General features: G+C 42.9%; 2 protein-coding genes across 8 annotated transcripts; both read left to right on the top strand.

Moving 5' to 3' along the window:
- The first annotated feature begins 33,488 nt into the window (after window positions 1–33,488).
- Window positions 33,489–95,968, top strand: slc6a5 (solute carrier family 6 member 5). 2 transcript variants are annotated; one of them, XM_059652183.1, is made up of 16 exons: window positions 33,489–34,057; window positions 35,096–35,590; window positions 36,053–36,188; window positions 47,693–47,824; window positions 47,928–48,101; window positions 57,468–57,609; window positions 58,414–58,546; window positions 58,653–58,787; window positions 69,999–70,102; window positions 70,230–70,354; window positions 77,837–77,949; window positions 81,718–81,849; window positions 87,817–87,916; window positions 91,536–91,636; window positions 93,661–93,828; window positions 93,943–95,968. In XM_059652183.1, the coding sequence occupies exons 1-16, from the start codon at window positions 34,055–34,057 to the stop codon at window positions 94,096–94,098; spliced, it is 2,349 nt and encodes a 782-aa protein (XP_059508166.1). In that variant the 5' UTR covers window positions 33,489–34,054; the 3' UTR covers window positions 94,099–95,968. The 2 variants fall into 2 exon arrangements, with proteins under 2 accessions (XP_059508166.1, XP_059508165.1); XM_059652182.1 differs by lacking the exon at window positions 33,489–34,057 and adding an exon at window positions 34,498–34,522.
- Window positions 95,969–96,322: 354 nt separating this feature from the next.
- On the top strand, window positions 96,323–954,710 carry LOC125459556 (protein kinase C-binding protein NELL1-like). Of its 6 annotated transcripts, none has more exons than XM_059652176.1 (20): window positions 96,323–96,786; window positions 98,363–98,491; window positions 102,636–102,786; window positions 134,282–134,452; window positions 166,610–166,706; window positions 206,476–206,549; window positions 258,948–259,032; window positions 279,715–279,843; window positions 282,708–282,810; window positions 344,230–344,303; window positions 354,748–354,847; window positions 389,678–389,788; window positions 595,636–595,761; window positions 658,849–658,971; window positions 783,017–783,112; window positions 878,032–878,172; window positions 927,968–928,161; window positions 931,645–931,821; window positions 936,242–936,466; window positions 953,523–954,703. In XM_059652176.1, the coding sequence occupies exons 1-20, from the start codon at window positions 96,720–96,722 to the stop codon at window positions 953,571–953,573; spliced, it is 2,424 nt and encodes an 807-aa protein (XP_059508159.1). In that variant the 5' UTR covers window positions 96,323–96,719; the 3' UTR covers window positions 953,574–954,703. The 6 variants fall into 6 exon arrangements, with proteins under 6 accessions (XP_059508159.1, XP_059508158.1, XP_059508162.1 ...); XM_059652175.1 differs by having other exon boundaries at window positions 206,476–206,548; window positions 258,950–259,032; window positions 389,660–389,788; window positions 953,523–954,697; XM_059652179.1 differs by lacking the exon at window positions 98,363–98,491 and having other exon boundaries at window positions 389,660–389,788; window positions 953,523–954,710.
- The last annotated feature ends 23,693 nt before the right edge of the window (window positions 954,711–978,403 follow it).

Raw genomic sequence — 978,403 nt, 5'->3', positions numbered from 1 at the left:
ATCTCCTGTAAATCTTCTGCCCCTGACCTTAAATCTATACCCTCGGTCATTGATCCCTCCATCCAGAGGAATCGTTTTATCCTATCAACCATGTCTATGCCCCTCATAATTTTATTTGTCTCAATCATGTCTCCTGTCAATCTCGTCTGCTGTCAGGAAAACAAGTCCCAGTCTGTTCGATCTCCATAACTGAAATTTTCCAAACTAGGCATCAAACAGGTAAATATCCCCTGTACCCTCTCCAATGCTAATACATTCCTCCTATTAGGTGAATCCCAAAATTACACACAATGCTCTAGCTGTGGTCTAACCAACTTTTTATACAGTTCCCCCAGCATAAGCTACCCGCTATTAGACCCTGTGCCTCAATTAATTTAGGGACCAGTATACATGCACACCAAGGTCCCTCTGACCGTCAGTGATTCCCAAGGCCCTATCATTCATTGTGTATTTCATTGCCATGTTAGTCCTGCCTATGTGCATCACCTCAGATTTCTCTTCACATTTAACAGTAGTGAAAACAGATGTTTTCAAAATGAATTGAGTGTACTTCTTTGAGGAATTAACAAGCAGGGTAGATCAAGGACAGCCAATGGATGTTAGCGACCTGGACTTCATGAAGGGCTTTGAAAAGGCGCCACACAGGAGGCTCCTGGGTAGGATAAGGTCCCATGGTGTGAGAGGCAGGGTGCTAGCGTGGATAGAAGATTGGCTGTCTGGCAGAAAGCAGCGCTTGGGGATAAATGGGCCTTTCTCAGGATGGCAGCTGGTGATAAGTGGTGTTCCGCAAGGATCAGTGTTGGGACCACAACTATTCACTTTGTACGTTAATGATCTCGATGAAGGAACTGTGGGCATTCTGGGTAAGTTTGCAGATGATACAAAGATAGGTAGAGGGACAGGTATTTTTGAGGAGGTGGCGAGGCTGGAGAAGGATTTGAACAGGTTAGGAGAGTGGGCAAAGAGTGGCAGATGGAGTACAACGTGGGGAAGTGTGAAGTCATGCACTTTGGTAAGGAGAATAAAAGCCTGGACTATTTTCTAAACGGGGAGAAAATTCAGAAGGCTGAAGTGCAAAGAGACTTGGGAGTTCCAGTCCAGGATTCTCTCGAGGTAAACTTGCAGGTTGAGACAGTAGTCAGGAAGGCAAATGTAATGTTGGTATTTGTTTTGAGAGGACTTGAATAGAAAAGCAGGGATGCACTATGAGGCTTCATGCGGCTCTGGCCAGGCCACATTTGGAGTAATGTGTGCAGCTTTGGGCCCCATATCTCAGAAAGGATGTACTGGCCCTGGAGCGGGCTCAGAGGAGGTTCACGAGTGGTCCCAGGAATGGAAAGCTTAACAGACGAGGAACATTTGAGGACTTCGGGATACTCATTAGAGTTTAGAAGGATGAGGAGGGAGCTAATTGAAACTCACAGAATACTGAATGGCCTGGACAGAGTGGATGTTGGGAAGATGCTTCTATTGATCGGAGAGATGAGGACACCAGGGCACAGCCTTTGAATAAAGGGAAGACCTTTTAGAATGGAGGTAAGGAGAAAGTTCTTCAGCCAGAGAGTGGTGAATCTATGGAATTCACTGCCACAGAAGGCTGTGGAGGCCGGGTCATTGAGTACATTTAAGACAGAGATAGATAGTCCCTTGATTATCAAGGGGATAAAGGGTTACGAGGAGAAAGTAGGAGAATGGGGTTTAGGAACTTATCAGCCATGATTGAATGGCAGAGCAGTCTTGATGGGCCAGATGGCTTAATTTCTGCTCCTATTGTCATGGTCTTATCTGATACCTGGCCATTCTCTGTGGATTGCCATTTTGACTGGAGCAGAGGCTTAAGCATCAGAGTTGAGCATGGAGCAGTTCAATGTTCCATTGAGCAAGGTTGAATGGAGATCATGGTAGCAGCATTCACCGCAGACAGGTCAGTGCGAATACGTGATTGTCAATGAACTGTTAACAAACAACTCAATGACGAAAGATGAAGGAAGGCTGTGCAATTCACCATTTGTGAACACAGACATCTGTGGTAATAGGGTAGTCCCTGTCTTTGTGCTCGTCTGATCATGATCATGGTTGAGAATTACGGCATCTCAAGGTCCCCACTGTTAAACAATATCATGGGCAGACTTCTACCATGGACCATTGGCCAAGTCCAACGGTAACAGAGAATGACATCAGGGACAAGGCTGTGAGCGTGGGAGTTCCTTGTGAAGAAGCTGTCTGTGGGATAAGGGGGCAAATGAATTCAGGACTTCTGGGCTTAATATTGAGTTCAACTGCCTCAAATTGTGAACCATTTCTTCCCTCATATCATGTCCTCTCTCCCCTCCCCCCACACTAGTGGGACTGTCAAGTCTGGCAGGAGACACACCATTGATCTGCTATTCTCACATTCCAATCACTTCATCTGAACTATCAACATCTTTTCTCCCCCAGCAGTCTGCACCCACTACCCCCACACGCCCTCCCACCCTAAATTATGGCATAAATGGTGCCCCATCTGCACTTCACTTCAGCTCTGATGAAGCGTCATGGAGACTTGAAACATTAGCTTGCTCTCTTTCCGTGGATGCAGTCTTACCTGCTGTGATCTCCAGCAGTGAGTGCCTTTGATGAAGGTCATTGGACTCCTGTATTGAGGCGAGGTGTGTTTGGGCACAGCATTTGAGCAATCCTCTTGAGGATATCTTCAGCTTACCTGAAATGGAAAAAGGGCTGGAGAAGGTCACCTCTAAAAGTAAGTTGTCCCACTTCTGGCTGAAGGATTACCACTTTCACACTCAAAGAAAGAAAATATTAAAGAGCCGTTTGGTGATACAAACTTTGATATTGCTGGCAAAAAGAGACATGCTATCAAAGCCTTTTGTCTTGCACTCAACAGGACAGAATCACAAGAATGCAAAGTCTCAAAGGGTTAAGGTTAGGTAAACTCTTCTTGAAGCACAGCACATAGATGTCAATGACTTCGAGGAGCTTTGTACCATTTGTTCAATATGGTGACAACTTCTGTAATATGGTTTTAGTCCCAATGAGGAGTCAATGATGAGGCAGGCTGCAGCAGAGGCAACAAGAATAGGAATCCAATAGTGTAATCCACATTGCTCCAGCTTGTGGGACACCCTGCCCAGGTGTCCAAAGACCTGGGTGTCAACAATTGGCCTGTTCAGTCACATAAAGACCATGGCAAAAAAAACACCTGTGATGCTACGAAGGCATCTTTTTTAAATTCACTCTTGGAATGTGGGCATTGCTGGCTAAGCCATCATTTATTGTCCATCCTTACTTGACCTTGCGAAGGTAGTGGCAAGCTACTCTCTTGAACCACCGCAGGCCATGTGTCATCAGTTGACTTACAATGCCATTAAGGAGGGAATTCCAGGATCTGACCCAGCCACAGTGAAGGAATGGCAATACATTTCCAAGTCAGCATGGTGAGGGGCTTGGAGGGAAATTGCAAGTGGTATTGTTTCCACATATCTGCTCCTTTTGTCTTTCTAGATAGTAGTGGTTGTGAGTTTGGAAGGATCATTAGTGAATTTCTGCAGTGCATCTTGAAGATAGTGCATACTGCTGCTACTGAGCATCAGAGCTCAAGGAAGTGGCTGTTGGTCGATGCAGTGGCAATCGAGCAAGTTGCTCTGTCCCTGGATAATGTCAAGTTTCTTCAGTGTTGTTGGAGCTGCCCCTATCCGGGCAAGTGGGGAGTAGTCCATCACACTCCTGACTTGTGCTTTGTAGATGAATGATAGGCTCTGGGGAAACAGGAGTTCTGTTATTGGCTGCAATATTGCTAATCTCTGATCAGCTCTTATAGCCTCTGTGTTATGTAATGAATCTGTTTGAGTTCCTGGTCAATGATAATCCCCAGGATGTTGGTAGTAGGGAATTCAGCAATGGTTTCACCATTGATTGTCAAAGGTGGTGGTTAGATTGCCTCTTACTGGTGATGGTCATAGCCTGGCATTTGTCAGGTGCGAATGTTACTTGCCACTTGTCAGCCAAAACCTGGATATTGTCCAGGTCTTGTTGTATTTGAACACGGACTGCATCAGTATCTGAGAAGTCACAAATGATTCTGAACAATCTTCAGCAAACATCCCACCTTCTAACCTTATGATGGAATGTAGATCATTGATGAAGCACCTGAAGATAGTTGGACCTTGGACACTACCCTGAGGAACTCATTTAGAGACGTCATGGAGCTGAAATGATGACTTCCAACAACCACAATTATTTTCCTACATGTCAGTTATGAATCCAGTCAGAGGAGGTTTTGTGCCTTGATTCCCATGGATTCCAGTTTTGCTAGGGCTCCCTGATACCACACTCAGTCAAATCCAGCCTTAATATCAAGGGCTGTCACTCTCCTCACCTCTGGAATTCAGCTCTTTTATCCATGCTTGAACCAAGGCTGTAATGAGATCAGGAGCTGAATGGTCCTGGTGGAACCCCAACTGAGTGTCACTGAGCAGGTTATTGCTGAGCAGGTGCAGCTTAATAGCACTGTTACTGACACCTTCCATCACTTTGCTGATGATCGAGAGCAGACTGTTGGGCAGTATTGACCGAGTCGGATTTGTCCTGCTTTTTCTGCATATGACATACGACAGTGCTGCAACTGGATTGGAAGAGCTCGGCTCAAGAAGCAGCAACTTGTAGACCACAAATCTTCAGTACTACTGCAGGAATGTTGTCAGGGACCATAGTCTTTGCACTATCCAGTGCATCCAACCATTTCTTGATACTAAGTTCAGCGAATTGAAATGATTGAAGATTGATATCTATGATACGGGGGGGTGGGAGGGGGGGCGGGTATCATGGGTGGATGTGTTGGGCTCTTCCATCATTGAGGATGGTGATATTTGCAGAGCCTCCTCTTCTAGTGAGTTGTTTAACTGACAACCACCATTCATGCTTGGTTGTGGCAGTGTTGCAGAGTTTAGATCTGATTTTTTGTTTGTGGGTTAGCTTAGCTCTATCAATCACTCACTGTTTGGCATGCAAGTATTCCTGTTTGGTAGCTTCAACAGGTTGTCACCTCTTTTCTAAGGTATATTGGGGTGCTTCTCTTTGCATACCCTCCTGCATTCAAGGGGCAGTCGATGAGGAATCTTAGCTCCACTTACATATCAACACGTTTTATTTCTTAGAACAGAATTGATGGTGAAAGGTAAGGTGTGACCAACCCTGGAAGTTGGTGGATCTGTGTTTGTCACCTCTTGTTGCACGGGGTGTAAACTGGGTTTTAGTTGGCACGCTAGAATTCACAATCACGTCTAAAAGACTTATGTGGCACTAGAAACTAACATGAAGATGTAGATTGTCATTACTCTCCTTTATCAGAAATTAATTTCACATTATTTAAATTTTTTGATAGATTGATACTTTGCTTGTGCCTTTAATCTCTTGTGTATAACTCAATCCCTTAAGTCATCATCAATAAAATGTATTCAAAAGTGAAGAATAGTCAGTGCATTTTTCTTGTTGGCTTGCTATCTGTGAGAATACCTCTGTGTGATTGGCTGCCTACTCTGCTTGATGACCCCTCACTGTTACTTGGATGGCCCCCCAACCTGGTGCCAGATTCAAAAGAACACTGAGAGAAAGGAAATCCATGCTACAGATCTTTAGATCTTCGAGATCACTGAAGGATACAACCTCTTCACTGCTGACCATGAAACCTAGGCCTGTCCATCTTATTGAAGTTTGGTGTTTTGGCTAAACCCCATATAGTGAAAGTAAATGATATATTAATTGAAAAGTTGAACCAAACCTCAGGATTAAACATTAGATCAAGCTTGCAGTTACAGTTTTGTGTTTGGATATGTCACACTAGTTGGGTGTTAATATTTCTAGAGCGTAAGCTCAGTGAAGAGATCATGACTCAATTAATATTCATGCGTATAAAAAATGCACAATTGGATCTTTTTGTAATGGCTATTGCATTGAATGCCATTGCAATCCCATGAAACTGGAGATTTATTTGCAATGATAGCTGAAAGTTAGAAAGTTCTCTTACAAAAGATATTTAATTTTAATAACATTCCATTGCAGTGGTACAGCCTCATGGGGTGTCCCTGCAGTGACCTTAGTGGATCTGGAGGGAAGCCATGCAGAAATGTATAATAGTGTGCCAAGATACCCAGCCTGAGCCTGTGTTGTGGATCAGCATGAAATTAATATAAGGAATTGCGAAAAGACAGGAGATCTTACATTCAGAGATAGTGCAAACTGCCAATGCTGGAGAATCTGAGATAACAAGGTGTAGAGCTGGTTGAACACAGCAGGCCAAGCCACACCAGAGAAGCAGGAGAGCTGACATTTCGGGCCTGGACCCTTCTTCAGAAAAACAGGGTCCAGGCCCGAAACGTCAGCTCTCCTGCTCCTCTGATGCTGCTTGGCCTGTTGTGTTCATCCAGCTCTACACCTTGTTATCTCAGATCTCACATTCAAGAGTTTGCTCTTAGTGTAACATTTATGGAGAAGATCAGTTTAATTGAATTAGTACAAAGAGGATGGAAAAGAGCTTTTAAAGTATCATGTGGTATTAATTTTATGTTGGAATTCAGTATTATCAATTTTGCCTTAATGAGTAAATGCTTTAACTTTGACACATATTTATCAGACAGACCCTTGATCAAGATGTATGTTTTCCTATTTTTCAGGATATGAGCATTGCTGGCAAAGCTGGCATTCTTACCCCTGCCTAATTGTCCTTGAGCTGAGTGGCTTGCTCAATCATTCTAGAGGACAGTTTAGGATCGATCCACATTGGCTGTGGGGCTGGAATCTTGTGTAGGCCAGAACAGGTAAGGCTGGAAGGTTTCCTTCCTAGAGTGACATCAGTGAACCAGGTGGGTTTTAATGACAATCAGTGATAGTTTCACATTGCCATGCATGAAAACCAGCTTTCAATTCCAGATTTCATGAATTACAATTAAATTCTACCGACTGCTGATGGTGGGATTTGAAACTGTTGGGTCTTTTGAATTCACAAGTCCGCTGACACTACCACTACACTATCAACTCCCCATGAATAAATTGTAATGGTTACATTTGTGCCTTAAGAGTCCTCAGCCTACATGGTGCTGAATTCTGATAGCTGTACAGGTTAGGTGTGTTAAAGTATAACCCCACTCCTGGCAATTCCATTTTCTGAATATATTCCAGAGGCACATGCTCCTGACCCATAAATGGAAACTTTTTGAGATGGATTTGAGATCTTCCTGCATTCTATCTCAGCATAAATGTTTTAATTCATTCATGAGATGTGGGTACTGCTAGCAGGGCCAGCATTTGTAACCCATCCGTCTTCACGCATTGATGTGAGTGGCTTGTGGGGGTCATTATTCAGGGCAATTAGAAGTCAATCACCTTGCTGTGGGTCTGCAGTTATATGGGTGTAACATCAAGCTCCTCACCACATGTGCACAGCATTGTTCACCCATCCCTTCAGCTATTGGCAAATTTCTAGAATTAAGAAAAACTGAAATGATGAGAAAATCTTCCAACCATGTGAGTTTGTCACACTCAGCACATGTTTCGTTTCAATTTCGAAGCTTACCAGCCCCAGTGATACTGTACAAGTTTTCTTGGAGGTGGCAAGCAATTGAGGAAAGCTGAAAATGACAATATATTCCATGTGAAACACTGGCAAAGTGCAAAACTATAGCAACCAAGGCATTCAAGGTCTAAAAAACACCAGCTTCAAGGACCCAGGGCTATTTAAATCAGGGAATTATGGAGTAATTTACATTAATGTATTAGAATTAAGTTAAATTGAGCCGAGTAGAATTTATTCCCATAACACCGAACATCTGAGTGTGTGGATTACAATTTAGTGTGTATCCAATTTGACCATCTTTCTAGGATCCAATTTCTCTCAAATCACAGTCCTTTTGAGACAGTGAGTTCATTAGCATCTCCCAAGAGAGCAAAATTCTGATGATTCTATAAATCTGAAACTGGCCCCAAAAATGCTTCACTTTTGATGTCTTAACGAGTGTTTGGAAATGAGTGAAATTCGCTGTGACTGTTGTGTGTTCCATTTGAAAGCAATATGCAAAATAATCATGCAATTTATAATTGATCTTTCGTAAGAATATTATTCACCATCTCTTTCAGAAGATAGGAGATACACAGAGTGGCAGCATACGGATTGGAATATCCCGTTTATATAATGAAAAAGTCAGAAGTCACATAACACCAGGCTATGGCCCAACAGGTTTGCTTGAAATCACAAGCTTTCAGAGCACTGCTCCTTCGTCAGGTGAAGTGCTGGACTATAACCTGGTGTTGTACGATTTTTGACATTGCCCACCCCATTCCAGCGCCTCCACATCTTATGTAATGAAAGGATTAGTTGTGATATGCCTAAATCTTAGATAGTTAGACAAATCAGATTATAAGGAGCGGGCACTTCACAAACAAGATGTATCAGTCAAGCAGAAGTACAGTTAAAACAAGTGCTGTACTATTAATGTTTATGTAAAAATCAACCCCTGAAGCCTCAAAAGGTTCCTCCAGAAACGGACACAACTTATAATTCTGAAGGAGGATCACTGGGCTGGCTAACTCTGCTTTATCTCCAAAGATGCTGCTAGACCTGCTGGGCATTCTTTGTTTTTGTTTTTGATTTCCAGCATCTGCAGTTCACTGTTTTGTTTTAGTTGCCAACTTATACGTGATGTTAGCAATAAGCCACCGGCTTGGGTGGTCACTAAATGGTCAGCAATCAGCGTGATGAGTGAGTGTGTTTTAAACTCCTGAGCAACTTTGCAATGTGGCTAGTATCATTTGCTTGAGCTCATGTGTACAGTTGTAAGGTACCAGCAAACAAATCATACATTTGCAGGTTGAAATTTAAGGCTAACTACAAATGTGAGTATGCAGTATAGTGGCTGAAAGGAAGGTCAATTTATATGCCAGGTATATGCTAAAATCATAAATTTTGTGGCCAAATTGTATTGACTTGTCCAGTGTGCATGATTTATGGTATGTCTTGATCAGACTCAAAATGATTCACAATACATTTTTGGGGTAGAAATTCAACTGTACAGTTTTTGCATTCAGCTGTTTCCTGCTGCTACAATTGAATGTTAGCTTTTCTGAGATCCATGCATTAGGACTCCAAAATCTCTTTGTTCTGTACCTTTCTGCAAGCTTTCTCCATCTGCATGATTGTCATGAATAAAATGAATGTACTATCTCTATGTCTGCTAATGACATAAAAATAGGTGGGAAGGCAAGTGGTGAGGATAACATGAAGAGTTTGCAGGGAACTATTGACAGGTGGATTATAATGTGGGAAAACGTGAGGTTATGCACTTTGGCAGACAGTAAGGTAGAGGGGCAGTATATTATTTGATTGGGGGAATACTAGAGAAAGCTGCAGCAAACAGGGATTTGGGAGTCCTTGTGTACAAATCACAAAAAGATAGCAAAAAGGGTCAGCAGGTAATAGGGAAGGCAAATGGATTGTTAGCCTTAATTTCAAAGGAAATGGAGTATAAGCATAAGAAGGTCCTGCTAAGGTTAGACAAAGCACCTGTCTGCCCAAACTTAGAATACTGTGAATGGTTCTGGTCCTTGTATCTAAGGATACTTATACTGGCACTGGAGTTATCCTAAAGAATGTTCACTAATTTAATTCAGGAATTTTCTCATGGGGAGGGGTTGGGTCGATCAGGCCTGTACTCATTGGAGTTGAGAAGAATGAGAGGAAACCTTATTAAAACATATAAAGGTTTTTAGGGAGCTTGATAGGGTAGATGAGGGAATGTTGTTTCCCCTTGAGGGAGAATCTAGGACCAGGTGGCATCAATAAGGGATCATCATTTAAGACGGAGATAAGAAGGAATTTCTTCTCTCAGAGGAATCTGTGGAATTTTTTTGACCACAGAGGGCTGTTGAGGCTGAGTCATTCAGTACATTCAAGACTGAAATAGACACACTTTTATTCAGTGAGAGGATCGAGGGCAAATTGGACAAGTGGAATGTTGAGTTCAGGATTATCAGATCAGCCAAAATCTTGTTGAACGACAGAGTAGACTCAATGGGCAGAACGGCCCACTTTTGCTTGTATATCTTGTGGTCTAATGCCTCAAGAATTGCCTCAGTTATATGGAATCTCATCTCAGCCTTTCATTTTAATGATGTTTTAAAGTTTCAGCTATTTTCTACTGATCAGCTTCCCTTTTAAGAGTAGTAGGCTGCCTTTTGAGAAGTGGTGGGTGGCTGTACCATGTGATTTCTGAAAAGCATTGGCTGGTTCTGCTGCTGAGCGCAGAGTCCACAGACAGCATTTAGCAGAGGGAAGCACCAGAGGCTAACAGGTATGATCATGCTGATAAGGTGGGTATCTCAAATTTACATGCTGCCTACTTCGATCTTGATGGGCATGGGCAGGTTGTGAATTTCCACCTTCGCACCCAAAAGAGGGAACTATCCAATTTTTAGCCCTTAATGTTTTCTGATAAAGTAGCATTTTACAGACAGCAACAGTTGCTTTCTATGAGGGAACAATAGATAGGAAATATTCATTGCTATGAATTTAAATTTTTTATGACTTTTACCAAATTGAATGAAGTACACTCAGAGCTCATGCAGTGACTAATAGCACCGTTTCACATTATCTTTTTATGTTTTTGCTTTTGTAATAATAACATTTCAACAATGCGTTTTTGGATAATGTGCAAATAAATATGAATATTAGACAATTGGAACAGCTTTTTTAAACAACTGTGCGGAACTGCACAGTGACTTTGAGAACAAATTAAAAGTGGAGTTGACTTGAACAATAGAACTTGGTTTTACAACCAAGTGGTCAGCAGCTATGATTTTACTGAGGTTAAGAGGTAAAAATAATAGTTTAATTTAATGCTCCTGTGCACTACAGTGTAAGGAAATACCTAAACATCGAAAGCTTCAAATTATAGTGTCAGGATTTTTTTTAACACTTAGTTTGAATTGAAGTGCTTCAGCCTGTACATAACTTTTGTGGTTTTGCAATGTAGTTTATTCATTGAAAAACGTTGAAGGTGTCAGCCATACATCATTGATTAGAGTGTGAATATTTGCAGTGCATATAGAGCTCTGCCTTCTCACGGTTGTTCATACATCACTGTTGCAACTGGTATTGCAAAAGGTTTATAAAATTTATAAGAAAGGCAGGAAGAATGGCCTAAGTGTCAAATGGTCTTTATAGTTAGTGTCAGTTTTCCTGTTGGTTTCAATTCAACTCATCGACCATATCCTTCTCATCACATAAAGTCAATTTGGATCACATCTCAGTGACCTTGCACCAATTCTTGGTTGCACCTGGTTCAATGCAGATATAATGAATAGGTAGCCAGGTAAGTTTGATGTATGTGATGTTAATTTTGTTTGGAGTGATAACAGTTATCAAACAATGAATGATTTTATTGCTATGTGTATTTTATGGTGAGAAATGTAGTCAAATATAATGAAAATCTTATTCACTGTTACCACAATCCAGCACATTTTGAATAGTTTAAAGAATAAGAAAAAAAAGAAAGATATCGCATAAAGACAGTCCATAAGTCCTGAGCCAGCCCATCATCAAATATACCTGTGCTGCTATCCCTCCTCCACCACCTTGCTGCCATCTACACTGGACCCAACCAATGTGGAAGTAACCACTGTTCAGGTGCCATCTTTCACCACTGGGCAAATTCTCCTACACCATGGCCCCAATGTCACCAGCACTGGGCTGATTCTCCTACACCACGGCCCCACTGTCACCAGCACTGGGCAAACTCTCCTACACCACTGCCCCACTGTCACCAGCACTAGGTCAATTCTCCGACACCACGGCCCCACTGTCACCAACGCTGGGCAAATTCTCCTACACCATGGCCCCAATGTCACCAGCACTGGGCCGATTCTCCAACACCACGGCCCCACTGCCACCAGCACTGGGCCGATTCCTCTACACCACGGCCCCACTGTCACCAACGCTGGGCAAATTCTCCTACACCATGGCCCCAATGTCACCAGCACTGGGCCGATTCTCCAACACCACGGCCCCACTGCCACAAGCACTGGGCCGATTCCCCTACACCACGGCCCCACTGTCACCAGCACTGGGCAAATTCTCCTACACCACTGCCCCAATGTCACCAGCACTAGGCCGGTTCTCCAACACTACGGCCCCACTGTCACCAGCACTGGGCCGATTCTCCGACACCACAGCCCCACTGTCACCAACGCTGGGCAAATTCTCCTACACCGTGACCCAAATGTCACCAGCACTGGGCCGATTCTCCGACACCACAGCCCCACTGTCACCAGCACTGGGCCAATTCTCCGACACCACGGCCCCACTGCCACCAGCACAGGGCCGATTCTCCTACACCACGGCCCCACTGTCACCAGCACTGGGCCGATTCTCCTACACCACGGCCCCACTGCCACCAGCACTGGGCTGATTCTCCTACACCATGGCCCCACTGCCACCAGCACTGGGCAAATTCTCCTACACCATGGCCCCAATGTCACCAGCACTGGGCCGATTCTCCTACACCACGGCCCCACTGCCACCAGCACTGGGCAAATTCTCCTACACCATGGCCCCAATGTCACCAGCACTAGGCCGATTCTACAACACCACGGCCCCAATGTCACCAACACTGGGCCGATTCTCCGACACCACGTCTCCACTGTCACCAACACTGGGCCAATTCTGCTTCACCTCTGCCCCATTGCCTCCAGCACTGGGCCGATTCTCCAACATCGCTGCCCCACTGTCACCAGCACTGAGCAGATTCTCCTACACAACTGTCCCACTGTCACCAGCACTTGAGTCTGCATTGGGCCCACTTGAATCTGCACTGCGCCCACTTGAGTCTACACTGGGCCCACTCGAGTCCATACTGGGCCCACTTGAGTCTTCACTGGGCCCACTTGAGTCTGCACTGGGCCCACTCATGTCCATGTTGGGCCCACTTGAGTCTGCACTGGGCCCACTTTAGTCTGCACTGGGCCCACTCAGGTCCGCACTGGGCCCTCTTGAGTCCACACTGGGCCCTCTTGAGTCTCCACTGGGCCCACTCGAGTCCGCACTGGGCCCACTCGAGTCTGCACTGGGCCCACTTGAGTCTGCACTGGGCCCAGTTGAGTCTGCACTGGGCCCACTCGGCTCCACACTGGGCCCTCTCGAGTCTGCACTGGGCCTACTCGAGTCCATACTGGGTCCACTCATGTCTGCACTGGGCCCAGTTGAGTCTGCACTGGGCCCACTCGAGTCTGCACTGGGCCCACTTGAGTCCGCACTGGGCCTACTCGAGTCCATACTGGGCCCACTCATGCCCTTGACAGGCCATTCAAGTCTATGTTGGCTCCACTTGTGTGCACGCTAGGTCGAGTCAAGCCCACTCTTGGCTCACTTGCCACTGCACAAGGCCAGTGCTGGGATCACTTGAGTCTGTGTGCCACCACCGCCAATGCCAAGGGAGGTCAGAATAAGAGCTAAATAAAAGAAAGGAGGAAATGAATGAGAAAAGAGAAATAAAAGAAAGCAAAAGCAATTAAAACAGGCAAGCACCAGCTCAGGAGCCCTACTGTGCTGTCATCTTAATGATGTAGTTGAGTTAGCTTGACAACTCAGCTATCATTATGTATGAAGGCAAAAAATAGAACAAAGTCTCTGGAGATATTTTGATTGAAATTTTGATTCATGAAATAAAGAAGACTTTTTTGACATTTAGTCACAGTTGTAAGTGTGGAAAGCACACCTAGAAAAGATTACATAAATATGGTGATCATTTGGTAACCTCTCAAGTCAGGACTTCTGATTTTCTCCTGAACTTTCTGTTTTTATTTCAAATTCCAAATATCAGTAGGATTTTGCATTTGATCGCCGGATTATCAGTTTTACGGGTGCAGGTTTACAGGAAAAGGCACGTGGGAGAGCTCCTATCTATAACAGTGCCATCAACCTTGCAATCCAACTGAGAAGGCAGTTCAGCTTTCGGTTAAACCTCTCATCCATAGAGCAAGACCTCTGATAATGAAGTGGTCAATGTCAAGTGGACGTGTCAGTCTAGATAGCTAGCCTCTAGACTGGGACTTGAGCCCACAACATCTTGACTCAGAGATGAGATGCTAGTAACTGAGCCACAGCTGGTGATGTGCCATGTGCCAAACAACCGTATCACTTCTTTTGCTGAAATAGGTTGTTGACAATGAGAGTGAGCCAATTGTGGTGTGGCTTGTAACAATTGGTAAATCATAATGTTTATATTCTTTTGTGGGCTTTCAGGACGTGGCGGTACCGGTGTTGGACTGAGTTGGACAAGGTCAAAAATCACACAACACCAAGTTCTCGTCCAACAGGTCTATTTGAAACCTCAAGCTTTCGGGGCCTTGCTCCTTCATCAGGTGTAGTCTATGGGATATAAGTCTGTGGGATGTGAGCAACACCCTTAAGGTCAGCGTTTGTTGCCCATTCTCCATTGTCCTTGAACTGAGTGGCTTGCCATAGGCCATTGAAAAGGAAAATGAGAGTCAACAGTGCTGTGACTTTAGAGTCGCACACAGGCCAGATTGGGTAAAGACGTCAGATTTCCTTCCTTAACAGAAATTACTGAACCCAATGGATTTTGCAACAACCAGTGATAGTTTCACTGTCACCATAACTGAGATTAGATTTCAATTCCAGCTTTTTAAACAAACTCATTCATGAGACATTGGAATGGCTGGCTGTTCCAGCATTTATTGCCCATCCCTAGTTGCCCTTGATAAGGTAGTAGAGAGCTGCCTTCTTGAAGTACTGCACTCCTTTTTTGGAGGCAGACCAATAATATTCCAAGAGGGAACAATTCCAGGATTTTGACCAAGTAACAGTAAGTACAGTGAAGGAACAGCAATATGTTTCCAAGTCAGGATGGTGAGTAGCTTAAATTGGAACTTGTAGGCCGTGGTGTTGTTGTGAATCAGACCACACACCCCCAAAAGAAAATTGAAAGGACGTATTGTTAACTCTAACCTTAATGTTTATTTAAAGACGATGGAAAGGAGCTGTATCCCAGATATAATTTCATTGGTCCACCACAAGGCTTTAATCAAAGCATATTTCATTCTTACAAAACAGTTATGATGCAAAAAAATCGGCATAACTTTATTTCGACTGAAATGCTTAACATGATAATGTATTATTTAACCATTAATCATCAACTATCCCAATATAAGTAGAACACCCTTTGGCAAAAATGCAATTCAACAAATCAGCTATGGTTCTTACATGCTGTCTCTCTCCAGCCCAGAATAAAGAAACAATCTGCCTCTTCTGATTTATAAGAGGAAGACTCGCTGTCTAAGACTTCACCTTAGCAGCCGGGAACTCGTGTTTTTTCACTCAACAGCCAGCAGAAACACTTCTCCTGAGCCAAAAGCAAATCTAAAATCTTGCCTGGGTTAGCATTAGCTTTGACCCCACTCATTCATGATTCTTTTCTCTCATTTAAGAAAGAAAACCTTGGGGAGAAATCAAAAGCTGTTTACCAACATATGAGACATTTGACACCCCTGTGACAACACCCCTCTGCAAGAGAAACAGGACAGGACATATCTCTCTTAAAAGCACAAAGCCGTCACAGTGTCCCTATGTATCTGCTGCCCTTGTCCTTCTGGATGGAGGTCGTTATGAGTTTAGTAGATGCTGGCTTAAGGAAGCTTGATGAATTTCTGCGGTGCATCTTGTAAAAAATATACACTGCTGCCACTGAGCATTGGTGGTGTATGGTGTGGATATTTTGTGGATGCGGTGCCAATCAAGCAGTAAACTTTGACTCAGACGTTGTTGAGCTTAGAACATAGAACACAGAACATTGAACTTAGAATAGCAGAGCATAGTACAGGCCCTTCAGTCCACGATGTTGTGCCAACCCATTATCCTACCCTAAGATCAAAACTACCCTGCATACCCTACATTTTACTATCATCCATGTGCTTATCCAAGTCGCTTAAATGTCCCGAATGCATCTGACTCCACTACCACCACTGGCAGTGCATTCCACGCACCCACCACTGTCTGTGTAAAGGATCTATCTCTGGCATCTCCCCTATGCCTTCCTCCAATCACCTTAAAGTTATGCCCTGTCATGATAGCCATTTCCATCTCTCATCATCTTGTACACCTCTATCAAGCCACCTCTCATCCTTCTTTGCTCCCTCAACCTTTCTTCATAAGACCTGCTCTCCACTCCAGGCAGCATCCTGGTAAATCTCCTCTGCACCCTCTCTAAAGCTTCCACATCCTTCTTATAATGAGGTGACCACAATGGAACACAATATTCCAAGTGGGTCTAACCAGGATTTAATAGAGCTGCAGCATAACCTTGTGGCTCTTATACTCCCCTGACAATGGAAGCCAATACGCCATACGCTTTCTTAACAGCCCTATCAACTTAGGTGGCACTTTTGAGGGAACTATGGACATGGACCCCAAGATCCCTCTGTTCGTCCAAACTGCCAAGAATCCTGCCATTAACCCTATATTCTGCTTTCAAATTCAACCTCCAAAATGAATCACTTCACACTTTTCCAGGTTGAATTCCATCTGCCACTTCTCTGCTCAGCTCTGCATCCTGTTGATGTCCAGTTGCAACCTACTACAGCTCTACCAACGTTTGTGTCTTCATCAAACTTATTAACCCACCCTTCAACGTCCTCATTCAAGTCATTTATAAAGGTCACAAAGAACAGAGGTCCCAGAACAGATCCCTGCGGAACAATGGTCACCGAGCTCCAGGCTGAATGCTTCCCATCTAATACCACCCTCTGTCTTCTATTGGACAGCCAATTCTGTATCCAGACAGCCAATTTCCCTGAATCCCATGCCTCTTTACTTTCTGAATGAGCCTACCATCGGGAACCTTACCAAATGCCTTGCTAAATTCCATATATACCACATCCATGGCTCCACCTTCATCAATGTGATTTGTCACATCCTCAGAGAATCCAATAAGGCTTGTGAGGCATGACAGAGCCATGCTGACTATTTCTAATCAAACTATGCTTTTTCAAGTAATCATGAATACTAAGTTCAGAATCCTTTCCAATAATTTGCCCACCACAGAAGTAAGACTGACTGGTCTGTAATTCCCAGAATTATCCCTATTTCCTTTTTTTGAACAAGGCAATAACATTTGCCAGCCTCCAATCACCTGGTACTACTCCAGTGGACAGTGAGGATGCTAAGATCATTGCCAAAGGGGCAGCAATCTCTTCCCTTGCCTTCCATAGCAACGTTGGGTATATCCCGTCTGGCCCAGGGGACTTATCTATCCTCACATTTTTCAAAATTTCTAGTACATCCTCCTTTCTAACATAAACCTGTTCGAGCATATTAGCCTGTTTCATGCTGTCCCCACAAACTTCAAAGTCCCTCTCAATGGTGAATACTGAAGCAAAGTATTCATTAAGGACCTCTCCTACCTCCTCTGACTCCTGGCACAAGTTTCCTCCACTATCTCTGTTTGGCCCCACTATCCCTGATCAGCCCTACCCTACCTCTGGTCATCCTTTTGTTCCTCATGTAAGTATAGAATGCCTTGGGGTTTCCCTTTATCCTACTGCCAAAGTTTTCTCATACCCCCTTCTAGCTCTCCTAATTCTATTCATCAGTTCCTTCCTGGCTACCTTGTAACCTTCTATAGCCCTGCCTGATACTTGCTTCCTCAGCCTAAAGTAATCTTCCTTCTTCCTCTTGATGAAATGTCCCACCTGTCTTGTCATCCAAGGCTCCTTCACCTTACCATTCCATCCCTGCCTCAGTGGGACAAACCTATCCAGTACTCATAGCAAGTGCTCCCTAAACCACCTCCACATTTCTATTATGCATTTCCTTAACATCTATTCCCAACTATCTGCTCCTGTCCCTCTCCATGACTATAGAGAGGTCAGAGAGTTCTGATCACTATCACCGAAACGCTCTCCCATCTAGAGATCTGACACCTGGCCTGGTTCGTTGCCAAGTACCAAATCCATATAGCCTCTCCTCTCATCACCTATCTACATATTGAGTCAGAAATCACCCTGGACGTACCTGACAATATCTGCTTCATCCAAAATATTTGTACTTGGGAGGTTCCAATCAATATTAGGGAAGTTGAAGTCACCCATGACAAAAACCCTATTATTTCTGTACCTTTCCAAAATCTGCCTCCCAACCTGATCCTCTGTGTCACTGTTGCTCCCAATAAAGTGACTACTCCTTTCCTGTTTCTGACTTCCACCCTTACTGACTCAGTGCATAAATCCTCCTCAATGATCTCCCTGTCCACAGCTGTGATACCAGCCCTGATTAGTAATGCCATTCCACCACCTCTTTTACCTCCCTCCCTATCTTTTTGAAAGATTTAAAACCTGGAACATCTAAAAACCATTCCTGCTCCTGCGTTATCCAAGTCTCTGTAATGGCCACAACATCGTAGCTCCAAGTACTGATCCATGCTCTAAATCCATCACCCTTATTCCTGACACTTCTTGCGTTAAAATAGATACACTTCAACTTGTCACACTTACTGCAACTTCACCTTATCGACTACGTATCCTTCCTCACAGACATTTGCATGCTGTATCTGTCTGTACATCAGCTACCCCGTCCTCTGATCCATTGGTCCAGATTCCATCCCTCTGCCAAACTAGTTTAAACCCTCCCAAAGAATTCTAGCAAACCTCCTGCCCAGGATATTGGTGCTGTTCTGGTTCAGATGCAACCTGTCCTTCTTGTACAGCTCCCAACTTCCCCAGAAGGTATCCCAATGACCCACATATCTGAAGTTGTCCCTCCTACACCAGCTCTGTAGCCACGTGTTCAGCTGAATTTGCTCTCTATTCCTAGCCTCACTAGCCCGTGGCACTGGTGGAAATACTGAGATTGCTACTCTGCTCATCCTGCCTTTTCACTTCCAACCTAAGTGCCTATATTCATATTTCACGTCCTCATCTCATTTCCTAGCTATGTCATTGGTACCGATGTGTACCATGACTTCTGGCTACTCACCCTCCCTCTAAGGACTCCTCTTGACTCTATCCCAGATATCCCCGACCCTGGCACCCAGGAGGCAACATACCATCTGAGAGATAATGGGAACTGCAAATGCTGGAGAATCCATGATAATAAATGTGAAGCTGGATGAACACAGCAGGCCAAGCAGCATCTCAGGAGCACAAAAGCTGATGTTTCGGGCCTAGACCCTTCATCAGAGAGGGGAATGGGGTGAGGGTTCTGGAATAAATAGGGAGAGAGGGGGAGGCGGACCGAAGATGGAGAGAAAAGAAGATAGGTGGAGAGGAGAGTATAGGTGAGGTGGTAGGAAAGGGATAGGTCAGTCCAGGGAAGACGGACAGGTCAAGGAGGTGGGATGAGGTTAGTAGGTAGGAAATGGAGGTGCGGTTTGGGATGGGAGGAAGGGATGGGTGAGAGGAAGAACAGGTTAGGGAGGCAGAGACAGGCTGGGCTGGTTTTGGGATGCAGTGGGGGGAGGGGATGAGCTGGGCTGGTTTTGGGATGCGGTGGGGGGAGGGGAGATTTTGAAGCTGGTGAAGTCCACATTGATACCATTGGGCTGCAGGGTTCCCAAGTGGAATGTGAGTTGCTGTTCCTGCAACCTTTGGGTGGCATCATTGTGGCACTGCAGGAGGCCCATGATGGACACGTCATCTAAAGAATGGGAGGGGGAGTTGAAATGGTTCGCGACTGGGAGGTGCAGTTGTTTATTGCGAACCGAGCGGATGTGTTCTGCAAAGCGGCCCCCAAGCCTCCGCTTGGTTTCCCCAATGTAGAGGAAGCCGCACCGGGTACAGTGGATGCAGTATACCACATTGGTAGGTGTGCAGGTGAACCTCTGCTTAATATGGAAAGTCATCTTGGGGCCTGGGATGGGGGTAAGGGAGGAGGTGTGGGGGCAAGTGTAGCACTTCCTGCAGTTGCAGGGGAAGGTGCCGGGTGTGGTGGGGTTGGAGGGCAGGGTGGAGCGAACAAGGGAGTCACAGAGAGAGTGGTCTCTCCGGAAAGCAGACAAGGGTGGGGGTGGAAAAATGTCTTGGGTGGTGGGATCGGATTGTAGATGGCGGAAGTGTTGGAGGATGATGCGTTGTATCCGGAGGTTGGTGGGGTGGTGTGTGAGAACGAGGGGAATCCTCTTTGGGCGGTTGTGGCGGGAGCGGAATGTGAGGGATGTGTTGCGGGAATGCAGGAGATGTAGTCAAGGGCGTTCTTGACCACTGTGGGGGGAATGTTGCGGTCCTTGAAGAACTAGGACATCTGGGATTTGTGGGAGTGGAATGCCTCATCGTGGGAGCAGATGCGGCAGAGGTGGAGGAATTGGGAATAGGGGATGGAATCTTTGCAGGAGGGTGGGTGGGAGGAGGTGTATTCTGGGTACCATCTGACAGTCTAGCTCAGTACCACAGAATTTCTTGCCTGTTCCCCTCACCATTGAATCTCCTTTCACTATTGCTCTCCTTTTCTCCCCCATTCCTTTCCGAGCCACAGAGCCAGGTTCAGCGACAGAGACCTGGCTGCAATGGCTTTCCCCTTGTCGGTCATTCCCTCCACTTCTTGAGTGTAGTTGGAGTTACACCCATTCAGACAATTGGGAAGTATTCTATCAAACTTCTGATTTATACCTTGTAGATCGTGGACAGAGTTTTGGAAGTCAGAAGGGGAGTTACTCATTTCAAGATTCCTCGCCTCTGATCTGCTCTTGCAGCCGCAGTACTTATATGGCAAGTCCAATCTGGTTTCTGGCCAATGGTAACTCCCAGGATGTTGATAGTGGGGAATTCAGTGATTCAAGGCCATTTCCCATCCTCTAAACCACTTTCACATCCTTCTGAAAGTAACCAAAACTGGACACTATACTTCAGTTGTTACGTATCCCCTAGCTAAAGCCTTGAAAATATTGAACATGTCTGAAGAAATGGAAGATTGAAGAATCTATTATAGTAAACATTCCAGTCAGTTTAGCAGTTTGAATATTTTATACAGCTCAAGGTCATTGGCAAGTTGCCAAAACTCAACTATTTTCCAATGTGTGGAGTGTAAAGTAGAATGCTTTACCCAAGTTTGGTAGCGACTGAAACATCATTGTTAACTGAGCAACAAGATCCTTAAATGTCACAAGGGAAACTTTGTGGATCACGTTCAATCAATTTTAACGATTTCACAGGTACTTTCATATTGATAATGAGAGGAATAGAAATGTATTCAATTCTTTCAAAATTCTGAACTCATAATTTTGTTTTATAAAGTAGTTAAGATTATAAGTCCCAGTAATTATTAAGACAAAACTACAAGATTTTAAACAACTGAAGAAATATCATAATTTAATGATTACAAGTAAACAAAATTATGAAAATAATCTATCTTATACTCTGACATTCAGAATTGCTATGAGGGAAATAGGCAAATTAGTCAAACATGCTACACACACTGCACATTAAACGGCATACTCAACCAACGAGATTCCACAGGCCTTCTCAGTAACTCAGCTAAATGTCAGTGATTACTGGGAGGCAGAAAATTCCTTCAAACCTCTATCCTCCTTATGCAGAATTTCAACTCCTGTTCTTCAAAGATGTAGTCTAGACTATGGCCAACAACAGCTGTGCTCCACCCAGGTTCTGCAGGTGGAATCCTCACTAATAGGAACATGTTCTGATATCTTTCTCAGATATTGCAAAAGCTATTTTCCTAACAACATTCCAGCAATAGGCCTGAAGACTTGTGCTTCAAAGCAAGATACATGCCTAGCCAAGTTGTTCTAGTACAGCCATGGCACTGATACCAACTCAGCAATTCTCCAGAAAATTCTCCAGAAATGTCCTCCTTATGCAGGTTTTTATACTGATTTTCAACTAATTTTGCCACCTTGATTTTTATTTGAGTCTTCTCAGCTTTTAAAGTGATTGAAAAGTGTATATATCCTCACAACCAGGACTCGCCATGTAAGTACTGCATCTTTAAGATAGGAAAATGCTCCAAGGCAGTTAACATGAATGTGATAAGATAAACATTGATCACAAGCCAAGGGAAGAAAATGCCAGATCAGCTGATGTGAAATTTTCATCAGAGAATTAAGCTTAAAATCAGGCTCTTAAAAGGAGTGTGAGAGAAATGAAGAGATGAAGAAGCTGAAGGCGAAGAACAAAGAATTGCATATGGGCGAAATATGGAATAAGTCCTAAAATCCCATAAAACAACTTCCTGCTGATGCATGAGTTGCATATTTGCGGAACTTGTTTGCTTTGGAGTATAAGTTTTGGATGGGAAAACCCATCTGGTTCACTAATGACTTTAGGGAAGGAAACTGCCATCCTTCCCTGGTCTGGTCTACATTTGCCTCCAGACCCACAGCAATGAGGGTGCCTCTTAACTGCCTTCTGAGCATTAAATTCTGGCCTAGGCCCTGTTTCAAGTCACACCCACATCAGAGATGGGTCATAATAGCTCTGAGCAAGTTGATTAAAAAGTAGGTTAAATGTTGGCCTAGCCAGCGATGTCCACATCCTGTGAATGAATAAACAAGACACCATTTATCATTTTTCTAAACTCCAATCAATACAGGCCCCACTTTACTAACCTTACCTTATAAGAATAATATCACTCCCACCTGCTTCCATTACAAGTCTCAGTCAAGTGAACCTTCTCTGAACTGCTTTAAGTGCATTATTATCTCCCCTTAAAGGCAATACCGAAAAGTGCAATATTTCAGACTGGCCTCACCAAGGCCCTGTACAATTGTAGTAAAATACTTTCGGATGCTGTTCCTCTTGCAATAAATTACAATATTCCTTTTACCTTCTGAATCACTTGCATACTAACAGTTTGTGATTTGTGTACCAGACCACCTACATCCTTCTGTATCTCAAGACTTAACTCCATTTAAATAATTTGCTACTTTTATGTTATTTGTGCTAAAGTAAATCAGTTTGCATTTTCTTGCATTATATTCCATTTGCCAAATTTTCTCCCATTCACTTAACCTGTCTATATCCCTTTGCAAACCCTTTGCAGACTCCTTATATCCTCTTCTCATTTATTTTCCTATACATAGGCCAGTTCAGGTAAAGAAATCAGACATTATCTTCCCTTAAGGACATTAATGGACCAGTTGGTTCTTTATGGTAATTTCGTGTTACAGTTATATAAGAATTTGGTCCAGCCACTTTAGAGTACTGCATACAGTTCTGGTCGCCACATTACCAAAAGGATGTGGATGCTTTGGAGAGGGTGCAGAGGAGATTCACCAGGATATTGCCTGGTATGGAGGGCACTAGCTATGAAGAAAGGTTGAGTAGATTCGGAATATTTTCATTAGAACGACGGAGATTGAGCCGGGACTTGATTGAGGTCTGGAAAATCATGAGGGGTGTAGACAGGGTGGATAACAAGAAGCTATTTTCCCAGAGAGGGGGATTCAGTTACTAGGGGTCATGAGTTCAAAGTGAGAGGAGGAACATTTATGGGTGATATGCATGGAAAGTTCTTTACGCAGAAGGTGGTGGGTGCCTGGAACACGTTGCCAGCGGAGGTGGTAGACACAGACACAATAGTGTCTTTTAAGATGTATCTGGACAGGTACATGGATGGACAGGGAGTAAAGGGATGCAAACCCTTAGAAAATAGGTGACAGGTTTAGACAGAGGATCTCGATCGGCACAGGCTTGGAGGGCCAAAGGGCTTGTTCCTGTGCTATAATTTTCTTTGTTCTTTGTTTTTGTTGGCTTTAATCCTCAAATACAGCCACTAAAACTAAATTCTTTGGTCATTTATCTCATTGATGTTTGTATGAACCTACTGTGTGAAAAATAGTGGCTACTTTGCTGAGTTACTTAAATAACTACATTTTAAAATTGCACAGCTGACTGTACAGCCACTTTGGGACTTTAGACGATGTGAAACACACTAAACAACAGCAAGTTATATTTATCTTCTTTAATTAAGGAATACATGCAATTCAAGTTATACTACCCCGAGGGAAAATAGCTAAATCTTATTATGTAAGTTTTTTAAAAATTTTAAATCAAAGAATAAAGACCGTAGCAGAGACAGGTAATTAAATTTTAGAAAGATAGAGGTTCTGTAATGACATATCAACATGAGGAACTTTCCCCTCAGTATTAAATGTCAGTGATCTTAACTATTTAATGGTGCACTATATGCATTGAGGACATTACGTTTCATTACTATAAAAAAACTTACATAATAAGATTTAGCTATTTTCCCTTGGGTTAATATAACTTGAATTGCATGTATTGTTTAATTAAAGAAGATAAATATAACTTGCTGTTGTTTAGTGTGTTTCACCATTTAAAAAGATTTAAATATACCTACGGTTATGTCATATTCGTAGCATATTTATTATGAAAGGAATTGAACAGAAAAGTGAGGACATTACGTTTCAGTTTTACACAGGACTGATGAGTCCACATCGCGAATATTGTGTGCCGTTTTAGACTCCCTATTTAAGGAAGGTTGGAAGAACGTTGGGGATATTTCAGAGGAGGTTTACATGATTCATATCTGGAATGAACATGTTGTCTCATGAGGAAAGGGTGGAAAGATTGGATTTGTTTTTGCTGGGGCTTAGACGAGCAAGGGCTGCCTTGATTTTCGTGAATGCGATCCTGAACAGCAACGGCAATTGGATGTGTAAAGGACGTTTCCTCTTGGGTTTGAGTCCAAAACAAGGGAACACTGTTTAAAATTTAAGAATTGCTCATTTTGGTCTGAGATGAGAAGGATTATTTTCTGCCACAGGGTTGTGCAAGCTTACATCTTTGCCCCAAAAGGTGGTAAAGGCAGGGTCATTTTACAGCGGGGTAGATAGCTTCTCATTAGGCAAGAGAATCAAAGATTTTCGGGAATGTCCCGTCGTAGGGAAGAGCGTGCAATTTAAAACTCAAATCTTATGAAATGGTGAAAATGGCAGGTGGAGCTGAATGACCCACTTCTGCTCCTAATTTGTATTTTGTACATGCATTGAAGTTAAGCATGTTAGCTTATCTGATATGAGAATGTATCCGTATTACCCGTAATATTTTCAAGACTGTTTTTCTTTAAATTTGAAACAACTGAATATAAAGCAGTTTGCATTTATGTTGCACTTTTGATGCGGAAAATGTCCCAGGGCTTCACAGAGGCATTTTCGAACAACAGTGCACCAAACCACATAAGGCAGTATGAGATCAAAGGCCAAATCTTGGTCAAAGAGTTTAAGGAGTAGCTACTATTTCGCAAACAGTAAGTTCACACAAACATCAATGACATAAATGACCAAAGAATCTAATTTTAGCGGCTTTATTTGAGGAATAAAACCACCCTTTAAAAAAAAAGAAGCACGATCTTATCATAAATAACCCTTAAAGATCAGTGAAGAGAAGAAGCAGTGCAAAAATTTTGGTAGGGACTTCCAGACTGGCTGATATCGGTATTTGAAGGAATAGCTGCTAATATTGGAGTGATTCACCACAGGGTTAGGCAAGATGCTGGAACTTGAGAACATGGAGATCTCAGAGGGTTCTGAGGCTGGAGGTAGTTTCAGAATCTTGTTTGGACATGGCATTCATGCTCATATTTTTCACTCATTTGGTAGTACAGAACTAGAGAAGCTTTTCAAAGCTTTTGCTGAGTGTGAGAAGATTTTCATTGACAATCCATTTAGGATTGTTATGTTTCTCACTGGCTCTTCTTTCCACATCACTTTAATTTTATGCCCTGTCATTCTGGTCCATTTTACGAGTGGGATCAGCTTATCCCTCTCTACTCTTTACAGCCCACTCATGCTTTTGAAAATCTCTACCAAATCTGTCAAGACTGTCAGTTAGAGGAAATTAGGGAAACATTGGCCTCGTCAGCAAATCCACGTTATGAAAAAATAAATTATTGGTTTGTATCTCAGCTGCCTTAGAAGAGATCAGGTCTTAAGCAAAATAGAAGACTTTCCAGCAGAAGTGGGCTGCTAAGTTAGGGTTAAAGATTTTCTTGACACGGACTCTTTGTCAGGTTGAATGAGATCTGAGTTCTGTGGAAGGCTCACCGACCCGAAACGTGAACTCTGATTTTTCTTTACCCACGCTGCCATACCTGCTGAGCTTTTCCAGTAATTTCTGTTTTTTTTTGTAGTCAATGAGGTCGCGATTCTTTCTGATTGAAAGTAAAATGAGTGTCCCCTTGATAATAATCAGCGAATAGCAACAATCAGGCCTCTCGGCCTGAAGTCTCGGTACTAGCCCTCTCCATGAGGAATTCACCCAGTGCCTCTACCCTGCCTTTTCCTGTAGCCCCGCAATTTATTTCCTTGTACAGATAATGATCCAAATTCCCTTTTAGACCCTCGAATGGGCCATTGTGAAGCAAAGCCTAAACTGACCAAGGTCGAGTTTCCACCGGAAGCGGGCTAACTGTGTCCAGCTCCGGGGAGATGACAGCAGTCCGAGCCAGCAGAGAGCGTGGAGCTGTCTGCCAGTGGGATCTGAAATCTCAGGCACAGGTGGAGCTAGCGGGGCGCGGAGATTCCCCACTCTCAAAGGAGCAGCGACTTAACTTCAGCTCACAGATGGAGGTCTGAACGCAGGTTTTTCCCCGCAGGACAGTTCCAGCTGGGCAAAGGGAACAAATCCAGAGCTGGCTCGAAGTGGCTTGAGGCTACCGGACTCATGAACTGTGAGAGCTCATTAACCAGCCATGTAAACATATGGCGCAAACAACGCTTTTTCTCTCCCCTCTGCAAAAGGCAAACAGCGAGCCGAATTCAAAATAGTTTCTGCCTGACATCTCAGAGCCAGCCAGCCCACAGTTACAAAACCACACACAAATCACTTCCCTCACTTCTGTAACCTGAAGACAATTTGCCGCCAGCACCTCTTGCTTATTGTTGAAAAATAAACACGATTTGTTTTATTGAGATTATAATTCCGTTTAGACATATTTTCCCTCGTCTCAGAAAAGGGTGTGGGAAAGCCAGGGGCAGATGGAAACGTGGGATTCGAAACACACAGATCAAATATGACCTGGTTGAAAGGCGAGAACGGTTGGAAGGGCCGAATAGTCTGCTTCTCCTATTTCGTACCTTCCTGTGACAATATGGATTGACAATGAGAATAGTTTACGCCAGCTAGGGGAGCTAAACAATGATAGATTCCTGTCGGCTCAGTACATCAGAACTATCTACTTGTTCATTATGCACGTCTGGTCCTGAATCAGATGACAATCCCCCATTGAAAGGCAAAGTTAACCATCTCCCAGAAAAGATGTGAGATATATTCAGAGAATTGAAGGCGATTGGACAGTACAAAGGAGTCCTTAACAACACAGCTAGCGACGGGGTGGGGTAGTGGTCTGGAGTAGGTGAGTTTGATTTTGGAGACAAATTTACACTCCTTCGTGATAACAACAAATTTGACTGTCCAGCACAGAGACAACGCCTGTTCATTTCCAGAGGCAGTTAACACTCAACCAAACAGCAGACGTACACGAGGCAACGCATTTCTGAAAGGAGCAAATTACTGCAGATGCTGGGATCTGAACTGGAAACAAAAAAAAGGCTGGGAGTCACAGCGGATCAGGCAGCATCCATGGAGAGAGAGAGGGCAAGCTAATGTCTTAAGTTTAGACACGAAACGCTAGTTCGCTCTCTCTCCATGGATGCCGCCTGATCCACTGTGATTTCCAGCAATTTTTTTTCGTTTTCAGCATTTCTGAAAAGTTAATCAGAGAAAAAATGAGAAAACCAGGCGCGTGTTATCGTTTATCAATCAGCGACCAAAATGAATGGTAATTCTATGCTGTGAAAACTACTGTAAATTTTACCTGCAGTGTTCGATCATTCTATTCTAGAAAGTAAGAAAATAAATTCATATTGCAAAGTACCTAATCTGTTATTTGTTATTCCAGGCAATAATAGCTAGAAACAAAACTAGAAGTTGCTGGAAAAGCTTCGGGGGCCTGGCAGCATCTGTGAAGGAAAAACACAGAGTTGACGTTTGGGGTCCAGCGACTCTTCCTCAGAGCGTTTGCAGCAATTGGAGGTTTTGTTTCATATTTGCAGTATCCGTTGTGTTTTATTATGTTTCGAATATATTGCCTGATTTAGCTGGAGATCTGATGGGGGCCAATGCGTGAACACTTACCTCACTGGAACATAGGAACAGGAGTAGACCATTCAGCCCCTCCAGCGTGTTCCACCATTTAACGGGATCAAGACTGATCAGGGGCCTAACTTTTGCCCAGATCTCTTAACTCTTTTCCTTAACAGAAATGTATCTGTCCTAGATTTAACATTAACAACCGACCCGACACCCACTACCATTTGTGGAGAGCGTTCCAAACCTCTACCACCCTTTGTTTGTAGAAGTGCTTCCTAACATCTCTCCTGAACGACCCGGCTCCAATTCTCAGATAATGCCCCTAATTCTAGAATCCCCAACCTGTGGAAATAGTTTCTCTTTATCTGCCTTCACATGCTGAGGCAGCAACCCGTTATATCGTGAAGACCCCGTGGAACCAGTGATCCATAAACCCAAGTCTTGAACCTGATGATCTATTGGAAATAATATTGATTGTGAACATTTCATCAGCGAGGCCCAGTTTCCCTGAAATCGCTGGCAGTAATCTGGAATTTTGCAAACGCTAAATTTCTTTGTCATTTGTTCATCTACCTTGGTATTTGTGAAATAGTGCCACATGGAATTTCACTTCTAAAGAACTGAGTTCTTTCCCCGTCAGTACTGTGTAAATAAAACACGTTGATCCTGCGGAGATATTTGCTTCTGACTCCATTCCTGATTGCTTTCGGGGCGTAAATCCAATGAAATGTGAAAGATTTACCTGCTGTAATCCAATATTTGGGATCACATTGGTTTGCGATTCAGTTTAAGGAAACGTTATTATTAACTCACGGTCTACAGAGACGGGGTTTTGCATTGTTTCCTGAAAACTATTGTTTTATTTTACCGAAGTTACCCAGTGGTCATGAAGGACATCTCAAGGCTATTCATTATTCTGTAAAATCGGTTGAAGTGATCCCTGGAGATGCCAAATGAAGCGGGAGGCTACAGTCTGGAATGCACTGTGCAGAGGGATCGTTTGATAATCATTTGAATAGAATGAATGTGTGAAATCAAGAGATTGGCACTGAACCTAAATACTCAGTGAACTAGGTTTAGGCACAATCGGCCGAATAGTCCCCATCTGCACCGTAGCAATTCAGTGATTCTGAAATTCCTTCAAGCAACCTCAGTTTCTGTCCTGGTGTACCGAAGCCAATAATTCAGAGAATAAAACACAAAACCGAGATTATTTCGCAGATCCTATATTCGTTGAAATGCGAACATTAGCTGTCTTTATGAGGTTAAGGTGTTCTCTGTATGTTGGGACTGGGTTACAGACGGTGTAATTCATACACAATCCATAAAGAAGGCTCTGTCAGGTGGGACCAAAGCACTCCAGAAGCCTCCTACATTCGCAGTAACTAAAAAAAACCCCAGAAATTGCTGGAAAACCGGCAGCAGACAGCAGAGCTAATGTTTTGAGATACAGTGGCCTTTCTTCAGAACTAGCTTTAGAGTTTTTTTTCCCCCAGCGATTTCTGTTTGTTTTTGGATTCCAGCATCAGTGGTTCTTTTGTTATTTCTCTCTCTCTCTCTCCCTCCCTGCCTTAGATTAACAGATCCATTTGAAAGTCCGTGGGATAGTGACTCGAGCACAGTTCTGCGATGTTCTTGCCAGACTTACTAAAAAAAATGTGATGAGTAACGGCAAACATTATGAATCGAATAAAACTGTTTGTCGCATGCAGTTAAACATTTCAGTGAACGAATGGGCGCTGATCAGAATTTCTTGCTGTGTAACATGGGCAGTGTTTACAAGTCAGTATTTGGGATACAAACAGCCCCTTACATACCAATCCCAATTTGTTTTTGTTCAGCAACCATTAAAAAACAAATCTACTGTGATGAGAAACACTGAAGAAGCCATTGTAAAGATTGCACAACTGTGAAGCTATGAAGAAGTTTTATACAATAGACATTTCAGACCTCCGCAAGTTTGTTTGAAAGTCGATTAATTGAAGCACTTTTTTACTGTGATGACATTGATTCGGCCATACTCCTAAAAGCAGGAGTAAAAAAATGTAATTCTGAAGGAGACTGGAAACCACAGCTATAAAAATTCAGCAGCTCGGACGCAGAACACCTGAAGAAAGGCCATTGGACTGGAAATCCTATCTCTGTTTCTCTCTCCGCAGTTGTTGTCAGACCCGTTGAGTTTCTCCAGCCATTTCGGTTTGCTTCTGATTTCCAGTATCCTCGGTCCTTTGAGACTTTTATTCCAAATACCAAATTCTATTCTGAACAAGGGTCACTGTATTTCGAAACATTAACTCTGTTTTTCTCTCCCCTGACCTGCTGAGTTTCACAAACAATTTCTACTTTTGTTTGTTTCAGATCTCCGGCACCCACGGTTCTTTAAAATAGAATGGCGCTTTCCAACTATTGTGTAACAATGCTTCCTCACATTGCTGAATTTGTGGTTTAGCAGAAAACTAATAACATGCAGTTTGCCGAAGATTAAACAGCTTCGCGCGCCCTGACCCAACATGCAGCCGATAACGTACTGTGTTTTTACTGCATTGTTGGAATAAGATAGATCGTATAACTTCTTCCTCTGCCAGACTCGGAAAGAATTAAGAAATTGTTATCTAGGCTAGAAATGGAAATACAGGGAAAAAATTGGGATGTTTACCAATCTTGCAAACATGAAAACCATGCTGATGTTTGTTTCTGTTCGTGTTTATGTTCCAATACCTAATACATAGCACAAGATTTCCTGTTTAAAGTGAAAAGCTGTACTTAGGTGAAGGCTAATTAATTAATTCCACCTGAGAGGGAGCTTAATTTTAAGTGCTTTCACTTGTAATTATGATAAGATTGCTTCACACCGCGCAAAACCAAGAAATTCGAGCCCACGACTACGAAATATGAGATATTTCCGCCTGAAGAAAACTCAGTTGATGATTTCAAATGATAGGGAGTTTGATGAATCATGTATTTCCCTTCTGTTAAATTTTGCCGGCGCTGAGATTTAACTTCCTCAGAATTCTTGGGCAGATAACCTCTAGTGTTTCAGCACTTTGAAAGGTCGCCCGAGTCGGACAGGGTTGGCTAGAGAAAGCACACAGCAGGCAAAACGATTCCGACAAAATCAATTTCTATTATTCATCTCTGACAAAGTAATTATGTTCACGGAGGCAGTTAAATTCACTGTCCGGCCATGTTAGGGCTCAACATTACGGGCCGCTTGACTTTGCTGTTCCCAGGCGATTATAACTTTTGTTTAAAAAAAAGAAAGATTTTTCGAGAAGAGAGGAATGGTATCTGATCAAACGGAAGGTGTGTGTTGGCCTTCAAAGCAACCGGGATGGGAGACAATGTTCTCAGCGTTTTCCTTCCTCGCTTCAATGACAATGTGAACATGCGCAGGGCAATCATTTAAAAATGGATAAGTTTGCTGAAATAACCACACCCCCAATATAAAAAATATAAAAATCCGGATGAACGTATCACAACATTCAGATCTATCTCGATTGAACATGTGTGATTGATACAGGATGAGAAATCGGAATATTAGAGATCTACGTGTTAGCACATCATCCTCAATAGTTAAGGAGCACCAGGCAACACTGACAGGGAATCGCAGTTTGGCGTGTCAGTGTAGCGAGCGCTGGCTTTAATGATGGGACGCAATGCAGCAAAACGGCAGCTTTTAGGAGTGGGCGGGGGGTGGGTTGGGGGGGCGCAACGAAGGGGGAAGGGTCGGTTGGTGAAACTTGGTTCATTGAATCAAACTTGAGACTGCAGCATAATCTCCAGATTTTAAAGACAAAACGCGTGCTGCAATATTTTAATAAATACTGTATTGATTCTAAATCACGATTCCCCTTTTGAAGAAAACATTGTCTATGCATATACAATTTTCAACCAAAATCCTATCTCCAGCGCACACGCCTCTCCGTCTGCGGTACAAAGATATTACTTTTAACGAAGATAAACACAGTCGTCTCACTCTTGTAATTGTTTGAAAATTTATCTCTGCGGCCAGGAAAACCCTGCGGTACTGCCACACACACGCACGCACACACATACTCTCTCTCACATACACACACAAATATACACATGCACACAGACACACACACACATACACATATACACACATACACACATAAACATATCTATACGCACATCCACACATAAGGATACACATACACGCACGCGTATGCACACGCGCACCTACACATACATGCACACACATAAAAACATACACTCATATGCACACATACGGACGCATGCACGTTCACACACATACGCATACATACATACACACACACATACAGGCACGCATATACACGCACACATAAACATACACACAGACACACATACAGACATACGCATTCATAAACACACATTCACACACAATTCACGCACACATACACACAAACATGCAACACACATAGACACATACACACCCACACATACATGCAGACACACACACACAACGCAGACACATACACGTACACGCGCGAGCGCACAAGCTCACCCAAGTTTGAGTCCGAGAATGGTATTTAACCTGAATGCAGTTGGCAGAGGTTGGTATTCCATCTAGAAGTGTGAAGTGGTTATGGAATTGGAGAGCGTGCGGGGTTTGGGGAAGAAAGTGGGTGTGGTGGGAATTCATGGGTGTTGTGGTGGTGGGGGGGATCGACAATAGGGGTCGAACAAACGGATCCCAAGGTGACTGCACTGGGTCAGACGTAGGTCATGATTTTCCGCTTTCGAAAACATATTAGTTTGAAAAGTCCCGTGAAACTACTCGTGCGCTATGCTAATCTCAAACCGGATTAAATGTCCCTCAAAGACTGGGCGGGGGTTGTTTGTGGTGCGTTTGGCAATACAGATTCACGATATAACCCCACAGCAACAAGAGGGAAGCCTCGACAGAGGCAATTCGGTCGAGGTTCCGGAGTGGGCAGTGCGACAGTGTGGTTGCTGTACTTTATAATTTACCCCGGACTCACTTTAACAGCAGAGCGTGTGGTACAGAACAGTGACTCGAATGCATTGCAGCATTAGACTGTGGCTCTTCTCCAGATCCACCTTAGAACGAATGACTACAGCAAAAAAATCAAATCGCGGTTCGCAATCTGACTTTTCCGAAAAAAAAAGTATGAAAGACCACGAGAATAGGAATAAATCTTGTGGGCAGTCCATATACAGCTATTTTTATTCTTAAATTACTGCAGATTTTAAAAAAAATCAGTCTATTTTTAAACCATGGCATTTGATCAACTGACCGGTAAATCTGACGTAAATCACACGCACCCAATTGTGTTTTTTTGGTCTGGCAATCCACCATCCACGGCAACTCGTCAAACTATTTGCTTCTCTTTCAAACCCACTGTCAATGTGACTTTTACAATCATAACAAATCCTTCTCTTTACCGTTAAGGTGGCCAAATGAAATCTCGAAATGACACCTTTTAAAAACAATTTGAGTTCGGAAACCTCACTGCAAAAAGTTGGAGGATTTGAAGGACAATAGTTGCTAAACTTGCTTAACCGGGTGCCTACAACGGCATAGTAATATGTAGGAGGGAACTGCTTACTAGCCAGTAATAGATATGTACCCTGTGCACAGTAAGTTTATCAATTCACCAAAGTGAGTCATTACAAACACGCAATCTTTAGGGCATACGCATACTTGAGTGACATCTAAGCAACGTTTGCGCCTGATGTTGTATGTTTAAAATCAGAATCCAAGAGGTGATGATTTATCAAACACTTACTATCAAGAAAATGTCAGAGGAAGGACACCTTGCGATTCACTGACGCATACTCAATCTACACAGGAATGTATAGAAGGCGCTTGCTCTGAGTGGAGCTGAAAGCACTCCAAGTGGCGTTTCCCAACGTTTTTTTTCCATCTCCCCCCCCCCACATCCCTGACAGATCTGTTGCACTGCGAAACATGGTGAGTGACATTGGCCGTTTCTTTGTGTGTTTTTTTAAAGAAAAATTGCTCTTCTCTTTCTCGATCTCGTTGATATTGTCCGACACTAGAGCAAGTTAAATAAGTTTCCTGCTTATTGTCTAAACAAATGAATGATGTAAATGCGTTTGACAATGCCAAGGTGAATTTGAAATGGATGGCATTTTACCTGGCGCGGGTGGACGGTGGAGCTGTCCGCGGTGCTGAAGCTTGCTGCAAACGGAAAGCGACGCCGTTAAGTATTTATTGTTCCTGCAACAGTCAACATTTCAAGGTTACCCTTACCCACCCGCTCACCCCCTAAACACCCAACCCTCGCCTTCCAAAACCCCTCCCCGTCCAAATCCATCGGACAGAAGTTTGGGGCGATGTCTACTAATTTATTTCGAATGAATTTGATAATCTGGGACAAAAAGATAATTTCTGCTCTTGACATTCATGCAGCTGGTGAGGTTCCTTGCAAAACAGGTTACATCGTGACCACCAGCGCCCCCTTCACCTCACCCCACCCCAAACCCCATTTCCGTCCCCAGCTTCCAAAAAAGCCTTATTTCCAAGTTGCCATCTGTGCAAAGGAACGGGTTTGGAGGTGGGGATGTGGGGCATGGCGTAGCATCGGAGAGCGCCCGCTGGGAGCATTCCCAACTGAAATGACCCAGAGCGCAGGCTGACTGACAGGAAGCAAATGGGGTGTTAAAGATCCATATCGCTTCGTGGAAGCGAAAGGCGAGCGCCCTGAACAATCCGTGATCTGAAAGCCAAAGCGTTGGACTAGAGCCGCAGATGGGAGGAAGCCGAAGGGATGGTGCAGTTTAGCAACTGCTTTCAACTGAGCATCACACCAATAATAAATTGTAGGAAATACCTTCGCATTGCTCTACATCCCGAAGATTCCGATTCCTCCCTGGCGCTCGCTCTATTAGGAGCGCTGATGATTTGAATCAGACTGTTCAACATATTATTTGGGGATCGCTGTTAGATACCCACCGTGGCTTCATTGCTGTTTCCTATGTTTCACAGGATTGCACAGAGCAGGGAGGCATGACCAAGCCAGTAGTCAGCATTGCCGAGAGTTCGTTCCCGGGGCAGCCTAGTAGAATAGACGCCGTTGGGGTAAGGAGAACTAGCCTGGAAACTGAAGCAGCCGGAGGACTCCAGGCCGCGGTTCCCGGCTCCCAAACCGCCGAAGGCAAAGCCGTCTCTCTCAAAGAAGCCGAGCCCAATGGTTCTGAGGGGGACAAATTTGGGATCTGTAAGAATGAGTCCGCTCAGCCCAATTCCGTCGTCCATCAGGATTCTATCGAAATGTTACCCCGCAAGGATACTGCAGTGGAGAGCAATGAGCGCACCAACACGGTTTACTGTAAAATCGCTGAGGTGGAGGTTAGCTACGGCACTGGGATCCCCACAATCCAGCAAAACAACGCCAAGGGCAGCTGGGTCACAAAATGCCAGAGCACGGTGTTTCTGGGAGCAGATGGAAATACCGCCGTATTCCCCAGCACTGTCAGCGGGGTAAGTACGTCCAATGACAAACCCGCCTCGAAAACAGTTAAACTGGGAGGTAAAAAGGGGGTACTGGTGTAGGGGTGATGCTCCAGTTTGGAACTTTTACAGGTCCATGTTATGGTTGTGTTCTTGGACGAACTTGTGTTCAGCTTGATTTCAGGTTCGAAGGTGAAAAAACACAGAAAGGGCTGACTTTCCAATCCCACTTTATTCAGACAAGCGCGACTGTTGACGGGCCAATTTTATCAAAAGTAACACGTAGCCACGCAAGTTATTTAAAGAGATAGATGCTCAAAATAGTAAACCCTTAGTTTTTGCACTCTTAAAGCCCTATATTTTTCCTATATTCCGCTTGTTCAGGGTGGTATTTGTTTATGTATTAAAAAATGATCGAAGCCCCGTTAGACCCAAGCGCCTTTGTTAAAGGCAGTGCGACCAGATTTGTGTTACATCTTATGTTTCCCTTAGGGAGATAAAGGAGATGAGAATAAAGCCAGAGGGAACTGGTCGAGGAAACTGGACTTCATTCTGTCAATGGTCGGCTATGCGGTAGGACTGGGGAATGTATGGCGTTTTCCCTATCTCGCTTTCCAAAACGGCGGAGGTAAGAATGGAAGAGAATCGGGTCCAGGGAGGACCAGGATCAGAGCAAAAAACACCGAGGGAGGTTAGGAAATCCATAGGACAGAAAGGAATGGATGCAAACGTTTGCACGGATGTGTGGGTCACAGTGGGCGACAGAGAAGCGAAAGTAACCCCATGCTTGTGAAACGCACAAGGTAGTGAATAAACAAGAGGAGCTCTAAGATTTGAACAAAAATCTAGAGGGTCTGACGTATTATTCGCCAATAAAGCGCTCAAAAGCTTAAAAAGAACATCCATTCCTTTCTCGGATCCTCGGTGTTAGTAGTCAGCGGTCATTAAAAATTAAATTGGTCAGAAATACGGGAGAAAGTAAAACCGGTCAGCTTGGTGTCAGGTAGAAGAGACGGGGATTGCTTACAATAAAAAGGAACATGGTGGAGGAGGGAGCGAGTGGAGTTTTTCTGGTTCATTAACCCGTGAACCTTAAGGATGTTGTAATATGCATTCTGCGGCAGCGCTCCCACTGCTGAGGTGAATTAGCAGCAAAGACAGAGGGGCCAGTGCATTGTTAGTGATGTTAGTGTTGCATCTCATTGACTTACGGAACCCACTCCCAACGAAAATAAATATTCCGTACTAAATCTGTTAGTCACATTGCACGGAAGCCCACCAGCCTTGGTTAATATTATAAATACGCATTACAAGGGAGCGGGCAAACAATAGCGTCCCTTTTGTTGAACCTACTACAGTTGTGTCCTTTGACTTTTTTTTAAAAAAACGTGTTCTTACGTGAGGTTAATCTGTGACTTCCATATGCAATTTATTCGTGACCTGCTTCAGTGAATAAAATAGCGGTGTGCCGGTCTTTGCAATATGTTTATTTGTTAAATTATACGCACCCAAATCTTTGGGAAAATAGCACAGAACTGCTCGAACTCAATGCACTTTAACGAGGAGAGATTAGTTCGCAGCAGGGACACAGGAGGTTTAGTTTCATTGAAACTGACATCCTCACAAGCAAGCACTTGACTCGTATTTTAAGGTGCGATGTATTTGTAGCTGCATTTTAGCATGGACTTACTTGCATCAGGATGTAAGATTCCAATTGCAGGTAATGATTGAGTCGGTATTTCTATGTATATTTTCAAAGATTTATGCACGTTCATAGGTAAACATCTGATAAATTAGTTGGCATGGATTTAACAAGTACCAAGGCTGCAAATATTAGCTCATTTGCATATTTTTGTAGGGCTGGCGTGTTCATTTATCAATACCGTTTATCAATTTTAACCCATACGTGCAATTATTTAGAGTTTAGCATTTTAAAAGCGTCAAAATAAGAACAAACATTGCAAGTACGTAAGTCTGAAGAACATCAATGAATGTATCACATAGCTGACGAATATTATCACAACTTGAGCGTTTCCCATCTGTTGTTTAAACCGTGTGGGTTAATATCGAATTAATGCACCGTAAATGCCACTCTCCTCCTTCCTCGAGACTTACACTGTAAAGTTTCCAATAATGCTGGAAGCGAGTTTTTAGAAGATTCGTATAATGCTGGAAGATGTGACACATTTCCCTCTGCATTATCACTGTTCAGGTGAATGCTGTAATAAATTTGGAATCACTTTGTAGACATCAATGAATTGAAATATTTATTGATATCATGACCCAACAGGAAATGAGATTTGCTCCTGTATTCATTGCCGGTGCCAAGAAGCCTTTGCCAAGAGTTGATATGCAAATTCAGAATTTATAAAACGGGAGTAAGTCATAATTCCTGTGCAGGTAATCCAAAAAAAATGCATTTGTGCAAATATTGGTAGCGCCTATTCAACTTACATGGAAAGACGCGTCAGGGTGTACCTCTGCAGTGATTTATAATCCAGTTCAAAGCGTCGACAGTTACCAATTTCACTGCAAAATCACACAATGCATGAACAACCCCCTACCGGAGACATGGGAATTGCAAAATAAGCAAACTGGGTTGATCATGGATAATAAAATGTGAGGCTGGATGAACACAGCAGGACCAGCAGCATCTCAGGAGCACAAAAGCTGACGTTTCGGGCCTAGACCCTTCATCAGAGAGGCTGCTGGACCTGCTGTGTTCATCCAGCCTCACATTTTATTATCTTGGGTTCTCCAGCATCTGCAGTTCCCATTCTGGGTTGATCATGGATCCTTGTGAAGTTTTTTTTCTAACACTCTGGTCTTGAGCGGCAACTGATGGAGTGACAGTCCTACCTGACCAGGTGCCCAAATATTCCACAACAGTGTCTAACCGAGCTGGAAAGATCCACGTAGTGTTTTGACCAGTTGGCGGCACTGACTTTGGTTGGTAGCCTCCTGGGTTTGGGTTATTTTGATGGAAGTGGGTTTCAAAGAGTGACCCAAATTAGACCTTAAGAATATTGACTTCTGCGACAGGTTGAGCCTCAGGAATCAACCCACACATTCATTGGTTTGAACTGAGGGGTGAGAAGGTGAAGCTGAGTTATGTGCCATTTTGTAACAAAACGTAAATCGCTGGAGAAACCAGAAAGCATTCTGCTCACAGATGCTGCCGATCCGTTGAGATTCTCCAGCAATTTTTGATTTTGATTTAGATCTCTAGCATCCTTGTTTTACTTTATACAATGCTTTATGTTGGAGTTGCTCCTAAATGCTCAGGTTGAGTGATGCCCACGTTTATTTTCTCAATGTGGGCACTCGGGTTTATTCTCTCTGTGCCGTGTCTACATGAAGCGCAGTAAAAACTATTCGGTGGGGTTAAAATTGTTACAGAGGCAGTAGGAACTGCCGAGACTGGACAAGATAAGATCACATGATGTAGAGCTGGATGAACACAGCAGGCCAAGCGGCATCAGAGAAGCAGAAAAGCTGGCGTTTCTTCTAAAGAGGGGTCTAGACCCGAAACGTCAGCCTTCCTGCTCCTCTGATGCTGCTTGGCCGGCTGTATTCATCCAGCTCTACACCTTGTTATCTCAAAATTTATTCGGTTTTGTTTTGTGCGTGTATTAGAGGTTGTGCACACCCAATTAGCTCTCCCGGAAGTAAATCAGCAATTTCTATTTATCCTTCTAACAATTCACCTGCCGGATCTTTCCCCTCATGACATGTTTAGTGCCACCAATTCTCACTTGCTGACGTTTTTGAGCAACTTTGTTCTAACTCATTCGTGGAATGTGGGCATCACGGGCTGGATCGGTACTTATTGCCAGTCTGTAACTGCCCTGGAGAAGGTGCTGGTGAGCTGCCTTCCTCAACCACTGCAGTCCACCTGCTGTACGTTGAGGGGAATTCTAGGATTTTGACCAAGCGACAGTGAAGAAAAGGCGATGTATTTCCATATTAGGATGGTGAATGGCTTGGAGAGGAACTTAGAGGTGGTGGAGTTCCCATATATCTGCTGCCTTTGTCCTTCTAGATGGCAGAGGTCACAGATTTGGAAGATGCAATTGAGGGGGCCCTATTGAGATCTGGATGAAAAACAGGTTTTGCTTTGTGTACATTATCTGTGAATATTTTAGTGGTGCCTGCTGGCTATATTCAAGAAAGGCAATGCCCTGGACGGAATTGACTGCTATTGATACTGAACAATATCAAAATAAATGTATTTTTCAAAGCTGTCACAACTGGATTCGTGTGAGACAATTTCTGCTATTGAGCTGTATCATGATTGCGGTATCTTAAGGATTTCACAAAATAAGGAGATAGATTTTAGATGAGCCCATTGGGGCTTATTTGCAACGCGTGACATACGACCCTTAAGCGCATTAATATTGTCAGGAGAGAATAATGTACAATATGTACATATTATACTGGGACTCCCGTGGCACAGTTGTAATGTCCCTGCTTCTAAACCAGGATGATCTTGGTTCAAAATCAGTCCTGTTCCAGAGGTGTGTTCGAAGGTCTCTGAACTGCTTGATGAGAAAAAAAACGTGTATCTACGCTTGTAATAAAATAGGTTCAAGGTCGGCACGTCGCTGCTTCATTTATAATCAATAATATGGAATCTTTCCTTACATCACCCACAGTTTGAAGTCCGAGTTGCTCCAAAAGCTGTGGTTGACTTTAGTTTCCTATTTAGTAAATCCAAAGCAGATCCACATGAACGTTCACCGGCAGTTCAACATTAATCGCATCCGTTTGCATTGCTTTCGAGGAAGTGTAACTGCGAAAAAAAAAGCCCTGATCTCGAAACTACGTTAGAATGTTGCATGAATTTTTACGCCTATTTTTAAGAAAATAAATTAAAAGCCAGTATTCCGCCAATCATCGTTTTCTTTAAGGAAAAATACAATTCACGTGTGGGGGAGGACATGAAACTCGTTCGTTTAGAATTAAAGTCGAATTCATTGCTGCTATTTAGTTTCTCCAAACAGCGGAGCGTTTCCTTGTTTACTCGTTCGGTTGCTCAGGTCCTAAGCAATTTACCTACTTATGTCAAACGAGATTCTGCAGCCTCTGACCATGTCCACCGAGTGTGAACCTGTTATAGCTGGAGTGGCTTTACCTTTCAGCATCAGTGATCGTTAAAAAAGATAAACTGTTCAGTTCAGAATTCGATCTAAATTTGGTTTTGAAGCAAACGTTCAGCAACAGAACTCGGAGTGTTGTGATGGAAGCAAACAAGAACAAAAATTGCTGGAGAAACTCAGCATGTCTGACAGTACCCTTGGAGAGAGAAACCAGAGTTAATATTTCGAGTCCAGTGTCCCACCAAAAGCATTACTCTGTTTCTCGGCGCACAGATATTTCCAGACCTGCTGAGTTTCTCCAGCGCTTTCTGTTCGTGCTTGTCTCGGATTTTCAGCATCGGCGGTTCTGTTTTATTTCACTGGCCCTCATAGCGCTGGACTGAGTTACGATTTTGACTCGGTTCAGTTTTGGCGAACTTTGACCAAAACGGGCGACAGGCTGAGCTTCCAGTTAAACTACCACAGCCTGCCGAATTCGCAATGTACACCCTGATGCTCAATGTTGGCCAGAAATGGAGATAAGCAGTGTAAAGTTACCCATCACATCTCCCGCTTTAGTGACTGCCGGCATAAAACAGTTCACGGGCCTTTAAACATGTAGCAAAAAGAAAAAGCGCTGTTTTTTTTATAAATCTGAAATGTTGGAAAATATCGGAACTTATCTTGAAGCTTGATATAGAATCGAACAAGTAAACTATACGAAAACAAAACCCAGAATGTGCAGACAGTTCTGAGCAGCCGTTCAGTTGTGTTGGATCTGGGAAGTTCGCCTTTAGTAAAACGTTGAAAAATGCTTTCAGTTGATCGCTCCCTACTGAACCCCAAATGTAGCTTTAATTGTGATGATACGGTTTTGGCGTCCTGTCACAAATGGGTTCATTCTCCCTAAAACGCCAGGTCCAGCTGCATAAAGGACGCATTTTTAACTGCCTTACTCACGGTCCACACATCAGCAAAGGCAAAGATTCTCAAACTGGGGGGAGAATGTAATTCAAGATAGAACGAGGGAGACAAAATGACAGGAGCAAATTACTGCTGACGCCGGAACCTGTTCTAAAAACCAAACAAAAATGCTAGAAATCGCAGTGGATCAGGCGGCATGGTGGAGACAGAGGGTAAGCTAACGTTTCGAGCTCATGTGACTCTTCATCAGAGAAAAATGTTATTCAGGTCTGAGAAATCAATGGGTCGAAGCATTGACTAAACTGTGACGGAAACGAAATGCAAATTAAGATAAGAATGGCTACAGTCGGAGCAGCCATGGCCTTAATTGAATGGTTGGATGGGCCGAGTGGCCCACTCCTGCTGCTCATTCCGAGGATTGTGTTTCACTGCGGAGAGGGAAGAATACTTGGAAAGAACACGGGGCCTCAGGAACGGAGTATTTATTCCCCTGTGAGATAGTACAGATGCTGGAGAATCTGAGATAACAAGGTGTAGAGTTGGGTGAACACAGCAGGCCAAGCAGCATCAGAGGAGCCGGAAGGCTGGCGGTTCGGGTCGGACTCTTCTTCAGAAACCTGAAATCAGAAATAGTTATCTCTTTATTCCGCTGTGCTTTTCACAATCAGTGTTTGTGTTATTGCGATACATAATGCAGCAAAAATGACACCCCAACTTCGACCAGTTTCTTTTTCATTTATCAAAAATGGCGTTTTTGATTTATCCTTGATGTAATGTATTTAGTTTAAAACTTTCGGGGAATCCGGCGGTGTTCGTGCTTTAGCATTGGGCGATTATTTTCCTCGATTTTGCTCTTTTTTGTTGTTAAACAATGCGGGCGTTAACATTGGCGATGTGTTTGCATATTAATTTCTCTTGGTTCGACCACAGCGAATTAATCTTGCGATCCTCGCTAAAGTGGGACAGTCGGCCTTGCGAGAACGCTGACTCCACGTGCCTGCACCCTTTGGTTCACACTGTCTCCCGCCAGCTGTATTTACAGCGACACTTTGTAAATATTATTTAAGAGTTATTATAAGAAGCCGCATTTATCATTCTCCCTCAGAGCTGTGAGACCTGTTATCCGGGAGTACTCCTGTTTATCTTAGAATATGCTCGTGGGTCATTAGAATTACAAGATCCTGTGGTGATGATATTATCAGGAGTTGGAGGATTACTTTCGGGGTGGGTGGGTAGAGTGTTGGGGAAATCGTCCAAAATGGCTCCCATTTGAAGACACCGTTGTGTGAAATTACACTCAGTCTTTCTGCCAATTTCATTAGCGCATGCGAATTAGGTGAGCGATCCATTGGCGTTTCTAGGTGTTCAAGTGAGGCACTGTAAAGACAAGTAAAGACTGTAAGGGAAGGTCCCAGAAGTGTCTGAGAGCAATCGATTTAATGGCCCTGTAGAGGGGCCACATTACCCCACAGTGTTGTTCTGACAGAGTTTGTGTATCCCGGGCCTGGAACTGGATAAAAGTCGAGCAGCTCTGCTGCTCTTTTATTTCCACAGTTCAAACTTTTCTACAAAACAGACATTACGGATAATGGGCACAGGAATATGCCCACATGTAACTTACTTACGTCCTTTTTTTTAATAACTCACATCTGATTTACATGTCTTAAGTAGACACATAGAAAATATAGCAGGAATGTGCCTTTTGGCCCTTCCAATCCCCTGCACCATTTACAGGGTAATAAATTCATACAGCCACTTCAAACCCCAAACTAAACTAGTCCCACCTGCCTGCACTGGGCCCATATCCCTCCAAACATTTTCTGCTCACTTACTCATTCAAATATTCTAACTATAGCCTGACCTACCACTTCCTCTGGAAGTTCATTCCACACACAAACCACTCTCTGTGGAAAAAAGTTGCCCTCATGGCCTTTTTAAATCTTCCTGGTCTCTCTTTAAAAATTTTGCCCCTGGTCTTGAAATTCCCCACCATAGGGGAGGAAAAAATCCTACCATTCACCTTATCTATGTCTCTCATGATTTTATAAACCTCTCTAAGGTCACCCCTCAACCTCCTATGCTCCAGTAAAAGAAATCCCAGCCTATCCAGCCTCTCTGAAAACTCAAACCTTCCATTTCCACGGACGTCCTGGTAAATCTTTTCTGAACCCTCTCCAGCTTAATAATATTCTTCCCGTAACTATTCACTATTCACTTTAATCATGGCTGATCATCCAACTCAGTCTCCTGTTCCTGCTTCCATCCCCGAAACCTCAATCCCTTTAGTCCTAAGAAATATATTTAACTTCTTGAAAGCATTTTTGTTTGGCCTCAACCATTATCTGTGGCAGAGAATTCCACAGGCTCAGGGTGAAAAAAAAACTCGTCATCTCAGTTTTAAGTTTCCTATCCCATATGTGACCCCTTGTTTCTGGACTGCATTGTCATCTTTCCTGTACTACGCTCTTTAGGCATCAAAAATCCCTTCTGAAAGCACAATTGAATTGGATTCCACCAACCTCGCAGGAAATACACTTGAGATAATAAAGCACTAATGAAAAATAATTCATTTTCATTTGCCTTGACTTTCTAGCCCATTATCTTGAATTGGAACTCTGTAATAACAGACTCTCCAACCACTTTTTTCATATGTCTCCAAACAAAGCTGCTGGTGTGGCTTTCTCTACATCGGGGAAACCAAGCAGAGGCTTGGGGACCGCTTTGCAGAACACCTCCACTCGGTTCACAATAAACAACTGCACCTCCCGGTCGCAAACCATTTCCACTCCCCCTCCCATTCTTCAGATGACATGTCCATCATGGGCCTCCTGCAGTGCCACAATGATGCCACCCGAAGGTTGCAGGAACAGCAACTCATATTCTGCTTGCGAACCCTGCAGCCCAATGGTATCAATGTGGACGTCACCAGCTTCAAAATCTCCCCTCCCCCCACTGCATCCCAAAACCAGCCCAGTTCGTCCCCTCCCCCCACTGCATCACACAACCAGCCCAGCTCATCCCCTCCCCCCACTGCATCCCAAAACCAGCCCAGCCTGTCTCTGCCTCCCTAACCTGCTCTTCCTCTCACCCATCCCTTCCTCCCACCTCAAGCCGCACCTCCATTTCCTACCTACTAACCTCATCCCACCTCCTTGACCTGTCCGTCTTCCCTGGACTGACCTATCCCTTCCCTACCTCCCCACCTATACTCTCCTCTCCACCTTCTTTTCTCTCTATCTTCAGTCCGCCTCCCCCTCTCTTCCTATTTATTCCAGAACCCTCACCCCATCCCCCTCTCTGATGAAGGGTCTAGGTCCGAAACATCAGCTTTTGTGCTCCTGAGATGCTGCATGGCCTGCTATGTTCATCCAGCTCCACACTTTGTTATCTTGGATTCTCCAGCATCTGCAGTTCCCATTATCTCTCTCCACATAATCTGCTCACAATTAAATAGATAATTTTGGGATAATGGCAATTCTTTCAGGTTGCTAGTTGCCCTGTAAAGGTGGCCATTGATATTCACCCTAAACCTTGGCAGTTAATTCAACATAACCTGGGCTTCAGCCCCCTGTCACAGCATCATTGCCTTCCAGTGCTTTTTTTAAATGTAGGATTTTGGATACTGCACCCCAGTCTGTGCTAACAATAAAATTGAGCTGACAGGAAGGTGGAATTTGTTCAGGCATCACACCTCAGAACTAAATTTAGCAGTATTGAATGTGGACTTGACAGAGTAACTCAGGTGTGTCAGCTAAATGTTGTACTTTGCAGTTATTGACCTGTGACAGATATTTGCAATATTATTATTTCTTCAGCGTCTGCATGCTTTGTCTGTTGATGTATTGGCTGAAATTAATACAGTGCTGGTCTTGCTATTGAGCAAGAACTCACACTGGCTTTATTAAGGGTGGTGATGGTGTAGTGATAGACTCATAATCCAGAAGCCCTATTGTTCTGGTCGTGGGTTTGAATCTCGCTCTCACTAGTGATCAAATATAAATTCAATAAATTTCTGAAGTAAAAAATAAGCTGGCAGCATGATCATTGTCAATTGTTGTACATAAAACATTAACCTGGCTCACTAAAGCACTTTAGGGAAGGAAGTCTAAACTGTATGTAACCCCAGACCTACAGCAAAGTGGTTGACTCTTAACTACTGTACTCTCTGTGCAATTAGGGACAGGCAATAAAATGCTGGCCCAGCCAATGACACCTCATGAACAAATTAAACAAAAATAAAGGCAAAATATTGTGAATGCTTGAAATCTGAAATAAAAATCAGAAAGTGCTGGAAAAACCCAACCGGTCTGGCATCATCTGTGAGGCGAGAAGCAGGTTAATATTTCAGGGCCTATCAGACGCTTCTTTGATTTAAAAAAAAGTACCTCAAAAGACATTGTATCCTTTTAACTGCAGCAACAGCTATCAACATCATTACACCGTCACTGAATGTAAGGTTATTTGGAAGTCACACCGTCTGAATGAATACACTTTACAGTCATCAGTTTTTAGGGCATGTCCTCTGGCACAAGGGATTTTGAAGTGCCAGGGGAGAAGAATTGTAGCCACAGTGTGGAGGCAAAGTCTATAGAAAGAGGCTCAAAGCTTTCCTGAATAGCCAGGAGAAGCAGTAGAATAATTTGTGCTGGTCCCTATCCATTAAGAAACCTGCCAAATATTTAACATCTACCTTGAAATTTTCTTAGTCTGGGAAACGATATAGATTCCTCACTCACATATTAATATTAGCTGATCTTGAAAAAGTTAATGAGAACCCAATCTGCATGTTTGAACAAAGGTATCAGGGACTGGGTTTAAGGTTAAGGTTAAGGTTAGCAACCCTTGTTGGATTTGTTTAAAATTGCAGCTGTGCAGCTTGGACTAAGACTGAGATGGATAATTTACCCAGCATTTTGTGGTTGCTATGTTCTGCTGATTGGAATGGTCAGACATGAACAATTTGCCAAAACAGCAATATTATCCTTTAATAATAGTTAGATACTGAGGATGTTAGAAATCTGAAACCATAACAGAGCACGTTGTAGAAACTCAGCAGGCCTGGCAGCATTAGTGGAGAAAGAAATAGTTGGCTCTTTAGTCCTGAATGATTCTTCTTCAGAACTTATTTCCCTTTAAATTATTGGTCAATGTCAAAATTGTACCTCTTCCACTTTGCAATGAAATTTCATGAAATCATTTAATATCGTATATGTTTCCAAATTTACAAGACAGCCCAAAGAAAAGCAAAATTCTGTGAATGCTGGAAACCTGCAAGAGAAAAAAATGCGTTTCTCCAGTACTTGCTCTTTCTATTACAAAGGACTTTTCATATTTCTGAATTAGATCATGATTAAGGCTGGCAAGGAATTGGAGATTAACTTATCTGCTGGGAGAGTGGAAATATTCTTTGAACTGGAGAACGTAAGAACTAGAAGCAGCAGTGCCATTTCAACGTAAGGAAGTAAATGATCAGTTTCTGCTTTATACTTTGCCATCTTCTCATTGCTGCATAGACATGCTGTCCATTGTATAATGTTCATTGACCTGTTTATTTTAAGTGAGTTCATTGGTTGAGGGAGCTACAACTGCTATAAATTGCAGAAATCAATTCTGTTGAGTAGAGAACAAAACCCAGATTCAACCCAGATACACCCAATGTAGTGAATCAGTTTGGAGATCACCAGCAGCCAGACTATTCTGTAGACAACAGGAGGTTGGAATGGATAGTTCTATCTATCAACCAAGATGAAATGATGTGACTGCTGTTTGATTCAGATCTTTAGATTCTTGGTGACAGTAATTTCCCTCTCTTCTCAGTACAGGTATAGTCTCTCAAATGCTGAGCCTGTAGTGCCCTCCAGTGTCATACCATGTCTCTACAATGCATTTCAAGTATTTCTTCTTCTGAGTTGTTTTTCTAATGTGTGATCATTGCTTATTATTAAGCCCATCTAATTTGATTTCTTTGTAATGATCTATCAAATTGATATTAAAAGTCATAAATTAGATCTGGCATTAGATTCCTAGATTTCATGACATAGTTTCAATGTTGCTTTAAAATCATTTTAGAATCTGTAGTTGATCAACAATAATCTGAGTGGTGTGTTCATTCATTGTTTCCCTCATTTAGGTGCATTTCTGATTCCCTACCTGATGATGCTTGCTTTTGCTGGAGTCCCCATTTTCTTTCTGGAAACTGCACTTGGCCAATTTGCCAGTCAAGGCCCTATATCCGTGTGGAAAGCTATTCCTGCCTTACAAGGTAAGGCATTGAAGCTGATAGACCCCTCCTGACGTTGATTTTATTTTTAAAAAAGTACACCTGATTGCATATTAAATTGTCTCGTTTCTCATTCTGTTTGTAGGATGTGGACTCGCTATGTTAATCATCTCAGTTTTGATTGCTGTGTACTACAACATCATCATATGCTACACTCTCTTCTACCTTTTTGCATCATGCATACCTGTCCTTCCCTGGGCATCCTGCGAAAATAGATGGAACACTGCAAATTGTAGAGACAAGCACAAGCTGTTATTGGGTAACCACTGCAGAACCTATTCTTTGGACTCACCCAATCTTCTTGCCTACTGGAAGAGGTTTTTTTTTCTTAAAGACATGCACTTGCTTTACAGGGACCACCATGGATATTTGTGCAACATAAAAGTACCTTAAAACTACATGCGATCTTGTAAAGTGCTAACAGAGACCACAGCATCTTCCAAAATATTGAGCCTTAGTTGCTTTTATTTACTTTTCACTTCCATCCATCTTTGCTGACTAGTGGAAATTGGAAAGGAGGTTGCTGCTAGTCATTTTACTGCTGCTGTTATAATAATTTGGATTGCAGTGTGATTTTATATACATCGTCACCTTCACTCATGTAGGACTATGTTACCTTATTGGAGGGTCAATAAATACAAGTAACTGCAGAGATCTTGGAGAGATGTAGCTTGTGAATGGGTCTTCTGGCTTATCACTAATGATTTTGAGTTATTGAAAAAGTAAGGTGGTCAAATGCTTTAACAATATATTACAGGACAGATAGAGGCCACTTGGCCCATCACATCTGTGCTGGCTTTCTTCAAGATCTGTCCCCTCCTATCCTTTACCTTTTCACCAAAGTCTTACAATTTTTTTTTCCAAATATTTACTTTACTAAAGATTTTGTGGATCCTACTTCTGGACCATTGTTTCAATGAGAACCTGACCTTTACAAAATGTCCTTCTGATCGCTTCCACTCTTCTTCGAGATGCATTCATTTGTGTCTGATGATAATGCTAGCCAAAGACAGTAACTGTACGGATAGTTACTGGCGATAAATTTCATTGTTGCAGGTTAATGTTAGAATCTTTTACTTTGAAAGGCATTCATTTCACAGAGTTCTCTTGAGCCGATGATCCCAAGACTTTCAAATGGATGTAATTAGTGATCCCAGCCAGGAAGGCCCACATTGATTTGGTGCCAATGGATTAGATCAGTGGCACCTTTTTTTCAGTCAGTGCCAGAAACTTATCTGCTCCAATTTAGCGTGTTCTGCCTTTTGGCTATAAATGGACTTCAAGTTTAGCCCAGATACAATGAAGACTGTGGAACAAGCTCATAATTCATGTTAAAGAATTTCCTTCAATTGTGTAATGGTTTATATTTCTCTATAATACTCAGGAATTGTTATTGTTTACAATATGCTTATAATGCAAGTGGGAACTATATCGTTTTTCAGTGTTGCACAAGACTGTGAGGCCATTAGCCTGTTTCAATAATTTTTCAAATGTTAACATTTTGTCTGTGTATAATCGAATTTTATCACTTTTTTAAAATTTAAAACTCTATAAATTACCCTCCAATAAGGTTAAGCACCTTCATTTTCCTTCATTTCGTTTGTTACAGATGCCCTAATTTCACTTACTGTGGCTCCGAGGGTGGGTATTTATTTCCCAATTCAATGCTAAATTTGTGGTTAATCAGCTGCAAATACAGTTGCATGATGGTCAATAAATCACCATTTGATTGACCTCTCTATATTCTCGGAACAGTGATTCGGAACAAGATGTAACCAAATGCTCATCGCTTCAAAATGCCACGTATATCGCTTCCTTGAGCATAGATCATTCAATTGTCATAATTATTCTCAACCGCTCAGTTCCAACATGATCGGATTTATGGCAATGCTTGGTACAACAACATAAGTACACTCTCAGTGCCACTGCGAGCAGTTAGCTTGATTAAAACAGCCCACTCATTAATGATATTACTGAGATGTACCATTATGATCCCAGGACAGCTGGACCAATACACAATTGCAACTAATTGTTTCAAAGGGTCAGTGATGAAATGTAATAAACAAGAGATACTGTCAGCATACTAAACTAGTTCAATTTTTATCTTGCATAAAAAAGCAGGCAACTTGATTGTAAAAAAAAAGTTTCCTGAATATTTCAAGATAAACATGGAAGTTTCAGGCAAGTATTAACTATGTATAAAGATGTTGTTTGCCCTCCGTAAAGCCATTCAAATTTGCAATCATGATTTCACCAAGGAGTTATAACAGTTTCAAACATCAAAGACTCCAAAAACAGCAGAAAGTAAAAAAAGTATCAAGATATGTAATCTCACATTCTTGGTCATGTAGGCACTGCTTTTGTAATACTAACAATGGAGAAATTGGATCAGAAGTCACATGACACCAGCTGGTAGTGCAACAGGTTTATTTGAAACTACAGGCTTTTGGAGCGCTGAACCTGATGAAGGAGCAGCGTTAGTGTTCACGATCGTCATTCCCCTCAAACTCCACCTTCTGGAGAGTTCACGTGTGCACTCTTCAAGTTCGAAATCCAGGAGCTGGCAGTACTTTTATGCTTCTCAACGGGGAGTACTGCTGAATTCCAATCAATTGTAATTAATTAGGAATTGCCAAACTTATGAGAAATTGCTCTGTTACACTATTAGCCTAGCTGCAAAAACCTTTGAAAAATATCACACCCTGTTTAACGAGGTGTTGCTGGGGTGTTAATGGCACAACGCTGTTAGGATTACTACTGAACTACTGTCCCTAAAAAAAACTAATGAAATACAACTGGAATGTCAAATTACTCACAATGTTAAAAATCACATTTAAAAAAAATATTGAGGAAATGTTCTGTTTTAATGAGATTTCTGCTTCTACCTTAATGCCATGTATGACCCAATCACTTTTTTTGCCTGTCTGTAAGTAAAAGTGAAGAATAGTCAGAACATTCTACCTCTTGGTTTATTTTCTGTGAGATTACTTCAATGTGATTGGCTGTTTATCATATTATTATATGGGATCCTGGATGTGCCCAGGTTTAGGGGCGGCGCAGCAGCTCAGTGGCTAGAGATAATGGGAACTGCAGATGCTGGACAATCCAAGGTAATAAAGTGTGAAGCTGGATTAACACAGCAGGCCCAGCAGCATCTCAGGAGCACATGCTGCTTGGCCTGCTGTGTTCATCCAGCTTCACACTTTATTAGCTCAGTGGCTAGCACTGCTATCTCACAGTGCCAGGGACCCGGGTTCGATTCCAGCCTCGGGCGACTGTGTGTGTGTGTGTGGAGTTTGCACATTCTCCCGTGTCTGCATGGATTTCCTCCGGGTGCTCCAGTTTCCACCCATGGTCCAAAGATGTGCAGGCTAGGTGGATTGGCCATGCTAAATTGCCTGTGGTGTTCGGGATTGTGTGGAGTAGATAGGTTATAGGGTTTGGGTCTGGGTCTGGGTGGGATGCTCTGAGAGTCAGTGTGGACTTGTTTGGTCGAAGGGCCTGTTGCCACACTGGAGGGATGTTATGATATTTGATGACATCACTGTTGCTGGATGCCTGGAGAGCCCCTTGAATTGGCCCCAGGTTAAAACTACTGGTGGGAAAGGGTAAATCCACATTCAATGAGACTGCTGGATCTTTGTGGACAGATTCCATCCATGTCAGCAGTGAGAGCAGCTCCTTCATTACCAACTGAGATCTGGGCCCAAGTGATTGTACAATGGTTAGAAATGTACCTTTCTTCCTTATGGAATAATTTGAACCATTGAATTAGATTGCCTCTGTTCTATAATAATTCTGTACCTTCGGATTTTTTTTAGATTCGCAGCTTGAACTGGGGATAAAGGATATGATTACCAATGTGCCAGCAAGTTACATCAGTAATATGTAACAGAAAAGTAAATATGTCAATCGCCACAGTAGCAATGTCAAATAAGCTGTCACACCAATGTTGCCATTGAATATTGGGGTAGATTGACACACGCTCAATGGGGAAACAAGGCTTGAAGGAAGAATGGATGAGAGAATTAGCAGTGATGTGCTGCAGCATAATTACATTCTAATTGCAATGATGAACGTGCAACCTATTCCTATCTCCAAACGCCTTCATAGGCACATCAAATAAGGATGATCTTATTTCAGCTCAGAGTTTGAATCCAGGCAAGGCTGACAAGATGAAAATATTTATCTACCATATGGTAGGGTCTTAAATGGAATTAACCACGATAATCTTAATTTAACTCCTAATTCATTTGTTCTGACCCTAACATGATACAAATGAATAGTCTTCCTGTCAGGTCTGGGGGTGGGGGCAAGTGAGGAGCAATGTACTTACATTGGCCCAGAAGATGGTGTTTTTATTAATTTGAGTTACTGCTCATTGTCAGAACAACGTAGATGAGGTTTAATCCTTGCCATTCTGGATTTGGATGTTCCTGGTCTTCAAACTGGTGGTCTAAGTTAATCAGAAAGACTTAGTGAAACCAGATTTTCATTTAATGTTCCTGCAGGTGTTCTAACCCAGACTGAAATCTTAATGATGCATCTCATTAATTTATTCACAGAAACAAAATCTTAAAGAATAGGAAAATGAAGGCTGCTAACTTTGGAAAATCACAATGTAATATAAAAGTAATATGGGTTAAACCTAACAGCTGGCAGATAACAGCAGACAGTATTGCATTCCACGTTCTCACTACTCATCTGCAAAAAAAATGCTTTAAGATCAAAGGTAATGCAGAATGACTTTGGTATTGATTTTAATGCATATTTGCATACATAGAAATTTTAATGCTTGTATACATTTTTTAATGCATGCGTCATGCTATGCCTGTGCTTTATTACATATTAACACAACTGAACTGGACATGTCAGCTTTACAAAATTAGCTGTTTTAATCTGCAATTTGCCTTATCTCATTATTGCACCTTTGATATATATATTGCACCTTTGAGAAATACAGTACTGTGAGATTATGTTATTTTAATAATGCAAAGTGTATTACCTTTGACTCAGTAGTGGTACTTTCGGTTCAAAATTCATTCCAAACAACTGAGGTTGATGCTCCAGTACAGGACTGAGGGAATGCTGCACTATTGGAAGTACCATTTTCAATCAAAATTTAAACAAAGGCCTTGACTGCCTTTTCAGGTCGATGTAATGTTTCCCATAGTACATTTCAAGGCGGAACAGAGAGCTTTTCTTGTTATCCTGAGCAACATTTACCCCTCAGCTCTTATAATTAAAACAACTTGGCTAGCAATTGCCACATTGCAGTTTTTCACAATCTGCTGTGTGCAAATTAGCTGTCGTACAGCAGTAATAATACTTAAAAAGTAGTTAATTGGTTGTAAAGTACTTTGGGACTTTCTAAGATTGTAAATGGCGTTACATAAATACAAATATTCCTTTGATTGGACAACTTCTATATTTGAACATCTTGTATCACATTTCTGAACTCTAAGGAAGAGGTCCAATTATTGAGATTGTTGAAATTGTACTTAGATTATTGAAGAGAAAGATAATTGAGTTGTTGGATTAAACCAGAAACATGCTGACATTTCATTTTTACAGGGATTTTGATTTTGATTATTCCATTAGCCTGCAATTAATATCATTTTCATATGTAAATGTACTAATCTATTCAATAATATTACCAACATTATTTTAAACACACTAAACAGGCTAGCATCTAATTCGTATTTCCAGACATTAATTTAAACAGATTGCTGGATCTGTCAAAGGGATCTTCAGAGAAGCAAATTCAGTACAAATGTGTTAATCCATCATGTCTACATTGTATCAGTAATTTCCATCTTCTGGTGTTTATACGGGTAAATGTTCTGATTTCAATCCAGAAAAAATGGTGTTGAGAAAAAATATGAACAGAATACAAAGTCACTTAGTGCATGACACATTGCTTAACATAGTGCACTATATGGACTTTTCCAAACTATGTTGCATAGTAAATGCTGCATGATAGTTTTTTTGTGTTAATATAATGTACACACAGTTTTTATATGGAACAGATTGAACTGTGTTACACAATATACATCATGTTGCTACTTGGTATTGATCACACTGTGCCGTAAAATTTTCACCAAAATATTTTGTGCTGTACACACACTCCATAACACCATACACCACAATATATGATGTATTATACACTGTTTCAAAATTTTTAACACTGTGTGTTACATGGAGTTTAACACACTATGTGTACATACCATATGTATACCATGGCTGTACTGCACTGTCATATGGTATATGATATGCATAGTATTATGTGTTTATTACATTATTTGTTTCAAGATACAAAACACACTGTATCAGAGTACATGCAAAACTGTGCTACGATTATATACAGAACTATGTTACACAGAACATATTTCATTTGTCAAAAGCAAAATTATGCAGACTCTGGAAATCTGCATTAAAATCAGACGGTGCTGGAGAAAATCAGCAGAATTTGTTCTTTGGATGTGTAGTTAACTTGAAACGTTAACTTCATTTATTGCTCCACATGCACCATTGGACTGCTGAGCTCCTCTAGCATTTCCTGATTTTCTTATGCTACAGTGTTTATATAAATTCAGTACAAAACTGTGCTGTGCTGCACCACATCTACTGTGGCATGTTACACAGTTCACACAACATTATGCGTTTCCAGTTAACTGGGCATCAATATGTATGGAAACTGCTCATCATGTTTGAGAACTTTCAAATCAGCTAACTATAGAATTCCCTAATTAAGGTTAAATGTTTGCTTTATGTGGTGAACATATGGTATCACCTTTTGGGCATGCTCACCTGTTTGAGCTTGTTGTAAATTTATGCTTAAAATCACCATGGAAATGTAGGGACAGGGGAACACAGTTTAGTCAACTGTGTCTGTTTCACCATTCAATAAGATGAAGGCTGATCTATAACCTAAACTATCTGGTGTGCTTTTTCCCCATTTCTTTTTATCTTTAGTTTTCAAAATTCAAAATACCAATCGCTGATTTAATTGTTGTTTGTAGAAGAGAGCTCCAAATATGTACCACCCATTGCATGCTGAATTGTTTCCTAATTTCACTCCCGTTTTGAATTTGTAAATTATATCCCCAGTCCCTAAACTCCCTGAGCAGTGGAAAAAGTTTGTCTGCTCTCCTTAGTATCTTGAGAGTCTTCAACAAGTATTTCCTTCAACCTTCTGCGTTCTGGGGTTACAAAATTATTGAAGTATCCTGGCAAAAATAAAATTTGAGTGAACTTCATGAATCTGCAAAGAGTACAACTGGTTAAAATGATGCTCCTGAGCTATCACAGGTCGTTTGCATGTTCTCCCCTGCTTCTCCAGCTAATCTTTATTTGTTTTGTTTTGGTTTTTGAGGTCATCTGCAGTTATTTGGTCAGATTTTGGGTCGCTGTTGAGACTCTCTCATTCATAAACCAGTTTACCCGACCAAGTCATTACCCTGAAATACTGCACATCTGTGCAATGTCATTAAATATGAAATCACCAAACCTGTTGCAGACTAACAAATGGGTCCAAATTTCCAAACACCCATTATCCAACCTTTGAATGAACTTTATTCAAAAGAAATCCCACTGAACTTTCCCCTTGCCCTCAAAGAACTTAGATGATAATTCAAGGTTGAGCTGATGCTTGTTAGAAAGCATCCATCTGGAAATGTTCCGCAGTAGCATAAGCAGCAAAAAATCTCACAGTGAAGTGCACGAGTACATCGTTTCTGGTTGCCTCTGAATACATAAACATGTTACCATTCCCTATCAGTGAAAGCTGCAACAGAGCCACTGCTTACCTGTCAACAAACTCTTCAAGGTAGACAAAAAGTCTTTGGTATACATTTGCATAATTGGCCTCTGGTTGGTACTGTCCTTGTAGATTTATATCCTTATCATTTTTGTTTTGAATTCATGCAATGTACCTCCGGCCTTTGACATATTGGAAGGAGCTGACTAAGACCGTTTCCAACAATACAGCTTTTATGTTGCAACAGATTAGGCACTGCTTCATCAAAATCTAAATGCAGGCACTCAGTTTAATGACATTGTCAAAAAAGACATGTATGCATGAGCCAAGTAGTAGTTTTACTTAGGCTTAAGCTTTCTTTCTACAAACCAGTATCTTTATTCTCTGAAATCCAGTTCACACATTCATAGTGTTTACACATAAACAAGGGGTGTCTTCTTGTTGTATGTCTTGGAAATCTGATGCACAAAGGGAACTATATGGTCATGTTTCACATTTGCCTCCAGCTAGACTGACATCAAAACTTTGGTGACCAAAGGTCAGAGCAATTTGATAGCCTTGAAGGACTGCACTAAAATTAGCATTACAAAGAAATACATATTGATATAACTGGGGAAAATACCTGGTTATCTTCAAACTAATACCTACAAGAACTTTCTTGAATTGTACGGTGTGGTAATATTGAAACCAGGGTTATTTGGGGTATCTAAAAGGTCAATGATGAGGCCTCTGTTCAGGATGATGAACTCCGGGTAAATCCATCAACAACATAACACAATCAATGAAAAGAAATGCCACAATGCTTTTCAATATGATTGTCATTCCATAATATTCTTTTTTATGACATCCAACGCATCATTGATGAAAGCAACAAACCAAACAATGGGCAAACTTATATCATTCCTCTTTTGTGAGATATGTTCAGGGCATCTCTAACAATTTTTACATGAATCTTGGAGATTCAGCACAGTCCCTGAATCCAATTCCAGGTTAGACCATGAAAACTCATACCACACCACTTCCCTATGAGGCAAGTGAGAAAGTGGGTTCAGCGACTGAGCAGTGGACTGTAAGTGAGCATTCTGTTGATATTCTGTAGACTAGCATAAAATGACAGCTTGAACCTTATGAGAAAAGAAAGCAGACTGTTCTTTTATGATGATATGGTGACTTCGATTATCTGTTGAAAACTAATTATGACCCGTTTCCAACAACGCAGCCTTTATGTTGTGAATATTGGGCACTGCTTCATTAAAATCTAAATGCAGGCACGCGGTTAAATGACTTTGTCAAAAAAGACATGTTTACCATGAGTTGAGTAGTAGTTTTACCATGTGGGTACTTTAAGCTGTGGAGAGGTAGGTCTAACTACAGTGTGCTACACAATAAACATCACACTGTGTCATTCCATACATAAGCACACTAACCTATGCATGTATAATTGTGCTTTAGGGTCATATAATTCTGATATATTGTAATTCAATATTTCTCATAAAATTTGTGCAAAGGTGATTTTGCATTCTGATATTCCATGGGAGGGCATTCCTGTAAGATTATTCAATATGGAAAACATGATTGAAATAATTAAATTTTATTAATAACTTGCACAACTCTTGTATTAATGCACACAATTTAACAATATTTTGGGATAACTCAGAAGTTATGTCTCAGCGTATTAAAATTCTTTGGACAGTAACTATTCTCTGGAAGCATTTCCTGCCTTCAGTGTCAGAGCTTTGTGAGAAATATTGAAGGCTCAAGATATTAACTTTAATGTTTGCAGATGATGTGGAAAGTCGATAGAATTAGTGGACAGAATCACTCATAACATTAATGCATTAACATCATTTTTTCTTGTTCCAACAGATTCCTGCATAATTGGAAATACCAACAGTGTGCAGATTAAAAATTCAACATTTTGCCTTTCTGCTTTTTCTAATGTCACCATGGTGAACTACACCAGGCCAATAAACAAAACCTTTGTCAGCGGCAGTGAAGAATACTTCAAGTAAGGGAGGGCGCTCAATGTGAACGCTATAATTTAGTTCCAAATTGTGAATACGGTGAAATCAAACAGGTCAGTGAGGGAGAAAAGCTGGAGGACTGTCTAATCTGGGATTCCATTCTCAGTATTTGAGTGGCTTCTGAAAAAACATATAGACCAAAACCTGGGACTGCTAATGGTGGCTGAGAAATGGTGTGTGGCAAGAAGCCAATTGTAGTAAGAGGAAAATGGAAAACAGGATTTACTGACTAAAAAGTGCAGATGTGTTTAATTACAAATATCTTCCACATAATAATAGTTGTGTGGCTATTTTAATTCTGGCAATGCAACCTCTATTGCACTTGAATTGGAAACTTACGAAAGAAAGGAAAAATATTTGACATTTCAGTCATCTGGATGTCTCCTATCATCAGACTGATTTTAATTGGAGCAATGTACATGAAATGGCCAACCAGATCAAAAGAAGTGAAGTTTAAATCTGAAAGAAACTAGGCAAGGGATTAAATTGCTAAATAACATGCTCATTCTTCATTATATCTGCGATATAAAATCATAGGGACAGACAAATGCTGTGTGCTATTGCATTACGCAGGTGAAATTAATTGGCAGCTGATTGTACATCTGTGCCAATATTTGTGTCCATTCGATGCAAAATAAAGATGGGGAGAGAAATGAAAAGGGTAGCTCAGTCATTACCACCCACTTTAGACAATCACACATCAAGAATTATCCCTGGTCACCGTATGCATTCATGTGTATCTTGCTAAACTATGCAATACTTTCCTGATTGATATCATCTCTTCACAGGTACTTTGTCTTAAAGATTTCTGATGGGATTGAATATCCTGGGGAAATAAGGTGGGAGTTAGCAATGACTCTATTACTGGCCTGGATAATTGTCTATCTATCCCTGGCAAAAGGAATAAAATCATCAGGAAAGGTGGGTCATATTATCCTCTCATTTAGCACTTTACCATTTTGTAATGTTACAGCAGTGATTAGCACCATTTGTTGACTGGAAATAAGCAAATGCCCCTTATACACAGGTTGTCTACTTCACGGCCACCTTCCCCTACGTTGTCCTTGTCATCCTTCTAATCCGAGGAATTACTTTACCGGGTGCTGGAGATGGAATCTGGTACTTCATTACACCCAACTGGGATAAGCTGAAGGATGCTAAGGTGCGAAACTAATCATAATGGTGAACTGTAAAGAGTGTGAGAGGCAAGAATGCATGGTTTTGTCAATATTGAACTCAAGTAGTTGAGTCAGATAAGCAAGCTGTCATTGTTCCCTTGCTCTCAAGCTCCTTCACAATTTTTTCCCCTCTGTACTGCTGTGGGACTGGGGTAGGAGGAACTGCCAAATGCATTGAATATGCTATTCATCAGGAAAGAAATAATTGTTAAATAGCTCTTTGGTACAGCACAGGTATAATTATTCTATTGTAAACAAGTGAATATAGTGACCAAGTAGATGTGCAGAAGAAATTGCATTTAAAAGAAAACTACTTGAAGAATACTTTAGAATGGATCTGTTATTTTGCTAGTACAATTTCGTTCTGAACATCAAGATCAAGCGAGCTTTTGCCCTTCTGCTCCGCGGGAGGTTTCTGTCTTCCCTGAGCTCGCTTTATGACACCTGTATTATGGTGTGACAGATGTACTGCCCCAGTCAAACTCTCCAGCTGCCACTGCCCCCAGAGAGGGTCACGCCATACACTCGGGCGCTTCTGACCACAGAAGGATCGAGAGACCCCGCTTTCACAGTGCTTTGCTCTCAAGCTCCTTCACAAGTTTTTTCCTTTGGACTGCTGTGGGTCTTGGGTGGGAGGAACTGCTCAAGACATTGAATATGCTTTTCATTAAGGAAAAACCAAGGCAACTTTGTTCCTTCTCTTTCAAGCTCCTATATGATGGGGAGGCGGTGGCCTAGAGGTATTATTACTGGACTGTTAATCCAGAGACCCAGATAATGTTCTGGAGACCAGGGTTTAATCCCACCACAGCAGATGGTAGAATTTGAATTCAATAAATATCTGGAGTTAAGAATCTAGTGATAACTGTGAATCCGTTGCTCTGGTTCACTAATGTCCATTAAGGAAGCAAACTGCCATCCTTACCTGGTCTGGCTTAAATGTGACTCCAGACCCACAGCAATGTGATTGATTGTTAGCTGCCATCTGGGCAATTAGAGATGAGCTTCAAATGCTGCCTAGTCAGTGATGCTTTCATCCTGAGAATGAGTAAAAAAAATACAATTTACAACATTATTACAATCATCACATGACATATCTAAATATATAGTGTGTGAAACACAGTTCAAATATGCAAATTGTGGTCTATCTATGGAAAGGGAAAAGTTTCTGTGTTCATCCCATTGTTTTTAACCATTCCCCAGTCAATATTGTCAATCTTTGCTTAATCCCACTTCAACCCTCCCCCCCACCCCCCCATTCCCTCAGGCAATTTTTCAGCATTTTGCTTGGATGTCCCTCAAAGCCACTGTATGCAATTGCCTTCCCCAACCTGGCATCATGCCCATCACTTGTCAATGATGCTCACATCCCACGTCTGAATTTTAAAAAAGCACAAACTTTCACTCTGCCCAAAAACGTAACAATCAGGGAAGACAGGTGAGAGTCAATTTTAATCTGTTCACTGGTGTGATAAAATAGGTTTTACTGTCACTGTTACTCATGGACTTATTCACAATGAATCTGAAATTTTGGTGTCACATTACCTCTTCATGAAATCCCTTAATTGTATCACACCTCACTGGGGTAATATACTAGAAATCAAGCCTCCTTTCCCCAGAATAATGATAAAATCATATTGAAATACAAAACATCCCCAATTTACCTTTCTGATAAACCCAGGCTACCAGAAAACCCAGACTACTTCCCTGTACTTACCAAGAACTACCATTTACTACAAAATATAAATTCCAACTACCAGTAAACGAATCTGAACTGTCAACATATAATTCCACTAATTAAAACTCTAATCCCTTTCTAAAACCCCAGTACAGATAGACACAGGCAGGAAAGAAAGCAATGGTGTTATGGATGGAGGGTGGAAAGTTCTGGGGAAACAGTTCAATGGCACTAGTCCTCAGGATTTGATGGGTGTTGCCCTTATTAGCTAAGTTCTTCAGTTCTCTGATCGCTTCTTTCACTTCTTCGCAAGACTCACAGAATTAAGTTTATGACTAATTGGTTAAAAGCCAGAGTTTACGGTGATTGTTGGGAGAATACAGCTCATTTCCGTTAGCTTTGGGTGTGTTATTAGACGGGGGAGCTGTAAGGGAGACCACCTCCCCTTCCACAGGCCCAAGGACTTCTTCCTGTTTCGTTTACGCCCACAAACTGTTTAGTTACCCTGGAACCAATCAAAAAGTTGTCATCAAGGTGATAACCTTTGACACAACTTCTCACAATTCCCACAGCCACTTGTTGCTGGCTGAATTTTACTTTGTACGTTCTTGTCCTCCCATCACATGCAAAGCAACAGTGTAAACATGACACACAATGAGTTTTAATAACTTGCTTTTTGAAAGTACAGCAATTCCTTCCTCAGGCCTTTGTTGTAAAGCTGGTCCTTTTCTCAATCTAGCCCACAATCAAAAATAAAGTAAAATAAAAGAAATTCTTCACAACTGAGGATCAGAGGAAACGGGTACTTAATATAAAATTGCTGAGAGGCTTCTAAATTAGATCATTTTTCTCTCCATTCTATCACAATAAGAACAACTGTTTATTCTTGATATTATAAATCTAGTCCCCTTTCTACTATCTAGTATGAAATATGTTAGGATTTGACATGTTGATCGAAGCAATTGCATATGCCCCTGAGCAATGCTAGTTGTAAAATACAGTATATATTTACATATATATGCATATGGAAACATTATAACCTCGCTATGTGCCTGCCTAAATATCAGGATATATGGATGTGCATTTGCTCGCTGAGCTGGAAGGTTAGTTTTCAGACGTTTCATCACCATTCTAGGTAACATCATCAGTGAGCCTCCGACGAAGCGCTGGTGTTATGTCCCGCTTTCTATTTATCTGGTTAGGTTTCCTTGGGTTGGTGATGTCATTTCCTGCGTTGGTATGTCATTTCCTGCTCTTTTTCTCAGGGGATGGTAGGTTGGCTCCAAATCAATGTGTTTGTTGATGGAGTTCTGGTTGAAATGCCATGCTTCTAGGAATTGTCTAGGCCCGAAACATCAGCTTTTGTGCTCCTGAGATGCTGCTGGGCCTGCTGTGTTCATCCAGCCTCACATTTTATTGTCTTGGTTTGAAGAAATAAGGCCATGCTCCCTTAGATATTTATTTAAATAAAAATTGCAGCAAATGCGCATACAATTTCCTGTCGTGTACTAGGCTATGTAAGCTTGTCTGCTTGTGTACCACAAAGACATGCTTGTTCAGAGCAATTTCCTTTAATTCAATTACGATGGAGTTTTAAAAAATTCATTGGGCAGCATAGGCAAGTCATTTGGCATGACATTTTTATTACCCACATCAGATTTCCCTTGAGAAGGCAGTTGTGAGCTTTTTCGTTGTACAACCACAGCGTGCATGGTAAAGGTGGTCCCATGGTGATGTTAGGACGAGAGTTCCAGGAGTTTGACCTGAGATGTTGAAGGAACATGATATATTTCTAAGTCAGAATCATGTGTGACTTCGAGAAGAAATTGCATCTCTTTCCGACAATCGTTGCGTGGTGTCTATTTGTCTGTTGTTGTAGTGTCTGCATGGTTTCGCCAATATACCAGGCCTCAGAGCAGCCTTCTCTGCAGCGTATGAGGTAGACAACGTTGGCCGAGTTACATAGATCCCTGAAGGTGTCAGCACAGGTAGACAGCCTGGTGAAGAAAGTGTATGGATGCTTACCTTTATAAGCTGAGGTGTAAGCTATAGGAGCAAGGAGGTCTTATTACAACTTTATTCCACATTGATTAGATCACAGATGGAATGCTGTGTACAGCTCTAGTCATCACAATACCAGAAGGACACAATTGCTCTGGAGAGATTGCAGATGAGATTCGCTAGGATGTTGCCTGGGAAAAAAAAGTCTCACTTATGAGGAAAGCATGAATTGGCTGCGTTCATTTTCCTTGGAGCAGAAGAGACTGAGGGGGTTCTGAAATGGTTATGCAAAAATTGACAGTGTAGATCATTAGAATCTCTTCTGCACAGCAGATGTTCAAAGTGCAGAGGGCATAAGTTTAAAGTGAGAAGTAAATGACTCCCAGGAGATCTAAGAAACTTTTTTTTCACCCAGAGAGCAGTAGAAATAGAGAACATGCTGCCTGAGAAGGAGGCTTGTACTGTTGCAATATTTAAGAGGGACCTGGATGACTCTTAAACTGCCAGGTGTAAGTAAATGGGATCAGTATAATTTGGTGTTTGTGGTCAGCATAGACATGGTGGGCCAAAGGGTCTGTTTCCAAGCCTTATAACTTTATGACTCTATACTTCTATGTTCTATCACATACCTGATTTGTGTGTTGGTGGATGGTGGATAGGTTCTATGCAGTCAGGAGGTGATTTGTCCATTCTTAAATTCCAGATTTATGACTTGCTGCTGTAGCCTTAGTATTTGGGTGATTGATTCAGTTACATTTTGATCAATTTTAATAGCAGAGTATTGACAATAATGTAATTGTGACACTAATATCGTTAAATGTTAATTGGATGTGGCTGGACGTTATCTAACTGGAACTGGTTTGTGTTTGTTACTTCAGTGGCATGAAAAATATTTTCCACTTAACTCGTTACAAACAAGTTCTTGCTGCATATAGATGTGTTTTATCATCTGCTTTATCATATGAGGAATTATAAATGGGTCTCATTCACCACTTTCTCCCTCTTATTGGTGGGAAGGCCATAGTTGTATTGGAGATGGATGTCTGAAGTTTGGAAGTGGTGAAACGTTCAAGTAGATTTTTCAAAATAAGCTTCAGAGTGCTGAGTAAGCCACCACTTTGGGGCATCCCTAAATAGTTTGTGTTTTTACCAGGTGTCGACTCCGATAGCTTCTATACACTGATACAAATGAAATTTACCTTACTTGTTTCATTTCAAAGTAAAATAATAAGTTCTATTCTATGTGTCAAATCTTATGTTCATGAGTGATCTGAGACCTTGTCGAAAAAGTATGCTTTCAATAGAAAAAAATATTAAAAAAACTGCATTTGCAAAAGATTTTACAATCATATCGTGTCTGTTTTAACTTACAAAGAGATTTCAAACAGTTTTTTTCTCGTAGTTCATCGATGGCTGAGTAACAATGAGATTTAAAGTGGATGAAATAAAAATAAGTAGGAGCAGTCACTGTTTAAAAATCAGGGGCCACCCAATTAAAATAGATGAGGTGAAACATTGCTTTCTCTCAGAGGATCACATGTCTTTGGAACTTTCTTCCTGGACAGGCCGTAGGAACAGAATTGTTGGTTACATTTAAAGTGGAAGTGGCGAGCTTCTTGTTAAGCAAGGCAGTGAAAGGCTATTGTGTAGATGGGAATGTGGATTTGAGTTTACAATCAGATCGGGCATGACTTTATCAAGAAGGCAAGAGGGGCTGAATAGTCTCCTGCTCCCAATTCATTTACATGTTACTACTCATTACAAATACAAAGCAAAAGGTTTTTAATGTTTAATTTTCCAATTGCTATGTATTATGACACCATGAAACTTACACATTTTAACAGTCACTTTGTTAAGGAGATCAGTTGAGTAGGTGAGAGGCAGACTTGGTTCAGGAACCTGTCAACATCTTGTGCTACCTTCTTTCAAATAGTTCATTTGCCCACTTACTTTCTGTTTGGAGTGCAATTGTTTGTGGATGTCTTGCAATTCTCTTTTTTAAAAAGTAGACTACCTCTTCATTTCACCATCTCATATTGTTTTAGCTGTCGGTTGTGGTAGTGAAAGTCAAATTCTTCTTGAATTATATATCAATTCTAACAACACCAAGCCATTCCAACATTACCTCTCCAAGTGGAATTGTTGACCCAAGTTTGGAAAGTTGAAAACCTTTCTATCTCAAATACTTGTCAAACCTCAGTACAGCCATTATCATTGCCATAGAGTCATAAATTTTACAGCATGGAAACAGGCCCTTTGGCCCAACTAGTCCATGCCGTTCAGTTTTTACAATTAATATAGTACCATTTGCCTTTGTTCGGTCTACATCCCTCCATACCTGGAAGTAAGAATCTACAGATCACCATGAAATCATTGTTGATCATCGGAAAAAGCTATCTGATGGATTAATGTTCTTCAGGGAAGGAAATCCTGCACCTTCACCTTATCTGGCCAACATGTGACTCCAGACCCACAGCAATACAGTTGACTCTCAACTGCCTTCTGAAATGGCCTAGCAAACTATTCATTTGTACCAGCCACTACAAACTCTGAAAGAAATGAAACTGGATGGATCACCTAGCATCAACCTAGACACCGGGAAAGACAATGGCAGAAACAGTCTTGTAGGCCCTGCAAAGTCCTCCTCACTAACATCTGGGGACTAGTACTAAAATTGGGAGAGCTGTCTCACATATTAGTTAAGCAACAGTCATACTCACAGAATCATACCTGACAGACAATGTCCCCAGACACCACCATCACCATCCCTTGATATGCCCCATCACACCAGCAGGACAGACTCTACAGAAGTGGTGGCACAATGGTATACAGTCGGGAGGGTGTTGCTCTAGGAGTCCTCAATTTTGGCTCCTGACCTCATGAAGTCTCATGGCTTCAGGTTAAGCATGGGCAAGGAAACCTTGTGTTGATTACCGCGTATGTCCTCCCACAACTGATGAATCAATACTCCTCCAAGTTGAACAACACCTAGAGGATGCACTGAGGATGGCAAGGGCACAAAATGTATTCTGGGTGGAGGTTTCAATGTCCACCACCAAGAGTGGCTCGGCAGCAGCACTACTGATCGAGCTGATCAGGTCCTAAAGGATATAGCTGCTAGACTGGGTCTGCGGCAGGTGGTGACGGAACCAACAAAAGGGAAAAACATACCTGACCTCATCCTTACCAATCTGTTGACTGCTGATATTTCTGTCCATAACAGTATTGGTAAGAGTGACCACCGCACAGTCCTTGTGAGACAAAATCTCACCTTCATATTGAGAACAACTGCCATCGTGTTGTGTGACACTACCATTGTGTTACATAGGACAGATTTCAAACAGATCTAGCAACTCAAGACTGGGCATCCATGAGACGCTGTGGGCCATCAACAGCAGCAGAATGGTAATCCAGCACAATCTGTAACCTCATGGCCCAGCATATCCACCACTCAACCATTACCATCAAATGAGCGGATCAACCCTGGTTCAATGGAGAGTGCACGAGTGCATGTCAGGAGCGGCACCAGGTACATCTAAAAATTGAGGTGTCAACTCAGTGAAGCTACTAAACAGGGCTACTCACATGTCAGACACCATAAGCAGCATTTGACAGACAGAGCTGAGCAATCACACAACCAGTGGATCAGATCTAAGCTCTGCAGCCTTATCACATCCCATTGTGAATGGTGGTGAACTATTAAACAGCTCACTGGAGGAGGAGGCTCCACAAATACCCCCATCCTCAATGATGGAAGAGCCCAGCACATCACTGCAAAACATAAGGCTGAAGCATTTGTAGCAGTCTACAGATAGAAATGCCAAGGATTGCAAACAATTCAAATCAATTCACTCTACGTGATGTCAAGAAATGGTTGGAGACACTGAATACTGCAAAAGCTACAGGAACTGACAACATGCTGGCGACAGTACTGAAGACTTGTGTTCCAGAACTTGCCGCTCCCCTAGCCAAGCTGTTCCAGTACAGTTACAACACTGGGATCTACCCGACAATGTGGAAAATTTCACAAGTAAGATCCCTTACACAAAAAGCAGGACAAATCCAACCCGGCCAATTACCACTCCATCAGTCTCCTCTTGATCATCTGTAAAGTGATGGAAGGTGTCAGTAACAGGGCTATCAAACAGCACCTGCTCTACAATAACCTGCTCAGTGACGGCCAATCTAGGTTCCACCGGGCCCACTCAGCTCCTGATCTCATTACAGCCTTGGTTCAAACATGGACAGCGGAGATGAATTCTGGAGGAGAGGTGAGAGTGACAACCCTTGATATCAAGGCTGCATTTGACCGAGTGTGGTCTCAAGGAGCCCTAGCAAAACTGGAATCAATGGGTATCAGGGGGCAAACTCTCTGGTGATTGGAATCATACCTGACACACAGGAAGATGGTCGTGGTTGTTAGAGGTCAGTCATCTCAGCTGCAGGGCATCTTTGCAGGAGTTCCTTAGGGTAGTGTCCTTGGCCCAACCATCTCAAAGTGCTTCAACAATGACCTTCCCTCCATCATGAGGTCAGAAGTGTGGATGTTCACCGATGATTGCACAATGTTCAGCACCATTCGTGCCTCCTCTGTTACTGAAGTAGCCCATGTTCAAATGCAACAAGATCTGGACAATATCCAGGCTTGGGCTGACAAGTGCCAAGTGACATTCATGCCACACAAATACTAGGCTATGACCATCACCAATAAGAGACAATCTAACTACCACTCCCTGACATTCAATGGTGTTACCATCACTGAATCCGCACTATCAACATCCTGGGGGTTATCATTGACCAGAAACTCAAATTGACTCACCACATAAAAACAGTAGTGACAAGAGCAGGTCAGAGGCTAGGAACACTGCAACGAGTAACTCACCTCCTGACTCCTCAAAACCTGTCCACCATCCATAAGACCATAAGACATAGGAGTGGAAGTAAGGCCATTCGGCCCATCGAGTCCACTCTGCCATTTAATCATGGCTGATGGGCGTTTCAACTCCACTTCCCTGCACTCTCCCCGTAGCCCTTGATTCCTTGTGAGATCAAGAATTTATCGATCTCTGCCTTGAAGACATTTAATATCCTGGCCTCCACTGCCCTCCGTGGCAATGAATTCCACAAGCCCACCACTCTCTGGCTGAAGAAATGTCTCCTCATTTCCGTTTTAAATGTACCCCCTCTAATTTTAAGGCTGTGCCCACGGGTCCTAGTCTCCCGGCCTAACGGAAACAACTCCCCCACATCCACCCTTTCTAAACCATACATTATCTTGTAAGTTTCTATTAGATCTCCCCTCAACCTTCTAAACTCTAATGAGTACAATCCCAGGATCCTTAGCCGCTCATCGTACGTTAAACCTACCATTCCAGGGATCATCCGTGTGAATCTCCGCTGGACACGCTCCAGGGCCAGTATGTCCTTCCTGAGGTGTGGGGCCCAAAATTGGACACAGTATTCTAAATGGGGCCTAACTAGAGCTTTATACAGTCTCAGAAGCACATCGCTGCTTTTATATTCCAACCCTCTTGAAATAAACAACAACATTACATTCACTTTCTTAATCACGGACTCTACCTGCAAGTTAAATTTTGGAGAATCCTGGGCCAACACTCCCAGATCCCTTTGTACTTCTGCTTTATGAATTTTCTCACTGTTTAGAAAATAGTCCATGCCTGTATTCTTTTTTCCAAAGTGCAAAACCTCGCATTTGCTCACGTTGAATTTCATCAGCCATTTTCTGGACCACTTTCGTAAACTGTCTAAATCTTTCTGCAGCCTCCCCACCTCCTCAGTACTACCTGCATGTCCACCTATCTTCGTATCCAGAAGGTACAAGTCAGGGGTGTGATGGAATACTCCCCACTTGCCTGGATGAGTTCAGCCCCAACAACACTCAAGAAGCTTGACACCATCCAGGAGAAAGCAGCCAGCTTAATTGGCACCACATCTACAAACGTTCACTCCCTCCACCACCGACACTCAGTAGCAGAAGTGTATACTATCTGCAATGCAGAAATTCACCAAAGATCCTCAGACAGCACCTTCGAAGAGCATGAACACTTCCATCTAGAAGAACAAGGGCAGCAGACACATGGGAACACCATCAACTTCAAGTTGTCCTCCAAATCACTCACCATCCTGACTCAGAAATATATCACTGTTTCTTCACTGTCGCTGGGTCAAAATCCTGGAAATCCCACCCTTAGGGCATCTGGGTCAGCCTATAGCAGGTGGACTGCAACGGTTCAAGAAGGCAGCTCACCACTACCTTCTCAAGGACAACCAGGATGGTCAATAAATGCTAGCCAGCCAGTGACGTTCATATCCCACAATTGAATAAAAAATGCCTATCCCATTCATGTACCTGTCCAAATGTTTCCTAGATGACAAAATTGTAATCACCCCCAGCACTACCTCTGGCAGTCTGTTCCTCTGTGTGAAAGAATTGTCCCCCTAGACCTTATTATATCTCTTCCCTCTTGCATTAAACCTATGCTGTTTAGTTTTAGACCCTCCTACTATGGGGACAAGCTGTTGGTTATCTTCCTTATCTGTGCTTCTAATGATATTATAGACCTCTATAATGTCACCCCTCAGTTTTCTCTGCTCTCAGCCTATCCAGCATCTCTTTACAAATTGAGTCCAGTCCAGGTAGCAGCCAAGTAAATCTTTTCTGCACTGCTTCCAGTTTAATTATATCCTTTCTATAGTAGGGTGACCAGAATTGCATGTAGTATTCCAAATGTGGCCTTACCAACATTTTGTACAAATGCAACAAGATGTCCTAATTCCTGTTCTCAATGCTCTGACAGACAAAAGCAAGCATGCTTGAAAACAAGCAAAAAAGCCTTTTTCACCGTCTTGTATACCCGTGACTCCACTTTTGAGGATCTATTAACCTGTGCCCCTTCATCTCTTTGTTCTATAACACACCCAACACCCAGGGCCCTATCATTGACTGTGTAGGTCCTGCCCTGATTTGACCTACCAAAATGCAACACATTGCATTTATCAAAAATAAAACCCATCTGCCATTCCTCAGCCCACTTGATCAAGTTGGCCCAGTTGATCAAGATCTCACTGCGTTCCCAGATAGCCTTCTTCATTGTCCACTGTACTGTACTATATAAGTAGTGTTCTTCTCCTTCTTTTCCTCTTTAAGAGTTGCAATTATATCTCTCTTGAATTGTGGCTCATCTTCCCATCTGCAAAATTCAGACTCTGAGATGGCAGGTCCTGTCCTTATTTTCCTTGACAGATCACTTCTCCTAATGGATTCATGGTGGAATTCCTCAAATTGGAACCTGTTCATCATGATTGCCAAATTTATTCCAATATTTCTTTATGTGGCTCAGTGTTAAATTGATCTTCCTATGAAGTACGAGGAGACATTTTATTATTTTAATGGCACTATAAGTTGTTGTTACAATGGCGCTACATAAATATGAATTGTTACCATGCAATCTTAATTTGGTACAAATCACAGCTCTGTCTCTGTTTGTTCCAATAGGTGTGGAAAGATGCAGCAACTCAAATTTTCTTTTCGCTCTCTGCTGCCTGGGGAGGACTGATAACACTCTCCTCATACAACAAGTTCCACAATAACATTTACAGGTAAGCTGGAAGATGTTTCATTTGCTCGCTCCTCACTTGGTGGGTGTCAAGTTTTTAGGAGCAGTTACTATCCTGAACGTGGGCGGTGAGCTTTTTGTAACTGCTGTTCTTCTCCACCTTCCTCCAGGGACACTCTGTTAGTGACTTGTGCCAACAGTGCCACAAGTGTCTTTGCAGGATTCGTCATCTTCTCAGTCATTGGCTTCATGGCCAAGGAACTTAAAGTTCCCATTACCGAGGTTGCGGATGAAGGTAATTTCAATGTTAATGCTTTGGGTACTTTGAAACACTTAGAACATAGAACATAGAACAGTACAGCACAAAACAGGCCCTTCAGCCCACAATGTTGTGCCGACCATTGATCCTCATGTATGCACCCTCAAATTTCTGTGACCATATGCATGTCCTGCAGTCTCTTAAATGACCCCAATGACCTTGCTTCCACAACTGCTGCTGGCAACACATTCCATGCTCTCACAACTCTCTGAGTAAAGAACCCACCTCTGACATCCCCTCTATACTTTCCACCAACCAGCTTAAAACTATGACCCCTCGTGCTAGCCATTTCTGCCCTGGGAAATAGTCTCTGGCTATCAACTCTATCTATGCCTCTCATTATCTTGTATACCTCCAGTAGGTCCCCTCTCCTCCTCCTTTTCTCCAATGAAAAGAGACTGAGCTCAGTCAACCTCTCTTCATAAGATAAGCCCTCCAGTCCAGGCAGCATCCTGGTAAACCTCCTCTGAACCCTCTCCAAAGCATCCACATCTTTCCTACAATACGGCAACCAGAACTGGACGCAGTGTTCCAAGTGCGGTCTAACCAAAGTTTTATAGAGCTGCAACAAGATCTCACGACTCTTAAACTCACTCCCCCTGTTAATGAAAGCTGAAACACCATATGCTTTCTTAACAACCCTGTCCACTTGGGTGGCCATTTTAAGGGTTCTATGTATCTGCACACCAAGATCCCTCTGTTCCTCCACGCTGCCAAGAATCCTATCCTTAATCCTGTACTCAGCTTTCAAATTTGACCTTCCAAAATGCATCACCTCGCATTTATCCAGGTTGAACTCCATTGTACTGTACTCCTGCACCAACCTTACCACTTACTAGAGGCTGTTACTTATCCACATGCCAGAGTTATCCCTCCGTACTTGGAATTTGGCCCATCAAATTCACACTGACCCTCTGAAGAGCATCCCAGCCAGACCCATCTCTCTACCCTGCATTTCCCATGGCCAATCCAACCAACCTGCACATCTTTGGGGAGCAAATCAAAGCAGCCTGAAGAAACCAATGCAGACACGGGGAGAATGTGAAAACTCCACAGTCAGCAGTCTGAGGCTGGAATCGAACCTGGGTCCCTGATGCTGTGAGGCAGCAGTGCTAACCACTGAGCCACCGTGCCACCCAGTTGCTGTCACACAGGGGCCATTCATTTGCGGTAGTTGTGACAGAAAATATCAGCACTTATGATATTGTGAGGGGCAATATGATTTACTCCAATAATCTGACTTCCAGCATTATTGTCACACTTTAGGAGGGCTGCAAATGATACAATGGCAATGTAACTGGATTCGTAACCCAGAGGCCATGTAATGTTCTGGGGACGTGGGTTCAAATCCCAACCCTAGCATTTGGTGGAATTGAAATTCAGTTAATAAATCTGGAGTGTGAGGTCACTCGCAGTGACTAATCACATACACATCTGGTTCAGTAATGTCCTTCAGCGAAAGAATTTCAGCATTGTGACAGAACAGAAGGAAAGCTATTTGTCCATTGTATCTGTGCTGATCTCCTGCCTTTTCCCCACATCCCAGCACACTATTTCAATCCAAATAATCATCCGATGCTCTTTTGAATGTTTCAATTGAACCTGCCTCCACCAGATATCCTGGCAGTGCATTCCAGACCCTAGCTATGTGTTGGGTGAATGATTTTATTCTCACCTCACTCTTGAGTACCACCTTTCCCAGTCAGGCCTACATGTGACTCCAGGCCCACAGCAATATAGTTGACTTTTAACAGCCCTCTGATGTCCTGGCAAACCAGTCAATTCATGCGAAGTTAGTGATGTGAAATAAATGCTGGCACTTGCCAAATGGTACCATATTCTATGCAAGAAAAAGGTATACACAAACACACATCCTGAACAACAACAGTGATCACATTGTCAGTCTAGTAATTTTTAGACATGAATTAATGATCGTGGTAACTAAGCATTTTAAATCCAATTAACTAAGTGGATCTGGAATGGACATTTAACACCAGTAATAGTGATCATTAAACTACCACATTCTCAATATAACTGAGGAAGTTCTGAGGAAGGGTCACCGGACCTGGAGGTGTAACTCTGTGTTTTCCCTTCACAGATGCTGAGCTTTTTCAGCAATTTCTGTTTTGTTTCCTGATTTACAACATCTGCAGTTCTTTCATTTTTAAAAAAAATTATATTCTCAGTAAAACCTGTCATAGAGCCATTGTGATTGAAATGAGGTTGGCCAGGTAGTTCTTCCTGTGTATGAAATTTCTGATTGGGACATTTAACCTGGGCAAATCAGGGAGCCCTGGCTGACAGGTATAAACAGGAGTCTTAGGGAGACTTCTCACTCTAGGGACTGACTCTGAGCTAGTCGGTCAGACTCCACGTGCAAGTAAATGAAGGGTGACTCAGTGATGGGATATTAGCCTCTATGCAGTTATTTCATAATACCTATAATAGAGACAGAGGCTACTTGGCCCACAGAGTGTGCTGACCCTCTGAAGTGCAACCCAGCCAGACCCTGTAACATTGCATTTCACATGGCTAATCCACCTAGCCCACACATCCCTAAAGACGATTGAGTGTAGCCAATCCACCTAACCTGTGCATCATTAGGCTGTGGGAAGAAAACAGGGGACCTGTTCAATATCAGGGAGGAGGTGCAAACACCACGCAGAGTCACCTAACACTGGAATTGAACCTGGCTCCCTGGTGCCTTGAGGCAGGAGTGCTAACTGCTGTTTCACCAATTCTCTCTAAGGAAGGGTGTCAAGTTGATTCTTAACTGCTGCCTGAACTGGCCCATGAATCTATTTCAGAAAAGTACAATACAATGGACTACCAGACATGACAAAGGCACACTGTACTCAGTGAACTTTGCAGATTTGCCCTCTCTGTTGAGTGAAATCAATGGGGATCCCCACAGACCAGTGAAGTAACAGTTTGACAGAGTATAATCACAGTATAATATCTTACAGGCAGTGTTCCAGACAGGTCCATCACTAGTCCTGGGTACGTCTTGTCCCAGCAGCAGAACAGACCCAACGGTATGCAGCCAGAAGTCTCTTGAAATCCTCAACATTGACTCCATGCCCCTTGGAGTTTCGTAACATAAAGTCAGACACAGCCCAGTGATTTGCTGTTGAATGTCACTTAGCACCATCCCTCACCATTCCATCATGTTGAGCATCATTTTGAAGAAGAACTGAGAGTCCAAGAGAACATTCTACTGCCTGGGTGGGAGAACTTCAATCTCCATCACCAACAGTGGCTCAGTAACACCTCTACTGATGGGACTGTATGAGACATGAATGATAAAGCTAGGGGGCTGGTTGGTAGTCTGTGACACAAGATGAGAGACGAAGAAAAATGAAAACAACTTCATCCTTGCTAATCTATGGCAGATGAACCATTATGTAATAATATTAATAGGACCTAAGTGGAGACTACATTCCATCTTCACATTGAGGATACCCACCATTATGTTGTGTGGCACTAGTTCTGTGCTATGTGCGATAGATCCAGAACAGATCTAGCAATTGACAGCTGGGTATCCATGAAGAGCAATGAGCCGTAAGCAGCAGGAGGACAACCTACAACCTGGTAGCCTTCCCATCCTCCAGTTCAGCATCACTATCAAGCCAAGGGATCAACACAAGTTCAATGAGGATTGTCAGAAAGCATGCTGGGAACATAAACGCGCATGTTTAAAACTGAGATGCCAACCTTATGAAGGCTAGAAGAAAAGATGAATTCTTCAGCATATTTCAGGATCACGGATGACTTGCTTCCACTCTGCTTTATTGGATTCTGAGATTGCACAGTCTGCAGTTACTGCCACATGTATGGCAGGTGGTTTTTGGAGGCTTGTGTGCCCCTCCATTGACTTTATTTCTGCTCTATATATTTCCAGACAAGTTTGTTTGATGTCTTCAGGGTTGCTTGAGAGACAACTGATTTCCAAGCCAGGTCGATAGAGGCTTCCAAAACATTTTCAAACTTTTTAAAATCATAAGTGGGATGTGGGGTTGGATGGAGTAATCAAGGAGAAACTCTTCCAATTTGTAAAAGGAACAAGAATGAGGGTGCCTATATTTAATACATTTTGCAAAAGAAGCAAGCATGACTTGAGAAAAAAAACTCAGCAAATGCAATATGGAATGCATTGCCTTGAAGTGTGGAGCAGAGAGGTTGACTGAGGCATTCAAGAGGGAAGTGAATGATTATTTGGATAAAATGAAAGTGCAAGATTATGGAGAAAATGCACGATTTTGGCTCTAGTTAATGATGCTCATTTGCAGAGCTGATTTAGAGATAGTGGACCTCTTTTGCACTGTAATATTTCTTATTATTCTTAGCAGTTGCTTTGGGCGTCTGCTGTCAGAGGTACAGATGACATGTAGAGCTTGTTTTCAGTCAATCATGCTTCAATGTTGGGTATGTTGGCTTGGAGACGATGTAACTGTGGTATCTCCTTTCCTGCTGCCAGATTTTGCGGATCTTACAGAGTCTGGTGATGCTTCCATTGCATTTGCTGTGGATCATCTGAGTCAGCACAGGCTACAGGAGTAAATCTTGATCCAAATCTCAGTTTTAAGGTAAAAACCAAAAGAACTGCAATGCTGTAAATCAGGAACAAAAACCGCAGTCGCTGAAAAAGCTCAGCAGGTCTGGCAGCATCTGTGAAGAAAAATCAGAGTTAACAGAACTGTTAAGATCTTAGTTCTCAAATAACCTTTTCCTCAATGGACCAAAAGTTGAGATGTCACAATGGCAACAACAATAAATCTTGTTATCCATGTCTGCTTCAAGACAAGATAAATGGTTCATGTTTTCCAGCTCCCCCCCGTTGATTTTAATCAATGGGGGAAACAGTGTTTTTCTGTGGGAGCCTCTTGGAAGAAGACTTTTGTTTTTGAGGAGTTTAGTGAAAGTCTCATTATCTCAGAGTTGACAAAAATCTGGAGCTGAGTTTGTGACTGAGGGCACGCACAAGTGTTTTCTGCACTTTAAACTCTATAATTGAGGTTGGAGTGGTTTTGAATTAGATTTGAAAATTAAACAGGTTCCTGCCTGTTTTGTTGATTATCTTCATGCCAGCAGAGGACTTTCTGGAGCTGCAACAATGCAGTGAGGAAAAGCGAGAAGAGAATTGGTGCAGCGATGCACCCTTGTTTGATTCCAGCTTTCACTGAGATGGGGTTTGTGACAGTTCTGTTGCAGAGAAAAATATTTTCATTGCAATGGATAAGATGAAAATTTCATAATTTTGGCATATCTGCCCATGAATGGTGGTACAATATTTAAACCAGTAACTGCGTGCAGGAGAGCCTATGAAATCCTCATTCTCAATGTTGGCAGAGTCCAACATGTGAATGCTAAAGAGAAACCTAAAGGGTTTGCACCAAACGTGGAGAATTAAGGAGAAGCACAGCTGGTGTGGCAGCATCTGTAAAGACAGGAACATTTCTAGTTTCTTGGCTCTTCTTCTCTGTCTTCAACTAGAAGTGCTGAGTGGATGGCCCATCTTCTGCCATAGGCCTCTAAGAAATAGGAACAGGAGTAGACTGTTCAGGGCCTGCTCCATCATTCAATAGGATCATAGCTGACCTTACATTGCTCACATCCTCTTTCTTGCCCTTTCCCTGTAGCACTTAATTCCCCAACTAATCAAGGAAATATCACTCTCAGCCTAATATATACATACACAAGAAATCTGCCGCGGCTCTCTGTGGTAAGGAGTTCCAAAGACTCACAACACTCTGAGAGAAGAAATTTCACCTCATCTCCGTCTTAAATTAGTGCCCCTTCATTCTGAGACTATGTCCTCTTGCCCTAGACTTTTCCATGAGGGGAAACATCCTCTCAGCTTTTAGCCTGTCAAGCCCCTTAAGAATCCACTACATTTCAACGAGATCACCTTTCATTCTTCCAAACTTCAGTGAAACTGTGGGGATAGTAAGAACTGCAGATGCTGGAGTCAGAGATAACGCAGTGTCGAGCTGGAGGAACACAGCAGGCCAGGCAGCATCAGACGAACAGGAGAGTCAATGTTTCAGGCCTAAACTCTTCGTTAGGATTGTTTAAATTGAATTCAAATTTCACCGCCTATCAGAGCAAGATTTGAATATGGCTGCCCAGAACATTATCTGGTTTGCTGGGTTAACATTTCAGTAAAAATACCACTAGACCATTGTCGCCCCCTTTTCAAAACTCAATTGACATTTCACCATCTGCCATAGCAGGATCTGAACCTGGGCCCCCTTGTGAAGGGTCTGGGCCCAAAATGTTGACTCTCCTGCAGCTGTGATGCTGCCTTACCTGCTATGCTCCTCCAGCACCACACTGTATTGGCTCAGTGAGACTGTTAAACTCTGCTCTTTCCTCTGTAACAGGGAATATCTGAATGAACTTTCCCAGAACGGTCACCAATGAAACAATACCTTTCCTTAAATAAGGGCACCAAAATTTTTCTCAATACTGCAGATGTGGGCTCACCAGCACCTTGTACAATTGCAGTAAGACTTCCTTAATCTTATCATTTAATATCCGCGAAATAAGAAAAGACATTCAATTAAACTTCCTGATTCCCTGCTGCACTTGAGTGCTAGCTTTCTGTGTTTCATGTTCAATTATCCCTGAGTCACTTTGTTTTGCAGTTTTGAGCAGTTTTTTTTCCGTTTAAATATTATTGTGCTGTTTTGTTCTTCCTTCCAAAATGAACCACATTGCTGTGGGTTTCGATTCACAACTAGGCCAGACCTGGTAAGGACCACAATTTCCTTCCCTAAAGGACATTCATGTAACAGATGGATTTCTACAACAATTAACACACACAAGCATTCAAAGGCACACTAACAATACTGATGCACACAAGCAGACAAATGTGGACACACTTGTGAACATGCACACACACGTACACACCCATACTCAAATTCCACAAAAACGCAGACACACACGCCCACACACTCATAAACACACACACGACACACTTTCATACATGCACACACATGCACACATGCACATGCAATACACACACACTCACACACATGCACATGCACCCACACATGTTCACAGCCAAATTTGTTTCTTTGACTAAAATGCTAAATATGGACAGCCCAAGGCACTCTGCTGTCCTAACTGCTGATCCACTCATGTCTAAACATTCAATCACATTTAAGCAATACTATGATTGCTAGTTTCATTTCTGATAAGAGAGACGGGATATTGCATTTTCATTCACAAACCTATTTTTTTCTTTTCAGCGTGAACTCGATAGAATCTTTAGGTTGACACCAAAATGTACAATATCCCAGACAGGCACAACTCTCACCTCATGGCCATCAATGAGCCTGAGATCAGAAGTTTTCCTGAGGTTAGAGGGCGGCAGGGAAAAGTTCTGTCCGAGTGAGTGGGGGAAAGTGTGTCTCTGAGGCTAATTTTAACCAGTGCATGTTCTGTCTGTCCCAGGTCCAGGTATTGCATTTGTAGTGTATCCAGAAGCTCTAACCAGACTGCCATTATCACCATTCTGGGCTATCATTTTCTTTTTGATGCTTTTAACACTTGGATTGGACACAATGGTAAGTCACAACCCACTCAATGCTGACCTGTTGCTGTTGTGTTTTGCTTCGCTCTGTTAAAATGTTATTCTGTTCTCTCTGGGTCTTGGGTCATGTGTTGAAGGAAGACAACATGAAATTCACTAACACCTTTCTCCAAGAGGATCACTTAGGCAGATTCTTTTTGTTATCTTTTCTTTAACCCTTGACCTACAATACATCGCATTTGGAGGTGAATTAATTTTCCCAATTGCACATCAGGGTGAATGGTGTAGTTGCACCGGGATGCAGCTCTGCCACACTTCCATTACGCTCACTCGTGGTTTTCCGAAACACTTTTTACAATGTGGACATGCAGACAGTCAACCCTGCCCTGAATTGAACCAGCCAAGTCAAGTTCTGGGCTTTTTGCAGTTCCGTATAGTAATCACTAGAAACTCACACCCACCAAGCTCATTCAACTTGCTCACAGTTAAGAGCTTTGAAATAGTTTTGCCGATGCAGCAATCACAGCACGAAATATGTCTGATGATGATTGGTTCTCCAACTGGAGCTTGCTTCAAACATATCTCCTGCTGAGAGAGCAGCATCAGTGAGTTTGCTATTTTGATCGCAGTGCTTTGAGCTGCACAACTCAAGGGTGTTGTGGTACAGTCAGAGTGCCTCTGCCTCTAGGCTAAAATGTTCAAGCCCTACTTCAGGTTGTGATAAGTGCGTGGGTGTGTTATAGCACATGCGTTCAATTCTGGTCTCCCTGCTATGAAAAAGATATTGGAATCCTAAAAGAGTTCAGAAAATATTTTCAAAGATGTTACCAGGGTCGGAGGGTTTGAGTTATAGGGAGAGGCTGAATAGGCCGGGGCTTTTTGTCTCTGGAGTATCAAAGGCTGAGGGGTGACATTATAGAGGTTTAGAAATTCATGAGGGGCATGGGCACGGTAAACAGATAAGGTCTTTTCCCCACGGTAGGGGAGTCCAAAACTAGAGGGTTTATCTCTGTGACTCTATAACTATGACATCTGAACAGGTTCATCAAGGGATGAAAGAAATAATTTCAATCATGAATATGGGGCACAATGGTTGTATTAAGACTGAACTATGATATAAAATCTGGTTGATAGGTGATATAGAGGCTGCAAACTTGTCGCCGTTACAAACTTGTGGAATTGCTGGTGGGTCATGTACAATCATGGAGACATAGAGCTGAAAAGCACGGAAACAGGCCCTTCGGTCCAACTCGCCCATGCTGGCCGAATATCCTGAACTGATCTAGTCCCATTTACCATTATTTGGCCCATGTCCCTCCAATCACCTCCTATTCATAGATCCATCCAGATGCCTTTTAAATGTTGTAATTGCACCAGCTTCCACCACTTCCTCTGGCAGCTCATTCCACACACACATCACCTTCTGCCAGAAAACATTGCCTCTTATGTCTCCATTTATATCTTTCCCCATCGCTTTATGCCTAGTTTTGGAACCTCCACCTCCCCCACAACCATGGGGAAAAGACCTTGGTTTACTGCCTTAGTGAATCAATGCTTCCCAGTGTGGAAAGTTTAATGAAGGTATATATGATGCATTTCAGTTGAATTACTCAACTTATGAATGCTGACAGGTCAAGGCATCAAAACTTTAACTGTAACATTTTACTTATCTGCACTTTATAATGTTTGCTTAAACTCTGCCTGTGGCCATTTATTTCTGGTTATGAACTGTATTATTTTTGTTCTGCTTCAACACCAATTTGCGCATGTATAACTATATTTAACATAGTTAAAACATCCCTGTCTATGTTACAAAAGGTAATGAGACAACAGTTCACAGGCAGGCCAGCTGCAGGAGGTCTAGCATTGTAACAATATTGTTGATCTAGTAAGTGAGAACTTCAGGCTGAAGCTCTGGGACAAAAAGCAGAAAGTGCTGGGGAAACTCAGCAGCATCAGTGGAGCAGAGTTAACATAGAGTGGAAGCAAGGTTTGCAATCAGAACCCAACCCCTTCCCATTGGATGAGCCAGGTCAACATTGCCTTCATTATCATGCATAATCCTAAATACCCGAACAAAATCTAGAGGTCTTTGGAGAAGGAAGAAGAATGATAACCAGATGATTCTGTTGCTGAATATAGTGCTTGTGTAACACTGTCCACAGAGGGTCCCAGCTTTAGAAAAGATGTAAATTGCTGTGGTTCTGTGCTGGCTGATTGACTCAACTTTTACTATCGACACTTATCACAGAAAGCCACCCCAGGCAGAAAATAGCAGAGGCCAAATGACATCATAGATAGGTGGCACCTTTGGATTTCGCACCGCTTACTTTGAACACCTTATGTTCAGCTTCCACCTCTACCCGTGGTGCTATCCTTCATCCTCTGACGTGCAGCAAGGATCTTGAGTGGCGTGAACACGCTTAATGTTGTTACTTGATATTGACAATGAGTGCTGTCGGGTACTTGTAGCCCAGTAATAGTGTCCCTGTCTATAGAGTCAGTAGGCCTGATGTCAAGTTTCAACTGCTGTAACAATGGCACTTCTGAGCAAGTTGGTTAGAAAATAATGACCAAAGAGTGCAATGTTGAAACTCAGAAACTGAGAATGATTTAAAAATATTCAATTATGGTGGATGCTAGAGAGTTGAAATTAAACAAAACACTGCAAACCAGGGCCAGTGATGATCTAATGGTATCATCATCAGACTACTAACCCAGAGACCCAGAAAATGTTCTGGGAACCCAGGTTTAAATCCTGCCATGGCAGGTGGTGAGATTTGAATTCACTAGAAATCTGGAATTAAGAGTCTAATGATAACCATGAACCCATCATTGATTGTTTTGGAAAAGCCAATCTGTTTTTCACTCAAGCCCTCCAAAGAAAACAACTGCCATCCTTACCTGTTCTCCCGTATATGAGACTCCAGATCCACAGTAATGTGGCTCTTAATTGCCATCTTGGAAATTAGGGATAGGCAATAAATGCTGGCGTAGCCAGTGATGCCCTCATCTCATGAATAAGTAAAATAAAAACTCAGCAGGTTTGGCAGCCTCTGTGGAGATTGGAGACATTATTTTAATATTTTGAGCCGATTTTCAAAGAAAGTCAAACTGGACTCAAATCAGCAATGATACTCTGGCTGCCACTTAGTAGTGTGACATCTGCTTGTTTGAATATGGAGTCTACACTTGAGACAACGACTTTTCTGTCTTAGCTTCTCAAGTGCTTCTAGTCTCTTGTGTCTTTTTGTTCGAATTCATAATGTAAACCTCACCACAAAAGCAATGTGTGAACTGCATATTAAAAGAAAACAGGAAAACAACTTCATTCACATCGTGCCTTTCGCAACTTTGGCATTTCCCAGAGTCCATTGCAGCGAGTGAGGTGTTTTTGAAGTACAGTTTCTGCTGCATTGTCACTGACAAAAAAGACAGGAGTATACTTTCAACATGTTATGAGTATAGAAACCTGCCAGTGGGGAATCACGCGCATCCTACAGTAACAGCTCAGTTTTTGTATCCACTAATTGCAATGATTTCTGTAGCATTGGCCAACCTGCAATGCAGGCTTGGAGCCAGGCAACAGGTTGAAAATCTACCTTGCAATTATGCCTCATTGTACTTCAGAATTAAAATGTTCAATTGCTATGATTATGGTTTAAATGAGAATTGCTTTCCATTTGGTTTTGTGGCTACAGGAGCATTGCCCAATTCAAATAGCTCTAAACAGCAAAATAATGTAAATAAAGCATTTTATAATTGTATGTATAACTTACTACTTCTTCCAATTTTGTCTAAGTTTGCAACCCTTGAGACCATTGTGACCTCAGTAGTGGATGAATTCCCTGGATACCTGAGACCTAAGAAGCCTTTGTTCACATTAGTCTGTTGTGTGGTTTTCTTCTTCATGGGTATTCCCATGGTAACCCAGGTAAGATATTGTCCCAATATCAGTGAAAGCACAGCAAATTTCAAAAGACAGAAGTTCTACTTTTTGTTGCTTTTGGTATGATCACTGTAGTTGTTAATACTGGACCAACCAGACCCCAGGGTATAACCTGGCTTATTAGATCCTAAGAGCTAATGGGAACTGCAGATGCTGGAGAATCCAAGATAACGAAGTGTGAAGCTGGATGAATGCAGCAGGCCAAGCAGCATGTCAGGAGAACAAAAGCTGACATTTCGGGCCATCTGATGAAGGGTCTAGGCCCGAAACGTCAGCTTTTATGCTCCTGAGATGCTGCTTGGCCTGCTGTGTTCATCCAGCTTCACACTTTATTATTAGATCCTAACATTGATTTTTAAACCAGTAATTATGGAACGTGTTCACAAGAGGCTGTCGGTGTACTTTTAACACATAAAAAATGTTTATTAAACAAGAAAAAAACATGATTAATATTACATGAAACAATACAAAAGGTTGGAAAAATTTCATTAAAGCATGAGGAAAGGATTCAAGTTCACATTATTCCTTTTATTCTTGCAATGTCAATACAAGTCCTTAAGCCTCAGTGACAAATTGTCATTCTCTCATTCTAAAACTTCTTCCCCAGGCTTAGGCTGGGACAGCTGCAAATGGTTTCCCTTCCACATTTCAGCACAGTCACCAGATGTTATTTTCCTTCGGCTGTTTCTCTTCCGTAAGACACCTAAAACAAACTGCAAACTAAGCTCACTTTGATAATAACTTCATGAAAAATACAGAAATTCCTAAAATCCATGTTCAGGAGCCTTGCCTCCGCTCTTTGATACCCACATGGACAAATTAACTTGATTTCTGGATTGTTATATCTTTCTGTATGTCTGGACCATTAGTAACTCAACTGCATAGTTTCCTTTTGTTGTACATTTTCAAGACCAAACACTCACTCCAAGGTTAAAAAAACCTCATTAAAATACATGCAAACAAAACACAACTCCAGACTTAGAGCTATAGAGTTATTCAGTTGTATAGCACCGAAACAGACCCTTCAGTCCAAGTCATCCATGCTGAGCAGATATCCTAAATTAATCCCATTTGCCAGCATTTGGCCCATATCCCTCTAAATTCTTCCTGTTCATATACCCATTCAGATGCCTTTTAAATGTTGTAATTGCACCAGCCTCCCCCACTTCCACTGGCAGCTCATTCCATACATGCACCACCCTCTGTGTGAAGAAAGTGTCCCTCAGGCCCCTCTTAAATCTTAAATAAAAACCAAATGGATTTGCAGATGCTGATCAGGAACAAGTTCTGAGGAAGGGTCACTGGACCCGAAACATTAACTCTGTTTTCTCCTCCACAGATGTTGCAGACCTGCTGACCCTTTCCAGCAACTCTGTTTCTGTCCCTCTTAAAACATTCCCCTTTCACCTTAAACCTATACCCTCTAGTTTTAGACTTCCCTACACTGAGGAGAAGACCTTGATTATTCACCCCATCTGTGCCCCTCATGATTTTAAAAACCCCTACAAGGTCACCCGCCAGCCTCTGGCTCTCTGCCCCAGCCTATTCAATCTCTCCCTTTAGCTCAAACCCTCCAACCCAGGCAACATCCTTGTTAGTCTTTCTGGATCCTTTCAAGTTTAACAACATCTTTCCTGTTGTTCTTGGTACCATTCACCGAACAAATTTAAAATTAAACTAAGCCATGTCTCTCCACCAACCCCCAACCCATGACACACAAGATACAAAATATTCATTCAACTCAAAATATATATAATTTTTAACATTCGGCCAGGGATGCAATCCCTGCTGTTATGTCAGAGGTGCTAGTCTGTTCATTCATTCTCTTAAAACAAGCCTTACACTACAAAGCCTTCATATTAAGAGGTAACACCATGTGGAGCTGGAGGAACAAAGCAGGCCAGACAGAAAAGAGAGGAGGAGTGGAGAGAGGGAAAGGCCGGTGGGATGGTGAGAGGTGAGTGCAGTAGGGAGTGGTGGAGATTGGTCAGTGGGATGGGTGGGGCGGATAGGTGGGAGAGAAGATGGACAGGATGTGCCAGGTCAAGAAGCCAGGGATGAGAGGGAGGGTTGTACATGGGATGAGGCTGGGGGTGGGGAGATTTTGAAACTGGTAAAATCCATGTTGAGGCCATTGGGCTGTAGATTCCCAAGGTGGAATATGAGGTGCTGCTCCTCCAGTTTCCAGGTGGTGTCGTTGTGACGCTGGAGGAGGCCCAGGATAGACATGTCACCCAGGGAGTGAGAGGGGATGTTAAAATGGCTTCTGACAGGAAGGCGTGGTTATTTGTTGCATATAGAGTGCAAATGCTCTACCGAATGATCTCCGCGTCTCCACTTGTTCTCATCTATGTGGAAGAGACCTCATCGGGAGCAGCGGATGCAACAGAACACATTGACAAATGTGCAGGTGAACCTCTGTCTGATGTGAAAGGTTTGTTTTATGCTTTGAATGGAGGTGAGGGTGGAGGAACAGAGGCAGGTGTAGCAATTTCTGTGGTTGCAGGGAAAGAGGCCAGGGATGGTGGGGTTAGTGGGGAGTGTGGAGCAGATGAGGGAGTCACGGAGAGAGTGGTCCCTACAGGAGGCAGATAGGGGTGGGGAGGGAACTGTGTCTTTGGTGTGGGGTTGGATTGTAGTGGCGGAAATGGTGGAGAATGATACTTGGAATACGGAAGTTAGTGGGGTGATATGTGAGGGGGATTCTGTCTTCATTTTTGTTGGTGGGAGGGGGTTTGTGGGCAGAGGTGTGGGAAACACAAGAGATGCAGTCAAGAGCATTTTTGACCACCGAAGAGGGAATGTTATGGTCCTTGAAATAAGAGGACATCTGGGATGTTTGGGAGTGGAATACCCAATCTTGGGAGCAGACCACAGCAGAGGCAGAGGAATTGGGAGTAGGGGAGCACATTCTTGCAGGGAGGTGGGTGAGGAGGTGCAGTCTATGTGGCTGTGGGAATCGGTGGGCTTGAAATAGATGTCAGTTTTGAAACCCAAAATGTCAACATTCCTGCTCCTCTGATGCTACCTGGCCTGCTGCGTTCCTCTGTATTATCTACACACTGTATTATCTCTGACTCCAGCATTTGCAGTTCTTCCGATCTCAAAGTTTTCATAATGTCCTCTTATTAAGGGCACTTTACAATACCCCAATTACCTCATAAAATGCAAACCACCTCTTTTGTTGCAGGCCCTCATATCTCTCAGGTCATCTCTTGTAATGAAGTTGTACACCCCTTCACTGGCACACATAACAATTAAAGGAATAGTTTCAAGAACCCTAGGTAATTGCATTGCGTTTTGCTATTTAGGACCATTACTGTCATTAGGGAACCAGACCACCCACAGGTCCTTACACCTTTACACAGGGCTGGCTCCTGGGGAGGTCCTTTTGCTTCAGGGAGACAGACTCTGGTAGAATGTGTGGAAGAAATCAAGGTGCAGATGCTGTCACTTCTGTCAATTAACCAAGGAGGGAAACCTGCAGAATTTATCCTCTAAGGTTTTGGAGTAGATTTGTAGTTCGGGTTGTGGGTGTTGTGGTGGGTTTGTTGTTCCACAGAAGTTTCATTACCGTGCTGGGTAACATCATCAGTGCAGTCTCCGATGAAGTGTCGGTGTGTTTTCCCGCCTGGTTTTTAAACTCTGGAGTCCGTTGAGCTGGATTGCCTCACTTCCGGTTTTCCTTCATAGTGTAGTGTACATGGGGTCAAGTTCTATGTGTTTATTGATGGCTTTCTTCGTGGAGTACCAGGCTTCCAGGAATTCCCGTGCCTATCTCTGCTTAGCTTGTCCCAGGATTTTGGTGTTGTCCCGGTTGAATTGGTGGTTCTCCTTATCCATGTGGATTGAGATGAGCGAGTATTGGTCATGTCTTTTTGTAGCCAGTTGCTGTTTGTGTACCTTTGTTGTTAGTTTCCTTCCTGTTTGTCTGATACAGTGTTTCTCATAGTCTCTGCAGGTAGATGACATTGCTCCTGTCCATGGCAGGGGTGGGGGGGCGGGGTGGGTGTTTAGTTCGGGTGAGCAGTTGTCGTCGGGTTGATGTGGGTTTGTGTGCCACTGTGATGCCCAGTGGCCATAAGAGTCTTGTGGTTAGTTCTGAGGTGTTCCTGATGTAGGGTAATGTGATGGGTGTGTCGGGGCATGTAATATCTTCCTGACATTGTTCGTGTAGGCATCTTCTGACCCAGTTTTCTGGATATCTATTATCCCTGAAAACCTGGAAGAGGTATTCTTCTTCCTCTTGGCGTAGTTCCATGTTGCTGCAGTGTGTTGTTGCATGTTTAAATAATGTTCGCACGCAGCTTTGTTTGTGTGGGGGTATGGTTACTGTTGAATATCAATACCTGGTCCATGTGTGTGACTTTTCTATGTACTTTCATTTGGCTACAAAAAGACATGACCAATATTCACTCTTCTCTATCCATATGGATAAGGAGAACCACCAATTCAACTGGGACAACACCAAAATCCTGGGACAAGCTAAGCAGAGACAGGCATGGGAATTCCTGGAAGCCTGGTATTCCATGAAAAAGCCTTTAATAAACACATAAAACTCAATCATTCTACCATGAAGGAAAATTGGAAGTGAGGCATCCCAGCTCAACGGACTCTAGAGTATAAAAACCAGGTGGGAAAACACACCGACGCTTCATTGGAAGTTGCACTGATGATGTTACCCAGCAGGGCAATGAAACGTCTGCAGAACAGTAAGCCAGCTCAGTGAGCCAACCAACCTCAAGAGTTTATCCTATGGTGCCACATGGTGCAGAGGCAATTGCGAATGTGTCTGCATTTGAATCACAATGAGCTGGACACGCAGCCTGTTGACATACAACAGCAACACAGAATAGATGCCTTCAGTTCCTACTGTTGTGGCACCCTGTAGTCCCTCTGCCCTGGTTATGGTGTTAACATGAATTAACAACCAGACCATTACTTAAGCATGTATTGTTCATGATTGAAGACATGTTAAGGAGGAATATATCAATGGAGATGCATAAGCTTTCAGCCCATTTTCCTGTACTTAAAAGGCTTTAGCACTTTACAATAATGGATTCTTGCCTAAAAATTGAGCAGGTGAAGATGTTGGCAATTATCCATAAGCATCCACTCCCTCCACCGCTGACATTTAGCAGCATAGGTGTGCACTATCTGCAAGATGCACTGCAGAAATTCACTAAAATTCCATAGACAGCACCTTCCAAACCCATGACACTTCCATCTAGAAGGACAAGGGCAGCGGGTACATGGGAACACCACACCCTGCAAGATCCCCTCCAAGCTACTCATCATCCTGACTTGGAAGTACGTTGCTTTTCCTTCAGTGTCATTGGGTCAAAATCCTGGAATTCCCTCCCTAACAGTGGGTCTACCTACAGTATGTAGACTATGATTCAAAAAGGCAGCTCACCTCCACCTTCTCAAGGGCAACTAGGGACAGGTGATGCCCATGTCCCATGAGTAACTAAAACCAGAAGTGAAAAAACTATACCTTAACCTTCTGGTCTTAAACTCATTGATGTTTAGGAATGAACTATAATCATCGAGATAGATGAAAAAAAAACAAATGATTAATTGCACCCGACTCAGGGTCAGCTGTCATGATGATGAAATGCTGCTTTTATACCGTACTTTCTAGAATTAAATGATGGCAACAAGAAAGATTAAGAAAGGGAGTTTGCGTAACTTGTGTTCACATTGCCATGGGAACCTGAAGCTAAACAGTCCTATTTTAACCTGTTTTTAATTCATTAATTCCACAGAATATCTAACTAAAAATAGTGATGTGATTTAATCTTGTTCCTCCCATTCATTTACACCACAGTTATTTTGAAATGTCTTTTGAGACAGGAATGGTAGATGGATTTCAAGAATGTGTACACACTAATTGTAATATTGCAGTTCGACATTTGCACAATCCAACACTGATTTATTTTGTGATATTAGGGTGGAATCTACATGCTACAGCTGGTAGACACATACGCAGCTTCCTATTCCCTGGTCATCATAGCAATATTTGAACTAGTGGGAGTTTCATACATATACGGTAAGAGCGATCTAGTTTATTGACTCTTATGCTGCAAAGCCATTCAGCTTACACAATCAATATGTTGTGAAATTCACATCAGCATTTGTATCATCTGTTTTCTCATTCAGGCATAATTCTAGAAAATAACATAAAGTCAGTCACTTCAGTATTTCACTTAGAGGTTACTCCTTTGCCGGTATGAATGGCATAGCGCATGCTGGTGAATTATTTGCATTAACAAACCTTTTCAGTCATAATATGAGAGAAATCTACATTAAAAGGCCAGATAATGACACACTTGTGCCAGATAATGCTGTTAAACATTATGGTTTAATGTTGTAATTATTATAAACCAACCCACATATTTTCATTTAATCCTCCACCTGAAGACAAAGCAATTCAGACTTTTGACAACTGATTGCTAGAATAATGTTGTGCAAAATTTAAATTCTGTGATGAATTAATGCATTGATTTTTTTTCTGTCGGAATTGAGTAGTTAAGAAGATTTTCTGTAACTGTCAGCCTAACTAGGGAGCGGTATTCTCACCCCTGGGGTAGAGTGACATAGGTTCAAGCCTGACTTGAGATATTGGGACAATGTAGGCTGACACACAAAGAAGATATTGCATTATAGACTGGGATATTATTTGAAAAAAACATGCTTCGAGGTGGATGTCAAAGATTTCCTGGTAGCATATAAAGAAGAACAGATGTGTTCTTGTTGCCATTAAAAGGTTAACCCATTAGAACATTAGAAAAAAATAGGTTATCTGATCCCTTACCCCATTTACTGTGAATGGGAACTTGGTGTGTGCAAACTTTTGCCATCGTTACTGACATAATAATGCATCCAGACTATCTAAATGACAATGAGACACTTTAAAACAATCAAAGAACATGAAAGGTTGAGGCAATAGTCTAGCTGTGTCATTGCTGGACTGTTAATTTAGAAACCCAAGTATTGTTCTGGGAATCTGGGTTTGAATCCCACCATGGTGGAATTTAAATTCAATAAAACTTGGCAATGAAGAGTTTGATTGTTGGGGAAGACTGATTTGGTTCACTAATGCCCTTTAGAGAAGGAAACTGCCGTCCTTACCTGGCCTGTCCAACATATGACTCCAGACCCACAGCAATGTGGTTGACTCTTAACTGCCCTCTGGGCAACTAGGGGTGGACAATAAATGCTGCCTAGCTAGTAATGCCCTTCTCCCACAAATGAATTTTTAAAAGAAACCTATGTTAGTGAAATAATATTTCTGTATATTTCTCATTAGATGGGCTGAAAAATATATACAGTTAACATGTTGTGAAACTTAAATAATGAAAGTGCAACAATGTAAAAGTTGAATACTGTAACCATTGCCTTGATTTTAATTTGGGCTGGAATCTGAGGATATCTGGTCATTGGTGGGTGGTAAATGTGATAGCTCCTGGGCCACATGAATTCATTGCAACACTGAGCGATGCTTAAAGCTGCTGAGTTGGTGGGAGCCAGAACTTGGAAGTACATTGCTTTTCCTTCAGTGTAATTGGGTCAAAATCCTGGAATTCCCTCCCTAACAGCATTGTGGGTTTATCTACAGCATGTAGACAATAGTTCAAAAAGGCAGTTCACCTCCAGGATGGAGACCACAGGTGGAAAAGAGATCCCCATAAGGGGCAACTGATGAATGAAGGGGGAGGATGTCGGGAGGGCTTTGTGGAGTTATTCTTGGAAGTGGTGCATCTGATGGTGCTGTTGCAACTAATATTTGGGGAGTGGAAGTTGGAATTAGGAAATAATGTGAGGGAAGGTAGAGGCTTGGAAGAAGGAACGGCCCCAGACAGTCTTGTGAAGCCAAAAAGAGCAGTCCTGAAACTGTTGGCCCTTTAGATCTAAAGAAAAATGTAAAACTCATCTAAGAGCCTGGTGACTCCAAATTTTGTGCAGAGAATGGAGATGGCCTATTGTTAAAATGGCATGTTGATACCCATAAATTGAGCTGTGACTTTAAGTTTTAATTAGACCCAGGCCATCTAAGGCTAATTAAAAAGACTGGATGGTTTGCGGGGAAGGTGAAGGGGTCATTCATTACATCTGTGGCTTCAGAGAAGGATCAGACATGTTGGCACAAATCAATCACCTGTGTCAGATGACAGCCGAGTGGGGTATTGTAGGTGAGAAATTAAGCTATCATTAATAATTTTTAGTTAACAATGAGCTGAAAATTACTCTTAAGCAGTGGTGCTAAAGGAACAGTATTGGATTTGACGCCCTTTACATGCGGTGCCTTACGTTCAGTCCCATTAGCTCCAATGGAGAGCCATCTGTTCTGTCAGAATTTGTATTCACCACAAGGTGGTGCTCTTTCTGCAAACATCTCAACTGCAGAAGCTGGAGTGAAGCAGCGATCAGGGGAAATATGCCAACCTGGCATTTGCAACCAAGTCTTGGACGTGTAAATAGGATTTTACAATCTATAATAACTTCACCCTATAACACAAACAAAATCCATCTCAGTATTGCTGCATTTTCAGCAAGACCACTATCACTGTGAAAGCATCTGCTAAGATATTTATAATGGTCGGCCATAAAAGCATTCAAGCTCAGAAGAACTCTTCAGAAGGCAATGAAACATGTGCAGATTTGGAACTCAACCAGGAACTGGCTTTTGAAAGATGAAGAGAAAAGTAATCATATTTGTAGTCCTGAATGCGCAATTAACCATTTAATCACTATTCAAATGATGTAGTCGCAATATCATTGAATGGACAAGAAACTTGTTTTTCACATGTGTAAGCAAGCATTTAATTGATAGTTACTGGTCACCAATGAAGTCATTTCTCCTAGAGAAGGAGTTCACCATTGAAACATATATGGATTATAAGGACGTTTTGCATTTATGAATTAAACCCAATGAAATATCACTGTAGAGCATCAGTATCCAATCTTTAAGTCAGACATGTAATAAATCCAGGTGCATACCTAAAGAGGGAACAGGTCTGTGTTCATATTGGTCATAGCAGGGTTCAAAAGGGACAGCATTGAGTTACCCTGCCCCACTCATAGCATGTTTTTGTTGGAAGGATGTACACTCGGGCTGATCTGCATTGAAATAGTTTTAGTGCTTTAAAAATATAAGTGAACAAATGGACTTATCAGGTATTTAATGACATTTCAATGTAGACGGCCTGCCTTTTGGTTTCAGACCACATGACACTACACATGTTGTCTTTACACTGGCTGGAGCAATACAATAGCAACAGCAGTGATGAAATAGTGTGACACTGCTCATACCTGACACCTAATCTGAGACTCACTTCACTTTGACTGCAGTTAGAGAGGAATTTTGCACATTTTTGAATCTGTTTCTGCTTTGTATCCGTCCAAAGTGGGGGGATTGCATCAGCTCCATTTGCAGTATATCTATAATGTTTGAATTTCATTAAGGTGGGTGATTTTTATTTTGTTAAAGTAGTTCATTTGTTCTATCATTCCCCTGCCTGAGCAGAGAACAGTTTAGAGAGGTGAAATGCATGAAAAAGTATGCTTGTAATGGTCTTCATAGCCACTGTCACCGCTGTGCTCCCCCTCACACAGCCCCAGTGCCCAATCAAATGATATCAGTTAATATTGAATTTCTGTGCTAACAGGCTTGAAACGGTTTTGTGAAGATATCGAGATGATGATTGGATTCCAACCTAGCTATTTCTGGAGAATTTGTTGGGCCTTTGTCACTCCTACAATTCTTACAGTATGTATCATATCTTCTAATGCTTCCATTTTCTTCATTACTGGATGTCAATACTAGAAACTGAGAAATAACTTGGTACTTTGCGCCATTGTTACATATACTGTACAGATGTCTACCATTATGTGAAGGGATTAGTAGACCAAAGGACCAAGGTTAATCTACCTTGTCTTGTACAGAATCCCAGAATTATTACAGTGAAGACAGAGACTATTCAGCCCATTGTGCCTACACTGGCACCTTTTGATCTTGGTATTGGCATGACACAATTATCATGGAACTGTTGACTAATGATAGCACTTTGTTGTGAACTAATCTGTGACAGGTCCAACTATAATGTAAGGGTATCTCCTGTGGTGGAAATTATGGTTTGCAAAGTTACCTGTTCCTCCCAGTTATGCGACACTAGGCTTGTTGGCCCACTCTTTACTGATGGTTTAAGTAGCAATCAGATACAGGAAAACTTAGCTTTAGCTGTCACTATTTGCTACTTGACATCTTCTCTTGGGTCTTTCAGGTTGCCGTTCAATTTACAAGGACTTACAATGTTTTCAATAATAACTTGCATTAATATAATGGCTTTAATGTAGAATGGAAAATTGTGTTACGGAGAAGCACACTCAGCTAAACACTAACAATGAGTCATAGAAGGAGGCTTTTATATAGACAACAATATACCTGGGCTCAGGGCTTTAATTTAGGGAATTTCTTGTAAGCAGAGAGAAAGATAGAGACAGAGCAAAGAAGTCAGTTTATTTTTGGCTGACTATGCTTCAGTGAAGCATTTTGGCATATTTTTCTACATTAAAGCCATTACATAACTCCAAGTTATCATTGTAAAAGTGTTACATTCTTGAAGAGAAATACCACCCGAGTTTAGTGCCTATATTGACAGAACACCTTGTGTATTTTGAACCTTTATGTCACATTATCATCAAAAGGAATAAAAAAATTTCAACTATGTCATGAACTACGAAAGCAAAACTGAATTACTTTGCAACGTAACAAATCCTGAAATTGCATTACAATTCTTTTTTGACAAACCTAAGGCAACTGCTATTTTATGTAATTTGCACCATGAGAGATCAGTTTCACCTATGGAACACTCAGTATGCATAAGTAATCAGAATCTATTTTCAAGATGTCTTAATTAATAGCCTGATATCTGGGCAGCTACTCATGTCAGGCTATTTCCACCTTCAGTGTTTAAAATACTCATTAGAGCTTTAAAAGAAATTATTTACAAAAATCATTACATGACATTCAGATGTGACTCCTTCAACACAAGCTGCAGTGGACTACTGAGGTAGAGTTGCACTGTCAGATCGATCATCTTTCAGAGTTCTTGCCTGCTCTCTGTTGGTTATAATAAATTCCTATTGTACCATTCAGAGAAGATAAAGGATATAGTCCTGATATTTTCTCTCAGTAGCATCATTAAAATAGTTTATCTGATCATTTATCTCATTGTTACTGATGGAACTTTGTTGTAAGCAATTTGCTGCTATATTTGCTTTCATTACACTGGACTGAAATACTTAGCTGACTGTGAAGTCTTTTGGAGTGGACCTAAAGGTGCAATATAAATATTTTTTTTATCAGTGCAAATTGATAAGGTGATGAGCAAGTGCATTACGTTCATTGCGTGAAATATGTGTTCATGCTGTATTTTATGTGTAGAATAGGACATTGGCATATATCCATCAACATTAATTTACTGCTAAGTAGTTCACGAATGTATTTGATGTTGATCGCAAACTGTGATGCAGGGAAATAGATTAAAACATTCTATGGTAGGGAGATATTAAGACAAGAAGTTCCATATCTCTTGTGAAGGCCAGTGGATGAGCATCGTAGGGTCTAATGGTCTTTTCAAGGTTGATTTATATGTTGGCATGTTTATAGCCTGCAGTTCCTTTTACTTATGCATTTGTTGGATTAGAATAACTTAATTGTTAATAATTGAAACAAACTGTAGAGCTCACTTTCTGAATAATAATCCTATATGCATTTCTTTCATTTTCTAGTTTATCCTTTGCTTCAGCTTTTACCAGTGGGAGCCGATGACATATGAAAATTACAAATATCCAGCTTGGTCGATGGTGATGGGATGGTTAATGCTGGCCTGCTCTGTCATTTGGATCCCTATCATGTTCGTGATCAAGATGCATTTGGCGCCTGGTTCCTTTATAGAGGTATAATGTTTTGGATTTGTATCTTGCAAGTACAGCTTTAGGGCTGTTTGTGTTGTAAAGAGCATTATTTGAATGTTTTGTTTTTAGTTCTGAAATTGTGTTTTACCTTTTCAGAGGCTTAAGCTGGTGTGCAGCCCCCAACCCGACTGGGGTCCATTCCTAACTCAGCACCGTGCAGAACGCTACAAGAATATGATGGATCCCCTTGGGACCTCTTCTCTTGGACTCAAACTGCCACCCAAAGACATGGAATTAGGATCTCAGTTCTAGTATCCCTCTACATAAATATATGGGTTTAACATAGTTTATTATTTGGATATTTTACCAGTTCTTAGAATACCTGCCCACTCAAATTATGGCATCATCACTTTGAAATAATCTTATCTTTTTACTTGCATTTCCCCTCCATACTGTCATTCCTTTTCTCTTCAGTTTTCATGATCCACTTATATTTTCCTCTTGTCCTTCCACATTCTTTATTTCCCATTTATTCCCTTCATTCTTTCACTCGATCTCCCTCATTGTCCATCTCCCCTCCCTTTCACGCGTGATGTTAATTCAGAGTTCCTTGACTCTTGTTGTCTCTTTTTACTGGTCTTCATTTGCCACTCGCTTCAATGTGTTTCCCTGATCCCATCTTCCTCCCAGCTCCTTTCCAATTCCAAATTTTTCCCACCCATTTCACTCACCTCCCTGTCTTCCCACCACATACGTTTTGCCTACAGAATCTGTCCTGTGATTTGTGCCTAACAGCTATCTCAATCTATACATTCTAGTTTCCTTATTTACTTTATCAGCAGCTGAAAAAAAATTTGTTGTGCAATTCTACTTATTATGTTGCTAAATACTGGAAGAAATTGTAAAAGTAATGCGTTGTACAGTCTCTTGCTGTTTGACGTTTTTTTCCAATAGGGGCTGGGGTTAATATGTTCACTCCAACCTCTGCAGCACCAAGACAATGTTAACTATTCCTGCTCCCACTAATTGGCCAGACTGTATTTTCTTCATATTATGATGTAACTTCTAGTTGTCCATGCTTTTAAAAAAGTGAGGTGTGTTCATATAGTGCGTAGTAGTGGTGTCACGTCCCTCTAAGTATCTTATGAAAAACGTAGAGATGGTGAGCATAGTGTAGTTTTAACCAAAAAAACCTTCTTAAAACAGTTTAGTCTGAAATTTACAGTAGTTGTCTTCCGGGGATTTTCTGTCAATATTTCCGTCTGTCTGTCTTTGTGTTAAGAGGGTCTCAGGTAAAATTTACGTTCATGATTTTATTTATTTTATATGTATGATTAGTTCTCATCAAATGATGTCATTGATTTCCGTATAGAGTTTGGACCTCTTTCAGTGTTCAAACCCATGAAAACCATTTATAAATGTGTTTCTCCTGGTATATGCTGACCAGTCAGCACCTTGATACTGATCATATAATAATATATAAATATTGAAAGAACATGTATTAGTCATTTTGCACCTTAATGTTAGTTGCAATACTTATTCTCAGTCTTGTTATTCCTATAAGCCATCTTCAGGCAGTGGGTACCAAAGACAGGTTCTGTCTGAAAGCTGAGTGAAGCTGAAAGCTGCCGAAGCACATTTTTCTTATTAAGTTTACACATTGTCTTTCCATGCATCAGGTTGACCATTGGCCTTATTGATGTGTCCCAGCGTCGGAAATAAAAGTTGTATTTGATGAAACGCAAATAGTGTAACCTATACTTTGCCATATGTAGTAAGTCATTTGTATGTGACATGTGTGGTGTCCTCAGGCACTTTAAGTGGACCTATCTCTGTATAGGTTAATTCCTAATTACTTACGTAATGTCATGTATATTTATGTGCATCCTATATGGGGTACTGCTGCCTATGGATACAGATACGTGCCTCAAATCAGGCCATCAGTCATTGACTGATCTCACACATTTACAAGTATACATCTAAGTTAATGTAAGTGTCTCATTCCCTATGCTTGATGGCTATCTTGCATACGTAATGTGCACGATTTATTTAATAGATCATTATTCTTGAGGCCCTACCTCAGATTTTGTATCTATGTGTATAAATACGACCTAATGCATTATATATTTGCCTCTATGATGTCCAAATTAGAGATTATCCTATAATGTAACTTGAAGAAACACGAAATAAATGTCATTTTAAATGTCACACGTGTGCTTTCAGCGGTGCGTTTATTCTGAGAGGCTACAATTCAGTGGGATTTGGGACGACACTCAGTGCTTCTGTTCCTCCATCCACATCCTGGCTGGATTAGATTCACTGACACATTTTCTCGAAGGAGAAGCTGGGTTTGAACGTGCAGGAGTGTGGATGTTGGAGGATAAGAATGAACTGAATCTAATTTAATATGGAATTACTCGATTGGATTCGGTGGCCGCCGGCGCGGTAGCGATATAAACCTGGAAACGGGGTGGGGGGGGGGGTGTGGGGAAGGGCGAGGTGCTCGTACAAAAGAGATTGTAGAGGTTGCAGCATCAGCTCAAGCAGAGCTCCCCTGAAGGCGACGGAGGGAGGCAGGGAGGGAAGGAGAAGGCTTGTACTGGTCAATATCCGTGGGTGTGCGCAGGATTTCGACACTCTACACACCACTCATACTCCCCCTTATCCCATCGAGGGTGGACTGCTCCTCGGAGGAACATCAGGCGTTTTCAGGAGCTGCCAAGTGGCAGACAGACAGACATAGAGAGAGAGAGAGAGAGAGCGTGCACTGCACTGGCCAAGTTCAGACAAGTAGTGAGGAAGCAGCTGCCCGTGCTGTGGTTAACAGTGCTTTGATATTTACAAACATACAGCAAAGCGGGGAAAATAAAACAACAAGCATACACACACAGACAGACAGCGAGAAGGCAATTAAAACATCCAAGGACGAGGCAATGTTGCAGCAGAAGCAAATGGATTTAATTCCAATGATTTTAGCTTTCATGATCTCTGCAAAACCAGGTAAGGTTTTGATGATACCAATGCATCCTTCTGAAGAAACCGCGGCCCCTTTTTTATCTTTTGCTTTTTATTTATTGTTGGGAAGTTATGTGTTTGAGGGATAAGTGTTAGAGCGGCTGTCCCCTCTCCTGCTTCCAAGAAGCTTGTTGATTTCAAATCCTTTCTCTTCTCCGGTGAAATGGATAGATCTTGCCTGGGGGTCAGTCTAATGGAGCTTGACTTGAATCTCAGAAGCCTGTGAGAGGACAGGCGGTCCCACTGGAGATTTTGTTAAACACGGGGCTGCGCTCGGCTTCCCCAGCTCTCCCCAGACCCTTCTTGTTTTCAGCTACCTCATTTGAGCTGTGCAGATTGAGAATGCTCACAAGAACAAAAGTTGCAGGAAAAGCTCAGCATCTGTGAAGGAAAAAAAAAATCCGAGTTAACGTTCCGGGTCCGGTACCAGATGCTGCCAGACCTGCTGAGCTTTCGCAGCAACTTTGTTTTCGTTTTTGATTTACAGCATCCGCAGTTCTTTCGGTTTTTGTTTTATTGAGAATGCGCTCATTTGTTATTCTGAACACTGTTTTCCCCATCGCAATAGAGAGAGTTCCCGTCATTGCTCAGATTAATTATAGTCAGTAAAATTAAAGTTCAGAAACTGTCCTGCCTGCTCTGATCGGAGTCCATTTGGTCCTCTGCTTGGAAGTCAGTTGGGAATGTATCGCCTTGCTCACTTGAGGTTGATTTTATTTTCTTAAAAAGAGAATTAACTTCATGCCAATATGTAGCGACCCGGGTTGTGAGACTATGGGGTAGGGCTGCTGTATAAAGCGAGAAATCGATCCACCATTCATTAGAAAGCGACATAGCTCGAACCGCCTTGATATTGAGCAGTAAATAAACCGGGGTCTAGCATTAAGTACAAAGCTTCACACTCCAAGGTGACAACTGTGAAGAGGGCTGACCCAGGTCAGCCCTGTGTATGTGTGGGTGTGTGTGTGTCTTAGGGAGAGAGGCTGTTAACCATTTGTGGCCTCTCTCCTTAACAGAACCAGGCTGCGTTTACTTCTGCGCATTTCTACGGGAGATGTTAGGATTGTAAAACAAAAATCCGTGCTTTCACACCGAGTTCATAGTCAACTCAATTTTAAGGGCTTTCTAAGCTGCACCAGTGATTCGTGAATAAAAACGACAAGAAAAAAAACTGATTTGAATTGATTGGCGGAGGCTACAGACTGAAATCTGACGATTCAGTTGAAACTAAGAAGATCTGAAGTTGCTGGAGAAACTCAGCAGGTCTGGCAGCACCTGAGTAGAGAAAGCAGAGTTAGCGTTTTGGGTCCAGTGACATCTTCAAAACAGTCAGAGAATTGGTCTTTACTGACAGAAAGGAAACAAACGTTTTGCTTTATTTGAACTGTGCCCAGTGCAGCTACCCTATTGCTAAGGGCCTCGGCCCGAAATGTCAGCTTTTGTGCTCCTGAGATGCTGCTTGTCCTGCTGTGTTCATCCAGCTCCACACTTAGTTATCTCGGATTCTCCAGCATCTGCAGTTCCCATTATCTCTATTGCTAATCCTGTTTTGTTTTTCTAGTCTCAGGGTTTGGAATGGACCCTGACTTGCAAATAGATGTCACCACAGAACTGTTGCTAGATAATGCAAGGACGGGAGTTGCTCAGGTACCAGGACTATATAATAACAGCAGAGCGTATTTGTTTCAAGGTAAATAGGACAACTAAATCAATCATTTTCCTTCACTTTTTTAGCCTTCTCCCACCGTCCATTTGGCTAGGCTTTCTCTCCCACCACATCTTTGTTTCTCTCCTTCAGTATCGACAAACCTCATTTGGCTAACTTGTGCTCTTAATGAAAAGTTAAAGAGCGAACAGTGTACATGCAGAGCGGATAGGCAAAACTAATATCTTGAGCATACACACGGATTCCAAGTTCAGAAACAGGGGGATTCAAGTCATTAGTCTTCAAATCATCATGGTCATAGATGAAACCTCTCTGATGAATGCCATCAAACATATCTTATTCATGAGTTTTATGATGTATGCTGAAGCAAGCAAAAGCCAGACAGATTTTAAACAAAAGTCAATCTTCTGCGAAACAGTGAAATGTTGCAGTATGTGTATGTGTGATTTTAAGCCATAGTCATAGTGATGTACAGCACAGAAACAGATCCTTCGGTCCAACACATCCATGCCAACCAAATAACCTGAATAAATCTAGTCCCATTTTGCAAGCACTTAGCCCACATCCCTCAAAACTTAATATTCACATACCCATCCAGATGCGTTTTAAATGTTATAATTGTACCAGCCTCCACCACTTCCTCTGGCAGCTCGTTCCATACACGCACCTCTGCATGAAAAAGTTACTTTTAAGTCTTTCCTCTAGCCCCTTAAAGCTGTGCCCCCTAAATTTGGATTCTCCTACCCTGGGGGAAAAAAAGACTTTGACAATTTACCATGTCCATGCTCCTCATGATTTTATAAACATGTATAAGGTCACCCCTTTCCTCTGAAGTTCTGGGGAAAGTAGCCCCAGCCTATTCAAACTCTTCCCTACAGCTCAAACCATCCAAACCCAGGCAACACCCTTGTAAATCTTTGTTGCGCCCTTTCAAGTTTAACAACATCCTTCCTATAGGAGGGAGACAAGAATTGCACACAATGTTCCAAAAGTGGCCACACCAATTTCCTGTACTGCTGCAACATGATATCTCAAGTCCTGTACTCAATGCGCTGACTAAAATGGCAAGTGTACCAAATGCCACCTACATGACCCTCTCTACCTGTAACTCCACCTTTAAGGATCTGTAAACCCGCATCCCAAGGTCTTTTTGCTTGGCAACACTCCCCTGGGCCCTGCCGTTAAGTGTGTAAATTCAGCCCTGATTTGTCTCTCCAAAATACAACGCCTCACATTTATCCAACATGATTAACTAAAAGATAAGGGAGGTGCTGAGGTTGCTGAACTTTTCACCTTGTGCTTTCCTTCTTGTGGTTAGTCGTGAACGGATGGATTTAATGTCCTGATCCCCCAGTAACTGATGGAAATAGACCAAGCAAACAGAAATATGGTCATCTTTTCAAATTCACAAAGGATCTGGTAAAATTGAGATTTAGGCTGAGCATTTGGGTAATCTTGTACCGTGGCTTTTATCATTGCACCATCTGTAAAATAGGCCAAAAATGTGATTTGTCAATGAACACATTGCAAAGAAGCTGTGGGTAGATTTTACTTTCCCCGTCTGGCAGATTAGTGTAAACCTAGCCTGTAAACTTTCCAAAAAAAGTGCACATTTCACATTGGTACAGCAACTGATTTAACTTTCTTTGATTGCTGAACCCTTTTATTGTGAGTCAAAGGGGGTAGCAGGTAGGACATTTTGTACATAAGCACACAAACACATAGGTTCCTGAAAGGATTTGACATAAAGTTGAAATCACTATAGTCCTGCCAGACCATAGACTGCTATCTCATTAGAGAGAGAGAGATGACTGGTGGTATGGTCTACGCTGAGGGTCATCATTCCTGAGGACAGTCCTTCATGGTAACCCCAGTTGGTGTAGGAATTAAACCCCGCTGTTGGCTTCAAACTGCAATGCAAACCAGCTGTCCAGCCAACTTCTTTCCTTTATTCATTCATGGGATCAAGGTGTTGCTTTTAGGCAGCATTTATTGCCCATCCCTAAGTGCCCAGAGGGTAGTTGAGAGTCAACCACATTACAGTGGGCCTGGATTTACACAAAGGCCAGACCAGGTAAGGATGGCAGTTTCCTTCCCTATAGAACAGTATTGAACCAGATGGGTTTTTTTTGACAATCGGCAATGGTCGTCACCTAGATTCCTAATTCTGGATAGTTTTTATTGAATTCAAATTCCATGATCTGCCGTGGCGTGATTCAAACCTAGAATGTTATATTGGGCTCTGGATTAACTGTCCAGCAATCAAACCAGTAGGCCATTGCCTCCTGAGCTAACTGAGCTAACCAACCCTCTGGTCTTGACATGGTGGATGTGCGAATGATGCTTCCTCTTATGGGAAAAAATGTAGGAACTAGTGGTCACTGTTTAAGTATCGGGGCGCCCGTTTTGAAACAGGGATGAAGTTTTTTTGACCCACAGAGGGTCATGGGTCTTTGCAACTCTCTTCCTCAAAAAGAAATTTGGAAATAAAATCTTTGAATATTTGTAAGATGGAGGTAGATTCTTTGCAAGCAAGATAGTGAAAGGTTATTTGGCAGGAAAGAGGATTTGAGGTTAAGATCAGATTGGCTATGACCTCATTGAATGATGGAAGAGTGTCGATGGGCTGAATGGCCTCTTCCTATCCCTAATTCCTGCACTGGTATGATCATAAATGGAGCTTAGACAAAGACATATAATTTCATTAATGTCCAAGACTTGAAATAGACCTTTCACTCATGGAAATTTCTGCTGGTATGCGAGGTCTTGTCATCCCATTGCAATAATGGTCCATGTCTGTGCTCTTCTGCTTTCATTCTAAGGGTTAATTACTCAGGGTTAATTCAGTATAATTACTCCAGAATATGTTGGTTTTTGGGATTTACTCGCCTTCTGGTATTTGTAGAATTTTACTTGAACCTAATAGACTGTGTTTCCAAGTTCTGAAATATAACTGTGTGCAATGTTTAAATTCATGAATACACTGAACTGTTTTAAATGTCAAAACAACACTGGGTGAGGTCTCCGTCATTTGCCCTAATTTACTTTACAGAACAAAACATAAATGCCCTTTCAGCCTGATTCCCTCACTGTTTTTGAATTGGTTGAACCTCCCAGGGAATATAGACTGGACATTTGAAGCTCACCACCTTTCATGTGTTCAGCACAGAATGATTTTCAATGATGAATTTCAAACTCAATATAATGCTCATTCTAGCAAGCCTATAACTAACACAGAAAATCTGAAGACTGCATTGTAAATCCCTTCTTTAATTTATCTGAACAGGTAATCACTAATCAAGATTGGAGTTATTATTAGCAGCAGATGTTAAAAGTGATTGAGCAGATGTCATGAGAAGGCCATCTTTCATTTGAAAGGCTGGTTCGTTGTCGTCTTCTGTGTTGAATTCATTTTAAAGTGAGCCATAGCAAACATGAAACAGAGAAAATGCACTTGTGATACTCCTGTTCCCAGGTGCTGAATATCTAAATATAATTGGTAGTGTGCAGCAAAAGGCTCTTATGCTTCAAGGGATTACAGTTCAGCATTTTTCTCATTCATCAACTTCTATCAATGATACAGTAAACAGTCAATAAGTGTAAATTTTCCAGACATCACTCTGTGTTGACGCAAATGAGAAGCTGATGTGTCATCTTTAAACAAACTGGCTGCAAAGTTTGACAAAGGAATTCTTGATTTGAAAATTGGAATGACTCCCTGACTACATCCGACCAATTTTTAAAAAAAATCACTTGGAACTATTGGTGAAGAGTTTTACATGCTTTCATATGACAATAACTCATGAAGACTGAATTTCCTGAATAAAACATGCAAATATTCCTTCATTGTGTATTGTTTTCTGAATGCCACCTAAGAATTGATTCATCAACTCATCTCATTCTGTGTTCCTATGTTACAGATTTGTGCAAAGGCCTTTGAATTTTATTATTTGATGTTGAGCTTTGCACAATATATTCACAAATGCATTTGGAGATGTGGTTGCTGAACAGATAAATGCTAATTATTTCCAAATGTTGGGAAGTAAAATAGAGAGCTTTACTCAGAGCGTCCTGAGGAGATCATCAGTGGGGGATGTCAGGGGAATAGTGTTGGATGGCTGCGTCATATGGCTTGTGTTGTGACTGATTTGTACTTGTTTTCCCTCAGATGTGGAGAGACAGATACAGGCGGCTCCACACGTTGCGGAGAAAGTGATTCAGCTGCTTAGAAATAAAAGCGAGTTCACAATTGTAGCCACAGTCCAACAAAACATTTTGACCTCTGGGGTCATCCTGTCCATCCACGAGTCTGATCTCAGGTAAAGTATCATGCAGCGTACCCTGTGAATACATGGTTGATAATTTTAACAAGCAAGCCTTGGTTAACACTATATACAAGTTTCATAAGTTAAATGGCATTCTTCAAACTGTCTGTAAATCTTGGGTGGAAATGGGTCATTGGAAACATTTCATGATTTAAGAGCTAATATGATTTGTTAGCTGTGGCTTTGATGGAATCAACCTTTGGATACAACACTGGCACTCACTGAGATTGATTTCATATCATTTTATGTGCATCAAATGCAAAATAATGCATCCTTTGGAAGGATTGCAAGGTAGTAAGCCAAGAAGGTTGCAAATGTTGCCATAAACCATGCAGGCATAGCTGTATCCACTTACCAATCCCTCCTTAATCTTGTGTACTGGCTGTTGTAGTGTCTCTTCCTTCCTGTTTCATTTCATGCTTATTTCTTTACATACAGTGCCACTGGGCACTTCTACAATTTTTTTCCCTGTAGTTTGGCTGATGGTCAGTGACTTTATTGTTCTCACAGTTACACTGCCGAGACGTAGCCTCTTCTTCCAAATAGCAGAAGCTTGCAGAGTAAGAAAGACGAAAGTTTCTGTTGTGTTATTCACAGCCATAGGGCATATCAAAACATTTTACAGCCAGTTGGTTATTTCTGAAGTGCATCAACAGTGGTAAATTAGGAAAGTGGCTGCTAATTTGTACAACAAACTCCCACAAAGAACATTATGATAAACTATCAAATAATAGTCATGTTGTTTGAGAGGAAAATATTTGTCCAGATACCCTATTACTCTTTGAAATGCTGATCTGGAAGCTTTACTGTCCATGCAAGGGACAAGGCAGTGGTTTAACCAAAGGACTGTATCAGTGATACTGTAGCAATTCCTCAGTTCTGCACTGTAATTTCAGTCTACATCATTCTCCCAGGTTTCCCCAGATTGACAGGTGAGATAACCACCATTGAGTCAAGGCTGATGTAATAGAATTATGTTTTAATTCTGTGAGCCAAATAGGGCAGCTGATCTTAGCAATGCAACTGCAGGAGGTGGCATCACTGATTTTGAGACATATATTGTGAGTGAGTGGAAACGTACTGGGTAAAGTATTTCAACTTGGGCACTGTGATCAGCAATTTGTCAAAATGGTGCATTCCCACTTTTGCAAAAAAAAATTGAAATAATGTGCTACCAGTGTTTGGAGGCCAAACGAAAAGTGATAGGACATGGTCATTTTTCTGTTCTGTTAATCTCCCAATTACTAAACTGGGTAAACTGTGAAACTCTCCAGCTCACTGATGTTGGACAGTATCTTTTTTTAAAAAAAAGCCCCAGCCTTTCCTTATAAAATCAAACCGTTGTATGATTCTATGACTCTATTGTGTACACAATCTCATTGATTTTTGTTCTAACAATGTAGAAGTGCCTAAGCTTGCTGAATAGTTGTGTCCAGACTTGAAGGACAATGGATTATTTTGCAGGCATTAAATAATGCCAAGTGATGAATAGGAAATAATAAATTGTCATTATTTGTTATAGCAAAGTTAATGTAATTGTCGCTGACTATTTTGGAACAGAAAATCGTCAGCAAGGTACAGAAAAAAAACAAACAATTCTCATACTCTTGAAGAAGTCTGGTAGAATTTACTGTTCATAACTAACTTCTGTTTCGTAATTCTGGATTGTAATATGTGGAGGTGAGTCCATTCTAATTTTACTGTGATGATGCTGACAGTACCTGAGGGGTTAATAAAATGACCTTATGTATTAGTGACTCTGTTTCAGGCATATAGTGTTCACTAGTTCTGAGATCCATATCTTAGGAATGTGAACTGTTAAGACATTGGAAAGTGTTGATATCCAAGGGGACCAAGGTGTATTATTGTAATCACTGACAGGTGCAGCAAGCAATTTGAAAAAGGCAAGTTGCCTTTATTGCAATAGGATTTGAATATAGAGTAAAGAGGTTTTTCCTCTGCTATATTAGGATACTGGTGAGACTGCACCAATACAGAAGCATACATAATAGCAGGAGTAGGCCGTCTCGTCCATCATTCAACATGACCATGGCTGAAGATCTAATTCAATACCTTTTTCCTGTATTCTTCTGTACCCTTTTTGATCCCTTTAGGCTAAAGAACAATAAGTAACTCCTTCTTGTAAACAGTCAGTATTTTGGCCTCAACCACTTTCTATGGCAGAGAATTCTACAGAGAATTCAGCACCATCTGGGTGAAGAACTGTTTCCTCATCCCAATCCTAAATAGCCTACACCAAATCCTTAAACTTGGTTCTTAACTTGCTGGTCATTGGGAACATCCTTCCTGCATTTACCCTGTTAGAAATTTAAAGGCTTTAGTAGGTTTCTATAAGTTTTTACCTGGCATATAATTGAAATATAGTGTGCTGTTTTGGCGTCCTTGCCTGATGAAAGATCTGCTTGCCACAGTGCAGCAAATGTTCACTAAACCGTTTCCTGGGATTGTGAAACTGTCTTATGAGGAGATACGGAGGACACTGGGCCTGTATGCTCAGAATAAAGGACCAGTAATTCAGGACTGAGATGAGGAGGAATTCTTTTGCGAAGTGAGTGAAAAATCTTTGTTATTTTCTATCCCAGAGGGCTACACAAGAATGTTCAAAACAGAGATCAATACTTTTCTTATTACGAATGATAACAAAGGATCTTGGCACATTATGGGAGTTTAACATTGAGATAGCTGATCGGCCACAGTCTCGAATGGTGGAGCAGGCTTGAGGGGCTGAATGGCCTACTTTTCTTCCTATTTTTCTGGTGCATTCATACCCTACAAGTCTGAACCATAGAAATTCAGAATGCAGCCAGAGACTTGTTAAAACTCTGGTGATTCCAATATATTTTATTGTGGAATATAGACCAGGTCAGTGTTTTTCAATTTAGATTAAAACCTGTCTTGATATTTTACAGCTGTGTCCCCATGCTGTCACCCCTATTACCTGGTAGGTGTCACTTTCTAATTATTTGTAGGGCGTAACAGCGTGGATTTCAAAGGGGCAAATTTAATCCACCCAATTATTACAATAAAGTTGCAATCTAAATAGAAGCTTGATTTGGTTTATTTTTGTCACATGTACCTAGGTACAGTGAAAAGTTTTGTTTTGCTTGCAGTACAGGCAGACCATACCATACAAAGAATAAAGTTTATAAAATCTGATACCATTCATAGAACAAAGTGAGGAATACAAAGTTATGGTTGCAGAGAAGGTCCACGAGAAGCAAGATCAACATTAGATTTCAATTTTGAGAGGACCATTCAGAAATCTACAAACAGCCAGTGTGTGTTTTTAAGCTTTTGTTTCTTCTGCCTGATGGAAGAGGTTGGAAAAGATTATAACTGGAGTGGGAGGTGTCTTCATTAGCTGCCTTTCCAAAGCAGTGAGAAGTGTAGATGGAGACAATGAAAGGAAGGTTGACTTGAGTGATGTACTGGGTCAGGTTCACGACCCTCTAGTTCCTTATGGTCCTGGGCAGAGCAGTTGCTATACCAAGATAATAAAATGTGAGGCTGGATGAACACAGCAGGCCAAGCAGCATCTCAGGAGCACAAAAGCTGACGTTTCGGGCCTAGACCCTTCATCAGAGGCTCTGATGAAGGGTCTAGGCCCGAAACGTCAGCTTTTGTGCTCCTGAGATGCTGCTTGGCCTGCTGTGTTCATCCAGCCTCACATTTTATTATCTTGGAATCTCCAGCATCTGCAGTTCCCATTATCTCAGTTGCTATACCAAGCTGTGATGCGTCCAGATAGAATGCTTTCTATGGTGCACCTATAAAGGCAGTACATAAATGGTAAAAGATTAGTTAGCTAACAAGAAGCAGAGAACAGGGATAAATGGATTTTTTTTGGTTTGTCAAGTTGTCATTAGGGTCAAAGGGATCAGTGCTGCATCCTCAACTGTTTACAAACAATATCAATTATATGGATAAGGGATTGAATGTAATATAGCTAAATTCCATAGAAACAGATTTTTTACAGAGCAGAGGGAGGCCATTTGAACCATTATGTCTGAACTGGCACCCTACCTACTTGTCCCATTCTCCAAACACATGTCAGTCACCCATTAAATTAATCTCTTTCAGATATATATCCAGCTCTCTTTTGAAACCTCCAATGAAATCTGCATCTACCACTCTCCTAGGCAGTGCATTTCAAATCCTAATAACTCTGCGCAAAAAAGTTTCTCCTTATCTTACTCCTAGCCCTTTTGTTGACCATCCTGAAATTGTGACAAAAAACAGAAATTACTGGAAAAGCTCAGCAGGTCTTGCAGCATTTGTAGCGAGAAATCAGTTAACGTTTTGGATCCATGATCCTTCCTCAGAACTGGTTACTGACATACCAACTAGGAGAAAGAGAACATACTTCTTTACCCTGCCAAAATTGTCGATAAATTTGAACTCTTCAGTAAGGTCACCTCTTAACCTTCTCTCCTGCAAGGAGAATAAACACAATTTCACTCATCTTTCCTTTTTTTCTAAAACCCCTCATTCCTGGCATCATTCTAGTACATATCCTTTTCACTTTCTCCAGGGCTTTACCAAGAACTGACCACAATTCTCCAAATGTGGTCTGAGCAAAGATTTGTAAAGGTGTGGCATTACACTCTTGCTTTTATACTCTATATCCCTGTTTTATAAACCCAAGGCTCCTACAAGCTTTCTTAACGATTGCTTCTACTTGCCTGGCCACCTTCAGAGCTTATGCACATGAACCCCAAGTTCCCTCTGCACCTGTATTCCCCTCAGAGTTGTACTATTGAGCCTGTACTGTCTCTCTGCGTTTCTTCTACCAAAATGCATTGTGTCACATTTGTTTGCATTGAATTTCATCTGCCAGGTATCTGCTCATTTGAGCAATTTGTCAATTTCCCTCTGAAGTCATTTAGATTCTCCCCATTTTAGTATCATCTGCAAATTTAGAGATTTTGCCCTCAATGTTCATCTGCAAATCATTTACAGAAATCAGAAAAAGCAAGAGTCCCAACACCAACCCCTGGAGAACACTGCTTTCAGCTTGTCTCCAGTCTGACAAATGTCCATCTGTACTTACCCTCTGTTTCCTACTTTTACTCAATGTCTAATCCATGCTGCCGAGGACATCAATTCCAAACATTCCTACTTTGCTAACCAAGCTGCCACGTGGCACCTTATTAAATGCTTGATGAAAGTATAAATATACAATATCCACAGCACACCGTTATCCACTGCCTGTGTCACTTTGTCAAAGAACTCAATTAAATTTTGTCAGACATAACCTACCCTTGACAAAGCCATGTTGACTGACTTGTACTAGCTTATTTTCCTCTATATGTACATTTAACTTATCCCGTGTTACTGCCTCTATCAATTTTCCTACTATCTATGTCAAACTGACAGGGCTGTAGTTCCCTGGGTTATCCTTTGCCCTTAAACAACGGTGGGACATCTGTAATCCTACAGACCCCTGGGACTAATCCTGTGTTCAGACAGGCCTGGAATATTTCTTTCAGTGGCTTTGAGATTTGCTGCTTTTACCTCCCTCAGTAATCCAGGATACATCCCATCCAGGCCTGGCGACTTCTCCACCTGGAGTGCTGCCAGCGTTTTTAGCACCTTTTGTTTATCTTTCACTATATACTGCTCAGTTGCTCAACACCCACTTTCAACTGGGCCATTATCAATATCTTGTAATTTGGTAAAGACAGAAGCAAAGTCGTCATCATTGGTAGTCCCTCGCAGATGAGGACGACCCTCCTCCACTCTCTGGGTGAGTCTGTAAGTGGCTGTGCAGTCTGATGTGTCTCCCATGGCTCTGCCACACTTGGGGCGAAACGTGGTCATGGGAAGGGGTGGGAGGAGCGTTGGTGTGGCAGCTAACTCCTTGCACTGTTTTCACCTGGTTCCCGTGTTTTCCTGATGTCAATCTTGCATTGCCTTCCCAGAAACTGCTCCTCCAGTGTGGACAGTCTTGGGCCAGTGATTCCTAGGTGTCTGTGGGAATGCTGCACTTCAGCAGCGAAGCCTTTCAAGGCTATCACTGAAGTGCTTCCTCTGCCTACCTGGGGAAAAGTATACATTTCATACTTCTGCCATATCCTTTGCTTCAGTGAGAAGATTACCCTGCTTTTTACTTATGGGCCCCGTTCTATCCTTTACCAACTTTTTACAATTAATACGTTTGGAGAACATTTTGGCATTTGTTTTTGTGCAGCCTGTCATCCCTTCCTTTTGCTTCCTCTTAGCCTTCTTTATTCCAGCCTGAGCCCCTCTACTACATTGGAGATATTTTTCCTGATTTCTATTGCTATTACTGTACTGGTATGCAGCATAAGACTTTTTTTTTCTTTCTTTCTTATTTTCTCATCAATATCTTTGGACATCCAGGTACTATAGCTTTGGATACCACATATTTATTTCTTAGATATGTAACTAGCTTGTACATACTTCATCATTTTTCTTTTGAAATTCTACCATTTTTCATCCACTGTTTTATCCACCTAAATGCATTTCCAATTAACATCCTCTAGTTCAAATTTAAGATCCCTAAAACTTTCCCTTTCCCAGTTTGGGACCTTACTCATTGCTTGATTTTTATCCTTTTCCGACTTATTATTGAACCTTCTTATGTTATGATCACTATTTCCTGAATGCTCCCCAACTCTGACATTTTCCACTTGTCCTGTTTCATTTCCTATAGCTAGATCCAGCACCGCTTCCTCCCAGCAGGATTGAAATTGTACTGTTCCAAAATGTTCTCCTGGGCAATTGCAGGAATTTTGTGCTCCACACTCTACCTTTTTCCCAGTCTACCCAAGGGTAATTGAAATCAACAACAATCACAATACTGCTTTATAGAATCATACTGCATGAAAGCAGACCCTTCAGTCTAATTCATCAATGCCAACCAGCCATTCCAATCTGACCTGGTCCCATTTGCCATATTACTCTTAAACCCTTTCTATCCTTATACCCACCCAGATGCCTTTTCGATGTTGTAATTGTACCAGCCTCCACTCCTGCTGTTGGAGATTAAAACAAGGGAACATCATTTAAGAATAAGTTGTTTCCCTTTTAAAGCAGAGGTGAGGAGAATATCTTTTCTCAAAAGAATTATTAGAATATGGAATATCCTAACTGAAGGTTATTCAAGGTTGAAAGATAGGTTGTTGTTTAATAGACAAGGGAGTCAGTGTTACGGGAAGGGAATAGAAGGAGGCTGGAGCTGAGAACACAATCAAATCAGCCATGGCTGTATTGAATGTTAGAGCAAATCTAAAGATCCAAATGGCCTAGTTCTGGTCCAGTGACCTATATTCAGTGTGCCATACAAATTGACGATGTTTAATTTAAATCCAATCTCCATGTGTAAAATGATGCTAAAGTAATTTGCAATAGAAATTTTGGGTACAAACACACTCACTCAATGTGAAATTTAGGACATCCAATTAACTATCCATTCTATGCCTTTCCCAAAAATAAAATTGGGTAAATTTTGAATGGATGAACACACAGTGTTAATCTTGTCGCTTTCCACTAGATAGTTTCCATTGCTCCCAGCCATTTCCACTCAGCCAAGTATGCATCTTCTATCTGAGAAAATAGCTTTCGTTTCCAAGAGTTCCTTCTTTGTCTTGTTTCCCTCCAACACGAACTTCATAGAGCAACATTTTAGTCTCACATGAAATGGAATTAATTTGGCATTGATTGTTTTATAGACACAGCCAAATACAATCTTTCAAATCAATGAGATGAAAGTCCACAGAAAGCGTCTGGCAACAAATCTCAATCATCATTCATGTGGAAAATAAACAGGGGCTTCATGAATAGTACTCAGCCAGAGAAGAGCCCAATTAGAGTTTGACTGCCAAATAGCTATGGACCAAGAGGGGAAAAAAAACATTAAATTAAACTTGCTAGCTCGATTCCACAAGAACATGGAATAGCTGCAGAAAGGCAATTTGCACATCTGAAAACATAAAATGAATGAAGATGGAGATTTATGCAAGTGGGATCAGTTCTACAACTAATCCTGGAAACATTGAGAGAGAAAGAGAAAGTAAGCCAATTTAGGGGTTTGTGTATATAATACTTTGAAGCTTTTGTCATATATAGACAAGGTGGTCAAAAATGCATTTAGTGCGCTTTCCTTCATTAATAATCCTTTGAGCATAGGATTGGGAAGTCATGTTGAGGTTGTACAGGATATTGATGAGGTCTCTTCTGAAGTACTGCAGTGTGTTCTGGCCGCTCAGTTATAGTAAGGATATTATTAAGTTGGGGAGATTAACCAGAATGTTGCCAGATATGGAAGTTTTGAATTATAAAGAAAGGCTGGGACTTTTTTCACTGGAGTGTAGGAGTTTTTGAGCTGACACTACAGAAGTTTATAAAATCTTGTGGAGTATGGATATGGTTAATGGTAAATGTCTTTTCCCTAGGAAGAGGGATTTCAAGACTAGGGGTATCATTTTTTTAAAGTGAGTGGGGAGAGAGAGATTAAAAAAAGACATGAGCGGCAATTTTTTTTTTACACAGAGGGTGGTTCATGTGTGCAGTGAGCTTTCTGAGGAAGAGGTGGACATAAACACAATTTCAATGTTGAAAAGACATTTGGATAAGTCCATGAATAGGAAAGGATTGGAGGGAAATGGGCCAGGAGCAGGCAGGTCAGACTAGTTTAGTTTGGGTTTATGTTTGGCATGGACCGGTTGAACTGAAGAGTCTCTTTCCGTGCTATGTGACTCTGTGTACAAAAACAAAATACAGTGGATGCTGGAAATTTGAATTGAAGCCAGAGATTGCTGTAAACCCTCAGGAGGTCAGGCAGCATCTGTACAGAGGAACAGACTCAATGAGAAACCTGCATAAAAATAAAGTAGTTGACCTGAAACATAAGCTAACATGTTTGACCATCATTTTTCAGTTTGTTAATTGTATCAGGAGAGATGAAATGAAACAATGCGTTATTTCAGTGCTCTTTCCCACATGGAATTTTTTTTTTCATTGCACCTCTATGATAACACATTTACATGGCACCTTTGTGTAATAAAACATCTCAAGGCAATTTACAGCAGGGGTTTTATGAATCAAAATGTGATCCCAGGCCATATTAGGGATATATTAAGTCAGATAACCAAGTGTTTGGTCAAAGAGAAAGGTTTTGAAGGTTGGCTTGAAGGAAAATGAGATTAAGAGTCAGAATAGTGTAGAGAGGGAATTCCAGATCATGCCATCTGGGCAACTGGGGGCTCAGTCACAATGAAACAATGGAACACTGACTACTGGGGCCAACAGTGGAGAAGGATGATGATTTTTAGGTGCAGTTGGGCTAAAGGAGATGAAAGGGAGGGGCCAGTCCAGGGACAACTTTGAAAGCAAGGATGAATAAACATTTTCAAATTAAGGCATTGCTGTATGGTGAACCAATTTGGGTAACAGCACGTAGGTGATGAGAAATTGGAATCGAGCACAAAAGTGATGCTCCTCTCTTCAAGCTCATAGAATCCCTACAAATACAGACAGACACTATTTGGCCCATTGAGTCTGCGCTGGCCCTCCAAAGAACATCACGCTGAGACCCAGCTCCCTAGCCTTTCTCTGCATTTACCATGATCAGTCCACTTGACACTCCAAACAGACACAGGGAGAAAACGCAAACACCACACAGTCACCCAAAACTGGAATTGATCCCAGGTCTTTGGCGCCATGAGGCAGCAGTGGTAGCCACTGAGCCACCATGCCACGCTTAATATGAATGCTTCATGTGAAATGAAATGACCAAGTTTCTGATGCGATTGTGGTAAGAACACCTTTATGGGGCTGGATTTGAACGGTGACAATTAGGGCATCTGAATGCTTTAATAAGATTTAGCCACTAGTTGGGCAGCCAGTCCTGAACACTTGCCCACATAATGCAAAACAGTAGAGAAAACAAAAGTTCTGATGCGATTGCATATTATGGGGAAATGGGATTTACAATTACACCTGTTCTGTGACTCAGAACAGATAGAGATAGCTTGACTGTACAAAAGAACCAAAGAATAGGCCGTTCAGCCCCTCGAGCCTGCAACAAGATCATGACTGATCTGTCCAGGACCTCAGCTCGTCTTAATGCTGTCCTGATATTTCAAAGATCAAACACGATTCGGAAAAACATTAACTCCAAGCTGATGACAAATGAGCTGTTTATTCTCACCAGTCACATTTCACTCCATTGAATAATTTATTTTCCCGAGTCGGACAACTCTTGCAGAATGCATCAGGACACAGTGGAATTTTTTTTGCAAAATATATCAAACACCATTTTTGTTACGATTATTAGATTGAATTTTAAGATTTCTGTCCCGCAGCTCCACTTACTTGATGGAAGATGTCTTTTAGATACTTGCAGTGATCTAGCCTCCACACTTCTTTGGGGTTGAGAATTCCAGATATTCACCATCCAAGAAGAAGAAATTCCTTTCTATTTAAGTTTTAAACTGGCATCCCGTATTCTGTACTATATCTCCTAGTTCACAATTCTCTGACTAATTGAAACATTTCCTCAACATTTACCCTGTCAAGCTGTCTCAGAACCTTGTATGTTTCAATAAGATCACCCCTGATTCTTCTAAACTCTCATGAATAAAGGCCTCACCTGCTTGGCCGGCTCTTGATAAGTGAACCCCTTCATCCAGAAATAAGCCTGAATCTCTTTTGAACTGCCTCCAAAACCAGTACATATTTTCTTAAATATACAAACTAACACAGTGCACGATACTCCACGTTTGGCCTCGCCAATGTTTTGATCAGTTGGAACAACAATTCCATATTTTCAAAATCCAACCTCCTAGGAATAAAAGTCAGATTTCCACTTCCTTTCTTTATGATTGCTGAGCCTTCACATGCTAACCTTTGAGTTTCATGCACATATCTTTTTTGGAGTCTCTCCCAATTTAAAATTAAATCTGCCTTTTGATCCCTCCTACAAAGTGCGAGACATCACACTTTCTGACATTAAATTGCCATCTGACCAAGTTTAGCCCACTCACTCAACCTATCTATGTCCCCTCACATGTTCCTTATGTCCTCCTCACAATGTCACCTGTTTTTGTACCATTGTCCAGTTTGGACATCCCTCTCTCACACACTCTCACTTGTATCTGGAAAAGTCTCCCGAACCCCTCTCCCTCTCTTTTACTCTTGTATCTGGGAAGGTCTCCCTAAAGCCCTCTCTCTGTCACACTGTCTCGTTACCCATATCCCTCAGTTTTGCCATATCTGGGGAGATTCTCTCTAAACCTCGCTCACCCCCACTCCTCCAGCCGTGCCCTTTAATCCTACCTTCTCCACCATTCCCTTCCACCCATATTGCTCAATCTGACATTATGCCCCATCGCCCTCCACTCATATCCCTCAGTCCCACGTTCTCTGCAGTCCTTTTCCACTCATACCCCTCAACCCGAACACCTCATCAATTCTGTTCACTCATATCCATAAATCCCACTTTCTCCTCAATCCTCCTTTATCCATGTCTCTCAGTTCCATATTATCCCATTTGTTGCACTCAGCCCTGAATCCCACTTCATCCTCAGTCCCCCTCCACCTATTTTCCTGCGTATGACCTGTCCCCTCCTCCAAGTTATTTATGTGGATGGCAAATAATTGATGCCCTTGGACTGATCTTTCTGAAGCTGTACAAGTTATGACTTCACCACCTGAAATAGATTCGTCTCTCTGCCTTCTATATGAACACATTCTCAATCCATGGTAATGCTTTACCTTAATACTGTGAGCTCATATTTTGTACCTGTAACCTTTCTGAATGCTGATGGAAATCCAAATGTACTACATGTACTGGTTCCCTTGTATCAACTCTCTTTGTTATATACCCAAAGAACATTAACAAATTTGTCCAAATTTTTCCCTTTCACAAAACGGTTCATTGTTTGATTGTCTTTGGTATTTTAATCAGCCTATTCAAACCTGCTCCTTGTATCAGGGCCGTCATATTAGTGGATTTCCAATCCTTTGGAATCCAGTGGGTTCTGGAATATTGTGACTAATGCCTACTGCTATGGTGGGTCTTCCTTTCCAATCACAAGAATAATTCTTGAGGCCAGTGTAACTAATGGAATGTTATGGAACATGACCATGTAAACAAGATAAGGACCACAGGTTTTTGACTTTGATTGTCCAGCTCTTTTACATATGCAATTAAAGTTTGTTACAGAGACTGGCAACACTACTTCGGAATGAATGATATTCATTAGCGGTATTGTAATACCTGATCGACGTGCAAGTTAATGAGAGACATGGACAGGGTGGATAGAAAGCAGCTGTTCCCCTTCATTGTGGGGTCAGAAATAAGAGGATACACTTTTAAGGTAAAAAGTAAGAGGTTTAGAGGGGATTTGAGGAGAGACCTTTTCACCCAGAGAATGCTGGCCGTCTGGAATGCACTGTTTGGAAGGACAATGGGGACATGTAATCTTTCAACCTTTAAAAAGTACATATATGAACACTTGAAGTATCATTAAATGTACAGCTGCAAAAGCACAGCAGGTCAGACAGCATCTGAGGAGCAGGGAAGTCAATGTTTTGGGCCAAAATCCTCCTCCAGGACTGGGAAGGGGGAGGATAGCCCAGAAATAAATACAGAGGGGGTGGGGCTGAGGGTGGGAGGGTAGGTGAAATGGAGATAGGTGGATGCAAGTCGGGGTTATTCTGTTTGGTCAGTCAGAAGGGTGGAGCGGATAGCCGAGTCGGAAGATAGATTGGGGGTGGAGAGATTTTGAAGTTGGTGAAGTCAATATTCAGGTCATTGGGCTGTAAGCTCTCAAGGCAAAACATGAGATGTTGTTCTTCCAGTTTATATTTGGCCTCACTCTGACAGTGGAGGAGGCCAAGGATGGACATGTCACTAGGGGAGGGGTGGGGGGCATGGTGTTAAAATGGATCATGCCCAGAAAGTTGGGTTGATTGGCACGTGCAGAGCAGAGATGCTCCACAAACTGGTCCCCGAGCCTGCATTTGGTCTCCCTGATGTAGACAAGACCACATCTGATCAATCGGTATAATAGATGAGGTTGGATGAAATGCAGGTGAATCTCTGCGGGATTTGGAAAGATTGTCAGGGGCCTTGGATGGAAGTGAGAGGAAAGGAGCAGAAACAAGTGTTGCACTTCAACAACACTTATCAATATGCCTAATTTGAAATGTCATAACTTTCAAAGCTATAGATACAGTGTTGGGAAGTGGGACTAGTGTAGGAACTGAGTCGATGGACCAAAGGGCCTCTTGTGTACTAAATGATTCTATGATTCAGTCATTGTTTCTTGAGAACCAGCACAGGTGTGATGGGCCATATGGCCACTTCCTGTGTTGTGTAGTTCTCCGACTGTAAGAATGTAAATTTGATTTTATTGTTTTGCAGAACACAGTGGTTGGTGCCTCTTGTATAAATGGAACAACAGAGTGTGCAAAATAAGCTCTGAGGTGACCAGTTCTATACTTTGAGCTATTACTGAGTGAACTTAGTTAGACTTCTTAACCTAACATTCAGCTTTAGCCATGCCCGGGTTAAACAAATGGCCCAGATTTATCTCTGCTCTGTATAAGAGAATTAGTAAGTAGAGTAATATTTTACTGAAGAAAGAATGACATGTTCTTGAAGCATTTTGTCTTGCATTTTTTTAAGTGCAAATAGTAGAATGCCAAATTTCAAACAACTTCAACGGTCTTTACTCCAGGAGAAAATGTTGCATATTGATTGGAAAATTGATTATTTTATTCAAGGTGTTGTGATGGAAAAAGCAATGTGGGTTCCCAATCTTCAAATTAATTAAAGGCATGAGGCTTGATAATGTTACTTTTGCTTGTAGAGAATGGGCCACTTTGTATGAATATATGTTGCCTCTAACAAGCATAGCCGATCCATTTTAAAAGCTTGACTGACTGTCTTAAATTCCTTGTTAGTGTAGAAATTAACATTTCAGGATTGTTCAGCAAATGCTGTCCACCACAACTACAGTATGTATTTTGGGTTTTGCAAACACAGTCTGGCTGAGTACTTGCTGTAGTCTGCCTAATATGAACAAACAAAAGGATAAGGGAATTGTTTTGAATTATATTTATGTGGAACAAAAAGGTGATGAGAGAGCAAACCATATCTGATTGATCAAATTGTCTTAAAACTCAGACCTGGGTTTCAATCTTATTTGCCAAATAACAGGAGAGGGAGAGGTGAGAGGTCACCCTCCTGAGGGGCGATATTGCTCATCTTTTATGTTTTGGACAAACATTCTTTACCTTTTATGGTAATAAAACAATAGCAATAGCAAATGCATGGTGAGTGGTAGTTCCTTGCCTCGTGTCCTAGGACATCATCATTTGAATTTCAGACACAGTTTGAGATACTCTAAGGACGGCTAATGTTCATATTATAAATTCACAGTGGTACAATAGGAGGGCTCTTTTAAGACTTCCAAATGAGACAGAGCAAAGAATGTCAAAAACATTACTCAGGAAACTTTATACCATCCGTGACAAACTGCCGATTTGATTGGCACCACCTCTACAAACATTCAGTCATTCCGTCATTAATGCTCAGTTGCAGCACCATCTACAAAATGCACTAAAGAAATTCACCAAGACTCCTCAGATAACACCTATTAAATCCACAACCAATGTCATCTAGAAGGACAAGGGCAACAGATATGTGGGAATGCCACCCCCTGCAAGTTCCCCTCATCACTCATCATCTTAACTTCGAAATATGTCACCATTTCTTTAGTGTCAGTGGTTCAAAATCCTGGAATTATCTGCCTCGTGGCATTGTGGGTCTACAAACACCAAATGGATTGCAATACTTCCAGAGGCAGTCCACCACCACCTTCTTGTGGGAGAGACCAGAAATGCTAGCCCAGCCAATGATGCCTACATCCCATGAATGATTAACAAAAAACTAACAACATTTTTCACAGACGCAAAATGAAGGTCTTTCCACAGATGCTGACTCAAAACTGCAGTAAGCTGCACAGATATATTAGAAAGGAAGTTCCACCTTTATTTTAAAGTGCTTTATGCATCAGAAATACCTCCAAGTGCATCACAATCAGTAACTTCTGGCATCCAAACAAAAAGTTAGATTTTTCAGGAATTGCAAACAGCCTTGTGATTATGCAAAATTCACAGAAAAAAACAACATTGTCCAAGTAATCCAGGAACTGAGTTTGAAAGTAGACCAGCTGGGCGAGTAAGGAAAATGGGGCTGTGAATTCAAAAATAAAATGTGATCAAAGTATGATGGATGCAGTAGTTAGAAACTGAAATGTGTGCAAAAGCTGGTTGGAAAAGGATTGAAAAGCATTTTTTCCTGTTGCCTAAGAATGGTTGTGACGAAGAAATTATGAAGCTGGACTGAAGTGTGTGCTAGGCTGGTTCTGTGAGCTAATGCTTACTGTATAAGCAGGCTTAAGTGGCAAGAATCTGCCATAATTCAACAAAACCATTCATCACCCAGAGATGTTACCATCACTGAATCCCACACTATCAACATCCTGGGGGCTACTACTGACCAAAAACTGAACTGGACTGGCCACATAAGTGCAATGGCTACAACAGCGGGTCAGAAGCTATGAGTCTTGCAATGGGTAGCTCACTGCCTGATGTCCCAAAGTTGATACCCTGTATAACAAAGTAATTCACTGGTACTATTTTGCAAAATTTTCATTTTTATTGAATTTGAGATTTAAGCTCAGCATACTGAACTTTCCGCGCTTTGGCGGTGTGCCATTTGCAAGATATTTAATTACATCAATAAATTGTCCTCTAATCATGATTAACTGACATACAGTTTCAGATAGTGGAAAGATTATGCCTTCTTGTCAACCTTGACATTGCCTTCTGTGAATTTTGTCAGTACTTCCAGCTGAGGAAGCAGAAATAAGTGAGAAACACTAAAACCTTTATTCCTAATCAGATGTAGAAATGTCAGATAACAATTTGTCAGGAACTGGAAAGAAGTAATTGATCTAATGAAAGGAACAAGATTCACATCAAGAATCTAGGCTTCCTTGGCTAATCCTGTTTGTGACCAGGGTACAGAAGAAATACCTTAGCTCCTTATGTTCTGGAGCAATTCAACTCACTTCCTAGGTCACGGTCACCTGATAGACTAGTTTCCACTGAAATATCAATACAGTAGTTTTCAGATGGAGAAAGCCTCTGAACTGAACAAATTTAGGAACTGTTGCAACAAAGTCTTCTGTGAATTGTAAATGCCAATTGCATGGATCTGATTTAGTACATGATGGGGTAAATTGTCCATTGTTTAAAATGAAATGAAAAACAGGTGGAAGTTTTGAAGCACCATATTGCCCAGCATCTAGTGACGACAAAAATGTGTCTTTATATTCCTGTTAGATTTGCTGTGCAAAACCACTGATGGATGTATGTGTGCATTTCCATAATCTGCAACAGTTGTATTGGAAGCACATTCTCGTGCATCTATAGAGTACAACTGCAGCTCATCTAGGTCCCTGCCTCTTAAAGATAATGCATGTAGCTGCAATCTAATTTGGGATACAATAAAATGAGGCTGTAATTCATTAGATGAGAAGAAGTAGGCCATTTAGCCCATCATGTCTGCTTTGCATTCAATGAGATCTGATTTTTTTTTCGCTGTAGCTCTTGATTCCCTTTCTAATTAAAAATCTATCGCAACCTTGAATATATTAATGACCCATACACAAAAGCATTCTGCACTACGGCAGTCCACAGATTCACCATCCTGTAAGAGAAAGGAATTCCTTCTCATCTCTGCCTTAAATGTGTGATCCCTTATTCTGAGTTTATGTCCTCTGATTCTTGAATCTCCAACAAAGTGAAACAACCTCTTCACATTTACCCTGTTAAGTGCCCTATTGAACAATAAGGTGTCCTCTGTTTCTTCTGAAGTCCAATGAGTACAAGCTCACACTGCTCAATCTCCAAACCTCTTATCAGCCTAGTGAACCTTCTCTGGATTTCCTCCAATGGTAGTATATCTTTCTTCAAATAAGCAGCAAATTACTGCAGATGCTGGGATCTGTACTGAGAATGACAAATGCTGGAGATCACAGCAGGTCAGACCATCCGTGGAGAGAGAGCAAGCTAACATTTCAAGTCTAGGTGACTCTCCACATGGATGTTGTCTGACCTGCTGTGATCTCCAGCATTTGTTGCTTTCTTCAAATAAGCTTAGTTAGTTATGATGCTTTGGGGCTAGGGAAAACAATCTTATTTGCATTTTTTATTTTTCCTTTTTCGGTTTCATCTCTTTCTACCCTTGCACTATTATTCTGTTCATGTTGCATTAGCTCTGGCGGACAATGACTGCAACTTGTTTGGTTTAATTTATCAGCTCGGTGATTTTTGTGGTGGATTTTCAAAGAGAAAAAAAGCAAGGTGGAGCACATGTTGGTGACGGCGGGGAGGGGGTGTGTTGGCTATCTGTAGTGCATTATCTGCTCCCCACCACCACCCCATTTTAATTTAACTCCTCCCTCTTTCCCTACCCTTTCACTTTTCTTATTATAATGATGGAGAACGCTTGTAATTTGTTAATTGTTAAATTGATACAGTGAGTGATTTGGTGGTGGTGTTCAAAATAAAGAACGGTGGAGAGACCACAATGACCACTAAGCAGTGCCTCTCGAGAGAAGTAGGCACTGCAGTCTGTGGGGTGCACTGGTTTCCCCACCCAACAACATTTTGATTGAGCCCTTCATTCTTTTTATTATTACTGCATTACTCTTTGCAGGCCGTGCTTATAATTTTTTTTCCTGTTTAATCAGTTAATGGTTTGATGATTTGGTGGCTCACCAAAGAGTGAGAGGGGATGTATGTTGGTGTCTAGAAAGAGAAAGGGGAATAGAGGCGAAAGGTAGAAACCGGTGTTTGTGCTAAACTGTATATTTACAATAAAGCCTTTGTATATCGATGAATGTCTTTTGCTGCTTAATTTAACGTGTGGATATTGGTCTGTTAAATAGATAGTGGGAAGGTTTTAGTGTGTCAGGAGATGAGTCTTCTGTGCAAAATACCCTGGTCTATATTTACATACAGGACTTTAATGTTGGGAATTTCATGATGATAATTTTATTGTCATTTAGGACATGTGAATATCATTGCTAAGGCAAGTGTTTATTGATTATATGCGCAAAGCATATTTGTCGGGGTGGTGCATTGCCTTTTTGAATATCATTCAGTAACTTGTTAGGGCAGATCAGAGGGAATTATGCATCTTCTACATTGCTGTCAGTTTGGAGTTACATACACGCGAGAAAGAGCAAGGATGACTGATTATCTGCCTTAAATAACATAAATTGGAATTTTTAGGAGAATTCATTAGTTTTCTGTTGGCTATCTTTACTGATACTAGCTTTTTACTTCAAATTTAATTCGTTTAAAGGAAAATAGAAAAAGCTGGAGAAACTCTGTTTCTGTCTTCACAGATACTGCCAGAAATGCTATGTTCTGAAGAAGATTCACATTGGACTCAGTATTAACTCTGTTCCTCTCTACACTTGTGATGTGGGGAATGGTTGAGGACTCTGAGTCTTTACTGGATGGAGTTTAAAAGGATGAGGGGGAATTCTCATTAAAACTTATAGAATTCTGATAGAACTAGTTAAGTGGACTTAGAGAAGATGTTTCCAGTGGTTGGAGAGGCTAGGACCCGAGAGCACAGTCTCAGAGCGAAGGGATGACCCTTTGGAACTGAGATGAGGAGGAATTTCTTCAGGCAGGCAGTGGTGAATCTGTGGAACTCATTCCTATGGAAGGCTATATAGGCCAAGTCATCAAATGTCTTGGGTATGTGGTCACAATGAGTATATTTCTCCAAGAATGTCCATGTGTATTTAACCATTTGGTGTTCTTGTTGATAACATATTCAAATGAAAACTAGGGTGATTTCTGCCTATACTTTATTTCCTGGCCACTGACTGCATGTTTTTAAGGAAATATACATATGTAAAATACATGGGATTATATTAGTAGTTCTCCTGTGGTTTTGCTGTGAATGTATTTGAAGTAATCCTGAGGTGGCGAAGGCTATAAATTGAGATTTAAGGAAGTCAGAGAATTGTAACAAGTGACAGCAACCCCTGGTTTGTTTGATTTTTCTGGAAAAGGAATTAAACCAGGTTTGCCTTAGCTACTACAGGTAAATCATGTCCTGGGTAAAATGCCATTGTAACCGTTGTGCTCAGCAGGGTGATTTCTGGGGACATTTGAGGCCCTCTGTCCACGTCTGGTTAATACATCTTGATTCATTCAGTATTCTGGTATCCTTTGAGATATTTTTGAGCCCTATTAGATTTAGATTTAGTTTTAACTATCATGTGTACTCTAGTACAGAAGTACAGGAATACAAAATGAAAAGTGTATAATCTTAGAGGTAGTAGGAACTGCAGATGCTGGGGAATCCGAGATAACAAGGTGTAGAGCTGGATGAACACAGCAGGCCAAGCAGCATCATAGGAGCAGGAAAGCTGATGTTTCGAGCCTAGACCTTTCTTCAGAAAATCAGCTGACGTTTCGGGCCTAGACTCTTCTTCAGAAAAGGGTCTAGGCCTGAAACGTCAGCTTTCCTGCTCCTATGATGCTGCTTGGCCTGCTGTGTATAATCTTAGATCTCTTTGGCATTATCTTAGGTACAAAGGTATCAAAGTACAAAGACTTGGGTATGAATTGATAAAAGGAAGAAACAAAGTTTGAAAAATTACACTACGGACCTTCATAGAATAAGTAGAAAAATAAAGAAAATAAGGTAAAAGTTGACATTATCGTTGAACCTCCAGTTGCTGAGAGAGTGTCAAACCTTTAGTTGTTATCAACAACGATTGGAGGACGATGTAGAGTTTGAGCGTTTTAATGTATTTTTTATTATATTGTGGGATATAGCCGTTATCGATGAGCACAATATTTGTAACACATCTTTAATTTTTCTGAAACTCAACATGTTTGAGTGTAAGGAACAGCCAATCATGTTGCTTTAGTCTCGAGTCACATGTAGGGGAGACCGTAGATTCCCTTCCCCACAACACATAAGAAAACCAGGTGAGTTTTGCCAATCAATGATATTTGTCATGGTCACTGTCACTTAGAGTAGTTTTCACTTCCAGATTTTAATAAATTCAGATTCCACTCGCAGCTTCCACATAAAAAGGGGAGGTGATGGCCCAGTGGTATTCTCACTGGACTGATAATCCAGCGATTAATGTTCTGGGGACTCAGGTTTGAATCTCGCCATGGCAATTGGTGGAATTTGCATTCAATAAATACCTGGAATTAAGAATCCAATGATGACCGCAAATTTATTGTCGATTGTCAGAAAAACCCATCTGGCTCACTAATGTCCTTTAGGGAAGGAAACTGCTGGTCAGGCCTACATGTGATTCCAGACCCACAGCAATGTGGTTGACTATTAACTGTACTCTGGGCAATTAGGGATGGGCAACAACTGCTGCCTGGCCAGCGACCACCCACATCCTGTGAATGATTGGAAAAAAAAACAATGATTGGATTCGAGCTGAGGTCTGCAGATCAGAATGCTGGATTTATTGGAAGAGTTGGAATGTGATGACCCAGCTCTAATAACACCCAAGAAATGTGGTACCATGCAGTACACTGCAGCCCAATCCTAGATACCACATTTATTTCCTCCACCATTGATGCTCAACAGCAGCAATGTGTGCCATTGATAAGATGCACTGCAGACGTTTGCCAGAAGGGCAAGCACAGCAGATACATGGTAACACCATCACATGTAAGTTCCCCTCCAAGCCACTTACTCCATCCTAACTTGGAAATTGATTGCTGTTCCTTCACTGTCGCTAGATCAAAATTCTGGAAGTCCTCCCCTAAAGTCATTGTGAGTGTATCTTCAGCAAATGGACTGTGTAGCAGTTCAAGAAGGCAACTCACCACCACCACTACCGCAGGGTCAGCTAATGATGTATAATAAATCCTGTCCCAGCCAGTGTTGCCTATATACATGAATGAGTTAAAAAAATGTTTCAGTGGGTGATTCTGAAATCTTTTTATGCACCATTAGTTGGGTCACCTACTTTATCCAGGTTTAAACATCTTTAGGATTTTCCATTGTTTTATGAATAATGAAGATTGAAGCAATAGCTAAGAGTATGACACTAAATCTGAGTATGATATGGTGTTAGACTGTGTGACAGATAAATTTGTGCTGGTTGCAAGATTATATATTCTTTGTGCAGTTGATTTCCAGATCATTAGTAGCCAAGGATGTGGTAAGTGTTTAAAATGCTTGGTCTGTCTCTTTAGTGCCATTTCTTCAGTAGCCATTGTGGAAAAGAAGTCGAAATAGGCAAACATAACTATCGTCTCTGCTTGCACATTGTGTAAGGACTATCTTTAGCTTCACCACAAGTCTCAATGTTCATTTTGCTTTTTCTGGAATTCATCAGGGAGTGCTATGTGCAAGACCTAACTAAATTATGCAAGGTTTTGCGTCTAAATGCACGCAAATAGTACAATTTACATCACAAATATGATGCTTCTGATATGCAGTGACTATCTGATTTCAGTGTGAACCAATAATCAAATTCCTAATGTATAATTCCTTTGAGTATATGACCCAGCAAGTATATATTTGATTTTCAGGTCATAGTTCCTATTATCTTTTGCCCTATTTTCCTCTTTTTTTAATTATTGAGATTACGTTATAGTTGTCAATTTTAAATTATTTTCAGTATGTTTCATATAAAACAAAATTAATAGTATTTTTTCTCCTCATTAATGGCAATATGTTTAGGATCTTCTCTGCCTGAGCTTAATTTTTTTTTAACCATATGATATTTGTTCAGTCGCACAATCTTAACTTGTTCAGCACTTCTCACAAAATGTACCCATGTCAGTCCCCACACCCACCCCCGATCTCTTTGAAGAACACACAACAGCAAATTTGGTCAACTATTCAGTAGAAATGGGTTTGCAACACATTTGAATGAGTCAGAAAGTCAAAGAAAAGCAAATTAAAAAAAAAACAAAAGCTGAACGAAAGGTAAACTGGCAATTTTTCAGGGGTCATGCATTGGAATCCCACCGTAGCACATAATGGATTTAATTCAATAAGAATCTGGGATTAAGGAAAAATCTAGAATAATAGAGAACATTACTCATTGTCAATTGTTTTGAAAACCCATCTGGTTCACCAATTTCCTTTAAGGAAGGAAATATGGTATCCTTAATTGATCTGGGCAGTACGGTGGCACAGTGGTTAGCACTGGTACCTCACAGCACCAGAATCTGGATTCGAGCCCAGCCTGGGGTGACTGTGCAAACTCCACACACATTCTCCTTGTGCCTGCGAGGGTTTCCTCGGGTGCTCTGGTTTCCTCCCACAGTCCAAAGATGTGCAGGTTAGGTGGATTGGCCATGCTAAATTGTCTGCAGTGTTCAGGTATGTGTAGATCAGGTGGGTAATAGGGGGATGAACCTGGGCATGATGCTCAGAGGGTCGGTGTGGACTTGTTGTGCTGAAGGGCCGATTTCCACACTGTAGGGATTCTATGATAGAACATAGAACAGTACAGCATAGCACAGGCCCTTCAGCCCAAGATGTTGTGTCAAACTTTTACCCTAACCCTAAGGTCTATGTAACCTCCACCCCTACCCTATGCTATCATCCATATGCCTATCTAATAGCCGCTTAAATGCCCCTAATGAGGCCGACTCCACTACCCTCTCCAGCAATGCATTCCACGCCCCGACCACACTCTGAGTAAAGAACCTACGTCTGACATGGCGGCACTGTGGCTCAGTGGTTAGCAGTGCAGCCTCAGCGCCATGGACCTGGGTTCAATTCTAGCCTTGGGCAACTGTCTGTGCTGAGTTTCCACATTCTCCACCGTGCCTGTGTGGGTTTCCTCCGGCAGCTCTGATTTCCTCCCACAGTCCAAAGATGTGCAGGCTAGGTGGATTAGTTATACTAAATTGCCTGTAATGTTCAGGGGTGTGTGGGTTATATGGGGATGGGTCTGGGTGGGATGCTCCAAGGGGCAGTGTGGACTTGTTGGGCCGAAGAGCCTGTTTCCACACTGTAGGGAATCTAATCTGATGTCTCCCTATATCTACCTCCACTCAGTTTAAAATTATGCCACCCTCGTAATAGCTACCTCCACCCTAGGAAGAAGTCTCTCGCTGTCTACTCTATCTATACCTCTGATCATTTTGTACACCTCTATCAAGTTACCTCTCATCCTTCGTTGTTCGAAAGAGAAAAGCACTAGCTCTCTGAATCTTTCCTTGGAAGACCTTCCCTCCATTCCAGGCAACATTCTGGTAAATCCCCTCTGTACATTTTCCAACACTTCCACATCTATCCTATAATGAGGGGACCAGAACTGGACACAATACTCCAGATGTGGCCGAACCAGGCTTTTGTATAGCTGGAGCATAACTTCACGGCTCTTGAACTCAATCCATCTATTAATGAAAGCTAACACACCATATACCTTCTTAACAACTCTATCCACCTGGGTGACAGCTCTCAGGGAACTGTGGGCATGAACCCCAAGATCCCTCTGCTCCTCCACACTGCCAAGAATCTTTTCGTTAACCCTGTATTCTGCTTTCAAGTTTGTCCTTCCAAAATGAATCACCTCTCACTTTTCAGGGTTAAACTCCATCTTCCACTTCTCTGCCCAGCTCTGCATCCTATCAATGCCCCTTTGGAACCAGAACAGCCCTCTGCGCTGTTCACAACGTGATCCATCTTCATATCGTCTGTGAACTTGCTAATCCACCCTTCCACTACTACATTCAAATCATTTACAAAAATTACAAATAGAAGAGGACCCAGAACAGATTCTTATGTTACACCACTCGTAATTGAGCCCCATGTTGAATATTTTCCGTCCACTACCACCCTTTGTCCTCTAAGGGTTAGCCAATTCTGATTCCAATCTTCCACATTTTCCCCTATCCCATGCCTCCTTGCCTTCTGCATGACCCTACTGTGGGGAACCTTATCAAATGCCTTACTCAAATCCATTTATACCACATCCACTGCTCTATTTTCATCCACGTGTTTGGTCACCTCTTCAAAGAATTCAATAAGGTTTGTGAGTCATGATCTACCCCTCAGAAATTCATGCTGGCTATCACAAACCAAACTGAGCCTTTCCAAGTGATCATAAATCCTAACTCTGAGTCCTTTCCAATAATTTTCCCACCACTGATGTAAGACTAACTGGCCTGTAATTTCCAGGGTTATCCTTATTCCCTTTTTTTTGAACAAGGGAATGACATTTGCCTCTCGCCAATCTTCCGGCACTGTACCTGTGGACAGTGAGGATGAAAAGATCATCGCCAAAAGCCCTGCAATCTCTTCCCTCGCTTCCCACAGAATCCTTGGATAAATCCCGTTAGGCCCGGAGGCCTTGCCTGTCTTCAACTTCTTCAAAACTCCTAGCACATCTTCCTTACTAACATTGACCTCCTCTAGCCTACCAGCCTGTTTCATACTGTCCTCCTCGACAACAAGGTCCCTCTCAGTTGTGAATAGTGAAGAAAAGTATTCATTAAGGACCTCTCCTACCTCTTTAGGCTTTGTACACAAATTTCCTTCACAATCCTTGATCAGCCCTACCCTTTCTCTGATCATTCCGTTATTCCTCGAGTACATGTAGAAAGCCTTGGAGTTTTCCTTGATCCTATCTTCCAAGGTTTTCTCATGCCCCCTTATTGCTCTCCTAAGCCCTTTCTTCAGCTCCTTCCTGGATAACTTGTATCCCACTAGAGACTTTTCAGTTCCTTGTTTCCTCAACCTTACATAAGCCTCCTTCCTCCTCTTAACCAGTTGTTCGACCTCTCTTGAGAACCAAGGCTCCCTCACTTGACTGCATCTTCTCTGCCTGATAGGGACAAACATGTCAAGCGCATGCAGTAAGCATTCCTTAAACAACTTCCACATTTCAATAGTGCTCTTCCCTGACAGCATCTGTTGCCATTTTATGTTACCCAGATCTTGACTAACAGAATTGTAATTCCCCTTCCCCCAATTGTAAATCTTACCCAGCTGTATGCACCTACCCTATTCCATGACCATTGTAGAACTAACAGCGTTATGATTGCTATTGCCAAAATGCTCTCCTGCCAACAGGTCTAACACTTGGCCCAGTTCATTGCCAAGCGCCAAATGCAAAGTGGCTTCTCCTCATGTTGGTCTTTCCACATACTGAGTCAGGAATCCTTCCTGAACGCACTAAACAAAATCCTCTCCATCTAAACTATTACAACTAAAATGTTTCCAGTCAATATTTAGAAAGTTGAAGTCACCCATGACTACAACCTTGTGACTTCTGCACCTTTCCAGTATCTGCCTCCCAATCCGCTCCTCGACTTCTCTGCAACTATTAGGGAGTCTGTTTGGGGGAAACAAAACCAACAAAGTGACTGCTCCTTTGCTGTTCCGGACCTCCAACCCAAACTGATTCTGTAGACATATCATTCTCCATCTGCTTTTCAGTAGCTGCTATTCTCGCCCTGACTAGCAATGCTGCTCCCTCGCCTCTTTATCCACTCTCCATGTTTCTTTTAAAACATCTAAATCCTAGGACTTCCAACAACCGTTCCTGACCCTGAGTTACCCAAGTTTCTGTAATGGCCATAACATCGTAGTTCCAAGTATTGATCCATGCTCTAAGTTCATCTGCCTTATTTCTGATACTTTTAGCATTGAAGTATACACACCTCAATCCATCTGTATCCACAATTACATTCCATTGATCGCACTTCTTTATTTTCAGCCTCATTCTCTGTTGGAAGGCTGAATATCTCATCCTCTTAATTACAAATCCGGTTCCCCACCCCCTGCCAATCTTGTTTAAACCATCCCGTATACTTCAAGTAAACCTCGATGATTCTACATGTGACTCCTGACCTGTAATAATGTGGTTGACTCTTAAACTGCCCTCTTGGCAATAAATGCTGGCTCCCACATCCCATAAAAAGAAAAAAAATAGTACTTTGCAGCACAGGTTACCACAACTGAAAACAGTGTTGCTGACATTCACTATCCTGCACCTATTAGGGCAAATGCAAGATTGTCAGATTTCAAATGATCACAAATTATACCCCTGGATAAAGGGGTGCTGATTGTTTGGAAAGTCTGCTTGCAAGACAAAAAGTTTACCACAAGGCAGAAGGTATGATATGGGTAAGGAGACAGTTAACTATCTGAAGAAAAGAGCTAAGATTAGAAGCAAAAACAAGTCAAGAGAAACAGGGAAACCAAACAATAGAGTGAAACATGCAGGCTAATGTGGGCTCTGAGAACTGTATGAAATGAAGGAAAGGGATTGGAAGCTGAAAATCAGGAAATGCATTAATTTTGAGTGGATGAAGATTAGCATTTTATTCTTGTGAAGAAACAACACATACTTATTTTTGTAAGTGAGAAATGTCATGATAGATCAGCATTTTCAATTTCCTTAATGTTTCTATCCGTTTGGATAAACAGACAAGTCCAAAAAATCATTTTGACCTCTTTTGAAGGGTAAAATGAGCACAGAGATGATGCTTGTACCTGAAATTATAGGGGCCAAGCATCAAGAGTCTGATATATTCATACAGGCCTTTCTGCCCAACTTGTCCTCACCAAACAGATATCCTAAACTAGGCTAGCCCCATTTGCCTGTGCTTGGCCCATGTACCTCTACACCATGCCTATTCATGTACCTGTCCAAATAACTTTTAAATGTTGCAATTGTACCCACCTCTATCACTTCCTCTGGCTCGTTCCACGTACACACCACCCTCTGTGTGAAAAAGTTGACCCTTAGGCTCCTTTTAAATCTTTCCCTCTCACCTTAAATCTGTCCCCTCTAGTTTTCACCTTAGGGAAGAGACCTTGGTTATTCACCCTATCTATTCCCCTCATGATTTTATAAACCTCTATAAGGTCACCTTGCTGCCTCCGATGCTCCAAGGAAAAAAAGTCCTAGCCAATCCAGCGTTTCATTTGCAGGAAACCTCATTCCTGATTTAGGCATTGACCCAGATACTTGTACAAACTGACTCGATTTTGAGTTGGAGATAATAGGAACAGCAGATGCTGGAGAATCCGTGATAACAAAGTGTGAAGCTGGATGAACACAGCAGGCCAAGCAGCATCTTAGGAACAGGAAAGCTGACGTTTCGGGCCTAGACCCTTCAGAATTGGAGGAGGGGAAGAGGGCTCTGAAATAAATAGGGAGAGAAGGGGAGGCAGATCGAAGATGGATAGAGAAGATGATAGGTGCAGGGGAAACAGACAAGTTCTGTCTCCTCTACACCTATCTTCTCCTCTATCCATCTTCTATCTGCCTCCCTCTCTCTCCTTATTTATTTCAGAATCCTCTTCCCCTCCCTCATTTCTGATGAAGGGTCTCGGCCCAAAGCGTCAGCTTCCTGCTCCTAAGATGCTGCTTGGCCTGCTGTGTTCATCCAGCTCCGCACCTTATTATCTTGATTTTGAGTTGGACTTTTTCAGTTATCCTTAAAGGAAGGTATATCAACGTTAGGTTTAGAGTTCTCTAACTTTGAAATTAGAGCCTCAGCTCTTTTTATGACCGTACACAAACGAAGTTAACTTTAGTTTCGACCTAGTCGTGGTAGTATTCAAACCGTTATCATTGTTAACACTGCATGTCTAATTTTCAGTGTTGTCCTAACATGTGCTAATGATATTTTGTCCTGAGCTTGTCCAGTCTTCTAATACTTACTTTTCCATATCTGTATTTTGGGGTCTTGTGGCACAGTGCATAGCACGTATCTTTGATTCAGATGCTATGGGTTCAAGTCCTATGCCAGCACTACAATAGCCAAGGAAGGAAGCCAAGCATTCTATAAATACATTTCAAAACAAGAGGATAACTAGGAAGAAGGTAGGACCATGCAAAGCTAAAGGAGGGGACTTGCGCTTGGATGCAGAGAATGTGGCTGACATTCTAAATGAGTACTTTGCATTGGTATTCGCCCAAGAGAGGGATACGGAGGATGATGAGATTTGTCTGGAGCATGCTAATATGCTAGGGCTTTTGGAGAGCAAGAATGAAGTGCTGTTAGAACTCTTCAAGAGCATTAAGGTGGATCAGACCCCAGGGCCCGATGGTATCTACCCCAGCTATTGAGAGAGGTGAGACAGGAGATTTATGGGGCTTTGAACAAGATCTTTGCATCCTCGCCAGCCATTGGAGAGGTCCCCAAGGACTGGTAAGTAGCTAATGTTGTTCCTCTGTTCAAGAAGGGAAATTGGGATAATCTAGGAAACTACAGACTGATGAGTCTATCATTGGTGGTTGGAAAGCTATTGGAGAGAATTGTTAGGGATACAACTTTTTTGCATATTTAGTAGAACATGGCCTATTTAGGGACAGTCAGCTTGGCTTTATGTGGGGCAGGTCATGTCTTGCTAATTTGGTTGAATTTTTTGAGGAGGTGATGAAGGTGATTGAAGATACAACAGTGGATAGAGATTGAAAGCTAGAGTCAATACATGTGGAACTGGAAAAGTGCAGCAGGTCAGACAGCATCTGAGGAGCAGGGAAGTCAACATTTTGGGCTGAAACCATCTGTCAGAGCAGTGGAATTTGTCTAGGTGGATTTTAGTAGCTTTCGACAAGGTCCCTCATGGTAGTCTCATCCAGAAGATTGATGCATGGGATCCATGGTGACTTGGCTGCATGGATTCAGAATTGGCTTGCTGGTAGAAGGCAGAGGGTAATGGTCGATGGGTGTTTTTCTGGCTGGAGGTCCGTGACCAGTGGTGTTCCACAGGGATCAGTACTGGGACCTCTCTGTTTGTGATATATATAAATGACTTAGATGGAAATGTAGATAAGGTGGATTAGTAAGTTTGCAGACAATACAAAAGTTGATGGAGTAGTGGGTGGTGTAGAAGGTTCTCAAAGGTAGAGTGAATTATAGTTGCAGATATAAGTGGAGAAATGGCAGATGGAGTTTAATCTGGGTGAACGTGAGCTGCTGCACTTTGGGAGATCAAATGTTGATGGCAGGACTTTGAAAAGCATTGGTGTTCAGAGGGATCTTGTGGTCCAAGTCCATAGCTCCCTGAAAGTGGCAATGCAGGTAGATAAGTTGGTGAAGAAAGTGTATGGCACACTTGGTTGGGGAATTGAGTATATGAATCACAAAGTTATGTTGCAGCTTTAAAAGACTTTGGTTTGGCCACACTTAGAATAGTGTAGTAAATTCTGGTTGCCACATTACAGGAACGATATGGAGGTTTTGGAGAGAGTTCAGAAGAGGTTTACCAGGATTCTGCCTGGCTTAGAGTGTATGAGTGATCAGGAGAGGCTAGAAAAACTTGGGCTGTTTTCTCTGAAACGCTGCAGGCTGAGGGGAGACTTGATAGAAGTCTACAAAATGATGAAAAGTGTTGATAGTGTTGACAGTCAGAATTTTTTGCCCCCAAAGTTGAAATGTCTAATCCAAAGTTGTGCAGGTTAGGCAGATTGGCCATGCTAAATTGCCCACCGTGTCCAGAGATATGCTGACTGGGTGGATTAGCCCTGGGACATAGGGTTGCAGGGACCTGGTGAATTTCTTCCGGTATTTTCAGTGTTTATTTCAGATTTATAGCATCCACAATAATTTGCTTTCATTCTTTTGTAAAAAGTGCACATTGGTACAGTAAATTTGACTCCTTGAGTGAACTGTAAGACACTACACCACACAACTATAGTGTGGCACTCTTCTACAATCACTTGGAGCACTTTGACACTCCTTTCATTGAAGTACTTTTCACATCACTGTTTTTATTTAAGTGTGGTTTCCCCGGGGGCAAATTAATGACTATTGCTTAGCCTGAATTTAGTGATGATAATTTACATTAAGTGACTATTGTAAAAGATACAATTTTTTTTAAAATGCACTGCTTGAATTGTTTTATGATTGAGGACTATTGCGAGTATTGGAATTGTTAGTGTAGATTTCTAACATGTGTGATTGAACAATTATCCACAACTCCAGGCCTTGAATCTGTCTTTGTATAGAATTAGAATTCCAGTGCAGACAAAATAGGCCAAATAGCTGCCTCTGCACCATAACACCTCTGGGATGTGAAAGATTAGTTTCTGCTTTCTAAAGCAGGATATGACAGTATTGCTAATCCATTCTCTTTTTTGTAAATGAAACTATTCTTTAAGACATTGAAAAATGCCATGTCCTTGAAGGCTAGAAACATTAGTTTGTATTAAATATTCAAGAGAAAGTTAAGGGGAAAAAGAATATGTGATAGATTTTATTCAGCAAGCAGCACAAGATTGTTTATGTTTCAGTGGCCAGCTCAGAAAGACAACTGCAGTCCAATCTGACTGTTAGTGGTTTGTATTGGAGTTTTCTGTTCCTGTATAGCTGAGTTTTTGAATGCTGTAATGCTGAAACATGTCAAGATACTGCTGTTTTAATCATTAAGAAGCAGGAATGTTCATGGTATCACAACGTTTTTTGTAACACACCCAAGACAGAACAGATGAAACAAAATTTCCTGACTAAGTGGGACCTAGAACAGTCCTCAGTTTAGCTTAAAAGTCGACTCTCTGTTATAGTTCATGCTCTTTTAAATAGACTTTAATTTTAGTTTGAGGCTGGGATATGTTAAACTTGCTTCCAATATTATTAGGGACCTTTTCACTTGGAAGATCCAAACAGTTTCCTTTCATGAAGATAAAGGATTTCTGGGATGGATGGTAGACACAATTTCTGTTTTGTTAGAGATATATTTTGAGGAATATGTTTTACGTGCTGTTTTATAAAGAATTTCTTGTCGCTCAATTTTACACTATATGTTTGGTCTTGTCCCTAGGACCTAAAGATTTTCTCTTCAAGTTGTTCCATTTGAGCACAGCATGTTGGCTTAATGGTTAGCACTGATGCCTTACCGCTTCAGGGACTGAGGTTCAATTCTGGCCTCCGTTGACTGTCTCTGTGGAATTTGCACATTGTCTGTGTGGGTTTCATCCCACAGTCCAAAGATTTGCAGGTCAGGTGGATTTGCCATGCTAAATTGCCCATAGTATCCAGGGATGTGCAGGCTGGGTGGAATAGCTGTGGGAAATGCAGTATTACAGGAATTGGGTTGGAGGGTGGGCCTGGGAGGGAATGCACTTTGAAGGGTTGGTGTGGAATTGATGGGCCTAATGGCCTGCTTCCACACTGTAGGGATTCGATGAACATATGGAAGATCACTTGGCCCCAGCCTGAAATTTCTTAAAGCAAATAGACCTAGACCTGTCAATACATTCCCTGGGTGAAACTAAGAACTGAATATAACATTCGCAAAGTCAAATTGGTCAACAGAATAAATAGCCTAAAATATCTGTATTTTAATGTGTACAGTGATATTGTTATCTGCTTATCTTAATATAGTAAGCATTAAATTTTAATGGCCGCTGAATCTTATGGTCTGCTGTATTGAATGCAGGTATTTTGAACTGGAGAGCAGCGGTCAAAGGGATGAGATACGATATCACTACCATTTCAGTGGTAAACCACGTACTGAGGTGTTCCCATATCGACTTGCTGATGGACTGTGGCATCAGATAGCACTTTCGATCAGCGCTTCCCATCTCTTGTTACACGTGGACTGCAACAAGTAAGATTTGGAATACTACATCTATGGTGGGAAGTGTGTGGCTTGCATGATGCGTGGAATTCCCGATCTAGGAGAAAGTTGCCCAATCAAACTGCTCAGATGTTATAGCATACCCCTAGAATGGGTGGGTCTGGATCCTGGGCCTCCTATCCAGAGATAATGATGCTATCATTCACCGTAAGAGATATTGGATGAAGATTATTTTAATTTATTCATTGGATGTCGACATTGTGGGCTGGGCCAGCATTTAATGTACTGAAGAAGGTGGTGGCGAGCTGTCTTCTTGAACAGGAAGTGAACATCATTGACTCAGTTGAATAATGTTACTTGATTTTATGTTTTAATTTTTAGGCAGGTAGTACTTTGGGAATAATGTCACTGGACTAATTATCCGGATATCCGAACTGTTGTGTTCTGGCAATGTGGGTTTGAACCGCAACATGGTCGATGGTGAAATTTGAGTTTAAAAAAAAAGATTTAAAAGCGAGCCTAATCCTAACAATATAACATTGCTAGTTGTCATTAAAACCCATCTGGTTAAGTGATGTCTTCAGGGAAGAAAATCTGTCCTTTTTGCTTCATTTGGCCTACACATGACTCCAGACCCACAGGAAGGTCATTGACTATTAATTGACTCTATGGGCCATTTCAGGGCACAATCAGTTTAACAACAAATAGATAGAGGATGTCCATCTTGGAATAAATGTAGGCCCCTTGAGCATGTTCTGCTAGTTAATGAAATCCTGGTTGCTCTGTAGCCTAACTCCATATACCTGCCTTTTGCCTGTGTCCCTTTAATACCTTTGCTGGACAAAAAAAAACTATTTCAAATTTAAAATTAACCACTGAGCCAGCATCCACTCATTTGTGGAAGAGAATTCCAAACATCTACCACACTTTATGTGTAGAAATGGCTCTTGACATCTGTCCTGAACAGTCTAGCCCTAATTATGAGGCGAAGGCCTCTAATTCTAGAAACCCCAATCAGTGGATATAGTTTATCTTTATCAATCCTCTCACCTATTCATATCTTGAAGACTTTGAGTGACTCCTTCGCCTTCTAAATTCTAGAGAAAGTGGAACTAATTTGTATAACCTGTCCTCAACGTAACCCCTGAAGCTCAATTATCATTCTTGTACACCTATTTTGCACTTCCTTTAAGGCCAATATACCCTTCCTGAGGGACATTCAATACAGGGCTTTTACAAAATCATAAATTTTTGATATTGGAGATATTTTCCCAAACAACCTGTGTGCAATAATAGAACATAGAACATAGAACAGTACAGCACAGAACAGGCCCTTCAGCCCACAATGTTGTGCCGACCATTGATCCTCATGTATGCACCCTCAAATTTCTGTGACCATATACATGTCCAGCAGTCTCTTAAATGACCCCAATGACCTTGCTTCCACAACTGCTGCTGGCAACGCATTCCATGCTCCCACAACTCTCTGCGTAAAGAACCTGCCTCTGACATCCCCTCTATACTTTCCTCCAAACAGCTTAAAACTATGACCCCTCGTGCTAGCCATTTCTGCCCTGGGAAATAGTCTCTGGCTATCAACTCTATCTATGCCTCTCATTATCTTGTATACCTCCAGTAGGTCCCCTCTCCTCCTTTTCTCCAATGAAAAGAGACCGAGCTCAGTCAACCTCTCTTCATAAGATAAGCCCTCCAGTCCAGGCAGCATCCTGGTAAACCTCCTCTGAACCCTCTCCAAAGCATCCACATCTTTCCTATAATAGGGCGCCCAGAACTGGATGCAGTATTCCAAGTGCGGTCTAACCAAAGTTTTATAGAGCTGCAACAAGATGTCACGACTCTTAAACTCAATCCCCCTGTTAATGAAAGCCAAAACACCATATGCTTTCTTAACAACCCTGTCCACTTGGGTGGCCATTTTAAGGGATCTATGTATCTGCACACCAAGATCCCTCTGTTCCTCCACGCTGCCAAGAATCCTATCCTTAATCCTGTACTCAGCTTTCAAATTCGACCTTCCAAAATGCATCACCTCACATTTATCCAGGTTGAACTCCATCTTCCACCTCTCAGCCCATCTCTGCATCCTGTCAATGTCCCGCTGCAGCCTACAACAGCCCTCTACACTGTCAACGACACCTCCGACCTTTGTGTCGTCTGCAAACTTGCTGACCCATCCTTCAATCCCCTCGTCCAAGTCATTAATAAAAATTACAAACAGTAGAGGCCCAAGGACAGAGCCCTGTGGAACTCCACTCACCACTGACTTCCAGGCAGAATATTTTCCTTCTACTACCACTCGCTGTCTTCTGTTGGCCAGCCAATTCTGTATCCAAGCAGCTAAATTCCCCTGTATCCCATTCCTCCTGACCTTCTGAATGAGCCTACCATGGGGAACCTTATCAAATGCCTTACTGAAGTCCATATACACCACATCCACAGCTCGACCCTCATCAACTTTTCTAGTCACATCCTCAAAAAACTCAATAAGGTTTGTAAGGCATGACCTACCCCTCACAAAGCCGTGTTGACTGTATTTGATCAAGCCATGCTCTTCCAGATGGTCATAAATCTTATCCCTCAGAATCCTTTCTAACACCTTGCAGACGACAGACGTGAGACTTACCGGTCTATAATTGCCGGGGATTTCCCTATTTCCTTTCTTGAAGAGAGGAATTACATTTGCCTCTCTCCAGTCCTCAGGTATGACTCCAGTGGAGAGCAAGGATGCAAAGATCTTCGCAAGTGGCGAAGCAATTGCATTTCTCGCTTCCCAAAGCAGCCGAGGACAAATCTGATCCGGGCCTGGCGACTTGTCAATCTTAATGTTTGACAAAATTTTCAGCACATCAGCTTCGTCTATCTCTATCCATTCCAGCATGCACACCTGCTCTTCAAAGGTTTCATTCACTACAAAGTTTGTTTCTTTCGTAAAGACAGAAGCAAAAAACTCATTTAGGGCTTCCCCTACCTCCTCAGGCTCCACACACAAGTTCCCTATGCTATCCCTGATCGGCCCTACTCTTTCTTTGACCATTCTCTTATTCCTCACATAAGTGTAAAATGCCTTTGTGTTTTCCTGGATTCCTTCTGCCAAGCCTTTCTCGTGCCCCCTCCTGGCTCTCCTCAGACCATTTTTGAGCTCCTTCCTTGCCTGCATGTAATCCTCTCTAGCTGAACTTGACCCTAGCTTCCTCCACCTTATGTAAGCTACCTTCTTCCTTTTCACTAGAAGCTCCACCGCTCTCGTCATCCAAGGTTCCCTAATCTTACCCCTTCTTGCCTGTCTCAGAGGGACATATTTACTCATCACTCCCAACAACTGTTCCTTAAACCGTCTCCACATGTCGATAGTTCCCTTACCATGGAACAACTGCTCCCAGTCCATGCTACCTAACTCATGTCTAATCGCATCATAGCTTCCTCTTCCCCAATTAAATATCCTCCCATTTTGCCTAATCCTCTCCTTCTCCATAGCTATGTAGAATGTGAGGCAGTTATGGTCACTATCACCAAAATGCTCTCCCACCACAAGATCTGATACCTGCCCCGGCTCGTTTCCGAGCACCAAGTCTAGAATGGCCTCTCCCCTCGTCGGCCTGTCAACGTACTGCGTTAGGAAACCCTCCTGAACACACCTTACAAAAACAGCTCCATTCAAATCTTCTGCTCGAAGGAGGTTCCGATCAATATTAGGAAAGTTAAAGTCACCCATTACAACAACCCTACTGCGTCCACACTTTTCCAAAATCTGCCGACCTATGCTTTCTTCAATCTCCCTGCTGCTATTGGGGGGCCTGTAGTAAACCCCTAACGAGGTGACTACTCCCTTGCTGTTCCTAATTTCCACCCATACTGACTCAGTAGGCAGATCTTCCTCGACAAAGGAAGCTTCTGTAGCTGTGATACCCTCTCTGATTAGTAGTGCTACACCCCCTCCTCTTTTTCCCCCCTCCCTATTCTTTTTAAATGTTCTAAACCCTGGAACATCCAGCAACCATTCCTGCCCATGAGAAACCCATGTCTCTGTTATGGCCACAACATCATAGCACCAGGTACTGATCCATGCTCTAAGTTCATCACTTTTATTCCTGATAATGCCACAGAGACCAGTGTCCTGTCACTAAGGAATCCTCTATTTACACATGGAGAGCCTTTGACAGTGGTCTAACTCCCTCAGAGCCAGCTCTGAGTATCAAGATGTCTGCAACTCCTGTTTATATCTGTCAGCCAGGGCTCCCTGATTGCACCAGATCCCAATCAGGGAACTCATATCCTGAGGTCCATCTGGCTAACCTCGTTACAATCACTACACTGTTCAGAGATTTTATAATGTACCTCTTCTTATTTATAGATAGAACTTCCTATTTTGAAAAAAAAACACAAATGATGTAGAAAACTCATTTAGAGAGATCAATAATGGGATGAGAATGCCAGATATATTGGATACAGAAATATCCATGAGATTGAATGGTAGCCTGCATTTGTCATTTTGCACATGATTTAAGCAAGATAAATGTTCACTAGAAACAGCTGCTTGAGCAGAAGTTATCCCCGTGCTATTGCTTGGAGTGCTAGTCGAAGTTTCTAATTAGTGCAGTGATTTAATAGAGCAATCAGTCTGAACACTTGTTTAAAGACTGACTTTAAGCAGGAATTCGCATCCAAACCAATGTGAACAGTGTTCAAGTGCAAACACTGGTCTTAAGACCAAATTGACTTACTGATATTTTAAAGGAGTCAGCATTAAAGTTAGTTTAAGATCTAAATTAAATTGAATGAAAGAACTCAGTTTAAAACTTAGCTGGTCAATGCTGGAATGCACCAATCATGATTTAAAAACTAATCTAAAACTAATGGTTCGCTGAAGAAATCTCTATTAAGCCCATTTTGAACAATGACTTCTAAAGATTGCAAATTTGACATTTTATCTGGGCTAAACCTAACAATAACTTTAGGGTGATTTCTTAACTAATCTGTGAATCTAATATTTAGACTACTGCTCTCTCGATGTTTTTGCAGTTTCTGGGTTTACTCTATTATAACAAAGCTTTGCCAGAGCTGGTGGCATGTTGGTAATGTTACTGCACTGGTGACTTAATTATGCTGAGGCTGATCAATATGGGTTTGTGCTTAAATCCCATACTAGAACATGGTGAAGTTTTCTTCTGGTGCAGAAGTAGTGTCCCCATCTATGGGCCAGTTTTAGATTTACCTTCTTCAGAGGTGCATCTGAACATCTCTGAACAGGTCAATTGAAAAACATCTCTTGTATTTGCATGTTTGACAACCAGCGAAGTTTCTTTGTTCTATGAGCATGCAATTACAATGATATTTGTCTAATTTGTATAACACTCAGCCCAATCGATACAAGTTATCTCTATAAGTGCTAGGATGGATCTCCTGATTAATTAGATGTCATTCAAAGTTTGTTTTTCTCCCTACACATAAGACTAAATAGATTATCTCCCCCAAGGAATTTGGATCATTGATGAATATTCTTGGTAATCAAATGGAAAGCTCAGTGGGTAACTAGTGAAATCAGAAGTCTTCACTGTTCAATCAAATCCTGAGCCGGCATGTTTTTCCTTTCAAGTCTGACAGTATGGTACACCCATTCAGCTAAAATGGTTTCTTATAATGTACCTCGTGTCAATAGTAATCTCTTTGCTTGTAGCCATATAACTGATGTCTGAGTTTTAACATGAATTCAAAGAACTGCAATTTCAATGCTGCACTGATATGTCATATTAGATGATGAGCTAAGATCCTTGAGTCTATGTATGGAGATGAAAGTTTCATCAGCTCAGCAAATGGAAGCCAGTATGATTCTTAATAGCAATGTGACTGTGGTTCCAAAGTTAGCATATAGTGTTCTGACTTTTTTTGATAGGATATTAGTGAATACTTGAAGTGTCATAACAGGGGAGGCAATGGCCTAGTGGTATTAGGCCCAGACAATGTGCTGGGGCCCTGGGTTCGAATCCCACCATGGCAGATAGTGGAATTTGAATTCAATAAATATCTGGAATTAAGAGTAGAATGATGACCGTGAATCTATTGTCAATTGTCGAAAAAATGCATCTGGTTCACAAATGTCCTTTAGGGAAGGAAACTGCCATTCTTGCCTTGTCTGGCTACATGTGAGTCCAGATCCACAGCAATGTGGTTGACTCTTAACTGGTCTCTGGGTAATTAGGGATGGGCAGTAAATGCCAGCCTAGCCAGCGGTATCCTTATCCCCTGAATGAATAAAACAAAAATTTAAGGCTTATGGGCCTCAGGGAGGCAAGTAAGAATAATATAAATCATAATATAAAAACCAAAAGAACTGCGAATGCTGTAAACAAAAACAGAAATTGCTGGAAAAGCTTGGCAGGTCTGGCAGCATCCGTAGAGTCAAATCAGAATTAATGTTTCGGGGTTGAGTGATCTTCTTCAGAGCCCTGTCCTGAGCAGCAGTTTCTGTTTTTTGGGTGTGTAGATAGCAGTGCATTTTTGATAGTACAGATGTAATGCTTTGAAAGGCCCCTGATCTAATCTAAGGCTCCATCATTGTTTATACAATCTGTTGACATGAGCAGGTGTAACCTAACTCAGTAAATGACATTTTTACATTGTTCTCATCTGGGCACAGCACAACAAGGCCATATTTCAGTAGTTATCTCTGGTCCTGAGATGCTACCATGGGAGGTGATGGACCAATGTATCCAGACTAATAATTCAGGAACCCAGGTTGTGTCCTAGATTCAAATCCTACCATGGCAGATGCTAAAATTGCCCAATCAACTTGTAAAAGTGTCGATAGGACTCTTCAGTCCAACTCATCCATGCTGACCAAGTTTCCCAAACTAAATAAATCCCACTTGCCTGCAATTGGCCCATGTCTCTCAAAACTTTTGCTATTCATGGACTTATCCAAATGTCTTCTAAATGTTGTAACTATACCTGTATATCTACCAAATCTTCTGGCAGTTGATTTCCCACATATGAACCACCTCTGTGTGAAAATGTTTCCCCTCAGGTCCCTTTTAAATCTTTCTCCTCTCCCCTTACAAATGTGTCCCCTAGTTTTGAACACCAACCTGGGGGAAAAAAAAAACTCACATTATCCATGCCCCTTATGATTTCATAAACTTCTATAAGGTCACCCCTCAATCTCCTACATTCCAGAGAAAACGTCCCAGCCTATCACAGTCCTGGCAATATCCTGGAAAATCATTTTTGAACCCTCTCCAGTTTGATAATATCTTTCCTATATGAGTGCAACCAGAACTGGACACCGTACTCCAGAAGGGGCCTCACCAGTGCCCTCTACAACCTCAGCATAATGTCCCAACTCCTATACTCTGGTGTGAACAACGAAGTGAAGCGTGCTAAACACCACCTTAATCACCCTGTCTACCCATGACGCAACTTTCAAAGATCATCATACCTGACCCTCTAGGTCTCTCTGTCCAACAAAACTTTAAGTCCTGTGCTTGTTTGTTTTACTAAAGTGCAATACCTTACATTTATCCAAATTAAACTCCATCTGCCACTTTCAGCGATGTTATTCACATACCTCTGGAGCAGGTGGAACTTGAACTCAGGTCTTGCAGCCCAGAGATAAGAGCATTGAGCACTGGACCATGAGAAACATTCAAATGAGGTAATTTGGATTCACTAAAAATTACCTGGAATTACGAGTAGCATATTGACCATGAAACCACTATTGATTGTCGGAAAAACCCAGCTAGTTCTCTAAGGGAGGAAAATCTGCTGTTCTTTCCTGGTCTGGACAACATGTAACTCCAGACCTACAATAATGTGGTTGACTTTTAGTTGTCCTTGGAGAAATTAGGGATGGGCAATAAAGGTTGGCTCAGCAAGCAATGCCCACATTCCATGAATGAATTAAAAAAAACCCCTCCCTCATTGATCTGTGTGCAATCAACATTGAGTTGATCATATAATACATTAGCTTGAGTCACATCTTGGGGTCAGACCAAAGTCAAGGTTACGCTTGCCTACTCCTCAAGAACTTCAGTTAGAATTTCATGGCAAGGTTTGCTGAAGCCTGGTGCAAAAAAAAATGAGTACTTTGCAATGGTATTCATCTAGGTGAAGGACATGGATGATTGTAAGACTAAGGAGAGGCATGTAAAATTCAAGGCCATGTCAGTATAAAGAAGGAGGAGGTGGTAGGTTTCTTGAAAAATCTTAAGATTGATAATTCACCAAGGCCTGATGGGATCTATTACAGCATACTGAAGGAGGCAAGGGAAGAGATTGCTGGAGCCTTGATCAAGATCCTGGTATCATCTTTAGCCAAAGCTGAGGCCCCAGAAGACTGGAGAAAAGCCAATGTTATTCCTTTCCTTTAGAAGGGCAACAGGAGTGATCTAAGAAATTATAGACTGTGGTGAGCCTTACATCAGTGGTAGGGAAGTCATTGGAGAAAATTCTTAGAGACAGGATTTACTCACGTTTGGAAAAGAATGGACTTATTAGGTATAGTCAGCATGGCTTTGTGCAGGGGAGGTCTTATCTGAGCTTTTTGAAGAAGTGACAAACATGAAGAGCATAATGCAATAGATGTTGTCTACATGGACTGTACTAAAGCTTTTTACAAGGAGTCTCATGGTAAGCTGATCCAGAAGCTTCAGCCAAATGAGATCCACGGTGAGTTGGTAAATTGGATACAAAATTGGCTTGGCAATAGAAGACAGAGGGCAGTTGTGGAGGTGTAGTTTTCTGAATGGAGGCCTATGACTGGTGGTGTTTTGCACTGATCAGTGCTGGGACCTTTGCTGTTTGTGAAATCTAAATGATTTGAATGATTTCATGCTTACGTTTGCTGGCAACATGAAAATTGGTAGAGTTGTGCATAATGACGAAGTTTGTCAAAAGATACAGCAGGGTATAGATCAGTTGAAAGGTTGGGTAGAGAAGAGGCAGTTGGAGTTTAATTCAGTCAAGTATGAGGCAATGCATTTTGGGAGGTCAAATGCAAGAGGAAAGTATACAGTAAATGGCAGGAACTTTATGAGCATTGATATAAAGAGGGATCTTGGGCTACAAGTCCCTTAGCCCTCTGAAAATGGCAACACAAGTGGATACAACATGCTTGCCTTCATCAGTCACGGCACTGAAAATGAAAGTTGGCAAGTGAAGTTGCAGCTGTACAAGACTTTAGTAAGGCCTCATTTGGTGTATTGGAGGTTGCCAAGCTGTAGGAAGGCTGTGGAGGCTTTGGAGTGTGTGCAAAAAAAGTTTTATGGGGATGTTAGATAACAAGGTGTAGAGCTGGATGAACACAGCAGGCTAAGCAGCATCAGACGAGTAGGAAGGCTGACGTTTCGGGCCTAGACCCTTCTTCAGAAATGGGGGAGGGGAAGGGGGTTTCTGAAATAAATAGGGAGAGAGGGGGAGGCGGGTAGAAGATGGATAAAGGAGAAGATAGGTGGAGAGGAGATAGACAGGTCAACGAGGCGGGGATGGAGCCAGTAAAGGTGAGTGTAGGTGGGAGGTAGGGAGGAGATAGGGATGTTGCTTGGTTTGGAGTGTATTAGGTATAAGAAGAGGTTGGACAAATTTGGATAGTTTTTGCTGGAGACTGAGGGCAACCTGATAGAATTTTATAAAATTATGAGAGGCATGGATATGATGGAAAGTCAGATTCTTTTTCCCAGGACAGTAATAATAAATATTAGCAGCATAGGTTTAGGGTGCGAGGGGGAAAGTTTAAAGGAGAGGTGCGAGGCAAGCTTTTTACACAGATGGTGGTAGATGCCTGGAATGCACAGTCAGTGGAAGCATTATAAACAGGTACAATGACAACGTTTAATAGGCATTTAGACAGACACGAACAGGGAGGGAATAGAGGAATACAGACTGCATACAAGCTGATAGGATTAGTTTTGGAATAGTACCATATTTGGCACAAATGTGGTGGACCAACGGGCCTGTTCTTGTGCTGTACTGTGTAATTGCTGTTGAAGACGTTAACATATGAAATGTTAGCCTCAAGCTGTAGCTTCCATACCAAGCAGTAGATGGATATCTTTTAATCAACTGATCATAGAGGTTATTACGTACCCCTGGAGCAGGTGGGACATGAACCTGGACTTTCTGCCTCAGACATATGGACATTACCACTGCATCATAAGAGCCCATCACTCCCTTGGTATTGCTATTAGATTTTTTGCCCGAGGTTCAGAAGCTATTTCAAGATTAAATTTGACCTTTCCCACAAAGAATAGTTGATGCCTTTGAAATATGTGGCGGTCACTTGTAAAATAATCAATTGGTTCAAAGAGCAATGGGAAGTTTTCATTGCTATTTTGGACCAAGAAATTAGCTGTTTTGGAATCTAAGCTCCAATTATTGACCCCATTGTCACTAACTTGTTGTGGTTTGTGAAACTACTTGTGGTGATCTGAGTAGCTTAGGAGATACATTTGCATCTTTATCTAGGTATGGTCTTGCAATGTGATGCCTGTTAGGGGAAGAGCGGTGAACTGATAGTATGAGTAGATTAGTAATCCAGAACCCAAGGTCCAAGTGGGATTTGGGTTCAAATCCCCTGTGGCAGGATGTAAAAATCAGGAATTAATTAATAACCAACTCAGTAGAAAGACGTGTATCAACTCTTCTTATTGTTGTAAAAATCCAACAATTCACTTATGGCCTAGAGGGATGGAAGAAGTCTGAAGTCCTTCACTGCTTTGGCATAACCTACAAAAAAGTTCAAATCTACTACAATGTTACTGTTAACTTCTTTCTGCAATCTATGCCACTAAGTTTCTGAGTGACTGGGGAGAGACATAAATGCTAACCCAGCCCATGATGCCCATATCCCATGAATTAAGATGAAGGCAGAAGCTGAAAGTTTTGGCCTCGTAAAAACAAATTATTTGGGGACAGGCAAGTAGAGGTGGCACCACGTTTTAAGGCTGGGGTTAAGTAGAAGCATTTGGCCTATAGGGATTTTAAATTAAGAATCAATTCAAGTCATTGACAGGTGGTGAGGATACAGCATGATTTGGCATAACTTGAAATGGTGATCTTTGCAGGCTCAAAATCTGGCAGAGTGGCAGATTGTCCTGTCCAAAGGGATGGCTGTCAATGTGGTTCACAGTGGAACTTTCAATTCTTTGTAATATTTATGTGCCAAGACCATCAAATTTACCTTTGAATCTGGAATGGAGATTTCTGCAGGTTCTGAATTTTTTTTGAAAAGTAAGTTTTAGCAAATAATCCAGGAGTTTATGACAGGGCAAAATGTAACTATTGTGAAACCAAGAAATATTTTTAGTATGTGTATCTTGCAAGGATGGAAACCTGTTCTAATTTATGATGTTATAATTTAATGCTGGTAGTACCTTGTATGATAGGAAGTAGTCATTCGATATCAACACAGCTGACAGGATAACAGCATGTTTTAAAATTTGTTTTTTTTAACTAGATAATATATAATTTCAGAGAAGAGCAACTGAAGGTTGTAATCTAGTAAATGGTTTTTTAAAGCCCCTTAATCTTCCCTCTGTTTGAAAGAAATAAATCTGTTGATATTTTTACAATCTGACAACCATTGAAATGTTTGAAGTTTTTAACTCTTTGAATGCTGTTCAGTTGTTTATTCTATTCTGGCCTCCAGCTGAGTTCTGATTGCTCTGCAGAGTTATACTTCAGTTTTCTATAGGACCCTTTACACATAGAAAGTGGACGCCAAAGCTTCGGTGTTGGCTGGATCGGCCACTCACCCTGCTACTCAGTCAGAAAGTTATGGCTACAAGCCCCACTTAAAACAACTCAAGCCTATAATTTAAACTAGCACTGTACTGGAGTGATAAGGGATTTCTGCACTGGGAAGTTAGTGAGATGTTAGAGTTAGGCTTCGTCTGTCATCTTCAGTAAACATAAAGGATCTCATGACATTATTTTTGTATAAAAAGAATTGTGGTCTCTTTGCCTACATTAATCCTTTCACTGAGCTAATTATCTGGCCACTGCCACTTTACAGTTTGTTTTGTGCAAACTGTCAACTATACATCCCTGTATTACAACATTGGCTGTAATTAATGGTAATTTTATTTGCTTTGAGGCAGTGTCTGTATTCCAGAAAGGTGCTTCACAAATACGGTTCTTGCGAACAGTCTGAGCGTTACCACTGATGAATGACTGAACTGCACCAGCCATGTAAACACTGAGTGTTCAAAAGCAGGTTAGACTCTCGATATTCTGAAGTGAGTAACTCCCCTCCTGTCCTGCCAATGCTTGCCCACCTTCTTCAATTCACAATTGGCATGAAATATTCTGCACTGGTCTGAATCAGTGCAGGTCAAACCACACTCAAGGACCTTGGTGCCATTCAGACTTGATTGGAAGCATGTCTGCCAACTCTTTTTATTCTCTTGTCGGGTGTGGGCATCGTGGCTGGCCAGCATTTTCTTGCCTAACATTAAATGCTCTTGTGAAGATGGTGGTGAGCTGCCTGCTTTAGACAGACATCTTCAAATTGTTAGAATTATGAAAACTTAGACCATCAGAATTGTGAGAGAACAATGCCAACAGCCTCCAGAAAGGAATTGTAGAATTGCCTGCCCCAGGGGGGATAAAATGCTGAGATAATATTAGTTAAGTAAAGATTTTAAAGAACGGTCATTACAGAGACTTAATCCCAGAGGAATATCATTTATGGATAGTGTTGGGAAACATTGTTGAAAAATTGTTTCGATACTGGTGTTAAGACTTCAAAAAATGTTTTCTATATGCCCTTACACAGCTTCACTTTTGTCTCCTTTCAGTATAAACTTGAAACTTGTGTTCTGTTGTCAAAGGACATTTGCAACCTTATATGAGTGTGTTTCAGTAACTAACGACCATTTTAACAACTGCGAAAATTAAACATGATCCGTTAAGCCAGATCTGATTCTGAAATCTGACCTGATTATAAGACCATAAGACCAGAACACCAGAACACCATAAAACATAAGAGTGGAAGTAAGGCCATTCAGCCCATCGAGTCCACTCCGCCATTTAATCATGGCTGATGGATATTTCAACTCCACTTCCCTGCACTCTCCCCGTAGCCCTTAATTCCTTGTGAGATCAAAAATTTATCAATCTCTGCCTTGAAGACATTTAACGTCCCGGCCTCCACTGTGCTCTGTGGCAATGAATTCCACAGGCCCACCACTTTCTGGCTGAAGAAATGTCTCCTCATTCCCATTTTAAATTTACTCCCTCTAATTCTAAAGCTGTGCCCACGGGTCCTAGTCTCCCCGCCTAACGGAAACAACTTCCCAGCATCCACCCTTTCTAAGCCATACATTATCTTGTAAGTTTCTATTAGATCTCCCCTCAACCTTCTAAACTCTAATGAGTACAATCCCAGGATCCTTAGCCGTTCATCATGCATTAAACCTACCATTCCAGGGATCATCCATGTGAACCTCCGCTGGACACGCTCCAGTGACAGTATGTCCTTCCTGAGGTGTGGGGCCCAAAATTGGACACAGTATTCTAAATGGGCCCTAACTGGAGCTTTATAAAGTCTCAGAAGCACATCACTATTCCAACCCTCGAGATAAATGACAACATTACATTCGCTTTCTTAATCATGGACTCTAACTTTTAGAGAATCCTGGACCAACACGCCCAGATCCCTTTGTACTTCTGCTTTATGAATTTTCTCACCATTTAGAAAATAGCCCATGCCTGTATTCCTTTATCCAAAGTGCAAGACCTCGCATTTGCTCATGTTGAATTTCATCAGCCATTTCCTGGACCACTCTCCTAAACTGTCTAAATCTTTCTGCAGCCTCCCCACCTCCTCAGTACTACCTGCCTGTCCACCTATCTTCATATCATCAGCAAACTTTGCCAGAATGCCTCCCAGTCCCTTCATCCAGATCATTAATATATAAAGTGAACAGCTGTGGCCCCAACACTGAACCCTGCAGGACACCACTTGTCACTGGTTGCCATTCCGAAAAAGAGCCTTTTATCCCAACTCTCTGCCTTCTGTCAGACAGCAAATCCTCAATCCAAGCCAGTAACTCCCCTCGAACACCATGGGCCCTCGCCTTACTCAGCAGCTTCCCATGAGGCACGTTATCAAAGGCCTTTTGGAAGTCTAGATGGATAACATCCACTGGGTTTCCCTGGTCTAACCTACTTGTTACCTCTTCAAAGAATTCTAACCGGTTTGTCAGGCACAACCTCCCCTTGCTAAATCCATGCTGACTTGTTCTAATCTGACCCTGTACTTCTAAGAATTTAGAAATCTCATCCTTAACAATGGATTCTAGAATTTTACTAACAACTGGGGTTAGGCTAATCGGCCTATAATTTTCCATCTTTTGCCTTGATCCTTTCTTAAACAAAGGGGTTACAACAGTGATTTTCCAATCATCTGGGACTTTCCCAGACTCCAGTGACTTTTGAAAGATCACAACCAAAGCCTCCGCTATTTCCTCAGCTACCTCCCTCAGAACTCTAGGATGTAGCCCATCAGGGCCAGGAGATTTATCAATTTTTAGACCTTTTAGCTTTTCTAGCACTTTCTCTTTTGTAATGCCTACCATACTCAACTCTATCCCCTGACTCTCCTTAATTGTTGGGATACTACTCTCGTCTTCCACTGTGCAGACTGATGCAAAGTACTTATTAAATTCTTCAGCTACAAGTGATAATGGGAACTGCAGATGCTGGAGAATCCAAGATAACAAAGTGTGAAGCTGGATGAACACAGCAGGCCAAGCAACATCTCAGGAGCACAAAAGCTGATTTTTCGAGCCTAGACCCTTCATCAGAGGAAGTTCTTCAGCTATTTCCTTATCTCCCATCACTAGCATTCCAGCATCAATTTGGAGCGGCCCAATGTCGACTTTTGCCTCTCATTTGTTTCTTATGTATTGAAAGAAACTATCCTCTGTTTGTTTTTTTAGCATTCCCAATCTTCTGATTTCCCAGTACTCTTGGCTACTTTAAAGGCTGTCTCTTTTTCTTTGATATATTTCCTGACTTCCTTTGTCAGCCATGGCTGCCTAATCCGCCCCCAGATAATCTTTCTTTTCTTTGGGATGAACCTCTGTACTGTGTCCCTAGTTACACCCAGAGACTCCTGCCATTGTTGCTCTACTCTCTTCCCCACTAGGCTCTGCTTCCAGTCGATTTTCATCAGTTTCTCTCCCATGCCCCTGTAATTACCTTTATTTAACTGTAACACCATTACATCCGATTTTGCCTTCTCTCTTATTACATCCAGTTTTGCCTTCTCTCTCATTTTAGTTCAGCTAGGATCACAGTACACTTTGGGCACTAAACCATAAATGTCATATCAGAGGATAACAATAGCAATTGTTGAAATCGAGACACCCCTGTTGAGCTATCAACCTTGCCCTAGAATTTTAAAATTTGTTCCTAAGCTTTAAATATTTCTCTCAATGTAGTGTGTACTCTTCTTTGCTGTGGAGAAGGTAGTGGAAGGCTTCCTATTGGACAGTTACAGCCCTTGTACCCCTCAGTATTGTTCGGGGGTTGTAAGGTTCTGAGTCTGACAGTGAAACAACAGCAGTGTATTTCCAAGTAAGGATGGTGTGTACCTTGGAGTGTTTCCAAGCATTTTCTGCCCATGTTCTTCTAGAGTTAATGGTTGTGGGTTTGGAAAGTAGCCAGGGTGAATTGTTGAGTGCATCTTGTAGGTGGTATCACTGTTGCTACTCTGCGTTGGTGGTAGATAGGGGGAAACTAGTCAAGGTGATAGATAGGATGCTAATTAAATGGGCTTCTTGAGTGTTACTAGAACGGCATCTAGGCATTCCATTTCACGCAAATAAAAGCAAAATGGTGGAGATCTGAAACAAGCACAAAAAATGCTGGAGAGGCTCAGCAGGTCTGTCAGCATCTGTGGAGAGAGAAACAGAATGAACACTTTCAGTGTGATATGGGGCTTCTTCAGCACAGTTCTGAGCACCAGTGCTTGAAGGGGTGATTTTTTTTTTGTCGTTTTTGTGCATGCGGTGCCAATCAAGCAGGTTGTTCATCATCTATCCTGTGGAGTGAAGCAAATTGACTGCTACCTGTGAAACTAGGGACCTCAGGAGAAGGCTGACATGAATCATTCACTCAACATTCCTGGCTGAAGACTGTGGCAAATGCCTCAGCATTACCTTTTGCATCGATGTGCTGGTCTCCATTATCATTGACAGTGGGAATAATTGAGGAGCCTGTTTCTCCCATTAGTTATTCACTTGTCAACGACCATTCATTACTGGATGTGGTTGGACTGCACAGCTTTGATTTGTTTGCTTTGTTGCATCACGTGCTGCTCCTGCTGTTTAGCATGTCTGAATCCTCAGACTCCAAGACCATAAAAACAAGGAACACTCATAGGCTGTTTGGCCCCTTGAATCTACTCTGCCCTTTGTCGTGTGGTGCAGTGACACTTGATCTTTGCTTAATGATTAGGTGCACTTGGTGCTGTGATAGTATGCTTTCCTGCATTGCTCATTGAAACATGATGACCCCTGATGTGACAGGAATGGTACAAAATGCCAGAAGGTAATGTAGCAGATTATGGTTGAAACACATTCCGTTGCATCTGATGTCTCACGGCGCTTTATGGATGCCCAGGTATGAGCTGCTAGATCTATCCTGTAACCAGCATGGCTTAGCACCACGCGGCACATTGGGAGGTGTCATCAGTGTGAAGATTGGACTTCATTTCTACATGATGGTCCCTCCAACTAGAATTGCCCTGAACAGAAGTGTCTGTGGCAGGAAAACTGAGGAGCCAGTCATGTGTGTATTTCCCCTCTTGTTGGCTTTCTCACTGCCTGCACAAGCCCAGTCCAGCAAACGTACCCTCTAGTGCTCAGTCAGTAGTGAAGTCACTCTTGGTGATGGACATTGGGGTGCCTCATTCTGTGGCCTTGCTAGGAAAAAACAGCCAAATTGTTCTACATCTTAACTCCTCAACTGTCTGAGTGAACACTTGCGCAAAAACCATAAGCACTGTTCATGCTGTAAGCCATCTTAAGGCTCTGTGGTTTCATCCCACTCTCGCTCAATGCTCCGTTACTCTGTGCTGTGGTGCTGTTCCATCATTAGTTGCCGTTTAATTGCTGTGCTCCCACTGGTTGGGAGCTGCCTGTGCTGTCTGATGGTAGTGTTACCGTAGTACAGCTGGCCCAGTATCTCCACGGTCATGTATTCAAGTCCCATTGGGAGTCAGCCTGGGCTCATTGGAGGCACCCCTGGATCTAGGTAGGAATAGTGAGTGTTCAAGTTTCACTGCAGGGAGTAGAAGCTGTAGCCCTCACTGGCACCTTTTTAGTGTGGTAGTGAGAGAGTGCTCCATTGTCGGAAACAATGTCTTGCAGGTCGAGATGTCTGCACTGCCTGCCATGTTGAGTTGATGTCAAATATTATTCCAAGAGTTTACTGGAAAAGGAGAAGACATTTTTTAGCTTCAGAACTTTTGCTGGCATTTGATGCGATAATCCCTGATCTTCAAGCTAATTCCATTTATCTGCCTCGACCCCTTATCTTTTGAAGTCGTTTCATAATAAAAAAGCTTTCAATGTCTGTTTGAAAATGAACAATCGATTACCCTTAACGATTTCTCCTTCAACTCCTCCCACTTCGTACAGACTGAGGGGGTGGCCATGGGCCCAAGCCATGCCTGCCTTTTCATAGGATATGTGGAACAATCCTTCTTCTGCAGCTACACCGGCCCTATCTCCCACCTCTTCCTCTGCTGTATCCGCACTGCTTCATACTCCCACAAGGAGCTTGAACAGTTCATTAACTTTACTAATACCTTCCACCCCAACCTCAAATTCACTTGGACTGTCTCTAATACCTCTCTCTCCTTCCTGGACCTCTCTGTCTCCATCTCTGGTGACTGCCTCAAAACTGATACCTATTTCAAGTCCACTGATTCCCACAGCTACCTAGACCACACCTCCTCCTACCCACCTTCCAGCAAAAATTAGATTTCCCCCTATTCCCAATTCCTTCGCTGCTGCCACATCTGCTCCCAAGATGGAGTGTTCCACTCCTGTACATTCCAGATGTCCTTTTGTTTCAAGATCTGCAGTATTCCACCCTTCTTTGGTCGTCGAAAATGCTCTCAACCACATCTCTTGTGTTTCCTGCACCTCTGCCCTCACATCCCCTCCCCACAACAAAAACAAAGACAGAATCCCCCTTGTCTTCGCATACCACCCCCTTAAACTCCGTATCCAGCGTATCACTCTCCACCACTTCTGCCACCTGCAATCCGATCGCACAGCCAAAGAGATATTTCACTCTCCACTCTTATCTGCCTTTTCATAGGGACCATGCTCTCCAGGACACCGATCTGTTCCACACTCCCCACTAGCTCCCGCCACCCTCAGCACCTTTCCCTGCAACCATAGGAAGTGCTACACTTGCCCCTACACCCCCCCTGTCACATCCATCACAGGCCCACAGAAACCTTCCACATCAGACAGAGGTTCACCTGCACATCCATCAATGTGGTCTACCTCATCCACTGCTCCTGATGTGGCCTCCTGTACATTGGTGAGACCACGCGGAGGCTTGGACAGCATTTTGTAGAGCACCTGCGCTCTGTTCGCGAAAAACAATAACACCTTCCATTGCAAACCATTTCAACTCCCTCTCCGACTCCCAGGGACTCATGTCCATCCTGGGTCTCCACCAGTGTCACAATGACACCACCCGCAATCTGGAGGAGCAGCACTTCATATTCTTCCTTGGGAGCTTACAGCCCAATGCCTTAAATGTGGACTTTATCAGTTTCAAAATCTCCCCATCCCCGGCCTCATCCCATAACCAACCAACCCTCCCTCTCATCCCCACCTCCTTGACCTGACACAACCTGCCCATCTTCTCTGCCGCCTATCCTCTCCTCCCACCTCACTGACCAATCCCCACCACTCCCTACCTGCACTCACCTATCACCATCCCACCTACCTTCCCCAGCCCCACCCCTCCTCTCTATTTATTTTGGAGCTCCCTTCCCTTTCCCCCCATTTCTAAAGAAGGGCCCCAACCCGAAACGTCAACTTTCCTGCTCCTCTGATGCTACCTGGCCTGCTGTGCTCCTCTGATGCTACCTGGCCTGCTGTGCTCCTTCAGCTCCACACTCTTATCTCTAATTGATCAATTGCCATTTACAGAAGAGAATTCCAAACATCTGCTACCCTTTCTCTTGTACCTCATTTCACTCTGAAAATATAACTCTTAATTTTTACGCTGCTCCTTCTGATTTGAGATTCCCCAAATAGAAAGTAGTTATGAAGAAGAGTCACTGGGCTCGACATATTAAATCTGTTTTCTGCCTACAGATGCTGCCAGACCTTCTGAGATCTCCCAGCAATATCTGTTTTTGTTTCTGATTTTCAGCATCCATAGTTCTTTGGTTTGTTTAGCAGGAATTAATTATCTTCCTCATAATACCTTAAACTTTGAGCAAATTTTTCTTTAATCTGAGTTACAGGGTGTGTAACCTAGGTTTTGTGTAATCTCGTTTTGTAATTTAACTCTTGGAGTTCTGCTGTTATTTTAGTAAACCTATAGTAGGCGCCTTCCAAGACTGGTGGATCATTTCTATCATCTGGTGCCCTGAACTGCCCACTGACTGGAGGTGGTATGTTACTAGGGCTATGAAAACTGAATATGACTTATACTTCCTTCTGTTTCCTGGTCCATGAGCAACAAAAGCTAGAACTTGAGTGTTTTTGATTATTTTCTGTGCCTGTACATAACATAATAATGGTCTATATATTTGATTTTCTCTTTATGCTCCCACTGTAGCTCGCAGTTAATTATTTACAAAGCACTCTGTTCTCTGCATTTTAGGTCTAATGTGCCTAATTTGCCTGCAACGAAACTCCTTTGTCTACAATTTTTGCTCTTTCACTCAATCTATCATTTTTTTCATTTTATGCTTCCATTTACATGACTTACAATGTCTTTTATCATTGTGTCACAACAGATTTGATGCATATCTTTCAGTTTGTATATGAAGAATAGGAGAAATTTCTTCTGTTTTCTAGCCAAGAACTATCCCTCAATCAAAATAATGTTAAATAGACTCATTGGACATTAATTTTTTTGTTTTTCAAACTTGTGCAGGGCTGTAGTGTGGCTCTGCTACATTGCATCAGTGACACACACTTCCACACTGTCTGTAAAGTACTTTGAACTATCCTGAGGTCACAAATCTATTGCCATTTAAACCTATTCAATGTTGGTGGGGCCAAAGCGCAAGATGATATTTCAGTCTCCTGTGCCCTATGAGTTCCTCCCCACCGTGCCTGGTGAATTTCTGATTGTCGCTGCTGAGCTAACCAATGGCCAGTTAATTCCTGATAAAACTGTGGTGACTCCTTCACAGATCCATTCATGTGTTTAAGTGTTTTCAAGTACTTAAGGGATTTCAAACCAAGATCTGGCAGTAGTAGTGGCAACTTTGGAGCATCCCAGGAGTTGTAAGCTCTCTCTTTTCTACAATATCTGGTTGTGCCCTGTGGGAGTCTGGTATATCGGGGGGCTAGAGGGGGCAAGGGATAGGTTCTACTCTTGTAACTGAAACCATCTCTTGCCCTAAAACACACTCCAGAACATTTGCATTCCTTCAACTCTGATCTGTTGTTTTTCTTTTTCCCTTCAAACCATCTTGATTTGCTTTGATTTATTGTAATCACATGTACCTTAAAATAGTGAAAAGCTTTGTTTTGCAAGCAGTACAGGCAAGTCATTGCAAACAAGGGTATAACAACTGCACCTCCCAGTCGCAAACCATTTCCACTCCCCCTCCCATTCTCTAGATGACATGTCCATCATGGGCCTCCTGCACTGCCACAATGATGCCACCCGAAGGTTGCAGGAACAGCAACTCATATTCCGCCTGGGAACCCTGCAGCCATATGGTATCAATGTGGACTTCACCAGTTTCAAAATCTCCCCTTCCCCTACTGCATCCCTAAACCAGCCTAGTTCGTCCCCTCCCCCCACTGCACCACACAACCAGCCCAGCTCTTCCCCCCCCCACCCACTGCTTCCCAAAACCAGTCCAACCTGTCTCTGCCTCCCTAACCGGTTCTTCCTCTCACCCATCCCTTCCTCCCACCCCAAGCCGCACCCCCAGCTACCTACTAACCTCATCCCACCCCCTTGACCTGTCCGTCTTCCCCGGACTGACCTATCCCCTCCCTACCTCCCCACCTATACTCTCTCCACCTATCTTCTTTACTCTCCATCTTCGGTCCGCCTCCCCCTCTCTCCCTATTTATTCCAGCTCCCTCTCCCCATCCCCCTCTCTGATGAAGGGTCTAGGCCCGAAACATCAGCTTTTGTGCTCCTGAGATGCTGCTTGGCCTGCTGTGTTCATCCAGCCTCACATTTTATTATCTATAAAGATTATAGGGTGCTTAGACAGAGTGAGGCATACACGAGTGCCATTCTTCCAATGATCAAGTCCCTATAGGCCGAACCTTAGTTAATTACTTCAGGAGAATTCGATTTGTGTCAAATATTAATATGGTAAATTGGTGATTCCTGACATAACGCTCTCACTGCTGTTATCTGCACAGTTAGGACTAATAGTGGGTAGCCAACTGTGTAGTGGTTTAGTGTTTTATGCTTGCAAGAGTTTAGAAGAAGGTGAGGTGATCTAATTGAGGTCGATAATATACAAAAAGGAGATTGACCAAGTAGACTTGGAACAGATGTTTCTCCTTGTAGGCAATCTGAAATGAGAGGTCATTTTAGGCTAAGGGATATCAGATTTGAAATAAATGAGGAAGAATTACCTCTCTCAAAGCATTGTTAATCTCTGGAATTCTTTCCCCCAGAGTGCAGTGAGCATTGGGTCACTGAATAAATTTAAGAAGGAGATCAATGTTTTTAATGGGTAATGGAGAGCAGCAGGAAAGTGGAGTTGAGAACAAGATGAGATGGGCGATGATCATATTAAATAGTGGAGAAGGCTCAAGGGGCTGAATGGCCTACTCCTGCTCCTAGTTCTTATGTTTTATTTTACTCTTGAATGAATCCTTTGGAGGTATTTTAATGAGGCTGGTTGCTTCTGATTTTACTTGCTGATTTTATTTTATTTTATTTTGAAGCATTAAAGTAGGCCATGAGACTTCCTGGTAGCTAAAGTTAAAGAAGGATAACTTTTTGTGTTTCAGAGAAATGTCTTCAAAGCACTGCTTGTGGAACAAGAGGGACAGAAATATTCACCCCCAGCCTAGACTCCTTTCCCAGCTGCCCCCCTTTATCCCCCTCCCCTGTCACACTCTACCGGTAATAGCCCCCTCTTCTCCCCACGCAAAGACCCTCAGGACGTGTGATCTCACTACCCCATGAGCCAGTACTGGACAATCCCCTTTTAGTTCTGAAAAAGAATTGTTAGGCTCTAAACAAAAGCTCTGTCTCTTTCTGCGGAGATGCTGCCAGATCTGAGTTTTTCCAGCACTTCCTGTTTTTATTTCAGATTTTGTTTTCAGTTTTTGAGTAAAGGGGCTCCCTCTCCAATGCTAAGGTTGCAGATAAATTGATCCTGCAGCTTTTTTGCCCCTGGACATAAAGTCTATAACTCAGGCTGAATCCAGAGCAAGGAACCTCTTGGGGTCAAGGCCTATCTTCTTGAATATGCCGTCTTTGAGGAAGCTTTAGTTTTTCCTTCTCGATATCTCCTTCCTTGACCTGCTATTGACTTTTGGCTGATCTTGCTTCTGTGTAGGCTCTTGGTTAATTTTTCTGTGTTAGAATGCCACATTAAAACAACGGTTTATTATGTTATTATCAAATACTGGAATTGGAGAAATCAAAGCTGCAATGTAACTTTGAAATCCTGTGCATCCATTTGGAATTATGTTGTTGACCTTTTAGGATGTTATATTCTTTTTGTTGCAACTTTTCCACGCTAATATGATTTTGTTTTTCAAAGAAAAATGTTTGACACTATATCCCAGTTTCTGAGAGCAATGGGGAGAGTGAAAAATTGACAGTACTTTCAGGTATATGATGGGCTGAATTGCCAACTCTTGTACCGTATGATGCAATGATAATTGTACAGATGGGTTGTGTGAGGAAGATCTTTCAAATTTTTCACCAGGACAGAGAACAAAAACTCTTCCTTGCTGTAATGCTGTACAGTGCAATGAGGCAAACAATGTGGGCTCTTTGTTGCAGAGGGGTTCAAAGTGCAGGTTTATTTGAGTGGCCTGACCTTTTGTGGAGTTACACATTGAATCAAAAAGGTATCTAGTACGTTGAGTTATTTAGCATTATCAACATGAGGGCACCAAATCCGGAGCTGCTGATGGGATCTTTCTCTGGCAGCTAAAGTGAGAGAAGTTCAGCTTCAAAGCATGAGAAAAATATCTTCAAAGCACTGCTTGTGGGCCAAGAGGACCAAGAATGTTTACCGGCAGCCTAGGCCCCTGTCCCTGTTGCCCCTTTTTTTTTGCTTCTCCACTACCACGCTCTAGCTGTAATAACTCCCTTCAAGGTTTATTTCAGGGACAAAGAAGATTAAGCTCTTTATGGAAAGAAAAATCTATAACTTGCTATTGAGTTCATTTAGTTACAAGTGTAGCTGCTTTTTCTTATTCTTTGTGTCAATGAAAGCTGTACACAGTTAGTTATGCCTTGTGGATTAGAATTGCATATATTCACACCAAGAACTGTGAATGAGACTGGCTGAGGACTGCAGTTCCACACAGAATTTGCGTAATCCATCGAGCCTTTTTATTAAGGCAGCAAAGGTAATTTAACAAGTGATGGGCTTCAGTAGTATCTTACAGAACTTGTTGAGAATAACTGAAATCTCTGCAATAAGTAATGTTGTATTGTGTAGGAGCTGTGTTACTAAGCTAGTGATCTAGTGCCCTAGATTAATAAACCAGGCATTGGGAGGCCAGCCCCCACCTTGAGAATTTGTGTTTGGTTTTTTGGTATGAGTAGAGTGACCATGAATCTGTAGGATTGATGTGAAGGATTCAGCTGATTCACCTGTATGCTTTTGATCCTTTCTTTACCAGAGCAGATGTAGTGGGACTCCAGTTTCACCCTGCTGTGGATGACCCTAATTGCCTCTGAATAGGCAAACATGTGCTCTGTTGCATCAGCCTATATGAACTATAGTTTATTTGGCAGCATACCCTTGCCCATTGAGTCATGAGATTGTGGATTCATGATTTGTGCTGGGGACTTGAACACAAAGCTTGAGGCTGCCACGGTACCACAATAATAATTTATAGGAACACAGAAACAGAACATTCAGCCCATCATGTCTGTCCCGCTGAATTAGTCTAACACTATGTATTTACCTTTGGCCCATTGCCCGTGATACCTTTTTGATTATCAAGGGGATCATAGGTTATGGGGAGAAAGCAGGAGAATAGGGTTGAGGAACTTATCAGCCGTGATTGAATGATGGAGTAGACTCGATGGGCCGAATGGCCTAATATGTCTTCCTATGTCTTATGGCCTTGTGGTCTTTTCTGAACAAAAATGTATCTATCTTGGATTTAAAATCAACAACTGATTCTGCATCCACTGCTATCTGTGGACAAGAGTTACAAACTCCCACCACCCTTTGTGTGTTGGAGTGCATCCTAATATCACTCCCGAAGAGCCTTGTCCTAATTATCAAACAATGTCCCCTAATTCTACAATCTTTGACGAGCGAAAAATAGTTTATGATCATCTGCTCTGTCTTTGCCTTTTAATATCTTGAAGATTTCGAACAGATCAAGTTGAATTGAATCATTTATTGTCACATGTTCAAGATAAAATGCTGTGAAAAGTGCATGCCATTGCCATGCATAGGTACCATTCACATTAACTGAACTTTCATTATTTCTTCGTTTATTTTAAGTTAAAGTGAGCCCAACCCTTTCTTCTTGGCTACGGTCCTGCTCCGGGCAACGCTGACCCACACCATGCCGCAGCCAGAATCCCACTCCAGGCTCAACCAGGCCATGCCAGAGTCCTGTTCTGGGCTTCTCAGCCCTTAACCTTCGAAATTTTGTAGCTGTAATGAGGGGGTATGGTTTTAAAGTGAGTGGAGGTGGATATAGGGGAGACCTCAGAGAGTGGCCGGGGCATGCAATGCATTGCAGGAGAGGGTAGTGGAGTTGGCCTCATTAGAGGCATTTAAGTAGCTATTAGATAGGCATATGGATGATAGTATAAGGTAGGGGTGGAGGTTACATAGACCTTAGGGTTAGGGTAAAAGATTGGCACAACATCGTGGGCTGAAGGGCCTGTACTGTGCTGCACTGTTCTATGTTCTAAATTCTAAAGAAAACAGGGCTAATTTGTACAAAGTGTGGAGCTGGATGAACACAGCAGGCCAAGCAACATCTAAGATGCTGCTTGGCCTGCTGTGTTCATCCAGCTCCACACTTTGTTATCTCTGATTCTCTTGCATCTGCAGTTTCTATTATCCCTAATTTGTACAATCTCTGTTCATAACCTAAGCCCTGAAGTCCAGGTGTCATCCTTGTAAACCTAGGCTGTACTCACTCCTAAAGCCAACATATCCTTTCTAAGGTGTGGTGCCCAGGCCTGCTCACCGTCCTGTAAGTGACGTCTAACCAGGGTTTTGCATAACTGCTGCATCCAGTCCTCAATATATAAAGGCCAGCATTCCGTTAGCTTCCTGGATTATTTACAGCAATTGTTTGTGACATTTTAAAATTCAATACACTTGAACCCTGAAGTCTCTTTAGATATAGACTGTATTCACATCATGCCATCTCAAAAGTACCTGATCTATTTTCTTGCGGTCTAAAATGTGAAACCTGGCACTTGTTTACATTGAACACTACCTGCCATAGTTTTGTCCTTTTATTTAGGCTATCCATATCGCTTTGTAATTTTATGCTATCATTTACACTCTGTCTACAATGCTGCCTTAACTTTGTCTCATCAGCAAATTTGAACATATGATTTTCTATGCCATTATCCAAGTTATTAGTAAATAATGTGAACGATTGAGGACCCAACACAAATCCTTTGAGGGACACCATTGGTCACATTCTGTCAATTTGAGTATCTATGTTGCGTCACCTACCAGCCAATCAATTTCCCAGGCATGTCAGTAATTTGTCTTCAATCTTGCCACCTTCCACCTTAGTTTACAGTCTCTTATTGTGGGACGTTATCAAATACGTTATGGAATCCATATAAGCAACATCCACAGATATTCCCTGCCACTACTTCCGACACCTCTTTCAAAAAATTCAGTGAGGTTCGTCAGGCAAGACCTACCTGTCATGAATCCATGCTATAAGGTGTTCATTTACCCCATCCTTGACGAGAGACTCCCAGAGTTTCCCCACCGTGGACGCTAGGCTAACTTACCTGAAATTCCCTGGTTTTCCTCTTTCACCTTTCTTAAAAAGCAGAGTGACATAGACTCTTGGAGTCATAGAACACAGAAACAGACCCTTTAGTGCAACCAGACCATGTTCAACATAATCCCAACTAAACTAGACTGACCTGCCTGCTCCTGGCCCATATCCCTCCAAACCTTTCCTGTTCATGTACTTAAACATTGTAACTGCCTACATCCACCATTTCCTCATTCCACATACGAACCACCCTGTGTGTTTTTTTAAAAAAACTTGCTCCTCATGCCTTTTTTAAATGTTTCTCCTCTCACCTTAAAAATATGCCCCTCGTCTTGAAATCCCTCATCCTAGGGTAAAGACATTTACCATTAACCCTATTTATACCCCTCATTATTTTATAAACTTTTGTAAGATTATCTCTCAACCTCCTATGCTCCAGGGGAAAAAAGTCCCAGCCTATCCAGCCTTTCTGTAAACTCAAACCTTCCATACCCAACAACATCCTGGTAAATCTCTTCTGAACCCTCTCCTGCTTCCCAACATCGTTCTTGCAACATGCAGTTTTCCAAACCAGAGGGACTCCTGTGTCTAGAAAACTGTGAAAGATTTATAGTTTGGACATCCACAGCATGCTCCCCTACTTCCAGTAACAATCTTGGATGGAAATCATTTCTGCCATTTGGCCCAATGTACATGTCCTAGCCAAAGAAGTGCTAATTCTACAGTTGAATAGCCTACCCCATGTCCAAAATCACAATTCACTTTGCAGCTGTTTGGCCTGGCAGACTTTTTAGCCCAAGCTTCTTTTGAAATACAATGAGGGTTTCCTTTATTCTTTCTTGGGCTGTGGGTGTTGCTGACATTTATTGACCAAAAGGACTTTAAGAGTCAACCACATTTGCCGTGTTTTGAAGTCACATGTAGGCCAGACCAGGTAAGGATGGCAGATCTGTTTCCCGAAAGGCCATCAGTGAATAAGTTGGCTCGAATAAGAAGGTGATATTGTGGATGGTGGAAATCTGAAACAAAAACGCCTGGATATCGATGCTTCAGGTGGGATAGAGAGGGAGGTAAAAGGGGTGGAGGAGTTGCAGTAATGTTCAAAGACGATATCACAGCTGCATTGAAGGAGGGCCCCATGGAGGACTCGAGCAGTGAAGCAATATGGGTAGAACTCAGAAATAGGAAGGATGCAGTAACAATGCTGGGGCTGTACTACAGGCCTCCCAACAGCGAGTGTGAGATAGAGGTACAAATATGTAAACAGATAATGGAAAGGTGCAGGAGAAACAGGCTGGTGGTGATGGGAGATTTTAATTTTCCCAACATTGACTGGGATTCACTCAGTGTTAGGGGTCAAGACGGAGCAGAATTTGTAAGGTTTGTCCAGGAGGGTTTTCTAGAGCGGTATATATGCAGTCCAACTCGGGAAAGGGTCATACTGGACCTGGTGCTGGGGAATGAACCCGGTCAGGTGGTTGATATTACAGTAGGGGACTACTTTGGAAATAGCGACCACAATTCCGTAAGTTTTACAATACTCATGGACAAGGATAGGAGTGGTCCTAAAGGAAGAGTACTAAACTGGGGGAAGGCTGACTGTACCAAGATTCGACAGGATGTGAGGAATGTAGATTGGGAGAAACTGTTTGAAGGTAAATCCACATTTGATATGTGGGAGGCTTTTAAGGAGAGGTTGATTAGCATGCAGGAGAGAGATGTTCCTGTGAAAATGAGGAATAGAAAAGGCAAGATTAGGGAGCCATGGATGACTGGTGAAATTGTGAGACTAGCCAAGAGAAAAAAGGAAGCATACATGAGCTCTAGGCGACTGAAGACAGACGAAGCTTTGCAAGAATATCTGGAATGTAGAGTGAATCCGAAAAAAGGGATTAAGAGAGGACATGAGATATTGCTGGCAAACATGGTTAAGGAAAATCCCAAAGCCTTTTATTTATATATAAAGAGCAAGAGGGTAACTAGAGAAAGGATTGGCCCACTTAAGGACAAAGAAGGAAAGTTATGCGCTGAGTCAGAGAAAATGGGTGACATTCTTAACAAGTACTTTGCATCGGTATTCACCAAGGAGAGGGACATGACGGATGTTGAGGTTATGGATAGATGTTTGTTTACTCTCAGTCAAATTGACATAAGGAAGGAGGAAGTGTTAGGTATCCTAAAAGACATTAAGGTGGACAAGTTCCCAGGTCTGGATGGGATCTATCCCAGGTTACTGAGGGAAGCGAGAGAGGAAATAGCCGGGGCCTTAACAGATATCTTTGCAGCATCCTTAGACATGGGTGAGGTCCTGGAGGACTGGAGACTTGCTAATGTTGTCCCCTTGTTTAAAAAGGGCAGCAAGTATAACCCAGGTAATTATTGACTGGTGAGCCTGACGTCAGTGGTAGGGAACCTACTGGAGAAGATACTGAGGGATAGGATCTATTCCCACTTGGAAGAAAAAGGGCTTATCAGTGATAGGCAACATGGTTTTGTGCAGGGAAGGTCATGTCTTACCAACTTAATAGAATTCTTTGAGGACCTGCCAAAGTTGATTGATGAGGGAAAGGCTGTCGATGTCGTATACATGGACTTTAGTAAGGCGTTTGATAAGGTTCCCCATATCAGGCTGATGGAGAACGTGAAGTCACATGGGGTCCAGGGTATGCTAGCTAGATGGATAAAAAACTGGCTGGGCAACAGGAGACAGAGGGTAGTAGTAGAAGGGAGTTTCTCAAATTGGAGACCTGTGACCAGTGGTGTTCCACAGGGATCTGTGCTGGGACCACTGTTGTTTGTGATATACATAAATGATCTGGAGGAAGGTGTAGGTGGTCTGATCAGCAAGTTTGCTGATGACACTAAGATTGGTGGAGTAGCTGATAGTGAAGGGACTGTCAGATATTACAGCAGAATATAGATAGACTGGAGAATTGGGCAGGTAAATGGCAGATGGCGTTCAATCCGGGCAAATGCGAGGTGATGCATTTTGAAAGATCAAATTCAAGGGCGAACTATACATTAAATGGAAAAGCCCTGGGGAAAATTGATGGACAGAGAGATCTGGGTGTTCAGGTCCATTGTTCCCTGAAGGTGACAACGCAGGTCAATAGGGTGGTCAAGAAGGCATGTGGCATGCTTTCCTTCATTGGGCAGGGTATTGAGTACAAGAGTTGGCAGGCCATGTTGCAGTTGTATAGGACTTTAGTGTGGCCACATTTGCAGTACTATGTACAGTTCTGGTCGCCACATTACCAAAAGGATGTGGACTCTTTGGAGAGGGTGCAGAAGATGTTCACCAGGATGTTGCCTGGTATAGAGGGTGCTAGCTATGAAGAGAGGTTGAGTAGATTAGGGTTATTTTCATTAGAAAGACGGAGATTGAGGGGGGACCTGATTGAGGCCTACAAAATCATGAGGGGTATAGACAGGGTGGATAGCAAAAAGCTTTTTTCCCAGAGTGGGGGACTCAATTACTAGGGGTCATGAGTTCAAAGTGAGAGGAGGAAAGTTTAAGGGAGATATGCGTGGAAAGTTCTTTATACAGAGGGTGGTGGGCGCCCGGAACGCGTTGCCAGCGGAGGTGGTAGACGCAGACACGTTAGTGTCTTTTAAGATATATTTGGACAGGTACGTGGATGGGCAGGGAGCAAATGGACACAGACTGTTAGAAAATAGATGACAGGTTAGACAGAGGATCTTGATTGGCGCAGGCTTGGAGGGCCGAAGGGCCTGTTCCTGTGCTGTAGGTTTCTTTGGTTCTTTGATGTTTTGAGAAACTCTGCTGGTCTGGCTGCACCTGTGCAAAGACAATGGAGTTAACTTTTCAGCTGCAGTGACCGTTTATCAAAAGAGTGTGTTCTGCAGAACATTAACCTCACTGAACTCATGACGTTAACTCTGCTTTCCCTCCACAGATGCTGCGAGACCTGCTGAGTTTCTCCAGCAATCTCTGTCCTTGTTGCAGATTTCCAGCATCTGCAGTGTGTTGTTATATTTTGCTGATCCTTTATCACATTGCTGCCTGTGGGAGCGTTCCATCCACAAGCTGACTGCAATCTTTCCAGGTACACAAAGTTGCTGGAAAAGCTCAGCAGGTCTGGCAGAATTTGTGAAGAAAAAAAATCAAAGTTAATACTTTGGTTCTGGTGACCCTTCCTTAGAATTGATGGTGGCTGGGAAAACATCAGTTTATAGGCAGAAAATAGGGAGTTGGGTGGTGTAAGGAGTAAATGATCGGATAGAGCCAAAGAGAGAGGATGACAGTTGGACAGATGAAGGAGCTGCTAACAATTATGCTGGGAGGGTGAATAGTTGTCAATGGGGACTGTTAGCGATGAACAACAGGAGGTGTGTAGTGATCGGCTATGTGGTAACAAGTCTTTCCAGTATCGTAGCCAGAACTGCAGCTGAAAGGCATTTTGGGGCATCCAGAAGTTGTGGAAAGGAGCTATACAAATACATACATTTTTCTAACGTTTCACAAAGGACGCACACCACCACAAATCATGGAATCTCAGGTCAGAAACATTAGCTTTGTCAGCAATGCCTAAATACTGCAAATCAATTAAATAAAACACACTTTTGAAAGCTTTTATCAGAATGACGCAAAATGCAATTTTCCCTCCTCATTCATTTTAATTCTCTTTTCAAATCTAAAAGTGCAATTTCTAGCCATGGAAAACTGCAATGGATTATCTTTTTGAGGTTATCCTGAATATAATGTTATTGACCTGAAATTATACTTGCCTTTCTCTCATCATAGCTGCTGCCAGGCCTGATCAGCGTTCATGAGATGTGCTGGCTGGGCCAACATTTATTGCCTATCCCTAATTACCCTCAACTAGAGGGTGGTGAGCTGCCCCCTTGAACTATTGCAGTCCTTGGGGGTCTAGTGACACTCGCAGTGCTGCCAGGTAGAGAGTTCCAGGATTTTGACGCAGCAACACTGAAAGACCAGTGAAGTATTTCCAAGTCAGGATGGTGAGTGGCTCAGAGGGGAATTTGCAGGGGCTGGTGTTCCTGTGTATTTGCTGTCCTTATCCTTCTATATGGTAGTGGTCATGCGTTTGAAGGTCCTGTCAAAGGGACTTTGTGTTGCTGTAGTACATCTTGCTCGTGCCGCTGTGCATCAGCGATGGAGGGAGTGAAAGTTGGAGATAATGGATAGACTATCAATGAAGCATAGCTAGCATTTTTTTTGTTTCTATTTCAGATTTCCAGGATCTGCCATATTTTCCTTCAGTATTATCTTTTTGATTTGATTCTGGCTCTGCTCTGTTGCCTCATTACTGAAAGTTGAAGATTGATGAGGACAATATTCTTTTATCAAGAAGGGTAGATGTACTTCAGCGTGGAAGAGGCTTCAGATTGCTTTCTAGTTTCATACTTTGAAAGAAATGAGATGGCACTTGAAACCTGTGGAAGTGATTCACTCAAAAGTTTTAACCTGATGTACGTTTCAAAGCTGTGAAAGTAGCCTATCATCTGCTCACCTACATGTTGGGTGATGGATGATGGCTGTGAAAACTGTAGTGTTTTAAGGTAGATTGATTGAAAAGATGACACCTCCATTTTGAACACCGCAATTGGAAGGCACAAAGAAATGATCTGCCTTGTCATTCATTTATTCAGGTAGAATATTGATGACTCACTCATCTATTGTTATTAGGTATTTTTTATTTGAACCTGTTGGTGACTTTTGAACAGAATAAAATGTGCTGCTAAGATGCAGCTTGGTCTGCTGTGTTCATCCAGCTCCACACTTTGTTATCTCTATGTATCCTCTTTTCCACAGGATTTATGAACGCATCATTGATCCTCCGCAGACCCATCTCAAGCCAGGAATCAGTTTATGGCTTGGTCAACGAAGCCATAGACATGGACTATTCAAGGTAGGCAATAAGATCCAAACTCATTTAACTGAGCTGAACCACTACCTTACAGTGACATTCTACTGTCTACTTACACATCTCAATTATAATGCAGTAGTAAAATGTATTAAAATACTAGCATTACCCTGTGGTGTTCTTGATAACTGGTTGATTTAAAGCTATGTTTGTTCCACGTGTCATAATATTTCATGGCAATTATTGCAAATATTCATGTGGCTGTTCTCTCGGTTTAAGAGTCTGTTTACCATTTGAGCAATCAACAGAAGTATTTTCATCCAAAATAATGTAATTGGAAATTGAGAAATGAGTTCTGGAACAGAAACAATTTATCTGGTGTCATTACTTTTCCCTGTGTTTTACAACAGCGAGACAGTTGGTAAATTATTTGTTTTCAATATTGTGCAATTGCTTTCCCATGTCTCTTTTAAACTTGGTGCGTTCAAAAATAGAAAATGCTGATGAGGTGGGGGAGGCAGTGTGGGAAGTGTGTACACTCCTGCCAAGGATTTCTGTTGGCGAGAAAGCACGTTACTCTGATCTTGTATTTCAGTGCTGCGTTTCATCAGCTACTGGGTGTGAGCTGTCTGGATGGAGCACCACTGAATCAACAATAGAAGCATCTTAGAAATGTGCAACAGGACAGCTGTTTCTGTCTGGGTCATTTTGAAATTGCTGTTTTACTAAGCTGAAAAACCGACTGCAAGTAGATGCTTTGGCATATGTACCACATAGGATTCTGTGATTATTAAAATTCCCTGACAGTGTGAAAGCAGACCATTTGGCCCATCAAGTCCACAGCAATCCTCCAAAAAGCATCCCACCCTATCCCCTTAACCCTGCATTTTCCACGGCTAACCCACCTAGCCTGCACATCCCTGAAAGCTACAGGCAATTTAGCATGGCCGACTCACCTAACCTGCACATCTTTCAACTGGAGGAAGAAACCCATGCAGACACGGAGAGAATGTGCAAACTCCACTCAGACCATCACCAAGGGCTGGAATTGAACTCGGGTTCCTGGTGCTGTGAAGTAGCAGTGCTAACCACTGAGGCACCAAGCTGCCCTAATCAAAGAAGGATTTTTATAAAATGCATTTGGGTGATGTGGGCATTGCCAGCTGGGCCAGCATTTAATGTCCATCACTAATTGCCATCAAGAAGGTGGTGGTGAGCTGTCATCTTGAACTGCTGCAGTCCATTTAGTTTGGGTAAACCCACAGGACTGCTAAGGAGAGACGTCTGGGATTTTGCCCCAATGACAGTGAAGGAACAGTGATAGGTTTCTAAATCAGGATGGTGAGTGGCTTGAAGGAGAACTCGCAAATGGTGGTGCTTCCATGTATCTGCTTCCCTTATCCTTCTCAATAGTCATTGTTAAAAATCACATGACACCATTTTGTAGTCCAACAGGTTTATTTGAAAATGCAAGCTTTTGAAGCTCAGCTCCTTCTTCGGGCGTTTTCAAATAAACTTGTTGGACTACAACCTGGTGTCATGTGGTTTTTGACCCTGTCCACTCAGTCCAACACTGGCATCTCCATTAGATGGTCATGGGTAGCGAAGGTGTTGTAGGTGAATTTGGGCAGTGCATCTTGTAATTGATACATACTGCTGCTATTAGGTGTCACTGGTGGAGGGTGTCAATGTTTGTGGATGTGGGCTGCTTTGTCCTGGATCATGTCAAGTTTCTTAACTGTTGTTGGTGTTGCATGCTTTGAAATCATGTAATAAACAAAGTGGAATATGTCCATATTTTGAAGCACAAAAAGGCGTTGTAGAAAATCCACTAGACAATGAAATTTTACAACAGCCTCATTTTCTTACCTGGGAAGGATTGTGTGATAGCCTTCCAATGTTAGGGACTGCTTATAGATGAGTCTAAAGGTGTTGTGTGATTGATAGAAGCTTGTTTGGGCCAAAGCAAATGAAACAAGTTGCATTTCTATAATTTCCAATTTCTATAATTTCCATTCCCTGAGAATAATACCCAAGTATACTTGGGTATTATTCTCAGGCAATGGATCAAAGGATATGGGGAGAAAGCGGGACAGCATACTGAGTTAGATGATCAGCCATGATCATTTAGAATGGTGGAGCAGGCTTGAAGGGCTGAATGGCCTACTCTTGTACCTCTTTTCCTTGTTTCAGATGCTTCATGGGACTAGACAAAGTTTGACACTCAACCACATATAGAGAGATTAAGGCATGTGTCCAATAACTTGGCCAAAGATGTAAATTTTAAGGAGCGTTGTAGAAGAGGAGAGCGAGGTAGAGAGACACTTGTAGGGAGAAAGTTCTGTTGTTTAGGGTCTAGACAAAACCACAAATAGTAGAGTGTTTAAAATCAGGGTGATTCAAAAGTGAAAATTATGGATGTTCATGTAACCCTGGGGGTGATGCAGTTGGAGGGGATTTAAGAGATCTTGAGCAGCGCAAGCATGGATGAATTTCAAAGCAAAGATGAAAATTAAAAACTAACTCTTGCATTATCGCGAACCACTGAGTGAGCAAAGTGGGAAATGAGTGAATGTCTTTTGGATGACCCAAAGTTTACGAAGGATTGATATGGGAGGTTGGCTGAGGTGTTTTATAGCAGTCCAATCTGGAGGTAACAAAGCAATGGGTAAAGGTTTCAACTGCAGATTTTCTAATGCAGGGACAGTGTTGGTGGATGTTAGAAATGGGAATAGCTCACCTTTAATAATGATGAGGATATGTGATCAAAAACTAATTTTGGAGTCAAATATGATGCCAAATTTTTGCAACAGTCAAGTTGATGAAGAAGCATTAGAATTTGTAGGGACTGAAGATAATTACTTTGATCGTCCTATTATTTAATTGAAGAAAATTTCTGCTTAATACTGTGCATTGGATAAACCAGCAGATAAATCGTAACAAAGTGGCTGGAGAAACTCGGTATATGCCAGCATCTGTGCATGGAAAATCATATAGATAATGTTTCGAGCCCTGTGACCCTTTGTCAGAACAGTGGCTTGAAGAAGAGTCATTATCAAACTCAATGTTAAGTCTGCTTCCATCTCCACACATGCTGCCAGACCTTTTGCGTTTCTTCAGCTTTCAGTGTGTTTGTTTCAGATCTCCACCATCTATAGTTCTTTTGTTTTATAATAACTTTAGCAAGGATGGAGTTGAAAATGATGGGGAAGTGTGATTAGCTGAATTTTGATGCTGCATTTCTAGCTGATCCTTTTTAGTGTTAGAACAAAGAAAATTACAGCACAGGAACAGGCCCTTCGGCCCCCCAAGCCTGCGCCAACCCAGATCCTCTATCTAAACCTGTTGCCTATTTTCCAAGGATCTGTATCCCTCTGCTCCCTGTCCACTCGTGTATTTGTCTAGATACATCTTAAATGATGCTCTTGTGCTCGTCTCTACCTCTCCACTGGCAACACATTCCAGGCACCCAGCACCCTCTGCCTAAAGAACTTTCCACACATATCTCCCTCGCACTTTTCCCCTCTCACTTTGAAATCGTGACCCCTAATAATCGAGTCCTCCACTCTGGGGGGAAAAGCTTCTTGATATCCCCACTGTCTATACCTCTCATGATTTTGTGGACCTCAATCAGGTGCCCCCTCAACCTCCGTCTTTCTAATGTAAACAATTCTAATCTACTCAACCTCTCTTCATAGCTAGTGCCCTCCAAAGGGCAACATGTAGATGAGAAGTAGAAGTTGGGGTGGAGGTGGCCAAGAAAGATTCTCATGGAGACCAGCTCATGTCATGGTGATGGAGCAGAAGCCACTGTGACTACAATAAGGAGGAATTACTTCTCTTAAACAGTTTTGGATCTGTGGGATTCACTGTGGCACAATGCAGTGGGTACTGAATAAAAATTAAAGAGAAGATGGAATTAGGAATGGATTAAAGGGTTAAGGGGAGGCAATGGCCTAGTGGTATCATTGCTGGACTGTTAATTCAGAAACTCAGGTGATGTTCTGTGGACCTGAGTTCAGATCCCACCATGGCAGCTGGTGGAATTTGAATTCACTAAATAGCTGGAATTAAGAGTCTGATGATGACTGTAAATCCATTGCAGATTGTCGGAACGACGCCTGGTCCTTTAGGGAAGGAAACTGTCATCCTTAACTGGCCTGGCCTACGTGTGACTCCAGACCCACAGCAATGTGGTTGACTCATAATTGCCCACTGGGCAATTAGTGATGGATAATAAATGCTGCCGAGCCAGCGACACACTCCTCCATGAATGATTAAAGGAGACAGCAAAGCCGAGATGAGATCAGCCACAATCGGGTTAAATGGTGGTGCAGCCTCATTGGTTGAATTGCCTACTTCTGCTCCTAGTGTTTATGTTTATAAATGATACAGTGGCTGCTATTGGATAGTGAAGACTTGATCCAATTGAGAGCAGTTCCATCCCATGACGAGAGAGGTTTTGAAGGAGGATGGTAATGGTTACCCACCTTAAGGGTTGTGTTCAGGTTGACAAGCATGAAGAGGGAAAGTTTACCTTTTTCACAGTACGCTGGATGTCACTTATGACAAATATGTTGTAGGACAGATCATACAAAGGATGGGTGGCATTTTCTCCTTAAAAGACCTTATGTACTCACTTAGCTAGTTGCAATGAAGCACCGGCTAGTCACAACCAGACAGGTGTAATGAGTTGAATTTTCCCACTTGCCCTGGTATGGTTTAAACTTTCTACCCTGAAGTTGCTAGCTCAGTGCCATAACTACTATTGTAATGTACCTGATGCTGTCAACTTCCAATAATAGCAATTGACGACGGCTTGAACAGGTCGCTTGACCTATTTTCTGAAACACTACTTATAACATTTTAGAATTAATCATACTTCTGCCCTGTTTCCCATTTGGATTCCTGTGTTTTTTTTTCCTTGCAGTATATTGCTGTGAGGCTGTGTGTCCATGACAACTGGCCTTGCAAAGGAAGATGTGACTGTGGTTACAAATCTTGCAAGTTTCTCCTTGCATCGCTAAATGATTGCTTAACCTACAAAATAATTTTGGAGTGGGATTAATCAATTTTTCTCTTACTTCCTTCAATTAGTCAGGTGGATGTGTGTGTCGATGACTAGTCAATATTTATTGCTCATCCCAAATTGCTGTTGATAAGGAGGTTGTTACCTTGTTAATCAGAATAGTTTAATAGTGAATGCTCATTTAGGGATTGTTTAATTTTGTGTATTGGTTTATTTAAAACACATTCCCAGTTATGACGCATACAATACAGAAAACCAACTAATTTCAGCATAGCAGCTTACAGACCGGCAGACAGGGTCACAGCATGGTGTGTGTGTGGCACTTTTCACCCTTTAAAGATGAACCCTCTTAAAGGAAAGGTACATTTACAACAGTCCTCATGGTGTACATACATCCACTGTGCTGTTAGCTCTAGGATTTTTACCTAGCGACTGTGAAGTATCTGTGACAGTAGTTCCAAGTCAGGATAGTTGAGCCTTGGAGGGGAACTTGGAGGTGGTGTTCCCATCTTTTTTGCTGTTATTGTCCCTTTTCAAAGTCAGAAGTCACACAACACCAGGTTATAGTCCAACAGGTTTATTTTGAAATCATGAATTTGCGGAGCACTGCTATTTTGTCAGGTTCAAACAAACCTGTTGGACGATAACCTGGTGTTGTGTGACTTCTGACTTTGTCCACCCAAATCCAACACCAGCATGTCCACCTCTTATCCTTTTCAGGTGGGGTATCATGGGTTTGGAAGGTGCTATTGAAGGAGCTTTGGTGAGTTGTTGCTGTGTGTCTTGTAGACGGTACACATTGCTACCCTTGTCCACTGATGGTGGAGGGAGTGAATGTTGAAGATTGCTAGGCTGTTTTCACCTGGATGGTATTTTGCTCCTTGAACGTTGTTGGATAATAGGAGCAGGAAAAGGCTACTCAGCCCCTCAAACATGCTGCAACATTCATTTTGTCATTGACTGATCATCTACATCATATGCATGATATTCCCATTACAATCTTCACATCCCTCATGTCATCAGTCAATAAAAATTGAGCAATTTCCCTCTGGAAGTTAACACTTGAGATTTTACCACCCTCTGAGTACAGAATTCCAAAGTTTCGCCAGCTTCTGTGAGAAAGTTTCTCCTCGTATTCATCTGAAATAGCTTGTCTTTTCTTTTGAAACTATCCCCTGGTCCTAGATCCAAAGCTAGGGAAACATCCTTTCTGTATTGATCCAGTTGAGGTTTCGAAGATTTTTTTCTAAGTTTCTGTGAGACGGCCACATCTGAGTCTCTAAATTTCAGAGCATACCGGCCCTTACTAGGTCATCATAGATAATCCCTGCATCCCAGTCATCAGTCTGGTGACCTTCCACTTTCTCTATGGGCTGTATATCCTTCCTGAAGTAAGTGACAAAACAGTACACAGTAGTCGAGGTCCAGTCCCAGCCGAGGACTTTACAATTGAAGCAAGACTTTACTTTTATGAATTAGCTTTATTGTCACATGTCCTCACATGAGTACAGGGGAAAGTTTACAAGTTGCATCAAAGATAGTAGGAACTGCAGATGCTGGAGAATCCGAGATAACAAGGTGTAGAGCTGGATGACCCTCCAGAGGGTCTAGGCCTGAAACAACAGCTTTCCTGCTCCTCTGATGCTGCTTGGCCTGCTGCGTTCATCCAGCTCTACACCTTGTTATCTCAGTTTACAAGTTGCCACTAATAATACCATCTTAGACACAAGGGTACTTAGGGACAGATTCTTGAATACAAATTCTCAAGGAAAAACATAGAGAAATAAATAAGGAAAAAGTCCAGTATTACACACCTTCAAAAGTACAAAATCGTAGTAAATAATTAGAAAAACAGAGATAAAAAGTTCAGAATAACAACTCTTCCACAATAGTATGATTAACTAACTAACAAACACAGCTCTGGACTTACAAACCAGATTCCACCCCCCCGCCGCCGCCCCCCAGTGGAATCCTGGAGACTCGGACCCCCACGGTGCTGAAGAAAAACTGCATGTAGTCACAGACTAATGCTGATTAAATCCACCGCCAAAGCCACCAAAAAGGGCTCCAAGGCTGGCCATTGGAATCCCAGGCCTGGACCTACCTCATCTTCAAAGCCATCGCTGAAGCAGCCAGGTCGAGTGACCCACCAGGACGCAGCCATGAGGACTGGCTGGGTTCTCGCCACGATCTCCGCTGTCGCAACCTCTCGGTGCTGCCTTCCTTACGCAAAACTGCCAAACGGACATAAGGTGAACTTGAAAAAATATTAAACAAAGGATGTGATGATAGAAGCAGATGGCCCAAGAGCCTGAAAACTTTCTCTCCTGCTGTTGCTGTACTTCTGTACTCAAATACACTCGTGATAAAAGCTAACATACCATTAGCTTGTAAGTTGTTGATTGCATCTATATGCTAGTTTTTAGTGACTAATGAAGACGCACACCTGGGTTCCTTTGCACTCGGCCAGGCAAATAGGGAGTATTCCATCACTTTTCTGACTTGAGCCTTGTAAATGATGATCAGGCTTTGAGGAGTCAATGTATACAAGATGGCTTGAATGATATTTGGATAGAAACAGTGAGCAGGATTATGGGGTTAAAGCAGGAGATTGACACCAGCTAATAGACCTGGTGCCCTCATGATGGGCCAAATGGCCTCTCACTATTCCACAACACTTCCTTGGTTGTGAATTACTTGCCATCGAAATCCCAGCATCTGACCTGTCGTCATAGCCACAGTATTTGTTTGGCTTGTTCAGTTAAGGCTCCAAACAGCAGTGATGTGTTGTGATGGAGGATAGCAATGTAATGTAAGGGGAAATGGCTACGTTGTCTTTTATGATAATTCTCTGCCACTTCTAAGGCTTAAATGCTACTTGTCACTTGTCAGTCCAAGCCTGGAGGTTGTCCAGATCTTGTTGCATATGAACATGGACTGCTTCAGAATCTGAGGAGTCACAAATGGTGCTGGAGATTGTGCAATCATCCGTGAATATCCCCACTTCTGACCTTATAATGGAGAGAAGTTATTTGAAGATGGCTGGGTTTCGGACATTACCCTGTGAAACTCCTGCATAGATGACTTCATAAGTGATCTTCCTGGCAATCTGACCAAGAGCTGTTCAGAGGTTCTGTGAGCCCAACAATCACTTTATCACAGAACTGTGCAGAATTTTAAAACATAAAAGCACGCTATTCAGCCCAACAAGCCTTAGGTAATTTTTTTTTCTGTTCTACTGAACCTCCTGCCACCTTATACCTCATTCTGTCAATAATTCATTCTCATTCTTTCTCCAGTATGCACTTGGCCATTTTCCCAGTCATTTATTTTATCACAAGGTGTAGATTGCACTGGCAAGGGTAATATTTTGTTACCCATCATTGAGAGAAGTGGCTTGCTCAGCCACCTTCAGAGAGTAGTAGTGGAAGGGGGTTTCTCAAATTGGAGACCTGTGACCAGTGGTGTTCCACAGGGATCTGTGCTGGGACCGTTGTTGTTTGTGATATATGTAAATGATTTGGAGGAAAGTGTAGGTGGTCTGATCAGCAAGTTTCCATATGACACTAAGATTGGTGGAGTAGCAGATAGTGAAGGGGACTACCAGAGATTACAGCAGAATATAGATAGACTGGAGAGTTGGGCAGGTAAATGGCAGATGGATTTCAATCCGGGCAAATGCAAGGTGATGTATTTTGAAAGATCAAATTCAAGGGCGAAATATACAGTAAATGGAAAAGGCCTGGGGAAAATTGATGAAGAGAGATCTGGGTGTTCAGGTCCATTGATCCCTGAAGGTGACAACGCAGTCTATAGGGTGGTCAAGAAGGCATACGGCATGTTTTCCTTCATCGGACAGGGTATTGAGTACAAGAGTTGGCAGGTCATGTTGCAGTTGTATAGGACTTTGGTTCGGCCACATTTGGAGTACTGTGTGTAGTTCTGGTCGCCACATTACCAGAAGGATGTGGACGCTTTGGAGAGGGTGTAGAGGATGTTCACCAGGATGTTGCCTGGTATGGAGGGTACTAGCTATGAAGAAAGGTTGAGTAGCTAGGATTATTTTCATTAGAAAGACGGAGATTGAGGGGAGACCTGATTGAGGTCTACAAAACCATGAGGGTATAGAAAAGGTGGATAACAAGAAGCTTTTTCCCAGAGTGGGGGACTTATAGGGGTCATGAGTTCAAAGTGAGAGGAGGAAAGTTTAAGGGAGATATGCGTGGAAAGTTCTTTACGCAGAGGGTGGTGTGTGCCTGGAATGCGTTGCCAGCGGAGGTAGCAGATGCAGACACGTTAGCGCCTTTTTAAGATATATCTGGACAGAGACATGGATGGGCAGGGAGCAAATGGACACAGACCGTTAGAAAATAGATGACAGGTTAGACAGAGGATCTCAATCGGCGCAGGCTTGGAGGGCCAAAGGGCCTGTTCCTGTGCTGTAATTTTGTTTGTTCTTTGCTCTCTTTGTATTTCAGAGGTGTGGAGTCGCATGTATTAATGAACTTCAATTTTTACAACATTTGATGGTAATAACGTGATAGTCACTGTCTTTCAATTTCAGGTTTTCATTAACTGAATTTAGATTTCTCTAGTTGCCAGAATGGGATTTGAACCCATGTTCTCATAGTGTTAGACTGGGACATTGGATGATGAGCCCAGAGACATTACCACTACGCCACCGACTCCAAACTAATTGCCAGAACGACCCAATGAGATAGCAGCTTTTCACAGAATCACTTCAATGTTAGTCCCTACTCTTGACTTGAATCCATGTGATGTGAAATTGTACTCAGACAATATGTATATCATGGGCGCGTGTTGATAACTTTGAAACAAAAATTGAAAATGTTACCAGGTGCTGCCAGCCTTTATATGCTTTGCTTTTGTTGGTACAGACAACAATGTGTTTATTTCAAATCTAGTTATCTTCACTGGCACTCTGCCGGTTTGGTTCATATTTTGAAGGAAAATGGTCTGGCTATTGTCGAGAATTGTCTGGAAACATCAACTGTTCAATGAATAGCTGCTTTAAGAAAAGGTTTCAGAGGCCCAATGAAGAATAGGTGACAAAATGTGACATACAATCACAATACCCAATGGTGACCCATTTTGTACAGGCTTGACAATTGATGATTCTTCAATCAAACAGAAAGTTGTCTTTAGAGATGATGGGAACTGCAGATGCTGGAGATTCCAAGATAATAAAATGTGAGGCTGGATGAACACAGCAGGCCAAGCAGCATCTCAGGAGCACAAAAGCTGACGTTTCGGGCCTATTTTAATGTTGACTGCCCTTCAGTATGTTTTCCAAAGTGCTAATTAAAAACTTGAGAATGCCATGTGTGGAATTGGAACCTCTTGTAGGTCAACAGGCTTGAGAGAGCACATGAAGAGGCCATTCAGCCTCTCAAACCTGTTCTGTCTTTCAGATAGATGAAATCTAATTTAAATCTTGCATTAATTTTGCACAGCTTTATAATCTAATGCCCTTGACTTAAAGTTTCCTGAGCTTGAGGGGAAAAGGTGTTTGTAGTGGTAATGTTACCGAGATAGCCCAGAATGCTAGGACTCATGTTCTGGGGATGTGGGTCTAATAGATGGTATAATTTGAATTCAACACAAATCCAGTCTAATGACCATGAAACAACATATAATAGTTAGCAAAGTCAACCAGGGTCATGAACATCCATTCGAGGAGTGAAATCCTGGCCTGGATACTCCAGACCTGCAGTGATATTGTTGACTTTTAACTGCCCTCTGGACAACTAAGGATTAGATTAGATTCCCTACAGTGTGGAAACAGGACCTTCGGCCCAACAAGTCCACACTGGCCATTGGACCATTCCACCCAGACCCATTGCCCTATAACCCACACACCCCTGAACACTACAGGCAATTTAGCATGGCTGATCCACCTAGCCTGCGCATCTTTGGACTGTGGGAGGAAACTGGAGCACCTGGAGGAAGGCCACGCAGACACGGGGAGAATGTGCAAACTCCACACACAGTTACCCAAGGCTGGAGTGGAACCCGGGTCCCTGGTGCTGTGAGGCTGCAGTGCCAACCACTGAGCCCCCGTGCTGCCCAGGATGGGCAATAAAAGCTGGTGCAGCCAGTGACACTCACACCCTATGCATAAATGAAGCAGAAATGTATTCATTCCTCTTCTTTTCACTCCTGTGTCAATGTCTCAGCTTATTGTAGAGGAGTTCTTGGTATTCCTGGGAGATTCCCTGTAGTAATTTTAAAATTTATGCCCCTTGTGTTGGACTTTCCCACCAGAGGAAGCTGTTTCTCTGTTCACCTTGTCAAATCCTTTCATCCATCCCTTGGTCTTTCACCCTTAAGGGAATACAAGTCTTCTCAGTGCATCTGATTTTGAAATCCTCTTTGGTATTGATCTGGTGAACCTGCACAGCTCTGTCTCAGTCAGTACCTCGCTGCTGAGGTGGGGAGTCCAGAACTGAATGCAGTCATCTAAATCAAACCCAAATAGAGCTTTCCCTAAATGCATGAGAGAGGAGTGAAAGAGATGGGAATCAGGGCAGGCAACTAACTGCGTGCTGTTAATGATCAATATTGCCAAGATACTTTTTTTTTGTATTATCCATACATGTTCATGAATGATGCTGAATTTGATGGGGACAAGTGGTGGGGGACAGAACGATGGTCATTTCCAAGAGCATTGCCATGATTCAGAGGCCACCAGACAATGAAATACTTTTTGTGTGCACTCCCCTTTAGAGAATTTGTTTGGTAAAGCTGCCATAGTCCCAGAGGATCAAGGACTACTCTCTCAATACAGACATGGAGAGAGACAACTGGTGATGAGTTTATCCTGAGAGTCACCACACCTCAGGCAAAGGGCAGAAGGCAGGACCTTAAAGGTACTTCAGCTGGGATAGGAATTGAACTCACAATATTGGCATTACTTTGCATTACAAACCAGCCATCCAGCCAACTGAACCAACCCCCTGAATTGGCTGAAGTTACCATGCAGTCCTCTGGCTATGGATGTCTTCTCAAATAGAATTGTTTAACATATTTTGTTTTGTACCTTTAATGAAACAGCATTGGTCTGGTATCTGTATAAGCTGTGTGCCCAGCTCTAAAACCATGTTGTTATGGACACTTCCATGAATAGAGCTAAGCTGAGCATTTTGTTGTTAATTATATTTCAGTTGATAGAGTTTTGACTGCATTCATTTAGTCTCATTCTTGCCTTGGAGTCAGAGAGTTATTGGCTCATACCCTATTAAAGAAAGTTTGATATATGATCTAAGTCAAAACTTTATACAGAGGGAGTACTGAACTTTCAGAAGTGGATTCCTTGGAAGCAGGAACAGGAGTAGGCCATCCAGCCATTCATTATAATTGTGGCAGATCATCTGATTCAGTGCCCTGTTTCCCACTTTCTTCCCATATCCCTTGATCACTTTAGCCCTAAGAACTGTATCTAACTCCCTCTTCAAAATGTTCAATGTTTTGGCCTCAATCAATTTCTGTGACAAACAATTCCAGGGGTTCCCCACTCTCTGCGTGAAGAAATTTCTCTCACGTCAGTCCTCAATGGTCTATTCTGTATCCTAAGACTGTGAACCCTGGTTCTGGACCCCTCTGTCATCGAGAACATCCTTGCTGCATTTGCCTTGGGTTTGATACAGAAGCAATGCCCCATTTGCGATAATGTGCGAATGTAAAGATTGCAGCACATTGCTTACAGAAAAGCTGGGCAGGTGTCTTAGTCAGAATATGCCCTTCAGCTCCTAACAACAGAACTCTGCTTGTTGTGAGATACCCCCTCTGTATTTCCTGACGCTTTCAATGTGACTATGCCATTAGCCTCCAGGTTCTTTCCTCTGTCAGAATGGCATTTGACATTATTATGGAAACAGTTTGCACATAAATCTCATGCAGAGTTTTCTATAGGGTTCAAAATAAGAGTAAAAGATACTGGAGCAGGGCAAGATAATTTGCATGTACATTCTCCATCAATCAATATGATCTTGCCTGGTTTTCAACTTCAACTCCATTCTCTCCCTTGATCCCAGTCTACTTTTAGTCAAAACATCACTCATTCCCAACCTTGAAGCTGCTCAATGACTGAGTGCTCACAGTTCTCCTGGAGCTGCAGGTTCCACAGGTTCATAACCCTCTGAGTAAGGCGATTGTTCCTCGTCTCTCTCTCTGAAATGGTGATCCCTTTTGATGTTGCAGTCGTGGCCCTTTAATCTCAACAATGATTATGGAGTCATACAGCACAGAAACTAGCCTTCGATTCAAAGTGTCCATGTCGACCGCAATCCCAAACTAAACTAATCAAGCACAATGTGTATCTACCTGAAATCTGCTGCTAACAAGGGACTTGCACTGCCCATGAGAAGGAAAATCGATGATAATATTCATCACAACAACTGTTATTTACAGAGATAGTAGGAACTGCAGATGCTGGAGAATCTGAGATAAAAAGGTATAGAGCTGGATGAACAAAGCAGGCCAAGCAGCATCATAGGAGCAGGAAAGCTCATTTCTGAAAAAGGGTCTAGACCCAAAATGTCAGCTTTCCTGCTCCTATGATGCTGCTTTGCCTGCTGTGTTCATCCAGCTCCACACCATGTTAGCTGTTATTTACATGCAGCCTTGTTCTGGAAGCCCCACAGACAATAGAAATATTACAGAAACATTTGCTGCTCTTGTCTCTTGCAGAGGAGTCAGAACAGGGCAAATAAGCAATAACAATAATCTACAACTTAAAAATTGCATCAGAACAACAGATATCTTGCTGGAGTCTGTTCCAAATTGTGCCAGCTCAGCTGTCAGTTACAAAGAAAATTGATGATGATATTGTCCTATCGAAACAGCTGCTACTTTGTAGGAAGACTGCTGCTGGTACCTCTACAGATGGTTACCATCTGCTTAAGGTCAGAGATAAAAGACAGTATTACATATGCAAAACTGTTGTAATTTATGCACTGTATCAAATTAGAAGTATGATTTGATATTTTGAGAGAAAATAATGAAAGCATGTTTCTTCAGTATTAAGAGCACCTGGTTCCTTGTGGGGAATTGGATGACACTTCTCAATGTTGGTGTTTGTCAAACGTTCATTTTCATTTCACAAACCTGTTCCCGAACTCATTGTCTGTCAATCTCATGTAATGAGGGGAATTAGTTCCTAACTGAGTTCTGCATTCTGCGCTTACCTGATGTCTAGCTGGTCCTACCTCTCTGTGTGTCTCCTCGCTGTTGTTTGCGTGTTTTGTTTTTGAAGTATTCAAACAAAAGCTGCTTTCTGTTTGTGTTTTTTCTGTCTGTGCTTGCTTGGATGCCACAACTATTTGAGCTGACATAAGGCGCCTCTATTTCCAATTTAAATAAATGAATGCAGATCAGAAGGAATGGGAGATTGAACAGCGAATTTTAATTCTTTCAAAGGTCCATTGATCTTTTCTGGCACTTTGTGTCTCACTACACCCTAATGCCTGACTTTATCACGATTTCCTTATTTTAAGGTGAGAGGAGAAAGATTTGAAAAAAGACACGAGGGGCAATTTTTTTTTAACACGGAGTGATTTGTATGTGGAATGAACTCCCAGAGAAAGTGGTTGTTGTAGCCTAGTAACAACTTTTAAAAGACATTTTGATAAGTACGTGAATGGGAAAGTTTTGGAGGGATATGGGCCCAGCGCAGGCAGATGGCACTAGTTTAGTTTTGGATTATGGTTAGCATGGACTGGTTGGACTGAATGGCCTGTTTCAATGCTGTATGACTCTGTCAGCTAAACCTCAATTGTCTGTGTATATGATCAGAACAGTAAGGATTCTGAATTAATTTGACTATGAAGCATTCTCAAAAAAATTAGATTTTTGGTCAAAGGAACTGAGTCTGTAGCATTCCAGTGAAACCTGAGGTGAGGGCAGGCGAAGAATTACCTCCAGATTCTTCAGGTGCATCTGTATTTAACTGGCCCAGGTGCAATCAAAGCAGTTTTTGTTTGGTTATCATCAACAGAGACAACCAGGTACAGAGCTGGAAGAACACAGCAGGCCGAGCAGGAAAGCCGACGCCTTCGGCTGAAACCCTTCTTCTGGACTCTTCATTTCTGAAGAAGGGTCTAGGCCTGAAACGTCAGCCTGCCTGCTTCTCTGATGCTGCTTGGCCTGCGCTGTTCGTCCAGCTCTACACCTCATTATCTCAGATTCTGCAGTATCTGCAGTTCCTACTATCTCTCCACAACCATGATCCCTTCTTTTTGAAATACATTGAGGCAGGAGGTCTTAAGGTAGATACCTATGATCAGTATCTAGATAGGTTCTTTCAATTTCGCTTCACTTTAGAGCAATCTTACTGTGAACCTTCATTAATGCACCCTCCTATCACTATTCTTGGAATATTAAAATCCGGTGCAGCTGATAGTCTTTGTCGTTTCATGAGACTTATGTAGACTAATGGGTGATGCTGACATAATATTAAGTCATGGGATTAGTAACCAGGACACCCAGAGAAATGTTTTTTGGGATTGGTTCATATCCAACCATGGAATGGAAGTTTAATTTATAAATAACTGGATATAAAGGCTAATCCCAGTGATGGTGACCATGATTGTCGTCAGCAATATTTGTAGAACATAGAACATAGAACATAGAACATAGAACATAGAACAATACAGGGCAGAACAGTCCCTCCAGCCCTTGATGTTGCACCGACCCGTGAACTAATCTAAGCCCCTCCCCCTTACACTATCCCATCATCATCCATATGCTTATCCAAGGACTGTTTAAATGCCCCTAATGTGGCTGAGTTAACTACATTGGCAGGCAGGGCATTCCACGCCCTTACCACTCTGAGTAAAGAACCTGCCTCTGACATCTGTCTTAAATCTATCACCCCTCAATTTGTAGCTATGCCCCCTTCAAAAAGCTGAAGTCATCATCCTAGGAAAAAGACTCTCACTGTCCACCCTATCTAATCCTCTGATCATCTTGTATGTGTCTATTGAATTCCCTCTTCGCTGCCTTCTCTCCAATGAGAACAGACTCAAGTCCCTCGGCCTTTCGAGAAACCATCTGGTTCATTGATGTCCTTTAGGGAAGGAAATCTGCCATCCTTACCTGGTCTGGCCACAGCCATAGCCACAGCAATGTGACTGACTCTTAGCTGCCCTCTAATGGCCTAGTGAGCCACTCAGGGACACGTAACAAATGCTGGCGTTGCCAATGGCATCCACATTCCATGAACCAATAAAGAAACAGGGAATTATTTGTTTCAAATTCAAACATGATCTCTTGGAATGATGGAGCAGACTCGATGGGCTGAAAGGGGCAGTAGACCAATGTTTCGTGAACAAAGAACAAAGACAAAGAAAAGTAAAGTACAAGATCAGGCCCTTCGGCCCTCCAAGCCTGCACTAACATGCTGCCCGTCACAACTAAAATCCTCTACCCTTCCAGGGACCGTACCCCTCGACTCCCATCCGATTAGTATATTTTTCAAGGCGCCCTTTAAAAGTCACTGGAATAGAGGTATTCCACTACCTCCCCTGGCAGCAAGTTCCAGGCACCCACCACCCTCTGTGTAAGTAAAAGAATCTTGCCTCATACATCACCTTTAAACCCTGCCCCTCGCACCTTTACCCCATGGCCTCTGGTAACTGACTCTTCCACCCTGGGGAAAAAGCTTCTGACTGCCCACGCCCATCATAATCTCTATCAGGTTGCCCCTTAACCTCCATCGCTCCAGTGAGAACAACCCAAGTTTCCTAATAGCTAATGCCCACCAAATCAGGCAACCTCCTGGTAAATCTTTTCTGTACCCTCTCCAAAGTCACCACATCCTTTGGTAGTGTGGCCACTTCTGAAGAAGGGTCCCAATCTGAAATGGGATGCTGCATGGCCCGCTGTGTTCTTCCAGCTCAGTGTGTAATCTTAAACACCAGCATCTGTAGTTCTTACTCTCCTCCATATTGACAGTTATGGTTGTCCTGAAACATTTACAGAGATTTGGTGGTTGTTGGCAAGGCCAATATATTATTGCCCATCTTAAAATGCTCTTGAGAGATGAGGTGGCCCTGGGGTGCCCTTCTTGATGCCAACTGAATGGTTTGCTGGGTGGTTTTCTAGGACTGTGAAGATTTAATTGTATTGTTGTGGATTTGAAGTCACACTGGATGAGCAGAATTGTTTTATACAAATTCATTAGAAAAACATTAGAAGGGTCTAGGCCCAAAGTATCAGCTTTCCTGCTCCTCTGATGCTGCTTGGTCTGCTGTGTTCATTCAGCTCTACACCTTGTTATCATTAGAAAACCAGATGAGTTTCAGGACAGTTTGGTAGTTTAATTGATTGTTAGTTCCTGATTTATTTATTAGAATTGATTTCCAATTGGAAATTCCAGTGGCTTGGAGAGATGGTGGCACTCCAATATATCTGCTTCCCTTCTCCTTCTAGTTCATGGAGACCATGCGCTTGGAAGGCACAGTCAAAGGACATTTCGCAGGTTGCTGCTGTGCATCTTGCAAATGAAACACGCTGCTGCTACTGTGTGTCGACGGTTGAGGGAGTTGTTGGGAAGTCAGCCATGTGCTTGCTTTGTCTAGGACGCTGTTGAGCTTCTTGATGTTGTTGCAGTTGCACCCCATCAGACAGGTAGAGTGTATTCTGTCTCACTCCGGCCTTGTAGATAATGGGGCTAGGCTTTGAGGGGTCACAAGATGAGTTACCTGCCACAGAATTCCCAGCCTCTATTCTCGTTGCTACTATATTTATGTGGCTAGACCAGTTCAGTTTCTGATCAACGCATTAAGTCTGTTCCACTGTTCAAAGCGATCATGGCTGAATGCGAATCAAAAGAATTCCACATTTCTTTATTTGTTCACAGAATTTGGATATCATTAGCATTTTGTTAGCTATGTCCGTGTGGCTGGCTGGGCGATTTTCATAGGGCAATTAAGAGTCAATCACATTGTGGCTCTGAAGTCACTCAGAGGCCAGAGAAGGTAATGATGGCAGTTTCCTTCCCTAAAGGACATCAATGTAACCCCCACTTTTTCTAAGCACTTCTGTGAAGACCTTTCTTTCTTCCAAATAGTTTAAACTGTAAACTGCAATGAATAGGAACTGTTTTAAAGCCTCAGATTTCCGCATGCTTTAAAAGCAAATAACTTCACATTCATTACAAACTTTGTTTACACAGCCGTTGATTTCAGTAGTACATGAAGTGTCATTTGGCCATCAGCTTGAATTGAATGGTTGTATAGAAATGGAGATTTGGTTGGCAACAAGTAGCTGATCTGTGGACTAAATGACTAGTTACTGATAGAAAAGTCCTTTCGTTGGCCAACAGCTATAGGATTGGTTCCTAGGCAGCTGAACAGCTTAGGCCTGTCAACAAGATTTGTCAGAACTTTACAGGTCTCCTCCAGCTCAGGAACTCTCCCTCTTCTCTGCAGTAAAAGACACTTTAAGACTGAAGAAAACAAATTTATTTATTCGCCAGCAGCTGCCGTAAGTAATAATTTAGTTCATAAGTTGGAAACTTTTCATTAGTGTGAATCAGCTACCCTGTGCCTCTTGCAAACGAGTGAAAACATCTGGAAAAAGAAGACTGACAAGCTGCCTTCTGATCAGCACCAGAACCACCCCAGTGGAACCAATGAACAGAGGCCACTGAACTGCTTTTCTATTTTCTCTCCATCTGTAAAGCCCATGTCCTTTTTGTCTAAATTAGTGTGTGTAGAAAAGGAGGTATTTTTAAGGGAATTAGAGTTTAGACAACTGGCATTACATGTTAAAGTTAGTAACTGTTTTATCTACAGTCTGTTTATTTCGAACAAATAAGTGTTCTTGTTAAGTAAAGAATCCTGGTCTACACTTGCTACTAAATTGGGCCTAAAAATAGGTTTCATTGGAAACCGTGCAAACTTATAGAAAATCTTTAACTTTTATGATAACTTTGAAAATGCTGACAGTTGATTTCTAGTAGGCTATTCCGGCGAGACGTGATGCTTTTTGACAATTTGATACTTGTTGACATTATCTGGTACTTGTCAATAGTCCTTCGGAAATTGTACAGTTTCTAGGCATTTGTACATCATTTATGTACAATTTTACCCATAGTTGACTGTCCCAAAGGGCACCTGACTACCACTAGACCATCTCTTCCCCTCCCTAAACCCCATGTAAAAGGATCATTTAAATGGCTGGCACTGTGTGAACAGTCGTTGGCTCCAAATCCCACCGAGTGGAGAAATGAGAAAACCTGTGCTCAGGGACATGACCGGAGGTTCCCAGTAAATTCCAACATTTTTATTACTGTGGAAACAATCTCTGCTGTGTCACTAACTGGGGACTTGGTCTCATGTAGAAGGTAAAGCGTGGAAACCATAACTGTTGCGACCGATGCATAAACTTGATCTACAGCGGGAAGCAATGGGGCCTCGTCGTATTATTTGCTGGACTATCAATCCTAAGAACTGGATAATGTTCTGGGGACACAGGTTCAAATCTGCCATAGCAGATGTAGAATTTGAATTCAATTTTAAAAAAATCTGGAAGTAAGAGTCAAACTATGACTATGAAACCATTGCCGATTGTTGAGTAAAACCATCTGGTACACTAATGTCTTTTGGGGAAGGAAATTTCCCTCCTTACTGGTCTGGACCTACATGTGACTCCAGACCCACAACAATATAGGTAACTTTTAACTGCCCTCTGGGCAATTAGTAATGGGCAATAAATACTAGTCTAGCCCTCCTCCCAAGAATGAAAATAACATTTCAGTGAAGTAATCTTTGTGTGTATTTTGTTAACTTATGTACCTAAAGTATATCTTCTCACTTTTTAGCACCAACATATTCTTCTTTTTGTCTCAGCTTGAGAAAATAATGGCAGGTATGAATCCAAAGACAACAACGATCCTTCACAAAATCCACAAACCTGACTACCCTGGTCGACCCATTGCCTCCGCCTGCTCCTGCCCCACCAAACTTGTCTCACATATCTTGACTCCATTTTCTCTCCCTTGGTCCAGGAACTCCCTACCTACGTCCATGACACCACCCACGCCCTCCAAAACGTCCAATTTCTTGGTTCCCAACACCTCATCTTTATCATGGACATCCAGTCCCTATACACGTAAGGGCCCTCTGCTTCTTCCTGTCCTGCAGACCTGACCCATCCCCTTCCATTGACACCTTCATCTGCTCAGCCGAATTCGTCCCCACCCTCCACAATTTCTCTTTCAATTCCTCCCACTTCCTACTGACAAAGGCCGTGGCTACCCATATGGGCCCAAGCTATGCATGCCTCTTTGTAGGACATGTGGAACAATCCCTCTTCTGCAGCGGCACTCGCCCTAAACCCCACCTCTTCCTCCGTTACAATAATGACTGTTCGGCTTCGCCTCGTGCTCCCACCATGATCTCGAACACTTCATCCACTTCACCAACACCTTCCCCAACCTCAAGTTCACCTGGACCATCTCTAACACCTCCCTCAACTTCCTGGACCTCTCTGTCTCCATCTCTGGCAAACACCTGGAAACCGATATCCATTTCAAGCCCACCGACTCCCACAGCTACCTGGAATACACCATCTCCCACCCACCTTCCTGCAAAAATGTCGTTCCCTATTCCCAATTCCTTCGTCTCTGCCACATCTCCCAGGGTGAGGCATTCCACTCCCGTATATCTCAGGTGTCCTCGTTTTTTTTTCAAGGACTGCAAACCCTCCCCCCCAACCAAGTGGTTGAGAACGTCCTCGACCATGACTCCCGCATTTCCTGCAACTCATCCCTCACACTCCCTCTCTGCAATATCAACCAAAACAGAATCCCCCTAGTTCTCACTTACCACCCCACCAACCTCTGGATCCAACGCATCATCCTTTGGCACTTCCGCCATCTGCAATCCGAACCCACTACCAAAGACATTTTTCCCTCCCCATCCTTGTCTGCTTTCCAGAGGGACCACTCTCTCCATGATTCCCTTGTCCGCTCCACAAGCCCCTCCAGCCCCACCACACCCAGCTCTTTTCCCTGCAACCACAGGAAGTGCTACACCTGCCCCTATACCTCCCCCCTCACCCCCATCCCAGGCCCCAAGAAGACTTTCCACATCAAGTAGATGTTCACCTGCACATCTGCTAATGTGGTATACTGCATCCACTGTTCTTGTGGCCCCCTCTACATTGGGGAAACCAAGCGGAGGCTTGGGGACTGCTTTGCAGAACACCTATGCTTGGTTCGCAATAAACAACAGCACCTCGCAGTCGCGAACCATTTTAACTCCCCCTCCCATTCCTCAGACGACATGTCCATCATGGGCCTCCTGCAGTGCCACAACGATGCTACCTGAAGGTTGCAGGAAAAGCAACTCATATTCCACTTGGGAACGCTGCAGCCCAATGGTATCAATGTGGACTTCACAAGCTTCAAAATCTCCCCCTCCCCCAATGCATCCCAAAACCAGCCCAGCTTGCCCCCGCCTCCCTAGCCTGTTTTTCCTCGCACATATCCCCTCCTTCCACCTCAAGCCCAAACCCCATCTCCTACCTACTAGCCTCATCCCGCCCCCTTGACTTGTCCGTCCTCCTTAGACTGACCTATCCCCTCCCTAACTCCCCATCTAAACTCACCTTTACTGGCTCCGTCCCTGCCTCTTTGACCTGTCTGTCTCCTCTCCACCTATATTCTTTATCCATCTTCTATCCGCCGCCCCCTCTCTCCCTATTTATTTCAGAACCTCCTTCCCCTCCCCCATTTCTGAAGAAGGGTGGCCGAAACGTCAGCTTTTGTGGTCCTAAGATGCTGCTTGGCCTGCTGTGTTCATCCAGCTGCACGCTTTGTTATCCCTTATTTTTAAAACTGCTTTGTCCATTCAGAAGTAACTGCTATTTTATATTGTACAAGGTGGGTAATTAGTTGCTTTTGTTCAGTGGTTGCTAACTCTGTGACAATAAATCCCCATGGTTTACACCAGGGAGCTCTGCAGATTGGAACAAGAGTTGCCGAAGGCAGTAATGCAGGAAATCTAAAAGAGCAGGAGAGCCAAGAGAATGGTGTAAGATCCTGTATTAAACCAAAACCAGTGCATGGTGGAAAGAATAGAGCAGAGAAGGATACGAAACAAAGACTGTTAAGTAACCAGTAACTGGTTGGCATCAAGCAGGCATGATTGGGAGGTGCAGTGTTCAGGTGTCACATTCATACATTACCAACTGTGAGCTTTATCATCCTTCTGTCAGAATATTGATTGTTTGGCAAGAGAAATTAGCCATTGTCATTACTGAGCTTTATTTGAGCCCTTCTGTCACTGCCCTTGCATAACTGAGACCTTGGAAATAAGATGTTTGAATACTAACAAGTTTTAGTTACTTGAAAACATTATTCTAAGGTGGCGATCCCCAAAGGGGTTTGCAAGCTGAAATGTAGCAGGTGTGAGCTCTGAAGTACCAAAGCTGCCTCCTCCCTTGCACAATAGGCCTTCTACCCTATGCAGAGAGGTCCTCCCACCGTCCCACCTCATACACAGGTGTCTGACAACGTTCAGCCTTCAAAATTGGGTCACAGCAAGAAAAGGTTTGGGAAAACTCGAATGTTTCTTATTTTGAATTTTCCCACTGTGTGCAACTGTGTTGCAGACATTTGGTGTGTTTTGATGATGACCTTGTGGTGGTGGAGCTGGGTCCGATGATTTGGTCAATGGGTTTCAAGTTTCTTACCGTTGGTCTGTTTTCTTCTGAATCAGCCGTCAAAGAGAAAACACATGGTGTCCATATCAGAGTAGCCACTATTCACATGAAAAATGAGTACAGCGGCATGAATTGTCAAGAAGAGTGAGAGTTTGTAAACCTCCAGCAGCTATTTAACTATCTTCGTAAAATGAAATTGAACTTCTTCCTTGAGTTCCAGCAAGTCAGCCTCTTGTACAGCAGACTTGGTTTTAATAGCTGTACTGTGCAATGTCGCTGTTTAAAAGAATTGCAAAATCAACATTTATTACCCATCCCTCGTTGCCTTTGAGAAGGTGGTGGTGAGCTGCCTCCTTGAGCTGCTGCAGTCCATGTGCTGTAGGTCAACCTACAATGTTATTAGGAAGGGAATTCTGAGATTTTGACCCAGCGACAGCGAAGGAATGGTGATATAGTGGAAGGTGATGTCAGAGGAGCCTTGATGAATTTCTGTAGTGCATCTTGTAGATGCTATTAAGCATCAGTGGTGGAGGGACTGGATATTGAATGTGGATGGGATGTCAGTCATTTGGGCTGCTTGATCTGGACTGTGTTCAGCTTTTTCTGTCTTATAGAGCATGGAAACAGATCCTTTGGTCCAACTAGTCTACGCTGATCATGTTCCCAAAACTGAACTAGCCCTATTTTGCCCGTGTTTGGCTCATATTCCTGCAAACCTTCCGTTTCATCTACTTATCCAAATGTCTTTTCAATGGTGTAAATGTACCAGCATCTGCCACTCACTTACTCTACTAGTACGTTCCACCCATGAACCACACTCTGTGTAAAATAATTGCCTTGATGACCTTTTTAAAACTTGCTCCTTTCACCTTAAAAATGTGCCGTCTAGTTTTGAACTCCTCTACTCTAGGGAAAAGACCCTTGCGCTTCACTTTATCTGTACCCATTGATACTTCTATAAAATCACTGCTCAACTTCCTATGCGCCAGCCCATCCAGCCTATTTTGAGAACTCAAAGCTTCCATTCTGGGCAACATCCTTGTAAATCTTTCCTGAACCCCTGCAATTTAATAATTTCCTTCTGAAACAGGGTGACAAGAACTGCACACAGGAAAAAGCCTCACCAACCTGTACGACCTCAACACGATAGAACATAGAACATAGAACAGTACAGCACAGAACAGGCCCTTTAGCCCACGATGTTGTGCCGACCATTGATCCTCATGTATGCACCCTCAAATTTCTGTGACCATATGCATGTCCAGCAGTCTCTTAAATGACCCCAATGACCTTGCTTCCACAACTGCTGCTGGCAACGCATTCCATGCTCTCTCAACTCTCTGTGTAAAGAACCCACCTCGGACATCCCCTCTATACTTTCCACCAACCAGCTTAAAACTATGACCCCTCGTGTTAGCCATTTCTGCCCTGGGAAATAGTCTCTGGCTATCAACTCTATCTATGCCTCTCATTATCTTGTATACCTCAATTAGGTCTCCTCTCCTCCTCCTTTTCTCCAATGAAAAAAGTCCGAGCTCAGTCAACCTCTCTTCATAAGATAAGCCCTCCAGTCCAGGCAGCATCCTGGTAAACCTCCTCTGAACCCTCTCCAAAGCATCCACATCTTTCCTATAGTAGGGCGACCAGAACTGGACGCAGTATTCCAAGTGCGGTCTAACCAAAGTTTTATAGAGCTGCAACAAGATCTCACGACTCTTAAACTCAATCCCCCTGTTAATGAAAGCCAAAACACCATATGCTTTCTTAACAACCCTGTCCACTTGGGTGGCCATTATAAATTTCAAACAATAATGTGTTGTTTGAGTGTTGGGAGGATGCATTATTCCACCCACCCCTGGAAAGAATTAAAATGTGGACATTCTGTGAAGAACACCCCACCCTCCCTGTGATGGTTTTGAGAATTTGGGAGTGAAAATTCAGCCCCCTATTTGCTATTGTTGATGGTACAGCCAGATACGCTTGACATTTGCAAATACTGTACTTTTTCTTTTTGGAAAAGTAATGGCTTAACAGTGATGAACAAGTCATTTGGTGTGCGTGCCTTTATTTGTCAGTGTCAGTATAGGAGTTGGGAGGTCATGTTATGGCTTGGAATACTCTGTTCGATTCTGGTCTCCCCGCTATAGGAAAGATGTTATGAAACTCGAAAGGGTTCAATAAGGATTTACAAGGTTGTTGCCAGGATTTGGAGGGTATGAGCTATATGGAGAGGCGGAATAGGCTGGGGCTATTTTCCATGGAGTGTCGCAGGCTGAAGAGTGAACTTATAGAAGTTTATAAAATCATGACCAGCATGGATAGGGTGAACTGTCCAGTTCTTTTCCCCAGGTGAGCAGAGTCCAAAATGAAGGGGGATTGGTTTAAGGTGAGAGGAGAAAGATTTAAAAGGGCTCTAAGGGGTAACATTTTCACACAGAGGGTGGTACGTGTATGGAATGAGCTGCCAGAGGAAGTGGTGGAGGCTGGTACAATTACAACATTTAAAAGGCATCTGGATGGGTAGATGAATAGGAAGGGTTTAGAGGGATATGGGCCAAATGTTGGCAAATAGGACTGTACTAATTTCAGCTATCTGGTTGGCATGGGCGAGCTGGTTCGAAGGATCGGTTTCCATGCTGTACAGCTCTGACTTTATGGCTCCCACAAACATTGTTGCCACTGTGGATTCAGATGTTTGTACTTGCAAATGCACTAATCTGATACGTTTCCTGTCACTCTAACCTTTGGTATCCTCCTAAACTTTGCTCCAAAGGACGGAAATAGCTGCAAACAAGCAAGCTCATTAGCCGCTTTATCAGATCAAACTATCACAGATCAACAACGTGGTGCAGTTTTAAACAGCTGTGGCAAAGGCTTATCCAACAAATCCAATATAGTACAGAAACAGTCGTTGATGACAGAGACCTGCAGATAATTGAACTGTACGGCAAGGATTCCTTAAAACACCTTTTGTCACAGTTTGGCTGAAGGAATATTCCAATTTTAGAGGGTGGTGTGGAAGAAGTTGAGATTTAAGAAGTCTTTTTCTAAAGCGTTCATTTTACTCAGACTTGGTGCTGTACAGGCTTCCTGATCTCATTAGCTGAATCTCCCCTTAGCTGTGATGAATTGAGCCTTTAATGAGCTTGGATGTAGATTTCTGGTGGGTCTGAGCTCTGTGTTTTGGTTGCACCTTGTTTGTTGCTTTGTGCATTGGGGGCAGGCAGGCCTTAGGCTTGCATTTTGTCAAAATAAACCTTTCCTGTCTGCAGCAGTGCAGCAATGATTCAGGTCAGTCTGCTGCATTATTGACATTTATGAATTATTTTCATTAATATGTCGCAAAACAAACTAAATTGGAAATGTCTTCAATCATTTTAGGGAAGAATGTGACTGGTTACTTCAAGTTTCCTTTCAAAATGGCCTTTAGGAGCCTCTATGTAGTGTTGTACATAGGACTATGTACGCATATTAATTGGAGATGGTAAATATTTATTTTGCAGCAAGTAATTCCTCAGTGTAGTGCGTCCCTGCTTAAAGTTTTCCCAATGAATGTCATTTTGTTTTAATGTTTTGTTTTCAGGCTGTGTTTCCCCCCCAAAAAGAGTCACTGTCAGATCTCATATTTTTCCAATGAGAGTCCAAATTGCCAGGCAATGTCAGGTGACCTTTATTGCAGCTTGTGGCTTCATTTCTGCAGCGGAATAAGGCACACATAAAGCTTCAGAATGTCTTGTACAGTTTAAAAGTAGAGCACACCACCACCACCCGCTCCGAACTTTTATTACTCTCGGTCAGCAAGTTATCCCTCTGTAATTGGCTCTCTGGTACAACGTCTTACACAGTCCAAGCTTGCCTCAATGTATTTCCAGTTAAGCTAATCATATCACTGAACGACAAAGAGATGGACAGGCTTGTGGCCCATCCCCTGTGCTTCATGATGTTTCCCCAGACTTTCTTATCTTCCTTCTTGAGGCTTTTTGTAATGGATACTGCATTCAAGTATATTTTTCCACCTATATTGGGTTAACTGCCAATTAATTGGACAAAGAATCTTAACTTTGTTGGAGCTGGTCAAAAATCATGTGGTTACACCTAACATTAGAACTCTTTAGCTCAGAAGTTGTCTTAATGTGTCATTCAATCCACATTCCAATATCTGCTAATCTGCTTGTAACTGATGTCCATTTCAAGCCCACAGACTCCCACAGCTACCTAGAGTACACCTCCTCCCACCCACCCTCCTGCAAAAATTCCATCCCCTATTCCCAATTCCTCCGCCTCCGCCGCATCTGCTCCCACGATGAGGCATTCCACTCCCGCACATCCCAGATGTCCAAGTTCTTCAAGGACCGCAACTTTCCCCCCACAGTGGTCGAGAACGCCCTTGACCGCGTTTCCCGCATTTCCCGCAACACATCCCTCACACCCCGCCACCGCCACAACCGCCCAAAGAACATCCCCCTCGTCCTCACACACCACCCCACCAACCTCTGGATACAACGCGTCATCTTCCGCCATCTACAATCCGAGCCCATCACCCAAGACATTTTTCCATCCCCACCCCTGTCTGCTTTCCGGAGAGACCACTCTCTCCATGACTCCCTTGTTCGCTCCACACTGCCCTCCAACCCCACCACACCCGGCACCTTCCCCTGCAACCGCAGGAAATGCTACACTTGCCCCCACACCTCCTCCCTCACCCCTATCCCAGGCCCCAAGATGACTTTGCACATTAAGCAGAGGTTCACCTGCACATCTGCCAATGCGGTATACTGCATCCACTGTACCCAGTGTGGCTGCCTCTATATTGGGGAAACCAAGCGGAGACTTGGGGACCGCTTTGCAGAACACCTCCGCTCAGTTCGCAATAAACAATTGCACCTTCCAGTCGCAAACCATTTCCACTCCCCCTCCCATTCTTTAGATGACATGTCCATCATGGGCCTCCTGCAGTGCCACAATGATGCCACCTGAAGGTTGCAGGAACAGCAACTCATATTCCGCTTGGGAACCTTGCAGCCCAATGGTATCAATGTGGACTTCACCAGCTTCAAAATCTCCCCTTCCCCCACTGCACCACACAACCAGCCCAGCTCTTCCCCTCCACCCACTACATCCCAAAACCAGTCCAACCTGTCTCTGCCTCCCTAACCTGTCCTTCCTCTCACCCACCCCTTCCTCCCACCTCAAGCCGTACCTCCATTTCCTACCTACTAACCTCATCCCACCTCCTTGACTTGTCCGTCTTCCCTGGACTGACCTATCCCCTCCCCACCTATACTCTCCTCTCCACCTATCTTCTTTTCTCTCCATCTTCTGTCCGCCTCCCCCTCTCTCCCTATTTATTCCAGAACCCTCTCCCCATCCCCCTCTCTGATGAAGGGTCTAGGCCCGAAACGTCAGCTTTTGTGCTCCTGAGATGCTGCTTGGCCTGCTGTGTTCGTCCAGCCTCACATTTCGTTATCTGCTAATCTGTGTTCATTCCTGTGATATGGGGGTTGTTTTTACCATCTGAAACTGGTTTGAATCTTTTCCTCAATGTTTTTAGTGATTTTTTTTTGTGTGCGTATATGGGTATCCATAACTACTTCCGAATCTGTATCTGGGATTATCTGAAGAATCTTACATCCTGCTCTTAACATTGTAACAGATTGATTAAATAATTCAGAAGAAACAATTCATTAATATGAAGTGTTCCTATGTAAGTAATTGCAGCAGCACATTCTATAAGCTTGATTATACAGAGCTACAATTGTTCTATTGGTGAAGACAACATTAAGCAAATATTTTTCAAAACAGTGGATGTCCAACCAGATTGGAGGGTTCAGGTGCATAGCTCTTTAAAATACCATGAAAAATAATGCAGAAAATAGTTGAGATGGAAGGGAGAGATCTTAGAAAGCGAAGTAACATGTTCACTTTTCAGAGAAAACGCTTAGAACCTCCAATGGCTCTCTGATGAAGGGTCTAGGCCCGAAATGACAGCTTTTGTGCTCCTGAGATGCTGCTTGTCCTGCTGTGTTCATCCAGGTTCACACTTTGATATCTTAGAACGTCCAATGGTCTCATTTTTATTGGCAATATTTGAAAAAGAATTTCCAAGACAGCCCTGAGCCATTGTTAGTACATAACAAGGAAACACGTTCTCTTCGTAATGCTGCTACAGTTTTAGCATCTGCTTCCTTCCCTGATGCATCCTTTTCTGAAGACTTGGCTTTTACTCCAGTTGATCTTCCATTTAACTTACACCAATAGAGTTTAGTATGTAAATGAAACCATCCTGCCCACATTATTTCTGTTTTATGTTTTTCTGCTGCAATTGCAGTACAGCAGCACAACGGTCTTCAGCTAGAAGTGCTGAGTGGAAGATCTATCACTGTCTGCCCCACTACCACCCCCTCGAATCACAGATGCCGGTCGGCAGCCAATTCACTTCACCTGATATTGAGAATGGTCGAAGGCACTGGTCATAGCAGTTGATTGGGCCCTTACAACATATCAGCAATAGTGCTGAAGACTTATGCCCCAGAACTTGCCCTACCCCCAGCCATGCTGTTCCAAAGCAGCCACAACACTGGCTTTTAAATGATAATATGGCTAATTGCCCAGGTATGTACTCTACTCAAAAAAAACAGAGAAAATCCGACCCACTCAGCTGTTTATTGCCCATCCTTTTGCCCTTGAAGGTGGTAGTGAGCTGAATGTCTGCAGTCCATGCGATGTTAACCACAATGCTGTTTTGGAGAGAAGTCCAGGATTTGGACCCAGCGACACAGCGATATAATTCCACGTCAGGATAGTGAGTGGCTTTGACGGAAACTTCTGGGGGGTATATCTGCAGCCTTTGTCCGTCTAGATGGTGGTAATTGTGCGTTTGGTGGCTGCTAGCAATATTGCACAGGTCGGGGACTCAGTTACTGGGGTCATGAGTTCAAAGTGAGAGGAGGAAAGTTTAAGGGAGATATGCGTGGAAAGTTCTTTACACAGAGGGTGGTGGGCGCCTGGAACGCGTTGCCAGCGGAGGTGGTAGACGCAGACACGTTAGCGTCTTTTAAGATATATTTGGACAGGTACGTGGATGGGCAGGGAGCAAATGGACACAGACCCTTAGAAAATAGATGACAGGTTAGACAGAGGATCTTGATCGGCGCGGGCTTGGAGGGCCGAAGGGCCTGTTCCTGTGCTGTAGGTTTCTTTGTTTCTTTGAATTTCTTTAACGTATGTTGTAAATGGTGCATTTTGCTGTGACTGAGTGTTGGTGGGTGTGGACAATCAAGCGGGCTGCTTTGTCCTGGATGGTGTCAAGCTTCTTGAGTGTTGTTAGAGCTGCACCCATCCAGGCAAGTGGGAAGTACTTCTGCTTTTTGCCTTGTAGATAGTGGCCAGGTTTTGGGGTAAGAAGTGAGTTACTCACTGCAGGATTCCTAGCTTCTAACCTGCTCTTACAGTCACCGGTCTTTATATAGCTAGTTCAATTCAGATTCTTGTTCAGGTTAACACTCAGGATGCTGACAGCTCAGTGACAGCAATAATGAAATTCTCTCATTGGAGATGATCATTCATGGCACATGTGTCACTTGAGTGTTACTTGTTATATGTTAGCCTAAGCCTGGATATTGTGCAAGTCCTGCTGCATTTTTGACAGTTATTGCTCCCATTTCTGAGGAGTCACGAATGGTGTTGAACATAGTGCAATCATTGGAAAACATCCCCACTTCTGACCTTATGGAGGGAAGGTCATTGACGAAGCAGCAGAGATGGTTGGGTCTAGGACACTACCCTGTGGAGCTTCTGTAGAGATGTCCTGGAGCTGAGAAGACTGACCTCCAACAAACACTGCCACAACCATCTTTCTACATTACCAAGTATGACAACAGAGTGTTTTCCTCTATTCCAATTGATTCCAGTTTTACTAGAGCTCCTTTTTGTGCTATACTTGGTCAAGTGTGTGCTTGATGTCAAGGGCTGTCACTCTCACCTCGCCTCAGGAATTCAGCCCTTCTGTCCATGTTTGATCTGAGGCTATAATGAGATCAGGAGCTGAGTGGCCCTGGTAAAACCCAAACTGAAACATATGATTACCAAGCAGATGTGACTTGATATTCTATCTGATGACCGATTCTGTCATTTGATTCATGTTGGGGAGTAGACTGATGGAGTGATAATTGCCGGTTTGCTTTGTCCTGCTGATTGTGTACAGGACTGATGTGGCCAGTATTCAATGTTGTTGGGTAGATGCTGGTATTGTAACTGTACTCAAACAGGTAGGTTAGGGGTGTGGTGAGGTCTAAAGTACAAATCTTCAATAGACTTGCCAGAATATTATCATGTCTCACAATTTTCGGTATCCAATATCTCTATCCATTTCTTGACATCAGTAAATTAAACGGGCTCTTTACCTGCAGCTGTGATGTGACAGGCCTGAGACGGAGGCTGAGTTAGATTTCCCACTTCTGGCTGAAGATTGCTGTGAATGCTTCAGCTGTATCTCTTGCACCAATGTGTTGTGCTCTTCCATCAATGAGGTTGGGGATGTTTGTGGAGTCTCCTCCTCCAGCGAGTTGTTTAATGGTCTACCTGACGAATGAGTGCTGCTCCAAAAGCTTGTAGTTTTGAATAAGCCTTATGGACTATAATCTGGTGTCGCGTGACTTCTGATCTTGTCCACCCCAGTCCAACACCAGCACCTCCACGTCATAGAATAGTCTAGGAATCAGTGGATGTGTTAGTATAATTTTTAAAAAGAAAAATGAATAAAAGTTAATTAAATACATAAAGGGTGCCAGGAAAGGTCATTGGACTGTTGAGCCTGCTCTGGCCTGATGACCGAGAGCCCGTTTCCTGCTTTTCTTCCATATCCTTGCTCACTATTTCGATCCATTAATCATCAGCTACCTTCTTGAATGCTTCAGTAGAGCCTGCATCTATCACACTTCCAGCTCGTGCACTCCAAATTCAAAGTACTTTCTGCACAAAAACATCTTTTTTTTCTACCACCATGTTTTCTTCATTTGCACATAATTTATAGTACTGAGGTCCCAGTGTCAAATCCCTGATGGGAGCTTGCTTTCCTTTTGTTTTATACAGTAAATGGCAGAATCAACATATGGAGGAATCTAGGTGCACAGGTGACCTGCTCCCTGAAAGGGGCATCAAAAGGTGATCAAGAAGGCATATGGCATGCTTGCCTCCATTGGTCAGGCCATAGAGTATAAAAATAGCAATAAGTTGTAGCTGTATAGAACTTTAGTTAGTCTGCATTTTGGAGTATTGTGCACAGTTCTGGTTGCTATATTACCAGAAGGATGTGGAGTCTTTGGAGAGGGTACAGAAATGTTTTTCTAGCGTGTTTCCTGTTTTGGAGGGTATTAGCTATGACGTGAGATTGGACAAACTTAGTTTGTTTTCACTTGAGCATTAGAGGATGAGGGGTTGCCTGATAGAAATTTGCAAAATTATGAAAGACACGGATAGGATGAATGTTTAGAGTCTTTTTTACCTGGGTAGAATTGTCAATTACTAGGGGACATATAGGTTTAAGGTGAAAGGGGGTAGGTGTAAAGGAGATGTGAGAAGCAGGTGTTTTACACGGGACGGTAAATGCCGAGAATGCGCTACCAGAGGAAGTGGTGAAGGCAGTTACTATAATAAAGTTCAAAAGGCAACTTGACAGGCAGGAAATGGAAAGATATGGAACACATAGAGGCAAAAGGTTTTTAGTTTAGAATAGTATCAGGTATTGGTGCAGTCTTGGTGGACTGAAGGGCCTATTCCTGCTCTGTACTGTTCTGATCTATCCTCATAACTGCAGTTTCTAATTCCTGGAATCAGTCTTGAAAATTGCTTGTGCACTCTCTCCCAGTGCATTTATGATGTACCTATATCATGGGGTAAATGTTATTAATAAATGCTTTTGGCTGAAGGTGCTGTGGCTCAGAGCCATAGTGCAGGAGTCTGAGAAGCAAACACTGCAACACATCAGGGAGGGGGACAGTTACCTGTATGTTTTTGTATTAAGAGGAAGTCTTCAGATTTGTTCAATGGGTGAGGGACAGGGGCATATGGGTATGCGTGAAGCAGGTAAGGCAACCCCCAGATGAGAGCACAACTTTCAATTGACCAACAACTTTTGAGTTTCTTTTGGTGTGTTCGGATGAATTCAGGGTGGATGAGCAAGCTAACAATGGCACTGTGGTGTGGGAAGTAATTCAAACTGGAGAGCAGAAAGCAATGTACTGCTTGTAAGGGACTGTATAGAGAGGGGCATTGACCCTGTTCTCTGCTGCAAAAGGCAATAGCTTGGAGGCTGCCCATGATTTAGAACAACTCAGGGCTGGAGAGAAACTTGCACTGTGTGAGGGGGAATGGGTCTCACCCTGAACCACCGAGCACCGATGACCTCTGCCAGACGAAGAAAGAGATTCTGCATAGTTAGTCAGAGAACTGGACATCAAATTAAGAAGATGAACCTTAAAGGGAATAATGCCTGGATTATTTTGTGAACCATATGCAAATTGACAGGGCACGTATGATTAGAATGAATGAATTTGCCATTCAAAGCCCAGTGCTTTGTTCAAATGGGCCTTAGTTTGTGGGGCATTGGCAATGACAGTGGAGAAAGTAGGGTCTGTACTATTGGAATATTCTACACCTGAACCATGCTGGGGCCAGTGCTCTTGTGATCCGGATAATTTGGGAAGTAATGGGGGCTTCAAACTGAGTAGTGGTGGTGAGAGATTCAATTTTGGAAGTGAAATAAACCGTCGAACAGAGATAAAGCAAGGGAGAAATGTATTGACATAGGTGATGATAGGCTGTGACAGGAAACAGGAGAAAGTGTAAATCAGAGAGTAAGCCAATCGATAAGGCTAGGGAATACAAATATAACAAAAATATAAAGCTAAACCTCGGTATCTGAACGCGTATCACATTTGAAACCAAACAGATAAACCAGTGTCACAAATAAAAATCAGTAAGTATGATCTGATACTGACTATAGAGGCAGCAGCAGGATGACATAGATTGAGATTGAAAGTTGGGGGTAAATGACATCTGGGAAAGATAGGAATGGCTGGAGTTGTGTAGCTTTAATAGTTAATGATGGTATCAGCACAGAAGGGAGAGATGTAAAAGAGGTTTTTGTAAAGATAAAGAATTCTAAAGGCGAAATGTCTCTTTATAAAAGTGGTGTAGGAGTCTGCCGTCATCACAGAATAGGATTGAATGTAAATGAAGAAATAACAGGAGTTTGTGAGAAAGATGCAGCCATAATTATGGAAGATTTTCATCTCGATGGGAAAATCAAATGGGGGGAGAAAGTAACATACATGAGGAATTCATAGAATGTTTTCAGGTTAGTTTCTTACAACAGTGTCTTTAGAAATCAACCAGAGAGGATGCTATTGCTAAAGCTGTACTGTGCAACGAGATAGGATTCATTTAATAATCTCAATGAAGGTGATCATAATACGATGAAATTTTACATTCAGTTTGGGGTCGAGAACAATGATCCAAGGCTAGTATTTTCAACTTGAAAAGGGTAATTATGAGAGAAAGAAAGCAGAGCTAGCAAAGTGAATTGGCAAATTTGATTAAAGGATAGTTTGCAAGTCCTTAACAAAAATCATACCAGAATCAAAATGTTAACTTTGTTTCTGTCTCATCAAATGCTGCAATACTTGCTGAGTTTCTTCAGCATTCCCTCTTTTGTCTCAGATTTCCAGCATCTGCAGTATTTTGTTTTTATTCCTACATAGTGACTCATGTCAAAAATGTGTAACTTCCTTTGACTGTTTTTCTTCCAAAACAGGTGTTCATTAGGCATTGCTATTTTTGAATAATTAATTTTGAAACTGTGTGTATGTGTGTGTGTGTGTGTGTGTGTGTGTGTGTGTGTTGAATCTGAGTTGGCTTATTCCCCGTATTTTGTCAAGAATTCATGATCTGTGTAATTTATCGCCCCTTGTAATTTTTAAAGGCCAAATCATCTGTTGCCAGCCGCAAAGTTGTTAACCTGCTACATAATATTTCCTCTTCTGTTTGTAGCCGAATGTTTAGAAAGTCAAGGTTTTCATTGACATTCAGTGTTGTAGTTTTCTGTGAACTGACTTGGAAATAATTGCAGATTAATTTGTTCCAGCTAAGTGAGTAAATTCTGTTTAGTTTTAGAACACAGGAACAGGAGTAGGCCATTCAGCCCCTCGATCCTGTTCCACTATTCAGTGAGACCATGGCCGTTCTGTGGCCAAAATCCATATAACTGTCTTTAGCACATACTCTTCAATACCTTTGCTTGATAAATAATAACCTCTCTCTGATTTAAAATGAACAACTGCTGCAGTGTCCACTGGCATTTGTGAAACATTAGGGCAAAAAGAGTAACCAGAGAGAGAATAGGTCTCCTTAAAGATCAATATGGCCACCTGTTTGTGGAACTACAGGAGATGGGTGAAATGATAAACAAATATTCCACACCAGTATTTAGTGTGGAGAAGGACACGGAAGTGAGGGAATTTGGGAAAATAAAACCTGATATCTTGAAAAGAGCTCATTTTAAAGAAGAGGAGGTGCTGGAGATCTTGAAACATATAAATGTAAATAAATCCCGAGGACCCGATCAGGTGTTGTTAGGAACTTCGTGGGAGGCTGGGGGGAAGAGATTGCTGGGCCCTTGCTGTTAACGATCTAAAAATTTCACCAATGTATGATGTGCCGGAAGACTAGTCGGTGGCTGATGTGATGCCATTATTTAAGTAAAGCTGTAAGGAAAAGCCAGGGGATTATAGAATAGTGAGCCTTCTGTCAGTGGTGGGAAGTTGTTGGAGAGGATCCTGAGGGATAGGAATGAAATGCATTTGGAAAAGCAAGGACTGATTATGGATAATCAATATGGCTTTGTGTGTGGGAAATCATGTCTCACTAACTTGATTGAGTTTTTTGAAGAGGTGACAAAGAAGATGGATGAAGGTAGCCAGCCAGTAGACATAGTCCATATGGACTTAAGCAAGTTTGACAAGTTTCCGCTTAGTAGACTAGTTAGTAAGGTGGGATCCAGGGGCAGCTGTGTCCCCCGACACAACATCATGAGCTGAAGGGCTTGTACCCTGACAGCATCTTTTCCCATCTTATGTTACCCAGTTCTTGCCTAACAGAATTGTAATTCCCCTTCCCCCCGTTATAAACCTTACCCTGCTGTATGCACCTATCCTTGCTCTCCTACCAACAGGTCTAACACTTGGCCCAGTTCATTGCCAAGCGCCAAATGCAAAGTGGCCTCTCCTCATGTTGGTCTTTCCACATACTGTGTCAGGAATCCTTCCTGAACGCACTGGACAAAATCCTCTCCATCTAAACTATTACAACAAAAATGTTTCCAATCAATATTTGGAAAGTTGAAGTCGCCCATGACTACAACCCTGTGACGTCTGTACCCATCCAATATCTGCCTCCCATTTTGCTCCTCCGCTTCTCTGCAACTATTAGGGGGGTCTGTATAAAAATAAAACCCAAAGTGACTGCTCTTTTCTTGTTCTGGACCTCAAGCTAACTCTGTAGACATATCATTCTCAATCTGCCTTTCAGTAGCTGCTATACTCGCCCTGACTAGCAATGTCGCTCCCTCGCCTCTTTATCCACTCTCCCTGTTTCTTTTGAAGCAACTAAATCCCAGTAATTCCAACAATCATTCCTGCCCCTGAGTTACCCAAGTTTCTGTAATGGCCATAACATCGTAGTTCCAAGTACTGACCTATGCTCTAAGTTCATCTGCCTTATTTCTGATACTTCTAGCATTGAAGTATACACACTTCAAACCATCCCTGTGTCCATGATTACGCTCCATCAACCATATTTCTTTATTAACAAACTCACACCCTGTTGTGTCTGTTGAAAGGCTGAATACCCGAATATATTAGTTCCTCGCGTTCTTCCCCACACATCTGCCACTGAAAACAAGAATGCCGCTGCTGCACGAGGTATGTTTTTTCTAGATCCCCTACAGTATGGAAACGGACCCTTCAGCCCAACAAGTCCACACCACCCCTTGGAGCATCCCACCCAGACCCATCCCCCTATAACCCACACACCCCTGAACACTACGGACAATTTAGCATGGCCGATCTACCTAACCTGTACATCTTTGGACTGTGGAAGGAAACCGGAGCACCCGGAGGAAACCCACGCAGACACGGGGAGAATGTGCAAATTCCACACAGACAGTTACCCGAGGCTGGAATCGACCCCCGGTCCCTGAGGCTGCAGTGCTAACCGCTGAGCCACTGAGCCGCCCTATTCTGGAGATATAAAAAAACAACCTTACCTTCCCGTTAGCTCTCTGGCTCGTGCTTCTGCCGTTGAAAACAGGGTGTCCGCTCCTGCACGAGGTAATACAGGGGATAAATACAACGACCTTACCTTTTCATCAGCACCCTGGCTCACGCTGCTGCTGCTTAAAAGAAGAGATATGACGAACTTTCGGTAATATCAGTCAACTTGGACAATGAAAGCCATCAGTTTAACTGGGACAATGTAACCATACATAGACACACATGAAAATTTCTAGAGGAATGGTTCTCAATCCATAATGCAACCAGCAAACATACAGAATTGGACCTCATGTACAAACCCATACAGAACACAACCAGAAACAACAGTACTCACCATAATGGACTGGACAGTATAAATTCCAAACAGAGTAGAACAAAATTGCTACATCGGATGGTCCACTGATGATGTTACTTCGCTTAGTGCCGAAACATCTGAATGAGAACAAGCCAGCTCCATGAGCAAGCCTACAACATCCCTCCACCTTGCCCCGAGCTACAAATCTTTGCTAAGACCTTAGAATGCTGTGTACAATTCTAGGCGTCTTTCTATAGGAAAGATGTTATTAAATCTTTCCTGCACCCTTTCAAGTTTACAAGGAAGATGCCAGGACTGGAGCGTTTGTTTTGTAGGGAGAGGCTGAATAGACCGGGGCTATTTTCTCTGGAGCATTGGGTGCTGACGGGTGGCCTTATGGAGGTTTATAAAATCATGGGGGGGAGGGGGGGCACAGGTAGGATGAATCGACAAGGTATTTTTCCCAGAATAGGGGAGTCCAAAACTAGACAGCATAGGTTGATGGTGAGAGGGAAAGGCTTAAAAGGGAAGTAAAGGCCATGTTTTTCACTGAGGGTGTAGGGAATGAGGTGTCTGAGGATGTGGTGGAGGTGGATATGATTACAACATTGAAAAGGCATCTGGATAGGGATATGAATAGGCAGGGTTTAGAGGGATTTGGGCCAAATGTTTTCAAAAAACTGCCTAGGTCAGCTTAGAGATAATGGGAACTGCAGATGCTGGAGAATCCGAGATAACAAGGTGTCGAGCTGGACGAACACAGCAGGCCAAGCAGCATCTTAGGAGCACAAATGCTGATGTTTTGGGCCTAGACCCTTCATAAGTTTTCAGAAAACTGATGAAGGGTCTTGGCCAAAAACATCAGCATTTGTGCTCCTAAGATGCTGCTTGGCCTGCTGTGTTCATCCAGCTCTACACTTCTTTATCTAGGTCAGTTTAGGATATCTGCTTGGTGTGGATAAGTTGGACTGAAGAGTCTGCTTCCGTTCTGTGTGATCCTGTGATTCTGAGAGTTCCAAACTCTCCCACCGTTTGTGTAGAAGCGCTTCCTAACATCTCTCCTCCTGGAGCTAATCGTCAGACCATGCTCCTGATTCTCTGTTCTGGTTTGGTGTTAATCTTGATTTGTAAAGTGCAGCAGAAATAGTAAAATTGAAATAAACAATACATATATTTCGCAGAGCAACTCTCCATCATCCTCAAAAAGCATCTGGTAAAATTTCTGCTGAAACTTGTCTGACAGCTGCTGATAACAGTGACATACTTTGCAAACGTCATTGTCAATAGCTTGTGGTCATTTTGTTTTGTGGAGCAGAAAGCCATAATGGACCAAAATGAGGAGGGTGGTCAATCTTTGGAATCCTGAAACCCCCAAGGGTATTGGGAATGCTCAAAACAGAGACTGACAGATTTCTAAATACCCGAGATAAAAAATAGGTGGGGATAGAGTGGGAAAAGGCATGAAACTGGATGATCAGCCATGATAGTATTGAATGGGAGAGCAACCTAGATGGGTTGAAAGGCCTCCTGCATCTCCTTTGTTAGCGCGAATGGACAGATCTGCAAATGCTTCTCAATTTCTAAATAAAGCTGGATAGGCTGGGCCTTTTTTCACTAGAATGTAGGAGATTGAGAGGTACCTTTGTAGAGGTTTATAAAATAATGAGGGGTATAGATAAGGTGAATGCAGGTGGGTTTTTTTCTCCAGAATGGGGGATTTCAAGACTAGGAGGCATTTTTTTTATTATCAAAGGAGAAAGACTTAAAGACATGGGGAGCATTTTTTTATTTACACAGAGAGTGATTCGTGCGTAGAATGAACTTCCAGAACAAGTGGTGGATGTGGGTACAGCTACAACATTTAAAAAAAAACATTTAGACAAGTACATGAATAAGAAATGTTTAGAGTGCCAAGCGCAGGCAGATGGAACTGGTTAAGATGGAATTATGGTTGGCATAGATTGGTTGGACTGAAGGGTCTATTTCCATCCTGTATGAGACTGACTATATTTAGTAACTCAATCGTTAACATTATTAACTTTTTCATTGTCCACTTGACATAATGGTTGTGTTCTGACTGTTTTATGAGGGAACACACCATCGTGAACAGAGAACACCCACCTCAAACTTGATTGAAATTTGATAGAGATTTGCCATCTGCTCTTATGGATTAATGCAATAAACTGTAACGCGGAATCTTACAACCAATAATCAGGCAGCAGTTGCTGACTTGAGAATTAAGTGAAGGTTTTCCATGAAGTTGGAACTGTGTGACTTAACCAAGCAGATTGTGGCTGACATTGCTCTCATACTGAGAATGGGAATGAATTCCTTTGAAAAAAATCTGGCTGTTGGGAATTATCTCAGCCATTTGTAAGTCAGTGCAATTCCATCAATACTAATGTTCTTGATTTGTGTCATGCTGTGACTTATGCTCATATTTTCTCCTGTTTTGTTTGTGTTTTTTCTTAGGGCATTTTGCAAGATGTCAAAATCATCTTGATGCCTAATGGATATATAACACAGTGCCCAAATCTTAATCGCAGTAAGTACTAAGTATATTTCTACTGTAATCAAATTTGTCAGAAACAACATCTTAGCAAGTGAATGAACATTGTAGAAACATGAGTGAGGGCAGGAAAACCAATTTCACGTTGGACATCGTAAGCTTTGTGTGTAATAAGAGTAAATCTTCAAATAGAAAGTATATATTTTGAAAGATGTTAATTGCATTTGCTTTCCTACTGAAGTTTTCGATAGTGCTAAGCATGTTATGCAGAAATACTAACTGGTCATATTAAAGCGCTGTATATGACCCAGAAAATTGCATAGTGAATTGCTATGAAATATTTTTGTTCTTGAGCATGCTTCAGTAGGTAACATATTGCCCTATCAATCAGGATGCTTTGGGTTCAACTGCAAACAGAGGACTCGTTCTTTCCCAAACTTTGCTGCAACACTGACTGAGTGTTGTATTGCTGAGTGCACCTTTGTTCAGAAGTGAGGTTAAACTGAGAACCCATCTGTTTGCCGGCTTGCGTGGCATTAAAGATTCGGGCGATCAGTGCCATCTATGAAAGGGCTAGACTTTCTGACCAGTTTTCATTTCTCACCTAATACCATTGTTGATGGATGAACTGGTCTGTTCATTCATGTACTGGGTGTATGGGTTTGGTTTGCCCAAATGGGCTTTTCGATGTGGGACACACTGAGGAGAAGTTTCTGTATGACATAGAAACAGTAGGAGGCCATTCAGCTCATTAAGCCTGCTCTACCATTTGAATTGATCATGTCTGATCAAACACTTTTTAGCCTTTTACTAACACAATCCGTGTGATCAGTTATACCATCTTTGATCATAAATATATCAATTTTTACTTCGAATGTATCCATCTCAATTCCCAGTGGCATCCCTATTATTTAAAATTTGTGTTCCCTGTTTCTAGACTGACCAGGAGAGTCATCTCACCTACTCCCACCTTGTCTATCCTTTTAAGTATTTCATAGGTTTCAATAAGATCACCTTTCACTCTTTGAAAGTCTCTGAAAGGCTCAGTTTGGCCAATCTCACTTCATTGGATGGTCCCGCCATCCCAGGAACAAGTCTGGTGAACCTTTGTTGTACTCCTCCTATGGCAGTGACATGCTTCCTGTGATAAGGAGACCCAAAAAGCCGCATACAATACTCCAGGTGCAGTCCAACCACACGCCTGTACAATTGAAGAAAGGCCTCACTACTCCTGTACTCAAATCTTCACATTAATGGTTAACGGTCCATTAGGCTTCCTAACAAATTGCTGTGTGTCAGTGTTCGGTCATTATCACTAGCGGTCCCTCGCAGACGAGAATGACTCTCTTCCCCTCTCAGGGTGAGTTTGTAGCTGGGCTGTACAGACCGATGTGGCAACCTCAGGCTCTGTTACACTTGGTGCAGAAGGTGGTCATGGTGAGGGTGGGTGTGGCATTGGTGCGGCAGTGCGCTCCTTTCACTGTTTTCGCCTGCCTTCTGCTTTTTACTTTTGGCGCGTCCCGAGGTGCTGGATACCTTCCTAGATGCACCTCTTCCACTTTGGATGGTCTTGGGTCAGTGATTCCCAGGCTCCTGTGGGAATGCCACACTTTGCTCGCAAGGCCTTGAAACTATCACTGAAGCATTTCTTCTCTACTCTTGACCTCACCTGCCGATTTGAAGCTGGGAGTCTCATGTGCCCAGCCCATTGTAGCTGATCAATGATGGCCAGTACCTTGGTGCTGGGGATATTGACCTGGCCGATGATCCTGATGTCGGTGCTGTATTTAGTAACCCTTTGAGAGGGGTTGCGTAGGTCCCTTTGTAATTCCACATTTTCCAATTTCTCACCATTTACAAAATATCATGTTGATCCGTTCTTTCCACCAAAGTGGACAAAGGAAAACTTAGTCATTCTCTTCTTCTACTCCAGAGAGTGTTTATTTACAACTCCAATTTACAAAACTCTTGTTATTCTACCCACCTTCTTGAAACAGCTAATTACCAACTCTTGCAGTAGTACATAACACAAATAACCCCAAGTTTCATGGCACAAAAATAAGCTATTCACCCTATAGTCAGTGATCGTGCTTCCAAGATCAGACATATGAGATGAGCTAGAAAGATGATGCAAACATTTCTCGCACTTGTATGGTGCATTTCACAACCTTAGGACGACCTGTAGCATTTCGAAATACCTGAACACATTGAAGTCTAGACACTGTGTAATGAAGTAGATTAATCACTTTATAGTTTTATACTTTTATGGAAATTAAAAAAAGACTCCAATTGAAAGGACTCAAAGTTAAAATAATTAAGTGAGTTAGATGAGGTTTGGAGAAATAAGGTATTATCTTCCTGCAGAAATAAGCCAATTTACAGAGAAAACTGGTTTCCCTTTTCAAAGGAGGCTACAGAGATTTTTTTTTAACAGAACAGGTTTATCACACAAAAGGAAAGAAAACTGAAACCAAATTACCTCAGTAAAATTAAAATATTGTCTATTTGACACCAGAAATCAAAACAAAGTCTGGAACAACTTAACAGATTTGGCAACATCTCTGGAAAGAGACAGAGTTACCATTTTGTGTCCAATATGACCCTTCTTTAAGACAAAATGATAAAGAAATATGTTTAATCATCTCTGAAAACACGATATCAGCAAATTCAACAATGATTGATTGTGAAGGGAACTTGACAGATCATACAGAAAAAAGTTATAGAATTATTGGATTACGTCTCAAAAGAAAAATAGGATTGGATGGTCTTTTCTTACCCCTGAGTCCTTTTCAGCCAAATGTACTACAGTCTGGGGAGCAGATTTTTCTAGTTCTCATTAAAGTAACTGCAGAAGTAAAACAGAGTAAGGGTTTTCACAAATGATGGACTTTTACTGCAGTAAATTTAATTTCCTTAAATCAAAGCCCTTGTCACAATTTGTGCTAAGAATTGTAGAGTAGACTGCTGGAAACTGGCATTGTCTCAAACTCCATTATTTGACATCACAGCTCTGTATCAAGAAATAATGTGGTAATGTGTAATAATGTCAGCTGACAAAGGAGCAGTGCACTGACAGCTTGTGATTTCAAATAAACTTGTTGGGCTATAAACTGGTGTCATGTGACTTCAGAGGTGATGTTATGTCTTGTTGCCATGCCAGTGCCTATCTATTTATCTAACCCTATCTGTCTCATTCTCGGAGATCCATTTATGCTGACCTATGGTGCATTTGTTTGTTGCTATGATCCCAACTGATGCTACTACTGGGCAAGTAAGATTCCAGAGTAGAACATTGAGATGCTCATTGACAAGGCTTCAGAGCTTCTTGAACAGCAGAACTGAAGTTTATTCAACAAAAGAGGAAAAAAAACAAATTTCCTAAAAATAGAACACAGTATGCAAGATCTTAAAATGCATAGCAAAACACAGTCTCATTCCCTTTCCTGACATAATTTGGTACAGAGACTCAAATCTGGAAGAAGCATCTCACATTATCAAGCTGAAAAATAGTAGGAACTGCCGATGCTGGAGTCTGATATAACAAGGTGTGGAGCTGAAGGGACACAGCAGGCCAGGCAGCAGCAGAGGAGCAGGAAAGCTGATGTTTCAGGTCTGGACCCTCCTTCTGAATTTTTTCTGAAGAAGGGTCCAGACCCAGAATGTCAGCTTTTGTGCTCTTCCGATGCTGCCTGGCCTGCTGTGTTCCTCCAGCTCTACACCTTGTTATCAAATTATCAAGGTGCTAACTTCAACTTAACTGACTCTTCCCAATACTTTGCTATGAAATCTTCCAATCTAAAAGCACTCAGAACTGAGAAAGTTAGACTTTCTCAGCTTTTAATAATTTACCAATTTCTAATCAAACATTCATTTTTTTGAAAGCTTTGCAGACTTTTATGCTGAGGTAACAATACTTCTCATGAACTGTTCTAGATACGTTTTTAGGGGAAAAATTACATTTGCTTCATACCCTGGTCAGATCTGCCTTGACCTGCCTAAAAGCTTTCAAACATTTTATTTTAATCTAAAATCAATTCTTGATTGTTTTGAACCAAAAGCAAACTAATGGTCATCAAGGAATAAGAGAATGGTCAAAGAAAGAGTAGGGCCGATCAGGGATAGCATAGGGAACTTGTGTGTGGAGCCTGAGGAGGTAGGGGAAGCCCTAAATGAGTTTTTTGCTTCTGTCTTTACGAAAGAATCGAACTGTGTAGTGAATGAAACCTTTGAAGAGCAGGTGTGCATGCTGGAATGGATAGAGATAGAGGAAGCTGATGTACTGAAAATTTTGTCAAACATTAAGATTGACAAGTCGCCAGGCCCGGATCAGATTTGTCCTCGGCTGCTTTGGGAAGCGAGAAATGCAATTGCTTCGCCACTTGCGAAGATCTTTGCATCCTCGCTCTCCACTGGAGTCGTACCTGAGGACTGGAGAGAGGCAAATGTAATTCCTCTCTTCAAGAAAGGAAATAGGGAAATCCCCGGCAATTATAGACCGGTAAGTCTCACGTCTGTCGTCTGCAAGGTGTTAGAAAGGATTCTGAGGGATAAGATTTATGACCATCTGGAAGAGCATGGCTTGATCAAATACAGTCAACACGGCTTTGTGAGGGGTAGGTCATGCCTTACAAACCTTATCGAGTTTTTTGAGGATGTGACTAGTAAGGTTGATGAGGGTCGAGCTGTGGATGTGGTGTATATGGACTTCAGTAAGGCATTTGATAAGGTTCCCCATGGAAGGCTCATTCAGAAGGTCAGGAGGAATGGGATACAGGGGAACTTAGCTGCTTGGATACAGAATTGGCTGGCCAACAGAAGACAGCGTGTGGTAGTAGAAGGAAAATATTCTGCCTGGAAGTCAGTGGTGAGTGGGGTTCCACAGGGCTCTGTCCTTGGGCCTCTACTGTTTGTAATTTTTATTAATGACTTGGACGAGGGAATTGAAGGATGGGTCAGCAAGTTTGCAGACGACACAAAGGTCGGAGGTGTCGTTGACAGTGTAGAGGGCTGTTGTAGGCTGCAGCGGGACATTGACAGGATGCAGAGATGGGCTGAGAGGTGGCAGATGGAGTTCAACCTGGATAAATGCGAGGTGATGCATTTTGGAAGGTCGAATTTGAAAGCTGAGTACAGGATTAAGGATAGGATTCTTGGCAGCGTGGAGGAACAGAGGGATCTTGGTGTGCAGATACATAGATCCCTTAAAATGGCCACCCAAGTGGACAGGGTTGTTAAGAAAGCATATGGTGTTTTGGCTTTCATTAACAGGGGGATTGAGTTTAAGAGTCGTGAGATCTTGTTGCAGCTCTATAAAACTTTGGTTAGACCGCACTTGGAATACTGCGTCCAGTTCTGGGCGCCCTATTATAGGAAAGATGTGGATGCTTTGGAGAGGGTTCAGAGGAGGTTTACCAGGATGCTGCCTGGACTGGAGGGCTTATCTTATGAAGAGAGGTTGACTGAGCTCGGTCTCTTTTCATTGGAGAAAAGGAGGAGGAGAGGGGACCTAATTGAGGTATACAAGATAATGAGAGGCATAGATAGAGTCGATAGCCAGAGACTATTTCCCAGGGCAGAAATGGCTAGCACGAGGGGTCATAGTTTTAAGCTGGTTGGTGGAAAGTATAGAGGGGATGTCAGAGGCAGGTTCTTTACGCAGAGAGTTGTGAGAGCATGGAATGCGTTGCCAGCAGCAGTTGTGGAAGCAAGGTCATTGGGGTCATTTAAGAGACTGCTGGACATGCATATGGTCACAGAAATTTGAGGGTGCATCCATGAGGATCAATGGTCGGCACAACATTGTGGGCTGAAGGGCCTGTTCTGTGCTGTACTGTTCTATGTTCTATGTTCTATGTTCTAAGGCCTACTCCCCCTGTCATAAATTACCGCAGTAATATCATTTTTTTCTTATTGGCACTGTTGGGACGCCCTGCTCTGCCTCACATGTTGGAGTCGGTTCTTATTCCAGAGGGATTGCCTGACCTAATTATCTTGTTGAACGCTTCAGAAAAATCAGCAACCTCATATGCCAAGCTCGAAAAATGATACCTAAAAATATGTAAATAAGACACATTTCTTTTTGAGGGGTGGCCCTGTGGCTCAGTGGTTCGCGCTGCTACCCCACAGCACCAGAGACTTGGGTTTGATTCCAGCCTCAGGCGACTGGCTGTGTGGAGTTTGCATGTTCTCCCTGTTTCTGTGTGGGTTTCTGTTGGGCGACCCAGTTTCATCCAAGTGTTCAAAGGTGTGCAGGTTAGGGTGGATTGGCCATGCTGTCCCATTGTGCCCAAGGATATGCAGGCTAGGTAGAATAGCCATAGCAAATACATGCTTACGGGGATAGGGTGCTCTCAGAGAGTTGGTATGGATTTCATTGGTCAAATGACCTGCTTCTGTATCGTTGGGATTGTATGATTCTGTGATATTAAGGTAATTTCACGAACTGTTCATTGTGAGCAGCGGCTGCGAAGTGGTAAGCATAGAATCCCTAAGTGTGGAAACAGGCTATTCAGCCCATCGAGTCCATACCAACCTTCCAAAGAGCATCGCACTCAGACCCGATTCCTTACCCAATGCCTGTGATCGTGCATTTCCCATGGCTGATCCGTCTAACCTACACACCTCTGGACTCTATGGGCAATTTAACATGACCAGTCCACCTAATTTGCACACCTTTGGACTGTGGGAAGAAGCCAAAGCACCCGGGCAGAAACCCACACAGACATGGGGAGAACATGCAAACACCTCACAGTCACCCGAGGGTGGAATCGAACCAAGGCTCCTGGTGCTGTGAGGCAGCATTGCTAACCACTAGGCCCCATTCACTCCCAGCAGTAGTGTAATATCACTGGACTAGTAACTCCAAACCCAAGTTAATGTTCTGAGGACTCGCATTCAAATCAAACATCACAGATGGCGAAATTTAAATTCAATAAAAGTCTGAAGTAAAAAGAAGTTTACTGACCATGTAACCATTGTCAGGTTTCTGAAAAATCTGATTCTCTTGAGTGATGGAAACTGCCACCTTTACCTGGTCTGGCCTACATGTGACTCCAGACCTACAGAAATGCGGTTGACTCTTAACTGCTATCCAAACTGGGCATTAAATGATTTCCATTATAATAAATGATGACCTAATCCTATCAGTAATTTTTTTAAAAAAAAGCTAGTTTTGGGTGAGAAGGTGCCATAGAGGTAGGGAAGGTAGTTAATAAAACCAGAGCAAGCAAGATGTGGAGCTGGACGAACACAGCAGGCCAAGCAGTATCTTAGGAGCAGGAAAGCTGACGTTTCAGGCCTAGACCCTTCATCTAGGCCCGAAACACCAGCTTTCCTGCATCTAAAATGCTGCTTGGCCTGCTTTGTTCATCCAGCTCTATACCTTGTTATCTCAGATTCTCCAGCATCTGCAGTTCCTATTATCTCTGCTATGAGTTAATAAAACAAGTTTGGAATGATAACACAACTCTCAAGATGTGCTCAGCCTCACCTCTAAGAAACTCAGTGGAACCAGCACTTGGCATATTTTGTCTGAGAGTAAGCCCTAAGTGTTTTATGACTGTCTGTGATCATTTTTATGAGAGGTATATGTGTTTCCTTACCTTCAGAATGATTGACTTAGTTTAAATAATGCTTGCAGCAGGATTGCTTTTTTTTTAAAACCAGTAGAGATTATTTATTATCCCACACTCATTCATAGTTAAAAATATACCACTTGACCAACTCATTCTCACACTATCTCTTACACAAAGAATAGATTCAGATGAGGAAAAGAAAATATGATGAGAATGTATAAATATTTAAGCCACGCTCTTCTGTGGCAAGCCTGTGGTTTCTTAGATGAGTTGATAGTTTGGCTGGAGTAAATGAATTTCAATCACACCTGATTCACAGTATGGCAAATGAGAAGCTTCTTCTAGGTGAATTGCCTGAGGGTTGGTTTGCAAGTGAAACTGAGGTTAGTGAAAACTGAAATATTGAACCGAATAATGGAAGTTAGCAAGTTTAGGGAGGGGCCTTTTCCCACTTTCAGGCTCGCTGCTTGTTATCTCAGCTGACTTCCAGCTGGCTTTACCAGCTCGTCTGAACTTTGGCCCAGTACTTGTTGTCTCAGCCAACGGCTTTCTGCTGTTTAAGTAAAAAGCCAGATGATATTTGAGCTCAGTGCATGCTAGAAGAACAACAACTCATATTCTGCTTGTAGACCCTGCAGCTTCCTGGATTCAACATTGAGTTCAGTAGTTTTAGGGCTCGTTTTAGATTCCCTATCGTGTGGAAACAGACCCTTCGGGCCAACAGGCCCACACCGTCCCTTGAAGCATTCCACCCAGACCCATCCCCCTATAACCCACACACCCCTGAACACTGTGGGAAATTTAGCATGAACAATCCACCTGGCCTGCACATCTTTGGACTGTAGGAGGAAACCGGGGCACCCGGAGGAAACCCACGCAGACACGGGGAGAATGTGCAAACTCCACACGGACAGTCACCCGAGGCTGGAATTGAACCCAGGTCCCTGGCGCTGTGAGGCTGCAGTGCTAACCACTGAGCCACCGTGCCGCCCCGGCTTGACCCCTCCCGTGTCTTAGCCTGTGTCCCACACACCAGCCCTTGTTATCACAAAAACCGTAAGAACTGTGAATGTTGTAAATCAGAAACAAAAACAGAAGTTACTCAGCAGATCGACCAGCATCTTTGGAGAGAAATCAGAGCTAACATTTTGGGTCCAATCACCCTTCCTCAGAACTGTTATCACACAGTCTGCCATCACACATCACCTATTGTTGGCCACTGTCTTCTATTAACAGGTATTCACTCTCCCAGCCAGATCGTTACCCACTCCTTTGTCTGTCCAACTGTTCTTCTCTCTCTTTGAACTTTATCTCCACCTATCATTTACTCCTTACCTCCTCCCACTAACCCTGTTATCTGAATATAAACCAACATTTTCCTTGCTACCATCAGTTTTGAGGAAGGGTCTCCAGACCCAAAATGTTAACTCTGATTTCTCTTCACAGATGTTGCCAGACCTGCTGAGCTTTTCCAACAATTTTGGTTTTTGCCAGATATTATAGCTTCCTTGACATGTGACCTTCACAGTCCAAATTCATTTTTTCACAGTAAGGTGGGGATTCACTTGATTAAGCATTGTCTGTGATGGCATTCTTGACTTCAGTGTTTGAGACAATCAAAATCTTTGTGAATGACTGACCCTTTTTTGAAGGCCTTTCATGAGAAAGTATTGTGTCAACATCATTCTGGATGGCTCTGAATGTTTCAACTTGCAAAACACGTCAGGTGATTGTAAGGCAGTAGCTTTCTTGGTAATTTATCAAAATAAGTTTGAAGTTCGAAATGTGTTTTGACTTTCAAAATAAGATCACAGATGGAACAAATTAAAAGCTTCATTCAGGAAGTAGACTTCAGCTTGCTTGTGTACTGCCTGCAAAATTGGATGTGCCTGACCACATTATTTTTTATTTCTGTCTAGTCTTAACCCCTCCCAGTAATTATATAGCGCTGAACCTACAGGACTCCAATGATGGTGACGATATGCAGTCTGTCGGCTCTGCTGTTCTTATTTCACTGCTTAAACTCAATCGGGCAATCTCTCTGTCGTCTGCCTGAGTGCGGTGAATGATGCATTTTGAATGCTCAAGCACAGTTGATTTTCCAATCATGGGGACATTGTTCCCTTATGTAATGCCTCTTACCAGCACCTGCCAACATCAGGCTGCCTGAGGAAGGAGTTGAGAGAGTTTTTTCTTTTGCTACAAGAAGAAAATGTAGTGTGTCGTTTTGAAAAATGTAATTGCAGAAACATACAGTACTCGTGATTGAGGGGCTGGGATTATTCAGCCGATCATACCCATACTGACTTGCTAAAGGCGACAGAGAAGTGATACAGCTCAGAAGGAGGCCAATTGGCCCATCTTGTCCATGCTGACCCAAAGACAGCCAGATACCCTTTCTAATCTGATCTTCCTGCACACACAGCTCTGCAGCAAATATGCAACTATAACTGTCCAAATCATCCTACTCACCATCTCTTTCCCAACAAGGTGAATGATTTCACATTTTAATGAATTTGTTCAAATCCATTTCAAAAGTTACTGCTGCTCTACCACCCCTTCCGCCAGCATGTTCCAGATCATTATAACTCCTGTTTTAAGGAAAATTCTGTCATGCATCTCGGAATCAGCTTCTGGCTGTTGGTCCTCAATTTTTATATGTCTTTATTATTCGTTCACATGATGAGAGTGTCATTAGCTAGGACAGCATTTATTGCCTATTTCCGATTGCTCTGAGGCAGTTGAGCCATACATGTTTCTGTGGGTCTGGAGTCATATGTGGCCATTAGTGAACCAGATGGGTTTTTCTGACAGAGATAGTTGGAACTGCAGATGCTGGAGAATCTGAGATAACAAGGCATAGAGCTGGATGAATACAGCAGGCCAAGCAGCATCAGACGAGCAGGAAGGCTGACGTTTTGGGCCTCGACTCTTCTTCAGAAAATGATTTTTCTGACAAGTGACAGTGGTCACCTTTAGAATGTGAATTTGAAATTTTTGTGGAATTCAAATACACCTTCTGCTGTGGTGGGCTTTGAACCTGGGTCTCCAAAACCTTTCCTGGGTCTCTGGGTTAACAGTCCAGCAATAAGACCAACAGACCATCACCTCCTGAAAGCAGTTTACACCTATAGAGTCAGGCAGCACAGAAACAGGCGCTTCGGCCCAACTCATCCATGCTGACCGAATTTCCCAAACTAAACTAGTTTGGCTCATAACCCTCAACCTATCCTAATCATGTACCCGCCCAAATGGTTTTTAAATGTTGTAATGATACCTGCAACTACCATTTTCTCTGGCAGTTCATTACACGTTTTTTTGTGGAAAAAGTTGTCCCTCAGGTCCCTATTGAATCTTTCTCTTCTCACCTATGCCCTCTAGTTTTAAACTTCCCCACCTGAGGGAAAAGGCTGCTACTATTCACCTTAACTATACCCCTTGTGATTTTATAAGCCTCCATAAGGTCACCTCCTGCACTCCAGTGAAAAAAGTTCCAGCCTTTCCTGATAGCTCAGACCATCCAGTCCCAGCAACATCTTTATGAATCTTTTCTGTACCCTAATTTTTGGCAGCCTATTTAAATTTCCCTTTACTTTTATTACTCTAGGGAATGGAATCCCAGTTTCTGTAGTCCTTCAGTATACTTGAAGTCCTCCATATCTGATTTACCTCTGGACAATCTCCTCCTTATTTTCTCTGAAGTGGGCAGGTCCAGAATGGAACATAATACTGTGCTCCAGCTGGGCTCAAACCTTCGATTTATCTTTGACAAGTTCATTTTTCTTTCTCCCATTGCCCTTAGTGGTAAGGTTGGAATGATCAGGCTTACTAGATCTTCATCGTCACTGCCAACATTTTGACATTCCTTTCCCAAAGGAAGCAACTGAGCTTAATTTCTCCTTCTGTGTGCTTTGGTCCAGATAAGCAGGCTGATGTATTACAGTGGACCAGACTGCAGTGTCTTCCTCCATATCCTTTGGTTCCTACCTCCGTAACCTCTTTCACGTGTTGTGTCTATATATGCAATGTTTGTTTCCTTGTGTGATTAATTACTCAGTATTGTCAATTGGAAATCGATGAGCTGCACATGTGGCTATGGCAAAACATTTGTAACCAAGTGCTCTGCTAGGAAACAGCTCATATGGAAATGGATAAATGCATGGAATAGATGTTTAATTTTGAAGGAGTATGTCCCCCTGGTCAGTATGAAGACAAACAAAGCACTGACATTGGACAGAAAACAATAGCACCCTTTGGTTTCATTCTTAGCATTTCACCAACCAATAAAAGCAAGATTAAGTAAGTATGAGAATGTTTTGAGATCACATGCCCAAAGGTAGTGTCTCATCATCCTATTTTATCTGCTAATCAGAAATATACATTTTCTTATTAAAGACCTAGAGATGTACAGTCTGACTCATCCATGCTGACCTGATATCCTAAATTAGTCTAGTCCCATTTGCCAGCATGTAGTTCATATCTCTCTAAACCCTTGCTATTCATGTGCCCATCCAGATGCCTGTTAAATGTTGTAGCTGTACCAGCCTCCACCACTTCCCCTGGCAGCTCATTCCATACATGCACCACCCTCCGTGTGAAAATGTTGCTCCTCTCACCTTAAACCTAGGCCATCTGGTTTTGGGCTCCCCTATCCTGAGGAAAAGATCTTGGCTATTCACCATTTCTATGCTCCTCATGATTTTACAAACCTCTATAAGACCACCCATCAACCTCTGATGCTCCAGGGGAAATAGTTCCAGCATATTCAGCCCCTCCCTATAGCTCAAACCCTCTAGCCCCAGCAACAAACCTTGTAAATCTTTTCTGGATCCTTTCAAGTTTCACAGCATCTTTCCTACGTCATTTTACAATATTCAAACTTTGGCAACACCATTACTTGTTGTCCATCCCTAACTACACCTGAACTGATTGACTTACTGGGACATTTTGCAACCTCAAGACACTTCCAGTGCAGAAAGAGGCCATTCAGCCCATCATGTCTGCACCAATTAATAAAATACCAGACTGCACTAATCCCATTTTCCAGCTTTCGGTCCATGGCTCTGGACGCCATGACGACACAAGTGAGTGTCTTCTGCTTCAATTATATAAGAGTTTTGGACACAAACGTGCTTTCAGAAAATGAGTTCCAGAGTCGTCCACCCACTGGATGTCTAATTTTCACCTCAAATCTCCTCCTAATGTTCTTCCACTTAAATGTATGCTCCCTGATTCATGACTCCTCTACAATTGGAAAATGCACCTTCCTGTCTCCTTGCCTATTCCCTTCATGATCTGACTGAAGTGTATAAGATAATGGGCAAAGTGGATACAAAGCAGCTGTTCCCCTTACTCAAAGAGTTGATAATGAGGAGGAGTAATTTTAAGGTGAAAGGCAGGAAGTTTTTAGAGGGGATTGAGGAAAAGCTTTTCAGTAAAAGGGTAGTGGGAATATGGAATGCGCTGTCTGGGAGGGTAGTTGAGACAGGAAGCCTCACTCCCTCTTGAAATGTCATAAAATTCAAGACTTTGGGCAAAGTGCTGGTAAGTGGTAAGTGGATGTAGAATGGTTTTTTCGTTAGTGCAACTTCAATGGGCCATAGGGCCCTTTCTGTACTGATGATTCTTCTGCACTTCTATTAAGTCCAAACTCAATCTCCGCTGCTCTGAGGAAAATAGCTTATACCATCCAGCCTGGTAACATCTTGGTAAATCTCCTCTGTGCCCTCTCTAGTGTAATCACATTTACCCTATAATATGGTGACCAGAATTGTACACCAGTACTTCAGTTGTGGCCTAACTGGCATTTTTTACTGTTCCAGTATAACCTCCCTGCTTTAGTATTCTATACCTCACCTTTGTAAAGCAATATCCCCAAGTTCCTCAGATCTAACTGCCCCACTACTTTCAGGCATTTGTAGATAATCACACCAAGGTCCCTCTGATCTTCAGTACTTTCCAGGGTGTAATCATGTAATCCCTTGCCTTGTTAGTCATCCCTTACCCTGGCCAATGCAACACATCAAACATTTCCAGGTTGAATTCCATTTGCCACTGGTCTGCTCAGATGAGCAGTTTGTTGATATCCTTCTGCAGTTGACATCCTATAGTTGTCCTCCTCACTATTTACCACCCCATTTAAAAAAAAACGAAAGAACTGCGGATGCTGTAAATCAGGAACAACAACAAAGTTGCTGAAAAGCTCAACGGGTCTGGCAACATCTGTGAAGGAAAATATAGAGGTAACATTTCAGGTCCGGTGACCCTTACTCACTGCTCAGTGTTTTGAGGAAAGGTCAACCGAACCGAAATGTTAATTCTGTTTTTCCTTCATGTACCACTCTCCTCCTTTTTTCTCATCTGTGAATTCTTTGATCATTTTTACCTGTTGTACAACTCATTAAATTATACCAGAAAGAGCAAAGTCCCCAACACCAAATCCTATGGATCCCCACCGGCAGTAGACTTTCAGTCACAGAAAGATCCATTTAGCATCAACCCCTGCTTCCTGCCTCTCAACCAATTTTGAATCCAAAGTGACATTGTGACTTGAATCCCATGGGCTGTAACTTTCTTGAGCAGTCTGCCATGAGCGATCTTTTCAAAAGGCCTGCTGGAGTCCATGTAGGCCATATCAAATGCATTGCCTTCATCAATACTCCTGGTTACCTCCTCAAAATACACAACAAAATTTATCAATCACAACCTTCCTTGAACAAATCCTGGTTATTTGGTATCTCACCAATATGCCGTCCCTCAGAATTCTTTATAACAGCTTCCCCGCATGACCCTAGACTGACGAGCCTGAAATTTCCTGGTCTCTCCCTCCCTCCCTTTTTTTTCAGTTATGAGACTAAATTAGCAGTCCTGCAGTCCTCTGGAACCTCATCTATGGCCAGAGAGAGTTTAAAAATTGCCACCAGGCTCCCTCATTTCTCCAGGCTTCCCTGCCTCAACAGCCCGTAGGATACATATCAACTGGGCATGTGGATTTATCCACCTTTAATGCTGCTGAACCCCTCTCTTCCTCTCTGTGAGAATTTCATAGAATCCCTACAGTGCAGAAGCAAGCTATTTGGCCCATCAAGTCCACACCAACCTTCTGAAGGGCATTCTACTCTAATCTACCCCAGACCTGGCCGATCCGCCTAGTCTACACACCCCTGAACAAAATGAGCAATTTAGCATGGCCAATCCACCTAACCTGTGCATAGAACATAGAACATAGAACATAGAACAGTACAGCACAGAACAGGCCCTTCAGCCCACAATGTTGTGCTGACCATTGATCCTCATGTATGCACCCTCAAATTTCTGTGACCATATACATGTCCAGCAGTCTCTTAAATGACCCCAATGACCTTGCTTCCACAACTGCTGCTGGCAACGCATTCCACGCTCTCACAACTCTCTGCGTAAAGAACCTGCCTCTGACATCCGATTGTGGGAGGAAACCAGAGACCTGGAGGGAAACCCATGTAGACACTGGGAGAACGTGCAAACTCCACGCAGACAGTTGCCTAAGGCTCGAGTCGATCCTGGGCCCATGGTGCTATAAGGCGGCAGTGCTAACCACTGACCCATTGTGCTGCCCCTTTCTTCTGATACTTCACATTCCTCCATTGCAGAGGAGCTAAGTTTCCACCACATTGTTGTAGGTATGGAGTTACATGTAGACCAGAGCAGCTAATGACAGCAGATTCCCTTCCCCAAAGGACAGCAGAGTGGTTCAGATGGGTTTTTATAATGATGAATGGTAGTTTAATGCTCATCATTAATGAGACTTGCTTCATATTCCATATTTATTGATTGAATTTACATTCCATCTGTCACAGTATTAGGATCTGAACCCACATCCAAGCACACAGAAATTATTTGTACACCAGTCTATTTCCCTTATGCATTTGAATTTCATATTTACCAACTGAAGCCAATTGCAGATTGAATTATCAATTATTCCTTATTGCCTATTCTTATTTATTCATCTTTAGTTCATTGGTAAATAACAAAGACACATGAGCTCTGCTGAATGTCAATGGGAACAAAGTCTACCGTGACGTAGTTAAATATTTAACCTTGCATAATGATTACAGTTGTTTCTGCCTTTCCGTGGATTTTTTAGAGCTATCGGTCTCTCTCCAAATTCTGAAGTTGGGCTGAAATGGAGTAAGATGGCTGTTAATTTCTTTCAAAACATGATTAACGTAGAGTAATTTTAAAACGGGCATCCCCCAAACCCGAAAGCTGTTAATAAAACATGGATTCAAGTAATGCTGATAGGATGCTTGTGTTGGAATTAAATACCTTGGTCTGTCCCCGGATAGCTGGCATAGATACAACATCTGTTATGTGTCAAAGCAAATCAGGCTGTTTTCTGAGAGGGTCCAAGTTGATTGTTCTGAATCTCTACACAGCCAAACTAAACTTCTTATGACTATTCTGTCCGTCAACTTTTTTAGAAGAGTAATCCAGTAACTCCCTGTCCTCCATAATGCTGCAAGCTTTTTGCCTGTGTATCTGTAGATGATTTTAAACAATAATGTGCATTTATATGGTGCCTTTTAATGTAGTAAAGTACCATGAGGCAAAATTAGAGCTCGAGCCATGTTAAGGAGATAAATAGGCTGGGTGACCAAAGGCTTGTCCCAAGGTTTTAAGGTGAATCTTGAAGCAGAGCTTTTTTGAAGTGGAAAACATTGTAGAGTTAATGGCCTTGCTTCTTAAAGGGTTAGGATTTTATTGCCATTTCTTAAAAGAAAAGACATTTTCATTTGTCCATGTAGTGTGAGCTCATTGGTTTGCCCAGTATTTCTTGCCTGCCCTAATTGTCCTGGAACTGAATAGTTTGCTTAGCTACTCCAGAGACTATCAGGAGTCAACCACATTGCTGTGGTTGACTGAAGTCACATGTAGGTCAGACTGTAAGGATGGTGGAAATATTTCCCTAAAGGGCATTAGTGAACCATAAAGATTTAGCCACAAACAGAGAGTGACGACATAGCCACCATTAAGCTAATTGTTCATTACTGAATTCTTTTAACTGAATTTGAATTTCACTATTCAGGCTCATGCCCCTGAGATCCTGATGACTGGGCCAGTGACCTAACGACAACATTGCCTCACCCAACCCTAAAGATATTCTCCCCTCCCAGCAAGAATAAAAAATGCTTGTACTCTGTGAATTATATTTATTTAAATATCATTTTGTCTTTTAATTTTTGAATTTTGGACTAGTGGCATATGAGTTTTGTGTGTGTCTGGAAGGGCTACATGATAAACGTGGAAGTTTTTATGTAACCGTGGTCGGAATTCTCAAGAGGAGGAGGCGTGTCATGAAAGCTTGCAATTTTGCGTAAACCCTGTTGGACTATAACGTGGTGTTGTGTGATTTCTGACTTCGCCCACCCCAGTCCAACACCAGCACCACCACATATAGCCACAGTAATTTACTTTTAAAACACATCGTGGGTGAACGACCTTCTGTTGAGTAATGAGTTTGTCAGGACAATTTTGAGTTAACAAAGTTAGATATACAGCTCCAGCTTTCAGGGATTGACTTTCAAAGTTTCAAACCTGAAGTGATTGTTTGAAACCCTGAAGGGGTGATGCATAGTTGACAGAATCGAAGGTCAGTTATAAGACGAACCAAGGAAGATTTGTTAAGGTTCTCCAGTTGAAGAAAGCGTTAAATTAAGCAATCTAGGGGCAATAGCGAAAGGGGTTAGGTTCTCTGATGCGAGTACTGTAAAGGGGTGGTTTTGGGATCAATAGGATTATATTTTTATCACATACTCTGTAATCTTTAAGTTTATGTTATATGTAAATAGTTTATTTTATCATAGTTTTGAAAGTAAATGGTTTTAGCTTTAGACAAAAGGATGGCAGATTTAAAACAGATTAGGAAGAATGACTTCTCTCAACGATTTGTACATCTATGGAATTCATAGTATCAGAGTGCGGTGTATGCTAAATCTTTGTATAAATGTATGGAGGAGATAGCCAGGTTTTTAATTAGCAGTGAGATAAGGAATTATGGAGGGATTATGCAGGAAAGTGGAGTTGAGGCCAAGATCTGATCAGCCATGATCGTATTCAAGTGGCAGTGTCGGCTCGAGGGGCTGAATTGCCTACTGCCACTCTGAGGTCTGCTGTCCATTTCTTTCGCATAATGCACTTCTATCTTGTTGTTGAAACTAAACCTGCAACATTGCATGCTAGTGTTTCAGTGAGAGAGCACTTTACTGAAACCAAAAAAACTGTAAAATATGATTTATCAAACTATATTTCAACCTGGGACCTGGCTTGTTCAGTAATGAAATCAGCAGGGATCATAAAATACCAACTTTTAAATATAGCTGACTTGTAAAAGTCATTACAGTTCTGTGCCATCATTGTTGTACTCTGCAGGATGTACAATTGCATTATTTCTGTGATTAGGTGTAATAGCCTGGAATTGTGCTTTCATGCATCGCTAGTCTTATTGAAATGAACCCAATTCATAGAATCCCTACAGTATGGAAACAGGCCTTTCAGCCCAACAAGTCCACACCGACCCTCTGAGCATCCCTCCCAGACCCATCACCCTAATCTGTACATCCCTGAACACAATGGGCAACTTAACTTGGCCAATCCATCTAACATGCACATCTTTGGACTGTGAGAGGAAAGTAGAGCACGTAGAGGAAACCCAAGCAGCCACGGGAAGAATGTGCAAATTTCACACAGACAGTTGTCCGAGGGGGGAACCAAACCCAGGTTTTTACAACTGATTTTGCAAATGGCCACCTCTTCTCCATGTGAATACTTTTCCCAGCACTTCTCTCACATGTGTGAATCAGACCGTAGCTACAGAGACTTTAATGGAATGGTCTTGAATGAATTAAAGAGATTCTCTTTGAGTATAATCTTAATGTGTAAACATTTTGATGAGGAACAGAAGTAGGCCATTTGGCCCGACAGGTGTGTTTTGCCGGTCAATAGGATCAAGGCTGATCTGTGGGGTGCTCAAAACTAGGGCACATATTTTTAAGTGAGATGAGAAAGATTTTTTAAAAAGAACGTGAGGGGCAACTTTTTTCCAGAGTAAGTAGTGGATACAGGTGCAGTTACAATACTAAAAAGACATTTGGACAAATTCATGAATAGAAAAGATTTGGAGGGATATGGGCCAAGCGCAAGCAGGTGGGAATAGTTTAGTTTGGGAACATAGACCGCATGGACTGGTGTAGACAAAGGGTCTGTTAGCATGTGGTATGACCCTATGACTCTTTGTATTCCAAATTCCCAATTCCCAATTCCCTTATGACAAAATGAACACTATAGCTCAAAGCTCAACAAAGATTATATTTGTAGTCCATCACTAATTTAATAAATTAAATCTTGTTCATTGATGGGATGTGGGTATCACTTTAAGACTGTAAGATATAGGAACAGAACTAGTTCTCCACTACCAGGTCTGCTCCACTACCAGATCATTGCTGATATGTTTCTCACCCCATTTTCGTACCCTCTCCCCATAACCTTTGATCCCCTTCCTAATCAAGACTTTATCTATTCTGTCCTAAATACACTCACTAATTTGGCCTCCATATTCCTCCTTGGTAATGAGCTCCATAGATTTGCTATCCCTCTAACGAAAGAAATTCTTCCTCATCTTAGTTCTTCACTCTGAGGCTGTGCCCTCTGGTCCTAGTCTCTCCTACCAGTGGAAACATCTGCTCCACATCCATCCTCTCCAGGCCTGTCAGTATTCTCTAAGCTTAAATGAGATCACCCCCTCGTGATTCTAAACTCCATTGAGTACAGACCCAGAATCCTGAACTGCTCTTCATATGACAAGCCTTTCATGCCTGGGATCATTCTTGTGAATTTCCTCTGGACCTCCTCCAAAGCCGACCCATCTCTCTTTGGATACGGAGTTCAAACTATTCACAATATTCCAAAATCGACCTCTCTGAATCCTTATATAGCACTAACAGTACTTTTATTGTATTTTATTGTATTATATTATATTATAAATTGTATTATATTATATTGTATTTTATTTTACTGTTCTTTTATTCTAGCCCTCTTGAAATGAATCCTAACACTGCATTTGCCTTCCTAACTGCCAACTGAACCTGCTTGTTGACCTTAAGAGAATCCTTAACTGGGACCCCCAAATCTCCTTGTGTTTCAGATTTCTGAAGTCTTTCCCTGGTTAGAAAATAATCTATGCCTCAATTCTTCTTACCCAAATACACCACACTTTCACACGTTGTATTCCATCTGCCACTTTGCCTACTGCCATAGCATGTCCAAATCCTTCTGCAGTCTCCCCACTTCCTCAACACTACCTGTCCCTCCATCTTCTTTGTGTCATCTGCAAACTTAGCAACAACGCCCTCAATTCCTTCATCCAGATTATTAATGTATAACGTGAAAGGTTGTGGTCCCAAACAGACCCCTGTGGAACTCCACTAGTCACCAGCTGCCATCCTGAAAAAGATCCCTTTTATGCTCACTTTCTGCTTCTGCTAGTCTGCCAATCCTCTATCCATACCAGTACCTTGCCCCTAACACCAGAGGCTCTTATCCTATTTAATAGCTTCCTCTGTGATACTTTGTCAAAGGCCTTCTGGAAATCTAAATTGATCACATCCACTGGCTCTTCTTCGTCTAACTTGTTTGTTCCCTCCTCAAAGGATTTCATTTATGTCAGCTAGCTAGGCCAGTATTTCTTGCTCATTTCTGTCTGCTTAGGAGAAGCTATGTGTGGTTTAAACCTGTCACGTTTCATTCATTTCATTTCCATTCGCCAGGAAGATGATTAGATGAGGCACAGAGGGATTGGTTAAAAGTGGATTTCCCTTTTTAGCTTTTAAATTGGCTGGTTGCTGTTAGGTTCTTTGCAAGAGCAGGTAAAAGGACAGAGCATCTTCTATCAAACCCTCTGGAGGCAGCTGCCAGACAATTCAGTAACCAGGAATCTAATTAGGAGCAGCTTCACTCTGAAGATGTGAATAGTGCATTGGTTTAATTTTGATTTATTTTAATTTAACTTGTTGTTGCCTTTGAATGAAGAATTTTTTGGGCCTCATTTCTTTCCTTATTACATAAAACAGCTTGAATGGGTAAGTTGGCTTTCAAAATGTGATATGATATATACAAGCTGTCTGCTCCACTTAAGCTCAAACTACTGCCTTAAAGGAATGGAAGTAAAGTCTGACTTTACAATCCTTGTATCATTTTGGGAAAAGTGAGAAGTGAGTGTACTTTAGATACCATGGAGACAGAATGACACTCTGCGCGTCTTTATCTGTGTAGTCATTTTCTGTTTATACCATAGCGCTTACTTTAGACAAGTTTAGGAGAATGAGCGGGGAGTTTCACAGAAAACTATAAAACTGTAAGTAAACATAGGTAGGAGGTTCCCAATGCTCTGGAGTCCAGAACCAAGGGGTCACAGTTTAAGGATTTGGAGATAGGCTATTTGGGACTGAAATGAAGAGAAATTTCTTTGCTCAGAGTGGTGAGCCTGTGGAATTCTGTGTCACAGAAAGTGGTTGAGGCCAAAACATTAAATGTTTTCAAGGAGTTAGATATCTTAGGGCCAAAGGTATCAAAGGGTATGAGAAAAGGTAGCAACAGGACACTGAGTTATTTTCATTTTTAAAAAAGTCTTTCTTTCTGTCTTTTTTTCTTTCTGTCCATGTTTCTGGAAGAGCCTCAACTACATTTCTCCCTCAACTGAACTGAGTACGCCACATGCCACAACCCCAGCCCCACTCCCAGGTTAACGGTAATTATTGAACTATCCACTGTTGGAGGTTCCTTGGCTGGCCACCTTCGAACCTTGTGTCAGTGTCTTCGCTTCAAAAGTATGCTGCTAGCTGCAAAGTCCAGTGGGAAGGCAATGCCAAACTCAGCTAATATTTGAATCGCCCTCAAGCACATGGTGGAATTTAAGTTCATTAAAAATAAATGTCTGGAATTAAGAATATACTGATGACCATGAGACCACTGTTGACTGTCAGGAAAAAAAAAGCCATCTTGTTCACTAATGTCCTTCAAGGAAGGAAATCTGTCATCCTTACCTGATCTGGCCTACATGTGACTCCAGACCCACAACAAAGTGGTTGACTCTCACCTGCCCTCTGAAATGGCCAAGTAAGCCATTCAGTTGCATCAATTTTTACAAAGTGTCAACAAAAAAATGAAACTGGCTGGGCCACTTGGTATTGGCCCAGGCACTGGAAGAGACAACAACAGAAGCAGCCCTGTTGACCCTGCAAAGTCCTCCTAATTAAGATCTGGGGGCTAGTGCCAAAATTGGGAGAGCTGACCAGTCAAGAAACAGCCTGACATAGTCATACTTACTGAATTGTACTTTCCAGACAATGTCCCAGATACAACCATAACCATATAAGATAACAAAGTATGAAGCTGGATGAACACAGCAGGCCAAGCAGCATCTCAGGAGCACAAAAGCTGATGTTTCGGGCCTAGACCCTTCATCAGAGAGGGTCTAGGCCCGAAACGTCGGCTTTTGTGCTCCTGAGATGCTGCTTGGCCTGCTGTGTTCATCCAGCTTCACACTTTATTATCTTGGATTCTCCAGCATCTGCAGTTCCCATTATCACATAACCATATAAGTCTGGTCTGAGGAAGGGTCACAGATCTGAAATGTTAGATGTGATTTCTCTTCAGAGATGTTGCTAAACCTGCTGAGCTTTTCCTGATTTTGTACCGCCATCACCACCTCAGGATATCTCCTGTCCACTTGCAAAACAGTCCATGAAAGATGGAAGCACAGTGGTATACGGGCGGGCAGGAGTTGTCCTGGTAGTTCTCAACATTGACTTCAGACCCCATGAGGTCTCATGTCTTCAGGTTAAACATGGGTTAGGAAATCTCCTGCTGAATACCACATACCATCCTCCCTCACCTGATGAATCAGTACTCCTCCAAATTGAACAGCATTTAGAGGAAGCACTGAGGATGGCAAGGGCACAAAATATATGCTGGGTGGGGGATTTCAATGTCCACCACCAAGAGTGGCTCGGCAGCAGCACTACTAATCAAGTCCTAAAGGATATAGCTGCTAGACTGGGTCTGCGGCAGGTGGTGAGGGAACCAACAAGAGGGAAAAAACATATTTGACCTCATCTGTACCAATCTGCTTACTGCTGATACTTCTGTCTATGGTAGTATTAGTAAGAGTGACTACTGTACAGTCCTTACGGAAACAAAGTTCAGGTTTCACATTGTGAATACCCTCTGTTCAGTCGTGTAGCGCTGTCAACGTGCTGAATGGGACAGATTTTGAACAGATTTAGCAACTCAAAACTGGCGTCCATGAGGTGCTGTGGGCCATCAACAGCAGCAGAATTGCACTCAAGCACAATCTGCAATCTCATGGCCCAGCATATCCCCCCACTCAACCATTGCCATCAAGCCAAGGAATCAACCCTGGTTCAATGGAGAGTGCAGGAGTGCATGCCATGAGCAGCACCAGGAATATCTGAAGATGAGGTGTCAACCTGGTGAACCCTAGAAGCAGGAATACTTCCATGCCAATGGCATAAGCAGAAAGTGATAGACAGAACTAAACGATCCTACAACCAACAGATCAGCTCTAAGCTCTGCAGTCCTGCCACATCCAGTCATGAATGGTGGTGGACAATTAAGCAAATCACTGGAGGAGGAGGTTCCACGAGTAACCTCATCCTCCATGATGGAAGAGTTTCACTGACCTTCCCTCCTAATGTCAGAAGGAGCAATGTGCAATCATGAACGCACAATGTTCACGACTCGTCAGAGACTGAATAGTGCATATTCAAATGCGACAAGATCTGGACAATATCCAGGTTTGGGCTGACAAGTGACAAGTAACATTTGCACCACACAAATGCTAAGCAATGACCATTTCCAATGAGAGACAATTGAACCACTGCCCCTTGATATTCAGTGCTTTTACCCTCGCTGAATTCCTCACTATTAACATCCTTGGGGGTTACCATTGATCAGAAACTCAGGTGGACTTGCCGCACAAACAGTGTACTTTCTCTGAGATGCACTGCAGAAATCCACTCAAGATCTTTTGACAGCATCTTACAGACTCATGATCACTTTAATTTACAAGGACAAGGGCAGCAGATGGATAGGTCCAACACCACCTGAAAATTCTCATGCGAATCACTCATCAGTCTGACCTGGAAATATATCGTTCGTTGTTACTGGGTCAAAGCCCTGGGATTCCCTCGCTAAGGGCACAGTGGATCAACCTACAGCAGGTGGACTGCAGCAGCTTGAGAAGGCAGCTCTGCATTACCTTCTCAAGGGCAACTAGAGACAATAAGTACTGGCCCAGTCAGTGATTCCCACATGTATTACAAAAAAAGTGTAAAAATTTCAGTATTATGCAAATCAGTCTTTTTCATCCCCTTGCACACCTTCCCTTTGGAAAATAGATCTCTGTTCCTTCACTGCTGCTCAGTCAAACTCCTGAAATTTCCTAAGGTCACCAACAGTGTTTGGACTGTTCTTTTTTTTCTCTTTATTCATTCACAGGATGAGGGCGTCGCTGGCTGGGCAGTATTTATGGCCCATCCCTAATTGCCCAGAGGGTAGATAAGAGTCAACCACATTGCTGTGGGTCTGGAGTCACATATAGGCCAGACCAGGTAAGGATGTCAGTTTCCTTCCCTAAAGGGCATTTGTCAACCCGATGAGTTTTTCCGGACAATCGGCAATGGAATCATGGCCATCAGTCGATTCTTAATTCCAGATATTTATTGAATTCAAATTCCACCATCTGCCGTGGTGGGATTCGAACCCAGGTCCCCGGGATATTAGCTGGGTCTCTGAATTAACAGTCCCATGATAATACCACTAGGCCATTGCCTCCCCTTCAAGAAGGCGGTTCACCGTGTCTACCATCTGCAGGGTAACTGGGGTTAGGCAAGAAATGCTCGCCTTGCCCGTGACACTCATATTTCACAAGTACATTCTTTCCTGGGATGATAGTGTTGCTGGAAAAATGTATTTGCCTTTCCGTAATCGCTCTTGAAGCTAATTGCTTGCTCCACTGTTTCAGAGGGCAGTTCAGAGTCATAGATTGGATAAGGACAGCAGATTTCATCAACTGAAGTACATTAGTGAATCAGATCTTGTTTATTTTAAGCAACGAATGAAGCTGTCATGATCACCATTCCTGAGACTAATTTATCACTCCATATTTCTTTAAAAATTCAAATTCCATCAGATGGTGGGATTTGAACTCATGACCACGGAACATTGTTATGGGCCTTTGGGTTATTAACTGGATGATGTTATGACTACAGCACCATTTTCCGAGCATGGTAAGTTACAGATCAATATTCAGGGGCACAGTGGCCTGTTGATCAGCACTGCTGCCTCACAGTGCCAGGGACCCGGGTTCGATTCCAGCCTTAGGCAACAGTCTGTGTGCAGTTTCCACATTCTCCCCGTGTCTGCGTGGGTTTCCCCCGAGTGCTCCGGTTTCCTTCCACAATCCAAAGATGTGCAAGTTAGGGTCATTGGCCATGCTAAATTGTCCTTAGTGTCCAGGGGTGTGCAGGCTAGGTAGGTTAGCTGCGGGAAATGCAGGTTTACGGGGATGGGGTGATTTTGGGTGGGATACTCTCTGGAGGGTCAGTGTGGACTCAATGAGCCAAATGGCCTGCTTCCCCACTTTAGGGATTCTATGAATATTGTGTCTCTGTCAGAAGATTCAGATTCAAGCTCTGCACTATTGTTTCAGGCTGAGAGTTCAGTGTGGTACTTATGGGAGTTTTCCCAGTGCACTGGCCAGCATTCGTCTCAATTAACACCACTAAAAGCAGATTAATGTGACAGTCATTTTATTACTGCTGTATGTCCTTGTTGTATACAATTGGTTCTGTATCTGCCAACAAAATACAAGTGATTACACTTCAACGGTATTTCATTGGCAGTTTGGATGTGGAACACACAGTATAAATGCCATTTTCTTTGTTTTTTTCTTTCTGCGTCCCTCTTTGACTTGTAGTTCTTTCTTTGGTCCCACATATTTTGCCTCTCCAATAAATACAATGTCAAATGTTTTTTTTATTCCTTCTGAGTTGACCAGTCATCTGAGCACACAAATTGGTAACATTACAAATATACTGTATAATTTTGGAACGTAAAAATCTGATTGCACTGCAATCAATCTGCTGTATTACTGTAATGACAGTGATGTGTAATAGTGTTCTTAATGATACACTGACTGCTCTGCAATCTATTCCCTGAAAGAAATTCTTATCTGGTCTTGATAAAACCAGATAATGCTGCAGCTCTGACCCACTCTCCTTCAAGTCCCTTCCTTTCTGGATGACAAATGGGATCGGGATTGTGCAGATAATGATGGTTGTTATTTAGCTTCCCTAACTGCTCATTTGTCCCATTTTGTGATAACCGCACTCAGTATGAGTTGCAATTGAGTCCATTAATATTTGAGTACCAATTGATCAGACAATATTCAACCCCGATTTTTTTTATTTTATTTTAACCAAAAATATCCCAACTCTCTACTTACCATTGTCTCTCTGCTGGAGTCAAACTAGTGCAAACCTAATCATTTGTTCAGCTCCTTGTTTGTGTAGAGTATTAATAAATACTTTCTGACACAGCTTGTGCCAGATTTTGGGGGCAGGGTTGGAGACATTAGTGTAGAGCGTACAAACATATAAATTAGGAGCCGGTGTAGGCTCTTTAACCCATTAAGCTGGCTCTACCATTCAATAAGATCATTGCTGATCCGATCTGTCATCTCAACTCCACATTGCCACCAACCCCGATTATCATTTGATTCTCTTGTTGGTCAAAACTCCATTAACATCAACCTTTAAATTGATGCAATAACCACAGCTTTACTGCTCCCTCAGGAGGATAGTTCCTCAGAGTCATGATCATTTGAGAGGAGATAAAACTCTTCCTTGTGTCAATCTTAGCGAGACACACCTACATTTTAAACTGTGTTTCTTATTTCTAATCTCCCCAACAAGGGGAAACCAGCCTGAACCATCCCTTGGGATCTCACATGGCTCAGTAAGATCACCTTTCATTCCCCTAAACTGGCTAACCTAAACTTCAGTCACTAGCGTTTCCTCATGTGATAATTCTCATTCCCCTAGTCCTCGGTTGGGTGAACCATCTCTGAACTGTGTTTACATCTCTTTTTAAGTAAGGAATCTAAAATAAAAGCTGTGCTGAAGATGTGGCTCAATGGAACTGCATTTAACATCCTTGTTATTCTCTATTTTTCCCTTTGCAACAAATATTAGCAAATTTTCTAATATGCTAATATTTTCCTGCCTAATCACTTGCTGTACTAGCATGCTAATATTCTCCTACTACTTGGTAACTCTTCAGTCAGCTGACTTATCACTGTAAACTGTCAGATCACAAGGTGATGGGAGAGTGTGGATTTCAGTCTCTTGAAAGTATTACTCATATGTAAGTCAACATCCTGATATTTGGCTAAACCTTTGATCTCTGAAATTTGAACTTTAAACAACGTTATAAAGTATATCCAAATTATGACAGAAATTTGTCGGCCTGGAAGTTTGGAATGGTGGGTTTTTGCTTGTCGCTAAACAAACATCCAAATCAACCAAGAACAAAGCTTTTCAATTCCTGAGACCCAAATTATGGAAAGGGAACAAACTGGGTGAAAGAGAAATGCGATACAAAAGCGTGTATACCAACTGCCCCATTGCAATGTCTGGGCTGTAGGTTTTTCATGTGAATGGTGTGTACAGGCTTTCATCAAAACATAAGGAAATATTCAAGTGAATGTTACATTGCCTCATCTCAGATTCTAAAAATTGTGAATTCAAGCCCAACACCTGAACTTGAGAACAAAAGTCAAAGCTGGCACGTCAGTGCAGGACTGAGGACTGGAAGTGCCATTTAGGCGAGACATGAATCCAAGGCCTCATCTACTCTCTCGAGCATGTATAAAATCCCGAAGCATCAGCCTTCCTGCTCCTCTGATGCTACTTGGCCAACTGTGTTCATCCAGCTCTACAGCTTGTTATCTCCATAAAATATGAGATTGTTTAAAGTGCAGCATGGGTAGTGTCCCTTATGTTCCAGTTAGTATTAATCTCTTCAGCATCATCACGAAAAGAGCAGATTGTTTGTTTGGTCCAGGTCAAACTAGTTACTGGAGCTTGTGCTGTGCAAGTTACCTGTCAGGTTTTCCCACTGACTACAGTAAAATTAGATTAGATTCCCTACAGTGTGGAAACAGGCCATTTGGCCCAACAAATCCACACCACCCCTTGAAGCATCCCACCCAGACCTATTCACCTATAACGCACACACCCCTGAACACTACGGGCAATTTAGCCTGGCCAATCCACCTAGCCTGCACATCTTTGGACTGTGGGAGGAAACCGGAGCACCCGGAGGAAACCCACGCAGACACGGGGAGAATGTGCAAACTCCACACAGACAGTCGCCCGAGGCTGGAATCAAACCCAGGTCCCTCAAGCTGTGAGGCTGCAGTGCTAACCACTGAGCCACCGTGCCGCCCACAAAGTGAAAAGTAAAAAGTGAGGTTGATGCAGTCCCAGTGAGAGAGAGGTGACTAGTCACCATGCCTCAGGCAAAGAGAGAGATGAAGAAAGACTTACGTTCATGGCAGCCTCAGCCAGTACAGGATTTGAACCTGTTGGTGTCACTCTGCCTTGCAAACTTGCCAACTTTTCCCTGAAATGTGACAGCATGTCAAAAGTGGTGATAGAATGTGAGGCTGGATGAACACAGCAGGCCAAGCAGCATCTCAGGAGCACAAAAGCTGACGTTTCGGGCCTAGACCCTTCATCAGAGAGCTCTCTGATGAAGGGTCTAGGCCCGAAACATCAGCTTTTGTGCTCCTGAGATGCTGCTTGGCCTGCTGTGTTCATCCAGCCTCACATTTTATTATCTTGGATTCTCCAGCATCTGCAGTTCCCATTATCTCTGTCAAAAGTGGTGTACTGGTTCTAAAACATTTTGCAACAACCAATAGTTGTAAGATTTAGTTAAATGGAACACTTCCACTTTTTTCCTTCTATGCACATGTTCTTTATTGCAATTTTCTTCTTCTCTTCAGTGGGGAGGTGATGGTCTATTGGTATCATTGCTGGACTGTTTATCTAGAGAGTCAGGTATTATTCTGGGGATCTGGGTTCGAATCCTACCAAGGCAGATGGTGGAGTTTGAATTCAATAAAAATCTGGAATGAAGAGTCCAATGATCATGAAACCATTGTTCATTGTTTTCCCCCTATCATCAAACCATCAAATTCCAATTCCAATTCATCCAGCCCCACACTTTGTTATCTTGGATTCTCTAGCATCTGCGGTTCTCATTATCACAGATCACAGTTTCCAATTCTTTGTTTTGTTTTACTTTTATGTCTTTTCTTTTCTTCCTCTTTCAATGCCCTTATCAATTACAGGAGTCCAGGAGCACAGTGAAAAGCGCACAAATTCGCCATTCTCTGCTGCCGTCTTAAAATACAAAATAAAAAACCGGAATTAAAAAAAAGAGAAGAAATAAAAGAAACAGAGCTGAAAGAAAAGAAAAGCATCTTGATCTTAAAGTCCTTATCCAAAAAGTAAGGGAAAAGTCCAGATTTTAAAGTCTCATCTTCCTGGACATAGTCCAGGCCTGGAGGTTTGGTCAGCTTCCTCCTGGGACATGCTCCTTCGATCACCTTTGCTGCTGCCTCAGAGGAGGATCCTCCTCTGTCCCCACAGCTTCCAAAAAGTACTCAGGAGGTCGTGGCCACTCTCACTCTGCCAAAGACGCAGATAAAGGCATTGAAAGAGGGAAATGAAAGAAAAAGAGCAGAAGTAAAACAAAACAAAGAATTGGAAACTGATGATTTGGTGGTGGGGGAACAAACAGTCCCCTTCCCCCACTGCATCCCAAAACCAGCCCAGCTCGTCCCCGCGTCCCTAACCTGTTCTTCCTCTCACCTATTCCCTCCTCCCACCTCAAGTCGCACCTCCATTTCCCACCTACCAACCTCATCCCGCCTCCTTGACCTTCCGTCCTCCTCGGACTGACCTATCCCATCCCCACCTATACTCTCCTCTCCACCTATCTTCTTTTCTCTCCATCATCGGTCCGCCTCCCCCTCTCTCCCTATTTATTTCAGAACCCTCTCCCCATCCCCCTCTCTGATGAAGGGTCTAGGCCCGAAACATCAGCTTTTGTGCTCCTGAGATGCTGCCTGGCCTGCTGTGTTCATCCTGCTACACACTCAGTTATGTATAATAGCGTTTCTAGGGTAGAAAAGAAACAATAGATCAGAAGTGAATTACTGTAGATTCTAGTTTTGTGAAATTCCAAAAAGAGCAGAAAATGCCACTGACTGTGCAGAGTTTGCACATTCTCCCTGTGTCTGCTTGGGTTTCCGCTGGGTGCTCTGGTTTCCTCTCACAGCCCAAAGATGTGCAGGCTAGGTGGATTGGCCATGCTAAACAGTGTTCAGGGTGTGTAGATTATAGGGAGGTTATAGGGTATGGGTCTGGGTGGGATGCTTTGAGGGTTGGTGTGGACTTGCTGGGCCGAACGGCCTGTTTCCACGCTATAGGGACTGTACGATGATTCTCCAAAAGATACTCAAAGGTCTCAGGAATTGGATGAGCAAAGGAGAAAAATCCTGAAACTTTTTGCTCTTCTTGTTTGTTAGTCAGTTATCAATCATCACCGAGATCATGGCTATCTGGCATTCTCCCACAGTTTCTCCTGTTTTAATCTGAGAGGGACAGTATGGAACATCCGAGATCAGCCTTTGAAACAGAGAGATGGATATTCTCGGGGAGGAGTGTTCCAAGCTGGGGTGGGAGTATGGCAAATCCCGACATTTCAGATTCGTGGATTTTAGGCAGGCGTTTACTTCAGGATTGCAGTGGTAATATCACTGGATTAATAATGCAACATCCCAGGTTAATGTTGTGGGGACATGGGTTGAAATCCCACCACGGTAGATGGTTAAAATTAGGATTCAACAAGATCTGAGATTGAAAACGAGTTTGGTAGCTATTATTGTAAAACAAAACATCTCATTCACTAATATCATTTAGGGAAGGAAATCAACTGTTCTGCCCTAGTTTACAAGCAACTCCAGCTCCACCTCAATGTGACTGAATTGTAAGTGTTGGATAAGCAATAAATGTTGCCCATGCCTTGTGAATTAAGAAGAAAAACTGACTTTTGAGAAGTAAAATGATAAAGTTTTGGTTTTCCCTTTGGACTGTAACATTTCAAGTTAAACCTCTTGCCTGACTTGAACCTTCCCCCACCTTTTGTTTTGAGGGGTTAAAATTGCCACCACCTCAACCCCCCCACTCCACCTTCTCCACATTTTCATTTTTAGTGGAACATTTTGGTGAATTGTTTGACTTGTGATGTTCTGTGAAAAGTGGGCAGCCACAAACAGCTGGTGCTCCTAATAATAGATCTGAACAGAATAATTCATACCCAGTGTTATTCTGAGATTATCAGACCTATCATTCTTGCATTAAAGTTTTAAAAGCAACTGTTAAGTCTTTCCCTAAACAGTGCGCTTCACAAGATTTAATCTGGGAAATATTGGAACATAGGAGCTGTCTGGTCGAGAAGGAAGCCACTCAGCTTGAGTTATAGCAGTGGGAAGCCCGTAGCCCTGTAGATTACAACAGGTAGTACATTTTCAGGTGCTTGTTTGAAAAAGGGGAGGTGATGACCTAGTTGAATTATGGCTGGACTGTTAATCCCGAGTCTCAGGGAATGTTACGGAGACCTGGTTTCGAATCCTGCTACGGCAGATAGTGGAATTTGAATTCAGTAAAAAGAAATCAGGAATTAAGAGTCTAATGATGACCATGAAGAAAGAACATCTGGTTCACTAATTTTTCTTAAAGAAACATCCTTACCTGATCTGGCCTACCTGTGACTGCAGACCCATGCCAGTGTATTTGACACTCAAATGGCGTCTGGGCAATGAAGGGCGGGCAATAAATTCTTGCCGAGCTGCTGAGACCTTCAGTCCATGAATGAATTTTTATAAAAAAATTGATGAGGATTTCTGCTATCCTCCCCTTCCTTTCAGGCAGTGATTTCAAATCCACCAATGATGTGTGGCAGAGTAGTTACCCTGTGGATCGGTGAATGCTGATCACTGCATGGTCAAAAATGCAGATCCAGCGCCGGACCTCAGAGAACCCATGACCAATGACATGGAACTGGTCACTAGCGCAGACACCAGTAATCATACTTGTTAGCGAGTTGTTGCCAAACACTGTTCCCAATCTGAGTTTGGAAAATCTCCACATTTTATGGCATTTGATGTCAATGCAGAAGGGGAAGAAGAAAGAATAGAGGGTACACAAATTGTCACTACTCTTTTGAGTCTAAAAAAAGTACACAGAACTCGTCTGATCCCTCTGCCGGTTACTTTGAACCTGCGTAGGTTAGTTAATGAGCTCTCTACTAAGGCAATTATTGGGAGCCAAGTTACATTGAGTACATCCAAATGAAATTCCCTTTCACACTACTTATCCCTAAGGCGATAGTGGCTCAGACGCTCCAGTTGCGAGGTAGCCATTTCTGCAGGGGAAATCGGACTGTTTCCAAATCCGAAAGCGCTGACTCTACAGGGTTTCACTGAGGCTTTGTTGACCTCTCCAACTCATCACTGGGCTAACTCATTGGCTCATGACAGTGTTTTATCACCATTTAATTAACTGTTGATGTCATCCAAGGTTTTGAAGGAAATCTTTCAATAGAATTCTTAACCTATGCCACAGGCTTTCTGAAATGCCAAGTAGTTAATTTGAAAATGAATTTAATCCTATGTCTGAGCTACTAAGGACATGATTTTCCATTCCCTGGAGGTGGTGAGAAGGGGAAATTATTGGAGCAGGTGGCTCTAGAGAGATCTTGCCCACCCTGGTTGTGACCTACGCAACTAAGTTCTGGGGGGGTGTGGGGGGTGGTGGCGGGGAGCTTCAGAATAAGATGACCACAACCAGGTCTAAACAGATTGACTAAACAATATCACTGAGCTTGAACTCATCACCTCTTCGGTTACCTGGAAAACAAGAAAGGTGGCTAGTTTCCTGCCTGGAAAACCATGGCAACCTGCCTTATGAATTGGGAGGGTCCTCCATTAGCCTCACTCTAGTGATAAGTGGAGACAAGTGGGTGGCCTTTTTAAAAACCATTTCCCTTCCCTTGAACCCTTTCCTACATCCCTCTTCTCCTTGAGACCCCCACTCCACAAAAATGACTCACTTTCTCTCAGCTGAATCACCCATGAATCAGGCCTTCGCAGGCCACATTTTGGGCCCTGGTATCTGCTGGCCACAGCATCCTCTGACCCAGGTCATCTGTGTTGAGGCCTGTGATTGGGTGAGACACTTGCTTGTCTGTTAGCTTTAAATGAGCCGGTTGGTGGGTGGTCCAGTGAATTTTGCCAATGACAAGACGGTACATATGTTGCTGGCTAACACACTCACATGCTGGTTAAAACAGACTGAAGTTTATTTAACTTCAAAGATTCCTCCTTGTAATCAAGTATTACTCTATCAACAGAAAGCAGTGTATAAATTTGGAATAAACAAGGTGACCCTTCTAGGCCCAAAACGTCAGCTTTCCTGCTCCTCTGATGCTGTTTGGCCTGCTGTGTTCATCTAGCTCTACACCTTGTTAATCTCAGATTCTCCAGCATCTGCAGTTCTTACTAGCTCTGTGTAAATTTGGAGGTCAGCATCATCATATTCAGCAGATGTTGGCCTAATGGTTTTATCGCTCGATGATTAATCCAGGGACTCATGTGGTGTGAGGGGGGGGGAGAGATAATGGGAACTGCAGATGCTGGAGAATCCGAGATAACAAAGTGAGGAGCTGGATGAACACAGCAGACCAAGCAGGATCTTAGGAGCACATAAGCTGACGTTTCGGGCCCAGGCCCTTCATCAGAAAAAGGTATTTTGGAGATCTGGGCTCAAATTCCACCGTGACAAGGTAGGGTAATTTGAATTCAATAAAAATCTGGAATTAAGAGCCTAATGACGAACATTGCTGGGGAAAACAAATTCATCGCATTTGCTAATGCTCGTTAAGGAAGGAATGGTCTGGCCTACAAGTGACTCCAGAACCACAGCAATGTAGTTAACTCTTAAATGTCATCTGGGCAACTAAAGATGGGCAATAAATGTCAGTGATGTCCATATCCCATGATTGAAGAGAAAAAACATTGAATGGTGGAGAATACTGGTGTGACCTATTTCAGCTCCTGCATCCCACTGAGTGCTTATGCAATAATTGCAGATTATGTTTGATTGTTGGACTGAAATTCCCCTTTCCTGTTTTGAAATAATACACTATTGATTGCTTTGTTGCTCTATTAAATCATCATGTTTGAGTTTTAGGCAAAATCCTACATGTGGGATGTTGCATAGCATGATAATACGGCAGAAAATTTCATCTGAATTCCATGCAGCCCTTTGATAAAACAACAGAGGGAATTATAATGCATTACCAGAGAGTTGGAATATCATGGAATCCCTACATTCCAAAAAGAGGCCATTTGGTCCAGCCCACCACCTTATCCCTCTAAACCTGTGTTTCCCATGGCTAATCCACCTAGCCTACACATCCCTGGATACTGCAGGACAATTTAACATGCCAATCCACCTAACCTGCACATCTTTGGACTGTGGAAGTAGACCCGAGCACCCACACAGACACAGGGAAAACGTGCCAGCTCCTTTAAGATAGCCACGTGAGGCTGGGATCGAACATGGGTCCCTGATGCTGAGAGGCAGCAGTGCTAACCATTGAGCCACTGTGCAGCCAATAGCCTTGATGTTTATTGATAATGGGAACTGCAGATGCTGGAGAATCCAAGATAACAAAGTGTGAAGCTGGATGAACACAGCAGGCCAAGCAGCATCTCAGGAGCACAAAAGCTGATGTTTTGGGCCTAGACCCTTCATCAGAGAGGGGGATGGGGAGAGGGAACTGGAATAAATAGGGAGAGAGGGGAAGGCGGACCGAAGATGGAGAGAAAAGAAGATAGGCGGAGAGGAGAGTACAGGTGAGGAGGTAGGGAGGGGATAGGTCAGTTCAGGGAAGATGGACAGGTCAAGGAGGCAGGATGAGCTGGTAGGTAGGAAATGGAGGTGCGGCTTGAGGTTGCAAGAACAGCAACTCATATTCTGCTTGGGAACCCTGCAACCCAATGGTATCAATGTGGACTTCACAAGCTTCAAAATCTTCCCTTCCCCCACTGCATCCCAAAACCAGCCCAGTTCTTCCCCTCCCCCCACTGCATCCGAAAACCAGCCCAGCCTGTCTCCGCTTCCCTAACCTGTTCTTTCTGTCACCCATCCCTTCCTCCCACCTCAAGCCGCACCTCCATTTCCTACTACCACTTCATCCCGCCTCCTTGACCTGTCTGTCTTCCCTGGACTGACCTATCCCCTCCCTACCTCACCTATACGCTCCTCTCTACCTATCTTCTTTTCTCTCCATCTTCGGTCCGCCTCCCCCTCTCTCCCTATTTATTCCAGTTCCCTCTCTCCATCTCCCTCTCTGACGGGTCTAGGCCTGAAACGTCAGCTTTAGTGCTTCTGAGATGCTGCTTGGCCTGTTGTGTTCATCCAGCTCCACACTTTGTTAGCCTTGATGTTTAATTTTCTTTTTCCAGATAGCCACATTGACCAGAACATTAATTTCTGGGTCTAAAGAGAGCTGACAACTAAAGATGGGAGCATTTGTCTGCCCAGTCTAGCACCTAATACCCAGGGCCCAGGACTCCAGGGGTCACATTGTGCTCAGATTGAGGACAGAACCGCTGTGCATAGTGTTGGGGCTCAGGGACCAGGAACCATGATTTCTATCCCTGTCCCTGCTGCAGTCAAATGGTTTTGATCAAACTTGGCCACTCTGCTATTTTCAATCGTAACAAGTTGACCAAAGAATATAAGAAGCAGTATTGTCAGACGCTGCTGGAAGTGGCCAAATCGTGACTATAACTTACAAATTTAAATTGAAACATCGCTTTGGGGAGGATAATACCTGCTTTTCCACCCCCCGTCCCCCCACAGTCCCATAGTATCCACCACTTGTGGGAACGTCTGCAGTGCCCTGGTGAGCAAAGACACCGGGCAGGGACCTAACCAGAGAAGAGAGGCATGTGCTTAGGAGGAGAAACTCACTTCAACACCCATTGCCTGGACAATGTGACCATTGTGCTCCAACATCGACATCACCTGTAATTGCTCTCCTTTGACATTTATGGGTAATCTGTTTAAAGTGCATGGCATTTTCAGTGTTTTTCTGCGTCGCTGCCAAGGTACATTGACTTAGAGGGGATCAGTTGGTGTGCAGTCTGCATGGGAACTTTTAGTAATAAAGGTATACAGTACAAAGAAGGGGGAGAAGGAAAAAGAGAAAAACAAAAATGCAGATGAGGCAGGAAAAACCCGTGGACAGGAGCCCAAATGCTGCTTATTCCATAGCCACCATCCTGTGTGAACAATTAAGGTTGAGGGGAGATCTGATAGAAACTTACAAGATAATGCATGGCTTAGAAGGGGTGGACGCTGGGAGGTTGTTTCCGTTAGGCCGGGAGACCAGGACCTGTGGGCACAGCGTTAAAATTAGACGGGGTAAATGTAAAACAGAAATGAGGAGACATTTCTTCAGCCAGAGAGCGGTGGGCCTGTGGAATTCATTGCCACGGAGTGCAGTGGAGGCCGGGACGTTGGATGCCTTCAAGGCAGAGATCGACAAATTCTTGATCTCACAAGGCATCAAGGGCTGCGGGGAGAGTGCAGGGAAGTGGAATTGAAATGCCCATCAGCCATGATTTAAATGGCGGAGTGGACTTGATGGGCCAAATGGCCTGCCTTCCACTAGTATGTCTTATGGTCTTAATTATGATTCACTGAAATGGTGGATTCACTGAGATATGGTATTTGGCCTGATATTTTCCTTCATCTTCTCGAATGACCTCATGTGACACAGTTCTTCAGAACTGTCTTCAACGGATGTTATCCAAATAACTTCTTACGAGCCTGTGAGTCCCTGAAGGATGTTCAGTTGTGTATGATGCAGGGTTAGGGTAGGGTTAGCCTCGTGGTACTGCTGCTAGACTATTAATCCCAGGATCGTGGTAACAATCTGGGGACCTGGGTTTGAATCCAGCCGTGACAGATGGTGGAATTTGAATTCAATAAAAATCTGGAAATAACTGTTGAACAGTACCCATGAAATTATTACTGATTATTAGGGGAGAAAAAAAGAACATCTGGCTCACTCAGGTAACAAAGTACAGAGCTGGAGGAACATAACAAGCCAGGCAGCATCAGAGCAGCAGGACTGAAACATTAGCTTTCCTGTTCCTCTGATGCTGCCTGGTCTGCTGTGTTCCTCCAACTCTGTACTTTGTTATCTCTGACTGCAGCATCTGCAGTTCCTGCTATCTCATTTGGTTCATGAGTATCATTTTTGGGAAGCGAATTTGCCATCCTTACCTGGCCTGGCCTACATGTGACTCCGAGATCCACAGCAATGTGGTTGATTCTCAACTGCCCTCTGGGCATTTAGGGATCAGCAGTAAATGCTGGCCCAGCTAGCAACACTCTCATTCCGTTAACGAATTTAAAAAAAAATCATACTATGCTCAAAAGTTAGCCCAATGGATCAGGGACCAATTCTTTCAATCAAGGGAATGGGACAAGCATGTCCCGTGGAAGAGCCAAGAAAGTTGGAGTAAAATTTGGACTCTTCAGCCATTCAGTTTTCAATGCAACATGTCTATAAAGAGCTGGTCAATGCCTCCTCCTAGCTACAAGTCTTCTCAACACCTTAAGGTGTGTGCTTGGGATGCCATGAAACACAAGGTGATGGGCAAAGTGCTGGAAAGCAGGTCTTGAATAGTTACATGCTTGTTTTTGACCAGACTTGATGGGCCAAAGGTCCATCCATAAAGGATACTTTTTGAGGAGTATCCTCAAAAAGAGGAGCAGGTAAGCTGATGTTTCAAGTCTGGCGCTAACTTTCCTGCTCCTCTGCTGCCTGGCCTGCTGTGTTCATCCATCTCTACACCTTGTTATTCTCAGACTCCAGCATCTGCAGTTCCTACTATCTGTCTGATCAGACATTTTGACTTTGCTGTCATGGTTGGGAATCGTGTACATTTTGAGAGCTGTATATTATTGGGAGCCGATATTCTAGTACTAGCTGAAATGGTAAAATAAAGTTTTCAAAATTAAACATGAAATGGAACATTTGCAGTGGAAATCCAGATCAGAGTGAGGGCATTGTGTTGATCACAAGAAGTTCCAGCCCAGTGAGGATATTGGTGGCAGAGTCTTTGAATTGTGCAGCATTTAACATCTACAGAACACCCCTACAGTCTGTGGGATATACTGACTAAAATGCTGTCTGGACACTCCGAATAATAAAAGTTAAGGAATTCGACAGTTTCACCAGTTTCAAGTATGAGGACGACAATTCACCAAAATCTTTCGAAAGAGTGATAATTCCTTGCACAGTAAAGCTGGTATCAATTGTATTATTCATACAGATGTAATGTCTAGTGAAATATCATTGTTATAATTAGGTCATTGATGAAAAAAAGTACAGAAGAAACAGAATACGGAAAACAACAAAGCTGTTGTATTTGGAAAAACTGTGAAATTTATATTTACAGAATCAGGACGCTCAAAATCATTTAATAGAACATAAAACTTCCCTCAAAGCTTCCGAAACACATTATGTAAGCTTTATTGACGTAGGGGGTTGGAAATGTAGAAGATGAAAAGTCAATTGCTTAAAATTTCGCAGGCAATTTTCCCAAAAGTTTAAAGAAAAGTTAAAGATGCAGGAGTGAGAGATAGGGATTGCAATAAACTCGAAGTAAATAAAATGTGTGAGATTTGCAAGAACAAGGACACTGTCCAAGCCTACAGTAAATCTGCCCCTTAACAAGAACTTGCCATGAGGGAGTGGCCATGGCTTTAAAGGTTTGGGATAAAGAGAAAAAAAGTTACATCTTGTAGATTTTTCAGTCACCATAATAGACGCCATAATAATTTGGCCGTGCTAAATTGCCCATAATGTCCAGGGTGGGAAGTGCAGGGTGGAGAGGGGCTAGGTCTGGCTGAGATGTCTTCAGAGGGTTGGTTTGGGCTCGATGGGCCAAATGGCCTGCTTCCACACTGTCGGGATTCTATACCATGAGTTTGTTGCAGATGGTCAGAGGAAATGGTCCTTATCAGTTAGTTTTTGTTTGGAATTCTAAGCTTCCATCAATGATAACTTCATAGAATCCCTACAGTATGGAAGCAGGCCATTTGGGCCATTGAGTTTACACTAACCCTCCAAACAGCATTCCACCCAGACCCACTTCCCTACCCTATCCCTGTAACCATACATTTCCCATGGGTAATCCATTTAACCTGCACACCTTTGACTGTGAGAGGAAACCAGAGCACCCGGAGGATAGCAGCACAGACACGGGGAGAATGTGCAACCTACATACAGACAGTCGCCCGAGGGTGGAATCAAACCTGGGTCCTTGGTGCTGTGAGGCAGCAGTGTTAACTGCTGAGCCACTGTGCCATCCCGAACTCATCAGCCCCCAGGTATAAAAGGGGTGATGATTAGTTCTGCTTTATCAGAGCATTTGAATACAGGGCATGCAGACAGAAAGACGTTCATTGAAGCCAAAATGTCAGAAATAAGTTTAAAGGGAAAGTCATCAGACAGCCGTTTCAATCTGGGTTATTATATGAAAGAGAGGCTTAAAGAATGCAAAGTCTCAGAGTGGGTTTTTGTTAAAGAGAGAAAGATGATAATTCTACAGCATGGGAAGCTTCAAGTGCACTCTTCAAGTTTGCTTGGCATGTACTACAGAATTTTTAGAAAATAATGAGGAGTCATGTACCTCTTAAGCAAAACTATTGCACAGCCACAAAGATCAAATGGCCACAGTTGAGTTTGTCTGATGGTGAGCACCTCAATTCTGATGATCAATATGAGCTCATTAGCCCCAGTGAACAACCGACAAAAATTAGTAATAAAGACAAATATTTACCAAACGGGACAAGTAAATGGAGAAATGAGAGCAGAGAAGGCTACTGGAATTTGTAAAACGTAATGGAATGTAAAGGTTAAGGAGCAGGAGACTATGCCCTTGGATTGGGAACAAGAGGTAAATACTTGGAAGGTGGGAAAACAAAACAGAAGCTCAACCATTGGGTCTGGGGGAAAACATCCCTCTTGGGAGGCATCACAAACCATTGAAATAAATCTTGGTAATAGAAGGGGGAGGTGTAGCTGTCCAAAAAGAGATTAAAGGCAAGACAGAGATTGTAGCTGCCTTTGTAAATATAGTACAAATCAGGAATACCATCAGAAGCAGAAGACTAAGTGACTGGGAAGCCTTCGTGGCTGTGAGCAAAATAAAAGACTATAAAAGATGCCAAACAACAAGAATTTTCAAGCGAGAGTGAATTTGTGGTGTACATAGAGGTGCCATATAGGGGACCACTGGCCCGATCACAGAGTCAGAAGGAATCACAGCACAGGAGAAGGCCTTTTAGCCAATCACATCCGTACTGGTCAAAAGTAGCTACTGAAATATTCTAAGGCAACACAGTATGCAGATGGAGGAACAGAGCAGGCCGGCCAGCATCGGAAGAGCAGGAAAGTTTACGGTTTGGGTCAGGACCCATTTCTGAAGAAGGGTCCTGACCCAAGCCATCAACTTTCCTGTTCCTCTGAGACTGCCTGGCCTGCTGTGTTCATCTATCTCCACACTGTGTTGTCTCTGACTCCAGCATTGGCAGTCCTTGCTACCTCTGAAATATGCTAAATCCCATTTTCCAGCACTTGACCCATAGGTGGGTCTGCACAGACACACAGTCTCTGGATTGGGTTGAAAATTCTAAATCAAGGCTGGTGGCACAACGCTTTGCAGAGAAACTGCGGGTGTTGGGGGCGTTAGATAAAGAGTAGGCTCACTGATTGCAGGAAAAGCCAGTTTGAACCTTCTGTTGGCTTTCTCAGTGTCAGGTTTTGTTTTTGTTTAATCATGGGATGTGGTCGTTGTTGGCTATACTTGGAGAAATCAATTGATAGTAGAGCTGCATTTCTGCAGGAAGATCAGCACGAGAAGGATGCGGTTTTGTTGACTCGAAAAAAGACATCAAATGAAGTGGGGATGTTCTGTATGTTAAATAAATGTGAATATGGCCTCAATTATGCTTCTAGTGTTTGGTACTTCTCAGAGATATCTACCGTATTAAAATTGGATTGTCCTCCGTCAAAGACAAACTCTGCCATGTTTTATTGGCCACATATGAGGCAGTTTTCAGGCATCTTTAAGATGTTATGGGTGGAAGCAGCGAAATTGAAAACAATGTTATAAATGGGTTTAGAGTGGAATTCAAAAGTGTAGTCAGGCTGCTGGGACCTTTTAAGTGAGTTGGATTGGAATCCGGCAGAATGGATCAAATGTCACTTTGTGTCAGCAATCTGATTTGGAAAATGTTAGTTTTTTTGCTGTTGTTCAAAAAAAGATGTAGCAGCTTAAAAGACCAAAATGGAGGAATTACAGAGTCTGAATTGGCTGGGTACAAGGTCAGATGCCAGTTTTGAAGTGCTAAAATTGAGAACAACTATGAAAAGTCTTAAGGAGAAAGCAATTATTCAGGCAAACAAGACTTTGAAAAGAATTTAAAATGGAGCATTGCATGTTTAAATTTTCCATCATTGGGAGATGCCAGGAATATAAAATTAGTCTGCATTGATGCTTCTTATGCTAATTGATGTGATACGTTCTTGAGTGCAGGAGGATTTGTTTACGGGGATAGTAGGAACTGCAGATGCTGGAGAATCTGAGATAATAAGGTACGGAGCTGGATGAACAAAGCAGGCCACGCAGCATCACAGGAGCGGGAATGCTGACGTTTCGGGCCGAGACCCTTCTTCGGAAATGAGGGAGGGGAAGGGGGTTCTGAAATAAATAGGGAGAGAGGGGGAGTCGGATAGAAGATGGATAGAGGAGAAGATAGGTGGAGAGGAGACAGACCAGTCAAATGTTCCTTGTGGAAAAGAAAGGTAAATGATGCCTTTCAGCTTGGGAAGCTAAAAATGCCACAAGAGGTATAAAAAATTACCTTCATGGCAGCAAGTGTCTCTCTTGGTGAGGTGTTCGATATGGCATCTTTCTTAGCTAAAATATTTGGAAGAAATTCCAAAAAGGGCTTCAGCAGCCAAATCTATTGACTGACACATTAATAATCAGTCAAAATGGGATGACGTATATTCAGTGTAATGTGTGAATAAAGAAAAGACTGAGGATCAATATTGAAGTTTTAAAACAGATGCTGGAGAATGGAGAGATCTCCAAACTGAAATGGGTGGATAGCTGCAGTCAGAAGCAATGTGATCATCAGGTAAATGAGGATGCAGGACCGAATTTGTGCGCTGATGACCTCAAGGACAACTGTAGGTCACAAAGCCAGAACCCTTGCGCTGAGAAAATTGCTTTAATAGGTATGTTTTTGGTAATTCACTTCCTTCTGTTATGAAAATTTCTTTAATTTCATGATTCATAATTTTTAGGAGTATGACCTTTTAATGGAGATTGAATTTTCCAAATGAAGCATAATAGAAGTAAAACAGCTTTGGGGAATGTAGTAAACAGAGCTGTCATTCTTGAATAAGATTAGATTTAAAGTGGAAAAACAATGAACAATAAAGTTGTCCTCTCATCGCTTCAGAATAGAGCCGGTGCATCTGGTGAGATTACAATGGTCCCCCTTTACTGCATGAATTTATTCATGTGGGAGACAGTGTCAAAAGAAACATTGTGGATTGCAAAGTTTATTAGCACAACTATCACCCTGAAGTAGCCCAGATGTGCCGTGTTGCCATGGGGTCAGATTACAGGGTGTTTTCTTTCACTTTCAGTTCATCTCATGTTTTATTTCATGGAAGACAAGAATTGAAGTTGAAGCCTGGGAGTAACTTTGGGAATCAGAGAGAGAGACAGCCATTGAAATACAGAGCACGGAAGCAAACTCTTTGGTCCAACTTGTAATGCCGACCAGAAAGTAACATTTCCTGACTGGGAATCAAACTCGGCCCGCAGCAGTGACAGTGTCAAATCCTAACCACGAGACTCGCAGGGAAGAATTTTGTGTCATTGTACACCAAAGCAATATTTAATCATTCCTTGGCCAGGGATTGAACCTAGGCCGCAACAATGAAAACATTGAATTCTAACCACTAGACCACAAGGGAAGCTGGAGGTCATAACTGGATGGAGAGAAGCTGGAGCTGCACGTAGTGAAGATGAAGCCTGGAAGAGGAACAGGAGACCTCAAACCAGGACGCACGGCGTGATTGGCCCAGGACGGGAAAGGCAAGAATGGTGATGGAGTTCCTGCTTTCCCCAAGGATTGGCCTTGCATGTTGGACTTAAAACATGTTGACTCCATTTCCCACTCCACGGCTGCTACCAGGCTTGCTGAGTTCCCTCCAGCCTTCCCTTTCCTCCTCCAGCGTTTTCTGTTTTCGTGACTAGCTCATATATTATTAGACAAGAAAGAGTGCAGAACAGGCTTACTAGAATGCTACCTGGACTGGAAGGTTTGAGTTGTCAGGAAAGGCTGGGTAGGCTGGGACTTTTTTTCCCAGGAGTGTAGGACACTGAGGGGTGACCTTGTAGAGGTTTGTAACATCATGAGAGACATAGTTGAGGTAGATGGGCAATAGCTTTCCCCATAGTAAGGGAGTCTGAAACTCGATGGCATGGGTTTAAGGTGAGAGGGGAGAGGTACAAAAGTGTCCAGAGAAGTAATTTTCTTCACAGAGTGTGGTGAGTGTCTAGAATGGGCTGCCAGAGCTAGTGGTGGAAGTGAATACAATTTTGTCATTTAAGAAACATTTGGACAGGCCCATGGATGGGATAGGTGTGGAGTGAAATGGAACAAAAGCAAGCAAATGGGAATAGATTAGTTGTGAAAACTGGGTGGCACGTACATGTTGGGCTGAAGGGCCTGCTTCCATGCTGTAAACCTCCCTGATTCTATGATTATGACTCTAATCTTGGATTGACTGGGTACCATTATGTTAATCAGCCTGTTTAGACATGCTTTGACACACCTGTGGGGCAAGAGAGATTTAAGCCTGGATCATCTGGCTCAGATATAAAGACATAGCAACTGCACCACAAGGCACTGCCCCAACCCGGAAACTGTTTTCATCACCTTTAATGGGCTTGCATCAATTGCAGTTACGCTGAGACTTCTGCAAAGCCAGTCATCAAGAAGATCTTTTGATACTGGTTGAAATTCAGTCCTGTGGGGGTCTGCTACCCTGTATTCACACAAGCTGCACAGTATAACGTGGCTTCAAGTAACTGCTTTTAATCAATGCCTAGAATGATTCAGTGACCTGATGTGTTGCAAATAGTGCAATTGAACACATTTCAAATACTGGGTGACAAAAGTCTCATGTTACCTGTTGAGGCAATGACTGGATGGTACTGTTTCTTCCCTTCATAGTCTGAGTATGATTTGCTGTTTGCTTGAATAGAAGCGCAGTCAACATTTTCAATTTAAATGTTAATGTCCATTCAATTTCTTTTAAGATTGCACTTCCTTATCCACGAGAGAGATATCATTGTGCAAGTTGCTTCATCAGTAAGAAATAAAAATTTGCTTCTAGAACTGCTGAGGACCAAATCAAGACATTTTGCCCTAAAATAGTTGGTATAAATTCCCCAGAGATGTAGAAGCAGTTTAGGCTATTTGGCATTTCTAACCTGTTGTACCATTTGAGATTGTTCCATTTCTCATCTACAGTAGCAGGTTTTGAGACCATTAGGGCACAGTTATTCTTCCCACTCCCCCTATATTACTTGCTGGTCAGTTTGAGTCCTTGTGCCAAGTGCTGACTTTGCTTTTGTTGGGTGGATCACTGATAAGATCTACTTTAGTTTTTGAATACAAAAAGCTCCAAAGATAGGGCGTTTCAGGATTTTGTCCCAGTGACCCCGTGAAAGAATTCTGACACTTGGCCAGGCTAGGAATTTGGATGTTTCTTTTGGGGAGGGGTGGGGGGGGGGTGTAGTATGGAGAGTTACATTTCTCATAACCTAATGCCCTTGCTCTTTTAAAGTCAAAAGTCACACACACCAGATTGTATTTGAAATCACAAGCTTTTCTAGCACTGCCCCCTCATTGAGCTGTAACCTGGTATCGTGTGATTTCTGGTCTTGTCCACCCCAATCCAACACCGACACTGCCACACTCTTGCTCTTTTAATTATTAGACCTTGGGAAAAGATGGAGAAATATCATCCAAGTGCTGCATTTAATTACCTGATCAAAGGCTGTTTCACTCAATCCCTAAACTTTGTGATTTTTGAGATGGGGTATCTGTGAAATCTCCTCTTCCCATTAGTTACCGACTCGTCAAAAAGAAAGGTTTAGATTTTTGCCTTGATGGTGGTATAGCAAAGGAAATTCTAGCCATTGACTTTTCAGGTGGTGATGGTATACAGTTCTGCTATTGGTGATGGCTTGATCTTTTCTTAAGCAAGCTCAGTTATCAGGGTGATATCACAAATCATATAATGGAGGGTGAACACAGGACTTCTTCCCAAACAAGAGTCAGGCTGGATTTGAAATAGTAACTCCGTTCCTTTCTCCACAGATGCTGCCAGACCTGCTGGATTTCTCTACTACATTCAATTTTTTTCTTTGATTTCCAACATTTGGAATAAATAATTGTTATTGTCCTACTATTAATATATGTATCTTCCAGGATGCATAATTGCACACTGAACCAAATAGAATCAGAATCAACCTCCCTTGTTTAAATGCCAGCAAAAGCTGGCGGTTAACTGTCAGTCATTATCTAACTGGTGCATTCTGCGTGGCAGCACTAACACCAATCAAATTGTGATACATGTCACAAATCAGCAAACTCTGCTGAAACAGTCTAAAAATTCTTGCCTTTACAGTGCTATTTTTGGAAATTGTCCTGATGACTGCTAGGCAAAGTACTCTGACTCTTTTTATTTGTAATACTCAAATTCCATACTAGCAAATGATTACATCCAGTTTGTTACCCTGCACGGTATCATTTTTGAGGTGGCCTCCCTCCTGAAACGGAGAGGAATTTTGTTCAAATATTTATATTGGACTTCTCATGATATACCAAGGACCACTGAAATTTTGATGTAGCATTAGAATTGAATGGTGAGGGGTGAGTGAGTGGCTCCTAAATGGGTCATTGCAAGCTGCTGCAATGATAATTTGTAGAGAGTGTTGGCAGTGATTGAATGGCAGAAAGAGCAGGAATCCATCTCTCAATCCCATGCTGCCAATCATTGGAGCCTCCAACCCTCTTTCACAGAAGCTCAGTTGTTGGGTCTGATCAGAACAAGGATCATTTGAGTTCGCGATATTAATAATGTCAGGACACATAATGACAAATGTGGCAAAATGGTGCTGTGGTTAAAAAAATCAACCATGATCTGATTGAATGGCAGAAGAGACGCAAGGGGCCAAATGGCCTGCTCCTATTTTGCCATGTTCCCACAGTAGAATTCAGATTAAGCTCTGAGGAGGACACTAGATTTGCCATCTATGTCCAATCTGTAGCTTAGATACCAGGGTCAACAGGAAAATAGTGACTAGCCTCTTAATTGTGTTGTGTTGCAACACTTGACCTCCAAATGAATGATTAACTTGAAACACAAAGCATGGCAAAGTGATTATTTTGTGCTGGTTAATTGTTTTCTAATTCCTTACCTTCATACTTCTCTTTTGTTTGGCATTTGGTCGATGAACGTTGGAAACCAATCGAATGAGGAACGCTGAATGTTTGGTTGGGTTGGTCAATTTGATTAGAGATTTGGCACAGTGAGAGCGAAGTGCTGTATAAATGTTGCATTTGGTTGAATAATATTCTTTAAAGGTGACTTTTTTGTCCTTACATGTTAGCAGTTTTCTCAAACAACACTGAATTTGAAATATTATTTCAAATATATTTGTCCATTTGGGGGCGCTCTGAAACATTTTGGAAATTTGTCAGTGATACATGTGTTTCATCTTTGGCCATGAGGTGTTTCTTGGTATCGCCTGTTCCTAGAAACAAGAGATTTGTGTCCAATTTGAACGATGCATAAAGGCACAAAATGAGATGACAAATTATGTGTGAAAGCGTGGCATTAATACAGGTGCAAGAGGCCAACTGGTTGTAAAAATACATTATCATCTGCAATCAGGGTCTTGTGTCAGGCTACAAATGCAAATATGAATTTTTAAGTAGGTTATCAACATTAAGACATTACAGTTCACAATTTAAGATATTTAATAATCTCAGTGCTGCATAGAGAGGAGAATTTTCGCTTCTTATTTCCCTTCCCTCACATTAGGATGTCTTTCTCTGTAGCAAGACATAACTGCACATTGCAATAGATGGTGTTTTTAGTTGAAAGTGCACCGTGTATTATTTCTCATTTTCCATCAATTACTTTGAACTAGTAGCAATTGAAGGCAAGTGCATTGATAGTACAGAGGTGTTTGCTTTATGCAAAAGTCTTGGTGATATCAATATCATACTGTCTGTCATGTATTTTCTTAATAAGATGTGAATTATTCTGTCAGCCGACATTTACAGCACTCTAAATATTCCACTCCCCTCCTGCCTCTGCTTTTTCTTAGCTTCATTTCCACTGGGTTAAATTTGCGTGGCCCCTCATTTATACGTCACGACCACACTATAGTTGGAGAGCATTGCAAAATCCCAGGAATAGATTGAGATGTCAAGGTGTAGAGCTGGATGAACTCAGCAGGCCACGCAGAATCAGAGGAGCAGAAAAGTTGACATTTCGAGTCTGCAACCTTCTTCAGAAAAATAGTCTGGGAGCCAGATATGCTTGTTTCTCAGTCTGAGTTTTTTGGTCTTATAAGGGTCTTAGAGTCCTAGCCAAACCCTTTTACAAGGTTGATGATACAATGGGTAGGTGGAGCTGGTGATTCCCAGTCTTGTTGGGCATATGTTGCAAAACATACTGGTTCTGAAAGGGTTAACATTGGAAATTGCATAAATCTTCTCCTGATTGGATGATGCTACACAATCTTGGATGGAGACTAGGGGAGTCTAGTTCAAGAGCCCAATAGAGTTAGAAGTGTCTATTACGGGTATTTAAGACTCTCAATTTACTGAAAAAAAATCAAAATCCTGCAGATGCTGGAAATCTGAAACAACTGCAGAATTTACTGGAGGAACTCAGTCGGTTGATCAGCATCTCAAAAATTTCTGAAAAAGAATCAGAAAGGTTAACTCTGCTTCTCTGTCCACAAATGCGACCAGACTTGCTGAGTTCCTGCTGCATTCTCTGTACTTGTTGTAGCCAATGTACCTATTGCTGTTATTCAATAAACTACATCTTATTGTTAAGCCAAGCTCCTCTTCTTGTTAAGACTAATTTGCAGTTCTTCTTCTAGAACTTCCAGTATAGAAGGGAAGATTAATGCAATACACCTTCCTAAACATTAGCAAGTGGTAGTTAATCCTACAGCATACAAAACTGTAAAAGCTGGAGTGTAAGAGTCCACTGAGATGGCTAGCAGTAAGGTGAAACAAACTTGAAACTCTGGCAGTGGACCAGGGAATGGTTTGGAACCTTTATATATTGTAAAATGTTTTCATATTGATGCCAGTACAAAGAGCTGATTGGAGTGTTTCCATAAAGGTATTCTTGCTCTTACTTGCAGTTCCATATATGTCCTATTGTAAACATTAATCATGGGCTAAACAGATTTGTGCTATTATTGCATTCTATTTGCCAGAACATGACAAAGAAACTTGAGAATACCAGAAATAGGAGCAGGAATGGGCCATTCGGCCCCTTGAGTCTGCTCTGCCATTCAATAGGATCATGGTTGACCTTTTTGTGGACTCAGCTCCACTTACTTGCCTGCTCAACAGAATCTTTAATTCCCTTACTTTTCAAAAATCTATCTACCTTTGCCTTAAAGTATTCAATGAGGTAGCTTCAAATGTTTCACTGGGCAGGGGATTCCAGATTCACAACCCTTTGGGTGAAGTAGTTCCTCCCTAACGGAGTCCAAAATCTGTTCCCCCTTATTTTGAGGCTATGCTCCCCAGTTCTAGTTTCACCCACCATTGGAAACAACTTCCCTGCCTCGGTCTTGTGTATTCCTTTCATAACTGTATATGTTTCTGTAAGAATCCCCTTCATTCATCGAAATTCCAATGATAATAGTCCCAGTCTAGTCATCTCTCCTCCATGGGGTGGCACTGTGGCTCAGTGGTTAGCACTGCTGCCTCACATCGCCATGTGGCCCCCCAACACCTCATTTTCACCATGGACGTCCAGTCCCTGTACACCTGCATTCCGCATGCAGATGGCCTCATGGCCCTCCGCTTCTTCCTGTCCCGCAGGCCCGACCAGTCCCCCTCCACCGACACTCTCATCCGCCTAGCTGAACTCGTCCTCACACTCAACAACTTCTCTTTTGACTCCTCCCACTTCCTACAGACTAAGGGGGTGGCCATGGGCACCCGCATGGGCCCCAGCTATGCCTGCCTCTTTGTAGGTTACGTGGAACAGTCCCTCTTCCGCACCTACACAGGCCCCAAACCCCACCTCTTCCTCCGGTACATTGATGACTGTATCGGCGCCGCCTCTTGCTCCCCAGAGGAGCTCGAACAGTTCATCCACTTCACCAACACCTTCCACCCCAACCTTCAGTTCACCTGGGCCATCTCCAGCACATCCCTCACCTTCCTGGACCTCTCAGTCTCCATCTCAGGCAACCAGCTTGTAACTGATGTCCGTTTCAAGCCCACCGACTCCCACAGCTACCTAGAATACACCTCCTCCCACCCACCCTCCTGCAAAAATTCCATCCCCTATTCCCAATTCCTCTGCCTCCGCCTCCGCCGCATCTGCTCCCACGACAAGACATTCCACTCCTGCACATCCCAGATGTCCAAATTCTTCAAGGACCGCAACTTTCCCCCCACAGTGATCAAGAACGCTCTCGACCGCGTCTCCTGTATTTCCCGCAACACGTCTCTCTCACCCCGCCCCCGCCACAACCGCCCAAAGAGGATCCCCCTCGTTCTCACACACCACCCCACCAACCTCCGGATACAACGCATCATCCTCCGACACTTCCGCCATCTACAATCCGACCCCACCACCCAAGACATTTTTCCATCCCCACTCCTGTCTGCTTTCTGGAGAGACCACTCTCTCCATGACTCCCTTGTTCGCTCCACACTGCCCTCCAACCCCACCACACCCGGCACCTTCCCCTGCAACCGCAGGAAATGCTACACTTGCCCCCACACCTCCCCCCCCCACCCCTATCCCAGGCCCCAAGATGACATTCCACATTAAGCAGTGGTTCACCTGCACATCTGCCAATGTGGTATACTGCATCCACTATACCGGGTGTGGCTTCCTCTACATTGGGGAAACCAAGCGGAGGCTTGGAGACCGCTTTGCAGAACACCTCCGCTCAGTTTGCAACAAACTACTGCACCTCCCAGTTGCGAACCATTTCCACTCCCCCTCCCATTTTCTAGATGACATGTCCATCATGGGCCTCCTGCAGTGCCACAATGATGCCACCCGAAGGTTGCAGGAACAGCAACTCATATTCCGCCTGGGAACCCTGCAGCCTAATGGTATCAATGTGGACTTCACCAGTTTCAAAATCTCCCCTTCCCCTACTGCATCCCTAAACCAGCCCAGTTCGTCCCCTCCCCCCACTGCACCACACAACCAGCCCAGCTCTTCCCCTCCACCCACTGCATCCCAAAACCAGTCCAACCTGTTTCTGCCTCCCTAACCTGTTCTTCCTCTCACCCATCCCTTCCTCCCACCCCAAGCCGCACCCCCATCTACCTACTAACCTCATCCCACCTCCTTGACCTGTCCGTCTTCCCTGGACTGACCTATCCCCTCCCTACCTCCCCACCTATACTCTCTCCACCTATCTTCTTTTCTCTCCATCTTCGGTCCGCCTCCCCCTCTCTCCCTATTTATTCCAGTTCCCTCACCCCATCCCCCTCTCTGATGAAGGGTCTCGGACCGAAACGTCAGCTTTTGTGCTCCTGAGATGCTGCTTGACCTGCTGTGTTCATCCAGCCTCACATTTTGTTGTCTTGGATTCTCCAGCATCTGCAGTTCCCATTATCTCTCACATCGCCATGGGCCCTGGTTCAGTTCTCGCCTCAGGCAACTGTCTGTTTGGAGTTTGCACACTCTTCCTGTGGCTGCGTGAGTTTGCTCCAGTTTCCTCCCACCGTCCTAAGATGTGCAGGTTAGGCAGATTGGCCATGCTAAATTTCCCATAGTGCCCAGTGATGTTCAGGTTAGGTGGGTTAGACAAGGGAAATGCAGGCGTAGGGGTGTGGGTGGGATGCCCTTCAGTTGGGTGGTGTGGACTTTTTGAGCTGAACAACCTGTTTGCACCCTGCAGTGTTTCTATGATGATAAGCCAGCTCTCTTATTTTTGGAACCAACCTAACGAACCTCCTCTGCAGCCCATCCAGTGTGAGTACATCCTTTCTCAAGTAAGGAGACCAAAACTGTTCACAGTACTTCAGATGTGGCCTCACCAGCACCCTATACAGCTGCAGCATAACCTCCTTGTTTTTAAATTCCATCCTTCTGGCAATGAAGGGCAATATTCCATTTGCCTTCTGAATTACCTGCTGCACCTGCAAATCAACCTTCTGTGATTCATGCACAAGGACACCCAGGTCCCTCTGCACAGCAGCGTGCTGCAATTTTTCGCCATTTAAATAATAGTCTGCGTTGCTGTTTTTCCTTCCAAGATGATGACCTTAAATTTCTCAACATTGTATTTCATCTTCCAGATCCTTGCCCACTCGCTTAACCATGCCAAAGTTAATTTTTTTGCCAGATTATGAAACATTTGGATGCAATTGTAGCTAATTATTTTCACAGCTATCACCAGAAGTAAAGCCTAGAGCTTTGGTCAACTTGATTTCAAGCAAGCCTTTGATTAAAATAAAAATTGTGATTTATATTTTTGCCCCTGTTGGAGGAATCTATACAAGAACATTTGTGATTTTCTAAACAAATGAAGGGCACTACTCCTTTTTCAATTTCAGTGTTATTCAATTCACCCAAAAAAATGCATTATTTTAACTAAATTATGAGCAAGTTTAATTTGTGTGGATAAGTAGCTTTTCAGAAAATTTTTATCAAAAAGTGCATCTGATTGCAATTGCAAATCTACTCACCAAGCCAGTGGAAAAATTAACTGCTTTTCAAGTTTGAAAAGTGTAAGCACAACCGTATAGTTTTCACTTAAATAGTTTGCATGGGGGTGAGAACACAGTGTAACTCACAAAAACATCGCTGACTGCACTCTTTCGATGAATCACACCAAGAGCTGTATGGAGATAATGTGGGAATACAGGTTCATGAAATGCATACTTTTGTGCAGGCTTGCCACAAGTTCCAAGGTGACAAGAAAAGGCTTTTTTAGTCATTGCCATGGAGATCAAGAGCACCTATACTTGAAAGAGTGTACTGTCATATTATGCCTGTCAATATTACTTTGCATTGTTTGTGAAGGTGATGCAAAGCAAGTTAAGTCAGCCTGCCATCACCATGGTAACTAAAAAAAACACATGCTTTTAGTTAATTTGCATGATTTATATTAGGGTCGTAAGCATTGAGCTCCATGTATTCTGCCACTTGCCAGATTCTCACCCTTGCATCTTGTTTTATTTTTGTCTTTTTGGAGCATGCCCAACTTGCAGCGACTTCCTTAACCTGGTGCAAGGCATCATGGACCTCCAGGAGCTTCTTGCAAAAATGACGACAAAAGTGAGTTTTACCATGGAATGCAGTCGAGCCCTTTAATAGGACTTTGAACTTTGAGACATTGGCTCCAAATTGTGTCTTGGCGTTCTGTTGCATAATTTAGCCAGCAGCTGGGCTCTGTTAATTGTCATGTTCAAGTAGAGGGTTTGCAATTTGTCATTGTGGATAGTAAAGGTTTAGGGTATCAGTGATCTCTTTGTTATGTGGAAATTGAACCAATGACCATGTTCTGGATTTGTAATCCAAATTTTCAGGCCCGCTCCCCGTGTGATGTAATCTGGTTTCTCTAGTCCAACTGTCAGATTTAATTTAAAAAATCATAGAATCACACAGGATGGAAACAGACCCTTTGGTCCAAATTGTCCGTGCAAACCAGATATCCTAAATTAATCTAGCCCCATTTGCCAGAATTTGGCCCATATCCCTCTGAACCTTCTCTATTCATGTATCCATTCAGATGCCTTTTAAATGTCATAATTGTACCAGCCTCCAACACAGGAAGCTCTCACCCTTCAACACCAACAACCTCCTTGTAAATCTTTTTCAAAACCTTTCAAGTTTAAAAACATCTTTCCTAGCAGCATTGAATGCAGTACTCCAAATATCGCCTAACTAATGTCTTGTCAGTTAGCAACATAACATCCCAGCTCCTACACTCATAATAGACAAATGGGAGGCTGGAAGTACACAAAGTCAGACAGCATCTGGAGGAAAGGAACAGTCAATGTTTTGGGTAGAACCGTTCTTCAGGACTCATGTCTGCGTGGATTATAGTAAATGTTGGCTCATAGACTGGCAGCAGAAGCAGAAACAGAGTGGTTAAGAAAGTGGGGGCAGGTGTCTGAGATAGACCAAGTGAATTCGAGGGCAGGGTGAAAGTTGTTAGCGAAGTTGATGAACTGCTCCAGTTTAGCCGCGGTGCAAGATGCAGCATAGATACAGTCATCGAAGTAACGAGTGAAGAGTTGGGGAACAGTACTGGTGTATGTACTGAACAGGGACATAACCTACAAACAGGCAGGCGTAGCTGGGACTCATGTGAGTGGCCATGGCAATCCCTTAGATTTGGAGAAAGTGCAAGAAATTGGAGGAACAGTTTTTGAGGGTGAGGACTAGTTCAGTGAGGTGGAGGAGGATATTGGTGCGGGGGCGGGGGGTTACTGGCTAGGTCTGTTGGAGAGGAACAAACTGAGGGCCTGTAGGCTGTCCTTGTTGGGTATGGGCATGTACAGGGATTACAACTCCAAAATAAAAATGAAGTACTGGGGGACAGGGAACTGGAAGTTTCCAAAGAGGGGGAGGGAGTGGCTTGTGTCCCAGATATAGGTGGGGAGTGCCTGGACCAAGGGGGAGAGAAGAGTCCCGATGAAAGGTAATACATGTAATGCTGACTGCTCCTTTCCTCCAGGTGCTTCCTCTGTTCTTCCAGCCTCTTGTTTGTCCATCTGATTCCAGCATTTGCGTTTCTTTTAATCCCCTGTATTCAATGCACTGACTAATAAAGGCGTGTATCAAATGCCTTCTTCAGTATCCTATCTACCTGTGACTGTACCATCAAGGAATTATGAACCTCGGCCCCAAGGTCTGTTTGTTCAGCATTCAACCCTACCATTAAGTCTGTAAGTCCTGCCCTGATTCGCCTTTCCAAAATGCAACACTTCACATTTATCTAAACTAAATTTCACCTGCCACTCCTCATCCCAATGACACATCTGATCAAGGTGCTATAGAGTAAGTCAACATTCAAGTATGCACATCAATGTGTGTTAGTGTTCTGATAAAAGGATATCAAGAGAGTTTTACCATTGGCCAATCAGCCCCTTAAACCTGTCCCACCATTCGATTAGATCATTCAGTGATTTGTATCTTAACCCTTCAATTGCATACCCACGAATATCTTTGGTTTAAAAAAAACTACAAATCTCGATTTTATAAGGTTCAATTGATCTGTTTTTGAAAGCATTTTCAGCAGCAGAAAGTTCCAAGTTTGCACTATTCTTTGTGATGAATGTCTTCATGAAGCTATGCTCAATGGTTTTACCTCTTCCATGAATGACAGTGAATTTTAGATCAGTTCTTGTTAAGCTAAGAGGTTAGGAGTATGGGCCAAAGGCAGATGTATGGAGTTCAGCCACAGATCAGCTAAGATCTTATTGAATGGCAGAACAGGCTTGAGGGGCTGAATGGCCTACTCCTGTTTCAATGTTCGTCTTATATTTATGTCTGCTTTATTAAGCTGGCATCTTTGTCAGCAGGTCTATCTATCCCATTAATTCCTTTAACAGTCTCAAACATCTCACTTTGATCACCCCTTGCACAAACATTAATCATCAGACTCGAAAAATGTTGAATAGTTAATTGGTACTTCAGCATTCTGCATCTCTTATCCACATAGTGATGGTTAACTTAAATGGAACTTGACAAGAATGATGCAGAGAGAGCTTGACAGCTTTAATTGTCTTACCTTACCTTGGAGATATGCTTTAAAAATTTTAAAAAGTTGACGAAACTAACAGGGATCAGATTCAATGTTGCAGCGTGACACATTGCAGAGAATTATGATTCATTTCTTTAGAGTTGAGAATTCCTTCAGTAGAACAAAATTTGTTTTAATGGTGACACTGATCTTTTCACAAATTGAAATCAGGACGCAGGTCAGCCTTAGTCTGATCTCTTCAAGCAAATGGAATTTTCTGGCCAAGAAAAATCAATATTAAACAAATTAACAGAACCGTGACACTTTTTGTGATTTTATTTTAAGAGGAGAAATTCCACCTATAACCCATTCACAATTCTGAAAGGTTTCCTAGTGAAATAATTTTGAATACAAAGGGAAAGTATTCAGCCCATGGCTTCCATTATTATAACCATAGCAAAGTATTGCAAATGCTGGAATAAAAACAGAAAGTGCTGGGGATCTCACTTGCTGTGGAGAGAGAGAGAGACATTGGTTTGAATGTTCTTGAAATTTAACTGTGTACCTTTTTTTGTTGAGTTTTGCAGAGAGTTTATTTCCACGAGACCTAATGAGTTTTCTTGTACTATTGTCTTGAATTTGCCTCATTAATCTATTAGTATACCATGCTCGCCAATGCGAGCCCAATCTTCCGCTCCATATCATTAGAAATGCTCACCACTGCTAGGGAATTCTGACTATCCAGTTCCCAGCAGTTTGGAGTAACCCTAAACAGTTGGAGACAGTTTCCTCTGATGTAGCAGACAGGGTGAAATTGATGCCCCCTGTTTGTGGACAAGGGCCTGTGGGTCCTGGCAATTGGGTGATACAGCAGAAGGCTAATCTCTTCCCCCAGGGCTAGCTGAACATAGCATGGCAGAAGAATTCTCAGCCTGGTCTAAGGTTGTCACCTGGCTCAGAGCAGCCTTAATCTTCAAGAGAAAAGTGCAGCAACATCACAAGAGGTTCAGCGACTTTCTCTGCCCTGCCAGGGTATGTGACACCAGCTTCACTCTGTGCTACTTTCTACTCACTCTCTCTCTTACTTGGCCAACAACTCATCAAGGCTCATGCTCTACCACTCTTGTTATTGCATGCAACATCTGCTCTCACTCTCTGTCATCCACTGCAAACTCTCAGCAGCACTGACCCCTGCTGCCCCCAGTGTTGTCTTCTCATTTGCTCATGACACCTTCCCACCTTTCTTGTACTGACAGCTGTGCCACCCACTTTCATGTTACTCAGGTTTCTCTCATTCTGGGAGAAAAACAGTCCATTTTAGGGGCTGAAAGAGCCAGGGAAGATGGTGAGGTGCCTGATATTTGGCTCCTCTTCCTCTACAAGGAGATGATCTTGAACATCGCTGGAGTGGGACCGGTCCTCAGGATATCCAGAAGCATCCATGCTCCGTCAACCAAGTAAGAATTATTGTCCATTGCTGTGCTACTGTCCCATTGCCCACACTCTATACTATAAACCTGCCCAAATGTTGACATTCTTTCCTTTGTCTCTAGCAGGTCCCTGCAGCATTATTATGGGCTCTGTAATCAGGAAGATGATGCTGCCATATATGATAGCCTCTGCCCCTGAAGATAACAGCGTGGAACTGTCTGAGGAAGCACCAGCCAGACTGCCCCTTGCACCCTTCACCAGCTCAGAAACTGGCGCCTTGTTTGGTGTATTGGCTAGATTAGAGTTGGGACCTCTGGCTGGGGACACAGCAGCATCTCTACAGTTGGTCAAGGAAGAGGTACCCCAGGTGACTGGCACTCGGAGGACGGCTAGAGACCAGCCACCTGCTTAGCCCCAGGCAGGAGTGGACCCCCTGATGTTGCCAGTTTATGATTTTGTTGGTTTGCAAAAGCAGACGCAGGAGCAGCAGGCAGGTCTGTCGGGAAGACTGACACAAAGGCTGCGGCCGGCAGCAATGAGGTTGGGGATCCTGATGCCACAGGCACTTGACTGTCTCTCTGCCTCCGTGGACAGGTTGGCAGCTGCCATGGTCCACCACCCTCACGGTCTACTGGGGAGATGTACGGATTGGCACTCCATTACTGTAGCCTTTGGGGCTCAATTCTAAGCACAAGGTGACAGTAGGGAATGAAGCGCCTTGACTTCATTCCAGGTGCCCCTTCCTCACAAGAGTGAGGATGGTACCAGTGGGCACCCAACTGGAGGGGGAACCACACAACTGTTTCCCCTGCCCCCAGCAGAGTTCTTGTTCATGACTCTTTACATGTGCCTCCTGTCTCCACCCTACCTGCTATCCTCAACTCTGTAGGAGGGTGCACCTACCCCTGAGCAGGTCACCCTCAGCGTGTCTGGGCTTACCTGACCAAAGCTCTGAGGCCAATGGACTCCATTGTAGAGCAGGCTCCTTTCACTCCAGAATCTGGGACTGCACAGAGATATAGTGGGAAGCAGAGAGTGTAGATCTTCTGAGGGGACGTAGGTGAAGTCTCACGGTAAATACATCGTCACAGTTTTTAAGTATAATTCACAATTCATCATCAGCCCAGTGCCTGTTTGTCAGTTTAGCTGCATTCACAACATTGAAGCTGGAGAGCCTAACCATCCTCAGTGCTACGTGATGTTTTATTGCCTAAAGTGAGGGGTGAGCAATTTCTGCACCGGGGATTGGGCACTCAAATGGTACTTCCTACAATTGCAATGAGGGTGAAGCTTTCTCAATTGCAAGACCCTGCTTGTATGTCACATCCATGAGTGGCGTTGATTCCTGATGCTGTATGATGTGGTCAAGAGTGTTGGGTCAAGGACTCGGACTCCGCACAGCAGGTTAATGCCTAAGATTCACAACCAGGATTCAATGCTCACCAGTGCATTTCCACTTCAGTATGTGGGGCGTCTGTGTGATGCTGTCAGGTTTGCAAGGTTTCACCTGATGTGAAATGAAAGTTCCCTCCCTCACAGAAGGGAACCCTGACACTGCTACTCCAGGTGTGGTCGCAGCCATTTTCATCTCCAGTCAGCATGTCCTACATCCAGCACAATGGAAGTCAACAGTGATTGCCCCTCAACGAGTGAATCTTAGGCTCAGCCACTTGATGAATCCCTGAATTTACACATTCTTATTCTTGGTAATCCCCCCCCCATCAATTACATTGGCTTTGAACTTCCCCACATTCCCTCTGAGGGAAACGCCCCCTTGCCTCTGCCAACCGGATGACCCCTCCTTCTGAAACTATGACACTTCATTCTTTCCCCTCCATGTTAGGATTTAAAATTATTTCTAGGCCCTGGTCTAAAACATAGATATAAATAATTCACCATCCCTGTAAGGTACAATGATTCAAGTGAGCGTGAGGAACTGAGTTCCACATCTCGACAAATCCATCTGGTCCCTAAAGGTATCCACTCTCTGACCATCACTTTGAAATTGAAATCACTCTGATGTTGAGCTGCCAGGGAGGTTTGAAAGGCCACATTTACTGCGCGGTGGTATATGCCCCGGGAAAAACTGGTTCTTTTTGGAGTGTTGCCTCCTTGTGTGTTTGCATGTTTCACACCGATGTTGGTCAGGGAAGGATTGCAACTTCTTTCTAAGACCCTTTAAATTGGGACGTAACCCAAAAAGTCACAGGATATTATTAATTAACTTTATACTTCTAGCTTAATTCACTCTGACAATACATTATAAACATTTAAAAGGCTGTGATAATGATAGGATGCAATTCTCGAAGAAAAATTTATGTGCACTATCAACTCAAGATCAGTAATGTTTTATGAGCAGGTACCCATGCAGTTGAATCTAAATGCACATTAACAGTTTAAACTCTTGTGAAACTGCCCAGCATAATATACAAGAGTTGAACAGTGTGGGTAATAAATTCTGCCCATTTTGACTTAACTGGCAATGTCTACTTTGTTTCAAATCACCTGATCATTGTCGGTCTGTTAGTAGTTGTTAGACATTGTACTGTGGCATTATGTTTTCCACACCCACATCCAAAGGACTGAGTTTTACATTTTCAGGGAAGACAATGGCCCCTTGTTAATCCAGAGACCCCAGCTAATGTTCTGCTGACCTGGGTTCAATTCCTGCTCTTGGTGGAATTTGAATCCAATTAAAAAAATTTGGCACTAGGAGTCTAATGATGACCATGAATCCATTGACAGTGGGGAAAAAAATGTCTGATCCTAAAGGAAATCTGTCGTTCTCACCTGGTCTGGCCTACCTTTTGCTCCAGGCCCACACCAAAGAATCCCTGCAGTGTGGAAACAGCCCAACAAGTCCACACTGACCCTCTGAAGAGCATCCCACTCAGATTCACTGCCCTATCCCTGTAACCCTGCATTTCCCATTGCTGATCCACCTAACCTACACATCCTTGGACACAATGGAAAATTTCGCATGGCCAAACCACCTAACCTGTACATCCTTGGACTGTGGGAGGAAGCCAGTGCACCCAGAGGAAATCCACGCAGAATTGGGGAGACTGTGCAAACTGTACACTGACAGTGATCCCAGAGTGGATTCAAACCCAGGACCCAGGTGTTGTGAGGCAGTACTGCTAACCACTGAGCTACCGTGCTGCCCTAGCAATGTGAATTGACTCTTAACTGCCCTCTGAGCAATTAGGTATGGGAAATAAATGCTGCTTAAGCCAGTGACACCCACATCCCATGAACCAATTACATAAAAAGTATGTTGTATGCCTCGAATGAAAAAAATTAAGGTACCTGCTACAATTTACCTGCACCCCCTTCATCTGCCAGTTCTTTGATTTAACATATTGCTATGTTCTTAGTTTGATTCAAAACTCATTTGGAGTACAGCGTCCAGAGAGATATACCAGCTGTAGGAGCAAAAATGTCAAGATAGTGGTTGGGGCCAGCAGAGAGTTGTGTGTAATGTGGGAATGTAATCCAACTTTTAGCAATGAATGTAATCTAATTGTGGGATTGAAATGATTAGAAGCTGTTCATGCAGAACCTTTTACATTAATGATTTCTTCAGCACTGAATAATAATTAGGCAAATAAAATTTCTGTACATGAGGTGCTACAATTCTGGTTATAAATCTGATCTTGAAATTTAAAAATGCATATTGATATATTGGAGCAAATCCACAGAAATGGAGCTGATATTTTTATCTTGGCACACTGTTCCTTTTGTTGCATTTTTGAATGCTTGAGATCTCTGGATTAATTATGTGGAAAACAGATTCCAACTTTTATTTTCGACACCAATTTACACAGTGCCCTTAAGATGAAAAATGACCCATATTTCTTGACAGAGGTGTATGAAATAAAATGCTTGTGAGTTGCAACAAAAAGGAGTAATAGTCAAAAACATGGTCAAAGAATTTTCAGAGGATGATAAAGGAGGAGAAAAGGTGTTATATTGAATGTTTTGGGTGTGGTTGAAAGAATGATGAGCAACAGAATGCAATAGAGGAGGTACAGCACAACAAGCCACAGACAGAGAGAGACAGATTGTGTAAGGAGATCAATGAAAATAGTTTGTGAAATTGTAGTTGATTCTCAAATGGATTTTAATTTTAAAAGATAAATTTCTGGCTTTGGATTTTCTGGCTCATGCTGTTCAGTCGAGGGTGAGGGTAGTTTTTGTTTTAAATTCATTTTTAAAATTGCTTTCTGGGACATAGGTGACACTCTCTGGGCCTGCATTTATTGCCCATCCCGAGTTGCCCCTGAGAGGGTGGAGTTGAGCTGCCCACTTACTGTGGGCAGACCGTCAATGCCTTAAGGCAGGAGAAGGCCAGAAGTCTCACAACACCTGGTTACAATCCAACAAATTTATTTGAAACCACAAACTTCCAGAGCGCTGCTCCTTCACCCGGTGACTTCAGGATTTAATACATGATGGGATATAACTTTTGGAAATGAGTTCAACATAGGAACAAGAGTGGGTCATTTAGCCCATTGAATGGTGGAGTGGACTCAATCAGACGATGGCTGCTCATCTACGTCAATACCGCTTCCCCACGCTATTTACATTTCCCTTTTCACATGCTCAGTGACTGAGCTTCTACAGCAATTTTTGGAATTTTCTACCCTCTGAGTGAAGAAATTCCTCTTTGTCTTAAGTTTCTGAAATCTGAAGAGTTGGACATTGGCAATTAAATCAGGTGCTTGCTGTTCTGGGCAGGGCAGCTTTCTTGTGCTGAAGCAAGGCGAGAGAAATATTTAAGTAGTGATTTTAAAGAGTGAGAAGGGATGGAAAGACTTGGGAGAAGCAAGGATCTTCACTCTTGTTTGCCAGAGATGAGAAAGAATTTCTTTTCTGAGGTTTGTGGGCCTTTGCTGCAGAGAGCTGAGTGTAGAGACATAGAATCCCTAAAGTATGGACTCAGGCCATTCGGCCTATTCAGTCCACAAGGACCCTTCAAAGAGTAAGACCCCCCCCCACCCATATCCCTATAACCCTACATTTCCCATGGCTAACCACCTCGCCTGCATATCCCTGGACACTATGGGCTGTTTAGTATGGCCAATCCACCTAAACTGCACATCTTTGAACTGTGGGAGGAAACCCACGGAGAATGTGTAAACTCCACACAGACAATTACCCGAGACTGGAATCAAACCTCGATCCCTAGCACCTTGAGGCAGCAGTGCTCACCACCGAGCCACGATGCCACTCTAGTGGACTCTTTCAGTATATTTAAGGCTGTGATAGATTGATTCTTGATCAAGCGTCATGGGGAAAATGGATATGACGAATGTCTGATTTGCTGTGATCCCATTGAATGACAGAACAGGCTTGAGGGGCCGAACAGCCTACTCCTGCCCCAATTCCTTGTAGTTTCTTTTTAATATTAAACTGGTTTTAACCTTAATAATAATTATTTTCTTGCCTAAAAGTAATATCCAACTCTTCAGTGAATTAAAAATTGCCAGTGTGGTAAACTGGAATGCAACTGTCTTGAAAGAGTTAAGCCCTGCAGTCAACTTTGCTGGTCCCTCAGACCCCACAGCCTTTTTAAGCAAGATTTTCCACGAGTTTTCATTTCCAAATGAATAAATTGGACTCAAGGTGGTTCAATTTATTTTGTGATTAACCTTAACAAATGTTTCAAACGTACATGCAGCACTCCTATTTCACATTCTATAGGCAGCTGCTGTCTGGTGATTGGATTAATGCTTTGAGCTCTAATTTGTCGCTCCATTTTCCAAATATGCAAAAACTTCAGAGGAATAGTTTTCCTGGTGCTTTTCACTTATTGCAATTGCCCAGAGCAGAATCAGAAAATTATAAAGGCTACCGTAACGTTTTCTCTTTCTTTATTAACATTCCAGGAGCCACAAATTGGAAACCACTGGTTATAATTCCATTTTTGTTCTGACTGAGAACACACCAGTTTTACAACGAATTCTGCCCGTTTGTAGACCAGACCAGCCACAATCTTATTGAATGGAAGAACTGCCTTGAGGGATATGATAGCTGCTTCTTGCTTCAGATCCATGCCTTTGTCTGTAATTTGCATACCGCATGATTCTTTTTCTCATTTCTTTGTGTAGTTTGGGGCTGCAAATTAGTGATTTGTAGTTTTGCGCTGTCAATTTCATCCAAGCATGTGCCCCCCTCCCCCCCAACTTCACCCTGACCCCTTCACTGTGACTGCTTACTCCTATCACCTTATAAAGGATGTAAAACCTGAGAAAAACCACCATACACCACGGAAACAGCCCATGCCAACCATAATCCCAAACTGAACCAGTCCTAGCTGCCTGCCTGCCTACCCTGGTCCATTTCCCTCAAATCTTTCCTCCTCATGCACTTATCCAGAAGTCTTTTAAACATAGCACAGTTCCACCACTGCCTCTGGAAATTCATTCCACACACGTGCTGTACATTTCTATGGTGAACCTCTCTCTGTGTAAAAAACAAATTGCCACTCATAGCTTTTTTTACAGCTTTTTCTTCTGATATATTTTGCATATTCAAATCTCCTGCATGGTCTAAGTAACTCCTCAAAATATTTGTTTTTATTCATTCACGGGATGAGGGTGTCACTGGCTGTGCCAGCAATTATTGCCCATCCCTAGTTGCCCTTGAGAAGGTGAGCTGCCTTCTGACCCCACTGCCCATGTGCTGTAGGTAGAACCACAATTCTGTTAAGGAATGAATTCCAGAATTTTGACCCAGCACCGCCGAAGGAACAGCGATAAATTTCCAAGCCAGCATGGTAAGTGAGTTGGATGGGAACTCGCAGGGTGTTCCCATGTATCTGCTGCCCTTGCCCTTCTCCATGGAAGTCCTTGTGTGTTTGTAGGGTGCTGTCTGAGGATCTTTGAATTTATGCTGTGCATCTTATAAGTGATACACGCTGCTGCTGCACACCGTTGGTGGTGAAGAGGTGCCGTTATTTGTGGATGGTCCACACTGCTGCTACTAATCATAAGTGGTAGAGGAAGTGAATGTTTGTGGGTGTGGTAACAGTCAACTGGGTTGCTTTGTCCTGTATGGTGCTAATCTACTTGTGTTTTTGGAGCTGCACTCATCCGGGCAAACAGGGAGTATTCCATAACACTCCGACTTGTGCCTTGGAAATGATGGACAGACTTTAGAGAGTCAGGACATGAGTTACTCATTACAGGAATTCCTAGCCTCTGACGTGCTTTTGTAGCCACGAGTCCAATGCAGTTTCGGGTCATTGGGTAATTTCCCAGCATGTTGACAGTGAGGGATTCAGCAACGGTGATGCCCTTCAGTGTCAAGGGAAATGGTTAGCATTGGTCTTGCTGGGGATGGTCATTGCTGAGCAATTGAGTGTTGTGAATGTCCCATGCCACTTCTCAATCCAAGTCCACATCTTGTTGCGTTTGTACACTGTCTGCTTCAGCATCTGCAGATAGTGCTGAACCTTGTGCAATTACTGGCAAACATCCCCACTTTTGGAAGGAATAGCATTGATGAAGCTGCTGAAGATACCAGGGCCTCATAAGTTCAGCAACTGCTGCCAGTTGGTTGGCCTGTGATTAAAAAGCTAAGACTATAATCTTTGAAGTTTGGAAGAACGAAAAGTGACTGCTTTGAAACTATACAGAAAGCACTGAAAGATTGTTTCTGCTGGGACGGGGTGTGGTGGGGATAATCTTGGGATGAAGAGCAAATCACTCAGGGCTGAGATTAGAAGTAATTATTTCACAGAAAGGGTTGTGAATCTTTGGAATTCTCTTGCCCCAAGGGATTGTGGATGCTTCATCATTAAATACAGCAAAGTTTGGGATAGAAGGTGATAGGTATAGCTCATTAACAAAAATATCTGGAATTAAGAATCTACTGATGACCATGAATCCATTGTTGATTGTTCATAAATGTTCTTTAGGAAAAGAAATCACCATCCTTACCTGATCCAACCTACATGTGACTCCAGACCCACAGCAATGTGGTTGACTCTGAGCTGACCTCTGGGCAATTAGGGATGGACAATGAATGGTGCCTGGCCAGTGACATCCACATCCTGTTAATGAATGAAGAAAAAAAAAGTGGCCAAAAAAAATGGAGGGATGTGCGGGAAAGGGATTAGGATTTTGATGACTCATGATCATAATGGCAGAGCAGGCTTGAGGGGCCAAATGTCCTAATCTGCCACTGGTGTACAATCTGGGAAGAGCAAGTAACTGGGTGTTGTAAACAAAGAAGCTACCTTTGGACATATAGTCATGACCAAAGACTGTAGGAGGGCCAACCCGAGTGGAAAAGCAGAGAGGAGGGGGCAGAAGCTGAGAATGCACTGTCAGGGGAAATCAGTAGGGTAAAGAAGCTGCCAAATGTGGCAACCAGCAGACAAGTCCTAATACTCAGAATTATCTGCCTTTGTACAGTTAGAAGGAAGAGCCATACTGTACTCAAAACATTCACTCCATTTCTCTCCTACAGATATTGCCAGACCGTGTAAGTTTCTTCAACAATTCCTGTGCTCATTTCACATTTACAGCATCCACAGTACTTTGCTGTTATTTTAGTGAGTAATGGTCTCATTTCAAAGCCTGTATCTTCACTTGTAGATAAATAATATTCTGATAGTAAAATGGGATATGAAATTTTAATGTTGTATTGCCTGATTGTTTGAAACCTATCATAGACTAAAATGATGTTGCAAATAGAACTATATTGACCTTAAAATGGCTGCCATAATCACCTGACCCTAGGTTGAACCAATTCCAGGAGACCAATGTGTAGTAAATCCAACCACCCACACTGAAAATGCTGTTTTATCTAAAGACATCAAAATGAGGCAATTGATTCAGTGTTAAATAATTCGCATTGCTGTTTTAATTCACGCTTGTGAAATGATTTCTTATATTGGGAGATGAATGTTTGTTTCCTTGGCAGTTTGGAAAGACAATGGAGCCAGACTTGTAGATATATAAGCAAACTACATTTCAGTAGCTCCTTCTAAGCAGCAGAACAGAGAGAAGAAAAAAAAAAGATTATTGTAGCAAATTATTTGAAGTCTCTCTCACTCCCTGTTTCTCTCATCATCTTGGAAGACTGTTAAACTGATTATTGCCATGTATCTCTTTGTTCTCCTTTTTAAACTTAATACCTGTGCTTTTGTACGTGCTTGATGTTGCATTTTTCTTGTTTTTTTTTCAGAGTTAGGAGGGAACAACATTTTACTTTTACTCAGCAGAACCATTATAACTGGTTCCTTGATTTTGATCTGGTCATCGATATTTTGAATTGGTGCGTGATTATGGTTGCATGTTAAAGTAATTTTGACTACTCCTGTGGGAGTTAAAAAGTGCGGGGCTGTATCACCCTTACCTACCCATAGCACTCAACATATTGATTGTGTGGATTTTGCTGTGCTCTCTCTGAATGGAAGCGTTGCAGACTGATTTGCGTTTCCAGCGATGTGCTATTGTGGGAGAGAAGTGCTGGCTAATTGGAGCTAAGATGGCATACTGACCCAGTTTTCAGAGGAAATAATACATCCTGACTCATCCTATCAAACAATATGAGAATCTTTCACGGATCAGTTCAGTTTCCTCTTAACCTTCACCACTCTTTGACCATGCTAGGCATTAAAAAAAGTGCAATGCAGTGCACTTCCCCTATTTTCAGCAAAAAAGGTAGAAATTCTATAAAAACAAAAGTGGTGATAAAACTGTATAAGTGCTGCGCTTGTTCCTGCAGCATTGGTAAGTTCTATCATTCAATGTCCTCTGAATTTGCAATTAATCTATTTTAACCCCAAAGGTTTTGTTAGAGACTTTGAAGGGCAAAATGTGATTTCTGCTCATAATGTAATATCTGTTGTTATGAAGATGCTCCATATTTAATCATTTATGTGGAGTTGAGTTTCAAGGATCGTGGAGATGCCTGGCTTTTATTTTAATGATGGGGAGGTGCTGATGTTGGACTGGGATGGGCAAGGCCGGAAGGTGCACAGCCTGAGGTTATAGTCTGACAGGTTTATTCGAAATCACAAGTATTTTCAAATAAATCTGTTGCAGTCACCTGGTGTTGTGTGATTTTTCACTTATTATTTTAATAAAACATCAATGTAAAGATACATTAGACCTTATATTTAAATCATGCGTTTCTTAGGAACTGTGTACTTCCAGATGATTAATTACTTGAATTCCCTTCAATGAAAGCACCTGTCTGCTTTATGACTGGGATATATAGCTGCTCTGTTTGAATATTGCAGGCTTGGCTTTTGAGTTTGGATTTTCAGTTGAGGGAAATCTGAGACAGAACGAGCAGCTCAGCTCGCGCCTCCTGTTTCTGAAATATCTTTCGGGTGTTTTCGGTGTGTCACACCTCACTGGAATAGCATACTGCAAATTCTTCCTCCCCACTCTTTCTGGCTCTGTCACAAAAGTTAAAAATGTTTGTCAAACTGCCCCATGTCAGATAGACTCAGATAGACTAATGACAAACGTTGACCAATTTCTGCACTTCCAGAGAAACTACTGTTGATTCTAAATAAATAGATGATAACCACAGGTAAACAAGAATGAACTGTTGATATATAACTCTACGAATTAAACTTCTAATCACTCTTCTAAAACTACCCAGCACCTACCTCCACTCCCCCACACAAACAAAAAAAAATGGTGTTATGGCTAGAGAGAGAAAAACCAGGGGAAAAAGTTCAATGATCCTAGCCCATAGGGTATGCTGGGATGATCCTTTTTTTTGCCAAGATTTTCTTTTGTCCAATCTCTCTTCTTTAGATTCCCTTCAGTTCTTCACAGGTGCTGCAGACTATTAGTTCATTAAATACAAAACCTCATAATTACTGCAGCTTTCAATAACTGATGACAGAAACCTTTCTTCAGTAGTTTCGGAATTTAACTGGTGAGACAGACACACCATCTGCCCCTCACGGCAGTCCAAAGGCTTTTGACACTAGTGTGTACGCCCACAAGCTGTTCAGCTGGCCGGGAACCAATCAGATAGTTATTGTCGGGCTGATGGCCTTTGTCATTCTCAACTGGTCACAACTCCAAAATTTAATCAGCAGTCTGTAGCGATTGCAATGAGGTCAGCCAGGTGAACCTCATAGAATACAAGTTCCCTGATTGGTCCAGATTAACAGCCCCAATCAGGGAGCCCTGGCAGACAGGTATAAACAGGAGCGTCAGACATTCAGTCACTTTGAGAGCCGGCTCTGAGGGAATCGGATCAGTGTCAAGGACTTCCCACCTGTTGAGAAAGTGTAACTTGGTGATGGGATATCAGCCTCTGTGGAATTATTTCAGTGGTGATGAGAGTAAAGCACGTTCCTGAAGAAACTTGCTCAACAGTTGTCTTTGAGTTGGGGTCAGCATTTCTGACATCATGCTGCTATTTGGGAAGCTTGACTCATTTGATCCTGCTGTCGAAGACTGAGCCCAGAATGTGGAAAGAATGCAATGTTATTTCTGGGCAAATGATGTTGCAGCAGATGAAAAGCAATGAGTAACTCAAATAACAGCCTGTGGATCCTGCAGCTTTTGTGGTAATTAGGATCCTAACTTTCCCTGAGGCACCAGATATTGAAACCTTCCAAGAGTTGATGGTTTTAGTTAAGGAACATTGTGACACCAAGCATCTTCTAATTCTGAGACGCTATTGTTTTTACTCAGAAATCTGTGCCAGGATTTTTGACTAGGTTAAGATGACTGGGAGAGGAAGGTGATGTTGGTTTAACCTTTGAAGAGATGCTGAGAAACTGGCTGGTATGCGCAATTAATGACGTAACCATGCAAAAGCACCTACCAGCTGAAGCCCAAATAGACTTCAAACAGGCACCACAACTGGCTTTATCATTGGAAAATGTGGCAAGTGGAGCACTTGAGTTGCAGGGTATTCCAATGGAAGTGACCACCCTCTTCAGTCCAACTGAGCTTCGGGGAACACCACTTGAGTGAAGGTAAGTTCACCTAGGGCATGTCCTGAACAGAGGAACTCTACATCAACCAACAGCAAAATGTCAAAACAAAGCCAAGCCTCGGCCAAACAGTTAAAATATTCTTTAGCAACTGGGTCAGCAAGCCATTGTGGTTGTTGCTGGTGTTGGATTTGAGACAGCAAAGGTATCTCACTAGACTTGAATTGAGTAAGAGAACTCATTGGTCGATATCCAGGACTCATCCTGGAAAGTTCACCTACATCTGGTTTGGAACAGTTAATTTTGCTTCGCAACATTCAAATCAAAACCAATAAAAGTAAATGTTTGGTTAAATGGTCACCTAGTTCTAATGCACAGTTGTTTCGGTGATCACAGAACAGGTATTAAACAAAATTCACTCTGGACTCCAACCCTTAAATTTGTGTTAGACCTTTGCTGGACTGAGACCCTGTACCAGGAAAACCTTACAGATTAAGTGTCCAAATTCAGTTCCTTGTCTCTTGAGGTGCAGCTGGTTCAGTCATGACTGATTATAGTAAAAGTCTCAGGCCCAAGCCTGATGGGGTGCAATTGGTTGAGAGAGATTCACTGGGGATTGGCTCAACATTTTTCAATTAGAAAATGACTGCCTGAGTGAAATCCTAATGAAATAGCGAGAAGTTTTCAGGAAGGTCTAGGGACTATCAAAGTAGACAAGGCCACTTAGCGTGTTGAGCAGGAAGCAATTCCGAGATTCTGCAAGGCCCACTCAGTGCCATTTACCATAGGGGCAGAAATCAGGAAGCTGGAAAGCGACGGAATTATCAAACCCAGTACAGTTTGCAGAATGGGCATCACCAGTCGTACAATATTTGCCTTTGTGGGGATGTTAAACAAATGGGAAACCACTTTTTGCAGTTTGATAAATGCTAATCGCTCGCAGAGAGGATTTATGTGCCAAGTTGGTGGGTGGGGGGGTGCTCTTCAAGAAGCTGGACATGAGCCATGCGTACTTGCAGTTAGATGAGGATTCTCAGACTTATGCTACAAGTTATAGCCAAAAACGTTTTACCAGTATACGACACTATCACTTGTGGTATTGTCAGCCTGTATAATTCTTCAGTGCACGATGGAGAACATTTTGCAAGGTCTACCCATGGTTGCTATTTATCTAAATGATGTGCTAATAACAGGGAAGCCCAATAAGGAACACTTAAAAGAATTTGGGCGTAGTCCTTTAGGCAAGTCTCTAGGCATGCCTTAGAAGGGAAAAAATGCTTGTGCCAGGCTCTCCAAGTGAACTACTTGGGCTACAGAGTCACCAAGACCAGGTTACACCCATTGTAAGATAAAATGATAAAAGGTATCCCAGCCCCCAATTCTGTACTACAGTTGGGTCTATCCTTGGGCTGGTGAATTATTACAGAAAGTTCATGCATAATGTGGTGCCCATCCTGACAACTTTGCATCAACTCCTAAAAATTATATAATTACATCTTTATTCATATTAGAGGCCACTGCTGAGTTTGTCTTCGAGCTACGGCAGCACTGCCTTGTCCTGTATAAGTAGACCTAGTAAGGGCTTTTGATTTGTTATTTTAATGAATATATGTCCATAAATGTATTGGTGGAACTTCCTGATTCCAAATATGATCAACAAAGTGAGGACAATCAAAAGAGGCCTCACTTTATCTTTCAATGCATGTAGCCCAGTCTTATCAACTGTGTAGCCCAAATAGATCAGATGTGATGCCTGCAACGCGTTTTCCCCTGTCAGGCTGGTGGCCTTATCCTCAACTGGTCACATCTCCAAAAATCAATCAGCAGCTTGTAATAAATGTAACAAGGTCAGCCAGGGGAACCTGACAGAATATGGATTTGCTGATTGGGGCTGTTAACCTGGTCCAATTGGGGAGCTGTGGCTGACAGATTAAAAAGTGCAGTGCTAGGCATTCTGAAACTCTGAGAGCTGGCTCTGGTGGAGTTGGACCAGTGAGAAGGACTTTCCAAGTGTAATAAAGGGTGACTTAGTGAAAGGATAGCAGCCTCTGTGGAGCTATTTCATTGTGAACGGTGCTAAACATTTGTGCAATCATCAGCAAACATCCCCACTGACCTTAGGATGGAGGGCAAATCTCACTTTAGATGTATCTCCTATGGCAGCCTATCTGCAAAGATACTCCCCCACTATTTGAACAAAGCAGCAGTGTAAACGCAACTTATAATGAGTTTCGATGACAAACGTTTTAGAAGTGCAGCAATTCCTTACATAATCAAAACTAATATTTTAAAAAGACAGGCATTACAAATGTAAGACTTGATTGAACCTCTGGAAGAGTGATTGAAACTTGATGTTGTGTTTGCTGAGCAAGCTGCGTCCACAAAGATACCAGGGATAACAATGCGTGATCAGTGATTTGACTACATGTGTAGTCACACTACATTAACAGCCTTCAAAGCATTTGATGCCTCCATATCTTATCTTGTCTTCAAGAATATCTACTCTTGGCCAAGAAATATCTATTCAAAGAATCTCTACAGAGTGAAACCTGTTGTTTTTAAATTAACTTCAGAGGAAAACATTTATATTTCCACACAAAAAATTGTGTGCACTACGTAATTCTACATCTTAATTGATAGTTATTATTTATTACGAACTTTTTGTTTGTTGAAGAAACCTGTTTGACCTTTTAAATCTAATTTAGAGAAGACATATAATTGCCTATGTTGGGACTTGGGTAAACTTTTAATTTAATGTTGCAACACATGGAGCAATTGAATAGATAATTGCGTATCCCTCCCATCTTAGTTATAATGCTGTGGTGAAAAACACAGCTATTGAGGATTTCCTGGATGTGCTTCTTATTTTCATCACCACCCACCTCCCTCCACCAAATGCCATTTTCCCCCTAACCGCACCTTCAATTTGGATGCCTATTGGCAGTTGTTTCTGTTTGATTCCTCCCAACCTATTTCAATACCTTTCCACGTAACAATAATGGAAGAGGACATACACGTGAAGCCTCCATCTGTCGGTCTTTGCAAGCTAAATGAGTCTAAATGAGTCATCCTGTTTAATTACCGAGCTCTAATTCAGTTGGGCTGTGACTTGTATCTGGAAGAAGTGCAGTGTGGGAGGTACTAGAATCATACCTGGACTTCCAAGGATTACATTGCAGGTGAAATTCAACACACTGACAGAGTATGCTGTGAAATTTAGAATACTTAAGACACAATCTGATTGAAGTGTTTAGGCTATGAAAGGGGCAGCATTGTGGCTCAGTGATTAATGCTGCTGCCTCACAGCACCAGGGGGCCAGGTTCAATTCCAGCCTCGGGTGACTGTATGTCTGGATTACACCTTCTCCCAGTGTCTGTGTGGATTTCTTCTGGGTACTCCGGTTTCCTCCCACAGTTCAGCTTTGTGCAGGTTGGGTGGATTGGTTGTGTTAAATTGCCTGTCGTGTCCAGGGATATGTAGGCTAGGGGTATTAGCCATGGGAAATAGAGTTACAGGGATAGGGTAGGGGTGTGAGTCTGCGTGGGATGATCTTTTGGAGAGTCAGTGTGGCCTCATTGGGCTGAATGGCCTGCTTACATGCTGTAAAGAGTCCATAATTGGCTAATTAGAATTTATTTGCACTGGCTGGGGAGTCTAGTACTTGAGGACATTATCTAAAAAATTAGGTTCAGATCCTTCAGGAAGAAATTCTGCCATCTCCAGCATGCTCCTTCATAGTCAGGTACTCTGTTGTCAGTTGAGCACCCAGCATCAGGAATTCGGTGATCATTGCAAACTAGCCTCCTGCTCTTGCTTCTGATCCCCACCCGTGGGACCCCATTAGGATCTCAAGTGATCTCAGTGGTGGTGGGGTGGGGTCTCTTGGACACTGTTTCATTTGGCCTCTCCTCTGCCAAGGAACTGATGAAAAATTCCAGTCACATCTGAGATCAGTTATCAAGATCCCAAATCCCCCAACTGGCACAGGAAGATCCCAGCCCTCAAAAAACTTCTGCTGTCAGAGAGATTGCTGTTTGAAGCCTCTTCAGTGATGATAACTGCTGCTAGATGACTGGTAAATCTTTACATCTGAAGTTAATAGATTTTTGTAACCCAGTGGTATTTATATGCTTAGGTTGGGGACCTCTATTGTTGGCTACCTGTAACCTCAGTGATTGAAAATACTTTAGAGTCTCCTTCCTTTTCTGTTATCAGTGTGGGCCTCATTGGTTGTTGAGGTCATTAGTACATCACACGAGGAAGAAAGGAAAGGATGTGTTCGGGTGTGCCAGGAACAAGCAGGGCTCAATTAAATTTGAAATAATGCAGATGCTGGAAATCAAATTAAAACAGAAAAGAATCTCAGCTGGTATGGCAGCATCTGTGGAGAACTAGGAGCAGGAGTAGACCATTCAGCCCCTCAAACATACTATGTTATCTGATACAATTACGGATGGTCCGATCTGAACCTCAACTCCATTTTCCTTCCCACACCCCATAAGCCTTTAACGTAATGCTAATTAGAAATATGTCTGTTTGCACCTCGAATTTACTCAATGTCCCAGCATCCATCACACCCTGGGGGAGTGAGTTTTCCAGATTCATGACCCTTTGAGAGAAGTAACCTCTTCTCATCTCTATTTTAAATCTGCCATCCATTTATCTCATTCTAGATTGTCCCACAGGGAGTACCATCCACTCTGTGTCTATTTCATCAATCCATCTCTCAATTAGATCACCTCTCATACTTCTAAACTCACCCGAGTTAATAGTGAAAAGAGAGACAAAGACAATGTTTTTGAGTCTGTTATGACTCTTCTTCAGAACACTTCAATGGCTCAATGCCTGATTCTGAGCTGTGGACTCTATGGAGTGTATATTTGACCTCACTGCTAACCTCTCTCATTACAGTTAAACTACGCGGAAGCCAGGCTGAGTGAGCTGGAGAGCTGTTACTGTGAGAAGACGTGTCAGGTGAACAGGGAGGTGTACCGCAGCATGGAATCATGGGTTGAAAAGTGCAAAAACTGCACCTGCAAGGTGTGTCTGGAGCTCAGCATGGCTGAAAGTGCGTGCGGTCTTCATTGCTTTTCCTCTTCATTCTCCTCACAGGGGGTGAAAGGGATTTTGACATAATGCAGCTTTGAAGTAGACCATCCAGCCCATCAAGTCTGCTGTGTCATTCAGTGAGATCATTGCTGGTCTGATAACCCTCAGCTCCACATTTTTGCTCCTAATGACCCTGGATTCCCTTGATAGCAGTAGAAATGATAGATTATTTTAACTGGGGATTCACTGCCGTCCCAGAATTGGGCGGAGGGTTGGAACAGCTGCTGGCTGCTAAAATACATAGTTACCATTTGGACAGCTTTTTATTAGATTCAAAAATCACCAGGGTGGGATTTGAACTCGTCCTCAGAAAATTTGTCTGGGATTCAGGATTATGAGACCAGTGACCTTACAATTACACTACTCTCGCCCCCTGCTCTTATCTGGAATATAACCTCAGTAATGATGACCATGACAATTATTCTCGATTATTGTAAAAACCCATCTGGTTCACTCTTGCCCTTTGTGAAAGGAAATTGCCACCTTTACCTGGTCTGGCCTACATGTGACTCCAGACCCACAGCAATGTGGTTGACTATTAACTGTCCTCTGAAATGGCCTGACAAGTCACTCAGTTCAAGGGCAGTTAAGGATGGGTAACAAATGCCACATTTGCTAATGATGACCTCACTCATGAAAGAATGAGGAAAACAAAATGAGGAGCCAGAAATGAATCAGTCTGAGTTTCACTCCTGTCTGAACAATATCCAGACATGAAACATGCAATGGCAGGTTTTATAAGAGAAATAAAAGTGCTCTACTCTCCTGTAGAAACTAAGTCAATAATGTGGTTAGGAAATATTGGTCTATTGGCCATCATTTTACCTACTTTGAAGCTGCTCCTTCAGTGCTGTGTTCAGGTAATAAGTGTCAACCTGAGAAATTGGCACAGAATAGTCAGGCACATGCTGCACCAGTCTACTGGCATCACTGGTGGTGGTTACTGATGTGTAGAGAACTAGCAGATGGTAATAGATTTGGATCAGATGTAGAGATAAACAGAAGCTTCTTTATTCATTCAGACAATGTGAATATTGCTGGCTGGGTTAGCCTTTATTGCCCATCTCTAAGTGCCCTTGAGAAGGCAGTAATGAGCCGTTATCAGCGATAACTTCACTCAGCCCTCTAATGACAAAGGTTCCTGCAGTTTCCATTTTTGTTATCACCTTTGAAAAGAAATTAAATGTTGTTTATATTCCTTATGTATAGTTAATAAAACGTTGGTTCAGATTCTGCCAATGGGACATGAACCATGAGACTAATGGATTGAGCATTCATTTCCAGAGTGTAGATCCATCGGAAGGGCAGCAATGTGATTCTGTGATCCTGAAACATTAAAGCTGAATAAATGATTAGTTGTAGTTAAGTTGCTACTATCTGCTTGTGTATAGATTGAGTTCTGTGCCTTGCCCTGGTTCCAATTCTTTTCATATGCTGATGCTGTTTGCTTTCTTTTCTCTGGATCCCTTGCCTTCTGGCAGTGCTTTCATTAGGCACAGCTCTGCACTGATCTCCTCTGGTGATGAAATGATACTGTACTCAAGCCCCATACTGTATTCAAGTCCTCCACAACCCTGCACCTCCACAGGTCAATCTGACATTTAACCAACAGCCTGCTGTTTGGTGGTGGAGATACCATGATCCAGATTTGGAATGTGACCGTCACTGGGACAGTGCTGAAGTTTGCGGTGAACGCAGCACAGAAACCCACCTTTCCCCCTTCGCTAGTATTTTTCCTTTGACATCTCCCTCCGTTTCATATCAACATGATGTACGTCAAGAAAGCTGGTATCTAATCTCATACCGAGGGAAGTTCTTGATCTTTCTCCTTGCCTCCTGGCACCTGAAGCTACCGGTTTGTTTGTATGGAATCTGTGGTGTGTTGTGCCCAATCCAATCAGAGTGTCGTGAAAATGTATAAAATATGCAACTCTGTCAAAACTACAGAAACTGAATGAGAAAATAAAATGGAGAAAAATGTTGATATCAATTTGCTGTACCTAAAACACACAAATCAAAGGTTCTACATGTAAGTAATGTTTAAGTCTGTTCTTATATGTGACTCAGTGTCACTAACTGCAAGCATTGAACACTAGAGAGCAAACATCGTACCCTAAGCAACTACATACAAAATCTGTGTAAGCTATACATTTTTACAGAAAAGGTAAACATTTCAATAGCTTTTGCAAACTTATTTAACCGAACCACATGTTTTGCCCAGAATGCCTTGAAAATGATTATGGAGTTAGTGCTTGACCAGCATCAGAGCTGATATGGTTTCAAGAGGTGGGATAGCTGACCATATCCGTTTTGTTTCTCCTTTGCAAATTTTCTTTTGTATTTCCCCCCTCCTCCTTCAACTTTTTTGCAAAGGTGCGGATGTCTGACTGAAATCATTTAAATGTGTGCCTTTCTTCAGTGGCCATCATTAATGTCTGTATCTGATTGGAGAGAGTTCAGCAAACCACCTGACCATTTTGAAGGAATGGGAGTGGCCAAAGGAAAGAAGTATTAACATCGCTTTGAATCTATTTATCCACAATATCCTGCTATGGTTTGACAGCCTGCATTGTTGGATAGATCAGGAATAGGGACCCAAGCTTAACTTTCAAGAGGTTAATTGCAGACTTTACAATACTTCTCCATCATTGATCAGTCAATCCAGGGGAAAGAAAAATTGTAAAAAAATTGAGTCTGTTGGATCTGTTATAATCAGTTGATCATTGGAAAAACTTGCATGAACCCTTCAGAAGCAAAAGCTGATTCCTGATCATTGTCTTTTCTCTCTCATTCAGAATGGAGCCATTGAATGCAGACACGTTTCATGTCCCCCTTTAAACTGCCCACCAGATTTTCGGCCAGTGTACAGAGTAGGCAAATGCTGCAAAGAATGTCGACGTAAGTAAGAAAACTGACATCAGCTTGACATTATGCAGTGGTTCACACTTGACTTACAAATTAAACATGAGTCTTTCATTATAATGCCACTCTGTTACTGTTTGTAAAGGAGGAGCAAGTAATAAAGTTGCCTAAAGCTTCCAAATTGGAAACACAATGAGTTTGGGGCAGGAAGCTAAGAGGTGCATTCACTTTCTGCATTCTGTTTTTGCTTCTTTGTTGTGTTTTGTTTTCTGGTGCATTCCTCAGCTGCAGTGGATTGCAAGTTGTCTTCACACCACAGACCAGAACAGGATTGCTTTTAAGAGGTCTGATATTTTCTGAAATGAATTTTGGCCACTTCCAGCATAACTTACTACCTTATGGATATGTAACTAGTTTGGTTGCATCTCCTGTTTTACATTTGACATTACATTTACAGATGATAGTGGGCACGAATATCTGCGCGAGGGAAATCATATCTCTCAAACTTTATTGAGTCTTTTGAGGAGGGAGCCAAAAAGATAGCTGTGGGCAGTACGGTAGACATTGTTTACTTGGACTTTAGTCAAGCCTTTGACAAGGCTCTATATTAGTAAAGTTAGATCACATGGGATTCAGGGAGAGTTTGCCAATTGGATACAAAATTAGCATCTCAGTAGCAGGCAGAGAGCAGTGGTGGAGGGTTATATTTTAGACTGGAGGCCTGTGACCAGTGGTGTTTCACTGGTATTGGTACTTGGTCCATTTTCAGTTGTCATTTATATGAATGATTTGGATTAAAATTCACAACACATTCTTAGTAAGTTTGTGGATGGCACGCAAATTGGTGGCATAGTGGATAGTGAAGAAGATTATGTAGATTACAAAGCGATCTTAATCAGTTGGATCAATGGGCTGAGGAGTGGCAGATGGAGTTTAATTTGGATAAAAGTGAGGCATTGCATTTTAGTAAAACAAACGAGGGCAGGAGTTATACCATTAATTGTAGGATCCTGGATAACATTGTAGAAGAGAGGGAGCAAAGGTTTTAGATACATAGTTCTTTGAAATTTCTGTCACAGGTGGACAGGATGGTTAAGAAGGCATTTAGCATGCTTACCTTCATTGTTCAGCCCTTTAGATGTAGAAGTTGTGACGTCATGTTGAGGTTATACAGGACATTGGTGAGGCTTCTTCTGGAGCACTGTTTACAGTTCTGGCTGCCCTGCTATTGGAAGGATATTATTAAATTGGAGAAAGTTCAGGAAAGATTGACCAGGATGCTGCAGGGAATGAAAGGTTTGATCTTTAAAGATAGGCTGGATAGGCTAGGTCTTTTTTCACTGAAGTGTGGGAGGTTGAAGGGTGCCCTTATAGAGGTTTATAAAATCATGAGGGGCATAGATAAAATGAATGGCAAATCTTTTCCCAGGTTTGGGGAATTCAAAACGAGGGGTTGTATTTTAAGGTGAGAGGAGAAAGATTTTAAAAAGACATGACGGGCAACTTTTTTCACACAAAATGTTAATTTTTCGAAAATTGATGTTAACGTTACAAAAGAAATTCCAGGAGAAGTTATGGATACAAGTATAGTTACAATGTTTGTAAGACTTTTGGATAAGTACATGAATAGGAAAGGTTTGGAGGGATATACGCCAAATGCAGGCAGGTGGGACTGGTTTAGTTTGGGAACAGGGTCAGTATGGACTATTTGGATGGAAAGGTCTGTTTCCATGCTGTATGACTCTATGACCAGAAATTCGCATGAAGACATTTAGAGATATAACCTAAAATTTGATTGACAAACATGAAATTAAGCAATGGAACAGCTGGCAACTGAAAATAGTGATGCTGTGAAACTGAAGCGATAATTAACTCAGGACAATATGGGGAATGAAACTAAAAGCAAACAAGGGGAGGTACATTTTGATGATATTTATGGATTTAAGGGAGTTGAACTTACTCCCTGGGGAACTTTTCATTTGGTTTGGTTGATGTGTTCAGAAAGGGTTAAGAGAAGCATAGATTTGCAATTTAAAATAAGCAAAGTAACTCTTCCCTTTATGCTGTTATTTAAAAAAAGCTATTACAAAATGAAAGCTGACAATGTGGAGTTGAACAGCTGTCCCAACAGAAAGAGTGAAGTTGCGACAAACTCTAATTATGTGTGTGGGCACAGTTCCCAGCTCACTACATTCAGAGATCCTCTCTGTTCTCATGAGTGACCTTATTTCAGGGGTAAAAGTAGCCGAACTGATAGACGATCGTGGTCATTGTGCTATGAAATTTAGCCTAATTTGGTAGGTAAAAATGATCCTAATTGGATCAACAGGAAGCTTGAGAGAATTAGGTGAGGGGAACCAAAACAAAAATGAACTTGTCAGTAAAATGGAGAGGATAGTGATTGGTTAGTGCGTCATGCATGATGGAAACAGTTCAAAACAAAACATTGAAACAGAATTAGAAAAGGACTGTGCAGCAGATGCAAAACACAAGACCAGCAAAGAAATATCTTTCCATTTCTACACATGGAAAGATCTCCAGGAAGGAAGTTAAAGCCTATGGAAAATAACATGTTATCTAACATCTTGTTTAACTACAAGTATTTGAAGAATTGATTTCTAGCCTGGGAGAATGGTTGCAATGTACTGTCCAGCATCCAAGTATGTTATTAATTTTCTCAGGATTTTGACATTACTGAGGCAGCGATGGGCTGAGGGAGTGAAAAAAATGTATTCTCTTGGACAGTCAAGGCAGATCAGAGGAAGCTAGATAAATAAGCCACAGACGTACAGAATTATTATGGTGCAGAAAGAGGCCAGTTGGCTCACCATGTCTTCTCCTATGTGAAGGAAAAAGGACTACACACAAGGATATACTGGTGGCATGAGATGAAGTTGATTAGGAGGTGATTGGAAGGCACCTACATTACCTGAAAGCTGTTGGGGTGAATGACCTGTTTCCATGCTGTAAATTCTGTGTAAATGAGCTTTAGCTCAGGGTATTTTAAGAAGCAAGAGAGTGGATTGGTGAGACGGTATGTGTTCTTTTTTTCAGTGAGTTTTTGAAGTTCAGAAAAGGATTCAGTGGATTGGCACTGATCAAATGTGTCCTCTCAAGTTGTGAAAGGATGACAAAGACTCCAACTACCAACTGCAGACTGGCTAACCTCAGCAGTGGGAGAGCTGGAGTTAGAGCAGCAGACAGAAAAGTCATATACTGTATTGGACTTGGAGTTCAAAAGGCATTTGCCTAAATAGTACATAGGGAACAACATTGGTAAAAGAAGAGGGTCAGAACAGGAGGAGGCCATTCATTCTCATTAAGCCTGTTCTGGCACTTGATTAGATAATAGCTTATGTGCACCTCAAACCCAGTTATGAACCCATGCTCCATATCTCTTGACAGTATGCAGTTCTATATGGCGTATCTAAATAGACCTGTGTGTTGTTGAGGGAGGAGTGCTGGGTGTTTATTACCTCCCAAGAGGAAAGAGGGCAGGGAAGAACTGCATGTGGAATTAGGGGTGAACATCACTGACGTCCTTAGGGGCCCTTATATTGTCTGTGCTCCACGTGATTCCAGACCCACAACAATAGAACATAGAACATAGAAAAATACAGCACAGTACAGGCCCTTCGGCCCATGATGTTGTGCCGTGGAATAAACCTAATCCAAAAATAAAATAACCTAACCTACATTCCCCTCAATTCACTGCTGTCCATGTGCATGTCCAGCAGTCGCTTAAATGTCACTAATGACTCCACTTCCACGACTACCACTGGTAAACTATTCCATGCGCTCACAACTCTCTGGGTGGAGAACCTCCCTCTGATGTCTCCTCTATACCTTCCTCCTAACACCTTAAAACTATGACCCCTCGTGACACTTCGAAGCAGCAATAAAGACATTTTTAGGTTCTCTTATCAAACCCCCTGTATCCCATACCTCCTGACTTTATGAATGATCACCCTGTATCCCATACCTCCTGACTTTATGAATGAATGAAGGTTTGAGGTATAAAGAAAGGCTGGACAGGCTGGGACTTTTCTCACTGGAGCATAGGAGGTTGAGAGCTGACCTGAAAGAAGTTTATAAAATGAAGAGAGGCAGAGTTAGAATTGATAGTAGTTGCCTTCATCCGGGTGGGGAATTTCAAGATTTGGGGTCACATTTTTAAGATGAGAGGAGAGAGGTTTAAAAAAGACATAAGAAGCATTTTTTTTTACACAGAAGGGTGGTCCACATGTGGAATGAACTTCCTGAGGAAGTTGTGCATGTGGGTAAAATTACAATGGTTAAAAGACATTTAGATGGATACATGTATAAGAACAGTTTGAAGGCGTATGGGCCAGGAGCAGGCAGGTGGGACTAGTTTATTTTGGGATTATCTTCGGCATGGACTGGATGGACCAAGGGTTCTGTTTCCATGCTTGATGACTCTATGACTTTACGACATTTTGTATGCCTTCTTAATTACTCTGTTAACGTGTCCTTCTGCTTTTAGGGATCAATGGATAAACACCCCTAGATCCCACTGTTCCTTTAAGCTTCCTGGTGTCTTGTCATTCATGGAGTACTCCCTTGCCTTGTTCCTTCTTCTAATGTGTTCCACTTCACTATCATTGGGGTTAAATTCCATTTGCCATTAGTCTGCCCATTTGACCAATCTGCATGTATCCCCCTATAACCTAACATCTTCATTCACGCTGTGAGCTACCTAGTCAATCTTTGGACACTTGCTTGCTGCTTAATTGGTCTTTAAGGAGAGTGTTGGGGAGGCTGAATCTTCCCAGCCTCCTAATTGCCAGCAGTCGGAATCTTGTTGGCAAGGCCTTAATCTGGGTGGACATCTGAGGCCACTGTCTGGGTGCTGTTTCCTTCCCAGTGGATATTGTGTCAATGTTAGGAAGTCTTCTTGTTCCCTGGGGAGTTGGCCAACTGAGCCTTTGCCCTGGCTTTGCCCCAGAAGGTATCTCACGATTGTTTTACCCCATGATGGACCAGACCAGATCCCTTCAAAATATATTAAGGAGATAGCCGAGACCGTATTTTTTTCTTATTTCAAAGATAAATATGATGTGCTGTGTTCCAGATGCAATTCAATTGTTCAACTGCTTGATGTTAAGCAAAACACAATTTATGCAAACCCTTTAGTTAAAATACAGCAAAAGAAAGAAGAACTTAAAATAACATAACTCTATTTGAAAACTTAATAGAATAATAGATGCAGTAACTATTGCTAATGAACTGTTCCAATGCAGTTACATCCCAGAACACACCCCTTGGCAATAAGGCAAATTCAGAAATCAGATTTTCCACGCATTCAACCCAGTAGCAGAGAGAGGGGAAATAAAACAAAAAAGCAAAATCTCAGAGTAGCAGCCAGGAGACCTTTGCTGCAGCTTCAATGAGACTCTAACAGCAACTGTTGAAAGCAAAACCTAAAAAATACTAGAAATCCTGGTGTATGAGAGCTGGCCACACCTAACTAGGCTGCTTTTACTATTCCAACTTTCTAAAAATAAACCTAGGCCTCAACAATTTGTTTATCTTTGCATTGACTGCTCATAACCTATCCCCAATCTCTCTCTAAGGAAACCAAGTCAAAATACACCTCTTGAAGCAACTGCAGCATCACAACCCTTACTAACCCCCCACAACAGGTCCTGCTTGGCGTCAGTACCCACAAGGCTACAGAGTCTAAAGATCACCTGATTAGGCCAGCAGCTCTAGGAGGTGGTTTGCTATCCTCACCGGGGTGCCAGCCTCTGTACTGACTGCTGGCAGCGATAATGCCACACTGGGGTGCAACCTGTTGCTGAAGCAGGATCACCTCTCTCTTTTTGACACCAGGTGAGCTGACATGAGCTAGCCACTGATCACTAATTTCCTTTAGGGTCTCTGATGTCCTTTAGCAACAGAAACTGCCATCTTTAACCTAGTCTGATAAGTACATGAATAGGAAAGGTTTGGAGGGATATAGGCCAGATGCAGGCACGTGAGACTAGTTTGGTTTGGGAACATGGTTGGTGTGGATTAGTTGGACCGAAAGATCTGTTTCCATGCTGTATGACTCTGTGACTCAATGATCCACAGAAATGTGATTGACACCTAGCTATCCTCTGGGCAATTAGAGTTAGGCAATAAATGCTGACCTAGCAGTGACTGTCCTCATTCTGTGAATGAATTTAAAACAAAAAAATCAATACTTCTCCTCACTAGTATCCAAGGGAAGAATGCCGCAAAGATCAATGAGAAACTAAATATGTTCATCTCTCTTAGAAGGTTGTGCCTTGGAGGCTACATATAGAATTAAAGTAAGATTCTGGGGCAGAGAAGAAACAACTGAAGTAATTCACTTAACTATAGCTGGGAAGAAGGAAAAAGATGTATTGATTCAAGTTGTGAATTGTAAATTTAGGACAGATGTCAAGAAACATTGAAAATAGGAGCAAGAGCAGGATTTTAGGCCTTTCAAACCTGTTCTGCGATTCAGTCATGGCTGAACATTCAGTCCTGTAACTTGCCTTGCTTTCTCCACGTAAACTTTGGTCCCTTTAGCTCGACGAACAATATCTACCACCTCCTTGAAAACATTCAATGTTTTAGCCTGAAGAAGTACTTAGATGGTATCGAACAACTGAGTAGGCTTTTAGACTGGGTTGTTTAAGCCAAATGTATTCAAACGAATAGCTGCAAATAAGAATTCAGGAGTGATGGTATTTTGAGAGTGTGAGAGCAGATTTATTAAAATCTTTCTTTATTTTTTGCAAAATGCCAAAAAAATAGAGATGAGAGCACTGAATTTGCATGATGTATTCTCATCTAGCTCTTCTAGCATGAACAGGAGCAAAATCTTTAAATTTATGGGGAACTGACTACCTCTTGTTTACTGTCAGGAAAATGTTATTCCTGATGCTAATCTGTCTAAATCCCGAGAGAAAAGTATTGCTCAAAGTAATCCATTTACCTTGAAGGCAGTTTTGCATTAAATGCTACCAAGGGTTGTAACACTGACCTGCTTCCGCACTGAGGTAGTTATGAGTTGATACACTATCCATGATTGTTGAGCAGCGAATAAACATGAAACATTTTATTGCATGTCAAGAAATGAATTTTAAATGTAAATATAAGGAATCACAGTGCAGGGAGAAATGCACAGTTTGTTAGCGACTATTGTGTAAGCCTTATTACTGAGCTGTCTGCTTAATGTATGTTTATGTTGTTATTTCTTTGGCTTCGTATATTATATGTGTAGCTAGAGTTTCAAGTTTATAAATCAAGAGTGATTAATTTGCAGATTTACCTCTGAGAGGGAAAAGATGCTACTGTTTTGTTTTGGCTTTATCAGCTGAATTGTTATTATCCTGTTGGAAATTTTTAATATAATGCTGTAATGGTGGTGGAATCGATCTCAGTGGATGCTGTAGTGTCACATAAATAACAGCAATATCTCAGTTAATGTGTAGGTGTGACAGAACCAAGGCTTCTGCATACAAGTCTGATTGTACTTGAACTTGATTTCAAATAACCCTCTTGTTTAAATTTCTATGAAGTGTAAATTTGACTCAGTGATAATAGCCTTGCACCGATTGAGGCCAAGCCCTTGAGAATATATTCTAGGCTGGCACTTCAGTGAAGTACTAAGAGTTACGTATTTTATGTTTCAGAGCTGTGCAGGAATCTTGCACCATTTTCTGTGTGTGCTGGAATTTCATTTACAAGAGATGCTAAAGTGCCTGTTCTGTTTTGCTTGTCCCTAACTTGTTGTAACTTAGAAGGATTGTATAATTTTCTTTGAGTCCACCCCCGGGGTTTATTTATTTATTTATGGGGTGTGGGCTTCATTGGCTGGGCTAGCATTTCTTGCACCTCCGTAGTTGCCCTTGAGAAGGTGGTGGTGAGCTGCCTTCTCGAACTGCTGCAGTCCCCCTGCTGTGGATTGACCCTCAATGTAATTAGGGATAAGAATTCCAGGATTTTGACCCAGTAACAGTGAAGGGACAGTGGTATATTTCCAAGTCAGGATGATGAATAGCTTGAAGGGGAACTTGGAGGTGGTGATGAATCCATGTATCTGCTGCCCTTGCCTTTCGAGAAGGAAGTGGTCATTGGTTTAGAAGGTACTGTCTGAGGATCTTTGGTGAATTTCTGCAGTGCATCTTGTAGATAGTACACACTGCTGCTACCTGAGCATTGGTGATGGAGGGAGTGAATGCTTGTGGATGCAGTCAAACGGGCTACTTTTTCCTGGATGGTGTCAAGCTTCTTGAGTGTTGTTGGGGCTGTACTCGTCCAGGCAAGTGGGGAGTATTCCATCACATAGAGATAGAAAGAACTGTAGATGCTGGAGCCAGAGTCAATGCAGTGTGGAGCTGGAGGAACACAGCAGGCCAGGCAGCATCGGAGGAAAAGGAAAGTCAATGCTTTGGGGGTTTACACATGATGAAATGTATAAACCCAAAATGTCAACTTTCCTGTTCCTCTGCTAATGCCTGACCTGCTGCGGTCCTCCAGCTCCATGCTGTTTTGAGTATTCCATTACACTCCTGACTTGTGCCTTGTAGACGTTGGACAGGTTTCGGGGAGCCAGGAAGTGAGTTAATCCCCTCAGTATTCCTAGCCTCTGACCTGCTCTAATAGCCTCTGTGTTTAACTCATCAAGTAGGGCAAGCATCAGTTGTAAGCGAGTTCACATTCTCAAAGACAGAACAATTGAATATTCTCCTGGTTGCTGCTTTCTCGGTGAGTCAATCACTCAGGGCAGTTTCTGTCTAATGAGATTGTGAAAATTGCATGCCCTTATTTGAAGATACGCTGCCTCTGTGTTCTGTGCACATTTTAAGTTTCAACTAACATTAGCAAAAAGGAACTTTGCTACATTCAAATTATCCACCACGATTACCAGTGTAACAAGAAGAATCCATTGATTGTGAATCATTTAGGCATGTCACAAAGAGCCAAAGTCATTATTTAAATGTAACTTCTCTTTTTCCTTTCTTTCCCCAATACAACTCTTCTCTTATTCTCTCGCCCTTCATTTCTGTGTTTCTATGCAAGGCCATCATAGTAACTGTCCAATTTGTAATGTAAATCGGTAGCACTGCTTGCTGTGATTTGAGAAACACTATCAGCAGACTCCAGTTCAAGATTAGTATCAAATCTATTTCAGTATTCTGCCTGATTCACCTTTTCCACACATTCACTGAAGGCATCTGTGCCAACGTGGGACTATTACCTCAAAATGTCTCAAGGTATTCATTTCCAATTGCATTCTAGTTGACATTTTTGAAAATTCATTCAGAGATGTGGGCCTGACTGGCAAGGTCAGCATTTATGGCCCATCCTTGATTGCCCAGAAGCTGGTTAGGTGCGGACCACATTGTTCACATGTAGATAAGACTAGATAAGGACAGCCGATTTCCTTCCCAATAGGATATAGTAAACCAGATGGGCTATTAATAGAATCAGCATGGCTACCTTTAAACTAGGTTTTTAATTCTAGGTCTTTATTGAATTCAACCTTTCATCATCTGCCATGGTGGGATTCAAATGGCACAGAGCTGAAAGCTGAATGGCCTCCTGGGATGCCATCGTTCTCTGATTGCAGGGAGTTTTGGCATTAGTTTTACAACACAAACAGAAATTGCTGGAGGAACTCAGTGGGTCCGGTAGCACGTTGGAGAGAGAAATAGAGTTAATACTTCAAGTCTACTGACTTTCCATGAGAATACCTGAGCTCTAAAGAAGAGCCATACTGGACTCAAAATGTTAATCCTGTTTTCTGTCTCTCCACAGATGTTGCCAGACCGGCTGAGTTTCTCCAGCTATTTCAGATTTCAAGCATCTGCAATTTCTTGTTTTATACTATTATGGCATGAGTTTTATATTGCATCTTGGTTAATGGAATTATACCCTCATGAACCCTGAAGCTAATGGCAGCCTATTTGGCTGTAGGTGGTGGTAACATTACAATCATGTCCCACGATCCTCTCTTCTGACCTCCCCACAGATATAATTCTGTGAGAAACAGCAGAATGCAGACCAGGAGCTAGAGCTTATCTTGGATGGAATCTTAAAATACCTTCTTACTGCTTATTTTGCCTTCCTTTACGTTTTTCAAATCTTGCTTCAAACACATATTATCATGTTCCTCTCATTGGTAATGACTTTTTGAATGAAACTCATGGGCATGGCTTTTGAAACAACATGTAACATTTTGGTTTTCTGCATAGTTATCTATAATCATCTACTTTTGAAGGTAGAATCCAAACATTTGAATGAGTGATTTTTGAATGCCCCAAGATTAAACTTGTTGCTCAGTTTTGTAGTTTACTGCCTTGACCAAGGAGTCTGAGGTTAGGAATCTTGTTCTGAATAATGCAGACCAGGAAAACACCAAACCCCTGCTGAATCCAGTCTCTACAGGGCTAGCTGATTATTGAAGCCTGCAAATATGACTCCAAGATTTTTTTTAGTCACATTGGATGATTGTGAAGACCTTGATGTGATTTTAAATTTAAACTGTGAAATAACAATCTGTGACCACTCTCTGCATTGTCTGTATCAAGAATTGTGATGGGATGATTATGTGCACTCCACACAGAGTTATAGAGATGTACAGCATGAAAGCAGACCCTTTAGTACAACTTGTTGATGCCAATCAGTTATCCTAAATTAATCCAGTCCCATTTGGCCCATATCCCTCTAAACTCTCCCTATTCATCTACCAATCCAAATACCTTTTAAATGTTGTAATTGTACCCACCTCAATCACTTCCTCTAGAACATAGAACTTAGAACAGTACAGCACAGTACAGGCCCTTCAGCCCACGATGTTGTGCTGAACTTTTACCCTAAAGCTAAGATCTATCTAACCTCCAGCCCTACCTTCTCCTATCATCCATATGCCTATCTAATAGCCACTTAAATGCCCCTAATGAGGCTGACTCCACTACCGTCTCCAGCAATGCATTCCACGTCCTGACCACTCTCTGAGTAAAGAACCTACCTCTGATGACTCCTCTATATCTACCTCCACTCACTTTAACGCTATACACCCCCTTGCTCTGGCAGCTCATTCCATACATACACCACCCTCTGCATAAAAAAAAGTTGCCTCTTCGGTCCCTTTTAAATCTTTCCCCTCTCACCTAAACCCTGCCCTCTGGTTTTGGTCTCCTGCACTGTGGAGGAAAAGACCTTGACTATTCAGGGTCATAGTCAAAGGTTGGATGTGATTGCAGCAGGGGTTAAATGTCAAATGACTTTAATAGTCTCGAAGTAACAGAGAGAAATCTGAGGAATAAGTCCACATAATGCATCTTGTAGTCTTTGTCTTCCTACATCTCTCAATCATCACAAAGATTTTATGACTGAAAGGAAAGGGTGAAAGGGATCAATTGGCTCTTGTCTTTTTTGGCCCTGTCTGCTATTTTAATTTATTGGATTTAAAAATCATATAATTATTACATTCTAAGTACGATCACTCTAAGAAAAAATAAATGCAGTGTAATGGGCTGAGTGCAGATTCAATCCATTGTAATTTACCACTGGTGAGAAACCACTGCATTCTTCTGTAATGAAGCCAATATTTCCTGGTTATATACTTCAACTGGTTCAACAGAACTGTAATTTTCAGTGTGGCCTCTGTATTTAAAAGGCTGCTACATTTAGATAAAAACTGACCATTGAAGTGGGGTGTAGAACTTGAAGGAACATTCTAAGAGTAAAAACCGACAGAACTGTGGAAGCTGTAAATCAGGAACAAAAACAAAGTTGCTGGATAAGCTCGGCAGGTCTGGCAGCATCTGTGAAGGAAAAAACGGAGTTAATGTTTTGGGTCTGGTGACCCTTCCTTAGATTCTTCTGACAGTATTTGCCAAGGTGTAGCCCATTTTGTGTGGAATCTGCTGCATGGGTTGGGTCAAACAGCAAAAACGTGGGTACATCGTTGTGCAAAAGCTATTAATGGCTCGCCATCTGGGATTCTGCAAAAATAACATTAATTCTTGCCCTACTACTTGACTAAGATAGAAACAAAAATGATACTTGTCTATTGGAGTTCTGAAATTTAAGAAAAAACCAACTAGGAAGTGCTGGAGAAACGGGGCAGGTATGCTAGTTCCTCATTTCTTCAGGGTTTCATTACTCTCTTGTGGAATGTGATACAGCTGCTAAATAAATGATGCTTTCACCTGAATGTTTTCCAGTACCATACACTCTGAGTGATTGTTTGGACAGTTTTGAAAAGGAAAAGCCAGAACTCTTGCTGTTTCCTGTCAACATATCCTTTACAATTGGGGTTTTTTTCATTGTTGCCTTCAAAAAAATGTACCTTATGTCCTCTTGGCTGTGAATGAACACACCAATCTGTTAGATTTACACTTTTGGGTTTGAACCAAGTTTGCTGTCACACCAACTGTTTGTGTCTGTGTGTGTTCGTGAGATTTATAATGAGATGCATGTTTTACTGCTTTATTATTTGTCGATATTTGTTCCAGTTGTGAAAATGCAAACTTTATTCCATTTAGAGACCTTATTATTCTGGAATAAATCCAGATCAATTCTTTTTTAGATTCTTCAAAATTGTCTCAAAGTAAATGTCATTGATGTCTGGCCAAAAGACTCTTCAGGCCAATTCATGGAAAATGCCATATGCCATACCTGAGTAATTTTTTCATAGCAAACGTTTGCCACTGTATTTTCACTTGTTTTACTTTTATATATCTATACTTGTGCAATACTGTGAAGAAGATCTGGATTGAAAATTGGAAAAGTAGCTTGAAACACCATAATGCAGTGTTGCCATTCAGTGGCTTCCTAGTGGTGGGATTGCCCTGAACTATCCATTTCAATACCATTCCTACAGTGTAATAACATGTAAAGTGTCAGGCACTTCCCTTTGGGAAAGGAGGAAGAGTTTGAGCAACAGTCCTTCTCCTACAGACTAGAAGATGCAGTGTTTAGCTCTTTACCAGTATTATGTTCGTTGACCTCAGTCTGATAGCATTTGGAGCAGTATTGTTCATCGCCTAGTCAAGGATTTTAGGACAACATTGACAGCAAATAAGGAAAATAATGCATAAGCTCAGGCCTGAAATATTATGTTTTTTTGGAAAGCGTCAATAGATCAAACAAAAACGGAATGAACTGTGGATGCCCTAAATCAGGACCAAAAACAAAGTTGCTGGAAAAGCTCAGCAGGTCTGGCAGCATCTGTGAAGGGAAAATCAGAGTTAACATTTCAGGTCCGGTGACCCTTCCTCAGAACCTCACATGGGGCAGAAATGGTGGACTGTACAAAATCGACTCTACATGCTGTTTGCAATCACATCCTTCTGCTTGGTTCAAGAGCTCACATGACTCATCCATGTGAGTGCCCTTACAGACAGAGAAACACCAAAATATAGGAAATAGGAACAGGAGTAAGCTATTCAGGTGTTTGAGCCTGTTCCACCATTCATAATAATCAAGGTCTAAAATCCCACAACACCATGTTACAGCCAAACAGGTTCATTTGAAAACACACTTTGCTTCTTCTTCAGGTGTTAGTGAGGTGGTATCAGACACAGAATTTATAAGTAAAAAGATCTAAGGGTCACACGATTGATGTAGATGTTTTAAACAAACCTAGGATGCTGTTAACTCTTTAATCAGTTTGAAGGTTTTAATTGATTAATATATATACGTAAATGCCCAAATTACTTTCAAGTCACTGCCCTGAGAAATCTAAAGGTTCTTTTGCTTGTAAAGATGACATATTAGGTCAGAAAATGCAAGTGGGGCATGAGGCCTTGTTTAGAATCTGTTGTGTTTTGGTTTGGCGTCAGACTGGTTTTAGTTCAACATGGATACCTCCACAATATGATCAAGACTGATCGTCCAACGCAGTCCCCTGCTCCCATTTTCTATTTGTACCCATTGATCTCTTTAATCTAACACCTTCCTAAAAGCATTCAGTGTGTTGGCCTCAACTGCAGAGAATTCCAGAAGCTCACCACTCTGGGTGAAGAAAATTCTCCTCATGTTAATCCTCAATGGCCTACCCTGTCTCCCCTGCATATGACCCCTGATTCTGAACTCCCCAGTCATGAGGAATATTTCATCTGTGTTTAACCTGTCTGTCTCTATTAGAATTTTATGGGCTTCTCTGAGATTCCCCCCTCGTTTTTCTAAATTCAGCCCTGACTGATCCCGTCTCTCTTCATACATTCCATGAATCAGTCTGGTAAACCTTTGCTGTGCTTCCTCCCTGGCCAGAACGTCCTTCCTCAGATATAGGGTGGCAGGGAGGCTCAGTGGTTAGCACTGCTGCCTCACAGCGCCAGGGACCCGGGTTCGATTCCAGCCTCGGGTAACTGTCTGTGTGGAGTTTGCACATTCTCCCCATGTCTGCGTGGGTTTCCTCCGGGTGCTCCGGTTTCCTCCCACAGTCCAAAAGATGTGCAGGCCAGGTGGATTGGCCATGCTAAATTGCCTGAAGTGTTCAGGGGCGAATGGGTTATGGGGGGATGGGTCTGGGTGGGATGTTCCAATGGACAGTGTGGACTTGTTGGGTTGAAGGACCGATTTCCACACTGTAGGGAATCTAATCTAATAAGAGGATCAAAACTACACACTATAGTTCATCTGTGATCTCACTAAACTCCCGTACAATTTTTTTTCTCTTTATTCATTCACGGGATGAGGGCATTGCTGGCTATTGTCCATCCCTAATTGCCCAGAAGAGTCAACCACATTGCTGTGGGTCTGGAGCCACATGCAGGTCAGACCAGGTAAGGATGGCAGCTTCCTTCCCTAAAGGACATTAGTGAACCAGATGGGTTTTTCCTGACTATTGGCAATGGATTCATGGTCATCATTAGATTTTTAATTCCAGAAATGTTTTTATAGAATTCAAATTCCGCCATTTGCCAAGGTGGGATTCTAATCCGGGTCCCCAGAACATTATCTGAGTCTCTGGATTAGCATCCAGCAATAATACCACTGGTCCATTGCTTCCCAGCAACAACCCTACCCCAGGAACAGTCCCAGTCTTGGGACACTATATGTATGGTGTTTGCATGTTCTCATGTCTGTGCGGGTTTCCTCTGGGTGCTCCAGTTCCCTCCCACTGTCCAAAAGTATGCAGGTTAGGCGGCTTTGGCATGCTACAGTGTCCAGGGATGAGTGAGATAGCCATAGTGCATGTGTGGTTTGGAGATAGTGTCGGGGGATGAGTCTGGTTGGGATGCTGTTTGGAGGATCAGTGCGGACTTGAGGGGCCAACTGGCCTCTTTTTGCACTGTGGGCGTTTTATGATCTTTGGATGCATTCCAGTAATTGACCTGACTCATTTCGCATGTCTGGATTTTTGATTTCTGTCTTCTAAGTGATTTGATAAATTGATTGGCGTCTGTTGTACATTTAATGTACACTTTCAGCAACAAAAAGGACAGATCAGGGTACTTTCTAGGTGATGGAAAGTTAAATATCCAAAAATACTTGAGGGTTCAATTGCATAAATGTTTAAAATGCCTGAAACTGGTGTGGAAAACAATCAAGAAATCTAATGGAATGCCTAGCAGACTGAAGTACAAGGATACTGAAATTATGCTGCAATTATACAAGACCCTAGTTAGACCCAACATGGTGTATTGTGAGCAGATCTGGGACCCACACCTTAGGAAGGATACATAAACTTACAAGAATCATACCTTGAATGCAGAAGTTAAGTTACACGGAGAGATCGTACAAGTACAGATCTTTCCCTTTGGGCTCTATCCTATCAGTTACTCCCTCTCCCATCCCTCTCCCTATTTTCTGCACATGAGCTGACATTTTCCCAGCTACCATCAGTTCTGAGGAAGGGTCACCGGACCCAAAACGTTAACTCTGATTTTTTTCTTTACAGATGCTACCAGGCCTGCTGAGCTTTTCCAGCAACTTCTGTTTTTGTTCCTGATTTTACAGTATCTGCAGTTCTTTCTGTTTTTATTATCCAAATTAGGCCTGTTTTCTCTAAAGTTTAGAAGGTTAAGGGATGATCTGATTAAAGTCTTCAAGCTATGTAAAGGAAAAGACAGGGGAGATGAAAATAAACAATTTCCATTGGCTGGACATTCTAAAACTAGGCAGCACAGTTTCAAAAATTAAGATGAGACCTTTCAGGACAGATGTTAGGAAGCACTCTGGCACACAAAGGATGGGAGAAGTTTGAAGTTCTCTTCAAAAAATTCTACTTGATGCTGGATCGGTTGACAATAATTTTGCTTAACAAAAAATTATCCATCTCACAATTGAAATGAAGGGTTATGGCTAAAGGCACGTGTATTGAGTTCGGCCACTGATCAGTCATGATCTCATTTAAATGGTGGAGTAGGCTCGAGGAGTTGCATGGCCCACTCCTGTTCTAACATTGAAGTAACGATGTATTAAAAATTGAATTTTGTCTTGTTGCGCACGGTTATCTCATAAATGGCTTCAACATGAGGGGAGATGATGGCCTTAGTAGTATCATCATTGCATTATCAGTCCAGAGACACAGATACTGTTCTGGGGACCCAGGTTTCATTCCCAGCATGGCAGACAATGGAATTTGAGTTCAATTTTCAAAGAATCTGGAATTAAGAGCCTAATGATGGTAATGAATCCATTGTCAAGGAAAACCTCATCTGGTTCACTAATGCCTTTTTGGGAAGCAAACTGCCATCTTTACCTGGTCTGACCTACATGTAACTCTCGACCCAAAGCAATGTGGCTGACTCTTAATGCTCTGGGAAATTAGGGATGGGCAATAAATGCTGACCTAGCCAATGACGCTCACATCCTCTAAATGAACTGAAAAATAATAGTGGTGAGGCAGCTGTAAGATGGATTTTACTTTATTTAAAACAGAAAGGTTAAGTGGCTGGGAACTGTTGCTGCCTCGTGGTTTTGACTTGTATATGAATTGGATTGTACATCTTTTAATTACCGTGGTATAATCAGTCACCATGCTGCTTCGATTCCAGTTAATGTATGAAAAACTGCTCATTACCATTCCTCAGAATATTCTTCAGGAATCTTTCTGCATTCCTCCAGGCTTAATGTCAGACAAAAGTGCAACTTCCAATTATTGCTGGCTTCTGGTTACAAAAAAAACACAGCAGAGGGATAAGTTTTTCTGAAGGCAGCTTGCTGGTCTCCTTTTAAATTATTAAGACGATTAAAATTATACTTTGCTTTACTTCTTCAAAGGACATCAAAGGAAAATATATATACAAAATAACTAGGATTCTACCGTAAAGAGAGACCCTTTGAGATTCTTCGCTGAAACACAGCCTTCTGGTGAAAGGAGCATCATTATCAGTATTGTGCTGGAGATTGTGGAAGAAGTTCTCTTTCCTGGACTCTTTGATCTGAAGAAAGCCTAACACTCAAAGAAGAATGAAATGAATCCCTTGCAGACTCTTTCTAGGTCTTTTATATAAATTCATTGTACTTTGTGAGATCTTTTGCTTCTGTAATTTGTTTTGTGTGAATAAATTCAAGCTATAGCTTTAGCCTGTATCACCTGGGTGCTGAGTGTAATGTTTGTCCATGTTTTGAGGTATAGTGAAAAACCTGCATGGTTTCTGTTCTTCTACCCCTAAGTTTCAAGGTTCTTTTGGCACTTGTAGTGAAAGTTAACTAAAGATAAAGTTGCCATTGTCTTTGCAGACCATGGTGTTGCTCTGTCACTAGAGAGCCACTGGCGGTGGTGTAAGCTGGGGGTCACAATGCCTCAGACAAGGTGGCGAAGGAGAGTCCTTCATGGTAACCTCAGTCAGTGCAGGATTTGAACCCATGTTGTCGGCATCACAAACCAACAATCCGGCAAACTAATCCCACAAGTGACCTGACCACTGGTGTGTTAAAATTCCCTTGTCATTGCTGTGGGCAAAAGCAATTTGCATGCAAGTTGTAGTCTGGACCTATGTTGATCAGAGAAATGTCAAGATTCTTTCCGTTGCATTTCTCGCCAGCAACCTCCCCGGCACTTAGCAGATGGATGAGAAAGATTTTCATGTTGATCCTCAACCAGTTGACTGTGTTTATGAAAATACCTTTCCTTTTAGCCAAATATATTCATAACATAGCTGACAGTGACTTGATAACAAACTGTGGAGCTGGATGAACACACCAGGCCCAGCAGCATCTCAGGAGTACAAAAGCTGACGTTTCAGGCCTGGACCCGTCATCAGAGAGGGGAATGGAGAGAGGGTCCTGGAATAAATTGGGAGAGAGGGGGAGGCGGACCGAAGATGGAGAGAAAAGAAGATAGGTGGAGAGGAGAGTATAGGTGGGGAGGTAGGGAGGGGATAGGTCACTCCAGGGAAGACAGACAGGTCAAGGAGGTGGGATGAGGTTAGTAGGTAGGAAATGGAGGTGCGGCTTGAGGTGGGAGGAAGGGATGGGTGAGAGGAAGAACAGGTTAGGGAGGCGGGGACAGGCTGGGCTGGTTTTGAGATGCAGTGGGGGGAGGGGACGAGCTGGGCAGGTTTTGTGATGCAGTGGGGGGAGGGGAGATTTTGAAGCTGGTGAAGTCCACATTGATACCATTGGGCTGCAGGGTTCCCAAGCGGAATATGAGTTGCTGTTCCTGCAACCTTCGGGTGGCATCATTGTGGCATTGCAGGAGGCCCATGATGGACATGTCATCTGAGGAATGGGAGGGGGAGTTGAAATGGTTTGCGACTGGGAGGTGCAGTTATCTGTTGCGAACCGAGCGGAGGTGTTCTGCAAAGCGATCCCCAAGCCAACGCTTGGTTTCCCCAATGTAGAGGAAGCCACACCGGCTACAATGGATACAATATACCACATTGGCAGATGTGCAGGTGAACATCTGCTTGATATGGAAAGTCATCTTGGGACCTGGGATGGGGGTGAGGGAGGATGTGTGGGGGCAAGTGTAGCATTTCCTGCGGTTGCAGGGGAAGGTGCCGGGTGTGGTGGGGTTGGAGGGCAGTGTGGAGCGAACAAGGGAGTCACGGAGAGAGTGGTCTCTCCAGAAGCAGACAAGGGTGGGGATGGAAAAATGTGTTGGGTGGTGGGGTCGGATTGTAGATGGCGGAAATGTCGGAGGATGACGCGTTGTATATCAGGACATCTGGCACACAGACATAGACCCCATCCGCTACACCACAGAGTCAAAATGAGCAGGTTCAAATTTTCTACTTTTTGCAGAAGTTTTCATGTCAAGGTCCAGGATTCATTTGGAGCATAGCGACTGCAAATGGGTTATCCAAACATTTCCACCATTCTATGAGACTATGGGCTGAACTCAGCTCTAACTTCAAACACATTGACCCTGGTTTTTCTTCCATGGGACTTGGGCATCGCTGGCAAGGCTAGCACTTGTTGCCTAACAGACACTGCCTTTAACAGAGTGGTTTCCTCAGATATTTCAGGGAACAGATAAGCGTCACCTACATTGCTGTGGGTCTGGAGTCACATGTAGGCTTTACAGGGCAAGGGCCACCAGATTTCCTTCCCTAAAAGTGAACCAGATCAGTGTGCTTTCTTTTTACAGCAGTGATTACCTGGTTGTCATTAGGCCAGTTCACTGAATAAGATAGCTCTTCACAAAAAAGAATCAATGAATCTTTGAATCAATGAATCAAAGTGGCGGCAGCGGGTGCAGAGGCTCAGTGGTTAGCACTGCTGCATCAGGGACCCAGGTTGGATTCGACCATCCAGAAACTGTTTGTGTGAAGTTTGCACGTCCCCCCCACCCCCTCCTGTGCCTGCATGGGTTTCCCCCGGGTGCTCAGGTTTCCTCCCACAGTCCAATAATGTGCAGGTTAGATGGGTTGGCCCTTATAATTGCCTACTAGTGTGCAGGGATGTGCAGGCTAGATGGGTTAGTCAGGGGAAATGCAGGGCTAGGGAGAGGGTAGGGGGTGGATCTGAGTGGGATGCCCTTTGGAGGGTCAGTTTGGCCTTGATAGGCTGAAAGGCCTGCTTCTATGTGATTCTATGATTGTGGTTGCCATCACTAAGACAATCTTCACATCCCATACTTATTTATTGAATTAACATTTCACTAGCCACAAACCAGAGGGGCAACTTAGTTCACACGGAGGATGGTGAGTGTCTGGAATGGGCTGCCAGAGATAGCAGTGGAAGTCAGTACAATGTTGTTATTTAAGAAACATTTGGACAGGTATGTGGGTGGGATAGGTATGGAGGACTGTGGACAGGCAAATGGGACAAATTGAAATTGTGAAAACTGGGCAGCATAGGCAAGTTGGGCTGAATGGCCTATATTCATGCTGTAGACCTCTACAACTGTGGTGGGAATTGAACCTTATATCTCCATAACTTTCAAATGGACCTCTGGAATAACTAGACCAGTGATATGCTTGCTACAACAATATCACACCTTTTCCTTTGGTTTCTTGGCTAATAAAAGCCATCAAGCTCCTATTCAACACGGTTAATAGTTTAGCATCTATTGCTCTACATTAGAGACAGTTCTCAATTTCTACCAGGTTTTGTGTGAACAAATGTTTCCTGATTACTCATGAAAGTTTGGTTCTATTCTGAAGGTTATGTGTCTCCCAGACTTTTCCAGCAGCAAAGTGTCTTTTACCCTATCAATCCCTTTCAGAATCTTGGGGAAAAAATAATCAAACAAATCACTTCTTAACCCTTCGTGTTCCAAGTAGTACAAATCCATCCATTTCTGGTGAATCTTCATGCCACTGCCCACCTTTTGAGGTCAATATCTGGTGAGATATCCGGAAAGAGGCAATATTTCTGTTAGAAGATAGCGAATGTGTAGAATTTTCACCACAGAGGGTTTCTAAGTATATTCAAGGTTGAGATAAACAAGTTTTTAATCAGGAAGAGCATCAAAGGTCATGGGGAAAAGGCAAGCAAGTGGAATTAAGGATTACCAAATCAGTCATGATGTCACTGAATGTTGCAGAGACTTAATGGTCTGAATGGCCTGCTTTTACTCATATGTCTTATGATCTCATGCTAATTTAATTTGGCTCCTCATTGGACTTGTGTTAGATTGCATCCCAGCCACTCAAAGATCATGAGATCCTTACGAAAGATGTTATTTTAATTGAAGATGTGGTGGAATAATTCAGTGATGATTGGTGATGAGATAAGGGACAGATGATAAGCTGACGCAGGATGGCGTGGGGGAGTGAGATGTGCAACACCCTCCCACTGCAATGTCAGCCACTGACACATTGAAGCCCAGGCTGATGAAGCCCGTGGCTGCCTAGTGTGGGGCTTGCTTTTAGGGGTCTCTTATATCCTGTGCTTCAACTGCCACCTCCCCCCAGACACCACCACCACCCCCCCCAGCCCCACTGACAAGAACCCCCAGCACTGCTGCTATGACCCTGACACGTCCAGAGCCCACTCTGTGATTGGCTTGTTGTCATTGCTGAGTCTACAGTCCCGGTCATGGCCACTGCCATTGTGGGCGTTTTTGAGCAGCCAGCAGCTCCCTCCCTCCACCCCTCCCCTTCCCGTCCACTCCAACCACTTCCTCACACCCCTTCCTCCATGACAGGACTGACATTCCTGGATTGGGGACCTGCAGTTCTCAGTAGGATTGAAGATCTGGAGGTAGCTCTGACACTGTGACATTTCTGACGTTCACCAAAATTGGTTCAGAAACCAGGTTCCCCACCCCATCCCCTCTGGCCCTCTCACAAAGTTAGAACTTGCATCATCTCCTCAAATTTCACCTGATAAAAAAAATTATTTAAACAAAAGATGAGCAGCTACTTATGAGTTCAATACATTTAAAGTTCATTTGCTCTAGATAAATCTGAATGGACTAAAATAGTAAACACATGACTACCACTGTAAAAGCTAAGGTCTCTGAGACATTGTTTGAAAAAACAATTTTTTCCCTTATTTGAATTTCCTACTGCTGTTGCAGCCAATTTGATATGCAATCCCAATCCTCACTTGGTTTCAAACAGATTTGTTTCTTTTCAAATGACTTCTGATTGGTAAAACAATGGGTTCTTTTGCATTTCATGAAAATTGATGTGTAGGGTTTGTTTGCTCAGATTTTCCTAACTCCTCAATCGCTGCAAACTGCAACCCCCACGCAGCGCCTGCGAAAACTGAATGACTTTCACTGTGATAACAAGGTGTAGAGCTGGATGAACACAGCAGGCCAAGCAGCATCTTAGGAGCACAAGAGCTGACGTTTCAGTCGTAGACCCTTCATCAGAAAAGCAGGAGAGGGAGACTGATCTGAAATAAATAGGGAGAGGCAGGGGAGGTGGATCGAAGATGGATAGAGGGGAAGATAGATGGAGAGGAGACAGACAAGAGAGTTGCAGTGGGAGAGAGTCTGTCTCCTCTCCACCTATCTTCTCCTCTATCCATTTTCGATCCGCCCCCCCCTAATTATTTCAGAACCCTCTCCCCACCATTACTGATGAAGGATCGAGGCCTGAAACATCAGCTTTTGTGCTCCTATGATGCTGCTTGGCCTGCTATGTTCATCCAGCTCCACACTTTTTTTTATCTCAGATTCTCCAGCATCTGCAGTTCCCATTATCTCTGACTTTCACTGTGAGTTTAAATTAAGAAAATCTGCAGCAGACTTGTGGGGCTGAAAGGCCTGTTTGTTATTTCTCACATCTCTACTGAGTGGCTGAATGGTCTTAAACTGTTAGTTGATCTTAGCATAACAACTGATATTCTAAATGATGATTTAGCTTCTTGACGGAACTTTTTACAGTTCACTGTTGCAAGTCGGTCCACATCGAGACTGCTCCTTCTTTTGTTGCTGTATCTTCTCTATTGACTTCACTGGTACAGTCAAACTGTCAGCTGTTCCTGGAAGTTTCATCACTTGAGTTTTAAAAAAAAATTCTTTCAAGGGATGAGGGTGTTGCTGGCTAGCTCACTATTTATTGCCCATCCCTAACTGCCCAGAGGTAAGTTAAGAGTTAACCATATTGTTATGTGATCTGCAGTCATATATAGGCCAGACCATGTAAAAGATGACATTTTACTTCTCTATAGTGAACCAGATGGGCTCTTCCCCAACGATCAGCTCTTAATCACCAGACTCTTTTTTTTGTTTTATTCAAATTCCATTATCTGCTGTGGCAAGATTTGAACGTGGGTTTCCAGAATAATACTTGGGTCTCTGGATTAACAATACAGTGATAATCCCACTAGGCCGTAACTTCCCCAAAAGGGCTTTAGTGAATCAGATGGTTACATGGTCACCATTAAATTAGCCTTTTATTTAAAATTTCAGATTTTTAAAACCATATTCAAACTTCATCATCTGTCACAGTAGGAGTCAGACATCTTCAGAAAATGTAAACCAGGGCTACAGGATTACTCATCCTGCAATATCACCACCTCCATTTTAGCACTCACAAGTGCCCAGTCCAACAGACTCTCACTCTTATGCCTAACATTTTTACAGGTGTTTAACAAAAAGGCAAAGTAAATTTACAAATACACGTAATTGTTCTTTTACCTCTGTTAAGATGCATCCTCCCTCATAGCTTGCAACAATATCTAGGAATTAGAGGATCTTTCCAAGGGCATTTCGAGACAGGCAATAAATCCTGGCCTATCTAGCGACATGCACATTGCCCTGAAAGCATTTTCAAATACTTTAAAATTCATGGGGATTGCAGAATGGTTTTGGAGGGTCAGCAGCCATTGATGGTGTGGTCCAGCAGTCTATCTGTCTTGTAGTTTGGGCAACAGATGAGTTTGCTTTAAGTAGCTTTCGAATCTATGGTTGCATTTTAACAAACAAGCCTGAATCCAGAGTAATAAGTATTTCACAATTCTTGTCCAAAATCAGCTATTAATTTGGATGTTCAGTGTGGGAATATGACCAAGTTGTCAGGTCATGATGGTGGTGTGTTTTTCTCATCAGCAATTGTTTCTTCAATCAACTCACTCACAGGCTGTGACTCTCACTGGATAGGCCAGTATGCATTGCCCATCCTAAACTGTGCTTATGGGGCAATCACATTGCTGTTGGTTTGGAGTCACATGTGGGCCAGACCAGGGAAGAATGGCACAATTTCCAGTGAACCAGATGTTTAGCTTGCTTTAATAAAAAAAGAAAGACACTGGTTACGTGGTTGACCAATGTTCTATTTTATAGATTTAATGGAATTAAAGTTTCCTTGTCTGTCATAGTGGACATCAATCCCCACCAAGCATCCCGCACCGCCCGCCCCCCCCGCCCCCCACCACCGAACTTTGGCCTGCAGTTTGACATTATCACTGTGACACCACCTTGCCAACTTTCTGTGCAACCATCAATGTCTAAATATCAAGTGTGTGTTTAACCAGCCCACTCAACAGGAACAAATCAGTCACTCAAACAACAACCAATTTCGAGAGCTTAATGTCTCACTTCTACACTGTCCCCATCTATTGCCATCACAATTGAGCAGATCAAATGAGGCAGCAACATGAGTGAGCTCTGGATGGTTCAACCCTGTGCTACCATCAGGATCCCACTGATACCTCAACTGTTGGGGTAGACTAACGTAACACCCTGCACAGTGCAATCTAACCTGCCACAGACACTTACTCCTCTATTTTGATTTGGCAGCTGGGTTGGTGGGGTGCAAATGAGGCCTGGCAATTAAAATAACTCGGAATCCAAATAAATACACGGAATGCTGCTTGACATTTACCTTGGCCGTCTCTGTCTAAAATCTACTCGTAATTAGTAACAGCTTCTGTCTATAGGTACGAGGCTGGAAAAACACGGCAGATCAGACTGCATCAGAGGAGCAGGTAAGCCAATGTTTCAAGCTGAAACCCTTTGTCAGGACTGGGGAGACAGAGGGGACCCCAGAAATAAATGAGGATGCAGTTGGACTGGGGGAAGAGTGGGTGGGATCGTGATAGGTGGATGCAGGTCCGGGTTTATTGTGATTGGTAAGTGGGAAGGGTGGAGTGGAGGGGTGAGTAGAAAGATGGACATGTTAGATCAGGTCAGGTGGCGAGGAGGAGGGGGAAGCCTGGACATAGGATAAGGCTGGGGTGGAGGGATTTTGAACCTGGTCAAGTCAATGTTAAAGCCATTGGGCTGTAAGCTTCCAAGGCAAAATGGTGGGTGTTGCTCCCCCAGTTTACACTTGGCTTCACTCTCACGGTAGAGGAGGCCAAGGTTGGGCATGTTGCCACATGAGTGGGAGGGGGAATTAAAATGGATGACAACCGGAAGGCCAGGTTGGTTGATGATTGCCTGGGGCAGGTGCTTCCGGAACTGGTCTCTGAGTCTGCGTTTGGTCTCCCCGATCTAGAGAAGACCACATTGGGAGAAACAGATGCGATAGATCAGGTTGGATGAAATGCAGGTGAATCTCTGCCAGATCCAGAAGGATTGTGTGGGGCCTTGGACAGGGGTGAGAGGTGTAGGGACAGGTGTTGCACCTCTCGCGGTTGTTTGTCTCGCATGGAAAGTCTCAGCCCACCCTAAAGCAGAAATTTTACTATTTGTAAACTTTGCTCTTTGCTACAGCTAAACATGATGTTAGTTCAGTTGACTGAAGTGCCGTTAATTCCCTGAGCTGTAGTTTCTCCAGGTTTCATGCACGAAGTACATAATCAAGCATTCTTTCGAGCTACCTGTTCTTACCCCGTAATCGGTGCGCCGCTTCAGTCAATTCCAAAAAACACTGTGAACCAAAATGGGCAAAAACATGGGGCCAACTTTGCATCCCGAAGTATATTTGAGATCGTAGATGGTCATGTTATCACTGAGACAGAGAGAACAGAGTAGGAGTTGCCATCTGGTGGAACTGATCAGAGGGAGATATGTCACCAGGTAGAATTGAGGGCAAGTGATAATGGGAACTGCAGATGATGGAGAATCCAAGATAACAAAGTGTGAAGCTGGATGAACACAGCAGGCCAAGCAGCATCTCAGGAGCACAAAAGCTGACGTTTCGGGCCTAGACCCTTCATCAGAGAGGTGGATGGGGAGAGGGTTCTGGAATAAATAGGGAGAGAGGGGGAGGCGGACCGAAGATGGAGAGAAAAGAAGATAGGTTGAGAGAGTATAGGTGGGGAGGTAGGGAGGGGATAGGTCAGTCCAGGGAAGACGGACAGGTCAGGGAGGCGGGATGAGGTTAGTAGTTAGGAAATGAAGGTGCGGCTTGAGGTGGGAGGAAGGGATTGGTGAGAGGAAGAACAGGTTAGGGAGGCGGAGACAGGCTGGGCTGGTTTTGGGATGCAGTGGGGGGAGGGGAAGAACTGGACTGGTTTTGTGATGCAGTGGGGGAAGGAGAGATTTTGAAGCTTGTGAAGTCCACATTGATACCATTGGGCTGCAGGGTTCCCAAGCGGAATATGAGTTGCTGTTCCTGCAACCTTCGGGTGGCATCATTGTGGCACTGCAGGAGGCCCATGATGGACATATCATCTAAAGAATGGGAGGGGGAGTGGAAATGGTTTGCGACTGGGAGGTGCAGTTGTTTATTGCGAACCGAGCGGAGGTATTCTGCAAAGCGGTCCCCAAGCCTCTGCTTGGTTTCCCCAATGTAGAGGGAGCTACACCGGGTACAATGGATACAGTATACCACATTGACAGATGTGCAGGTGAACATCTGTACCACATTGGTAGATATGCAGGTGAACGTCTGTACCACATTGGCAGATGTGCAGGTGGACATCTGCACATCTGTCAATGTGGAATACTGGAACAATTGTACCCGGTGTGGCTTCCTCTACATTGGGGAAACCAAACGGAGGCTTGGGGACCGCTTTGCAGAACACCTCCGCTCGGTTTGAGGTAAACAACTTCACCTCCCAGTCACAAACCATTTTAACTCCCCCTCCCATTCCTCTCAAACATCTCTTCCTCCGACCTCAAGCCGCACCTCCATTTCCTACCTACTAACCTCCTATCCCCTCCCTACCTCCCCACCTATACTCTCCTCTCCACCTATCTTCTCTCCACCTTCTGTCCGCCTCCCCCTCTCTCCCTATTTATTCCAGAACCCCCAACTCATCCCCTTCTTTGATGAAAGGTTGAGGCCCGAATCGTCAGCTTTTGTGCTCCTGAGATGCTGCTAGGCCTGCTGTGTTCATCCAGCCTCACATTTTATTATCTAGAATCGAGGGCAAATTCTCTGCGACCAGCGGAGGTTCAAATGTACAGATGTGTGCTGTTTGGTACCAAAGTTGCAAAATAACACAGAACAAAGAAAACAGTGAAAACAGTCAAAACCAACTCTGCTTGATGCAGCCTCAAATCAGGCTCCGGGAGCATGGAAATTCCAATGGCAATGGGAAATAGTACACTCAGCTCAGTGCTGCACAAAAACAGCAATAGCACCACTCCCCCTCAGTGTCACTCCCCCTCAGTGTCACTCCCCCTCAGTATCACTCCCCCTCAGTGTCACTCCCCCTCAGCATCACTCCCCCTCAGTGTCACTCCCCCTCAGTGTCACTCCCCCTCAGTATCACTCCCCCTCAGTGTCACTCCCCCTCAGCATCACTCCCCCTCAGTGTCACTCCCCCTCAGTGTCACTCCCCCTCAGTATCACTCCCCCTCAGTGTCACTCCCCCTCAGTATCACTCCCCCTCAGTGTCACTCCCCCTCAGTATCACTCCCCCTCAGTGTCACTCCCCCTCAGTATCACTCCCCCTCAGCGTCACTCCCCCTCAGCATCACTCCCCCTCAGTGTCACTCCCCCTCAGTGTCACTCCCCCTCAGTATCACTCCCCCTCAGTGTCACTCCCCCTCAGTATCACTCCCCCTCAGTGTCACTCCCCCTCAGTGTCACTCCCCCTCAGTATCACTCCCCCTCAGTGTCACTCCCCCTCAGTATCACTCCCCCTCAGTATTACAGTATCACTCTCCCTCAGTGTTACAGCACCACTCCCCCTCAGTATTACAGTATCACTCCCCCTCAGTATTACAGCACCACTCCCCCTCAGTATTACAGTATCACTCCCCCTCAGTATTACAGTATCACTCTCCCTCAGTGTTACAGTACCACTCCCCCTCAGTATTACAGTATCACTCCCCCTCAGTATTACAGCACCACTCCCCCTCAGTATTACAGTATCACTCTCCCTCAGTGTTACAGTATCACTCCCCCTCAGTATTACAGTATCACTCCCACTCAGTATTACAGTATCACTCTCCCTCAGTGTTACAGTATCACTCCCCCTCAGTATGACAGTATCACTCCCCCTCAGTATTACAGTATCACTCCCCCTCAGTATTACAGTATCACTCTCCCTCAGTGTTACAGTATCACTCTCCCTCAGTATTACAGTATCACTCCCCCTCAGTATTACAGTTTCACTCCCCCTCAGTGTTACAGTATCACTCTCCCTCAGTGTTACAGTATCACTCTCCCTCAGTATTACAGTATCACTCCCCCTCAGTATTACAGTATCACTCTCCCTCAGTATTACAGTATTACTCCCCTTCAGTATTACAGTATCACTCTCCCTCAGTATTACAGCATCACTCTCCCTCAGTATTACAGCATCACTCTCCCTCAGTATTACAGCACCACTCTCCCTCAGTATTACAGCATCACTCTCCCTCAGTATTACAGTATCACTCTCCCTCAGTATTACAGTATCACTCTCCCTCAGTATTACAGTATCACTCCCCCTCAGTATTACAGTATCACTCTCCCTCAGTATTACAGTATCACTCCCCCTCAGTATTACAGTATCACTCTCCCTCAGTATTACAGTATCACTCCCCCTCAGTATTACAGTATCACTCTCCCTCAGTATTACAGTATCACTCCCCCTCAGTATGACAGTATCACTCCCCCTCAGTATTACAGTATCACTCTCCCTCAGTGCGACGCTCGCTCAGTATCACACCCCCTCCGTATTACACTACCTCAGTATCACTATCCCTCAGTACTACACTCACTCGGTATCACTCTCCCTCAGTGCTACACTCCCTCAGTATCACTCTCCCTCAGTGCTACACTCCCTCAGTATCACTCTCCTTCAGTGCTACACTACCTCAGTATCACTCTCCCTCAGTATCACTCTCCCTGAGTGCTACACTCCCTTAGTGCCGCACTCACTCAGTGCTACACTCGCTGAGTATGACTCTCCCTCAGTGCTACACTCCCACAGTATCACTATCCCACAGTATCACTCTCCCTCAGTATCACTCTCCCTCAGTATTACAGTATCACTCCCCCTCAGTATTACAGTATCACTCCCCCTCAGTATTACAGTATCACTCTCCCTCAGTGCTACACTCCCACAGTACCACTCTCCCTCAATGCTACACTCCCACAGTATCACTCTCCCTCAGTGCTACACTCCCACAGTATCACTCTCCCTCAATGCTACACTCCATCAGAATCACTCTCCCTCAGTGCTACACTCCCACAGTATCACTATCCCTCAGTATCACTCTCCCTCAGTATCACTCTCCCTCAGTGCTACGCTGCATCAGTATCACTCGCCCTCAGTGCTACACTCCCTTAGTATCAATCTCCCTCTGTGCTACACACGCTCAGTATCACTCCCCCACAGTGCTACACTCCCTCAGTATCACTCCCCCTCAGTATTACACTACCTCAGTATCATTGTCCCTCAGTACTACACTCCCTCAGTATCACTCTCCCTCAGTGCTACACTCCCATAGTATCACTCTCCCTCAGTGCTACACTCCCTCAGTATCACTCTCCCTCAGTGCTACACTCCCTCACTATCACTCTCTGTCAATGCTACACTCCCTCAGTATCACTCTCCCTCAGTACTACACTCCCTCAGTATCACTCTCCCTCAGTGCTACACTCCCTCAGTATCACTCTCCCTCAGCATCACTCTCCCACAGTGCCGCACTCCCACATTATCACTCTCCCTCTGTATCGCAAACTCAATGTCACACTCCCTCAGCGTCACACTTCCTCAGTGTCACTCTCCCTCAGTGTCACTCTCCCTCAGTGCCACTCTCCCTCAGTGTCACACTCCCTCAGTGTCACTCTCCCTCAGTGTCACACTCAGTCCGTGTCACAGTCCCTCAGTGTCACTTTCCCTTAATGACATCCTCCCTCAATGTCACATTCTCTCAATGTCGCCCTCACACAGTTTCACACTCCCACAGTGTCAAATTTGCGACAGAGTCTCACTGGCAGTGCCTCCCTCGCTCAGTGCTTCCCTCCCACAGTGTCCCACTCCCTCAGTGTCTCACTCCCTCAGTGTCACATTCCCTCAGTGTCATTCTCCCTCAGTGTCATCCTCCCTCAGTGTCGCACTCCCACAGTATCTCTCTCCCACAGTGTCACTCTCCCACAGTGCCACATTCCCTCAGTATCACTCTCCCTCTGTATCGCAAACTCAATGTCCCACTCCCTCAGTGTCACACTTCCTCAGTGTCACTCTCCCTCAGTGTCACTCTCCCTCAGTGTCGCACTCCCTCAGTATCACTCTCCCTCAGTGTCACACTCCCTCAGTATCACACTCCCTCAGTATCACACTCCCACAGTGTCACACTCCCTCAGTATCACTCTCCCTCAGTGTCACACTCCCTCACTGTTACACTCCCTCAGTGTTGCACTCCCTTAGTGTCATTCTCCCTCAGCGTCCCATTCCCACAGTATCACTCTCCCACGGTGTCATTTTCCCTCAGTGTCACTCTGCCTCAGTGTCACTCTGCCTGAGTGTCACTCTTGCTCAGTGTCACTCTCCCTCAGTGTCACTCACCCTCAGTGTCAGTCTCCCTTAGTGTCACTCTCCCTCAGTGTCACTCTCCCTCAGTATCACTATCCCTCACTGTCACTCTCCCTCAGTGTCATTCTCCCTCAGTGCAACTCTCCCTCAGTATCAGTCTCCCTCGGTGTTACACTCCCTCAGTGTTTCTCTCCCGCAGTGTCACTCTCCCTCAGTGTCACTCTCCCTCAGTGTACCTCTCCCTCAGTGTCCCATTCCCACAGTATCACTCTCCGACAGTGTCACACTCTCTCAGTGTCACTCTCCCTCAGTGTCACTCTCCCTCAATTTCATCCTCCCTCAGTGTCGCACACCCACAGTGTCACTCTCCCACAGTGTCACTCTCCCACAGTGCCACACTCCCTCAGTATCAGTCTCCCTCGGTGTTACACTCCCTCAGTGTTACTCTCCCGCAGTGTCACTCTTCCTCAGTGTCCCTCTCCCTCAGTGTCCCATTCCCACAGTATCACTCTCCTACAGTGTCCCACTCTCTCAGTGTCACTGTTCCTCACTGTCACTCTCCCTCAGTGTCACTCTCCCTCAGTTTCATCCTCCCTCAGTGTCGTACTCCCACAGTATCACTCTCCCTCAGTATCACTCTCCCTCTGTATCGCAAACTCAATGTCACACTCCCTCAGTGTCACACTTCCTCAGTATCACTCTCCCTCAGTGTCCCATTCCCACAGTATCACTCTCCTACAGTGTCACACTCCCTCAGTGTCACTGTTCCTCAGTGTCACTCTCCCTCAGTGTCGCACTCCCTCAGTGTCATTCTCCCTCAGTATCACTCTCCCTCAGTGTCACACTCCCTTGGTGTCGTACTCCCTTGGTGTCACACTCCCTCGGTGTTACACTCCCTCAGTGTCATTCTTCCTCGGTGTCACACTCCCTCGGTGTCACACTCCCTCGGTGTCACACTCCCTCAATGTTACACTCCCTCAGTGTCACATTGTCTCAGTGTCCCACTCCTTCAGTATCACTTTCCCTCAGTATCACACTCCCTCAGTGTCCCACTCCCTCAGGATTACATTCCCTCAGTGTCATTCTCCCTCAGTGTCATACTCCCTCAGTGTCGCACTCCCACAGTATCACTCTCCCAGAGTGTCACTCTCCCACAGTGCCACACTCCCTCAGTATCACTCTCCCTCTGTATCGCAAACTCAATGTCACACTCCCTCAGTGTCACTCTCCCTCGGTGTCACTCTCCCTCAGTGTCACACTTCCTCAGTGTCACATTCCTATCGTTCCACTCTCCCTCAGTATCACTCTCCCTCAGTGTCCCTCTCCCACATTGTCACTCTCCTTCAGTTTTCCACTTCCTCAGTGTCACTCTCCCTCAGTGTCATTCTCCCTCAGTGTCAGTCTCCCTCAGTGTCACACTCCCTCAGTATCACTCTCGCTCAGTGTCACACTCCCTCAGTGTTACAGTCCCTCAGTTTTGCACTCCCTCAGTGTCATTCTTCCTCAGTGTCCCATTCCCACAGTATCACTCTCCCACAGTGTCATTCTCCCTCAGTGTCATTCTCCCTCAGTGTCACTCTTCCTCAGCGTCACTCTGCCTCAGTGTCACTCTGCCTCAGTGTCACTCTCCCTCAGTGCCAGTCTCCCTCAGTGTCCCTCTCCCTCAGTGTCCCTCTCCCACAGTGTCATTCTCCCTCAGTGTCCCTCTCCCTCAGTGTCACACTCCCACAGTGTCCCATTCCCACAGTATCACTCTCCTACAGTGTCACACTCTCTCTGTGTCACTGTTCCTCAGTGTCACTCTCCCTCAGTGTCACTCTCCATCAGTATCATTCTCCCTCACTGTCACTCTACCTCAGTGTCACTCTCCCTCAGTGTCACACTCCCTCAGTGTCACTCTCCCTCAGTGTCACTCTCCCTCAGTATCACTCTCCCTCAGTGTCACTCGTCCTCAGTTTAATTCTCCCTCAGTGTCACACTCTCTCGGTGTCACATTCCCTCGGTGTCACATTCCCTCAGTGTCACATTCCCTCAGTGTCACATTCCCTCAGGGTCACACTCCCTCAGTGTCACTCTCTCTCAGTGTCACGTTCTGTCAGCGTCCCACTCCTTCAGTATCACTTTCCCTCAGTGTCACACTCACTCAGTGTTTCTCTCCCTCAGTATCACATTACTGTCGTTCCTCCCTCCCTCAGTATCACTCTCCCTCAGTGTAGCGCTCCCACAGTGTCACTCTCCTTCAGTTTTCCACTCCCTCAGCGTCACTCTCCTTCAGTTTTCCACTCCCTCAGTGTCACTCGCCCTCAGTGTCACACTCCCACAGTATCACTCTCCCACAGTGTCGCACTCCCACATTATCACTCTCCCTCTGTACCGCAAACTCAATGTCACACTCCCTCAGCGTCACACTTCCTCAGTGTCACTCTCCCTCAGTGTCACTCTCCCTCAGTGTCACTCTCCCTCAGTGTCACTCTTCCTCAGTGTCACTCTCCCTCAGTATCACTCTCCCTCAGTATTACAGTATCACTCTCCCTCAGTATTACAGTATCACTCCCCCTCAGTATTACAGTATCACTCTCCCTCAGTATTACAGTATCACTCCCCCTCAGTATGACAGTATCACTCCCCCTCAGTATTACAGTATCACTCTCCCTCAGTGCGACGCTCGCTCAGTATCACACCCCCTCCGTATTACACTACCTCAGTATCACTATCCCTCAGTACTACACTCACTCGGTATCACTCTCCCTCAGTGCTACACTCCCTCAGTATCACTCTCCCTCAGTGCTACACTCCCTCAGTATCACTCTCCTTCAGTGCTACACTACCTCAGTATCACTCTCCCTCAGTATCACTCTCCCTGAGTGCTACACTCCCTTAGTGCCGCACTCACTCAGTGCTACACTCGCTGAGTATGACTCTCCCTCAGTGCTACACTCCCACAGTATCACTATCCCACAGTATCACTCTCCCTCAGTATCACTCTCCCTCAGTATTACAGTATCACTCCCCCTCAGTATTACAGTATCACTCCCCCTCAGTATTACAGTATCACTCTCCCTCAGTGCTACACTCCCACAGTACCACTCTCCCTCAGTGCTACACTCCCACAGTATCACTCTCCCTCAGTGCTACACTCCCACAGTATCACTCTCCCTCAATGCTACACTCCATCAGAATCACTCTCCCTCAGTGCTACACTCCCACAGTATCACTATCCCTCAGTATCACTCTCCCTCAGTATCACTCTCCCTCAGTGCTACGCTGCATCAGTATCACTCGCCCTCAGTGCTACACTCCCTTAGTATCAATCTCCCTCTGTGCTACACACGCTCAGTATCACTCCCCCACAGTGCTACACTCCCTCAGTATCACTCCCCCTCAGTATTACACTACCTCAGTATCATTGTCCCTCAGTACTACACTCCCTCAGTATCACTCTCCCTCAGTGCTACACTCCCATAGTATCACTCTCCCTCAGTGCTACACTCCCTCAGTATCACTCTCCCTCAGTGCTACACTCCCTCAGTATCACTCTCCCTCAGTATCACTCTCCCACAGTGCCGCACTCCCACATTATCACTCTCCCTCTGTATCGCAAACTCAATGTCACACTCCCTCAGCGTCACACTTCCTCAGTGTCACTCTCCCTCAGTGTCACTCTCCCTCAGTGCCACTCTCCCTCAGTGTCACACTCCCTCAGTGTCACTCTCCCTCAGTGTCACACTCCCTCCGTGTCACAGTCCCTCAGTGTCACTTTCCCTTAATGACATCCTCCCTCAATATCACATTCTCTCAATGTCGCCCTCACACAGTTTCACACTCCCACAGTGTCAAATTTGCGACAGAGTCTCACTGGCAGTGCCTCCCTCGCTCAGTGCTTCCCTCCCACAGTGTCCCACTCCCTCAGTGTCTCACTCCCTCAGTGTCACATTCCCTCAGTGTCATTCTCCCTCAGTGTCATCCTCCCTCAGTGTCGCACTCCCACAGTATCTCTCTCCCACAGTGTCACTCTCCCACAGTGCCACATTCCCTCAGTATCACTCTCCCTCTGTATCGCAAACTCAATGTCCCACTCCCTCAGTGTCACACTTCCTCAGTGTCACTCTCCCTCAGTGTCACTCTCCCTCAGTGTCGCACTCCCTCAGTATCACTCTCCCTCAGTGTCACACTCCCTCAGTATCACACTCCCTCAGTATCACACTCCCACAGTGTCACACTCCCTCAGTATCACTCTCCCTCAGTGTCACACTCCCTCACTGTTACACTCCCTCAGTGTTGCACTCCCTTAGTGTCATTCTCCCTCAGCGTCCCATTCCCACAGTATCACTCTCCCACGGTGTCATTTTCCCTCAGTGTCACTCTGCCTCAGTGTCACTCTGCCTGAGTGTCACTCTTGCTCAGTGTCACTCTCCCTCAGTGTCACTCACCCTCAGTGTCAGTCTCCCTTAGTGTCACTCTCCCTCAGTGTCACTCTCCCTCAGTATCACTATCCCTCACTGTCACTCTCCCTCAGTGTCATTCTCCCTCAGTGCCACTCTCCCTCAGTATCAGTCTCCCTCGGTGTTACACTCCCTCAGTGTTTCTCTCCCGCAGTGTCACTCTCCCTCAGTGTCACTCTCCCTCAGTGTACCTCTCCCTCAGTGTCCCATTCCCACAGTATCACTCTCCGACAGTGTCACACTCTCTCAGTGTCACTCTCCCTCAGTGTCACTCTCCCTCAATTTCATCCTCCCTCAGTGTCGCACACCCACAGTGTCACTCTCCCACAGTGTCACTCTCCCACAGTGCCACACTCCCTCAGTATCAGTCTCCCTCGGTGTTACACTCCCTCAGTGTTACTCTCCCGCAGTGTCACTCTCCCTCAGTGTCCCTCTCCCTCAGTGTCCCATTCCCACAGTATCACTCTCCTACAGTGTCCCACTCTCTCAGTGTCACTGTTCCTCACTGTCACTCTCCCTCAGTGTCACTCTCCCTCAGTTTCATCCTCCCTCAGTGTCGTACTCCCACAGTATCACTCTCCCACAGTGTCACTCTCCCACAGCGCCGCACTCCCTCAGTATCACTCTCCCTCTGTATCGCAAACTCAATGTCACACTCCCTCAGTGTCACACTTCCTCAGTATCACTCTCCCTCAGTGTCCCATTCCCACAGTATCACTCTCCTACAGTGTCACACTCCCTCAGTGTCACTGTTCCTCAGTGTCACTCTCCCTCAGTGTCGCACTCCCTCAGTGTCATTCTCCCTCAGTATCACTCTCCCTCAGTGTCACACTCCCTTGGTGTCGTACTCCCTTGGTGTCACACTCCCTCGGTGTTACACTCCCTCAGTGTCATTCTTCCTCGGTGTCACACTCCCTCGGTGTCACACTCCCTCGGTGTCACACTCCCTCAATGTTACACTCCCTCAGTGTCACATTGTCTCAGTGTCCCACTCCTTCAGTATCACTTTCCCTCAGTATCACACTCCCTCAGTGTCCCACTCCCTCAGGATTACATTCCCTCAGTGTCATTCTCCCTCAGTGTCATACTCCCTCAGTGTCGCACTCCCACAGTATCACTCTCCCAGAGTGTCACTCTCCCACAGTGCCACACTCCCTCAGTATCACTCTCCCTCTGTATCGCAAACTCAATGTCACACTCCCTCAGTGTCACTCTCCCTCGGTGTCACTCTCCCTCAGTGTCACACTTCCTCAGTGTCACATTCCTATCGTTCCACTCTCCCTCAGTATCACTCTCCCTCAGTGTCCCTCTCCCACATTGTCACTCTCCTTCAGTTTTCCACTTCCTCAGTGTCACTCTCCCTCAGTGTCATTCTCCCTCAGTGTCAGTCTCCCTCAGTGTCACACTCCCTCAGTATCACTCTCGCTCAGTGTCACACTCCCTCAGTGTTACAGTCCCTCAGTTTTGCACTCCCTCAGTGTCATTCTTCCTCAGTGTCCCATTCCCACAGTATCACTCTCCCACAGTGTCATTCTCCCTCAGTGTCATTCTCCCTCAGTGTCACTCTTCCTCAGCGTCACTCTGCCTCAGTGTCACTCTGCCTCAGTGTCACTCTCCCTCAGTGCCAGTCTCCCTCAGTGTCCCTCTCCCTCAGTGTCCCTCTCCCACAGTGTCATTCTCCCTCAGTGTCCCTCTCCCTCAGTGTCACACTCCCACAGTGTCCCATTCCCACAGTATCACTCTCCTACAGTGTCACACTCTCTCTGTGTCACTGTTCCTCAGTGTCACTCTCCCTCAGTGTCACTCTCCATCAGTATCATTCTCCCTCACTGTCACTCTACCTCAGTGTCACTCTCCCTCAGTGTCACACTCCCTCAGTGTCACTCTCCCTCAGTGTCACTCTCCCTCAGTATCACTCTCCCTCAGTGTCACTCGTCCTCAGTTTAATTCTCCCTCAGTGTCACACTCTCTCGGTGTCACATTCCCTCGGTGTCACATTCCCTCAGTGTCACATTCCCTCAGTGTCACATTCCCTCAGGGTCACACTCCCTCAGTGTCACTCTCTCTCAGTGTCACGTTCTGTCAGCGTCCCACTCCTTCAGTATCACTTTCCCTCAGTGTCACACTCACTCAGTGTTTCTCTCCCTCAGTATCACATTACTGTCGTTCCTCCCTCCCTCAGTATCACTCTCCCTCAGTGTAGCGCTCCCACAGTGTCACTCTCCTTCAGTTTTCCACTCCCTCAGCGTCACTCTCCTTCAGTTTTCCACTCCCTCAGTGTCACTCGCCCTCAGTGTCACACTCCCACAGTATCACTCTCCCACAGTGTCGCACTCCCACATTATCACTCTCCCTCTGTACCGCAAACTCAATGTCACACTCCCTCAGCGTCACACTTCCTCAGTGTCACTCTCCCTCAGTGTCACTCTCCCTCAGTGTCACTCTCCCTCAGTGTCACTCTTCCTCAGTGTCACTCTCCCTCAGTATCACTCTCCCTCAGTATTACAGTATCACTCTCCCTCAGTATTACAGTATCACTCCCCCTCAGTATTACAGTATCACTCTCCCTCAGTATTACAGTATCACTCCCCCTCAGTATGACAGTATCACTCCCCCTCAGTATTACAGTATCACTCTCCCTCAGTGCGACGCTCGCTCAGTATCACACCCCCTCCGTATTACACTACCTCAGTATCACTATCCCTCAGTACTACACTCACTCGGTATCACTCTCCCTCAGTGCTACACTCCCTCAGTATCACTCTCCCTCAGTGCTACACTCCCTCAGTATCACTCTCCTTCAGTGCTACACTACCTCAGTATCACTCTCCCTCAGTATCACTCTCCCTGAGTGCTACACTCCCTTAGTGCCGCACTCACTCAGTGCTACACTCGCTGAGTATGACCCTCCCTCAGTGCTACACTCCCACAGTATCACTATCCCACAGTATCACTCTCCCTCAGTATCACTCTCCCTCAGTATTACAGTATCACTCCCCCTCAGTATTACAGTATCACTCCCCCTCAGTATTACAGTATCACTCTCCCTCAGTGCTACACTCCCACAGTACCACTCTCCCTCAGTGCTACACTCCCACAGTATCACTCTCCCTCAGTGCTACACTCCCACAGTATCACTCTCCCTCAATGCTACACTCCATCAGAATCACTCTCCCTCAGTGCTACACTCCCACAGTATCACTATCCCTCAGTATCACTCTCCCTCAGTATCACTCTCCCTCAGTGCTACGCTGCATCAGTATCACTCGCCCTCAGTGCTACACTCCCTTAGTATCAATCTCCCTCTGTGCTACACACGCTCAGTATCACTCCCCCACAGTGCTACACTCCCTCAGTATCACTCCCCCTCAGTATTACACTACCTCAGTATCATTGTCCCTCAGTACTACACTCCCTCAGTATCACTCTCCCTCAGTGCTACACTCCCATAGTATCACTCTCCCTCAGTGCTACACTCCCTCAGTATCACTCTCCCTCAGTGCTACACTCCCTCAGTATCACTCTCCCTCAGTATCACTCTCCCACAGTGCCGCACTCCCACATTATCACTCTCCCTCTGTATCGCAAACTCAATGTCACACTCCCTCAGCGTCACACTTCCTCAGTGTCACTCTCCCTCAGTGTCACTCTCCCTCAGTGCCACTCTCCCTCAGTGTCACACTCCCTCAGTGTCACTCTCCCTCAGTGTCACACTCCCTCCGTGTCACAGTCCCTCAGTGTCACTTTCCCTTAATGACATCCTCCCTCAATGTCACATTCTCTCAATGTCGCCCTCACACAGTTTCACACTCCCACAGTGTCAAATTTGCGACAGAGTCTCACTGGCAGTGCCTCCCTCGCTCAGTGCTTCCCTCCCACAGTGTCCCACTCCCTCAGTGTCTCACTCCCTCAGTGTCACATTCCCTCAGTGTCATTATCCCTCAGTGTCATCCTCCCTCAGTGTCGCACTCCCACAGTATCTCTCTCCCACAGTGTCACTCTCCCACAGTGCCACATTCCCTCAGTATCACTCTCCCTCTGTATCGCAAACTCAATGTCCCACTCCCTCAGTGTCACACTTCCTCAGTGTCACTCTCCCTCAGTGTCACTCTCCCTCAGTGTCGCACTCCCTCAGTATCACTCTCCCTCAGTGTCACACTCCCTCAGTATCACACTCCCTCAGTATCACACTCCCACAGTGTCACACTCCCTCAGTATCACTCTCCCTCAGTGTCACACTCCCTCACTGTTACACTCCCTCAGTGTTGCACTCCCTTAGTGTCATTCTCCCTCAGCGTCCCATTCCCACAGTATCACTCTCCCACGGTGTCATTTTCCCTCAGTGTCACTCTGCCTCAGTGTCACTCTGCCTGAGTGTCACTCTTGCTCAGTGTCACTCTCCCTCAGTGTCACTCACCCTCAGTGTCAGTCTCCCTTAGTGTCACTCTCCCTCAGTGTCACTCTCCCTCAGTATCACTATCCCTCACTGTCACTCTCCCTCAGTGTCATTCTCCCTCAGTGCCACTCTCCCTCAGTATCAGTCTCCCTCGGTGTTACACTCCCTCAGTGTTTCTCTCCCGCAGTGTCACTCTCCCTCAGTGTCACTCTCCCTCAGTGTACCTCTCCCTCAGTGTCCCATTCCCACAGTATCACTCTCCGACAGTGTCACACTCTCTCAGTGTCACTCTCCCTCAGTGTCACTCTCCCTCAATTTCATCCTCCCTCAGTGTCGCACACCCACAGTGTCACTCTCCCACAGTGTCACTCTCCCACAGTGCCACACTCCCTCAGTATCAGTCTCCCTCGGTGTTACACTCCCTCAGTGTTACTCTCCCGCAGTGTCACTCTCCCTCAGTGTCCCTCTCCCTCAGTGTCCCATTCCCACAGTATCACTCTCCTACAGTGTCCCACTCTCTCAGTGTCACTGTTCCTCACTGTCACTCTCCTTCAGTGTCACTCTCCCTCAGTTTCATCCTCCCTCAGTGTCGTACTCCCACAGTATCACTCTCCCACAGTGTCACTCTCCCACAGCGCCGCACTCCCTCAGTATCACTCTCCCTCTGTATCGCAAACTCAATGTCACACTCCCTCAGTGTCACACTTCCTCAGTATCACACTCCCTCAGTGTCCCATTCCCACAGTATCACTCTCCTACAGTGTCACACTCCCTCAGTGTCACTGTTCCTCAGTGTCACTCTCCCTCAGTGTCGCACTCCCTCAGTATCACTCTCCCTCAGTGTCCCATTCCCACAGTATCACTCTCCTACAGTGTCACACTCCCTCAGTGTCACACTTCCTCAGTATCACTCTCCCTCAGTGTCCCATTCCCACAGTATCACTCTCCTACAGTGTCACACTCCCTCAGTGTCACTGTTCCTCAGTGTCACTCTCCCTCAGTGTCGCACTCCCTCAGTGTCATTCTCCCTCAGTATCACTCTCCCTCAGTGTCACACTCCCTTGGTGTCGTACTCCCTTGGTGTCACACTCCCTCGGTGTTACACTCCCTCAGTGTCATTCTTCCTCGGTGTCACACTCCCTCGGTGTCACTCTCCCTCAGTGTCACACTTCCTCAGTGTCACATTCCTATCGTTCCACTCTCCCTCAGTATCACTCTCCCTCAGTGTAGCACTCCCACATTGTCACTCTCCTTCAGTTTTCCACTTCCTCAGTGTCACTCTCCCTCAGTGTCATTCTCCCTCAGTGTCAGTCTCCCTCAGTGTCACACTCCCTCAGTATCACTCTCGCTCAGTGTCACACTCCCTCAGTGTTACAGTCCCTCAGTTTTGCACTCCCTCAGTGTCATTCTTCCTCAGTGTCCCATTCCCACAGTATCACTCTCCCACAGTGTCATTCTCCCTCAGTGTCATTCTTCCTCAGTGTCACTCTTCCTCAGCGTCACTCTGCCTCAGTGTCACTCTGCCTCAGTGTCACTCTCCCTCAGTGCCAGTCTCCCTCAGTGTCCCTCTCCCTCAGTGTCCCTCTCCCACAGTGTCATTCTCCCTCAGTGTCATTCTCCCTCAGTGTCCCTCTCCCTCAGTGTCACACTCCCACAGTGTCCCATTCCCACAGTATCACTCTCCTACAGTGTCACACTCTCTCTGTGTCACTGTTCCTCAGTGTCACTCTCCCTCAGTGTCACTCTCCATCAGTATCATTCTCCCTCACTGTCACTCTACCTCAGTGTCACTCTCCCTCAGTGTCACACTCCCTCAGTGTCACTCTCCCTCAGTGTCACTCTCCCTCAGTATCACTCTCCCTCAGTGTCACTCGTCCTCAGTTTAATTGTCCCTCAGTGTCACACTCTCTCGGTGTCACATTCCCTCGGTGTCACATTCCCTCAGTGTCACATTCCCTCAGGGTCACACTCCCTCAGTGTCACTCTCTCTCAGTGTCACGTTCTGTCAGCGTCCCACTCCTTCAGTATCACTTTCCCTCAGTGTCACACTCACTCAGTGTTTCTCTTCCTCAGTATCACATTACTGTCGTTCCTCCCTCCCTCAGTATCACTCTCCCTCAGTGTAGCGCTCCCACAGTGTCACTCTCCTTCAGTTTTCCACTCCCTCAGCGTCACTCTCCTTCAGTTTTCCACTCCCTCAGTGTCACTCGCCCTCAGTGTCACACTCCCACAGTATCACTCTCTCACAGTGTCGCACTCCCACATTATCACTCTCCCTCTGTACCGCAAACTCAATGTCACACTCCCTCAGCGTCACACTTCCTCAGTGTCACTCTCCCTCAGTGTCACTCTCCCTCAGTGTCACTCTCCCTCAGTGTCACTCTTCCTCAGTGTCACTCTCCCTCAGTTTCCCACTCCCTCAGTGTCACACTCCCCGAGTGTCACTGTCCCTCAGTGTCACATTCCTGTCGTTCCTTCCTCCCTCAGTATCCCTCTCCCTCAGTGTCACACTCCCTCAGTGTCACTCTCCCTCAGTGTCACACTCCCTCAGTATCACTCTCCCTCGCTGTCCCATTCCCACCATATCACTCTCCCACAGTCATTCTCCCTCAGTGTCACTCTCCCTCAGTTTCACTCTGCCTCAGTGTCACTCTCCCTCAGTGTCACACTCCCTGATTGTCACACTCCCTGACTGTCACACTCCCTGAGTGTCACTCTCCCTGAGTGTCACTCTCCCTGATTGTCACTCTCCCTCAGTGTCAGGCTCCCTCAGTGTCACTCTCCCTCAGTGTCAGGCTCCCTGAGTGTCACTCTCCCTCAGTGTCAATCTCCCTCAGTGTCACACTCCCTGAGTGTCCCTCTCCCTCAGTGTCAGTCTCCCTCAGTGTTACACTCCCTCAGTGTCATTCTCCCTCAGTTTCGCATTCCCACAGTATCACTCTCCCACAGTGTCATTCTCCCTCAGTGTCACTCAACCTCCGTGTCACTCTCCCTCACTATCACTCTGCCTCAGTGTCACTCTGCCTCAGTGTCACTCTCCCTCGGTGTTACACTCCCTCAGTGTCCCACTCCCTCAGTGTCCATCTTCCTCAGTGTCACTCTCCCTCAGTGTCCCATTCCCACAGTATCACTCTCCTACAGTGTCACACTCTCTCAGTGTCACTGTTCCTCAGTGTCACTGTTCCTCAGTGTCACTGTTCCTCAGTGTCATTCTCCCTCAGTGCCACTCTCCCTCAGTATCAGTCTCCCTCATTGTCACTCTCCCTCAGTGTCACATTCCCTCAGGGTCACTCTCCCTCACGGTCACTCTTCCTCAGTGTCACTCTTCCTCAGTGTCACTCTTCCTCCGTGTCATTCTACCTCGGTGTCACACTCCCTCGGTGTCACACTCCATCAGTGTTACATTCCCTCAGTGTCACATTCCCTCAGGGTCACTCTCCCTCAGGGTCACTCTCCCTCAGTGTCAGTCTCCCTCATTGTCACTCTCCCTCAGTGTCACATTCCCTCAGGGTCACTCTCCCTCAGGGTCACTCTTCCTCAGTGTCACTCCTCCTCAGTGTCACTCTTCCTCCGTGTCATTCTACCTCGGTGTCACACTCCCTCGGTGTCACACTCCTTCAGTATCACTTTCCCTCAGTGTCACACTCCCTCAGTGTTTCTCTTCCTCAGTATCACATTCCTGTCGTTCCTCCCTCCCTCAGTATCACTCTCCCTCAGTGTAGCACTCCCACAGTGTCACTGTCCTACAGTTTCACTCTCCCTCAGTGTCATTCTCCCTCAGTGTCATTCTCCCTCAGTATCACTCTCCCACAGTGTCGCACTCCCACATTATCACTCTCCCTCTGTATCGCAAACTCAATGTCACACTCCCTCAGCGTCACACTTCCTCAGTGTCACTCTCCCTCGGTGTCACACTCCCTCGGTGTCACACTCCATCAGTGTTACATTCCCTCAGGGTCACTCTTCCTCAGTGTCACTCTTCCTCCGTGTCATTCTACCACGGAGTCACACTCCCTCAGTGTCACACTCCCTCAGTGTCACTCTCCCTCAGTGTCACACTCCCTCAGTATCACTCTCCCTCGGTGTCCCATTCCCACAGTATCACTCTCCCACAGTGTCATTCTCCCTCAGTGTCACTCTCCCTCAGTTTCACTCTGCCTCAGTGTCAATTTCCCTCAGTGTCACACTCCCTGAGTGTCACTCTCCCTCAGTGTCACTCTCCCTCAGTGTCAGTCTCCCTCAGTGTCACTCTCCCTCAGTGTCACTCTCCCTCAGTGTCACACTCCCTGAGTGTCACACTCCCTGAGTGTCACTCTCCCTCAGTGTCAGTCTCCCTCAGTGTTACACTCCCTCAGTGTTGCACTCCCTCAGTGTCATTCTCCCTCAGTGTCCCATTCCCACAGTATCACTCTCCCACAGTGTCATTCTCCCTCAGTGTCACTCAACCTCAGTGTCACTCTGCCTCAGTGTCACTCTCCCTCGGTGTTACACTCCCTCAGTATCCCTCTCCCTCAGTGTCCCTCTTCCTCAGTGTCACTCTCCCTCAGTGTCCCATTCCCACAGTATCACTCTCCTACAGTGTCACATACTCTCAGTGTCACTGTTCCTCAGTGTCACTGTTCCTCAGTGTCATTCTCCCTCAGTGTCATTCTCCCTCAGTGCCACTCTCCCTCAGTATCAGTCTCCCTCATTGTCACTCTCCCTCAGTGTCACATTCCCTCAGGGTCACTCTCCCTCAGGGTCACTCTCCCTCAGGGTCACTCTCCCTCAGTGTCACTCTTCCTCCGTGTCATTCTCCCTCGGTGTCACACTCCCTCGGTGTCACACTCCATCAGTGTTACATTCCCTCAGTGTCACATTCCCTCAGGGTCACTCTCCCTCAGTGTCACACTCCTTCAGTATCACTTTCCCTCAGTGTCACACTCCCTCAGTGTTTCTCTTCCTCAGTATCACATTCCTGTCGTTCCTCCCTCCCTCAGTATCACTCTCCCTCAGTGTAGCACTCCCACAGTGTCACTCTCCTTCAGTTTTCCACTTCCTCAGTGTCACTCTCCCTCAGTGTCACACTCCCACAGTATCACTCTCCTACAGTGTCACTCTCCCTCAGTGTCATTCTCCCTCAGTGTCATTCTCCCTCAGTGTCACTCTCCCTCAGTGTCAGTCTCCCTCAGTGTCACACTCCCTCAGTGTCACACTCCCTCATTGTCACTCTCCCTCAGTAACACTCTCCCTCAGCTGTTGCATGGCTGTTCAGGTCACTACCACATTATGTACCTGCCGGAACTGCTCAAATCACAACTGGCTGCAATACAACAGCCTGGTGAATCTCATTGTCCAATGTTGCTGTTTATTTACTGATGGAATAGATTTGGGTGCCATCAGTAACATTGTCTCATATTCCCATCTGCCGATAAGTGATTCTGTTGTACATCCCCATCCCGAAGCACTGAGAAAGGTTGGGAGTTTGGAAAGCAGCATCTTGTCACAATAACTCCAGCCCTTTTCTTCCCCCACGGAATCCAAACCTCCTCGAGTTACGCTGGAGCCAGTGCAACTTGAGCAGAAATTCCTAAGTGCCCCAGCCACATGAATGTAGAGCACAAGCAAGAACAAGCAGTGTGTTGCTTCTCTCTGTGTATTTAGTTTTACGCATCAGCTTTCTATGTGCATAAGTGAAATTGCCACTTAATGCTCTATTAGCACAAAATAGCATATTGGGAGCACCAGAAAGCATTTCACCCAGGACAGTTATGAGGCAGAGAGACACATTATTATTGTCATGCATTAATTTGATTCAGTAAAATCAAACACATCACCAAATTTGACCTAGATACAGTGTAGGTTTTATTGCTTCCACCCAGGCTTACGTTACAAATCCCAATTTTACCATCATGAATAAAACTTTGTATTTGTATGAGTATGGGATGAATAGTTGTAATTCAGGAAGGACTTGAAAAGCAATAATACAAAATATAACTCACTTAAATGCTGTGCAAGTTACTGTTATTTTGACAATTAACAATGTCAACTTGTTGCCATAGTGATATTGGCTTCGCAGTGCCCAAGAGGGAGCTAGAACATGAGCTACCAAAACATATACAACAGAGTGATTTTGAAAATGCTTTAAAAATAATTTGTGAGGATCTGGCTTGTAGGATTCGGAGAGGTAGACTGTCATTCAGAACTGGTGGTTACCGGATCACCTACCCATTATACATAGCAACTGCTGTTAATTTCCTTTACAGTCAATGGAAGCAAAAAAAAGCAGGTATTGCATTTTATTCCAACAACGCATAAGTCTCGATTTAAATCTTAGAATATCTGAAACAGCACTTTAAGGGCAGAGATATCAGTGGTGCTGTCTTTCTTAATAAATGAACAAAATTGTAGTTACACTTCACATGTCTCTGAATATATTAGCATAGCTTTTCAGTTTGCATATTGGAGCCAAAAATTAAAGCTTTAAAAAGATTTTACAGCCTGATAGTTTATGTTCCTTCGACTTCCTAAATGATTAAACTAACTGTCACACCACCATAACTCTTATAGCCTGGTGATGGCTATCTTCACTGATTGAATGTCTATGAATAAAAACCAAAAGCACTGTGGACACTGTAAATCAGAAACAAAAATAGAAATTGCTCTAAAAGCTTAGCAGTTAATGTTTTGGATTATGTTCTGAAACATTAACTCCAATTTCTCTCAGCAGATGCTGCCAGACTTGCTGAGCTTTTCCAGCAATTTCTGTTTTGCCTCCACAGCTGTGAATGTTTACCACAGGGGCACATTGGGTGCTCCAATAGTTAGATACAAACAAAATACTGCCAGTGCTGGAAATCTGAAACAAACATGGAGGATGCTGGAGAAACTCAGCAGCAACTGGGAGTGTTAACTCCTTTTCTGTCTCTACAGATGCTGCCGGACCTGCTTAGTTTCTCCAGCACTTCCTGTTTTTGTCTAAGGTAGTTATCACTTTGCTGGATGGAAGAATCAATTGATATGCAACAGTGGTTGAATAATAATAGGTGAAGTTCAGAAGATCCCTGGCTTAACTGAGTAGTGGATGGCCTACTCCTGTTCTGAAGATCCTACTTTAACCCAGGACGCCACACGTTAACCAAATCAAAACAATTCTTCAGCTTTTTTTGGGTCCTTGAGACCAGGTTAGGGTTGGTTAGATCATTAGCATTCCCAGTTCTTTGTTTTATCTGGTGTTGGTTGGAACTGGGAAGAGAGACATGCAATCGTCCAAAATTGTTTTCCAAGTCCCTCCTCTGAGAGATGTATACAGCAAATGCATAGATCAATCTCTGTTAGTGGGGGCTACAGAATTACCTTGTGCTTCTTTTTAGTGTGAGTATAGGAGCTGCATTAAATGCCCTGCTAAATTCAGCATCAAGAGTTGAAATCATAAATAAACTTTGCTTTCTCTTTTATTCAAAGCCCACTATTTTTGCACGCTGTGAGAAGCCATTCAACTCAGCAGTAACCAGTAGCAAAATGAGCCCATCCTCAGTGGAATGATTCAGTTACTGTTGATCAGCCCTTTCAGGTCCTGTGGAAGCCTGTTATCTAAGACTTGACCAATTTACAGCAAAGCATTACAACAGAGGCAGAGGAAACACAATGAAACCTCTGAGTTAGCAATGTCCTGGTCACCCTCGAGAGGCCTTCTGGAGGACATAGATCATGTGTATCACCGACCTTGTGATTTTATTCTCCCTTTGTCACAGAATAATAGTTTATTTTAATAATAGATTTATGTAAAATAGTTTGCACAGAGGGCCAGTCAGTCGCTTGTTAGGCCATGATTGTCAGTCCTCTAATCAAATGTTGTCTAACACAAACCATCTTCCATGCCACAGGTCAACATGAAGGTGATTACCTTTGTAAAAATAAGCAAACACTTGCTTCGTTCAGTGAGCAGGAATAGATTTTCATGTTATACCTAATAAAAACCAAATAGTTTCATTCCACAGTGTTCATTGATCAAATTTATTTTATATTGCTTTCTATTTTCTTTTATTCGTTCCCTCAAATACAATCTGTACATGTACTAAGCTTGGGAGTAGAAAATGTTTGAAACATTGGGAATATTTGAGAGCAAATTCATATCCACTGCATTGGCAGGAGGTTTTGAAAATAATACAAAACAGATGCTTTTCCAGGCTCTTGTAAATTTAAACAGGCCTGCCTGGAGGTATCCAATTGTAAAGCCTGCTGCTAAAACATAGCACCTGCTGTGAGTTTAGGATGACTGCTGAACCAGCTTTGCTGCAAAGGCCAGGATAACAGTATTTAGCTTGTCCAAAGCAAACTATTCAACACTAACATCGTCAATCTCACTCTTGTTTCTTTTATTTATTCCTGGATGTGGGTGTCTCTGGCTGGCCACAATTTATTGCCCGTCCCTACTTGTCCTTGAGAAGGTGCCTTCTTGAACCGCTGCAGCCCACCTGCTGTTGGTTGACCCACAATGTTTTTTTCTGGACTTTGTAAAATTGGTACAGCCGAACAGTCTGCTAGCCCATTTCAGAGGACTGTTAAGAGCCCACCACATTGCTGTGTGGTCTGGAATCACATTGAAACCAGGACAGATAAGTATGGTATATTTTGTTCCCCAAAAGGGTGAACCAGATAGTTTTTTTTTACCCAAGAACCGTTTCACAACTAGAATCAGACTCAATTCTAGATTTTCTACTGAAGTCAAATTCGACCACCTGCCATGTCAGGATTTTCATTTGAGTCCCTAGGTTATTACCTGGATCTTTGGCTTAGTAATATAGTGATAATAGCACAAAGCCGTCACTTCCTCTTAATTGCTAACAATCTGCTTCTACATCGAATTTAACCATCAAGGATGAACAATTCTGACAGTAATATCAACGTCAGGGCATTGTAGACCTGAATTTTTACTGCATTCATATTAAGGAAAGCACAACATTTATCAATTCTTTTCTCAGTGTTTATTGCTTTGCATGATTTATCACAAAGATTTCGATACTCTCTATTGCAGACAGAGACAGCACGCACACACTACCATCAAGAATCCCATCCTTGTGTGACACACTCCTTATCTTTGCTCCCTGCTGTTCTGTCATTGTGTTTCATTGGGATAACCATTGCTCAATGGGGATTATTGACTGATTTAGAAAAAATTACTTCTTCCTTAACTGTAACTCTTGTGTCTACACTTTCAGGTCAGGGTGAGCATTTAATGATAGGCTAGGGCCATTGACCTGAGAAATTGATTTCAGAAGACAATATTTGCCTTATAACTGTGCGCAGCCCCTCATCCTAGTTGTGTCATTAATGCATTTTGAGTGTCTCCTATTCTCCAGTAGCTCGTCAATATCTATCACATGTGGGGTGTTACAGATTCAGGGAATTTCACTTCCCAATACCCCGGAATGCTCAAAACATAGAATTAACGAAAGTGGTATTCATTACTGAGATAGTAGGAACTGTCGATTCTGGAAAATCTGAGATAACTCTGTATTCATTACTGTTTATTGAACCATTCTATCACTGCCATACCATTGATCATACAAACTTAGGGCTATATTGTAATTACATTTTTATGTATGCACAACATCAAGATCATATTTTGAATGTGTTTTTGTATTTTATTTTGTGAATTGAAATGGGGAAATCACTTAAAAGCCAATAGTTGATGAATTGCTGCTATTTCTAAAAGAAAGTTAACTGCTAATCATTGTAAGTGCTATTTACACAGCAGTCTATTCAAGCAGTGGGGGAACCTGAGTTACAGATAAGCTTCTGCCAGGGGGCTGTATTGGAATGGAGCTATGATCGGCAACAAATAGCTACTTGGTCTGGAAATGGTGTCCAGCTATCAGTGCTAAAGATGTCCAGGGTGCCAGTAACTACATGATTGGCTCACAGATAGTCATCAGACATTGGAATGGGAAGGGACTGTTCTCGCTCTGCATTAAGAAGCACCTCAACCCTAATGCTAGCCTGTGTATTTCACCTCAGCAAGCTGCATTCTTATTTACCTAGTACACCAGAGACTTTATAAGCATGAAACAACCACCCTGTACCTTCTGCACAGAAATGAAAGTATGCAGAGTAGGAAGATTGAGAAGCACTGTTCTGGTCAACTAAAGGAACATCTCAGCTAATACTGTGGACAGGGATCATTGAAACCGTTTACGTTGGTATGTATGTGTAGGGATCGTTGCTAATGGTGTTAGAGCTACAAGCAAGAGTTAAAAATCACAATTCATCATTGGTTCCCTGTACCCTCACCTGTAGTAAAGTTTAATTCTTCTTCAGCCCACAAACCTGGTCCATGCTTTCTGTCAATCTAAAAGACAAATAAACTTGGAGAGGCAAGGGCTTACAGGCCTCTTGCTGAGCTGTTAACACAAAGCCCCTTATAATGCTCTGGGGACGTGGGTTCAAATCCTGCCATGGCAGATGGTCGAATGTGAATTCAATAAAAATCTGGAATTAAGATTTTACTAATGATCATGAACCCATTCCAGATTGTTGGAAAAACACATCTGGTTCACTAATGTCCTTCAGGGAAGGAAACTGACATCCTTACCTGGTCTGGCCTACATGTGACTCCAGACCCACAGCAATGTGGTTGACTGGTAACTGCCCTCTGGGCAATAAATTCTGGCTCAGGTAATGATAACCTCATCCCATGAATGAATAGAAAAAGGGGAATTCCTCATAATTTTATATCAAATCTTCCCCTTTTGTGAAGACTCGAGCAATATTGTGGCTTGATTTCTAGTTTAATAATCTAATGAGGGTATGACAACAATATCAATCTTACTGTATTACAGCAAAAACAACAACAGCATGCATTTATATAGTGCCTTTAACCTTTTAAAATGATTGACAGGTGCTTCACAGAAGCATGGTCAAACAGAATTTGGCAGTGAGCGAAATTGGGTAGAAGACAAAACTGGTTTCAGGAACATCTTAAAAGAGGAGAGATAGTGAATCGGGGAAGCAATGAAGTTTTAGGGAAATGAAATTATTGTTGTAACTGGTGTTTGATGTGCTGGGAAAGTTTTGGCAATCCAAAGCTAAATTTTTTTTCCTCTGTGGTTTGAGGCAAGTCGTGGTGCCAGGAAGGAATCAAATGAATTTAATACCTATTGTGAACTCGGTTTTTTGTTTCTGTGTGGCAGTAGGTTCTTCCAATGTGCAGATGATCAGGAGCCAAGAAGTTGTTTACAAGTGAAACTGATTGGTTCTTAGCAAACTGAGCAGGTTGCAACTGGAAATAAGTTACGGTGGCACACAATGAGAATGAGCGAGAGAGAGAGTGAGAGAGAGAGAAAGACACTGATAGGTGTGCAGTTGTTCTCTTGAGCAGAAGCTACCTGTTCTCTGCAGTAAAAATACCCTCTTTAAATTTGAAGAAAACCAATTTTTTTTTCCTTTATTCATTCATGGGATGGGTTTTGCTGGCTAGGCAGCATTAATTGCCCAGAGAGCAGTTAAGAGTCAACCACTTTGCTGTGGATCTGGAGTCACATGTAGGCCGGATCAGGATGGCAATTTCCTTTACTAAAAGACATTAATGATCCAGATGTGCTTTTCCCAAAGGTTATCAATGAATTCACAGTCATCATCAGACCCTTAATTCCAGATACTTTATAGAATTTAAATTCTACCATCTGCCACAGTGGGATTCGAACCTGGGTCCCCTAAACATCATCCGAGTTTCTGGATTAACAGCCCATCAATAACACCAGAGATAATGGGAACTACAGATGCTGGAGAATCCAAGATAATAAAGTGTGAAGTTGGATGAACACAGCAGGCCAAGCACCATCTCAGGAGCACAAAAGCTGGCATTTCGGGCCTAGACGCTTCATCAGAGAGGGGAATGGGGTGAGGGTTCTGGAATAAACAGGGAGAGAGGGGGAGGCGGACCGAAGCTGGAGAGAAAAGGAGATAGGCGGAGAGGAGAGTATAGGTGGGGAGGTAGGGAGGGGATAGGTCAGTCCGGGGAAGACGGACAGGTCAAGGAGGTGGGATGTGGTTAGTAGGTAGGAAATGGAGGTGCGGCTTCGGGTAGGAGGAAGGGATGGGTGAGAGGAAGAACAGGTTAGGGAGGCAGAGATAGGCTGGACTGGTTTTGTGATGCAGTGGGGGGAGGGGACGAACTGGGTTGGTTTTGGGATGCAGTGGGGGAAGGGGAGATTTTGAAGCTGGTGAAGTCCACATTGATACCATTTGGCTGCAGGGTTCCCAAGCGGAATATGAGTTGCTGTTCATGCAACCTTCAGGTAGATGTGCAGGTGAAGCTCTGCTTAATATGGAAAGTCATCTTGGGGCCTGGGATAGGGGTGAGGGAGGAGGTGTGGGGGCAAGTGTAGCACTTCCTGTGGTTGCAGGAGAAGGTGCCGGGTGTGGTGGGGTTGGAGGGCAGTGTGGAGCGAACAAGCGAGTCATGGAGAGAGTGGTCCCTCCAGAAGCAGACAAGGGTGGGGATGGAAAAATGTGTTGGGTGGTGGGGTCGGATTGTAGATGGCGGAAGTGTCGGAGGCTCCAGAGGTTGGTGGGATGGTGTGTGAGAATGAGCGGGATCCTCTTTGAGCGGTTGTGGCGGGGGCGGGGTGTGAGGGATGTGTTGCGGGAAATGCGGGAGACGCGGTCAAGGGCGTTCTCGATCACCGTGGGGGGAATGTTGCGGTCCTTAAAGAACTTGGACATCTGGGATGTGCAGGAGTGGAATGCCTCATCGTGGGAGCAGATGCGGCGGAGGCGGAGGAATTGGGAATAGGGGATGGCATTTTTGCAGGAGGGTGGGTGGGAAGAGGTGTCCCGCCCCCGCCACAACCGCCCTAAGAGGATCCCCCTCGTTCTCACACACCACCCCACCAACCTCCGGATACAACGCATCATCCTCCGACACTTCCGCCATCTACAATCCGACCCCACCACCCAACACATTTTTCCATCCCCACCCCTGTCTGCATTCCGGAGAGACCACTCTCTCCATGACTCCCTTGTTCGCTCCACACTGCCCTCCAACCCCACCACACCCGGCACCTTCCCCTGCAACAGCAGGAAATGCTACACTTGCCCCCACACCTCCTCCCTCACCCCTATCCCAGGCCCCAGGATGACATTCCACATTAAGCAGAGGTTCACCTGCACATCTGCCAATGTGGTATACTGCATCCACTGTACCCGGTGTGGCTTCCTCTACATTGGGGAAACCAAGCGGAGGCTTGGGGACCGCTTTACAGAACACCTCTGCTTGGTTCGCAATAAACAACTGCACCTCCCAGTCGCAAACCATTTCAACTCCCCCTCCCATTCTTTAGATGACATGTCCATCATGGGGCTCCTGCAGTGCCACAATGATGCCACCCGTAGGTTGCAGGAACAGCAACTCATATTCCGCTTGGGAACCCTGCAGCCAAATGGTATCAATGTGGACTTCACCAGCTTCAAAATCTCCCCTTCCCCCACTGCATCCCAAAACCAACCTAGTTCGTCCCCTGCCCCCACTGCATCACACAACTAGCCAAGCTCTTCCCCTCGCCCCACTGCATCCCAAAACCAGCCCAGCCTATCTCTGCCTCCCTAACCTGTTCTTCCTCTCACCCATCCCTTCCTCCCACCCGAAGCCGCACCTCCATTTCCTACCTACTAACCCCATCCCACCTCCTTGGCCTGTCCATCTTCCCCGGACTGACCTATCCCCTCCCTACCTCCCCACCTATACTCTCCTCTCCTACTATCTCCTTTTCTCTCCATCTTCGGTCCGCCTCCCCCTCTCTCCCTATTTATTCCAGAACCCTCACCCCATCCCCCTCTCTGATGAAGGGTCTAGGCCCGAAACGCCAGCTTTTGTGCTCCTGAGATGGAGCTTGGCCTGCTGTGTTCATCCAGCTTCACATTTTATTATCAATAACACCAGTAGGCCATCACATCCCCTTAGAACAATTACACTGCAGATAGTTAAATAAACAAAGAAATTTTTAAAAATGCATTTAATTACCATTCCGACAGCAGGTGGTGAAGTAGTGACTTTGGAATTGATAGAGCAGAGGCATTTCTCAGTGAATCAGTCACTCTGTACTACTTACAAAGCATCAGGAACTTCCAGAGAAACCTAGGGCCTGGCTTGCTCAAGAAAGATTATCTCAGCATTGGAATTGGGAATCTCAGATCTTCCAGGGTTTTTGCCTCTGCCAATAATATATATTCCCTATTTGTTTTCAGAGTTTCTTAAAGGACTAGAGTTTTAGAGATTCAAGTATGCCAATAGTTTATATTTGTGTTTTATAGCTATATTCTAATTACTTTTCATAAATAGCTTGTATTCAGAACAGAACATTGGCTTTCTATCAATCTAGTTTGTAAAGTGACCATAACACTCTCTCATTCTACATAGCTATGGAGAAGGAGAGGATTAGGCAGAATGGGAGGATATTTAATTGGGGAAGAGGAAACTATGATGCGATTAGACACGAGTTAGGAAGCATGGACTGGGAGCAGTTGTTCCATGGTAAGGGAACTATAGACATGTGGAGATGGTTTAAGGAACAGTTGTTGGGAGTGATGAGTAAATATGTCCCTCTGAGACAGGCAAGACGGGGTAAGATAAAGGAACCTTGGATGACGAGAGCGGTGGAGCTTCTAGTGAAAAGGAAGAAGGTAGCTTACATAAGGTGGAGGAAGCTAGGGTCAAGTTCAGCTAGAGAGGATTACATGCAGGCAAGGAAGGAGCTCAAAAATGGTCTGAGGAGAGCCAGGAGGGGGCACGAGAAAGGCTTGGCAGAAGGAATCCGGGAAAACACAAAGGCATTTTACACTTACGTGAGGAATAAGAGAATGGTCAAAGAAAGAGTAGGGCCGATCAGGGATAGCATAGGGAACTTGTGTGTGGAGCCTGAGGAGGTAGGGGAAGCCCTAAATGAGTTTTTTGCTTCTGTCTTTACGAAAGAAACGACCTGTGTAGTGAATGAAACCTTTGAAGAGCAGGTGTGCATGCTGGAATGGATAGAGATAGAGGAAGCTGATGTACTGAAAATTTTGTCAAACATTAAGATTGACAAGTCGCCAGGCCCGGATCAGATTTGTCCTCGGCTGCTTTGGGAAGCGAGAAATGCAATTGCTTCGCCACTTGCGAAGATCTTTGCATCCTCGCTCTCCACTGGAGTCGTACCTGAGGACTGGAGAGAGGCAAATGTAATTCCTCTCTTCAAGAAAGGAAATAGGGAAATCCCCGGCAATTATAGACCGGTAAGTCTCACGTCTGTTGTCTGCAAGGTGTTAGAAAGGATTCTGAGGGATAAGATTTATGACCATCTGGAAGAGCATGGCTTGATCCAATACAGTCAACACGGCTTTGTGAGGGGTAGGTCATGCCTTACAAACCTTATCGAGTTTTTTGAGGATGTGACTAGTAAGGTTGATGAGGGTCGAGCTGTGGATGTGGTGTATATGGACTTCAGTAAGGCATTTGATAAGGTTCCCCATGGAAGGCTCATTCAGAAGGTCAGGAGGAATGGGATACAGGGGAACTTAGCTGCTTGGATACAGAATTGGCTGGCCAACAGAAGACAGCGAGTGGTAGTAGAAGGAAAATATTCTGCCTGGAAGTCAGTGGTGAGTGGAGTTCCACAGGGCTCTGTCCTTGGGCCTCTACTGTTTGTAATTTTTATTAATGACTTGGACGAGGGAATTGAAGGATGGGTCAGCAAGTTTGCAGACGACACAAAGGTCGGAGGTGCCATTGACAGTGTAGAGGGCTGTTGTAGGCTGCAGCGGGACATTGACAGGATGCAGAGATGGGCTGAGAGGTGGCAGATGGAGTTCAACCTGGATAAATGCGAGGTGATGCATTTTGGAAGGTCGAATTTGAAAGCTGAGTACAGGATTAAGGATAGGATTCTTGGCAGCGTGGAGGAACAGAGGGATCTTGGTGTGCAGATACATAGATCCCTTAAAATGGCCAGCCAAGTGGACAGGGTTGTTAAGAAAGCATATGGTGTTTTGGCTTTCATTAACAGGGGGATTGAGTTTAAGAGTCGTGAGATCTTGTTGCAGCTCTATAAAACTTTGGTTAGACCGCACTTGGAATACTGCGTCCAGTTCTGGGCGCCCTATTATAGGAAAGATGTGGATGCTTTGGAGAGGGTTCAGAGGAGGTTTACCAGGATGCTGCCTGGACTGGAGGGCTTATCTTATGAAGAGAGGTTGACTGAGCTCGGTCTCTTTTCATTGGAGAAAAGGAGGAGGAGAGGGGACCTAATTGAGGTATACAAGATAATGAGAGGCATAGATAGAGTCGATAGCCAGAGACTATTTCCCAGGGCAGAAATGGCTAGCACGAGGGGTCATAGTTTTAAGCTGGTTGGTGGAAAGTATAGAGGGGATGTCAGAGGCAGGTTCTTTACGCAGAGAGTTGTGAGAGCATGGAATGCGTTGCCAGCAGCAGTTGTGGAAGCAAGATCATTGGGGTCATTTAAGAGACTGCTGGACATGCATATGGTCACAGAAATTTGAGGGTGCATCCATGAGGATCAATGGTCGGCACAGCATTGTGGGCTGAAGGGCCTGTTCTGTGCTGTACTGTTCTATGTTCTATGTTCTAAAGTCAGGTAAATTGAGGGACTGTGTGTACCTTAAAAATATGTCTTTAACATTTGCCCTGACCCTGGGAATGGCGAGGCCCAATTTATGGCGTAACAATACTGTTTGTCTTCTGTATGCACCTGAATCTTTAAAGTTTGAGATGAAGAGTAACACTTTTTTTTTCTATGTGTAATATAATCTAAAGTGAAGGTCATGGGTGAAGTGCAAGGAATTAGGACAATGTAGGTAGTAGTGTATTTTTGGCAGTGCAGACTCAGTGGGCCAAAGGGTCTCTTCTGTACTAAATAATTCCATGATTCTGATTTACTCTGCTTCATTAATTTGCCTTTTCGGAACCTGTGGGTGACTTGGAGTGGTTTAATTCTGGCATGGATGTTCGCTAGACATGAGTGCATGATGAAATAGACAGGGACCATTTTACAGCTCACTTTGTGGCCCAGGCTGCTGTGTAGAGCACTCCATGGAAAGTCAAACATTTGGAAATGTGTCTCCTCTCAAGATCGATTGTCCTTTCGTGTGCATCATTAGAATTACCTGTACAGAGTTAAGTGCATTGTCTTTAACTATGATAAATTCAACTGCACCTTTACTGCCTTTTTTGAGGTTCAATCATTATTTACAGAATTACATTTGCTTGCAGTGTTTCTTTCCAATAAATGTTTGTGGCTGACTAATGAAATCTGTTAAAATCATTAAGTGGAGTTTCTTCCATTTATTACTATTTTGGGGAAATATCAATGACTTTCAAGTAGTCACCCATGAGATTAAATTCTCCAATTTGATGATTCATCCCCAGGTTACCAACTGAAATGTTTGTGCAGTACCTGGACCTCACCAGTGTAATTCAAAGGCAATCCATTCAGGCATCTCATATTTTAACCTTCTGAAAAGTAACCTGTCAACTTGAGTTGTCAAGTTAGCAGCACTTAGTGTGAGGTGAATATTGTTTGACAGTTTTTTGCTAGGAAATTGCAGACAGACAGAAATTGCTCAGAACACGACCGTTAATGTCCATACCTTCGCCTCTGGTTCCCCAGGGTCAACAATTACCCTTCCCAACCTCTGTTTAATGTTTGAGAAATCAGTTTAATTATTAACTAATTTAATCTTTCATAACGGCCATTTCAGTGTAGCTTTCAAACATTAATCTGCATAATGTATTCAGTGAGTTTTTTTTGTTGATTTTGGTTGGCAGATGTCTTGAAGTGTTGAAATATATTGGTTTTCCAGTATGGATGTTGGCAATTAAAGATCTTAAATTGGAATTCAGATTCGTCCTCTTGCATACTTTAATGCTGCCCGAGAGCAACTCACGTTCTCAGGGACAAATCGACCCCGAAAAATCAGAATTTTATTCATTGTATTCCAAAGGTAGCTCAGAGATTACCTCTCTGTCCCCTAGTTGACATTTTCCCCTCCATTTTGCAGTGAGATTTGTGACATGCAATTTTAACTCTTTTGATCTCAATTAGTAAGGTATATTCACAATACTTTTTATCATTGGATTTCATTTACTCATTTTTGAAGAATAGAAATTTGTGGAAATACAACACTATTGGAGTCATGTGTGTTACAATGTCAGTCTTGGTGAGGCCACATCAAGCGTATTATGTGCAGTTTAAGTCTCCGAGGAAGAATGTTCCTTCAACTGAGGGAGTGCACTGAAGTTTTTATCAGACTGATTCCAGGGATTCCAGGGCTGACACACAAAGACCAACTGGGTCATTAGGTCAATATTCACCGGAGTTTAGAAAAATGATGAGGGATCTCATGGAAAACTATAAGATTCTAACTGAACTAGAAGAGGTAAATGCAGAAAGGACATTCTTGATGACATGGTAGTCCAAAACTAGGGCTCGCAGTCTAAGAATATGGGTAATGTAGGACAGAGATGAGGAGAAACGTCTTCACATAGAGAGGGGTAAGCCTGTGGAACTTTCTGCTATTGAAAACAATTGAGGCCAAAACATTATAGGTTTTTAAGAAGGAGCTAGGTATACGTTCTTATGGTTAAAGGGATGAAAAGATATGCGGAGAAAGTGGAACAGGGCCCTGAATTGAATGACCAACCATGTTCATATCAAATGGTGGGGTAGGTTTGAAGGTCTGAATGGCCTACTCCTGTTCCTATTTTCTATGTCTCTATGTTTTTACGAAAGTGGAATCCTGCATCAATATTAGCGTATGTGTGAGGATGTGAGATTTTTTGCATGGTTTGTTCTCAGGACATGGGTTCAACCACTGTACCACACCCCATCCCAACCCTGACATACAATGAAACCCCCATCTCACTCACACACGCATACACACACACACACGCGCGTACACACACACACAGACACAGACACACAGACACACACACACACACACACACACACACATTCTGTGGTGAAATGTGAGTTCAATCTGTAACTAAAAGCTAATCATGCAACCACTGTCACTCGGCTCACTAACAGCATTTAGTGAAGGAAATCTGCCATGTTTACCTGGTCTGGCCTACATGTGACTCCAGACCCACAAATGTGGTTAACCTTTAACTGCTGTGTGGACAGTCAGGAGTGGGCAACTCCTGACCTAGCTCGTGATGCCCAGATCCTGTGAACAAATAAAATTAGATGATCAGCTCTTCTTCCACCTTCGACAGAATTCCTACTGTCATTTTAGGACAGAGAGCTAAGTAGTCAGTTCCTCCACAAGGCAGTCCTGGTATGATTGGCTGATGAGACTGGGAAACCCCTGCAGAGCTGCCCTCAGTCATTCACTGTAACTTCACTGCACTTCTAGCAACAGAAATACAGTTGAATCTTCATTGTTTTAACCACCCATTCAAGTCAAGGGCCTATTACAGATGGAGGTGCCGGTATCGGACTGGGGTGGACAAGGTGAGAAATCACACAACATCAGGTCAGAGTCCAACAGGTTTATTTGAAAACACAAACTTTCTGACCCTCACTCTTTCTTCATGTGTTATTGAAAGAGGTAGTATCAGACACAGAATTTATAAGTAAAAGGTTAAAGGGTTACACCATTGATCATGTTGTATTAAACAAACCTAAGATGCTGTTAAATCTTTAATCAGGTAGAAGGTTTCAAATGATTAGTGCCTATATGTAAATCCTGAATTCCTTTAAAGCCACGGTCCTGAGAGAACTAAGGGTTTTATCAGTGTAAAGGAGAGGTGACATTTTAGGTCAAACAATGCATATTAGGTGTCTGGCCTTGTTTAGAATCTGTTTGTGTTTTGGACAGATAAAGAAGATGGTCAAGACAACAGAAGGGATACTTGCCCTTATCAGTCAAGGTATTGAACATTAGCGCTGGAAGGTTATATAATGGAGCTGTATACAGTGTTAATTAGACAGCACTTGTATGCAGTTCTGGTTGCCACGTTATCAGAAGGATGTGATTTTACTGAAGAGGGTGCAGAAGAGATGTTATCTGGGCAGGGTCAATTCAGCTGTGAAGAGGGACTATAAGGGCTGGGACTGCTTCCCTTGAAGCAGAGAAGACTGTGGCAGACAACAGAACAAAGAAATACAGAAGCTAAAGATTCGAAACAAATAAAACAGAAATTGCTGGAAAAATTCAGCAGGTCTTGCAGCGGTTATGGAGAGAGAAACAGAGTTAATGTTTGGAATCTAGTGACCTATTAATCAGAACTGGACTGAGGAAGGATTTGAATGAGGTATACAAAGTTCCGAAGGACATAAACAGGGGTGGTGAGAGGTAACTTTTCCCTTTATAATAAGGGTCAGTACCTACAGGGTACAACTTTATGTTAAATACCAGGAAATTTCGAGAGGATTTGAGGTAAAAATCTTATCACCCAGAGCATTGAGGGTATCCAGAACTCCCAAAGTTGACCCACTCTTCCTTTAGAATCTCCTTTAAACCTACCTCTTTTGCCTATTCTGATGTTTCTTTATTGGGCATTTATCAAATTTTTGTGTAGGCAAGCTTCGGTGAGCCACACTATGATATTAAAGGTGCTATTTCAATGCAAGTTGTTGTTGATTACGGTATGTAATTCATTAAAATTGCTGTATTCATATCTATAAGCTTTCAATAAGGATTCTGTTTTTCAAATCCAAGGAATTTGGCTGATCAATAACTTTGTGCCTCCTCTCTATGGCTTTCCCCCCTCCTTGCTATCTGTTTGGGGAAGGCAGCTCCTTTATAGTTCAGTGGCAGAACTGTATGGAATATGTCTGACTTTAATCACAGTAGAGATCAATCAAGTGATTTGGTATTTGCTTACATTCAGTGGTGGACTTTATCAAGTGTCTGAAGCTGGTCAGGGAATCACAGAAACAAAATCATAAACAGAGTGAGTTTTTTATGTGTTATCTTAGTGTCTAGGAATTACCCTGAAATTTAACCCAAATCAGGTGTCAAAATCCTTGTGGAGGACAGACCATATTTTGAAACCACTTGGAAGAGAAGGCATATGAAATTCTGAAGAAGGGTCCCATTTCTGAAGAAGGCGTCCTGACCTGAAACGTCAGCTTTCCTGCTCCTCTGATGCTGCCTGGCCTGCTGTGCTCCCTCAGCTCCACATTGTGTTATCTCTGACTCTGGCATCAGCATTTCTTACTATCTCTGATAGGAAATCAAGGCTTCTGTTATTTTTGTCAGTTGTTCTGGACCTCCAAGTGAAGTGTTTAAAATGTTAAAATAAATCAGAGAGTTGTGAATGCTGGACGGTCTGAAACAAAAGCAGAAATTGTTGGAGAAACTCAGTGGGTCTGCCAGCATCTGTGGAAAGAGTTAACATTTCAATTCCAATGACTGTTCATCAGTTTAAACGTCTACAGATTTGTCTGTGGTCTTGACAGAAAAAAAGTAGTTCTTCAGGTAATTGCTATGTTTGGAGTGGTGAAACATGGCTTTGCTAACCAACGGCTTGTGTTTTGTAATTATATTTTTCATCCTCCTGTCAGCTTGGTGTTCCCCTTCTATCCTCCACCATACAGGGTGGATCTTTACAAGTGCTTTTTAAGAGAAGCCTGGTGTGAATGTCCAATAAGTCTGGGATTTGAACTGAGGTCATTCAGTAGTGGCACAGTTGAACAATTTGACCTCTATTCATGCACAGCATTGAAAATCTGATGGGCTGTGTTGAAACAGAATGTTGAAGTGTTCCTTTCATAAATTATTTCCTGCGGGAATTCATTCTTATAATTATTGTTCATATGAGTCACTATTTTTGGACCCTGTTGCTAATACACTGCTGTTGTTAAGTGTTTGTTCGGTACTTGTAACATCCATTCCTCATGGAGCACCTGAGTGATTATGTGCAGCTCTTTCTTCGAAACTGACAGATTACATATAACACAAAACCTATTCTGTTTGATTCTGTAGCTGTATGTCTCTATGGGGGTCAGAAGCTTGCTGAAGGCCAGCAAGTGCTGAAAACCAACTGCCGGGAGTGTAGAGTAAGTATTCTTTTATTGTACTCTGATTCTGTAGTATACTTTCATTGAAGTATTTCAAGTTAGCTCTGGGCAATTAACAGTCAAGAGGCAAAAAAAAACTGCAGATACTGGAATCCAAGGCAGATAAACAGGAGGCTGAAGAACACAGCAAGCCAGGCAGCATCTGAAGGAAAGGAGCAGTCAAAGTTTTGGGTATTACCCTTCTTGAGGACTGTGTGTGGGGATAGGGGGAGCTGCAGATAAAGGTGGAGGGACGGTAGCGGAATGGCGGTGATGCATGGACACTGGTAGTAGGTTCGACCTGGTCGATAGATATTAACAGTTAACATTTGAAAATGTTAATTCAACAATCCAGGCCAGGATCTGTTCACAAAGATCAGACTGCAACCAGCTGTTGGATCCTTTGAGAAACATACTTCAGATGATAAGAAATAGGAACAGAAGTCCTCTGTAATACTCTGCCCTTAGGGCGACCCGGTGGCTCAGTGGTTGGCACTGCTGCCTCACAGCGCCAGGGACCTGGGCTTGATTCCACCCTCAGGCGACTGTCTGTGCAGAGTTTGCACATTCTTCTTGTGTCCGTGTGCGTTTCGTCTTGGTGCTCCGGTTTCCTCCCACTGTCCAAAGATGTGCAGGCTTAGTGGATTGGCCATGCTAAATTGCTCCCAGAGTTCAGGGATGTGTCAATTAAGGGGATATGTCTGGGTGGGATGCTCTGAGGGTTGGTGTGGACTTGTTGGGCCGAAGGGCCTGTTTCCACACTCTGGGGATTCTATGAAGCAGGCCATTTGTCCTCCTTGAGCTTACTCCACCATTCATGGCTGATCCAACATTCCTTACGCTCATTTTCCTGCTCTTTCTCCTTCACCGCCCAAGGATCTTTGTATCTCAGCCTTAAAACTTCCAGTAACTTCATCCCCACAGCTCTCTGTGACAAAGATTTCCAAAGACCCACAACCTCTGAGAGAAGAAATTCCTCCTCATCTCGCGCTTAAATTGGCATCCCTATATTCTGAGACTATGCCCTCTGGTCCTAGACTCTCCCATGCGGGGAACATCCTCTCAGCATTTACCCTGTTAAGTCCTTCTAGAATCCTGTACCTTTCAATGAGGTCATCTCTCACATCTCGGCTCTTTGAGATTGCCTTCAGTTGCTAGGCATTGCTTATAAACACACTGGTGACAATATTCCGTATCATCACTAATCCACCCCAAAAAAAATGGTCATGTATGGAACAAAATAGGCTTCTAGTTTGCTGGCTTCTGGAACAAGATCAAATGTAGGTTTCGAAATGTCTAATACATAGGCAGAATAAAAGCAAAATGCAGCAGATGCTGGAATTTTGAAATAAAGCATAAAGTGCTTGGGAGACTCAGATGGTCTGACAGCAATATCAGAGAGAGAAGTAGAAGTAGCTGTCCCTGTGCAGACACTGCTGGGGCTGCTGAGGTTCTCCAGCACTTTCTGTTTTTATTTCAAGTGAGCAGAATCATCACTGTGAAACATGTGAAAACACAACAGATCATAAGACACGGGAACAGAAGTAGGCCATTCAGCCCATCGAGACTGCTCTGCCATTCAATGAACTCATAGCTGACCTCATAATGCTCAGCTCCACTTTTCTGCACGACCCTTGATTCCGTGACCAATTAAAAAACTGCATTTTGAGCCTCGAATATATTTAATGACACACGCTTGACAAGCCTCCGTGGCATAAAGACTTCCACAGATTTATAAACCTCTGAGCTGAGAATCCTCCTCATCTCTGTCTTAAGTGTACAACCCCTTACAATGAGATTATGCTGTCTGTTTAAAAATTCATGGCAGTTAATACTTATTCGCTCTTCAGACACTTGAGTTGTAATTCTCAACTGACTCTGAAAGTCGCAGTAATGGTAGCTGCATGCATTGCGATCAGAATTCAGCTCCACAGGTGAGAAACAAATAATTCATCATCTTTATCAAGGAGGTCAACAAGAAGTTCTTTTTAAAAATTCATTGTTGGTTCTTTTTGGGTTCAATTAGAAACTGTCGTCTGCAGAATTCCCCAACACCTTCCCTGCTTTTCAACAGGTCTTGTTATTTTGTTTTTTCTTGCATTGCCTTCCACACATCATTGCAAATCTGACTGCACTCGGCGAGACCTCCCTTGTGGTTTATCATGTAGGAACTTGGGCCTTGTTCAGTCTTGTTCTGCCATTCAGAAAAATGATGCCTGATTTGGTTGTGGTCTCAACTCCATCTTCTGGTTTGACCTTTATATTACCTATGAATTCCTTTTTTATTTATCGCACTTTGTCTGTGACAAATTTAATTAAATTAAAATTAAATGACCCAGTCTCCACACATCTCCGCGAAGTAGAAGTCCATAGACTAAAGACCCACTGGGAGAACAATTGGCTCTGCATCTCCACCATGGAAGGGGCTTGAGACTCTCAGCTTTGCGTCAGTTCCAAATTGACTACATTTCAGAGTGTAAGAGATAACAAAGTGTGGAGCTGGATGAACACAGCAGGCCAATGATTGATTCCCTTCCTTTATTTATTCACTGGATGATGGTATCGCTAACCAGACAGCATTTATTGCCCATCCCTAATTGTCCAGTGTCAATCACATTGCTGTGGGTCTGGAGTCACCTGTAGGTCAGGTCAATAGGAATAACAGTTTCCTTCCTTAAAGGACATTAGTGAACCAGATGGGTTTTTTCCTGACCATTGACAATGGGCTCATGGTTATCAATAGATTTTTAATTCCAGATATTTTATTGAATTCAAATTTCACCATCTCCTGTGGTGCAATTTGAACCCAGGTCACGAGAGCATTATCTGGGTCTCTGGATTAACAGTGCAGTGACAATTCCACTAGGCCCTTGCTTCTCAAGAGTAGAGCCTATTTAAGATTAAAATCTCACACCTTGGACCCTGGCATGCAGCAAAAGTAGTGATTATTAGCTGAAAAATCCCAACATTACAGGACCACAAACATCATAAAAACATGAAAAATATTGTTACACGGCTAGGCTTTCATATAAGATGCCTTATTTGACTTGACTAATCATTATGAATGAAGTTAATTCAGGAAATAATCTCCCAACAACCTGAACAGAGTGCAGCTTCAATTGAAAACCATTTAGCTCCTGGGTCATGCAAGATCAGGAAATTAATGGCCACAGAGTTGCATCTATAACATTCTTTCTTTAGCTCTTTGAGTGCAAAGGTATGTTGGCTGTTGAGTGAGCACTTAAAGTGAATGGGGTCAATGGTTATGTGGAGAAAATGGGTTTATTGAGTTGGACGATCAACCATGATTGTCAAGAATGGTGGAACAGGCTCGAAGGGCTGAATGGCCTGCTCCTAACTTCTATGTTTCTATGTTTATCTCAAAAATGTTCCCCCTAGTCTTGAAATCCTCAATCATAGGGAGAAGACAACCACTTTTAATTATATCTATACCCATCGTTATTTTATAAACTCCTATAACGTCACTCAGGGACATGAAGCAGAATTGGTCAGATTTGTGTTGTGTTTACCACAAGCAGATAGAATTTGCTATTCAAGGCCCAGAGTAAAGTCAACTTTTGCTTATAGTAAACTTAATCAATAGGGCTGTTGTGACACAGTGGCAGTGTCCCTACCTCAGAGCCAGGAGTTTATGTGCCACCTGCTCTAGAGATGTGCTACAATACCTGTGAGCAGGATGATTCAGAAAATGTCCACTTACCACAGTGTTTCTTCACTGTACTGTTCAGGTGAAGTTTCAGAAGTTGGTCATCAATACAGGTCCAATTAGGACTCTGTCCAGTGTAATACCTATGTGATCCTTTACAGTACCTTTCATATGAAATGCTCAGAAGCACAGCAGTAATAAAAGGCTCAGTCACTGCTTCGGTGATGACAAGAGTAATGGATCACAAGTTACACAGTGTTCTCAGAGCCCATCAATACAGTGTTTTGCTGCTTCTGTAGTCACCTGTCATATCTAAAAAAAGAAGTGAAATTGTCTAGTGGAATGTGGTATGTAGACAGAGGGAAAGCCAAACATTGACAATTGTCGGGTAACCCATGCTCTTTAGTTGATTTAATTTTCTCCACTGACTGTGGGATTGATTTATTGCTGTATGAGACGCATTGAGCAGGCGGCGATATCATTCAGTTATCTCGTCAGGAGTGTGAGGGAATACTCCCCACTTGCCTGGATGAATGCAGCTCCAAAAACACTCAAGATTTACAGTAGCCAGGATAAAGCAGACCCTGCATGATTGCCACCTCAGCCACAGGCATTCACTCCCTCCACCACCAACACTCAGTAGCAGCAGTGTGTACCATCTGCAAGATGAAATTCACCAAAGATCCGCAGACAGTTCTTTCCAAACTCAAAACCACTTTCATCCAGAAAGACAAGGGCAACAGATACATGGGAACACCACAAGCCGCTAATTCCTCACCAAGCCACTCACCATCATGACATGGAAAAGTATCACCATTCCTTCAGAGCCCCTTGGTCAAAGCCCTGGAATTCCCTCACTAAGGGCACTATGGGTCAACCAACACACATGCACTGCAGTGGTTCAAGAAGGCAGTGCACTGCCACCTTCCCAAGGGCAACAAGGAATAGGCAATAAATGCTGGGCACAGCCAGTCATGTCCACATCCTGTGAGTGAACAAGTAAAAGTTGTCGACAAGAGTAAGGTGGGTGACAGAACAGAAGTGCAAGAGATCATCCCTGCCTGAGAAGTGCTGACTTTCTTCACTCATGGTTCAATGATTGTTATATTTGCATTTACAAGGAAAGGCTTTTTCCACCTGTGCTCAGCCAGAAACACTCAGCCTAGCCCGTACTGAGCCAAGCCCAATTGTCTTGAGCTTATTCCCAGACCACCCAAGACTAAGCTAAAGGTGGTGAATGCAGTTAAAAGCAAACTGCTATGAATAGTGGAAATCTGACACCAGCACAGGGAATCCGAGAGAAGCTTGCAGATCTATGGTGAGAGAATCAAAGTTAACATTTCGAATCTGAACTGAAGAAGACTCAAACTAGACTCGAAATATTAACTGAGATAACAAGGTGTAGACCTGGATGAACACAGCAGGCCAGGCAGGCCTGAAATGTCAGCCTTCCTGCTCCTCTGATGCTGCTTGGCCTGCTGCGTTCATCCAGCTCTACACCTTGTTATCTCAGATTCTCCAGCATCTGCAGTTCCTACTATTTCAAAATATTAACTGTTTTTCTCATTCCGCAGAGTTTTTGCTTTCTATTCATTTGTGGGATGTCAGCGTCCCTGGCAGGCCAACATTTCATGCCCATGAGGAGGTGGTATTGAGCTGCCTTCTTGAACAACTCCATTCCTCCTGCTGTGGGTTGACCCACAATGCTTTGAAGGAGGGAATTCCAGGATTTTGACCCAGTGACAGTGAAGGAGCGGCAATATATTTCCAAGTCAGCATGGTGAGTGACTTGGAGAGGAACTTGGAGGTGATGGTGTTCCCATGTATCTGCTGCCTTTGTCTTTCTAGATGCTAGTGGTCGTGGGTTTGGATGGTACTGTCTGAGGATCTTTGGTGAGTTTCTGCAGTGCATCTTGTAGATGGTACACACTGCTGCTCCAGAGCATTGGTGATGGAGGGAGTGGATGCTTGTGGATGTAGTCAAGCGGGCTACTTTGTCCTGGATGGTGTCAAGTTTCTTGAGTGTTGTTGGGGCTGCACTCATCCAGGCAAGTGGGGAGTATTCCATCACACTCCTGACTTGTGCCTTGTAGATAGTGGACCGGCTTTGGGGAGTCAGTGGTTAGATTGTCACCTGTTGCAGATGGTCATATTCTGGCATTTGTGTGGCGTAATGTCACTTGCCACTCATCAACCCAAGCTTGGATATTGTCCAGATCTTGCTGCATGTGAACAAGGACTGCTTCAGTATCTGAGGAGTCATGAATGGTGCTGAACATTATGCGATCATTGGCGAACATCCCCATTTCTGACCTTATGATGGAGGGAAGGTCATTGATGAAGCAGCTGAAGATGGTTGGGCCTAGGACACTATCCCGAGGAACTCCTGCAGAGATGTGCTGGAGCCGAGATGATTGACATCCCACAACCACGACCATCTTCCTCTACATTGGGGAAACCAAGCGGAGGCTTGGGGACCGCTTTGCAGAACACCTCCGCTCGGTTCACAATAAACAACTGCACCTTCCAGTCGCAAACCCTTTCCACTGCCCCTCCCATTCTTTAGACGACATGTCCATCATGGGCCTCCTGCAGTGCTGCAATGATGCCACCCGAAGGTTGCAGGAACAGCAACTTATATTCCGCTTGGGAACCCTGCAGCCCAATGGTATCAATGTGGACTTCACCAGCTTCAAAATCTCCCCTTCCCCCACTGCATCCCAAAATCAGCCCAGTTCGTCCCCTCCCCCCACTGCACCACACAACCAGCCCAGCTCTTCCCCTCCACCCACTGCATCCCAAAACCAGTCCAGCCTGTCTCTGCCTCCTTAACCTGCTCATCCTCTCACCCATCCCTTCCTCCCACCCCAAGCCGCACCTCCATTTCCTACCTACCAACCTCATCCCACCTCCTTGACCTGTCCATCTTCCCTGGACTGACCTATCCCCTCCCTACCTCCCCACCTATACTCTCCTCTCCACCTATCTTCTTTTCTCTCCATCTTCGGTCTGCCTCCCCCTCTCTCCCTATTTATTCCAGAACCCTCACCCCACCCCGCTCTCCGATGAAGGGTCTAGGCCCGAAACGTCAGCTTTTGTGCTCCTGAGATGCTGTTGGGCCTGCTGTGTTCATCCAGCCTCACATTTTATTACCATCTTCCTATGTGCCAGGTATGACTCCACCAGCGGAGAGTTTGCTCTCGATATCCATTGATTCCAGTTTTGCTCGGGCTCCTTGGATGCCACACTTAGTCAAATACAGGCTTGATATCAAGGGCTGTCGCTGTCACCTCACCTCACCTCTGCAATTCAACTCTTTTGTCCATGTTTGAACCAAGGCTGTAATGAGGTCAGGAGCTGAGAGGCCCTGGTGGAACCCAAACTGGGCGTCACTGAGTAGGTTATTGCTGAGCAGGGGCTGCTTGATAGCACTGTTACTGACACCTTCCATCACTTTACTGCTGATCGAGAGGAGACTGATGGGGCGGTAATTAGTCGGGTTGGAATTGCCCGCTTTTTGTATAACAAACGTACTTGGGCAATTTTCCACATTGTCGGGTAAATCCCGGTGTTGTAACTGTACTGGAACAGCTTGGCTAGGGGAGCGGTAAGTTCTGGAGCACAAGTCTTTAGTACTATTGCCGGAATGTTGCCAGGGCCCGTAGCCTTTGCAGTATCTAGTGTCTCCAACCATTTCTTGACATCACATGGCGTGAATCGAATTGACTGAAGGCCGGTATCTGTGATGCTGGGGACCACTGGAGGAGGCTGAGATGGATCATCCACTCGACACTTCTGGCTGAAGATTGCTGCGAATTCTTCAGCCTTATATTTTGCATTGATGTGCTGGGCTCTTCCATCATTGAGGATGGGGATATTTGTGGAGCCTCCTCCTCCAGTGAGTTGTTTAATTGCCCACCACCATTCACGGCTGGATGTGGCAGGACTGCAGAGCTTAGATCTGATCCATTGGTTGTGGGATTGCTTAGCTCTGTCATCACTTGCTGTTTCTGCTGTGTGGTGTGCAAGTGGTCCTGTTTGGTGGCTTCACCAGGTTGAAACCTCATTTTCGGGTATGTCTGGTGCTGCTCCTGGCATGCCCTCCTGCACTCGTCTTTGAATCAGTGTTGATCCCCTGGCTAGATGGTAATGGTTAATTGGGGGATATGCTGGGCGACGAGGTTACAGACTGTGTTGGAGTACAATTCTGCTGCTGTTGATGGCCCACAGCACCCCATGGATGCCCATGCTAATTCTGTGCGAAGTCTGTCGCATATAGCATGGTGATGGTACCACACAACACAATGGAGGCTGATGAAGGGTTTTCTGAAGACAGGTCTAGGCCCAAAGCATCAGCTTTCCTGCTTCTCTGATGCTGCTTGGCCTGCTGTGTTCATCCAGCTCTACACCTTCTTATCTCAGGATGAAGTCAAGTATGTTTTTCCTCTTGTTGGCTCCTTAACCACCTGCCGCAGACCCAGTCTGGCAGTTATGGACCTGACCAGCTCGATCAGTAGAGCTGCTGCTGAGCCACTCTTCTTGGTGGACTTTGAAATCCCCCACCCAAAGTACATTTTGTGCCCTTACCATCCTCAGTGCTTCTGCTAGGTGGTGTTCAACATTGAGGAGTACTGATTCATCAGCTGAGGGAGGATGGTATGTAGTAATCAGCAGGAGTTTTCCTTGTCCATGTTTGACCTGTGGTCCTCAAGAAACTCCCTCCCGACAGTATCCCACTGTGCCACGCCCTCTGTTGGGTCTGTCCTGCCGGTGAGACAGTACATATCCAGGGATGGTGATGGTGCTGTCTGGGACATTGTCTGTAACATATGGTTTTGTGAGAATAACAAATGCCAGGCTGTTGCTTGGCTAGTCTGTGAGACGGCTCTCCCAATTTTGGCACTAGCCTCCAGATGTTAGTGAGGAGGACTTTGCAGGGTCAACAGGGCTGTTTCTGCTGTTGTGTTTTCCAGTGCCTAGGTGCCCAGATGATCCGTCCAGTTTCATTTCTCTGAGTCTTTGCAGCAATTCATACACCTGAGTGGCTTGCTAGGCCATTTCAGAGGGTATGTGAGAGCTAACCACATTGTTGTGGGTCTGGAGTCACACTTAGGCCAGGCCAGGTGATTGTGGCAGATTTCCTTCCCTGAAGGTCATCAGTGAACCAGTTGTGTTTTCCCAATAATCGGCAACAATTTCATGGTGATCAGTAGATTCCAGACATTCCAGACATTTTTTGTATTCAAATTCCACCATCTGCTGTGGTGGGATGCGAATCCGTGCCCCCAGAACTCTCCTCCCGACCTCCCCACCTACACTCACCTTTACAGGCTATATCCCCACCTCTTTGACCTGCCTGTCTCCTCTCCAACTATCTTTTCCTCTATCCATCTTCTATCTGCCTCCCCCTCTCTCCCTATTTATTTCAAAAGCCCCTTCCCGTCACCCATTTCTGAAGAAGGGCCGAGGCCCAAAACATCAGCCTTTCTGCTCCTAAGATGCTGCTTGGCCTGCTGTGTTCATTCAGCTCCACACCTTGTTATCTCAGATTCTCCAGCATCTGCAGTCCCTACTATCTCTGAAACAATTTTATCCCCAGAACATCAGCTGGGTAGCTGGATTAATAGTGATAATACCACCAGGCCTACCTGATGTTGCTCAACCTGCTCAGTATCTTCAGCATTTCAGCATTTGTTTCATCATTAATCCATACTTGCTATCTGACACTTATTACTTGAAGACACATGAGTACACTTAGGAAAACTGGGTAAAATGATGTATTAATAACCTTGAGTGTAGTCATTTTCATTCTTCAAAAGAGATTCAATCTTCCTGCTGCATTCGATCTGCCAGTTCTTTCATCCAAATGCATCTACACAGAGTTGGCATTCACATAATTACAAGTGTACAAATAGAAATGCAATGTATTTTATTGTTTTGACACTGAGAATGTGCCCTTTTTGTACCTTGTGTAACAATATTATAAAATTATTTAACAAGATGATGTTTTGTGTTTTGCACAGAGGAGTTGCTCCCATGTATATTTCCACCCAATCTGTGCAGGAAAACCTGTGTAAACAAGTAGTTAGAGAGGTTGTGAGTATGATTTGGGCTTATTTGAAGAATTAGTAAGATTGGACTGATGAGGGGAAGATTTAAACAGTATTATATTTAATAAGATGATGTAGGCCTCGGAAGGAACATGTTTCCAAAAATAGACACACATGAACAAGAAAAAATATTCCACTATCATCAGCAATCTATCGTGTTTTATTTTCATGTATACTTTGATCCAGCCGAACATTTTAATAACAATCTGTTCAGACAGAATTTTGCTAAACAGAAATGTGACTTAGCGTATTCGTCAATAAAGGGTAAAGTCACGATAGTCCTACTGGACCATAGTTCACCTCTCATCACGGTGGTGGTTTAACCTGAGGGTGACCTTCGGGGAAGGCAGTGGTTGAGAGGGACAGCCCTTCATGGTAACCTGAGCTTGAGCAGGAATTATACCCATGCTATTGAAGTCAGTCTGTATCAGTCAATAGCTGAAAATGTGTCCAGGCTTGGAAAGGGTTAATACAGTAACATTTTGGGAGGTCTGAATCAGTTTTGCTTTAAGATAGACCAGAGAGTACTCAAGAAAGGATTTCCACATTGACTGCAATTGTTTGAGAGAAGAATTTATTACATTCCATTGAGGTTTCAGAACTAATACTGTTTCTTTCTATGTGTGAGAATATGAGTCGAATAATAGTTCTAATTAATGCTTAACAGAACCGGACAATGGCCATTGTTCATGAGATGTGTCCAGTTTTGGATTGCCCACTCGAGGAACAAATTCAGCCTGAAAGCAGGTGCTGTAATGTATGTCGTGGTAAGTACAAATGCTGTACCTTATCATTCCAGGTGCTTGTCTGTAGCAGTTTAAAATTCAGATGTTCTTTAGGATCCACTTAATTTGATAGGCTGGCATTTGGAAGGCCTGGCATTGCAGCGGCTTGCAGATGAATGTGGCAAAACCTCCTTCAAGTATACCTCCCTACCCAATTATCAAATACTGAGTATGACCAAGTTATTGCAGATGCTGGATCTGTACTGAAAACAACAAATGCTGGTGATCAGAGCAGGTCAGACAGCATCCATGGAGAGAGAGCAAGCTAACGTTTCGAGTTTCGATGATTCTCTCCATGGATGCTGTCTGACCCGCTGTGATTTCCAGCATTTATTGCTTTCAGTATCAAGTACTGAGATTGCCTTTGCATGTTAACTATCACCATGTAACACAGCACATTGCTTCTGCCACTCAAGAGCACATTCTACTTGAGAGCACATTTACCACTATCTCACACTGCGTGGTAAGAAACGTGGGCAGATGCCAGTTCGCTTTATGCTTTTTGTCCACTGCATTCAGGCTTTAAATGAATACAAAATTGATCCTTTGGCCTTAGCTTCAGATTTCTTTTAAAGAAACAACTTGCAAATGCATTGCACCTTGCATATCATCAGGAAATCTCAAGGTATTTCAGAACATTAAAGACAAGGCCACATGATGGTCAGAGATGTTTATCTACCTATTATACACTGTGTCTTATTTACCAAAATTGGATAGGGCTGATAAAAGTCTTTGAATTACTATCACCTATCTTGGACCTGTGTTGTATCAGGATTTCACTTCCATAAACACTGGTGTAATGTAGGCAAAATTGTTTGACAATTTACATGACACAAAGATTGACTCAAAAATGGCTGCATGACCATTTATTGGTTATGTGACATGTCCTGACCAGAAAATTACTCTGGAAGAGAAATCTGTCACTCAAGCAACTAATTGTGAGATAAACCTAACATTTGGAGCATTTTCCAACATAGCCTGGAAACGTTGTGAGAGTACTGATGTGGAAGTTTTACACAGCTTTAGACAATTAACCTGTACTTATGGTCGATGTCGGGAGTGTGACAGTGGGAAGCAAGGTCAGAAATCACATGACACAACCCCTGACCTCATCCCAAGACCAGCCCAGCTCGTCCCCACCTCCTTGACCTGTCTGTCTTTTCTCCCACCTATCCGTTTCGCTCACCTCACTGACCAACCCACATCCCTACTTCCTACCTGCTAGCCAGATCCCCACCTTCTTGACCTGTCCATCTTTCCACCGACCTCCATGCCCCTCCCACCCAACTGACCAATCCCCATCCCAACTCCCCACCTACACACACCTTTACTGGCGCCATCCCCGCATCTATGACCTGTCCGTCTTCTCTCCACCAATCCACCTTCCATCATCGTCTACCCCTCTCTCTATTTATTTGAGTCCCCTTCCCAATCCCATTTCTGAAGAAGGGTCCAGATCTGAAACATCAGCTTTTCCGCTCCTATGAAGCTGCTTGGCCTGCTGTGTTCATCCAGCTCTACACTTTGTTATGTCAGCATTGGCAGTTCCTACTATCTCTCACAAGGTTATAGTCCATCAGGTTTATTTAAAAACGCAGGCTTTTTGAGCTTCACTCCTTCTTCAGGTATCAGTGAGAGAGGTAGTATCAGACACAGAATGTATAAGTTAATGATAAAAGGCCGCATCACTGATGAGGATGTGTTAAGTAAACCCAAGATGCTGTTAACTCTTGAAACATTTAGAAGGTTTTAATTGATTAATATGCAAATGTAAATCCTGATATTCCTGTCCAATCACTATCCTGAGAGAGCTAAAGATTTTGTCAGTGTAAAGGAGAGTGACATTTTAGGTCAGACTCCAAAGCTTGTTTTCAAATAAAACTGTTCGACTATAACCTGGTGTCGTGTGATTTCTGACCTTGTCCACACCAGTCCAACAGCAGCACTGCCACACTGTGGGAAGCAAGAGCAGGCATTATAAATCAAAGCTATTCCAGCATGTCAGTTTCTTAGGTTTTAATGATATAAGCATGTGCTTTATTTCTTTTTTGACAGCATCTGTAAAAAATCATTTTCTTGTCTAAATGGCTAGTTATGGTTAAAGTTCCTCCTCCTTAAGTAAATAATTAACAGGCTTGACTCTAGACGATCCATTCTCTCACACAAAAAAACAGCAGATGCTGGAACCCAAGGCAGACAAACAGGAGGCTGGAAGAACACAGCAAGCCAGGCAACATGTGAAGGAAATATTGACATCTCCTTTCCATCAAATGCTGCCTAGCTTGCTGTGATCATCCTGCCTTCTGTTGTTCTACCTTACAGAGGTCAGCTCACTGCTACAACATGTCACTAATGGAAGACTCTGTTGTAGCTGTGATTGATCAATCTTTTCAGAGGTGTAGGTCTATAATTCTGGGACAGGATGGATGTGAACCAGGGATATTTGGCCCAAAGGTAGGGCAATACCACGATAGCTAAAGGCGGTCAGAATTCTACAACAGATTTTTTTTATTAATTGACCTGTTCAGGTATGTTATGGCACAACTGGAGTGAGCAGCACTTGGAGCCAGGTCTCCGAGTTCAGAGGTTAGAGACACAACCACGGTGCCACATGATTCCTCAGGACTTTGTTCTTTGAGTATATTTAAAAAGCAGACATTCTGTTCCATTGTTAGCAGATGCATTGTATTCATATTCTGTCCTTACAACTGAGTAATCTTGCCAATGTTTAATCACTACCAATGAATTTCAAAGTGCTTGCTTGTTTTATCATTGTTAGTTCCATTCTGTTACGGACTAAATGATGAGACAGTGCAGAGTAGCTGGCAAATGGTCTTTTTATAATGGATTTGAAAGGAACTAATGACTACTGCTGGTGGCAGTTTGCTGAAACTCAGGAAAGAAAGACACCCCATAGGAATCACAGATGATTAGTTTTATTGATTGATCTGACCAGTGCTTTATTTTTGCAAAATTACTTTTAATAAGAAAAACCTGCATGATGCATTAAGAGGATTTGGAGAGTCTCTCAACAATTATTTCTCATGCTGGCAGTACCTCTCTCATTTGTTATTCTTCACGATCTCGATGCATCTTCAAGAGTAATTGTATCAGTTTGTTACTGATATCTGAAGTTATTCGTTGAAGCTTATAACTGTTTGCGTTCAGGAGAATGCTGTCTTCACTCAGCAAACAAAAAGAATAACATCTGGTAACTTTTGCCCTCCCCAGAGCTTTGTGTCACATTGACATCTGTCATATTATCACCCATTACCCATTGAGAATGCTGGTGTTTGTTAAACAGGGAGTGAAATCTCTGGATGTACAAATGGAGCAAAGTGCAGACAGTATCTGTATGTGCCAGTTACAAAGCTAATGCTCGTAACTCAGTGATCCTAGCCAAATGTCGTTTCCGTGGCAGCTTCTTTATGGTTGTTCATTTTTTTAGTGGATGACTGTGTCTTAACTTCTGAAGATCAGCATACGGTGTTTGTACCTTAACAAAATGTCTCGTTCTCAAATATTTTTCGGAACTGAATTCCTTTACTTCTGCCTGTCTGCATATCTCTATTCTTTTCACCGCATTGTTGATGGCTATGGCTTCATGCATCTTGGATCTAAATCTTCCTTTCTCCTCACCTCAGCCTATTCCTTCTGTAAAGTGTTTATCTTTGGCAGACATTTAGCCATCTTTAGCTCTGTGTCAATTTTTGTCTGATTACCTTTTCCAGTGTTTACCAATATTGAAAAACACATGATTTTCTTTGTCTCTCCAAAGCATATCCACCATCTACAAGGCAAAAGTCGGGAGTGTGATGGAATACTCCCCACTTGCCTGGATGAGTGCAGTCCCAACAACACTCAAGAAGCTCAACACCACTCAGGGCAAAGCAGCCCCTGCCTGGTTAGCACCACTTTTGACTAAGCGTTGCATTAAAGAACCTGAGCAAGTTTGCAGTCAGTGGACATTTAGGAAAAACACTCTGCTGTATGGAGTCATACTTGGCACATAGGAAGGTGGTTATGTTTGTTGGAGGTTAGTCATCTCAGCTCCAGGACATCTCTGCAGCAGTTCTTTAGGGTCATGTCCACGGCCCAACCATCTTTAGCTGCTTCATCAATGACCTTCCCTCCATCGTAAGGTCTCAAATGGGTATGTTTGCTGATGATTGAACAGTGTTCAGCACCATTCAAACTCCTCAGATACTGAAGCAGTCTGTGTTCAAATGCAACAAGTTCTGGTTAATATCCAGGCTTGGGTAGACAATTGGCAAGTAACATTTGCACCACACAAATACCAGCGAGTTTTGAGAAGATTTGTAGCTCAGGTTGAGGTTCTGGATGTGAGTTTGCTTGCAAGGTTAGTTTTCAGACGTTTCGTCACCGAGCCTCCGACGAAGCGCTGGTGTTAGAAAGCGGGACATAACACCAGCGCTTCGTCGAAGGCTGACTGATGATGTTACCTACAATGGTGATGAAACGTCTGAAAACTAACCTTCCAGCTCAGTGAGCAAACTCACATCCAGAACAAATGCCAGGTTATGACCATCTCAAACAAGAGGGATTCATTGACATTTCGATCACCAAACCCTTCGTTACCGAAATCCTGGGATTAAAAATGGCCAGAAACTAAACTAGATTAGCCATATAAATACTGCGGCTACAAGAGCAGGCCAAAGATTAGAAGTCCTAAAGCAGATAACTCACCTCCTGACTCCCCAGATCCCGTCTACCATCTTCAAGGCAGAAGTCAGGAGCGTGATGGAATACTCCCCACTTGCCTGGACGATGTAGCTCCAATAATATCCAAGAAATTAGACTCCATCCAAAACAAAGAAACCAGCTTATTTCGCACTACATTCACAAGCCTTCACGCCCATCACCACCAACACTCATCATCAGCCATGTATACTATCCAGAAGATGCACTGTAGAAATGCACCAAAGATCCTTAGACAGTGCCTTCCAATCTAGAAGAATACAAAAGCAGTTGTATGGGAACATCACCACCCAAAAGCTTCCCTCCAAACCACTCACCATCCTGACTTGGAAGTATATTGCTGTTCCTTCAGTGCAGCTCGGAGAATCCTGGAGCACTCTCCCAAATAGCTTTTAAGGTTTACTTTTCCCAAAGTCAGCTCACCACAATCTTGTCACAGGCAATTGGGGATGTGAAATAATTGCTGTCCTGGTTAGTAATGCCCTGGTCTAATGAACAAGTGAAAACAAAAATGACCTGCAGACAATAATAGTTGAGGTGAATAGAAGATACCCAAGGTAATAATTGTGGCATTATAAATCCTTGCCTTCTTTGGTTCCTCATTTTAAAAAAAATAGTTTATCAAACTTTGCAATGTTCTAATCTTCCCAGTTTTTCCCTTCCTGCTGAGCATCTTTAGCATCTTCATAGATTGCTACATTCTCTTGGGCCTCAACATCAGAGTAGAAGTGGTAATGAAATCTCAATTACAACAATGTAGTTCACTTATTTCCTGAGTATTGTAGTGTTTTCAAAATAGCCTTTCACTTCTCACCCATTGATCCAGTGAAGAAACTCTCATCTTTATTGAACATCTCCTCTGAGTGGACTGTCAGACTGGAGGGATGCAATGTGTTGATTTTTGAATAGGGTTTAATCCCACCACTGGAGCAGATATACTACAGCATTGAGGTGTTAAGCTTATTGGAAATGTTTTTCCAAGATCATCCATTTATTTAAATTCAGTGGTTGTGAGAAAGATAATGGCAAATGGTTAATGCATAAATAGTGATTCTGTTGCTTGTTATTTTATGCTACGTCTAGTTTCTTATTAATTTGTTTGTTCTGCTACACTTAGATTTTTACATTGTTGAGGCTGACTTTGCTTCTTGAATTTCATTATTTATTTCCAGAGCTTTTATTTGCCTATTATTTCCTCTTGGTAGCATGGGTGGGAGGAAATGAATGCAATAATGGCCAGCTCAGCAGAATTCTACTGTCCTTTTAAACAAACTCATTCATGGGATGTGAGCATCACTGACAAATCAACATTTGTTGCCCTTCCCTAACTGCCTTAGAATTGAGTGGCCAGAGAGCAGTTGCAGTTTAGTGAAACATATTACTTTGGGTCTAGAATGTGTGTCAACCAGATCAGATAAGAATGGTATATTTCTTTCCCCTAGAGGGCCTTGGTAAATCAGATTGGATTTCATAATAATCACTAATAGTTTTCACAGCACTCAAAAAAGTACTCAATTCTAGATTTATTAATTGAATTGCACCTACTATCATGGCATGCGAATTGAACTCACATCCCCAGAGCACCAACTTTCCTCTTTGAGTTACCAGGCTAGTGATACTACTGCTTTACCATCATTGACCCCGTGGTGAGTAAAACTGCAACTAAGAATGTAAAATTCCAAAAGAGGGATTTATGATTCCAGAGTCTATTTTGTGAATGCCAATATCTAAAAAAAATTCACACCCAGAATCCTGGACGTTACACTTCAGATCTGGTAAGTGCATTTATTCTGGAAAATTTTATGCACTCGGTGGAAAAAAAAGATGTTTACTGTTTTCTTGCAGACTTCAGTGAACCACACTTCATTTTTTGACTCATCATAATAAAATGCATGTACCTTAGAGTCAGAAACAAAACTATTTTTCTGCTCCATATATTCATAACATCACTCCCAGTGCTAGGGCAGGAGGTCAGGTCCTTATGGTATAATTACTGAGCTGGCTGCAATTGACTAAAGGACCATTTACTGCATGGTTTTCGTGTGAGTGTGATGTAGTTTGCACTTAGTGTTGATGCTGGTGTAATGAAAACATATCCTTTATGACTTTTATTCAGATACTTTATGTTCTAAATTCTCTCATCAAGTCATTCCTTTTATCTCCATTTCGATGTGCCTGCCTCTCCAAAGGCATTGCTGTTGCTTTCACTTTGCATTCAGTGTTGTCACTTTTGTTTATTTATTTATCTTCTGCTTCTGTCTTTACTTCTCTGCTCCCTCTGGGTCTATGGGTACCGAGCAGCAATAGCAGCTCAGCTTAATCTATTGGCAGAGCTGGAGGCAGCAGTATAATTGCAGTGACAACATGGACAGCAGAATTACTCAGGTACGGAAGCAAATGGGTTTGCAGCATCAGTGACCGCTGCATTCGAGAAATCATGGGGGTGACATTGCCACCTTGTGAAATGGGATTTGAGATCTGGGCTTGTCTGGAACCTCTTCCGCCATTAGAACCTTCCAAGATCTCTGCACATCTCCCTGTGTGGTCTCTTATGCACCCACACTGATCACTGAGTTCAGGAAGAAAGAAAGAGGACGCAGCCCTGTCTACATCAACGGACTTGACGTGAAGAGAGTGGGGAGCGACAGGTTCCCAGGAGCAAAAATAACTGACAACTTGTTCTGGACTTGCCACACAGATGCGACAGTCAAGAAGGCACAACAACGCCTCTTCTTCTTCAGGCAGCTAGGAAATTTGGCGTGCCCTATAAGGACACTTGCCAACTTTTACACATGCACCATAGAATGCATTCTATCTGAGTTTACCATGGCATGGTACAGCAACTGTTCTGCCTAGGACTGTAAAAAACTACAGAAGGTTGTGCACACAGCGTAGACCATCATGGAAGCCAACCTCCCATCCATGGACTCTATCTGCACTTCTTGTTGCTGTGGAAAGGCTACCAACATCATGAAAGACACTCCAGCACCAACTGGTAATATTCTCTTTCAACCTGTTCTGCCAGGTGGATGATACAGACGCTTCGACACGGACACACACACACACACACACACACACACACACACACACACACACACACACACACACACACACACACACACACACACACACACACACACACTCCAGAACAGCTTCATAGACTGAATGGACCTCTCCAATTGTAAGTCTAATGTTGATTTTGCTTTTGTGCATCTCCTGTGCAGCCATAACCTTGTGTGCCTTGCTGTGTCTAAACACCCTATGATCTGTATGTCTTTGCATGATATGGTCTGCCTGTACTGCTCACGAAACAAAACTTTTCACTGTACTTAGGTACGTGTGATAACAATAAGTCAAATCGCCCTTACTCAGTGGTGTGCCTTCCACTTTCTGGTCCTACTGTCCAATTCACCCCAAAAATTCCCACCTCATTGCCTCACAATCCTTTTGGATACTGCTTAAAATCAAACTTGAAGATTGATCAGCTGATACTATTTCCCTTCCATTAAAATTGGCCTTGATGTTTGAATTCCTGGTTTTCTAACTTATTGCTCTGGTTCACAAAATCTGACTCTGGGTATCTTGTGGAAATTTATCTATGATGAATAATATGGTTAAATTAAGTTTGAGTTAACCTTATTTATTTACATGAGTGCATATTTTCTGATTCCTTGCTTTGGTTGATTGATGTTGTTATTAAACCTAAATAGCAAATCTGTTTTCTAAATAAAAACTGATCGAACTGCAGATGCTGTAAATCAGGAACAAAAACAGAAGTTGCTGGAAAAGCTCAGCAGGCCTGGCAACATCTGTGAGGAAAAGAATCAGAGTTAATGTTTCTGGTCTGGTTTTCCAATTTGATATGGCAGTGAATCCAAACAGCAAAATATTTATTGACATTTTACATTCAATTCAGCTTTTCTAAAATTAAAACCAAAAGAACTGCGAATGCTGTAAATCAGGAACAAAAACAAAGCTGCAGGAAAAGCTCAGAGATAATGGGAACTGCAGATGCTGGAGAATCCAAGACAACAAAATGTGAGGCTGGATGAACACAGCAGGCCAAGCAGCATCTCAGGAGCACAAAAGCTGACGTTTCGGGCCTAGATCCATGAAGGGTCTGATTATCTGTGCTCTCGGGAGAAAGCTATTTTGCCTCTGCTTTGCTGCCTCGGAAGATACACAAATTCTGGATGTGAGTTTGCTCGCTGAGCTGGAAGGTTAGTTTTCAGACGTTTCGTCACCATTCTCGGTAACATCATCAGTGAGCCTCTGACAAAGCGCTGGTGTTATGTCCCGCTTTCTATTTATCTGGTTAGGTTTCCTTGGGTTGGTGATGTCATTTCTTGTTCTTTTTCTCAGGGGATGGTAGATTGGCTCCAAATCAATGTGTTTGTTGATGAAATTCTGGTTGGAATGCCATGCTTCTAGGAATTCTCGTGCGTGTCTCTGTTTGGCTTGTCCTAGGATGGATGTGTTGTCCGAATCAAAGTGGTGTCCTTCCTCATCTGTATGTAAGGATACGAGTGATAGTGGGTCATGTCGTTTTGTGGCTAGTTGATGTTCATGTATTCTGCCTGTTTGTCCAATGTAGTGTTTGTCACAGTTCTTGCAAGGTATTTTGTAGATGACGTTCGTTTTGCATATTGTCTGTATAGGGTCTTTTAAGTTCATTAGCTGCTGTTTTAGTGTGTTGGTGGGTTTGTGGGCTACCCTGATGTCAAGAGGTCCGAGTAGTCTGGCAGTCATTTCGGAAATGTCTTTGATGTAGGGGAGAGTGGTTATGGTTTCTGAGCCTGTTTTGTCTGTTTGTTTGGGTTTGTTGCTGAGGAATCGGCGGACTGTGTTCATAGGGTACCCATTCTTTTTGAATACGCTGTATAGGTGATTTTCTTCTGCACTTTGTAGTTCCTCTGTGCTGCAGTGTGTGGTGGCTCATTGGAATAATGTTCTAATGCAGCTTCGTTTTTGGGTGTTGGGATGGTTGCTCCTGTAGTTCAGTATTTGGTCCGTATGTGTTGTTTTCCTGTAGACGCTGGTTTGAAGTTCCCCATTGGCTGTTCGCTCTACTGTGACATCTAGGAATGGCAGTTTGCTGTTGTTTTCCTCCTCTTTTGTGAATGTTTTGCCAGTAAGGGTATTATTGACGGTCTTGAAGGTTTCCTCTAATTTGTTTTGTTTAGTGATGACAAAGGTGTCATCCACATAGCGGACCCAAAGTTTGGGTTGGATGATTGGCAGAGCTGTTTGTTCACGTCTCTGCATTACTGCCTCTGCTAAGAACCCTGATACCGTTGGGTACCAGCGGTACACCCATGGGATCTCTGATATCAGGGTTCTTAGCAGAGGCAGTAATGCAGAGACTCAAACAAACAGCTCTGCCAATCATCCAACCCAAACTTTGGGGCCGGTATGTGGATGACACCTTTGTCATCACTAAACAAAACAAATTAGAGGAAACATTCAAGACCATCAATAATACCCTTTACTGGCATAACATTCACAAAAGAGGAGGAAAACAACAGCAAACTGCCATTCCTAGATGTCACAGTAGAGCGAACAGCCAATGGGGAACTTCAAACCAGCGTCTACAGGAAAACAACACATACGGACCAAATACTGAACTACAGGAGCAACCATCCCAACACCCACAAACGAAGCTGCAGTAGAACATTATTCCAACGAGCCACCACACACTGCAGCACAGAGGAACTACGCAGAGCAGAGGAAAATCACCTATACAGCGTATTCAAAAAGAATGGGTACCCTATGAACACAGTCCACCGATTTCTCAGCAACAAACCCAAACAAACAGACAAAACGGGCTCAGAAACCATAACCACTCTCCCCTACATCAAAGACATTTCCGAAATGACTGCCAGGCTACTCAGATCTCTTGGCATCAGGGTAGCCCACAAACCCACCAACACACTAAAACAGCAGCTAATGAACTTAAAAGACCCTATACAGACAACAAATAAAACAAACGTCATCTACAAAATACCTTGCAAGAACTGTGACAAACACTACATTGGACAAACAGGCAGAAAGCCAGCCACCAGGATACATGAACATCAACTAGCCACAAAACGACATGACCCACTATCACTCGTATCCTTACATACAGATGAGGAAGGACACCACTTTGATTGGGACAACACATCCATCCTAGGACAAGCCAAACAGAGACACGCACGAGAATTCCTAGAAGCATGGCATTCCAACCGGAACTCCATTAACAAACACATTGATTTGGAGCCAATCTACCATCCCCTGAGAAAAAGAACAGGAAATGACATCACCAACCCAAGGAAACCCAACCAGATAAATAGAAAGCGGGACATAATACCAGCGCTTCGTCGGAGGCTCACTGATGATGTTATCTAGAATGGTGACGAAACGTCTGAAAACTAACCTTCCAGCTCAGCAAGCAAACTCACATCCAGAACCTCAACCTCAGCTACAAATCTTCTCAAAACTCGCTGAATACACAAATGTTTAAAAACTACTGCAATATCAGCCACTGTGTTTTGACCAGATGTCCTCCCGAGTACGTGGCTTTGACAACTCTGAGGGCCCTGCGGCTTTGAGCCCCGCAATTTAAACACTCCAGTGCTGCAGGTGAAACAACAAAATACTGTTTAACTCTGAATGCTGTCATTTAGTCATTGTCAGAAGAAATCAGAACAGCTGAATTACCATCAACCTGCAAAACTAAGAATCTTGAATTTCCCAAGACTAAAGTCAACAGTACCAACCAATAATTGTCTTAACATCTTCCTGTCTGCTTTGCATGAACCATTTCAGAAACTGACAAGTATTTCTTTTATATGTTATATGTTTAACCTCACTTCTGCTTTCCACTGTGTTGTTATTTCTTCTCTTGTTTAGTAATTTACTAAACCCACTCAATTTGTTAATTCAAGAAACTCTGGTTAAATTGGTTCTTTTTAAAATATAACTTCATTTGATACAACTGAAAGGTATCTGCAGAAAGGGAAGGGGTCTGTTTAAAAATAACTTCATTGGTAAAAAACTAAGGGTAGCCAGTTCAGTACCCATCACCTGGAGAGTAACCATTTGGGGTTTTCTATGTGAAACTGTAATAAATTGGGGAACCTTGTGCAGGACCCAGTCATGACAAATGAAAATAGACTGAATTTTGTGACAGCATCTCCAAACTTCCTTTGGTCTCTGGTACATATTGATCTTGTGAGTAATTCTGAGTGCTTGCAACAAACTCCTTTTAGAGTAAGACATATCACTCACAAGAGAGAGATAAGAGGAACTGCAAATGCTGGAGAATCCGAGATAACAAGGTGTGGAACAGGATGAACACAGCAGGCCAAGCAGCATCTTAGGAGCAGGAAAGCTGATGTTTCGGGCCCAGGACCTTCATCAGAAATGGGGGAGAGGAAGAGGGTTCTGAAATAAATAAGGAGAGAGAGGGAGGCGGATTGAAGATGGATAGAGGAGAAGATAGGTGGAGAGGAGATAGACAAGTTAAAAAGGCTGGGATGGAGCCAGTAAAGGTGAGTGTAGGTGGGGAGGTAGAGAGGAGAGTTCTGGGGACACGGGTTCAAATCCCACCACAGCAGATGGTGGAATGTGAATTCAAAAAAAATTGTCTGGAATGTCTGGAATCTACTGATCACCATGAAATTGTTGCCGATTATCGGAAAAATACATCTGATTCACGAATGTCCTTCAGGGAAGGATATCCATTTCAAGCCCACCCGACTCCTATAGCTGCATAGAATACACCTCCTCCCACCCACCTTCCTGCAAAAATGCCATCCCCTATTCCCAATTACTTCGCCTCTGCCGCATCTGCTCTCAGGATGAGGCATTCCACTCCTGTTCATCTCAGATGTTCTCGTTTTTCAAGGACCACAAATTTTCCCCCACAGTGGTCGAGAACGCCCTCGACCATATCTCCCGCATTTCCCACAACTCATCTCTCACACCCTGTCCCCACAATAACCACCAAAAGAGAATCCTCCTCATCCTCATGTACCAACCTACCAACCTTCGGATGCAATGCATCATCCTCTGACACTTACGCCATCTGCAATCCAACCCCACCACCAAAGACATTTTTCCATCCCCACCTTTGTCTGCTTTCTGGAGAGACCACTCTCTCCATGACTCCCTTGTCTGCTCCACACTCCCCTCCAACCCCACCACACCCGGCTCTTTTCCCTGCAACTGCAGGAAGTACGACACTTTTCCCCCAAACCTCCTCCCTCACCCCCATCCCAAGCCCCAAAAAGACTTCCCACTTCAAGTAGAGGTTCACTTGCACATCCGCTAATGTCGTATACTGCATCTGCTGTACCCGTTGTGGCATCCTCTACATTGGGGAAACCAAGCAGAGGCTTGGGGACCGCTTTGCAGAACACCTACTTTCGGTTCACAGTAAACAGCTGCACCTCCCAGTCGTGAACCATTTCAACTCCCCCTCCCACTCCTCAGACAACATGTCCATCCTGGGCCTCCTGCAGTGCCTCAACGATGCCACCCAAACTTTGCAGGAACAGCAACTCATATTCCGCGTGGGAACCCTGCAGCCCAATGGTATCAATGTGGATTTCACAAGTTTCAAAATCTCCCCTCCTCCCACCGCATCCCAAAACCAGCCCAGCTTGCCCCCGCCTCCCTAACCTGTTCTTCCTCTCACGTATCCCCTCCTCCCACCTCAAATGTAAACCCATTTCCTACCTACTAACCTCATCCCGCCCTCTTGACCTGTCTGTCCTCCGTGGACTGACCTATCTCCTCCCTACCTCTCCACCTACACTCACCTCTACTGGCTCCATCCCTGCCTTTTTAACTTGTGTGTCTCTTCTCCACCTATCTTCTCCTCTATCCATCTTCGATCCACCTCCCCCTCTCTCCCTATTTATTTCACAACCCTCTTCCCCTCCCCCATTCCTGATGAAGGATCCAGACCCAAAACGTCAGCTTTCCTGCTCCTAAGATGTTGCTTGGCCTGCTGTGTTCATCCAGCTCCACATCCTGTTATCTCTCATTCACAAGACAATTATTTTGTGCATTTGCAGTTAAAACGAGCCTACAACACAGAAACAGAGCGTTCAACCCAGTGCAATAATGTTGGCACTTCAACATTATTGGAAACATTTTGCACTCTACCCTAGGCCATTCTATTCCCTTTGCTCTCTCGCTTCTTAAATGCGTCAATACTATTTATTTGAAACATTCTGAGTGACCTTGAGTTTCTTATTCTGACCACTGTCCAATTCTTCCCAAGTTCTTCATTTGGGGCGGCACGGTGGCTCAGTGGTTAGCACTGCAGCGTCACAGCGCCAGGGACGCGGGTTCGATTCCCGCCTCGGGCGACTGTCTGTGTGGAGTTTGCACATTCTCCCCGTGTCTGTGTGGGTTTCCTCCGGGTGCTGAGGTTTCCACCCACAGTCCAAAGATGTGCAGGTTAGGTGGATCGGCCATGCTAAATTGCCCATAGTGTTCAGGGGTGAGTGGGCTATAGGGGGATGGATCTGGGTGGGATGCTTCAAGGGGCGGTGTGGACTTGTTGGGCCAAAGGGCCTGTTTCCACACTGTAGGGAATCTAATCTAATCTAATCTTGTCGTGTTAGCAGCTTGTTCATATTTACGCTGGTTGCAGGGAGTTGTTTGGTTAGCTCAGCTGGCTAGATGACTGGAATGTGGTGCAGAACAATGCCATTGGAACAGATTCAGTCCCCTGACTAGCTGTGTTAGTTCATGGACAGTCTTCCTCTGCACATTAGCACACGCCTATGCAGTGGTTACCTTCAAGCTTTCTGTCACCAATTGTCTCTCGAAGGGAGAAGGATACCTGTGGTTCTTTTTGGACAGTACCTCACCTACCATATTTGTGATCTTTAATCCTGAATTCACCCTTAAGTGTTTCCAAATATTGTTACAACACAGCCTAAATCAAGCCTTGCTATTCTTGAAGTTGAGCCATTTGTTAATTTGCCTTTCTAAGTCACGCACAGTGCCCCAGTTTTCCTGACCTTCAGGCCCAGGTTAATATAATGCATGGGCTAAGTTCCTGCACTTAGCCAGAGCTCTTTTGAGCTTATTCTGGACATCCATTACTGCATTACAACAGCTGCAGTCTTACCTGAGCTCAGTGACTACTGTAGAATCCCAGTCTTTGATCCAGCTAACTGATTGTTCTCTCTATCCTCCAAATTTCTTAACTTCTCTTTCTATCTCTAAAATAACCCATTGCTGGCTTTCGGGCAAGGGTCTCAGGTTACCTAGACCAACATACCTTATGATCCAACAATAATAAATTAATCTCTTTAGCATTTAATACAAGCTCTTAAAAAAAAACTCTTTTCACACATTCTTTGTAGGAAGCAAATACAGGTTACCCAGGCTTTGTAAAGTAATTACAAATGTTCCACACTGTTACAACATCTGGGTCAAAGGCTGTCACAGTCCTTTAGAGGAGATGATGGCCCAATGGTATTATCATTGGACTGTTAATTCAGAGACCCAGATAATGTTCTGGGGACCCAGGTTCATCTACTATGGTAGATGGTGGAATTTGAATTCAACAGGTACCTCATGACAATGAATTCATTGTCAATTGTCAGGAAAAACCCATCTAGACCTCACCTTCCTGGACCTCTCAGTCTCCATCTCAGGCAACCAGCTTGTAACTGATGTCCATTTCAAGCCCACCGACTCCCACAGCTACCTGGAATACACCTCCTCCCACCCACCCTCCTGCAAAAATTCCATCCCCTATTTCCAATTCCTCCGCCTCCGCCGCATCTGCTCCCACAATAAGACATTCCACTCCCGCACATCCCAGATGTCCAAGTTCTTCAAGGACCGCAACTTTCCCCCCACAGTGATCGAGAACGCCCTTGACCGCGTCTCCCGTATTTCCCGCAACACATCCCTCACACCCCGCCCCCGCCACAACCACCCCAAGAGGATCCCCCTCGTTCTCACACACCACCCTACCAACCTCCGGATACAACGCATTATCCTCCGACACTTCCGCCATTTACAATCCGACCCCACCACCCAAGACATTTTTCCATCCGCTCCCCTGTCAGCTTTCCGGAGAGACCACTCTCTCCGTGACTCCCTTGTTCGCTCCACACTGCCCTCCAACCCCACCACACCCGGCACCTTCCTCTGCAACCGCAGGAAATGCTACACTTGTCCCCACACCTCCTCCCTCACCCCTATCCCAGGCCCCAAGATGACATTCCACATTAAGCAGAGGTTCACCTGCACATCTGCCAATGTGGTATACTGCATCCACTGTACCCGGTGCGGCTTCCTCTACATTGGGGAAACCAAGCGGAGGCTTGGGGACCGCTTTGCAGAACACCTCCGCTCAGTTTGCAACAAACAACTGCACCTCCCAGTTGCAAACCATTTCCACTCCCCCTCCCATTCTCTAGATGACATGTCCATCATGGGCCTCCTGCACTGCCACAATGATGCCACCCGAAGGTTGCAGGAACAGCAACTCATATTCCGCCTGGGAACCCTGCAGCCATATGGTATCAATGTGGACTTCACCAGTTTCAAAATCTCCCCTTCTCCTACTGCATCCCTAAACCAGCCCAGTTCGTCCCCTCCCCCCACTGCACCACACAACCAGCCCAGCTCTTCACCCCCACCCACTGCATCCCAAAACCAGTCCAACCTGTCTCTGCCTCCCTAACCGGTTCTTCCTCTCACCCATCCCTTCCTCCCACCCCAAGCCGCACCCCCAGCTACCTACTAACCTCATCCCACCTCCTTGACCTGTCCGTCTTCCCTGGACTGACCTATCCCCTCCCTACCTCCCCACCTACACTCTCTCCACCTATCTTCTTTACTCTCCATCTTCGGTCCGCCTCCCCCTCTCTCCCTATTTATTCCAGTTCCCTCTCCCCATCCCCCTCTCTGATGAAGGGTCGAGGCCCGAAACGTCAGCTTTTGTGCTCCTGAGATGCTGCTTGGCCTGCTGTGTTCATCCAGCCTCACATTTTATTATCTTAGATCACTAATGTCTGGATGTGAGTTTGCTCGCTGAGCTCAAAGGTTAGCTTTCAGATGTTTCATCACCTTTTTTTTTATTTGAAAAAATATACTTTATTCATAGAATGTACAAAAAATAAAACATTTATACACCTACCCAGTCATGCAAGCCGCTCCGGGTTACCCGGGGGGTACATACACCAACTAAAGGAAAAAAAAACAAAACAGAGAAAAAAAAACAAAGCAAAGAAAATACCCCGGCAGTCGTCACCCCGCACAGTCCCAGTTGGCCCCCTGACCAGTTGGGGAAGGCGCCAGCTGGGCCCAGTTACCAGATAGGGTTCGTTTCCCTTCTCTGGACGAGGGGGCTCATACGGTGGTCTTTCCCCACCGCGCCTTGGCGGCGGCTGCCCCAAGCTTTAGCGCGTCCCTCAGCACGCAGTCCTGGACCTTGAAGTGCGCCAGTCTGCAACACTCGGTCGGGGTCAGTTCTTTCAGCTGGCAGACCAGCAAGTTGCGGGCAAACCAAAGAGCGTCTTTCACTGCATTGATGGTCCTCCAGGCGCAGTTGATGTTGGTGTCTGTGTGCGTCCCCGGAAACAGCCCGTAGAGCACGGAGTCCCGCGTCACGGAGCTGCTCGGGACGAACCTCGACAAATACCACTGCATCTCCCTCTAGACCTCCTGCGCATAGGCACACCCCAGAAGGAGGTGATCGACAGTCTCGTCCCCCCGGCAGCCACCTCGAGGGCAGCGTGCGGTGGTGCAGAGATTCCGGGCATGCATAAAGGATCTCACTGCAGAGCCCCTCTCACCGCTGGCCAAGCAATGTCCTTGTGCTTGTTTGAAAGTTCTGGCGATGAGGCATTCTGCCAAACGACTTTGGCAGTCTGCGTGGGGAACCACACGACGGGATCCACCCTCTCCTTTTCCCGAAGCGTCTCGAGGATACTACGTGCTGACCACTGCCTGACGGCCTTGTGGTCAAAGGTGTTTCCTTTCAAAAATTTCTCCACGAAGGACAGGTGGTACGGGACGGTCCAACTACTCGGAGCGTTCCGCGGCAACGAGGCCAGGCCCATCCTTCGCAACACCAGGGACAGGGAGAACCTCAGTAAGTAGTGACACTTGGTGTTTGCGTACTGAGGATCTACGCACAGCTTGATGCAGCCGCACACAAGGGTAGCCGTCAGGGCGAGGGTGGCGTTCGGTACGCCCTTTCCCCCATTTCCCAGGTCTTTGTACATGGTGTCTCTGCGGACCCGGTCCATCCTCGACCCCCAAATGAAGTGGAAGATGGCCCGGGTGACCGCAGCGGCGCAGATCCGGGGAATAGGCCAGGCCTGCGCCACATACAACAGTACCGAAAGCCCCTCGCACCTGACAACCAGGTTCTTACCCGCGATGGAGAGGGACCGGAGCGTCCACCTGCCCAGCTTCTGCTTAAATTTGGCAATACGCTCCTCCCAAGTCTTAGTGCATGCCCCAGCTCCACCAAACCAAACACCCAGCACCTTCAGGTAGTCTGTCCTCACGGTGAAGGGGATGAAGGAGCGGTCATCCCAGTTCCCGAAGAACATGACCTCGCTCTTACCCCTATTGGCACACGAACAAGGCAGGAGAGAGTGGGCAGCCCTACCTGACTCCAGATCTAACAGGAAAACTGTCTGATTCCCACCCGTTGATCGAGACTGCGCTAATGATGTTGGCGTAGAGCAGCCGGATCCAATTGCGGATGCCCTCCCCGAACCCCAATTTGGAGAGGACGTCCCTCATGTAAGCATGAGAGACCCTGTCGAAGGCCTTCTCTGGTCCAGGCTGACGAGGCAGGTGTCCACCCGCCTGTCCTGTACGTAGGCGATCGTATCCCTGATGAGCGCGAGGCTCTCAGCGATCTTCCTGCCCGGCACAGCACAGGTTTGGTCAGGGTGAATCACCGACTCCAGGACAGACCTGACCCGGTTGGCAATGACCTTGGCCAGGATTTTGTAGTCCACGTTCAATAGTGAAATGGGACGCCAATTCTTAATTTCTTCCCTCTCCCCCTTCCTCTTTTAAATGAGGGTGATGATGCCCTTCCTCATGGACTTGCACATTTCCCCTGCCCGAAGCACACTATCGTACACCTCCAGCAGGTCCTGGCCGACCAGGCCCCACAGAGCGGAATACAGCTCGACCGGTAAGCCGTCGCTTCCGGGAGTCCTATTCCTCTGCAAGGACTTGAGGGCTCTGGCCAGCTCGTCCAGGGATATCGGCCGGTCCAGCCACTCCCTCGTGCCGTCGTCTAAGACCTCCGTGATAGACGACAGGAACGACTCGGAGGCCGTGCTGTCCGTGGGCTTCGTGTCGTACAGTCCGGCATAGAATGATCTGCTGATCCTCAAAATGTCGGGCCGCGACGACGTCACCGAGCCGTCGTCCTCCTTCAGCCGGCTCAGCACAGAGCTCTCTTTGTGCACCTTCTGAAAGAAGAAACGCGAGCACGTCTCGTCCTGCTCCATGGAGCGGACCCTGGACCGGAAGATTATCTTGTTGGCCCCTCACCTCGCGGAGGTCCTCCGTGACATCGACCCCCATCAACTGCAGAAGGAGCAGGTTCTGCACCCTTTTCTGGAGTCGCAACAGCTTTCCCCGCCTCTCTCTCGCCTTCCGAACACCCTTGAGGACAAAGAACCTCTTGATGTTCTCCTTCACCGTCTCCCACCAGTCGCCTGGAGACTCAAAGAGGGGTTTCACGGTTCTCCAACCGGCGTACTCCCTCTTAAGCTCCTCGACGTTCTCTGGGGTCAACAGAGCCGTGTTGAGCTTCCACGTCCCCTTGCCGGCCGGCCGGTCGTCCTGTAAGTTACAGTCGGCCAGCAGGAGGCAGTGGTCAGAGAAGAACACCGGCTCGACGCCGGTGGACCTCACCGAGAACATCCGTGACACAAACAGGAAGTCTATCCTTGAGTGGATAGACCCGTCTGGCCGCGACCAGGTGTACCTCTGCTGCGCTCCGTCTGCAGGGGTGCTGAAGACGTCGAGCAGCTTGGCGTCCTTCACCGTGCCCATCAGGAATCTGGACGTCCAGTTGACTCCCCCCACCCGCTGTCCCCACGCCAGATCTTCCATCTGCATCGATGATGCAGTTGAAGTCTCCGCCTAGGATGACCGGCCTGGACGTAGCCATCAGGGGTGGAAGCCGCTGCAGGACGGCCAACCGCTCACTCCGTACCGCTGGGGCGTACACGTTGATCAGCCTCAGGGGAGCATTCCTGTAAGTGACGTCAGCCACTAGGAGGCGCCCCCCCACCACCTCCTGAACTTGAGAGATGGTGAAGTCGCGCCCCCGCAGCAGAATAGCCAGGCCCGAGGAGCGACAGTCGTTGCCCCCCGACCAGATCGAAGGCCCACAAGTCCAGGCGCCGGACCATTTCCCGTACCTGCCGAGGTGCGGTATCCCGCACTCCTGCTGAAACAGGAGGTCCGCCTTGACGGTGGTCAGGTAGGCCAACGTGGACACACATCTCGCGGTTGACTTGACGCTGCGCACATTAATGCTCGCAATCCGTACCCCCATTGTGGGCAGTGACCGCAGTACCCTCCCAAGTCCAAGGTCCAGCCCCTCCATCTGTCCCTTCATGCCCATTGCCCGGGCTAACTGCTGGACGCTCTCCGGGCTCAGGAAACCGTCCGTGCTGCCTTCCAGGTGGCATCCCCCCGTCAGGGGTGCGGAGGCAGGAGGGTCCAGCTCCGGGTCAGGCTGGGGACGCGTTGTTTCCTCCTTCCCGCCTGGAAGTTCCGGGGGGGCCCTCCGGTGCTCCAGTGGCACTTGACTGGGTGTCGGAGTGAGCCTCAGGACGCCTCCCTTCACCTGGAAGCGGGGTGCTGCTTTCCTTCCCCCTCGAGATCTTTAACTTCTGCTTCGGGTGGGCCCTCTCTGAATCCTCCTCGTCAGAGGAGCTCTTGTAGCCCCCCTGTAGCTGCCTCTTCCCGCCCGATGGTTGCGGTTCCTGGGCCCGTCGACGCACCTTCCTCCTCGCTTTCGGGACTGTTGTCCACTCCCCTGGGTCGCCTGTCGCCGCCTCCATTGGCTCCGGGTTGTCGGGGGGGGATCGGAGCCTGCAGGGGTGCTTTGCTGGCCTCGGGCCCATCCTGCAGGGCTGGGCCCTCCTGCACGGCCTGGCCCTCCTGCACATTAGTGGGGTCCTTGCTGGGCCCTGGTGCCTTCCTCTCCTCCTGGGGGGCTGGCCCCGCATTTCCCCTGCCGGTGACCTGGGCGTAGGTGGTACCCCGCCGCGGGCATGCCCTATAGAAGTGGCCCGCTTCCCCACAAAGGTTGCAGCTTTTCTCTTGTGGGCAATCCTTTGCAAGGTGTCCCTCCTCCCTGCAGTTCCTGCAGATGGTGGCTTTGCAGTCGGCCGCCATGTAACCTGACCTACCACAGGCATGGCAGACTTTAGGTTGCCCTGCATAGGTCAGGTAGCCCCTGCTCCCGCCGATCGCGAAGCTGGACGGTGGGTGTACAATGTTCCCGTCTGCGCCCATCCTCAGCGTCACCTTGACCTGCCTCTTACTCGTCCAGATGCCAAAGGGGTCCCCGATGTCAGTTAGGTCCCCTTCCACCTTCACATACCTTCCGAGGAAGGTCAGGACATCAACTGCTGGCACATGCGGGTTGCACATGTGTACAGTCACCATACGGCTCCTCTGCGCTGGCATCACAAACAGTGGGACAGCGGTCAGTACAGAGAGGGGGCCCTCACCTCCTTTCTCCTTGAAAACCTCCAGGAAGCGTTCGCAAAGCTTGGCACTCCTGAAGGTCACATCGTAAAAACCCCCTCCGGGGAAATCCTGCAGGCAGTAAATGTCCGCAGCAGCGAACCCACAACAGTCCAACAGGACCCTCTTCACGAAGAAGGTGCGGTCCACAGGTGCACCTTCATCCACCTTCTTCACGGAAACACGGATGGTGTTCCGGACCCCCTGACCTGGGGCACGAGCACTTGCCGCAGCCATTGTTGCAGGTTGGCTGCTCCCCTGAACCAGCGTTAGGCCGAAGCCAGCATTAAGATCCACTGGTCGCAAGGGTGCACAGCCAACCTGACGTCCTCCTTTCACCCCCAAGACAGCACTCTCCTCCTCTCGGTCCACAAGAGAGTGGGTCTGTATTGTGTTCGAGATGTAAGCTAGTTCACTGAGCTGTAAGGTTTGTTCCCAGATGTTTCATCACCATTCTAGGTAACATCATCAGTGAGCCTCTGACGAAGCGCTGGTGTTATGTCCCACTTTCTATTTATCTGGTTAGGTTTCCTTGGGTTGGTGATGTCATTTCCTGCATTGGGGATGTCATTTCCTGTTCTTTTTCTCAATGGATGGTAGATTGGCTCCAAATCAATGTGTTTGTTGATGGAATTCCGGTTGGAATGCCATGCTTCTAGGAATTCTCGTGCGTGTCTCTGCTTGGCTTGTCCTAGGATGGATGTGTTGTCCCAATCAAAGTGGTGTCCTTCCTCCTCTGTATGTAAGGATACGAGTGATAGTGGGTCATGTCGTTTTGTGGCTAGTTGATGTTCATGTATCCTGGTGGCTACCTTTCTGCCAGTTTGTCCAATGTAGTGTTTGTCACAGTTCTTGCAAGGTATTTTGTAAATGACGTTCGTTTTGCTTGTTGTCTGTATACGGTCTTTTAAGTTCATTAGCTGCTGTTTTAGTGTGTTGGTGGGTTTGTGGGCTACCCTGATGCCAAGGGGTCCGAGTAGCCTGGCAGTCATTTCGGAAATGTCTTTGATGTAGGGGAGAGTGGTTGTGGTTTCTGGGCCCGTTTTATCTGGTTGTTTGGGTTTGTTGCTGAGAAATCGGCGGACTGTGTTCATAGGGTACCCATTCTTTTTGAATACGCTGTATGGGTGATTTTCCTCTGCTCTGCATAGTTCCTCTGTGCTGCAGTGTGTGGTGGCTTTCCAACGAGCCACCACACACTGCAGCACAGAGGAACTACGCAGAGCAGAGGAAAATCACCTATACAGCGTATTCAAAAAGAATGGGTACCCTATGAACACAGTCCGCCGATTCCTCAGCAATAAACCCAAACAAACAGACAAAACAGGCTCAGAAACCATAACCGCGCTCCCCTACATCAAAGACATTTCCGAAATGACTGCCAGACTACTCAGACCTCTTGGCATCAGGGTAGCCCACAAACCCACCAACACACTAAAACAGCAGCTAATGAATTTAAAAGACCCTATACAGACAACAAATAAAACAAACGTCATCTACAAAATACCTTGCAAGAACTGTGACAAACACTACATTGGACAAACAGGCAGAAAGGTAGCCACCAGGATACATGAACATCAACTAGCCACAAAACGACATGACCCACTATCACTCATATCCTTACATACAGATGAGGAAGGACACCACTTTGATTGGGACAACACATCCATCCTAGGACAAGCCAAGCAGAGACACGCACGAGAATTCCTAGAAGCATGGCATTCCAACCGGAACTCCATCAACAAACACATTGATTTGGAGCCAATCTACCATCCCCTGAGAAAAAGAACAGGAATTGACATCATCAATGCAGGAAATGACATCATCAACCCAAGGAAACCTAACCAGATAAATAGAAAGCAGGACATAACACCAGCGTTTCGTCGGATGCTCACTGATGATGTTACCGAGAATGGTGACGAAATGTCTGAAAACTAACCTTCCAGCTCAGCGAGCAGACTCACATCCGGAACCTCAACCTGAGCTACAAATCTTCTCAAAACTCGCTATCACTAATGTCTGTTAGTGAAGGAAACTGCCATCCTTACCTGGACTGGCCTACATGTGACCCCTGACTCATGGCAAGGTAGTTGACTATTAACTGACCTCTGGGCAATTAGGGATGAGCAATAAATGTTACCTAACCAGCAATGCCTACATCCCATGAATGAATAAGGAGAGGAAAAAGCAGGGGAAGTAGTAGTGTCTGCATATTGCTATGGGTATGAGTTCAAATCCTGCTGTGGCAGGTGGTGAAATTTGTATCAGTAAGAAACTGGTCTAAGGGAGGCTGTGGTGTCACTGCTAAATGTTGTTTGTTACTGGCAAGAACATTTTGTCTTCTTGAGAGAAGGAAATCTGCCATTCTTACCCTGTCTGGTCGATATGTGACTATAGACCCCACAGGCACAGGGTTGACATGTAACTGCCTTCTGAGCATTAAATACGGGTTGAGCCAATGTCCTTACATCTCTTGAATGAGCATAGTCTCTTTACAAAAGGAAAGATTTTGTGTTTTAATTCGAGAATAGATGTTGAGGAAATGTTTCCAGCAGTGGGTAAAACTCAAACCACAGGATACAGTTACAGAGATATAAGAGATACTCATTTAAAACTGAGATGTGAAGAAATGCCTCTCCCACAGGGTAGTGAATATCTGTAATTCTATAGCCCAAAAAGTTGTCGAGATTAAATCATTGAACATATTTAAAGAGGAGGTAGGTAGATTTTTGATATATTGAAGAGCTGAGGGTTACAAGGAAGTATCATAAAAGAGGAGTTGAGGCCTTGGGCAGATCAATCATGATCGAGTAGATTGACAGGGAGTTTTGAGGGGCTGAATGGTCCACTCCTGTTCCTATTGTATTAATAAGTTCTTAGAGAGGGACCATGTGACCCACCACAGCTGTGCCTTTGAAAGGCTTATCCAATTATTCCTACTGCCTTTGGGAGACCCTCATTCAGAAGAAACCAACTTGGAGGAACCTTCTTCATGAAAGGATACTATTCTTTGAGAGCCACCTGTATGCAAGAGGAAGTAAGGGAGTGGAACTGGAGAGAGGAATACCAGCAATTGGGGCGGCACGGTGGCTCAGTGGTCAACACTGCAGCCTCACAGCGCCAGGGACCCGTGTTCGATTCCAGCCTTGGGTAACTGTCTGTGCGGAGTTTGCACTTTCTCCCCGCATCTGCGTGGGTTTCCTCCGGGTGCTCCGGTTTCCTCCCACAGTCCAAAGATATGCAGGCTAGGTGGATTGGCCATGCTAAATTGCCCGTAGTGTTCAGGGGTGTGTGGTTTATAGGGGTATGGGTCTGGGTGGGATTCTCCAAGGGGCGGCGTGGACTTGTTGGGCCGAAGTGCCTGTTTCCACACTGTAGGGAATCTATCCTAATCTAATCTCAAGGACAAAGACTTCCACCTCCCAGAAACACCTGCAAAATATGTGTTAGGAGATGTAGCTGTAGGATCAGTCTCCTCAGCCACATAAGGACCAACAGAACCCATGACCAGCGACATGGAAATTACGGGGTGGACAATCATATTCTTTAGTGAATGATTGCCGACAACAATGGCTTTCTCCAAAGTCTTTCAGATTCTTCTTTTGAAGTATATTCAAATGCCACCTTTGCATAAACATTCCCAATTCCCTTTTGAAGAGTGTGATTGAACATAGTCCCACTATCCTTTCAGGCAATAGATTTAATCATCACAGCTGACATTTACACAACACTTTTCATGTGATACAACATTTCTTTTATTCATTCATGGGTGCTGACTAGGCCACCGTTTATTGTCCCTGCCTTAATTGTCCAATGGACAATTAAGAGTCATCCACGTTGCTGTGGGTCTGGACTCACTTGTAGGCCAGACCAGGTAAAGATGGGAGTTTCTTTCCCAAAAGGATATTAGTGAATCAGATGGGTTTTCCCGACAATTGACAATGGATTCTTGGTGATCAGTAGACTCTTAATTCCAGATTTTTTATTGAATTCAAATTCCACCATCTGCCTTGGCAGGATACGAGCCCAGGTCCCCAGAACATTACTTGGGTCTCCAGATTAATCTTCCAACAATAATGCCACCGTACCATCACCTCCCCATTCAAGGCATGTCACAAGACTAGTAAAGCTCAGTACATTAATGAATCACTTTAGGTATTACATATCACATTTTAGGTCAGCTATCCAAAAACTTGATTAAAGAGTAGGGTTTAAGGAACCTGTGGAGGGATAAAAATATGGTAGCAAGGCAAAGAAGTGTAGGGAGTGTCTTCCCAAGTTTGGAGCCTAGGCAGCTGAAGGCATGACCACCAATATTGGAATGATTAATGCCAAGGATATTTAAGAGACCGGAATTAGGGGAATACAGATATCTCCAAGGGTTGTGGAGCTTAAGGTGATTCCACAAACAAAGATGGATAAGGCCATGGGGAGATTTAAGAAAAGGGATGAGAATGTTAAAGCCAAAATCTTGATTAATTGGGACTCAATCTAGTGAATACAGGAGTGCGACAGGAACTGGGCTACAAGTTGACTTGAAGGCTGCAAAATTTTGGATGACTTCAAGTTTGAACAGAGTGGAACATGGGAGACTGATCTGGACTCCGTTGGAATTGCAGAGTCTAGAAGCAAGAAAGGCTAAAGTGAGAGATTTAGTAACAGATAATTTGAGACAAGTTTGAAGTCCAACAATGATATGAGGTGGGAATATATTATAATGTGATCGGGAGCTCATCTTAGGATCAACTGTAAACACCAAGATTGTGAATAGACTGGCTTCATATCAGCCTGTTGCCAGGGAGCAGAATGGAGTCAGTAGTTCAGAAATGGAGTTTAGAGCACAGACCATAAATGACATTCCCAAAATTTAATTTGCTTGAATTTCTGTACATCCAATGCATTCAATATTGGATAAGCAGTTTTTGATTTCCAGCAACAGTGAGGGAGTTGAGGGAGATGATTGTGACTGGCAGCAGGGTGTTGTCAGCATGCATGCATGTAAACTCATGCTTCAGATTGTCACAACACACTGTGGAAAAATTTTAACCTCCTCATTTTCCCTCTAGATCTTTTAACATTTACTGAAAACAAGCACCCAATTCTATAGCCTGTGCATTTTTTTTTCATATTCAGTCAAAACTTTGAAAGCCTCAATTAAATATTGTTGCAAAGTTAAGTAGAGTGCCTGTGGATTGGGAGGCGGTAAGTTAGAATTTGGTGTTTGGAAAATGCTGGGGGAGAAAGCATTGCATGGTCCCTTTAAAAGATTAGGATTTTTTTTTCTATGCTGAGAAATGTAAAATTGATGTCTGAAAGGAGCAGCTTGAAGAGTTGCAAGTTCACTCAGAGCAGCCAAATTTTAACATTTCTATCAACATTCCATACAGTTAGAAGGCCAAGCAGCAGTTACTAAGACAACAAGGTTTTGAAATTTAGCCAATTTGAATCAGGCACTCAGCTACCAAAGACCAATTAAATTCACCCCACTAACCTCTGGATTCAATGTATCACTCCCTGCGATCTCGGCCACCTGCAACCCGACAATGCATAATCAAAGAAAAATCTTCCCACCCCTCCCCTACCTGCCTTCCATAGGGACCATTCTCTCCGTGACTCTCTTGCCCACTCCACACTCCCCACTAACCCCACCGCCCCCAGTACCTTCTCCTGCAACTGCAGGAAGAGTTCCACCTGCCCCTATACCTCCCTCACTCACCTTCATCCAAAGAACCAAAAAAACCTTTCATATCAGACAGAGGCTCACCTACACATCATCAATGCCATCTATTGCATTTGCTGCTCCTGATGTGGCCTCCTCTACACTGATGAGACCAAGTGGAGGCTCAGAGACCACTTTGCAGAGCACCTGCGCTCAGTTTGCAACAAACAGCAACATCTTCCGTCGCAATCCATGTCAACACCCCCTCCCACTCCCTGGGAGATATGTCCAACCTGGGCGTCCTCCATTGCCACAATGACGCTACCCGCAAACTGGAGGAGTAACACCTCATATTCTACCTCAGGAGCCTACAACCCAATGTGGACTTCACGAGTTTCAAACTCTCCCCAGCCTCCGGCCTCATCCCATGACCAACCCTCCATCTCATCCCCACCTCTTTGCCATGATGCAACCTGCCCATCTGCTCTCCCATCTATCCGGTCCTCCCACCTCACTGACCAAACCCCACCATTGCCTAATTGCACTCATCTATCAGCATCCCACTGACCTTCCCCAGCCCCACCCTTCCTCTCGATTTATTTCAGAGCTTCCATCCCCTTCACCAATTTATGAAGAAGGGTCCGGACCTGAACCATCAACTTTCCTGCTCCTCTGATGCTGCCTGGCCTGCTGTTTTCCTCTAGCTCAAAACTGTGTTATCTCTGATTCCAGCATCAGCAGATCTTTCTACCTCTTAAATTTAAATCTGATGGCTTTGACAACATAAGGCTAATCCTATTGTAAGAAATTGATATGTCATCAAGGGTAAAAAAGAAGGGAACAGTTGGGCAAAGACAGGAGAGCTAACCGCCCTCTGCCAGAGTTAACAGTCCTCAGCTCATAAGACAGAATCACTGGCTGTCACATTTTTATTCACATTCTAATTCTTAGAGAAAGCACCGTCTATAAGTAAAGGGAACAACAGCACAACTAGTGAATATCCCTGACAGAAGAATTGACAGAGAAGGCACAGAACATTTTGGAAGACATTTCACCTAATTTCTCTAATTTCGAGAGACTAAATTCTATTTTTTAAAATGTATATGTGGGATTTGAATTTGTTGGGACAGCATACCATCAGGATTTTGCTTTATTCAGAAATAGTTAGTCGTTAGAAGGTTAGAAGCCGTTGTTCGGTTTGTTAAAAGTTTACTTAATTTGTTCTCTCTTAGAGTTAGATAAATAAATTGTTACTTGTTGATTGCAATGTGAGAGTCAGGGATTTGTTTTATTTAACCACTAGAATTTGCTGAAAGAAAGATTACGCCACTTTTCACACTCTTTTACAGACTATAGGGCAAGGTGGTTCTTTGGGTGTTTCAGTTTTATTTCTCATTGTTGAGGGAGCAGGGGTGCTCGATCTCTGCTTTATAACAATATTTCCTCAACTTTTTCTCCTCTAAAGTTTCTTGGGCCTCTCCACATTATTGCCCTCATCCGTTTTTCATATTAAGTATATCTTTCTTCACCCTCTCCAAAGCTGCCTTCCTAGTATGAATTTGCCAGAATTCGAAACAATGCCCTGGCTGCCAATGATTTATAAACTTCTGACATAAGGTCCTTGTTTTAATCAACTGTCCCTCTCTTCACAAAGCCAAAGCATGTACTTCCTAAGTGAATAGCTGCAGAGCCATAGAGTTCGACAGAACAGAAAATGGCCCTTGGGCCAGTCAAAAACAACCACCTAATTTTTTTCAGCACTGGACACATCGCCTTGTATCGCAATTGCACATTGAGATACTTCTTCAACGTTATGAAGATTTCTGCCTCTGCCATACTTACAGGCAGTGAGTTCCAGATTCCTACCACTGTCTGGGAAAAAAATGTTTTCTCACACCCCCTCGAAACCTCCTGCCCGTCATCGGCCTCACCCACTTATCCTGACATTTTCAAAGATGCATATAGCCAATTTCAGGTCATTCAGTTCTTTCTCACTGAAAATCTTACAGAATTCTTGAGAATTTACCATTGCCTTAACACCCATAAATAGCACAAAGCATTTAGCCTGACAGTTAGAGACATTTGTTCCTTATGATCAGTCAGAGCCCTCTGCCCTTAATATTCACACTTCCCACAGACTGATACCATTGGGAATAATTAATTTCCTGGACAATAGCCAGAAATGAAAATATAGTGTTTAATATCTCCAGAGATTGTGTTTCTGCAGAAATGTAACAAACTAAGTCTCTAGCTGATTGTATAAAAATAATTAGCAGGAAGAAGGTTAATTCATAAGAACATTTTTAAAAAAAAATAACGTTTCACCAATTCAACTACTTCCAAAGCAAATGTGGACATTTAAATGTAATTTAGTAACATAACTGGCATTAATTTGCATACTCATGCAACATGCAAATTTCTCTATGTTCTCAGTCACTATAGCTCAATATATTTTTCTTTTCCAATGCTGTATACAAAGCGTATGCAATAACAGGAATGCCAAAGGTCTGTCCTTAATATATCTGTTTACTTTCACCGAGGAAACTGTGACTCAATTGCAAATTTTCTGTGCTGAGTTATCAAAGCCACCTCACTCATGGCATTACAAATAATTCCTTATTTTTATTTAAACTTAGGAATACAGGAAGTGGCCATTCAGTTCATCAAGTCTACTTCACCATTCAATGTGTTCATGTCTGATCTGATTGCCTCAGATGCCCACCTATCCTGATATCCTTTCACCCCTTTACTTATCAAAAAAACTATCTACAGAAAGTAAAACAAAGCATTACAGATGCTGGACGTCTGAAACTAAAACAGAAATTGCTGGAGAAATCAGTAGGCCTGGCAGCATGTTTGGAGAGAAGGCAGAATTAACATTTTGAGTCCAGTGACCATATTCCTGTCTGCATTAGCAATATTCAAGGTCACTATTTCTATCTCTTTTGAAGGAAGTGAGTTGCAAAAACTCACGAACATCTGCGAGAAAAAAGACAACTCCTCATCGCTGTTTTAAGTGCACGAGTTCTTAATTTTTAACAATGGTACTAGATTAATTAATGAGAGAAAATGTCCTCTCCACTTCCACCCTGTGAAGCACCTCAGAGGTTTTAAGCAAGTTTCCTTTTACACCTCTGGATCCCAGAAGATTCAAACCTGTCCAACCTTTCCTTTTTTCCTCAATCTTCTCATTCCCGATATTGGTCTAATAGATCTCTCTGAAATCCATTCCTTCAATAATACTGAGCATAGTACTCCAAATGATGTCTTACCAGTTCCCTATGTAACTGAGGTCTGACTTCACTACTTTTGTATTCCATTGCCTTCACCATAAGTGAGAACATTCTATTTGTTTTCCTAACTAGCTGTGATTCATTCACTAGGCACCTGGATCTCTCTGCATCTTGGAGTTCTGTAATCTCCAACATTGTGATAACATGCTGCTTTTTCTTCTTTCTGCCAAATGGACAATTTCCCACTTTCCCACTTCTCTATATCTGTTTGTAGCCTCCTTCCATCCTCATCACAATTTATCTTTGTGGCATCGGCAAAGTTGACATTAATAGTTTTGCTCCTCTTATCCAAATCATTTATTAAATTGGAAAATGTGCGGCTCCAGACTGACTTGTTGTGGAACGTCACTCATCATACCTTGTCAACCAGAAAATACCCATGTGTCTGTACCCTCTGTTTGTTGTTTGCCAAACAGCCTTGTATCCATGTCAATATGTTAGCCTCTATTGTATAAGCTTTTCGTTTCCTCAATAACCTTCAATGTCACACTTCATCAAATTCCTTCTGAAAATCTAAGTACAGTATGTTCATAGGTTCCCTTTTATCTCTCGTGTAACTGGTGGAGAGCCACAGAGATCAGGGGCAGAGCCTCACTTATTGACAATATTTATTCATGACTTGGGTTAGGGATGTGAAAGTCCTATTGCCCAGAATGTAAATGTCGCCCAGGGAGTGGGACTCCATTGCTACACTGGCACTATCCCCCACCTCTTCCTTCGCTACATTGATGGCTGTATTGGTGCTGCCTCGTGCTCCCACGAGGAGCTTGAACAGGTCATCAACTTTACTAACAGTTTTCACCCCAACCTCAAGTTAACCTGGTCCATCTCTGATACCTCCCTCCCACCTCTTCCTGGATCTCTCTGTCTCCATCTCCAGTGACCACTTCAAAATTGACATCTACAGACTCCCACAGATACCTGGGCTACACCTCCTCTCACCCACCTTCCTGCAAGAATGCAATCCCCTCTTCCCAATCCCTCTGCCTCCACGGTGTCTGCCCCTAAAATGGAGCATTCCACTCCCGGACATTCCTGAAGTCCTCCTATTTCAAGGACTGCAACTTCTCCTCTCCAGTGATTGAAAATGCCCTCAACTGCATCTGCCCTCACATCCCCTCCCCCCAACAAAAATAAAGAGAGAATCCCTCTGGTCCTCACATATCACCCCACCACACCAACCTCTGCATCCAATGTATCATTCTCCACCACTTCCACCATCTACACTGTAACCCCACAACCAAAGATATATTTCCCTCCCCACCCCTATCTGCCTTTCGTAGGGACCACTCTCTACATGACTCCCTCGTCTACTACACACTCCCTACTAACCCCACCACACCTGGCACCTTTTCCTGCAACCACAGGAAGTGCTACTCCTCCCCTCACACTTCCATTCAAGGCATAAAACAAACCTTCCACATTAGACAGGGATTCACCTGCACATTTGTCAATGTGGTCTATTGCGCCCACTGATCCTGACGGGACGTCTTCTACATTGGTGAGGCCAAGTGGAGGCTCAGAGGCTGCTTTGTAGAGCATCTGCACTCTTTTTGCGACAAACAACAACACCTTCCATTCACGAGCCCTCCCACTCCCTGGATGACATGTCCATTCTGGGCCTCCTCCAGTGTCACAAAAACACCACCTGGAAACTGGAGGAACGGCACCTCATATTCCGCCTCAGGAGTCTACAGCCCGATGGCCTTAACATGGATTTCATCAGTTTCAAAATCTCCCCACATCCGGGACTCATCCCATTACCAACCCTCCCTCTCACCACCCCCTTCTTGACCTGATAGAACCTGTCCATCTTGTCTCCCACCTATCTGCCCCACCCATCCCACTGACCAACCCCACCACTCCTTACCATTCATCTATCATCATCCCACTTACCTTCCACAGCCCCACCCCTACTCTCTATTTATTCCTGAGCTCCATTTCCCCCTCCCCACCTATTTCTGAAGAAGTGTGCCGACCTGAAAAGTCACCTTTCCTACTCCTCTAATGCTGCCTAGCCTGCTGTGATCCTCCAGGTTCATACTGTTTTTGCCTCTGACTCCAGCATCTGCAGTTCTTACTATCTTGAAATTGGGGGTCGCCCATTTAAGACAGGGATGAGGAGGCATTTCATCTCTCAGAAGAGAATAAGCCATGGAAATTTTTATCTCAAAAGCTGTCAATGTTGGCTTCTTAAGTATATCCAAGGCTAAGATCAATACACCTTTTAATCAGTAAGGGAATGAAGGGTTATGGGGAAAAGACAGGAAATGAAATTGAGGATTACATGGTGAGCCATGGTCTCAGTGAATGTTGAAGCAGACACATGGCCTACCTCTGGCCCATCATCTTTTGGTCCTATATTATTTCCACAAAGAATTCTAATAAATTGGTTCAACATGGATTCAGAACTGGTTGGCTGACAGGAGACAGAGAGTGGTTGTAGATGGTAAGTATTCTGCCTGGAGGTCAGTGCTGAGTGGTGTCCCACAGGGCTCTGTTCTTGGGCCTCTGCTGTTTGTAGCTTTTATAAATGACTTGGATGAGGAGGTTGAGGCGTGGGTTAGTATGTTTGCTGATGACACAAAGGTTGGAGGTGCCTTTGATAGTATCGAGGGCTATTGCAGGCTTCAGCGAGACATTGACAGAATGCAGAGCTGGGCTGAGAAATGGCAGATGGAGTTCAACCTGGATAAATGCGAAGTGATGCATTTTGGAAGGTTGAACCTAATTGCTGAATATAGGATTAAAGGCAGGATTCTGGGCGGTGTGGAGGAACAGCGGGATCTTGGTGTTCAAGTGCATAGCTCCCTCAAAGTTGCCACCCAGGTGGATAAGGTTGTTAAGAAAGCATATGGTGTTTTGGCTTTCATTAACAGGGGGATCGAGTTTAAGAGCCGCGAGGTTATGCTGCAGCTCTACAAAACCCTGGTGAGACCACTCTTGGAATATTGTGTCCAGTTCTGGTCGCCCTATGAGAGGAAAGATGTGGAGGCTTTGGACAGGGTGCAAAGGAGGTTTACCAGGATGCTGCCTGGACTGGAGGGCTTATCTTATGAGGAGAGGTTGACTGAGCTCGGACTTTTCTCTCTGGAGAGAAGTAGGAAGAGAGGTGACCTGATCGAGGTGTACAAGGTAATGAGAGGCATGGATAGAGTCGATAGCCAGAGACTTTTCCCCAGGGCAGGATTGACTGCCACGAGGGGTCATAGTTTTAAGGAGTTAGGAGGAAGGTATAGAGGAGACGTCAGAGGGAGGTTCTTCACCCAGAGAGTTGTGAGCGCATGGAATAGTTTGCCAGTGGTAGTCGTGGAAGCGGAGTCATTCGTCACATTTAAGCGACTGCTGGACATGCACAAGGACAGCAGTGAATTGAGGGGAATATAGGTTAGGTTATTTTATTTTTGGATTAGGATTAATCCATGGCACAACATCGTTGGCCGAAGGGCCTATACTGTGCTGTACTTTTCTATGTTCTATGTTCTCTGTGCTCCCACTCATAAAACCACATTGACTGCCTGAATATGTTGGTTATTTTCTACGCGTCCTGCTGCAGTGGCTTTAATAATTGCTTCAACATTGCAACTATGTCTGATGTTAAGCTATCTGGACTTTGGTTTCCTGCTTTATGCCTCCCTCTCTTTTTCAATGAAGAGATACTAAATTATATTGTTTTCTAATATAATGGAACTTGTCCTGAATCAAGGGGATCTGAAACATTAAAACCAACACACCAAATATCACTTCACCCACTTCTTTCAGGACTTATAACTAAGCCCATTGTGACCGTTGTCATGAATAGCACCAACAATTTGCTCAGTACAAAATTCCAGGTTATTATCATTTCCCTAAGTTGCTCCTTTCCTTCCATTTTCTGATTTACAGTGACTTCTGAGATATTATTTGTCCCTTTTACAGTAAGGACTGATGCAAAGTTACTGTTCAATTTGTTTGCCATCGCCTAATTTTTTTTCAGGGCACAGATATTTTAATATGTTAAACAGCAGAAGAAAAATTCTTCTGTGAGAATGGATGTAGCTGCAATGTAACTGGATGTCAATACCATTTGTGTACCACAGTCACAGCCTGCAGAAGTTTGCAAGTAATTTTGACTTATAATACCGACCGGCTAAAAATTTGAAGCATCGAATTATAACTACAACATTGGGAGTGGCGCAAATAGAATGAGCTGACCTCTCTATTAAATTCTGTAATTCCATTTACTGCTAAACTCTGAATTAATAAGTTGAAGAATTTAAAAGTTCAGACATCACAGAACTCACTGTTAATCTATTTAGTAACCACATGCATTTTAAGTTAGGAATAGCTACAAACTGATATAACCACACCCTTGTGTTACAGGCCATGATTTCTGTGCAGATGGACATCACTGTGGTGAAAACTCTGAATGCTGGAATCTGAACACGCGAGCAATATGCATGTGCAAGAATGGTTTTGCTCCCATCCAGGGTGACACAACTCATTGTGAAGGTAGGAAGTGGTTTTCTTGGTCCTTTTATCATGTTTGGTGAAAGATGGCATCTTGGTGATAATTTCAAACAGATTATTACTGCAGTTAGTTGTGTTGTGAAACTCAGTTGTAAGTGACAGTCTTTTTATTTGGTCACTGTTGGTGAACATACAGAATAGGTGTTAGTAGTTCTGTCCAATTCTAAACAGTGGTGTTATGATCATGTGTTAAGATGCATCAGACCACATGGCAGACAATATCAATTTATTTGTATTTCAAGGATTTTTCAAAAATTTATTCTCAGCATATATGCATCACTACCATTATAGTTCATTTCTAGCTGACATTGCGGATGGTGAACTTACTTCTTGAATCAGTACAGTTTGATGACATAATCTGAAGGATCTGTTCTTGGTATTGAAGTTGTCAATTGTTACAACTAGCAATTTACAAGATGAATATTCAATGTAGTCAGTATTTAAGGTAGGCTATTGCAAAAACATTTGGAAGTTTGGTACAGTTGATAAAATTATGTGAGCACATTTACGGTAAAACAGTCCAGGGGTTGTGTTTCGGAGGACTTTCAATGTGTTGTGAACTGGTGAGCTGACATGAATTGTCAGCGGTCTGAGTACAAATGCATTTGAAGGTGAATGTTGAAGCCTGTTAAGGGCGAATTATCCACTGATTCGAAAGATTTTGCCTTTTATTGTCTGTCATTTTCTAAGCCATATTATATGCTGCTATTTTTCTGTGAGAAAAAAAACATTTCAAAGAAAAGATACAAGCTTGAGCTGTGTCATATCCCATTGCTGATCCGAACTTATTAAGTGTGCACCATGTCAGTAGTTCAAAATTATAACATAACCAATTGTGCTGCACTTAATGAATGTTGGAATCAAAATCATGAAATTTTACCCTGGTAATAATTGTGACCTTAGACACTGTGACACTAATTGCAAAGTTCCACTTGCAAATTGTGATGTTCTCTGATGATTTGCATTATTTTGAAAGTGTTCTAACAATAGCAGAACTAATGGCAAAAGTGGAAAGATAAAAGCAGCAAGTGTCGCAAGGAAATGGAAGTTAAAAATTACATCATTGAGAGGTAGCGCTTCATTTCCATTAAGGACGAATGGCTGGGGAAATGTAACTGAAATATTCACACTGACATGGCGACAAGAAATCAGTGAAGAATTTTATTCCCAGATCTTTTTAAAGTCTATTCAACTTTGATCATTCTCTTTTAGTTTTTGTGCTGTACATAAATTTGAGTTGACAAGAAAAGTGCAACTATCTGTGTATGGTGTAGAGATGTTACTCGCACCTCATGTGGCTTTCGCCCTGGTGCTGGTGGAGGGGGAGAACTTAATGCTTGGAAGATATGATTTTCTTGTTAATTTCAAGATAACAACTTCATTATGATATTGTTGCCGCTTTGTTTCCCAAGACTGTGAAACACGAAGGGAGTGCCAGGGCGCATTCATTGTGTTTCTTAGGACTGAGCAGATGTTTTGGCTATCTGGTAAGCCAAGGAACTGGACTCCTGATGTTGAGGCAACTTGTATTTGCGAAATGCCCAAAAATGTCTTGGGATGCTTCATGGGAGAGTTGTGTGGGAAAAAAAAACACATAAGCAACAATAAAAAAGTGTTTGTGAAGCTGTCCAAAAACTCAGTCAATGGGGAAATCTTTGAGGAGTATTTTAACAAAGGAGAGAGGAGATGTTTAAGTTGGGAATTCTAAGATATTGGATAGGGGCATGACCATCAATTCAAAACTATGTGCAAAGTTAAAGGAATACAGATATCGTGAGTGCCTTTAAGAATTATTTCACATTGGGTTGCCATCTTCTCATTTTCCTTTCATCACCTACTTTTTCAGCAGGGACCTGTAAGGGCTGTTTTTTGCTAGAGCCATATGGATTCTTTCAGGATCAACCATTTCCTGTGAAGGAGCAAATTATTGCAGATGCTGGAATCTGTCCTGAAAACAAAAAAAATTCGGGAAATCACAGCGGATCAGGCAGCATCAATGGAGAAAGAGCAAGCTAACATTTCGAGACTAGATGACTCTTCATCGGAGTTGATATGAAGTGTGAAGGGGGCAGCATTTATGCTATAGAGGAGGGGAGGTGGAGTGCTAAGGGAGAAAGGGTGTGGATAGAGCAGATTAAGTGAAATGAATGAGCAAATGGCAGTGTTTCTAACTGCCAGAATGGTAAGAACATCTAGTCCCACTGGAGTGGTTGGAGGTGGGGAGACAACATGGTAACAGAGAATGTAACAAGTGAAGCAAAATGAAAGGGAAGAAATGACAGTGAGTTCACAATCTGGAGGTGTTGAACTCAATATGAAGTACAGAAAGTTGTAAAGTGCCGAGTCTGAAGAGGAGATGTTGTTCTTTCAGTTTGCGCTGTGAATTGCTGGAGTAATGCAACATGCTGAGGACAGATGCATAGGCATACGAGCAGGACGCTGTGTTAAAATAACTGGCTACAGGAAGACATGCTTGCACACAGAATAGAGGTATTCTGCAAAATGGTCAGACATGCTTTCCTGTGAAGAATGTAAAAGAACACAGTAATTATCATTGTGAATAACTGCTACTACTTCTAGTTGTACAGAAAATTACCGCTGCATACCACAGTGCTATTGAGTATAAATTCTGCTAAGAATAGTCAGAATGGAAACTATTTATTTTTAATAAGGTTCAATGCAAGATAGGAAGTTCAGTGCTTTATTCTTGTTGAGTCTGAAAACAGAGTTGGTTTTAAGGATTAGTTTCAGCACTCTTTTGACAGTAACATCTTCTTTCGACGAGCTTCCAATATTTCACCTTGTGCCCTGAAGGCATTGAATTTTGTTGGCTAAGGTTTCATCGGCTCTCGAGCCTCATTCCAGCTGCCACCCATCGAGTGTTTACTGAAGGCAGTGAAGGTTGTCAGGGCCAGTAACTGTAAGAATCATGATAAAATTGAGTTCAATCCCATCCACTGCCAACAGGAGAGACTGACGAGGCATCAAGAAGGCTCATTCGGTCTCTTTTTCTGCCAATTACAATTTGGTCCATCATGTTCACCCTATTAAATTTCACTGACTCACCAATTGAAATCTGTGCTCAGATTTTCTTTGGACTGCAAGGCTTACCCAAATTCCTTTGAAATCCAGTTTTAGAAATATTTCCGCAACTCTTCAGAGATAGTAAGAACTGCCAGTGCAGGAGTCTGGGATAACACAGTGTAGAGCTGGAGGAACACAGCAGGCCAGGCAGCATCAGAAGAGTAGGAAAGCTGACTTTTTTTCTGAAGAAGGTTCCTGGCCTGAAACAGAGATAATAGGAAATGCAGATGCTGGAGAATCCGAGATAACAAAGTGTGGGACTGGATGAACACAGCAGGCCAAGCAGCATCTTGGGAGCACAAAAGCTGACGTTTCGGGCCTAGACCCTTCAGCTTTTGTAGCCCCAAGATGCTGCTTGGCCGGCCGTGTTCATCCAGCTCCACACTTTGTTATCTCCTGACCTGAAATGTCAGCTTTCCTGCTCCTGCGAGGCTGCCTGGCCAGCTGTTTTCTCCAGCTCCACACTATGTTATCTTATTCCAGCAACTCTTCTTGGGTTCAAAGTAACAAGATTTTACTTTGGGACAGTTCAGTGGTGAGCACTGCAGCCTCACAATACCTAGGACCCGGGTTTGATTCTAGCCTTAGGTGACAGCCTGTTTGGAGTATACATGCTCTCCCCACCTAGAGGGACAACACCAACAGATACATGGAAACACCATCTCCAAGTTTGAAACTGTACGTCATCCTAAGTTGGACGTCACTGAGTCAACACCTTGGACCTTGGAACTACACCCTTTAGAATGCAATGGTTCAGAAAGGCAGCTCATCACTACCCTTTCCAGGGCACTTAGGAGTGGACAATAAATGCTGGCTAAGCCAGTGACTCTCATATCCCATAAAGGATGAAAAGAAAGATATAAGGACTAATGGCAAAAATAGACATCAGATGATTTCAATATTTTAAGCTTTGATTAATTGCCATTTACGGAGAAAAATGGTTGGCTTTCTGAAGCAGACCCTAGGTGGAATTTAATTCATAATTAATGATCGATTTCAATATTCTCGCTGAATCTCAAGGTAATTTTACAGTGAGGACCTAAGAGATGAATTAAAAACAGTTCTTGCTAATCATGGTGGCAACTGACTGGTAGTCAACTTTTAAAAAGGGCATTCAAATATGCAATTAAATCATATAACTCAGGAAAAATGCGAAAGATCTCTGGATAATTCGACCTGCTAATGAGATTCCTAGATGTCTGGCCTATGACATCCCCTCGTTTTTTTTTAAAAACTTGGAAAAGAACCAAATATGTTCTTAATGGTGAAAAATCTCTGCAGAATTTATTCAGAACAGTTTCATATTAATAACTACCTCTTACCAATATTTATAGCCATTTTGATAAATGTATTAAAATTCTGTTCTGCTGACAAGGTGTCATCGAAATACCTGACATGACTAACTCTGGATAAACTTTGTTTCATCAACAATTCTTTCATGCAGGCAGCACAGTGTAAGGCGACAGGAGGAAAACTGGAACACATCTACTTCGGCCGCCCCTCAGGATTCAGAATGATTAAAAGGGGGGTGGCTGGTGCATGAGGGAATAGAGGATTATCAGGGGATCATTTTTACATTATAAGTGGTACCAGTAGATGCATTCACATGTGCCTGATCAGTAAGTGTGCTTTCTGCTGTAGCCCCATTGTCCTGTTTGTTTGCCTCTTTCCAACTCAACATTCATAGGCTTACAAAGAATTTACAGTGTATTTACAGGTCTTTTGACCCAAGTAGTCTACGATGTTTCTTTGGTTCCAACTAAACCTCTAGCATGTCCCATTATGTTTAACTGTATTTCATGTATTATAGGGATATTCCAACAGCATTGCTTTGTCAATACTCTAGAGTTTACATATATGTTAGCACTGCTGCCTTGTAATTGCCAGGGACCCAGGTTCATAAGACCATAAGATATAGGAGTGGAAGTAAGGCCATTTGGCCCATCGAGTCCACTCCGCCATTTAAATCATGGCTGATGGGCATTTCGACTCCACTTTCCTGCACTCTCCCCATAGCCCTTGATTCCTTCTGAGATCAAGAAATTATCGATCTCTGCCTTGAAGGCATCCAATGTCCCAGCCTCCACTGCACTCCGTGGCAATGAATTCCACAAGCCCACCACTCTCTGGCTGAAGAAATATCGTCTCATTTCAGTTTTAAATTTACCCCCTCTAATTTTAAGGCTGTGCCCATGGATCCTAGTCTCCCCGCCTAACAGAAACAACTTCCTAGCGCCCACCCCTTCTAATCCATACATTATCTTGTAAGTTTCTATTAGATCTCCCCTCAACCTTCTAAACTTTAATGAGTACAATCCCAGGATCCTTAGCCGTTCATCATACGTTAAACCTACCATTCCAGGGATCATCTGTGTGAATCTCCGCTTCCTGAGGTGTGGGTTCAGTTCCAGACTTGGGCACCTGTTTGTCTGTAGTTTGCATATTTTCTCCCTGGGTTTCCCCTGGGCCTTTGGTTTCTTCCCACAATCTAAAGACGTCCACGTTAGTTGGATTGGCCATGCTAAATTGCCCATAGTGTCCAAGGATGTGTACGCTAGGTGAGTTAGCCATGGGAAATTCAGGGGGAGGGTAGGCATGGGTGGGATGCTTCCCAGACGGTTGGTGTAGACCTGATAGGTCAAATGCCTATAGAGATTCTATGATTCTGAGGTCCAATAGTATTTGTGGACAGGGAAACAGAGTCCAATATGCACCTTTTTCTAGGACTTCAGAGTCATGCCGGACTCAAAGTGGCAACACTGCTTTTTTCTCTCCACAGATGCTATGAAACTGCCAAGTTTCTCCAGCATTTTCTGTGTTTGTGCCCGATTTACAACTTCTGCAACGTCTTACTTTTATTGTGAGAAAGTTCTAATTTTGGTAAGTTCAGGGTCTGTGAGCAGCTGCTGATGAATGGGACTGTAATTTTGGATGAATGTAACTGTCAGTGTTTTGGCTAGATCAGAACAGACCAGACTTAAAGCTACTCTCGTCCTGTTATCCGAAGATGCAGATATATGAGGAAGACAAATACATTATCGCCATAGAGAAAAGAGAAGAGGAAGGAATCTGATCAGGAAATGTAATCCATCTCAGTATATTTCCCACATTGCTCATTCAGATGGAATAATTATGAATGCAATTGAAATCTGAACAGTGGCATTGTGTAACACTGTGTGTGACTTTAAGAAAGTTTAGCTTTTGGTACTTGGTTACAATACAGATAAGAACCATAAAACAAGAAATGAAAATTAATTCAGCTTTCTCTAAGAGAAGGGTGGAGTTAAAAAAGAAAATGTACTTTGAACGTTCACACTTGTATTTACCTCAGTTGTGAAGTCCTATGACTAATGACTTTGGTTCCAATGGATCCACCTTTTCTGCTTCTGGGCAACACTAAGCCCTTCACTCTCCTATCATCATTTCCCAGTGTTTTACTCTGTACCTAGTGCTCTCAGTAACTGGCCTCTGATCAACCTGCCTGGAGTGCACTCTATTTGTTTTTGGTGGCGTATTGGTTTTGTTACTGGGCAAGGATAATTCCTAGACCTGGATCTGGAATGAGAGCTCAAGCTCCATAATGATAATTCAAGAAATTGAAATCAGTGTTAAAGAAAGTTCTTAAAATGGAAAATATAAGTTTTGTTTGCTAGAAGTAGCCTAAGAGATGTGAGATTGACATAAAAGCTGTACTGGGTTGTAAATGAGGTTCGTTGATGAAAATTAATCGCTCCTATCTGGTTTGGTCCTGACATGACTGTCCCATATTAACCTGATTGAGCCTTAACTAAATTCTGAAATGACTCAAAGAGCCACTCAAGTGGTCCAAAATCTCCTTCTTGAGGTAGCTGGAGACGGGCGTAAGTATTAAGTTTACCAGACATGCACAGGAATTAAGAATGGATATGTGATACAGGAGTGATGAATAAGATGCTCTTTGAAAATATGCAAGATTGCCTGTCATCTAAGGGAACTCTGCAGCCTTTTTGAGCTTAAACCGGGGGGCATGAAAATTCTGTTGCAATAGCACGTTTTTCCAAGCTCCACCCTTGGGTCGAGGCTTGGGTAAAAATATGTTTGCCTCTGGAGATAAGAGGCCTTGCATGATACTGAACTGTGTAAAGATAACAATGATGTGAGTGCAGTTTTCTAAGGCTGATAGCAGATTCTGAAAGTGCTGCTGTGTAATAAATAATGCTGCAGTTCATTCAGTCGTGTAAATATCATATTAAGTTGCTTGTTTTTGCATTCCTATTCAATTATTCTAACGATGTTTAAAGTCTGAGAGTTGCATCAGACATTCACTAATTTAATTAGACTCGATTGAACACAGTTTCTATTGCGCGAACCTTAACTTTAATGCACTAACTGTGTTTATTACAAGTGCAAGCTCACAGCATTATGCTGTAAGAGGCCTCCATTCAATCATGTGTTGTCAGGTCAGTTCTGTGTGTCATTGGTGTCCAATTAAAAAAAAATGGTTTTCAGCAATGTGTTTTCCCACATATAACGAAATACACATTAAGATGTCAAGTGAAGCTCCTTATTACTTGAAACATGAAAGCTGGGCCATGAAATACAGTGTTTAAACTATGTGAACAATTAATCAGTTTTTCTTTTACGTCCAAATGTTTTCTCCTATTTTGTGGAATGAGAAGTCATTTTTTTTGTCTGTGCCAAATAATTTCGATGATGTTATGAGTTATATTAACAGACTTCACTTCTGCACTTTCCCCTGTGCTGTACTTCATCAGGTTTACATTTCAAATGCTTAAAACAAGAGCACCAACAACAGCTACGTCGGTTCTAACTTAAGTAGGACAGCTTTTTGGAGGTCAGGCTTCTTCCTGGTGAAGCAGGGTTTGGTTCTTCAAGATCACACAGTGATTCTTAGAGCATAACCCGTGCCTTCCTTGCCAGTATGGTTGACACTTTCACGGCATTTCCCACAGTACAGTGGGAGCTGATTACCCAAATGATATCGTTGAGAGATTTACAGGTTGTGAAAGGTGCTATCATGCAGGTTATTTAGAGTCGGGTTGGGTACTTGATGGAGCTTTGTATCGAAAGGCAGATCTTTTGGTGGTCATAATGTAGCTCCAGATGAATTAAAACCAAACTAAGTCTTCAAGTTGTTATTCTGTTGTTTTGATGACTTATTATATCAGGATTGATGATTTCCCGAATGATCACTGTTGCTGAGGGGCCAGCTGGCTGGTTTGTAATGCAGGGTGACACCAACAGCACAAGTTTAATTCCTGTTCTGCTGGAGATCACCATGAGTTCACCCAGTCTTCTCAACCTATCTCCTTGTCTGAGGTGTGTGGCCCTTAGGTTAAACCACCACCAGTTGCCCCTCTGTAATGGGACAGCAGCCCTATGGGACTATGGTAACTTTGCTGAGGAACATTAGTTCAAAAGGGTCATGAATTCATGAAGTCATACCATAAGACGCAGGAGTAGAAGTAGGCCATTCGACACATTGAGCCTGTTCTCACCAATGAAATCATTTCTGATCTGATAATCCTTAACTCCATTCCCTGCCTTTCCCCCTTAACCCTTGATTCTCCTTACTGATTAAAAATCTCATCCTTGAATGTTCTGGCAATCAGAAATTTCTGGAGAAACTCAACAGGCCTGGCAGCATCTGTGGGGAGAGAAAGAGAGCTAATGTTTCTGGTCCTGAGACCCTTCTTCAGAAAATGAGTAATCCGTTATTTTTAAATAGTCATCTTAAAGACTTTCCCAAAAGAGGAAACACCATTTCCACATCCACCCTGTTAAATCCCCTCAGGATATTTCTGTTTCAAAACATTTCTTCTAAATTTCAGTGGACGTTAGTCTAGACTCTCTAATCTTCCCGGTTAGGAAGCGCCTTCGCTTTTCGGATATTATTCTAGTAAACCTTTTCACAACTACATCTAGAGCATTTGCATTCTTACTTAAATAAGGAGGGACAATACTATACGTAATATTCCAGATGTGACGTCCCAAATGTCCTTTATATCTGAAACATAGCCTCTCTACACACTGCATGCAAAACAAAACTTTTAACTGTGCTTAGGTGCATGTGACAATGATAAATCAAATCAAATCAAACCATTCCATTGGCTTTCATAATAACTTGAATTACTAACCTTCTGCATGCAGTAGGACATCCAGATCCTTCTCCATCCCAGAACTCTGTAATCTCTGAGTAGTTTGATAAAATGTTTGTTTTTATCGTGCCTGCCAAAATGGACAATTGCACATTTTCTCACTTAGTAATCCTTCCCAGATCTAATAACTGAACCTATCACCTTAAAACCTCCTTATGTCCACTTCACAGTTTACTTTCCTACCTACGGTTGTTTCAACAGCAAATTTAACATCTTCATCCAAGGCATTGATGTAATTTGTAAAATGTTGATGTCCCAACATTGATCCTTTCAAAATCCTGCTCATTACATCTCACTGATCAGAAAATGGGCCATTATGACTCCTCTGATTTCCACTATCTAGCCAATTTCTATCCATATCTGTACTTTAGCTTCTATACTATGGACTTTCATTTTTTACAATAATCTTTGATGTGACACCTTATCAGATGCCTTCTGGAAGTTGAAATGGAATACATTGACAGATCCCCTTTATCCATAGCATGTATTACTTTCTCAAAGAACTTCAATAATTTCATGACAATAAAATGTGAGGCTGGATGAACACAGCAGGCCCAGCAGCATCTCAAGAGCACAAAAGTTGACGTTTCAGGCCTAGACCCTTCATCGGAGAGGGCGATGGGGAGAGGGATCTGGAATAAATAGGGAGAGAGGGGGAGGCGGACCGAAGCCAGTCCCTGCCTCCCTAACCTGTTCTTCCTCTCACCTATCCTTTCCTCCCACCTCAAGCCGCACCTCCATCTCCTACCTACTAACCTCATCCCACCTCCTTGACCTGTCCGTCTTCCCTGGACTGACCTATCTCCTCCCTACCTCCCCACCTATACTCTCCTCTCCACCTATCTTCTTTTCTCTCCATCTTCGGTCCGCCTCCCCCTCTCTCCCTATTTATTCCAGATCCCTCTCCCCATCACCCTCTCTGATGAAGGGTCTCGGCCTGAAACGTCAGCTTTTGTGCTCCTGAGATGCTGCTGGGCCTGCTGTGTTCATCCAGCCTCATATTTTATTGTCTTGGATTCTCCAGCATCTGCAGTTCCCATTATCACTCAATAATTTCATGAATTCCCTTTGACAAGACCATGTTGACTCTGCCTGAACATTTCATCTTTGTTAGGTGCCCTAACATGTTTGGTTAGAGCTTGAAATGCTTTCACTGTGATAGATGTCACACTAATTGTAATTTCTTGCTTTCTGTCAATCCTCCATCACGTTCCACCCCACTTTGTTTTTGAATTACGGCATTATTTGCACGATCCATCCAACAAGATGCCCCGAAATTTAACCAAATCAAAGATCTTTGCAACCAGACCTGCTGCAGCATTGCAGTGCCATGAAGAGATATTCTCAGTGCTCCGTCTTCCTTTCACATAGGCAACTAAGTGAAGATTGAATAACTTACATATGTTCTGAGGAACGGTCACTTGACCCAAAATGTTGACTTACATTTCTTTCCACAGATGTTGCCAGACGTGCTGAACTTTTCAAGCAATTTATGTTTTTGTTTCAGATTTATGACATGTATAGTTATTTTGGTTTTTATTCTCCTAACTGCCATCAGTTCTGAGGAAGGGTTACTGGACCCATAATATTAAGTTTGATTTCTCTCCACTGTTGCTGCCAGATCTGCTGAGCTTTTCTAGCAATTTCTACTTTTGTTACACTGGGCGAATTTTGGAAAATTGCTGTATTGGGAACAGAACTTCAACAGAAGGATGATTTACCCTCCTGTGATTGTAGTAAACTTGGACAGGCCTGTTTTAACCTGCTTAATCTACAGTTGTGCAACATCCCATGAATATTCCTGCATCCAAATCTATATTTTACACACTGGTATTGCCTGTACTGATATGAAACGTATCAAACATATTCCAGTGTTTGGGTTTCACATAAAAGGGATGATGATTCAGAACACAATACTTCAATTAATGAATGCCAGTGGTATTGCTGTAATACATTGAAATAGGCAATCAGAATCAAAACGTGAAATGGAAATTGAAATCATCAAACTTGCTTCACCTAACGCTTCAATCATGGTCCTTGTCCTACTCGGTTAATTCTCAGACAAAGGTAATGAAAAGAATCAAACCATGAGCACTTTTTTCCCCTGGCCTACCCACCGACGATCGGTTGGATGTTCTGGTCCCCAGACTCTGCCCTTGATGAAAACTCAAAGGAGACTGAGACTGTGCTCTCTTTCTGGCAGTCAGTGGCCATCAGGCTGCTAACTCATTCAATATGGGACTATCGCCCAGAACTCGGAAGGAAGCCCCAACAATGAGTTTTGCCAGGTCAGCAAATGGCTCACTGCTGTCTTGTCCCAGTGGGAACAGTGACTGCTGCTGAATCTACAGCCCAGTCGGCACCTGGAGTTCAAGGTAATTTGACTGGGGCGGGGGAGGAGTGGCCTGGGTGTGGGGGATTGGAGAGGGTGTGGCCTCTGAGGTGCACAGGGCAGGAAAATGGGGGAATGTGTGAGTCACAAATCCTTATGGAGGTATTCCCATCCATCTCCTGATGGTGTGAGGGTGTCAGGACCCTGAGGCAACCTTGCACTGATGTCATGGAGCTGCACATCACTGAGTATAAAAAGGAGAGTGTGAGGATAGTGAAAATAAACCACAGTGCCACACTGCACTCTAGAATGAGAGAAAGTACTAATAGCACATAGACATGAGCATATGGGATGACAGATTCATTCTTATCAAATGTAATTATAAGTTACCGACATCTATATTTACCATGTATAATAACATTTAATATTAATATCTAACAAATAATTTTACTTTAAAGTCAAATCTGAATACAGATGGTCTCTCCTTGACCAGTCTGTACAGATCACAAAAACATGTATAAATTTGAGCAACATGATAAAAGATTCCCAGGCCTTCAGTGATCACCCCATTACCTGCCTGATCCTGTCCCTGCCATAGTGAGGTCCTGAGTAATCCAGGACTAGTGTGATCCGGAACCAGAGTGATATGAGATCAAGGTGATTTGGGATCAATATCATCCAACATCAGTGTGATCTGAAAGCAACATAATCCCAGGACCAGTACAATCTGGGATCAGTGCGTTCTGGGATCAACATGAATTGGGATGAGCGTGATCCAGGATCAACTTGATCCCGGACCAGTGCAATCCGGAATCAGAACGAACTGTACTAGAGTAATTCAGGATCAGCATGATCTGGGCTCAGTGTTGTCAGTGTGATCCAGGAGTAGTGTGATCTGGGAGCTGACTGCTCGACGGTGGCAGGGATGGTCTGATAGAACTGAGATCACTCTGCTCAGTATTCCTCAATCTGCTACTGAGATTAGAAGTGAGGCACTATCTGATTTAGAATGTCAAAGCTGCAAATGTAACTGGAGGTTAGTTAAGGAAGCTAGTCAACACAAACCATAGGTCAGTAGCAATAAACTATCGAGTAACTGAAAGTGGTTCCATGTGTCATATATTGCAGCAGACAGTGCACTTTGCTTTGTGACCTGAGTATCAATGATAAATTTTCTATATAAGTGGTTTTTACTGCACAGCAGGTGAAGCACAGATGTCATTAGAGTTAAATCAGTGGCGCAAAGATTGGTTTGGGATGAATGAAAGCTGGGAACTGAAAATTCAGAAATATTTGGTTCTTCAAAAGGACAGGGAAAGAGGGAAAAGAATGGTGGCAGAACTTAGTTAGTATGAGATGGAATGGGTCTGGTAGCAAGAAATGATCTTGAGTCAGAAGATGCAGACTTCATAAAGGTGAAGATAAGAACTAAGATGGGGAAGGAGATGCCGTTGGGATTAATCTGAAATCCCCTAACAGTAGCTGTGTTGCAAGACAGAGAATAATTAAAAGGGATAAGAGTACATTAAAAAAAAGTAATACATTAATTATGGCTGATTTTAATCTTCATGTAGATTGGGAAAGTCAGAATGTTGTGCAGTCACTCTTACCGATACTGTCATTCTCGGATACAGGCAGATTGTTGAGGATAAAATCAAGTCTGTTTTTCCATCTCAATGACGGTTACCACTTGCTGCAGACCTATTTAGCAGCAAGGCCCTTTAGGTCTTGACTGGCTCAGTCAGTAATGGTGCTTCTGGACATTCTAGTGACCCACCCGGAGTACATTCTGCACCCTTTCCACCTTAAATGACCCCAGTAAAATTGGAGGTGGGGGTGTGGGGGGCAATATGTAATGAAAAGCGGAAGTTTCATTGCCTATGTGTGTCCTGAAACCATGAGATTTTGTGAGGTTCAAGTCAATTTTGAGGACTAGCTCCCTCCTGACTATGCTGCCGCATCTGTGAGATCTGTCCTTTTGGTTGGGCAGGATCAACCCAGAGATGATGGTCTTGTCCGGGACATTGTGTGTAAGGTAAGATTCAGAGAGAATGTCACATGACTGCTTGGAACCAACAACCACTATGATAAAAATGGGCTGTTTGAAAAACCCTGATCATAATGCCAGTTCTGAAATGTGATTTAAAATAAACTGCTGTTCCTAACAACCCTAAAAAAGTGTAAACCAGACAGTTCCACTGCTAAGCTATTCCATTCATAATTCATAGTGAAATAGTCTTTGAAGTCTATCAACAAAAACAGGTGACCAGGCTTTTATTTCTCCAGATGGTGGTTTAATGAATGCTCGGCTGAGCTCCAAAACTTCATAATTGATTTGCTTTGCAGGCAGACTTTTAATCAGTTGAATTGGAGTGTTCTCTTTGGTTGTAAATTTTGTGGGGTCGTAAGAAATTATTTTTTCTTTCAATGCCAGTCTGTTTATCAGATTTGATTAGGAGATTTGGAGGGACCTAAAAGATCTGTCAACAGTTCTATAATGGCTCAGTTTGATCGACTTTTGCGCTATTTCCTATTTTTAAAATCTAGCCAATTCTGTTATGGACTTTTTTCCTATGCAGTGATGTTAAGTGTATTTGCTGTTTGGTTATATCACAGATCACTGGAATTGCTGAGCGAGAAATTGCAGATCCCCAGTCCCAGATCTTTTATCATTATTCAATTCATATTACAGCAAAATTGAGGTCTGCAGATCTCTGACTTCTCAATCAGCTCTCCATTGCTCCAGAAACAGTGACTTTCTGGCTAAGGAATCATCTCTTTTATTCATTATAAAAAAAAATCACTTCTTTGTTCTGCAGATTGGATGATTGCACATAGATTGCTCAACTATGTTTGCAGGCCATACACAGCCAGCAAAGAAAAAACATATTTTCTTTCTGAGCTGAGTTCACTCAGAAGTGATTAGTTGATGAGCAAACTTACCATACTTCAATATCGTAGGAAGCTATTTGGAAAATGAACTGGGCGAATTAATGCAGTTCCTTACATTCACTGGCTTTATTTAACTCTGGTAATGCTATTATTTCTTCTTAAGGAACAGGATTTGCTACCCCATAAAATGAGGGAGGCTAGATTTAATATCATTTAATAGCGCAAAGATTGTTTCTGATTGCATTGCTTTCACAGGGAATATTATATCAGCACTTCAAGGAGACAGGGTGGAATTTATTGAAGAATAGTGACAATGTAACCTCAACAAACTGGAACATTGTGAATATCAAAGGCTATATCAAAATGAAGGCAAAGGGTCTATCAATGCAAATGAAACAAAAAATGCATCAATTTCTTCAGGAAACAGAATGTAATGAGTCTCTTGAAATGCAACGTGGGTATTGTGCCTTTTCTTATTGCCGGTGTTGCCATTGGAAAGGATTCAGTTTGCTGGCCCTTTATACATGGCTCATGCCATACTCATTGTAGTTCAGGGCCATTTAAATTCTTGAAGGCTTTGGATTCTTCATGAACGCAAGTATACAAGTGAGCGTGGGAGCTGCAAAAGCGGGTTTGTAAAAAGCATGCGAGAGCCTGAGGATGGCAGGGATTAAATAATTAATTTGTATTCAATGTTTGCTTTTAACTGCCATCATTTGTCATCATTTGTATGGAAAGTGGTCAGGTGCGGACCAGCCATGGTAACCAATACTAACAAAATAAGAGATAGCTGTATGACTCCTTCATATAAAACCTGTTTTGGTTGGCATTTTTTTTTTCAAAATGAAATTGTAGAAAACACAGTTAAAGGGATTGTAATGAGGTTAGTCGGGTGGACCTCATTGAATATGAGTTTCCTGATTGGGGCTATTAACCTGGCTCAATCAGGAAGTCTTGGCTGACAGACATAAACAGGAATGTCAGACATCCTCTTCACTCTGAGAGCTGGTTCTGACAGAGCTGGGGCAGTGTCAAGAACTTTCCATGTATAAATAAATGGTGACTTGGTGATAAGATACTGGCCTTTGTGTGATTATTTCAACAGTATTGTGAAGATTAATGTCTCTTAAGAACCAGATCATTGTTCACTTTGGCAGGACAGTAAAGTGACCCATTTTAATGTGTATGCTTGCAATGATCTATACAAGTGAGATAAACAATGAGCTCACTTTATCTCTGAAGACGGGTCCAGACCCGAAACAGCAGCTTTCCTGCTCCTTTGATGCTGCTCAGCCTGCTATGTTCATCCAGCTCTACATCCTGCTATCTCAGATTCTCCAGCATCGGCAGTTCCTACTATCTCTAGCTCATTTTATTGTCCTTTAACCATTGTATCTAACTGCATCCAGAATAATTTCAGAAGTTCCAACTCCATTATCTTACCCAGAGGGCTAATCTTGACTGTGGCTATATTCTGCAGGAAGACACACTCACTTATTTCACCTCCAGGTCTAATGTGAACAGATTAGACCAGTGGCTTTTTTTTCCACGGCCATGATTTAAGTTATGTAGTGCTCTGGGTTTGCTTTCACTTGTCGAAAGGTAAAACAGTTTGTAAGTTTCCGTAACTTTGTCTGCTGAATACACTGTGCATGTCTATGATTTATTTAATTCACACTGCTTGTTATCTCTCACTGTCCCCATTATCCACACTGACTTTCATCTCCACCTTCCTCTGCATCTATCCTTGGTTACAAAACCCTCATCCCAGCCATTCATAACACTTTTAGGCTGCCAATTGGGCAAGGGAAGGCAGTGGTAATATCATTGATTAACAAACTAGGATCCTGGGCTAATACTCGTTGGGCATGTATGATGCCACCATGGCAAGCAAAGAAATTAGAATTTAATAAAAACAAACCTTCCATTAAGAGCTGGTCTAATGTTGATTATGTAACCACAGTCAGTTGTCATAAAAAAAATCCTATCTGGCTCACTAATGCCCGTCAGGAAAGCACATCTGCCTTCCTTCTTCAGTCTGGCCTACATGTGACTCCAGACTCCCAGCAATGTGGTTGACTGTTAACTGCCCTCTGGGTAATTAGGGATGGGCAATAACTGCTGGCCTAGCTCACAACAACCACATCCCTTGGATAAATGAAAAACAAGTCAGATCCCAGTGTGAAACCTGGATTGAAGGACTGCATATTTTATTTTCCTTTACTGTGCTAACCATTCACTGAGCGTATACACAAGAGGCTGCCAGTGTACTTTAAAACAAAAAGATATAATACACAAAGAAGAGTGTTATATCACACTGGACAAGAGGTTTTGGATCGACCACAATACAAATGTCACAAAAAAAATGCATTTTTCATTCCATCAATATCATTACTGGCACTCAATATTCAGTGAAGTATCTCCCCTGTTTCACAAAGCTGAAAAAAAAACTAAAGTCCATATCTTCTGCAATTCAGACTCCAAGTTTTAAAATAGCTATAAAATAATAATATATTAAGAACCTTAAAATCTTAATTGTTTAACACAATTGAACCACAGCCTGTGATTTGTTACACTAACCCCTGAGCCTAAATGTTACCCTGAACCATGTTTTAATGAGTTACAGTTTTCTTCAGCCAACCATCAGGAAGATTGTGACACGAACAAAATACCTTTTGAACACTGTTTTTGGCTTATATCATGCTGTTCGTGAGATTAGTTCCCAAATTACTTCCAGACTCAGCTTCTGACTCCTTATCATCTTTACCACAGCGACTATTGTGATGAATGGTTTGCTTTGGACTGGAGGGAAATGTACAATGTTGCTCCACGCAGACCAAAACTCTTGTTGACCTCTTAAACGAATTAAATAAATTGCACTGGGATAATGAGTTGAGAAGCTTTATTCTGTGAAATATCTTTCTATGAAAGGAGTTTACATAATCACCCTTTCCTACTGAAAACGTATCAAGGTGATACACAACAGGGGAGATGGTAAAAGCAGATACGATAGCAATGTTTAAGAAACATTTAGCCAGACGCACGAACAAGCAGAGAACAGGGGGATATAGACCAAGTGTAGGCAGATGGAATTAGCTTAGAAAGGCCATTAAGATCAGCATAGAAATGGTGGGCTGAAGAGCCTGCCCTTGTGCTGTAGTGTTCTATGTGCTATGTTCCATAGCTGATGGGTTATTCCTTTAAGTACAGTTATTGTTACTGCGCAGGTGGATGCATATGACGAAGTCCCATAATGAGGCAGTCAGAGATGAGAGAGGCTGCATCGGTTAGGGCAATATTCACAGGAGTTTAGAAGAATGAGGAGGCATCCCATAAAAACCTATAAAACTCTAACAGGACTTGACAGGGTAAGAACATGAAGGACATTACCTGATGACTGAGAAGTCCACACCAGAGGTCACATTTTAAAGATACAGGATTGGCCATTTAGGACTGAGATGAGGAGAGATTTCTTCCCCCAGAGAGTGATGAGCCTGTGGAATTCTCTACCATAGAAAGTGGCTGAGGACGAAATATTGAATGTTTTCACGGAGGAATTAGAGAAAGGTGTTTTTATCGGGCTGAAGGGATTAAATGGGAAAAACGGGAACAAGGTATTGAGCTGGATGATCAATCCTGACCATATTGAATGCTGGAGCAGGCCCAAATGGCCAAATGGCTCATTCCTGCTCCTATTTTCAATGTTTCTATGTTTCTAACATTGGACTTAGAAGGAGGATCAGGCCATCCAGTTTTTCAAGCTTCTTCCACCTTTCAGTAAGACCAGGGCTGATCTGGTTGTCGTGTCAACTCCACTTTTCTGTCATCCTCCCACAGCCTGTCTGCTGTCTGTCAAAAATCCATGATTAAATGGAACGACACAGTCTCCACTGTTTTCTGTGGAAGACAACACTGACAGACTGACAACCCTCCGCAAGAGAAAAGTATTTTTCACTGTTGACTTAAAACCAAGACCTCTTACTGTTAATCCGTGTTCCCACGTTCTAGGCTGTCCTTCAAAGGGAACCATCTTCTCAGAATCCCTCAGATTTTATAAGTTTCAATTAGATCAGCACTCATTCTTCTGAGCTACAGAAGCTATATGTGTAACCTGCTCAGTTTTTCTTCATAAATCAACCCAGTTATTCCGAGGATAGGTCAAGCAATCTTTCTCTGAACTATTTTAATCCTTTCTCCGATCCCTTTATCACACAGAGTGACCAAAATTATACTAGTACTTCATATGTAGTCTTCCCAAATCCCTGTAAACTGCAGTAATATCTCCTTTTCATTAGATTCCATTCCCTTTGATGAATTTGATTTGATTTATTATTGTCACATGTGAAAAGTATTGTTTTGCATGCTAACCAGGCAAATTATATCATACATAAGTACATCGGGGTAATAGAACAAAGTGCATACTGTCATGTTACAGCTACAGAGAAGTTGCAGAGGAAGACCAACTCTAATATATGAGAGATCTGTCAGATTACTGACAGCTGTTCTTGAATCTGTTGGTCCATGTTTTCAAACCTTTGTATCTTCTGCCCAATGAAAGATAATAGAAGAGAATATAATAGAAGAGAGTATAACCAGGGTGGTTATACTAGGGGTATGTAACCACGGGTCTTAGGATGTGTTGGTTTCCTTCCCGAGGCAGCAGAAAAATATATGTGGAGTCAATGGATGGGAGGCTGGTTTGTGTGATGGACTGGGCAGTGTTCACGACTCTCTGTAACTTCTGATGATCTTCGGCAGAGCGGGTGCTATACCAAGCTGTGATGCACCTGGATAGAATGCTTTCTACGGTGCACCTATAAAAATTGGTAAGAGTCATTATGGACATGCTGAATTTCATCAGCCACCTGATGAAGTAGAGGCATCAGTGTGCTTTCTTGACTGTAGACTTGATGTGGATGAACCAGGACAGATTGTTGGTGATATTTATTCTTAGGAACATGAAGTTCTTGGCCACCTCCACCTCAGCATCATTGACACAGACAGGGGCCGGTCCTCCACTACCCTTCCTGAAGTCAATGACGAGCTCCTTCATTTTGTTGACGTTGAGGGAGAGATCAGTATCTTGACAACATGTCACTCAGCTCTCTATCTCTTTCCTGTAATCTGACACACCATTGTTTGAGATCTGAACCATTATGTTGGTGGCGTCAGCAAATTTTTTAATGGAGTTAGAGCTGAACTTGGCCACAGAAAGTTGGGAATATATAAGACGTATAGTAAGGGCTGAATACACAGCCCTGCGGGATCCCGGTTTGAAGATTATCATAGACAAGGCGTTGTCTATCCTTAATGATTGCGGTCTGCGGGTCAGGAAGTCAAGGATTCAGTTGCAGGGGTGGGGAGCAGTATCCTGTGTCTTGGGAGTTTGCAGATGAGTTTTGTTGGAGTTATGAAGTTGAAGGAGCAGCAGAAGTCAATGAGCAGGAATCTGATGTCCTTGTTATCCAGATGTTCCTGAGATGAGTGCAGGGCCAGGGAGATAGCCCTTATAATAAACACAAACATTCCATCTGCTTTCCCTTTCACTAGCTGAACATTTTGTGATGCCTGTACTAGGACACTCATATAGTGTGCCTGACTAAGTTCTGCAGTTTCTCTATTAAATACTATTTAAATACGATACCGATTTCTTGAATGAAAATAGCAAGTTACCCAAGATGTCAGGAGAACATCCTACATTTTTTCAATACTGATCAGGGGATCAATTACACTGAGCCAGAAAGTCAACTCCTGATGAAGGGTCTCTGCCCAAAACGTCAGCTTTTGTGCTCCTGAGATGCTGCTTGGCCTGTTGTGTTCATCCAGCTCCACACTTTGTTATCTGGGACATTAGTTGAACACCTCCAAAAGCTGTGACCCCAAGACAATGCAGCATGTCCACTGAATAACACTGAAAAGTCCACATCGATTTCAAACCCAAGTCTTGGATGAGCCTTGTCTCACAACTTCCTGACCTGGGAGATAAAATCATTGCTGATCTGCTAGGTTAGATGACATGGCAGTTCACTGCTTTTGAAAACACTTGGCCATCTGAAGTTGCCTGTCCTCCTGGAAGAAAGTGTATAGCTGTAAACTACATTCTGAATTCTGTGAGGAAAGGATACATGAGAGTACACTGTTAGTTTTTTATGAAGTAGATTTTGTGCTGTGGTGTGAAAAGCAGTTTTTTTTAAAAAAGAAAGAAACGGCAATTGAGATTGGTTTTTCACCTCAGTGCACTGAAGATGATATGCCATTATATTGTAAAACCCATTTCAACCACAGCTAACAATACCTTACTTCTTGCAAACGCTTCATTGCCTATTGGCTGCATCCCTTTGCTTCAACTGATGAATCTGATATTAGTTTTTGAAGTTGCACTGGATCCAGGCCACTGTAAAGAAAATATTGGTAGAGACAGAAGCTCTTTTGTTTGCTAAATGCACCTTAAGAAGAACTACTTAGCTTCCTTCCAGTCTCTCCCATTCTGTCCTTGTGACACTTGTCAAGCTCATGTTCCAAATACCTTGTCATTGCTAATAGTGGTTTGTTTTATAGATCATAGGGTTCATAGGATCCCTAAAATGTGGAAACAGGCCCTTTGGCCCAACAAGTCTACGCTGACCCTCAGAACCTGATCCCACATTCCCCTATAACCCACCCAAATTACGTATCCCTGAACACTATGGGCAATTTGGCATGGCGAATCCACCTACCCTGCACATCTTTGGACTGTGGGAGGAAACTGGAGCACCCGGAGGGAACCCACGCAGACACGGAGAGAATGTGCAAACTCCACACAGACAGTTGCCTGAGGGTGGATTCAAACCTGGGTCCCTGGTGCTGTGAGGCATCAGTGCGAACCACTGAGCCACCGTGCCACCACCATCCATTATACGATGGAAAATTTTCATCACTCAGGGGGTGATGGGCATCTGGAACCCACTCTCTTGCAAAAAATAATTCTATGCTCCCAATTCCGCTGCCTCCACACATCTGTTCCAGGTGTTCTATTCCAGGATTTTCCAGATATCTTAGATAACAAAGTGTGAAGCTGGATGAACACAGCAGGCCAAGCAGCATCTCAGGAGCACAAAAGCTGACGTTTCGGGCCTAGACCCTTCATCAGAGAGGATGTGCTCCTGAGATGCTGCTTGGCCTGCTGTGTTCATCCAGCTTCACACTTTGTTATCTTGGATTCTCCAGCAGCTGCAGTTCCCATTATCTCTGTCCCAGATATCTTCCTACTTTAGGAACTGTAATTGCCCCTCCTCTGTAATTAATCAACCGCATCTCCTCCATTTCCTGCACTTCTGCCCTCAAACCCCTCCCCGCAACAACAATAAGGAAAAGCCCCCTTAGGCATCACATGCCACCCCATGAACCTCTGAATCCAACACATCATCCTCTGACATTTCTGGCACCTACAACCAGACCCCACCATCGAAAAGATATTTGCCTACCCACCCCTGTCTGCTTTCAGCAGGGACTGTTCATCCTACGAGTACCTCATCAGCTCTACACTCCCCACCAATTTCTCTACCATGCCCCGTTTCTTTCCCTGCAAGAAAGAGGTGCCCTCTCACGTCCGTCCAAGGCCCCAAGCAATCCTTCCAGATCAGGCAGAGATATGCCGCACAACATCCAACCTGATCTATTGTATCTGGTGCTCCTGATGTGGTCCCCTCTATTGCGGGGAGACCAAATGCACTTTCGGGGACCTGTTCACGGAGCATCTGCGCTCTGCACGCATCAACCAACTTGCCTTCCGGTTGTCATCCATTTTAATAGCCCCGCCCACTCCCCTGGTGACGTGTCCATCCCTGACCTCTTCCACTGTCAGCATGAGGTCAAATGTAAGCTGGAGGAACAACACCTGATATTTCATCTTGGGAGCTTACAGCCCAATGGCCTCAATGTTGACTTCACCAGCTTCAAAGTCCCTCCACCCGCAGCCATATCCCATGTCCAACCCTCCCGCAGCCCTCTCCCTCACCTGCCTGATTTGACCCTTGACCTAACCTGTCCATTTTCCTCTTCCACTGTCCACTCCACCTTCCCACAGACCAATCATAATACCCCCTACCTACATCTGCCTACCACCAGCACACCTACCCTTCCCACAGCATCATCCTCCCACCATTTATTTCTGGGATCCCCTCCCCCTCCCCAGCCCTGATGAAGGGTTTCAGCCTGAAACATTGACTTTCCTGCTCCCCAGATGCTGTCTGACCTGCTGTGCTTTTACAGCTCTCTGCCTATAGACTCTGGCTTCCAGTATCTGTAGTCCTTATTGTTTCTAAGTTACTGAAAACCAACACTGCAAAGTCTCTTCTAAGGGTGCCCACCTTGAAGACATTTTTCTCCTCCCACTGAAGACAGCTCAGTGAGGCTCTCTCCCACTGCAAACCCCCAATTGTCTACTGTCTCCCGAAGCTCTTCAATCACATAGTGAAGCAATCCTGATACTATAGCCATGCCTCCTTCCTCAATGTCTGTCTGCACAGCTGGCTTATCCCCCCGGTCTCCAAATAACTTTCAAACTTTCACAATTTGAACCCAACCATGGCCATCATTATGTACAGTACCTCCAGTGCCTCCAGAAATCATTATCCCTCCGGATTCTCAGCTCCATGCTTTCTGCCAGGAGTTGACACCTCCTCCACTGCAGTCACCCTTGTCCCAGCTCAGACCTGCAGAGGACCCCTACATTTCGTTGATCTCAGATGGATCCATACCTTCAGCAAATGCTTCTCTTTGCTCTATCAGACATCAAAGACTGTAAATACACCAAACTCTCTCATGCTCACCTCCAGACACAGACCTCTTCAACCATTCAGCATCCTAACCTCATCTCCGACCCTGCCCAGGATTAGCCTGGTGCCATTGACCATACATGTGCTCCAACCACTCCTACAAATCACATGAGTGCTGCGCCCGCTGATGTCGCTGACCACGTTACCACTGCTTCTTGCTGACATCATGACCATGTGACTGCCGATGTCAGGAACAATTATGTTACTTCCACGCCTCCCCATGTGACCACTTCAGCACGCACACCCCCATTCCGGACGCAGTGTCCTCTTCGCTCCTGGCCCCAGCTCTACACCCAGCCCCAGCCCCAAGCCCTGCTGAGCATTCACCATGCCCCTAGACCTCCCCCTCATTACGGCTGAATGGTCAGTCTTCACCAAAGGGCTCACCTTCATTCCCCTGTGCCCAAACGCAAACAAATTCTGTTCATGTCATGATTTTGAGCTCCTTTTCCACCAGCTCTGCCTCCGCGCCCATTTCTTTGAACAGGAATACAGCACACCCTTGACAACCCCTTCTCCTGCCTCCAGCAAACTCCATCCTCCTGAACACCCCCTTCCGGCCTCCTCCCCTCCCTCGACCACTTCATCCCAAATTGCTGCTGTGACATCAATCGCTTGGACCTCTCCACTCCTCTCACTCACTCCAGCCTCTCCCAATCAGAATGCACAGTCCTCTGCTCCCTTCACACCAATCCCAACCTCCACATCAATCGCGCTGATAAGGGAGGTGTGGTCGTAGTATGGCGAACTGCCGTCTATATAACTGAGGCCAGACGCCAACCTTCTGACACCGCCTCCTACTGTGCCCTTGATCATAGCCACACCTCTGATCACCAAACTATCATCTCTCAGACCCTTGACAGCCTGGTCACTTTGCAGATCTCCTGCCCACAGACTCCAACCTGATAGTTCCCTAACCTCACACCGCCCGCTTCTATCCTTCCCAATATCCATAAACTAGACTGCCCCAGTCGACCCATTGCCTCTACCTGCTCCGGCCCCACCGAGTTCATCTCCTCCTACCTTGTTTCCGTTCTTTTCCCTTTGGTCCAGGAAATCCCGGCCTACATCCGTGACACACCCCACACCCTCCACCTTTTCCAAAACTTTCAATTGCCCAGTCCCCAACGCCTCATCATCACCATAGGCGTACAGCCCCTTTACACCGGTATCCCCCATGGGCTGGGCCTAAAAGCCCTCTGCTTCATCTTCTCCCATAGGCCCAATCAGAGCCCCTCCACCGATACTCTCATTTGCTTGACAGAACTGGCACTCACCCTCAACAATTTTTCCTTTGATTCCTCCCACTTCCTAAAAACCAAAGGGATGGCCAAAGGCATCCATATGAGCCCAAGCTATGCCTGTCTGTTTGTAGGATTCGTGGAACAGTCCCTTGTCCACAACTACACTGGCACTATCCCTTATCTCTTTCTCCATTATGTTGATGACTGCATAGGTGCTGCCTTGTGCTCCCATGAGGAGCTCGAACAGTTCATTAACTTCAACAACACCTTCTGCCCTGCCTTCCAATTCACGTGGACCATTTCTGACACCTCCCTCCCCTTCCTGGACCTTTCTAACTCTATCTCCAGAAACCGACTCACCACTGACGCCCATTTCAAACGCAAAGACTTCCATAACTACCTCAAGTACACATCCTCTCACACACACTCCTGTGAAAGTGCTACCCCTGCTCCCAATTCCTCTGCCTCTGCCACAACTGCTCCCAAGATGGAGCGTTCCACTCCAGAATATCCCAGATATCCTCCAACTTTAGGAATTTCCCCTCCTCTGTAATTAAGATGCCCTCAGCCACATCTCTTCCATTTCCCGTACTCATGCCCTCAAACACCCTCCCCACAACACAAACAGGATAGATCCCCCTTAGTCCTCACACACCAACCAACCAGCCTCCAAAACAAACACATCATCCTCTGACATTTCCGTCACCTATAATTCGACCACACCACCAGGAAGGTATTTCCCTCCCCACACCTGTCTGCTTTCCACATTCATTCTGCGACTCCCTTGTCAGCTCTACACTCCCCACCAACTTCTCTGCGACACCCAGTACCTTACCCTGCAAGAGGTGCAACATCTGTCCCCGTCCTCCCCTCTCACCCCCGTCCAAGGCCCCAAAATATCCTTCCAGGTCCGGCAGAGATTCACCTGCACATCATCCAACCTGATTTATTGCATCTGTTGCTCCCGATGTGGTCTCCCCTGTACTGGGGAGAACAAATGCAGTCTCAGGGAATGGTTTGTGGAGTATCTGCTCTCTGCATGCACCAACCAACCTGTCCTTCCGGTTGCCATCTGTTTCAGCTGCCCCTCCCACTCCCTTCATGACATATCAGTCCTTGGCCTTCTCCACTGTCAGTGTCGATATTCACCTTGGGAGCTTACAGCCCAATGGCCTTAACATTGACTTCACTAACTTCAAAATCTCTCCATCCCCAGCCTTATCACATATTCCACCCTCTGCCTCCCTCTCATCTCCCTGACCTGACCTAATCTATCCAGCTTCCAACTCCCCTGTCCGCTCCACCTTTCCCACAGACCAATCACAATGACCCTCTGTTTGCATCCACCTATCACCATCTCTCCTACCTTTCCCCGAGGCCCAACCCTCTCCCTCTATTTCTGGGCTCCCCTTGCCCTCCACTGTCCTGACAAAGAGGTTTCCGCCCAAAACATTGACTTTCCTGCTCCTCGGATGCTGTCTGACCTGCTGTGCTTTTCCAGCCTCAAACCTACAGACTCTGGCTTCCAGTGCCTGCAGTCCTTATTATTTCAGGTATATGGAACTCACTGCTGAAATAATTGGTCGAGGCAGGAGCCTTCAAGTCATTTTCCAAAGTGTTCAGGTGAGCATTTGAAATACCATCATATACAATGCTATGGGCTAAGTGTTAGGAAATGGATAGATGCTTGATAAATGGCATGGACACAATGAACAGAAGGGCCTTTTCCAATGCTGTGAAATGACAATGGCTCTATCATTCTTATCGTGTCAATCTGGGAAGTTATGGCTAGATTCCTGTGAACCTGATCAACTCCATGCATTAACGCCTAGCAGTAAGTGTAGCTGAATAGAGCTACCAGTGTGAATCCTGGATGATTTTGTTTCATCCCTTTCACTATTCAGCTCCAAATCACCAAACTCAGGAAGTTCTGTACCCAAAGCTCAGACCATTGCTGCAGTAATGACCAAAATTGTACAAAAGGAGATCTTGATGTGACTTTTCTTCCTTATTAACTTGTGAGATGTGTGCATTGCTAGCTGGCCAGAATTTATTGCCTGGTCCAAGTTGTCCTTGAGAAGGTGGCGGTGAGCTGCCTTCTTGAATCACTGCAGTCCACCCACAATGCCCTCTGTGAGGGAATTCCAAGATTTGGACCCAGCCACAGTGAAGGAACAGTGATATATCTCCAAGTCAGGATGGTGAGTGGTTTGGGGGGAATCTTGTAGGTAGTGTGCTCCCATTTACCCCTGCTTCCCTTTGTCCTCCTAGATTGTAATGGTTGTTGATTTGGAAGTGATGCCTGAGGAAACTTGTGAATTTCAGCATTGCATCTTGCAGATAGTATACACTTCTGATACTGAGCGTTGATGGTGCAGGGAGTGAATTTTCTGGATTTGGTACCAATCAATTAGGCTGCTTTGTCCTGATGGTGTCAAGCTTCTTAAGTGTTGTTGGAGCTGCACTCATCCAGGCAAATGGAGAGTATTCCCTCACATTCCTGGCTTGTACCATGTAGATGGTGGACAGGCTTTGTGCAGTCAGAGGATGAGTTAGTTGCTGTAGAATTCCTAGCCTCTCACCTGCTCTTGTAGCCACTGTATTTACATGACTAGATCAGTTCAGTGTCTGGTCAATGGTAAGCCCCCAGAATGTTGATGGATTGAGATTCATTGATGGTAACACCGAAGAATGTCAAGATTCAATGGTTAGATTCTCTCTTATTGGAAACGGCTATTGCCTGACATTTGTGTGGTGAAGTCTAAATATAGTCCGGATCTTGCTGCGCTTGGACCTGGATAGCTTCAGTATCTGAGGCGTAACAAATGGTACTGAATATTGTGCAATCATCAGCAAACATCCCCACTTCTGACCGTATGATAGAAGGAAACTCATTGATGAAGTAGCTGAAGATGGTTGAGTCCAGGACACTACCCTGAGGAACTCCTGCAGAGATGTCCTCAACATAACAGGGTGAAAAGAAACAGTATAATTAAATGAGCACAGCATCACAAGCTTGTTGTAGTGCCAAAGGATGCATTCAGCCCGACTTGACTGTGCTATCTTTCTGGATGAGTTATTCACTTTGTGCTTTTTCCTCACTTATTCCCTGTGACTCTGCATGTCATTCCTTTTTAAAATAACTGTCTGTTTAAATAACCCTCTGAAGTGGTGCACTCCAGACCCTCAACACATGTTGCAGGAATTTTTTCTTTCCTCATGTCACTTTTGCTTCTTACGTTAGTTATTTTAAATCTGTGCTCCTTTTCTTTAGCTCCATTTGTGAATGAGAATAGTTTGTCCCCATTTAACCTGTCCAGAGAGCTCATGATTTTGAAGATTTCTATAAATTTCAGTCCCACCTTCTCCAATTGTTCCTCATAACCGAAGTTTCTCATCACTGGAACCATTCGCATCATGCTCGTCTACACTTTCACCAATACCTTCACCTCCTTCCAAAATTGTGGCCCATGAATGGAATGCTGAGGTTAGAATGGCATCTTATACAAGCCTAATGTAAATTTCTTGCCCTTGTACTCTATATCTCTATTAATAAAGCTTCAATAATTGCTCCCTCAACCTGTCCCATCACCTTCGTTGATGCATGCACGTATACTCCCTGGTCCCTCAATCCCTCTCCCTCTTTTCAGGAGGAGAAACAGGAAGACGCACAGATTTACTATTATGAACGGTCTCTGTTTCCATACTTTGGAAAAGATATACTTGCCATAGAGAGGGTGCATTAAGAGTACATCAGACTGATTCCTATTCTGGCAGGTTTGTTGTATGAGACGAAATTGGTTTGATTGGGCTTGAGTTCACTGGAGCTTAAAAGAATGAGGGGAGACCTCATATAATATTCTGACACTATATTGTAGTCAAAAAGGCAACTGTATTCGAACAGATTTGATGTCCACACATTTTGTAATAACTTTACTTAAGTTAACCATATGTTGTAAAACTCACATCATACTGATAATAATATTCATATCCCCATATTCATCAAAACCAATTCACACCTAATTAACAATTCAATTAAGTATTCATCACGTTTTCTCATTCCACCTGATGAAGGAGCAGTGCTCGAAAGCTTGTGATTTCAAATAAATCTTTTGGACCATAACCTGGTGTCATGTGACTTCTGACTTTGTCCACCCCAGTCCAACACCAGCACCTCCACATCCTCATTCTAAGCAGGCCCTATTAGATTCTAACAGATACCCTTTTACCTTTTAAATCCATAAAAATACATCAAACAAACATAGAAAATGAGAAGATAGCATAATTACATTCTTTTGTCCAGAAAATTTCCAAAGAGAAGACAAGAATTGAGATGATTAAATGGTTAGAGTTTTTGCTCCCTGTAAGTAGCCACACAGGTTGATCATTATCATTGGCATCCCTTGCAGATAGGGTGGCCAAGAAGGCATAAGGCATGCTTGCATTTATTGGTCGAGGCATTGAGTATAAGAGTCAGGAAGTGATGTTGCAGCTTGATAAAATTTAGTTAAGCTGCACTGAGGGGATTGCATTCAGTTCTGGTTGCTACATTACAGGAAGGGTGTGGATGCATTGGAGAAGATGCAGCAGAGGTTTACCAGGATGTTGCATGGATTACAGGGTATGAACTATATGGAGATGCTAGACAAACTAGGGCTGTTTTCTCTGGAGAGGCAGAAGCTGAGGGGAGACCTGATAGAATTTAATAAAATTATGAGAGGCATGGATAGGGTTGACAGTCAGAATCCTTTCCTCAGAGTTGAAATGTCTAACACTAGAGGGCACATATTTAAGGTGAGAAGGGGAATGTTCAAAGGAGATGTAAGGGGCAAGATTTTTACAGAGTGGTAGGTGCCTGAACACACTGCCAGGGATGGTGGTGGAGACAGATACAATAGGAACATTTAAGGGGCTTTTAGATAAGCACATGAGAAAGCAAGGGATGGAGGGATATGGACCAAGGGCAGGCAGAGGGGATTAATTTAACTTGTTATCGTGTTCAGCACAACATCATAAGCTGAAGGGCCTGTTTCTGTGTTCTTCTGTTCTATATTCTATATTCTATGCAATTGTAAGGTGAAAAAAGGGTTGGATGCTGAGAAAAGAGAAAATGTTGGTCATAAAGGAATGAATGTTGAAATCTCAATTTAAAGTTAAAGAGTTTAGGCCATTCGTGCTGTTTCAGCTTTAGCCTGAGGCAAAGGAAAAGGTTAATGGAATCAAGAGCAAAGGTACATTGCAGTGTAGGACCGCTTCAGGCTTACGGATACCAACTGAAAAGAAATTTTCCATGGGTCTTAAATGTCAGACAAGGAATATCGCATGGAATAAAATACTGCTTTCGATCTGTCAGAATAGAGAATGTAGTTCAAGCCAACCTTCAAGAAATTGTTGCTCTTTTTTCTCAATCCCTGAAGCCCTTTCTCACCTTGATATCCCTTTCTGCAGCCTCCTTTCTTGTTAACTCTGTTGCTTTTTAAAGAGACAATGCTTTTTCCTAGGTTTCTTCCTCTGTCTTACTTTTGATGTTACTTGACTGTATGTCATCTCCTCTTGCTCCAGGGGTATCTACTTCCAAAGCTTGCATTGAAGGAGCCTCCATCCATCCCAACTTAGTTTGATTGGTCTGTCTACAACTACTCTTGAATGCAAATTCATGACTTCACTGAAATTGTTAACTCTCAAGCTCTTTGCTTTGGGAGTTGCTGACTTCAGAAAGATAGAATGCAGAAGTATAATGTTCCAGTTCAATCTTAAAAGGTGGGTGACTTTTGTCTTAAACTGATTGGATATTCACAGTCACAGAATCACAGAATTATTATGCCATGGAAGGAGGCTATTCGGTGAGTGTCATGACCTGTTTCAATCTCTTGCATTCCCCCCGCGTCAGTATACTCTTGCGTGCTACTTTTATCCAAACAATTCAAATAAAAATTCACCAAAGATTCTTGGACAGCACCTTGCAAACCCATGACCACTACCATCCAGAAGGACAGGGACAGCAGTTACATAGGAGGCACATGCAAGTTCCCCTCCGAGCCACTCACCATCCTGACTTAGAGATATATCGCTGCTCCTTCACTGTCACTGGGTCAAAATCCTGGAATTCCCTCCCTAAAGGTATTGTGGGTCAACCCACAGCAGGTAGACTGCAGCGGTTCACGAAGGCAGCTTACTGTCACCTTCTTAAGAGCAACTAGGGATGAGAAATAAATGCTAGCCCGGCCAGCGATACACATATCCCACAAATGAATAGTTCCACCTTTTGATGTATGCTGTACATACAAGTTGTAATTCAGAGATGTAGCATCCTACAGATGCCACAATGTTGAATCCTTGTCATCAGACCCTTAGTAGATGGGCTAGCTCTCAAACAGACAGCGGAAACCTTATTTGACCGGGGTAAAGTTCATTGCTAGTGTTAGATCTTAGAAGTTTATGACTGAATGACCAAATATAGACAGTCGGCCATTTATAAGGAGTGTTCAAACTAGTTTCTTAAGTTTGTTAAGGATCTGTAGTTTGGATGTGATGCTTCAGTCAATTAGACAAGCAAGTGTGTACAATCCATGATATCAAGCTGGAGGGCTGTTTTGTCGACTCCAGCTCCTATTTCTTATGTTCGTGTACAATAATGGAGGATAGTTCACTGATTACGGAGGAGTGTGCTGTTTTCATTAATGTTGTGAAAACAATACCCTGGTTCTCTCAATCTATTGTGAAGTCATCTGAAGAAGTCAACTCTCCAGAACTGCCAAGGACAACCTGATGAGGATTGGTCTCTGATTCTGGGCAATGGTTGATACACTATACTTCTGGGGGCTGGTAGTTTATGCTGTATCCATCTCTCATTTCAGTCCTTCCAGCCAATGGACATGGGTTTGCTACTTCGAACACCAAGATAACCATTTCCGATTGCCTACCTCCATCTGAAGGTTAGTCGCTATATTTCTAAAAAACAGCTGCTTGTTTTCACAAATACTGCTTCAATAATAGGACACCTCTGGTGCCTGTTTTTTGATACCAATTCACAGCACCTCATGCAGTGGGAGGTTATTTAGTCCACTGTGCCTGGACTGGCTGTTTAAACAAGCATCAAATCCAAGTGCCAATCTCCTACCTTTTCCCCATGCCCCTTTAAATTAATGCCATCTCACTCTTGTTCCTTTTACCAGCAGGAACAGCTTCTCCCTATCGACTCTGTTCAGCCGGCTTATGGTTTTGAAAACATCGATCAAATCTCCTCTCGGTCTTCTTCTCTCCAAGGAAAACAGTTCCAATTTCTTCAATCTATTCTCATAATTGAAGTTTCTTATTCCTGGGAGCATTCTTGTAAATCCCTTCTGCATTCTCCCAAGTGCATTGACATCTTTCCTATTATGTAATGTTCCCAATTGTACACATTATTCCAGCTGAGGTCTAACAATTATCTTGTCCAAGTTAACATCAAATTACTGTACTGTAAGTCCTAATTAATAAATGCTTTATTAATGGGTCTTTCAGTCTATCCTACCACCTATGATGATCTATGTCTCATACACCCAGGTCCCTCTGCCCCTTCAGAATTGCTGTTCATTTTCTCTCTCAACAGCTTCAATTGTGTGTGGCATTCATAAAAACTGGCAACACTCTGGGATCACATTTCTGTCCTACTGTCAGGGAGCTGCTGGCCTAGTGGTATTACTATTTGACTGTGAATTCAGAAACTCAGCTAATGTTGTGGTGACATTATTATAGGATCGCTATGGTGACATTATTATAGGATCGCTATGGCAGCTGGTGGAATTTAAATTCAATAAAAAATATCTGGCATTACAATTCTACTGAAGATCGTGAAACCATTGCTAATTTTTAGCAAAAAACCAAGTGGCACCCTAATGCCCATCGAAGGAGGAAATCTTCCATCCTCACTTGGTCTGGTGTTCATTTGACTCCACAGCCACAGCAACGTGGTTGACTCTCAACTGCCCTCTGCAATGGCCCAGCAAGCTATTCAGTTGTATCAATTGCTATGAAGTCTCAACAGAGAAATGAAACTGGGTGGATCACCTGGCATTGACCTAGGCACTGGAAAAGACAATGGCAGAGACTGCCATGTCGACTTTGCAAAGTCCTCCTCATTAACATCTGGGGGTTAGTGCCAAAATTGGGAGAGCTGTCTCACAGACTAGTCAAGCAGCAGCCTGACATAGTCACACTCACAGAATCATACCTTACAGACAATGTCTGAAACACCACCATCACCATCCCTGGATATGTCCTGTCTCACCGGGAGGACAGACCCAGCAGAGGTGGCAGAAAAGTGGGAGACAGTTGGGAGGATGTTGCTCTAGGAGTCCTCAACATCGACTCCAGACACCGTGAGGTCTCCTGCTGATTACTACATACCACCCTCCCTCAGCTGATGAATCAATACTCCTCCAAGGTGAACAACACCTAGAGGATGCACTGAGGATGGCAAGGGCACAAAATGTACTCTGGGTGGGGGGGTTTCAATGCCCACCACCAAGAGTGGCTCGGCAGCAGCTCTACTGATCAATGGTTTAGTCCTAAAGTACATAATTTTCAGAGGCAGGTTCTTTACTCAGAGAGTGGTAAGGGCGTGGAACGCCCTGCCTGCCAATGTAGTTAACTCAGCCACATTAGGGGCAGTTAAACAGTCCTTGGATAAGCATATGGATGATGATGGGATAGTGTAGGGGGAGGGGCTTAGATTAGTTCACAGGTCAGTGCAACATCGAGGGCCTGTTCTGCGCTGTATTGTTCTATGTTCTATAACTGATAGGCTGGGTCTGATGTAGGTAGTGAGGGAACCAACAAGGGGGAAAAAAATACCCTAAACCTCATCCTTACTAATCTACCAGCTCCAGATGCATCTGTCATGATATTATCAGTAAAAGTGACCACCGCACAGTCCTTGTGGAAACAAAGTGCTGCCTTCACATTAAGAAACCCTCCATTGTGTTGTATGGCGCTATCACTGTGCTAAATGGAGCAGAGTTTGAGCAGATCTAGCAACTCAAGCCTGGGCATCCATGCAGCAGAATTATACCTCAGCACAATCTGTAACTTCATGGCCCAGCATATCTGCACTCAACCATTACCATCAAGCCAGGAGATCAGCCCTGGTTCAATGGAGAATACAGGAGGGCATGCCAGGAGCAGCACCAAGCATATCTGATAAATCAGATGTCATCCCAGTGAAGCTACCAAACCGGACTGTTCGCACACCAAACAGCAACAGCAACAAGGGATAAATGGAGCTAAGTGATCCCACAACCAATGGATCAGACCTAAGCTCTGCAGTCCTGCCTCCTCCAGTCCAGAATTAACAACTCACTGGAGGAGAGGGCTCTACAAATATCCCCATCCTCAATGATGGAAGAGCCCAACACATCGCTGGAGAAGTTAAGGCTGAAGCATTTGCAGCAATCTTCAGCCAGAAATGCTGAGTGAATGATTCATCTCAGCCTCCTCCAGTGGTCCCCAGCACTACAGATACTGGTCTTCAGCCAATTCGATTCACTCCACGTGATATCAAGAAACAGTCAGTGGCACTGGATAATAAATGACTACGGGCCCTGACAACATTCCGGCAATAGTATTAAAGGCTTGTGCTCCAGAGTTTGCTGCTCCCCTAAGCAAACTATTTCCAGTACAGTTACAATACTGCCATCTACCTGACAATGGGGAAAATTGCACAAGTGTGTTCTGTGCATAAAAAGCAGGACAAATCCAACCCGGCCATTACTGCCCCATCAGTCTCCTCTCGACCATCAGTAAAGTGATGGAAGGCGTCAGTAACAGTGCTGTCAAGCAGCACCTGCTCAGCAATAACCCGCTCAGTGACATCCAGTTTGAATTCCGCCAGGGCCATTCAGCTCCTGACCTCATTACAGCCTTGGCTGAAACATGGACAAAAGAACTGAATTCCAGAGGTGAGGTGAGAGTGACAGCCCTTGATATCAAGGCTGCATTTGACCAAGCGTGGCAATCAAGGAGCTGTAGCCTGGATTCAATGTTTATCAGGCGGTAAACTCTCACTGATTAACATCAGACCTGACACATAGGAAGATGGTAGTGGCTGTTGGAGGTCAATCATCTCAGCTCCAGGACATCTCTGCAGGAGCTCCTCAGGGTTGTGTCTTAGGCACTAACATTGGTGCCAGGCTGTGACTATCAGCAATAACAGACAATCTCATCACCACCCCTTGACATTCAATGGTATTTTTATCACTGAATCCCACACTATCAACATCCTTGGAGTTACCATTGATGAGAAACTGAATTGGGCTCACCATATAAATACAATGGCTCCAACAGCAAGTCAAGGCTAGGAATCATGCAATGAGTATCTCACTTCATGACTCCCTAAAACCTGTCCTCCATCTACAAAGCACAAATCAGGGGTGTGAAGGAATAATCCACACTTCCCTGGATGTGAGCAACTCCAACAACACTCAAGAAGCTTGACACAATCCAAGGCAAAACAGTGCACTTGATTGGCAATGCATCCACAAACATCCACTCCCGCGACTGCCAATGCTCAGTCACAGCAATGAATACCATCTATGAAATGCACTGTAGAAATTCACCAAATGTCCATAGACAGCACCTTTCAGACACATGACCACTTCCATCTAGAAGGCCAAAGGAAACAGATACATGAGAACACCACCCGCTGCAAGTTCCCCTCCAAGTCACCAATTATCCTGACTTGAAAATATATCGCTGTTCCTTCAATCTTGCTGGGACAAAATCCTGGAATTCCCTTCCTGATGGCATTGTGGGTTAACCCACAGCAGGTGGATATAGTGGTTCAAGAAGGCAGCTCACCACCGATTTCTCAAGGGGCAATTAGGGATGGGAAATAAATGTTGGCCCAGCCAGCAATGCCCCTACCCCACTCATGAATAAACCAAAGATCTGAGCCTTGTTGTGCCTCTTGGCTGCACTGCTCTTTAGATTACAATAGCAGTGTTTTTGATTTTGCAAACTGTTGTGATTTCTTGCTCCCACTTAACCACACTCTCTGCGGAAAGCATCAGTGACTCGCAGAGTATATTGATTTAAATCCCAAAGCATGTTTGCACATCCACTGAATCCAGCTTCCCCCTTGGTCAGCACCTGCACTGGTTAAGGGTAGCACTTCCACCAAGGCAACGAAACTGGCACAACCAAAACACTAAAACACCAAAACACCAAAACACCTGGATTCTTCAGTGTAGAATGAGATAGGGAAAAAAAAAGCCTTGTTGCTCAACTGGCCCTATTTTCACCTAAATGATGTTGGTCAGTTTTTTAAAGAACTCTAAACACATCCACCTTGCCTCAGACTGACCTCTTGTCCATGGGACAGCTTGAGAGAGTTAAAATATGAACTTGAAAATTTTATTCAGTTCCTGTAGGCAGAAATAAAAGTGAACAAGGGATTAATTTGTTGGATTTGATAATTACTAAGTCTGAAAGCGCCTTTCTAATCTCTTTTCAGCTCGAAGAGACTGCAGGAAATTAATTCCTCCCGATGGCAGTTTCCCATTTTTGTTACATTTCAGTGTAACCATCTGAGGTCTATGCCTGAAGTGATCCCTCATGGACAATGTGAAAGATATGATTGAAACTCCTCAGTCTATATTTACCCAAATTTTCACTTGTGTTGAAACATGGTGTTCAATTCCGTAATATGCTTAACTTGTATTTTCAGGATTGTTGAATATTCATTGACACAAAACAAGGAATAAGGGTCTAGGCCCGAAACGTCAGCTTTTGTGCTCCTGAGATGCTGCTTGGCCTGCTGTGTTCATCCAGCCTCACATTTTATTATCAAGGAATAACAGTTCGCTACTTGGCCCTTCAAGCCTGCTCCACCATTCAATAAGATCATGGCTGATCTGATTTTAACCTCAACACTCAATAATCTTTCATTGGGGTACTTCTGTTTCCTGAAATGCAAACCACAATTTTGGAAGAAATGGCAGCACAATGCAAGTGTGTAGCTGGGAACTATACTTGACAGAACTCCATGGGAAACAGTGTTGTAGGTTTCTTGTCTATACTGCCACTTTCTTGAGAGGTAGCTTGCTTACAGAGCTGCTGCAGTGTTTCAGACCAGATCAAACCCCCTCAATGTATTCAGAATATATTCTAGACCTTAACCTTTTATTATTTAATAGTAAATATAAGGTGTTGCATTCCAGGTGCAATTTGATTCGTCAAACTATCGTATTTAAAGCGGCACACATTTTATTCATCCACTACAGTTAAAATACAACAAAAGAAGGAAGGAATTGGAATAACTTAATTCTACAGGAAAACTTAACAGAATAATAGACACAGTAACAATTACTAATTAACTGTTGCAATATAGTAACATCCCAGAAACGCACCCTTGGCAAAAAGCAAATTCAGAGAACAGATTATCTTACATGCCACTTCCAAAGTAGGCAGAGAACCCCCAGCTTTTATCTGTAACAGAGAGAGGAAAAAATACCTCATACTTCATCAAGGCCCCATAGTAACTACTGAAAACTAAAAATTAAAAATCCTGGCTCAGTGGGAATTTGAGACCACCTGTTCAGGCTGCTTCTATTGTTCCAACCTTTAAAAACTCCCCAAGGCTACACAAGCTGTTAATCTAGTGGCTCTGTTAGACTGTTCAGGATCTCTGCCTTGAAACCTCTCTCCAAATACAAAAAAAATCAAAATAACTTCGTAAAGCATTGTATCATCAAAGGGGGGACTTGCTACTTGATGAAAAGTTTAAAATGCCTTGCTGGTTTAAGAAGCAATGTGATGCAATGCATGCAGAGAAGGTAGCTTCAAAATTGGCTTTGAACATAAAATTATTTCTGACTGCTGAAACTGTTTTAACTAATTTTCTTTTGGAGGAGGACTAGTCACAATGAGCATTCAATGTGCATTATGCTGCTACATTTAATCACATTGTTACTCTGTTCTTTGCAGAAGAAATGTCTTGTTATGACAAGCTGAGGAAGGATGAGTTGGCTCCCTCTTTTCATTTCCCCTCAGTCAGTCACAACAAATAGCTATATTTCCTTTTAGCACACAGGAATCCCACTTAATTAAGATGTAATGCTAGTCAAAATTAAGGAGTCAACTGCAAGGTTTTCTTGAGAGAAGGGAAGAGAAATTTTATTACCTGTTAAAACGGGCAGCACAATGGCACAGTGGTTAGCACTGCTGCCTCACAGCGCTAGGGAGACCATCTGTGTGGAGTTTGCACGTTCTCTCCCTGTGTCTGTGTGGGTTTCCTCTGGGTGATAAAGTTTCCTCCCACAGTCCAAAGATGTGCAGGTTAGGTGGATTGGCCATGCTAAATTGCCCGTAGTGTTCAGGGTTGTGGAGATTAGGAGGATGAGTTGGTTTGGACATGGGCCAAATGGCCTGTTTCTACACTGTAGAGATTCTGTAACCTAATTACAAAAATGAAATACTAACTCATGCAGTAACAAGTAATAAGTTTTCAAAGAAGATATTATCAAATTTCTGATGGACAGTACAAATCAAAATAAAGAAAGGCACAACTTAAATGAAGTTGTGAGAGGGGAAAGGATGAAACAGGAAGGACCTGTTTTATTAAGCACTGAGGATCAGTAAGCTGGGGAATAGGTTTAAAATACGTGCTGAAAGAATTAGACGGGAGTTGAGGGTTGTTGCCCAGAGGTTGATGTGGATCTGTGCTGACTAGTCAGAAGGGCAGTGGAGGAAGAAAGCTGTTTACCATTAAATGAGCCCTGATACTAGCACACCAAAATACAAACCAGGAATTGGAATGTGGGATAAGCTGGATAGCAGGTTTTAGAATAGCACAGACAGGGTGGGCTAAATGGCCTCCTCTAAGCTGCTTGTGTCTATGATTTAATAACATTCTGCTGAATTAGTTCTCTGCCTGTTCTAAGGCTCTCTGCTGATCGTATTCTATCAGTGACTGAATACAATCCTCTAGGTGCTGACTACCAGAGTTCTTTACTACTGAAATCTCACACTGACCCCTTTATATTTCAAGTTGCCTGAAATAACGAAGGGTAACATCTCATTGGCCTTCTTGATTTATTTTATTGTACCTGTGCATTTGTACTTTGGTTTCTGTGCAGAGTCACCTCCAACCCTTTGCTCTACCACAGCTCCTGTTCTTTCGCCAGAAGAAAATATTCAGCCTTGTCTTTGCCTAGTGTTTCTAGGAGTAACCATGAACCTCTTCAATGGTACAAGTTTTTTTCAATTTGGGTGCTCTCGGTGTACTTGCAAAGTTTCAAGCTGCTGCTCGCAGACATCCATTTTAAATCTCTAAGCAAAGAGAAAACACATCATCTTTTAAAGGAACCACACAATGCTTTCCCCTCCACGAGCATTTAACAAACACCAAATTCTAGTTTCCTGCCTCCCAATCCACAAGTCTTTGACTCAACTTTGCAACACCTTCTTCTGCTCCTGTCCCTTCTGAGCGATGGTCTTTCCTTCCTTCAGATTGAACTTCAGCCATTAGGGTTTTACTTGTGTTCCTTCCATTAGTTGGGTCAGCAAATGGGATCCAACTATGGCCCAATTAGTTTTCTTGGTCTTTGTACTTTGCTCTGCATAAACCCCAGAGATCCATTTGCCTTTTTTGCAATCGAGCAGCTTTACCAGAAAGACGATTCTGTGACAACGTGATAGCTAAGATTGGGGACAGAACCCTTCGGGATCTACAGTACGGTTAAACAAGATTGTAGTCTTCCTCTGACAGTCTTGGCATATTATGAGAGCAGAATGGTTATGCTGGAGCTGTATAGAACTTTGGAGGCACCACAGCTGGAGTATTGTGAGCAAGTCTGGTTACCACGCTGCAGGAAGGATGGGAATGCATTGGAGAGGGTGCAGAGGAGATTTCCAGGATGTTGCCTGGGTTGGAGCATTTGAGCTGTGAATTGAGGGTGAGTAAGTTTAGGATGTTTTCTTCAGAGCAGAGAAGGTTTAAGGAGGACCAGGCTGAGGTGTAAAAGATTATTAGGGGCATAGATAGGGTGAATAGAAAGCAGCCATGCCCCTTATTTGAAGAGCCAATAACTTTAATGAGGCATAATTTTGAAGTGTAGAGTTCTTTACTACTGAAATCTCACACTGACCCCTTTATATTTCAAGTTGCCTGAAATAACGAAGGGTAACATCTCATTGGCCTTCTTGATTTATTTTATTGTACCTGTGCATTTGTACTTTGGTTTCTGTGCAGAGTCACCTCCAACCCTTTGCTCTACCACAGCTCCTGTTCTTTCGCCAGAAGAAAATATTCAGCCTTGTCTTTGCCTAGTGTTTCTAGGAGTAACCATGAACCTCTTCAATGGTAGAGCAAGCTCAAGCGGCCAAATGGCCTTTGTTATAAAGCAGAGGTTGACCACATCCCCCCCTCCGCCCGAAAACTAAAAGCAAAATACCCAAAGAGGAGCACCTTACCTCATAATCTGTGAAAGGAGTGTGAAAAGTAGTGTAATCTGCCTTTCAACAACTTCTGGTGGTTATATTAAATAAATCCTTGACATTCACTTTAAAATTAACAAGTAACAAGGAGTTATTTATCTAACTCTAACAGTGAACAAATTAATTAAACTATTAACAAACCCAATAAACCCCTTCTGACTACTGACTATTCCTGAAAAATGCAAGATTGTAATGGTATGCTGTTCCAATGAACAGAAGTCCCATTTGTATATATTAAAAAAATCAAATTTATTCTCTCTAAATTATAGCCAGGTTATGTGGCTTCTGAATATTCTGCACCTCCTCAGTCGATAGTTCTGTCTGGAGTATTAACTAGTCATAACCTAGGTACCTAGGTATGGTTATTCAGATAGTGTTTTCTCTACGACATAGAAGAGGATGTGAGAGTGACAAATTTTGTCTTGAGAGCTGAGGGCAGTTAGCTCTGGCAGATGACAGTTAGCCTGTGGTCTTATCAAACTATCCCCTTCAATTATATCCTTGATGACATTTCAACACTTCTTACAATAGCATTGATCTAATGTTGTCAAAGCCATAAGATTTAAATTTCATTGGTTTTTCATATCCAAGTGCCTGGTTCAAATTGGCGAAATTCGAAAGCCTGTTGTCTGAGAAAAAAAAGCTGCTGCTTGGCCTGCTAACTGTGGGGCGTTTTGATACAAGTTTTTTTCAATTTGGGTGCTCTCGGTGTACTTGCAAAGTTTCAAGCTGCTGCTCGCAGACATCCATTTTAAATCTCTCAGCAAAGAGAAAACACATCATCTTTTAAAGGAACCACACAATGCTTTCCCCTCCACGAGCATTTAACAAACACCAAATTCTAGTTTCCTGCCTCCCAATCCACAAGTCTTTGACTCAACTTTGCAACACCTTCTTCTGCTCCTGTCCCTTCTGAGCGATGGTCTTTCCTTCCTTCAGATTGAACTTCAGCCATTAGGGTTTTACTTGTGTTCCTTCCATTAGTTGGGTCAGCAAATGGGATCCAACTATGGCCCAATTAGTTTTCTTGGTCTTTGTACTTTGCTCTGCATAAACCCCAGAGATCCATTTGCCTTTTTTGCAATCGAGCAGCTTTACCAGAAAGACAATTCTGTGACAACGTGATAGCTAAGATTGGGGACAGAACCCTTCGGGATCTACAGTACGGTTAAACAAGATTGTAGTCTTCCTCTGACAGTCTTGGCATATTATGAGAGCAGAATGGTTATGCTGGAGCTGTATAGAACTTTGGAGGCACCACAGCTGGAGTATTGTGAGCAAGTCTGGTTACCACGCTGCAGGAAGGATGGGAATGCATTGGAGAGGGTGCAGAGGAGATTTCCAGGATGTTGCCTGGGTTGGAGCATTTGAGCTGTGAATTGAGGGTGAGTAAGTTTAGGATGTTTTCTTCAGAGCAGAGAAGGTTTAAGGAGGACCAGGCTGAGGTGTAAAAGATTATTAGGGGCATAGATAGGGTGAATAGAAAGCAGCCATGCCCCTTATTTGAAGAGCCAATAACTTTAATGAGGCATAATTTTGAAGTGTAGAGCAGGTCTGAAGATTTAGAGGGAAATTTAAGAAAAAGACATTTCACCCAGAGGGTGGGAGGGGTCTAGAATGCGCTGCATGGGAGGGTAGTTTGATCTCAAAAGGAATCAAGGGCTACAGGAAGAAGGCAGGGAAGTGGTGTTGAAATGCCCATCAGCCATGATTTAAATGGCGGAGTGCACTTGACGGGCCGAATGGCCTTACTTCCACTCTTATGGTCTTATGGTTGAGGTGGGAAACCTCACAACCTTTAAAACATACTTGGAAACACACTTAAAATATTTTAACATTCAAGACTATGGCCTAAGTGGCAGAACCTGAGACTGGAGTTGATTTAATATAAATTTGGGAGTACAGACTTGATGGGCTGAAGGGCCTCTTCTGTTCTGGTAATGATTCTATAGTCTATCTATTCTTTGTTGCTGTCATACGCTTCTACTTCATCTATTGAGAGGAACTATTTATTGATTGGAAAGCTGTTAAGCATGGCTTCTCTGTGATCCAATGCAAAGTTTTGCTCAGTACTCAGCAGATCCTGCTATACATTGTCAGAGACACACTAACATTCCATTCTGAGCAACAACAGCGCAGCAAATTGATTGGTGTGATGGAATATCCTGCACTTGCCTAGATGAGCACAGCTGCAAAATCACTCAAGAAGTTGGACACCATCCAGGACAAGGTAGTCCGCTTGATTGGCAACATTTCTACAGGTATCCACCCTCTCCTCTATCGACCCTCAGTTGCAGCAGTGTCTATTATCGACAACACGGGCCGGCACGGTGGCTCAGTGGTTAGCACTGCAGCGTCACAGCACCAGGGACCCAAGTTCAATTCCAGCCTCAGGTGACTGTCTGTGTGGAGCTTGCACATTCTCCCTGTGTCTGCGTGGGTTTCCTCCGGGTGCTCCGGTTTCCTCCCACAGTCCAAAGATGTGCAGGTTAGGTGGATTGACTGTGTTAAATTGCCCATAGTGTTCAGGGGTGTGTGGGTTATAGGGGGATGGGTCTGGGTGGGATGCTCAAGGGGTGGTGTGGACTTGTTGGGCTGAAGGGCCTGTTTCCACACTGTCGGGAATGTAATCTAATCTAAACACGTGCTGTCTGCAGTTCACCAAGTTTCTTAGACAGCACCATCCAAAGCCATGACTACTACCAGCAAGAAGAACATAGGCAGCAGATACATTGGAACAGCACAATGTGGATGTTCCCCTCCAAGCAACTCACCACCCTGACTTGGAAATAAATTGCCGTTCCCCAGTGTGACTGGGTTACAATCCTGAACTTCCCTCTGTAATGGCATTTTGAGCTTACCAACATAAAATGGACTACAGCAGTTCAGGAAAGCAGCTCACCACCATCTCCTTGAGGGCAGTTAGGCTTGGGCAAGAAATGCTGAAGCAGCCAGTGATGCTTACATCCTGTACTTGGTTTTTTTTTTAAAGTGCACGCATCGTAAACCCAATGTCAACTGCACTGGCTTGTTATATTCATCAGAAGGATGAGGGCCACTTATGCAAAGATGACCTCTGTGTGAACTGGCCTTTGAACCATGACCTCCTGGGTGTCCATGCCTTCACTACAAGGGTACATTTGTGGGATATGAAGATGGTGGACATTGACCTTAACAACTGGGAGACAGTCACTGACAGCCATGTCACTGGAGGCTGAGGTGAACAGAAAGATAAGCACAGTTGGCTGAGAAGAGAGCCCAGAGGAACCAGAGTCCAGTGAATCACCTAGCTCCGCAGCCCACTATCTGCCGTAATGAATGCAGGTCAGAGAAGGGCTCCTGAGCCACAGCAGACAACATGTGATACAACGTGGACCCATGAGGCACATCCTGCAAAATGGAATAGGAATTCCCAATTACATCGAATGTACAACAGGTGGTTTGGCCTGTGCCAGTGTTTATTCACCAGAAAATCTTCATCCCAAACTTCTTCATTTCAACGATCAACATGTCAAATGATCTTACCATTAACTGGGCTGATCTATGTCTCTCAGATGCTCTCAACCTTTCTCTACCCTGGACCACATCTGCTCATGTCAAACATGAGCAAAAAGACCATATTGATTCCTAATTGTAGTGTTTGTTTTCCCTGCTCCTCATTCATCATTTGTTTCTATGTTTTCATGGCCAATCTGGTCTTTGGTTTGCTATTTTTACCTTCTGTTTGAACTGGGTCCAATTCCCTTTCATTCAATAGTCCAATTCCATGATCTTTAACACCTTTTCTCTATTTACCAAATACATATGACAGGATTGGCTTAGGAACACCACCTGCAAGTGCCCGCTCCAAGCCACTCACCATCCTGAAATGTCACTCTATCACCATTCCTTCTGCATTGTTGGGAGCAAAAATCCTGGAACTCCCTCCCTAACACCATGTAGGTCTACCTACGCCACATGGGCTGCAGTGGTTCAAGAAGCATTTCACCTCTACCTTATCAAGGGCACTTAAGGATGGGCAATAAGTCTTGGCCCAGACACTAATGCCCGATTCCCACAAATAAAGACAAAAAAATTATGATCGCTATTTTTGAAATGCTTCCCTACATCTTGATTTCTTACTTGATCTGATAGTACACCTATTACGTGACCAATATAGCCCTTGCTTGTCACGTGTGGAAAATAGCCCATAAACATTTTTCCCCCATCTAGTCTATTTTAGTCCTTTTAACACTGCATAATACTTACAACCATACCGCTGTTGTGAACCTCACTAGATTGTTGAAGGTACTTTTAAGGCAGTGGTGGATACATTTTTGCTTACCAATAGAATCGAAGATTATCAGGAGGAGATGGGAGTGTGGATTTTTAAACACAAGCAGATCAGTTATGCCGTAATTAATAGCAGTGCAATATCGATGGGCTGAATAGCCCAGATCTGTTCCTAAAGCATTTATTCATATGGGCACCATCACAGAAGCCAACCTCTCATCCATGGACTCCTTTTACACTTGTCATGACTGCAGAAAGGCGGTCAATGCCACCTTAGACCTCTCCCACCCTGGTAATGATCTCTTACAGCCTCTTCCATCAGGCAGAAGATACAGAAGCTAGAACATATGCACCAGCAAGTTCAGGAATAGCTTTTTCCCTCCTGTTATTATACTGCAGATCGGACCTCTCTAATTTCAAAGATCGCAGGGTGTAGAGCTGGATGAACACAGCAGGCCAAGCACCATCAGAGGAGCAGGAAAGCTGACGTTTCAGGCCTAGACCCTTCTTCTCTTTCTAATTTCAAATCATGTTAATCTTGATTTGCGCACCTCCTGTGCAGTGTAACCTTGTATGCCTCACTCTTTCTCAATACCCTAATATCTATTGGTTCTCGTTTGTTATGATCTGCTTGTTACTGCTCGCAAAACAAAGTGTTTCACTGTACTTGGGTATATGTGATGGCAATAACTCCAGTCAAATGAAATGTTTCATCTTTTTCTTTCTCACTGTTGGTTAATTTACAAAGCAAAGCCATTTTTATGTGTAGGTGGATCCTGAACATTACTATCTCTGCAAGGTTTGTTTTCTCTGACTGATATTTAGCTTTCCAGTTTCCATAGAATCAAACAGAGCAGGATAAGAGTCATCAGCAGGTCATACTCTCCCTGCCTTTTGAAAGAATTAACTTGCTGCTGCCCCATTCCCCTTTGTCATACTTTCCTTTCCCAGTAAACACCCGGTTTTGTTATTGCTACTGAAAAGCTACAAATGGTGAACATTTAGTTCCTAACCTTATGCTTTCTAAAAGCAAAATTCATCCGAATCAAAAGAAGAATATTTTAACAGCCCATTTTTTTGGCTACTGATAATGCTTTCAATGTTTGTATATAAATAATGACCTTCAACCTTGATTTTCTTTACCTTGTGTTCACTGTCTCCTGTTTGTCTTAAAGTGTGTCTCTCTTGCCTCTTTTAAGTCTTCTTTTCATGATATTTATTTGACACTCCTTTCCTCTCTGCTTCGATAAATTGATTTAAGTCCATAGTTGAAGAAGGCTAGGGATGCGAGTGAAATAGGGATGATTAGCTGAATCAGCACGTTTGCATTAGCCTTTTCATATGAATAGGTGTGCAACTAAAATTGCTTTAATAGAGGTTAAAGTACTTAAAGCTAATAATATAACTGAGCTCAATTCCATTTACCATAGAATGTTAAAGGGGACTGAGTCATGTTATTGGTAAATTATTGAGGCCTCTGTTTCTTCTGGAGGATTTTGCAGGAAGCTTGTGTACTCCCAGTAATTATGGGGAATTACTGTGGCTTATTGGCGCACAAGCCTAACAATGGGTTTTGATAGAAGCTGCCAAAATGCAGTAAATGGATTGTGATTTATGATCATTTGGCGTGTTCAGCAGTTATTGGGCATTCCCAGCATGGTTTCAGGAAAAGCGCCTCATGCATCTGATCGAATTACAAGTACTGTTGATGATGGCACTCTGTTTAATGCTAAGTACCTTGATTCTGAAATAGATCTATTAAACTATTGCGCAGAAAGATGTAGGATAAAAATTACATGATGTGACTGGACTGGGCAAGGTATCTCGTGCTGATCAGTTATTGATGTTGTGCTGTTACGAATGCAAATAGATTTGAATGAATTCTGGACATACGTACAGCTGTGATGACTACAGTTCCCTTTTTAATCATTGCTAATGTGAAGGTAAATGCAACGTTTTTTAAAGTTGCAAATGGCTCAGAAATAAGCATGGTGTAAGTAATTTAGACTAAATTTAAGAGTGTGGACCAATTTTGTTGAGTGATAGCATGAGAAATACCTTGTCAGCTTCAAGCCCATGGCAGCTATTTATTGCATATTGCACAATACGAGAAACTTGGGAATGGTAGCCGTGAATATTTTTTTTTGATCATGTGCTATAGAGGGATTGTCAACGTAGGGGTATTGCTGGTGCTATACAGTATAAAAGTATGGTGTATACTGCCAAACATTTTAACATATGTGTGATTGGAGGACTGCCTCTGATTTTGATCCCCATATACTGTGGCTTCAGAGAAATTGCAGAAAGGGATGGCCAAAATGGTATTTGGTTCTGGAGCTCTGTCTTTTGAGGAAAAGTCTGACAGACTGATTGTTTCTCTAGAGTATCGCAGGTTTAGATTGGGGATCAGTCCCGTTTTGTCATTTGTTTTATATTAATAGGGATTTTAGAGTTCAAGTATGTTTTTATAAAATCTGCCAGGCTGGATAGCCTGGGACTATTTTCTTCAAAGCATCAGAGGCTGAGGGGTGACCTTGTAGAAGTTTACAGAATCATGATGGGCATGGTATAGGGTGAACAACCAAGGTCTTTTCCCCAGGGTAGGGGAGTCTAAAGCTAGGGGGCATAGGCTTAAGGTGAGAGGGAAAGATTTAAAAGGGACCTGAGGACCTGAGGCAACTTTTTCATACAGAGGGTGGTGCATGGATGGAATGAGCTGCCAGAGGAAGTGGTGGAGGCTGGTACAATTACAACATTTAAAAGGCATCTGGATGGGTACATGCAGTAGAAGGATTTAAATGCATATGGGCCAAATGCAGACAAATGGGACTAGATTAATTCAGGATATCTGGTTGGCATGGACGAGTTGGACCGAAGGGTCTGTTTCCATCTGGTACAGCTCGATAATTCTAATTGGATTCCCCTGAGTTAATACGAGGCAGAAGGAGAAACTTGGGTAGAATCAATGCATGTAAACTCCTTTCTGTGTTAATGTTGCCCATTAGCTATAGAGCAACATAAAAGGAAAGGCAAAGTTTTTATAGCTCGACCGAGTCATGTGGCTGCATGAGTGAGAGGGATGCCAAGTGGTGATTTAAGCTAAGATTCACCATGCCTCAGATGAGGCGAAGAAGCTGAGAAGGACAGCCCTTCATGATACCTCAAATGGCAACAGGAATGGAACCCAGACTGTTGGCAATACTCAACATTGCAAACCAGCTGCCCAGCCAACTTAAGCTCACTGGCCTCACTCCTAAATTGCTCAATTGCAAAAAGTGTGGAAACGCACATCAAAAGTGGCAGCAAATGAAGCCACAAAAGAATAGTAGAGACCCAGAAGATTGTGAAAAAAAAAGCCAGTCAAGAATATGCGAGTAAATGAGCAAAAAATAAATAATCAGACAGTAGGAGCCTTTATAAGTATTTCAAGGAAGAGAGTAGCTAAAGTGGGATGTTGAGTTGAAACTGGGGATATAATAATGATTAAAAATTTAATGTTGGGGACTTGGAATTGTTTTCATCTTAGAGTCATAGAGATGTAAAGCAGAAAAAAGGCCCTTCAGCATATTGCATCTGTTCCAGTCATAAACAACCATCTAACTATTTTCATCCCATTTTCTAGCATTGTAATCCTATTTTTTTTGTATCTGACACCATGGTGGAGGCGAGAAAAAATATCCCAAAATCATAGAAAATCACATGTAATAAGGGACAACAGGGCATAAGGCAATTGCACAGATAGTAAGAACTGCCGATGCTGGAGTCTGAGATAACAAGGTGTAGATAGAGCTGGAGGAACACAACGGGCCAGGCAACATCAAAGGAACAGGAAAGCTGACGTTTCGGGTCAGGACCCTTCTTCAGAAATGGGGGAGGGGAAAGGTGCTCTGAAATAAATATTTAAAATATTTAAAACACTTAAATGTTTGAATATTTATGTATAAACTATTTATTTCAGAACTCCCTTCTCCTCTCCCATTTCTGAAGAAGGGTCCAGACCCGAAACATCAGCTTTCCTGCTCCTCTGATGCTGCATGGCCTGCTACATTCCTCCAGCTCCACACTGTTTTATAAAATAAATGCAATTAGTCGAGGATAGATGCTGGGAAAATTAATGAGGCTAAGAAGGAGAAGGACTGGAGTTACTTCTTTGATCTCATAAGCAATGGTAATAGAATAATTGTTTAAAATCATTAAAAATTCTTCAGATTCTGAAAAGGTCCCAGCAGATTGGAAAACCGCGATCTCAAATATCTCATTCCAAGAAAGGAGAGAGACATAAGGCAGTCTATTGACCATGTAACATCTGGCTTTGTGAAATTGCTGAAATCCATTATTTGTGAAGGAAGTCAATCCAAAAATCCAAATACAATCTGGAATAGTTAACATTGCTTTATGAACTCTATTAGAGTTCTTAAATAGTATAAACCACAGGGTGGATAAAGGGGAACCAGTGGATGTAATCTTTTTGGATATCCCAATTGTTACTATAAATGGTTACTAAAAATACTATATAATACTATACAATGTGTACTGTAATTAAAGTAGCTGACGGTACAAAGACCAGGTAGGAAGGAAGGTTGTGAAGATGCAAAGAACCTGTAAAGGGATAAAAAGGTTAAGTCAGTGTACAAAAGCACTCACAAATGGAATGTTATATAGGGAAAATGCAAGGTTGGCCAGAGTGATAGGAAGGATGGTAAGTCCAATGTATTTAAACAGTGAGAGACTGCATAATGTTGTGTTAGAGAGGGATCTGGGTGAACTCTTGTTACCAGACTCTCTCCTTCACTTTCCTACCCCGACAGTGTTTGACAATGGCTGAAGTAAGTTGGTGATTGGTGGTTTTCAGGAAGGTAAGCCAAGATTGATTGGACAGAACTCTGTAGGTCAGCTGTTAGCAAAGGTGGGGAGCAAAATCTCAGCTCTGAGCTGTTTGCATTTCATTCCACAAGAGGGGCACTATAGGCTGGGCAAACATTTATTACCCATCCTTATATGCCGTTGAACAAAGTTGCTTACTTAGCCATTGCAAAGGGTGGTTAAGAGTTAACCACATTTTGGTTTGGAATTAAACGTAGGCCAGACCAGGTGAACATGGTAGATTCCCTGCCAATGGGTCAATAATGACCCAGATAACTAACTACCAACTATCAAAATTAGAATTAGAATTAGAATTAGGTTTATTGTCACGGGCACTCAAGTTACAAATGAACAGGAATGCATTGAAAAATGTACAATGTTGCAAACACATGTCGCCATCTCAAGTACAAATTACCTCGGTACAAAAAACAGAGAAAATAAAGAAACAAAAAATCTACTACATTGCAGATATATGTTACAGGAAAATAAAAAAAATAAAGGTAAGTTATCAATGTTAACTTCAGGATTGCTATCCATGTGCAGCCTCAACCCAGACAGGGAATCCCAGCATGGAGTTGCAAAGAGGCAGTGAGGATTTCATTCAGATGTCTCAAATTTCGGGTGAGGTCCCTGCGGGATGTGCCGGTACCTGGAACCAACATGAATCGTCATCCAAACAGGGATCAGTTCAGATGAAAACTCAAAGCAATCTTGAGGTGGCTTGATATCAATGAGTGCAACTGGGGCCATGTGTTTTTGTTTTAAGACACTGGGTGTCTTTTGCCACGAATGGCCTGTGGTGTCACCCAGCATGACATCCCAGTCTTGAAACCTCAACAGCCTAAGTCCTTTCCTCCAGCACCCACAGAAAACCACACACCAGAGGTATAGATTCCTGAGCTGTGGCTCCTTAATGACAGCTGCTTCTAACATTGAACTGTAGGGCTCTGGAACAGGCCCTTCAGCCCACTGTGTTTGTATCAGCCATGATGGCACTCTAAACTAATCCCATCCTCGTGCTCATGGTCCATATCTCTCTATTCCATTTTCTGAATTCATTTTGTGGGATGTGGTTGTCGCTGGCTGGCTAGCATTTATCGCCCATCCGTAGTTGCCCTTGAGAAGATGGTGGTGAGCTGCCATCTTGAACTGTTGCAGACCCATAGTGCCACTAGGGAAGAAATTGAAAGATTTGGACCCAGCAACAGTGAAGGAACGGCAATATATTTCCAAGTCAGGATGGTGAGTGGCTTGAAGGGGAACTTACAGGGGGTGGTGTTCCCATGTGTCTGCTACCCTTGTCCTTCTAGATGCAAGTGGCCATGCATTTGGAAGGTACTGTCTAAGGATCTTTGGTGAATTTCTGCAGTGCATCTTGTAGATAGTACACACTGCTGCTACTGAGCATCAGCAGTGGAGAGAGTGGAAGATTGTGGATGCAATCAAGCAGGCTATTTTGTCCTGGATGGTGTCGAGCTTTTTGAGTGTTGTTTGGGTTGCACTCATCCAGCCAAGTGGGGAGTGTTCCATCGTACTCCTGACTTGTGCCATGTAGATGGTGGACAGGCTTTGAGGAGTCAGGAGGTGAGTTACTCGCTGCACTGTTCCTAGCCTCTGGCCTGCTTTTGTAGCCACTGTATTTGAGTTTCTGGTCAATGGTAACCCCCAGGATGTTGATAGTGGGGGATTCAGTGATGGTAACACTATTGAATGTCAAGAGGCAGTGTTTAGATTGTCTCTTATTGGTGATGGTCATAGCCTGGCATTTGTGTGGCACAAATGTCAGTTGCCACTTGTCAGCCCAAGTCTGAATATTGTCTGGATCCTATGGATTTGAACATGGACTGCTGCAGTATCTGAGGAGTTGTGAATGGTGCTGAACTTTGTGTAATCATTGGCAAACATTCTCACTTCTGACCTTGGGATGGGAGGAAAGTCATTGATGAAGCTGCTGAAGACGGTTGGGCCGAGGACACTACCCTGAGAAACTCCTGCAGAGAGGTCCTGGAACTGAGATGGCTGGCCTCCGACAACCATGACCATCTTCCTGTGTGCCAGGTATGATCCTAACCATCGGAGACTTTGCCCCCTGATAAATGCATTGATTGCAGTTTTGCTACGGTTCTTAGATACCACACTCAGTCAAATATGCCCTTGTTGTCAAGGGCTGTCACTCTCGCCTCACCTGTCTGGAATTCAGCTCTTTTGTCCATGTTTGAACCAAGGCTGTAGTGAGCTGAGTGGCCCTGGCGGAACCCAAACTGGGCGTCACTGAGCAGGTTATTGCTGAGCAGGTGCTGCTTGATAGCACTGTTACTGACACCTTCCATTTGTTCATGAGACTGTCTAAATGCCTGTGAAACGTTGCCATTGTATCTACTTCTATTATTTCCCCATGGCTTGTTCTCCTGATGGGAGCACTGGCACTTTTCATGGATTGCAAATCAGATGATCAAAAGCACAACACATTTTTCTGCATGAAAGAAGAAGATTATTGTGAACAATAATACTGTTTTTAAACTATTGGTTCAGGGAAGATCCATTGCTCTTGTCCTTTTCCATTTCATATACACAGATGTTTGAGCTGAAAGTCACTCTGTGTCTCAGGTTGAACGAATGGCAGATGTGACTACTCACTACACACCACATGCCAGCTTTTTTTCCCATTGATTTTCCTTCAGTTAGCCAGTCCATTATTACGTGTTTTCTGGCAGTGCCATAAGTCAGAGCAAGAGACTTGACCAGTGCATTAACAAAAGTAAAAATCCTGCAGATGCTGAAATCTGAAACAAACACAGAGAATGCTGGAGAAACTCTGCAAGCCCGCCACCATCTGTGGAGAGCGAAACAGAGTTCATGTTTTGAATCAAGCGTGACTTCTTCAGAAAAGGGGTCAGTTCAGTTGAGATAACGGGAACTGCAGATGCTGGAGAATCCGAGACAACAAAGTGTGAAGCTGGATGAACACAGCAGGCCAAGCAGCATCTCAGGAGCTTGGCCTGCTGTGTTCATCCAGCTACACACTTTGTTATCTCGGTTCAGTTGAGTCTGTGCTGGAAAATGGAATTGGAATAATTAGGTGGCTGTTCTTGACTGATACGGACAGAATGGGTTGAAGTGTTCTTTAGGGCTGCTTAGTGGTTAGCACTGCTGCCTCACAGCACCAGGGACTCAGGTTTGATTCCACCCTCTGGTGTCTGTGTGGAGCTTGCACATTCTCCTTCTGTTTGCTTGGTTTCCACCAGATGCTCCGGTTTCCTCCCACAGTTCAAAAATGTGCAGGATTGGCCATGAAAAATGACCCTAGTGTCTAGGTGGGCTAGCTGTGGGAAATGCAGGGTTATAGGGATAGGGTAGGGGTGTGGATCTGGGTGGAATGGTCTCTGGAAGGTTGATGTAGACTCAATTGGCCTGCGTCCACAATATAAGGATTCCAAGATGGGTGCTATGGTTCTATGACCTGCTCGGTTCCTCCTACATTTTCTGAGACTGACCAGTGCTGTCTGACTCTATCATCACTTTGAAACCAGCTATTGTGTTAAAGAAATGCATAATGTGTCCACAAGAATCAGGTACCCGGGGGAGAGTCCCTTTTTAAATGTCACGCATGAAATGAATAAAAAGATCCTGTGAAGTACAGTTGAAAATTAAGGTAAGATTTTCCTCTGTGTCAGCTGTAGTTCCTCATTTTTAAACAAAAATCTTCAAGGATATTTTTATTAAAGCAAATAAGGATAATTTGTGTCTTAACTTTTATAAATACAGATAAGTTTTCCATTTGACAGGAATGTCACATCACTTATATGTTTATTTCAGTCATGCCCCTGAGGTAGTGGGAATAAAAATCACAAGCTCTGATACAAGGGACATTGTGTTGCTTTGCTGTATTCATTGTTTTCTTACAGCTGGGACAAATAAACTTATTTTCCCCCCAGCAGAGGAAAGTAGCATTGTCCAAATCACGCACTGAAATGATGCTGTAGCAGAAGTATTATCACTGCACTATTAATCCAAAAATCAATCTGCCTTTACTGTCGCTGGATCAAAATCCTGGAATTTAGAATTAGAAACCCCTCCCTAAGGGCATTGTGGGTCAACCTACAGCACATGGACTGCAGCGGTTCAAGAAAGCAGCTCACCACCACCTTCTCAAGGGGCAACTAGGGACAGGTAATAAGTGCTGACCCAGCCAGTAATACCCATGTCCTACGAGTGAATTTTAAAAAATACATTCAGGGTTTTGTAGCCAATACAGTCAAATTGCAAAATCATGTCTAATGTTGGACACTATGTTGTTTGTCTGACTATAACATTAGCCTGATCAGTAAACTTTTGATACAGACCCTGAGCCATATGTACAGTGTATCAAATCCATCATGGAGAATAATGGTTATCCTGATCAGATCATTTCACTCTGTACATTGTGCAAACTGATGAATTGCTGAAGGCTGTCATTTTGGTCCTGAAAAGTTCCGAAACTACCTTTGATTACCCCGCAGGATAAGGCATGTCAAAGGTATGAGCAACGGATAAAGCTAGTCGTTGCATGTTGCTCCTGTGCAATGTGAGTAATGTCCACTGCTAACAAGATGCTGCTGTCATGCCAAAAAGACACTCTGCCTATCACACTAGTGTGGTCTATGAATTGCAGATGCAATGTGATACAGGTGTGTAGGCTATGCACCACAAATACTCGCAAAACAGAAATTGCTAGAAAGGCTCAGGAGGTCTTCCAGCACATGTGGAGAGAAATCAGAGATAACGTTTCCGGTCGAGGGGCTCTTATTCTGAATAAATTGGACATGACTGTCAGACTCCCTGGAACGGTGTTTTGGTTTGTAAGATTTCTAATGTGCATAAAGTCAGATTCAGCTCTCCAAAATTAGGTCAAATGCTTCGAGAAGGCTTGCTGAAGTCAAGAAGTGACCTTCGGAAATAAAAGTTGAGTGATCAATGACTAGTTAAGCTATTTGGACTTAATTAGAAGCAGATTACAAAGGGTGTCACAACTGTTAATTAAATGCTGTACATTACTAAACAAAGAACAATGTTAGGCAATGCGATGGAGAATTTTACGTGTGATTAGAAAGCTAGAAAGAGAAGATCAAGGAAGGCTTTACATTCTGTTGATTGGCATTTAGCCACATCTTATTTTCGCTGTCATAGCCAATCTTTAAACTTCAACAATCCTTTTGATATCACTGCAGAGGCAGTTATATTGCATTATTTAATATAACTGTGCCAATATCAATCTTTTATTTCTCTTGTTAGATTTCATTCAGTGTTGTACAACAATACTTCATTAATAATAGGCATCATTTGAACTGGAATTTGAGGAACTGTTTGAAGGATACTTAATTTAAGTATCAAATATGACAAGCCCAGACTCAAATGAAAAAGAACACTCAATCCTAGATGTGGTGGATGTTGATAAAGCACCGAGAATGGCATGTGAATCTGATGTGCTTTGCTTCAGTCATTTATACACCAGTAAGCGAGGATGGGTGTTCATTTAGGTCCACGGACAGAGCAAAATGCTTGGTTTTCCAAAAATGAGGTCACTATGGAGTCACCAAACCTCCAGCACCATCCAGGAGCCTAAACGAATTTCCAGTAAAGATCGGTTTTGTGGAAACTGGTGCTACACAACCTAGGATAAACATCACACTGGAGTTTTCCTTCTTTTTATTTTGTTTAAACACTTCTACTCCTCAGACATCTTGATATGGAACATGGAATAAGCATGCTGTGATGTCATCAGAGGCCATATGATGAAATTTCTGGGAATGCTCTCAATCAGATTTGGCAAGCCAAGTACAATGGGAACTGGGTAATATGGGTTGCGCTTTTCTTACAAAGAGGAATAGTTTGAGGCAGGAAATTCCCAGCTCAATGGGTTAGCTTGCATTTAAAGGATTCTATTTGACCCAATGTTTGCTCCAGGGATGCGGGATTGAGATAGAGTCAAGCCGAGAAGCAAAGTGAGGGGCAGGTGAATGCTAAGCTGAGTGGATGGATGGTCTAGGTGCACTGGGAACTCAGCTCAATTGACTGAGTTGCTGCCACACCCTCCACCTTTCATCCCTCCACCCCCATACTAACAGCACCTGCTATCTATCAAATGGGTACCTCAAGAACCATGTGGGAAAGGGAAAAGAAGACAGCATCTAGCAATCTACACAATTCACGCTCATGTGCATTTAATAGTGAAAGACCCATTCACAAAACACATTCATATTAATCTCCAATAAATGGCTTCTGTTCAGACATTGTATCAAGTAGAAATATTCATTTGGACGTGCAGAATTTGAGTATTGCTGAAAGAAAAAAACACAGTTTAGCAAAGATTTTCATCTTGTACCTATCAGGACATTTCAGAAGAATACTAATTTAAGAGTAAAAACATGCATTCTGTATGGGACTACTCGTTGGTTGACAAGTGGTCTCCAATTGGCATGGACAATGTGTTAGTCTATGATAACTTACAGTTAACTGCCAAGCATTATTTATCTAGAGGATGTTTCACCTAAATTTAAAACTACAGGGGGCTTTGCTATAACGTGATGATGCATTCCTATTGAACAACGTGTTATAGAAAATTGCCCTGTAGAAATAACAGGGCAGTGTGAAAAGGTAGTAAAGAGGCAGGCCCACAAAAATTGTCAGACGAAATAACTCAAAAATCACTCAAAAGCATAACACAGAAAAAGCACAGTTTGAACAAATGTTTAATTCACAGGTAATAATTAAATAACAGTAAATTTAACACCTTATTTAACACCTTGAAAAGTGCCAAGGTGACTTGGTGGGGGAAGAGACTTTGAGGTTGCTTTGTTGTTAATGCAGGGCCTGAGGGTTGTCATCATCATTATCATCATCACCTTCAGGTGCGGTTGTGGTTGCAAGGCTAGGGTGAACAATAATTATTCCAGAAGTGGTTGGTTGTGGTTTATTGTCTCATGACTTGGAGGTTTCTTGGAGGTTGATTTAAAAAAAGACATGCAGTTTTTACTGTGATAATGGGAACTGCAGATGCTGGAGAATCCAAGATAATAAAGTGTGGAGCTGGATGAACACAACAGGACAAGCAGCATCTTAGGAGCACAAAAGCTGACATTTCGGTGAAGGGTCTAGGCTCTTTTTGTGATCCTGAGATGCTGCTTGGCCTGCTGTGTTTATCCAGCTCCACACTTTATGATGCAGTTTTTACTGCTTTGCCTGTTTTTCTGCTTTCATGAAGAAGCAGTTCATAGGGTGCCAAAAAAGATCTTATTCCACAAACTGCTACCCTGCTACATCCTGCACAGTAATCGTTGTCCTTTAATCATTACAACTGCTTCTCAATTTCCCTCAGGATAGAGAACAAAACAGAAGTGGAAAGCTCGTGTGGTGCTACATCCTGGGCTTCATCTTCTTCATCTTCAGCTTCCACTTTGCCCTCAGCAATAAGTTGTTGTAGATCAGATGTAGAGAGGTTTTCACAGTGGGACTCAAGCAACACTTCAACATCTTCACTCTCCATCTCTTCAAAGCCAACTTGCTTTGCAAAGTCAACACAATGTTCTCTGATTCTTGGAAGCTCCTCTGTCAGACCAAAGTTTTCTAAATCTTGAGAAAAAATCTGGGACAAGCTTGCGCCAAACTGCATGCAAGCAGCCCCTACTGACATCACCCCAGGCCTCCACGATAATGTCAATTGCATTCTTGATGTTAAAGCTCTTCCAAAATTGGAAGAGCATCCTTCCTCAGAAAAAGAGACCAAAACTGCATGGTGTTTTAGGTATGGCTTCAGCAAGGCCCTGTATAACTGCAACAATATTGCAGATCATCAGTGTAGCATGCCGCATTATGGTTATTGTTATCCCAGTGTATATCCCTAACCATTATCTATCTATACGTGATTTAAAAAATACAAAACAAATGTGGGTTCTGGAAATCAGAAACAAAAACAGAAATTGCTGGAAAAGCACCACAGGTCTCTCAGCATCCGTGGAGAGAAATCAGTTAACACTTCAGGTCAAGTGATCCTTCTGCAGAACTGCTAGTTAGCACTTCGGGCTGAATGATCCTTTCTCAGAACTGTTTTGCCAGACCTGCTGAGCTTTTCCAGCAATTTCTATTTTGCTTCTATCTATATGTGCCTATTTTGTTAGTTTATAGTAATTTTTGTACAGTAACTTTATGTGCTCTCGAATGTGTTAGTCAGCCTGTTCGCATTTCCAATTAGGTCTCCTAATTCATTGATAACTATCACATTGCATTCAAACTATAAAGGCAGCCTGAATCATCCAACAGTGATGGACCTGACACAACAGCCAATGTTCACTACGATTTCCAGGAAAGGACAGTCCCTGCATTGTAGTGGAATCATTCCGTGCTGTCACATTCAATTTACATTCCATGTCATATCAGCATAAAGTGATTTTGGCATTGTATGGCACTACAAATGTGAAGCATGAGATTTGTATATTATGTCTCCTTGTACACAGTTGGAAAATTCCTCACAATGTTCTATTGCTGAGACGACTAGTGTTTGTAAGACTTTGTTGAGAAATGATACATTTTTCACTTGGCACTGAAAAGTATTCAGAAGAAACAATGCTAAGGCAGACTCCTCTGCTGGCTTCCCAGCCATGTTACAGTTAATCTGGGTAAATATATGGCTTACCAGCAGTGTGTGTTAAAAAACTGTTGTGGCTCTGTCTTGATTTACCACTGTGATTTTTGACTGTGAGTCACAACATAGAACATTACAGCACAGTACAGGCCCTTCGGCCCGCGATGTTGTGCCGACCTGTCATACCGACCTCAAGCTCATCTAACCTACACTACTCCATGTACGTCCATATGCTTATCCAATGACAACTTAAATGTACCTAAAGTTGGCGAATCTACCACCATTGCAGGCAAAGCGTTCCATTCCCTTACTACTCTCTGAGTAAAGAAACTACCTCTGACATCTGTCCTATATCTTTCACCCCTCAATTTAAAGCTATGCCCCCTCATGCTTGCCGTCACCATCTTAGGAAAACGGCTCTCCCTATCCACCCTATCTAACCCCCTGATTATCTTGTATGTCTCAATTAAGTCACCTCTCAACTTTCTCCTCTCTAATGAAAACAGCCTCAAGTCCCTCAGCCTTTCCTCGTAAGACCTTCCCTCCATACCAGGCAACATCCCAGTAAATCTCCTCTGCACCCTTTCCAAAGCTTCCACATCCTTCTTATAATGCGATGACCAGAACTGTACGCAATACTCCAAGTGCGGCCGCACCAGAGTTTTGTACAGCTGCAGCGTAACCTCATGGTTCCGGAACTTGATCCCTCTATTAATAAAAGCTAAAACACTGTATGCCTTCTTAACAGCCCTGTCAACCTGGGTGGCAACTTTCAAGGATCTGTGTACATGGACACCATCCATCCATCTCTGCTCATCCATCAACGTTGGATTTACAGGAGTTTCGTGTTATTAAGCCAGTTATTGCTCCAAAAGTGCAGCTCTTTATTAACGAGGGAGGTTAGAACATTTCTCTTAATATCTTTTGTCAACAAAATTGTCATGTTTTAAGATTTTTAAAAAATTGTTTCACTTTGGATAACCGACTTGCCAATCAAGAGGGTCTTCAGTTAAACTTAGTTTGGATTTGATTTGGTGAAGAAGGTCTTTGAAAGTCAGAAAAATGTCGAATTTATTCCTGAAAACTCACACAAACAAGAAACAAAGAGATACAAAAGCACATTGCAGGTGATTGACAGTGAATATCACATACTAACATTGAAGATGCTCTCTATGTTTTCTTTTTAATCATTGTTTGTTTATAGTAGCATATCTTAAGTTTGAAGGTACACTCAGGATGTTTGCTTTAAATACGAAAAATGACCTTCACACCAGAAAGAAAAAGCGCTATTTTGTTTTGTTTGACAAAGCTGATTAATTCTGTAACAAAACCTCCATTGTGTTTATCAGAAACAAACCCTTTTCACGTGCATTGTGATTTCACACTGTGAGAATAGTTATGTATCATTACTTCATCATTCAGTTCCTATCTCCTCTCTTTCAAGTGATATCTATGGCCTTAATTTGAATGGGTTGATGGATTCACCGAGGCAGTGGAGAGGGGAAAGAAAGACTTGCATTCATAGGGGGCATGTCATTTTCTGCAGCCACCTCAAAGTATTTTACAGCCTATGACATGCTTTTTCAATTCTTCCACGTTTTGTTATACGGGAGACATGGCAGTCAGTTTTCTGACAGCAAGCTCTCGACGACAGCAATTTGCTAATGACAAGATAATTTATTGTTGTACTATAGTTGGAGGGGCATAAGCATCGACCCAGAGGCTGAATGTTATTCCCCTTCTCTTCTAGCGAATGAGATTCTTTTTATTTCCAGGTGAAAGGACAGATCAAGACACAATTTTACGCCTTATATGAAAGGGAGCACCTCTAACAGTTCAGCACTCCTTCAGTGCTACACAGGAGCATCAACCTAGATTATGCTACTCACATTGTAGAGTGGAGTTTGTACACTGAATTTTGTGAACGGAGACAAAGCTGCTGTCGACTGACAGTTTGAGCTTGTGCCTTCACCTCATTAAAATTGGTATAGGGTGCGTAAACTTGGAGAGATGAATACAAAGCTAAACACTGGTGTGAAAAACAGAGAACTTTCAACGTTTTGGCCTCAACCACATTCTGAGGTCGTGAATTTCACAGGCTCACCACTGTGTGAGTAAAGAAATTTCACCTCATCACAGTCCAAAATGGCCTACTTTCTATTTTCAGACTGTGACCTATTTTTCTGGACTCCCTGATCATCAGGAATATCCTTCCTGCATCTAATCTGTTTAGTCCTCATAGGATTTGATAGGTATCTATGGGAATCCCTCATATTCTTCCAAACAGAAAAGATTTGCAAGAATGTTGCCATCTGACTGAGCAATTTGTTATTTTGTATCAGATTTCTCATAACCGATGTATGAGCAGAGCAGGGTAGGGAAGGGTCTCACCTGAGCTGAATTAATTGGCCACTGACCCTTGGCTCAGGATGCCCATAATCTCTCCTGAGGCAATGCGCCAGGGAATGAACACCAGGATTTCCAGGCTAAACTGTCCAGACTCTAAATCCTAAAGCTGTGTTCTGTCTCAAAGAGGTGATGAAGCCAAAAACTGATGCTGCTTCCCCTTACACCACGTTCACATCTTCCCTCAACCCCTGGCTTCAGAACCCTGGACAGAAAATGTTCAGGGGCATGGATAAGGTGAATAGCAAAGGTCATTTCCCCAGGATGGGTAGTTCGAAACCATGGGGCATATTTTTAAGGTGAGATGCGAAAGTTTTAGAAAACACTTGAGGGGGAACATTTTTATGCAGGGAGCGATTCATGTGTGTAGTTAGCTGCCAGAGGAAGTGTCGAATGCAGGTACAGTACAACATTTAAAACACACTTGGACAAGCACACAGATAGGAAAGATTTGGGTATGGGCCAAACACAGGCAAATGGGACCTGTTTAGTCTAGAACATGTTTGATATGGACTCATTGGGCCGAAGGGTCCGTTTTCATGCTGTATGACAATGACTCTATTACTATGACTCCAACTGAATCAAGACTGAAACTTGCAATCTGTGTTTCATCTCATTTCCTGACATCTCTAACTTGCCAAAGAGGATCTGGTGTGTTATTTCTGTGCAGATGGCTTCAACTTCTGAAGAAAGTCCAATGCTGTCCTGGCTTTCAATTACCACAGTACTAGCAATAACAAGCATCCTTTTTGGCAGAAGCTTTTCTTTACTTAATTAGAATGTGCAATCAGTTGCTAGCTAGATAACATTTCATCAGGAGAGTAATCTGTAATTACTCTTTAATAAAGGGGACTTTAGTGATTTCAGTAAGGCCAACAACATGATTTAATTTTAGTCTACGCAATATTTGAACGGTTTTCTGGAGGTCAGTTTATTATGCCTGGTACCACAGTAAATTAGTCACTTGTGTTTTAAGAGCACTCGTTCTAAATAACGAGCAACTCATTAACCAGTGTTCATTGTTTAATAATTGACATTGTGGAGTCCTTTCTTATTGACCCTGCATTGGGCTTTGAGGTGGATTGAACCATTTGAAATCAGAAGAAAATCATTCTGTTTATATTTAAACAAATCCTGAGAGAAGATGGGCACTTTGCTTCATGGTTGCAGTTTTATTTAATGCCCAAAGAAGATGCCAATTGATTATTTGGTCACATCAAACAGCTCCTTGACATGTTAAAGACTCCTTGTTTCTTCCCTCCTTCCCTGGACCAGCAGGAGAGAGCTGTTCATCGGTTTACCCTGCCTCTAACATGGGTGAACATTCAACTCTTTGCTTCTGTGTTAGATCATGTTAACCAATCATGTTTGGGAACAAATTGACACAAGCCTGAATGTGAATCATTTAAATGTACTCATGGTTAAAACATCATTTCAGCAGATTACATAAAAGCCTTGTATGAAAAGGTCACAGACTCTATTATAGTCATGAAAAAACTGCCATCTCTTTGTCTTCCTGGTATTTCACAATTAAAGAAACAGAGACAGTCTCAGGAAAATTGGAGCAAAACTGTGAGATAATAAACTGTTGTTTGCTCAGTTCTCCGCCTGACAGATGAGTGTTGCTTTCATCTATTTTTGCAAATTGTACTCAGTCAAAGCTAACAAATTTGCCGACCCAAAATAAACCAATTGAAGGGGATAATGCACTTGCACTGTGAATAAAATCAATGCAACCAAGCAAGGTTCTCATTTTATTTTCACACCACTCACTGGAAGGTGTTGCTAGAAATGTGTAGGTGTTACCCCTGCTAACTGTTGGATGGGAACCACAACATTAAAAGGCCCCTCCATTTGAGAAAGGTGAAGTTGCCACAACCCCACTCTCTCATTAGAGACAGGCAGCTGTTGGTAGTTCACCGTGCCTCAGAGTAGAGGGAGGTGGAGAAAGAGACTCCTTTATTGTAACCTCAGCCAGCACAAGAACTGAACCCATGCTATTGTTCATCCAGCCTCACATTTTATTATCTTGGATTCTCCAGCATCTGCAGTTCCCATTATCACTATGGGTACCGTTCTGCATTTCAAACCAGCCATCTAACCAACTGAGTTGACCAATACCCATTTTGGCTTCTTCATAATGCTGTGATCCGTCATATTCACACTTCCTCTGTCAGTTTATTGTAGGTCACTGCACAGTTAGTCAAACATTAATTCAAATAAACCATTAAAATTACGGTACTCCAAGTGCTATGAGGGAATTGCTATATGGAGACCGGCAAGACTAAGCCCATTTGCTGTCTGCAATGACTTGTAGCAAATCTGTGAATTCTCTATCTCAAAGGGCTGTTAAGGCTGGGTCATTGACTGTATTCAAGGCTGAGACAGAAAGACCTTTAGTCAATCAGGCAATCAAGGGTTTTGAACATGTAAATAAGTAAGGCAGTAATATGCAAATAAAGAACCGCAGATGCTGAAAACCTGAAACAAAAACAGAAAGCACCAGAGAAGCTTAAGAGCCTTGGCAACATTTGTAGGGAGAGAAACAACTAAAATTTTGAGTTCAGCAATCCTTTTCAGAATAAGCAAGGCATCTGGGTCAGATTGGATAGAATCCCACAGTAGGCCCTTTCCACCATTCAATCACACCTTGTGTTCATTTCCGCAATCTATTTTCATCGTCCAAAGCATGTGTTTAATTAGTTATCATGTGTATTGAGTCATCTTTCCCTCAACAACTGATCTGACCAATTTTCTTTAATGGTCTTCATGGTTGATTGTGTCACAGCACAACCTTCTGTGTAAAAAGATTTAGCTGTACATGGAACTAAATTCCCAGTGTTTGGTGCCTCTGCCTGTGTCGGATTGAAGACTGAAGGAGCCTTAACATGGAAGGTTGGACCAGATTCCAGGATTCCCACCCCCTTTCCCTTCCCTTATCTGGTGGTTTATGTGATGCGAGACAAGTATATTCACAGTGAACCTGACATGGCAATTCCAACTTTGCCAGTACCCGCATATCGACACATGTGAAGAAAGCACAACAGCACCTCGACTTCCTCAGGAGGCATGTCCACAAGGGCTATTACCAATTTTTATTGATGCACCATGGAAAGAATACTATCTGGATGCATCGCAGGGCCCAGGGCCAAAAGAAGATACAGAGAGTTGTGCCCACAGCCCAATCAATCTTGCAAGCCATCCTCCCATTCATTGCCTCCATTTACACTACTCACTGCCTTGGAAAGACAGCTAACATAACCAACGATCCCTCCTGCCCCAGTTACAATCTCTTCCAAACTCTTCCATTGGGCAGAAGGTACAGAACCTTAAACAGGCAGACTAACACAACCAAAATGATTCTTCTCTGCTGCTATTAGACTTTATATTTGACCTTCCAAATTTTCAATTTAATGTTGATCACACTGTTTGTGCACCTTCCCTGTCGCTGTAACATTGTGTTCCTTGCTCTGTTCTATTACCAGGATGCACTTTGTATGGTATAATCTGCCTGTATTGCATGCATCACAAAACTTTTCGCTCCACCCAGGTACATGTAACAATAACAAGTCAGATTAAACCAAATCAAGGCCATTATGGAGATGAGAGGTGAGGACCTGAGCAACAGACTGAGAACTGGGGACGAGGCTAACTTCTCCGTGGACAGAGATGCACCTTAAAACCCATTCACCTCACTATTCAACTACCTTGGCCATCACCTTCAGACCTGCTTCAGGACATATTTCCTGCCCTTTCCAGCTTCTTTGCAATGAAAATGGATAGATCGCCATTGCCAGGGCACATGAGGAAATGCCTGACTTCTGATAACCCCCACCCTTTCCAAGTTGGAGTTGAAGTAGTCCATTCAGCCCATCAAGTCTGCTCCACCATTCAATGAGATTGTGGCAAATCTCATAATCCTCAACTCCACTTTTCAGCCTTTTCCGCATATCCATTTGTTCCCTTATTGGTTAAAACTCTGTCTATCACAGCTTTAAATATGCTTAATGACCCAACCTCGTCAGTCCCCTGCATTAAAGAATTCCACATATTCACTACCCTTTGAGAGAAGAAATTCCTCTTCATCTCGGCCTTCTGGCCCCAGATTCTCCCACAAGGGGAAACAATCTCTCCAAATCTACCCTGACAAGCTCCCGAAGAATGTTCAATATTAAATGGCCCAAAGACAAAAATATACGTGTAAGTTTCCTCACTTTTAGTATCTATTCGTGTGACATTTTTCAGTTGTGTATACTTCGCATTTTGATTTGGTCTCTCTTGCTCACCCTGCACACACCCTTTCTAGGGCCAGCCAAGGACAGTAGTGGGAAGTTGTGCATGGAGTCGCTAAATGAATATTCTTCATCAGTATTCACGCAGGAAAAAGACAATGCTGTCAAGGAGAATACTGAGATACAGGCTATTAGACTAGACGGAATTGAGGTTCATAAGGAGGAGATGTTAGCAATTCTGGAAAGAGTGAAATTAGATAAGCCCCCTGGGCTGGATAGGATTTATCCTAGGATTCTCTAGGAAACAAGGGAGGAGATTGCAGAGCCTTTGACTTGGATCTTTATGTCGTCATTGTCTACAGAAATAGTGCCAGAAGACTGGAGGATAGCAAATGTTGTCCCCTTGTTCAAGAAGGGGAGTAGGGACAACCCTGGTAGTTATAGACCAGTGAGCTTTACTTCGGTTGTGGGTAAAGTGTTGGAAAGGATGAGAAGAGATAGTACTTATAATCATCTGGAGAGGAATAATTTGATTAGGGATAGTCAACACGGTTTTGTGAAGGGTAGGTCATACCTCACAAACCTTATTGAGTTCTTTGATAATGTAACCAAACAGGTGGATGAGGCTAAAGCGGTTGATGTGGTGTATATGGATTTCAGTAAAGCGTTTGATAAGGTTCCCCATGGTAGGCTATTGCAGAAAATACAGAGGCATGGGATTGAGGGTGATTTAATGGTTTTGATCAGAAATTGGCTTGCTGTAAGAAGACAGAGGGTGGTGGTTGATGGGAAATGTTTATCCTAGAGTTCAGTTACTAGTGGTGTACCGCAAGGATATGTTTTGGGGCCACTGCTGTTTGTCATTTTTATCAATAACCTGGATGAGGGCGTAGAAGGATGGGTTAGTAAATTTGCAGATGACACTAAAGTCGGTGGAGTTGTGGATACTGCGGAAGGATGTTACAGGTTACAGAGGGACATAGATAAGCTGCAGAGATGGGCTGAGAGGTAGCAAATGGAGTTTAATGCAGAAAAGTGTGAGATGATTCACTTTGGAAGGAGTAACAGGAATACAGGGTATTGGGCTAATGGTTAGATTCTTGGTAGTGTGGATGAGCAGAGAGATCTCGGTGACCATGTGCATAGATCCCTGAAAGTTGCCACCCAGGTTGACAAGGTTGTTAAGAAGGTGTACAGTGTGTTAGGTTTTATTGGTAGAAGGATTAAGTTTCGGAGCCATGAGGTCATGTTGCAGCTGTACAAAACTCTGGTGCGGCCACACTCGGAGTATTGCGTACAGTTCTGGTCACCGCATTATAAGAAGGATGTGGAAGCATTGGAAAGGGTGCAGAGGAGATTTACCAGGATGTTGCCTGGTATGGAGGGAAGGTCTTATGAGGAAAGGCTGAGGGACTTGAGGCTGTTTTTGTTAGAGAGAAGAAGGTTAAGAGGTGACTTAATAGAGACATACAAGATGATCAGAGGGTTAGATAGGGTGGACAGTGAGACCCTTTTTCCTAGGATGGTGATGGCTAGCATGAGGGGACATAGCTTTAAATTGAGGGGTGATAGATATAGGACAGATGTCAGAGGTAGGTTCTTTATTCAGAGAGTAGTAAGGCCGTGGAATGCCCTCCCTGCAGCAGTAGTAGACTCGCCAACTTTAAGGGCATTTAAATGATCATTAGATAAACATATGGATGATAATGGAATAGTATGGCTTAGATGGGCTTCAGATTGGTTTCACAGGTCGGCACAATATCGAGGGCAGAGGGGCCTGTAATGCGCTGTAATGTTCTATGTTCTGTGTTCTATTTTCTGCTTCTCTCAAACTTCCCTATTTTTCTCGGTTTCCTGTACCATCATCGCAACTACATCCTTTTTCAGAGCTTTGCTGCATTATGGATATTATTGAGCTGGAGAGGGTTCAGAAGAGATCTATCAGGATTTGAGTTATAAGGAGAAGTTGGATAGGCTGAGAATTTTGGAGTGTAGAAGTTGAGGAGTAGTGTAGATGGAGGCAATGAATGAGAGGTTGGTTTGTGCGATGGATTGGGCTGTGTTCTCAACCCTCTGTAGTTCCTTATGGTCCTGGGCAGAGCATTTGCCGTACCAAACCGTGACGCATCCAACTAGAATGCCTTCTATGGTACATCAATAACAGAGGTGTTTAAAAGTATGGGGAACATAGGTAAGGTGAATGGCAGACATCTTTTCCCTCTGGTGGTGGAATTCAAGACAAAGGGGCATACTTTTAAGGCGGGAGGAGAAAAATTTAAAGAAGTCATGGGGGCAACTTTTTTATTCAGTGGCTCATGTGTGGAATGAACATCCAGAGGAAGTGGTAGATGTGGGGACATAAACAACATTTAAAAGACATTTAGATAAGTGCATGAAAAAGAAATGTTTGGAGGGATACAGGCCAAGTGCAGGCAGGTGGAAGTGGTTTAATTTGGGATTATGGGTCGGCATGAACTGGTTGGATATACATACATATATGTATATACATGAATATACATATGTTGCCTTCATAGTAAGGGCCAGCTTTTATTGCTGCCTTAATTACTCTGGAGAAGGTCGCACTGAAACATCTGTGCCCTTGAGGTATTGGTGTACCCACATGATGCTAATCAAAAGGGAATTCCAGGATTTTGACCCCACAACAAGGAAGAATATAGTCCCAAATCATGATTGTGTGTGGCTTGGAGGGACCTCGATACTGTGGTCTCCTCCTGTGCTGTAAGAGTTTAGGAAACTACAAATCTGTTTCATTCTCACTCTGTTTGTCATTAACTTCTCCACCACCCATTTTTACTCCATGTTCTGAAGAGCCACACCCTATCCCACCCCAATCCAGCTTTCTAAGAGATAAAAATAGAAAAAGCTTGGAATATTCAGTATCTCTGGTAGCAGCTGGAAACAGAACAAGGTGAGTGTTTCAGATTGATGACCTTTTGTCAGAATTCCATGCCAGTTTTCCAAGGTTTTCTTCATCTCTTCGTAGCCTCTTTTACTGTAGCACAGTGAAGCTGTGCTGGATCCATCCCATCATTTCTGGTACTTTCTCCCGAGCTGGGATAATTGCACCACCCACTTTGGGGATGAAAATCCAGGCTGTAAAACCTTGAGTGTCCACTGTTTCTATCCCAATTTCTCTTTGTATCTTTGGCTATGTTGTATCATGCCTCCGGAACATGTTCTCCCCTAGCTTAGGAAACCTCATCTAATGCTTTCCTTTCAGTTATTATAATATTTCTCATCTCATGATTATTTCAGTCAGCATTCAGTTATTTTAAATACACATACGAATAAATGCAAGAACAGTTTCTTTCCGACTGTCACCAGTTTTTTGAACAGTCTCTCAAATGTTAATTCCGATCTCTATCTCTGCACCTTCTCTGTGGCTGTAACACTGTACTCTTCACCCTATTCTGCTCTCCTGGTGCACTTTGTACTGTATGATGTACCTGTAGAGCACATCAACATTGCACTTGTCACTGTATCTCGGTACATGTACAGCAATAAATCAATCAATCAGTCAGCCCCTAACAGCCTTCCTTTCATCTGCACTGACGAAAGATAGTTGTTAAGTTTTCCTGTCATTTTCCACCTACCCTCCATTAACTCCCTGTTCTTTTCTTCCCATGGCTCACATTAAACAATTCTCTTTTATCTGTTATGTTTACAGAATACATGACTGATTTTTTAAATGGGTTTCAGATTCCTTTCTTGCTTTCCTAATTCATTTGTCTTTCTGAAGTTTCTCATGCTTTCTGTTACTTTTCACTATTTTTGCTCCAACCTTTCATATACCCTGCAAATTTAAGTTTCTTTACACTGAACTCCTTAATTATCAACTATGTCCTCCATTCTGTTTCCCTACAACCCCATGTGTAGTTTTCATTTTGGCAGAACTGACCTATATGCTACCACTAATGCCTACACTGGCTCTTGTTCACTCACTCTCTTTCCATCCATGACCATTCCCTTTGCTTGTTGTTCTGTGACACCCATGATCGGTGATCTCTCTCACCCACTGATTTCTCTTACTCGCCGATCTTGCTGATTTGCTGATCTCTCCCACTCAGGGATCTCACTCACTCAGTGATCTCTCTCACTCACTGACCTCCCCTCAGAACCACTCACTCCTCCCCACATTCTACTACAAGATAAAACCCATCATTTTTCCATATCTCTCTTCAGTTCTGAAGTAGAATCATACCAATCTTGAAACGCTAACTTCCTCATTTTGTTCTATTCACTGATGCTGTTAGCCCAGTCCAGCATCTTTGTACTTTGTTCTTGATCCTTCCTTATCTGCACCAGCCTGAGACCTGTAGCTGTTTTATTTAACTGCTGTGGGTTTATCCTGAGACTTTGTAGTCTTGTTTATAAAGTGCCTATGGGTGTTAGTGGCTGGATGAACATTTGTTGCCCAATCCTCCTAGTCCTGGAGAAAGTGGTTGGTGAGCTGCCTCCTGGCAGTCATTAGACTGTAGAGATACCTAACACAGCCTCGTTCGAAAAGGTGTTCTAACCGTCTCAGTTTAAAGTGCTGTGTGCCAATAATTCTTTCCACTTGGTTTCAGGCAGCTCACTTCTTTTCTCTCGAATTCAATGATTCCTAATTTAATATGGTCTCTTTGTTTTTGTGCTGGTGCATTTTTCTTTCCATTAGGTCAGTAAACCATGTTGTAAGAGTTTAGAGCGAGGAATTTACATATTAATATACCAGACAGGAGCAGGTGGAGGCCATTTGCCCTTTCAAGCTTGCTGCACCATTCAACATGATTATGGCTGATCAATAACTCATATCCATTTCTTCTATACCCATTGAACCCCAAGAACTGTGTCGAACTCCTTCTTGAAAACAGTTGATATTTTGGATTCAACCACTTCTTGTGGCAGAAGACAATCAGGAACCAGATGGGGTTTTACAGTTGACAGTGGCAATGAGACTAGTTTCTTAATCCTGATTTTATATTAATTTCACATTTCGCTATCAGTGGTGGTGGGATTTGAAACCATTTCCCCAGCCTGAGGTTCTACTTCATTGCCATTATCGCTGTGCTTTTGCCTCCCAGAACTTTGACATCCTCAACCCAGAGATTAAAATCTAATGCTGTACTATCTGAGCTGTCTGGGCTTGAGCATTCTTTTCTGCCATCATGGTTTAGTTGCAGGCAATCTGTGCATTTGGACCTAAGCTCCATATTCCTCCACATATTTGGTCAACAAATTCTGCTCAGACTCAAAATGAACAATAGATTGAGCTTTAGACACTACCTACAGAGCAGAGTTCCCAACCGTGGTGAGAGTGGATGTCAGATGGATAGGGGTCTTGGGGCTCATAATGAGTGGACTCTGTCCTTTTCACCTTCCCTTTGCTGTTTCGTTTCTCCGGCGCTGTGTGAGCCCTCTGCAGCAGGGAGTTTGTCTGGAAAAGCCTGGAAAGCCTCCCTGTGGACTTGAGGGAATGTGAATTGAAGTCAGAAATTACTGGAGAAACTCAGCTGGTCTAGCAGCATCTGTGCAGAGAGAGCAGCAGAGAGAAGGTTCCGAGCCCAGTGACCCTTTGTTAGAATGCTCTGAAAAAAAGAGTCACACTCCGAATGTTCCGAATAGTCATACCAAAACCATTAACCATGTTTCACCATCCACAAATACTGCCAGACATTCTGGCTTCCTGCAGCACTTTCTGGCTTTATTTCAGATTTTCAGTAATATTTTGCTTTTGTTTGAGACCACGTGTGCTCTCTTAGGTGGTTACTGTGGGCTGTGGAGGGAATGCGAGAGGTAATGGCCGCACTTGTGAGAAGCCCCACCTTCAGCGATCTGCATACCCCTCCTGCACAGTTGCAGGTCCTTCTCTTCCTTTGCTGCTTTTGCTTTTTCTTTCCCCCTGCAATTGCCAGTACATTCCCTTATGAGAATCCTTCTGGCTCTCTCAGTTGTTGCAGGGATCCTTATTCAGTGGTTATCTATTTTCCAGTTTGGAACACATTTCAACTTCAATCTTTAAAGTACACACGCAGGCAGCCTGAGGTATGGCCATTAGGACTTGTTTCTGTTTGCTACTGGTTGAATATTAGGGACATAGGAACAGGAGTAGGCTGTAGGGCAGCATGGTGGTTAACACTGCTGCCTCGCAGTGCCAGGGACATAAATTCAATTCCATGCTCAGACAACTCCCTGTGTGAAGTCTGCACATTCTCCCTGTGCCTGCGTGAGTTTCCTCTGGCATCCTCCCATAGTCCACAGGTGTGCAGATTAGATGGACTGGCCATGCTAAATTGCCCCAAGTATACAGGGATGTTCAGGCTAGGTGGATTAGCAATGGGAAGTTCAGGATTACAGGGAAGGGATAGGTCCAGGTGGAATGCTCAAAGTCAGTGTGGACTTGATGGGCCAAATGGTTTGCTTTGATACTGCAGGATTTCTAGGGTTCTAAGCCCCTGAACCTGTTCTATCATTCACTGGCCTATATCCCTTAATACCTGTTCTTTACAAGAAGTTATCTATTATATTGATGCACAGTTCTGCAAAGCACATACTGGTCTATGATAGTTTGGAAAGCCTGACTCCCTGTACATTAAAGTTACGGATATATTCACTAGGCTGAAGCGTAAAAAGTATGTTATTGCAATGTTTGAAGTTCTGCTTCATTTTCTCTTCAAACTTCAAGGCTTAGTGATATGATGTAGGGCTGAGTCCAAATGACATTGGAAGCTTTCAGCGAACAAAGGTATTTTAAATTCATTTTTCTACCCAGTGCTTTGATAGCTTGTGTGAGACGCTATTGTTGAAGTCATGTAGAAATTCAATTCTGCTGTTTCTATAGAGACAGGTTACTCCAGAGGTGCTGTCCACCACAATGAGCAATTTATTTGATACTGAGTAACATTTAGATGTTGCTATTCGAGCATCTCTCTTTAAACGTCATTTAATCTTATATACTGGAATGGCCCATCTTCACCACTTTGGACAGGTTGAGTTCATTTTAATTAAAATAAAAACTCCAAAAAAAGTCACCATCGGAATTCCTTTTTTTATTGAGGCCCTTGTGGATATGTGTGAACCAGCACTGTTTAAGAATCATATTGAGCCTCACATAATGCGGTGCTATCTTTTCCAAGCATTTATTGGCTTTTAACTGCACTGTAAAGCCTCCTGCTGCTAGGTACTACTTTCCTGAGCTCTGTTTGCTATTCTCCACAATTTGATCAAAAATATTGAAAATGTTGAATTTAGAATAATAAATGCTTTGCCAAATAATTCCTTGGGAGCACAAAACAGTCAATTGTTTTTTCTCTGATGGTGGGTCATGTGGAGGACAATGTGCTGACCGTGTAATTTTCAATAATGAGGAAAATCATTTTACAGAGATCCATCGTTACATATTTTTTTCTGCAGTTTGGTGGATAGCTGTGAAGCAAATACAAGGGGATTACATTTTAATCATCTGAAGTGCTGCATATGATATAACTGGCCATAAGGACTTATGTTTGTGGTGGCTGGTGAGCATTTTGCAATTCAATCTCCAACACAGGGTAGCTCAGCAGTTAGCACTGCTGCCTCACAGCTCCAGGGACCTGGGTTTGATTGCAGCCTCGGGCAACTGCATGGAGTTTGCACGTGCTCCCCGTGTCTGAGTGGGTTTCCTCTGGTTTCCTCCCACAGTCCAAAGATGTGCATACCAGGTGGATTGGCCATGTTAAATTGGCCATGGTGCCCTCGGACGTGCAGGGTTACAGGTAGGGGGTGGGCCTGGGTGGGACGCCGTGCAGAGGGTGAGTGTGGACACGATTGGCTGAGTGATCTGCTCCCACGCTGTATGGATTCTATGAGCACAGAGACAAGGTAAGAGTTTCAGGTACTATAGTGGTTCACCTTTGTCTGGAATCAGATAGAATGGTCTACTCTTGGTCCTAATTCCTACATTTCTAACTCGTCCCACAATTTAAAATTGAACACCCCCTCCCCCCCTTAAGATGCAGACCAGGAGGAATGTCTTCTCTCAGAAGGTCGTTAGATAGATACATTCAAGAGGGAGCTAGACATGGCCAACGCGGTTAAAAGCATATCAGCAATGGTAATATCTCAACAGTCTTATCGAATCATAGAATTTACTCTACAGGAAGCCATTCGACACTTCATGTCTGTACCACTTTATAAAAGAGATCCCCAGAAAGCCCCATTCTCTAACTCTACCTCCTTAACTCCCTGACTTCATCATTTTTAAATATATATGCAGCTCTTTTTTCAAACTTCCTATGGATTCTGCCTCCACCCCTCACGCAGGCAGCACATTCCAAATCCTAACAACTCTTTTGGGTTTAGAACTTTTTCCTCATCTCACTCCTAGCTGTCTTACAAGAGCAGCATCTTTTCATAATGTCCAGGCGGCAAAGCCAGAATTATCAATGGTGAAATTGAGAGGATCCAGGATTCGGGTTATTAAGTACCGATTAAGTAATCTGCTTATTGTTTGAGATCAGACCCGGACGTCGATATGTGTCAGTTTGTCACCAGTAATGGAATTTGCAAACTTATGAAAGACGTATAGAGAAAATAAATGGAGAACTGTGGACACTGGAGATCTGAAACAAACACAAACAGAAATTGCTGGAGAAACTCAGCAGATCCCGCAGCATCAGTGAAGAGAGAAACAGTCTTGAGATTAAATGAAAATCATATATATAATATCTTTCTCAAAAAATCAATTAATACTTCATCAGTAAGCACTGTTTTCTGAGAAAGAGCTGATTAAGGATAACACTTGAGTTTGTGGATATTACAGACCTCCAGTGGGTGTATTTTGGGAAGGAAGTGATATGGTTTAGGTTTGGTACTGGGCACACCAGCTTCTGTATTCACCCACCTCATCCCAATAATTCTAAAGGCTGTCTCCTGAAGCAATTGACACAAGCATCACCAAACCAGAGACAAAAGAAAGTAGGGACTTGCTCATTTTTGTGGACTGAAATTGGCCCACACTGTGCTCGCAAAATGCGAGTCTGTGCTGCTAATAACAAACAGCAGGCCCTAAGTTTGGTTGCTGGAAACTTCAACTATGGTTCTGAATGTTATACATGGATAAAGAGATCTCTGATATCGGTATTATACCTCTAAGAATGACTAGAACAAAGACAAAAACTGCATTGTTCAAATTGACAGAACTGCCTTCAGGCAAAGGTATGACTCCTCGCTTTGTGCTTCCCCTCAGTGAGAAAGCAGGTGCTAAGCTGACCCCTGAAAGGGATGAGATTCTGAACAAGAAGAGGTCAGAGAAAATTCAGAAGAAATATGGTGAATGTAGAAAGAATGCAAGAATCAGCCCACTGCTTGAAGATCAACTGAGGCAGGGAACGCTGCTCCGTCATACGTCCTCAAGGCTTAGGCAGTGTGTCAGAGCTGATGGCTATACCCTTGAAAGGAATTCTCCTGAGGAAGATCAGAGCCAAGAATGGCAAATAAACAAAGTGCTCTAAAGTGTCCCAAAACAAAATAAATAAATACAACAATGATTATAAAATATATTAAATAATCAATGGTCAATGGTCAATTGTTAAAACCTCAGTTTATCCCAATACGACATTGTCCATTCCACATTAGTGTTCAGATATAATGGGAAATGCAGATGCCTGAGAATCTGAGATAACAGAGTGTGGAGCTGGATGAACACAGCAGGCCAAGCGTATCTTAGGAGCACAAAAGTGGATGTTTCGGGACTAGATCCTTCATCAGAAAAGGGGGATGGGGAGAGGATTCTGACCACAATAGTGTTGGTGTGGGTCCGTGAACAGGAAAAGGACAGCCCTATCGTTTTAACAGAAGGAGGGAATATGGGTGGGGTACTAGCAGAAGGGCACCGCGTCCCAAAACGATAGCACCCTATCATCTACCCCACTCAGCTACTGTATAAGACCTCCCACCGACCCCCCTCATATATCCCTCCCTCCTGAAAGTGCTCCTCCTGGATCCATTCTTTGTGGATTTGGGGCTCTCTGCTGCTGGTGCTAATGGAGTTGCCATCTGATCAGATTGGGCAGCATCTCCAGATGGTGGCAGTTATTCCTATTATTATTCTATCTAACAATTGCCCTCACACCCACATGATTTGCTGTCCTTTTTTTGTTAATTAACCTCCTTTTTCAGACTTCCTTTGAGGTGTACAATGGATTGATTATCATTGTCAGCTGTGAATCAATAGTAGTGTTCAAAATTCCACAGCATAACATCTGAATATTTTATCCTATTTCTGATGGAGAATTCTCACATTCAGCACACCTTCCAGTGCTGTGACCTGCATCAATGCATCTCCCAGTTTATGTCTCAACTGAACCTGCCTCAGTCACATTTCCAGGCAGTAGAACATAGAACCTGAGATAATGGGGACTGCAGATGCTGGATAATCCAAGATAATAAAATGTGAGGCTGGATGAACACAGCAGGCCAAGCAGCATCTCAGGAGCACAAAAGCTGACGTTTCGGGCCTAGTTTGGCACAATAGAACCTATTGTGCCAAACATGATTCCAAATTAAACTAATCCATTCTGCCTGCCCTTCACCCATATCCCTCCATTCCTTGCATCTTCACGTGCTAACCTAAAAGACTCTTAAACACCCCTATCGTATCTGCCTCCACCACTACTCTGGCAGCACATTCCAGGCTCCTATCACTCTCTGTGTAAAAAAACTTGCCCCTCACATCTCCTTTGAACATTTCCCCCTCTAACCTTAAGTGCACGCACCTTAGTTTTAGACATTTCAACTCTGGGAAAAAGATCATGATCGTTAACCCTATCTACGCAGCTCATAATTTTATAAACTTCATTCAAGTCTCCCCTCAGCCTCTGCCATTCTAGAGAAAACAACCCAAGTTTTTGTAGCCTCTCCTTATAATTATCACCTTCCAGTCCAGGCAGAATTCTGATAAACCTCTTCTGCACCCTCTTCAGAGCCTCGACATCTTTCCTGTAATGTGGCACTGTAATGAACACAATACTCTAAGTGTGGCCTAAGCAAAGTCTTATAAAGCTGCTACATGACATCCTGACTCTTATACTCAATTCTCTGATCATTTAAGGCAAGTATGCCATACGTCTTCTTTACCATCCTATATATTTGCGTCAGGAACAAAAGCAAAGTTGCTGGAAAAGCTCAGCAAGTCTGGCAGTGAGAAAACGGAGTTAACGTTTTAGGTCCGGTGACCCTTCCTCAGTTCTGAGGGAGGATCACTGGACCCGAAATGTTAACTCCGTTTTCTCCTTCACAAATGTTGCCAGACCTGCTGAGCTTTTCCAGCGACTTTGTTTTTGTTCCTGATTTATAACATCCGCAGTTCTTTTGGTTACTGTATATTTGCATGGCCATTTTAAAGGAGCTATGGACTTGAACTCAGGATCCAGCTGTGCATTAATGCTGTTCGGAGGACTGCTATTAACTGTATAATTTTCCCTGACACGTGACCTCCCAAAGTGCAGCACCTCACACTTATCTGGATTAAGCTCCGTCTGCCATTTTTCCCCCCAAATCTACAACTGATTATATCCTGCTGCATCCTTTGACAACCTTCTACACTATCCACAACTCTGAGAATCTTGGTATTGTCTGTTAACTTACTAACACACCCATCTACATTTTCATCCAAGTCATTTATTTATATCACAAACAGCAGAGGTCCCTGTACGGATCCCTGCAGATCACTACTGGCCATGGATTCTATATCCTAGCTCCTAACTGAATGAAATGTTTTTATACCACCTTACATTTAATACTTTGCAAACCATTGTAAATCTATACCGTCTTATTCTTGTTGCTTTTCCAAGCAGGAATAGTTTCTCCCCATCTATTCTATCCGGTCTGCTCATGATTTTGAAAAGTTCTACAAAAATTGCCTTTCAGCATTCTTCTCTCCATAGAAATCAGTCGTGACCTCTTGAATCTATCCACATGACTTAAGTTTCTCATCTACTACATCTTTTACTAGAAGCATGCTCCTCTGTTGAAATGTGGTAACTTAAAGATAGCCCAGCCACTTGTGCGCCTGAAGAATGTAATGTCTGTATATAATAGTTAGTTGTAATAGGTAACTGGTGGATTCTTCATCACCTCAATATCCACTTTCATGTTTTTATGTTCTGAGGATAACATTGCCACATCAGATAAGCACCTTGTTGGTGATAAAATCACATCACCACCTAGAAAGGTAAGGACAGCAAGTTCTTGAGAAGGCTTTCAGCTCCAACATCCTTTCCAAACCACACAGCCTCCTGACTTTGAACTATATTGCTGTTCCTTCAGTGTCACTGGATCAAAATCTTGGAATTTCCTTTTTTAGTAATACCTGTTCCTGCAGCTGAAGAACTAGAGTTGTTCAAGGAGGCAGGTTACCACCAACATCTCAAGGGCAGCTCAAAATTTTCTTTTATTCATTATGGGATGTGGGAATCACTGGACAGGTCAATATTTATTTCCCAGAAGGCAGTTAAGAGGCAACCACATTGCTGTGGATCTGGAGTCAAATGGAGGTAAGTTGTAGTAGCCCAGGTATGAATGGCCCTTTCCTCCCCGAAAGGGCATTAGCAAATCTGATGGGTTTCACCCAACAATAGATTCAAGGTCATCATTAAACTCTTAATTTTAGATTTCTATTGAATTCAAATTTCATTATTTGCCATGGCAGGATTCAAACCTCGGTCCCCAGGACATAATCTTTGTCTCTAGTCTTATTATCCTCTTGATAATACCATTAGACCATCCCCTCCCCAGTAGTTATACCTAACAAGCAACCTAACGGGTCGAAATGTCAAACTTTCCTGCTCTTCTGAAGCTGCTTGGCCTGCTGTGTTCGCCCAGCTTCACACCATGTTATCTCAGTTTTTTTTTAAATTTGAAAAGTAGGGGTCTTGACCCGAAACGGCAAATTTTCCTGCACCTCTGATGCTGCTTGACCTGCTGTGTTCATTCAGCTTCACACCGTGTTATCTCAGATTCTCCAGCAACAGCAGTTCCTAATATATATAAAAAAAGTGATTTTTTTTTAATTGGAGCTTTTCATTTTTGTCCTGAAATGTGGGGTAAGTTTTAAACATGTGGAGTTTTTTAACTCAAAGAACTGTTGTGAAGAAGAGCCACACTGGACTTGAAACATGAATTCTCTTTCTCTGTCCACAGTTTTTTTTAATTTTAAAAATATGCTTTATTCATAAGAAGTATCTATATGCACACAAAGTCACAAATGCAGTTTGGTTCTGTACAGTAGCATTTCAAAGAAATAAACAAACATTGGAGTGTGACTCTATTGAAACAAACCAAAGACATCTCTTACATATATAACACAATATTTTCATGCACTGAGGTTGTCCAACCTGCTGAGTTCCAGCATTCTCTGTGTTTGTTTAAAGGAACTCAGTTGTGTTTCCTTCAATCTTGATTCATATTGGTGAGGGCAATTGCTGTCTTAGATGAGCTTTCAAACCTGGACAAAGAGAAAACATTCTTAAACCTAAAGTAAGGATTTGCAGTACTGGCTTTACAGCTCCTTGACATAAATAGCATCTATTTTCAGGCTCTGTGGCCTGCTGTTCTGTACCTTGTGCCTCACCTGGGTTTGTGACTCAGATTGGTCAATCAGAGATGTAGCTTGGTCATGTAAACCTCCACGTAGGAGCAAATTACTGCAGATTTATGGATGCTATCTGACCCGCTGTTATCTCCAGCATTTATTGTTTTCATGTAGTCCTCCAACCTACCAGATGAGCGTGTGTTTAAATGTCACTTATAACCAATATAAATAGAAGAAGCCCTTTATTTCAGTTAAATATTTTTGAAACAAGTTTGCTAAAGCTTGTCCTTGGAGCAGTGATAATGGGAACCGCAGATGCTGGAGAATCCAAGACAACAAAGTGTGGAGCTGGATGAACACAGCAGGCCAAGCAGCATCTCAGGAGCACAAAAGCTGACATCTCTGATGAAGGGTCTAGGCCCGAAACGTCAGCTTTTGTGCTCCTGAGATGCTGCTTGGCCTGCTGTGTTCATCCAGCCCCACACTTTATTATCTTGTCCTTGGAGCATCTAGTCTGAAAGATATTTCCCTGAATTAGCTGCACCAGATATTTGCCTGGGGTCTATTTTTTAATTAGCTACACTTACTTTTCAATCACATGAGTACTTGATTCACTTCTCATTCCATGTGAGACTGTAATTAAATGCTTTGATTATGATATTCCACCCTCAGGGTGTTTTACTTTGGACATTTATAATGCAGCAGGAGTGAAATCTTAGGTCATCATCCTTGCGTTCATGACACACATTCCCATGTGTCTTTCAATCATAGAATCTCTACAGTGCGGAAACAGGCCAATTTGGCCCAACAGGCCCACACTAACCCTCCAAACAGCATTCCACCCAGACCTATCCCCTATCTATCCCTATATTTCCCACAGCTAACCAACCTAGCCTGCACATCCATGAACACTGCAGGCAATTTAGCATGGCCAATCCACCTAACCTGCACATCTTTGGACTGTGGGAGGAAACTGGAGCACCTGGAGGAAACCCACACAGACACGGGGAGAATGTGCAAACTCCACACAGACACCTGAGGCTAGAATTGAACCCGGGTCCCTGATGCTGTGAGGCAGCAGTGCTAACCACTGAGCCACCGTGCCAGCCCCTTTCCTTCCATGTGTTACTCACTTTATGCTTCTACTTCACATCCAGTTAGCAACTCTTGAATTTTTTGGTTCACAGCCAATTTAAGACACAAGATATAGGAGCAGAAGTAGGCCATTCAGTTCATTGCGCCATCTCCACTGTTCAATGAGATTATAGCTGACCCGATAATTCCTAATAGAGATAACAAGGTGTCGAGCTGGATGAACACAGCAGGCCAAGCAGGAAGGCTGACATCAGCTTTCCCACTCCTAAGATGCTGCTTGGCCTACTGTGTTCATTCAGCTCCACACCTTGTTGTCTCGGATTCTCCAGCATCTGCAGTTCCTATTATCTCCGGTAATTCTTAACTCCATTTTCCAGTCTTTTCCCTATAACTATTTTCCTCACCGTCTTTTTCCGCCTTGAAAATACAGCCTCCAAAGTCTTCTGACGTAAGTCATTCCACAGATTCACTATCTTTTGGAGTTAGAGTGTCATACAATATGGAAAGAGACTATATGGTCCAACTGACCTATGGCGAACATGGTCCCAAACAAAACTGGTTCCATCTGCCTGCTCCTGGCCCCTACCCTTCCAAATCTTTCCTATTTCTGTACTTATCCCAGTGTCTTTTAAATGTTGTAATTGCGTCAACATCCATTACTTCCTCCAGAAGTTCATTCCACACATGAACCACTCTCTGTAAAAACAAATTGCCCCTCATGTCACTTTTAAGTCTCTCTTCTCTCACCTTAAAAATATGCCCCTAATCTTGGAATTTACCACCTAGGGAAAAGACACCTACTATTAACCCTATCTATATCCCACATGATTTTATAAACGTCTGTACAGTTGTCTGTCAACCTCCTATGCTCCAGTGATAAAAACTCCAGCAATTCCTCATCTCTTAGAAGGGTACCCCTTAAAAAGAAGAGAAATAACTTTCCTAATGTAACAAATAACTTTTTAAAAACATCCAGACACTTTGAATCACTTCCTAGTTGATGAATAGGTTTCAAAATGAGGCCTGTTATTATGGAGACGAACACAACATCCAGTTTCCCCACTAACCAATTCAGTTTTTTTCTTGACATTCAGGAATGTCAGTCGGAAGAAGCCGCTCCCAATCAAAGAAGTGCCACCACAAAGTGCCAGAATCAACGACCGATTCCCCACTGAAACAGTTCACCTGAAGATGACACCACAGACAGTTCAACATTTCCTCAGCATTGGTACTGTGTGTCAGCCTCCATTGTCAACTTCTGTTTCTGAAGCTAGAAAGTCATAAAACCATAAAAAGTAGAGGCAGAAGTATATTATTCAGTGTGTCAAGAGAGGGTCTAGGCCTGAAACGTCAGCTTTTGTGCTCCTGAGATGCTGCTTGGCCTGCTGTGTTCATCCAGCTTCACACTTTGTTATTCAGTGCATCGAGTCTGGTTCACCATTCAATGCGATCATGGCTGAACTGGTAATCCTCAATCCTGCTTTCCTGCCTTTTCCCCATATCTTCCCTCTTTGATCCCCTAAGTGATTAGAAGTCTGTCTATCTCAGCCTTGCATATACTTAATGACTTAGCCTTGTCAGTTGCCCGTGGTGAAGAATTCCACTACTTTCTGAGAGTAAAATTCTTCTTCATTTCTGCCTTAAATTAGAAACAAAGAAACAGAAACTCAGAGCAGGAGTGGGTGTTTAACCCCTCCAGCCTGCTCCTCCATTCAATATTGTCATGACCGACTATCGAGCTCAATGTTCTAATCCTGACCTCTCCCCATATCCCTTGAGCCCTTTAGCCACAAGAGCTGTATCTATCTTCTCTGTGGACATACACAATGTTTTTGCCTTAACCACTTTCTGTAGTAGTGAATTCCACAGGCTCACCACTCCCTGGGTGAAGATATTTCTCATCATCCCAGTCCTAAAAGATTTAGCCTTTATCCTTCAACTATGACACACAAACAAAAACAGAAGTTGCTGGAAAAGCTCAGCAGGTCTGGCAGCATCTGTGAAGGAAAAAACTGAGTTAACATTTCAGGTCGTGTGACCCTTCCTCAGAGCGCACTTAAACAATGACCCCTGGTTCTGGACTCCCCCAGCCACCAGGAACATCCTTCCTGCATCTAAACTGTCTAGTCCTGTTAGTTCTCAATGAGATTCCTCCCCCTCCAACCCATTTTTCTCAACTCCAGTCAACACAAACCTAACCAAGTCAAGCTCTTTTCATACATCAGTTCTGCCATTCCAGGAATCAATTTGACAAATCTTTGCTGAATTCTCTCTGTAGCAAGAACATCCTTCTTCAGATAAGGAGACCAAAACTGCACACAGTATTCCAGTTGTGGCCCTACCACGGCCCTGTATAACTGCAGCAAGACATCCTTGTTCCTGTGGTCAAACCCTCTGCCTATGCAGACCAACCTACAGCTTGCCTTCTTTACTGTCTGCTGCACCTGGGCACTTTCAAGTGACTGGTGCATGAAACACCCAGATCCTGTTGAACATTGCCCTCCCTCCATTTACAGCCATTCAAATAATAACCTGCCTTCCTATTGTTACCAATGCAGATAATTTATCCACATTATACTGCATTTGCCCACTCACTCAGCCTGCCCAAATTACACTGCAACATCTCTGCAACCCCCTCACAGCTCACCCTGCCACCTAGCATTGTGCCATCTGCAAATTTTGACATAGTATGTTTAGCTCTCTCATCTAAATCATTAACCTATATTGTGATTAGCTGCGGCCCTTGTACTGACCCCTGTAATACCACACTAGTCACTGCCTGCCATTCAGAAAAAGACCCATTCATTCCTACTCTTTGTTTCTGGTCCGCTCACCAATTTTCTATCTATCTCAATACACTATTCTCAATCCCATGCTCTTCAATTTTACGCATTAATATTTTATTTGGGACTTTGTTGAAAGCCTTCTGAAAGTCCAAATAAACCACATCCAAAGGATCCCTGATCAACTTCTCAAAACTCGCTGATCCCTGATCAACTCTGTTGGCTAGACCCTACCACCTGAAACCAGAGACTGAGAAGGGAATACACAGAGTGTGAGTGAGTAAGTCTCGGTGGGATGTCCTTCAAAAGGTCAAAATGGACCCAGTGGGCTGAATGGCCTGATTTCACACCGTAAGGAGTCTATGACTGCAGATTGAGAGCTTATGTGTATTTGAAGGAGGTGACATTACTGTTTACCTCCATTGTGCTAGCTCTGCAGTCCTCAATGTAATAGCTGTTAACTCAATGGTTCGTTTTTCATCTGCATTGATTACCAATGGGTTAATGCTGCCTGCCTGATTATTTTTGACTGAAGTCTCCGTCTAGTGTTTCAGAAATGACCACTTGGATATTTCCTCCACAAAGCTGTTATTTAAACAAGAGCACACCATCAGAAACATTTAATTTTCTCTGAAGCATGAGAGCCCTGGGGTCATCTATTCTTCCTTACAGCTATCACGGAACAAAAATGACAAAGGGTGGTCCTGATTAAGTTTTTTTTTAAACCCAGCATCAGTTCTACGTCCCTGACAAGCAGTTTGATTATCAGCTGACTGAAAGACCTGAATATGAACAGCACAGGAAAATAAATAATTCTAAACAAAAAAAATTGCATTTTAATGTATGAGAAATGAGATGTATTTCCATTCAATTTTTGGGCTCCAGTTGATAAAACTTTAAAGGATTGTTTTTTGATGCAATCAAAATCATTTGGGGAGTCATGTAGCTTTTGAAAGGCTTCTGTTATTTCCCCTAAAGGTGATGTGTACAAGAGTTGAGGTTGTTCTTCATATTTATTCATGAAATGACACAGAAAGGACAAAGTCATGAGAGTTGATCTTTCTGTGTCCAATTCTCAGTTTGCCCTAAACCCATCTCATACACATTCCTATATTATGGAATTAAAACTGTTTATTGTTCGAATTTGTAGTGATTTGTTCCAGTTATGTCGATTATACATGAAAACCCAGAAGCCAATTATTACTTCACTGAAATGTAGAGCCCAAATGCCATTTGGATATCATTGGGGTTTGGGAAAGTGCTAATATCACTAGACTGGTCATCCAAAACCCAGGTAATGTTCTGAGGACATGAGGTTAAAATCTATTGTGGCAGATGGTAAATTTGAATTAAATTTTAAAAAAACCTGGTGCTGAAAAGCTAGCTTAATGGCAAACGTTGTTCATTGTATTTAAAAAAAACAATCCGGCTCACTAATGCCCTGAGGGGAGGAAAGTCTACTGCCATAGAATCCCTGCAGTGTTTAAACAGGCCATCTGTCCACTGAGACCACACTGACCCTCAGAAGAGCATCATGTCCAAACCCATCTCCTGTCCCTGTAACTTTCCATTCCCATGGTTAACCCACATGCACATCCTTTGATACTATGAGCTATTTAGCACGGCCAATCCACCTAACATGCCCATATCTGGACTGTGGGGGGAAACCGAAGCACCCAGAGGAAACTGCACAACATGGGGAGAATGTGCAAACTCTACACAGGCAGTCACCTGAGGGTGGAATCAAACTGGGTCCTTGGTGCTGTGAGGCAGCAGTGTTAACCACTGAGCCATCATATACTTCTCTACATGTTAAGCCTGTGCTTAGGCTGGGCAATAAGTGTTGGCCACCCTATGGTGTCCATGAAATAACTCCATAGAGGCCGGTATCCTGTCACCAAGTCACCCTTTGTTTACCCATGGGGAGTCCTTGCCACTGATCCAGCTTCTTTAGAACCAGCTCTCAGAGTAAACAGAACCCCTGATGGCTCTGTTTGTATCTGTCAGCCAGGGCTCCCTGATTGCACCTGGTTAACAGCCCTCACTCAGGGAACTGATATTCTCTGAGGCCTACTTGGCTGACTTTGTTACAATCATTACAGTCCACATGCCATGAACAACTTTGTTAAAAAAAAAGCAAAGTGCTGGAGAACTGAAATAAAGTCAGAAGATACTGGAGAAACATGTTTGCTTTGCAGTGCCGGTAGAGCAGGAAGAAGTTAATTTTTGCACAGACAGCTGTGGGGGCAGAGTCCTTGTGTATGTTTAATGCTGAGATAGTTGGAGAATCAAGGGTGACGGGGAAAGGGCAAGAAAGTGGATGTGAGGAATGCTGCAACATGCATGATTTTATTGAATCAGTTTTCAAATGGTTTCAATAGAATCATGGAGCAGGCTTGAAGGGCTGAACAGCCTGTTCCTATTCCTTATTATCAGGGTGGAACGGTGGCTCAGTGGTTAGCACTGCAGCCTCACAGCACCAGGGAGCCAGGTACGATTCTAGCCTCGGGTGACTGTCTGTGTGGAGTTTGCACATTCTCCCCATGTCTGCGTGGGTTTCCTCCGGGTGCTCTGGTTTCCTCCCACAGTCCAAAGATGTGCAGGCTAGGTGGATCAGCCATGCTAAATTGTCCATAGTATTTAGGGGGATGGGTCTGGGTGGGATGCTCCAAGGAGCAGTGTGGACTTGTTGGGCCAAAGTGCCCGTTTCCACACTGTAGTGAATCTAATCTAATCTTATCGTCTTATTTCACATCCAATTTAGATTCTGCAGAAGAGTCGTTTCTGGACTGCAAGTGTTAATGTTGACCTTTTTGAAGACTGATTCATTCAGTGGCAGTTTGTTTCTTCTTATTTTCAATCTTATTTGTCATACGTTTGTAAAAGGAAACAACAGGGACACAGATGAGAGTCAAAAGTCACATTTAATTGATTCCTAATGGTTGTGCACTGCAGATCTAATCTTTAGCCTCCAGCGTCTCAAGAATCACAACTCTTTGTACTGGGGATAAATAACTGATGGAACTGAAATAGATAATTCTGTGCTCCATCCAGAAATGATATTGAACTTGATAATTAGCTCTGAGCAAAATAACTTTTTTTTTCAAAGTTTGAAATGGTGATTCAAATAGCTTTTGACAGAAGCCAAATTTCAACTCCAAACTGAAGAACCCTCGAGCACCTTGAACTTTAAATTTCCACTGTAATAAAGAGTTTGGGGTGAAGTATTTCTATATGACCTTTTGATCAAGGCTACTTTCTCTCTGTAAGCTTTTCTAATGTCACACAACCATTCCACACCTGGGAACATGAGAGCAGATCCTGCTGGTAGCTTTGGTGAGCATTTATTCTCCTGCCAGCTGCATAGTCATAGAGTCTTCGAGTAATACAGCGCAGAAACAAGCCCTTCAGCCCAAACTGGCCCATGCTGACCATGGTACTCACTCAACGAGTTCCAATTGCCCACATTTGGACCACATTACTTTAAGCCCTTCCCATTCATGCACCTATCTAAATATTTTTAAAATGTTGCTACTGTACCCTCCACCACTTTCTTTGGCAGCCCATTCTACATACATACCAATCTCTGTGTGAAGAAGTTGCCCCTCAGGTACTTCTTAAATCTTTCCCCTCTCACCCTAAACCCATGCCCTACAGTTTTCAACGCCCATCCCTGAGAAAAAGACTGTATGCATTCATCCTATCTATGCCCCTCATGATTTTATACACCTCAATAAGGCTACCCTTCATTCTCCTGTGTTCCAAGGAAAAAAATCCTATCCTGGCCAACCTCTCCCTTTAACTCAGGCCTACTAGTCTTAGCAATATCCTTATAAATCTTCTTTGCACAGTTTCCAGTTTAACTACGTCTTTCCTCTATCAAAGTGACCAAAACTGTGCACAATACTCCAAGTGTGGCATCACCAATAACTTATACAGGTGTATAATGTCCTGACTCCGATATTCAGTGCCTTGATTGATGAAGGCCAGCATGCTAAATGCCGTATTCACCACCCTGTCTACCTGTGACACTGCCTTCACCAGTCTAAGTACTTGTTCTCCTAGGTCTGTCAGTTCCACAACACTCCTCAGGACCTTACCACTTACGGTAAAAGTTTTACCTTGGTTTGACTTTCCAAAATGCAACACCTCACACTTATCCGTATTGAATTGCATTTGCCAATCCTCAGCCCACTTCCCCACCTGATCAAGGTCCCTCTGCAATTTTTGATAACCTTTTTTGCTTTCAACGATATATCCTAATTTAGTATCATCCGCAAAATTACTAATCTTGCCTTCTACATTCACATCCAGATCATTTATGTAACCAAAAAATATCAAAGGTCTCAGCACTGACCCCTTGCCACACCACTACTCACATTTCCGAGAAACAACCTTCAACGATAACCGAGATAAACCTCTCTGATGAAGGGTCTAGGCCCGAAACGTCAGCTTTTGTGCTCCTGAGATGCTGCTTGGCCTGCTGCGTTCATCCAGCTTCACACTTTATTATCTTCAACAATAACCCACAACTTCCTACTAATGAGACGATCTTGAGTCCAAGTAGCTAGATCTCCCTGAATCCCATGTGACCTAATTTTCATGACTAGCCGGCTGTGTGGGACCTTGCCAAAGGCCGTACTAAAGTCCATGTTGTCAACTTCAACTGCCCTACCCTCACCCATCCTCTTAGTTACCTCTTCGTAAAACGAAAAAATTTGTCAGACATGACTTCCCGTGCACAAATCCATACTGACTATCCCTAATCAGACCTTGACTATACAAATGTTGGGTGATTCTGTCCCTCAGTATCCTCTCCAGTAATTTTCCTACCACTGATGTTCTGAGGAGAGCCAAGAGGGGGCACGAGAAAGGCTTGGCAGAAGGAATCCGGGAAAACACAAAGGCATTTTACGCTTACGTGAGGAATAAGAGAATGATCAAAGAAAGAGTAGGGCCGATCAGGGATAGCATAGGGAACTTGTGTGTGGAGCCTGAGGAGGTAGGGGAAGCCCTAAATGAGTTTTTTGCTTATGTCTTTATGAAAGAAACGAAGTTTGTAGTGAATGAAACCTTTGAAGAGCAGGTGTGCATGCTGGAATGGATAGAGATAGACGAAGCTGATGTGCTGAAAATTTTGTCAAACATTAAGATTGACAAGTCGCCAGGCCCGGATCAGATTTGTCCTCGGCTGCTTTGGGAAGCGAGAAATGCAATTGCTTCGCCACTTGCGAAGATCTTTGCATCCTCGCTCTCCACTGGAGTCGTACCTGAGGACTGGAGAGAGGCAAATGTAATTCCTCTCTTCAAGAAAGGAAATAGGGAAATCCCCGGCAATTATAGACCGGTAAGTCTCACATCTGTCGTCTGCAAGGTGTTAGAAAGGATTCTGAGGGATAAGATTTATGACCATCTGGTAGAGCATGGCTTGATCAAATACAGTCAACACGGCTTTGTGAGGGGTAGGTCATGCCTTACAAACCTTATCGAGTTTTTTGAGGATGTGACTAGAAAAGTTGATGAGGGTCGAGCTGTGGATGTGGTGTATATGGACTTCAGTAAGGCATTTGATAAGGTTCCCCATGGTAGGCTCATTCAGAAGGTCAGGAGGAATGGGATACAGGGGAACTTAGCTGCTTGGATACAGAATTGGCTGGCCAACAGAAGACAGCGAGTGGTAGTAGAAGGAAAATATTCTGCCTGGAAGTCAGTGGTGAGTGGAGTTCCACAGGGCTCTGTCCTTGGGCCTCTACTGTTTGTAATTTTTATTAATGACTTGGACGAGGGAATTGAAGGATGGGTCAGCAAGTTTGCAGACGACACAAAGGTCGGAGGTGCCATTGACAGTGTAGAGGGCTGTTGTAGGCTGCAGCGGGACATTGACAGGATGCAGAGATGGGCTGAGAGGTGGCAGATGGAGTTCAACCTGGATAAATGCGAGGTGATGCATTTTGGAAGGTCGAATTTGAAAGCTGAGTACAGGATTAAGGATAGGATTCTTGGCAGCGTGGAGGAACAGAGGGATCTTGGTGTGCAGATACATAGATCCCTTAAAATGGCCACCCAAGTGGACAGGGTTGTTAAGAAAGCATATGGTGTTTTGGCTTTCATTAACAGGGGGATTGAGTTTAAGAGTCATGAGATCTTGTTGCAGCTCTATAAAACTTTGGTTAGACCGCACTTCGAATACTGCGTCCAGTTCTGGGCGCCCTATTATAGGAAAGATGTGGATGCTTTGGAGAGGGTTCAGAGGAGGTTTACCAGGATGCTGCCTGGACTGGAGGGCTTATCTTATGAAGAGAGGTTGACTGAGCTCGGTCTCTTTTCATTGGAGAAAAGGAGGAGGAGAGGGGACCTAATTGAGGTATACAAGATAATGAGAGGCATAGATAGAGTTGATAGCCAGAGACTATTTCCCAGGGCAGAAATGGCTAGCATGAGGGGTCATAGTTTTAAGCTGGTTGGTGGAAAGTATAGAGGGGATGTCAGAGGCAGGTTCTTTACGCAGAGAGTTGTGAGAGCATGGAATGCATTGCCAGCAGCAGTTGTGGAAGCAAGGTCATTGGGGTCATTTAAGAGACTGCTGGACATGTATATGATCACAGAAATTTGAGGGTGCATACATGAGGATCAATGGTCGGCACAACATTGTGGGCTGAAGGGCCTGTTATGTGCTGTACTGTTCTATGTTCTATGTTCTATGTTCTATGATGTCAGGCTCACTGACCTATAATTTCCTGGCTTGTCTTTGCCACCTTTCTTAAACAATGGAATGACGTTAGCCATCCTCCAGTCTTCTGGAACTTCACCAATGGTGTTCTCAATTTACTTTCCGTCCTTGTGAGTCAGTATTCCCCTTGGAGCATTTCTGCTAAGTTTCAAATTGACTGTGCCCTAAGTTGAGCAACTGCACTTGTGGTTGGTGAAGCTGATGACCCTCGTTGTTCTATGGAAGGCAGTCTGGCCCAGTCCCAGGACATGTCAGGCTGAACTTTGTCAGACGTTATTCAGATGTAATTGAAAGTTGAGCTCTAACAGAGATTTGGGCAATTCCTAGTATCGTGGTTAAATCTTGTATCTCAACCACCTCTGTGTGTACTCTCTCCACTCTGAAAAACTAACCAGCAGCGTAAATAGGTAGATTTCATTTGCAGTTTCCGATTGTTGGCTGAGCATTTTTCTGATGAAAAATTGATTAATTCAATTTGGAAATTTCCACTGTGGTAGGACAGGTACAAAACCAGAAACTGCTGGAAAAGCTCAGTGGGCCTGGCAGCATCTATGGAGAGAAATTGTTATTATTTCAGGTCAAGCGATCCTTCCTCACAGCTGAGAGGTTCTGAAGAAGGGTCAGTTGACGAAACATCAACCCCGAATTCTGTCCAGAGATGCTACCAGACCTGCTGAGCTTTTCCAGCAATTTCTGTTTTGTTTCTGATTTTTGAGACAGGCGCAACTTGCTCATGAATAAATCTGGTAGGAAATTTGGGAGAAACAACTTTACCCAGAGTTACCCAAGGGATGTTTAGAATGTGGAACTTGCTAACAAAAGTTCAGTGAATGGCGAGATATTTATATTTGGTGGGAGAGCAACAAAATACAGGTAGAATGGAATGGAAGCTTATGTTAATAGAATCACATGAAGAGATTTGGGAAGCCCATAGACTATGGACCAGTCATGGATCAGTCGGTCCATATCTGTGCTGTCTGGTTTGTTTACATGTGTTGCAGGGTTAAATAATAATTTCTTATGTTGACACTTCCCAAAATTGGATTTTCTCTAAGCTCTACAACCTATAGTGACTAGCCTACAATTAAATTCAGTATGAACTGACATATTTTGCCCATTCCATTGAAAATCTTTACTTGAGTATCAATTTTTGACAATGGATCCAATTATAAGTAAAGTAAATATATTTTGTTAATAAGCAGCATCTTATACTCTGGACTATTGGTATTCAAAAATGTACACTGGGACTGTATATTAACGTAACTTAGTTGTATTCTGACATCAGAATGATCAGAAGGAAAAAAGCATTGATGAAAAAAGACACATTTTGTTGATGCTTTTCCTTGTGCGCTCATTAGGATAATTCACAACAATATTGATGTAAAGCCAAAACAACAATTTAACCATACGAGAAGGAAGTGCTGAGTGGTTGGCCAATGTGTTCTGAATGTTAGAACTGTTGCCATTAAATGGCACCAGTTAGATAATGATTGACAGGTATCAGCCAAACTTTCTGCCATCAAGTCAGAATGATGTTCTGTCTACCACAAAAAAACGAACAATATGGTAAGTAATTTTCCATGCCAGTGTGATGAATACAAAATGACAAGCTTTGAAAAAATGTGTCTTTTCAGCATTACTCAAATTCTGGATCATATAAGGACCTGAAGGGACAAAATTAAAGAATGACTTAATTTTGCAAGTCTCATCTTAGCAATGGGGAAGTGAGTGTAACACCACAATGTCAAGTTCTGTAGGGTACAACTTTGTCTCCATGGAACCAAATACCTATACAGAAGTTAAATATATGCATGCAGATACACACATATACATGTGTATATCCAGACATACACATGTGTATTATATGTAACAGTGAAATGTGGATCACTGGACTATCCCAAAAAGGCCCACTTACTGACAACTCCAAATAACTTTTATTATAAAATATACAAGAGGCACTCTAACATCATGGACTTGCACTGTTATACTTGGAACATAAGAACATAAGAAATAGGAGCAGGAGTAGCCATCTGGCCCCTCAAGGCTGCACTGCCATTCAATAACATCAAGGCTGGTCTTTTCATGGACTCACCATAATCTTTAATTCCTTTACTGTTCAAGAATCTGTTTATAAGACCAAAAGACCATAAGACATAGGAGCAGAAATGAGGCCATTCAGCCCATCGTGTCTGCTCCGTCATTCAATCATGGCTGATAAGTTCCTCAACCCCATTCTCTCGCTTTTTCCCCATAACCCACGATCCCCTTGATAATCAAGAACCTATCTATCTCAGTCTTAAATGTACTCAATTACCAGGCTTCCACAGCCTTCTGTGGCAGTTAATTCCATAGATGCCTATCTTTGCCTTAAATCTTATATAATTCCAACTTAATACTGATAATCCGTTGTTCGTAAATTTCTTTCTGAAAATCCAGCATTGGGCTTTGAATCACTTCTTCCATCCATAGAGCTGATCCAAACATTATTAACAACTAACTACTGGATGATATCTATACCCAACCCCAAACGGACTCAAGCGATATGCATATATCTGATCCTTTGAGGGCACATAAGATGTACATTCACTATTGTTGTGAAGCTCACACTGCCAAGTGCACATTGAGATACCAGTCTGGAGTATCTCTGAGCTGTGGTGTCTGCACATACACTGTTCCTGAGGCTGCTTGTTCCTTATCTCTTACTAATGATGTACTGCAACCCTCCTTCATTTACAGCTCTCCAGTGCAGGGCCGAGGAGCTCTCTGTTTTTACAAACTCATTCTGGATTGGTGCCTTCACTCCTCCTGACCTCACAGTTATCCCATTAGTTACATCAGCATGATGGACATGAATCTCATTGTGCCACAGAGTGCACACATCCAGTACCAATGAGAATCTGGAACATATGCAGTTATCCAGTTTAAGAAGGTAGTGGTCCCTCCTTTGCCTCATAGGTGGGAGGTGACGGTGTACTGGTCATGAGACTAGGCCAATAATTGAGTTGATGTTCGGGGATATGGGTTCAAACTTCACCCAGGGCAGCGAGTTAAATTTGAAATTAGCAAAATTTTTAATGGAAACTCAAATGTCATGGTGGTTATGTAATCACAGTGGATTGTTGTTTTAAAAGCCCAACGAGTTCACTAATACCCTTTAGGGAAGGCTATTATTAATCCGTACCCGGCCTGGCCTACCTTCTGACTCTAGAGTTGGTGATTTCTCGCTATCCTCTTCACAGTTATGTGTATGCAGTAAATGCTGGCCTAGAAATACCCATGTCCTATAAACAAATTAAAAGAAAGTATTGTTATGAATATGTTTCTGAGTATAGACACTGTAACTGGCAAATTAAGATTGCTGCCAATTCTAGGGTTCCCCAAACTTGCATTCTTAATATCACTGCTGGTGATCATAATTTCAGCTGGTTCTTCCCAACTGTTTGAGAAATCTTTGTAGTTTGTACAAAGACCATGTTGAAATGAAGGGTACCTGTACAAAAGAACATTCACACCTGGTCCTCAGACGCCTCTTTCATTGAAATAATAGAGTCCAAGAGAGTCAGGGGGCGGAGGTGAGTGTAATGACTATCACTCAAGGGAAAGTGCTGGGGAAGCTGAAAGATCTGAAAGTGGTTAAATCATCCAGACCAGATGAACAATACCCCCTGGTTCTGAGTGGAATAGCTGAAAAGATTGTAGAGGTGAATCATTCTTCACTAGGTGGAAGTTAAATACATGCATGCAGATACACACATATACATGTGTATATCCAGACATACACATGTGTATTATATGTAACAGTGAAATGTGGATCACTGGACTATCCCAAAAAGGCCCACTTACTGACAACTCCAAATAGCTTTTATTATAAAATATACAAAAGGCACTCTAGCAGCATGGATACTTGCACTGTTATACTTAGAACATAAGAACAAGGAGCAGGAGTAGGCCATCTGGTCCCTCAATAACATCAAGGCTGATCTTTTCATTTTGTACTCATCACACTGTCATGGAAAATTATAGACCACATTGTTTTTTCTTGTGATAGACAGAATATCTTTCTGACTTGGTGGCAGGAAGCTTGGCTGTTACCAGTCAATCATCATCTAACTGGTGTACTTCAATGACAACAGTTCTAACATTCAGAAGTGAGTAATCTTTCAGGGATCACTGGAATCAGAGAGAGTCCCAGAGGAGTGGAAAATGGCTAATGTAACACCCGTGTTTAACAGGGAGGGAGGCAGAAGATGGGAAATTATAGGCTGGCCAGCCTGACCTTGGTCATTCGTAAGATTTTAGAGTCCATTATTAACGATTGTGGAGTACTTGAAAGTACATGATAAAACAGGGCTGAGTTAGTATGGCTTTGTCAAGGAGAAATCACGCCAGGCAAATCTGTTAGAATGCTTTGAGGAGGTAATGAGCAAGTTAGACAAACAATAGCCAGTGGACGTGATCAATTTGGATTTCCAGAATGTTTTTGACAAGGATATCTCAGAAAAGGCCACGAAATACAATATGAGCCCATGGTGGGCAAAGGACTGGCATGATGGGCAGAAGGCAAACAGTAGCAATAATTGGAGATAATGGGAACTGCAGATGCTGGAGAATTCCAAGATAACAAAATGTGAGGCTGGATGAACACAGCAGGCCAAGCAGCATCTCAGGAGCACAAAAACTGACGTTTCGGGCCTAGACCCTTCATCAGAGAGGGGGATGGGGAGAGGGAACTGGAATAAATAGGGAGAGAGGGGGAGGCGGACCGAAGATGGAGAGTAAAGAAGATAGGTGGAGAGAGTATAGGTGGGGAGGTAGGGAGGGGATAGGTCAGTCCAGGGAAGACGGACAGGTCAAGGAGGTGGGATGAGGTTAGTAGGTAGCTGGGGGTGTGTCTTGGGGTGGGAGGAAGGGATGGGTGAGAGGAAGAACAGGTTAGGGAGGCAGACACAGGTTGGACTGGTTTTGGGATGCAGTGGGTGGGGGGGAAGAGCTGGGCTGGTTGTGTGGTGCAGTGGGGGGAGGGGACGAACTGGGCTGGTTTAGGGATGCAGTAGGGGAAGGGGAGATTTTGAAACTGGTGAAGTCCACATTGATACCATATGGCTGCAGGGTTCCCAGGCGGAATATGAGTTGCTGTTCCTGCAACTTTCGGGTGGCATCATTGTGGCAGTGCAGGAGGCCCATGATGGATATGTCATGTAGAGAATGGGAGGAGGAGTGGAAATGGTTTGCGACTGGGAGGTGCAGTTGTTTGTTGCGAACTGAGCGGAGGTGTTCTGCAAACCAAGCGGAGGCTTGGGGACCGCTTTGCAGAACACCTCCGCGAGTCAGATTGAAACTTACAGAGTACTGAGATACCTGGATAGAATGGACATGGAGAAGGTGTTTCCACTAGTAGGAGAGATGAGGAGCCTCAGAGTGAAGGGACAAACCTTTAGAGCTGAGCTGAGGAGGAATTGCTTCAGCCAGAGTGTGGTTAATCTGTGAAATTCATTACTGCAGAGGGCTGTGGAGGTCAAGCCATTGAGCGTACTAAAGACAGAGGTAGATAGGTTCTTGTCTGGAAAGGGATCAAGGCTTACAGGCAGAAGGTGGAGAATGGGGTTGATCAAATGACTGGGCAGACTTGATGAGCCGAGTTTTGCCTCATTCTGCTCCTATGTCTTTTGGTCTTGTGTTTTATAGATAACTCACCTCCTTACTACCTAAACTCTGTCCACCATCTCCAAGGCACAAGTCACGAGTGTGATGGAATACTCCCCACTTATGTCAATGAATGCAGCCCCAACAGCACTCAAGAATCTTGACATCATCCAGGAAAATAGTGGCATCTTGTGGAAAGAGAAATGGAGTGAATAAGACTGGGTTCTGAAGGAGAGTCATACTGGGCTTGAAACATTGATGCTGTTTCTCTCTCCACAGATGCTGCCAGACCTGCTGAGTTTCTCCAGCATTCAAAGTTTTGGTGAAGATCTCTAGATCAGGTAATGGTTGAACTTGCTGACTTGCTCACCGAGCTGACTTGTTCTCAATCAGATGTTTCATCACCATGCTAGTTAACATCATCAGTGGAGCCTCTGATGAAGCGATGTTATTCTATTTCATTGGGAATTTATACTCTTTGATCTGTTACGGTGAGCAATGTCATTTCTGATTTTCATTTGTGTGGATTTGTTTTTGGGATCCAATTCTATATGTTTGTTGATTGCATTACGAGTGGAGAACCATGCCTCTAGGAATTCCTGTGCATATCTATGTTGAGGCATGGTTCTCCACCTGTAATGCAATCAACAAATATAGAATTGGACCCCATATGCACAAACCCATACAGATCAAAACTGGAAATGAACAGTTCTCACCACAATGGATGGGACAGTATAAATTTCAAGTGGAGTAGAATAATATCGCGTCATCGGAAGCTCCACTGATGATGTCACCCAGCATGGTGACAAAACTTTTGAACGAGAAAACGCCAGCTCAGCGAGCAAGTCAACAGCCTTTCTCCAGCGTTCTCTGTGTTTGTCTCAGATTTCTACTGTCCTCAGTATTTTTCTTTGATTTGAGTGGCTCGGTAGTACCTCAGTGTTTCGCAAATGAACATAAGCAGCGAGAACAAAAGTAGGTCATCTGGGCTTCAAGCCTGCTTTTCCATTCAATTGGATCATGGCTGATCTAATCATAGCCTTTATTCCCCTTTCATTCCTGTTCCTAGAACCTGGATCACAAAGATCTATTTCTAGTCAGTGACTCAGCACCCAGTGCATTCAAGTGTGGAAAATTCCAAAGATAGAAAGAATTAACCCTATCTCTTTCTTATTTTGATACCGTACTTTCTAGTTCTAAGTTCCTTATTCAAATCAGAGTCTACTCTGTCAATTCCTCAGAATATTTATGTTTCAATAAAATTGCCTCTCCTTCTAAGCACCAATGATTATATGCCCAATCTACTCTGCTTTTGCTCTGGTGAACGTTCAATGAGCTGTTTCTAACATAAGTATATTCTTCCTTAAATAAGGAGAGAAAAATATTACATAGTACTCTACGTGACCAATGCTCCGTACAGCAGTGGCCAGACTTTGCTACTTTTATACTGTACTCCTTTTGCAACAAATGCCAACATTCCCATTGCCTTCCTAATCAACATTTCCACTGAAGGTGGGAAATAGGTCATGTTTTTGCACTTGTTAGCCTGTTGTTTATAAACTGCATAGGTCAAAAACCAATAGATTGATTTGAATGGATCTTCGAACATGGACAGCGTATTGTCCAAGAAAGAACTGGGCCACTTTTGGTGATGACGCTAATCCAGATATTAGTTTAATTGAACCAAATTGGGAGATAGGGCAAATTGAAGTACTGTTTTAGAATAATGGTGTTGTTTTATTGCTGACTGTTTTAGGGTGTTGCAGATTGCCATCCTGGCTGTGATGGAATTGTTCACAGCTGACCCAATTTATGTAGAGCTTTCAGAGCAGATTGTTGCATGCGGAATGATTTGAAGCCAGATCCTGCTGCTCACTGCTTCCACTGCTGGATCATTGTTGTGAGTGAGGGCTCTGGAAATGAGTGGCACCATTGACAAGCAGGAGACCAGCTTTGATAGTCATTGATAGCAAAACATTGATTATAACAACCTTAGTCCAGCAGCACATCATCTTTGAGACCCATGCTATCACAACTTGAGGCCTCTGGTATCAGATTGGGGTGTTGTGCAGGGATGTGGGATCAGGAGAAAGACACTGCACCAGAGTGAGCCAGTGAGTGAATGGTCTGATAGGATGCAGGTTCAGAGAGGGGGAGAGGCCATAACTCACAGGGTCAGGAAGGCAAAGAAGCTGCAGGTTTGAGGATTATGAAAAGGTTTCAAGTTAGAGGACTGAACACAAAGAGAAGCTGCAAGACGCAGGATTAAAGAGTGGGCGAGGCTACTCCAGATTTTGTCACATGGGAAGCAGCAATCAAACAAACCTCATGATGATCAAATCAATTACAGAACCCATTAATTTCTCAGTGTTAAGGCAAAGTGGTACTATACAGGGACTTACTGTAATGACTTCTAAAAAGGTACTCGAGGTTTACTTGAAAGCAAAATGTGCACACAGCTCATGGAGAGGGCTAATACTCTTTCAGAAGGCATGCAGAATGAACAGAATGACACCTCCTGCACTAGAAATTTTCCAAATGTATCTTTTCATGGACTCCATTTACACCTCTCGTTGCCACAGACAGGCTGCCAACATCATCGAAGAGTCCTCCCACCCCAGTAATGCTCTCGTACAACCAATTCTGTCAGGTAGAAGATACAGAAACTTGAAATCACACACTAACAGGTTGACGAGCAACTTGTTTCCTGTTGTTATTAGACGGATGAATGGACTCTCTAACTTGAAACAATGTTGGTCTTGTTAATGTTGATCTTGCTTCTTGTACCTTGTGCGTGGTGTAACCTGTATGCCTTGCTCTGTCCAAGCACCCTATGATCTGTCTGTCCTTGTTTGCTGTGATCTGCCTGTAACTGCTCATAAAACAAAACTTTTCACTGTACTCGGTACATGTGACAATAATTAATCAAATCAAGTGTGGCTGACACAGCCAAAGCCAGCATTTGTTGCTCTTTCCTAATTGCTCTTGGACTGGGTGCCTTGTTAGGGCCATTTGAAAGGACATTTTGGAGTCAATTTCATTGTTGTGAGTCTGGAGTCATATGTAGGCCAGTCCACATAACTATGTACTTTACTGAACTTGATAGATATTTATAACTTTTGGTGATCATTGTCATTGCATAGACTAGCTTTAAATTCCAGGATTTTAAATCAAATTCAAATTCCACTTGCTGGGCTTTGATCCCTGAGGATTATCCCTGGATGACGAGTCCAGCAATGTTGTCATTATTGCCACAGTTAGCCTGAATTATATCTGCAGAGCACAATTGAATCATCCCTCACTCTCTCAACCCATTGATGAAATACTGTATTCTGCAATACTATTGTACATCACCCAACCTGCATATTCAAATGGAATATCACATGGCACTCAGCATGGAACAATACGACTGAGATTGTATAACACTGCTGATTCCCTCACTTATTATGAGGTGGGATGGCCTTGTTGCCTTGTAGGTTTACACAAAGGCCCCCAAAAATAGGTGATTTTTTTTCTCTCTATCATTGAGTAATGTCAGTTAAGAAGTAATGTTTGTGGTGAACAATGTGATTGAAAGTTGAAAAGAAGGAAAGATGAGGCAAATCAGGAATGTTTGGTCTTAAAGCCCTGAAAACTCCAGATGGAAGGACAGCAGTGGGAGGTAAATACTGTTGACATGTATTTTATACCTGCTTCTGAATAAAAGCCTTGAGATAAATCTATTTCTCCAAAGCGCTGTGTGCAGTTATATTGCAGCAGTGTGAGTGGGGGCGTTTTTAGAACTTTCTCTAGGTTGTCAGGGTAGCACTTGGGGAATTGGAGTTCCTTCTGTGCAATGTAATTTAATGGGAACTGACAGAATGTTATGTGGCCATAATTTTAACATAGTGCAAAGCTCCTGGAGCTCTTACTGTACTGCTGAAAATATTTGCCGAGGAGCTGTTCTAAAACTCAATACTTGTACCTGAATTGCAAACCTCACTAAAGATTTTTTTTTCAAAAATGTCTTTAGCTATGACCAGTCATTGGTGTCATCTTTAAATACTCTTTACTTCCATCAATACTCAGTGACCCAATAACAATATCATTATCAGAGATAATGGGAACTGCAGATGCTGGAGAATTCCAAGATAATAAAATGTGAGGCTGGATGAACACAGCAGGCCAAGCAGCATCTCAGGAGCACAAAAGCTGACAAATCGGGCCTAGACCCTTCATCATCAGAGAGCTCTCTGATGAAGGGTCTAGGCCCAAAACGTCAGCTTTTGTGCTCCTGAGATGCTGCTTGGCCTGCTGTGTTCATCCAGCTTCACATTTTATTATCATTATCAGAGTAATAGTTACAATTGTCACAGTAGAATCTGCCAATTTCAAATTGAATAAAACTTTGAAAGCAATGAGAAATGTTAATTATATAATATTTCAGTGTTTACTGTAACTTTTAAAAAACCAAAGCTTTCAGATATGTTCTGAGGTGACCTGTGAAGACATCATTCACTTGTGAAATTTCAAGCTAGATGAGGCTGTTTTCATTAGAGAGAAGAAGGTTGAGAGGTGACTTAATTGAAACATACAAAATAATCAGAGGGTTAGATAGGGTGGATAGGGAGAGCCTTTTTCCTAGGATGGTGACGGCGAGCACAAGGGGGCATAGCTTTAAGTTGAGGGGTGAAAGATACAGGACAGATGTCAGAGGTAGTTTCTTTACTCAGAGAGTAGTAAGGGAATGGAAGGCTTTGCCTGCAACGGTAGTAGATTCGCCAACTTTAGGTACATTTAAGTCGTCATTGGACAAGCATATGAACGTACATGGAATAGTGTAGGTTAGATGGGCTTGAGATTGGTATGACAGGTTGGCACAACATCGAGGGCCGAAGGGCCTGTACTGTGCTGTAATGTTCTATGTTCTATGTTCTATGTAATTGGCTTAAGTCTTATTAATCCTTTGTCAGCTTACAACATGAAATTTTACAGCTATGAATTTACGAGTACATGTCAATGTTCTATTGATGTAACACCAATTCCTTCAAATGAAATAATTTCATGCCTGTATTGGTGGAAACATGGTAGGATCTTGCTTTGAAAACTTTCGCGCTCAACTGACATTGTAGATGTAATTAGGTTCAATTTTCACTGACCTCAACTAAAAGCAAAATATTGTGGATGCTGGAAATTTGCAACAAAAAACAAAAATTGCTGGAGAAACCCAGCATGCCCGACAGCATCTGTGGAGGGGGAAAGCTTTTCATGCCCAGTAATACTTTCTTCAGCATTTTTCTTCAGTGTTCTGAAAAAGAATCTTACTGCAAGAGGCAATGTGGGGACAATGACTTCATAGTATTATCTCAAGGCTATTATTCCAAAAACTCAGCCAAATCCTGCCACGACAGATGGTGGAATTTGAATTCAATAAAGAATCTGGAAATAAGGATTCAATAAAAAAGAATTGGGTATTATGAATCTACAGATGACCATGAAGTCGTTGTGGATTTTTGGAAAAATTCATCTGGTTTGCTAATGCCCTTTAGGGGAGGAAGAGATCTGCCGTCCTTACCTGGTCTGGTCTACATGTGACTCCAGACCCACAGCCATGTGGTTGAGTCTTAACTAATCTCTGAGCAACTAGGGATGGGCAATAAATGCTGCCAAGTCAACGACGCCCTCATCTCATCAAATGAATAAAACAAAATTTGAAATGTTAACTCTGTTTGTCTCTCAACAGACACTGCCAGACTTGTTGCATCACTTCAGCAATCTCTGTTTTTTTTCAGTTTTTAACTATTATCTAATTGTTAAAGGGATCGGTGAGCTTAGTTGGTTAGGCAGCTCTCTTTAATGCAGAGTGATGTCAATGGCACCAGTTCAATTTGTGACACTGGCTGAATTTATCATGAAAGACTCTCCTTCTCAACCTTTCCCCCTGCCTGAGGTGTGATGACCCTCATGTTAAAGTCATGTCTTTCTGATGAAGGAACAGTCTCCTTTTAATTACTAAAATGGATCTGTGATATGCTTTGGCTGTCACCTGAGTTTCTCTGGACTTTGTATCATCACTGGTGTTCACTGGGTGTTGAATGGAACTCTGCATCAAACATTCAAAGCCAGGCACATTGGTATCGTATGCTCTGAACTAACTAGTCCATCATCAGTCCAATTTTGAATGAGTTTTTGAACCTGAACTGGTTTATGTACAGTTTTGACCCATGGTTGCCAGCACTTAAATCCACGAGATTGGATTTTTCTTTCTGAAAAAATTATCAGTGAGTCTCCTTTGTCTCCACAGATGCTGCCAGACCTGGTGATTTTCTCCAGCAATTTCCTATTTTTTGGATTTATTTTATTTCAGGCTGCCAGAAGGAGCCAATTCAAACGTGTGAAGTTCAACATACTGTATTGCTGATATATGTGTTAGGCTGTTCGTTCTTTAATTGAGATTGGCTAGCTCATAGCATGTGATACGAGAGACTTTAAATGCAGTGCTCAACCACAAAGCTGTGGGTCAGGAGTCATGTGTAGACCTCACCAGGTAAGGACAGCAGTTTCCTTCCTTAAAGGACACAGGTGAGCCAGTTGGGAGAATCGTCAATACTTTAATAGTCATCAGACTGTTAATTCCAGATTTTTATTGAATTCAAATTTTGCCATCTGCTGTGATGGGATCGGAAATTAGGTCTCTGTATTAAATATTGTAACAATAGTACAAAAATGCCTTTGCTAGACCTGGCCCAGGCCCGAAACATCAGCTTTCCTGCTCCTAAGATGCTGCTTGGCCTGCTGTGTTCATCCCGCACCATACCTTAATATCTCGGATTCTCCAGCATCTGCAGTTCCTATTATCTCTGGGTATTTTCAATACTTGACTCATGTTACTTGGTTACCATTGAACTAATTATTTTTCATTCCATATTTTTATCAATTTTAAATATCACCACCTCCCAATTTTGGGTGCTAACCCATATCCCCAGGGCATTAGGCTGGTGCATCAGATTCCTAGTCCAATGACATCCCACTGACTACGACCTTCCCACGCTGACACTCATCTAATGAAAAGTGAGTCATCCAACTCTGTTGGCATGTGTTCCAATACAAAGGAGAGTTTTTCATTCTCTAGCATTTTAGCACTGGTGTAAGGCAGCAGCTATTGATGTAGAATTGTCGCTACAAACATATGGAGCTGGATTTGTTTCATTTACTTTAAATTGAGGGAATCTGGGCCACACCAATAGACTCATGTGTATGAATTCATCGTTTTTGATTAGGGCTTGCTACTCATTCAAATTGAATATCTGTAATGCATAAGAAATAAGTTACAGTTGAAAAGGTTTCGCTGTGCCTTTTCATCTTCTCTTATGTTCATAATCAAGTCATTGTGCCCAGGGATATATTCCCTGTGTTTGCATTATAATGTAGATATTTGTTGAACAGCAATTTGTTAATTCAGGAAGAAGGATGTGTGTGCTGGCCCATTGTTACTGTACAGCCTGCTGTATAACAGTGTCAGGAGATTAGCAGTTTGGACCTGGATACTCAATGCCTTTTGTCAGAATGCAAATGGGGCACAGTATATCTTTGGCAATCTGGCTGTGCCAGTTATTCAATTTAGCTGCTTCGTTTTATGGAGAGATCTAGGTGTGCCATATGCCTCAGAGTGCAGCAATTTATCAAATTTTAGTTGTTGACAAATGAGTGCGCTTCAGTTCTTGCAAGTATTCCTATTGAATTTCTGTTCTGTCTGAACTTTATGATTTCACTCCCTCTGTTTTGGTGTCCTTTCACCTGCAAACGGTGCAGAGCAAATTGTTTTGTCAATCATTTCAACAAAGAGGGTGCAACATGCTTATGTGTCGCAGTTTTTATAGAGATATTTCATGTTTCTGTCACCTGGCACACGATAATGGGTGATAACTTAAAACTCCAATCCAAAGTGTACAAACAGGCTAATTATTGAGATGCACATTTCTGAAAATCATGCATTTTAATTCATTCGTTTTCAAAAATCCTACCTTTTACTTTAATTTTCAGCTGGCTAGTTTCTGCCTGCTGGCTGATGGAGATTTCAACTTTCAGTTCACTTCAACCGACAAAAGAAAAAGAGAAAGAAAAAGATTTGCATTTCTGTAGCACCTTTTACAACCAACTGCTGTTCCACAGCACTTTAAAGCCCATGTCATTACTGTTGTGTTGTAGGAATTCCATCTGTTCACAAAACGTGCTACAAATAGCAATGTGATGATCACAGAATTGTTAAGATGAAATTGACGTTTCACTCATTGTACCCGTACTGTACCGCTGACCACTTTAACTTAGCATCTATCTCCTGCCTTTTCCTAGTAACCCTGCAGGTTGTTTCAGTTTCAGTAATCATCCGTTGTCCTTTTCAATGCCTCAATTGAACCTGCCTCCAATACATATCCAGGCAGTGTGTCCCAGACCCTACTCTCTGAATAAAAATGTTTTAATCTCACCCTCCCGTTTGCTTCTTTCGCAAAACACTTTCAAACTGTGATCGCTGCTTAAGACCATAAAAGCATAAAATGTAGGAGCAGAGGTCGGCTATTCAGCCCATTGAAACTGCTCTGCAATTCAACAAGATATTGGTTGATCTGATAATCCTCAACAAAAACTGATAGAACTGCAGGTGCTGTAAATCAGAAACAAAATCAGAAATTGCTGGAAAAGCTCATCAGATCTGGCAACATATGTAAATAGAAACCAGAGTTAATGGTTCAGGTCCGGTGACCCTTCCTCAGAACACCCTTCTTCACAGATGCTGCCAGACCTGCTGAGCTTTTCCAGCAATTTCTGTTTATGTGCCTACTTTAAACTCCAGTTCTCTGCAATAAAGACGATATTCCACTTACTTCCCTGCTATCTGCTGAACTTGGATTGCTAGCTTCTTGTGATTCATGGATGAGGGCTCCCAAATCCCTCTATTTCATAACTTTTTGCAGTCTTCCTCCATTTAAATAATATTCAGCTCCTCTATTCTTTCTACCAAAGCATATAACCTTATACTTCCCCACATAATATTCCAACTATCAAGTTTTGTTTAATCTGTTTATATCCATTTACAGACTGCTGTGCCATCCTCACTACTTGTCTATTTTTATATCATCTGCAAAGCACATTCACAGTAATAATGGGAACTGCAGATGCTGGAGAATCCAAGATAACAAAGTGTGGATCTGGATGAACATAGCAAGTCAAGCAGCATCTCAGGAGCACAAACGCTGACGTTTCGGGCCTAGACCCTTCATTAGAGGTTGATGAAGGGTCGAGGCCCGAAACGTCAGCTTTTGTGCTCCTGAGATGCTGCTTGGCCTGCTGTGTTCATCTAGCTCCACACTTAGTTACATTCACAGTAAGTTCACTTTCCTCATCCAAGTCATTAATAAGTAATATGCATAATTATGGCCCCAGCACTGATTCCTGCAGCACACGGCAAGTTGCATGTTGCCATTTTGAATCCTCATCCCAACTCTCTATCTTCCCATTATTTAAGCAATCCTCTATTGATGTTATGTAGTTCCGACACCATTGGCCCCTATCCTATTGCGTAGCCTAATGTGTGGCACCCTATCAAAACAACTTCTGAAAATCCAAATGCATTACATTGACTGCTTTCCCCATTATCTTTTGTGCTTGTTACCTCTTGAAAAACATCTAATAAATTTGTCAGACATGATTTCCCTGGTGGTTCTCACTCCATTTATAAATGGGAACAGTTTTATTTCCTATCCACACTGTTCAGAACCCTCATTATTTTGAAAACATCTATCAAATCTCCACTTTGAGTCATGGCGTCACAGAGATGTACAGCATGGATATAGCCCTTCGGCCCAACTCATCCCAGCTGACCAGATATCCTAAATTAATCGAGTGCCATTTGCCAGTATTAACCCTTTTCCCTTTCTATTCATGTACCGTTCCAAATGCCTTTCAAGCCTACCCCGACTCAAGGAAAACTGTCGGAAAGTCACCAATCTTACCCCCCAGCTAATGTATCTCATCCCTGGAAATATTCTTATAAACCTCATCTATACTTTGCCCAATTCATATCTTTCCTGCAGTGTGGAAACCAAAATTTTACAAAGTACCCTGGCTGAAGTCTAAACTGTGTCTTATATAAATTTATTATAGGTCCCCCTCACTCATGCGTTCTATGCCTCTATCTATGGAGTCAAGAATACTATATGGTTTATTAACCACGCTCACTACCTCCCTTCCACCTGTAATATCTTTCACACATGTACAGCCAGCTCTCTATGCTTCTGCAAACCCTTTAGAACAGCAATCTTTATTTTATAAAGTGTGGGACTGGATGGACACAGCAGGCCAAGCAGCATCTTAGGAGCACAAAAGCTTGGAAAGGGTGCAGAGGAGATTTACTAGGATGTTGCCTGGTATGGAGGGAAGGTCTTGCGAGGAAAGGCTGAGAGACTTGAGGCTGTTTTCATGAGAGAGAAGAAGATTGAGAGGTGACTTAATTGAAACATATAAAATAATCAGAGGGTTAGATAGGGTGGATAGGGAGAGCCTTTTTCCTAGGATGGTGACGGCGAGCACGAGGGGGCATAGCTTTAAATTGAGGGGTGAAAGATATAGGACAGATGTCAGAGTAGTTTCTTTACTCAGAGAGTAGTAAGGGAATGGAACGCTTTGCCTGCAACGGTAGTAGATTTGCCAACTTTAGGTACATTTAAGTTGTCATTGGACAAGCATATGGACGTACATGGAATAGTGTAGGTTAGATGGGCTTGAGATCGGTATGACAGGTCGGCACAACATCGTGGGCCGAAGGGCCTGTACTGTGCTGTAATGTTCTATGTTCTATAATGGGAACCGCAGATGCTGGAACATCCAAGATAACAAAGTGTGGGGCTGGATGAATACAGCAGGCCAAGCAGCATCTAAGGAGCACAAAAGCTGACATTTCGGGCCTAGACCCTTCATCAGAAAAGCCTTTCCTCATAAGACCTTCCCTCCATACCAGGCAACAACTTAGTAAATCTCCTCTGCACCCTTTCCAAAGCTTCCACATCCTTCTTATAATGCGGTGACCAGAACTGTACACAATACTCCAAGTGCTGCCGCACCAGAGTTTTGTACAGCTGCAGCATAACCTCTTGGTTCCGGAACTCAATCCCTCTATTAATAAAAGCTAAAACACTGTATGCCTTCTTAACAGCCCTGTCAACCTGGGTGGCAACTTTCAAGGATCTGTGTACATGGACACCGAGATCTCTCTGCTCATCTACACTGCTAAGAATCTTACAATTAGCCCTGTACTTTGCCTTCCGGTTACTCCTACCAAAGTGCATCACCTCACACTTGTCTGCATTAAACTCCATTTGCCACCTCTCAGCCCAGCTCTGCAGCTTATCTATGTCTCTCTGCAACCTACAGCATCCTTCGTCACTGTCCACAACTCCACCGACCTTAGTGTCGTCTGCAAATTTACTAACCCATCCTTCTACGTCCTCATCCAGGTCATTTATAAAAATGACAAACAGCAGTGGACCCAACACCGACCCTTGCGGTACACTACTAGTAACTGGTCTCTAGGATGAACATTCCCCATCAACTACCACCCTCTGTCTTCTTTCAGCAAGCCAATTTCCGAGCCAAACTGCTATATCTCCCACAATTCCATTCCTCCGCATTTTGTACAATAGCCTACTGTGGGGAACCTTATCGAACGCCTTGCTGAAATCCATATACACCACATCAACCGTTTTACTCTCATCTACCTGTTTGGTCACCTTCTCAAAGAACTCAATAAGGTTTGTGAGGCACGACCTTCCCTTCACAAAACCATGCTGACTATCCCTAATCAATTTATTCTTTTCTAGATGATTATAAATCCTATCCCTTATCACCTTTTCCAACACTTTACCAACAACTGAGGTAAGGCTCACTCATCTATGATTACCAGGGTTGCCTCTACTCCCCTTCTTGAACAGGGGAACCACATTTGCTATCCTCCAGTCATCTGGCACTATTCTTGTCGACAATGACGAGATAAAGATCAATGCCAAAGGCTCGGCAATCTCCTCCCTGGCTTCCCGGAGGATCCGAGGATAAATTCCATCCGGCCCAGGGGACTTATCTATCTTCACCTTCTGAAGAATTTCTAGTACCTCTTCCTTGTGAACCTCAATCCCACCTAGTCTAGTAGCCTGTATCTCAGTATTCTCGTTGACAACATTGTCGTTTTCTAGACTGAATACTGTTGAAAAATATTCATTTAGCGCTTCCCCTATCTCATCTGACTCCACATACAACTTACCACTACTATCCTTGATTGGGCCTAACCTTATTTTCATCATTCTTTTATTCCTTAAATACCTATAGAAAGCCTTAGGGTTTACCCTGATCCTATCCGCCAACAACTTCTCATGTCTCCTCCTGGCTCTTCTGAGCTCTCTCTTTAGGTCTTTCCTGGCTACCTCATAGCCCTCAAGTGCCCTAACTGAGCCTTCACATCTTATCCTAACATAAGCCTTCTTCTTCCTCTTGACCAGAGATTCCACCTCCTTCGTAAACCATGGCTCCCGCACTCTACAGCTTCCTCCCTGCCTGACAGGTACATATTTATCTAGGACTCACAGGAGCTTTTCCTTGAATAAGCTCCACATTTCTAAGGTGCCCATCCCCTGCAGTTTCCTTCCCCATTCTATGCTCCCTAAATCTTGCCGAATCTCATCGTAATTGCCTTTCCCCCAGCTATAACTCTTGCACAGTGGTATACACCTATCCCTTTCCATCACTAAAGTAAACGTAACAGAATTGTGATTGCTATCACCAAAGTGCTCACCTACTTCCAAATCTAACACCTGGCCGGGCTCATTACCCAGTACCAAATCTAATGTGGCTTCGCCCCTTGTTGGCCTATCTACATACTGTATCAGGAAGCCCTCCTGCACACTCTGGACAAAAACTGACCCATCTATAGTACTCGAACTATAGTGTTCCCAGTCAATATCTGGAAAGTTGAAGTCCCCCATGACAACTACCCTGTCTCTCTCACTCCTATCAAGAATCATCTTTGCTATCCTTTCCTCTACATCTCTGGAGCTATTCGGAGGCCTATAGAAAACTCCCAACAGCGTGACCTGTCCTTTCCTGTTTCTAACCTCAGCCCATACTACCTCAGTTGACGAGTCCCCAAACATCCTTTCTGCAACTGTAATACTGTCCTTGACCAACAATGCCACACCTCCGCCCCTTTTACCATCTTCTCTGTTCTTACTGAAACATCTAAATCCCGGAACCTGCAACAACCATTCCTGTCCCTGCTCTATCCATGTCTCCGAAATGGCCACAACATCGAAGTCCCAGATACTAACCCATGCTACAAGTTCACCCACCTTATTCTGGACGCTCCTGGCATTGAAGTAGACACACTTCAATCCAACTTCTTGCTTGCCGGTGCCATCTTGCTTCCCTGAAACTTTATTTCGGACCACCCTACTCTCAACCTTTTCTATAGTCAAACTACAATTTTGGTGCCCATCCCCCTGCTGAATCAGTTTAAACCCACCCGAACAGCCTTAGCAAATTTTCCCCCCAGGATAGCAGTACCCCTCTGGTTGAGGTGAAGACGATCTTGCTTGTAGAGGTCCCACCTACCCCAGAAAGAGCCCCAAATTATCCAAGAATCCAAAACCCTCCCTCCTGCACCATCCCTGTAGCCACGTGTTCAACTCCTCTCTCTCCCTATTCCTCGCCTCACTAGCACGTGGCATGGGCAACAAACCAGAGACAACAACTCTGTTCGTCCTAGCTCTCAGCTTCCATCCTAGCTCCCTGAATTTCTGCCTTAAATCCCCGTCTCTCTTCCTACCGATGTCGTTGGTGCCAATGTGGACCACGACTTGGGGCTGCTCCCCCTCCCCCTTAAGGATCCCAAAAACACGATCAGAGACATCACGCACCCTGGCACCTGGGAGGCAACACACCAACCGTGAGTCTCTCTTGTCCCCACAGAACCTCCTATCTGTCCCCCTAACTATGGAGTCCCCAATGACTACTGCTCTGCTCCTCTTCCCCCTTCCCTCTGAGCAGCAGGGACAAATTCTGTGCCAGAGACCTGTGCCCCACTGCTTTCCCCTGGTAAGTCGTCCCTCCCAACAGTATCCAAAACGGTATACTTATTGTGGAGGGGAATGACCACAGGGGATCCCTGCACTGCCTGCCAGTTCCCTTTCCGTCCCCTGACCCTAACCCCTCTGCCTTTTATCCGCCATTATCTCTGATCTTTATTTTATACAGTCTCTGCATGTTCTTGTACCAAAGCGTATCGCCTCACACTTATTGGCTTTGAACTTCTTGTGCCGATGATCTGTCCATTCCATCAACATTTCAGTTTTTTTTCTTTGTGATACTGACTGAGAGATAATTGGCTGGGATACATAGGGTAATTTCCTGTCTAAATAGCACCACGAGAGTCTTTCATAAGGGAGGCACTTGGATGATGGCACTGTCACTGGACAGGTAACCCACAGCCCAAGGCCCTGTTCTGAGGACATGGGAAGACTTCGTAATGACAGATAGTGAAGTCAATAAGTCAATAAATCAATGCAGAGAAGTGTAAGGTGATGTACTTGGAAGAACAAAGGATGACAATACAAAATACGGGGTGCAATTTTAAAGTTGATGTGAGAGTAGAGGGAGCTGGATTTACATGTACACAATCATTGAAGGTGGCAGGAGACAGATGGAAAGGACAGTCAATAAAGTACACAGTGTCCTTGGCGTTTATTAATAGAGACATAGAGTGCAACTGCAACGAGGTGATATTGAACTTGTATAAGACAATTGTTAGATCTCAGAGGGACAATGGTGTACAGCTGTGAGTATTACATCATTGTAAAGATGAGAATGCATTGGAGGGAGAACAGAAACGATTTACAGTATGGTTCCAGGAATAAGAAACTTCAGTTATGACGATGGATTGAAGAAGTTGAGACTGTTCTCCTTGGAGAGGAGAAGTATGAGAGAAGATCTGATAAAGGTTTTCAACGTCGTCAGCAGGCTGCTTAGAGTAAATGGCAAGGAGCTGTTTCTGCTTGTTAAAGAAAATAGAACCAGAGAGGATAGATTTGAAGTAATGCGCAAACATAGCAAGACTGATATTTCACACAGAACTTAGTTGGGGTGTGGTATGCACTGCCTGGAAACGTGGGGATGCAAGTTCAAATGAGGCATTCAAGAGGAAATCGTATGGTTATTTGGATAAAAGTGGCATGACGAGATATGGGGAGAAGGCAGGAATTTGACACAAGGTGGGATAACTGATATAGACACGATCAGCTGAATGGCCTCATTCTGCACCATAACAATTCTGTGATTCAACAATTTCTTCCAGTCTGGCCTACATGTGACTCCAGGCCCTCAGCAATGTGGCTGAGTCTTAACTACCCTCTGGGCAATTGGGGATGGGCAATCCATGCTGCTCAGTCAGTGATAGTTACTTTCCTTTACGGAATTGATGTGAGGTACCTTATAGGATTTCATTCTAACATCTCACCTGAAAACAAGAGATAACTATAGTTTTATGATTCACTAAAATCTGAAAGATTTTATTATTTGAGTTGGAGTGGGGAAACTGAAGAACTAATGCCGAGTAAAAGCGAAACTGAGTTGTTTTGATTAATTTCTATACATGTAACTGTTCAATGAGCGTTTTTAGATGTCCTCAGGTAACTGTGATGGCTGTTTTATTATGGGTTCCTCTGTTCTTCAGGGGCTTTTTTATTCACTTCGTGGGATGTGAGCAACGCTGGTTGGCCAGCATTTATTACACATCCCTAACTGCCCTTGAACAGAGTTGCTTGCTACATGATTCTTCAAGGGGCAATTACAGAATTATAGTACAGAAGAGGCCCTTCTGCCCATCGAGTCTTTTACACCAAAAATACACTACTGCCTACACTAGTCCCACTTCTCCACAATGGGCTCATAGCTATGAATGTTATGACATTTGAAGTGCTTATCCAAGTACTTTGTAAAAGTTGTGAGGTTTCTCACCTCAGCTACCCTCATAGACAATGCATTCCGAGCCACACCATACCCACTCTGGATATAAAAAAACCTTCCTGTCTTGCTCTTTAAAGTCTTGATAGCCAGGAGCGCTATATTTGATTGCATGTTTTCCTTCGTCCCAGCAATAATACTTCCATCATTATGAACCTATTATAGACAGTGGAAGTGTTTCAGAAATTAGTAATACTGGCCCATATTTCTAAGTCTCTGATCTTTCCAATGCTTACACTCACAGAGTGAACCCATCAGCCAATCGATCATCCTGGGAGATGCCTCTGTTTGATACATTGTCATACAAATCAGGTTGTAATAGCAATGTATTAATATCAGTCACCTTATATTCTGTCTGAATTCATGGTTTATCATCAGAACTATTTTGCAGGGCTTGGTTGAAGTGCTTCCATCGCAATTTAGCTGTTAATCACAAGATGGAGAAATTGTGCCTTACAGTGTTTGCAATTACGTAGCCATGTGAGGAAAGGTTGACAAAATCTCATGGCAAAGAAAGAGGAGTTGGTGTTTTGAAAGTAATAAATAAAGGAAGTAAAGAGGAGGAAGAAAGCTGGAAGAAAGGGTTAATGTAGGAGGAAAGGCAGCTATAAACTGAACTGCGTCAGCATGTCTCTCTTTTTACTGTGCACATATAAACAACTTGTGTTCTACAAACTTTGAAATGAAACCAAATGAGAACATGTAAGCAATTTCAAGATTGATTTTGTTTTAGCTTTATGAGCTTTACTGCAGCGCCTGCTTCTGCTAAAGGCATCCTATGTAAGTCAAAAATCCATGCATACCCTACATTTAGGTCAAGGGCTGTGTGTTCTGCACTGCAGTTTGAGGTTGCTGCCAATATTAATCATCAGTACCACTAATGAAGAGTGCTGTGGAAGTTTGAGGCTCTCGGATACAGATCTTTGTTAATGGCTAAAGCTGAGAATTCTCCCAGTGGCCTTTGAAGCAAATACTATTTTCTGAAGAAAAGATGAGCAGTTTCTTCGCATTCAGCTCTGGCAGATTCCTACAAGGCTGTGGGGCTTATATTGTATAGTGTGCATCTAGGCTTTAAGAAGGGTTTTGAATGAACAGAAGTTATTGACAACAAAATAAACATCAATTTGCCATTCCAGCTGTTACAATCCAGCACCTCCAGAGCTCATTTCTGAAAGTAACAAAAACAAAGTTGCTGGAAAAGCTCAGTAGATCTGGCAGCATCTGTGAAGTCAAAACAGAATTAACATCTTGAGTCTCTGGACTGTTCGGTTTTCATTTCTGAAGTTCACTGAGTGGAATGCCCGGTGTTTCTTTTCTTTTATTCATTTGTAGAATATAGTGACACTATCTGGGCCAGCATTTATTACCTGGCCCTAGTTGCCCTTGAGATGCTAAGGTGTCTTCTTGAACAGCTGCAGACCCACAAAGCTGTTCAGGAGGGAATTCCAGGATTTTGATGGAGCAACAGTGAAGGATCAGTGATATATTTCCAAGTCAGGATGGTGAGTGGCTTGGAGGGGAACTTGCAGTTGGTGGTATTCCCATTTATCTGCTGTCCTTGTCCTTCAAGATGGTTGTGCCATGGGTTTAGAAGGTGCTGTCAAAAGAACCTTGCTGAGGTATTGCAGGGCTTGTTGTAGATGGTACACACTGCTATGACCGTGCATTGATGCTGAAGGGAGTGAATGTTGAAGCTAGAGTGCCAGTGAAGTGGGTCCTTTGGCCTGGATGGTGTTGAGCTTCTTGAGTGTTGTTGGAGCTGCGGCCATCCAGGCAAGTGGGCAGTATTCCATCACACTCCTGACGTGTGCTTCGTAGATGTGGACAAGTTCTGGGGAGCCAGGAGATGAGTTACTTGCTGCAGGATTCGTAGCCTTGACTTGCTTTTATGGCCACAGTATTTATTCAGCGCCTGGGAACAAAATCAATTCCCAGGATGTTGATAGTGCAGGATTCAGTGTTGGAAATGCCTTTGAATGTAAAGGGGATGATGGCTAAATTCTCTCTTGCTGGAGATGATCATTGCCTGATGCATGTGTGGCATGAGATACTCAAGGCAAGGAGAACTTCCCACAGTGTTGTAAAAGCCATCAATTGACAGCCTTGCTCATACACTACATTAATCTTTAAACTGCCTTCTCTTTGCCCTCCATCTCCTCACCATCTACATTGAGCAGCAGTTCCAGCTGGGTCTGAAAACAACAAAAATGCTGGAGATCGCAGTGGGTCAGGCTGTATCCTCTGAAGAGAAAGCAAGATCATGTTTTGAGTCTAGATCACTCTTCATCACAGCTGACGTGAAGTATGAAAGACTCAGCATTTATCCAACAGTGAGGGGTGGAGTGCTGGGTGAGAAAGGGTGCTGATAGAGCAGATTAAGTATCAGAATGTGAGAATGACAGAAAAATGGTGTGTCTAACTGTTAGCCTGGAAAAACAGTCCCACTGGAGTGGGAGGAGGAAAGAGGGGACTTAGTGACAGAGAATGTAACAAGTAAAGCTAAAAGGAAGAAAAGGAATGGGTGTGGCTTCATGATAACCAAGTTCACCGTCTGAAGTTGTTAAACTCACTGTGAGTCCAGGAAGTTGTAAAGTGCCTAGTCTGAAGATGAAATGTTGTTCTTCCAGTTTTAGCTGTGATTCACTGGAGTATTGCAATTTGTCAAGGACAGACAAGTGGGCAAGCGGGTAGGATGCTGTGTTAAAGTGACCAGCTACAGGAAGATCTGGGTCATGCTTGCACACGGACTGGAGGTGTTCTGCAAAGCAGTCACCGGTCTGCTTTTGGTTTCTCCAGTGTAGAATAGGCCACATTGAGTGCAGCAAATGCAATAGACCAGATTGGAGGAGGTATAGGTGAAATGCTGCTTCACCTGGGAAGACTGGATAACAAAGTGTGAAGCTGGATGAACACAGCAGGCCAAGCAGCATCTCAGGAGCACAAAAGCTGATGTTTCGGGCCTAGACCCTTCATCAGAGAGGGCGATGGGGCGAGGGTTCTGGAATAAATAGGGAGAGAGAGGGAGGTGGACCGAAGATGGAGAGAAAAGAAGATAGGTGGAGAGGAGAGTATAGCTGGGGAGGTAGGGAGGGGATAGGTCAGTCCGTGGAAGATGGACAGGTCAGGGAGGCATCTGCAGTTCCCATTATCACTGATACAATTTCAACCCACTGCAAAGCCTCTTCCAGGGATGCCTAACCTGAAGAAGTTACACTCCTCCCTCCGTACCAACCTCAGGGAATCTCTCTCCCATTGCAACTCTCTTGTAATATCTACTACCTCATCCTGCCTCCTTGACCTGTCCGTCTTCCCCGGACTGACCTATCCCCTCTCTACCTCCCCACCTATACTCTCCTCTCCACCTATCTTCTTTTCTCTCCATCTTGGGTCCGCCCCCCCCTCCCTATTTATTCCAGAACCCTCACCCCAACCCTCTCTCTGATGAAGGGTCTAGGCCCGAAATGTCAGCTTTTGTGCTCCTGAGATGCTGCTTGGCCTGCTGTGTTCATCCAGCTTCACACTTTGTTATCTCAGTTCCCATTATCACTTGGAAAGACTGTTTAGGACTTTGGATGGTGAGCAGGGAGGAGGTGAAGGGGAAGATTGTCACACCTTCTCCGGCTACATGGGAAGGTGCTGTGGGAAGATAGGGTGTTGTTGCTGAGGAACGCTCAAGCTGGGAGTCCAGGCACTCTGCTTTCTTTAGATCAAGCTGCTTTCAACACAGTTTTCAACACAGCCTTTCACAGTTCCATGTCATTACAATTCTTCACTCTAGTGCAATCCTTCCTGATGACTGCCCGTTAATGAACATCACGTTGAAAGTTTGTTCTAAAATCATCCCTTTGTGCATGCACTCTCACAGAGTATCCTGAGTTCTTGGTAGCCACACCCTCAAAGGTGGAGTCCTTGAATTTTTTTAAGGAATAAATAGTTTCTTGCTAGCAAGGGAGTTAAAAGGAATGTAGATGGTAATGTGGAGTAATCAGATCAAATATGACATTATTGATAACGCAGTGTGGAGCTGGAGGAACACATCAGGCCAGGCAGCATCAGAGGAGCAGGAAAGCGGATGTTTCGGGTTGGGAAGGGTCCCAACCAGAAACATCCGTTTTCCTGCTCTTCTGATGCTGCCTGACCTGCTGTGTTCCTCCAGCTCCACACTGCGTTATCTCTGAGTCCAGCATCAGCAGTTCTTATTATCTCAGAGATTATTGAACAGTGACAGCAAGTTCGGACAGGCTGACTTGTCCATTCCCAGATTACTTGTTTTTAAAAAGTTCATGCATGGCAATTGGGCTTCACCAGCTAGATCAGTATTTATTGTTCATCCCTAATTGCCCAGAGGGCAGTTAAGAGTTAACTACATTGCTGTATGTCTGAAGTCACATGTAGGGCTGACCAGGTATAGACGACAGTTTTGTTCCCGAACAGACATGCAATTTTCCTGACAATCAACAACTGTTTCATCATCATTATTAAACACCTAATTCCAGACATTTATTAAGTTAGATTCCACCATCTGCTAGGCAAGATTTAGATGCTGGTCCTCGGAATGTTACCTGGGGTTCTGGACTGATAATCTAACAATAATAACACAAGGTCCTCACCTTATATGTTTGATTGCATATTCATATGAACTAGAGAAAGGGCTGCAGCTGAATGAACTGCATTCGTGCTGTGTGGTATTTGTGTTACATGATGTGGCCTTGCAGTGATCCTAATTACAAAGCTGTTATTATCTGTTCCCTACTGTAAGCCGGCTGTTTCCCCTACCCAAGCAGTCCAGAAGTATTTAATACTATTTTTCTCGAAGATCTATTTCAGCAGGACTTCCCACTGTTATCCATTCTGCACCTATCACTCTTTATTATCAGAGAATCTGGCCTTATGTCTGCTCTGAGATAGGCCATTGAGAGGTTTGAGACAGGATGAGAACTTTAATATGGAGCAATTGCTTAATTGGGCATCAGTGTAGATGAGTGAGCACAGGGCTGATGTATGAATGGGATTAAAACCACTTTAAAGCTCTTTCTGTTTGAGTCTAAACTGATGAATTTAATTTTGAAACCATAATTGTTCAGGCAGCACAGAGACTGCCAAAATGCATGCAAAAATTTACTGTAAGACTTAGCAATTGTTATTTCAAGGAGATGGCGCTGTGGAGATGGTCTGATTCGGCTAGTAGCCCAGAGACTCGGGTTAATGGTGTATGACAAGGATTCCAGTCCCACGTGAACCAACAGAGGATTTTAAATTCAGTTAAGAAAGCGGGATTTGAAAGCTAATTTCAGTAATGATGACTATCAATCTTTCAGCAATTATTGTGAAAATGCATCTGATTCACTGATTTCCTTTTTAAGAAAACGGATAGATTGGAAAGTCACACTGTGAGCTTCATTAAATTCTTTGTTGAAGCACCCACTGTTTTAACAGGAAATTTTGAATATTGACAATGGAAAGAGTGAAAAGGAGATTTACTAGAATGAAACCAGGAATGTGGGGTTTTAGTTACAAGAAAATGTTGGAGAAATTGTTTTTATTTTCCTTAGAGCAGAGAAGATATAAGAGGTGACATTAAAGAAAACATGGAACATAGAACAGTACAGCACAGTACAGGCCCTTCAGCCCACGATGTTGTGCCAAATTTTTACCCTAACCCTAAGGTCTATCTAACCTCCACCCCTACCTTATACTATCATCCATATGCCAATCTAATAGCTGCTTCAATGCCCCAATGAGGCCGACTCCCCTACTCTCTCCGGAAATGCATTCCGCACCCCTACCGCTCTCTGAGTAAAGAAACTACATCTGATGTCTCCCCTATATCTACCTTCACTCACTTTAAAACTAAGTCTCCTCATAATAGCTACCTCCACCCGAGGAAAAATTCTCTGGCTGTCTACTCTATCGATACCTCTGATCATGTTGTACACCGCGATCAAGTTACCTCTCATCCTTTGTCGTTCGAAAGAGAAAAGCCTTAGCTCTCTCAACCTTTATTTGGCCTGCACAAGTCTGCTTTCTCTGCTCAATATCCACGGAATATCTGCAGAGAAAGACACTTGTAACATAGAGGTAGCGACACACCTCTGAGCCATAACTGCTGGGTTAAGTTCCATTGGTTTCAGTAGTGTGTCATACCACATCAGAACAGGATGTTTAAAAATATCTATATCTCTGCAGAGTCCATTTAGCAACAAAGGAATGTGATTTTTCAGGATTCAGTCTTGGTTCTCATTCATTCTATCACAAAGCTCTGAGAATTACTTGTTTCTTCAAATAATTCTTGTCAGCAGATAATGCTGGAATAAGAATGAGTAGGCAGTAGAGGATAATGAACTGAAAAAAACCCTCTATTTACAATGTTTGACTGAACTCCTGTAATCTGGTGCATTGCCAGAATTCATTTCCATGTAAAAACTGTTGAAATATTTGCTTATCTGCTGGGTCTATTTTTTTCTCTCTCTATGAAGGTAGAATTGAAACAACAACTTGGGAGATTTGAAATGGCCAGCTGTGCTGGAGGGATGTAGCAGAAACACAGGAAGCAATACAGCAGGGAAATACTGTAGATGCTGAAATTTTGAAATGAATAAAATGAATTGGGGAACAATAACAAACAGTGAACAAGAAATAATTAGGATACAGCAAGGGCTGCAAGCAAGGAACAATAACAAAAGTAAAATAACTTGTGATAAAAAGCAAAAGGAATTAATAGAGGTATCAGGAGTGTTGCATTGGCAGATTGGAAACAGTTTAAACTGTTTTAACCCATGCTGAATATTTTTTCAACTCTGTTTATCAGAAACCATCAACCTCTGCCTTAATTATAAAAGATATGATGTAGAGGTGCTGGTGTTGGACTGGGGTGGACAAAGCCAGCAGTCAGGTGAGACCAGGTTATAGTCCAACAGTTTTATTCAGATCACAAACTCCTCTATCAGTTGAAGCCTCGATGTGCACAATCAACTCGGAGATCCTTGCCACTTTGAGCCTGCAGTCTGTGTTGTTGATGGTGGCCATGATGTGGAGATGTTGGACTGGGGTGGACAAAGTCAGAAGTCACATGATTCCAGGTTATAGTCCAATGGGTTTATTTAAAATTGCAAGCTTTTGGAGTGCTGCTCCTTCGTCACTTGGTGAAGGAGCAGTGCTATGAAAGCTTATGATTTTAAATAAACCTGTTTGTCTATAAGTTGGTGTTGTGTGACTTCTGACTTTAAAAGTAATATCCAAAGTCTCTGCCTCCATAACCTTTTGAGGCAGTGATTTTCAATGACTCATGAACTTCAGTGAGGAAAAAAGAATTCCCTTGTCTCTGTCTTAAATGAGCATAGAACATAGAACATTACAGTACAGTACAGGCCCTTCGGCCCTCGATGTTGTGCCGAACTGGCGTACCGATCTGAAGCCCATCTAACCTACACTATTCCATGTACGTCCATATGCTTGTCCAATGAATTAATTTGAAACAGTGACCATTAGATTCCCTACAGTGTGGAAACAGGCCCTTTGGCCCAACAAATCCACCCCTTGAAGCATCCCACCCAGACCCATCCCCCTCTAACCCACACACCCCGGAACACTATGGGCAATTTAGCATGGCCAATCCACCTAACCTGCACATCTTTGGACTGTGGAAGGAAACTGGAGCACCTGGAGGAAACCCACACAGACACGGGGAGAATGTGCAAACTCCACACAGACAGTTACCCGAGGCTGGAATCGAACCCGGGTCCCTGGTGCTGTGACGCTGCAGTGCTAACCACTGAGCCACCGTGCTGCTGAGCTTTAGATTCTCCCACAAGAAATAACTTCCTTCCCAAGCCCACCCTGACATGGCCACTCAGAATCTTAGGTGTTTTAATCAAGTCATTGCTACTGGGGCGGCACGGTGGCTCAGTGGTTAGCAATGCTGCCTCACAGCACCAGGGACCGAGGTTCGATTCCACCCTCAGGTGACTGTCTGTGCGGAGTTTGCACATTCTCCCTGTGTCTGTGTGGGTTTTCTTCGGGTGCTCTGGTTTCCTCCTACAGTCCACAGATGTGCAGGCTAGGTGGATTGGCCATGCTAAATTGTCCACAGTATCCAGGGATGTTTAGGTAAGGTGGTTTAGATATGGGAGGTTAGGGGGTTGGGTCTGGGTGGGATGCTCTGAGGGTCAGTGTGGACTTGTTCAGCCAAAGGGCCTGTTTCCACACTGTAGGGATTCTATGAAATTCTACTCTTCAAAACTCCAGCAAATACCAACCTAGCCTGACCAATCTCTGCTCACCTCCTCAGCCCCACCCCTAATTCCATGCATTATTCTGGTGAGCCTCCTCTGAATTGCTTCCTACATGGCTCCATCCTTTGTTTAATCAGAAATGTACACAACGCTCCAGTTGAGGATGTAGGCTGACCAATACCCATTCTAACTGGACTGTAATGTCCCTACTTTTATCTTCAGAGGAAGAGCACAGTAATGGAAGGAGACATCTTAGAAATAAAAGGAAGAGGTGGACAATATGAAATAGTTTTGGGAGACTGAATGCCCAACCTGTGCAGTGCAGCATGCCACAAATAATACTGAGTTGCCCAGCAAAATCCATTGAACCAGGACAACTGAGAAGTTGTGGTCCAGCCAAACTGAACATGAAGTACTTAAGAATCTTGTACTTTTGATTGTGGAGTGGAACCATTGTGGAGGTGATGGGTTGTCGGAGAGTTATGGGAATGGAAAAGTGATTTGGAAAACTATTTTAAACTAATGTCTGATGTTAGAGAGCCCTGAACACAGATGGATTAGTGAATGTGATTAGACTTCTGAGCAGAGCCGCCGGGCAAAATTTAGAGATCTTTTGAGTAGTAATCTAACACTGAACCTTCCGGATTTCTCCGGACAGCTAAACTAAAGTTTCTTCATTATAACTAACTAGTGATTTCTGAAGCTTGACTGTTCGTAATATGTCTTAGTAACAAAACTTTTGAAACATTTTTGTTTGCAGTTGTAACGATACTATGACTTTAAGAGGTATATTTTGTCTTTATTTTATGAAAAAAGGTTGAGACAGAAGCATTGAGCAGTTTACTCAGACCAGAAAGAGTTAACAGCTTGTGAGGCCTTTTTTAAAAAACAAAACAAAGAAACAAAGAAACCTACAGCACAGGAACAGGCCCCTCGGCCCTCCAAGCCTGCGCCGATCAAGATCCTCTGTCTAACCTGTCATCTATTTTCTAATGGTCTGTGTCCATTTGCCCCCTGCCCATCCATGTACCTGTCCAAATATATCTTAAAAGACACTAACGTGAAGGCGTCTACCACCTCTGCTGGCAACGCGTTCCGGGCACCCACCACCCTCTGTGTAAAGAACTTTCCACGCATATCTCCCTTAAACTTTCCTCCTCTCACTTTGAACTCATGACCCCTAGTAATTGAGTCCCCCACTCTGGGAAAAAGCTTTTTGCTATCCACCCTGTCTATACCCCTCATGATTTTGTAGGCCTCAATCAGGTCCCCCCTCAATCTCCGACTTCCTAATGAAAATAATCCTAACCTACTCAACCTCTCTTCATAGCTAGCACCCTCCATACCAGGCAACATCCTGGGGAAACTCCTCTGCACCATCTCCAAAGCATCCACATCCTTTTGGTAATGTAGCGACCAGAACTACACACAGTACTCCAAATGTGGCCGAACCAAAGTCCTATACAACTGCAACATGACCTGCCAACTCTTGTACTCAATACCCCGCCCAATGAACGAAAGCATGCCATATGCCTTCTTGACCACCCTATTGACCTGCGTTGTCACCTTCAGGGAACAATGGACCTGAACGCCCAGATCTCTCTGTTCATCAATTTTCCCTAGGAATTTTCCTTTTACTGTATAGTTCGCCCTTGAATTTGATCTTCCAAAATGCATCACCTCGCATTTGCCCGGATTGAACTCTATCTTCCATTTATCTGCCCAACTCTCCAGTCTATCGAGTTTTGAGAAGATTTGTAGCTCAAGTTGAGATTCTGGGTGTGAGTTTGCTCGCTGAGCTGGAAGGTTAGTTTTCAGACGTTTCATCACCATTCTAGGTAACATCATCAGTGAGCCTCCGTCAAAGCGCTGCTGTTATGTCCCGCTTTCTATTTATCTGGTTAGGTTTCCTTGGGTTGGTGATGTCATTTCCTGCGTTGGTGATGTCATTTCCTGTTCTTTTTCTCAGGGGATGGTAGATTGGCTCCAAATCAATGTGTTTGTTGATGGAGTTCCGGTTGGAATGCCATGCTTCTAGGAATTCTCGTGTGTGTCTCTGTTTGACTTGTCCTAGGATGGATGTGTTGTCCCAATCAAAGTGGTGTCCTTCCTCATCTGTAAGTAAGGATACGAGTGATAGTGGGTCATGCCGTTTTGTGGCTAGGTGATGTTCATGTATCCTGGTGGCTAGCTTTCTGCCAGTTTGTCCAATGTAGTGTTTGTCACAGTTGACAACTATCAGCTACTTCACCAATCTTAGTGTCATCAGCAAACTTGCTGATCAGACCACCTACACCTTCCTCCAGATCATTTATGTATATCACAAACAACAGTGGTCCCAGCACAGATCCCTGTGGAACACCACTGGTCACAGGTCTCCAATTTGAGAAACTCCCTTCTATTACTACCCTCTGTCTCCTGTTGCCCAGCCAGTTTTTTATCCATCCAGCTAGCACACCCTGGACTAATCCTTGGAATATTAGAAGTAGCCTGAATGCGTGTGATCAAGCACCCACTGAACCACAATTTTTAGTTTTATCTTTTTCATTCGCAGTTACTGAGGTCTTGAGATGGATTTGGAAACTGCAGTATGTCTCTCCCTGCCATTCTTTCTCTATCTCAGAGTTTTCTCTTGATATTTTTCCTTATGGACAGGAGAATTGCACATGAGACAATCTATTTTAAAGAAGAGAAAACAAGACATAGAGCCGAATGAACACAGCAGGCCAGGCAGTACCAGAGGAGCAGGAAATTGACGTTTCAGGTCTGGACCCTTCTTCAGAAATGGGGGAGGGAAGGTGGTGATCTCAAATAAATAGAGAGGGGGGGAGGTGGATGGAAGATGGATAAAGGAACAGATAGGTGGAGAGGAAACAGACAGGTTCTTGCCAAGGGCATGCTCATGGGATGTTACTACATTGGAATTCTTACTCTTTTGTAGTTAAATAATCTATTATTCTGTTTAGTTTTCCAACAGAGTTAGGTTATTCCAATTTCTTCTTTCTTTTGTTGTGTTTTAACTATGGTGTATGAATAAAGTATGTTTTTCTCCAAGGCTGGTAGTTTGACCAATTGAATGCAATGCCTGGCGCTGAACCTTTCAAGTAAGAAAAGGCAGGGTCGAGGCAATCTCCTTGATATATTTAGAAGAGGTTTGGTCTGGCCCATAACAACGGTATATTGTTACAAGCAGGGATAACAATCCAATCCAAATCAACCTCACTATCAATGGATTCACAATACAGTGAAATGGAAACATTTAATGATCCTCACAGTAGCCTAATTGATCCTAACCAGATTTTATAAGTAGCAGATTTTGGACTCCAAGTTAAAATCTTAAACAAAAATTAACAATTTAAGATTGATACTGTACTTTTAACAGGATAAATCTAAACAATAAGGTCATCTAATTAATATATATGATCTAAACCTAATCTCCTTTGATCATAATGCCACTCACATGCAGCAGACAGACGGACACTGTTAAAAATAAAACAAGTTGAATTTGCCAGTTAGGTTAATAGCTTCAAATGATGGTGCCAAGCCTTCATGCAATCTTGAATAATGAGTTGTTCACAGACACATAGACTTCTGGTTGCAGGAAACACAGTGCTACAGGGATGGGATGAGACTGGGTGGAATGTTCTGTGTACGGCCAGTGTGGACTCAATGGGCTGAATGGCCTCTTTCCACTCTGTAGGGATTCTGTGATCTTGAGCAGTCTAAAACTATTAATGGACCTATGCGCATTATGTGTCGTGTCAGAGCTCACTTGAAACAGAGGAATACGTAAGTATATTGTAGTATTCAGGTATCACTGCAAGGGGTTAGAAAACAGAGTATTCTCAGACAGAGGAAGATAAATTGTGTATTCATTACATAACAGAAGAACAGGATTATTCGTTTCTCAAAGAAAGATTCACAGTTTTGTTCCTTTGTAGAGTAATATTGTTTGCTAGTAAAAGAGTGAAAATGTTTTCCTGGATTCTAACAATTGTACTGTTTGAACTCAGGCATGTACAATGAAAAAAGGATGATTTCTGACTCTAGCCCAGAAATTGCTGGTAATATGAGGAAATGCTATTTAGAAAATAGTGTTAATATGCTGCAATATGGGGAGGTGATTGCCTATAGTAATATTATTGCTGGGCTATTAATCCAGAGACTCAGGCACCTGGGTTGAAATCTTGGCAGATGGAGGAATCTGTATTCAATTAAAATCTGGAATTAGGAATCTAATGATGACCACGCAACTGTTATTGATTGTGGAGAAGAGTCCATTTGGTTCAAAAATGGTCTTTGGGGAAGGAATTCTGCCATCCTTACTTGATCTGGCCTGCTTGTGATTCCAGACCCACAGCAATGTAATTGATACATAACTGCCCTCTGGGAAATTAAGAATGAGTAATAAATGCTGGCCTGGCCAGCGAGGCACACACATCCTGTGAATGAGTTTAAAAAATTTGTTATGTAATACTTTCATAAGACAATTCTCTGTCTGTTATTTTAGCAGAGATATTGAAGCATAGTTTGGAGCCATTTGGACCTGTCAAGTCTCTGCTATCTCTTTTGAAGAGCTAAATGCCCATTCTTCCCCTGTATTCTGGCAATTATTTTATCCAGAAAGTATTTTTCCAATTAATTTCTCAAGACTATTGTTGAATTTATCTTCTTTATTAGTGAGTGCACCGCAGAAACTCTGGATGGGTTTATTACTTTATCAAATTACTTACCAGTTTCTTTAAATGGCTAAATCTGAATATGTGGTAGGGTTTAATTGGGAAAACTTTTGAATCACACATAAGAAATACACAGCCTATATTAATCAATTCATTTTGTACTGTTCTGAACCAAACAATTTTAATTATAAACAACCCAATTATGGATCTTAGTATTAAAAAGACTGTCAAGTAAGGTGACATTCATGTACTATAAATGAAACAGAAGTTATTGAAATAAAAAGTGTTATTTTAAAGGAAATTACTAATGGGATGTGGAAGTCAATGAATGGCTTACCACTGCTATGCCATTCTCTTTTTCATGAAGTTCTGATGAATGTCAAGCATTTATTTTAATTTTTATTCTGTCATGAGATATGGGCTTCATTAGCTAGGATGCTAACACTGACCCTCTGAAGAGCATCCCACCCAGATCCACCCCCTATCTTATCCCTGTTGCCCCACATTTCTCATGGCTAAACCACCTAGCTTGCACATCCCTGGACACTACGGGCAATATAACGTAGCAATCCACTTAAACCTGCACATCTTTGGACTGTGAGAGGAAACCCATGCAGACCTGGGGAAAAAGTGTAAACTCCACACAGACAGTTGCCAGAGGGTGGAATTGAGCCTGGGTCCCTGAAACTGTGATGCAGCTGTACTCACCACTCAGCCACCATGCTACCTTATTTATTGCCCACCTCTAGTTTCTCTTGAGACCAGAAGTCAAAAGACCATAAGAGATAGAGAGCAGAATTAGACCATTCAGCCCATCAAGGCTACTCCACTATTTGCTTATAGCTGAGAAGGTAGTGGTGAGCTTCCTTTTTGAACAGTCATGATCCATTTGGTGTAGGATGAGCCACAATGCCCTTAGGGAGGGTGTTCCAGGATTTTGACCCAATAAGAGTGAAGGGACAACAATATATTTCTAAGTCAGGATGGCGAGTGGCTTGGAGGAGAGCTTGCCAGGAGATGGTGTTCCCATATAACTGCTCCCCTTGTCCTTCAAGATGGTAGCAGTCTGGAAGTATTGTTGAGGGAGTCATTGGTAAATTTATGCAGTGCGCATTGTCCACATTGCTGGCTATAGAACATTGATACTGGAGGGAGTGGACATTTGTGGATGTATTGCCAATCAAGCAGGCTGCTCTGTCCTGGATGAAGAAGTCCGTTGTCAAGCTTCTTGAGTGTCTTTGGAGCTGCACCCATCCAGGCAAGCAGAGATTATTCCATCACACTCCTGACATGTGCTTTGAAGATGGTGGACACAGGAGTTGAGTTTCTCACTTTATTGATGCAGAAGGTTCAATTGAGATATTCAAGAGGGCATTGGGTTATCATTTGGGTAGAAATCCAATGCGAAGGTTATGAGGAAAAAGCAAGAATTTGGTGCCAGGTAACAGTGCTTATTTGAAGACCCATTGCAGGCATGATGGACTGAATGGCCTCCTCTTACACTGTACAATTCAGTGAATCTGAGAAGGGAACAGACCTAGTTATCAATCCGAAACAGATTTCCATTGGTTGATCAGGCTGCACTGTAGTCCTTGATATCACCTTTTAGCAAAAATTTCGATGAGAATACTGATGCAGGAGCTTCTCTGTATATGATAAGGATGAACCTTTTACAGGACTCCACTTTTTTCCCTGTTAGTTAATATCATGCTCTGGTAGGTCAGGTGACTGTTAGCTTATTAATTGGTACCAGCGGCTGTTACGTTAATTTAATTGGCCTTTAATTACATTTTTTAATGGTAACACGTTGGTTCAAAAAGATGGCTTGTGGAAAACATTAGCTCCTTACTAATCTTGACCAGATTGTGAGCAATGAGATTTGTTATTAAAGATCCAGCCTTTAACAGACCATAATGCCCTGTGCACTATCAAAAGTCAGAACAAATCATTTCTCTAAATGCTTTCTGTCAGCTCTGCATTTTCTACGAATATGTTCTTGCAATACCCAATCATTCCAAAGTATTTATCAATAACATGGAGTCATTAAATGTAACTTGAAGGTACATTTCTTAAAGAGGTCATTGGTTTCTGACTGGCTTCGAATACAAAATCAGCAATTCAGTTGGTATAAAATCAACTTCAAAATGTGAATTGACAGTAAGAAGACATATATTGCAATAAGATGGCTTCCTTACCTTGTTATAGCAAGTGAACAGCAAATTAAACTTTACTAAAAATGGTTGAATTGTACACAGATTCACCGTCTAGATGTCCTTGCAGCACTCCAAGTCCTAAGCACATGATGTTTGATAATATTTGCCCCTCATGTCACCTCTGCTTCTTGTGCCAGTCACGTTAAGTTATGTACTCTCTGGTTATGGATATTCCTTCCAACAGAAAGGTCTTTTTTTAAATTCACTCGCAGGATGGGGGCATCACTGGCTGGGCCAACATTTATTGCCTGTCCCTAGTTGCCTTGGAGAAGGTGGTGGTGAGCTGCCTTCTTGAACCGCTGCAATCCATGTGCTGTAGGTAGAAACACAATGCCCTTCGGGACAGAATTCCAGGATTTTGACCCAGTGGAATGAGGGAACGGCGATATACTTCCAAGTCAGGATGGCGAGTGGCTTGAAGGGGAACTTGCAGATGATGGTGTTGCCATGTACAGCTGCTTTTGTCCTGCTGGATAGAAGTGGTTGTGGGTTTAGAAGGTGCTATCTAAGGAGCTTTGGTGAGTTTCAGCTGATGCAAGATCAACAGCAGAAATTCAGAAAAGCTTCTAAACCCGCAAATATCTGGAAAGACAAAAGCATTAGATATGTGGGAACACCACCCCCTGCAAGTTCGTCTCCAAGCCACTCACCGTCCTGACTTGGAAATACATCGCCTTTCCTTCTGGATCAAAATCCTAGAATCTCCTCTTGAATTGCACCATATGATACTTACATCTAAGGACTACGACAATTCAAGAAGGCAGCTTGATAACACTTCCTCAAAGGCAACTAAGGACAGGCAATAAATGCTGTCCCTGCTAGAGACACCCAGCTTCCATGAATAAAAAGAAAATCCACAAAGATAGGTCATTGTGAATTAATGACACCAGAAAGTGCTGGAGAATCTCAGCTTATCTCCCAGCAGAGAAATGGAATTTACGTTCTGAGCCCAAAAGTCGATTCTTCAGAGGTCAAGAGAGAGGTGAAAAGTTAATGAGTTTTAAAACTGTAGAAAAAAGTATGGAGGGAGCAAATGGAACAGAATGGAAGAGAGGGAGTGAGGTTGGAGATCACAGATTTTAGAGACTAAAAGTAAGCTGCATGGTGGCTCGGTGGTTAACACTGCTATCCCACAGCACCAATGACCCACGTGCAATTCCACCCTTGAGTGACAGTCTGTGTGGAGTTTGTACATTCTCCTCATGTCTGTGTGGGTTTCCTCCCACAGTCCAAAGATGTGCAGGTTAGGTGGATTAGCCATAGGAAATACAGGGATGAGATAAGTTGGGATGTGGGTGGGATGTTCGGTGAGCACTTCATAAAGGGGCTTTATTATTCATTCACACAATGGAGCGTCACTGGCTAGGTCAGCATTCATTCCTCATTCCTAATTGCCCAGGATGCTGACCAGACCAGGTAAGGATGGCAGTTTCCTTCCCTACAGGGAGGGAAATCATTATTGAACCAGATAGTGCCATTTTCTGGCAATCTATTCATGGCCATCATCGAACTCAATCTTTACTGAATTCAAATTCCACCATCCGCCATGGTGAGACTCACACCCAGGTCCCCAGGATGTTATCTAAGTCTCTGGATTAACACAGCCCCAGGGACCCGGGTTCAATTCCAGCCTCAGGCGACTGTCTGTGTAGAGTTTGCACATTCTCCCCGTGTCAGCGTGGGTCTCCTCCAGGTGCTCTGGTTTCCTCCCACAGTCCAAAGATGTGCGGGCTAGGTGGATCGGCCATGCTAAATTGCCTGTAGTGTTCAGGGGTGTGTGGGTTATTGGGGGATGGGTCTGGGTGGGATGCTCCAAGGGGCGGTGTGGACTGGTTGGGCCAAAGGGCCTGTTTCCACACTGTAGGGGATCTAATCTAAAACAGCATGTATTCAGTATTAGGGAGCAATGTGTTAAAGTGTTCATTGACACATAATACCATTAACTCAACTCACAGAATATCTCATTAGGAACGTGATTAGACGAGATATAAGGAACCCAGAGAAGAGAAATTTAGATTAGGCAAGCAACTGAAGTGGGCAGATTGTTGTGGTTGTGAATGAACAGCCAAAGCACGGTCATGGAAGAACAGAGATAATGGGAACTGCAGATGCTGGAGAATCCGAGATAACAAAGTGTGGACCTAGACGAACACAGCAGTCCAAGCAGCATCTTAGGAGCACAAAAGCTGACATTTCGGGCCCGAAACATCAGCTTTTGTGCTCCTAAGATGCTGCTTGGACTGCTGTGTTCATCCAGCTCTACACTTTGTTATTATGGAAGAACAGACCAGGTTTTGTAATATGGTGACAGATTCTACAGGTATATCGGTCCAGAATGATCACAGACAATGGTCAGGATATAAATGTGGCAGGCTTCATTCTGCAAAAGTTAATGTGGAATGCAATGCCCTTACTGCAAGAATACTTTTGCACAAGTGTTTGGCTCAGAAGGAGGACTGAAATCAAGTACAGAAGGCCACCACAGAGATATTGGCTGAGGATTCCAACAAACCACCCTCTGCCTTACAACAGGCTGGTTCAATCAGTTTGACAGCTGATGAAGGGTCCCAACCCAAAACATCAACTTTCCTGTTCCTTTGATGCCGTCTGACCTGCTGTGTTCCTTCAGTTCCCACTGTATCGACGCTGACTTCCAGCATCGGCAGCTTTTGCTATCTCCTAGTTTGATAGCTGAGACACAGTTCATGACAACTGGAAAGAGTACTGTAGAAACAGAACATTGGGCCAACAGAAAATATCAGATAGAAACATCATACAAAATTAGGATCTTCTCAGATTTGAGTGAAGTGCCTCAACATGGCAATCCAAAATGACGATCTCAAAAGTAAGATTAAGCCAAGATTATGGCACAATACTTGAGCCAAGAGGACAGATTGGGCTAGCATGTTGGCTTATTGGTTAATACTAGTGCCTCGCAGCATCAGGGACCTGGATTCACTTTCAGCCTTGGGTGACTGTCTATATGGAATTTACATGCTTTGTCCTTGTCTGCGTGGTTTTCCTCCTACAGTCCAAAGACGCACAGGTTAGTGAATTGGCCATGCTAAATTGTCTGTAGTGTGCAGGCTAGGTGGATTAAGCTGGAGTAAATGTGGGGAATAGGGTAAGAGGGCTGGGTCTGCATCTGGGTGGGATGCTGTTTGGAGGGTGAGTGCAGATTCGATGGGCCAAATATCCTCTTTCCAATCTGTGGAGATTCTGATTCTATTTTTTGAACCCATTAAAATTCCATGAATGAAGATCTGGAATTCCAGGTAACAGATGGGCAGTGAATGTCACTCATGTCAGCTGGGGCAAGTCTAAAGGCTTGACAGGTAACCCTCAACTAGCCAACCTGTCACAGCACAATATACCATTGACCCTGGAACACATAATGAAGAAGAACAGCAGTTTTTTTTTACAGGGTTGGGACATTTCTTTCGAGAATATTGAGTTGATGAGAGTACAAGACCATCTGCCATAGAAAGCCCCAGCTGCCCTCAAGCCTAGCCTGAAAGTCAAGATAGAAGAGCTGAAAAAGAAGAGAGTACGGAAGAAAGTGGTGATTGCTACAGAATGGATTAGCAGCGTGCTCACATTGAAACATGCTAGAAAGCTGACACTGTGCGTCAACCCAAAGGACCTAAATAAAGCCCTGAAGAGCTCTCACTACTCTATGCCAACTGCCGAAGAGATTGTGCCACGACAATCTTGGGCCAAGATCTTCTAAAGAAATTGTCCCTGGCATATGGAGTTGGTTGAGAAAAGCAGTTTTCTGTCCATATTCTGATGCCCTTGGGGAGAGACAGATGGTTGTGCATGACATTTGGAGTTTCCAGTTTGGTTCCAGAAGAATATCAACACAGACAACATGCAATAGTTCGTGATCATCCCAAAGTGGAAGCTGTAGTTTCTGTGAGGTTATGGAGATGGAGGCACAATGGAAGAAGCCATTGAACTCCATGATTAAAATCTAATATGCCTGCCTGCACTGAGCTTGACATATGCAACTGGTGCCGAACAAAAAAAAATTACAATGAAAGGTCTTTTTTTAGATTAGATTCCCTACAGTGTGGAAACAGGCCCTTTGGCCCAACAAGTACACACCACCCCTTGAAGTATCCTGGTGCTTGAGTCCAATTCCATAGCCCATGTATGCACAGCAAGAAACCTGGATCCCATAACATAGCAGCAGCAGCTGCAATGCAGGGACCAACCGATGTAAAGCAGAGCCACAATTTGATATAGTTCCCAACGTGGAAACCATTATGCAATGACAGTGGGGTACCAAACAAGAAGCAGCATTCACTAAAATCAGGCAACTCCTAATAGCAAATCCCGTGCTGAAAACAATGATGTAAGTAATAGGAACAAAATAAAAGTTGCTGGAAAAGCTCAGCAGATCTGGCAGCATCTGTGAAGAAAAAAATCAGAATTCACGTTTCAGGTCCTGTGACTCTTCCTCAGAACTGTGTAAATGATCGAGTCGCCCTGCAATGTGATGTCAAAGAGACAGGGCTTAGAGAAACCCTAATGCACCAAGGACAACCCAGGCTCTGTCGATTTTCAGATTTGAACATTTTAGATCTCTTTAGCAAAGCCTAAGATTGGAACTCACTTCTACTACAGAAACACATAGTAGCTGTTTTCATTTCAGATTTCCAGCATCTGCAGTATTTTGCTTCAGCCACAGTGAATTATGTTTTGTATTTCATGTTACCTTTTCATTTGTAAGGAAGATTGTTACCATAGGTACTTGGATTGAGTACAGTGAAACCTCAGTGATTGATGTGCTCATCAAAGAGCCTACTTTAATTTGGACTTGGTGTGATCGAGGAGTGTGTTAATGGCTGGATTTGGTTCTCCAAGCCTTGTAAATATGTCACGTGTGTGGAAAAGTTAACAGTGCGCTAGAACTGCTGAAGAAAGAATGGGACATGCATCCAAACAGCGAGCTCCTTAAACAGTACTGGGAATGTGAAAAGGAAGCCGTATTGACGCACTCAAATTTATTTGACCAAATTGCCTTATGGATGCTGCAAATCGTCATGTGATTGTGTGGTTCTGGGTTGTTACTTCCAAGTTCCTTCTTGCTTCCAGACAGTAATTCGATTAAATTATTTAGTTATTAAATTGGCTCGCAATGCTGTTGGTTATCTTAATAGGCTGGACAGCTGGTTAATGCTCTTAAATTGACACCGGCAGGATAGCGGGGGCTGTGTGTGGGATCCTGAGCCCGAGGCTTGTCTGCTATTGCATTCTTTCTTTCTTCCTTTTAAATTCTACTCCTTTTTTTTCTTTGTTTCTCATTTTGCTTTTCTTTGAAGTCTTCGTGGCGGGTTTATGGGTGGAATCGGCACAGCAGTGAGTGCAATAGTCTCCCAGTGGTCTGAAGTGGTGGTGATAACAGCAAACGCAGCTCGTCCCAGTGATTGGAGGCGGCTGCAAGGACATCCTTCTGACATTAAGGGCTGGCAGTGGTAACACTTCTCCTCCTGCAATTAGAGGTGGCAGCATCAGCAGCAGCGACCATTTGGCTCCTCACCACAATCAGTGTGAGGACTTGCAGACTGACTGAGAGTCCAAGCCATGGCTAGGCCTGAGTGCCTGTGTTGATGGTTTCAAAAACATTTATGACGATAAGACTTTGGACATTGAGATCAGAGATAATGGGAAGTGCAGATGCTGGAGAATCCGAGATAACAAAGTGTGGGGCTGGTTGAACACAGTAGGCCAAGCAGCATCTTAGGAGCACAAAAGCTGACATTTTGGGCCTAGACCCTTTATCAGTGAGGGGAATGGGGAGAGAATTCTGAAATAAATAGGGAGAGAGGGGGAGGTGGACTGAAGATGGATAGAGGAGAAGATAGGTGGAGAGGAGAGTACAGGTGGGGAGGTAGGGAGGAGATAAGTCAGTCCGGGGAGGACGGACAGGTCAAGGGAGTGGGATGAGTTTAGTAGGTAAGAAATGGAGGTGCGGCTTGAGGTGGGAGGAGGGGACAGGTGAGAGGAAGAACAGGTTAGGGAGACTGGGACGAGCTGGGCTTGTTTTGGGATGCACTGGGGGGAGGGGAGATTTTGGAGCTGGTGAAATCCATATTGATACCATTGGGCTGCAGGGTTCCCAAGCAGAATATGAGTTGCTATTCCTGCAACCTTCAGGTGACATCATTGTGGCAGTGCAGGAGGCCCAGGATGGACATGTCGTCTAAGGAATGGGAGGGGGAGTTAAAATGGTTCGCGGCTGGGAAGTGCAGTTGTTTATTGCGAACCAAGCGTAGGTGTTCTGCAAAGCGGTCGCCAAGCCTCCGCTTGGTTTCCCCAATGTAGAGGAAGCCACACCGGGTACAATGGATACAATATACCACATTGGCAGATGTGCAGATGAACCTCTGCTTGATGTGGAAAGTCATCTTGGGGCCTGGGATGGGGGTGAGGGAGGAGGTGTGGGGGCAAGTGTAGCACTTCCTGCGGTTGCAAGTGAAAGTGCTGGGTGTGGTGGGGTTGGAGGGCAGTGTGGAGCGGACAAGGGAGTCACGGAGAGAGCGGTCTCTCCGGAAAGCAGACAGGGGTGGGGATGGAAAAATGTCTTTGGTGGTGGGGTCGGATTGTAGATGGCAGAAGTGTCAGAGGATGATGTGTTGTATCCGGAGGTTGGTGGGGTGGTATGTGAGGACGAGGGGGATTCTGTTTTGGTGGTTATTGCGGGGGCAGGGTGTGAGAGATGAGTTTTGCATGTTTTTCTTCAAAACACTGTCAGGAACATTTCGAACTAAAGTGTTAAGAAGCCGCACAGTATTTCTAGAGTGCTGAACAATAATAGAGCATGACATTTCCTATTGCTCATGGCAAGGTGTGGCTCAGCATTTAGTCTTGAAGAGTAAGGATGGAAACAGGGATAAGTGCACTACCACAGGAATACAAGCTTTTATCATGACTGATTAGTGGGTGTACTATGGAGCTGGTTTGTTCCTGCACCCACTGCCTGTTTTTTGTGAATAGCAAAATGTTTTTCCTTCAGTCTGTCTGGAAGTCCCAGGCAAAGAAGAAAGTTGATGCAATTAACTTAATTTCTCTGAAATCATACATGAAAAAAGAACAAAAACAGAAAGTGCTGAAAGAGCTCAGCGGGCTCCCCCCATGTTGTCACATGTTCTGCTATTACACACTACCCATTTGTGAGCCATTAATAGTCCTATTAACAATTATTCATTCTCCTATGCTGACCATTATTCACTCCTTTGTCTGTTCTCTCTCTCTCTTTGGGCTCTATGCCCACCTATTGTTCACTCCTTACTCCTTTACCCCACACACTCTTCTGCATTAAACAGACATTTTCCCAGCTACCAGCAGTTCTGAGGAACAGTCACCGGACCCTAAACATGAACTCTGATTTCTGTCCACAGATGCTGTCAGACCTGCTGAGCTTTTCCAGCAATTTCTGTTTGTGTCTCTGAATTCCAGCATCTGCAATTCTCTTGGTTTTTATTTAGAAAAGAACAATTTTGCTCATCAATTTGCCCCATCACTTGTGCATTTAGTTCTTCCAGGGAGGATGAAAAATGCAAGAGGATGTTTGGCCCTGATTTTCGCTTTCTGTGTGACAGAGTTGTTGTAGTAAAATTGTTTCTGGATGGATTTGGAGAGGATGTTTCTGGAGCAAAGTAAGTTGGAACCACGGGTCACTATTTAAAAATCAGCGTCACTCATTCAGAACAGAGATGAGGTGGTTCACTTTTCTCTGTGAGTGCTGTGTCAGTGGAGCTCTCTTCCTGAAGCAGGTTAGGGTTACGGGATGCAGAAATATTGTCTGTGAATATTTTTAAGGCAGAGGTAGATAGATTCTTGATAAGTCAAAGGATGAAAGCTCAGCACGGATAGGCAGGAATATGCATTTGAGAATCCCTACAGTGTGGAAGCAGGCCATTTGGCCCATTAGGTCCACACTGACCTTCCAAAGAACATCCCACTTAGACACACCTGCGTCTCCTATACCTGTAATCCTACATTTCCCATGTCTAATCTGCATATCCTTGGATGCTGGTGGACAATTTTTTTTGCATGGCCAATCCACCTAACCTACAGGGGGAAACCGGAGCAGCTGGAGGAAAGCTGCACAGATGCATGGACAACATATAAACTCCACACTCAAGGCTGGAATCAAAACCCAGGTCTTTGGCAATGCAAGGCAGACTGACCACTGAGCCACCATGCCACCCAATTGAAGTTACAATCAGACCAGCCTTGATCTTACTAAATGGCAGAGCAGGCTTGAGAAGCCAGATGACCTATGCTAACTCCATATTTGTGTGTGGTACTGTTTGTGTCATTGGACATTTAGGACATTGAGCTCAAAAGGTGTTTGAAATTGTCCTGGCTTTATTCAGCTTCAAGTTTATGCTAAAGTGGACTTAAATAAGCACAAACATAGAGTCCTGCATGAGCCAGCACAATTGGCCAGCGCCATAATAATTACATTTTAACATTTTCTTTCCATTATAAAATATTCCTTGAATGATAGCCACACAGTTTTATCAATGTCTTGATAAAAGACAATGACTTATCACCAAAGTGAACTGTTTTAATAAGAGCGGCCAATCTTCCAACTGTGAGCTAATTGAAACAAAATTGTTAAACCCACAAAAAACTGAATTATTTAAGCATTTTTATTGGTGCATACTGGAAAGTTGCTTCAGTCACCAAGAATGTTTGATATGAAACAGCTTCCTGAGCGTTTGAGGAAACAAGTATAACTTGAAGAGCAATTTGGCAAAATTGCTCAGAACTGTTCTAGTCAGATGGTTGGTACTGTACTGGCAACCTTTGGTGGCTCAGTGGTTAGCACTGCAGCCTCACAGTGCCAGGGACCCGGGTTCGATTCACTCCTTGGACGCCTGTCTGTGCGGAGTTTGCACGTTCTCCCAGTGTCTGCGTGGGTTTCCTCCGGGTGCTCCGGTTTCCTCCCACAGTCCAAAGATGTGCAGGTTAGGTGGATCGGCCGTGCTAAATTGCCCGTAGTGTTCAGGGGTGTGTGGGTTATAGGGGGATGGGTCTGGGTGGGATTCTTCAAGGGGTGGTGTGGACTTGTTGGGTCAAAGGGCCTGTTTCCACACTGTAGGGAATCTAATCTGATCTAAAAAGTTAATTCATGGGGTGTAAACATCATCAGCCAAGTCAGCGTTTATTGCCCATCCCTCAATGGCCAGAGGGATGTCGAGATACAGCCACATTACTGATGGCCTGGAGCCACATGTAGCCCAGACCAGTTAAGAACACCAGGTTTCCTTCTCTAGAGCATAATCAATTAACCAACTGTGCTTTCAAACAAGTTGGCTGGACAGTTAGGTGGTGAAGCAATGTGATACCAACTACATGGATTCAGTCCCCACACCAGCTGAGGTTACCATGAAGGACTCTCCCTCTCAACCTCCCCTCTCTTCTGAGGTATAGTGGCCCTTGGGTTAAACCACCACAGGTGTCTCTCTCCAATAATAGAACAGCCCTATGATCTGTTGAGACAATGGCAACTTAAATTGACATTGTCAACATTGGTCACAGTTAGGCTAATGTTTGTTTTCGTTTCAATCATTGAACTCAAACTTCATCCTCTGCTATGGAGGGGGTTTGAACTAATGCCCTCGGAATTTGAGCATAGGATTGCTGGATCTCTGGTCTAGTGACATGACCACTGAGCCATCCCTTAGACTGCTGCCAAAGTTTGCGGAAAAACTGAACCTATCATGTTCTGGCCATAATGCACCAAGGTTTCGAATTTCATGATCTTTCACATTTGTTTGGCTGGTTCTGCCTGAAATGCACCAATGGGACCATCTTCATCACAGAACTTGGGCCCCAGTGTGTTTTAGGCTTCATGGTCTTGTGCATGCCATTGACAGTGGTCGCGCAGGCCATTTATAGAAATGCCGAAAATTGGAACAGGAGTAGGCCATTCAGCCCCTCGAGCTTGCTTTGCCTTTTGTTTCGATCATGGCTGATTAATTGTTCATTTCTTGCACAAAGTGCCTATCTCATTCCCTGATTGTGCACATATCTTGACTGATGCAAACCGTGTTCTGTTTGCCAGAGTATAGCAGCTTGGGTTCTCGAGCAGTGAAGAATCATCCACTGCCCAGTTGAGCCACTATGCTGGGAGTCCTGACAGGAGGGTAGTGTACAGACTTCAGCCATAGCAGAAGCTCTTGTCCGTCATCTGGGGGCAGAGACCTGAGAATAAATGCAAAGTCCTGGATAAGGAACTACTGCAGACAGTTGAGAATCTCGCACTGTACTTTCTGCAGCTGTTGACTGCAGGCAGTGGCTGGCTTTTTCCACTTGACTCTGGAAGAGGCCTCACTTTATCTCCTAGCTATGAGGTAAAAGAGGCCAATGCTAGATTCACAACTGTTGCCGAAAAAAATGTCAACTCGTTCTCTTCTTCTGGTCTTAATTTCACCTTCCCTGAAATAATTGGACAGTTAAGTGCTGTCCAGCAAGTGCAAAATGACAATATCAGACTTGAGTTATTTGGAGATGGTGAGGATTTTCTACATGTTCCTGGGGATGGGGAAGGGCTAGAACTGCAGCCTGGTTGCGCAGATGGAGGTTCAGGGCAGTCATGTTTGTTTGGGAAACTCATGCCTTGAAGGTAACAGGAGGAATGCATTGAACTGATGCATAAAATATGTTGGATTACCAAATAATTCCATATTCCATTCCCTCTTGTAATCACATTTAATAGGTTTGCTTATAGCTTGTTTTGAACGAAATTGCTTATCCCACTGCGTTTCAACCTCACAGACAAGTGTTGTATAAGATTATTATTCCGAGTATGTTAATGTTCATTTTCCATTGGTTCCAACCATTCTACTGATATTAGATATTATTCCTGCTATCTAAGGTCCTAGATGTTACATCTGAACAAATGTAGTTGTACTAATTGCTGTCACATCATACACCTTCTCGTTATCTAAGAACAGTGCGTCTTCTGTAGATACTCAATGGCAATGTATCCTATACCACTTATCACTAGATAGGTATAAGACAAAGCAAAAATAAAGGAGGGTAGGTGCCAGCAAATTACCTCATACAACCCTTACCCAGTGCCACATTCTGGCTGGCAAACATCACACGAAACCAGAAGGCGGTCATTTCGGAAAAATGCTACAGATGGGGATTGTGAGATTTGTCTTTGTGACTACACTGAAGGATTCCAGGAGGTTTGTGATGGCAAAAGTTGCCTCAGTCAAGCTGATGTACTTGTTGGTTGTATCTTTTGAATGTTCAATGCTGACCGGTCATGATTCAGAACATACAAGCTTGTGAATGGGCCACTTGGCCCATTGAGTCTGCTCTGTCATTCAGTAAGGATCATGCTTGATCTGATAACTGACATTCTTGTCAATAACCTTTCATATCCCCGGCCGAAGAATAACCTATTCTATCGAACTCAGTCTTAAAAACATACAAAGTGTCTGTTTCCATCATAACAAGTAGAGAATTCCAAAGATTCTCCACCTTCTGTGATTTTCTTTCTCTGCCTTAAAGAGCTGATGTTCTACCAGCCAGCTACTCCTCAATCCATGCCAGTGCCGTGTTTCTAACACCACAGGCTCTTATCTTATTCAGCAGCCTCCTACGTGACGTCATGTCAAAGCCTTGACACCATTCAGGACAAAGCAGCCTGCTTGAGTGGTGTCTCATCCACAAGCATCCACTCCCTCCATCACCGACACTTAGTCGCAGCCGTACGTCCTGTCTCCAATACATATAGCAGAAATTGACCAAAGATCCTTAGACAGCACCTACAAAACCCATGAACAGCTCCATCCAGGAAGACAAGGGTAGCAGATACAAGGGAACATCACCACCTGCAAGTTTCCCTCCAAACTACTCACCATCCTGACATGGAAATATTTAGCCATTCCTTCACTGTCACTGGGTCAAAATCCTGCTATTCCCTCCCTAAAAGCATTGCAGGTCAACCAGCAACATGTGAACTGCAGCGCTTCAAGAAGGCAGCTCACCACCACCTTCTCAAGGGCAGCTCGGGATGGGCAGTAAATATGTGCTAGCCAGCGATGCCTACATCCCATGAGTTAATTTCAAAAGAAAAGACTCTCATGTCTCTGGTGCATTATTCCAGACCAGTGGATTGCCAGTTCAGTGACATTAGGGTTATAGAGGCTCCCTGATTTCTAAACATCTGACTTAAGAGTATTCCTACTTAGGAGTGCGATCCCATATGGCGTTGCAATTTTAAAGACCTAACATACAGACAGCAGCTCTCCATTGTCCTGCATTGTGCCCTGTAGAAATCACTTTGTGAACAGACTCCAGCATGGAACCTGTCCACAACCCAGGGATTGCCTTAATGCTAATCTTATACTGTTGTAGAGCCACAGAAAATGGAAACTGAACCTTCGGTCCGCCCAATCCATGGCGACCATAACCCCAAACTAAACTAGTCCCATTTGCCTGTGTTTGGCCCATATCCCTCCAAACTTTTCCTATTCACGTACTTATCCAAATGTCTTTTACACATTGTAACTATACCTGCATCCACCACTTCCTCGGGAAGTTCATTCCACATGAGCCACTCTGAGTGTAAAAAACTTTTTAAAACTTGCTCCCGTCATGTTAAAAATATGTCCCTAGTTTTGGACTCCCTCAGCCGAATGAAAAGACCTTTTCTGTTCACCTTATCTATACCCCTCATGATTTTATGAACCCTGTAAGGTTGCCCCTCAACCTCCTGCACACCAGTGAAAAAAAGTCCCAGCCTATCCAGCCTCTCCTTAAAACTCAAACCCTACATTCCCAGCAACATCGTGGTAAATCTTTTCTGAACCCTCTCCAACTTAATCATATCCTTCCTACAACAGGGAAAACAGAACTGGACACTGTATTATCATATATCTGTTTTGCACCTTTCTCAGATATCACAAGAATGAAATGTGTGGTCTTCCTCCACACCGTTGTCAGTTCACAGGCTCAGGTTAACTTGGACTGGCAGAATACTTTCTAACTGCGATTTGCTTTTATTGATGTTTAATAAAATCATGTCAAGAATCTCTAAGACAGATTGGCCTTGTTCATTCCCCACCCTTTGGTTTAAATGTCTACCCTGTCTATCACCCATGTCATGTCACTGTAGTATGCAGCAGAGGTGCATGCAGTAATTTGCCAGGGGTCCCTCACCCCAGCACCTTTGGGACTCACAGTCTGTCACGCCTTGGAAGGACAAGTAGAGCATGTACCTGGCCAAACCATTACCTCAATTACATTCCCCCCTCAGCCAACAACCAAGTCGTATACAATCCTGTCTCTGAGATAAATGACCAATCCTTCACCATCAATAGATCAAAAGCCCGGAACCCCTTCCTAGGACATTATTACTTCGGGAGTATCATCAGCAGTATGGCCCAAGAAGACGATCTGTCACAGAGATCTCAAGGAGAGTTAGAGATGGACAATAATCACTGGCCTTGCCCGAGGCACAAACATCCTGTGAATGATGGAAAGAAATGTAATTATATAAATGGGAAAAAGCAGCTTAGGTGTCCCTGAAATACAATCGAGTGGCAAAGAATTTACAGCGACTCATATGTATCTTTCATAGAATAGAATCCCTGGCACGTAGAAACAGGCCATTTGGCCCATCAAGTCCACACCAACCCTCTGAAGAGCCTCCACCCAGACACATTCCCTACCATATTCCTGTAACTCCGCATTTACTATGGCTCATCCACCCAACCTGCACATCCCTGAACACTATGGGAAATTTAACATGGCTAGTTCATCTAACCTGCACGTCTTTGGACTCAGGGAGGAAACCAGACAACCTGGGGGAAGCCCACACAGTCACAGTAAGAATGTGCAAACTCCACACAGACAGTTGCCTGAGGGTGGAATCAAACCCAGGTCCCTGGCGCTGTGAGGCAGCAGTGCGAACCACTGAGCCACTGACTTGGTTTTTTAATCCTATGATTGGTAATAAATGCTAATGACAGAATAATTGGAAGGAAATACTGAGGCCAACAAGGTACAGTAAATCCATCCCTTAACATCATCTAAGCCAGACTGCTTCATCTTTCCTTCCATTTTTAACTGTGTGTTTCAACTCAGCATCAATGACTCCCTCACATTATGATCTCCAATGATATGAGCCCATTATAAAACCTACCAAAGACTGAAATAAAAAGAACGAGATTCTAACGGGATTAGACAGGATAAATGCTGCAAGCATGTTCCTGATGACTGGGAGTTCAGAACCAGGGTTCACAGTCTAATGATATAGGATAGGTCAGTTAGTACTGAGATGAGAAGAAAGGTCTTCACCCAGAGAGTGGTGAGCTTGGAATTTTCTGCCACACAAAGTGTTTGAGACCAGAATATTGAATGTTTTCAAGAAGGAGTTAGATGTTAGGAGTTAGGTATGGAGAGAAAACAGGAACAAGGTATTGATGTTGAGGTTGAGAGATAATGGGAACTGCAGATGCTGGAGAATCTGAGATAACAAAGTGTGGAGCTGGATGAACACAGCAGGCCAAGCAGCATCTCAGGAGCACAAAAGCTGACGTTTCGGGCCTAGAGGTTGGTTGGCTCACCGAGTAGTGTGTTGTTCCGCAGGTGTTTCATTACCGTGCTGGGTAACATCCTCGGTGCAGCCTCCAATGAAGTGTCGGTGTGTTTTCCCGCCTGGTTTTTAAACTCTGGAGCCCATTGAGCTGGATTGCCTCACTTCAGGTTTTCCTTCATGGTGGAGTGTATATGTGGTCGAGCTCTACGTGTTTATTGATGGCTTTCTTCGTGGAGTACCAGGCTTCCAGGAATTCCCGTGCCTATCTCTGCTTAGCTTGTCCCAGGATTTTGGTGTTGTCCCGGTTGAATTGGTGGTTCTCCTTATCCATGTGGATTGAGATGAGCGAGTATTGGTCATGTCTTTTTGTAGCTAATTGCTGTTTGTGTACCTTTGTTGTTAGTTTCCTTCCTGTTTGTCTGATACAGTGTTTCTCATAGTCTCTGTGGGGGATCTTATAGAGGACATTAGTCCTGCCCATAGCGGGTAGTGGGTCTTTCGTTCGGCTGAGCAGTTGTCATCGGGTTGATGTGGGCTTGTGTGCCACTGTGATGCCCAGCGGTCGTACGTGTATTGTGGTTAATTCCAATGTGTTCCTGATGTAGGGCAGTGTGATGTGTATGTCAGGGTTTGAAGTATCTTCCTGATGTTGTTCGTGTAGGCATCTTCTGGCCCAGTTAGACCCAGTATTTACTCAGACCGAGCTACAAATCTACTCCAAAACCTTAGACAAGTTACTGAATCAGATGATCAGCTATATTGTAATTATTTGCAAATTTTCAAGAGAACCCCAGGAAGAGTATTGCCTTTTGAATTATTTATACAATCGATTACCGGGAACAGGCACACTGTGTTTACATTTATTGATTGGTCTGATTCTTTTTGAGATATCTGTATGTCAATGTGATTAGAAGCACTTTCACCCATTTTGGGTAAACATTGATGAAATCTGGTTGGACCAATTGAAAGCTAAATTAGCTGTGGTGATAAGGTGACAAGAAAGTGGGTAAGAGCTATAGAGTCATGGAGTTACAGAGTTGTACAGCATGCAAACAGACCTTCCATCCAGTTCATTCATGCTGACAAGATATTCTAAACTGATCTAGTGCCATTTGCCAGCATATAGCCCATATCCCTCTAAACCCTTCCTAATCGTATACCCATTCAGATGCCTTTTCAGTGTCATAATTGTACCAGCCTCCACCACTTCCTCTGGCAGCTTATTCCATGCACGCACCATCCTCTGTGTGAAAAGGCCCCTTTTAAATCTTTCCTCGCTCACTTTAAACCTAAGGCCTCTAGTTTTGGATTCCCCTACCCTGGGAAAAATGCAGTGGTTATTCGCCTTATGCATGCCCGTCATGATTTTGTAAACCTTGATAAGATTAACCCTAAAAGGTTGAAGGAGGGTGTGGAGTCAGGTCAGGTTGGGGCGGGGAGGCACTGTTTCTGTGGGAGCTATATATTTGTCAGGGCTGAGTGGGGGTCAAAGTTTTTCTATCTGTGTATAGAGTGGGTACAGGGGAAGTTGTGGGTCAGATCAGTTCCAGATTGGGAGGATAACGATGGGGATATTGTTCCACGTCCATGAGGTGTCAGTGTGAAGATTCAACGGTGAATCAGGGGAGTTGGAAGGACCAGTTTAGTGGTTACCCAGGTGTTAGAGCTGGTTTGAATTTCTCGTACATTTCCTGGGTAACTTTCAAGCTAAGTCAGTTGGTACCCTCCAATTCTCCCACGCAACTTGGAGTCATGGGCTTTTCTTTTCTTTATTCATTCATGGGATGAGGGCATCGCTGGTAAGGCAGCAATTATTGCCCTCCCCTAATGGCCCAGAAGGCAGATAAGAGTCGACCACATTGCTGTAGTTCTGAAGTCACATGTAGGCCAAACCAGGTAAGGATGGCAGCTTCCTTCCCTAAAGGACATTTCCGGAGGTCTCCGGATAACTGCCCATCAGCTGAACCAACATCCTGTGCCATCAGACAGAGGTCTCAGGATTTCTATATTGTCACAACGTACAACCCCATGCTACCCTGCTACACTGACCGTCTTCTCAGTGGAAGATCGAGGCCATTGTTGAGAGGGAAAATTTGGAGCAAGAGACACACAAAAGAAGATCAATCAGAAAAAAATTGTTGGCAGTTAAATGCAATTTTAATCCATTCTTGACAAACTGTGGGGGAATTTTCCAAACGTTAACTTTGTATTATTACTTTATTTATTGATGTATCTTGCCGGAACCAGAAGATTAACCACAGTACATGCCATTGTAATTTCTACTGGTTAATCAATACTTCTATAGAAAGTGTCTATAAGCATTGATTCTCAGAACAGACTAATGTTCCTGGATAAAATGGTGCCACAACTGGAATAAACTCAAGTGCAATAGTTCATTCAGTCATATAATTTACTATCCCTTTTATTGGCACCAAAGAATATTTGAATCAGGGAACTTGAGGGCATTTTAGATCCTGGGAATTATTTTTCAAAAGGTTTTTGTGATCATGTTATGTGTCTAAAGTCAATCTTTGTATCCAATCATTCACAAAAGAAAACCTATTTCTAGTAGACACATTTGTGGGAAATAGCAGAACGCAACAACTTGAACTTTTGTCTGAATTTTAACACTGAGGTAACAGCCCTTGTTAAAAGACACTGGGTGAAATTTTCCCTCACTGGAGGTAGAAAGAAAAGGAAATCATTGGGGAGTTGTCCCTGGAAAGATACTCATCCCCTCTCATCACCTCATCAATTAATTTCTGAGCAATGTTATGATCCTGGCTGATGGTAACACTGGAGAATACAAATACAAGAGCTGGCTTGATAGACCATAATTTTTTCTTTTGCAACTTTCTTTTTACCTGTGCTCAATCATTGAATACTTTCACAAGAGGTTTCCAATGCATTTTCAACAAAAGAACACTTTCCAGAACTATTTGAAATGTTTTTATTACAAATCTTTGAAGGAAAGGTTCAATGTTTTCATCTTCAAAAACAAAATCACAGATACTCAAGCCTCAGTGAAGGGTCACTGCCACCCCATTTTAAACTTCCTTGTGCAGTTGGCAAGACTGTAATTGTTTTCTGAAACTTTCTTGTGACTGACAACAAAACAGTTTCAGAGCAAATGCGTAGATTTCCTGGACCCTCAGCTTCCAAAGTATTGCTGTTTCTAGAATTTCACTAAACCACTCAGAACCCTTTCCCCAAGTTTTATTGGAGACTGCTAAACTAACATCCTCTTTTTTTATTTGCTCTGACTGAGCCTGCACAGTGGCACCATACGATGCTGCCACTCCTACTGCCACCAACTCGCCAATGCCAGGAGTCCCTGCTCTGGGCCTCCTCCAACCGGGGAGTCCCTGCTCTGGGCCTCCTCCAACCGGGGAGTCCCTGCTCTCGGCCTCCTCCAACCGGGAGACCTTGGCTGTGCTACCAGAACAGGTTCTACTGCAGGAACAGGTCCTGCTACCGTCTTGCCAAGAGTACTGCTCTGGTTGCCCTGCTCCAAGATGTTGCCTTGCCAGTGCTGCCGTGTTGAAAAGTCCGCAGCCGTCACCAGTCCCAGGTGGAACATCAATGCTGCCGTTGCCAGCCAACACCATCTCCAGTTGTCATGAGGAGCCACCCCTGACTGCCCGAAGCAGATGCCATTCCGTACTTGGCCGTCTCTAGCTGCCACGTCAATTTTGTTGACGATCCTGCCACAAAGGCTCCAAGGAAAATGGAAAGAAAAGAAAATGGAAGAAAAAGAGTAGAAGTAAAAATAAAGATGAAAAAGAAAGGATTTGGGAGTGGATGAGGCCCAGGCAAGAGTGCGCACACAGCCATGCTACTCTGCTGCCATCTTGAATTTGGTCATGACACCTTGATATGAAGGTGATCTTCTGAATTGGGGGTGGGGGTAGGTGCGGGGTAAAAGGGCCATGAAGGACAGCACCAGCTGCTACTGGAGAAAGGATCAGCAGGGCAAGGTGAGCTCCTTCAGTTCCATGAGTTCAGGATATCCCTCCATCTCTCGTCATCCTAAACCAGGACTCCTTGTGCTGTGTCTGGGAAATGCGGCCAGCTTCTACCTTTTCCATGAACTCTTGCTAACCTGTTGTTACCATGTCTCAGCCACTAAAACCCCTGAAGTTGGTGGAAGAGGGACAGAGGAACTACAGTATATAACACTCCATGAAATTGCTTCTGAACTGCACTCGAGTGCTAAGTTAGCAGCTTTTAAACTGCTTAAAACAAATTAAAATCGTGGTAATCATCAATTCATCCTAAAACTACAGGCTAATCTCAGACTGTCAAACAGGCACATCTTATTCGCTTGTAGCACTTAGCAACCACTCTCATCTTTTTAGTAACATAAATCCCAGCAAACCAAGTATACAATGTTACCACGCCAGCAAAAACAGTGTGAAAGAGATCAGACCTGAAATTTCTAAGTAATTTGAAGAGACACTTTCTATAAGAAAGAGCTCAGTCCTGGATCCACACACCAAGTTGCTGTTTTGGAATACAGTCCTGACTGGTATTTAAGCAAATAAAGCTCCCTGTTACCTCATAGTTCTCAACATTAGCCCTCCAATGATCATTTAAACTCACCTCAATAGCATCAGCTAACAAAGTGTGAAGCTGGATGAACACAGCAGGCCAAGCAGCATCTCAGGAGCACAAAAGCTGACGTCAGCCGAAACGTCAGCTTTTGTGCTCCTGAGATGCTGCGTGGCCTGCTGTGTTCATCCAGCTTCACACTTTGTTATCTTGGATTCTCCAGCATCTGCAGTTCCCATTATCACTCATCAATAGCATCAGCTACTGCATAACCAGACAGTTATGCCCATTATATTCTATTTGCCAAGCTCCTGCTTTGTAACATCAAGCCCACTCTCCCACAGTGGCTTAAACTCTCCTCAATAGCACCAGCTCATTCCAATTTGTCACTATTTAACAAACGCACTGTGCCTTTGTTACCAAAATGGATAACCTGACACTCATCCTCATTATATTGCATTTTGCTATGTTCTTTCCTACTCATTCATCATCCCTAAATCCCCCTGAAGTGACTTTGCACCTTCTTCATAACTTTCTCACCAAGTTTTTGAACCATTTGCAAACCTGAAAGTATTACAATTGGCCTCCGGTTAAAAATCACTGAGGTATATTGAAAGTAGCTGAGGGCCAAATTCTGATCCCTCCAGTCACAGTCTGCCCATCCTGATAATGACCCATGTATTCCTACTCTCCTTTGCAATCTGATTTCGCTAACCATTCCTCAATCCACAGAGGAGCTGGCCACACTCGATCACAGGCTCCTGGCAAATTATTTCCCAGGTCGCTATAGACAATATAACAATATGTAACGATACTGCCCATCTTCCAGCTTCCCCTTAGGCTGATTTGCTCCAATAAGAGCCCCATAACCCTGCTTCACTCTCAGCTCCTTAACCCTGCTCCACTCCTGGTCTCCTGAATTCTGATCTACCTCTGGTCTCCTTAACTCTGATCCACCCATGGTGTCCTTAACTCTGATCAACCCCTGGTCTACTTAACTATGCTCCATTCCTGGTCTCCTTAACTCTGATCTACCCCTGGCCTCCTTAACTCTCATCTACACCTGGTCTCCTCAATTCTGATTTACCCCTGGTCTCCTTAACTCTGATCCACCCCTGGTCTCCTTAACTCTGATCCACCCCTGGTCTCCTGAATGCTGATCAACTCCTGGCCTCCTTAACTCTGATCTACCCTGGTCTCCTTAACCATGCTGTATTCCTGGTCTCCTTAACTCTGATCTATTCCTATCCTTCTTTACTCTGCTGTGGCTTATTGGGAATAAAACACTGCAATACAGGGACAAATTACAATCAAGAAAACTACGGGAGTGTATCTTGAGATCCTGGTGAATATAATTATATCAAGACTCCACTTGTGCTGTGCATCTGTCTTGTTACCTCTCCAGAAGTATCTGTCAAAATCAGAAATTTGAGCCTGAGGATTAATTATTTTCCACGCAGCTGGGATCATTAGAATATGGCAGGGATTTCTTCACTGAAACTCCTCTGAACCACAATTTGATTTGATGATCTTGGTAGTTATGTAGTGAGGAAAGGCTGTTTTGAATTAACAATTTAAAGAACCTGTTAGCGTTTTTATGATTTGGCAAAAAAGAGGCAGACCTAATTGGCAACGATGTTTTACAATTGGAATCTGCTGCTTTAATCAGGAAGGTAGGGACCTGACTGGTGCAGTGCTAATGGCCGTACCTCTGAACCAGGAGGCCCAGGTTCAATTCCCACCTGCTTCAGGAAATATGTCATGATATTTCTGAACAGGTTGAGTAGAAAATATATTACTAAGGGAGTTGGAGGGCTCAAATGGTGCAGAGGTAATTTCTCTCTCTCTTTGGGCCAGAATGCTCCATTTGAAGTCCCACCTGCTCCAGAGATGTGCAACAACGACCTTGAACAAGTTGATTAGAAAATATTAAACTCAGGAGCTGTGGATCAGTCCTGCACCTTTGTTTAAAGAGCTGCAGATGATAGAAATCACAGATATTGTTGGAGAAACTCATCAGGTCTGGCAGCATCGCTGAAGAGAAAGCAGAGTTAAGGTTTTCAGATCCAGTGACCCTTCTTTCGAACTGTTCTGAGGAAGGGTCACTGGACTTGCTGAATTTTTCCAGCAACTTCTGCTTTAGCTGCAGTTTTATTTATTCAGCATTGGGAAGGGGCATTATATCAACTGTTACAGGTCCTTGCCACTACAGAAGACATTATTAGACAGGGATCTAACTTAGAACAAAGTGGACAGTGTGTAGTTTGAAGTATCTATATCATTTTGTTTAACCCATGTCAGTGTCACTGGCTCAGCCAGCATTTACCGCCTATCTTTAATTGGCCAGAGGACACTGAAACAACCACATTGCAGTGGTTCTGCTGTCATATGTAGGTCAGACCTGGTATGGATAACAGATTTCATTCCCAAAGAAATTTCTGGAAAAACTCAGCAGGTCAGCAGCATCTGTGGAGAAAAAGCAGAATTAGCATTTCGGGCCTAGTGATCCTTCTGCAGAACTAGAGACATTGGTTGGTGCTGAGCAAAACCATGGCTCTTGGCAAATAGCGGCGAGCTAAACTGATTAAGTACCTATCACGTTGAGAACTCTCTTTGTCAGATTCTTCAGTGTGTTTGGTAAGAAAGGAAGCTGATAATTAATGGGATGAGTTGTGGTGTTGAAGATGCATTTAACCAACTGCTTCTGGAGAAACTTGTATTGGTGCTCAGCAAACACAGAAAAGATAGAACAAAATGCTTCTGAACACAAGGAAGGTGAATAAAAAGCATTTAAAGAGATTGCCGACAACATTTAATAGAATGGTACCCAGCTAAGGGACTTCAGAGATTTCTGCAGCTGGTGTTACTCAACTTCAAGAAGACTAATCAGGGATTTAACAGAGGAATTGGAAATAATTAATGGTCAGAACAATTCAGGAAAAGTTGTTTCCAATAGCAACAGATAATCTGTAGTTACAGCCTGAGGTAGTTGGAAAAGGAAAAGCTCACATAAGGATGACAAAGTGTGGAGCTGGATGAACGCAGCAGGCCAAGCAGCATCTTAGGAGCACAAAAGCTGATGATTCGGGCCTAGACCCTTCATCAGAAAAGGGTCTAGGCCCGAAATGTCAGCCTTTGTGCTCCTGAGATGCTGCTTGGTCTGCTGTGTTCATCCAGCTCCACACTTTGTTATCTCGGATTCTCCAGCATCTGCTGTTCCTATTATCTCAGGTCACATAAGGAAACAGGGTAATGGGATGAGTGTGGAAATTGAATTAATTCAGTAACACTACCTGAGGTCCGGCAGAAACTCAGTTGGCAAAATACTCCCTTTGTTTATTGTACTATGTTAGGATTTCCTACAAGGTACTTACATTTATTTTTCATACAATGCCAGTACATTCCAAAATGCTTTACATGCATGAAACAACCTTTGAATTGATATTGCTGTCATAATTCATGGACAATTAAGTTCCAGGAAACAGATATTTATGGAGCACAGTTCTCAATTAGAAACAAAAACAGAAAGTGTTGGTGAAACTCAGCAGGTCGGGTGACATCTGCAGAGAGAGAAACAGAGTTAACGTTCCGATTCCAATGATGAGACTTGTTCTGATGAAGTGTCACAGGGCTCGAAACATTAAACTTCCGCAGATCTCACCTGACGTGCCGAGTTTCGCCAACATCCTCTGTGTTTTTGTTTCAGATTTCCAGCATCGACAGCTCTTTGCTTTCGTCTCACTGAGAAACTCGTGGTTCACTTGGTAGCCCCATATACACCCGCATTACAGGGTTCTGGGTTTCACACTGCTTTGGGCTTGTGTAGAAAAGTTAAGGCAGTGGCTCTAATGTAGGGCTGAAGTGCTTCTATTGGAATAGAAATGTGCAGCTGCATTCGGGTTATCAATCCAACTGATCAGGTGGATGTAAGACAAGTTATGTCACTATTTTGAGGAAGAGTATGATCCTCATGAATAGTTGAGCGGGGCCATATGGCCTACTCCTGCTCCCATTTCTTATGGTCTTGCCCCCAGTACTGACCAATGATTTTGCCTCAGTCAACATCGCTGAAATGATGTGGAGGTGCCAGTGTTGGACTGGGGTGGACAAGGTCAGAAGTCACATGACACCAGGTTATAGTCCAATAGGTTTATTTGAAATCACAGGCTTTCTGAGCACTGGACTGTGAAAGTTTGTGACTTCACATAAGCCAGTTAGCCTATAACCTGGTGTTGTGTGACTTCTGATAACATCACAGTAAAACAGATTATCTGGCCATTGTCAAACAGTTATCTCTGGAACAAAACAGAAATTGCTGGAGAAACTCAGCAGATCTGGCAGCACCTGTGGGAAGAGAAACCGAGATAATATTTTTGGGCCCAATGATTCAGAGGTAAAAGTGCAAGTTTGTTTCTCATGAGTTCTTTTTTAAACCCAGCATATCATAGTTTCAAAGGAGAACATTTCAATTGACAACCCAGGGATCTCCTTTAGTTTTAGTACAGGGCTCATGAAGAGAACTTAGAGAAATACTTCAAGGAAAGATGTAATAATCTAATCCTGTCATTTGCCCTTAATCTTTCAGATTGCAGTGCAAGTGTTGATAATATCAATAAAAGACTTTTTGAACCTGGCACAAGATGGATAGCATCAGTTTTTGCCCAGCCTAATGATTTCAAAACAAAATGTGAGGGTGTCACAGTGATGAATTTACTGCTATGTTTGGAGTCATGTAGCACACGGTTTAGCAGCACAGGATAATATAGTTGCTGGAGTACTTTGGAAAGGGAGGCCTGTGTCAAACTGTGACGGATGGGCTAATTTACAGTCAAGGATCTCTGTAAGAAAAGAGTTTGCACCTTTGATTTTTGCATTGCTTTTCTTCATTTTCTAATTATTTTTGACAAGACTTTACAGCAGGTGTAGTGATTGGAACTAAGTGGACCTTGTTGATGACAAGATCCTTGATTGGGGTTGTTAATCTGAGCCAATCAGAAAGTCCTTGCTGACCAACATGACCAGGGGATTTAGGATCTCTTCAGTTCACATGACTGACTGTGAGTCGACTAGTCATAGCCAGTGTAATGTGCACATGTAAACAAAGACTGACTTGGTGACAGGATACCAGCCTCTGCACAGTTATTTCAGCAAGCATAGGTCGAAATATTGCAGAATCCAAACCCTCTGCTTCGGCTCAAGGATCCATGCCCTTGGCCAGATTTTGGAAGCCTGATTTACGCAAAATCATAATCGCTCCTCAAATCATGTTTTATCTATTGCTTTGTGCTGACATGTGAAAAGCAAACCTTTTCCAGTCTTCATCAGCATATAAATTCCAAAGCTTTCCAAAAAAATCATTTATCTCTAACTTATTAATCAGTAAGTGCTCTCCAGAATTTAGCCTGAGTATTTTAAACTGCAGAAATGAGCATCAAATTTCTTGAAGCTCAATACTATTAATAAGCCACTGTGACAGTATAATATATCATTCTACCAGCTGACTGGGTGCGGAAAATGTCACACTCAGGGGCTAGTTGTCTTCTCAGGTAAAGTTATAAGAATAGTATACCAAATCTGTTTTCTAATATAGATTTGCAAGGAACTGAAGAGCTCAGTGACTTCACATTTTCATGGCTGCCAGTTAGTTGAGTGTTCTTTCTGTCAGGTATGCAATTGTTTTTCTCCCTACAACGGCTACGTCCACATTGCAGCCTCTCTGCATCAAAACCTGACTATTGCAGCTTCTCTCATTGCAACCTACTAATTATAACTTCTACGTTAACATCCAAGTTATGGGAGGAAACTGGAACACGTGGAGACGATGCACGCAGACACGGGGAGAATGTGCAAGCCATACCCAGCGACCCAAGGGTAGAATTAAACCTGGGCCCCTGGTGCTGTGAAGCCGCAGTGCTAATCCCTGAACCACTGTGCCACCCCACTAATTGAATGGCACTGAAAATAGAAGTGTAACAACTGCTTATTAAGCAGCTTGATAACAAATGGTAAGGGTCCCAGTACCATTCCCTTTACTACATTGCTGGCCACGGGTTTCCAATCTCAATTGCTATGATGCTCAGTCTGATGTGCCACATGTCACTTTCACATTTTTCTCTGCCATCCAATCGCGGATTGGTTCTCATCTGCATTTGCTGCTGACAGGCTCATCACTGAGATTCTACAGAGCCTATTAACTATAAGCACTGGTGAGAAATAGGCTGTGATTGGGCGAGCAGTTGGTCACAGATCCTGTCATTTCCGAGTAGGAGAGAACGGACCCTACAGACGCATGACCAGAGCATAGAATTCACCTGTTTCAAAATCTCCCCAGCCCTGTCCTCAACCCACATTTAACCCTCCCTCTCATCCCTGCCTCCCTGACCTGACACAACCTGTCCATCTTCTTCCCTATCTATCCGTCCCACCCTTCCCACTGACCAATTCCTATTACTCCAACCTGCATCTACCTGCCCTTATCCCACCTACCTAAATGAGTTAGTTGCCTTTCACTGAATTTCTTTGCTCTGTGGCAGTTGTCTGTCTTTTAGCCCCCTTCATTCATAAGCCATTTTGCCTCAATATTTCACAGTTATGTTACTCCTAGTTCTTTTGCTTACATTTGGACTCACCTACCTTGTTATCTTATTAAAAACCATTGGATAAGGGCCTGTGAAATGCCTTGAGATGTTTTGTTTTTGATAAAAGTGTCTTTAAATCTCAAGTTGTTGTAGGCAGTGTGAATGATACGATGCTGACAATTTCTAGTCCAACATTTCAAGCAAATGCAGTTGTCAAAGCAAATCGATGTGAGCGCTTTGGTTGAAAGATTAAACAAAAAATGGACAGACCTTGGGTGTTCCATCCAATCCTATGGCCAGAATATCCAATTTGAATCAGTGTGAGGCTCTTGAGAGGTGAGAGTGTTCCCACTGTGCTAGTGCTGACACCTTTGTGATAAATGCATGAGTGTTAGATAAGGAGTGGTTGAGGTTAAAGAGAGACAAAATTGAAATTGTGAAGAGTCATTATTTTGCAACGGGAGAGCCAACTGTGCAAAATGAACCAAATAATAATCCAATTTTCTGAGCAGCTAGTATGCGACAGGATAGTAATCTGGGTCCTATTTATTCCAAACATCAAGTCACAGAGTAGTATTTGTGCAAAAAGGGACAAGGCCAATCAGCCCATTGAACCTGGTTCTGGCTCTCTGCAAGAGCCACCTGGTTAACCCTACCCCACCTGATATTCCTGCATTTGTTTTCTCTTCAACAGGCTTCCTTTCGAAAGCCAGGGCTGACTCTCAGACAGTGCCCTTCAGGTTGCAACTGATTACTGCATTAAGAAAGTATTTCCTTACCTCACCCTTTTTTTTGTTTTCATACATTTCAAATCTGCATCTCTGGATCTCAGTTCTTTTGCCAAAGAGAACAGAATCTCCCACTACCCTGGCTATGTTTTTGTCTACTCACCTATATTCCCTTATAACCTCAAGCCCTGTTTATGACTTGCCTTCCTATCTAGGAGGTAGCAAGAACTGCAGATGCTGAAGTCAGAGACAACACTGTTTCCTCCAGCTCCACACTGTGTTGTCTTTACCTTCCTTCCTATCTGTATCATCAGCCACAATTAACAATCGTAACCTTGATCTGTTCATTGAAGCCATCAATTCGCTTGCAAAAAGTTGAGGTCCCTGGACTGCACAACTTGTTGCATCTAGTAACCTGACACAAAACTCTGTTCCCCATAAAGTGAACCAGTCTTCTACCCACACCAATATATTAACCTGATGCTGTAAACTTGGGTTTTTGGCAATGATCATTGATGTGAAGACTTATTAAATGCCTTCTGGAAATCAAAGTACAGTACAGCCACAGATTCCTTTTTACCAACAGTACAGTTACTTTTACAAAGAGCTTTAATAAGTTGGTTAAACATGATTTCCCCTTCACAAAATTATATTGACAATGCTTGATGGCTTGAGTTGTTTTAATAAGTGCCCTGTTGTAATTTCTTTCATAGTCTAATTGATTTTCCAACTTATTGGTACCTTCTGCAAGTTTGGAAAATTTTGTACAATTAAAATCAATGCATTAACTATCTGACAAGGCACTTTGGTAAAGATCCTAGTGCTATGATCCCAGCTGATGTTGTTGCTGAGCAAGTCACACCCCAGAATGAAATCTGCCTTGATAGATGTTTTTCTACTTTAAAGTGATTCTCACTGAAATTTATGCGCACAATTCCATTGCTTTAGTTTTAATAATAAAGCAGAAGGATATTACATAAAGAAAAATACCAAGTAACATCATGCTTTCTAACTATAACAGTTTGTGAGATTTCAAAATATCCAGCAAAACAATATCCCATTTATTCCCGAATAGCATCACTTTACAAAATCCAGAGAAATTGCCCTTCCCCTGTGAAATCTGTAGGTTTAGGTTAACTGATTGTTCCATAGTTCCTTGTGAACTGTTTCTCAACATATTGTGCCCTCTCTTTATATCCTCACACAACTGAGATCTTGGATATAACCAGTCTGTTCGAACTGAACGCTGCTGGTCTAGAAATTTGCAACCTTATAAATACTCTTAGCAAACCTTTCCCCTAGCTGCTCTGAACAATCCCCTTTCTCTGGGAGAAAATGTACTGACACCTGATTCCAGACAGATGTTGCTCAAAATTGACCGAAAACTTTCTAATGCCTGAGTTTTTCAGGGCAAAAAGTAAGCCTCAGCCATTTGAACTCCAAAGGCTAACTAATGTCTTTCAATGGTGTCTTTCTGACATTGTAAACCCACACAATATAAACAAGCTTCCATTAATGCTTCAGGAGGCACTTGTGTGTTTCAAATCAAAGTTTCAGAAAAATGGATCAGGTTAATTATCAAAATACTTCACAAAAATAGACCCAGCCCTATCTATTTTAAAATCCGGCCTCTATGAGAAATGAAATGATTTGTAAAGCACTTTTATCAACCTGGAATAAAATTAATCAGGAAGCAAGGACTGTCAACTTGAAGCTCTAATAATTTACACAGTATCATTTCCTTGGTGGTTGTAATGTTCTTCAGTTTCTTCCTCCCTTCCAGTGTTTTGCCTAAGGTAATATGCAAAATATACGTTCAATTTGCCCACTTTCTCGTTATTTTCCAATATTAAATCCTACACTCTCTTACTTTGGACCAGTGTTTACTTTGTTAACCCTCTTCTTCTTAAAGTATCTATAGAAACTCATAATTCCACTTTATATTTCTGTCTGGCTTTCTCTTGTACTTTTAATTTTTCCTTCCTTGTTAATTTTTTTGTCAATCTTTGCAGATTTTACATTCTGTCCAATCTTCTGACTAGCCAATCACCTATATAATTCTTTGGCTGTCTCTACCTATTGGCTCCTCAATTTTGGAAACAATTTTCTCACTGCCCTCATCAGTGTAGATGATGGTGGTGTAGACTGCCTTGCTATCCTGCTATGATTCAATCCCCACCTGCCAGCCTCATCCTGCCACTGATAGTTTTAATGCAGGGCACATGGGGTTCTCATCAGGTGGGGATCATGACAAACAAGCTCAAATGGAATTGCTCGCTGCCTCTTTGGATGGGCACGGCATCGTGAAGTGGGATGTCTACTGACTAACATTCTACCTTCCCCCACCCCACCCTGCCCTTCACCTTGCAAGGTCTGGCCATCAACACTGACCCCCTCCCAAATCATGACATGGGTGTATAGTTTTATTGCCATGTTATGCTATAAAATGGGAACAAGTATTACACGATCCGTCTGCTGTATTCCCACATGAATTCATATATTTACATCCTTCAGTCAGTGAGGCAGTGAGGATGCACGAGTCTTTTGTGGAAGTTAAGCTGACAGCAGCACTTTTGAATCTAGTCAATGGCTCATGTTCAACATCTCAACAGACACTGAGTCAAAAGCTGAATTTCTGAGAGCTAAGTGCAGTCTGTTATATTTAGTACGGCACCCAGGAGCAAGGAGTAGGCTAATGTCAGCAGGGAGTGAAGTTGATCTGAACCCAAGGACAGAAGGCCAAAGATCAGAGTACTGGAACATTATTGCTGGGTTTCTCATTACATCTGTTGAGCGTATATACCGTTCAGAAGAGACAGCAAATGAAAGATCACTCCATGTTGTAAACGACAGCTAGACTGACAAGCTGGTAATTGCCTGTTCAGATCTGGAGAAGAACGTGGCATTTTTGTACAGGTTGAAGATGGAGATGGTATTACTGATGCTTGTAATAATTGATGGATCACTTGTCCTGTTCATTTTTGTATGTTTGTAACTTGGCTTTGATTGACAAGATAGAAAAAATATGATAGAGACAGTAGGAACAGCAGATGTTGGAGAATCTGAGTTAACAAGGTGTAGAGCTGGATGAACACAGCAGGCCGAGCAACATCAGAGGAGCAGGAAGGCTGATGTTTTGGGCCTAGACCCTTCTACAGAAATGGGGAGGGCAAGGGGGTTCTGAAATAAATAGGGAAAGAGGGGGAGGCGGATAGAATATGGATAGAGGAGAACATGGGTGGAGAGGAGACAAAGAGGTCAAAGAGGAGGGGATGGAGCCAGTAAAGGTAAGTGTAGGTGGGGAGTTAGTGAGGAGATAGGCCAGTCCAGGGAGGATGGATGGGTCAAGGGGGTGAAATGACATCAGTAGCTAGGAGATGCGGGTGGGGCTTGACGTGTGAGGAGGAAATAAGTGGGATGAAGGACAGTTTAGGGAGGCGGGGATGAGCTGGGCTAGTTTTGGGATGTGGTAGGGGGAGGGGAGATTGTGAAGCTTGTGAAGTCCACATTGATACCTTTGGGCTGCAGGGTTCCCAAGCGGAATATGAGTTGCTATTCCTGCAACCTTCAGGTGGCATCATTGGGGCACTGCAGGAGGGTCAGGATGGACATGTTGTCTGAGGAATGGGGGGGGGAATTGAAATGGTTCGTGACTGGGAGGTGCAGTTGTTAAGTACGAACCAAGCATAGGTGTATGCTATTGTGCTGTTCTGCATCCACTGTTCCCCCTGTGGCCTCCCCTACATCGGGGAAACCAAGCAGAGGCTTGGGGACCGCTTTGCAGAACGCCTATGCTCAGCCCGCAAAAGACAACTGCACCTCCCAGTCGTGAACATTTCAACTCCCCCTCCCATTTCTCAGATGACATGCCCATCCTGGGCCTCCTGCAGTGCCACAGTGATGCCACCCGAAGGTTGCAGGAATAGCAACTCATATTCTGCTTGGAAATCCTGTAGCCCAATTTTATCAATGTGGACTTCACAAGCTTCAAAATCTCCCCTTTCCCCACTGCATCCCAAAACCAGTCCATCTTGTGGCACCTCCCTAACCTGTCCTTCCTCCCACCTATTCCCTACTCCCACCTCAAGCCCCAACTCTATCTCCTACCTACTAACCCCATTCCGCCCCCTCGACTGGTTCGTCCTCCCTGAACTCACCTACCTCCTCCCTAACTCCCCATTTACACTCACTTTTACTGGCTCCATCCCCGTCTCTTTGACCCGTCCTCTCTAACTATCTTCTCCTCTATCCATCTTATATCCACCTGCCCCTCTCTCCCTATTTATTTCAGAAACACCTTTTCCTCCCCCATTTCTGAAGAAGGGTCTAGGCCCAAAACGTCAGCCTTCCTGCTCCTCTGATGCTGCTTGGCCTGCTGTGTTTATCCAGCCCTACACTTTGTTATCTCAGAAAAATACGATAGCTCACTTCAGCCCTCATGTGCCTAGGTAGTTGGGTTTCACTTGGGACAATTCTATCCTGAACATTTGTATAGTGCTGATAAGATGCTTACTGGGTAGACAGAACAGCAGTACTCCTGCAGTTGGTAATTTGTGTCTTTATATTCTGTGCACATTTTTAGTTGACAGTTTTTATTATTCTCTGGTGGGACATGGGCATCCCTGGCTGACCAGCACTTACTGCCTGTCCCTAGTTGCCCTTGACAACATGGTGGTGAGCTGCCTTCTTGAACTGCTGCAGTCCACATGATCCATAATGCCTTTACGGAAGGAATTCCAGGATTTTGATCCAACAACACTGAAGGAATGGTGATATATTTCCAAGTCAGGATGGTGAGTGGCTTGGAGGAGAACTCGAAGGTGGTGATTTTTCCATGCATCTGCTTCTCTTGTCCTACTAGATAGAAATGGTTGTGGGTTTGGAAAATGCCATCTGAGGATATTGGGTGAATTTCTGCAGAGCATTCTGCAGATTGTGCATACTGCTACTACTGAGCATCAGTAGTGGAGGGAGTCAATGTTCATGGATGTGGTACAAATCTAGTGGGTTGCTTTATCTTGAATGATGTCAAGCTTCTTCTGTGTTGATAGAGCTACACCCAATTAGGCAATTGAGAAGCTTCCATCACACTCCTGACTTGTGCCTTGTAAATGGTCAACAGCTGTTGGATGTCAGGAGCTAAATTACTCGCTGCAGGATTTCTAACTTTTGACTTGCTCTTGTAGTCACTGTGTTTATGTGGTGAGTCCAGTTCAGTTTTTGGTCAATGGTAAGGATGTTGATAGGCAGGGATTCAGTCATGATACTGCCATTGACTGTCAAGAGGAAGGTTGTTAGATTGCCTCCTATTGGATATGGTCATTGACTGGCATTTTTGTGGCACAAATGTTACTCCTTTATCAAATTGTTACAGCGCCGTGTACTGATGTGATCTTGATTTGATTGCTAATTTAATACAAAGTAAATTTTTAAACTTAACTGGATTCCTAGGGTATATTTCAAGGTGAGATTATTTCTGGAAGTGGGACTTGAACCTCGGCTGTTTAGTTCAGAGGCAGGGATACTATCATAGTGCCATAACAGAAATCCATCAATATCTATCTGAAACATATTCAAAGATTGAGTTATTATACCCTTCAGGGGCGTAGGATTCCAAAGTTTCAGAACTCTCTGAGTTAAAAAAAAGTCATCCTCGTCTTGGGGTTAAAACATCACGTTTCATAGCATGGTATAATATATTATAATACCATTGGCTGCAGTTTGTCCATGCCAATTCTTTGAAAGGCTATCCAAATAATTTTACGCATCCACCCTTTCCCTGTAGCCTTTAAATGTTTCCTCTTCTAATAAGTAGCAACTTGACATTCAGTCAGTGTAAGTCAGTGACCCAGATAATAGTTGTCCATTGCATGGCCTAACATCTTCTATATCTGCAACAGGATATTTGGTAGGTTTTTGGAAACAGGAAAGTAAAAATCTCTGGAAGATAATCGGAGCTGCTGTACATTTGGATCCAATTTATTATTTATACAGAATAGACATGCTGAGTCAGAAAGCCTGTTTTACATTCCTACCCTAACAGGGATGGTTTTAAATGTTCTTGGCCATGTGCTAAGTACTCTGATAGATGGGATCTCCCTTTCCCGGCTGATAACATAGTTGACTAATTTTAAGCCAAGGAAATTAGCTGAAGCATTCCCAAAATGTTGATATCTTTGGATTGCTCCCTGCGCTTTGAATCCACAGGTATGGGAGAAAAAAGAGCTGACTGTCTCATGCAGGAGATAATAGGAACTGCAGATGCTGGAGACTCCGAGATAACAAGGTGTAGAGCTGGATGAACACAGCAGGCCAAGCAGCATCAGAGGAGCAGGAAAGCTTAGGCCTGAAACATCAGCTTTCCTGCTCCTCTGATGCCTTGTGTCAGAGCTATTTTTGAACAAATTTAAAGTATCCTTGATAACCCTGTCACTTTATGGTGAGTGAGAAAATGATGGAATAGTCAATTCTATTGCAGAAAGCTTACAAATGTATTTCAATGAGGATTTGATTAGTTTTTTTTATTCATTAAGAGAATGTGATTATCATTGGCAAAGCCAGTTTATAGTGTTTTAGATCGCCAGTTTTTCTTTTCTCGCTGCCTTGGATGTCGTCTTCAATATGTGAGTGAGTTTCAGAGGTCGGATTCAACCTTTTTGCTTTCAGTCTGCAATCACAGGTAGGACAGGCCAAGTAAGGATGGCAGATTTGAAACCAGAAAATGGAGAAACCCATTAAGACTGGCAACAAGTGTGTAGAGAGGAATAGAGTTACCTTTCAAATACGACTTCTTTAGAGCTGAATATTCAGACACTGCAATCTTTCTTTCTGTCTCTCTTACTTGTTCTGTCTCTCTCAGACGCACACTTGTTCTCTCTCTTTATCTCTTTCTAACTCTCCTCTTTCTTTCTCTGCCTATCTCTCTCTCTCACTCACTCTATCTCTCTGTCTGCCTCCCAATCTCTTCTTTCTCTCTCTGTCTGTCTTCTTTCTGTCTCCATCTCTCAGTCTCTCTTTCTCTGTCTCTGCCTCTTCTTTTTCCTATTTCCTCGTCTGTCTCTCCTCTTTCTATCTCAGTCTCTGTCTAATCTTATTGTCTCTTTCTCACTGTCTCTCTCACTCACTCACTGTCTCTGTCTCCTCACTGTCTTTCTCTTCCTCTGTCTCCTTTTTTCGTCTCCCTTTCTCATGCGCTCTCTTTATCCTCCCGGTCTCTGTCTCTCTCTCTTCCTGTCTCTCCCTCTACACAAATGTTGCCAGACCTGCTGAGTTTCTCCAGCATTTGCTGCCTAGATTTCAAATCTGCAGTACTTTTCTTTTATTAAAGGATGTTGAGACTTCTTTCTGAAAAGATATGAGTGAGCCATATGGATTCTTCATGACAATCCAATCGATTCTTGAATACTGTCAATGAGCTTCTGTTTGTTTTGCTTTTATTTAATTGGCCAGATTTAAATCCCCCTGCCGCTGTTAAGATATGAATTCATGTTTCTGGCTGACTCAACCAACAACATGGCCGTTTCATGGCCAAGGTTATGTTCTCTTGCTTCAGCTGATGGCATCATTGGGTAATCTTCCCGTTGGTAAGATATAATGAATGATGTGCCATCGGAATCAGCCCTTAGGTCTCAATGGTTTACAATTGATAGAAGTGATGTCGATGAAGGGACGGAAGATATGGTGACCACATTTACTGATGACATAAAAGATAGACAGAAAAGGAAGTTGTGAAGGGAAAGCAGACCACAAAGGATATGGGTGAATGGGCAATAATCTGGCAAATGGAGTACAATGTGGGAAAATGTGAAATTGTTCACTTTAGAAAGGCGAGTAATAAAAAAAAGTATTGTATCAAAATGGTGAGAGACTGTACATCTCTGAGATACAGAGGGATCTGGGTATCATTGTGCATGAATTGTAAACGGCAAGTAGGTACAGAAAGCAATTAGGAAAGTGACTGGGATACGATTATTGATTGTAAAGGGAATTGAATCCAGAAGTAAGAAGGTCATGCTTCAGAGTGTTGGTGTGATCACATTTGGAGAACTGTGTACTGTACTGGTCACTTTATTTAAAGAAAGATGTAATTATGCTGCAATCAGTTCAAAGAAGGTTTATCAGGTTTGCCTTACGACTGGGGAGGTCAGGCTTGGATACATTGGAGTTTAGAAGATTAAAAGATCACTTGATAGAAATGCATAACATAGAAATATAGAAAATAGGAGCAGAAATTGGGCATTTGGCCCTGTGAGCTTGCTGTACCATTCATTATGATTATGGCTGATCATCGAGCTCAATATTCTAATCCCCCTTCCCCTCATATCCCTTGATTTCTTTAGCCACATGAGCTATATCTACCTCCTCCTTGAAAACACGTAATGTTTAGCCTCAACCACTTTCTATGGTAGTGAATTCCACAGGCTCATCACTCTCTTGGTGAAGAAATTTCTTCTCATTTCAGTCCTAAAAGGTTTATCCTTTATCCTTAAACTATGTCTCCTGGTTCTGGACTCCCCCACCATCCTGCATCTAACCTGTCTAGTCTGGGTAGAATTTGTTGGCTTTCTATGAGGTTCTACCCTCATTCTTCTAACCTCCACTGTATACAATCCTAATGAACCCAAACTGTCCTCGTACATCAGTCCTGCCATCCTAACTTTCATTGCACTTCCTCTCTATCAAGAACATCCTTCCATAGATAAGGAGACAAAAACTGTACGTAATATTCCAGATGTGGTCGCACCAATGCCCTGGAAACTTGCAGCAAAACATCCCTGTTCCTGTAACTTGAATCCTCCCACAGTGCAGGCCAACATACGGTTTGCCTTTTTCACTGCCTGTTGCACCTGCACACTTACTCTCAGTGACTGGTATATGACAGACCCCTCCCTCAACTTATAGCCATTACAATTCTTGCTGTTGATTTAAGTTAATATCTTACTGAATAAGACAACATGGCTTCCTCTACCCATCTGCCCGTCCTTTCAGTAGGATGTATATCCTTGCTATATAGTTTCCAGCCCTGATCCCCTTGCGGCGAGGTCTCTGTGATCCACACAACATCATATCTACCAACTTCAGTGTGTGCTACAAGCTCATTAACATTTTTTCATGTCCTGCCCAGTAATTTGCAGAGTAGTATTCATCAAAAGGTATTTGTACGTACTGCCTCATCAGGGTTGGAAAAACAGAGCTGAAATTTCTCAGAAAACTGATGGGGTGGTCTGCATGAGTAGTAGAAAGCATAAGGGGTTAGTAGGTTGTAAAGAATGGAGTGGGTGAAAGCCATTTAGGGAAGGTGCTGCATGCAATATTGATAATGACAGACTGCAAGCCTTGGTGTGAGTTGGGTGCAGTGTGAGAGTTCAAAAGAATGTGAGGCAGCAAAAGAAAATGGTGACACTTACAGAATGGCAGAAAGTCATGAATCTTCATGTGGCAGAGCTGGACATTCCTCCAGACCATGGACATTACATTTACTTAGGAGACAAGTTCACACCAGTCTGGCAGTATTCGTACAGCTGGCAATTTGATGTGGCATGCACATCATGAAGCCTGGAAAGCCCACACATCAGTGATCAAATCCCTAACTAGTGGGTGTAAGACAGTCCGACACTGATGCCATAAGGCAGGTGGCAAACAATGGGAAATTACCTCAGACTGCCCTCTAAGACTCACAGAGAGAAACGGGATGAGAGTCGATAGATGCTTGAAGCCCAACATCGACTCAACAGGCCAAAGTGTCTCAAAAAACTCTATAACTCTATCTGAAGAAGGGTCCAGACCTGAAAAGTCAGCTTTCCTGCTCCTCTGATGCTGCCTGACCTGCTGTGTTCATCCAGCTCAACACTGTTATCTCAGACTCCATCATCGGCAGTTCTTACTATCCCTATAACTCTGGAGCATGCTTCACAATTTGTTAAATCACGAAATTCCATATAAAATTCCTCAAAATTGACAGTTAGCTTAATTTTGCAATCATTCAGCTCAGGGTTTGTGACCCTGATTGAAAGTTTGGTGTTAGTGAAGTAGTGATTTGAATGACGTCAGCTGGGAGGACCTCATAGAATACAAGTCCTGTGATTGGGGCTGTTAATCGGGTCCAATCAGGGATCCCTGGCTGACAGATATAAACAGGAGTGTCAGAGGTTCTGCTCAGTCTGAGAGCTAGCTCTGAGGGAGTTGGATCAGTGTCAAGGACTCTCCATGTGCAAATAAAGTGTGACTTGGTGATGGGATACCAGCATCTGTGGAATTACTTCAAGTAACACTTGCTAATAGTGGGCAAAAGTCCCATGATTGGCTAAGAATTAGCACAAGTGATGTCACATCAAGCTTGACTTGCATTCCCTCAGGGTTAAACTGTTCCACCAATGAAGTTATCCATCTTTAAATACATCAACCAGTGCAGCACCCAGCTTGGGGATTTCTTCTTGCACTCCTGCTATACTGGCTTAACTTGGGCGGTTTTGGTATGCATTCAACATACAATGTTTAAACAGAGTTTCTATTGAAGTTGCAGCCATAAAGTGGGTTAGGTTCTGGGGACATTTGTCTCTGTTTGACATGGACTTTGAACCTGTACTCTGTCGCTAAAATTCCATTCCATTTAACTTAAATCACATCTTTGTTTAATTGCATTCATCTTAGTGCGCTGCATGCAGCACCAATTAGTTTTTTTGCACTAAAAGCAGAAAATCCTGGGAACAATCAACCAATTTTGCAGCCGGTCCTAAAGTTTTACTGTAAATAAAGAGGACCTTCAGCATATCATGTTCATACTGGTCATCACACATCTATCTATCCTCACCCCATTTTCCAGCACTTGGCCTGTCATCTTATAGGCTGTAACATTTAAAGTGCTTATCTCAATATCCTTTCAATAGCATAAGTGTTCCTGCCTTTTTGGCAATGATTTCCACGTACCCTCCCCACTCTGGGTAAAAAGACGTTTCCTCAGCTCCTGTCTACAGTTTTTGCTCCTCAACTTTGTTTGAAGCAGGGCACATCTTTAGTGCCTTGTCGTCTCCAGAGTGGAACATTTTGAAATTTAACTGCAGTGCAAGAGTGTCCAAAGGCCAGGTGCAATTTAAGGATGTGCGGTAGGTCATTTAGGACTGAGATGAGGAGAAATTTCTTCACCCGCAGAGTGGTGAGGCTATGGGATTCACTACCACTGAAAGCAGTTGAAGCCAAAACATTGAATGCTTTCAAAAATAATATAGATCCAGTTTTTAAAGCTATAGAGAGTAAAGGGGACAGTGAGAAAGCAGGAACAGGGTACTGAGGTGGATAATGAACCATACGCATACCGAATGGCAGAGCAGGCTTGAAGGGCTGAATGGCTTTCTTCCGATCCAGTTTTCTATGTTTTTAAGGTTGGATCAAATGCATGGCATTGGATTCTGTCAACTGTTCTGACAACTGAACAAACTGTGCCTTCTGGTTGTGCGTCTTTGTCTAACAAAGTGCCTGATTTTATCTGAAGCATTTCCCAGATACTTAATTTGACACAGTCAAATTTTCTCCTGCATTGTTTGCATTTTAATTTTGGGAATCTGCAAGCAAATTCCAAACCAAAAGCTCAACCAATGAAAGCTGTAGATTCTGCCATAGAAAATACTTGTGCACTGGGTGAAATTCTGTCTCTCATTTGATGTGCATTTTATTAACCTAAAATTGTCCTTATATTTTGCAACGACATAGTGACACTGGAGTTACATAACTGTCTTAGCTCTGACTAGAAGATTTAGCAGCACCTTGTACCAAATTAGATTAATTCTTATGGACTCGTTAAACATCTGTAGGTGCCCAATTTAGACTTTGGTTCAAATTTCAGGGACAGGTTATTTGAGAGGCCAAAAACTTACTCTGGAGAGATTACAGAGAATATTTACTAGAGTAACGCCAGGGCTGAAGAATTATAGTTCTGAGGAGCGATGAGAGAGATGAGATTGTTTTCCTTAGAACAGAGAAGGCCGAGGGGGTGACATGATTGACAAAACGATGAGGGATGGGGATAGAGTAGACAGGAGGAACCCATTTCCCTTGGTTGAGAGTTCAAAAACCAGGAGTCGTAGATTCAAGCTAAGTGACAGAAGGATTAGAGAGGGACATGAGCAATAACTTATTTTAGGTAGAGGATGGTGGGTCTGTCATTAGCTGCCTGAGTTGATGGTGGAGATGAAGGGTCTAGGCCCGAAACGTCAGCTTTTGTGCTCCTGAGATGCTGCTTGGCCTGCTGTGTTCATCCAGCCTCACATTTTATTATCTTGGAATTCTCCAGCATCTGCAGTTCCCATTATCTCTGAGTTGATGGTGGAGGCAGGTATACTAATCTATTTCAATAAGGACCTGGATTTGCACCCTCAGTGCTGTAAGCAGTAGGTCTACGGGCCGTGTGCAGGAAGATGGAGTTAGAAGGGCCATAGGGTGACAGTGCGATAGCATGGACAAGATGCCCCCCTTCTGTGCCAAACCATATTGATAGTTCTGTGGTCTAACATATCTGTCATTGTCAGGAAGCCTGCAGGGCACCTCCACACTGACAGTGCTTGACCAGGTGCACAATGGGCTTTTAGCGATGTCACAGTTGCCAAGGAATGTTGGTAATTCCAGGATATCCTGACAGTGGTGAGTTGGAATGGCATGTGAAAAGATTGAACTGGAATTGGATGCCGTAGAGGCAGAGCCAGTAGCTAATGAAGCAAGACTGAAAAGATAGAGAGAGAAAACCCGTACAGTTGTGTCATGAAAACCCTTCAAAAATGCAACCTAACTTGGACTTGAGACGACCAAACTGTGTGAGTCAGCCTGTAGTAAGGTTAGGTCAGAGACAGTGTGTTTTCTTTCTCACAGAAGGCCATTGAAGTGGAATTCTTTTCCCTTGAAGATTGTGGAGGTTGCATTTATTCAAGAATGAGTTAGAGAGATTTTTGAGAGAAAAGGGAGTCTCAGATAGTGAGGGCCAGACAGGAGCTGAGACCAAGAACTGATTAACCGCCATCTCATGCAATGGTGGAGCAGGCTTGGAGGGGAGGGGCAAATGTCTTATGCCTTTTCCTATTTCCTATGTAAGTATGTTTCTACAAATTTACCCTTTGTTATTTCATTCCCCTGAGAAACTTCGGTTCAATCTTCGATTGTTTAATTTCCTGTACCACTTCCTCCCGATTCGCTGCAATGTTGGTAAGGCTGAGGTGCTGGGTAAAGTGGTGAATGACCTCAATCGTTCAGTATAGGTTTGTGCAATTCTATGTCAAAAGCATAATGTAAATGCAGTTATAATGGGAACTGCAGATGCTGGAGATTCCAAGATAATAAAATGTGCGGCTGGATGAACACAGCAGGTCAAGCAGCATCTCAGGAGCACAAAAGCTGACGTTTCGGGCCTAGACCCTTCATCAGAAAAGGGGGATGGGGAGAATATTCTGAAATAAATAGGGAGAGAGTCCACCTCCCCCTCTCTCCCTATTTATTTCAGAATATTCTCCCCATCCCCCTTTTCTGATGAAGGGTCTAGGCCCGAAACGTCAGCTTTTGTGCTCCTGAGATGCTGCTTGACCTGCTGTGTTCATCCAGCCTCACACTTTATTATCATGTAAATGCAGTTAGTTGTTCTTGCCCTTTTGGATGCATGTAGATTAGTCAGCTCAGGTGGCTGGTTTGCAGGGTCGGGTGATGCCAACAGTGTGGGTTCCATACCCAAATTGGCTGAGGTTACCCTGAGGGACTCTCCTATCCAACCTCCACCCTTGTCTAAGGCTTGGTGACCCTCAGCTTAAACCATCACCTAGTCATCTCTCTCTCTCTTTAATGAGAGAGCAGGGCTATGGTAACTTCTCCTTTTATGTCTTTGATTATGAATTGCTGCAGCCAAGTTCTTTCTCCAAAGGTCGAGTAGTTCAAAAGTCAAGGGTATGAGTTTAAGGTGAGAGAGGAAAGATTTAAAAGGGACTGAAGGGGCAGTGTTTTCACTCAGAGAGTGGTGTGTACATGGAATGAGCTGACAGAGGAGGTGGTAGAGGTGGGTACAATTACAACATTTAAAAGACATTAGGACAGGTCTATGAATAGGAAAGATTTAGAGGGACATGGGCCAAATGCAGGCAAATGGGACTAGTTAAATTTAGGATACCCAGTCAGCATGGATGAGTTGGAACAAATAGTATGAATCTATGACTCTATTTAGAAATTCTGATCCAAGGGATGTGATCTTCCAATTCTCAAGGATTTAGCATTTGTCCTGATGATAACAATAATAATAAGTAGATAAAATCTTAAAATGCCAGCAGTTTACAAACTCAGAGCAGCTCCTTAAGAATGCCTGGGTGGAAACTGCCCTGCAGCAGATCAATTGAATGGCCAGCCTGCAATAATTTATCATTTGCAGATAGGATCTGTGTGAAATTGAAATACAAAATTCGTCAATATCATCTTGAGAACTGTGGAAGAGCAGAGCAAACAGGGGCATTGACCTTTCCTGATAAAAATAGGTCAGTTAGTGTGAAAGGACAGGTAATGGCAAAAGGTGCGAACTGATCGGGAATTGGGTAGTTTGGAAAAATCTTGCTGGGTTAATCAGTGATTAATGGGTTGTTCAGAGACATCTATTTCTGTTAAAACGACCTACCTCACAAAAGAATATTCTTGAATAATATTTGCTAATCTGATGTTAATAACAGTCTTCTAAATTCATTCATGCACTGGGCCAGCATTTCTCACCAATTCTCAGTTGCCCTTGAGAAGGTGATGGTGAGCTGTCGTCTTGAACTGCTGTGCTCTATTTGGTGTAGTTAAGTCCATGGTGCTGTTAGAGAGGGAGTTCCTGAATTTACCCCAGTGACAGTGAAGGAAGGGCAATTCTTTCTGTCTGTGTTCCCTCTCCAATGCTGTATGTCTTATAGACCAGTGTTTTGAATCTTTCTAACTCCTATAATAGTTTCTATCTCTGTAAGCCCCTCCCCTCCCAAAAAATCCTTGATTTATTTGTAATTTACTCTAATTCTGACTGCCTTCCCTATCTGTATAACTTGCTCCGGTCTCTACAACTTGCCCTATCATGGTAATCTCCTCATCCAGACATGACAGTAATCCCAATTATCATCTTGCCCAGTACCTACAGCTCACCCAGTCTCCGTGGCATCCTATAGCCTCTACAAACCTCCCAATCTGTGCATTTCCTGCCAGCCCCTGTGACACACGATATCACTGTAATCTTCTCCATCCTACAACACTCTTCATCCCACCCTACAGCACCTTACTACCTATGTAACCACCTACCATCCCTACAATACACCCGACCTGTTAATGTCCTTCAGTTCCTACAGCCTTTCCTGCCTGCAGAACCTGCTGCAGTCCCTGCTGTACTCCCTTTGTGTAATCTTCTGAATTTACATTATCCCTCCCAATGTCGGTAACCTTGAACAGTTTCTACAAGCTTCCCTGTCTCTCAGACCTCCTCACATAGCTACAATGCTCCCTATCTCTAACCCCGTCCAGTCACTTCTAACCTTCCCAACTCTCAAACTTCCTGCAGCCAATTAAATCATCCATGTATCCGCAACATCCTTTTGATTGTTGTAACCGTCTACAGTCCCTTCAACTGTTTCTGTCTGTAACCTCCTTCAATCCCTATCCCTGTAAGATTCTCCTATGAATACAGCCCTCCATGCCTGTGTGTGCACCTTCAGTCCCTACATCCTTCCCTACCTGCTTTTTGTGTTGTATTCTCAGATGGTGCCGTAGAGAATGGTGACTCTTTGCACTTTTCACTGTATTCCTGTTCTCAGGTACACGTGACAATAAAATCTAATCTAATTTTTCAAGTATTGGAAAATACTTTTTCGTGCAATTGTAAGTTTGAGTCTGGAATGTGTTATTTAGAATTGTAAGTGATTAATGGAATAGTAATTACATGCAGGATTATGGGGAGAAATCAGCAGAACGCGCCTCCTTCAGCACTGTAACAGTTCCGTGATTCTATGTGGTTTGGATTTGCGCTGCTGAGAGTGTGGTAGAAACAGATTTCATCGAGACATTCAAGAGGGAATTAATTGGATTATTATCTGAAAAAAAAACAAGTGCATAGTGCTACTAAAACAAACAGGGGATTGGCGCTGGGTGAACAACTCCGTCAAAGAACCAGCACACACACAATGGGCCAAATAACCTCCTTCTGTCCTAATAGACTTTCTATGATTCTCTTCCATATCTGCTATCTTGTTTCCACTGGGTCAAAGCTGACCTTTTTCCTGTTCAAACTTTTGTCATTTGGGACTGTCAGAATGTGCAATAGAAGATGCAATTTTAAGTTTTAACTTTCACAGAGAAAGTACAAGCACATACTACTGTGGCTATCTTTAGACCTAAGACACCTTCCTTAATAAACCTACCTCCCCATTACCTTCTCCAAGTGTTGGATATAGACCTATTCCAAACTTACACACTTTGGTTGCATAGAGCATCTACTACATTCAGAGTAAATGGATGCACTTGTTGAGCTAGGCATCACAGAGAGGCTCACACTCTTCTGAAGAAGTTACCCTCCTCCCTCCGGACCAACCTCAGGGGACCTCTCTAGCTTTTGTGCTCCTAAAATGCTGCTTGGCCTGTTGTGTTCATCCAGCTCCACGTTTTGTTATCTCTTCAGATAATGGTTGGGCATTGATTCTACATCCTCAGTCCCTCTGAATACCTCTGTGCTAATACCTACTGGGAACAATGCTGTTACTTATCCAGGAACCTGCCTATCCAAGAATAAGATTATTCAGAGCTATTTCTAGCCTTGTTGTTAATATCTGAAGGGGGCTCCCAAGGAGATTACTATCCAGAACAATCATAGTCAGAGAGTCATACAGCATAGAAAGAGGTCCTTCAGCCCTTATGTCTATGCTGACCAACAAACACCAAACCATGTTAATCCCATTTACCTGCAGCTTGGTCTATTGCCTAATGTATCCTGGCACTTTTAGTGCTCACCTTAAATGCTGTGAAAAGTACCTGCCTCCAACACTCTCTGAGGCAGCACATTCCATTGCGCCCTCTATGTGAAAAATATCTCCTCTAAACCACGTGCTCCTCAATTTAGACTTTTGCCCTCCAGTCTTAGATATATCTGCCATGAGGAAGAGATTTGAATGATCAACTATGACTATTTCTCTCACAATATTGTACATCTCAATCAGATTCTCCCTCAACATTCTCTGTATTAAGGAAAACAAACCAAGCCTACCATCTGCGACAGTGATTCACTTCCCCTAAGTTTCTGCTCAGTGGTTATGCTCCAACATTGTAACTTTCTCTTTTGTTTCGACAAGCTCATCTGAGATTAAGCGATGGCCTTGTAGTGGTATCACTAGGCTATTACTCCACAGTCCCAGGTAATGTTCAGGGGGCCTGGGTTTGAATCCCACCATAGAAATTGCTTTGTTTTTGAAAGATCTCAAATGAATAGTCTATTGATGACCATGATTGTTGTTGATTGTCAAAAAAATACTCATCTGGTTCATTAATGTCCGGTAGGGAAGGAAATCTCCTGTCCCTATCCAGTTTGGCCGACATGTGACTCCACACCCACGGAATCCCTCTGGACATTTAGGGATGGGCAGTAAATGCTGGTCTAGCTAGTGACACTACATCCTCGGAATGAATAAAAAAATCTGTGTGTGGATCCTTAGTTGCATTTCTATGTAAGCTTTCCTGAATATGAACCAGAATTTTATCCACAAACTTATAATTGAAGGCATAGTTATCAATTTTGACAAAATATTCATTCATAGTCAGGGACACTGTGGTTTCCCTGTGTGTGAAAAACAAATATTAAATGTTAGTAAGTCAGTGCATGGGGATTTACTATGCAAATTACATCATTATAAGACATATGCATGGTATTGTATAAACTTCACATATATTTTCTTACATATCTTGTGATATGCAATGAAAGGTGAATGCATATTATTAGATGACGTGCCTTTCCTGTGCAATTTATTCTGAATATAACTTTTGAATTCAAATGCCAAAGACTTAGGGGTGCCACAGGTTGATCACAGTTGTCAGTTAACCTTAGCATTCTGTCAGGAACAGATCGAGGCCTGTGGAATTGAGTAATATAAAGCCTAATTTTTGGCACTATGAGTGACATTTTGTTTCCAAAATAGTGCTATCCTTATGAATCTTTTCAGTGTTCTCTCCATTTCCCCTGTGTCCTTCTTATAAGAAGATGACTGGAACAGTGCATGGTCTGTTGTGACCAAGGTTTGATGCAGGTTGAGCATAACTTGCAGTGTTTCAATTCTGTGTTTTGAAAAATCATTGATGTGAACACAGCAAATATCCACCTGAAGTTGGTGGACTCTGGCACCAATTTGTTTGTAATTATTGATTTCATGCCACTGCTGAGAGTTTGAAGCTGGGTGTTGTAGCTGCTTCAGGCTCACAAAGGTTAACAAGTACACAGAAGCGTGAAGGGAACCCCTCTTGTGCCTTTGAAAGGGAACATCATGTTAGTTTTTCATTCATTTCCTCCGGCAGTTGCTGCAAATGTAGAAGCCCTTGCTATTTTCCAGAATTGTTTATGGTTGTTGAAACTGACAGGGAACGGTGTGATAGAAGCTGCTGAATTTCCTTCAAGGATGGCATATGACCCTGTGATTCCCGTCAGGTTGAAGCCTGAAACATCTGCTTGGCCTACAGCATGGTAGGAGAATAGGCAGAGCTGTTGCAGAGCAGGATAAGCTGCTGGAAGAAGGAGAAGGAGAAGGATTCTTAGCAGGAGATGACATGCATTCAGGGGACATTTCCTGAACTTCAAAGAGGCCAGAATCATAAGGAAGTGCTTGACGTCTCAGCTGGAGATTTGGTGAAAGTACAGCGATATCTCTTTTTGGGAAGGTGACCACATGTCATGTGATAATTAGGCATTTAACAGGTCTTTCCACAGGATCGAACACTGAAGAGCCAATGGCTATTTACCAGCATGATACCCTCCTGAAGCCTAAGATGATCCATGGATTCCCAGGACACAGGTTAGAGGTGATGGGCTGAAAGGCAAGGAGTAGGGGGTGGCAGCCTGAGTGTTTAGTTAGGTCACAGCAGCAGAATCCTGACAACCTTCCCCATACCCCTTCCCCTTGCCAAGGTGGAGTCCACACAAACAGGATGACACCCCTCCTCTGCTACATCCCACGAGGACCCTACATGCAACCCTGCACAGCTTTGCTGGTTGCATTCCTAAAGGTGAATCCCCTGCTTCCTATTGCGAGTTGAGCCCATGTCGGCAGACAATAAGTAATATTTCACGCTCCTTCTCTCACAAATTTAGTTGGGGTAGAGATGGAAAGGAGGTGGGATTCCCAACCTGCTACTCCCCTACTGTTGCATTAACTTCCCCACCTCTCGCATGATAGTGAGAACCCTAGCACGTTTCTTGAAAATAACGGAAAGGAATTTTCCCATCAGGCAGAAGGGACATCAGTTTAATGGCTCATTAAACAAAACACGTCAGTGACAGTACAGCACTCGCTCACTACTGCACTGGGAGGGCCAATCCACAACTCTCTATCTCAGAAGTGCCAAGGTCAACGACAGAGTTGTTTATCTCACATACAATAGCTCGTGGCTCTCCTTTGATAGCTCAACTGGTAGAGCGGAGGATGGTAGTGTGTTGCAAATCTGTCATCCTTAGGTCACCGGTTCAATTCCAGCTCAAAAGAGTGCCCACCTTTGGCTCATTGGTTGGCACTGCTGCCTCACAACACCAGGGACCTGGGTTCAATTCTACCCTATCTGTATGGAGTTTGCGTATTTTCCCTGTGCCTGTGTGGGTTTTATCCAGGTTCTCCAGTTTCGTCTCGCAGTCCACAGTGCTAAATTGCCCATTCTGTTCAGGGATGTGTAGATTAGGTAGGTTATGGGGGGATTGGTCTGCATGGGATGCTGTGAGGGTCTGTGTGGACTTGTTAACTTCCCCACCTCTCGCATGATAGTGAGAACCCTAGCATGTTTCCACACTCTACTGATTCTGTGATATGATTTAGCAATATGATGCAAATGAGCCGAGCTTGCATTAATGCACACAATCTGCTCAAAGCAGTGCCTGAAGAGCAATGATCCTGACCTTCTCTACACTGTCTCTTTGTATGATGAGTTTTTAACCTTTCACCTTATTGATTTCAATTAAATAAACCAGTAGCTCTGAGCTGAATTGACTGGTCTCTGTAAGAGAAATAAAATTCTCCTTTTCCTGCAGTGACAACTCAGTGTTTTGACCACAATGAAATGGTTCTGGATGTGAGTTTGCTCGCTGAGCTGGAAGGTTAGTTTTCAGATGTGTCGTCACCATTCTAGGTAACATCATCAGTGAGCCTCCGATGAAGCGCTGGTGTTATGTCCCGCTTTCTATTTATCTGTTTAGGTTTCCTTGGGTTGGTGATGTCATTTTCTGCATTGGTGATATCATTTCCTGTTCTTTTTCTCAGAGGACGGTAGATTGGCTCCAAATCAATGTGTTTGTTGATGGAGTTCCGGTTGGAATGCCATGCTTCTCGGAATGATGAAGGGTCTAGGCTCGAAACGTCAGCTTTTGTACTCCTGAGATGCTGCTTGGCCTGCTGTGTTCATCCAGCTCCACACTTTGTTGTCTTGGATATAGAACTGGTTTGGTCATAGAAGACAGAGAGTAACAGTGGAAGGTTGTTATTGCCTGACTAGAGATCTGTGAAAAGTGGGACCCCTGTTCTTTTTAAATATATATAAACAATTGCAAAGAGAATGTAGGTGGCTCCATTAGTAAGTTTGCAGACGACCCAAAGACTGGGAGAACTGTAGATAGTGAGGATTGCTAATGGATGCAGAGGATATAGATAGCTGGAGAGTTGGGCAGAGAAATGGCAGAAATGGAGTTTAATCTGGAGAAATGTGAGGTTTGGAAGATTTAATGTGGGGAGAAGTATACAGTTAGTGATAGATCCTTCATAGCATTGACATGCAGAGGGATCTAGGGTCCACGGTTCCCTGAAAGTGGCAACACAAGTGGATAAGGTGGTCAAGAAGGCATGTAGCATGCTTGCTTTCATCATTTGGAGCATAAGAGTACAAAATTGTCAGGTCTTTAAATGAGGCCACGTTTAAAATATTGTGCGCAGTTCTGGTCACCACACTACCAGAAGGATGGTGTGGCTTCGGAGAAGTTACAGAAATAGATTACCAGGACGTTGGTGAGTGATAATGGGAACTGCAGATGCTGGAGAATCCAAGATAATAAAATGTGAGGCTGGATGAACACAGCAGGCCCAGCAGCATCTCAGGAGCACAAAAGCTGACGTTTCGGGCCTAGACCCTTCATCAGAGAGGGGGATGGGGTGAGGGTTCTGGAATAAATAGGGAGAGAGGGGGAGGCGGACCGAAGATGGAGAGAAAAGAAGATAGGTAGAGTGTTGCTTGACTTGGAGGATATGAGCCACGAGGAACGTGAATTGTTTTCACTTGACTGCTTAAGGACGAAGGGCGACCTGTTCAAAATATTTGAAATGATGACAGGCATGGATATAAATGGATAGTCAGAGCCTTTTTTCTCAGGGTAGCAACAGCAATTACTTGCAGGGGCATAGAATTAAGGTAAATGGGGGAAGTTTAAAGGAGATGGGAGAGGCAAGTCTTTCACACAGATAGTGGTAAGTGCCTGGAATGTGCTGCCAGAGGAGGTGGTGGGAGGCAGATACAGTAGCAATGTTTAAGAGGTGTCTTGACAGTAAAACAAATGGGTAGAAATGCTGACTATGCAGAGGCAAAGGGTTTTAGTTTAGAAAGATGTCATGTGTCATCAAAGTCTTGTTGGGCTGAAGGGCTTGCTCATGTGTTGTACTGTTCTTCTTCTTTTCAGGAGTTGCCAGACCACAAGCCAATGTAGGTCAGCAAGCAAATGGGAATTAGCGCACATCTGACTAGTGCCTGCTGGGTGTCCGTGGACATGTTGAATCTGGAGATAGAGTTGGCAGGGAAGAGAGTTTCGGCAGTAGATGAGCCAAGGCAGATGCAGAGCTGAACAACAGTTAAGAAGTGGAAGCAAATGATTCTATCATAAAAGTTATTCCCCTCTAATGAAGACCTACAGCAATGTAGAGTTCCCATCATCTCACTCTCCTAATAGAGGGAGACAATCAGTGAAGAATTTAACCTGTAGGCCACCGTGCCTCAAGCAAGGGGTGAAGTTGAAAAGCTGGGACCTTCACAGTGACTGAGTTCAGGGGAAATTGGATCCATTTGGTTGGCATCATTCTGCATCGCAGGCCAGCTATTCAACCAACTGAGCTAACCAACCCCCTCCCACCTCCGTATGCAGCACTGAAATCAGTCACAAACTGAAATCATGTGAGTCGGACTAACTATTGAAATAATTCAGATTGGTCAGGCCCAGCATAGCTTTGGATAGCCTTAACAGTCATTTGCTTTTTCATTTCTAAAGATATTTTATTTTCCTGGATGCCAAGTTTGACCATGGCCAGGAATGAGCTACTTCCTTCATTTAAAAAAAAGATGCCAACTATTTCATTGGATGTTTCAGTGCAAGTGACCAGCATTTATGTTGCAAAATAGTTGGCTAGGTACTTAAAAGAATCACTGGACCATAAGAAATAGGAGCAGGAGAAGGCCATTCAGCCCCTTGAGCCTGCTGCATCTTTCAGTAGGATCATGGCTAACCTGACATTCTTCACATTCATTTTCTCGTCCTTTTCCAGTAACCTTTGATTCCCAGACTGACCTAGAATCTGTCTCTGTCAGCCCTAAATATACATGAGGACTCCACTCCCACAGCTCTCTGTGGCAAGGTGTCCCAAAGACTGACAACCCTCTGAGTGAAGAAATCCCTCCTCATCTCTGTCTTAAATTAGCGCCCTTTATTCTGAGACAATGCCCTCTAGCCTTAGATTACTTCTCCCATGAGGAGATGCATTTACTCAGCACTTATCCTGTTAAGCCCCTTAAGAGTCCTGCATATCTCAATGAGATCACCTATCAATCTTCTGAACTCCAGTGAGTAGAGCCCAAAACTATTTGACCTTTCCTTTAAAACTATCTCTCCATACCCACTAACATTTTTTCCCAGCACCGTTGTGATTCTTTTTCTCTCGCCAATAACTTTTACAACCTTATTTGAGGGTCCCATGTTGAGTGATATACTTAAGAAACCATCAGCTGTAATTACATAATGAGTTGTGGAGAATTTTTTTTCTCACAGAAGATTACGAATCTTTGATATTTACTTCTTTAAAAGGCATTGGAAGCAGAGTCTTATAATATTTTTGGGAGAATAGGTTGATAGATTTTTAATAAACAAAAGTGTGAAAGGACTGCTGGGCAGGGTGGGAATGAGGGGTAATCAGATTACACCTGATCTTAGTGAATGGTAGAACACAGCTAAGGGGCAGAGTGGCCTGCTCCTAATTCATATGTTTGTGTGTGCCTTCACATTAACAGAAAGAACTGCAATAAATCTTGGAACTATTCAGAAAGTGTTGATTCTTAGCTTTTCCTTGGAAGTAACGACATAGGAGGGACCCCTAAGGTCCTAAAGGACTTTTGTATTCTAAGTATCATGCAAAACTAAATTGTTCTCTTGTGTGGATCCAAAGACCCGTTGGGTAAATCAATGAATAAATAGTTAATCAGAATTCTATCTTCTGACTGTCTTTTGGCCAATAGAATTCTAAACAACCCCAGCTATAATCTTCCCCTATAATTGCTTCTACCTATGCATATTCACAAGAGATTTGTGGTATTTATTAAACAAAAATATCCTTTTGTACTGACCCACAATGTTTCCTTGTTAAAGTAAAGAGGCTTTTGGAATGTATCCCTGATGCACAACTTGAAAGTGATTTTCAGCTTATTTTCTTGTTCAAATGAACTCTTGATTGTTGCAGTTGTACTGAAAACTCAAGCTGTTTCATTTGTCAAAGATAAATGGTGCAGTAGAGTAAGAGTGGATAAGATAAATTAACATGCTGTGCCTTTGAAGTGGCATATTATTTGTTCTTGATAGTGGAAGACTTTTGAATTAGTAATGTTTTCGTTTAACTACTGTCTGTTGTGTGATTGTGTGGCTGAGCTTGCACTTTTACACCTCTGGATTAATACCTAATGATTGTATCTGTAGCAGAAATGTGTATTGGACCTAATGTCACAACAGCAATCTCAGGCTGCAGACCTGTTCACTTTAACCATTCCAGTGGATATTTCAAAGCAATGAATACAAAGCAATGAACGGTCTGTAATCTGTTGGATCCATGTGGTCTTCTTAGACCAGGTATTTACCCAGAATGTTTACTGTGTAATATGCTTGCCAAATGTTTGAATTCACTTTACTCAATTAAGTCCGTGTAGCTGTATATCTTTGGCATACTTTCATCCAAGTCACATGCTGTACATGTGGGAAACAAAGATCCTCTGAAAGACACAATGATAAAATCCTAAATGTTTATGGTAATTTTTGACTCAAGAATTATTTCAGATATTGTCTATTCAAAAATGCTTAAAAAGAAGCTTGAGGTCATGTCAGGCTTATAGTTAACAAATCAATCACTAATGACCATCCATTTTACACACAATACATGAGGTCTCACAGCTCCAGTTGGTGCAAATTCTGTTATTAATGTCTTCAGTATGTAGTTTAACAGAATGTAAATTCCTCTTAATATTGATCAATGGCAAACACCTGAAGGTGACAATATGTGAAAATAAACAAAAAAGACTTCTCCAGTCTTAGGTTGCATTTGGGCAGAAATGAGAGATTCTGCAATAACATTTTATCCAAGCAGTTTTTTTTCGCAAAATTGCATACCCTGGCATTAATTTTCACTCTTATTCATAGCTGCAACATTTCAACTGTATCATAGCTTTCCTTGGCTCAGCTGCAACTGCATCACTTTTACAGATTGCAAAGTGTACAATAAACTACATAAGATTTTTTTGAATAAATGGTTGTCTCTTTTTTCTTAATGGAATTAAACATCTTTGAAATATCAGAAGCTGTTTATGGATGCTGTTTCGAGGTTTCAGTTGCCTGGAGCTACCTGATTATAAATGCGAATTATCTGCCTCATGTTTATAACAATAGGATCAACAAATATTTCGAAGGAAAAATGTAAATTTGTTGAGTATAACATAATGGGTGCGGATGACTGATTAAATTAGGTGTCATGTGGAGAAGATATTTGAAAGAATGTGTCTGTATGTGTTTTAACTTTTAAAATCACAGAAGAATCCCCATTGTCTTCTTATTTGTAGGGTGTTTTCACAGTTAGATATGAAACCCATTTATCGTTTTATTTGTTTTATATAAGTACATGATGTGCGCAATATTCCCAGAGAAGGAGATTTACCAACATTAGCCTAGCAATGTTACTGATCGAGCTATTTAAAACTGCACGTTTAATCACACAGAAGACTTGCCTGTGGTGCAGTGGTCATGCCCCTAGCTCTGAGCCAGGAGCCCTGTGTTCAAGTCCCACCTGCTATAGAGGTGGGCCATTTATCTCTGCAAAGATTGATCCGCAAATATCTATAAGACCCACCTTGACCTCCAGAAAATGTTTGATCTAGACATGACTGACTGAAAAACCTGTTTTACTGCTGTATGCCTCAATGTCAAGCATTGTAATTTCCAAAGTGAATTCTAATTCAAAATGCTTTTCGAGTACAGGACAGTAGTTATTATAATGAGGTTAGCCAGCTACACCTCATAGATTATGAGTTACCTGATTGGGGCTGTTAACCCAGTCCAATCAGGAAGCCCTGGCTGATAGAAAGAGGAACATCAGAGGTTCTGGCACTTTGAGGGCTGACTCTGAATGAGGCAATTATACAAACAAGAATTCCTCAAGTGTAAGTAAAAGGTGATTTGATGACGGGATACTAGCCTCTGCAGAGTTATGTAGCTACTTTGAGTTGAGCTGTTCCAAAGATGTTATTGATCCAAGTGAATTTTCAACAATATGTAAACAGCACATAAATGCTGAGGTTCAACTTCAGTCCTGAAGTTACTCCTATGTTGACTTGTAGCCAACAAAATTCAAACTTCCTGTACCCGCTCACTGCTGAACTGAGGACAAAATTGCCCTGGTGCAAACCTCCCTGATAAAATCATGGCATAGCACAATATTAAAGACCACAAGACTATAAGACATAGGAGCAGAAATTAGGCTATTCAGCCCATCGAGTCTGCTCTGCCATTAAATCATGGCTGATAAGTTTCTCAACCCCATTCTCCTGCTTTCTCCCCGTAACCCTTAATCTGCTTGATAATCAAGAACCTATATATCTCAGTCTTAAATGTGCTCAATGACCTGGCCTCCAACAACGGCAAAACACTGATCACCTTTTAAAGTCTTGGTAGACTGGGTACAGAGAGAGAATGTTCCCTTTTGTGGGAAAGTGCATCACAAGAGGACGTTACTATAAAATGGTCAACAAGACATCGAATAGGCAATTCACTCTTTATGATATAATGTGGTAAGAATGTCTGAAAACATGGGGAATAATTGAAATGATCAGTGTCCAAACACAAAAACCTTGTCTTATGAAGACAGATTGAGCAGTTTAAGCCCATACTTGTTTGAGTTTAGAAGAATGAGAGGAGATCTAATTTAGGTATATTAGTCCCTAAAAGGGTTTCACAAAGTAGAGTGGATTTTACCCCTTGTGGGGTAATCAAGGGCATGAGATCATAGCTTTGGACTAAGGAGTGGCATATTTTAAACTGATTTGGAGGAATTCCTTTCTCAATGATTTATGAATCTGTGGAATTCTCTATCCCAGAGTGCGGCAAATGCAAAGGCACTAAGTAAATTTAGGAGGAGATAGACAGATGTTTAATTAGTAATGGATTGAAGTGTTTTAGAGACCAGACAGGAAAGTGGAGGTGAGACCGTGGTGAGATCAGCCATGACTGAATTAAATGGTGGGGCAGGATTGAGGGGCGAAATTGCCTATTCATATTCTTATTTTTTTTTGTTCTTATTGATGCATTTAATTCAAAATTGTTGTGCCATTTTGCAATGTGGCACTCTCGTGTTTTATTGCAAGAGGAAGACCTTCAATGACATGGCTCACATTTCACCAGTGGCCAAGTTCAAGATTCCTCATTGTTAACTATTGGTCACTCTTAAGTTTAGGTAAGGCATTCTGGGTTTGATGATAATGAGACAATGGACTGACTAAAAGCACTTTCTTGTTTTAGAATGTTACCCACATAAACGATATTTCAATATACAGGCCATTTCCGTGTAATGCTTCCAAGATTCTCTTTGAGTCTCGTCCAAAGGTTTGGAATTAAAAGTTCAATTTCTGTACTTGCTACTTCTTTTCATTGATTACACAGCTAATAAAACTTACCGTGCTGTCAACTTACATCAAAAAAACTATACGTCTGTCCACAAAGGAAGCAAACAAACCTCTTAAATAAAACATAAATCGCCCAGGGAGCCTCTTCTGTTTTATCCCAGAAGGCCAAGATGGATTCATAAATCATTAGAATCACAATTTTCGGGGTATAATGCCACTATTTCTTTCAAACCAAACTACATAAGGTATGATGCAAGAGAAGAAAAAAATCATTTGACATGTGGATTTAAAAACAATATTTTATGGGCCAATTGACAGCCATTGTCAGAGGCATGTATAAAGCCACATAATTGGAGGAAATTGAAATGAAATCATGTTTCTGAGTCCTTCATGGCCCGATAGATTGCTTCTACTGAGATCCACTTTCTTTCATTTGTTGTAATGTTTTGCTTCTAGTCCTGTATGTTACTGACAGATTTATGTGAAGCCCAGTTAATCCAAATCCTCAATTCTGCTGCTATAAAATTGCCATCATCACCCTCTTGGTCTCGGTAATTAGCATTTTCTTTTTTGAGTGTTGCTCCCAAGTCAGCAGAAAAATTATGGAAACATTGTGAGGTCAGTGCTAGTTTGTTTTTGGTGCCCGTGTTTCACTTGGGGGTGAGGAATGTTGAATATTTGCCAATATAGAACTTCAATATTTCTGGAAAAAGGTGTTTGCCAGAGCTGGTCAGGATAAATGCCAGAATGTCAAGTTGATTGACAAATCATTGGCCAAGTCCTTGACATGAAGAAAACATCACTAAACTGTAGGTTCCAGAAGCTCGCTTGTTATTTTTTTCAAAAATGGTGCATGATTGAGCATTTAATTCTGTCATTTGGCAAGACTTGCTGAACAATCCTATGTATGCTAACAGCTACACTAACAATTTAAGGTAGTTATTGGAGTTCTTATTGTGGCTCATTCAAATTTGCTAGAAATGTCACATGTTTGTACTCAGGTACCCATTGTCTGAAAGCAAAAGGAAAATGTTTGATTATATAAACTCCTCATTGCATTCTCCATAGAAATGCTTTAGCCAGTCAGAGCCCACTTAACAACTATTCAGTTCTCTTTCCTTCTTTAGTATAAATTGTGGTGATTGCTTGGAATTTAGAATTCTTGTGTTCATCCTGATGATTGTAAGCCAAAAGTCTTCAGAAACTTATCTCTCTTTTCAATACTATTGATTTGTTGAGATCTGTAAGAGTTTAGAGTCTTGCATCTCTACGAGAGATATTGACTTGAATTCTGGATTTTACAAGTTACGGGCTCAGGACACTTTAACTTTGCAAGTATGGCATGCTAATTTGCAACAACCTAGTCTCTAATACCTGTTAACAGAGTAACTCCACAATCTTCTGCTGACACTGTAATATTTACTTCAGGAAATGTACTTGCACAAAGTGGTGCATAACATATCATTACGAGCTAAATAGTAGTTAATGGTTTAAGAAGTAGCAATACACCACAAGGACGTATATCTGCTGGCAACTTTGTGAAACTGCAAAATTACACACTTAATGACACATGAGTCTTTGGTATCTGTCCGTAAGTGGTTATGTCCCTTCTATTTCATTCTGCTTCGGATAGTATGCAGCATTGCATTTTGATAAAACGCAAAAGAGCAGCGTCTATACAATTCAGTTTTTACATTAGAACATAGAACATAGAAACATAAGATCGGGAGGAGGCCATTCGGCCTTTTGAGCCTGCTCCACCATCCATCATGATCATGGCTAATCTTCTAACTCAACAGCCTAATCCTGCTTTCTCTCCATAACCCTTGATCCCATTCACCCCAAGTACTATGTCTGGATGCCTCTTGAATGTATTGAATATTTTGGCATCAAATACTTCGTGTGGTACTGAATTCCTTTTTCTAGAACCAGTTCCTTAAGTACTCTGGGATGTAGATTTTCTGTCCCTGGGGATTTATCAGCCTTCAATCCCATCAATTTTCCCAACACCATTTCTCTGATAATATTGATCTCCCACAATTTTTCCCTCTCACTAAATCTTGCATTCTCCAACATTTCTGGTATCCGATTTGAGTCCTGTTTTATGAAGGCAGAAGCAAATGTGTATTCAGTATTACCGGTGACCTCAGTGTTTAATGAAACTGTTTTCTCTATTCCCTGTGTGAGGAGCCATGCCCAGCATTTACTTTGTTAAACATATGGGGGATCATTAGCAAAATAATTACTCCCTCACCTGAAGCAATGTAGTGCTGGGATGGTGAGAATCCGAAATTCGAATGAAGTGCAACTCTACCTAAGGTAGGCAACAGGGATGACCAGATTGAATTTACAATATTCTCTTTTCAGAAGTAAGTTGCGTTTGAATTCCTCAGCCTTTATGCATCCTGGCTGCCATTAACAGCAAGTGACCTTTTGGAGAGGCCAGAGTGCTTTGTTGTGAAGACAGCGTGTGATCATAACAACAGGGCTTTCCTTAAAAAAAACAGCGAGCAATCATATTTTTTATTAAGTGTCTGAGTAAGTGCATTACTTAACAATGAATGGAAAATCTGTAGCACATCCAGGCCACCTAACTTCACTTTATACTTAAAGGCAGTGTTATATGCAGTAAAGTGGAAGTTAATAAGTGGGGTCAGAGCAGTCATGCTTGGCTCTGGCAACAAAATCCCTTTGAAAGACTGTAGCCCAGATTTTAGCCGTTACAAAATATCAGTTGGAAGTTTTGCACTTATGCACAGACAGCAATGTTGCATTCTCCCTCGCTTGCAAACATGATTGCAGGCAAAACAATCTCCTGTTTGACAAGCCAGCTCTGAATCAGAAATCTGGGTGTAACATATGGATGTCCACCTCAATTTCAAATGACAGGCCTCCCACACACGAACATTCCTGACGTTAATCAGTGGAGGGAGTAAGAACACTCTTATTGCCTTTTGAACATCAGACATGGTTTTACAAAAGGGTAAGTGTGTTTGACAACACTTTGAATTATTTTTGAGGACGTAACTAGTAGTGTAGACAAATGGAAGCTGATAAATTTCCCAACGGCATTTCATAAAATGCCATAAATGGTTGACATTATTCAGCATGGACTAGTTGAACTGAAGGGTCCAGTTCCATCCTGCATGAATCTGTGACAATGACTCGTAATAGGGCTCATGGAGTTGAACATAACATTAATATGGATAGAGTTTTGGGTAATTAAGAAGAACTGAAGAGTCGGAACAAATGGTGCATGTTAACAAGCTGTGACAAGTGGAATGATATAAGTAACAGTACTGAAACCTCAGCTATTTACAGTATACATTAATGACTTACATGCTGGGAGAAAGAATTAGGTTCACTGGCAATCTTGAGGTAGGTGGGAAGGTAAACTGTGAGAAGGACACAAAAAGGCTGCAAAAACATAAAGACAGGTTCAATGATTGAGCAGGTGTGAGATGACTCACTTTGGTATTAAGAGCAAAAAAGCCAAATTTTCTTACAAAATGTGTGAAACGAGTAAATATTTGGAGAGACTCGGGTGGATGTGTTCAAGGAACATCAAGAGCTGGCATGCATGTTTACCCAGCAGTTAAAAAGACCAACAACATATTGGCTTTTCTTGCAAGAAGATTGAAGAATGAGAATAAAGACATCTTGCAATAATTTTATAGTTTAGTTTAATAATAAGACTGTATCTGCATTACGTAGTTCGGGCCTGCACTGCTAAACCTGTACTGCAGGTGGAACAGATAAGGTTCACAAGCTCAGTTAATGACAGGGTGACTGAATTGGGTTTTGTTCTCTGGATTAGTGAAGAATGAGTGGTGTTCTCATTGAAATGTACAAGGTTCCATGAAGGCATGAATGGAATGGCAAGACAAAGCATGAGGAGCTATTCCATGAGTTTGTATTGAGCTCCATTGGAGCAGGCCATTGACAGAAAGGTCAGATCAGAAATTGATGGAGAATTGAAATTGAATTAAGGACATTATGTGACAAGTGACTGATGAATTAAGGTATTCTGTGCAGATACGTTATGCAAGAATTCCCTACACACTTTTATATTTACTTTTATACTAGCTGTACTAATTATAATGAATCTATATATGTATGCATCTATCTACTTATTTATTTATTTATCTAAGTATTTATTTATGTATTTATTCTCTTGTGGGGTGGGCATTGATAGTTGACTAACATTTATCCTGTTAACAAAGTGTGAAGCTGGATGAACACATGCAGCCAAGCAGCACCTCAGGAGCACTTCCTGCTGTGTTCATCCAGCCTCACACTTTGTTATCTTGGATTCTCCAGCATCTGCAGTTCCCATCATCTCTGATAGCATTTACCCTGTCCCTAGTTGCCCTTGAAGAGGTGGTGTGAGCTACCTTTCTGGGCCACTGCAGTCCATTTGCTGCAGATAAACCCACAATGCTCTTAGAGAAGGAATTCCAGGATTTTGATCCAGTGATACTGAATGAATGGCAAGCTATTTCCAAGTTGGGATAGTGAGTATCTGAGAGGAGAATTTGCAGGTGATGGTGTTCCCATGTGTCTGCTGCTGTTGTCTTCTAGATGGAAGTATCATGGGTTTGGAAGATGCTGCACAAAGGCATTCATAGTGGATCAACTAGGTGGTACCCTGCTACATAGTATTGATGGTGGAAGGAGTGGATTTGTGGATGTGGAGCTAATCAAGCAGGTTGCTTTGTCAGGTATGGTCTCAAGCTTCTTGAGTGTTTTTGGAGCTGCACCAATCCAGGCAAGTGCGGAGTATTCCATCACACTCCTGACATGTGCCTTGTAGATGATGGACAGACTCTGGGGAGTCAGGAGGTGAGTATTCCTAGTCTCTGATCTAAAGCCTAATCAAGGAGGAGGAAATTAATGAAACCCTTCAAGATATCTTTATACTGGAAAGACATACATGTTAGATCTCAGCTGGAGTGTTGTGTGCAGTTGTGGGCACCACATTATAAAAAGATATGAATGCATTGGAGTGTAAAAGTGATTTACATGAACTGTTCCAGGAATGATAGACGATAGAGTGAAGAAGCTGAAGCCACTCTTGGAGAGAAGGAAGTTGAGAGGAGACTTGATGGAGATTTTCAAAATCATGAGCAGAGTAAAGAGGGTGAAGCTGTTCCCAATCTTCAAAGCATCAAAAAAGAGAGGGCACAGATTTAAAGTGATCCGCAACAGAAGCAAGAGTGATACGAGAGACAAAAATTCACACAGTGAGTAGTTAAAGCGTGCAATACAGTGCATCGAAATATGGTGATGGCAGGTTCAATTATGCACCCGAGAGGGTATTAGATGGTTATGTGGTAGTAATAGCACAGGAAGGTCTTGAGAAAGGCAGGATATTGGCACAAGGTAGTTGTTTGAAGAGCTGCTGCAGGAACGATGGGCAGAATGGCCTTCTCATCTCCTGCAACAATCCTGTGATATTCTGAGGAAGTTTAATCTGGTATGATGTACTTTGAGCCCGTTAGAGCCCTGACCGTAAACTTTACTGCCGTTCCCTGGAATTCAATGGAGCAGCAAATCCATTCAGAAACCTAACTGAGGTGGAAATCTTGTGACGCCTTCCATCTCAGAAATGCTGTCTTGGATAGTGGAGGTCTGTGAGTATCACTGTGATAGCAATTTGTACTGCTGTAAGCTGGAATCTACTATCATCCCACCATTCCCCCAAGGGTTCCTCCATCGTTTCTGACCTAAAGTTGATGGATTGGTTGGAAGTTATGGTTGTCTGAAGTAACGAGGTAGATTAATGAGGTGTGGGTGCACTTCTTCATCATTTGCCACCTAACTCAATGGCAATTCTGGCTGAACAGCAGAGAAACTTAAATTATAATCGTAGTTTATGAATAAAGGCAGTGATGCAACTTGTTCAACTGAGGATCCTTTCTGGTATCTATAATTAAAGTTTATAGTCAGAAACTTTGCTGTTAACTGAGTGCCACAGGTTCAGTCAGCCTGTAATAGGGAATATTGTAAAAATTCTGCAACAAGCGTTTGAATCCCATCATGACCACGACCTTGCTTCTGCTGTTGTTACAAACTGACTATACCACATTAACCCTGCAGCCATATGGCATCAATGTGGACTTCACCAGTTTCAAAATCTCCCCTTCCCCTACTGCATCCCTAAACCAGCCCAGTTCATCCCCTCCCCCCACTGCACCACACAACCAGCCCAGCTCTTCCCCCCCACCTACTGCATCCCAAAACCAGTCCAACCTGTCTCTGCCTCCCTAACCGGTTCTTCCTCTCACCCATCCCTTCCTCCCACCCCAAGCGCACCCCCAGCTACCTACTAACCTCATCCCACCTCCTTGACCTGTCCGTCTTCCCTGGGCTGACCTATCCCCTCCCTACCTCCCCACCTACACCCTCTCCACCTATCTTCTTTACTCTCCATCTTCGGTCCGCCTGCCCCTCTCTCCCTATTTATTCCAGTTCCCTCCCCCCATCCCCCTCTCTGATGAAGGGTCTAGGCCCGAAACGTCAGCTTTTGTGCTCCTGAGATGCTGCTTGGCCTGCTGTGTTCATCCAGCCTCACATTTTATTATCTATACCACATTTACCTCTGGTCATGCCTGCAAAGAGAAATGCTTACATTTGTATAGTGCCTTTCATGATAGCAGATATCTCGAAACACATTGCAGCCAATGGAAGACTTTCGAAGTGCAGTTACTCTTTGAATGTAGAACACATTGTGGTTGGTGTTGGCATTATGGATGACTAATTCAGAGGCCCAGGATACTCTGGGAACAAGGGTTCGTGTCCCGCCATAACAATTAATGAAGTTCAACTTCAATATAAAAATCTAGAATTTACTTCTATAAAAAAACTGGCCTTATGGGGGACTGAGGAATCGCTGCTACATGTCATTACAAACCCACCTGTTCACTAATATCCACTGGGGAAGGAAATCTGCTGTCCTTCCCTGGTTTGTCCTACATGTGACTCTAGATCCACAACTATGTGGGGTTGACTCTGTATTCCCTAACGACAATAAATACAGAACCAGCCAGTGATACTCAAATCCCATGAATGAATCACAGAAAAGGCCAATTTGCAGACAGCAAATCTGCGCAAGTCGCAGTGAGATTAAGACTAGCATCTGTTTACATTCTTAACTGAAAGATAAACATTGACCAGGATCTCACAGTGCCATGGAAAGTCATCTGTGCACCTGGGAGGGTGGTGGGACCGCAATGATTTCTCATTGAAGAGACAACATTCCTGACATTAAAACACTGCAAGATCCACCTTGATATTTTGTGATAATAAAATGTGAGGCTGGATGAACACAGCAGGCCAAGCAGCATCTCAGGAGCACAAAAGCTGACGTTTCGGGCCTAGACCCTTCATCAGAGTCTAGGCCCGAAACGTCAGCTTTTGTGCTCCTGAGATGCTGCTTGGCCTGCTGTGTTCATCCAGCCTCACATTTTATTATCTTGGAATTCTCCAGCATCTGCAGTTCCCATTATCTTTGATATTTTGTGCTCAAGATTGTCTTGATAGCAGAAACAGTAACGGTGTTACCAACTGACCTACAGCTTATCAGACTTAAAGAAATAAACACTTGCATTTATAAAATGTCTTCACAATCTTGGAGTGTTGCAAAGGGCTTTTTATAACATTGCGTGCTCACACTGAGAGTTGGTTAGCTCAGTTGGCTGGCCAGCTGTTTTGCAAATCAGAGGGATGCCAACTGGATCATTTCAATTCCTGCATTGGCTGAAATTAGCATGATGGACCTTCCTTCTCAACATCTCTATTCATCTCAGGTGTGGTGACTCTCAGATTAGACCATCACTAGTCATATCTCACTCTCTTAAATGAGAGAGCAGCCAATGGTCTGGGAACAGTACTGCAAATTTGACCTTTATGTTCATGTAGGATATGGATGTTGCTGACTGGGCCAGCAATGATTGACCATCACTAAATGTCCTTGCTTTGCAAACACTAAGGTACTGTGACCTTGTAATGTTCATTTTAGGTGATGGTAATCTTGCAGTTATTCTTAACAAACACAAAATATTTAATGTGCGGAAGAATATACAAAGCACTTTGTGATTTTGCCAAATTATCTGTGCATGTTTTTTTGGAGATGATGAAGTGTAGTGATTCAAGTAAATGGTGGAGGTTAATGTTGCTTCCATGTTTTGTGCAGAGAAAACCTCGGCGATCAAGTCAAAAAACTCGCACACAACCTGAGCTGCAAATCTTTGCTAAAACTTCAAAGTTACTTTTTTAAAACTTTTATTTTTTAGCCATGAGGATTTTTTTCTTTTCTCAATCTAACAATGCCAATATCCATTCTGTTTACTGTCGTTATACCATGGTAAGCACCTTTGCTCAGGGCATTTATTCTTTGCTGCCAACAACAATTTGCATTTATGTATATTTTAGAGTACAGTTAAACATCAAATTGAATGTCTGAACAATAGCCAGTGAACTTAAAAAGAGATTAGCAGGACAGTAAATGATTGATCAAAGACATCGATGTTAAGGCTTGTATTAAACAAGGTCACAGAATGGGAAAGTCAGAGTTTTATCAACATATAGTCTGGAGAATTGCATTTTGGTCATATAAACAAGCACAGGACTTACACAATTAATGGTAGGGGGCCTGGGTAGTGCTGTAGAAAAGGGAGACCAAGGGTTCAGGTACATAGTTATTTGAAATTTGCAGCATAGGCAAACAGTGTGGTTAAAAAGGCATTTATCACACTTGCCTTCATTGCTCAGACCTTCGAATACAGGAGTTGGGACGTCATATTGAGATTTTACAGGATGTTGGTGAGGCTTCGTCTGGAGCACTGTGTACAGTTCTGGTCAGTGTGCTTTAGGAAGGATATTATTAAGTTGGGGACAGTTCAGAAAGGATTTACCAGGATGTTGTCAGGAATGGAAGGCTTGAGTTATAAAAATAAGCTGGATAGACTGGGACATTTTCCACTGGAGTGTAGAAGGTTGAGCAGTGAACTTATAGTGGTTTACAAAATCATGAGGGGCAGGCATAAGGTGAATAGTAAGGGTCTTTTCCCTAGGGCAGGAGAATTCAAAACTAGGAGGCATTTCTTTTTAGATGAGAGGAGAAAGTTTTAAAAAGGACACGAGGGGTAACTTGTTCACACCGAGGGTGGTTCGTGTGTGGAATTAACTGAGAGATGAGTTGGTGGATGCAGGTGCAGTTACAATATCTAAAAGACATTTGGATAAGTTTATGAATAGAAAAGGTTTAGATGCATATGGTCCAAATGCAGGCAAGTGGGACGTGTTTAGTTTGGGAACATGGTTGGCATGGATTAGTTGGACAGAGGGTCTATTTCCATGCTGTATGACTGTGACTCTATGACTCTATGTCCTTGTGCATACTCTGTCCTTTGTGCCACTTTTGTTATTAACTGCATATGCAAGTCATTAGATAGGATCAATTTGACAAAGAAACCGAGGTTACAAGGCCATTTCATCTACTAATTCAAAATGAGCTGCTATTGTATTAGTATTATTGTAATCTTGCCTGATCACTATCTGCAGTTAATATAAATCAGAGTGCCTTACATAGAAAGATAGAAAGTAGGAGCAGGAATAGATCTCTTGAGCCTGCTCCACCGTTCAACATGATCATAGCTGATGATCAAACTCAATACCCTAATCCCACTCCCCACCCCCCACAAATCCCTTGATCTCTTTAACTTTAAAAGCTATATCTACCTCCTTCTTGAAAACACATAATATTTTAAATTCAACCACTTTCTGTACTTTTGAATTCTACAGAGTCACTAGTCTCTGGGTGAAGAAATTTCTCCTTATCTTCGTCCTAAAACATTTCCTCTTTATTCTTCAACTATGACCCCTGGTTCTAGATTCCCTCACCATTGGGAGCATTGTTTCTGCATTTAATGTGTCGAATCCTGATTGAATTTTATCAGTTTCTGTGAGATTCCTCCCTCATTCTTTTAAACTCTAGTGACTACTGTCCTAATTGACTCAAGCTCTCATCATTTGTCAGTCCTGCCATTCCAGGAATCAGTGTGATAAATCTTGGCTGCACTCTCTCTGTATCACAACCATCCTTCTTCAGATAAGGAGACCAAAGCTGCACACAGTATTCCATTTGTGGCCTCACTAATACCCAGTATAACTGCAGCAAGACATCCTTGTTCCTGTACTTGAATCCTCTTGCAATGCAGGCCAACATACATAGAACATAGAACAATACAGAGCAGAACAGACCCTTCAACCCTCGATGTTGCGCCGACCTGTGAACTAATCTAAGCCCATCTCCCTACACTATCCCATCATTATCCATATGCTTATCCAAGGACTGTTTAAATGCCCCTAATGTGGCTGAGTTAACAGTTTGTCTTCTTTATTGCCTACTGCACCGACACACTTACTGTCAGTGACTGGTGAGTGAGATGCCCAGGGCTCATTGAACCTTCCTCTCCATCAATTTACAGCCATTTAAATAATAATCTGTTTTCCAATTTTGCTACCAAAATGAATAATCTCATATTTATCCACATTATACTGCATTTGCCATGCATTTGCTCACTTACTTAGCCTGTCCAAATCACACTGAAATATCTCTGTATCTTCCTCCCAGCTCACCCTTCCACTTAGCTTGGTGTCAACTGCAAACTTTGACACATTACATTTCATTCCCTCATTTATGAACATGTTGTGATTAGCTGGGGTCCAAGTACTGATCCCTGCGGCACCCCACTCGTCACTGCCTGCCATTCAAAAAAGACCCATTTATTCCTATGGTTTATTTCCTGTCTGCTAACCAATCTTCTATCCATCTCAACGCACTATCCCCAATCCCATATGGTTTAATTTTTATGCATTAATCTTTTATGAGGGATTTTATTAGAAAGCCTTCTGAAAATCCAAATAAACCACATCCACTAGCTCCCTCTGATCAACTCTATTGGCTACAATTTTGAAGAATTCCAGCAGATTTGTCAAGCATGACCATCCTCTTGTAAATTCATGCAGACAGTATCAGTTCTACCATTGTTTTCTTAGTGCTCTGCTATAAGATCCTTGATCATGGACTCTCGTGTCTTACCCACTTCTGAGGTCAGAGTCACTGGTCTGTCATTATAGAATCCCTAAGTGTGGAAGCAGGCCACTCAGCCCATTGACTCCACGCTGACCCTCCAGAAAGCACCCACCCAGACCAACCATACATTTCCCATGGCTAATCCACCTCATCTGCACATCTTTGGGCTGTGGAAGGAAACCGGAGCATCCAGAAAAACACCATGCAGAAATAGGGAAAATGTCCAAACTTCACACAGGCAGCCACCCACCCGGTGCTGGAATTGAACCATTTCCCTGGCACAGTGAGGCAGCAGTGCTAACCATTTTGCCACCCTGTTATAATTCCCTGTTTTGTCTCTGCCTCTTTTCTGAAGTAGTGGGGTTCCATTAGCTACCTCCCAATTAGTAGGAACTGTTCCAGAGTCTATAGAACCTTGGAAGATGATCACCAGTGCATTCACTCTGTCTTGGGCCACTTTCTAAAGTACTCTGGGATGTAGAATATCAGGCCCTGGGGATCTACTTGCCTTTAAACCTATCAACTGCCTTATGCAGTTGAAATGCTAACAAGCACTCGGTATCCAATTTACGGCTTAGACTAAAATAAATATAGGGGAAAAAAGTTGCACCTATGTAGCGCCTCTCACACTTTGTAGTGATCCAAGGACCTCAAAATCTTCAGTCTTTGCATTTGGTAATGTTTTTAAAACTTAAATGACCTTATTCTGATAGGTTTGCAAAGAAGAACCGTTTAAAACAAATTTATCCAGATAGGTGGTGTTAGATTTCTGAGATTTTGAAATAATTAACCTTCATCTGCTAAGTACTCTGTTTTCCCCCAGATCCTTTGCCCTTGAGTAAATTCACTTCATGTGGTTGCTGCTATATTCAGACAACTGGCTAACATCTCGCCTCTGCTGTTCTTGTGGAAAGCCATATATCTATATGTGGTATGATTAGATGAAAGTGCATGTCTGGTTGATAATAAGCATGCAATCTTAAGTTCTGATTCTGCAGAGACACAATTCTATATATCATTAGACAAAAGAATTCCATTACAAACTCGACAAAAATACCTGGAGCTAAATGTTTATGATGAATAAGCGCTGAAGACATTATTGTCAAAGACTCAATCTTAATTATCCCTAATTTCTAAAGAGACTTCCTCAATTCTGTTGACTGATCTATTATGGAAACGGACAAAACACGAGCATATTAGGACAGAGATAATGGGAACTGCAGATGCTGGCGAATCCAAGATAACACAGTGTGAAGCTGGATGAACACAGCAGGCCAAGCAGCATCTCAGGAGCACAAAAGCTGATGTTTCGGGCCTGGACCCTTCATCAGAGAGGTCCAGGCCTGAAACGTCAGCTTTTGTGCTCCTGAGATGCTCCTCACTAGCATATTTAGGTCACTTTGGCATAAAGGATGAACTTTAAAAGGTGGCTAACTTAAGATGAAACAAAATGTTTGAAAGTTGTTGTCAAGACCATATTAAACATCTTCTTTCAGAAATAAGTCCACAATTGCCAAGGTGGAAGAAGGTCAAACAGAAACCAAGCACTTCCAATATTTTTTGAACAGTGCCCCACGGAGAAAATGACCAGCTGCAATTTATGAAGTTGAGAATCAAGGAATACTGCTGTGGAGAAGCAGCGATAAAATGTTTCGCGCTAACAGACGGGCAGGACTTTGTGAATTTTAACAGAATGGAGTGGGCTGTTGAGAATTTCAGGAATAGTGTTGCAAACATCTACTTCATCTCTCTGGTATCTAAGTTTTGGTTTTCAGCATTGAGGTTTGAAGAAAACCCAAGAGCATTTAAAAGGTTGAGGCCACATTGCTTTAAAAGGTTAGCAGCTTGGAAAAGAGAGAAGTTCAAATGATTTAATGGTGTTAATCACCAGCCAATTAAAACAAACAGCAGTTCAGAAGCTGACCTTGTTCCTTTGATGGAATCTATCGAATAGATTACACAATGAAAACAGAAGTGAGCTTACTTAATTGGAGACATGAGGTAGCATCTTGTTTTTAACAACATGAATTATGGCAAGATGTGTGGCAGGATTAGATAAGACGTCCATCAAGGTCCGTGGTGACAGTGGTCCAACTTGCACCTTTGTTTATGCTTTTCAAAAGCAGCGCAATGAGTTTCTCACTCGGCTGCAGTCAGCTGCCAATTAAAGGAGGTTTTCGCTTGTTAAATACCTTGTTGATGGACCAACTCACCTTATTATATTCGAGTTACCAAACAAACTAAACTTGGAGAGAATTCAACATGGAAACCAGAGCAGATATCTGGAAAAGTTAACATGTCACTTGCTCCACACAAAGTCATAGAATTATACAGCATTGAAACAGGTCCTTTGGCCTAAACTGGTCTATGCTGACAATGGTACCCACTCAACGAGTTCCAATTGCCCTCATTCGGTCCATCTCCCTCTAAACCCTTTCCATCCATGTACCTATCCAAATGTTTTTTAGATATTACTATTGTATCTGCCTCAACCACTTTGTCTGGCAACCCATTCCATATGCTCACTACTCTCTGAGTTAAGAAGTTGCCCTTCAGTCCTTATTAAATCTTTCCCCTCTCATCTTAAACCTATGCCCTCTAGTTTTCAATTCCCCATCTCTGGGAAAAAGACGATATGCTTTCATCCTATCTATGATAGACCTATAGCTATGCCCCTCATGATTTTATACACACATCATTCTCCTACGTACTAAGGAACTCAGGCCTACTAGTCCTGGCAACATGCTCGTAAATCTTCCTTGCACACTTTCCAGTTTAACCATGTCTTTCCTATAACAGAGCGACTAAAACCATACGCATTGCTCCAAGTGCGGCTTCCGCCAATGATTTATGCAACTGGAACATAATGTCCCATCTCCTATACTCAGTGCCTTGATTGATGAGGGCCAGCATGCTAAATGCCTTCTTCGCCACCCTGCCCACCCATGACTCTGCTTTCACCGAGCTATGCACTTGTGCTCCTAGGTCCTTCTGTTCCACAACACTCCTCAGGAACTTACCATTTACAGTATAAATCCTACCTTGTTTTGACGTCCATGTTGGAAAGCAGGCACCAATGTCTCAGGGTACACTTCATAGGCACCAGCCACCTGCACCCCATATCCACACACATTGACCTCTGATAAGTGCTGATCTCTCGGAACCCTCCCAGCAGCTCTACAATCCACTCGCAGGGCACTTCTACACTACAATGCTGCACCTCAGGCTGCCCTGGTAACTCTTATTGTAATACTTCAGCAAGGACACTGTGCAGTCAGGGACACACATCATGAACTAACCAGGCTGCTAGCGGTACTATCACTAGACTATTAATCTAGAAAACCAGAGAATGTCCTGGATTGCCAAATTTGAATCCTGCCATGAGGTAGATGGTCAAATTTGAATATCGTAAAAATCTGGATTAAAAGTCCAATGATGACCATGAAGATGTTGTCAATTATTGGAAAAATCCATCTGGTTCACTGATGACCTTTAGGGAAGGAAATCTGTTATCCTTACCTGCTGTGGCCTACACATGACTCCAAACCTACTGCTATCTGGCTGACTCTTAACTGCCTTCTGGTAATTGTTTTTATTTGTTCATGGGATGAACGGATCACTGGCTAGACCAGCATCTATTTGCCATTCCTAGAAGTCTGTTGAGAGTCGCTGAAGGGTGGGAAATTATTGCTGGTCTAGCCAGCGATGCCCACATCCTGTGAACTAATAAGAAGATTTTTTTTAAAATTCAGTACAGTTGGGAGTGGATAAAGCCGTAATGTCATGATACAGCTGAGAAAGACTGAAGATTAGAGAAATTCAGTGGCTGCTCGGTGAATCTAGCTTTTTGATAAAAGGTGAAATGTTGCCAGCAATTAGATAGTTGGGAGCAGCTTCAGGAGTCCTGAGGAACATGGAATCGGGGATGTGACTGAACTACCAAGATATCACCAGTAATTGAGGCAGTCACAATGGTGTGGCTTTTGAGGGAGTTTTTGTGGGATGGAGAGTTTCCCCAGTTGGAATTAGAATCCCTGTAAAAGAGACAGAGATTAATTGCGATTTGGAAATGCACAGTGTCAATAACAAGAGGGGCACAGGTGAAATATCAATGCATATCCCTTGACTGCATTTAGTATTTGATCTACTCTGTGGAATGTCTGGCCATAGTTTCACATTAGCTTTAATTTATCCTCCTGTTAATTCTTGATGCTTGTGTGCTAAAATATTCTAAATTGAGTTACTTTTCTAACTTTGTATTTTAAATTTTATTTTAATTGTTGAAACCTATTGAGTATGGTGGCTTTATTCTCTTAGATAATAACTGGGATTCCAGAGTTTGTCCACTTTAAACAAAGAAAAGAGTGACCAATTATGAATTAGATTGTAACATTAAGTTAGTGGTCTTATCTGGGTGTGTAACAATAATCCCTAATGATATTATCAGTAATAGTACAGAAACCCAGCTAATATTCGAGGATCTGGGTTTGAATCCCACGGTGGAAGTTGAATTAAATGAAATCTGGAAGTGAGGATCTAATTATAACCATGAAACTGTTGTGAGTTGTCCCATCTGGCTCACTAATCTGGTCTGAAAATATATCTGGTCTGGCCTCCATGTGACTCCAGAGCCATACCAATGCGGCTGGCCTCTGGAAAATTAAGGATGAGCAATAAATGCTGAACCCAGCCAGTGACACCCACATCCCATGAAACATTTTCTTTTTGAATAAACTGTGTACAGCATATAGCACACAGCTTGTAAAGTTGCCACTATTCCATTTCTGAATTGTAGTGATTGTAGTGAGGTCAGCCTGTCCGACCCATGGAATATGAGTTCCCTGATTGGGGCTGTTAACTTGGACCAATCAGGGAGACCTGGCTGACAGATTTCATTTTTAATTTCAAAAATATACTTAGTCACAAACAAAGTTCAGTTCTGTACTAGTCACAAACAAAGTTCAGTTCTGTACTGTAGCATATCAAGGAAACATTGGACTTTGGCTGTATGCAAACAAACCAAATTCATCTCCTAACACAGAGCATAGAACATTGAACAGTATAGCACAGCACAGGCCCTTTGACCCATGATGTTGTGCCGACCTATTATCCTACTCTAAGATCAAACGGCCCTGCGTACCCTATGTTTAACTATCATCCATGTGCCTATCCAAGAGTCGCTTAAATGTCCCTAATATGTCTGACTCCACTACCACTGCCGGCAGCACATTCCACACATGCACCACCCCTGTGTATGTTAACATACATTTGAGGCATGGAGAGGATCTGATAACTGAACAGATCCCCATTTAACTTTGGTGGAAAGACCTCAGATAGTGGTATTTCCCCACTGTGCCTTGGCAACAGCTGCCCCAAACTGTAGTGCATCCCTCAGAGTGTCAGAGTTTCTATTCAGTCTGAGTGCTGGCACTGACGGAGTTGGTTCAATTTCAAGGACTCTCCAAGTGCAAATAAGGGTGATGGGACTACTATTATTTCATTAATATGTCATGTCATTAACATTTTTTAGTTTTCTGCAGACAGCAGGAAGCATCTGCAGCAAAATGACAATACCAGGATAGCATTCAACAGTCAGAATGTCTGTAAATGTGAATGGCAGCATAGTGATCCAGAAAGGTGCCCAGTAGAATAATGAGTCTCATATTGAGTAAAGGTTAATGTTTGTGATTGTTATGTAGCATTTTACATATCCTGAGAATATTTTTGTAGTTAGACCTCTCCTTTGAGGTCATTAACGCAGAGAATCTGAGTCATTCTTTACAGATATATATATACCTTCTGAAGCATATAAAGAATGAAATATGTTGGAAAGGCCTATGAGTAGTCATCTTATTGAAGAGTTCATCACACATTTCATGATTACTATCTGAAATGTAAGATATGATTCCAGCATTGAAATTGCCCCATTTTCCCATATATTTTGCAATAATAACTTAAATATACATGCAGTCAGCTTCTTTCAATTTTGATCCATTTATTTTTCTGTTGGCTTCTGGTATAGTAACAATCAGAGCATGGAATGCATTGCTTACTGATATTCAGACTGACAAAGTAATCATTGTGATTTGTGACCACTGAAAATTTATTTAGCAGTTACCTACAATCCTGTCACACCTTCTCACCTCTGCCTCTATCTCTCACTGGATTAGAAAATTATAGCTTGAGTCAAAGACCAGGAGATTCTCTAAGGAGAGAATAGATTACTGAACTGACATCCTGTGTGATATTCGTTTCTAACCAGATCTGCAGTATCCGACTACTGTGCTGACAATGACTGAGATATTGGTCTCAAATGAGCATGAAAGGATCTCAACCATTTTATCAAACCATTAGATTAGCCAGATAAATGATCAATTTATGTGCGAAGGGCTTTATTATGGAAACAGCACAGAGGACATTCTAGTGAACGTAAACATCCCTGTCTCATGTGTATGGTAAGAAGACAACAAGGTTCTCAGGTTGATTAATCAATAGGAAACACACACATACATAAAACAGTAACCTGGTGTTAGGGCCAGTCCCAGAGTGAGAATTCACAATTTATTATGGTTCCAAATGGGTTGGCCTGAATTTTAAAGGTGAGGAGGAATGAATTGACTTTTTCAATGATGGAGCAGGCTTGAGATACCAAGTGGTCCAGTCCTGCTCCTAAATTGTCTGTTCATCGGTGGCATAACCTCAGGAGATCATTCAGGACTGATGTAAGGAGGAATTTCTTCATTCAAAGGTATTGTCTGCTCTCAGGTTGTGAAGTCTCTGTCTTGTTGAGCACATTGAAGGCTGGGATAGCCATAGATTTGATCTCTCAGGGAATTAAATTGGATGGTGAGGTGGGATGGAGGTGGAATTGAAGCTGAGTATCAGCTAATGTCATATTGAATGGCAGAGTAATCTTGATGGGCTGACTGATCTACTTCTGCTCTTATTTCTTTGTGATCGTGTTTTCTTGTGCTAGAACCCTTACTGCACTTGGGGATTAAGTGAATGAATAAACATGTCAGTGCTCACACATGTCCTTCCTAGCTTAAATGTTTTGCCTGCAGATGACACTTCAGAGATTTCAGCACACAGTCCTAGCTAGCATTGCTGTGCTGTATGGAGGCATTGTTGGAGGTGCTGTGCTCCATGACAACTTTGTGTATCTTGTTGGATGGGTACTAAAGATCCCTTGGCATTGCAGACAGTGTAACCACCTCATTGTTGTTTACGGAAGTTTGTTGTGTTCCATTAGCTTCCATTTTTCACATGTTGCATGCAAAACTACACTTGGGCCATGCCTCCCCAGACTGTGGGAGACCTGAGGCTGAGGGAGATGCTCCACAAATGCTGTCCATCTTCTTTACAGCTCCGTCATTTATATAAACTAACAAGCAGTTGGTCTTTTATGCTTTTATCATACTTTGGAGAATTATATGATTGAACCTGTGAGGAAGCATATTACAAAATTTAAAAGGTACAATGAAGATGAAAGCTGTGAGACAAGCCTATAACTAACCTTTAAAGATGTGCTTCACAATTAGAAATGGTTGCATTTGCCTCAAGCCCAGAGTTGCGAGTGTTGAGCAGTGCACAACTCTATAAATAGTCTTCAAACTTAGAGCGACATAGACAAACTTTGACTGGTACTGAATGAGCGAACCATTGACCTTCTGCAGCCACAAACAAAAATGTCCAAACATTGACTGGTGGTCTTTACTTCATGGATCCTACTCACACAGAAATTTAGGATCACAGGAACAAGAGTAGGCCATTCAGCCCCTTGAGCTGCCCTACCAGTCAATGATGTCATGGTTGATCTGTGCCTTAACTCCATAAACCTGCCTTTGGACTTTAATACCTTTGCTTATCAAAAAGTTAGCTATCTCAGATCTAAAATAAACCATTTATCTAGCATCAGCTGCCTTTTTGGAGGGCATCATTTTCTCAGTCAGCATGTACTCCCTATCCCTAATTGCCCAGAGGGCAGTTCAGAGTCAACTACATTGTTGTGGGGAGGCCAGACCAGGTGAGGGTGGCAGATTTCCTTTCCCAAAGGACATTACTGACCCAGATGTGTTTTCCCCGACAATCGGCAAGGTTTCATGGTTATCATTAAACGCTTATTTCCAGATTATTATTGAATTGAAATTCCGCATGGCAGCTTCCAAACCCCACAGCATTGCCTGGCCCTCTGGATTAATAGCCCAGCGATACTACTACTAGGCTATCGCCTCCCCTAAGGGAGAGAGTTCCAAACATCTATCGTCTTTGATGTGTAGAGATGCTTCTTAACATCTCTTCTGAATGATCTGGCCCTAATTCTCAGACAATGCCTCCTAGTTACAGAACCTCCAACCAGTTTATAAATAGTTTATCTACCCTGTCTTTTTCAGTCAATATCTTGAAGACTTTGATCAGATTACCGCTTAATTTCTAAATTTTGTCCACTAAACAGGAGATCTCTTCATTGAGATCTAACAATGTCTTGTGACAGAGAGAAAACAAGAACTACAGATGCTGGAGTCAGAGATAACACATTATGGAGCTGGAGGAACACAGCAGGTCAGGCAGGTTTCCTGCTCCTCTGATACTGCCTGACCTGCTGTGTTCTTCCAGCTCCATACTGTATTATCTTGTGACAGAGAGGCCTTGTACTGCAGGCAAATAATTCTTACCGTGCTGATCCATATAAAACAGTGTAGAAATCGGTCTCACTTGATGGTGCAGAAAACTGGCAGCTAAGACTAATTATTACTCCAGCCTCTTTTGGCACTTCATGCTAAATATAGTACTAAGACCTTCAGGAATAGATTTGTTCCCAGTATGATTTTAAAAACATCATTTCAGAACTTGTCTTGTGAAGTAATGGTGCCATTATTAATGAGTATATCACATCTGAAATATCAAATGTTGGTTGAGTTGCAGGTAGAATTTTAATCCCTACAACTTGATTATGATTTGTTCTATGTCCTTAAGAAAGAAAAAAATACTTATGTTTGATTTACCTTAACCATTGCAACTTGCTGCAATTAACCTGAAATCCCATAAGGTGCCCACCTTATGGGATTTCAGCACATCTTGAATTTGCAGTGACATGTTTACCATGTAACAGTTATTGGTGGTTGTAATAATAATTCACCAGAAAGGAAAGGTGCATTTGCCTGATATACAAGCTGTTTGCAGCTGTAAATTGTCACAGTTATAAATCGATGAAGACATCCCGTCATTGAGCAAAGTAATATCCGAGAACTAAAAACCAGCAGTGAACAGTTCTGAGATAATGGGAACGGCAGATGCTGGAGAATTCCAAGATAACAAAATGTGAGGCTGGACGAACACAGCAGGCCAAGCAGCATCTCAGGAGCACAAAAGCTGACGTTTCGGGCCTAGACCCTTCATCAGAGAGGGGGATGGGGAGAGGGAACTGGAATAAATAGGGAGAGAGGGGGAGGCGGACCGAAGATGGAGAGTAAAGAAGATAGGTGGAGAGAGTATAGGTGGGGAGGTAGGGAGGGGATAGGTCAGTCCAGGGAAGACGGACAGGTCAAGGAGGTGGGATGAGGTTAGTCGGTAGCTGGGGGTGCGGCTTGGGGTGGGAGAAGGGATGGGTGAGAGGAAGAACCGGTTAGGGAGGCAGAGACAGGTTGGACTGGTTTTGGGATGCAGTGGGTGGGGGTGAAGAGCTGGGCTGGCACACAACCAGCCCAGCTCTTCCCCCCCACCCACTGCATCCCAAAACCAGTCCAACCTGTCTCTGCCTCCCTAACCGGTTCTTCCTCTCACCCATCCCTTCCTCCCACCCCAAGCCGCACCCCCAGCTACCTACTAACCTCATCCCACCTCCTTGACCTGTCCGTCTTCCCTGGACTGACCTATCCCCTCCCTACCTCCCCACCCACACCTTCTCCACCTATCTTCTTTACTCTCCATCTTCGGTCCGCCTCCCCCTCTCTCCCTATTTATTCCAGTTCCCTCTCCCCATCCCCCTCTCTGATGAAGGGTCTAGGCCCGAAACGTCAGCTTTTGTGCTCCTGAGATGCTGCTTGGCCTGCTGTGTTCGTCCAGCCTCACATTTTGTTATCAGTGAACAGTTCTGTATATTTTTGTTTGTGGCATTATTATCATCCTTCAGGTGGAGGTTCATTGGATGAAATGTTGCTCCTGATTCAATACTTTGCTCTGGATTTGAAACATTGTTTTTGCAGTCCTACCCTTCTCAGTCCTGACCAATAGAGGCTAAGAGTCATAGAGCATGGAAAACAGACCCTGCAGCCCAACTTGTCCATGCTGACCAGGATTCCTGAACTGAACTGGACACATTTCCATGCGTTTGGCCCATATATGTTTACCAAGCCCGCACCTACGTATATAAAGTTTCAAACTTGATTTATTTAATTTATTATTGTCACACATACATAGGTTTTTTTTCCCTATATTCATTCATGGGATGGGGCCTTCACTGGCCAGGCAGCATTTATTGCCCACAGGGCAGTTGAGAGTCAATCACAATGCCATGGGTCTGGAGTCACATGTAGGCCAGATCAGGTAAGGATGACAATTTCCTTTCCTAAAGGACATAGTGAACCAGATGGGTTTTTCCAACAATTGGCAATGAATTCATGGTCATCATTAGATTATTAATTCCAGATATTTTATTGATTTCAAATTCTACCATCTGTCATGGCAGGATCCAAACCTGGATCCCCAGAACATTATTTGGGTCTCTGGATTAACAGCCCAGCAATAATACCACTGGGCCATCACCTCCCCACCGTGGTACAGTGAAAAGTTTTGTTTTGTGTGCAGTACAGGCAGATCATATGATATAAAGATCATAGGGTGATAGAACAGGATGAGGAATAAAATGTTATGGTTGGAAAGAAAGTGGACGAAAAGCAAGATCAACATTAGATTTGAAATTTGAGGGGTCCATTCAGCGGTATAATAACGACAGGGAAGAAGCTGATCTTGAACCTGTTGGTACATGTGCTTCGGCTTCCGTATCTTCTGCCTGATAGAAGAAGTCGGAAGACGTTACAACCAGGCCAGGAGGGGCCTTTGTTTATTTGTGATGCTTTTCCGAGGCAATGAGAAATATAGATGGAGTCAAAGGATGGAAGTTTGCCTTGCGTGATGGACTGGGCTATGTTTGTAACTTTCTGTAGCTCCTTATGGTCCTGGGTGGAGCAGTTGCTGTACCAAGCTGTGATGCATTCAGATAGAATGCTTTCTGTGGCTCATCTGTAAAAGTTGGTGAGGGACCTTATGGTCATGCCAAATTTAATCCAGATTTGGGTTGCTGGGATTTTAGGCATTTTTTGGGGTTCAGGACTTTGGTCCCTGAGATCGAACAGTGTTAACCCTGCTTCAGAAAAGAAAAATAAAACTGGCCCAGTAAGAGTGAGTTACAAATTATGCTCCCAGCATGCTTGCTTTTATTTTACTTGTTTGGGCCTCTGTTGGCTCAGCTCCCTGAAGCCTTTCTGCTCCTGAGCACATTCTTCACGAAATCATAGCATCGCTGCAGCGCAGAAAGAGGCCATCCAGTCCATCGAGTCTGCGCTGTCCCTCTGAAAAGCATCCCAACTAGGCCAATACCCTAACTCTGACTCCATAACCCCATAATTCCAATGGCTAACCCACCTAGCCTACAAATACCTGGACACGATGGCACAATTTAGAATAGCAGACACAAGGAGAATGTACAAACCCTACCCAGATAGTCACCTGAGGCTGGAATTGAACCTGGCTTCCTGGTGCTAGCCACTGAGCCAACATGCCACCATTGGGAACAGGCTGTCAGGAGCAGTGGCTACCTGAAAGGCATGGGTGGCTAGCCACTCACAGCTCTTAAATGAGAAACAACCTCTAATGTTTGGTCAGGACACACGTTTTGCAAGCAGTGTAGAGGTCCCCGGCTGTGCACACTCCCTGACAGGGTGAGAAGAGGCAGCCTCACAATGGCTCAGAAACAACTAATAGCTCCTAAGGCAGTGTTTTCCCAACGTTGTTCCTGCTGAACTCATTTTGAGCCTCGAAAATTATTCCAGTCCCTCGGTGGGACTGAAAGCAAGGGAAAGGTGGTCAGAAAACCAGCGAGAGTGAGACTGCCGGGGGTGGGGGGAGGTGAACTCACAGTGGCCATTGCTGCCATGGATTGTACAACTCTCAAAATTTCAGCTGATGACTCCACTTGGGGGTCCCAACACTCGCTTTAGGAAGGAATGTGAGGAATAGCCAGCAAGGCTGTAGTCTGTCCACATTGAAACTACCACCTTGAAATTTGGAACAGCAGAAGCAGGTGCCTATGATAGCCATTTCAATTTAACATTGCAAGTGCTCCATGCTTGCTGTTGGTAGCTACAAAACTTCATGCCTGCTGCATTAGTCTAGTATCAGAGTACTCATTGTTGTCCCTCTGATGTCACAGTGAGGTATTCTGGTATTCTGTGCTTTGGAACACAGGCACTGTCCCGATTTGAACAGTGAGCAGGCAGGGACCAACCTAAATGTGAAATGAGACCGTTGGGTGCTTATTCCAAATTCACTGTCCTGATGGACACAGCCGGATTCATCATGCAACCAGTCTTCCATCAATTGACTACATCTATGCTTCTCACTGCCTCAGCAAAGCAACCAACACATTCAAAGACCCTCCCACCCCAGTTATACTCTTTCCTGCCCTTTTTCTGACAGGCAGAAGATATAAAAGTTTGAATACACAGGCCAACAGATTCAAGAACAGCTTCTTCCCTGCTGTTACCTGTAGATGTTACATTGTATTCTGCACTCTGTTCTGCTACCCTGATGTACTTTGTATGATGTGATCTGCCTGTGCAGCATGCAAAAACAACACTTTTCACTGTATCTCAGTACATGTGACAGCAATAAATTAATCAATCGATCAGTATAGGTGGGAAGACAGGTTGTGAGAGGGATACAGACAGTTTACATATAAATATCGATAGGCGAAGTAAATGGGCAAAAAACTGGGTAAAGGAGCATGATGTGGGAGAATAAGAAGTTATCTATTTTGGAACAGAGATCAAAAGAACAGTTAACTATTTCATTGAAGAAAAACTGCAGAAAGCTGCAATTCAAAGGAATTTTAAGGTACTTGCGCAGAAGACACAGAAAGCTATCTAGGTGTGGCACGTAATCAGGAAGACTATTGGAACTTTGGGCCTTATTTCAAGGGGTTTGGGTGTAAGTGTTGGGAAGTTTTACTGTAACTGTACTGGGTGCTAGTGAGACCACAGCTGGAGTATTGTGAGCAGCTTGGGTCCCCTTATTTAAGAAAAGATACTGTCTCATTGGAGGCAGTTCAGAGAATATTCATTAGGATGGCCTGGTTATCCAGGGGTTATCTTGTAAACAAAGATTAAACAGGTTGAGTCAGCACTAAAGAAAGGTCCTGACCTGAAACATCAGCTTTCCTGCTCCTCTGATGCTGCCTGGCCTGCTGTGTTCATTCAGCTCCACACTGTGTTATCTGTGACTCCAGCACCGGCAATTCTTACTATCTCTGAAGTTTAAAAGAATGAAAGGTGATCTCATTAAAACATATCGACTCTTAAGGACCTTGACAGGGTAAATGGTGATAGGATGCTTCCTGTCTTTGGAGAGTCTATAACCAGAGGGCAAAGCTTCAGAATAAAGGGATGCCAATGTAAGACTGAGATGAGGAAGAATTTCTTCTCTCAGTGTCGTGAGTTTTTGGAATTCCTTGCCACAGAGAACTGTGGGGGTCAGAGTCCTTGTGTACATTTAAGGTTGAGACAGATGGATTCTTGATCAGTCAGTGAATTGGGGGTTCTGGGGAAAGGTATGAAAGTGGATTTGAGGAATGTTGGATCAACCATGACACTAGCAAAGGATGGAACTGGTTCCATGGGGTGAACAGCTTACTCCTGTTCTTATTTCTTATGGTCTTATGGACCATTTCATGGGTAATTAGGGATGGACAATAAATATTACTCCAGCCAGTGAAGTTTATATTCACTGCATTAATTCAAAAAAAGACATGTTTCCAGTTCCTGTGGGAAAATTCATCCCAGGATAGCTTTTGCTTTTAAGAAAGATGAATTGCAAGCATTGAAGTTGGTATAACACACACGGAGTGAAAATTCTTGACTCTCTTGTTATACATGTAACAAACTTTGTGGTTTGCAAACAACATCACCCCTCACCCATCCATGCATGCACATCGTTCTGAGTTTGTTCAATCAAAGTTAGAAATATCAACTGTGCAGTAATTGGCCAACAAAGGTCTCAGCAAAGCTTTAAAGCTCCTTGATTGGGAGTGTATCTAGTCCCCTGTGGAAATTGGCTGAAATCTCTTTAAATGCATAGCTGCTAAATGATAGAAAAAATCTAATGAATCTGACAGATGCATTAATACAAGGTGCAAAAGAACAATGTTCACACAATCCTCCTTTTTTTCAGTCTATTTTCAGCTGCAAATAACAAAAGCACATGAATACTAAGTCTGGAAATTACTCTTGACTGATGTTATTATAATACCATTCAATCTACTAGCATCAAGTTCCTCCCCCACTGTTGTTTTATGGTGGCATTAATTCGTTTGGAATAAATTGAAACCACCTCTGTTGAAATAATTGAGGAATGTGAGGCAAACACAACCAGTGTTGTTCAGTAACACTGTTGACAGTAATTTACAGGTTATGCAGTTAATCAGAACAAAGCCGGTAAGACACCACACTGTGAATTCTTTGGCATTATCAAACACAAAGACTGGGGTGTTTGATTTTCTTGTTGTCTTGCCACAGTTTAAAAGAAATTCTGATGTCACTGCACTCAAATCTTTTTATTAGGAGGTGAAACAAACTCGGTCTGTTTCCTGTAGAATTGAGAAGGCTCAGGGGTGATCTGATCAAAATCTTCAAGACATTAGTGGGAAAAGACAGGCTATTTCCACTGATTGGAAATTCCCAAACTAAGGAGCATATTCTGAGAATTAGGGTCAGACAGTTCAGGAGAGATGTTAGGAAGCACGTCTACACACAAAAGCGTGTAGAAATAAAAACAGAAATTGCCAGAAAAGCTAAGCGGGTCTGGCAGCATCTGTGGAGAGAAACCAGGTCAAGTGACCCTTCCTCAGAAGTGACAATGGAGAAGAAAATGTGCGTTTAAAATGTCGGCTTGGAACTGTCTTCCATAAATGGCGACTGACACTGGATCAGTTGTTCACTTTAAACCTGAGGTAGCTAATTTTTTTGTGAAGTAAAGACATTAAGGGATAAAGGCCAAAGGGAGGTATATGGAGTTGGCTCAAAAGTCATATGACACTAGGTTACAGTCCTACAGGTTTATTTGAAATGATGAACTTTTGGAGCACTGCCCCCTTTTTCAGGTGAAGTCGCAGTTAGGCCACAGATCAAACAAGATTTGAATGAATGGTAGAACAGGCTTGAGGGGCTGAATAGCCTACGCCTGTTCTTGCTTAGAACAGCACTGAATGTCGACAATGTAAGTGCTGATCGACAGATGTACTCAGACATTGTACCCATCTCACCCTTCTTCCTGTCATCTTTAACCTTTGTCTGCTCTCCGTTTTTGTTACAGATAAGGATGAGTGTGCGAATGGCACACACTACTGCCATGCAAACACTGTGTGTGTGAATTTTCCTGGATCGTATCACTGTGACTGTCTCCCAGGATACACCAGAGTTGATGACTACTCCTGTACAAGTAAGAGCAGTCTAGGGAACCTAAGGGTATATGGAGCAGCTAAGTTTCGAAACAACAAGGCATTGGCTAACATGACTTGGAAATTTGCCCAGTCGGGGAGACTATCTCTCCCGCTGCAGGCGAAAACCCAAAGCAGATGATTGCCAAGTGCTTGCTTGTAAATCAGAGCAGTGTGTGACCTAATGGAGGGCGATATGGACCTCCTGCTAACATTGAGAGCCTGTGAGTGTCCTTAAATTATGCTATTGGACTCATCTTTCTGCTCTAGAATCTGCATTTGTCGTTTGTAAGTACCTGTTGGTTGAGATCCGATAGGAAATCAGCAGTTTCAAACAACATGCCTCACTGTTGGCTGTCTGGGTGCAGTGGGAGGTATTTTATTAAACCTTTTTAGGTTTTTCCCAAGGATAGCATGTGACCCAAAAGCAGTAGGGGATAACAAGATGCAGACCTGGCTGAACACAGCAGGCCAAGCAGCATCAGACGAGCAGGAACGCTGATGTTTTGGGCCTAGACCCTTCTTCAGAAAATCGTTTTTCAGCTGCCCAAATCCAACTTTCATACTTTCAGGATCAGATGCAGCAGGGAGCCACTGAGTATCATTGGTTTCTTCACTCGATATATCTGCCACAGTGGGAGAAGCATCCTCTTTGGAGCACAGTGCAGATAGATAGACAGACAGATACACCCACACACAAACACATGTGCACGCACACACAGACAGACATGCACAAACAGACATATACGTACACACACACATACACACACACACACACACACATGCACACCTATGGACACACATGCACAAAAACACACATACACACATTCACACACAAACACGCACACCCACGCCCGCACACCTGCGCATGTGTGCATGCACACAAACACATATACACACACATAGATACGTGTGAACACGTGCACACAGAAGCACACAAGCTCCTGCATACACACCCACAAAAATTCACATACACCAGCACAAGTGCACATCCACATGCATGCACACAAAAACACACACACATATACACACACCCACAAGCGCACACGCACATGCATGCACACACATAAACACACACACACAAACGCACACACACAGAGACACATGCAAACACATACCCCATAACACACATGCTCATGCATGCAAGAACACAAAAATTCACACACACCTCCACAATCGCACATGTACATGCATGCATATACACAAAGGCGCACAAGTATGCACATAAACACAAACACACACAGGCACCCATAAGTGCATATGCACATGCATACACACATGCACACACACACACACACACACACACACACACACACACAGAGTCAGACAGACACAGACTGACCCAGAAACAACATTAGTGTTATTGGTGAAAGGGAAAACAGAGACAGTAGTTCAGTCATCCATACAGCTCACTTTTGGCTAACCAGGAGTTGCTTTTTGGTGAAATTTCACTTGCTTGCGGGAGGCACAGTGTGACTGGCTCACAATGTACAAAGTCTCTGACTTGTTGGTTTGAAAGCAAAAATTTACAGCAGGTAGCGAAGTAAAGTAAATGAGATTTGTTTAGACTTTTGATGCTTTTTTCTTACTGCAGATACGTTTTACAGCAAACTTTACTTTCTCGAGGTCCAAAAGCTCCTGCCTATACCATTCACACCCACAAGCTGTTCAATTACAATAGACCATAGACAATAGGTGCAGGAGTAGGCCATTCGACCCTTTGAGCCAGCACCACCATTCAGTATGATCATGGCTGATCATCCACAATCAGTATCCTGTTCCTGCCTTATTCCCATAACCCTTGATTTCACTATCTGTAAGAGCTGTATCCAGCTCTTTCTTGAAAGTATCCAGAGACTTGGCCTCCACTGCTTTCTGGGGCAGAGCATTCCATATATCCACCACTCTCTGGGTGAAGGAGTTTTTCCTCAACTCTGTTCTAAATTGCCTACCCCTTATTTTTAAACCGTGTCCTCTGGTTCTGGACTCACCCATCAGCGGAAACATGCTTCCTGCCTCCAGAGTGTCCAATCCCTTAATAATCTTATACGTCTCAATCAGATCCCCTCTCATCCTTCTAAATTCAAGAGTATACAAGCCCAGTCGCTCCAATCTTTCAACATATGATAGTCCTGCCATTCCAGGAATTGACCTCGTGAACCTACGCTGCACTCCCTCAATGGCAAGAATGTACTTCCTCAAATTTGGAGACCAAAACTGCACAAAATATTCCAGGTGCGGTCTCACCAGGGCCCTGTACAGCTGCAGAAGGACCTCTTTGCTCCTATACTCAATTCCTCTTGTTATGAAGGCCAGTATGCCATTAGCTTTCTTCACTGCCTGCTGTACCTGCATGCTTGCTTTCATTGACTGATGTACAAGAACACTTAGATATCGTTGTACTTCCCCTTTACCTAACTTGACTCCATTTAGATGGTAATCTGCCTTCCGGTTCTTGCCACCAAAGTGTATAACCTCACATTTATCCACATTAAACTGCATCTGCCATGCATCCGTCCACTCACCTAGCCTGTCCAAGTCACCCTGTATTCTCATAACATCCTCCTCACATTTCACACTGCCACCCAGCTTTGTGCCATCAGAAAATTTGCTAATGTTACTTTTAATGCCTTCATCTGTATCATTAATGTATGTTGTAAACAGCTGTGGTCCTAGCACCGAACCTTGTGGTACCCCACTGGTCATCGCCTGCCATTCCGAAAGGGACCCATTTATCACTACTCTTTGCGGCCTGTCAGTCAGCCAATTTTCAATCCAACTCAGTATTTTTCCCCCAATACCATGTGCCCTAATTTTGCTGACTGATCTCCTATGTGGGACTCTATCAAAGCCTTTCTGAAAGTCCAGTTACACGACATCCACTGGCTCTCCCTTGTCCATCTTCATAGTTACAACCTCAAAAAATTTCAGAAGATTAGTCAAGCACAATTTCCCCTTTGTAAATCCATGATGTCTCTGACCTATCCTGTTACTGCTATCCAAATGAGTCGTAATTTCATCTTTTATAATTGACTTCAGCATCTTTCCCACCACTGACATCAGGCTAACCAGTCTGTTATTTCCTGTTTTCTCTCTCCCTCCTTTCTTGAAAAGTGGGACAACATTTGCCACCCTCCAATCTATAGAACCTTGGAAAATGATTACCAATGCATCCACGATTTCTAGAATCATCTCCTTAAGTCCGCTGAGATGCAGACGATCAGGTCCTAGGGACTTATCAGCCTTCAGATCTAACAGTCTATCCAACACCATTTCCTGCCTATTATAAATATCCTTCAGTTCATCCATTACCCTCGGTCCTTCAGCCATTATCACATCTGGGAGATTGTTTGGGCCTTCCCTAGTGAAGAAAGATTCAAAGTAGCTATTCAACTCTTCTGCCATTTCCTTGTTCCCCATAATAAATTCACCCGTTTCTGCCATCAAGGACCCAATTTTCATCTTAACCATTTTTTTTTCTTTTCACATACTTAAAAAAAGCTTTTACTATCCTCCTTTATATTTTTGGCCAATTTTTCTTCATAGCTCATCTTTTCTCTGTGTATTGCATTTTTAGTTATCTTCTGTTGCTCTCTAAAAGCTTCCCAGCCTCCGGCTTCCCACTCATCTTTGGTATGTTATACTTCTTCTCTTTGATCTTTATACAGTCTTTAACTTCCCTCGTCAGCCACGGCTGCCCCCGCCTCCCCTTAGGATCTTTCTTCCTCTTTGGAATGAACTGATCCTGCACCTTCTGCATTATATCCAGAAATACCTGCCATTCTTGTTCCACTGCCATCCCTGCTAGGGTACTGTACCACTGAACTTTGGCCAACTCCTCCCTCATAGCTCCATAGTTCCCTTTATTCAACTGCAACACTGACACTTCCGATTCTCCCTTCTCCCTCTCAAACTGCAGATTAAAACTTATCATATTATGGTCAATACCTCCAAAGGCTCCTTTACTTCGAGGTCCCTGATCAAATCCAGTTCGTTGCACGACACCAGATCCAGAATTGCCTCCTCCCTGGTAGCGTCCAGTACCAGCTGTTCTAAGAATCCATCTCGGAGGCACTCTACAAACTCCCTTTCTTGGGGTCCAGTACCGTCCTGATTCTCCCAGTCTACCCGCATGTTGAAATCCCGCATTACAATTGGAGTAATAACTTTGCGACAGGCCAATTTCAACTCCTGATTCAACTTACAGCCTACATCCAGACTACTGGGGGCCTGTAGATAACTCCCATTAGGGTCTTTCTACCCTCAGAATTTCTCATCTCTATCCATACTGACTCTACATCTCCTGATTCTATGCTGCCCCTCACAAGGGACTGAATATCATTCCTCACCAACAGGGCCACCCCACCCCCTGTGCCCACCAGTGTGTCCTTTCGATAGCATGTATAGCCTTGAATATTCATTTCCCAGGCCCTGTCCACTTGAAGCCACATCTCAGTTATCCCCACAACATCATACCCGTCAATTTCCAACTGAGCCTCAAGCTCATCCACCTTATTTCTTGTGCTTTGTGCATTCATATATAGTTACCTGGATTACAAATTACAATTACCTGGAAGCCAGTCAGATAGTTTTTGGCAGACAGAAGACCTTTGTCACTGATAATTGATTGCTAGTTCACAGACCAATCAGCTACTTGTTGCAAGCTGAATGTCTCTGTGCATACATCCTGGCTCCAGATCATTAACAATAACCACCCCCCCCCCCAACTGCTTGGACTAGCAACAGCATTATAACAGCTTTCACAATTAGTACAGTCAGCTGGCATTTAAAATATGCAGCAATCCGTTTGTAACCTCTAGCTTGTAAATCAGTCCTTTCTCCCCTTTTCAATCCACATTCAAAAGTACAGAAAAATAAGATGATTCAGTTTTTACAAGCTATGCAGTGCCCAGTCATTCTCAGCATTTAAAAATAGATAAGTTGAACGTTAAATGAAGCCCTCCTCATTTTTCACAATGTGAGACAAGTGTTGCGAGATTAAGGGAGTTAAGGGAGTTTTACGCAGAGAGTTGTGAGAGCATGGATTGCGTTGCCAGCAGCAGTTGTGGAAGCAAGGTCATTGGGGTCATTTAAGAGACTGCTGGACATGTATATGGTCACAGAAATTTGAGGGTGCATACATGAGGATCAATGGTCGGCACAACATTGTGGGCTGAAGGGCCTGTTCTGTGCTGTACTGTTCTATGTTCTATGTTCTAAATGTGGCAGATGAGTACCAGTAACATTCGTTAATGAAAATAGACAAGCTATTCATGGCAAATTCAGTTTCAGAGGCACTTATAACTGGAAAACTAAATACAAAGCCTCCCAGTTTGCATAGATATTAAAAGATTTTCTTTTTTCAGCTTTTGCTTGTGACCTTCTCCTGGCTATCAAACTCCATCAAACCTATTACTTTAAGTGAAGAGTGTAATGAGGTATCATGAGAATTAACACATCTCAACCTTCAAAGAATGAGAACCTGTTTGACTCTTGCTGTCTCTCAGTCTCTCTCTCGCTGTCTATCACTCTCTGTTTCTTGCTTGCTCTATCTCTCTCTCTCTCGCTCTCTCTCTCTCTCTCTATCTTGATGTGGAGGTACCAGTGTTGAACTGAGGTGGACAAAGTCAGAAGTTACGCACAACGGTTATAGCCCAACAGGTTAACATTTCAGGTCCGATGACCCTTCCTCAGAACTTATTTAATGAACATGTTCACGGGAATGCCCATATCCCTATATTCTCGCATATGGTTCAGATATTATTTCCAACTCAGTTCATAAAAATGTGTGTTTGTAATAAGACACAAGTAACATTTCTTTGCGTGCCTTTGTAATTTACTCTTTATGGACTTTGTCATTCATTGCAGTGGATATCTTTGAGATTCCTTTAACATTATTGCAGTTACAACTATCATTCACTCTCATGTTTACCTTTGGTCTATCGTGGGTAAAGAGCAAACAGGGAAAGGTGAGGGGTATACCTCTCTGAGCAATGTCTGACTATTGTTCTCATTTGTCATTTGTTTGGTAACTCATAAAAGAATTCCATCTGGACTGGATGGAGGACAATATGTTGTGCAGAAAGTGGACCCCCCTGCTTCAGTTGAGGGGATTGGCTGCTGCTTGTATAACTTGACAGAATAGTTCTGGAGACAGCTGTCAGCCATTCATTCTCAGATGGTTGTGGCTCAGTAGAGGAGAATGATCTGTGCTTAGGATAGACCACAAACAAAGCAAATGATGGTGTCTGCAATTAGCTGAAATCATTTAGCATTTATAGTCCTTATGGCCAGCTTTGCTTTTTAATCAATCTGTCTGCACACACCTCAGTGGCCATCAGACCCTTAGGTAAGGCTTGAATTCAGACCCTTTGATCTAGAGGGAGAGACGCTCCCACAAAAACACTCGAATTAAACTTCCAAATGCTCAGCAGTCTTAGGAACACATGCCCCTGGGGAAACTGGAACCATTTCTCAGGAAGGGTCACTTGACCCGAAATGTTAATTTTGATTTCTGTCCACAGATGCTGCCAGACCTGGATGAGCTTTTCCAGTGGTTTCTGTTTTTGGAATCAAACTCACATGTTTTCAACCGCTTAGCCAACTAGCAAGGTTACTGCATAATATGGAAACTGCTGGTTAAACTCAGCAGGTCTAGCAGCATCTGTAGAGAAAATAAAACAACATTAAAGTTTCAAATACCGTGTGAAGAATGGTGACTGGAAATGTTAACTGTGTTTTCTCTCCGCAGATACTGCCAGACCTGCTGAGTTTCTCCAGTAACTCCTGTTTTTGTTTCAGAACTCCAGTATCCACTATTCTTCATTTTATTTTATCCATTATTGTCCTTGTTTTGATTCTGCCTTGAGTTGCTATGGAAATGTCAGCATTCTTCATGAAAGGACATGTGCCAAAGTATTGCAGATGTGGGATGGGGTGGATGCTGTGAGGGTCGGTGTGGACTTGTTAGGCTCAAGGGCCTGTTTGCACACTCTGGGAATTCTATGATGATCTTCTATGATGTTTGGCATCTGAAACATACAAAACTAGAGAAGGCTGGAGGAACTCAGCAGGTCAGGCAGCATCTGTGGAGAGAGAAGGCTGAGTTAACATTTTGAGCCCAGTGACTCTTCCTGAGAAATAAATCCTTTGCCTTCCACCCTCATTCATAATAATCCAGAACTTGGCTGCTTCCCCCAGAAGTAGGCACTTGAAGTTTGTTTTTCTGACTGTCATCCAACTCAAATCATGGCAACCGAGATGAAATTAGAGGTTTCAATTTTCACAAGGCGAGAATTCGACTTTCCAGCGTGACTCTTATTGGGCCCATTACACTTAGATCATTACTGATATGCTCAAGGTAAATTGTCTTTCAGCTGAGAAACCAAAAGGAAAGTAATGGGAGAGCCTGTTTTCCTTCCAATTATCCTCATGTTCTCCGATTGCAGCTTTCTCCTGTTGTTGCAGAAAGCTATAAGATTAAAAAAGATTGAGGCTCTTCAAGTCACTTAATTTAAAAATCTGACCATTACATGGTAGGGGATAATAGACTCAATGATTACATTTGGGCTGTAGTTTTTTGCCCTTTTCCAGTACACCGAGATATGTGAGCACCTTTAAATTGGATCTCTTTGTTTTCTCTTGGGTTTAGTTACTAATTGCCAGCAACGTTCGGTACTTGATTCACTCTCAGGTTATTCAGCCAGTTTAAGCTTCCCGAAGTCAGTGACTTTAATCTGGTAAAAACTTCCACAAGCCATGATCTCTGCTACTGGCAAGAAGGGCAGTCAGTTCATGGGAACACCATCCCTTTGCTAGTTCCCCTCTGGCAGTGAAACTTTGTGCCCTCAAGCATGGAGGGTTTTGGCTGGGGGAGTGTTCAATCAGGCAGAAGGCTAAAGGTGGAGATCTTTTCTCCTTCCTGTCTCTACCCTGGGGCTAGAAGATGAGTGAAACACACAACCAATCCACAGGAATAATTTACATGAAGCGATCCACCATGGGGCTTTGAAACTAGTGGATGTTCTTCCCAAAAAATGGCCAATTTTGGGGAGAAAGGCCATTCATGCAAAGGGATTTACTGGAGTTATTGGTTGATTTGCTAAGCTGTCTAGTTTTGACCTCCTTCGAGATGACATCTTCATGGCTGTCTAGCCTCCATTGAGCGCTGTTGTTCTGGTCCATTCTTAAATTAAATGGTCTGATCTGTTATGGTGGTTAGTTGTTTTTCCAGTTCTGCTAATTTGAAGTAGACCCCATCTACATACCACTGCAGAGCAAAATCAGAAACAGAACTACCCACCATGACAGACTACACCACATAGATTCAGAACAGCACAGAACAACAGCGCTTCAAGGAGGCCAGACAGCCCTGACAATGTCAGGGACGAAATGTTTGCACAAAAACCAGTCAGCTCAATGAACAACCTAACAACTCCAGCCACAACACGAGCTACAGATCTTCGCTAAAACATTGAAGGTGTGTGCTGCCTGATGAAGGGTGGCAACTGCAGGGGGTGTTTCTGAGGTGGGGGTGGTGGGATCTGGGGCAGATTTCAATTAACATCACCTCTCACTGCTTGTCCACGTGCCACCATCGCTCACTGGGGCCTTGACGCCTCTGTTACCCGAGCCCTGAGGAAGCTAAGGCGCTCACAGCTTCCCAATGAGCTTTGAAGACCTGCCACCCTCCAACTGATGGCAGCTCCCAGTGGGTAGAGCTTTCACGCCTGGAGAGGTCCCACTACTCATCTGTATTCCTGTGATGAGAAATGTCAATGATAGCGACAGACTGAAGAAGATGGGACTGGTCTCCGTGGAGAGGAGAAGGCTGAGGAGAGTTTCAACAGAAGTTTTCAAAATCATAAGGAGCCTGGACAGTGTAGCAGGGAGAAGCTGTTCCCATTTGTAAAAAGGATTGTGAAGGCCCAGTTTTACAGCATTTTGCAAAAGAAGCGAATGCAAGCAGAGAGAAAACAATGCCAAGTAAATTGTCTGGGTTTGGGACTGCACTGCCTTTGAAGTGTAATTGGAGGCAGCTTCAGTCAGGATCATTATGTAAATATAAACTATGTGCAGAGCCATGGGGAAAAGGCAGGAGATTGACACAAAGTCAAAATGCTCAGGGAGGTGGTGCGGACATGGTGGACTCAATAATGTCCTTATGTGTTGTCACAATTCTGTAACTTTGGAAAATTGCCTGAATGGCACCTGAAAAGCGGTGAGTGGAGCTTCTCATTTGACTTCCAGCCAGTGACCCAGTCTCCTGTTGCTTCCAGAAGATCCCACTCCTTTCACCACCTGCACTTGTTTGTATATCATTGATACTTCGTCATTGCTGGATCAAAGTTCCTCCTCACAAGTCTGCAGGTGAACTGACACAGGTAGGGAGCAGTCATTCCAGAGCAAGAGCTCCTGCAATCTGCTTGAGGGTAACTTGGGACGTGGTCTAAATTCTGAACTTACTCCCATTCGAGAGTGAATATAAACACAAGACGGTGATCACGGCCTGCTACAAATTCATAACTGGATAATCTTTAAATAAACAAAGCTGAGCACACAATAGCTTTCTTAAATCAACACTGAAGGTCAGAAAATGTAAGGAATTTTGGAAGTCATTCATTGAGGTGCAACTTGGAGCACCTTCTCACTGAAAACAGCTGCTTCCTTCCCATTGAGTTGAACTGGTCAAAAATTCTAGGCAGGTCTTCCATCCTCTGTGTACATGTCAGCAGTGGATACAACAGGAAAACACTAATCCGTGAGCATAAAGGCTTTCTCTCCTCTAATTTTGAATTGATCAATACAAGCTGTTGTTTGTGGTATGAGTGTCAGGCCCTTTTTATTAGATTGTTTCCAATAGAAAAGTTTATTTAATTAAACTTCCTAGTGTTGTGATCCCAGTGCCTTGTCAATGCTTGTCAAATTCTCCATATTCAGCACAATGCATAATGGTTTTAGAAATACCCAACAGTCTGTTTACAGTCAAATCTTTGTCAGTGTGATTTAAACTCACTGCGGCACGCCAAGTTTTAATTCTGTAAGTGCTGGTCTAATCTGATTCATTACTATTTCCATGGCAGTTTGGTCAGTGATTAAAAGTTTTACACAAAGTGTTTCAAAGAGTGCTATGTAAGACTCAGCAGAATTTGGACTGAGAATCCCGATGAGCTGTTGTGTCCTTCAGTGCTGGTAACTAGCACAGAAAATATTTATACAACTGCCGATCCAGATAAAACAAAATACTGCAAATCTGGCATTCTTATATTTGTCCATGGGATAGATGCTTTGCCAGTTGGGCAAGTGTTCATTGCATACCCCTGGTTATCCTGGAGGAGGCAGTGCTGAGCGGTCTTTATTAACAGCCGCAGTCCTTGGTGTATAGGGATAACCTCAGTGCTTTGAGGCAGAGAGTGTTCTAAGATTTTGACTCAGCAACAGTGAAGGAAAGTGCCAAGCCAGGACACGGTGTGTTGTTTGATTGTTCCCCATGTATCTGCTAGCCCTGTCTTTCTAAGACATAGAGGTCATAAGTTTGTAATTTGGTGTCTGCAATAACCAAGTCGCCCTTTATCTACATGTGAACTGTCGGTGGGTTGTGACCAGCCAGGTCAGAGCCAGTCCCTGGATTAAGGAGACTTTCTGAATCTCCTCTTTCTGGGTGTGAGTTTGCTCGCTGAGCTGGAAGGTTAGTTTTCAGACGTTGCATCACCATTCTAGGTAACATCATCAGTGAGCCTCCGACGAAGTGCTGGTGTTATGTCCTGCTTTCTATTTATCTGGTTAGGTTTCCTTGGGGTGGTGATGTCATTTCCTGCATTGGTGATGTCATTTCCTGTTCTTTTTCTCAGAGGATGGTAGATTGGCTCCAAATCAATGTGTTTGTTGATGGAGTTCCGGTTGGAATGCCATGCTTCTAGGACTTCTCGTGCGTGTCTCTGTTTGGCTTGTCCTAGGATGGATGTGTTGTCCCAATCATAGTGGTGTCCTTCCTCATGTGTATGTAAGGATACGAGTGATAATTTTGTAATAATACAAAATACCTTGCAAGAACTGTGACAAACACTACATGGGACAAACTGGCAGACAGCTAGCCACCAGGATACATGAACATCAACTAGCCACAAAACGACATGACCCACTATCACTCGTATCCTTACTTACAGATGAGGAAGGACACCACTTTGATTGGGACAACACACCCATCCTAGGACAAGTCAAACAGAGACATGCACGAGAATTCCTAGAAGCATGGCATTCCAACCGGAACTCCATCAACAAACACATTGATTTGGAGCCAATCTACCATCCTCTGAGAAAAAGAACAGGAAATGACATCACCGATGCAGGAAATGACATCATCAACCCAAGGAAACCTAAACAGATAAATAGAAAGCAGGACATGACACCAGCGCTTCGTCGGAGGCTCACTGATGATGTTACCTAGAATGTTGATGAAACGTCTGGGAATGAACCTTCCAGCTCAGCGAGCAAACTCACATCCAGAACCTCAACCTGAGCTACAAATCTCCTGTTTCTGCCTGTCAGTCAGGGCTCCCTGATTGGCCAAAGTTAACAACCTCAATCAAGGATCTCATAATTAATGAAATCCTCCTGGCCATGGTTCCAATCAAGACAGTATCAAAGACACCTTGGCAAAATACTATGTGCATCTTGTAGATTGAACATGTTGCATCAGTGGTGATAGGAGTGAATGTTCAAGATGGTGGCTAGGGTGCTAATCAGGCAAACTGATTTTTCTTGGATGGGAACAAGCTTTTCAAGTGTTGCTGGACCTGTACCCATTCTTGTGAGCAGAGACTTTTTTATTACACTTAAGAGCCTGAAACAGGAGTAGGTAATTCAGTCCTGCCTTCTGCCATTTAAGGTAAAGAAACCATAATCCTGCCAGACCATAGGGCATGCTGTACTCTCATTAGAGAGTCGATGATAGCAATTTAACCTGACCGTCAGCATAGCTCAGGCGAGGGGAGAGGCTGGGAAGGAGAGTCCTTCGTGGTAACGTCAGCTATTGCCGGGTCTGAACTCACACATTGCAAACCAGAACCAAGTCAACTGAGCTACAAGATCAGAACTGATGTAGCTCAGGCCTAATTTCTCCTCATCTCTGTTTTAAATCTGCTCCCCTTTATCCTCAAACTGTGATGTTTCTCAATTGCCTCACATGAGAAAACACATCTACTTTATCAATCCCATTTAGCATTTGATATACCTCAATGAGATGTCTCGTCATTCTTCCAAACTCCTGAGAGCAGAGGCCTAAACTGCTCAATCTCTCTTCGGAAGACAGACCCTTGCCTCTGGCATAAACCTTGTGAACCTCCTCTGAACTATCTCTAATACAACTACATCCCTCCTCTGAACAGAATAGGATAGAATAGCCTTTCTTTTCATGTGCACTTGAAGGAGTGCAGTGAAAAGTTTGTAATGTCGCCACCTGGTGCCAGCTTAGGTGCAGGGTATGCGGGACAGATACTTTAAGTGTTGTTACAGATTTCAAATAGTGAAATTAAAAAGACCTGTACAAGAATACAGAGTTTAAAAAGTCTACATAGAGAATAAAAAATATCTTTAAAGTGCTCAAGTTATATTCCTTTCTCATTGAGTCCTTGCCTACTGCGCTTCAGAACATGAAGCCTTGCTGTCTCTATGTGCCGGCCTCCATCCAGGACTCACCTCCAGGACTTGATTCCGGACTCGACCCCTCCACCCCTACCTGGATGACCCACTCTCGCTCTGCCCTCCTCCGGGTTCTGCCTGCGACTCAACTCCCAGGCTGGTCTCCATTCTCCATTCCCTCCAGGCAGGGTGCTTTAAGAAGTTAAAAGTTTGGGGGGGTAGTGATGAAACTGCAGCAAGAGGGAAAAAAGAAGGAAAAGGAGGTGGTGAACAGAGGAGCTGTAACTGGAGCGTCCTACTCTGCCACCATCTTAACCGGAAGGGGACAGTATTCTTGATCTGTGCCTGGCAGATGCTGGTCAGGCTCGGGAGAGGCAGGAGGTGGGTTATTCACCGCAATATTCCTAGAGTCTGGCCAGCTCTTGTAGCCACAGTATGTGGCCTGTCTAGTTCAGTTTCTGTTCAATGGTAAACCCAGGACGTTAATAGTAGGGAGTACAGTGTTGGTAATGCCATTGAATGTCAAGGGACGATAGTCAGATTTGTCTTTCCAGAAATGGTCATTGCCTGGCACTGGTGTGATGCACATAGTTCTTGTCACTTATCAGCACAAGCATGAATATTGTCCAGGCCTTATTGAATTTTGAACAGCTTCAGTATCTGAGGAGTTCTGAATAATGATCAACATCATGCAATCATTGATAAAGCATCTCCACTTCTGTCCTTATCTTGGAAGGTAGGTCATTGATGAAGCAGGTGGAAATTATTGGGCCAAAGAAACTACCCTGGAGAACTCCTGCAGAGATGTCCCGGAGCTGGGACAATTGACCTCCAACCATCTTCCTATGTGCCCAGTGTGACTGCAAACAGTGGAGAGATTTCCCTGATTAACATTGATTCTAGTTTTACTCAGGCTCCTTGAAGCCACACTCAGTCAAATCTGACCTTGATATTAAGGGCGATGACTCTCATCTCACCTCTGGAGTTAAACTCTATTGCCCATGTGTAATAAATTTTGTCCATTGTAATGAGGTCATTAGATGAGATGCTCTCATGGAACTCAAAACTGAGTTTCAATGATCAGATGTTTCCTTTGGAAATGCCACCTGGTAATACCTTGTTAATGACACTTTCCATCACTGACCGAGAGTTGACTGAAGGGGTGGTAATTGGCTGGGTTGGATTTCTCCTGCTTTTTGAGGACAGGACGTACCTGGGAAAGGTTGTCCAACTTCCAACAGTGTACTTCCAGCAGAATTTCCTCCATCACAGAAAGGGGGACGTCCTGAAGAATGTAGGTCAGGAATTTCCCTGATATGGACAATTAGACAATACCACAACAGATTTCAGAGCATGATCATCTTCCTTTGTGTGGGTCATCAAAATGGTTGTATCCTTGAAACTCTTCTCCCTGACAGGCCTGCAGGGTGACAGCACGGAGTCTTCATGCGAGCTGCAGCCCAGCAGCATTGAAGACCTCAGTTCAGAACATGAAGACATAGCACAATATTAAAATAGAAGAATATTAAGTTATGTTCTTTGCAACCACATCAATGTATATTTATACACATTGAAACAGAGAAAGTAGGAGCTAATGCATCCAATCCAGGCAACATCCTGATAACAAAAACAGAAATTGCTGGAAAAGCTCAGCAGGTTTGGCAGCATCTGTGGAGAGAAACCAGAGTTAATGTTTTTGGTCCAGTGACCCTTCTTCAGAACATCCTGGTAAACCTCTTTGCACCCTCTCCAGGATCCAGGAGCCTCCACATCCTTCCTGTAGTGTGGTGTCTGGAACTGCACACGATGCTCTGAAAGTGGCCTCTCTGAAGTTGTATACAACCAAACTGGAACAGCTTGGCTAGGGGAGCAGCCCATTCTGGAGCCCAAGTCAGTATTATTTTAAAGATTTTTTTTCATCCCATTGTGCCTTGTCTCCAAACTCAAAACTCCCACGATGTGTGGATAAAGCCCTTACTATCACTTAGCACATGGCTCAGTAGTTCTGCTGAGTTTCACACCTGTATAAGCCATGCCCTGCCCAAATATCCTACACGTGAAAATGAGCCAGATATGAGACTTCCAAATGGGTCCCATTCACCATTCTATCCAGAAAAATCCCATCCAGGAAGACAAAATTAACAGACGGTGAGTGAAATATTGGAACACCTGAAACTATCACTTTTGTTTCTGAGCCAAACTTTATCCTGAGCCACCAACTACATCCCTCTTCCTGGTAATAGTCTGAGATTACACCTGTCTATTTGTAGCCTTTGTATCCCATTTGATCCTAAATGAGCTTCTGGCATTGTATTTGTGTCACTACTCTGTCATAAAGAAATTTACCACGATGTTCTAATGAAGGGTCACCAGACCCGAAACATTAATTCTATTTTCCCCTCACAGATGCTGCCAGACCTGCTGAGCTTTTCCAGCAACTTGTTTTTGATCCTGATTTACAGCATCCACAGTTCTTTTGGTTTTTATATCACTTATCTATTGTTGAGTTCCTTGTTTATACGTCTGTTATCTCTAAAATTGACTATTCCAATGAATTCCTGGTTGGCCTCACATTCTTTCCTCTGTACTCTTAAAATAGCCTAAACTTCTCTTCCCATATCTTCAATACAGCCAAGTCACATTCCTTATCCATCCCTGTGCTCACTGACCTATCTTGGCTCCTGGTTTAGCCTGACTGTAACATTAGCACTGTTGCCTCACAGTGACTGTCTGTGTGGACATTCTCCCTGTCTCTGGGTTTCCTCCAGGTGATCTGGTTTCCTCCCACAGGCCAAAGCTGTGTGTGTTTGATGGATTGGCCGTACTAAATTGCCCATAGCATCCAGGGATGTGTAGGTTAGTCTTGGTAAATTTAGGGTTACAAGGATAGGGTAGGGGTGTGAGTCTCGGTAGGACGCTTTTTGGTGACATGGCGTGGACTTGCTGGGCCGAATAGCCTGTTTCCACACTGTAGGGATTCTACGATAATTCTATGATTCCCTTCAAATCCTTCCTTATCTCTATAATCTTTGTCAGCCCCACAGTACTGTGAGATGCCTGTGATTTCTGAATTGGTCTTTTGCAGGTCCTCCAGCCTTGGTGACTATACCTTCACATGTTTAGACTTCAAAGTCTAGTGCACCCTCTCTACATTGCTATCATCCCTCCAAGCTTTCCTCTTTTAAGATACTTCCTAAGTACTTTTATGCCTGATCAAACATTTCTTTGCGTGGTTCGGATGTCATTTCTGAAGGAAGGGCCCCCACATAAAACATCAACTTCCCTGCTCCTCTGATGTAGCCTGGCCCACTGTGTTCCTCCAGCTCCACACTGTGTTATCTCTACATTAAATCTGCTATTTTGATTCCTGCAATGGCAGGACTGACTTATGAGGAGGGGCTGAATTGGTTAGGATTATATTCAATGGAGTTTAGAAGAATGAGGGGAGCGATCCCAAAGAAAATTCTAATGGGCTACAGATGGCAAGTGCAAGAATAATGTTCCTAGCAGTGGGGTGTCCAGAACCAAGGGTCACAGTTTAAGGATATGGAGCAAACCATTTAGGACTGAGATGGACTGGAGCGTAGGGATGTTGAGGGGTGAATTATAACAGTTTATAAAATAATGAGGCATACAGATGGGGTTAATGCGAGGTGTATTTTCCCTAAGATGGGAGATTTCTAGACTAGGGGGTATATTTTTAAGGCGAGAGGAGTGACTTTTAAAAAGGACATGAGGGGAATTTTCTTTTAGAAAAAGGGTGGCTTGCATGTGGCATGAACTTCGAGAGAAAGTGATGGGTGTGGGCACAGTTGCAATGCTTAAAATACAATTAGATAAGTACGTGAATGAGAAGGGTTTGAAGAGATATGGATCAGGAGCAGGCAGATGGGATTAGTTTTAGGGTGGGATTATGTTCAGCATGGACTGGTTGGACCGAAAGGTGTGTTTCCAAACTGTGTGCCTTTACAGCTCTAAGACGCTGTGCATCTATGAAGAGAAATGCTTTCACCTAGAGAGCAGTGAACTTGTGGAATTCTCTGCCATAGAAAGTGATCAAGGCCATTATGCTGTCTGATTTCAAGAAGGAATTGGATATAGCACTTGGGGCTAGAGGATTAAGAGATCTGGACCAACCGGAACAGAGTTGAGTTGAGTTCGATGATTAGCCATGATCATTATATACAGCAGAGTAGGTTCAAAAGGCCAAGTGGTCAATGCCTGATCCTATTTTCCCATGTTTCAATGTGTATAAATATACGTTGATGTGGTTATGAAGAACCTATCTTGATATCCAACTATTTTGATATTGTGCTGTGTCTCCATGTACTGAGCTGCGGTCTTCAATGCTGCTGGGATGTGGCCCACATGAAGACTCTGTGCTGTCACCTTGCATGTCTGTGAGGAACACGAGCTTCAAGAATGCAACATCATTGACGATCAACATAAAGGAAGATGAATTGTTTTGAAACCTATTTGATATTTCCCAATTGCCCACATTAGGGAAAATCCTTAGATGCATTCTTCAGGATTTTGTCGATCCTGTGATGGAGGAAATCCTGCTGGAAATGCACTGCCAGTGTGTCGTTAGGCCTTCCAGAGGAATGTCCAACATTGTATTTATGGACAGGCAGATCCAGAAGAATGTCAAGATTATTACTAGGAACTGTTCATTGATTATTCATTGAATTGATCAATACTTTTGATTCAGTAAATTGCAAGTCTCTGTGTGTTGTACTCCAGAGATTGGCACATCCAAGAAACATTATCACTATCCTACAATTGCTTCAAGAAGATGTGACTGCAACAGCCTTGAGAGGGACAAAACCTGAAGTTACAGGAATAGCTCAGCGGGTCTGGCAGTATTTGTGAAGAGAAATCAGAGTTAACCCTTCGGGTCTGGTGACCTTTCCTCAGAGCTCATTCTGGGGTTTCAGTTCTGCGGAAGTGTCACTGGACCCGATACGTTAACTCTGATTTCTGTTTACAGATGCTGCCAGACCTGCTGAGCTATTCCAGTAACCTCTACTTTAGTTTCTGATTTACAGCACCTGCAGTTCTTTTGGTTTTTAGTCTTGACAAGGAGATCTGAAACAGAAAATTTCAAATTCCAGACCGATGTTAAGTAAGAATTTGTGATCATATGATTTACAATACAATGACTCCTCCAGAGTTAAGTGTAAAACAGTTAATATTATAATTTTTGTCACAATATTTAGCTTTCTATGACATAGCGCCATTGAAAATTGTAGTGCCAATTATCTGTGCTCAATTTAACAAAGTCTGTCGAACTGTTGCTGCTTTGAGCACTGCAGTCAAGCTTGACAAAGTTAGCTCTTTCTCAGTGAATCAAAAGAATTATGAGATGGTAATCCTACTCTTTCTGTTGCCTTATATCTTTGCTATTTATAAAAATAAAACCTCATTGTAGAAGTTCAGTTGTTATATCAAAAATAGGGCAGTGCTATTCCACACAACACAGATTTCAGGGAGTTGACTCCTATTCTGGGGTTTATTACTATTTTCTCACATAGTTTTATACCTCAATTGTGCATTTGTTATTATTTTCTGTTCTTCAGTAGCCTATGTAGAGAATTGGCCTAAGGGTCCTGTGACTGTTTAGCCTCCTATCCCTTTCCACAATGTCTTTTTTTTAGACTTCTTTTCTAGCATTTGACATCTGCTTAACTTGCTTTATCCTGAGACTACTTTTAAAAAAATCTTTTTTTAGCAAATTATATCAAATAATAATCCGGGCAAGTTGGTGAGTCAGTCTCTCTTCACTGTTGGAAATTTGTCTTAATACTTTAAAATTTCATTTATCCAAAAAATCACACCATCCCAATTGTTTACTGTAATTGATTACATTAAGTTATGTTTTCATTGTGTGGGTTTCCTGTACTTTTAATGGCATTTTAGGGATCCGATCTTATTTCGTGTTCTTTTTTTTTCAATTGGGACATTGATTTCTATCAGAAGTGGCCTCGTGTTTTCATGTTTGTGGTTACACACAGTAAAGCTTTCATAGGGCTGCTGTCTGAAAGCGAGATGACTTCTGGTGGTTTGACCTGAGGGTCACCATACATGAGGCGAGAGAAAAGGTTGAGAAGAAGAGTCCCTCACCCCAACCTCAACCAGTGTGGAAATTTCACTTATACTGTTAAGATCACTGTACATTGCAAAGCAGCCATCCATCAATGTTAGCAAAGGGATCTATTATGGCATGCATCATGGAATCACACTTACCATTCATTTGCATGGTGCTTGAATGTCAAAGGTTTGGCTGGTGCTAGAATTTACACTGGTGATCGACCAGTGAAACACCATGAAGACAAACAGTTCTGAAGAAGGGATTGAAGAGGCATAAAATATTGACTCTGATTTCTCTCCACAGATGTTACCAGTCCTGCTGAGTTTATCCAGCAATTTCTGTTTTTTGTTTCTGATTTCTAACGTCCGCAGTTCTTTCATTATTTTTTATGAATACAAACCTACAGAAATTGAAAGGACAAAACGAGCAAGTTTTTTTTGTTGTTATTTATTCATGGGAATGCAGCCTTCACATTTATTGTCTATCCCTAATTGACTGAATTGTCATGAAGAGTCGGCCACATTGGTGTGGAGTCACAAATAAGGAAGGATAGCAGATTTTCTTCCCAAAAGGGGATTAGATTGGATAGTCTGGGATATTTTTCCCTTGATTGTAGGAGATTGAGGGGTGACCTTTTGGAGGTATATAAAATCAAGAGAGGCATAAGTGAACTAGATAGCCAACAGCTTTTCCCCATAGTAAGAGAGTCGAAAACTAGACCGCATTGGTTTAAGGTGAGAAGAGAGAGATACCAAAGGTCCAGAGGAGCAACTTTTTCACACACAGTGTAGTGAGTATCTGGAATGGGCTGCCGTAGCTAGTGGAAGCGAATACAACTTAAACATTTCAGAAATATTTAAGACAGGCACATGGATGGGATAGGTGTGGAGGCATACAGACCAAATGCAGGCAAATGGGACTAGTTTAAATTCTGAAAATTGGGTGGTGTGGGCAAATTGGGCTGAAGGGTCTGTTTCCATCCAGTAGACCTCTGTGATGCTATGAATCTAGTGAAACGGATGGGTTTTTCCTGAAAATCAACAATGGTTTCATGACCATTTGATTCTTAGTTCCAAATTATTATTGAAATCAAATTCCACCATCTACCATGATAAGATTCAAACGTAGGTCACCAGAACATTACCTGGGTCTCTATATTTACTGCCTAACAATAATACCATTTAGCCATCCCCTCCCCTGAAGGAAATAAATAAAACCGAACCATTTCAGTTGCTGCATCACATTCTAACCCATAGATTGGACTCTGGTGATTAAGCTCATTCCTGTTTGTGTTTCAAGGAAATAAAACCAAAACAGAGTAGATGCAGCAAGGTTGTACCTCCTCCTGGGAGAGACTAGATTGGGGGCGTCACCTCAGAATAAGGGATCACATGTTTAAGACACAGATGTGGATGAATTTCTTCTCTCAGAAGGTAATGAATCTGTAGAATTCCTCACCACAGAGGGCTGTCAATTGGTTGACTGATTAATTTATTGTTTGTTACATGTACTGAGAGACAGTGAAAAGTGTCATTTTGTGTGTTGTACAGACAGAGCACACCATACAAAATGCACCAGGGTGGCATAATAGAATGCAGAATACAATGTTATAACTGTACAGAAACTGCAGAGAGTGAGAGAGATTAACATTAACATTTGAGGGGTCTGTTCAAAAGTCTAATAACAACAGCAAAGAACCTGTTAAAATCTTTTCATACTTGTGTTCAAACTTCTGTAACTGCTCCCCATTGAAGATGATTGAAGAGAGTATAAATGGGATGGGAGGGGTCTTTGATTATGTTGGTTGCTTTCTTAAGCCAGTGAGAAGTGTGGATGGTGTCAACAGATGGAAGGCTCATTTTTTTGGTGATGAGCTGAGCTGTATTCACGACTCTCTGCAGTTTCTTATGGTCCTGAGATGAGCAGTTGCCAAACCATGCTGTGATGCATTCAGATAGAAAGCATCCTATGCTGTATGTGTCAAAATTTTTAAGAGTCCTTGTAGGCATGCCAAATTTCCTTAGCCTCCAGAGGAAGTAGAGACATTGCTGTGCTTTCTTGACTATAGCGTCACCTTGGTGGACCAAGACCATTGAGGTTGAGTCATTAAATATTCAAACCAAAAGATAGATTTTTAATCAGTAAGCGAATTGAAGGTTACAGGGAAAAGGTAGGAAAGTGGAGCCTAAGATGATCCGATCAGGCTCAATGACATTGAATGGGAGACCAGCCTTGGTATGTCATGTACTCTGTGTAATGATCTTACTGCAGATGCTGGGAATCTGAAGTAAAAACAGAAAATATTTTTTCAGAGTTCTGAAAAATAATTATACCAGACTCAAAATTTTGATACCGTTTCTCCTTCCTCACCTGCCCCCAGCGTTTCTCCAATATTTCCTCTCTGTATTTATCTCAGGGATGTGTGCTAATTTGTATTCTGTATGCAACCGCAACTGATGATTTTGGTTATTGCATTTAGTCTGAAAAATGAGGGCATTTTGTGCTGTTATTAGTGAAGGAGTTTTCATTAAGTCCCCGCTAATTGCTGACTCTTGGAGTCAACAGTTCAGTCATGAGTGAAGCAATAGAATGTGAAGTTACTCATTAAGTGATAGGTCACTGGAATTATCTCAGGGATAGGGGTTTCCGGTTACATGGAGAAAACTATGAGAACTGACATTTCTCCTGGGAGATATAAGGTGAGGTTTAATAAAGGTGTTTGCAGTTACGAAGGGATCTGATAGAATAAATGTAGAGAAACTATTCCCACTGACAGAAGGGTCAGTCATCTCAGGGCACAAAATTAAGGTAATTAGCAAAAGAACCAAAGAAGAGACGAGAATTTTCTTTTATGTGGTAAGGTATTACTGCTTTAAAGGGTATTAGAAATTTAATAGTAACTTTCAAAAGGAGATTAAGTTTGTACTTTTAAAATAATTGAAGGGCTCTGGTGGAAGAGCAAAATAGTGTGGCTAATCAGATAGCTCTTTCAAAAAGTCACCATGATTCTGATGGACCAAATGTTGTCTGAAGCTCTGATTTGCTGTGGTCACCCATCACAATTATGTCTTTACCTGCAGTGCTCACTTTGCAGGAATGAAGACATTTTTAAGAAAGGAAATAAATAAGTAAGATTTGTCAGCATACACAAAACACGTCTTGAGATGCATAGGGCTAATGAGGAATTTCCATCATATAATGTAGCAGTTGTGGTTAATTCTCCTCACACAGAAACCACAGGACGATTCAGGTACGCTGTAAGAAAAGCAAGAGTTATAGGGAAAAGTTAGGAAAGTAGAGCTGAAGATTATCACAAGCTCATTGAATGGTGGAGCAGATCTGATGTGTAATGTAACAAAGTGTGGAGCTGGATGAACACAGCAGGCCAAGAAGCATCTCAGGAGCACAAAAGCTGACGTTTCAGGCCTAGACCCTTCAGAGTCGAGGCCCGAAATATCAACTTTTGTGCTCTTAAGATGCTGCTTGGCCTGCTGTGTTCATCCAGCTCCACACTTTGTTATCTTGGATTCTCCAGCATCTGCAGTTCCCAGTATCTCTGATGTGTAATGTGCAATGTTTTGTGGTATTACTTCAGTAACTTCTTATTTATTCAAGCAACTTCAGTCTTAGACTGGCTAAGCAGAATTCTGCCTAATGCTCTGTCCAGCTTTATCCCACAAAATCGAAAAAAAGGAAAGAACTGCAGAGGCTGAACTGGGAAGTTCAGTTCCGAGGAAGGATCACTGGACCCGAAATGTTTACTCTGTTTTTCCCTTCACAGATGCTGCCAGACCGGCTGAGCTTTTGCAGCAACTTTGTTTTTGTTCCAAGCTTTATTCCATGTCATTTCTGCCTTTGTCCCACGTCTGACTGATGCACACAGAAAATCATCAACACTTACATCCCTATGACCTTGTGCGTGTACATCATTTACATTTCATTAATGCATGATAAACAGAAATCTTTTATCCTATCTACAGCAATCTGGTTATACTGTCTCATCTGCTCCCAAGGCTGCCACAAACCTTAGATATACAAGGTTCCTCACCAATCATTTTTGCTGCTGCGTACCCTCAGGGCAGTGAAGGTTTATGCCTTCTGAGCTGTGCCTCACAGTACGAGTTTATAAGATGTTGTCTCATTCCTGTTGGCACCACTTTTTGTAAAGTCTCATTTAATTTTCCCTACCATGTAGCCCTTTTCGGTTTTTGTGTGTGGCTGCAGGGTTTGATCTGTTAAAAAAACAGAAATTGACTCAGAAATACAGGTGATGCCACAGCTGCTGAGGAGAGAGGAACAAGGTCAACATTTTGTGTCTGATATGATTTTTTCAGAACTTCAGAAGGTTTCTGAATCATACTAGACATAAAATATTAACTCTATTTCACACCACACACAGATGCTGTCAGACCTGCTGAGCTTCTTCAGCAATTACTGTTTCTGTATTTGTTGATTTCTAGCATTCCCCGGTATTCTGCTTTTATTTCAGTTAGATCTGTTATTTATCTGAATTGTCTACTGTAACACCATTAGATCAGCACTTTAAAATACAATATCTACCTCCAGCATTGATCTCAACTGCTGACTAACTACTCACATGTAAGAAACTATGATTTTAAATTAGCCTATTTCATCGGGAAAGATATACTTGCACTGGAAGCAGTCCAGAGAAGTCTGGGTGGCACTGTGGCTCAGTGGTTAGCACTGCAGCTTATCAGCGATAGGGACGTAGGTTCAATTCCAGCCTCAGGTGACTGTGTGGAGTTTGCACATTCTCCCTGCATCTGCCTGAGTTTCCTCTAGGTGCCCTGGTTTCCTCCCGCAGTCCAAAGGTGCATAGGTTAGGTGCATTGGCCATGCTAAATTGCCCATAGTTTGTAGAGATGTGTAGGTTAGCTGGATTAGCCATGGGAGTTGCAGGGCTAAAGAATGATCGTGTGGGTCAGGGTGGTGAGCTCTTCAGATGGCTGGTGTGGACTTGATGGGCTTAATGGCCTGCTTCCATACTGTAGGGAGGAAAAGGCAGGAAAGTAGAGCTGAGGATTATCAGATTGGCCATGATTATGCATTACAGCACAACGGTTATTACTGCTGCCTCTCAGTGCCAGTGACCTGAGTTTGATTCCAGCCACGGGCGACTGTCTGTGTAGAGTTTGCACAATCTCCCCATGTCTTTATGGGTTTCCTCCCACAGTCCAATGATGAGCAGGTTTGGTGGATTGGCCCTGGTAAATTGCCTACACGGTCCAGGGATGTGCGAGCCTGGAGAGTTACAGGAATATGATAGAGGGTGGCGCTGGATGGGATGCTCTTTGAAGGGTCTGTGTGGACTCGATCAGCTGAATTGCCTGCTTCCACACAGTAGGGATTTTATGATACTGAGTAGCAGAGGAGATTCACTGAACTGAATTGCCATCTCTGCTCTTACGTCTTATTGAAAGTGACATGATTGAAGAATCTTTGAGTTACACTCACATTGCCGACTGCAATTGTAATGTATTTGCTCCGTAGACATGAATTCTGTGAGCTTCTCTCATCTTGATAAAACTAGGAGGACAGAGAGTGACCACTCCAGAACGTATGAACATTAATGATTGGTTAGAAGCCCAAACATAGCTCATTAATGCCCAGATTTGGTTCAAAGCTTAATCAGCAGTTTTCAAACTAACAGTGATTGTTAGCAAAACCAGATAGCTGGTAGTGGGACTTACATTCAGTGAATCCACTTCATTTCTGACCACTCTGAACTACACCACCAAAAACAAGATCATTGGCTGATTAAGGTGCAAAATGCTTTCAACAGGAAGTGAATGCAATCATTTGGTTCAAAAATCAGAAATTGCTGGAGAAACTCAGCAGGTCTGACAGCATCTGAGGAGAGAGAGCACAGTTAACATTTTGAATCCAGTGACCCTTCTTCAGAACGAGAGTCGCTGGATCCCAAGCATTTACTCTGCTCTCTATCCTAAGATGCTGACAGACCTGTTGAATTTTCCCAGCAATTTCTGATTTGTTTCTGATTTCCAGCATCCGCAGTTCTTTGGGTTTTTTTGCTAGTATTTGGTTGCATTTCAAATTGGATTTAGAAGAGTGAGATCTTAATTTATTTTCCCTTTCCTTATCAACTTTTAAAATAGAATCAATTGAAAAAAAATACTTTTAAAATAATATTTCCTGGCCTCATCGTGCCTTGGGATGACTGTCTGAAAAGGAACAGCAAAATGGAATATAATACCCATTTACAAATGTCTGACTTACAAATGTGATCTCACACAAAGGTATATTCATATTAATTTTAAAGATCAGACATATGGACAGTTCCTTATATTTATGAAATTATTTATATTGTCCTGTATTATTTTCTGACTTGCATAGAAGCTGACTTGTGAACAAACCCAAGAACAGAACCCAATTCCAACCCAAGGACTGTCTCGCAAATTTACATTTCATGTAAATTGTGCTGCCTAGTCTTAGACTGCTATGGCAGCAAACAACCTATTCTTTACTATTTTATGATAGTCTATTGTGATTTATACTGGTTATTACAAGCTATTTTGAAAATTTTTCCGTAACTTTTTATTGGATGTCTTGGCAACAGGGAAAGAGTTTAACATTTCCACCTCTCCCCTATCAAGTCCCATAAGAATCTTGTATGTTTCATTAAGGTCACCTCTCAGTTTTTCTAAATTCCAACGAGTACATGCCCAACCTATACAACTGCTCCTTATAAGACAGTCCCTCCATACCTGGTATTAGCCGAATGAATGTTGCCTGCACTACCTCCAATGCAGTGTGTCTTTCCTGATTGAGTACATATAGAATCATAGAATCAAAGAACCCTACAGTATGAAGGCAGGCCATTTAGCCCATCAATTCCAACCAACCGTCTGAAGAGTGTCCCACCCAGACTCCATCCCGTAACCCCGCATTTCCTGTGGCTCATCTGTCTAGCCTGCACATCCCGGATACGATGGACAATTTAGCATGGCCAATCCACCTAACCGCACATCTTTGGACTGTGGGAGGAAACCGGAGCACCCGGAGGAAACCCATGCAGACGTGGGGAGAATGTGCAAACGGTCATCCGAGGCTGGAATTGAACAGTAGGCTGTTTACTATCTTAAATTCATAGTTCCTTGTATTTGAGTATTTAGTCAGTAGTTGAGACCAATGCTGGAGATAGGCATCACTTTGTTTCAATGTATTTCTTTCGAGAATTAAGACAAATAACAGCTTGAACTGAAATAAAAGCAAAATACTGCAGAAGCTAGACATCAGCAAATAAAGAAACAGAAATTGCTGGAGAAACTCAGCAGATCTGGTAAAATATGTGGAGAGGGAAATAGAGTTAATATTTCACGTTTGGTATGACTCTTCTACGGAACCTTGCAAATTGATTAGGCTATCAGAAGTAGGGACAGGAGGAGGCTATTCAGCCCATTGAGAGTGCTGTGCTATTCGGTAGGATCATGGCTGATCCAACATTCCTCACATCCATTTTTCTGTCCTTTCCCAGTAATCCTTGTTTCCCAACTGATCAAGAATCTGTCTGTCTCAGCCTTAAATATACATAAGGAATCTCCCCTACAGCTGTCTGTGGCAAGGAGTTCCATAGACACTCAACCTTCTGAGAGAGGTGGGGACTGAGGGGCACTGGGGGTGTTGGAGAGCACCAGTGGATCGGTGGCTCAGTGGTTAGCAATGCTTCCTCACAGTGCCAGAGACCTGGTTTCGATTCCATCCTTGGAAGGGTGTGGAGTTTGCACATTTTCCCTGTGTCTGCATGGGTTTTCTCCTGGTGTTCTGGCTTTCTCCAACTGTCCAAAGATGTGCAGATCAGATGGATTGGCCATGGGAAATGCACAATTATGCAGACTGGGTACAGTGGGTGGGATGTCTTTCAGAGGGGCGTTGTGGGCTGAATGGCCTGTTTCTACACTGTAGGGATTCTATGATTACTCCTTATCTCAGTCTTAAATTGACCCCACTTTATTCTGAGACTATGCCTTATGGTCCTAGAGTCTCCTAAATATCATCTCAGCATTTACCCTGTCAAACCCCTTTAGAGTCCTACATGTCTCAATGAGATCACCTCTCATTCTTCTAAACTCCAGTGAGTGGAGTCCCAACTCATTTAACCTTTGCTCATTATACAATTCCTCCACATTTGGGATCATTCGAGTGAACGTCCTTCAATGAAATGAGATCTTTCCTTAAGTAAGGGGAACCAACTCTGCACACTGTACTCCAAATGTGGTCTCACCAGCACCGTGGACAGAGACAGTAAGACTTCCTACTTTTATACTCTGATCCCCTTGAAATAAGGGCCAACGTTCCCTTAGCCTTCCTGATTGTCTGCTGCCCTGTGTTCTGATTTTCAATGTTTCATACACAAATTCCTTTGTGTTTCAGCTTTCTGCAGTTTTTTTCTCAATTTAAATTTGCTGTTTTGTTCACCATTCTAAATTGAACAACTTCACACATGAAGCTCAACTCTGTTGCATTTGTTTTGCTCCACAGCTTATGTGTGCATGTCACCAAAACTAACATTTTATTTAAAAAGTGCAGGTGTGTATGTGTTTTTTAATAAAACTGTCAGGACTCATTAGTGTCTTAGAATTAGTGCCATTATTCAGACAAGCACCGTTCCTTGAAATTGAGAAGCTGTGATGCTGAGATGGATGGTGAATGTGCAAATAGTTGCGAAGATCCTATGAAAGGGATTAGATGTGAATAAGAGGAGGATGCCCTGCAGCTTTTTGAAGCAGAGCTTGGAGACTATACTCAGTGTGGCAGCAAACCTGTTCCCGGGAGGTGTGATTCCAGCACTGTAGGTATGGACCTGCAACAGCAGATGAAGAAAGTGAGGAGGTGCTAAGTGCTAGAAAACAGACACAGAATCTGTTGAACGGGATTGAAGAAACCCAGGACACAGTTGGAGACTTCAGAGCATGAAGATGAAAATGTCAAAGCTTCAGACTTAAACAAAGGATATGACAGGTATTCATCATGAATTGAGGATAGGCCAGAAATTGTTAGGAGGTAGAAACAAAGAGTGGATACTTGGAGAGATAATAGGAACTGCAGATGCTGGAGACTCTGAGATAACGAAGTTTAGAGCTGAATTAACACAGCAGGCCAAATGGCATCTTAGGAGCAGGAAAGCTGACATGTTGGGCCTCGACCCTTCATTTTCTGATGAAGGGTCTGGACCCGAAACGTCAGCTTTTGTGCTCCTAAGATGCTGCTTGGCCTGCTGTGTTCATCCAGCTCCACACTTTGTTATCTTTATTATAGTGGACGCACGGAACCAGCCCATGAGCACAAAACATATCTTAGTAATGTAGGAGAGGGAGAGAAAGGAGTGCAAAGTGTCTCAGGAAGACTGTAGGATCTGGAACAGCAATAGGACAAGTGGAAAACAGTGTGAAAATACCCTGTCTGGTGGCATTTACAACTGACCACAACCTGAACTTGCCCCTTGTCTCTGATAAAATCAAAATGCTGTAAATGTTGGAAATAGGGTCACACAGCACAGAAACAAACGCTTCACTCCAATCAGTCCTTGCCAACCATGATCCCAAACTAAATTAGTCTCACTTGCCTGTCCTTGGTCCATATCCCTCCAAACATTTCTTATTCATGTATTTACAGAAGTGTGTTTTAAATGTTGTAACTGTACCAGATTCCACTACTTCCTTCGGAAGTTCACTCCCCACACAAGCCACTGTCCATATAAAAAAGTTGCCCCTTATGTCATACCTAAATCTTTCTCCTCTTACCTTAGAAATATGCCCCTAGTCTTGAAATAAAACTGAAATAAAAACAAAGCATGCTGGAGAAACTCAGTAGGCCTGGCAACATCTGTAGACAGTACGAAACAGTCACTGCTTCAGCCAATGAGGTGTCATATCAAACTCGAAACATCGACTCTCTATGTTTCTCCACAGATGCTGCCAGACCTGTTGAGTTTTTCCAGCACGTGCTGTTTTTATCCCACTCTCGATGATAATTAAGTTAACAGGAGAGAGTATATGCAGTTGGACTGAGCCAAATGTGTTCAATACCTTCTACTTCACATTTGACACAATATTCGCCTGTCAGGAAGAAGGTGATGTGTTAAGTGACAATTTTCTGCAGTGTTTTTGAGCTTGTGTGTGTGCAACTTGATGGGCTCGCATGTTGATTAGTAAGTTGTTTAGGTGTGAGGGACTGAGTTGTGCTGAAGAAAAGATAGATCAGCGTTCTGATAGTGTCATACATAACGTCCAGATGACCCAAAGAGACAGCAAGAACTGTAGATCCTGGAGTCAGAGATAACACAGCATCGAGCTGGAGGAGCACAGCAGGCCAGGCAACATCAGAGGAGCAGGAAAGTTTACGTTTTGGTTCGAGACCCTTCTTCAGAAAATAATGAAGACCCTTTCTGAAGAACTTGCCTGCTCCTCTGATGCTGCCTGGTCTGCTGTGTTCCTCCAGCTCCACACCATATTATCTCAGATGTCCCAAGGTGTTTTACAGACAGTGAAGTCATGTTTGAAGTGTTGGAATGCAGGAAACACAGCATCCAATTTGTATCATGCGAAGTTTCAATCGCAGAAACAATTGAATAATTGCTTTTGAATGTCACTTGAGGGAAAAAATATAGGTCAGAACACTAGTTGAGACTTCCTGTCTGTTATGAAAACTTGTAAATGCATCAGAGAGGAAAGTGTTTCAGTTTAATGTATCATCTGAAAGATTACACCTCTAACAAAGCAACCCAGGAGTATCAAGCACGATTCTGTACACATTGAAGCTGAAGGAATACCCACTCAAAGGTGAGATTTCTCCTTTGTGAGAGGCAGAGGTACAGTGGGTGGGAGTAAGACAAAAAGGAGCTGGAATAAAATGTGGCATAGCCATAACAGGAACAGGACATGGCAGAGTGTGAGCAGTAAGTTGCAGGTCGTGCAGGCACAAATCGATGTGAAAGATACATTACCTTCCCTGATAGCATTTTATAGAATGCCAAGGTGCCACCCTTTCACAGCAGCAAGCTCTGCCATGAGGGATCTGTACCACCCAAACCTTTGATGATAATCACATGTGAACCAAACTGTTGATGACATGCTAAGAGTGGTCTCATGAACCAACCTTGCAATGTTCACTTGGCTGGATCACTTTGATCTGAATTCATATCTTTTGAAACTTGTGCCAATTTTCAAGCCTCGCCAAGACTGAGAAAGTTTCAAGTAAGCTGACAACTCAGTGGAAAAACAAGCAGCAGAAATCGGGGTAAAATTTCAGTCTGATTAAGATCAAGTATGGACGTGTGAAGTGGTGAAATTTTACAGCAACGGCCGATGTGTTAAATGCCTTCCAATTCTCTGACCATTTTTCCAAAAACGTGTCTGTGTAGGCAATGAAAGTGAGTCAATCACCCTGAGTTACAGAAGCAGGTTTGTTTGCATGTCCACACTGACCCTCTTACGAGTATCCCATTCAGACCCACCTGGCTACCCTACCCCTGTAACCCCGCATCTTCCATGGCTTACCCACTTAGCCTACACATCCCTGGCCACTTATAGGCAACTTAGCATGGCCAATTCACATAGCCTGCACATCTTCAGAGATCTCAAGGACTGATGTCTCTGAGTGACAGTGAAAACTTAAAAGTATTGTCTTTTTTTTCACAACACTCTAACCCTGCATTGTTAAAGGATAATTTAGACTTTAAAAGTTGTTTGCACTATTTATATATATATTGTGATTTTTTTAAAAAAAATAGTGTGATAGCTAGGACAATGCGTGCAATGTTTAATAGCCATGAGTGAGATCTGTCGACACATCACAGCTTTTTGGAGTCCACCCTAATCATGCTTTTGAAACCAAAATTAGAAACTCTCTCATTTCCCAGGTGAGTCTAGCAGTGACACAATGTCATCAGTGAAAATGAAGCCTCTTATAGAGATGCTGAGAATTCACATGATGAAGCTCTCCCTCATGGTACTGTCTTGTTCGGCAGCAACGAAGTGCTCAAATAGAATGAGTGACAGCACACTATCTTGCTTTGCTTCTTGTTCAAGAGAGATAAATACAGAATGTCTTTTATCTTTCCCTAGCATGGATCACGCAGCCAGAGAATATGATTGAAAGCAGTGTAAATGGATTCCTCTGAGCCTCCTAGGCTTTGTATAAAGCCACAGCCTGTCTTATGCAGACCCCATAAGAAATAAAGATGTTCACTTCCTTTCTTATCTGTTCTTCCACTGCCTCTGATATACTGTATCTGACACTTGATAATGCAGTACCAGATTGAGGAACCACCCTACAAGTGACTGATAAAAGCAAGACTCCGGCTACCTTTCAATCTCATTAAGATACACCCTACCCCAACTATCTTCCCATACCACCTTCCCCCCAGGACCATCCCACACTGAGAAGATGGAAAACACAGAATGTGCTCTAGAATACCAAAGGCTGGCAAGTGTCTGCCTGAAAAGTTTTGAGTAGCATAAGAAGAGGCAGGCTGCTCCAAGGTGAGCTGGAACTCTGCCATTCTGCTCGGAGACTATTATCTTGTTCCTCCTCAAGTAGACCGACAGTCACATGCTTGGGACAAGCATTCATATTGCAGTTGAAAGTCTATTACATCATGGAATCGTAGGGACCTGCAAACAAACAACAGATGGGCAGCACAGTGGCTCAGTGGTTAGCACTGCTGCCTCCCAGACCCAGGGTCCTGGGTTTGATTCCAGCCTTGAGTGACTGTCTGTGTGGAGTTTACACATTCTCCCCGTGTCTGCGTGCGTTTCCTCTGGGTGCTGCAGTTTCCAATCACAGTCTAAAGATGTGCAGGTTAGTTTGGTTGACCATAGGAAAGATGGTTGGGGCCTGGGTCTGGATGGGATGCTCTTTTGTGGTTTGGTGCAGTCTCTATGGGGTGAATCGCCTCTTTTCACATTGTAGGGATTTTATGATTCCATGGTAGAGTAAAGGGTTGATGCATACAAATATTAAATAGCAAGCCTACCTGAGTAATAAATAACTTGACAGCAGACTCTGTACAGACATCATCTTTCCCAGTCTCATGTGTAATATCTAGCAACATGTTAAACAAAAAATATAAACTTATCGACATTTTAGACTCTGGGAGAAACTCTAGATCCCAGCAAGGATACAATATCTTCTAAGACCCACCACCATGGTACCATTTTGAAACTTTTTTGAAACATAGGCAATAGGAATAGTAGTAGTAGGCCATTCTATTCTTCAAACCTGCTCCACCGTTGAATATGAACATGGCTGATCACCCAACTCTGTACCCTGTACCATACACTCTGGCTGTAAGAACTAACACTTACAGCTAACCCCTTCTGAAAAATATTCATTGTTTTGGCCTCAATTGCTTTCTGTGGCAAACAGTTCCACAGGTTCCCCATTGTCTTGGTGAAGAAATTTCTCCTTGGTCCCCAATGGCTTTCCCCATATCCTCAGACTGTGACATCCAATCCTAGTCTCCCTGGTCAGTGTGAGCATTATTCTTGAATTTACTTTGTCTATACCTGTGTTTTGAGTATTTCTGTATTTTATGATTGTGTTATTAAGTTTTAAATTGCAGGAATACTTGCTTTTCACTTTTCCAAGAGTAAGATATAAACTCTTGCTCAAGGTTAATTTAGATTTCCTACAGTGTGGAAACAGGCCCTTCGGCCCAACACGTCCACACCTACCCTTGGAGCATCCCAACCAGACCCATCCCCCTATAACTCCAACAATCCTGAACACTACGGGCAATTTAGCATGGCCAATCCACCTGGCCTGCACGTCTTTGGACTGTGCGAGGAAACCGGAGCACCTGGAGGAAACCCACGCAGACACAGGGAGAACATGCAACCTCCAAACAGACAGCCGCTCGAGGCTGGAATCGAACCTGGGTCCCTGGCACTGTGAGGCTGTAATGTTAACCACTGAGCCACCATGCTGCCCAAAGTATTAATGCATAAAGTATTTTTCCTAAAGATAAGAAATCCTTACTTTCTTGATGGTAAATGCCAAGGACCAAGTGGATTCCCATCTGTTAGGCCATAGAACACAGGAGAAGTAGGCCATTCAGCCCATTGAACCTGTTCCACCATTCAATGAAATCGTGGCAGATCTGATAACCCTCAAATCCACTGTCCTGTCTTTTCCCAGTCATGCTCGATTCCCTTACTGATTAAAAATCTACTGCAACCTCAAATAAGTTCTGAACCTTTCCTTGATCTGAAACTGAACTAGAATCTCATTAATAAGCCAGAATAATTTGCACATGAGAGTCTTGGTATGTAGGTGTGCAAAAGGATATTTTGGAATTATCTTTCACAACAGGTGAATTTCTCCTGAAATACTGATTGAAGAGGACCTCTTGAGACAAAGACAGAAGAAATATTGACTGTGTGTGCGAAACATGAATGATTTATACTGAAAAACCAAATTGCAATGAATTTTACAATATACATTTACAAAATTAGGGTGGTTGACTGAAACCTTACATTAATGCTCACTCATCATTAATTAGGGGCATGAAAGTGGCAGAAGGAATACAATGTAGGAAATTGTAAGATTATGCACATTATGAATGGAGGCATTGATTACTTTCTAAATGGGGAAAGGCTTCAGAAATTTGAAGCACAAAGGGACTTAAGAATCCTAGTCAGGATTCTCTTAAGGCTATCATGCAGATTCAGTTGGCAGTCAAGAAGGGAAATACAATGTTAAGTGGAGTAGAATATAAGAACAGGGATGCATTGCTCAGATTGTATAAGGATCTGGACAAACTGCATTTGGAATATTGTGAGCAGGGAAGGATGTGCTGGCAGTGGAGGGAGTCCAGAGGAGATTTACAAGAATGAGCCCTGGGATAGAGGGCTTGACAGATGAGGAGCAGTTGAGGACTCTGGGTTTGTACCAGATGGAGTTTAGAAAGATGACGGTGAATCTGATTGAAACTTACAGGATATTGAGAGGTCTGGGAAGAGTGGGCGTGAAGAAGATATTTTTTCTACTGGTAGGGTCGTCAGATACATTAGAGACATTTAAGCTACTCTTGCACAGGCACTAGGATGATAGTAAAATGTAGGGAATGCAAGGTAGTTTGATCTTGGAGTAGGATAATAGATCAGCACAACATCATGGGACAAAGGGCCTGTACTGTTCTATGTTCTATGGTCTTAGGAGAGACTAGGACCAGAGGGTACACCCTCAGAGTGAAGGGATGACTCATCTGAATTGAGACAAGGAAGAATTTCTTCAGCCAGAAGGTGGTGAATCTGTGGAACTCATGGCTCCAGAGGATCATGGAGGCCAAGTCTCTGAATGTATTTAAGGCAGAGATAGATAGATTCTTGATTTGTAAGGCGATCAAGGGTTACTGGGAGAAGGTAGGAGAATGGGTTTTGAGAAATATATCAGCCATAATCAGAAGGCAGAGAAGACTGAAATTTCAAAATGACCTAATTCTGCCCCTATATGTTATGTTCTTATGATTTAAAAGATAAATCACACATACATCTGGCACTGATGCAGTTAATGTTAATGTCCTCTGAGGAAGTGTCACTCACCCCAAAATGTTAACTCTGATTTCTTCCCATAAATACTGCCAGACCCGCTCAGCTTTTACGTCAATTTCTGGTTTTATCCCTGATTTACATCATCTGCAGTTCTTTCGGTTTTTACTCAAAAGTTAACCGTCAGTTATCGTCTAACTGGTGCATTTTCAAAGGAAATGCATTTACCTGTGGGAGTTTATCTCAGCTGTCTTACAAGTATAAAATGTTGTTCCCCTTACATTGGTATTCTTGTGAACAGTCCTGATGGATTCAGGCAAAGCCCAGATTTTCTAAGAGTTAAACATTAACCATCTGAACATTTCCAAAAGCAATCTAAGAAAAACTCGAGGGGCATTTTAAGAACTACTCTTGAAATTACCAGAGCAACTTATGATTTACTCTTGGCTTCCAGTCTTTTCAAACATAGTGGAGCTCGGCATTGTAACTTGCAATAAGTAAATTGGAAGGAAAAGCTTTGCAGTATGGAAACACACCAGCATTTACCAGGGTTACTAGCATAAGTGACATTGCACTGAGGGGTACTAATAAATAGTTAAAGTGAATGATATTTGAGTGCATGCTTATTTACTTTGGCCTGAATTCCCTTTTTATATAGATTAATGTATTGCGTGATTCCATTTGCCCTTTCAGGTGGATCATTGGACTGAGATTGGACTTCTGGAAGGCAATCATAAGAAAGGATCTATCTTTTGAGATTTTTAGATTGAGCTGGAGGTTCAGATAGATTAGCACTGCTCTTGATTTTTTGTTCTTTTGATACCATTTCTCAGGTAAAAAATTGAAGAATAACAGTTTTTGAACCTGTTCCAGAGCAAGACGCTTCATCTATTTGTGATATTCAGTCCTGTTTCCCACAAGCTGTTCTACTGATTCCAAACAAAACATCCTTTTAATTGTTGAATTGATTGAACCATTCATTTTTCCAAGTGACTGTATGAAAAGCTCTTTTGCCTGTACCATTCCTGGCATAGAGAAACATTTACTCATTACCCTTTACTTGCTTACCTGCATCAAACAATATATTTGTTTGGACATTTTTGTTATTGTTTTCAAATCTTTTTGTGACTCTGCCCCTGTCTCTATCTGTATCTTTCCCCACTCCCACAGCCCTGAGAATCTGTATTGTTCCCATTCTGGATTTTTTGAACATCCCCATTGAAAGGGTGTGGTTGAACCCTAACTTTTCCTCAAACTAAACAAAAGGCTCAGGTCCTATGTTTAAATGTTTATTCATGCATATATGGGAGACCTACACTTTAAAAAATGACATACAGCTATCATCTGTTCTGCATGAACAAGGGATATATGCTAGTCAACTTTCCACAGATAGCAATTCCCAGTCGAAAGGTTATATACTTACTCATTCATATCTCAGTCTGATGGTGTTCGCATAGTCCAGGATAGCACACATGATTAGCTCAGTTGGCTGGTTTGCAATGCACAGTGATACCAACAGAATAGGTTCAATACCATTGAAGTTACCATGAGGGATTCTATTATCTCAACTTCTCCCCTTGACTCTCAGGGGAAACCACCAGTAGCTCAATTATCAAGAAGGATCATGGTGAATTTACCTTAGTTGAATGAAACTGATGCACCTGGTTATCATAGAATCCCTACAATGTGGGAATAGGCCATTCAGCCCATGCTACCCCCCACAAAGAGTACCTTACCCTGATCCATCCCGACCCTGTCCTGTCCCAGTAGCCCTGCATTTCCCATGGCTAACCCACCTAGCCTGTATATCCCCGGACACCACGGGCAATTTAGCATGGCCAACCCACCTAAGCTGTCCATCTTCAGACTGTGGGAGGAAACCCTTTTCAGACTGAGAGGAAACCCTTACACAGAGACAACGTGCAAACTCCACACAGATAACCACCCGAGGATGGGGTTTGAACCCAAGTCCCCGGCGCTGTGAGGCAGCAGTGCTAACCACTGAGCCACACACCGAACATTATGCTGGCAACCTCAATGTCTATGTCTACAAAGTCAGTCAATGGAGCTGTTGATACATATTTTGTGATTACTAGTAAAACTATCTGATCTGTTTTCCTTTTCACTATCATTGGTGGTTGTGCCACAGTTGCTAGATTGAAACTTTGGGAATAATCCACCTAACCTTCTCTACCCTTAAGATGCTCCTGAAAACCTACCACTTTGACCATGCTTTTGGTGAGTTTATTTTTCTTCTTTCATGGGGTCAGGCATCTCTGGTAGGGCCATAGTTTGTTTGCTATTGAACTGTGCAGCTTAGTGGAGCATTGCAGAGGTTAGTTCAACGGTTCAACCAGACTCCTGTTGGATGTAGAATCATATGTATGATAGACAGATGAGGATGGCACACTGCCTTCCTTGAAAGGCCTCAGTGAACGTGTTGGGTTTTTACATCAATCGGTGAAACTTATAGTTAGTGCTGTTAGCTGCACAGCCAGTCTGTAATCGAGTGGCACAAACAGCATAGATTCAATTCCTGCACTTGCTGAGGTTGGTGAAAAGGACTCTCCTTCTCGATGTCTCCCTTCGCCTGAGGTATGGTGAGCCTCAGGTAAAACTGCTACTGGTTGTCTATTGCTGATGAGAGTGGAACTGTGGTGAATTTACCAATTATTGGGACATTGTCCATATTTCGGACTTAACAAAGCAAATGGAAGAGTAGTAACCTAGGCCACAAATCTGGGGACATAGCCATGACACAGCTATCCCCCCTTCATGGCCTTATCTGGCTTTGTGTAAAATTCTGTCGTTGCCCCTGTAGAGTCCATTGGACTGTTGCTGAAAATACAGGCTCCACTTGTTCAATTCAGATATTTTAGTACATATCAGCTTATAAAGAAATAAGAACACAAAGTGAGAAGGAAGAACAGTGTTTTGTTGGTTCATTTATTGGTCTATTTTCAGGCTGCTTGATAGCAGTAAAGTCAGTCAGTATCTCCAAAGCAAGAGAAAGCTGATTTAATACCATCACATGCTACTCATTTGGAGTGATGCCAAATTAATAATGATAAATGCAAAAGCTGCAGTTTAATTATCCTTTGCTTGTTCCTTTGCACAATTATTATTTACCAGAGCATGAAGAAATCACTCAAGTACAGGAACCAGATGAGTGTAAAATTTGAATACAATTAAAACAACGACAAACTTCCTACTGTGAAATTTTACTGAACAACAGAGTGGAAATGTATCATAGACCTCAGCGCCTTCAAACCCTTGACCACTTCCATCCAGAAGGTCAAGGACAGCAGATACATGGGAACACCATCACCCTCAAGTTCCCCTCTAAGTTGCACAGTGTCCTGATTTGGAAATACATTGCTGTTCCTTTACTGATAACACAGTGAGGAGCTGGAGAAGCACAGCAGGCCGGGCAGCATACGAGGAGCAGGAAAATTGATGTTTCGGGTCGGGTCCCTTCTTCAGTTTCTTGAGTGTCACTGAATCAAAATTCTGGAACTCCATCCCTGAAATGCTCCCAAGAAGTGTGGCTCACCAACAGGTTTTGTGAATGATATTCACAGGCCAACAGTAAATGAAACCAAAATCCTGCAGTGTTAATTAACTGTTTCAAACCAAAGTGGTGAGCACTTATTTATGAAGCTTATAAGGGCTTACACAGATACTGTTTTCAAATAATCTGCAGGCCTTATGACTTCCCTATGTGGGTGAAGAATTTTCAAGTTTGCAAAACAACCACAAAGAGGGGAAAGTGAAACAAAAATAAATTTCCAATACAAAAGAAGATAAGCGCAATGAGTAGGGGCAGGCCATTTGGCCACTCAGAACATCCTCAGCATTGAGCAAGACATTGGTTGGTTTCTCCCAGGCCTAAACAAATCTTACCTGCAACCTTAACATAGAAAATAGGAGCAGGGATCCATTCCACCTTTCTGGCCTGCTCCACCATTCAGTATGATCATGGTCGATCATCCAACGCAGTTCCTTGTTCCTGCTTTTGCCCCGTACCATTTAATTCACTTAGCGCAAAGAACTATATCTAATTTCTTCTTGAAAACATTCTTGACGAAATTTCTCCTCAACTCAGTGCTAAGTGGCCTACTCCATATTCTTAGACTTCTGGACTCCCCAGTCATTGGAAACATCCTGCCTGTATTTACCCTGTCTACTCCTGGTAGAAATTTGTAAGTTACTATGAATTTCCCTCTCATTCTTCTAATCTGTAGCAAACATGGTCTTAAACAATCCAGTCTCTCTTCTAATGCCAGTATTGCCATCCCAGGAGTCAGTCTAGAAAACTTTTGCTGCACTCCCTCCATCGCCAGAACATCCTTCCTCAGATAAGATCAAAACTGGACACAGTACTCTAGGTGAGGTCTCACCAAGGCCCTGTGCAATTGCAGTAAGACATCCCTGCTCCTATACATGAATTGTCTCACTATGAAGGCCAACATATCATCTGCTTTCTTGACTATATGCTTCATCTGCATTGCATACTTCCAGTGACTGGTGCACAAGGACACCCAGGCCACTTTGCACCCTGTCCTATCCCAATCTATCACAATTTAGATAATAATCTGTTTTCCAGATTTTGCTAGCAAAGTGAGTAACCTGTCAGTTACCCAAATTATAATTTGCTTTAAAATTCTGGAAAGGTTTCAACATCTACCTAGCCTCTGGTGAGCTGATTGGTTGTCTATTCTCATTCCTGACCTATTTAAAACTGGACATGGGTAAGACTTGAGACAGACTTGATTAGATTTGAAATTTTAAAATTTTACTTTTCCACCCTTCTCAATCTCACCCTTTTCCGGTTCTTCAATAGATTAGATTATGGAGCCAAAGAAGAACCAATACATTTTACTGTTCAATGTATTGCAGAGAATACAATAAATCAAAATTCAAATTAGGGGACATTTGATAAAACAAATTGAATAAATGTGGAAATAATAACTGTTAACGAAAGGATGAATAGGAGCAATGATAGTTCAAATAATTCATTTTAAAATGCTTCATAATCATTTTGAATTTCATTATTTTGTTCATATCAAAATATAACATTAATAACACTGTGCCTTGTATCACAATAGTCCTATTCCAGCCTCATGTTACAAAAGGTTAAATCTTTAAGATAAGGTCAGTTGCTGAAGTATGAATTCCTTGTGGCTGCAAGAATAATAGAGAGATTAAATTGCTGAGGTAGATTCCATGCTAAAGAGAACGTAAGAATATTAGAACTAGAAGCAGAAGGAGGCCATTCACCCATTTGAACCTGCTCTGCCATTTCATATGATCCTGGATGATCTCATCTCAGCCTCGATTCTACTTTTCTACTTGCCCATAAGCCTTCAACCCATTACTCATTGTCCACCTTGAAACCACTGGCAACTCAGTTGGGGAACGACGCCGCAATAGTTCTGAAATTAAGGATTAAAGTAACATGTGAATTGACAAAATGAAGATAATCAACTCACCAACACTTGCAAGATGTGTGCAGCTGATGATGCATGAGATTTTTTGTATTCATTCTGAAATGAGAGACTTGTGAGTTAGGGCTGTGAGCATTTTCCAAGCTGTGATAGAGAGGTGACATTTCTGACACAGAGCTGTGTTGTAGGGAAGGACTCTGTATGAAAAAGGTAAAATCGATCTATATTAAATTTTCACCTTCACACAGCCCAGGCACAGATTTAGTGCAATATATCATCCACCTGTTGCAATAGGACCTGATTTTAATCTCAGCGCAATCAATGGAATGAGAAATAGAAGGTTTCTATAGAGGGTCAGCTGCTTCTATCAGATTAGTGGCCAGTCAATGACACTGAAAATTGTCCTTCCAAGCTTTGCAAATTTCCAACCGTATTTTCATTAGTGTATTGTATCAATGCACTTTATCGTTATAAATATGAATAGTAGATTGCATAATGACATAAAATATAATTTCGTTATTACTTATGCTTTATTAAGAACAGTTTTTATTTGCTGCTGCACTAAATAGGAAACATTTTCCAATTTTCCAAAGCATTCAGAATTGTATTTTAAAGTTATCATTTGTTTGATTGATTGATTGATTGATTGTCACCAACTGAAGTATAATGGAAAGCTTTGTTTATGAACAGTACAGGCAGAATCATAGTAAACAAGGATATACAGACCAAAGGTTGTAAGAAAAAAGACTTAGAGGCATAGAGGTTACCCTGCACAGAGTGCGTGGTAGGTGAGATCAATGTCAGCAAGATCAACGTTATTTGAGGCTACAGATTCTATTCATCAGTCTGATAATGTCCGGGCTGAAGCTGTTCCTGAACCTGCTGGTGTGTGTGTTCAGGCTTCTGTATCTTCTGCCTGATGGAAGAGATTAAAGGAGAACTTTACCGCGGTGCAATGGGTCTTTGATGATACAACCTTAGCATTGCAGTGAATGTGGAAAACATGTTGAGGTGTCTTACAGTGAAGTACACTAGGGCATGATTTTCCCCTGCCTGAAGGCAGGAAGAAAGGCAAATGAATGATTGAGTTGGCTCCAGATGGACATTCATCCCGTTTTTGTCATGTTAACATTAAGTTCTGGGTGAGTAGACCCACTGGGGATTTTGTTAACTCATCAGCAATGAATGCTCTTATTGGAGCATGTAATGGTCAGTTAAGAGCTTTAACTTGTCATGAGGTGAGAGGGAATGATGGCTGGTACTCTGACCAGGAAACTACAGCCACATGCCTGATGGATTAGAGAGAGAAAAGCATTAACTGCACCTGGGACATTTAGCAGAATAGATAAGAGTAGAGGCAGGTACGATTACAGCATTTGAAAGGCAACTGAATGGGTAGATGAATAGGAAGGATTTGGAGGGATATGGGCTAAATGCTGGCAAATGGGACTAGATTTATTTAGGATATCTGGTCACCATGGTCAAGTTGGACAAAAGGGTCTGTTTCCATGCTGTATAGCTTAGTGACTTCAATGACTGTAAGTCTTGGCCTCTCAAAATTAATCTCCCCTCCTCCATTACCAGCAACCTTGCTTCTGATTCCTCAGTCTCTCTTTCCTCATTACTCCAAATCTGTGACAGGAAGATGACAAAACAAAACCTAAGCTTTTCATGAATGGATCTCTTGGGGGCTAGACCTTAACTAACAGACTTTAGGATCCAGGAGCTGCCAATTTCTGGTAAGCTGGCAGTTTCTGATGACCAAAGATGCCAAAGTTGAGGCCTGCAAATCTCGGGAACTTGCCCAGAGGCATTTGTCAGCTCTCAACAAGCTGATTGGCACACAGTAGGCCACGTTTCCTTGGCAGTATGGGTGAAGTTTCAGTCATTGCCTACAACATTCAGCTTCACACTTTGAAATGAAGGGGTAGAACATCCTGATAGAGGTGGATAAGCCAATATACTCCATCTTTATCATTGCCAAGTGTAGCATGCACCTGCCCAGATACCAAGGAATGTCCCTGAATAATATACAATCAGGAAAATTGTATAATCCTGGCATTCCTCAAATGTCAAGAGTCAGTGAATCCCTACGGTGCAGATCGAGGCCATTTGATCCATCACGTCAACACTGACCCTCCAAAGAGCATCTCATTCTATCCCTCTAACTCCATAGTTAACTCACCTAGCCTACAGATCCCAGAACATTATGGGATAATTTACAATGACCAATCCATCTAACCCACACATCTTTTGAACTGGTAGGAAACACGCACAGACATGGGGAGATTGTGCAAACTCCATGCAGACAGCCACCCAAGGCTGGAGTCAAACCCAAGTTCCTATCACTGTGAGGCGGCAGTGCTAACCATTGAGCCACCATGCTGGGTGATTTCCAGCATGGGAGATTGGACTTTGTTATGGTCTGTGAGGTGGGCATGAGGCAGGAATACCAAGTGGGACATCATCTATATCATGGGTTTTCATCCACAACCTACTCCAATTTGGCACTGTACAACTTTGGCTTTGCTTTGGTGTTCCAAACCCTTTAAGGGAAAGCTGCTAATTTGGAGAGAACATGATAATATTTACAACCTTTGCTACCATGTATGTTAATTGAAGTGCCTCAGGTGCATTTGAATCTCAAGTGTTTTTTGTATGTGATAATGGTTTGAAAGGGTTCATCTGAGCTAAGATGAAGTTTTACTTTTTTTTACCTTTTCATTAATCAACCTGTCTTATGACACACTCCTGAAATAGGTGGAACCTCAGGTCCACTGGCTCAGAGGTAGGGATACTACCTCTGCACTACAGGAGATGCCTTCCACCCATTGTTATAAATAGCATGGTCACTAGATGGAGCTTTGGGTAGTTCACACAGTACAAGCAGATGTCAGTTGGACTCTGGCATGGTATCCTGATGTATAATGTATGCCTCAGAGGTAATATAACCTGTGTGTCATTATTGAGATGAAATGAAGTGCATCTTGTTGTCAAAGATAAAAGCATAAGACCATAAGACCGTAACAATAGCGACAGGAGTAGGCCATTTGGCCTCTGAAACCTGCTCTACCACTCAATAGGATCATTCCTGACCCAACTTTCCTCAAGTCCACTTTCCTGTTCTTTCCCCATAACCCTCAATTCCCAGACTGAACAAAAATGTATCTATCTCAGCCTTAAATGCACACAAGGACTCTGTCCCCACAACTCCCTGTGGCAGGGAGTTCCAAAGACTCACAACCCTCTAAAAGAAGAAATTCCTTTTCATCTCAGCCTTAAGTTAGAATCCCTTCATTCTGAGGCTATACCCTCTGGCTCTAGACTTTCCCATGCGGAGAAACATCATCTCAGCATTGACCAATATCAAGCCCCTGAAGAATTCTGTATGTTTCAATGAGATCACCTCTCATTTTTCAAACTCCATTCTGGAGCTTCCAACTCTGCTTAACCTTTACTCTTTAGACAATCCCTCCATACCAGGGATTATCCTAATGTATCTTCTCTGAACTGCCTCCAATTAAATAATATCAGTCCTTAAATAAGAGAAACGTCTGCTGAGAGTTATTTGTGGTTGGCTCTCCACTTCTGGACTTAATAAGGTTCCCCATGGCAGGCTGATGGAGAAAGTGAAGGTGCATGAGGTCCAGGGTATGCTAGCTAGATGGATAAAAAACTGGCTGGGCAACAGGAGACAGAGAGTAGTAGTAGAAGAGGGTTTCTCAAATTGGAGACCTGTGACCAGTGGTGTCCCACAGGGATCTGTACTGGAATCACTGTTGCTTGTAATATACGTAAATGATTTGGAGGAAGGTATAGGTAGTCTGATTAGCAAGTTTGCGATGACATGAAGATTGGTGAAGTAGCTGATAGTGAAGGGGACTGTCAGGAATTACAGCAGAATATAGATAGATTGGAGAGTTGGGCAGATAAATGGCAGATGGAGTTCAATCTGGGCAAATGCGAGATGATGCATTTTGGAAGATCTAATTCAAGAGCGAACTATACAGTGAATGGAAAAGTCCTAGGGAAAATTGCTGAACAGAGAGATCTGGGTGTTCAGGTCCATTGTTCCCTGAAGGTGGCAATGCACGTCAATAGAGCTGTCAAGAAGGCATACGGCATGCTTTCCTTCATCGGATAGGGTATTGAGTACAAGAGTTTGCAGGTCATGTTACAGTTGTATAAGACTTTGGTTTGGCCACATTTAGAGTACTGCGTACAGTTCTGGTCACCACATTACCAAAAGGATGTGGACTCTTTGGAGAGGGTGCAGAGGAGGTTCACCAGGATGTTGCCTGGTATGGAGGGCGCTAGCTATGAAGGGAGGTTGAGTAGATTAAGATTATTTTCATTAGAAAGACGGAGATTGAGGGGGCTTCTGACTGAGGTCTACAAAATCATGAGGGGTATAGACAGGGTGGATAGCAAAAAGGTTTTTCCCAGAGTGGGGGACTCAATTACTAGGGGTCATGAGTTCAAAGTGAGAGGAGGAAAGTTTAAGGGAGATATGCGTGGAAAGTTCTTTACACAGAGGGTGGGGGGCGCCTGGAACGCGTTGCCAGCGGAGGTGGTAGACGCAGACACGATAGTGTCTTTTGAGATGTATCTGGACAGGTACATGGATGGGCAGGGAGCCAAGGGATACAGACCCTTAGAAAATAGATGACAGGTTTAGACAGAGGATCTCGATCGGCACAGGCTTGGAGGGCCGAAGGGCCTATTCCTGTGCTGTAATTCTCTTTGTTCTTTGTTCTGACTACTGACATACCCCTGACAGTAGCATAGGATGGGGGATTAATGGCAGCACTGCTGACTGACCACAAACCATCAACAGCTGTTAGCTAGACATCACGTCGTATTATAACATTGTGACAAGAGCAGTTTTTCATCACTTATAACATGGCCTATCCCTATTGTATGGGCAGTAGCCTTGCAGTGCATATCAATAGATCAAGCCCTTGCCACTGTACCATCTGTCAGAACATAAATACAACTATTGTTTATATTTTGCACGTTAAGAAAAAAGATCTAAAGCAACTTGAGGAAGGGGAAAGCTATTACTTATGTTCACTGACAACCTTGTAACCCACTTCTGACAGAGGATCAGTTTTGTAAATAACTGCATTGTGCCGAAGGGCTGTTTAAAATAATTGTATCTCTACCCTTGTGCAAGTGTGTGTATCAGATACAAACAGCTTATCCAGTATGCTTGAGCTTTTTCCTTTCCAGACATCATGTCCCTAATCTAATTTCTTAACAAAGACATCTGTTTGCATCTGCAAATGGCAACTGGATTTATTATTCCTCAGCAATAAACTGTCAGCAGCTTCAGACTGTAATATGATTTAAGTGGTCCAATTTACAGCAAATGATACTGATGGAGGAAACAAAAAGCCATATCATTGTATTGGAGTTGCAGTTTGTGAGAGGCGGCCAGACAGTGAGCTATATCAGTCACAAAGCTGCTGTATTTGAAGTAAGACTTTGGAAGCCTTGCTGTCAACGTTCCTGATTTCCTTTTGCATTAACATTTGCCACTAATTAGTTGTGGGGAGAAACATTTCTGCTGGCCAAATGAATGTTGCTATTCCCCTGATACTGTCAAATAACCATCATGTACACACGACAAAAATGTTGAGAGGATTTTGCCTGCGTTTAAGGACTCATTTTACTAAGTACATAAATACACATGTGACTATTTGTATGAGCTTTCAGGTGATGAATATAAATTTGGAGCTTTTCTGATGAATTCTAATCTACACGTGAAATGAAGCACTTCAGAAAGTCTTTTCTCACTGCTACAAACCCATTTGTTTCCTGTATTTCTTCCCTGCACTCACAGTGAAGTGCTGACGGAGTGGGCTACTGCGGTTGTTGTTCATTTGAGATCATGCACATTGCTGCTGTATTCTTCCCAAATTTTAAAACAAACGTGAAGTGCGCACTGCATTTTGTTGGAATGTGAAACAATAAGTTGCAGTGAGATATTACCTGGCTCCCTGTGTCTCTGACGGACAGAAAGGAATTATAGACGGTAACCTGCAAATCTAAGAAAAGCTGAAACAACCTCTAGAAGTGCAGGCTGTTGTACAACACAGTTGACCTAAAAGTGTTAATACAAACCCCTGCAGGGCTCCCATAGTAGACTCACCAACTTTAAGGGCATTTAAATGGTCATTGGATAACCATATGGATGATAATAGAATAGTGTAGGTTAGGTGGGCTTCAGATTGGTTTCACAGGTTGGTTCAACATCGAGGGCCGAAGGGCCTGTACTGTGCTGTAGTGTTCTATGTTCTATGTTCTTCATGGATCCATCCAGATACCTTTTAGATGTTGATATTATATCAGCCTCCACCACTTCCTCTGGCAGCTCATTCCATACACACACTGCCCTCTGCGTGAAAAAGTTGCCCCTTGGATTCCTTTTATATCTTTCCCCTCTCCACTTAAACCTATGCCCTCTGGTTTGGACTCCCCTACCCTGGAAAAAGACCTTGGCTATTCACCCTATCCATGCCCCTCATAACTTTTTAACTCTCTTTCAGGTAACCCCACCACCACCACACCGCGCCCCCCCCCCACCGCATACCTCCTAGGCCCCATGGAAAAGGGTCCATCTTACTATAATTAATTAGTGATTTAACACTAAATTTTAAAAATCCTGTACTCAAGATGGGCCTCTTCCGCCAACCCTTTTTATGTGGTCATCGTTCACCACTCAATATTGATAACTCCCTAGATTCGTGTTAATATAAGGGATTGTTGGCAGTATGCCCACTCAAAGGAGATACACACAGAACCAGGTGCTTGTCATAGGGACCTCATATGGCAAAACTTACATCCAGGGTGTCCTCACTTGAAGTTAATGCGTTCCTGAAAATTGTAATCTTAAGTAAAGTGACTAAGATGTAGTTTCCACAGGAATCAATGTGTGCTGTGAGTCTGCAAGGTGCTCAAACACAGAAATCAGCTTGTCTGCAGTAGCCTCTGCTTCATAACTTGAAATATGTTTGACTGTTTTAAGTAAACTAACGCAGCATGTTAATCATATGCAGTTAATCATTGAACCATTCTCATTAACATGACCTGGTGAAAAGCAGGGATTCCCCAACTTATCAACGTCAGTCTTGGGGATGCTCATACTTACAAAAGCAATTCTGTATAGGGGTTTAATTTTAAAGATCCAACACGAGCATTTCCTGTGCTTCTGAACAATTTCTGCCTGTTGTCCTTCACTGTAGTCCATCTTGCACACAAATCAACAGACTCCAGAACAGATCTCGTTCACAACCCAGGGTTTGCCTGTATGAACATGCAATTGTTATAGCGATGATTTTGAAGTTTTGAAGGGGGGGGTGGGGAGTTTAATGATGGAAAGTTTATTTTCAAGGTAGAGACAAGAAAATGTTGGTTTCTGACCTGTTGTTGATGCATTTTCAGCAATATTTAAACTGCTCCTTGGCCATTTGAACCCAGCGGCAAAAAACACCTATGCTACACAAAAAGAGCTGCTCCTCCCACCCAATCAAATCCAATTTGACTCTTCTTTGAACACCAGTTTGGTCTCAAAACATTAACAGTGTTTCCCCCTCCACAAACGTCGTCAGACCTGCTGTGTTTCTCCAACCATTTCTGCTTTAATCTCCATCTTCTGCAGTATTAACTTTGTTTTACGAAATGAATATGTTCCTTTCAAATTATATCAGAAGCTTTTCAAATGTATCTAAGCTTGCAGCCTTGGCTGCTTCATCATCCATCATGGAAACTATGACTTAAATGGCACTTTTGTTGGTAATGTCTCCATAAAAGAACTAGTTATTAATAGTTATTCAATATGTACCTCCTCAAATCTTTAACAAAGATTTACAATCAATTCTTTTATATTATTTGAGCTTCTTCTTTCAACTAAATAATAGTAGAAATGATTATTGACATCACAGTTTTGCAGATGATTACATGCATTGTCTCAATGGTATTGTTCCGCTCACAGTTAGGAAAGAAGATATTGGATATGGATTGTTCTTGCAGCTGTGTTGGTAGATTAGCTCAGCTGCCTGAACTTCTGTTTACAAGGCAGAGTAATTTCAATAGTGTGGGTTCTTTTCCTACTCTGGCTGGGATTACTATGAAGAGTTCTCCTTCTCAACCTCACCCCTCACCTGAGACAGCAGCCCTATGGTTTGCTAAGAGTATGGTGACTTTGTGTTTGTATTGATTGAAAGGACAGCACATTGTTCCTGTGCAAACAGGATTTGTCTCCACACTGAGAGAATAAACGAAGCAATCCTACCACCAGACTACATAGGCAACAAAATGTGAGGCTGGATGAACACAGCAGGCCAAGCAGCATCTCAGGAGCACAAAAGCTGACGTTTCGGGCCTAGACCCTTCATCAGAGAGGGGGATGGGGAGAGGGAACTGGAATAAATAGGGAGAGAGGGGGAGGCGGACCGAAGATGGAGAGTAAAGAAGATAGGTGGAGAGGGTATAGGTGGGGAGGTAGGGAGGGGATAGGTCAGTCACTCCCTATTTATTCCAGAACCATCTCCCCATCCCCCTCTCTGATGAAGGGTCTAGGCCCGAAACCTCAGCTTTTGTGCTCCTGAGATGCTGCTTGGCCTGCTGTGTTCATCCAGCCACACATTTTGTTGTCTTGGATTCTCCAGCATCTGCAGCTCCCATTATCTCCAGACTACATAGAGCAGATCTGGTGATTAAGTAACTGAAGGAATTCAAGAGTCACTGAATCATTTGTTATTACTGTTGTTATGTATGGTCCATCGCTTCAGGACAGGGCATGAAGGTATGGGCAAGTCATGGAGGAGAGTACAGGTCATGGAGGAGAGGACAGATCATGGAGGAGAGGACAGGTCACATTGGAGAGGACAGGACATGGAGGAGAGGACAGGGCACGGGGGTGTGGACAGGGCATGGGGGTGTAGACAGGTCCAAGAGGAGAGGACAGATCATGGAGGAGAGGACAGGTTGCAGAGGAGAGTACAGGTCGCAGAGGAGAGGACAGGTCGTGGAGGAGAGGACAGGATATGGAGGAGAGGACAAGTCGTGGAGGAGAGGACAGGTTGTGGAGGAGAGGACAGGTCGCAGAGGAGAGGACAGGTCACAGTGGAGAGGACAGGACATGGAGGAGAGGACAGGGCACGGGGGTGTGAACAGGGCATAGGGGTGTGGACAGGGCATGGGGGTGTGGACAGGTCCAAGAAGAGAGGACAGATCATGGAGGAGAGGACAGGTTGCAGAGGAGAGGACAGGTCGCAGAGGAGAGGACAGGTCGCGGAGGAGAGGACAGGTCGTGGAGGAGAGGACAGGATATGGAGGAGAGGACAGGTCATGGAGGAGAGGACAGGATATGGAGGAGAGGACAAGTCGTGGAGGAGAGGACAGGTCGTGGAGGAGAGGACAGGTCGCAGAGGAGATGACAGGTCACAGTGGAGAGGATAGGACTTGGAGGAGAGGACAGGGCACGGGGGTGTGAACAGGGCATGGGGGTGTGGACAGGTCCAAGAGGAGAGGACAGATCATGGAGGAGAGGACAGGTCATGGAGGAGAGGACAGGATATGGAGGAGAGGAGAAGCCGTGGACGAGAGGACAGGTCGTGGAGGAGAGGACAGGATATGGAGGACAGGACAGGGCATGGAGGAGAGGACAGGTCATGAAGGAGAGGACAAATCATGAAGGAGAGGATGGGACATGGGGGTGTGGACAGATCATGGAGGAGAGGACAGGTCGCGGAGGAGAGGACAGGACATGGAGGAGAGGACAGGTCGTGGAGGAGAGGACAGGCCTTGGAGGATAGGACAGGACATGGGGGTGTGGACAGGGCATGGAGGACAGGACAGGGCATGGAGATTTGGACAGGGCATGAACGAGAGGACATGGCATGGAGAAGAAGACAGGGCGTGGAGGACAGGACAGGGCATGGAGGTGTGGACAGGTCATGGAGGAGCGGACGTGGCACGGAGGAGAGGATGGAGCACGGAGGTGTGGACGGGCATGAAGGAGATGACAGGGCACAGAGGAGAGGACTGTTTTGGCCTCAAGCGCTTTATGTGACTGCGAACTCTATGGGCTCACCGCTCTGTGGGGGAAGAAAATTCCCCTCATCTCAGTGCTAAATGGCCTATCCCACATATTTAGTCCATGAAATGTGGTTCTGGACTCCCTGATCCTTGAGAGCATCCTTCCTGCATTAAGCATGCCTCATCCTCTTATAAAATTTTATAGCTTTCTGTAGGATTCCATCCCTTCCTCTGCCCCATTCTCCTAAATTCCAATGAATATTGTCTGACCTGATCCAGCCTTTCTCCACATACCAGCCCTGCCCCTCCCAGGGGTGGTCTGGTTAATGTCTCCCATGGTAAATGGTAGAAGCCACAGCATCAGGAATGGCTGCCATTGGAATCTTGAAGCTTGTGATAATGGGAACTGCAGATGCTGGAGAATCCAAGATAATAAAATGTGAGGCTGGATGAACACAGCAGGCCCAGCAGCATCTCAGGAGCACAAAAGCTGACTTTTCAGGTCTAGGCCCGAAACGTCAGCTTTTGTGCTCCTGAGATGCTGCTGGGCCTGCTGTGTTCATCCAGCCTCACATTTTATTATCTTGGAATCTTGAAGCTTCTCTGTTTTCAATCTATTTTTCTCGGCACACTGCAAGGACAGCATTTAATTGCCAAACACTAACTATCCAAAGGGCATTTAGGAGTCAACCACATTGCTACGAGTTGGAGTCACATGGAGGCTGGACTAGTAAATGTCACAGATTTTCTTCCCTAAAAGCTAACAATGAACCAACTTGGTATCTCTAACAATCAGCTGTGGTTACATGAATGTCATTAGGCCAACTTTCTCCCCCATTCCACATTTTTATTAAATTCAAATTTCACCATCTCCTTTGGTGGGGTTTGAACACATAATGCTGGAACATCAGCCTGAGGTTTGGGCTTAGTAGCTCAGTGACACCTCTCCTCCTGAATTCCTTTCCCCACTAATCTTCATTGGGCAGGGAACCTGCCACAGACCTCAACCCCACACACCTCCCAACTCCCACCCACCACCGCGCCCCCCCGCCCCAAGTCAAAGGTTCATTCCCCAGAAAATCCCAAGCTTGAGTGGGTCTCACCAGAGGCGGCTTTCAGACACAAGAAGAGACTCATTTCCTGCATCCCAGCCCCGATGGGAAAACCCAGCACTGAGACGATTGGATTGGAGCGAGCCTTACATTCAGCAAAGTCGGAGACAGCTTGGAGTGTTTGCTAGTGTCTTCATTCAAACAGCCAATCCTCGTGGACCTCACTCTGACTCCCCCAGTATTATTAGTATCAATTAGATCATATGGACTCAAGATTCAGTTCCACTTCCAAACATATCTTCATTTCCCTGCCTTTGGTGTTGATGATGCTATCAGCTTAAGTGGCTCTCATTTCCTCGCTGTACCACAATAGAATTCTAGGTGCACGACATTTGCACATAAACCATCAGGATTTGAACATTCTGGCAGTCCTCTGTTTACTCTTTCATGCCGGAGCAAACAACATACTTTACCAAAAGGACCGATTCTCCCTTTAACACTATCTTTTTTTAACAGCTGTGGGCTATTCTTGCAAAGCTGCTGTAGGAATACCTTTCTTCTCTCCTGTAAGAAGCTGGACCATTCAGAGAATGCCTAACTCCTGATGTGAGTTGCCTACTACTCTATTAGAGCTTGAATTTTTGCAGATTCTTCCTATCTTACCCTCGCAGACTCACAACAAAGATCTATATCAATTCCCATGAAAAGGCAATTTGCAGTCCTGCAGTCAAATTCCTTTGTTTTCATGGCCTGAAGTCCACAAAGTATCATTTTGCATATAATAATTTTTGACTATTTGTCAGAGTACTGGATAGCACAGCATGGGTTTCTCACATCAACAAAAGAGGCCTCAGTGCTGCTGAGACAGATACAAGGAAAGCTTTGTAATGAATTGCATAAGTCTCAAGTGAAAGCTGTTTAAATCGTGTGTATCAAAATCCACAGAGAATTTCCAATAATTCACTGATTGAGACTCTATCTTGTTCAGATAACCCAGTAGGAAAAGATGATCTAAGCATTAGAATGGCAAGGTTTGCGCAGGCAGAGTATAATTTTTCTGAACTTTTACATCAGTGTTTGTAGCTGTGTTTTGTTTAAAGAGAACTTTTTATTCGTTCTGACCAATGTCATACTTAGATAGCATTGGCCCTCTCCTCAGCACTGATAACCTTCAATTCAGTAAGTGTAATTTCTACTTAAAAATATACATAATGGAGATGTTGCAATTAATGCTATTTTGTTACAGGACTACAAAACAGATTGGAATTTAACTGGTTAGAATTTAGAAGAATGAGAGGTGATCTCATTGACGCATGTAGGATTCTTAACAGGTTTTTCACGGTAAATGCTGAGAGGATGTTTACCTTCATTGGAGGGTCCAGAACTGGAGGCATAATCTCAGAATAAAGGGACTCCATTTAGTACTAAGATGAGAAAGAGTTTCTTCTCTCAGAAGGTTGTGAGTCTTTGGAATTCCTTACCACACAGAGATCTATGAGGACAGACTTTTTGTGTATATTTAAGGCTGAGTTGGTTAGATTCTTGATAAGTTGAAAAAGCAATTGTGATGGGCAAGGGCAGGAAAGTGAGGAATATTGGATCAGCTGTAATCCTACTGGATGGTGGAGCAGGCCCTAGGGGTCAAACTACCTACTTCTGTTGTAGATAACACAGTGTGGAGCTGGAGGAACACAGCAGGTCAGGCAGCGCCAGAGGAGCAGGAAAGTTGATGTTTTGGGTTGGGACCATTCTTCAGAAAACTTGTACTCCTGTTGTTATTTCTTATGATCTCAAATGGTCTCAATTTGAGCAAAACAAAATCATTGCTGTTTTTCAAATTTGGATTATCAGTCTTTTGATTATTTTTTTCCAAATTCTTGGTTCAAACCATTTCAGAGAGAAACATACACTGATCATAATATGAAGGTATATGACATTGCTTGGATAACTTTGCACTCTTCACTCCTTAAGTAAGCGATTCTGCTATGCTTTGACAGTGTTCTGCAAGTTACTGACAATGGAATTCAGACTGACTGGCCTATCATTTCCTCGGAGAGGCTGTCACATGTGACACCCTCCAGTCTCTTGCTTTCAAGAGAATTGTAGCAAATTGTAGTCAGAGCCTCCATCATTTTCTCCCCTCTGCTCTGTCACCATCTTCAGATATGAATCAACAAATGCCAGTCTGTTAGATTAATTACTGCGTTTCAAATGGCAGAGCTGTGTGGTACAGATATCTACAGAGAGGAAATAGTCTCAATAGATTCTTGTAATTTTAAGAGTTAATTTAACATAAAATTGTTTTGAAACCATTTATTGTTTTTCTGACTGCCCTTTTCATATTTAAATTGTTGGGCTAATTGCTTGAGCATTATATGATAGAACAGCATTACAGATAGCATGACAATGAATTTAAACCTTACTGAGAGTTTACTTCATTCTCAACTAATACTTACTGAAAGTAAGGGTTGCAGGCACTTGTAATGACACCTTGGGATTTAATTTTCTCAGAACAATGAAGTCTGATTTCTAAGACTGGGGTCATTGGAGAAAGGGCCGTTGAATGGACAGTAAATGAAACAGTCTGAAAAAATGCATGTTAATTTTGCCAGGTTAATTTGTAGTTGCCGAGTCGATGATTGTGTTATTGAAATAATTCCTGAAGATTGTTCAAAGATGAAGTGACAAAGACATGAAGCTTGGCTCATCCTAGTAAGTATGTTATCTTAAGAATATTCTGGGCCAGTTCATGTTTAGGCAGACGTCTGGCAGAATGCACTTCTGACCATCGCTTTCATGAAATCAAGGGATGTGGGGAGGCTAGTTCAGGGAGAAGATCAGACGTAATGATATTGAAGAGTTACATAGTCAGTTTGCACAAGAAAAAATGTTGCTGGAAGGCTCAGCGGGTCTGGCAGCATCTGTGGAGAAAAATCAAGAGTTAATGTTTTGGATTCAGTGACCCTTCCTCAGAACTGATATTAGCTAGGAAAGAAGGATCACTGAACCTGAAATTTTAGCTCTGATTTCTCTGCACAGATGCATCCTGAGCTTTTCTAGCAATTTTTGTTTTTGTTTCTGATTTCCAGCATTCACAGTTCTTATTTAGTCTGTTTGCAGTCCTGCTTCCTTATGTTTTTTTTTCATAGCCCAGGAAGGCCAACTGAAAAGGAATTTTATTTATTATTGAACAACAGAATAGAGCCACTATGCATAGTGTACCTAGGCTAGTCCAGCACATAACAGGTAGTTCTGTAGACCCATCATCCCTGGGTCTGCTTCTGCTTCATACCTGGAAGCTTTATTGCACACAACTGAGCAACTGTCCCATCCTGGGCCCACTTCATTTTAAATCAACCTGCTCAGATATACTGTGACAAATTGCTGGAGGAGTTGAGACTTGAACCCAGACCTTCATAAACTTAGAGGTGAGGACACTGCTATTGCAGCACAAAAGCCCTCAATTGGGTCTGCTTTATTTACACTTTTTAACCTATTTTCTAATCAGCCTGTTCAGTGATATAATGATACACCCCTGGAACCAATAGAACATGCACCCAGACCTCCTGACTGAAAGGTAGGGACACACCAGTGCACCACAAAAGCTTTCCTCTGAGTCTGATTTATTTATTTTTTTCCGTACTCTTAAGTGCTATTAAGCACAACTGAGTGACTTTCCCAGCACCGATACCACTGTGACATTTCTCCCCCATTGTTCTTCCAATTAATGGCCACCAATAATCACCCTGTAGCCAATCAAATCTAAACAACCAAAGCTCATTATGGGCATGGGGTCTGCTGTATTTTTCTCTCAACCTAGAAATGTTATCACACATGACTGAGTGACCTTCCCATCACCAATGTCACTGTGACGGTTTTTATTTTGTAAACTACTAACCACCGCCAGTAATCACACAAATAGGCAATTAAATATTGACATACAAAGCCCTTTGAGGACAATGCAGACAGTCAAAAATGAAGGGGAGGGGCTGGGCCTACCCCACCTGTATTTTTAATTGACCTGTTCAATGATGTTATTGACACACCTCTAGATTAGGTGGGATTTGAACCCAGGCTTCCTAGTTTGGTGGGGGGAGGGGTGTATGGTGGTGGGATGGGGACGCTGCCCCTGCACCACAAGAGCCCTCTCCCTAGGTCTGCTTTGCAAAGGACTCAGGTCATGTGCTCCAGCTGGGCAGACCATTATCTGGCTCCAAGGGAATTTGTCGGGGTTATCACAGCTCTTATGATTGGAACTGCCTTTGGACTTGAGTTCCTGACTGCCAGTTATTTCTCTAATGAGAGAGTGGGACTGTGGTGAACATACCTGTATAAATTCTTAAGTCCGATATCTTGTAAGTAAAAACGGGTGTATTATAGGCATGATACCCTTGTTAGACCTCATCTAGAGTACCTTTTATTCACTTGTGGGGCTTGGGCATTGCTTGCTGGTGAGCAGTTCTTGCCCATCCCTAGTTGCCCTGAGAAGGTGCTGGTGAGCTGCCTTCTTTAACCACCGCAGTCCACAATGCTATTAGGAAGGGAATTCCAGGATTTTGACCTAGCGACAGTGAAGGAATGGTGATAAACTTCCAAGTCAGGATGGCGAGTGGCTTGGAGGGGAACTTGCAGGGAGTGGTGTGCCCATGTATCTGCTGCCCTTATCCTTTCAGATGGAAGTGATTGTGGATTTGGAAAGTGCCATCTAAGGATTGTGGCAAATTTCTACAGGGCAGACTGCTGCTACTGAGCGTTGGGAATGGATGCTTGTGGATATGGTGCCAGTCAAGCTGACTGCTTTGTTCTGGATGGTGTCAAGTTTCTTGAGTGTTTTTGGAGCTGCACTCATCCAGGCAAGTGGACAGAATTCTATTATACTCCTGACTTTTGTCTTGTAAATGATAGACAGGCTTCAGGGAATTAAGAGGTGAGGAACTCGCCACAGTTTTCCTGGCCTCTGACCTGATCTTATAGCCATTGTGTTTATGGGGCGAGTCCAATTGAATGTCTGATCAATGGTAACCTCCAGGTTGTTGATAATTAGGAAATTCAGTGATGCTAATGCCATTGAATGTCAATGGTTGGAGAGATGGTCATTCCTTGACATTTGGTAGAGTGAATGTTTCTTGCCACTTGTCATCCCAAGGCTCGACATTGTTCATGTCTTGCTGCATCAGTATTTGAGGAGTCATGAATGATGCTGAACATTGTACAATTATCTGTGAACATCTTATGATGGAGGGAAAGTCATTAATGAATCTGCTATGTTAGGCTACTACTTATTGACTACAGTTTCACCTTCAACACCATCATTCCAACCAAACTCATTTCTAAATTCTGAGAGATAGTAGGAACTGTGGACGCTGGAGAATCTGAGATATCAAGGTATAGAACTGAATGAACACAGCAGGCCAAGCAGCATCAGAGGAGCAGGAGTGCTGACATTTCGGGCCTAGGCCCTTCTTCCAAAAAATTTCTGAAGAAGGGTCTAGGCCCGAAACGTTAGTGCTCCTGCTCCTCTGATGCTGAGCAGCAAGTTCCTAGGAGCGATGATCACCAGCAATCTTCCTGGACCGGCCATGTCAACACGACAGCTAAGAAAGCTCAACAATATTTCCACTTCCTCAGAAGGCTAAGGAAATTTGGTCTGCAAAGACCCTTACCAATTTTTTGGATGCACTACCTTATCTGGATACATCACAGCGTGGATTAGTAATGGCTCTTCTGCAAGTAATTACAAAGAATTGTGAACAGAACCCAGTTTATCGCACAAACCAGCCCTCCATCTATTGACTCCATCTCTACTTCTCACTGTGAAAAGTGTTGACTTACATACTTTATGGGCAGATCGTACCAGACAAAGTGCACCAGTGTAGCAGAACAGCGTGCATAGTACAATGTTACAGCCACAGGGAAGGTGCAGAGAGAGAGATCAGAACTAACATCTGAGGTGTCCATCCAAAAGCCTAATAACAGCAGGGAAGAAGCTGTTCTTGAATTTTTTTGTATGTACATTCAAACTTTTGTATCTTCTGCCTGACAGAAGAGGGTTGATGAGAGTGTAACCAGATTGGGAGGGGTCTTTGATGATGTTGGTTGCTTTCCCGAGGTAGGGGGAAGTGTAGATAAGGTCAATGGATGGGAGGCTGGTTTGTGTGATGGACTAGGCTGTGTTCACAACTCTCTGTAGCTTCTTGCAGTCTTGGGAAGAGCAGTTGCCAAACCACACTGTGACTGGCTCTTGGTAATGATGCTCATTTAATGCCTGATGGACTGAATGGCCTCATTCTGTGCCATAACAACACATGATTCTGGGAAGTCCATCCCCAAAATAGTTAAACTCAGATGCCACTAAATAAAGTACTTGAGTTCCCAACATCAAGATGATTGAAACAAAAAGCTGTTCACACTTCGGCGGTTTGCTTTGCTGTGTGATGAAGATGAAAAGCCACAAAGAGGTGAAGACAAAAGATCGCAGACGCAGTCGCAGCATTTATTTCGATGAGAAGTCCGTGCAATGAATACAGAGCTGTGCAACGTCTCCCTCATTGGGCTAACTTTGGAGTTTCGGCATGCAATTACACATCGCATTCCTAACTAATTTGTAACCAACACTGCTTCTTGTTAACAAAGCTGTAATTATAGAGGTCCAATGAAAATCAGGTCACCGCATGCATTTTGTGCCCTTCCCAATTCGGTTGTGTTGTTGTCTTGTATTGGAGATTGGATATCAAAATAAGGCATCCACAGCAGTCATCTAGAGAAAGAGATATCCCTGAAAGATCCCATCCCACAACTGAAGCAATATGATTGGGCCTCTGTCCCAGAGATTAATATTGGGAATGAGTCCATGTGTGGTTTTCTGCCTTGCTCCATGTTTATTTATTCTTTTCTTCGTACATGGGATGCAGGTATCACTGACTCAGCTAGCATTTATTGCCCAATTCTAACTAATCTCAGGGCATTTAAGAGTTAACCATATTGCTGTAGGCTTGGAGTCATATATCAGTAAAGAGTGGAAAAGGGTAAAAGGTTTTCTTTCCTTAAGGATATTGTTGAATCAGGCAAGTTTTTACAACATTTGGCAGTGTTTTCATGGTCACTATTGGTCTCATTTTTTAAAAATTTCACATTTGTTGTTGAATTGTCACCATGTGCATTGGTGAGATTTGAAGCCTTTTCCCCAGAATACTAACCTGAGGTTCTGGGCTGTGAAAATGCCATTACACCACTGCCTCTGCCTTGGCCTGTATTTAATGGCTGCAGGCCCATTTACTATCTTAGAATGAGGCTGTTGATGCCATTCAAGGGCAAGGACCCATCTCTGTCATAATCAGTTGCCCAGCAGCTCTCTGAGCCCAAGAATGATGGCCATTGCTGGAACTGCATCCAGTTCTCAATGACATTCGTTGCTGGAGCCAGATGTAATGGGTAAGTCGAGGTCAGAGCTTGGTGGGGGCAGTGCCAAGTATCACTGAAAACCAACTGGTAACCCAGGTGAAAAAGGGGTGGTTGGTGAGGATGAAGTGGTAGTGAGTGTGGGCAGGGCAAGGCATATCACCACATGAACAAGGAACAAGAGTGGACAACTCAGCCTGCTGTATCATTGAATAGGATCAAGTCTGTTCTGATTTTTAACATTAACTCTACACGCTTGCACACCCCTGACAATATTTTATCCTCTTGAAAATCAAGAATCCTTAGACTTCTTCCTTTAAAATATTTAAAAATTCTGTATCCACTTTTGAGGAAGAGAATTGCAAAGACTCCCAATCCTTACAGAAAACCATGGCTTCCTTAACTTTGTTTTAAAAGGGTGTGCCTTTAAATTTAACATTGATCCCTAGTTCCAGAGAAAGAGAAAGAAACTAAAATGAATACCTTAGGGGCTGTGTGGAGGAGGGGGTGTGGTTGAATCTCAGAATCTCAAAGGACCTGTTTAGAAGGCACTAGCTCCTTGTTTACTGCAGGCTCACGGAGTACAAGGGTTATGTCCCTGAAAAGGGGTGAATAGCCTTGAAGCGACCATTAATTGGCCTCTTCAGGGCCACAATTACCCCATGGACAGGCACATGTCCCAAATCATTAGCAACTGTGGTTAAAACTGCAGAGGCCGGGTAGATGCACTGTTGGTATAGTGCCCAGTTTCCTCCCCCTTCAGCCTGCTGTCCTGCTCCCAGCACATATGATTTCACTCTGTGTAACTATCTAGCTAGTTTACCTACAATGTCAGAGCTTCGACCATGAGTGAGTTGGCGGGGGTGGGGGTGCGAGAATGAAATGTACCATAACTTACTTATTCTGGACAGCCAATGATTAACCATTTCACATTCTAAGCATGGGACACGGGAGTCATCTCTTGGGAGGAAAAAACATGTTGTTAAAATCTCAAGCCTTAATCATTTCTGGCATTTGTTTCTCAAACACGTCTTGCAGAATACGTACTTTGTCCAATCAAACGAAAATATACTTGGATGCTGTTCTTTATGAAGAATCCAGAAATAGTGAAGGCATTCTCCGTTGCCAACATCTATTGCAAAATAATACCCTATTCTTCATTCTACTGGTTATAAAGGGCCTTTGTGTTTCTTTGCATAAAAGAATGGTGTAATTAACATATATTAATGGCAACTGTAACATTATCAATGAATAACTGTGCATAGAATGCATTCATCTTTTGTTTTATTCTTTTATGGGAGGTATTTATCACTAGCTAGGTCTGCATATTTTCACCCTCCCAACTTAACCAGTGGGCAGTTAAGAATCAACCACACAGCAGTGGGTCTGGAGTCACATGTAGACCAAACCAGATAAGGATGGCAGACTTCCTTCCCCAAAAGGATATCAGTGTATCTGCTTGCTATCACACAGAGCAGATTTTGCCTTTTGGTAAAACTATCACAGTTTTAAGCATATTTTTAAGCCATTTTCATTATTAAAATAAAATCCAATATTTGTGTTTTTTGTGATATTATCTTTTCTTCAGTGTTTATGGTGTATTTTGAATCTCACATTTAGTATTAATGAAAGACCTGAGAATAAACTTGTTTGCCGCTGATTGGATTAGATGGAGTGTTTTTCATTCTTGTATTGTCAGCAAAGAGCTAAGAACAAATTGAGCCAAGAATCAATTGTATGTTGAAATATCTCAGTGGACTACATCCACAGCTGCACAGGAAAGCCAGGTTTCGGTGTGATGTGCCAGCAGGCTAAGCGACCTCCACACCAGGCAATTGAAAAATAGAACCGAAGATTAGGAGTTTTCCAAACCTAATGTACAATTGTTTCAAATATCTGATAACCAAAAGGCAATGTGGAGAGTTATCCAAGGGGTAATGATTGGTAAAATGTTGGGATGACAATCATTAGGGTGGTCAGCAGTGGCATCAGGCATACTGTTTTTCCTCTCACCTATCCCCTCCTCCCACCTCAAGCCACACCTCCATTTCCCACCTACTAACCTCATCTCGCCTCCTTGACCTGTCCGTCCTCCCTGGACTGACATATCCCCTCCCTACCTCCCCACCCATACTCTCCTCTCCACCTATCTTCTCCTCTATCTATCTTCAGTCCGCTTCCCCCTCTCTTCCTATTTATTCCAGAACCCTCTCCCCATCCCCCTCTCTGATGAAGAGTCTAGGCCCGAAACGTCAGCTTTTGTGCTCCTGAGATGCTGCTTGGCCTGCTGTGTTCAACCAGCTCCACACTTGGTTATCAGGCATACTAAGGAGTTATTTTTGATGATAGAGAGCCATAGTGCCTGACTTTAAGAGGGGTACAATCAGTGAAATTGCCTGTGGGGCCATTTAAGAATCACATGTTAGGGCAAAGTGGAACGAGTTTCTCGGAACACAGTTGTAGCCAGCTGCCTCAAGGTACTGGACCATTGCAGAGGGCAGAACAAGCAGTCCTTAGGTCATTTATTTGAATTTGGAAACAGCTTAATGCCTGTTTGCAGAAGGAATAAGGATGTGTTGTTACAACTGTACAGGGCTTTGCTGAGCCTACGCCTGGTATATTGAGTGCAGTTTTGGTCTCCATACCTGGGAAAGAGGGGGTGCAGTGAATGTTTACCAAATTGATTCTTGGATGACAGGACTGATGTATGAGGAGAATCATTTAGGATTGCATTCCCTGGAGTTTAGAAGAATGAGAGGGGATCTCACAGAAAGTTATAAAATTCTAACGGTACTAGACAGGCTAGATGCAAGAAGAATCAAAAACAGAAGTTGCTCGAAAAACTCAGCAGGCCTAGCAGCATCCGTGGAGAGAAAACAGAGTCAATATGTTAGGTCTGATGACCCTTGTTCAAAACTGATTGTGTGTCCAACTGCTGTTCTGTCTTGCTGGCTCCACGCTGCCAATTGTTTACTCTTTCTGCTACCTATCTTCAGCTACTGCCAGTTTTGAAGAAGGGTCACCGGACCCGAAATGTTAACTCTGCTTTCCCTCCGCAGATGCTGCCAGACCCGTTGGGTTTTCCCAGCAATTTCTGTTTTCTTTTGTTTCAGATTTCCAGCATCCGCTGAGATTTTTAGATGCAGCAAGGATGTCCCTGATGGAAGGGGGAGTGCAGAACTGGGGGTCAGAGTTTAAGGATAAAGGTTAAACTTTTTAGGACTGGAGGAGAATTTTCTTCAGCCAGAGAGTGTTGAGCTTGTGGAATTCACTACCACACAAGGTGTTGAAGCCAAAACATTCTGTATTTTCAAGAACAAAATAGCTATAGCTGTTGTGGCCAAATGGATCAAAGGATTATAAAAGGAGGGCTAGATTAGGACTTTGAGCTTGTTGATCAACCATAATCATATTGAATGGTGGAGCAGGCTCCAGGGGTAGAATGGCCTACTCCTATCTTCTTCTGTGTTTCTGTAGGTCATGGTTGGCTGATTTTCTTTTGCGAACCCCTATATAGTGGGTGGCACATAATGAGCATGCCTGTTTGCCAGTTTGAGCCTGGAAAAGCTGGGCAATTGAATTTCCATGCCGGCAGCTTAGAAGACAGAGCTGAATAAAGAGTTTCATTGTTCCTGATTCATCTTAACCGGACTATCCCAGATCCATTTTTAGCATCTACACAGCCAGTGTATAAAAGCACCCTGATTGTGATAGCAACGCTCATAAACCTCATGCAGCAAAATTTACATTAAAACTAACCAAATTTTCATCCCCACTGATGTAAGTTACATGGTTAAATTGAGAAGCTCCAGCATCTTGAACTGTGAAGCCACCTGTGGAACATATTCTTGAATTGCCTGAGCTTCACATGAGCTATGTTGATAATGGCTAACATTGCTGAAGAAACCCAGCAGCCTGCCAGCTCATGTGTGGAGAAAACAAAGTTAACATTTCATGTCCAGTGACCCTTCCTCAGAACTACGAAACGTAAACTCTGCTTTCCCACCAAAAATGCTGCCAGATCTGCTGAGTTCCTCTACCAATTTCTGTTTTCTTTTGTTTCTGATTTTCAACCTCTGCACTTTTGTTCTGAAGGTGGCCGCTTGCATTTCCTTGCTTGCCAGCCTGTTGCAGTAATAGGGGGCCCAAAAAGATGATTGAGAGGGAGTCCTATTCTCTGGGCACAAAATTGCTTCAATCTCATTGGAAGTAAAAAGAAAATCTATGTAATGAAATTTTGGTCACCCTGCTACAGGAAGGATATTATTAAACTGAAGAGGATTCAGAAAAGATTTACCAGGCTGTTTCAGGAAATAGAGGGTCTGAGTTATAGAAATAGACTGGATAGGCTGGGACTTTTTCAGTGGAGCTTAGGCGGTTGAGGTGTGACTTTATGGACGTTTATAAAGTCATGAGAGGCATAAATAAGGTGATTAGCAAGGGTCTTTTACCTGGGGTGGGGAGCTCAAAACTTGGGGACATGTTTTTGAGGTGAGAGGAGAAAGTTTTAGAATGGACATGAAGGGCAAGCTTTTTTTACGCAGAGAGTGGTTCATGTGTGGAATGAACTTCCAGGGGAAGTGGTGAATGTAGGTATAGTTATAACTTCTCAAAATCATTTGGATAATTCATGAATAGGAAAGGTTTGGAGGGATTTGCACCAAATGTAGGCAGGTGGGACCAGTTTAGTTTGGGAACGTAGTTAGCATGAATTAGTTGGACTGAAGGGTTTGTTTCCACACTGTATGTTCTGCTGTCCTTGAGGAAGCTAGTTTCAATAAGTGGGATTTATTTCTACGCAGTATTGATTCCTTCCCCATTCCTGCAGAACACAACCTGCAGTACTGTCAATCACCCTGACTTGAATAGAATCCTTTCTATCCTCCAGAGCGCGATGAATGCAGAAACAGACAGCACAGCTGTCACGAGATGGCGATTTGCATCAACACGGTCCGGGGTCACCGCTGTATCTGTAAGCCTGGTTACATGGGCAATGGAACCATCTGCCAAGGTAGGAACTACAGATGCTTTGGAATGAATTGCTTTTTCTTTTCCTGCATTCTCATTTCACATTGTCCACTCCCATGCAAAGGTACATAGTCCCGGATGGGGACCATCGACTTTGCGCCAAAGTAACAGCCTTTATTTTGCTTTAGAAGTGTAGAAGTGTCTTTGCTCCAGCTCACCGGCTTCTCCTTTCACTCTGCTGAGAGTTTTGTTACTGCTGCGGTTTAGATATCCTGAAAGATCTTCATCATCATCTATTCCTGAAGAGTCATGTTTTATACTAATGGATATGATCAGCCTGTCGAGCAGCCACGCCCACTCTAATGCTGCCTGGAGCAGTGGAAAACTTGGAAACATAGAAAATAGGAACAGGAGTAGGCCATTCAGCCCTTCAAGCTTGCTCTGCCATTCAATACAATCATAGATGTTCATACAACTCAGTTCCTGATATTTCCACACACCCTTTGATCCCTTTAGCCCTAAGAGCAATTTCTGACTCGCTCTTGGAAACATTCAGTGTTTTGGCCTCAATTGCTTTCTGTGGCCGAGAATTTCCAAAAGCCCCCCACTGTCTGAATGGAGAATTTTCTTCTCACCTTTGGCCTAAAAGGTGCACCCTGTAAACTGAGACTGTGACCCCCTAGTTCTAGCATCCCCGGTCATCAGAAACATCCTTCTGTAATCATTCCCTACCGTCCCCCATTGTCCTCCACTTCTGGACCACCCACCCCCACCCAAATACACCTCCACCACCCCAACCATGACATCCTGAAGGAGGCAAAATAAATGAAATCAGGGGCACCTGGTGATTGAATAACTATGAGCCATTTATCTTTTATAAGATGCAACCTCCACCCCAGGGAAGAACCAGTTCCAGCTCACTCTCGAAGTCAGAGTGAGAAACTCTGGATGTACCGTACAAACTGACAACACCTGTCAACCTCACTACCCTACAGAGAAGATGAAACATTTTAAATTTGTCCTGTTCATACTTTTGTTTAACTTACTCCAGGTTTCTTCAGGAATCTCCTTCATTTTTCTTCATCTCTTTGCCGACAACAACTTGCAAAGCATTTGTCATGTAGGAAAGCATCCCAAAGCACTTTTAAAAAGAAAACATTACCATCAAATTATAAAGAAGGCACCAAAGGTGATATCAGGACAGCTGATCAAAAGCTTGGTTAAATAAGAAGCTCTTATTGGTTACAGACCCCAATTAGGTGTCGTGTTCACTTTTGTCTGCCATATTCTGGGAAGGATATTTTGGCCTTTGAAGTGGACACAGGTTCAATAAGGCTTAATGAACTAGGGAGAGACAGTGGTTTTGTATTAATATGATTGGACCAGCATTTCAGAATGCATGAATCACAAAAAGAAAGCTAGCATTCAACTTTGTTGGGCCAGAGGGAAAGCAAATGCAATGTTGGCCAGTATTACAAAGGGAAGGGTGCATGAAAATAACAGGGGAAGGGAGGCCTTGCTAAAACTGTGCGAGACAGGTCAGACTGCTTCTGGAATACTGTGGCCATGATGTGGAGATGCCGGTGTTGGTTTGGTGTGGACAAATTCGGAAGTCACATGGTACCAGGTTATCGTCTAACAGGTTGATTTGAACACAAGCTTTCGGAGTTCTGTCCCTTCTTCAGGTGAAGTGATTTCACCACTCGATGACTGGTTCAGGATCAGCGCTCCGAAAGGTTGTGATTTCAAATAAACCTGTTGGACTATAACCTGGTATCAAGTGACTTCTGACTCCGGAATAATGTGATAATTTGGCCCCCTTATCGAATGAAAGATATATTAGAGTCAGGTGAAAGAAAGTTCATTTGGTTGACAGAGGATGATGCAAAGTTATCCAGTGAATGGGGAGATTTTCTTGTGAGGAGTGGTTGAGTGGGGTGTGTTGCAATATCCCATTTGGGCTTGTACTCATTGGAGTTTGAAGAATGAGAGGTGGGCTTACTGAAACATATAACATTCTTTGGGGACTTGAAAGGGGTAATGTAGAGAGATTGTTTCCCCTAATGGGAGAGGTTAAGATTACCAACTATCATCTCAGAAGATGATAGCCCTTTTAAGGCAGGAGTGAGGAAGAATTTCTTCTCTCAGAGGATAGTGAATCTGTGGAATTCTTTACCACAGAAGTCTGTTGAGTTTGGGTCATTAAGTATATTCAAGGCTGAGATAGACAGTTTTTTTAAATCAGTAAGTGAATCAAGGGTGATGGGGAAAAGGCAGGAAAATGGAGTTGAGGATTTTCAGAATGGCCATGATCTCATCAAGTGGCAGAGCAGAATTGATGGGCTGAATGGCCTAGTTCTGTTCCTGTGTCTTATGTTCTCATGGATCATGCTGTGTGTTCCGTGGATGGAACATAGATTCAATTAACTAAAGGAATATGGAATTGAATGGTAGTCTCAATGGTAGTGACAATGCAATGATCATCGATAAGTAGAAAATAAAACATTCTGTATATCTGTCCTTTGGGGAAGAAAATCTACCACCTCAGTCTAGCCTGGTTTTCACGCGACTCCAGACCAACCACAATGTGGTTGACTACTAACTGGCCTCTGGTATGGCTAAGCAAAGCACCCTGTTAAAGGACAACTATAGAAAGGCAAGAAGTGTCATTGTGAAAGGTTAGAGAAAAGGTTATGAAGACAACTTGTGCCAATATATTGTCAAATCAAAATCCAATCACAGTTTTTAAAATGAGAAAGGCACTTTGTAGGGATGATGGGATCTAGAAAAAAATTAAACATTCAATCTATCCTGTAAATGGTCTTTCAAATCACGGGGAAAACATTGCTTCATCTCCAAACGGCTATCATTGGTGGATTAGTTGATATTTTCAGGTCTGAGATTGATAGATTTTTGATAGGAAAAGGTATTATTGGATAAGGAGACTACAGGTGGATACATAGAATTGAGCTACAAATTAGTCTTCATCGACCAGAGTAGCATGAAAGTCAGGGCAGAATGGCCTGCTCTTTGTTGTTCCCATGATGCAGTATCATGACACACTTCCTTATGTCTGAAGTCCACTATATTTTCCTCACGTATATTAGGGAAAGAAATGAATGAGATAAGCAATGTCATCTGCTCTGTATCATATTAGGAATAATATTTCTTTGGCAGCTATGAGCTGAAATAGCATTGTAAACGTAAAAGCATTTTTACCTCCTCCACACTGTGCAATGCTGTACCAAAAGCAATTTCTTAACCATCATTACAAGTCAAGCTTTTAAGAATGTTCCTTTTTTTTTCTATGTTCACTTATTTATTCAGAAAAAAAGCACAAGTTACACAATATTGCACTCTGCCTTAAATACATCAGCTTGCATCAGCACAGCTGATAAATGCAATCAGAACAATCATTCCCAAAAGAGCACGTACACAAAACAAACTCTTCCTGGTACAACTAGGCAAGAAAACCAGGGGAAAATAAATCAACAGCAGAATAAAATACAACACTCCGTTTTCAGGCTGTTCCATGCTAAGCCTGTGTGATGCTGATAATGAAAGCGACATTGAAAGTGTGATAAAGTTAAATTTACAGCTTGGAAGAAGTGTCACAAATCCCAACTGGGGATGTAGCAGATGGAGAAAGAGAGGTATAATTCAGACACTGCTTTTCTCAAGTTCTTGGTGGTAGGTAGGTGGTATGCCCATGATTCTGGCAGACAGCTGCATGCGAGATGTTTATTTAAATCTGGTGTTGCTTTTGTAAACAATATTTGCACAATAAATGGATTGGAGTAAATTGATGTTTCAAATGCTGAAGTTCTGTGTAAGCCTCAAATTTCCTAAATTGCTGTTGCTCCTTTCAAAAGACAACATCACACCTTGTTCATTTGCATTTACACTGGAGTCGTTTTTAGTGCTGAGCCCAGAAAGCTTTGTGCTGTTTACTTAAAGAAACAAAGGTCCTTGGATGCAGACATGCACAAAAAAAGCTAGAGAAGAATTCAACTCTACGGACACAATGGGTTGGAATTGTACTCCACGAGAGCAAGCTGTGCACTTACTTGGTCAGAAGCTGTGTTTGGATCTGTACTGTCACACCCGTTCATTCATATCAAAGCAAAATACTGCAGATGCTAGAAATCTGAAATAGAGCAGAAAGTGCTGGAGAAACTCAGCAGGACTAGCAGCATCTGTGGAGAGAGAAACAGAGTTAACGTTTCGGGTCTGATTCTCTTTCTTTATTTTACTTTCAACAGACATTGCCAGTTCTGCTGAGATTCTCCAGCTTTTCCTGTCACTATTCCTGTTCACTTATCACTCCTATGCATACTGACCGACTGTAATTTCCAGTCCCTCAATACATTGGTTTTAATTCTCATAGCCATGTTTTCAACAACGTTTAAAATCATAAGGTACAGACCCTTTTCTCTTGCCTTCTCCCTGTAGCCTTTGATCCCCTACCTCATGTTGCATTACAGCTCTGTAACTTTATAACCTCCTCCAACTTGAAAGCCATCAGAGATCTCTCTGCACCTCCTGTTCGAACCTCTTGAGTGTTCCTGATTTTAATGACTCCACTACTGCCTTCAGTTGCCAAAAGCTTAATCCTGGGATTCTGTCCTTTAGCGTCTCTGTCACGCTTGCTCTTTTTCTCAATCTGTCCCTCTCTCGTTCTGTCTCTTTCTTGCTCTTTAAGGCAATTAGCAGTGTCTTCATCTTGACCAAGTGATTCATTGGAGATAGCAAGAACAGCAGGTGCTGGAGTCAGAGTTAATACAGTGTGGACTTGGAGGAACACAGCTGGTCAGGCAGCATCAGAGGAGAAGGAAAGTTGGCATTTTGGGTCAGGACCCATCATCAGGACTGGGAAGGGGGAAAGAGGTCTGGAAATAAATAGTGGCTGATCATCACATGTGGCACAGTGTCATATTTTGTTTGATAACACTCCAGTGATGTCCTTGCAATGCTTGTAAGAAGTTATAGAAATGCTGACTGTTGTTGTTATGAGGCTTGTGTTAACTGAGAGCATGATATTAAAGATGTCAAGAGGTACTGAGAGAAAGTGAGAATATGGTTTTGAGACAGAGGATAATTAGCCATGATCGTATTGAATTAGGAGCAGACTCGAGGGGCTGAATGGCCTACTCCAGCTCCTGGTTTCTATGATACGTCTTTTTGTGGAGGTTGCAAACCAATATTCAGTAGATGCCTCAATGCAATGTGAATACATGAGAGTAGAACATCCTTTACTGATGTATATACTCAAGTTGTGGGTACAGGAATACATGTGACAATAAAGCATATTCTATTCTATTCTGAAAAGTTTAACAATGTCACTGCATCTTCAGTACAAAATCTTAGTCACAGAAGTTGGAAAATAAAGAAATAAGTTAAAAAGTTCAGCACTACAGTCTTCTTCACATAAAAGTAGAAAAATGAAGAAAGAAAGTTGAAAGGTCAATAGTTAAATTCCTTTCTTAAGGCATGGGCCTGCAGATGATCCAAGCTGGGCCTGTCTAAGAGCGCTCGCGCTCCCTCAGGCTTTAGCCCCGATCGCAGCATCGATACTGCCTGTAACTGATGCCGTCCCTCCCCACTCCTGCCTGCCCATGGGTGGCGAAGCTGTAGAGAAGCCAGGTACCTCATAATTCTGAAAGTCAGACCAAATAACAAGGGGTTTAAACCAAATAACACAGTGTGGGGCTGGGTGAACACAGCATCAGAGCAGCAGGAAAGTTGACGTTTCGGGTCGGGACCCTTCTTTTCTTCATTTTATGAAGAAGGGCCCTGCCCCAAAATGCCAGCTTTCCCGCTTCTCTGACTGATGCTGCCTGGCCTGCTGTGTTCCTCCAGCTCCACACTGTGTTATCTCAGGCTCCAACATTGGCAGTTCCTACTATCGCTGAGGGGTTTTAAACTAATTAGGCAGAGGGATATGTGAGGGAGTGAAACAGGAGCAAGGATAAAAGGGTCAGAATTTTAAATGCCAGGTGTCAGATTCCAGTACACTTTGTGAAGTAAATTCCTGCAAAATTGGAAAATTGGCATCTTGAAAATTCAAAACCTCTGAGCTTTACTGGGACAGTTTAGAAGGAAAGCAAAAATCCTCAAGGGTCTTTTTTTAAAGAAAATCTCAATTAATTGAGTTCATTCTCCTGAAGATTATTTTTAAAAAATCAATACATGTTCACGTGATGTTCAGGCATGTAAAGGCACATCTTCACGTCAGGGGATCTCAAATCTGGGCCTTCTCATAAAGAAGAAGGGACACTACCGTCAAGCCACTTGAGTCTTTAATTCTGACTTTAACAGGCAGTGAATGGTTTTCCCTGAGCTGCTTTGAACTCTCCATGATCATCAAAGAAGGTGACTGAGCGATCGATCATTCAGCAGTGAAACTGACAGACGTTGAAGTAATGAAACTGCACAGTTTCCTACCGATGGGAAAGGCTTCTCCTAATAGGATGCATTCTGAGAATGTATTGCCCTTACTTCAGAAGACGATTTCCAAAGTCCCGAATGCCATTTCAGTGCCTCACCCTCGGTCTGATCTTCCCTGCTGTCAGACTCTGTTGCAGCATGGGGGCAGTGTACGCATCTTCATCCAAGCAATACTTGCTGAGAGCCAGGAAAGAGACTGAATCAGCGACAGCAACAACAGCAGAGGTAAGCTGCAACAATGCTGTCACATGGGACCGGCCAGATGGACACCAAGATTCAACCCCAAAGGAGGCTGTCCAGCCGAGACATGGTCACAATGCTCAGATCCAACTGCAGGACTTTCTGAGAAGAGATTGGCCACAGCAGCATTTCCACTTCCCACTGCCATTCCTGAGGCCACTGAGGCCTCAGAATACAACGTTGAAATTTGTTCACTCTGACCAGTTACCCTTTAGAGTGGAAATCCTGACTCTGGAAGCACATTGGTCATTGCCTTTGTCGATTTCGGGTGTTCCTCAGTCACAGTTGTCTAACATTGTTGATCAGAAACTGAACAGGACTCGCTTGCAGTTTACACAAACCTCATGACAACAACATTTCTATAGCTTCAGAGATAGTAGGAACTGCAGATGCTGGAGAATCTGAGATAACAAGGTATAGGGCTGGATGAACACACCACGCCAAGCAGCATCAGAGGAGCAGGAAAGCTGACGTTTCGGGCCTAGATTTCCTGAAGAAGGGTGTAGGCCTGAAACGTCAGCTTTCCTGTTCATCTGATGCTGCTTGGCCTGCTTTGTTCATCCAACTCTACGCCTTCTTATCTCGGCATTTCTGTAGTACCTTAAAAGCATTGCAAGGGCATCACTGGAATGTTGTTGAACAAACATGACACAGAGCCACATGAGATAATACGACAGGTAACCAATCACTTGTTAAAAATGTAGGTGCTACTAATTTTCTTAAAGAGAGAGAGAGAACAGAGTGATAGAGACAGATATAGTGAAGTAGCAGAAATGCCAAAGGACAGAATTTCAGGATTAAGCTGGAGATATAAATACAGTGACTGTAAGGTTCAGAATACTGCAGCAAGTAACTCACCTCCTGACTCCCCAAAGCCTGACCATCATTTACAAGACAAAAGACAGGAGTGTGATGGAATAGTCCCAACTTGCCTGGGTGGGAGCAGCTCCAACAATACTCAAGAAGTTTGACACCATCCAAGACAAAGCCCCTGCTTGATTGGCACTACATCCACCGCTTCCATTCACCACTTCAGGATCAGAGGTCTGTCATAATTTTATGAATGACTTTTGGAGTAGTTTCAATGTGACACCGATTAATTAGGTAAAGAAAGTAGGTGACCGTGATAGTTGGGATGGTTAATGCGTACCAAAGGATAAACAAAACAAACCAAAAAAGTTCTGAAGAGGGGTCCTGACCTGAAACATCAGCTTTCCTGCTCCTCTAGTGCTGCTTGGCCTGCAGTGTTCATCCAGCTCCACACCTTATCATACCAAAAAAATTGTGCTTTTGCTGGAAATCAAAAAGAAAAAAACAGAAATTGCTGGAAAAATTCAGCAAGTCTGGCAGCATCTGTGGAGAGAGAAAGCAGAGTTAACGTTCTGGGTCCAGAGACCCTTTTACAAATTTAGTTTTGTATTATGGCTGTGTTTTTTCCAGCGATTACCAGAAGACAAACAGGCCATTAGTATGGAATGTGTAAGCCTGTTGTGAAGGCAGCATTCTGCTCTCTAGCTGAGGTAACAGGGCTGTTCCTAATACCTTACCCACACTCTGAGGTTGATTGTAAAGGGGGGTCCTAATGAAGTGTCTGTTTTTGGATCATTGGCAGAGCAAACCCAGTCTTGACCTCATACTGGCAATCCCAACTATGGCAGGGCAAATTCAGAAGGCTCTTGAAAAGAATATGTGATTCTTTGGTCTATGATTGGAGCATGAGAAAACTAAGCGAAACCATTTATGGAGTACCAGTTAGGCCTCAGCTGGAATGCTGTCTTCAGTTCTGAGCATCATACTTTTGGAAGGACAATAGGGACTTGGGGACGTGGCACATGAGATTTTCCAGAATGATACCAGGCTTGAGGGACTTCAGTTATCTAAGCCCAAAGGCTGTTTGGAAACTTGAGCAACTTATGAAGGCCCTGAAGAAACACCACAAATGGTCCCATTGAAAGCTCCTCCAAATCCAATGGTGCGATAAATGGTCCAACCACATTGTGCTGTCTCAGTCCAACATATCAAGCATTAGTCACTCAAAATTAATGCCTCTGGTTGGGACATGTCATTTTTATGCTTGACAGCAGACTCCCAAAGTAATTGCTGTACCCAGGAGGACTATGAAAACGTCTTAGCAATGTCCTCAAAACTGCCCTGAAGAGACTGAATACTCCTGCCCTGCCATTGGGAGACCCTGCACTCTGGTGGCTGCATCTGTGGACTGTGCATTTGATTCTCAAAACCCCACCGAACCAGAGTGGGAGCAAGCCAATCTCAATCCTTAAGAGGTGGAGGGAGGGGATAGATGTAGCACCAGTCAAGCAGGCTGTTTTGTACTGGCTGCTCTCAAGCTTCTTGGGTGTTATTGGGGCTCCACTGTCCAGGCATGTAGGGAGTATTCCATCACACTCCTGGTCTGTGTCTTGTAGATGATGGACAAGCTTTAAGAAATCAATCATTAACTTGAGGAATGGTTGCTGAATTCCTAGTCTGTAACCTGCTCTTGTAGCCGCTGTGTTTATGTGGCTAGTCCAGTGCAATTTCTGGTCAGTAGTAACCCCAAGGATGTTAGTAGCTGGGGATTCAGTGACGGCAACAGTGTTGAGAGACTAGGGGCCATGGGTACATTGTTTCTTATTTGCCTAGCACTTGTGTGGCAATATGACTTAGCACTTGTCAGCCTAGGTTCAATTCATGATCTGTTTAGATTGTTTATTACCTGCAGCAAGCTTCTGGTCAAAAGGGATGCTAGTCATACTCAATTGTTGTAACAAGATTTGAACTGTTGGCCTGGAACCTGAACAGAATCTCACACTTCCCTTGTTAAAATTATCTGTGCCAATTAAATGAAAGCTCTCCCAGGATTTCAATCACAAAAAGGTTCATCTTTAGGAGGTGTTTTGACAGCTGCCTCAGATGTGAATTAAACTCCATTCCAAACACCATCCCACTGCCTTCCCCCACTCTGAAGGCCTAATCTGACCATCCCAAATGAGCAGGAGGGGTTTAAGACAAAAAATTCACTTCTCCCTCAAAGATTGAGATCCTGAGAATGAGCTGAACTGAGAAGTGTCCTTCCGTCCATCACATTTCTCAGGATTTTGTTGAGCCCCTGGGAATGGACATCACATTAATCCACACATGAAATTGAATGTCACAGTGAATCTCTCATTCATACTGGCATTAATGGTTAAATGAGCTTGAAATTGCCATTAGATCTGCTTATGCTTGGATAGACTGATGTATAATCCACATTGGAAATAAGAATTACTGATTCAGTAGGGTTTAGAAAGTGGCAAAAATGATGATAGCTTAAGATAATGAGGTACGTTAATAAATCAGATAATTGGAGGTTGTTAGAATACATAACTATTTAAAAGAATGGAGGTAGTGTTTCAAAAGACAGATTCAGTTCCTCTGTTGTTTGGCAGACTGTCACCAATACTTATACAGAGTTGTTGTCTGACAGGACGATTTCTATTTCAATGCACCGCCTGTCTCATTCTGGAGGGCAATAGTTTTTATTCTTAAATGGAATTTAGGTTCCAGGAATGAGGTTAGTATTTGTTACCTATCCCTAAACTTGGACAAGGTCAGAAATTATTTGAAATTTTTTTGAAGTTTATTTGAAATTGCAAGCTTTTGGAGCCTTACTCCTTCTTCATGAGTTCGCAGCAGAGGTAGTAACAGACATGGAATTGGACACTACTTCTCTCACTAACACCCGAAGAAGGAGTAAGACTCCAAACACTTGTGTTTTCCAATAAACCTGTTGTACTATAACTTGGTGTCGTGTGATTTCTGACCTTGTCCACCCCTGTCCAACAGCGGCATCTCCACATCAAAACTAGCTTGAAGTAAGTGGTTTGCTGGCCTATTTAACAGGGCTATGAAGAGTCGATGATATTGCTGTGGGCTGGAGTTGCATTCAGTCTAAACTTGGTAAGGATGGCAGATTTCCTCCCTCCAAGGACATTACTGAAGTAGATACTGACAGAGAAAGGATGAGGAAGAGTTGCTGAAAGTCCTTTGTCCTTCTCTGCTGGTTGCAGACTGACCCGTTGAAGTCAGGAAATACTTTCTGGGTGATTTCAGAAGACAAACAGTGACACCTGTAGAGATAGTAGGAACTGCCGATGCTGGAGAATCTGAGATAACAAGGTGTAGAGCTGGATGAACACAGCAGGCCAAGCAGCATCAGAGGACCAGGAAAGCTGATGTTTCGGGTCTGGATTTCAGAAGAAGGATCCAGACCCGAAACATCAGCTTTCCTGCTCCTCTGATGCTGCTTGGCCTGCTGTGTTCATCCAGCTCTACACCTTGCTATCTCAGTGACGCCTTAGTCTGGAATCCCCTATTGAGGCACTGTTTGAACCCACACACTTAGCCTGGTGACTCTTGATAACCGTCTTTTGCATCAGTGTCTGTTTTGAAAGGGGCCAGAAGATTCCTATTGAGTACAATTCATCTTTTAAGTGTTATCAATGAAATGTCTTCACCAGGTATGTCATTTTTTGAGAAATGTTTCATGGTCTTTGCAGACTAAATTTCTGATGTTACTAGTTAACTAACTTTCCACCAGTTACTGCTGGTATGATTTTAAACCTCAATGCCAGACTGTTCGGCTCAGCATTGAGGTTGCTCATACATTGCCAGTATTCCACTATCTCCCCCTTTCCACGTTGCCAAGTGTCCATAAGTTGATTGACAGAAGAATTTGCCCCTATGCAAATAACTGTGGAGATCGTCAGAAAGGATCATGTGATAGTTGATGAGATTTAAAGTGGCAAATACACCTCATCAAGTCAGTGTCCCTCCCTAAATTAAGGTTTACTGATTTTGGAACTGAGTTTCCAATTTCCCAGAATTGCAACAGCCACATTTTCCATAATATTGGCAGTTCCAGCAATTCTCTAGAAACTCCCCTTTGCAACTGTTTTTCTGGCTGTTTGATATTTTCCGCAGACTTGCTGTGATTAATTGAATTTCAAAAGCTCTGCAAGCAAAGCAAGAAAATAATGCTTGAATCAGCTAAATAAATATACTTGTGGAGGCTAATAAATGTTCATTATCGTTTATCTGGAAGTTGCAAGACAGGAATGTGTGATCCCAACAATCTCTGTTGGCATTTAGCTTCCACGTGACCATTCTATTGACCCTTAATATTCCATTACCCCTTCAAAGGCTTCTCCTTTAATAACCTGGACAGTCTAATCTGGGATGTTGACATCACATCTAGCCCAACCATGAGACCTGGAATTGATTTGCACAACTCCTTGTGAGGTTCTACATCTCCCATTTCATCCAATGGCTCTAGTTTCTCAGTTTTGACTCCACAATTGCCAGTGATAGCTTTCATTTACCCTGCCATTTTCTTTTGTAAGTTTAAAATCTACAATGTCACCCTATAATCTTTGCAGTTTGATGGAAAAAAACACATTTTTGTCACACCATAATCTTTGTTGTTTTCTGAAAAAAATAATATTTATAAAGTATTTCTTTGGGTATTTATACTGTCTCTCACCAAGTAGAATTCACCAGTATTGCCATAAAACTCTTCTGAAAGCTTCATTATCTTTACAGCCTAGTATTGAAAACACTGTACAGTTTCATTAGTACTTCTTGACCTCTGGGATAAGAGTGGAATTCTATTAGCTTTCCTCACAGTTTCACAACCCTGAGGTGCTGCCTTTAATGTTCTGTGAACATATACTCTCAAACCTTTATGCTCATACACACCACTAAAAGTGTATATATTTAGTAAAAGCAATTCACAATTTTTAGCCAAAACTATTTGCGTAAACTTGCATAGTTCAGCTATTAATACATATGAAATATCAGGTTCAATTATATTAACTTAGGACTTTATATAAAGCAGCATGATGTTTGCTATAAATCAGCCTCTGCAGTGTTATACCCATTAAATTATATTTTACTGAAATCCTTTCTTCCTGCCAATCAATGAGTGGTTATATGTACATTGTAATGCTATAATGTTGGAAGTCCACCTCCTTCCTACCACAGGGTGTAAAGGCTCCTGGAAAAAAATCCTAACAGACATAAAATAAAAAAAGGATGAGCATACTAGCAGCAAAATAAACATCTCTAAATGAAGCTGCGCAAAAATCTTTGCATCTTCTGGTTTCCAACACTATCAGAAGCATTTGAACATATTTTAATCAATAATTATTTCCCTTTTATGTTAAATTATTGACATACCCCGGTGCTCTATGTGTTTTAACATTTCAGGTGTTGGGCACAACACCTTAAAATGTTCAGAAAGGAACTGTTCTGCAACGGTTTCCATGGTAACAGAGACTGATGCATCGCATCACATAATTAGCTGTATAACTTCACAAATCCCACGGATAAACACACAAAATTGTCACCAGGTTGGTTTATTAAATGAAGTTGTTGCATAAATTCAGTTTCTTGGGCAAATATAAACATGGCTTGCAGCCTAGTAAATAACTCAAGTTGGTAGAACAGCATGCCAAGAGCGACGCCAGGCATATCAAAGTATAATGTGCCAACCTGGTGAAGCTACGGTGCAGGACCCACATGCATGCTGAACAGAGAGGCAGACTTAAGTGGTCCCACAACGAGCAAATTTAAACTGAGCTCTGCAGTCCTGTCAAAGTTGGTACTGAATGGTGCTGGGCAGCTAAAAAGTTGTGCGAATATCTACTTCCTCAATTCTGGGGGAGCCCAGCACATCAGCGCAAAAGACAAATTTGAAACATCTTTGACAATCTTCAGCCAGAAGTGCCAAGGGGTGAATTATTCTTGGTTTCCTCTGGAAGTCTACAACATCATACATCCCAATCTTCGGCTAGCTTGATTTGCTCCGAGTAATATCTAGAAACAGCTGAAAGCACCGGGTGCTGCAAAGATTATGGGCTCTGACAGTGCTATTGAAGACTTGGGTTATGGAATGAGCCCAGCCTTTAGCCAAGCTGTTCAAGTACAGCGACAACACTGATGTCTACCAACAATATTTGATTTGATTTGATTCATTGTAGTCACATGTACCTAAGTACAGTGAAAAGCTTTGTTTTGCAAGCAGTACAGGCAGGTCATAGCAAACAAGGACATACAGATCATAGGGTGCTTCGACATTGCAAGGCATATGGAAATATGCCAAGTACATCTCGTTGAAAACAAGTGGATCAAACCCGATTTGGCCAATTACCACCCGTTGGTCCTCTTTCAATCAGCTACACAGCAATCGAGGGTGTCACTGATAGGCACTTATTCATTAAAAGTCGAATAACTCAGTTTGGCTTCCATCCAGAACACTCAGCTCCATAACTGCTCACAGTCTTAGTCCAATCCAGAAGTAAGTTAAAGGTAACTGCCTGTTGACAACCTTTGACTGAATATGGTATAAGGAACCTCAGAAAACTTGAAGTCGCTGGGTGGCAGAGAAAAGTTTGCTCTGCTGGAGCCATACCATACACAATGTTTTCTGAATGCCAACTGTTTCAACCTCACTACTGGGGTTCCTCAAGGCAGTGTCCTACGCTTGAATATTACGACATATTAAGTCACACAACACAGAAACTCATCCAAGCTAATCAAGTTTCCCAAACTAAACTAGTCTCATTTGCTTTTGTTTGCTCAAATCCCTCTAAACCTCTCCTATTCATGTACCTGTCCTGATATCTTTTAAATGTTTCTAACACTGCATCAGCAATCATGCTATATTTTCCAGCAATGTAAATAATTTTTACATCAAATGGCTGAAACAGACACTTTTTGCATAGTCTCACAGCTTGAGCATTAACCCTTTCAATGAACATATTGGCTTGTGATCCACGCAGGCTAATGTTTCTATGTTACCATGTCTGCCATACCCCTTGAAGTGTTGAAGAGTCAATAATAATGGCTAAGACATCTTTTTTGATTGTGCAGTACTTCGTCTGATGCTGGTTTTAGTTTCCTAGAAAAGTATCCCACTGGCTTCTCTATTCCTGACTCAACAGCTTGCAACAAGATTGTGCTTATCCCCGAGTCGGTGGCATCAATCACCATTTTAAAAGGCCTGGGAAAATAAGATCTTCCACTGCTTTATCATGATCTTTACTCAAGTAAAAAACTGAGAAGCTAGATGTTCACAGATTAGATAGCATCCAGTTCAGTTCACAACTCATCAAACAATGAGGCGCAGTCAATGTCCACAAGCAGCAAGCCTTGGTCTGATAATCACAAGCGAAGCTTGTAGCACACAAGATAATAAAATGTGAGGCTGGATGAACACAGCAGGCCAAGCAGCATCGCTGGAGCACAAAAGCTGACGTTTCGGGCCTAGACCCTTCATCAGAGAGGGGGATGCGGTGAGGGTTCTGGAATAAATAGGGAGAGAGGGGGAGGCGGAACGAAGATGGAGAGAAAAGAAGATAGGTGGAGAGAGTATAGGTGGGGAGGTAGGGAGGGGATAGGTCAGTCCAGGGAAGACAGACAGGTCAAGGAGGTGGGATGAGGTTAGTAGGTAGATGGGGGTGCGGCTTGAGGTGGGAGGAAGGGATGGGTGAGAGGAAGAGCAGGTTAGGGAGGCAGAGACAGGTTGGACTGGTTTTGGGATGCAGTGGGTAGGGGGGAAGAGCTGGGCTGGTTGTGTGGTGCAGTGGGGGAAGGGGACGAACTGGGCTGGTTTAGGGATGCAGTTAGGGAAGGGGAGATTTTGAAACTGGTGAAGTCCACATTGATACCATTAGGCTGCAGGGTTCCCAGGCGGAATATGAGTTGCTGTTCCTGCAACCTTCGGGTGGCATCATTGTGGCAGTGCAGGAGGCCCATGATGGACATGTCATCTAAAGAATGGGAGGGGGAGTGGAAATGGTCAGCGACTGGGAGGTGCAGTTGTTTGCTGCGAACTGAGCGGAGGTGTTCTGCAAAGCAGTCTCCAAGCCTCCGCTTGGTTTCCCCAATGTAGAGGAAGCCACACCGGGTACAGTGGATGCAGTATACCACATTGGCAGATGTGCAGGTGAACCTCTGCTTAATGTGGAATGTCATCTTGGGGCCTGGGATGGGGGTGAGGGAGGAGGTGTGGGGGCAAGTGTTGCATTTCCTGCGGTTGTAGGGGAAGGTGCTGGGTGTGGTGGGGTTGGAGGGCAGTGTGGAGCGAACAATGGAGTCACGGAGAGAGTGGTCTCTCCGGAAAGCAGACAGGGGACGGGATGGAAAAATGTTTTGGGTGGTGGGGTCGGATTGTAGATGGCGGAAGTGTCGGAGGATGATGCGTTGTATCCAGAGGTTGGTAGGGTGGTGTGTGAGAACGAGGGGGATCCTCTTTGGGCGGTTGTGGCGGGGACGGGGTGTGAGGGATGTGTTGCGGGAAATGCGAGAGACGCGGTCAAGGGCGTTCTCGATCACTGTGGGGGGAAAGTTGCGGTCCTTGAAGAACTTGGACATCTGGGATGTGCAGGAGTGGAATGTCTTATCGTGGGAGCAGATGCGGCGGAGGCGGAGGAATTGGGAATAGGGGATGGAATTTTTGTGGGAGGAGGTGTATTCTAGGTAGCTATGGGAGTCGGTGGGCTTGAAATGGACATCAGTTACAAGCTGGTTGCCTGAGATGGAGACTGAGAGGTCCAGGAAGGTGAGGGATGTGCTGGAGATGGCCCAGGTGAACTGAAGGTTGGGGTGGAAGGTGTTGGTGAAGTGGATGAACGCATGGGCCCCAGCTGTGCCTGCCTCTTTGTAGGTTACGTGGAACAGTCCCTCTTCCGCACCTACACAGGCCCCAAACCCCACCTCTTCCTCCAGTACATTGATGACTGTATTGGCGCCGCCTATTGCTCCCCAGAGGAGCTCGAACAGTTCATCCACTTCACCAACACCTTCCACCCCAACCTTCAGTTCACCTGGGCCATCTCCAGCACATCCCTCACCTTCCTGGACCTCTCAGTCTCCATCTCAGGCAACCAGCGTGTAACTGATGTCCATTTCAAGCCCAACGACTCCCACAGCTACCTAGAATACACCTCCTCCCACCCACCCTCCTGCAAAAATTCCATCCCCTATTCCCAATTCCTCCGCCTCCGCCGCATCTGCTCCCACGATAAGACATTCCACTCCCGCACATCCCAGATGTCCAAGTTCTTCAAGGACCGCAACTTTCCCCCCACAGTGATCGAGAACGCCCTTGACCGCGTCTCCCGCATTTCCCGCAACACATCCCTCACACCCCGCCCCCGCCACAACCGCCCAAAGAGGATCCCCCTCATTCTCACACACCACCCTACCAACCTCCGGATACAACGCATCATCCTCCGACACTTCCGCCATTCACAATCCGACCCCACCACCCAAAACATTTTTCCATCCCCTCCCCTGTCTGCTTTCCGGAGAGACCACTCTCTCCGTGACTCCATTGTTCGCTCCACACTGCCCTCCAACCCCACCACACCTGGCACCTTCCCCTGCAACCGCAGGAAATGCAACACTTGCCCCCACACCTCCTCCCTCACCCCCATCCCAGGCCCCAAGATGACATTCCACATTAAGCAGAGGTTCACCTGCACATCTGCCAATGTGGTATACTGCATCCACTGTACCCGGTGTGGCTTCCTCTACATTGGGGAAACCAAGCAGAGGCTTGGAGACTGCTTTGCAGAACACCTCTGCTCAGTTCGCAGCAAACAACTGCACCTCCCAGTCGCTGACCATTTCCACTCCCCCTCCCATTCTTTAGATGACATGTCCATCATGGGCCTCCTGCAGTGCCACAATGATGCCACCCAAAGGTTGCAGGAACAGCAACTCATATTCCGCCTGGGAACCCTGCAGCCTAATGGTATCAATGTGGACTTCACCAGTTTCAAAATCTCCCCTTCCCCAACTGCATCCCTAAACCAGCCCAGTTCGTCCCCTTCCCCCACTGCACCACACAACCAGCCCAGCTCTTCCCCCCTACCCACTGCATCCCAAAACCAGTCCAACCTGTCTCTGCCTCCCTAACCGGTTCTTCCTCTCACCCATCCCTTCCTCCCACCTCAGGCCGCACCCCCATCTACCTACTAACCTCATCCCACCTCCTTGACCTGTCTGTCTTCCCTGGACTGACCTATCCCCTCCCTACCTCCCCACCTATACTCTACTCTCCACCTATCTTCTTTTCTCTCCATCTTCGGTCCGCCTCCCCCTCTCTCCCTATTTATTCCAGAACCCTCACCGCATCCCCCTCTCTGATGAAGGGTCTAGGCCCGAAACGTCAGCTGTTGTGCTCCTGCGATGCTGCTTGGCCTGCTGTGTTCATCCAGCCTCACATTTTATTATCTTGGAATTCTCCAGCATCTGTAGTTCCCATTATCTCTTGTAGCACACAGTTGGCCAGCAAAAAACATCTCCAAAAAGAGTGAGCCAGTGATGTTCAGTCTCATCGTGCCGTACCAATGAGGGTCATCAATGACCGAAAGCCTAACTAGATCAGTTACTTAAAGTCCATAGCTACAAGACAAGGTCAGAGGTTGAGTGTTCTGTGTAAATCGACTTGCCTCCAGGCTTCCCTGCTTTCTGTCAACTATAACTCAGGAGTGTGACGGAATCCCTCACTTGTTTGGATGACAGTCCATCTTCAATAATGTTCGAGAAACTCAGTGCCATCCAGGACAAGGCAGATCCCTTTATTTTCAACCCCTACACTACCAACAAAAGGTAAGCAAACAAACCAAAGGACTGCAAATGCTGGAAATCCAAATCAAAAACAGGAAATTGCTGGTGAAATGCAGCAGGCCTGGCAGCATGCGTGGATGGAAAGCAAAGTTAATGTTTCAGGCTCAGTTGTCCTTCTTCAGAAATGCTGCTTTAACCCCATCCACGATTTAGCTTTAATTCAGTTTTTGTTGCTGATGTGCATTCTGAGTCTGTTTAAGACACCATGAAATGGCTTAAAATATAGAAGTGATCAGACTGTTGTCAAGCTAAAAGGCCTACAGCATCACCATTGAAGCTGTAATAATAAATCGTTGGGGTCAGTGAATTAGTTTAAACTAAACTATGAACTGCAAGCATAGATACACCTTCACTGTGTTCAAGGTTATAAATGAGATCTAGGTACTCTTCACAGAGATGAAATTTGACCTGTGACTTTTACGCATTGTAACAGCACTTGTGTGACTTAGAATCTGTCTGTGAGAAATAGTCCTCATCTTCAATATTGTAAAGTCATTTTATCAAGTGTGAGATGATTTTATTGCCTGCAGGACAAGTGAAATTGTTTGCTTCCTGATGCTAATGAAATTAGTATGCACAGGCAATTGGGCAAACAGATGGTACCCAACATGAGTATTTGTAGAATCTAACTCATATCCTGATAGAGGGAGGTTAGGTATCAGTCACGATGAAAATTCTGTCAAAACTATGATGTTTTTGAGGAGCACATGAACAAAGGATCATTTTGTCCCAGCCAAAATTCAACTGAGGATTCCATTTGAAGCCTTAAAGAATTTGGAGTTGGGAGTAAGATTAAGAACCATAATTCCAAGTCCAAAATTCTGTATGGCAGGAAAACTGTACAAAAGCATCGTGAGCAGGAGGAGGACCAATCTAAGCAGGATTTGTTTTTGGTACAGAGCTCTGTTGATAACTGGAAGGAAAACCTTGAAAAAATTCCCTCTCTGAGCTCAGCACCAAAGTAAAACCGCGACAGTATATCCACTTTCGCCTTCAAAGCTCCTGATTCATTTATCAGCCCTTTCTGTCACCAACAGAAGGAATTAATTTTGATATTTGATGCATGATGAGGTCAGCAGTGAGTGTGAAACCACCAGGATTTGCTTTTGCCTGCTTAGTTTATATAGGGAACGATTTGCCAGTTTGGAGCACATTACTAAATAGGATTAAATAGCGAGTTTTGAGAAGATTTGTAGCTCAGGTTGAGGTTCTGGGTGTGAGTTTGCTCGCTGAGTTTTTGACACATTGATTCGGAGCCAATCTACCATCCCCTGAGAAAAAGAACAGGAAATGACATCACCAACGCAGGAAATGACATCGCCAACCCAAGGAAACCTAACCAGATAAATAGAAAGCGGGACATAACACCAGCGCTTCGTCGGAGGCTCACTGATGATGTTACCTAGAATGGTGACGAAACGTCTGAAAACGAACCTTCCAGCTCAGCGAGCAAACTCACATCCAGGATTAAATATTTATTTCAAAATTTGGTCTCACCCTTGAAACACTGTGAACACAAAAGATGTGGTCCAGTGTAGTTATCACTTGTATGTTCATCCAGAAACTCAACTAATATTCTGGGGACCTGGGTCCTGTCATAGCTGATGGTGAAATTTAAATTCAATGGAAAATATCTGGAATCAAGAAACTACTGATGACTATGAAACCATCGTTAATTGTTTGCAAAACACATCTGTCTGGACGATACGTGACTCTAGATCAACAGCAACGTGGTTGACTCTCAGTTGCCCTCTGAATTGGCTGAGCAAGCCGCTGAGTTGTATCAGTCACTGTGAAGTATCAGCAAAGGAATGGAACCCAATGGATTACCTGGCATCAAACTGGGCACTGGAAAAGACAATGGCAGAAACAGCCCTTTCAATCCTGCAAAGTCACCTTATTGACAGAGTCATAGAGTCATACAACATGGAAACAAACACTTCAGTCTGACCATCCTATGCTGAACATATTCACTAAAAAGGCATTTGACATGCTTGCCTGCATTGCTCAATCCTTTGAAAATAGGGGCTAGGAAGTCAAGTTGGGGTGTTACAGAACATTGGTGAGGCCTCTTCTGGAATACAGTGTCCGGTTAGGGCTTAGAGTGCTTAAAAGAGATTTACCAAATGTTTGTGGGTATGGATATAAATAAATGCTGAATAGGTTTGGACTTTTTTAACTTGAGTGAAATAGGCTGAGAGGCAACCTTATAGAAGTTTATAAAATACTGAGGGTACAGATCGAGTTAATAGTAATTGTCTTTTTCCCTGAGACGGGGGATTTTCAAGACCCTACAGGGGATACATTTTTAAGGTGAGACGAGCAAGTCGTACAAAAGACATTGGGCCAATTACTTTACATCGAGGGTGTTCCCGTCCTGTGGGATAGCACCAAAATTGGGAGAGCTGTCTCACAGAATATTCAGACAACAGCCTGACATAGTCATACTCACTGAATTGTGCCTTACAATCAATGTCCCAGACACCACCATCACATATTCCCCATCAATCTGCTTGGAGATGTTATTTCACATCCCCAGAGCAGGCCGGACTTGAACGCTGGTCTCCTGTGTTGGATGTGGAGGTGCCGGTGTTGGACTGAATGGACTAGGTCAGAAGACACACGACGCCAGGTTACAGTCCAACAGGTTTATTTGAAATCACAAGCTTTTGGAGCTCTGCTTCTTCGTTAGGTGAAGTGAAGAAAAGAATACAGTCGCAGAATTTGGAGGCAGGGAGATCAAAAGATCATACAAATGATGTCAGTGGAGTGCTTATTGGCTGGATAATAGGTCTCTGCAAGTGATCAAGAGTGTCAGATGGTGTGAGTAAAGTGTCAACAGATGAATAACAAGTGAAGGGATGACCTATAATTTGGTTAAGTTTGGTAGTGAGATAATTACAAAGCATTAAAAATAAGGATAAAACAGATAGCTGGATGATAGGTATAAGAGTCACATGCTGAGGGTCTAAACAAATTAATAAGTAATCCAATACTGTACAAATTAATTCAGGTCGAGAGATTATAACAAGTTATCGAGGTGATGGTGCCAAACAGGGCAGTAAGGAAGATTTTACAGATACAGAACAGTGTGTTGGAGTCACATGTAACGCAACATGAGCCCAAGATCATGGTTGAGGCCATCTTCTTAGGTACGGAGCTTGGCTATCAGTTTCTGCTCAGCTATTCTGCATTATTGTATCTCAGAGTCTGCTTTGGAGGACATTTAGCACAGATTGGAGACTGAATTGCCTTGACCGCTGAAGTGTTCCCTGACTGGAAGGGAACATTGCTGTCTCGCGATTGCTGCACGGTGCCCATTCATCCATTGTTGTAGCAACCTATGGTTTCGCCAATATGCCTTGGGACATTATTGTCTGCAGCGTGTGAAATAGACTGAGATAGACAGACTGCCACAAGAACCCTTTCGTTGGGCTTAATTTTTTTTTGCTGACCATTCCAATGTTTTTGACACATATGTAATTGTCCAAAGGGCAGTAAAGAGTCAACCATATGGGTCTGGATCAGATGTAGTCCCAGACTAGGTTTTGTTGCACATAATGCTCTGAATGTAGATGAGCATCGGGTGTCAGTGTCTGGTTTCACAGGTTATATTTCTCTTGTCACCCCACTCAGCAGTTAAGGTTTGTACTTTCAGTAAAGGTCATGGTACTTGACAAAGATATTCATTGCTCCGAGCAGGATTTGTGTCACTGGTGTAAAGACTACATCTTGTTATATTTCACTTGGATTTCTTGAGATTGTGAGCAAAATGGAAAAAGAGATAGACTGCTTTAAACAAATCACTGCGAAAGGTATTGCTGCACTTTTAAAAACAAGCTGTGAGCAACATTTACAGGGCTCCAAAAGTCATTGCTTTTTCTTATTTATTCGTGGGATGAGGGCATAATTGGCTAGGCCAGTATTCATTGCCCATCCATAATGGCCCAGCAGGTGGTTAAGAATCACTCACACTGCTCTGGGCCTGGAGTCACATGTAGGCCAGACCAGGTAAGGATAGCAGTTTCCTTCCCTAAAGAGCATTAGTGAACCGGATGGGTTTTTCCTGATAATTGGCAATAGATTCATGATCATTACTTGACTCTTCATTTTCGATTTTTGTTGTATTCAAATTCGACCATCTGCCATGGCAAGATTCAAACCCAGTCCCCAGAACATTACTTGGATCAGTGGATTAACAGTTCAGCGATAATACAAGAAGACCATTACCTCGGGGACCTGAACAGATAGGCAGAATATTGGAAGAAACACTGTTTTTTCATTGCTGCTTTGCTTCATTGCCAGAACAGGAGTGCAATTATTTGCTTAAGTGACAAATACGGAGTGAGAAAAACATTTCCATTCAGCAATTTGTTCAGGATTGAGAGGGGAACTTGATTGAGATGTGTCAATGATGAGATGCACAGACAAGGTAGACAGGAAGGAACCGTTCCCTTTGATGGAAACATCAATGGCCAGAGGATATAGATTTGCACGAAGAGTTGGAAGACTTAGAGATCTTGAACAGAGCATTGGATTATTATTTAAATGAAAAAGACGTGCAAGGTTGTGGGGAAACGGCAGGGGAATAGCACAAAGTAAAAGTGCCCATTGGGAGAGCTGGTGTAGAGTCTATGGGCCATGTGACCTCATTCTGCACTGTCACAGTTCTGCAAATCATAGGCATCCCAAACTCTATTGATGGGGGTGTGAAAATCTCCCTCACAGCACGTCACCGATATCCGGCTTGGTCTGCAAGTTGTGAGTAGCCAATTGCCATAAGTTACATGCTCTTTCAATTGCAGCATTTTAAAGTGTTGTTTTATTCTTTAATTCGATGTTATGTATCACTGGCACCTTCAGCCTTTCTTGCCTATTTCCAATTAAGTGTGAACTGAGTGGTTAGCCGTGTCATTCTGGAGGGCAGTTAAGGTCAGCCACATTACTGTGGACCCACGGTCAGTGTAGACCAGATCATGAAAGGATGACACATAGAACATAGAACATAGAACATTACAGCACAGTACAGGCCCTTCGGCCCTCGATGTTGTGCCGACCTGTCATACCGATCTCAAGCCCATCTAACCTACACTACTCCCCCAGGAGCGTTTATGATTTGGATGAGTTTTAGTGAAAATTATTGTGATTGCTGTTACTGAATCCAGTTTCGAATTCAATATTCATTAACTGGATTTAAATCTACCAAGGGCCGTGATGGTGAGAATCAAACCCATTTAACACAACATTAGGCTGCATCGATTGCCAGCCCAGTTACGTTATCACTACTCCACCTGCCCCACAGCTCACCACCTCACAATGACGTTCCGCATGCAGAAGACAATTCCAGTCTACAGACAGGTTATCTCAGTGAATTGTGGCTTCTGACTCTCCCAAAATCACCGAGTAGTTGTGGTGGTCATGGCGAGTCGATCAATTTGAATAGCTAGGAGCTTGTGTATCGCCTTCAGATTCAGCTCTCCCAAGGCATTATCCCAATGTGTTCGTCACCCTCAAGCTTCTTGAACCACAACTAATTCCCAAAGGATACCAATTGCCACACTGCTAGAGACTTAAGAGGATAATAAGAGGACTGAAATGAATTCAAAGAAGTATCTCAAAAGGAGACTGGAAATACCAATGCTCAAAACTGGTCAATTCGGCACGATGCATCCAAAATTGATGGCCAGGAAGTGATCAGCTTCTCCATGTTCCTGTGCCACTTTCATGATGCGTGGGAGTATCATCACTAGATCATAGAATCCCTATAGGGCAGAAGCAGGCCATTTGGCCCATTGCATCCACACTGACCCTCCTAAACAGCATCCCACCCACACCCACCCTATCGCTGTATTTCCCTGGGCCAATCCATTTAACCTGCACATCTTTGGACAGTGGGAGGAAACGGGAGCACCCAGAGGATCCTCACACAGACACAGGGAGCACATGCAAACTCCACATAGAGAGCCACCTAAGGTTACCCTGGCGTGGTGAGGCAGCAGTGCCAATCACTGAGTCACCATGCCAGCCTTCATACCATTCCAATACCACCAGCCTCACTCACTCCAATGCAACTGTGCAACCTCCTGTGTGAGGCAAAAGGGAAAAGCATACAGTCATTTTGGGAAAAACGAAACATGAGATTTCATCACTGATCCACTTAGGTGATTAAAACCAGCCCATGGACTTAAAGAGCAAAAGGATCAAAAAGATCTTCGATGGCTCCCAAAACCTGAGAATGCTACTTGCGCATTTCCAGAAGAAATTCTGGAAAACATTGTTTGGGAAAATTTAACTCTTTTTGTTTGCTTGTTGAATGTTATTTTTGCAAGTCTAGGAGATCCTAGACTGTAACTCTACTGCAAAATACAATTCCAGCTTTCCTCCATCCTTCCCTCCAGCAACAGCTATAAATTTAAAAAGGAAGCTGATGCTAAATCATAAACAGATCTCATGTAGCTCAAATTCAAATTAAATAAGTTGGGTATCCTTAAAGTAGTTTCATAGTATCATAGAATCTCTGCAGTGCAGAAGCAGGCCATTTGGCCTTTCGAGCTCACACTGCCCCTTCAAAGAGCATCCCACCCAGAACCACTTCCTACCCTATCCCTGTAACCTGCATTTTCCATGGCCAAAGTGCCTAACCTGCACATCCTTGGATTGTGGAAGGAAACTGGAGCATCCGAAGGAAACTCACGCAGACTTGGGGAGAATATGCAACCTCCACACAGACAGTCGCCCAGGATTTTGCTCAAGACAAAGTTAAACTTGGAAGAAAAGACAGCTTCACAATTTATTGAGATGCTGATTTACAGCTGAAGTTACTTTTTGCATAAACACTAGGCACTGGGTTTTATGGTTGGATCAGTTAATGCTTATTGGCTTCATTCTTTTCTGGACACTGTGGTTTCATATTACCATACTTGCAGTGATGGGATTTATACCTCACAAACTTTGGTGTATTTCAGAGATAGGGATCACTCGTAACAAGGTCTCTCTGACACCCTGTACTCAAAACCATGGTGTTTTATGCCCTTTCACTGGGTTTTCTGAAAGAATTGATGTCTCAGTGACTCCATCAAGAAGCTGTTCTTGCTGCAGTAACTGTCTGCCTTGATTTCAAGAGAGTTTTGCTAAAACCATCAAAAATGTATAATTTCAGTGAGGGATATTATTCAGTTTTTTTTAAGAAAGGTAAAATGCAAAATGGGTCTCCATTTCTGCTGGTTTTAGTAATGAAAAATCAGCCCATTGTTTAACTTGTATAGATCCTTCTTGGAATTATTTCAAGGAGATAATGCAGTCGTGGTAATGGCACAAGGTAACTAAGTCAGAGGCCCCATCTGATACAGTGGCATGAGTTTGGATCCCCCTGTGAAAAGTGGTGGACCTTAAATGCAATGAACAAAGCTGAGATTGAAATCTAGTCTCAGTGATGACAGCTATAAAATGATCATCAACTGTTGTAAAATCCCATTTGGTTCACTGATGATCTTTGAGGAAGGAAATCTGCCATCCTTACCAAGTCTGGGACTACATGTGACTTCAGAACCACAGCAATGCAGTTGGCTCTTTACAAAGTCTGTAAACACCTGGCAAGCCACTTATATAAAGGAAGTTAGGGACAGGCAATAAATGCTGTCCTTGTCAGCAAAGCGCACATTCAAAGAAAGAATCTGAATTTCATAGAGTTTTTGAAGGAGTGACCATTATTATCATTCATATGGCAGAGAACAGCTTAAAACCTGCAGTGCAATGTGGAAGAAGCTATCTATTGATGTTGTTGCAATACCATGATATGTTACATTTGCTTCTGTTCCAAATCTAAACCTTCACATATGTTTAATTTCTTCATTATCATAACATTGAGAACTGTGGGAATTGGACCTGTTTTCTTCAGGCTATAATTCTGCCAGTCCCGACAGGTGCTAGAAATATCACAGTCTTAATCACCAGTAAAATGGATATATAATGTATCTCTACCGTCAGCGCAAATCTAAATTTATTGTCCTTTGGCTTTCTTTTTGGAAAATTTTACACTCTGTATTTAAAACCCTGCTTTTCATTCTCCCATCTACTATATATTTCGGACTGCATGACCTAATTACCCCACACCAATTTGTCAAAAGGTGATATGACAAGAACTACCTCACGATCTATCCCATTTGTATAATCTCGTCAAAGAAGGCATTTGTCACTATCCGATCCACGCAATGTGGCATTTGGCAGTGACTTATGCAGATTGTGTCGGCTTACAGTCAAAATCCTACACTCAGTCACACTGGACTGCAGGACTATTTTTGGCAAAGTACTGCTGCATATAATGTGGCATTGTATTTGGAAAGCAAGATTTGTTCCTGTCTGAAGTTTCAGATGAGAGATATTTTTTGAGTTGGACTTGCTTGAGCTCAGAGGGGGAGAACTGCATACAATTGATGTAGGATTAAAAATTGATTTATAGCAACAATATGTTTCTTGTTACATCAAGGGTTACATCAAGGGTTTTGGCTGAAGCACAAGTAGTGTAACATGCAGTGACAGTGAGTCTCTGCACATCAAAGCATCCTTTGGCTGAAAAGAATGCAATTGCTTCTATGATGCCAGGTGTGTATTTGTTCTGATTCTGTAGTGTTGCTATTTTATAAGATTGTAAGCACCATTCAACTGTGCCCTCCTTCTCTGTTTTTAATAAAGTGACCATTGTAATGTGGTCCAGAGTTGGCTCAGATATCCAATCCCAATGCTGGGTCAGGAAACACTAATTAAACCATCACTTTATCGAAGGCCATAAGACAAAGGAGCAGATGTATGTCATTCAGCCCATTGAGTCTACTCAGCTATTCAATATGGTCATATCCAATCTGATAATCTCAACCTCACTTTCCTGCCTTTATTCCAAAACCTTTGATTCCCTTAAATGATTAGAAACTTGTCTATCTCGGCCTTGAATAGCCATAATGACACAGCCTGGACAGCCTTCTGATATTTTATACTTCCCAACAAATTTTTTGTGACATTCTTTTTGAACAAGAGTTAATAAGGGGAATGGATTTATATGCTTGTTTAGGATAAAATTTCATGAAGGTGCCTTTTAGAGTAAGCATTGTTGGTCGCGTTGTCTGAATTTAATTTGAAATTTGTAGTGAGGCATATACTCGATTGGAGATAATGACTCACTACTAAAATTTCGAAACAATAACATAACAGTCTTCATTCCTCTGACTTTTTGATAGTTTAAAAAATCATAGAATCCATACTGAATGGAAGCAGGCCATTCAGCCCACCGAGTTTACAGTGACCCTCTGAAGAGCATCCCACCCAGGCCCACCTCGTACCCTATCCCTGTAATCCTGATTTTCCCAAGGCAAGTCCACCTAACCTGCACATCCCTGGACACTATGGGAAATTTAGCATGGCCAAACCAGCTAACCTGCATGTTTTTTGATTGTGAGAGGAAACCGGAGCACCCAGAGGAAACCCACGCAGATGCAGGAAGAATGTGCAAACTCCACACGGTCAGTCGCCTGTGGCTGGAATCAAACCGGGGCCCTGGTGCTGTGAGGCAGCTCATCTGCAGCAAGTGGCCTTCCCAAATTGTTGCCAGTTCATTGCTAACTTATGAGATAAAAGTGAAGGCCTAAACTTTTATTGTTGTGCAAATTCCTCTCTGCAAAAATAGCCAAAGACATTGGAAACATTAGGTCACACTCTCCAGCCTGGCATTTCCTCCAACCACAGGGAATGTACAGGTGAGAATCTGCCCGTTTGTTATGGTCCTTAATGCACAGTGGTTTGATTTAATTTGATTTGATGTATTATTGTCACATGTACCTAGGTACCGTGAAAATTTTCGTTTTGTGTGCAGTACAGGCAGATCATACCATACAAAGATTATAGGATGATAGAACAGAGTGAGGAATACAAAGTTATGGCTGCACAGTACAAAAAGCAAGATCAACATTAGACTTGAAATTTGAGAGGCCAATTAGGAAGTCTAAAGCAGCAGGGAAGAAGCTGTCCTTGAACCTGTTGGTGTGTGTGTTTAAGTTTTTGTATCTTCCGTCTGACAGAAGAGATTGGAAAAGATGCTGAGCTGAGGGGAGGGGTCTTTGATGATGTTGAGATAACACAGTGTGGAGCTGGAGGAACACAGCAGGCCAGGCAGCATCAGAGGAGCAGGAAAGCTGACATTTCGGGTCGAAACCCTTCTTCAGAAAAATAGGGTCCTGACCCGAAACGTCACCTTTCCTGCTCCTCTGATGCTGCCTGGCCTGCTGTGTTCCTCCAGCTCCACACTGTGTTATGTCAGATTCCAGCATCGGCAGTTTTTACTATGTCTTTGATGATGCTGGCTGCCTTTTCACAGCAACGAGAAGTGTAGATAGGGGCTACGGTTGGAAGGTTGTTTTGTGTGATGGTTTAGGCTGTGTTGTAACTTTCTGTTGTTCCTTATGGTCCTGGGCAGAGCAGTTGCCATACCGAACAGTGAATGCACCCAGATAGAACGTTTTCTGTGGTGCATCTGTAAGACTCAGTGAGAATCCTTACGGACATGTCAATTTTCCATATCTACTGAGGCAGGAGAGGCATTACCTTCTTGACCATTGTTTCATTGTGGGTAATGTCCCTACCTCTGAGCCGGGAGCCTGGATTCAAGTCCCACCTGTTCTACAGTGTTTCGCAACACCCCAAACAAATTGAGCAGAAAATGTCAGTCAGTTTGGCTCTTGAGCTAAGGTGGTAGCGCTGCTGCCTCTGAGCCATGGAGTCGTGTGTTCAAGACCCTCCTGCTGTCGAGGTGTGGAATAACATCCTTGAAGAGGTTGGTTGAAATGATCTACACGTTGAACCGAAACTTTTAATGACATTGTGTAAAAAAGCTCAATTTGTTTGGCCACATTATCAGCTCACCTTCCATGGCCAAATATGCTGGCTTGGGATCTAAACTCCAAGCTGCTGGGCCTGAGGTGTAGATACTACTCACTGTGTCAGAAGACTACCTCCCAAATCTTTCAATGTGCGCATTAAGGAACAGTGAAGTGTATCAGACAGAGCAGTGTCTACCAACATGTAACAATGACTTGGCTCCAGAACCAGCTCTGCACTAAGCTGTGCCAGCACAGCTATAACATGACAATTGGGGTGGAGTTGCGGCAGTCTCACTATTTACAGCAAGCCCCGTAATATCTCATCACACCATCTGTGGCAGCACCACCAAAGCCTGAAACTTTCATCACCAGAAGCAGAAGGGAAGGAAGTGCATTGAAACATTGCCATGTTCAAATTCCCCAGGGGTGACCTTATAGAGGTTTATAAAATCATGAGGGGCATGGATAGGGTGAATAATCAAGGTCTCTTTCCCAGGGTAGGGGAGTCTAAAACCAAAGGGTATAGGTTTAAGGTGAGAGGGGAAAAATGTAGAAGAGACCTAAGGAGTAATTTTTCCATGCTGAGGGCAGTGTGTGTATGGGACGAGCTGCCAGACAAAGTGTTGGAGGCTGCTACATTTACAACATTTTAAAGGCATCTGGATGGGTGAATGAATAGTTAGGGTTAAGAGCGACATGGAGCAAACACTGGCAAATGGGACTAGATTGATTTAGGATATTTAGTCAGCATGGACAAGTTGGACCAAAGGGTCTGTTTTCATGCTGTACATCTCTGTGACTCTATGACTTCACACACCATTCTTTCTTGGACCTACATTGCTGGTCTTGTTATGTAATGAGAATATATCATCAAAGACAGATGAAACCAGGCTTAATATTATGGAACTCTTGACCTAATAGCATTATGGGAGCCCCTTCACTACAGAACAGTGTTCTCTACTCAATGGAGTTGAGAAGAATAAGGGGCATTTCATAGAAACCTAGAACAGAACTGGACTGGATAAATGCAGGAAGGATGTTCCTGCTGACCAGTGATCAGAGTCTAAGGAAACAGGGTAGGCCATTTAATGCTGAAATGAGGAGAAAATTCCTCTCTCAATGAGTGTGGAGCCTGTGGAATTATCTGCCACAGAAAGTGGTTGAGTACAAAACAATGTTTTCAAGAAGGAGCTACGTATAAAACTTAGGGTTAAAGAGATCAAAAGATATGGGGAGAGTGAGAATAGGCTCATGACTCCTGACTTGAATAATCAGCCCTAATCATATTTAATGGTGGGGCAGGTTTGAAGGGCTGAATGGCCTACTCCTGCTCCTATCTTCTATGTTTCCATGCTTCCAAGAGCAGTTAGAGATGAGAGGTAAAAGTCAGCCTGTCCAGCATCATTCACATGGATTTAAATCAGAGCAGACAGAATTTAAAGCAAGAGAGGGAACATTCTAGAATCCCTACAGTGTGGAAGAAGGCCATTCAGCCCATCTCAACCGTCCAAAGAGCATCCTGCCCAGACACACCCCTTACCCTAACCCTGCATTTCCCACTCTAGACACTATGGACAATTTAGCATGGCCAATGTACCTAACCTGCACATCTTTGGACTGTGGGAAGAAACCAGAGCACCTGGAGGAAGCTCGTACAGACATGAGGAGAATGTACAAACTCCACACAGCCAGTCCCCAAAGCTTAGGAATGAAACCCAGGTCCCTGGCACTGTGAGGTAACAGTGCTAAACATTGAGCTGCCGTGCTGCTAGGTAGAAAAGATTTAAAAGTGAAGAAAGCCCAGCAATATAGGTGCAAAGATGCGAATATTTATCGGCAGCAATGGGAATCACAGTCAAGAGAAACAAATGTCAGTTAGCTATCAAAGCCGAGCTGTAGCGGAGTAAGATCTGCTATTTCTAAAACTGTGCTTGAAGCCTTTTCAACTACTGAATAGTGAGATCAGATTAAAGGACAATGACTTGAGATAATTTATTTGTTCTTTGAGTTCCTCAGCTCAAAATCAGGCAACTTTCAGTTGAAGAGGAAAGACCACATAGGAATGCAATGAACTCCTGTCCCCTAAATGTTGCATTTTGCCAGCGCTGTGATATGTAAATACTGACACAATTCCCTGCCTAGAGCACAGGTCTATTCTGCAGCTAATTTCAAATTGAACCTTTCTCAGCAAGACAAATTCTAAAAGGTTATTTCAAACCAGCAGTCACCATATAATGAAGTTTGGAGGGAAATTGTTATTTAAATATAAAACTGGAGGGGTAGTTTGGAAAGGGGAAAAAAAAGTCATTAGATACCAGAAAGTCTTTGGAATGCACTCATTGAAATTTACAAGGTATAAACCAAGATGTATTTATAGCAGATAGCAAAGTGTGGAGCTGGATGAACACAGCAGGCCAAGCAGCATCTCAGGATCATAAAAGCTGATAGCTGACACTGAGTGAGAATTTTAAGGTCAGCAAGGTCAACAACACTGGAAAAGGCCCGTTGGCCGATTGTGCCTGTGTCAGTCAAAAATAACCACCTTACCACTCTCATCCCTTTCTCCAGCACTTTGCCTTGGCATTGCAAATGAACGTCTAAATATTTCTTAAATATTTTGAAGGGCTAAAATGGTTAGTACTGCTGCCTCAGAGCGCCAGGGGACCTGGGTTCAATTCCACCCTCGGGTGACTGTCTGTGTGGAGTTTGCATGTTCTCCCCGTGTCTGTGTGGGTTTCCTGCAGGTCCTCCAGTTTCCTCCCACAATCCAAAGATGTGCAGGTTAAGTGGATTGGCCATGCTAAATTGTCCATTGGGTCTGGGTGAGGTATTCTGAGGGTCAGTGTGGACTTGTTGGGCCAAAGGGCCTGTTCCCGTACTGATGATTTCTTGATTCTTCTATGAGAGGAAACCTCAGCCCCATCAAGGCCCATCAGGACATTATATGTTTCAATTAAATTGTCTCCAATGTTGTGAGATTTTCCAGCAGTGGAGGAGCACTTTGGGGCCAGTGACCATAATTCTGTTAGTTTTAAAATAGTGATGGAAAAGGATAGACCGAAGCCAAATTGGACAAAGGCCAATTTTGATGGTACTAAGCAAGGACTTACAAAAGTTGATTGGGGGCAGATGTTTGCGGATAAAAGGATGCATGGAAAATGGGAAGTCTTCAAAAGTGAGATAACAAGAGTCCAGAAACATTATAATAAAATGTGAGGCTGGATGAACACAGCAGGCCAAGCAGCATCTCAGGAGCACAAAAGCTGACGTTTCGGGCCTAGACCCTTCATCAGAGAGGGGGATGGGGTGAGGGTTCTGGAATAAATAGGGAGAGAGGGGGAGGCGGACCGAAGATGGAGAGAAAAGAAGATAGGTGGAGAGAGTATAGGTGGGGAGGTAGGGAGGGGATAGGTCAGTCCAGGGAAGACGGACAGGTCAAGGAGGTTTCCTCTACGTTGGGGAAACCAAGCGGAGGCTTGGGGAGCGCTTTGCAGAACACCTCCGCTCAGTTCGCAACAAACAACTGCACCTCCCAGTCGCAAACCATTTCCACTCCCCCTCCCATTCTTTAGATGACATGTCCATCATGGGCTTCCTGCAGTGCCACAATGATACCACCCGAAGGTTGCAGGAACAGCAACTCATATTCCGCTTGGGAACCCTGCAGCCTAATGGTATCAATGTGGACTTCTCGAGCTTCAAAATCTCCCCTTCCCCCACCGCATCCCTAAACCAGCCCAGTTCGTCCCCTCCCCCCACTGCACCACACAACCAGCCCAGCTCTTCCCCTCCACCCACTACATCCCAAAACCAGTCCAACCTGTCTCTGCCTCCCTAACCTGTTCTTCCTCTCACCCATCCCTTCCTCCCACCCCAAACCGCACCCCCATCTCCTACCTACTAACCTCATCCCACCTCCTTGACCTGTCCGTCTTCCTTGGACTGACCTATCCCCTCCCTACCTCCCCACCTATACTCTCCTCTCCACCTATCTTCTTTTCTCTCCATCTTCGGTCCGCCTCCCCCTCTCTCCCTATTTATTCCAGAACCCTCACCCCATCCCCCTCTCTGATGAAGTGTCTCGGCCCGAAACGTCAGCTTTTGTGCTCCTGAGATGCTGCTTGGCCTGCTGTGTTCATCCAGCCTCACATTTTATTATCTTGGATTCTCCAGCATCTGCAGTTCCCATTATCTCCAGAAACATTATGTTCCTTTTTGAGTGAAAGGCAAGGCTGGTAGGTATAGGAAGACCAGAGGAATTGAGGTTTTAGTTAAGAATAAGAAGGAAGCATGTGTCAGGCATAGACAGCAGTAATCGTGTGATTCCTGAGAAGAGTATAAAGTCAGTGGAAGTGTACTTAAGTGGGAGATCAGGAGAGCAAAAGAGACAGCTTTGGCACATAGGTTCAAATCTGAGGGGATTTGTCAAATACATTATGGACAAAACGGTAACTAGGGAGAGAATAGGGCAACTTAAAGATCAGCAAGGCTACCTATGTGTGGGGAGATGGGGGAGATACTAAATGAGCATTTTGTATCAGTGTTTACTGTGGAGAAGGATATGGAAGATAGAGAACATTGGGAAATAAATAACGAGATGTTGAAAATGCTGTATATCCGAGCCTAATGTCCCTACTGGTTGATGAAAGCGGCAATTTTCTCTTGCAAAATTTCAGGGGAATGCAGTGCTTTCATTCTTAACACAGAGTGATCTGCAAGGGTATGTTAAGTGTTGTACTTGAGTTTATGATTGTAAAAGCAATGTCTGTCTAATTATTTTAATTTTAATCATGAATAAATGATTGAAAAAAATCCTTTAATTTACAAGTTCTGAAATTTTTCTTTGTGGTGCTTAGAGAATTTTCATCCACTCTCTTCCTGTTCACTCACGTGAAAGTAATTATATCCAAGCCATAGGGGTCTACAGCACAGAAAAACACCCTTCAGTCAATTGTGTTTGTGTCAGTGACAAAGGCACCTAACTACAGCATGTATTGTGGAGGTTGGCAGATTGTCCTCTGTGCTTTTAGATTTTGGGGATTCTGGTCATAAAAACCTCTGGATGACCAAGTACGACCCAGGTGTTGTGCTGGTGATGTGAAAGAGCTGACTGGGAGGGCTCATGAGAAGGATCAAATTGTCCTACTTATGTCATTACAAATTGGAGATTGTGATTAGATAAAGAACCTCTGAATCTTATAGACAGCTCTGAACATCCTGGACCCCACCATAACTTAGTTTGGCTATTTCATACTAAGTGAGCGTGTGTGGTTATGAGTCCTTCCATGTTAGCCTTTACTTAGTTTTCAGCCTTTCTCAAGGAATTATGGGAATGGGGCAAGGAGGGAGGAAATGATACATGTATTATGGAGAGCTGGAATGGCCATGTGGTGGTGGGGAGATGCAGTGGTATATGTAAAATAATAATGGGTAGTGATATGGAAGGATGGAGACATTTGAGGCAGGGTGAAAGTGACATCAAGGCAGCTTTTGACTGAGTATCTTTGCCGATCCTACAGGAACTGGGCAGCGGCTGAACTATTCCCTCTCTGCTTGTATTCTCACAACTCAATGACTCGAAAAATGAAGGAGCCTGATCAAAACTAGAGTCAATGAGAATCGGGGGAAATTCATACATGGCACAGGTTTAAGATGTTTGCAATTTTTGGAGGTCGTCTCAGCTTCAGGATGCTTCTACGGGAGTTCCTCGGGATAGTGTCCTAGGTCCAACCATTTTCAGCTCCCTCATCAGTAATCTTGCCTCCATCGTAAGGTGAGACATGGTGATGCTTGCTGATGTCGTCGCCATGTTTGGTACCACAGTTAGCTTAGTTGGCTGGACAGTTGATTTGCAGACTAATGCCCACAGCACGAGTTCAATTACTGCACAAGCTGAGGCTACCATGAAGAATTCTCCTTCTGAAGTCTGCTCTAGCCTGAGGCATTGTGTCCCTCAGGTTAAACAATCACCAGTCATTTCTGTTTAATGAGAGAGTCTGTTTAATGGGAGAGGGGACATTACCTTTAGTTACACACAGTGCTGTTAGCTGATGGAGCTTGTCCAGAAGGAGCAGTGATTTAGATTCAAGAAGATATTCCCCTATTAGTGCAAGGTGCCAGGTTTGAAACAGCAGTGCTGAAGCTGAACGGATTATAAGGAACAGTATTGTCTTTCAGCAGAGTCCTGAACATTTAATTAAGAACGGGGCATCTTAAAGTACAAGGAGGAAGAGCTATTGCTTTGTGTGGTGCCTGAGATATATTGCAATGTTATAGGAAGGATATTGTTAAGCTGGAGCAGGTTCAGAAAAAAATTACCAGGACGCTTCTGGGAATGGAGGATTTGAGTTATAAGGAGAGGCTGGGTAGACTGGGATTTCTTTTCACTGGAGCGTGGGAGGTTGAAGGGTGAATTTATGGAGGTTTATAAAATCATGAGGGGTATAGATAAGGTGAATGGCAGGTATCCTTTTCCTTGGGTGGGGTTTCAAGACTGGGGGCATATCTTTAAGGTGAGTGGTGAGAGGTATGAAAAAGACATGAGGAGCAAATATTTTTACACAGAGAGTAGTTTATGTGTGGAACGAACGCCCAGAGGAAGTGATGGATTTGGATACAGTTACAACTTTTAAAATATATTTGGATAAGCATGTGAATAAGAAATTCTTGGAGGGACTGGGGCCAAACGCTGGCAGGTGGGACTAATTTGGTTTGGGAATTTTGGCTGGCATGGACTGGTTGGACTGTATGACTGTATAACTGTGGCTATTTGGTAAAACACGCCTCTACGTTGTTAAGGGTAGGACATGGCTGCTTGTAGCAGGACCAGATTGGCCACCTAGCTGAGTGCCCTGCTAGCTATATACCCACTTGATGTGTCCCTTCCTCAATGTTCTCTGTCAGAAGCTGGTCACACACTCCCTGGCCTCCCCCAATGCCTCTCATCATCTGATTTCAATCTAGTTTCTCTGTCCAATGAAAACACAGTCATGAGGCTCAAAATGTCTTTAGTACCACGAGCCTCCCAAAGGAAACCAACAGCCGAAGGCTGGGCCAAGAAACTCCAGCCGCCCCGTTTAGAACCGAATCAATAGTGTTCTGACCTGTCGAGGAGGGTGACAGCTGCCCTTCTTTGTTAAATCGCTATTTATGAGTTGGAGCAAATTTCTTTTTTATTTCTTTTCAACATTTTACAGGAAAGATGTGAAGCATTAGAAAAGGTGCAGAGAAGATTTACCAGGATGTTGCCTGGAATGGATGGAAAGTCTTACAGGGAAAGGTTGAGAGAGCTAGGGCTTTTCTCTTTAGAATGACAAAAGATGAGAGATGACTTGATCGAGGTGTACAAAATGGTCAGAGGTATAGACATTGCCCCGTTTCTGTCCACAGGGACCCTACATTTGTCTTTACAAATTTCTTTCTCTTCACATGCCTATAGGATCTCTTATCATGAGTCTTCATGTTCCCTGCAAGCTTACTTTCAAACTCTATTTTTCCTTTCATCATCAGTCCCTTGGCCCTTCTTTGCTGAGTTCTAAACTGCTCCCAATCCTCAGATTTATTATTTTTTTTCTGGCCAATCAGTATGCTTCTTTCTTGGATCCAATACTATCTCTTATTTCCTTTGTTCATCATGGATTGGTCCCCTTACACATTTTGCTTTAGTGACAGACAGGAATAAACAGTTGTTGCAGTTCCCCCATGCATTCCTTGTTTTGCTATTGCCTACTCACTGTCATCCCTTTAAGCAACTCTCCCCAGTTTATCAACATCAATTCACACCTCATATCTTTGCAGTTTCCTTTATTAAGGTGCATCCCCCTAGTCTCCTAATCAAAAGCCTCACTCTCTATCTTGATAAAAATGTTCTAATATGTTATGATCGCTGTTCCCCAAGGGGTCTAGCACAGCTAGATTGGCAATGATTCACTTCTCATTACAAAGCACCCAGTGTAAGATGGCCTGCTCTCTAGTTGAGTAGAACACATCAGACCAGGCAGTATTGAGGAGCAGGAAAGCTGATGTTTCAGGTCTGGACCGTTTTTCAGAAAAGATGAAGAAGGGTCCCAACCTGAAACATCAGCTTTCCTGCTCCTCTGATGCTGCCTGACCTTCTGTGTTCATCCAGCTCTGCACCTTGTTGTCTCAGATTCCAGTGTCAGCAGTTCCTACTATTTCCGCTTTCTAGTTGGTTCCTTCACATATTGATCAAGAAAACCATCCATATCCGATATGTGCCCTAAGCATGTCACTTCCACCTTTGCAAATACTGTTTTTGCCAAGTTTATTACCAGCTTTGCCTTCCATAATCTCTAAAAGAGCTCCATGTGATCTTTCCACGAGTGGATAAAGATCACAAAGTCATCTACGTAGACAGCACAATTAGTCAATCCTGCCACAATTCTGTTCATAAGCCTTTGAAAAGCAATTGGTGCATTTTTCAATCCAAAGGGGATTATTGGAAATTGATGCAGTCCATTTGGGGTTACCAAAGCAGAAACTTCTTTGGGTCCCTCTGATAAAGTTACTTGCCCGTAACCACAAGGTAAATCCAACTTTGTGATGTAGGTGGTTTGTACTACGTTTTCCACACAGTCCTCCAAGCTTGGAATTGGATATGAGTCAGATTTTGTCACTGCATTGACCTTCTTATAACCTATGCAGAATCATTGAGTACCATCAGGTTTGGGAGCCAACACAATCAGTGAACTCCACTCGCTTTGACTCGGCTCTATAATGTCTTCTTGGAGCATTGCTTCTACTTCCCTCTGTACCTGCACTGTTCTGCGAGGATTAAGCTTGTAGTGGTGTTGTTTTAGCGGAACAGCATTCCCTATGTCAACCTCGTATACTATTGTGTTAGTCGACCCCATGTGATTTCTACATTTGGCCACATAGTGCTGTAACAAGTCTCCTAAATCAGTTCTCTGTTCATGGGACAGATAGCTCACTACCCTATCCCATTCTTTTGGGACTTCCTCATTATTCAATTTATTCTGAGGCACATTGAAATCCAAATCATCTGGATTCAATTCCACACTCTGAGTGGCAGTAGCTAATATCTGTTTCTCCAGTTCCCGTTCCCGATCTTTTCAGCATGTTCGCTGACATACCCAATAAGTTTTTATCCCATCTGGCATCTTTACCAGATAATTCACCTGACTTAACTTCGTCTCAATCTGATAGGAACCACCAAACCTTGTTGTGTAGGGATCTCCTACTGCTGGTAGTAATCCTCACTGGCAAACAAATTAATTTTAGATTTCTGATCTGCTTCTTGCTTCATTAGGTGCTTTGCTATTTTCAAATGTTGTCTAGCTAATTCACCTACTCTGTTTAATCTTTCTCTCTCCTCAGAATCATAGTTCAACTGTGAGGTCCCTGACTTTGGACCCTCAACATCTCCTTAATTCATTTTAAAGACCTTCTTACTTTGTACCCAAATATCAACTTAAATGGAGTAGACTGAGTCGATTTATCTCTAATCGCAAATAATATGTGGGAAGCCTTTATCTCCATCATTTGCGTAATCCTGGAAAGAAGCCCTCAGCATGGTCTTTCAGGTCTGATGCCACTTTACCACTGCTCTCTGGGATTCAGGATGGTACACACTTGATTTTGCGTGTTTGATGCCTAAACTATCTGTGACCTCTTTAAATAATTTGGCAGTAAAATAGGACCCTCGGTCTGACTGAATATCCCTGGTTCGTCCATAACAGATAAAGAAAGCAAATAACTCCTCCACATTTTTGCCTTGGCATTCCATATTGGAATTGCCTCCAGAGACCTGATAGACGCATCCATTATGGTTAGCAAATACTGGTTCCTCCTTTTGGTTTTAGGGAGGGGACCCACATGATCAATCATAACCCGCATAAAAGGCTCTTCAAATGCGGGAATTGGCAGCAAAGGCCCTGGGTCTATCACCGCCTGTGTCTTTCCTATGATCCAAAATGTATGACAGATGCGGCAAACTTCAACCATATTTTTATGTAATCCAGGCCAATAAAAATGGTTCTGTATCTCAGCCTGAGTCTTCCTCACTCCTCGATGGCCTCCTACAGGTAACTTGTGTGCTACCCACAACACTTCCTCTCTGTATGCTACCGGCAACACCATCTGGTGAACTGCTGCCCATTTCTCATTGGAACTAACCTGCCAAGATCTCCACTTCCACCTTAAGGTAATGGGATTCTAGAATAGACTCTGATTCCTTTTCTGCGTAGGTTTTGTGATATAAATCTTTTACCATCTCATCTTTTTGTTCCATTAATCTTCCTGAATGAAACACCTCTGCCTTATCTTCTACCTTTTTAGGTTTTTACTTTACCGTCTCATCAAACAGAGCATCAGCTAACTGGAACTCAACCCTTTCATCTTTCTCTTTTGTTGTCCATTCTTGTTTTAACTGGTGCCAGTGGGATCTTGTCACCAGAGTCCGGAAAAATTCCCGCATATTTTCCTTTCAATTCCTCTGTTCCCTGGTTTTCTTTTGGCTTTTTCACTACAAGGGGCACCATTCCCACTTTTGATCCAGCTCTGTCAATTCCAAGTACAAACTGTATTGCTGAAATAGCCAAATTTTCCATCTTTCCTTGTATCGCTTCCCCAGCCTTGATTGGACTTTTCAGCCTTGCCTTACAAGGGGGAACACTAATTCTCGCTCCATTTATTCCACAGATTATCATTCCCTCAGGCAACATTTCAGAAGGAGTGCAAATATTTTCATCTCTAACTATTATGGACAGCACCCATATTTCACTCTGAACATCCAGTCCCTAAACACCTGCATTCCCCATGCCGATGGCCTAAAAGCTCTCCGCTTCTTCCTGTACCGCAGACCGGACCAGTCCCCCTCCACTGACACCCTCATCCGCTTACCCGAACTCGTCCCCACCCTCAACAACCTCTCCTTTAATTCCTCCCACTTCCTACAGACTAAGGGGATGGCCATGGGTACCCGCGTGGGCCCAAGCTATGCCTGCCTCTTTGTAGGTTACGTGGAACAATCCCTCTTCCGTACCTAGACTGGCCCTTAGCCCCACCTCTTCCTCCATTAAATTGATGACTGCGTCTGCGCCGCCCCACGAGGAGCTCGAGCAGTTCATCCACTTCATGAACACCTTCCACTCCAACCTTAAGTTTACCTGGGCCATCTCTGACACCTCTCTCTCCTTCCTGGACCTCTCTGCCTCCATCTCTGGCATCCACCTGGAAACCGATATATATTTTAAACCTACCGACTCCCACAACTACTTGGAATATTCCACCTCTCACCCATTTTCCTGTAAAAATGCCATCCTCTATTCCCAATTCCTTCGCCTCCGCCACATCTGCTCCCGAGGTGAGGCATTCGACTCCCAAATATCCCAGATGTCCATTTTTTCAAAAACTGCAACTTCCCCTCCTGAGTGATCAAAAATGCCCTCGGCCATGTCTCCCACATTTCCCGCGACTCATCCCTCACACCCCCTCCCTGCAATAATAACCAAAACAAAACCCCCTCGCCTTCACGTACCACCCCACCAACCTCCAAATCCAATGTATCATCCTCTGACAGTTCCGCCATCTGCAATCTGACCCCACCACCAAAGACATTTTTCCCTCCCCACCCTTATGTGCTTTCCGGAGGGACCACTCTCTCCATGACTCCGTTGTCTGCTCCACACTCCCCTCCAGCCCCACCAGCCCCACCACCCCCGGCACTTTTCTCTGCAACCGAAGCAAGTGCTACACCTGCCCCTATACCTCCCCCCTCACCCCCATCCTAGGCCCTAGGAAGACTTTTCACATCAAACAGATGTTCACCTGCACATCTGTCAATGTTATATACTGCATCCGCTGTTCCCTTTGTGGCCTCCTCTACATCGGGGAAACCAAACGGAGGCTTGGGGACCGCTTTGCGGAACACCTACACTCAGTTCACAACAAACAACTGCACCTCCCAGTCGCAAACCATTTCAATTCCCCCCCGCCCCCCCACCCCCCACAGCTCCTCTTTTACTACATCCTTTCTCCCAGTTCCTTTCTTAAACCACCAGTACTGTGGCTTGGTGTGTCCCACCTTATTGCAGCGAGAACACCTGACGTCTTTCACCTCTTTCCCACTCTCCTGGGTTTCTGTTTTCACATGTGGTAACCTTTTCCCAGTGTGATCTATTTTTTATTTATCATTGAAGGATCTCACACTTTCCCAATTTCTACCCCTGATGGAATGAGATTGCTGTGGGAAACTAGATTTCGATTTATGGAGTAATATGTATTCATCCACCATCCCTCTACAGCTCTTCTCGCTGTTTTAACTTCCTGTTCCTCAACACGAGTTCTTATCACTTATGGATGTGAGTTTTTAAATTCTTCCAACAGAATAATATCTCGAAGATCCTTATGTGTCTTTTCTGTCTTTAATGCTCTCATCCATCTATTGAAGTTGCTCTATTTAATTCTTTCAAACTTGATATAAGTCTGACCTGGTTACTTTCTGAACCATTGTCTGTAAGCTTCTGATACCAATTCTTAGGCACTCAACAGAGCGTGTTTTATAGCAGCAAGTTCTGGAGCACAAGTCTTCAGTACTACTGCCAGAAAGTTGTCAGGGCCTGTAGCCTTTGCAGTATCCAGTGTCTCCAACAGTTTCTTGACATCACGTGGAGTGAAACAAATTGGCTGAAGACCGGTATCTGTGATGCTGGGGACCACTGGAGGAGGCTGAGATGGATCATCCACTTGGCACTTCTGGCTGAAGATTGCTGCGAATGCTTCAGCCTTATCTTTTGCACTGATGTGCTAGGCTCTTCCTTCCCAGAGGATGGAGATATTTGTGGAGCCTCCTCCTCCAATGACTTAACAAAGTGTGGGGCTGGATGAACACAGCAGGCCAAGCAGCATCATAGGAGCACAAAAGCTGCCATTTCGGGCCTAGGCCCTTCATCAGAGAGGGCCTCGATGAAGGGTCTAGGCCCGAAACGTCAACTTTTGTGCTCCTGAGATGTTTCTTGGCCTGCTGTTTTCATCCAGCTTCACACTTTGTTATCTTGGATTCTCCAGCATCTGCAGTTCCCATTATCTCCTCCAATGAGTTGTTTATTTGTCCATCACCATTTATGACTGGATGGGGCAGGACTGCAGAATTTAGATCTTTTTGTTTTATTCATTGAGGGGATGAGGGCATCGCAGCTGGGCAGCATTTATTACCCATCCCGAATTCCCCAGAGGGCAGTTAAGAGTCAAACTGTGGCTCTGGAGTCACATGCAGGCCAGACCAGGTAAGGATGGCAGATTTCCTTTCCTAAAGGGCATTTGTGAATCAGATGGGGTTCTCCAACAATCAGCAATGGATTCATGGTCATCATTAGATTCTTAATTCTGGATATTTTATTTAATTCAACTTCCATCATCTGCCATGGAGGGATATGAAACCAGGTCCCCAGAACATTATCTGGGTTTCTGGATTGACAGTCCAGCGATAATACCACGAGGCCATCATCTCCCCTTGATTCTGATCCGTTGATGTTGGATCGCTTAGTCCTGTCTACCACTTGCTGATTTCGCTGTTTGGTGTGCAAGTAGTCCTGTTTGGTGGTTTCACCAGATTGATGTCGCATCTTTGGGTCTGCCTGGTGCTGATCCTTCATTAAACCAGGGTTGATCCCCTGGCTTCATGGTAATGGTTGAGTGGGCGATATGCCATGCCATCAGGTTACAGATTGTGCTGGAGTACAGTTCTGCTGCTGTTGATGGCCCACAGTGTCTCATGGATGCTCATTCTTGAGCTGCTAGTTCTGTGCGAAGTCTGCCCCGTTTAGCACAGTGATAGTGCCACACGACACGATGGAGGTTATCCTCAATGTGAAAGCGGGACTTTGTCTCCACAGGGCAGCGCAATGGTTACTTTAACTGATAATGCATTGTACAGATGCAATCGCATCTGACAGATTGGTAAGGATGAGGTCAGGTACGTTTTTCCCTTTTGTTGGTTCCCTCACCACCTGCCGCAGACCCAGTCCAGCAGCTTTGTCCTTTCCGACCCGACCAGCTCGATCAGTAGTGCTGCTGCCGAGCCACTCTTGGTGGTGGACATTGATATCCCCCATCAAGAACATGTTTTGTGCCCTTGCCATCCTCAGTGTTTTCACTAAGTGTTGTTCAACATTGAGGAGTATTGATTCATCAGCTGAGGGAGGACGGTATGTGGTAATCAGCAGGAGGTTTCCTTGCCCATGTTTAACCTGAAGCCATGAGACCTCATGGGGCCCGGAATCAATGTTGAGGACTCCCAGAGCAACTCCCTCCCGACAGTATCCCATGGTGCCACCCCCTCTGCTGGGTCTGTCCTGCTGGTGGGACAAGGCATATCCAGGGATGGTGATGGTGGTGTCTGGGGACATTGTCTGTCAGGTATGGTTCTGTGAGTGTGACTATGTCAGGCTGTTGCTTGACTAATCTGTGAGACTGCCCTCCCAGTTTTGGTACTAGCCCCCAAATGTTGGTGAGGAGGACTTTACAGGATCGACAGGACTGTTTCTGCTGTTGCCTTTTCCAGTGCCTAGATACCAGGTGATCTGTCCAGTTTAATTTCTTTGATCTTTGTCTTGATTGGTACAACTGAGTGGCTTGCTAGGCCATTTCAGAGGGCAGTTGAGAGTCAACCATGTTACTGTGGGTTGAGTCACATGTAGGCCAGACAGGTGATGATGGCAGATTTCCTCCCCTGAAGGACATTGGTGAACCAGATGGGTTTTTTTGACAATCGACAATGATTTCATGGTGATCAGTAGATTCATGATTCCAGATATTTTGTTTGAATTCAAATTCCACCATCTGCTACAATAGGATTTGAACCCGCATCCCCAGAACGTCAGCTGGGTTACTGGATTAATAGTCTAGCGATAATACTAGTGGGCCATCGCCTTGTCTATTTAGAGGCTAGGGATGATATGAGATAATTGCGAGTCTGAAAAGCAGTTCTCTTTGCTCAGTCAGCAGGCCTTTAGAGCGGAAAGGCTCCTATGATTCCTGCTAGTGTGCAGAACACATCCTGCTCGATAATAGTGAGCACTTATCAGATTCTTAAAATCCGACAAGCTTAACTGAATCGCTGCCTTAAATAAAATGAATGCAGAAAGAAAAGCACTTGATCTTCCAGGGTCAAGGGTTCTCGTTCCAAGAGCCAGGAGCTTGAATACAACATTGTATTTTAAATCTGAAGATGATCATCAAAAATTTCTGAGCCTGATCCAGAAATATTTTTTCCTATAAAGATAAGAGAGGAGTCTCTGTTGTCACCTTTGATCCTGTTCCTGGTTTCCGAATCTGTTCATGCACTGCAAATTAAAAAATCATCTCTCTGTGCTACCACTCACGAAAGCAGCATCATATTCTATCTGTAGAGAACAGTTTAATGCAGTGATAGTAGGAACTGCTGATGCTGGAGAACCTGAGATAACAAGGTGTGGAGCTGGATGAACACAGCAGGCCAAGCAGCATCAGAGGAGCAGGAAAGCTGATGTTTCGGGTTTGGACTCTTCTTCAGAAAATCAAGTACCATTTTCTAAAGAAGGGTCCTGACCCGAAACGGCAGCTTTCCTTCTCTTCTGATGCTGCTTGGCCTGCTGTGTTCATCCAGCTCCACACCTTATTATTTAAGTTTAATGAAGTGCCCATTTTGGTGTACATATTAGCAGGCTTCTCAGTGCTGATTTTTTCAGCGTCTGTTTATCCCCTGTGCTCCTAAATTACAGTAAACCTCGTGATTTTACATTATCTTCTGTGTGATAGGTAATTTAGCTTGGAATAATTCAGTGCCATTTGAACATCCTGCAGACCCTTTATGAAGCTGAAATAGTGTTGACTTTCCCTGTGTCAGAATGCCAAGCATCTGACATGCTTGCCCATGAGAAAAATGTCTTCCTTACACAAAAAAAATCCATTATTACAAGATAAGCTGGTTGTAGCTTTTTTGTCCGGCCTTTCATAGAAACACGGTGGCTCAGTGGTCAGCACTGCTGTCTCACAGCACCAGCGATCTGGGTTTGATTCCATTCTCGGGCAACTGTCTGTATGGAGTTTGCACATTCTCCCTGTGTCTGCGTGGGTTTCCTCTCAAGCCCAAAGATGTGCAGGTGAGGTGGATTGGTCATGCTAAATTGCCCATAGTGTCTGGGGATGGGAAATGCAGGGATAGGGTAGGAGGTGAGGCTGAGTGGGATGCTGTTTGGAGTGGCAGTATAGACTCGATGGGCCAAATGGCCGGCTCCCAGACTTTAGGGATGCTATGAAATGTAGAAAATACAGACAGCTGTTGACTATCTGCCCTTTGACCTTGCTCCACCATTCAATGTGATCATGACTGATTTTCCATCTCAGTCCCCTGCTCCTTTTCTTCCTCATGCCTGTGGGATTGTGTTCAATAATGACTGAGATCAGTGAGTGGTGAAAATAGCCTCTTTATTGAGCATCTGCAGTGGCACAGTTCAAGCCAGCAATGGAATCCAAAGATCAGTTTTACACACAGTTTTTACAATTTTTGCACTATGATGTGACATAGTTGTATCTATTGGACACAAGTTTGCATGACATCTGTCCTCTGGGAGCAGGAGACAGTTTAAACGCTTGTTAAATGCTGACTGTTACCCCTGATGAAATTAGAATATCTGTCTGGTCTGAGTTTGTGTAATTAAGAGGTGTCAGTCCTGTTGTCTTTCAAGTTAGTAGTGTTATTAAAAATACTAGACCTACATGATCTAAATAGGTGAGAAATTATACGTGTACTAAATAAATGTATAGAGAATATGAAACTGATCTCCCACAGCTGGGTTGTGAGATTTGATTACTATTGCTGGTTTTTGACAGCTCCTACGTGTTCATTCATGCAGTTTCATGGAAACGCTGTTTTGATAGGAAGTTTCTGAAAGCGGCTAGCGGCCCTATTTAATATGTATTTAAAAAGTATTAATACATACATTAGTACAAGATGGTAGTTCTAAATGACAGTTAGAAATAGGTAGTACATTGTGATAGAAATAGGTAGTGTATAAGGAAATTTTATAATGATGAAGAACAGCAGATTTTGGGGACATGCTAGTGGAGGAAACTGTTTGATATCCTGCAGCCAATTCAGGCCCAGAGACATAGTTACTAAAGGCTAATTAATATTATAACCTTTCCATAGTTTTGAGTGAGTTATGGAGATGTGATGGTGGGGATAGCATGGCTCTGAACAGGTGACTGTATTTACACTTATTCAGGGGTAGCCTTTGATACAGAAACAGGTCTAAATGCTGCTTGCAGCATGGCACTAATCAGAATTGAAAAGGGTAAAGAAACACTAATGGGTTGGTAGCCTAGGAGTGGATGTTTGAGTTAGTTTATCCTGTAAGAGTGAAATGTACTACAGAAACACAGCTTTATGAATGAATGAATAGAAGCACGGTATAATAAACACAGAGTGTTTGTGAGAGAGCTAGTAAGGAGAGTCATAATACAATATCTCATTTGGCCTTTTTACCCCTTTAGGCTTAAGAGTGTTTTCTAACTCCTTCTTGAAAACTTAAAATGTGTTGGCCTCAACCACTTTCTATGGCAGAGAATTCCACAGGCTCTGCACTCTCTGGTTAAAGATACTTCTCATCTCAGTCCGAAATGGCTTCCCCAAATCCTTAGATTCCCAGTCTTCAGGAGCATCCTTCCTTTCCCTTTGCTTCCATTCAGGTATTTTTCTTCATGCTTACCCACTTAGTTTCCAGTTGCTTTATTGAACTTTTCCATATTGAACATGGCTCAATAACACCGTTAAAATCAATTTTTAAGCACATGGAGATTTGACACCCAACTCCAGCATCTTATTGTGTTTTATAACCAGCATGAACATCCTTAAGATAGTTTAGAAGAGGGGACAATTCATCATCATTGAACATTGACAAAGGTGAAGAATTGAGTTACTTTGTCACTGGTTCATTTCAATGTTTCATATCACAATTAGCTAGTTAAAACTCGAGGTTAGTTCTCTAAGGTTGAAGTGAACAAACCAAATTGGCATCTCCAAAGTTCCACTGAATCTTTTCATGATACCTCTGACCATTGAAAGACTAATAAGTTTACATGTTGGTTGGTGTTGAGTCATTGTGAACAATTATGAAGATGCTGGCTTTGGGTGAGTGCTGATTATTACTATCTGGCAGAAGTCAAAGGAATAACTTTGATTCCTAGCTCACTATGTGGGAACTGCACATCGTTCAGGATGGTGAATAAAAGTGAAATTATTATTACTCATCGCCTGGTTTTGTAATTGGTCACCACATCTACCGGAAGCCCGGTCTGTAGACTGTGTAGATATTTCTTAACCATCCCATTTAGGTACGCTATGACTCATGTCTGAAGCAATTGGGATTGAACCTTTTGGCTCAGAGTAGTGGCACTATCACTGTGCTGCAAAAAGCCTGATGCTCTTTCTTTTAAGAACACCAATGTAGTGAGCTGGGTAACCAAGAGCTGGGAGTAGCCTGTTTCTCCAGGTTCTAGCTCGTGGTTAATGAATGCTTACAGTCATAGCAGCATTAGCCTGCATGACATTGCTATGTTTGAAGGATAAGACCTCATTTGCGACTGTAAGATGTTGTTGCAGACAAAATTTGCTTGGCCATGACCCTAAAAAGTAGCAAAGCATCCAACTTCATCTGAGGCAGTGCAGGGTTCTTGAGGGCGGAAATTGTCAACCTCATTGCAGAGAGAAAGAACATTGATGATTGAATACTTCCTTCACTGATAAGCCCTCAACAGCGAACAAGTCTATAACTTGAAGCAATGGCCTAGTGGTATTCAATGTATTCTCTGAATTTCTTACAGGCTGTGCGGGATGCTGAGGCACATGTGTGGTAGTGGCTTATTGTGTCAGAAATCAATTTAGCACCTTTGGTGTGCTAAAGCCAATTGCTATGCATGGAACGCCAGAGCAGCTGCACACAGCCACCCAAATGAAAGGATCATTGGTGGCATTATTACGCGACCATTAATCCAGAGATCCAGGAAGAGTACTGGGGACCGAGGTTCAAAACCTGCCATGGCAGACGTTGGAATTTGAGTTTATAAACACACTTCTCTGCTGCCCTCTGTTGGATCCTACAGGAAAGGAAACCTGATACCCTGACCTGATCAGGCTGAGATGTGACTCCAGACCCGCAGCAGTGTGGTACATCAGGGAAACCAAAAGGAGGCCTGGGGACCACTTTGCAGAACACTTACGCTCAATTCGCACTAAACAATTGCACCTCCCAGTCGTGAACCATTTCAACACCCCCTCCCATTCCTCAGACGACATGTCCATCCTGGGCCTCCTGCAGTGCCACAATGATGCTACCCGAAGGTTGCAAGAACAGCAACTCATATTCCGCTTGGGAACCCTGCAGCCCAATGGTATCAATGTGGACTTCACAAGCTTCAAAATCTCCCCTTCCCCCTCTGCATCCCAAAACCAGCCCAGTTCGTCCCTGCCTCCTTAACCTGTCCTACCTCCCACCTATCCCCTCCTCCCACCCTAAGCCCCGCCCCCATTTCCTATCTACTAACCTCCCTTGACTGACCTATCTCCTCCTGACCTTCCCACCTACTCTCCACTTTACTGGCTCCATCCCCGCCTCTTTGACCTGTCTGTCTCGTCTCCACCTACTCCTCTATCCATCTTCGATCCACCTCCCCCTCCCTACCTCTTTATTTCAGAACCCGCTTTCCCCCCCCCCATTTTCTGAACGGTCTAGGCCCAAAATGCCAGCTTTCTGGCTCCTCTGATGCTGCTTGGCCTGCTGTGTTCATCCAGTTCTGCACTTTGTTATCCACAGCAGTGTGTTTGGATTCTTATTACCCAGTCAGGGGATAGGCAATAAAGGCTGACCCAGTTAGCAACAGACACATCCTGTCAGTGTGTTGAAAAAAACATTATCAATGCTTTTGGCTGTGAGCCCGACATTTACCATCATTGGATGTGAAGATTCTCCAATAGTTTCTTATGATAAATGCTGGCTAGCGATCAATGCTCAGAATAAAAAAGTGAAGAAAATAAATCACTTTTTTGTGAAATGAGTTATGTCATGTTCAACGCTCACGGAATAATTAAATTGCATCGCGCAGTGCCAGTCAGGTATAGGGTATGCAAATAACCATCAGCCTTCATTACAAGACATCAGGAACTGCAGATGCTGGATAATCTGAGCTAACAAGGTGTAGAACATAGACATTACAGCACAGTACAGGCCCTTCGGCCCTCGATGTTGTGCCGACCTGTCATACCTATCTCAAGCCCATCTAACCTACACTATTCCATGTACATCCATATGCTTGTCCAATGACGACTTAAAGGTACCTAAAGTTGACGAATCTACTTTGCAGGCAAAGCGTTCCATTCCCTTACTACTCTCTGAGTAAAGAAACTACCTCTGACATCTGTCCTATATCTTTCACCCCTCAATTTAAAGCTATGCCCCCTCGTGCTCGCCGTCACCATCCTAGGAAAAAGGCTCTCCCTATCCACCCTATCTAACCCTCTGATTATTTTATATGTTTTAATTAAGTCACCTCTCAACCTTCTTCTCTCTAATGAAAACAGCCTCAAGTCCCTCACCCTCTCCTCGTAAGACCTTTTATTTTCCTGGCTACTTCATAGCCCTCAAGTGCCCTAACTGAGCCTTCACATCTCATGCTAACATAAGCCTTCTTCTTCCTCTTGGCCAGAGATTCCACCTCCTTCATAAACCACAGCTCCCGCACTCTACAGCTTCCTCCCTGCCTGACAGGTACACACTTATCTAGGACACACAGGAGCTTTTCCTTGAATAAGCTCCTCATTTCTAATGTGCCCATCCCCTGCAGTTTCCTTCCCCATTCTGTGCTCCCTAAATCTTGCCTAATCTCATCGTAATTGCCTTTCCCCCAGCTATAACTCTTGCCCAGTGGTATACACCTATCCCTTTCCATCACTAAAGTAAACATAACAGAATTGTGATCGCTATCACCAAAGTGCTCACCTACTTCCAAATCTAACGCCTGGCCGGGTAGAGCTGGATGAACACAGGGGGCCAAACAGCAACAGAGGAGCAGGATAGCTGACATTTCAGGTCTAAACCCTTCTTCGGAGAACCCTTCTGAAGAAGAGTCTAGGCCCGAAACGTCAACCTTCCTGCTCCTATGATGCTGCTTGGCCCGCTGCGTTCATCCAGCTCTACCCCTTGTTATCTTAGCCTTCATTAAAATACAGTTTCTATCCATTCAGAAATGTGAGTAAATTATGATTCTTTGCTATGTGGGAAAATTGTCATAGAAACTAATTCCCATAAGAGAAATAATTAAAATAGAGTTGCTGCATTAGGAGACACTTAAGTCCCTCAATAGGATAGAATAAAACATGCAGTCACAGCAGTAGCGCAACAATCATTTAACTAATTGTAATTATTTTACATTGATTGTACAATGTAACTTGGACACCAGTTATTAAGTCATTTGACTATTTTTAAATGAGTGCCTCTCCTTTTTATATTCAGTAATTAGTGTATAAAAAAGACTCTGAAAATTAGATGCTGAAACACAGTAGTGTTAATTTGAAGGCAACGTTCATAGAGACAAATGGTGAACTGCAATCCACTCGTAGTTGCACCTCGGGCAAACTGGGCTGGAGACTATCAGCTGCTGTGGAGTAGATTGTGTCTTGGTTAGCTCTAATCTAATACAGACCTACAACCCGCAAATACACTAAATGTTGACACCATCCTGGTATTATCTCCAAGGATGAATAATTATACGCAATATTTGGTGCAGGATCTTCCAAACAGGCACAATTTAGAGGAACCAGTTGTTTTAGTTAATTGCATTTGGATGCTGCTGACTTTGCCATTATAATTTAAATTTTTTTAAATTCATGAGATGTAAGCTTTACTGGCTGGGCCAGCATTTATTGCCCGTCCCTAGTCGCCTCAGAAGTGGTGGCGAGCTGCCTTTCAGAACTATAGCAGTCTATTTGGCATAGGCACACCCACAATGCTGTTAGGCAGTGAATGCCAGGATTTTGACACAGCAACACAAATGGAAAAATGACATATTTCCAAGTTAGGATAGCGCGTGGCTTAGAGGAGAACTTGGAAGTGCTGGTGCTCCCACGTGTCTGCTGCCCTTGTCCTTTTAGGTGGTTTCATGATGGGCTTGGAAGGTGCTGTCTGAAGATCTTCAATGAATTTCCATAGTGCACCTTGTGGATAGCATACACTGCTGCTACTCAGCATTGGTGGTGCTGAAAGTGAATGTTTTTGGATGCAATCCCAATTAATTCTGCTGCTTTGTCCTGGATGGTATCAACCTTCATGACTGCTTCTGGAGTTGCACCAATCCAGGCAAGTGGGGAGAATTCCATCAGTCCTGACTTATGCCTTCCAGATGGTGGATAGGCTCTGGGGAGTCAGGAGTTGAGACACCCACCTGAATATTCCTAGCTTCTGACCTGCCCTTGTAATCACAGCATCAATGCGGTGAGCTTAGTGCAGTTTCTGGCCAGTGGTAATGGTAAGTTGACAGCGAAGGATCTATTGATAATCGGATTGTCTCTTATTGGAACTGACAATTGTCTGCTTTTAATGCAACAATGTTTCAATGAATGTCTGGGACAAATTAGGTGGTGGCAAGATCAATATTAAAAAATAAAGCAAATTCCTAAAATACAACTGTTAGAAATATGTGAGAAAGATAAGTTACATTGAATACAGAGTACTATGGAGTTTGCGTATTCTGCATGAGGTTCCTTCAGGTGCTCCAGTTTGCTCCCACATTCAAAGATGTGTAGCTTAGGGTGGATTGGCCATACTCAGTTACCCCATAGTGTCCAAGGATGTACAGGCTAGATGGTTTAGCTGTGGGAAAATGCAGGAAAAGGGTAGGGGAATGGGATGCTCCTCAGCAGCTCATAGAACATAGAACATAGAACATTACAGCACAGTACAGGCCCATCGGCCCTCGATGTTGTGCCGACCTGTCATACCGATCTCACGCCCATCTAACCTACACTATTCCATGTACGTCCATATGCTTATCCAATGACGACTTAAATGTACGTAAAGTTGGCGAATCTACTACCGTTGCAGGCAAAGCGTTCCATTCCCTTACTACTCTCTGAGTAAAGAAACTACCTCTGACATCTGTCCTATATCCTTCACCCCTCAATTTAAAGCTGTGCCCCCTCGTGCTCGCCGTCACCATCCTAGGAAAAAGGCTCTCCCTATCCACCCTATCTAATCCTCTGATTATTTTCTATGTTTCAATTAAGCCACCTCTCAACCTTCTTCTCTCTAATGAAAACAGCCTCAAGTCCCTCAACCTTTCCTCGTAAGACCTTCCCTCCATACCAGGCAACAACTTAGTAAATCTCCTCTGCGCCCTTTCCATAGCTTCCACATCCTTCTTATAATGCAGTGACCAGAACTGTACACAATACTGCAAGTGCGGCCGTGCCAGAGTTTTGTACAGCTTCACCATAACCTCTTGGTTCCGGAACTCGATCCCTCTATTAATAAAAGCTAAAACACTGTATGCCTTCTTAACAGCCCTGTCAACCTGGGTGGCAACTTTCAAGGATCTGTGTACATGGACACCGAGATCTCTCTGCTCATCTACACTACTAAGAATCTTACCATTAGCTCTGTGCTTTGCCTTCTGGTTACTCCTACCAAAGTGCATTACCTCACACTTGTCTGCATTAAACTCCATTTGCTACCTCTCAGCCCAGCTCTGCAGCTTATCTATGTCTCTCTGCAATCTACTGCATCCTTTGTCACTATCCACAACTTCACAGACCTTAATGTCCTCTGCAAATTTACTAACCCATCCTTCTACGCCCTCATCCAGGTCATTTATAAAAATGACAAACAGCAGTGAACCCAACACCGACCACTAGTAACTGGTCTCCAGGATGAACATTTCGCTACAACGACCACCCTCTGTCTTCTTTCAGCAGGGCCAATTTCCGAGCCAAACTGCTATATCTCCCACAATTCCATTCCCCCGCATTTTGTACAATAGCCTACTGTGCGGAACCTTATCGAATGCCTTGCTGAAATCCATATACACCACATCAACCGGTTTACTCTCATCTACCTGTTTGGTTACCTTCTCAAAGAACTCAATAAGGTTTGTGAGGCATGACCTTCCCTTCGCAAAACCGTGCTGACTATCCCTAATCAATTTATTCTTTTCTGGATGATTATAAATCCTATCCCTTATAACCTTTTCCAACACTTTACCAACAACTGAGGTAAGGCTGACTGGTCTATAATTACCAGGGTTGTCTCTACTCCCCCTCTTGAACAGGGGAACCACATTTGCTATCCTCCAGTTGTCTGGCACTATTCCTGTAGACAATGACGAGTTAAAGATCAATGCCAAAGGCTGGGCAATCTCCTCCCTGGCTTCCCAGAGGATCCTAGGATAAATCCCATCTGGCCCAGGGGACTTATCTATCTTCATCCTTTGTAGGAATTCTAATACCTCTTCCTTGTGAACCTCAATCCCACCCAGTCTAGTAACCGGTATCTCAGTATTCTCCTCGACAACATTGTCGTTTTCCAGAGTGAATACTGTTGAAAAATATTCATTTAGCGCTTCCCCTATCTCCTGTGACTCCACACACAACTTACCACTACTACCCTTGATTGGGCCTAATCTTACTTACGTCATTCTTTTATTTCTTAAATACCTATAGAAAGCCTTAGGGTTTACCCTGATCCTATCCACCAACAACTTCTCATGTCTCCTCCTGGCTCTTCTGAGCTTTCTCTTTAGGTCTTTCCTGGCTACCTCGTAGCCCTCAAGTGCCCTAACTGAGCCTTCACATCTTATCCTAACATAAGCCTTCTTCTTCCTCTTGACCAGAGATTCCACCTCCTTCGTAAACCATGGCTCCCGCACTCTACAGCTTCCTCCCTGCCTGACAGGTACATATTTATCTAGGACACACAGGAGCTTTTCCTTGAATAAGCTCCACATTTCCAATGTGCCCATCCCCTGCAGTTTCGTTTCCCAACCTATGCTCCCTAAATCTTGCCTAATCTCATCATAATTGCCTTTGCCCCAGCTATAACTCTTGCCCAGTGGTATACACCTATCCCTTTCCATCACTAAAGTAAACGTAACAGAATTGTGATCGCTATCGCCAAAGTGCTCACCTACTTCCAAATCTAACACCTGGCCGGGCTCATTACCCAGTACCAAATATAATGTGGCTCCGCCCCTTGTTGGCCTATCTACATACTGTGTCAGGAAGCCCTCCTGCACACTCTGGACAAAAACTGACCCATCTATAGTACTCGAACTATGGTGTTCCTAGTCAATATTTGGAAAGTTGAAGTCCCCCATGACAACTACCCTGTCTCACTCACTCCTATCAAGAATCATCTTTGCTATCCTTTCCTCTACATCTCTGGAACTATTCGGAGGCCTATAGAAAACTCCCAACAGGGTGACCTCTCCTTTCCTGTTTCTAACCTCAGCCCATACTACCTCAGTTGACGAGCCACCAAACATCCTTTCTGTAACTGTAATACTATCTTTGACCAACAATGCCACACCTCCCCCTCTTTTACCATCCTCTCTGTTCTTACTGAAACATCTAAATCCCAGAACCTGCAACAACCATTCCTGTCCCTGCTCTATCCATGTCTCCGAAATGGCCACAACATCGAAGTCCCAGGTACTAACCCATGCTGCAAGTTCACCCACCTTATTCTGGACGCTCCTGGCATTGAAGTAGACACACTTCAAACCAACTTCTTCCTTGCCGGTGCCATCTTGCTTCCCTGAAACTTTATTTCGGACCAGCTCACTGAGGGCTGAATGGCCTGCTTCCACACTGTAGAGGTTCTGTGAACTAAGGATTAGGAAACCTTTTTGGTCTTAATTGGGTCAAGAATGGATATCTTGAGAATGTCAATCTAATTCCCAGGTCCTTTTTCTTACAGTAGGTAAGATCTCCACCCAAGACCACAGTGAATGCTCAGGCACTGTCTGCCTATGTTTTTGCTCTGAAACTGTTAAGATTGTCCATTTGAAATGCCTTCGGGCTGTAACAGACAGCAATTCACTGCTTGTGTTCAGTATTGAAATTTAGGATCATGTTAAACCTTATCTGCGTATATTCGAACTGTTACTTTCAATTCTTTCGTTTAGGAAATAGTAGATAGCATATGAATGGAACACAACAGAAGATTGCTGTAGCTCAAGTTAAAATAAGGTCCTTTAGATTGCTAAAATCTTGAAATAAACCCATAACACTCTGAGATAGAGATAGTCGGAACTGCAGATGCTGGAGAATCTGAGATAACAAGGTGTAGAGCTGGATGATCTCAGCAGGCCAAGCAGCATCAGAGGAGCAGGAAAGCTGACGTTTCTGAACGAAATTGCTAAAGAGAGGTCCAGACTCAAAATGTCAGCTTTCCTGCTGCTCTGCTGCTGCCTGGTCTTCTGTGTTCATCAGCTCTGCACCTTGTCATCCATAGCACTGTTGTGGAGCTACAGAACAGGTATGTATTCTTTTCATGAATTTGTCTATGTCAAGTCATCCTGGGTTGTTATTTAGGAAGGAATTTATGACAAAGATGCTGTAAAATAAGACCAGAAGAAATAAGATCAGGAGTAGACCATTCAGCCCCTCCAGTTTGCTCTGCCATTCGATAGGATCATGGCCGATCCAATATTTATCACGTCCATTTTCTTACCTTGTCCCTTTGACCCTTGATTTTCCCAAGTGATCAACAATCTATCTTAGTGGTAACTCTCCATAAAGAGTGTGCTACCCAATGGCTATTTGTGGCAAAGAGTTCCAAAGATTGACAACTGTCTTTCAGAAAAAAAATTCCTCCCCATTGATGCTCCCTTATTCTGAGATTATGTCTTCCAGTCCTAGACTGTCCCATGAAGGCTAACACTCTTACAGCATTTACCCTATCAAGCCTGTATTGAATCAAATATGTTTCAGTGAGGTCACCTCTCATTCTCCTAAACTCCAGTGAGTAGAGTACCAACCTATCTAGCTTTTGCTCATGAGACAATCCCTCTGCACTTGGGATCTCTTTTCTCTTCTTTTTAACTCCAATCCCCTTTTCCACCCTATCCAGTGAAATTATTCCACCCTGGCATTTACAAAAGAACAAAAGAGAAGTACAGCACAGGAACAGGCCTTTCGGCCCTCCAAGCCTGTGCTGATCATCATGCCCGATCTAATTTAAAGATCAAACTTTCTGCCCTTATGCGGTCCATATCCCCCTATTCCCTCCCTATTCATATAACCATCCAGATGTCTTTCAAGTATCACCAAAATGCCCACTTCTACCACCACTTCTGGCAATACGTTCCAGGCTCCTACCACTCTCTGGGTGAAACACCACCCTCGCTAATCTCCCTTAAACCTACCCCTTTTAACCTCAAACCTGTGCCCCCTTGTAATTGAAACTTCAACTCTGGAAAAAAGCCTCTGACTCTCTAGCCTGTCTATGCATCTCATAATTTTGTAGACCACTATCAGTTCTCCTCTCGGCTGCTGTCTTTCCAGTGAAAACAATCCCAGCCTTTTGTCTAATCTTTCCTCATAACCAATGCCCTTAACACCAGGCAACATTCTGGTGAACCTTCTCTGCACACTCTCCAAAGCTTCCACATCCTTCTGGTAATGTGGCAACCAAAACTATACACAATACTCCAAATTCACACTACAAGGGTTATTTCGAGCTGCAACATGGTTTGTCAACTCTTGTACTCCACGCCCTGGGCGATGAAGGCAAGCATAGCATATGCCTTCTTAATCACCTTGGCCACTTCCGTTGCCACTTGTAGGGAACTGTGGACCTACACACCAAGATCCATCTGAATGTTCATGTTCCTAAGAGTTCTGCCATTTACAGTATAATTCACACTTAAACTTGATCCTCCAAAATGCATCACCTCGCATTTGCCTGGGTTAGACTCTATCTGTCATTTTTGTGCCCAAGTTGCCAATATATCTGTATCCGCCTGTATCCTTTCACAACTGTTGGCCCTATCAGCAACTCCACCAAATTTTATGTCATCTGCAAACTTACTAATCAGACCACCCACATTTTCCTCTAGATCATTCATATATAATGCAAAAAATATAGAGGACCTAAGACTACTCCCTATGGAACACGACTGGTTACAGATCTCCTTCCACCGTTAACTCCTATCTTCTATGACCAAGCCGGTTTTGTATCCACCTAGACAGCCCACCCTGAATCCCATGTGATTTTAGCTTTTGTACCAATATGCCACAGAGAATTTTATCAAATGCCTTACGAAAGTCCAATCAGTTTACCATCCAATGCTCTGTTGGAACTTTTTCTTATTTGTCCATTGGATGTGAGCATCATGAGCAAATCCAGCATTTGTTACCCACCCTAATGCCAAATTGCTGTAGGTCTGGAGTCACAAGTAGGCTAAAACCTAGTAAGGATGGCAGAGTTCCTTTTCTAAAGGACATTAGTGAACTAGATGAGTTTTTCTTTAAAACAATCAATAATGGTCACATTATCACAATTAAGCCTATTTGTTATTCCAAATTTTACTGAAGTCAGGTTTCACCATTGGCCAGGGTAGGATTTGAACCCTTGTCTCTAGAACATTAGCCTAGCGGACTACGTCTTTGTGCCAGTGACATTCCCACCATGTTATGGCCAGGGTAGGATTTGAACCCTTGTCCCTAGAACATTAGCCTAGGGGACTACATCTTTATGCCAGTGACATTCCCACCATGTTATCATGTGACTTAAATTCCTGTCTCTCAAACATAGCAGAAGTCGAATCAGAGAATCAGACAGCATAGAAGAGTCTTTGGCCCCCTTAAGCCTGCACCATCAAAGCTATACAACTGCTGTTTGAGTCCCCAATCTAAGAAGGAACACCATCCGCCTCCAGAGGTCACGGGAAATTGCGGTGTGATGCCATATTCAGACAGACAGTAGCACAATGCATTAGCACTTTAAGCTGTCATTCCATGTTATTCTTTATGGCATTTATAATGTACAGAAGACGTACAAAGATAGAATCTATCTCCCTGTGCAACGCTTTTGCTTGTGGCACACAACTTATTTTTGTAACGTGTGTTTTTCCAAGGTTAACATGAAGGGCCCTTGGCCTCATTATGCACTTAGAGTGTATGGGTAGCTGTTCAGGCAGGGTTAGAAATAACTTCTGTTGGTGTTTTAAGTGTCTGCATGGTCCGTTTTTCTTACCTCGTGTATTTAGATGAGTAGTGGGCTGGCTGACTACATTGGAAGGCCAGTTTTCAAGGTCAGACCTCATTTATGTTTAACAGCCAGCCTGACTTGTACTGCTAATTGACCACGTACCATTTGGAAAGGCATGAAATCTTGACAACTTCTCAAGGATGCGTGTTTGTTTTCCTTTATTCAAGCAGAGGATGTGAGCATCACTGTCTAGATCAGCATCCTTTACCCATCTCTAATTGCCCACAGGGCAGTTAAGTGTCACCACATTGAGTCTGGAGTCATATTAGGCTACATAAGGATGGCAGATTTTCTTTGAGAGTATTTGGGACTTCCCCCAGGAAACAACAATGAGTTCATTCCAGTTTTTTATTGAATGCAAATTCTAACATCAGGCACATTGGAGATTCAAACCCATATCGTGAGACCATTACTGGGTCCCTGGATTAATAACATAGCGACAATATCACTAGATCATTATTGCCTCTCAGAGTTTTGCAGCTTATTCAGCATTCAGGAAACTTCTAAAAGGTAAGTTAACCTAAGCCCCTTATATCTCCCATGCCACTCCTGTGCTACCCCTGACACCTGCATTCTGCTATGCCCCTTGTAGAAGACTCCCCACACCACTATAATTCACTGTGGCCACTCACCCAATATACACCATTAGACCAATGAGCCATATTATAACAACAGCAGGTCTATAATGCATTTAGGAGTGAATGTAAAAATTATCTCTGAAAATATGCTGTTCTAACAACCCTATAAAAGTATCAATCATACGGTCATTATTGTATCAATTACCAATGCTTTACTTCACTTGACCGCTCTTATCTTGTTCAAATGCACGTACAACCGTATAAATCAAAAGATCAATAAAAAATAACAACATGATCTCATAAAGATGTCAATCAACCAAAACAATCATTGTATTTCAATCTGTGAAAACAGACTACTGTTGATCTCATTTGTTATTGACTGTTAAACCCCAGCCAAATATTCATAACAAGGCCATCTGGAAACTGTATCAACAGAAAGCTATGGCTAGATGTTTACTTCATCAAATGGCTTCATTTTATCAGAACAAATGCATTGTTCTTTTTGTGAAGTGATCCGTGGTTTAAATACTCAGCAAAAGATTTTCACAAGTCACAAACATTAAAATTGTTTTCAAGGTGTATTTTCCTAATGAATTTATGGATTAATAAATTGAAAAACCGAAACAGTACGATCCATCATGCTCTCTTTGGCCCCAGAAAATCTGAGCCAGAATTTCCATGTGATTTCTTTGGAGCAATCTTTAAAAATAAAGACTGAACATTCTCTAATACAAATAAAACTCAAGTGACTGCTGATTCATATGGGCATCTTTCTGAAAATACCTGTATGTGGCTCAGGTATAATTGCCCCACCCTCCCATAGATTCCCAGGAGCTAAGAAGGATGGATCCGGATTCTATGGTTAGCATTTGTGATCGGGCTGGTCACAGACCTCAAAGAAAGATGCCAACAAGATCTAGTGATCTCCATGCTTTGTGGATTTTTCCTTTCCCAAGCCTAACCATGTTCAAGAGGATGTTCTGACAGCCAGAGAAACAGTGATGTGGTTATGCTGGTGAAACTGTCACTTACATAGAGGTATTCTCATAGACTACAAGCTAGGAAGTAAAATGCATTCAGAAACTACACAGAAATTCCTGGAAAAACTCAGCAAGTCTGGTAGCAACTGTGAAAAAGAGGAAGCAGTTGACGTTTCGGGTCCAGTGACCTATCTTCAGAACCAATGGTAGTTAAGAAAAGATCTGTATTTATGCAGATGATTGGGTGGGGGAGAGTAAACGATAGGTGAAGATAGAACTCAAATAGAGAGAAACACAGTTGTACAGACAAAGGAATGGTCAAAAGTCAGCTTGGGAAAGAGGTTTTCTTCAAAGAAGTTTGTCATTCTGAGGAAGGGTCACTCAACCCAAAACGTTACCTCTGGTCCCTCTTCACAGATGCTGCCAGACCTGCTGAGTTTACCCAGCAATTTCTGTTTCCCTTTCTGATTGTGAATGTGGAATGCCCTTAAGAATCAGTAACGCCTCATTTAATAGGGGCAATTCTTTAGGAATTTTTCTGATGAGACTAATGGTGTTGAAGAGCAAATTCTCACCAGTTCAGTGATTTCTAATTGCAGTCTATAGGGATGTTAACAGCGCCCCCTTTGGAGAAACCTGAAATCACCTCTCCAATGCAAGGGGATTTTTGTGGACTATCCAACTATTCCTCATAAGGCAACCTGCTCATTCTGGGTATTAGTCCAGTAAACCTTCTCTGGATTGGTTCTGATCCATTAATATCCTTCCATAAGCACAGTGACCAGTAGTGTACATTATACTCCACGTGGTCTCACTGCTTTGTCTAACTGAAGCACAATCTCCTGACACTTACATTCAGTACACCTCACAACAAACCTAACACACTAATAGTTTTCCTGATTACTTGATATACCTACACACTAACCTTTGGCAGTTCATGCACCAGGCCACTCAGATCCCTCTGCATCTCAGGGCTCAGCATCCTCTCATCATTTAGATAAAAGGCTTTTTGAAATTGTTTTTTCAGTCAAAATAGACCATTTCATATTTCCTCATCGCACTCCATTTGCCAGATCTTTGCTTGCTCACTCGAAATGTTAGCTTGCTCTTTCTCCATGAATGCCTCCTGACCCGCTGTGATTTCTAGCATTTTTTTTACGTTCTAAGTATCTTTGTATCATCACTAATTTTCACCAACGTATCTTCAGTTCCTTCAATCAAATTGTTTGTATAAGTTGCAGAGTTGAGATCCCATCACTAACCCCTCAGGATGCCACTCATGACATCCTGCCAGCCTGGAAAAGACACACTTATCCTTATACTCTGCTTCCTGCTGGCCAACCAATCTCCTCTCCAGGCCAGCATGTCACCATTAATTCCATGAGCTATTAATTTCCACAACAATCTCTGATGTGGCACCTTATCGAATGCTGTCATTCCCACAAACATACGCTCTAGGTGGATGTGATTTAGTTTTGAAAATAAACAATTTCAATCCTGACCAGTGAGCGTATTTAAGGGATGGGTTAAATGCTTAGTCCAGGGCTGTTTGAGTTTCAAAAAACATGGGAATGCAATGTCGATCTATTGTCACAGATTGATATGTAATTGTGGTGAATCATTAACATGTGCCAGTTTTTGTTTTCCATTAGTTTGGAAAATATTGCCAGCGTTCTTAATTTCAAAGCAAGTGAAAGTGACAGTGAGACTGCAGTGAAAAATCAGTGGATGATTTCCAACCAGCCTATTTATGTTGCTGGTGGGAATCAGTTTCACTGTCCATTACTTTGATGTTGGAGTTCTTGTAGCATGAACTAACTAAAAGGAACAAAGGCATTATTCGGTAAAGGGAGCTGGCTGAACACAATGTTCTCTCAAACAACCCTCTCATTCACATATCGCATTGAATTTGACTCTCTCATATGTGCCTGGGAGTGCTACAGGCAATCAATCTATTCAACAAATGTAATTGTGATTTATGAGTAAAAATTGGTTCAAAGTGTTCAGAGCTTGCAGTTCTATTGAAATGAGATTGCACCTTTCAAATGCCAGGGCTTACTTTTCTGATAAATAGCTAACATCAGATTGAGACATTACTTCATCAGAATATTGAATGGCAATGTATTAATTTACTTGAACAGAAATTGCTAGAGAAAAGCAGCAGGTTTGGCAACGTCTATCAAGAGAAAGCAGCATTAATGTTTTGAGTTCAGTACCCTCCTGAAAGCTGCTGTTTTGTTTCTCCAGCAAGTTCTCTTTGTATTTCAGATCTTCAGCATCTGCATTTCTTTGTCTGGTCTGAATTTACTTCTTCTGTTTCCTAATTATGTTCACAAAAGGTTTGTATTACTCCTTTCATTGGCTTAAGGGAAGGGTCATCTGGCGTCGTGATATCTTTGTAACTTGGGTCATTTTAGCAAAAGAACCGGCCATCTTTTATTCGCTAGATGCCAGGAATTAATATTTCATTACATGAGCAGTCGACATGCTCTTTAAGGCATAAAGCAGTTATATAAACAATGTTACATCCTTTCATTGGTACTATCAAATACTATAAATCATTCACAACATTCCCAGGATGAATCAAATTACAGGTGATGATCAAGTGGCCTTATTGCTAGTCACTATCATCTGCTGCAAGTTCCCCTTCAAGCCACTCACCATCCTTTCTTGGAAATATCTTGCTGTTCCTTAGATGTCACTGGGTCAAAATCCTGGAATTCCCTCCCCAAAGGCATTATGGTCTACCTCCAGCATATGGACTGCAGCAGTTCAAGAAGGCACCTTCTCAAGGGGACAACTAGGGACAGGCAAAAAACGCTGGGCCCAGCCAGCGATGCTTACAGCCTATGAGTGAATTTAAAAAGATCAGTGTATCTAAAGACCCAGGTAACGTTCTGAGGTGGGAGGGGGAGATAGCTGAGAGGAAGAACAGGTTAGGCAAGCAGGGACGAGCTGGGCTGGTTTTGGGATGCAGTGGGGAGGAAGGGGAGAATTTGAAGCTAGTGAAATCCACATTGATACCATTGGGCTGCAGGGTTCCCAAGCGGAATATGAGTTGCTGTTCCTGCATCACAATAGATGGTGGAATTCAACTTTGATAAAACTCTGAAATTAAGGGTCTAACGATGACCATGAAGTCATTGCTAATGGTTGTAAAAGCCTATCTGGCTCACTAATACTGCTTAGGGCAGGTATCTGCTGTCTAGTCTGGCCTACATGTGACTCCAGACACACAGCAATGTGGTTGAATCTTAACTGTCCTTTGGGTAAAAAATGCCTGTCCAGCCAGAAATGCCCAGATCCTGTAAATGAATTTTTAAAAAATGTTTTCAGCAGGTTATCAGGAAAGAATGCCTTTTTCAAAATATATATCTTATGTTTGGTTGATAAAATTTATTGAGCATTTTATTTAACAATCAAATTTTAAAAATATGCTTCTTAAAGATTAAACATTTTGCTTTTTTTTAAAGCTTTAAAACAGAACATCAATTGAATCTAATGTAATTGAAACAGATTTAATAGCATAAACCCAGCATTTTTAACACCATTAAATCATTAGGACCTGTCTCATGCAAGCAGCTTCCTTAACTGTTAATTATTTCATAGCCAGATGTCCAACTAAAGTTATTGAAAGAATATCTAAGAGAAAGTCCTTCATACCAAGGCAGAACCCCAAAAATTAGTGCTGTTATCAAATTCTTATACTTGATCCAAACAGAGTTACTTCCCAAATAATAACCTAAAGAACTGCGGATGCTGTAAATCAGGAATGAGGAACACAAACAGAAGTTGCTGGAAATGCTCAGCCGGCCTGGCAGCATCTGTGAAGGGAAAAAATCAGAGTTATCATTTTGGGTCCAGTGACCCTTCCTCAGAACTGAGTTACTTCCCAGTTGTTTGAAATGTGTCCTGAATAAAAATAGTCAATTTAGAGACAGATTCCATTGAGAAATAGCCACAGATTTTTGGACTGCATGCATCCGGCACTTGATTTTCGAGATCTACCATGGTCAAAATTGTGAGGCCATCTGAAAATGTTGGTTTTCTTACTCTATTCCCTACATTGGTATTGCAGCCTGAGCAGGACCAGCAAATTGTCTCATTTAGCGGCCTTTTTAACCAGGGGCTAAGGAGGCTGACTGGCACTTTCTAAAGCTCCTCCATTTACCCTGAATTTCAGGATGTCGCACAGACCACAGAGCGTAGCTGTGGTGTCAGTACTCCAGATAATTTTCCCAGGCCTATCTGTAGCAGTCCTTACAATCCTTCCTACCTGTCAGCCTGGGAACATTGGCAGAGGTCAATCTGCAGTGGAACCATTCCATGCTCCCCTTGCTCAGCTGCTCTCTCATATTTGTTGAATAGCAATATCTATAAAGTGCCTGGCAAAGCACTTTCCTATTGAAGCTGTCTCCCCCGCACCTTATTTTTTTTTACTGGAGCCTTCCAAAACTGGAAATCCTCAGATGGGGAGAGCCTGCCCACCAATTTTACGTGAGCAAGGAACCTGACCCCCGACCAATTAAGAGTGTCCCCAATCTCCATTCTGATGACTAGTGAACCTTGTACTCCTGGTTCCCACTCTGAACACAAAAAGACAACTCTTGAAGGAAGTAATTTCCAAAGTAGTTTCTGATTACTTTGTTCAAGCTGTTCTACTTATAAGTTATTTGATTTGATGTGCGTCGGCTGGCAAACTGGTTACGTTAAACTGCAGTATATAGATAACTATCAAAGATAATTACTCTCATTGTTCTGCCCTTAAAGTCTATTGATCTCAGGTGGTCAGATTTGCAAACTGGCTACATTTTACTGCAGGTTGGAGATAACAGTAGCTTTAAGCACAGCTTTTGTGGCTGCCCTGCTCTGCCATCTCCTTCGATTGTGTGGGATTAGAAAATTAAGCTACTTCATCAGCTACAAATTCAGGTTCTGACCTTGTTTGGTCTCTCTGACTTGACCTTTCCTCCAGCTGAGAGACTTGAATGATGAATTGTGGAGACTGTATGTTCAAACCATACCTAGAACAGCAGGCCTGTGACATTTTCAGTAAACAGGCAATATTGATGTCCATTCAAATGAGATATTATTGTCTTCTATCCCTGACAATGATTTATGATGGCTCTCCTTTCTCTCTCTTTCATCTATTTCCCCCCAAAAAGCATTGCCCTCCAACATTGGAAGAAGAATAAATGGCCCAAAATTTGCAGAAAAACCTATACGTGGCAACTGAACTAAGATATCTAATATAAATAACAATGCTGCATCTTTAAGAGAGATGTGTTCTATTTCTCTGGCAGAGGCCTGTTGTCACACTGGTGCAGAATGTTCTCCATCAGACAGGCATTTAGTAACCAGCTTTGAGTTCTTCATACGTGTTTTTTTTAAAGACAAAGGAGTCATGAGTGGATGAGGTTAGGGCTCGCATAGATCCTTCCGGTTTTTCTTCCAGTGAGTCGGTGGTTTTGGCTGGCTGATGGATCAGAAAGCTTGAGTCAGGTGCTACTAGAGTAAAGTCTTAGATAGAAGCACTTCCTCTTAAAATACCACAAGGACAGGACATTGGTGAGGCCTCATCTGGAGTGCTGTATGCAGTTCTGGTCACCCTGTTACAGAAAACATATTATTAAGCTGGACAGGGTTCAGAAAAGATTTACCAGTATTTTGCCAGGAAGGGAGGGTTTGCACTACAAGAAGATGCTCACCCACTCATGGGACTTTTTTCACTGGAGCATGAGACGTTGAGAGGTGATCTTAAAGAGGTTTTTAAAATCACTAGCGGTGTAGGTAAGGCGAATGGCACTGGTCTTTTTCCTACAGTGGGGGAGCTGCAGGTACAGTTACAATGTTTAAAGGACATTTAAATAATTACAAGATTAAGAAATATTCAGAGGGATATGGGTTAAGCAAAGGCAGGTGGGACTAGTTTAGTTTAGATTTTGCTCAGCGTGGACTGGTTGGACCAAAGAGTCTGTTTCTGTGCTGCATGACTCTAAGGTAGATTGTTTATTATGGCTTTCTTTCTTCTGTACTGGAGAGAGACAGCACGTGAGAATAATAACTGTGTTGCTGAGTTGCCTTCGAGTTGTTAGGATGCTGCCTATATTGGAACAATTGATAATTAATGAATAAATAACATATTATCTTATTAAATTTTTCAATAGAGTTACAGGTATGCAATTTGTGTTTTCAACCTTATTGTGAGTACAAAGCATGTTTTGATCAAAGCTGAGCAGTGGACCAATCGAATCATATCTGGAACACAGTGGCATACAGTTGCCTTTTAATAAAAACATTATAAAAGTCAGGGTCTAGTTTACCTCCATAACATACTTTGTTGGGCAGCGGGGGAGGTCGTAGTAGTGAGATTCTGGACTGGTTCATAACACTAAAATGAAGGAAGGGTTTTGGAGGCTGAATATCTTGGCCCCAAGACCAAGGAGTTACTGCAGGAGTTCCTCTGGGTGGTGTCCTAGGTCCAACCACCTTCAGCTGCTTCATCAGAGGCCCTCACTTCATCATCAGGTCAGAAGTGGGGACGCTCATTTGCACATGATTGCACAATGTTTAGTTGGTTTTGCAAAAGTCAAGGTGCTGACACAGGCTGTTATAGCATGCAGCAAGAGCTGGACAGCATTTAAGCAAGTAGCACTGTTACTTTATAAGTGCTACGCAATAACCATCTCCCATAACAGTGAATCTAACCATCTCCACTTGACCTAGCATCATTATCACTGAGTCACCCACCACCGGCACCTCATTGGGTTGCAGTGGAGGAACAGTCAAGCAGATAAGAATCTCAACTGGCCTGGCCATATAAATACTGTGGCTTTAAGAGCAATTTAGAGGCTAATGATCCTGCACTGAGTAACTCAGCATCTGATTTCACAAAGCCTGTCCTTTCATTTCCAAGAAGATGGAATGTTTACCTGGGTGGGCGCAGTTCCAGCAGCAATCATTTAGCTCAGCATTATCCAGGACAAAGCTGCCTGCAACCATCTACCTTAAACATTGTCACCTTCCACCACTGATGCACAGTGGCAGCTGTATGCATGCAAAGGCTCCATTCAAGGCACCAAGGCTCCTTTGACAGCCCCTTACACATTCATGTGTTTAGAAGGATGAGAGGGATATCTGTTTGAATGATATAAAATTTTAACAGGGCTGAAAAGATTGGATACATGAAGGATGTGTCCCCTGGTTAGTGATTCTGGAACCAGGAAATACACTTTCTGAATATGTAAGCCATTTCGGACTGAGATGAGGAAAAATCTATTCACTCAAAGGCTAGGAACCTGTGGAAATCTCTACCACAGAAGACCGTAGAGGCGAGGTCATGGGATATATTCAAAAAAGAGGTTGATCATTTTGTAGATTCTAAAAGAATCAAAAGATATGGGGAGAAAGTGGGAATATGGCATTGAGAAAGAGAATAAAACTGTATGTCAGTGTCATAGAGTCATAGTCTACAACATGGAAACAGATCCTTCAATCTAACCAATCTAAACCAGCTCCACTTGCCTGCTCCCAACCCATATCCCTCCAAACCTTTCTTATTCAAGTATCTATCCAAATTTCTTTTAAACATAGTAATTGTACCCGCATCCCTGCCACTTCCTCAGCAAGTTCATTCCACATGTGAACCACCCTTTTGTGTTAAAAAAATTGCCCCGCATGTCTTTTCTTAAATTTCACTTCTCTCACCTTATAAATGTGCCCCCAGTCTTGAAATCCCCCATCCTAGATGCTGGCTCAAAGGGTCAGATTTTCCAAAGTTTCTATGTTGCTTTGTATGGAGTCTCATTCCTTCAAGTTGTGAGTTAGTGTTAGGGATCTTAAAAATGTCAAGGTCAACAATAGAGATAGTGGGAACTACTGATGCTGGACCCTGAGATAACACAGTGTGGGGCTGGATGAATACTGCAGGCCGGGCAGCATCTGAGAAGCAGGAGAGCTGACACTTCAGATCCGAAACATCAGCTTTCCTGCTCCTCTGATGCTGCTTGGCCTGCTGTGCTCATCCAGCCTGACACCTTGTTATCTCAACAAAAAATTGCAATTTGTTTTCTTATTTTGTAATTTATTTTCTTAGCTACTTTTAGACTTTTTAAAATTTCAGTCAACATGTGTAGAGAATATTGCTGTTAATAATACTTTTAATAAGAGTTTATATTAAATTATTTCTGATATTGATTGATGCCTCCATTAAAACAGTGGAAAGGGGTTTGACACAATTCATAAAGAGCTTGTCTAATAAAATTGTTGACAGCCATTTGTGCCTCACATATCTATAAACAGTCTGCATGCATTTTTCCTCTGAAGGTGTGCTTATTCAGACAGCAAGCATCTGTGCTGTCGGATGAATACTTGGGATTTATTGTCAGAATTTAACACGTTTAGATGCAGAGTTAAGTTACCACATTGTAACTTCCTTTGCCAAAATCATGTACTTAGATGAGAGTTAAGCTGTTACGCATTTGCCTTGACAATGTGTCCTATTATAAACCTCAAAAGAGCATGCCCTAAACACCCGTGTGACAACTTTCCATTTCATACATCCACGATCATGTGGAACAATTGGTGTTATCTGGTTAGTGTAGCTCATTGCTGCATTAAAGTCTATTTTAGGCTTTCAACAATGTTTTGTGGTAAAGTTTCCTTTTTGAGACTAGACTGAGGCACATCGCTGGGCTGGGTACCGGATGGAAGTTCAAACCCTTTTTTCCTTGCTGACTCCAGTTACTGTATGAGGTCCCTCAGCAGAGAATTCAGCTCTTAGTGTCATGTATATGGAACCAACCTTTGTAATCTCCTGTGCTTTGCTCCCTGTTTTCTAGCCTTCAAAATCCTCCATTCCTTCATTGCTGTGGGGTCAAAGCCCTGGAACTCACACTGAGATAACTGTAACCCCAAGGACTGCAGCTGTTCATGAAGATAGTTCAGCAGCACCATCACCAGAGCAATTAGGATTTCACAATGAATGCAAGACCAGCCAGTGATGCCCACACACCATGAATGAATAATCAAAAGGAATTAAACATTCTCAGAAGACTTTGGTCATTGAATATTTTTAAAATAGTGATAGCTCGATTGTTGACTAAAAGGAGATCCAAAGGTTTTCTGGTGGTATGGGGACAGCAGTTAACTGGAGTTATAGAGTCGTAGATGTCTACAGCATGGAGTTGAGAATACAATCAGGCCAACCATGTTTTTGTTGAATAGCAGAGCAGGCTTGAGGGGCTGAAAACTTCTTCCTGCTCTTAATTTGTACATTTGCAGAAGGGAGCAGAAGTAGGCTATTCAGCCCATGGAGTCTGTTTCACCATTCAATGAGATCAGCATTGATCTGATAACCCTCAACTCTAATTTCCTGCTGCAGTGGTTGGAACCAGGTCAACCAGGTGGGTCTCATACAAACTGAAAGAACTGTGGATGCTGTAAATCAGAAACAAAACCAGAAGTTGCTGGAAAAGCTCAGCAGGTCAGGCAGCATCTGTGGAGAGAATCGGAGTTAACATTTCAAGTCAAGTGACTCTTCTTCTGAGGTGTGGTCACTTGACCTGAAATGTTAATTCTGATTTCTTTCCACATATGCTGCCAAACCTGCTGAGCTTTTCCAGCAATTTCTATTCTTCACCCTCGCAGAATATGAGTTCCCTGATAGGGGATCCCTGACTGACAGATAGAAACATGAGGTTCAGCGGTTCTCTTCACTCTAGGAACCGGCTCTGAGCTAATGGGGGCAGTGTCATGTACTGTGCATGTGTGACTAAAGGGTGAGTTGGCAACGAGATACCAGCCTCCGTGGAGTTATTTCACCAGCCATTTTCTCCGTTCCCTCACTGATTGAAAAGGAAGAAGAAAAAGAAACATGCCAAGTGGACAATAAGGTGATCACGGCTAACAAGGTAAGTAGGCAACAGAGTATGAAAGCAAAATAAAAACCAGACAATGTAGTGAAAATTGGTGGGAAGCCAGAGGATTGGAAAGCCTTTAAAATCCAGCAGAGGCTGTCTAAAGATGTGGGGAGAAGATGAAACATGAGAGCAAGCTAGCTAGTAATCTAAAACAAGATTGCAAGAGTTTTTTTTAGATATCTATAAGATAGGAGAGAGGCAAGCTTGGATATCAGACCATTAAAAACTGAGGCTGGAGAAGTAGTAATGGAGAACAAAGATATGACAGGGGAACTAAATGGTTACTTTGCATCAGTCTTCACAGTGGAAGACACCAGGAACATACCTGAACTTCAAGAGGGCCAGGGAACAGAGGTGAGTGTCATGGCCATTACTAAGGAGAAAGTACTAGGAAACTGAAAGACCTGAAGATGGATAAATCACCCCTGACCAGATGGACTACACTCTATAGTTTATAGGACATAACGGAGGAGATTGTAGAGGCTTTCTTGGTGATCTTTCAGAGATCACTGCAGTCAGGGAGGGTCCCAGAGGAGGAGAAAATGGAGAACGCAACACTCCTGTTTAAGAAAGCAGGGAGGCAGAAGACAGGAAACTATAGGCCGGGTAGCCTGATCTCAGTCATTGATAAGATTTTAAAGTCGGTTATTTCAGAATGAGATTGTGGAGTAGTTGGAAATACATGGTAAAATAGAATGGAGACAACACAGCTTCATCAAGAGAAGGTCATGCCTGACAAATCTGTTAGAATTCTTTGAGGAGGTACTGAGCAATTTAGTCAAAGGAGAGTCAGTGGACATGATAATTTTGAATTTCCAGCTGGCCTTTGACAAGGTGCCTCGCAGGGGGCTGCTAAATAAGAAAAGAGCCCATTGCGTTAGGACCAAGGTCCTGGCATGGATACAGAATTGACTGACTGCAAAAGGCAGTGATTGGGGATAACAGGGTTTTTTTCAGGATGGCAGCCAACCTTCTATTAATAGCCAATCTTCTATTAAACTATGCTAGTGCACTACCTCCAACACCATGGGCTCTTATTTTATGAAGTGAATTAACATGCAGTTTCTTTCAAATGCCTCATGAAAATCCAAATATTTTAGATTCACAGCTCACCCTTTATCTAAGATGCTTGTAATCTTCACAAAGAATTCTAATGCATTTATCAGGCATAATTTCCCCTTGCCATTGAGAGGCTGATTCTGCTTGATCCTATTTTGTATTTCTAAACATTCCATTCAATATTTCTATCTAAGTGTAATTTGTCCATATTTTTGTCAGCCGAGTTCCGAGGTTATTTATTCAGAAAATCATAAAATAGATCAGCAAAAAATGTACAGAGTACTCCCTTTCATAGCACCCAATTATTGCTTGATTTGTGTGAGAAAGTTTGCTTCCAGTACTTTACTCACAAATTAATTCCGAGTTCACCATTCCTTGTATAAAGAACAACATCCTGACAGCCCTGCTAAATTACATTTGTCTCACGGTAGTAATTTATTTGAACTATTGTTCTGGGTATAACTTTCTTTATCACTTACTCTCTCGCACACAACTACAAGGTCAAATAACAGTCACCTCTTTTCAAGATTGATAACCGCAAGCTTCCTTCATTTTTCTTCCTCATTACTCAGTCTCTTGGCTTTGTAGATAGGTCTCATGGTCATTCTCTCCATTGTCTGCAGATTGTTTCGAATCAGGTTATTCTTAGAGTAAGAGCAATGGTTGAAAGGCCACAATTATGGTCCCTGCTTGATAGAGGAATAAATACATACAGCATTTAAACAGCCCACCATGTCTATGCTGACCAATAAATACCAAACTGCACGAATCCCATTTATCTGCAGTTGGTCCACAGCTTACTATGCCCTGGCATTTTAAGTGCTCAGCCAGATGCTTCTTCAGCATTGTGAGAATATCTATCTCCACACCCCTTTCAGACAGCACATTCCATAATTCTACCTTCTGACAAAAATAATTTTTCAGATCTACTCTAAACCACTTACTCCTCACAGTAAACATATGCTCTCAGATCTTAGACACATCTGCCATGAGGAAGAGATTTTCACAATCTGCTATGTGTATATCTCTCACAATTTTATATTCCACAATCAAATTGCCCTCAGCCTCCTCTGCTCCAAGGAAAACAACCCAGCCCATCCAGTCTCTCCTCATAACTGAGACTTTTCATCCCAGGCAACATCCTGGTGAACCTCGTCTGCACTCTCTCCAGTGCAATCAAGTCCTTCCCATAGTGTGGCCAACAGAAATGCACACAGTGTTCCAACTTTGGCCTAACCAATGTTTTATAATGTCATAATGCATATGGATAATGATGGGATAGTGTAGGGGGAGGGGGCTTAGATTAGTTCACAGTTCGGCGCAACATCGAGGGCCGAAGGGCCTGTTCTGCGCTGTATTGTTCTATGTTCTATGTTCTATGTTCTATGTAACAAGACTTCCTCACTCCTATATTCTACACCCCGGCTAACAAAGGGAAGTGATGTGAGAAAGTCCTTGCTAAACTGTTGTCGTCCTTGTGAGCTGATAAAGATTAAATAAATTGCGACTGTTCTCCTTGGAGAGAAGAAGGCTAGGGGGAAAGCTTAGAGATGTTTCCAATGTCATTGGAGGGTTTGATGGAATAGAAAGGAGAAATTGTCCATTTGTGAAAGGAACAAGAATGAGAGGACTTAGATTAAAGGTGGTTTGCAAAAGAAGCAAGTGTGATGTGAGCCAGAGTATGGAACACAATGCACTGAATTGTGCTAGATGCAAGTTCAAGTGAGACATTCAAAAGGGTATTGGATGACAATCTGCATGGAAATGAAGGACAATGATAAGGGGAAAATGAAGATGATTGAGAGTAGGTAATAATGCTGTTTAAAGAGCCGATGTAGACACAATGGCCTCCTTCTGTGCTGTAACACTTTTACGACTTTCTGTGGCATGATTCTGATTAAAGAAGGCACCCTTGAAGCTGGAGTGTCTGTACTATACATGACAATTTTATACAGTTCAGTGCAGAACAGGAAGTGACCCTTTGTCCCACCAAGCCTGCACATGTTCCGAATTCTTATTTAAGGATACTGAAATCCTCCTTCTTAGAAATGTTCCCTGGGAACTACATAGAGTTTCCAACTGTCCATTTTTTTTTTCATCTGGTCAAGTTGAAGTTCTGTAACCAAATCTCAACAAGTTGAGTGCAAGTAAATTGCAATCAGGCTTGGATGTTTACGATCAATCTACAGCAGTCTGCAGTAACTCCACTTCATCAACTGGAAACTCAATAGATGTGAGATCAAATTTTATCACAAGCAAACACAGAGAATGCTGCAGAAGCTTAACAGGTCTGGCAACACCTATGGGGAGACAAAGAGTGTTAATGTTTCGAGTCCAGTATGATTCTGTTTCAGAGCACATTTCCAGTCTTATTTTTATCCTTTGTTTCCAAATATTTGGTAAGCAGTCATTGTATTCACCCTTTTGACCTATCTTTTAAAAATCTCTATAAGTTGTTTTTGCTGTGTGTGTTCATTTGTATATATGATAAAGGGGGTACAGTTTTAATTTTGGATCATCAGGTGTTAAAGCAGAATTTGCCACTTATTTTAAGAATGAGTTTGGTTTATAATTAATTGATTATTTCGAGTTCATTAAAAGATCCTGGTGGATATTTATATCATTTTGGATAGTAGTGCCAAACAGAAGCAGTTAAGCATTTTGATAATTTATCAGTACTCTTACATTAATGGTGCCACTGGTAGAGTAATGGGAATTATTATCATGACACTCCTTCTGCCACTATTGTCACATCTCATTGAAGCATTTTTTACAAGTATCAGCTTGCAATGTTGTAACTACCGATTCCATATTCTATTCACTTTTTATTGCTATTCCATTGCTGTCACAATGAGTAGCAAATCTATGATTACCTCTTGATTTATTTTGACCTTACCCTCAATTATTTCAACATCAAACAATTGTGAGAGTCCCAAACAGAACACCATAATGGGTGCTGTTCAGCAGGACTGCATGCTGTCAGACAGTGTTTTTACTGATCCAGTTGAAACAGACAGGCCAGTTCAAAAAATTGAACAAACTTGCCATTTTATCCAGTCATTCTTTTGGGATGACCTGAAACTATGAGGCTGGATTCAGCATAACACCAAGATGTGTGCAAAGCTCAATGTCAATTTAGATATTTTTTGTCTCCATTGTAGGTTGTGAATTCAGTATGTCAGCAAAATTCTCAGCAAGTTTAACCAATCATAGATCCATCATATATGTCAACAAATGTTGTTTTAGGGAACAAAATTTTTGTCATTACCTGAGTCAGCCTATGTGATTCCAGATCCACAGCTATGTGGTTGACTGTTAACTGCCCGCTGGACAATAAGGAATGGATGATAAATAGCCACTAATGCCCACATCCTGTGAATGAATAATAAAAATAACAGAAACACACAAATAGCTGTGATGTCCTGCAAGATAGAATATCCAAGTTTTGAGATTGTTATGCTAAAAGCAGATGAAACATTTTACAGGGTGATAAGATCCTCGACCTGAATTCTTCATTTCCACATTCCTACATAACCTCTTGCTCTCTCTATCTGTAACCTCCTGTAGCCCCAAAACATTCCACGAAAGCTATACTCTTCTAATTCCAACCTCTTGTACATCTCTACTTTTATTTGCTCCATTAGTTTCAAGGTCTTTCGTTCTGGTGTTTTTACACGTGTGGTGAGGTCGTTAATGATTATCTCTGGAGTTTTGGCAGACAAGGATTGCTGAGGAAACACAACGTTGTGAATTTCCTTCAGTTCCTCTATCAAAAGAATAATTAAGTCTCACCCTGATCTCACACTGATAATGTTTCAGAAACAGAAGACACGCACTGAGTAGCCAAACATCCAAATACTGATCCAAGCCTGAAAATAAGGCAACAATCTCTCCATCAACATTAGCAAAATGAAGGAGCTAGTCACTGATTTCAGGAAGCGAAGTGGAGGACATGACCCTGCCTCATCAATGCCACTGAGGTGGAGATGGTTGAGAGTGTAATGTTTCTGGGAGTGATAATCACCAGCAATCTGTGCTGGTCCACCCATGTGGATAGAATAGTCAAGAAAACACAACAACACCTGTACATCCTCAGGAGGCTAAGGAAACTTGGCATGTTCACAACAACTCTTACCATAGAAAGCATCCAGTCTGGATGTATCACAGTGTGGTTTGGCAGCTGATATTCCCAAGATTGTAAGAAACTACAGAGAGCCATAAACGGAGACCAGTCCATCACACAAACCATCTTCCATCCATTGACTCCATTTACACTTCCCCCTGCCTCAGGAAACCAAACAACATAATTGAAGACTCCTCCCACCCTGGTTAAACTCTCTTGCATCGTCTTCTAGGGCAGAAGGTATAAAAGTTTATAAACATGTACAAATAGATTCAACAGCAGCTTTGTCCCTGCTGTTATTAGGCTTCTGAATGGACCTCTTAAATTTTAAATTTAATGTTGATCTCGCTATCTGTGCACATTCTCTGCAGCCATAACATTGCATTCCTCGCACTGCTCTATAATCTGAATGTACTATGTATGGTATGATCTGCTTGTACTGCACTGAAAACAAAACTTTTCGCTGTACCTCAGTACATGTGACAATAAATTAAATCAAATCAAATACTGGTCAAATGAAAGAGCCACAGAGCCCAGTGGTAAGACAGGCAGCTGTTCTCCCGAAAGTAAGTTCAAACAACAAAGTCTCACAATTATGTGGAACCATGTGGTTTTCAAGAAATGCTTTCTTAAAAAAAATCAGTGTCTTTTCATTGATTTTTAAAATGACAGTCCAGATATCTCCACAATTCTTCAACTCCACAAAGATGATTAAGTTTGATATATTTTTGTATTAGGTCTTTGGCCCACATCTCTTCAATGCAACATGGTGTAGGTGTTTCAGATACCGTTCCTGCAAAGTGCCTTGGCGTGTTTGTTTTATGACATTATAGGTGCTATATAAAACAAGCTGTTTTTGGAGCAGACTAAGGTCATGCTGGAGCAGTTGGTTTTTGACAGGGAGGAAATAAGAAGTCAGAGATAAGAAGAAAATCTGACATTGCGTAAACAGTGTTTACATCCAAGCATTATGACAAAATATGGGCAATTGAAAGTTGATATAGTTTAGGTAAATGCTGTAATCTATTAGTATCTTAATTCAAAAGCAAAATACCATGGCTGACCTAAAAACAGAAAACTCAACACCTCTGTGTAAGCAATAGCTCATACTTCAGCTCTTTTTTAAAGAAAAGAGACATTAGTACTCAAAATACCAATTTTGCTTCTCTCCACAGACTTTAAGAGACCCGCTGAAATTCTTCAGCACTTTTTGTTTGCATCTCACTCAATTTTTTTTTGCTTTGTAAAGCAGTATCACAGACAGAATTCAGAGCTGCTAATGAATAATATAATTTTGCTTGATCATATTGTTATCTGTTTTATTCAAGGACAAAGTTACTCATCTCTCAACTTTGAGTGGAAAATAATTCTTCCAAAATCCGAATTCCACCATTATTACTTATGTTAATAACTGTGATAGAAACTAGCTAAGCATTTCGTTTTCACCACCTTACATTTTAATGGTATTAGGTTTTAAAATGTCAGGACAAATTTCCACATTAGGTTTGTAGCAATCCTGAGGGAGTGACTTTCAGGTGGCATAGTAATTCCGGCTTGCGAAATCGATCATGTCAGCATATTTATTCCTCAGCCATTAGCAATAATCCCCACTGCCTCCACATGATAATTTATGGCAGTGAATTATCACTTAATGGGCTTGGGCAGATATCACGTTCTCTGATCTCACACAAATAAATAGGACTGTCCTTAAAGAAACCATGCATTAGCACAAATAACTTAATGAGCTTTATTCTGCATTGAGAATGTAGAATTGGTTATAGCACAGGGCAGTAAATAATGTTTTTTTTTAAAATCGACTCATGATTCCGGCAGGATGTTAGTGTAATTATACCTGGCATTTTTTCCAACCTTCCTTCATTTCCTTTCCTGGCTAATACTGAGAACATATTCTGTGGAAGATTTTTTTTGCCTCGCTGGGAGATTTTGTTTCATTTAATTATATGAACTGGAAAAATGCCTGACAGGAGACAATTAGCCTGGTAACTGCTCGGAGCTGCTCTGGTTTTGCTATTGTCTTACTCTAAATGCATTGGAAACAATATTGACACACAGGGCATTATTATAAGTCAGCCATTGCGAATGTGACAAGAGGAGAGCATTAGTTGCTTGAGGTATGTCTTCAGTGGCGCCCCCAGGGCCAAAAATGTGGCAGGGCCTGAGGTGGTTGACCCTCCAATTTACCACAACTTCTCACTGTGCTGAGCTGTTGCCATGGTAATTGGTAGCGAGTTTGGATCAGGAGGGCAAGGTTAGGATATGACTATGAGAGGGCCGCACCAGCAGCTGATGGACATACAACGAAAAACCAACCATGTAGAGTCTGGTAGCCATGGCCATAGTTCGAAAACAGCATTCTACAAAGATTTTGAGGAGGCACCCACCATTTTGCAGCAGACTCTTTAGCATTTCCCACAGCAAATTCTTTAAGAATTGTAAATGGTTCAGTAGGAGATGCTGGAGTCTTCAAGGACAAAATCAGCAGTTACATGGGAACACCGCCATCTGCACGTTCCCCTCCAAACCACTCACCATCCTGACTTGGGAATATATCGCTATTCCTTCACTGTCACTGGTCAAATTCCTGGAATTTCCTCCCTGAGAGCATTGTGGATCAACCCACAGCATGTGGACTGCAGCGGTTCAAGAAGGCAGCTCGCCACCACCTTCTCAAGGGCGACTAGGGGCAGGCAGTAAATACTGGTTAGCCAGTGATGCCCATGTGGGCCATGGGCCAATAAATTAAAATGAGATTGCCCCTCATTCTTCTAAATTCAAGGTAGAGGGAATGTTTTCTCATGTGGGACACTATAGAGCAGTAGTTTATAGTTTGAGGTTAGGGGGTGGAAGACTTAAAACAGAGGTGAGGAGAAATTACTTCTCCAAAGGGCATTGAATCTGTGGAATTCACCCCGTCAGAGTGAAATAGATGCTGGGAAAGCCTGTGAACTTATGGAGTAGGTAGGTAGATGGGTTAAAGGACAATGAGTTAATGGAGACCAGACAAGAAAGTGGAGTTGAGGCCATATGCTTGTACTGATGGTGGAGCTCACTCAGCAGACTGACTTGCCAATTCCCCTCGTAAGACCATAAGACATAGGAGCAGAAGTATACCATTCAGCACATCCAGTCTGCTCTGCCACTCAATGAGATTATCTTGTAGGTTGAAAAAAGCTGAGGTCTAATCCGGCTGGTCACAAACCAACAAACTGCCAATGACCCATTTATTTTGACTCTCTTTTCTGTTCACTGATGAATCCTGAAACCCATATTGGTATTTTGTACCAATGCCTTGAGCCCTGCATGTTTCTAATAACTCCTTGTGTGGCAGCTCATTCACAATCAGTCAAGTACTTATGGGGAGGTGATGGCCTAGTGTTATCATTGCTGTATGTTAATCTAATGTTCTGGGGACTTGGGTTCAAATACCGCTTACCTGCTCTGGCCTACGTGTGACTCCAGACCCATGGCAATGTGGTCAACTCTTAACTGCCCTCTGGGAATAAATGTTGGGCTTGCCAGTGACACCCTCATTCCCTGAATGAATTAAGAAAAAAATTTGGTTGAGTTGCGGGAGAAGTGGTCAGCAAGAAAGCAAGACATGGTAGACCAATCTGTGACTATTCACTGGAGTGAAAAGGATGGAATGATGTTGTGTGATGGCCCAACCAGTTGAATGCCCAGAGGAAAGACTGTGGAGGAAAATGGCACATTCAATAGTATCAAAGGCTATAGATAGCTTGAGAACGAATAGCAGGATTGTTTGCACAGTCGCAGGGTTAGGCTCTCCCTCCTATTGTGTACTCATCATCCCTTCCCAATACCCCGCCTTCAGTGAAACTACCAACCTTTTCCTGTCCACAATCAGTTCTGAAGAAAGGTCACCGGATCCAAAACATTAACTGAAATTTTCTGACCACAGATGCTGTTAGGCCTGCTGGGTGTTTCTAGCAATCTGTTTCTGACTTCCAGCATCAACAGTTCTTCGGTTAGTCTTTTTTGTTGAGTGTTTTCCCATGTTAGTTACCTGGTAATGTTTTAATGAGTGACTGTGCTTCAATTAATGCCTGAATCTAACCCAATACTGCATTGTCCGCCCTGGTGTGTCTGTGCTAAGGGCTGGCTTTTATTCCACATAATAATATTTGAGAGTTTTGGCACCGTTCATATTTCATAAAGAACAGTTGGCAAGGATTCCAATCTGACAAAGAGCTGGAAACCTTCTTCCAGTGATTCAAGCCTGGAATCCTATATAGGGACAATGTAAATTCACCACTATTTCACCAGACCATGAGGCTGCTCTCTCACTTGATTCGTGTAAACCTTAGGGATATCACAACTCAGCTGAGGAGAGAGGTTGAGAAAGAAGTACCTTCATGGTAACCTCAGCCCGTGCAGGAACTGAACCCACACTGTTGCTTTCACTCTATAGTGCAAACTGAGTTAAACTAACCATCAGTTTTGTGTAAGGTACAAGAGAGCTTAGGATGCAGTTGAAGCAATAAAATTATCTCTGAGCCGTAAGTAATTGATAGTGCGCAGATTTCAGCATTTCATTAGAGGCAAGTTCTTAGAAGTTGATATTATAAATCTCTGAGTCGTTAGGATGAGAGAGATTTAAGTGTCATTTTTTTTTCCGAGTGCGGGTGGTCCAGGGATCTAAAAAAGTCTTTGACCCAAAGAAAGGGTTTGAAACTATAAATAGTGAAAGATTCCACTTGGTAGTTGGTGATCAGGTGGCAAAGAGGCAAATCACTTATGATGTGCTTGAAAGATGACGGAGAAAATTGGACATTTTCTTCATGAGACATTTGTAGGAATGGGATGCATAAGTAAAGCAAAAAGCAATGACATTTAAAAGGGAATTAAATAAAAGCCTGTAGAAAATTATTTCGACACTGCAAGTTTTCAGCACAGTAAGTGGCTTTTAGTTTATTAACTGTGCGATAGCTCTTTACAAGAACAGCCCTTGCATAATCCATACTCTGTTCATTGCCTTTCATCTACAACTACATCAAATATTCAAGAAGAAAGAGCATACAGCTCTCATCTGGAGCTAGCACGGTCTCAATGCATCTAATAGCCTCATTCCAAGCTGAAATCTTCATGTGTCTATCTAATTTCAAATTAATAGGCTAGTTGTTTTGGGTGTCAGGAAATTATGGCCTGCAATTTTGGTGCTTGGCAGAAACCAGGTCATATTTGCTCCTTTTAAGAGAGCAACATTTTTTTTGCTTCAATGGATAAGGCAGCTTATGATTTTTCCACCTTTCAACTCAAATATTCCAATATGCTTCACAGGATCTTAATGAAACAAAGTATGACACTGAACGACATAAGGCAATATGAGGTCAGTCGACCATAAATTTGGTCAAGAAGGTAAGTCTTAAAGGAGAAAAGTGAAGTATCACGGTGAAGAGATGTAGCAAGGGAATTCCATAGCTTGGGTACTAGAGGGGGTGAAACAAAGAGGTTGAGACCCAGAGGAAGAGTCAGAGGTGGAGAAACAGAGAAAGCACAGCAGTGATTGGTGGAGCAACTGTTCAAAAGCCTGTAGATAGATGGGTGCACAGACAAGACAATAGGTAGCTTTCTAAACAAGGATGACAATATTAAAATGAAGTCATTGCTTGACTGGAAGCTATGTGTGTCGGTAGGCACAGGGAAATGGGGTTGGGTGTGATTTTAAGACATGGACAGCAGACCTTTGGATGACCTCAAGTGTACAGAGAGTAGACTGAGCAGTCAGGAGCGAGCTGGAATATTCAATGCAGAAGTGAGTCAAGCATGAATGTGGGTTTTAGTAAGAGGTGAGCTGAGGCAGGGGTGAGATACTGGAAGGATATGTAGATAGAATAAGGTGACATGAGAATGTGGTTGGAACCTCAGTTCATGGTCAAATATAACACACAGAATGCGAGTAGACCAGTTTAATCTTTGAATTGCCAAGAGACAAGGAGATGATTACTAGGGAAAGTTTGGAGCAATAATGGAAAAGAATACCTTTAGCCTTGCCCAAGTTGGAATATACATTGAAATTTAGAAGAATGAGGGGGGAGGAGGGACCTTATAGAATTATATAAAATTATCAATGGTATAGATAAGATGGAAACAGGGAGGTTGTTTTCACTGATGGTTGAAATTAGAACTGGGGGGTCATAGTCTCAAAATAACAGGGAGCAGATTTTGGATGGAGTTGAGGAGGAGCTTCATCACCCAATAGGTTGTGAATCTGGAATTCCCTTTCCAGTGGAGCAGTTGAGGCATATAAAAACATGTTGAATGTTTCTGAGACAAAGATAGATTTTTGAACAGTAAAGGGATTGAGTGGGTGGGTAAGTGGAGCTGAGTCCATGAAAAGATCAACCATGATCTTATTGAATGGCAGTGCAGGCTCAAATAGACCAGATGGCCTACTGCCGCTCCTATTTCTTATGTTCTAATGTTACGTTGCATTGGAGGAAATTTCAGCTCAACTAACCCTCAGTGTTGGATAAGTGGTTTGATAATCTACCAGCAGTGGAGCGCTCAGAGAATTGGTGGTGAGGTAGGGGGTGGGTGTCATCAATATGGTTGTGTAAAATAACATTGCGACTGTAGTATTGTTCCTTGGGGAACATGAGAGGTAATAGTGCGGAAGTAGGAAGAAAAACCATTGAAAGTATATGCTGGCAATTAGGAGATCAAAATGGCTAGAACTAAGTGAAAACAGTCCCAACCAGCTGGATGGTTGGAAGAGAGTGGTGTGATCAATCACGTCACAGGCAGCAGGTAGGGCGAGGAGAATGAGGACGGAAATGGTACGATATGATTTACGTGTGCTTCCAACTCTGGTACTGCCAGTGACTTGTCACTCGGAGATCCTGACCTGGAACCTCTATTTGGGAAAGTTGACGTTCTTGGCTAAATTCATCCAAATTTGGCAAAAATAACATGAAAAAAAAAACATTACAGCTGCCCTCTTGGGTGAATACAAAAGATCTTGCGGCACTACTCTGAAAAGCTTTGCAGTCTTACTGGCCAACATTTGTCCTTTAACTAATGTAAACTTCAAATAAACCTGCTCCCCTCATCATTTATTTCACTGATGTTTGTGAAATGTCATTGCTTGGAAATTGGCTTCTGTTTTTTTACCACATTACAACCGTGGCCACTTTTCAAAAACTCTAAGATAACATAGTGTGGAGCTGGATGAGCACAGCAGGCCAAGCAGCATCTGAGGAGCACAAAAGCACAAAATCGCTTCTCGGCCTATCGGCTCTGAATAAGTGCAGTTTCAAAAACTCTCATTGGTTGTAAAGCACTTTGGGATTCCCTGAGGTTGCAAAAGGTGCAGTACACATATCAGTTCTTTACTTGAAGCCCAGGAAACTCAGTTCCTATTTGGGCTTGCAATAAAAGAGGTGAATGCTGATTTTTATACTTTAAGGTGTAGAGTACTAAGTGTAGTCATGTTCCAGCTACACAAAGCCCTGGTTAGAAACACAGAGCAGAAATAGGTCATTCAGCCCCTTTGCCATTCAATAGACCATGGCTGATTTGGTTGAGGACTCAGTCCCACATTCCTCTCTGCATCCCATCACCTTTGACTTGTTTGTCTGACATAGATTTACGCAGCATTGAATAAATTCAACGATCCAGCCTCCATAGTTTTCCAGGAAGAGAATTTCAAAGACAGACAACTCACTGAGAGAAATAATTCCTTTTCATCTCGGGGACACTACTTAATGTTAAACCTCAGCACTCAGTTCTATCTACTCCACAAAAGATAATGATTTCACCATCACAGGCCCGATGATCCTTCCTCTGAATTGATTCTGATGTGTCACTGGACCTGAAACGTTAACTCTGATTTTGTCTTCACAGATGCTGCCAGACCTGCTGAGCTTTTCCAGCAACTTCTGTTTTTGTTCCTGGTTTACAGCATCCGCAGTTCTTTTCATTTTTATTTGCTTTGTTGCACTTCTGTGAACCATCTGAATGATATTTTATGTTAAAGGCACTGAATAAATGCATTTACTGTTGTTGCTGACGGTCAAAGTGGCAAAAAGTCGATTTGTGCAGTGTTTCCACATCCCAAGTTCCCTAGGATTTCATTGTCTTACAGCTCAATTGCAGTATAGATGATACAAATAAAAAATAATGGGGTGACTGTTTAAGTGGAGATGAGAATGTTATTTTCTCAGACACAGTGTGGGTCTTTACCCCAGAGTTGGGTGGAACTGGGACTATTGAATCTATTCCCATTGGAAGTGGATTGAGTCCTCCATTAGCCAAGAATTTATTTTTATCAGGAGCAAATGAGAAGATGAAGCTGAGACCAGAATCAGAGCAGCTGTGGTCTTATTGAACAGTGGAGCAGGCTGGATGGGCCAAATAACATCTAACTCCTATTTTCATATCTTAATATTATCTGTCTAAATGGATTGAGTTGAGGCTTTCTCTGCGTAGTCGATAAATGCAATGGATTTCTTTAAAATATGACTCGGGGTGAAGTGGGATAGATTGGGAATAATTAAATAGCTCTTTCACAGAACTTAATTAGGCATGATGGGCTGAATGGCCTCCTGGCCAGAGGATTCTACACAGCCTATTTAAAATAAAAACTGAGAGCGTGACACCAGTTGGTCAATTGAGAATGTCCCAGTCAGCTTGCGATGCTATTAAGCTTCTTGAGCCATGTAATCACCGAGGAAAAATAGCAAAATTAACAAAAATGGCATAGGACAATTAATGGGCAGATATTTCCAGGAAATTTCTCTCTGCTCCTTCAAGCTACCATATAATGCGTTCCAGAAGCAAATGATACATCCCTCAGAATTCCGAGTGTGCAGCAAAATCAACATTTAAGAGATGTTGCCTTTACAATGACAGTGCACTCACTGAATGAGCTGGATATATCTATGTGGGAATAAAAGCCTCCTGACACCTAACCTAGTTCTATGTTGACACAGCTTACATGCAGCCTTGCTAATCTATATAATTTAAGCAATTTATCCATTTGGACAATCTAGTTACTGCAACGCATTAAATGCTTAGGTCAAATATGCTTGGTGTCTATCCTCTCCTTTATAGCATTGGAATTTCTCATTTGATCAGAAATGGCTGATCAAAACAATTTTGTACAGAAAGGTATTTTTAGACCAAGCTGCAATGAAAAATTTAAACCCACAAGGAAAGGCAGAAATGAAATCTCTCTGAAATGCTACATCTTGCTGCGAAACCTACGCTCTTAAGAGACAGTTGTTTTAGTGGAATCAAGTTTCTTGTTATCGAGAAGGGATAATGTGTAAAAAGGATATTTGACACAATCTATTTTCCCTTCATGTTAGTAAGTAATCTTAATTGTATTATGCATGCCCCTTAACTCAACAGGGGCCGTGTTTCAATGTGCTTAAATCACATGGGATACATAGCTCGTCGGAAAGGGAAGGGGACATTCTTGGTGGTGCAATGATTAGCACTGAGCTAGCAGGGACCCGGGTTCAATCCCACCCTCAGGCAACTACCTGTGTGGAGTTTGCACATTCTCCCCATGTCTGTAAATTTCCTCTGGGTGCTCTGGTTTCCTCCCACAGTCCAAAGATGTGCTGGTTAGGTCTATTGACCTTGAGAAATGCAGGGTGACTGGGATGGGGTGGGTCTGGGTGGGATCCTATGTGGAGGGGCGGTGTGGACCTGATGGGCTGAATGACCTTGAGAATGCAGGGTTACCAGGTTGGGGTGGGTCTGGGTGGGATCCTATGTGGAGGGGCGCTGTAGAGCTGATGGGCTGACTGGCCTGCTTCCATACTGTAGGGATTCTATATTCTCTATCTATATGTTCACCTACTCTGCTCCCATATCATTAAAACAGAACTAGGCAGGAGTAGGCCATTCAGCCCATCAAACCTGTTCCACCATTTAAAACGATCATGGCTGATCTCATATCAGCCTCAAATCCACTTTCCTGGCTGCTCGCCATAACCCGTCAAAACATTACTAATTAAAAATCTGTCCTTTTTCTCCTTAAATATACTCAATGTTACAGGATGGTGAATTCCACTGATTCATGACCCTTTGAGAGAAGTAATTTCTCCTCATCTCTGTTTTAAATCTGCCTGACCCTGAGCTGGGTCTAAGACAGTAACCTCTCACGTCAGATTTCCCGGTAGGGGGAAATATCCTCCCTCTGCCCACTTTGTCAACCTCCTGTCACTTCACACCAATCTACCCAAACTGACCTTAAACGTTGGGATTATTCCTGCCCTGACTACCAACATTGGAAGTGCATTCTGCAGCATTATGAATCTTGTGAATGCATTTGCCCGTGTTGTCTGTCAGGAATCTTGTATTTGTGGATCCTGGTTCAACCACAGAAAACACTAAACCTGTCTTGACTCTACCATCCTGTCATAATTTTAACCGCTTCTATCGTATCGCCCTGAACAGACATTGTTCCTCTGAAACCTTTCATGTCCTATTGCTTTAACTTCCCGCAGTTAATAATCAAGTTCTGCCAGTTGTCTGCTATCCACAGTTGCTGATATTAAATTGATTGGCACTATCTCAATGCCCAGACAGAATGCAGAAAAGGCATTCAACAGGAAAAACGTGTACGCTGCAAACCCATATTTTTAATGATCAGGTATGGTTGTCATCTATTCTCAAGCGCAGATTTGCCCGAGGAAAAGTCTTATTAAAAACCCTTGCATCTTGGGACAGAACCAAGTTTCTGACATTAAATGCTGCCAGTCAGCAACATAATCCGACTTTGCGGAGTATTTTCACTGTGTCAGGCATCGAGGTCTGCATTTTCCCATTTGTATCATAGAATCACTGAACAGTCATGGCTCAGAAGGCCGCCATTCGGCCCATCATACATGCAACAGCTCTTCAAATGAGCATCAATTCTCAGTCCCCATCTCCAGCTTTTCCAATATCCTGGAACACTATTTCAGTCTGATTTATCACCCCGTTCCCTGTTGAATACCTCAGTTGAGCCTGCTGACACTGCATTTACAGGCACTTTGCAGTTAAAGTGTGGCGTCGAGTGAGTTTTTATAGCATCCGGTCCTCCATGAGACAGGATGGATTTCACTGATGCTCCCCCGCTCCTGAATTATACAATCAAGCTGGAAATTGTGGGAATTTCTTGGAGTAACATATGACCATGAGCTGGGAGTGCTAGCCACTCCTAGGATCTTTGAATATTCCCATCACTGACCCTATATTAGTATCCCAGCTGCACAGAACCTCAGGAGCCTAAGCCCAGAATGACCTCTCAATTGAAGTTGCTCCTGGCCAATATCCCTCCAAACCTTTCCTATTCATGTACCTATCCGAATATCTATTAACCATTGTCATTGTGCCCGCATCCACCACTTCCTCAGGAAGTTCATTCATTCCACCACCTGCTGTGATAGGATTTGAACGTTGGTCCATGGAATGTTACCTGGGTCTCGTGATTAGTGGTCTAGCAATAATGCCATTAAGGCCATTGCTTTCCCCAGGATGCACCTCTTCCTCGAGGAAAGGCATATATCTTAAGATGAAGGTTTCAGTCTGTGACTAGAACCTGTGAAGAATCACTTTCAAAGCAACTATCAAAGCAAGTGTAGACTTTGAACAAAACAAAGTTGCTGGAAAAGCTCAGCAGGTCTGGTAGCATCTGTGAAGTTAAAAACAGAGTTAACGTTTCAGGCCCGGTGACCCTTCCTCAGAACTGTTGGTGGCTGGGAAAACGTCAGTTTATATGCAGAGAAAAGGGGAGGCTGAAGAGTGCCTGAAGAGACAAAAGAGCAGTGGAACAAAGAGATGATTATGATAAACCTGGGAGGGTGAATAATTGTTAATGGGGACTATTAATGACTAATAACAGGTAGTGCGTAATGGCGGGCTATGTGGTAACAAGGCTTCGTGTATGGGGTAGGGGTCTGGGACACGGGAGAATTTAGGCCCTAACATTATTGAACTCGATATTGAGTCCAGAGGGCTACAGGGTCCCCAAGCGGAAAATGAGATGTTCTTCCAGCTTGTGGTGAGCTTTGTCAGGACACTGCAGCAAGCCAGACACAGATGTTGGCCAGGGAACAACGTGGTGCATTAAAGTGTAGTCTTTGCCTGCCTTGGAATATCACACAGGGCTTTAATGAGGTATAAATGTACTGCACATAGCTTCACTCACTTTACTCAAAGCATCTTAGACTTGGATTGCCTATCATTCTCTTGACAAGCTCAAGCATTGAAGACTTTGGAAACTTCTGAAGGTCAGATGGCAGGACAGAATGCTAGTCAGTGAGATGTTCATTCAAGCTGGTATGCCAAGCATCCATGCCAGCTTGAGGCTGTCGCCACTGATCTGGGCTGGGCATGTAGCCACAATATCTACCACTCACTTAATAAAATAAATCTTGGTCGGTGTACTTGAATCTGAAGCATGTTTCTCATGGCAGTGCGACAAAGGCACCAAAAGGTTTCCATTCAGAATTTGAAACTGAATTTGATTGCTGGGACAAGCCTGCCCAGGATCACTCCTCTTGACACAACCAAATTATAACAGTATGCTGCTGCCTCCATCGACAGCAAAAGCATTTCAAAGGCAAGAGAAATTAAGAAGAGAGTCAATTGAAAGCCAGCAACTTGTCAAAAACTCAAGATCTGTGCTTTCCTGTCCTTAACAGTCACCAATGTACTCACTTGAACACTACCAAACACTAGTACTGCACTACTAAAAAAACACCAGATAATGTTTGGTCATTGGACATGGTCACTGTCACCCCAAAGGATGAAAATCACTATGCTTTAGCAATCAGCACAACAGGCCTGGCAGCATCTGTGGAGGAGAAAACAGAGTTAATGTTTCGGGTCCGGTGACCCTTCCTCAGAACTGATGGTGGCTGGGAAAATGTCAGTTTATATGCAGAAAATAGGGAGATGGATGGGGTAGGGAGTAAACGATAAGATAGAGCCTGAAGCGAGAGAAAGACAGTTGGACAGACAAAAGGTAACGAGGTGTAGAGCTGGATGAACACAGCAGGCCATCAGCAACAGAGGAGCAGGAAGGCCGACGTTTCGTGCCTAGACCCAAAGGAGTTGCTAATGATCAGGCTGAGAGGATGAATAGTTGTTAATGAGGACTGTTAGTGACTAACAGCAGGGGGCATGGTATGTGGTAACAAGCATGGTGTGTGTGGTGGGTGACTGGGACATGTGAGAGTTTAGGCCCTAAAATTTTTGAACTCAGTGTTGAGTCCAGAGGGCCATAGGGTCCCCAAGCGGAAAATGAGATGTTGTTCCCCCAGCTTGTGTTGGGCTTCACTGGAACACGGTAGCAAGCCAGAGACAGAGATGTTGGCCAGGGAGCAGGTGGTGCATTGAAGTGGCAGGCAACAGGTAGTTCAGGGTCTTTTTTGTGAGCAGAAAGTAGATGTTCTGTGAAGCGGTCACCAAGTCTACACCAAGTGTAGGAGACCACATTGTGAGTAGCGAATGCAGTAGACAAGATTCTTGGAAGTGCAGGTGAAGTGTTGCTTCACCTGGAAGGTATGTTTGGGCCCTTGAATTCTGGGGAGGGAGGAGGTAAATGGGCAGATGTTGCACCTTCGCCGGTTACAGGGGAAGGTGCCTGAGGGCTGTGAGCAGGTGTTGGAGCTGAAGGAAGTGTAGACTAGGGTGTCGCGGAGGGGATGGTCCCTGCGGAAGGTGGACAAGGGAGAGGAGGGGAATATGTATCTGGTGGTGGCACCTTGCTGGGGGTGGCAGAAATGGCATCATCTGGTCTTGAAACATTAACTTGTTGTCTCTCCATTGTTGCTGCCTGACTGGCTGAGATTTTCAGCATTTTTTTTGTTTTCAGCACAGATTCCAGGATCTGTAGTAATTTGCTCCTAACTGTTTTCATTTTTTGGCTAGAGAAGTTTATTGACATAGATGAATAAATGCCATTTCATTAAGACAACGTGTTGCGTATTTGATGCTAAACTTAACTTGCTATGACGAAAGTGATGGACAGCTAATATGCATTGTCAGAGACTGCCTGAAAATCCCAGATGTGTGAGATGCCATTTTGTGAAGTGTAGTCTATTGTTCAGTATCATGTAACTTTTCACAATTCATAGGGCATTACTTTGTAACCACAAGCTGGTGGCTTGTTCTCACATTGATTAACTGTTACTTTTTCCTGCAGATATCTGCTCTGTAAAATGCTTTCAAGAATCAGTGTCAAATTTCTAACGTAGTGTATGACTTCAAAATCACTGCTGACTCAAGTTGGCATCTCCAACTTTTGACCCGAAAATGCCTCGTGTTTAATTGTGCACCTCATCAAAACTTGGATTATAAATGGTTCACCAACTTTGAATCATATTTACAGTCAGATTTCTGTTTTGCTGAACCAGAACCTGCATGCTTTGACATGTAAACTTCAGTATAATCAGGTTATTAAACATTCTTTACGCCTTGAAATGAATTAAATTGCTCTGTGAAAGAGATTAAAGGAATCAGGATTCTACTAGAATTTGAAAACTAGGCCTGTGCTTGCTGTTTCTTATTAAACTTTCAGAAAAATACATTTTTGAGGCTGAGGATTGTGTTGACCATAAATGGACCAAAAATGATCCAGTTACAAACATTGGACAATGGGCATTATCAAACCATTTTACCAGATCAGAAAAGAAACAGCTCAGAAGGAGGCCATTTGGCCCATCATATCTTCTGCTGGTTCCTTGAAAGACATTTCCACTGAGCTCTTCTTCCTCAGCTTTCCCTCACTCCCAACTTTCAAGATAGTCTCCAGTTGGTTTTGGAAGTTACTATTAATTTGGCTGCTACCTTTTTAGCTAGCGTTTTACAAACAGATGACATTGAGAGAATCTCAATCCTTGATTTTTCTCCTAAGTATTTTAAACAAAGAGATGTAGGGGTGCAAGCACATAATTCCTTGAAAGTGGAGTCACAGTGTGGTGAAGACGACATTTGGCACACTTGCAGTTTGTTAGTGCATCAAGAATAGGAGTAGGGATGTTACATTGTGGCTCTACAGCACATTGGTGAGGCCGCTTTTAGAATTTTACATTCAGTTCTGGTCTCCCTGCAACAGGAAGGATGTTGTTAAACTTGAAAGGGTGCAGGAAACATTTTCCAAGGCCGTGGCCAGGGCTGGAGGGTTTGAGCTGTAGGGGAGAAGCTGAATAGGCTGGGGTTATTTTCCCTGGAGCATTGGAGGCTGAGGGGTGACACTATAGAGCTTTATAAAATCTTAAGGAGCATGGATAGGGTGAACAGCCAAGGTCTTTTTCTGAGTTTAGCAGAGTCCAAAAATAGAGGACACAAGTTTAAGGTAAGGGGGGAAAGATTTAAGAGAGACCTAAGTGGCAACTTTTTTTTACGCAGATTGTGGTGTGTGTTAGGAATAAAGTGATGGAGGCTGGTACAATGACAATATTTAAAAGGCATCTGGATGGGTAATTGAATAGGAAGGATTTAGAGGGATATGGGCCAAATGCTGGCAAACGGAACTAGATTAATTTGGAAAATCTGGCCATCAAGGATGAGTTGGACTGGAGTGTGTTTCTGTGCTGTACAACTCTATGACTCTATAAATCAGTTGTCTGTTCACCAATCCTCCTGCTGATAGAAACTGCTGCTTACTCGTTACCCTTTAAAATCCTTTATGATTTCAGACATTAAGATGAATAACTCAGCTTCTCCAATCCCTCCATGTAACTGAAATCCTTCATCCCTTGCACCACTCCTGTAAATCTCCTCTCTGTGGTCACTTAGGCCTTAACTTTGTTTCGAAAGTGTAGTCCCCAGGACAAAAGGGCTGAGGCTCAACCATTGATTCATAGATGTTTAGCTTAGCTTCCTTACTTTTACGTTCAGCATTCCTGTTTATAAAGCACAAGATTTTAAGTAACCCCGTCAACCTCTGCTAACTTGAAATATTTATGCCCATAACCACACAGAGCTATAGCACCTCCTTTAAAGTTATGCCGTTTTATCCATATAACATATTCTAAGATTCTTCCATCCAAATGCACCACATCTCACTTCTGTCGTCATTATTTGGAATTTTATTTCTTTTTAAACTCACTTTGTGAAGATTTCTCTTTATAACATACAGGACAGTGCTACTCCATACTCTTTGCTTATGAATATCTGATCAGAGGATTAGATAGGGTGGACAATGAGATCCTTTTTCCTTGGATGGAGATAGCTAGCACGAGGGGACATAGCTTTAAATTGAGGGGTGATAGATATAGGACAGATGTCAGAGGTAGATTCTTTACTCAGAGAGTAGTAAGGGTATGGAATGCCCTGCCTGCAACAGTAGTAGACTCGCCAAGTTTAAGGGCATTAAAATGGACATTGGATAAACATATGGATGATAATGGAATAATGTAGCTTAGCTGGGCTTCAGATTGGTTTCACAGGTCGGTGCAACATTGAGGGCCGAAGGGCCTGTACTGTGCTATAATGTTCTATGTTCTATGATTGCGTGAAAGTCTCTGTGAGGTTATGCACTTTGGAAGAAGAATAGAGTAGCTGACATTGCCTAAATGGAGGAAGCCACAGCATACAGGGATTTGTGAATCATTGTGCATTGATCACAAAATGCTAGCATCCAAGTTCAGTGGGTATCAGGAAAGGAATTTGAACAATGACTTTTATTGCAAAGGGAATGGAGCACAAAAACTGGGAGGATTACTAATACAGTGTAAGGCGTGAGTTAGACCACACCTTGCATACTATGACATCTTTGGTCCCCTTAACTCAGGAAAGATATACTGACGTTGGAGGTAATCTAGAGGAGGTTCATAGAAACATAGAAGAAAAGAGCGAGAGGAGGTCATTCAGCCCTTTGCACCGGCTCTGCCATTCGTCGCAATCATGGCTGATCATCCAACTCAATAGCCTAATCCTGCCTCTTCCCCATAACCTTTGATCCCATTCACCCCAAGTGCTATATCTAGCTGCCTCTTGAATACATTCAATGTTTAGGCATCAATTACTTCCTGTGATAGTGAATTCCACAGGTTCATCACTCTTTGCATGAAGAAATGTCTCCTCATTCCATCCTAAATGGTCTACCCCAGTTGATACCAGGTATGGAGGAACTCTTTTATGGGAAGAGGTTGAGCAGGTTGGGCCTCTACTCATTGGAGCTTCAAAGAATGTACCTCATTGAAATATACAAGATTGTAGGGGACTTGACCTGTTCGATGTGGAAAGGTTGTTTCCCCTTCTCACATTCAGATAGAAAAGCGGAGGAACTTGCTCTCTCAGAGAGTAGTGGAATTCTTTACCATAGACTGTTATAGACATCGTGTTAAGTATATTCAAGGCTGAGGCAGACAGATTTTTAATCATTAAGAGATCCAAGGGTAATGAGTAGAATATTAAAGTGGAGATGGGAATTATTAAGTCAGCCAAGATCTTATTGAATGGTAGAGCAATGGGCTGCATGGCCTACTTTTCCTATGTCCTGTGGTCTTATGGTGTTTATACACTATAAATCCCTTGGTTACTCGAAGTGTAGAAAGCTTCAGCCTATTTTGTTGTTATATTTACAATTCTATGCGGTTTTTGCATTAGGTTCATGTAATTCTTTCCGAGTCATAATCTATGGAATCAGACTAAATGCTATGATTTGTGAGCTTTGCAAGACAGTTGATTAAAGATTCCTTTAACACAAAAAATTCTAATAAGTAGCTTCATTAAAAGTGATGTCAAATTGTAACTTCCATGGAGGGATGTGATCAAATAATAGTTTCTACTTTCCACAGCAGGGCCTGTGTCATTGTGAAATCAGGTACCAACAATGTACAAAATGTGTTATTTTTCCATTATTCCTTGCAAATGCGCAACCTTCAGTCTATTAACAATTGCTGTTCTTTTCCTGTGTCCTGAACACACTTGATTGGGAATTGATGGGTGTCACTTTCTAGAAGAAATAAAATTTTAACAAAGTGGCCTGAGAAAATGTTGATCAAAATTAAGTGTTTTTTTTAATTCACTCACGAGGTGCAGGCATCACGGGTTGAGCCAGCATTAATTGAACATTCATAACTGTGCTGAAAAGATGATGGTCAGCTAGTTTTGGAGGGTTTGAGCTACAGGGAGAGGCTGAATAGGTCAGGGCTATTTTCCCTGCAGCACCAGAGGCTGAGGGGTTACCCTACAGAGGTTTATAAAATCATGAGGGGCATGGATAGGGTGAATAGCCAAGTTGTTTCTCCCAGGATAGGAGGGTACAAAGGTGGAGGGAATAGGTTTAAGGTGACAGGGGAAATATTTAAAAGGGACCGAAGGGGCAACTTTTTCAAGCAATGGTATGTGTGTGGAATGACCTGCCAGGCAAAATGGTGGAGGCTGGTATAATGACAACATTTAAAGGCCGTCTGTTTGGGAACATGAATAGGAAGCGTTTAGAGGGATACGAGCCAGATGCAGACAAATGGGACCAGATTAATTTAGGATATCTGGTCAGCATGGGTGAGTTGGACTGAAAGGCCTATTTCCATGATGTAAATCTCCATGACTCTATGGACCATTTTGAACTGCTGCAGCCTTTGGCATTTAGGAAATCTATAGTGCAGACGGGGATGGAATTCCAGGTTTTGTCCCAGGAACAGTGGAAGGATGGTGATAATTTCCAAGTCAGGATGATGAGTGGCTTGAAGGGGAATTTGGTGGTTTTTCCATGCACCTGCTACCCTTGACCTTCTGGATGGAAGTGGCCATGGGTTTGAAAAATGCTGTCTAAATTATTAGGGTGAACTGGTGCAGTGCGTCTTTGTAGATTGTACACGCTACTGCCACTGCGTCAGTGCTAAATTTATTTCTTTTCATATTTATCAAGCGATGCAAATTTAAGTTGCAAATGGCTTCTAATATTTTAATGTAAATGCTAATTAAATTTGCCTGTGGGTTCCTCTGCTCTTGTGGATTTTAATTGGATGAGCATTTCATCGCAGCTGATATGTTACCACTTGTGAAATAAGATGCCCACATTTCTCTTGTGTAGGCAGGAAGCATTGAAAAACCGATGCATTAAGTCAGCGAATGAATGGAATTAAGCCCTGAAGATCCATAAATAACCCTTACCCTCTAAACCTCTTTGCAAAAGAACAGCAGATGCAGGAAAAAAAAACTGACTCAAAATAAGAACTGATGACCCCACTAACCACTAGTGTTATGGAGACACCTATGACAAATTAGTTTGCATTAGTTAAATGAGCACTTCAGCTTTAAGATTCAGCAAGCAAGCATTAAGCTACATTTTCATTACATGGCTGCATAAGGAGTTTGATTACCTACTTTAAACTGCACTGAAATTGAAGCTTGCGGCCTGTAAACTCGAGGAAAATAATGCTATCTTAACAAACAACTGAAGTGCAATTCATTGCCAAAGAAAAGGATACAGATTAATTCCAACTGGTGCCTTTTTATGTTAATGGTTTGTCAATTTGAGGTTATTTGACGAATAAAGCACAAAAAATTACAGAGGGTAAACATCACGAAATACTCTGGAAAGGCTTTCAGTCAGTTTGAATAAGCCCAGGCCAAAAAGAAACCCTTTGCAAAAATTAATAAGACAGATTGACTTGCAATAACTGCTGCAGCATGAAATATTTGAGCAACAGAGAAATATAGATAAAACTAGCAATGCTGATACTAATTGAATGATCAGACAGCTTTGAAAGCTAATGATCACTTTGATTCCTTTATTTCAATCTTGGTTGAACTGTAGTTTCCACCAGCTAACACCATGGGAATGAAAACTATGGGCTTGGATCTTCCAGTCGCCACTGCAGAGCCTGGCTTCAATTAGCTTGGTTTGGAGGAAAATTGAGAGATGTAATTCCACTCCACGTGTGCCCACTTTCGTCCTCCTGAACTTAACTCAAGTTCTGCTTGCTGTTCATTGACCGACACTATTTTTAAAAAAAATAGGGCTGACAATGTCCAAACATTCCCCCCATCCCCAACAATGTTCACACACTTAGCCCCTGACTGTGTTCACCCCCCACTTCTCACCCTCAGCCCCAACCCTCGATATTGCAAACCCGGTGTTCACTTCCAAAATTCCCAAGATTCAGGAAAGGATCCATCAGCTTGGAAAGTTGCAAACATAACCCCTGTCTTTGAGACATCAGGGAGGAAGAAAACAGGAAACTATAGGCCAGAGATAATAGGAACTGCAGATGCTGGAGAATCCGAGATAACAAAGTGTGAAGCTGGATGAACACAGCAGGCCAAGCAGCATCTTAGGAGCACAAAAGCTGACATTTCGTGCCTAGGCACGGAGAGTCTCTGATGAAGGGTCTAGGCCCGAAACGTCAACTTTTGTGCTCCTAAAATGCTGCTTGGCCTGCTGTGTTCATCCAGCTTCACACTTTTATCTAGGAAACTATAGGCCAGTTGGCCTCATGCCTTGCACGGAGAAGGTGTTAGAATTTGTCATTAAAGAGATTTGAGCTGGGCACTTATAAAATTCGAGGCAACTGAAAAGAGTCAATAGGGTTTTGTCAAAGGGAAATTTAACCATTTTATTGGAGTTATTTGAAAGATTAACACCTGCTGTGGATAAAAAGGAAATTATAAAAGCACTACATTGAATTGAACCATTTATTGTTATGTGTATTCAGTATAAGATTCAGTAAATATGGTGTGTACCATCGCTGTGCTTAGGTGCCATTCCCATTAACCTAAAATAAAATCAAAATTTAAGTCATCATTGGACAAGCATATGGATGTACATGGAATAGTGTAGGTGAGATGGGCTTAAGATCGGTATGACAGGTAAAGGGCCTGTACTGTGCTGTAATGCTGTATGTTCAAAATAAAAATAAAGATAACTTAAAGTGAGCCAAACTATTCCTTCTCTGCTGCTACAGTCCTGCTCCAGGCTGCATCTGCCCAACCTGAAGCCATTTCACCAGCGAATGAAGAAAGTAAATATTCATGGTGTAGGGGATAATGTGTTTGCATGGATAGAAGATAGCTGCCTCCAAGCAGGGTGGAGAAGGTGATGCTGGAGTGTAGGGGTATGTTAGTGCTGGAGGGTAAAGTGCAAGGGCAGAGGAGTGGGATGGGGCTGGAGGGTGCGGTTGGAGTGCAGTGGAGTTTGGGGTAGTTAGTAGGGGGTGGGTCAGGGAGTAGGGGGTGGGGGTGGAGGATGGAGTGTAGTGGTGCAGAGGAGGTAGTGGAGTGGAAGCATATGATCAGGTGTATGGGGTGGGAGCTAAGGGTCGGGAGTAATGGTGGAGAGGTGGGCATGGAGGTGGAGGGTGGGAGTGGCAGTAGAAGCTTGGGTGGGGAGTAGGGGACGGAGGCTGAATGTAGAATATAATGGAGGAGCATAGGGAATGGGGGTGGAATGTGAGTTTGGGAGTGGGGGTGGGGTAGGGAGTCGGGGGTGGGGGCTGAGAGTGGAGTGTAGTGGTAGGGAATAGGGAGTGGGGATGGAGACTAGAGACAGAGTGTGGGTTTTGGAGTAGGGGGTGGAGTGGAGAGTGAGGATGGAGGGTCGAGTGGGGAGTAGAGGGTGGCTAAAGGTGGAGTGTAGTGATGAGGAGTAGGGAGTGGGGGTGTAATGTAGATTTGGGATTAGGGGATGGGGTGGGAGTTGGTGAAGGAGTTGAGGGTGGAGTGTAGTGGTGGGGAGTAGGAAGTGGGGCTGGAATGTGGGTTTGGGTTGGGGGTGGGGTAGGGATTCGGGGGTGGGGGCTGAGGGTGGAGTGTAGTAGTAGGGAGTGGGAACGGAGACTGGAGGCAGAGTGTGTGTTTAGGAGTAGGGGGTGGAGTGGAGAGTGAGGATGGAGGGTGGGGTGGGGAGTAGGGGGTGGCCGAGGGTGGAGTGTAGTGGTGGGGAGGAGGGAGTGGGGGTGGAATGTGGATTTGAGATTAGGGGGTGGGGTGGGAGTTGGTGGAGTGTAGTGGTGGGGAGTAGGAAGTGGGGGTGGAATGTGGGTTTGCGAGAAGGGGGAGAGTGGGGAGTAGGGAGTGGGGCTGAGGGTGGAGTTTAGTGGTGGGGAATACGGAGTGGGGATGGATAGTGGGTTTGAGGTTGGGGTTGGAATTTGGGTTTGGGAGTAGGAGAAGGAGTGGGGAGTAGGTGTGCAGCAGGTGGGGATTGAGGGTGGAGTGTATAAGATGGTGACGTTGGGCTTGGGATGGGGGTGTAGGTGAGTGCAACATGGTGCTGTTAAGTGTGATTAACTGGTCAGTGGAGGGCATCAAGAGCCGAAGGATGTGCGTGTGTGGGTCAATCTGACCCGAGCCCGCCGCATCCCCTTAACATCTAAACTGGCATAGGGTGCAGTAAACAGGCTAATGACAGATGGCCCTCAATCCCTTTACCCACCCTGACTCCCTTTACCCACCCTCGCTGGCTTTTTCCACCCTCGCTCTCTTTGCCCACCCTCGCTCCCTTTGCCCACCCTCGCTCCCTTTGCCCACCCTCGCTGGCTTTTCCCACCCTCGCTGGCTTTCAGCCTGTCAATCATCGACTGCATAATCCAGTCTTTTTAACTTCTCTTTAGGTCCAAAACCCATTTTTTTTCTCTGCTTACAGTTGATGCATCAAAGATGCAATGCAATGCTATTGTTTTTGTCTAGAGTTAAATGCATATGCAAGGAAACCCACTGGGGACCTTGACTGTGGAAATGACAGATGAATATTCAAGTGGTGATGGTCTGAGTGTGTGGAGGATGGTAAGGTTTTCGGAGTGAAACAAGCTGTCTTGATGAAGGGATTTGAAACCCAGATTTGGTCTCGTACTGACAGTGTCAGCTATTGTGAGCAGTTAGGGAGTGAATTACTTTGACACAGCGCATCAGAGGCAGAAGAACTGAACCATAGACATGGACACCGAGTGACACTTGTCAACATGAGGAACATTTTAAGCTTTTCTCCTGTTTGAAGGCTTTCTGTTTTCTGGATAAATTTCCTTACAATGTATACTTGGGTAAATATGTCTGGCCATGTCTGTGCCATGATTGCTGCAGTCTCGAGATTTCTTTTGTCAATGATTATATGAAAGAATCACAATAGTGGCTGCAGTGGCTTCAACTTTCAGCCACATTTTACTGAATTTATCAACCATATTTCAAGAGAAATTGCAGCTTTGTACAAAGTGAGAGGTGAGAATACCAGGAAGAAAAGTTATGCAATTGCATTATCTGGGGGATGAAAGTGCTAATCAGCAGGCCTGAAGTTCACACTAAAATAAAAACAAGAACTGCAAATGCTGGAAATCTGAAATAGGATCAAAATTGCTGGAGAAACTCAACAAGCCTGGCAGCATCTGTGGAGAGAAAGCAGAGTTAACTTTTCAGGTCCACTGACCCTTCTTCTGAGTTTCTCCAACAATTTTTGGGTTTTTTTTCCGTTCATGTTTGGGAGTTCCTAATCAGGAATTCAACCCTTTAAAAGAGAGCATAGATATTAATATCAGCATCATGAAGGAATGCGTAGGAACAGAAATTGCTGGACAAGCTGAGCAGGACCCAATTCTGAGGAAGGGTCACTCCAACCTGAAATGTTAACTCTGATTTCTCTCCACAGATGCTTTGAACCTGCTGAGTCTGTCCAGCAATTCCTGTTTCACTTGCAGATGCTATAAATCAGAAACAGAAACAGAAATTGCTGGAAAAGCTCAGCAGGTCCCCATTCTGTGGAAGGGTTACTTAACCCAAATTGTTAACTCTGTGGAGGGAAATCAGAGTTAACATTTTGGGTTAAGTGACCCTTCCTCAGAATGGAGGCCTGCTGAGCTTTTCCAGCAATTTTTGTTTCTGTTTCTGATTTACAGCATTTGCAGTTCTTTTGGTTTTTTATGAAGTTACGTTGCCTTGTGTTTAACAGTCCCATGGACATTTTCTGATCAAGAATCTGCAGCAAAAGAGAAAAGGTGACACGATCAATACTGGGACATTACATACAAGTTTTATGCTAGATTTCAATCATATACAAAATAAAATGGGTGTTTTATCTGTGCAGCTAGAATGGTTGACATGATGTCAAAATGCAAACCTATAGCCCAGCTGTATCAATTTATTTTGTCTGTTTTTCATCTGAGATTTTAAAAAAAAGTTTATTTAAAAAAGATGTTACTGACTTAACTGACTAAATAAACAGGGAAATAATGTCAAGATTCTGAAGCATGTGTATATCAGTCAGCCACAATGTGATTTTAAAGCATGCATCTGCTTGAAAATATCCAACATGATGGCAGCTATTCCTTCTTGGACATAATCTTGAATCATTAAAAAAAACATAGTCTGTTTGGAAAATGATAGAAGACTAAACATTGTTTCAAGGTATGTTAGATTGCTCTGTGATTGTTTCGCTCTATAGAAAATCCGGTAAGGAGTTGCTGCTGGGGTCAGGCCTGTTGGTCTGAGTTTTTAGGATATCAACAGAAAATGCTATAAAACACTCAGCTGGTCAGGAAGCAGCAGTGAAAAGTGAGATCATAGAATCCCCTACAGTCTGGAAACAGGCCGTTCAGCCCAACAAGTCCACACCAACCCTCAGAGCATCCCACCCAGACCCATCCCCCATAACCCACCTAATCTACACACCCCTCAACACTATGGGCAATTTAGCATGGCCAACCCACCTAGCCTGCACATCTTTGGACTGTGGGAAGAAACCAGAGTGCCCAGAGGAATTTCACACAGACAATGTTGAAACACCACACAGGCAGTCACCCAAGACTGAAATCAAACCTGGGTCCCTGGCCCTGTGAGGCAGCAGTGCTAGCCACCGAGCTGCTGTGATACAGGCCTAGATTTTCCGTCCAGAGTCAGGAAGCATCCAGGATTGCTTTTCAATCCTGAATATACTCTGCTTGGTGGGGAGAATGGAGGGAACCCATCACTCTTTGGGATTTTCTTAGAAGCGGACCTTCTAATTAAGGGTGGCAAGTGAGCCAATTCAAAACCTTCCAGTATTAGGGGAGAAATTGATAAGAATGAAGAGAGGCGCTTTGAACACTGAGGTGCCTCTTTCACCAAGTTTATCTATCAGCGCTGCCTTCATGAATGATGAGAGTCTTCAATGACCATGACGTTCATTCTGACATCAAGGCACTTGTATTCCTTGAACCTCTAGACCCTTGAAAAGTACCATCAACACTGTTTGAGATGGGATCTCCATGTGAGGACAGGCGTACGAACATCAGTGTCCCTGAAAGACCCAACAGCAGCAGCATCAAGGCCATGATCATGAGAAACCAACCCCACTGGTCAAATGCTTAGGATATCTGAGCTCCGACTACCAAAGTTAAACTGTCTTCACCTAGCTCAAGGAAGGGTCTTGGTCAAGAGGAGGACAACAGAAGCGCTTCAAAGACTCCTTGAAGGCTTCCCTCAAGAAATACAACATAGATGTCAACACACAGGAGGCCCTCGTTCAGAAGAAACTGAATTGAAGGAATTTGAAGGGTCACAGTTGTTTGAGAATTCTTCTTGCAAGAGGAAATATGGAAGCAGGAACTGGAGAAAGGAATGCTAGTGATCTCAAGGCCAAAGACCACTTCCACCTTCAATAAACGTGTGTAAAATGTGTGTACGGTGGGACATGTGGCTCTAGGATCAGGCTCACCAGCCACTCAAGAACCCACCAAGCCCAGGACCAGTGACATGGAATTTCCTACTCGTTAGCAAGTGATTTCTGATGATGATGACGTTGATTAAAAGTTTAATTAATATCAAATAACAGGAGTGAGAGGGTGTTCATAAATGGCCCTTCTACTGGAGATACTCATATCCAGTGCAGAGATCTGGAGGTGGATACCTATTCTGTCAATCATTTACCCCTCTTCAGATTATTAAACTGCTCCTATTATATTGAAACCAGAAAATTCCAATACGACTCCCTTAATTGAAGCTGACAAGCTCCTTAATGAGTCTAATCGACCACACGCTTCATGGTGATGTAGGTAGTTTTGGCAGCCATTATCCTACCTCACAGTGAGTGGTTTGGACTGGGAATTGGTCCCAGCATTTCAGCTCAATGGTCGTAGGAATGGATCAATGTGGTGAGGTGACTCCTGGCTGTCCATCTGCTGTTGGGTGGGGGCATTTGCTTGTGATGTAGTAGTAACATTACTGGTCCCATGATACAGGGATCAGGCTATTGTTTGGACAGATGTTAAAATTTGAATTTTAAAATTTATGGAATTAAAACTGCCTCATGGCAACCATGGAGCCATGGTCAGATGTCATAAAAAAAACTCGTCTGGTTTACCAATGTTCTTTAAGAAAGGAAATGTGCCTTCCAAAAAAAACCAAAAGAACTGTGGATGCTGTGAATTAGGAACAAAAAACAAAGTTGCTGGAAAAGCTCAGCAGGTCTGGCAGCTTCTGTGGAATTAAAAACAGAGTTAACGTTTCAGGTCTGGTGACCCTTCCTCAGAACTGGCTTCATTTCCCGGCCTCGCCTCTATGTAGTTGCCAATAGCAACATGGTTGATTCTTAATCACCCACTCGGCTATTAGAAATGGGTAATAAATGCTGGCCTGGCCAATAATGTCCACACTCCATGAATAAATAAAAAAGATTGGTCCCTGACATCTGAAACATGTTCAGTTGGTTGATAGAAAAATCACAGAATTGCTGATGTGGTTTGGCACAGAAGGAGGTCATTTGGCCCGGGGTTAGAATGAACCTTGCAAATGCACTTCGTGACTTAGTGTCAATCGCCTGTCTTTTCCCTATAAACCCGATCTCTATCCAAATAATCATCCAGTGCCCTCCTGACTATCTCAATTCAACTCGCCTCCACCTCATTTCTAGCCAGTGCATTCCATACTCTTAACTACTCAACTTTTTTACACAAAGGATGGTGCGTATGGAATGAGCTTCCAGAGGAAGTGGTGGAGACTGATACAATTACAACATCTAAAAGGCATCTGGATGGGTAAATGAACAGAATCATAGAGTCATACAGACCCTTCAGTCCAAGCAGTCCCTGCCGAACATAATCCCGAACTAAACTAGTCCCACCTACCTGTTCCTGGCCCATACCCCTCTAAACCTTTCCTATTATTGTACTTATCTGAATGTCTTTTAAACTTTGCAATTGTATGCACATCCACCACTTCCTCAGAAAGTTCATTCCACACCTGAATCACCCTCCACATGTTTATTTTAAATATTTGTCCTCTGGATACGGGCCAAATACTGGTAAATGGAACAAGATTAATTTAGGATTAATTCTGGCTGGCATGGATGAGGTGGAGCGAAGGGTCTGTTTCCTTGCTGTATGACTCTGTGACTCTACTTGCTGTGTGAGAAAGTTCTTTTTAATCACACCCGTTCCTTTTCCAAATCACTATAAATAGATCCCCTCAAGTTCTTAATCCTTTTTCAAGGTTGTCCCTTTCTGCTCTATCCATCCCGACATAATTTTACAAACCTCTGTCAGAGGCTCACTTAGCTTTCTTCAATCGAAGGAGAATCCAGTCGGCACTCGGTGCGTGAAACCCAAGTGGGGATTCGGTCAAGGTGGGTGAATTTGGAATTGTTGCCACAAGCAATCGTGCTTTTGAGTCGTCCAATGTTAAATTCAAACGTGAGCTCTGAATATAATTGAACTGTCTGCTCTCTGATTTGTGCTGCAGTCTATTTTCACAACATTATTAGTGATGTAAAAGAACAATGCAATTGAGCTGTACATCTGCCTTTTTTTCTGTCCCTGATACCAGCTGCAGATTTGAAGCGGGGTCCGTTGCTAGCTGTATACTTCGCCATTATCTAAGTAGATCACCAAACAAAAATAATTCATCAACTGGCAACATGACCATTAATTGTATTCCTGGATTTTTTTTCAACAGCATGTGTGCAAGGCTGTTTTCATTTGACCTATAATAATCTACCATCTCAGTATTGTTGAATCATATCCCAGTGGATTTGCACAGCACATATTTGCTTATTATATCTGCATCTAGCTTTATTACTGTATCTGTGAACAAGTATCTCATTCCAGTAGATCAGCAGAGGGGGTTGAATTTTGAAGACAGATTGAGCAGTTTAGACCTAACCTTTCTGGAGCTTAGAAGAATGAGAGGAGTTCTAATTGAGGTATACAAGATGTTAAAAGAGATTGACAAGGTAGAGCTAGAAAGGACTTTCCCTTATGTGGGACAATATAGAACGAAAGGTCATGGTTTCAGGAGAAAGGTTAGCAGGTTTAAAATGGAGATGAGGAGAAATTACTTCTCTCAAAGGTCATGATCTGTAGAATTCTCTCCCTGATGGATGCTGAGGCATGAAATAAATTTAAGGGGAGATAAGGTTGTACAGCAGGAAACAGACCCTTCGGTCCAACTCAGCAATGTCGACCAGATATCCGAAATACATCTAATCCCATTTGCCAGCATTTGGCCCATATCCTTCTAAACCCTTCCGATTCATATACCCTTCCAAGTGCCTTTTAAATGTGGTAGCTGTACCAGCCTCCACCACTTCCTCTGGCAGCTCATTCCACCCTCTGCGTGAAAAAGTTGTCCCTTTTAAATCTTTCCCCTCTCACCTTAAACCCTCTGGTTTTGCGCTTCCCTACCCTGGGGAAAAGACCTTGGCTATTCACCTTATCCGCGCCCCTCATGATTTCACAAATCTCTACAAGGTCACTCCTCAGCCTCTGACCCTCAAGGGAAAATAGCCCCAGCCTATTCAGCCTCTCCCTAAAGCTCAAACCCCCCCAACCCTGGCAACATGGTTCTAAATCTTGAGGAGAATGTGCAAACTCCACACAGAGAGTCACCGGACGGTGGAATCGAACCCGTATTTTTGGCACTGTGGGGCAGTAATGTTGACCACTGAGCCTCTGTGCCTCCCATGATATATAAGTACACCATATGTCAACCAATGTAACCTCCTGGTGCAAGGATGTGTGTTACTAACAGTGACACACCGTGACCCAGTAGACACATACCCAGTAGACACTCCCTTGGTATCGATTGAGTAACTAGATGTTTTCTCTCTTCACATTGCTAATTGGCCCAGCCTAATTCTCCAGGAACCACACTTTCTCCTTAAGCATATGAAACTAAGTTCTACAGTTAAAACACATCACACTGGAAGGTCACTCTACCACACACAGTTTTCTTTTGAACTGAAACCTGCCAGTTTTGTTCAGAACTCTCAGCAATTACTTCCATGGCAACCTGAAGGCTTTTGTGCTTTTAAGAGCTTCTCAATTGGATCAGAAGTTCAAGCACTATTTTCCAGCACACAAGCATGATAAAGCAAACTGAAAGCAAATGACATTGAATTCGCATGAAACAGAAATGCAGAATTCTACATTTTTAACTCTGAACTTCCCCCACATGGAGACAATTATCACGATGACCACTGGCCATTGAACCCAATGTTAATAGAATATTTACACCAGCTGAGAATGTCTTGCGGGAAACCTAGTGAACTCCAGCAGGGGACATGGGGGGCTGAATGGCTTTCTGTGCTATAACCATTCTATCCCTTGTACACTCTTAAGACAAGCAAATGATCATTGATGTCTGTTATTGTCCTGGAGATCATTTTGCCTGGAATCACACAGAAGCTTGGAACATAGATAATCGAGGCAGGAATAGACCATTCAGGTCTTCAAGCCTGTACCACTATTCAGTATAATCACGGCTGATCATGCAATTTCAGTATCCCATTCCCACTTTCTCTCCATATCCCTTGATCCGTTTAGCCATAAGGGCAATGTCCAACTCCCTCTTGAATATATCTAACAAACTAGCTCCAACTGCTTTCAGTGGGAGAGAATTCCACAACATCACAACTCTCAGAGTGAATAAATCCTTCCTCCCGAATGGCTTACCCCTTATTCTTAGACTGAAGTCCTGCTTCTGTTCTTTGACAGCTGTCCAGTAGCATTCTCCAATGACTCCACAAGTGGGTGGTTCAGACCCTTTGGGCTCAAACCCAAATGTTTAGCCATTCGATCAAACTGTCATTGCCAGTGCCCATGGGTTCGGTTTATGCAGGGGCTTTCTTGAGTCTGTGAATTTTCCTTATTATTTGATGTGCCAACCCTTTCTGGCAGCCTCATAGGAACAGTAAAGAAGACCACTCAGCCCATCAAGCCTGCTTCTCCTTTTCTGATGAAGGGTCTCGGCCCGAAACGTTAGCTTTTGTGCTCCTCTGATGCTGCTTGGCCTGCTGTGATCATCCAGCTCCACACCTTATTAGCTCAGATTCTCCAGCATCAGCAGTTCCTACTATCTCTGAAATAAAGGTGCTCCTACTTTGCCAATCATCACTCATGTGGCTTGTATCAATCCAGTCCATTTAAGGCACCTCATGGAATCCCCTGCAGTATGGAAAGAGAGCCTTCAGTCCAACGAGTCTACATTGACCCTCAGCCAATCCACTCAGACCCATCCCCTTAATCCAGGCATCCCTGAACACTGTTGGCAATTTAACATGGACTGTGAGAAGAAACCCACGCAGACATGGGGAGAATCTGCAAACTCCACACTGACAGTCACCTGAGGGTGGGATCAAACCCAGATTCTTGGCATTGTGAGGTATCAGTGCTAACCACTGATACATTTTTACTACTTGAAAATTCACAATCAACAATGACCCATCAAACATGAATTCATGTTGCAACAAATGTGCTATTGACTACTTTATCGATTAGGTTTCATGTTTGGGAGTCTAATTAATTAAATGACAAGTTGAGGTGACAGATGATCATTTAATTGCTGTTTGGTTAACAACATCAGGAAGCCTCTCAAAATAAGTCAATAATGTGATTACAGGAAATGTTGACAAAAATTGTTAGCTCCATATTTACTTGATGTTAAAAATCATTGAAACACATTTGGTTTACAGTGTAATGATTAGCATTCAGCTTTCAGATATCAACTAGCTGTCAAGAAATCTTTAAGTGAGTTGATATTCTCTGATTGATGAGCATGGCAACTTACAACAGATTTGACAAATCCTTGAATACACACACTGCACAATTGAGGATGGGTCTGAAGAATAATCAGGTTCAATTATGCATCGAGGGCAGGTTTCCCATTTCCCAGCATCAGTTTTGGGTTGGCAAAACCCAACAAGGAGGACTTTCTGTGGGAATATTGGGCACACAAAGCCAAGGATGGATATTGGAAGATGTAACTATGAGTATGATGGTGCTCCAATTGGCCCTCAAAACCTGCATTGGAGGCGCCCTCCCCTTTCCATGCCAGTATCTGCCAACTTAAAGTTGAACCTGAGCTACATGCCAGACACGGATCTATTGCATCGCCTATTAAATTAGAGCACTGGGAGAAAGAGGCCATAATTGAGCATTAATTACCCACTTAAGCACCTCAGTTATGCTAGATGTTGCTCACCTAAACCCTTCCCTACCGTTGTAAATAATCAGTTCCAGATCTGGGAGTGGGGTTGGGGGTGGAGTTAGTGGGGAGCAGGTGGATTAGACATGGGTTTTTTTGTTTGTTCCTTCATGGGACTTCACAGCTGTTTAAGGATGTGGGGTAGGCTATTTAGGAGTGACATGAGGAGAAAGAATTAGAATTAGAATTGTATCAGTGATAATGGGAACTGCAGATGCTGGAGAATCCAAGATAACAAAGTGTGGGGCTGGATGAACACAGCAGGCCAAGCAGCATCTCAGGAGCACAAAAGCTGACGTTTCGGGCCTAGACCCTTCATCAGAGGGGTCCCTGCCTCCTCCTTATCTCTCCCCTTCAGAATCTTATATAAGATTTCTATAAGATCTCCCCTCATTCTTCTGAATTCCAATGAGTATAATCCCAGTCTACTTAGTCTCTCCTCATAATGCAACCCTGCCAACTCTGGAATCAACTGAGTGAATCTCCTCCACACTCCCTCCAGTGCTAGTATCTCTCTTCTCAAGTAAGTAGACCAAAACTGCACACAGTACTCTAGGTGTGGCCTCACCAGGACCCTATAGAGCTGCAGCATAGCCTCCCTGCTTTTAAACTCCATCCGTCTAGCAATGAAAAAATCCAGCAAAACAAAACTGTATTACTTGAGGATGAAGATAAAGATCACACCGGAGAGCCATATAGAACGATGGAACAGACTTGAAGGCCTCAAAGAAATTTCTCCTCCCCTTTTAAAAATTCTAGCCAGTCTCCTTTGATAGGCCTCAATAGGCTCCTGAGAAATAACTCTGGTGCTCCCAAGTGAAGAGGTACCAAGTGCCCCAGGCCCCGTCCAGTTATTCTGATTTGGGTCAGAAATCACACAACACCAGGTTATAGTCCAATAGGTTTATGTGAAAACAAAAGCTTTCAGAGCCTCGCTATGTGTTAGTGAGAGAGGTAACATCAGACACAGAATTTATACGTAACAAAAACAAAGTTGCTGGAGAAGCTCAGCAGGTCTGGCAGCGTCTGTGGAGGAATAAAACCAAGTTAACGTTTCGGATTTGGTGACCCTTCCTGATTCCTGATTTACAGCATCTGCAGTTTTTACAGTTTGGATTTATAAATAAATTATTTTACTTATAAGTCCTGTGTTTAATACCACCTCCCTCCCTAACACCTAAAGGAGGACTGAGGCTCCAGAAGCTTGTGTTCTCAAATAAACCTGTTGGACTATAAGCTGGTGTTGTGATTTCTGACCTTGTCCACGGAAGCCCAACACTGGCATCTCCACATCCTGTTTGGGTCAGAGAGGTTCAGTTGTTTTGAAGGAGCATAAATCTCATCATGGGCAGGCCTCTTTCTTCATTTGGTACCAGACCTACCTAATGCAGCGATTTTGATTCTTTCTGTAAACTCTCAAGTCCAGCATCTCCTTGAATCACTGAGGGATGTTAACAGTGAGCTATGATATCCCAGAGAGAGAGAAAAAAACCCAGCAAAACAAACAGTAATACTTGCGAATGAATGTAAAGATCACACTGGAGATCCATTTTGAAGTATACAAGAGCAGTTGGACCATTGTGTGCCATACAACCACAGAAACAAGGAGCAAGATTTGGACACTCAGCCCATCTCGTTGCTCTGCCATTCAGTAAAATGATAGCTGATCTGATTTTAACTGCAATTCGACATTACTGCCTATCCCAGATAAACTTTTCCCCTTTCTTAATCAATGATTCTTCTTTAAACATCTTGAAAAATTCAGCATCCACTGCCTTTTGAAGAAGGAACTTCTAAAGACTCATAACCTGTTGAGAGAAAAAAAAGTTTCCTCATCTTTGTTTGAGATGGGAAACCCCTTGTTTTTAATGTATACCCCCTTGATCCAATTCTCCCACAAGAGGAAACATCCTTCCACATCCACCTGGTCAAGCCCCCTCAGGATCTTGCACGCTTCAATTCAGTCATGACTGACTTTTCAAAACTCCAGAGGATACAGGCCTCGTCTGTCTTGTCTTTTCTCGTTTGTCAGTTTTATTTGTTGGATACCAATAACAGCGTGTGTTTGAGACTCATCGCTGCTGTCCTAATAAATGATAGGGTCTTTAATTTTGGTGTCAACTAATGCTCACCTTTGAGACAGCAGCCATCTTGCAACCAGCGTGAAGTAGTTCTTCAGTGAGAGTTGAGGAAGATCAAGTGTCTTGTGCCAGTTTTAAACTATGACCTTAGCCTTTGAGGCCAGATAGGAGATGCCCCCAGGCCATCAGCAGGGGGATTTCTGCTCCTTTCCTGAGACCAGATTGAAACCCATGCCCAGGTCTTATTCGGTCACCAGACCCAAAACGCTAACTATTTTTTCCTTCACAGATGCTGCCAGTCCCTAGTGAGCATTTCCAGCAATTTCTCATTTGTTTTCCAAAATTTATTTGAGGCATATTCACAACTCGCTTTGGTAATCCATCTGCTGGTCATTCCAGCAATATTGTTCATGTGGTCTGAAAGTAAGCCACAGTCTGAAAAATACAAATGGTGCTGAAGTGACAGTCAAACAAACTCGAGGGTATTTCAAATGCTAATGATGTAATTTAAGGAAGTTGGAATTTTTAAAATTTACTCATGGGATGTGGGCATCGCTGGTAGAGCCAACATTTATTGCCTTTGAGAAGGCGGTGGTGAGCTGCCTTTTTGAACTGCTGTGGTTGACCCCCAGTCCCCTGAGGAAAGGAATTCCAAGATTTTAACCCAGTAAGGGAATGGCAATGTATTTCCAAGTCAGGATGGCGAGTGGCTTGGAGGGGAATTTGCAGGGGGTGGTGTTCCCATGCATCTGCTGCTCTTGTCCTTCTGGATAGAAGTGTGCGTGGGATTGGAAGGTGCTGTCTAATGATCTTTGGCAAATTGCAGCTGTGCATCTTGTAGATGATACACACCGCTGTTACTGAGCATCACTGGTGAGGGAGCGGAGATGGTGCCAATCAAGCGGGAGTTGCTTTTTCCTGGATGGCGTCAAGCTTCTTGACTGTTGTCAGGGCTGCACCCAGTGGGGAGTATTCCATCACACTCCTGACTTGTGGCTTGTACAGTATGGGTTTCGGGGAGTCAGGAGGTGAGTTACTCACTACAGTATTCCTAGCCTCTGACCTGCTCTTGTAACCACTATATTTATGTGGTGGCAAGTTCTGGAGCAGAAATCTTCAGTACTATTGCTAGAATGTTGTCAGGGCCGGTAGCCTTTGCGTTATCCAGTGCCTCCAACCGTTTCTTGATATCACATGGAGTGAATTGAATTGGCTGAAGATTGTTATCTGTGATACTGGGGACCACTGGAAGAGGTCAAAATGAATCATCCACTTGGCACTTCTGGCTGAAGACTGTAGTGAATGTTTCAGCCTTATTTTAGCACTTGTGTGTTGGGTTCTTTCATCATTGAGGATGGGTATGTTTGTGAAGGATGTGGCAGAACTGCAGAACTGGGATCTGATACGTTGGTTGTAGGATCACTTAGGTCTGTGTTTCACTTGCTACTTGTGCTGTTTGGCATGCAAATTGTCCTGGTTGGTAGCTTCGCCAGGTTGACATCTTGTTTTTATGTATGTCTGGTGCTGCTCCTGTCATGTCCCCCCTCATTCTCTTTTGAATAAGAGTTGATCACCTGGTTTGATGGTAATGGTCGAGTGGGCGATATGCCGGGCCATGAGGTGACAAATTGTGCTGAGGTACAATTCTGCTGCTGTTGATGGCCCACAGCACCTCATGGATGCCAGCCTCGATGCCTTTGCTACTTAGCATGGTGACAGCGCCACACAACATGAAGGAAGGTTTTCTCAACGTGAAAATGGAACTTTATCTCCACACAGATTGATGAAGGGTTCCAGCTCAAAATGTTGACTTTCCTGCTCCTCTGATGCTGCCTGACCCGCTGTGTTCCTCCAGGTCCACACTGTGTCGACCCTGATTTCCAACATCTGCAGTTCTTGCTATCTCACAATACATGATCGCCTTATTTTTCAAACCCCATGAGAATAGGATGGTAGTTCTTCCTGGTAAATGTCTTTGCCACCAGTTTCAGATGTGGTGGGTCATCAGGCATTAATGCATTGGTACCAGCTTGCCATTTCGCACATTCAAAGAAGAGTCATGTCAGGCCTTTGTGTTAGACCATCAAATCTGACGTCTTTTCCACTGCTTGAAATGAAATAGCCAATAACTATTGTTGAGACAGCCTGGAATAACATCAGTCCATTGATTCACTGGAATGAGAAAGGAGTAGGTAGTTAATGGAATTTACAAACCTGAGCAAAATATTGTTCATGCATAACATCATGCATTTCAGTGATAGCCTTGTAATCCAGAGGCCCAGGTTAATGCTTGGGGAACAGGGCTTCAAATCCCGCCACAGCAGTGATGGAATTTAAATTTAATGAATAAATTCTGGAATATAATGTTAGTCTTGTTCATGTGAATCAATCATTGATTCTTGTAAAAGTTAATCTGGTTCACCAATGTGGTTTAGGGAGGGAAATCCTATACCCACTATGGTCACCATGTGATTCCTGGCCCACAAATAAAGTGGTTGACTCCGAACTGCCAGATTGAGGCTGGACAATGAACACTGGAGACACTCACATTCCACGAAGCAAATAGGTGGGACTTGTCGGCTGTAAGGTCAGCCTAATTGGCTTTGAATTGCTTTCTAGGCACTTTCAGAAGACAATTATGAATCAAAAACATTGCTCTGGGTCTGGTGTCACTTGTAGATCAAACCTGGTAAAGAAAGCCAATTTCCTTCCATAGAGGGCATTAGCGTACCAGTTGACCCAAGATGGTGACCATTATGGCAACTTGTTAGGAAAAACTGGCAAGTTTAGCTGACTGGTCAGACCTGTCATGTTTACTTCAAAGACTTAACTCCCCTGAGACAGCGAGAACTGCTGATGCCGGAATCAGAGATAACACAGTGTGGAGCTGGAGGAACGCAGCACGCCAGGCAGCGTCAGAGGAGCAGGAACGTTGATGTTTCAGGTCAGGACCCTTCTTTAGAAATGGGGATGGAGAAGGAAGCTGGAAAATAGAGAGAGGAGGTGTGGGGCTGGGAGCAGGATGTGGGATGGTGATAGGGGTGCGGTTAGGGAGTGGTGGGGGTTTGTCAGTGGGAAAGATGGGACTGATAGATGGGAGGTGGTCAGGTTGTATCAGGTCAAGGAGGAAGGGATGAAAGGGAATTTTGGACATGGGATGAGGCCAGGGGTGGGGAGATTTTAAAACTAGTGAATTCTATGCTCAGGCCATAGGTTGTAGGCTCCTGAGGCAGAATATGAGGCGTTGCTGCACCAGTTTGCATATGACATCATTGTGATATTGGAGAAGGCCCAGCATGGATATGTCACTCAGGGAGTGGGAGGGGTAATTGAAATGGTTAGTGACCGGAAGTGTTGTTGATTATTGTGTACAGAGCGCAGATTCTCTACGAATTGGTCACTGAGTCTACACTTGGTCTCTCCGATGTAGAGGAGGCCACATCAGGAGCAACGGGTACAGTAGACCAGGTTGGAGGATGTGCAGGTGAACCCCTGTCCAATGTGGAAAGTTTGCTTTGGGTCTTGGATGGAGGTGCTGGGGAGTTGTAGGGGCAGGTGTAGCACCTACTGTGGTTGTACGGAAAGGTTCCAGGGGTGGTGGGGCTAGTGGGAAGCGTGGAGCAGGTGAGGGAGTCACGGAGAGCGCGGTTCTTATGAAAGGCAGATAGGGGTGAGGATAGAAACATCCCTTTGGTTGTGGGGTCTGATTTTTGGTGGCGGAAGTGGTGGAGAATGATATGCTGGATGCGGAATTTAGTGAGGTGATATGTGTGAGGAACAGAGGGATTGTGTCTTTATTTTTGTTGGGCCTCTTCCACATCTGCTCCCAAGATGGAGTGTTCCACTCCTGTGTGGGAAATGCAAGAGATGCAGTCGAGATCATTTTCAGTCACAGGAGGAGGTAAGTTACAGTCCTTGATATAAGAGAGCATCTGGAATGTACGGGAGTGGAATGCTTCATCTTAGGAGCAGATGCGGTGGAGGCAGAGGGAATTGGGAATAGGGGATTGCAGGAAGGTGGGTGAGAGGAGGTGTATTCTAGGTAGCTGTGGGAGGCAGTGGGTTTGAAACAGATGTCAGCGCTGAGACGGTTACAAGAGATGGAGACAGAGAAGTCCAGGAAGGAGAGAGAGGTATTAGAGATGGTCCAAGTGAATTTGAGGTTGGGGTGAAAGATGTTAGTAAAGTTGATGAATTTTTCAAGCTCCTCATGGGAGCATGAAGCAGCGACAATACAGTCACCGATGTAGCGGAGGAAGAGGCGGGGGATGGTGTCAGTGTAACAGCAGGAAAGGGACTGTTCCATGTATCCTATGAAGAGGCCAGCATAGCTCGGACCCATACAGGTGCTCATAACCACCCCTTTAGTCTTTAGGATGTAGGAGGAGTTAAAGGAGAAGTTATTAAGGCTAATGACAAGTTCCATCAAGCAAAAGAGGGTGTGGGTAGAGGAGTCTGGTTGGGCCTGCGAGACAGGAAGAAACGGAAGGCTTTTTACGCCATCTGCAAGGGGAATGCAAGTGTACAGGGATTGGGAGTCCATGGTGAAGATGAGGTTTTAGTGCCCAGGAAATGGGAAGTCTTGGAGGAGATGGACGGCATGATTAGTATCCCGAACGTAGGTGGAGAGTTCCTGGACCAGGGGGAAGAGACAGAATCAAGGTAAGTGGGGATGAGTTCAGTGGGGCAGGCGCAGGCAGAGACAAAATTATACAATCTGTCCATCTTCCTCCCCAACTATCCGCCCCACGCTTCCCACTGACCATTCCCCACTACTCCCTACCTGCACTCACCTATCACCAACCCCTCTAACTTTCCCCAGAATCAGCCATCATCCATCTATTTATTTTCCAGCTCCTTTCCCCCTCCTCAGTCCTGATGAAGGGTCCTGACCTGAAACATCGACTCTCTTGCTCCTCTGATGCTGCCTGGCCTGTTGTATTCCTGCAGCTCCACACTGTGTTGACTTTAGATCTCCCTGTGTCCATTTCCAAGATTCCCCGGTTTTACTTTCTCCAGGATTCCAGACGTATTCATTGAACTTACATTCCACCAACTGTAGCACTACAGCATTCGCAGAATTGTTCCTCTGCAGTATGAGGCCATTCAGCCCATTGTATCTGCACAGGCTTTATCACCTAATGCCTTTCCCCATATCCCGGCACAACATTTTTATCCAAATAACCATCCAGTGCCCTCTCTTGAATGCTTCAGATTAAACTGCCTTCACCAGATTTCCAGAGATTTGAACCTGTGTCCCCAAAACAGGAATCAGGGCCCTCAGTTTACTCAGCCAGATCATTATCCTTACAGTCCAGTCCCCTCCAATGCAACAATCAAAAATACACCACCATAAACCTGGTTTGCCCTGTGCTGAGGAAACATGAGAAAAATACAAGCAATTAAACTGTGAAAAGAAATATAAGAACATAAGAACCAACAGCAGGTATAGACCATTCAGCCCCTTGAATCTGTTCCACCATTTAAAACCATCACAGGGGATCTTATCTTCAACTCTACTTTCCTGCTCCTTCTTCAACCCATAAGTAACAAAAAAATCTATCTCCTTCTCAATATTACATAGAATCCCAGCTTCTACATCCGCCACACTCTGGGGTAGTGAAGCCCACAGATTCACAGCCCTTTGAGAGAAGTAAATTTTCCTCACTTCAGTTTGAACACTGCTATCCCTTATCCTAAAACTATGACTTCTCAATTTAGAACTGAAAGGCAGTAAAAAGAATTATTCAAGTTCAGTGTGTAAATCCCACAGTGCAGAACAAATCAAGTTCTTAATTGCCCAGCAATAAGCCACAAATGGATGTATCAATTTGTATTAAAAGTTCAGTCATTAGCTGGTTATGGTATTTTGTTCCTGAACTGGTCACTGTGGTGAATTAACATAATTCGACCATGAAAAGATTTATGCAGGCAATCAGGATATCCAGTCTTAGTTTAAGAGAGACTATTTATTGCCCAGTCAACCTTCTAAAAGGTACTATCACATACATCTCTCTTGTCTTGGGACAATGAATAGTCATGAAAAAAGAACCTTCTGTATTTGTAACCAAGTGTGAGGCTGGATGAACACAGCAGGCCAAGCAGCATCTCAGGAGCACAAAAGCTGACGTTTCGGGCCTAGACCCTTCATCAGAGAGGGGAATGGGGAGAGGGTTCTGGAATAAATAGGGAGGGAGGGGGACCGAAGATGGAGAGAAAAGAACAACTGCACCTCCCAGTCGCGAACCATTTTAACTCCCCCTCCCATTCCTCAGACGACATGTCCATCATGGGCCTCCTGCAGTGCCACAATGATGCCACCCGAAGGTTGCAGGAACAGCAACGCATATTCCGCTTGGGAACCCTGCAGCCCAATGGTATCAACGTGGACTTCACCAGCTTCAAAATCTCCCCTTCCCCTACTGCATCCCAAAATCAGCCCTGCTTGTCCCTGCCTCCCTAACCTGTTCTTCCTCTCACCTATCCCTTCCTCCCACCTCAAGCCGCACCTCCATTTCCTACCTACTAACCTCATCCCGCCTCCTTGACCTGTCCGTCTTCCCTAGACTGACCTATCCCCTCCCTACCACCCCACCTATACTCTCCTCTCCACCTATCTTCTTTTCTCTCCATCTTCGGTCCGCCTCCCCCTCTCTCCCTATTTATTCTAGATTGCACAATGTTCAGCACCATTCCCGACCCCTCAGATACTGAAGTAGCACATGTGCAAATGCAGCAAGCTCTGGACAATCCAGGCTTGTCCTGACATGTGGCTTATATTCCGCACAAATAGCAGACAGTGATCTTCTTCAATAAAAGTCAATTTAAGCACCTCTGCGAGACATTCAATGGTGTTACCATCATTATCAACAGTATCAACATTCTGATGGTTACCATTGTCCAGAAACTCAACTGGACTCACCACATGAAGGCAGTGGCAACAAGAACAGGTCAGAAACCAGGAACCCTGCTGTGAGTGACCCATCTCCTGACTCCCAAACCAGCCCACCACCTACAAGACATAAGTCAGGAGTGTGATGGAATGTCCCCACTTGCCTGGATGGGGCTCAGCTCCAACAACACTCAAGCAGCTCCAATAATTTATTTTCTTCTTTGTAAAGTTTAGCAAAAGGTTAATATTAATCACTGCATTTTAGTACCTGGAATGATGTCTGTGGGAATACGACAATGTGATTGACTGTTTTCCCAGCTTGATAATATTACTGTTTGATGCTTGGGTGCGCCTTGATTTTGGCACCGAAAATATCTAATAGCAAAGAAATTTCTTGTTTGTTTCGGCTGTTTCATTCAAGGTCAGCCATTCATCTGGTTATAAATGACACAGCAACATAAATTTGGACAACCCTTAAGGATTAGGATTTGGGTTAATCACAGGAGCAGTGGGATGCAAAATTTGACTCCGAGCCACATAAAAAGACATTTCTTCGGTTTACCGATGACTTGATCAATGAGTTAGGTTTTAATGACTGTTAAGGGAGGAAAGTGAAGTCAAGAGAGATGGAGAAATTTAGGAAGGAACTCCCAAACCTTGAGATCAAAGAAACTGAAGGCACCCATGTGGAGCAATGAAAATTCAGGAGCTCAAGGGGCCAGAATTGGAGGAGTAGAGAGATCTCAAAGGGTCGTGGCCAGGAGGAGATTACACCTGTAGGGAGGAGAGGGACTGTGGAGGGGTATTGGAAAACAAGGATGTGAATGTTACAACTAAGCTTTTACTTGATCAGAGGACAGAGTACATTTTGGAACACTGGAGTGACAGGGAAACAAGATTTGGTGCAAGCTAAGATACGCAGCTTGGATGACTCAAAGTATATAGGTGGTGAAATGTTGGAGACTAACCAGGAGCACATTGGAATAGACAGGTTGAGAGGTTGCAGGAATGAGGATTTCAATACAGATTTTCCAAGACTGGGGCCAGACCGAGTGATTCTATGAAGACACGAGTAGTCTGTCTTAATGATAGCACATATATGTTGCTAGAAACTCATTGTGCTGTCAAATGGAACCAGAAGACTATAAACAGAGAGTTTAGTGACAAATAAAAGCAAACTGTTGCGAAAGTTGGAGATTGGAAATGAAGAGTGAAATTGCTAGAGAAACTCTGCTTTTGTTGAGAGAGAAGCATAGTTAACGTTTCAAATCCATTACAATTCTTTCTCAGTTCCAATGAAGAGTCATATCTGACTTGTAATATGAGCTGTTTCTCCCTTCGCAGAAACTGCCAAACCTGCCAAGTTTATCATGCATTTCCTGTTTTTATTTCTCGTTTAATCCTACACTGTTACCAGGGAGAAGAATGATGGACCCATCAGCTCAGGACCAGATTTTGGAATGTGGGGAATTAAAAATAGTAGCTTTTGTCTTCCAAATGTTGAACTGGAGAAAAGCTCTGCTCATTCTTTAATAGAAATTGTCATATTTGCAGTCTGATATATTAATGAAAGCGTTTTTAGAGTGGGGAATGTCATCTGTGTGAACTAACAGAGGAACAACATATGAGAAAAATAACAAGAGCCAAGGATATATCCTTGGTGGTTATCAGAAGAATGGGAGCAGGAATAGAAACCACTGCAAATGATTTTGTGGCTGTGAATTAAGTGATGAGAATGGGGAGGCAATGGCCTAGTGGTATAGTTACTGGACTGTTATTCCAGATACCCAGGTAATGTTCCAAGAATCTGGGTTCAAATCCTGCCACAGCAGATAGTGGAATTTGAATTCAGTAAAAAAATCTAGAATTTAGAGTCGAATGATGATCAGGAATCCATTGGCAATTGTTGGGAAAACCCATCTGGTTCACTAATGTCCTTCAGGGAAGGAAATTACCATTCTTACCTGGTCTGACTTACATGTGACTCTAGACCCACAGCAATGTGGTTGACTCTGAACTGCCCTCTGGGCAATTAGGGATGGGCAATAAATGCTGCCTGGCCAGTGATGCCCTTACCTCATGAATGATGTCAAAAAAAAGGAACCAGATGTGATCAGCCCTGTCCAGGTGGCTCCCTTACAGAGGGATTGGAGGTGGATTATGTAGTCAATTATGTGAAGGCAATAGAAATCTGACCAAAGAGGACCAAGAGAGGAAGCTTTACTTTGTTATATGGGATTGTCATTTGAGCTTACAGATCTCCCAGATCAGAGCTGTTTTGGTTTTAGGAACAGAAACATGATTGGACAAGTTCAAGCAAGTCACAGGAATGATGAGTACAGATCTAAGAGGTGACAAAAATATTCAAGGGCTTTGTGGAGGGCAAGGAAGTGGAAAATGGAAAGATAGATTGCTGGGACAGTGTGGGGGCAAGTGTTTGCTTATAAAGAAAGGGAGTTGATGGTTCTTATTTTCAAATTCAGCCCGTTCAGACAAGCTGTGACATACCCCCTAGAGTCATAGAGCTGTATAGAATAGAAGTGAACTCTTCGGTCGAACTCATCCAGGCCAATGAGGTATGTCCAATTAATACAATCCCATTTACCAAATTTGGCCCAGATCTCTCTAAGCCCCCAGAGCAGGTGGGACTTGAACCTGAACCTCTTGCTCAGAGGTAGGGACACTACCACAATTCCACTCAGGTTATGCTGATATTTTTGAATGAATCTGTTCAGAGATGTTATTATATGTCTCCGAAGCAAGTGTGACTTGAAACCAGGTCTCCAAGATCAGAGGTAGAGGCACTACCACTGTGTCACAAGATCTGAAGTAGTGTTGATGATTTTCAAATGAGAATGGCAACATCTGAAAAACCATCTCACAAGTCAGATTTATAAATACATTTAACACTGTTGCTTTCTTCTGGTTTGTACTATTTATGTGGCAGTACGGAAGTTTTGAAAAATCTACAGTGAAGCAGACGTCACCTGTTCTGTACTACATGTTCAGCTCAGCTGTTTCATTTTTTTCTTAATGCTTTCAGTATGCAATATGCTAAAGGTTTTAAACAACTCTTAGTCGCTGAGCTCCAAATTACATGAGTTCTGAATGCTTGGTACTACTGAAAGACTTCGGTTGCTAATTCTCAGTGCCTCTTGAGACCAGTGCTGCATTCCCTTGATTCAGTAAATTAGAAAACAAAGATAAAATTCTGGAGTATGCTTTTTTTTAACCTCATATCACATTTTCTTCTTTTGCAAATTATCTGATGTCCATGCCCTCTCATTCTCGAACCTATTATGAGAACATATCTCCTTTTAGCCTTCTCCTCTTCAAAGAAGACAGCCTCCCCATCTTTCTCTATTTATTTAAGAGCCCTCTTCCCATCCCCCATTTCTGATGAAGGCTATAGGCCCAAAATGTCAGCTTTTGTACTTCTAAGATGCTGCTTGGCCTGCTGTGTTCATCCAGCCCCACACCTTGTTATCCCAACTTTTCCACTCTATCTTCTTAACTGAAGTCTCTTATCCCTGAAACAGTTCTTGAAAATCTCTTCGACACTTTCTCCAATAAGCTCACATCTCTAACACAGTGACCGGAACTGTACATAGTGCTTCAATTGAGGCTATCTAATGTCTTATACATGTTCAGGATGACCTCTTCAATGTCCCAATAAAGTCTAGAATGTTGTATGCTTTGTTTAGAGCTCTCTGCCCTTGTCCTGCCACTGTAAGTGGCTCATAGAGATATGCGTCCCAGGTCTCTCTGCTCTTGCAAATCCTTTAGGATAGGGTACTTTATACTGTGTCTCCATGTTCTTTCTCCCAAATTGTGTTACCTCACTCTTCTTCAAATTGACCTTATCTGTCACCTCTCAGTACTGTACACTCCACCAAATTGTCAATGTCCTTCTTATAGTTTGCAATGGCCCACCAGGCTGCAGGTTGTTAATATGCATTGTGAAAAGTAAGGATCCCAAAAGTATTCCCTGGGTAACTCCTCTAAAACCCTTCCTCCAACCTGAAAAATATCCAATGCCTAGAACACTTTGTTCTCCTATTACTCAGCCAATTTTGATTCCATGTTGGCACTGACCCATTTATTTCATGACCTACACATTTTGGAAGTCCATATACACCTAATCAACAGCATCACCTCATCAACTCTTTCTGTTACCTCTTTAGAAAACTTCCAGCCAGTTAGTTAAGTCCAATTTTTCCTACTGAAACTTATGTTGGCTCTTCTAATTAAACAACATTTTTTTAATGCTGTAGCTCTGTAGAGAACAAAACCAGAAATTGCTGGAGAAACTCCACAGGTTTGTCAGCATTAGTGGAGAAAGAAAGCAGGGTTAATGATTTGAGTCCAATGACCATGGTCTGTTATTGCTGGACCTATCCTTGCCAGGAGCAAATTACTGCAGATGTTGGAATCTGAACTGGAAACAAAAAGTGCTGGAGATCATAATGATTTGGGCAGCATCAATGGAGAGAAAGCAAGCTTGTTTCGAGTCTGGACAACTTTTCATCAGAGCAGCAGTGAAGGGTAGAGAGGGCAGCTTTTATGCGATAGTGAGGTACAGGGATGGAGTGCTAGGGTAGAAAAGATGCTAACAGAGCAGATTAAGTGGTGGGATTTTGAGAAGGAGAGCAATTGTGTGTATAGTTGCCAGACTGGAAGGAATAGACCGTCCCACTGGGATAGGGGTGGGGGGAGAGGGTGACAGAGAATGTAACAAGCAAAGATAAAAGACAGGGAAGGAGCAGGTTCACAATTTGAAGGTGTTTAGCTCAACATTAAACCCAGAAGACTGTAAAATGCTTAATTTGAGGATGAGATGTTGCTCCTCCAGCTTGCACTGTGATTTGCTGGATCATTGCAGCATACCATGGACAGACAGGAGGCATACGAGCAGGATGCTGTGTTAAAATGTCCAGTTATGGGAAGGTCGGAGTCACACTTCTGCATGGACTGGAGGTGTTCTGCAAAACAGTCACCCAGATTGTGTTTGGTTTCTCCAATGTAGAGCAGGCCTTTTATTTGCTTTTCCACCTCACTCCTCTGAGCCTTCTGTTTCCAGCTAACACCTGTTGTAAGTGGATGTTTTCTTTTTTACCTTAATCGTTCTCTCTTGTTTTTTTTTTATCTAGACTGCTCAGCGTGTGCTTGCCTTAACTTTCCCAAACACCTCCGCTGTGAAGGCTCCCCATTGTTCAGCTCCTGTTACTCCCATTAACCTCCAGTTCCTAAATAAAAAAAAACGAAAGAACGGCAGATGCTGTAAATCAGGAACAAAAACAGAAGTTGCTGGTAATTCTCAGCAGGTCTGGCAGCATCTGTGAAGAAAAAAATAGATGCTGCCAGATCCGCTGAGTTTTCCCAGGACTGTCTGTGTCTCATTCAAATTTGTTTAACTTCTTTTGCAAATTACGTGCCCATTTTGCAAGTTTATTAATCTCCTCCAAGTTTATTAATGATGGACCAGCATTTATTGCCCATACTTAATCACTACTGGGAAGGCAATGGTGAGCTGCCTCCAACTAAGTGGCTTTCTAAACCATTTTCAAGGTAGGCAGATGTAAAGCACAATGACGTGCCACTGAGTCGCATGTAGGTCAGACCAGGGAAGGATGTGTGTGTGTGTGTCGATAATATATACACCTTGTAGGCGAACTAGTTCTCAGAGTTACTGACTAACTCACTGTCTATGTAAGATTGATGCATTGATAAAAATGTCTAACCCCTAATTTTCACACCCTCTGATTTATAGCAATGCAATAAATCAACAGAAATTTGTATTCAAGCGATGTTAAAAGTGCTACCAGTGACCATGCAAGAGCGCATTGGTGGTTATTGAAACAAAAATATTGTGCAGGGTTCATAAGAGTTTGGCACCAAGCTAAAAAGCTCAGAGAAACACAGCAGACACCAATATGCTCAATGGTCTCATTTTGTACTGTCACAATAATGTGATTCCATTTTCCAGATTGCATTTTGTGATTTTGTTCTTTTTAAGAAATCCATTATCTTGTAACTGCTACGTTAAGCTTTATATTTCTTGCATGTAGTTCCACTGTATTTGCTGGCAGTTTGAAAAATTTTTCAGCTTGTGCTTTGTTGTGGATCACTGACAAATGTCTGTTCATAAAAATACAAATTCTTTGAAGCACTTGTTCACTTTGTGACATGCTTTAGTGCACCACTTGCCTGACTTCTGTTCTGAACAAACGGACTCTCATTGTTGGCGGCTGTTCAGAGATTTTTTTCCTCATTTTTGTACTTGCTCAGCAGACTGGTTCAGGGTTCCTCCTCTTCTATCTCAGGCAGCTGCTGGCACCTGCTCTTTCATCCCCTGAATATTGGTGAGAGCCACAGCCCACTTTATATTGCTTCTTCTGTTCTCAGGCTCTTCCACCTGTTGCATTTTCATACACAGCCTTCTGTAATGCCTCCCTGGTGACCAGTGGTAAACAGCATAACTAGGCAGGTGGTCTTGTTAGAATTTTCAAGGGAGAATCTCTCGCTGATGGCAGCTCATTCCATGAGTGCTATTCCAGTGAGCTTCCTTCAGTCCCCTTGTCCCAAGCCCATCCTGCCTCCTGTGACATACCTTGACATTGAGCTAAACACCACGACAGCTTCAATGTGGCACAACCCAGTTAAACTAAACATGAGACACACGTGCTATAAGCCACTTAAGATTTTGGTCATAATTGTCATTTTCTTTTAGCAAATCAGCCCCTGTGCTAAACAGGCAAAAGCAATGAAATGTCTCTTACCTGCAGTGGTTATAAATCATGCTTTAAATGCCCACTGACTCACTTTTTCCTTTTTGGTTTATATTAGCTATGCGGTTTCTCACTCTAAAAAACAGCAGAGCTGCATTGGGTAGTGTGCTTGGTTAGTTCCCAACACCCTTCCATGGTTATTTCATAGACATCACAGTAATACTTAGGATCACCAGCCAGAAATAAATGAAGGGACTTTGACTGAGACAGCTGGGTAGTTATCATTGAGCTGGATTTATTCCTTTGCCAGCAGGGAGTGCTGTACATGCAGCCATTTGACCTACAGCTCAGTACAGAATGTATTGTCTGTGTCTTGTACACCTATCATCAGTTCACGGTTGTTCAAGAGCATCTTTATATTGTCTGCATTTAGCCCAAGGACATCTTTTGAAGTAGCATGTGCCTGATTAGTGAAATAGAATCAGCAAAGCAGAAAAACTGAAAATGTTCAACCAGCTTCTGTCAGTATTGGAGAAATAATATATTTTAGGAAAGGCGGGAGGCTCTGTTCTGAACAGTCAAATCTTTCTTACAAGGATAAAACAGCGTGACCTGAAGATTTTGTTTTCTACTAATTACTGTATTCGTAAGAACACGGAGGGAGCTATTAAGGACTGGTAGATGTTGCAAAATGTGTGAGAACTGTCTTTAAAACCCATGCCCATAATTTTTAAGATGGAGATCATTTCGTCCAATTGCCATTGAGGGTTTATCTGCTTAACTCCAATTTGTCAGGCTGGGGGATGATAAAACCTGCCTGACATACAGAAAACGAAACATCTTTAGTTGGAAACTTTGAAAGGTCGCTATGGTAATGGCTGGCATTGCCTCCGTTCAGTGGGTCGCACCAATGTGTCGAAATCAAGTGGTTGTGAGTTCAAGCCCAACCATAGCTACTCCAGCACAATGATAGACTGAGAGTTTGAGCGGTGCAGACATTCAGTTGAGATGTTAGACTGGTAGCAAGATGGAAGGGTGCCTTAAGGCACAGCTTGGGCAGCAGGTGGGGCTTGCACTTGGGTCTTCTGGCCCAGACATAGAGACAGTACCCCTACACCACAATATCTCCACGCCCCCCCCGCCCCCCCAGATTGTGGGTCCAAGTTCCTGAGGTGGGACTTAAACTTAACCCTAACCTTCTGGCTTAGAGTTGCTGGTGCTCCCTACTGGATGAGGTCATTCATGAACTCTGTTAATTTCAGAGGGCATCAACTTCTCCTTGCCCCATACACCAACAACAAGAGTCTCTATGTAATCAAAAAGTTTCATGAGATGCTTAATCTTTATTGCAAGAGGAATTGAACCTAACAGTAAGGATGTTATGAGGAAAGATTGGACAGACTGGGCTTGTTTCTGCTGGAGCAGAGAAAAGTGAGGGCTGGCCTGGTTAATATGTATAACCTCCCACCATAACAAGGTGGATGTGGGAAGGATGTTGACTCTTCAAGGAGAGAGTTCGGAACTAGAGGGACATAGTTTTCAATTAGAGGTTGCCCCTTTTGGACCTAGATGAAGACAATTGTTAACCTCTCAGAGGGTTATGCAACTCTTTGTCTCATGTCGTGGTGTAGATGTGGCATTGAATACTTTTAGGGCAAAGAGAGATAGGTTCTTGTTTCTGCAAAGGAGTTCATAGGTTATCAGGGGTAGATATGAATGTGGAACAAGTTCGTCATGACCTTATTGAATGGTGTAGCAGATTTGAGAGGCTGATTGGTCTCCTGCTCCAACTTCATTTATTAGTATGCATGACACTAAAATGAAACATTTTCTTTCTTTCAAGCATACTGTGAGGAAGGCTGCAGAAATGGTGGAAGCTGTGTTGCCCCAAATGTGTGTGCTTGTCCTCCTGGATTCACTGGACATGGCTGCCAGATAGGTAAGGCCAACCCTCATTCACAAACGTGGTTTCTACCAGCAAACTAAATGTGGATTTTTAGAGGAAGTACAACTTGAATGTTGCTCAAAAGAGAAGCCTGATGCCTGATGTACAAAATATGTTCAAGCCTGTTTTCCAATACCTAGGAAACTGGAGAACCTGTAGTTACTTCCTCTATGGCAACACCTCAGACATGACTTACCCACACATCCGCACCTTTTTCTCCTGCAATGTAATTTAATATTTGGCATTTTATGTTTGTCCAGATCAATGCAAGATGCATAGCTTTAGCAACATATCTATCTTTGCAGCAATGTTTTGAAGCCAAGTGAAATCTGATCCAGGTCAGATCCTGTTCATTCCCTGCACAAAAATAAAGTAATGTATAAAATAGCCCATTATTTCCTGATACAGCTTACATTACAATGAATTTGATTAATTTAATCTATTTCTAATTACTTTTGGTCATTGAAGTTTTTTGGAATTCGTTGGTTTGTCTGAATGTAGTTGAGGCAGGACAGTGAACAGCTTCATTTGCGTCTTATTCATTTCCATTTATCAGATATTCCCGATCCAAAATCTTAAGGACCAATGTGGCCGAGTGGCAGTGTCCTTACTTCTGAGTCAGATGGCCTGGGTTCAAGTCCCACCTGCTTCAGAGGTGTATCACAGCAATTTTGGAACAGGCTGGCTAGAAGTATCTTATGGGATTGTTTTTAGAAAACATTTGAACCTTTTTGATGTCATCACTGGTTGCAATCTTCCCAAAATTTCACTCAGTTAATCCTTCCTTTCTTTGGAATGAAATCTAACTCTTACTTGTCCATTTCAATGGCTTTCTCTTTAAGCCTGTGCTTGTTACTTGTTTTGTGACATATTTCTAATTAAATTCCCTCCATCGTCATACATATTTTGTTAGCTGTTCTTGTTTTTCCACTCCACGTCCTTCTGAATACTTTTGACAGGACAACCAACAAGAAGTAACCCATTTTGCAAATTACTTCAAATTTCCAACTTTCCAGTCTCCGACTTCCAAACAAGAATAAACCTTATTTCATTCATCTTTAACGAAAACTCAGATAACTGTGGCTAGGCATTTTCCTGCACCCTTCAAAGGGACACAGGTCCTTTGCAGTAGCAGTCATTAAGTGTTCCTGAAGTGGTTCAACCTCTTGAGGTGATGTTGATGCAACCCGATGGACCAGGCTACTAGCAGCTGGACTATGGCAGTTGTGAAGTAAATGGAGAATTGAGACCTAGATCCTGTAACAGTGATTATTAAATTACCCTCAATTCTCATTAAAAGCAAAGTTCTGGTTCACTCTGGACTATGTGTTACTTCAGATCCATAACAATGTGCAGCAGGTTAACGGAGCGTTAGCCTTTTTTGTAAGAGGTTTGGACTACATGAGCATTGAAGATTTGTTTTACTTCTATGAGAACTTGGTTAGACCGTGTATGGAGAGCTGAGTTCAGGTTCGGTTTTATCTCAGGAAAGATATAATTGAGGGTGTTCAACAGATGTTCACATGACTTGTCAGGACCAAATTATTGTAGATTTTGGAATCTGTACTGAAAAGAACAAATACTGGAGATCACAGTAGGGCAGACAGCATGCATGCAGTACCAGCTTATGTTTTGAGTCCAGATGACTCTTCATCAGAGGTAAAGCTATTGGGGACACATTTAAAACTAAAGGGAAGTGCCACTTGTGTAAGATATGAGGAGAAATGGTTTTATTGGGATGGCCGGGAACCTTTTGAATTCTCTGTTACTGAGGGCTGTGGAAGATCAGTCTTTGACAGTATTTGAGACCATAATAAGACCATAAGAAATAGGAGCAGTAGTAGGTCATTCAGCCCCTCAAGCATGCTCCACCATTCAATAGGATCATGGATGATCCAATACGTCTCACATCCACTTTCCTGCCTTTTCCCTGTTAACCTTTGATTCTTTGACTGATCAAGAATCTATCTATCTCAACTGTAAATGAACTCTCTCTGTGGCAAGGAGTTCCAAAAATACTCACAACCCTCTGAAAAAAAGACATTCCTTCACACCTCAGTCTTAAATTGGCACCCCGTTATTTCTTAACCTTGAATCTCCGTGAGTGGAAACATCCTTATAGCCTTTACCCTGTCAAACCCCTAATGAATGGTAAATATTTCAAAGAGATCACCTTCTCTATTAATGTAGTGACTGACAGATTTCTGATTGCAATTGGTGTTAAGAGTCATGGTGTGAGTAAAGGCTAGGAAGTGTTCAATCAGCCATGGCCGTATTGAATGGCAAGGCATGCTTGATACCTGAATGGCCTGATCCTGTTACTATGTTCTTGTGAAACTAATATTTAGGTGTCTCTGAAATGGCTGCGCAAGACACACATTTCAAGGGCAGTTGGGGATCAGCAACCAAGGGTTGCCCTACCTGTGACAGCCAGACTATAGAATAGTAAAGCAAACAAAAGCTTGTGCCTCATTGTCTGCATTGATCTGTTACCCCTCCAGCCCAAATGTATCTGCCACTGTCACCAGAGTCAAGTGATGCCCCCAGTGGCAAATCCCTCAGCGTCATAGAGCTGTCCAACACAGAAACAGACCCTTTGGTTCAACTCATTCCCAAGCTGACCAGATATTCTAAATTAATCTAGTCCCATTTGCTAGCATTTGGCCCATATCCCTCTTGCTGTCCTTCTGGTGAAGTTACAAAACCAGTAGCAAATTATGGTAGAATTCAGGCCACTGACATTAAGTTGTGGGTGGCACGATGGCTCAGTGGTTAGCACTAACAGTGCCAGGGACCTGAGTTTGATCCCAGCCTTGGGCAATTGTCTCTGTGAAGTTTGAAAATTCTCCCCATGTCTGCATGGATTTCTTTACGACGCTCTGGTTTCCACCCACGGTGCAAAGATGCACAGGTTAGGTAGATTGGCCATGAGAAATTGCCCTGCAGTGTCCAGGGATGTGTAGGCTGGATGTGTCAGCCATGGCAGAAATGCAGAGCTATGGGGGCTGGGGGATGGTTCTGGGTGGGATACTGAAAGGAGGGCCAGTGCACAACTTGATGGGCTGAATAGCCTGCTTCCACACTCTAGGGATTCAATGATTCTAAGTTTCACGGGTAGCTGTTCGACATAACTAATGGTTGAAGCAAGACCTTCAGTGATGCAGAAATGATAATGGAATGATATGCTTTCCAAAAAAAAGGGTAACTATCATCATTTTGCATTAGAAATTTTAAAAATGCTCATTTAAAGTTTCCAACAATTGATTTCAACAATTCATTAAAAGGTCACAACGCAGCAAGGTATTTTGACATAAAATTCCATAGCTATCATCAATGTTCTTTCATTGTTCCCTTTTTAGATGCTAAATGTATTTCTTGTAAAAATTATCATCAGAGGTATTCCACTTTCTTTGTTGCCTAAGGGCCTCATGTCACAGACAGCATCGATTATGTTTTTTGAACACAGCCAAAAATTCTGATTGATTTTTGAGTGAAAGCGTCCAAAGAAATGTTACAAAATGTCTATTGGCTCCTTTGCTGTTTCTAACATTGTCAACAATTACGGAGGAAATGTTACAAACAAATAAATAGTATCAGTGGCGATGGGGTCAGTTAATAAACGGAAAGTTGTAGACTTAAGGGAAATAGCTTTACAATATGAACATGATAACTTACTGGTGAATTTCACAAATATCAGAAATGACAGCCAGACAAACTAATAAAATGACAAAGTCAAAAAATAAATATATAGAAAGAACTGCGGATACTGCAAATCATAAACAAAACAGAAATTGCTAGAAAATCTTCTGGTGAGATGGCAGTGGAGTTGGGCTTCTGTGCCCAGAACTTGTCTGCTCCCTCAGCTTTTCTTTTCTTTTCTTTTGTTTCTCTTTCTGTCGTGTTTCTCGTTTTTGTTCTTATTTCTTTTCCCATCTTTTATTTTACATAGCTCTTGTTGAAGAGCTTGGTCATGGTGACAGAAATGGCAGTGGTGACTGAGCCCAGTGTTCCCAGGTGGCAGCAGTGTGGAAGCGAGTTTGGGTTCCTGGCAGCTTCTGCATCGATGAGGTGGTGTTAGTGCCGACTCGTGGCTGCCAATGAGGAGGTGGGTTTGGGTTCCCGATGGCATCTGTGTCCACCACAGGTGGAAGTGGCAGCAGAAGTGAATTTGAGCCTAGTTAGGAGACCTGGCAGCATCAGCAGTGGCCGGACTGGCGAGTTTGGGCCCGAAGCAAACGCATGACAGTGGTAGAGTTGGGTTTGGGCTGGCGCCCAATGGCATTGGTGACGTCTGCATTGGCAAGGTCCATCGAGGACTCCTAGTGGCAAAGGCATCATTGGAGGGATGATGGCACAGAAGAGTGGCAACGTTCACACTAGAGGCAGCAGAAATGCGAAGTGGATTCATGCCTGGGCAAGGCGCCTGTGACCCATGACAGAACACTTAACAATAAGGACTGAAAAGTTCAACACCGTATTTTTACTTTTTTTGCCTGCATATTCCATGTTTTAAGATAACAAAGTGTGGAGCTGGATGAACACAGCAGGCCAAGCAGCATCTCAGGAGCGCAAAAGCTGACGTTTTGAGCTGATGATCCTCTCTGATGAAGGGTCTAGGCCCAAAACGTCAGCTTTTGTGCTCCTGAGATGCTGCTTGACCTGCTGTGTTCATCCAGCTCCACACTTTGTTATCTTGGATTCTCCAGCATCTGCAGTTCCCATTGTCACTATTCCATGTTTTAGTTTATTTTTCTGTATTATTGGCGTTGGAGAGTGGCAATACTCTACTACACTTTTCACTGCATTTTGTACCAAAGTATGCATGAAAATAAATAGATAAACCAGATATATCAAATCAAAATCTCAGTAGGTTTGGCATCATCTCTGGAAGATATCAGAGTTAACGTTTCCGGTCCAGTGACTCTTCTTCAGAAGGTCTATATCTGGTGAAGTTACAAAAGGAACAGTAAACTATGGTGGAATTTTTAGCCACTAATATTAAGTTGCACAAGTAACTGCTATACACGGCTAAAGGTTAAAACAAGACCTTCAGTGATGCACAAATGGTAATGATGGGGAATCAAAGGTTACAGAGAAAAGCCAGGAAAGTGACCATGACGAATATTGGATCATCTATGATCCTATTGAATGGCAGAGCAGGTATTCTGAAGCAGGGTCACTGGATCCGAAACATTAACCCCGATTTCTGTCCACGGGTGCTGCCAGACCTGCAGAGATTTTCCACCAATTTCTGGATATAAAAAGATAACCTCATGAATAAAAGCAAACATTCCACGGTGAGACAACCAGATGAAAGGCACTGAATGGAACATATATTGACTCTTAAGATATTGAATATATATGTTTTTCTTGTGAGAACTTGACTCTTCCTTTCATTTATCTTGATGTCTGAATCATTTGGATACATGCAAGCCTCCTTCAAGTAGAAGGTACTGCCTAGTAATGGCACAGGAGTCACCTCTGTTACCCAATAGGTGCTTTTGGTGGAGCCTAAACCTTGAGCATTGATATGTTACAGACCATATGTAAGTGTAAGGCTTTGCACTCCAGATATGATCCAATTGGTCAATTTACACAATGTTAAGCAAAACACACTTTATTTATCCACTATAGTTAAAGTTCAAACAAAAGAAGAAAGGAACTTGACTTTATTAGAAAACTTAACAGAATAATAGATTATTTAACAAGAAACGACTGTTCAAATATAGTAACACATTAACGCACACTTGACAAAGGCAAATTTAGTAAAATACATTGCCTTATAGGTAATCCCCCAGTTCTGAAAGAAAAACGTCAAAAGGAAATTCTGAGAGAGACAGAGTAACTGAGAGAGACATACTGCACCTTCCAAACCCAGCTTTAAGGCACAAGAAACTGTACTGAATCCCTGAAATTTAAAATGCTGGTTCTCGGGGCACTTGACCCCATCCAACCAGGCTGCTTATATTGTTCTAACTTTTTTTAAAAAATGCCAAAGGCCTCACAAACTGTTTACTCTTGTTGCACTGAGTAGACCAATTTACACATCTCTCGCAACCTTTCTTCATAATAAACAAAGCCCAGGACAAAATACACCTCTTAAAGCCATTGTATTGTTGCCGACAGGTAATGCAGCAATGTGCAGATGCTGGAAATCTGAAACAATAAACAGAAATTGCTGGAAAATCACCTGGCAGCATCTGTAGAGGGAAACCTGAGTTTTTGGGTCCAGTGACCCTTCTTCAGAATTTCAGGGGCAGCACAATGACTTAGTGGTCAACACTGCTGCCTCATGGCTCCAGGAGTGCAGCCTTCATTCCATCCTCAGCTGACTGTCTGTGTGGAGTTTGCATATTCTCCCTGTGTCTGTTTCGGCTTCCTCCATGTGCTGCAGTTTCCTCCCATAGTCCAAAGGTGTGCAGGCTAGGTGAATTGACCATTCTATGTTGCCCAGAGTGTCCAGGGGTCTGCAGCTATGTGGGTTAGCTAATGGAAATGCAGGATTATGGGGATAGGGTAGGAAGGCTGGGTTTGGGTAAGATGCACCTCAGAGGCTCATTGTGGACTTAATGGGCCAAATGGCCTGTAGGGATTCTGTACCGTTCTATTGTAATAGACCCAAACTTGATTCAGATGCTGAGGTGACATGGTCACGCTCGGAACTGTAAGCTCAGGCTGATTTTCATGCCCTATTCTCGTCCTGGATCAATGAGTAAGTGACTCACTGCATTTCACTACTTCTGGTTTTTAGAACATCTCGGAGCTATCCAACCATACTAAGCTTGTATTCAATTAGCTGGGCCCTGAACACTGGAAATATATTGCTTTCTCTCCAGTGTCATGGCATCAAAATTCTGGAACTCCTTCCCAAACAGCATTCTGCATTTACCTATAGAACATGGACTGCAGCAGTTCACAAAGGCAGCTCACCACCATTTTCTTTAGGGTAACTATGGGGGACAATAAATGCTGGCCCAGCTAGTGACTCCTGTATCATAGAACACAGAACACAGAACATAGAACAGTACAGGGCCTTCGGTCCACGATGTTGTGCCGAACTTTTACCCTCATCCTAAGGTCTATATAACCTCCGACCCCACCTTATACTATCATCCATATGCCTATCTGATAGCTGCTTAAATGCCCATAATGAGGCTGACTCTACTCCTCTCTCACACCCTGACTACTCTCTGAGTAAAGAACCTACTTCTGACATCTCCCCTATATCTACCTCCACTCATTTCAAAACTATGCCCCCTCATAATAGCTACCTCCACCCTAGGAAAAAGCCTCTGGCTGTCTACTCTATCTATACAGCTGGTCATTTTGTATATCTCTATCAAGTCATCTCTCACCCTAGCTCTCTCAACCTTTCCTCCTAAGACCTTCTCTCCATTCCAGGTGACATCCTGGTAAATCTCCTCTGCACCTTTTCCAATGCTTCTACATCTTTCCTGTAATGTAGTGACCAGAACTGAACACAATACTCCAGGTGTAGCCAAATCAGACCTTTGTATAGCTGGAGCATAACTTCACGTCTCTTGAACTCAATCCGTCTATTAATGAAAGCTAACACACCATACACCTTCTTAACAACTCTATCCACCAGGGTGGCAGCTCTCACGGAACTGTGAACATGAGCCCCAAGATCCCTCTGCTCCTCCACACTGCCAAGAATCTTTACGTTAACCCTGTATTCTACTTTCAAGTTTGTCCTTCCAAAATGAATCACCTCACACTTTTCAGGGTTAAACTCCATCTGCCACTTCTCAGCCCGGCTCCGCATCCTATCGATGTCCCTTTGTAATCTCGAACAGCCCTCCACACTGCTCACAATGCGACCCACGTTCATATTGTCCATGAACTTGCTAATCCACCCTTCCACTCCTTCACCCAAATCATTTACAAAAATCACAAATACAAGCGGACCCAGAACAGATCCTTGTGGTACACCACTCCTAACTGAGCCCCATGTTAAATATTTTCCATCCACTACCACCCTTTGTCTTCTAAGGGTCAGCCAATTCTGAATCCAATCTGCCACATTTCCCCTATCCCATGCCTCCTGACCTTCTGCATGAGCCTACTGTGGGGAACCTTATGAAACACCTTACTTAAATCCATGTATACCACATCCATTGCTCTACCTTCATCCACGTGTTTGGTCACCTCTTCAAGGAATTCAATAAGGTTTGTGAGGCATGATCTACTCCTCACAAATCTATGATGACTATCACGAATCAAACTGTGCCTATCCAAGTGATCATAAATCCTATCTGTCAGAGCCCTTTCCAATAACTTGCCCACCACTGATGTAAGACAAACTGGTCTGTAATTTCCTGGGTTATCCCTACTCCCTTTTTTTGAACAATGGAATGATGGTTGCCCCTCTTCAATCTCCCGGCACTATACCCGTGGACAGTGAGTATGTAAAGATCATCTCCAGAGGCCCTGCTATCTCTTCCTTCACTCCCTCATAGAATCTTTGGATAAATCCCATCAGGCCTGGGGGATTTATCTATCTTCAACTTCCTCAAAATTCCTAGTACATCTTCTTGACTAACATCCACCTCTTCTAGGCTACCAGCCTACTTCACACTGTCCTCCCGTACACTAGGTCTCTCTCAGTTGTGAATATCAAAGAAAAATATTCATTAAGGACCTCTCCTTTATGCACCGCGTACAAATTCCCTTTACAATCCTTGATCGACCCTTCCCTTTCCCTGGTCATTCTCTTATTCCTCATGTACGCGTAAAAAGCCTTGGAGTTTTCCTTGATCCTCTCTGCCGAGGTTTTCTCATGCCCCCTTACAGCTTTGCTTAGCCCTTTCTTCAGCTCGGTCCCAGATAACTTGTATCCCTCAAGAGCCTTTTACGTGACTTGTTTCCTAAACCTTACATAAACCTCCTTCTTCCTCTTAACCAGTCGTTCGACCTCTCTTGAGAACCAAGGATCCCTCACTCAACCGCATCTTCCCTGCCTGCTAGGGACAAACATATCGAGCATATGCAGTATGCATTCCTGAAGCAAGTTGCATATTTCAATAGAGGTAACAAGGTATAGAGCTGGATGAACACAGCAGGCCAAGCAGCATCAGAGGAGCAGGAAAGCTGATGTTTCAGGCCTAGACCCATCTTCAGAAGACCCTTTCTGAAGAAGGATCCAGGCCTGAAACATCAGCTTTCCTGCTCCTCTGATGCTGCTTGGCCTGCTGTGTTCATCCAGCTCTATACCTTGTTATCTCAGATTCTCCAGCATTTGCAGTTCCTACTGTCTCTCCCCACATTTCAATAGTGCTCTTCCCTGACAGCATCTTTTCCCATTTTATGTTACCCAGTTCTTGCCTAACAGAATTGTAATTCCCCTTCCCCCAATTATAAACCTTACCCTGCGGTATGCACCTATCCTTTACCATGACTAATGTAAAAGTGACAGAGTTATGATGGCTACCACAAAAAAATCGTTCCTGGGTGGACTCATATTCCATGAGTTTTTCCTATCTCGGCATATCTTTCACTCCAAGCTTTGTGAGCAAGCCACCATCATGGTATCAAAATTTGTCTGTGAAGCATCTTAGAATATTTTACCATATTAAAAGCAGTTTATAAATGCATGCTGGTGTTGATGTTCCTTAAACAATTTCCTAAAACTCCTACGAAATTTAAGCACTTTGAACCCTAAATTTTATTTATTCATTTGTGGGATGTGGGCATTGCTAGCTGGCCAGCATTATTTCCCATCCCTAGTTACCCCTGAGAAAGTGGGGGCAAGCTGCCTTCTTGGACCACTGCCGCCCACCTGCTGTTGGCTGACCCACAATGCCCTTAGGTAGAGAATTCCAGGATTTTGATGCACTGATACTGAAGTAACGGAGATATATTTCCAAGTCAGGATGGTGAACGGCTTGGAGGGAACTTGCAGGGCGTGGTGTTTCCATGTATCTGCTGCCCTTGTCCTACTAGTTTGAAGAGAGCGTAGGTTTGGAAGGTGCTGTCTTTGGATCTTTGATGAATTTCTGCAGTGCATCTTGTAGATAGTACACACTGCTGCTACTGAGCGTTGATGGTGCATCGCGGGGATGCTTGTGGATATGGTGTCAATCAAGCTGAGGCATCTTTGTCCTGGACGGTGTCAAGCTTCTTGAGTGTTGTTGGACCTGCACCCATCCAGGCAAGTGGGGAATATTTCGTCACACTCCTGACTGTAGATGGTCAACGGGCTTTGGGGAGTCAGGAGGTGAATGATACACCACAATATTCCAAACCTCTGACCTGCTGTTGTAGCCATTGTGTTTATATAGTGAGTCCAGTTGAGTATCTGCTCAGTGATAACCCCCGGGATGTGGACAGTGGGGTATGCAGTGATTGTAATATCATTGAATGTCAAGGGTTGATGTTAAAATGTCTCTTATTGGAAATATTCATGGCCTTGCATTTATGTGGCATGAATATTACTTGTCACTTGTCAGCACAAGCCTGGATATTTTTCAGAACTTGTTGGATTTGAATGTGGGCTGCTTCAATATCTGAGGAGTTTCAAATGGCCCTGAACGTTGTGCAAACATTGGCGAATTACACCACTCTGACCTTATGATGCAGGACAGGTCATAAGTCTCAAAAAAGGTGTGAAACCAGACAGACCATCTAGAATTAGCCAGAAGCAGCTCTGTTAGTCCTGCAAAATGCTCCTTGCTGACATCTGGGGGCTAGTGCCAAAATTCAGAGAACTATCTCACAGACTGGTCAAGCAACAGCCTGTTATAATCATAGAGTCATACTTTTGAACAATGCCCCCGACACCAACATCACTAGTCCTGTGTGTCCTCTCCCACTGGCAGGTCCAGCCTAGTAGAGGTGGCGACACAGTGGTATACATTTGGGAGGGAGTTGATCATGAATCCTCAACGTTGAGTCCGGACATCACGAAGTCTCATGGCAGATGTGAGGTTTTGCACTTTGGAAAAAAGAATACAGGCATGGACTATTTTCTAAACGGTGAGAAAATTCGTAAGGCAGAAGTACAAAGGGATCTGCGAGTGTTGGTCCAGGATTCTCTAAAAGTTAACTTGCAGGTAGAGTCCGTGATTAAGAAAGCGAATGTAATGTTGTCGTTTATCTCAAGAGGGTTGGAATATAAAAGCAGTGATGTGCTTCTGAGACTTTATAAAGCTCTAGTTAGGCACCATTTAGAATATTGTGTCCAATTTTGGGCCCCACACCTCAGGAAGGACATACTAGCCCTGGAGCGTGTCCAGCGGAGATTCACACGGATGATCCCTGGAATGGTAGGTTTAACGTATGCTGAACGGCTAAGGATCCTGGGATTGTATTCATTAGAGTTTAGAAGGTTGAGGGGAGATCTAACAGACACTTACAAGATAATGTATGGCTTAGAAGGAGTGGACGCTAGGAAGTTGTTTCCGTTAGGTGGGGAGACTAGGACCCATGGGCACAGCCTTAAAATTAGAGGGGTAAATTTAAAACTGAAATGAGATGACATTTCTTCAACCAGAGAGTGGTGGGCTTGTGGAATTCATTGCCACGGAGTGCAGTGGAGGCCGGGACGATGGATGCCTTCAAGGCAGAGATCGACAAATTCTTGATCTCAGAAGGAATCAAGGGCTATGGGGAGAGTGCAGGGAAGTGGTGTTGAAATGCCCATCAGCCGTGATTAAATGGCGGAGTGGATGTGATGGGCCGAATGTTGAAAAACACTTGGATGAAGCTTTGAAGTTGGCACGGATACACAATGTACTCTGGCTGAGAGACTTCATCAAAATGGCTTCGCAGCACCACTACTGAACTTTGAAAACCCATCAACACCATTATTGTCTTAATAACAGGCACTAATTTGAGGCATTCCACTGTGGAAGCAATGATAAATAGGGCACAAGCTGTTTTAAAACATTTGTTGCTTCCCAGGTGAAATAATCAATCCATTTTAAACTCAAACACATCTATAAAGTTAAAAACATGCAATCATCTTTAAACCTCCCCATCAAGCTGTGTTCTGGAATGCATAAAAGAAACCTTTGCTATATTTGAGATTGTAGGAACTGCAGATGCTGGAGAATCTGACGTAACAAAGTGCAGAGCTGGATGAACTCAGCAGGCCAAGCAGCATCAGAGAAACAGGAAAGCTTAGGCCTGAAACGTCAGCCTTCCTGCTCTTCTGATGCTGCTTGGCCTGCTGTGTCCATCTAACTCCACGCCTTGTTATCTTTGCTATATTTGATGTTGGCAATGAAAATGGGTTTGCATTTCACAAAAAGAAAAACTTTTAATAAAAGCATCTGTTCCACAGGCTGTTGAGCCTGTCTTCAAATAACTAAATGGAGTTGGAGTATAAGAGCAGGGAACTCTCACTGCAACTGTACAAGGTGTTGGTGACATCACAGTTGGAGTATGGTGAGCAGTTTTGGTCCACATATTTAAAGAAAGATATCTTTTCATTGAAGGCAGTTCGGAGAAGGTTCACAAGGATGATCCCTGGGATTGAGGGCTTGTCTTGTACTCACTGGAATTTAGAAGAATAAGAGGTGATCTCATTGAAGCACATAGGCTTCTCAAGGCCTCAACATGGTCAATGCTGAGAGAAGGTTTCCCCTCATGGGAGAACCTAGGACCAGACGGCATAGTCTCAGAATAAAGAGGCGCCAATTTAAGACTTAGATGAAGAAGAATTTCTTCTCTGAGAGTTGCAAGTCTTCTTCAGAGAGTTGCTGGAAAGAGCAGGGTTTATAATGTTTTTAAGACGCACTATTGGATTTTGTTTTGGTTTCTATTTGTTTGCAAAGGACCCTTGTGGCGACACAGTTCGGTGTTCTGATGATATGATGGGCAAACCATTTGCCGCTATCTGTCAATGTTTTTACTACCTGTGGGACCTTCCCACAAAACAGCAGCCATGAGTGCTGCAAAATCACACTCTACATCATAAGCAAACCGATTTCTGGTATTCATACTTGGGTACTCTGCACAATCAGCTATTCTAATGATATATTGTGCGATAAAGATAACAAAGATACTTGCACAGTAAAATGCTGCTTCCTAAATTGTCATGTAGCATTTCAAATGAAAAAAAAAGAAATCCCTGCTTTGCACTAATCACGGCATTTCAAAAGCAATTCATTGCATTTGAAGTATTTTGGAATGCTTCGGATTAACTGTATTTAAGTACCATATCAGTGTGAGTTCCTCCTCACTTCAAGCAGGCTAAAAATTTCCATTTGAGGTGCTTCTAATAGTGTGGACTAGGGAAAATCTAATTTGGCATTTAATGGCCCACTCATTCCGTAGCTTTCCTTCTGCATTGACACAAAAAACTAGAGTACAGATTGAGAACACAGCCATCAATCTGATCAAGTGTTGGATTCTGACAAGTGACGTGAGAGATACAGAGGAGGCTGCACTGCACACACTTCAACTTCAGGCTAATTGCTGTGTAACTAATGTGTGCAATGTCTAGAAAATGATTTTTTAAAATTCATTTATGGGATGAGGACATTGCTGGCAGGGCAGCATTTATTACCCATCCCTGAGTGCCCCAAGGGCACTTAAGAGTCAGCCACATTGCTGTGGGTCTGGAGTCACACATAGACCAGACCAGGTAAGGATTGCAGTTTTCTTCCCTAAAGGACATTAGCAACCCAGATGGATCGACAATGAATTCATGATCATTGTTAGGCTCTGAATTCCAGGTATTTATTGAATTCCAATTCCACCATCTGCGGTGGTGAGAATTGAGCCTGGATCCCCAGAATGCTATCTTGGTCTCTGGATTAACAATCCAACAATAATGGCACTAGGCCATGAAGAGGCAACTGCCCCGCGAGCTATGAAGCAGGAGATGGACAAAACCATTCAGTACCTCAAGCCTGTTCAGTCATTCAGTAAGATCATGGCTTGCCTTATAATTCCACTTTGCTGCATCTCCCTTCATATAACAGTCAAATCCCTTGTCAATAAAAAACACTGTAACTCTATTTTTAATATTTTCAATGACCCAGCCCCCACTACAATTCTATTTCTTCCAGACAGCGAAGATTCATGACCTGAAAGAAGTCATTCTTCCTCATCTCCATCTGATATGGCAGATTCCTTATTTTCTCTCTTGATTCCAGGTTTCTCCTCAAGTGGAACCATGCCCTTAGCCCTCTCATGGACACTCAGAATCCTACATGCTTCAATAAAATCGCCTTTCATTCTTCGAAAAAACTCCAAAGAGCAAATGTCCAACCTGCACATTCTTTTCTCATAAAATTACCCCATTCATCCCAGGAATTAGCCTAGTGGACTATTATTTCCAACGCAAGCATATTCTTCTTGAAGTGAAGGACTGTATACTGTATAGAGTACTCAAGTTCTGACTCGCCACCTGTGTAAACAGCCATAACAAGATTTTCTGACTTTTATGCCTTATTTCACTTAGAAAACAAACTGATCATTTTGTTTGCCTTCCTCATCACTTGCTATGTCTGCTGACTAATCTTGTGATTCATAAACGAGGAAACTGAGATGCTTATGTACGGCAGTATTCTGAAAACTCTCTCCATTTATACAACATCCTGCTTTTGTGTTCTTGCCTCCAAAGTGGATGACCTCACATTTTGTGCCATTTTATTTCTTCTGCCAGTATTTTTAACAAATGCAGAGAATGCTGGAGAGACTCAGCAGGTATGGCAGCACCTAAAGAGAGAAATGGAATTACCTTTAAGCCTGGCAATACCCTTCCTCAGAACAGTTTTGCTGTTAGGATTGCAGAAATTCTCCAACAGTTTCTGTGTTTATTTCAGTTTTCCATCTGCAGCATTTTGCTTTTGTGCCAATGTTTTTATGCTGACTTAAACTATATGTATTTCTTCAGACTTTTTCGTATCATACAGTCACAGAGTCATTCAGCATGGCAACAGACCCCTTTGGGCCAACCAATCCATGCTAACCATAATCCTAATGCCTGCCCACTCCTGGCCCATATCCCTCCAAACTTTTCACATTCATGTACTTATTTAAATATCTTTTAAACGTTGTAATTGTACCCACATCCACCACTTCCTGTGAAAGTTCTTTCCACACGCTAACCACCCTCTTTGTAAAACAATTGCCCCTCATGTCTTAAAAATGTGCCCCCAAGGCTTGAAATCCTCCATCCTAGGGAACAGACATTTACCATCAACCCTATCTATGCCCCCCATTATTTTATAAACCCCTATAAGGTCGCTTCTCAATCTCCTATGCTCCAGTGAAAAAAGTCCCAGCCTATCCTGCCTTTCTTTATAACTGAAAGCCAGTCCCAGTAACATCCCGGTAAATCTCTTCTGGACCCGCTCCAGCTCAGTAATATTCTCCTATAATTGGGCGATCAGAATCAGACACAGTATTGTAGGAGAGACCTCACCAATGTCCTGTATAACCTCAAGTGTTATCCTCACAACCAGGTTTTCATGTATCGTTAGCAAAACTGGCTAACAATCCATTAATTTGAGTCATTAAAATAGATTGTAAATATTTGTAGTGCCAGTGCAGACTTATAGTAAATCGTGTGTAACCATGAGTTCACAACTCACAAATTTGCCCATTTGCGCCCGAAAGTAAATAGTAACAAAATTTCAACATCTGCAGGGAAACTTGCATATCTGTGATTTTTAACCTGCATTTTTAACGGACTCCACGCCCACAAATTTCATCGTTCATGGCAATTCTCAGAAACAGAACCCTAGCACATGAGGAGGAATGACTGTATTATTCCCTTTTTAATAACATTAATACTGCATCTTAATATCAGTGCAGAGAAATGTTCCAAATTATAAAGCCATTGAAGGTTAATGGCTCAATATAATGCTGACTGCATTCATTTAATAGAGATCTCAAATTTCCTATCTACAAAATCATTACAGCATTTTTGATTAATGCTGAAAAGATATTTGTTTAGTCAGAGGTTTTCCCCTTGCATTAATCAAACCTTAACATTCTTGAATCCCAGTGCAAAGGAAATACAACAGTTTTACTGCTTGAAAGGAAAGTGGAAAGCCTCTCATTGCCTTGATAAATACGCTAGATAGATGATGGATGACAGTTAAGCGCCAAGTTTTGTTTAAATTTTAAAACGGGCAAGTTGACCTCAACTGGTCAAGGCATTGGCCAGAGAAATGAACCAGACAATGCCTGGCACCTTCTTTTTCAAACTGGGTTAAAACAGGTGCAGTGTGTGCACGTGTCATTTCTGTCTACGAAAAACAGGGCTCCGTGTATAAGTGTGTGGAACTTCCAGCCCACACATGTGCAGTCCTTTGTAAGCACCAGTAACAATCTTAAATCGGTCACCAAAACTGGAGGATCAAATCAAACAGCATGCCCCTTTGTCTCTTTGTAACATACTGTAACTAGTAATACCAACCAGCACAGAATTGGAAAACTCAAGAAACTAAAACTCAAACTCTACTTTTTGCACAGAGTCCAAAAGTAGATACAACTTCACAATTGAACAGCATTTAATAAACAGGGGGAGATGATGGCCTAGTGGTATTATCGCTGGTCTGTTAATCCAGAGGCCCTGATAATGTTCTGGGGACCTTTGTTCAATCCTGCCATGGCAGATGGTGGAATTTGAATTCAGTAACATATCTGGAATTAAGAATCTACTGATGACTATGGGTCTGTTGTCAATAGTCAGGAAAAGCTCATCTGGTACACTGATGTCCTTTCGGGAAGGAGACTGCCATCCTTACCTGGCCTGGCCTACATTTGACTCCAGACCCATAGCAATGTGCTTGACTCTGAACTGCCCTCTAGGCAATTAAGAATAGGCAATAAATGCTGTCTACCAATGATGCCCTCATCCAGTTAATGAACACAAAAGAAAAATCAGTAATGTGCAAACAATTTTATTGACAATCAATTTAGGATTATAGGTCAATTTTGCAGCATTGTGTATTTAGGCATACTGGAAATTACACCTATTGAATATACTGGGCCAGAGTGGCACAATGACTCAATGGCTCATGCTGTTGCCTCACAGTACCAGGGAACTGGGTTCAATTCTAGCCTCGGGTGACTGAGTGTAGACTTTGCACATTGTCTGTCTGCATGGGTTTCCTCCCATTGCTCCAGCCTCTGCCCATAACCCCAAGATGTGCAGGTTAAGTGGATTGACAAGGTTAAATTGGCCTGGAGTATCCAGGGATGTGCAGGATAGGTGGATTAGATATGACAAATGTGAGGGTGGGGAGCTGGGTCTGGGTGGGATGCTCTTCAGAGGGTCAGTGCAGATGTGGCAGGCTAAATGGCCTGTTTCTGCATTGTAGGGATTCTATGATTCCAGGGCCCTCTTCTTTGTAGACAAAAGAAAATGTACATACATACTTGCGTCAACTCAAAAACGAGTGGTGACAGTTATTTCCTGGTTCATTCCATTGAGAAATGTCTTGGCCAATCAAAATCAACATACCCAATTTAAAATATACTCAAAGCTTGTCAATTAACTGTCAGTCATCATCTAACTAGTGCATTCACTATAGCAATGCCTCTACTAATCAGAGTACGTTTGCCACCCAATGAGCACTCTCTTGTCCTCTAGAATAAATTTGTCTTATCTCTAAATTGGTGTTTCTTGCAAATTCTCCTGCTGCGTGTAAGTTGGGAAGCTTCAACAAATTGTGTTTTTTTCAGCAACCCGCTACTCTGAAACAGTGCGGGTTGTATTCTCGCACTGTCTGAGGTTACCATGAAGGCCCAACCTTCTCAACCTCGCCTCTCACTTGTGAGCTTTGGTGACCCTGAGGTTAAATCATCAGTAGTTGCCTCTTTCTATTGAGAAAGTACCCCTATGGTCCAATATGACTATGGTACTTTATTTGCTGGTTTTGTACCACCAAACGATGAGTGGCAATATTGCCTTTGAGTATACTGCATACAAGAATAGAAATTTAAAAATGAATGTTTCAATTAATAAATTTGCGCTTGTAACAAAAGTATTTCCCTGCTGTCTCACCAATTCTGCATTGAACTGTCCTTCCATATCTGTAAAACATGAGGCCTGCTTTTAAAAGATAACATTAAATAAGTAGGCTCAGAATACCACAAAGACTATGGGCCCTGACAGCATTCTAGCAGTAGTACTGATGGCTTATGCTCTAGATCTTGCCACTCCACAAGGCACAAGGCAGGATTGTGATGGAATACTCCCCACATATCTAGAAGGATGCACCTCCAATAACACTCAAGAAGCTTGACAGCATCCAGGATAAAGCAACCCACTTGATGGGCATCACATTCACAAGTACACACCCCAATCCCCACCCTCACCACCACGACAATCACCATCACTCAGCAGCAGCAGTGTGCGCTATGTGTAAGATGCACTGCAGAAATTCACCAAAGAACCTCGGTCTGCACCTGCCAAACCCACGATCACTTCCATCTGGAAGGACAAGGACAGCAGATACATGGGTACACCACCTCCATCAAGTTCGTCTCCAAGACACTCACCATTCTGACTTGGAAATATATTACTGTACCTTCACTGCCGCTGGGTCAAAATCCTGGAATTCACTCCTTAATTGCATTGTGGGTCAACCCACAGCAGGTGGACTGCAGCGGTTCAAGAAGGCAGCTCACACCCAAGGGCAAATTGGGATGGGCAATAAATGTCAACTGGCTAGCAACTCCCCCATCCCACATGTGAATATAAAAAAAGTGAAAAAAGCTGTTCAATACTTTAATGAATAGAGGAACCAATAGCTAAATTATTTATTTTTTATCTGTATGTATCTTATGATTTTTTTTTTCCTCTCTTACCTCCTAGAGGACCAGATCCCATCAATGTCCAGTTGATATAAAACAGCTTTGAGATAGAACTTTCCTATTGAAGATAACAGTGAATCTATTCCAACACTGCTAGGGAACTCCACATAAGCCATTGTATTGTTTGTTGGAATTTTCAACTTTGTTCCTCGTGGCTCACATGGGGGAGCAGGAATATTGGTAATTCGGCAAACCAAACGGTGATTTTTTTTCAGTCATGACTTTTAACTTTTAGTGCATGGTCCATTGCAGATGGTTTGCCAACTTCCCAAAATTGACTCCTAACTCGTGCTCCAATCACAAAAGCAACAAACCCTCCAGCATTTGTTCAGCAATCTCTGATCACTACATTCGCATTAGTAAATGTTTTGTCCTTGTGCTGTACCAGTGCAATTATGATGCAGAGGACTTTCTAAATACGCTTCATCTCATAGAATCCTACAGTGTGGAAACAGATCCTTCGGCCTCATGAGTCCACACTAACCCTCAGAGCATCCCACCCAGACCCAACCCCCTATAACCCTCCTAATCTACACCTTCCTGAACACTACGGGCAATTTAGCATGGCCAATCCACCAAACCTGTGCATCTTTGGACTGTGGGAGGAAACCAGAGCACCCAAAGGGGACCCATGCAGACAGGGGGAGAATGTGCAAACTCCACATAGACAGTCGCCTGAGTCTGGAATCAAACCTGGGTCCCTGGTGCTGTGAGGTAGCAGTGCTAACCACTGAGCCACCATGCCAACTCAACAACTGCCCCTGTCCTGTGCAACAATCTGTCACAATATTGGCTTTCTTTCATCAGACCAATTTGACTGTTTCAACGTCATCAGTAACATAGCTAGATTTGTTCAAATTAGAGTATATCATGACAGTGCAAGAGATGAACTGAAGTCTCCTGATTAATGAAAATGCTTGGCAGTGGATTTTTGTGATAAAAATTCTTGCTGAGTAGTTTTTTTATATCCTGTGAGGCACTGCAATTCCTAGCGCACCAGGTATAAAACATTTTTGCTTTACAACATACTGTCCAATTTGTTGATGAGGTTGGTAATGTTCTTTATTATCTCTGCCATGCTTAATAGAATGTAAGAAACCCATGAGCAAAATTAAGCCCTTCCCCACATCAATGCACCAGTCAGTTCATTTGCTTTATTTATTACTCCTTGGTATAGTGCACTGTAAACAAGCAGTCCCATTACAACTTGCAGTGGAAAGAAACTATTCATTGCTTTTCTGAAATAATTACATTATGTAGGTGTTCCACAATGGAAGAACTGTCTACTGAGTTAAACAGAGATAATGTTCTCTTATTGCAACTTTTTTTATGCTGCCGATGTTCATCTATTGTACTACTTTATTCTGCATCAGAAATTCATCATTGCAGCCTCCTAATGACATGTAAACTTACCTATTTCTTCCTGTGGATCTCAAAGGTGACCAATTTTCCTCAGTCCAGCTGTTTTATGGTTTCTAGTAACAATTTGATATAAAAATCTTTCGTCAACTTGCAAATAAATTAGAGAATGCTATCTTTAACACAGAACCTTGGTGAGGCCACACCTTGAGTGTTGTGTGCAGTTTTGGTCTCTTAGCCTGAGGAAGGACATTCTTGCTGTAGAAGGAGTCCAGTGAAGGTTCACCAAACTGATTCCTGGGATGGCAGGTTTGACATATGAAGAAAAATTGGATCAACTGAATTTGTACTCGCTGAAATTTGGAAGAGTAATGGGGACGAATCTCATAGAAATATCTAAAATCCTGATGGGACTGGACAGGCTAGATGCAGGAAGAATGTTCCCAATAGTGGTGAAGTTCAGAACTATGTGTCACAGTCTGAGGAATAAGGGGTAAACCATTCAGGACTGAGATGAAGATGAATTTCTTCACTCTGAGAGTAATGAACGTGTGGAATTCTCTCCCACAGAAAGCTGTTGGGCCAGTTCATTCGATATGTTCAGGAGGGTGCTGGATGTGGCCCTTGAAGCTAAAGGGATCAAAGGGAATGGAGAGAAAGTGGGAATGAGATACTGAGATTGCATGATCAGGTCCACTCCTGCACCTATTTTCTATGTTTTCTATGTTTCTGCCCTCTCGGTCCCTCAGCATTTTGGCCAGGTTTCCTGCAGACTATCTGTTGGAAAGCTTTGAGCTGAGTTGCTGGTTTTAGACCCACCTCAGTTTTGGTGTCTTGTGGCATCAATGAAGATCATTTCGGAAGGGATAGGAAACCAACATTCTTAGCAAGCCCATGTTTGGAAAGTTAGGCTAACATATCTTTTCTGTCCATTGACTACATTGGTTCTTATCATTTCAAAAATGATAAGTGAGTCAACAATGATCATTTTTTTGTTTCTAGAGCACTTGTTATAATCACCATTCAGGATCATTTACACTGATATGTCCCAACAGTTTGAACTCATTCCTTTATGTAAATCAGGCTTATTGTTGAAATGTCACAATGAACATTCACTCCCTTCATGCAGAAACAAGATTTCATAAACTTGGATATTTGTTTTGTGTTTGTGTTGTGCCTGTCAGATGTGATTAGCATTATATACATAGTATACGATCTTTCGTTCAATGGTTAATCAGACGCAGGGTATATTTTCAACGTTGTCTGATCACAATACATTTTAAATCGTATGCCAGAGATAATTATATTTTGAGAAATGATGTGTTTGCAGCAGGAATGTTAACTAGCATTATGCATTGGTAGAAGTCTGTGAAGATACAATAGTTTGGCTGCGATCTGTTGGCTTAATTCACAGAATAATTTCTAAGTAAAATAGCAATCTCTGAAATTGGATATACAATCACTTATTTTGCAATTTGCTTCTACACCCTTAGACTAAGAAGGATTTCCACAACTAGAAATGTGCATTTTTGCAGACAAATTAGACATAGAGAGGATATTTCCTTGTGGGACAATCTAGAACAAGAGGTCATAGTTTTAGGATAAGGGCTGGCAAATTTAAATCAGAGATGAAGAGAAATTATTTCTCTCAAAGGCTCATGAATCTGTGGAATTCACTCCCCCAGTGTGTGCCGGATGCTGGGAAACTGTATTATTTATGGACAGACAGACGGATTTAAAATGAGTAATGGGTTAAAGGGTTATGGAGAGCGGTAGGAGAGTGAAGTTGAGGCCAAGATGAGATCTGCCAGCATTTTATGAAACGGTGGAGCAGGCATGAGGAGCTGAATTGCCTACTCCTGCTCCTAGCTCTTAGAACCATAGATTCTTGGAGTACTACAGCATGGAAACAGGCCCTTCAGCCCAAACTGGTCCATGCTGACCATGGTGCCCACTAAGCTATTTCCAATTGTCTGCATTTGGTCCATCTACCTCTAAACCCTTCTCATTCATGTACTTATCCAAATGTTTTTTTAAATGTTGCTATTGTAACTGCCACAACCTCTTTCTCTGGAAGCCCATTCCATATACTCACCATTGTGCGTGAAGACGTTGCCCCTCAGGTTCTTCTTAAATCTTTCCCCTCTCACCTTAAACCTATGCCCTCTAGTTTTCAATTCCCCATGGAACATAAAACATAGAACAGCACAACACAACACAGGCCCTTCAGCCCACAATGTCGTGCCAACCAATTATCCCACCAAGATCAATCTACCCTGCATACCCTACATTTTACTATACTCCATGTGCCTATCCCAGAGTCATTTAAAAGTCTCTAAAGACTGTATGCATTCATGCTATCTATGCCCCTTATTATTTTATACACTCAATAAGGTCACCCCTCATTCTCCTATGTTCCAAGGAATAAAGTCCTATCCTGGCCAACCTCTCCCTAGAACACAGATCTACTAGCCCTGACAACATCCTCGTAAACTTTGTTTGCACTCTTTTCAGTTTAACTATGTCTTTCCCATAACAGGGTGACCAATACTGTACACAATACTCCAAGTGCAGCCTCATCAGTGACTTATACAACTGTAATGTAACGTCCCAACTCCTATACTGTATGCCTCAACCAATGAAGGCCAGCATGCTAAATGCTTTCTTCACCTCCCTGTCTACCTGTGACCCAGCTTTCAATGATAAATGTACTGGTACTCCCAGGTCCCTCTGTTACACAATCCTCCTCAGGACTTTGCCATTTACTGTATAAGTCCTACCTTGGTTTGACTTTGCAAAATGCTCAAAGGTCAGACTTGCTTGTATTGAATTGCATTTGCCAATCCTCAGCCCATTTCCCTAACTGATCAAGATCCCTCTGCAATTTTTGATAACCTTCCTCGCTGTCAACAATACCTCCTAATTTTGTATCATCCACAAACTTACTAATCATGCCTTGTACATTCACATCCAGATCATTTATGTAACTAACAAGTAACAAAGCCTCAGCACCGAGCCCTGTGGCACACCACTAGTTACAGGCCTCCAGCCCAAAAAACAACCTTCAACCATCACCATCTGATTCCTGCCAGTGAGCCAATTTTGAATCCAATTAACTAGATCTCTATGGATCCCATGCAACCTAACCTTCATGACTAGCCTGTCATGTGGGACCTTGCCAAATGCCTTACTAAAGTCCCTATAGACAACACTCACTGCCCTACCCTCATCCATCCTCTTGGTTAACTTTTTGAAAGTCCCTAAAAGATTTGTCAGACATGACTTCCCATGCACAAATCCTTCCTGAATATCCCTAATGAGATAACAAGGCATAGAGCTGGCTGAACACAGCAGGCCAAGCAGCATCAGAGGAGCTGGAAAGCTGACATTTCAGGCCTAGGCACTTCTTCAGAAACTTCTAGACCTGAAGCATCAGCTTTCCAGCTCCTCTGAAGCTGTTTGGCCTGCAGTATTCATCCAGCTCTATACTTTGTTATCTCAGATTCTCCAGCATCTGCAGTTCCTACTATCCCTAGTGAGACCTTAGCCATCCAAATGTTGGTTTATCCATCCCCCAGTATCCTCTCCAATAACTTGTCTACCAATGATGTCAGGCTCACGGGCCTGTAGTTCCCTGACTCGTCTTTGCGACCTTTCTTAAACAATGGAACAGCATTCGCCAGCCTCCAGTTTTCTGGAGCTTCACCAGTGGCTAAACAAGAAGCAAAAATCTCTGCAAGTGCGTCTGCAGTTTCTTCCCCAGCCTCCCACAATGTCTGAAGATGGAATTAACAGCTGATATCCACAGGTTGTCTATCTGCTGGAAATGCATGTATAGACTTCTTAAATTAACACCTTCATCAACATTGCACCCAATCTTTTTGAAAAGTCTTCAGGTGAGGGATGGGTTTACTCCTTAGGATGTTATCTGGGTGTACACAAAACTGAGTTCAAATGCAGCGCAGTTTATATCTAGGTTTTGGAGGTAGCTATATCTTTAAATTTTGAGGTCATTTAGAATGGTTTCAGTTTTCCTTCAAAGCCCTTCTCTTAATATTGTGTTAAACAATTGGTTAATGCTTGATTAGTTTTCTGTTTAAGTCTGATGATTCGTTTGTAATAATTGCATTCACATTTGAGCACTGTCCATTTTGGGGAAACGTAGGCTTATAATTTTCTGTACCTCAGACCTTTGGCCTCCAGGAAGCGAGCTCAGGTTAAAGAAAAAAGTCATGAACAAAAACAAAATTGCTGGAGAGGCTCAGTGGGTCTGGCAGCATCTGCTAAATAAAAGACACAGTTAACGTTTTGGTTTCAGTGACCCTTCCTCAGAACACTGAACAGAAAACTCTTCACAAATGCTGAGCCTCTTCTAGGAAGTTCCTTATTTACAGCATCTACAATTCTTTTGGTTTTTGTTTTTTTTAAAGAAAATATCAGCCTGTTTGAAAGTATCGTAACATCCCATACTGAAGTGAGCCTTGAACTCAGACCATCTGTCCCAGAGACAGAGACACTGCCATGGTATGTACTTGCCACGATCAGTTATGTATATTATTGAATCACTTTGATTTGATTTGATTTATTATTGTCACATGTACCTAGGTACAGTGACAACTTTTGTTTTGCATGCTGTATAGGCAGATCATAGCATACAAAGATCACACAGGGCGATAGAATAGAGTGAGGAATATAAAGTTACAGTTGCAAAGACAGTGCACACGAAGCATAATTAACATTACATTGGAAATTTGAGCAAGCTAATAACAGCTGGGAAGAAACTCTTCTTGACCCTGTGAGTATGTGTGTTTAAGCTTCTGTATCTGCTGTCCGATGGAAGAGGTTGAAGAGATTTTAATAACTGGAGTGGGAGGGATCTTGGATGATGTTGGCTGCCTTTCTGTGGCCACAAGAAGTGTAATGGACTCAATGGATGGAAGGTTGGTTTGTGTGATGTTCTGGGCTGTGCTGACAACTCTCTGTGGTTTCTTACCAGAGAGCAGTTACCATACCAGGCTGTGATGTATCTGGATAGAATGCTTCTATAATAGTGTTGTTTTGTTACCAGAAACAAAATGGCATGCTCTCCATTCTGTCCTCTATTTTTTCTTTTATTGTCACTCATTTTTTATTCTTAAATGAAATTGACAATCTGAACATTTAAAGGTATGTTGATGCTGATTTACACTTGCTGTACATGCACCACAATTCCCTGCAGTGTTGGCCATAGCTCAGCTGGTAACATACTTGATTCAAGAAGTTTCACTTCAGGGATTGAAGACTAAAATTGATGACATATTGCTGCTTCAGAACATTTTGATACAAACACTCAACACAGGATCTTTTGTTCAAAAATCAAGCTGCCTTGACTTTACAATGACAGGCAGACAATCTCTCTTGGTACACAAACAGATCTCTTCAACAATACAGAATTCCAAGTTTTTTTTATATATGATCACAGTGCCAGCTATAACAGGGTTGTTAACTATTGAGAAGGAGTGCAGTTTAGTATATTACAACAATAACACAGGCCAAGTACCATCATGGAACCTAATTAAGAAATGGAGGAGGTCATTGTCATAACCAAATGACCCCAGACAAAGTCCATTCATTCCTGTCACAAAACGAGAGAAAATCTTTCAGATAAAGACCAGATTGAGATCCAGGGACACTTCACTTTGAAAGAATATATTGATTTCAGTTATAGAAATCAACATCAGTGCTAAGTGTCTGCCCAGAACAGACTCCCAGGAGCAAAATGCATGCTGAGCACGAATCATCCAGCAGTATTGCCTCAGGAGTCATGTTTGTGATATCATTTACTGAAACAAACTACATGACTTGCTTGTCTGCAATAAAATTACTTTGTTGCTTTTGTACTTTGTAAGCTTAGCATATAAGAATCATTTAAACCTCATAATTGCTTTTCAGTTTGAAAGTCCCACTTTGCTGGGCTGTTGGAACAAGCGCCTTTTAGACACAATGTTAAACTGAAGTCCTGTCTGCAAGTTTGGGCAAAAGATTGCATGGAATTATTCTGAAGAAGAGCAGTGGTGTTCCCCTCAGTATTCTAGACTACATTTGTCTCTCTGAAAAAACTCAACGTCACGAAATTCAGAAATTGATAGAAAAGCTCAGCAGGTCTGATGGTTTCGGTGGAGAGAAATCAGAGTTAATGTTTCGGGTCCAGTGACCCTTCCTCAGAACTGATGGTAGCTAGGAAAAAGTTGGGTGTTAGGCAGATAGGAAGGAGCGGGGAGGGTTTAAGGAATAAACAAGTGGTGTAGATAGAGCCCAAAGAGAGAGAAGAACAGTTGGACAGACAAAGGAGTGGATAATGATACAGCTAGAAGAATGAACACCAACTGATGGGAATGATCAATGGCTAACAGGAGGTTGTGTGTAATAGCAGACTACATGATAATGAGACCTGGTGTATGGGGGTTGGGGTCATGATACAGGAGAAGGTGCCTCAAACCGTGAAATTATTGAACTCGATATTGAGTCCAGAAGGCCACCGAGTTCCCAAGTGGAAAATGAGGTGCTGTTCTTCCAGCATGTTCTGAGCTTTGCTGGAGCACTGCAGCAGAGCAGGGAACAAAGCAGTGTGTTGAAGTGGCAGGCGACGGGAAGCTCAGGGTCTTTTTGCAGACAGAACGTAGGTGTTCTGCAAAGTGGTCACCTAATCGACACTTCATTTTCCCAATGTAGAGTAGACCGCAATGTGAGCAGCGAATGTAGATTCGCTGAAGTGGCAGACTGTTTAGTGGTCATCATATTGTTATCTATGGGAGTTTGCTGTGTGCGAACTGGCCACCATTGGCATGCCTTACAACACCTCAACACCTTCATTGACTAGAAACTTCTTTGAGATGAATGAATAATATCAAAGGCCAAAAAACATAACATGAATGCAATCTCTCTTTCATGCTATAATCAGAGAAATGCATCTGTGCTGTTATTCAATCAAAGGGGAATAAAACAGACATTTCAAAACCAATTTTACTCTGAATAATTCCAATCCCTGAAGTGAAATCATTCCATTTTCCAATATCGCTTAAATCTCTGCTATAATTAAGTTACTTTAAATTACTTTTAGAGGTCATAAGAAAGAATGGCTTTATCTGTTAACCCAAGTTTTCTTTGCTCCCTTTATCAGACTGCACATCGGACAGAAATGTATGAGGGCAGTTTTTTTTGTCATGAGTATTTTTTTCTGAATCAGAAGCCTCTCAGGGGGATTGGATATTTTTGAAACAACTTGCTCACAGATGGTTTTACACATGTCTGGAAAGAGTCTCCTGGTTTAGAAGTAGGGACTCCTGTACAGTGCCAATACAAGAGCTTCATATCAGTTTTAGGTGTTGCTTTGGGAAGCTGATGGAATAAGCTGCAACTTGTCAGGGTTATTTTTGCAAGTGCTAGATATATATGATGACCGATTTTGTAAAGGATTCAAACGCAGTCCAAACACAGTTATTTTTAAAATATTTTTATCTCCTTATTAACATTGGAAGCCACGCAAGAAATACAGTTTGAGTAAGACAACATAATATTCTCAATCTAGCTCACTTTGGGTAGTCAGAGTTAGGGTCCTGTCCTCAAAGGAGATGGGGAACTGAATATCAGACTGTCAGCCTCCCATCTTCATTCTCTCACCACTCCTGTATGCTGCTTTCCCTTCTCTGAAAGATCAGATGAGGGAGATAAAAGAGGCTGGCACAGATGTTATCGCTGGTGCAGGTGGGGAATCGCACTGAGGTGTGTTAAGTAGAGAAAAAGTGATAGTGATGTGGGGTAATAGGTAGATGACAGTAGGTCAAGGAAGATGTTGCATGTGATAGTGAGAGTAGTAGAGCACGAGTCTCAGTGGGAAGTGTGAGCAGTAGCATAAATAGAGTGGGTGTGAGGTATTGGACAAAAGATGTCGGCACTTATCCCAGCAGAGTGGAGATGCTCATTGACCTACTTCCTGTAATGCTGGGCATTTCTCTAGATGGCTTAGACTGCACTGACCTATCGCAGTAACCACCAACTAAGCTGGTCATGGTCTGGTATCATGGCCTCTTTTTGCTGGCCTTAGGGGAATGGATGGTCCTCCTCTGAACCACCCAAAGTCCTCCAGGTACCTGTCTGCTGTGGCAAGATGCTCCAGTTCCAATGAGTGGGACAATTGGGCTAGCATCAGACAAGGCACTGTAGGGGCAGGGTAAATTAGTTAATGGGACAAGTGTGAGACGACGTCTGTGTCTAAGGAAAGATGTGCTGGCCTTGGATGGGGTCCAGAAGAGGTACAGAAGAGTGAACTCAGGGATGAAGTACTTGTCATATAAGGAGCAGCTGGGGACTCTGAGTATATTCGATAGCGGTTAGGAGGATAATGCAACATCAGATTGAAGGTTCCAGAATATTGAGTGTTCTGGATAGAGAGGACATGGAGAAGATGTTTCCCCTAGTAGGAGAGACTAGGACCTGAGGGTACATTCTTAGAGTGAAGGGTTGAACCTTTAGAGGAGGGATGAGGAGGAATTGATTCAGCCAGAGTGTAGTTAATCTGTGGAACTCAGAATCACAGAGAGCTGTGGAGAAAAAGATGCTGAGTGCAATTAAATCAGAGATAGATAGGTTCTTGATTAGTAAGAGAATCAACAGTTACAGGGAGAAGGTGGGAGATTGGGGCTGAGAACATAACCATGATCAAATAGTGTAATTCTGCTTCTATATCTTGTGGCCTTATGGATGGTGTGAGAAAGCTCACAAGGCTTCATGAAGAAACCCTTCATGAAGCTCACAGATTTTGCAGCATCCAAAGCCTTCAGTTATTTCTTGATATTACGTGGAGTCCATCAAATTAGCTAGTTTACTTTGTATTGCAGAGAACTTCCAGGAAGAGACCATTTTGCATTTCTGGCTGAAGATGGTACAAATACTCCAGCCCTGTGTTTTTGCATTGATATGTTTGGCTCCCCCTATTATCAAGGATGGGAATATTTGTGAATCTTTCCCCACTTAGTTGTTTAATATATTTCCTGTTTCAGGAGGTTTCGTAGAATCATCGAGTCATAGAATACATACCATTTGACCCATTGAGTCTGTAGTGACCCTCCAAAGTGCATCCCAGCCTAGCCCAGTAACCCCACATTTCCCATGGCTAACCCGCCTAGCCTGCTTATCCCTGGGATAATTGAGCATGACCAATCCACCTATCCTGCACATTTTTAGACTGTGTTTATATTGCTGAACTTTCAATCCTACAGCTTCACCTGCTTCTGTACTAAACTGAAGCAATGTAGAACCATAGAGTGCTGTCAGTGCAGAGGGAGGCCATTTGGCTCATCGAGTCCACACCAACCTTCTGAAGAGCATTCTAACCAGACCCCATCCCTGTCATTGTACCCCCACATTTCCCATGGCCAATCCACCTAACCCTCACACCTTTGGACTGTGGGAGGAGACTGGAGCTCCTGGAGGAAACCCACTCAGACATGGGGAGAATATGCAAACTCTTGTGGAAGAATTCACAACTAGGGGAATAACCGATTACATTTAATACACAGATGAAGAGAGATTTTTTTCTTTCACTGACAGTCATGAGGTGCATTCTGCTCTATGACCTTGATGTACTTGTTTAAGATATGATTTGCCTGGATAGCATGCAAAACAATACTTTTCACTGTATCTTAGAACATAGAACATAGAACATTACAGCACAGTACAGGCCCTTCGGCCCTCGATGTTGTGCCGACCTGTCATACCAATCTGAAGCCCATCTAACCTACACTATTCCATGTACGTCCATATGCTCATCCAATGACGACTTAAATGTACCTAAAGTTGGCAAATCTACTACCGTTGCAGGCAAAGCGTTCCATTCCCTTACTACTCTCTGAATAAAGAAACTACCTCTGACATCTGTCCTATATCTTTCACCCCTCAATTTAAAGCTATGCCCCCTTGTGCTCGCCGTCACCATCCTAGGAAAAAGGCTCTCCCTATCCACCCTGTCTAACCCCCTGATTATTTTATATGTTTCAATTAATTCACCTCTCAACCTTCTTCTCTCTAACGAAAACAGTCTTAAGTCCCTCAGCCTTTCCTCGTAAGACCTTCCCTCCATACCAGGCAACATCCTAGTAAATCTCCTCTGCACCCTTTCCAAAGCTTCCACATCCTTCTTATAATGCGGTGACCAGAACTGTACGCAATACTCCAAGTGCGGCCACACCAGTTTTGTACAGCTGCAGCATAACCTCTTGGTACATGTGACAATAATAAATCTAACCAAGTCATGAAGTTCTGAAGCACTCATCTTCAAAAGATGGTGAAAGCAGAGTTTTTCAACTTTGTTTAAGGCAGAGAGAGATAGGTTCTTGTCAACAAGGGAGTGAAAGGTTATCTTGGCTGGGAGGGATTGTGGAGTGATCAGAGTGATCAGAGTGATCAGGCTAGAAGGGGCTGAATGACCTAGTCATTGATATGCTTGTATAAAATGGTCACCTTGGGTGTCCTCACTTGTGTAACATAGGAGAGATATCTGAATATCTTTAAGGATGTCTTCTATCTGTGCTTGTTGTGAGAGACAAGAATGTTGAACAGATGAGTAACTATTCCATCAATACGATGAAGTCTCAGTGTCTGGCTAAAAGCCGAAAGAACTGCGGATGCTTAAGTCAGAGACAAAAAACGGAAATTGCTGGAAAATCTCAGCAGCTTTGGCAGCATGTGTGGAGAGAAATCAGAGAGAGCATTTCAAGTCTGGTGACCCTTCCTCAGAACTGTTTGTCTCAGTACTTGGCATTATGTTCCCCATGAAACACAATAGAAGCAGGCAATCAGTTTATGTAAGGTGTGGAGCTGGATGAACACAGCAGGCCAGGCAGCATCAAAGGAGCAGGAAAGCTAATGTTGCAGGTCTGGACCCTTCTTCAGAAACTTTTCTGAAGAAGGGCCCAGACTCGAAATATCAGCTGTCTTGCTTCTCTGATGCTGCCTGGCCTGCTGTGTTCATCCAGCTCCACACCTTGTTATCTCAGATTCCAGCATTGGCAGTTCCTGCTATCTCTGAATCAGTTTATACTGTTCTTTTGTGGAACAGATTTGTTTCAAAATCACAAGGTGAGGTATATAAAGCTTATTCTCCCAAGTAAAACATTAAACAGAAAGACTGAGTATGCTGTATTTTGACTAGCTGTATCATTGTTCACGCTTCGTGCTGCTATCCATGATGGCTGACTCATTTAATGCTCAGTACACCCATTTATTTCACAGAATGTGTTCCTTTGCTTCATTTTTACAACATTCATCTGTGAAGGTGCCTGGTCAAATCCATCACCAATTTTCCTCCAACACATTTTGAACATGAGCTGAAAGCAAAAGCAGCATTCAAGCACTGCGATGCATTTCAGCCCAGCTGTGAATTACAATTTCAAATGGACAGGCGAGTGGAAGTGTAATGGGATCATCTACCAAAGGGCTGTACATGAACCCCTGGGGACAGGCAATAAAAGATGCTTTTACAGCAGACACAGGAGCCAGCAGGGCAAACTGCCCCCTTAAATGGAATCTGAACAGAGAAAACACATTGCTCTGGCGCACTGCCAACAGTCTGGAATGCTTTTTAGCAACTGATGGCTTTCCTTTCCTCGGAAGGGGACAGCTAGAACTCACAAGAGCATTCAGTTGATCATTGTCCAGCTGTAAACATGAACAGACTTTCAGCTCTGTTCAGGCACCCCACACACGGGTTGGTTATTTCTTTACCTTTTTACATCTTGATTCAATCTTTTTAATGCTGGTTTGATTCATAAATAATGGAAGTTTTATCCACATAAAAATTTAAGAGCATGTAAGTATGGTGTTCTATGTTAAGTATTTTTAATGTTCACACCACATATTATAAATAAGCCTTGAGCTGAATTGTTCGTCAGAGTGCAATCTATTTTGTTATTTCAGAGTTTATTCTTTATGTTAATGATTGACCATAGCTGTGTTATGAATTATAATTGTTTCTTTTTATTTGTAATGTCATTACAATTCAGCACCTGCTGCTGAGATAGTTTTGGATGAACCAATTATCTGCCTGTCAGACAGCAGACTGACAGTGTCTTTCCATTTGGTATTTGCTTCCAGGATACATTTACTTGCTTCGATATTTTCTTCACTCCATTTGATTCAGTGGGCACAATTTTATCTGTCAATGCAGTTGGAGACCTGACAATTGCTGTCAGGTCAGGAACCTGACATGATTGTGCCAAATTCTGGGTTCAATCTGGCTGGGTTTACAGAGAATCCCTGTGCCTCTGTCACTGTGTTGGTGGAAACAGTGAACTCAGTATTTAAGTCAGACCTCTGTATTCAACAGTCAGTGTTCGGGTCTCCTGAACTGTGTGAAACTCATCAGGGTCAGTGATGTGAGACTGTAAAATTTGCTCATGGTATATGGCTGCTTTTGCCAGCACCTACATTTATTTCCTGTCCCTAGTTGCCCCTTGAGAGGGTGGCGGGGGTGAGTTGCCTTCTTGAACTGCTGCACTCCCACGTGCTGCGAATTGAGCCACAATGACCTTAGGGAGGGAATTCCAGGACTTTGACACTGACTGAATAGCGATATATTTCCAAGTCAGGATGGTGAGTGGCTCGGAGACGAACTTGCAGGGGCTGGTGTTCCCATGTATCTGTTGCTCCTGTCCTTCTAGAAAGAGGTGCTTATGGGTTTGGAAGGTGCTACCTGAGGATTGTTGGTGGATTTGAGCAATGCATTTGATTAGATTCCCTACAGTGTGGAAACAGGCCCTTCGGCCCAACAAGTCCACACCGCCCATTGCAGCATCGCACCGAGGCCCATCCCCCTATAACCCAGACACACCCCTGAACACTACAGGTAATTTAGCATAGCCAATCCACCTGGCCTGCACATCTTTGGACTGTGGGAGGAAACCGGAGTACCCAGGGGAAACCCACGCAGACACGGGGAGAATGTGCAAACTCCACACAGACAGTTACCCAAGGCTGGAATCGAACCCGGGTCCCTGGCGCTGTGAGGCTGCAGTGCTAACCACTGAGCCACCGTGCCACCTAAATTTGTAGATAGTACACACTGCTGCTACTGAGTGTCGATGGTAGAGGGAGTGAATGCTTGTGAAACTGCTGTGGAGAGTGCTATTCCAGTGAAACTGACAGGCTGGGAAGACTTTGAATACTGAAGCTTAAGAGCCATGGGGAGAATGAATATGAAGAATGTCAGATTAGCCATGATCCTATTGAATCACGGAACAGGCTGGAAGAGCCAAGCATGCTAGTCCTGTTCCTATTTGCTAGTATACCTTCAGGCCTGTGAGAGCTTATTACCTGCAGTGCATCCTCTGATGGAGTTGTTGCTGCTCGAAAATTAGGGGCAATTTTTTTTTTGTTGAGTCAGACTGTGATGCTCACCACTGAGCATCATTAAACCTGCAGCCTTACCCTCTGAACTGGTGGCTTTGGGGTCTTCCTGTTCCAAATACAGGACACAGGTAATAAGGAAGGAAGTGATGGGCTGTAGTGCTGAAGCAAACCCTCCATTTGCTATTAGCAATATAAGGATTGGTCCACAAGGTCCACCTAAAAATTGTGGAATCCCCACAATGCAGAAAGAGGCCAATTGGTTCATTGAGTCTATACTGACACTCTGAAGGGCATGCCACTAAGATCCAACCTCCAAATCCAGACATTTAGAGCAATTTAGCACAGCCAATCCGCCTAGCCTGCATATCTTTGGACTGAATGAAGAAACCCACAATGATACAGGGAGAACATGCAAATTACACGTAGACATTGACCCAAAGCTGGAATTGAACTCAGGTCCCTGGTATTTTGAGGCAGTAGTACTAACTATTGAGCCATTATGCCACCCCATAACATAGGGGATTTATAAAATTCTTCACCTTTTTCCTTTTAACGATATCTAACGATTCATAAAATATTAATTGCTTTTATGAGTTTGTATAACCTTTAATTCAATGTACATAAATGTGAAAAAGTCTTGACGCGAATTGAAAAGAGACTTTAAATGAGGTCAGTGGTAGAGTGCATTGGGTTGTGAGTGGATTGATATTTTGTTGAGTGAGTGATAATGGGAACTGCAGATGCTGGAGAATCCAAGATAATCCAAGATTTCCTACCTACTACCTCATCCCACCTCCTTGACCTGTCCATCTTCCCTGGACTGACCTATCCCCTCCCTACCTCCCCACCTATACTCTCCTCTCCACCTATCTTCTTTTCTCCCCATTTTCGGTCCGCCTCCCCCTCTCTCCCTATTTATTCCAGAACCCTCTCCCCATCCCCCTCTCTGATGAAGGGTCTAGGCCCAAAACGTCAGCTTTTGTGCTCCTGAGATATTTTGTTGATTTTTGTTTAGCAAGTGGATAAAGAAAGGATACAGGGTTTCCCAAAAGCATGCAGACTCTGAGCATGTGTTTTGTAAAAAGCTGACGGATAGGATTAAACAGAGTGCAGGACTGTTTGTAAATGGAGTGGACTGGGAGGATAATGGTGTGTTGCTGCTGAATGAGTGTGTGGGGACCATCTGGCAGAGTGTGGCCGAATGAGAGTGGTCCATGGGAGAGTCTGGAGAATATTTGTTGTAGAGTTTATACAGCGCAGGAAGGGGCTCTTCAGCTTATTGGGCCAGTCATCAAACATTCATTTATTTAAATTTCCATTTTTCAGCACTTAGCCCATCACTTTGCCTGTTTTTGTATTTCAAGTGCTCATCTAAATAGGTCCAGCTATGGCCTAAGTAATGCTACATACAGAATCATTGTGACCTTGCCCTTGTGTTTAATGCCTTATCTAACAAGTGTTCAACATGACTTCTGAAGAAAAACTGAAAGAACTGCCAATGCTGTAAATCAGAAACAATAACAGAAATTGCTGGATAAACTTGGCAGGTCTGGCAGCATCTGTGGAGAGAAATCAGAGTTAACATTTTGGGTCCAATGACCCTTCCTTGGAATTCATGATTTTTTACTCTGTCCTGTTACCTTCAGGACAAACACACATCAAAAGTCCCTCTTGTCCTCTGAGCTTCTTAGGATCCTACCATACCATGAATTCCCTTGCCTTGTTTGATCTCCCAAAATGCGTCACCTCATACTTTTTTATAATGGACTTCCATTTGCTACTGTTTAGTCCATCTGAGCAGTCCATCTGCATCACCCTGCTGTCTGGGGCTTTCCTCCTTGCTATTTATCACACCAGCAATCCTCATGTCATCTGCAAACTTACCGTATCCATGCCCAGGTCATTGTTGTATGCAACATGCAGTGAGGTAACCAGCATTGAATCGTGTAGGGCCCCACTGGAAACAGTGTTCCACTCACTGAAACACCCTTCAACAACCACCCTGTGCTTCCTGCTCTCAGCCAGGTTTAGATTCAGTTTGCAAAATTACTTTCGATCGTACAGGCTCTTAGCTTCTTAACCATTCCACCATGCGAAGACTTGTCAAAAGCCTGACTGAAATCCATGTAGACGACATCCTCTTAATGCATCTCTTGTTTTGAGCCTTTAGTACCAATTGTGAGCTTTTTTTAAATCTCCTTCATCCAATCCTGTGCAACTCTTGGATTTTTAGTTTCTGGCCATGCTGCTTCATTGTTCAGAAATTATACTCAAATACTTTATCCTGTAACCAATAAAACCAATTGTACGCTTTATTAGCTTTGGAATTTTAAAACAATATCAACCAATTTTCATTAATAATAGACAAAAAGATTGACTTATTGTGAAAATAGGTCTTATTTGTCCAAGATGGTAAACTAATTAATGCGTAGTTTGAAATATAAAGTATAAATGCGCACTCATCTAACTAATATTATCATACAAGCACCAATTAAAAGACAAAAATAAAGAATTTTCTTGGGGAAATTAATTTTGAAAGAAGTACTTTGACAAATAAATATTAGTTAGAATCATTGGATAACACCGTATGGAACTGGACGAACCCAGCAAGCCAGGCAGCACCAGAGGAGCAGGAATGTTGACATTTCAGGTTGGGACGCTTCTCTGAAGAATCTGAATTCTCTGAAGAAGTACAGAAGCGATCCTTCAGCCTATCGAATCCACACCATTTGAAATAGCTACTACCTGCACTTGTGCGACTTCCCTGCACTAGGCTCACAGTGTTGAATGTTATGACACTTCAAGTGTTCATCCAAGGTTCATTCCAGTCATTGAATTGTGGTGCCATCGAGATGTATGGCACTGAAACAGACCCTTCTGTCCAACTCTTCCATGCTGACCAGATATCCTAAATTAATCTAGTCCTATTTACCAGCAAGTGAACCCTTCCTATTCATGTACCCATCCAGATGCCTTTTAAATGCTGTCCTTGTGCCAGTCTCCACCACTTACTCTGGCAGCTCATTCCATACACGGGAGCACCCTCTATGTGAAAAAATTACCCCTTAGGTCAGTTTAAATCTTTCCCCTCTCAACTGAAACCTATGTCTTCGAAACAGTAAGGACTGCCGATGAGAGAAGCCAGAGTTAATAAATGTGAAGCTGGAAAAACACAGCAGGTCAGGCAGCATTCAAGGAACAGGTAAGTCAATGTTTTGGGCCAAAACCCTTTGCCAGGACAGGGGAGGGCGTGGGGACCCCAGGAGTAAATAGAAGTGGGGGGGCGCAGGGAGGAGGGTAGGTGGGATGGAGATAAGCGGATGCAGGTAAGGTATCATTGTGATTGGTCAGTGGGAAGGGTGGAGCTGATAGGTAAGTAGGAAGATGGACAGGCCAGGGGTGGAGGGATTTTGAAGCTGGTGGGCACACTATCCTTCAGCAACTGGCTTTCCAGATTAAAACATGGGGTTCAAATTAGAGCCATGCTGGACAGAAACAGACTTCAGTCCAACTCATCTATGCCAACCAAATTCCCAAACTAAACAGGCCCCATTTGCCTGCATTGGGCCTATATCCTTCAAAACCCTCCCAGTTCATCTACCCATCAAAATTTCTTTTACATGTTGTAACTGTACCTGCACGTACCTCTTCCTCTGGCACACACTCTATTCTACGCACGAACCACCCTTGGTATGAAAAACTTGCCCTTTTTAATCCTTTTAAATCTTTCTCCACTCACCTCAAAATTATGCCCACTCGTTTTGAACTCCCCTACCCTCGGGGAAATACCTTTGCTATTCACCTTATCTATGGCTGTCACGATTTTATAACCTTAAAAGGTCACCCCTCAATCTTCAAGGCTCCGGTGTAAAAAAGTCCCAGCCTATCTGGTCTCTCCTTATAACTTAAACCGTCCAGCCCCAGCAGGATCCCGGGAAATCCTTTCTGCACCCTCTGCAATCTAGTAATATCTTTTCTAAAGCAGGGTGACCAGAACAGTACACAGTATTCCAAAAGTGGCCTCACTAATATCCTGTACAGCCTCATGATGACATCCAACTCCTGTCCTCAGTGGTCTGAGCAATGAAGGCAAATGTGCTAAATGCTTTCTTAACCACCCTATCTACCAGTGATGCAATTCCCGATGAACTATGTACCAAAATCCCTAGGTCTCAATGACTGACAGCACTACCCAGGGGCCTACATTAACTCCATAAGCCGTGCGCTTATTTGTCTTACCAAAATGCAGCTCCTCAATTAAAATCAAACAAATTAAACTCAATCTGCCACTCCTTAGCCCATTGATCTAATTCGTCAAGATCTTTATGTAATCTTAGAAAACCTTCGTCACCATCGACAATACCACCAATTTTATTGTCATCGCAAACTTACTAATGCTGATTCCTGTATTCCCATCCAAATCATTTATATAAGTGACAAACAACAGTGGACTCAATGCTGAACTTTGCAGAACACCGCTGGTCACACGTCCCCACTCTGGAAAACCTCCCTCCACCACCACCCTTTGTCTCCTAATGTCAAGACAATTTTGTATCCAATTGGCCCTAAATCCCATGTGATCTAACTTTGCTAATCAGTCTACCATGTGGAAGCTTGTTAAAGGCTTTACTAAAATCTATGTAAACAACGTCTATCACTCTCCCCTTATCTATTTTCTTGGGAACATCCTCAATCAGGTTGGTGAGACACTATTTCCCACACGCAAAGCCATGCTGACTATCCCTAATCAGTCCTTACCTCTCCAAATGCATGTAAATCCTGTCCCTCAGAATCCCCAACAACAGCTTACCCACCACTGATGTCAGACTCACTTGGTCTATAGTTCCCAGGCCTCTCTTTGCAGCTTTTCTTAAATAAAAACACTATGTTTACCACCCTCCTGTCTTCCAGCACCTCACCCATGGCGATCCATGATACAAATGTCTCTGCAAAGGGTCTTGCAATTTCTTCCCTAGCTTCTCACAATGTTCTAGGAAACACTCGATGATGTCTTGGAGATTTATCTAAGACCCCCAGCACCTCAACTCTGTGATGTGGGCTGTTCTCAAGACATCAATATTTATTTCCATAAGTTTCCCAGCTCCCATGTCTTTCTCCACAGTAAATATGAAAATGATGTGTTCATTTAGTATATCTCCCATCTTTTCTCACTCTACACATCAATGACCTTGCTGATCTTTAAGGGGCCCTATTCTCTTCCTGGTTGTTCTTTTGTCCTTAATATAACTGTAGAATCTGTTTGGATTATCCTTAACCTTATCTGCCATCTCATAGCGCCTTGCTGCTTTAATGATTTCCATTGTCCCCACTCCCCTTTCTTCTTACAATTCTGGCCTTCTCTCTAATTCCAATTATTTTCCTGCATCGGTGTGCAGTTGGCATTCACAACGGACTTCTTCTGCCTAATTCCTGCTACTCAATTGCCCCCACCGGCTCAAGGAGCATGAGAATGGGCAAGTAAATGCCTATACCATTGTTAGTTCCACCCACATCCTGTGAAAGAAAGAAAGTATACCAATGCTAAACAGGAGGATGCAATGGTGATGTGATGGGACTTCTTAAGCAGCATCCAAAGATAAAGTGAGGGGATGATAAAGACCTCAAGAACCTCAAAATTGAAGGTTTTTTGAGGCTGATAGTATTTGATCGAATCTTATGGACCATGAGGGACTGAAAGGAGAGAGAGAGACTTCTGCACAAAATGTTTCACCATTTACAAGCCAATGGCCTAGTCATATTATTGATAGACTATTAACCTGGAGGCCCAGTTAATATTCCAGTGATCTGAGTCCGTGGCAGATAATGGAAAGAGATTTCAATGAAAATCTGGAATTAAAAGTCTAATGATGTCCATGAAAAACTCACTAATATTCTTTAAAAAAGGAAATTCCATCCTTACCTGGTCTGGCTAACATCTGACTCCAGACTCACAGCAATGTAGTTGACTCAACTGCCCTCTGAGCAATTAGGGATGGGCAATAAATACTGGTCCAGCTAGTGATGACCTCATCCTATGAATAATAAAAGAGGAACAAGTCAAGAGTGTGGTGAAATATTCCTCACCTGCCTGGGCAATTGCAGCTCCACTGAAGAAACTCAACTGTAACCAGTCCAAAGCAGCCCCACTTAATTATCAACCCATCGACCATTTTAAACACTCAGTTCCTCCAATAGCAATGCGTACCATCTACAAATCGCACTGCAGCAATTCAACCAAGCCACTCTAGCAGCACCTTAAAAACCTGCAAACTCTACCACCTCAAAGGACCAGGGAAGCAGAAACGTCAGATCACCACTATCTACTAGTTCTCCTTCAAGTTATTTATCATTCTGACTTGGAAATATGTTGGTTATTCCTTCACTGTCATTGGGTCCAATCTTGGAACTGCCTCCTTAATAATATTTTGGGTTTACCTACCCCTCAAGGATTGCAATGGTTCAAAATAATGGTTCTTTGCCACCTTCTTCAGGACAGCTAAGGACGAGGACCAAATGCTGATCTAACCAGCGATGCTCATGTCCCATGAAAGAATTATTTTGAAATGGTGAAAAAATGTAGCATGCTGCTGTGCAGAGGGACCTGAGTATTCTGGTGCATGAATCACAACAAGTTGGTTTGCAGGTGCAGCAGGTAATTAAGAAGGCAAATGGAATTTTGTCCTTCATTGCTAGAGAAATGGAGTTTAAAAGCAGGGAGGTTATGCTACTGCTGTATAGTGTGCTGGTGAGGCCACACCTGGAGTACTGTGTACAGTTTTGGTCTCCTTACTTGAGACTGGATGTACTGAAACTGGAGGGGGTACAGAGGAGGCTCACTAGGTTGATTCCAGAGTTGAGACGGTTGGTTTATGGGGAGAGATTGAGTAGGTTGGGATTATATTCATTGAATTTAGAAGAATAAGAAGGGATCTTATAGAAACATATAATATTATGAAGGAAATAGACAAGATAGAAGCAGGAAGTTGTTTCCATTGGTAGGTGAAACTCGACATAACCTGCTAATAACGAGGAGCAGATTTAGGTCTGAGTTGAGGAGGAACTTCTTCACCCAAAGGGTTGTGAATCTGTGGAATTCCGTGCCCAATGAAGCAGTTGAGGCTACCTTGTTGAATGTTTTTTAAGGAATTGATAGATTTTTGAACAGTAAAGGAATTAAGAGTTATGGTGAGCAGATTGGTAAATAGAACTGAATGCACAAAAAGATCAGGCATGATCTTAATGAATGGTGGAGCAGGCCATTCTTGGGCTAAATGGCCTACGCCTGACCTAATTTCTTATGTTCGTATGTTCCTAATTTATTTGTAATTAAAGTACTATATAAGGTAGTTCCTTCAACATTTACCACCAAGCATTATTTGTCATGGACAAAGACATGGTGAATGATGATGCCCTGGATGGGGACAGGAGGATGAGATGGGTGGGTATTGACACACTGGATCTCTCTGCATGATTTATTTCATTACTTATTGCTTCGAGGGAACGTTGCTTGAGCAAAATGCAGCCCTGTTTTCTGGCAATTGTTTTTGATGGACCATTATTACTGTCAATCGGGGAGGCAATGACCTAGTGGCATTATCACTCGACTGTTATTCCAGAGACCTAGATAATGTTCTGGGGACCAGGGTTTGAATCTTTCCATGGCAGATGGTAGAATTTAAATTCAATAAATGTTTGGGATTATATGTCATCTAATGATGACCGTGAATTGATTATTGGAAAAACCAGTGGTTTGCTAATGTCCTTTAGGGAAGGACACCTGGTCTGGCCTACATGTGTGACTTCAGCAATGTGGGTGACTCTTAACTTCCCTCTGCGCAATTAGGGATGGGCAGTAAATGCTGCCTGACCAGTGACGCCCCATCCTGTAAACGAATAAAAGAAACCAAATCCACGGATTCACTTCAAGGACTGATGCTGGGCTGAGCTCAGACCTCATTGAGTCAGCTTCTGACACAGTAGCTCATCTCCTTCCTGGCATAAATCAGAAATCATATGTTATAGTTATAGTCCAACAGGCTTATTTGAAAACACAAGCTTTCAGAGCCTCAGTTCTTCATCAGTCTATGTTTTCACTCCCTGACTGTCGTGCCTGTATAATTCAATATGCCAAAAACCATCAATGCTTTCAGTAGGCACACTGATGATTTTGCCAACAGACATAGCGCACACAATCCTGACCCTCCTTTGCTGTTTTAAACATCAGAGCCAATCTCACAATGCGCACTTTTCTCTCTTCAGCTGCTTTTGGATCTTAAACAGAAATCAGAGGTTGTAAAATCAGTAGCGAACTGGAGCCATGGTGAGAGTGGGAGTTGCCACGACAATACTTCAATGCTGGATGTGTAGAAGGGGATAAGAGCTGGGAAAGTGCCTCCAATATACTCTACTGGTCCTCTGTCTTAATGGACATTTGCTAGCGGGATAGAAACAAGTCAGGAGGAGAACCAAACAGAAAATGTAGTCTGCATTTAAGCTGATTTTTGCTGGAAAGAGAGGCACATTGTAGAAGCTTTTTGCCGATAGAATGAGTGCAGGAATTGCAAGGTGATAATGCCACTGAACAGGTAATCCTCAAACTCCATGTTCTGAGGGCATGCGTTCAAATCCAACCATGGCAGATGCTGAAATTTGAACTCAACTAAATAAAATGCTATTCTAATGGTAACTATGTAAACATTGAGGATTGCTGTTAAAAATCCGTGAGGTTCACTGATAACTTATAGGGAAGGAATCTGCTGCCCTTATCTCATTGGGATTGCATGTGATTCCAGACCCAGGGCAATGTGGTTGACAGCCCTCTGGGCAATTAGGAGTGGGCAATAAATGCTGCCTAACCAGTGATGTGCACATCCCATGAACAAATAACAAGAAGATTTCAAATTTTAAATTGTTATGGCTGTTAACAAAGAGGAGACAAGGAGATATTGGTCAGTTAACACTTTGCTTAGTCTAAGTATTTCCAAGGATAAGACAACAAGGAGCTACAGGCTCCACAGCTCCTGGGTTATTCAAAGATGGCATAAATTCCTTGTATTTGTAGAGGGTTGGATCCTGTTGCCGATAGATACAATTAGAACCAATTTGAGACCTTGTGTCAACTAACAATATGACTCATTCACTCTTGCTCAAAGTGTGCTCTGCTGGCTCACTGCAAATGATATTGTGTCTGCAGAGGTACCACATACAGTCAGGAAAATTGACCGTGGCCAGCTACAGTGAATCACATTGATACCAAAGACACTATGACACTTTCCGAAGGGATTTTTAATCAACTGACATCACTGTAAGCAGAATAGCTCACCAATAACTTTGTGGTGTGACACTGCAGTGTGCAAACTAATGGCAATGTTTGCTTGCATTTCAATATAATTTATGATGTGTGAGTGATGAGATTAGAAACTAGACAGTTTTGAGTTCTCACTTATCTTTCGTGGGTTATGAGAAATAACCACAGGGAATATTAACTGACACTGTTGAGACTGACACTGTTCACTGAGTACTGAAGATAATTTTCTTAACAGTAACTCATACTGCATTATGGTTTAACATTGATTATATGTTCCATTGAGCCTTGCTTTAACTCTTAGGTTCAGCCTGTCAATCTTTTACTAGAGTTTTTTTCACCCTTTGTTTTCAAGGTAAAAGTATATCTCCTCTCACAGAATCAGAGAACCCCTACAGCGCAGATACAGACTTTTCGGACTAGTGCGAAGTCATGTTGAGGTGTTGAGGATGTTGGTGAAGCCTCTTCTGGAGTATTGTGTGTAATTCTGGTCTCCCGGTTATAAGAAGGCTATTTTTAAGCTGGAGAGGGTTCAGAAGAAACTTACTCGGGTGCCCATAAGACATAGGAGTGGAAGTAAGGCCATTCGGCCCATCAGGTCCGCTCCGCCATTTAAATCATGGCTGATGGGCATTTCAACACCACTTCCCTGCACTCTCCCCATAGTCCTTGATTCCTTGTGAGATCCAGAATTTATCGATCTCTGCCTTGAAGGCATCTAACGTCCCAGCCTCCACTGCCCTCCGTGGCAATGAATTCCACAAGCCCACCACTCTCTGGCTGAAGAAATGTCGTCTCATTTCCGTTTTAAATTTGCCCCTTCTAATTCCAAGGCTGTGCCCACGGGTCCTAGTCTCCCCACCTAACGGAAACAACTTCCCAGCGTCCACCCTTTCTAAGCCATACATTATCTTGTTAGTTTCTATTAGATCTCCGCTCAACCTTCTAAACTCTAATGAATACAATCCCAGGACCCTTAGCCGTTCATCGTATGTTAAACCTACCATTCCAGGGATCATCCGTGTGAATCTCCGCTGGACACGCTCCAGGGCTAGTATGTCCTTCCTGAAGGGTGTTACCAGGAATGGAGGTTTTGAGTGATAAGGAGAGGCTGGATAGGCTGGGATTTATTTTCACTGGAGCGTAGGAGGTTGAGGAGTGACCTTGTAGAGGTTTATAAAATCATGAGCGGCATAGATAAGGTGAATGGGTGGTGTGTTTTCCCGAAGGATTTCATGAGTAGGGGGCATATTTTCAAGGTGAGAGAAGTAAGATTTAAAAAATACATGTGGGATAACTTTTTTAAGTAGTGACTGGCCAATGTATGGAATGAACCTCCAAAGGAAGTGACGGATGCTGGTATAGTTACAATGTTTAAAAGACATGAAATAGGAAAGGTTTGGAGGGATATGGACCAGGACCAGGCAGGTAGGACTGGTTTTCTTTGGGATTATGGATTAGTTGGACTGAAGGTTCTGTTTCCATGCTGTATGACTCTATGAGTATATCTGCAATTACAAAATGACAAGTCTCAGAAACAAACTGGCAACTTTCCTACTGGCAGGAATTAGATTAGATTAGATTACCTACAGTGTGGAAACAGGCCCTTCGGCCGAACAAGTTCACACCGCCCTCGAAGCATCCCACCCAGGCCCATCCCCCTATAATCCACACACCCCTGAACACTACAGGCAATTTAGCATGGCCAATCCACCGATCCTGCACATCTTTGGACTGTGGGAGGAAACCGGAGCACCAGGAGGAAACCCACGCAGACACGGGGAGAATGTGCAAACTCCACACAGACAGTCGCCTGAGGCTCGAATCGAACCCAGGTCCCTGGTGCTGTGAGGAATAATCTTGGTTTCTCAAGAAACCAAACTTGGAGCCAGATTTGCAAAAGCAGTGCTTTTAGCCTTGCCACAAAAATCAACTGTGATGCTGCTCTTGAATATGACATGGCTATATCTTTTAATTCATTCTAAATTCCCATCGATTAGCAGGCCCCTCTTCAATTACTTGTCTTGGTTTGACAGTATACCACAGTGAATGAAGGTATCTGCTGAGGCTAATCTTGTTGCCTGGAGCTTAATATCTTTGCATGTGGAAGCCATACATGAATTTAAATCAGACTGAATAGCGTTTGCTTTGTGGACTTGCTAATCGGGACTTGGAAGTGATTCACATCTGATAGAAACAAAGCTTACATTTTTTGCAAACATGATCCTCCTGTGACAGTGACACTGGCAAGGCTATACTGACCGACCAGCACAAGCTACAGTGATCCAGGACCGCATTTGTAGAAGAACCTTTAACCTCTCAGGCCTGTTATGTCATTCAGTCCAATTCTGACTCGCTTGTATTGAGTTATATTTCACCAACTTTGATTAATATTGCTTGATGCCAATACCTCATGAAAATCTCAGGCTTGATGATTGTCAATAACCCATAAATGTTTGGGATTTAATTTCACATTGTCACTTCTCTTTGTGTGAAAACTGCTTTGCGATTTTATTCCTGAAATAGCCTAGTTCTGGCTTTATGCTCTTTATGTTTAATTTCCCATTTGATGTAATTAATTCTCTTTTTTTATCTCATTCTTTTAATGAATATACCTACTGTCCATTAGTCTCAAGCATAAACACAGGAATTGATGATGTTATTGGCAACTTTTCATGATTGAGAGTGTGTGTGAACTTGGTTATTACAAAGTTGGTTGACATTCTTTGATATTTAAGGTTCAAAAGTGTTTTCTTTGACTCTTGACTTGCTTTGTTTTCCTGATTGATCGGTCATTTTCACCTACTATAGCTTTTATTTGCTGACAAGTGAAGGGGCTTTACAGGCATTTTCTATTCAGTCATTTTGCCAATAGCCTTTTGATTACTGCCTGGTAAATTATTCATTTTTTATTTTACTGGCAGTAATGATTATTTTGTGAGGACAATGGGCAGAATGCATAGCAGGACAACTTTAGAAGCGTCAACATGCAGAGGACTGGAGGCATGCTGTCTTGGTGGGCCAAAGGATCTGTTCCTTTGCTGTACTGTTCTTTGTTCTTAATTCTGGATATCTGGAAATTTCCTTCAATAAAATGCCTGGAAAATTAAAGACTTTGTTCATGGCTCCCAGCACAAACTCCACTCCTAATTGACTACTGTATCCTTCACCCTGGCAACTCTCTGAAGTCAAGCCAGCATCTGCATGCTTCTTGTGATGATGCACTGACTAACTTTATGTCTCATCTCTACAATCCTGATATCCACTTGAGTTCACCCCTGCTTCAGCTCACGTGCCAATGTAACTCTCATCCATGCTTCTGTTACATTTGAACACGTTTATTTCAATGCACTACAATCCTATCTGATTGGGCCCATGATCGTGAGACTGTGCTTTCGTTTCCTGACCAGCGGAAACAGCAGCCTCTGACCTGTCAAGCCACTAACATTTTTAAGATAACAAAGTGTGGAGCTGGATGAACACAGCAGGCCAAGCAGCATCTTAGGAGCACAAAAGCTGACATTTCAGGCCTAGACCCTTCACTAGAGAGGGGGATGGGGAGAGGGAACTGGAATAAGTAGGGAGAGAGGGGGAGGCGGACCGAAGATGGAGAGTAAAGAAGATAGGTGGAGAGGAGAGTATAGGTGGGGAGGTAGGGAGGGGATAGGTCAGTCCAGGGATGACAGACAGGTCAAGGAGGTGGGATGAGGTTAGTAGGTAAGAGATGGAGGTGCGGCTTGGGGTGGGAGGAAGGGATGAGTGAGAGGAAGAACAGGTTAGGGAGGCAGAGACAGGCTGGGCTGGTTTTGGGATGCAGACCTTTTGCGGTCTCAGTCTCCATCTCAGGCAACCAGCTTGTAACTGATGTCCATTTCAAGCCCACTGACTCCCACAGCTATCTAGAATACACCTCCTCCCACCCACCCTCCTGCAAAAATTCCATCCCCTATTCCCAATTCCTCCGCCTCCGCCACATCTGCTCCCACGACAAGACATTCCACTCCCGCACATCCCAGATGTCCAAATTCTTCAAGGACCGCAACTTTCCCCCCACAGTGATTGAGAACGCCCTCGACCGCGTCTCCCATATTTCCCGCAAACCGTCTCTCACACCTCGCCCCCGCCACAACCACCCAAAGAGGATCCCCCTCATTCTCACACACCACCCCACCAACCTCCGGATACAACACATCATCCTCCGTCACTTCCGCCAACTACAATCCGACCCCACCACCCAACACATTTTTCCATCCCCACCCTTGTCCGCTTTTCGGAGAGACCACTCTCTCTGTGACTCCCTTGTTTGCTCCACACTGCCCTCCAACCCCACCACACCCGGCACCTTCCCCTGCAACCACAGGAAGTGCTACACTTGCCCCCACACCTCCTCCCTCACCCCCATCCCAGGCCCCAAGATGACTTTTCATATTAAGCAGAGGTTCACCTGCACATCTGCCAATGTGGTATACTGTATCCACTGTACCCGGTGTGGCTTCCTCTACATTGGGGAAACCAAGCGGAGGCCTGGGGGCCGCTTTGAGATCACCGCCGCTCGGTTCGCAATAAACAACTGCACCTCCCAGTCTCGAACCATTTGAACTCCCCCTCCCATTCTTTAGATGACATGTCCATCATGGGCCTCCTGCAGTGCCACAATGATGCCACCCGAAGGTTGCAGGAACAGCAACTCATATTCCGCCTGGGAACCCTGCAGCCCAATGGTATCAATGTGGACTTCACCAGCTTCAAAATCTCCCCTTCCCCCACGGAATCCCAAAACCAGCCCAGTGCGTCCCCTCCACCCACTGCATCCCAAAACCAGTCCAACCTGTCCCTGCCTCCCTAACCTGTTCTTCCTCTCACCCATCCCTTCCTCCCACCCCAAGCCGCACCCCCATCTCCTACCTACTAACCTCATCCCACCTCCTTGACCTGTCCGTCTTCCCTGGACTGACCTACCCCCTCCCTACCTCCCCACCTATACTCTCCTCTCCACCTGTTTTCTCTCCATCTTCGGTCCGCCTCCCCCTCTCTCCCTATTTATTCCAGAACCCTCACCCCATCCCCCTCTCTGATGAAGGGTCTAGGCCCGAAACATCAGCTTTTGTGCTCCTGAGATGCTGCTTGGCCTGCTGTGTTCGTCCAGCTTCACACTTTATTAGTATGGAACAAATCTTTCTGCAGCAATCCTGTGATTGTGATTTTTCTAAAATAGCAGTTCCCTAGTCAATATACACTTCATCATGCAACAGCAATACAGATTGTTTGTTAGCATCAGGAAGCTTTCAGATAAAAACAGGAATGAAGAGGGAGTGGGATCAATTCGAAACACAATGTTGCAGAACGCATTTTACAAGACAATAGCTGATGTTAATGACATGTGATGCTGCTTTATCTTCATTGGGATTATTTCCATTCATGAAGTGAATGTAAAGTCATATCAAGAAAGGATGAAGTTGTGTGTAGTTACAATTGTCATTAAATGTAGTGTAAAATTCTTATCTTCTCATTCTCTGTGTTCACTTACAGACAATAAACAACATATACGGTTTTCATAGGAAATTTAAATTGTTTTTAAAGCCAAAATAATGCTGAAAGGCCAAAGGTATCTGATAACAACTGTTTTTATTTCCCCTGTCTTCTGCCGTGAACATTTGCAAAAATCCATCTCTGCTGGTGCTTCAGTTAGACTTTGGAGGCATAGCTTATGGGGTGATGGACTGATGACTAGACCAAATTGCATGCTGCCAAAAATGGCCATCTCTGGGGATTTAAATGACTCTGACCAAAAATGGTACGAGAAGCTACAGACTCAACAGCAGAAGGTAACAACTGGAGCAACAAGGTATTGTTTCATAGAATCCCTACAGTGTGGAAAGATAACAAAGTGTGGAGCTGGATGAACACAGCAGGCCAAGCAGCATCTCAGGAGCACAAAAGCTGACGTTTCGGGCCTAGAGCCTTCATCAGAGAGGGCGATGGGGAGAGGATTCTGGAATAAATAGGGAGAGAGGGGGAGGCGGACTGAAGATGGAGAGAAAAGAAGATAGGTGGACAGGAGAGTATAGGTGGGGAGGTAGGGAGGGGATAGGTCAGTCCAGGGAAGACGGACAGGTCAAGGAGGCGGGTTGAGGTGGTAGGTAGGAAATGGAGGTGCGGCTTGGGGTGGGAGGAAGGGATGAGTGAGAGGAAGAACAGGTTAGGGAGGCAGAGACAGGCTGGGCTGGTTTTGGGATGCAGTGGGGGAAGGGGATGAGCTGGGCAGGTTTCGGGATGCGGTGGGGGAAGGGGAGATTTTGAAGCTGGTGAAGTCCACATTGATACCATTGGGCTGCAGGGTTCCCAAGCGGAATATGAGTTGCTGTTCCTGCAACCTTCGGGTGGCATCATTGTGGCACTGCAGGAGGCCCATGACGGACATGTCGTCGAAAGAATGGGAGGGGGAGTTAAAATGGTTTGCGACTGGGAGGTGCAGTTGTTTGGTGCGAACCGAGCGGAGGTGTTCTGCAAAGCAGTCCCCAATCCTCTGCTTGGTTTCCCCGATGTAGAGGAAGCCACACCGGGTACAATGGATACAGGATACCACATTACCCCACCAACCTCCGGATACAACGCATCATCCTCCGACACTTCCGCCATCTACAATCCGACCCCACCACCCAATAGATTTTTCCATCCCCACCCTTGTCTGCCTTCCGGAGAGACCACTCTCTCCGTGACTCCCTTGTTCGCTCCACACTGCCCTCCAACCCCACCACACCCGGCACCTTCCCCTGCAACCGCAGGAAGTGCTACACTTGCCCCCACACCTCCTCCCTCACCCCTATCCCAGGCCCCAAGATGGCCTTCCACATTAAGCAGAGGCTCACCTGCACATCTGCCAATGTGGTATACTGAGGTTCAAATTCTGCATCAGGAATACCTAACCTGTGTCATCCTGTGCTCAGCCTCTGCATTCTGCAGAGGATGCTCAGGTTAAAAAACCGAAAGAACTGCGGATGCTGTAAATCAGGAGAAAAGAACAGAAGTTCCTGGAAAAGCTCAGCAGGTCTGCCAACATCTGTGAAAAAAGAAATCAGAGTTAACATTTCAAGTCCTGTGAGCTTTCCTCAGGGCTCAGGTTTGTTTGACTCTCAGTAAAACCCTCTCATTATATGCCCTATGGGTAAGGGTGCCTATCAATCGCTCCTAACATATAAGGCAAGCCATCTTATCTTCTGCAATGGGGATGTGTCGCCTGTATTAAATAGTTATCATCAAGTTTTCATCCATTTGAAATGATCACACTTTAAGCTTGGAGTGAAGAATGCTTTTTGTCTTTCATACAACTGACATGTTGACTGGCCAGAAGACTGTTTTTGCGTTACACAAAAGTTGACCCTCCAGCGCAACTGTGGATTTGATGCTACTGGAGCACGTACATATCCAATTGGTTGTTGGCTATTTAGCTACAGTGGAGGTGACAGTCAAGTCGTATTATCACTGGATTGTTAACCCAGAGACCTAGGTAATGTTCTGAGGACCCAGATTTGAATCTTGCCACAGCAGATGGTGGAATTTGAATTCAATTAAAAAGCAGTTCTGGCACTTAGAGTCTAATGATAACCATGATTGTTGGTTTATTGTTGGAAAAACAAATCTGGATCACGAATGTCCCTAAGGGAAGGAAAATGTTATCCTTACCCGCTCTGACCGACATGTGATTCCAGACCCACAGCTATGTGGTTGACTCTTCGCTGTCCTTTGTGCCCTTAGAGATGGGCAATAAATGTTGGCTAGCCAGTGATACCCTCATCCTGTGAATGAATTTTTAAAAAGTTCTGAATTCTCTCCAAACAAAACAAAATTACTTAACAAACAGAAGGAGTGTTGTCAATGTTAATTGTCAGACTGTTAATCAGCTTGTGATTACTTACACAAATTAATTTAATTTTCTGGCAGAAATGCCCACTAAACAGCAATATTTTGATTAGCTTTGGAGGTCTTGTGGCGGATTGCAAAATGTTCCTACCTCTGAGCTTTTGAAAGGCTAGGTTCAAATCCCACACCACAGCCTGATAGTGAAGGAAAGGTTAATTCCAATCAGCCTACAACTCCTTTCCCTAATGGGAAGAGGTAAATATTGCAGAGTCCCTCAGCTGGCCATGTTTCATGCAGAATAACATCCTTCAAAAATATAGCCTCTGACAACACACTGAAGACCTGATATAGAAACAAAGGTAAGCATGTGTTCTGTCTGACTCATTTCCCACTCTGTGTGAAAAGAGAATAGGAGATACAACACTAGTTATGCATTGCATTTACTTCAAAAATATCACAGTGACATGTTCTTGAATAACATATCGTTGCATGTTTGTTTTTGCAGTCTAGCTACATGCCTGTATTGAACTGTGTAAACATTTCCAAAGAGTCAGATTCAACCTATTGATTTGATCTTTTTGTTTAAAACAAAATCTATATAAATTTTCTTACAACCTTGCAGAGCCAGAGCAGTACACTTAACACGTTAACTGAAAAGAAACTGATAGTGACCAAGACTGAATGGGATGTTATGTATATTTATTGATCCTGTAAGCTTAGCTGAACATAAAGATTGAGTGATGAGAAACCAGTTGTTAGAAGTTCCCTATCAATTCTCCAGGGTCATGTGCATTTTTTGACCTTCGGTAGTAAAGAGAGGCTGGCAGTGAAAACAGATGAGCAAAGAGGAAATCCATTTACAAATGACCTCGAAGGGAGGTCAGAGATGAGTCAACATAGATTGAAGTTGTCCTGTCAGGATTAATGTATTGTTTGCCTTTCTGAACACTGGATGTTGATAATCCCTGTTCTCTCTCTGAAGAATTGATGACACTTATAAACAAGACGGGAGTTATGTAATGGTAGTGAAGTAATATCTACTTGGGATAGAGGACCACTGCGAAGAAAATGAAGCCTGTACAGGCTTCTGTAGAGGAGCAAATAAATCTGTAATGCCCACAATCCTTCATGTGATATTATGTTATGTTACTTAAATAAGTTTACATCTCATTAGAATTTGTCTTTATATTTATTCATGCGTATACCTACAATGATGTAGGCAATGCTGGCAAGAAAACATTTATTGGCTGTCTCTAGAAAAGGTAATGGTGAGCTGCCTTCTTGAACTGTTGCAGTCCATGTGCAGATCCATAATGCTTTTAGTAAGAGAATTCCAGGAATTAGAACAGTGACACCACCAGTAGTGGTGAGATATTTCCAAGCCAGGATGGTCAGTGACTTGAAGGAGAACTTTCAGATGGTGGCATTCCCATGTATCTGCTGCCCTAGTCCTTCTACTTGGAAGAGGTAATAAAATGTGAGGCTGGATGAACACAGCAGGCCCAGCAGCATCTCAGGAGCACAAAAGCTGACGTTTCGGGCCTAGACCACTACTCACATTTTATTATCTTGGATTCTCCAGCATCTGCAGTTCCCATTATCACTACTTGGAAGAGGTTATGGGTTTGGAAGGTGAATTTCTACAGACCATCATATTGATGGTGCACGCTGCTGCTACTGAGCATTGGTGGTGGAGGGAGTGCATGCTTCCGTAACTAGTTAAGCAGGCTGCTTCATCCTGGATGGTATCTGCACTCATCCAGGTCAGCGACAAGTGTTCCATCACAATCCTAACTTCTGCCTTGTTGATGGTAGACAGACTGTGGGGAGGCAGGAGCTGCATTACTGGAGCTGGAGATGGATGAACTTCGGATCATTTGGGAGGCAGACAGGGTTGTTGAGAGGAGTTACAGGGAGGTAGTCACTCCTCAGGTACAAGAAAAAGGCAGATGGGTTACGGTCAGGGGACGGAAAGGGAACCGGCAGGCAGTACAGGGATCCCCTGTGGCCATTCCGTTCAACAATAAGTATACCATTTTGGACACTGTTGGGGGGACGTCTTACCAGGGGAAAGCAGTGGGGCACAGGTCTCTGGCACAGAGTCTGTTCCTGCTGCTCAGAAGGGAAGGGGGAAGAGGAGCAGAGCAGTAGTCATTGGGGACTCCATAGTTAGGGGGACAGATAGGGGGTGTGGGGACCAGAGAGACTCACGGTTGGTGTGTTGCCTCCCAGGTGCCAGGGTGCGTGATGTCTCTGATCGTGTTTTTGGGATCCTTAAGGGGGAGGGGGAGCAGCCCCAAGTCGTGGTCCACATTGGCACCAACGACAACGGTAGGAAGAGAGATGGGGATTTAAGGCAGAAATTCAGGGAGCTAGGATGGAAGCTGAGAGCTAGGACGAACAGAGTTGTTGTCTCTGGTTTGTTGCCCGTGCCATGTGCTAGTGAGGCGAGGAATAGGGAGTGAGAGGAGTTGAACATGTGGCTACAGGGATGGTGCAGGAGGGAGGGTTTTGGATTCTTGGATAACTGGGGCTCTTTCTGGGGTAGGTGGGAACTCTACAAACAAGATGGTCTTCACCTGAACCGGAGGGGTACCGATGTCCTGGGGGGGGGGAAATTTGCTCGGGGTATTTGGGTGGGTTTAAACGAATTCAGCAGGGGGATGGGAACCAAAATTGTAATTCGAGTACAGAAAAGGTTGAGAGTAGGGAGGTCCAAAATAAAGATTCAGGGATGCAAGATGGCACCAGCAAGCAAGAAGTTAGTTTGAAGTGTGTCTACTTCAATGCCAGGAGCGCCCGGAATAAGGTGTGTGAACTTGCAGCATGGATTAGTACCTGGGACTTCGATGTTGTGGCCATTTGGGAGACATAGATAGAGCAGGGACAGGAATGGTTGTTGCAGGTTCTGGGATTTAGATGTTTCAGTAAGAACAGAGAAGATGGTAATGGGGGGGGGCGGGAGGTGTGGCATTGTTGGTCAAGGACAGTATTACAGTTGCAGAAAGGATGTTTGGGGACTCGTCAACTGAGGAGTATGGGCTGAGGTTAGAAACAGGAAAAGAGAGGTCACCCTATTGGGAGTTTTCTATAGGCCTCCGAATAGTTCCAGAGATGTAGAGGAAAGGATAGCAAAGATGATTCTCGATAGGAGTGAGAGAGACAGGGTAGTTGTCATGGGGGACTTCAACTTTCCAAATATTGACTGGGAACACTATAGATCGAGTACTATAGATGGGTCAGTTTTTGTCCAGTGTGTGCAGGTGGGCTTCCTGACGCAGTATGTAGATATGCCAACAAGGGGCAAAGCCACATTAGATTTGGTTCTGGGTAATAGCCCGGCCAGTGATAGATTTTGAAATAGGTGAGCACTTTGGTGATAGCGATCACAATTCTGTTATGTTTACTTTAGTGATGGAAAGGAATAGGTGTATACCACTGGGCAAGAGTTATAGCTGGAGGAAAGGCAATTACAATGAGATTAGGCAAGATTTAGGGAGCATAGGAAAGGGAAGGAAACTGCAGGGGATGGGCACCTTAGAAATGTGGAGCTTATTCAAGGAAAAGCTCCTGTGAGTCCTAGATAAATATGTACCTGTCAGGCAGGGAGGAAGCTGTAGAGTGCGGGAGCCGAGGTTTACGAAGGAGGTGGAATCTCTGGTCAAGAGGAAGAAGAAGGCTTATGTTAGGATGAGATGTGAAGGCTCAGTTAGGGCACTTGAGGGCTACGAGGTAGCCAGGAAAGACCTTAAGAGAGAGCTCAGAAGAGCCAGGAGGAGACATAAGAAGTTGTTGGTGGATAGGATCAGGGTAAATCCTAAGGCTTTCTATAGGTATTTAAGGAATAAAAGAATGATGAAAGTAAGATTAGGACCAATCAAAGATTGTAGTGGTAAGTTGTGTGCGGAGTCACAGGAGATAGGGGAAGCACTAAATGAATATTTTTCAACAGTATTCACTTCAGAAAACGACAATGTTGTCAAGGAGAATACTGAGATACAGGCTACTAGACCAGGTGGGATTGAGGTTCACAAGGAAGAGGTATTAGAAATCCTACAGAGGGTGAAGATAGATAAGTCCCCTGGGCCAGATGGGATTTATCCTAGGATCCTCTGGGAAGCCAGGGAGGAGATTATCAAGCCTTTGGCATTGATCTTTAACTCGTCATTGTCTACAGGAATAGTGCCAGACGACTGGAGGATAGCAAATGTGGTTCCCCTGTTCAAGAAGGGGAGTAGAGACAACCCTGGTAATTATAGACCAGTGAGCCTTACTTCAGTTGTTGGTAAAGTGTTGGAAAAGGTTATAAGGGATAGGATTTATAATCATCTAGAAAAGAATAAATTGATTAGGGATAGTCAGCACGGTTTTGTGAAGGGAAGGTCGTGCCTCACAAACCTTATTGAGTTCTTTGAGAAGGTGACCAAACAGGTAGATGAGAGTAAACCGGTTGATGTGGTGTATATGGATTTCAGCAAGGCGTTCGATAAGGTTCCCCACAATAGGCTATTGTACAAAATGAGGAGGAATGGGATTGTGGGAGATATAGCAGTGTGGATCAGAAATTGGCTTGCTGAAAGAAGACAGAGGGTGGTAGTTGATGGGAAATGTTCATCCTGGAGACCAGTTACTCGTGGTGTGCTGCAAGGGTCGGTGTTGGGTCCACTGCTGTTTGTCATTTTTATAAATGACCTGGATGAGGACATAGAAGGATGGGTTAGTAAATTTGCAGGCGACACTAAGGTCGGTGGAGTTTTGGATAGTGACAAAGGATGCTGTAGGTTGCAGAGAGACATAGATAAGCTGCAGAGCTGGGCTGAGAGGTGGCAAATGGAGTTTAATGCAGACAAGTGTGAGGTGATGCACTTTGGTAGGAGTAACTGGAATGCAAAGTACAGGGCTAATGGTAAGATTCTTGGTAGTGTAGAAGAGCAGAGAGATCTCGGTGTCCATGTACACAGATCCTTGAAAGTTGCCACCCAGGTTGACAGGGCTGTTAGGAAGGCATACAGTGTTTTAGCTTTTATTAATAGAGGGATCGAGTTCCGGAACCAAGAGGTTATGCTGCAGCTGTACAAAACTCTGGTGCGGCCGCACTTGGAGTATTGTGTACAGTTCTTGTCACCGCATTATAAGAAGGATGTGGAAGCTTTGGAAAGGGTGCAGAGGAGATTTACTAGGATGTTGCCTGGTATGGAGGGAAGGTCTTACAAGGAAAGGCTGAGGGACTTGAGGCTGTTTTCGTTAGAGAGAAGAAAGTTGAGAGGTGACTTAATTGAGACATATAAAATAATCAGAGGGTTAGATTGGGTGGATAGGGAGAGCCTTTTTCCTAGGATGGTGACGGCGAGCACGAGGGGGCATAGCTTTAAATTGAGGGGTGAAAGATATAGGACAGATGTCAGAGGTGGCTTCTTTACTCAGAGAGTGGTCAGGGAATGGAACACTTTGCCTGCAACGGTAGTAGATTCGCCAACTTTAGGTACATTTAAATCCTCATTGGATAAGCATATGGACATACATGAAATAGTGTAGGTTAGATGGGCTTCAGATCAGTATGACAGGTTGGCACAACATCGAGGGCCGAAGGGCCTGTACTGTGCTGTAATGTTCTATTACTCACTGCAGTACACCTAGCCTCTGACCTGAATGCTCCAGCACTGTGATAACAAGGTGTAGAGCTGGTTGAACACAACAGGTCAAGCAGCATTGGAGGAGCAGGAAAGCTGACATTTTGGGCCTAGACCCTTCTTCATTTTTCTGAAGGTTCCAGACCCGAAACATCAGCTTTCCTGCTCCTCTGATGCTGCTTGGCCTGCTGTGTTCATCCAGCTCTCCATCTTATTATCTCAGATTCTCCAGCATCTGCAGTTCCTATGATCTCTGCTCCAGCACTGTGCGATTTCACTGTTTGACATGATCCTGCATTGCCTTCCACTGAATTAAAAAAAGGACTATTTTCAGCAGATTATAGAAATCTGATATAAAAACAAAAATTATTGGAGAAACTCAACAATTGGTGGAGTGAAAAGATTTTTGTGTCAGTTTTGAAGAGTTGAAGAGTCACATTGCACTCTAAACGTTAGCACAGATCCTGCCTCTACCTGCCAAGTGTCTTCAGCACCTTCTGTTTTTAGATAAAGAAAAGAAATCTGGTTAAATGAGATTAGAAGATGTAACAAGTCTTTAGAATGCAGGTGAGTTCAAGAAACTGTTTGAGTTCCACCCCTGCAGTTTGAACATGGAAAGCGGCTAATACTTTAATAGGCAGGCCATCCAATTTGCCAGATTACCTCTCATGCCGTGCAGCCAATATTTATGCCAATTTATCTTGAGTATACATTGTTCAGAAGTCACTTCATTATTAATACTTTTTGAATGCTTGTGTTTATTGGATTACAAATAGTAGCTCATTTGAATTTCTCCAGAAAGGCCTGGACATTTATTTTTAATGTTATTGAAGGTCATTTTGGACACAGCCAGATAATCTTTCTTTCGAAGGCACTTCTTGGAAATCATATGATTTATGCTAATTTCTTAGCCATCTTTACTAGCATTAACTTGGCTACAGTTATGGATGCCAGGAATGAGGTTTTCATTGGAGATTGTTTATATTTCTGCCAGTTCAGATCCTGCTGAGGGAAATATAGCTTAGCTTCAGTCAGTCTTGTTGTAAGTTCAGTTTGCTACGATCCCAGCTGATGATACGGCTAAACATGTCAAAACTCAGACTGAAACCTGAAAATGACAGAGAGTAAGTTTAATTTTTGCAGTTATTTGCTGTTCTGGTCAGCCACTGAGCATTATCACACAGGGCTGGCATGTCCCTTGAATGAAAGAACATAAATTTATTACATAAAACGAAAAACAAATATTTCAGACAATTTCGGAAAGTATTGACACAAGCAGTAAAAGAATCAACCCTTTTCCAATAAATATCCTTTACTGGCACACACTTTCAGTGACATAACATTCCTACCTCAACTCTTTAACTTCTGACGTATTTGATGATATTGCAAACATTTCCTTTCAGAGATTTTCTTTACATTCACAGATATGTTGCTTTCCATTACAGTCTCCTAATTGAGGTACACAGGCAGTAGCTGCCTCAGTGACTTCTGAACTTTAGGAAAAAACCTTTGAGTGGGAACAGTCTTAAGTCTTATTCCCAGCTCTGAGGTCTCGACTACCACAAACTAAATTGCCCTTTTGCTGGTTTGAAGGTGTTCTTCCCAACTGAAACCTAATTGTGTCCCTGTTCTGTGTGATATGCAAGTTCAACCTCTGTAAGCATTCAGTCAATTAGCTCCCCAGATGATTTATCTAATTATTTATCTTAAATCACATGTTTTCTTTGGAATTTATGTTTGAGTTCACGGTTCAAAAATAGCTTTCTGACCTTTGTGAAAAGCAATAAGTCATCTTCACAAAATCGAAAACTAAAATTTGTGTTGCCTCTACTTTAAAATCTAAATTCTTAAATGAAAACAATGTTTTATAAACCTTTACTGCAAGTGTGTGAACTGAAATCCTGATCCAGTTGTTCTCCTGTAAAGATTTCTTTTGAACATTTCTGAATGGACTTTGACCAAAAATGTCCCAGAGCTAACTGCCTCTGGTTAGTGACAGCTGTCTGCATGTCCAGGGGTGCTAACTGGAAGCCACCATCATCATTTCATACTTTATTATTTTCCCTTTGAGAAGTGAACAATCATTGTTCAAAGTATTTTTTTTCAAACTCAAGCTGTTTTGGTTTCTTTACCCAAGAAAAAATATATTATACGTAGAGGGAATACAACAAAAAAAATCACCAGACTGATTCCTGGGATGGCAGGTTTGTCATTTAAGGAGAGATTGCGTTGACTGGGTTTGTAATCGCAAGAATTAAGAGAGATTGAAGGGGATGTTATTGAAATGTATAAAATTCTAACAGGGCTGGTCAGATTGGATACAGGGAGTGATGCTACTGCTGGGTCAGTAAGGGGTGGGAGGCGATGTTCAAAACAAGAATACATGTCAGATCATTTCAGACTGAGATCAGGAGGGATTTCCTCACCCAAAGATTGATGAACCTTTGGAATTATTTACCACAGGAGCCTGTGGAAGCTGAGTCACTGATGTATTTAAGAAAGAAACAGATACATTCCTAGAAGGGAAGTTATCAACAGGTATTGGGAGAGAACAGCAGTATGGCATTAAAAACAGTTTACCAGCTTTGTATCTTTGCTGAATAAGCCTTGTTTTATAATAAATCAATAACTTTGCCGTTCATTTGAAAAAAAAATGTATTGATGATCTTTCAATTTTGAACCTAATAAAGAGAAAACATGTAATTGACCATATGGGTGACAAAGTAAATCACTAAATTATAATGCGACCAGTGGAGCAATGCATGAGAGAGAGAGAGAGAGAGAGAGAGAGAGAGAGAGAGAGGGAGGAAAAGAAAGTGCACTCCTTTAGCTTCAGCTTCAACAACACAAACAATTATAAAAAGTCATAATGCCGTGGATGCAGTAAATCCAAAATGTAAATAAAAAATGCTGTAAATACACTGTAGAACTGAAACATTTGTGGAGAGAGTAGGAGAGATAACATTTCATGTCAATAAGCTTTTTGGCATCTGCACTATTTCATTGCCACGATTAATTCCCTGCTACTTCTCCAAAGAGAATATCTAACTTGACCAAATTCAGTTTTTGTATGTCCAATAAGATATTTTGTTCAACTGTTTTATTTTCTTCTTCTTCATTGCTTTCTCTTTCCCTCCTTGTTTTTAATCAGACACTTACTGAAACTTGCTTACACAGCAACGTCTCTAACTTGCCTGCACTCGGCTTTCTGTTGTACAGCCAGTTCTGCTATAACGTGTTCCTGTACAACATTGCATTATACAAAATTTCCTGATAGAGCACCAGGCCCCATAGGGAAAATGGAGTTATGGCAGACCACCTAAAAAAAACACACAACATCATTCAAAAATCACTCAAAAGCCAAACACAAAGGATCGCATGATTTGAATAAATATTTAAATCGTATCTAATAATGAAATAAAAGTTAACTTCACTCTTTACCTTGAAAACATGTCAAGATGACTTGATCGTGGGGGGGGTTAGGATGTACTATACCCCTCACAGAATGCACTTCATTGCAAAGCTTGTGAAACAATCATCTGATGTCAACACGTACTCGTCCACGCCCCAATGGAGATGAGTTATAGACAACACAAGTTCTTGTTTTGGAAATAGCGCTCCCCTATTTGTCATTTGCGTTACAACCAATTCACATTGCTTGAATGCATGTTATAGCAGAAACAACTGTATTCCAATGCAACTCACTGGGGCTGTCTGTACTTTCCCTTGATAGTTTATCCAGAGATGCAAGTAATGTCAAAAATAGAAATTGCTGGAAAAGCTTAGCAGGTTTGGCAGCATCGGTGGAGAGAAATCAGAGATCATAAGAGATCCCTACAGAGTAGAAACAGGCCCTTCAGCCCAACATTCCACACCAACCCTCAGATAACCCACCCAGACCCATCTCCCTCTGCCCACCTAATCTATACATCCCTGAACTCTACAGGCAATTTAGAATCACCTATCCACCTAACCTGCAGATAGGACATAGAACATAGAACAGTACAGCATGGTAGAGGCCCTTCACACAATGTTGTGACAAACTTTTACCCAGATCCTAAGGCCTATCTAACCACCACCCCCATCTTATACTTTCATCCATATGCCTATCTAATAGCCGCTTAAATGCCCCTAATGAGGCCGACTCCACTACCCTCTCCGGCAATGCATTCCATGCCCCTACCACTCTCTGAGTAAAGAACCTACCTCTGACGTGTCCGCTATATCTACCTCCACTCACTTTAAAACGATGCCCCCTCGTAACAGCTACCTCCACCCTTGGGAAAGAAATATCTCTGGCTGTCTACTCTATCTATACCTCTGATCATTTTGTACACCTCTATCAAGTCACCTCTCAACCTTCGTCATTCTAAAGAGAAAAGCCCCAGCTCTCTCAAGCTTTCCTCATAAGATCTTCCCTCCATTCCAGGCAACATCCTGGTAAATCTGCTCTGCACCTTTTTCAGTGCTTCCACATCTTTCCTGTAAGGAGGCGACCAGAACTGGACACAATACTCCAGATGTGGCCAAACCAGGCTTTTGTATAGCTGGAGCAGAACTTCACGGTTCTTGAACTCAATCCCTCTACTAATGAAAGCTAACACACCATACGCCTTCTTCATAACTCTATTGACCTGGGTGGCAGTTTTCAGGGAACTGTGGGCATGAACGCCAAGATCTCTCTGTTCTTCCACTCTGCCAAGAATCTTTCCGTTAACCCTGTATTCTGCTTTCAAGTTTGTCCTTCCAAAATGAATCACCTCACACTTTTCAGGGTCAAAACCCCATCTGCCACTTCTCAGCCCAGCTCTGCATCCTATCAATGTCCGTTTGTAACCTGGAACAGACCTCTGCTCCGTCCACAACTCAACCCACCTTCATATCATCTGTGAACTTACTAATCTACCATTCCACTCCTGCATCTAAATCACTTACAATTATATCTTTGAACTGTGGGAGGAAACCGGAGGAAACCCACACAGATATGGGGAGAACATGCCAACTCCACACCGACAGTTGCCCGAGGGTGGAGTTGAACCTAGATTCCTGGCGCTGAGGCGGCAGCATTAACTACTGAGCCCCCATGCTGCCGCCTCAGATATTTCAGGTTGAGTGAGGCCGAGTGACCCATTCTGAGGCAGACTTGCTGAGCTTTTCCAGCAATTTCTATTTTTGTCTTTGATTTATAGTCTTCGCAGTCCTTTCAGTTTTTATTTACACAATTAATGTTCTGGAGACCCCTGGGTTTAAATGGCACACGGTAGAAACTGAGCTCAATAAAATTCTGGAATTAGCTTTCTAGCTCTGAAACCTTTGCCAATTGTAACAGAGATTGTAAGAACTGCTGATGCTGGAGTCTGAGATAACACAGTGTTGAGTTGGAGAAACACAGCCGGGCAGGCAGCATTGGAGGACCAGGAAAGCTGACATTTCAGGCCTAGACCCTTCATCAGAAATTTTCTGAAGAGTCTAGGCCCAAAACATCACCCTTCCTGCTCTTGAGATGCTGCTTGGCCTGCTGTGTTCATCCAGCTTTTCACCTTGTTATCTTGTTTCTGTTCTGGACCCTTCTTTAGAAATTGGGAAGAGGGAAGGGGATTCTGAAATAAATAGAGAGAGGAGGGGTGGGGCTGGGGAAAGGCCAGTGGGATGGTGGTAAGTGAGGTCAGGTAGGGAATGGTGGGGATTGGTCAGTGAAGTGGGAGGAGCGGAGAGGCTGGAGAGAAAATGGACAGATGAAGGAGGCAGGGATGAGAGGGGCTGGGGAATGTAGATAAGATGGTGACAGGTGGTAGCATCCTTAAGGAATAGGAACTGCTGTTCTTCTGTGTCCTGGCCTACATGTGAAACCAGACCCACAGCAATGTGCTTGACTTTCAGCTACACTATGGATACTAAAGGATGGATGACAAATGCCAGCCCAGCCAGTGACACCTGCACCCTGTGAATGATCAAATAAAATTGTAAGCTCAGTGAAAAAAACCCGTTAATTGGTGAGGCTGTTTGTAGTGAACATTGAGTTGAGCAATGTTCAAATCTTTGTACGCATTTTGTATTCTTCAATGTCTTATACACCAAACGGTAAGGTCCTGGGGAGTTTTGCGGGACAAAGAGTCCTTGGAGTGCAGGTTCATTGTTCCTTAAAAGTGGAGTTGCAGGTAGATGGAGTAATGAAGAAGGCATTTGGTATGAACAAACTAAAAACCAAAAGAACCGAGGATGCTGTAAATCAGAAACAAAGCCAGAAAATGCTGGAAAGGCTCAGCAGGTCTGGTAGCATCTGTGAAAAGAAATCAGAGTTATCGTTTCGGGACTGGTGCCCCTTCCTTGCTTGATATATTTGCCTTTATTGGTCAGTGCATTGAGTATAGGAGTTGGGAGGTCATGTTACAGTTGTACAGGACATTGGCTAGGTCACTTTTGGAATACTGCATCCAATTCAATCTCCCTGCTATATGAAGGCTGTTGTGAAACTTGAAAGGATTCAGAAAGGATTTACGAGGATGTTGCCAGGGTTGGAGGGCTTGAGCTATAGGGAGAGGTTGGATAGGGTGGGGCTATTTTCCCTGGAGTGTCAGAGGCTGAGGGGTGACCCTATGAAGGCTATAAATGCACTTTCTGAGGTGCACCTCAAATGTGGAGTTTCTGGCTCAGAACTAGAAGATATAATTCGGAATGGCAGTAGGGCTATAATGGTATTGCTAAGAAGCTTTGGATAGATTCACTGACATTAATCCTTCTTAGTGAATGTATCTTGCATGCGGGGAAAGATACCTATATCAAGTGTTTGGCAGTAGATGGACTCAAACTTGGTACGTAATAAAGGCAAAATACTGCAGATGCAGGAAATCTGAAAAAGAAGTACAATGTTCAAGAAACTCAGCAAGTCTGATGACATCTGTGGAGAAAGAAAGGAGTTAATGTTTCGAGTCACATGTGACTCTTACATAAAATAAATTTATTTCGTATTCCTTAGTACTCAGCTATATTATATCTAAGATACATCACGCATGGTTTAAATGTGCACAATACGGACCTAGCACAGGAGCAATACTTAGGGAGACTCTGCAAACACCGGTTTTAGAACTGGTTAGTAACTGGTTAACTGCTTGCAAGAACAAGTTTTTACGTCCTGATGTGTACAGCTTATCTTATAATGTCAGTTAGCCGTTTCTACTAAATGGTTCAGGGAGTGGACATTTACCTCGGTCACAAAACCTTCAATCTTCAGAAAGGCACCTGTTCTAAAACACAATTTTAAGCTGCTTCCCTTCAGAGAACCATGTTCTGTCAGAGCACCTTACTGCAGATGCTGGAATCTCTACAGGTAGCAACAAATGCTGGTGATCACAGCGGGTCAGACAGCATCCATGCAGAGAGAGCAAGCTAACATTTCAAGTCTAGATGACTGTTCATCAGAGCTGATGAAGAGTCATCTCAACTCAAAATGTCAGTTAGCTCTCTCTTCATGGATGCTGTCTGACCCGCTGTGATCACCAGCATTTGTTGTTTTTGGACCATGTTCTATAGTTTGGCTTAGAAGTCAACCTTGCTTCCATTAAAATATTTAGTCTAGCTAAAAGGTTTGCCCCTTCACAGCTTAAACTGAACTTTCCGTCCTTCATATACGGAACATTTGATCCTTGACTTTGTCGTTAATGCCTAACAGGTACCTCTACATAAAATGTTCTTCTACATATTAATAATTCATAATAATGCTGTAGATTTCATACCAGTCTTTCTATGAGAATGGGATTCTTTGTTGCTTGTAAAAAACCATCAGATAAAACAAGATGTTCTGTCAAAACAGCATGATGCATATTAAAGAATCTACCCAGAAGAAATATTTTTAAACATGCTGATCATTTCCATGGTATTTGCATTCTTTGGATAAGGTTAAAGCTATCAATGAAACTCAGTTCTAAAGGTTTTCTGAGGGAAATTTTGTACACAGAATCAACATTTCACTTGTTTAATTTCTGGATTATCAAAAGTCTCCCAATGAAGTATTAGATGGACAAAGTTTTAATAAAATGAAAAGCTTATTTATGAAAGAACCAGACACAATGTGCAATGGTGAATAGTAACTTTAGCTGTGATTGGTTCATGGCACTATTTGCAGTTTCGATGATGATGAGTAGAGTTAACATTTTATGAACGAGAGTATGCCATCAATTGGAATCACCAAAATTAACCTCCCCAGGGCATCACCATGATTGTACAAACCACAGACGTTGTCACTCTGAAGTGACAATAAAAGAACTGACTGTAGGTTGAAATGTAGGATAACAAAGTGTGGGGCTGGATGAACACAGCAGGCCAAGCAGCATCTCAGGAGCACAAAAGCTGACGTTTCGGGCCTAGACCCTTCATCAGAATGGGGGGATGGGGAGAGGATTGAAATATTTTCTTTTTGCCTCTTCAAGTTAAAATCGGAGCGGCTGTAACTCTAGGCTACAGTTGCCCCCATGATATGTTTTTGTGCAATGTTCCACTGTAACCATGATCTTCAATTGGTTAACTGACACTTTCAGTTTACCAAAACCACCCAGCTGTGGTGCCTGCTGGATAATGCAAATTTTACTTTATTTCTTTGCGCTAATTAAAGATAACTCAGAATTTTAAACATTGTTTTGCTGCTTGGTAGTTCAATGCCCAGCAGTCGTTGAAGAATCATTGTACTGCTCTGCTGTAGGTAATCCGCAAAGTGATTTCCTGAATTTAATTGAATGTCTTCTTTATTCAAACAAATTAATGCACAGCCAGTGTTCGATGCCAGTTGCCTTTCTTGAACATCATGTGGCAATCCATCATGCTTCAGCATGACTCCTAATTACATTTCCAAATTGTTGATTGATTACATGAGAAATATAGCACAGTGACTGGGTAACTTCTTAATGACTTATCCTTGAACAGTAATACTGTCCTGCCTTCAAAAACCAGGCTGAGATTTTACAGATAAGTCCAATATATGAACGTGAATTTCAAAACATGCGGTTTCTTTTTCTACGCCTGTTACAAAAGGGTCATCCAAATCATTGGGAAGATTAACAAATGTATGGAGTGCAGCAAACAAATGATGCAAGAAAACATTGGAGGAAGACATATAAGGAGGCCTAAAAGAAATGTAAAACTCCAATACCAGGCCAATACATTGGTGTCACAAGTATGATGCCATAATTGGAATAATTGGTCCTGTTCATCCATTTTAAGCCCTGACGTGTCCATGCGTGTAAATCCCAATGGAAATACCCAAATTCAAAGCTGAATTTGGCTGTTTAGTTTCCATCAGATAGGTGACCTGCTTCACGATGGCACGTCTTTACAGACAGCTGAAGGTGTGCATAAAGTCAACAGAGCTTGACTCCTTCTCCTCTTTTCATTTAAATCTTTATTTAAGACAATAAATATGAGTAAATTCCCAGACACCAAAGTGTCCTGAAAGAGACTTTTCTGGCTCCTGTTCAATGATAACCTAATTGCCAAAAGGAGCTTAGAATGAGCAGTAGGCCTAAAATGTACCTGTTTTCATTGTTTTTTTTCCAATGCAAGGGATTAGGGCCAAAAATTCCTCATTGTTTTACCCTCGCGTGCACTTTAGACCCATCGGTGTCTAAGTTCCAAATTATTGTTCTTTAGCATTATTGCATCTTCAGTTATGCAGCCATGTTATGAGACAAAAATAAACCTTTTTACACATTATAAATAATATTGTCCTTTGGTAATGTGGAAAGAACATTGACCCATTGCACCTAATTCAACTCAAAAAAGCAGGTAACTTCCAGTTTCTGGTTAATTTCTCCAGGCAATGTCTTGATTAAGCAGAGTCAATCAACTTGGTTTAAATTTAAATGGAGTTTGTCAGTGAACTGATAGTCATCATCTCACTGTTGCATTTTGATTAATTGATTCATTCATTGTCATGTGTACTGAACTACAATGGGAAGCTTTGTTTACGAGCAGTATGGGCAGACCATAGTAAGCAAGAAACAGTAAGAACTGCCAATGCTGGAATCTGAGATAACACAGTAAGGAACTAGAAGAACACAGCAGGCCAGGCAGCATCAGAGGAGGAGGACAGCTGATGTTTTAGGTCGGGACCCTTCTTCAGAAAAAGAAGAAGGGTCCCGATCCAAAATGTCAGTTTTCCTGCTCCTCTGATGCTGCCTGGCCTGCTGTGCTCCTCATAGTAAGCAAGGATGCACAGACCAAAAAGACCTCTAGACTGTGCACAGCACCTTTTTTCGTTTCTTCTGGTCCTGGACAGAGCAGTTCCAAGACCTGAGAAGAGAGTGTTGCCTCTCAATCCTCCATGCCTTGAATGGAATCTTCATTCTCTATGGCAATGCCTCTACCAATCAGAGTCCACGTGACATCCAATCGGCGCTCTCTTCTCATTCACTACAAGAAAGTTGTTTCCCCTTTAAAATTGGTGTTCTTGTGAACTGTCCTGACAAGTGCCTAGTAAGAAGTTGGGACAAAATCTGTCTTCTTTCAGCAACACTCAAATAACATTTGAGGTAAGTCATGCATTTCAGACCTTGACAGTCTAATTAACATTCACATAACCGTTAACTTCAGAATAGATATGCCTGGACATTCTGTCAGTGACTTCCACAGCTCTGTCACTGTTGCATCACATGTAATGTTCTTTTACAATAGAGTGGAATCCAGAAAGATTTGCTGAATGTGTCTTCTGCAACTCCCCTGGTCACATCTAAAAATACATATGAGTAGCTCATGGATAATGGGAACTGCAGATGCTGGAGAATCCAAGATAACAAAGTGTGTAGCTGGATGAACACAGCAGGCCAAGCAGCATCTCAGGAGCACAAAAGCTGACGTTTCGGCCTAGACCCTTCATCAGAGAGGGTTTCTCTGATGAAGGGTCTAGGCCCGAAACGTCAGCTTTTGTGCTCCTGAGATGCTTCTCTCTGATGAAGGGTCTAGGCCCGAAACGTCAGCTTTTGTGCTCCTGAGGTGCTGCATGGCCTGCTGTGTTCATCCAGCTCCACACTTTGTTATCTGAGTAGCTCATGGGCCTTTTTTTGTCACTACTGGAGATGATGGCATAGTTCTGTTATCATTAGAGTGTAATCCAGAATTCTGGACTATGTTGTGGGGACATGGGTTGAAATTCTTCCATGGTAGATTGTAAGATTTGAACTTAATAATGATATAGGCTATTCTAGTAGAGACCATGCATCTATTTCTTCGAATAAAAACCCCTACTGGTTCACTAATGCCACTCAGGGAAGAAAATCTATCATCTTTATTTCGTCTCACAGAATCCTTAATAGTGTGAAAAAGGGCCTTTGGCTCAACAAGTCCACACCGACCCTCAGAGGATCCCACCCAGACCCATCCCCGTATAATCCACCTCATCTTCACCTCCCTGAACACTACGGGCAATTTAGCATGGCCAGTTCACCTATCCTGCACATCTTTGGACTGTGGGAGGAAACCAGAGTACCCAGAGGAAACCCATGCATACACAGGGAGAATGTGCAAACTCCACACAGACAGTTGTCCGAGGATGGAATTGAACCTGGCTCCCTGGCGCTGTGAGGCTGCAGTGCTAACCACTGAGCCACCTGACGCCAGGTCCGTGGAAATGTTGTTAACTTTCAAAATCAAATCACAGAATTTCACAGCACAGAACAAGAACAATCGACCCATTGTATCTGTGCCAGCTTCTGAAATATGTACCCAGCTCATCCCATTCTCTAGCTCTATCTCTGTACCCCTCTCAATTCATCACTTTCCAAACTGGCTCTTAATTGTTCTCTGAATAGTTAGAGTTGGGCAATAAATGCTGGATACTCCCACATCCCACAACAAAATTTTTAACAATACAATTAAGACAATCTGGTCAACAGCCTCTGCCATGTCCTGCCCTTACAGTAGCCCACCTAACACTTCCAATCAAGTTCCTTGCAATGTCTCACCTCTGGACTTGCTTCATCCTCCAAAACCATGTCCAGGAAACAAATCTCCTGCTTCCTTAATCCTCACCCCATGATATCGCTGACCATCAAATTTCCGTTCCAATCTTCTTGTTCACCAATGTTTTCAATGGTTTCCTGTTAAGAGGAGGTGTTCGTGCCTTCTGAACTCTGCCATTTATCACCCACTGTCCTCAAAAAGCAAAACAGTGCCTCTACTGTCCTTGCAAACTACGTGCTTGATCTCCAGGCTCCATTTTCACACCCATACTGGCTGGGCTTTCAGTTAGCTATTTTACACAACCTCCATCTCTTTAATCTGCTGTCTTCAGGACCTATCCTTTTTGACTAACTTTTGATCATCAAATCTGATATGTCCTTTTGTGGCTCAATGTCCTGTTTTGTTTCATAACATGCCCGACACAGCTGAGGACATTGAATTATGTTCAATGCACCATCTAAATATAAGTTGTAATTTTCCAATTGATCCTAAGGAACCAAGTTAATCTGTCTTGCCATTGGAAATTTAATACTTTAAGCCATTAGTTTTATTTTGGAGACAAATGGCTCTAACATTCTCTAAGCTACTGACCGATCCGTTTCCCAGATGAAACCGAACAAGTTATAAGTTAGCAAATTTCAGCTGACTCACTATGTACATGGTTTGACAAAAAAGCCATTGGAAGACTAAGAGGCAAGATGGATACAAAACCATTTCCTCTCAAGCAGTCAATGTATTTTATATTGTATTGTCCCATTCTTCACTTTTAACACGAATGTGTGGCTATTTTATTTCCCTTTGTCCTGAACTGCAGAAAGTGGCATTTTAAATGTCTGATTTAATTTCATTTGAGTTTGTATAGCCAATATAAATGTCTCTTGAAATCTCTCTCTATCTTTTAGCCAGTAAGCACGAACATTCTTTCTGTGTGTCAGAATGACTTGAAGCTTATTTTTTTTAAATTAAATGTGCCAACATTTACTGCACCTTTCTGCCATAAGAATCATTATTTCAGCTTGGTATTTTCAAAGTGCATTCCAATCTTTCAACGAGAAAATCATTTAAATTCAATCTTGTCACATTTTGATGATCAGAGATGTTGTTTTAGTTTCACAGTCCATATTCTTGTCTTTGATCTCTGATTCTGTATCATTTTCCTTTGAGCTGTGTAATAGTCTTACACAAAAGCATAAAATGCTAAGTGAAATATCTTGATAAATTCCCCATTTTTATCATTTTGGTGAAACAAACTGTTGAAACTTAAAGGTAGACAAGGATTTTTACGGCTATCCTTTGACAACCCCATGACGTCACAAAATAACTTTACAGCTGAAATGCCCATTCCTGTTCCTAGTTTTTATGATGTGGAGATGCTGGTGTTGACTGGGGTGGACCATGTGAGAAGTCACATGACACCAGGTTATAGTCCAACAGGACTTCACCTGATGAAGGAACAGCACTCCAAAAACTTATGGCTTTAAATAAACCCATTGGACTATAACGTGGTGTCATATGACTTCTAGCTCTTATGTTTGTATGGCACCTTTGACAGTGCAGTCCTCCCACCTTACTGAGACTAAACATTATCTTCACTCTTGCACTCAGCATTTGGGATTAGAGCTTGAGCCCATGAGTTTCTACATTGAAGGTGAGAATGCTGTTATTTACACAGAACTAATCAAATTAGCCTTTTAATTCATTGATGGGATGAGGGCATTACTGTCTAGGCAACATGTATTGCCCAGAAGGCAGTTCAAAGTCAACCACATATCTGTGGGACTGGAGTCACACATGTAGGACAGACCAGGTAAGGACAGCAATTTCCTTCCCTAAAAGGCATTAATGAGCCAAATGGGTTTTTCCCCAGCAATTGACTCATGGCCATCATTAGATTCTTAATTCCAAATACTTTATTGAATTCAAATTCCACCATCTGCTATTGTGGGATTTGAACCTGAGTCTACAGAATGTTACCTGGATCTCTGGAATAACGGTCCAGCAATAGTACCACTAGGCTATCACCTCCCAATGAGTCAAAAATGAACAAAAGTATAGATGTTTGTTGAGTGCGTAATCTGATCTGGTTCTTCAATGCTGTATTATTAGAGATGTCATTGTTCAGTTGAACTGTTAAGTTGAGTCCTCACCTGCATCTTAAAGATTCCAAAGTGCTATTTCTTGGATTTAATATTGCCCCGTGGTCAAAAATTCTGATTCAACAATGTAGCCTCCTCTTCATTTGTATTCATTTAGATGTGTGATCTAAAATTGTTTCTTGTTAATACTAAATGTACACTTTACCATGTCACTTGCATAAATTAGCTAAAAATTTTGGATGATGTCAATATTTAAAATAAGTAAAACCGATCAGAGCCAACATGCCTGGTTTAAATTTAAACATGACTTGGTAGTTAACTGTTAGTCATCACCTAATGAGTGCATATACTCTAGAACTTTGCCTCTATCAGTCAGATTCAACTTGTCAACCAATAAGTACTCTATACTCATACAGGATATAATATTATTCCCCTTTACTTTGATATTCTTTTGAACTTATTGAGACATGCAAGAGGAAACATTTTGACAAAATATATTCATTTCTCAGTCATTTATTATGTGATGGTTTTGGGATAATTATGACTCACTTGATAATATTCAGCTTAAATTCAGATTAATCATTTTCCCTTTTTTCATGTTTTGTTATAACATTGATATCCTACATCAAACTGGGGATTAAACTTAAAAAATCAGAAAACTAGATTGTGACAGAAAAACTGGAAACAATCTTTGCACACTTTTAAATGCATTTATTTATAGTGGTGTACATTACAAGCTTGCACCTTCTAACCACTAATTCAGTATTTTCCTTTTATACGGGCACAAATGAATTGCAATCATTTTTTTGAGGCCTTGCCAACTCTTGTGCAGACGATTTGCAGAGCCTTAATGGAGATTCATCTTTTTGGAGAACTGATCAAATATGAAGCCAAATGCACCTTCAGGATCAAATGTAATTTTATCCCAACAACAGCCTTTGCCAAGGCTGAAGAGGAAAAAGAACTAAGAAGTGACTGTAAGAAGGGTCATTGGATCGAAAATGTTAACTCTGTTTTCTACTCCATAGATGCTGCGAAATCTGCTAAGTTTCTCTAGCAATTTATGTTTTTCACGAAACAGTGACAGTCTGGTTAAGTGAAGGGAATAAGGTCCAGAGTAAAGGTCCACTCAGTTTTGTTACCTATATGAATGATTTGGATGTGAATTTAAGGCGTATGGTGAGTAGATTTGTAGATGACACCAAAATTGTTAGTGCAGTGGACAGTGAAGATGGTTATTTCAGAATACAATGGGACCTTTGATCAGATAGGGTGAAAGTTCAGAGTTCTTTGAAGGTGGAATCACAAGTAGACAGGGTAGTGAAGAAGTCATTTGGTATGCTAGCCTTTCTGGTCAGCTCATTGAGTACAGGATAACAAAGTGTGGAGCTGGATAAACACAGCAGGCCAAGCAGCATCTTAGGAGCACAAATGCTGACGTTTCGGGCCTAGGCCCTTCATTAGAGTATAGGAGTTGGGTCATCATGTGCTGTCAGTCCAACACACAACTTGCAACCAAGAACTGGAAGAATCTAAAGCCTGAATACTCTTTGGATGGGTGAGGAACGTGCATTACGCCTAGTGGTTGCATGGAAGATGACCTGGTTGCTCATTACAGGGGCTTGGGGATTAGTCATGCTGCTGGAGAGGTTTGTCTGACTCTAGGGCTAGTGAAGAAAACATGCATCTGATTTTCTGCTGCGCTGGAAACAATTTACCTACATCATTTCTCAAGCAAGGGCTGATGGGATGACAGATACACCCACTGGCCTGTTGTTGGCTGTTAATAATCAAGCATTTCATGGCATATAAACTCAGAGCATGCTGGAAATTCTCAGTATATCTGGTAGCATCTTTAGAGATAGAAAGAGTATGCGTTTCAGTTCTGGTGACTGTTAATTTTCCAGCCTTCACACGGTGTCGCTCCTGCTTAGTGTGTAGGCTGTTGACTACTTTGGACTGTCTACTTCACAAGTATTATATAAAGAGAGATAGGTTGCAACTGGAGAACTATTAGAGATAGGTCCAATACTTTAATCAGGCATTGACTTATTATATTCCATAGAATCATAGAATCTCTACAGTGTGGAAACATCAAGTCCATTCTGCCCCTCCAAAAAACATCACATGCAGAGTCATTACCTTCCCCATCCTATCCCTGTAACCCTGCATTTCCCATGCTTAATCAATTTAGCCTGCATATCCCTGGACACGATGGACAATTCAGCATGGCCAATACTCCTAACTTGCACATCTTTGGAATGTGGGAGGAAACTGGAGCACCCAGAGGTAACCTGCACAGACATAGGGAGAATGTGCGAACCCCACATGGACAGTGAAATCAAACCTGAGTCCCCAGTGCTATCAGGCAACAGTGCTAACCATTGAGCCACTGTGTCAACCCTAGACCCTCTGTCCAAAATTGGATTCTCTTGGCAATTCCTTAATAACAAAGGATATGTAGTTCCATTTGTAGCTTCAGGTATCAAGATATCAGACAGAGTAGCTGTAGTATTGCATTACTCTCCAATGAACTCCTCTACTAGTACATCTGTTCACTTATTGAGCTCATTTATTGGGGTTTTCTCATCTTGGTAAGAATGAAAGTCCAGATTAAAAAAGGGGCATAGACAATTGCAATAAAGTCTCATGTCCATGTGGTTGGCAACAGCAACCCAAGAGGAGAAAGCTAATAAGACAGAAGAATGATGCGTTCTGGTCAGACAAGTTTTGGATACTTCACAATGAAGCTCTACAATAACAAATGTGTTCACTAATGATACTTGTTTCTTTAATTTTTTTTTGTCTCTTGAAAGCTTTATAAAAAAATGTTGGCCCAAGGAAGCTTCAGAAATAGCCTGAAAACAGTCAACCATAGCTTCATGTTAACATCTTTAACCATCTTGAATACCATTCATGCCAATTAAAGATCAGCCAGATTTATTAGTAAAAGTACTCTCAGGTCATAGGTCTTGCTAGAAAATCTGGGCATTACCGGTCCATTGCGAGCTGATTCAGAGAAGATATTTGTGTTCTGATCATTTCAATTTCCCTTCTTCAAAGCTACATTTTCATGTTACGAGTACCCATTTTTAACAGAAATGCACATCTTGTGTGTACTAGAAAGGCCCCAGAAAACATGTTCTGAGGAAGGGTCACTGGATCTGAAACATTTACTCTGATTTCTTTTCTTCACAGATGCTGCCAGGCCTGCTGAGTTTTTCCAGCAGCTTCTGTTTTTTGTACCAGAAATAAAGCATTCTAGGCCCTCTGCTCTATACTCTAAGAATTCCCACTTCTCAGGAGGACCAAGTAGTGAAATATATTGCTTCATATCGGAAATGTTTAGTTGAAACTTTACATCCTGCATGCATCAGAGCAATTCGCAAGAATACCTATGCAGAGGGGAGCAATGTTTTACACTGTATGATGAGAATTTGGTGATAGATTGGCAAGTCAACTTTGAATGGTACAGGTGTTGCCATGAAGAAGGTGATGCCTGTTAGTTAACTGCCATGCTTTATTTAAATTTAAGCCAGAAAGATTGAATCCTCTTTGTTAAAGGCAATGCCTTTAAAGAATGGCTATTGCTTACTTATTCAGTTGCATTAATCTCAATGCATGTACATATTTTTCCTGTCTGCATGATTGGAAGTTCTGTTCCAGAAAAGTTGTCTGAGTAACAAGTCTTTAATGAAATGGTACCCAACTTCCTGCTTCCATATTTCTGATGTGTAGATGGTATATTTTTGCATCTGCTTATAGAAATTTCCTTACAAATCTTAATGGGCTCCCTTAAATTCCCCATCCAATGAATTCCCTTTCCTGGTGTGTAAGCAGAGGGTCCTCTGCTATAGTATACCCCAGACTTATCTCTGTTGAAGAAATTGGACAAACCAGGTCTTCAATGTGACTGGGTCATAACTAGGCAGCCCTTATTCAAGCTTCTATCAACACAGCATTGGAAAGGTCTCAGAGTCAAGCTCAAGGATAATCTGCCATTTACAACTCAAAATAGTATATTTATACATTTTCACATCGCATTGGTTGCATGCAGCACTGGTGTAAAATAAATCATATGCCTGTCATTTGCTGCAAAGACTGGATGCAGTTTCGTTTGTTCTGAAATGCTGAGTCGTCTCATTTCAACAGGCTTTCCATTTCAGTGCTATCTTCATGGTATATCTGTCCTCATCATCTGCTCCTTGCACCCAATCCTTTCCTTCTGATTAATGGTTGCACGGCTATCACAGGGTCTACAATGGTGTCTAGATCCTAAATAAGACCTGTGATCTAGGGGTCATATAGCATGACATTTTTGTCCAATGCAAATAAGAGTTGCTCCTTCAAGTTACTTGCTAATTGTTGCCTCTAATGAATATACAGCTAAACCGCTCTAACTACATTAATTATTTCCTTATAAGGATATATCTCAGTGAACTGCTTGTCTAATTTGCCTAAAAAGGTGTGGAGCTGGATAAACATAAGCAGCATTTTAGGAGCAGGAAAGCCGACGTTTCGGGCCTAGACTCATCATCAGAAATGGGGGAGGGGAAGAGGGTTCTGAAATAAATAGGGAGCGGTGGGGGCGGATCAAAGATAGATGGAGGAGAAGATAGGTGGAGAGGAGACAGACAATTTAAAGAAGTGGGGATGGAGCCAGTAAAAGTGAGTGTAGGTAGGGAGGTAGGGAGGGGATAAGTCAGTCCAGGGAGGATGGATAGGTCAAGGGGGCGGGATGAGGTTAGTAGGTGGGAAATGGAGGTGCGGCTTAAGGTGGGAGGAGGGGATAGGTGAGAGGAAGAACAGGTTACGGAGGCGGGGACGAGCTGGGCTGATTTTGGGATGCAGTAGGGGGAGGGGAGATTTTCATATTGTTAGATATCCCCTGAGGTTTGTCCGGAGGGAGGAGGGTAACTTCTTCAGGTTAGGCATCCTTAGGAGAGGCTTCACAGTTAAAATTATATCAGAGATAATAGGAACTGCAGATTCTGGAGAATCCAAAAAAAACAAGGTATGGAGCTGGATGAACACAGCAGGCCAAGCAGCATCTTAGGAACAGGAAAGCAGATCAGCTTTCCTGCTCCTAAGACGCTGATTGGCCTACTGTGTTCATCCAGTTCCACACTTTGTTATCTTGGATTTTCCAGCACCTGCAGTTCCTATTATATCTGTCTAATTTGCTTGCTGTCTCCCTTACAACATACTTCAGAACATTTTGCATGCCACAATACTCCAATCTTGTACCCATCAATCCTCCTTCATTTTCACTGAGGATAATTCTGGAAAGAATCTCTACAGTTCCACACACTATATTATTAGCCAGATCATAAATAAGGCCAGAGTCATTTGGTCAAAATGCAAGCTTGTTGCTGAATTGGATCATCTCAAAGCTGTAATGCTGCAGTGTAATTACTATCCTGAGATAATTTCTTGCTATATATTGTGCCAGCTCATTAACAGGCCAAAGTCTGCCAGGTTTGGCCTTGAGAATGCTCAGTCTACTTCAGATTTAAGGGTAAGGGATCTCAAAAATTTAAGCCACAGGTGCAACTAGTATCAATAGAATTGATATTCACCATTAGCAGGATTTTGTTATCAACCCAGAAAGATTTTCTACTCATCGTACAAATGAGTAATGTGATGTGTGATTTTTCAGTACTGCTGTGTTGCTGGACATGTAAGTCCCAAAAACTGGTGGATTGTATCAAACAGCGTTTCTGTTCAGCTGTCACAACAGGTAGAGGTTCTGTCTATACCCTCCCAGATTGCTGAGACAACTCTAAACATCATATCCAACACTGGACTCAGTTGGACAGCATTTGCTAAATAGTTCTAAATGTTCTAAGAATTATGCTGATAACCGGTTTAGGAATGGGAGTGGAGCTCAAAGTGTGGTGCACATGTTTGTACTTGAAGCTACATCTATTAATAGTCAGGACTCTGTTTTTTGCAGACAAGAAACATCTACACTAACGACGTTAGTTTTAACTCAACCAAGTGGGCCATTCTCTGGTTCATTCCTCAGCACAATCAGAATCAACCTGCCTGGTTTAACATTTAGACAAAGCTTGGCAGTTAACTATCAATCATCATCTAACCAATACATTCTTCATGGCAAATACTTCCACCAATCATATGAACATACAAAATGATAAGCAGGATATGATGCTTGAACTCCTCATGTCTGTTCTATCATTCAGTGTGATCATGTCTGATTTGATTGTAATCTTAAATTTGCAATCTTGCTTACTCCTGCTAACATTACATCCTCCAGTTAATAAGCGAATTTCCATTTCTGCCTTATAAATATCCAAGGTCTCTGCTTCCATCACTTTTTCAAGACAACAGTTCCAAAGACAAATGACCCTCTTTGAGATAAAAAAAATCCCTGTCTCTATGTTTTAAATGAGTGACCACTGATTTTAAACAGTGACCCTTAGTTCTAGCTTCTCCAACAAGGGGAAATGCACTCTCCACATTGAATCAGACTCACCAACTAATCAGCACACTCTTTCCATTCAGTATAAAAATATTCTTCCCCTTTATTGTGGTATTCTTGCAAATTGTCCTGAAGAGTGCAAGATGAAAAGTTTCAATGAAATTTGTCTTTTCTCAGCAATACTCATGTTTTGTACCACCAAATATATGTTGTGTCATATAAGCCTGGAATCAATCACACAGTACAGCTACCCAGCACAGTTTCAATCTTTTCATGCAATATTTACTTCACCTCAAGGATGTCTCACTTAAATGCAGCGGGGAGGCAATACTGTCCCATGGTATTGTTGCTAGACTAGAAACCCAGAGATAAAAAATTGCTGGAGAGACTCAGCAGGTCTTGCAGCATCTGTGGAGAAAAATCAGAGTTGACATTTCAGGTTGGGTGACTCTTCCTCAGGCCTGAAGAAGAGCCACTGGACTTGAAAGGTTAACTCCATTTCATTCCACAGATCTGTTGCATTTCAGCAGCAACTTCTGTTTTTGTTTTACACCTTCGGCATGCGTAATTCTTTGTTTTACTGCAGAAATCCAGAAACCTAGCTATTTCCAGAGGCATGGCATTCAAATCCCAACATGGCAGGAAATGGAATTCAAATTCAATAAAATCTATAATTAAGAGTCTAAAACTGGCCACAACACCATTGTCGATTGTCATTTCTAAACAAAATCTGATTCACAAATGCCCTTTCGGGATGAAAATCTGCCATCCATACTTTTTCTGGAGAAGGGTCACTTGACCTAAGATGTTAACTCTGATTTCTTTCCACAGATGTTGGCAGACCAGCTGAGCTGTTCCAGTAATTTTTGTTTTTGTTTCTTGTCTGGCCTATATGTGACTCTAAACTCACAGAAATATGGTTGACTCTTAACTGCCTCGAGACTAGGCATCCACAAGGTGCTGTGGACCATCAACAGCAGCAGAATTGTAATCCAGCACAATCTGTAACCTCATGGCCCGCAATATCCCCCACTCAACCATTACCGTTAAGCTAGGGGACCAAGCCTGGTTCAATGAAGTACTACATGCATGTCAAATAGCATAAGCAGATTGACAAAGAAAAACTGATCCCACAAATAACGGGATTTGAAGAAGAATCATACCAGACTCGAAACATTAAATCTGTTGCTCTGTCCATAGAAACTGTCAGACCTGCTTAGTTTCTCTAGCATTCTCTGTGCTTTGATCAGGTGTAAAATCTGAAGTACTGCTACATCAGCCCACAAATATCCCTCTTCTCAATGATGGGGGAATCTGACACGTCAATGCAAAAGATAAGGCTAAATGTTTACCAGAATCCTCAGCTATTAGTGCTGAGAGGATGTTCCAGCTTGGCCTCCCAGCATCATAGATGCCCAAGTGTTCACCCAATTCAATTCATGCCATGCGATGATATTGTAGACTTCAGAACTTTACTAACTGTTCATGGACTGAATGGATCAACAGAAGATAAATCGTTATTTACAGCAATAACTTTGTATGGAATAAACTGTTAAGGAACAAAGACAAGCTGTGACACAGAGACTCAAGCAATTAGCCATGTTTCGGCAAGGTTACATAAACTCCTTTGCCACCGGTTAGATAAATTTAGATGTTTTGTCCACCACAAAGGACAAGGATTGCAGAAGAAATTAAGGAGTTAATCACTGGAAAGCTGTGTCTTCAAATGCACAGTCAATGCCAAATTTAACAAGGAACAAAGAAATTACTTCTGAGAAGATGGCCAGCTGCAGACTTGCAGTAACTCAGAACAAAGACTCCCAAGAAATCAATATATCACCTCAGAGACTGGACAATGAAAATCTGTATAAGAATCAAACACAAGAACAACTCAATGGCAGAACTTCAAAGAAGAACACTGCACAAGAATCAAACCCAGGAGGCATACTCAAGAAACAGACTACCATTGGTCAAAGTCCTGACCAGATTTCACTATTAATCGGGTAATAGCTAAGTTGGGTCGCAGGCTTATACTTACCTATTTGAGAGGTCTAATATTTGGTTGCTACATACAAGAAAGTTTGAATTGCCTGTGAGATTTTTCATAAGTAGCTGAATAAAAGGTAGCTTGTGGCTATTTACGCACAAGGTGATTTCAAGAAATGGATGAAGACATTGGATTGTACAAAGGCGATGTGCACTACTTGCTACTTTCCTAACCAAACTGTTCCAGTACAATTACAATACTGACATCTCCCCAATAATGTGGCAAATAGCCCAGATAGGTCTATTTACAAAATGCAGGACAAATCCAACCCAGCCAATTACCACTCTCTATCGTAAGTAAAGTGCTGGAAGGTATGATTGCTAATGATATCCATCTGCACCTGCTCAGCTATAACCTGCTCAGTGATGCCCAGTTTGGGTTACTCCAGGGTCACTCAGCTCCTAACCTCATTACAGCTTTTATAACCATGTGAGGAGGAGCCTCTCTCTGTTCCTCATGTGTCAACTTTCTGGATCAGTCAAACTTCTTGTCCTCGACTTTTGTGGGAAGTTTTACTTAATTACATGTAGATTTTATTCAAGAGAAAATAAAACTTGCCGAGTAAAGTGAATGATTCTCATGTGTATTCCATGCAGGTGCTAATTAAAGCTGCTTTTATGCTGCTGGTGTATTGACATTGAATGTTACCAGCTCTTTCCCACAGCTGCTTTTTGAAACAAAGTCCACAATATCACACTCTGGTCGCTGGTAGCTTCTTAATTGGTGAGTTGTCAAAAAGCCTCACTGAGCTCCCTGGTTAGTTTTTTTTATTATTAAAAGTCAAAAGTCTTTTCACTTAGGGAAAGACTTCAGCTTGGCCTCTCTTTTCAATTTGAAATAAGCCCACCGTGACCATCTCTAGGCAGTCAGGATACAAATCTGAAGCAAACTAATGAGTGAGCTGGATCAGGTCCAGAGTTGGAACTATAGCCTTTGCTCCAGGTTTTTGGTTTTATTTAAATCAGGAGATGTGCCTTGGTAAACAAAGAGATTTGCCTTTTCACACGCTGCATGGTGGTTGCAAAAGAAAGCAACTTTCTCTGGTGTGTAGAAATTGACAGTGGGGTTTGTACAGAAATCCAAGATAACAAAGTGTGGAGCTGGATGTAAACAGCAGACCAAGCAGCATCTCAGGACCACAAAAGCTGATGTTTCGGACCTAGACCCTTCATCAGAGAGGGGGATGGGGAGAGGGAACTGGAATAAATAGGGAGAGAGGGGGAGGCGGTCCGAAGATGGAGAGAAAAAAAGATAGGTAAAGAGGAGAGTATAGGTGAGGAGGTAGGGAGGGGATAGGTCAGTCCAGGGAAGACGGACAGGTCAAGGAGGTGGAATGAGGTGGTAGGTAGGAAATGGTGGTGCAGCTTGAGGTGGGAGGAAGGGATGGATGAGAGGAAGAACAGATTAGGGAAGCAGAGACAGGCTGGGCTGGTTTTGGGATGCAGTGGGTGGAGGGGACGAACTGGGCTGGTTTTGGGATGCAGGGGGGGAAGGGGAGATTTTGAAGCTTGTGAAGTCCACATTGATACCATTGGGCTGCAGGGTTCCCAAGCGGAATATGAGTTGCTGTTCTTGCAACCTTCGAGTGGCATCATTGTGGCACTGCAGGAGGCCCATGATGGACATGTCATCTGAGGAATGGGAGGGGGTGTACAGGAATCAGTCTTTCTCACCATGTTTACTTTATTCATTCATGGGGCATGGGTGTCACTGGCTGGCCAGTTTTATTGCCCGTCCCTTTCTGCCCTTGAGCCAAAAGGCTTGCTAGTCCATTTCAGAGGGCAGTTGAGAGACAATCACATTGCTGTGGGTCTGGAGTCACACATAGGCCAACCCAGGTGGGAATGACAAGTTTCCTTCCCTGCAGGACATTAATGAGCCAAATGGGTTTCTGCGACAATCGGCAATAATTTCATGGTTGTCAGTAGATTCTTAATTCCAGACAGTTTCTGGATTAATAGTCTAATGGTAATACCACTGGGCCATCACCTCCCCCAGTATACATGTATATTGTGTGTGTTTATGAAAGGCAAGTATGCTGGGATATATTTTCAACAGTGAGGAAACCTAACATGTGGCTAATGTGAAAGTACTGCTTATCGTAATGGTAGGATCACGTCTGGGTTTTTCACTGGATGGACATGTAGCTTTGCATTCCACCAGCTGCAATTCTCCACCCAAACCCCATCCCCCAAACACGTACAGTGGCCTTAATGGGGAGGCAGGGAAGGGAGACAGATACCCCATCCGCACACACAAAGGGGGTCGCCGGCAGCAAAAGCCCTCGTCCATGGCCCAAGGGGTTTTGTCTGAAGTAAATGTCGAGGGGAGATCTCCTTGCAGAGAAAGTGGTTAGCACTTGGAGCTCACTGCTGCACTGCCACATGGTTAAAACTAGTGGCATTGCTGTGTTTACAGCTATTTAATACCCACCTATTAGAAAATGATCGGAGGGTAAGTGGCTGGCAGGGCAAGTTGGGAAAAGATGATTTGAATGGGATGAGGCTGGTGCGGTGAACAGTACTTCAATTTTTTGGGCAAATCATAGGTTTCAGTGGAATCTATTTTGTTTAATTTTAGTATTGATGAGAAAAAGGCACAGTTTAGTTCCCAGTTTTCGTCTTGCACTAATCTGGGCATTCACAGAAATACCAAAGGTTAAGAGGAACAACAATTGATTGCATATGGGAAAGCGAGTGATTTGTAGCATGTGGGGTCTGATTGGTAGAGGTGTTGCCATAGTAAATGCAGCACTTGTTGCTTTAAATTTAAACAAAGCTTGGCAATTAAATGTCATTCTGTTAACTGAAATGCCCTTGACAGGATAGAGCAGGTTATTGATCTGCCATGCTTGTATAGAAATATTCTCCACACCAATGGCTCCACCAATCAGAATTCCTTGCCAACTGATCATCATTCTTTTCTCATACCGTTGAAAATGTTGTTTCCCTTTTCAGTGGTACTCTTGTGAATGTTCTGATGATTGTAAAACAAAAAAGCTTTTGCAAAATGTGTCTGTTTTCAGCAGTGTTCAAGTTCTGTATGACCAGATGAATATTATTTTATCATATGTAATACAACACTGCATGTGCAAATTCACTTCGTATCTCAGCCTGATTCAGTCATTTGCTCTTGAAGTGATTGATATCACAGAAGCTTAGAAAATAGGAGCAGCAGTAGGCCATTTGGCCCTGAAGGAGCCTGCTTCACTTTTCAATGTGATTGCAGCTGATCATCAAACTCTGTCTCCTGCTTCCACCTTCTACCCATATCCTTTGATCCCTATAGTTCTGAGATCTATATCTAACCCCTTTCTTGAAACGATTCAATGTTTTGACCTCAACTGCTTTCCATGCAGAGAATTCCACAGGCTCACCACTCTCTGAGTGGAGAAGTGTCTCGTCATCCAAGTCCGAAGTAGCTTACCCCATATCCTTGGACTGTGAAAGGTGGTCCTGAACTTGGCAGTCATCGAGAACATCATTCCAACAATTACCCTGTCTTGCCTTTTTAGAATTTTAAAGGTTTCTATGTGGTTTCTATGTAATCACTGGTGAATATAGTCCTGACTGATTCAGTCTCTCTTGATATATCAATCCTACCATTTCAGGAATCAGTCTGGTAAATCTTTGATGCATTCCTTGCATAGCCAGGACATCCTTCATAAGACAAAGAGACCAAACCTGCACAGAGATAACCAGGTGTAGAGCTGGATGAATACAGCAGGCCAAGCAGCATCAGAGGAGCAGGAAGGCTGAAGTTTCGGGCCTGAACCCTTCTTCAGAAACCTGCATAGAGTTCTCCAGCTGTGGTCTCAGAACGGCCCTATTGAACTGGCAAGCAGTACATCAGTGCAGGAGTATCTCAGTGTTAGTTTCTATTGCAAATCTGTTTCTTTGACTCTACAAACTGAAATGCATGTCATGCAGAGCACCATCAAGGTTAACAGGATTAAAAGGAAAAGAAGTCAGAAGGTATTGATTAGGTGATGTTTGAATTCTGCCCATAGAGAGAGAGGCAGGGACAGTTGTGGAATGGTAAAAACATTGTGGAGTCACTGTCATCGCTCTCCATAGATCCAGGCAGTGGAATGAAGCATGAGTTGTTTGGATTTTAAGAAAGTTGATCGATGGACAGTTGAATCATTTCTTTAAAAGAAAAGGATCAAAAGCAAATGGTAAGCAGTGGACACCATTTACATGATTAAATTGAATCTTTAACTTGTGAAGCCAGACCATGTGGGGTGGAGTTTTCTCTCATCTGGTGATGTGGTGAGAGAGGTGATTGAGAGGTGTAGTCATTTGACCTGGAGGAAAACTGGCTGTGAATAAAGGAGGTATGGTTATTAAGATTGCAGGTGATACCAATTTTGAAGATGTAGCAGACAGCGAAGAAGTTTACCTCAGAGTACAATGGAACCTTGATCAAATGGGAGGTTGGGCTGAGGAGTGATGGATGGAGTTTAATTTAGATAAATGTGAGGTGTTGCATTTTGGAAAGGCAAATCAGGGCAGGACTTATATGCTTAATGATAAGGTCCTGAGAAGTGTTGCTAAACAAAGAGACCTTGGAGTGCAGGCTCATTGTTTCTTGGAAGAGGGGCCACAGGTAGAAAGGATAATGAAGCAGGTGTTTGATATGCTTTCCTTTATTGGTTAGTGCATTGAGTATGGCAGTTGGGAGAGTATGTTGCAGCTGTAAAGGACAATGGTTCGGTCACTTTTGGAATACTGGGTACAATTCTGGTCTCCCTGCTACAGAAAGGATGATGCAAAACTTGAAAGGGTTTAGAATAGATTTACCAGGGTATTTCCAGGGGTTGGAGGGTTTGAACAATAGGCAGGGGCTGAATAGACTTGGAGCTATTTATCCTGAAGCATTGGAGGCTGAGGTGCGACCTTATAGACATTTATAAAATCATGAGGGGCATGTATAGGGTGGAAAACTAGAGGCCATTGGTTTAAGGTGAGAGGGAGTTGATTTAAAAGGGACATGAGGGACAGTGTTTTCATGCAGCGGGTGGTGCGTGTATGGAATACGCTGCCAGAGGAAGTGGTGGAGGCTGATGTAATTACAACATGTAAAAGGCACCTGGATAGATCAGTGAATAGGAATGGTTTACAGGGAAATGGGCCATGTATGACCTCCCACTTCTCACCCTTTCCACAATTAAATGTCGAATGAGAAGGAGCTTTTGGAGCTATCATGACTCATATGTGATTAAAGACCTTAAATGGTCGAGCCATGGTTATAAACAGCTGAACTGATGGGCGAGAAGGTAACTGAATCAGGACAAGGCTAGACTGACCCATGCCTGGATCCTGTGGAGTTTTGAAGAGCCCGAGGTACTTCACTCAAATCAGAGAAGATCCTGACGGGACTTGATTGGATAGATGCTGAAAGGATGTTTCCTGTTGTGGGTGAATCTGGAACTGGGGCGCATAGTTTAAACTTAAAGGATTGCTCATTTAAGACGGAAATAAAGAAAAGTTTTTTTTCCCCTCAGATGTCTGTGAGTCTTTTGAATTCCCTTCCTCAAAAGGTGGTGGATACAAAACTTTTTAATATTTTAAAAGCATAAGTAGGTAGATCCTTGGTGGTTTGAGATGATATAAGATTATCAGGATATACAGGAATGTGGAGTTGAGGTTAAAAACAGATCAGCCATGACTTTAACAAATGGTGGAGCAGGCTTGATGGGTTGTGTGGCCTACTCTTGGTCCTTGTGTACTTACTTGTGTATAATTGTCCCATAGAAAGTCACACCCCTTACCCCTTCTTCTGACCTCTCTGAGCCCCTTCCCCTTACCTGTCTCCTCCCTGTGAGAATTAAATAAAAACTTCACCTTTCTTGCTGCTAGATTCTTGCTATTGTGGGCCACAATCCGCAGTCTGTAGCACCAAGATTCTGCCAGCCTCTGACTTGTGATGCCAGTGCTCAGGTGCCCAATTGGGCAAGAAACTTGCCCTCACTCTATCTGACAACTATTGATCTTTCAAAACATTCAAAACTTTATTTTTTATGTGACATTTTCCCGAACCGTTTCCACTGGACTCAGCACCGTGTTAATACAATTCACAGGTGATTAATTATCTGCTGTTTCCATCACCTCATATTTGCATATTTCGAAGCAAGACGATAAAGATGTGCATATGAGTTCAACATAAGACTGAGGATGAGTCTAAAAGATTTAGCTCCATTGATGTTAGCTGTCAGCTCTTTATGAGAACAATTCAGATCTAATCATCCTGCTTGTCTCTCTCTGCCCATAGCTCAGTATCGGCTGCTGTTTCAAATAGAAATTAGTTCTCCCATTCAAGATACATTGGCACTGACCAACCATTCCCAACTGCAATGTATTCCATGCTCCAGCAAGCTGCTGGGCAAAGAAATCTCTTCTCACTTCTTCAATAACAATTTCAACTGATGATTCCTTGACATCAAATTCCCAAACCTGAGGTAATAATCTTTTTCTATTCATTATTAAAACCCGTCATAATTATAAACCAGTTTAATCGCCTCAAACTCTTTTTTTTCCCCAAGACCATGAAAATTGTCCTGGCCGTTCTGATCCCTGCCCTAATAATAATCCTTTCCCAATCTCTGAAATCATTCTCATAAACCGACACTACATGTTTAATCTGCCTGAAATGTCCTCAGGGATTGCAAATCTTTATTCATTAACTAAACTGTTGTTGAATTAATGTTTTGTACAGATTTAATGTGACTAGTTTATTCTTTAATTTCCATATTTACAAAAGCAGAGTTCTACTGGTATACTTCTGTGCTATTATTTCCTTGCAGTCACAGTTTCAGGATATTTTGTTTTTGAGCACATTTGTTTATATGCTTTGATAGAATTCCTACAGTGTAGAAGCAGGCCATTTGGTCCATTGAGTCCACATTGATTCTCTGAAGAGCAAGCAATCCAAATCACTCCCATCCCTCTAACCTTGCATTTTCTACAGTTTATTCATCTAGTCTGCACATATGTGGACATCAAAGACCAATTTAACATGGCCAATCCACCTAACCCGCACATCCTTGGACAGTGGAAGGAACCCTAAGCACTCAGAAGAAACGCCACACTGACATGGGGAGAATTTGCAAACTCCACATAGACAGTCACCCAAGGGTAGAATTGAACCTAGGATCCCTAGAGCTGTGAGTCAGCAGTGCTAACCACTATGCCACCCCTTTCATTCAGTATATACTGCAGATTTTTGTCGTTCCTCCCCTTCAGTGCATTAAACTCTCTATTTCCATCTCACTAAATGTTTTGTTCAGATTAATTTGTGGCTCATTCAACATGCTGTTCCACTTTTCCATAACACTTTATTTATTCCTCAGGGCTTTTACAGATATTATCTATTAATAATTCTACTGTGTACTTCTGCTTATTATTTTAGATTAGTTTTGAATTCCGCATGCATTTATCAATTCTTCCTTAGCGCACCATATATTGTTGTAAGAATATATTTTGTACCCTTTCCTGTTGATATATGATAATTTCATACTATTGATCCATGGACCTATTTCTTTATCTTGGGCCACATCTATTCTCATCTTGAAGGAGTTTTTTTTTGTTTTTGCAAAATCATTCTCATTTTGTGTCCTGACATCGAACCTCGTGATGGTATGATCGCTCTTCCACAGTTTCCTTTTTCCCAAATCCCTTATTACTTATTCACTCTACTTCACTTCCAATAACAAAAATCAGAATGTACTCCTTTCCTGGGCAGGTTGGAAAACCTGAGAAATACCCTTTGGCCTACATTCCAAAGCAATCACGAGAATCTGCAAGAAAAGTGACATTCTTGTCATGATTTATATACTCCTCATAATTTCATGAAGAATATAAAGTGCCAGCCTTGTTCTAACTGGCACTGTGTGGCATCATATCCCTGCATAGTTGTCAATAATTCTAATATTTCAATGTTTAACTATTTCTGTAAATGCATGTATGTGCATAATTATGACTCCCTTCTGCCTTAGATCTAACTCTTTAATTTGTGTATGATAAATTACAAGCAGTACCTGATTTAAAAATGTCTAAGCTGTGAATCCCATATTAATATCAACTTCAATGATCTGTCATATGAACATTTTCTCATAATTACAAATGGCTATTTAATACTGTATTATGTTATGTTTTGACTTGCATGCAAATTAACTTAAGAACTTAGTCAGGAACAGAACCCATTGGTAACCTGGGTCCTGCCTGTATATAATAAATATATAAAAATTATAATAGTAGAATCTTCATCGTAATAACCCATAGCTCTGTTGGTAGCATGTTTTTCTTTGAGACTGCAAGTTGTGGGCTGAAGTTCCATTCCACTCAATCATGTTATCGTCACATTTTTAAAAGGCTCTCTCACAGCAAGATTATTAAATAACTCCTTCTCATTGCATAAAATCAAATTTAGGACAGCCTGCTCCCAAGTTGGGTCCTCAAAGTGCTGGTTTAAGAAGTTCATCTTGAAACCCTGTTCTATATTATTAGTATAAATACAGCTCATTGCAGGAAATCTAGATGTGGAATCAATCTCACGCATATCCTTTCACTAACAATGCCACCCTGCCTCCTTTTCCTTTTTGTCTATCCTTCCTGTTTATTGTAAACTCTTAGATGTTTATTTCTTGGCAAAGATCATGCTGGTGCCATACCTCAGTCATCACAATCATATTGTACTTGTTTACATCCATATGAGCTGCTAATTCGTATAAAAACCAAAAGGACTGTGGATGCTGTAAATCAGGAACAAAAACAAATTTGTTGTAAAAGCTCAGCAGGTCTGGCAGCATCTGTGAAAGAGAAAACAGAGTTAACATTTCCTCAGAACTGTTGTTGTTATTTCACTACTTTATTACAAACATTTCTTGCATTCAAACAGAGGACCTTTCGGCTTGTTGCTGACATTTTTGCACATTTTTTGCTTATGCCCTTTGGCTGCTCGTCTATTTCCTCTATTTTCCACTTTTGCTTTCTACTTTTCTACCCATTATTACCAGCTTTCTTTTCCTCACCCTTGCCCTCTTACTGTTTTCTGATGCAGCAAGGGTGATTGGGGTTTAATTAACAATTATCACAAGACATCAAGAGTATCTTCACTTCGAATGTCAAGATTAAATTCTCAGAGGCAAATATAGCTCAGCTCAGATGTGCAACTTTGTAATATTCTATCTATGTCAGTGCTGAAGCAGATAATGCTGTGCAGTTTTCATAAATCTAGTAAGTGGGAGAAAAATCTTTGGATATTGGCATTCAACCGCATGTCTATTCCTCGCCTGAGGCCCCTGTATAACTTGCTCTTAAATAACAGGGAGCCACAGTAGCTTTATGGCTATTTTGATAGCAAAATCTGGCTCATTAACTCTAAATTAACAGAATGAAAGAAGTGCCCTTCACTCAAAAGTAGCTGAACCATTTTCCACTAAATAGCGTTCCAATTTGAGAAGCCAGATACTTTATGATTTTAGTTAGCAGTTTCCTGATCATGTTTCATTAAACTTGGTTGGCAATGTGCGACGTTCTGACTTAGGTCAGCATAAAGTTAGTCAGCCTTTTGAGCACTTTTTGAAAAGTCATTCAGGGGCTTTGGCTGTTACTGGCCAGGCCAGCATGCATTGCACATCGCTAATTGCCGAGAGGGCAGACAAGAGTTAATCATGTTGCTATGGGCCTGGAGTCACATGTAGGCCAGACCAAGTAAGGATGGTAGCTTCCTTCCCTAAAGGACATTCATGAACCAGATCAGTTTTTCCAACAATGGATTCATGGTCATCATTAGACACTTAATGATAGATTTTTAAGGAATTCAAATTCCACCGTCTGCCATGGGATAGAACATGACCTGTGTCTCTAGATTAACAGTTCACTGGTAGTACCAATAGGCCATTTCCTCCCTTAAGCAGTGATCTTAGAGCCCTAATACCTGCTTGCTGCCCATTGCAATGACGACATTTGAAGCAAGCACAAAGACCTCAGACGCTGGCAGGCATGAGTGCCAAGTGATTTTAATTCTGGGGCATTTGCTGTCAATCAAGACTGTCAGGAAGTGGGAGCTAGTTCATGGTTTGTAGAAAAATTTCACAGGGCAGGGGGCCACCGGCTCTTACCAATGGAATATTCCACAGCAATCAGTGATGGTCATGGGAGGTAGGAGGGCAGGTTTGAGAGGATATAGTGATTGGCATGGTTTAGTGATGGGGTGTGATAGTTAAGACGATTGGGATGAAATTCCAGAGAGAGTATACCGAACCTCCTGTGTGAGAATGAGAGGAACCACTCCCTTCAGCTCTACAAGGATGAGTTCTGAACACATTACCTACATGAGGACAGTTTGTAGGGTCTAGAATGCACACTGAGACTGTGATGGAGGCAGTTTGAGGGACGCTTGTAATTTGAAAAGAGAGCATGTGCAAGATCACTGAAAGAAGGCAGGAGAATGGCACAAAGGAAATTGCTCATGTGGAGAATGGATACATGTATGATGACCATATAGCCTCTCTCTGTGCTGTAAAAATTCTGTGAAAGTATAAAATCTGGAATTGAAATCCAGGAGAGATGAAATGATCATTGATTTTGTTAATAAAAATCACCCAGATGGCTCACTGATACTCTTTTCAGAAATCTGCTGTCCTTAGCTGGTCTGACGTACATGTGACTCCAAACCCATAAAAATATGCTTGACTTTTGGCTTCTTTCCAAGTGGCCTTGTAAGACAGACAGCAAATATTGAACTAACCATGGCCCATGATAAGACACGTTGAATATAATAATCTGACTGCTATGCTTAAAGCCATAAGACACATAAGCAAAATTAGATCATTCAGCTCACTCAGTCTGCCCCACAATTCAATCACAGCTGATACTTTTTTCAACCCTATTCTCCTGCCATCTTCCCATAAGCTTTGATCCCTTATGAATCAACAGCCTATCCATCTCTGTCTTAAAAACACTAAAATGACTTTACCTTCTCAGCCATCTGCAGCAACGAGTTCCACAGATTCACATCCCAGTACCAAAAGGGCATTGCTTCACTTAGCAGCCATGATCCTAGTCTCTCTAATTAGTGGAAACATTTACTCCACATGCACTCTATCCAGACATCTCCATCTTCTGGAAATTTGTAATGAGAACACCTTTCAATCCTTCTAAACCCCAATACAATGTTAGCGAGTTTTGAGAAGATTTGTAGCTCAGGTTGAAGTTCTGGATGTGAGTTTGCTCGCTGAGCTGGAAGCTTAGTTTTCAGACGTTCAGAGGAAACCTAACCAGATAAATAGATAGCGGGACATAACACCAGTGCTTCGTCGGAGGCTCACTGATGATGTTACCTAGAATGGTGATGAAACGTCTGAAAACTAACCTTCCAGCTCAGTGAGCAAACTCACAGCCAGATCCAATACAATGTCACCAGGAGTGAGCACTGGACATGCATATGGAGTCAAAAATCTCTCTTTACATTAAGGATATCCTCCACTGTGCTAAAATAGATAGATTTGAAACAGATCTTACAATTCAGGGCTAGGCATCCGTGAGGTGCTGTGGGCCATCAGCAACAGGAGAATCATACTCCGGCAGTCTGTAACCTCATGGCCCGGTATATCCCCCACTCAACCATTACGGTCAAGCCAGGGGATCAACTCTGGTTCAATACAGAGAGCTGAAGGGCATACCAGAAGCAGCCTCAAGCATACCTACAAATGAGGTATCAACCTGGTGAAGCTACCAAACAGGAGTAGTTAATAAAATGTGAGGCTGGATGAACACAGCAGGCCCAGCAGCATCTCAGGAGCACAATAGCTGACATTTCAGGCCGAGACCCTTCATCAGAGAGGGGGATGGGGTGATGGCTCCGGAATAAATAGGGAGAGAGGGGGAGGCGGACCGAAGATGGAGAGAAAAGAAGATAGGTGGAGAGGAGAGCATAGGTGGGGAGGTGGGGAGGGGATAGGTCAGTCCAGGGAAGACGGACAGGTCAAGAAGGTGGGATGAGGTTACTGGGTAGGAGATGGAGGTGCGGCTTGGGGTGGGAGGAAGGGATGGGTGAGAGGGAGAACAGGTTAGGGAGGCAGAGACAGGCTGGACTGGTTTTGGGATGCAGTGGGTGGAGGGGAAGAGCTGGGCTGGTTGTGTGGTGCAGTGGGGGGAGGGGACAAACTGGGCTGGTTTTGGGATGCGGTGGGGGAAGGGGAGATTTTGAAGCTTGTGAAGTCCACATTGATACCATTGGGCTGCAGGGTTCCCAAGCAGAATATGAGTTGCTGTTCCTGCAACCTTCGGGTGACATCATTGTGGCACTGCAGGAGGCCCATGATTGACATGTCATCTAAGGAATGGGAGGGGGAGTGGAAATAGTTTGCGACTGGGAGGTGCAGTTGTTTATTGCGAACCGAGCGGAGGTGTTCTGCAAAGCGGTCCCCAAGCCTCCGCTTGGTTTCCCCAATGTAGAGAAAGCCACACTGGGTACAGTGGATGCAGTATACCACATTGGCAGGTGTGCAGGTGAACCTCTGCTTAATATGGAAAGTCATCTTGGGGCCTGGGATAGGGGTGAGGGAGGAGGTGTGGGGCAAGTGTAGCAATTCCTGCGGTTGCAGGGGAAGGTGCCAGGTGTGGTGGGGTTGGAGAGCAGTGTGGAGCGAACAAAGGAGTCATGGAGAGAGTGGTCTCTCCAGAAAGCAGACAGAGGTGGGGATGGAAAAATGTCTTGGGTGGTGGGGTCGGATTGTAAATGGCGGAAGTGTCGGAGGATGACGCGTTGTATCCAGAGTTTGGTGTGGTGGTGTGTGAGAACGAGGGGGATCCTCTTTGGGTGGTTGTGGTGTGGGCGGGGTGTGAGGGATGTGTTGTGGAAATGCGGGAGACGCGGTCAAGGGCGTTCTCGACCACTGTGGGGGGAAAGTTGTGGCCCTTGAAGTTTCTATCTCCTTCCCAAAATCCACAAACCTGACTGCCCCGGTTGACCCATTGTCTCAGCCTGTTCCTGCCCCACCGAACTCATCTCCACCTATCTGGACTCCATTTTCTCCCCTTTGGTCCTGGAACTCCCTACCTACGTCCGTGATACCACCCATGCCCTCCACCTCCTCCAGGACTGCCAATTCCCTGACCCCCAACACCTCATTTTCACCATGGACGCCCAGTCCCTATACACCTGTATTCCGCATGCAGATGGCCTCAAGGCCCTCCGCTTCTTCCTGTCCCGCAGGCCCAACCAGTCCCCCTTCACCGACACCCTCATCCACCTAGCCGAACTCGTCCTCACCCTCAACAACTTCTCTTTTGATTCCTCTCACTTCCTACAGACAAAGGGGGTGGCCATGGGCACCCACATGGGCCCCAGCTATGCCTGCCTCTTTGTAGGTTATTTCGAACAGTCCCTCTTCCGCACCTACACAGGCCCCAAACCCCACCTCTTCCTCCGTTACAGTGATGACTGTATCGGCGCCGCCTATTGCTCCCCAGAGAAGCTCGAACAGTTCATCCACTTCACCTTCCACCCCAATCTTCAGTTCACTTGGACCATCTCCAGCACATCCCTCACCTTCCTGGACCTCTCAGTCTCCATCTCAGGCAACCAGCTTGTAACTGATGTCCATTTGAAGCCCACCGACTCCCACAGCTACCTAGAATACACTTCCTCCCACCCACCCTCCTGAAAAAATTCCACCCCCTATTCCCAATTCCTCCGCCTCCGCCGCATCTGCTCCCACGATGAGGCATTCCACTCCCGCACATCCCAGATGTCCAAGTTCTCAAGGACCGCAACTTTCCCCCCACAGTGGTCGAGAACACCCTTGAATGCGTCTCCCGCATTTCCCGCAACACATCCCTCACACTCCGCCCCCGCCACAACCACCCAAAGAGGATCCCCCCGCGTTCTCACACACCACCCCACCAACCTCCGGATACAACACATCATCCTCCGACACTTCCGCCATCTACAATCCGACCCCACCACCCAAGACATTTTTCCATCCCCACCCTTGTCTGCTTTCCGGAGAGACCACTCTCTCCGTGACTCCCTTGTTCGCTCCACACTGCCCTCCAACCCCACCACACCCGGCACCTTCCCCTGCAACCCCAGAAAATGCTACATTTGCCCCCACACCTCCTCCCTCACCCCTATCCCAGGCCCCAAGAAGACTTTCCATATTAAGCAGAGATTCACCTGCACATCTGCCAATGTGGTATACTGCATCCATTGTACCCGGTGTGGCTTCCTCTACATTGGGGAAACCAAGCGGAGGCTTGGGGACCGTTTTGCAGAACACTTCCGCTCAGTTCGCAATAAACAACTGCACCTCCCAGTCGCAAACTATTTCCACTCCCCCTCCCATTCTTTGGATGACATGTCCATCATGGGCCTCCTGCAGTGCCACAAGGATGTCACCCGAAGGTTTCAGGAACAGCAACTCATATTCCGCTTGGGAACCCTGCAGCCCAATGGTATCAATGTGGACTTCACCAGCTTCAAAATCTCCCCTTCCCCCATCGCATCCCAAAACCAGCCCAGTTCATCCCCTCCCCCCACTGCACCACACAACCAGCCCAGCTCTTCCCCTCCACCCACTGCATCCCAAAACCAGTCCAGCCTGTCTCTGTCTCCCTAACCTGTTCTCCCTCTCACCCATCCCTTCCTCCCACCCCAAGCCGCACCTCCATCTCCTACGTACTAACCTCATCCCACCTCCTTGACCTGTCCGTCTTCTCTGGACTGACCTATCCCCTCCCTACCTCCCCACCTGTACTCTCCTCTCCACCTATCTTCTTTTCTCTCCATCTTCGGTCCGCCTCCCCCATCTCCCTATTTATTCCAGAACCCTCACCCTATCCCCCTCTCTGATGAAGAATCTAGGCCCAAAACGTCAGCTTTTGTGCTCCTGAGATGCTGCTGGGCCTGCTGTGTTCATCCAGCCTCACGTTTTATTACCTTGGATTCTCCATCATCTGCAGTTCCCATTGTCACTGAAACAGAACTAGTTGTTTCCCACACAGTATAAGCAGCAAGTGATAGGCCAAGGAAAATGATCTCACATTCTAGCTCTGCAGTCCTGCCACATCCAATGGTGAATGGTGATGGACAACTCACTGGAGGAAGAGACACCTTAAACATCCCTGCCCATAATGATGGTGGACCCCAGCACATCAATCAGAAAGACATGTCTGTAACCTTTGTAGTCTTCAGCATGGGGGCTGGTTAGCTAAGTTACAATGTAGGAGTGTGGCTATTACTATGAGTTCATTAAGTTCAATTCATTCTACTGTTGCCATGAATGAATCACCTCCTCACCCTTCCCCTTTCTGAGATGTGGTGACCCTCAGGTTAAACCACCATTATCATCTTTCTCTGATAAGGGAACAACACTTTTTACTGTTCAGGTAAAAATCACTTTAATTTCAATGTAGGATTTTATGTTTGAAGCTTACCTGGGTGATCACTAAGTCCATCCAGTTTCCAGTTTCAAGCATCGTCGAACAAGAAGACAATTTAAATATTGAATTTGTCAGATTAGAAATTTCCAAGACGCAGTTTCACATTAAATTCGACATATTTTTCTTTTCCTTGACATAATTTGTAAGATGATGCATTTGTAAAGCGGAAATGTGAGGGACTGTGAGTCGAATAACAGAAATCAAGAGCTTTACAGTCACAACTCAGTTGATCATGCACCGGTTTGAAATGAGAAATGATAGGTGAGAGTTCTCGGGTCACCGGGATCCTGTTTCAAGACAATTAACATGTCAAAACAATTTTTTTTGACAAATAATCTTTGCAAGGAGGTGTGTGGTTGCAACATCATTCAGAACTTAATGTGGGCCCATTTTGCCTTTTGCATCCAAATTAATGTCCTTTGACTCCCCCAAAACAAGCACAGTGAAGACATTTGTGAAGCTGATTCAATATTAAGTATTCTGGTCGCGGCATTTCATGCTGGGAAGGACATAGAAATCATAAGCTGTATCAGTTATGTGTGATGTGGAATTAAAAGCGCTGCTCCTCATACGTGCGCTATATTTATGCGAGACAGATATTGATGAATGCACCGAAGGCATCATACAGTGTCACAGACACGCCCGATGTGTAAATGTACCGGGATGGTATCACTGTGAGTGCAGGACTGGTTACCATGACAACGGCAACTATTCATTCACCGGAGAGAACTGCATCGGTAAGCAATTAAACAAAAATTGTTGACGTTTGTTGAACTGTTGAAATTCGTTCTATTTATATCAATAGAGGTACCAAACTCACAACTCACAAGAGAAAAAGTAAATTGCCTTTTTTTTCCCTCCTTTTCTCCAAATTGCTGTCGGAGCTGAGAGAATAAAGTCTTCACTGCTCAGTGGCAGAAAATAATGGAGTGCAGAGGGAGTTTAGTGGTAACTCATGTTAATCGAGCTCATGTTGCGTTCGGTTGTCGAAGGATTCTCAAGGTATCTGGTTCCACCAGCCTGTCATACCATGAACCCAGATTTTGTTTTGCTGTGAAATTATATAGCCCCAAAGGTATGGGCAAATAAACCCAATTCTCAAACACTTCTCACACAAAGGAGGCCTTTTCTTCCTTCATTGGATATTGTCACCAGCATTTGATGCCCACCACTTGTCCTCAGCGGCTTGCTCGGCTGCTTCAGGAAGTATTTATACATCTGGAGTTACTTATAGGTCAGACCAGCTAAAGAAGGCAGATTTCCCTTCCCTAAGTTACACTGCAAAAGTGAATGGATTTTTACAGCAATTGATAATGTTTCCCTGGTTGCTATTGAACTAGCTTTTTTCTATATAAAAAGTTTGGGGTTTAAAGTCATAGAGTTATACAGCACAGAAACAGACCCTTGAGTCTAACTCATCCATGCCTACCAGATATCCTAAATTATTCCAGTCCTATTTGCCAGCATTTGGCCCATATCCTTCTGAACCCTTCCTATTCATGTACCCATCCAGATGCCTTTTAAATGTTGTAATTTGTACCAGCCTCCACCACTTTCTCTGGCAGTTCATTCCATACATGCACCACCCTCAGTGTGAAGCCCCATTTCAATCTTTCCCCATTTACTAACTGACTCCAAAATGCACCTTCAGCACAATGGCATTTGAAAACAAACCATTAGCTGGATTGGTAGATCTAGCAACAATACTGTTACATAATGACTTCCCCATATTAGTAAGTGCGGTTTGTTAGAGTTCTTTAACTCAAGATCGAGGATACCTGGTCATTGGTGGAGTGCATCCCAATGAGGCAGGAGTGCCAGCATGCTACTGTCACTGAGCTAACAATTTAAATTAATGCTGCAGCAAAATGTGTTGAAATCCCACCACAGTGGAGGTTGGAGCATAAAATCAAATCAGTGAAAATCTGGAATTGAAATCTAGGTGTCTTATGAAATTACTGCCATTAAAAAAACAAACATCATGTTCATTAATGTCCATTAGAGAGAAGTTTACTGTCCTTAGCTGGTCTGTGCTACATGACTCTGAATCAATAGTGAGGGAGTTGACTCTTAACTGCTCCCTAGGAAGCCAATCATTTCAGACAACATTAGGAATGGGCAACCAATGCTGACCCGGCCAGTGATGTTCACAACATATAATAAAAAAACATAATATTGCAAAGTCTAATTAGTGTTTAGCGCATAAGAATCGACATTAAAATTGCCTGTTTATAAATACATTCCATAGCTGATAGACTTCATACTCTGACAGAGATTTTGAACTGCAGCTAGAAAACAAATTTGAAAGGTTTGTTCTGGCTTTTTTTTAAACAGACAGTTGACTCACTCAAATCCTGAAGAGTAGTTCTTCGTTATTTAGACAACAGGAGCTCATCAACCAGATTTAACTCATTACTTGAGTGATGATATGAGTGAAGCATTGTTAAAACTGACTTGGTTTTTTTACATTCTTTATGGGATGTAGGGGGTTCTTCACAAAGGGGACAACGCAGCCTTTGCCTCCTCAGTGATGATGCAGAGCAGTGATTCACTCATAATTCAGAGTAAATTGCTAATTAAGTGACAGTCTCACTTGGAGAGGTTACACTGTATGTTGTAAGTGGGAAGATCTACATGGGTGAAAAATGAGTCATGCTGAAGTTGGACTTAAAGCAAATTGTTGGGATGGAGAGATGTCTTAAACTGAGCTGTGATCTAACACACCCAGGAATGCTTGAAGTTGGTACAGTGGTTGTAGGGGGAGGGAAGTGTCATATTCTTGAGTTATGCCCCGAAACTCAGAATTATCACTGTCCTGCTGGATTGGTAAGTCATGTAAATTCAATTTATTTGAAGATCCCACATAGATTTGATTAAAAGACAAATTGGTATCTTACAGTTTTAGAGGAACCTATGTACACATCCCCAGTTCAACTGGCTGCTACCTGATTTCTCCTTGGCGGCTGGTCACCCTGTAAAATGGGACGACCACTGAATAATGCCTTCCTGTTCATAAATTCGAGGAGTGTCTTTCCCTATTTATTTACCATGATAAGCACCATATCATATGATCATTGAATGTTCAACCAGGATCCCACTGAATGGTGGAGCAGGCTCGAGGGGCTGAATGACCTATTGATGCTCCTATTTACAATACAATACAGTAGAGTACAGCACAGGACCATGCTTTTGGGCCCACCATGCCTCTGCTGATTCCTGATCCTTATTTAGACACACTACTTATTGCCCATGCACAGTGTCAATCCCCCTGGGTTGCCTCCTGTTCATGTGTTTATCACAATATGCCTTGGACACTGCTAACATCCCTGCTTCCACCACCTCCATTGGTAGTATGTTCGAAGCACTCACCACCCTCTGTGTGAAAAAGTTTGCTCCCACTTCTCCCTTAAACTTGCCCACTTTCACCTTGAACCTGTGCTCTCTTATAGTTGACCTTTCCACTCTGGGAAAAAGACTATGCTTATCCACCCTATCAATGCCTCTCATAATTTTGTAGACCTCAATCAGGTCATCCCTCAGCCTCCGTCTTTCCAGTAAAAACACTTGGAGTTTTTACAGCCTCCTGTCATTACTAAAACTCTCCAGACCAAGCAACATCCTGGTAAATGTTCTTAGCACCCTCTCTAAATCATTCACAACCTTCCGGTAGTGTGGTGACCAGAGCTGCAAGCAATATTCCAAATATTGAAGTGTAGGCCTAACTAAAGATTTATACAGCTGTAACATACCTTACCAACTTTTATATTTGATGCCCAGGCTGATGATGGTGAGCGTGCTGTATGCTTCCTCGCCACCCTACCCACTGTGTTGTTACTTTCGGTGATCTGTGGACCTGTATGCCCAGATCCCTCTGCATGTCAATGCTTTAAAGCATTCTGCCGTTTATTGTATAATCTACACCTGAATTTTGATCTTCCAAAATGTATCGCCTCACATTTGTCTGGATTAAAGTCCATCTGCTGTTTCCCTGCTCAAAGCTGCAATCTATCCTTATCCTGCTGTATCCTTTGATAATCCTTCTCACTATCTGCAACTCTGCAAATTTTGGTGTCATCCACAAACCTATTAATCAGATGACCTACATTTTTCTCCAAATCATATATATTACAAACAACAAAGGTTCCAGCACCAAGCGCTGGGTCACATCCTGGAATTGCCTCCCTAAGGGCATTGAGGGTCAACGTACAGCCCATGGACTGCAGCAGTTCAAGAAGGCAGCTCTTAACCACATTGTCAAGGGCAACTAGGGACAGGCAATAAATGCTGGCCAGGTAGTGGCACCCTTGGCCCACAAGAGAGTTAAAAAAGATACCTGACTTGGCACAGGCTGGGGTTCAAACCTTATAAATAAGGGTCAGGTACTTCCATGATTAGGCTGTGAGTCACTGAGGAAACTGCATTTTCTTTTTGCATGAATATAAACCTTTTGTTTTTAGCCCGACAGCTTTGAGCCTGAACGATTTGAGCAGCTACCAGCCAGTGAGTGACATCTGGATAGCAGTGCAACTGGCTACAGTTTCTGGAACTGAATTGCAGTGTAATAGAGCTGTCAACGCAATGCAATCTCACACCTGCATTGATGCAATCTGGCAACCGAAACAAAAAAAATAAACTTGGAACATTTTTAAAGAAAAAATAATTTTCAGGCTGCCCATGTGTCACAAAGTGTTCTTACTGAACAAGCACACACACAAAAAAAATGGCTTCAATGGAACGAATTGGATGAAATCTAAATGCTGAAGATATATTGCAGTTTGTAATTTGCATTAAGATGGTCAAATTTATTGATGTGCCGTGATTTGGAAGGCATGGGGTTTGGGGGGTGGGGAGGTGTGTGGGAGCTGCGTGGTTTAACAATTGGCAGATCCTGATGAACAAAGGACGAATTTTACTGAACACATTGAAACATTATCAAATGCCTTCGTTTAGCGCATTGTAACAATGAGGAGAGGTATTAGGCTCCCCTCTTTGCCCTTTAGTCAGTAGCTACAAATATTTTGTTACATTTTAAGCACGCTTCAATGAAATTTAGTTAACAATATCAAAATTGGAGCAGAGTCAATTTGAAGGCATTTGAGTGAAAGATAGTGGAGGGTGCTAGCTATGAAGAGAGGTTGAGTAGATTAGGATTATTTTAGAACATAGAACATAGAACATAGAACAGTACAGCACAGAACAGGCCCTTCAGCCCACAATGTTGTGCCGACCATTGATCCTCATGGATGCACCCTCAAATTTCTGTCATTAGAAAGACGGAGATTGAGGGGGGACCTGATTGAGGTCTACAAAATCATGAGGGGTATAGACAGGGTGGATAGCAAAAAGCTTTTTCCCAGAGTGGGTGACTCAATTACTAGGGGTCATGAGCTCAAAGTGAGAGGAGGAAAGTTTAAGGGAGATATGCGTGGAAAGTTCTTTACACAGAGGGTGGTGGGTGCCTGGAAGGCGTTGCCAGCGGAGGTGGTAGACGCAGACATTTTAGTGTCTTTTAAGATATATTTGGACAGGTACATGGATGGGCCAGGAGCAAATGGACACAGACCGTTAGAAAATATATGTCAGGTTAGACAGAGGATCTTGATTGGCGCAGGCTTGGAGGACCGAAGGGCCTGTTCCTGTGCTGTAATTTTCTTTGTTCTTCGTTCTTTGTTCTTTGTTTTATTACCCATTAAACTCGAGAAAAGGAAGAAAATGTGATATTAAACATGTGCATACACAAACACAGGTAATGAGCTTACTCGGGAGAGGGTTGAGGGGTCTCTAGCACAGGCAAGAAGATGAAGACAGTTTTTATAAATTCATGGGATGTGAGTGATGCTGGCTGGCCAAAACTTATTGCCTGTCCCTAGCTGCCCTCAAGAAGGTGGTGATGAGCTGCCTTCTTGATCCACTGCAGTCCATGTGCTGTAAGTATATCCACAGTGCCGTTTGGGAAGGTAAGTCCAGATATTGAGTATTTTGGAGGAGAACTTGTTCATGTTGGTGTTTCGATATGTATCCTGTCTTTGCCCTTCTAGACGATGGCTGCTGCTCATTTGAAATTGTCCTCTCAGCAGCTTTAGTGAATTTCTGCAGCACATCATGTAGATAGTTCACATTGCTGCTACTGAGTGTTGGTTGTAGAGGGAGTGGAAGTTTGTGGATATGGTGCCGGTCAAGGGGGGGTGCTTTGTCATGGATGATTTAGTGTTGTGAGAGTTGCAATAATTGAGGCAAATGAGGAATACCCCTCATAATTTTATAGACTTCTATACAGTCGTTCTGCAACCTTGGTGGCACGGTGGCTCAGTGGTTAGCACTGCTGCCTCACAGTGCCAGGGGCGTGGGTTTGATTCCACCTTCGGGCAACTGTCTGTGTGGAGTTTGCACGTTCTCCCTGTGTTTGCGTGGGTTTCCTCCAGGTGCTCCAGTTTCCTCCCACAGTCCAAAGATGTGCAGGTTAGGTGGATTGACCATGCTAAATTGCCCATTGTGTTCAGGGATGTGTAGGTTAGATAATTTGGAGAATGGGTCTGGGTGGGATGTTCTGAGGGTAGGTGTGGACTTGATGGGCCAAAGGGCCTGTTTCCACACTGTAGGGATTTGATGAATCTCATATGCTCAAGTGAAAAAAGAAACAGGTAAATAGAAAGAAGTGGGTGAAAAAAGTAAATGCCCAACAGATATCTTTTGTTTCTTTATTATTGCCCTTTGTCTAATTTAAGTGATTCAATCTATGTGAGAAAGGTTGAATGTTTCTGAGCTCCAAGCACCTGATAATAAAGTGTGGAATTAACTTGTACCTTTAAAGTATAAGACAGTGAATGTGATTCTGTCCTTATCTTTTCAATCCATCATTAAACCACATATGGTGCTACTTCCAGATAAAGTATTAACTTCTCAGAATTTGTGACTTGTTTTTTGGTAGTCACCTGAGAAGCTTGTGTGAAATCGAACCATTTTTAATGAGTTTCCCTGATTCCTGCTGGGTGCCACCTAAAACAGGCACAGCTGATTCAATCAAAGTTGAAATATGTTTTCTTTGGCCGTTGCATGTTGGGTTAGGGATCAAAGATATTGAATGCCTTTCACAACCTCAGGCGGTCCCGACGTGTTTCACAGCCCATTAAGTATGCATGAATAGTAGCTGCTGCTGAGTTATAGGGAGCATTGCAGCCAACCAATGCACAACAAGATCCCAGAAACTGCCTGACCTGATTCTGTTTTAGTGATGTGATTGAGGGATAAGTATTGGCTGGAACACACTATTCTGCTTAAAGTTACCCAAAAGCATCAGGTGGCAGATGGGTAAAGTCACTAGGCGGGTAATCTAGAGCTGCAAGCTAATGATCCCATCATGCAACTTTATAAGAGCTCAGTCAGGTCACGTTTAACAGTGTTGCATGAAATTCTGGTCACCACATTACATGAAGTGTGTAGAGGTTTTGGAGAGGGTGCAGAAAAGGTTTACCGGGATGCTGCCTGGATTAGAGGGCATGAGTTATAAGGAGAGGCTAGAAAAACTTGGATTGTTTTCTCTGGAGAGGCGGAGTCTGTGGAGAGACTTGACAGAAGTGTATGAGATTATGCCATGCATGGATAGTGTTGACGGTCAGATGTTTGTCCCAGAGTTGAAATGTCTAATGCTAGGGGGCATGCAGAAAAGATGAAGGGAGGAAGTTCAAAGGAGATGTGAGGGGCATTTTTTTATGCAGAGAGTGGTAGGAGTCTGGAATGTGCTGCCAGGGATGTGGTAGAGGTAGATATGATAAGGACATATAAGGGGCTTCTAGAAAAGCACAAGAATATGCAAAGAATGGAAGGTTATGGACCAACAGCAAGCAGAAGGGATTAGTTTAATTTGGCGTCATGTTCAACACAGTGTTGTGGGCCAAAGGGCCTGTTCCTGTGTTGTGCTGTTCTAGGTTCTATGTCCATGACAGATAGTGACGTCTGAAATCAATAAAATCTGTTCCAACAGCGATTGTCATAAAATGCAGCCATCTGGCTCACTAATGTCCTTCAGGGAAGGAAATCTTTATCTAGTCTGGCCCACATGAGACTCCAGATGCACAGCTAAACTTAACACTTATCTAGACAGTCTAAAACATAAAAAAAAACCCAACAACTGTGGCCGCTGGAACTCAGAAACAAAAATAGAAATTGCTGGAAAAGCTCTGGATAGAGAAAGCAGAGTTAACACTTCAGGTCCAGTGACCCTTCTTCAGAGAAAATCAGTTTGTTCAATACAATTAGGTATGCAACACAATTTGTGGTCTTGCCAGTGATATCAACTAGGATATGATAAATGATGAGGTATCACTGAATCACAGAATGGTTACAATGCAGAAGACATTGTACCCAGACTGGTTCTGTTACCAAGTGCCAATCTCTTTCTTTCAATTTAACATCTCGACTAAACAATCGTTGCTCTGGAGGGACTTCTTAGATTTAAGCTCTCAAGTGGGACTTGAAACTCACAACTTTTTCGTCTAGAGGTAAGATTTTATTTATTTGGTATTAAACACATATGCAGCATGTAAAAACCACCTATCTTCATTTTTCTTTATTTTGCTTTTTGGAAATGGATTGCTTTAAAACAAGGACTGTAGAAGTAGCTGCTACATTTTAAGAAAAGAAGATAACTAGAAATACTTGTGCCTGGACCCAAGTTTCAGATTCTCACGCATAAAAATAAATCAATCTAATAGAAACTTAGAAGATAATGTACGGTTTAGAAGGGGTGGACGCTGGGAAGTTGTTTCCGTTAGGCAGGGAGACTAGGACCCGTGGGCACAACCTTAAACTTAGAGGGGGTAAATTTAAAACTGAAATGAGACGACATTTCTTCAGCCAGAGAGTGGTGGGCTTGTGGAATTTATTGCCACAGAGTGCAGTGGGGGCCGGGACGTTGGATGCCTTCAAGGCAGAGATTGACAAATTCTTGATCTCAGAAGGAATCAAGGGCTACGGGGAGAGTGCAGGGAAGTGGAGTTGAAATGCCCATCAGCCATAATTTAAATGGCAGAGTGGACTTGATGGGCCAAATGGCCTTACTCCTATGTCTTATGGTCTTATGGTGTGAACAATGCAGAGGCGGCAGGACTCCAAACTGCATGAGGCAACATCTTTCTTTTTCTCTCTTTGTAGTAAAGTGTCCAGGAACTGAAATGTAGCTCATTACTGTCATCCACTATTACGCTATTGCCTCAAACCAGAGACTGAGAAACTGAGCAATTAATGTACAAAGCGGTCTGAGTACTCAGCAAAGAACTAAAAGGAATTGGACCTATCACTGGAAATTAGACGAACACGAAAGAAGCAAAAGGGACATTTTATCAAGTTCTGTGGATGGTGCTCCGAACTGCATTCCTCTCATTTCTCTTACCTATAGTGCCGATGTATTTTCTGTTTGTTTGACCCTATTCACACGTGTGAGTAGGGGTTTAGAAAGGGGTTAGAGGTACGTTGATACAGTTATTACTTGGTTAATCATATTTTGGTCTCCCTGTGATTGGAGAAGATTGCTTGTAATAAATAGTGATTCATGTTATGTACAGAAACCTGGTCAATCCTTTCTGTGAGAAAATAAAACTGCTAGAGAAGTTCAGCAGGTCTGGCTGGCTGCAACTGTGGAGAGAGAAACAGAGTTAACGTTTTGAGTTCAATAATTATTTAGATTAGTATTCAACCCTTAACTATGTTTCTATTTCCCAACAACTCTGACAGATTTGCTGACTTTATCCAGCAATTCTCATTTTTGTTTCAGATTTCCAATATCCGCAATATTTTGCTTCTGTTACTATGCTTTCTGTTAGACTGAATCCATTGGACAAATAACTTGGCAATTTTAAATAGTTTGATTAACTTTTGTGACAATCCCAGGGCATCTGGACTTGAGCATCAGTGCCCTTCCCGAAGAGATTTCAACAAACATCATGATGGTCATTTCTGCATAACGTGCACTCATTCATCTCAGCCTTTACCAATTTTTAGCCACATTCAACACAGCGTTAATGGGTTAGGACAGTGTGGGGTTGTGTGGGTGAGAGCAGGTGAGGGAAGATTTTGCAGGCAATAATGAGCACATGAGTCTTGGTGGGAGATGGGTACAGTGGCACAGATAGAATGAGCGTGAAGTGGCTGCAGGAAGACGATGACACTTAAGCTGGCAGAGCGGAGAATATCATTGACCGCCCTCCTGCATTATTGGGCATTCCACCAGATGCCCTGGTTGGCAACCTTAGACCCCTCTGGCAGGATTTGACGGCATGGTCTCATCTATCATCTGCATCATCCCATCCACAAAGACCTCTAGATCATAGCAGAGCATCAATTTCCTCATGTATGCCATGTCTAGAACCGTGCAGAGTAGCAGTAGATGTTTGTTTGGACAATGGAACTGGTGCCAGTGGCTTTCATTCAGTTCTGGGATGTCCACAGAGTGGCCATCTCAGTACAGCCAGTGGCAGAATAGGATCTGAGGGCCACCATAAGGGCAGGGTAGGTAGGTGATGAGGCAAGTTTGGGATGGTAGTGTGAGAAAACCAGCTAGGCTTCATGGAAAAAAACAAACTCTGCATGAAACTCAATGAAATTGACATTTCTCCAAAAGATACCATCTGCCTCGGCCTATTAGCATGTTGTTATTCTGTCACGATGATCTCACTTACCTTTACTAATTATTAGCTTCAGACATTAAAATCATGAATTATATTGATGTTCTTGATACTATTCTGTTACACTACACAGTCTTCGCATTCCCAACTGTCTTGAGTGATTCAATTATAGTCAGTTGAACATCACAATGACAGAGTACAGCAGAACCTGTTGAGTGAGAACAGAATGGGCTCTGGAGAAGGAGAAGGTACTCACCAATATGTTTCAGAGATAGTAGGGACTGCAGATGCTGGAGAATCTGAGATAACAAGGTGTGGAGCTGGATGAGCACAGCAGGCCAAGCAGCATCAGAGAAGCAGGAAAGCTCATGTTTCGGGCCTAGATCCTTCTTCAGACCCTGTTCTTTGATGAATACTTGGAAATTGGTCATTCATTCTTCAGACTGAACTTCCCCTGCTTTGTTTTTTCTTCTGCTGACTCATTCATTCGGTCATTGTTTTACATTAAACCTGTAGGTCGATGCAATTAAAATCACTTTTTAAAAGTTACTCCTTAACATCGAGCCAAAAGATCTGATTTCCTTTTTCTGAAGAAGGGCCTAGGCCCAAAACGGTAGCCTTCCTGCTCCTCTGATGCTGCTTGGCTTGCTGTGTTCATCCAGCTCTACACCTTGTTATCTCACCAACATGTATTGAGATATTGGGGGCACTGTATTGAACTGACAACTCCATTGAAGAATTGTTGCCTTACAATAGTTCTGGCAGTACCTCTAGGAAGTCATCAGTTCAGTTGGCTGATAGGCTGATCTGCACTGCAGTGCAGAGTAGCCAATAGTATGGGTTGAGTTCCTGCATTTGCTGAGGTACCCTGCTACAATCTCCTTTTCAACCTGCTCGCATGAGATATGGTGACTATGAGGTTAAACCACCACTAATCTTCTCTGTTTAATGAGAGAGCAGTCCTATGGTCTGTTAAGACTATGATTATTTTACTGCAAGGGAAGCATTTTATAGGTATTAAATTATGGGTTTGTTTCAGCTTTCTAACAAGCCTCTGTTGATAAGTCTGTTATCGACATACCTTTTGGAGCAATTTCAGAGGCCAATGATTGGTGCATTTCTTTTGAGGTTCAAGGCGATCTATTTTGTAATCACATCCAACACTCAGTGATTTCCCAGAACATTAATAAAAAGCATCCTTTTTCTTTGATGAATGCTTGGAAGTTGATCATTCATTCTTCAGAATGATCTTCCCCTGCTTTGTGTTTTCTTCTGCTGACTCATTCATTCAGCCATTGTTTTGCAGTAAATCTGTAGGTCGATGCAATTAAAATCTCTTTTTAAAGTCACCCTTTAACATCGAGCCAAAAGATCTGATTTCCAATCGATGTTGATTAAGTTTCTTCCTGTTAGAAGCAGGTGGTCCCAGGGTAAGTATCACCAGCAAATCTCCTTCTATTCCCGAAGATCATCCATTCAAGGTCGTGAGGTTTTGCCGTGGATCTTCAAACTTCTAATGATTCTTAATCTACTGGAATCTTTGGAGACATGGATCTCACAAATGATAGTGGAATCCTGAGTGCTGGTCTTATTTTCTTGTCTTTCCTTCTCTGCCCGGTCACAAAGAAATTATCATTCAAAGTGTAAAGGCAATTGATGGACAAGCCATCATCTTCTTGAAGGATTTGTTGCAATCTCCTCCCAAGCTACTGATGTCAATGTTTTGATTTAGAAGGCAGACCTCAGCCAAGCATTCACATTGTGAGAAGTGAATGGGTTTTTGACATGGAACTAGAGTTTAGGGTGCACTGTATTCTATGTACCAAAAGTGGGTCATCAGTCCACCCAAAGGAAACCCATCTGCCTCGCTGAAATAGCACAGAGAGTGGCTCCACCACAATTCTGGAGGAGATCCCATTCTTCAGGCTAACACTGTAGAACCATACCCTATGATCAAACACTTCCCATCGCCGGGAGTACAGGTAATTTCCCCTGCAAGATCAGTTTGAACAAGTTGGACCATGCTGTGCAGCCCTGTGGCTCTAAGTGGTGAGCAAGTTCAGGCTTGAAGTGAAGTTAGAGATTTTAGTGTCTATGATGGCATACCCTAGGGAAAGATGAAGATGCAGGGCTGGGGCCAGGCTGGAGAGGCCAGGAGATGGTAAAGCCGCTGGAGTGGGGGATAGAATCTTCCTCGGGCCTCCAAAGAGAACACCCAAAAGGAGGTAACCCTCCCAGTTCTGAAGAGGCCTCAGATCAAACTCAGCACATTGACTTTGTTTCACTCTCCAAAGATGCTGCTGAGTTTCAGTTTCTATTTGAGGTACCAGCCCCAGTTCCTGGCCTGCAGTAGCCTGCCCAGTAACCTGTCTGGAGAAATGCTACCCACCTTTTCACCACCTCCCCTCCCCCTATTTTGAAACATAGTGACACTAATTGACCCTTTAATGCAACGGTTTTTGCTGAGGTTCATCCCAAGAAGGTGCAAAGGTAACCACACAGGTGGATGAGGGTAAAGTGGTTGATGCGGTATATATGGATTTCAGTAAAGTGTTTATAAGGGTCCCCATGGTAGGCTATTGCAAAAAATATGGAGTCATGGGATCGAGGGTGATTTAGGAGCTTGGATCGGAAATTGGCTTGCTGTAAGAAGACAGAGGGTGGTGGTTGATGGGAAATGTTCATCCTGGAGTTCAGTTACTAGTGGTGTACCGCAAGGATCTGTCTTGGGACCACTGCTGTTTGTCATTTTCATAAATGACCTGGATGGGGGCGTAGAAGGATGGGTTAGTAAATTTGCAGATGACACTAAAGTTGGTGGAGTTGTGGATAGTGCAGAAAGATGTTACAGGTTACAGAGGGACATAGATAAGCAGCAGAGCTGGGTTGAGAGTTGGCAAATGGAGTTTAATGTGGAAAAGTGTGAGGTGATTCACTTTGGAAGGAGTAACAGGAATACAGAGTACTGGGCTAATGGTAAGATTCTTGGTAGTGTGGATGAGCAGAGAGATCTCAGTGTCCATGTATATAGATCCTGAAAGTTGCCACCCAGGCTGATAGGGTTGTTAAGAAGGCACACAATGTGTTAGGTTTTATTGGTAGGGGAATTGAGTTTAGGAGCCGTGAGGTCATATTGCAGCTGTACAAAACTCTGCTGCGGCCGCACTTGGAGTATTGTGTACAGTTCTGGTCGCTGCATTATAGGAAGGATGTGGTAGCATTGGAAAGAGTGCAGAGGAGGTTTCCCAGGATGTTGCCTGGTGTAGAGGGAAGATCTTAAGAGGAAAGGCTGAGGGACTTGAAGCTGTTTTTGTTAGAAGGAGGTTAAGAGGTGACTTGATAGCGACATACAAGATGATCAAAAGAATAGATAAGGTGGACAGTGAGAGCCTTTTTCCTAGGATGGTGATGGCTAGCTTGAGGGGGCATAGCTTTAAATTGAGGGGTGATAGATATAGGACTGATGTCAGAGGTAGTTTCTTTACTTAGAGGTAGTAAGGGCATGGAATGCCCTCCCTGCAGCAGTAGTAGACTCGCCAACTTTAAGGGCATTTAAATTGTTGTTGGATTAACTTATGGATAATAATGGAATAGTGTTGGTTAGATGGGCTTCAGATTGGTTTCACAGGTCGGTGCAACATCGAGGGCCAAAGGGCCTATACTGTGCTGTAATGTTCTATGTTCTATGTTCAAGCACCTCCATGAAGCAGGAGCCCACGCTCTACAGTCTATTCCCCAGGATGCACACTGAGACAAATATCAGCTGTGCCTGGAGGACCATCAACCCAGTGAAAGACACTCTTTGGTCTGCCTGAATCTGTTCTTCTTCCAGAATAAGGAATTGACCTTGACCGAGTGTTACAGACTGGCACATTCCAAGGTCCTGGTCTATGCACTGAGGGACACACTAAAGTTTGGGGCTGCTGCTGCCAAGGCACAGTTGGGAAGAACCACCATCTTTTTACAATATGTACAATAGGAGTTGGTTCATTTGTCAGACTCCCTTGTTGCCTCAAAATGTAAACATTTTGTTCCTGCATGAGTTCAATATGCTTTTGTTATTTCCAACTGCACAGTGAATCTTTGAGGTGTAAAATTCCAATATATTATTTGTGTTTCTTTATTTCATTGAAATTATGGACAATGAGAATGTTTTTGTATGCCCATATAGATTCATTTAACTAAATAAAGTATAGCTTTCAATGTTGAAAAGAAATGACCACTTATTGGTCTCATTAGGCTAAGGATGGCAGGTGCCTGACATCTTTCTCATCTAAGCTAACATTTAAAACAGGTTGGGGCAGCCAGGATAGTATTGGGAAAGTCACAGGCTTTATTAAGATTCTCCCCCCATCCCACAACAATCAGTCTTGCTTCAATTACACCAGCGGGTGGAAGGGAGTTCAATGAAAGTTAGGCAGGTTCATCAAGCATTTAGAAAGACCAATGGTATATTGGCCTTCACTGCATGAGGATTTGAGTTCAAAAGTAGAAAGTCTCACTGCAGTTATACAGAACCTTGGAAAGAACACACCTTGGTTATTGTGAACGGTCTTGGTCTCTCTACCTGAGAAAGGACATACTTGACATTGAGCGACCACAGTGGACATTCACTAAGCTGATACCATGGACTATCCTATAAGAAGAGATTGGACTTTTTCTATATTCACCACATTTGAGAAGGATGAGAGGGATCAGATTGAAACATGTGAAATTCTGTCACAAGATTGAAAAGAGTAAATGTAGGGAGGATGTTTTCCCTGGTTTGGGAGTTTAGAACCAAGGAACACAGCCTCAAGATACAGGGTGAACCATTTAGGACTGAGATGAGGAAAGATTCCTTCATTTAAAGGGTAGTGAACCTGTGGAATTATCTACCACAAATGGCTAAGGAGGCTAAATCACTGAATATATTTTTTTTCAAAAAACATCAAGGGGTATGGCATTGAGTCAGAGGATCAGCCATGAGCATACGTATTGGAGCAGCAGGCTCAAATGGCATACTCCTGCTTCTAGTTTCTATGAATCATAAATTCAGCCCATGGTGTTTGTTGATCACATCGCATCAGTCATTCAGTTGGAGATGAGTAGCACCAATAACAGCGTTCATAGGATACAATCTATTTTATGACAAGCAAGTTATATTTACTCAGTCTTCATAAAAAGTAAATTTCAGAGCCTGCTTGCATAAAAGCTAATAAAATGCCTGACCAAATCCAACAGCAACATGCCTTGATAAATGTTGTGATTTCTCCAGCAAAATGTACTGAGTGGAGATGAGCTACATACAAATGGTCGCCTGTGACATCAATCCCAGTCATTCAGAGCACTGTGACCTCCAGCCATCTTTGACTGGTCTATCACCTCCACCCTGACTGGAAATACTGGTGTTGACATACGCAGCTTATTTTTCTGTTGCTTATTGACTGGTCTCTCCAACTGCTTAAGTATAGCTCTTCTGACGCAAATGTTATCAGAGATTGTAAAACCATAAGAATAGACCATTCAGCCCAAGAGTCAGCTCAAGTATTCAATGACATCATGGCTGACGTGATAATCCTCAACTCCACTTTCTTGGCTTTCTGTTACTGATTAAAAAGCTGTCTACTTCAGCCTTGATTTTTTCTTATTCATTCACAGGATGAGGGTGCCACTAGCTAGGCCAACATTTATTACCCACCTCTAATTGGTCAGACACTAGTTAAGAATTAACAACAATGCTGTGAACCTGAAGTCACGTTTGGCCAGACCTGGTAAGGATGACAGCTTCCTTCCTTAAAGGATATTAGTTAACCAGATAGGGTATTCTGACAATTGACAATGGCCGTAGTCATTGTTAGACTCTTCAGATTTCTTTCTTTTGAAATTAAGATACTTAATGACCCAACCTCCATAGCTCTCTGTGGTAAAGAATTCCACAGAATCACTATCCTCTGAGAGAAGAAATTCCTCCTCATGTCTGTCATAGATGTGTGACCCCTTATTCCGAAGTTATGATCTCTGGTCCTAGGCTCTCCCACAAAGGCAAACAACTTGAGTATTTTATTCTGAAGTTGACCATTATTTTTTCAGAACACATGAAAACATTTCATTTAAACACGGTCACAACCTCCCAGGAATCTCTAGGCCACTTTGTTATACTTAGTTAAAAGGGTTCACTTGCATTTACCAGTACAGAACAGAAACACCTTGGCAACAAGAAAACACGTATGTGGAGCTTGTATGAGGAACAATTTTCTGTATGCTTTGAGTTTCTCAAGGCATTGAGTTGGAAATAAGTAGTGATGTGGGAACAGACTCTTGTCCCCTTGATGAAACATCAGTGTGACCTTTGAGAAAATATGTAATTTGTGCTATTTGACAATAGCAGGACATGATTGAGAATCTTGTTGAACTACATATTCTAAATGAGAACAGTGAGATTTGTCAAGGCGGACAGGCTACATCTAACAAAGGAGGGCAAGAAAATAATAAATATTCGATGTGTGAGCAGTAGCACAATACTTTTGTGTATTTAAAATATTTTGTGATGCGTCAATCAGTCCCAGGTGTGTGAAATATTAATACTCTTGTGATCAAGAGATCGTAAGAAATAAGGGCAGAGATAAACAACAACAATCAGTAAGATGAAATGTACATTGCAATGATGTGTAGCTGTGATATCGCTAAGCAGCAATGTCCAAGATAATGAACTAACATCAAAGCCAATCATCCGTGGAACTGTTTATCTATGGTGGTGTTATCTTGGCATTCTATATTGCTAATGGCCTCTCAGATTCCACTATATTTTCATTTTTGAGCATTCTAGTGTGTGTTCTGCAAAGCCGGTGACGTTCTATGCCATAAAGTATGACAAATGTTGCTTCTGCACATATTCAGACTCCTTTATTTTCAATTGTGTCTGGGACACTGAGGTGGATGACAAGTATTTTACAGAGAATCTAACTGAGAGTAATGTCTGACAAGGCTGACAAATGCACCACTTTGGGCTTTCTTCACTGAAACAAGCAATCGGTGCAGAGTTCAGCAAAAGTAAAATTGAAAACAGGGAGGTTTCTGCTGAAACTTTGCGCTGGAAATGGCTGTCACTGTTTCCCAAGCATGGCCTCGACTGGTGTCGGAAGCCTTTGAATCAGCCAGGTACTGGTGTAATTGCCCTTATTTTAATAGATCTACTGTGCTAAGTGAATCAGAGCTACCTCGTATACAGTGGTAGAGAATGCTGAGAGGTTTGCAATGACCTCTCATTGCAAAGTAACAAATTTCCCCTTGAAACATTCATTGTTTCTGTGAGTTATGGATGACAGGGCAAGGGTGCAGCGAAGGAAGAGACAGATAGAGGAAGAATGCAGCTTCATGCATCAACACAGATGGCATACAATGCACACGGGTCTCCTCTGGGTTGGTTGGGCAGATGTGTTGTCGTTATTACCTGCTCATACGAAGCATGCACTCAAATTGGCTAATTATCTGCCTGAGAGCAGCGAACCAAGTCAGGGAGGTTTGGTTACAGCTTGGAATGTACTGACTGAGAGCATAAGGCAGGCAGGTTCACTCAAGTGGTTAGGGTGTGGAATGTACTATCTGACAGTGTGGGACAGGCAGATTCACTCAAGTGGTTAGGGTCAGGTATATTAAAAATTTGGCCCATCAAACTTATTCAACAGTTGATCCTCCAACTCAGTCTTCTGTTCCTGCTACCTCCCCATACCCTTTGACCCCTTAGTTCAACGCTTAGCCCTCCACTGCTTTCTTTGGCTGGTAATTCCACAGGCTCCCCACTCTCTGGGGGAAGAAATTGCTCCACATCTGAGTCCTAAGTAGCTTGCCCTGTATTCTTAGACTGTGACATCTGGTGCTGGATGCTCTGGTTATCAGGGACATCCTTCCTGAATTTCCCCTTTCTAATCCAGTTTGAACTTTATAGGTTACTATGAGATCCCCCTCATTCTTCTGAACTCCAGTCAATATTGCCCGAGCTGATCTAATATGGCTTTGTATGGCGGTCCTGACATCATAGGAATCAGCCTGGTAAACCTTCACTGCCCTCCCTCCATCGCCAGAACATCCTTCCTCAGATCTCCAGGTTTGGTGTCAAACATTCCTCTGTTTCCTGTCACTTAATCAATTCCAAATTCCAAATGTTGTGACTGTCCCATGAACTCTACCTTTTCTCAAAACTCTGTTGTGTATCGTTGTATTGAACGCCTTCTGCAGGTCAATGTGCACTTCATCAACAGAATTACTACCCATTAATCCTCTCTGGTACTTCTTCAAAAAACTCCAGCAATTCAGTTAAATGAAATTTTCACCTTATAAAATCCATGCTGGCATTTCCTCATGAAAACACACTTGTTCGTATCACTTGTAATTTTGTCCCTGATAATTGTTAGTGGATGTTTCAAGACCATTGAAGATAACAACCTGTCTGGTCTACAGTTACTGGGATAATCTTTATGGTCTTTTTTGAATAAGGGTATAGCAATCTAACAGCATGCGATTTGCCAGCACTTGAGTGCTGAGCACTCCTGAGTCTAAGGAATATTGGAAAATTATTGCCTCAGCTGCTACGATTACCACTCTAACTTCTGTAGGTATCCTTGGGTGCGCACAATCTGGTCCTGGTGCATTCTCTGCTGCTCAAAGCCTCAACCTTACTAATTCTAAATCTTTCTAGCTCTAGAGTTACCTGCTCTTTTACAAATGCCTGGTTAGCATCATTTTTGGTGAAGAGAAATTCACAGTATTCATTTAAAGCAGCAGCTATGTCCTCTGTTGGAATCCACTTTTGGTCCTTAATTGGTTTGCCTCTTTCATTTTCTACCTGTTTTTCTATTTGCAGCATTAAGACCATTGCAATTTCTATAATCTGATTCTAATATCTCAAACAATTAATGGAGTAAAAATGAGAGGCATAAACATATTGCATCTCTTGCTTTACTCCACTATTATTTTACATTTAGTGAGACAAACTTTGGCCTGCAACCATGTTTAATAGTTAAAAGCTTTAATATGGTGGCTCAGTGGTTAGCACTGCTACCTCACAGCACCAGGGACCCAGGTTCAATTCCACCCTCAGGTGACTGCCTGTGTGGAGTTTGCCCTTTCACCCCTTGTTTGTGTGCGTTTCCTTTGGGTGCTCCAGTTTCCTCTCACAGTCCAAAGATGTGCAGGCTAGGGTGAATTGGCCATGCTAAATTGCCCATAGTGTGCAGGAATGCGTCTAGGTGGGATGGTCTGAAGTTCAGTGTGGGCTTGTTGGGCTGAAGGGCCTGTTTCTACAATGTTAGGGAATTTATGATATTTGTTTATCTTATGTTTCCCCCGGAAAGGAATACACTTTGACAATGCCAGAACCACCTTGTCTTTTGAAGGTGGCCCATTGCTCAGCTGCTATTCCTGCCAACCTCTGACCCTTGTGTGATCGCCTTAACCCATTGAGGTTGGCTTTCCTCCAGTGAATTGTTCCTTCCGAAAGCTTGTGTCCTCAAATAATTCTGTTGGACAGTAACCTGCTGTCGAGCGATTTTTGACATTTCTCCAGCATTTTTGTCCTTCTTCATAGTCTTTTGTCAGTTTGTTGCAGTCTTAGCTCATTTAATTACAGTTGGTGGCTTTGAATGATGGTCCAGATACAATGTATTCTGCTTGAATGAAAGAAACTGGCTACTTTCCCTGAAAGCCTGAACAGCTCCATCTTGTTGATTTAGCAACACTCTGTGAACAAATGCCAGTGCCATGACTGCTATTGCAAACAGTCCTGAACAGCAATATAACATAATCACTTGACTATTTCATGTGTCTAAATATTTCCATCGTGTGAATTTAACAGCCTTCGGTGAACACTCTCTAGTATCATGACCAATAGAGCTGAATAGTTATATAAATTTATCACTGGATTATCTTGCGCAGTCCTTGTGGCAGCTTTGTGGCAGCTTTGTGCTTCTCTTGTTGCTTGGTATAATTCGTGAATGTAAATTGAATGCAATATAACACAGAGGGATAGAGCATTCATAAATCTTGAATTATGTATAAAAGTCATTATCCACGTAAGGCAACCTGCTCAGTTGAGAACATCAAAAATGAGTCTCCAACAGTCAGAAGAAATGTTATCTTCAGTAATTATAAGCATCTGGTTTTCAAGCAAACTCCACCAATAGAATTACATATAAACAGAAATTGCTTTCAGTGCAGCCAGTAAATCAATTATGTGGAACATTTCAGAATTCAGGCAGTAGGAGTTTACCCTTCAAATTCAGTGTGAAATCCTATTACCTCAGAACAATCAACATGCAAAAGATTGATTTGGCTCCTGATCCTGTATTAGATCAAAAAGCAAATTGCGCTGTTGAAAGACCTCACTCATTTCCTGTACTTTTCAACATGTTGGTTTCCGGCAGTTGTGCAAAGAACAAAGAGATCAAGTAACCAAATCAGTCCATTGCAAAAGCGAGCTTTGTGTATGAGAATTGGCACCCCAAATTGATCCTGATATATTCTGTGAGGTAGGCTCTTGCTATAATTAATTGGACAGCATGAAGCTAGAATTGTTTTATGAGCTCAATGCTTCATTAGTTTGTGTCTGTAGCCCGCAAAGTGTTAGCTTGCTGTAGCTCAGTAGATCTGAGTAGTCAGAATTTGAACTGAACTAGCCATCTAAATATTGTGACCAAAAGAGTGGGTCAGAGGCTGTGAATTCTGTGATGACTAATTCATCTCCTCTCTCCAGGCACTCACCCACCACCTGCAAACCACAAGTGAGGTACATGCTGGAATACCCTCCACGTGCTCAGATGGGCATAGCTCTAATAACACTTGACACCATTCTGAGCAAAGCAGCCTCATCCCTGCGACCAACACACAGTGACAACAATGTGCACCATCTATGAGATGCGTGTAGCAACTCCCCGGGGCTGCCATGACAGTACCTTCCAAACACACAACAACTATCACCTTGAAGTACAAGAGCAACAGATACATGGGAACACCACTTACTTCCTGTTCCCTTCCAAGCCACTCACTATCCTGACTTGGTGATTTATCGCTGTTTCTTCAGTGTCATTGGAAAAGGTACATTCCATTAAGAGTGCAAGATTCGAAAGAATTGAGGGGAGGTGAAGGCCTCATTGTTAGACCATTAAAGCAGAGACACCCCCACTCCCAACTCAGTGATGCTGTGGTGACCCTGGTTCGAATCCTGCCGTGGCAGATGTTGGAACTTGAATTCAATGAATATGTGGAATTGAGGAAACTGATGATGACCATGAACCTATTGTCAGGAAAAAACCCAACTGGTTTATTAGTGTCCTTTAGGGAAGGAAACTGCTATCCTTACCTGGGCTGGATTACGTATATCGCCAGGGCCATAACCACAGCTATGTGATTGATTCTCGAGCACCCTCTGGGATAAATAACAAATACTGGCCTCGCCAGCGATGCCCTCAACCTATGAATGAATATTTAAAAGAAAAATTCTAAGGGAAGAGTAAACAATCTAAAGTTAACAAAAAAAATTAAAGATATAATTAAATTGAAAAAAAAGTCATTCAATTCCACAAAGATGTATGGAAAGTCAGAAAATCGTATGGAATATAAAGAGCAAGAAAACTAAAGGAATGACTGAAACATTAACAAGAAGGAAGAAATGAGAGAAAGCTGTTGAGATGAAGAAAAATGTATCCTTGTTCTCTAAAGAATGAGCCAAGAGGGATTATTTATGAAAAATAAGTAAATGGCAGGTGAAATGAATAGAAATATTGCACTCACCTTCACTGTAGAGGATACCTTAACCATAAGAACTAGAAACAGGAGTAGACAATTCGGCCTCCCAATTTATGCACACTTCAGTTAGGCCGCTCAATGTTAAGTATGAGAGGAGGTGGATGCTGTGGGGGACTCTGCACAGATCGATTCTGGCAACACAAAATAGGCCAGACATCATTGATAAGGAGGGATCTAAATACCAGTTACTGCGCTCGCTTTTACCAGATGCGGAAGAATGGGGAGGCATTTCCTCATTGCAAACCAACCCCCTCCATATTGGCGGGGTTAGTGGGGAATGTGGCGATGGAAGGATGATGGCTGAAGCATTTTTTGTGGGAGCAAGTGAAATAGTGACCAGGAGACTGAATTCAGAGCAAGGTCACTGGAAATCTGGGCCATGCTGTGACTCATTTAGGCAAACATTATGGTCACTTTTGTTTGAAACTTAATGAATCAATAAAAAAAAGTTAGTTCAAGTTACACTGTTTCCAACTTGTTAGAGCAGAGGGACACCCAGAAGAGAGTGGCGCAGTGGTTAACACTGTTTCTTCACAGCACTCCAAGGACCTGGATTCGATCAAATCCTCGGGTAACTGTCTGCATGGAGTTTGAATGTTCTCCTTGTGTCCATGTGGGATTCCACTGGGTGCTCTGGTTTCCATCCACGGTCCAAAGATGTGCAGGTTTAGTGGAATAGCCATGCTAAGTTGCCCCATAATGCCAAGGAATGATTAGGCTAGGTGAAACGTGGGCTACAGGGATAGATTTAGAGTTCTGGGCAGGATGCTGTTCAGAGGGTTGGTGAAGACTTAATGGGCTGAATGGTCAGGATTCTACGATTGTAACCTGGGGAGGCTGGCAAAGTGTTTTTTACTGTAAGTAGAGAGAGTAGGAACTGCTGATGCTGGAGTCTGAGATAACAAGGTGTGGAGCGGGATGAACACAGCAGACCAAGCAGCATCAGAAGAGCAGGAAAGCTGATGTTTCAGGTCTGGACCCTTCTTCAGAAATTGGTCTCGAACCTTCTTTTCTGAAGAAGTGTCCGGACCCAAAACATCAGCTTTCCTGCTCCTCTGATGCTGCCTGGCCTGCTATGTTCATCCAGCTCCACACCTCTTTACAATATGTAGACGTTTGTGTACTGAGTCAGGAGCCACTCCGTGTTTCTCTTTTGTGCCACCTTCAACTGCAACTTCTCAAGTTGGTTCACTGCTAACACTTGCATCTTTGCATTATAAAGAATCTGGCTGAGGATGCAGGGATTATGGCCACTTGTGGAAATACAGTCCAATACTTTAGTTCCCAAGAGATTGACAACTCTACAAGTTTGTACTGCTGTAAGAATATTTTCTCAGAATGTAATTTAATGTCACTGGTGAATTGAGTCATCTCATGAAATGACATTATGTAAATTTATGGCCTTAATAACTGTTAATGAGCAACTTAACCTTTGTTAATAGATATGGCTTATAGCAAATAGATGGTATTGTGCAGAATGCAGTCTTTAAGCCCAAGGTTACAGGAATTGGTGCAATATTTCATGAAAAGATGATTCCATAACAACAATTTCTGAAATGAAGCTAATCTTGGATATCTTATTATTAGAGGAGCTGTTAAATATAATAGCCATCACTGTGTCCTTGAAACTCTGATGCATATGATAAAAGTGACACTAATAAAGTCTTGTAGCAGAAGGCCAAGTCCAGCGATCAATCACCCCAGAGAATAAAGGCATTGTCATTGAATGAAGAGCATTATCGATTGTGACGGTAACTTCATCAGGTTCCAAGACCATGTGAAAAGACCCTTCCACTTACGATGCATTGTATAATGTCCTCATTCAATGTATCAACTGTCTCGGGAGCTTCTTCTAATTTGGTCCATCAAGATTACCACTTGTACTATAAGGAGATGTTTGAACATAAATCTTTCTACAGTATGTTCTGATCCACTTGGGAAAATACACTGATTTTCAAACGTCACCATTACCAGGTCACAATAAAAATTAATGCATTAATCAAAGTTGGCATGTTCCCTGATTTACCAATCTGATTAAATTATTTTAACAAAACACCAACTAGTTTCCTTCCACTTACAAATTAGTTTTATTTTAAATAAGTTTAATTACAAATAGGCAACATTTAATCACAGGTAAGCTGTCTATCAATATTTGGCCTCATTGGCTAAAAATTGTAATCTTCTTTTAAAACCCTAAACTCACGTATCAGTAGACTCAGGCAAACAAAATAAAACATTAGTGTTATAGTCGAGAAGGGAAAAAAAAACTGGGAAACACAGTTCATTAGCCCCAGTTTACAAGCTTCACTAGATGATCCTTTTAGCTTGCTGGGACTTTCAGGTCTTCAACCTCTTTTCTCTGGGTTCCTTTACTTGTTTACAGAAGGCACAAGATGATTGACGTAGTCTTCATAGTTAATACAGAATGAAAACATTGCCAGAAAGGAGAGACAAAGTTGACGATTTTTATCATGCACTCATCAGGACTTGGACACCAGAAGCCAAACTTGGGACACCAATTTAAACAAAATGGGAAGAATGTGCTGTTTGGCTGAGCCATTACTGATATGAATATGCAACAAGAACGTTAACTGTCAACCTTATTTCTTAGACCAGACAGTTAGACCCTGTACTCATGGGAATGTAGCAAACATGTGCAATTTCTAGGATCTCCTTTCTTCCCATTGAAAAAACACAATTTATGAGTGAGTTCCTTTAACCTGCTTACCTAAGCTGAATTAATCATGATGCCATTCACTGTATATCATGCAAACTAACAAAAGATCCTGTACATATCAATTCTGGCCGTGAGCAGTCAATCCAGACTACCTCAGATTACTGTGGAAGGGGAATGTATCTCAAAATTTGAGAATAAAGGATAAGGCTAAGCTACTTTTTTCCAAACAACTCAAGGGTAATTTCACTTTCCACTAACTGAATGTTACTGTCAAGCCAAAAGGATGTTTTGCCTTCCAGATGTTTGATGTGTACATTTTGATGCCAGGCATTTGATAAGGTTCCCCATGGTAGGCTTATTCAGAAGGTCAGGAGGAATGGGATACAGGGGAACTTAGCTGACTGGATACAGAATTGGCTGGCCAACAGAAGACAGCGAGTGGTAGTAGAAGGAAAATATTCTGCCTGGAAGTCAGTGGTGAGTGGGGTTCCACAGGGTTCTGTCCTTGGGCCTCTACTGTTTGTAATTTTTATTAATGACTTGGATGAGGGGATTGAAGGATGGGTCAGCAAGTTTGCAGACGACACAAAGGTCGGAGGGGTCGTTGACAGTATAGAGGGCTGTTGTAGGCTGCAGCGGGACATTGACAGGATGCAGAGATGGGCTGAGAGGTGGCAGATGGAGTTCAACCTGGATAAATGCGAGGTGATGCATTTTGGAAGTCGAATTTGAAAGCTGAGTACAGGATTAAGGATAGGATTCTTGGCAGTGTGGAGGAACAGAGGGATCTTGGTGTGCAGATACATAGATCCCTTAAAATGGCCACCCAAGTGGACAGGGTTGTTAAGAAAGCATATGGTGTTTTGGCTTTCATTAACAGGGGGATTGAGTTTAAGAGTCGTGAGATCTTGTTGCAGCTCTATAAAACTTTGGTTAGACCGCACTTGGAATACTGCGTCCAGTTCTGGTCGCCCTATTATAGGAAAGATGTGGATGCTTTGGAGAGGGTTGAGAGGAGGTTTACCAGGATGCTGCCTGGACTGGAGGGCTTATCTTATGAAGAGAGGTTGACTGAGCTCGGTCTCTTTTCATTGGAGAAAAGGAGGAGGAGAGGGGACCTAATTGAGGTATACAAGATAATGAGAGGCATAGATAGAGTTGATAGCCAGAGACTATTTCCCAGGGCAGAAATGGCTAGCGCGAGGGGTCATAGTTTTAAGCTGGTTGGAGGAAAGTATAGAGGGGATGTCAGAGGTGGGTTCTTTACACAGAGCGTTGTGAGAGCATGGAATGCATTGCCAGCAGCAGTTGTGGAAGCAAGGTCATTGGGGTCATTTAAGAGACTGCTGGACATGCATATAGTCACAGAAATTTGAGGGTGCATCCATGAGGATCAATGATCGGCACAACATCGTGGGCTGAAGGGCCTGTTCTGTGCTGTACTGTTCTATGTTCTATGTTCTATGTATGTGGCCTGTATGTCCCATTGACTGTCAGTCTGTATCCAACAGCCCAACCTGTTGATCATTGGCGCCAGTAGGCATTATTGTGTTCGATTTGGCCATTTTTACAAGCATTGGAACCCCAGATACAGCCATTAAATGTGATTCTGCTGCTGAGCAGCACATTTCAATTAATCCAGACTGTATTAAGTATTACACTGGAAATCAATCGTAGATCAGTTGGGCTCGCAGTGTGCTGTATTTTCAAGTGCTCAAAGTTACACAAATTAGTAAGTGGCACTCTGATTTATGTAGACAAAAGGAATTGTACATACATTGCATCTCTTTTCTATTGCAAAAACAATGTTGTTTTGGTGACTGCAAAACTGCTCCATTCTGATAGCAACCCTCTGACAAATCAGAGTCTAGCAGCCTGGTCTAAGAATTAATTTTGACAGTTGATTGTTCCCTTTGCATCTCTATGCTAACATTTTCAAACCAGCCAGTATTCTCTTCTTATTCTGCATGCACTAGTGCCATTTTTTTTCTGCCATGCCTGGCTTCTTGTATCTTATTCCTAATGATTACAAGACAAAAAGCTTTGACTTTGTCTCCTTTTAGCCATAGAGTCATGCAGCACGGAAACAGATGCTTTTGTCCAACCAGTCCATGCCAAACATAATTCCAAACTAAACTAGTCCCACCTCCCCATTCCTGGCCCTTATCTCTCCAAATCTTTCCTATTCATGCATTCATCCAAATATCTTTCAAACATTGCAATCGTATCCATATCGACCACATCCTTAGGAAGTTCATTCCACACACGAACCAACTCTCTGTGTTCAAAAAAACCTTCATGTCTTCTTTAAATGTTTCTGCTGTCACCTTAAAAATATGCCCTCTGGCCTTGAAATCCCTTATCCCAGGGAAAAGACAGCTACCATTAACTTTATTGATAGCCCCCATTATTTTATAAACTTCTATATGGTAACGTCCCAACCTCCTACACTCCAGTGAAAAAAGTCCCAGCCTATCCAGCCTTTCTTTATAACCCAGACCTTCTATACCTGGCATCTTCCTGGTTAATCTGTTCTGCACCTCTCCAGCTTAACAATATCCCTTCTATAACTGGGCGACCAGAAATTCAATCATGTGGAAAATATTACAACCCATGTATCATGTTAATTGTGTTGCTGCCTTTGTATATCTTCTGGTTAAGGTTTTCAACATTTTCAAGAACTTCCTTAAAAGCTGCAGTGGCCCTGTCCCTACATTTTGAAAATAATAATTTTTCATTATTGTGAATCAGGCAACTTGAAAGACAGAATATGGAAGATGTCAAAATTTCTGCATTGCTACCTCACAAAAGACTCATAAAAGATTGATAAAGAATATGTCTTTATGGCATGAAGGCGTAATTTAGTAGCAGGGGTCAGGAGTAATATTGTCTCTAAGCTTCACAGCTATGCATAATTCATCCCTTTTAAATTGCTGCACGTGCATGACCATGCAAAGAAATTTAAAAGGACCATGTACACTTTTTAAAAATCAATCTTAGAAGAAAAAGTCTCGCAAAACCCATATCACATTTGCTCTGCATTGCTGGCCACATTATAAAAACATAAGGGAGAGCATTGCCCAGAGACTGGGAGCACAATTTATGATGGCACAGTCTGCCTTATATGAACATCTTATATCTACAGACATTTGAGTGACACATAGTTTGACAATAGACCATAAACAATAGGTGCAGGAGTAGGCCATTCGGCCCTTCGAGCCAGCATAACCCTTGATTCCACTATCTTTAAGAGCTCTATCTATCTCTTCTTGAAACTATCCAGAGACTTGGCCTCCACTGCCTTCTGGGGCAGAGCATTCCATATATCCACCACTCTCTGGGAGAAGAAGTTTCTCCTCAACTCTGTTCTAAATGGCCTACGTCTTATTTTTAAACTGTGTCCTCTGGTTCTGGACTCACCCTTCAACGGAAACGTACTTCCTGCCTCCAGATTGTCCAATCCCTTAATAATCTTATACGTCTCAATCAGATCCCCTCTCATCCTTCTAAACTCAAGAGTATACAAGCCCAGTCACTCCAATCTTTCAACATATGATAGTCCCGCCATTCCGGGAATTGACCTCGTGAACCTACACTGCACTCCCTCAGTAGCAAGAATGTCCTTCCTCAAATTTGGAGACCAAAACTGCACAAAATGTTCCAGGTGCGGTCTCACCAGGGCCCTGTACAGCTGCAGAAGGACTTCTTTGCTCCTATACTCAATTCCTCTTGTTATGAAGGCCAGCATGCTATCAGCTTTCTTCACTGCCTGCTGTACCTGCATGCTTGCTTTCATTGACTGATGTACAAGAACACCCAGATCTCATTGAACTTCCCCTTTACCTAACTTGACTCCATTTAGATAGTAATCTGCCTTCCTGTTCTTGACACCAAAGTGGATAGCCACACATTTATCCACATTAAACTGCATCTGCCATGCATCCGTCCACTCACCTATCTTGTCCAAGTCACCCTGTATTCTCATAACATCTTCCTCACATTTCACCTTGCCACCCTTTGCTGAGTAAGTTTAACCCTACTATTAGTCTGAAGACTGCATTGGCCAATCACTCTGTGCCACTCTGAGCGGCACGGTGGCTAAGTGGTTAGCGTTACAGCCTCATAGCACCAGGGACCCGGGTTTGATTCCAGCCTCGGGCACCTGTGTGTGTGGAGTTTTGTACATTTTCCCCGTGTCTGCGTGGGTTTCCTCTGGGTGCTCTGGTTTCCTCCCACAGTGCAAAGATGTGCAGGTTAGGTGGATTGGCCATGCTAAATTTCCCGTAGTGTTCAGGGGTGTGTGGGTTATAGGGGGTCGGGTCTGGGTGGGATGCTTCAGGGGGCGGCGTGGACTTGTTGGGCCAAAGGGCCTGTTTCTACACTGTAGGCAATCTAATCTAATGTAAATGTTAATATTTCTGTCCTCTTGAAACCACCTGTTCTCAGTTGTCAGCAGCATAGTAGAGGAATTGAAGAAGGAAGAGCCAGAATCATGGAGAACAGAACTTATGTGGCAGTCCAAGGGTTAATACAAATGTAAACGCTGAGTTACATGAGTTTCTTACTTTTCTCAGCTCATTCATAATCACTTGTGTAAAACAATCTGTACATAGTCACTAGGTATTACATTATTTGAGTATTGCCAACAAGAGTGACATGTTAGCAAAGCTTTTCAATTGCATTCATCAGGATTAATGCAAGAATACAATTTCAAATGATCACAACAGTGTATACAATAGGAGAAGATGGTTGGCGTATTGTCAAAGCAATTGCCGTGCTGATAGCAATGCAGGACGAAAGAGTGCCCAAGCTCCCAGGTGATTCAAAGACAGGGTTCATGATGAGAACCTATTCCTTGGCTTGCGGAGAACAGCAGCTGTATCATCTGTTTTTCCCAGATGGCCTAATTATGAATCGCAGTTGGCGATCTACAACCCAATGTTGGGTCAATCTGGCAGGAATCTGATGAAATAAGTATAGTTTTGATTGATCGGCAAATATATACTTAAAGTTATACATAGTTGATCTTTACTGACAAGAGTTTCTCATTCAGAAATAAGGACAACATCGATTGTGCCACAATATCTCCCATTACCCATCTATGTGCATTCTCACAAAACTCCAAGAAATTTCACAATCAGGACTTTCCTTTTGTAATGACTTATTGACACATTCAAGCATTTAATGTTTTTCTAAGTGCATTGCTAAAGGTACCTTACGAACTATTTCCAGCACCTACCCAGTAATTGAGGTCAGGCTGATTGAACAGTAGTTGCCTGGTTTTGCTGTCCTGCCTTTCTTGAAAAATGGGGTTATATTTATGAACTTCCAATCTCGTGGGACTATTCCAGCATATGGGAACTATTAGAAAATTACAATCTGCAAACACATAGGAAACAGGCCATCAGGCCCCCTTCACCCAATGTTAACCCCTTGGGTTCCTCCAGTACTTTTTCTCAGTTACAGTTAATTGCCCTAATTTCGTCACTCTTATTAACTCTAGGGTACGCTCTATTTATGATATCTAACATGTCTCATCGACTCTGCAGGCATTCACACAATATTTGTTCAATGATGCAGCCATGTTCCCTTCCCGTATGATAATTTCTCTCAGTTGCACATGTATGTGATTTAGATATGGTTACAGTGGACATATTGTTGTTGCATCACGAGAATACAGGTCATAGATTAGGCAAGATGTTCTCATCAATTATTTGTCGTCTGTATCACAGAACAACAGCATTGTTATGGGCACAGAAGGAGGCTATTCAGCCCATCATAGTTGTACAAGCTCTGAAAATGAACATCATTACATTGCGCCAATCTTCTGCTTTCTCCCCTTGTCCTTGCGTACTATTTCTATCCAATCATTTCAATTGAACCGACCACATCTAAGTAGTGCATTACATTACTCAAAACTACCTCAGTACAGTGGTCCAGTGGTGAGCATTGCTGCCTCACGGTACCAGGCACCCTGTGTTTGATTCCAGTCTTGGGCTACTTACTGTCTGTGTGGAGTTTATACATTCTTCCTATGCCTGCATGGGTCCTCCCACAGTGCAAAGATGTGCAGGTTAGGTGGGTTGGCCATGCTAAATTGCCCCATAGTGTCTAGGAACATAGAACATAGAATATTACAGCGCAATACAGGCCCTTCAGCCTGTAGTCACATGTAGGTCAGACCAGGTAAGGATGACAGTTTCCTTCCCTAAAGGACGTTGGATTCATGGTCACCATTAGATTCCTAATTCTAGATATTTTATGAATTCAACTTCCACCATCTGCCGTGGCAGGATTTGAACCTGGGTCTAATAATGGCAGGGAAGGAGCTGTCCTTGAACCTGTTGGTGTGGGCTTCTGGACCTTAGTTAGAATAGTGAATTCACTGTAACGTTAGGCACCAAAAGGAAATTAACCAGAATAAAAGGTCATTGGGAACAAGTGGAAAAGATGTGTGAGTATATATTATTAAATTTCCAACAATAACTAAAAGCTGAAGGAATGAGACTCCACATATGTTGTAGAAGCAAATATTCACAGATGATATTGTAAGTATTGCCAAGTCATTGCAAGAGTACTAGCTCTGGTATGGCAAAAGCATTATGTATAGAAGAATAAAAGTTCTGGATATCACAGCAGGCCAGGCAGCGTCCATGGAATGAGAGCAAGATAATGTTTTGATTCTAGATGACTCTTTACCAGTATCTGCGGTAATTTGCTCCTACAGTGTGCTATGCATAAATCAGGTTAATGCAGCATGTCACACCTTTCCCTTGACAGCAATGTGGATTCTCACAGTGAGTTACCATGATCCTGAAACGTCTCAAGGCTGAGACATCTCCTACAGCAACTTCCCAGTTTTGGACATTTAACTGCACAGGCACAGTGTGTGTAAGTTGCAGCCCAAATCATGCAGCTTAAAGAGCCAGCACTGACAGTACTTCCATTAATTTCACTGCTGCGTCCAGCCTGTGGCTTTTCTCCCAATTACAAAGCAGCAAACACTTTTGCTTCCAGCTTAGAGGATAAGTTGCTAACAGACTAAGGTCACTTTATAATATGTCTCAGTATCCATTTATCAAGGCCATTTTTTTTGTTATCATGAGAAAATGTACTAATTTAGATACAGTCAATGAAAAAATTTCCACATGAAAAAAGCTGTCACCAGCAATGAGAAATGGAATCGTGTTACAAGTCATGTGTAAATATATTCTGTGGCTGAACTGAAATTGGCAATTGAAAAACCTTTTATCAGTAAACATTGCTTCTGAGTTTATAGGTATCATTTTCTTTGTCTTTAACTTCCATACATTTTCATTTTAAACAGTGTGTGTGTGGGTTTGTGACTGTGTGTGTGTGTGAGTGAGTGTGTGCATGCCTACATGTGTGTGAGAGACTATGAAAGTGCACGAAAGTGTGTGTGAATGTGTATATGAGAGAGTGCAAGAAAGTGTGTTTGTGAGAGAGAGTGCATACGTGAGAGTTTGTAAAAGCATGTGTGTGTGAAAGTGTGTGTATATTTTTAGGTAAGGGTGTGTGAAAGTGTGCGTGTTTGTGTGTGAGAGAGAGAGTGTGTGTGTGTGTGTGTGTGTGTGTGTGTGTGTGTGTGTGTGTGTGTGTGTGTGTGTGTGTGTGTGTGTGTGTGTGTGTGTGAGAGAGAGAGATTAAGAGGGGAATTTGACTTAAATCAGATATAGTGTCTACTGCACAAGGATCAAACAAGATTAGTTGCCCACAGGTGGCACAGAGACATTGCCTGGGGCATGTTTAATTTTGCAAGCTCCAGGGCAAATTAAACAAGGATTGAGCATAGCCATACCTTCGCTGTGATGCCAACAAGTTAAATTCCAAGTCAATGTATCATCAGCATTTCATGTATTGACTGTCAATCTACATAGACAGTGAAAGGAATACTTAAATCAATACAAATTAACATAGTAATTAATAGCGGAAAAAAGGACAGTGCAAGAGTGACATGCTGTTTACACGAGTGGATCATTATAGGTCATGACAGATGTTGTAATTGAGTGACTTGTAAAAGCCCTTTACAGAAACATGAGTTATAAGTGTAATGATTTTCTGAGGTACACTGTATAAACCAGTGAAACATATTTCAACAGTGGAAAGGCTATATTAAAACTAACATAGATATTTTAACTGTCTAAGGCAAGACCTTTGATGATTTTTGATAAGTCATGAGGAATGACGTCTGTCGTGAAGTTGGAGACCCAGGAGTCAGATCAACAAACAGTTTTATTAGACAGCAAACATGAGGAATATAAGCAAGTTTCATGCCCATAAAATTATCTGTAGGAAGTTGATCCGTGTCCGGGAGAATCATCAATCCAGGGCATTTCCTGACACTGAGTTCAGCAAACAGATGATTTTTTTTTGAGCATTCCAACCTCAGTCAACTTCTTTGGCTGAAGCTGTCACTTGTCCTGTCTTGTTAAATGTCTCAAAATTGGTTGAATAGGAACCAAGGCTTTCAAATTAGCTCTTAGCCATTCTCAATGCTGACGAATCCTGCATTTCTTGCATTGTTATGCTGGATGCATCTTATTAATATTTCACATAATGTTATGCTCATTTATAATACATCCCAACACCCACAAACGAAGCTGCATTAGAACATTATTCCAACGAGCCACCACACACTGCAGCACAAAGGAACTACGCAGAGCAGAAGAAAATCACCTATACAGCGTAAATCACCTATACCCTATGAACACAGTCCGCCAAATCCTCAGTAAGAAACCCAAACAAACAGACAAAACGGGCTCAGAAACCACAACCACTCTCCCCTACATCAAAGACATTTCCGAAATGACTGCCAGACTACTCGGGCCTCTTGGCATCAGGGTAGCCCACAAACCCACCAACACACTAAAACAGCAGCTAATGAACGTAAAAGACCCTAAACAGACAATATGCAAAACGAACGTCATCTACAAAATACCTTGCAAGAACTGTGACAAACACTACATTGGACAAACAGGCAGAAAGCTTGCCACCAGGATACATGAACATCAACAAGCCACAAAACGACATGACCCACTATCACTTGTATCCTTACATACAGATGAGGAAGGACACCACTTTGTTTGGGACAACACATCCATCCTAGGACAAGCCAAACAGAGACATGCACGAGAATTCCTAGAAGCATGGCATTCCAACCGGAACTCCATCAACAAACACATTGATTTGGAGCCAATCTACCATCCCCTGAGAAAAAGAACAGGAAATGACATCACCAACACAGGAAATGACATCACCAACCCAAGGAAACCTAACCAGATAAATAGAAAGCGGGACATAACACCAGCGCTTCGTCGGAGGCTCACTGATGATGTTACCTAGAATGGTGACGAAACGTCTGAAAACTAACCTTCCAGCTCAGCGAGCAAACTCACATCCAGAACCTCAACCTGAGCTACAAATCTTCTCAAAACTCGCTATGCTCATTTATCTAGTTATGGCACTAAATCTTCACATTGTTTATCTAAGATGATATGACATTTCACCTCAACCCAATCAAATGCTTATTCACCACTTCACGTGTGAAATGCTCAGCAGATGAGGCAGCAGCTATGGAGCAGGAGTTGACAGGTTGAGCCCACTGGAGTTGCGCAAATGAGTGTGTTGTGAATGGGTTAAAATTATCTGCAGCCTATTTTCCTGAACATGTCCAGCATTTTCTGTGTTCAGAAGGTTTCTAGCATCTGTAATAATACATTGCAATAAAAGATGCGGATGCTGGAGAACTAAAACATGTAAAGGTGTTCTGAAGAAGGGTCTGGCTTTGAGATGCTAACTCTGCTTTCTCTTCATTGATGCTGCCAGACCAGTTGAGTTTCTCCAACAATTTCTGTTTCTGTTTATTCCAACATCTATATTTTTATTAATATGTAATTTTTATTCGAGTTCAGTGTATTTTAGCAACTAGTAACATTTTCCACTGGTTGATAATTTGTTTGTTCTTGGTCTCTCAATCACTACCTTATGACATATATTGCATGCCAACAATTCTATCAAGCCCTCTGCTTAACACAAACTATTTGGCCCATCATGGAATGCTGTCAAACTTCCTGATTTAACCATTCAATAACACTGTCAATAGCTGAATATGTTAGACCCTACCATACAAAGCAATATGTCCTCATGGCATTGATATATTCTTAATCTCTTCAACTAACCTGCTCATAAATAATTCTTCTATTGTCCACAAAGCTGTCTATGCCTTGGATTTAGCAATGCTTAAATTTTGCTTCAATCGGTATCCCACAAGTGAGTGAATTATATTTTGTTTTGACAGTTATCAAAGACATCAGATAACAAAGTCATGAAATGGCAAATGTTTATTGGAATCATAGTTAGCAGCACTTAACCATCTAGTTTTGTAGATAGGGTTAATTCGCAAAATAAATAACAACATTGTACAGAAAACAGATGTTATGTCACAGCATTAACTGTTTGTGATAATGAGTATACACTTATGACGTTGATGAGGATTGTGAGATCAATTAAGGACTGATTCCTTAGGCTGACAACATGCCAACAGCAACAGATACCTAGATAGGCAAACAGCTTAAAACCCTTGATTAGTAGTGTTTATGAAAATTGTATACTCTCGTCTTTATGAACTAGCATTGACAAATTGGTTGTGCTCTTTCTCCGGGTTGCATGAGATGACAAGCTGGTGAAACTTTCAGGATGTTCCCTGGTTCCCCTGGATCTCTGGGTAACTTCAACCATTCCTGCTAACAGACAGATTTGAACTCCTTGTCTTTAAACCCAGTTGGTTTGATCTCAGGGAAACTAATATGTAAACTAACACGAGGGCTGTTTTTTTTTTCATTCATTCATGAGATAAGGACATCGCTGGCTATGTCAGCATTTTATTGTTCATCCCTCAGAGTCAATTGCATTATTGTGAGTCTGGAGTCACATGTAGGCCAGACCAGGTAAAATTGGCAGGACAGTAGTGAACCAGATGAGATTTTCCCAAGAATCAGTGATAGATCTATGGCTATCATTAGACTCTAAATCCCAATTTTTAATTGAATTCAAATTCCACCATTTGCCATGGAGGGATTCAAACCAAGATCCTCAGATCATTACCTGGGTCCCTGGATTAACAGTCCAGCGATAATGCCAATAGGCTGTAGCGTCCCTCAGTATCTGGCCTAATATCTGTGCAGTCATAACTGCTGAAGTCTTATCCTTCCTCTGTCAGCAATGCACTTAACAATTTTACAGATACCCTTCTGTTAGTCAAATATCCTGACACTGCTGCAGGAACTACACAAAATAGAGCAGGGATTGAAGGCTGAAAACTTAAGGTTTCCCTGCCAAATATCCTAAAGAAGCATCCTCAGTTCCATCAGAAAATTCTTAATGACTGTGGATTGAAGAGGTTAGTCCTTCAGGTGTCAATCTGCTCAAATGCCTCTGATGGCATCCAAAATCAATGGCCAATCAATGAAGGATTACAGCGAGTCAAGCTATGTCTCATTGACTCTCAAACTTCTCAGGTTGCATACTACTTCCCAATCAAGCAAAACTTATGTAAACATCCTGTAATAAATTGTTTAATCTTAAAAGCTGATATTCTGTCATAGAAATGAAACTTTTTCTTTTGCATACTTTTCCTTTTTAATATTTGTAAGCGTTATTACACACACTGAACAACTTTTCATTCCACCACCAAATTACCTTTTGCAATTTTCACCTATTACTCACCATCATATCAATCGTGTTTTCCAGTTGATTAATCTGCATGCAACCTCAAGCATTCACCTAGATTTCTGGATTACAAGTGCAGTGACATTATCACTGTACCATCATCTTCCATATGATGTATTTTTAATTAATATTTTGTAGTCAATCTGCTCAGAGATGTTATTACATAACACTGGAGCAGGTGGGACTTGATCCTGGGTCTTCTGACCCACATGCAAAGGCACTACCATAGTACCGCATGATCCTCTGTTAGCCCGATGGAGTTTAATGCAGACAAGTGTGAGGTGAGGTACTTTGGTAGGAGTAACTGGAATGCAAAGTACAGGGCTAATGGTAAGATTCTTAGCAGTGTAGATGAGCAGGGAGATCTCAGTGTCCATGTACACAGATCCTTGAAAGTTGCCACCCAGGTTGACAGGGTTGTTAAGAAGGCATACAGTGTTTTAGCTTTTATTAATAGAGGGATCGAGTTCCGGAACCAAGAGGTTGTGCTGCAGCTGTACAAAACTCTGGTGCGGCCGCACTTGGTGTATTGTGTACAGTTCTAGTCACCGCTTTATAAGAAGGATGTGGAAGCTTTGGAAAGGGTGCAGAGGAGATTTACTAGGATGTTGCCTGGTATGGAGAGAAGGTCTTACGAGGAAAGGCTGAGGGACTTGAGGCTGTTTTCATTCGAGAGAAGAAGGTTGAGAGGTGACTTAATTGAAACATATAAAATAATCAGGGGGTTAGATAGGGTGGATAGGGAGAGCCTTTTTCCTAGGATGGTGACGGCGTGCATGAGGGGGCACAGCTTTAAATTGAGGGGTGAAAGATATAGGACAGATGTCAGAGGTAGTTTCTTTACTCAGAGAGTAGTAAGGGAATGGAACGCTTTGCCTGCAACGGTAGTAGATTCGCCAACTTTAGGTACATTTAAGTCGTCATTGGACAAGCATATGGACGTACATGGAACAGTGTAGGTTAGATGGGCTTGAGATTGGTATGACAGGTCGGCACAACATCGCGGGCCGAAGGGCCTGTACTGTGCTGTAATGTTCTATGTTCTAGAATTAGTTGAGGATAGACAGGAGGAGCCTTAAATGGGGTATGAATTGGTTGGGCCAAATAGCATATTCTTTCACTGTTTTTCATCAAGTCACACAGCACAGGAACAGACCCTCCAGTCCAACCAGTCCATGTCGAACATAATCCCAAACTAACCTAGTCCCATCTGTCTGTTCCCGGTCTATATCCCTCCAAACCTTTCCTATTCATGTACATATTCAAATGTCTGTTAATCATAATTTTACCCACATCCACCACTTCCTCAGGAAGTACATTCCACACACAAACCACCCCCTGTGTAAAAACATTGTCCCTCATGGCTTTTTAAAATCTATCCCCTCTCACCTTAAAAAGGTGTCCCCGGTCTTGAAATCCCCATCTTGGGAAAAAGACACCTATCATTAACCCTATCTATACACCTCATGATTTTATATACTTCCTATTAGGTCACCTCCCAACCGCCTATGCTGCAATGATAAAAGTCCCAGCCTATCCAACCTTTCGTTATAACTCAAGCCTTCCATTCCTGGCAACATCCTGGTAAATCTCTTCTGAACCCTGTCTATCCTAATAATATATATTACCATAGCTAATCCAGCTTAGGTATTTCCAGTTAAGCTGCTCAGAGATTTTACACACCTCTGAAGAAGCTAGAGCTTGAAATTGCCCTCCTGGCTCAGAGCTAGAGTCTCTACCACCATGATATGTGATCCTCTGTTGTCTTTTTATCTGTCATGGTTAATTAGTGCTGATCTTTCTTCACCATCTTGATTGGTTATTCGCTTCATCTCAAATTCACACTTAAGGCAATTCTTAAGACAGGTTTTTCTAAGACAGCAGAAAACACCTCTGCATCCTACAGGTTTAAGAGAACACAAGTTGAAATGGAAAAGTTTACAAGTAGTTACCCTAGTGAGCCAAGATGCTTTGTTCAAGTCCCACCTGCTCCACAGATTGTTTTGGCATTTCTTAACAGATTGATCAGAAATAGCTAGGAAAAAAAAGGGTTTCTGTTACGGTGTCACACTGGGAGCTGTTAAAGCAACTTGTTTTGGGTTCTTGTGGCACAGCGGTGGTGTCCCTATCTCTAAACCAGGAGACCTGGGATCAAGTCTCACATGCTCCAGAGATGTGTAATAATATCTCCAAGCAGGTTTAATTTTAAAAAAAGACCTTGAACATTCAAACTCTGAATGTTGCTTGAGTGAAATAATACTTCGCTAATTTGCCTGGAATTGGAGTTGTCAGTCATCACATTGTTCAATTAAGTGATACAGGAGGAAAAATCATTTTTATTTGGCCATCATGCTTGTTTTCTTTAAAGAGAGAGTGAACTCTGAAGCTCTTAGCAACTGTTGCTGTAATTGCCGATGATGTTTTGCACAGACTATATCAACAGAATACAATGTGTATTTAGTCCCAGAGGAATTGAAATGTAAAGCTAAAAATCCCATTATGATGTCGCAATTTGGAGCATGTTTTCCAGAAAGGCCCATGTTTCCTGGGATTGACAATATTCTTTTCTCTTGGAATGACTATCTTATTGTGTATTGCTGTTGAAGTGCTGTCAAATCCAGACACATAATCAAGACAAGAACAAGGAAGACCAAGAGCTTGCATTTCAAGTAGCTCCTCAGTCCAAAAGTACACTGTTCCCTCATGACACATTTAAAACTGTAGCATTGCTTCTTTTTGTTTGTTTATACTGGAGAAATCTCAAAATCCCATTAAAATCTAATCTAAACAACCTGAAAGCTGACAGCTCTGAAATAACAAAGATCTGTTCATGCTGTGAACAAAAGAGGTTTTATTGAAGAATAATGATGGTACCCCATGAGCAGCACAAACATTTGTCCTAAGTGAAGAGACAGCAAGGACGTGCTGACATTATTTTCACCCTAGTCTGTGAGATTTTCACCATAGCATGGCCCAAAATAAAAGTTTGCTTTTTTGTCACTCTGGGATCTGATTCTGTGTTCACTGCTGGGCAGGATACTCTCACACATCAAACTCAAATAATAAGACTTTCTGAAAAAAAATCTTTTGAAAGTATGCAATGCAGAAGTAAATTGTGCATTGAATAGAATATGTTGCTTGTGGTATGCTGCTCAGGGTATCTTTGTAGCAAAGCAGAAATTAAAGTTAAGATGCTTCTCTGCTTGCTTCTCCAAGTTTGCCAGGTTTAGAAAAACAGTCTGGGATCGTTAAACCTACCTTCTGTCACAGTGACTACACGGAGGGACGATTATTTTTCAGGCACTGCTCCATGAAGTTTAGAAAAAAAGATAAAATGTGAAGGCTGACAAACTATCGATCGTTATGTTGTCTGTACATGTGACACCATTGTGTAGCCTCATTCATACTTTTACTGGTTGTTTAGGAAGTCATTCATGAGATCTGTCCATTGCTGGCTGGGCCAGTATTTATTGTCCATCCCTAATTGTCCTGGAGAAGGTGTTGGTTAGCTGCCTTCTTGGATCGCTGCAATCTTGGACGGCTCGGTGCACACACCCACAGTGCCATTAGTTCAAGAACTGATAAAGCTTTTCATTTCTTGGACACTTACAAAGTGAAGCAAAGGCCCGAAACGTAAGCTTTTGTGCTCCTGAGATGCTGCTTGGCCTGCTGTGTTCAAAGAGGAGTCTGTGACCCCTACCCCGACACCCCACTCAACTTCAAGCCACCCCCTGTCGATTATATTCCAAATTGCTGGCACATTTTGTGTATTTGTTGAATAATACACAAGGACATAGGTAAAAGCCGGTTTCAAGTCCACTGAGGTGGACTAGTGAGACTGAACCTTCTCATGTGGTTCAACATCTGTGAAAATCATGACTGAAGAACAATCCTGCAGATACCCTGTGGTGCAAGCACAGAGCCAATCTCAGTCCAAGTGCTGCAAACAAATTGAAAAGGAAATAGACAAAAGAAATAGCTTTTTCTCACATTGAGTGCTGGAATTATCCTGCAACTTAGAAAGCCTATCAGAGATAATGGGAACTGCAGATGCTGGAGAATCCAAGATAACAAGGTGTAGAGCTGAATGAACACAGCAGGCCAAGCAGCATCTCAGGACCACAAACGTTGATGTTTCGGGCCGAAACCCTGCATCAGAAAATGGGGATGGGGAGAGGGTTCCGAAATAAATAGGGAGAGAGGTGGAGGCAGATCAAAGATGGACAGAGGAGAAGATAGGTGGAGAAGAGATAGACAAGTTAAAGGGGTGGGGATGGAGCCTGCAGAGGTGAGTATAGGTGGGGAGGTAGGGAGGGGATAGGTCAGCCCGGGGAGGACGGACAGGTCAAGGGGGCAGGATGAGGTTAGTAGGTAGGAAATGGAGGTGCAGCTTGAGGTGGGAGGAGGGGATAGGTGAAAGGAAGAACAGGTTAGGGAGGCGGGGATGAGCTGGGCTGATTTTGGGATGTGGTAGGGGGAAGGGGAGATTTTGAAGCTTGTGAAATCCACATTGATACCATTGGGCTGCAGGGTTCCCAAACGGAATATGAGTTGCTGTTCTTGCAACCTTCAGGTGGCATCATTGTGGCACTGCAGGAGGCCCAGGATGGACATGGCATCTAAGGAATGCGAGGGGGAGTTCCAACACTTCCGCCTTCTACAATCCGACCCCACCACCCAAGACATTTTTCCATCCCCCCCCCTTGTCTGCCTTCCAGAGAGGCCACTCTCCCCATGACTCCCTTGTCCACTCCACACTCCCCTCCAACCCCACCACACCCGGCACGTTCCACTATAACCGCAGGAAGTGCTAAACTTGCCCCCACACCTCCTCCCTCACCCCGATCCCAGGCCCCATGATGACTTTCCACATCAAGCAGATGTTCACCTGCAAATCTGCCAATGTGGTATATTGTATCCATTGTACCCATTGTGGCTTCATCTACATCGGGGAAACCAAGCGGAGGCTTGGGGACCGCTTTGCAGAACACCTACACTTGGTTCGCACTAAACAACTGCACCTCCCGGTCGCGAACCATTTCAACTCCCCCTCACATTCCTCAGATGACATGTCCATCCTGGGCCTCCTGCAGTGCCACAATGATGCCTCCCGAAGGTTGCAGGAACAGCAACTTATATTCCGCCTGGGAACCCTGCAGCCCAATGGTATCAATGTGGATTTCACAAGCTTCAAAATCTCCCCTTCCCTCACTGCATCCCAAAACCAGCCCAGCTCGTCCCTGCTTCCCTAACCTGTTCTTCCTCTCACCCATCCCTTCCTCCCACCTCAAGCTGCACCTCCATTTCCTACCTACTAACCTTATCCCGGCCCCTTGACCTGTCCGCCCTCCCCGGACTGACCTGTCACCTCCCCACCTACACTCACCTCTGCAGGCTCCATCCCCGCCCCTTTAACTTGCCTCTCTCCTCTCCACCGATCTTCTCCTCAATCTTTCTTTGACCTGCCTCCAATTTATTTCAGAACCTTCTCCCCATCCCCTTTTTCCGATTAAGGGTCTCGGCCTGAAACGTCAGCTTTTGTGGTCCTAAGATGCTGCTTGGCCTGCTGTGTTCATCCAGCTCCACACTTTGTTAGCTTAGAAAGGCTGTTGTTCAACTTTGCTTCCTCTATGGTCACACTTCAGCCAATCAGCATTAACTTGCAAATCAATCAATACCCGCTTCTTCCTTGGAGACGTGATCCTATTGAAACATAAGATCTTAAGAGAACTCAACAAGTGGACGCCAAGAGAATATTTTCACTTGTAGGGAGTTCACGAGCCAGTGGACACATATTAAAATTAGTGCTCTCTCATTAAGATGGATTTGCAAAGAAATGTTTTCCCTCTGTGAGTTCTCAGTTTATGGTTCAGACAAGCTGGTGTGGAGCTGCCCTGTACAGACTTTGATACTTTCCCCAGGAGGTGTGGAATGTTCGTGCCCTTGTTTTGCAGGCAGGGGCCTAGCGGTCCTGCTGGATGGTGTAGAGACAAAATGACCCCGTACCCTCAGGGCTGGCACAGTAAGCCACAACACCAGACCATGCCAGCCTGGCCTGCTGTTGCCACCTGGGTCAGTGTTGTTTGAGGGAATGACCATCACTCTCAGAAGAAAGTCGATAACCAGCTTTGGTGCCACCATCTTGTCTCTGATATCCCACATGCACTCAATTTTGCTACTGTACCCAGATCCCACCAAGGCTCATGCTCTACCATCCTCACTCTTGCTTCTACCAACTTCTCTCATGCAGTGTCACCCACTCCATCACCTATGTCACTGACCCTGCATGCCCTCTGTACTGCCTACTCACTCAAGACATCTCCCAACTTTCACCAGTCATAACACTTGTGCTACCCGCTTTCAGCTCCCTTAACCCAACTCCTGACTCTCATTCCAGGAGGAAAAAAACCCACATAAGGGTAGTAGGGTCTCTGACATTCGGCTCTTCGCCCTCATGGGGAGACGATCCTGACTGTGACAACCCTGAATGGCTGACTGACCATACCCAATTCCCTGGACTGGACAGAGGCTGCCTAGGACTACATGTGTTAGGACCCCTGGACCAAGCCTATCTCCCATGAGTCAACAGAGGTTTCCTGATAACCATGACAAGCTTCCTGACTTTTTAACTGCAATATAACAGCACAACAAGCCTGGTATTTCTGAGGAAGAAAAGTGCAGAGACAAGGCAAGGTCAGGAGCCTATGAGCACCCAGGCAGGCTCAGTGTAAGTGAGTGCTATGACAATGAGCGAAGATCCCAGAGATACAGTCTGGTCCAGTCCATGAGCTGGGTGTATATGTCCCTGCGAGCACAGTGTCCTTGCTGAAACACTACAGTGAGAGTTATCAGGTAAGCCTGAGGTGCAGCATTGTCGTGTAGAAGTGCCCTGTGAATGGGCCTTGTGCCAGGAGGGTTCCTAAAGGTTGGCACATTTGGATGCTAATGTCCATGGATGTGGATGGGATATGTCTTGCCAGTGCCCATGGAATGTGCCCTGAGATATTGGTGTCTGGTATCCGACATTGAGGTCCTTTGGAGCAAGCAGCAATCCGAATTCACCAGGTACTCATTCAGATTTCTATGTTGGGAATTCTTCAGGCCTAGATTGTTTGGCACATTTGATAAGATAGGAAGCTGAATATTAATGAGGCACATTGTGGTGTTAATAAGGCATTTAAGAAACTATAATCCAATTAATTGACAAGTCGCCACTACTCAGTGAGAAACTCACTTTGCTGCCGGGTAAGCACAGCAATGAGGCAGCGAGCTACTCACAATGTTGGGATTCCTGCTACAAATTTCACTATGACTCATGATGTTCAGGCCCCTGTAATGTCTGAAGTCGACATTTCTGAAGAAGAGTCACTGGACTCAAAACAATAAGTCTGCTTTCTCTCCGCAGCTGCTGCCAGACCGCAAAATAGATAAGATTAAAATGAAAGAGCAGAATTAAGTCATTCGGCCCATCATGTCTGCTCTGCCATTTGATCATGGCCGATATGTTTCTCAACTCCATGCTCCTGGCTTGTCCCCATAACCCTTGTTCCTTTACGAATTAGGAACCTATCTGTCTCTGCCTTAATCCCACTCAGTGACTTGGCTTCCACAGCCCTCTGTGGCAATGAGTTCCACAGGCTCGCTGCCCTTTGGCTGAAGAAATTCCTCCTCATCTCAGTTCCTACACTATGAGGCAATATCCTCAGGCCTTAGCCTCTTCTACTGGTGGAAACATCTTCTCCATGTCCACCCTTTCAAGTCCTCTCTGGTTTGCTATAAGTTTCAATAAGATACCCCTCATCCTTCTAAAGTCCATTGAATACAGACCCAGAGTCCTCAACCGCTGAACATATGAGAAACCCATCATCCCTGGGATCATTCTTTTCACACTTTCTGGATCTTGCCCAAGGCCAATACGTCCTTCCTTAATTACGGAGACCAAAGCTTTTTACAATATTCCAAATGCCATCAGACCAGAACCCTATACAACCTCGGCGGTACATCTCTGATCTTGTATTTTAGTCCTCTTGAAATAAATTCTAACATTGCTTTTGCTTTCCTAATGGCCAACTGAACCTACATGAAGAGATAATGGGAACTGCAGATGCTGGAGAATTCCAAGATAATAAAATATGAAGGGTCTAGGCCCGAAACGTCAGCTCTCTGATGAAGGGTCTAGGCCCGAAACGTCAGCTTTTGTGCTCCTGCGATGCTGCTTGGCCTGCTGTGTTCATCCAGCCTCATATTTTATTATCTTGAACCTACATGAAGATAGTTGATGCCTCTATTGTTCCGAGAAAAGTGCATGAAATGAAATCTCCCCACGTTGAATTCCATCTGCCACTTCATTGCCCGCTCGCCTAGCCTGTCCAAGCCCTTCTACAACCTCCTTACTTCCTCAAAAAGCTTGGCAACAATACCCTTGCTTCCTTCAGCCAGACTATTAATGTGGAACATGAATAATTGTGGTCCCAACACTGACCCCTCCAGAACACTGCTAATGACTGGCTGCCATCTTGAAAAAGACCCCTTTTATCACCACTCTGTGCCTTCTGCCAGTCAGCTAATCCTCTATCCATGCCAATACCTTGCACCAAACATCAAAGACTCATCTTATTTCGCAGCCTCCTATGTGGCACCTTGTCAAAGGCCAGCTGGAAATCCAATTTATCATGTCAACTGGCTCCCTTTTGTCAAATTTGTTCTTTACCTCCTTAAACAATTCTAACAGACTTGTCAGGCATAACTGTCCCTTATGGAAGTCATGCTGACTCAGCTCTATTTTACTGTGCTCTTCCAAGTACTCCGTAAGCTCATTCTTAACAATGGACTTTAAACTATTATCACTGATTGAGTCTGGCTAACTGGCCTATAATTTCCTGTCTTCTGCCTCTCTCCCTTCTTAAAAGGGAGCGCCATATTCACCATTTTCCAGTCCTCTGGGACTGTCCCTGACTCCAGTGAATCCTGAATGATCACCACTTTTGCTTCTACAATTTCCTCAGTTATCTCCTTCCGAAGTCTGGGGTGCAGTCCATTTGGTCCTAGTGATTTATGAACCTTCAGACCTTTCAGCTTCCCTAGCATCTTTTCCTTAGTGACGGCCACTACACTCACCTCTTCTCCTGAAACTCTTGAAGTTCTGCCATTCTATTGGTTGTGTTCCACCATGAAGACTGACATGAAACACCTTTTCAGTTCCTCTGCCATTTCTTTGTTCACCGGCCTCAGTTTCCAACAGTCCAATTTCCTCTGTTGCCTCTTTGTTACTTTTTAGATATCAACCTGCTGGATTTCTCCAGCAATCCCTGTTTTTGCTTCAGATCTCCAGCATCCACATTTATTTGTTTTATTTTGACCTATAAGGTCTGGATGAGTCATATCTCAGGCTGCTATGGGAGACCAGGGAGGAAATTATAGGGGCTCTGACCTAAAAGTTCAGCTCCTCTCTGCACAGGGACGTGCAGGAGGACTGGTGGGCAGCTAAAGTGGTTCTACTTTTCAAGAAGAATCATGAAGATAGAATGGGAAATTGAAGACCAGTGAGTCTCACATCAGTGTTAGATAAATTGTTGGGGAAAATTCTGAAGGAGAGAATTCATTTCCACAAGAAAGGCAAGTTTTATTCAAGGATGTGATAATGGCAACTGCAGATGCTGGAGAATCCAAGATAATAAAATGTGAGGCTGGATGAACACAGCAGGCCAAGCAGCATCTCAGGAGCACAAAAGCTCTCTGATGAAGGGTCTAGGCCCGAAACGTCAGCTTTTGTGCTCCTGAGATGCTGCTGGACCTGCTGTGTTCATCCAGCCTCACATTTTATTATCTTTTATTCAAGGATTGTCAGTATGGTTTTATCAGGGGGAGGTCAGGCCAACAAATTTGATATTTGCCTGGGTAAACATAGGTAGTGCAGCTGATATGGTTTACGAGTGTTTCAGCAATGCCTTTGACAAGGTGTCGCATGGGAGATTGATTAAACAAAAAGGTAATCCCAAGGCAATGTGGCAAGGTGGATCCAAAATTGTATTAATGAAGGAGATACTGATGTGACGGGAGCTCGGTGTGGTACAGAGATCAATGCTGGGTCACTTATTGTTTATAATATATGTGTAAACGATATCGATGAAAATATGGGGGTGATAATCAGTAAGTTTGTGAATGGCATGAAGATTGACTGGGTGGCTGACAGTGTGGAGGAAGGTGTTAGATTACAGGAAGATATAGATGATTGGTCAGATGGACAGCTTAGTGGCAGTTGGAATTTAACACTGACAAATGTGAGGTAATGCACTTTGGGAGAAGGAACAAAATGAGGGAATAGACAGTGAATGGCAGGATGCTAAGTTAGCTAAAGGGAACAGAAAATGTTGGAGTGGTTATCCTCAGATCCATGAAGGCAGCAGGTCAGGTTAATGGAGTAGTTAAGAAGGCACGTGGCACACTTTCCTTTATCAGTCATAGCATGGATTATTAGATCAGGAAGGTTATGTTGGAGCAGTAAAGGACTTTAGTTAGGTTACAGCTGGAGTTTTGTGTACAGTTCTGGTCATTACATTTTAGGAATGGTGTAATGCACTGATGGTTTTGTAGAGGAGACTCATCAGAATGTTGCTTGAGCATTTCAGTTATGGAGAGAGGCTGGACAGACTCAGAATGTTTGCTTTCGAACAGAAGGGGTTCGGCGAGCCTGATTAGAGGTGTATAAAGTTATGAAGGCCATCCAACAGAATGGATAAAACATAACTGTTCCCAGTAATTGAAGGGTCACTAACATGAGGGCACAATTTTAAGGTGAAAGGCAGATGGTTTAGAGAGGAACAGTTCTCTAGCGCAGAGGGTGGTAGGGGTCTGAATGCACTTCCTGGGAAGGTTGTTGAGGTCGGTAACCTCACTCCCTTTAAACTACTTGGATGAATATTTGAAATGTCATAACATCCAAGGCTATAGGCCAAGTGTGGGAAAGTGGAACCTTTGTAGATTGAGAGTAGTTTTTGTTGGTAGAGACTTGATGCACCAAAGGACCTCTTCTGTTCTATGACTCGATGATTCTGTCCATGGTGTGAATTTAAAATGGAACCGCTTTCCCCAATCACCTATTGCAGTTTTTACAGTGAAAGCTTAGATGTTTCCTTTGTTGGTAAGCATGACACTTCATTAGCATGCTTACAACGAGCTCCAGTGCAACGACAGGGACACAGTTTAAGATTACCACTAGCTACACATGTTTCACTACGGTCAGGAATTCTGTCAGCAAGAGAAAGGTAAGGGCCATTGTTGAGAAAGGTAAGCCCCTTTTCCAACACTCCCATGCGGGTCTGGAGGAACCGGAAAGCTCCTTCATGTAAGGCTGTGATGTCCCTCCATCAAATCACGTTCCGCTTCTGTGTCTCTTTCTGCCCTGCCATCATTGATGACCTCCCTCTCCCAACCTCTCTTGTGATAGCTCCCTTTCTTCTAACTATTCCTTGCCACCTCGGGGATCTGGAACCCATGAACACGGCTGGCTTCTCCTCAACTCCTCCTCCACAGAACCCTGAAGATTGATCACTTCTAGTTTTTAAAGGTCTCCATTGATTCTGATTTTGATTTTATTATCATGGGCACACAAGTACAGAAGTACAGGAGTACTGAGAAAAGTGTAGAATGTTGTCACAGTAGGTGCCACTTTCAGTACAAGTATCTAGATACAGAATCTTGAGAATAAGGTAGAAAGAAAGAATAAAGTTAAGAGTTAAACATTGCAGGATTAAAGAATAGAGTAAGGTTAAATGTTACACATAACAGACCTTCTTACATTTAAGTAGAAAACAACGAAATAGAGATGAAATTTCAAACATTACAGTCTTTCTTAAGTGCTTAGCCACAGTGGGACCACACTTTAAGGAGATGACTCCTGCTACATATGTTCCCGGCTGTAGCCAGCTAACCTGTCATTCTGGGACTGTGTGCAGGGAATAGAAGTAGGAACGGATCAAGAGGTGTTGCCATTAATTGTAGCAAGTTCACTAGTGCCACGACCTGATTGGGTGTCTCCTCACTCACCTGCACGCTCCCTGCCTCCCAGTGCTTTGGGGCAATGTTATGGCCAGAATCCGAGATGTCTCTGCCCATAGATGGTGCCTGACCTGTTGAGAGCTTCTGGCTGCATTCTCTGTTTATATTTCAGTTTTTCAGCAGAATTCTGCTTTGCGTTTGTGCATCATGAGAGGTGAGACTGACATATCAAAACCGGTTTAACAAGATTGCTGTGTCTTTGTTAGAAGCATGGAAATAACAGTCAATAATCCAATGCAAAGTCTTTCTTTCAATCATTGAACGTGGGTGTCACTAGCTGAGTCAGCATTTATTGCCTATCCTCGTCATTAGAATGGCCCTGCCAACTTCTACTGCTATAACTTTGTGTTTCTCTCACTGAAACCCAACAGATATGATGTTTGCTTAGCTTAGTTGACTGGTTTAAATTACAGAATGAAACCAACAGTGCGGGCTCAATTCCTCTGCCTGGTTGGGGTTACTTTAAAGTCCCCTCCTTCTCAACCTCTTTCCCTCATCTGAGGCGTAGTGACCCTCAGGTTGCATTCTCTAATATGATAGCAGACTGAGGCAACTATATGATTCCACCACAAAAAAAATCTTTTGCTGGAACATTGCCATAGCTCCCTCAGAAGGGTAATTGAGACTTATCTGGAGTCATGAAGTGAGTGAAAGTGGTGTTCAGAAGGGTGCTAAAAATGATGGAAATTTTCATTTATTAAATGTGTCAATTCCTCCATGTGATTTCAATGGGCGGTTGAGTTTAAAAGCATATGTGGGTCAATAAGAAACAGCATATTGGCAATTTTATTGAAATGTGCTCTGTGTTAATTTCAGCACAGTGTACTTAATAAGCGCCAGTTAAGCATCTGTCACATCTTAACCCCTAATCCTAAACGTTCTATGGAGTTGAACAGTGACTCTGCTGCACACCATCTACTCTCACTGTCTTCACTCTAATTTGCTCATTTCCAAATGATTAAGAATGGCTACTTTCTGAATGCAATCTCCTGTATTGTTCCCATTTTCTTTCACTCCTGCCTGTTCCAATGATGAGAGGAATATGTTCAGCCAAAAGCAATCAAAATCCTCAGCTGCATCATGGCTATTGATTATTCAAAGTCTTCAGCCTCATGGCTATTGATTTTTCAAAGTCTTCAGCCTCATGGATATTGATTATTCAGACACACATGATCCTAAATGCGCTCCAACTTGCTGGTTTCACTTTCTTCCGTGACAATTATAAGACTGTCCAATTGGGTGAATCTATATTTGGATTATATCACAACCACTGACATATAAGGAAATGTCACTTATCTGAGGGCTGAAGAATTAAATCACGTCTATGAAAAGTTGTGCTACATATAATCAGTCCAGTGCTTGACAAAACGCTAATTAATTGATTCAGTTTGCAATTGATTAGAATTTGCCCTTGACTTATCGATTGGAGTGACGTAGGTAGTAAAGCTAGAGGACAAACTGATGGTGTAACTTTGGATTTGCCATGCACAGGCACTGATTTATACAATGGAGAATGCACGCAGGACTTGATCTGAGGAAAGATGAATGCTATCTAGGGCCATCTTGAGATATGTTGTCAAAGTCAGTTTCATCATGTTATCTCCGCAACAGCAGAAGCCAGCCTGAAATCCTATCTTTGGCCCTTCACAGATATCGACGAATGTGCCTCAGGGGTACACAGTTGTTGGAATGACTCAGTCTGTGTTAATCTTGACGGGGGGTTTGACTGTCGATGTCCTTTCGGTGAGCACTGCACTGGAGACTGTCCCCATGATGAAGGTTTGAAGCGTAATGGACAGGTCTGGACCTTGAGAGATGACCGGTGTTCCATCTGCTCATGCCAGGTGAGTATGCATAACCTCATGAAAAGCTCACTTGAGGTGCGGCTCACCGTAACTTATGCACAAGCTCCCAGCCATCATAGATTGTGTCACAATGATGAAATGAATAAGAAACATTTCATATTAGCTCTACTTATTGTTAAAAAATCAACTCTCCTCATTTTTAAACCTTCAATTTTTAAGGCAGAGGCAGATAAATTCTCCCATTACAAAGGCAATGGAAGATTATTGGGAAAATGTGGAAGGTAGTTTTGAGGTTAAAATCAGATCAGCCATGACCTTATTGAATCATTGCCCAAGGCTCTTCCGCATAGTGAAAATCTTGTTTCCTATTTTAAACAGGCACAATTCACCTCCACTCTAACTGCCTGAAGGGAGCCAAAATTTTAGAAGCAACGTATATGCTCAGCATATCTGAAATTTAGAAGGAAATATTAAAGGAAACAATGGTGATATATAGAAGAGAATATTAGGAGTGTAATAAAGGATGATCACTCAACAGAAATGGAAGCATAGAAATTGTGGCATGTATTCCCCTGTTTTTGCAGCGCTATATCAAGGCTTCAAGTTTGACTTATATTCTGTCACTGATGGTCTTTTATTGGCACAACAAGAGTGCAACAGGGCTTAGAGAAAACAGTCAACTGCCAAAAGATTTCAAACATCTTCCAGATTCCAGCTCAGGTTTATCCCGATTCCGAGAAAGAAAAGAGCCTCTGTCCCAAGGCCCAAAATGTTGTACCTGGTTTGCTAACTGCCCATCCCTTAATGTATTCCCAGCCACTATCAGAAACAACAGCGCCTACTGCTGACACTGCCATCACCACCACAACACTAGGCAATGCCCCCCCACTCTTCGTCAAAGAGTGTCATCCAATCTTTTATGTCGATTTCAAAGGCAGATGCTTAGTTTAGCATCTTATCAGTCAGAGAGTGGTGGGCTTGTGGAATTCATTGCCACAGAGTGCAGTGGAGGCCGGGATGTTGGATGCCTTCAAGGCAGAGATCGATAAATTCTTGATCTCACAAGGAATCAAGGGCAGCGGGGAGAGTGCAGGGAAGTGGAGTTGAAATGCCCATCAGCCATGATTTAAATGCGGAGTGGACTTGATGAGCTGAATGGCCTTACTTCCACTCTTATGTCTAGTGGTCTTATGGTCTTATCTAGAAGACAACAATGCCTGTACTCTTTATCTGACCTCCAGGGCCCATGGCAGCATCACTGAGATTTGTCTCTGAGCAGAGGTAAGTGCAGTAACACAAGGGCACGATTCACATTCACAAGCATACAAAAGGATGCCAATGTGAATAATACATCAGAAATGCATTTGAGTCACCAGTTTAAATTGGGATAGGAACCGGGCGATGATGGCTTGCCGATAACGTCACTGGCTAATGCTCTGGCGACATTGGTTTGAACACAATCGTGACAGCCAGTTGTATTTAAATTCAATGAATAAATCTGAGATATAGGGCAAGTCTCAGTGATACACAAGAACATATGAACTAGGAGCAGGACTAGACCTTTCAGCCCTTTGATTTAATACAATCATTTAATACAAATGGCTGAGCTCAGCTCCACTTTCCTGCCTGCTCCCCATAACGCTTTAACCTGTTACTCATTAAACATTTCACTTCCTTAAATATCCCAGTATACACTGCGCTCTACAATTGTGAATTCCACAGATTCTTGATCCTTTGAGAGAAGTCATTTCTTCTCATTTCTGTTTTAAGTCTGCTACGTCTTCTTGTAAAACTTTGACCTCTCATTCTAGATTGCCCACATGGGGAAACATCCTTTGTCAATCCTGGTTATCACCTTACATACTTTAATTAGATCTCCTCTCATTCTTCTAAACTCCAGACAATGGAGGCTTAAACTCCTTAATCTCACTTTATAAAACAGACCCCTCAGCTCTGGAATCAATCTAGTGAACTGCCTCTAAACTTCCTCCAATATAAACCCAATTCCTCCTCTAGTAAAAGGCCCAAAATGACATGCAATACTCCAGGGCCAATCTCACTAACATCCCATGCAGTTGCAGCAACACTTCCTGACTTTAATACTCCATTTCTTGAGCAATAAATGCCAATATTTGCAGATGCTGGAGAATCTGAGATACCAAGGTGTAGAACCGGATGAACATGCAGGCCAAGCAGCATCAGAGGAGCAAGAAAGATTGGATTGAGGATTTGCTGTCTGACAGAAGGCAGAGAGTTGGGATAAAAGGCTCTTTTTCGGAATGGCAACCGGTGACGAGTAGTGTACTGCAGTGTTCAGTGTTGGGGCCGCAGCTGTTCACCTTGTATATTAATGATCTGGATGAAGGGACTGAGGGCATTCTGGCGAAGTTTGCCAATGATACGAAGATAGGTTGACAGGCAGGTAGTACTAAGGAGGTGGGGAGGCTGCAGAAAGCAGAAAGATTTAGACAGTTTAGGAGAGTGGTCCAGGAAATGGCTGATGAAATTCAATGTGAGCAAATGCGAGGTTTTGCACTTTGGAAACAGGAATACAGGCATGGACTATTTTCTAAATGGTGAGAAAATTCATAAAGCAGAAGTACAAAGGGATCTGGGAGTGTTGGTCCAGGCTTCTCTAAAGGTTAACTTGCAGTTAGAGTCCGTGATTAAGAAAGCAAATGTAATGTTGTCGTTTATCTCAAGAGGGTTGGAATATAAAAGCAGCGATGTGCTTCTGAGACTTTATAAAGCTCTAGTTAGGGCCCATTTAGAATACTGTGTCCACTTTTGGGCCCCACGCCTCAGGAAGGACATACTAGCCTTGGAGTGTGTCCAGCAGAGATTCACACAGATGATCCCTGGAATGGTAGGTTTAACATATGCTGAACGGCTAAGGATCCTGGGATTGTACTCATTAGAGTTTAGAAGGTTGAGTGGAGATCTAATAGAAACTTACAAGATAATGTATGGCTTAGAAGGGGTGGACGCTAGGAAGTTGTTTCCGTTAGGCGGGGAGACTAGGACCCATGGGCACAGCCTTAAAATTAGAGGGGGTAAATTTAAAACGGAAATGAGACGACATTTCTTCAGCCAGAGAGTGGTGGGCCTGTAGAATTCATTGCCACAGAGTGCAGTGGAGGCCGGGACGTTAGATGCCTTCAAGGCAGAGATCGACAAATTCTTGATCTCAAAAGGAATCAAGGGCTACAGGGAGAGTGCAGGGAAGTGGAGTTGAAATGCCCATCAGCCATGATTTAAATGGCAGAGTGGACTTGATGGGCCGAATGGCCTTACTTCCACTCCTATGTCTTATGGTCTTATGGTCTAAAGCTGACGATCGGGTCTAGGTCCTTCTTCAGAAAAATGATAAGCCATTGGCTTATCTATGTGCCTGATTTATTAAGTGTTCCTTGCTCATTTATTCAAGAACAGAATGTCAGTTATAATTTGTTTCTTCCAATTGTCTGAAATCTAATGTTACATCTTCAGGGTGACAGCTGTTTTCTCCTTCTCTGGTGACAGGATGGGAATATTTTCTGTCGAAGGTCTGTTTGTGACTGTCGCACACCAAACGTTGACCTCTTCTGCTGTTCAGAATGTGACACTAGAGTGACCAGTCAATGCCTGCATCAGAATGGACACCTCGTCTATCGCAGTGGAGATGTCTGGATTTATAACTGCCAGCAATGCCGATGTTTGGTATGTGCCTGAACTTTGAATTCCAGGCCATTCGGCCCAACAAGCCCACACCGATGAACATACTACCCTGACTCATTCCCTTACCCTTTCACTGTAACATTACATTCCCCACAGCTAATGCACCTAACCTGAACATCTGTGAACACTTGCCAATTTGCCTAACTTGCACACCTTTAGACTGTGAAAGGAAACCAGAGCACCCAGCAGAAACCCATGCAGACACAGTCAGAACATGCAAACTCCACGCAGTCAGTTGCCTCGGGGTGGAACTGAACCTGGGTCCCTGGTGCTGTGAGGCAGCAGTGCTCACCACTGAGCCGCCATGTTACCCTGGGAGCCATTTCTGTGTGACCATAAAGGAAGAAAGACTTGCATTTATATGGTGCCTTTTGAGATGGAAGGGACATACCAAACGATATTCCAGCTTGTGAATTATTGTAGAAATTCAGTCACTGAGTTGATATGTAAGAGATGCATAAAACTCCCACAACCTACAGGATGAAAATGACCAGCATTATTAGGGGTTAGTCAGCTCAGTTAGCTGCACAGATGGCTTGTAACACAGGATAATGCCAACAGCTTGGGTTCAATTTCTACACTGGCTGAGGTTACCTTGAAGGACCTATTTCTCAACTGCTTCCCCCTGCCTGAGGGACAGGAACCTCAGTTTAATCCACGACTAATTGTCTGTTTGCAATGAGAGAACAACTCTATGGTCTTCCAAGACTATGATGATTTTACTTGTGTTGACCAAATTATTTATTTTAGTGACATTGTTTGACCAATAATTGGACTGGGCACTGAGGAAAGTATAAACAGTCTACTTCAAAACAGGATAGGGGGTGGGGTGCTTGACAGGCTTCTGAAAATTATCCAAAAGACTGCACTCTTGAGAGTATCAGCAGTTGACCTTGATAATAGGCTTGAGTAGGCAAAATGATAAAAGCTACTTAAAAAAGAAATGAATGCACATAAAGATGCTGCACTGATAGCAGAATAATTGTTTATTGCTCATCTCTAATTGACCATGCGATGGTAGCAAGCCACCTTCATGAATATAAGCAAATGGCTTGTCAGGCCATTTCACATCATGTAGAGTCATAGAGTCATTTCACATGGAAACAGGCCCTTCTGTCCAACTCGTCCACACCAACCGTAATCCCAAATTAAACTGGTCCTACCTGCCTGTGCATAGCCCATATCCCTCCAAACATTTCCTATTCATGAAATTATCTGAATTTAAACATTGTAACTGTAAACATTCATCGCTTTCACTGGAGGTTCATTCCACACACAAACCACTTCCTGTGTAAACAAGTATCAGTGATAATGGGAACTGCAGATGCTGGAGAATGCAAGACAACAAAGTGTGGAGCTGGATGAACACAGCAGGCCAAGCAGCATCTCAGGAGCACAAAAGCTGACATTTCGGGCCTAGGCCCTTCATCAGGAGGGGGATGGGGAGAGGGTTCTGGAATAAATAGGGAGAGGGGGGAGGCGGACCGAAGATGGAGAGAAAAGGAGATACGCGGAGAGGAGAGTATAGGTGGGGAGGTAGGGAGGGGATCGGTCAGTCCAGGGAAGACGGACAGGTCAAGGAGGTGGGATGAGGTTAGTAGGTAGGAAATGGAGGTGCGGCTTGGGGTGGGAGGAAGGGATGGGTGAGAGGAAGAACAGGTTAGGGAGGCAGAGACAGGTTGGACTGGTTTTGGGATGCAGTGGGTGGGGGGGAAGAGCTGGGCTGGTTGTATAATGCAGTGGGGGGGAGGGGACACACTGGGGTGTTTGTGGGATGCGGTGGGGGAAGGGGAGATTTTGAAGCTGGTGAAGTCCACATTGATACCATTGGGCTGCAGGGCTCCCAAGCGGAACATGAGTTTCTGTTCCTGCAACCTTCGGGTGACATCCTTGTGGCACTGCAGGAGGCCCATGATGGACATGTCATCCAAAGAATGGGAGGGGGAGTGGAAATAGTTTGCGACTGGGAGGTGCAGTTGTTTATTGCGAACTGAGCGGAGGTGTTCTGCAAAGCGGTCCCCAAGCCTCCGCTTGGTTTCCCCAATGTAGAGGAAGCCACACCGGGTACAATGGATACAGTATACCACATTGGCGGATGTGCAGGTGAACCTCTGCTTAATATGGAAAGTCATCTTGGGGACCGAGCCCAGCTCATCCCCTCCCCCACTGCATCCCAAAACCAGCCCAGCCTGTCTCTGCCTCCCTAACCTGTTCTTCCTGTCACCCATCCCTTCCTCCCACCCCAAGCCGCACCCCCATCTCCTACCTACTAACCTCATCCCACCTCCTTGACCTGTCCGTCTTCCCTGGACTGACCTATCCCCTCCCTACCTCCCCACATATACTCTCTCCACCTATCTTTACTCTCCATCTTCGGTCCACCTCCCCCTCTCTCCCTATTTATTCCAGAACTCTCACCCCATCCCCCTCTCTGATGAAGGGTCTAGGCCCGAAACATCAGCTTTTGTGCTCCTGAGATGCTGCTGGGCCTGCTGTGTTCATCCAGCCTCACATTTTATTATAGATAGAGATAATGGGAACTGCAGATGCTGGAGAATTCCAAGATAATAAAATGTGAGGCTGGATGAACACAGCAGGCCAAGCAGCATCTCAGGAGCACAAAAGCTGACGTTTCGGGCCTAGACCCTTCATCAGAGAGGGGGATGGGGAGAGGGAACTGGAATAAATAGGGAGAGAGGGGGAGGCGGACCGAAGATGGAGAGTAAAGAAGATAGGTGGAGAGAGTGTAGGTGGGGAGGTAGGGAGGGGATAGGTCAGTCCAGGGAAGACGGACAGGTCAAGGAGGTGGGATGAGGTTAGTAGGTAGCTGGGGGTGCGGCTTGGGGTGGGAGGAAGGGATGGGTGAGAGGAAGAACCGGTTAGGGAGGCAGAGACAGGTTGGACTGGTTTTGGGATGCAGTGGGTGGGGGGGAAGAGCTGGGCTGGTTGTGTACCAGCCCAGCTCTTCCCCCCCACCCACTGCATCCCAAAACCAGTCCAACCTGTGTCTGCCTCCCTAACCTGTTCTTCCTCTCACCCATCCCTTCCTCCCACCCCAAGACACACCCCCAGCTACCTACTAACCTCATCCCACCTCCTTGACCTGTCCGTCTTCCCTGGACTGACCTATCCCCTCCCTACCTCCCCACCTACACTCTCTCCACCTATCTTCTTTACTCTCCATCTTCGGTCCGCCTCCCCCTCTCTCCCTATTTATTCCAGTTCCCTCTCCCCATCCCCCTCTCTGATGAAGGGTCTAGGCCCGAAACGTCAGCTTTTGTGCTCCTGAGATGCTGCTTGGCCTGCTGTGTTCATCCAGCCTCACATTTTATTATCACATTTTATTATCTTGGATTCTCCAGCATCTGCAGTTCCCATTATCTCTGTCTCCTTAAAGACTTCCTCCAGTTTGTTTGCTGTTTCACTGACAGGATTTGATTCCAATCCACCTGAACCAGGTTCCTTTCCAAGTCGCTGGATCAATCCCTCTTCAGTCGAATATTATCAGATTTGATTTTTCTTCTGCTTTTCCAGAATTGATCAATGTGATGACAGGTTTTCAAATGCTTTCTCACTGAACTATTCATGAGTTAAAATGCTGATCGTCAGGATGAGAAGCAGTACTGTTTCCTACTTTTGGGATGGCTCGGGAAGGCAGCTCACTACCACCTCCTCACGGGCACATATTCATTCATTCATTCTCAGGATGTCGAAGTTGCTGGCTAGGTCAGCATCTATTGCCTATTCCTAATTGCCCATTTGACAGTTGAGAATCAACTACATTGGAGTGTGGAGTCACAGGTAGGCCAGGTAAGGATGGCAGATTCCTTCTCTAACAGATGGGCTTTTCCTGACAATCAAAAATGACTTCATGGTCATCCTTAAACTTTTATTTCCAGATTTTTATTGATTTCAAATTCCACCATCTGCCATGCCAGGATTTGAACCCAGATCACCAGAACATTAGCTGCGTATCTGGATTCATAATCTAGTGATAATACCACTAGGATGTTGCTTCCCCCAAAGATGAACTTGGGATGGGTAATAAATTTTGGGTTCAGCCAGTGACGCCCTATTTTGTGAATAAAATTAAAACAAACAATTAATGAAGAAGCTCTGTTACTGAGTTGATATTTGTCAGAGTTGAATTTCCTTTGTTCTTAATCTGAATGAAAGACACGATTCTAATAAGGGCTTTGCACTTTTGAACTTGCCAAGCGATGTGTAGATAGAATTAACAGAAGAAACGTGTTTTAGTTGTGAAGAACTTCATACATATGTGTCATCACAGCTTCTCAGGTTTAATTTGCAGGACCTCATTCACTTTCTGACCTCGTGCCATAAAAGGAAGTTTGCCTGGAATGTTCAGGCAATCCTAATCATGTATGCTTTGCATGTACAGCAGGGAGAAGTGGATTGCTGGCCTTTGTCCTGTCCGCCACTCAGCTGTGAGTACACAACCATCCCAGAGGGACAGTGCTGCCCACGCTGTGTGAGTGACCCCTGCTTAGCTGACAACGTGGTCTATGATATCCGACGGACGTGTACAGATAACCACGGAATAACCCGGCTGAGCGGTTCCATATGGACCATGGCTGGATCGCCCTGCACAACTTGCAAATGCAAGGTACAGCGCGACACAAACAATTCACCTTGTACTTCCTTGTCTCACCAACAACATCGTATTTCTGTTCTGTGCTACTTACCCCGATGCCAAAGTATCTTGTGTGAGCACGTCTGTAGCAAAGTTGTGGAATACGAGGGAACACTGCATGTGAACTATTTCATAGACAATTTTATGAGTGACATTCAGAAAATCAATAACATATGAACTAATGAAAATAAAGACAAAATCAATATAAAGAACTGCAGATGTCGGAAATCCGAAACAAAGACAGGCAAGTGCTGGAGAAACTCAGCAGCATCTGTGGCGAAAGAAACAGAGTTAATATTTCGGGTTAACAAAGTGTGAAGCTGGATGAACACAGCAGGCCAAGCAGTGTCTCAGGAGCACAAAAGCTGACGTTTCAGGCCTAGGCCCTCTCTGATGAAGGGTCTAGGCCCGAAACATCAGCTTTTGTGCTCCTGAGATGCTGCTTGGCCAGTTGTGTTCATCCAGCTTCACACTTTGTTATCTTGGATTCTCCAGCATCTGCAGTTCCCATTATCTCTAATATTTCGGGTCCCGGATTTTCAGAACTGGGTCACTGGGCTCGAAATGTTAATTCTGCTTTCCCTCTCCTCAGATGCTACCAGAGGTTCTCCAGTGATATATGAACCAGGAGCAGGAACCAGCCAGTAGGGTCCTCAGGCTTTTTCTGCCATTCAGTAAGATTGTGGTTCCTCCAAGCTGCCTATCATCATACCAACCCCCACCCAATAAGCTACCACTTCCTTGTTTTTATAAGCATTTATCTTTCTCTGCCTTAAAAATGATCATAAAGTCATAGGATCTGTTCCCGTACAATACGACTCTTTGGTCTAACCAGTCCATGTCGACCATTTTTCCAAACTAAACTGGTCCCACCTGCCTGTGCTTGGCCCATATCCCTCCAACCTTTCTTATTCATGTACTTACCTAAATGTCTTTTAAACATTGTAACTGTACCTGCATCCATTACTTTCTGGAAGTTCATTTCAAATACAAACCACCGTCTGTGTCAAACAATTGCCCCATCATGTCCTTTTAAAATCTTTTTCCTCTCACCTTAAAACAACTGCCACTAGTTTTGAACACCTCCACCCTAGGGGAAAGACCCTCATCATTCGCCTCATGTGTGCCCCTCATGATTTGAGAAACCTCAATAAGGTCAGACCTCAAGCTCCTACACTCCAGTGAAAACAGTCTCAGCTTATCCAGCCCATTTTTATACCTCGAAGCTTCCATTCCCGCCGACATCCTGGTAAATGTCTTCTGAATGCTTTCCAGTTTAATAATATCCTTCATACAGCAGGGTGACCATAGTCCAGGAGAGGCCTATTCAACATCCTGTGCAACCTCAAGATATAGGTGGATAACATGGTAGAGAAGGCATATCGCATGTTTGCCTTCATCGGTTGGGACATTGAGTATAAAAACTGGCAAGCCATGTTGCAACAGTTGCAATGGTAGTAGATTCGCCAACTTTAGGTACATTTAAGTCATCATTGGACAAGCAAATGGACTTACATGGAATAGTGTAGGTTAGATGGGCTTGAGATTGGTATGACAGGTCGGCACAACATCGAGGGCCGAAGGGCCTGTACTGAGCTGTAATGTTCTATGTTCTAGTATAAGACTTCCATTAAGCCACATTTGGAATACTGTGCACTGTTGCGGTCACCACCTTATAGAAAGGATATGGACCCTTTAGAGAGGAGGAAAAAGAGGCTTACCAGGGCTCTGCCTGATTTGGAGTGTATTAGCTATAAGGAGAGGTTGGAAAAACTTGGATTTTTTTGCTAGAGTGTCAGACGCTGAGGGTCGACCTGACAGAAATATATAAAATTATGAGAGGCTTGGATAGGGTGGATAGTCAGAATGTTTTTCCTAGGGGGCAAATATTAAATACTCGGGATATAGGTTTAAGGTGAGAGGTGAAAAGGTTGAAGGCGATGTGCAAGCAATGTTTTTTACACAGAGGGCGGAAGGTGCCTCGAATGCGCTCCAGGTGAGGTGCTAGAAGCAGCTACAATAGCAATATTTAAGAGGCATTTAGACACAAGAATAAACAGGCAGGGAATAGAGGAATATGGGCCATGCGCAGGTAGATGGGATTAGTTTAGAATGGCAGCATGGTTCGCTCAGACATAGTGGGCCATTGGGCCTTTGCTATGCTGTACTGTTCTGTGCTCTATCGTCTATCTTCCTCAGTTATGGAGCACTGCTAGAACACCTGTGCCAGCAGATTGTAGACCACCCCAATAGTCCATCTCTCACTTGCCTGACCACTGCGGCCAATGCTCCACAAAACAATCTGATGAAGGGTCTAGGCCCGAAACATCAGCTTTTGTGCTCCTGAGATGCTGCTTGGCCTGCTGTGTTCATCCAGCTCCACACTTTGTTATCTTGAATTCTCCAGCATCTGCAGTTCCCATTATCTCTCTCTCTTCACAAACTGGAACCCACTTCTCCTCACCCGTCAGAAATGCCTTCCTCTAAACTTTGTTGCCCTATGCCAGTATAGACATGTCTCAGGAAGAGAAGGTTAAGGATTTTCAGAACCTATAGCTGCTTGTTCAAAGGACCCAAAACAACATAATGGTTTTCGTGCTTGTAATAAATTTGCATTTCGCATGGCAACGGTATGACAATGGCAGAATGGTTTACTGTTTTATGTTTTCTGTTGCAAATGTCTCTTATTCAGAGTAACAGTTCAAAAAACCACCCTCCTTTAGTCATGTTTATATTTAGCACAGCCTTCTGAGATAATATTTTCTGGGTAAAATGATGTGCGCAGATGGAGTTTATGTCGTGGCTGATTAGGGCTGTAGTTTTCATAAATTAATGTGCTGATGCTGTTTGTCATTAGATAATAAACTTGAAAGGTAATTAATGCAGTTTTCAATTAAAATGAGCACAAGGTAATACATTATTTTCTGGCTGATGCTACCATCCATTCACTGCACGTAGTTTATTCTGATTTAATTGCGTCCTCTTTTCCAACGGCATGTTATACTTCTTCGTGAGAACTTTGGCTTGCATATTGGACCTTCCGAATCCTGTAATTAACTGAAGCTGAGTGCAGCAGCAATCAGGCCCTATTTAGTTTTCATTATATATCACTCAATATGTCATTAAACCCAACAAACAATATACTTAGTCTGTAGCCATGAGCTAAGTTTCTGTAATGACTGTACAATCCATGTGGGGCTTGTAATTACTGCTGTGCGAAACATTGATGTTGGTCATCATAAATCCATTAGAACTCAGCTACTTGAGGTGCAAAAATCTATTAGGTCCTCAAAAAACAAATCTTTTGCATCCCTGAAAGAAAGGCCGTGCTCTCCCAACCCCAGTAAGATTTAGAATTCTGATGTTTTTGGAGAGTTTGTCCCCATCAAAGAATACAAACTTGGTGCTTAGAAATGGCGAAGTCTCCTCATTTTAGGCATTTGGTTTCGAACAATTAAGATTCAGTTAGCAGCTGGGACTGCCCTGGAGTAAAACTCTAATACATTCACACAAATATTCCTTCACGTTAGCCACTGAAAAGGACTCCACAATCTCTGTTTCTCAGGAGTCACAATTGCTCACAAGGATTTGGATTTTAAATACTGCTAATTTAGGAAATGGTGTAATCCAAACTTCAGACAATTGGTGAGACCACACTTGGAATCCTGCATTCAATTCTGGTCTCCCTCCTGTAGGAAAGATGTTGTGAAACTTAGAAGGGTTCAGAAAAGATTTACGTGGGTGTTGCCAGGGTTGGAGGGTTTGAGCTATAGGGAGGGGCTGAATAGGCTGGGGCTATTTTCCCTGGAGTGTCAGAGGCCGACGGGTGACCTTACAGAGGTTTATAAAATAATGACTGCCATGGATAGTGTAAATTACCAAGGTCTTTTCGCTAGGATAGGGATGTCCAAAACCAGGGGCCATAGGTTTAAGTTGAGAGTGGCAAGATTTGAAAGGGACCTAAGGGGCAACATTTTCATGCAGAGAGTGGTGTACAAATGGAATGAGCTGCCAGGGGATGTGGTAAAGGCCGGCTCAATTACAACATTTAAAAGGCATCAGGATAGATCATGAATAGGAAGGATTCAGAGAGATATGGGCCAAATGCTTGAAAATGGAACTAGGTTAATTTAGGATATCTGACCGGCATGGATGAGTTGAACAGATAGGACTATTTCCGTGCTGTACAACTCCATGACTCTGCCAGCTGTAGTTATACATGAAGTGCAACGGATGAGTCAGCAGCTCAAAATTGTACCGAACCAAGATCTACTGACTTGTAGTCTCGTATATCCTCCACTCGACCATTACAATGAAGCTGGGAGATTGATCTTTGCTCAATGAAGAGTGCAGGAGGACATCTCTGGAGCAGCACCTTCGCACGCCTTACCTTGAGGTACCCACCTGATGAAGCTACAGCATACTGCACATGCTCCAAGAAGTGTAACCAGTATGCAATTGACCGGGCTAAGTAAATTGGACAACCAGTGGATTGGATCCAAGCTCTGAAGGCCTGTCACATCCAATCTGAATGGTGCTGGGCATTTAAGCCAACAAGAGGTACAAGCTCATAAGTATGCCCATCCTGAATGAATAAGGAACACAGCACATTAGTGCAATATACAATATAAAGGGTTTGCCTCTAGCTTCATTCAGAAGTGCTGAATGGGTGATCCATCTCACCGAAACAGCACAGCTTTCTGAAGCCAGTCATCAACCAGTTCAATTCAATTCACACATGATCAGGAATGGCCTGAAAACATTGCATTAGGCAAAGGGCCTGGGCTCTGATAACAATCTTGCAATAGCAGAGAACATCGTACTTCAAAACTAGACTCATCTTTCACTCAGCTTTTTCATAGAATCCCAACAGTGTGGAGACAGGCCATTCAGCCCAACAAGTCCACAATGACCCTCTGAAGAGCATCCCACCCTACTCTATCCCTGTAACACTGCATTTTCCATTAGCAGTCCACCTAACCTGCACATCTTTGGATTATTCTAGTAAACTATAGCTGTCGTTTATTGGAAATTGTGGCTCATTGCCCAGGTAAGCTCTATTCACAAAAAGCAGGACAAATCCAACCCGGCCAATTACGGCCCCATTGGTTGACTCTCAATCATTATTAAAATGACAGAAGGTGTCTTCAACAGTGAAATCAAGCAGCACCTGCTCAGTAATAACTTGCTCAGTGATGCCCAGTTTCTACCAGGGCTACTCAGCTCCTGATCTCATTACAGCCTTGGTTCAAACATGGATGAAAGAGGGGAGTTCCAGAGGTGAGGTGAGAGTGACAACTTTTGACAGCAAGGAGCCCTAGCAAAATTGGAATCAATAGGCATCAGGGGGCAACCTGTCCAGTGGTTGGAGTCATACCTAGCACATAGGAAGGCGATTGTAGGTGGTGTTACGAGCGTGCAAACAAAGAACAAGAGTACCCACTCAACCCTTCAAGCTTGCTCTGTCATTCAATGAAATCAAGGCAGATCTGATTTTAATCTGAACCCTATAATTCTGCATCACCCAGATAATCTTTTATCCCAGAGCACCATAAGATAGACCATACATACGGAAGCAGAATTAGGTAATTTGGCCCATCGAGTCTGCTGCACTATTCAATTATAGACGATGATCCCTTTGGTAATCAAGAATCTATCTACTTGTACTTAAAAATATTTAAGGCATAGTAATGTTTGAGGAAGGGAACTTCAAAGGCTACATCCCTCTGAGAGAATTATTTTTCCTTTAATCACTGTCTTAAATTTTAATTTTAAACCATGGGCCCTACTTCTAGATTCTCCCACAAAAGGAACAATCCTTTCCACATCTACCCAGTTAAGTCCCCTCAGAAACTTATCTGTTTCAATAAGTCACCTCTAACTCTTCTGAACTCCACAGGATACAAGTCTAACCTGTCCAGCCTTTCCTCATCAGGCACTCAGCTCATTCCAGGTACAAGATTAGTAAACCTTCTCTGAACTGCTTCCAACCCATTAACATCCTTCTGGGGCCAATGCTGTATATAGTCCCCCAATGCATTCACCAATGTCCTGTAGAACTGCAGTATTTCCTGATTTCTTGCTGTACCTGCACACTAACCTTCTGCTATTCATGCACTGGGACACCCAGATCTCTCTGCATCTCAGACCTCTACAACCTCTCACCATTTAGATAATTTGCTTTTGTCTTATTCTGTCAAAATGCCAATTTCCCACTTTCCCACCTTATACTCTATTTGCCTGATCTTTTCCCATTCATTTTACCTATCTGTGTCCCTCTCAAGGCTTTTATGTCATCTCCACAACTCACTTTCCTATCTATCTTTGTGTCATCCGTAAATTTAGTAGCCATACACTCACTCCCTTCATCCACAACGTTTGTATAAATTGAATAGAGTTGAGGCCCCAGCACTGACCTATGTAGCACACTGTTCATCCTGCCAGCCTGGAAAAGATCTATTTAGTCTTCCTCTCTGCTTCCTGTTAGTCAGCCAGCCTTCTATCAATGCCAAAATGCTACCACCAATACCATGAGATTTCAATTTCCACAATAACCTTTGATGTGGCGCCTTATTAAATACTTCCTGAAATTCTAATACAATACATTCGCTGATTTCACTTTCCCTATTAACAAGTTTCATCTTCAAAGAACTCCGACTTATTAGCTAAACGTGATTTCCTTTTGACAAAGCCAACTTGGCTGTGCATGGTTATCTAGAACTCAACTGAGTGCCCTTTTATAATTCCTTTTCACAATAATTTCTAAGATCTTCCCGATGGCAGATGCTGAGCTAACTGACTTTTAGTTTCCTGCTTTCTGAATCTCTCCTTTTTTAAACAAACATTAACTATTTTCCAATCTAAAGGAACTTTTCCCAAATCTATTGACTTTCAGAAAATTTAAAACCAACAGAACAACCACTTTGTTACTTACAGAGATAGTAGAAACTGCCGATGCTGGAGAATATGAGATAACACGGTGTGGAGCTGGATGATTTTCTGAAGAAAGGTCTCGACCCGAAATGTCAAACTTTCCTGGACCTCTGATGTTGCTTTCCCTGCTGTGTTCATCCAGTTTCACAATGTGTTATTTTACTTTGTTAGTTACTTCTTCTATGATTCGAGGATGTAATCCATTTGGATCTGGAAATATGTCAACTTGCAACTCTGACAGTTTACTCAGTACAAATTCTTTAGTAAAAGTAAGCTTCTTGACATCCAATTCTAACCTTCTGATTGAGGGAAATTTTACCATTACTATGCCTTTGGAGCAGCTGACGATGGTTAGGCCCAGGATCACACTCTTGCTTCTCTCATCCAACACCAAGAAAGCATTCTTGCCTCCCTCTGCCTCCATCAGGAATACACTCTCAATTCACTCCACCACTAGGACCACACTCTAACCTCCCTCGCCCCACCACCAGGAACATACTCTGACCTCCCTCCCTCAACATCAGGAACACACTCTCACCTCCATCCACCACAGCTGGTATGAAACCTGCATCTGACGCACTGGGCATTTTTAAAACCTCTGGGCTTCCACAGATGGTAAGTGAGGTTAAAGTAAGACTTTTTAAAAAGCAGATAAAGAAGAAACAAAAGTAAAAGCGGAAAGAGCAGACAAGTTCGGAGCAGGGGATGCATGCTGCGCTGCTATTCCCCCAACATCCCAACTTAGAATGATAGTCCCGGAGATTGCAAATTGTGTTGAGGCATATTTCTTCCACCCCAAGTACCACATAGGCGTCCAGTTTGAACTGTTCCTTTCTTTCAATACTCTACACTTACTGGTAAAATAGTGAAGCGTGCAATACTCATTTTTATGCCGTTATACTGTTTTCTTTAAAAACCAAAAGAACAGTGGATATTGTAAATCAGGAACAAAAACAACATTTCTGGAAAAGTTCAGCTGGTCTGGTGGCATCTATAAGGAATAAACGGAGTTAACATTTTGGAGATAACATAATGTAGAGCTGGATGAACACATCAGGCCAAGCAGCGTCAGAGGAGCAGGAAAACTGACGTTTTGGGTCTGGACCCTTCTTCAGAAATGCCTTAACATTTTGGGTCCAGTTCTGAGGAAGGGTCACCGGATCTGAAATATTAACTCTGTTCTTTTCTCCATCACAGATGCTGTCAGACCTGCTAAGCTTTTCCAGCAACTTTGTTTTTGTTGATAATACTTTCTTTGTCATATCTGGTTTTCCACTAGCACTGAGTTTCTTGTTAGCAGCTTCTACTGAGTTTATTGTGAGTGCATTGTTCATTCTGTAAGAACTGTGTGTCTCGCACATCCTTGATCATATATTGATGTAGTGTGTGTCATGTTTCTAGCTTCGAATGTGACTAATTTTTAACAGACTATCTTGAAGACAACATAATTCTGTAGGTGTGACCTTTCTACCTTACAAATGCATGCATTCCACCAGCAAGATTTGTCAAATTGGAACAAAGTCAGAATCAGCATCAAATGAATAATAAACCTTGATATGATCAGTTCTGGTTTATTTTCTGAGTTTGAAGGCTGTTGACTGTAAGCTGTGGTGATTTGCAGTTAACGTGATTGTAAAGCAGACAAGCTAGTCTCAAAAGGTTTGCAACGTGCGTGTGCATTTACAGTTTCTGCTCCTTTTACAAACACAGTTTGTTTCTATGTCATGGGTAGAGCAGATTTCACATGAATGACAGATTGCAGACTTTGGGTCACCTACAGACATATGTCTTTATGAGTGTATAGACAAATCCATGTATTACAGGGGAAAACATCTATAACAAGCAAGAATTGTAACATGTTTTCCTTATATTAGGAGAGACGGTGACATGACTGTAATTTCATTGGCCTAGCAATCCAGGGTTCCAGACCAATGTTTAGAGTTCATGGCCGAAAATAGAGATTTCAGGAAAAGCATAGCAGGTCTGTGGAGAGAAATCAAAGTTAATGTTGCGGGACGAGTGACCCTTCCTCAGAACGTTATAGTTCTCTCCACAGATGCTGCCAGACCTGCCGAGCTTTTGCAGAAAATACCTATTTTTGGTTCTGATTTACAGCAGCTGCAGTTCTTTTGGATTTTATTTAGAGCTCATCGGTTTGAATCACAGATGGTGACATTAGAATATAATAATATCTGGAATGAAATACTACCTAATTGTGACCATGGGGAGCCATTGTCCAGTCATGTCCCTTTTGGGAAGGAAATTTGCTATCTTCACCGGGATTGGCGATGTGTGACTTTAGCCCCACAGTAATGTGGTCAGCCTCTGAAGTGGTCTCATTTATCCCTTACTTTGTAGGGATGGACAATAAATGGTGGCCTGGCTATTGACACCCACATTCCAAGAACAAAAGAAATTGGCAATTTGGGTAAAAACGTAAGAAGTAGGGCATGAATATTCTACAAGGGCCCCTCAAGCATGCTCTGCCAGTCAATAAGATTACGACCTCATCTGACCTCACCTTTCTGGCCGTTCTGGTTCAAACACAGGTCAGACTCAGCCAGCAGTCCCTTCAGAATCTTTTTGAAAAGAACATCTCTCATTCTTCTAAACCCCACAATCTGCTCAACTCTTCCTTCTAACGTCATCCATCTGCTTAACTCGTCCTTCTAACATCATCCTTTCTTTCCAGGAATCAATCTAATGAATCTTTGCAGATCTTCCAATGCAAATCCATAAGACCATAAGTCTATATGACACAGGAGTGGAAGTAAGGCCATTCGGCCCATCAAGTCCACTCCGCCATTTAAGTCATGGCTGATGGGCATTTCAAATCCACTTCCCTGCACTCTCCCTGTAGCCCTTGATTCCTTCTGAGATCAAGAATTTGTCGATCTCTGCCTTGAAGGCATCCAATGTCCCGGCCTCCACTGCACTCCGTGGCAATGAATTCCACAAGCCCACCGCTCTCTGGTTGAAGAAATGTCATCTCATTTCAGTTTTAAATTTACCCCCTCTAATTTTAAGGCTGTGCTCACGGGTCCTAGTCTCCCCACCTAACGGAAACAACTTCCTAGCATCCACCCCTTCTAAACCATACATTATCTTGTAAGTTGCTGTTAGATCTCCCCTCAAACTTCTAAACTCTAATGAGTACAATCCCAGGATCGTTAGCCATTCATCGTACGTTAAACCAACCATTCAAGGGATCCATCTGTCTTTTTAAAAAGATGTTGTCTGACCAAACCCTGTATATTTGTAACAAGACTGACCAATGTTTATATTTCTAACTCTTTATAAGAAAATCCAAAATTCCATTTGCCTTCCATTTACTCTATATACCTGCAGGCTAACATGCTGTGTTCCATTTATAATTGCTCCCTGATCACGCAATAACACAGTATTCTGAAGTAAGAGCAAAATATTGCGATGCTGAAAATGTGAAACAAAGGCAAGCAATGCTGGAGAGACTCTGCAGGTCTGGAAGCATCTGTAGAAAGTGAGAAACAGAAATAACTTTAAAATTCAATATGACTTCCTCAGATATTTCTGAAATCTCTATTTAAATGAAACTCCACCTTTCGACTCTTCCTTATCCTCCCACAGTGGCTTGCCTCACATTTTCCCACATTATACTCTATCTGCCCCACATTATACTCTATCTGTCCCACATTATACTCTGTCTGTCCTACATTATACTCTATCTGTCCCACATTATACTCTATCCGTCCCACATAATACTCTGTCTGTCTCACATTATTCTGTATCTGTCCCACATTATACTCTGTGTGTCCCACATTATAATCTATCTGTCCCACATTATACTCTATCTGTCCTACATGATACTCTATCTGTCCCACATTATACTCTGTCTGTCTCACATTATTCTGTATCTGTCCCACATTATACTCTGTCTGTCCCACATTATAATCTATCTGTCCCACATTATACTCTATCTGTCCCACATTATACGCTATCTGTCCTATATTATACTCTGTCTGTCCTACATTATACTCTATCTGTCCCACATTATACTCCATCTCTCCCACATAATACTCTGTCTGTCCCACATTATACTCTATCTGTCCCACATTATACTCTGTCTGTCCCACATTATACTCCGTCTGTCCCACATTATACTCTATCTGTCCCACATTATACTCTGTCTGTCCCACATTATACTCTGTCTGTCCTACATTATACTGTATCTGTCCTACATTATACTCTGTCTGTCCCACATTATACGCTATCTGTCTCACATTATAATCTGTCTGTCCCACATTATACTCTATCTGTCCCACATTATACTCTGTCTCACACTATACTCTGTCTGTCCCACATTAAACTCTGTCTGTCCCACATTATACTCTATCTGTCCTACATTATACTCTGTCTGTCTCACATTATACTCTGTCTGTCCAACATTATACTGTATCTGTCTCACATTATACTCTGTCTGTCCCACATTATACTCTATCTGTCCCACATTATACTCTGTCTCACACTATACTCTGTCTGTCCCACATTATACTCTGTCTGTCCCACATTATACTCTATCTGTCCCACATTATACTCTGTCCGTCCCACATTATACTCTGTCTGTCCCACATTATACTCTATCTGTCCCACATTATACTCTGTCTATCCCACATTATACTCTGTCTGTCCTACATTATACTGTATCTGTCCTACATTATACTCTTTGTGTCCTACATTAAACTCTATCTGTCCCACATTATACTCTGTCTGTCCCACATTATACTCTATCTGTCCCACATTATATTCTGTCTGTCCCACATTATACTCTGTCTGTCCCACATTATACACTGTCTATCCCCCATTATACTCTGCCTGTCCCACATTATACTCTGCCTGTCCCACAATATAATCTGTCTGTCCCACATTATACTCTGTCTGTCCCACATTATACTCTATCTGTCCCACATTATACTATATCTGTCCCACATTATAGTCTATCTGTCCCACATTATACTTTTACACTCATATTTTTTAACTTACTTGACTGATCTATATTTTTTTCCAAACCTTTGTTTTCGCTTCATAACTTGTGTTCTTAAGTATTTTTGTATTGTTAACAAATTTAGCCACAACATATTTAGTCCCTTTATCTCAGACACTAATATGGATTGTAAATATTTGAGGCCTCACCATCCGTCCCTTTGGCAATATTGCAATTTTCTCAACTGAAAGTTGCTTGATCCTTTGTTTCCCGTCAGTTATCCAAGCACTATTGTTGCGACAATATTAGCTGCAACACTATTAAGTCTCATTTCGCTTTGTAAGCTTTTTCTCTTTCTCAAATACTTGCTGAAATGCAAACACTGGTTCACCTTAATCCATCCAGCAAGTTACATCATCAAAGAACACAAATTAATTTGTCAAATACAACTTTCCGTTCATCAAACCATTTTCCCTCTACTTGCTTATGTTTCAATTATTTTTAAACATCATGCCAGTACTTCCTTTATGATGGACTGCAGTATTTTGCCAGTAGCAACGATTTGGCAAACTGGACTATGGTTTTCTGCTTTCCATCTCTTGCCTTTCTTGAATTGTCATTTTCCAATCCACTGGGAAGTGGATCCAAGGAATTATTGAAGGTAACTGACCAGTGCATCAAATATTCCTGCAGCTTCTTTGTTTAAGTTTACAGGGCCTCAAATATTTACAAGCTATATGGTGACCTAGATGAAGGGACCAAACATATTGTAGTCAGATTTGTTAACAATACAAAGATAGTTGGGAACACATGCTATGAGGAGGAAATAAAAGTTTACAGAGGAACACAAGCCATGAAGTCCAGGGACTTTGAGATCGTGCAGTCTGATTACTTTTCCTGCTACTTATAGTGTCTGTTTTAAATTCTAATCTCTTACTCCTTGATATTTAACTAACCTTGGGCTGATTTTAGCACTTTGATTGTGAAGACAGATATGTTCAAATGATGTGGAAGTGCCGGTGTTGGACTGGAGTGAACAAGGTCAGAACTCACATGACGCCAGGTTATAGTCCAACAGGTTTACTTGAAAACATAACCTTTTTAAGCACTGCTCCTTCATCAGGTGAAGTGAAGAGAAGCATGCAGCCACAGAAGTTTCCCTCAGAGGTATCAAAAGATCTTCTGTATGAACATTTCTACAATCTTTTAATCTCTCTGCATATAAATTCTGTGCCTGTGTCCTTCTCTTCACTTCACCTGATGTGCTTTGACAGCTTGTGATTTCAAATAAACCAGTTGGACTATAACCTGGTGTCATGTGCCAACCGGTTCAAAGTCTTTGCCATATATTTGATTTCCATTATAATTGCCCACTCTCACCTTCTCAGGAAGCAGCAATGACCTCAGCTACTCTTTTTCTCTTTATCTACTGATAGACATTCCTACAGCCGGTTTTCAAATTCTTTGCTCATCTATGTTCATATTCTTTCTTTCATTTTATTTCCAAAATCATTTTTGCTGCCTTCTAAATGTGTCCAAACTCCTCTTATTAATCTTCGCAGCACTTTGTTCTGTTTCTCTAAATTTTGTATTACCTTTAATTTCTTTTATTAGTCACGGACGCTTTGTTCAAGTCTTTTTTTCAACTTGATATATATTTATTGAGAGTTATAAAGCTTCTGTTAGTATCCAACACTTTCTTGTAACCTATTCTTCTAGTACAACCTGTATAGTTGCCTTTATTTACATTTAAGGTAATCGTTTCTGATCCACATTTCTAACTGTCAAACTGAATGTGAATTATTCCGATTTTATAAACACTCTTCCCTCAAGAATCTTTGCAATGAGATCACTATTATTACAGTCTCATTACAAATGACCAAATCTAAAATATATTGTTCCTTAGTCAGTACTAAAAAAATGTGATCTAAGAAATCGTCTTAAATGCATTTATGAATTAACCTTCAAAATTGTCTTTCTCAGTTTGACTTGTTAAATTTATATGACTAGAATTATTATATATAACTGCAGTATGATATTGTAAGGACAGAAACCGACATTTTCATCCAAATGCTTTATTCAGCTCTTTATGTTGCACTCAAACCTACTCCCAGTTTGACTAATCTCACTTGTCTTTCATGGGCTAATTTAGCTTCTTCTTAGTGCTATTCACATATGAGCATTGGACTATGAGAAGACTATTCAGCCCCTCAAGCCTGTTCTACCATTCCATGAGATCATGCCTGATCTGTGGCCTAACTCCATATACCTGCCGTTGGCCCATTTCCCTTAATATCTAAAAATACATCTATCTCAGATTTAAAACTACCTTAACTGTTCCGTGTGATATGTCACATTCTCAATGCTGTCTGATAAAATGCCCTTAAATTCCTTGTTAATCATCTTCTCCATCTCTATCCGGACATATTGTGAACTTGAAAAGAACTCCTTTCCAGTTATCCCTCGGCTCTCTCTTTCTAGTAATTTATACCTGATAATATTATCTTAGTACAATCTATTCTCCTGTATAATGTTTTAATTAAAAGCATAATACTACGGAAATCTGAGCCAAACATGGAACAGTTTCTGTTCAATTTTCGTAAGTTTCCATGAACCATTTAGTAGTGCTTTTGTTCATGCCCCTTCAGGAGCTGTCTGATTTTCATGTTGATGTTTTAAACTATCCAACTAACCAACTGGTACCGACACAGGTATAGAACAACCAGGTCAACAGGGAGCCACCTGTAAATGAGGGAGATGTGGGAGCGTGTTCATGATGTGCTGTGTGCAGAGGCGACTACATGGGAGGAGAGAACATACAGGAAAAGGAAAGTTGGCATGAAAATGTGTCATAGGAACAGTGTTGGAGGGTGGCATAGGAGGGATGAAATGGGAGATAACATCGGTATAGGAAGGAGAGGTGGGATGGGATGGGGAAGTTATGAGTGAGATGAAAGAAATGGACAATGCAGGATGAGGGGGATGCCATAAGAGACCATTAGGCCGTAAGATATAGGAGCAGAATTAGACTATTCAACCCATCGAGTCTACTCAATCATTTGATCCTGCACTTTCCCTGTAACCCTTAACCCCATATCAAGCAAAACAAGGAAGAATGTAAAGACATGGATGAAAATGTAAAGAAGTACAGTTAGAATCAAGGAGTCCTAGAGCTGTACAGCATGGAACAGATTCTTCGGTCCAACCCATGCATGCCGATCAGATAACCTAAATTAATCTAATCCCATTTGCCAGCATTTGGCCTAAATCCCTCTAAACCCTTCATATTCATATACTCATCCAGATGGATTTTAAATGTTGTAATTGTACCAGCCTCCACCACTTCCTCTGACAGCTCATTCTATTCACTCACCACCCTCTGTGTGACAAAACAGTCTCTTATATCTCTTTAAATGTTTCCCCTCTCATCTTAAACTGATGCCCTCTAGTTTTGGACTCCTCTACCCCAGGGAAGTGACCTTTTCTATTCACCCTATCCACGCCCTCCATGATTTAAAAGATTTAAAATTCTATAATGTCACCCCTCAGCCTCCGATGCTCCATGGAAAACAGTCCCAGCCTATTCAGCCTCTCTCGATAGCTTGAACCCTCCAACCCCGGCAATATTCTTGTAAATCTTTTCTGAACCCTTCCAAGTTTCACAACATCTTTCTTAAAGTGGGGAGACCAGATTGTACTGAAGGTACTGATTACATCCAAACATCAGTGCATCTCTGTAATTTTATAACTTTATTGTGAAGTTTTTCTCCACTCGTTGTAAAGTTTAGTGATAGGTGCATGTTGTTGAGTCACAGAAAATATGTCCAAGATAAATAGAATTTATTACACCTGACAACAAATTGATTGGCCTGTTATTGCTGTAATAAATCTGATTTTTATTATTAATCCATGAATACGTTTAGATAAAATAGAGAATGATATTATAATGAAATACTTAAAAGATATTATGAAAACAATATTTTTAACTAATGTTAACAATATGCAACATACTTTAACAAGAACTGAATATTAACAATAAATTATCAAAGTTTATTTCCTGCCCCTTTAGCTTATCTTGCCAGACAGTTATTTTATATTGAGCTGAAGTGTGCATCTGAATTTTGAATGAGCTTCTTGTCTGGATGGATTGTATTTGGGTTGTTAGTCTGTGGGAGGATTTGTGCACATAAATGAGAAACCCTTAAAACCTGACCTGCGTGTAAGCTCTTCATGTTTATTTAAGTGTAAAAATCTTTCCGGTTTGTTCACAAACCGAACAATGGGGTTCAAAATGGTCTTGCCTAAGAACACAATGTAGAGGATAGTGAGTCAGCAGCAGTCTACCAATGAGAGAATGAGAATCAGACAATATTTAGAATAGGCTGATATTCGACTACCTGCCAATTCCCCTCATTGTGTGAAGGGGAAATTAGTTTTGCAACCTCTTAAGCGTTATGATGGGCTTCCTTGCACAGTAAAATGAATTGATGATATGAATAGATATTAGGTCCAATTTGTATCAGAGATAATAGGAACTGCAGATGCTGGAGAATCCAAGATAACAAATTGTAGAGCTGGATGAACACAGCAAGCCAAACAACATCTTAGGAGCGCTTGCTCAGCTTTTATCATTACATAATTTATAGAATGGAATAGAATCCCTACAATGTGGAAATAGGCCCCTTTGGCTGAACAAGTCCATACTGAACCTTGGTGCATCCCATCCAGACCCATCCCCATATAACCCACCTAAGCTACACATTCCTGAACACTATGGGCAATTTAGCATGGCCAATCCACCTAACCTGCACATCTTTGGACTGTGGGAGGAAACCGGAACACCCGGAGGAAACCCACGTGAACATGGGGAGAATGTGCAAACTCCACACAGACACCTGAGGCGAGAATTGAACCTGGGTCCCTGGTGCTATGAGGCAGCAGTGCTAACCACTGAGCCACCGTGCCGCCCAATGTTCTGCTCGTTAGTGATATTTATAATCCACATGTTTTATTCTATGAAACATTTCAAAATACATTTCTCAACCATACAATGAAATGGAGGAGTGATTGTTGGATTAATTAAAGCATTTCTTTAGGTGTCATGCGGAGAATGTGAATATTTTTTTTCCTTTCCAGAACGGGAACATTTGTTGTTCAGTTGATGTGGACTGCCTCTTCAACAACTAATGTTCTTCTTATGGACTGGTCAACTTCCTGTGCGGACGTGCAGGTTGTCACTGCAATGTACGCCCAAGAAGGCCCTCACATTGTGGAACCAAAAGCTACCAAATGGAGCAAGATTTCCAAGAGTTTTTGTGTCGTTGAACTATCCTGCACTTTTGTGGCTGCCCAGTTCAAAATCTTTCACTTTCAACTCAAAGCTGGGAGCTTCAATTACCTTGCTGTCAGAAAACAACACTTCAATGGTCTTTTCTTTTACAGCATTTTTGGTAGCTGTAAGTGGAAAACTGAATTGTCTTATCTGACCTTACCGTTCAATATCTGTCCAAACTTGTTATTCTGTTTTTAAGTAAATTGATTATCTGTAATATCGTGTATTAATCCTTTGAGTACTGAATGTCCTTTGCTGCTTTTAAGATTCATGCATCACTCTGTCAAGCAGTTCCACAAATCACCTTCCATTTAACTCGAGGCTGAACATCATGAAGACAAAAGTTGTGTAACCTCAGCTAGAAAACTATAGAGCATGCATTTAAATTGTACTTTTGTTTTGCAGACAAGAGAACCCAGAATGCTTGCAATATAACAATTTTACATTTTTAACTTTGAAAGCAAAATTACAGTGGCAGATATTTTGCGAGGCTTTGAGTTCCACAGCTCTTTAAAGGTAGAATAGCCTGCCGCTACACAAAGCAAGCTGAAGATGTGCGTTGTCTTTTAACACAACTGAAAGGTAGGACGCATTCAGAATGCCAGTCTGTCTTGTGATGAAGGCTAATAGTAGGATATGACTAAAAAGCACGCTATTGTTGTATTTTGCAAAATAACCAAATCAGAATTAAACAATTGACTAAAAACTGTTTGATTTTTAACAGTAACCTGATTTGTTCAAGTTGTATTTTTTGTACAAACATTTTTTCTGCCATTGTAACGTTTTGAATCATTGCAAGGTCTTTAAATGTATTTTGGTGCATAACCTCAAAATTTTTCAGACTGAGTGTTATTCCTTGATTTACTTAAACCTTCCTTAATTGAGTTGACAATTCAGTTGCAAAATGCCAGAGAAACTGAAGGGCAATGGCTGTCTAAAATATGATAAGAAATGTTCCATGGGGCTTTCTCGTGGAAACGTAAGCAGGCATTACCCCCTTGTTTCCATCCTACCTTGTCATCACCTCCTTTTTATTCCAAGGAAAGGCATAACTGACTGATTATGGATATTTCCACGAATGATGTACCTGGAAATTGGGAGATCCTTGTGGGAATTGAGCCTTGTGGTATCATTTCAATGTCAGAATTTGCAACTGATCAAGCATTTAAAAATTGCTTTAATTTAGGCATTAAGGAATAAATAATTTCATTTCAGGGTGTCTTAGTCCAACTCCCAATGATTATAAAGCAGCAAAAATAATCAAAGATTAATAACACTTCTGAGTCACGGGCACTATAATTTAGTGTAAAAGAACAAAATGGTTTGAAATATTTTATTCAAAATCTATTAGCTTAGACAGTGCTAGGTGGTAGTGTCTTCACTTCTGAGTCCCAATAACCCAAAGTTAAAGACTTGAGTACACAGGTAGGCTAATGTTTTGGAGTAGTGTTAGTACAGAGCTAAGGAAGTTTTATTCTGAGTGCAGAATCAGGCCATTCAGTCCAACAAATCCACACCTCCTCCTGAAGAGCATCCCATCCCCCTATAACCCTACCTCCCCCACCTTACACACAACAGGCAATTTAGCCTGGCCAAGCCACCTAACCAACACATCTTTGGACTGTGGGAGGAAACTGGATCACCCGAAGGAAACCCACGCAGACACGGGGAGAATGTGCAAACTCCACATAAGGGTGGAATTGAACCCAGGTCCATGGCCTTGTGAGGCAACAATGCTAACCATTGAGCTACCGTGCCGCACTTTGTCAGCATCTAAGATGGTGTGAAATCATTGGCCAATTTTCCTCCTCAGACCTAAAATATCACACACTATTTAAGTAAAATTAAGCAGGCATTTACCCCCAGCATTCCTATGTTAAACCAATAGCTGTAAACAAGTATCAGAGATAATGGGAACTGCAGATGCTGGAGAATTCCAAGATAATAAAATGTGAGGCTGGATGAACACAGCAGGCCAAGCAGCATCTCAGGAGCACAAAAGCTGACGTTTCGGGCCTAGACCCTTCATCAGAGAGGGGGATGGGGAGAGGGAACTGGAATAAATAGGGAGAGAGGGGGAGGCGGACCGAAGATGGAGAGAAAAGATGATAGGTGGAGAGAGTATAGGTGGGGAAGTAGGGAGGGGATAGGTCAGTCCAGGGAAGACGGACAGGTCAAGGAGGTGGGATGAGGTTAGTAGGTAGATGGGGGTGCGGCTTGGGGTGGGAGGAAGGGATGGTTGAGAGGAAGAACCGGTTAGGGAGGCAGAGACAGGTTGGACTGGTTTTGGGATGCAGTGGGTGGGGGGGAAGAGCTGGGCTGGTTGTGTGGTGCAGTGGAGGGAGGGGATGAACTGGGCTGGTTTAGGGATGCAGTAGGGGAAGAGGAGATTTTGAAACTGGTGAAGTCCACATTGATACCATTAGGCTGCAGGGTTCCCAGGCGGAATATGAGTTGCTGTTCCTGCAACCTTCGGGTGGCATCATTGTGGCACTGCAGGAGGCCCATGATGGACGTGTCATCTAGAGAATGGGAGGGGGAGTGGAAATGGTTTGCGACTGGGAGGTGCAGTTGTTTGTTGCAAACTGAGCGGAGGTGTTCTGCAAAGCGGTCTCCAAGCCTCCGCTTGGTTTCCCCAATGTAGAGGAAGCCACACCGGGTACAGTGGATGCAGTATACCACATTGGCAGATGTGCAGGTGAACCTCTGCTTAATGTGGAATGTCATCTTGGGGCCTGGGATAGGGGTGAGGGAGGAGGTGTGGGGGCAAGTGTAGCATTTCCTGCGGTTGCAGGGGAAGGTGCCGGGTGTGGTGGGGTTGGAGGGCAGTGTGGAGCGAACAAGGGAGTCACGGACAGAGTGGTCTCTCCGGAAAGCAGACAGGGGTGGGGATGGAAAAATGTCTTGGGTGGTGGGGTCGGATTGTAAATGGCGGAAGTGTCAGAGGATGATGCGTTGTATCCGGAGGTTGGTAGGGTGGTGTGTGAGAACGAGGGGGATCCTCTTCGGGCGGTTGTGGCGGGGGCGGGGTGTGAGGGATGTGTTGCGGGAAATACGGGAGACGCGGTCAAGGGTGTTCTCAATCACTGTGGGGGGAAAGTTGAGGTCCTTGAAGAACTTGGACATCTGGGATGTGCGGGAGTGGAATGTCTTATCGTGGGAGCAGATGCGGCGGAGGCGGAGGAATTGGGAATAGGGGATGGAATTTTTGCAGGAGGGTGGGTGGGAGGAGGTGTATTCTAGGTAGCTGTGGGAGTCGGTGGGCTTGAAATGGACATCAGTTACAAGCTGGTTGCCTGAGATGGAGACTGAGGGGTCCAGGAAGGTGAGGGATGTGCTGGAGATGGCCCAGGTGAACTGAAGGTTGGGGTGGAAGGTGTTGGTGAAGTGGATGAACTGTTCGAGCTCCTCTGGGGAGCAAGAGGCGGCGCCGATACAGTCATCAATGTACCGGAGGAAGAGGTGGCGTTTGGGGCCTGTGTAGGTGCGGAAGAGGGACTGTTCCACGTAACCTACAAAGAGGCAGGCATAGCTGGGGCCCATGCAGGTGCCCATGGCCACCCCCTTAGTCTGTAGGAAGTGGGAGGAGTCAAAAGAGAAGTTGTTGAGGGTGAGGACGAGTTCAGCTAGGTGGATGAGGGTGTCGGTGGAGGGGGACTGGTCGGGCCTGCGAGACAGGAAGAAGCGGAGGGCCTTGAGGCCATCTGCATGCGGAATGCAGGTGTACAGGGACTGGACGTCAATGGTGAAGATGAGGTGTTGGGGGCCAGGGAATTGGAAGTCCTGGAGGAGGTGGAGGGCGTGGGTGGTGTCATGGACGTAGGTGGGGAGTTCCTGGACCAAAGGGGAGAAAATGGAGTCCAGATAGGTGGAGATGAGTTCGGTGGGGCAGGAGCAGGCTGAGACGATGGGTCGACCAGGGCAGGCAGGTTTGTGGATTTTGGGAAGGAGATAGAAACGGGCCGTGCGGGCTTGGGGAACAATGAGGTTGGAGGCTGTGGGTGGGAGGTCCCCTGAGGTGATGAGGTCGTGAATGGTGTTGGAGATGATGGTTTGGTGCTCGGGTGTGGGGTCATGATCGAGGGGGTGGTAGGAGGTGGTGTCGGAGAGTTGGCGTCTGGCCTCGGCGATGTAGAGGTCAGTGCGCCATAGTACCACTGCGCCACCCTTGTCTGCGGGTTTGATGGTGAGGTTGGGGTTGGAGCGGAGGGAGCGGAGGGCTGCCCGTTCTGCGGGGGAGAGGTTGGAGTGGGTGAGAGGGGTGGAGAGGTTGAGGCGGTTAATGTCTCGATGGCAGTTGGAGATGAAGAGGTCGAGGGAGGGTAGGAGGCCTGGGGGTGGTGTCCAGGAGGAGGACTTGTGTTGGAAGCGGGTGAAGGGGTCAGTGGAAGGAGGGTTAGGTTCCCGGTTGAAGAAGTAGGCATGGAGGCGAAGACGGCGGAAAAACTGCTCTACTGTGGAATTCATTGCCACGGAGCGCAGTGGAGGCCGGGACGTTGGATGCCTTCAAGGCAGAGATCGACAAATTCTTGCTCTCACAAGGAATCAAGGGCTACGGGGAGAGTGCAGGGAAGTGGAGTTGAAATGCCCATCAGCCATGATTTAAATGGCGGAGTGGACTTGATGGGCCGAATGGCCTTACTTCCACTCCTATGTCTTATGGTGTTATGATAATAAAAGAACCTCATACTTTTCAGTCAAATACTGCAAACTTACCCTTCTCAGTTATTTCAAGGTTGACACTTGACATTGTTGCTGTGTTCATGCTTGGTAGTGCAGCTTTCTGAGCATCAATGTGGATGCAGAGGAGCTTCACAAGAATGCTCCAAGGGAAGAAAGACTATATTTATAGAGGGCGGTAATGAGCAATGACGAGGAGGATTCAGATGTGGCGGTGCCGGTGTTGCACTGAGGCGGGGAGCAAGCTAGAAGTCACATGACACCAGGTTATTCAAAATCGCAAGCTTTTCAGAGCACAGCCCCTTCATCGGGTGCAGTGAGAGAGAAGAGCGCAAATACATAGAGTTTATAGGCAGGGAGATCAAGGGCTGAGAGATCAAAACGTGGAGGTGCTCGTGTTGGTCTGGGGTGGACAAGACCAAAAATTGCATGACACCCAGGTTATGGTCAAATCAGTTTATTTGAAGACTCAAGCTTTCCGAGTCTCACTCCTTCTTCACATGTCAGTGAGAGAAGTGGAATCGGACACAGAATTTCTAAGCAAAAGATCAAAGGGTCATTGAGCTGACGTAGTGTTGAACAAACCTAAGATGGCTGTTAAATCTTTCATCAGTTAGAGAGGATTAATATGTAAATTCCTGAATTTCTTTCAATTCACTGCCATGAGATAACCAAAGGTTTTGTCAATTCCCTCAGTATACCAGAGGTGACATCCAAGGTCAGACAATGCATTTCGGGCGTGAGACCTTGTTTAGAATCTGGCTGTGTATCAACTTGGGGTCAGACTGGTTTTATTTCCAAAGTAGGAATTTATAAAACACCGCATTGGCTGTCTACAAATTGAGTGCTCTTTGAACAAAATAGAATGTAACTGCAATTACAGATCAGCAAATGCAAATTCACTCCTTGGTTTCACGTATGTGTGCATGCACTTGTGTGTGTGTGTGTGTGTGTGTGTGTTTATGTATATCTGTGTGTGTCTGTGTGTGTGTGTGTGTCTGTGTGTGTGTGTGTGTCTGTGTGTATGTGCGTGTGTCTGTGTGTATGTGCGTGTGTGTGTGTGTGTGTGTGTGTGTGTGTGCTTCTGTGTGTGTGTGTGCCTGTGTGTGTGTGTGCCTGTGTGTGTGTGTGTGTGTGTGTGTTTATGTGTGTCTGTGTCTGTGTGTGTTTATCTGTGTGTGTGTATGTGTCTGTGTGTGCGTGTGTATATCAAAAGATCACACAGTTTGTGTGAGGGGAGAGTCAGATAATAAGTCTGTGCGGGTGACTGAGAGTGTAAACAGCGAGTGACGTGTCAGCAGCTGAATAACAAACAAAAGGATGACCTATAATCTGACTGAGTGAGGCAGAGAGATATTTACAAAACATTTAAAACAAGGTGTTGCTGGAGACAAACTGAATGACTGAATTAACACAGTCGATAGAAGAGTCACATGCTAAGGGTCTAACCAAAGTAATAAGTAATAAGTAATCCAAAACTGTACAAACAAATTAGAGAGTTCATTGCAAGTTATCATGGTGATACTGACAAATCAGGACAGTAAGGGAGATTTTACAGAAACAGAACGGTATGGTGGGGTCACATGTAGTTGAAGTGAACTCAAGATCACAGTCTGAGGCAGTCTTCATGGCTATCAGTTCCTGCTCGGCGATTCTGTGTGTGTATCTCGAAGTCTGCGTGGGAGGATGCTTACTCATAGATCAGAAGCTAAATATCCCTGACCGCTGAAGTGTTCCCCAACTGGAAGGGAACACCCCGGTCTGATGCTTGCTGCATGGTGTCCAATCATCTGTTGTCATAGCGTCTGCATGGTCTCACCCATATACTATGCCTCAGGGCAACCTTATGTACTTCTCACTTGGGAGACCTCTACTGCCTTCCAAAGATACACAAAGTCATCACACCTGGACATCCCATCATATCAGGCAGTGGGGCCCTGTGTGAGATCCTCTCTGGCTATGTCGAGATCTTCTTGAAATCCATTGTAAAAGGAAGCCCCAACTTCAGTCATGACCCTACAGATTTCCTACAGAAACCCAGCACACATGGACCAGTCAAACTAAGACCATTCCTCATCACAATGGACAGCTGTCTACACCAGCATCCCCGACAGCATCATTGCAACAGCGTCAATACCACAAACTGCCAATTTCCAGATGGCATCCTACAACTCATCTGCATCATTCTTGACCACAACATCTTCATCTTCAACAACCAGTTCTTCATCCAGACACACAGAGCAGCCTTGGGGACCAGATTTCCTCCCCAATATGCCAATATTTTCATGCACGAGTTCAAGCAAGACTTCTTTGCTATACACCAGATACATTGAGGACGACATTTTCTTGCATTGGACTCATGGCAAGGAATCAGTGAAACAATTGCATAGGACCTCAACAAGTTTCATCCACCATCAGACTTACCATAGATTACTCTTTAGAATCAGTCTCATTCTTGGACACATGCATCTCCATCACAACAGACACCTCAGTATGTTGCTGTACCGCAAGCCCATGGATAACCTCACGATGCTGCACTTCTCTAGTTTCCACCCTAAACTATTAACGAAGGCATTCCCCACACACAAGCCCTATGCATACACAGGATCTGCTCAGATGAGGTGCAACGCGATGGACACCTAAAGATTTAAAAGGAGACCCTCATAAGAACAGGATAGGACATCATGCAACAATCGCCAGACAAGAATATATCCTCCCAGTAGGGGGCGCTTCAGCGATCAACAACATTCAGCTTCCGAACTTCAGGTAAGTGCCCTCCAAGGTAGCCTTTGAGATACACAACAATGCGGAATGGCCAAGCAGAAACTGATAGCCACGTTCCGTACCCATGAAGACGGCCCCAACCATGATCTTGGGTTTGTGTTGCGCTGCATGTGACCCCACCTCACTGTTCTGTATCTGTAAAATCTCCATTACTGTCCTGTTTTGTCAGCACCACCTTGATAAATTGTTATGATCTCTCTACCTTAATTAGTTTGTACAGTTTTGGATTACTTATTACTTTGGCTAGACCCTCAGCATGCATCTCTTATACCTAACATGTTATTCTAATCATTTAATTTTTCTCCAGCACCACCTTATTTTTAGATACTTGTAATTATATCTCTACCTTATTTAATTGGATTATAAGTCATCCTTTTGTTTGTTATTCAGCTGCTGACACTTTACTCACTGTCTATATTCTTGGTCACCTGCAGAGACTTATTATCTGACACTCATACCAGTTGTATGATATTCTGATCTCTCCGCCCTTTATCTGTCTGCCTATATACTATGTGTCTGTGCACTCTTCTCTCTCACTGCACCTGACAAAGGGGCTACACTCCAATTTCAAATAAACTGTTGGACTATAACCCGGTTTTATGTGACGTCTGACTTTGAGGAAAATTCTGGGAGACGTTGGCCCACTCACCACACTGAGAAGGTTCTTGTGAAGGACCTGGTGCTCAACAGGAGGAAGAGCATCTAACCATTTTGGGAGTGGCCCTTTGGAGAGGGGCTATGATGGCCATGTTGTTTCCGCTGAGGTAAATATGTGGGCTTTGGTCAGCTTTGGGCTTTGCTGAGGAGGTTCAGCATCTTGAAGGTAAGGCCTCTTCTTTTAATCCACTTATTATTAGAAGAATAGCAATGGTAGTTAGTGCAGTGGTATAGCCCTCCTGTGAGATGTGGGAGATTAAGGAGAAGTTAATGTCCCTGACAACTCTATCTGCAGGAAATGTGTCCACTTGCACCTCCTCTCAGACCCGATGTGACAGCTGGAGCGGCAGTTGGACTCACTGAGGAGCATACAGGAGGCAGAAAACTTCATAGACAGGAGGTTCATGGATGTGGTCACACCAAAGGTTCAGCTAGACCGGCGGGTGCCCACCAGGAGGGGCAGGCAGACAGGCAGGAGTCATATGCTCATAAGAAATAGGGACAGAATTTGGCCATTCTGCCCATTGACTTTATTCTGGCATTCAGCCATAGCTGATATACTCTTCACCCCCATTTTCCTGCCTTCTCTCCATAACCCTTCAACCCATTACCAATTAAAAATCTCCTCCTTAAATTTACTCACTGTCCCAACATCCATCACTCCTGGCGTAGTGAATTCCACAAATTCAGAACCCTTTGGGAGAAGTAGTTTCTCCTCGATTCTGTTTTAGATTTGTTACTTTTTATCATAAAACTATGACTCTTTGTCTTAGAATGCCCCGCAAGAGGGAGCATACACTCCACGTCTACTCTATCCATATCCTTTTTCACCTTGAGTACATCAATTTGATCTCCCCTCATTCTTCTAAATTTCAGAGAGTATAGACCTAAACTGTTCAATCTCTCTTCATGTGACAAACCTAGGATCAATCTAGTGAGCGCCCTCTGAACTGCCCCCAATGCCACCACCTCCTTCCTCAAAAAAGGGGAAACAAAACTGTGCACAATGTGCCCCCTTTGGCTATTCCCCTCTCAAAAAGATGTACCATCTTGGATACTATTAGAATATCGAGTGCAGTTCTGGCCATCACACTAAAGGAAGGATGTGGAGGTTTTGAAGCGAGTGTAAAAGCGGTATAACAGGCTATTGCCTGGGTTAGAGTGTAATAGGTATAAAGAGAGGCTGGACAAACTTGGACACTTCTTGCTAGAGCGTCGAAGACTGAGGGCAACCTGATAGAAGTTTATAAAGTTATGAGAGGCATGGATAGGGTGGATAGTCAGAGATTTTTATTTTCCCCAGAGTGGAAAGGTCATGCTCGGGGCATAGGTTTAAGGTGAAAGGGGAAGTTTAAAGGAGATGTGTGAGACAATTTAGAATGGACCATCAATACTGCTCTCACCGACGATACCCACATCCCATGAATATAATTTTTAAGAAAGTGAGGTTGATACTTGATACAGTTGTTCAACCCCTTCTGGGTAAGTGAATAAATAGATCGTTTTCATGTGGTAGAAAGGTCAATGATCAGAGAATACAGTTGCAAGGTGCCTGGCAGAAGAAACATTTTATTGTGCAGTTGTTACAATCGGCGATGTGATACATAAAAGGATGATGGAAACAATAGTAGTGAAGGCTTCCAAAAGAAAATTGGATGAAGAGCTAAAAAAAAAGGTATTGTTATATATAACTGCCAAAGGCTATTGCCCTGAAGACTGTGAAGACAGTTCCCCGTGGAAGGGTAAGCAGCGAAAACTATGCCAAAAGCTAAAAGAACATCTGTTGTTAACATGTCCCACACAACTAGCACAGAACAGGCTCCCTCTGTAGCCTCAAGTGTTCTTCCTGTGCAGCTAGGCAAGTGATAATAATGCATATGCCTATTGGCCATAAAGTGGCTTTGGGAAATCCTGATGTGGTGGCAGAAACTGTGTCATGCGAAAAATAGACCACTGGGAGGCAATTCAGTGTACCATGTCTGTTCCACAAGGAAAAGAATCATCCATTTTAAACACACTATCCAGCTCTTGTTCTATAGCCCTGTATGTTATGGCATCTGAGTCACACATCCAAATAATTTTCAAGTGTAATCAGTGTTTCTTTCTCCATAACCCTCTCAGGCAATGCATTGCAGACCACACCCCAGCACCCAACCCAACCCCCTAACTCTGTGTGCAAAGATACCTCAACTCATCTCTAAGTCCTCTGCCAGTTACTTTAAATCTTCGCCTCCTGGGGTTGTTAAATCTTCCTGCTAAGGGGGAAAAAAGCTACTTTTTTTTATCAGCTGAATCAAGTCCTCTCGGCTGTTATAACAAAAATGACCACTGTATGAATGAAGGGAGCAAAGATTTTATTCAAATATATTTGAGGGAGAAGTTATTTCTTACTTAAAGACCCCCTCAGCAGTAAAACATTTACTGCAAATATTTATAATTCTCAATTTAATGCTGACCTCTGTTATCTCAATCTTCCACTTGGGTCTGCTAGTTTCCACAGCAACTCAGTCATTCCCTTATTGAATAAAAACTGAAAGAGCTGCGGATGCTGTAGATCAGGAACAAAACAGAAGTTGCTGGAAAAGCTCAGCAGGTCTGGCAGCATCCGTGAAGGAGAAAGCAGAGTTAACTTTTCGGGTCAAGTGACCCTTCCTCAGAACTGATTGAGGAGGGGACCCCGCAGCTGAAACGTTAACTCTGACTTTTTCTTCACTGATGCTGCCAGATCTGCCCAGCATTTCCTGCAACTTCTGTTTTTGTCCGTTATCTCGTTGCACTGATTAGCAAGCAACAGTTGATTACACAGGCTATCATTGTTACAACTGCTGAATTAACATTCCCAAAGCCATTTTTGGTCAAGTATCTCATCGTGTAAGAAAATGACCAAGTATAACTACCCAAGGCGAAAATGAGGTGCTGCAGTGCTCCATGTTGTGCTGTGCCTTCCGGGAGCAATTCAATGAGCCTTAGACAGAGATTTTGGCCAGGAAGCAAAGTGGTGTGTTGAAGTGGAAAGCAACTGAAAGTTCATGGTCTTTGTCTGTCCAACTGCACTTCTCTCTCTTTGAGCTCTATCCCCACCTACCGTTTACTCCTTACCCCCTCCCCCCCGCCATCTTCTGCACATAAACCATCATTTACCTAGCCACCATCAATTCTGAGGAAGTGTCTCTCAACCTGAAACACTGACTCTGATTGCTCTCCACAGATGCCGCCAGACCGGCTCAGCTTTTCCAGCAACTTCTGGTTTTGTTTCAGATTTACAGTATCCCTGGGTCTTTCAGTTTTAAAATATTTAAAGATCCTGGTTTGACCATTTCTGAGGCAGAGAATTCCAAAGACCCATGGCTGTCTGGGAGAAAATAAAATGCCTTGTCTCACTCCTATAAAGGGTGACCTCCCCCTATTTTAAAACAATGCCCCCTAATTTTGTACAGCTCCACCAGAGAAAACATTCTTTCCACATCCACCTAGTCAAGGATCTTAGAAACCCTAATCAAATCAGTCTTTTCTAAATTTCAGTCAAAACAAGCCCAACCTGTTCAAACTGAGGCAACCATCCCAATCCAGGTATCAGTCCAGCAAAACTCCTCCAATGCTTTTCATTCCTCTTTACAAGGAGACACAAACGCTATACCATATGTGAGATATTGTCTAATCCATGCCCTGTATAGCCAAAGTATAACAACCATACTTTTATATAAAAACCTTCAGACAATCTAGTCTACTGCATTCACTGCTCATAATGTGGTCTCCTCTACATTCAGGAAATGAAGCATAAACTGGGTGACCACTTCACAGAGTACCTATATTCTGCCCAGAAAAAAAGACCCAGAGCTTCCAGTTGCCTGTCACTTCAGCACACCACCCTGATCCCCGGCCAACATCTCTGTCTCAGGCATACTGCAGTGTTCCAGCGAAGCTTAGTGCAAGCTGGAGGAACAACACCTCATTTTTCCACCTGGGAACTTCAGAGCCTTCCGGACTCAATACTGAGTCCAACATTTTAATGCTTGAAGTACCTTTTTGCCATGTCCTCACCCCAATCCCCATACTCAGGCCTTATCATCACATGGTCTGCTATTACACACTACCCATTATTAGCCACTAATAGTCCCCATGAGTAGCTACTCATTTTCCTGGGCTGACCGTTATCCACTCCATTGTCTTCTCTCTCCTTGGGCTCTACCACCACCTCTTGTTTACCCATTACCTTCTCCCCACACCCTATCTTCTGCTCAAGAATTACTTTCCTAGCTACCATCAGTTCTGAGGAAGAGTCACTGGACCCAAAATGTCAACTCTGATTTCTCTTCACAGATACTGCCAGATCTGCTGAGCTTTTCCAACAATTTCTGTTTTTGATCCATACTTTTATGTTTAGCCTCTTTTACAATAATAGTTAGCAGTCCATTCTTCATGAAAGCACCTTCTCCATTCCAAGCAGGGTTATGCTATGCATTTGTGACTCGTCTTGGGTTTTCACCTCATTGTACTTTCGGAACCTTAACTATTTTGGAATTAATCATTATTTTATCCATCTAATAAGATCCAAGCAGCCACATGACATAATGAGGTCATTTTGCTCTCTTAGCCTTGGCAAAAGCTACTAATGGGTTCAGATGCTTTGTGAGTGTTGTAAGCTTTCAATATTTTTAGCACCTCATTATGGCACTTTCCCTTAATTGTTCCCATCAGGTTAAATTTCATTTACATGAAACTTTCTGTTCCAAACATGATTGTCCTTCCTAAACTGACAGAAACAGCACCTGGATCTGAGTCATCTTATGAATAAGGTGACTTTCATATTGAAACAAACTTGCACAACATCATTCTGCACATCCTTTGTACTTTTTTTTAAAACATTTTTTCACATGTACCCTGATTTTATCCCCAGCTTTCTCAGCCCCTCCACTGTTTCTAATTTACTACACTGTTTAAGACCAGAAGATGTAGGAGCAGAATTAGACCATTCAGTGCATTGGATCTGCTCAATCATTCAATGAGATCATAGCTGATTATCCTCAACTCCACTTTCCTGCCTTTCCCCCCATAATCTTTCATTCACTTGCTGATTAAAAATCTGCCTGTCTCAGCCATGAAAATGCTCAATGGCCCAGCCTTGTCAACCCTCTGCAGTAAAGAATTCTGTGGATTCACTGCTCTCAAAGAGAAGAAATTCTTCCTCAGCTCTGTCTGAACTGGGTGATACCTTATTCTGAGTTGATACCCTCTGATCCCATAAGCTGACACAAGGGGAAACAATCCCTCCTAAGATTCTTATATGTTTCAGTGAAGTTACCTCTCATTTTTCCAAAATCCAATGAGCGCAGACCCTAATCAACTCCTCCTTTGCCATACCCAGGATCAACTTAGTGAACCTTACTACCTCCAATGTCAGTGTATCTTTCCCTAAGAAAGGGGCCCAAAACTATTCACAGTATACCAGGTGACTGAAAAAAAAACACCATTGATTGTCCTTAGAAATCTGTCTGGTTCACTAACATCCTTTCAGGAAAGATGCCTGACCTACACATGACTCCAGACCCACAGTAATGTGCCTGACTCTTAACTGCCCTCTGAAAAGGCCTGGCAAATCCTTCAATGCTATGGCAACTAAGGCTGGCCAATAAGTGTGGGCCTTGCCAATCATGCCCACACAGCCCCTGAAGAAAGAAAGAAACAAAAAGTGACAATTTGAATCTTCAAGTGCGTAACTCCCTCAAAGTTGCCACCCAGGTGGATAAGGTTGTTAAGAAAGCATATGGTGTTTTGGCTTTCATTAACAGGGGGATCGAGTTTAAGAGCCGCGAGGTTATGCTGCAACTGTACAAAACCCTGGTGAGACCACACTTGGAATATTGTGTCCAGTTCTGGTCGCCCTATTATAAGAAAGATGTGGAGGCTTTGGAGAGGGTGCAAAGGAGGTTTACCAGGATGCTGCCTGGACTGGAGGGCTTGTCTTACGAGGAGAGGTTGACTGAGCTCGGACTTTTCTCACTGGAGAGAAGGAGGAAGAGAGGTGACCTGATTGAGGTGTACAAGGTAATGAGAGGCATGGATAGAGTCGATAGCCAGAGACTTTTCCCCAGGGCAGGATTGACTGCCACGAGGGGTCATAGTTTTAAGGAGTTAGGAGGAAGGTATAGAGGAGACATCAGAGGGAGGTTCTTCACCCAGAGAGTTGTGAGCGCATGGAATAGTTTACCAGTGGAAATTGTGGAAGCAGAGTCATTAGTGACATTTAAGTGACTGCTGGACATGCACATGGACAGCAGTGAATTGAGGGGAATGTAGGTTAGGTTATTTTATTTTTGGATTAGGGTTAATCCATGGCACAACATCGTTGGCCGAAGGGCCTGTACTGTGCTGTACTTTTCTATGTTCTATGAATCTCTCCTCAGTTATATTACAGGAAACTGTAGGTAGTGATGAAATGTTATTTTTGTTTGGCCCAGATAGAGATCCAATGGGATTTTCCTGAAGTGATTGGATGGATATTTGCTTTTCCTGATATATATTAAAATCCCAGACTGGGATTTGCAGAACTTCAAAATTTTCAGATTACACCAGTACCGTAAAAGCTGAGAGCTGCGAGCAGGATAGTGAAAGAATTCAGCTGGATATAGATTGGAGCACATACATGACAGATGAAAAGGTGTGCAGAGAAGTGTAAGATGACTTATTTAGTATGCAGAAGAGGCGATGAAAATAGAAGACAATTCTAAAATAGTGCAGTTGCGGAGGCACAGATCTTTGAAGGTGATAGGACAGATGGTCAATAAGGAATGATAATGGGAACTGCAGATGCTGGAGAATCCAAGATAATAAAATGTGAGGCTGGATGAACACAGCAGGCCCAACAACATCTCAGGAGCACAAAAGCTGACGTTTCGGGCCTAGACCCTTCATCAGAGAGGGGGATGGGGTGAGGGTTCTGGAATAAATGGGAAGAGAGGGGGAGGCGGACCGAAGATGGAGAGAAATGAAGATAGGTGGAGAGGAGAGTATAGGTGGGGAGGTAGGGAGGGGATAGGTCAGTCCAGGGAAGACAGACAGGTCAAGGAGGTGGGATGAGGTTAGTAGGTAGGAGATGGAGGTGCAGCGTGGGGTGGGAGGAAGGGATGGGTGAGAGGAAGAACAGGTTAGGGAGGCAGAGACAGGTTGAACTTGTTTTGGAATGCAGTGGGTTGGGGGGAAGAGCTGGGCTGGTTGTGTGGTGCAGTGGGGGGAGGGGACGAACTGAGCTGGTTTTGGGATGCGGTGGGGGAAGGGGAGATTTTGAAGCTGGTGAAGTCCACATTGATGCCATTGGGCTGCAGGGTTCCCAGGCGGAATATGAGTTGCTGTTCCTGCAACCTTCGGGTGGCATCATTGTAGCACTGCAGGAGGCCCATGATGGACATGCCATCTAAAGAATGGGAGGGGGAGTGGAAATGGTTTGTGACTGGGAGGTGCAGTTGCTTATTGCAATATTGCGGTTCGCAATAAGCAACTGCACCTTCCAGTCGCAAACCATTTCCACTCCCCTTCCCATTCTTTAGATGACATGTCCATCATGGGCCTCCTGCAGTGCCACAATGATGCCACCCAAAGGTTGCAGGAACAGCAACTCATATTCCGCTTGGGAACCCTGCAGCCCAATGGCATCAATGTGGACTTCACCAGCTTCAAAATCTTCCCTTCCCCACCGCATCCCAAAACCAGCCCAGTTCGTCCCCTCCCCCCACTGCATCACACAACCAGCCCAGCTCTTCCCCTCCACCCACTGCATCCCAAAACCAGTCCAGCCTGTCTCTGCCTCTCACCCTTCCCTTCCTCCCACCCCAAGCTGCACCTCCATGTCCTACCTACTAACCTCGTCCCACCTCCTTGACCTGTCCGTCTTCCCTGGACTGACCTATCCCCTCCCTACCTTCCCACCTATACTCTCCTCTCCACCTATCTTCATTTCTCTCCATCTTCAGTCCGCCTCCCCCTCTATCCCTATTTATTCCAGAACCCTCACCCCATCCCCCTCTCTGATGAAGGGTCTAGGCCCAAAATGTCAGCTTTTGTGCTCCTGAGATGCTGCTGGGCCTGCTGTGTTCATCCAGCCTCATATTTTATTATCTTGGTCAATAAGGAGTGTGGGTTTATAAATAGAGGCATAGATACAAAAGGAAGGAAGTGATGGTCAACTTGGACAAATGATTGGATCAGCCTCCTCCGGATTATTGTATCCAATTCTGGGCAGTGCACTTCAGGTAGAATGTGTAGGTATTAGCCAGAGGGCAGGGGAAAAATAAATTACAGGAGTTTTTCTGGGGATGTGAGAGTTAGCTGCTTATTTGGACTGGAGAAGCTGGTGCCACTTTTCTTGTAAAAGGTTGAGAGAAGATTTGACAGAGTTGTTCGAAATTATGGAGATGCCTCAATAGAGTAGATGGGGGAAATCTGTTACTACTGGTGGTAGGATTGAGATTTTGGCTGAGCAGCAAAAAGAAATCAGTAGCAACATGAGAGGAAAAAAAAACTTTTCACAAAGCCAATGATTAGGATGTGGAACCTGCTACCTGAGAATCTTGACTGTGTGACTCTATGGATATGGGACAAGTGCAGAAAATTGGGATTAGCGTGCCTTTAGTGGTAGCTATTGTCAATCCAGACTCAATGGGCCGAAGGGACTTTCCTGCGCTGTATGGCTCTGTAACTCCGAGTGTGTGACGGAAGCGACTTCAGTCACAACTTTTAAAAGGAAATTGGATTTCAAAAAGGAAGAGAATATAATTGTAAAGTTCTGAGATTATCTGAGTAGCTTTTACAGGTAGCAGACACTGACAGAATGGGCTGTATGATTCAATTTGTTTTGCAGGCACTTGTTCATCACCTGGCAGTATATATGTTCATTAACATCTTTTGATGCATGAAATATTCTTGCTGATGTTGGTGTTTCCAATTTTAAAAATACAATTACATTTCAATAAGTAAGTTACATATTTCCTGCCGAGATCAGATGTTTCAGGGAAAGAATGGGAAAGGTAATAAGGACTCTGCGATCTCCAGTACATTCATTGGCAAGTAAAAAAATTGATTTGAGTTGCTTTGCATCTCCTTGGAATGGGACAGGTATTCTTTTTTGTAACCAAATATAATGATTTAATAATGACACAGTTCATTAGGAGCCCAGCACTCCATCAGTGAGGATTTCCCCTGGGCACTTGTTTAATGTTTTGGCCTGCCACATTGTTGGCATTTATCCAGGATGTGCTTAATGCCTACTGCAGATTTACTTGGATAATTAATACAAACTGAAAAACAAAGAGCTACAACTGAGAGCCGTGCCATATGCCTTTGACATTTTCAATTTTAAATTTGTTGAATTACTGAGCAGTGATCATTCATTGTTAAACAGGAGAAGCAGTGACAAAGTGAACCAGTCAACTTACACTTACTGCCTGATGCCCTAAATCTATGTCAAACCTGTGAGATGGTGTTCTTTCAGTGTGCTGATTATATCGATCGTAACTAGAATTGGATCTTGCTACTCCTTTAATAGCACCTAGTGCACTTGGGTCCACATCAAAGAATGGCCTGAAATTCAGCAGACTGGTGATTTCACTTTGAGATTGAACATCTCGGAAAGGGAAAGCATAGATATTGACATCTGCTGCATTTTGCAAAAGTGCCATTGTATTTGAGACTACTCATTGTAAACAGCCATGTCTGCAACAATGAAAGGGAGATGGGATTTTGAAGCTTAGAAATATAAGATTGATGGGAACTGTTGTGTTCTGCAATACAGCTTCAGTAAAGAAATGGAAAGACTCAATGAATGTGATAGCTCAGCAAAAAAAAATGGACTGGTACTCAGTGCCAAAGTGGAGGGCTCTGATTGATTGTTCTATTGGCTCAAGATATGTGACGCATTTTTATTAAACCTTTAGTGCTATATTCTTGTTTCTTTTTGATTCTGAATGATTTCACAGAACTCTTTGCAAAATGTTTTTGTTGCATTTTATCCTCAGAAACACATTTATTACTTAAGTCTCGATGCTGTGAGATTACAATCCTCTCCTGAATTGTTGGTGCCCTTGTGTTAATGCATTCTCACCAAGATGTGAGGCAGGGGATTCCAAATCCTAGGCCAGCAATAATGAGGAAATCAAAGGAATAATCATATAAATTAGGCTTCTTTTGTTTTGGCTTAGATTGTTTTCCATTTTAAAGGGAACATGCTTTGGCCCTGAACAATAATGTTAAGAATAATTCAAAACACTTTAACCAAATTGGGATGTGACAGAATAAGTTGATATCCCAGTTCCAAGCAATTGGTGCTTGTGCCTAGCAATAATTTACAGTTTTCTTGCACTGTTTTAGTCTCAACTTGTATTCAACAACTGATTTAACAAGCCTTAGTATAGTAATCTTTAAGACCTCACCTCTGCTGAATAACACTACAGCCTGAAATGCAACAACACATTCATTAATGAGACAACAACCGTGAAAATGAAACTCAAGGGAGTTTGTAAATTTCGTTGGAGCACTTAGATGTGCTACATCTAGGAGATATGCTGCAGCATATATTCTTTGTAATAAATGGAGTCATGATTCTTGGGGTCATTTTTAACTGCTTTGGAAAACTTTTTTTTGGGAAGTGGAGTGCTGGGTGCCCAACCGTAGCTAATTTGATACAAAGTTATGATGTTCAACATGGTTTGAAATGTAGTGTTGGAATCTCATTTCACAGTATCACAGAATCGCAGATAAAGTGCAGATAAAGCCATTTCAGCCAATTGTGTCTGAACCAGCTCTCTGTGCAATAGCGACTATAAGGTAGTGTCAGTCTCCTGCCTTTTATCAATAAATCTGCTCATTATTTCTACTTGAAAAATCACCCAATACCCTCATGAATGCCTCAAATAATCAAGACTCAAGCATACATCCAGGCAGTGTGTGCTAGATTCTATTTTCTCACCTAGAGTTTGCTTCTCTGGCAAAACGCTTTAAAATTGGGCCTTCTTTTCATCAATTCACTTAAAAGTAGGAATATTTTCTCCATATCCACTCTGTCCAAATCCCTGATAATTTTCAAAACTTCTATCTCTTAGCCTTTTCTACTCCAAGAAAAGCAGCCCCAGCTTGTCCAATCTTTTCTCATAAACTGAAGTGAAATATCTGCACCGAGGCTGGGATTCCATCACCAAGTCACCCTCTATTTACAAGTGCACTATACACCAGCTTGGAGTCAGTCCCTGAACTGAGGAGATTCTGAATCTCCTGTTAATTTTGGTCAGCCAGGACTCTGTGATTGGCCCAGGTTAACAACCCCAGTGAAGAACTTCATAGTTCATAGGGTCCACCTGGTTCTAATCTCTACATGAAGTTTCTCAGCCCTGGACCCATTCTTGTAAATCCCTTCGAGACTTTCTCCATTGTATTCACAATCTTTTTTATATTGTTGCATCCCATTAAAAAGTAATGACTATATTGATGACACCAAGCTTTGATCTTTTGTCTAATTGGACTATTATAACAATTTTGGAATCACCTTGTTTTTTTTTGTCAATTTGTAATTTTGAACATAGGAGGGGGTCCATTCTGCTTGTTTTTTTTTCCTCTATGGTACAATATTGTCATTACTTGCTCTGATTTTCATTTGAAGGGAGTAAGTTTATTGACAAATATATGTGAGGGTGCATCCAGACCTAAAGCTGTCTGAATTATCTGGTACCTGTTCCAACCTCCAAACACTCCTGCCCTCACTTTGAGTGTTTGGTTCAATTTATTTCCTTAAAAAACTATAGAATGGAGTGAGGAATCTACAAGTGGACAGTCAAGGGGAGTATGGAAAAGAATAAAGACTGATGGGCTGAACAACCTTGTCTATAGGGTATGATTCTATGAAAGATAGGGTGCATGTTAATGACACGGAAGTTAACATAGTTGTAGATCAGAAGTCTAAAAAGATAGTTAATAGTAAAATGGAATGAACTCATGGAATGAAATTCATTTAAATGCCTGTACAACAATGCCCATAGTGTAATAAAACGGAGCTGGAAACAAATGTGCATTGGCAGGAACCAGATGTAGTAGGGATTACTAAGATATAGCTGCATAAAAAGTCAGGAATGTGAATTTAATAATGCAGAGCATAACATATGTCAAAAGCTGAAAGAAGGAGAAAGGGAGTGTAGAGAAGCTGTAAATAAAAACAAAGTAGTAGAAGAGGCTCAACGATCTGTAAGACACAAGTAGAATCCTGATAGATAGAGATAAAAGTTAATAATAGATCAATCACAGTAATAATATAGAACATTTAATAATTCAAGGGACGTTGAGTAAGAAATACACAAATAAGTAAGGGATTTGATCTAAAAACTCAAAGAATATTAATCATGGAAGATATTACTGACACTGGTATGACTGATGTGGTCAGCAAAAAAGATAGAGGAGTCGAAATCCAACAATGTGTTCAAGATTTCTTTTGACTCAATATGTAAAATTCCCAACAGGCGTTATTTGTTAATAAGAGAAAATAGGAAGAGAGTGAGAGTTAAGTGAAAAAAAAACAATAGCAAGGGTGAACTATAAAATTAAATGATTCAAGAACTTGAAAAAGTAAAATATTTTACAAACTCATTAATAAAACAAGGAAGACTGTGATGGGAATAGCGCCATTAAGTAAGAGACAAGATAAGACAAGGTGATGATAGAAACATGTCAAGAATATTAGATTAGTGTTTCATTTCAATATTAACTAGGAAAAAAAACACAACCAGTCATAAAAAAAACTGTGACTACAAAGTCTATGAATTCTGCACCTCCTGACTTCCCGAATGTCTGTCCACCATCTACAAGGCACAAGACAGAAGTATGATGGAATAATATCACTTGCCAGGCTGAGTGCAGCTCCAACAGCACTCAAGGAGTTTGACACCATCCAGGACAAAGCATCTTGCTTGATTGGCACAAACATTCACTTCTTTTGCCTCTAATACACAGTAGCAGCAGTGTGTACTATCTACAAAATGCACTGCAGAAATTGACCAAGCTTCAACACTATCTATCGCCTAGACAGACAAGGACAGCAGGTACATGGGAATATTACCATGACAAGATCCCTCTCAGTCACATACTACCCTGACCTGTGACTGTATCACCATTCACTCATTCTCACTGAGTCAAAAACTTTAGAACTCCCTCTGTAACATTACCACAGATTGCCAACACCAAATGGACTGCAGTGGTTCAGAGAAGGCAGCCCAGCATCACCTGCTCAAGGGCATTTAGGGATGGACAATAAATGCTCGAGCAGTCAGAGATTTTCCATGAATGTATAGAAAGGGGATGATAACTTATCCACTTCATGACTTCATTGGGTCTGAGAGTATGATATGGAGGTGCTGGTGTTGGACTGGGCTGGACAAAGTCAGAAGTACATGACACCAGGTTACAGTCCAACAGTTTTATTTGGATCACAAACTCCTCCGTCAGTTGAAGTCTCAATGAGAACAATCTACTCGGAGGTCCTCACAGCCGGCCAAGCAACATCTTAGGAGCGCAAAAGCTGACGTTTCGGGCCTAGACCCATCATCAGAAAAGGGGAATGGGGAGAGGATTCGGAAATCCTGGAAGTGGCTTCGGAGTGAGGTTAAAATTGTGACGCAGCTCCCATTATCTCCAATCGGAGATCCTCTCCACTTTGAGCCTGCAGTCTTGTGGTGTTGATGGTGGCCATGATCTGGAGGTGCTGGTGTTGGACTGGGGTGGACAAAGTCAGAAGTCACATGACACCAGGTTATAGCAGCGCTCCAAAAGCTTGTCATTTCAAATGAACCTGTTGGACTATAACCTGGTGTTGTGTGATTTCTGACTAGGTCTAAGATTAGGCAGGCTGCCTGGCTAATCACATCTTCCTAGTAATATTGGGGTGAAGAGAGGGCTCTGTCTGATAGATGGGAAGGCAGCAAGTAACAAACTCCTTTATTTCACTTCTCCCTCTGCACCGCACACACCCCCCCCAAACTTTCATAAATATTGGTGAGCTCCAGTGTGCTACCTTTCACCTACTTTCGCAATATAATTGTTCACTTCACAGCTGAGTTGATGTCTGACTTCAATCGGAACTTGTTACATCTTCTGAAATGATAGCAGACATTATTGCAGGCATGTCATGACTGTTTATTTTGCAAGTAACAATCGAAAGTGTATTCAGAAGGCACCTATTCCAAAAGCCCCAATGATTTCACTATCAGTTAATTTATCTACTTCATTCACTCCATTTTCTTCAAGTAGAAAATTCAAGTTCAACATAAGTTTTTAAGTATTTTCCTCAACTCTTGGGATTTTTTTTTAGAAAAGTGATCATTCAGCATTCCTTCATGTGACATTTTATGCTGAAGAATAAATGGGTAATATTGTGTTGTATTATCACAATGTGGCACTAATTCATCTAATACTTTAAAGAATTATAGAATCACAGAATTTCACAGTACAGAAAGAGGCCATTCAACCCGTCATATCTGTATCATCTCCTAAAGTAGTTACCCAGCTACTCCAATTCTTCAGCTCTATCTCCATGACCGTATATTTTTGCTACACTGCAAATTATGGGATTGAATTAAAAAAACCACCTTCCCTGAGAGGGAACAGTAGTATTCAATTTTACTTCCTCCACAGTTTATAATATCTTAACAGATGGTTTATAGAACAGAAACTGTAATTGTTGTGTTAATTCATGTTTATAATACAATATGATAATTCGGATTTTTTTCTGAACATGTTTCAAGTCAATTAAGAGAGCTTGGTGTTTCTTTTACTTTGGACATAAAAACATCTGTGATCAATAGTGGAATTGTTTGCAATTGTAGCTGAAACTAATCTTCTAAATATCTTGGATTCTCTTTCTATTGCTCAGTGGCTGAACTGTTGGTAAAGTTTAGTGCTGCAATTTGTTAGTTTAGAGGCAGAAGCAAATAGATTCTTGATTACCAAGGAGGTGAAACATTGCAAGAGATATGTAGGAATATAGAATTGAGATTAAATTCAGATCAGCCATGCTCAAAGGCAGAGCAGACTTGAAGGTCTGAATGGCCTCTTCTTGTTCCTTGTTAATGTGTTTGAATAGCCAGGTGGATGGAGGCAAAGGGAGTGAGGTGGAGGGAATGAATGTCCTCTCCCCTATAAGTTGCAATAAAGAACATACATTCTTTGTCAGATTTGGTTATAACTTTCTTCAATTAGAATGTAGTTAATTGTTTTAACTGTAAACAGTAAGGAAACAAATGCAAACTTTTCTTGAGTTAAAAAAGAACAGGTTTGTTACCTGCTAGCTCTGACATAAGCATGTGAGGAGGCGATGGCCTGGTGGTATTATCAATGGACTGTTAATCCCTAAATGCAGGAAATGTCATGGGGACCCAAGTTCAAATTCTTTAAATTGAGTTAAATAAAAATCTGGAATTAGGATTTTGATGATGACCATGAAACTATTGCTGATTGTTGAGAAAAACCCAGTCTGGTTCACTAAAGCCCTTTAAGGAAGGAAGGGTATAACATTTAGTACCAGAAGAAGACAAGATAATTTTTAGCAATGTCCCTCGAGTTTGCCTACCATTTAATAAGGTCATTCCTGTCAACCCCTGATCAACTATGATAACCTTGCCAAGCACAAATTTGTTTAATTCATCTTGAAAATACTGAAGCAGAGGGATTCAAAGTTGCACATTGCTGTTTCAGTCTAAAATTCACATCCTCTGCCACAGGGAAAGCTTCACAAAATTATTGCTTGTTTGCATATTGCCTGTCTGCTGAAGTTTTTGTGTTTGTAGAGTTGATGACTATCTATGAGGTTCAACATGTGAAGATTCTCATCACAGTGCAAACCTTGTAAGAGATTTGCTGAGTAATCCTACATGTATAAGATGAAACTAGCAAACAATTTAAGAGTGTCAGTTGGGCTTATAGTCAAATGAATTACCAAAAGCTACACATGGAGGGGCCTGTCCTCTGCAGAGAAGAGGAATATGTCTAGGCGTTGTGCATTTTAAACAAAACTATAAAGGAAAATTATTTCCTGGTGCATTCTCCATGGCAATTAAAGACAACTTGCTAGCCAAACACCACCTTTATCTCATGCAGTAAAAGCTTTTGGTGCCTTCATTTGACATGCTTTCTTAAAAATGCAAGGCAAAAAGTTTCAACAGCGAGTCTACTTTACAGCAACAATCAAGTCCTGGACTATTAAATACCGATTTGTTCTGAGCGAGCTCCAATTACTTAAGTTAACCTTTATTTCTGTGTACAAATTCTACTTTAATTCTTTGCCTTTCAAAATTTATTGTAAATGAGGAACTTTTCTTTCACGGACTAGTGTTGCAATCAAATCCATATTCAAGTATCGACTTGTATTTCAAAATATTAGTCAAGGAGTAGGTTTCTGTATAATTTTTCAAGAATTGCATTAAACCACAATCTTGCTGTTCTAAGGGTCACTGCAACGTTAAATCTGATTTCTTGCCACATATGCTGCCAGATCTGCTGAGCTCTTACAGCAATTTCTGTTATTGTTTTAAACCCAATT

The sequence above is a fragment of the Stegostoma tigrinum genome, chromosome 17, assembly GCF_030684315.1.
Source record: "Stegostoma tigrinum isolate sSteTig4 chromosome 17, sSteTig4.hap1, whole genome shotgun sequence".
Lineage (NCBI taxonomy): Eukaryota > Metazoa > Chordata > Chondrichthyes > Orectolobiformes > Stegostomatidae > Stegostoma > Stegostoma tigrinum.
This window is presented reverse-complemented; position numbering and strand designations above follow the sequence as displayed.

Coding starts and splice junctions, on each gene's coding strand:
- slc6a5 (XM_059652182.1), top strand. Junction 47,825..47,927: donor AGCTATTCCTGCCTTACAAG/GTAAGGCATTGA, acceptor TTCTGTTTGTAG/GATGTGGACTCGCTATGTTA. Junction 91,637..93,660: donor TCACTCCTACAATTCTTACA/GTATGTATCATA, acceptor TTCATTTTCTAG/TTTATCCTTTGCTTCAGCTT.
- LOC125459556 (XM_059652175.1), top strand. CDS start 96,720: ATGTTGCAGCAGAAGCAAATGGATTTAATTCCAATGATTTTAGCTTTC. Junction 134,453..166,609: donor TTACACGTGGACTGCAACAA/GTAAGATTTGGA, acceptor TCTTTTCCACAG/GATTTATGAACGCATCATTG. Junction 282,811..344,229: donor ATGCTGCAAAGAATGTCGAC/GTAAGTAAGAAA, acceptor TTGATTCTGTAG/CTGTATGTCTCTATGGGGGT.